Genomic DNA, 1,153,433 nt, shown 5'->3' on the forward strand with positions numbered 1-1,153,433 from the left:
GACATGATGTAACAAGTAAAAGCAGAAGAAAAGGACACTTTGTTGAAGATTGTGCTTTAAATTTTTGAGACACATCTGCTTTAGAAAGGCTTTGCAGTGCCATTATCTTACAGGGCAAACAGCATGTGGGCAAAGCAGGTACTTACAGCCCGGGCTCTTAACTTGCTGTGAGGAGATGTCTTCCATTCTTAATCTTTGAAATTCATTCAGTGTGTCCTGGATATGAGAAGAAAAGAAACGATGCACCATTTCTTTCAAAACTGTTTTTATTTTGGAAGTATACACATATCTGTTTATTTGTAGATATCCTACATCATCCACATTAGCAATGACTGAAATTCTCTTCTTTTATCCTTAATATATAGGGCTTAAACAGTCTTGTTATGGTGCTGTGAGCTACTGAGCTGTATTTGCCACATTTGTTAAGACTGACATCCCATAAATAAAAGATCTAAGAATTCAGCTTATCTGCTTTTGAGAGGCACGAATATGTTCACATATTGTATGAGCTAAAGGAATCTGGGCTCCTTTGGTGGAAGAAAACCAGGTTATAATTGGTAGCAGCAAACTGTGTGATCATTAAGAAAATGTACACTATGTGTGTTGACTTTCAATAAACAGGAGCAATGGCCTATTCTCTGTTTAGCAGAAGACACTTCAATAGGTATTTTATATATATATATATATATATTTAAACATTCTGTTTTATTAGTACTAGGAATGTAATAATAACATATATCAGAACTTCAGTGTTACCAATGAAATGTCGTATTTAATGATATTTAATATTTGTTGGCTTTTGCAGAAAACAAAAATTAAAAGGAGAAATGGTTGTTTAGTAAACAATTACATATTCCATTTGTAACTATTAATAATTTTGCACCTGTGCTCCTCTTTTTTATTTTATTTTTGCTTAAATTGTTCTCATGGAAGGTGCCTGCTCTTCTCCCAGACTGATGCATTTGCTTACATGTGCACACTGATGATTTCACCCAAGTCAGCATTGTTTCTAGAACTGACAAACCTGGAACCAAAGCACATGTCTCAATAGGTAAGCAAATCTGATAGACTATTTCTAAGTGTAATATGTGACAGAATAACTGGGATCTACTCTATTGTCATTGACTTAACTAGTCCTTACAAGCATGACAGGTATAGAGGGAAAGCTGTTTTCCTTAGGGATGATTGTTCTGTCCAATACTAACATTGCTCACATTTTGGTGACATCATTCATTATATATTTGGAGCAGTCTTACATTCCTGATTAAAGTACATAAAAGTTCACTGAAATTCTCAAAAAAATTATTGTTTCGTTCAGCCCCAGTGCCATGGGCATCACAATCACTTAAATATTTTTTTTTCTGAGTGTTTGCTTGATTGTATTTCACATTAGCCTGACCTAATTTACCCACATCTCAAAGGCCATGCCAGGTTTCATTCCCTGTAAATCAGTATATCCTCTTGGAGAGCCTGGGGATATATCCAGATCCAGTGGAAGTAGCTACAGCCTTGTTTTATTACTGCTGGAATTTGACCTATAAGAAAAAACTTTGCTTCCATTTTTATCCTGCTGAAGCTATTTCTTAAGCCAAGAAACCTAAATTCTGGATTTCCCTATATTTCTTCTAAAACAAACAAGCAAACAAACAAACTCCAATGAAACACATACACAATTTCCACCCCCCTCCACCCAGCAAAATACTGTCCATGACTACTGATATAAATCTTGTTCATGTCTCTCACTGTTACTTCCTGTTTGGAGCTGTCCTTGATGTACTTTTTTTCCCCAAGAAAAGTTTTATAATCATCTTTTTTTTATAAAGGGAGAATCTGGAAAGTCTTCCAAGAAGTAAAATTGCAGCATCCCCATTATAATTTCTTCAGAATTTGGATTCTGGTGTTTAGGTAGTTCCCATTTTAGTTTTCTCTTTCAGGGTGTAACTTTTTCAGGTGGAACTTGACATCCCTTCTGAAATGGCATTTGTAACTGCAGTGTTCAACCATCATGAAAGGCACTTTGGTCTGCAGCAGCTGCCCTTTGGGACTGAAAACCTTTTCAGGCTTCTCTAATCCTGCTCAGATGCAGGAACATACCAGGAGAATCCAACAAGACTCTGACATCAGACCAGTTTTGACAGTTTTATACAGTTTACTTACATTAGGAATTTAAAAAAAGGTCAAATGCAAATGTTTTAAACCTGTAGCTCTCCCTGCTGAATCACTGCAGTGCTTCATTTGGATAGCAGGATGTGAACCTGCATGGAGAGGGTGATGGCCAATTAAGGATGGAAAGAAAGGCAGAGGCAAGTCTTGTATGAGGCTGGGTAATACTCATGAAAAAGTCTGCTGGCAGAGTTATATCAGTAAATGAACATTTTGGCAAGAATTGGTTCATCAGGCAAAGTCAGCTGTGCTAACAAAGGCAGTTTGATACCAGCTTTGTTGTGTCCATGCTGGAAGTACAGTGGAGGATTAATTAAAAGGAAAAAAAATAGAATTCACTAGTGTTTCTAAGTTAGAACTATTTTTGCTGTGAATTTAAATTTAGATTGATTTTTTGCTAAATTACTACTACTAGGATTTCTATTTTCTGGTTTTTCATTTCCTCCTTCTAGTCATGATTTGCATTCTGCTGACCTCCTTAATCCCTGTTTTAAATGATTTCTATCAAACTATCTCACCTTGGTATTATAATATTAATATGCTTTGTTTTTTTTCAGCTTGGCAGTCTTGTTCAAAAATGCACACAATTTGTATTCAGGTAGGACTTTATTTGCATGAATAAGTTCAAGCACAGCAGCTCCTCTATTTTCCCTGGAACGTTTTTCACATTTGAAACATGTAACTATTCCAGATCAGCTTTTCCATAGCTCATGTAAGTCTATTAAAATCATATTTGCTCTAGGCAATAAACCAGCCTAAAGCTGAAATACTGACTGTGACCCTTTGGAAGGATGTAAAGAATTTATCAGCAAAAGTGTTGTGTCCCTTTGGCAATGTCACAATTAATTATCCTCGTGCCACTGTAGATCTGACATGTATATTGCCATCAAATGGCCAGGGTGAGCTAAAATGCATCGTGTTCTTCCATATTTCATACAGAAATTATGTTAAAGTTAAGCAGTTAAGTTCTATTGTTATTACAGAAAGGGGAAAACTGTGCAAACTTACTGCAGAGCTCTGCTAAGGCACATGTGGTCATATATTTTTCTTCCAATGTTAATCTGGTGTTTTAACTTCTCATAAACACTGTGAGTGTACCTTCTGACGCTGTCTTGAGCTCTGTGTTTAACCAGAAAAACAGAAGTAGAACCTACAGGTAAATTACAGCTGATCTGGTGATTGTTTAAGGTGTATTTTTCCTGCTGTATCTGGATACATGACTTAGTGCAGGGGGCCTGATAGGGAGTTGTGCTGTCAGCTCCACTTGAACTAACCTCATTACTCCTGGATTCTTCCCCGAGGCAATTTCTACCCCATTTTGTAGAACTAGAGCAACATGAAGAGACTGAACTTTTGCAGACTTGAGTCTATGACACGAACGACTAATTTACGTCTCTTTTTTTTTTTTGTCTGAGTAGCTGAATTTCCTTGTACAAGGAACTCTCTAAATTGTCCAATTAGCTTGTCAGGAGGAGCATTTTATTATTAAGGACTGAGAAGGTATATTCTAGGTGTGGGTTTTGTGGTTTTATATCTGTTATGATTAAATAATATTTTTTGGTAACAATCTCACATTACCTAATCCTTAGAACGATGTTAAATGTGGGAGATTATCAGCAAATAAGATGAGTGTCAAAACTAGAAATCATCATAAAATTGTTTTGCTGCTTTTACAGAGGCAGTCTATAATGATAACATTTTTAAAAACTGGAATAGGTATTTTGTACACTGAAAGCTGTTACAGAAGTCCTTCATGATGGACACTGTGTTCATTTCTTACTGTGCTATTTACCCATCCAGAAAAGTTAACATTGTTTTCAAATGCAACTGAAGTGAGGCCCAAAGAACTAAGTCAATTATTTCATAAATGCTCACTGGTTTCAGATGGATTGTAAATTGATAAACCTTTTTATTACTCCACATGCAAAGCATCAGCACAAGAAAAAGTTCATCTAAAATACACGCAAGTCTCCAGCAGAGAAAGATTAGCAATAAAAAGCTTGTGGAGAGCAGCCTATGATATTACTGCTCACAGACAAGGACTGCCTTTGATATAGCTTATTTCCAATAAAAACATTGGAATGCAACTGGATTTGGGCATAAAGTGAGATAACATTTCAAAAATTTACTGCTAAAATAATTGCATCTGGAAGCAAATATTTGATAAGCACTTCTTACATACATCACAGCTGTAGCTTAGCACTTGAAATGGAACTCGTTTAATAAGTGCCATCTTCACAAATCACAATGCTGAGGTATTGATTTGGATACTAAAAATGAGCAGATCCAGAATTAATGACCACTTTGCAAAATGTACTTGTACTCAAATATTGTGGGGCAACTCTGGCTGTATGTGGTGAATTTCCATTTCCACCTCACTCCCAGTTTAGGAACCGGCACTGATTCATCAATCTTGGAAGTACTTTGCAGTTTCCTGCCTTATCAGCAGGAAGATACAAGGCAGTATATGCTGTTCTATATAACAACAGCCTCTTGCTATTTAATTTTTCCAGTAATAATGACATATTTTACCACAGTAATGATATTATATTTTAAGTTTATTGAAAATTGCAATTTTTAGCCAGCACTTGAGAGAACACTTACTGTAAGAAACAGTTTTTAGGACTCAGGACTTAAAAATTAGCTCTCATTTGCTCTACTCATTTCAGGTTCTCTGTGGTCAAGTGTATTCTGCTGCCTGGTTCTGTAGTGATGATCAGCTGCCAGAGAGATTACGAGATACATTTGTGGCTCAGAAAATTACCAGTAAGTCCATCTGTAGCAGGATGTTTGGTTGGGGGAGGGAGAACAATTTCTGTGAGGTGGTGGCTGTTCATCAAATTAATTTCTGAGTCCTGGGGACAAATGCCAGGCAATGTATCCCAGTGATGGTCCTGCTCCCCCTGAGCACAGGACACAGGGGCTGGACTTCACTGCTCTGTGAGGTGCAGACCTGACATCTCCTGCAGCTTCTGGTGACAAGTCACTTGGGAACACGTGGCCTTGACATCTGTGGTGGCCAGGGTTGGGCAGCCAAATTGCAAAGGCAGGCAGCTGGAGTGCAGGGGCTTCTTTCTTCAGCACCTTCCCTGTGGAAGCTGCTCTCCAAACTTGTTTGAATTGTCTCTCACTACTCATTTATAAAAGCTGTGGGTGTCTCAGAGACCATCATCTGATCTTACTCCTGTCTGCTGTGTGCCCAGGTGTCACCTCAGTGTCCAGTTGGAATGGTGACCCTCTGAGTCTCAACAAGAACCACGTGTCCCTGCAGGGAACCCCTGGGAGTAACCAGAACTGCTCATCCCCACGGCACCCGGTGGACAATCCACCCAGGTTCTCCTCTCCTGCTGGGCTCCACAGCATCCCTTTGGGCTGCTCCAGACACCACCACTGCCTGCCAGAGCCTCCAGAAAGCTGCTTCCCGGGTAGGCACTCGGTGCTCTGGCTCTAAAAGTTCCCTTAACAGTGAATGTGTGGGAATGCTGCCTGTCCATGCTACCTTTAAATAACTGGGTGCATGCAGTTTGGGTGTTAGTAAAAAATATTGGTACTTCAGGCAGTTTTTCAAATTTATTAGGAGAAGTAATGGCTCCATTTATAATGGCAGTGCAACACAGTATGTGACTGTGTTGGAGGGACCAAACCTTCATCCTGATAAATTATACAATTATGCTTTGAAATGCATTTACTTGTTTTGAAACATTATTTCTCTGTGGTTTTCAAAAAAAATATTTTCTGCTTCTGAAAACAAACAAGTTACTGGTAACAGGGTTCATTTTTTATAAAATTGTTTTGTTTCTATTCAAACAGAATGTATTTGGGAGACAAATTTTCTTAATTTGATAACTAATGATGTAATTCTTTTTTTTTTTTTAGAGATAATTCTAACACCTTAATAACCCTGTAGGATACTTATTAAAATATAAGAGATTAAATTGTAATGAGCTACACTACAGCCCACTTCTTGAAAGAGCTCCCAGGAAAGGATTGCTATAGGGAAAAAGAATAAATTCATTTTCCAACCTATAACAAAAGGCAGCATAGAGGACATAGCACAGAGCTGTAACATCTACATGAATAACCATAAATTAAGTGGTGTTTTAGCTAGCCAGTTATCCCTCAGACTGCTATGCATGAGCAGGCAGAAAGTCTTCATTTTCCGTGGAATGGGTGATTTGGAGACTTTGCTATATATCAGCTTTAACTGTACTACTTCTTGTACGTGGATTTGGATTCACTGTCTTAAAGGACATTTTGTATCCACAATAAATAATTCACTCTCAGTCAAAATAAGAAGAGTTTTGGAGGGAGTTCAGTATGAGCAAAATAGAGCTCCTAATACAATTATTGGCCACCTTGAGAGGGGGAATAAAAACAAACCTGGTTCCTACAGGTCAAGAATTACTTGTGGATTATGGATGACTAATAAAAAGATTTACACAAAGATTTACTCTTTCTGATTTGGGCACATTAAGAAAAGCTATTAACATACTAGCAACTAAAAACAGTGTAATGAGGTAAAGCATTAAAGCTAATGGTGATGAGCACTATAAAAAAATGAAAGTCAGAATTAAAACATCTTGTAAGAATTGTGATGTAAAACTCCTGCTTTTTTTGTGCATCATATACTGTGTCACTGCTACAGTAACACACCATTTACAAAGCAATTAATTCCAATTGATGGAGAGGATATTTTAATTACCAGGCTAAAGGCTGAGTATTATCATATATAAAACCATAAAATTATTTTTAATTTTATCTCCTATAGAACCTGAACTGTCAAATTTTGAACTAATTTTTGCCAAGTGATACAACATAATTAAACTGAAAACAATACACACAGTGTTACGATACCCAGGTGATAAAAGGTAAAGCAGTTCTTTCTATCCTGGTACTGTTCTCTCCTCACACCAAACAATTTAGAACAACTTAGTTGAGAAGAAAGTAGTGAGGTGGATACAGCATGTATTGAATTAAGATGAAAGACAAAGATAAGGAAAATGCAGATATATTTGTGCAGTGCTGGAAGCATTACAAGAAAAGGAGCAGGAGCATGTGTTGTATTTACAGGGGATAAAAATACAGAGTGCTACTAATGGAAAGAAGAGCAATAAACAACATGAAATGTTAGTGAGGCAAATAAAATGCAGGAGAAGACAAAAGAGTGAAGTAAAATCACCCAGAAAATCACCTGGAAAATAACCATGCCATTGCTTCAGCAAAGTTAAGATACACCCTCCACCCCAGACTTTTTTGGGGGTTGGACTCAGAACAAGTATAAAGATACAGTTCTTTGCCTAAAAGCCATGGAATCCCAACATGAGATCCAAGGCAACAGGCAGGGGGAATGTAGTGCAAGGAAGGTACAGCGTGTGGGGATACCCTTGTTCAGCTTTAGGAATTGTGGTACATCGGTGCATTGAACTGAAGTTCCTTGGACTATTTCTTTAAACCTTAATTCTAGATGAAAGTGTAAGAAGGGTGGGGATAAACCTCAGCAAATCCAGCAGAGGCTGGGGCAGGTTCCCTGGCGAGGCTGTGGATCAGCTATCCCTGGAGGTGTTCAGCACCTGCTTTGGACGAGAGATCTCCTGTGGGCCCTCGAGCCACGGTGAGTCCAGGATTCCTTCATAAAGCCAAACCAAACGAAATAACTGAATAAAGGAGAGAGATGGAAAAGCAGGCTTGGAAAATTAATTCAGTTATTTCTTGTTATGTATAAACTAAACATATGTTTGTAGTGGTATAATTCCACTGATTTTGGTGATGCATGATACCTGTTCAAACAAAAATAGTAAGATGTATAACGTATACATTCAAAACAGCCTCGCTTGTCATCAATAACTGTTTTGTACCAGCTTTCACTGTATGTGATTCTAAAAATTCGACTTGTCTTTCCAATTCTTTATTATTAACCATTTATCTACTCTCCCTACTCAGTCTTTCAACTCTCAAGCATATCCCTTGGCTTTTTTTTTCCTGTCTGGCTCAAAGTTGCTGTGAAGACAAAACAGAATAATGACAGTGGATGTCCCCTCTGGTGAGATCTAGATTTCCTCAGTGCAGAATGTCTGACCTTCTTTCATTCTTGACACTTGAGAGCTTGCTTTATTAATGTCATTCCAGCCTAATTTTATACAGTCAGCATGTTAGATGTCTTGTAAAAGTACTCCCATCTTTTATTGTTTTTAGCAACCAATTAATTCCCAGCCTGACTAGTCCCAGTTGCTCAGCACTGTACTGGGGATTTGGCACAGCATGTTGGAATAAATCTCTTGCCTTCTGCCCCTTGCAGTCTCAAAATACAAATCCAAGCATAGATGTAGATGTGTGCAGGGATGAGGGAAGAACCAAAACAAGAAAATGCATCTGTTTGCCTCTTTTTATGGTCAGCCTGCTTGAACCTTTCCAATGCCAGGTTTTTGTTTCCCTGGAAAGAAAAGAAGCAATCATTTAAGGAATTTTATAATTAGGAAATATTTTTACTACTACTGCATTTTTGCTACTGCACTGTACTTTGCTCTGCTTGATGTGATCACATTTAATTATCTTCTGTCCTTGCAAAGCCACTTGATGATGTGACTCTGCTGCTGCTGAGAAGGTTGAGCAGAGCCCACTGAGGTCAAGTTCCCAGCAGTCACCGAGTATGTCACTGTTACTTTCATGTACTTCAAGCTTGAGCACATGGTTAAGTCCTGCTTTTTTCTTTTTTTTTTTTTTTAACTCTGTTCCTCTGTATTGAGGTCACTTTGACTGTTTCATTCTGTTTGTGCTCTCAATCTCTAATTTTTGCCGAGGACACTGTAAGCTGAGCAGGAATTCCACATTTTCAAGTGGCGTACTGAGAAGTAATTTCCTACCTAAAAGTTTTCCTCTCTATCAAGTGCTTTGTGGAATGCATCTTAGTTCATTCTCATACCGAATGACTGAGACTAAAAGGGATGGCTTCTGTTTCCAGCAGCCATTGGCAGAGGCCTGCAAGGGTTTGTGTGAGCCCCACAGTCACACCTATAAACACCTGAGGTGTGGCAAACTCCCGGGCACCTGGGACCAGAGAGCCCATGTGGCATTCTACTCCCTTCTCCATTGAGTCATCTCCAAGGTGGGACACTTCTCTTTTCTCCCTCTTTTCCTCTCTGAGCCAGGAATAGTTCCAGGAGCAGAAGACAGTTTCAGTCTGGATCAACTGCTGGTTTTTTTAGCTTCTATTTTTATCTCTTCCATATGATGCTGATCCCAGAGAAGAGCCTAAGTTGAACATTCCTATCTTTTTTTCTGTGTCTTCTGCCGCACATAAAAATTCAGGTCTGTGGGTTCTTCTGGAAACTCTGAAAAGCTCTTTCTCCTTTGCCTTTGCAAACATGGATTTTGACCACAGTAACCACTGCAGTAATTAAAACAAGCATCAGTCTCACACCAGGTACATAATAACATCCAATACTTCTGAACTGTAATTAAGTTTTGGGAAAATGCTCCACTCATTTACATCACCAGACTGAACTGTATTAGGATACCACTATGCTGGAACAGTGTTTTCCAAAATAGTTGACTTAAAATAGGTCTGACTTCAAAGGATCTACAGATTTCTCTTCTAAAAGTTTGCAATTATCTAACAAATCAAAATAAGACAAGTCTATATCAAAATATTAGAAAATAAGTCTCAATTATCATGAGTCAATAATATGTATACATCAGATAATTTGAATAATTGTATCAAATTATTTGTTTTCTGTGTTTAATATATTATTTATTTACTATAAAAAAATGACTATCTAGATACAAGTATAACCTTAATGGTTAAACTGAAACACTGTGCATCTGATAACTCATGAAATACTAGAATCATAGAATCATATTAACAAACATAGCAGCAGTACAGAAACATTAATTCTTCCCTTTGTTTGAATAGTTTATCACATTACTCGATGGACCAAAAGGTATTTCCCTGACAAAATGGATTAAAATCATAAAGCTGTAAGTAACAGGAGTATATTGCCTTTCATCCTCCTCTCCACTCACCCAGTTGGACAAACGGGGCTTGCAGTGACTTGTTTCCTCTTTAATGCCTTTGCCCGAGGCAACAAATGCAAGAAATTGCAGGTAACAGTTTATCAAATGCTTGTAGCCAGTTGACTCCCTCTCCCCCTGTCACTCGGCATCATTTTATTAGCAGAGCCTTGACCCAGGTGTGCCAGGAGCTTGGAAGTTCAGAAGGTGGGATGCAGCTGTCACATGAAAGATGGATGATGTGCATTTTGTGTTTTCAATGTGCATTAGAGTATCCGAGAGCGAGCCTGCTAATAAAAGGTGACATCTCACCAACGATATCGTGGAAGCCTTGGGAGAAGAACTGGGAGCAGTTTCAGCATGTGAAAGGAATGGACAGGAAGAGAGACTCCATGGTTCCTTACAGGGGCTGTAGGTTTGCTTTTGAATTTCCTGCAGTGGAAACGTGCACGGCACAGGGCTTATCAAAATCAACAGGACTGTCCATAGCACACAGTTTGCTACACGGGCAAGGTTTGAGAGAATAATGGCAGTTTAAATACATTTTTATAAATGTAAATAATTTTTAAACACATTTTAAATTATCATGTTACTCTGTTATTGGTGTAATAAGTCAATTTTGTTTAATGGCTACAGAAATTATACATTTAAAAACATACCAGCAGATGCACGAGGAAGGAAGTTTCTCTTAACATGTAAAACTGTCCATAATTTTTTTTTTAGTGAGATAGAAACTGAGGAAACAATCTAAATATAGATTTGCATTTAAAATTAAAATGCAATTAAAGTTTACATTTAAATTATCAATAATATTTATATTTATAATATGAAAATTCAAAATATTTAAATGCTTTTAAGACATCTTAATTTCATCTTTACCCTTTTCACTGTATTCAAGGAATAACTGAATAATCAGTGTAAATAACAACTAAATGACTGTTTTACATTGTAAATAATGAGAAGAGCTGCTTGCTGTCATTTTCATATAAATGTTATTCTTGTTAAATATCAAGGCTTTTCTCACAAAATTGCTCCATTTTGCTGTTTGTCATCCACAAATGCTGGCCCTGACCCTGCACCGTGTTGTGGTTGTGAAGGTGGCACCAGTTTGCCACCTCTGAGTGCCTTTTCCTCTTTGGCACAGAATTTCTCCAATGTTTTTAAGACAATCAAGACCTGGAACCACTGACTTCCATTCCCATCCTCTCCATTTCTCCAGCAACTGACATTTTGATCCTTTCCTTAAGATCTGTGTCTCAGACTGGCTCTCTCCTCCCTCTCTCCTGGTGTCCATGTATCCCACACCACAGCTGATCCCCATGGAGCTGCTGCTCACTCTGTGGCCACCACGTGCCTCCTCCAGGGCCTTGGATGGGCTCAGCTTTGCTCTGCTGTGGGCAGGATCTGCAGTGCCACTGCCTTTATTTTGGTCAGGATGCTTGATAGCTGTGCAAATGCTCCACGTAGCTGCCTTAATGCTGGTTTGGTTGGATGATCCAGCAGTTTGGATCAAGCCTCCAGCTCTCTTTTGGTACATTTATTCACTTCTATAGCGTAGTATTTGCTCTCATATTAATTTACATTTCCTATTATATCTCTAATGGGAACTCTTGAACCAGTCATTACTTTATCCATATGTTAAATGTTCATTTTACAACTATTAGTATTCTGCCAGGGTATGTATCTCTTAAATGCTAATTTTGGACATTTCCCAGTTCTCCTGTCTTCCTCTGTACAATGTCCCCAGTGTGCTCAGTAGTCCTTGGATGGGCTAAATAAACCCAGCTCATCAGACAAACACAAACTTCCTGCTGGTCCCATTTTCATGCTCATTGTTTCAGCAGAACATTTTTAAGCCCTTCTGAGCATTGCTTTAGCCTGCCACGCGTACAGCTTTCTCAGAAAATAATCTAGTTTTTGCAGCCTGATTGCTCTTCATCCAAGTACTAAAATGCTGCTTTTTAGGTAAATCTTCCCACCACACGTGATGCTGCTGATCATTTTTTCTGGCTTCAGGCCTCCAGAATCAACAAGTGTAAGAAGTGAAGGACAGGTCGTTCTCATATCAGTCAGTACCATGATTTCTTACTGCTTTGGTGGGATCAATTGTATCCCCAGCATCTGAGATAAAAAATATAGAATGCATCAATAATTTTCTTGCTGGAAGTTGTAACATTTGAACATTTCTGTTTTTATGTTGAATAAAGTTTTATTCCTGCCTTTTATGTTGTCTTCCATTCTGATGCCGGTGTAAACATCAGGCTTCATAATTTTTTTTTCCCTTTATATATGTACATACTTTCTTTAGATACTTTCCAAAATTATGTCTCTTGTAGCTGCTTTTACAAATGAACCTACAGAATGTGTGCAGATGGCCTCCACAGGAAGAGTTAAGTTCTCTCTCTCTCCCCTTCTAGTCCAATAAACATTGATTTATAGAATGTGGAACAGATCCCACAGGACACTAGAATATTCAGTAGCTTGGTAAATATGCAATGATCTAGGATATGCATTCAAATATTTGTTCCACGCCATGGAAGCAAGCATGATTTAAACTATGCTGTTTTTTTTTTTTGACCTGTTGGCTCTTCTCTCATTTTTATTATCAAGATGAGAAAATTGTGCTTGGGCTACCAAAGCACATTACTTGGGCAAAGTGAAGAAATCGGGTAAAGATGAAAGATAACAACATCCCCTTGGGGAAGATCTAATACTAGTGTTTAAATATGCTTTGTAAAGAGGACTCTTAGTCTTATTTGTTAAAAGATAAACTGAGTGGTTCCTTGCATCAATGAGTGGGATAAGAATAATGATTTGACTGTAAGGAATTGTACCAAGATTAATGGTAATAGCAGAGATACTAATGTCTTTGTTTAGCAGAAAGTATGAGAAGTCAAAATGTTGCTACGCTGTGCCTCACCTTTCTTTGATACAGGTGAAGCACAAGAGAGTATCACCAGAGAAAAGTTAGTTCTTGAGCAGGTGCTGCACATCAGACACTCTCTGTATGATTTAGTTGAAATTCCATTTTCCATGTGAACAGAGGTGCACTCCCTGTGATTGACTTCAACCAGATATCTCTCTCCCATCGTGAACTGTTCTGTCTCAGTGAAGGTCTGTTGGATCATGAGCCCCATGAGGCACTGAGGGCTGTGAGGTGTCCTTTGTCACCCCAGCCCCTCATCACTTGTACATCACTACAAATTAAGTACCTGCTGTGCTCCAGGGCAGAATCCATTCACCTGCACAGGGAAGGGCCTTTCTCTCCGCAGGGATGCAACTGAAGCCAAGAGGATCACTGTAGCTGCAGGGAAACTTTTATATTTATTTATTTAGTCCATGGAAGTTTGTGTGAAGGAATAAATGACTCAGTCAGTAGAAGGGCAAGTGGCACAGGGGCTGAGGTACCGTCCCCGACCTTTGGTCCCAGGTGGACCTTGGCCTTGGCTGCAGCAGGGGTTGGTGGGAGGGGTAGAGATCCCAGAGATCCCAGCAACTCACAGAATCAATGAGGTTGGAAGACCTCCAAAAGCATCAAGTCCAACCTATGACCGAACACCACCTTGACAATTAGACCGTGGTTCTGAGTGCCAAGTAGTCTTTCCTTAAACACTTTCAGGAACTGTGAGTCCACCACCTCCCTGGGCAGTCCATTCCAATGTCTAATCACCCTTTCTGTGAAGAAATTTTTCCCGATGTCCAACCTCAACCTTCCATGGCACAGCTTGAGACTGTGCCCTCTCGTTCTGTCGCTGGTTGCCTGGGACGAGATCGGCCCCCACCTGGCTATATCCTCCAGTCAGGGAGCCGTAGAGAGCAATAGGGTCACCCCTGAGGGGGATTAAACACCCCCAGCTCCCTCAGCCGCTCCTCATAGGACTGTTCTCCGGCCCCTTCACCGGCTCCGCTGCCCTTCTCAGGACACACAGTTGTGTCTCTGGACACACCCGCGGAGCCGCCCGCTCCCGGTAACCTCAGCCCGGCGGCTCCAGCACCTGCGTTTGAACCGGCCGGGGCTGCTGTTCCCCGCGTCCCGGAGGCTCCGGGGCCGCAGGGGCATCCCCGGGATGCGCTGGCGGGCGGGCGGGTCGGGCCGTGCGGGGCAGGTCCCGCCGGGTCCCGGGTCCCTGCAGGTGCCGCCGCCGTCGCTCGGCAACAGCCCCGCGGTGCCGGGCACGGCCGGAGCCGCCGCAACCCGGAAGCAGAGGGGCGGACGGGGCGGGCGGGGGGCGGCGGCGGGGCGGGACGGGGCTGCCCGCCCGCTCCCTCCACCCCGCGGGGACAGCGAGCCCCGCGCGGAGCTGTCGCACCGAGCACCTACCGCGCTGTGTCCCCCCTCCCCACCACCACCACAACACCCCCTTTCTCCCTCGTCCAAATCCTCCGGACCCGGCGCCGCCGCGCTCAGGCTCCTCCTGGCCGGTGCGGGAGGAGGAGGCGGCGGCGGCTGCTGAGCGGCGTGTGCCGGAGCCAACGGGCGGCGGGGAGCGGGGCGGGCGCTGCGGGGGTGTCGGGGTAGAGCGAGGCGTGACCCGGCTGACGGGCACCGTGCGGCGGGCGCGGAGCCGGAGTCGGACCCGGCGGGAGCGGCGGCACCAGCGGCAGCGGCGGCGCGGGGCGTCGGTATCGCTCGGCTCTGGCTCTGGCGCGGCGTCTCCTCCACCCCCTCGTGAGCCTGGGGAACCTGCAGCTCAAAGCCGCCGCCAGCCACACCACCATGTACCCCGGCAACAAGCGGAAAAAGCTCTGGCGGGAGGAGAAAGGTATTATCGCCCTTCCCGGTGCCGGGCCCGCTTCTCCCGCCTTTAACCCCACGCTGAGCCGGGAAGGAGGGGCGGTCCCGGCGCCCTCGGAGCCGCCGCCTCGCCGCGGGGTGTCCGGCAGCGCTTCCCGCGGCTGAGGGCACGGGGTGGGGAAGCTGGGGGGGGTGGTCAGTGCTCTCCGCCCTTGTCCTGGGGTCTCCTGGCTGAAACACCCCAAAATTGCACGCCCCGCCGGCCTCACGGCAGCTCGGGTGTGCGGGAATTGGGGTGTTCCCCCCCAGCTCGGTGGGACCCGTGAGGAGCGGAGCCCCGGGGCTGAGGGGAGCGAGGGCGGGCGGGCGGTAAACAGCCCCTCTCCTGAGGGCTTCCCGCCTCCGAGTCACCTTGTGGGAGCGTTCCAGGCCGGAAAGTTGGGCACATGCCCTCAAAACGTGCCTTTCCTCCTTTTAACGCGTTCGTTTTCCGAGGCAAAATGTGGTTTATTTGAATTGCTGGTGTACTGTGCTTCAGTTCAGCTTCTAGTGTCCGTCAGCCGGGGTGAAGTGTTCGGGGTATGAGGCTGTCAAAGCACACCCCCCCTCCCCGATTCCAACTATTTACTCCTTTTATCTTTTTTTAAGGACCCCTACCCGTGTATTCTCAGTGTAAAAATCCCTCCCCAAAGTCAAACTCCAGAGCACGAAAACTGTGGGCCAAGCGTTTGATGCAGACCTCGCTGTTTTGGTATTTTATATCAATCCTGTGGAGAGCAACGTAGAAATTAAGAAAAAAAATAATCACCCAGTGGAAGTGTGATATTTATATCTGCTAGGAGGAAAGCTTCTTGCCTGGTGTGTTTACAAATAGTGTAGTAATACACGAGGAGAGGATGAAAAAAATACCAGCGGTTCATATTTTACATTCTCTTTCTTCCGTCACCCCTGTGACTCTGTGTGTGTTTCAAGCTAAGAAGGCAGAAGACCAGTGCAATGGATAGGATTCGTGCTTCTTGTCTGTGGTGGAAATCAAGTGTACATTTGTAAGGAAAAATTGTTAAAACACAAATGAACTGATCTCTCTGCAGGTTAATTGCTCCTGTCAAACTCTTCTCAGATGAAGTGACTTTTGTTCCATGCTTTTTTCTTTCAAAACTGTCTTGCAGTCCATGTTTCTGTAGTAAAAAGTAAGGCGACAAATTTCTACCAGACAAAAGTTTCAGTTTTCAACAAAGATACAGATAAATCTTCTGAGGCATTGTTTATGTGGGGTCAGCTATAACTGACTTCCCTTTAATATTGCATGGTGTTACCTTCAGAAAACGCTGGTTTTGTGCCGGGGGACAGATGGGGAGAGGTTTCTGACAGGCTCTGGTGAGTGTTCCCATTACTCCCACTTGTCTCTTCCAGCTCTGCTGCTGTCTGTGTGAGTTCATAGCCTGGCAAGTAAACCCGGACCCTTGGTGAGGAGGCTGAGTGGAGAGGCTGGAGGGTAAGCTGGAAACCGGAGCAGCTGACACGTTTTCCTTGTCTCAGTCAGCTGTGAGGATGGTGGTCTCCATCAGGTGATGTTTAGGGATGCAAACCAGAGCTCCCCACTGCTGGTGAGGTTTTCCCCTGCAGGAAGCAGGTCTGAGTGCTGGCTGGCCAGAATTCACTGTGTCTTTGCCTAGTGTGAATGAACAGTGTTTGCCAGTCTTCTGCTCCAGTAATTGCTTTCCAGCATGATGCTGATGGTGCTGGGCCTGGGTATTTGAATGATGAGGGCAGAAAAAAGTTCTCTACTCACTGCTGGCATTGCTCTTCAGCTTGTAGTCCTGTGGGACTTGCCAAGTACCTTCTTTACTAGAGAGGAAAATTAGAGAAGCCCAACTTCTTTCCCTCCTACCCAGACTGTACTTTGGAAATCAAATCTTTGGTTAGGACTGCCTTCACCTCTCACAGGTACTCCTGAACCCCTGCAAAGCTGTCTGTGCTTGCTGGGTCTGCTCTTCCCATGAAGCTCTGAGTGCAGTTACTCTCAACCTTTTATATTCTGAAGCACCTCTTGAAAAGAAAAAAGCACCAATTGCTAAATATTGAGTTCAAACCCACTGACAATACACTTGCTTGTCTTAATTACTTTCTTGGTAATTAAGGGTTGGTCCACATCCTCCCAGGGGAGGTCTTGCTTGAGGACAGCTGGAACGGAGCAGGAGCAGGACTGGAGTTGATTTCAGAGCCTTAGACACAGGACTGGGCTGCCTGCAAACTTCCCAAGTTTCTGCTGCAAGCAGAAAACTGCACTTGCAGCGAAGGCTGTTGGGAGCATCTTCTGGGAGGTTTGTGTATAATTAAGTCTCAGTTTAAGTTCTCACTGCTGACTCACGGGAGCAAAGTTCTATAAAACCTTTCTGTAGAGAGCAACTTGTGTTTTGAAGGTACAGGACTGGCTCTATCACCTCTTCAGCAAAAGGCACCCAGAAGTGCTCTGCTTGTCAGTCCCTCAAACGTGACACACAGAGGCACTCGCTCTCTTGGGTCTGCCTTCCTGTAGCACTTCCAGTGTTCACATCAAATACTTGGAGTTCTTTATGCTTGAAGCTCAGGTAACGGATTTAAGTGCATATCTGTTGTGCTTGATGGTGACCCTGGTCACATCAGTTCTACTTTGGCAGATGTAAATATCCAATTAAGGCATACCCAGCCTGCATAACAGAGAGAAATGTTTTTGTCAACTGAATAAATTGGTAGGGCTGTCAAAAACAGCAAAGTGAACTTATTTTGTTAAAGGAGCCTGTGCTCCAAAGTTGCCTTTGGTTATTAGACTGTGCTGATTGCAGCCTCCATAATTAGGAAACTTTATTTAAAAAAAGAAAACCACCACAACCAAAAACTCCACAGTGCAAGTGATTTTCTTTCTTATTTTTTTACTGTTTCATCTGAGAAGCAGTTTCCATGTCCAGCTCTTTCGCCGCCTCTTCTGCTTGAGAAGAAAATGTTCTTTTCAAGTCCATCTAGCCCTTTATGACAAAGGCAAACAACATGGGTTTAGCCTTCCCCTCCACTCCTAAAAACTCTTGAGTCTTCAAAGAGGATTTATTAGTGATTAAAGTGTCAAAAAAACTGTTAGTGTGGTTGTAGTAGTAATAGTGCCACTTGTAAAAACAGATCAGAAGCTTCAGTAGCATATGGGTGTTATGGTGTGCTCTACTGGTTTTTTTTGGTTTTTTTCCCCCTTTCCTTTTGGGAGAGGAAAAGCTCTGCAACTTGTGCTGAGCTAATACTGATCATTGATGTGGGGAGGGAGATGAGGACGTGTCTGCAAAAATCAGCTCAAGTGCTGGGTCATGGGGGTGTTTGCAGTGTTTGGTCACTGGGGTGGTTTTTTTTCCTTGCTGTACAACGTCCATTTATAGAAAGGTCTGAAGAAGAGTGAAGCTGGCAGTAGCCATTGTAGTTGTACACTCTTTGAGGCTTTACCTTTCACTAAATGTCTGAAAAAAGAGATAGTGACTGTCTCAGGAGGAAACAGAAACAACCATCCCTTTGTGTTTTAGTGTGGTAACAAGTGTGTCCTATTAATACTCAAATGAAAGTCTCTGCAGAGAATAAACATGCCTTTCTCACCACCTAGAAGGTAACAGAATGTTTGCTCCCCTAGCATTTCAGTGCACCAGGGGCACTGCACTGGTCACTGCTTGGCTCATGTGGAAGTTTGCACAACTTTTTTCATGTCTCTTCCCCCCACCCAAACAGAGCGTCTGCTGAAGATGACCTTGGAAGAAAGACGCAAGGAGTACTCGGGGGACTACGTTGCATTGAAAGCTATTCCAACGTGGATGGAAGACTTAAAAAGCAAGAGTGAAAGTGATGGTAAGTAAAATGGGGAAGTCTTGAAATGCAGACCACTCTATTTGCTCAATCTGAAGTTACTTTTGGGAGGCCGAGACTTAGAACCCATGTTAGGAGCAGTGACAGTCTAAAATGAGGGAAGGGGGAAAGAAAAAACAACAAAATTTCTTAAAGGCTCATTGGTGTCCCCTAACTCTACAGGTATCCTCAGGTGGAGTCAATAACCCTTAAGTGTATAAAATAGCTGTTCTCTGCAGGAGGCTTACTTTCCAGATACTCCAGTCAGCTGTGCCTAAGTAGCTTTGTCTTTGCAACTCAGTGAGCATAATGATCTGGGAAGTCTGGGCAAAACAGTGTTGTAGGTGACTGAAAAGCAGAGGGGAAGTGCACAAGCGATGTCGTTTTCTAAAAGTCCAGGAATGGGAGGAGATTGGGTTTGAAGCCTGTCTTACCTTTGGTCCTGCCTGCTCTCTTAGGCTGAGGATTAATCCAGGCCTGGCCTGGATTAACTCCCACTCTCTAAGTGCGTGCAGCCTTATCGTGGTTGTGATCACCAGGAGAGTTGTCTAAATACTTGTGGTGATGACTGACCAGAAATGAGAATCCTATTCCCTTAGAGAGTTCTGTCCTCTGTAAGTAATTCTGAAACAGTGCTTCGTTCTTTGTCTACTTCCCTTTCATCCACCCAAGGATGTGGAAGGATAGGGATGACTTCTGAGCTGGTTACCTCCTCCTCTTTTCTTCCTGGGCCTTGTTATCCTGTTTGGCTGAAGCCTGTGTTTTTTTTGGAGGAGCATTTAACTAGGAGACCTAAAGTGTTTCCTGCTTCTGCAGGTATAGGACTGGTTTTCAGACCTTTTTGTTACCACTAAGAGCAAAGACTGGCCTGCGAACAGGTGTGTAGAGTTGTCTTGTGGCTGCAGGTGAATGTGGTCTTTGTGGTAAATAATCCAGGTGACATGAGGCCTGGAGGTAATCAGCTGTTTTTAATAAAATGGGAAGGCTGTAGCACTTATTTTAGCACAATCTGGAGGAGCTGACAGATCTGCAGATGTCCTTGTCATAAACAGCTAAAGCTCTTGTCTGCTCTAAAAGCACCTGGAATGACTTTTGCAGTGAAAATATGTCAGAGGTTGCTGAGCTCTTCAGTGCTGCTGAGTAGCTGAGTTACATCAGTACCTATAGACCTCTTTCTCCCTTTTATATCTTACAGCATCAGGAAGCTTGTCCATCTAGAAATCAAAGGCTGCATAAAAATAAAAACTGTTACCTGACTTCCTCTGAGTTCATTTCAGAGGCCTGTGGTATGTGGGAATATGCAGTATGTCGTGGGGTTTAACTGGGAGACTTTTTATCCCTACTAGCCCAAACTATGTTTTCATTGCAGCTACTCTCACATTCCCTATAAAGTGCTGAAATTCTCAGGTCTTGTATTACTTGGGCTGCTGAAGGTGACAAGGTGTGGATTTACGTTGTGATTGGTGTTAGACTTCACAGAAGCAAAATGTCACTGTCTAATATGTGGGTATTGAATCATGGCAGTGGTGAATTTATTTTCTTGTAGCCGCTCTTGCCTTCTCTCTGTTAGTACTCAGTGCACTGCAAAAAAAATGCTGGAAGGCAAAAGTTGTGCTGAAACACTTCTCTGCTACTGGAAGCTTTTGTTATACAGTACATTCAGGAGGAAATACCCATAGTCACTTGTTTTCTTTGATGGATTTGTTGTAAATAAGCCATGTGAAATAGGGAACTTCTGGAAGGCTGGGCTGCTGAAATGCTTCCACATTCCAACTGATCAATACAATTAGAAGAAATACGTGTATTAATGTGACTTATTGCATGTGTTTCAAGCTTCCCTTAAATGTTGACCCCACTTGAAGGTATTGAGAGTTTGCAAGAACTATTTTTTTGAGCTGAAATACAGAAAAACTAGAATTTCAATCTTGCTGATGGGGACTTCTGCTCTGTGTACTGGGACATACAGAGGGCAACAGGTACAGCCTGAGTGAGGGTCTGGAGAGAAGTGAGGCCCCAGGTGTGATGCAATTGGTGATGACTTGACAGTGCCATGCCCAACTTCTCGTATTTTCTTTTATTGAAATGTGGCTGCTTGTACTGGCAAACTGAAGAAGAGGAAAAAAAAGAAAATCCTCTATATTACTTGTCAGGCCAAAACAGCAACTGATGGGGAATGTGGAAAAAATTCTTTACCATTTACTTCCAAACAGTGAAAAAATGACAGATTGATTAGTAAAGCATGGAGTGGCTGCTCAGGAAGAGTGATGAGGAGAAATCAAGAAAGCAACCAAGAACAAATCAAGTGAAGCAGGAGCAATCAATCAGCTGCTGTAGTAAGAAGCTGCAGGAGAAAGGCAGAGCATCTGGGCTGGCAATAGTCCCTGTAGATACTCAGTACTCAGCTGGAGATTAAGACAGTTCAGTACTGCACAGATTTGTGTACTGGCTGTTAGGAACAGCATAAAACCTTCATGGTGCCCATTTTTAAATGTGAATGACTTGCTGGGGGGTGTTGGGAGATTCCAGGTAGGCACATGTTTTTGTCATGTGGAAGTTTAACAGAAGATTATTGAAAAGTCTGTGTGTGGAACTGCTCAAACTGAAATGACTTAAGAGGTTCATGTTGGGAGGGAACCAACCTCACTGCTCTTTGTTGACACGTTTGGAGAACATACTGTAGTTTGTGGAAGAAGGGTTTTTCCTCATGCCTCCTGCTTCACCCTTTGATGAGAAATTGTGTTCAGAACTAAATTCTGAAGAAAACTGGTAAAACTTGGAGTAGGTTTGTGTTTTGGCAAGGCTGGAGGTCTTTGTAACTGAGTAACAGAGGGATGTGTAACTCTGTAAAGCTTTCTGAGGAGCAGAGTTGGGGAGTTCTGAATGGCAGCTGACAAGGGCTTTGTCTCTTATAGCAGCAAAGGTGTTTGAAAGCATTTGGGAGTTGAAAGCAGCAGTGTCTGTGTTAAAATGCTCTTCTGTGACTAAAACAAAACCCCACATTGTTTTGCAGGTGTCCTCATATGGACAGAAGTAGCCATAAGTTGGTGTGTGTTTTGGCATGGAATTCAGTCCATGTTTGTGTTAATTCTTCTTTATGGGAGGAGAGTGGTGCAATGTGGAATGCAGAGACTAAGCCTGGTGCCCTCTGCTCTGGGCTGAGGGAAGCAAGCTGGTGTGGGTATTTCCAGAAGGCCTGTGCTGTCAGAATCCCTGGATTTTGGGTGTGCCAGGAGACACAAGTGGATCTCGGAGATCAGCTGTTATAACACAGCAGTGGAAGGAAAAGGGAGACTTAGTGAAAAGTGTCCCTCTTTAATGTCACAGGGGATGGTAGAGGGGCAAAAGTTTTGTTCTTTATGTTCTGTAAACATAAGCTTTCTTTGTTTTAACTGCATTTATTAAAGAAATAAGCAGTTACCCTTTGTAGAGGGCTGGATAGTATGAATATACTGAAATCCATCATTCTTCCCACTTCTTATCCTTCAGATGCACCAAATGCAGGCATCTCATCTGTTTTCTTACGTACTTTGAAGCAGAGTCCCTTCCTGACAACATGTGAATAATGGACTTGTTTTCTGAAGCTTTAGAATTTATATCCCTTTGTTTCAATGATATTTATTCCCCACCACTTTATGCTGGGCACTCATTCTGTACAGCAACAGGAGCTAATGTTGCTCAGTGACTAAAACACCACCAATGTAGACTCATGGCTAGAGTGGTTTTAGAAGTTAAATACATATATTAGCTTTTTGTTGGGTACACAATAATTGCCAAAGATTCTCTGCAGAGATGACTTAAGAAAACTTTTTCTTGAAAGCTTTTTGAGAAAATCAGGGTCTTGGTAATTTTGTTTTCGCTGAGTTTTGTGTGCCACTTGTAGAAAAACATTTTGTTGCATTAATTGGGCAATTCAGAAAATGGAATAAATTTTATATAGTTGAACTCCAGGCAGCTGAGAGTCCTGCTGATTCTCACAGCCTCTGGAATTCATTTGTATGGCAGTGTTGCCAAGAAAACAGCAAATTCAGGTGGTGGTTTAAAGGTCTTTGCTAATGGTAAGACCTGATTTTGATTGGATGAAGTTAAAAGGGAAGGACACAGTAACTAAGTTTTTAATTTTTGTTTAAGATGTAATGAATAAAAGGTCTGCAGTCCTCTTTTTTTAAGCAAGTCTTGAAATATGTTTAGATGTTTTGGCAGCTTCTGTATCTTTTTAATCTGCTATTTTTTTAAAGAAAATGATATGGTTCAAAGTATATTCAAATTAATCTACTTTAACACTGAGGGGTTTATGTATAATAATTTGCTTTGGATTTAACAAAAGCATCTTTGCACTGTGAATATGTAGCTTTCTAAATATTCACAGTGGGTTGGCACAAGATTACAGAGACAAAGTATCAGGGTGAGCCACTCGAAATGCTTCGTGGTGGAAGGAAAATGTGTGGTTATACTGAGCCGTGACCAGCATTTCTTGAGATGGGTAACTAAGCACAGGTAACATAACATAATAGCTGCTTGTGGCCCTGTTTGGTGTGGATATCTGTCCTGCAGGAAATAGGAATCCAGGTGAATATTATCAAACTGACCTTGGCAAGTGACACCACTACTACTACTCAGCCAGGATGTCTGCAAGTGAGAAATAACATCTCTCTAAACCACTCATTATTTCCAGTGACTTACACAGAAGAAGAAATTGTGCTCAACTAGAACATGAAGATTGACTGTTGGGCAAGTTATGACAATGTCTGTAATAGCTGTGTCAAACCAGTGTGTTTCAAGACCATCCCCCCAGCAAGAACCCAAGTCCATCAGCTTGCACTGTGTGTGTTCTTTTTTTTTTCTTACAGTGACTTTAGCAACTGTCTTTATAACACGTTTTTAGCTGAGTGACAAGGAGGAAAGTAAATCAAGAGAGCTCAGTGTGATGCTTTCTATCTGTCAAAGAAAATGGTGCTTTTGCTACTGAAACTCTTGGTCTGGTGAAGTTCACAGTGCAGCAGTTTTTCTGCTGAGCTCACACAGAAAACAGCAATAACTTGTGTGCCACCATTCAGGATCTCTGCTGTTACTTGAGGCAGAGTGTGAATTCCAGCTTTGCCTAAACTCCTGCTGTATTTGGTTTTGTCCTTACTCTTCGTGTAGTCATACCACTGTTACTCCCACTGAGTGTCTTATCACAAGGTCTCTCCAAGACTGGTGTGTTAAAGGTTAGAAAGCTGTGTCACTGAGATGCATGTGGAGATCTCTGCTTATTAATTGCTGTGTGTAATAGCTGAGGGAGCACCCCCCAAAGAGCAACAGCTGTGGTTTGTGTGAATTGTGTGAAGATCCTGGCAATGGAGTATTTGGAATACTTGGAAAACGATGTACTTTTTGTGGAAGTGCCTGTAAATCTGTTTGCTCATTTCTGCTCTCTGTCCATATATATTAAGGAAGGAGCAAAGGAATTGGAGGGGTAACAACAGCAAACCATGTTGGGAGCTTCTCAGTCTGTTCTGGAGGTGTCCAGGAGTCTGTGTGCATGATGTGGGGTGACTTTAAGGCTGAGGTGGTTTTTGTTTGGCTGCAACCCATATCTAAGGGAGTAACCAGAGCCCTGTGTGTGCTCTGCTTCACCCAGGCTCTTGGCTGCCCTTTGGGGACGTGTCCTGAACAGATGCAGAGCTGCAGAGTGGTACAAATCTGACCATGTGATTTGCTGGCCCCACACACTTTTCTGTCTTCTTCAGATGCAAGTTTACTTATTGCTTGAGAGCAATAATCTGTGTGTGTGTGTGCGTTGGTTTGGTTTTAGAGGCAAATATTCCTCCTTAATTAGTGATAACCCTGATATAAGTGGATAAATGAGTATGCTTAGTGCAAGGGGTGGGGAAAAACTACAGTAAACAGAAAGAATGAATATATAATCAGTTGACTTTATAATTCCCTGGTGAGCTACAGGCATATAACCTTTATAGGATGGATTAGCTGTCAAAGAGGTGATGCTTGTGCTACATTTTTTTTTTAAAGTGTTTTGAGGAAGAACTAAAAAAAATCTTTCAGCAAATGTGAGATGATTATTACAAAGTAAAAGTTCAGATCTGTTTACATAGATTAAAAACACAAAATCCAGTGTGGCTAATCCTCTTTTCAAGAAAGTAATAGCACTTGTCTTTGTAATTAAGGCAGTGATTTCTCTTTAAGCTGATGCTTGGTGATTATTTTTTTTTTTTTGACAAGTTAACTTCCACAGAGCAATAAGCTCATACAGGTCCTGGATTGAGTTATCATTTTGTGGCCCTTCTGAAGGCAGCTGAGAAAACCCTCTTATCTGCAGTGGCAGACAGCTCCTTGAGGGGCAAGAGTTAACTGGAGGAAAGGATGCTGCTCTCAACAATAAATTGGTGTCCTTACTGAGGCTCTGCAAGCTCTCGGTGGGTTTCAGAGAGCAGTAGCAGGTGGAAGTGCAAGGGGAAGTCAGGCATGTCTTTGCCAGAAAGAGTATTTCCAAAGTTTAATTACTGGTGACACGAGTCTTGACCAGATTAATAATTTCCAAACTTACTTCTGTCTCATGCAATATGAGATACAATCCTTTTTTTCTGTAGCTGCTGAACATCTCTGCGCACTGAAGTTTTGTGCAGAGGTCCCTGGGGAAGTACTGAGCAGAGTTAGAAAGTGGAGATGATGCAGGGTGCTGTGAGCTGGCAGGCTCTGCTCGCTCAGGGTGTGAGGGAGGGTGGCTTTAGCAGCACTGATGCTGCAAGTCGGGATGTGCTGTTCCTCAGGAATGACTGAGAAAAACTGTAGGTTCCAGCCTGGAATATTTTGGTGGCTGACTCGTCTGGTGTTCAAGACTACTAAGATAAAGCAGAATAATAGTAGCTTTTTGAGCGAGGTAGTGTAATACATGCAGGGGAAAAGTAACAGGACTTTGGCTCATGTCTTCTCTTTGATCATCATTTTCTCCGCTCCCCTTTTTACGTATAAAGGATGAGCTTCTTCAGAGTGTGGGGGATTGCAAGATCAAACCCCCAAATTAATGCTCTGCAGAGGCAGTTTCAGTAAGTCATCCAGCTTTGCTCAGTGTGTTGGCTTGGCTAATGCCCCAGTCTATAATTTATGATGGATTGTGGCATATGTCCTCACAGTCCTGTGCAGACAGATGTGAGCCAATGTGCCAGCCTGCTTAAAAGCCATGTGCCTGTGATTAGGTTGAGTCCAAAATCAAGCTGTTAAATTGTACCCCTGTCATGGCTTACTATGTAGACTTGTTGTCTGGCTATGTGACTTTTGGATATTTTCAAGTGTAGGTGAAAAAAGCTGATGTCCTCCTACAGAAGATGGGAGCCTCTTTTGATAAGACAATAAGAGACTGGTGTGGATTGGTTTAATTTGCTGTAGCTTAGGTGTGACAGACATTTATGAAGGTGCTGAGCTGTTGCCTCAACTAGGATTTGCTGCCTGGGACTAATGATAATTATGATCACACAGGGTGGGCTACTCAGCTGCTGCTCTTTGGGTGTGGGAGTCTTGCGTTGAGTTTGAAAATGAACCTCACACTCAAACTGGGTAAGGATTCTGCTTTACCTCCCTCGGTGAGGTTGGGGGATCACTGATGCAGTTTGAGCTCACTGAGCTCTGTTAGGATCATATTAACCAACTTTCATGGATAGTTGCGTTTGCTTCACGCACAGTTAGACACTTGATTGCACGTGTTAAAAACCCAATCACTGGAATCCAGATAAGCCTGGTCTTCCTTTTTCGATTCACTAGAGCTGAACTGCTCAGCACGTAGAAATGTCTCTAACAAGCCAACTGACGTCTGAGTAGGTTGTGGGGAAGAATCACAGAATCATTAAGGTTGCAAAAGACCTTTAAGGTCATTCAGTCCAACCATTAAATGGTAGTACTTACTCTGTGAAGTGATACGTGGCTTTCTCTTGGAAAACCCAGTTGAGACAGAATTCCTCATCCCTGTAGGAAGTGCTGTGTGCAGATGCATTTGTTACGATGCCCAGAAAATGCTCTTCTGTGCTGTAGAGAAGGCTTAACAATCCAGTTGAAAGGTAAACTTGGATTTTGCACAGCCTTTTCTGTGTGATTCTTTTCTGTGTGGCTCCATTTCACTAAGAATTATTTTGCACGTCAGTGTGGGGTGTGAAAGGGAAGCATAATGTTTGTGCACAGAAAACGTCCTGAGACTTGCAGCTGTTGTATGTTGACTTGGCATTTCTGCAGAAGTGTGTCACAAGGGTCTTTACCAAAGCTTCCAGATGGTTTTGTTTTGGGAGATGGGATGCTATAGAATGCACATCTTGCAAAATGAAGCCTCTCAGCCTTGTGCTGATGTAGCCAATACATTTATTTCTGAGAGTGGTTCTCTGCAAGCACCTTTGCACTGAGAGCATCTCAGTTGGTGGTCAAACACTGTGTCAGAAAAGGTTGTTCTAGAGTTTACCAAGAGCCTCCTGTCCAAAGGACTTGATCCATCTCTAATGCAGATGCTAAAAAAGGGTAAAACTGATCGTACCTCTGTCTTGCTTTACAACATTTCCCTGCTTTATCCCGCGCTTTGCTTTTCCAGAGGCTCGTTTATGCAGTGGTGGGCCTTTCTGATGGTCTCTTTTGGTATGGATAGTTAGGCTGTAGAGGTGTTCTGAGTTCTGTGTTTTCCATTTACCCCACAGGTTTGACTTGCAGTTGAAGTTCATCCTGCACTGGGTTTATTCTCATGTGCTCAGTGTAATCTTTTCTGTGTGAATAAGGTCCTCTGCTGCTCACCTACTGATGTAGTGCGTGTTATGTAGACATGCAGAAGAAGATAGAGCTAAATCTTTCTACTAACTGCTAGTGAGTTTGTAACTGCTTGTGAGTTTGTATTCATTTCCATTTTTCAAGTCCTTAAATTAAGCAAGTATGACTAATGATAATAATGGTAGAGTTCTCTTCAAATATTGCATGTATCCTCTGCCCCTTGCTGTTTAAATTGAAGTTCAGCTGTTCCTTAGGGTAGCAAATCACACGTGGTATCTCAGGGAGCAGGGAAAGGGAGATACTGCAAGGTACGTGTTACCATCAAGCCTAATGTCTTCATGTAGGAAACATCTTTTGCACTTGCATAAGAACTTACCTACCTGCCTCTGGTACTAAAGTTCCTACTCCCACCTGATAAAGAGTTGTCATTCATGCAGAGAGGCTCATGAATGACAATGCCATGAAATGTTTACTGATGGTTTTGCTGTAGTTTTGCATAGTTTTCTGGTAGTAACATTTTATTTCCGAGCTCCACTGCAACTACTACAAAAGCCTGTAATGCTCAGCTAGAGAAGTTGTTGCTTAGCAATGGTGTAGGGAATTAAAAAAGCAGGAAATGTAGAATATAAATTGTCTGACTGCTTAGTGAGCTAATGAATGAAAGCTAATGAATTTGTGGTTTCCCACTATAAACTTATTTTAATCCTGCTTAATGCTGTATGAGGGTTTTCATGTTTTGGTAAATGAAATAGGTACTGCTGAAGACCAAACACCTGGCTGTTCATGAAAGGTCATTTTTTTCCCAGGTTCTAAAGCTGCACTGCTGGTAGTGTGTTTTGGATGGAGGCTCATAGTTATCCCAAGAGATGGTGGGTGGATTTGAACACTCCAGGAATAGTTGTAGGAATGCTGTGATACTGCAAGGCACAGCTCTTGCAGTGAAGGTGATCTGACTTGTCTGTGAAGTGACATCACCCCTAGTCTTCCAGCTTTATAGACAAGTATCAACATATTCATGGAGCAATGAACAGGGGTCTAAAGCAATGTAATATGTTTGTCTCTCCATTTTTGGGCTTCCACTGTTAATCACAAACTCTCAGTAGTAGAAGGAGGTTATAAAGTAGGAACTGAGTCTTAGACAGTGCAGTTCTTGCCTCCATGTGACCTTGGCTGGCCATATACTGTGTAACTCAGGCTGCTATTTGGGAAGAAGCATCTGCGTATTGAAATTCTTGGTAACACTGGGAGTGAGGCACTGATAATCAGACTTGGGCAAGAACTTAGCAAATGCAGCATCCACCAGCGTTTTTATCCCAATATATCATTGCAAAGTCTGGAAGCCCTCTGAAGGTTCATGTAAAGAACTGACCAAACAAGACAGCGATTGAATGAGTGTCTTCAAGTACACAAAGCACAGCTCCTTCTGGGTCACAGCTAAACCAGCAGCCATTCCTACGGACCCTAAATCATGAAATCCCAAGCCAGCAGAAGCAACCACAGCAGCTGGATGCTGACTCTCCAAGTAAACACACAAATACCCAAGGGCCTCAGCCTACTTGTGTCTTGTCTCTGCTGTCACTGTGCATGCTGCTGAAGTGAGAAGACTTTGATTTATGAGTTGACAATTGCATGTCCCTGCAGACCAGGTTGCATCACAAATTAGAGCTGAGAATGTGTTCCTGTTCTTGTTCTCCTCATTTGTTGTTACTCCTTTCTCAGAGTTGGGTCTTCGGTACTTTTGCATTCCATACCAAGTCTTCTCTTGGTTTACAAAAACTTTAGAAAAAAGGCAAACTCCTCCTTTCTTTCTACTTCCTCTTCTCCCAGACTAAAAGGGTTTTCTTGCCTCTCAACTTTGTCTTTTGGGGATATAGAGAGCTGTGTGGGATAGACTGAGGGAAAGGCTGGAACATAATACTGTAAGGACTAGGCAAGACCTTGGTAACACAAGAAAATTGCATTTTGCATGAGCACTGTGTGGGTTGTTCAGTCTGACTGGCTGCTTTGATCAGTTCTCATGGTACCCCACTCTTTCTCTCTGTGATGTGTAAATGTCTTCAGTGACTCCCATGCAAACATGGGGCTAAAACGTCACTGCTCATACTTCGAACCCTGTTTGAGGGCTGCTGGTGGCCACATCACTACATTGAACTTGGCCCAAGTGAGTGAGTTCTAGGCTTTTTGCAGGAATTGTAGAGGGGTGTGTTGTAGCCCCTTGTTCCTCAGATGGGGGATATTTCATACTTCCTGAAAAACCTTGAATGGGAGACACGATGACCTCCTGACCTGGAAGATGGTCAGATTTAGCCTGAAGAAAAGTCATCCCCGATGGGATCTGATCAGTGTTTATAAACATAGAGTGCAAGGTGTAAGGGAGATGGCTCCAAACTCTTCTCAGTGCTGCACAGGGAAAGGGCAGGAGGCACAAGTTGGAAGAGGAAATTCTCTCTGAGCATTAGGAACAAAACCACACACTTAGTGTGAGGGTGGCTGAACACTGGAACAGGTTGCTCGGAGAGGTTGTGGAGTCTCTGTCTTTGAAGATATTCAAAATTTGTCTGGGACTGGCTCTGGGTGACTGGCTCTGGGTGACTCTGCTTTGAGTGGGGAGGTTGGACTTGACAATCTCTGGAGGTGCCACCCAACCTCATCCGTTCTGTGGTTCGTGGTGTCTGTTTGCCTCAGGAGTTTGGTACTTGGCTGTAGTCCTGGGCTAATCCAATTATGCCACTTGGTAATTAGCAGAAACACACCATATTGGCAGAGTGTGCAGCCAGAGAGAAGGTGTTGGTGTTCATCATCAAGTGCCTTTGACTTGCATGTTGTGCTGTGTTTTTGGCTGGGTAGGAAGTGATTTGTCTGCAACAGATGTTTCCTCCTTGTGCTCAGGTTCTGATCTCGTTTAAGTCCAAGAAGTGATAGAGCAAATCTGTACTACAAATCTGAAGTACTACAGTGCGTCTGTGAATGCTTTCCCCCTGGTGATGGAACATATGGAAATAATGCTTATCTTGATTTAGATAAGCAATTGCCTTTCCTGTACAATCATCCACACTTAGTAGGAGTGGAAGCAGACATGGAATAGAACAGGTCTTACAATCTGTCTTTTCTAAAATTTCTTAAGCCTGTGCAGAAACAAATGGAATAGAAAGCTGTGTTAGATGGGAGGTTAGTAATTGATAATAGCTTGTCATTTTTAATCTGTACAGGACACCTGTGAAAACAAAGCTTTAAATTAAAAAAAAAAAGACACTGAAGGGAAAAGGCACAGAGTGTGTAGCAGAGTTGTTGCTGCACATTCCCCTGTGGTCAGATGCACTCCTAAAGCTTGCTCAACTCCTTTTTTTCTTTTTTTTTTTTTTTTTTTTTTTAAGTAACCCAAGGAAAGTGGAGCAGTGTCCCAGTCCAGTGTTTGCTGAGGATTCTCTCGGGAGTGGAAGGGCTGGCTCTTGCCTGGGAATCACATTGTGACTCTTATCCCTTGCTCATGTTCTTTTTCCAGTGTTGTTTCCAGATCCTGTTAGAATAGCCTTCCTTGTGTGGGGATACACATCTCTACTACTAACTGTTGTAGTTGGGATGAGAGAGTGGGCAGACTTCTTTGAACTTCAAATTAATTTACTTCCTTCAGCTGTGAATTCTAAAGCTGACTAGAAATGATGAAACTCTCCGATTTTTCAGCTTTTTTTTTCTTTCAATTCAGTCTGTTACTTGTTTTTATGAACTAGAGGGGGGAAAAGTTAAGTCATCTGAGTTGTTTAACAAACTTTTATTATAACAGTGTGAGCCTTTGAGCCTTGCTGCCATCAATCCTTTTTACTTGTTCTTTCTTGGATTTCTTTTTTCTCATTTTATTGTGCCATAGGTATTGCTTTATACTATGGGGCTTTGGTATCTATTTTTACTATGTGTGTGCTCTGCTTTCATTAACAAGTAGTTTTAAAATGCAAATATAAGGGGTTTTTATTACAGAAACTCTTCCAGCTGTAGGTTTTTCTCCTCCCTCTGGTTGTAAGCTGTTTGGTATTGCTGCAGGGATTCCTGTAATTGGATGCCTGAGACCTCAGTTTCAAAAATTAAGATACTTTATACTAGACTTTAAAACCTCGACTATTTGAGCAGTGACTGAGTTTCAGGGCTGATTTTCCGATGCGGTAGGTTTGTGCCATCCTTGTTCATTCCACCAACTGAGCATATTCATGTCCTGGCTGGGAGCTCCCTCTAGTGAGATGTTCTGACAGTCCTTTTTTCCTCTTAGTTTGGAAGAACTTAACACGTTTTCTATTAGAGCATAGTTTTTGTTGACTAAATCTAATGTGTTTTTCTACCCACGTGTGAGTCATAAAGGCCCTTTTCCTTTGGGGTGAGCTGGAAGGAGCTGTAAGTAAAGCTGAGGACAAGGGCTGCTTATTTGCTGTATTTGGTGTAAAGAGCTCAGCTAATCAACCTCATCCTACTTCAAGCTGTGGCTCTGTGACTCAGATGTTGGGGCCAAAGGGTGACTTAGGAGGAAGAGCTAAATGAAATTGGGTTGCATAGGCAAAGGGATAGAAGATGATGGGTGGATTTAGAGGGGAAAAAGTGTGGATGGGACATGAATGATCAACTGTTTCTGGTGAAGAATTTCAACTCTAATATATTCCTGAGGCAGAGGGGGAGAGAGAAGAAGCTGGAGCATTTATAGTGTTTCCACTCTGTGTGTCTTCAAAAACAGCTGAAACAAAAGATATATTTTTAGAAAGGATGTACCAGGATCAACTCTATCCTTTGTGTGGATGCAAAGGTGATTTAGTGACCATTGACTTGACTTTCTCATAGGAGTTACAGTCAACTTGTTAGCAAGATTAAACTTAAAACAATAAAAGCTGTCTTATTTCATGAATAATTTTAATAATAAAAAAGGCTGGATTAAAAATCTTGCAGTATATTGCTCCATTTGCCCATCAGGTATTCTTTCCTCAATCAGAGAAAAGTGCTGCCTCTTCATCCAAGTCTTTCTTGTTCCCTCCCCTCTGGAGCATGTCCTGGAGCAGGCAGCGGCGGCGCAGGTGCCTCAGGTAGTTCATGAGGGACACGGGGTTTTCCCTCTGCCGGCCGATCCCCTTGTCGCTGAGGTGGGAACCTTCCACCAGGCAGCAGGTCCTTGGCCACGCCGAGGGTGTCCAGCCCTTCTCCTGGGAGACACAGGGCAGGGAGCACGATGGAAGGGGCAGAGGGGCCTGAGGGGGCTGAGAGCCCTCTGGCTGGGCTTGGGCTCCGGGGGAGCTGGGCCCTGGCTGGGCTGCCCCAGGCAGCAGGATGCCTGGAGCAGGTCACAGGCAGGCTCTGTCTTGTGGCCCTTGTGGCTCAGCCAGTCCTCGCTTCCTCCTGGGAGGAAGGAGGCTGAGCCCAGCTCTGCCTCTGGCCTTGGGTGCAGGGCTGGGGCAGAGGCAGAGAGCCCTCGGTGCCTGCCCAGGCTTTGCTCAACACAGGGGCTGTCAGTCCTCACCCTGCACATCGCAGCCCCAGGCCGTGGTGTGTCCTGGCACCATCCCAGCTGCCTGACCCCATCCCTCACCTCTCTCCGTGGCCTCTTGGCTTTTCTCCAGAGGCGGCATCCAAGCCAAAGCGCGGCCACCAGCAGGGACAAGGCCAAGCAGCCACAGCCGAGCACCTTCAGGGGCCACAGGCCGGCACTGCCTGTGCCAGCGCCAGCGCCAGTGCCCGGCTGCTGCAGGGCCTGGGCAGGCACATCCAGCCCGGCAGAGACCCTGATGGGACGGCTGCCAGCGCCGGGGGTGCCGGGGAGGGGCGATGCTGCACAGAGCCCCTGGAGCAGGGAGAGCCCCAGGAGCAGGGAGAGCCCCGTGCGGAGCATCACGGTGCTGCTGCGATCCCCCACCGGCACCTTGAGCTGAGCTCAGAGGGCTGGGAAATGGAACGAGAGGGTGGAATGTGAGGGTGATGGCATCACTGGGAGCACGGGGCGGGGAGAGGGGGTTGACACCAAATGCACTGTGTTGTCACAGGGCTGTTTCCTGTCTGTCAGAGGGCTGGGAATGCCAACATGAGCCCAGAAGGTCTGAGCACGTGGCTGTCTCAGCTGCTCTCTCGCCACTGGGAATGGGTCTGAGCCCCAGGAGCTCAGTAAGGAGGGGCTGTGCCAGGGCAGGGATGTTGCTTGCAATGCCGGCAGATTTGAGCAGTTATTCTCAAATTCATGGGAATTTAGGGTAAGACGAAAGAGGCAAATTTATTTGGACTGTTTCTACCTTCTCACTAAGTATTGAGGACTCTTTGCTTACAAACAAAATTTATTTGTTCTGAAGATTTGAGACTGCTTCCCACTTTGTCACTTTAGCAAATGAGTTCTATTTCTGACCAGTAGATGAACTCGAGCCTCTTGAGAATTTTGCTGAAAGGAATGTTAAGAATACTCAATTTAATAATCTTCCCTCCTCATTTCGTTGCTGATGATGTGCATGTCTAACAGTGCAAGACTTGGTGAAGCTTTGGGCAATGCATTTGTGAAAGGGTTGGAGGTAACTGAACTGCTTAATAGACTGAGCAGGGTGCAAATGATTTGGTGATGCAAAAATTAAAGAGTTTTTCAGAATAACAGGCCTTAGTTGTTAATTGTAACATTATGTATTAACAAGTCTGTTGAAGGCTGATGTATGTTGTGTCTTCACCACTTGCCTCCTTCTAGTTGAGCAATTTAAGGTGACAAAGCTTCAAGTTTTAAATTTGATGGTGGTTTTTTCAGGCTTTTCTCCTGACTGTTTGTCTACAGGGGTCATTCTGAATTTTGGGGCTGTTGGCAAATGACGTGCTTGTATATTTTTGTACTCATTTGGAGAAACTATTGTTCTAGTAGGAGGGTTATCTTAACTAATTCTTCAGTTTGTTGTTGCAATTTGCTCCCTTGTGATTACGAAATAAAATTTGATGGATCTCGCTTCAGAAAATGCTTGTTTATACGGTTTTGTAATCAAATGGTATGCGGGCAAGGATTCAGTGCTTCTTACTATTTTGTATTTGGAAACAACAGGCAAGCAGAGTGATTTTTAGGGCAGTGCTGCTCTCTGTGTGGGTTATCGGTGCCCTCTCGAGGTGAAACTGGAAGCTGCTGCAGCGTGACAGCAATATGTGACTGGACTGCTGCCTGCTTGGGGCTTGTAAATAATGATCTCAGACCCACGTTTGTAACCTGATTTTACTGCTTTCTTTGTTTGTAGGTGAAAGCACTAAAGAAGACGTGCAGGGGAAGAAAAGTCTGAGTGAGAAAGTTTCTCTCTATAGAGGTGACATTACACTGCTGGAGGTCGATGCCATCGTTAATGCTGGTAGGTGGTGAAATATTTTGCATTGTCATGGCTTGAAAATCCTTTATAGCTCCACACTGCAAGAGAGAACTCTGAAAAGTTGCCTGAAACTGGTGTATCCTGTGGAAATCTGTTGGAAAATAGACCTCTTCCCCTGATTCCTTTATATTGCACCTGTTCATCCTGTGTGCCTTTACTGTGACAGGGATTATTGTGAAACTTTAATAGCGTGGTCACCGTGAAAAATCTTATTATATCCATCTTTTGACTTCACTTGTAGCTGGGACTTCACACATCATATTGTAGAAGGCTCAATTTTCTTACCAAGCTGGTGCAGTACATTCCAGTCTGCTTTTATAAATCAAGCCATTTGTGGGCTAGGTAAGGTGAAAACCTTAACAACAAGGTGACATGAACTCTGATTTTGTTTTATGTGGTTTGTGTAGTTGCTTTTGTGTTGGGAGATTCTGTTTTTCAAGTTTTTGGTCCTGACCTCCAGAATTATAACTGTTTTAGTACCTCTTCTTGCTCAGTGACTGTCTCCATGTGGGCAGCTGAGGTGAAGAACTGTGTGTAGCATCTTGTGACAAAAGGAGGGGGGAAATGCCTCTGCAATTAGTTGATTTGTGTATGAGGTTATAGTAAGCTGATTTGGTTTTTTTTTTTTTTTGGAAAGACTGTGGGAAGGTTTCCCCTTGGAAACCTTCTGCAACCTTTGGTTGCACTCCTCACCCCAAAAAGAATGTGGTTGTTTTGTCCTGAGGCTGGAAATGTTTTCCCCACCTAGTATTTGTGTGGCATTGATGAATTTTTCAAGAACTAATTTTTGGTGGGATTCATTTGTTGGAAGGAAACGTTGCAGTATCTTCTCTGTGATGCAGTAAAGTGCAGAGATTCCCAAGGCTGTATTGGCAAAAATAGATAGGTTTGTAAAAGGCTTTGTTTGTGGAGGTACTGGCTCATGTCTGTAAAGAGCACAGGAATGTTTGCTCACACAGTGTAGAGGTTTGTGAACAGACTCTTGGGTTGTCGGATGTTGTTTCTCTCTGTGTGACTCCCCACTTGAACAGTGGAGATCTGCTGGTGGGTTTTGGGAAGCACAGGTAGAATCCTTAGTCCTTTCAAAGTGCAAGTACTGAGGCTGGTATTCTCATGTAAAAGTTCTTAATTAATCTTCTAGCTTGCTGATGCACGAAAGCCTTCCTAAATTACAAACAAACGGTAGCATCCATGTAATGTGATCTCCTCTCTGTGTTGGCAAGGCCTCGGAAGCTTCACTATTTTAATTTTTTCCTAGTTCTTTTTTAAAGATGATTTTCCAGTAGTGCCCTCCCTGACTTCCTGACTTTATTGCTTTCCAGTAAGTCAATATTAGCACACTTCTCTCCATCTGTAGTTAACTTCTCTTTGCTCCTGAGCCTCCCTTGAATTACAGGCTGGAGCTGGTTGCAGATAAGCTTTGGAATAGTAATACTTTGCTTTTCTTTATTTAAAAGAGTTTTATTCCTTTTGCTTGAAATATCCCAGACTGCCAATGACCTTATCTGCCTGTAAACTTGCCTGCCATCCTGATGAGAAATGCATCTCTGAGTAGAAATAAAAAATAGAATCAAAACAACGCCTCTTAAATGTGCAATTTTGAGAAAAGGTTTAAAGACCACTCAAAACAATACAAACTGAGACTGAAAAACCTGAAGAGGGACATGACACTCTGAAAGTATCTAGAAGGCTTTTGGCAAAAAGGAAGAAATTGTTTCTACTGTTGTCTTCTTTAAATTGTATTTGGGCTCAATGAGAGATTGAGATTAGATTTTGGCAGAGATACTTATTGAAAGGACCTTATTTATACAGTGATGCTTTGGTGTATCAGGCTGACACGGAGCAGCAGCCCCAGGGCAGGGCTTTGGTATGGGTGGATTTTTGAGATTATTCTGACTCTCTCTTGTAATCTTCTTTTATATTCCCTTAAGTGGTTAATATATTAACTACTATGAGGTGGTAATAAGTTTAGATTAAAACACTAACCTACAGTTGCCTTGGAAAAAAATCAAATGCTCTCTGTATGTCAAAGCAGGAATTAAATTTTAAGTGTAAGCCTTTGATTTGCTCCTGGTTTCAGTGTTACATTTTTTTCTGTTAAACCTTTTAAACTGTGGAGGACAGCTGGAAAAGCTACATGAGGAGGGTGTTTTGGTTCAAGATCCGTGTTATTTGTCCAAACATCCACTTGCTGCACTGGGATTCCTTTTAAATCAAACAGTTTCAATGAAATTGGAGCATCTCTTAGATTGTATCTAAACCTGTGTTTCTCGACCCCATTGTTTTCCCTTCTGCAATGGAAGTTATCCAAACCTCAGAGATAAAGCAGAAAGTCACAGTACCAGCTTCTGTGTGTAAGTTCAGTAAAATGCAGCCCCCTGAACATGGAATAGGAAGTGGAGTTTTGGAGGTAAACCTGTGCAGGTTATTTTTGTATTTAATGCTTTTTGACTATGCCACATGTTAATGACTGATTCCCTCCTACCTGTTTCAAGCCCTGGGTTAGGAAGAAAGGAAGGAAAAGACCCTTTTGAGACTTTCTCTCTAAACTTAGAAATTCTGTCTTCTGTAATAAGTAGTCATATCCAAATTAAGGCCACAGGAAGAGACTTACAGTTGGAATGTTTACGTTGACTTATGTGAACAACTAAACATGCCTGAAATTAAGGGAATAATCTTGAACATTTTGGAGCTGTGGAAGGGTTCCAGGTGGTTCAGATTGTCTCCAGATTTGGATACGAATGTATTGCCAAAAAAATGTATGTTCTCAAATAGCTGCCTGTGAGGAGGAAATGAGATATAAATCGTGATCTTATGTAGCTAAATATCAGTATATCACTGATGAACTCTGCTACAAAAAGATCCCCTTTTCTCCTAGACTTTTAACAGACAAACTGAATGGTACTTACTTCCCAAAAATATCTTATATATATTTTATGCTAAAAGAGAGCAACTAAGGAAACAGTAGAAGAAAGTTTGTGTCTTTGTTCATTGTCAAAAGAACCACATCAAAACAGCTGCTTGGAAATCATTCAGGATCAGAGTGGAGATCTGAGAAGCAGCGCGAGGGAGAAGGGAGCTGAAAAAAGCAGCTGATGTGCCACTTTGCTAAAATCAATGTAAATTATCTACCCCTGTAAATGTCTTTTCCTTCCAGAATGGCTTCCTAGAACTTCCTTGCTGCTGATTGCATTGCAGACAGGTATTAGTTTAAGTTGATGTTTTACCTAAGGTATCTTGTTATGTCATGTCCTTTGTGGTTTTTTTGAGGATTCAGGTAAGATTTGTACAAAAATCTTATTTTTACTCCCATATCCTCTTCTGCTCTATCATTATTACACTCTAAGAATGGGAACAGGCTCTCTTAGAGGCATGTGCTTCCTGCATAAATCCGTGATGACTGGGCTTTTTAACAAATTAACTATTCCTGGATGTCACTTCATCCTGATGCCAGAAGTGCTTCAAGCACCTGGAAGCCAGATAACCACAATTAGCCAACTTCCAAATAACTTGTGGGAACTGAGCTCAGAGGGTGTGTCTGTGTTTAGGAGAGGGAGAGAGGGGTCATTTAGTCCCTTTGACAATCCCAGATATAAAAATAAGCAGTAAAAACCTCAGTAAGGTTTGAAAAATAAGTTGTGCAATATTTATAGCATCAACTAAGAGATAAAGAGTAAACTTCCTCTGCATTTTTAATAAATATAGGGAAAACCACATTGCTATTTATATCCTATGCAGTGACCATTTGAAGGAGTGGAATTTTCAGGTGGGTGTGACGTGGATGTCTGTGTACTTGATATACCTTAAGCAGCAGTTTTTCACTGCTGACCTCAGGTATTCATTCACTTCCTGCTTGTTAATAAATCTTATGCCCAGTTCTAAGATGAGGAGACATGTACTAATATGCTTGTGAGGGAGTTTTTACCATGGGCAAGGTGGATTAGGTGAGGGGCAGAAAAGGGTTCTCCTTGTTTTTATTTGATTAGGAGGAGGAAGAGGACTTGCAGAACACTAGAAGAAATGACATTTCTTCTTAGCTTTGAAAAATATTTTTGGATATCTGTACAAAAGTTTGATACTGAGAAGAGAAACCTTTAATCTTTGGGCAAAGGGAAGATGATCAGTTGTATTCAATGAGCTCTCTCTGGTAAGAAATCTGTACTATTGCTTCTAAGTTTGCAGTTAGAGGGTTGCTACAGTTACAGCAACTGAATGGCTCCTTGTAAACTGTACTTGAGTGCTGGGATCATCGCTAATACTCCCAAATTTGGGGAGAGGGTATCACTGTTTAAAGGGAGTATCTTTTCCATATGAGAAAACAAATGGGAAATAAAATCTTAAGTAGCAAAAAGGTTTAGTGAAGAAGATAACTAGACAGCTTTTTATGTCCCTTTTCCAGTCCAATGCTGGCATTTAGTTTAGAAACTCACACTCCTCAAGATGATATTTCCTTCCAGGAAACCACCTCCCTCTGTGCAGTGAGTCTCCTCTGCATGACTCGACTTAGAGGATGAAATAGCCCTTTTCATTTTAAGTCCCACCTTTCCTAATGACATATGCCTTTCCTCCCTCAGGCTTGTGACTTCACAACTGTGTTTCAGTATTTTAGTGTCATAACAATATCCTTATCCACTTTTCCTAACTGGAGATAGCAACAGATTTTCTTCCTGACTCTTCTTTCCCCGGCCTTGACCTTGAGTTATAATCTGATTGTTTATGAGGCATCCCATTTTTCTCAAATCCAAAATTACATGTCAGGGTAGAAGTGCTGTGCATTGATACTGGGAGCTGAATATATTATCAGGGAATTACTTATAGGAGTGTGTAGGTGCAGATAGTGGCTGAACTCTGCCTTTCCACACAAACAGCTTGTTAATGCACAATCAGTCACCGCCGTCGCCTTGAACTTGGTGCTTAATGAACAGGTGGGGAAAAAGGATGGATTCTAATCTGGAACAGATCTGACATCAGGCAATTTCACTGATTGCTAATCCATTTCATTTGGCAACTTAATTTATCACACGGAATTTTCATCTTATGGCTTCTGGAGTAGAAATTACTTCAGAAGTGGCCTGTCTGAATATTATGAAGGTATTTGAGTCGGTTGCTGAGCCTGACCCAGCACTGGGTATATACTTATTCTCCACATTTTATTTTACAGTGACCAGTAGTTCCTACTCTGGAGCTCATTTGAAATTGCTATTCAAAAATTCACTATAAAAATAAGTCCCTTAAGTTAAATGTTCCTGCTATTGAAAGCGGAATGAACAAAATGTAAAATCTGCCCTTAAGTTGCTTATGGGATTTTGACATGGGATGTTTGCATCTATTAACATTGATTTTTGTGGGGTTTTTGTTCTTTTCTGTATAAATGGTTCCTTATGCTTGGGAGCTTCTTAGTGAATTTGCTGTCCAGTGGCATGTTTTGTAAAGGTACTTTAAATGTTTTATTTCCAGTTTACAGACAGGGAAACTGAAAACTTGTACTGAAATCTCATGTATGGAGTCATCTGGCATCTGCCTATATAACTTACACTGTTGTAATTTCCTCTAGGAATAGAACCAATATTGCTAACAAATTGTTGTTAATTTGGTTTTCATCTTTACTGCGAGCAGACTGTGGTGTTAATCAAAGGTTTCTCAAGTTAATTTACAGTTGGTGCAATTACACTTGTGTGTAAAGCCCCAGACTAATTTAAATATAGTCCTGACTTATTCATCAGGAAAGTCAATGTTAATAGTTGAGGGAATCGGTCATTCTCAGTCATGACATCTGTGAGTGAGTGAGTTTATTGCTGCTTTCTGTGGGAAGTGTTTTAAGCATGGCTGGTGAGCTGTAGATGTGGTTAAACCTGCCCTCTGCTTTTGGCCTAATTTCATTTCAGTGCTGTTCTTCCCTACAGTGTAATACTCATTTGGATGAAAAACTAAAAATCTGTGTACAGTGACAGTGATCTAGGGAATGAAAGGGAAGTGCAGCCAGAGGTGTGGTTTAATTTAGTCATGGATTACTGGAGCTGCTGCCTCAGTCAAACACCATTTGCTCCAAGGATGTGGCCAAGGCTTAAGGCTGAAGAGGCTCACTCAGAACTGCACTGCATAAAGGATGGTTGCAATGCACTTTGAAAGTATCTCAGGTATAATTAATATAACTCAAAACCTAAGGATTAAAAAAGGAGAAAGGCTTGGCAGGGCTGCAGACACATGGCAGGAATGAACTTTGTTCCTTGCTCTGGGGTGCTTTGGGAGGGGGAAATGAGTTGTGGGGAAATGTTTTTGGTACTGTGCTCACCGGTGTGCTCACAGCCGTGCTGGGCAGCTCACAGGGATGGCTTCTGGAGGGCTGTGAGCCTCGGACATGGGCCTGGACGCCAACCTGCCACATCAGGTGTGGTGTCAGGAGCAGGGAGTGTGGATGGTGGAATGGAGACCTAAACCTTGCATTGCCTCCAGGAGAGCTCTGCCCATCAGCCTGCCATATGGGCAGGCATTGCAGACAGAGAGGCACTTCATGTTAATGATAATCAAGTGATGATTTCAAGCAGTGGGATGTGAGCGTTCAGTGACTTACTGAGAAGCCATAAAAAAAGCAGTAGAGAAGAAAATATACTTTCCACTGGAACAGTGCACTTGAAAGGCCCCTTAAACTAACAGATTGTGGGCTGAGTCACCAGACACACCGCATGTTGAGGTTCAGAAAGCTTTTAGGCTTTTCCTGTTGTTCCATGCTGCTGTAGAAGTCTGAGTGGAATGAGATGAGTGTGCAGGAACATTAAGTATCTAATATTCAATTGCCTAGAGAAGTTGTGAATAACCCATCCTTGGAATTATTCAAGGTCAGGTTGGATGGGGCTCTGAGGAACCTGGTCTAGTGGAAGGTGTCCCTGCCCATGGTGGGAGGGGTTGAACTAATTGATATTTGAAGGTCCTTTCCAGTACAGACCATTCTGTGATTCTAGGAAATAGCCTGGCTCAAAGTTAATGGCCAGTTTTCTCCTCTGACAGGATTCAGCGTAGTCTGTTTGTACAAATCAGATGTGAAATGGCAAGGTAGACATTTCAGTAGTCCAATCTGACATGAAGGTCTGTGATACCTGCATTTATTTGCCAGCCTGTTTTCAGCATTGATGCTTTCAGAACACTGTTTTACCTGGGCCAATATGTTCTCATTTCTTTGTGCATTTGTTGTTGAATCCGTTTACTGTGTCTGAAGCCAGTGTGATTATTGATCCTTCATGCCGTGGTTACCCTGGACCTTTTTTCAGTGTGCCCTTTCTAGGGAAAACCAGCAGCATAAAGGCAAAACACCTTTTGGTATTTCCAAATCCAAAGTTGGATTTCTTAGAAGTCTGACTTCCCTCAGCCGGGATGACAAGAGTGCTTTCCGACAGCAGGTGGCAATAGTGCCCCTGTTATCGTGGAGCCACTTTTTTGGCCCGTACACCTTAATTTTCCTGGACATAAAATCAGTAATGGCTTAAGCAGAGGAAACAAAATGCGTGTATTCCGGGCGTGCTCGTTGGAGGGGCTGTCGATACAGCCCGCGCTTATTAAATGCCGACTCCATTTCATTCCATGTGTTTGAAATAGAGCAGGAGACAGGCGTGGTCTGGAAGAGCTGGGAGCATCTGTTTTACTTCAGAGAGGGAAATATTTGGGAAGGACCTTGCTATCAGCCTGTCTTATCATGCATTTGACAGTGCAGCTGTCGTCCTGAGTGCGCTCACCGTGTAAGAAACCGCCCAAGGTCGCCTTGAACAATTATGCTTCGTTTCATAATATTAAATCCACTTTTAATCAGGACTTGTGGGGGATTATCTAAAGGACTGGGGCTTTTCTAAGCTGATAGTTGCATCAGTGTGTTCTCAGTCAAGACAGACATGCAACATTGTGGGTTTTTTCAAGCTTTCACATTTTAAAAAACCTAAATCAGTTCAAGAAATTATTTGAAGTCTCCTCTCTCTGCGATACTAAGAGAATCTTGGCAGTGAGAGATCAGTTGATAGGCTGAGATTATCCCTGTAGTGTTAATATTGCCCCTCATACTCTGTCCAGATGTACATTTGCTCTTTCCTGGCTTTGTGTTGTAACCATGAACACATTGGGTTGTCCTGGGTTTGTTCAGATGTTGGATCATCATGATCTCAGTCACTGTAAGCAGTACAGTAAGGTCAGCAAGGGAATCAGTGTTTCCATGTGTTTTAATCCCATTAAATATATGCAGTTAAGTATTGAACAGGGGAAGATCTCCTTTGGTTAGAGCAAGGTAGCTTTAGGTTTATCTTACCTAACTTACTAGATGCAGAAAATGGGATAAATACTCACCAAAATGGTGGTGAGAGTTGATGTTCAAAAATGCTGTTGAGTAGCTGGCTGACCCTGCTGACCCTGTCTTGTCTCCCCTGCCTTCTCCTCGGGCAGGAGGAATTTCTTTTCCTTGATTCTTTTAGCTGCTGAGTAGAAGACTGATGCTGTGTCTTCCACCCTTTTTTAGGATTTCAATTTTGCCTAGTGCTTTGCCACTTGCTGCGGGTTTTGGGAAAGCTTTTTGAGAAATGTAGTCCCTTGAAATACGGTTTCCATTGCTTGTTACATAAATAATTATGGACCGTGAAATGCAGTTTAGGTTTTGTTTTGACCCATGGCTGTTAGCAGCTGACTTTTCTGACAAAAGGAAAACATTTCTGTGGCAAAACCACAAGTTGCTTTCTTTAGGAATTCAGAATGCCTCTCACTTGGAAATTAGCATTAAGAGTAGGGCTTGGCTTTAGAAATCTGGGCTCCAAACCCCTTTGTGTGACCTGCTGTCACAGTCATAAAAATTAGCAATGGCAGCTAAATATACATCAAAGCAGGGGGGAAGGCTTGTGAAAGCGGCATTTGCTTGTTAATCCAGGCACAATGGCAAGTGGTGTTCCCATCATGTGCAAGGAACAGTCACTTGTATGTTTACATACCATTGCTCAGAGTGCTTTAGATGTGTCTGGGAATTGTTTTAATTCCAACAGTGAAGATGCTGCAAGGCCCTGTGCTTTCCTCACAACCGTGGTGTGAGGAGCTCCCGCTGCTCCCGTACATCCCATTCACTCTGAGGCGACAGGAACATTCGAGGCTCGTTTTAGTATCTCCTGCCTGGATTGTGAATGGCCAGGAGGGGACGTGGGGGGTTGTATTCCTTCCTCCTTGGGGTGCCCTGTCCCTAATACTGCCCTCCTGCTTGCAGAGAAGTTTTTGGAGCTCTGCAGCTTCTCCCCCATCCTCATAAAGCAAAGCTTTGGCTCTTGTAGGAGTGATGTTGGAATGACCCTTGTTCTCAGATGGTTTCACCACTGCCTTGGTGCCTGGGGCTTTTATTGCCTATTGTGTCTGAGTAGTTGAATTTTGTGGGAAAGACACTGATTTGGCAAACTTTTTAGGATTATTGCTCTTTCTCTCTTTTATCACTTGCATGTCTGTGCTGCAGTAACTTCAGTCTGATGTGCAACGTGAATCACTTAAATATGTCTCTGTAGCACCTTCATTTTATGCTTTAAAGCTGGTTTCTGTAGTGTAATAAATAGAAATAGTTAATATCTGATGTGCCTCGTTGTAGGCTGTCTCAAAAAGATGGTTCTGTCAGCTACACTTGATTTGTATTTAGAATGTTTTGCATTGCAAATCCATGTTAGAAATGCTTTTTAAATTTAAAGTGTGAACCATATTGCTTTTTCAAGGGAACGGTACTCTTGTGTCATGTGAAATAACTTTTTATTTAAGAAAGGTGCTATTGCTTTCAACTCTATGAAACCAGGTTATAGAGGAATGTAAGTCTTCCCAGTGACTTGATATGCCAGATAATAGTAACTGGCAGCCCATTCCCTTTACATTATTAAGAATTTATGGTGTATAGGCTGTTTCGGAGGAACTCTCTGTTTTTATCCTGTTAGTTTTAGTCCCCTTTGAAGTGATTATGCTGAGCAATGTGGTCCAGGTCACTATTGACTAGTTCTGAATTTCTGCAAATCTGAGTCCTGGTATTATTCTTTCTGAAATTAAAATAAAATTTTAGAATGGTTTCCAGAATAGCCAGTCAGTGAATAATTGTGCATTTTACCTGCAGAGTTCACTGAACCATATGAGAGAAACTAACAGAAATCCAGAATTTATTCACAAGATCTTATTTGTAAAGTTCTAAAACAATTTTCATTTCAAGTTATCCATTGCCTTAAAAAAACCCCCAACTGAATCTACCCTAGAGGAAGGGTGGACCAGGACAAGGTCTTCCTTTGATTCCTTGGATGAAGGAATCTCCGAGTGCTGGAGGCCAGATGATTTTTGCCTTGTGTCCCAGTAGAGTTTTGCCAACCAGCAGTTCCAGCCTTGGCCATGGTCCAGCTAATTATAGTTTCTTTCTTTCTTTCTTTCTTTTTTTTTCTTTTTTCCCCCAGTACTAGATGACAAAAGCAGCATTTCAGGGAGCAGAGTGATCAGTATTAGGGCTGTTCCACCACAAAGAGTGATTTCTCTACCTTCCCCCTCCTTTCTGGTAAAAAGGAACCTGCTTAGGAGGCCCAAACTTGGAGTTTTGGCAGGGCTTAGAGCCCAAAGGCTCTTTAGGTCAGGAGTTTACAGCTTCAGAGGCTGCAGCTCTAGTTCAGACTAGTCCCCAACACCAGTAATAGATTAGATTAAAGTAAAAACAGTTTCTTAAATTCCAAGTGAATCCCCTGACAGACAGGCCAAGGGGTGTTTGCAGGTGGGAGTTCTTTTCTCTATAACTCTTATCAAAGACACAGCAAAAGGTTTTGGTTTCCTACTTTTCTTTTTAGTGCCTTTGTCCCAGGGGTTGAGTTACATCTGACTTCTCCTCTTCCATCATGCTGGCATCATCAGGCTGAAACCAGGATTTGAGCCAGAAATTACAGTTTAGCAATATCTTTGCTGCCTGCCTTCCTCTCCTGTCCTCTAGTGCTAACACCCAGTAGAGCAGCTTGTGATGGCTGTAGCCTCCCTTATCTTTGGGGAGAAGGATGAAGGAGGAGAATCAAAAACTTCTCCTTAGCAAGGCCCCTATGAGCTGTTCCTGGGCGTAACCTCACAACTACAAATCAGTGTCTCAAATCCCAGCCTCCAGCCTGTGCTTTTGGTATTTAAACTCACCTGTTCCTATTTGGGCCAGTGCTGATCATCCAGGAAAGCCAGGTTTTGTTCCTGTTCCTTGTTGGCCTCTTTCAGAGAGCCAGGGCTGTTGTGCTGTGCCCGGGGGTGCCAGTGAGCTGGATGGCTCTTTGGTGTCTCTGCTATAGACACCATGCCTCGGGAATCTCCCCGGAGCGCCGCTGGAGTCACTTCAGATTTCATAATTCCCTGCTTACAATTAAGTCAATTTGCTGGTGCAGGCATGATGGAGCTAAGCTAGGACATGTTCCTTTTTTTAGATGTGGAGTGCAAAGCTCACTCCTGTGCTTCGATCAAATTGAAAACTGAAGTGTATCATTACCTGTTCCTGCCGTGGAATGGGGACCGGATTTATCAGCGGCATTGTCGTCCTCACTGGACTTATTGCTCATGAATTTATTTTCCTGTTTGTTTGTTTAGTGGGAGGAGGAATCAAGGTGGGTAAGCCTTGATTTTTGAAGCAGGAGATGGTAAAGCATCTCACTTCTCTGTAAGAAAGGATTCAACTGTGAGCTCAGGCCCCTGGAACTCTATGGAAGGACTTGTTGGTGGGAATGTGGGAAGGACATAGTTTCAGGATCCAGGGCCTTAGGAAAAATGGACAAACACTTTAGATCTGTGCAAACCAAGTAGGCTTTCTCTTTCCCAGCGTGGTCTCCTGGATGTAGGGATTATTTTTTAAATTCCTGGACCAAATGCAACATTCCTCTTGCTAGAAATATTGTTTTTGCTTTAATTTTTTTTCTTTTTAATTAATTCTTTTTTTTTTTTACTTCTGTTAAACAACATTATCTTACATAGTCTTGCTAAATATATAATTTAGCAATTATAGTTGTTCTACCTTGGGTCTAATTTTTCTCCAGTCCTGGCATGAACACAGTGCTGCAAATGTGGACTTAGTCTGGTGAAATGGAGGATGATCTAACATTCAGAAATGGAATTTTGGGTGCTTTCTGGTTGTGGTGAAATCAGTTTATGAATTGGCTTAGGCTTTTTTGCTTGGGGTTGTTATGCTTTGCAGACATGGGCTCTTTCTAGTTGATGTTTATACACTTTTAGCTTAGTATTTAATTCTCAGTGTCTGTACTGCAACGTGTAATGTGTGCGTGTATTTGCACTCTTTGTATTTTGCTTTATTTTAAATTTTATAAATTTAGCTGCAGTTTGAAGTGTTTCTTCTGCAGCAGCTGAGGAAATAGGCTGAACCATCAGCAGCCTGAATGCCATTGTGCAAATACTGAAGATAAATCCTGTACAATTAGCGAGACTGAGGAGTTTTAAGTTACGATACTGAATTCTGATCCCTTGTCAGTGCATATAATGAATGTATGAAGTAGGTGAGAAAGAAAATGTGCATATGAACTGGAAATAAAATCAGTTGCTCAGCAGCCCTAGGCTTTTAATTCAGCTTTGGTACCAACTGGCCCAGGTATCCGGGGGGCTGGTTCTTAGCAAGACTGAGGTAAATGTATCAATACAACTCCAGTGGAGCACACGTGAAAGGGCTGGTTTTATATTACACAAGTTTCTTTCAATTATATCATCTTTTAAATGCTTTTTTCTTTTTCTGTAGAGTATCATTATTGGATTTCCTGCCATTTAACGGGCATGCTTGTGTGAAGATAACTGATGGGAGAAGGGAATGGCAAGGAAGCTGCTTGAAGAGATTGTTTGTGGACTGTTATTACTATTTTTTTATACCAGTGCAACTGGTGACTCTCTTTTTTTTTTTTCTCTTACAAACCTTGTTTGGAGAAGCTTATTTATTGATGGATGTAGAATTTCCATTCTCAACTTTGGTCGGCTGTTTAATCTCAAGAATCAGAAATCTGAATCTGATACTTCCAAAGCATCTTTCTTCTTCTTTGTCTAAAACATTTTCTTTTCAGAGTGACTCTTTTTGATGCCAACAGATTATTTTTCTGATGCTTAATACCTGCATCCTATATAATAGCTTGCAAGTTTGATGAAAATGCTGATTTTTAAATAAGGCACTCATGTCTCTGGATAGATTTGAGTTTAAACTTGAACCTGGAAAAAGCTGCCCAAGTTCTTAAATTCTAGTGCAGGCATAGTCACGTTCACTTGGGAAGGATTGTTCATACATAATTTAAGGACATATAAAAGTCTTGAAAAATGATGTGTTAAAGGACTATTTCTCATTGAAGTTTTTCTTTTTTTTTCTTCCTGGTATTTAATGAAAAGGCACTAAGTTTTGTTCCCTTTAAAAGCTGCTCTCTAATCACTGTAGTTCATTATTTCAGCTTCAAAGTGCAGTCTGTACAGGGAGGCAATGAGGTGTATCCACATCTAGAAATTAAGCAATAATCATGTAGTTTAGTGTTTCAACAGGCTTTGTTCATTAGTAAGTACAATGATCCATTGTAAGTACTTGCTGTAGTCATGATGTTCTTAACAGTCTGAAACTTATACTCTCCAGAATGATTTTTTTTTTTATTATTTTATTTTTTTTTTTTTGCAGTATATATTCCTGACTGAAGTGGTGCTGCCAGGTGTGCCAAGTGCAATTCCATGTGTCTTGTGTAACAGTAATTGTTCTGCAGTCATTATGAGGAGAATGTCAGACATTGTGTGTTAGTGTAGTGTGTTCATGCATAGGTACATGGCTTTGGATATACCAACGATTCATGCTTGCACTAAGAGCAAGAGCAACTGTAGATGTGGCAGAATGGTTCTAAAAGCTTCTTTAAATTAAGCACTTCTGAACAGTTTGGAGCAAGTAAAGGAGAAACAAAGGCACAGCAAATGCTGGGGAAAACAGAGAAAGGGGATAAATAAAACTTAGATGCTGCAGATTAGTAAGAGAAGGAAGTTGGCACTGAAATACAGATGGGCACATGGAGACAAAAATGAGTGGTTTGGGTTTGAATTATTGAAGCTTATCTTGTGACTCCATGGACTCAGTGACTAAGACAACAGCTCCAGATTGTGAAGTTTGGTCAACAAGTCCATAGGATGTGGAAGAAATGGATGCTTTTAATTTATGAGAAGATGAGGGAGTGTTTAGATGTGCTGAAGGTGTGAGTAGGAGAGGGTCACTTGACCAATTACAGTTGGGGCTGTAATTATACAGCAATTTGGAAAGCTGCTCAGCAATAAAAATGAACAACTCTTCACCCCAGTTGGTCTGTGGGCTTGAACTCCAGAGACCTGCCAAACCATTGGGCAAGTGCATGGAAGTGTGGAAGTCAGGCATTGAGTGGAATTTCTTTTACTTTTCCAACTTTAGTGAAGCAATTTGGCTTGTAACTGTATAGCCATAGTTTTCATGATGGTTTGTGCAAGGTAACTGTGAAATGCTTACAGGGGGTGGGAAGGGAGAGTTGTCTATGTTTTCAGTTATTTTTGGTGTTGCAAACTGACTGTTTGTCACAGCAGCTGAACCACCTGTTGAAAAGCTGCTGATCTTCAGTTATGAAACTAGAAACTGTGAAAGAAAATGCTGTGGTGTGCAGAGATCTCTGGAGTCTGATGGGTTTTGGGGAGGAGTGTCCTGGAGCCAAGGTGCCGCTGTGGCATCTGCACACAGGTCCCACACTCCTGTCTGCTGCACATCAACTCTCAACCAGTAAGACAAGGTGCAAAGCTCCTCAATGGTTAATTTTCAGTGTTTAAATCTGACCCAAAGAAGCAGCAAACTGTATAAAAACCACAGTTCCCTTCACAGGGCAGAAGGGGCAAAAGGGTGCTGGTCCCAGACCAATGCCGGTCTATCCTTTGCCTCTTAACAAGCATCAAATGTTTTATAAATGGAGACAGAGTTCAAATCACTGCTCTTTAGGTTTTTTGGAGGTGCACTGCGTTGAATTTATTTAGGTTTACCATGGAGGCTCCGGGTCACTAGAGTGTGCTGCAGCCCCAGCCCTGGGCTAGTGTGAGCTCACCCCAGCGCTTTCCCCGCCACTGGGTGACCGGGAATTTTTCATCGCGTTGCTTTGCTGTCGCCTGGGCAACTTGAGCGAATTCCCCTGCTATTTCCTTTGTGTTCCACCCTGCTCCCCTGGCAGAGAATGACCTGGTGGCTCGTTAGCTCGGTACCTGGGTGCCCCAGGAGAGAACATGGTGTTGTTAAGCACTACAATGTCCCCACGGCCGCCTTTATTTTGCCGACGGAGGAGCCCGTGCGAGGTTGCCACGCTGATGGCTTATAAAGAGTTGGTATCAACAGCGTTTAATTAAATCGTTTATAGGTGCTGTGTGGTAATGTTTATGGAGCTGGGCTTTGGGAGCTTTGTGGTGGTGAATGTGGGGAGGAGAATGCAGACCTGCTGCACAGGGCTGTGTATGGAAGAAAGCCTGTGGTGTATAGAGAGCTTGGAAATGTGTTCATTTTCTTTATCAAAAAGTCTCACTTCTGCCTTTTTAGAATAAATGTGGTCTGTTTGCCATGTTCCTGCAAGTTATTCTTTGATAGAGATGCACAAATTGAAAGTAGTAATGTTTTTTCTTTTTTTGACATTCAGTGCTTTTCTGCTTGGTCAGGAAAACTTTGTACAGTTGAATTCCTTTCATATTTTTGGTGAAGGCTGAGGCAGTCTGGATGTCTAGCTTGAGGACAAATCCAAAACTGTAGAAATGTAATTAAAAGGTTTTTTATTACTTCTGCTGTCCTGTCCTATTTTAATTAAGTTCATCCTCTGATGAAAATTGCTCTCTGAATTATAGTGGGAAATCCATAATGTCGTCTCTTCTCCTTGGATGAAGATCACGGTTGACAATTCTCCTCTGCGGGCAAACTGTGAGTTTCTGCCGTGAGAAGGGAAGCTCAGCTGTGCAGGGAGTTTTTGTAGGCACAGGGCTAAAGTTGGGAGGCTCCATACAGAAACGAGGGACAGTTGCCTTCCATCTGCAGTGTGAGGTTAACCTGTGTTCCAGGGGAGTAAATGTGTACTTTTCAAGTTGTGATTTCCCAGACCCAAAGGCCTGCTAAGAAAAAACCCTGTTATGTTTACATTTCTGTACCAGTTCTGCAAGGAGTCAAACAAATGGGGAATTGTTGCTCAAAGCTCTGCTGGAAGATGATCCAACACTAGGGCAGAGCCCACCTGAGCACCCCTAATACCCAAAAGGATTACCTGCAGTTATGAGAGTCAGGGCCATCCCTTTGGTTCCCTCATAGCTCTGCGTGCTCCAGGATTCATCTCGTGCCTCGTTCCCACCTTGGGAAATTCAACAGAGAACTGTGGGAAGCAGGAGTGTGGATCAGGACATCGAGGAGAAAATACTCTGACAAAGGGCCCCCTTTCCTGCCCTCTGTGATAATTTTGACTTTGCAGAAATAAGTTGTCCAGCCATTTTCTCCATGGAGTGTGTGGGTGAAGTGGCCAGATCAGAGCAGCAGGATCTTTAAGTAGTGTTGGTGTTTTATAGCAACAAGATAACATTATTTAATCTGGAAATAGTTACGGCTGCTGATACATCTGGAATTTGTACCAGATGGTCATTTTCTTGTCTGGAATGATACAGGCTAAACCTGAAAAAAGCCAAACCCCAACCCTACAAACAGGTTTAGCAGCTTCCCCTGTGCATACACTGCACGGAGCTGTTGTGTCCTGTGTCTTTAATTGAACACGATGAACATGGGTTTGGCACAGCAACTTCTGGAAAATAAAAGTTCCCTTTACAGGCCAGTGAGGGATGGAGGCTTCTTACTAAATTTTGTTTCACTAATAGGAGAAATATATTTTTTTTTTATTATTTTTGAGCTATATGTTAAGGCTGTAAATTTCTTTGGAAAGCTAGCAAATGGAACAAGCCTATGAAGAGATTAAAGTAATTATACTGCAATGCTCCACTAGCAACAGAGAGCAGTCTGGGATAAAATTATTTGGAGAGAGGCCAAAGCCAAGTTTGGTTCCGTTTTAAGCTAAAACTAATTAAAGTTGTCAGGTCTTAGAGTGGTCAAAGGTTGCTTAGCTGCTACTTGAAATAAATGAATCTTTTCCTCAGTCAGTAACTCCAACAGCTACGTGTTTGCAGCTGTCTCACAACAAAGAGAGCTTCAAGAACCTTCTAGTTGTTGTGTGCATATTTACCTTTGTTTATGTCTAGTTTAGCAGAAATAGTGTATCCTGGCCACAATATGGAGTCACCTATCTGCCAGCTGTACTTATAAGTCTTTTTGTCTATGTCTGCCTTCTCCTTTGTTATTTTATTTCAGTTGTGGGGAGGAATTCTTATGAAAAAACTTCCTCAGGAGGCTGCTTTAACACTTTCTGATTCAGAAAAGCTGCTATGGGTCATTGTATATATTGAAAACAGCTGTACGAGACTCAGGTGAACAAATATGGGTTCTTAGAATGTAAAGTCTGAGAAAATATTAGATTTTCTAAAATATTCCAGTGCCTGAAGGGAGCCCACAAGAAAGGTGGAGAGGGACTTCTTACAAGAGTGCGTAGTGACAGGACAAGGGGGAACGGATCCAAAGTGAAAGAGGGCAGGCTTAGATTAGATATTAGGAAAAAATTCTTCCCTGTGAGGGTGGTGAGGCCCTGGCACAGGTTGCCCAGAGAAGCTGTGGATGGCCTCTCCCTGGAAGTGTTCAAGGCCAGGCTGGATGGAGCTCTGAGCAGCCTGGTCTAGTGGAAAGTGTCCCTGTCCATGGCAGGATTGGAGCTGGATGATCTCTAAGGTCCCTTCCAACCCAAACCATTCTATGAGTCTAAATTTTTCACATGTCACGTACCAGATACAATTGACCTCAAATTCTGTTTAATGAGGAGTTGTTGATCATGAAGATACCCATGTAACAAGTAGATACTGTTATGCAATCAGATCAAAATATGCTTATGGCTTTTTGAAGAATGGGGAGTTTATACTTTCTTTCAGTAGTAGGCTTTTGTGAGAATCTGTATCGGGAATAACACTGTATGTAACAATGATGCATTATCCATGTGTTCCTAAAAATCAGAAATGATTAAAAAGAATGAAGTTGGGGATTATTGTTTGTTGTTCTCTTGTTTCTCCATCACAGGCACAGTGATGTGGAGGTAGTTGTATGTACTCAGGGTTTGATCTCAGCACATTAAGACTGAATTTTTGCACTGCCACTTTTGCAGTTTGGAGGTGGAAAGTTTGCAAATGTATTTTGGTATTTTCCATTCTCAGTTCTGGCTTTCTGTGACATAAGTTTTCACTTATGCACCTGTGCATGTGTGCACACACACGTGTTGAAAAAACAGCCAAGCAGGTCACACTTTCATGCTTTTCTTATGGATGAGCTGTAAAATTCAGGCACTGTTTGTTTTCTTTGTACCGTAGGAGGGCTCAGGAATGGTGCTTGGCCAATATCTGGGTGAAATCTATGTTTTTACCAGAAGAACTATCTAGAAATGCATTTCTTTGCCTTACTCATTAATCCAACTGTTTTCCCTCCTAAAAGAAAAAAAAAAAAAAACAAATAATGTCGATAGCGTTTAAATTTTAATTTTAATTTTTTTTTTGTATTTAGCTAAATCTGTCTGTACTTTGGGAGAAAAAAATCAGAAGATTGGGAGTAGAGTCTGATACCAGTTGTATATATAAGTGCTAATAAGCAAGCTTTTACCTTTAAAATTTCACCAACCTCTGCTGTAGATTTAAGATGACATTTGTGTCATACTTGACTGGCTAAATTCCTACAGGAATAATGAATAATTTGCTGTTGCAATTTTTTTTTAGGATTTTTTTTAACTTTTCATTTCTTCTGTTTTATTTTACCTGAAGAGCTTTGAAGTGCTACTTCCAGGTATACCATGTGTGTATATCTCTCTTTTTTTTTTTTTTTTTTTTTACTACTGATATCCTTTGAGTGTGAATATAATGAGGAGGATTGAGGAGATGAGCTTGAAACCAGGAGCTGGGGTTGGAAGTCGGTTGACTTTCTGTGCTTTTGGGTGTCTCAGCTGTGATATTTCATTAAAGACATTGGTTTAAATTGACTTTGCACATTAATCTTAGGAAGTAAGAAAGCTTAGTGGATATTGCAGGTTGAAAAGAGGCACTTTTATGGTGACTAACCATATTACCAAGATATTTTTCATATATGAAAATTGTAAACATCTGAGATCAAACAGGTTGTGTAAGACTTGCTTTGACTTTATAGCGTCTGTGTATAATTTCAGGAATAAAGTCCCAGCACAATTATGAAATAATACTGTTTCCTTTCCTGCGAGTTTTTGGTGTTGTAGACTTCACCCTTACAGGTAATTCTTGTGTCTGTAGCTGTTCACAACAAGTTCTCAGCAGCAACTGCACAGAGGAGACTTATTTAACCCGGCTGGAGGGACAATCTGAGGCGACACTAACGAACCCTGTGGGACTGGGAGAGCTCGTCCTTACAGCAGGTGCTCTCTAAGCTGGGCTTTAGCAATTTGTTGCCTCAAACTGTGAGGAAGGCAAACTGTCTGACCAGAATGTCAGTTTGTGAAACTTCCATGGAGATGACTCCAGGGTGGCCAATCTGTGATGGTAAAAAAACTTAACACCACCTTTTTATTAAGAAGGGAAAAAAACATATCTGGACTGGGTGCTTTGAGAAAAGTGAAGAACTACAGTTGCTGGGCTTCATGTTTGGATGAAAAGATCTTAAAACTGTTTATTAACAATAAAACAAGTTATATAATGAGCATGTTAGATTGGATGCTGCCTTTAGGTGTTACCCTGCTGAGAGAGTCACCTGCTGCTCAGCCACAGCTCCTCCAGGTCTGTTGGGTGTTTCCCTTTTGCGGGCGGAAGGCACTGTTTAACTATATTGTGCCATTCCATATTCATGGATACAGGGAACTCGAGCTCTGCGTCGAGCAGCAACCTCTAAATGCCAACTTTCTTCATGCAAAATGTATCTTAAATTGTTTGCTGCTATTGCTGTAAGTTTCCTTGACCAGTTCTTTTACCAAACTCCTCTGTTTTGGCCATCTTGCTCCCTGTGGGAGGGAGGACTGGATGTGTTTCAGAGCACACGGAGCTTCAATGTTAAACTTCTCTTCCCAGCCTCTAAATCTTTCTGTGATTAGACAGATTCACAGTAAACAGGTCACAAATGGACAGTAAAAGGACTGGACATAAATGTGTGCTCTTAACATCCTTAGTGCAGCAGTTGTGGATGCAGGGGGAATGGAAAGGGAAGAGACTGCAGGCAGTTGCCAGGCTGACATATTCTCCCTGGACATCATCCCCTGTTGCTCCCACCAGGGAGAAAACCCATTAGTCTTGCCTGGTGAGGCATTTCTTCTTCTTAATAGTCACATGGAGTAGGTGTTTCTCACACTTAAAAACCAAACTGCTCAGGCTTTTCAGGACAAACTCATTTACCCTCGTTTCCTCTGTCATCAGGAATAAGTTTAAATTTTCATTAAATATGGAGGAAATGCTTCTGCATTAAATTTTTCCAATAGCACTGGTGTCTAGAGCCATTTTTCTCTTGCAGGAATAAGTGCTGTAAGCCAAACCCACCTTCTCTAAATATTTCTTTTTTCTTTTTGCCTTGTAATGAGTGACAGTTCAATTATTTCAGCAACATGGAGCTATTTGGGGTGCCATGGAGTGGCATATATACTATATATAAGCACTTCAGTAGTTAAACCCAAGCAAGGCAGTGCTGAAGACATGAAACGGTGTGCTGCATTCCTGGAAACAGGAATATCCAAGTTGCTGTAACTGAGTGATTGGAATGTGTTACCTGTTGGGATTTGCTGTTGGGTGCATTAATAAGCAATAGCCATTTAAAATGGAGATGTGCAGCCACACACACGTGTTTCTTACCACAGCATTTCTATCGAGTATGGAATAGGAGGAGAAAGTACTTTGTTGTTTGTGTGCACACAGCACAGATAAGTCTGGAGTATTTTCTTGCAAAGTTCACAGTGGATTACCAGATTTTTTCGAATTTCCTTTCAAAACTACACCACAGCAAACTGCACTTGCTGCTATGAGTTGCTGATGATACCTAGAAACCTTATGTTAATCACTAAAACCCACAAGCCCCTGAACAAGCAAACAAATCAAAGAAGTCATGGATTAGCTTGTTACGCTGTCCTGGATGACTTGTTTTTCAGTGTGCTTATGGGGATTGCTTTCTGCTGCCTACTAGTTATTTAATCCTGTTTTAACGCAGAAATTTGGTGGGAAAAGCTGCTAAATCTCCTTTTGTAAAACAGCTCTTTATTGTTTGTCATGGAACAATTAAAATGAATGTGAATATCTGTTTATGAAGTCACTAAAGCTTGTAATACCTTTCATGTTTGCTTTGGGTTTATTTAAAGTTTTTTGAGGGCTACCAGTGCCAGGTAGGAAATAAGATTCTTTGGAGCAGAAACTGCATGCTGAGGTTTTGTAATTTTTTTTGTTTGAATTTTAGAATTAAACTATGATATAAAGGAGACAGGTCTTCAAACAGTGCCAGAACAGTAACTGTAATGTTTAAGTTACATGTCTTGTTTAATCAGTAGAATTAATGAACTTTCAGTACTTGCATGTCAGAAGATAATTTGGGTGATACTATGCACACATCCATGGTGGGTTTAACCACAGAGTCCCTCGGTGTAAATACTGAGTATTTCACACTGAGAAACAAAGGGGAATTTTTTTATTTACCACTGGTAAAGACTAAATGTGCTCTTTATGTTTCATACCAGCACTTGAACAAATATCTACCCTTTATGATGAAAAACCCTCAAAGCTTCCAGGTTGAAGCTGGTGAGAGAGGCCAGAGATTGATCTCACCTGCCGGCTCTGGCAGAATTCAGTTATTGCCTATCCCTGATCAATACCCTGCAAATGGAAAACCCCAGGCTGAGGCAGGAGGGAAACTCTCCCCACTCAGCTGTAACTGAAGTGGCTGCTGCCTGTCTGGACAGAAAAGCTTTTGCTTTCATCTGTGGTCTGCAGTGGAAGGACAAAAGGGGAGACTTTCAAAAGCCGTAATGAGAGTGAGGAGCTGAAATCCCATTGACTTTTAATGAGGGTTGGGGGCAGACGCCCTCGTTGTGCATCAGAAACTTCCTCCTCTTTCTCCATTGTCCGAGTTGCTGATGGTGGATGAGATGTGCCCGTGATACCTTGTGGACTCCCAGAGGAACAAAAGTTACCTTGAGTGATTTTGTTTGCTAAACACAGATCCCCTTTCCTTGTTTCCATGAGGAGTGGTCAGTAATCACCCCCCCTCCTCTCCCTGCTGCGGAACCACGTCTCTCCAGAGCAAAGCCACTTGAAAGATAAAAGCACTGAAAACTTACTTTGTGCTGCAGCACTGGGGACCTCCAGGAAACAGATTTAAGTTTTTCCTGAAGGAAAAACTGTTGTATGTTCTGTTGCGTGGGAGAAATTTTATGTGGTGACCTGCAAAAGGAACTGCAAAGGTCCGTGTCAAGCAGTGTTGGAAGTACCTTCCCTGGACCTACCCTGGCTGTGCTTACAGGAAAGGGAGTTTAATGATTAAAAAATACTTCATTCCTTGAATGACTGAAAAAGGCACCTCCCTAATTTTTCTTTGATAATATGTGGAGATACTGTCATAACTTATACATTTTACAGTAGTGCCAGACACAACCTTGGAAAAAAGTGCTGCTAGCATACTTTTTTTTTTTTTTACATTTTTTTAAAACATTTGGCCCTTCCTCTCCAGGTGTACTTTTCCCATGCTGATAGGAAGCTGCTCCGATATCAAGGGCTGGTTAGCACACACACATACTTGGAGAATTCTCTGCCAAGTGCCTGGGCAGCTTTCCCCCTATGGCTCTGGTACTCATGGAGCAGGGTCACAGCTTCCCTGAATGAAGGAGTGGGGAGGGAGGAGGGTGGTTATTTTTGGGAAACACATGGGAAATGCAGAGACTTACTTCTTTGAGGCTTAAAGTATTCCTGGATACAGCATGGAATTAAACCTAGCTTTAAATCTTGTTTGTGCTCTCCAAATTGCCAGCTGGTTCCCCTCTCTCTGCCTCTGTGAATGCATTGTGTATTGTCTGCCATAATCTCTGAGAATTTAGGACCTGATTCATCATGGCTTTTGATCCAATTCTTGATGGTTTTTTTTTCGTTTGTGCTTTAAGATCTTTGTATATTGTGTGCTTGGAAGTGTAGCATTTGGTTTTAGAACATGAAACTACACAAAACTATGAGGAGTCTGCAGCAAGTCCCTCCATAATTGTGCATTATTTTAGGAGCTGAGAAGGAGATGCATCTGTATGCAACCCTCACTTCTTTGGAAAAAGGTCTTTGGATGCATTATGGATGAAGCTCAAGACAAAGTGCTTTTTAAAAAGTTTATCTTGCTCAGTCATGCTATATATGAATGTACAATCCATACTTCTCACAGTGACCAACCTGGTGCCCACCTCCCAGCTTGTGGCTTTCCTCCACGATTCAATAACCTTCTTCATTATTCATATAGGAAATGATGCCTGAGGGCTTTGGGAAACTTCACCAGTACAGTGTTGGCAAGTGTTGGAAGCGATGGAGGTTTTTGCCTGGAGGTGGGTTTCACAAACACCTTGGCCAAAGCTGCTCTTCCACGTTGGCTGCCTGTGGAAAACCAGTGTTCTTGGAAATGCGTGTGTGCTGTACATGGATTGGACTTTACCATTCCATATCAGAAAACTCGATATGACAAGAACTAACATGCTTTCTCTAACATTTTGAAGTCATCTACATCAGTGCTTGTTTTTCTTAAAGGTTAGAATATATTTTTATAACCTGAACAGTTACTACTGGAAAACTAAGCTGAGGTCTGATTTTTGGCTATTAATACTACACCCTTCAGCTGTTCTGTCTGCATCTTTGTAGTTATGTAACTTTATTTTTGGTTTAATCTTTTCATTATATAAGCTTTTGTCATTTTTAAGAACAGATTATGAAAGCACAAGTCTGAAGAAACTAGTCTTGGGTGCTTCAGGAAAAAACTGAACATAAGGGCAGAAGTATGGCAATATCTTTATTACTAAAAAAAGAAAAAAAGATTGGAAGGGAGAAGACAGGGAATGGTTTCAACCACCTGAGCAATGTGTTTTGGTCTCTTACCAGCAGTGTCTTTGTGCTGGGCAGTAACCCCCTGAATTACCTTTATCTGTGTTTTATGTAACATTTGCCCCAAACCTGAGCTGTTTTCTCAGTGTTGATAGCTGAGAATGTGACAGAAGGTTATTACGAAGTAGAGATCTTGGAAATCTCCAAAATAATTAAAATACATAAACCACCAGTAAGTAGCACATAGCAAGCAAGTGGCTGAATTAAACCAATAACTCTTTAAACACATAACCTCAATAGCCCATGTACTGCCATGGCAGGCTGTGCTACAATTCCTACCAGCATGTAATGATGGCAAGAGCTAAAACACAGTTTTGGAGACCATATTAAAAAAAAAATAAATTAGCTTGGTGGGGTTTAGGTTTGATCTCATCCTCCCTCCCCCTGCTTCACATGGATTTCATTCCTTAGGCTGGTGTTCTGCAAACTGTTCCGTGGGCTGAGGGATGGAGTCGGCACCTCTCGCTTGTTGGTATTTAAAAAAATAAAATCAAAGTGGGTTTGCCACACGAGTTTCAGTAAACATGGGCAGGATTTGTTGCTTTGTGAAGGGAAGAGGTGTTGTTTAGGAGGCTTTGGAGAGAGTGTGGCTGAGAAAGTGGATTTTGCAGGTTTTTTAGCATGGACTTGGCTTTAACATCATCCCCATCATTTGCTTTCTGTTAACTGGTGAAATTTAGACTCGAGGGCTTGGCAGGATGAGCCCTAAGGAGAGCTTAGGCTGGGCTTTGCTGCCTTTATGCCCACCTGATTGTAGAACCTGTCTCCTGACATGTTTGTAAATGGAACTTTTTCTGATTTTTGCCGTGCAATTGATTCAGTTTCAGCTGCCAGAATGTGTTATTTTAGGGCTTATTTTGGCTTTGGGCTTTGCACAGTAGCACGGCCAGCTCAGAGATGCCCTTGGTATTTGTGTTCTTGCTCAGATGGGTTGGATGGTGTCTGGTGGATCGATCGGTTGCTGTGACAGCATGTGCCATGTCACCACTGCTCCTGCTTCCCCAGCCACAGGCAGAGCTGGGCTGCACAGGCACTTGCAGCAGGAAAAAAAGGGCTTTCTGGCTAATTCTTTGGTTTAAACTATGGAATAAACAGTTTAATGGTGTTAGAGCCATTAACTGTGTGTGTGTATATATATATAGTTACATACACAGTAATAAGGACACCTGAGGAAATGCAAGTCTAATCTGATTTTTTTAAGAGACATGTTTTAATGGAGCATTCTTTCTTTCTTACCTCCGCAGCTTAACTTACTCCATGAGGAAATAAGTTTGCTCAGTGTAGTCCCCTGCTCCCCCAAGTCCACTTTCTTTCCAACCTTGCAGGCTCCTTTGGATATCAGTGTCAGACCATGTTGTGTTTTTGATCAGTCTTGTGCCAATCTTCAGCACAGATGTCACACTCATTTTTATGCATAGAACTTTCAGCATGGGGGGAAAGAAGGGGAAGAGTAAAGGAGAAGATTGGATCTGTCCAGGCATGAATTAATTTGTGTGCTTTAACTTTCTTACCTTTCTTTTTTTTTCTTTCAGTCACTTTGTTAAAAAAATAAAACTCTAAGGTAGTACTGTAGGTTTTCCTGAAGTCCCTTATAACCTTCCTGTTGGTGGTGATAGCTTTAGCTCAGCAGAATTCCTTGGAATGATTCCTTGGTATTCTTGAATGTCATAATTAATGGGATTTCTCTGGAAGTGAGACAGGTAGCCAGGGTTTTGGAAGCAGAAGTCCTTTGTAGGGGAGAAATTAATGAGACAGACAAGGAGAAATGTAGTAGCAGGAGCATCCACTGAAGTTTTTAGAAATTTCTTTGTCTAGGGCTGCTCCCTGCTTCCCTTCCAGTGCAGGCTGCTGCACTAAAATGAAGGAAAAATATGGTTTAAACCTCTACTCTCCTTATCTTTCTCCCTCTTTTTAGGGAAAGCAGGGGGCTGGGTTTGACCACTTACTCTGGAAAGTGGCTGCCCCAAATTTGTTTTCTGTCTAAACAATGCACTTTCATAAAATCAGAGATATTTTGGTGGAACGATAATTTTGGAGTCTTTCTTCTTCAAAGTTTCATGTGACTTAATTAAGAATTTATATTTCCAAATGAGAACAGGATTTGTGAGTACACATGCTTGGGCTTCTCTTAGTCAAATCTTTTCAAATTCAGCCTTCTCGGTGCTTTTGAAAGAAAACAACAACAGAAATGTCTGAATAATTTAAAACCATCTTTAGAGCAATATGTTATGACAATTGCCTTTTGAAAATTTCTGTGGCAAGGCAAGATCATTCTCTTAGAACTCTAATTCAGTAGGATATCAAGATGCCATTACAGTGTACAGGAGCAGAAAGGCAGCACCAGGTAGTGCTTTTGTTATGTCACTATTAAAAGTTGCAGAAATATTTCCTGTTCTTCCTGATGGAAACTCTTATTTTTTCCTTACCTCACAATAGGAATGCTCAGCTAGTAATAGAAATATCATTGCCAGATACTTTGAATAAATTGTTTTCCTTGAGAAGGAGAAATTACCAACAAATTCAAGCATGTATTCGATTATGCCATATGTACAAATAAGAAATTTGAATATGCATAAATAATTTCCCTTGGATTGCTAATGAAGTTGACAGGCAAGAAAACAAATGGTAGGCATTTTTATTCATTAAACTCATTATTGAATTGAAGAATTATTTAAAACTTGCTTCTGGTACAATGACTGCTCCTTGAATCTTATCTTTGTATCAGGCTCTTCTTAATTGCTTTTAATTCCCTGTAACTCTTTTTATTTTTTATCCCCAGCCTTTTTAAGCTGTGCATGATCTGAATCCAGACGTGTGGGACTCGAGTTACGCTGAATCTGTTCTCCTGGTGTTCTCTGTGCTTTCGGCCATATGGGCATCTTTGTTTTTCCTTTGTGAGCCTCCGGCAAAGCCTTAGAGCTCGCTGGTGACAGGAACACTTGCTTTCTCCTTCAGTTTTTGTTTCTCCACTTCTCCAAAGATATTAAAATCCATGTGAGGGGAAGGGGGGGAAAAAGGTTATTCATGTGAAGCAGGAATGTTGTTACTGGCACCTGGATTGGGGCAACCCCTGGTGTCAATCCAGGCTGGGATGAAGGGATTGAGAACAGCCCTGGCAAGGACTTGGGGGGGGTGCTGGTGGGTGAGAGGCTGGACAGGAACCACTGAGGAAGAGGCTACCAACCTAATTAGAGGGATGGAGCTCCTCTCCTCTGGGGAAAGGCTGAAAGAATTGGGGTTGTCCAACCTGGAAAAGAGAAGGCTTAGGGGTGACCTAATTGCAGCCTTCCAGTGCCTGAAAGGGTTACAAGAAACACAGGGAGAGACTATTTACAAGGGCCTGGAGTGACAGGACAAGGGGGAACAGCTTCACACTGACAGAGAACAGGTTTAGATTAGAGAGAAATTCTTCCCTGTGAGGGTGGTGAAGCCCTGGCACAGGCTGCCCAGAGAAGCTGTGGATGCCCCATCCCTGGAAGTGTTCAAGACCAGGTTGGACGTGGCTCGGAGCAACCTGGGATAGTGGAGGGTGTCCCTGTCCATGGCAGGGAAGTTGGAACCAGGTGATCTTTAATGTCCCTTCCACCCCAAACAATTCTATGGTTTTATCCTAATATATTAAAGAAAGTGTCTGTTGGCATTTCAGACTTAAATACTTTGATATAGCAGCATTTTATTGAGCTTGTTTGATAGGTGTGTATGGACCAGGTTTGTTCTCACTCACAGATCTAGAGTTTTCTTCTCTTGGTCTCTTTTCCTTCTGTGATAAAGTGATACATTTTTATACAGCCAACATAGTTTTGGAATGTAAATACAAAGGATAACATTCCTCTAAGATTGGATTTCAGTTTGAGATTGCAGTGTAATGAAGAGGGATGGGAATAGAGGTAGAGCTTGGTCTTTTGTAATGACATTAATTTTTCTTGTAGCTGCTTCGTGCTTAACCATTTTAACTTGATTAGAATGAAGCTAAAGGCACTCCTTGATTCTCCTTGAAATCTCCTACTGGGCTCCTGGAAAGCTTTTGTTTAAGTAAGGTTTGCTTAGCTGAAAACAGCAAAACTGTGGCTTTCAGGTGTGTGTCAGCAGCTGGAAGCTGAGACTCGGAGCTCGGTGGGCTGCATCCGTACGGCGCCTCAGGGTGAGCTTCCCTGTTGCCTTGGCGGTGATGAATTTCCCTCTGTTAGGTCCTGTTTGTCTCTTTGTTCCTCAGCTGTTTCATACAAGTAACCAAATCCTTTAGAAAACACCTGCGTTTTGAATTCCAAGCGTTGGGAAATCGCTGCGGTGGTTCTGTGCCTAAAATATGCGGTTGTCTGGGTGACAGCCCGGAGGGGCACCCCCTGGATGAGGGGAGGAGGGGAGTGAAGGTGGGCTGCAGGTGTGACAGAGCCAGAGTGCACAACCCCTCCTTTCTGAGGAGAAGTTACAGTTTGGAAACTGGAATAAATTTGAGAGAGCAAAAATGTCAATTGGATGATAGGGAAGAGAAAATAGTCACAGCAGCTGAACTCGCTAATGTGAAAGAAAACGCAACGCGCTCCCAGCCAAGGGATGGCCCGACCTCACACGGCTCCTGCCTCCAAAGCAGCCGGGAAGGCTGAGGGCATTTGCATTTTCTGCCTGTAATAGCAAGTTATTCAACTTACACATGCATAATTTTGGAGTGTATAATAGCAGTAGAGTCAAAACTGCTTCATGGAATGAAATTTTCAAGGAAGCGCTGCCGTTCCGAGGAAGGCAATTCAAATGCAAGACTTGGGATTCCTTCATCAGTTCACCTACTGCAGAACTGAGCTCTGGCTTGGTTCAGCAGATGAGCCTGGGCTTTATAAAGCTTACCAGCAGTGAAGTTTTGTGTATCCTCAGCAGGGACAGTGTCCCTTTCCAGGTGACTTTCCAGGCTTCTCGTGAGTCGCCAGGTTCTGAAATGAGTCTTGAAACAGGGCAGTGCTGATGGAATTTATGGGATAGGTTTATAATCAACTGATAGTTTAATTAATGTACCTTCTTAACTACTTGTCTCCAATTTAATTCTTTCCAGATGTTAAGTTTTAATGAAAGTCTCTTCAGAGGCTCTTGAGGAAGGTACATCTGGGGAGAGCTCAGGGCGAGCTTGCAGGGAAGTAAAACAATACTCCCTTAGTTGTTTCCTTCCATGTCAACACAAGGCAATGCTGAGATTTGGAGAAGTTTTACATATGTGTGTATGTGTATATATATATATATATATACACACACACACACACACACACACACTCCTTCAGATTGGTCAGCTTGGCCTAAATACAGCTGAGCTCACTCCTGTGTTACAGTAAGGCTCAGCTTAGTTTGCAAATATGATGCAAATGAAAACAGGGGTTTGTTGAGGGTTTTTTTTGCTGAAAACTTGTATTTTAATGTGTTTTTAAGATTCCTGTGTTAGAGGCACCTGAGCTGCTATTTCAGCAGTCCAATGAGAGCAGACAGCAACCAGAGCAACTGATGGGATTGTAAGATGCTTGGCCTGCATCTTTAACAGTCATTCCAGGAGAACTTTTCATTCCTTGTGTTGACTCTGTTCAGATGAAAGATTTAGATAGACTCTGCTTTTCCATATCTTAGCAAGCTTTTGCTTTTATAGTACACTGTAGAATTATAGGACAAGTTATCTGCATTTTCTATCCATATGCAAATACTTTAAAAAATCCCTTGCAGTATTATCAGCCTTAGATGATCTAGTTGCTGTTGCTTTAGTTAGTGTGGCAAAGTGATTTTATTTGCATACGTTTAATACTCTAAGAGAATAGGTATTAGGACTTGTAGGGTATTAGGTATTAGGACTTGGGAACTACTTAGGTTGTGCCCAAATCCCAAAAGTAGTAGGAAATTCTTTCCTGAAGTCTTGTCCCAATGGGACAAGCGGAGCACTTGAAGATATGTTTAAAAGGTTAATTAAAAAAATAATTTCCCAAAAAGCTTCATGTTAAAACACATATTTGTCCATATGTTTTAGATAGGCTATCTGTATTTTTGTAGAAAGCTGATATTAAATGGAAATTCAAGCCTTGGAGGTTTCCTTAACAAAAGACACTTGTGGTTGGAGCTCCGAGGTCCCAGGACGGTTCCATTACTGTAATTCCACAGCGTGAGCTTTAAACGTATCTGGAGATTTTAATGGATCACATGGGAAGTAAATCTCTTTGTACCTGCCCTAAGCCATATGTTACTGATCCAAGATGTTGAGCTGCCTATCTCTTTCACTCAGGCACAGCTGCGCTTCCAGAAGGGCCAGGCATGGGACTGCAAAGGGAAGTTTCACATTCCATCCTTCTCCCCCCTTACTGGAAATCTCACTCTTTGTAATTCCGATTGTGTTGTTTTATAGATTTTTGCAGAAGAGGTAGTTTTTTGATACATTTCTAAATCTAATGAAGCTTTTAAAAATGCTTTATGACTTTTAATGTGGCCCCTCCATTCCCCTACGCCTTTCCTGTTGTTGATCAAGTTTCTTTGTTCTTGCTGCTCAAATAGGAAGCACAAAACCTATTTGCACCCAATTGATATTGCTGAATATCGATGCAAAGCAAAATTAAACATTAGGTTTAAACAATGGACTTGTTTTTCACACTCCTTGTTTTATTATTTTCTAATATAACCGTAATCAGTGAATATTGTAAACAATTCATATAACTGGGAGACAAATAAAACAGGATTGAAATTTTATGCATGATAGGACACACAGACTGTTAATGTCTAAGATGCAATTTATTTTTAATAAACTAACAATTCCCATTTGCAACTCTAACCACTCTTCTGAATGCTGCTTATTTTATTTGTTTTTCAGAAGTCCTATTAGTTACTTCACAGTTCTTTTGGAGACACTTGAAATTACTGGTTGGACTCCCAACCCTGGAAATCTGAGCCTGATGTTCTCCCTCCATAACCAGGGCTTTCTCTGCTGCAATTTCTGAAAAAAAAAAAAAATAAAATATTTATAACCAGCGTTTAGTAAATCATCAATAGCAAAGGAAGGAAGGCTTCTTCCACCCAGAATATCTTGGTAGTTGTTGTGAAGCAGGTCTTTCTCTCTAACATGGGACTTGTGGCAGTTACTTGCCACTCTCTTTATGCTCATTTTTATTCACTTTCAGAGGAGGAGTATATTTAAAAATGAGAAATGGAGGTGAGGGGGAAGTGCTTAGAAATCCTCTCCTCACAGAGCTGCAGTAGCAAGCAGCTCCTTTCTCAAAAGTGTATTTTAAACAGCAGAGAGGAGGAACCTCTATAGAGAAATTTTTAAGTAGTGGGGGAGTAGTGTGATGACAGCAGAGAGTAATTTCTTACTACTTTTTCTCCTGGTAAGGAGTAGATAGTTTTGAAAAGCTGTGAGTGAATAGGGGAACAAAACCCTCCATGAGCAGTGGGTGGGTGTGTGAGGAGGAGAAGGGGCTAAGAGGGGAATTAGCAGAACTCAGACAGAAGGGGAATGTCAGTGTGGAGGTTTGGAGAAGAAAAGAAGTTGATGATGTTTACTTGATTTTTCAGGATGGGGTTACTCCAGCCAGAGATGTAAAAACCCACCTTTAGTATGATTTCTGTTTCAGGCAATAATGACTAGAAACGTGAATTTCTGTAGAAATCTTAATTTCTGTTAGCATTAAGCAATATGAAGCTTATTCTTTCAAAAAGAAAATGGATGCAGTTATTGCTCCTTTCAGCAAGATGCCAATTATATATGTACTATTGCCAGTAAAGTTTATACAAGATGCTCTGTATTCATTGTCTTAAGTTTAATGAGCTGGGCTAATTATACCATGCCATAACTAACCAAGTAACAACAGAATTGATTTTTATTTTTTTTCCTTCTACAAGATGCTCTGGGCTTGTAGTTCTCAGACTTAATATACCCATGTAATTGCACAAAGTTGCAGTTCAGCAAGTCACGGGGGAGCATTTAGATTGTGAGTGGTGTTGCGAGAGCAAGTGTTGCAATTCTTGTCCACTTTGTCCACACTTACAAGTCTGCACTTGAGGATCACACAATGGTTTGGATTCAAAGGGACCCTAAAGTTCATCTATTTCCAACCCTCCTGCCATGGACAGGGATTGACTCTGATTTCTGAGGAAAAACCTTGTTATCTTAAACGCAGAGTAGCAGAATTTCTGTTGCCTGCGTTCTGGAAAGACATTTTTCAACGTAACATCTTCATTTTCTTTTTGATTTAAATGAGCCAAAGGCATGGTGTTTTTGTAATAATGTGTATCTTCTGGATTTCTTCCATCTGAGGATGGAATTTGCCTCCATTTCCACTGTCCATGCTGGCCCTCTGCTTCTTCCTTAGGCAGTGGAGCAAGAGCAGATCTCCGAAAGCAATCCAGCCTTTCCTAAAGCAGGTGCCCCATAGATGCTCTTTTGGAGTTACTGAAGTCTCTTCATTCCCTATAGAGAGTCTTAGAAAGTGTTTAACCTGTGGAAAATGTCTAATTTAGATCTTGGTTTTAGTCTAAATACATTATATGTAGCATCTTTCACTTCTTCATCACCTTTAATGGGTGTTTGCAACAACTGCCCATTTCAGACTTTTACTTCCAGTTGGTTGGACTGAGCTTGAGTGGATGTTCCTACCTGTTTATGTCAGGTTAGGTGACTCCTTTTTCAGGAACATGGGCAGCCTTTGAACTGGGACACCTTAACAAGGTGCTTCCCAACATGTTCTCTGACTATCCAGCTGGTGTTCTCAGGTAGGCCAGGTAAACCTGGCTGAGCAGATATGGAATGGTCACAGAGGGGCTCAAACTCATCAACTGACATAAGTCTTTTTTATTTTGTAGCTTGGATTGGGTTTAATGATTTTGTCATCTTTTCTGTTACCTTTTGTCAAGCACGAAGTAAAAAATAAAACCAGTAAGCTGAAAAATAACATCTTTATTTCCTTTCAAATAAAAGAATTCATGGAGCAACCAATGGTATTGGAATATCATAGAATCTATTATGCAGGAAGAAAACCCACCAGATAAATGGATTTAGAGCCATAATTTGACCAGCAGTGGGTTCCTTTTGAATGTTGATCCATTAATACCAGTTTGATGTGTAAAACAAAGCAAAAATTGCTTCACTTTTCATATTTTTTGTGTGAAGTGTTTGAGGTTTAAATTTTACAACTCACTATATTCCTTCTTGAGCAAGATAAAACTGTTAAGCCGTAGGGCAAGTTGGCCGTTATACTTGTCTTTTTGACCAGCTGAAAAGGCTTAATTTGTATATCTGTTATCTAGATATACAAATGTATATATACAAATATATATTATATAATATATCTTTTATTTATTATATATAAAAATTAAATATATAGTATAATTTGTTTGTTTTTCCTCACATTCTTGAAGAGTCAGCTGAATATAAATGACGGATACTCTTCAGGTAGGTATGTGATATTTCACGTATTAGAACTAATGCTGCTGTTGCCATAATGCTACAAAAATGCCTTCACTGCATCCGTTTTCCTGGGACTGTGGAGTGGGAATGGCAGTGCAGGGAAGCAGGAGATGACCTCCTCATCTTGCACAGGGTGTGGAAACTCCTCCTTCACACAACGATCAAAAGCCGAGTGAAATTTCGGTTCTACAGCTGCAGTAAATGTTGTGATCCCAATTCTACGACCTGTAGTAAATGTTGGGTTTATTGCCAGGTGAAAATATTTTCAGCTATTAACTATGGAATTGTAAACTACACCTCTGTGAACAAATAAATCCCAGTCTCTCACTTTGGACCTTGGCTGAGCAATGTGTGCTATCAAATAAGGTGGTAGGATTTTGGGTATTTTGCTAAAAGCCTGAATTAATGTGGAATTTGTGGTGTGCAGCCTTAGTTGGAAACTCATTACAGTTCCCATTATTATCTAACACTTAAACCCCTACGCTTGATCTCTTTTCTGACCTATGCTGATAGTTGGTGTTTTCCCCCCAGAATTTGTCTTCTTTCTTTTCTTTTTTTTTCACGGTCAGGTAAAAGACAGTGGAGAAAGGGGATGGCTGGAGAACCAGATGCTTCTATGCTGTTGTTTGGGCCCTGAGGACGCTGTAGGAGTTTGTTCTGCTCCTAAAGTGATAAATCATAGAATCACAGAATGGTTTGGATTGTGAGGGACTCTAAAGACCATCACTGGCCCAGGCTGCTCCAAGCCCCATCCAGCCTGGCTTGGGGTCAGGGACAGCAGACACTCACATGAGCAATGCAGTGAATATGCACAGCTGATGGGAGGAGTCCCAACTCCTTTAATTTACCTCATGGGCAAGTCTTCCCTGTAATTTATCGGGCTGGTGTAGCAACAGTTCCTGCTGCTGGAGTTCCTGGAAGCTGTAAAGCAGCAGCTGAGGATGCTCAGGGCAGACAGGAGGTACCTGGGCTGTCTCCTGGCATTCTTACTTTTCAAAAGTGACTTCACTTTTGCAAGATTTGTGCTTCAATGAGTTCTATTTCTGTAATGTCACGCATTGAATTTTGAAAGTATTTGGCCTATAAATACCACATACAGGTAGTTAAAATTACTTCAGTTCTTCATTGAGCTCCCAGTAACTTGCATTTAAGACACATCTCTTTTTTTAGGCATATCCCTTCTTTTTTTCCTGGCCAGAAGTACCTTCTGATATTTTAACTTATCTTCCCTCTTAAATGGAAGTTGCTATTTGAGACACTTTTGCAATGGACAGTAGTCTCACTCTAGAAACCCTCAGTAATTATCTGTTCTGGTGGGTGCTTTTAACACATCTTTTTGCCATTGATTTAACTTAATTCATGCATATTAGTGCTGTGAATGGCTGTGTAAAAATTCTTCTCTCCATTAAAATACTTCATGCTTAATGTTACCATACAAGTGAAATAATGCAAGAGACAATTTTTTGCATGTAAATTCTTTAAAAGGGGGGGGAAAGCAGGAGAACAGCAACATGTTTCTCTAATGTGTTGAAGAATGAAAGATTGGGCTGCAGTGGCTCCTTAAAAGGCAACAAAAAACTTATGTCTCCGTTTTTATAACCCAAAATCTGAGTAGGTAAATGTTCAGAACAGGGAAACGCTTACAGCAGTATAATTAATGTTTACCTTTTTTGTTTCTATGTAAGAAACTAAAGCTTTTTTTGATGTAGTTAAAATGGAGGTACTTTTTCTGGGAAGGTTAAAACACTGAGAAAATAGGCCCTTTTTGTCTTCCATCCTTTAGCTGGCACCAATTCAGTTCTCTTGCTCTGCATATAGTGGTTTACCCAGTGCACTGGTAATTGGCAACCCTGACTTAATGCTATTTCCAGTTTATTAAGAGCTAAAATCCACCTGTAAATTCCAGCTACAATGGTTAGGATTATATTGGAGCTGCCAGTTATGAGGCAGAAAAAAAAATCATCTCTAAGTTTTCAGTTTACTCTGTTAAACAAATGTACGCACTTGCAAACTCCAATAAGAGGAATAAATTCTCCATGTAACTTAAATTTTCCTTCAGTGCTGCAAAAGGACTGAGGTTTCTGGTGTGGTTTTTATTTTTCTCTCCTGCCAAGTGTAAGCAGCTCTTGTTTGAAGAACTGGAAACTTCCAAATCCTGGAGCTGGAAAAGGTTATCCAAGGAAACGAGAAGCTTCAGTTCTCACTATTGGAAGTATATTTGGATAGTGTTTTTCCTGGGCTCCTTCTCCTTAACCTACTCTTGCTTGTTTGCAACAGCTGCCAAACACAGTGTTACAAAGCAAAGACAAAACTCAGTGGGCACCAGGAATTGGGACTTCAGGATTATCATGGAAGCGTGCTGCCATGTGTGTACCCACTGCTGATGTCCGTGGGATTTGGTACTGGATGTGAAATGGGAATTTTTTAGCCTCTTGGTTCGCCTTTGGCTGCTTTTAGCGGCATTTTACTTAGTTGTGGTAATTTTCAGCTTGAATTCTGGTTTGTTTGGATATTTTGTTTCCTAGAGCTGTGATGAAACCGAGTTCTCTTCTTATGTATCTTGTGTTGCCAAATAAGTGTCAAAATTAGTAAACGACTTTCAGAGCCGGCAGCTTTTCTCTGGATGAGCATGAGCAGCAGCAGCATCAGGAGCTGCCGGAGCCTTTCAGTGGTGATTGTGGCACTTAAAAACTTCAAAATATTGTGTATTTTTTGGCAAAAAAATCCTCCTCTGATTGCTCTTACTGATGTCCCCAGTGGTCCTACTACCAGCCAGGGAATTGTGGTAATAATTCTCTTTGCTGAACTTTCTTCAGATAGAATTCACAGAAGGAAAGAGGAGGAACATCTCAGATACCTGATGTTTCAACTTTCAGGAACACTAGTGGGTGTTTTTGTCATTTCTGTAAAGAAAAAGAAAAGGGAGAGTGAGGAAAAAGCGTTGGTGACTAAATCATATTTGTTATAAAAATATTTGGTTTGTATTTTAATAGAAATATGAAAGTAGTCTTATTGTTGTTGCACAAAAGCAGCTGGCACTGCTTGGTGCCAGAGAGAAGTTCCAGCAAATCCTATGGAACAAAAACAGTAAGGGAAAGAAAGGGTGATTCATAGCAGTGAAGAAATTACAGTAGTAATAAAAAATGAAAGACAACTCTCCCAAAGTGGGTGAGGCAGGGCTATTCCAGGGGTACAGTGAAGTAGCTTAACGGTGCTCAGCTTCAACTGGGAGCCCCAGGAGGATCCATTCAGTGTCCACGAATAGGTGGGTCCAGTGCTGGTCTTTGAAAGGGTTAAGACTATGTAATGTTCAAACTGCTTGAGCTGTATGGACACAATTCCAGCCAATCTTACAGGTACACGACTCTCTGTTCTCTCTTAAGAAACACGTTGCTTTAACTCAGAGTTTTTAGGAGTTTTTACAGACAGGTACAAGGAAGGTTGAAGGCAGTGGGTGTCTTTCTGGGGGCGGGTGGGGAGGGGACTGCAGTTGGAGCTGAATTTTGTCAAAGCCCCTGAAGACTCAGCGAGGTATTCACAAGATTTGACAGGCTAATCCCACGTAGGGTAGGCGCTGGCAAAGCCCTGGAGTGCCACATCTCGGGAATGTGACAAAACGTGGCAGGTTTCTAATGGCCCTGTAAAAATAGAGCCTGAGAGGCAGCGTGTGCCGGTGTCTGCACCAGTGAATTCCTCCTCCCTTCAGAACGGTGCCCTGAGGGCGCCGTTCAAGCTCAGCTTCAGAATGGCCCTGATCATTAAACGCAACAAGCTGCTTCAAAAGTGTATTGAAATTTAGGAACCTCCCTTTCAAAACAAGGAAAGAAATTACAAGTCTGGAGTAAACAAGCCGGGACGGGCGGTGTCAGGTTGGAACTCCTCTCCGTGGTGCAGCTGCTCCAGTGCAGCCCAGCAGCACGATATTTTACATAAAGCATCAGTCCGTACTGAAAATAATGGAACTATTGCCTTCCTAGAGTTGAAAAATAAATGAGGGGAAGAAGTTAGTTTCTGAAAGAAATTGAGTTAGGAAAAAAAAATGTAATGCACTGTGCAATAAGTGATGTTGCACTTGCAGTGCAAGAGCTTAAAAGCTGAGTTTGGCATGAAAAAGTTGTATAAAACAACTGAATGGAGTAAAATGAAACTCGTAGAGGAAAGGTGAGCTAAACCAGCAACACACAAATGGCAGCTCATGGAATGTTTATCTTAGAATTAGTTATTCATATATGTCAGTGTGTATATAAAAAAATACATAGCCAGGGTATGAATCTCAGTTAATTGTTTGATTTTTATCTCTTCTGCTCTATAAATTTCTGAATTTGGTGTTTTTAAACAGTAAGTCACTGAAATGTTCGTTTTCGCACAAAGTACAACGAGTACAAATTAAAACAGCAACTTGCAGAGAATTGTTTATGTGATGGCAGTGTTCATGTTCTGAGTAGCACATAAATCTGTAATTGCTGTTTTCTTGTTAATTACTATTGCTGCAAGGGCTTGGGTCGTTTGAAGAGGAGGAGCTTTTCCTACCACACGTAACTTCGGTTGCACTTCTAATTATCAATCACAATAGTTGTGTATCAGCATTTTTTACAAACCTGACAGTATTTTTTGAAATAAATGTGAATAACTTGAAAATGGTGAAATAACTTGAAATAACGAAATTTGTTTTGGACTCCATAATGAATTACAGACAGTGCAAGTTTGTTTTTGAGTTTATTAGTTGGGTAAGTAACGATTGGTTTGACTAATCAGAGCTGTTGCCTACTCTGTCTGTAGGGTACCAGAACCACCAGCAGCTCCTTTCCCCCTGGGAGGGGTCACACTGATGATCTCAATTAAGGGAGGCATTTTGATAACACTTATATAAAGTGTTGCCAAATCTTTACACAGAAGTTTAAGAAAAATCATTTACCTTATGAATTTAAACATATTTTTTATAAAACCCACCCTGGAAACCTGTGATATCTTAATTTCCTCAGCAGTTTTATCTGAATTACTGTTTTATCTGTTTTATACCTTCCTGTGTAGCAGCACCTGGAGTTTATGCTTGTTTGATGTATCCTGGACTCTTAAACATGAGATGTTGTCTGTGTGTATGCTTTTTGCTTTCAAATGTTTTGGGGTTTATATATATAAAGTCATCTTTTTCTGTAAGCTTTTAAAGCTGGTCAGTCAACAGTTTGTGGTGTGCAAAAGAATGGTAAAATCAGGGTTTGATGGGGAATATAAAATCCTTGCTTTTGGAGAGGAAGGAAGGAGGGGAAATCATAGAGATTGTTTGAGGTTTTCCTTCTTGCTTCTGTGGTCACCAAACTTGAATTGAGCTTTAGATGGCCAGAGTTCAAATGGATTCATTCTCAGGGTGCTCTATATGAAAAACTTAGTAAAATCTGGATCTTGATTAGATGGCAAAAGTTTTAATAATGATTTTGGCTAAATTGTTTGAACCTGTTTGAGGCTTCTGTTCTGCTATTCACTTGAAGGAAAGATCCCTCAGGCATGAAGAATAGGGTTTTTTTCCAGTTTCACTGTGTCACAAAACAAGAGGGAACCTGGGTATTCCATGCTTTATACAGCACAAGAGGGTCAGCGGATATCTTTTAATGACTGCTTTTCATCCCTTTCCATGGGCACTGACCAAGAGTAATAATCCAAACATCTGCCTTCAATCTAAATTCAGTAGAACTGTGTCCATGCATTGCTGCAAGATGGTCTAAAATGTCCAGGAATTTTTGTCTGGAGTGTGCATGCAGATGTGCATTGAGGTAAATATGTTCTTATACCAGATGTCAGAGTAAATCTTTCCCTCCCTGTGTCTTCAAATGTCAGCTTTACACCTTCTTTTTATTTCCCCCCCTGGCTGGTGGCTTGGACAGAGATTTTTGTACCCTGGCTGATTCCAGGATGTAGATCCTGCTTTGTAAGCCTGGCAAGATGTTAACCAGGTCTCTATAATCCAAACTGACTCACTGATTTGTTGCCAAACATACAACTAAATACCTTTAATCTCTGCCTATGAAGTTGCTTAGCAAGCTTGGAAGTTAGTGGAATGATCAAAAAGTCCTTTCCTTAGGCAAAAAGATGACTTTGGCAACAGCTTTGCCTGTTGTATGATATAATACTTTTCTGTCAATCAGAAGTGTAGCCATTTGCTATTGTTTTATAAAATATTGTAGCTCACTTGGGCACAGATGTTATTTACTGCCTTGAATTGAGTTTCATGGATCACTGTACTATTCAAATATTCTTCTCCTGCTTTTCTTGTGCTCTTTTTGACCCTGGATGCAGCTGAACTTCTGAATGTAAAGGCTCATTGTGGTTTGGACTAATATTGATTGCTGCTGCTCTTATGTGGTGGATCTGCTCCCAAACAGAGGAAAATAAAGAATGTTGATTCTTAGGCCTGACTAATATCTCTTGATACAACTATTTTCCAGACCATGATGGAAACCAGCTGTTCTTGGCTCCTGAGCTGCCCTGGCTGGGATCTCCTCCTTCCTACCTTGGAGTAATTTTAGAGGATGGGGCTCAAAGACTGTCAGGAGGACTAGAAAATGCAGAAATAATATGGATTTTGCACTGTACTTCTTAAAAGCAAAATAATGTCATCACTAATAGTTCTTAATTCTATGCTTAAGAACACAGTTGCTGCTTGTGCAAGTGATTTCTGGAGAAAAAAAATCATCACGTAACAAAATGTTTGTTATTACAAATCTGCTGAATACTGGATTGTGCGTTTTGCAGGAAGATGAGCTTTTTAAAAAGCTTAATGCTGTGAAGTTCATGGTCTTTTCTTCTCGTTTCCAGGCTCTTTCACTCTTACATTTTGTCATTCATCAGAATTTCTCATTTCTCTCTTAATGCTCTGTAATTCCTGAGGGAATAGCAGGTGCAGGAATAGCATGCTGTGGCCCTGGGCCACATTCCTGTTCGTGCATGAAAATTTCCATTTCCCTTTCTGAGGGCAAAGTTTATCAGTTGTTTTCTGTATTCATTTAGGAAAATTTCTGATACTTATTGCACCAGATTGTTTTGTTGTTTTTTTTTTTTTTTCTGATATCATCAAATTTCATGGAATCATCTTCCCTCAGATGCTCCTGAGGAGAATCTCTGGGCTGTTTCAGTAGCTGTGCCAACTTTTATATCTCAAGGCCCTGTATCCCTCAAGCTTGCTTGGCTTTCATAGTCACGCCAACATATTTCTCAAGGTAGTTAAGGAATGATTTCTTTTTTATTTTTTTTTCTCTTCACAGTTACTTTTATTCTTCTGAGGGAACAAGGAGAAGAAACAAAGTGGAGGAGAATTGACAGTATTACACAAAACCCTGAATATAAAACAGCTGCAGCATGTTCATGTGTTAGGGGAACTTGTGGCTTTATGAATTAACTCCTTTACCAAACTGCTGGAGCTGATTTATTACCTGTGAGAAGCACTGACTGAGACTGTAAAAATCTGAGGTTTTTTGTGTCTGTAATGCTGTAAAATAGGTGGTTATAAATAAGACTGGTGGTTATGAATAAGCTCATGAATTTCCCGTTGTTTCGGCCCCTGGGGCATTCAAAGATAACGTGTCTAATTTTCTCTGGGTGGCTTTGTTAGGTAGCTCAGGGAGTCACCCACTTCATTTGCTGGCTGTGTGATGTATATAATACCTAGTTTGTAGGAATGGGCTTGTCAATTTAGCAGAGATGGATCCAAGATTGTCAATTTTATTCCCTCCCATCTGTTAACCTGGCTCTGTGTTCTCCAGGCTACGTCTAGGAAATACAAATGCAAGAAGCCAGAAAGCTGGTGGAAGTCTTAGGCTGAATAGCACCAAAGAAACCCAATTCTATTGCTGCACAGGGAGTTAGAGCTTAAATCCTGGTATTCCTCGTGGATCAGTGCAAGGGTGTAGATCCAGGAGCCTCGGCTGCAGCAGCAGGAATGCTGTGGAGTGAAGGTGGGTCAGTTCCCAGGACATATGGTGGGACATATGGCTCTCACAGGATTCTGCTGGGCCATAGCTGGTGATAGGTGGCGAGCTCTGGATGTGCAAGGTGGGATCCAAACCACACCTCTGATGGCTTTTTCTTCTCCCACACCATTGCAGGGAGGCCTTTTTAGCTTGAATTCCTTAGTTGCTCTTTTTTTTTTTTTTTTTTTTTTTTTTGGCAAGTGAAGAGAGAAGTTTGCAAAAGGGAGCTGTCTCTGATGCTGCAGCCTGACTCTGCTGCCAGCCAGCTCTGGGTGAAAAAATATTTTACCTGTTTTAAATGGACTTTTTCCTAGTTTCAAATGACTTCGAGTTTCATGGGGTGTTTTCAGCCTCTCCACGGCAGGTGCTGCTTTGTAAACCTGAATTGTGGCTTCCCAGTCTCCTCCTAACACAAGTGTCTGTTCTCAGCTGTATTGTTTTTAAATTGTAGTTTGCTCTGTAACCTATAGGACCTGAGCAGCATCTACAGTGAGGGTTTGCTGGGAGAGAAGCAGCAGTCAGACCAAACCTCTTCACCTGTGAGAATAAATGTCCTTGTAGAGCTGTGCTTGAGGGATTTGTAACAAATTAAAAAGTGCTTTTAATGAAAGTTCTCAAGAGATGTCAGATGATGAAAACATAATGTAAGAGTGAGGCTGAGCCACTGCGTGTTTGTATTTCTGGAGTTATTCTCAAAAAAATCTCCTGTGGCACTGGAGTTCTTGAGAAGGAAAAACCCAAACCCTCAAATTAAGGGAAGTGGTTGGGTTTGACATTAAACCATCTGGCATCTCTATCATTTTCCTCACTGCTGCTTTGCCACACAATCATTACATCCCTCATGTATCAGATGTGGTGTTACTATGTGCACAGGAAAAACCTGGAAGCTTTTATGGACCTTTTCCCAGTGTCTGCTGAAGGCAGACAACCTGTGTGAGTGTGCCCCTGACTCACACCAGTTACAACTGGGGTTGAAGTGATTAGTTCTGTTTCGGTGTGAAGCATTTTGTTCTTCTCTTGGAAAGTTACTCCAGTGTTTTGTTTTGTTAAATTTCTGTCCATTATATCCCAATAACCAGGTGGCTGATGACTGTGACTGGGTAGAGACTGCATGAGGAGAGTTGGCAGGTAATTGGGACAAGAGTTTTTAACTCTTGGAGCATGGCTTGTGATCATCAAGGTCACATCTCAACTTCTAACAGAGTTCTGGAGCTGTGACTCTGGTCTTATGGGGTTGCCATTGCAGTGCATAAATTTTTACAATAATGTTTGATTTGAGCAGATTGACAAGCACACTCTTAAATTTTGTATCTAATCCTTGTTTTTTCTCCTCTTTTTCTATCTTAAACCATCTTCTATTTGTCTCTACTTCCCCTCTTGTCTTGCTGTATACTTATTTCCCCTTCATGGTCTTTTTTGCTGTCAGTGACTTCTTCAATTTTCTTGCCTTCCAAGTTATTTTAATCAAACTTTTCATCTCTGTTTCTTTATAATCTGGCAATTTATATTTCACATTCCGCAACCTTCCTTAAATATGTGTTTGCTAAACCTCTCACCATGGGCTGTGCTCCTTTTCTGTCCATCCGTCTTGGATGCACTTACATCCTCTCATGCGTATCGATACTGCTTTCGATTTTCCAGCTCCAAATGCTCTTGTTTTGCTCTGGTTCCCTGCTGTTCTGCTCCACCTGCCTCCAGCCTTACAGAGGAGCTGTGTTAAGAGCTGGCATGGAAAGCCAATCTTTCTCTGATTTCTTCCCAAGAAAAGTGGGGAAGAGCAGAAACTGAGTCCAGCCTCCCCGGGAACCTCTGCAACTGTGGAAAAACCAGCTCAGCTTCAGGGCTTGTGACAGAGCTGTCGCTGCTTCCCCACGTGGAGAGCCCTGCCCTGCACCTCACTTGATCTGTCAGATGAAGCTTTCTCCAGACGTGCTCAACATAAGAAAATGCGATACACTTTGCCACAAAGACTTATTTTACAAAGGGGGATATGAAGATAGGTAAAACAAAAACTTGAGGAGAAGATGATCTGCTACTTTTTTATTACCTCTTGTTCTAAGATAAGGTAGAAATTACTGCATTTTATGTATTTGGCCTTAAGAACTGGCCACGTGCTCTGTATATCTGCAGTCCATCTTTTAACCACTTTGATACCCTTAGAAAAGAGTAAATATTAGTACAAGTATCTAATTGTATTCCTTTGTGGTTCCAGTTTATTTTCTTCTGAGGGATCTTTCTTTGCTTAGCTCTTAAGCTTTTGAAAGGTGGTTTGGTTTTGGTGCGTGTTTGTCATGAGTTGATTGGGAAATGCAGCCATGTAAAAGGACTGAAAATGAAGAAAACTTAGATAGGAAGAAAGGAGAATGGCAACTATTTGTTCTCTTCCTTGACTCAGCTCTCTATTTCAATGGTAAACTGCAAAAACAATGTCCAAGCAGGGCAGGAGCAATAGGAAACAGGAAAACTAGCGGATGAAGTTATTATTATTTTTGTAAATAACTCTTTCAAATGACAGTTCTGAATGGGAAAGGTGTCTGGTGTCACAGCAGCAATGCAAGTGGCACAAGCCTAATAGGAAATTACGACTTCTCAGAGAGACTTGATCCCTTCTCTGTCAAATGCAGGCTGTGGGTATATTTGCACTGAAGTATTTTATTCTCATTAAAATAATTGTCCATTTAGCCTTTTTTTTTTGGTGTGAAGTGGCAGCCTTAGAGGCAGCTTTGCAATTACAGATCAGCACTGTCTGTGTTCAGAAAAAAAAAAAAATCTGTTTTGTTGCATTTACTGCAGTGACAATACCATAATGTGTCCAAAGCAGTCTGAGAAGTGCTTCCTCATAGAACTGGTGAATTCAAAGGATAACTGTAGTGCTGAGTAAAGAATTCATTAGATGAACATGATTTTAAACTCTATCAAAAGGGGTTTATTGAATATTTGAATCTTAAAATGCTATGGAAAAGAAATATCTTCCTCTGATGAAATTTCTTTACATTTTTTGAAAATTTGGAGGGAATAACTCTGTTTTTGTATGGCAGGTACATCATATTTATAAATACAAGTAGAGCCTTTCCTATTCTGAAATGGGCTCACTGACCTTTGGCACTTTACTGCATGTTTTAATCTTCTGTGCACCTTGACAGAAAGTTTGTGTTTTCAAGTTCTACATTTTAAAAGGACAGCAGAGAGCATCTTAGTTTTCCTTTAAAAGAAATAGCAACAACAACCCCCCCAGTCTATAGGTATTTTTTCCTCCCTGGTCTCTATTTGGGAAAGGGGAGAAAAAGCACAGGAATATATTCAATATATCAGGAGTCTGATCACAAAATATCAGATACATTGGAGCAGAAGAAGAGGTCATCTCTGTTTCTAGCCAGTTTTCTGCCACTTTTCTCTCAATTAAATGTGTTAACATGGCAAAAACCCTTTGTGTCACTGACACAGGCTTTAAAATCTTCATCTGGAGGCCTGTTGTTTCCTTAATTTCCCCTTAACTAATGGTGTCTCATTATGAGCTGCATTAAAGCTTATGTAAAAGGGGAAAAATCCAATGCAGATGAAATCAAATTTTCTTTCCTAGGCTTTCTGGGGGCAACATTTGAACTGGAATAACAGCAATGACAATGAAAAAAAAAAAAGACTGACTTCAGGGGTCTTTTCTGACCACAGGAGCTGGACAAATTGGAGTTGAAAGGACCTTGGGAATTAACGTGTTGGACAATACACAGAATAGCCAATTAATTACAGATGTTTTAGGTCACATCAGAGATGTGGCTCATATTCTTGGTAGTTTTTTCTCTTTTAATAGCCTAATGAGGAAATAAGCACTGAAGGAGAGGGGGGTAAGCTGGGGAGGTAGCCTGGATCTAAATTTGGTCACACTTGCAGTGTCAGACCAGAACAGGCCTGATGGTGCTGGGGGGTTTTACTCTGTAGTGGCTTCTTTGCAGTGACCTTGTTCTTCTTCTGCACGAAGGTTTGGAAAGCGAGGGTAGCACTGAGCTGGGATAGGTGAAATTCTGCATGGTGGAGTGGTTTTTAAAAAATTCTGCAAAAAGTAATTGCTGATTATTTCTCCTCACCGAAAACTTTGTGTCTTTTGGAGTTTTTTTTTAATTATAATAACTTTTGGGTGGGAGAGTTGCCAAATGGGTGTAGCAGCTGTGCTGCCCTGTCTATTGTCAACCTCAGAAATGGCTGAGCTTTGCTAATGTTGTCTACAGATTTAGAGAAAAATCCCAAATTGTTTTGGAGGTGTGGGATTTACTGTCAGCTGTTTCAGCTGTTTCAGGCTTTGTGTGTGACATTTAAAATAACTTAGAAAGCTTTTCACCCAACTTTCTTACCATGTCTCATTGTTGTTCCTTCACAAACTCCTGTCCTCCCAAACTGTCTGGGAGCCCAAAATCAAGGCTATTAATCTGTACACATTTACTGCCTCACCCAAAGGCTCCCTCTGAGGAGACACACTTGACTTCTCCTCCCCTTCAGTACAACTGTTTGCAAGGCCAGCAGTTCACTGGATGCTGACTATGGATTTCACTTGGCCTATAAACTACATTTTGCACCCACAGAGTGGAAATCTGTGCACCTTCTGCACCGAGGTACTGCTTCCAACTTTCAGCAGCAAAGACATTGGTTTAAAAAAAAAAAAAGATAAATGCAGCCACAAAAGAGGATTTTTCTACCTTTAGTGCAAAGTATTCTCCTCTACCCTTCAAACTTTGAGGGAGCTCTCCAGTGGGTGACAGATGGCTGATTAGGTAGCAAATGTGTGCCTGGGCCGCGTTAATAGAAATGTTTGTGGCTGAAGCACATTAGGACCAACCTCGCTGCTTTTGTGATCCTGGGAGAGGTTGGTAATGCTTGTTATGAAATCAGGGAAGTGACAAATGAGCCATTAGGAATTTTATAGGCAGGGTTTTTATTAAATGCCTGTTGCAGGGTGTTTGGGCCCCAGGAATCGATGTGCTGAGGGTGTAATGTTGCTCGAGCCACCCAGGAATGGTATTATGGGGGGGCAAGGAAAATATTAATGATTATCTAATGATACAACACCTTCAAAGGATGCTCAGGACATCAATATATACTTCTAATTTTTGTGGTTTCCAAAGTGTGGATTACTGTGGTCCTGGTGGAGATCCCGTGGTAATTTTGGGACTTTTTTAGTTCCTTTCCTTAGGCGTGTGAGAAGCTGTTAAATCTCATGGTTGGGCATAGTGGCAAAAATCTCAAAGTTCCCAGGTAATAAATAACATCTCTCCCTTTTCTCCTTGTAATGGAAAGATGGGCTAAAGGGCTTAGGAGTGATCCTGGATCTGTAAAATTGTATTGGAACAAATGAAGTGCCCCTAAAGTGCCAAATAAATAGGTATGTGTTGACGTCATCTAATGTTGAGCTTATAAAATATGTCTGCTGCTCAAAAGCCATTTCATTTTCTTATATCTGCACATTCTAAATAGCTCTGGCTTCAATTTATTTTGTTGACTTAAAAAAAATATTGTTTGGACATTAAAAATTGAATTATCATTTCCATTATCCTCCTCATACACTTCAATTTCAGGCTTATCTGCATCACCAAAGAAGTGTTCCAGGAATTTTTAATATTTTTTTTTAAACTGGAAAAGCTCTATTATTACTTGCAAAACCTGTGTAGAAAGTTGCACAGTTGCTAATAATCTGGGATTTCCCCAGTGTATATTTTTTTCCTTGCTTCGAGTATTTGCAATTAGAAGTCTCCATCTCAATGGGATAATTAAAAAATAATTTACCACTTGGAAGGTATAGGTCTCTTCAGGCAATCTGCACTGCTATTGGTTAATTATTACTAATTTTTGGTTATCTGATACAGTTCTTCCTGACCTGACATCTGCATAATGTAGAAGCTAATGAGAACAGAAATTAAGCCTGGTAGTTGACATGTCCTCTATTCAATTTGAGAGAGTGAGGTGGAAAGAGATTAAAAATAAAATTGTCAAAGTGGGACTCCAGCACTACTGGCAAAATTTTTATATAGATGGCTATGTGTGTAGAGAGAGAAAGACACACATGTAATTTAGCAACCCTTCAGTTGCTTTGTGTCCTGCTGGCTGGAATGCTGACTACAAATCTGAATATTGTGGTGTAACTTTAATACCCAGTTGTTGTGGGACTTGCTGTAAAAACAAAGGTTTCCTCTTTCTTTGCAATCCATTTTTACTTTTACAGTTCTTAAGGATATATTTCCCTTGCATGGTATGCAGTGGTGTCTTTTCTGTTATTGATGTATCTGAGTAGCTTTTCCAGGGCATCAGGCTGCCGGAATTTGCTGTGCTTGTTCGGAGAAGGTGAAACCCTGCTGCAGCTCATGGGAGTCACTCCTGGTGCACTCCCAGGTTACACCCAGCAGGTTTTCGACACCTCTCCTGGCCCCAGAATATTTATCTTTGTCTAAGTTGAAACTTTTCATGGAGTTTATTCTGAGATGTGATGGGAGGTGGAGATCCTGGAATGGTTGGGGTTGGAAGGGACCTTAAAGATCATCCAGTTCCAACCCCCTGCCGTGGGCAGGGACACCTTCCACTAGGCCAAGTCGCTCCAAGCCCCATCCAGCCTGTCCTTGAACACTTCCAGGGATGGAGCAGCCACAGCTTCTCTGGGCAACCCATGCCAGGGTCTCCCAACTCTCACAGGGAAGAATTCTGTCCTAATATCTCATCTAATCCTGTGTCTCTGACAGTTTAAAGCTATCACCCCTTGCCCTCTGATTATCTTTGTGACATCCTCTGGACTTGCTTCAACAAAATATTTCATATTTCAAAATACTCTCTGTTTTAGCATCAAAAAAAGTAGCACATAATTTTGGATAAAGGGAGAAGACAGAACTTCAGTTGTTAATGAAAATTAAAACTGACTTATGGAGACAAATGACATACATGGAGTGCACATGCAAAATAAACTGGGATTATTTTAAAGCAAATAAGGGTCAGATACACAACAGGACCATTATGGGAAAGACTAACCTGATGTTCAGCTTGAGTCTTGCAGTAGTAAAAGGTTGTTTTATGTGGCTGAGAGCAAGTCATTCCAATTAGCCGTGAATATGGACAACTATATTAAGAGATAAAAGGCCACCTAACACATGTAGGAGGTAGTTTACCAGTGTAACTGTGACCTTTATTGATCCAGAGGCATTATTCCATTTTTTAAAAATACTTCATTTTGCTTTTGTTGACTGCAGAGCAACAAAACAGTGTTATACTTGGAATTTTTCTTAATGAGGAAATAGCCTCATCCTGGTTGAGGGAATTATGATGATAAATAGGCAAAATCTGCTCTCATCTCAAAACCAACACTTTTTTTTTCTGTTCAGCAGCCACGAAATATGACAACAGATGCAAACAAGCAAGTTACAAAGCCCATACAATAAGATTGCAGCAGAACTTTGGAAAAAGGGGGAGTGCAGCATGTAAGCCGAAGCCATCTGTCTCTGTTACAGAGCATTCCTTCCCTGGGAGAGCGTAATTACGGCTCTGTGGCTGGGTTTATATACAAAATTGTCCCTAGGAAAAATAGAATTGATTCAGAATAACGCAAAACTTACTGGTGCTACTGGAAATTCCCAGGAGTACGGTCCCAGAGTTACAATTTCCATGCCGTTCTCCATCTCTCCAGTGGCATTTGGTGGCAATGGTGCTGTCTGTGGTAATGGGTTACTGACCCTGTGGGTTGTCATTAAAAACAGCTCTTTCATGCTTTATCAATAATGGAATTCAGAGTGCTGGAACAATTCTTTTAGGGATGACAGGTAAATTCTCAGTCCTGCTGCTTGAAGTGATAAATTTCTTTTGGCCTTGCAGAAGATTTAATTATGGCTTTTAAATAAAATTGAAACCGCAACTAAATTGTGTTTCTTGCAAGGAGGAAATTGAGCAAATTTCAGTGTTTAGCTTAGGATTCTGGAGTGGAATTTTAAACCTATTTTTAGATAAAATATTACTGTTTTGAATAATACACACTAGTATATGTGAATCATTCAAAATAGCCATCTCATGTTCCACTTAGTCATAAATGCCTTATTAAATAAAAAAAAAGGTTTAAGACTCTGTATTATAATAGAACTGAATCAGGTCATTTTTTACTTGGCTGAATTATAGTACTGTCCTAAAGTTGGGACAGGTGGTGCTGAAGAATTTAGCACTGCTCTGTGCGAACTGTTTTATTGCTTGTGTAATTTCATGTATTTAAAAATGAGGCTTCTAAAGTAAACACAGCCTGGAACAGAATCATCTCGTGTGGAAATAGGATTGCTTTTCCCTCCTCATATTGGCTCTGAGCTTTACCTTCCATGATGGAGGTGGTGTCAGGTATGGAAGCGGCACCTGGATGAGCCTTGGCACAAAAAGTAATAACGCAGTTAAGGGCAGCATTAGGAGGAATGAAGCACAATGATCTTGAAGTGCTTTTTACTCAGAGAAATTGGGAGCGTTTGGCATGTTATTAAAAATATGAAGAAGTTGTTTTATATTTTGTCTGTACCTATTCCCTCTGAATAACTCTGTCACTGATCTCACAGACACACATCCCTCTCCTGCCGGCTGCACCCTGTGGTGGTTTGCTATTCCTGAAGTTTAATGGGGTATCCATGAGAACCCTGCTCCTTGAAATAATATTTATCTCCTTAAATTCCTGCTGAGCGGTTTAGCAAGGTCAGATTTGCCATCAGTTGGCTTAGCAGCTTTTTATCAGCTTACAGCCATGGACCCTCTGTGCACGGCTTTGTGCTGCCACTGGGCCTGAGGCACAGCAAAGCCCAAGGGGTGAGGGAGGAGGGAGAATGGGAGACCCTTAAAATATCAATTAACTCCCAACTGGCTCCAGCTCCAGTGCCTGATTTCAGTGGCCAAGTGTCTTTTGGTTGCCAGTAACAAGGAAAACCTCTTTTCTCCCCGTGCACTCAGAATCACTTGACTCTACGAAATCCAGAGTTGACTTTGATCAGTATTTAAGATTCTTTCACAAAAGTTTGCTTCTGAAACAGTTTCCAGCTTTGTTTCTGTCCAGTCACTTGTGCAAGATCTTTCTTTGAGTCTTGCCCTGACTAGGTTTGGCTTTAATGCCCTTCACCTGACAGATGGCAGTGACCTGCAGCCTTCCTTTTCCTTAACTGCTGTGGTGCTTTGGGTGACATCTGCTTTTACCTTCTCTTCCAGCAGCAGATGCTTATTTTAAAAACAAATATTAATGCATTAGTATGCAATGCTCAGAGCAGCAATTTGAGAACCCAGTTAATGTGATTTTCCTGTTCTGTAACACTTGTTTTCCTTGTATGCAAACTCTGGTGGAGCAACTGTGACAGTCTTCTCAGCTGAAGTTTGAATATTAATTTTGCTCTGGCTATAGGAGCTGGTACCAACGTGGGCTTTAATGAGGCTGGCACTCAAAAGCATTGATGTGTAACTGGTGCTGTCTTGAGGGAAGATGAAAACACTCTGGAGTCACCGAGGGGCAGCTGAAGTCGAGGAGCAGCTTGCCAGCTTTTATTATTTCCCTGACAGTTTGTTCTAGTTGGGTTTGCTCAGCTCAATCGATCTTCCATGTGAAGGTGCAGGGCTCCTTGCATTCCCTATTTAAGATTTTTTTTATCAGTTTATCACTTTGCCTTTTTTTTTTAAGAGGCTAAAACTAAACACCCTTTGAGGATCAAGTGTAAAGCAGCCCCCGAGAGAATTTGGAGAACAGATGCTATAGGGAATGGAGGGTAATTGTTCTGTAGCTTCTGCTTGCTGACAGAAAACAAGATTTTCTCACATCAGTGAGGATGTTTGGACACTGGACCCCAACTCAGGCCGGAAATGAATCATTTGGGCTGATGATTATTGTGTTTTTGCACAACTTCTGTGTTGCAAAGCTGTTGTTCCAGTTAACTTAGCAGATAAGTTGATGCTTAGCAGTAAATTGCATTCTTTAACAGTAAGTTTTATCCTTTGGTGGGAGTTTTCACGACAGTTCTTTATTTATCTTGAAGGTAGACAGCTATAAATAGTCCCAATTATTCTTACAAAAAGAAATACAAAAAACCCACCTATGAGTAAAGGGCCTCCCCACAGTGCCCAAAAGCAGATGACAAAACCCACCCCCCAGTGCTATACCTTAAAGGATCTTTGGCAGCCTGTGGCCAGGAGGCTTTCAGTGCCACATGCAATGGAACTACAACTTTCAGTGCATTACTAGGTTATTTTTTTTTTTTTAAAAGAGGATTAATTGGACAGATTTTCAATCTAGCCAGTTAAGGAAACTGGGGCAAGTTCTGCTTGATTTCTACCATCAGTAATTCCTTGCAGTGGCTGGAGCTGTTTATCCAGAGAGAAACACAAGCAGAATTTGGTCTGTTGTGGATAACCACTAACAAGTAAAATAACTGAGTCACAGCAAAGCATGTGTGCTCTGGGGACAAATGCAGTGAAAACTGCTGGGAGCAAATTTGGGTGGGAAAGGGGTGATATTTGCACAGTATTGTCAACACATTTCCTGTGGGGCATTTGGGCTGAGTTGATTCTTATTCTGCTGAAGCCTCAGTTGGGAGAAATCTGAAGACCTGAATTTTTGAGAAATCTGTGAAAGGGTTCTCAGTTTGAGTCGAACACAGTCAGGCCAAAGGATTTTCTGCATGTTTTGCAGTGTGTATTGATTTCCTGCTCTGAACTCTGGAATCTGTGGTGATTCCTCAGTTACATGGAGCGTTGGGGTAATTTCAGAGGGGGGCAGATGACTGACAGTGCAGCAGAGCTGATCTGTGCTGGAACATGTGTCTTGTCCTGCACAGACACAGGCAGGGAAGAGATCTGGTGGAGTGAGTGAGTGAGTGGTGGAGTGAGTGAGGTGAGGAGTCAAGGGAGTGGATTAGAACCAGCAGCTCTGCTTCGAACTGGTGCCTCTTGGGGCAAATCACTTCAGCTTGGAGTGAAATACTGTTTTCATTAATTCAAAGGTAAACTTCTCTTTGTTTCAGTGGAATGTGTTTTCATCCTCTGCTCTTTCTTATGTTGTTTTTTTTTCAGATACGATACACAGGTGGGGGGAAAAATGATATAATATTGAACATCATCAATGTTATTACAGTGCTGCCAGCAAAGAAACAAGCAAATAAAGCCTGTTGTGGCTGCAGCATTAAGGCTTCTCCTACACTGATGCTTTCCTTGGATATTGAACAATTTTGCATTTTCTCATTTCCATATCTTAAAATCTGTTGTTTTAATGTCATTTTATTCACTTGATACATTTCAAAACATTTACTTCCTGACAAATTTGCCTGTGGTGTTTGCAGATCCAATATTATTGTACCTGTGTGATTCTGTCCTGTGCCCACTGAAAAAAAACCCCAAGCACTGAAACATTTTTAGGAAATACACGTAGGAAATTACTTGCTGCTGTAAATACATCATTAGTCTTGCCAACTATCATAAAAAATCCATTTCAATACATCCTGATCTCTACAATTATTTCCAGATTATGACATGATAAACAATAGACTCGGGATCCACAAATTAAAGCATATCCTACAGATGGCTATTGAAGATGGTTTAGTAATTGCTGGTGGTGAAGGGTGGAGCTTTCCTTTAGGATAATCTTACAGCAGCTTATATGAATTTATAAATACAGCTCCTGTTTTCCTTCCCTTGTTCTCCTCCCAGCCTGCAGTGCAGTCTGTGCAAGTCCAACTGGTCTTTCTTCTGTTCTGTTTCTAGGCTCTAGTTTAAGTTTAGGGTGTGCAAAAGTGCTTTTTATTTTTCCCAGGGTTGGATGAACAGGTAGAGAGGAGAGGCTTCAGGTACCAATCCAGGTTTTTAGAGTGAAAGATGTTAATTATTAACAAGAAATAAAACCATCACCTAATTTTCCATAATCTGATAATTTTCAGTCAGTGCTAACTATGGCTTGATTTGAACAAGCCACATAAAAGTGAACAATTATATATAGGATTATGCAGTATATGCAAAACATTAATTGTCATATTTGGAATGAAACAGCCACATCCTTGCTGACCTGCCAGAGAAGAATGCCAGGATTTTGTATTTCAGCCTGGGAATACGCTGGGAATTGTTCCATCACTAATGAAAGAAGTGGGCAGAACTCTAGTTTTACTAAAAGGCTGCTAAGGACCTTCTCTCACTTGTTGGTTTTTAAACTTCAAAGAAAAACTGCTTTGCTAAGGATATTTGTTTGAACTTACTTAGTCTCCATTTTTAACATGAAGTTAAAACCAACACTGCCAGCAGAGTTCTAACAAAAGGTAGAATGCAGTGTTGTTGTACAACTCATTAGAAGTGAATAGGTGAAATGTGTGTTTACTTCAGAGACTAAGTGTGTGACAAGGAGGGAAAACAGTGGCCAAGAAACTTCTTAGAAGGCAGAACAAGGTCTCATCCTCAGCCTCTTCTTCCCGCACTCTTTCCATGGCTCATTAAGGCAGCTGCTTTCCTATAATCATGGCTATACACAAAACCAGGAGCAGCTTCAGATATTTCAGGGCAAAAGCAAAGCTGTGAAGTGGGCAGATTATTGACACCCTTAGCTAATGGCTACTGCAAACCCACAGCTTTGTCACTTTGCTCGTGGTTTTGCTTGAGCAAAGCAGAAATATATTTTTTTAATATGCAGCTGTGGTTGTTACACACACTGTGGTCTCTGTTCATTGGGGCTGGCTGTTGCAAAGACACCTCCACCAAAAGTGGCACAACTTGAGTCTGAGTTTGAAACTGAGGTTTCTGTAGAGACCTTTCAGGCACAATGAGTATTTTCTTTCAAAGACCTTCTTGGGATTAGTATCTCCTGAAGAGGACTGTGCTGAAAACCTTGTGTGGCGACTGACTCACACCTTGGGAAAAGAGTTAAATGGATTCCCCCATTTCTAGTGGCATTTAAGTGCTTTTGCCTTTAACTATGTCATCTGGAGATAAAATATGTATGTGACAAATTGAAGATATAAAAGTAAGCCCAACTCAGATAAGTGCTTGCTATATCTTGATTGTAGGGAAATTAAAAGAAAATCCATGAATGAAATTAGTGAATTTGCTTTTTTTCCTAGCTTAAAGAATAATCTCTTTGAATTGATAACTTGCTCCCTTACTGACAAGAGCTTAGTAGTCTTTCTGAATCCAAGTCCTTTGTCTTGGAGATGTGTTTTATAGAAGTATTTTTCATTTTAAACTATGACTGTATGTCCATATATATTGGACTTAGTGTGCAGCAACTGCAGAGTTCTTTGATGTGCAGGCACCAAGGATAAGAGATTAACCTCTCTCCCTGGTAGACAAAGAGTTCTTATTTTTCATCATTTTGTGGGACCTTATCCAAAAGTCATCAAAGTCTGTGGAAACCACCCTATTTACTGCAGTGGGAATTGAATGAAGAACGTGATTTTTGTGGTTCAGTGTTTTAAAAAAACAACAAAAACTCTGCAGTAAAGTCATAATTGCATCCAGATGAGTTTCTCTAAGTGGTGTTGAAGCAGCTGGTGGAAATGCCTTGATCTGACCAAGTTCAGCGTGACACTTGTTCCTGAATGTGGGAAAATCCGACACGATCTGGGAGCAATTAGTCTGGAACCAACAGCACCCCCTGAGCGGTCCTTTTGAAATGAGTTACAAATAGAAAGTCTAGAAAATCCTTATTAATAGGTATATTATTCACACACTAGAAGGTATTTTTATCAGTAACTTGGCTTCTAGGTTTTTTTAATATGCTTTTCTTGCCTGCATCAAGCTGCAAGTGCACTGTGTTGTGTCATGATGGCTGTCGTCCTTCAGTTCTGTTTCATTCTGTTCTGCACATAATGCACATTACAGAGTCTTCTGGTCAGAAACCTTTTTAAATATTAATTTATGTTAATCATTTTATATTAATATTTGGGACACTAGACTTCAATTTCTAAGCAAGACTCCAGTTTGGTGATGTGGGCACAGGAGCCTTTGCTGTGTGCAGCTTTTTGGACCTTGGCTGGGCTCTTTTGTGTGTGTTGCTGCTGAGGAACTGAGAAATTTGAATAAAACCACAAAAAACCCAGTTGAAGGGTGAGATGGAGGTAAGTGCACATGGAATGTTCAGCAGTGGGTTGCACAACCCTTGTTGTGCAGCTCTGTCTGTGATGGGGGACATGGTGATTCACTCCCAAGCATCCTCCTGCTGGTAATGGCTCACCAGAATTATGTTCCCATCTTCAGAAATGGACTGTAAATGTGTCTCCCCAGTCTCAATGGAATTATCTGTGCTGTTTTGAGTAAGGGAAATACGAAGGCAGTGTGGCCCTGTATATTTTTTTTCTGTGAGGCTGGTGCTGAACTGCTCAGCTCTTACTGCTTGACCAGGGACCCTGAAAAAGTAGGTTGGGGCAAAATAGAGAAGAAACTAAAAAAAATTAAAGCTCTAATTTTTTGGGAGGCAGTGAGCACAAGGATGGGAGCTTCCTTAGATTTACTTTTTAAAATAGCAGTAGTATGTAGGACATGTATTTCTTAATGTAAAATGGGAAGAGAGAACAAAAGAGGAATTTCTGAAAAATATACTGATTGAAAACCAGCAAGGCATAATATACTCTACAGCTTCTGAAACAGAGGAACAAAATTAACTTTTAAAATTCTGTTATGACTAGCTGAGCTGTAATGTAATATAGTAAATCTTTCAGTATTATGTAATAGAATTAGTCAAAAGATGACAAAAGCATAAACTAGGCACTAATGAAAAAGCCTTGCAGGACTCATATTTAAATTGGATTGTGCCTGTTTGATTTATGCTGGTGTGTAAGTAGACTCAGCTACTACAGTGTTTCTGGAAGCAGGGACAGGAGCCTCTTGTTCTGTATTTGCTGTTCCTATTTGTTTTGGGTGGTTTTTTTAACATTTGCAAATTCATTACTAAATATTATAACTACTGTCAGTTACAGGGTACTGGGAATACATAAGTCTGTTGTGCTGTCTGAGAATGTAATTAGGGAGAAGCAGAAAGCCTTATTTTACTGCAGTGGTAAACGGTGGAATTGCTTGATTGTCTTGAGCTCACTGGGCTCAGCTTAGACGCACATAAAACCCATCAGCAGCAAACTTTTCACTCGAGCAGCATCAATGCATTTTAAGAGGAAGCATTCCCCTGGTCTCATTTAGACTGCAGGCCAGAGCTGTGCCTGTGTTAGGATTTCAGAAAACAAAATATATGCAAATACCCTTCCCCTCCCCCCCAACATCATTTCTGATGGTGCCTCTGATGATGGTGGCGGCTGCTTTGTTCATGCCCAGGGTGTGTAACCCTGCCAGCTGTGCAGCCCCTGTTTGCAGCTTTTAGAGCAGCCCCCTGCACCAGCTAGAGAGATGAACAGCTAATTTATAGCTGGGAAAATTATCTAGTTCCATATCAGTTCCTTCCCTTGTGTCTGAGCTTTATATCTGCTCCTGTCTGCCGGTAGAAACACTACTTGATGCTTCATCAGCACGTTGTTTTCAACTGTAGTGTGCAAATACTGTCAGTGTTTTAGTATCTTGAGATACCAGAGCTTATCTCTTCCCCATTTCCAGCACGACAGAGGTGTTTGAAACCTCTCTCCTGAAGCAAAATGCACGGATATGGGAAGCTGCTCTCAAACAAGTTGTAAAGAAAGGGACATAATGCAGTGGGAAAGATGGAAGAAATGCATTAAAATTGAGTGTTTCTTTGTAAAGTGTAATCGATTTAAGGCAAGGAAGAGGATTGAACGTAACACAAACTGCTCTGGAATAAAATAGGGTGGACTGGGGGCTCAGATGTGTTCCTGCTTTCAGAATCCTGTTTGCTTCCAGCCCTGTTCTTGGACTGATTTGTGCCTTGCTCTCCAGCCAGGCCGGGAGGCTCCGTACGGTAGTGGCAGCACGATTAGGGCTGTGCCCTTGTCCCTGGTGCTGTGAGACATGTCGTCTGGTGCAGAAGGCACATCTGTGCTGTCTCCAGGGCCGCATCCTGCATGGAGCAGGTATCAGCCTCGCTGTGCAGGACTGGGGGAGGTGGGGGTCCCGTGTCCCAGCATGGAGGGATTGGAGTGGCACTGCCAGCCGGTGTGCCCCGGCACGGCCCGTCCTCGTGTCACCTGCCATACGAGTGGGAGCGAGTGGGAGGCAGCGTCTGTCTGGAAATGCTTCCTTGAGCAGGGATGAGGTAACTTTGTAGGATTTAATGGGATCCATGTGACTTGTGCTGCTGATACTGATAACTGATTTACGTGCTGATGGATCTGACAAGCGCCCGGCCTCCTTTGAACCCTCCACCCTGGCCTGCCTGGCGGAGAGGCAGCGAGGTAACGCTCATCCCGGCGTGGTTTCAGTCCACCCACATGCACCATATGCATAATTTTCCATAAAGGATGACTGTCAGGATATATATGATCTCAAGTTAAGACAGTTGCACCTACTACTATTTTTCACATGCAACTGTTTAGCTGTGTAATTTATCTAACCAAAACTAATTGTGAGACTATTTGTTCCCTTTGAGAATGCATTTGTAGTGCTTGTTTAAGGAAGGGCCTGGTATCTGCTGTCTTATGTTCCTGTTGCTCAGTTCCCTTGTGTTTGTTAACAGAGGTGTCCTTATGGGAATTTTTATTAAGTATGACGATACTGTTTGCATTCGAAGTTACAGATTTGGCTTTTCAGAAGTGCTCGTTGTTGGGTGACTCTCATCTCATTTAAGTCAGTGGTAAATCCTTCATTAGTATCAGAACTAGTACAGTTAAGGTAACACACAAGCAGTTTTGGAAATGATATGCTGAGAAGGTGCCTGCTTGCAGGACTGACAGGATAACAAGCTCATTGCTTCTGCTACAATGCTAGAATTTGGCTATTTGCATAATATGGAGCAGTAACACTTTAATTTACAATTCATGCATAAGCCTCTCAGACAGTGGCTTCAGACAGGACTGAAATTTGGGAATGCTTCTAAAGTAAATTGCAGGTTTTGAGCACATTTTGTTATGTATTGAGAAACCAAAATTATACTCAGATGCCCAAACCTGGAAACAGAACGGAATTAGGCATTTTTGTGTAAATGATTCCTGAACAAGGGATGTGGGGAAGTGCTGATACCATTTGGTGTTTAGTTGTGCATGTAATAGATAAACCTGGTCATTCTGTGCTTGCACTGTAAACTTGCTGGCTTTGTTAATTGGGTGGCTGTGAAGAGAAGAGGCTGCAGTTAAGAGTGACTCCAGATAAACCTTTTTGGGTTTTTTAATCAATATTTTAGTGCTAGTGCTGGAGGAGCCTAAGAGCTGTAAGAAACCCTAGCAGGCTTGAAAAGGCCTCCCCTTTGGTCTCATGCTTTTCCCAAACTGAAAGATATTCCTGGGGCTTTTCCTCTGGTTGCTGTGCTGGTCTCTTGGTTTGAGAGGGTGATAAAGCACGAAGCGTTCGGTGGTGGTGCTGATGGGCTGCGCGGAGCTGTGGTGTTCCCTGGTGCCAGGGGAGGTGTGTGAAGATGGATGTAGGAGGAGAGGCAGATGTGCTGACTGAAGAGCTGGAATTGAGATAGGAGGTAAAGCCACGTTTTATCATGATAAACATGATAAAAACTTGCTGAGGAGCAGCTTGGATTGCAAAGAACTTTCTGCCTCTTTCATGTCTCATGATAATTAACCAGTCCATTTTTATTCAACTTCTTTCCAATGGGGTTCTAATTAAGCAATAACTAATGAAATATGAGATTAAGCACCAGCAAATCTCTGGTGGTCGCAGACGTGCCCGGGGCAAAGTTTAAAACAGTTTTGTAGGATTTGTGTTTGAAACAAAGCAAAAATATTTATTACAGAAACAGGACACAGATTCTGTGAGTGGAAATGCAGATTGAATTAATTTTCTTAGTGTTATGCTGAACAGAAAAAATGTAAAATGAAATATGTGTTCCTTTTAATGTGGTTTTTGTATCATCACCGCAAATTTTAAAAAAATGCATCTGCAACCAGATAAGAAGATGCTATCAGGCACTTCTAATTTTAATTAAGGTTCAACCTATTGGAGGAATATACATTTAAAGAATTAATTAAAATGCTGTTCGCCGTATAAGAGATTTCAGTATAGGAAATTAGTTAATTGCAGTATCAGAGGGGATCTGTGCACTGCAAGCTGTTTTGTGATGCTAAAAAAGCATCTCCATGTGGATGAGAGGGAACTCTTGGGAGAGCAAGAGATGATGCCGATGACCTTCATTCTGGGTTAGTTTGAGTAAAAGAAGGTGCCGCATCTGTGCGTGTCAAACAGTCCTGTTTCAGTTTCTGTTTTTCTTTAGGGTGGGTGGCTGGCACAAATGCTCAAAATGCTTGAGATAATTGGGCATAATTTGATTGCATCACAGTAATCCTGTCTCCTGCAAGAAGGGCTTTTAAGGTGGTTAAAATACCTCTAAAGACTGGAGTCTTTCAGTGCTGTCGTTCTCGATAACCTTTTATCGCTGCGAGTTTGTCCGAAGGTGCTGCTGGAGTTCCTCAAAGATCAAATGCTGCCTTATTTAATATTTTCATTAGCAGTCTTTACAGAAGAATTAGAAGCATGCTAAATAAATTTGCCAACTCCAAAGCCGAGAGGCACTGGGAAGGTGGGGGAGGACTGGCTTATTGTGTGAGAGGAACCACTTTCCTCTGCCGTTAATTGGTTTCAGGAGAATGTCATGTGCTTAAGGACGGATGATATTAATTTCTTCTATAAACTCAACCTCATCATTTGGGAGCAGCAAAGAATGAAGGTGTCCTACTTGTACTCAGGAAGATGAGTTTAAACATCCACAGGTCAGGGAAGGGTAATTAGGATAATGGTGGAAGGATCAGCCAGCCTTTTTACCAGCAGCCTGGAAGAGCTTGGCTTCAGAAAAATGTAAGCTGAGAGGAGATAGGATTGCTCTCCAAATACATGGAAGAAAAAATCCCAACCAAACCACAGTTATTTAAGCTAAAGGATGGTTTTAGGAGGAGGCATCGGGTGTGAATGTGGAATCCACTTTGTCTGGCAGGATTTCTCACCCCGTTTGGTCCTTCGCCCTGGGCACGGTGCCTTGAGCCTTAACTAGTGTTGGCAAACCCCAAGGTCAAGTGTTGGAAGCATCTCCTCAGAGCACATTTATTGGGGAGCTTGCTGTACACGATTTCTTTGAAAAGAAGGAACAAAGCTTCTTGGGGGAAGCATTTAAAAGCGAATGTAAGGCACAGGCAGCCCTGCCTTCCTGAAGGATTTACTGCTGCTCTTGGTGGGTGTGTGGATGCGCCAGACTTCTTCCAACACCTCTGAGTAGGTGCCAGTCTGTCAGATTAGCTCAACTAAAATAAACCTTTCTCCCACTCCCTGCCTGCTATCAACCCTTTGAGAGAGAATTGCCTTTTAAAATGTACCGGGGTGTTCGCTGGGCTTTTATTCCGCGGTTTTAAGCCAGCTTTTAAATGAGCAGAGAGGGGGTGAAAAACGTTGGCCGCTTTTAACACTGTCATTTAATGGTCTCATCCTTTGAGCCAGTGTTTGTGGAGAGATGGCTTATCTTGAGCCATCCTCTCTTTTCCTTGCCTGTTTTCCACGAGAGTGTCTCCCGTTGTGTTAAGCCAATAACCCTTTTTAATAGGTCAGCGTATGGTATTAATGAGCTTTTACACCGTGTTATAAATGTCACACGTTGCTTAGAGTAGGAGTGGGGAATAGAAAGTATTGTCAGGATTTGTTCTCTTATTTCCAACAGGAGATGTGTGAAACAGTTGATCTCCTGATTAAAAAAAAAAACCCAACTTTGATTAAGCAGGGCCTTTTTTAGCCTTTGTCATTTAAAATGCAGACCCTAGGACCAAGTGTTGTGGTGCTGCCTCAAAAAGCACCTGCTTTAGGAAAGTTGAAAAAAATAGGAAGTTGCTGTGAGATAGTTGTAGAAAGATAAGGGAAAGCTGAAGATGTATGTAAGTAGCTTAATAAATTATTCTTCATGTTGTAATTTACTCGGTCTTTACTTTTGGGTTTTGACCACTTAGCAAAATTTGCTTGGAAGACCTATTAATTTTACCGTAAGAATGATGATGCTGGGTACAGAAAAATATCTGGCCATATGCTTGTATCCTTATTTTAAAGGACAAAGACTGATGAAATTTAATTTAAAGGGAAAAATAATTTATTATTATACATTATGCTTTTGAGGAAAATGGGGAATAGATGGATTCAGAGCGCAGATTTTCCCATTTGCACTATGTGCTTTTGAATGTTCAGGGTTAGTGTCATGTGAAGAACATTCCTGAATGGCAGAGTAAATATCACAAGTTTTGCAGTGTTGAACAGACAGTCTGACGTGGACTTGCATGGATTTCAGCATTTTTTAGCTGTTTTCATATCTGGTTAGTACATTTTACATTCTTCTGGCACGTTGTGCTGATTCCTTCTATTGCTGCTACAGCTGAGCCAAGAATTACTGGTCTCTTTCAAGCTGATTACAAGAACTTTTAAAAGTCATTATAAAGGAAGAATACTTCAGAAAAAGGCCTTATGAAGCACATTTTTTTTAAAAACGAGGCCTTTCTGGACACAGAATATTATCAGTTTTTTAAAATCAAGTTGGAATATGGAAATTGGTCAGTGTGGTGGGCAGGAGTGGTGTTTTTTTTCCTTTTAACTTCCTGCTAGTTTTCTTCTAACATGAAATACCTGCAATTATCACCGCTGCCTTTCACCACATAGGAAATGTTTTTTTTTTCCAGGCAGGTACAGCGATTACTCCTGCAAAACCGTCGATTTAACAACAAATACCCCCAGCACTTTGCAGTGCTCAGGGAACCTGCACCATCAGCACATAATCATGTGCCACGGGTATTAAATAGAGAGCAGCTCTAGCATTAGAGGAATAGTCAAATCTGGGTCAGCTCCCAGAAGGAAAAGAGTTTAAAGGTCTTGGACAACTTCCTAATGCCCGTGTCGGAATCGGCCGCTTCCCTGTTGTGCTTCAGTGGCTCAGGGAAACGTTGGCAGTTTTCCATGTGCTCTCTGAGCCCTGTGCTGAGGGTGCTTGTCCGTGGGCTCCTGTCCTCCTTGGGAAGAGAGAGATCTTGGTATTGATGGCAGGACTGCTTTTAGGTGTGGTGACTCCCCATAAATTCATTGTTTGGTCGTTAGGGTGTGTGATGTCCTAAAATAACATTGGTGCTCCTGTTAATTTTTCTGTTAATTGACCTCAAAATAAAAAATAAATCAGTTAGGTCTTTCAGAAGTTGGGCTTTCTATCTTGGCAGTGTTGTGTGAGCTGAGGAGCATTCCTTGCCTTCCTGTCCTCACTACCATTGAGCCTGTAGCATCCTTTTAATCCAGCACTAACCTGCTCAGCCAAATGTTAAATGTCACAGAGATATCTTCATGTTTGTGGGGGTTTTTTTACTGTGTGAGGTGAAGTAAACTCCAATAAATCCCTCATCTGATCATGGAGAATAAATTTGCTGTTGCTTTTGGGCATACTTATTCGAGATCCTCTTTCTTACTTGTTTTCAGGACATAAGTGACACTAATTTGCACTTGTACAGTTCCTCTGACTTGATTACTGGGTGATGTGCAGATTAGTGATGACATTTTGAAAGACCAGACAGTTTCCAGCATCTTTAAAATTCTCTACTTTTCCTTCCTTGTCTGATCAAGCCCCAGGGGGAGATGTCAGAGGCAGCTTCCTACGACTGCACTAGAAAACATGATCAATGCCTGGCTTGTCTGACAGATGAAAGTTTATCCCAATGTTTATTTTTTTTTGCAAAGGAAGGAATATTGACTGCCCACTGACTGACCCAGCACAGGTAACAGCACCTGCTGGAGCTTCATCTCATCAGGGGGAAAAAATGTTTTTTCCCTCCCATAATGGCATTTTAGGAGGTTCTAAGATATGAAAAGATGCCTTGGCAGGTCTCCAGCACCCATGGACACCCAGCATGGTTATTTCCTTATCTTCAGGAATGTCACTTGATTCCTGGGAAGGCTCAAGCACATCCTAGATGGGCTCATCAGTTGATGGTGATGAACCCCAGTGTACCCAGACATGAGCTGCTGCTGTTTTAAGACATTTTCCTGTTTATTATCTTCAAATACCAGCTTATGGTGTAGAGATTTCCCTAAATGACTGGGAGACTACACATGACTCACAGATTGATTTGCAAACCTTAAGAACAGGTTGGTGATGTGGGGATTTGACCTAAAGTCTTCCTAGAACTACTGAGCAAAACAGAACAAGAAATATTTTCAAGAGCTAGATTTATTTTCCTCCCCTGAAAGTACTTTGCCACTGAAATCTTTGCATCAGTCAATTGCTGCAGACTTTTTTTGCATAATCCAAACCAGGCTTTTGTTAATACTTCACTAGTATCCTTTCAACTTGCTGAATGTGTTGTAATTGATTTGGAGGGATTATACTGGAGGATAAAGTTAGTCTTTATTAGCAGGAGGACAACAGTAGGTAACCTCTAATTGTTTTATTTTATTTAAATAAACCAGCAGTATTTACTGTGGCAGTGAGACATTTCAGTAGCATAGCAGGGAAAATGCAGTACCTGTCAGAAATGTGCTGATCAGCAAAAGCCGTGGTAAACAAACCTCCTGGACTGGAACAGGGGGTGCCGTTCACGCTCCTCCCCTCCTGCATTGGTTTTGCAGTGTGTAAACCCAAACCCCAGGGCTGTCAGGTCGCTGAGGGAGCAGCAGGACTCCTGTCCTTCGGAGGAGGCGTCAGCTGGGCCATGGCAACAGTGGCTGGAGCCTGGAGGAGCTCAAAGTGTGGGATTAGGAGAGCTTACATCCTTTGACTTTGTACTGGAGCACTGCATTGAAATCACTTTGATAGGTGCTTTTGGAGGATTTCGCAGGGTTGGGTTGTTTTTTGATTTGTTTGGGTTTTGTTTTTTTTTTTTTTTTTGATGTCCCTGTGACTTGGGTTACTTTGCCCTCTGATTTTGCAGCAACGCCAGGATCGAGTTTAAAGTTGATATTTAGAGAATCAAACCTATACTGATCATACCAGCAGGGTGCTCCTTCTTGGGACACAGGATATCACCTTCAAATCCATATCAAAGCCAGACTCCCTTCCCAAAGTGATGTGGTTGCTTTGGGAACAAGATGTGTTTCTTGCATGAACAGCTCCATAGAATCCTTTTGTCAAAATAGCTGAGTTTGGGAAGGTTGGGGCTCTTTTTTCAGTAAAACAAGGAATCTTCCTGCAGCATATTATAGCACCCTTTTTTCCCTAATTAGCATCCTAGTGTAATGTCTCTCCATCCTTTCCCTCTCCAAGACCCTAAAAAGAAATGACAAACCACTTTTTGTGCTTTTAATATTTTAATGCCTAAAGTGATACAAATGTCTAAGGAGTCAGTTGACAACATGGGGAAGATGGGAAGATGCTGCACAAACTGCCATTCACTTCTGTGCAGAATAACAATTGAAAAATACTAGGGAGGGGCTTAATTAAGGTGTGCTCATCATTGTGTATGAATTCATATATAGACCAAACCTTTCGAATTTATTTTACAGGTAAAACTGGGCATTACATTAAATCTTCCACGCTTTAAAGATTACTTTTTTTTTCTTTTTAAGAATAGCATAGGATAGTGATAGATTTCAGAGTTGGGGACAACATTTTTTAGACAAACCCCAGAAATTCGGGACAATTTTTTTTTTTTTTTTTTGACAAAACCAGTCCCATTAAATATTTTTTTGGTGCGTTTGACTCCTGTTAATGCTTCTGTCTGTCTGCACCCAGGGAATGCAGGGATCAGTGCAGTGCAACCCTGGCCCCAGGCCAGCAGATAATGCAAGACCTGAGCACTTCCTGACACACATAAGCAATGACAAACAAAACACTTACTCTTTCTTCCAGTATAATTCAATTCTCAGTAGCAGAAGTGTTATTTTGTGGTGTTGCATCTCTCCCCTAAAATTCTCTTTAACTGATCTTGTTTATTTGGACTTCCTAACTTCAAGTATGGAGCAGGAAAAAGTAGCAGTGCTGGGAGCAACCTCTTAGGAATATATGATTATCTTCTTTCCCTCACCCTTAACATAATGTATTTGTAAGTTCAGGGAGTGGTGGAGATTTCCAGGCTAAATATTTTGTGAAGTGCCTACCCTGGGTTTGATTTCAAACTCTTTAAGGAGAGTTCAGCACTATCCCACTATGTATCAACTAGTACCACCAGCAATGTAAAGGTTTTTACATATCACTCCTGGTTTTTTTTGCATATCAGTCCTGTTTACTGAACAAACTCTCTCAATGAGCTTTATTTAATTAAAAAGGGCAGGGGGGGAAGAGGAAGGCAAAAAAAACAATAGAGAGAGCTTAGAGGTGTTGATTGTCCTACTAATGCTCAACCTTCTTTGCCCTTCAAGGCACTGACAAATTTTCCTGTAGTGGAAAGCACCACATAACTGGGAGAGCTGAGGGCCTGTCTGAGACAGTGGTGGTTGAGCTGGTGAGGTCCTACAGGCAGTTCCATCCCTGCCTTTTCCCAGTTATGTAAGGAAATGGCATGAGGTCAGCAATTTAGCTCCCCCAGCAATATTTTCCTCACTTCATTTGGCTGCAAAGTGCTGAATTTCAGCCATCAGAAGGACTTCCAAGACCTGAAAAACTGTGCCGTGGTTTTTTTTTTTTATTTAATTTTTCCTTTAGTGTGCTGTGTGTCATTTCTGTATCGAGGAGAAATGAAAAGGTTTTTAGTGACTGAAGTAGGTAACATGCCATTAAGGAGTTCTTATGTAAAATAATTGCTTAAAGACATTAGGCAGAGGTTCTGTGTTATCAGCTAATGCCCTAAAATTGTATTTACTCACTGGGTTAGCAGTCCCTGTACATGGCTTTCTTTCTGGTAATGAGCTCTTGTTCCTCATGGGCAGTAATTTATACAGGCTTCAGAAATAAGTGTCTGAAGGTTTCTTGAGAAGGTTATTGAAACCAGGTAAACAAACAAAATACCACAGGTTCTGTAACCATCCACATTCATACCTCGTGTCTCCAACTGTGCAGAAAATGGAAATAGTTTCATTTTATTTCCTTTCAGAGGAGTGCAATGCAAGTAACTTATCTCTGTTTAATGTGGCTTAAGTAAGGGGAGAGCACATCATACACACAATCAGGGAGTGCATAGGGTTGGATTTGGGATGTAATTCTGGATAAAAGTTAAAACATCACTTCTTAAATCCTCTGCTTTGTCAGAACATCAGCATTCCTGGGTTAGAAGGGTTTCCCTTTCTTTTTAAAACTGTTATTTCTTTACTTTATCATTGAATCTGTGGAAAAACAACACTTAAGGAAGCCAAATTAACTCTGTTTCATACACACAGAGCAGTCGGTGGCTGAAGATGATGTGTCAGGTAAGGAGGGTTTCTCTCACTCCCCGTTTGAGCTGCTGCTACTTGTTGTAGTAATTTAGGAAATTATGTTAATGCAGCAGGCTCAGAGCTGGACAAAGGCTTAGATTTGCTGTGTTACCCAGCCTGAAAGACTCTGCTTCTAAGCCATACCTGGGTATGTAAATACAGCTGCCTGTGTGCATCCAAAATTAAAAAGTCCCCAGTTCTGAATAGGATCTTACAATGGTGAAAAAACATTTCATTACCGTAGTGGAATTCCAGTTACAATCCTGGAAAGTGTTATTGTGAGGTGAGATGGGAAAGGAGAAGTTTGTGGGGAGATCTTTTATCCCACCAGCACCTGCCTTAAATGTGTATTGGAGGCATTCACTTAAAATTGTCAACCAGTTCACTTCTGAATCCCATGAAAACAGAAAGACTTGCAGTACAATTATTTATTAAAAAAAAATAAATCAAAAAGACAAGAAAAAGCCCATGAAAATAAATAAAATCAAGTCCCACACCCCAGAAATTTTTATGTGGAAAGCCATTTTCCAAGCAGGCTTTTACCACGGACTAAGGCCACTGGAGGAAATCGGTGTTACATAAATCGGATGTGCCGTCCTGATCTAAATAAATTTTTAAATATTTTGCATAAATTAAAAAAAGTTAAATTATGCATGATATGCATAATTTCATCCTTTTGTAAATGATGTTCCCCCCCAGTTAATGATTAAAGAACATGGTGCAGCCCCTGGAGTTTGAACAGTTAGACCTTCCAGGGCTCCATCTATAGATAGATATTCTTTAAGCTCAGCGAGGGGCCGGGAGCTCGCACTTGGCTACGATCCCTTCCCTGTTTTTGATGACTTAAGAGGGCTGTTCAGGACAGAGCATCAGCCTATATGAACACTATCAACCAGCTTGAACAAGTCAGATTATTTAATTAGCCCTATTAGGACCCTTCTATTTTTATAACTTATTTATGAGTGTTCTTGCTAAGCTTAGAAAGGTCTAGCTTCAGATTTCAAAAAGACGTTTTTGGCTCATGTGGTTAATCTGGAGGGGTTTTATACCATGACTCCACTACATTCTCATCTCAAGAAAACACAGAGAGGCTCTGAAAAGCAGTTGCAGTTGAGTAATTCACTCCTGAAATCCTGACTTGCAGGTTTCAGGCACAGGGAATTTATGATGTCCATGCATGAGGGACATTTGCTCACTTGCCAAAATGTTGAGTTGTACAGCTTTGCCTGAGACCACCAAAACTCCAGAGAATTATTTAACACCCGGTTTTGAAGTGTTTTGGTTTCCCCCCAGGGCAGGGATGTTCCTAAGTCACCATTTAAAGGCTGCCATGCAGTCAGTGTGGTGCTTGATGTCCGGGGCTGATAGAACGAGTTGATGCTTGTTTTGAGCACCTGCTCAGCCACCATTTTAGTGAGATCCATGGTCTGTGTTTTCTTCTGGACTTTTTAAGAGGAGCAGGAAATGATTTGATGAAATAACTATTAAAATTAAATCAAACATTCATGTTCACCATAAGAAAAAAACTTTTAAAGCAACTGTGTCCAGAATCTGATACCGTGTTGTGGTTATGCCTTCAGTGTTTGAAAGGGCTCTAATTTCATCACATTCTTACTCTGCCACCCCCCAAAATGAAATCCATTTGCAAAGAAAGGAAAAAAAGGCTAAAATTTTCTTGTTCTGAAGTCAGTCAATGAGCTTTTCCTTTCTGGCTAAACTCTGGGCTAGTTTGGAAGAAGAAACTCCCCAGGTATGGAGTAGCTTTATGCTTCGTTAAAAAAGATAAATCACTGGTGGTAGGTCCTGGCTTGTGGCTCAAAGCTCTTGTTGTTCTGGTATCAGTAAAGAAACAGTTTATTAAACAAAGGTCTGTCCCAGGGTGATGCTGAAACAATATATGGATTTGGAAATAAGGTTAAGGTGTTTTGAAAGCAGAGGGGATCCGTGTGAATTATGGTTCCGTCCAAGACTATCCCAGACAAATGTGGTTTGGATAAATCCAGGCAGGTGGCATCTGCCAGCTCATGTCTGAAGATCTTATCCCACTTCAGCTGCAGGTGAACGTGCAGGATTGCATCCTCTTAGTCAGCAGAGAAGTCTCTAGACGTGCTCTAGCGCGTTATGTCACCAGTAAATTATTTTAATAGCAAATAAGGCTTTATTACTTTTGCTCTTGCTTTATTGCATTTGCTGCTCTACATTCAATATGTACAGCATTGGCACAAGATAGCTTGCATGCTCACCACTGCATTAGCAGGAGAAATGGAAACTGTGTTCCAAGACCATAATACTTTGAATTTGGTACTGTTAAAGCCAGAAGAAAAAAAAAAAACAAAAACAAATAAAATCCCGAACAAAAAACCCCCAACAGTTGTTGCCCATCAGGCTCTTGTAGAAAGCTAGGAAATAACAACTTATAAATGAAGCGAATTTAGTTGTGGAAGGTACCAAGATGAGACAAAATTAATACGGATTCCAAAGTACCAGGGTGTTTTTGGAGGCAGCTTTCAGGTTAAAACAGAACTATGAGCAATTCAGGATAGCAATACAAATAAAAAAAGAGAAGATAATAAAGAATGTAAAACATACTCGGCACAGTATTTGAATGTGGAGGGTGCTGATCAAGTGAACTCTGCACACAGGCTTAGGCAACACTGAAAAAAACTCCCCTCCTTGCTCCACCAACAAATATTGAACAGCACACTGAAATAACAGGGAATTTGAAAATGGAGATAAATTTAATATGGATTAATGATATTTTGATGAATGTGTTGAGTAAACTGCTCAGTGTAGCAATCGGATTTGCCAGCGCGTGTACCTGTCTAACTGAGGGGATTTGTGCGTGGGGCTGGAGAGCACTGCATGCAGAACTACTGCAGGAAGGAGCAGAGTCTTGAGGAGACGAGCATGACATGGAGCAGAACAGAAATTTGTATAAATATCCAAAGAAAAAATAGAGTTTAGCTTGAAAGCAGATCTTTCACTTGCCAGAGTAATCTTAATATTACGCGTGTTGTGTAAAGATTGTTGTAGAACCCGAGGAAGGTCTTGTACACGTGGATGTGCCATTTTTTCCACTGACATCACTTGTGGTAGGAGGACAGTAGCTCCCTGACCTGGTTCCCTCTGGAGGACAGGATCCCTTCCAGGTTTTCACTCTTCCTAGTGGAAGGTGAAGCAGGAACAACTGGGCTGATTTACTGAAGTTGCTTTGGATTTGCACCCTACTGCCTCACAGACAGAAGTGTCACTTGGAAAGTCACTGTGCTTAGGATTCTCATGCAATTATCTCCTCAAAAAGCAGCTTTTTTGTAGCCCTTTATGACCTTTGCATGACATCACCACAGGTACCGTGACCAGGTCCCTGAGGTACCTCAGAGGGGAGAGTGTTCACTGAGTGTTGTTTTACCCTTTCCACAACTTGTAGCCAACTGGGAGAGACGTTTCCATGTAAATAGTTTGAAAAGCCAGCGAAACCTATTTAATTGTGTTATTGGAGAACTGCTGGCAAAGAACTGGTATCTGTTGCCAGTGACTCCCAGCCATTAAACCTGTCTCAGATATGAGGGGTCCCTAAATGGCTGCTTAGGCAAAGAACAGGCCCCTCCAGTCCATCTGAGCTGTTTTCCTTCCCCACTCCTTGCCTGGGAATCCTTTTGCACGTGACCATAATGAGGTTCCACATACTCAGTCTTGGCTTTCTCGCCCTTCCCTAGGCTGGGATGGGAAAACAGGGCGGAATAGTCTCGTTTGGTGCATTGCACTGAGCTGAGCACACCCTTGGTTAGGGTGCCCCTCTCCATGGATCCAGTCCATGTTCCATGTGAAGGCATAGTTTGTGTAAGGTCAGCAGGAAAGCACAGTGCTGCTCCTCCAGCTGCTCAGAAACTGCAGGAGGCATTTTGGAAGGCAACAGTACCGTGGCACAGGGAGTTTGGAGAGCAGCTTCCCTGAGCACATCTGGAAAATGAGCATGAAAAAAACCTGTGTGTTACTGGAAATATTGGGTCTGTGCAGTTAGATGGATCCCTGGCAGGAGAATCATTTGCAGGCTGAAAACATCAGTCTCAGTGTTTGTCACTGTTCTTGTCATCCTCCATCCTTTACTGCATTTAGGGAAACAGGCCAAGCACTGCTAAAATTCTCTTACAATTCTCTTAAATTCTCTTACAATTGAATTGCATGTGGTGTGCATTCCTTCTTATCTGAGATATTGTCTGAAATATTAAGTATTTTTCTCCTTATTTGCTGTTTCTGTTGAAAAAACAATTGTATCTCAGAGGGTTGTAATTCCATGTCTTCCCTCCCTTCCATCATTCACATTGTTCACAGTTGTGAAAACTTGTTTTCCAAGTAGTTAATACTAAAGAAGACCTTCAAGTGTAACGCTGTCAAGCTGAACACAGAAAAAGGTGAAGCTCATGACCAGAAAAGCAGTAACTTCTGAGTGGGTTTCTTATCAATGCACTGCAGAGGTGCAGCGTGATTTAGAACTAGTTTTTCACCTTAATTCATGAATAAGACCAGTATTTTTCATAGGTAAGTTATGTATGAAAAACTGGGTATTTTATTATTTCCTTTTTTCCCTTTAAGTTTTTAAAAGCTTGATACATGGTAGCGTTGGATCAAGGCACACACAAGACTGGCCAAAGGGCGTACAAAGCACTTTGGTTCTTTAGTTGAAGAAACAGAGTGATTATGGCAACAGAGAGTGGCTTGGGGTTTAAACATGAAATAGCTCATAGTCCAGCAGGAAGGCAGAAAGAAATACAGACTTATCAAGGATATTTCCGGAAAACTGTGACAGTAATGGGCAGTATTCCTGACTGTAAAGGCAGTGTACTGGACACAGACCTGTATATGCTTTGGAAGAGCTGCATTCCCCAGCTGTCTGCTCACCTTTGGGACTACAGTTTTTGAGACCTTGCTTATATTGCCTTGGTTTATATCCTGCTCTCTCTTCTGGTGAAACTGCACTTTCAGCCCTTTTTCTGTTCAAAGCAGTTTCAAAGTGTTGTCTCTCTCCCTGTCCTTTTCTCCCAAATGCCTGTGAGCATCCATCACTATTGTCTCTGTAATACACAGACCATTGGCTTTGATAACCAAAAATCTATCCCTAAACTCTATCTACCCCCTTGGTTTGTAGAGCCTAGCACTCTTTTTTTTTTTTTCCTTTTTTTTTTTTAAATTCCTTGTTAGGAATTCGATTGTTTTCTTCTAGGGATCAATTTTTTTCTTAACACGTGTCAAAAGCTTCAGTCTCATGCATGTCATCGATTGGATTATTTGCTTTTAAATTGGATTTCACCATTGTTGAATGGATATATCCAGACAGCTGATATTGCCCATTACTACACACATTTTTGTTTATTGAATATTGTTGTGGTTTACAGATTTAATAGACCCAACATTGAAAGTTCTGTGAGTTTTTGCAACCACTTCTTGATCTTCCTGATTTGCCAGGTTCAACATTATTTTATTGATACCAAAGTGAAAAATGGCCTGTGCTTACACTTACAAGGATCTCAGATGAATGTTCTGACTGCTCAACACGGCAAGAAAATTCACTTTCACAGTCAACAAGTCATCTTACTCAGTAGAACACAAAAGTTAAATGGTCTGTAACTTCAATATTAGCAAGGAAAATACAGTACAAATTACTAAAAAATACTAAAATATAGAATTGTGGTCAGGTATCCCCACTACATTAATCGCAGCAGTAGCCTGAAATTTGAAACTTTTAATAAAAAGTTCTTAAATATAAATTATATGGCAAATGTACAGTACATTGCTTTGTCAGTCTTTTAATCCAGTGTTTTGCAGTAGAACAGCAACTGTTAAGTCAGTCTTTTCTCGTTTTTCTTTAAAAAACAAAACAAACCCAAAAAAACCAACAAAACCCAAAGCAGTCTTTCATGTCTCCCTCAGTATCATGAGTGTGAGTGATCTGAATCTGGAATACCACTGTCTCTGTAGCTCCTGTTACTACTGCTTTCACTGTGGCTGTTCTTGTACAGGTTCATGCCGTTGGGTGGGAAAATGGTGTGTATTACAAACTCCTCCTTGGACACTTGGTCGTTGGTTATCGGTATCATCTGGAAAGAAGTCTCCCTGATTTCCAGGATGGAGTTGTCCTTCTTGGTCCCCGCTTCGGCGTAGTCGTCCTTTCTCCGGCGTCCCTTGCTGTAGGCGCAGTTCCGGGAGAACAGGGAGCCGTTCCTGTGCACGTACCAGCACACCAGGGCCAGCAGCGCGATGGCCACCAGCGCCACCGCGCCGCCGATGATGGCCGCCAGGGGCAGGCTGGAGTTTTTGTAGGGTTCTTTCTCCTGCTCTCGGTTGAGGGTGGTGGTGGGGTTGTACATCTTGAGAGGAGCCGTCTCGGTCTCGATGCACTCGGGCGTTTCGTCGGAGAGATAGATGTTGCTGGTTTCCATGGGAACCATGCACACACGGTACGGCGATTCCGGCTCCAGAGCCGTCAGCAAATAGTCGCTTCTGTCGCCCGTAACTATGGTCTCAGTTATAGATCCAAAGGCAGGGCTGTGGCCCATCTTGAGCCAGCTCAGTCTCAGAGCAGTCATTGGCAGTGCAACTTTCCAGGAGATGTGGATGGTCTCTGTGCTGACGGATTTCACAAAGATGGTGATGATTTTGCGTACCGGGCTCGCTGTGGTTCTGTAGTTTTTATTTAGGTTGGGAGTCTTGATGTCGGGCTGTTTGGTCACAGACACCGGCCAGTGGCCCTGGGCCGGGTACAGCGTGTTCGGGACCGCGGTGGTGATTTGGATGGTGCTGATCACACCATCGTCCTTACAATCAAACAGCTCCGCGCTGAGGTCCTTGATGGCCATCCCGCGCACTTTTTCGGGTGCCTGGCACATCAGTCCACGCACGTTCACTTTTAGAGGCAATGACTGCAACCAGTCCCGCACCCACTTCATTTTGCACCCGCAGTGCCAAGGGTTGTTGCGAAGGAAGAGCTGGGTGATGTTGTCCAAGTCATCAAAGACACCCTGAGGTAAATTGCTGAGATTGTTGTTGGACATGTCCAGTCGGTACAGCTGCCGTAAGTAAGAGAAAGCATTGGGTGGCACACGGTTGATGTGGTTCTCTTGGAGATAAAGCTTCCTTAGGTTTGTTCCTGGCAAATTTACCGGCGCCGCTGTGAGGGAATTGCGGACCAGCGACAGCTCTGTGAGATTGACTAGGTTCATGAAGACTTTGTCTCCCAGTCCATGATTGTTTAGAAGATTTCCGTCTAAAACAAGGCGTTTTAGATTTGTAAGGTCTTGAAGGGACAGCTCAGAAATCGTGGAAATACGATTATCATCCAAGCGTAGCTCTTCTATGGTTTTAGGCAAACCCCAGGGGATGGTGCTGAGGTGATTTCGAGAGAGGAAAAGAAGTCTGAGATAGATGTTGTCCCGGAAAGCTCCATCCTCAATGCTAACGGCAGAAACTGAATTATCATCCAAATGCAGTTCTTCCAGATAAGGAATTTTGGAAAGTGAATCATAAGTAATGGTCCTTATATTATTCTCCTGCAAATGCAGTTCCTTAACATACTTAGGGAGGTTAGTGGGGAATTCATCTAGGCTGTTGTGGTATAAATATATTCTTTCCACCCTAAGCAAGTTCTTCAGTTCTGAAGGAATCCCAGCATTATTTATTTGATTGTTCTGAAGGAAGAGGGTGGTTGCATCCTCTGGGATTCCTGTAGGAATAGACGTCAAATCGCGATCATTACAATATATGAAACCCACATCACAGCGACAAACTGAAGGGCATGGCTTGGCACTAACAGAACAAGGTGCCATGTCAAGTAACAGCCCTATTTTAGTCCAAACTAGGAAGATGCTCCAGGTTACACTAATCATGGTCAGGAATGATGAGATTTGTATACAGTTCTGATCTTCAACAAATCTAAAAAAACCAAACAAACAAAATTATCCAGATCATCAGTGAAGAAACTGCAATGAAAATTCAACTTCAACATTATAGAAGATATCTGTAAAACACGCATTAAACCAAAATTCAAGCTCATAGACACATTTTGCTTTCTTTTCCTTACATCAATAATTCTGCCACATCTTGTACTAATACAATTAACTTAATAGGTTATTCTGCAAAGTGACTGAAAATAATACAATTGAGTATGTCTGATCTGTGAGTTGTTTTGCTTAAGCAAGAAGGCTCTTTATAAGGATTCCTTCACATTTCATGCATACAATCTTTGTTCACAGATACCAGATAAGTACAGAGTTAAAGTCACACCAGAGTTCAAGTAAATCATTCTATATCTGAAAGATAAGAAGTAATTCCTAAGCCAGCTAACTATCCCAGGAGCCCTTAAGTGAACTATAAAACCCTTACCAAACCCACAAGTCAGCGGTAGCTATTTTGGAGGTCCAAAAATAGCCCTAATGGCAAAGCATGATGTGCAGACAAATAAGGAGGGGCCAGTAAAGACCTTTTCCCAAGGCCTCCTGAGTACTCCACACCACATTGTGCAACTCCCAAACACTGTGGCCTCCTTTGCTTGGTGTTCAAGCAGGAGTGTTTCGAAAGGTGAGTGTCACAATTGGTAGAGCTATGGCTCTCTAGTTGACTGGATGAAGGATTTCATTACATGCTCAATTTCATGTTTAAATATTTGTCATTCTCAAAAGTCTTCTTTACTAAGCAGCACGCTAATAAGAGACTATTTGGCGGGTTTAACCACGTTTTCCCATCTTATTAGTAGCATAATATAAATTAACTCTTAAGACTGAGACTGTACTTTGCATTAGTAGTATGTTTGTACACTGAGCTCAGGTAATTAGCATTTTTATAGCTTTTAAGACAACATAATTCAATTACCATTGTAATTAGGGTTGTGAGAACTCCTGCAAGATGACCTGTGCATTAAGCAGTGTCATGACCTTTCCTCTTGTGGGTTCATATATTAATTGAACTTTATTCTCTGAGGCACAAAAAGGAAAATAAATGAATATTGATCCTACCGTATTTAAAGGTACGAGTAAATTTTGTGCTTGAGGATATCCAATAAAGGAATGTCTTTCTCTCCAGTCACTCTCAGGGTTTACTCCATGGAGCAGTTTTGTCCTTGGAGGTGTTTACTCAGATGGTCCCTGTTGGTGGTGTGTGTTCCCTGGCTCCTGGCAAGGCGCTCAATGAGCATTCCAACCAAGATTTATCATGGTACATAAGCACACCAGGCCAGGGCGTAGAAAAGCTTCAGCTTCCCTCTATGTGTGTCCTCGTGTAAAGTCTGTGAATGAAGAGCCCCTTTTGTTTGGTTTAATGCCTTTAGCAGAAGTTACTTCCTTTGTAACTCTTACAAACTCTTCTGTGCAGCAGAGTAGTCGGAGGAGGCGACTTCAGCACCCCGTGATGGAAACCATTCATTATGCTGAGGCTGGAGGGATGGCAGCCTCTTCAGGAGGTCAGGGAAGGGTCCTTTTTCCTATCCAGAACCATCCAAGTATGACTTTTGTACAGTAGCTACATCCCAATACATCCACACCTCTTTGGGAGAACCATTTTCTGACTCTTGTATTTTAACGCTTCCTCCAGATTTGTAATGTAGGAAAGAATTCCTCTCGTGCTGCAGGAAGGCAAGTTACTCTACCACAGAAACATTAGATGGTCTTCTTCATTAAAAAAAAAAAACCAAAACCAAACATACAAAAACTGTTTCCTTCCCAGAAAACTCCCCTTGGAAAGCTTTCCTCGAACTCTTTAATTTCCTGCAAAATTAAAAACAAAAAAATTGGAATTAATAACAACTAGACACGGTGGACACTAGAATTAAGAGTTGCATCCCCTGAACACGTGACTTGCACACCTTGCTGTCCCAAAACATTGGTATTTCCGCAAAATACACAGAGCTCTTTCAGGAAACATTTTGCTGCTTAGTCTCATGTTATGCTGGAACTATATTTTCCATTGTTTCGGTAGGAAAATAAAGGCAGAGAGTAACAAAATATTTGGAAATGATGTTTCCTACCTGATGACCAGTGATGCCTCCTGGGAGGAGGCCAAAATGGTTGCTTGCTTTGTGCTCCTGGTAAATAGAGAGAGATGATGATGATCCTCTCCTTGGTTTCAAAAGTAAAGGGAGCTAATTACTGTTCAGTAGGGCCTGGCTGAAAGGGGACATGTTTTTACTAAAATACTGTTTGAATATTTCCCATTTTGCACCATGCTGATTTTGAGCTGGGGACTAGCCAGGCATCTGCATCAGCTCTTTGGCAACAGAAATACATATGTGGGTTTAGTCTGTAAAATTTCAGAAAATAAGAAAAACATTATCTCTTTCGTTTGATTGTGTTTCTTAAAGAACTCTAATTATTTTTAACTGGGATTTTTAACTTGGGCTACTCCATATCACTACTGCAGTAAGTATCCAGTGAGATAGCAGTCTGTGTCCCCCAAGAGCCTGCAGGTAGCACATTTGAAACAAAAGTGGTTAAATCTGAAATTTAAAAAAATAAATCCCTGATGTTTCCTTGCTTCTCCCTTTCGTGACTGCATGTCTGTCCAAAGCACAATCCTTGGAAATGCTCGTCAGGAGCAGCGTGCTGAGTAAGCCTTGCTTAGCTGCTCTTCCTGGGAGCAAAACTAGAGCAGCTTCTGGTCCTTCATAAAATATTCAACCCAAACACAAACAACCCAAACTCAATTTTTAAAACTGCCTTTTGCGATTTGTGGCAGGTCCATCATGCAAACGGATCAGTCACTGCTCCTGCAGCAACAGGAAATGTGCAGTGATACAAAATCACTGAAGTAGAAATTATGCTGCTCTTTTTCACAGCAAAAACATTAACATAATTTAAAAAACAAAAGCCCCCCGTTCCAGGGATGGTGTAAGTGCCCAGCGAGGGAATGGAGAAGCCTTTTCTCTGCTGCTGCAGCTCCTCTGAGCTTTGTTTTCTGCACCTTGTTTTCAGCCAGTTGTGCAATGAAAATAGGAGCTCAGAATGAGAGACCCCCGCTGTGGCATAAATATTTTAACATATGCTTTATCCAAGGCAAAAACTCAGTCTGTGTGGCCACATTTTAGACTAGAAGGGAATGCATGTTTATTGGTAACTTATGTAATTTGGGTAAATTATATAATCATTACAAAATGGAACAAAAAGCTCTGTATTCTTCCAGGGTCCAGTTTTCTTGGGCTGTATTACTGAAGTGTTTGGGGAAAGAAGTCCAGGCCCTATTCCTGAAACTTTGAAATAAACAGCTGCTTAACAGCTGTAGGGAAAAAAAAAGGTATCTCTTAGGAACTAACGTGAAATCGTGACAGAAGGTATTTTCTGGAAGGGCACTGTGAAGTAGGAATATAAATTCCTTAAATAGGCCTTTGAAGGCTACAGTAACTTTTAAGTACTTAAAATCATAAATTTCCTTTAGAACTCTGAGCTGTAAAAAACTTGTTAGTATTAAGTAAAAGGTTGGCTCCAGTATGCATACATTACATAGATCCATGCACACACAGAAAGTAAGTTCATTTGTTTTACCTTTCTAGCACATAAACTGTTTCCTCTGTGCTCCATTTGATAGTCATCTCTTCATTTATTGCCACTATTATAATAGCAGTAATGTGGAGGATTAAAATGAAAGCACTAAAGCTCATTAAGTTCCTGGAATTTTTTTCATCCCTCCTCTCAAAATTACATGAAAACAAGGGATAGAAAAAATAAAAGGTCTCTTTGGAGAAGACGACACTGTTTCAAAAATGTGGATTAAGACTATACCCCCCACTCCCTTTTCTAAACTTAGAATAGTTTTCTCCAGGTCTTGATTGTTTGATATCTTGCACTTCCCTTTTATAGCTCGAGCTGTAGCTGAAAACAATGTTTTTGCATATCAAAGGCTCCAGTGATCTGTCTACAGAGAAGAAGGGAATCCTGCTGCCATGCTCCAACTTTCCCCTTCTTGAGCTGTCTCTAAATATTCCCTGACACCAAGTCATTATAGCTGATCCGGCGGGATGAAAAGAAAAGTGACCCCCACTGGTACAGACACTGTGTCCAGGTTTCTGCAACATCAGACTGGGAGGCTTCATGGACACATGGTTTTGAAAGGAGCCATTACTTTTGAACAGAGCAGGTTTTAGAAAGTCTGGGCTAAAATCAATTTTTAAATGCAAAAATCACCTTTTTTTTTTTTTTTTTTTTTGGTAACAAAAGTAACGTCAGAACAGCAGCTTTTCTTTGCTTATCTTTATGATGAGTTGAATGTTTTCCTGAACTTTGCTGAACCACATGGTTAAATTACTTTTCCTGGGACTGTGAAAGCAAGGGAATTACTAGAGATAGTGGTAATGTGTGAGCCTTGCACGTGGACTTATCGCCTTGGCACAGCCAAGTAGGGGGGCATCTCATTTTAAAATGTTCAAAGTAATTTGTGCTAGACAAGAAAAATGTACCTAAGAAGAACACTGCATTTATACTGAGGTCTGGAGCCCAGCTGCACTCCCTGTCCTGTAGGCAGGCAATGGCATAACAAAATAAATAGTTTTGGTATATTTGAGAAGTTGAGATTTTTTTTCCTAAAAATGATGTCAAAGATACCTTTTCTTTCCCAGCTGTGATAAAACGCAAATAAAATCAAGACCTGCCTCACTCGAGGCCACACAATGCTTATTTGAATTTCTAATCTACCTCTGTGTTCTCCAGCAGGAATTCTGGTAGTTCAGTGGCTCCTTTCTGACCATCAAAGTAACAGAGGGAAGGGAAACCCCTCAGTATTTTTTAGGTTATAAATGACAAAAATATAATTTAAAGTCACCACTAGAATATACATACTTGATAAGCCAAACAATTTGCCTAATCAGTGCACTTCTATTCCAGAGTCGCCTCTGTATTTGTTTAGAATCTGAAATGTATCAGAAACAAAAAATGTGCTTATTTTTTCAAATACTTGTGAAGTCTCGCTACTGCTTCAATGCCAGTTGTGCTTGCAAAGGTCATGCTGCTGCTTAAACAGCTCCACCAACTTGTTTTCTTTTTTAAAAGAAGTTCCACAGTGCTAATCCAGACTTAAAACAATGCCCATACTTTGTTTTCTTTAAGTGTATTACTCAGGGTTAGTTGACAGTGACAGCAAAATGCTTTCTAAGCACCCTGTCTAGGAGCTGCAATTTCCACGATCATCATATTTCAGGAAGGTGCCCCAGTCTTTTGTTTGGTGCTGGGCAAGCAGAAGGTCCTTTAGCTGTCTTTCCAAGGGGTAAAGAATGCAGAGGAGTTAGTTAAAGTGAGAGTGAGCCCTGCAGCCAGGTTGTGTCTCTGCCTGTTGGTGAAATTTGGTTAATTGTTGTTTTTTTTTCCTGTTGGAGAAGGTTTTATTTCCTTGCAAAAAATCTGCTCCCCTCTCTTGTGCAGTAGGAATATAATACTGCTTTTGTCTTCTTAGGTCTAACTCAAGTGTCTTAAAAAATGCAAATTTTTATGTGATCTTCCCTCAAACACAAGTGAATCTGACTTCGGAATGGATCCTGAGTAAAAGCTTGACTCCACGCCTAAGATCAGCCAAACCAGTATTTGCTGTAAAGGATGGAAATGACCTAAGAGTGGTTCTCTTCTGAAGTTTACTTCTAAAACCTTGCCCAGTTTTGAAGATGTTGGGTTGAAAAGACCCAGACTATTACTCTATTCCTACTCACTCTCTTGTTTTGACTACTCTGCTGCTGCAAAGGTTGTGTGTTAAAAAAGCACTTTGAGGGGGAGTCTTTTGCAATGGCTTTCTGTTTTGTGTTTTAGTGCTCTTTGAGTTTAGTCAATTATGGCTTCTAGGTTTTCTTTTGAGAGCTGCTGCTGAGGTAACTCACCCAGGCTTTAAATAAAAGAATAGAGAACAAATGCTGCCATTGTTTCAAGGGGAAAAAAATCTATTTTCCCCCCTCTTGACAAGTTTAGGTAGAATTATACCTGATAGGGAGTTCCTGGCACAGAACCCCAGACGTGTAAAAATGTTACTCAAACACTGGATAAAGTTTCACTAGTTTTGTTTCTTTCCCCTTTAAAACAGCTGTTTGCTCATCTCCCGATTAATCAATTTGCTCCTCAAAAAATTAGGAAACAACGTTTGGATTCTTACAGCTCATGAAAGGCAGAGCAGAGTCAGTGATGATATAATATATTTACTGAACACTCTTCCAGATTCCTGCCCTGAGTGGTGTTTGCCTGCTCATTAAAAATAAATGCAAGCAATCACATATTAATTCTTCTGTGCATTCCTGTGCTTTGAAGTGATGAAGGGAAAAAAAAAACTTGAGGGCTAACTAGCCATTAGCATCCATGTTTCCTGCTGGAAGGAGACAAAGATGGCCATCTCCCAGCTGAAGCCACTTCAAATAACTGCAGTGCAAAGTTCCTCAACTCCAGCAGTTGCTTGGATTAGTCACCGATCCTTACACAATATCTGACAACTTCCAGCTACTAGTGACAGAGAAAAAATTAAAAGAAAGAAAAAAAAAAATCCCAACAAGCCAGAAACTCATCTTTATTTTGTTCTTGCTGTAAAGTGTATCCACTTTATTTCTGGAGATTAAAGCTCGCTGCGAGTTTACTACAGAGTTTTTTGCCCACTGGGGGGTGGTACATGCTACAAAACCCGTGCTTTTTAAGAGCCACAAGTCAGATGTTTTTTGCTGCTGTCCAGTTTTCTCTGCTTTAATTACAACAAAGTCTCCCGTTGAGAAAAACAGAGGCGGCCTCCAAAGGAGGGAATTAAAAAAAAAAAAGAAATCACTCTTTCAGAGAGTTTACAGAATTTCCCATGCTGATTGTATTAACTGCAGTATTTATCTGGTTGTTCTCCAGTTAAAATGGTATAAATGTACCAGAAAAAAAAAAAAAAGAGAAAGAGAATTAGCATTTTAAATATATGCCAAGGGCTGTCACTGTTTCTGGTGTATCAGAGGAGCACAGAAGGCAGGAAAAAATACAGCTTTTAGAAGTGATTAAATGTGGATGGCAAAATAGAGAAGCTTGATAGCAGGATGAATAGAAGGATTAGAATAACCTCAGTATATTTTAAGATAATTGGCTTTCTGTAAACCCAGGTATACCTTTTGTTTATGAAATATTTGAAACCCGATCTTAAAGAGGGCTGTATTGTATGGTTTTGGAATAAATTAAAGGAAACTTGAGGGTGGGTTTTCTTTTGAGGGAGGGAAGGGCACTGGAACCTCTCACGTATGACCTAATGTGTGGCATATATTGACAAGGAAAACACATACTGATCTTTCTGTTTTATAGCAAATAATTCTTTTCTTTGTACACTTGAATTGACAAATGCATTTTTCAGTCTAATTCAAAGAAATGTTCATTAAGACGCTGTATCCCCAGGCAATAGATAGTGAGCATAATTGATGCTTCTATCTTTTTGGGCAGTATATTTTAGACAAGAAAATTGGGGTCAGGATAATGAACTGTTTTTTAAAAGTCTGAACATTTTCAGCCTCTTCTTTCTACAGAGAAAAAGTATAAACGATTTATATGGAAATGCAGAACGTGAATCTTCTTTTTTTTTTTTTTCCCTAAGAGGCAATGAGAAAACGCATTCAGCTGCATCCGTGCTCTTTCACAGGATTTAAGATTTAATTGTAAAGTAATTCTGCATTTTGGTGTGAATCTGGTGCAGAAAATACTCCACTGTACTCTGTGAACTGGCCAGAACTGATCCCTTGCAGAAGGGGAGCGACTTGCCTTCAGCTTAAATTAACAACCCGTCGCTAAGAGCATTCCCCGAATTAGTTAATCACAGACACTGGTCCTGGCGTTTGCAACACTCCTCTCGCAACTTTGCCTGGATCTGCCAGGGTTGAGCTCAAACCCCTTTGCGGTCAGAGAGATTAAAATTGAGGCGACCTCAAAGAGCAGGGCTGAGCCAGAGAGGCAGCTGTCTGTGCAAGAGCTGAGCTTTTATTCACCGAGGGGATGAGCTTGGAAACGGAGCAGCAACCAAAAAAAAAAAAAACCCAACCCAACCAACCAACCCCAAAATCACAAAGATGTGCCTGGATGCTGAGAGCTACGGCAGATGCTGGGAAGCAGGACGGCTGCGCTGGGAAATGCAGGGATACTCGGGCTTCGCCTGAGCAACTAAGTTGCAGCTCCTAATTGCGTTCGAGGAAATGGGTTAAAACAAAGGTTCTGACACATCCAGCAGTCGCGAAATGGTTTTTGGGGTCAGAATCACGTAGAGATGATTCGTGCACAGGAGTGAGAGGCGAACTATTTATTTGCGAGCCATCTATAAACGAAATTTGCTGCGCTCCTACGAGGGCAGGCAACCACTTAATACACCGAAAACAGCTGAAAAGTTGATTAAAACTAGGCGAGGACCTACGGAATGGCAGGGGGATTACCAGCCAGCTCTCTTTCCCACAGAAAGTGGGGCGTCGGGGCGGGAATCGGGGCCTGTTGCATTCATTCTTCCAGTGCAACCATTTTGTTGCCCATCTCCTCGCCCGCAGACTTTGTGGTGCGGGGGGGACAGCGCTGCGCAGGGGCTTTTTTCTTTCCTTTTTTTTTTTTGTTTTTTCCTAAACAGATGCAGCACGCGGGGAGGGATGCATGGAAGGAGGGATGGAAGGGGAAGTTTCCATGCCGGGGGAGGGATGCGGGGTGCAGGCAGAAGGCTTCCCCCGTCCATCCGCGCTGCACCGCGGGGGTCCCGCAGCGCGGGGAGCCGGCGCTGCCCTGGGGGTCCCCCCGCGGGGGGCGCGTTTGCGGCGGCTCCTTCTCCCGGGGGCGGCGCGGGCACCGCACCCGCGGCTCGGGGAGCGCCCCAGGAAGCTGCGGGCAGAGCCTCCGCGGGTCCTGCGCGCCCCGCCGGGAGGGCGGGCGGGCTCTCCCACCGCAGCGCTGGGAAGCGGCTGGTGGGATGCGGGAGCATCGCCTCACCGTCCCGCCGCATCCTCCTCCTCCTCCCTCCTCCTCTGCAACCCGCGCAGCTCTCGCGGAGGGGGGAAAGAGCGGTGATCCCGCGCTTACCTGCGGACGGGGCGCGGGCAGGGGCGATGCGGGCGGCGGTGCCGTGCTGGGGTGTGTGCTGGGAGCGGGTCCCGGCGCGGGCGCTGGAGCGCGCGGGCGCTGCGCTGTTGGCGGGGCGGCCGCGGACGGAGCCGGGCGCGCGCCCCTCAAGTCGCGGCGGCGGAGCCGCGGGGGCGGGGCCGCGCGTCACGGGGGGCGGGGCCGCCGGCTGGGGGGGCGGGGCCGGGCGGGGAGGGGAGGGGAGCGGGGCCGCCGCCAGGGGGCGCGACAGGCGGCGGCACGGCCGGGCCGAGGCGGGGGGGGCGGGCAGGGCGCCTCAGAGGCGCGGGGGCTCGGGTTCGTTCTTTACCCTTCGTTAAGTTTTATTTTCACCCCCTTTTTAATTTTTCCCCCCTTTTTTTCGTGGTGGTGCCGCCGTTGGCCGTGGCGGGAGCGAGGCGGCTCCCCTTCATCCCCTCCCCAGTTCGTCCCCCGGCGCCCGTTTCAGTGCCCGGCGTTGGCCGTGGGCAGGTGACCCCCGGTTCGCCTCGTCCCCCCTGCCCTCCCCTGGGCTTTGGGTCCAAGGACCGGTGCAGCTCACGAGTTGAAAAATATTGTGAAATAAATAACTAAGAATAAATAAATAAATAAAATAATTACACGTAAATAAATTCGTGCGTTCCCTCAGCCCCATAGTCAGATGGCGGGGAGTGTTTTCTCTCCTCCGGCATCCTGCCCATGAGGTGTTGCAGGTAGTGGCTTTGGGATGTGGAAGTTTTCCCGGGGCGTTTGATCCCGTTTGGGATCAGCAAGTGGATAAGAGCTGCCTGGTTCTGTGCTCAGCCTGGGACAGCACTTGCCAGGACATACCCAGCGGGACTGAGGTTGAGGGGTCTTGGGGTCTGGCTGACATCCTCAGAGATTTTTCCTTGGAAAACAAATTTTCTGCCCTCCTAACACAGCCAAAAATTTATGGTGGTCATAAGGTAAGCTAGAAAACACCTTCCCCAGGTGTTTTTTCCTAAAACCTAGTTTCTTGTTATTCGCAGCTTACCAGCACACGAGTAGCGTTGGCTTTGGCAAATGAAGTTGATGTTTCCATTGGGTTTTCTTTAAATTTTCCATTAAAGCGGAATTTCCTTCATGGCACACAGCCGATGCCTTCATGAGCATTCTATTCTCTTTGTCACCAGTGCACAGCTGATCTCGGCCACCTCCTGAGTGGTTTTGACCAGTGCATTGGCCAGCACAAGGAGCTGGGGGAAGGGAGGCTCCCAAAAACTGTCTCCGCTGATCCTAGTTATTGTCCAGTTGTGCTTTTTGCTGCTATCAGAAGACACAAGGCCAAGCTCCATTAAGTTCACAGAGTGCTTGACTTCCACAAATTCTATTTGGAAATTGCCACATAGTTGCACTTTCTGTGTAAAGTTTGAATACTTCAATTCCTGTTGTTTAACTTCTGGCAAAAGCAAATGAAAGTATTGAACCTCATTCTTTCTCAAGAGGAATGTTAATAAATTTTTGATGTATTTGGTATTTAGGTGTTTGAAATGTTATATACCTGCTATCTTTATTCAACTAATTAGAAAAAAAAATTCTGGATTGATTTTCCTTGACGAGGAGGGAAGGGGATTTTTTTTTCTCCATCACTTCAATTCTAATCTTTCCCTGAGGAGAGTAAGAACTAATAATAAATTGACTTCAGGTTAAGGTACAATTGTCTGTATTGATAGTCCTGGCAGTGAGCTGTGCCCTGACCAGCTCAGTATAATCAGCTGTGTTGCATATACATCTTAATGCATATATATATATATAATATATTACATGCATGCTATGGGTACATATGTACATGTATTATACAGACATGGGTATGACTGGTACTACAGTGTGCCAGGGGCTTACCATGTGGGACAGAACAGCGAGCTGTGCAAGTACAGAAGCTGATTTGAAATGCTGCAGGTATCTTGGGGATTTTTTTTTAAAACCGAGATTCTTCAAAGATTATAGCAGTGTTTTTACAAAAACGTTGTGTATTTGGTATTTCTCACGCCTGACTTAGTTGTATTAGTTAACAGATTCCGGGGTTACGTTGCTGTGCCATGTGGCTAAGCCTTAACACAGATCTGTGGGATACTCATAAAAGATGTATATGGTCTATCTCTCAGCTTAATTCCAAGGCCGGCCCAGTGCTGATGGCATCATTTAGAAATTACAGTACATATTCCTGGAGAATTCCAAAGGGCATGTGAGAAATAATTAGATTTTACCAGGTCACAGCTGCTCTGGAGCACTAAAAGGTCTTTAATATGCTGTTGCAGCAGATTTTTGACTGCGTTCTTTTATGTAAACTCTGTAAATATACCTCTTAAGGACGTGGGTAGCCTTTAAAATACTCTCCACAAAAAACCCTGTCATACGTGGAGAGCTTGACCACATTCTCTGTCTTCTTCTTAAAATGTAGAAATTCATGGTCTCTTGAATTCCAGGAGAATGGAGAAAACTATTAATACGGATGGAGTTACTCATATGTTGGGAATAAAAATATGAATATTTAACACAGACGTGCTGAAGCCGAGGAGTATAATGAGATATTTTAATTGAATTTCTAAGTTAAAATATTCTTTTACCTGTATTTTGTTTATAGAATTAATTAATGCTCATGACACTGAGATTAAAGTTCTTGTCAGACCTATAGGGAAATTACCTTTCAGAAGACATGGCAATCTTGTTAACGCTTCATGGGCTGAGAGAGTTTGGAAGGTGTTGGTGGGAAATTCAGACTACTCACACTACATAATGCATTTCACAGAATGTTAATGCAAGTTTATAACACACACTTGGAAGGTGCTATTAGGTCAAGGTGATAATGATGATGCTTGTTTCTTTTTCCTGAACCTCCTGATGTTCTGATAAGAATCAAAGTTCTGGGAACTCCCTCAGCCAAAGGTTGACCTGGATGACTCTCACTGTGACTCGGAGTTTTGGATATACTTTGTCCTGCTGTGGATCCAGTTGCAGTCAGAAACGTTTCTGGGCAGGACATTTATGAAATGATGAGAAACCAAACACACTGATCGGGAGTGAAATTGGATCTGAGATCACTCACCCTCGGTGCAGAGGGAGAGAGCTGTCTTCAAGCACCAAAACTGGAGCCTCACTTCTTTGAGCTTCCCAAGGACAGATTTCTGTCAGATAAAGCTGCGAGTAATAGTTTGATATTCAATGGAATAAGCTGAAATGAATGTTAGTGGGTTTTAGCTTTAGGCTTTTATCAGGTTATATTGATTTTTCAAAGCAAGCTGTCCCAAATCCAAGCTGGGTATTGGCTGATTTGTAGAGACATCTAAGGAAAGAGGACACTATAATATATGAACTTTGGTATGATACATGTCCTGTAAGGTTTCCTGATATTGACTAAGTACAGTTTCTCAGCAAATGCATATTGCATTTTATATTAGAATTTAATCTTTAAATGATTTGAACCATTTCAGAATTTGAATCCAATTTTGGATATATTCCTTCCGTACATAAATGCCTGTCAAATTCAGCTTTCAGCATTGCGTATGTACATAGAGTACCTTGCTGAAGTTGGTGCAGCAGCTCTGTATCAAATGCAACAAAAATGAGAATGTAATCATGCTAGTAGAGCTAAAAATGTATGAAGAGTCTAAAACTAAACACTCCTTTAAAATTAGATGGGCTCAAGAGTGCTCCTTTCTTTTCCCCTGCTAGAAGAATGTGAGAGATAATAGTTGTAATTGTGGTTATTTTGTCTGTCTGTAAGGGCTAGGAGGTTAGACCACTGCACCTGTATTTTCTGCCATTCCTCTCCCTTCTCTCCATGCTTTCTCCCTGTTCTTCTTTCCAACTCTCCCAAACGGCCCCGGGGAAAAGCCTTGTCAACTCAGAAACACCCGTGATGCAACCACATCTCTGTTTTCCCTAAGGCAAATAAACAGCTTTGCTTGTGAGATCATGTGCTATGGATAGCAAAATGAAGTAACTTAATGGGGTACTTGAAATTGCAAAGCCTTTGAGTAAGGTATTTATTTTTTATTATTTACAGAACAGACTGAAATGGGTAAAGAAAGCTGACTATGTGAAGTTCATACCAAGAAAATTTGCTCCTAATGCTTAGGGTTGATTTTTGTATTTAGAAGGCAATCCTCTCTATTTGTTAGATGTCAAACCATGAAGCCACCACGACAGCACTTTTAGGAGAAGCAGAGCTAACTCCTATGAGGAACATGGAGTTTTTCCTTGCTTACTTGACAAAGTAAGCGGTGCTGTCAGAACAAAATAGACTTTCTGTGTGCTTGACGTGGCTTTGAAAGTGTGTTAAAGGAGGGAAAAAATAGTGTTCCACCAAAACAACCTTGAAAACCTTAACTGAGATTGTTAGTAACATGTAGTATGTGCAAGGAAGAATCCTGTAAAGGAAAAGAAAAAACTGCTGTTCTGCCCTCAGGGTAGTTCTTACATTTGCAAATTCATGTTTTTATGGATGCAGCCCATACCCGGAGCCGAACAAAGTGGTAAATGCGTTTTTACACCTGCCTCTATAAAAAGGGTTCCAGTAGTACAGACATACTTAAACAAATAAAAAACCTAAACCTTCTGAAATGACACAAAAGAGAAATTCTGGTACAAATTTGGTCTTTCTTGGAGCTTTAATTGCTGCTTATGCAACAGCTGCCCAGAGCCGGCCTTCAAGGATCGAGAGGTCTGCAAGGAAGTGGTGATTTAAGGCTTGCTAAGAAGGGGCTTGGGGTGGATAACTCCTTTTTGTCCGTGTTCCTGTTTTGCCTATTGGTGTTGGAACTCTTTGCCTCTCCTGAGCAGACAACAGTATGGGGAAGATTCATGTTTCTTGTTACATTTCCATATGCAGTTTTGATAGATCTTAGTTCTTCACAGGTTTACACTGAAAGCTTGGAAGTCATATGCTTTCTCTCGAGTGTATTTTCAGGCCATGAAAATGGCTCTTCTGGTCCTTACTCTTTGTTTTTACTTCCTGATAGCCCCAGAGAATTTTCCACCCCTGTCTTCCCTCAATGTTCTCAGCCTGTCTCTGCCAGGCTCTCTGCACACGCCCTGCCTCTTCCCCAGCTCCTCTCCTCCTCCTGCAATGCCCAATAGCTGTTCCTCTGCACATCGACCCACACGGGAGCGTTCACATTCCAACTCTTTGTGCATTGATCATCTGCTGGGAGAAGCTGCTTCTGCTGAACTCTCTGCTCTCCCTCATTGTCCTTTTCCTTTGCTCCCCCGCTTTTATATGTCAGAGTTTCCTGTTTTCTTTCCTTCTCCTATTATGTGAGTGGTTTCTCTTAGGTCTAATCTGGTAAAATTACAGTGGCCAAGTTCTGTGCAGTTGTATAATGTATGAGTTTCCCAATTTGAATATTTAGCATTCTGTGTAAACTCGAAGCAAGTGTGTGGGGATGTAGCACTGCTGAAGGCATCAGGTGGTGTTCTGTAATCTCTAAAAAAATGTACACCCCCTACTTTGCAGGCAAATCAAAGCATTAGCACACTGTTTTGGCCAAATGTACCGCCCTGATTGTTTGTGTCTAGTCTATGTTAACATCCAGCCATGAGCCCGGGTCTGTGCCTTTGCTGATTTGCTTGTGTAATACCTGGGTCTGAAATTGCAAAAGACTGTGCCAGCGTTGAATATATGAATAACTCCAAAGTGTTTATTCTCAGAAAGGACCAAGTTTACATCGTCTGAACAGATTTGTTTAGTCCTAAGTAGGGGTGATTATTCTGGCTTCATCTGTTCAGTAAGAGAGGGCATTTCAGGAATGGCTTTGCTCAACAGCAGTTAATGGTGTTGGCAGGAAGTTACGAGTTGATATGGTCATTAAAAGCGAGTTAACAGGAATTTTGAAATTTCCCTGGCCATGTAGTTACATCTGATGGGACTCTGACTCAGGGCAAGGACCCACATGCAGAAACTTTATCTCAGTTGGGAAGGCAAGTCACCTTTGTAGGAGAGTCAACCCCAGCAGCACCGTCTGTGTGAGTCGGTGTGGAAGCTGCCGTGTCTTCAGCATCTGCTGGTGAATGTGCTGTGGAGATCCTTGAAGCTAAACAGAAAAAAAAAAAAGCATGTGTGTGTTCTCTAACATTTGCTTTTCCTAGTTATACATTATTAATGCTGATTTTACTTTTTACCAGTGAAATTTTGTCGAGTTTACCTCGACTGCAAAGGAGATCTCGTTCCTAAAACGCTGAAATGCTCACAAAGGTGTACTGTTTCCTTTGAGTCTCAGGAGCACATTCATGCTGGAGGATTTCCTGGGTATTCCTAGAGTGATCCCTCTCCAGTTTTCACCCGTGTCCCAGTTGCAACACCTGGAGAGGATGACTGGGAACACTGATGAGTGGAGAGAAGCTCTCCCCTGCCAGGTGTCTGCCCAGAGCTCACTGGTAAGCAGGGAAGTGAGGAGAAGGCCTGAGACCTGGGAATTACTTTGAGCAGGTGATGGACATGCATTATTTAGTGGGTATGCCTTGCTGCTACTGAGGATGGAGTTCCTTGAGGTGGTAAGAAGCTGAATTTTCATGGGAAATGGGATATGAAATTCATTTCAAGCTTAGTATCTGGAGCAGTGTTCTACATTTTCTTTTTTTTTTTCTCTCCTTAATCCATCTTTAATCTCCTTCCTCAAAGTTTTTGTTCTTTGGCCTTTTGTGAGCACACACTAATTGCTGCTGCCAATCCCAAGGCCTGGGGGAAAGTGTTGGGAATCCTGAGGAGAAGTAACCTGTAGGAACCCGTAAAAGACCTTCAGCTCTGTGACTCAGGAAAACAAAGGCATTTCACCTGACCTCGGGATGGATGTGGCTGTCCGTGATGGGCAGCACATAAGAGAGTTGACTTGTCTGAGATGGTGACAACAGCAGCTTTGTTAGTGAAGAACAGAGTCTGACTCTGGGCGGTTCAGAGGAGTAAGAGGTTGCAGAAGGCAGGATGAGAATGTTGAGTATGGCAGCTGTGCAGTAGATGAACAATTTCGTCAGGGTCCTGTATTTTCTTTGAGCTCCTTGTTTCTCCTCTCAACGGTAAGGAAAACAAACTCCTGCCTTTTACATACAGAGCTCAGCATGTTTTTGTCTCCCCTAAGAGTGGTCTGCACTGTGGTAGCTTTGTGTCCAATTCATTGATGGGGGAAAAAAGATTTTCAAAGCTGCTTCACAGTCACTCTCCCACCTGCTCCTCCACCCTCAGACCCACAGCTCTCCGCTGATGGCTTGTGGCATCGATGCCAGAGGCTTTGTCTTCATTTCTCTTGGAGAGGTGTTGGAGAGAAGGTCAAAGGCAGGCCTAGCTCTGCCAACCAAGCAGGTAAAGCCCAAGGCCTGTAGCACAGTCACTACAGTGCGAGTGGTGCCACGGGATAGAGATCAGTGATATACACGCTTAGGTGGTTTGGCTTTTCATTTCTTTGCTTGGTACTCTAGATGGGTTATAAAACCAGAATATAAATCAATTTCTAATCTTCAGGTATTATGACAAAGCTTGGAGGTGCAAAACTCAGTTTTGCAGATAGCTGTGAAAGCAAAAACTCTGTGGTGGTGTGACAGGGCTAGCTGGACCTACGGTCTGAATCAAGTATGGTGTGTCCATAGTCCTAACTAAAACATTAATGTATCTCTTTCCACATAAGCAGGCTTTTAGATACAGTAACGTGTGAGAAATATTTAATTTCCATTTATTGACCAAAAAAAAAAAAAAATCTTCATTTGAATGAGAGAAGCAGAGCTAGTCTCTCATTAAAACTGGAGCAGCTCTTGACCTTAGCAACGGTTCTTTAAAATCATGCATTTCTCAAAACACCAGCAGTGCCTAAACTAGCACATTATTTATAGGTGTTGCTCACCTGATCTGGGCCTCAGTGTGCCTTTCCTTAGATTAAAACCCTCACAAGATGCTTGTTAGAACAGCAACGGAGTCTTGTACATAAAACCTCAAACTCCTTACAAATAAATTGACCGTAGTACCCCCTGAGATGCAAAGTATGATTTTTTGGAAGTAATGCTTGAAACATTTGCTTTTGTAGTTGTAAAACACTAAAACCAGAAGTTTGCCTTGCAAATGCCAGCAGATGCAACACCCAAACTCCAAGAGAAGCTCAGGAAGAGCTGTTAACAGCTGCACTGGGAAATTACCTTCATATTTAAATATGAACGCATCTAAAAATAACCCCAGTGAGGAATGAAAACTCCATTTGTTGTTAGCCTGCCTAGCATTTGTCTTTATTTCTAGTTGATGTTATTTTACGTTATTGTTCGTGGATATAACAAAGCCTGTTTCATTTCTCCTTGATCATTTTTCCCAGGGGATGCAGAGAGGCTCTGATTGCAATTGTAAATTCTTCAGTGAACAAGTCGTGATTGCTGGGGATTGTTCAGCCACAATAATTTCGGGCCTGTGCTGGGTCAGCTCTGTGCTCTGTGCACACAGTGGAGCCTGGAAGCACAGAACAGAAGGGATTCAGGTTATTGAGTTCAGGTCCCTGATACTCCAGGCAAGATCATCTAAAAATGGGTTTGCACAATACATCTGGCTGGCTGCTGCCGCAGAGGGCAGCCCCGGCTCCGCTTCTGCGGCAGCTTGTGTTTGACCAGTGCTCTGGTTAGCTCAGCTGCCAGAAATGCAGGCTTCCTCCCAGAATAAAATACATTTTGCTGGTGCTGCTTTTCCATCCAACTCATGATGGAGCCAGACAAGTGCTGGTGCCTGCGGGACCGTCCTGTTCCACTGCGCTTTGGTGGTTGGGTCCGGCGAGCTGAAGTTGGCTGTTGTGGTAAGCTTTAACAGTAGTGCAGGTATGCTTTGCAGAGAGGTGAAAAGTCAAGCTTTCAGCCTCATTAGGTGCTCTATTTAGTCTCCACAGATTCAATGGAAGCTCTCTGTGTATGTGTGCATGGAATGGTTTCAAGAAGAACCCGTCCGCTGGAAGAGCAGACGAGCCAGCTCTGAATGACAGCCAGTCACACTGCACATCACAAATTGCTGCTGGCTCCCTTTCACTTATTTGTTTATTTACTTCACCATTCTGAGCTGCCTGCAAAACAACTGCAGAGCTCTGCTGCCTGCTAGTTATGGTTTTCCACCCACCAGCGCTGCTCAAAACTGACTTTGACGCTGCATCTGTGAACTTCTGCCTCAGAGGTCTCGTACAGACTTGTTCTCAGTGAACGTGCGAGTTTGGCATATGCAGCTGTCAAACTTCTTATGGTTTGTGTCGCCCTGTCAGATTACCACAAGGGCAGTTTTCTTCTTTGCTTTTTAATTTCTGAAACTCAGAAATACTCGACTCTTTCTCTAACGTGTAATGATGAATCTACTGTATTTTTAAAAGCCATAATGTGCTGGGGCTGTTACTGGGGAATTACTCTGTTCTTTTCTCGATGGTCTTAAGGATTTTAATACTTTGGCCAAATGCCTTGTTGAAAGGATTGTGGTATTGGCATGGAAACTGGCACTTTCATCAAATTTGTGTGGCAGCTGTTCATTTTGTCACCACTGTAGCAACCCTTTGCCCTCTTGCAATGTGTGGTGCTTGTGTTACTTCAGGTTTCAAGTAGGAACAGTCTCGTGTAACCATTGCTGAAATGTGCAGTGCTTAGTCTGGGAGTCCCCTGAGCAGTAGGGATGAAAACAGGGCAGATACCCATCTCTTCACCCTCAGGACCAGTGACAGGACTCGAGGAAATGACATGGAACTGAGTCAGAGGAGGTTTAAGTTGGATATTAGGAAAGGTTCTTCACCCAGAGGGTGGTTGGGCGCTGGCACAGGCTCCCCAGAGCAGTAGTCACAGCACCAAGCCTGTCTGACTTCAAGAAGTACTTGGACAACGCTCTCAGGCACATTCTTGGGCTATCCTGTGCAGGGCCAGGAGTTTGACTCCATGATCCTGATGGGTCCTTTCCAGCTCAGCATATTCTGTAATTCTGTGATTAATCCTACGAAATCCACCTGCCTTCTCATCCAAAGGTGGTTTGGGCTCATTCCCTTCTTACAGATGAAGAGAAGTTATTAATGTTGACCATTAGGTGCTTTTGGAGTGACTGCTGGGAAAACATCACTGCAACTGTGTAAACCCAGGAATGCTGTGGAAAAACCCTGGGAATGGGCGCTTTGTCCTATGATATGGGACCCCAATGTTTAGAGTACTGTGTACTAGGAAAGCATGTTCACATCTGTTGGACCAGAGAACCAGGAGGACACGGGATGGGTTCACATTTCATTTCAGTGAGCAGAAACGTTGCTGTGTTGTGTTTGTGGCAAAAGGCAGAGGTGGATGGGAACGGAGCAGCCATGGAGCCAAACCAGGAGGCATTTACAGGAGTAACGATGAGGCAGTGCCGGAACAGGCACTGACCTGTTGCTGGCCTGCCAGAGACTGTACCTCTGCTCTTTGAAGCTCTACAAGTTTAACAGTTTTAACCCAAAGATTTCCAAATTCTGTTGAATATCTAGAGTATAATGCCATAGATAGCTTTACAGATATTGTTTTTATTTCATCTGTGGCAGTGCTGTGCTGCCTGGATTATAGGCCTCTTTTTGAAAGTGTTAATTAAGGTTCCTCCCAAGTTTTGAATTTGAAGGCTGGGCTGGGTCTTTTCGGGGTTGGCTCCAAAGTGGGTGTTGTAAATTTTGCAGGCATGAGTGTGTTGTTTAGGAAACAGATGTTGTTTGATATCTTCAAATCACCTGACTTTTTCTGGGTTAAGAGGGAGAGCACTGCAGACAAAGAGGACTTTTAAAGCCTGTGCTCTCAGTCTGTGTGTCCCGTGGCCTGCCAGCTCTTTTACCTCTTTCTGGATGGCTTAGTCATACACATAGTTAGTGGTGAGTCTGCTTTAATGTAGGCACTTGAGGTCTGTGTTGGGCCTGTTATTTGAAGTGGAGTTCACAGCACACGCCTTTTAAAATTTTAAAACAATTACTTTGTAATAGTATATTGCAGCAGAGAAAACAAATTGGTTAGGAGTGCAGGAGTAAATAATCTGCTGGAATAAGGAAAAAAAAACATTTAGAAGAATAAAGAAAATATTTTATGGCTTCTAGAACTTTTTTATAATCGAATGTGACTGCTTTTCTCCCTGCCTGTGCTCTGCACACATGTGCACATACATATTTTCCTTACATTCCAAGTGTTTCTGCTCAGAGCAGCGAGTTTCAGGCACAAATGTTGTTAGGGAAATATCAACCCTGGAAACAGCAGCTATTGAAAGATTAGAAGTGACTGAAAACAAAATCTTGTAAAAGAATTTCTAATGTAATTGTAACATAATTTGTTGCTGCACTTGCTCTGCTATGGCATGATTAAGTACTGAATTTGAATCAGCTTTTAAAAGAAAATGCTTAGTTTCATTCCACAGCACAATTGGCAACTAAATAAAAGTTCAGACTGGATTTTGTTTTGTTTTTTTTTTTTCCTCCAGCTCTCTTTTCACAGAAAAAGAAAAATGTACATAGAGTCTTTTGTGTTTTGCAGAGAGGAAGTGCAGCACAATGGACGGTCGGAGGAAAGCAATTCCGATAATCAGTTTTCTGTACTACTTATTACAACTGGTCAGGTCTGGGGTTTAATTAAATTTTAGGGATAAAGGACAATGGGGTGTGCTAAGGATGGCGAGTCAGCTTAAACTTAGAATTTCCTGGCTTTTATCCATTTCTGTGCCAACTCAGTAGTGCTTCAATATGTGGCTTCAGATGGGATTCACTTGTATAGGAGGTAATAACTGGTGAGATTTTAAGGGTTTTCCAGGGTCTCTTTTGACTACCAGAGTAATTATTTGTTCATGAGTGGGTAATGGGAGCATTCCACCTGGGAATGCCCCCCTTCTGTGCCAAACTTCAGCAAACTGTGTGTTTGCACAGTAAGTTGGCACGTTTGTTAGTTTATCGTTATTTTTTAAATAATGTTAAAATATAGTGATTTCAAAAGGGTAGTTTATTAAGAGCCAGCGCTTTTTGGCTCTTAAATGCTTTGTGTCAGATTGAGAGAGGATGAAAATAACCTGGTGTGCCTTTATGACATGTAGTGTGACCTTTTGTATAATGGAGCCCAAATCACCTCTCGACACCATTTTTTGGTATCACAGCTGTCACGGGCACAGCTTCCAAAGGTACCCGACCTTCCAAGGTGAAATGAAGAGTCTGCTCTGTATCTTAACTATTAACTGTTGCATGCTTGCCCCCCAAACTGCCCTCACTTTCAAAACCTGCTCCAGTCTGTGATTTGGTTGGCATCAGTGGCTTTGGACATTCTCCACAAGACAAGTAACCTACTGATAAGAATTCCCACACATTCTGGGCTTTGATGGCTGCAGGTAAATCACTCTTGCTTTGCTCTTGGATACGTGTATTAATTACATTCCTGTGTTTGCCCATGCTGAAACAGATTTTCTAGTTTTTGAATCCTTTCTTTGGAGCTTTTCTAGGGCTCTTTTGGAGCCATTAACATTTTTTGCCCAGGTTGGATCCAGCTGCAGCACTGATCCCTTCAGATTGCACTCGACCAACAGGCCATTTGAATTCTTTACTGACAGCATCCCCACTCTGGCATCATTTTTACCATGCTTTCTTGCCAGGCTGGCGGTCTGCAGACCTTTTCAAGCCAGTTTTGTGGAATTCTGTTCCTTAGACACGGCTAGAAAAAATGAAAAGCAAAAAAGGACTGGAATTTTCCTTCTGTGTTCTTTAATAGTCACAAGAATGTCTTGGAAGCTTGAGCCTGGTACTTCTTCATCTTTATTAATGAACAAGCACCACTCTTGCAGCATCCACTTCACATGGCATGATATTTATTAGATAATTCATAAAATATTCTAGTTGTGGAGAACCCCAAAACTCTGTGTTGATATATATTTACTTTACCTGCTGTGAAAAAGACACTGCTTCACAAACTTTCCCTTCTACACTTCCCCCTTCACAAACTTCATACTTTTGAGGGTAATATGCTCAGCTACACTGGCATGTTATGTATGTTCTGTGCTGCACTTTTGCATTACAGAAGTTTTTCAGCAATGATGTGAGAAAGTTAAACCCCCCCAACATTATATAAATCAATGCACAACTTAGATTTTTTTTTGATCTATCTGCTGTTTAGCTGCTGTTATAAGTTACATTTGTGGTCATATATATATATATGGGTTGGAATACCTCAAATTTGAAAAGCTTTTAGGCTTAAAAAATATGATTGTAAATGAGTTAATTCTGATGTAGAATTAATTTCATTGAATTATAAATGACTTTAAAATGGAGACACTGGTGAATTTTGCTGACGTATGATGAAAGCGAACACTCCTTCACACCACACAATTGTATAAACAGTGTTAATAAGCCTAATTTTATAGACTGTAAATATTTGGATTTGGTATTTGTCATAGCATTTAGTTAGGGCAAGTTCTCCTACTGTATTTATTCTCAGCTCAAGACATATGCTGCTTTTATACACAGATGTTCCATATCAGGGTATTCAGGCTGCTTATTCCCACTTACTTCCATGAATCATTTGAGAAGGGAGGATGGAAAACACTGGCAATTTTAGCAAATGCAATCCCAGAAACACATTAATAAATACTTTTCACACGCCCCCAAGAGACTGAATTAACAATAAACCCAATCTGAGGATATGAAATTGATACCTACTGCCCATTTTTTTCAGGGTTTGTGCTGTAAATGGTACAGGGATGGCTGTTGAGTAATGTTGCTCAGTGATGGGTTATATATTGCTTTTACAGAGACCAATTTTCTGGTTCAGACAACAAGACTTGTCTGTAGATTTTGTTGGTTTTGTTTTTGATTTTTTTTTTCAAATTCTAATCGCTGAAAAATTATTTCAGCCTCTCTTGCTTATCATATAACAATAAAGCTTCAGGGCAATTGACCTGCTGACCTTAATTCCCAGGAAACTGTCACATTTCTCCTTTATTCCTTTGTCCAGCCTAACAATGTGACCCAAAATACTACTGAGCTTTAAAGTTTCTCAGCGTTGTAAGGTCAGGCTTTAGTCACCATAGTTACAGTTCAGCTTGGCGGGTCAGGGGGCAAATAGATTAATGATGTCAGACACATCTTTAAATGGTTCTTACACCGCTCCGCCGTGCCGTGAGGCAGCTGAGCATATTTGGGATGACAAAGGCCCCCTTAAGTCCTGCTAATAGCAGGATCCTTGGAGACATCTGATGGAAAGGCCCTTCCCGCCTTCAACATCCAGCGGCAGTGGGCACCGGCTTCACCTCACGCTGTCAGGGGAATATTGCAGAGGGTGGATAAATAGCCACTGCTCCCCCTGGCCTTTCGTTCTGGGCACCTGATTCCTTTGTCCAGGACTCAGTCCAGTGGTTAAAAGCCTCCAAGAGGATGTAAAATGGTGAGCTGGAGGAATAAATTAGCATTGCTGATGGAAGACCTCACCTCTCCTTCGCAGCGGTGAGGGGAAGCCAAGAGTCCTGTGGTTCACATCCCTGCTTCCTGGTAGGTATTAAGAAAAGCTTCTTCATACATGTAGTAGTCACATAGGCATTAGAAACATGTCTAGGTTCTTCCTCTAGCTAATGAAACTTCTTAAATTAAAAAAGGAGATATGGCTCTCTTGATGAGTTATATGGGTTCCTCGTGGAATAGACCTTGGGGGTTCTCACGTAGCTTGTTTGTGTCAGAATTCAACAAGACTAAGCAGCTGTGTGATTAATTTATGAGCAAGAATCTTTTTCCTTTATAAGGTCTTACATCTCACACACCTGCACTGTTTCGCTCTTTTCAGAGAATGATGCACGTTGCACGAAAATGAGACTTTGCGTCATCACTAGGTCAGTGTTCTTTAAAAAACCCAAAACCCCCTCAACCCCAAGCAAAGCACTTTCCTGTGCACTATATCCAAGTACCTTTGGCAAAACCCCGATTTTGAAACACCATCTGTGTGAACCATGAATTTATTCCTGGAATGGAAATGCAGCTAATGGCTCATGTGAGCCTCCAAACTGAATGAAAACAATGCAAAAGTTTATCAGGAAGTATGTAAGCAAAATCAATATTTTTTTATTACATATATATTCTGTCCTTCATCAAAATGCATTATCAATTCATCATTGTGGTGGTTGACAACAGGAAAGTAGGAACTGTTGATACAAAACTAATTTAGATGTAGAGTGGGGTCAGAGCCTCTCTTCAATGGAGTGTGCTGATGCTGCTGGATGGAGGAATATTGTCAGTCCTGGGAAGGCCGTGGTTACCTGGGGATGTGTCACACCCTTTCCTTGCTACTGACACAGCCATATAGTATTCCCTTTTCAATCCACTGGAATTATTTGTAGGAGAAGAATTTGGAAAACTGATGGTCAGCAAAATAAATGCTGACCTGTCAGAGCTTATTCTGTTGCACTGTATCAGGGGAATAACAAATATTTGTGTTCTTTAAAATTAAGAGTCATTACTTATGCCTCTGAAAGGTGCACTGTTAGCTTTCTGGGTCATTTTCTTAAAACTTTTTTATCTTAATATTTGATATTTAACAGACTCTGTTGCTTTTAATTTGAAGTTCCAGGAATGCAGTGTTGTCTTTATTCTAATACTGATGAAGAATAGACCACTCTAATCAGCTTTAAGTATTTTTTTGTTGTTGCTGTGAGGGGAAAGAAAAGGCTCCTTTATTTTCTGGTATTACTTTTTGAGCCTTGTAGGATATATTACATCCTGTTTCTTCATCCCTCTCTCACTGACTTGGCCCAGTGTAAAGTTTCCTTTTCTTCCTCAGAACACTAATGTAGGACTTGAGAGGTAAGTGCTGCCCCCCATTTCTTGTGTTCGCAGTGCCCTTCTCCCCCAGCCCAAATTGTTTCACTGATACTCTCACATCCTGCCCTGTGAGACCCTGCTGCTTTAGCACCTACTTTTCCAACTGAAGTAAGTTTTGATTCCTTCCATTTATAGAATCATAGAATGGTTTTGTTGGAAGGGACCTTAAAACTCATCTGGTTCCAACCCTCCTGCCACGGGCAGGGATACCTCCCACTAGACCAGGTTGCTCAGAGCCCCATCCAGCCTGGCCTTGGACACTTCCAGGGATGGGGCAGCCACAGCTTCTCTGGGCAACCTGTGCCAGGGCCTCACCACCCTCACAGTAAAGAATTTTTTCCTAATATCCAATCTAAATCTACTCTCAGTTTGAAGCCATTCCCCCTTGTCCTGTCACTCCAGGCTCTTCTAAATAGTCTCTCTCCATCTTTCCTGTGGGCTCCCTTCAACTACTGGGAGGCTGCAATTCCATCACCCCTAAGATGCCTTCTGTTGTGTAAATTCTTGCAATCTTATTAGTGTTTTGGAGACTTTGACGTATCAGCCGAGTTTAAGCAGTGAACTGATATTTTTGAAGAGTATTTCTCCTAAAGAGTAACTGGGTTTGTCTTGACCTTGAGAAAATGGAGGATATATATATAGATATAAATATAGATATATATGGATATATATAGATATATATAGATATATATCTCCATGTTTGAGACATACCTGGATGTATTAATGCTGTGGCTGAGCCTGTGGTGTACAACCCAAGGGGGAGAGGGTGTCTAAATGCAGTAGACTGGGGCAGAACTGCCAAGGATTCACACTGAGAGTAGTAAATTGTTGGCAGAGCACTGTGTAGGAAATGAGTGAGGTGCTGCTTGTCCTTGTACTGGTGCCATTCCAGGACAGGGAGAGCTGTTTTCAGCATTTACCTCTTAATACAAAGATATTCCTGTGCAAAGTGAAAAAGCAGCTGCTACAAACTCTCGCAGTTGTTTCCTCACAGCTCTGTGCACCTTTCAGTTCTTTATTGGTAGAACTGCTCAACTGAGGGACTTCTTAATGTGACAGTTTCTGAACTGATGGCACTTGTGTCCTCTGGGAGTTGTCAGACAAACTGTTCCTGGAGTTTGATTTGGCTGTGATCATTCAATGATTACTATTGACGCTATTTCTTTGTGGTCATTATTTTGAATGAATTTTATGTGATTGACAGAATCACATGATTAAGAAAGACGGAAAAAAACTCCACCCCAAACTTTAAGAGCTGACCAGCTCCCAAAATGTGCTTATGATGTGGGGAAAATGTAAACATTATGTCCTTTTGTACATGGATTGATTTAGACATTGACAATGTAACCTGATATCTCTTGATTTCTAGAAGCCTGTGCTTCACTAGCCTGTCAGTATTTTTAGGAACTATGTTTAAAATTCTGTTATTATTCTGTGACACTGAAACAGAGTAAGGTAAGACTTAGTTTACATGTCCCAGTGATAGAGTTTGTTAAAGGGGTTAGCATCTCCCTAACTGATGGACAGTGATTATCTGCTGGATGCAGTGTTGGGGTATAATAAAAGAATTGTAAACTTGTTAAAACAAATGCTAGAAGAGAAAAAGAAAACACATTAGGGATCTCTGGCTGTGAATTTTTGTGCTATATCCTTCCGAGATAATGACAAAAATCAAAGAAATTTGTTGATTTGATAGGGAGTTCTGCTAGATTTTAATTCATGTTTTACCACATATCCCCCCACTACCAAAACCTGGCCACACAAACCCAGCACAATGGCCTACATCTTTCCCTATCTGAAAATAACTCTTTTTCCTGATGGTCTTGAGGGCAGGCTGTGCCAGTCACTTCAAAGGTCTGGTTTCTTTTAGGGTAGCAGTTGATAGGGCTGGAAATTTCCACAGTCCTTTCCCAGTGTTAATAGAGGAGCTCTGATTTATGGGAGATACAATTCTTCTAGTTTTAACTTTTACAATTCATGAAGTCGCTTGTGTCTGGGGTATTATTAGATTAGGTATCCATTTTCTTAATAAAAAAACGTGGTTAAGAGGAGGCTCAACACAAAGACTCAGAGAGGGAACTGTTAAAAAATTGCTGAATGATATAATTATTTTCTCAGCTTAATTTGTTTTATAGTAATCTTACTGTGAGAAGTGGAATTACCCAAGCACAGTGAATTTTAGTCTACTTCTGAAGCACAATTTTCGTGTCTGGTAATTAAGTAACTTCTGATATCTCCATGTTATCAAGTACTGTGATTTTTTTTCACGACAGTGAAGCCGATCAACCCTTACCCCTAATGTAACAAACCACTGGTGTCCTCAGCACTGTGTCAAAATAAACCCCTTGAACTAAAGTTTTCTCCATTTTTGCCCCTCGGAAAAATTTATTTGTGAAGCTTGAAATGAAAACTTTTTTTTTTTCCAATGTGAAGCACATTTCCTGCACTTTGAAAGTGGCACCAAAGCAGGTTTTTCTAAGTGATTTCCTAAAAACTGAGGCTTGTTGTGTGAGTTGTGGGTATTTGTGGGTACTTGGGAGACTCTGTACAGAGACTTTTAAACCACTTACTGATTTAAGACAAATGGGAATTAAATGATGGGGGAAACCGGTGGTAGCCAAATCTACTGACATGCTGCTTTTTTAATGTGAAGTTTATAAAAACCCTTGAGTGTCGTGTCTGATCTGATTGTCTGCCATTATAAATGGTGTCTGGCAGAGTGGATGTAATTTGTGTACAGAAACGAAACAAGCGCTCAAGGGGAGAAAGTACTGCAGCTCTCCTCGGATAAACACAAGCACAGCGCAGGGCTCTGCTTGTGGAGGCCTCTCTTTATTTTCTGCATTTACTCTGCACCTCTGCTCAGGTATTGTTTCATTTTAATTCCATTCATAGCGAACATCCTCATTTTTATAAAGCATCTGAGATTTCTTGGTGGTCAAGAACTCCTTTGAAGTGCCCGGGAGCACAACTTGCAGCCGCACAAATGGTTTGGCAACTGTAATTATGATCCCTTTTCTCAAAGGTAAATGAGAGGAGAAACAAAAAGGGGCTTCCCCTAAACTTGTTTACACCAAAAAATGGCAAAAACAAATTGGAGACTATAAAAATAATAGTGGCAGCTGTAGGGAAAGTCAGGAGCTGGCAGTAGGTACATTTTCTTTGCAGATGTTTAGAGTAGGAGCTAAATAGTGTGACATTCCCAGTACTGTTAAAACAATATTTAAAAAGTTGGTTTAGAAGCAGATTCAGAAAGAGGGAGGCGTTTTTTCCCTTGATAGAACTGGAGATAGGGTAATCATCTTGGAGAAGGCTTGAAATTCAAAATGCATAAACAAAGTTCAATTTAGTTGTGCATGTGTATCCTTTCAGCTGGCAGGCCAAATTATTCTGATTGTTCCTCATCAGATTTTAGTCCTTCTGTTCTGCACTGTTTATATTAACTTCCATTAACCTACATGTTTTGAGTGAAAGTTTAAAATGGGCTATGAAAATTGCTTTCATCACTCCTTGATTTTAAAATAAGCAGCAACACTGGATGACTTTGTGCCTATAATAGATTAGTTTTAATCAATAGCTTATTGATAACGTAACCCAGAATGACTTCATGCCTTTAAATGGAAGTTTAAAAGTTTGTTTTTTTTATTTTGGTCAGTGATTCCGATAGGTTTGCAGCACATGAAGAGAAGGAGTTGTGTTTATTGAATGCTGGAATTTAGATATTTGGGGAGGGTTTGCTGTTGCTGTTGAGATACCTCGTCACACTTTAACATAATGCACTTACAATAGTAAATCTATAAATTGAATGGCCTGAACTTGCTGCTTCCGTGTTCAGGTTGGCCAGGAGTTTGAGCATGTTTCCCTTTCTTTTGAAATCATCAGTGATGAATGCAGTCCAAGGATCCCAGAGTATATATATGCATATATTTTAAGCGTTGTTGTTCTCTGAATAATTCATGTGAGAGCTGCTCATAAAGCTTGGCCAGTAATGTACCTTTGAAAGGTATTACCATCAATATCTGACAGGACTTTGATTTCCACTAATGATATGTAACCAGGAAGACTGCTTAATCTGTCACTGTGTATAAATCACTGGAGCTGGGTGGTCAAGGAGACCACTGTATTTGGTAGTTTGGGAATGTAAATCCCTAATCCATCACTGGCAAACTGGATTTCTAAGCGCCTCTTTCTGTGTTCCGTTGTAGGTCTTTGTTTATAACATATTTCATGGGTTTGGAGCTCGTAAGAGGTGAAACTGAGCAGAAAAAGCATTTATTTAATGCTAAAATCCCAGCACATAATGCTCATTTAAATAAGGAGAGCTAAAATGTAGAGCAACAAAAGGTGAATAAACTATAAATGAGCTATGAACTACTAACCAGCTGTTACATTCCATTTTAGAAGCAAACCAAATTAATGCAAAGGAGGGGAAAAAAAGCAAAACAAAACAACAAAACTCAAGGAGAAAAGGAAAGGATTTTGAAGCAGAACACAACTATGCAAGTGCCAGCTCAGGAACAGGCAAGGCTGCAGGTGCTGCGCACGCAGATATGGGATATAGGAATGTGGGGGAGTCTCATCCTCATTTCCCAGCTGAAGGAGCAAAGGTGCTTTGCCCAGTGCTATGGAAAGCCTGAGACTGGGATTGTGTTTGATCAGCCTGTGGCGAGAAGGAAGCAAAGGCAATTAGAAAGCGACGAAGGGCCTGTCAGTGCACCCATAGAAGGCTTTGCCAGGTGGAAAAATTACTCTGTGTAGTAAGTGACGTCTTTGGGTGACAAAATATCACCAGCTTGGTAAGAAATCAGTTCATTTCATGCAATTATGAGTTACCTTCACAACCACATCCCAGGCTGATCCTGTTGGAGGAAAGCAAAGGGAATGACAGGGATTAGCGTTTCAAGTTTGGTGAACAGTGAAGAAAATAGCCTTAATGTTTTTATCAAGTGAAAACTGTCTTTAGTAGCCAGCTCAATATAACAGCTTTTGGGAAGGAAAAACCAAGAAGGCAAAGGATAATGGAGCTTTGAGCAGCAAGTGTGATGAGCTTGAAATAATTAGGCATTGCTGGGAAAAAAAAAGCCAACCCTACTTATTGAGTTTGTTACAGAAGTTTTGCACGAATGTAGGATATTCCAGATGAATCCCAGCCTTTTGTATGCATCACACGGAGCGAGCATCCTGAAAAATAAATTGCTGTTAAGTATTGTTTGACACTGCACAATGTATTGGAAACTGGTTAAAAAATCAGGAACAAAGCCATGCAGGCAGTCGATGAATCAGTTGGCCATTTGCATTTTATGGAGATTTATCAGTATATATGTTGTTTCAGGGCATCAGGCTGAAATGATGGATGATAAGTAAACTTGTGTACTTTGGGGATAATACTTAGTTTGAAGAGCTGAGAAAAAAAACAGTGTATGGAACGAATTTAAGGAAAAGAAAAGGAAATTATTTTCCTTTGTGGGAAGTGTTTTATGCATCCCGGGGAAAAAAACCCTGCCTGGTAAATAAAAAAGTAGGACTGCGAGTGGTTATGGTGAGAAGGGACTTAAGTAATAAAAACTATGGGTGTAATGCCACAACTTGGTTGTTCTATGAAGAATTAAAAGTTGGGGTGTTCCTCTAGTAGCATATAAAAGTCAGATATTCCTTATACAAACCCAGCAGTCACTTGCCATGCTGTGATGGGCACTGAACTGCACAGAGTTGGCCTCCAAAACCTCTGTAGCATCCCATCTCTTGGACTGGGAACACCAGGAAAATCAACCATAGCCCTGAGATTTGCTGGACTGCGTTGTCTCTTCCCCCATCTCTCCACAGAGGAAGATGGTCTGGAGGTGGGATGGGGATGGAAAAAACCCCACTGAAGCCCTCTCTCAAAAAGCTTAATTCTTCAGCTGAAACTGGAGGTTCTTGTGTCAAGAGCTACAACAAGCTAATAAGAATTTTCCTCTAGAAGTGAGAGGGGGAAGGATGTGAGACACTGAGAAAGTATTGAACAGAACTTAAAAGGCAAAACAACACTGCAGTGTCTTAATTGGATCCTATAAAAACATTTACATCACTGTAGTAGTTGCCCTTTTATCGTTGTTTTTACAGTCTCTGAGACATTAGAGAGAAATCATTTAATTTCTATGTTTACTTTGAAATGAACTAGTGCAGAGTGCCGGGTTTTCTGCTTTATGACTTGTGTTATTGCTTCACTGTATTAAAACCCTCTTCAAATTCTTTAACCAACACAGATCTGTTGATAATTGAAATCTAAGAATCAACTCCCTAAACAAAGGACAGATGCTTTTTCCTCTGTGCTTAAGCAAATGTTGATTAAGTAGATTAAGTAGCAATAGAAAAGCCAAAGTGAAAGAATGTTACTGATTTTTAGGTTCCCTTCTTTTGGTGTGTAAGGGCATTTAGAAGTGTGCAGGAGTGGAGATATTGAGGCTGTGTATGTTGGAAGCAAAACCTGAACAGGAGTTGCTTGGTCATCACACCTTGCTAAGCTGAAGTGAAATTATTTGCAAATCCCAAAGTACCAAAAAGCAACAGGCCAAGTTTCCTTGGTTTTAATAAAAGTGACAAATTTGAGATATTTGACAAATCTGTGCATATTTCCTATTACAGTCTTAACAATGTAATTCTACTTTTAAGAAGATTTAAAAAATGGAATTTTTTCCCCCTCTCCTATAAAGCTGTGTATGGAGGGGCTTTCTGTGCAGCCCTTGAATCCTCACTGGGCAGAGTTGACCCCCCAGTCTTTCTACCCTGTGCAAAGCTCCCGTTTTCGGCTTTGTCTTTGGAATTGTGACAGGAACTTACAGCAGAATGCAATTTTATACAGACATCTGGCTGGCTTTCTCCCCCCGTTTGAGCAGAAGCAAACACTCCTCCTGATTTTGGTGACAAGGTGCCGCGTGTTTCGTTTGAGCTCTCGTTGGACACAGTAATTGCCGCCGTGTGACAGCTTGGGAATTGAAGCCACGATTTGTCTGGTTCTCGTGGATTTTCGAATTATCCCGGATCACCAGTCACTGCTGATTGTTGCTTTGCAGTGCAGAATTTTAAGCAGAAACAATACAATGATGAGGTTTTGTGTAAGGACGAGCTCCGAGCTGCGTTCGCTCAGATTCCGGGGAGGCTGATGAAGTGTTCTGGAGAAGCTTATCCTGCCCATGATGAGCTGCTCAGTTGATTGAATAGGTGACTCAGTTCTTGACAGCTGTCAGTCTTCATGTTTCCTTCTATTTTACCTCAGTCATATTCATCTCTGATTTTCTTTACAATTTTTTTGGCCTCGTCTCCCGCACTCGTTCACTTTCCGATCTCTGTGTTGCCTCTTCCTGGTGAGTGGCAAACCTTTCATCTCCTTCCTGGAGCCCCCTCCACATGCAAAGATAAAAGCAGGCTGCTGGTTTTAAGGTCTAATTTAAAAAAAAAACAACAAAAACCCACCCAGAATCTGCAGAAAAGATGTTATATTTTAAAATCAGAGAAAGCAGTCCAAAGATGAATTATGAAGTTCTCATTGTCCAGAATAGCTAAGATAAGATAGAGGGAGAAATAAAAGACACCCCAGTTGGGAAAAGGCTGGTTGAAAATTAAGGGGATATTGTCACAATGAATGTGTGTGTATCTGTCCAAACAAATTTTTAAATGAGCTTTGACCATCTCATAAACTGAGTTTTACTGAATTTTTTCCCTAGGGAAAAAACAAAAACAGGAGAAGGATGTCTTTGAAAGTTTCCCAGAGATGTAGCCTGAATTAAATTTTTTGTACACACAAATCACAGAACCTGACCTGCAGCTTATAAATAAAGTATTATTTTTGTTGTATCTAGTGGTGAATTATGAATAGGAATGCCTAAAATGTGGAAAGCTACAATAGTTTCCAGACTATTGACTGAAATTATAGATGTTTAATACTTCATTTCTTTTAGACTGACTCTCAAAGTACTGTAGTCGACTAATCTTGCAATTTTTAAAAAGAATTAAAATCACATACATCAGGCCATTTATTGAGCTGAAAGTCAAATGCATTGTTTGTATAGGTAATGCTACTTAACTATGAAATGAATTTTAAAACAGAAATAGGTTTTCTCCAAGCGTAGAACACTGAGGGCAGGAGACCTTGGACCCATCCCAGATGTGCTGCAGTTTTGTGATCAGTTGTGTGCAGTCTGTTAACATGCATTTTGAAGTTCAGCAGTTTTTCATGTCTCAAAAATACCTGGCTCTGTTTTGATTTACAGGTGAAATTATCAGCGACACACACAACCCCCATCCCCCAAACTCTGTCTTTACTCAGACCTTGAGTATTCCATTTAAAAATAAAGCGTGGATTCAGTTGTAAGCATGACAGTATTTCCAAATTAATGGGAAGCTCTTGTGCCTGTGGAAGCTTTGTCACAGGAAAGGAGGTTTTCTCTCTCCTCCTGTTCTGATGCTCATGCTCTCCTCAGATTTGCCAGTGTGTTGGATCCAGCCCTGTGTGTTGCTAGGTGGCACAGATGATAAAAGATGAATTTTCAGTGTTCCTCTAAATGATTTTGTTTGTGGTTGATCCGTGTGTAGTGATGACTCTTTTTTTGTCTGGGGGTGGTGTGATGGTGGGGAGGAGGAAAGGTGCTAAACTCAGGTTTATAAACCACGTAATAAAAGATGTTCGCACCTTCAAAAATATAATCAAAATGGTAGTTTGGCCAAAAGTGTGATCGTTTTGCAAATTTTCCCCACATGTTTATTTGAGGGTAAAGGGAGTTTTTTCTCTCTGAGTGAAAATTGTCAAACCCAGGATGCTGCATTACTGGGATTGCCTTCCTGTAAATGACTATGGATGATGGTTTTGTAATCCCTGGTGCTGTTTATGGAAAGGACAGACACAGAATACATGGGGCCGAAATGGAATTCTGGAGTCTTCCAGTCCAACCCCATGTTCAAAGCAGGTTCAGGTTGCTCGGGGTTGAGGTCAGCCCAGCTTCTAGTGACCCTAAGGACAGAGATTCTACAACCTTTCTGGGCCACCTTTTCTAGTACTTTACTGCCCAAATGATGCAAAGTTTTGCCTTGAGTAAACTCGGAATTTCCAGTTAATGGGAATCTAAGATGGCAGGTGCCAGGACATCGTGGAGAGGTGGATAAACACACACTGGGGTGTTTCTTACTAGTCCAGTTATACTGTGTGTGGTGTGTGACATTTCTTGTCAGAGCAATCAGGTAAATGCTTTGACATTCCATGTTCTGCATCTGCTATTTTGGCTTCTTTGTTACAGGGGGAAAGATTAGTTGGACTCCAGCTAAGCTGACCAGAAACATAATGTCCTTTTTATTCATGGAACCATTGACTATTGAGGCTCGGGAATACTGCATCAGGTTTCTTACCTGCAAGAATTTTGGGGGTTGAGTGGTTTGGGGGTTCACTGATCATCAGCCCAAGTGATGTTGCTACCTGCCTTGTCTATGACAGCCAGATTGTCAGATCAGATCCTGTTCCTGCTGTCGATGCTGCTTCTCCACACTCATTTTTTAAGCCCAGACCATCTCTGTACATGTGCTTATAGCAAGACCTTGTTTTTTTCTAGCAATATGCACTATGTGTTTTTGTGAAACTACTTTTCCACAGTTCTTAAATCCCTTGAGCTTGCTCTGGAGGAAACCTCTAATCTCAAACTCTTGCTTTAGGATGAAACATGTTAGTTCAAGGTAAGATCCATCCTACTTCCCGTTACATGTCTAACCTTTAAACACCTAAATGTGAGCTACACTCCTCTCAGGTTTCTGTTACATTCAATGGAGAGGAATAAATCCCAGGAAGAGATTCAGCTTGATTAAATTAGGAATTGAAGATAAGTTAGAGTAATTGCTGTCTCAAGCCGTTTATTCCTTCCCATTGTCTATAGGAAGCTTTGACAGTTAAATGCGAGCTGGTTGCATTAACCCGTGGAAACCTTACCTGAGGTGACTGAAATCCCACCTTCCTGTTATTATCCCACACTTCATATGCTCTGCCTGCTTAATTATGGATGCTGCTTTTAGCAGGCAGCAGTTCCTTCTGTTTAATGTCACAAAGTCAGTGCCAGATACGCTTTGGAAAGAGATTTTGGGGTGAGCGACATGTAACGATTTAAATGATGGAGTGTATTTTGATGTGACAGTTATGTTGTCTAACTAAAAATGGGTATTTTATGAGTTCTAGGGAAAGATGCAGCACTGCACAAAGGTAGCTGACAGCTCGTGCACGGTGCTCTGGAATTTCCAGACACAAAGACCATGCAAATGTTGACGAGATATAAAAATAAGTACTTGTGAAATACTGTGCTTGGTCTGGATAGCAATAATAAGATTGGTTTTAGCCAAGCTGTTTCCCCTGGGGGCCAGTGCTCAAGTGTCTGGGAAGACACCAGATGACCTGCAAAGAGAAGACATGGGGTTTTTTGTTTGTTTGGTGGTTTGTGGTTTTTTACTCTTTTCTTTCAGGCGGCCCAACCGTCTGAACTGCTGGCATGAGCTGTCAGAAAAATCCGTGTTTGCAACAGGGAGACTGGCTTGTGTTTTTGAGTCAGGAGTAAAGGCAGAAATAAAACTTCATGTAGAAGCCTGAATCTGTTACAGGTTTGTTGGGGTGGTTTTTTTTTTCATAATATTATCAACTTTGTGGATTGATGGCATTGTGGATTGATGGATTGAAACTGTTTTGTCTGAGGAGTGAAAAATTAGATGGCCACTTGTTCCTCAGAGGTAAAAAGAAGATGCACCTGACACTGATAATTTATGAGCTAATTCCCTTCGGAATGCTGGACTGAATACTTGTGCCTTGAGATTGAGGTAAAGTTGTGGGAATACTCAATTGTTCAGGAGGAGTTTCTGACTTGTGGTTGGGATTTGATGTTTATTTTAGAGCTCTTCAAGAGCATGATAGTATTTGGAAGATACTTTAATAGCAAGTCAAGCTGTCACATATACATGATAAAATGCATTTTATTACGTGCTTTTGCAATTCACCAAATGGCTAACCCTGCACTAAGTGTGGGATTTATAGCTGGAAAAGCACTGCAAGAATATAGCTCAATATTCAGAAGTACACCCTCTATAAGAGGCAATGAAAACATATCTCAGCGCTCAGAATTGCACCCATTCGTGCTTCATCACCAGCAATTGTGGAAAGAACTTTTAGTAAAATACTCTGATTTTTTTTTTCATGTTAGACTGTAAGGCCTCTTAAAGTTTTATGTCACTTTTTTTTTTTTTTGAGTTTTCCATTCTGTCTTCAGTAAGTTTTGTCCTTCTTTCCCTTGTTGCATGTTTTCTTTCATCAACATGGAAGTGTTGTGCTCTCGAAATGTTAACCTTTCCGGCATCCCCGGGAGATATTCATGCGTGAACACTGTCTCAGCCTTCAGGGATGTTGTCCCCCTGGAGCTACAGGAAGATATTGTAAGGACTTGGAGCAAAAGCTCCTGAGTCCCTTGCTGTAAAGCTCGTGCTCAGGGAGGTGGATGATGCAGTTCTAGGCAGTGACAGGCTTTTTGGGGCGAGTCAAGAAGTGCTGGTCGCATGAGAAGCGTTTTGACTAGAAAAAACTCCAATCAAACAAATCTCTAAGGATGGAACTGTCATGTTTCTGAACAAAGAATGATCAAATAAAAGCTTACAGTGAGGTCTTAAATCATCCCGTGACAAAGCATCCTCTGACTTCACTGAGGTCGGATTACATCCTGAGTATTGGAAAGCTGTCGAAAAATCCCTACCTTTTTATAGTTTTTAAACAGTAAATTGATAATAATAAATGCATTTCTATCAGCATATCAATGTAAATTAGAGATTAAAAAGATAAATAGCTCTTCCATTGTGTGTTAATATTTAACTGACTGCAGAGATTTTTTTGTCTGTGTAATAAATGAGAGGTGTTGTCTGAAAGATTCAACTCCAGATCTTCGTAGTTACTGACTGTAAATTTTGTGTACTGTATTTAATACTGGAAGAAGAACCTTAAAGTAATTTTAAGTGGCATCACAATTTTGCAGTGTCCTTTAAACATCTCCAGTGATGTCAGAGGGTGACCTTTTCCTGCTTAAAAAAACCCAAAACCTAAAAAAAGAGAGAAAAAAAGTGCCTTCCACAGGAGAGCAAATGCCATGTCCTGTGTTTAGATGTTAAGTGTTAAAAAGTCACCCAGGTAGAAGAGCCTTCTTTCTCCTCTTGGTCTGCAAAGATAAATAAATGTAAACCTTACAAGTGCAGGCTCTCTGAGTTAGTGTAGAGGCTGGTTAGACCTTCTCAAAAAGATGCTGATGTGTATTGTCTTAAGGTTATTCTTTCCTGACTTTGAACCATGCAAGCAAATATTTTTATCATGAATTGAAGTGTTGGGTTTATTGTTTAATTCCTTTACTGGAACTTATCTTGCAAACTTAGAACTCATGGCAATGCCTTAAAGATGCTTTTAATTTACCTATTAGTGAAATCTGATTCTTGTTCTGACTACACATTTCCAGATTAGTCTGAGGTTTATTGGGCTGATTTATTTTAGAGAAAAGGAGTATGAAATCCTTTGAACAGAAATAGCAAATGATTTTTTATTTGCTAGCCATGCAGAAAAAGAAATCACAAACAATTTGATATGTTACCTCAGTTTTGTGAACAGTTCTGGGTGGTGAAGGCTGTGGTAGAAGATTGATCCAGGGTATTTCTTGGGGGAGCATGTTGAGCATTGGGATCACCTCAGCTGCCTTTTCTCTTGCATGCAGTCATTAATATCATCTGGTTATTTTTTTATAGAATCACAGACTGGTTTGAGTTGTGAGCGACCTTAAAACGCATCCAGTTCCAACCCCCCTGCCATGGCAGGGACACCTTCCCCTAGACCAGGCTGCTCAGAGCTCCATCCAGCCTGGCCTTGGACACTTCCAGGGATGGGGCATCCACAGCTTCTCTGGGCAACCTGTGCCAGGGCCTCTCCACCCTCACAGGGAAGAATTTCTTACTAATGTCTACTCTAAACCTATTCCCTTTCAGTGTGAAGCCATTTCCCCTTATCCTGTTGCTTCATGTCCTTACAAAAAGTCCCTCTCAGCTCTCTTGTAGCCTCTTTGGGAGTATTTGCCTGTTTTCTGGAGTTCTTGTTTGTTTTAATTGTAACCAATGGAAGCTTTCTCCTTGCTAAGAGGAAAATGTTTACTTTTTACAGTGTTTCCATTTATCTCTTCAGCTCTTGCCTGGGGGTGGTGTGTATATGTGTATATTCTTTTGCTGATACGAATTATATTTTCTGTCTGGAGATCATAAGTTTTTTTGAAAGCGAAACAAAATGATTAAACCGAAGTCAAGTACATTACTTGAAGCTGCTGTATGTGTTTATCCTCAGAGTGCTTAATCCTTGACTTTGCCTCAGGCTACTAACCCTGGCTGGTTATTAATTCCTTAAAAATGCCCTGAGCCAACGTTGCTGCTGTTATAACTTGTTTGGGGCCGAAACGGAGCTGACGTTTTTCTCAGCTGCGGCATCTTCTCGCTGTGGTGTCACAGGATCAATTGGTTTCAGCAGTGCTGCTATTTCACCATGTGCCTCAGCAAAAATATATTTCTTGTACAGCATCTGTTTAGACTTCTCAAGCTAACGTTTAGTCTACCAGGGACACAACCTATTTTAATGAAGGGATGTCAGAGCTTTTGGAAATACTCTCACTATACAGATCCTAAGTGGCCTATTACAGAGAAACCCGTGGTTTTACTGTGCCAAACAAAAAGAAACCCTTGGGCTGGATCGGAAACTCAGCCCATTACACTGCGGGAAGAGGACAACTGTGAAATTGGGGTGAAATACAGTATGGTTTGAAAGGCTATAAACTTCTTTCTGTGTACATTTCGGGGATGGTTTCATAAACTGCTTAAGAAATGTTGGCTCGACGTGCCTGTGTCTGAGCTATTCCTCTGCTGAACTTGCAGGAGTTTAGACTTTAGGCTGGAGTTTAAACTTTTCTGTTTTAATAGAAGCCTTCCTGTAAAAATTGAATAACATGCTGTAAAATTGCAGATTGGCTTCAGGAGCAGCAAAACATCTTGGCACATTATCTCCTGGTGCTCAGGCCAGTCCCTTTCTCATCAGCTGGTGACAGCACAGAAAATTTGTGCTGCTGGACGCCCAGCTTGGCTCTGACTGACTCAGCAGGGATGGGGACACGTGGCAGGGGAAGGATGAGTCTGAGGGATGTGATGGTGTGTGGAGCTCCTGCTCTTCTGTGCCCTGGGAAATTCCCACTGCCGTGGGAAGTGTGTGGCAGTGGCCCTGACAAGGGGAAGGAGCGGGGAGTTCAGAAGGAGAAGTGTCTGCTGAAACCCCGCCATCTCTTTGCTGCGCTTTCATACATGCACACTTTATTTTTGGTGTTGGACATCTCTGTGGTCTTTGAGACACGCTCTTGCTTTTCAGAATGAGGCAAAACATCTTAAAAAGCAGTAGGATCACTTAAACACCTTCCAAACATCCCCACTGTACTCCCTTTTTCCTCACTCCAAATTTTTCATTACGAAGGAAGTTTTGTCCCCAGGTTTCCATTTCAGAAATGAGTGACTTCAAAGCCCTCTGCAGAAATGAAACCCCCAACCAGTCCTGCTACCTTCCAGGGAACCTTCCCAGCAGATGTCTTGGAAGAGAAATTGTTTGATTGAAAAACAGCAACAGAAGGAGACCATCCATTACTGAGAGTAATATTTAGGAATCTACTCTTCCCTTAGGAGGACGAAAGTCCAAAATATTGAACACTTTTAAGTGCCCTGGTGTGTCCAGCCTCTAGAGCATCTTCCAGCTCAAGGTGTAGACCAGGCAGATAACTCTGCTTCTAATGCTTGTGTGAAGGAAAACACAGACTATTATTTCAATGCATCTCGTATCAACCAAGGAAGATTTAAATATTTGAAAAATATAATGACTTTTAGCCCAGTGTGCCACATTATTATATTGACCTATTGCAGCATCTCATCAGTGTAAAGCTTCTTCCCTTCTCGTAGTGCCAGAAATGATTCAAATTTCCATTTAAATGGTAGAGTTAATCATTATAGATAATTAAAGCAAAGCCTGTGTAAAGAATGCTGAAATTTTGTGAATATTAAGCCAAGAAGTTATGCGAGATTTCTGTAATGACTGTAATGTAAAATAATTTCATCCATGCTAAAGAACTTTATTAACTATAAACTTGGTGAGATTCCAAGAATCTCACCATTTTCCCTGTGATGACACTTGTGGGAGACAAAGTTAACAGGACAGGGAGCAGAGACAAGGGGTGGCCCCATGGCCTGGGACTGCCAAACTTCGGAGGCAGCTGGTTTTGAGTCAGTGATTATAATTTATACTTCGAAGTTTGTTTTCAACATATTATTTATAATGTTTTTCCGTGATGATAATAGCTTACTGAAGTCAAAATGTGAGATGCATAACACAAGTGGTATGTAAAGCACTCCAGAAATTAAATGGAGATATCCAACTGCCTTTTCTCCATGGAAAGAAGAGTCTGCTTTGGTGGCTGCATAAATTTTCCCTAGACCTGAGGCAGTTGTTGTGTCACATGGGAGGAGAAGGGTCTGGGCTGGATCTGTAATGCTTCTTGAACCTCCCTTTTGAGGAGTACTGCCATTCTGCAGCAAACTTTCTCTTTGGATGATGGTGATCCCAAAGCCAGTGGCATGGGGAAGCCCTGGATCAATGCGACATGGTCTGTAAAAGCAACGGAGAAGTTATTCAGATAAGTGTTCCTTCTCATGCATTAAAAGCTGGGAATTAAATGCTGGAAATGAAAGATCTTAATCTTAAGAAAGCAGAACAGATTTAGTTTCTGAGTTGAACTCAGAGAAACACAGAGAAATCTGTGAAGATTTTGAGCACTGAGCAGAACTGGGAATCAAGACAGTCTGGAGGTGGAATCGAGTGATGCTGATCTGGTTTCAGCCAAGTTCTCTTCCACAGATTGAGGTTCATCTCCCTGAAATGTGCAGGGAGGGATTTAGCAAAGGGTTAAGAAGCAGGAGTGGCTGATCAGAACAGCTAAAATTTTCACAGCACTTTTTGTGTTTCTGGAGCCACATTTCCAGCGCTGATGCTGGCGCGGGAGAAGGCAGGGAACTGCTGGTGGGGAGACAGCTCATCCCAGCTCATCCCAGCTTCCAAATGTGACCAAACTCTGCACAGTGGTGGGGTGGAGGTGAGGGGGATGACGTGTGTATGTTGCATTAAAATCTGCTAGTCAGGGGAAAAAAAATTGAGTCACTTCAGTCCCTAATCTCACACAGCCCCTCTCCGCGCCCTCGCTTCACGTGCAGCCCTGGAGGCACAGTCTGGTTGTTCCAGGAGTTCTGCTCTGGAAAACGACCCCTGCCTTACTTGACAGCACTGCCAATGATTATTGGGAGCCGGTATCTGCTGACTCCAGTGACAATTCCTATTAAGTTTTCCATCACCAATTCCTATGGCGATGCATGAGCAAAAAGGAACACAGCTTGACTTTCGGCTCCGGAGCTATTTTTACAACGCTGGCTGGTAAAGACAAAAGAAAACATTTTCTTTCTAATCTGAGCATATTTGACACTGAAGGTCAATGAGAGATAACACACCAGAAGACTGGTATTTATGCACACATTTGCTTATGGAGCAAATTAAGTGATTTAATGACCTGGTGATTTCCTCTTCTCTCATCCCTAAATGAAATATAACCCTCTTCACCCCTTCTTGTGCCTCTCAGCCTGTCCCTTCACCCAAAAACCCTTTAAGAATTTTTTTTTTTGTCTGTGAAATCCACACCTTCAGTTACCCCTGGCAGGTGCAGCAACTGGAATGCCTGAAATGAGATTCAGGGGCCATGGTGTGACCACTCCTGCCATTATGCAGATGGTCATTTGTTCCCATGCTAATTACTACCAAACAACTGAGAGAAAGATTAAAAGGGAGTGCCTCAAAGCCTTCCCACCCCCTCTCCCCTTATATTCACTGAAAGAAAGGGAAAAATAATCCTGGAAACCCGTTGGTCAGGGAAATGCAGAGGGCTGGTATCTCCTGAGGCTCAGAGCCTCATGTGAACCTGGCCCTCCTCGGAGAACAGGGAGATGGAGGGAAGGAGGAGGGGGAAAGAGAGGTGTGAATGCTTTTATCAGAAGGTGCTTTTCTCACGGCGTCCAGGATAAAGGGACTGACATTCCTGCAGTGCTCTGATGGGGGTGGAAGAGTAACTGGATCCTGAATTAGGTGGTTCACTAATGTGCCTATTTTTTCCAGTCCAAGTGGTTCTGCCTAGTGCCTCGGGCTTGTGGAATGGTGTTTTTATACCACTTAAGGTCTTAGATTTGTACTTCTCAAAGCAAAGAAGATGCAAGGTTTGTAATTTCTTCATCCTCACCCTTTTTAAAAAAAATTATTTATTTTTAAATACCAGGCTCAGTCCAAATGATTGGTTTTGATTTTTTTTTTTTGAATCAGCTTAATTGGGACATTCTGTGATTAATTTTACTTGCATGGAAGTAATTCAGTGTAGCACAGAATGTATTGAGATCCTGATTTTTTTTTTTTTTTGTCGAGTTTACAGTCTCTTTTCCAATGTGGGCTGTGGTTTCATTACAGTAAGTTCCTGCTTTGGATGCAGAGACTTACGTCAGATCCACCAGCTGCTGCTCTCCCGAAATAGGCAGTGTGCCAGTACCAAGGATTAGCTTGGTTACTGTTTGTCCCACCAGTTGTTTTGAAAACCTTTCACTGCAGAAACATCCTTGTGTGCTGTCCCTGCAACCAGTTCCTGTATGCCCTCTGTTCCCATATCCTTTTACGTTTTCTTCCCCAGGTAACCTGTTTTCCTCGCCCTTTTGGTATTCAGTGACCTGATTTGGGAAATACTTTTGCCAGTATATTTATGTTTTATTATAAGCCAGCAAACTTCCATATAAATATCTTTCTTATCTTAGGAGATGGCTTTTTGGGAATGGATTTCCTTCGTCTACCACAGTGGCTGCAGGATTAGGATATTGTCATTAAAATGCTTATCAGAGGGGGTGAATGACTTGCTTTCTGATAATCCCAGAGGAGAAAACAGCAGCAGTAAGCAATGCTCACCTAAACCACAGTTGGCTCAGGAACAGTGTTGTCAATAAAATTCCCTCCATCTTACAAGTGCCATGTCTTGGAGACAGCGGCTTTGTGTGAGTTCTTCTCAGTCCATCAACCTCGCTGATAAAGCTGAACTGAAATCCTAAACTGGCTCCTAATTTAATCGCAGTGTTGAGCAGCATGGTTGTATTCCAGCAAAGGCATCCAGGGATTTGCCTTGCAGGGGCTGCCTGGAGTCCCAAGAGGGTGTATTTCCCTGGAGGAGCTGAGGAACCTGGAGCTGAGCACCCGTGCACCGGCACTGGGAGCAGAGCTACACCCCTGCTACTGTTTGAACAGTATTCCTGTGCTCCCACAGGAGCATCTTGGGACATATCATGGCTTTTCTTCCTCCTAAGATCCTTCTGCAGTCTTCAACTCTCCCCCTTGCCCAAGTTAATCGTGACAGTTTTGGAGCAGGCAAGTCCTTCAGGGCAAACAGCTGGAAAGTTATCGGAAGACCATGAACACTTTGATGTATTTGCCGCTGTGCTCCCTGAAAAGATGACAGGTTTTAGCCCAAGTTTAAAAGAGAAATCTGAGTTGTAGCTGCAAGCCAAAGCCAGAGCAGCCAGTCTGGGCTCACAGGATCTCTGTACTTGTTCCAAAGGTGACGGTGTTGGGCCAAAACAAACACAGGAGCTGAAGGGAACGGGGAGTTAAATGAAGAGAGACTGTGGTGCTGTTCCTCTGGTCCTGGGCAGCTGCTTCCCTCCAGGCTATGGGATTTAACTGCATTAACCATGCTGGGTCTATCAGAGTGTGTGTTTTAAGACTTAGAGAAGATGTTTTCTCGAAAGGAGGCAGAGCATTTTGAGGCCTGTAAGATCCATGCTGTGAGAGGTGTCTGGCAGGAGCCAGAGAGTAGCTTGGCTGGGGAAGGAAAGGCAGCATCCCTGGAAGTGTTCAAGGCCAGGCTGGATGGGGCCCTGAGCAACCTGGCCTAATGGAAGGTATCCCTGCCCGTGGCAGGGGGGTTGGATCGAGATGGTCTTTAGGGTGCCTTGCAGCCAAACCATTCCATGATTCTATGAGATCTGGTAGTTGCCAAGCTATTGAAGATCACTGAAATGGGGAATTCAGTGGAGAGATCTTAGAGGTCTTTTCTAACTTAAACAACCCTATGATTCTACACATCTGATTTGAATTTTTTAAAAGTATTTTCTTATTTTGAGTTTCACAAGTAAGAAAGTTAACCTTCGTGTGCTCCCCTTGGTGGACTCTTTCGTAGTGCAGAACCCAAGAGATTCCAGGGTTGGTTTTGTTTCTAAACCTCAGTAAGATCTCTTAGCACGGCAACTCTTTGGTTGCCAGTACTCTGAGTGACAGGAGGAAAAGGTGATGTCTTTGATGCTTTGACAGCTGGGACCTACTTAGCAAGCACCCTACCTAGAAGATCTTTTTCCCTGTCAAGTGCCATGTTTCATTTTGTAAATGACATATAACTGTGTTGGCCCAGGTCTCACTGGCTTTCCCTTGAGATAGAAAAGACAAAATCCTACCACTTCCTGGAAGGGTTTCGTTGTCCCCTGCACTGATGCTGAAGCTTGTGTAAATGATGCCTGTTTAATTGCTGGAGAAGTGACATTGCCATGCCACTAAAGGATACTCTTTGTTGAGGAGAGAGCAGCATGCTTTCTGACTTTAACAGTTTAATGGATTGTCTTAAAAATCAACTTAATTTAAGGAAGTTAAAAAGAAGACAGTCATAAAAGCTCTGCAGACCAAGGAGTGAAATTTAACCTTAATGACAGCCTGAACTGTGGTGGCTGGATTGTGTTAGTTTATGTTCAGGTGCCAGTTAACAGCATGATCTTGAAATCTGGTTTTATTGATCCCCAAGCACTATTTTGATTTAACTGTTGTCTGTGGTTGGGAAGCCTGGCTTTCAGTGATTCAGTGAACTGTCATAAAGGTGCATCTTGTCCCTGTATCTTTTTTTCCTATTTTCCTGTGCCACCTTCCAGGGCCCTGTGAACACACAGATGATGAGCAGCAGATTAAGTGGGTAACCAACTGTGGGCTAGGACCTGATCCAGCAAAGCATTACCATGGACCTCATTCCCTGACGTCAGTCCTGACTATATGTGTGCTTAAAGGTGAACATATGCTTTGGTGCTGCAGTGAATCAGCCTGCAGGGACATTCATAAGTTAACAACAGGACTGTCTTGAAGGGGAAAGAGGTGGTTTTTCCTTAGCAGTGCTGCTTTGGTGGTGTCCAGTGGAGCTTTTTGCACACATCACCTAGAAATTATTTCAGGTTTTATTACGGGAGAAAAAAAAATCTGACCTCTTTTCCTGCAGATAAGATTCATGATTCCACTCTGACTGGACTCAAACTTTAGGAAGAGGTGGCTGTCTCTGACTTGGACAAATGCTGCTTTGTCCTTGGTTGAGGTTGGTCAAATAACTACGTCAAAAGTTGAGAGGCTCATGAGAGAGTTTCATGCTGTTTGTGGTTGGACCCAAGCTTCTTCTGCAAAGAGAAGATACTCACCCAGCCCTCCTCTGAAATAAATATTTTGCTTCATACTAGCAGTGAAGTTGTATGTGTGAGTTAATATAGAGAGGATTATTCAAAGCATAAAGATTAAAAATAAATTCTTTCTCAAATGCTTGTAAGAACCCAGACCCTACATATCAAGGCAGCTGTAATGTTGCCACATGTTACAGATGTTATTATGCAAATACATTAAAAAAAGAGAATCACACGTGTAAAGTGGAATTTATTGGTTTGAATATTATTTGAAGGTAGTGCAGAAATAGAATAGTGGATGATCCCTTGCAAGGTTTTCTGTAGGGGCTGCAATCTTTTCCATTATTAGCGCAATATTGGGAAACTCTAGAGCCCTAGAAAGTTATGGCTTTAGGAGTATAAGAGTGTTTTATCTTGCTTTAATCTCGTGTGTGAAGTGGTTATGCTGATGACTTAACTGCTTTGAAGATGCTCCAGTTCTTCTTTCGAGACTAATAGTCTTAAAGATCAGATTTTGAGAATGGAAACATCATCTTACACAAGGGCTCACTTGTAACTATTAAAACTGAAAACTCGAGTCAGTAACTTGAAAGGGAAGCGTAAAATGGTATGAAGATACTATTCTTTATGTGAGAAAAGTCTTGCTATCAGGCTTGTCTAGTTTATATGAAAACCATGGCTGGTGGTGGCGGATGGTGGTACCTTTGTCCCTCAATCAAACAGCATTGTTTCAGTGAGGTAATCTTACAAAGGGGACTTTTTGAGGCAGCTCTTGAAAAAACCATGGAAAAAGAATCCAGGTGGAGATTTGGAGTTAGATTTTGGGTTTCTTTCTGCCATTCAAGTTGAAGGTGGCAATTAATGCAGTCATCTTGGATCTTTTTTGCATTTAGTCACTCAGCATAAAGCATGAAGCTCCCAACTGAAGCCTGTGTACGGAGAGTGATTGCTTCCCACTCTGCTGAATAAGGCTGTTTCTGAACTGAGACTGCATCTAATCAGCAGAGAGTGGGCTGACTTCACACCAGTTATTGAAAACACATTTTCATAAGGCTCCTCTCCTGATAAATACCCAGCCAGAATTCTCTTATGTGTTGTAGTATGCACTGCCATTGAGAAATGTTTGGCGGTGCATGTGTAATGCCGACTGTTCTAATGGGGGTTTGTAATATTTCTTAGCCATATGTGTTATGAATTCTTGGAGTTATCTCAGTCCTACAGTATATCTGTGCTGAGCAAACCGTGGCTGGGGGCCAAATCCATTTTACAGCCATCCAAAACAGTCTTGTGACCAATCAATCAAGTTTACACTTATAAAATGCCCACAGCATAAGCACCTAAGGCACTGTGCATAATCCATACGAAAATAAATACGATATACTATCTCTGAATGGGGAAGTCAGGTGAAATTAGACATGTTCCTCTGAGGTTGGAGTAGATAAAGGAGGCTGGTTCTGTAGGAGGAGATGCTTAACACGTGGTACAAATGCACAAAACTCGTAAGGCATGTTTGAGATGTGGATGGAAAATTGATTGAATGTCAGAACGGAATGAAAGGGTAGTGAATAAGAAGGTTTTATAAATGGGACCCAGTCAGGCTGCTGAAACTTCTTCTGCAAACTGATGTTTAGCCTTGTGGAGAAGGCTGCCCTCTCCATCACAAACACAGCTCCATGAGCTTCAGTTATTTCTAAAATTTACCTGGTGTTTGGTCAGAGGTGTGGACTGTAAGAGTGGACAGCTCTCAGGCTTGTTGGAATTGGCAATAAGAGCCCTGAGGATTGGTAAAGTGCCTCTTTTTTTAAAAAAAAAAAGGAAATGGACTCCATGTCATGATTGAGAAACATTGGAAAGAAAAAAAAGGTGGGGGGGATAACCCCTCCAGTCCACAGTAGGTGTGGACACTGTGGTTTATCTAAGAACCAAGGGGATGAGAGGGTTACCCTGTTTGATGATCTGCTCCTTCCCCAGCAGGGAGGCCGCTGCCACAGGGGGTGGGACCAAAGTCAGGTCTCGGGTAGCTCCTGATATCTGGCTTCAGCATCTTCCCTTCCTTCTCCCAGCTCCCCAGGGCCCCCATTTTCCTGGTCCAGCTGTCCCATGTGCAGAGGCACGTGTGATCCACCTCCTGGTTTGCCGTTCCTCCTTGTGTCCGTACCAACTGCCACTGGCAAGTCGCGAGTTCGGGTCTGAGCATTCAGAAGTTCAGTTTTGCTCCCCTCAATTTTAGTGACTTTTTTTTTTTTTTTTTTTTTTTCCCCTCAGCTATTAGTAGGCTGCTGGTGCAGCTCCGAGCATCCCAGTGCTCTCTGTGTGTGTGTCACAGGGGGAACAATCCGAAGAAAGCAGCTTTTTTTTTTTTGTGAATGGGTGAAATGTTTTAGACCGTGTAGAATTTAATTCCGATACGTGGATGCAGTATTCAAACGTGCAGGTAGACAAAATTGCTTCCTGTTCTGCTAATCCTTGGCTGGATAATTGACAGCCTTCTGGAACTTCATTTCTAGTCCTTTCAGCCTCCGTTGATAAAGATGCAAAAAAGACAGACGTGCACAAAAGGACTGTATATAGCGTATAATTCATTTTGTAGAGCTGGGACATCCAGCTGAATGTGCCATTGATTTACCCTGGCACTAATTCCTAGTGAGTAGCTCATTTTGAAAGTAGCTACAAGTTGGCATATTTGCAGGAGCATTGAATTCTGGCACGCAGTCACTGTTGTATTAAAAACATGATGTGCAGTGAGTCTGGAGAGCCTTTGAAAGTGAGATCTCAATAGAAGCTGTGAGTTGTATTGTTGCTCCCGCTACATACAGCACAAAACAACCCCAAACAGAGTGAGTTATATATGTTACCAATAGAGTGCAGTTTGGGGCATGGATTTTTCTTGCAAAATGAGTTACATTTTTTAAAAAATGGTTCTCGGAGCCACTTTAAAGTCCATATGGTATCTGTTATGATTGCCTAATAACAATAGCATAATTAGGGGTATTATATCCTTATAGGATTGGATGTGCAACAAACATTGCTTGTGAGCAGCAAGTTTTTATGAGAGATGACAGCTGTTTTAGAACCAAAATTATAGCTTATTTATTGTGTGTATGCATTTGAGCTGGGCGAAAAATAGCAAAAGAATGAGATCTGCAAAAGGACTATTTCTCACTAAGTGTTATTTTGCAATAAAAAAGCTGGTTGTGTACTAATGAACAATAAGAATGGGTTGGTTGGAAATAACATATTTCTGTAAAATGAGATGTTTCAAAAGGCTCCAGAATCCACCAACTATCAAGTTTTCTTCCCTTTTTTTGGATGAGAAGGGGGAGCTCCTTCAGAATTGGAAAACTTTGCTCAGGAATGGAAAACATGGAACTAAAGAGAAGAGTAATAATCACCTCTGTAAAAGAAGTTGTGTGTGGCCTGGATGGGAACAGAGGGGAGAGAAGGGAGGAGCTGCTGATGGTTCATCATATTCTTAGTGGATCTTGTAATGGAAAGTCTCGGTGCTCCGGTCTGGCAGGGCCAGCGCTGCCCTGCAGGCAGTGCACCTTGTACTGTACCCCAAGCATTAGTGAGCTGAGTTGAAAGGATTGGTTGCAAGAAGGTTAACTCCAGACTAGGCTTCTCTTTTCCCCATTTTTCATGGTTTTTCTCTCCGAAGGAGTGGCAAGTACCACTCAAAAATGTCAGGTACCTCAGGCCTTTCAGACGCCGTAATCTTGATGTTGGAAATAATGTTGCAAACAAAAACATCGTGAGAAGGAGCATTTGAATTGAAAGTCAGTTTTCTGCTGGTATTTACTCCTCAGAGAAATCTGTATCAGTTGCAGGTTTCAGGAACTTGTTGAAGGTTACAGAGTTTTAGCTTGCACGTTGTTATTGCAGAGACTGTCACCTTCTCCTGGAATCGAGGAAATGCGAGGTGGGAACTTGTAAAGCTGCGCTGAGGAGGCTGAGGGGGGAGGAATTCAGATGGGTGCCTTCATTGCTGCAGATGAGCTCCAGTGTGATTTCCAAGAAGGGGAAAAAAAAAGGTACATGCAGTACAGATGAACAGACATTTCCTAGCGAGGCTTATAAAGCATTGAAATTCAGGCACATCTATGGTACGAACACAAACCAGGGCTCTTGCCTGTCAGAAAGGAACTTTCGTTCTGTGTGAAGGATCTTGGCACAAAGGGAGTTTTCAAAACATTATAACGTTGTTAAAAAGTGGTTCCCTGGCATAAATGATTGCAAAATTCCTGGTGTGTGCTGCGAGTGTCCCATTTGTTGCATCTCTCCGAGATCGGAAACCAGGAGTGAGAGTGACAGCTCAGCTTTGCCCTGCGGTGGTACTGTGACAACACTGTTGGACAAATTCCCTGTAACAGAGGAGAAGGGTTGATCAGAGAGAAACTGGGGCTACAAAGAGTAACTCCAACCTTTCTAAAAATCCCTGATGCTGTGAGGGAGAAATAGCTGTGAACAGAAATTCTATATAATCCCTCCTTAGGTTGCGTCTTGTTCCTGCAGGTAACGTGCCTGTGGCTGAAGGGACTGAAGGGACATTTCCTGGAAGGCTGCTGGGTTGTGTATTATAAAAAGTGATGGGGAAAAGGAGAATTCAGGGAGCAGGAAGGTTTTGAGTGCTGGCAGGGGCCCAGCAGGCAGGCTCAGGCTGCATCCACCTCTAGGTTTTTCCAGATTTAAACTCTTAAATGTCTCGCCAGTGTTCGCTTTCCTTGGATGCAGCCGAGTGCAAGGGGAGTCTTGGCTTCGAGGCCCTTTTTCTGCAGCCATGCCAAGGGAAGGCCTGTAGAACATGGGGTACGTGGCCCTTTTCACAGGCAGAAGTGCTGTAAAAGCCCTTCCCTGAGCTGGTCCTGTGGCTCTGCTGCTGCTGCACCCGCCCGGATCCTGGGGGACTGCGCATGGAGCCAGCAAATCCTCCGGAGTCTCTGACTGAGCAGTGTTGGTGCCTTCCCTGAGCACTGCTGGTGCCTCCTCGGCATCAAAACAAGTGTCAGCTTTGAAATCCAGCGGCAGAGAGTTTATGTGCTCTGACAATTGACATGGGCAGCAGTGAGATCTCTCTTCTTCTCTAGGGCAGGGATTTTTCCAGACGGCCTTGTGGGAAGCAGCACTGTGTGATGGCTTCCTTTGAAAATGCTTTGGAAACTCAGAACTCTTCACAGCTTTGTAAAAAAAAACACAAACCAACCCAAAATAAAAGAGTTTTAGCTTTTTTTTTTTTTCCCCCTTTTTGTTTTCACGATCATTTTAGACATTGTGGAATGGTAAATCCTTGGAATGGCAAATCCGGGCAGATTGGATCATGTCTCTTTTGTATATAGAAATTATAGTAAACGGTGTGAAACTGTGATGTTGACTATTTATTCAGCGACAGTTGTGTTTAAGTAGCTTTAAATTGTGTAGCTCTTGTTAATCTCTCTGAAAAAAAAAATACAGTAGAGTTTAATGGTCTTGGGTTTTATTCTATGGTTGCATCATTTTTTATTTTTACCAAAGCTATGATACGGTTGTTGGGCTCGTAATTTTATGGAAATGCTTTGTGAAATAATAAGCAGGTTACTCAGTTTTGTCTGTAGTCTCTGATGTGATTTAGAGCAGTTTTAAAAAACATTTTGCAAATTGCCGGAGCTCATTACCTAATGCACTGAATTACAGATGGAAGGAGATGCTGTCGTGGGTTAATACAAGTGTAATGGCTGATCCTATTGGGACCAGGCTGCAGGATCTTTCAAATCTGTGCATCTTAAGTATAATGGAAGGTGCAATTTTGAGGCACAAATGCTCATTTCAGTGTTGGCATTTGTATGGAAACCATTTTGCTAAATTTCAGAATGCCTTGCATGGAAATTCAACAGATTAGGTTGCGTTAGACAGGAAAAGTGAATTATTTCTTTTCTTCAACAGTAGTGTCAACAGGTTTTCCAGTGGCCTGGAAGCCTGTTTGCAATTTGAAAGGCTGAAGGGCTGCTTTTTCCTTAGGAAAATGTTATGTGATCAGATATTAAATTCTGATGGAAAAGAAGTTGGAGCTGAGGGGGAATTTTTGCTTCTGAGCGAAAAAACCCAAAACTCTCTTAGCATGACATTCTTAGATCTATAACAGCTTCCTAGTTCTGATTTTTGCTAGCATGAGCTTGTATTAAATATATATATATATGTATATCTAGAACAAAATGTTACACTGAAACTAAAAAAGTAAAAAGTTCTTTCTTTTTCCAGAAATGAGTTGCAGAAGCTTGTGACTGACTGCCTTTTGGCTTTTTTTTTTCACCTCAGAATATGAAGGGGTTTAGATGTGGAATATTTGGCATAACATAACATATAATTCCAGTCTCTGCAAAGCAGTCAGATAAATTATTGTAATTTGATTTTAAGCTTTTAGATTTCAGACCTCTTACGGTGCACGTTACACGGTGTCATAGAAGCATCTGCTGATTGAGTCTTATAATTGGGATTTGAGGCAATAAATTGTGTGACTTAGAGACGTTTTGGATTCTAAGCACAGTAATGTATTTCTCAGGTGATATGATGGGTTTGCTGGATTCTATCAGTGCTTGGTTCAGCACTATTAATATTTGTGGTACTTTTGTCTGTCCTTATTTTTCAACTCAGGAGTTGCTCCAAGATGTTTTAACTATTGTTACTGCTCTGTTTGTCTTTCCTCTGCTTGACACTGGTGTTTGGGAGGGAACAAACTATCTGTTGTGCTCAGTCTTTTGGAGAATTAGTTTAGGAAACAGCCAGCCTCCCAGAGTTATTTTTAATGATGGAACTGACTCAAGGAAGAAGAGAAATATTGCTGATAACATCTGTCCAAATGTTGTAGGTGTGTGATGCCATTCCTTAGGCTGATACAGGTCTTACTGGGGGTTCCACTTCAGCTGGAAAGTGTCCTTTCATTTACCTGGACATTGAACCTACTGTGAGTAAACACTCTGAACTCTCTTTTGCCTTCTTGGCACAGTCATCTACAAACTCTGTGGTGCTGAAAATGGGCTGAAAGGTGTAGTGTGACACACCCTTTATACTGACGGGAAAGGACATGTGAGAAGATCAGACCAGAGCATCTTGGAAAAAAGAGTATTTCATCTGTAGTAAGAGACCCCTGCACTGAGCCGTGATCATTTCCTAAGTGATTCAGTATTTTTCCCCTTTTGCTTATGAAGTCCCAAATATTGCAGCAGAAGTTTATGTTACATAAATTGCACTGGTTATCAGAAATCAGTTTTCAGGTGAGTATTCTGGTCATGGAGACTTTTGGTAGGACATGTAGAATGATGTTTCTGTGGTATAACACAGAAGGGATTTGTGCTGAAATGTTGGTAACCACAAAGGGCAAAGAATTTTCCTCTCCTAATTTCCATTGGCAGAGATGGTCCAACCTGGATTCCTGTTTGACACATACAAGCTGTATGAGTACTGCTTGTTGCCTTTGTGACTTGAGATCAAATCAACACCTTTCTTGCTCTCAAGAAACAGATACTGCAAAAAAAAAAAAAAAAAAAAAAAAGAGAAAGAAAAAGAAAAAGAAAAAAAAATGCAGCATAAAATTATCTGATTTGCTTTGTTTACTCTCAGGCAAATGCCAAAAGTAAAACTTTAACTGATCAGTCATTTAATGATTGGAACAATCAGTTCAGTTGAAATCACATTGCTGGTGTAAAGCCTGCTTTTAAATCTGACTTGTTTAGGCTGGAAAGGAGCTGGAAAATAAAACAACATCAGAATCTTAATGCATTTGCAGACAAACACCTACATATCCCCACTGAGCAGTTCTGCTGCTTAAATATTCTTTGCTCTTCTGGTTCCGTATCTGCCTGTGATCTCTGGGACAATTCCTTGGAGATCAAGGAGTCAGGCCAAGCAACACAAATGTAAAAGTGTTGACAGCACAGGAGAAATCTGCTGCTTTGCAATCCTCATCTCGGGTTTGTCTGAGTTTCGGTGTTGTGCAAACAGGGCTGTGACCACTGGGTTGAGTTTTTTAGTTTCCTGGCCAGAACATGAATGTGAAAGTCCAAAAATGTACCTTGAACTAGCACAGTCCTTTTATAACCCTTATTTATTACTTGTTCATTGATTAGACTGTATTGGTTTGACTCACAAGACTAATTTTAATTATTAACCTGTTTGTTTCTTTGTTATTAGTTCCACTGGTGATTGGAATATTTTTGCTTTGATATCATCAATAGAAGTGGATTTTTTAATTGTTCATCACCTTGACCTTACCAGAGAGGTTGATAGCCCTGAAATTTTGGGGAAAGACAAATAAAATAAAAAAATCTTGTTTTCTTACAGCTGAATAGACAGACTATTTAATATACTCTAAATAAATTGCATATTAATGGCATCAGCTATGCACAAAGAAGAAGAGTTGTACAGATTAAAATGTATTTATAAAAATTAACATTTTCTATTGAAAAGTAGTTGTATTTATATGTTATTTTGAAAGTCTTATATTTAAAATTTAGTATGACTATTCAAATAAGGTTCTTCAATATGTTAAAATTCTCAGTATGTGAGAGCCTTACCTCCTATTTGTCGGCTTAAAATTATTTCCTGCTAAAGGAAAAGAGCAGGAGTTCTCTTAATTAAGAAACATTCTGTTTGAATACATTCTTATTCAAATTCATTTGTTTTCATTTTGTCATCAGTTAAAGAAGAGCTTGTAGAGACGAGTTGCATACCTGTGTGCCAGGATGATCCGCTCAAAATGCTGTGACTAGTGAACTCCTTTTGCTATAAATATATTCCAGACGATTCCATCCATTTCATTCTCATCAGAATCAAATTATAGCAAATACTTGCTTTACCCAAGATCCTCTGTTCCTCAAGAGCCCTTCAGCATTACTGATAACATTACCTGGAAATACCAATGAATTTAAAAATACCAAAAGAATTTAAGCTGATTACATTTAGTGCCTTTTTTCTTCTGGAGGTGTCTCGGCCTCACTCGTCTTTCTTCCAGTGGAGCATTTCTGAAGGTTTTTCCGTTTGCACACTTGGCATGTGTTGCCTTCCAGGGTAAGGCCTGTGCCACTGAAGGTCTGCAAATTAGTAGAGAAAAAGCAAACTCTTATGTCAAAGCTGAAACTGGAAAGGATTTGAAAAGATCTTTAATGTAATTGTTGTATATAAGGCACGTAGCAAAAAACTCCATGGATGGAAGGCCAGTGACTATTCCTGTGGAATTTTGGGTGGGGATATACAAAATGCTGTGAATGATCCCCACCTCCCTCAACTGGAGAGGTCAGTGCTGCAGAGAACTATTTCTTGGAGATCTAGAGGTTGTGTCTGAAGATAAAACAAATGTTTCCTAAACGTTGTGGAGAACGAAAAAGGAGAATTACTAATGGTTCAAATGGTTGGCTGAAATGGTTTGGGTTTGTGGGGTGGCAGTTGTAACATCATTATTTTGTACACAGCTTGGGAAAGCTGAGGACTGTAAGCTTTGAATGTTCTGAGTAGGTTATTAAGAAGTGCAATAAAACATAAAGCTTCTCACACCTGCACAAATAGAGCCAGGGCCAGGCTGGGAGTGCAGGAGCCAGGTTTGCTACACAGTGAGTTTGAGGCTCATGAGACCTGCTGCCAAAGGATATTGCAGATGCTTATGGTTTAAAGGGAGCCTGCATGAGTTCATGGACTAGAAAGTTGCTGGGGATTATTTAGAAACTAAAGGTGACTGAGGAATTCCCTCGGCTTGAAAGCATATAGAGTATTAGCAAGAATAACCGTATTTGGGAATATTGCACTTGATTATCCCGTTCTTGTCTTTTATGTTGGTCATCTTCTCATGGCCTCTGTTAGAAGAAGTAGGATCTCAGGCCAGGCAGATCTTTGTTTTGAAGTGGTTCTGCAGTTGTCATGGTCATCCCTTCCAGAACCCCATCTGCCATGTACGAAAGGCCGGGGACAAAACCAAGCCAAATGGCAGAAAACAGGATCTATTAGAAAAATCCCATGGAGGTAAGAGGTCAGTGTACCAGTCACGTATTCATCACGTTGCCCAGCTGTTGTCTCTCCCTCTCTGCAGAACAAGGCCAAGTTATCCACAAGAAGGCACAGAAATGCTGGGAGGAGGATTAAGGCAGGGCCTGTGAGTTTGTGCTCCTCTGAGGGGTTGAAGGGAATCACACTGCCTGTTTCTTATCCCATGCTCTGGCTCATGGTACGAAAGGCATGGGTGGAAATGTCTGGAGGGGAGTGGGAGGTCACAGAACAGTGTTTGTTTTTGCATTCCTTGCTCCTGATTACCTGTCCTTATTCCCTGAGTTTGTGCCTCACTGCTGTCCATGCCCTGTGCCGGCATCAGCTCTTTCTCTGGGCTTGGGGTTGCTCTGCTCCATTCCCGGGCTGGTGTATGGAAAGGGGAGGAACAAGTGCTTCTCCTGAGGGCAGGACCTTTCAGATCTTGTTTTGCTGCCTCTGTAGGAAGTGGCAGCCTGTCTTTTTTTGCTGAGATTAGCGGGCATGAGCTTGTCAGCAGGAGCACTCATTCCCTGGGAGCAGGACGTGGAAAAGGCAGTTGCAGGGGGCAGGATAAAACACGAGCCAGTAAGAAGTTGGATATAAAAAGCAACATGGACTTCAAACTCTCTGTGAGCCTCCATATTACTGCAGAGCAAGTCTTACTGAAAAGTGCGAAGTAAAGTATTAAGTATCCATATGGAATCATCCCTTGGGAATACATGGCACCCAGAGCCTCTTTTACTTCAATCACTTGCTTCATGATACTGACCTTCTGTCTTGGAGGACTGGAATTTGTAGAGACGGGATAGGTATTGATTTCCTTTCCTCTCTTCTTGCAACAATAGGCTGTCTTTTGGATCTTTTTATTTTTCAGTTCCTGCGGCTGTAAATCAGGGGAGTGTTGGATGGAGCTGGAAGTGCGGAGGCCTTTAACTTCTATTTGTCCAGCTACAGGAGTATTGAAACAGCACCATTAGGAAAAATCCTATCAAACCCTCTCAAAATTTGCAAAGTTTTGCAAATGCTTAGGTCATACTCAGTTAGCATTTTTACAGAATTTTTCCATAAAATTCTGCTCCTTGTACAGGCCCAGTTCACCTGACCTGGCCCTTACGTTGGAGAAACTGTGTCTGAACAAGCAGAATGGGGAAGAGGCTGCAGATTTACTTGGGTCCTCACCACTCTAAGGAAGAAGCCCTCTGTTCAGGGGTGGAGGCATCACACAGTGGTCCGCGGCACTCGCCGAGGATGAAAATGTCCTCTGCTTTGTCCCTAGATGCTGTCACATGGAGATCTCTTCTTGGTGGAGGAGCAGGCAATATGGTCACACTTGGAAGGCTGTGATTCTTTTCATTGTGAGCATTAGTTTTGGGCAGGTTTGTTGTTTTTTTTTTCCCCACACCAGTTTTTGGCAGCCTGTGAGGACCATTAAGCTGTTTAGACCTCTAGTTAGTGGCAGAAGCAGCAGCGACGTTCAGTCTGACACAGGCAATTAAGTAGTTTATTTTCAGGATTGGAAAGGCAGGGTGGCTTCAGGAAGAAAAATCAGAGGAGAATTATGATTGCCAGTGAAGCCTAGATAACACTTGTAATATTTAAGATATATGTCCTTGGACAATGGCTTGCATTGCAATGGTTTAGGAATTGATGATTGTTTGTAGAGGCGGGTTGTAAGCTGGGTTGTAATACTTTATGTTTTTAATTACAACTGATAGCAGTGGAGCCAACAGCAAAAAAAGCGCAAGTAATTAGGGTCTTAAAACAAAACCCAAACCCAGCCCTCTCTAGAGACAATATTGTTAACAATTGTTCCATTGTTACAGAGTGTGGATTCAGTTTTAGTCCATAATAAAAGATGCTGAAATAGATTTCCTACAATTGTGTGTGTGAATAATCATACTCTGTGGCTGTGAAAGTATGGGGGAATATCTGTTTATGAAAATTGCTCATGCTCTGGCAATCGGTGTTTACTCATTTTAATTAGAGAGAATTTAAGATTGACTGGCAGATTTTCCATATCATATGTCGAAGTGTAGAAAACCCTTAACAGTTTATGTCCATAAGTTACACTTTTAATTTGTCTGTCTGATTTCTGCACTTCGCTTCAGATAATCCTGAGGTTTCCTCAGCAAAGTTCCACTGCGTGTGACAGGACTTAGCTGATAACTCATACAGTGACTCTTAAATACTGAGCCACTGGAGCAAATTGATTCTTTAGGCACCTAAACTGGATTTCATTGTCTAGTTGTATTTGTACATATGTTAAAAGGAACAGAATCCTTCTTAAATAGCATTGTTAAATACTTCTAAATCGCTTTTGAACAGTGTTATGGGCATAGCTTCTGGAATATATCCTTCATTGCTTCCAGTATCCCAGGTATGGATGAAGGGAGGAATACCAGCCTTGGAGCAAGAAGTTTTCTCTCTTCTCATCAAAAAGGGAAAGGAGAAATACAAATGAAAAAACCCAAACCCACCCACATATGCAGTAGCAGTTTCCTAGGAAGGGGTCTGTGGCTTCTGAGATAAAGATGCTTGCAAGTTCTTAGGAATTATATTCTCCTTGGAATTGCCTGGTAGGATATTAGCATAGGATCATTATTTGGTTAAGCAACCTGGAGAAACTCGCCTTTGTTGTATTTTCATGTGAATAAATAAAAAAAAATACTATTTTGGCCCATGATATTTTTTCTTGCTGGAAAAGTGGACCTGGGCAGTTGTGCACTTGAGCATCTCTTCCTTAGCCTGACTAGTCAGCAAGCACGTTTTCCATGGACAGCAAGGATGAGGCAGTCTGTGAGTACTGAGAGAAATAGTCCTTAACCTTCTAAGCCTTTCAGAAGTAGTGGTTTAGAAATTCATGGCCTTTAAAGTCATGCTTTTGGAGAGTCAAGATATCAGCCCGGAATCCACGTAGCTAATGCTTTCTATTGTGGGTGTTTTTATGAGGGAAGTACATATTTAGTTTGTGATTTGCTTTTGCTTCTCACTTATTTAACCTTTGTTTCAAACGAATGAGGTTTTTTGTTGCCGTCCCAGATGCAAGAGGCATCTTTTTGTGTTTGTTAAATGGGCAATGATGACGTGCTTCAAGTGCTCCAAAGGTTTCCTCTTTTAATCCTGTAAAACAGCAATAAGAACAACGAAAACAACTACAGCTGAACTTTTTCCCCCCTTAGCAGTCAGGTGAAAATAATCGAAGCTTGTTCTTTGTTCTGTAGATGTGGTGCTTTTGGGTGCAGGAGGAGCTGAAGGCTGGGTGGACTTTTGCTGATCGCATTTTTGTGCATGGCTTCCTACTCATTATGGCTCTTACTGGGTCTGAGCACTGATGGTGTTCCAGAGGCAAAGGTGCTGGAGATTGCCATGTTTTGCTATGTAAAATTAATAAAAAAAAAAAAAAAATAAGATCAAGGAGGAGAAAACGGGGTGAAGAAGCGAGTTTGCCAGAGTAATTTGTCTTTTTAGTTTTGAGACTCTCCGATCAGCTTTTCCACATCCTGCTCCTCCATGGGCAGCATGAAAACCACATCGAGGGCACAAATACCAATAGAGAGGAGTGCTGAGGAAGGACTGAACTCTGTAAAGGAAGGACTAAACTTTTCAAAGGAAGGACTCGGAACTTCAAAATCCTGCACAGAGCAAACAAGCCAAACGCTGTTTAAACACAGCTTCTGTGTCTTCCCTCATGTCGTGGTTAACCAGTGAGGGTTGGAATTAGTGCCCTCTGTTCTGTCAGTGCCCCCTGTTCTCCAGTGCCACGGAGAGCAGGAATTAGTGCCCTCTGTTCTGTCACTTCCCTGTCAGCAGCTCAAAGCCGTGTGGAGACTCGTGGCACATGCCATGGAATGCCGAGTTCTCCCCTGTTTGTGTAAAGCTGTTCCCAATCTGTCTCGTTTTCCTCACCAGTGACATTTTGAAAGCACAGCGTTTTGTGGAGAGCATCCCGACAGTTTTATTTCTGGATGGTTTATTTAAGGGCAAAATATCTTTATTCTCCCCACTGTGGAGAAAATAGCGGGTTTATGTCCACCCACACGGGATAGAACTGCTTTGGTGGATTTGAACTGGGCCTCCTGAGGACTTCCCTTTCAAGACAGGCTGCCTCTCCCATAATCACAGTTTGTAAGCTCCTCTTAGTAAGAGCTTTCAGAAGTTTTCCTTCAGAAAAGCTTCTGGGCTCTTGAGTATCCAAGCTTTACCTACACCTACACACCAGATCTTCTGGAGTGTCTGGGGGGAGTCTAGAGTGGCTGTCCAGACCATATTCCTTCCTGGAGCTAAAGTGTGTTTGCCATTTCCTGCAGGGTTTGATCTGCGCTGTGAAGTGCTCTGTGTTTTCTTTACCTTCCTATTTAAGGACTGTTAGATGGAATTATTTTTCAGGTATAACTGCCCAGTCTCTGCTTTCCAGATGACGTATTATGGTGTTAAATTTCTGGTTTAAACATCGCTTGTAATCTTAACTGCACATGGTTACAGGGCCCAGCTTCACCCCTGAGGAGTTCCTGCGGAGCAGGTGGCAGGATACTGGCAGGTTAATTTATGTAGTAGAGCCTCCAATTCCGTTGTAAATTCAGGTTTCCACTGCCTGCTTCTGTGGCCAGAAACTAGACTTTGCCATTGGCATTCCATCATGGAAATATAGGGTAAAAATCAAGACAAATGGTCGTAAGTAAAAAAAAAAAACCAAAAACCTTGGGGCTTTAATCTAAAAGTTAGTTTTCAGTTAATGGCAGGAGCAGGGTTGTTGCTTGACCTGCTATGGTGGAAATGTAATTGCACTATAGGATTTTGGGGTTTTATTTGTTGTTAATTGCATAAGCAAGTGGAAGAAAGGATGGGGAGAGTAAAGTTAATTTGAGAAGAGATAACTCTTCTGAGACAAATCTTAAATCTTGCTGAAGCAGGGAGGTTAAAATAGTACTCACTGAACACTAAATTTAACTTTTCCAGTATTTCTTTCCTGTAGGCTGATTAGATTGTCTGTTCTCAAGGGAAGAGGGTTTTTTGCCACATTGTGGTAATGATTGGTATTCAATATCCAATTTGGCTTGTTTGTTTAATAATTCAATATTCGTGATGAATCTTGGTGAGTGAAACTTTTTGCTTCTACGTCTGAGTTTTTGAAAAATGCTTTAATATCTAATGTTAAGAGTGTATATATACATTTATATCCTACATACTTGTTTTTCACTAAATAATATGATTCTGCAGCACGTTTGTTTACAGTTTCATAATTATATTGCCAACATTTATGAGACACTGAGGGACAAACTTTAAATGATCAATATGGTGTCCAGTAAATTATTCTTAAGGGCTTTGTTTTTTTTGAGAGGAAAAAATTACCATAATGCATAGGAAAAGATAATGGCTATTCTTCAGTCAGCTACTTCTCTGGTCTCCTGTGACCTTTTAACTCCCAGGCTATCAGATAAGGTTTTCTAGTTAACAGCTGCATTCCCTCTTGAGAGAAAGCCCTGATAAATTAATTTGAATGTGAAATTTTTCTTGGCTTACCCAGGGATGTGTTGGAAGTGTCTTTATTGAAGAATGACCCTGACAGATACAAAATAGTTGGGAAGTTTCAGGCAGTATTTGTTGGGGCAATGAAAAAAACGGTTATTTTCTCAAAAATGGATGTTGCTTGAATGAAACCTGCTTTAGGCACTTGTATCTCACAGCTGCTTGTTTACATATTTGCCTTCTTTCTCACTTAAGTCCCTTTAATCCGGCTGCTGGAAGCGGCATATGCTGAAATGGGGAAGGGAAAATGTCATCTCGCAGCGGAAAGCTGGACAGCAAACGGGCAGAGGGCAGCTCCAGAGAGCAGCAGATGGGGCAGAGGGGTGTGGAAAGGCAAACTGGATGGATAACAGACCCGGGGAGGGAGAAAGCAGCAGAAAGAGGAACCAAAGAAGAGAGAAGTACCTGTGGATGATGCGGTTGTGAGGAGATGTCGTGGGTACAGCCTTGGAAAGAGGAGAAATGTAGAGATTAGGTTGGGGAGAGGGAACCGTGAGTGGGACATCAGGGAGAAGAGAGATGAAAGAAAATCATGGAGACAAAGCCTTTGTCTGTGATAGAAAATCTTGGACAAACAGTGCTTATTGGCCCTGATAGCAGCGTCTCACGTGGGCTCAGGGTTATTTCTTTGCTCAGGAGGAGCAGTTCCCAAAGGGTTGCTTTCAATTAAGTACCACAGACTGTGGATTGTGGGGGCAACTGTCTTTAGTTAAACATATGGAAGGGTGGAATGGTGGTGTAGGACAATCCCTCTGGGGCCAGAGGGGTGTCATGAGCAATGCCAAAGTACAGCTGCTGACTTGGAGTTCATACAAGCTGACTTAAACTCCTCGTGTGTGTGGATGCAAACCTGGTCTGAGTCGGTCTCTGATGCATTTCCCCTTGTGACAGTGCCTGCTCAGTGCCTCAGTCCTCCCACTGAGAGGGCTCCCTGCATTCCTAACCCTGGGTTTGTGTGGCAGTGTATCACTGTGGGTGAGAACCTGGGCTTTCCCGCTGTCTTGTTTGGCTGTGTTGTAGCAAAGGGAATGTGCTGAGACCTCTGTGCTTCAAGATTTTGAAAATCACTCTCAGCTGCCCCTTAATCTCCTCCAGAGTGCACATTTCCTGCATTTTCCTGCATTTCCAGCCCTGAATATGCTTAATGTGAGTGCTGTAAAGTCTGTAGGTTAAATGCTGCTTCTGAGCCTACAGAAGACTGTTCACAAAAGCTGACTGGATCCGTCTACAGTCAGTGGGAAAGAGGGATGGGAAGTTCAGTTCAGTGGCCACATCCACTGCGTGCTCCAACCTGCTTTCTAGAAGGCCTGGTGACTCCCTGGGGAGCCAAGGGGAGCAGCACATTATGGGAAATTATTATTTGTGAACACCCTGTGAAATCTAATATTCCAAACACTGTCATTTATGCATTCCCAACTCCCTCTCTCTCTCTGCCCCTGTGGTTCCAGCAGCAATAGTTCCAGTTGGCTGCTTTAGTGAGCATTTTTTGTCATTATGTGTATTTGCTATTACATTCTTCCAAGTGCAAATCATGGAAAAGTAAAATCATTAGGTGGTTGAATAGTAATGAAAATATCTCAGCCCCATGTTCTAGAGATTGTATCTGCACAGACATTCATAAAAAGAGGATAAAATGGAAGAAAGAAGGCAGGAGTATCAGATGGGAAAAATACTCTGTGTTCCCAGCAATTTTTAAAGCTGCTCTAAGTTTTAATAGTTTTCTTTTGCACTGAAAGAAGCTAATATTTTAATTTTTTTTCAATTTGATGAATTTAATAAGTAGGTGATATTACACAGAATTTATAGTTACAGCTTTTTTAACTGCAGCTGACTAAATGCTGGAAGTATATCTTGTTTAACAAAATAAAAACTGACAATTTGTATTTTAAGAAGATTCCTTTGGGATATAGAGAGTTTTTTTAATAGTTTCTAGACTTTAGGAAGATGTCCCATGAATAAACAATACTTTGCATCTTTTCTCATGGATTTTATTCCTTCTGGTGAGTCTTTTAAATGAAGTGTTAAAGTGGGACATGTCATCATTTTTCACAGGTTTTTTTAATAAAGTGCTTTCACATGTGAATTCAATCCCATTCATAAATGGTTGATGTCCATTTTTAAATAGGTGATGTTAATAAAGGATTCTTAAAGCATTTACCAAGCATCTTAATTAATTATCAATTACCAATATTTTCAATTTTGCCAATTTTCCTAATTACCTTGGGAAGTAATGCAGGATTCAGTTCCAGTTGCTGGCTCTTTATCAACCCTGTTTCAGCTCCTGGATCTCAGGCTCTCAGCCCTCCTGTGCCTGTACTTCAGCTTTACCTGTTGAATATGATTTTGATGACAAATGTAGTGAAAGTTCCTATATGGAATAATACTTTTACACCATGGCAACAGTATCCAAACATCACTGCTCTTCCTGCACTCATTTTCTTCTACTGGCCAGGAAAGCAGTTTGGGACTGGGGACTTGGAAAGACTCGTGAAAGCAGAGAATTGAGCCTTGTTTGAGTTGTGGGGTTGTCTTGTTTTTTTAACTTCACTTGATCTGTGGGCTCAGTGTAGGTCAAAAGTCCCGAGACACAAATTATGAATAGATTAAAATTAACTGGAGCAACTGGAACTCACAGAATCGTAGAATATCCTAAGCTGGAAGGGACCCACAAGGATCTTCAAAGTCCTACAAAAGCCCCAAGAATCACAGAAACTCCCCCTAAATAAAGAAGCAAAACCCCAGAATAACCCAGCTTTGACAGAAAGATACAGAGAACTCCTGTCTCCTCAATAGTGGCTCTTCAGTTCTCTCTCATAGCAGGTTAAATTGAGCCCACTGGGGACACTGGCACATTTTCCCATGTATGGGTTGTAAAAACACCTCCTTTGCTCTAACGTGTTTTCTAAAGTGTAAAACCTTTTGTGCTCTGGAGCCAAAGTCCAGCTGGAAGCCTGGTTTCCAAAAGTGCTGTTCAGGGCAGATCAGGGGTGTCCCAGTCCTAGGCTGGCCTGTCACAGCTGATCTGTGCCGGCATCCCGAGATCCTGAGGGGTGCCTGGGCTGAGCTGGGATGCTCCCAGCAAGGGTGCTGGGGAAGGAGACCCGTGGAAGTTGGCTGACAACATGAATAACTGGCTGGAGGGGGAAGGTCAGAGCAGCTGATAACTGGGGCTTCCACTACTTTCCAACAGTAACTGCAAGAGGTATTAATTCTGTCTGTCAAAACAGACTAAAGCAGTACTTAGGAGCTGAAGATTATTCATTTAAATTATGAAAAGGCTGAAGTTACAGTGATAGATGTTTTGGAGGATGCAAGAGGGGACTAAAGTTCTATTTAAATATGAATCCACTGTGGAGCTGTCATAACATCCCTTACAGTAAAAAGTGGAATTGCTGAGCTGCAAGATTTGTTTTCTGAAATTATACTTAGGACTTATCCAGTCTTCTGCTTCAACAGTACTTCTCAGATTAGGGAATTTAATCTCTTTAAGCCTGGCTGTTCAGTCAGTGCCGACCCTCGTGGTGGTTGTGGCATGAGAGCTTTCCATGCTTTGGTTGGATCCCATGGGAGCTTTGTAGGTTTACATGAAAGGGACTCCAACCTCTAAATGGACATCCTCTGGAATTATCGATTGTGAAGAACAGGAAATGCAGGTTAAGTGCATTTATTCTTCTCAAGGATCCTTTGGGCCCACCAGTGGGTGAATTCATCTTTGTGAAAGGCTGTTTTGCACACCGGAGGTAATGCACTTCAAATCTCAGCTCCAGTGAGATGGCAGGGCTAGAGGAGAGGTTAATATCCCGTTATAAAAGTACCAGGGACTGTTTCAATTCCAGTTCAACAAATACAGTTTTATTCTTCTGAAAATTGATTTGTAAATGGTAATGGTGGGACATGTCACATGGAACATTGCATTTCATCCTGCCATGTGTGGTGCAGTTAGTGTGGGTCTTGATGGGGCCTTCTGCACTCTGTTACAGGAAAGGCACCCAGGGAGGATCCCCCACTAACACATACAACTGGTTTTTGTAAAATGTATTGCAGATTTTATAACCGCAGTTGTTTTATAAAGTGTTTCATAGAGGTGTGCTTAAAGCGTGTAATGTGAATTGAAATTATAGATACAGTGGTGTGTCTTCTTGGGGAAAAAATAAAAAACAGAAGAAGAGAGTTTTTGGCAAGTCTTCTTGTGTCACAACCTTACCCTTTATGTGTTTCTTTGTGATTGTTTCTTGGTTTGCTTTTTTGCCTCCTCTGTTCCTCTCTCCTTATTCTGTTTTCTAACTGCTGATCCTGTAGAGGAAAACCAAATTTTATCATGGATGGAACAGAGAAAAAAAACCCTCAACTAGTAAGGAGGTACTGCTAGTAGATCCATGCTTCTGGAATATTGAAATTCTTTCCCTGTTGTAATCACTGGAGGTTTTATTAGTGCTTCAACAGTCAGGATCTTCAGGATTTGCAAGGTACTTCTTTGCAGTTTTCCCCATCTTGTAAGAGAAGAAAGTCTAGGAAAAACTTGGGAAATGGCTTTATAAAATATTCTCTTAATTGATTGTGATAAAGCATTTTGGAGTGGGTAAGATACTTGAGGACATCTTATCTAAGTCCAGAACTTTTAAAAGCTTTGATTGAGGTGTGTTGTCCTTTTAGCTACACTTGATCAGATTAACACTAGAGCTTTAAAACAAAGCAAGTATTTTTGAACAAAGGTGGTGAATAAGTGACTTGCATTTAGCATAAGTAGCAGGATTCTCCACCCTGGGAGCTCCTGTCTCCATCTCCTTGATTAAATAGTCCCTCCAGGAGAGCTTTGTAGACTCAGACACAGCCCTTGGTGCGTTTGCTCAGCAAGATGCTGCTGCTTTCTGCACTTCCTTACAAGCTGAGGGAATTTTTAAAGACCTCATGGCCACAGACATCTTGGCACAGAAGGGGACCTTGTGAAGAGCACGTGTTTTGACATATTTCTCTCAGTACATGCATGGTTTTGCCTGTTGTTGAAGTCTGTATAGTTCACCTTTCCATGTTTCTGTGCAGATTCCAGGATGCTTCTAAGTTCTGCTGTGGCATTCTCTCCACCCACTGCTTCCCACAGTTTCCATTATTAAAAGTTTGTGAGCATAATTAGTTAAAAACTTGCCTTGGATTTAGAAGTTTCCTTTTTGGAGAAGGGTTGCAATTTTTGTGGTGAGCCAGAATTCCTCTTTTCTGCAGCTCACAACACAAAATACAAGGCTGGCTGGTTGGTGAATTCAGCAAAAACAAAATAATTTGTTCTCAATATTTTTAGACTTTTAAGTGCTGGCATCTCTCTTACACCGATCCTTGATTTATGGCAGTTCTGCTTGTACAGGGATCACAAGATCTTGTAGTAAGAGTCACCAGCATGTTCCTACCCCTTCCTTGCACAGATCAGATGGCTTTGCAGTATTAGTAGAATGTAAACTAGCAGTTTAAATGGGATTACTGGGATTAGTCATCTGGATGGAGAAGATTTAAAGTGGCCTTGGTTGAGATCCTTAAACTTGTCAAGTAGACATCAAAGCCGTTACGGCCAAAGAGGAGAAATGATAAATGGAAAATAGATACAATCAAGGAACAGATTTGTTTTATGTTTGGGATATTTCAGAAGAAATAAAGGCATGATATTGCCTTGAATTGCTCTGATCAGCTGTTTCTGTTTCCTTGTGGCAAGAGGTGAGAGGAACACACTATGAAATAATTTCTTTTCAAACAGGGAGCATCATAACACTAAGAAATACTTTTGCTGTGGAAATCAAGTGAAGGAAACCTACTTACTCTCTAAATATTTCTAGGTAGCACTGTGCCTTTCTAACAGACTTGCTTAAAACACCTTTCATCTCACTATTTTTATATTGCAGCAAAAAGACTTTTACAGCGGGCCAGAAGAGTGGGTAGGAAATACAGGACTCAGTGGATTGACACAAGTCTTGTGTAATGAAGGTGTTGTAACATTGAAGTAACACTAAAGTAATAAACTCTTCCCCCAGTTCCACACCTTGGGGGTTGCCTGTGCTGAGTTTTATTCTTGGCTTGTAGCTCCATCTCCACCTCCTCAGCCTGTTGTCTAAGGAATATTGGAATTTGTCTATATTTTTGGTCATTTCCTCTCCCTCACGTGCAGTATCAAAGTGTTGCCACCCAGTTGCTTTTCCTACCACGTGTAGCTTTTCTCCTTTGTTCTGGTGTAAGAAGTAAAAGGTGGTGGTTTTTTTTTCTTTCTGTTGTAATTTTCAGTAATTAAACTGATTAGAATTAAACTGGTGGGGAAACTGCATTTGATTACACAGGCAATACAGAGGAGGTAAAACTCATCTAACTAGGTTCCTTTCCAGCCTTTAGGCTTTTAATAGCTAAGTTAATTTCCTAGAGGAGCATGGGCTGATTGAAGGAAAAAACTATAATCATTAATTGCAGTAGATTTAATTTGTTTGAAGTATAAAGAAAAGACTGAGACTTCAGGGGAAGGAAAGCTGTGCAGTCCCCTCTTCCAGCCAGAGCACTGCGGGTTCTGCTGCCTCTGACGTGTCCTGGTAACATTTTCAGACTGTTTGTGGGTTTTGCAAGTGATATTCTTAGATCACAGCATTATTAGAGATAAATTAACGGGGCATCTTTTCCTGAAAGTAATGCATAAATTAACGGGGCATCTTTTCCTGCAAATAATGACGATAAACTTATGGAATGTATTTACTCATGTGGGATTTGGGTTGTAATCTACCCACCTGATGCTTCAGGGACAGAAGACCTCCAGCTCCACTGAACTATTTCTTTGCTAATGTGCTTATACAGTATGAGGTTGCTGCAGCTGCTTTTAAAGAGAAAATACAATTTTCCATATTAAGTAAAGTTTTGGGGGTTTTATTGTCGTTTAATTTACCCTCCCTGATGATTAGAGCATGTGACTGGTGTTCTGGGGCCTCTCTCTATTAATTACCACTAGAGAAGTAATTTTATATAGAGCTTTAAAAGATGATTCATCTTTTTCTTTTCTGAGCAGCTATAAAAACATGCTTTACCTGCCTCACAGATGTGCTTATATATGGCCTTAGCTGCCTGTAATATCCTTTGACATTACTGGTCTCTGTAATCGTATAAACAACATTTGTACTTTGCCTAATTCTGTCTTTGTTTTCTTAGTACATTTTTCAGAAGTGCTCAGCTGCCTCATAAATCACTCCAGCAGTATTAGAATAATGAAATGAAGTGTTTGCTCTGCACAGATTAGATTATTGCATCCCTGTTTGTGTTCCCTACATGTGGAATGGATCACTGGGAGTTACCTACTGGATTCAAAAGGTCTATGTGAAAGCTTGGAGTTTACTAAGACTTTGAATTTTACTTGAGTTAAAGTACAGAAGGAATAACAACTCATTAAAATATTAACTCATGGATTATTAAAATATTAACTCATGGTTTCAGGAAGTGCAACATTTTGGAGAAAAATGATTCAACTTGGACTGCACACATTCATCCCAGAGTGGTTTTTGTGCTACATGTGTTTGTTTCCCTGTTTGCCTTACAGAAAGGTTGGTAAACCAAAACCATAGCAGTCCTTATTTGAGCACACTTTAAAAATGCTCAGAAATAGGAAAAAAAAAAAAATTGAGCTGTATACTTTGAAGTGATTAATCAGCTTTCCCAAATTTATCTTTGGTCTATTTGTCTGGAGGAATGGTTTGTAGGATTTTTCTTTTTAATTTGTTTTCTCAGTCCTAAGCTCTGATTCATGAGTCCTTTTTATTGAAGCTTCCAGTGAGAATATTTTGTGTGATACACAAATTTGTGATTGAGTTGTGGCCCAGGCAAAGGGGCTTATTTTGTTTCTCACAGTGGTACTACTCTTGAATCACTGGACAAACTGTTACTAGAGGCAATGAAAGAAAATATTAACAAAAACAGTGAGCAGGAGCAGTTCTCGCAGTGTTGGGTCGTGGTTGCAGCTGGAAGGATTTGTGGTGGAAGTGCTTGTGGTGATGATGGTGAATTAACCCACAAGCCTCTTTGCCACTGGAGGGTGATTTCACATCATCCATCCTGAGTTCACAAAACACAAAGTGTCCCACGTTGCCACTGGACAGTGCTGGACTCTCCCTGTCATGTAGGGAAATGAGCCTTCCACCTGTGTTCTTCTGATCTGCATCCCAAAGTCATGTCCTGTCTAGACAGCTGAAATGTGTTGTCTAACTGGGAATAGCCCTCAATGACAAGGTAAGCATGAGTCCTGCTGGATTCAGGCAGCATTCCCATATCTAAATGGATCAGTGGGATTAGCAGGAAGCAAGGGCGGGAAATTTTAAGGGTGGCACAGTGGTGCACAAAGGATGAAGTTATTGATCAGGTGTTGCAGCTTGATGATCATTTCTCTGCCTGATTATCATTATTGATGTGGGACACCACCACATCCTGACCTCCTGTTGTGCTTCACAGAAACTCAGAGCTTCTTGTCCAGCCTGACCCCAGTAAAGTTTTCAACAAACCCTTAATGCTGCTGCTACGAGATTTTATCTGCTCGGATGCACAACCTTGTAACAGCAGTGCCTATTTACTGCAATTTTTGGGGAATAGCTTTAATCTCCTCCATCATTAAGAAGTGCCTGTAATCTTAGTGTTAAAGAGGGGCCTTGAGAGTATAACAAATTGACTCCTTGCTTTATTTCTCAGGCGGCCATGGGGTGCCCAAGGAGCTGATGAGCAGGGAAATGAGGGGCAGGGCGCTGTTTGGTTGGAAGGTAAATGTGCAGCACGGATCTGACCTGATGGTTGGTGAGATGAATCCTGAACCGTGAGCTTCTGCAGCTTGGAAAGATTAGAAACCCTCCACAAGCTGACAGGAACAAAGAATTGTCCCCCACCATCTGAAACCTGTCATTGCCAGGGATGTCCTGTGGGCTTTTGGCTCTGTCACGCCTTTGAAAGTATCTCCAGGCCTTCACATCACTTCGATTACTTGTGATCTCCCTTTTCTTTAAAGTTCCTGAATGGGGTTTTTAAAGTTTTCAGAGCATGTGAAAGTGGGAAGCTGACAGTCATTTATTTTTTTTCCCTCTATTTTTTCAAAGTTTGGTTTACGTTTCTCCATTTTAAGCTGTGTCATGGACTATCCGTTCCAGGAACAGTAAAATGGAGAGGATAATCGATCTCCCTCTGACTAAGCTGACTTACTTTTATCATAAAAGGGGCAATTTCTGATGTCTCTGATAGAGTAAGTTGATAGCTACATTTTATTCTTTCTGCCTTTTATGGTTTCTTGAGATACTTTTTTTTTTTTTTTAGGCTATAACTTTTTGAAACAGACAGTGAAGATTAAGTATGGATAGTATATTTGACAGTAGTGTATAGAAATATTTGCGACTATATTCTTAGGGACAGCATGCAATGTCCAGTCCATATTTTGCTGAAGTGCATTATCCCTGGTCTGACTGAAATACTGAGGTTATTAAGATCCACTTTCCCTTACAAAGGAATATAAATGACGTGACCATCGTTACACAAATATTTAGCCCTATAGCAACAGTTTGGACCTGTGTTTGAAAACCTTAAAAAGTCAAATGCATAACCAGATTCTCTGCTTCGTCTGTCATGTGGCTCCCACTGGCCACAGTAGGAGCTGCTTCATATTTCAGGCTATATAAAGAAAGGATCACTGGAGAGGTGATGCAACATTTTCATATGCAGAGCATGTTGTGCTCACCCAGTTGGACACATTTTAAAGCAGACCTTCCTCCCGTGCTTTGCAGCCTCCTCAGATCCTGCAAGTCTGCGCTCGTTGCTTGCAGGAGCTTGTAATTCATTGTCAAAATCTTCCTTCTAGGCTGCTCTTGCAAAAACAGTGCAATAACACCTTGCCTTCCTCTAACTTTGAGGCAAAATTTGCAAGTGAAGTCTTGTCTTTGTAGCTGGAAAAAACCCCAAACAAACTAAAAAAAACACCAGGGCTGTTTTTTCGGTAGGGGGGGCATCAGGTGTGCGTTTTTTTCTTTTTTTTCTTCTTTTTTTAAGCTGAATATTGTTTCTGAGTGGCCATAGCCTAAGAAAAGCAGTGGTGTGGGCTGGTACCGCTTGCAAATACCCCCACTGAGGTTGGCCCTGCAGCTGGAGCCAGGGCTGACTCTGCCTGTGAGCAAACCAGGAGCAGCTCAGGGCGTGCCTGCACCACAGGAAACTCTTCCTGCTGGTTACCTCATGGAAAAACGGCAGGGCAAGGCCCCAGGTAGCTTCTTTTCAGCTGTGGCCTTTGATTTCATAACAAGTTAGAGGTTTTTTTTCTTGTTTTGAAGCCTGAATGTTGAATATTAATGTTTCAGGACTGTCACCTTTTGATTTCATTTTGGTTTTCTGAAGACAATTGTTGCTTTATTAGAACTTTTTGCAATCTGACATTTTCCTTCCAGAAGTCAAATATTAGGCAGTTATTTCCTGGAGAAGGAAATTGAAATGAAGTGTTGTGATTAGCTGCACCATAAGTACCACACCAATGTTTTAAAAATTAAAAATAGAAGAAAAAGCTTATAAAATAAAGTTCTTGTGTACAGGTAGACTTTGGAAGGTTCCGAGCTGGCTGTAATTCTGAAAAGACAAAAGCAAAGAGAACTCAAAGAACTTCATTCTGATTTTTTTCTGTTTTCCAGATAATATGCTCTAGTACCTTTGGGATACTGGAAAGATGCATTAGTTATATACATGTCAGTAATTATTTTGAAATAATTGCTACCAAAACTACTTTTCTAATTGTGCAGGTAGAACTTAAGACCACCTCTTGCTCTATTTTGCATAGGCTTTTAAATATTGATGGTGATTCTGCTTAAGTGGATTAATTATATACTGCAGCACTTTGATTCCCTTTAATGTTACATTTACAAACCACACAAATGGCCTAAACTGTGAGATGAAGAATTGGCTCTATTGGCTGAATATTATTTTCCTCATTATTCTGCCCTGAAAGAAGTTCCTGTTGCTTTACATTTCAGCTCAACCAGATTGTAAAATGCCTTCCTGATCTACAAGGCAACTTTTAAGTGGTTGAGCAAACCACAAGTTGACACACAAAATGGATGAAATCTCAATTCGTCTCTCTCCCTTCAGCACCTGGTGGTGTGTGTGTGACAGTTTATCAGCCTGTGTTTTACAGTGAAATTATTTCTGGTTTGAGCTTCTCTCACGTTTGCCAGACACAGTGAGGGGAATGTGGAAAACGAGCGAAGGGGTTCCCACGAAACAAGGCCACGGATGTTTCTGAGCTGAGCAACCACTTTTAGCCTCTTCTAACTCCTTCTCTTCAAACTGCAGGTTCTGATTCAACAACTCTGTCGTCTTCTCCCTCCCAAGGCTGAGATCAGCCCCATCAAACAGGTTCTTCTGACTGCCCTTCACGAGGTGCTGGCAGGAAACCTCCTCCTTTTACATCACTTTCTTTCCTTTGGTTTGGAATAGATTTTGGGATAGTTTCTGTCTAGCTGAAAATAACACCAGTGCATGGGCATGAAGGGTATGGATTTCATTGGTATGAAAGTGTGAACTACTGTTTCTGAGGGGTTTCACCTGGAAACATTTTGTGGAGTTGCCTTTGGGACTGAAGGTCTGATGAATGCTGTTCTTAAAAACAAGGGGTTTTTTGGGATATTCTTTTAAGTTACATTTTTTGTTGTGGTTTTCTGACTTCCCCTCCAAGAAGCAATTGTGGTGATTTGGAGTCCTCAGGCTACTGCAAAGTTTAGACGTCTTTTAAAGCTGGCGTCTAAACTCCAGTCCATATGGAAGTTTATACAGCAGAGTTTAGGAAGTACTTGGGCCAAGCATCTTCTCTCCTGGGTTTTTGTCAGGATGTGTTAGTCAACCTCAATTTTTGTTAATTTTCTCTCACCCTGCATTAAAGCAATTACTGTATTTCACTGTGTGGTAAAAAACCTGTCACTTTGCTCCCTCTGCTTTGAAGTTGTGCCTCCAATGTACTCTAAATTGTAACTGCCAGCCTGATAGCTGTGTGCTCATTTCCACCCTGTGCTGCCTTGCCTGCCATGGGTTTGGTGGGGTTGATTTTTTTTTGCTCTTCGTATCAGATTTCAGACATGCTTTGCATGTGACTGATTAAGCTTAATGGATGTAATGTATAACTTTTAAAAATAGCTTTGTTGCATAAATGCACATTATGTATTGAGTTGGTAATGTATTAGAAGAAGAAAAATAACTGAGAAGTTATGACAGTTATTGTTTCCTTATTGAATTCAGAATGTTGTGAAGGCAATTTCCTTGACAGGATCAACTCCAGAGCACTTACTAGTATGCTGATTATTTTTTTCCCCTTAATCTACCTATGAAATACTCTTTACAAGCTTGAAGTTGGAGATAATGACTACTTTATTTGCAAAGATGGCAGAACTTGGTTTTAACGATTTCTTCTCTGTACAGGAATTGTGTGTGGGGGGATAGAACAGCACAGGTTGTGTGACAAGTGAGCCACGATCCATTTTATTGGTTCCAAATGCAAAACCTGTGCTCCTAATTGCACAGGTTTGATTTGTCTTTAAAGTGGGACAAACTTGTGCTGTGCACTTTCAGTATCTGGGGAAATGAAAGGTAAGGCTTGGAAAATTCAGTCGCTTTCTGTTGTCTCCCAAATCCTGTTTTGCAAACGCAGAGGTGATGGAAGCTTGATAAGCTGAGTTGTTTGGTCATGCTTGTGAAGACCCTGGCTTTTTACAAAGAGAGTTTGAAGCTGGGACTTCTTATTAGCAATAAAATAAGACTGGGTAGGTGTTCACTTATGTTTCAGAGCGTTCTGTGGGCAGAAGAGGAGGAGATTTCTTAATACGTGAAGCTCAAGTCTTTGGGTGGGTATTGAGAGTATTGAGAACATCTGAAGGTATTTACAGGAGGCCTGTGAGTGTCAGAAGATGCTAATGGTGGAACTTTACTGATGTGCCTAAATGCTTTAAGTCAATCTTATCAAAATAAGGCCTAGTGGTGTTCTGATTTCCAGTAGTCTCTGTTTTCCATCATTAGGCACTTATATAACTTTGCCAATCTGGCCCAGTCTGTTATAATACTGTTTTACCTCTCCTGGTTGCTGTGGCTTTGTGTGCAAGGAAATGTTTTGAGTAAAGTTAATTAGGGTGGTGACTGAAGTATAGTGTGTGTGGCTGTATTTTAGTTGCTATACGTACTTCAAAATTACTTCACGTTCTTTGAGCCTAAAGCTTTTTACTCTAAGGCAGCCAAACACATCTCCTGTTAAAAATGGTTGGATGTACAAGGTGCAGTTGTTATCTCACTCCTCTTTGTTCTCTCTGCTTTCTTGAGAGAAGATGAAACAAAATGCAGTGACAGGTAAGGATGTCTCACAAAACATGTAGGAGAAATGTAGCTTCCCATTCCATAAATTACTGGTACTCTGCTCACCAGCTGCCTGTTATGATGTTTTATTGATGAATAAAAATGGTATCTGAGGCAATAGAATGCCTTGCATCTTACAATACTGCCAGTTATAAAGATGTCTTCTTGAATAAATTTCACAATTAGAAAGTATTGACAAAAATATTCAATCTTTTTTACATCAAAATAAGCTCAAACATCTGCTGCCAAAGTCAGACAATATCAAGTAATCTTTTAAGAGTATACTTTTATTATACTGACAGATGCATGGCTGCATGACATAGATGTCAATTTAAGTTACTAGTGCCATTAATACTTGACAAAGACATGCTCCCAGAAGAATTTACGTTTTTAAAATGTTGTCAGATGAGTATATGCCAACAAGAAGTACCCAGAGTTATTCAGCTATGTTGTTAACAAAGCTAAAAGTGTGTTATCTCCAGAGACATCACAAAAATTGCTATTCACATCTTCCCTATTCTCTACATTCCACAGAACTGACAGCAGAAAAACTACTTCTGTGCCTGCAAATGTCTGTTTAACTAACCCATACACATATCCTTCTTCACTTTTTGGTTATCAGCACAGAAAGATTTTCAGTTTCATTTGAGGTGAACTTCTTCATCATTTGTTTGCTCTCCACTAAATTTCAAATAACCTCAGTTTTGGGCAAAGAACGCTGTTGTAAAGAGAACAGTGAGGAAAATGTTAATACCTGTGCCAGAGTTTCTGGTCTGCTTATTCAGTCAAAAAAGTGTATGTGTATGATGTAACTCATTAAGAAGGCTGAGATTTACAACCATTTATGTCCAGTTCTTCTTTGTCAAATACACTGGTGTATTCATTATTAAAATTGGTGCACTTTAGTAACTTGAGTTTTCATTGTGGGTATTCCATAATGAGCAACTAAGATTACTTCTTTCCTTCCAGGTTCTTTTTTTTTTCTTTTTTTTTTTTTTCTTTTTCTTTTTCTTTTCTTTTCTTTTCTTTTCTTTTCTTTTCTTTTCTTTTCTTTTCTTTTCTTTTCTTTTCTTTTCTTTTCTTTTCTTTTCTTTTCTTTTCTTTTCTTTTCTTTTCTTTTCTTTTCTTTTCTTTTCTCTTCTCTTCTCTTCTCTTCTCTTCTCTTCTCTTCTCTTCTCTTCTCTTCTCTTCTCTTCTCTTCTCTTCTCTTCTCTTCTCTTCTCTTCTCTTCTCTTCTCTTCTCTTCTCTTCTCTTCTCTTCTCTTCTCTTCTCTTCTCTTCTCTTCTCTTCTCTTCTCTTCTCTTTCTCTTTCTCTTTCTCTTTCTCTTTCTCTTTCTCTTTCTCTTTCTCTTTCTTCTCTTCTTTTTTCCCTTCACTTCCAACAGAATTGTTTTGGAAGGAATTTTGTTTCTTAAAGCAAGAGTTGAGTTCTCTGGGTACAACAGACCAGCGTTCATAGGGTTTCTTTAGTAGTGCTGCCCTGGTGCTGCTAAAAACATAAACATCTAATCCACTGAGGTGTCAAGACATTTGAAATACTGAATTTCTTGTAGAATCTGGTGCCATCAACACCTAGTTAAGGGCTAAATCGTTATACTCAGTAATTAGAGACCGGTTGTTTTTTTTAAAGTGAATATTTTTAGAGTTGATTTTTTCTTAGATAGGACCCTGAACTTTGTAGAAACAATTTTTCTGTGAATGGTTCTAATGTCCCTACTAAAGAGAAACCCAGAACTCCAGGGCTGAAAGCCATGTTACCACTTCTAGATGTATTTCCATTTCCTGTAGTGATGCAGGCTGTAAGGGTGAGATCTGTCTCTCAAAATGCAGCATTCAGGATTCCTTTTGAAGTAGTGGTGACATGCAGCATCTCTGAGGCTGTGACTTTTCTCATCCTGAAGCTACTACTTAAAATTCACCAAATACAGCTTTTTTTTAAATAATTAATTATTATTAATTTTTATTGAAGCCTATGTTACTGGTGCAGCCAAAAGTATTTAAAATTAGGCGAGCTCTCACCTCTGCTGCCTCTTGTGGTCCATGTCCAAATGAGCTGTTTTGGCTGGGGTTTTATCAGTTTGTGTCGTGTTTCAGTCTGGCAAGGCAGTCCATGGTCTGCTGGCTGCCTGACCACTCTGTGCATAGTAAAATAATAGTTCAAGGTTTGTATTGTGAGTGGATTTTCAGAGTTAATGCCCAGGAATCTGTTGTGGACTGCAGTTCATAAGGAGAGAATTTTAGAAAGGTTGGGCAGGTCAGTTTGGAAGGGTGACATAGGCAGTGAAATGAGGTGCAAGAAGGCTTTACCCTACAGTTCTTTGGAGCTCCTCTTGTTTGCTTTCTTTTACTGTTCTTTGCCTTGGTAACTTGGTAGCAATTCAGTCTTCCTGTTTTCCTCTCACTCCAAGTCTCCTGTAACTTCAGAATCTTGTGCAGCTCTGGAATAGGGAAATAAGGGCAAGGGGTTAGTCGGGATGGATTTACAGGCTACAGTCCTAGAATCATGGAATGGTTTGGGTTGGAAAGGACCTTAAAGAACATCTTGTTCCAGCTCTCCTGCCGTGGGCAGGGACACCTTCCACTAGACCAGATTGCTCAGAGTCAACCCACGGTTGAGCCTCTACAGCAGGGGCTGCTTCCAAAGTGTTTTCCAAGGCTGGATTGTTTGGGAGCACTGACGGACAAAACGCAGCTGTGGATAAACACAGAGGGACTGAGAGGAGAGGCCGTGCTTGCTCCAACATGATGTGATGTGATTGCAGCCATGAGGCTGTGCTGACCTCCTGGAGGAGCTCTGGCTGGGACAGTATTCATTAGGTGCTAAGTGACAAGTTACTTCTGTCATGGCAAGGCTTTCCTGAAGATGGAAAGAGAGGTGAGTTTTATTGAACCTTTCAGGGACAGGCTGAAAAATCTGAAAGTTCTTGCTTTTTGAGTGACATGTTTTCTAGAAATGAAATTGTAAATATAATTTGTTCTTTCCTGGAATCATAGGATAATGGTTTGATTTCCTTTCTATTATGCAAGCAGAATTCTTTTAAAAAAGTGCCTATGAATTATTACTGCAATTTCAATAGTTGAGGTAGATTCACTGCAGCCAAAAATCTGTTTGAACTGTTTTTGCTGTTTCTATAGAGAAGTGTGTGGTGCTGACTTACATTATATGTTATTAAGAAGTTTTAGAACATATTGGAAAGATGAACATTGTCAGGAGAACTTAATGAGAGAAACATAATTCTCTGAGAAGCCATTGAATGAGAGTTTGCAGTGGGGATGTTGGCTGAGTATCCCAAGAAACTTTTTTTAGCAGTGGAAACTTTGGTTACAGTGAGGTATAACAGGTTTTAGCTTTGTGTCTCGAGTCTCTGAAACATAATTACAGAAATCCTAGAATTTGACTCCTGCAAGAATTAGAATGGTAATTGTAGGTGTATTCTACAGTGCCAATAAATAAGCTGGAATAGCAGGCTCGTGGCAGTAGATGACACTTCGTTACTTTTATTTTCTTCTGATAAGAGCTGTGCTGATTTCTGACGCAGATAAACACTTGTTACTGCAGGGAAGGTGATGTTACCTGTTGCAGGAGGCCTTTGGAAACTGCTGTGAAAATACAGGGGGCTGTTTTTAATTTGTTTCTTTGTTTAATAGTGAATTTCAGTGAGGGCAAGAACAGGTAAATGCAGGAAGATCGACATTCAGTGGCCTTCTTACAATATGTCTGCACACATTTATCGCTACTACCATTATATCTTTGTCAAAGGCAGTTTATACATGGCAATATTTGTTCCGTGCTAGCACCTTAAAGAGGAGAGCTAAGAGATGTCCATCACATATGGATGATTGTGTTGCTCTTTTTTAAAATTTTCCATTTTGTGCCTGTTGCTCCAAACTTTCTGTATCTCCAAACAGGCATTTCTTTTAAAATGGCCCCAGATTACTGTGTTTCTGAAACAGTTTCCCTCATTTTCCTCCATCTAATATTCCAGAGTATTAGAACCAGACTTGGATCAGAAAAATGCTCAAGAACATCTCTCTAGATCCTGGTCTTGATTCATTCCCTCAGTGAGTGTAGGAACAACTAGTTCTAGGATGGATAACTGACTTGGCTTGCAGTTTACTTGGATTTGATATGGTCAGCTATGCTGGATATGAAACTGCTCATTTATTTCTGTAAAGAACATTGCATTTTGGGTAATAAGGAGGTACTTTTTGAGTCACTGTAAGATAACAGTATTAATGGTATATGTTGCTTTTAAAAATCATGGATCTTGGGTGTAGTACTTTGATGGAAAATCCAGCTTTCTGATGAAGACATTTTTACTGCAGTGTCAGGGAAAGCTGGCTGCAAATGGTAGAGCTGAAATTGGCTGTTGAGTCAAGGGTTTTTGTAGAATATCTGAAAAAGAAATGAAGAAGACAAAGATAACTGTCAGTTTTATGTAAATAAAAGTATTAAGAAAGTGAGGGGGAAAAAAACCCCAACAGCAGGGAATTTGCTGTTTAAGGACTTCTATTTAGGAAGCGGAGGAAAATAACAGATACGATAACATATAGGAAATTACCTAATTTATTCTGTGTGTCTTGCCATCTACCCTTGTCTTGGAGCAGGACATGGTTTGAGGTATCACTTCTCCTTCACTCATCAGGAAGCAATAAGAAATACCTCTGTCCATCCCTTATGCTCTTGCTTTTATACTGTGTTTTATCTACATTCCGAAACAACGAGGATTTGTGTCCCACACATCCAAAAGGGGCAGGTTTAGAAGCTTAGGCTTTCCTTCTGGTTCTGCCTAGGCAGTGAAAAGAGAATGTTTGGCTTGGCTCCAGTTTTGCAAGCTTAATTTGAAGGACCATCTTGTATCACCACACTCTGAAAATTGCTTTCCATAAGTGATTTATCAAGTTCTGGCCTGGGTAGCTGGATGGTTACAGTGCAGAGGCAATTAAGCAAGCTGAGGGAAATCCCAACTTAATTGCCTACAATGGGAAAACACCCTTTTGTATCAGCAGGGCCAGGGTTTCTCATCCTCAAGGGTCCCATGGCATAGAAAACAAGGAGAGCTAATCAAAAGTTCCATCAAAGTCTATTGAAATTTCTCTACAATAATTTTTTTTTTAGTTCGTTTGGTGATCACAAAGGGATATGGTTTATAGAGTTATAAATGCAAGGTTATAATGTTATTCAATGCATTAGCTTTAGTAGTTGTATTATTGTTTTATTTATTTATTACACTCAAAGATTTTGCAGAGGTAAAGACTGCAATTGCAATTTACATAAATGATTGGTTTTGCATTAAATGTTTTTGGGTAAGTGAAGAGTAGTGAAGTTACTGAAACAATGGAAAATCTCATGTGAAACATCTTCTGGTTTGGTTTTATCTATATTTTGGAAGTTCAATGCTAATGATTCTCCTTTTGTTTTTCTTGCAGCTAATTCCAGCCTTCTTGGAGGTGGAGGAGGTGAGTCTTTGCTTAATGCTGAATTCACTTTTAAATAACTGTGAAATATGTGCTGGACCGGTGTAGTGATTAGTTGGTTATGAAATAATAGGTGATAAGTTCAAAAGTTGAAAATGTAAAATTATTAGATGGGAAAACTCACCAGAGTTGATAATCTTTCATATCATCAGGAGGCAAGGTTTGTGGCTGTTGCTGAATTTGGTTTCACCTCTGGATTAGAGTGGGGGCTGACCTGTATGTGAGGCTGAGTGAAACAGAAAGGAACTGAACTGCCTTATGTTGTGTTTTTAAGTACCTAAGATTTTTAAATTTACCCCAGGGGAACCTCAAATATATGTTAAATAAACAATGTTAAAAAAAATTATTAAACACAGTAAAAATAATTTTAGTAAATGAATGAGGCTTTGTCTTTGTGCTTTAAAAAATAATAAATTATGTTTTCAACTTGGTTGTTTACCTCATTCAGTTTGCCAGAATACTCAAATAGATTTCAATACAAATCTTTGGTGCAGGTAAGAGATACTACCAACATGTCTACTAGTAAGGCAGGGATGCTCCATCACATAGAGAGTGTATTGTTTCCAAATACATGGATGCTGGGTTTTTTTTTAGTAGATCGATGCTACTTTGCTTTTTGTAATCCTGTAGTACCATGGCCATAAAAGCTTACGTGAGTGTTAACAATTCAGGAAAGAAAAACCCACGTGGAGCTTGATCTCAGTTTTCTGTGACTTCCCCTGCCTCCCAGAGGGAAGCAAAAGTGCTCAGTTCTGGAAATTTCACAGCGCAGGAGCGGTACAGGCAGCGACTAATCTTCCTTCCTGGCGGGAGTTAAAAGGACTGGATGATCAGAGCTTACATATGTAAGGGTAAAGGAAAAGGCTCTGTAAAAAGACAGGAGATCTCTGTTGCTTGGGAGGCTGCAGGATAAGTTGTCAAAGCTTTTGTTTTATCTGAACAGGCAGCCCTTATTTTGGACCGTGAAAAGGTGCTTCAGAACTGCACCCTTAATGAAACCAGCTAAATAAAACCCTTCATGTTCCTCAGCTGTGTGTCTGGACATTAACGTACAGGGCAGCCTTACCTGTTAATCCTGTTGGATTAATCTGTTTCTTTTGATTTGAGTTAGTTGTTTGCAGTGTACCAAATTTTTCTTTGTTTAAAAGATAATCCTTTCGGAGGTAATCCTTCCCTAGCTGTTCCTGTTTCTGCAGAGCTGTTCCTGTACCTCCTCTCCAGCACTTGCTCCCAGCTGGTAACATCGAAAAAAAAATTATATATCAATGCAAATGTTCAAATTCCAATCAGGTTCCCAGAGCACTGCTGCTGAAAGGATTTGGCTATTAACTTTCCATGGTATTTATTCAGCTGGACCGTACTTCAGAAGTTGATATCTGCTCAGCGTGGCACTTGATAATGTGGCTCTCCCTCTGCAGCAGTTGGGATGAACCTGTGCTGTAGGTCAAGTTGGGATTTTCCCCGTATTTTATGTGTTGAAAGGAATATATTGGCAATTGAAACTCCTGCCATCCCCCTCCTGCCATGGACTCTTTGGTCTCCCACCCCTCAGGGCGGGCTGAGCTGGTGGCAGCCCAGGAGGCTGGTTCTGCTTCTCTTCTCTGCTTCTCCATCCTTCCTCCTTCCCCGACATCCTTTGGGGCTTTTAGCACCCTTTTTAACACAAGTGCCCTCAGGACCTTTGGGAAGCTGCTGTGGCAGGCTGGGTTTGGGCGGGGGTGGGTCCCTCAGGGAACCGGCTGTGCCGGGCTGGCAGCGGCCACAGGGGGATCTGCTGCAGCCTCTGTGCCCAGAACCCCAATCCCCCGCCCTTTAATCTCCAGTGGAAGGATAGCAACGTACCCCCTTGCTTGTGACACAGGTAGAATATCAAATGTGACAGTTTTATGTCTTAGAGTGTGACTGCTGATGTCTGAGGGGCTGTGTTGGCGCTCCGGAGGTGCTGCGAGCTGCCCTTGGGTAGGGCGGCCGACAGGTCCTCAGGGAACGCTCACTTGAGTTTTCCAAGTTTTCTGAAGAAAACCTCTGAGAATTTTGTAGCCAAAATACTCCAGATTTTGGCTACACCACGTGGCAGGCACCACGGGGTGCATGTTCCAGAGAAGGGGAGGGTGTGTGGGGTCTGCAGGCTGGAGCTTGCCAAGGGGGGACACAAAATGGAGGCAGCCCTGGCCACCCACCCGCCTTCCACAGGTGGATGGAGCCCCGAGACTCTGGCTCTTGGAAAAATACTGGCCACAGGAATTTCTCTGTACAAGGGATTTTTTTCATTCCCAGCTGGGTGGTTGTGGATTTTAAATGCTGGATGTATTTTTTCCTTTATCCAGAAGGAAGAGGTGGCAGCACTCTGCATGAAGTATTGATAGTGAATTATTAAAACTTTATTATATACGTAAACACCAAAGCCTTCTTTTGATTGCAGATGCTGAATATTTATGATAATGCATAATACCAGTGTAGTTTCTCCAATAATGGGATTCAGATCTCTTCAGTAATGCTCGTTAATTTAATCTCTCTGTCACTGCTGGGGGTATGAATACATATCTTAGATTTACAGAAAAAGAAAACTGGAAATTTCTGCTTGTCCAAGCCTGTGCAACAGGTGTTGTGATTTTGAGCTGCTTCTGAGCTGTTCTATATTTGAAATCTTTTCAGAACTGAACATAAATCAGTTGGAAATAGTTATTTGCACACCCTGGTCTAAGTTTGTGTGTGTTAAAACCATCTACTGGAAAAGATCTGTCACTGAACAACATTGTGGGTAAACATCTTGCACTCGGATCTAAGTTCAGGGGCTGGTGGTTTTGGGCTTATCATCCCCGTGTCACCTCAGGGCCACATTGATTTCCCAGAGCCAGAGTAATGGTTTGTTCTTGCATTCTCCATTTAAATGCTGTCTGTTCATGTTCATGACCATTTGGAATGAAGAGATAAAAGCACAAAAGATACCAGAAACAATTTTTCACAGAACTGTTTAATCATAAAATCGAGAAACTCACAGTAGAGTCTTTAGTTAAATATAGATGTTGAAGGTTTCTTTCTGCTTTTCAAATAACTCTGAAGTTTCCAGGATTTCATTATGAGTTTGGTGAGTGAGCCTTTTTTCTTTTTCATTCTTTACTGGTTTTAATAATTGATTTTTAATTAGGAGGCATATTTCACTTTCAGGTCTAGATTTATCACATATTCAGCATTTCACTGCTAATAACTTTCATGGAGCGTTATGACTTATTTGTGCATCATGTTATTTGTCCCATTATGTTCAACAGTGCAGAGGTGAAAATTATAAAGAAAATAACCTGCATTTGGAGGGAGTGAGGAAAACCACTTGGTATTTTGAGGAAAAGCAACCCCTTTTAAAAAATGTGTCATGAAGTTCTGACTCGAGAAATTGAAATGCCCTATTTTGCATGGCAATCTTTTTTCCTTACATTCTTTTGCAGTTTTGTCAAGGTATGAAAGCATGTGATTTTATGCACTTTGTTAAAGCAAAGTGAACAAGAGCTGTGATTTCTCCTCCCTTATGTTGAGGGAAGTCTGGGTTTTTTTTAGGATTTTATATCCCACCATCCCCACCTCATTTATGATATTTTCCTTGTGGTTCATTTTTTACTTGATTTGCTGACTGTAATCAAGGTCTTGTTGCATGCTGATTTCTGGATTGGCATGATTTCTTTGACCTTATATTGAGGGTATTTTTAATTTTGGATTTTTTTCCCCCTCATGAGATTTTTGTTGCCTATGCTGGAATTGGGGAAGGCGACACCATCTTTTAGTGTGTCCTGTTACGAGTGTAGTTTTTTTCCACTCTGTACTTGAAACTGGTGATTTTGTCTTTACAAACTCAAAGAGAAGATAGGTTATATTTCTTGGGAGCGTTGTTTGGACCCAGTTTAAGTTGGTTGCCCCAAAAGATCTGTCTGTTTTTCTCTTTGTCTCTTTTTTTTTGGCCAGTGTAACTGTTTTTTCTAGAGCTTTTGCTGGCATGTAAAGAAATGTAATTCCTATATAGCCAGAAGTATGTTATCATATCTTAAAAGTAGACCAGACCTACCTCTGCACTCTGCCAAGATATGGTTTGTAGGCAAGGTTTTAAGTAGCTCTCACTTGTGTTTGTGGTCACAGCAGGGAACTGGGTTTCTCCGCACATTATTCTGTAGACTCCATTTTGAAATTGGGATTTGCTGCCTTTATATCTGTGTTACTTTATAATAGCAGCAAAAAAAGTGTTCTCTCCCAGTAGAAAGAAATTTCCACAGACTCACTTCTATCCTGGAGTTGTTTCCCTTCAAAGGTGGGACAAGCACAACCACCCTGGCTGTGCTAATGCTGCAGAAATAGAGGGGAGCTGCCGGGGAGGTGCTGCTGCAAAGTCACTGCTGCTTGCAGCCACCCTCTCTATTTGTCAATTAATTGCAGGCTAATGAGCTCAAAAAGCAGGTGATTATCCAGCCAGTCGTGTCAGGAAGGAACAGCTGACACAAATATATTGACATCCCTCCCCTTGGGATAAAGTTTTTATGCTCGCAGATGTGCCTTAGGTACTGGACTTACCATGTCCAACCACCTTGTGGTAGTCACATCTCTAGGGAAAAAAGCAAGGAAGTTTTGCACTGTCTGAATAGTAACTTGACATCAATTTACCTGGTGAATGAATATTCGTGACACTGAGAAGTGGGAGTTGTACAAGAGAAAATTGGAGGCAGGAAGGAGACGAGTTGCAGATCACCCTGTAGCAATGTTTGCTGGAAAACACTTTCAGTACCAGCCCAGCCCTGCACTAGCCCATTCAAAATGTATAACAGGAAGAAGACAAGCCTGTTTTATCCTGAACCAGGATGAGATGCTCCCTGTTTTGGATTTCACAGGGCTTGGGTTTGATATTTACATAATTTAAATGCAAGTGAAGTAAGGGTTTAAATCCAAAGTTCAAATTTGAGCATGATGTGCCCATAACATGAAACACATCCCTCGAGAAGGAGAAGAAAGAGTTTGGGAAAGGAGCACTGACAGGATTCTTTCATCAAGAAAATAAGCATTATTATTTTGTATTATTTTATTTATGCCAGTCTGTTGGCATGTTCTTGTATCCTGTCAAGTGTATTTGTCAGATTGGGGTGTGCTCACAACAAATGGCTCCACGGAACAAATGTGCTTCATCTGGGATTGCAACCACCTTCACAAGCTTTGGGTTGCTTTGTACAGAGCACCCTCATATCTTAGGTATTTACATAATAGCTCTGGAGGTACAAAGATTTTCCAAGCAAATAATGATCATGGCAAGAACTGATAATTTAAGGCAAATGGCCATTTGCCTTTGTTGCTAATTAATCCCTTTCTGCTGGAAGATTGCTGCTGCAATTCTGTAGGGTTGTTAAAGTGTTTTATCTCCTTTTACTATTTGCATGCTATTCTTTTTCATCTCTGTAAATAGAGTGGGTTTGAGAGGGCTGAATCCACAAGTTCCCCCACTGTGACAGCGCATCAGCCAATTAAAATGTTAGTATTTATGTATTTTTTTTCTGTACAGCTCTAATATTAGTTCCATTGGTAGCTCTGTAGCTCAGGGTAGACTGTAACCCTTTCCAGGTGTTTGGTTCAGCCCAAAATCTTGTTATTCATGAGCTTTTTGTTGTATCAGATCAAAGTAAAAAGATTGCTCTGTAATTTAACATCTTTTATAGAATTTATTCAAGCTTTCTGTGCAAGCAAAGTCTTTCTTTACAGGTCAGTTGTTCTTGAAATGTTTTTTCTTTCTTTCTTCAATCTATGTTTGCTTTTGCCTTCTGTTATTGCAGGGGAATTTTAGTTCAGCTTTAATTAAAAGTAGTGGGTTTTCTCATTTTGTAGTGCTTCTAGAGATATAATGATGAAAGCTCTATAAATAAATAAGCATAGTTTATTTCCAAGGACCCTTAACAAAAACTGCCATGACTGTATTTAAAATGTGTGCTCTACTCTAGTTTCTTTTTTTATTTCTGTTAAAATTGGCCCATATTTTGCTCTTTGGCTATATAAGGTGCCAACTTCCTTTCTCCAGTCTTTTTATACATTCTTATAGGTAATAATCATAAACAGGAAGTCTCTGGATTGATTGTGAGTATTTCTTAGTTGTTGCCTAATTGTATCCTGTTAATTACACTTTCCCAGCAGTTACTTTAAAAATAAATAAATTATGTTTTGCTATTTACAGGAACTGATACAAGATATGTGATCAGTTTGGGTTTTTTTTGGTAAATACCTGTTCAGTCTGTAATTCTTTAAAGTGGTGCTCCTGTTCCAGCCAGTGATACAGGAACATGACTGTTTTGATCAGGAAAATAATCTGAAATTTAGACTGTCCAGGCAAACTTATTCACTGCTGCTATCAGCCTTTTAACATTGCTGCTGTGTTGACTTAATTAGGCATTAGAAAGTGATGTTTTATTTTTCACTCATCAGTTACTGAGTGCTGAGTCCACAACACCCTGAGCTCCCACTTAAATGTGAGGTCTTTTTCTGCCTCAGACAGACCATGGCACTGACTCTCCTTGTTTTGTTTAATTTTGTTATGAGGAATTTACAGTGTTATGTACCCACAACTAAAACATGAACATACACACTTTCTGCTGTCTACCTACAGATGACTTTCATATTTATGCATTTTACATCTATATATATTTGTGACTGGATCTTGCAGTCTTTTCAGAAAGTCAGTCTTAGTTGTGTGTGTGTACAGATAAATGCATAAAATGTGGCATTGATTTTCTTACATTGGGAAAGACTTTTTTTAGTTTGTGGTCGTGGTGCTCTTAATAACAACCCAAGGTAAAAAGGCAGTTGGTTATGCAAGGAATGCATTTCTTTCTTGTTTCCTTTTGGTTTCATGTTGTAGGACAGAGCTGCAAATCGTGGTGGGAGATGACAACCCTTCCCTAATGGGTTGATATTCACAGTCTGTTATGGGAATTGGACGTGTGCTCTAAAAATGTTAAACACTTTTTCCACATGTAGGCAAATGTGTATGTCTCACATGTGTCTTGCATGCAGAAAACACACATTTTTCATTGACCTGCTCAAGCATGTGAAGATACTTCTGTTGAGGCTCTCCACCTGTAGCTGAAGGTGAAGGGCACAGCTCCCAGGGGAAAACAGTCTGGCAGTGCAGGAAGTGACACACATGGCTCTGTGCTACACTGAGAATAGAGTAAGTCAGACATTTTATATGTATATATTTATGTGTGTGTGTGTGTGCCAGTCTACAGAAGACAGTTTTTAAAATTAAGCATTTGGTTGGTTTCCTTAAAGAAAAGTCTGGAAATTGGGACACCTGTCAAAGTGGTTTCAGTTTCCTGCCCAACAATCCCGACAGTGCCTCTTTTCTGAGGGAAGAATGAAGAGAGCACTGCAGGAAAGACATGTTTTGTTAGGCTCAAACAGGGGGTGGTGATGGTTTTTAAAGCTGTTATTCAGATTTAAGAGCTACTGCTATTTTCCTGGTCCTGAGGAGAACCAGGAAAGGAGGTCCTGTAGGAGGAAAATGCCAAATGTAATTTAAAACATTTAAAATTGTTTTAATTGATTTTACAGAGGGTATTAAAATAAAAAGAAGAAATGAAATAAAGGAGTGGTGGAGGTACTTGACTTGTAGACATAGAGGCACTTTTGAATATCAACCTGTTTACTGAAGCTTTCATGCTGGTCTGCCTAAAAACAAAACAAAGACCTTAATCAGTGGAGGGTTCCTTAAAAGTATCTCTGGGCCCCAAGTTCATTAATTTCCACATCAGATGTGTATACAGGTGTGAGCAGCAAGGCATGGGAAAATGGCACCAACTGTTTGCTGATTCTTACTGGTTATTCCTTTAAAATGTGCACATGTCCAATAAAATGAGAATATGGACATTGCATATCACTCACAGCTCCCCCGAGGAGGGGGAAGATCCCTGCACCACTGTCTGCTGATGGACTGACCCCAGAGGGCAGGCACTGGAGATTGCCATAGTCCTTAATTCCCCGCCTCCTGTAATGGAAAGAATTTGCAATAGTTTCTTCCTTCTGTTTCTAATGAAAGTAATTACTTCTTAGTCACTACATTTTCCAAGAAAATCTTGAATAAAACCCAGGATTAAGCTGTAGAGGCAAGCAAAGCCCAAGTATCGAAATTACAGATATTACAGAAAGAGTTTACAACTCTCTTCTTGCTGCACAGAATGAAGGAGTATGAAATCAGGTCTGCATTCACCTCTCACCTCCTATTTCAGATTTTCTGCTCTTTCCACAGAGCTTCACTACTCATTTACGAGTCGCTCTTTGCTCATCACATCTTTCCAAAGTTCTTTTTTCCTGTGCAAAACGCTTACAGATTATAACATGCAGCTTTTCAAAAGCCAAGAAAATCTGCAGCAGAGTAGGTGGCAAGATGGGTGAGTCTTGGAAAGATCTGTCCTCCTTAGTTTCCCATGTGCATGTCTTCATGCAGCTGTAGGAACTCTGTTTCAGTGTAATGTCGGATGAGCTTTTGGCATTACACAGAAAATGAAATGTGATGATTGCTAATGAAGGATTAAAACTCTTACACAGGTAGAACTGCTTTTTAAGAGACACCAGTGGAAAACCTGCATTCACAAGTCTGCCTTGGCAGTTGCTCATCTTTTTGAGTTGATAATGTTGGAGGGTAATGCAGCTTCTGGTTTTCATTCTAATGACACATAGCAGACTGCAAATAAAAAACCTCCCCACCCTTTTTAGGGTATCAAATTTAGACTAAATGACTTTGTACCTGCAATTTAGGCTTGATTTTTAAAAGCAGTTGCAGTGGGGGACCTGTAACCTGAGATGTGAAGTGACCAGGGCTAGGAACTGCTGCTGATGGTGCTGATATGAAAGAAAACACACGATGAACTTCATCCATATGAGCATTATTACCCCAGAATCTAAATGCTCCACACACCTAATTGCTCTGTGAACACAGAAGTAATGTTCCCTCCATTTTCCAGTTGGGAAAATGAGGCAAGGAAACACTGTGTTTTGCAAAAGGTCCAAGGAAAAGAGCAGAAATCAGTTCTCTGGAGGCAAAGCAAAACTTGCTGGGGTTTCATAACTCCTCAATCAGTTTTGCAAATAGGAATTTTAATCCCTATTTGGAAGGAAGAGGAATTTTAGTTTTTGTACCAGTGTCATGGGTAGAAACAGGATGATATTTGGAAAAAGAGAAAGCGTGCTCTACTGAGAGCAACTTTCTGACAATTAGACCTTAATTGGTGATACAGCACATTCTCTAAGGGAATGGCAGGACTACCAACTGGAAATTAGATACTGCTGGATAACCACTTTTACACTAATGGGGATTCAATTAGAATATAGGAAAAAATGTGATGTATTTGAGGCTACCACCATTAATAATTCTAAATACACAGCAATTCACTGTTCTCACTTGGCCTTTTCTTCATTCAGTTAGAGAAAGGCTGTTTACTTCTAATTTGAATTTGTATGGTATTAATAACAAAGTGTTTCAAAATCTTTGATGACATAAAGAGAGTCTTCTGGATTAAGAAAATATCTAATTTTATTATCAATCAAATCTAGTCTCTTATAAAAGCGGAAGAATTTCAATGATTCTCCCATTAAAAACACTACCTTATGATTATGTGTAGAATAGTTGGGGTTTTTTTCTTTTCAAAGTCATCTAATTTACATATTTTTCCTTGTTCTTATGTAAATGTCTTGTAATGTGTGGGGTTTATAATTCAACTTTCTTTTCGAGCTAATTTTCTTTTTAAAATTCAAAATGATAGTTTTGCCATTTGGACTGACAGATCTGTAGTGTTGTAGTTTTGGCTACATATACAGTAGCAAAGAACAAAATATTTTTTGTCACACTTCTGTTACAGTTCAGTCTGTTCCTTTTACATTATCAGCTTGTTTCTCTGGGCTTCACAGAGGCATCTGTTTTAATTTTTATTGGGCAGGGCTGCAACTTAACAAACTCATGTGAGCTTCACAAATCATTCACAAATGGGGATGATTAAATCAATTATGTCTCGACTGAGTGATCTGTGAGTGTATTATACACACACAATGTTAAAAGAATGTTATTAAGGTGCAAACCCAAGCACTTAAAGTTAGGAAGTGCCAAAATTAAAGTTGCCTGGGGGTTCACAGTCTGTATGCACGTATGGATGGATATGATAGTTCCTCTAACTGTACATCCAGCTGGAACCTCATCTCTCTCATCCTCCTCTCTCAAAGTAACACCCAGGTTTGCTGATATGCAAACTGGTATTTGTTCTGGTACTAATCAGTTTGGTGTATGATTTCATAAGTATGTTAAAGATTTCATAGGTAATCTATTTGTCTTTCCCAAAACAATGACATTATCTTCACTAAAAGAATAAGAATGAAGATTAAGGTCAGACTTGTAATTTTAAGGCCCAGGCTGTGCAACAAGGGGCTGAGTTCTTTAAAGAAATGAAAATCCTTATGTTTCTAAAAGCAGGTCTGATAATTCCAAGTGATTCTGCAAACCAGAACTTGTCTATCAGCTCAGGATGTAATACAACATTATCACTCATTTCAGACTGAAATGCATCCTGAGATTCCCACCTTCTTCTCTACTTGTTCCCGGTGCCACCACCTGCATTTCATAATTTACTGCTCCCTTATTCTCATCCATTCTGAAATCTGCTGGCCTAAATTTATATATTAAAGAGGGATTGGTTTTAGGGAGACGTTTTCACTTAGACAATTTCAAACTGTGGTCTTAAAAAGGTTTGCTTTGATGTGATTAGGGAGCAGGGAGCTGGTGGAGAGAGCAGTGATGGGTGTGGAAACAAGCGCAGAGGGGAAGAGATGAGTGATTCCTTCCTGTGCTGCTGGGCAGATGGGAATGGGAGTCCCTGTTTTGGGGTGCAGGGACTGAGTGTCCCCTTTCTACCTTCTTACCTCAGTGTTCACTTCTCCAAACTAGTCTCCATGTCAAGCCAGTCACAGTGTCTCTCTGCTCATGGCTCACTGTCCAATTTCTTCACTGGAAAATGGTTTAGTTTTAGACCTAGGCCAACTTCCCAGATTCCCCCTGTTTGAATTTGCCTGTGCCCTTTCATTGCCAGTTTTATTCTTATTCCATGTCCTAATCACAGCTCTAGTCACCAATCCCTCTCATCTCCAATCCTGTCCTGGGCCCCTAAATGCAGGTAGTGCCGCTTTCTCCGTCCTTTCCCCAGTTTGTGCTGGGATGAAGGGGAAAGTGTTCTGAGCAGGCAGTAATTTGTCAAGCCAAATGAATTCATTACTCGAGGAAATGAAAGAGAACTGCCAATTCCAGTGCTGCTGCGAGGGAAGGAAGTTTACCTACAGTTTTGCTTATCATCTGTGTTTATCTTCCCATCACAGTTTTGGTTTCAAATGGTTAGCCCAGCCCAGCTGTACCAAGGTGCTCAGCCCGTCTGCTCTTAGGAATGAAGGTGGTATTGTTGCTGTAAAAGGATAAAACCCCTGGTGTTACTGCTGCCTTTGTATTTCTTCACCCTCGATGGCTGGGCAATAATTTCTCCCCAGGGATTATTTGTCCAAGGACGGGGCCTCTGTTCAATCCAGATATAACCCAGCTGCAGTTATATCAGGAATTTTGCCCCTTCCCTGGGCTTACAAGCAATTAGTGCTCCAGGCAGGGCTGCCTGCCCTCCCAGGGAACAAAAGGTGCAGCTCTAAACTTTTCCCTTGGAATGACAGCTGGACAAAGAATTGGCAGATTTATCAGACAATTATTTCAAGTCATTTTTTACAGCAAAGCAAAGTCCCGTGTTTTCACCGTGGATTGAGATGGGAGCTCTTATAGGTATAAGTTTATGTGGAGATAACTAGTGGAAAGAGTGTCAAAAAAAAGGATATTCTTAATAACACCAGGTACAGATAACACTCATATGTGAGTTTTGAAGCAAATTTGCTCTGATGACAGGTCAGTTTTTCATCAGGAGCTGGAAAATTGCAAACACATGATTATTCAAATAAGATGATATCTGCAAATAGGATATACTAAGCAAATACTGTGAAGTTCATATGTGATATTATTATCTTCTCTCCCCTGAGAGTTGATTCAGCAGGAGCAGTTGATTTTTTTTTTTAACATAAAGAATGTGGACATTTAGAGGAAATTGTTTCATTATAAAGGAAAGAAGTACCAATGCACATCAAATATTGAATAAGATTCTCTCTTTTTCTAAATTAGCTCCCAAATTTGATGCTATAAAATTTTAACAGTAGTGGGAGAGCTCCCAGAAGACCCTTGGTTATGCCTCATTATTACAACATATGTGAGGCCATGGTACCCTTGGTGGCCATAGTTCCTGATTTAATCAAGAAGAATATGTTTCATGGCTGCACAGCTGGGTAACCTTATGTGCCTGTAGCTTTCTCAGGAAGCAATCCTATCTATACCCCATATATCTCAATAGGGATTTTCCTTCAAAAGTCATAAACCAGGCTTCTTTTTTTGTTTGTTTTTTTCTTGACTACATGGTAAAGTTTAAGGTTAGGCCACAACTTTGCCTGGTGATTCTTTGGGTTTTCCTAATAAAGGAAAGGCTTATCTTTCCTTTTGCAAGGCCAGATGTGGTCTCAGCCTTTCAGTTTGCAGCACAAGGAAGGCAAAGTCCATGCTGGTGGGTGACAGCTTTGCCCACAAACACATGGCTGTGTGTTTTCTAAAAGCAACCGGAATTCTTAATCAGGTGTTTTTCTCATTTATGTTTTTTAAAACCTGATACTGCTTATTGAACAAGTTTTATCAGGTCTCCTCTGGAACTCTGACCAAAAAGCCTTTTAAATTTTATGTAGCTTTAGGTCCAAAGTTTAGTTAAATATCTGCCCTGCCAAGGGAGACACTGGGAGCAAGACTTGTTTGGCTTTACAATTTCAGTGGTAATGTTTAAATAACTTTGCAGGCGTGAACTCTCCAGGAAGGCTGCTGTGGTCTCCAGGAACGAAATTAATGCCCTAATACTCAGGGAATATTTATAATTTAAAAATTGAGGAGGGTTGATTAAATATGCAAAGCATTTAAATGCCCATTTTAAGCTCACAGTAATTCCTGACAAATTGAAGTATCTTGGCATTTAGAGAACTACAAACTTGTAGTAGTAAGTTTGGACCTTACAGCAGTGTGTCCATTGCATGGGAAATGGAACCTTTGGATCACAAGGCTGTGAGGTCCTACTGAGTCTGATCTCTCATGGTGGTGAAATCTGAGGATTTGGGATGGTAGAAGACAACTGGAAAAGTCCTTACTGGATTATAACCATGGGGATCACTTCTTTCCCTCATGTGACTGCACACAGGCATCACAGCTGCTGGTCTTTGGCAGGTCTGGGAAAGAGTATTCCAACTATTTTAGCAGATTCTGTGTATAATCAGGGAAAGCGAAGCTGGATCAGACAGGATCACTTTTGCTTCGGTCACTCCTAGTGAATACTTGTCAAACTCTTCCTTATGTTCTTGCTTGTTACTTTGCAGCTCCAGTAGACAATCTTTTCCATTGCATCACTGTCTATACCACTGAAACATTTTCCCTGGAATCAAAATTGATTTTTGGTAGCTGTTGTTACAGCTTTAAGCCTGAAATTAAAGGATTCTGTTCCTTTGGGATGGGGAAGTTGTCATTTCCTTCCCAGTGTCTCGTGTGAGCAAAGCACGTGCCTGGGAAAGGCTCAGGACATGGAGAGCTTTGCAGGCTCATTAGTTTGTCCCACGGCTGCCCAACCTGGTTTTGCTTTTGTAGCACAAAACATCTGTAAACAAGTCCACCTTCCAAATTTCTGGGGGGAGAGGTGCCAGCAGTGCTCCTTTGTGAGTAAATCTCACCGGGATGCAGTTGTCCTGGAGTCACAAAAGGGAGCAAATGGCTTTCTCCTCCTCATCTGTGGGAATTGGCAGTTTTTTAAGTTGTGGGCTTGGCAGTTAAGCATTTCCATTTGTAGTACACTGACGTACTAATGATGGCAATTTTGCATTTGTTACTACACGCCTAATCTAATTAAGTTTTTCTTGGGGTACAATTGTTGTTTTCTGCATTTAATTATGTAAGCACCAGGTGCAAGTGTTAATAGTAGCTGAATTCAGAAGGAAACCTTTTATCTTTGTGCTATGCAAGATCTTTTTTCCCTGTATCTTTAATTTCGCAGTTCAAAAAGTGCTTACAGTGTTTGGTTGTTCCAAGGAGTTACATTAACGTTTGTGATTGATACACCCAGGAAACACTAATGAGGACTGAACGCTTATATTCCCCTTGCTTTAGATGTGTTCAGAACCATCTCTGAGCTCTACATTTTTGGTTTCAGGTGTTGCAATATCTCAGACTCCTTTCCCCAGCTACACTGCTGATTTTGAGGGCTGGCAGACTTCCCACACTCCACGACAGATCTGCTCCTGTCTGTTTGAAAAGATCTGAGCTACGCAGGGGTCTCATGTCTGATTCTGAATTTCATGGAGCACTGGTAAAACTGTGACTGCCAGCCTGGCTCTGTGAACTTTTTGTCACCATTTCATCAATGTTTGTTCAAACATTGAAAGAGTTTTCAGTGGACTTCTTTGCCTGCAAGAATAAACTCAAGTATTATTTTTAAAGCTCAAGGACCTGAGCTTTGAAACGCCATGAAAGAAGCAAGTGACTCTCAAAAGATTTCGAAATTATAACATTTATTTTTAAATAAAGTGAACAGGAATTGCAGTAAACTTTTTCACCTTCATATTGCTAATTGTTTTAATCTATTAAGTAAAAAGAAGTAAAGCTTGTATTTTCCAGCTTCTAGTCATTCATTAGTAATCTACATTTACAGAAATTTGGCATGGAGTAGAATATAAAAATTACAGAAATGACTGAGGTGTGTTCATTCTAAAGTGTAAGGTATTCATGTGACATTCCCATTGCTAATGAAGGAAAATAAGCATTTTTCAGCCTTTTGGAATTTGGGAACAACTATGCATTTCTTAGTAGAAGGATGGCCTGTATATATCATGAGTTTAAGCATGCCTTCCGCTCTTAGGTGCCTTCCAAGGATTCATTCAAAGAAGGATTTTAAGCCTACCATGGATCACAAGCCAGTGGTGCTGATCCCAAATACTCTGCCTTTGCTTTAAGGATCCTGTGTGATCATTTGACCTTGGGCTGTGAAGTCTGATTTTACAGCTGAGCCATTTTCAGTATAGAAACATAAAGGTTCACATTTATTCTGGTGCAGGATTGACAGCATCCATTGTTTTAATTCTAGATCCAGGTAAACAAAGAAGCTGTGTCTGATAGTTGTTTTTTTTTTTTTAATTAAGCTTTCCAGTGCTATTAATGGTAGAGATTCCTCCCATTCCTGCCATGTTATTAGAGACCTCAGTTGTTTCAAGTTTGGTTTGTTTCTTACCCCTCAGGCCTGTAATTCCAACTCCACTCCTTTGATGGTTTATCACAAAAAATTTGTTCAGAGGCTTCCATTTTTTAAGGTAGTCCTTTAACTACTACTGATTATGCACTGCATCAAAGAAAAGTGGTTGAAAACTTTAAAACCACAAATAAAATATACATCAATGGGTTACAGTAATGAATGCTAACATACTGTTTCTTACCTTTGGGGACAGAAGACCATGCTTTAGGTGATGTGAAAAATAGTAAACTTGGCTTCTGAGAATACTTTGCTAGGATTAGTGGTCAGGTTTTATTAAAAATGAACTTTAAAAATATTAAAATAGGTGTGTTTAGTATTAGTTCACAGAAGTCTTCAACGTAGTATCAGGATTATTTTTTTCTGGCAGTAAGACCTGAACAGTGATGGGAGTAACAACTTGTCACTTAGTTTCTGTATGCCTTTGGCTTTTGAATTCAATTTTCCATTATTCCTATTCCAGGTGGTGTTTCTTTCCCCCAAAGTACAAGGATTTATTTGGGTGATAACACACAGGCTGCATAATTTCAGAAGGTGATATCTGTTTGCATGTAGGGATGCTTGGTAAAAAAGAAAATCAGACTATCTTGCAAAAAATCTGCTGGCCTCATTAGGTGTAAAAAGTGTCTCAAATGGCCCTTAAGCAGCACTTTGGCTTCTCCAGCTTCTCAGCATGAAAACATGTCTAAGGAAGTTATATTATATTATTTCAGGACAGGGAACAGCTTGCTTCAGATCCAGCAACTGTGTTTATTCCTTAGGTTTGGTTTTTCTCCCAGATGAAGGATGTCACTCTGCACTGTTTACATTTACATCTTAAAACAATTAAGTTATAAAACATCTTCATAAGATTCAGAGCTGGCTTTCTCCCGGGGAAAGCTTTACATTGAGTTTCCAGAGTCATGCACTAAATATACTTTTTTTTGGGGGGGGGGGGGATTAAGCTGGTACAATTTCATGTGTTCATGTTTCTGAAGATGTTTGAATGCTGTTGATTTTGAATTGTGCATATTGGCAAGGGCATTTACCCATATTTTCTGTATAGTGCTTTAATTATGAGAAGAACAACTGACTGATTTATTCTGTATTTGGTGATATTTTTGATTATACCTTTGGGTATCTCACTGAAAATACTCTTTTCATGAAGAAGCAGAGCAGTAAAAGCTTTCTTGCCTTTGATTACAGGATCAGGTACAATCAAAATGCAGAGATTTTACTCCTTTTTATTTTTCCATGTCCTTTTACTATACCCATCTGTGAAATAGATGAAGAGCTTTTCTAACCTGAACTTGATTTATGGCATAATTGTATTGTTCTAGTGCTTAGCCACAGAAATATTGCAATATGTAGAGAACTTCAAACAGACCTAGTGTTGCTAAGTTTTTGGGGCCCGTCCTGCTCTCTTCTTTCATCCCTTCCCTATTTCCAGATTCCATCAACCTCCTCCTCTATAGTCACCATACAAGTTGCTGAGTGGGCAATCCAGGATTCCTTTGTGTATTCCCTATTGCAGTAACTGGCATTTCTTTCTCAGATGGCAAAGCTTTAAGAGTAATTTCCCCTCAGGGCAAGGCATTGGGGCAAAGATTTAGAGAAGTCTGTAAAGCTTAAGACCTTCTGAGCTTCCTCATTTCTGGATCCTGATTGTGTTTGCTCCTTGTGTACCCTGTTCCTTCCTTCTGCCATTCCTTAGCAGGGGCAAAGCCTTGTTTGAGCCAAGAGCAAACACCAAGTGGTCTGTACAGGACGTGCTGTGTGGGACTGAACAGTCAGAACTGTTGTGTAGCTGCTTATGTGGTGTCTGCTGGAATGACCTCCCAGCCAGGGCCGTGGGAAGGCTGCATGGACAACCTGGAACATCAGCTCTGTATCCAGGGTTTGTTCTTCCCTAGACATAAAGCCTGGACCTTTCAAAGTGGGAACAATCCCCTACAGACAGTGGCTGTCCCTCATCCTCTGACCTGAACAAGTTCCTCGGGAAGAGTCCCAGAGTGTTTCCACATCCCTCCCCCTTGCCAGGGGACAGAGCAGGTGTGAAGCAGAGCAAATAGGGGCTCAGTCCCTCACAGAAGGAGACTCTGACATTCCTTCTGATACCTGTTGTGCCTCTACCTGAAGGTTGTCCCTGCAGAGCTGCTTGGAACTGGTAAGGGGTGAACAGAGGCAGCCATGGGGCTGTGGGAAAGGTGCTCCTGGTTCCCAAGGCCGGTGCTGTCGCCTCTGACATTCCCTGTGCCCCAGCAGCCACACTTGAGACCAGCATCATTCCCGCACTGGTTTTGCAGGCAGTGCAGTCCCAGTTCAGAGCTCTGCTGCCAGCAGGGGTTCAGAGGGCACTGGACAGGATTTAGCCACTGTTGCATATACAGTTCAGAATAATTTTCTGCTTCTTTGATAGCTCTTGATGTGTTTTATTCAGTTCCAGTCTAATCAAGTTAACTGTTTTAGCACATTGTCTTTTTTCAGACTTTTTCCACAAGGCAAGTGTAATCCTTCTTAAAAAGAAAAAAAAAATAATTCCCCTTTCATCTTTCTGGGGAGATCACTTTATTCATGTGTAGTGACCTGGCTCAACATTTAATAACTGACGTGTCACCGAAAGTCCCTCATTACGGCCCCAGCTCTTGGACCACCTGGAGGGCTTCATTATTAATGTGAACTTCAGGTTCAGTTTTTCCATCTGTGCAGGTGCCTTTCCACCATTCATTGCAGGCTGGTGACACTTGCCCTGGGAAGGAACAAGAGGACTTGAGGCTGAATGTGTCTCCCGGGCCTTCGGAGCACTTATTGTTCTGAGAGCAGCCACAGGAGGAGTGTGAGGGCTGAGGCTCCAGCCTCTGTGTTGATTAGAATCTAACTTTTGCTTTCCTTGGCAATCACTCTTTGATATAGAGGCACTTAATCTCAGTGCCTGGAGAACAGGAGTGGAGAAGGCAGAGAGGGGAGGATAAAGGGGAAGCCACACTCCAGTTAAACCAATGACATGGGAAAAGCTTAGTTCTTATTCCAGACATGAAGGTATCCTTGGATGGAGATGATAGTTACGTGGCAACCAGGCTCTGCAGGGCCCTCCAGGTTGCTGCTGGTTGTAGTGCAAGATGTCAATAGTGCTGTGGATGCAGCCAGGACGCTGTTAAGACGATGAGTTTAGGAAGGATCTTGTAGCTCCTTGATGGAAGCTTAATTTTATCTTGGTTGTTTTTGCAGGAGTTGCTTAAGCCACCTAAACTCCTCCAGCCAGCCATCTCTGCATCCTGAAATCTAATAAATGACCTACTGAATTAAATCTCTGATCTTGTTTGGTTTATAGTCTAAATCAATAAAAAGGCAAGAGATAACAGAGTCTAATGTTGCATCCACAGCTTAGTGGAGCTGGTACAGTTGCGGGGTTATTCTTTGGTTTTTCTGAGGTCGGTTTTTTTAGGGTTGTCTTTTTTTTTTTAAAGGGGGAATTTCTTTGTGGACTTCTTTTTGTGTTGTTTTATTTTAAAAGAAATATGGAAATAGCAGAAGTGGGAGGAGAGGTGGATTCATAGGAGCAATGGAGCTGGAAGGACAAAAGGAGATGGGCTGAAAAGGAAGGAGAAGAGAATAGCTCCAAGTGTGTGAAAGGGAGTGGGAAGAACAGGAAATCTGAGTGTGGGATTGGAAGCACAGGGAATTGGGGGCAGGAATAAATAGGATGGGAGAAGAAGACTCCCGAAACATGTTGTTATTTTCTTTAAAGACAACAACCTGATTACAATAAGAGAGCCCCTGCTTTACCCACTGAGGGCCAGACCTTGCCATGCTGAATCTCCTTAAAACAAGTACTAAGGTACATTAATGCACTTTTTTTATGAAGAGCTAAAGCACCAAAAGGAACTTTCTCAATAGCTTAGTACTTTAAACAAACATTTCTCTCAAGTGCTGAAGGATTAAGGGTTTAAAAATCCTATACAATTGTATATAATTTGTGTAGTTCTTCTCCTTAGTCATTTTACTCTTATTTAAACTGAATATGTGCTGATTGGGGTTTTTGACACATGTAAAGAGTGGTGCCCTCGTCTTCTAACAGGTTATTGTTGACAAATCAAAGTAAAGGTATTTTAGATTAATGGTTCTGGTTCTGGCCAGTAGCACTAGAAGATGAAATCTCTTTCTAATATGACTCAGCTTCTGAAAATGTTGGTTTTTCTATTAAAAAAAACCCCAGTAAATTAAATCTCTAGGCACTGATTTTCTAAATTTGCTGTTAATTCAGTTATTTTGCCTTTTGGAGTAGTTTTCAAATATGTGGATATACCTATCTTGTAGCATTTTAAAGTGCTAAATTGCCATTTAAAAGATGAAAGAAGTCTGAAAATTCATTGAATAGCTTAAAATTAATTAAAAAACCCAATTAATGTTATTTAATATCTGTTATAATTTTTCATCCACACCTCAAATATTTATGGGAAAACATCCAAGAATTTGTATGGTGTATTTAAAATGTGTCTGATGAATGTCCCTTGTGAAATAAATTATTTTTATTGCATTTTAGAAAAGTACATATTTAATAGTGGAATGCTTTGCTTATGTACTTACATAACTCCAGTGTATAATATGGGTCCAAAGGTCTTTAATTTATTATAAAGATAGGACTTTAATGACAAAATAAGGGCTCTGATGTCTCTGCAACGTTGGGATTAGATATTAGAAAGGTTTCATATCTTTCAACTCTTCTTTATGTGATGTTCCACTGCTGCCCCAGACATTTTTTTAATGCATGAGCAATCAACATAAATGAAAACTAGAAAGCATTCATGTTAAGACAAGAAGCAATGTTACTTTCAATAAGGTGACTTCAGAAAACTGTCACACAGCTATTTCACTGGAGACATTCTGCTTTGACCTCTACCTCACCATGCCTTATCTCTTTTTTTTAATATTTTTTTTATTATATTTTTGTTTTACTTTTATGATTAAACAGAGAAAGGGTTTGTAAAACTGCCAGTTCCCTGTAGAACTGCCGGTCTTTCTCATTTCCATATATTTTCCTGCAGGAGAATGGCTCTCTGAGAGCACATTAGCCTTCAACCTTGGCAAGTGTAGGAGTAAATCTGCAGTATTATGATTGAAATGTTATACCTGCTTATTCTAAAACTGACATGAGAGGTGACAAATGACAGAGGCATTACTGGGTCAGGTGAAGCCTTTGTCATAATCCCTTTTCCCCGAACTTTTAGCTGGTGCAGCAAAGAGAATCCTGTTTCAGGGATTATTACCACCACCTGCTACAGAATTCCTCTGGGAAGGACTGGAGTGCTTTGGATTCAAACACTGGCTTTGAAACATGCAGGGAAATGGCACGGTCTCTGCAGGTGTTCTAATGACTGCTTTGGGTTTGGGACAAGCCATTCTTTCCACTGTGAAAATGTATTATTAAGGAAATAAATGCGTTTTCTCCCATTGCAATGTAAAAATTTATTTTAAGTGAATTCCTTAAATGTGACAGGCTTTAGAGGTGCAGTGTGCTGCAACGAATTGTGCGGCGAGGTTGAACTCATTTCTGGGCTGAAGCCCCTCAGTTTTGGGTAGCGCAGGTAGGAAGCTCCATCTCTATTTGTCCAGGATTTTTTCACTTGTCTTTCTTCTCCAGCACCGTCCTGCTTTGTGTCTGGTTCATCCACAAGGCAGAATCTTCCCTCAGGACTGCCTGTGGAAAAAGTGTTTCTCCCTTTGGTAGTTCTGCCCTACTTCTCTCCTGTAACTCCAACTCACTGGCCGGGCAGGAATACGGTGCCTCCCTGGCTGTGGGGAATGTGCCTCATCCGCTGCTGGAGAGCAGAGGGGAAAGGTACATGAGGAGAAGCCTGAGCACCAAGTTTGATTCCAGGTAATTTCCCATTCCCACATTGTTTTGGGGGTTTTTTCCAAAGGCAGACACTGGCACTACCTGTGCCCCCTGTCAGTCAGTGAGCAGCACTGATAGAGCTGGAACCCTGCAGGAACTACCTGAAGCAGAACAGGCACAGCAGAGGGACAGGCTAAGTCCTGGGCTCCTTTCATCCCAGTCTCTGATTGCAGATCCCCCTGGAACTGGGAGGTGAATCTGTCCCTTTGTATTGCTGAGTGAAGTGAGTGCTGATTGATTTGTCAAGTGATTACACGCTCAGATGACACTGGGATGTGCAGTTTGATTTGTATTCAGCACCACAGCAGTGCCCCAGTGAAGCTTCCTCCAGTACAGAGAAGACTGTAGTCATTGCAGGAGGATGTGTACACAGAAATCACCTCTCTGAATGTCTCTGAGAACCTTATTCAGCTTCTCATCTCTTAGTTTGTTTTCCTTTGGCACAGTTTTCTGACCTTGCACTTGCTAAAGGCAGAATGCTGCTGTTTAAAGGTTGGCCAGAAGGGCCTGTTTCTGGATAAACAATCCTGATGTTTGCTGGAGTTAATTTTCCTTCTGTGGGTACCTCTGTCCTTTCCAGCCTCAGAGGCCCTAATTTGTACCTAGGCCATGAGGAGGTTTCAACTTATCAAGGAGAGCTTTAAACAAATATTTTGGTTGGTTGGCATGTTTATACTCTGCCAGGTATTGCTCCTGTCAGTGTGAATCCCAGCAGGTCTTCTTCCTGCAGAAATGCCCTCTTTCTCTCTCAAAATAAATCCCCCAAGACCCAGCTACCCGTAGTTTGTTCCTGGCTGCCCATTTTGTGCTGCCATCCCCTGTCTGACACCACCACCACATTTTATTTGCAGGATCAAACTCACACTGTTGGGGAATCTGGAAACTCCCTTCAGACAAAGCTGCTTTCCACAATTTTTAGCTTTGAAATCTAAAAAAAAGATGTCATTTGCTACAGTTTGTAGCAATACCTGGGTGCTGTTTCCTACTGTTACTGCTTCCTAACATATTTGTATTCCTTGAAAAGTAGTTTTCAATATTTGAGGCATAACATACTATGAGTAATTTTTTTTGTTTTAATTCAGAAGAGGATTTTTTATGTAAGAGAATCTTAAAAAGCAGTTGTTATGATGTGAAGTGGATATATTGTGATTTCTGAGCTAATCTTGGAGTCTATTTTAGAAATCTGAAGCTATTTGAAACAATTCTTGTGTAGTAGTTGCATTTCTAAGCAGCAGCTCTTTGGTGAAAGTAGGGAGTGGGAAAGGGTTTTTTTTGTATTGTATTGCACATTAATCACACATGTTCATAACAACTGACTCTCTGATTAAGGACATTGCTTTTCCAGAAGAGAAATAACAGTTTTGTAAGTTTTATTGCCATCAAGCCACTAGTAAAAATAAGTTATTTTAGACATACTAGAACTAATAAAACTTCGAGTCCCTTTGAAGTCATGGGTCTGAGTTGACTGTGAGCTCAACCACAACTCTTTCCCTTGCAGTTGGGCATCTGAAACCTGAGAAATGAAGACTAATCATTATTTGTTTGGCAGAGACCTGGTTGGATATTACCAGATGGAAACTCTTGGGTCTGCAGATGGAACAAAGAATGTCTATCCATCTAAATGTGTTTGTATGTATATCTATCTCTCTATATAAGTCATAAATATAGATACAGAGATATGAATTTAGCAGATTGCAGTTCAGTTTTCAAACCCTCACTTTTTTGACTGTCATAGTTGCAAAGGGTTGTTGTTGTATTTATAGTCCTGCATGAAAGATGAGTTACCACAAATTATCCATCATTAAAAAATATAAACTTCCAGGACTTGCAAGAAATGAAAAACACAATTCAACAAAAAGCTTGAGGAGTGTTTTGAGGTCATGGATGGACATGAAAATGATGGGCAAGCCACTCAGCATGGGCCTGATCTTCTGAAGTCTTAGAACCATACAGCTTTAGGGATGGGACCTTTTTCTTTGTCTCTTACTTCTCTAGAAGAGTTTCTAGTTTCTCTGAGAGTTCAAAAGACCAGTTTCAACTCCTCTTAGGGCAGAATTACCCTGATCCTCAGTGGATTGTCTTCTCAGTGCTGGGATGGAACCCACTTAGAAAGCAGAATTCTGTTCTCTTCTGCTGAAGTTTTGTAACAATCCCTCCCAGCACCTTTTGAAATAATACAAAACACTGAGATTCCTTCCAGGTGGAGTTGGTGGTGTCCATATATCACTGTACATTATTTAAGAAGCAAGGATAATTCACGGATGAACACCAGGAAATACTAAAGGATATATTATCACTCCGATTTCCCCAAGATGGAGCAAAGGAGGATCATGTGTCTTCCCTCTCCTGCTTCTTGGATAGAGCAGGGAAAAGGGGAGATGTTTGCATGGTCTGAGAGGAAATGGGATTCTTATTCGAAGAAAGGCATGAATAAGATGAAAGGGAATATGTTTGGTACTTCAGTGTTATCTGGGTTGCTGCTGGATCAGGGCATGAAAGGGAGGCCTTTGGGGAGGAAACTGTGAGACAATAGGGCCTTTCTGGGCACGAGATCATTGTCTGGTGTCTGGAATGATCTCTGGAAATCTATTTCAGGAAGTCATTTCTAAACTTCCTTTAAACATCACTGACATCTTGAAACCATCAATGTTTTCATTTCGCTTTGTTGACAAACTTTGTTCCACAATGTGTTGCTGCAGTGAAGACAAGGCTGGAGCACAGACCTACAGTTAAAGAATTCTGTGGCTCTCCAATGACACTCACAAACAAGAAAAGGCAAAGTAAAACCAGTCTCTGCCCGTCCCTATGTGTGAGAATTTCTCTCTGTATTTGCCACACTAAACACTGAAGTTCCTTTGTATAGTAAAGCACGTTTCTTTAAATAAATATGGCCTATTAAGAGAGTGACAGACATATCTTTGTAGCCAGCCTGGAATGTACAGTTTTTAAAATGGAAAGAACTTGCAGAAATAAAAATATCCCTTGAAACACAGGCAAGGAATATAACTTGTTCCTTTCCTCCATACAGATATTTTGATGACCAAAGCAGATACAGAATTCCTCTGTGTTTTGATTTGCATTAGAGTTATGCATCTATTTCCTTAGTTTGGTGTTTAGCACTTCATGAAACATTGGATAATCTGTGTTGGAGTAATTTATTTTCAATCCTGAAAGGTAAAGAGAGCTGATGCTCACCCAAGTTTCTCTGGCACATACATATATCTCTGTAAATAACAAAGAACAAACCATTCTCCATTTCATTAATGCACCTCAGCTTTGTTATTTGAAGTTCCTGTCTCATATATGTAATAAGTGAAAAGGAAATGAGACTTTGGAGGAGATAATGTAAACACACAATATTTCTGTGGTTTCACTGAAATGAAATGAGGGCTTTGTTTTGTAGAAACCTAATTATTGCATTCAGACTCTAACTCGAGCCTGGCCAAGTCTGTAGTGCCTCCATTATTTCAGGCATCAGGTGTTATGAAATACAGTATTTCATACTGTAAACATAAAGGTGCTTTATTCTCTGCTGACTTTTGCACATTACAAAAAAAGAAGGAAGAAAAAAAGGTTTTCTCCTCTCTTGAGTCTCATCTGTCTCCTCTCATCAGTCTCATGATGTTTGTTAACTTTGAGATAGGGACAATTTAATTTTGGGTACATCAGATTTCACTGTCAGGGTGTGTTCTTATTACATGTGCTGCATGTAGGTAAAATAAACTGAGAATAAAGCAATTTAAACATAACACAAAAAAATGTAAACCAGTGCACATGCCTCCCCACTTGTAACCTCTTCTCTGATTCTTAACTCTTTTGTCCCAGGTTATTTTCCCATCCTTCCAACTAGGAGTACCACAAGTTCTTGTTTCTGTCTAGTTTCCCTCCCCTGCCCCCAAGCTGTTGTGATTCAGTCCACAGATTAAGTAGTCCAGACATGTTTTTAAAAATATTGAAATTTCTTTGGCCGAAACATCTTCCTTTTTTTTTTTTTTTTTTTTTCCCTAAAGTGTAAAGTTTAAAATCTGGTGAAGTCATGGACAAAACTCTGGACCTTCTAACACATTTAAATAATTTTTTTTGTTTTTACTGGTGTATTCCATCCTTTGCATGACAAGCTCCAGAAATGAAGAGAGATTTGTATCTGTGGTCTGTACATTTTTGCCTTCGAATGCTTAATTGCTGTCAGTTTTGACCACTATATCTCTCCATATATTATCATACAATATTGGGATTCCAGAATGATAATATTTCATGGTTTTATCCCTTTTCCTTTGGGCAGTTCTGTGGCTTGGGGTTTGATAACTAAAGATCCTGTTCACTCCATCAAATGCCCGTCAGCCTCACTTTTATTTTTAGTTCCTGCATTTTGAAGGATAGAAGAGAGATTCTCTTTGGTTTCAAATCTAATAAAATGGCCTAGACCTAATGCATGAGCAGCATACTTAGACTAGCTCCACAATCCTGCAGGAGGGAATATTTGTAAGGTGCTTTGTGTGTGCCATGTTCAGATGACAGGGACGACTTTGCAGGAATTGCCTTTGGTCTCTTAGTGACAATTAAAAAGCTTTCCCTGCCCTTGCCAAATATGTGAACTGGGGCAAAGTGACTCTAATACTTGGCAATTTAGAAATTTCACCTACACTGCCAAAGTTTCACAAGACCTTCTTTTAAAATACAGAATTTTACTGTGCTGTCTAGTTCATGGCTTTGCTTAGGAATGATGAATAGTATATAAACATCAGGAATGCTGTGTCCGGTTCTGGGCTCCCCAGCACAGGAGAGATATGGAGCTTAATTGGCTGCTGAAGGTTTTCCTGTGGTCTGAAATGTCTGAGAACTTCCACACATCCAGCAGCTACAAAGGGTTTGGTGAAGATTGCCCTGGGTTTTTAAAGATACAGGGGCCTGAATGATTAAAGTGAAATACCTTTCCCATGTCGTATTCCTGAGTGCAATCAGCTTTAGAAAAGAGAGTCCAGAGAAATGTGTCAAACTCAAGTATATTTAAAACCTGCTCTTTGAGGAAAGGTTGACAGACTCGGGTTTGTTTTGTGTAAAAGAGAATAGCAATCTATTGTTTTCTGTGCCTGGTGGCTGCACTTAGCAGAAATAACAGTTCAAAGCTGTAGTAAGGGAGGGAGATTTCCTCCTAAAACTAGGAGAAAATCTCAGCTACATAACCAGGAAATAGTAAATAGGCAGAAAGGCTTTTTAATATCAGCAAGATAAAGACTTGGCAGGGATGGCATAAATGTCTAAGTAGCATCAGAGAGCAGGAGATGATGGACTGTGTGACTTCTTGAAGTCTGTTCTTAATTTCTGTGCATTCTGTCTGCACAAGTGTCTCCTTATTTACATCAGCATATCAAGAGAGACTTTTTTTTGGGGGGGGGGGGGAGAAAACCCACAGTTTCTGAGGAGTCTTTCACTTATTTCAATTTATTTAATTGGGCATCCAAGCATAGGAAGTGTCAGATTATATAATTGAGCCTTATTTCTGCTGGATAAGGAGGGGAGTTAAGAGATTGCCAGAGCTGCGTTAACCATTTGAAGTGTAGCCACCTTGGAGTGGGAACATCCCTAGAGCCATTCACATCTTCAGTGTGATTTTTCCAGGAAATCTAATGACCCCTGCAGGGTTATCTATTTGCATAGAATATCAGCAAGCTAATTTTTCTGTATAAAATATATAAAGTCAAGGTATAAAGCATGTGAATAAACAGTGTGAGACCATGAACACACAACATTTTCCTCAGCAGTTTGTAGGACCAGAGGACATTTTGGGACTCTTCAGCTGCCCACTGCACATAACACCAGTGGCTGATGTCTCAGCCCTCATTCTAAGTACACATATAATTAACATTTTTAGTTTCTATGTAAGCACAAAGTCATTCTCTGTGGAATTGAAATGGTTTGATATCAGTGAGTATTAGAAACATTCTGTGGCGAGTATGAACTGCTAACCCGTGCATAATAATAAAAACATTCTGATAATAGACTATAACTCTGGTAATAATGTTACTGTCAGTTCACAGGTGAGCACTTGTAGGCAGAACCCTTCTGGGAGGATCTCTGATGTCAACAGTTGCCTTTAAATAAGTGAGAAATTGCTGTGTTGTGAGCCATCATGTGCTGGGCTTGGTAGTTGTAGCACTTTGGAATTGGTCTTGGGAAGCACAGTGTCTTTTTAGGGCTGGAACAGTGAATGGAGCCCATTTACACACTGCCCTGAAAACCCTTTTCTTGGGCTGTGTCACCACCAGGCTGGTGTGTTCCAGAGCTGGGTGAGCAGTAGCAGATTTAGGTGATGCAGAAATATTGTTCTTGTGCATCGAAACTGAGATGCCAGAGATAAACTTCTGTCCAAAAGCTGAAGGCTTGAAAACATGTCTGTTTTGTGCCCTCTATAACATTCATCCTTCCCTCTTTTGCTTTTTACCTTTCTTCTTTGTGTTTTCTTTATGATAGTTAGGCTTAAATTGTAGTAATTACAAGCAGTGTCTTCTCTGGATATCTGCTGTGAACTTTCTCAGCCTTTAAAAGCAGGAGTAAGGGCTTATTAACCAGCTGAACCATGTCTTGCAGCTTTCACTGAATATTTGAATCAAGGGAGATTTGGCCACAAAATACTACTAAGTAGTAGGCAACCTGTATGAATATTGTTTTTGTCAGAATCAAATTTAACTCCTCTGTAATCTGGAGTATTACTTTACCACTTTTCTATAGTGTTATCTATGAAAAATGGTATAGAAATAATTGAGTTTTCTAATTAAAATATAAAAAGCATGTCTTGAATGTTCTGTAGCCATCAGAACAATCTGCAAAAGATATAATAATTCCTTTTTCTATGGGAATATCGTATTTAAAGATGACTAATTTCTCGGATGGTTCATTTAAAGTGATAAAAAATTATGCAGTCTCTAAATATTGATCCTTTGTGTACAAATATGTGTACTTTTTCTCCTACATTGTCAGGAAGACTCGGATGATGTGAGCAATATTAGATCATTGTGTTGAAAGAAGAGGCATTGGCTTTTTAGTCATCAGGAATTACATACATTCAGTCTCTGTGCTTAGTGTGGAGTGTGTCCCGCATAAAAATTGGGAGCTGGTATACTCTGGCTCTACTCTGCTGCTTCATAAATTGATTTTTTTAAAATTTTATTGTTATAATGTTATTCTCTATAATAGTGTTTTCATTTGCTTTATATGAATTGAACATGTTTCCACAAGTCAAATTGCCCAAGCAAGTATTTTGATAGCTCAGACAGTGGTGCTGCAAACTCCAGTCTTAACTTAGGAGTATGTTTTTAAAATATGAGAGTAGTTCAAATACCCGTGAGCTTCTGCTCTTATGAATAACAGTGATACATCCATTTCAAAGCTATGCTGAGGCAACCAGGCCTTTTTAACCTCTGCAAGGTGCTGAAGCCTTTCAAAAATTTGGGAGTGATGGACTAGAAGATTCAGTGTTTCATTACTTGATCCAGAGATGTGCAGATTGTACCCAGGTCTGAAAGCTTTGTGCCAGAGGCACGTTTAAAAGGTAACTGTAGCAGAGCAGAGAATTTTAATTTCAGATCAAATAGCGTGATAGTTTATGGGGTTATTCATTCACAGTGTCAAATGTCATTAATCTTTGTGTCAGTTCTAGAGGTTTAATAAAAGCCAAACACCCAATTACAAGGTACTTACAGGGTACTAAAGGCTGCTGTTTAAGGGTGATGGTGGGTGGGTGGGTGAAAGGGATACTTGCACAGATCCTGTCCCTAGGCATAAATGACGTGCAAGTTTTAAATTAGTATTTAAACAAGTGATAATTCTTCTACTATTCTGAGTCTTAGTGCATAAAAATATTCCTAATTTGAGAGATAAAAGAAATCCAGATTATAGATTTTCTTTCCAACTATTCTAGATCTCCTGAATCATAGAGGCCTTTTTATTACACTTGCTCTGGAAAGTGCAAAACACCTCACCTTTCCCTGAAATGGGAGAAATGCAGAAACCCAAAGTGCATCAGGAGAGGGTTAGAGATTGATGAACTCGATATCTGAGGAAAGTACTGAAACATTGTCATGAGATCAAAATGAAAGGGCAAATAAAAAGAGCTTAGGTCAGCTTTTAAAATGTAATATTCTTTGGCTAAGATCCCACTCCTTCATGCTTCGATTTAATCTGTCAGGGCAAAAGGGCAAAGGTTCTCCTGATTGCTGGGGAGGGGACAAGATGCATGACAGAGCAATTTGCTGAGTTTCTCTGGATGAGTGTAGACAAAGCTGGCATGTCTTTGCTCTTTGTATCTCTGACAGTAGCCTTTAACATGGTCTTATTGTTCATTTTTTGGGTCACTGAAAGGCATTTATGAGGTATTTGTGGTGCAGAAAGCACATGAAACTGTTTTCTAATTTGTCTTAATTGCTTGTCTCACTAAATGGTTAATTCCCATTTGTACCTGCTCAGCAGTTTAGAAAAGAGGTGTTTGTTCACATTTGAAATCTCTGTAATTGCCAAAAGCCCTTGGAGATGTTGGTGAATGGTCAGCATTAGACCCCCTAAACGCCTTTATTCTCGCTCCTACTTTGCTTTCAAAGGCAAAGATGATTATTTTATGATTTGTACCACTTTACTGAAGTTGTAGACGGTCCTTTGTCTCCTTGGGAAAATATTTTGTTACTGAAGGTTGTATTTCTTGACTTCTCTTGGCGCCAACATGTGTGTTAACCCTTTGTTGTCCTGCTAAAATCCCAGGCACTCAAACTGGCCCTCAAGTTCCCAACCAAAACGTGTCTCTCTTCAAGTCAATCAGCGTGGAAATAAATAGAGGGAAGCGTGTAGGCACAGACACTGCCTAAAAACGTCCTCATTGATCAGAACAGTTATTTCTACATCATGAGAATTCCAAAAGTCTGTGCATTACTTCTAATACGCACGGCTTCTAAAGGAAACGAAACAGTGCTGCTTTCCTAGTTTGTAAATTGAGTTATTGATCCTGCAGTTGATTATTCCCAAACAGAAGGACTTTCCAACAACCTGCAATGATCTGCTTCAGAAATTTGTTGGAGATGTGGAATTGAAGTCCACACAAAATATTGTCTTGGTTTACAGAGTTGAATGCTTTTGTAGAATTTGCAGAAATAGGTTAGAGGCTTCATGTCTCTTGATTCATTTAATTCAACTTTGCTATTACAGGAAGAGAGAAAATGTCTTGCAAGCATAACTTCACCATTAGCAGTGTGAATTCAATGTTTTTTATACATCTTGCATAGGATATTAATGTTCAGTAAGTCACTTTTAGTAGCAACAGATGCCTTGGATCAAGGCTAATTTATTTAAGAAATGGCAAGAGCACTGGTAGCCATGAAAGCAGAGAGGGAAAGGCTTTGCAGTGGATTTGGACAGTTCCTAAAAGCTCTGTGTGCAGTCGTTCCCACTGCATCTCTGAGCAAAGAGGAACATGACTAATGAGCCTACAGTAGGTCATTTTATGGTCCGAGTTTGTGTCATGATATTAAATAACGAGTGGTAGGTGCTTAAAAGAAATGATTAAATGCCTCATGACATCCTGGATCTGAGCAGTGATTCCCAACAGCCAGTGCAGTCACACACACAGGACGTCAGTTTGTCAATACTTCAGACCTTGGGAAAAAAGCATCATTTGTTGGTCAGACTTCATAATCATCTTAGAGTCATCCCTTTGCTTTTATTCCTTTCTTTAATAAGTGCCTATTAGTGTTTCAGCTGCTTTGTTTGAAGAGCAGAAGTGCTTTAGGCAGCCCATAATGCTTCGGGCTGCTGACCCCAGTCGGGTAATGTGCAGACAGAGAGGACAACTCGAGCAAAGGGCAGCACCTGAGCAATGCAGACTGCATTAATTAGGAACTGAGGCTTATCCAGGAGCCCTGACAGCAGTGTTTACAGAGAGTTTGGAACAACTGGAGCTTCCCTTATCACTTGCCTCATCTGGGCTTGTTTTTCAGTTATAATTTTAAAGCTTTGCCAGACACGATGTTGTCTCCATAGGCCTGGACATTTAAAACAAATAACAATTACTAGAGAATGCTGACTTGCTGGGTTTGGAAGCAGTCATTATTAGACATGATTTTTGTGAGCATGACATCTAAATACATCCCAGCAGCATCACGTGATCTGTGTCCATGAAGTCTCCTCTGCCCAAGAGGAGCTGGGCACCAAGAACCTTCCCTGTTGTATCATTTCCCTATTACACCCTGACTGAACACATTTCTGCTTTCTGAAATGCTCCAGCTTAGCACAGAGAGCTCCTTAAAAGAAACTCAGAGAACTTCTTTCAAAATAATTGGTTTGCAGAAATCACAGGAACACCAAAAAACAGGGTTTATATTTAGATTCCTTAAATAAATGAAAATTGAGTCAAATTTTTGTTTTGCCTTCGAGTACTTTGTGCTGCATCTTAGGACAAATCAGTATCTAAGATTTTAACTAGCTTTCTTGTTTGTTATGTCTTTACTATTTTTGTATTATTTTTGGCATGCCTTCTTCTGCTGATGCTTATGTTGACATTTATTCTGATTAGTTTAAATGAAGGTCTTAACCCTGGCTTCATCCTTTTAGTTGGCATTGCTTATGAAGGAGTAGGAATAGCAATTGGATCTAACTGTGCAATGCATTTAGGTAGTTTGTATTTAATGTCTGTAACAATACATTTCTTTTCTGAGGGAAATGAGCCATGTGCTTTCTGTGTTCCATGTTCCTACATTCAGTGACTCAATGAAGAATTCCCTTTTTAGGCAGCACTTCTGCTGTACTGAGAAGTGTAAAGCTGTAAAGTGTTTGTGCTTCTGACACTCTGCAAGGGCTGGGAAGACTGTTCTCCTGTTGTCTGTATCCAAGGATGGATGGTGGATGGATTCAGGGTGGTGATTTTTGTTTGTTTTAATTTTTAAATGAAAAATAAGTGATATTGAGGTGTTCTGTTTCATTCTTTCTGGGTCCAGTTTGGGAAGTTATTGGATTCTTGTGACTGTTGCTGATGAGATGAGGGCATCCAGCACCCTGTACACGGGATTCCTGGAATTTCACATTTGAACCCCTTCCCGCATTGTGCACTTACTGATTTTAAGTGATTCTGTCTTTCCCTCATTTGTGGCTACATTTGGAGGACTTCTACCTGCAAAACTAACATGGGAGTTGCCTACAAATGTTTTCAGTGGAATGTAGATGTGTCCCAACTTTACTCAGTTCCTACTCTTTCCTTCATTTAAAGTCTTTTTTTTTTGTTGTTGTTGCTGTTTGCAGTATAAACAGGGTGGGGGATTCCTCTCTTCCCCTTTTCTATTGTGATTAAAGAACAAAGGAAAACACTTAATCCAAGATAATAGTTTGCTTTCATTGGTTTTGTGAGGCATTCTTGAGGAAATCATTTGTTCCTACACAACCTATTCATTGACTGGAGAATATCACAGGAAGATGGAGAGTATGGATTTGTTGGGGGCACACTGTGCGTTCTGTATAAACCCAAGTTTTGGGGTGCTTGATGCTTGGCAAATGTGTTGGTTTGCTTGTCATTTGAAGAGAGGTTTGAGAAGAATAATAAAGCCAAAGTCAGTTTGCATTTTCCAAGTGAAAATACTTGTTTTGACAAAAGCAGATCCTTCACATTCATGTGGAAAATATCTGGATTAAATCATCAAACACCCAGGATAATTCCTGCATATCCTGAAGAGTTGGTGTTCAGTTACCTGGGCAAGTCTGGAAACATTCTTGTGGGGGTAAAACCTGGCATTGCAAAGTATCCAAACTAAACATATAGTTAGTTAGTATAAGGAACGCTCTACTCTGTTTAAATGTACATTCCAGTTTATCTGCCTCCTAATATTACATCTTGTTTTCTAGCTAGTATTGAATTTTTTTTTTGGCTGAAGGTGAAAAATAAAATTACTAGACTTGGTTTGAACAGTTGTTAGGATTGGACTTCTCTGTTTTGTGGACAGAGTGAGAACACAGAAGAATAGGGAAGCTGGAGGAGAAGTTATACTCTTAAGAGTAACACATGATAACTCCTTAATCTCTTTGGTTCTATCACTTGGTCTGCAGCTGTGGCTTTTGACAGTCTTAGTATTGGCTTATTTTATGGTTATGAGCTGAACAGAAGCCTCCCTATTCTCGTGTAAATAAATCAGGGAGCTCCTAAAGAAAATAAAAATCTATGTAGCAAAAAGCATTTGTAACAACTTAACTTCTGGCACTGAAGGATATCTGTCTCCAGTAAAACTCTGGCTTAGTGAATCATTGCTTTGCAGACAAAAAATAATGACAAATTATGTAAACTAATCTGAAAACTCAAATTTGTTACACCTAGCACTTACTTTGCATCTCACAACCCATTTTGCATCATTTTACATTTTTATAGCAGTAATTGAACTTGAATGCTGAGTGGTAATTGATGTACCAAACCTGCTGTAGTTAGATTTAGGTTATCCAGTAAGTCAGGCTTTACTCTGGCACTGGAGGGATGGCATGGCACGTTTGAGATGATTAAAGCCCATCTACTAAGGCTTGAATTGAATGCTGTGCATTTAAAAGTGGTGTGCACTCAGAATGTTGCTTGAAAATGTGGAAAAAGAGAATGTTATTTCCTAACATTAAAAGCAAAAGAACACACTCGTGTAATTAGTACCCTAAGGAAAGGAATCAAAGCTATACAAGATAATTAAAAAGGCTTGTGATAAGCACAACTTCTAAACTAGTTTGTTTGGATGCACTATTTTGATTTCTCGTGGCGGCTGCGCTCTGGGAATCTCGTTGGAGAGGTCAGACTGAGTCCCAGGAGCTTATCAGGCTCAGACAAATAAGAGCCTGTTATAAAACAGTAAATAATGCAGGGAGGGGAGAGGAGAAGGACAGAAAAGTACAGCTGGAAAGGTCAGACATATTTTCACAAGTACTGGTGGCCAGTTTTCTACTTATTTGTGTATTTTCTGTGTTAAGAGTGTTTGATTTACTGTGTTGTGGAAATAATGCTAATTTTATAATAATCTATTCTAAGGATAATTATTAAAGCCCATTATTAAGGTCAGTGTGTTCTTGACCTTCTCCTTAATTTACAAAGATCATAAACATATTCACGCAAGGGCAAGACCACTATCTAGAAAGTGGATGTGAGAGCCAAGAGCTTTGGATCTCTTCCAAGTGGTTACTCTGGGCTGTGGACCAGCTCCATGTGTAATAGTGAGAAGTGGTTTTCCGGGATCCATTCAGAGTGGAGTGTCCACTTGATCTGGAGCTGCAGGGAGGAGCTTCCCCAGCCCTCCGTGGGCGAGCTGTGAGTCCAGAGCCCGTGCTCCAACCTCTCCTTTCTTGGGTCTGTGCTCAAATGGTCCTTTTATATTTTTTAATTTCTCTTTCTCCCCTTATTCTTTGTGAGCATGCCTTACCCAACTCATGTTTGAACAACTCGTGTGACAAAATGCAGTGACTGTCGTTTTGGGGAATGTTTTGAACAATGCTGAAGCAATAAAGCAAAACCTTTTAGCGTACAAATTAATTTGCAATCTTCCTATTTTTCTCGTATATGAAACAAAGGCTTTGTTCAATGGAATAAAAGATTTTATCTCCTTGTAGTCCCCATTTCTCTAAAGCAGAAATTGTAGTTAGTGATAGAAAGTACAAGGAAGTCACAGCTGTGAGTTAGGATGAAAAAACATTTTCATGTGTTCTTTTTATTTTAACTTGATTCCTATCTTTGAGTTTGTTCTGGCACTTTTAAACCATTTTCTTCCTGTTATCAGTAGATGCTCCCTAATTAAAAGCTTCTAAAATGTAGCATAAATTAAGTATATAGAGGAAGAAGGCAAGAGTAAACAAATGTTTCTGACTAGCTTGCTTTCAGTCTGGGGTGTAGCTGCTCTGGATGGAGGGTTGAATAAAGCTTAAAAAGCAACCAAAGTGTAGATACTGAGAAAAAAATTTGGAGAAATCTGGAAGACCGAGACAAAAAGCCTTGTATGATTCAGGAACTGGACTTAGGAACTGGGTCATTACTGACGTATTCCTTGCCTTTCTGTCTTAACGATATCAGGATGAGTGAATCCAGAGATATCAAAATATTCTTAGAATTTTTTCAAAGACTGAAATGGTAACTACCTTTTTTTTTGTGTGTGTGTTATCAAGATGAAGACTTTGTGCAGTGAGTTATTGCTTCTGACCCAGCTCCTCTCCTGCTCCACAGCACTGCAAGTCTGCTGAAGGAGAGGTGGAACATAATAAAGTCCGTCTCAGCCACAGTAATTCTGAAGCCATTGACACGAATTATTGCTGTTGGAGACAGTGCTGTGTCAGGCTCAAATTGCATTTGGGTGCCTTTTGAAGTTTCTCCACCCTTCCCTGCAGTTGGGCAGAACATCAGCTCAAGACCCCGAGGGCCATGTTAATTACAGCATCACTTTGCAAATTTATTTCCCCCCCTCCTTTTTTTTGGGGGTAGTATTAATGTCAGCACTGTGTTTTAATTTCCTCATTTCAGATAGTGTTGATTCTGCCAAAAATAGTTGCATTGGAATTTCTCATGGCCAGTTACATGATGGTTTTGCATATTTATTTTTGCTGGTATATACGAATATATGAAATATTTTAGCTTGTAGTCCTTGAAGATTAAACCTGTCTTGTCAGACAGTGGGAAATATAAACAACTTCTCCCCAGCCAATGTGTGTGCCAAAGGGTATAACCAGTAATAAGAGAAGTACCTGACTGGGATGTGGGGGAAAAAAAAAAAAAAAAAAAAAAGCTAATTACTTTGGATGGGAAAATTAGATTTTAATTTATTTAATGTTTTCATCTGATACATTCAAGACATTTACCATTAGTAATGAACCATAAGGAAAATCAGGAGCAGCTGCACATTCTGAGGGGCCGTCTATCAGAGATAGACTGGGATCACGAATATTTAGAAACTGAGCTGGGATCACTAATATTTAGCTCTTCATATTATTCAAATGAGCAGCTTCAGCATTTCCCTCTATTTTTCAGGGCTTTTCCCATTCCAGAAGTTTGAGTGAGTTGGGAACTTCACAAATGCTCAGAACTCTAATGAATAACACCTTTCCTCTCAACCATGCCATGACATTAATGGCACTAATATTTAGCCTTGCCAAAGGAGTTTTCATCATCGTATCTTAACAGACTGTGCACAAACAGATTGGAAACATTAATCCCAACGTGCAGATAAAAAGAAAAACTAAGCAAAATAATTTTTGGTAGATTTTTGGTGGTGAGATGTTTGGGGAGCTGGCTTTGCTTCATCACTTCTCTTATTTCCCATCTGTTCCTCGAGCAGCTGCATGTGCAGGGATTTTTCTCTTTCCCCAAGTTGTGGGTGGAGAGCAGAGATGGATGAATGGAGGAAAATGCAGCACTGAAACACACATATTCCCTGACAAGGAGCAGGCTGCTGGGTGTGGGTGGGGCAGGAAGTGGAATGGGAGCAGTTGGAGCAGAGATAAGGCTGGAGGAGGAGAGGGAGCAGGACACTTTGCATGCTGCCTGCCCCGTGTGATGTGGGTTTAGGAGAGAAGGATGTCCCTGAGATGAAACAGGCTCAGAAGGGAGGTTGGCTTGGCAGGAGCCTGTCAAACCAGTTGCATGTGAAGCTGTCAGACGCTGGAGATGTTCCTGGTCTCCTCATTTCCACCATTTTCTATTCCAGCCTATCTGATCTGCAGCTATGTGTTCGTCTGTCCTCTCTCAAGTGCTCCTTTTTAGTCTAATATAAACTTTATTGCTATTTCCCTTTACTCTTTTCCTTTCTTTGTTTCCCTATTTTCTTTTCATTTAGCTTGGCCTCCTGATTATGCCCTTTCTTATTTCATCTTTGCTGTCCTACTTCCCTGATAATTTCCTTGCAAAGCCCCCTTCCAGCTGTAGGGTAGGAACATGCATAGCTCACTCAGTATTTACTGATCATCACATTCCCTCTGCTTCCATGTTGTATTAGCAAATCCTTGTTGGTTTTGTCAGCTCCTGGGAGCGAGACTGACAGCTTTGTATTGAACATTTATCCATCAGTGTGTATTTGCCTATTCATAATCCTCTGTCGCACAAACACTTGAAAAATTCCATCCTGTGCAGTGCCAAGTCATTCCTGCAGAGCCTCAAAGCTTTCCCAGCTCTCCCTGACTGGAGGGCAGGAGGCAGGTTAGACTTGCCCACAACATCACTTCACTGTGACCATTTATTTCCATAGGTTTAAAGTCAAATCAGTATTAACCATGAAGTTTTAAATATATATTTTTAGTAGCTCAGGTTCCCAATGATAATCTTGGTCTCATGTCTAAATACCAAGTCTAAAAATGTGAGGTTTGTGCTATAACTATAGACAGCCCTGACTTGGGCTTCTTTTGTCTATTCATGACATAAACAGAATATTAAAAAAAAGCCCTACATCTGGGTCATTCTAAGTTATTATGGAAAGAATTAATAACGGGAAAATATTCTAATTATAATATTTTACAAAGCATATAAAACACACATTAAAATCAGCTTATTTAAGCATGTAATTTAATAATAAACCAATGGTAATTTAGGGTATCAGGAAAGAACCTACGAGCAGAATTGCCTGACCTTGATTTTCTAACTGTATCACTTGCATGGCCACATTGTTCATTTGCTATGGTCAAAATGAAAAAAGAATCAGGAATTGTTTTCATAGCCCAAGGAAAATATGTGAGCAGTAATAAGAAGACTGACCATGTCAAAATCTGGAATCATTCTACAAATTTGCTTTGAAAATTAAGCTTTTAACACCAAGCAACTGGCTCTCTCAAATATCTCATTTCAAGGAAAATACTGCAGGCAATAAATTGCAGTATCAAATGGCCACTGTAACTAAATCTTGTTCTTCCTTCAGTGGCCTCGGGACAGTTGGTCTGAAGTCTCCTTTAAAGAGGAGGACTGTAATTACTACTGCAATTGTTTACTTTGCCTCAGATTTAGAAAATGTGTTTCCTCCTCCTCCTTTGTCCTTTTTATGGCTATTTTAGCTTCATTTTTCAGTGTTTAACAGTTTATGTCTGAGTAGATTCTCTGGAAAGTTTAAAGACTGCAAGTGCCTAAAATGCAAATTGGCAGCTTTTCTGATAAGTTCAACTTAATCTCCAAATTTATTAATGTTATAAAATAAAAATGTTACGTGCGTTCTCAATGTACAGAAATTGTAATGTTTTCCTAACCAACGATCCTCTGATTATGCTTTTAATGACATTAAAAAGCACACATTAATTAAAAAAAATATTAAAAATCCGGTGGAATTTGTTTTTACTGGAAATTAATACTTAGCAATTTGCAGGACTGAGGGTCTTGGCAGATTTAAGCAAAGCTGTTTCTGCACGGTCGCTGATATTTTTAATCTACAATAGAGAAAATAGTGTTTTATAAATGTTGAGAAAAGATCAACACTAACACCCAACAGATGGGTTGTATCAGGAGAACATTTGCTAACAATACTTGATCTTAAAAGACCTGCTGATACCTCATGAAAAAGATATGAAAAATGCTTCAGCACAGATTAGAGAAAAAGGGCTTCTAATGACACAGATCTCACAACTGTATGCATTGTTTTAATGCACTAATTAAACAGATCTCATTCTCTGAATTAGCAGTTCCACATGTCAGTTTATTTGGGTTCTTCTGTGGGAATGCAGGCTTTGGCTTCAGCATCACAAATGGCTTCTGTATATTGGATTTTTAAAATGCATATGCAGAAACTTTTGAGACAAATAATTAGATTTCCATTTTCAATTAAGTGAGTTTAAGCAGCAAGCACACTGTGAAGAGATCCCTTCATTTGTGCTGAAACTTTCTGGCTTTTCTAGCTCTGTGAGAGAGGAAACCTGGCTTAAACACTTTGGAACTGGAGATGAAAGGGAATTCAGAGGCAGAGAGGTGGAAGTTCATTGTTTGTGAAATATTTATTTTGCTACAGTGCATGAAAGTAATGGATTTTGGGGGGCATTAAATCATTCATATTCTCTTTAAAGGAAGAAGTTCCTCCTGCTGTAATATGAATTATTTTAAAAATACATTTGCTAAAATTTACTGTTTGCACAGAGCATCTCTGACTGTCTTAGGTCCCCCTGTGGCTCCCAGCTGGAGTGTCTGTGCCTCGGATGTGTTCATCTCTTGCGTTGGGAACTGAAGGACAAGGCCGGGGATGGTCTCAGCTGAGGGGACTTAAACCTGCTTTTCTCATTACTAACCAAGGTCCTCCCTCCTTACGTGACGCCGAAGGGAAAATGGTTAAAATCCTTGCAGTTGTGTTTCTAGGTAAAGCTCTGGTGTTTTGGGTTTGCGTGGCAAGGTTTTGGTAGCGGGAGGCTACAGGGGAGGCTTCTGTGAAGCTGCCAGAAGCTTACCCCGTGTCCAACAGAGCCAGTGCCAGCTGGCTGCGGGAGGGACCCACTGCTGGCCAAGGCTGAGCACTTCAGGAATGATGGCAGAGCCCCTGGGACAGTGTATTTAAGAAGGGAAAAAGAGTTACTGCACAACAGCAACTGCAGCTGGAGAGAGGAGTGGGAATATGTGAGAGGAACAGCTCTGCAGACAGTGAGGCCGTGGAGATGGAGGAGGAGGAAGTGCTCCAGGTGCTGGAGCAGAGATTCCCCTACAGCCCATGGTGAGGCAGCTGTGCCCCTGCATCCATTGGAGGTCCCCAGGGGAGCAGAGATCCACCTGCAGCCCGTGGAGGACCCCACACTGGAGCAGGTGGATGCCCAAAGGAGGCTGTGACTCCATGGGAAGCCTGTGCTGGATGGAGCAGGCTCCTGGCAGGAGCTGTGCACCCGTGGAGAGAGGAGCCCACACTGGAGCAGGTTTGCTGGCAGGACTTGTGACCCTGTGGGGGACCCACACTGGAGCAGCCTGTTCCTGAGGGACTGACCCCATGGAGAGGGACCCACACTGGAGCAGCCTATTCCTGAAGGTCTGACCCTGTGGAAAGGGGCCCACACTGAAGCCCCAGTTCCCAGCCTGTTCCTGAGGGACTGACCCCATGGAAAGGGAGCCACGCTGGAGCAGTTTGTGGAGAACTGCAGCCTGTGGGAAGGACACACACTGGAAAATTTAGCAGAGGGCTGTGTCTAGTGGCAGGGATCCCACAATGGAACAGGGGAAGAGTGTAAGGAATCCTCTCCCTGAGGAGGAAGGAGCAGCAGAAACATGTGTGATGAACTGACCACAGGCCACTCCCCTTTCCCTTTCCCCCGTTCCCTGTTCCCCTGTGATCATCTGGAGGAGGCAGAGAAACTAGGAGTGAAGTTGAGCCCAGGAGGAAGCGAGGGGTGGGGGGAAGGTGTGTTAAGATTTAGGGTTATTTTCTCTCATTACTGTTCTTTGATTTGATTGGTAAGAAATTAAATTTCCCCAAACTGAGTCTGTTTTGCCCTGGATGGTAATTGGTGAGTGATCTCTCCCCATCCTTATTTCCATGAGCCTTTCGTTGTATTTTTCTCTCCCCTGTCGAGCTGAGGAGGGCAGTGATAGAGAGGCACCTGCCATCCAACCAGGGGCAAACCACCACAGCTGGATACAGTGGAGATGGATTGATCCTTTGCATACAGCTCTCTTTTTATAGCTTGTAAATTTGCCCAGTTATTTGTTCAAAATGAAATATTCATCACTGGTTGTTTGCCAAGCTTATTCATTTTTCATATTTCTCAGTTAAAATGGCTTTCTACTTCCCCAAGAATAAGACTGGACTCGTTCTTTTCCTCAGGAGTTTTGGCGTTTGGATTTGATATTGGGCTACAGGATGATCTTTTGTCCCCGTCTGATAGTATCTTACTTGGACAAGTTTTAACCAATAGTGGAATTTTCAGACTTCTTCATATTTTAACAAACACATTGAGTAAAGAGTGCATCCATGTGGAACTGGGGCTGCTTCAGCGATGAAAAAGACTCTTTAGACATACATGTTTCAATGCAGTTCTCAAATGCAAATAATAGTGCTATTTCATTAGTATGAAAATAAGCTGGGGAACATTATTAACCACACAGATAATTCCATGTCAAATGTCATGACTTCTGCCAGGATATTTTCATAAATTGGTTTTCATGGCTGGGCTTGAGAAGCACCTGAGCAAAAAGTAAACAAGAAGTGGCCTCATGCTGAACAGCAAGAATTAAAATTTTTAGTAAGTTGGAGCATTTTAGTAAGTTAGAGCAACACCTGCCTGAGTCAGGCAGGCGTTATGTGGGGAGAAGCAGCCACCCATGTAGTAGAATACAACAGACCAAATTAAGGCCATCCAGATAAAGTTCAAACTAGCATTTCCTAATTCTCAAGTGGTTCTCCATGCAATAATTATCTTAAAACTTGCATTGGCTGAAAAAGAAACATGGCTAATGATGTCGCTCTCAACCTGTGTGCCGAGAAGTGGATCTGAAAGTGTGCGGAATAATTTGCTGTTATTACACGTCTTTAGCTGCTTTGCCCCTGTCACAACCTCAGTCCTTTTTTTTTTTTCTAAAGCACTCCATAAGTAAGTGTTTGCCCTTATAAAACATGTCTGTGAACATCCTGTTACTCTCCAAGTGCTTCAAGTCAAGCATTTGTGAATGTTTTCGGAGCGTGGCTCATGTTTTCCCTGTATTTCAGGCTGCAGAGGCAGTGCCTCCCACTCCTGACTTTCTGCTTTATCAATAGTCCAACCATTGCTCAGAAGGAAAATAAATATTTCAGGAGTATTTTGTGCCTCTTAATGCATTTCAGCAGTCGAAGAGGACCCGTTGCTAACAGATAATAGCAAGCTTATCTAGAAACTTCTTAGCTCAGCACTGGTGAAACACAGATGACATGATGAGAATCGGAGCCACGACTGATATTTTTCCCACAGATACTGTAAATTCCAGGTAATGAGCAAAGAGTGCGTTTCCTAACTTGTCTAAATTAGTTATATGCCTCGATGCTTAACAGGAACTTTTTCATCATCACAGAAATCTGGCTCTGGGAAAGAGATGTACTCCTCATTCCCAAAGGTAAACTGCTGTTTGAATGGCAGACTCGGAGCCAAATGTTGCCTCACTGTTGGAAAAGCTTTGTTAAATCAAGCTGAATGCTGCCTGGAAAAATTCAAATATCATTGACTTTGTATTGGGTAAATCCCAACTTCTGATAACAGAGCCCACAGCAGCATGAAAACGTCCTCTGCTTTTAGAAACTGTAACCAGAAAGCTCTGTCAGCAGGCCCTTGTTACAGCTTCAGGGTATGAATAATAGGCTGGGATGGGGAAAAAATGTCCCTTCCAGGCAGAAATGACAATTATGGTTTGAAAACACGTGAGGAGGATGAGAAATGTGGTTGGACTTCTCCTTGGCACTCGCTTAATGAGCTCGGTTCTAAAAATTCATATGCACACAAACTAACCCCAGAACCATGTCCTGGGCTGCATCCAAAGCACTGTGGGCAGCACAGGAAAGACATGGACCTGTTGGAGTGAATTCAGAGGAGGCCACCAAGTTGGTTAGAAGGATGGAGCACTTCTATGAGGAAAAGCTCAGAGAACTGGGATTGTTCAACCTGGTAAAGAGAAGGACTCGGGGTGACCTGACTGTGGCCTTCCTGTGCGTGAAGGGAGCCCACAAGAAAAATGGAGAGAGACTATTTATGAGGATCTAGAGTGACAGGACAAGGGGGAATGGATCCAAACTGACAGAGAGGACGTTTAGATTGGACATTAGGAAGAAATTCTTCCCTGTGAGGGTGGTGAGGCCCTGGCACAGGTTGCCCAGAGAAGCTGTGGCTACCCCATCCCTAGAAGTGTCCAAGGCCAGGTTGGACTGAGCTCTGAGCAACCTGGGATAGTGGAAGGTGTTCCTGCCATGGCAGGGGCTTGGAACGTGGTGTGACTCTTGGGGATGGTCCTGCACAGGGCCAGGAGCTGGACTGGATGATCCTTATGGGTCCCCTCCAACTCAGCATATTCTGTGATTGTGCAACTTTTAAAGTCTTTTCCAACTTAAACCATTCTATGATTCTGTGGTGTATTGCTTAGTCTTCAGAGTTGGTTTAGGTTCAAACCAAGCTTCTTGCTTACCCATTCCTGACTGCTGAGGGTGGTATTTTTCCAAGACACTCCATATTTTCTGGGAGCTGTGTTCTCCCTTGATTCTGGATACCCACTTAGGCCACATTGCTATTAGAAATAACTCTGCTATTAATTTGAGACAGGGTTCCCTTCAGTGGAAATTTGGAAAAGGTAAGAGTTCCTGAGGGTGTGATTGGAAACCTCCTCCAGGGTATCTTTAGTTTTTGTCAAGGGTTCTCCACCATGGACAGAAGCATGGAAGTTAACATGAAGAAACTATCATTCCCTGATAAATCTGTTCCATCACCTTTCTTGGAAGCAGCTCCTGCCATGTTTCTCCCATTAACCTTTTCCTTCCCCAAGCAAATATTTTTTTACAGTTTTCAAACCTAAGTGTTAAGTTCTTCTTTATTTATTCCCTCTCTTTTTGAAATCCCTTGAGGCTCTCACTTTGAAAACGAAACTTGTGAAGTCATCTCTTCCATCTCCTGCCACATTCAGCGTTGTCCCACAAAAACAGTGATAGGTTTTTGTCCAATTTAGTGCTTCACTTCCCCCTGGAGATGAGACTTCAGACAATGGTCTGATGCATCAGTGGCAACTCCTTTGCCACATAAATGCCTGGATTTTTTAATGCACTGCATCATCTTATGATTCATATTTAAAACACTTCACCTGGATGAGTAATAATATAAAAAGTACAAAATAACCTTCTTTAGTAATCTATTGTTGTGTGTCTTGTTGGAACAATTTCCAGGACATGAACAGATTAATGGAGTCTGGACTGATTTTGCTCAGTTTCTCTTAGAGATTCTGCAACACTTGAACTGCACAATTTGTTTGTTTGTAATGGTTTTGAGGTTTGTATCTCTTTAATTCAGATTAAGAAAAAAAGCCATCTCACAATCACGTATTTATAAAAATTTCCCCCTAACCCTTACTACAGAATTTGATTGGTAGCTGTTCTTTTTTTCCCTCTTTTTTGGGGGGGTAAAAATAGTTTTTCTATAGAAAATACTAAATGAAAATCTACCCCCCCCCAGAAAAAAAAATAAAATCTGGTTTATATGCCCATAAGTAATTTACAGCAACCTGTGTCAGAAGCTGTTCCAGATGGTAATTTTAAATATATATATATATATATACATAGATTATATATCTATATAGATATAAATATATAATGAACTTTGTTTTTATTTGAACTTTTTTGGATTCAGATTTTAATTGCTGGACCTTTGCTTTGTTTGTGATAGCAGAGAATCATAGGATCGTCTGGGTTGGAAGGGACCTTAAAGCTCATCTCGTTCCAAGCCCATGCCATGGGCAGGGACACCTTCCCCTAGACCAGGCTGCTCCAAGCCCCATCCAGCCTGGCCTTGGACACTTCTAGGGATGGGGCAGCCACAGCTTCTCTGGGCAACCTGTGCCAGGGCCTCACCACCCTCACAGGGAAGAATTTCTTCCTAATATCCAATCTAAACGTCCTCTCTGTCAGTTTGGATCCATTCCCCCTTGTCCTGTCACTCTAGATCCTTGTAAATATTCCCTCTCCATCTTTCTTGTGGGCTCCCTTCACGTACAGGAAGGCCACAGTCAGGTCACCCTGAGTCCTTCTCTTTTCCAGGCTGAACAATCCCAGTTCTCTGATCCTTTCCCAAAGGAGAGGTGCTCCATCCATCTAATGAACTGGGTGGCCCCCTCTGGCCTGTCTCTCGAGATCCATGTTCTCCCTGTACTGGGGATATGGAAGAGTGTTTTTGCTGGCAGATGTCTGTGCCAGTGTGTGTTGCAGGGACTGGTGGGAAGGCAGTGTGCTCTCTGTTTCTTTATCAAGAAGGTTTAACAGATTGTTGCCCACTCCTCCTCTCAGCTGCAGCCATGATGCTCTCCAGCCTGTGCTCTCTTGGTTGGCTCATGCTCTAGTTGATGGATCCTCTGTCCTGTGTGGGGCTGAGAAACGTGGTTCCTTGCATCCCAAGCAGTAACAATTGATGTGCAGCACTGGATATCTGAGCCTGTCCTGGTGTCACAGGCTTCAGCTGCCAGTAGTTTTTAATCAGGCAGATATTCCTATTTTATTTTTTTCTTGCTTTGAAAAGGTACTGCAAAACTACCTAGTATTTATTTTAATATTTACTTAAAATATTTGAATTACGCTTAAGAGGAGAGAGGAGGGGCAGTGAGGTTTCTAGGGACGTGTCCATGGCAGTTAATTCAATGTTTTTGTCACGGAGCTGTGATCCAGCCCCATAGGAGCTGGTAAATGACAGTGGCCTAAGGGTTAAGTGATGTTTGGGGAGCTTTTGACACAGGAGTATCACAGGATGCTGCACCCTTGGCACCTCCCAGACACAGACCTCCAGCGAGCAGCAGCATATGATCTCATCAAAGATTTATAAACTCAGGGGAGGGTGCAATGCCAAGTGATAAAGATGGACAAAAGATGCCAGAAAAAGCTGAGGAATAGACTGGAAGCTCTGACACCTTCTATTGTAAGGGACAGAAAAAAACCCACAAGACAAAACCACTTTCCCCAGCTCCCAGAGGAAGGGAAGAATGACACTTCATGCTGTTTTTGTCACAAAACTCTTAGTGAGGATGAATTATAACCTCACTAAACTGTACCCCCCCCTGCTGCTTCTGTGTCCAAGACAAAAGGGATTGTTGTTGGGAAAGAAAAAAGTAGTTGTAGGGTCTGATTCTTTTTATTGTCTTTTTCTTTTCTTTTAAGACAACAGAGGAGTACAGCTGTGAACTGATCTGATGCCAACATCTGCAGATATAAATTTTTTTAATATGTATTTAACCCCAGCCTTTGATCTCTTGGCATTTTCATAGCGTTTATTTCTATCGTTACCATATTTCTGTAAGGATTCTCACTCTTCCATCCACTGCCATTTCCAAAAAAGGTGCTCAGCTCCACCACAGACCATTTTAGATTTGGAAAATCTGTCCTCAGTTTGAATTTCTTGTCAATATCTCTCTGAGAAATAATCTCTTTCCTGTAGTCCTGACTTCCTTTAATTTGAGTCTGTATAAAATTATTCTCTATAATAAGGACTTACTAGTTGTACAAAGTCACTAAAGACAAAATCTTAATAGCAACTTTGAAGTTAAATCACATTTTCCCAACCAACTTAAAAAACCCAAATCCTACAAGTGCAGTTTTATAATGAAAATGCTGGCAGGACTTTATTCATGGCTGCATAAATACCACTGCTTACGAACTAGTCAGGGAAGTACAGAACTACCTGTTTGTAATTTTAGATGCAGTTCTATAAATTTGCTCTGTTTGTGTCACATAATGAACTGAAGCAATGCTGCAGGCACTTAATGAGGTGAACTCCAACTTATAAATATAAGATTTGCAGAATTCTTCTGCATATGTTATACCATTAAAATATTGTTGTGCTGCACTGCTACTGACATTGTTACTCTTAACAATAAAATCAAAATGGGTGGTGATTGCTATTTATTTGGAGCAGGGGTTACATACATTTTTGTAGAGATAAATTTATTTTTTTTTAACAGTGTCTTTTTTTCAGCCTGAAAAATGTGATTTTTTTATTATTGTCTTTCCTCTGAAAGATGCAGAATGTATTTCCTTTTCCCAGGCTACTGGTCTTTCCCTGACAGGACATTCTGAGTGTTAGTTGGGCTCTTTTATTTTCAGGGGCAGGATGTCAAGGGGCCTTGTAACAGCCGGGGGTGTGGCCCTTCTCCTTCCCCTCATAGCGTGAGGCTCCTTTTCCAGTTTCTCAGGCACAGCAGCTCCTTGGACAACAGATAGAGTTGCAAAGAAGGTTTGCTTGGGTTGGAAAGACTCTTTGCTCCTGGCACCTCTCCATTTTCCTGTTATCCAGAAGTTTCACCAGCTGACCGACATTTAGGATGAAGTCACCCATCACATTACAAACAGATCTCACTTCCTGCACCCACTAGGAATTTCCAGACTGGTGGGAAATGGTGCATGCTGGCTTTTAGGGAAGAGAGAAAGGCACTGGAATAGAAGGCAGTGGAATAGAAGTAACCTTTACAGAAAGAACAGTACCTTTAAGGGTGGTAAAATACCCTAAATAATACTGTGGTCATGTAAGTTGGGTTAACCCTGGGAGGAAGGGAGAGGCAAAGTTGTTGCAAGACCTGGAGTTGGCCAGAGCTGGGAAAGGGGATCTGCCCGACAGCAGAGCCTTTAAGCTCAAAAAGCCACATTGTGTTTGGATGTGAACTACATCTCACATCTTACACAAGGAAAACTTGAAGTGATTAGGCAGGACAGAACAAAAATAAAAAGGTTTTACAGACAATCTCCCCCTTTGTACTTGCTGGCAGCTTCCTGCTTTCAGGCTCTGTTTCAGTCAACTCAGTGCCCTGGGATAGCAGCAGCGTGATGGGAAGAGGGTTTTGGAGAGCAGGCTGCTGACCCCCTACTCCTGCAGCAGCCTCTGTCAGAGCATGGGCTCCCCACCTCTCTCTGGGGGTCCCCCCTTTCCTGTCTGCCACAATCATCCAGGGAGACCTGCTGGGGAAGGGCCAGTTCCTCCCAGCAGAGAGCCTGTCTGCCCTGCTCCCCAGCCCCCTTCATGGGGACAACACTCATTACCAAGAAGTTAAACAAAATAAAATCCTGCCTCTCAAAGGAGATTCCATTCAGATCAAATGAAAGATTGAAAAAGTGGCACTTCTTGGTATAAAACTGCTTTCAGATTGCAACAGTTTGTCTGAATTGTTCTGCAGCAGAATTTCTCTTCAGGTTTGGATTAGCTACTGAGATGTGTGTCAGAATCAGTTTCTTCTCATAACAGGGTTGTGGTTTCCCTTTTCCTGCACTAAATCTGCTGTTCCTGCCCGTTGCAGAGGATACTCGTGGGCTGTGGTTTCTGCAGCTCTTGCCTGGGTATTAACAATAACCAAGAGCTGCTGGAGCCCAGAGTCCAGTGCAGCCTGCAAAATCCACCCGGGAATAAACACCAGGCTGGGTGACTTAGGCCCAGCTCTGTGCTGCCACTGGCATTTTAAGACTAGAATAAGTATCAGTGCAGTGCAGCACAAGTACAGCAGGATGAGTCGGCTACTAAATTAAGTCCCAATATCTGCTTTGCTTTGTTGTTTCAGCCTTGAGTGTCCCCATTCGCAGCCCCCTTTTATCTCAGACATCCTCCTCCAAGAGCCTTCTGCAACCCCAGCGCTGCCTCACTCCTGCCTGCCCTGATTTCTGTGGTTCCAACCTACACCATGGGCTATAGAAGGGAGGGAGAACAGTTGGGACATTTCTGCTTATTGTAAATTCAGAATTTAACAGAGACCATGCCCTGGCCTCTGCTTGGCCTCACAGAGCATTTCTCCCCTGTTATGTTGTAAGACTGTAGAGCTTCTCAGAATAAACCCATCTCTGATCCCAAGTGTTACAATTTGTTATACGCTGTATGTTTTGACTACTTAACCAATTTTCATTATTCCTAAATTGCCTACATTTTAAAATGAGGTGTGGAGTTGTGAGACAGAATATTCAGGCACTTATCTAGACTTTGAATCATAAACTAAATAAATGATTTCTTTAGAAAGCAGAAAAGAGACCATTATCTGCAGAATGAACTGCACTCCTGGGCTCTTGGCAGCAGCACGTGGATCTCTTGCTTTTATACCTATGGAACTAAATTTAAAGGCACATTTGGTTTGTTCAACATTGCACCTTGTTTATGGAGCTTTTTGGTTAAAATTATCTCCCCAGATGTTTGATCATCAAGAGGAAGCCAGTTTAAGCACAAATTAATGCAGTGCTCAGTTATTAAGTATTTAATTCTCAGCAGTGGGCCATTGTAACAAGTTTTGTGTCTCTGTACAATATAGTTAGGTATTGATTAAAGAGAGGGTTAACTTACCTGTGGAAATAGGAGAAGTTGTAAGTCATGGCATGGAAAACCAGCAATAAATAGAAATTGTATTAGTTAACATTTATTGCTCGATGTTGAATATGGCTCTTATGGTTTTGCTGGTGGAGTTCTTATCAGATCTGTCTCCAATTTGTTTACCAAATGTGCCTGTGTCCACTTCTCACTGGAGCAAAGCTGACTCCTGCAGCCTTGGCTCTGACAGCCCTGGGGCACTGGCATCCTGAACTAGGCCAGAACAGGGACTGTATTTGTACCACAGTCACAACTTCCATGCAGCATCGTGTTTGAGAGAAAAGAGCCTCACAAATCACCAGCAAATCGAAATTAGGACTAAAATCCAAGCAGTGCACTTGAACGCCATTTATTTCTGACAACCCATCGCTCCCCACTGTTGTGGAAGCTTGTTATTTCCAGCAGAGTCACAGGACATCCAACAATGTGTCTTTGGGGCATATGTACCCTTTCCCTGTTTTTATTGCAGGGCCAGGCAGTGCCGCTGTGCTAACGGGGTGCACGTCCCCGAGTTGTCAGGGTCCCAGGGCTCACTAGATCTTTATGGCCTTTATATGAGGCTTAGTCAGTGACGTTGTTCCCTGGTGGCAGGAGCAGAGTGAGACAGATGGCAAAAGCCATCCTTGTGCCGGGAAGGCTGAGGTGGAGACAGGAAAATGGAAGGAGAAAGTGTCAATGTAAACATGTACAATGAGGAAAACCAGGAAGGACAGAAAACAGTGGCTTACAGGGGTTTAAAAAGCAGGAAAAATCACTGTCCAGTTTCTTGGTTAATGAATCCCATTGATTTCAGAAGATCTCTACTGCAAATAGTTTTCCTTGCTCGTTTTCCTGAAGGCAGTTTGATCTGGTGGTGATATTCTCACCATCTCTGTTTCTTTTTAGCCTTCAAAGCTGAAATTTCCTGCATGTGAAGATACCGTGTTCTGGTGCATAAAGCTTGCTCCAGCACCAGCCCTTAGTTTTCTGGGGAGGCTGGAGCATTTTCCTCAGAAATGGGAAAAGCAGTCAGAAAATGAGACACCATATACGTGGTTATATAAACTCAGGCAAATTGCACTTGTACTACTTTTTTTGCCCTCATGGAAAACAAAGTCCCAGGTCATCAGGTGAGCAAGTGCCTTTGTCACTTCCATCCCCTCTGACTGCAAACCCCTCAGACAGATGGGGCTTCACTGCTCTGTGACGTGTCCTGGGTGTGAAGAACCCACAGCCGGCACAGCTCCCAGTGCCTGTTCCCATCTCATCCTGCTGCCTTATCCATCCCATCATAGCCCTTTCCACTTCATCAGCCCCGGTCTGATTTTGATTCACTTTTTGATAAAGTAATCCAGGAACAGAGCAGTTCCATATATACATAAATATAATAAAACATTCTCAGTGATTCCCTAATAACCACTCTCAGCACAGTCTTTTTAATTTGTTTGTGTGCCAGTGATTCTCAGTGGGGATATTGGAAAGTCTGAGCTGGGGTTCAGTGTGTTCTGACAGTCGACTGCAAAGTGGTTTTGCATTGTCTCTTTCTTAACACACTTTTATCTTTCAAGAAAGATTTCATGTTTCTATTTCACTCTGACTCCTGGGCCACCCAGGGACACACCTGGTTGGTGGGTCGGACAGGGCTAATCCTGTGGAAGTGATGTAAACCCAGCAGGTGGTGAGGAGGGAGACAGCAATTTGCAGTGTAAACTTTACGTGGTTTTTACTTCTGTATAGAGAGGAGGTTCAGGGTGGACATTAGGAGGAGTTTCTTCCCAGAAAGGATGATTAGACATTGGAATGGTGGTGGAGTAACCATCCTTTGGAGGTGTTTAAGGAAAGACTGGACATGGCACTGAATGCTATGGTCTGGTTGTCAAGGTGGTGTTTGGTCACAGGTTGGACTTGATGATCTCAGAGGTCTCTTCCAACTCAATAGAGTCTGTGATTCTGTGACACACATTAGCTGGTTGGTTCAAATTTTTTTTTCAAATGTTCCCATGAAACAACAAACCCAAGTCAGAAAAGCAAAATACTGGAAAAGCAGAGCAGCATCTGGAAACAGTGCCCTGCTCTGGAAAATCCTGGGCTGTGGTTTTGTCTACAATGTCCACATATATGATTAGAAAATGATTTAAGCCTTATGAAGTCTAATTTTATCACGTCTGATAGGCTTTTGTCTGGTGGGCCTTTGTGAACCTTTTTACTTCTCTTCTGATGTCCTTAAATCTGGATTTTTATGGAAGTTATTTCTATCCTATTCTTCCATCCTGTCCTTCCACTGACTGCTTTAAAACAAGCTTTTCTAGCACATGTGGCTTTCCACAGCTCAGCAACGCTCCCGAAACAGTGATTGCTTTGGCAGATCAGTGTTCTTGGAAAGACTTCCACCCAGTGATCTAATAAACCTGATATGCTAAAATACTGCAGCATTCAACAAGTGTTTGGCGAGACAAAGGATGTTCTTGGCCTTCACATCCAAAGGCTGTAGAACACGTAGTGTCTTACTGCACTCACAGCGCTGTAACTCATTTTATAGTTTGCTGCCTGTAGAGTTACATTTTTTTTCCCCACTCTTGGTTTCTTCCCTCAGTCCATGATCTTAATTCCAGAGGTACAAGCATGTTCACTGGGTGGGTCAGCGTTCAGAAGTGGCTTGCTCCAGCTGTGAGCTCTCTGTGCTTGTTTGGCAGTGAGAATTTGCACTGCTACATTTCCTTTAAGTGGATGCTGAGCTGATTGACTCTGTCATCGCCCGATAGCTTTCCACAGACCTGAGGGATTTGGGGAAGGCCCGTCGGAAGGTGGAAGGGCTGCTCAGCAAATCTCGGCTTAATTCTTCCTCCTCCCTCCCTGAAACGGACAGATTGTTTCCAAAGTAATTGATAGATAGAAAGGAGGGAAAATCTTAACAGGACATTAAGTGGTTTTGTTGAGAGATAATTTTTCTAGGAACAGGTGGAGGCCTAAGGAACACCTAGGGTCTTGCCAAGGACTTTTTTTTTTTACGTCTTTTGCTTCCTGGATTTTGTGTGTGTTGACATCCACATTTTATATTTTTATATATATATATATATTTAAGATCTATTAAAAAAAGGGAATGCAGTTTTTCTGTTCATGGTATATTGGCTGAGTAGTTGGCCCATTGCCTTAGAAAGCCCCAAATTTTCCTCTCTTTGCCTAGATCTCTTTTTTTTTTTCCCCATTGGAAAGTGTTTTGCCTCTTGAAACACTCATCCCCAATTTGTAGGACAGTGAGGGTCAGCTTTGGTAACCCTGCCGAGCAGGGGCTGAGGCTGCATTATGCCCTGCCTGTTGCTTTGTTCTGTCAAGGGACTGTGCTTTGGTGGGAAGCTCCTATGGGAATTTTCTATACCAGCAACTGGAAGTGGCCAGTTGGTTGGAGCAGGTCTTTATTTGCAGGCAGTCCATATCCAGGGAATGGAACACCCAACATCAGCAGCAGTGAGACCCCATGAATCTCACAGGTGACAGTTCTTGGTGTCAGAAAGGAAGGGAAATGTTTTCTCCAGACCTGCCAAGCCAAGCAGAGGAGAGGGGGCTTTTTTGAGGAGGAACGTGCCATGTGAGGGTGGGGAATAGCAGGAATAACTCCTGCTGTGCTTGGGGAGGTATCTGGACCTAACGTGGGTTCAGTTACATGTTCTGCATCACATCTGTCCTGGGTTTTAAGCTCAGCACAGGAATTGCCAGTGCTGACAAACCAGTTCTGTTTGTCTAAGTCAATACAGGCATTGTACTGTAGCAGGTGAAATAATGGTTTCTAATAATTAACATCTGATGATTTTGATTTCTCATATTTAGATATGGTCCTTTAAAATGTGTAAGGACCAAAAATAAACTGAATACTTTTAGCTGGCACACAATGTCCTGTTTTAAGATGTTCGATATAATCTATAATATATAATCCCTTTTTCCCAGTGTCTTCTGAGATTGTGCAGTGTTCCAAATTTTCAGAAATGGATTGTTAGGATATAAGAAGGTGAGACTGGACTGCCTGCCTTTCTCCTTCTCAGTGTCCAAAAGTTTTGGAGTTGAAAACACTGTTTAGTGTTTTAGCCTGGTTAAAGATGTTCTTTTCTATGATCCTGTATTTATCAGTTATAATATTCTGCAAGTGTAGTATGTATCCAACTCAAAACATCATAACAAGATCAATATAATAGCAGTTCAAGCTGCCTTGCTTTCTTCCCAGAAAAAATATGCAAGATGGTGAAATAGAAGCCCAGACAAATAATTAATTATTGACTTTAAAAATAGAAAGTCTGCCTTTGGAGAATACTATTTATCCACACATAAAAGAGTAGTGACCTGTGTTTCATGTGAGGAAAAGATGATGGCAATTAATATTTTTCTACAAAGGTTTTGTTCTGAAACATTTTCTGCCGAATTATGAAAAAAAGGTGTAAGTGGAATATTACAGAACACAGAAACAAAGTGGATGTAAATTAACAATAAATTGTCATGATCAATTAACACTCACTATCGTGTTAAAAATCTACTCTAATAAGTAAAGATTTAAAAAACCCCCATATTTCCTTTCTCACTTTCTGCTTCTGAAGAAATTAAATAACATTGACAATTCAGACACTTGGTAGAGAAAACAACCTGGATGATTAATCTGTTTAGTTCTCTGACTGACATTTACACAGCTAATTGTGTAGTGATGATGCTTCTTTAATAGGTCTGAATATTAATGGACGGTTTGGTTAAAGTTGAAACTTGTTTGTTTAGGAATATCACTGGAGAAATAAGAATGCTTCATCAACTTCAGATTTTGATCACAGTTTTTATGACATGTCATGGAACTTAAGTGCTTTTATGACTTGTAAAAAACTTGCTTCAGTGTTTGACATTCTGTGCTTCAAGGAATCCTGATTGGCAGTTGATTAGCCTTTTGCTCAAGTCATTATCTTCTTTAGTGAAATTAGTTGGCTAGAAAATTGCATTGTAATTCATCAAAGGGAAAGGAACATTTCAAAAGCTCTTGAGAGTATGATCCTTTTTATTTAGTATACAATATAAATTATTTTCCTAGCATGCTCTTCTAAAATGTCCTATTCATCATATTATAGCAGCTTGTATTAAATTATTATCTTCATCTTCATTTCAGTCTTTTCATTGAAACTGAGTGATACCTGTGTTTAAATGAGCTCATGAGTAATTCTGAGGGATGTGTGGACAAGAGTGTGTTTGGCCTTGAATCAGAAAAACACTGGAACAGGTCTTTAGAAACTACCTAAATATGTGGAAAACTCTCATTATGTATAACACAATACTAATAGTCAGATCTTGCTAATTCAAAAAGAAAGCTTTCTGCAAAAACCATGTTAATAAATAATGCACAAATGTTGTGGTAAGGTGAGGGAAATGTATTTGTGGAAAGAGCATCAGTTCTACAAAGGAAGACAACAGTTTTGATGGATGTTACTCATTACATGAGTGGAAAGTCGGGTGCCTGGAACACGCTGCTAATGAGGGGTTGTGGGGGGAGCACGGTGGGGGGCATCTGCTCCCAGCAGCAGGCAAGATTTTCCCTGTCCTGGCTTGGCTCCTCCTGGGCGTTTTCCTGCTCTCCCGGGGGATTGTGAGAGCTCACTGTGCAGGCATCTCTGAGGGGAGACAGCCAGGAGAGACAGGAGCTGCTTCTGAGGGAGTGGGGTCCTCACCAGCCCCTTCCAGCCACCTGGAATGCTGCTGCTCACCTTAGGCACGAAGAGATGCTTTTTGACACACTGAGCATCACCAGCTTCATTAACTTTTAAGTTAAAACTCTGAAGTTTGTGATACAATTAACAAGGTGCTTTTCTGGTGGTGTTTTCCTACTTTCATAGCATGCACATTTTTAGATGTTTTAAAGCAGCATTTTGATATTGGAATTTCCGGGTGAACGAAATATATATATTTAATTGGAATGCACCCACATGTGTACCATATGAAATTAGCTACTGTGCAGTGATTATCCAGTAGAAAGTTAATTCCTTGCTTGCTGGTAATCTCTTCCTACACAGAAAGACAGAAAGCATTTTGTCATTGTGTTTAGCATTCCTCCTGTGAGATGAATGTCTGTAAGGAAACACACACGTCAGATGAAATAAGAACATTCTTTGTTTGTGATTTAATAGCAGTTAACTCACTGGCCATCCTCTGAGTCCGTAATTAAAATGATGGAGTTTTATGTAGCTTTGTTCCATATCGACAGATGTGTCTGCCCAAGACCATTTAATGAATCACCTCACAGTTGAAAATAAAATAATGGCCATCTCCCATAACTTAAGTGTCCTGTAACTTCTCTGTCTGGCTTTGTGCTGGAACTTGGTCTCACTTTAAGCCTTTCCATCCTTACTGCACTGTTATTGTTCCCACTGCATGTTCCTGTTGCCTGGTATCTGAGAGGTGAGTAGCAAAAAGTCCTTTGGGCAGAAACAAGTCCATTTAAATTGTATTTACGCTGAATGGTCTGAAAAAAAAATGCACAAAGTTGCCTACCTAGTTTGAAAGTCAGAATTTTACACATTGTTCTGTGTCTTTCCTGCTTTAACTATTGTTGTAATAATAGAACAGGTGTTTGGTTTTTTTTCTAATGTAAAAAGTGAAATTCCTGGATCATTAATAAAACATACCCACTTTACACTCTATACAAAATATTTGTCAGAAGGAGTAATTAAAATTAATTAATGCTTCTGGTAAAGGTGTAATTGTGCCCTGAAGGGATCGAGCACTGGGCTGGAAGATGTTTTTTAAGAGCTTCCAACAAAGTAAACAAAACAAATTTCTTTAAAAGTCAACCTGTATCACTGCAGATTGGCTCTCCCACTTATTGATCCCTTCTTGTCTTCCCAGAAGGAACTCCACAGCCTCTCCAGGAAGCATTACCAGCTCCAAACTGTCCCTCGTGGCGGCCACGCTCTGACCACTCGATGAAGTATTCACTCCTCATGCATAAAATACAGGGCAGAGGGATTGGTCATGTCTGCCCCTCCCACCTCCAGATGTTACATCAGGATGTGCTCACCAGGAATAATGGCCCAGCCTTTAATTATTTACAGGAGTCAGAGCAGCAGCCCTGTAATGATGATGGTGTTTGGAGTATCTATAGCTCTTCTATCTCAGGAATGTAAAGTACTCTACAAACATTAGTTAAACAAGTGTTATCTTTCCATCACTACTACTAAGTGGCCCTGCTGGAATAATCAGGCTGCTATTAACTGAAGTTTCTCTCCTCTCCAGTCATATTTAACATGCTGAAATAATTGACATATTTACTGCCTGCTCTTATTTCCTTATTTCCCCTGTTCCTTTTACTTCGTACCGGACTCCTTTAGGACTAGTTTTGGAGGAGGGAACTTGAACTGTGAAACTGAAAAAAAAAAACAACAAACCATAATCATTTCACAGGAAGGTTGTTTTGTAAATGAAGAATTTGTCAGAGGTCAGTCTCCAAAGCCTGGCTCTCTAAGGCCCTGTTTCATTGAGTGCTGCAGAGTAGCTGGAGAACGTGCTGCTTCCTCGAATGTTTGTGGAGTTGCCAGAGCACCTTTTAAACAGAGGGAGAAAGAAAATATTAAAAAAAATGGCTTGGCAGTAGTGCTAGGCTGCCCTGTATGGTTCTAAAGCTTCTTGGCAATATTGTGTAACTCTTCTGTCTAGGAAAAATATAAAAGTTGCAGACAGCTTTTATCTAAGCTGACAGGGTGCAGTGAAATGTGGGACTCACAGCTCAGGAGGTGCTATCTTCCCAAACGCTGCCAAAAGACATCGGTGTGCCACGAGGCAGGGCTGCTTTATTAAACTCCCTGAACGAGAAAGTGGGATGGGATTTACACATTTCCTGTCTCATTATCCAGAGGTACCTCTGTTGCCTTTCTCAGGGAAAACCATAGACTTGTATGATGATATTTACTTTCCAGTCTGAGACTTCGTGTCACTCATCTGCATCAAAGGTGTGATGGAGCAAATCCAACTGTAAGGGTTTTTTCCCTGTAGCTTTGCTGATTTTTGTTGGTGGGTATTTTGTAAACTTTGGTGTTACTGGGTCAAGAAGTCATCTGAGGGCCAGGGATATCTCGCAGCTACGAGGAGATGCCCTTTTCTCCAAGCAGGAAAACAATGCCCATCCTTTCCCAGCATATTTTCAATGCTTTTCCATGACAGATATAGCAGAGTAACTTCATAATCCCATGTTTGAAAAGACAGGGGGTATCTTCTGTATTGTTACTTCAGTTATTTATCACCAGTACCTGTCCTGGAAGAATTTCCAAAATCTGTCCCTCCAGTTTCTGCCATGTTTCTGAATCTTCGGAGTTAAATGAAGGGTATTTGAACAGAAGTAAGTTTCTGTTATGTTTCCATCCTTTAATGTGGTCATTGTACTTGACAAAGGATACTTATTTTATTATGTAGCAAAAAATTGGTACAAGGGTAGATTTGTGCTTCAAATTTGTAGTATTTTTTGTAGTATTTCTTCAGCTTGGCAAAATCAACTGGAAGCTTAATAGAAGCTCTGAGGCATAAGGAAAAGAAATCAAATTTCATGTTTTCTAATCTTACATGCATTAAATTCCTTTTACAATGATTTTTAAGCTGTACAGTGTTAGGTCAGCTCTGTTACTTGCCTCTTCTGGGGAATCTCTGCATATGTTCCTGAGTGTAAAAACATTTTTTTTTTTTTTTTTTTTTCCTTTTCAGTAGTATAAAAGAATTACATTTATGCTCTTGGGAACTGTTAATGGTTTTGATTCAGTAAAGCACTTTTTGTATGAACAGATAACATTTATCATTTGCCTAATAACTGTCAATTTATGTGCTAATGTTGAATAATCGAAAGGACAGTAGAGAGAAAACACATTTGGTTATTTAACAATGCCAGTTGATTGTTTGGAGTCTTTTAAGAAAGACTATGTAATTACACATGGGAGAGAGACATTGGCAGCACAGGTATTTAGAAAGAATTTGTTTGTTTCTTGGTAAAAGGATGTTTGACAAAAGCTTAATTGTTGTTTTCCCGCACCTTGTGCCAGAATGCTCCCAGAATCCTTGTTTTTGAGACCTTTAGAGATTTTGTGCATTTGCCCTCTGCACTGCACAATGTGTGTTGCATCCAGTTTTGGGGGGTTTTGACAAAATGCTGCCTTGTTTTGTGCCCATTTCTGTCACGGGGTTTGTTTGGTGTGTGGCGAAGCAGCGCCTGGCCCCGTGTCACTGAATGGAGAGCAAGAATTGGGGAAGAGAGGAAAGTACAGCAATCACACCTGCAGCAGGAATGGGAGCAGAGCCAGGAATACTGAATTGCCTGGAGTGCCTGGACAGACATTATTTTTGAGTGTGTTTTAGCAAGGCTTCGATTTTAACTCTTTCACAAAGCTCAGGGCCAGAATATGTTTAGAAGAGCCATTAAAAAGGGTAATGGCAACAGGAGTGAAGTTTTCCTCAAGCAGTCTTGTGTATTGCAAGAAATTGCTCTCCTTACTGTCCTCTGCATGGTGGGAACAGTTTATTTTGTCCTTGAGGTTAATTTAGGAATACTTCAATGGAAATGGGAATAGTGGCACTGGTGTTGGGTCTTCTGGCTCATCCTAGCATTAATACCCTACAAAAATCCTTGCATTCCAATCTCTACACTTCTTCCTTCCCCCTCCTGCATTCCCTCTGTCTTTTTTTGCTGTTTTTTGAAGAGTTTGATCCCTAGATAATGTGATTTTACTATGAAACCACTTCTACATCAGTTTAAGTTTAAACATATCCTGAAGCCAGTAAGTAGAAAGAGGTTTAAGAGGAAAGAAGGGGCTCTTTTGGAGCTGTTCTGCAATGACTTTTAATTCTTCCCAGGATTCTGGAGGCAGATGTGGCCAAGGTGACTATTTGGAGTCTTACAGACAATGAGGCTGGTGGGACTCCTGAATCACAAAGACCTTTTATGATACACAGATGGTGCCAGATTTTGGAGTAAACCCATTCTGGAATTACCAAGGAAAGCTGTCTTTTTGGAAAATGCTGCTAAAATGTGACTCTTGTCTGACAGGACAAAGTATAGCTCCTGATTTGCTGGAATTAAAACTTAATTAGGCCAGGTTTCTCTGGGAACCCTCAACAACTGTGTTCTGCCTTAAAACCCGCAGGTTTATGAATAATAGAAGGAAAGATTGAGCATGGCTATCTAAACTTTTTTCCTTTTCACTTGTTATTCTGTGCCTTCCTGGGGTATCTGTTTGAAGCATCAAGGGAGCATCATTAGTTTCCTGATGATTAACACCATGGCACCTAAAAATTAAGTGCAAATGCTGTCTGGTGGAGCTATTTTGTTGCTTTCAAGTAGGTTGCCTTGCAACACTAACTCGTCTCCTGTTTGATAGGGAATCTGCTGAACATGGGAAGATGTTCAGATGGAATGATGGTCAATACTCCACCAATAAATGCTGGAGGGGGAAGTTCAAGCCTTGCTGTTCTCTGAGTCATCTCCTCAGTCGTGTCCGTGATCTCTCCTGCGTTTCATAAATGTCGTGACCACAGGAACACACATTTCTCTTACTCATTCCCAGATGGGCAGATTGCTGTAGTGAAGCCTGGGACTCCTTGAAGCCCGAGACAGTGTTGTCAGGGATTTCTTGTCCAACTGGAAAGGAAATATGTGATGGTATCCATTTGTGCTTTTGTTATGCCCCGTCCTACATGATCAGTCTGCAGGTTTTGAAACACCCTTCCCCTGGGTTTCCTCGTGCTGTCACCTGCTTTTAATTGCCAATACATTAATTAATCTCAGGGTTATTTGCAGATGTGTTTGACAGAGAGTTGCCGCTTTCAAAACAAGTGGGTTTCTGCACATTTCTGAAAACTGATATCCAGAGAGAAGCTAAAGCCTCTGTTAAGGTGGGGAAATCCAGGGATTCTCAACCATTATATATTTTGTTGGAATAACGTGGCTGGCTATATTTCAGACCCAGTGTAACACGTGTGGCTTTTACCCTGCCAGCAAATCCCAAAGGTCTGGGTTGGAGGTGGGAAGAACTGAGTGTAAAGTGAAGGGAGATGGGAGTTCTGGGGCTTTCTGGAGGTACAGGGAGGGTCTGAAAGGTATTGAAAATACCACCCATCATTTTACCCTTGGTTTCCCCACCCATCATTTAACCCTTATTTTCCTATATGTTGTCCATCTCCTTTATGAAATACATAAAATCCTCTGATAAAAAAAAATCTGTGTGAAGCTTTGAGGAGTTTTTTGGATGTGATAAAAACTCTTGCTTTCAAATGATGTCTGGTCTTAAAGACTTTGCTCAGTGAGATTTCTATTCAAAACAAATATTCCTGTAATACCTGTATCTGTGCTGACATTCTCATAAGGCATTAATGGAGAAGGAGTGATATATTGGTACTCCACCAAAAAAAATCCTAGTTGTTTTACACCAAAAAATCATGTAGGAAGTGCAGTTCAGTAGGGAAAACTGTCTTTCAGAAGGTCATGAACATCACTTTTTACAACATCAACTCAATCCCACTGAATTTTGAACAATAATATTTTAAAAAATATTAAAAAAAATCTTTTGTTGAGTTGTTTGTGTAAATTATTTCAATGGGCAACAAGGTTTATTCAGGCAAAGCAATGCTAAGTCCAGGTCTTGCATGCCGGTGTGAACTAATTAAAATCATATTGTGCAACAGGTCAATAGATCAGGAAGTTTGCCTTCTAATTAGAAGAGAGATTAAAAAAAACTTGTTCTTGTTGAAAAGGAGCAGCAAAATTAAGAAAAGGAATTGAGATGTGAGGAAAAGAAATCAGAACCCGGGCTCTGTGCTGAAAGCTGTGTTAAAAGTCAGCCCTTTCCTTTTTGACTCACACCATGAGTTATGTATTGAGAGCTCTGAGGCTGCAGATTGTCCCTCATTAAGGTTCTTTGGGCTCATCCCTGTGGTGGCAGCTCCTGCCCACGTTGTGCATCCCTCAGTCCCCAGATAACAAATAACAGCCTGGGCTCCCCTCACGGAGAACTCAGATCTGGGCTGTATTTGCTGTCGGCTCAGACCTTTCATCCTCCTTAATGCTTCAGCTACACCTATTCTTTGTGGCTCCTGCTATCCCCACAAATGGGCCCCTTGCCAGGCTGGGTGGGTGTCCTCTTGGGACTGTTTTCGGGTGAGCCTTTTTTGCCAGTTATTTTTCAGCTCCCGCTCTTCCATCTTAATAATTGAAAAACATTTATTTTCAATAACATGTAGGTGTTGGGTGTTGTTTTACCCTGGAGCATAAACATAATTAGTAAAAAATAATAACAATAAACAGATTTTAGATGGTAGAAGAGCTCCTCGAGTTTTTCTGTAGGTTTTCATCACCTTCAGGAGGATGGAAGGCAGACCTGGTTCAGCTGTGCATTTGTTCTGTAAAGGGAACCCAAGCAGGGGTGGGACTGCATAGCCTCCAGGGTCCAGTCCAGCCTGATTTATTCTCTGACTCTGTGATAGGATATATTTTGAAAATAAAATGCATTAATACTATCAAAGCTAGTAAACCTAAGATGCCCATTTACTGGAGCGAAAGACATCATCTTTCCATAGGACCGTGACCAGCTTGTCTTTACAGTGTGATGCTGATACTACTGGGATATATGGAATATTTGTGGCGTGGGACTAAATTAACTGCAGGTCTTCTGGAGACTGTCTTGTAAAATGTTTCAGCACCACGTTCACGTGTTTTGCTTATTCAGTTTGACCCGAGATGTTCATTCCACAAGGACTTTGCTTCGTAAAATGTTGTGTATCATAATTATGTCTAATAACAGTTCGGCAGCAGGGAAGGGTTGCTTTTCTCCATCTTGCCATCAGGAGTAACTAGAACTGTGGCACGAGATTACGTGTGTAAGTCATCTCAGTGCTCTAAATGGGGTACTCCATCATGCCCTTGGTCTCATCCTCCCCATCCCCCCTGGCAGCAGAACATATTCATCACTGTAAGACAGAGCTTGTTTGTGCCTGTACCCCGCGGTGACTGCGCAGTGTTTTTGTTCTGCCATCACTCAGTTGTTTGTTAGGGCCTGTTTACAACTTAAAAACCTTAAGGGATGAATATCCCACCGTGCTGACTTTGTGTGGCTGGGGCAGAGCTGGAGTTGTTGCTTTGATCTTTTGAATTTTGGTTCATGCACGTTGTGGGTAACAAAATGCTGCTCAGATAATTTAGATTTTTGATTCATTCAGGTGTGAGCATTTGTGCTTTTCCTCCTTTATTTGCAGGCATTGCTAAAAATCCGGAGCAATTCCAATAAATTTCAACTCAAACCAATGCTTACAGGGTGCATTTACCTTGTTGTTTATTGTTAGGGCCTAGAACATGCTTTTGGAGGAAATCCCCTGACTCTCCTCACTGCTCTGGTATTTGGTATTGGAGCACATGAACTGGGTTTCTTTGGTAAAAGTAGACTGGAGAACGTGTCCCTAATGCGTTCCACTGGAAAACTGGTGTTCAGCTTTAGGAGCAGAGATACCCTGGCCCAAAACAAAAATAAAACCAGCACCTCGAACAAACAAAAACCCCTGTTCACTACCAGAAAGCACCCGAGCTGTGCCCAGTGTTTACACCACAGCTGCTCCCCACCAGCTGTGTTACCCACAGCCATGCTCTTGTTGGTTCTCTGTGCTTGCTAATGAAGATGGACCCAAAGTGGGAAAGTTTAATAGAAAAATGCAGATGAGTCTCAGTGTGCCCTTGGTATAGATGGCAGCTCACGATGCCTTGCCCAGTTCCCCCGGGTCTCTTTCCGTAATCCGGAGCACGACTTGCTATTTGCAAGCCTTTGACTACTCTGAAAGTAAGTGGGCAAAGCTGTTTTTAAAAGTTTACTTTCTGACAGTGGGTGGATTAATAGTAGGAATTGTGTTGGAATTTATTCTGCGTTTGACACCACTGACATAAGCTATTAAGATTTTTTGTTTGTTTTCTAAATATGGGTAAAGATTCTGTGCTATGAATGTTTCCAGAAAGCAGAACGTTATTGAAGTGGAATTTTTTCCCAGGGTCCATCACTGCTCTTTGGAGGTTTGGTATCTTCAACCAGGATTACCTGTGTTCTCACTTTATTCTTTGGCATATCAGTAATTGCTTCTTTCTAATGGTGTTGGGCTGCAGTTATGAACCACCTGTGGGTAAAAACCCAGTGAATTTAATGACTCTGAAACATTCTAATGTAACTTTTCACAAACAGATTTTAACTTCTTTAAATTTTAATTTCTGTAGATAAATTCTGTTTTTAAACAAAAAAAAATTAATTTTTTTAAAATAAATCCTTTGTGATTTTAATTTCTCTGCAAGCTTTTTAAACTGGAACTTTCCATCTTTTTTTGTACAATACTATAAATGTATCTCATTCCCCCTCTTCCCTTTCAGGAAAGGGAAGGGAAATCTGGAGGCTTAAGTGTAATACCAAATATCAATCTTTCTACTCACGGTCACATGTGCTTTCTTTAAAAGCTGTATTTTTACACATTGGAGATGTGCAATTTGAATGTGTTCACTACAACTTTTTAAGGGCTAAAGTTTGAGCTGCGTTTTCATTTTAAAGCCATGTCCTGGTGCTTTTGTGTTATTTCACTGATGTTGCTCAGACTGCCGAGCGCTCGAGATGCTTTGGCCAAAGTGTTGCTCAGAATTACCTCTTTAAAAAAATCAGCGAATATTGATCCATATCCATGGAATGTTGCTATGGAATTGCTGCTGTTTGCTTGTTAATCGCTGCAGCTCCCAGTGCTGGCACCAGGGCTTGTTTGTTACATGTGACAATCACTTTATAAATGTCAATAAAATCAAGACAAAAACCTCCAGTACAACTGGAAGTAGCAATTCAGTATTTTCCTCATTATTTTTGGCAGCAAAGTGGTCTTACAAAGCTGTATGCAATAAAACACCAGCCAACTGAGTCCCACACTGTGGCTATAATTACATATTTTTGCTTGCTAATCAGTAGAATTTTTCTGTGTACACTATTATACTTTAATGGTTCTGTTGCAACACCAAATTTACTACAATGTTCTCTTGAAGAAAATGGCACATAATGATTTCGTATTTACTACAAGAAGATATTAAACTAAATAATACATAATGATGCTGCACAGATTAACCAGCTCTTTAGTTCTTCTGTTCCTTATCTACCCTTTAATAGTGTTTTAGGACAAACATCAAGTTATTTGGGAGGGAATTACCAGAATTACCGAACTGGTAAATATAGCCATCTGAGTGGGATGTCTTGTTTCTTACTCCAAAACTATTAGATTGTAAATTTAAGCTGTGCTTAGGATTTTAATTTCTCTTCCCACAACTCATGAAGCATAGGGAGGGTTGCAGCCAGCTCAGATAAGTAATAAGTTCATTAATTACAGGCTTACCTTTCTTGTAGGTTAAAAATCTTGTGTGGGACTTGATTAAACAAGGTGTTGTGGTGTGGCCCTGTGGAGAGCTGGGGAGGCAACAGCTCAGGGAAGCTCCCCATGCAGCCTTGGGAATCAGAGTCTTCCATTAACTCCAGAGGTCACTTGCTGTTGTCAGGCTCTGTGTCCTTCTCCTTTTTTTTATATTATTTCTGTCCAAAGTGATTACACTGCAAAAAAACCCCTAGTAAAGGGCACTGTGGAAGGCATGTTGTCTCACACTCTTGCCATTATCTTGGTTTTAATTCTGACGTTAAATAAATAAATAAGCAAACACTCAAGTGTTTTTATTCCTTTTCTTTTTTATTCATGGGTCACTTAATTTCCACTTGATCATTATGAATATATCTGACAATCTTAACTTAGTATAAGGCTTTTCCATTTACCTTGGAAACAGAACTTCCCTGTCAGAGGCAATCTGTCCAGGGGTGGAAAGGGAAGGCATGGTCTGCTGATGGCAGCTTGCCCCTTTTACTGCAGATACAGTTAATTATGTGTGAAGGTTGTGCTGATGCCTCTAATATTTTTATAGATTTGTCAGATTCTGCAATGCAATCTGACATATTAGTGAGAGTAAATAGCTTCCCTTCTGCATTTCATTTGCATTGTGAGTCTGTATCAGGGTACGATACTGTTTTTATAGGGGAACTTGTACTTGGTGTGTTATTTTTGCATGGAAAACATTTGATATTTCAGCATTGCTGAGTGTTGATTGTGTCCTAGATCTTGTGAGTTATCTTTTGGCAAGATCTTTTGAGTTATCCTTGTCTTGATTATGTTGCACATATGATCTGTCACAACCTCTCAACAATAGGAAAGAGTATTTGAGACTTTTTATGGGTAATTAGTTCTCAGGCTGAAAGAACCTTCTTCATACATCATTTTTTGGTTAATCTAGTGTTTACCTTTTCCTTTCCTTGTACTTATTCCATTAGAATACATTGTAATGTGTTCAATTGGATTCACCTATTGCAAGGCAATTTTGGTATAATTAATGCTGTTAATTAATCTGGCTTGAAACAGCACTCCAAATTGAGAGGATGTTTCTGTGATTGCAGACTGAGAAGTATCTCCACCAAGTTTTTCTCCCTTCAGTGGTTCAGGCTAAAAGTAAATTAGCACAAGTGAAAATGGCCTAGGAAATAAGCAAACCAGCTGCTCCTCAGTGAACAACCTGGAGTATTCCTGGAGTATTCCTATAGCCCATTCAGCCTTGCTGCAAACCAGAGTATCTCTGTGTTGATACCCAGACTTACTCCTTTGTTCATTCCAGCTGCTGCCCTAATTCCGAGTTCCCACAATCCCTCTGTTGTTTTAAGTCCCTTTTGAAGTGTGCCCAGCACTGGACGTACTTGCCCTCTGTAACTGACCTTTCCTCCTGCATTTTCTTCATCCTCTCTCTCTCTCTCTCTCAGATGGTGCATCCTGGAAACCTCCATGAAAATTCCGTGCTGCTGCGCGGTCAAGCTGAACCCGTTTGGGCTAGAGGGGAAGGGAAGAGATGCCTCTTGAAAACAAGCAAAGGAATTGCTTACAAAAAGTGTTTAGAATGTAATACCTGAAGTCCTAAGTCCCAAAAGCTTTTTCTTGGCAGATCTGCCGATCTTTCTTTGGGAGGACTTTTCAGGGAAGTGGAGCTATTCACCTGGCACCACATACCTCCTTTGTCTGGCTCAGGCTCAGGGTCTTCTCCTGGGTTTTCTCCAAAGCTTTAATGGATTCTTTCATTCCAGCAGTGATTTGCAGTGTTCTGGTGCTCGCTGCACCCTATGGCTAAAAAGAAAAATCACCTTCTCCCATGTCTGGATTCGTTATATTTACTTAGAAGTCGTATTTCCTTCAGGAAGCCCTTAGGCTTCAAATCCAGAAAGACCTGTGTGAGAATGCCTTTCTTTCCATGTTCTCTGACAAGAAGGGGCTGGATCACATCCTCTTGCGTTTCTGTGGGGGGAAAAGTGGTTAACTTCATACTTAAAAGAAAAAAAAATCATTATACCTTTAAAATTCTTTGGTATGACATTCCAGCAGCCTTTAGGGCTGTGAGGATGCACCACACAGTCATTTTACAATTATTACTTGGTAGCCTGCTCTGTTTAAATCCTTGACCTGTGCCTGTCAACTGCTGGCTGATCATTGTGAATAAATTTGTATAATCACTGTGTGCTGGCTGCTTAATAACTGCACTCCAAATGTGCAGATACCTATTCTGGCTTAATACAATTCATCTGCTGTGACCAGCCCGTGTGCACTTGCTACTTTTGAAACATTTGCAAGTAATAGAACACACCATTGGAGCCCTAAAATGCTGAAACTTCCAGAGAAGGAAAAGATGTACTGCAAAACAGATAAACAAACAAAACCCCAAGAAAAGAACATATCAAACAACTGGGGAAAGGCTGAGAGAATTGGAGTTGACCAGCCTGGAAAAGGGAAGGTTTCGGAGTGACCGGATTGTGGCCTTCCAGTACCTGAAGGGAGTGACTGAAAAGATGGACAGAGGCTTTTTAGAAGAGCATGGAGTGACAGGAACAGGGGGGATGGAGTCACACTGACAGAAAGTTGGTATAGATTTGACATCAGGAGGAAGTTCTTTGCTGTGAGGGTGGTGAGGCCCTGGCACAGCTTTCCCAGAGATGTTGTGGATGTCCCATCCCTGGAAGTGTTCAAGGCCATTTGGATGGAGCTCTGAGCAGCCTGGTCTAGTGGAAGGTGTCCCTGCCCATGGCAGAGGGGTTGGAACTGGATGATCTTTAAGGTCCCTTCCAACCCAAACCATTCTGTGATTCTCTGATTCTGTTTTGTCTGTGTGTGTTGTAAATAGGGGAAAAAAAACAAACCAAAAACTTCTTTAAAGACTATAGAAAGTTTTTCTATTTTCAGTCTGTTTTTCTAGGTTAGCAGCATGCCTTTACTCAGAATAACCTGCAGTATTTATTTATTTCCTTGCCAGTGATGCTGTCTGCATTACACAGAGAACTAAGGAAAATGGGAAGTTACAAATTCAAATACTTGTGTGAATCTGAGATGGTCACAGAATGCTCGTCAAAAAAAAACCCCAAAACCAAAACACCAAGGAAAAAAGCAGGTCCAGAGTGATACAGAGAAGACATCTTGCTCAGCTTTGTGATTTTCTGGTGCCGAAGGGTTGGAAGGATATTCTGTGGAAGGCTGGTCGTTTCTTTCTCTGATCTTTCCCTCTGCTTTTAAGCATTTCCTTTGCCATCACATGAGATTGGTTGCTGAGACAGATGGACAGCCAGTCTCACCAGTCAGTCCATTTCTGTGTTCTTTATTGCAGCAGCAGAACATTAGGAAATAGCTCTTTAAAAATAAAATCTGATTTTCATTGCCCTTTCAGGCTTTTTATCTTATTATTAGATATGCTTTTTATCTAATTATTAGATTCTTTTTCTTTTGCTGCTTCTCAGAATTTAACTTAATGTTTCCAAACAGTGCAGGAGGAGAAAAAGACTAAAAATGCACTAGACAGAGGTTGGTATGATGGAAGTAGCCTGATGTCTTCAATAGCTTAATAGCCATCGTGGCAAGAGAGAGTTTCAGGGAGATTTCAAAGGCAATAATGTGGATATTTACTGAAGAATGAGAGTCCTGGAATAACAGCACTATAACATGAACAAAAATCCAGGATCAAGTAGGCATCCCAGCAACGAAATGTGGGTAAACCATTGTGTCCTACCAACCTGTTCATTATCCAGCTGGAAATGAAGTGCTGTGACTGCCCAGGGGGCTGAGGGAAGTGGCCAAACCCCACTTCTTCAGGGTGATACCACAGGAAAGCTTGCAGTTTCTTAATAATTTGGGAAGCTGGGGGAGCAGGTTGGGAGGAATATGAGCTGAGTTTGGTTGGATAGCACAGAGTAGCCTGAATTTGCCCAGATTTCAGCTCCCGACTTCCCTTCTTGTAAACAACAAGCAGCTCCGTGCTGCAGGGAGGTGTTTGGGGCTGAGCTGTCTCCCTTCCATCTGGAGAGGAGTGTGGCACGTCAGGTGTCTCAGCACTAGCACAATTAAAAGGAAGGGAATGGTTCCTTCACACATGCCTTAATGTCAGCAGTTTGGACTGGGGAAGAAAACTGGAAAACCACTATTGGAGCCTTTCCTACTTTTTTTTTTTTTTTTTTTTGCCTGCCAAAAGTGTGACATTCAGACAGGTTTATCAGCCCCGTGTTTCTCTGAGCCCTTCTGCTGCTCGAGTGGGCTGACAAAAGTGTGAATCCTATTGACATTATAAATCCATCCCCAAAATTGGAGCGGAGCGCTCGGAGACTAAGAAAGATGATGTCATAAATGTGAGATAAAACAAACACCTTCTTTATTGTTTGGTCATTAATGGGAGGAATTTGCCAATTGTGACAGAACAACTTTTACTTGGCTTTTCCTTAGTTTTAAATGTGAGTTTCTGGTATCCCAAGGTACTTAACTAAAATAAAAAATCTGCCAGAATTGGTGAGTTTACTGTTGGTTTGTGTTTTTGTCAAAGTAAGAATTAACTGGCTGTGTGCAATAAATGTGAGACACTTAAAATTTAACAGGTTTGTGGGTAAGTGAGCTTTATTTTGAATCATTGTTGATTCCTTTATCCATATGTTTTTTTACCAGTTTATAGCGTGGACATTGATTATGTTGGATCTTTCAGCTGCTTTTGTGATATGCTTGACTGGAACTGCATCCAGCTAAGGGCAGCCTTCTCCTAAAACAACCAGTAGGTTTTAAAATTTAATTCCCAGCACTTTTCACCATGGCAGGCAATTACTAGTGAATTTTAATGCTAAATTTGCAGGATTTCAGCTAAATAGTATTATAAAATATAAGTTTTCCATGTCTGACACCTGCCATTGTTATGAGTAGTTTTGTTCCTTGCAGCAGAATAATGATTTTGTTATGTCTTCTTAATAATTTTCATTAAATTCCCTCTACTTTGGAGTCAGGAGGACCCCAAATTTTAATTCTGGCTGAAATGTGCGTGCTCAGAATGTCGATTCTGAAGAAATTAAGGCACTCTACAGAGACTGTGGATTGACACATTAGGTAATCAGTCACTTAAGCAACAAGACTTACAGCTCTCATTTTGGTCTTGATTTAAGTCAGGTGTAGGCACTGAGAGTTTCTAAAAATAAGAATATTTAAGGAACTGTAAGTGTAGATTGTCTGTGGTGAAATGTGAACCTAATTCAGAGACCTAGCCATCTCAAAATAAATGGTTCATCTCAAAATAAATGGTTCATCTGTGCTTTTTGTGTTTGAAATGGAGAATTTTAAGGCCTAAAACAGATGATGCTTTTAAACTCCACGAGATCATGGCCAGGAAATGCTGTATAATTGCTAAGTATTTAAAATTAATTATGTTGGAGGCCTATAAACCAGTGCATTGATTGAAAATCTTCAGTTCATTAAACTTCCCAGTGGCAGAGGCCATCTCTGTGATATAAACTGCCGTCCTAGCACGGCCTGGCATCTGTGTTGGGATTGTTTTTAGATGCCCACCTTTGTTCATTAGACCAGCAGCTGTTGTCTCTTGCGGGGCAGGATTTATTTCCCCCTGGCACCGCTCTCAGAGGGGCAGTTTCAACTTTGGCAGCACTTACTTACAATGAACTTCTTAGAGGTACTTTTTTTTGCAGGATGAGATTGGGTTTTGCTACCAGTTGGGTTTTTTTGGGTTGTTATTTGGGGGTTCAGTGGGGTTTTTTTGTCTGTTGTGGTTTTTTTTTCCCTTCTGGTTGCCTCACACATCCTTGCAATGAATGTTTTTGAAAGGTCCACAACGATTGAGGACATGTTTAGCAGAGATTTGCTCCAGTCTGGGCAAAGCAGCTTCCTCTTGTGTCCCCCTAGCAGTGTCTCTGATATAAGGACATTGTTCTGGTTTTATCCACTCCTGGCATTTGCCCTGTGGAGGAAGGAACAGCACCATTTCCCGCATAAATCAGGCACAGGTGACTTACTTAAATAACTAAACCTCCTGAATTTTCCTGCTGAAAAGGAGGAATAAAAATCTGGGAAAGCACCAGAGAACAGGTATTACTATGGAAAAAAAGAATAGATGGACTCTTGAAATGCAACACAATCAATCTGCATATGTTGTTTACATCAGAGCTTCACTTTGTTCAGACTCTCACACAAGGTCACAAAAGAAATTTGGGCCTTATTATTCCTGGGGGAGTTTATATTTTTTTGCTGTGGTGTTTGATTACCTTACCCTTTTTTATTACCATCTGCAATGCAAGGCTAGTTTTGCTGAGGTTATTTTTTTTTTAAGCAGCATCCCATGATACCCTTAATTCTGTGTTTCCTGTGCTTTTGCTTCATTTGCAATTTTAAGAGATTTTTCTATAAGAAATAGGTTTGTTCTGTATTGTACACCAGTAAATTAGCTAGGTTTTTTATAACTATATAACTTTAACCCTTTAATTCTGGAGAACAAATGCAATCGCTTCACAATAAATTAAATAAGAAGGGATTTAACCTGTTACATCCATCAGTGTGCAGTGAGAAGGATGGTCAAAGATTCCATATTCCACATTGTTATTAATACACTGTCCTTTTGCATAAGAGTTTTATTTTGATACTTGATCTTGTTCATCTATTTTATGCAATTATTTCCATGTGACTTCACTGTGCGAGCAATGCCATTGACTGCAGCAGCTTTGAAAGGTGTTTTTCTTCATTAATGGCTTCTGCTGAATTGTTGGGAGAACAAAATGCTGTTCCTGGTGGCTCCTAAAACTTGTGGAAGCATGCAAGAGAATTGCTAATATTATTTTTCATGGAAAAGGTTCGGAGCAGTACTTTTAATAGCTTTACACAAGCATGAACAGCTTGAACTATGCAGCTGAATCTGAAGGTTCTTGAACCATCAAAATATAGTTCATGTTTCTAGGTCTTCAAAACTGAAAATTCCCTTCCCTGTGCTTGTCCAGGAGGGTGCATGAGGGAAGAGAGACCAAAATCCTTAGAAATAGGTTGGTTTATAAGCTTGAAACCTGTTCCAAGAAGCACAGTCTCAATGAGGATGGTTGCAAGCCCTGCCTTCAGTGCCTTCAAATGTTGATGATTAATCACTGTCAGAATGGAGACAGGATTTCTTTCCAGTGATGACTAACAGTTTTTTATTGGGGTTTTCCCATGTCTTTCCCAGAGCTGTGAAGTGGCAGGTCACTTGTGTATGGAAATTACCCAAAGCATGTATGTGATCTCCATGAACGTGGATAGGAAGGCAACCTGTGGAAAAAAGTGAGGCAGAGTGAGGGCATTTTCCATTGGTTGTAAAAAGCAGTGACAAGGCAAAGTTTTATCACGGTCACGTGAGGCCAAGTCAGAGTTGACCATAAGGGTCTGGGCTTTTCAGCCAGCTGCACAAAGAAGTTCTAGGGAAGGAACAGTGGGATATGATGGAAAATTTCTCAGCTCTGGTTAGAAGAATGCAGATGAGCAGCTATCCAGCAAACAGATGATTCAGATGAGATCTCTGAAACCAGTGTATCAAAGGTTCTTCACTGTCCTATTCATTTGGCAGCATGACATTATTATCACATAAATCTCTTTTTTCTTACTACACAATAACAATATATCTTTGGCCATCATTTTTCCCTCCTGAGGTTGTTGTCATTATCTGTAATTTCCACAAAGTTTCCATGTTAACAGGGCTTACCTCTCTGTACACTGGCATTACTAGTTGTTGCACAGGTCCAACAAACAAAATAGCTCATGTGAATGTTTTGTGAATTCCTGTTTCATGCTTTTTTTTTAATTAATGCAGCTAAGACATGTTTTAGCAGAGTCTAAAATCACATTCAGATTTGTTAATCCCCTCTACCTTTCTTTTGCCAATTATTTTCTTTGTGTTATGCAGAGTGCTCAGATTTGGCAATATATTTCACTACTTGGGTTTTGTTTTAAGAATTATTAAACCTGTGTTCTGCAGTGTATATTAGATTATATTTTTGGAAACAGAGTATTTCTAGCAGGATTTATTGAATTATCATATTAAATGAAAAATGTGTACGTAAACCAGAGGTCATCTCTGTTCATATATTTAATAAAGTATGGAAAAAAGAGGTTGTTTTGAGAACTTTGAGTTTGGTGTTTGGGTTTTCTCTTTGGTGGTGTTCTCCCCCCTCCTTCATTCTTCTGTGTCAGTCACTGAAGTACATCAAATGCTAATTTCTACTTTTCCATCCATGCCTGTCTGGATTATTTAATCACTTCATGTTGTGCCACCTTTATAAGGAAAGTTTGCACATTTACTTTTTCAGGTTTGGCAGATGTCTTCCCTTGTCCTTGTCATGTGTCAGGATTGGTTGTGATGGAATTGATTTTCCTGTTAAGAATTCAATTTCTTTTCAATTAGTCTTTCATCTTTCTGGAGGCTTCTTGGATTGCAAAGGCTGGACACAGACCTGTGTGGAACCAGCTCCAGGAAGCCACTGATAGACTACCTTTATTATGGTTTCCTTTGTCCAGTACTCCTGGGGTGAAATTCTTCTTTCTCTGTGAAGAATCATGCAGAAAGTGCTGGTTTTATGTTGGTGTCTCAGGAAATGCTAATGTTGGTAAAGATTGTGGTGGTGGTGCTTATAAAATTGTACTTGAGGTTGGTTTCAGTGCATACAGGTTTGGGAAAGCATTTAGTAATTAAGTGAAAATAATTAAATCGGATGTTGTGAGCACAGGAGGGATTTCAAACGTTCTTTTTTCCCCTCGAGGTTACAAAATATTACTCTTGCATTAGCATCTTAGAGTCTCTTGAGCAGAGATTTTGGGTAAGTTAAAACCAAGTTCAGCTAAGGCAGAGCAAGAAGAGATAGGGAGTGCACAACACGCTCACAGCTGGTGGCTTGGCATCCATGTTCTTTTCAGTAAGAAAGTTTTAGAAAACTCCACTGAAAGTGCAACATCACATGATTCTTCATTATCTTTCTGTCTAATATAAAGTATTTCAAAATGACAGTTTGAAAATCAGTGGCACTGTGGCCAGGGTGAGGATGGAGTACCAGGAGCTGCTTATCCAATTTGACTTGGTCACCTGAACGTCAGGTCTGGCACAGAACTCTTTAGAAAAGGCAGTCAGGATTTTAACACTCAGTAGAAGAATGTTTCATCCATTTGAAGATGTTTTCTGCCTCTCCACTTGAGATGTGTGGCTTCAGGAAACACTCAACACTTTACAAAGCCAGCTGTGCCTTTGATACAGGAAGGCCGCTCGTCGTTTCCATTGCAGCTTCAAAAACCATCCTGCAGTAAGGGCTTTTCCTGCTCCGCTGTATCCCGGTGGGCAGTGAGTGCTCAGTAGGGATGCTGAGTACCCAACCCTTGGATTACCCAAATCTGAGCCCAGATCTACAGTTTATGCTGTGCATGTCTTGGAAGCCCATCCACACCTGGCTTTTCAACCCTGTTCTGGTTTAACTGCTTCCAATAAGCTCTTGGGTTCTGCTTTAACTTTGAACTGGTAAAACCTGAAAGAAAATCTGAAATAAATATAGAATGATACACATCCAGAATCTTTCTTTTCTCCATAAGTATTTGTTCAGCCTTTATACCTGAGCTCAACCTTTTTGAGTGGATATTGTAATTTATATGATGATTATTTCTCCCAGTTGAACTCCGTCGTTGCTGCTGAATTAGGGCCCTGCTGTAGTTAATATGTTCATGCATAAACAATTTCCTTATTATTTTGTATCCTGTTTCTCAAACTTTTTTGCTATAATTACAGTAAATGATTTCTTGGATTGCATGTTGAGAGGGCAGAATTGCTGTGCCAGCAGCCTTGGTTTATTCTTTTGCTGGCTCCTGAGGGTAATAAGATCTATGCACTCTACTAATTTTCTTGCATACTTAGCTGCAATCGCAACCTTTAGTAATTATTTTTTAATTAACTCCAAAGTGTTGCATGAATAATGCAAAATTTAAAAAAAAAGTGTGAAAAGGAAAAAAGGTCAACATTAGGGTTTTTTTAAATATTTCAAACCCATAAGCATTATTTCTTGGAATTTTTGTATAAGGCATTAGTGGGACAGCATCATTAAATGATTTGCACAATTGTAGAAGTATCAGAGGTGTGTAGTAAAAGAGATGGGGATCACACTTGTTTTCATAATTTGTACTGAGAATTTCTTAGAGCCTTGAATAAACCCCTTTTCTAACACTGAAATTTTTATTCTGCTTTACCTTTTCTGGATGTTTTCTTTCCAATTAGCAACAAGTTGACTAATATTATGTTTTTGAAAAACAGACAGACTGAAAAAAAATAATATATATTTGGATGTCGACCTGCAGATCGGTGGGTCTGTGGATGTGAAAATGGGCAGTAAATGTTTGTGATGATCTATGTGAGGGAAATGTAAGAACTGGGGTTTCTTGACCGCGTTTTTTTTGGGTTTTTTTACAGTGGATGGCTGCATACACAGAGCTGCTGGACCCTGCTTGGTTGCTGAGTGTCGGAACCTGAGTGGGTGTGAGACTGGACAGGCCAAAATCACCTGTGGGTACGACCTGCCCGCCAAATGTAAGTCAGCCTTTCCTCAGAGTTTTCCTTCTCAACACGTGCTGCTGGTGCGCAGCCTCCATTTCCCTCTGGTCTAATTCAACAAGGTATTCATTTGACAGAATTAGCAGGGGGACTTAATTAAGCATGTTCTGTAATGATGTTCTTCCCCACAAAGCGATCCAGGCCTTTCTAAGCGATTATTTCACCTGCGTTATCCGATGGAAACCTCCATGTCTCTGAAATATAAAGCGTTTCTTTCATGTTTGTTTTTCTCTTTGCAAGCTAAAACATATCCGTTCATATGCATAATAAAGGATTGGAAATGCTCTATGAAGTATGAACAAAATATGCATTATCATATTTAAGCTGCGCGGAGACAGCTTTTGGAAATGCTGCATATTTCATATTCCTCGTGCAGACTCCTTGATCGGGAATACTTTGAGAGCCCAGGAGATAAAAGTCATGCATTGTGTTTTCAGCTGCTGCGTGGCATCTGATTGGCAATTAGTGCAAAGGCATCTGTCACACTTCAGCTTTCAACAGAGTGCAGCTCTGTGCTGGGATGTTTTTGCGCTTTGAAAGTGGAATTGTCAGAATTCCAGTCCTGTTTCAAGTAGGAAGTCGGTGGTTTGACCGCGTTGTGTGGATGTTGAGCTTGTCTTGGAAAACACTTTTGGGTTGACAGCACATTGGTCAGCCAGCGAGAATAAAAAGTGGGAAATCTTTGCAATTTAGGATCTTACAGAATAGTATATTAAGATATGAAGATAAAAGTACCAAGAAACCGTTGCAAACAGCAATATATATATATATGTAAAATCTAGTTATAACTAGAATTCAGGCTCTTTTTTTTTGTATACAGGTTGCAGCAGGATCATGTCTCACTCAAAAACATTTAAATCTCTCTGATTTGTGATGGAAAACCAAAAGCTCACTGCACAATCAGGTTCCCTTTAGGTTTCTGTGGCTCTTAATGTCACAAGAAAACTGTGTTCCCAGTCATTTTTTTGCACCTTCTATGATGATGATAACAAGAGCTTCCAGTTTTTTCCTTGACAGTGGGAATTTCTCTGTACAGAAAAGCTTTGGTTTACTTTATATGTAGTTTTACCACATGTTAATGGTTATTTATGAAAGGTTAATTTGACCAGAGGTCAGGGAAATTTTGGAGGAAGATTCAGTGTTAGGTTGGATTTATGTATGGCCCAAATCTTTACCAGATTCCCATAAAAGGGATAGAATTGTTGAATAACGCATTGTAATTTGCTGTACAGGAGATTTTTGATATTTAATTCTTCCTCTTATACAAAATAATATCTTGGGAAGGGCAGAAAAGCTGCCCATCCACAGGTGCATAATTCCTCCCATGTATTTTAGTGGGATAACAAAGATAATAAAGCACTTGATGTGTGTTAGAAGAGGAAAGGTCATGTCTGAGGTGTGACCTCCCTTCGGATTTTATAGCAGTTCAAGGGGTTGCTTAAGTTTGCTCCTGTTTGAAGGCTGTAGGAAAATTTTTGTTCCTCATGTAGGAATAACAAACAAAAAAATGAGAAACCCCATTATCACCTGAAGGTGAAAACAAAACCTGTAACCAGACGTGGAGAAAAGTCAATATTCTGCTTAATCAGTATTATTAGAAATTGAAATTGCATCAAAGCCACATCTGATTGTATTTGATTGTGCATCAACATGAGAGGGGGAAAGGTCTGGGGAGGGAAACATCCAGTTTGCATGCAAAGGCTGAGAATGAAAAACTCTTGATTTCTTTACTTTTCTCCTTAAAACATATTTGTGTTCACCAACTGTTGTTTTCTTTTCCCTTTCCCTTTAGAAGCTTTAGGTTGTAGGCTCATGGAATCATTGTACCTTTTATACCATTCATCTGAGAGCGATCAAACAATCAAGACTCTGGTTTGATATTTTAGAGAGCTATAAAGCCACTGGATGTCTTCAGTCACTCTCTGTCACTTTGTGTTAAGAGCAGGACAGTTTAACTGTGGAAGCTGTTTTACGTTTGGCTTTTGTGAGGAGACCAGCACCGTGATGGGGGGTCTGGACTTCCCCATCCCAATCCACCGTGGGGGAATGTTGTCAGCCGGCAACTGGCTGAGGGTTATGGTTGACTGGTAACTTCCAGCTTTCACAAGGAGTTTGCTTTCCATTTCTCTCTTTGTGTACAGGAGACCAACTACAATAATTCATTAACATTCTGAGTAGTAAACGGTTTATTCTGTTGTATCTGCTCTTCTCGTGACTGTGCTTGGATAAACAATTATAGCAAATATGAAATGCATTTCATTTGATGAATTGTTGGGGATTTCTTCTGTTATTTAACAGAATTGCAAATGTTACAATTCTGTTTCCTGCCCCTGGGATTTTCCCCTCTCAAGTTCTCGGTCTCGAAATGCTTTGCTTGGAAACAGCTTGCTGAATTCAGCAAAGCTGCTCTGGGATGGAGCAGCCTGTGTGTGCTGCAGGATGCAGGACTTGGGCTTCAGCTCAGGACTCCATATTAAAGAAGATTTAGCATTCAAAGTTCATGTAGCATATTGCTTTGCTTTGTAGAAAACTTGGAGGAAGCTGGAATTAAATTTGGCACTGAAGGGAAGGTGTGCTTTGCTAGGAAGGTGGTAGTTGGTAAATAAAACCCACGGTGGCAATCTCCTTTATGATCTATTGTATTTTTATGGAATACTTTGCTGTATTTACTTAGTTTAAGTAAGAGCAGGTCTGACAAATAATGTCTTCACGGTGGAAAAATTGAAAAATAATATCTGATTGAAAAATAATATCTAACTGAGTAATGTAAATGTATAGGCTGACTTTCTGTGATTTCTTCTTGGTGTCTCTGAGATCAGTTTGTGAAATACTTTTCCTCAGCTCTTTATTCTAATAATGTGAACAGACCAAGACTAACATGTTTACAGCCTGGAGATGTTGCTTTATGAACTTTTCAACATACGCACTTTTTTTTTTTTTAATGCCAAAAAGTAGTGTGTTTGAAAATAGAAATGAAGTGAAATAGAATTTTCTCATTACCAGTTAATGTAACATTCTGTACAGTTTTGCAGCAGTCAGTGTAATCACCATCTGCCTCCCGTGCTGCAAAAGCCTACACAAAGCCCCCCCAAATGCCACCAGAGTTATTTGCTGAATCCATAATTTGGTTGATGTCATCTATTGTTGTTTTTCAGCAAACACCTTTGCAGGCACCCAAGTTTCCACAGTGCTCAGGAGGGCTGAAAAAGGCAGTGCCTTTACTCTGAGATGGTTTCCTTTAATGCTGTCCCAGACCCATCATCAATTATTTAACTTCTGTACTTCATATTGTTGTTCCTTTTAAAGGACGGTTCATTCTAAATATTGTTCAACTGATCCTCAAACATTGAGCAGTGCTCTGATACTGTCATACTTTAAATAACAGATGAACAGTATCTGTTTTAAAGCTCCACAAATGCTTGTTTTCTTTCTCATTTGATTAATAGTCTCAGTTGGCTCCACTGGCAGAAAATGGTCTGGATGTAAATTGTGTTTATGGCTGGAATGAGGGGTCCATAACAACCCTGTGGCTTGTTATCTGCTTGCAGAGGTTTCACTATAAAAAAGGACCCTGTCAGAACACATTAGAGAATAAAGTCCCATCCTGCCTGGTATTTAACAGCCTTAAACCCAACTGAAAACCAGCACAGGTAAGTGGCACCCTGACCTTGGCAGGAAAGGGCCCCCAAACTAACTTTTTTTTCCCTATTGTTACTGAGTCTAGTAACAGTTTCTTTCTTTTTCTGAAAAAAAAAAAATTTGATAATAAACCCCCTAAACTAGGAAAATAAAATCTTACAGCCTCTAGTATGGGATAGAACCAACTATCAGTAAATCTGAAAGGTGGACTTGCAGTGGAGATGCCTTGCTGGAAATGCTGGGCACTTTCTAATGCGGTGGTTTATGTTCTTAATAAATCTGTAATATTTCGAATAATTTTTTCTGTTTGCTTGATATTTTTAGTGCTTTAAGCACTGTCCCTGAGTAAATACCATATATAGCAAGTCTTCTGGTCCAAAGTCACTGTGTAGATCAGCCTGGAGTAATAATGTGAATGTGCTCTCAGAGACAGTTCCTGCTGGGAAATAAGTAGTTAGGAGGAGTGCTAGTATTAAACACAGTAGGAGGAATCAGCTTTCAAATTTGTTTAATCAGATTAAAAAGTGGAGATTAGAAAGTAGAGATTAAAAAGTGTGCTTCAGTTACATAGACATAATTTCCAGTATTTAAAAGATGAATATTTACAGGGTATTATTTTAAAGTAAGGCTGCAAGGGTAGTGATTTTTAAATCTCTCCTTATTTTCTTGGAGATTGGTCAGAGAGCTGTAATTAAAGGGTTGATTGTGCAGAAATGGAACTCAAAAACTGACCAGTTGGAAAAATGGGGCATAATGTTCAAGGCTATTATTCAAATTTCCAGGATTTCACAAAGAGCTTTGTTTGTTTACTTACTTTTATAACTTTGGTTTATAAAATAATACATGAATTTTGTTTCAAATGATACTAAACTTCTGATATACAAGAGTTGGAGAATTGTTTTCTTTTGTGTGGTTCTGATGGTTGTTCATTTTGATACCTCCCTATTTATTCTGGGAATAGGTAGGTCTGGGAATTGGTAAATATGTTTGGAAATTGGAAAGGGAGATATTAAAAGTGAACAATATGTGGACAAGACAGGATTGCTTAGAGACTACTAACTTGGCTACTAACTCCCAGCTAGTCAAGATCCTCGATCTTCTCCCACAGCTCATGCATAACCAGACTAAATTTGATCAAATTTCAGTTGAAAAAAGGCTGCTGATAAGCCCAAGGGGACACAATCATTAATAGAACATGAACTCATAAATGTTATGAAGGTTTTCCAGGAGGGATGTCTTTCTACTCTTTATCTGAGCTGAATAGCATCACGTTATTGTCACAGTGTGCCCAGGCTGGGTGACACCTCCTGGAAAAAAAAAAACATAGCTGGAAAAACTCTGGATAGGTATTTCCTTAAGCAGCACTTTTTGCCATTCCTTTAAATCTTTATCATTGCTTAAATATTTAAAACTAATTTGAAAATTAAGCAAAGCAAGTTAACACTAATCAAAGGCCCGGGACCCCTTTTTCTTGAGCGATATTTTTGCTGTTCAGATTCCTTTGGGAAAGGTTTTCTATATGGTTAACAAAACCACTTACCACATATTTATGTTTTTCTTCTGAGTAGTGTCTAGGTTTCAAAGATGTTTTTTTTAATAAGCTCATGTTATATATTTTATGACTATTTTGAAAATAAGTGCAGTCATGTCTTTATTGTGTTTTAATTTGATCTAATTGGCTCCAGTCTTCTTAATGACCTGCTATATTCACCATGAGCACTCACATCCATTGCATATGCTGTAAATGTGTTGGAAGGGAAATATTAATGATTATTTCTTTGGTCTAAAACCTGCTTAGATTTTAGAGAGGGTTTTATGGGTATTGTAAAGCTTTATGGCTTGTCTCACCCTTACATACACCCCCACATCCCCCACACATACAGGAAGGGAGAAGAGGACTCATGGGGATGATGGGGAATGCATTTATCAACTCCAGCTAAATAAGTTCAAACATCTCCTCCTCTTCCAAGTCTGCTCAGGGTCTGTCATCAGTTGGGCAGAAAAGGGGCAAGTGCTGTAGCTCCCAGTGGTTATGAATCCGCAAGAACCTTCCCTCACAAGAGTATGTGGTCTTTGTCCTTGGGTTTGAGCCAAGCTCAGGCACATTTTTTTAATGGATGGATTCTTTAAATTTTAATTTGTGAATGGACCCCCATGTGTGTTTGTCAGTGCCCTGTGCTGTGGCCAAATCCTGGCAGGCACTGCTGGAAGCTGCCTTTCCACATCCAATTGTTCCATTACAAATGTCTGTGTTGTGGCTGAAGGAAATGTTTTACTATCGATCCTCCTCTTCTGGGCATCACTTGTTGCGGTCTGAACCCTGAACTCCAGGGCAAGAAGTGGGCCCAGAGAACTTTTAGAGGAGGGCTGAACCATTTGCTCAGTAACTGGGTGCACCAGGGGCGTGTCACGTGTGTGTTAATGCGCTGTAATGGCAGGCGGTGGAAACCTGGTACCGTGAATTTCTCTCCATGGCATTCTTTCTGTAATTCTGGATATCTGTCGTTTCTGCAAAGGTCTAATTGTTGGTGTTACTGAAAGCAGTCACAGAGCTGAGTTTGCAGGGGGGGTTGTTGGGCACAGCAGCCCGCGGGGTTTGGTGCCACAGATCCCTGGCGTCGGCATCCAGCACGCTGGAAACCCCCTCGATGGAACAGAGAGTGAAAACACAAGGTGTAAACACTTTCCTAATGACTAATTTATGTGTAAGGTGCTATTTAAAACCTCTCCTAATTTGGTGCAAAATAATTTGTGCTGGAATATGCCTTTCCACACTGGTGGAGAGTCATTCCTCAGGTATGTTGGCACTGGAGCAGGGTGTTGTGCCCCTTAAGGCTCATATATTTGATTTCCTCCATACTTGGATATAGTTGGTCCTTTTTACTCAAATAATAAGAATAATAATAAAATGTCTGATGCATGGAATGAAAATAAACAAAATTCTCATCACTACAGTCAGCTGACAAGGAGAAGGGGTTAGAATGGGATGTAATGGAGATGTTTATGCTCCTTTAACTGCAGTGGTTGCTGCTGCTCCCACTCTAATACGTTTCCTCAGAAGCCAAAGCCAACACTCAGTACTTGAAAATTATTCTTTGATGCATGAGATTTTGTCTGCCTGAATTTTGCTTGTCTCATTTTAAATGGTGATAGAAATTGCTTACTGTAGTAAAACAGAACATTAACCTCATAGTGTGTTGGCACTCTGTGATTTATGCTGTTTTAGTCTCTGAAAAATATGCAGCCTGTCTCCCAAACCTGGATTTAGCTTAGGAAATGTGTTGGCCCAGGCTTGGGGCTTGAATTGGAGCACTAACTGCTGATCTTCCATCTCCCTAGGGTAGGAAAAAGGTTTAAAATTGGAACCTGTTGGAGGTCATTAACTTCATATCATTTCTTCAGATTAATAATAATTATGTGATTGTAGCTGGAATGTTTTAGAAATGTACAGCCCAATTTTCTTTCTTGCAAGCAAAGAACGGGGTTCCTTTTTGTGCTGAATCCGCACATTACTTAGCCAAAAATATGATGAATTATTTGCAAATGGAAATAATCAGATCATAAGTAATAAATAAGAACATTTTCTTTCTACTACTTTGAAATAAAGCAGAAGGAGTAGTATGAATGTGAAAGGTGCTATGATTTTTTTTGAGTTCTCCTTCACTCACCCACAAACCTCGCTGTTCACTTGAGGTTTTATTAATTTTAATTTTATATTTTTATTTCGTTTTTCTTTTTCTGGATATATTTTGAAAGAATCACACGGATGAAAAGTGAGAGTTCTTTACCTGTAGTATAACTTTTTTAGGCCAGCCTAAAATGGATAGATGGGAAGGTTATGTTACATGGTTTAAAAATATCTTTGTTTTACCCAGCAGATGAATATTTGTGGCTGTTGCACATAAACTAAGTACACGGACCAAAACATGGGGTTTTTTTGTAAAAACTGAGGTCAAACATTTGAAACATATCTCTCCAGGAAAAAGACATCAGGTGTGAGACCGTAGGGTGTAAATAATGCTTTAATTGCCCATAGGAAAGAATCTAAATACCGATTAACCAGATAGTGAAAAGAAATAAAATTTATATTCTTCTATATGCTGAAGATGCTGTTTCACTGCTGGTGAAAGGATAACATCATTCAAGATGTTTTGCTTTGAAGAATGGGGCTCAAAATCACCTGGATTTTTGTTGATGTGCAGCACTAGAGTTTAGTTCCCTCTTTATTTTAGATTTCTGATAGCATCCCTTTTTTCTTAACACTGCCTTCACACTCAGACTTTTAATTTTTTTTTAGTTTTGTTTGAAACATTTCATACAAGTTGAAGAACATAGGTCAGGGTTTATTTTTTTCATTTCTTAAAATTCTCGGATTCATTCCTTCAGTTTTTGGTATTTGTGAGTTTTCAGCAATGTTTGTGAAGAGTCTTGATCTTGATTCAGTGATCTTGAACCTTTTCCAAACATTAAAAAAAAAGAAAACCAAGTGATGGAGGGGTTAAATTTACATCACTATATATCTGTAGCTCTACATCTATTTATCTCTATGTGTGTTTATATTTTCTCTGTACAAGCTACTCAGGGTTGCAGATTATTTACACCATTGTCTGGCTTGAAACTCTTCTAGCATTTATTCCCTTCTGAGTAGATGGCAATATCTTTTAGGTTAATTGGCTGTTAAGGAAAAATAGGTTCTGTGTGTTGTTGATTTTTGGCCATTTACAGAACACTTGGAGAAGTTTTTAGTGGTTGCAGCACGGGGTTCTCAGCTCACTGGACTAGAACTGAAGTTCCACTGTTGGGAATACAGAGGAACTTGAAAGTACATCATCTAAGGGGCACAGCAGTCACTCTGAGCTGGGCTTTACACCTTTTTGGATGTCTTGGAATGTTAACAGAAAACTTAAACCATGCCTAAAAAGCCCCAGCAGTATTCAGAGTGACTGATAGTACTTGTAGGGCCAGGTTTAGGAGGAGAGTGTATTCATGAAATATGTAATACTCTCAGGGTAAACTTTTTATGGCTCTTTCTGCCCACATGTTGGTTTGTAGGTGAGTATAATATAATTTATGCAGTAAGAAGCCAGAAGAAAGTGTTAATTAAACAACTGTCACCAACTTTGAATTACATCTAATTTTGTACTCTTTCTTAACTCTTTGTCATGCTACAAATCTCTCTTCTGGTTCCTCAGGGAAGGAGTTACATTGAATTCCCTTTAACCTCAGGCACAGTGGTCTGAATTCTTCTATTTTCTAGTGATGTATCAGAGAGATGGACAGAGAAAAGTTTGACCATTTTAATATTTCAATGTGGCAAAAAGGATGTGTGTGAGACATGCTTGCACACTTCTAAGTATGCTAAGTTTTTCAATAAAAATAACTGGTAGATTTCCAAGGCTTATAAATAAATAAACACATAAATGAGAAATGCTTTGCAGTGCTAAAAATAACTCCTTTGATATCTGATTACATGTCTGTCTGTCTGGATCACATTTATTTCAGTGTGACTTTATGCAGTGTTTGCATTAGAATTAAAACATGGGGATTGGTTCTGAGAAAGTAAGAATACAATAAGAATATTGTTGAAATGACTTGTAGCCTGTAAACAGCAGGTCATCAAGACAAGGCTGTAAACTGCTTAAAGTACCCATGAACACAATGGAGGAAACGATTTCTGTTGAAGCTTTTTGTTTTAACAGCTGCATTATTCGATTTTAATCCTCCAGTAGAACTGGGGAGGCTCCACACATGTTGTAAGTGATGCAGGGGTGGGGGAAGAAAGCCTTGAAATTTTGGGAGGTGTCATGGACAGCAAAATAATGTCATATAATACACTCTGAAAGCCCACAGTTCTGAAAATTACAATTCATTCAAGTAAAAGATTGCATTTGTGTCGGGTATAATCCTGTCAGAGGTGTAATCTAGTTTAAAACAACCTTTTTTTTTTTTTTTTCTACAAAATGAAGCAGAAGTGGCCCCAGGGAAGTCTGTTCATTTAAAATTAATTTGTTGCAACACAACCCTGTTCATGAGAAGCTGAAAGTGAAGTTCATGCAAAATTGACTGGGAAGCTATAAATATTGTTGGATTTCTTTCCCTTTAGAGAGTGGAACATAAACAGATATGGAAAACAAGTTGCTTTAAATCACAGTCTTACACTTGGCAAAGAGAGGCAACTTCAGAGAGTGAGTTTTGGCTTTGAGCATTTGGCCACAACTGAAGGATAAAACTACCTTCCCAACTGCCAGATCCCTCCTCACTGCTTGTTTTCTCAAGGACATGAAAACTCCCCTCTTGTTGTGATTTATTGCTAAAACATATTTATTACTGATAGGGATTGCCACTGTGTTAGCATGGCAAAAATTAGGGTAGAAGTAAAGAAAACTTGTATTATATAGGTTTTCCCCCCTGGGGAGTTCCAAGGCCTCAGAGAAGAGGCAGAAGATCCGTGTTGGAGGTCTCTGGGTCTTACAGATACTTGGATGTCCTATTGCAGCTACAGATCCATGAGTCCTTTCTTCCATATGGAACTTTAATTTTGAGGGTATCTGGGTTTTTCTCCATCTAAATTCTGTTTTTAATTGTCAAATTAATGTAATTTCTAACACTTGAAGATCTCTAAAAGCACAGTAGATTTCATCTCGGGGTTTTTTCCCCCTATCTTCTTGTTGTTGATTTTAGACAATACTTTGTTTAGCTTTCCTACCAGATGGTTTTGTCCAAAAGAGCAGTTAGTTCATGGGTCAGAGAATCCCTTGTGATCATACACAGAAGGTGAGGCTGAAAATGAGAGAGAACTTTGGTGTTTTTTGTTTTTTCTTTTCAGTAGCACTATTTTAGAGGCCCAATGACCACGACTCAGAAATCAGGGCAGCACGAATGACTAAATCCCCTGTATGGTGGGCACAGCATGTTCTGAAAGGAAATCCTCTAAGGTGGAACAATCTTTCACCTCATACACCCAAGAGCTTGGGGGAGTTGGGCCTTCTTCACACGCTGTGATGCTCTTTGGTGTGTCGTGTCTGGCTGTGGCTTAGGAAGAAATTGTAGCTGCAGAGCTCCTTCCACTGCTGCTCCTCTCCTCCCAAGCAGCCCTGAGCTGTGCTCCTGCCTGCAGGGACACAGATTTGAAGTGCTTGTTTACAAATAAAAACCACCCCCGCAATGTGTGGGAACCCACATGTGGGTCGGCATGACAGCAATGGGAAGGAGAAAGTTTCCCAATCTGATTTAAGTCGATTATCTTTTAATAGGAAAGGAACATAATTTTTAAGATTCTTAAGCATTTTCTGTGCGTAAAAAACATTCTTTGAATTAATTCCAACCGTGGACATGACTTTTGTGCCGAAGTAACTTACCCAGATATCAGAGGGTATCAGAGCACTTCAGGTACCATTGAACCAGCATCAGTTGGGGATAATGTTCTGTCACTGCTATTCAGTGTTGGATTTGAAGTAGGAGTGTGTAGGCAATGGCTCTGTAACCCATTATCTAATCTGCTTCCTCGTAGGAGTCCTATTTTATTAAATAAATGGCCATTCATATTAGACACAGCTGTGGTGAGTCCCTGTCTTGTGTTTTTCCAGCAGCCTGAGATTTTATGTTTCTCAGTAGGGTGAATGAATTGTTTCCTAATCTGCCCAGTATTTTATGGGAGGGAATTCAATGGCTTTAAGTTTGGGAAAGCTTTGGGCAGGGCCAGTTGCACCAAGCCCTGCTCTGAAATGGCTCCAAGGTGGTCACCTCTTGATAGTGCCCTTTCTGGCCACATGTGCAGTACACATTTGCTCTTCTCCCACACTTCTCCTCACTTTTCCATGTTATCCAGCCAGCCAAACGCATCTCCCATGGCAGAGGAACTCAATGTGTTTTTCTTTGAAGGTGGGCCTGTTACCTCCAGACTATCCTTAATACAAACCAGTGCTAAAGCTCCTTTGATTTATTTTGTGTTTGATTGGAGAAATCGTAGGGGAGACATGCTGTTGTGTTTGGTAAACAATGTATTTACCTACCAGTGTTTTAAAACATAAAAGCACCCCACTGGCTTACAGTAGCTGGATGTTCAACAGCAGGAGCTGTGATTTGGCTCCAAGCCCAGCATCCATTACATCCTGCACCTTTAGCCTCCAAACTGATCAAATGGCAGGTGTACAATTAACAGTGTTCAATTAACTGCAGAGTCTCTGCTTTAAATGCTTCTCCTGGCAAGTGTATTATCCCTCTTCTACCTCTGCATTCCTCTGCTTCTTCAAACTTCCCTCCCTTTTTCTTGGGCAGTTGCTTTTAGTGGTGATCTCTCCATATTATTATTGTGTCTTGTCATGGATAATTTATTTTCCATCTCAGTTTTGCAACTTGTTTTAATATATGCATTTAAAGATGATTGGCATTTCATCAGGTGTTCTATGTGCCATTTTCTCTTCCACAGATACAGGGAATGCCCCTTTATTTTTACCAATCACAGCTGTGGAAATGTTCCTTCTATATCGTTGATCAAACCATACCCATCTTAAAATGCATTTCTTCTGCTTCCTGCCTATCAGATATTGAGAAATGGTTAGCTGCAATTTCTCAAAAGTTGCAAGAACTAGTCTAAGCTTGCCTCCTGATCAAATAAACTCTGAAGACATAATGCTTTATAACAGGCCAGACTATGATTAAACACACAGAGTTTTAACTTGTGAATACTTGACCAAATAAATGCCATAATCAACTGGAATAGATGGCGTGTGATGATTTGTGGGGTGGGAAAATCCTCCTTTATTAAGGATTTCTTACTTTCTTACTTTCATGACCCGAGTTTCAGCTCATAATATACATTGTATCTTTAAAATTATCAGTTGTTAAAGTTTTTTTAAAGAAACTGTGGCTTTTCAGATGGTTGTGTTTTGCATCTTCATGTGGAATTATGTGCTCCACTGGTGGGCTGAGCCAATATTTCTTTATCTTGCCTACTGCAACATCACTCCTGACTAATTCCTATTAAAAATGTCTTGAGACTTCTTTAAAAATCATGCTTTTCTCCCTTTTTTAAAGGATCATTGTTTTTGAAAGCTAAAGATGCTCTGTTTCTCAGCTTTTGGTCTGACACAGAATGCATTTCTTCAGCTCTAAAATGTGAAGTTTCCATGTAACCACAGCTTGTGAGATCCCCTCTTTGGTGTATTTATGTTTGAAGGTGTTCATTTGAGGGTAATTCCAAGGAAAAAGAAAGTCTCCTGTGGCACAGTGGATGTCTGCACGTGTTCTAATCTCTTGCTGTATCACTGTCTGGGAGATTTCACCTTCATGTTTAGGGAGTTCATTCGGGCTAATCAGGATTGGCAACTTTGTGCAAATGAGATTGTAAATGAAGCTTGAAAGTGGAATTTATTTTAAAGAAAAATATTTGGATTAAAGACGCTGTGATATATTTATCATTCTAATTTCCTCTTCCAGCTGAACACCCTTAGCATTTTTGTATTTTCTTGTATTAAAGATTTTGAAAATTAAAGAAATTAAGGCAGATCAGTAATATTTCCTGCTGGTTTCCCCCCTGAATATCAGTCATACTTAATGCATTCAGAACTTAATTGTAGCACATGGAGAATTCAGTCTTAACTAACAAGCTAAGAAAGAGAGTAAATTGGTTTTCCTTCTTCATTTTGAAGTGTTTTCTTGAGAACAACATTCTGCAGGGACGAAGGTTAAATTATGGCTCCCATTTAGGTGGCTCTGTGTTTTAGGAGCAGCCAGAGATGTTATTAAACACCATTTCCCCCTGAAGTCCTTCCTAAGCTCAGTGGAGTTGGTTTGAAAGCTGATAGCGCTCTGCCCTTCATGAGCAGCCAGCTTATCTTTATGTTCCTGGAGACTTGTGGAATTTATTCAATCCTTTAAGGAATAAAACTGGGATATACTTTATACGTGCAGATTTTTATCTATTTCCTTTTGCTTTATGGACGTTCCATCCTCACGCAAGGTCAGTGGGAGTCTCTGTGCTGTTCTCACAAGCACTCCCAGTTCTTCTCTCTTCAAGTTCCTACTTGACTAACCAAACCTTTGCGTTGCTCTTTTGCCCAATTCCAACAATTCCCTGAGGAGCTGTTTTCACTTTCTGCAGCGCATTTACATTTTATCTTTGTAAGAGAGGAGTTCTGGCATCTATTCTTTCTTCTGCCCTAATGGGATTGATTTTGGAGTTACCTACCCAACCATTCCCACATTCCTGCATAAGTATAAACCTGCAAAATACATGGAACAATGACCTTTATATATCAGAAGATTAACTAGACTGGAGAACAACAAAACTGAGCAGGAGTCTTCCAGTCGTGTGGAATGATTTTTGAAGCTTATGTCAGTTTTGTGAGAGCTTTAATTTTACATTCCTATACATTTCAGATTACTTGACAATAGCAAGCTAATAGTAGACTGTACTTTTTTTACTTAGAGAAAGGAATGGAACAATTAAAAAAAAAGTAGTTTCTTGCTTGAGAGGAGGAATGATGTTTGTTGTTTGAGACTTCTATGATTAAGAATTTGCAGTTTACCCTCTGTTGAAGGTGTCAATTCAGAAACCTAAACAAAGTCGTGGAGGGAAATTTTTGCTTATAAAGCCTTTTGGGGAGCTTAATGTAGTTTGCAAGTTTTCCTGTGATATTTAAAAGGAATTGGTGAGGTTGTGGCAGTGGCACAATCCGTATTTGTGCATCAGAGATTGGTTTTCTTACTCTGGCTTGTGCCCTTCCTGTTAAGATTGTTGCTGTAGAGTTAAATAAATCTGGTTTGATATTGTGGATAGCACTGAGTCTGTATGTTCCTGTAGCATATGGCCTTATTCTTCAAATAAGGGAAATCTAAAGAGAAGGGATTTCTCAAGGATGCACAGATCTTTCTGGTGGGCAGCAACTTATGAAAGTCAAATAATTTTCCAATTTCTTTTTTTTTCCTTGTTTCTTTCTGGGCTTACCTAAACATGGTTGATGCATGTAGTTCGAGAATAACTGAAGTAATAACATCCTGGGATGAAATGGCCTCCTTTTGGACAAAACAAACTCAAAGCTGGAATGCCGGAATTGGGATTCCAGAGCTGGGAAGAAAGATGGTTTGTTAAGAGACATATGATTTTGAAGGTATTAATTCTTTACAGCCTGAGCTGTCACGTTCCAGAGTGTTTCCTGCAGGAGAATATGTGAAGTTACCAATTCACATTGTCAACACAGAGTAAATAGTCAAAATAAATTAAAATTGCCCTCAGTGAATCGTTGTCCCGAGGAATTTGAAAGAAAGTGGTGTTATTGAGATATGTTATTTTCTCAGCAGGGAAAGCCAATGTGCCTTCCCAAGAGTTATCTGTCACTTCCTAAATACCTTCTTCAAAACCTTGCATATATTTTCATTTGTTTGTGATAGGCATAGAAGTGGGAAGTCCCCATTCATCCCTACTGCTCTCAGTACAGTATCTAACAAGGTTGACAGGTCTTGTAATTTGTTTGCTGCTTCTATTCTTTCATTTCTTTTCCTTCAGTTCACAAAAGAGCTGTATTCCAACTCCTGTCACTTTTTGTGTGCTAAACTCACTTCAAGTGAACCTACATTTAAATCTCAAATCTTCTGCTCTGAATTAAAAGGTGACTGCACTTACATGAATAGATTTTGAGGATGAAAATAATAAGCTTCGGTAGCTTAAAATTTCATTGCCTAAATCTGTTAATACGTACTAATTCTAAAGCACTCTAGTGCTGATTTAAGATCTTACTAGACACCTTTTCAGAGAGATTGCAGAATGAGTGTGTGGGTGCCAGGCACATGGCAAAGTCTGGCCATCAAATAATTATTTGGATTAAAAAAAGAAATTAATAATAAAAAAAGGCACTGTGGAACCTGAAGGGTCTTGCTTAAAAGTTTCCTGGGGTTGAAAATTCATTCCAACAGTTTATGATTGTTAAAAGCATCCAAATGCCTTAAAAAAAAGGTTGCAGCTTGATGCAAATGCCTTAAAAAAAGGTTCATTGCTTGATGGAAGATGCTGCTGTCAAACCTCCAAGTGGGAATTTTCACTGCCTGGGAGAGTCACCCTGACATATGAACTTTAATTAAGGGCTTAAAGCATTATTTGGTGGGGAAAGAAAGGGGAGAGGAGAAGAGGAACTGAGAACTTTGACCAAAGAATAGAATTTAGGCCCAAAAGTTACCTCATACCTCCACACCATTTTCCTTAAATTAAAATTCAGTGGGATGTAAAAGGAAGAGGAGTAACTGGGTGATGAGTTGCTGCATGAAGATTTTGAGGAGTTTCTGTTTTGTGGCTCTGTGTCAAGAGCTTTCTCACGATGCGATTGTTCCATGACACGAGTGGAGAGGTGGTTGAAGATGTGGGAACATGGAAGCTTCCAGCAGTAAGCTGTCAGTAAGGGATCATTTGCCCTGTTTAACTCTGCTCTGCCCGTGGGGGTTCCCTCAACACCAAATCCTGTCAGGCTCTGGGCACCTCTGGAGCGCTGCTAAAAATCCCAGCTGGCTTTGCAGGTTTCTTGGCACCTTTCAACAGTGCACAGAGGAAGAATGTCCCAGACCTGTTGGAACAGAGTGGTCTGTGAGCGCATGGAAAAAATTCTTCCACCCATACCATGACTGGATATGGGGTGTGTCCCGTGCAGTTTGGGATGGGAAAGATTGTTTCCTGGAGGCGATCCTCGTGCTCCCTGCCTCTCCCCACAGTGAGCTCAGAGGTGTGTGTAGGAGGACACCCGTTTATTATGGCTCAGCTCTGCTGTCAGAGCCCGCTCCTGTGCCTGACTGCAGGGATCTGACATGGATTTGGGCTCCTTTAATCCATCCTGTCCTGCAGGACACAGCCTGACATCATGCAGCACTGCTTGGCCCTGAAAGTGAGGAGTGAGGCAGGCTTCCAGTCTTCTTTGTGCCCCATTTCCTTGGCAGTAATGAATTAATCTAGCATTTTAAAGATTGGAAAGAATCGAGACCCAGTTATGCATTCAGCTCAGATTTCCTTATTTGTGATTCCTCAAGGCACACATTTTAAAAAATAGATCACAAGGTACATATTTCCCTCTCAGTAACAAAATAGCAAACTTTATAAAAAATAAAAAAAGCGGCTTCATCATTCTTTCAGCATTTGAGGAAAGTTAGCCCAGGTTTAAGGTGTCTGCTCCAACTCTGAACTGCTTGATTTACTTCTAACCCAGGGCTTTGTGCAGCATGGAGGATCGTGGGGTATCGGAGATGGCAAAGCAGAACACGTTACAGCATTTCCCTCCCTTCTCCTTTTAGGCTTTCACAGAGCAGAGGAATGTTTTCGCTGGGGTTTATTGAGGGAATCAGTGGAGCACCTTCTGGAAAATAAAATTATTGTCTTGGAAGACATAAGGGCTAAAACCTAATAATGAAGCAGCAGGTGAAAAATAATAGTGAAGCTTGTTTTAATGTGGGAAGTGGAGAATGCGTAATTGAAACAGTATGCTGATGAAAAGGCATTATGTGAAGCTGTCAGAAGTCATTATAATACACTAATTAACACTCTTTGCGCTCCTAGCTTATGCTGTTGTGTTCTAATATTTCTTCCTCTTTTGCCTTTTATATTCCTTAACCTTTTCTGCAGGTATTTGGAGTGGTGTTTCCTGCGTTTTGCTCTTCTAAATGCTTTGTTAGAAAAACCTGTCACCTGTATAATATGGATTTTCCTCTTGGTAGCAATTTAACGTGTGTGCTTGGGGTTTTGTTTTCTTTCTGCTTAAAACAGATTATAGCACAGATTATATTTCATCCTAAGCAGATAATGTCAGACTGGGGAAACTTTAAAGGGAAAACTTCACTCTGTGCATGTGACTGATGCTTCCCCCGTCTCCCTGATGTCGTGAGTCTTTTCTGGAGAAAGCCTCCTCCTGATCATAACGAATCTAAACAGCCCAGTAGATCCTCATCTCTCACAGGACTTCTGGAAATGCTTCAGTGTGAAATCACCCTGCTTAAAATGCCATCACAGGGTTTATGCACTACCTGGGGAAATAACAGCTGAAGTGACAGGCAGGGCAGGAATTGGTTCCATGAATGGATTTCATCCACTGCACTGAATTTAGCTCATACTGCTTTGGGCTGATTACCATGATTTTTACCTACTTAGGAATTTTGCCACTGCTGCTCTTCCATTCTTCCTAACGCACCTACATAACACTAATCTGCTACAGATTTTCAGTGCCTTTCCAGGCTCCAAAATACAGGAAGCAGGGCATAAGCTGCTGCCCAGCCTTTCCTAACAGGTCCACACTTTGTGGGACAGTTGATGAGCCCTCCATCCCCAGATGTGCCAGCTGATTCCAAGCACTAGCAGGGCTTCCTGCTGCTCAGATATCTTTATCCATCTTGCCTCAGTTAATATTTTCTGAATGGAAGAACCAATAATTAAAGATGCAAATAGAGAAAGAACCACGTGTTGAAGGAAATCTTGGATGGGAACAAACTCAGGGAAATCAGACTCCTGTTTCTCTCCCCAGCAGTGGAGTGGGTGCAGTTCTTTCGTTCCCAAAGTATTTAGAGCAATTCTACTTTTTTCTGTGGCCAAACATGGAAAACTTTAGTACAGCAGGGGGAAAAGCTCTCCACAGAAGATTCTGTTTATGGAAAGCGTTGTGCAATCCATGACTGCCACGGCTTTTCTTGCTCCAGTGTGCATGCCCACATCCACATCCCCGCTGAAAAATACCATTTACAGTTAATGCCTCAGGCACATCTCCAGTGCAGTGAACATGTATAATTCCTAACATAATATTATGTGGTAACTGTTGGCAAACTCTGATGGAAGTCAACTTAGATTAATGACTTCTTGATGTTAGGAAATGGCATCTCAGAGGTACAAGCTGTCCCGGGTGCTCCAGAGGCAAGTTACTGTCACGTCTGGGCTGGTTCCTCCTGGAACTCATCCCCTTGGATCATCTGGGAACATGGAGCCTATCGGAGGATGCTGCTGGGGCAGGGTGTGGATACAAGGCAGGGAACACGGTCTGGGCTCTGAAGGAATAGCCTGGGGGAAGGGGGCCACTTCCACTCAGGGGCACTGCTGGAAGGGTGGTTTTTCCTGGGGCTGTGGTTGCCAGAATCTGCTCCTGAACTTTGACACCGATTGTGAAATCGCGTTTCCTCCTCCTTGCGCTTTTTGTGCAATCATGTGAGAAATCACCAGATAGGCATCAGTCCTGGTGCTGCTTCAGGACTTCTTCCTTTCCCAGGATCCTGGGGATAAGGTGGGACCCTCTGACTGAGATCCTACTCATCACCAAGTTTAGCAAAATGTATTTTATATAGGTGCAATTTTCCAGAAGCACAAAGGAGCAAGTGTTGGCTTTTTGGGAACAGGCCTTTTGCTCCCTTCAACAAACTTACAAAGAACACATTCAAAAAACTCTTTTGGTTTTGATATTTAAGGCTTGTCTTCAGAATAGCTCCTATCTAGATTTGTTGTCTCAGCTTACAGAATTACTTGAGTGGTAAAAGAAGCACAAAAAATGATATAGATCCTCATCTCCTCTTTTAATGCAACCAGAGCGATTTCTGTAGCGAAACATTCCTGCAATTTCAATTTGGAAGGGTTTTGGTGCTCTGAATAACACATATAATCTGAATTATACCTGTAAATTAAAACGGTGTTGGAATCATCTTTCTCTTTTAAAATGAACATCTGTTTGATTTGCTCAGGTTTCTTCTCAATACCAGATTGCTTTTTTTGTGTGCCATTGCTTTTCTGCTGTCAAGGCTCCCTGCTTATTACTATTGGCAGCTTTGGAACACTTCTAATGTCCAATCAGTAAACCTAACCTTCATCGAGGGTTGTTTCCCATAGCAGCTAAGATGGTGTGTCATCTCAGTTATTTCCTACTTTAATGTGTATTTGAGTCAGAAAATAATGGGATTTACCCAGGCAAACCTGATTCCTTTTCCCTTGCTTAGCAAATGCACAGTACCTACCAAACTTAGGGTATGTTCAAGTAAGGAACTGATAAAAAAGGACGTTAATATTGGGTTTCTGAGATGAACCTTGAAGGTATGTAGTGCTCTACATGAAAAGGGGGGAGTGGCTTTAAACTGACAGAGGGCAGGGTTAGATTAGATGTTGGGAAGAAATTCTTCCCTGTGAGGGTAGTGAGGCCCTGGCACAGGTTGCCCCAACCCTGGAAGTGTTCAAGGCCAGGCTGGATGGGGCTCTGAGCAACCTGGTCTAGGGGAAGGTGTCCCTGCCCATGGCAGGGGGAAGTTGGAACTAGAGGAGGTTTAAGGTCCCTTCAAACGCAAACCATTCTGTGATTCTGTGAAATCTATCAGGCAGTCAACAGGAGCTTTCTAAATCTCACTCTATTACTTTCAGTAGCACTGTCAGATATTTATAGTAAAAGCAATTATGTTTGGTGGGGGTGGTGGTGATGGGGACAGACAGGATGGAAAGTGGTTATCAAATGCCATTTCTCGCAAATGGTAGATGTCAAACAAAATGTAAAATCTAAAGGTGCCATGTAAGCTCTGTTCTCAGAACCTTTGTTTGGGAGACATGAGTTTTACTGACAGCCCATGACAGGAAGCTTATATTTTCCAGGGTGGGCTGAAATATGTCTGAAGCCCATGGCAGTCAATCTCAGCCATTCACATCTCTGGTTTTCACTTTTTGATGCAGCTCAAATGAAATGAAAAAAGCACTAAAGAAGCACAAACGAAGTAATTGGAACCTAATCACGCTTAATTATTAGGCATGTGTTTAATTTTAGGCATATAAATAGGCCTGCTGAAGGGAAAAGGACATATTCTTTTCATTGCCTAATAAGACTTTTGTCGCATGTACGCTCTTCAAGTAGTTGGATGTTTCTGATGTTTTAGCAGAAGGATCCTTACAGTCACCCAGTTACACAGGATTTTTTGTTAAATAGGCTTTAACTCTTTCCCTGAAGATAAATAACCTGACAGCGGCAGTAGCAAAATTGAAAAAGCAGCCATGTTTCATTGCCTTATTTCAGGTTTATACCCAGGTATACAACTGCTTATTTCCCCTTTTTATTTGCATATAAATTTGCTGTCTCTTGTTTCTCTTTTGGAGTAATTTTGTCTTCGCTAAGTAAGAATGGTTAAAATATCTTCAATTGTAATGTGCCCTCCACATTTTTCTTCTGGAACTTTGTAGTGACTGTGTTTACCTGTTTGTTGTTTCTTTTCCTTTCGTGATCTGTGCCTGGGGAGCACGAGCATCACAGACCCTGATCCCACAAAGCTGCCTGTGGAACGACAGGAGCAGTGATTATTGCTGGTGCTGTCAACTACTTGGTGCAAACAGCATTAAAAATGAAGTACACACAGGTTCCAGAGTCAGAGCTGCCAGTGGATGGACACCTCTGTCAGCTCCTATTTTTTAAAAACAAGACAAATGTTTTGCTTTCGGGTTTGTGCAGAATTGGCTTTGTCAGCTCATGGAGCCCTTTGCCTGCTGGAGGCTGGGCAGGAGCAGCCCACGGAGGGAAATGGGTTTTCCAGCTGCCTGATGGCTGTGTTTTCAGCTGGCACGCTCTCAGCCCAGCCAGCCAGTTCAAGAGCTCATGTCCTGAGCTCCTGCAGTTTAAGCTCAGCAACCCAGGTCCTTGTGCCAGCATCTGTGACAGCATTCCTTCTGCAGGGATCACATGGACTCATCCATCACCTGCACGGGAAGGACTCAGCGCTGCCTGCGGAGATGCTGAGAAATGCAAGACAGTGATATCACCAGGAGGGTTTATTACTTTTACCTGCCATCTCTAGAGGTGTTTTTCTTAATCTGAGCACTCTTTGTGCCTTCATCCAGTTGGTGTTTTGGCCAGTCTGTTGCTCTCTGTGTGCACATTGAGTGGTGGAGTTTTCATCGTTTAAACAAATGTACTGAACTGTGTTACTTCCTTGAAACACCAGGCGTTGTGCTTGGCAATGTTCTGGCCATATTTGTATCTTTGATAACATAATGCTGTGTTTCATGTGCCCTGTGGATGCTGCATAAAGTGCCAGGCACTCACTAATCCAAGGACTGTGCAGGAGGACCTCAGCTGTCACCCAGTTCATCCATACATCCCTAGTTTTGCTGTTTTGGTTTACCTGTGGTACCTGTGGCAGGAGATGTAACATTTTCCCCCCTCATTTCATGTATTTGTCTTTTTCATCCTTTTTTTCCCCCCACTGCAAAGGGAGCACATGTTCCTCATAAGCCTTTGATACCATTGCTAAATGTGGCAGGTTGGGGCAACTTATCCTTGGTTTCTGTTGATGATTACACACAGCATTATTAATTTCTCACTTAAAGAGGACCTGTTGATCTCTCCCTCTCTCCCTCTCTCCCTCTGTCTATCTGTATCTTTCTTCCAGTCTGGATGCTCAGTTTTGCCCAAGGACAGTCATTTTTGTGGCACTAGTGTCTGACCCAAATAGGAAAGTTTTTGTTCATGTTTTTTATCACAGACTGGCACAGGTAGAACTTTTACATGCAGTTTTCTGCTTGGAGTGTCCATGTCAGAGTTAGGTTACACAATTACATCAGTAAAAACAGGTACTTTCATACCATCATAGGAAAACCTACTTAAACAATAAAAAACTGTTTTTCATCATAAAGGCCGATAGTTTTAAACCTCTTTGTACGTATCTGGCACTAACAGGGTGGTGTTTTACATGGATGCTTTCTGTTGGCAGCACATGTTCTTAGAGCAGGAGGATGTTGCGTTTTAGCTCAGACTTAGGTCTGCTTTTTACCTCTAGAGATATAGAGCATAAGTTTTCACTTCTGAGAGTTCATCTGTGCTGACATTCTCATTTTTACCTCATTAGGAGCCCCCAGAGCAGCGAGGCTCAGCTATGCTTTGTCATCCTGAATTTATGTATCACTTGGGTAACCGTAGAGCCTTGAAAGCTCCAGAGAACTGAATTTCAAAGACCATGGCAAGCCAAAAGGTTGCCTAAAATCATGTGTCCCTGCACCCAACCCCATCACCCCAGTTGTTTCCAATTGTTCATAGTCATATGCTTTTCGGTCTTGTTCAATAACAGGTTTGCAGACCTTTGACATCTCCATTTAAAAATGAACTGACAGCTTTCCAACAACAGCTGGTGGAGGGCACTTCTTGCTGTTCATTATGAAATGGATTAAACAAAACCCACACAGTTTCATATTTCCTACTTTGTCTCCAAGTTCAAACTGGTATTTACTGATTTTTTTGGTTTCTGCTTGACATTGATTTAGCTTATATATAATATGTTCTTTTTACTTTACTAAACATTTCCTTACGTGGGAAGTGTGAAACCAACAGTCTTGGCATGGTGTGTCAGCCTTGTGAGTAAATTTTATAATTGGCTGAATTGCTTTTAAAATGTTAACTACATTAATTTCCTCAGATGCTGCAAGTCTGTGTTTTCTGTACAGTTCAAAGAGACCAGTTGGTTGCAATTTGAATTGTTTTTTGCAATTTAAACACAGCCAACTGAAGTCTAACTTGGGGCATCCCACTGAAATACCGTAGCAATTATTGGTAATATTTCTCTCTAAATTTCTTTATTAATAGGTGAATTTCTCATTCATATTCCTGGTTAATCTGAACAGCCAGGCATAGAGAGAAGGTCAGGGTTTTTCTGGAGTCAGCTGGCAAAGGTTGTACAATTCTTGAAACCAGGAAATAATTTCATAACATAAAAGCCTGTCCACACGCTTACACATTCCTAAATGCAAATTTTAAAGCTAATTTCCGTCTCAGTATTCAGATATTCCCTTAGACTGATGGCTGACATTTTCTTAATAATATGAAGTACATGGCTCTGTGTTTCTGAAAAATCTGAAGGCTTAAATTTTCCGTGATGGCTGTAATCATCATCTGAGCAGGAAGCATTCATCTGCCTGCTCTGATCTCCAACCACTGCTATCATGCTATTGAAAGCTCCCCAAATATGTCAATTTGCTTTCAGACTTTGATCCCTGACTCTTCTCTTGAGTTCCCCCAGGGCAACATTCCACTTCCCTGACCGTCTTGTATGTAAATTGTTTTCAAATGAGTGAATTAATCAACATTGCAGAACCTTAATTGAAAATACAACTGATGATGCATGTCAGTTCATTCAAGTTAGAAATATATTTTAATTTTCATGTTCCCCCGAGCAATTAGCATCTCTAACTTTTCAACCCTTCAAAATTACTTGGAGATTTTAACCTGAAAAATGCTAAAATTACCATTGTCAAATTTCAACTTTCAACTTCCCTTCTGTTAAAACACCCTGAAAACATCTGAGAAATATCCATCAAAAGATTTCAAAGACAAACGAGGAAGAAGCTCCTACCAGAAGATAAAATGATGGCAGTAGCTATCACAGACAAATATAAATATGACTATCACAGACAAACATTTTAGGTGGAGTATTTGACTTTATTTCCCTCTTCAGTTGTACCTGCAGGTTGTTGCTAATACTGTTACCCTCAAGTAATGCCTTCCCCCCCCTTTTTCAGGATATTAAATGAATAAAGTGGTTCTTGTGACTCCCAACAGCTGTACTGGGAAGGAGGTGGGGTTGTTTTAAACTATTCTTATTTTTAAATTGAAGAGCTTATTAAAAAAGAAGCACTTCGATAAGTTAAATTACTTAATGCTGCACATCCTTGGAACCCTAATCACTTCCAGATGGAGCAATTCATACTTCTAAGAGAGCACTAATTTTAAAGTGAATCGGGGTTTTGGGTATCTGCATCTTAGAGCACCCTTGTACATTGCAGAGCCAAAGCCCTTAAAAAATTAAGCAATCTAGTTTTGAAAAGAAGCACTTTATTTTTAAACTTTATTTAAGTAGTTCCCATTAAAACCAGATTTTATTTCCTGCTGCTGTTCCTGCAGTACTCATAAACATTCTTTTGAGGCTGCAGTAAACAGAGGCAGGGGAGTAGGAAATGCAGTTTGGTGAAACACCTCTGGAAAGGCAACCTGTGTGGAGGTGAAAGTGAGATAACTACATTCATAGGAGTCGCTGTCTTTGCTAGAAATCTTCTGTTTCTCCTCACTCATCTTGTTTTTAAATCCCATTTTCAAACTGTCTTTCTGCAGTTAATTGCTTTCAATAACTAACCCATTGCTTTTTGTCCTGTGGGCTTGAGAAAATGAGTGTACCCCTCACTGTCGCAGTGTTCAGACATTCTATGTAAAATCAATGCAACATCACTGTGTCACCGCTCACTTCTTGGCCTCTTGGGGCACGCACTTAGAACAGCAACAGCTTCTTAGTGATCTGAACACGCTGTAGCTGAGTCTTTTCCCCTAGCAGTGTTGCACAGTATCCCCTGGAAAAAGGGTTAAGTTTGTAGTGGTGTTTGCTGCTTGGAGTTATAGCTGTCCTTAGAGGTGGGGGAGCCTTTGTCTCCACAGTTGAAAACTTAGTAAATATGAAGCAAATACAACTTCTACAGATGATTCTATTTGAAGTTTTAGATATTTCTAACTTGCAATGTCACATTTATTTCAGTGAGTGTGATTTCAAAAGGCAGATGCATTCCCGGTTAGCCCCACTGCTCATTGTCTCATTACTTAGCAGAGGAAATGGAAGAATAGTGTAACCTCTCTAACAGTTAAAATAAGTCTAGGAAATGCTACATCCCATGTTCATTTTGCTGTACAGGTATATGTTAAAAATGAAATGTGGAATTCTGCATAATTTGCCTTTTATGTTGGCATCAGCAGAGGGTAGGCTGGGAAATATGGGAAATCGTGGAACAGGTTAGGCATCGTTTTTTCTCTCTGTGCTCAGAAGAGAAAAGGGGGAAGCAGCAAGGAATCCAAGTTGTACTGGGGTAGAGCAGGTTGTAAGACCCAAGTGAATCATGCCACACTCACCGGCACGTTGATGCCGAGATAACACCAAATATATGTTGTTGTTTCTTACCTTGTGACCTTTTCTGTTTGTGTGGGGATCTCTTGGACAGCCCAAGGCTGGTTCCAAACATAGCTCCAGTCCCAAATCACACCCTGCTGTCCCTGGAGATGATGCCGAGGGCTGGCACAGAAGCATGCCCGGGACATCACATCAGCTCAGCGTTTTGAGGAACTGTGTCGTTGCTTCTGCTAGCGAAGGGAAAAGCTGCAGCACTGAGTGTGTGGCTTCCAGCCCACATGTGCTGCTTTCCAGTCCTTTTAACATGCACCATGGTTGCTTTCCCCTGGAGAGAGAGGTTTTATTTAATAATGAGTTCTGTTTAGAAAAGAAAAAAGGGCATTTTATCATGTTTTGTGCTTGTCAGAGGTGTTTTTGTTTACTTTGAAGTCACTCGCTTGAATCCTGAAACAAGCCTGGATTCTCTGTGTGTTCTCTCCCTACTCACAACCTCAGTAATTTATGCAGAGATTCTATGTTTAAATATCAAGAGTTTTTTATTATCTGTATATTTACGTTCCACATTTTCCTGTCAGAAATTGTCATATAAGAACTAATTCTAAAAATATATTTTGTAACAAAATACAGTGTATAAATTTCTCAATAAATTTTAGGAAGTTCAGTTATTCTGTGACTGTAGGCTGGGAATGTTTCCTACTATATCAACAAGTTTTTAAGTTGTAAATATGACCTATTTTAATGATAATGTATTAGTTAATAAATGTTGAAAACTACAGCTTCTCTTATTACAGTGTGTCTATAACAAACTCCATGTACAGTTCATGGAATATACACATGGAGCATTTTTTCTCATTTTGAATTTGTGAAATATTACTCGAGCAAAGCAGGAAAGATTTGTGATAATTCTCTTGCTACAATAATCGGGTGATAAAAACTTTAATACCAGGGAGAGTGAAGGGAAAGAGCAGTGTTACAAAATACCACCATTGCACAAATAACCAGCACATCATGAAAGCAAGTAAACCTGTGGTGTTAGTGTTTGACAGTCTCATGTTATTGAAAATAACCCTCATTTTTGGGTTGTTGTTGTAAGTTTTTTTCTATCAAAGGTTTATATCAAAACCAGAAGTGTTTGCCTTGATATATATTTACCAAACATGTTTATAAAAGCTGTAAAGTGGTCTAAAATAAACCCAGCTTTTTTTCCTGGAGCAGGCCATACTCTTCGGGCACAAGATTTTAGAGTTGAGTGTGGTGGTTCAGCATAGAATTTACAGACTTGAAAATTTGCTACTGCTCATTTTCTGAAAGCTAGATTACAAATGAAAGCCTATGTACTCATGTGCTATGCAAAGCCTAGGCCTGCCTTGCCAGCTGGTCAGCTGCCAGTTATAAATTAGGCTGTAGGTATTTTCATGTAGAATATGGATAACATACTGCAATTTCTCTGTTTAATTTATTAAAGTACAGTGCGAAGCAATATATAGTCAGCATTTGTGTCCTCTAACTGCACAGTAGGCATATGCTTTTGTTCTAAATGTAATCAAAATTGTGGTGTCTCAGATACCACTTAGTGAAATCCGTTGGCAAAGGCTACAGTTTTTATTGTGATGACTCTATTTTTACATGTCTTAAAGCGGAATGGTGTTGCTGGAGCTGCTGATTTGGGAGGCAGACTTCTTTTCCTTGCACAGCTGCTTTGTGGAGCAGGGAATGTGCTAAGGCTGGTGGTACTCCCACCTCTCAGGTCCACAGTAATAACAGGGAAAGAAACTGAAATCATTTTTCTAATACTCTTCCACATAATTCCAGCACCTGCTCCAGGGGTGGCCATGGATAAATCCTTAAGTAGCCCCATGGCTCAGTTTAAAGTGCCTCAGTGTACGTTGGCAGCAGTTTTCTTGTGTTGAGAGGAACATCCCACAGGCACAGACTCTTTTGGAAGATCATTATAGCACAGGATATGTGGCTTAGTGTAGTTTTTAAAATATTCCCATGCAAATCTTCCATTTGGATTCAGAACATGTAGAAGGAGTAGAAGATTTCTTGCATGATGCCGTCTTCCTTCATAAATTAGCTTCAAAGTTGATGCAAAGTTATCTTTGAAGATTCAAATGCCAATTAAAGGAATAGCAACATAATCAGTCATTACAGCATTACTGTATTTTAATGACCCAAAGAGCTTAAATCTTCTTTTTCATCTTTGACTACGTCTCCACATATTTTATTTCCATCTGAGATATCAGACATCCAACTGGTTTTCAAAAGTCAGGCATCTACTCTTGGGGGCCAGCATAATTTCTTTATTTTAGCTGGTCCAGAAGGAAGTTTGAGTTTTAGGAAAACGTTTATGCAATAAATATTTATGAAATATTTATTTATACCAATATTTATTGTTACCTGTCATTGTCTGATCTCTACTGCATAAAGAAGGTCTTGTTTCACTTGTTACCTTCCTTTAAACTTTGCTTAATATTCCATCAGAGACAGTATAAAACCCTGCCCAGAGAAAAACTTTTACCTTGTGATCCTGACACACAATTAAAAAAAACCCCACATATCTTTTGTAGTCAGGGCAAATTTGGGTCCTGAGCCAAAATCTGTGGGCTTCTCTGGGCCCTGCATAGTGAATTAAAACCCCAAATGTTTTTATAGCTATAACCTTGAGCAGTTGTTTTGGGATAGATACCAATAAATATAATGGGTCCACTGGGAAGAGATAGAGCATTTTCAGATTTATGAAGGGGAAAAAATCAATAGTCTCCCTGAGGCTGTATAACTCATGGGTTGTACCAGTAGTTTTATGCAAAGTTGACAATATCATGAAATACAAGCCCTTCGTTTGGAATTTTACCAGAAATTAAAGTGGCATTAAAATGGAAAGTAAATGTTTTGGCATGTGGATTAAGAAAGTGGTTTGTATTTCTTATCGTTTTCTGCTGCAAATTCCTTTCAACTGAGCAATAAAAGATGGTTCAGGAAAGATTTAAGAAGAGTTTGGTTCTCAGTCCACATGTCTCCTCTGAATTATGTCTTTCACCACCCCCAATTAAATGTGTCTGTCTCTGAGGAATGCTCATTCTGGAAATGGCAGCTCCCTCAGACTGCTCCTTAACAATCTGGATCTCAGGGAATTAGGAAGAGATGCTGGTTTCGAAATGCTTGTAGGTGCTGTTTACTTACAATAGCACTGAGTTCCAAATAGTCACATCTGAGTACACAACAGTTTTGAGAAGTCATCTGGTTGCTCCCAAGTCTCCTTGCCTGATTGTCCTCCTCTGGTTTGGTTTTCAGTTTTTTGGTGAGTATTGCCTCAAAAACAGAAAAAAAAATGCACTCAAGTTTATTTTTTTATATATATAGATATAAATGTGTTTGAGGGAAGGAATAGGGTCTGTCTGAGGCAGAAGGAAAAGCAGTTCTTTACACAACAAATCAACTGCAAGCAGTTCAATACATGAGTAGCATGAATTGCACCGTGGCATGAATTGATTTGTACGTACTGGAAATTGTACTTCTGTCTTTGAAGGATTGCTTCCATCAGACAGACCTGTGTTTGTGAGCGAAACAAAAGGGGAATAATTCTGCACTGAAAACATTCTGGTTCAGTGCTGTCCTTACAAACCATCTCATCCTGTTATCACACATCAGTATTTTTAAAATTTTTTATCTTCCCATATACATTGCAATATGTCCAAAAAGTGACATTGTCCATGGGTGTCTCGCCACTGGTTGCTTTTATCAGTCAGTTGGCAAGGAATTTGGGATGACTTCCTGATGGTGCTCTGTCATGTGAACATGGTGTGCTGTTTGAAGACCACGCAGGATGCATTGTGGAGGTTTCGTGTTTATTTTCCCTCTGTATATCACAAATTTAGATACCACAGGAAAGATCACTAAGAGCACAAGGGATGTTAAATTGAGAAGTATAGAGAATATTATATTTCTGCTGCCTTCCAAAAAAAGAAAATTGTGTTGTTGCTGCTGGAAAATTAAGAAGCTTAAGAGCATTTTTCCAGTCTTTGTCTGCAGTGAAAAAGACTCCAAGGAGATATGTGTTTTACATATGGACTGGAAGAGAATCCTGCTTGCTCCTGGAAGGGAATCCTACTTACTCCTTGTTAGTTATGCTAATAGAGGTATAAATCAGCAGACCTGTGTAATCTATACTGGCATCTGTGGAGCAGCTTTAGGCTGGGTTGCCCAACCTGGCTGTGCCTGCGCAGGTCGATTCATGTGGCCAGACCTCCTCCTGCTGCCCCCTGCCCCCAGCAGCTTTTGAGGTGGGCAGGGAGAGCTGGATGTTCTCCTCCGTGGTACCAGGCAGCTGTGTTGTGAACACGGGATAACTGTGGCTCTTCCCACGTGAACCTAAAAAAATACGGGAAGCTGTGCTTGGGATACAGTCCTTGGCAAGCTGAGCTGTGCAGGGCTGGTTGCACCCACCACAATGCTCAGTCTTCTTCCCACCTTGGCTTTGCAGAGGGAAAGGGACGGGGATTCTGCACTTTCCACCTCAGGGTTTGGCTATATCCATGGTCCAGAAGACTGGATTGGACCAGGCTCTGTTTTAAATACCTGTGTGTAGGTTTTAAAATAGAAAAAAAACGAGACAGAAAAAGTTTCAGCTGCTTGGGACTTGCACACAGTTTGGATATGCACAAGTGGAAATAAATTTAAACATGCAGCCCCCAAAGTAAACAGATATGACTGTGAATATACACAGGGAACAGATCAGTTGAGCTTTACACAGTCATTTTTCAAGTTAAACATGCTTTAATGTAAGCCATAAATTTCATCATATGAATATTTTTATGAGCTGCATTTCATCCATTTATTACTCTGGAGTTCCAGATACTGACAACGGGTAAATACAGTGCCAGTTCTCCTGCATGTTGAGTCACCCGGAGCCTTCTCTCTCCTACACATTGTTTGAGCAAGAGTAACAAATTACTGATATAATTTCAGACATATTTCAGTGAGATTTTTACTTGACAGTGCAGCTGCCAAGAGTTCTTGCCTTGGTCCAGGCTGTGGAATTCTGACTTTAGGTTGCAGGTGGAGGTTCTAGTCTTGAGGGTTCAAATGTGTTAGTAATGGTGGCTTCTTCACAGTATTTTCACCTCCTTTGGGACAGGTTTTACTTTTACTTGGATCTTTACTCTCAATTTGCAAATTAAAATAACAATTTCTAAATTTCTGTAAGGTTGTGGTGCTCATGAAGCAACAAAATAGGCTGAAAGTAATGTACATTAAAATAATCTGCAATAGATTTTAGATTACTGTGCACATGCCATATTACATGCACCTGTGTTATTAAAAAAATTCATACTGACTAAGAACCCTTTGAGAAACAGGGTTGGGAAAGGGAGCTCTGCCACAGTCTGCCTGGGGCAAACAAAATCTGGATTCCATAACAATGTTCGGGTGAGGACGTGGAGTCTGCTGGGGAGACTGTGGCCTGGTGAGGGCCAGACTTGTCCTGTCTGTCCTTGGGTGCTTAACTGAGGGATCTGAGTTTAGGTGTCTGTGGATGTGGGCGAAGGAGGGACACCCTCCCTTCCTCCCTCCTGAGGAGGGACAGCTAAGTGGGTAGTTCAGGCATATTTGTGAAGTGTCTGAGGGATAAACACCACCCATAAACATGGGCCAAAGACAGTTACTGAGAAAGTCTTTTTAGAGAATGGCAGTACATTTTGGACATCATGAGTTTGAGCAAATCTGTTTTCTGTAATCATTAATGTAGAATAAAAGATCTTTTTCTGATACAGAACCCACCTTGGAAAGATGATTTACGTGCATCAAAGAACAAGTAAAGTAGAAAAAGCTAATTTACAAATAACTTCTTATCCACTATATTGATGCTTTATACATCCAACTAAATATCCTGTGTCTTTAGAAGGTAGTTTAGTATTTTCCCTACATATACCTGGGAAACAGCAGTCTCTTTTGAAAGTTTTATTGCAGAGAAGTAGATCACAGCACAGCCCAAGAGCCAATGTGGCTCCCTAAATTTGCTTTTTCTGTTTCAGTCTTATTAGTATTTTCATCACTAACTTAAAATTAATCAAGGCAGACAAGTCCTTGCAGCCATGAAGCAAAGTGCTGGAAGCAGTGATTGCCTTTGTGAATGCTGTACCGTAGCAACCCTGGCCACGGCATGTACCAAAGCCCTGCAATTTGAATTTTGGGGGATGAAGGAACAAGCTCCAGTGTTAGAAACCTTAATCTGCAGAGGCTGTAGAGCTCTGAATGTGGAGTGACCTTGTTTGCCAGGCAAGGCATCTTGCCTGAGAGCTGTGGAGTAGATTTCTAATTCTTTTCCAAGAGTAATGACATCTCTCACCCATGTATTGATGACAAAAGTGCCATGTTTCTGGAGAAGGGATTGCACTGTATCATGTAATCTTTGTCTTCACTCAGAAAGAGATTATATTGGCTTCAAAATATCATAGTAACAAGAAACTGATTTTGTAAATTTAAGAATAACACCCTCTCCCTGCCTCAGATATCCAAACCTTATTTTCTCAATTGTTATTCATTTCTTTACGCAAGGAAATCCACTGTTGCCTTTGGTCATTGCAGCTTCTTATATCTTCTACTAGTGCTACACTTAAAGATTTTGTCATCCCAATTCAAATAAAAATTATATGCTGAATTGGAAATGCTTTATGGTCCTTACAGTGGATAAAATATGTTAATTTGTGTAAATGCTCCTCTGAGTGCAGATGCTTGCACTGAAAGCATGCTTATCTTAAAAGCTGCATGTCTTTCATTCTTTTATATGCACGGTTTATTTTTTTAATACATGTCTAATATTTCAGAGGACTTTTTAAAGGAGACATTTGAAGTTAAGTGAAAAAAAAACACCCTCCTTGCTTTTTCATAAATATTCATGGTTTCATAGAAAATCTTATAACTGAATTGCTATTTTCTTTTGAGGTTTTGTGTGTTCTTCCCCTTTCCCCCTCTTTTATTTTTTTTTTCCTTTATGCTTCGTTTCATTGCTATAGATTAGCAAATTAAGAATGCTGGGTTGGCCGTGCCATTATATGCTTGACATCAAGTCTGGTATGTGAAGTGTTAGTCTGCTCACTTTTGTTATACAAGTTTTATGTATCTTAATAACATGTGATAACACACAAGTGAATTAAGCAGAGTTATTATGAGGGAGTTTAATGCATAAACTGAAGCATTTACTTTATTTGTGTGTCATAGTTATTTACCTTGTAAATCGAAATATAAGCACGCTGCATTTGAGGTCAGCAACCACAATATTGCATTATGAAGGAAAATTTAGAGAGAAACTTATTTTGGACATAATTCTGTTTGAATGCTTCTTATTGAGGAAGATATCTGTCAGAAGTCAGCTGTTAAATTCATATTCTGGATCCAGTGGTCATTTAATTTAAGCGAGATGACAGCTCGGTTCCCGGGCACAGATATGAAAAGAGGCTAATTCTGATTCAGGGGAAGTGGCTTCTGTTTTATCAGATTCAATATTTTTTCTCTTTGAAGAGATGTCATCTTAGTCTTCCTATTTTTAGTGGAACCTCTTTTACTAGAAAGAATTGGCTGAAGTGATGCCAGGTAAGGCAGAAATGAATGTCTGGCACCAGCAGCTGGGCAGCACCACTGCAGATACTGACCTGTTAGAAAAACATAACAGAATATGTACAGCAAAACACAGGGATATATTTCCCTTACAACAAAATACAGGCATATATAATACTATAATCATTAAATATTCATTTTTCAGGTTTTCAAGTCTACACCTGCAGTAAATCGGTGCTCTGTATAATACATAAAAGATGGATGGTGTAGTGTGGCAAGAGTAATGAATTTCACTTTTCCTGCTATGAAACCCGCAGAGCCTGGTACCAGCTGATCATAAATAAATGCCCAGTCAACAGCAATGTCAGTCCCTGTAAGGAGAACATCGGGGTAGATAAATCAAATGTTGTTTAGGACGTTTTTCTTGGTAGGAAAGAAATGCACAAGTGCTTTCTGGATGTTATTCACTGCTGATTATTCACTGCACACTTTTATTCCATCTCATTCACTGAATTTCAATGTGTTAGACATTTAAAATTCAGTCAAATGCTGGGGAGAGAGGGTAAAAATGGCAAAGGACGAGGATATTCAAATCTCACCGGAGAAGTGAGTATATAAAGCTGAAAGCTGGCAGCTCACTATAATAGCAGAGACCTGTAGTCCTTTTTCCCTGGTCAATAGCTTAGTCAAAAAGACAGCTTTGCATATATTACGAAGATATCCTTTAATAATGTATTTCCCTTTTAGAGCTTTACCCTCCTTCCCCCGTCTTTTTGCGTGGTTTTCGCCATGTGCGATTTGCATTCATGGAACACATTCCCGTTTGAGCAGCACGGGCACATCCTGTCATTTATACAGCCCAGGCCCATCCATGGCTTTCTTTGGGGCAGAGGGAAAATGGCTTTTAAAATCCCAAACTCACTTGTTCCTGCTCGCCATGGAATGCACTGGGTTGGAAAATTATTGCGGAGAAAGCTGCGCTTTAGATTTCTGCTGCGCTCCGAGTTTCTAACACCACTTCTAGGAAAGCTGATTAAAACAGAAACAGAGGGTATAGATTCAGCTAGTTGCTTGTTCTTTCAGTTCTTTATTTTGAGTATGGCCTTGGGAATGGAAAATCCAGTGACTTGTCCCTGGTCACGTCTAGGAATGCAATGGGATGGGAGGTCTCCACTGAGTGTGGGGAAAGGTGAATATACAAATATAGTGTGAGTAGTTAAAAAAAAAAAAAGTGTTTCAATGTTATATGTGCTGACCTGAAATAAAAATTGATACGAGTCATTGCTAGAAGCAAATAATATTTAAAAAGTATCAAGCACAGGCTTTCCATCCTCTGGGCTCGTGCAACCTATATCCCAGTGGCATAGAATTTAATGATTAAATCAGGAATGAATCTGAGATTCAGATTTATTCGTTTGCTACAGATGGGCCACAGTGGAGCACGGGGCTATTGCGGTCAAGCCTGAAGGATGGCCATACATGTGTGTATTTTCTTTTTGTTTCTCTTCATCAGGATTCTGATTTAGTGCCTAAGGGTTTAAGATTTCTGCCCATTCCCTGTTTTTTGGTTTGTTTTTTTTTTTGCTGGCAGGGTTGAAGCTTGCAGGGAGCCAAAGAGATGAAGAGCTTCTGAGTTACATATGCAAAACATCACAGCAGTGATGGCCCTGTCATCAACTCCTCTCTTTCAACAAATAGACCCAATTATATAACCAGTGTATGTAAAGAAATTGCCTCCTTCTCCTTATTTCAAGTGCTTTTGGGTGGAAAAGGTCCACCAACATTCATGTCAAACACTTACATAAAACTGCTCTGGCTGTTTGTGCTCAGCTGCAGCTCTACCAAAGACATGGTGTTGAAATAGCTTCAGAGGTCCTGGTTCTCCTGGATGTTGGAATGGTAGATTCTGACTTGCTGAAATGCCTGGCTGTGCCATGGCCGAGTGGAGGCTCCTCTTCCTTGTTATTTTGGTTATGTTTATTTAGCATGCATCCATGAAATAAAGATGACAGAGATTATGTGACCCAGCTCACGGCGAGAGCCAGCTCTGTGACCTCTTGGAATGTTGGGAGCTGCCAGCCTCTGGCAGCCACCAGCATAAATTATAATATGAACTTAAACTCCATCTTCTGTTTGTTTGGATTCACAGTTTCCTTTTCATTGGAAGCATATGTTGCATCACCTTCAGTGCAGTTTAGAGCAGGAAAGAAGCATTTCCCCAGAGTCAGCAAAACTTTGGCATGGAGTGGATGTAGATTGTGACCTCCCATGCCCTGTTGTAATCAGGGCACATGCTGCTGCTGCAGCACAATGTTTGCTGGACACCAGGGTAAAATAATAATAATAACAACAACAATAATAGTATCAACTTCCAGTCCAAGGCTTGAATACAATGATGCTAAAGTTGATGACACAGTTAATCTCTGTCTTTCACCTGCAATGATTTTGTGGGTTAATTTAATATTACACGGATGAGTAAAATGATTAGTTGTACTTTGTTTAAATAAAGGTTAATAGCTAAATATGCCTGAGCATAAGCTGGACATAGCCAAAGTGATAGGAGAGGTGAAATACCTTGGCTAACAATGTTGTGGATGTACAGAAAAGGAATTGTGGCAGATGTGTTGGAAGCACAGGAATAGGAGGATCCTTTCATCTTAATTAAAATGGTCAGGGCCTGAATGGGCCTGAAAGGGTTGAAGAGATAACTATTACAAGTTTTGCAATGGAAAAGAAAACTAACTAATTAAGAGGCTATTGGGAAGGAAAAAAAGTAGTGAGAACCAAGAAAGTATGAATTTGAGTGGCAGTGTCACTGATAATTTGAACCAGAAGGGATTCAACAAGAGAAACAACTGAATTTTTTTCTGCTTGTGTATTTGAGATACTGCTCACCTATCCAGGGTGTGATTACTGGGAGTTTGTAATGTGACAAGAGGATGAAGGAGAGAGGGATATAAAATGGCCTGAGGGAAAAAAAAATCGTTCTAGTTTATTCTGCTTCAGTACAATACATGTAGAATTAATAAACTAAAAGGAAATCATGATGTAAAATGAAAGAGCAAGGCAGACATAAGTTAACACATTTAAAGGACTTGATCCAGTTGGTTTAATGTGTTTAAGAGCTTAATGTAGATCCTGATGCGTCTCAGATGAAACACTCATTGATATGCTCTAAAAGAAAATAGATGAAAGACTCAAATTTTCAAGGCAGGTATTATTTTTTGTAGCTGTGAAATCTGACTGCCAATGCATAAAGATTTCCTGTTAAGTGAAAACAGAACAAGGGAAAGCAGAGATAAAATCTCTTCCATCAAACTCTGCTGCATCAAAGCACTGAAGACAAATCTTCCTTTCACGTTTGTTTAGTGAGTGTTGGTCTCTGGATCTTAGAGGAGACCTTGCTCCACGAAATGTTGTCACCCTTTCTTTTTGCCAACGCTATCCCGTAGTTTTCAGGAGAGAAGTGGAGTGGAAGTAAGAATGTCCATTCCAAGTGAATACCTCACACTGCCCTAACCAGCCGCAGGATGGAACATGGGAATGTTACACTTCGGCCAAGGCTTCTGAGGCTTTAGTGTCGGCCCAAAACCCTGTCACTGCCATCACACTTTAACCCCTTTGTGCCATGACTCGTGGTTTTGTACCCGGGGACAATGGAGCAGCTGCCATGTGCTGGCTCTGTGCTGCCAGCCTTTGAATCAGACACGTCCCTGGCAACAATGGCAGGCTGAGAGGTGCCCTTTGGAGGGGGCAGCCCTGACTCCTGAGCCTGGGTAGGTAACAGGAGCACAGGACATGCTGCTGAGCATCAAGTAATTCCATATTTAACAATATCATTCTGTTTGCATGTCTACTTGGAACATCTCAGGCTACTGAAAAATCACTCTTGATTTCAGATCATCAGGAATCGTAACCTTTTCATTGACAGAAAATAGGTCGTGAATTACATGGAAATATTTTGTTATATTACATGCATGCTTTTTTAAAAGTATGGTAAACAGGGAAGAAACCAATGTATTTACTTCAAAAGTATCTTGAGTTACTATGGTGCTGTATTTTTTTTTTTTTGTAGTAGGTAGTGATTTTTTTAGCCAGAGTCTCCACCCAGATGATCTCAGTATCTAGGTTAGATATGAGGTGACACAACAGAGAATAAGAAAACATTAGGCCTGGGAAAGGGAGAGGACATTTACATAAAGTAAATGAAGCTCTTTGATTGCACTCGGTTACACAAGATAATGGGTTAGTGTGGTCATTTCTTTGGGGAAGGATTTTATTTTTTGTTTATGAATAGGTTTAAAGAGCAGAAGACTAATGCTATGGCTCAAACTGTTCAAACTGAAAGGGAGGATTTGGCCTAATACAGTTTGATAGAAGCATCTAGGAAAATGAATCAAAAGGCTTTTTCTGAATTCCTTTGATCATGTAGCTTTCAAAACATAATCAAACTGCTCGTTGGTTCTAAAGTAGGGCATTATCAAAGAACATGTGCTGCATAACATCTTGCTTCCCTGTAGTCACCCAACTGCATCACTTAGCCTTAACTTGGAAGGACGTGACATGAGCCTGTGTAGTTTGTCTCAGTTTTTCTTGTTTGTTTTTTACACCCTTAATGTGTTGCATTGATAGAAAAAGAGGTGCCCCTTCACACTTGGAGGACTATCATAGCAACTCTGGGGGTGTCATGCCAGCACTGAGAGCAATGCAATGCCACCTGCATGGAACACTCACGTCCATGCTTTCAGTACTCCAAGATCTGGGCTTTAGCTGCCTTTTGTGTATCATCGTGTTTCTGGCTCTGTTCTCCCCATAGACTCTTTTTCTGTGTGCTCCTGCACAGCCAAGCATCCTGTACACCTAAACATGTCTCTGTGACACAGCTTTCTTTGCCTTGCTGTCCCCTGGGCTGCTTCCAGCCTCTGGAGGCAAGAGGTGTTTACACTCCCTGTTGCAGCTCTTGCTCGGCAGGCAGGCTGGTGTTCCTGCTTGGATCTTGCAGTTGGAAATCACAGCTCTCTGCAGTAACGACCTCTGTGTCTCAGGTGTCTAATTCATGCATTAAATAGAAAGCTTTCCTGTGCTTGCTGCAGTTTTGTGAACTCACCACATGAAAGGGATTCTTTGCACTCAGGAGATCCCGTGGGCATTGGTCCATAGTCTTTATCTGTGCACATAGTTGCTCTGAGAGAATAGAAGAGTTGGAAAGCTTGTCCTTTAGTACAATCCAGACTAGCAGGTATGTTTGTGTTCTTGGTGGACGTGTTTGTCTGATTGCCTGGGTGAGATAGAAGGTTTGTAGATAGTCTGTATCCAACATTCAAGAGTGTTTGCCAGAGATAGCTCGCTGATCCTGCCTGTCTCCAAAGTAGATGAATTGCTTTTCAGTTCTTTTCAGCTACAAGGAATTTGGGGATTTCTGAAATGCTACACTGGGCTCTGCTTTGGAAATAATCCAGTACAAGTTCTGTAATTTGTTAGAGCTGGTGAGCAGAGGGTCAGATATGGGTGATTTAGAAAGTATAGCAGCTATTTTGATGAGGAAATTGGGGACCACTGTGATAGGAATATTTTGGCAAATTTCCAGAAACACAAAAAAAGCATTTATTTATTCTAAACTACTATGCTGTTTATCATTTAGCAACTGAAGATCAAGCACTAATCCAAAGATTAGTCAAACCTTAGCTGTACAGTACCACACACCTGATGCTCTACTGGGGGCTCTACTGGCTGCAAACTGTGATGGCTCTTCATCCCTGAGGCCGAGCTGGCTCAGCACAAGGAAAACCAGTGGGTGACACTAATTCCACACATTGGGACCAGTCTTGTCCAAAGGATTACATCCTCTTTTCACAGGTCGGAACCAGTCTGTTCCATTGTGTCCAGAGGGCTATTGCCAGAGAGTGCTGATCCATCCACTCTGAGCTTTCCAGACATGTTACCTATTTTCAATCATCGTGTTGCATCAGGGTGTTGCAGACTGTGTCTGACTTATGACTGGGTATGATTATCTTTGCCTTACTACTTTTTCTTTCAACTCTGCCAAGCACAGATACTACCAGGTATTACAGTCCCTACCCTATGACATGCCCTCCTGAGGTATTTTTGGGGTAGAGGGCAAATGAGACGCGTTCCACAAATAAACCTTGAGCTGCAGTGGAATGGGGAAGGCCCTGGAATGACATGCACCTCACATCACCTCCATCAGATAGAATTACAAAGGAGCTGAGCTGCAGCGTCAGATCCTTTCTAATTGAAGGGATATCACTTGGGACTCTTTTCCTTGAAGACTACCCACACATTTTCTTTGAGATCTAATCATGAGATCCTTGACAGAGGAGAGTAGCTGAGCAGATGCCTTTATAATCTCTTTGGCTGTCTAAAGTCATCAAAGGCGTGAACTTCTATATAAAACAACCCAAAAACCCACAACATTTTGCCTGTGTTAATTTTGCATTGCATGTTTTCCTAGATTAAAACATGACAATTCTCTGTATGGCCAAGACAACAAAACCATGCCAGCCCTGACTTACTCAGACTACCGAACATGGTCAAGAAAAATCATGATGTGGGATTTTTTTTTTTTTTCCAAAAAAAAAATTTAAGGCGGCTTTCTGATGGGTGATACCTTGACTTGATTTGGTTGAAGAGACTCCCTCCAAAATATTTATCTCTGAATATGGTTTGTGGGCAAGGAAAGGAGCTTAACAGGCTCCCATCTGACCCTGAAAGAAAGGGAAAGCCTGCACCACCTATCTTTGACTCAACAAGGCACAGCCCGAGTTTTCTCTAAGCTGTGGGGAAATCCTGACATTTCTGCTTTATTGTTTCCCTGAAATGGAAAAAAAAAAAGAATCTTTTGAAAAGCAATCTTTTATCTTATTTGGCAGATATGACCAAGTTCTACCACTAAATTTCCCAAATGTGGTTTATGCAATCACATGGTACAACTCCTTGTTAGAAGAGGTAGATGCTATATATGTGTCAACATATGGCTTGCATATATTAGAGTGAAGGACATCTCCCCTCTCCAGGGCTGTGGCATGAGTGGAAGTCTAGAGGAGGATACCAGGATTCAGAATCCATTATTGCAATCCTACTGTAAAGCACAGACAAAGGTTTTCTTTTCTTCTTTTCTCCCCTTTAGAATAAAACATGGGAATATTTTTGAGCAGTGAAGAAGCACACACAGTTGTCCTCTCCTGGCTTGTTAGGCACCTAGTCTTAGGAAATGTTGCAGGACTGTAGAAAAGATTTCCTCTCATCCTCTTCCTAAAGAACCCTGTCTATTAAAACATAAAGCTTCTTGGTTATTATTAAATGTTTCAAGGTGAAATGATTGTGTGAACCAGAAACTGCCATTTTCCCAACAGAACCCTTGGAGAATTTCTGGGAGTTTATCTTCCACGTCTCGGATGCACTGCCATAAATTTGGTTGCTCACTAATCAGTTCTGAGTACGAACATAATTTCCATAAAACTTATCCTCTGTGGTGTTTTTTTGCAGCTTCACAGAGGCTGTGATACCCCGAGACTCGGAGGCAGTGTGTACTATCCCATAAATATTTCCTTTGCTCTGGAAGGAAATCTCCCGTGCTCAGCGTTTACATGTCATTAACTCGCTCCCAGCTGTGTGTGAGCAGTGCTGCTGCCTCAGCTCTGGGAACAGGCAGGTTTGGGCACGCACGGGAATGACAGGCTTCGCTCCGGTCTGTTTTGCAAGCTGGAATTGTGGAAGTATCTCCCATTTCTTGGCTTGACTGTTACTCTCTGTAGCAAGCCTTATTTTCCCAGGCAGATTGTTGAAATGTGCTAATGAGCCTCCAAAGAATACAAGCTTGGGGCTCCCGTGGTTGCACATTTTCTGGTTCAAAAGCTGCTTCTGGTGGCAGGCCCAGGTACAGCATGGACACCATCGGAGGTGGTTTGCTGTGCACTTGCCATGCCCAGGATGCTCACTGCTTTGCTGTTGTAACCAGCGTTGGCTGAGACTTGGATATTAAAATATTTAGTCTAATGTACTTTTTTGATAAATACTTATTTTCTTTCTGTACTAAACCAATGTTAACAGCTTCTTCCAAAGCAGAGCGTATTAAACCAGAAAGCGAATGTATAGATGTAGCATGTTGCTCAGTAATAATCTTATTTTCAGACTACAAAGTTAGTCTAAGCCATAGCAGCTGCTCTCAGGACCTATATGCTATACTACATTAATTTCATTTTGCCATGTGCTGCCTTCCCTGCACAGAGCGAGTTCTCTGGGAGAGGGATCTTTGGAGCCTCACAAACGTCCTCTATAAATTTAGTTTCAGTGAGAAAAAAAAGGTTGCCTCCAGTAGAACTCTTCTTTCCCATGGCACAGACATTGTCTCCAGCACAAATGGACACCTGCCAAATTGTCTGTTATCCTCATGATCTGAGCAGCCTTAAGTGGCTCCTGACTCCATGCCTCAATAACACGTGTGACTGGCTTGATTGCGTGTCGGCTGGCATGGTGTCCCAGCTCCTTGCCTTGTCTCTGATCCCTGGGGGAATGGGAGGAAGGGGACAAGGTGTGACTATTCCCATCACAATGCCTTCAGTCCTCTCAGGCCCCCACTGGGCAGCATAAGGTATTCAAATCAAATTTTGAAAGGTAGGTGGTGAGTTTTTTCCCCTATTTTTATAATCCCACCTTAATCACAAAGTCAGTACTGTATGTGCTGCCACTGGTACGCTCTGGGCTGTTCACAGCCACGGAAATGCTTGGCTTTGGAAAGCTGAGGACTTTGAGATATTTTGCCAGATTCCTGAATGGAAGATAACTAGGTGATTTTAATGGCAACAAACCACTGTGCTTAATTCTTTAAAAGAGCATTTTACTTCATTTTTTTGAAAAGAAAATTTCCAATGGAAAATTCCTGATTTTTTGATCACAATATTTTCCAGAAATACTTTGCCCAGCTCAGTTCAAAAACAAAATGTTCAATAAAATCAAAGACCCAGTGGGTGTTTGTATTTCTGTGGTTTCATGGGAAAACTTGATGACTTCACTTTTTGTTGTTTTTGTAGCTCTACAGTGCTTTAGTTTTGCAATGTACCTGTCATTTAGGGCCCTTTCTCGCTGTGGTAGAAAAGAAAATTCACAGCTTCATTAAATTGGCAACATGGTTCTTATTTTGTCACCTACTTGAAAGCGTGAAATCATTTTTGGCAGAAAAAAAAATAATGCTCGAATATTTCCTAAAGAGAAGCATTAAATTTCACCTATGAATATTATGAGTTTGTGGTGTTAACCAAATCAGCACCACGCACTGCTATGCTATTTAAAAACAAGTACGTTATTTTTTTCATCCATCAAGATGAATTTACCTACATTTTAATAACTCTTTGCTGACTTGGAGTGTTGCATTAAGTGTCATTTATAAAATATTGTTTCTTCAACTCCTTCCGTAAGTGGACAGAAAGCAGTCACTGCACGATAGTTGTGCTGGTCCCCAGAAAGTCTGTCCATGTGAATTCAGTTCACTGAAGTATCCATATGGAATGAGGCAATAGCTCACCTGGACAAAGCTCAGGAGATACCAACTTCAGTTGTTACTCTCAGGAGTTTTGTCTTAATCTCTCCATTCCCTGGTGTCTCTTCTCACAACTCCCACACCTTGACTGCTCTTTATAGTATTCTTTGAACTGAATTAGGTGCAAGAGGGGTCAGAGCACAGCCTCATGTGAATCACTCTTGCTCCTTGAAGCGAATTGGAGCTGGACTTACCTGTTCCCCTGTTCTTCACTGTTGCCCATGGAGGAGCTGCTGCTAAACACATTCAGTGGGGTTTTTTGTTTGATTTCTTGGAGTCCCCGATATATCGCTAAATATTGATCTCAAAAAGAGCCTTAAACAAGAAAGGAAAGTGAATTGATTTCAAACATCAGTACAAGACATGTTCTTTGCTTTGTTAAGAATTTTAAGTGAATAGGAATGATTTTTTGAGGGGTCTGATTTTACCTGTTGCAATAAAATGAAGAAAGAAGAATTTCCTTGTAGAAGTTGAGTGCTGTCTGTAGTGTAAATTAGATGCATTAGTATCTCGTGAATAAAAAGAGTGAGTGTCTAGTGAAAACACTGCTCTAAACAGACATGAACGTACCATGTGTTTCAGTTAAGAGTGTGAATAACTCCAATATAAACTCTGGATAAATGGCAGAGTAAAGTGCACCAACAATATGCAAATGAAAGTAGAATTCTTTGCAGGGATGACAGTCCTCCTGTATTTGAGATTAATGCAATTTATTAATTTGACATCTACGGTTTAGAGTATGTTCCAGCCATCTGTAACATTCAGAGATGTGAGTTCATAATGATTTCGTCTCTCCATGCAATGGCATTATAAAATGTCTGTCCAACACTTCTGGCATTAGAGTGTGTGTAGCCTACAGTCAAAGTGCAGTAGCTTGAAAAAAGAAGTGTGATGTTTATTAGGCCTAATTGTACATAATTTGAAAAGCTGTTTGACATCTAAGGAGAGATAAATGTTTTCACACTTTCCGCGTTCAAACACGACACACTGTGTTCACACCAATTACACTGCTGTGTCCTAGGGTGTGACCTTCTCCTTAGTTTTCAAGCTTCTCCTTTCTATTAATTTATATCCTGGATATTAAGTAGATACTCTGCTTAACAATTTTGTAAAGCATTGGATGTTTCTGTGTTTGTACCGGTTTACAATGTGTTAAGGAAGGTAAAGGTGGTTTTGGAATGAATGTGCCTTAGCATCCTCCTTAAACCTAAAATTCAAATTAGATTCACATCTATACACAGTAATACTTGGCAAAGAAAAATTTCAAATTTCAAAGCATGTGTAGAGTTGAGGTTCACTTATTATTCATTGTACAAATTATACTTACGCGCTGGATCATTAAGTGTTGGGTTTTATTGCAGAAAAGCTTGGAATTTCCTTCTATGTTATATGGAACCGGCATTTATTTGCTTCTGAATGCAAGTAGTATCTTTCTTCCTCAGATTTTCATATCTGATCCAAGAATTTGTATTTTAATATCTACATAATAATGTTTCTGTTTAGATTTGTATCTCTTCTGAATGGAATAAAGAATAAGGATGTGATTGTAACACGTTTTACATATGCTATGAATACTTTAAGAAAGGGAGAAAGAACGTCAGATAAAAAAAACAACAGAACAACAAAGGGGTAATAAAAAAAGTTTGTAGTGAAATTCAGGAGTCATTGTAAGTTGTTAAATCTGAGTATTGAGCCTCTGAGAGTTCCTTGTCTTAGTCCCTCAAATAATTATTTTAATTCTCAGTCACAGCCAGTAATCTTCAAGAAATGCTCATGCACTCTCACATTTCGGCATAACAAACTCCACGGGTCCTTTGGGAATAATGATTTTGTTTGAATGGTGTTTTCTCACTTGAGTTCTTCCCCAATTGCTTTCTCTTTTGAGTGGACAGGTGAAATGGAACTGAGAAGCAGAAGTGACTGAACACTGCTGGTGGCTATGGCTGCAGCAGGGAGGGATTTTTAGGAAGCAGATGGCTGTCTGCCAGCAGGGGAAGAAAAATCCTTCACTCCAGGGCATAAAGAGCACCTCCTGCCTTTGATGGCAGAGTGTGAATGAGGGGCAGAGCTGTCCTGTGCAAAGGGTGGGAAAAGTCCAACAGGCAGTGAATGAGAACCAAAAATCCAGAAACTGTGTGTTGGGTATGTAGAGAAACAACAATAAAGTTCTTGGTTTGTACCTCTCAGAATAAGAAGGCAGCCTGAAGAAAAGGGACAGGAAAAAAGCCAGCTAAATACGGGAATAAAGAGGTATTCATATGATATACTTAATTAAAAATACCCCTTCTGTAACAGGGTTCAGATGGAAACCTAGAGCGGGGAGGGAGGAAAGGAGACTACATGAGTATTAAGGACATTCTGTTATACACAGAAATAGTTGGTCTAAAGGCAAGGAAAGAAACCAGTTAGAAGTTGTCACATTTTCCACAGAAAACAGGAAGAGGAAATCATGTAAGAGAGGGGATGGAGCGATGGATGCAGAATTACCAAAAGGAAAGGCATCTGTGTGGTATAATATTGATGAAAATGGCAGGTTAGGTAGTGGGGCCTGTGGAAGAATATCAAGTTGTGTTAGTGAACAGAAAAACTCTTCCTTCTGCTGTAGATGAGCCCAGCAATTTTCCTTGCAAGCCTCTTCTTCCAAACTGAAAATAATGCCAGGTTAAAAGGTCACAGTGCATCCAGGGAGCAGCAGAAAGCAGTTCATTTTGGAGTACATCCAAAACCATTCTGTCAGTCTGGGCGGGCAGCGGCACGGCCGTGGCTCAGGGGAATCAGTGCAGGTCAGCAGGAGGAGGAGGAGGAGAAGGGGTGATGTGGAAGGGCTGAGGTGGGAAGGGAGAGATGGCAAAATGGTTTTGATGGGAAAAGCCCAAATTTCTCAGGGCTACCTGCAGTCTTAGGTTTGTCAGTCTTGACAATGAGTGTCTTCAGCAAACACTAGATGGAAACCTTAACTGTTTTTGAAGAGTAAAAACATAGAAGCATGAATCTGTCAAATTGTAGCACCTGACATACTAAAAGAAATATCAAATAACCACAGAAACTGAAGAAACTAAAAAATAGAGCACCACTGAAAAAAGCCAGGCCCAGGAGATGAGTGCAGTGGATGGCACAACCTGCATGCCCAAACACACCATCTCTGAAATACAAGTTAAAAATTGCAGTTATGAATTGAAGAAAAACTTGAAACCCTCCATCTTCAGACCTAACAGAAAGAATGTTCCCTTTCTTTTTTCCTTTGAAGGATAGAAATCTTTTGGTCCTCCTGACAGAAATGTCAGTGTTGTAATAATAAACCACTGACAAACAAATGGGACTTGCCATGGATTCCATGGGACCACAAGAAATATTGTCTGTGTAGTTATTTGCTGAAGCAGATATTAAGTGATCCATTTCTCCTGCTGTTTTCCAGGTGACATTTTAATGCTAGCCTGTGACAGCTGCATACTTTAATAATAATAATAAAAGCAGTGTTAGTAATGTATGAAAAAATATGAAAGTGACTTATTTAGACCACACAAGTATGAAAAACATCTTGGTTAACAGGAACGCTAATTTAAGTGGCACCAGTGGGAGTTCAGAGAATATTAAAAAAGGATGTTCTTATTGGGCAGCTTGTGGACTAAAATATTTAATAATGCCTCTTCTACACATAAAAACTTAATGAGAAAAGCTTATATGGAAGTCTAGGAGAGGGTGTTTTAGGAGCGTGTGTGTTTTCACACCCCATTCTCTTGTTAGACTCATGGATTTCAGTTATTTTCGAATCACTGAAATGCTATATCAGATATAAGTATCAAATATTTTCCTATTAAAGAGGTCTTGTTGCCAAGAGGCAACTAGAAAAGAAATGGGAAAGACCTTAAATAGCTGATTCATTTATGCAGTGCTGAAAAGCCATATAGAAAGTCTAGAAAGAAATTATTTAGAGTCCCATAAAAATAAGTAAGATTTGTTATGATAGGAAAATCGTTCTTATATAATGCTCATTCCACACTCCATTTGATACAATTTCAGTGCTGTGCTGTCTTAGCTTCATTATTTCGTGGTTAAGAGGATTCTCAAGCAAAGCCCAGTAAAAGTTGGGTGGGTCTCTACTTTTCCACGGGATAAGTAGACTTGAACTTATCAAATTCCCAGGCCATTGCAGATAGGCACTGTTACACTTATTTAGTTTTATTTTTCTGTCTCTAGAAGTTAAGAGAAGCATCCCATGTCTTGCATTAGATAGTTTTGGTGTGATAAACCAAAACTTGATTTAACCGATTGGCTTCTAGCCTGGAACAGGGCAGAATAAAGGTGATTTTTATAAGAGTTTGTGACTGCAAGCAGTGGGAGGGGGTAGAGCCTATCAGTGGGACAGGGCCAGTTCCCATCTCTGACTGATGAGCAGCTTCTCAGGCGGGAATAACCAGCAGGATGCAGCATCTGTGCTTCCCCACCTGAAGGCCATCAAGGTTTATTTAAGAGTCAGGGGTGTGGAGTAGAATAGCTCTGGCAGAAATCTCTGGCTTAGGGAAAGATAATGCGGCTTTGTGGGGGTCTTGCTTGTGAAGGATTTGGGGGTAAGTAAATTGAAACTGAGGTAATTCCTGAATCCTCACTTGGTACTTGGCTTTGAGTTTGGGCTTTGTTTGGTTGATTGTTTTCTTCTTTTTTTTGACTGTAATAGAGATTTTTCCAATTTTTCAGTCAATTCCTATTACCCTTTCTCTGACCTTTGTTCAGGAATAGCACATGTGACGTGGTTATGGCAGCAAGGATGGGATGTTTTTTCCCTCAGGGTCTCTGTTGGCCCTCTACCCATTGTTCCAGAGGTTATTTTGATTCTCATCTTTATAGATTCATTTGTTTGTAACATTCTATACATTAGGAGTTTTTCCTTCCCTCTGAAAACTAATTTCAGACATTGAAACCAGTAGATTCTCTATTTCCCAGCAGTACAGCAGGAGAGATTAATAAGAAAACAAACCAGTACGTTGCTGAGGGACCAAGGTGCTCTTACCTAACTAATCAGTATTCAATCATTAATCCTGTTCCTTTCCAGAAAACAAAATCTCTTCCTTCAAGGTGGCAGTTAAAAGGGATTCACATACCCAGATGGCTTATGGGCATTATCACAACTTGGGAATTGAATTATTCTTTAGATGGAGCTTCATTTTTCTTCTTTCCTGGGTTGTATTTGCATAACTTATGGTGGGGGTGTGCTGGGAATGTGCTTCACTTGATCCCTCCTTTTTTTTTCCTGTGGCCAGCACTGCCTGAGAACAATAACAATATTTCAAGTGCCTGACAGGTGTTCACTGTTTTATACGTGATAGAGACTTTTCCTCCAAAAACAGGTTTTCATCACTGGTACTTGGCATCGCTGATGGGTTGTCAGTGGGAAAAGAAAGAGTTCAACGTGGCTGTGAGGAATGAATTTGAAAATACACGATGTTGCCTTGGTTTAGAAGCAGCATTGCCTGGTAGATTATGCTGTGGATACCAGCATTTTGCATGTTATAGTAATAAATGCAGATACTCCATTTTTATCTCTATTACACACACTGACATCTGCCACAACCATTATATTTACCTACCAAAAAGAGCTTTTTTTCCAGCACCGTTTATGGTGCACAGCTACATTATGGACTGAGTCTTTTTCCACATTACCCACATTTATTAATGACTCCAGCAGAACTTCTTTCATGTCTCCTAGTTCTGAAATTTAACATGCTCACCTACAGCCCATTGTAATTCAGATCACTGCAGGGAAATGGAAGCTCAACATTTGCAAATAGACTCTATTTCACTGAATGTGATGGATGTGGATATAGATTCCCTGTACACTGAATAGGGAGCACGTAAAAGCAAGGATTCTGCCTTGCACTGAGCGTGATGGATGTGAGACTTGAATGCCTGGATATTGGAAACACACTCTGCTGGAATGGACAGGTAGAGCACTTCTGATCTCTGCTGCATTCCCATCCACACTACTCATTTGCTTTGGTGCCTGCTGAGTGCCAGATTACAAGTCTAGTAGAGGGGGAATTCAGTGGGAATCTAAAGCCCAGGATTTGTGGGCCACTAATTGAGACAACACGGGGAATATCAAGGAGCAGCTGTTACCTCTGCTCAAAAAAAAAGCAGGGGAAGTTTCATCCTTTCATTAGCTTAGTAACCTTTGGTGTAAGAAATAAATAAAGGATGTTTGTTGGGGTTCAGAGTTCATTTTCGAAAAGGGACCAGTTGCTGGCAATGTAGGACACCTGCTCTGCTTTTCCCACTTCCCTGCTGGCCACGCAGGAGCTGAACAGACCATCACTGATTGGTCATGGTCCGAGCTTCTTACAACTCAGTCTGGAACTGAGCAATCTTCCTTGGAAAACACCAGTGTAATCTCTCTCATAGTGAGAGGAGACTCGGTGACATGAAGGGAACAAAGGGCTGCTTCTGTCCCTGGCATGGGCTTCTTTTTATAGCATTTTTGGACTCACACAAGCCAGGCTTTTCCTGCTGTACAGTCCAGTCTGGAGAAGCCAAACACTTCCAATTTCCACTAGAAACAATGAAAACATAGCAACTCTGAGAAAAGCATGCTGGCTTTAACTTAGGGAAGTAAATAGAGATTATGGGGCTGTTTGGAAATAGAAGACTGATCTAGAATCAATATCTGTAGCCTTTGAGAGAGGGCTTTAATTACTGTCTAAGTCCAGGATGGAGCAAAAAGACTGGTACTAAGGGGATGTGTAAGCAGGGAATGGCAAAGGCTTCAAAGAGCTACTCACTTTGTCAAGAATTATCCTATAGACTCTTCTTCCCGGCCATCATGAGGGCTTTCCCACTATCCCTCTGCACGCTCTTTCCAGCCAGTCATCATGGCCCTTTAAAAGTAAAACTGGCCCAAACAGAAGCATTAGTATGAAGTTAGAAGAAGGAAAAAATAAAAGATAATTGATTCAGAAGAGAAAAGGGAGTTGCAGAAGCTCAGCTGCTCTGAAACAGCAACTCAATTTTATTACATGGAGTAGATTGCAATTCTCAGTGACACACCTCTGCTTCTCTTCTGACTTGAGTTGCTGCAGTCATTCTGATAAAATACAAAAAAATTACTTTTCAGGGCCTCAGGGGGTGACAAGGGGCTGTTGGGATTTACAGTGTTGATTAATAGAGTATGAACTGTCAAATCTGAAAGGCAGCTATCCAGAAATGCCAGGAAGATCCCTCTGACACTCAGTGTGAGTGCGCGTGAGCTGCTTGAAATGTTTATTACAATATTAATAATTGCGTGAGGTGTGCCCTGTACCCCTGTGCTTTAATGTGACAGCATTTTTAGGTTGTTCTTGACAAAGTGTCTGATTGTGCATCCCCACAGCACTGAGTGAGTACATTCCGTGGCATATCAGCTGTCTTAACAAACCTGCTGCCTGGCAGTTCTTCCTCCTGCTGCTGAAGCAAAGCATCTCTTTTGGTGTCCCACCGCTCTTCATACAGGTTTTTGAAAGGACCCTTTGGCTTTTTGGAGTGTCCCTCCATTTCAGTAGCAGAATGGGCTTTCTGAACAGCACAATTCGGACTGTAAATTTATACCTCAGTGAAATGGGTTGAAAACATCGGCAGGTGTTTTGCAGAAGAGCAGCAAAATACTTAAGTAGGGACCATGCAGGGATAAGAAATGCTAATAAATATTTCTGTCTGTGCTCTTCAGATTTATGTGAGCTGCTTGTTTAATTTGTACTGCGCATGCGCCAAAGGATAGAGTTCTGCTGACCTTTCTGTAATTATTTATCCCATAATTTTTGCAGTGGACAATGAAAATATATAATGTATTTTCCTGTTGCTTTCTTTACTGACAGTCTGATGGTGCAGTGAGTGCCATACTTGTGACAGTCAGTGTAAACTTCAGAGATGTAATGGGTCCTGTAAAGCTAAAAAGAGACTTTGGGGCCTGGAAGGACTGCAGACTAAATATCCATCCCTTTTCTTAATGGGCTGAAACAGGAATGTAGGTATGTTTGACTTTGGTACTAACCTAACTGTCTATAACTCGTAAAAATCCCTCAAACAATCCCAAAACTATTAAAAACCCACCACCTCTCACCTTTCCTCCCATTCTCAGCTCTCTGTGGGTATGGGGCTGAAACACATTCAGTAAAGAGAATTTCACTCAGAAATGTAGCCTGGATTCTTACCCTGAGAAATGAAGGTTTTTTTTTTTTTTTTTTTTTTTTTTTCCCCTCTTATACCAAGAAAAGAATAATATAAATTTAGGGATATTTTTACTGTTCAAAAACAGTAAGAATTGATTCTGCAGACAGCACACTTTTGTTTTTTTTTTTTTAATGGCTTAGTCTGTGTGAATAAGGAGCACATGCTCTTGGTAGCAACTGTGAAGTAGAAAGATCTGGGAAACTGTACTGGGTAAAAGCACTTGAGTAGAAATGTTTAAAGATTGTACAGTTGCATTTTGGTGACTCTCACAGTATTTTTTGAGCTACTTTAAATTTTCCATGTACAAGAGACATTTGAGTTCTTTGTGTTTAGTTGTGTTTACCTAGTGCCCCATGGAAACAACTTTGCTTAAGACTTGGAGGAAAACAAGATCCAGGAACAGTCCCTCTTTTCAGTAGGAATTTGAATAACTGTAGATTTGTCTACAGAGATTTGTAGCTGTAAATGACTGTCATTATTAGGAAATATGTACCTCATAGGTTGTTTTTCTTGATAAAGTTGAAGTTGACAGTTCAGGCTGTGAGATGTGATGGGAATTTTAATGGAGTGTACTAGGAGGACAAGCTGCAAGAGATTTAGCAGGTGAAGAAACATTAGCACTTTTAGCTGGACAACAAAATAGTAATCACAATTTTGTTTTTAAATATAATGTTATTAACCCTAAGAACATTCTATATTTTTAACACCTTGTAGGTGTGTGGGGTTTTATATTTATTTTCTTCAATTTTTACTCGGAAGTATTTAAAATACATTTTTAATGTACCCTTATTGAGACAAAAAAAAAAAATCCCAGTACTGAAAATTCTACTTTTTGACAGTCTTATGGATCAGAAAAAAGAGAAGTAGAATCTCGTAAGATTTCAGTAATACTTGAGCCACAGTAGCCAAATACAGTTCACTTTCTCATTGCTTCCCAAACTTCCAAGCTGTTTTCTGACAGCAATCACAGCCCTTGCTTTGTGCACATCCACAAATTGATAAGAGAGAAAATTACAAAACTTGGAGAAGATGAATTTTACCTTGAGTGACCTTGGGCTCTTAATTGCTGGTTAGTGAAGAAACACCCCTTTGAAGTGTAAAAGCAGCCACTGGTTTAAAGACTTGGACGGCACGAGTGGGAAAACAATCTCTGGGATATTTTTCATTGCAAAAGTGGATCTGTAAATGATAATCAAAGAGCAGGCTATTCAAGAGTTTCTTTTCCTCTTGTTCTTTTCAATACTTTCTATTCTTATGCTGCATTCCTTGTGCCTCCCTTGGCATTTGGGGATGAATGCCATCTCATGTGGTGACAATAAGGCCAATTCAGTGCCCTTCTGTAGGACATTGGGCTGTATGTCCCTGCTCCACGTAAGAGATTAATTAAATAGCTGTGAATAGCATATTTGAGACAGAAAGGTCACTGTCAGCACTTTGTGTGCTTAGGCTAACCCGTTATGATAGAGAATAAAATGATGCATTAGACATAATTAAACGTGAATTTGAGATGCTTCAAAGCAAAACCAGTTATTGTGGATTAATTGACTTGGTGGTGTTTTGTGGTGGTGTTTTGTGCAAATGGTTCTTCAGACTTTGTTCGTGATGGAGTATTTCTGTATTTTTACAAGGTATTTATTTCCTTAGCTGCCTGATTCAGAGTCTTCTCTTCAGCTTGCCATCCTTTGGTTGCATAATTGTATTTATAAATAAGTTATTATATGTCGCTATTATCAACTTGCATTTGCTCTGCAAAAGAAAATACATATTTGGAAAAACACCCTGTTTAAAACCCCTTTTGGAAGGTCTTACTTCTGTTGCTGCCATTTTGTAACGAAAGATGAGCATGAGACAGGGCAAAGAAAAGAGGGAGATGGGTACAAACTAAAATTCCTATATGCTGATGATGTCAAACCTGCGTATATGCCCATGTGTTGGCCATATGGACCAGCCTGTGATGTCTCTTCCTTTGTTATTGTCTTGTATGGAGCTTGGGGAAGGAGAGCAGCCTGGGAGCAGAACCAGAGCCTTGCATGAGTTGTTTCCCTGCTCTGCCCTGAGTTCGCTGCAAGTGCCAGCAAATCTCCGCCCCACTGCTGTGACCTTCTCTGGGGCAGGTCACCTGCTCAGCAGCCTGAGCTCAAGAGGTTCAGTCACAGAGGGTCTCCATCCAGAAAAGAAAGACCATCATCTCCATGGCCCCATGCTCTTCAGGCTGCTTCTCCCCGGGCCTGTGTGAGGCTGCAGTTCCACTGAAGGTTCTTCTGTGCATCTTTAGTGGCTGCAAACTGCAACCTCCTGGACGCTCTGTTACAAGCTGCATGCTTTCATTTTGGTTATTACTGATATAAATTGAATCCCACTGTGCTGGGCACTGCAGGAATGGATAATAAATGGCAACCTTTGTCAGAAAGAGTTACCAGTTCAGATTGTTTTGGTGGTAAGCGATGAGGCAATAGGCTGCTAATGCACAAATTGCTCAGGCACAGGGGAAATATTTAAGCACTACTGTCATGATGTTTTCTATGCTCAATTTGCTGGTGTTATTATGTCATACTGGTGAGTTCATCACCCTCTCGTATTGCTCTGTAGTTATAATGACTAATACAATTTGGTTTGTGTACTTTTCTTTGCAATGATTTCATATTTATAGCATATTCAAAAAAAAAAAAAAAGAGAGCAGAAATGCTGACTGTTGCTTGGGAAGTTTGCCTCAGTTTTTAATATGTGCAGATGAAGACATTTATTACATGTATTCAGCTGGCTTTTCCTCACAACAAGAGGTTGTCACTTTAGTACTGTAGGGTAAAGGCTTTAATTGCATTCATCATCCTTGGCAGAGGATTGGCCAGAATGGCCTCTGAGGATTAGAACTGTTTATCTGGGTATGAAAAATCATTTGGTAATCTGCCAGAGCACTCTTGTTGTGAGGGGAGGTTTTGCTGTCAGGCTGAAGAACCACTCAGATAAACAGGCTTTCTGTGCAGTTAGCTTGTGTGCAGGAACTCTCTGTCCTGGACACCTGCATCTCCACACTCTTGGCTCACCTGATCTGCACCAGATACTTGTGTGGACATACTAAACATCTGTATTTCAATCCTTGAGGTCAGGTTGACATTATTTCTTATCATATTACAGATGCATCAGCAGACCTTGTTTTGAACTTTCTTCTCATGATTTTCCTCTTAAGCTGATAAACAAGTCTCTGATTCTGGGCATGGTAACTGGTAGTTCTTACTGGTAAAACAGGAGCCACATGTGTAGATGAAGCCACATCCATCATCTTCTGGAACTTCTGAGTTACCCAAAAGTATAACTTCAGTCAAAACAAATTGATAATGTATTCAGAAAGTGCCACAAAAGATGCATTTTTTTATTTTTTTTTTTCTCGTGGAAGGGAAAGCAAAGAATTACAAACAACCTACTTGAAGCGAGGAAAAATCTTAAATGTAATGACTAATTTATGTGTATAATTAAATAATAATTAAATTAATAACTAAGATGCTGGTTGTTGTTTAACAGCTCATTTTGGTTTTGTGTCTGTTTTGTTCTCAGTGAAAGAGAGGAAAATTGTACTCCAGTCATGCAATGGGAGCAGATTTTGATAAGTTTTTTAAAAGTTTAAATACCTTTTTAGTGGAGGAAAACAACATTTGGTATTAAACATGAACTTGACTTAATAAATCTGAACTTGTTTTATTGAATCCTGCTGACAGACAAGTAACTTAAACCTTTATATGCAGAAACTTGCTTTATAGGAAAGTTCTGCATGAGTGCAAAGTCGGGCTCTTGCATTGCCAGCAGAGCCTCACTGGAAAAATATTATTTCATTTATGAATTTCTACTGCGTCTCTGATGCACCATGTAAAATTAACTTTTATCTCTAGACAAGATCTAAAACGTTTCCAGCAGTTCACTTGAAAGGGTGGGGAAAAAGAGCTGTGTGTTAACTAAGAAGATGACATCTTGCCTGAGGCAGTCTGCTTTTCTCCTGGCTCTAGGAGGAATTCACTGTCTCCTAAAGGTCTGATTTTTTCTAAGTGTTTTGTTTTGTTTTTTTTCCTTTTAAAACAGTATGTAGCTGTGGTCTCCACACATATTTTGTGAGTGCCAGTTGCCAAAATGAAACGAAAAAAGAATCAAAACAACCCATATTTCTGAGCAAGGTGAATCATCTGCTGGCCTGCCTCATCTTCGGTTTAAGCACAGTGTTTGATCCGCCTGGCTCTGGGGAGCGTTCTGATCCTGAAACAACTGGAATCCATAGGAGAAAATTGATCCAGCTTTAAAACATGGGAGGCGATATGTCTCACAAGTGCTTTTCATTGAGAAAATGATAATCCAATACCTTTCAGTAGCACTTGAGGGGTTGAGCCATCCTGTGTCTGACACATGATCCCAACAGCTGCCTGCCCCAAACAAAGGGATGCTGCTCATAGGCTGTTATGCCACAGCTCTCTGCTTTACAAGTGTATTTATGGACAGGGAAATATCATCTCCTTTGTGACACTTTAAGAACAGTGAGGGGCAAAAAAATCCCAATCTATTAGCAAAGAAGTTTTTCACTGAGAAAGTGAACAAGTTTTGACATCATGTGCAGTCTCTGTTTAAAAAGCAGTGCTAAGGACTTGAATTTCAGCTAATCAGAACCCTGATGCTATTTTGAAAATCACCATGGGAATGTCTACAAATAATAACCATTTCTGCGTAAATTAAAATATAAATGAACTAGTACATAAACACTGTCATCAGCTTTAATGTTGAAAATGCTACGGAGCTTTAATGTGTTTTTCTGACCACTTAGACAGAAATTCTGCCCTGATTCGCTCTCAGACATAATGCTGGGCCTCGGCATCTGTTTTGTCCTCGTGTAGAAACTCATGATCCAAAGCCCACGAAAGTCTTGCTGAGTTGTGAAATTTGGGTCTGACAAACATCTTATTTTACTGATTTTTATGTCAATTATTGGATTGAAATTCACTTCCTTGTATGCCACAGAAGAACATTTTAATGAGGAAATCTGTGTTGTTTTTCTCAGCTTTGTCTTCCCTGGCGACTTCCCATTCCCACGAGGTGAGCCTGAGGTTGGAAGAGTGTGGGAATAAGTTCTTGTGTCACATTCTGATGCCTCCAAAGGTTACGGAGGTGGAATAGATGTACAAGGCAGGTCAGCAAAGCTGGGCTTCACTATTCTACTTCACGAATTCTACTAATCACTCACGTATGGAAAAAGTGAAATCATTTAGTGGTGATGTGGTAAGAGCTGGAAAAGTATAGGAAAATGGAGATGTATAAGGGAAAACCAGAATCAGAATAGGAGTATCTATTCGTTGTCCTCCCTGTGCTTCTTAAATCTCTTTCCTCTTTCAGGTGGTGTTTGGCTCTGTGTTTGTCTAATGAGTATGCGTAGCTTTGTCTAAATGAAAGTATTGTTATTTGTATAATCAGTATAGAAGCTAAAATGTTACAGACTTCCACAGATTTCTTTAAAGTTGGGAATAGATATATTTTTAAGTTTTATTTTTAATTCCAAATCACAGGAATGCCGGGTTCTGGGGTTCTGAAATCCCAGCACTTTATAATTCCTGTGCAATATATGTAAGAGTAATAGACTTGAAGGCAAGTTCTTCTACTTAGACACAGTCTTAGTGTCATGAGTTAGATTTTAGGGAAGGTGGTAGCAGAAATGTTGGCATACCTTAACTCAGAGATCAGCACCAAAGGATGAAAAATTGCTGACCTTGGGAAACACCTTCCTCTTCCAGCGATGCTGTTCTTCATGGTTTCTCACTGTGAGAAAGGCTTCCCATCCGGTCCATTGCAAAGCAGGACTGAAAATGCGTGAAAGCAGTGAATATAATTGCTTCTATCACCTCATAAGATTTCGTGTTAACAGCTATAATTACTTGTTTATCACAGAGATGCTGCTTTTAACTTTTAACTTTGAAGCACATTCTGCAGGTATTTAAACCATGTGTTCTTTTGGGGTGAAAAGGGACTACCTCATGTTTTTGAACAACTGCTTTCAAGGAGACTGTTTTCTTTGAAACCTGTGTTGACCTGACTACTTGTGCTTTGTAACACACAGAACTAAAATGTTTCTGTGTGTGCCTTGCTCTAGGACTGATTTGGTGCACGAGGTGATTAAACCAATGGACTGACTCGTGAACTTCCCTCTTGGCAGTTCAGTGTGTCCATGTTCAGCACCTTGGGTGTTTTCCAAGGAGCTGTGGAGCCCTTTCTTCCTTGGGTGACCTATAGCTCAGGGTCTCTGAGGGAACTCGGTTTGTTGTGTGTCTGTGAACCAAAAGGCCATTAACTGGGAGGGTCAAAGTGTTAATGGAGGAAATATTCTCCCCTTGCCATTATCTCGCAAGCGTTCCACGAAAGCCAGGGAAACATAACACTTGCTCCCTTTTTTTTCCGTAGGTGATTTCTAAAAAGGTGACCTCAGTGTTCTGTGACTAAATAAGAGATTAGATGCAAATCCAGAGGCCAACAGAAATGAACTTGCTCAAACTGCTAACGGAGAGCTGTGCTCCATTATGGGACCGCTTTGGTGGCATCGGGTCAGATACTTTTTAGATGAGTGAAGGTCGGAGACATTGGGGTGCTTAATTGCTTCACTCTCCCTTTGTACTCCTTGTTCTTATCCTGTCGTGCGCTCCAGGAGAAGAGCACTCCCTCTCTTTGGGACTTGGCTGTATGGAAGGTAGAGCATGGAGACAAGATAAAAGCAAAACCTCAGGTTAGGGTTGTATCAGCGATATACTGACTAACTGATTAGTTTTCCAGAGTGTTTAAAAATGCCCGAAAAATAGTTGGAAGCACTAAAACTAAAATTTGTAGCTTTCTTCAAGATACAACACGTGGTTCTTTAACTAGAACAGGAGTATGTTCTATGGAGGAGTTCTGTTCAGAAGTACTGTGAAGCTGCTTTTTGTGCCATAAATTTGTTTATTAATTGTTAACACTTCTTATGACCTCAGTTTTGATGCTTGGATAGTCTTCTGGAAAAGTAGAAACAAATATAAATTGTATAGGTAGTCCATGATGCGTTGTATAAAAAAGTCACTCACTGATAGAGCAGAACATAACACAAAGTAAGGTAATATTATATCAGAAAATTGGAGAGGATGCTACTCGAGAGATTGGATTCACTTTTTGACACCCACCTTGCATTTGGTATCCGTTCTACATATCTACATAACAGTTATGAGGGAGAGTGACAGAGGTTTCAAAATCCAGAAAGAATAAGGGCAGAGTCCAGACTGAAAGTTTAAAGAAATTATGTGCTGATGGTTTGGGTTTTGTTGGTTTTTTTTTTATTCTTTCTTTACTTTTAATCTTGTAAATAGAACTGGGCTTGTGACAGTCAATGCGAACTGAGTTATTAACCGCATGAGAAAGATTATGTGGATGTGAAAAGTTGAATTGATGCATGAAGATTAAGTTTCTTTGTCCAAAGTAGCACTTTTTAATGAATTTTTTAATACTGTGCTAAACATCAAGAGAGTCTTGATGGCCTCAGTTCAGCTTCCAAACTGCATTTCCTGCACTTGTCTCTGTATTATTTTAAAACTGGCTTAGAACTGGAGTAAATTACTTGATTGTGAGTTCAGATTAGAGTGCATATGCAAAAGCAGATGATAGTTCATTAATTTAAACTACATATATTCACACATGTACATATAGAGAGAGTTTATCTAAATAAAATTTCCAAGAGGAGTGTTCCTTAGTTTTTTTGAGCCTAAACCAGGTGAGAGCCATCACTGATTATATTGTTCCCGAACCTACATTCTGAATGGAATGAAGTGCAAGTGTCCTTTGGATACTTGTGGTTAAAGATACTGTCTGCGTGTGGATCTGTAGGGGTTTGTAGGGCATGAGGAGGCTGATGGAGAGGTGACAAACCCAATACCAGGGTTACACCCAAGGCATGTTTGGTATGTTTGGGGGGTTTTTTGTGTGTTCTGGCAGCTGTGCAGGTGTGTTGGTCATCCCCAGGTAAATGACCCCGAAGTGAACTGGAGGTTGTTGAGTTACTGCTGTCACTTGATTTCACTAATTCTGACATGAGAACCAGACTTGGATAAAACAAAGTGAAGGAGAGCTACATTATCTCAGATGGCTCTTCCAATTTCCCCTTTGGCTGCGGTTATTCCGGGTCATGCAGCAATTCAGTTTTCCATTTATTTTTTTTTTAACTCTCCATTACAGTAAAATGCAGTAGTGATCAGGGCCACCCCCTTCTTTAGAAAAACCCTGCTGTGGAAAACATCTGGCAAAATTCTGCTGTTGTCTTTGCTACCTGTCAGTTTTCCTTTCAGTTCCTTTCCATATATTACACACTCCAGTTTCTTAAAATTGCAAGTGCTTTGACCACTTTATTCCTGCACAGTGAATATGGTGATTAAAGGGACTTGCCACACGTTAAACTTATGCTAAGCACAGAAGACACTTTGGGGAAAAGCATCAGACCATTCCCAATTGCAATTAAGAGAGAAAACTAAAATTGCAATACTTAAACAGTTGTTGAAAACCCTGCCTTCAGTTTGACCCTCATCATATGGTTTCTTATTTCATTGCACTAAACCAAAACTTGTGGTGAGTCCTGTTAAACAACTGTGCATATTTAAAAGTCCCTGCAAATTCTTGCAACAGCTTTCTTATTTTGTTTGCTACTTGTTTTGTTGTTTTATTTATAACTGAATGTTAGTCCTTTTTCTTTCAGTGTTTTGATTCATAATGCTTCTTTTGACAGAAAACTGCATCCAGCTTTGTGAATAAAACCATGTAGCTTCTACTGACTTTAATTCTAGAAGGGAAAACAGACTTGAGGTTTACCTGCCACATCCAGGAGTTACCTCTTGGCATTCATGTCCAATAGAAGTTACATAAACTTAACTAAGGAAATAGTGTCAGAGACTGAAAAGGTTAATGATTTATGCATTCTAGGAGACTTTTGCAGGCTTTTGACCTCTGTTGGGCAGTTGGACCCATCCCTCCCTCCAGTGCTGAAGGTGTCAAGCCCTGAAAAGGCAGGATCTCTGATGGCCCATCAAAGCCCATCCCCCCCTCTGCCAATCTTGAAAGGCGGGAACCAGGCCAGACACAGAAACTCTGCACAGGCCCAGGGAGAGTTTGGAGGCTCAAGGCATGGTCTGTGACACTGACCATGGATATAATAACTCATAACTTCTTGGCGTGTGGGGGCTTCCCTCCTTCACCCCCAGCAGATCAAGGCCACCACTTCAACTGACAGACATGGAAGTGGCAACTCCCAAGTGTCATCGCTGGACCCATGGGCAGTGACTGTATACGTTTTGTCCACTCTTGGCTTTTCTTTTTCCTTACTCTCCCTTACTCTTATCCTGTCTTTCTCTCCCCTGTGCATTTTCTCCCCCCCAAAGGTTATCTCTTTGCCACGTTGTTATATGACAGCACCCAAAATGCTAGCATACCTGTTGATAAAAAATTGTTAAAATAAACCTTACCAATATATATTTTCAGACACCGATTTTTCAGTGTCGTTTCACTCTAATCCACCCCAAGGGAATTATTGATAAGAACCCGTGTTACCCCCTCCCCTTTTTCTGGGGCGGGTCGTAACAAATAGTTTGCTTTCTTTTCATTTGAATAAATACTGTTCATAAAGATGAATTATTAACTCACTGTTATTCATTGCAAGGGAAGAAAAAATAATTTCATGTTGCTACTATGGGTGATCTCATAAATAAAATTCATGCCAAGTCATTCCTCAATCTTTAAAAGATTTTAAACATTTCCTTCATTCCCCTGTAAAAGATCCTTTCTCACTTATTTTGGCTTCTGTGATCCTAAGCCAGCAGACTTTGTCTTCTTTCAAGGTTGGAGGTTAATTGGACAAAGCATTTCTTCATTCGTGTTTCAAAGTCTTCTATCTGACTTTTCACTCTGTGGAAAGACTTTGAACTTCTGTTGGAATGTCAGATCTCTAAAAGGACTTCAGGGAATCCAAATTTTTTTGCCCTACTTTAGGGGTCGGGGCAATAAATGATTTTTAGGCGTTTCTCTGAAGGCTGCACAGCTAATCCCACCCACTTCAGTTACACTGGCCACGAATCTCCACTAACCTGCCTTCTTTTCCATGGAAAGCAGGTGACCTTCGTGACTGATGCATAAATGAACAACACACAGGAAGTCTGGCAGAAGTATTTGTGTGTGGCCACCAAAGAGAACCTTTCCTGGGCAGGGAGAGGGAGAACTGGCGAGTGTAACAGCCAGTGCTGAGGCACAGTTTCAGTCAGTGAGGAAGACCAGAGTGTTGTGCTTTCATAGCCCCATCACAAGGATTTTGTAGATGCTATATTTTGTGGTTGTGAGGGTATCTGACAGGATAACTACTGATAGCAATGTCCTTCTCTAATCTGTGTTTTCTGACGTGGATCGTTTATCTTGTCTCTGAAATGGATTTGTTCATATTATCTAGTATGGTTGTTTGTTTATTTTTCTTGCTGTACACCTTTGGCACCCAATAACCCATAAAGAATTTTGTTTAAGACAAAAGAGTGACTCCCACAGAAAATAAGTGGAGCCTTCTCCTGTGTAAGTAGTAATTGAGGTTATGGCATCCCCGTTGCCTCTGGCAGAGTTCTGTTGCTGAGAAACTCAAACCATGGCTTTGAGGCTGCTGCAGTGTAAGCAAAATGAATTAATTATTACAGACATGAGAAGAATTAGAGGAAAAGAAAATGGCTTCTTGAGTGAAATACGACGTATTGACTTTGGGGAAAAAGAGAGGAGGAGAACAAACAACTTAGTAATGAAAAATCCACTTTCACATAGCTAATGACTCCTTAGCAAGAGTTTTTCTGCTGGTTGGGTTGGCTCTTCACAGGCTATCAAATGTTTCTTAGAAAATTTATTTTTGTCGCATAACTCCATGGATTTAACGGTGATGCCCTGACAAGTATCAAGCCACCAATATTACTGCCTGCAGATTGGTTTGAAATATAAAGTATTGCAAGAGCTCTCACCTCAGGAAGAGATAACAAAAGGAAAAGAAAGAAACAAAAGTTGATTTTTTTTTTTTAAATAAATTAGAGGCAAATACTGGCCTGATTAATAACATTTTCTAAGTTTAATATTAAAGAATATGGAATATGCTATTGAGGTAGATCCTCTCAGGTGTGTGCCTCTTAATCATTTGCTGAATCAAGCCTTTCTTCCACGGAGGTGCACAGTACTTTAATTTTGATTTTTTCTTATTATCTGCTTTGAAAGAATGTTTGTTTACAGTCTGGGATGGTCTCTGCATGAGTTTAGGTCCATATGCAAAAATAACCAACCTGTGTTTGGGTTTTCCTACATCTGCTCATGTGACTTTATACCCTATGAGGGATCTTCTAGAGATGACAAGAAGGGTGGATAACAGGGATTATTTGACATGTATAGTATGGAGCAAAGTTGCCCTTTTCTCATTTTTGCCTGTCTCACACTTCATTACTTTGTTTACCTTTCCTTTGGTTTTACAGTTTTATTTTTACAGTTTCTCGCTGAGCTCCATTATTTTGAACAGACATCAGTGAATCCATTATTTTTTATTTTCTGAGTGTCAAGGAATCCTGTGAGTCTCCCTGAACTGGCAGAAAGGGATTTTTTTTTTTTAATCTCCTTTTAGTATTCTCACACATTTCATCCATCTCAGGGTTTCAAAATGTTCATGTTTGGTAATAGGAAGATGCTCTGGGAGCATCGAAGGTGGATTTGGTCAATGCAGACTCTTTCCTCTGGTGAAGGAGGGTGAATCTGCTATTGTACAACGTTATTCTGCAAAGAGTTTGCTTATTAAAGTAATTTTTAAATAAGAGAGGGATGTATTTCTGCAACTCTCATTTATACACAGCTACATTTTACACCTTGTGAGAAAATCTAAGTTTGTCAGAAGATACTAAAGGGCAAATGTTATCTTGTAGAATCTTTGATATGTCAAATAAAATTGTTTGTGGGAGCATGAAACCTAAGTAACTGTCAGTAAAATAGTTAAGATCCACACTGGAGCAACTAAGAGAGGAAACCTTTTAAAGACTCTTGACCTGGGGTTAAAGCTTAAGCCCTCAGCTCCCCCTAAATTCTCTTTGAGGGTATATGAATTTTGTTAAAAGTAAGTTGGACTTTTACGTTTGAAAATGACACCTTTAACAGTTTTTGAGGTTGTTTAATGTGATGTTGTAAATGTATATATTAATATGTTCAAGTTTGGCTCACTGACATTCAGAATGATTGAAGAAAAAAGAGAACAATGATCTCTCAAGTTCTTTCACCAATTTTTTTTTTAATATGCTTGATATTTTTTTAACAGACTCCAGCTTGCCTTTCTGTGTGTGGTGCTGACACCCTGAATTGAAAATTATGGCACAGCTCAAGGGTGAGATCGATCAAAGTGCTTTTTATTACTGACCATTCCCAGGCAAAGTGTTTTAAGCAAACTGGGTAATGGAGGGAAATTACATTATAGGGGGTATTGGCCTTAAAGAGATCTCTCTATTATGCCTTCTGATAAAACAAAAGGGCATTCGAATGAGTAATTGCAGAGTGTAAACAAGGAAAAAAAAAGTGAGTAGGTTTTTATGTTAATATTTTTGATAGAAGATATCCAATCCACTGCAAGGTTACTTGAAGAAACCAACTTTTAATGTGGAAGGAGCCTGAAAAACTGACAGGTACAGGTGAGCAGCCCACCAGAATTCCATAGCCCTTCCTATCAAAGCACCCGTGGCACAGTTTTGCAAGTGGAGTTTAAAGTGGAGTTGAAGTCCCTGCCATCTATGAATTTGCCACTTTTTTCAAAAGAAATGGTGCTGGCTGTAGTGGATCAGACTGAAGATGTGTTTAGCCCAGATCTGTGTCAGGGGCCAATGAGAATATTCCCAAGCCTCAGATTATTCACCCGTTCTCCAGGTGTTTGTAACAGAGACTTACTCAGCCAACAGTAGTGTTATTTTTCTTAAAATAACTCTTTACAGGATTTTAATTTCCTGAATGTCTCTTGTTGCTTTTGAACTTGGATAATGCTTCACATTGGAGCATTCTGTCGCATTTATTCATTCATTTATTGAATGCTTTCTAAAGAACCACATCTCCTTGTTTTTCTGCTGGGATTTTTTTCCCAACCTTCCTGCTGCCTCTTCTGTTTGACTGTGGTTCTTGCATGTCAAGAGGTGCTGCTTCCTCACCTTCTCCAGGCCACTCATGTCACCGTGATCCTTCATCACAATTTTTTTGAAGGAATAATTATTGTAGTTGATATTTGAAAATATTTTTTATGTTCATTAACGAAAGAGAATGGGGCTTTTTTTTTTTTTTTTTCCATACTTAATGGTGTCTGTGTGTTGGTTAAGGCTACGTGCTGAGCTCCTGGAGCTCTCAGTGGGGTTTGAAGGAAAGTAGTTCTCTGTTGTGAGAAGAGAGTGGTGTCCATGTGTTCATATAAACACAGGTAATTACTAGATTGCTGGAGGGGTGTGTGGAGCTGCATTTTCTTTGTTTTGATTTGTCTATTTTTACCACTCCAAGGTAATACCTTTGATCTGCTCTTGTGGTTTGTGTTGCACCCACTGCTCTGCTCTGTGGGGTGAGCTTTACCTGTGCTGCTCCTGGGAGAGGTACATCATCTCCATAGCAAGCACCCTTTTTTTTCCTTACTGCAGTGCTGCTGCTTGTGTGGTCAGATAACTCATTTTTCAAAGGGCAACACACTATAGCTCATTTCCATCTCTTTTACATCATTCATGTTTTGCTTTACATCTGCCTTAATGTAATTTGCTTTACATTTGCCTTAATGTGTTGGGTGTAAGAGAGGCAGGCGTCCCTCCTCATGCAATTAGGACTTATCTCTTGGGGCAGTAAACCTGAATAGTCAGTTGTGTGTGCTGTGGGATAGGGCAGTTCTGAGACATCCCAAACCCTCCACAGCAGGATGAGCTGTCCTTTCTACCTGGCATTGAATAGCTCTTCCAGAAATCCTAATAAATTGCACGTTATCCAGCAGCGATAGCAGAGAGGTCAGAGCCTCTTCCTTCTTCCCTCTCCTGCCTGGTCTGTTTGGACAGAACTGATAAAAACTTCACAACCTCCTCAGAATTCCTCTCTGAAGAGTGAACTTTAGTCACCTGTAGGTGACTCGATCTGGCTGGTTTTGTCAGAACATATAACAGGCAACAAGACACAGTAAAATAGTGTTTTTCATTAAATCCTCGTAACAGGTGACGGTGGTTTATTTGAGAAGGATGGCAGGAAAAATGGGAAAGGGAAAAAAACACACTGAGAAAAGGGAATGTTTGTCTACAGCTCATAAAACAGACTTCAGAAGTTCTCATAGTTGTCTTCCTTATCTTGTGATACTTCTCTTTCCATAACAGATTTCCCCTGACAAAGGGATCATGTGCTATTTCATAAACCTTTTTTCACAATTTAAAGTATGTATTTTTAATGTTTTTTCTTTTAAATGTGGCCATGATTGATAAGGTGATGTGGCCCCAGTTCACCAAAGCACTTAAGCACGGGCTGAAGAGCCCTGGTGAACAAATGGCTGATAAGGGAAGTTCTTTAGTTGTCTGATTTAAAAATCCATTTTTCCTTTTGCTGGTATCCCATTTCCCTGCAAATTGCCATTTTTTTTGCACTAACGTTCCCTTGCCTTCGCTATAACATTGTAGGATTAGAAGAATTGCTGTTTGGGCTGGCTTTGCAGTATACAATTTGGAAGAAATTAGTGCCACTGAGCTGCAGAACCACTCATTTTGCTTCTCAATTTGCTGGTGTTTAGCAGTTTGAAAATTGGCCTTGGGGCCCCGAGGATATCTGTATATATTTACTCTGCTAATTTGGGGACAGCCACGTTGTTAGAGCACAGTTGGTCTTTACCACCCAGGTAGAACACGCTGCATTCAACAAGGCTTCTGAGCTCTGTCCTACTTGGATTTCAGGATGTCATGCCTTGGTGACCAGATTGAGAGGATCTTCATTTGCCTTTCACAGCGAATTTATGGCCCTCGGCCAAATTAAGTTCTCCTGATGCAATATGTGCATGGGCGTGGAAGCACAGATAGAAGTTCTGGCTTCCCTGTAATGGGATAATGGAAAGTCTGTAGGGAACAGGACAATAATTTCTCCATTATGAATGGGCCTAAGAAATGAGTTTTCAGTTCCACTAATGTAAATCTTCTCTATACCCACTCAATTTACTACCCACTCTGCCTCTGGGTCTGCTCTCAGAAATGCTTCTACACTTGTCTGGACTGATTAGGATTCATATAAATAGATGCTTTCTATATGACATGCATTTTGGCACTGTATTGACATTGGAATATATTACTCTCTTAGCCTTTAACAGTTGAACAAATTTAGATAAAATGATGGCTTGTTTTTACAAGGTGATAAAATGAACATAATTGGGTTAATAACTTAATCTGGCAGCCTGGAATTAGATTACACATACCTGTATGCACAAAATTTGATTAGAGAGAATCAGATTTGCCATTCCACTTGCTTCTGTTGTGACCTTTGGTTATTCCATCTCGTTGCCTTGAAGGAGCCAGTTCAGACCTGACAGTCCAAAACTGGTGGTGTCACTCAATTGCTCCTCAACTGCTTTTTCTCTGTACTGTTTTCTTACTGTGGCAGAACGTTTATGTTCCCTTACTATTCCTAAATAAATTTATTGTAGAGATGACAGTAATGTGAAGAGGATTTTAGTACTGCTTTGGCAAGTGGCTCTCACTATTATTTCCTGGCAGAAACGAATCAAATTGACTGAGATGAATTTTGGGCTACTAGCAGGGGTTAGTTTGGCTTCTTAGTATTTGCTGTGTGGACTTTTGCTTATCAGTCTTTGTTTTCTGAAAAAAAATGCGTTTGAAATCAGTTTTCTGTTGCAAAGAATCCCCCAGTGGCGTTGGTTGTAGACACTTGCTCAGTCACTTGAGTCATCAGTGATCTGTGTCACCAGGGCTTCAGGAACAGAACTAAACCTGCCAGAACCTACTCCTGGACACACTAAAATTATTGTCCCTGCTTCCTCCCCCGACTAAAAGCTTCAGTAACATCACTTTCTGCTTCATATAAATAAATCCATTGACAGAAAATAACAAATGAGATAACAAAGTACAGCTTGTTGAATCGTGTGCACAGTCTTATTAGCAATGGTCACTGTTTAAGTATTTCCTATCACTAATCCATGCTGATCTGCATATTAGTAGTTGTGTTGATGTGCCTCCACCACATCTTGCTTTGCAGCCACTCCTTTCCTCTCTTAAAATATTTAAACTACTGCCCTGAGACTGCCAGGTTACATTTGTGACGTGCTCATGATATGGCACAGTAAATGAATTCTAATTGATTTATTGCCCCTTCAGGTTGAAACACTTACATATGACTAATTTAAATGTTGACAGCAGTTGAAAAGCTTAAATACCAATTGCTGTTCCAAGGGAAAAGTTGTTTTAAATTAATCACTTAAAAATTCAAATTTAATGTAGTCAAGTTTAGTGATTCAGTAGACTATTTAAATAGAGCATCAAATTAATAGATCTGGAAGACTCTGATGTTCTAATGAACAAATTAGGGCATCAATGCTCATTATTTAGCCTCTTAAGGATAAAATAATGTCAAAGCTGAAGGCTGGGAAAAGTTAGTTCCTCTAATACGTGTTCATCAGTCCTTTGTTTCCTGGTCAGGAGGTGCAGTAGCCCTTCCCCTACGTGATGAATTGTATTTTCAGTGGATGTGTCACAGTGACAGGCATCATCCAGGTGCTGACACACACACAAGGATGTTTATATGAGAATTTCAGCTCATGTTCTACTGTGAGTGAACTGTTTCCTCCTGATCCAGGTGTTTTTCTTCCTGTAGGTCTGTTAGTAGCAGTTTTACTCAGTAGAGTCAGCGACAGTAAAAAGCTGTGGCATTGTTCATTTCTGGTTATACTTCTTAAATTGCTTTTTCTTACTGCCTGTTGCTGTGCAAACTTTGTGCTTGCTCATCTTCTATGATAAAACAGGTTTGCATTGATTATGGCATCCTTGAAAGTTCAGTGCAATTTGTAGTAAATATTTTTATTGTGCTTGTTAACAGATAGTATATATTCCTGGTATTATATTAGAGTATAACATCTGTCATTTTAACACCTACAAGGGAATGCAGATGAAATTAATCTCAGAATTTCAGACATCTCTGAATTCCTTACCCTGTACAGGCTTGTATTGCTGGTACAACGCCTTTCTATGTAAACATACTGAATCTAAGATGCCCTTCTCTTAAAACATGTTTGTTATCATTGACTGTTGACCAGCGTATGATTGCAGCTAAAAATCTGAACCAAATGTGACCTTGTCCAAGGCATGGACTGCAAGCGTGTGCAAAGAGAATGTAAGAATGAATTAATTGAGTGTTTGCACTTTGGATGCTTCTAGACATGTTTTCTCAGAGAAAACCTGTCACAACATAAAATGAACCATATTTAAGCAGTGAAAATAATTTAGGAGTGCAGAAAGAATCTTTTTTTTTTTTTTTTTACAGAAAGTCTCAAAAGATTGTTTTCCCTGTAGAGGGAGGCGTAGAAAATATTGAATAGTTGTTATATACAAAAAACAGGGAGGTGAGAACTTGGTTTGTTTGTGGCACACGAGGAAAAAGGTGGGAGAAGCTTTAATGGAATTGAACAAGTTACAGAAACCAACAGCTGATATAAAAAATGTGTAATGTTTGATTAGTTACAGCTCTAAAATATTAAGCCAAGTCTTTAAAAGAAGTAAAAGCAAAAGGTGGGAGGGGAGGTGATGAGATATTAGACCTTTGTAGGTCAGTACTTACACGCGGAGGGAAAAGCTTCTCAAGTTACTCGGTGTTGAGCCAAATGAATGAAAGCAGGTTTCCTCTGGGGATGTGTCCTTTGTCACCTGAATATCCCCAAGGAATTAACAGCAGCTCCTTTTCTTTCTCCTCCCCTGGACTGCCCGGGAGACCCTTCCCTCTGCTGGGTCAAAAGGCTTTGGCTTGGGTGAGGCCTGATGTGGCTGATGGGCCTCGAAGTGTGATGTGATGGATTGTCCGGGCGCTGCCAGACGGGATGTGGAGCTCCAGGCCACGGCCTGTCTCTCCCTCAGCACGTGTATGAATGAAGGTGTTTCTTTAGGTCTGTCAGCTGGTGTTCATGATACTCTGGGAATTTAATTGTCTCGTGGACTTTTGTGCCCTTTCATTTTAGTTTTGACGGAGTTGGCCAAAAGGTCCAAAAGTCACGTTTTGGTGGTGGGAGAAGGAAAGCTGTCACATAAGCCTTTTTGCTATGTGAAACTAGACCTAAATGAGAAAACCTGGGTTTTGGAAGTGATTTAAATGACCCTGCTTCAGGGCAAAAGACAAACTCGGAGTACGTTCACAATGTGGAGAGAAGACATTTATCTTTAAGCATAATTTTATCCTTTAATTGTGTCCATCTGGATTTCTTATATCTTCCTCAGAAACATCTGGTATTGGCCACAGTTGGTGAAATGATACTGAAGAAGTTGAATCACTGAGATGATCTTGTCTGGCAATTCCTAGACTGCTAAGTCATTCATCAACCACTTTGTCCTCGTTATCCTGATTAATGCAGCTTGCAAATATTCTTCTTTTACTAAGTGTTTTAATTGTACGTGCTGATAATTTAAGACATTTTTATTCCTTCCCAAGGATGCCAAAAGGTAAATTTTAAACTCGAAAATGCTCTTGCATTTGAGAGCAGGAGTGTGAAGGGATAAGAAAGTGCTACCTTGCTGCCTTCCTTCTTAAATGTGCCTCAAGAGCAAACTAGAGCAGCAGTCACAGACATCAGAGCAGAATATGCATTGATCCAGCTCCCTTCCCTTATGAAAAGGGGGAGAGCTAAAAGAGATGCTGACAGACCAGCACAGTTTTTGTGGTGTGTGATATGTGCCAAACTTCCAGTGATCCAACAAAGCCATCTGGTTTCACATTTATCAAAGGTCAGTACTTACGAATTCTAGCAGCACAGCTGAATTGATTCACTGACATGAAGGTAATTATGAGCTTGGTTCAGAGGCAGGATGAAGGTATAGAAGTGAGAAATTCTGTATTTTGATGTCAATCCTTTAGACTGTCTGGACCATACTAAACTGAACTGTTGTTAAATCCTGTCTTGCCTTCAGAGTATATGTCCACCAAACAACTAAACTTTTGAGGGAAAATCATTGATTTATTAGTAACATCTCTATGTTTTTACCTTTAGCAAAACTTGTAGAAATTAAAATAAAAAACTGGGAAACTTGAAACGTGGCATTGAAAAGGGAAGGATTTGGTGTCTTTCTGGCACAAAACCCAATAAAACAACTCTCAATTCAGCTCTTCGTTTTAATGATTCCAAGCCTACAGATTGTATAATTACATTTGTCTGTTAAAATTCATCAGGACAATTAACTTTGAGGACCTTTATGAAACAATATTTTTTTGGTTAAATTTTCATTAGCTCCTCATATAAAAGCTGCAGAAACAGTTTTGCTCCTCTGGTTCACACGTTTGTCTCTAGTTAGTCTGGAATTTGAAACTGGAATCTTTTTATGCATAGTTTAAAGGATGAGGTTATGTGGTTTTGAAGCATCACAGCCCTATGACAATCTCTGCCTATGAACACAGATATTGTAGCTTCAGAGTGAAATGTGTTTTAAGACTGAAGGGATGTACTTATATCCAGAAAGGATCTACCTTCCTTGTGTAAGAGGATGAACCTAAAGAATCAGAAGTTCCTTGATATTATTATATTATTATTCTCTAATATTTTTCCATTATATTACTCTCTTGATATCATTTGCATCTTAGAGATGAAGAATGGAAAGAAAGTTTGTCCCACCAGACCTACATAAAGGTGACAGGCAGTGTATCACTGACCACTACAATGACTTTTCTTCATTTATTCCAGTGCCAAGCAGACGATTAGTTTTTTATATCCTTTCCTGAGAGAATTTCCTGTGCTAGTTTGCCCATGAAACCTCAGTCAAGCAATTTGTGGAAGATATTTTCCCCATAACACAGGGTTTTTCTAGGAGTCTGTAAAGAATAAGGTCCCAAATCCATTAATTTGATCTTGAGCTTGAGTAAGTATGACATGTCCTACTTAAGGGAGTGCTGACACACTAATCTTTACTGTAATTCTTAAAACCAGAAAGGAAAGATTTTTTTTCTGTATTGTCCTTCATCATCATCCTTTGAAGAGAAAGCTTCTATAGTCTTGAAATTCATGAAGAGCTATTCCTTCCTCCATCCCAACTTGAACTCTTCCGAGGAGAACAACCTTGGCTAAGTCAGCAGCATCTGAATTCTTACCTTTCAACAAGAAAGAGTTCGCAGGTATTGATTACTTTTCTTCCTTTCTTTTTCCTCTGATTTGCTCTAGTAAGAAAAGTTAAATCTGTTGCTAAGGCTCATGTTTCCTCAGCAGATTCTGATGGTTACTCTGGAAACAGATCTCATCCCACAACCTGGTCAAACCCAAGAATATTTTGAAAGACAAACACTTTGCAGGCCACCCATTTTTGTCCTTTGCATTGTAAAAGTCTACCCTGATCAGAGTTTTCTTTTTTGCCAGCTGACAACACTCATGTGCCGTAGTTGAATTTCTCTTTTAGAAAACTGTTTTACAGCTTGGAAGACAAGTCTGTGTAAAACTCCATGGGTCAGAACAGTCAGAACCAGTCAGAGTGGAAGTTTTGCTGTTGACTTTAGTGAGGTCCAATATTTTTTTAGCACTGTTAAGTGGAAAGACACAAACTCTTCCTGTCAGTAACCATTAGTTGTGGAAGCATGCTGGAAATATTACTGGAACTTTAATGGTCCTGTAAATCAAAGTGATTCAAACGATGAGGGCAGCCCAAGATAATGCCAGGGTACAAACCAGGGTGTCTTGATTCCTTTCACTGGTTTTCACCATTTATTTCTTCTCCCCACACAGCTCACTGTCTGCCACTTTTGGGTGAGGCAGAGAGGCAAAGAGGGTGAAGAAAGAAGCCAAACCTGCACTGCCAAGTTAAAATTCTCTCATGATCGGTTTTTAGAGATTTAGAGGGTAACCATTAAGCCATGGTTGAATACATTGCTGTAAAATAAGGCTATTGAATGGTTTTGCTTCTTAGCTTTTACTTTTTCTCCATAAAATTTCTGCTTGATTGGCCAGGATTCAGTGAAACCTCTCATTAGGGCCCCATGGTTCGTTAGAGCTTAAAGAGGCATCACTGAAAATTGAATTGACTGTGCTGTGATTCTCTGGTTGCTGTGATTAGTAATCGTCTGACGTTATGCTCTGTCCTCTGCATGCATAAATCCTTCCCAACTCCAGAGTTTTTGTTAAAGAGTTAATTTGTTTAATATTTAAACACTGAATTGCAGAATCAGTGGAGAAACTCTTTGTACAGTATCAAAAACATAAGCAATGATCTTTCACTCTGAAATGTTTTCCAGAAATTACTCAGATAATCTGTACAAAACACCAATTTTTCACGCTTGGCTTTTCTTCATTATTTTTTTGATTTGAGAGATGAGACTGGCAATTCTTTAGGCTTTCTGCTGCCATTAGCTAGACTGATAGTCAGAGGAACAAATGCCATCATGAAAAATCAGTCTTTAAAACTTTTCTCCTTGTCCCTCAATAAATGGAATAATAAGACATAATTATGGGGTTTTTCTAATCAAAGTTAAAGTCATGTTTATCAGAACACCAGTGTGGTTTGCATGTGTAATTCAGGGACAGTAAAATTAAGTCTGTCCTGATTTGAATTGTGAAATAAAATATATGTAAAGAGCTGGGCTGTAATTTAAGAAACTAATGACTACATGGTTGAAAGCAGCACCAACAGAAACACTTTTGCATGTGCAGGTGCAGAGAAGGCTCCTGGCCTCCCTGAGAGGACACCTGTGCCTACAAACATGGTTTGCTGGTGAAACAGGGGGGGGAGCCTGAGACATGTGAAACGATGGCAGAGCTAATAGTGGGCCTCTGCTCTGGAATGATGATGATGTGACTATATTTGACCCAGGAACTGGTACCTTTTTGCCCTCCAGCTGAAAATCTGACATTTTTACAAATTATTGTCCTTTTAAGTGGCAGTGTCAGGCTTTTCAAACCGGAGAAAAATGTTCTTTCAAGGAAAAAGGTCTTCCCTGTGTCACCAAGGAGGTGCAGAGGACCTGGAGGAAGAGAAACCTGGGATGCCTCTTTCAGGAGCAGGGAGGAATCTCTTTGGTCTGATTGTGTTAAAAGAAATATTAATTAGTTTATTTTCTTGTTTTCATGCATATAATCATGTGCTAATTGCCAAGAAATTTAAGGGTAATACACAGCTGTAGGTCTTAAGTCAGATAGACTGGTTTGAGGAGAGCTTGCAAGCCTCTGTTGTGTCAGCATTGTTTAAATTTGTTGTTATCAAGCCTCAGAAAGAATGTTGTGGCATTATTTGTGGTATCACAGAAACTTGGGTTTATCTCAAATTATAGAGAGCAAGAAGCAATGATAATCTCCATTTTAATCTGTGTACTCTGTGAAATGAAACATCATGCAAAATTACTGGGTTTTGTCTCTGAGGAGCTAGAGCACACTGATACAATGACATATTTAATCAGAAGGAATATATTTAATAAGAAGGAATTATGTGTCAAAAACTGTGACTAAATGACACAGGGGCTGCTTGGAGATACCCAGACACAAAATTTACACTTTCTATTCCATTTCTATGAAATGAGCATTTAAAGGTCAGGAAGAAAGGCTAGTATTTGCATTTAAATGGAGATATTTTAAGTTGAAATGGTGATTGCTGACCTCTGTCCTGACTCAAGTGGATTTTTGTTTTGTTTTTAGGAGTCAGAATAAGGCACCAAAAAGAAAAAGGTGAAAATACTATAAATCAGTAAAATGCTAAAACCAGCTCTCAGGCCCTGCTTTATTTCTACCTATTTGCACATATTTGGTCTTCATCAAACTGTTCTCTGCCTTGTGTAGTCTTAAATAGTTTGTCCTCTCCATTTTGCCATTGTAGAGTCTCCTGAAGGGGAATACTTGACAAATTCAAGGAATCTAAGAAAATAGCACAGGAAAGTGCCAATTCACAGGTGTAAGCTCTGTTCTTTCAGAGCACACACATTTCTCAGTGTGTGCATGAGACACCCAAGAAGTTCATGCTGTTCATGGGCCTGTGCTTCAGCCCAACAGGTACCTGAGAGAGTTGTAACATTTTTCTTGCGTATTGGCAGTGCAAAAACTGATGTTCCAACTTGGAGCTACACCAAAGTGTCTCAAGGACGCAGGTTGGATTTGAAGCATGTTTTTCTGTCTGCCTGGGGTGTTGGTAACCTGTAGCTGGTATCTCCAGGCTCGGCTCTGTGTTCCCCTCTGGAGCAAGTGGTGCTTGTACTGCACTGCGTGGTTGGGAGCTGGAGCTTGTTTCTCCCATTTATTTGCATTGATTGGAAGTTTTGATGCAGCAAAGATTGTTTTTCCCATTCTCCTCCTGATCTCTGAGAGGTGTAGGATAGACAAAAGATGATGATACAGCTGTGACTTCCCTGCCAGTTCCAGTGTGGGCCAGGCAATGTTAATAAAGAAGTCACAATCCCATCCTGTGATGGCACTTCAGGTAAGACTTGGAGAAACCGGTTTGTGCATCAAGTTCTTGAAGGAATTTTTACTTAGTGTCACAAAACTTGCAAGTGTGTGTGGAAAAAAAATACCACATTATCTTCTGAGAACTGCCTCTGAGATGTCACCTGCATCATCTTCTGAGCTGTCAAGAGTGGCAGCAAAATTTTCACTTATTTGTTAAAGAACCTTTTCTCTACAGGGGTTTGCTGCCTTAGAAATAACACGGTAAAGGGGAGAGACACATGGAAAATACACAACCTAAAAGACACTAATACTTGAAGAGAAGCCTGCTATACTTAAAACTTTGATAAGTGGCTATGTATTTTCATGCAGTATATTATGCTGTAGATAATCTCTGTAATTAGGCAGCATTTACTTTGCCTGTATATTTACTCTCTTTAAACACAGACTATATATTTCAAATTTGATAAAGGGAGTAGTTGCAGGTATTTCACTGCTGACATCTTCCTGAGAATTTCTAGTCTTAAAACAGAATGGTTATGGCTTGTTTTTATCATTCTGAAAGACGAAATACTTGTGTGAACTATTGGAACTACCTACCCAGACTGGCATGTGCACATAGAGAACTGCAGAAAAAAAAAACACAGCAGGAGAAGTTTTTATTACCCCTTAGTAATGATAATATCTTAAGACTTATTGGTAATAAAATGTTCAGCTAGAAATATGAGTTTTTAATTGATCCTGCCCTTTTAATAAATCATGTCCAGGCTTAAAGATTCCCTTTCCCACAGACTTGAGCAGGGGTGAAGGGTCACCTCTCCTTGTAACTGCTCAGCTCTTGAAAAGGGAGGAACTCCTTCTTTGCTCAGCCCTCAGTTAGGGGCAAAGCAAGATATTGAATTTCTAGTTTCATCTGTGCTGCCTCGTGAGTGACTTCCAAAGCTACCAGGGTGACTCCTGTTTTTTCTGGGAATGCTGCATTGCGGTATAACTGGGTCTTGTGGTACCAAGGCGTCGATACATTTGTTCAGTCAGAAATACACTTTCTGCTTTCAACATGACTTTTTGAGCCTTGCTGCTCTGGAAGAAGTGTTTCTCGCCTCATGTTGGTTTTGAATGATCAATTACATTTGTTACTTATGATTAATATGGATCATGCCTCTTCCTTCTCTGATGCCAGTTTTGTAGTGAGAGCCCCATCTCCCCATGATGGACTCTCTCTTTTCCTCGTTAATGCTGAGAGATGCTGGTGCTCATGGCTGAGCAGTCAAGTACTGAAAGTTCACAGCTTCCTGCTGTTGCTTTCCCTGGTGATAGAATTCTGCCTAGAGAGATGCTGGCTGAGTGCTGGTATAGTCTAATTTTGCTTTTAAAGGAATGGTGTTTAAACTAATGAGTTTACTTTGCTGTACGGACCATTACATCTGTATGTAAATACAGTGGTAATTTGATTTTCAATCTGCAGAGGAAACTTAGAATATGTTGATAAATATATTTGAGCTCTGCCACTATTTATCAAAGATTTGTCATATTTTTTTGGTACCTGCTGGTGTGGCTTTTGGGGTAATATAAAAAACCTACATGTTTTTTGCTAGTAAACAATTCGTCATGTTAGCAACTGGAGCTAGCATAAGTGTTCTTACATGAATAAGACTGACATCTCCTGAATGAGAGTTTAAATTAGTTCCACCTTTCAAGTTTTGAGCATCTAACACTTACTGTTGACCTCGGGCTTAACCATTGGGAGGTTTTTCCCTGGATGTTCTGGGTATTGGACAGTCAGTGTGTCTGTAGACCAACACCTTTAATGTGTGGCAGGAGGTTACAGCGTTCTTGTTCAACAAGATGTGCTTGCAGACCTAAAATCTCTTAACTACTAAAACATATTTCATATGTACACGTGAACACATAAATATTTCACTGTCAGGAAGTAGCAACCTATTCTGTTTTAGCTGAGGAAGGTGAGGCTGTTCAAAACCCAGGATTATCAGTATAGAAGCTTCTAAATTCAGGGCTCATGAATCAATTTTACAATCAGAGCAGCAAAAATAACAAGTGTGTCATCTGGAGCTGCCATTATTTCCATCAACGACAGCAGTTTAAAATGTGACTTGTGTAACTAGGGTAATAAGTAGGAAGTACAAGGAAAAAAAAAGAGAAAAATTGCCCAAAGACCATAACATTTTGAATTGGAGGTTATGTAACAAGTGGGAAGCAACCAGGAAAACTTACGGTTCTTGCTTTTTGCAGAGAGAAGGGTGAACTTTTGACATGCTGACTTAGACTCCTTGTCTGAATTTCCCTGGTTTGAGATACACTAACTTCATATCTTGTGACATTCAACTGGGACTCAGTTACTTCTTGCCAAATTCATGAGTCAGAGGAATCCTTCTATTTATTTCATTTTTACAAACAGCGCGACGTTTTCACGTTTCTACTGGGGACGTTCGTAAGGGGAAGAAAACAAAGGAAGCAATAAAAGCTAGAAGATAACTGTCAGGAATACGAAACAGGGAAAGAGGAGAAGTGATTTAAACAAAAGAAGGGAAAGCCAGATAGGAATTACTTATGTTTTTTTCTGGTCTACTTTCATTAACGTGGAAACCAACTTGCTGAAAGAATGCGAAACTCCTGTGTTAGCCTATGGAGAGGAGAAGTACCAGAATATGTCTGCAAACCTGGCCTTGCTGGCTTCATTTTGATTTCCCTGGTGCTAATAGCTTAGAAAACAGCAATAAAGATGGACTGTCTGCTGCCACATCTTATTAAACTCCGCTGTTTAAACATGCATTGAGCAGATCTCATTGGTGCGACTGGGCAAGGTGGGGTCTGACACCCTCTGTTGTACAAAGGGGACCAAGAACCTTCTTAGTTTTATGAGAATAACCTAAAGAAGCAGAGTACTGTAGGAAGAGAGATGTTTTTTCTTGGTATCATATGGAAACAGCAAGGTAGGGAAAGAGATTCTCGGGTAGTTTAATGTGGGAAGCAGATTTCTGTGCCACAGCTACCAACAGGCACAGGCCCCTCAGCTGTTGCTCACAGAGCTGCCCAGGTCCTGAGGTGGTGTTTTCAAGACAACTATTCTATCATGTAGCCCATAAAGACACATTTTGGGGTATATTTTTAAAAGTATTTGAATCCAGTGGGTATCCTATGGGTTTTTTGTGTGTCTTTAAGTAATATTTTGGAAAATAGATGAAATTCAAATTGTGCCGCACTGAAGTAGAGTAGATCTGTGATGATTTGTTGAACATCAGTGAAGTCACTGACCTTAAATTTTTGTTTTAAGCTTTCTATAAAGGTTTTTTTAAAAGACATAATTTTTTATTATCCGCTGCCTAAATATTACCGACACTGGCAAAAACTCGGTTAGGTGCAACATTCCCTGTGGTTGGATAAACATGTACTCCATCTAGAGTCAACACCATAAACAGCCCAAACATGGCAGGCTGTGTGCTTGGCTGTGTAATGAGCAATTTCATGATCTTCTTTTTAGTGATGTTTAGAAACCATAAATATAGCAAAACATAAATCTGCCACGGTACATGATAGTGGCAGCCTACTGAGAGGATAATCTTGATGCAATTAAGGGTGTTCATTGTGGTTTTTGACCAGTAAATGGTTGTAAATTGAAGGAAGATGCAACAGCAGTAGGGACACACACGTTACAAACTCCATCAAACGCTCAGATCTCCAGCTGCCCGAAGGTGTGTGTGCCAGGCAGCCACTTTTGCAATTGCAAACACCCTACAGGTCTCATTTCCTCAGATATATTTATCATTCTGTTACCTTTGTATGAACATGGTTTCCATGGAAGAGTAGTCACACACTGTCAAAATAAACCACTGCAAAAATGAGCCCTCTGCTGAGCTGAAGAAATTCTAGCTGAGTATTGATCTTCATAGCCTTCTGTTTCCAGCTCCTTTTAAAATGCACTTTTAAAAAATTTAAGCAAAGCTTACCGATAAAAAGATAGATGTACAGAGATGTATAATGACAGCTTAAGGTGACAATTTCCCACTATATCATGTCTTCATTGTGTGATGTCAAGAATCATTTGTTAAAATTTTCTTACTGTGAATGAATTTAAGTCCTGTGAAGTTTGAAGTCTCCTTTTTACTCCATGTTTCGGCTTTTTTTTTTTTTTTTTTTATCAGCATTTCTGCTTGATAATAAGAGGATTCTAACTTAGTCTGACAGATCAATGGAAATTTAAAGTTGTCTTGTCTGTCCTTTTTATGTTCCTTTTCTGCCAATGAAAATACTGCCACATGGAGATTGTCAGTCATCAAACAGCACAAGGATAAGTTTCCTCATGAGTTTTGGCTGTCAGCAGGGTGTGTGGAGCATAACACAGAATGGTTTCAAATCCCTCAGTACCCACACATTACTCAACAGGAGAATAGGTCTTGATCTTTCCCCCCTTAATTTAAAATAATGTTTTTCCCAATACGTGCTTGATCTTTATAGATTTGCTTTTAGATTTGCTTGAAACCCGAGATCCTGGTGTGATCACGTGTGCTGTAGAGGATTTTTCTATGCATGCCCTAAATTTTGATTTAGGAGCTGGTAGGCTGATTCTTATATCTTAGGATATAAGAATCCAGCTGGCAATTAATGTTTAATGTCATCAAAAAGTTTCCTATAGCCCTTTTTTCATGGACTTGCAAGAAGAATGACATACACTAAAGAGTAGATTTAATTAGATGTTAGCTTTCCTAAACTAATTTGTTTAGAGATGTATCTGGCAAAAAGTTGGAGAGTGCACTGCAGGTCCCTGTTTGTGTCTGACAATTTTTGCAGGGCTGCCTTCATCTGCTCTCCCTTCCTGATCTGATTTCTGTCCGTGCTCCATCTCATCCCCGTGGCAGGCATTAGAGCCCAGCCAGAGTCCTTAACTTTTGTTGTCTTCACCTTTCAACTGATTTCAAGGAACCAGACTTCCATGGAAAAGATGCTTGCCCTGGACATCTGCCACTTGTTAATTGATTTAGTTTAAGCAGCAACATCCTGGTCTGCCTGGGTAGATGCTGAAAGCAGTGATGGTGGAGAAAGGAATTTGAATATTCCCTATCCTGACAAACCCATCAAACAGAAGGAAATTTTATCTCACTGTGAGCCTGTGGCTACAAAAGCAGATTGCACTTGAAAAAATACATCTGTGCACCATATACCTTCTCAGCCAGGACAGAAGATAACTGAGACCTCTTTCAAAACCAACTAACTTAAACAAGACCTGAGGACATGAACCATAAACCAGAGAAGGTCCGTGACCTTCTCTCATCCCGCTTGACCAGCAAGTGCTGCCCTGTCTCCGAGCCTGCAGTAATTATACTTTCTCATTTCAGCTTTGCATTGTGTTAAATGTTGTTTTAATTAAACATAAATAGGTAAAATAACTCCTTAGAAGTGGTATCCCAGGAACAGAGTTCTTCAGGGTATTTTGCTAAACTTAGGCTTGTTTTCATCAGTTTTGCTGGCGGATAGATGTCAATTCTGTGATCTCAGTCAGGTATGTTAAAGCTGAAGGAATAGTTAAAAGGTTACAGCTAAAGTTGACCTCAAAGCCGTTTGATGTTCATATCTTTCGTGTGTTGACAGGCCTGCTCAAGTGAAGGCCGCTGCTTCAGCAGGAGTTTTCGTTTTTCTATAACGCTCACCTGCCTCAGAAAAATATCACATTCAAAGTGGAATTTGTGGGGCTGTTGACTTTCAGCTTCTGGATAAGTCAAACTGATCCATTGATCCATTTCCCAGCAAATACACATTTTGAAGCTGGAATAGATGGTTAAATTATTATCAGGACAGGTTTTTTGTCCAGTGTGTTTTTGCTTTTCCTCAGTAGATATATGAGGAATGCTTCTATCCATGAGGGATTTGTTACTTCTTATTAGGCTCATTTTTATGGTTCTTTGTTCAACCTATTACACTCAAATGATATATACCCTCAGATAAACCCAAATACTTTATCTTTGTCCTTTCTATTGATAGCCTTTACAGTATGGAAGGGGTTATTCCCCATGACTACTTAATCATTCCTTAGCCAAGGAATGGATGGAATTCATTCAAGATGCTGTTCTGTATGGATCTTATGCTGCACCAGACTGTGTCAGAAATGTCCATCACAGCATCAAGCATTGAACTGGGCAATGAGACTAAATCCTTTGCTCCTTTCCCCAGTCACCAGGGGGAGAAAAGTGTGGTGACCAAATGCTGTCTCTGCTGGGTCTTGTGCTGCTTCTCTTTAGTGTGTGAGCCACTATGTCTCTAATTAAGTGCAAGCTTTGGTGTGCAGTTATGAGTTTGTTCATTTCATCATGGAAAACCTCTGCCAACCCCTTTGTGCTTTTTTAAAATCCCATTTTGTTGCTTAGTCTTGCCAGCCCTGAGTCTTAGTCTTTTTTCTCTCTGAACTCCCTGCAGTTTGTCTCCATCGTTCTCAGGAATCAGTGTGGTGTGGAGCCTGGGTAATAAATCCGGGTTCCTGGCTCTGGCTCAGGCTTCCCGTGTGATCTTGATAAATCATTTACCCTTATTGCCTCAATTATGAAGCAAAAAGAGGTAATATTTACTTACCTCAGAGGCACTGTAAAGTTAAAATGTTTGAGAGCTCTTCTCTAGCTAATTATATATCTTCTGTCTTTGGGGGTTTTTTGCCTCCATGTTGAACTTTGTGTTTGGTGTCTCTTTTTTTCCACCCTTTTCTTCCTCAATGGCCACTACCTGTTTTCTACCCCAGTTATTTTGCCCACAGTGGAGGGTGACACTCTCTGGCTCATGATCTGCCACTGTGGGTCATCCTGAAACTTTCCTCTTGGAGACTCTTCTAGAACCTTTTATTATGCTGCAATTCTTTGATGGTTTTGGGGTTTTTTGTCCAAACTTTGCAAAATTGTGGCTTTGTAATGTGTTTCTGCTTTGTTAGATTTCAGTTAAATCTTTGTACAAAGGTTCAAAGCAATGGTGGCCTTTCATATATTCTACTTGTGCTTTTCTCTTTTACTTAACCTTTTTGTATTGGTTTAAGAAGCACCTCTAGAAAATTGTACTATATTCTCTGTTAGGGAACAGTAAGTTGTTCAATTATCTCCTTACAAATACACCTGTATTATCAAACAAAGTAAAACCTCTTAAGTTTTGAGGTAGAGCAGAGGTGTCTGTGCACCTGAACTGCTTCAAGACAACTGTTTGTGCATTTGTATCATCAGCAAACACATATTTTATGTTCTTCTGTGAGAGCCTGTCACAGGGATTATGTAAAAGACAGATGGGAAAACAATTGTGTGAAAAGGAATATGCTTGAAAGTTGAGTGCTACTGTTCTTTTTATTTGCTCATTTATTTGGCATAATAGATTTTTAAAATAACACACCCATAAGATCTGGGCTTCTTTTTATTCATTTACCTGGGGATGTGAACTACCACCTTTCAAAGGTATTTTAAAGTAAATCTGGGGCTCTTCTCCCTGTATTTATTTTTGTGATGATAGAATAAAATATTCCAAATATTAGTAAGTTTAAAGGAGATTAGTCTACACTGCCTTTTAATAGGGTTATGCCTGTTTAAAATGCACTAATGATACTTACCAGGATTGCAGGTGAAAACATCCCTGTCCCTGGTCACTCAGTAAACGGGATGCAAAGCCAAGCTGTTACTGTGAAATAGGTTTTCTGGTCTTTTGGTTTTTTCATCTCTCCCCACTGCTAGATAACTTCAGACTTCATTTTTTTTTATGACCTGCTCTCCATACTGTCTTGATAGAACTTGGGAGAAATGTTTACTTCAAGTCCAGAACCTGTCAGGAGTTGCAGGCTTAATCAGCAGGCTCTGTGAGAGATTACTAGAAAAGTCAGTTAAGCTCTTCTTTCAAGATTTGGACATTTTCTGCAATCCTTCGGCTTCCAGGGCACGTGCTGGAGCCTCTCCTTAACCTCATTTCTCTCCATCTCTGTGCCTCCCAGGCTCTGGGATTTAGATCGATGTTCCTTACAATCAAAAAGGGGTTTGAATCTCGCAGGGATTCAGGCCCATGGAGTACAGGACCGTGTACAGGTGATTGTATTTTTAGCAACAGGTCTGTTCAGAGGTGGTTCATTTAATGATCCTGTCTCTGGCTGGAGTTCCTGTTCCTCTACAACTCCCCCACAGTGAGGCAGTCAGATAGTTTAGCGTTTGGAAGCGAAATCAATAGCACATCCAGGGGGATAGAGATCCGCAGGCAGTAGCGGGGGAACTTCTTGTTCCCATGCCAGTAACTCTTGTGCCTTAAACTCTGAGAGACACTTGCTTGAACTAAAGTGTATGTGGGAGTTCAGTGCTCACAGTCCCTCTTCTCTCGTGTTAACTCTAAGGTATCATTTAAAATAATGATTATGCTGTTTAAACAGCACCTGGTTGGTTCCCCCCCCCCCATTTTGAATTGGCACTTTAAAAGCTAGTGATCAAGTTATTGCTTTATTAATGTAGATTCAGTGAATGTACTAACTAATGACTTTGGAATTTGATGTGACGTGAATGTTCTATTAATGCAGAGGAAAAATTAGGCTATCATCCCTGTCAAGCAAGAAACAAAGGGATGATAAATGGGGTGAATAGTTATCTCAGCTCCATGCAGCTTCACACAACTCTGAGGTACCACCCTGAGATTATCATTTGAAGAGTTATTTTTAGAATGAAAAAAAAAAAAGAATCAAGTGAGGCAGCACTTCCCATGTGTTGGATCCCTGAATGACAATGTAACAGGACTTTCCTGGACACACAGGACAGGGAAGTCATCTTGTTTCAGCTCCAGCATCCATCACTGCTGGTTACTGCAGTGCAGTGTTGGGAATGAGAGTTAGTGCCACAATTTTCAGTGAACTTGAGCTTTGTCTTATTTTTGTTTGTCATTTAAAAGGCAGTAAAGCCCCCTGCAATGCAATTGTCTCTGCCAAGAGTTAGGGAGCTGTTCTGTAGCACCTGCAGTATTATGCTGAGGATTGGCTTAAGGTCTTCTCCCCTTCAGGTAGTGTTTAATAGGATGAATACCGCACCCATTTGTTCCAGAGTCGTATTCTTCTGACTTCTTTTTTTTCCAGTGTTCCCTTTCTGTAATTTCTGTGGAGTTTAATTATTAGCCCTCAGGTATCCTGGTTGAAATCCAGACTATAAGAAATGGAGGTTTAAATCGAGACTTGTCTTTTGAAGTGCTGCAGAATAGTTTTAATATAGTTGCTATAATGCATGTTTTTCTGTTTGTACTGTCGGGTAAATGAGACAAAAATGAGAGCTTCTGTCTGAATTTTGGTATATGAAGTCAGAGTCCCAGAGCAAATGTCTATGTGATTAAAGTGGTATTGAAGCATTATTAAAAAGCTGTAATTTCAAATATTTTATGCTTTGTTTCACATATAGTGCATCTACAATGAAGGCTAGTTACTTAATGTAATTCTGGTGCTTGCACTTCACTGAAGTCGAAGAAACTTTTCATTGGTCCCTGTTGGCTTTGGATCAAGTTCTTGGTTTAAAGTATTGATTAAAAGAGAAACTCAGTCTAGATGGGAAGTCAAGAGAATTGATACAGCAAATTTGGTGAATTAGCAAAAAGGAAAAAACCAAACACACAAAAAAAAGCAGCTCCCAAAAGATTGCATCCACAAATGTAATTTGTTCCTTTGATTTGATGAATCTGGTTCCAGGGGCTCATTCAAAAGGCATCTAAGTAGTGGCTTTGTCTGTACCTACCCATGCTCTGTTTTCTCCTCTTTATTCCTTTTCTAATAACTCTACCTTTTAATAGATTTTGTTTTCCCAGTATTTATTTGCTTGCTGTGCAGTAAAAAATATGATCAGAGGAGACTTAATTAAGGGCTGCTGCAGCTGTTGAACCTTAGAAGACAAAACACTGTAGCAGGGAAGATTTTCAAGCACCCCAATAAAAGATGAAGTGCCCACTGGGAGAACCAGCCTTGTCACTTAAAATCTGGTAGCCTAAGAGGGAAAAGGAGAATTTTTTTCCTATTTCATTCCAAGTGTCTACTGTGTTCCTGTCTTTCCTCAGTCACAGTCCTCAACAATATAAATGCATGTGTTTAAAAGCAAAGGGGAAAACAGAATGAAGTAGCTTCTCAAACAACTCCCCGAGGTCTGCCATATCCAAATACTGTGAATGAAAACTGCTGAATGAAATGAATGCAATCTGTTTGACAAGTCATATGCTGATTTACCTGGGTTTTTATGTCCTTGGGAGGATCATGCAGCAGAGAAAACAACTCAAAAAGTAATATAAATCCAGAATACATATCACAGACCTTGGTTGTGCAGACCTGCTGTGTTTCAAGTGACATTGATTCGACAGACCTCTGCTTGTAGTTTGAAACTAAATTACAGTTCAGTAAATGATGTTTTTTATATCCCTTAAGGTGTCTGAACTTTTAAACCATGCAGATTACTAAAATAAAAGCAAATCTGAAGGACATCTGAAATTGCAGCCCAGGTAGAAAGAGGGGTAATGAGAGTATCATTTGTCACAGCCCTGCTCAGTGGGGACATGGTCCCATTTTGATCTAGAGCCAGAAATACAGAAGAGAAGGATGCATTTCAGGGATGTGCTCCTGGTGATGGTTAGACTTCTGTCTCTTACACAACACAGCCTTTTCCCTGTGTATCTTCCTTTGGCAGAGCTACAGAGTCAGGAAAATCCATAATCCTTCTGAGTGAGAAGCAACTGCTGCTGAATCGATCACTTCATTAGGCTGCAGGTGAGACCCCTGCCCGACTCACTGGGGCCAAAAGATCCTTGGCCCGGTATTCAGGAAGGGAGAAGATTTTGAAGACTCTCAATGTGCAGAAAAAGCATCTGTAGCAGCAGCAGACCACGTATTTTGGATTTTCATTAGGTCAACCCATTCCACCGGTGAAATTAAAATGGTGGGGAAATAGAGTTTGGGGACAAACAGGGGAGAAGAGGGAGGAGTTCTGCACCCTTGTCTAACCTCAAATCACTATCCACATCTTCAAAATATGTTTTATAGGCTTAAACTTCATTCCTGCTTGTGGGAAGAGCCAATGTGAGATACTGTTTTCCTGTGTGTGTATATGCTTTACAAATTATGACACCCATCACTACAGGGTGGGTCTTAGTGTCCGACAGAAACATCCACATTTTGGCATCCACATTCTCCCAAACAGATAAAATGAAATCTAATACAGGTTTGTTTTCTTATCCCAGGGATTAACCTTATTTCCAAAGAAAAAAGAAAAATATGACTAATAGTCTCTCTTTTTCCTGAGAGAGCTTATTCTTATTATCTGTACATGTGTCTGTAAAAGGGGGCTTTTTGTTCCTCCTTTGATACCCAACATTTGGTGGCTTTCATTTCTGAATAGACTGTGGCAACCTTTGGTCCTCAGGTTCTGCTTTCTAAACAAGCACACACACACAAAAAAAGGAAGATTAGCAGGTATTTTTCTATTCAGAAGTTGAGGTGAGAACACTTTTCCTTTCAAAGATTTGTGTTTTTAAGGGCAGTTGTGTAGTTTGCTGGGGTTTAGCTGTTTTGTCATTTAATCTGATCAATTATTTTTCAGAGTCAGAGAAAATACATTGTGTTGATGGTCAGGTATCTTTTAAAAAATTTCTTCCAGTTTGGGTTTGCCTGGCCTCACTGAAAATTCTGGAAATCCCACTATATAGGTCTGTGTTTTTAGGCAGAGCTGGTCAAGAATTTTCCAAGATCAGTTTTTCTCTTCATAGCTCACCAGTTTCCTGGAAAGAGAGAAATTTTTCAAGAAATTTATTTCATATGCACCTGATGGACCTGGATAAGTAACTGTTATCTACCAATCCACTGCCTGCTTTTTAAAGTTTAATAATTTCTTCATTTTCTACCTGTTTGTAGAGTTGATTGGTGGGTCAGGTGTGTTTCCCTGAGCCTTTGCAGTTAAAATTTCAGTGCTCTGTAGGGAAGAATGTATATTCAGCAACAAATTGTGGAAAAATTCTTGATAGATAAACCAACTTAAAAATTATTTAGTTATTCTTTATATCAGGTTATCAAGTCTGTGCAACAGAAAAGAAGTATTTTATTCAGGAATGAGTGTTGGGAGGTTTGATGCATGATCAAAATTATATATTTCTGATTTTTCTGTGGCGTTATTTTATTTTCACTGGAGAATAAAAGCGTCTCTGAGCATCCCTCACAGTGTTGTTGGATAGAAGACCAATGAGAATACGTCTTATAAATTAAAAAATAAGTTTCCTTCCTGTATTCAAAGGGGAGCTTAATGAGTTTTTCACACAGCAAACAGTGGTGAGTTTTTTATGAGCCAGCCTACCATGGCTGTGGTGAAGGCTATGTAAATCACACCCATGCATATTTATTCATGTACTTCTTGTGGGAATATATTTGGGGGCCTCTAAGTGTATATCAGAATTTGTTACAGGGAAGGGAACTTATGAGGAAGGCTTATTATCCCAGGAGTGGAATTAAGGTGAAATTAACAAGTAATTGAAGTTATCTTTGATCATGATTTTTCATTCCCTTTTTTTCCCTGCTCTAAGGAAGTGAATATTTTTGATGTTCAGTAGAGCAGTACAATGCAGCACGGAGAAGCATAATGCTGAATTTTCATATTAATGTTTGTAATGCAAATGAGGGACACTTCAAAAACAGGTTGATTAGCATTTCTTAATAAATTGCCAGTCTCCTCCTTTTTTCTTCATTAATTCTATCAGCAGATTACATAGCTAGATTTTAGCACTAGTGAATGTGAAGTGTGTAGTGGCTTCTCATGATATAATTATTCGGTGGCTCTAAATAGTTTCAGATTGTGCGTTTAAAGCAGCTCCTCCAGCACTAAAGCATTACAGTGAATTAATGAGCTGCTTGTCACCTCTGGGACCTTCCCTTTGAAATCCAGTCTGGCTTAAAGTGAACTCCTACCACGGCAGGCCAGCAGCTGGGAAAAGGTTAGAGAATGAATGAGCTCCAGGGACGTTGCTGAACCTCCACAGGAGCATATATTTACTTTAGAGCTGTTTTTCAGAGATCAAACTTGGGGAAATGCAGAGCTGCTGTGCAGTTCCTCCCACAGCCAGAGCATTCCCTGTCCCCACTGTGGCTCATGGTGATGTGCTGTGCTCCTCTTCCCTCCCTTCCCGGGCTCCTGTGAGGGAGGCTTGGCAACACAGCCTCTGGAGCAAACAAGCGGCTTCTCCTTCCTGTGTGTCATTTAGGCTTTTTTCCTTTTTTTTGTCATCTTTTTAATTGCCAAAGATTCCTTTTGTTCCCTCTTGTCCTTTCTTTGTTTTTTTTAAAATAATTTATTCTCTTCCTTATCTCCCAAATCACACTTTTGCCCAGTGTGTGGTTTTTAGTCTGCTTTTCCTCTGCTGTTTCCCACTGGGAGACCAAACAAATGATCTCACATGTCCTCCCCTGCTAGACACCTGTGAGGAGTTATCCCCTGCCCTTTTTTGTTCTCATTAGAGAGACTTCAGAGAATGAAATGCTTGTTGTGCTGCTTTGATTTTAGAGGAGAAACAGGAGTGACATTGTTTGGGCTTTCAGTTCAGAGCATCATGGTGAGCAGAAGTCTCTGCCCAGTTTTGATTCCAGTTGAGCATTGCTTTGCTGGTCAAATGGATTTTCCTGACTGCACAAGGCAACAACAAACTGAGTTTTCAGGAATAGAATTTAAATTATATGTGCAGCTTATGGTAAGCATTCGGCTTGCACAGCTGAAGCTGTAAATTTAAAAGCTGTGGAACAGAATCATAGATTCACAGAACCATTTGGGTTGGAAGGGACCTTTAAAGGTCGTGTGGCTCAGCCCCCTGCAACGAAGTCCCATCTTCAGCTAGATCAGGTTGCTCAGAGGACAAACTGAAGCTCCTGGAGAAGCTCTACATGAGGGATGCTTTCATCTGTTCTGATTTTTGTGTTTCATGCTGTCTTGGTCATGGTTTCTGGCACAGGGCTGGGTGATTGTGATCTCAGCATCTTGCTGCTTCTAAGATTCTACACAGGTGTTTTGGTTTTTTTTCCCCTCCAAATTTGAATGTAGAAATAATGTATAACACTTTCTCTTATTAAGATGGTCCAGGAGTCTCATCTTTGTTAGTAAATCATCTTGACAATCTTCTTCCTTTCGTGTGTGTTGATTTTGATGAGGTAATTCATCAAAAACCTGTTATAAGCCACTTCTTAGGCCTTCTGTCACTTTAGCTGGTTGTGGATTACAGCTCAGCAGTCAAGCCAGGCCTGGCAGTTCCATCCTCTGATTTCCCTCACAGCACTGCAGGGAGGTCATGTGGAATTCTCCTTTTTCAGTAACAGAGTCACTTAAATTTGGCATTTAGGATAAAACCATTATTTGTGTTATTGATGTTTTCTTAAACTCTTTGCTGTTGGTGTTGAGTTGGATCTTGACCCTTCTAAAAACAAATGTAGCTCCAATAAGCTACAGTTTTAAAATGCAACAGTTTAACTTGTGTGGCAAGTTACACTGATGGCTCTTGCTGTTCTTCTTTTTTATTTGATTTGAGAGAGAGAGAGTGAGATGTATTATTTAAAAATTATTGTTGCTAAATTAATTGATTGAAGGAAATCAGTTTGTTGAAACACCTTGATTTCAAGAAAAACGTTACTTTATTTTTCCCCCTTTGGTTTAGGTTTTGAATTAGAACCACAGCAAAAATCAGGGTTGGAAGGGACTTCTGGAGATCATCTGGTCTGACATTCTGTTGCAGGACTTAGATTTGATTATCCAGGACATGACCAAGCTGAGCCTTGTTTTTTTCCAGCAAGGAGATTCTACCACTTCTTCGAGCAATCTTTTCCAAAGTTCAGTTGTTCTTACTGAAGATTTTTTTTCCTATATCCAACTACACTTTCTCCTGAAGTAAATTGTGCCTGTTACCTCATGTTTAGTCAAAATTTATCCTGATAAGAAGAGTATCTCTACTTTCTCTGTACCTACTTTTTTTTAGGTGATGGAAATTATAAGATCTTCTCCAGCCCAGTACCTTCAACTTTTCTTCATATAGGAAGTTCTCCAATTCTCCAATCATCCTGTGGTGGCCTTTTGCAGGACCCAATCCAATTTTTCAATGTCTCTCTTGAAATTTTGGGGGACCAGAACTGGACACAGCATTCCAGGAATGACATAACAAGTGCTGAATAGAGTGCTGAATACATCCCTTGTCCTGCTGTAGTCCAGGACATGGTTTGTCCCTGGTGCCTCAGAGGTACCCTGCTGACTCAAACCTTCCTTTCTGCCTGCCCAGGCCCCCAGGTGCTTTACAGCAGAGCTATTTTGTGGACCTGTAAGGTCCAGGATGTACATCCGGTCCCTAACTCAGCTCTCCTCTGCCACTACAGGCATCTCCAGCCTGTTTAGTTTGAGTGGTGTTGGGTCATGACTCTTGCAGTGAGAGGTGCTGGGAGTGAATTACTGTGAGCGTCTTCTGGAGGAGGGACAGGATGTGAACATCCACACAGCCCTTTCTCCACAGGCCTCTGATACTGATGGAAGGGAACTGGTGTTTTAATTTCTTTATGCCTACAGGAGCAATCTGGTTTGTGATCAGAAAGATATTGTAACAGTATGAATTATTTCTGCATTGCTTAAAAATGCTGTCTGGCCTCAGACACTACGGGAAGCACTATCTGCAGGATATTGAACTTGCCAGGCTCTCATCCTCTCTGGATTTTTTCTCTCTCTTTTGCAAGCTGACCTGCTCACTTTGCTTGTTCTCCAAGACAGGCATCCAGAACCTGGCTCCAAATCCAGAGGCTAGGGCTGTGTGAGTATGGCCTTCCTCAGCAGGGCCCAAGGAAGGGCTCAGTAAAGTGGCTTCCAGGCCCACCTGGGCTGGAGCACCGAGTGATTTCCACTCTGTTGTGTAAGACGTGTGCTTCCCACAGGGCCCCTCCTGGCAAGGCAAAAAGAGAGGAGGAGGTGAGAGGTCACAGTGCAGACCTCCCCAGCCACCCAGTGGGGTTTGTTCATCCTCTGCCCCTGCCTCCAGCAGCGTCCTTCCCAAAGTTTTCTTGGGTTGTAGGCAGCAAACTCAGCCTTTGTGCAGCAATGTCAACAATTCCCTTACAGAGGAGCGCTGCCAAAATTCTGATCCCTTACCGAGCTGACAGTTGAATTCATTTGTTCAGTGGGAACGGGGCTGTGCTGCCTGCAATGTTAAGGCAAAACAGCTGGAAGAGCTGTGGGAGGATAAGCTGGCTCAGAGCATGAGGTTGGGAAGGAAGGGCTGCCCAGCCACAACACACACTCCGCTGGCAGAGCAAGGAGGAGCAGTGATGGAGCTTCTGCTCCCTCCTGTCCTTTTACTCCAAACCTGACAGCTCCATGTGTTGGCAGGTGTCTGGCCAGCTTTCCAACAGAGGGCTGAAACACCACAAAGGGTAATTTTTATTTTTTTTTAGAGAGGAGAGTAATTGCAGTTATTATTGATCACAAAATGCTTTATATCTGAACCACTCTGAGAGTCTGTGGCTCTATTTGTGTCTTGAATCACTTGACAGTAGTTAAACAGGACTCTTGATAGATGGATGATACAGGGCCAACCTCTCTGTTGAGCCTGTGGGCTCTTTGCATGATTGGATTAGGTCAGTTCCTAATGGGATCTTTTTCCATATCACAAGCCAGACTCAATACAATGTAATCAGGGAAGAGCAGGTAGAATGAAGAGCTGTAATAAAGTGAAAAATCAACTTCACTTTTTCTTAGGTAGTTGCAGTAATTTATTTTAGCAATTAAAAATTAATTCAGTCAGGAATGTGCTATAAAGGCATGATAGTGTTGCTGAGAGTCAAAACAAGGAAGGTTTTCTGCCTACCTTTAAAGCCAGTGGAGAACCAAGAGATGATCAGGATGGAGTCTGATACACTGAGAGGAACTCAACAAATTCCAAGTTTGCATTCATATTAGGCGTTCAGAACTTGACTCTGAGTGACTTTTTATTTGTATGGAGGAGAAGCAAAAAAGGAAAAGATGTAAATATGGCAAGTTTAATTTAGGCTGGAGAGGACAATAGCTTAGCCAGTTTATTAATATTCACCTTCAGAAATGGTTTGGTTATGTGGTTTATTTTAAATAAATCTTCACTGAATAAAGAAAAACAGAGATTGTTTGTCTGGTAACGAGTAAAGCCCAGTGCCCTTTGTCAATAATGGAGCAGAAACAGTCCTCCTTTTTTCCCATCACTTTAAGTTTCCAATTACTTTTCCTTCTCTTGTTCTTTCATTCTTAAGTTAAAACACATTCAAAATTGCACTCACATTGTTTGATGAAGGTGAAATTTCAGAAAGTTAAATGTTCAGAAGCAGGACTAATTTGATTTATGTTAACTGTCCTTCTGGGAGCATTGCTTTGCTTCCAGGTATTAAGGCTAAGGAAAGTCAAACAGTTCCCATATATTCTTAATATTATACCCCCTGTGTCTGATACTGCAAGGGAGTTTGGCCCAAGGCCCAAGGGTTTGTGTCCTTTGCAGGCAACCTGTGGCTGATAGGAAGGGGAAGACAGATGTTGTCATATTCTGATCATGCCCCCAAAAAGGGTCTGAAATGCCTTATTTACCTTGACAGTGCCCTTACCAGAGCTGGACAGGGATCTATTAAATGAAAGCAGTAACCTGAGGGGAAAGAAAGCATGAAAGCATGGCCACGAGTTTGATCCTGAAGGTACAGGAATGCTGGAACATTTTGGACAGGTAGATAGCAAATTCATGCTAAGAAAAGACTTCAGTAACCAAAATAAACTCCTCCAATTAGTTCCCACCATGATTCATTTAGATTAAATTTTCCAAAGGACTTACATCTGGGCTAATGTCAGCACTGGAAGATCAGTTTGCTACTGGAGAGTATGAAATTGTATCTGGAAGGGCATGGTAGGAAGTGGGATCCATTTCATCAATTTTTTAGGAAATTAAGTTTTCAATTAGAATAAAATGAATTTATCTTCCTAGAGTTAGGCCTGTAGAGGCTTCCATTTGGGAGATTATCATCAAGCATCCAGGAACAGATGGCTCCCATGTTTCTTTACTTATAACCTACCCAAGCGGAAAAAAAACCAACCAACACCCGAAATAAATCCCCACTAAAAAACCTCTCAGTGTCTTCAACATCAAAACAGTTTCCTGAAACTGCACTGCCAGTCTGGGATACTTGATTTGATCTCCACTGGCCTGCAGAAAGTGGATATTGAAATAGGTAAGTATGTCTCAGTGTTTGGTATTGGATATTTTAAAAAGTTAATATTCTGAATAACTCTTTTTTGAATGTCTGTGTAAGTGGTAAGTGTTGCGGTCTGATTTGGAGGAAATTACGTGGTCCCCTGTTGAGTTAGAAGCCTCCAGCAGAGCTTGGGAAAGGTGTGATGTTTTCCAGCTAGGGTCCCTCTTCTCTTCCCCCAAAATGTTCCCATCACATGTGTTTCCATGTTCCTCTTAAAGCGTTTGCTAGCACGTGCAAAGTTTCCAAAATGTCTGGCTGTACTGAAAATTAGCCTTTCTAAACCAAGGTTCAGCCTTTTCCCACAGACACAGTTTGATTTATGTGTGGGGAGGCAAGGGTTTTGTAAGTAAAGAGTTTATATTTGCTCTCAGCTGGTGCTAGGTAGACATTTGGGAGTGCTCAAACCCTCCCCCTCTCTCCATCCCATGCCTTCACTTCCACAAAACTGGAAATGCTACAGATACGGCAGACAAACAGAAACTGCATTTTTAAGCGAAGAAGGAGAAAATAATAAAAAAGCAAAGATCAACACTTGAACAGCTGGAGGTGGCAGACAGAAAATAGAAGAATTAAAATAATCCTATGTTTGCATTCACAAAAGCATGGAAAGAGATTTTTCTCTTCAAAACTTCCCAATCCTGAGACGTGTGCAACCAGGGCAGAAAATATGTAATAAAAGCCAGAGGCAAGGCAGAGTGGAGGCAAGCACTGACCAAGAGTGTCAGTTTGGAGAAAATAAAAGAGGGTGAAGGGAAAAATAAGGGAATTTTGAAAGCAAACATGTTTAAGGATAAACATTAGATTAAATTTTCCAAAGGACTTACATCTGGGCTAATATCAGCACTGGAAGATCAGTTTGCTACTGGAGAGCAGTCTAATGCACTGGGGTATTGATCCAAATGCCCTGTGAGCTTTGCAAAGAAGTGATGCTTTAGTTTCCCTGGAACACACAGGGACAATAATTTTGGAACGATTCAGGTCAAGGGGAAAAAAAGTGTCTTAAATCTTATAGAAAGGTGAAGCTTCTGTCATTTTCTAACCCTAAGTTATTAGGCATTTCACCGTACTTGAAGTGCAATCCTAATTTGGGAATCACTGGGATCTGGAACTACAAGTCTCTCTTGCTGTGGTCACCTACATTCTGAGAATTGTGCAGATGAATTCAGGAAAAGTCCCTCAAACTGGCACATACTCTTTTCCATATAAAAATATTCTAGAGTGAAGGACAGATAGAGAAATTAATGTGTAGAAAATAATACGAAAATATTCTTCAAGTGTAATCTCAAATCCAAATAGTTGCTGAGTATTGATACTGACTTAGCGGGAGCAGAAAGGAGACATTTGCAGTGAATAATGTATTAAGTAGTTGGAATGTGAAGTGTTTACTAAAATAACAGTAATTATACAAACCAGGCTAATGGCAGTGAAGTTGTTGGGAAGCCTGTGGTATGTGATATGTTGGTTTGCTGCAGCCTGAATGCTAAGGGTGAGTTGTTGTGTTTTGGGGTTTGTTTTGTTTTTGACAAAATACTCCGAAATTTTAAAGGGGTTTTTTTCCCCATTTATTTACTTTAAACAAACTTGCACCACAAAGTAACGCAATAAAAAGCGGGAATTGTGAATGGTTCTCCAGCATCTTCTATCTGGAGGCAATAGCTGACAATATACTTCAATATATTTGATTATGACATTACAGAGATTTGGTGTTTATTATAAGGACTTCATCCATATCACTCAAATATAGAAGCCTGTTAAAGAACGTTGTGTTCTCAACTGCAAACCTAAACTGATTCTGTGCCCGCTGGCAAAAGCTGAAGTTTCAATTGAGAAATGTGTACAATATGTAAGGACTTGGATTTTGTATTTTTAACAGCCAAAATTTGTGCTTTAATGTTGCAAAGTATGTACTAGAATACTGTCAAAATGTACTTTTTAAAATTTTATTCATTACTCAACATGTTTTCAAATATTTAATCTGTCTTTTGCTTTTAATCTGTTATTAGTATCTCTTCAGATATACAAATGTCCTTTCTCACAGATGCACACGTGTGCAATGGAACAGTTATTTAACCATAAAACTTGGAATCCAGCCCCAAACCATAGATGCCAAATCAGAATTGATTTTTTTTTTTTTTCCAATTTAGAATAAAAGCAGCAGAGCACCAACACACCGTCTTTGGAAGAATTTTTATGAAAAGTGCTTTTACAATTTTAATTATTCCCCTTTCCTCGTTTTGTTAAACCACTTGGCAAAAAGACCCCTGGTCCAGATACTGCAGGTAGGATGTGTGGTGACAAACAAGGTGGTTTTTCTTCTGACAACCTGCTTTGTTTGGTGTATAATTTATAGGGAAAGACATCAAATAAGCTAATGAAATACCTGGAAATGAATTGGTGTGTCACACACAGGAGGACTCTCGGCCCCCGTCAGGGTGTGTGTGATGAGTGGTGGGCATGGGCAGAGGAAGTGGTGCTTGTGCTCAATATGGTCCGTAACCTCCAGCTTCAGAAAGCATCCTTAGTCATGACAGCTAGTGGAAAAGAGAGAGCCCTGTGGATAGCAGGGAAAAAAGTAAAAGCCCTGATTTTTCTTGAAATTCCTGTTGTTGGTTCCTGAAGCCCTTTGGCGTTCCGTACCTAGTTCAAAGCCCGGAGCAGCTGGAACAGCTGTCTGGCACCTGTGGGATCTTCAGTGGCAGGATTACCTCACTCTTGTGTGGGTGTGAATGGAGGGGCCTCTGTTGATTTCCCAAACTGATGGGAAATTAATCATCTACCGTTTTCCCCACTCTTCCACATCTTCCAAATGCATTGGGAGACAATTTCCATAGAAAAATATGGAGGGGCAGGTAGATTGGGAGGAAATTGCCTGGGCCTCGTTTATTCTAGGGAGGCAGGATCAAAGCAGAGCCTATATGTGCATTATAGGAATTACTCTAGGCTTGGGGTCTCATCCAGGGATGGGTCTGTTGCAAACACCTCCCTCTCCAAGTTGATCTTTTCCTCATGACTTCGCGTTTTAGACGTGACTGCTGCAGACTCAGGTCTAGGCAGAGTTATCAACAGGTCCCATGGGTGTAGGAAGCTCATCCTGAATAGTTTTGCTGTCTGCTGAGGGCCTGTTATTGAAAGCTGGGACCTCCAGTGATCTTGGGGTCAGGTGAATAAACTGTTCCGCTTACGAGGAAGCACCTTGTTGTGGAGAAATCGACTGCTGAGTGGTAATAATTGTATAAATTAGCATTAATTTAAAAAAAAAACAACAAAACAACCATAGTATCAGGAGATTTTGCAAAACTGTTTAGCAAATGTATGCAAAAGGAATGAGTGGTAGGCCTCGGACATTAGGCTGGATGAAGGAGCAAGGCAAACCGTTGCAATAACTGCTACCAGCAGGGATGGAGGGTGTCCCAGCAACCTGACTTTTTGAACATAAAAGGTGTGTGTGCATAAAAGCATCAAAAGACATATCCGTGGGAAATCTGCATCTTTAATTGTATAGATGATGAATAATCAGTGAACTGAGAGGTGTTGAAGCAGAATGAAGATGGACTCAGCTGGTTTGGTTTAAAGCACATCCAACAAGTGGTATTGTGGCAGAAGCCAACTGAGCAGAGCTCTGTTTAAAAGCAAAATCTGCCCCGTGTGAAACTCTACATATTTTCTGTGGATGTGGTCTCTTGGTGACCATTTATATTTTAGGAACTGACATGTTCACTTTCATTAAACTTGCCTGAAAATGAAGAGAGCAACTGTTTGAGACCAGAGCTGTTGACCTTACATCTCACAAGTAATAAGATTTTATTTACTGTAGTTACTGCAGGCTTACTAAAAACTGGGGAAATATTTTTTAATGCTTTGCCATATCTGATACATGAATGTAAATACACACACTGTTCCTGTACTTTGTTCAAAAGAACAACTGAAAAATAGTTTAAAAAATAATATGAAACTGGGCTAAAAAACTTCGGAATGCCCAGACTCTGGTTTTGGTTCAGAACAGACCATGAGTTTTCAAGATGAAATGTGCACCAGTTTCACAGGGTGGATTTTTAAAAAAAATTTTGGTTTGACACGCAACTCCTTCAGGAAGCAGATGGACTTGTGGCATCAGTATCACTCTTAGAAAACAACAGGATCCATTTTAGCCAAAGAAATGTGTAAATTTTCATATCTATGCCCGTGGTTCCTGCCTGTAGTTTTGCTGTGTTATACCAGCAGTGCTTTCACAGTGTTTTATTTACAATTTTACTTAGGCTTTAGGAAAAAGAGCTTTTCCTGTGCTTGACTATCTGAATCCTCCCAGTCAGCAGGAAAAAAAAAATCACATATTATTCATAATCTGAAATGATTTCTGGTTTAGGTAGGCCCCAAAAGATTTTTAAAACCTCATTAGTATTTTCTACAGGACTTGATTATCTCTGGAGTTGTACTGACTTTTCTTTTTCCCTCTGGACTACATGAGACTTCCTTACCAAAGTTACAGATCTGGGAGAAGCTGGGTTGGGCTTCCAGATGGGAAATTGCTTAGTAGGACTGGGGTTTTTAATTTGATTTTCATTGGGTTTTTTTGTTTTGTTTAGTTTTCTGGGAAAGTACAGAGAATGAGGAAATGCATCCAATTAAGTGATAAAGTAGTTTGCAATGAAGATATTTCAGGGGACTTTTCTCATTCGTCTGAAATGTCTGCAAACAACTGGTAAGGAATTTTCTTACTGGGGTGCTGCAGATGGAAAGCTGTACATCAAACTGGAAGTGGAGCATGCCAGGTAGGGATTTTAGTTAGGGATTTGGTTATGTCTTACGGGAGGCTACAGGACATGTGGAATCCACCATCTTGCTGTTGCTTCTGACACATACATTTTCCAGAACAAAGCAGAAGGAGTGCATTTACTTCGACATCCACGAAATAACTCTCACAACTGTGACTTGATAAAATAACTGCTGCTGCAGTCCTGGCAGAAGGGAGGGAATTCAGAGGGGGAAAAAATACTCATTGGCAAAACTATAGGAAAGGGCTTGGGAGAGACATTGGGGTGAGGCATTAGGTGGGAAAAAGCAAACGGGTCCTTTTTCATAGTAAAGTGCCCTGTTTGAATGTACAGGAACATCGTGGAAGAGGCAGGGAAAGGAATATTCTACGAATGTGGATTTCCATTTGTTTATTTATTTATTTATTTATTTATTTGATGGCCCTTGAAACAAAGAACAAATGTTCCTATGGCATGACAGAATTCTGAATTCCTGAAATATACTTGTCTACAATTCTGTTTTAAATCAGAAAACTGTTGTTCTGTGCAGCAAAATGACTAAAGCTAGAAGTGTGATGGTGAAGCAATGGGCTTAAAGGAGTTCTTTTGTATACTCATGGAAAACCCAAGGGAATGGCTGATTTTATACCTCAGTTAAATCACATGCCAATAATGTAGGTATCTCTGTCTTTTGGAAGTGTCAGGTTCATGCTTCAATAGGCGAAGTGGCAGCTGATTTTAACTCAACTCTAGTTAATTTCCTGAGCCCATTCATAATTACTTGCCAAAACAATATTAATGTTCAATTGTGGACTAACACTAGGTTCTCAGATTTTTAGCAAAGATGCAGGAAGTCTAAGGTCTCCTATGAAATATTTTAAGATTTTGCATTCCCTCGTTGGCACATAAATGTATGCTCCCTCTCTTGACGGTGAGCTGGAAATGACACTTTTCAAAATAACTTGACAAAGATGCTTTCAGAACTGTCACTTCCTTATGATAATGTAATTATTCCTTATTTCTTCAGAGAAAATTTCAGTCTATTTGCAGATTCTCATGCACATTTTCATCTACTGCTTTTGGACTTGGAGCATAATATTACTGAAAAGTAACAGTGTAAGAAAAATCTAGAACTTGTTGCTTACAAATGTGGATTTTGGTCTTACAAGTTTGCAGTTTTGAAATTAAAAAGAAATAGTAAAATCTGACCCAAATGATGATTTTTGCATTGAAACATTCAAATAATCATTTACCAATATGAAATATATTTCCTATGTATTAATGAATTGCATATTCATGAATACTAACAGTAACAGGCTAGATTATCATTTTCTAAGAGTTAATACTGTACTTAATAGAATTTTGCTTCAAGGAAATAGGTTTTTCTTGTAAAATATTTTTATAGTATGACAATTTTGCTTTCTCTTGAAGGTCCAGGAGAGCATTTTGGACTATTAAGAGAGAATTTTGATAAAAATACAGATGTGCTTATCCTGGTTTAAATGTTGTGGGTTTAGTCAGATTTTTTGATGATTTCAGGTTATTTATGTCTAACAGAACTCACTTTGATAGTAGCAAGAGTTAGGTAACCATTGTGATGACTTAGTTCTCTTCAAGAATGCTATTTATTTTTATACGACTCTCTGCTTCAGTAGCATTATCTATGGCTAAAAGAATGTATATTTTAGAACCTCTCACAGCCTTTGCTGCCCTCCTTGCAGGATGAACTGGAGATCTGCTTTGGGTTCCAGAACTTGAGCTGCCAACCATGGGTTCCTCAAGCACCTTTACCTTCTGAAGAGGGTTGTGATGCTGGCTTTTTGTTCTTTTATATGCATTTGTAGACTGATTGGTTAGATTTAGTGAAATATTTGCAAAATTCCAATCTAACTTCTAGGACAAAAGCGTTATTTTGGTGACTTTTTTTAGACGTGCCACCTCCGTACTTGGGTTTGTCTGCGTGCACACACAAACACCATGTGTATCATTGACCTCACATTCGGTATGGAGAGATCCATATAGTCACCATCAAAGCAGTGATGGCCCTAAAATATGTACTTTTTTCTGTAATATTAACACTTTTAATTTATAGACAAACACCTGCAAGTTGAAAGGAAAAATGGACACTTTCAGAAAACAGTAATGTCACAGCAGTACAATCTCCTCATAGGATGTAATACAGTATATACTGCGTTGTAAATATTCCCCTCCCAGGAGAATGGGATGTCCATAGGCACGTGCCCAAAACTCTTGTGATCGTTTATGTCCGGAGTGGCTGATTATTGTTGCAAAGACATTTTTTAAAACCTCCAATATTGGAGGAGTCAGCTGAAAATAGCTGTGTGACATGCCTGAAACAAATTCAGACATCTCTGCCGAGCGCTGGGAGAGACCTGAATACCGGGATTACAGATCCCACAAATCCCCTGCTCAGTTCTACAGAAGGATCAGGCAGTTTATGTATTCAGTTAGTCTATTTTCACTCCAGTGGAGTGACTTGCAGCTGCAGCCCCCTTCATGGGCAGATCAGAAGCTACACTAATATCTGCCCAGCCCGCACCATTTGTCTTGGAAGGCTAATTGTTTAGCTTATGGCATGTTTTGTTCTCCCAGGGAATGCTGGAAAATAAACAGAGCTCAGGCAACCCAGGCCCTGCTCCCCCACAGTAACTCCGGTGTCCGTGGCACTTGGAAGAGCAGGAGGAGCCCAGATAGCGCAGATTTATCTCACCAGGCCCTGCCTGGGTGGTCTGGAAGTGGTCAGTCCACACATCCCATGGGGTCTCTCCCACAGATCCGGTTCAGATGTTTAACAGCCAATGTTTAAAAACCCTCCAGCTCACCCTGGCTGGGGTGGATTGTCAGCAGGGCAGGCAAGTGAGGCAGGTTTTCCAACTTGCCATTATCCTGAGTTAGGAGGATAACCCAGCCTCCAAAACCACGGTGCCTCCTCAGGCCTTCAGTCTTGTGTTTATTTTTAAAACATCCCTCTCAAGCTGTGTTGTTTCATTCCACAAAGAGCAGCTTCCTTTACTGCTGTCTAGTATTTGCACGCATCAAGGGCCTGGAAGTCTGGCTCTACATTTCAGGGAAAACAATCTTGGAGCCTGGCTGCTGGTCTGCAGCACCTACGGTAGCTGAGCTGTCACTCGGGAACCGTGTTCTGCAAAGTTTCATAAAATAGCAGATGCTCTGATGTTTTGCTGAGCTAAGAGGAAGTTTGTTGGTGAGATCAATGAACTCTCAAGTTTCAAGTCATCAAATGACTTGAGAAAGTTGTTCTTTTCTGACAAGAAAAATGTTCAAGTCTTTCGATGTACGATGTGACTGCAGCTTGGGGAATCTGAGGTCCTGTTGGCACCTGTGAAAGATGGGACCAAGTTATTTATGCTGTTGGGAAAATATGACATTGAAGCTTCAGTGTTCCTACATGGACCTACTGCGGGTGGAGACCAGGATGGGAAGGCAACAGCTTGTCTGTTTTCTGCCAGGAAGCAAAGAGCTTTACTTCTATTGAAGTGTGCACCTGAGGGTGATGTGAGCTTCCTCCATCCCAACATGGTGCCTGATGAGCAGGGCCCTCCCAGGTATTTATTTGGGTGCAGGTTTTCATCACATCAGCCTTTCAGCATTTGCATATGCAAACAGGAGACCTGACGGGGAACAGCTGTGAAAATATAAGCTCATGACCTAATGCAGGCACACTGTGTGCAACCCTGGGACGTGAATTTTATGTGGGTTAACAAAATTACAAGCACATGTACATAGGCACACCGTCAGCTTTGCTGTGTGTACTTTGGACTTCATTAGCTTCCATCCACAAGTAATTAGATGTACAGTCCAGGAATACTTAAGAATGCTCCATTTCTTCTCCCATCACTTCGGATTCCGATCAGCCCGCTTAGAGCTCAGCGTTTAGTGCAGGCTCCTGCAATTAAGCCCTTCCCCATGGCATTTTACCACACGGTGTCATGCTGCAGCGCTGTTTACTTAATCGCCTTACTTTGCTGGATGGCAAGTGTTTCATTAGGAACTGTTGGGAATTTGTTATAATGCAATGTAGCCTAATGAGGGCTTGTCTCCAGTCAGGACAGGTTTGCCTTACTGGTTGAAGGCTCAGTATAAACTGGACTAGGGAGTCTTTTGCACCCACGTTTAAAAATACAGTGATGTTGTCGCTCGATGACATACCTGCAAGACTGGGTATGCAGGCCTCATTTAGTAGCTCAGCTGTGAGATACTGCAGAAGGCTTTTCATTTGAAAAGTTCAGTCAATTAGTTTAACATGTAAACAGTGATTCTTTGGAGAGGTACCACGGCTGTGTAATATTGGTGTTGTTCTTGTTTTATTGTGGTAAACTTAAATTTAGCATCGTGTCGTAAAGGCAAGGAGCATACTTTTAATTTGAACTATAAAAGTAAGTTGAAACACTGCCCTCCAGGTATTTGAACCGAGTCCTTGTCTTTGATTTTACTAAGAGAAAAGGTAGTGGTGGGAATTGGTTTAGAGCATGTGATTCAAACTCATTCTCTAGCAAGAGCCTTGATTCAGGGTTTAATCTAGAGTTTGGCTCTGCTAACAAAGGTGAAGTGTAATTATTTACCAAATGGCATTGTAATGGCATCTGTATTAAGAACTAAGCACATGCTGAATTATTTGGATAAAGATAGCCTTTAGTGTTACTCAGTAGGAAAATGCTGTGGCTCCCTATGAGGACCACAGGAATGTTCAGCTTTTATTTCCCCACTGTGTCTCCTTTACCTCCTTTTCCAGACTTTGTCTAAGTCTCTGAGCCAGGTTTACTGTATCTTAATGAGAATGAAATGCAGATTTCTAGGAGACTAGGATGCTTGCAAACGGGCAACTAAATATTTGGCAATGTGTTTACATCTTATTATCTGCATGTCCTCAAGAAATGGAATTTTGCAATGTTTTTTCTCCTTTCTTTCACTTTTCTTGATATTTTTTTTGTCTCTAATTTGCTCTTTTCCTGCTGTCTCTCTTGAATTTGCTGCCTTGATTGCACAAGTTTTGTAACTGTAAAGTGTTGAGCAGTGATTCTCCTGTCCTGCTGTTTTCACTCCATTCTGCACTTGCATATTTACACTGATATGCAGCTCCAGACTTGGCTCCACACATGACAAAGGCCTTGGGAAGGCCATCGACCACCGCTTCAGGAGCTCCCTCCAGCAGCCCTTTCATGTGCAAAGCTTACAAAAGCCACTGCTGAGAGAAACTGGACTGGGCAAATCCATTTTTCCCTGCATCATACAAAGAGCTGGAAGGGTTGAGCTACAGAGAAACCTGAGTGAGACCTGAAGGCCAGAGTATTCATCATCTAGGCCACTGTTTGGCACCACTTTATGGCCTTATTTTGAGAAGAAAAAGAAAGGGAAACAAAAAACCCTTCACAAAAACCCAACCCTCAAGCCCTTACCTCCCTCTGCCTGAGAGCCGATAGCTTGTTTTCTAGAAAAATATCTAAAGTATTTGACGCTAAACTTGCTTTTAGATGAAAGTTTAAAGGAGCTTTACAAGATATGCGCAGAAATTAATGTTACTGACAGATGTTTAAGCCTTCCCTAAACGAGGCATTCTTTAGCCAGATGATATAGCTTGTTTTTACGCTGAAATATTGATCTAGAATTATGAATTCCTAATCCTTTCCTCAGGCTCCCACTGCTGGATTCCAGATGTGGATGATAATGTGTTAAAACAGTGCTGCCCCTTTTCCATCCCTTGGAGTTTCAGCTCTTTCTCTTTTGTGCTCCATCTCCTACTCTAAGGCATGATTTACGGATTCAGGAACATCATCAAGAGCAAGCAGTGCCCTTTCGCAGCACCCTAATTTTGGTATGATTGTATTCATGCTCAGGATTAACAGTTCTGCAGCAATTTGAACTCAGCCTTTTTCTCTGCCCCCTTCACTTCCACCAACAGGTACCTCAAGGACTTCTGCCACAGTAGTGCTTTTGAACATCAGTTAAAAAAGTGCAGTACAGGCTGATTTGAGAAACATCAGATGCATCCAAAAGTGAGTATTTTGCAGTTTTCCTAGACGTAGGTTCTCCCAAACCCATGGAAAAGTCACTCTTTGCATGTATTTGATGCCCGTTTAATTTGCAGACTGTTAAAAAATTATATGAATGATTATTAATTATCATAAAGTATTAGAAAGACTTATATTTAATAATAAGTATATCAGATTGCAATCAGGTAGCATTTATTACCCAGGAGATATACCCCCAAACAATGGACATATATGACATGCACAGCATAATTATAGGTTATGGTTTCCTTCTTTTGATGCTGTTCTAGGGATTGGCTAGCAGGAAACCAGGTGTATCTCCGCTCCAAGGACACCTTTGTGCTCCTGTACTTGTGCACTCATAAGTAAAGCAGGATTTGAGAGCTGTTTGTAGTTGTTTACAGCCCATCCTGTAGCATATTGCATAGACTAAAGGAGTACATGATATATTTTTTTAACATACAGGTTTACAATGCTAGGTTACTGCCAGTCCTTTTGTTTCTTCCCAGAAAAAACCCAAACCCATAACAAACAGGTGGGAGAAGTACTCATTTGAGTTTCATATTGCAATATGGATGGCCTTAAAAGGATTTTATAAATTTATGGCCTCTATCATCCAAAGTTCTGCTCTTTCGTGGCATTACAACGGGTTGGCTGCCGAGCTGTGTGTTGCTGTGCTCTACTTGAGCTGTTTGGAATATTACTTTGAGAATTGGAAGGGCTCTGGGGTGCTAAAACTGATTATGAGATTTTTCTTTGCTTGACAAGATGAGGAGGTCCGTGTGAAGTATAAGGCAGTTATGTGGATTGACGGCAGACAGGTTTCAATCACAGAATCATGTTGTGTTTTGCTCATCTTTGAGGTGGGATGCTGGCAGAATTGAGTTTCAAGAGGATAATTGCAGCCCAATCAAAAATCCTCAGTTCAAGTTTCATGCCTTTTTTTTTTTTTAAATTATTCTTAAAAAGATTCCTTCTAGTGACTCAGTATATTCTGGGAGTTCTTCAGAAACTTAGTTTTTAATTTCTCATTATGAAAATCAGAGTAAAAGATGGTAAAAGATGGTAAACTGGAAAAAGCTCCAACTGTCCAAAAACCTTCATTGCCAAGGATCCCCAACCCTTATTGGTAAATATTTCCAGCTGTAAGTGAAGATTATCCTTCAACAAGTGTTTGACTGTGGTTTTATGTGCTGATACCTCTGCTGGGAGGAGTTTCAGCAGCCTGGTTAAGTGATCTCAGCTTGTAATTTCCCACCCCAGAGATAACCTTCTGTAGTCAAGTACCTGACCCTCTTAAAAATCAGGAGTTAATTCTATGAATGAGGACTGTTTTGAGTGGTGAAATAATCCCTTTGGCTAAGCAGGATAAGCCCTGAGACCAGGCAGAACCCTTTTAGGAAGTTACAGTTCTACATTTCCCAACAATAACACATTCCCAGCTCTCCGTGTATCATCACACAATTTATTGGGCTCTGCCCACAGAGGTTGAGTGAGAGCTGTGGCTTTTCTTAATCTGCTTCATTGAGAACCATTTGTTGCAGTCCCTGGTTTTCATTTGTACTCTTGGAAGCCTCAGTTCAGGCTCCTGTTGCCTGACTTTCTGATGTGATGAGAATACTCCACCAACACCCTGAAGTTTTGGAAAGTCCGATGTCTTCCACTGAAGTCCCTGGAAGCTGCATCCCACCTCTGCTCTCTGAGGCTGCTCTTTATCCTGTCCTATTTCCTGGTGTCGCACACCAGTACAAATCATTTCACATGGAGGCTCTTCTGTGGGAAGGTTCTCCCCACCCTTGCAAGGTAGCACACGATGCCTTAGATTTTGAGGCTGTAATACACAGTTCTGCCTTTTAAGACATTCCCATTACTTTTGTTGGTTGCAACTGTTCTTTTGTACCAGTCTGAGCTTTCTCTACTTAGTCCTTCTCCTTAAATTATACCGTGTTTGGGCTGTAGGAAGCTGAGTTTTAACTCTGAGGTGAAGCTGGTGTGATTCAGCAGGGCCCTGGTGTGATTCATTGTATGCATTGATAGATTTTATTATGTTGAAGGTCACCTTTGGTCTGGAAATTAACTCCCAGGATGCCTTTGAAGAAATTTAAATTCCTATAACCTAATTTTGTTTTCACCTACCCCAAGACAGTGTGCTGGGAGCTTGACATAGTATCTCCAACAGACAGAGAAACCTTTGGTAGCTGTGTACAACAATGGGAACAGGAACACAGAATCAGTGGAAAATAATGCAGCTTTTCATCACTTTTAAATAATCTGAGATGGTTGACATTAACCCTGGGACAAAATACAACTGAAGCGTACCAGTAAAGATCCAGTTTAAGTGATTTTGCTGTTCTTCTTCCAAATTCATTGTTTGGCAGTGGGTGATTCTTTAATACAAAGCAGTTGTTTTCATTTTTAATGTTAGTTACAGGAAAATTTATGGTGTATTTGTACTTCTCTGCAAATATTCAAGTGCTCCTCTGGAAGAAGGTATGCAATAAATAACATTGCTTCATACACAGAGTGGACATTAAATCATTTAATAGTATAATAAGAAAGCCTTGAACTAAAATCCTTGTGGACTTTCTGAGAGTATTTTTGTTAGATTTTGCAATATTATGTTCTTTAATGGAAAACTTTCCCTCCTGCTAGTATACATTCAGTCTTGTCTGAAAATTAACGTATGGCAAAATATCTACTATAAGTACAGAACAGAGATATATACAAAGGACTGAAAATACATCTATATTAAATCATTGTTATAATCTAAAATATTTATATGCCTTTTAAGAATAGTGACAAGTCTGAGGGGCTCACCGTGTATAGTGGTACTTGAGTTAGTTTAAGTTTACAAATATCAAAATCAAGAATTAGGGTTTGGGTTTTTTTTCAGTTTCCAGTGATTACTCTGAATTACTTATAGTTACTCTGAATTTCTTACAGTGACTTAAACTCACAGTTTCTCAGAAAATGGGTTGTTGGTTTTATTTCTCGGGGCTACTGTTACATGGAAAACCCACACCTTAATACTATAGTTTCCTCCTTAGGTAGGCTTAAAATATACGTGGAAACTTTAAAGTCTAAACTGATGCATATTCAGCAAGGACTAAGTGCAAGACTGACAGTGGCAAAGCCCCTGAGCTGGAGGAATGACTTCATTAGCTGCCGTCACCAGCAGCCTTTATGATCTGCTTAGGCCTCATCCTGGTGAGTAACTGTTTCACACAGCCGGAATATCATCCCTGCAGCCCCGTTTTACCTCAGTAACAATGCCCTGTGTGGGAAAGCACAGCCCCAAGCCCTTTTCTTTTAGGGGCACATTCGTGCCCTGAAAAGTGGATGTAGGATCTGTAACTGCAGACATGAAATTTTTGCATTTTTTTGTTTGTTTCACTGACTCATAGTAAATGTCTTGCATGCGAATATTTGTCTGTAACTGACTCTTCTTCCAAAAGTTGTAGAGTCAGGCTTTCTAACCAGTTATCTCCCTATGTAGCTTCAGACAGATAGGCTTCAGACAGATGCTGAAGGCATGTTCAAGAGATCTCAAGATTGGAAGAACTATCTTCAACTTGTCACCCTCCAGGATAAAATTGCACTTCTGAATTTTTAAAAACTGAGAATCAAATTGCTGTTTCTGCTTTGATTCAAACAAGGGGAGAAGTCCTGTGTCACTCAGGGAGAACATGCCCTCAGAAGAGGTGCAGGTAACAATTTCTCCCCTTCTCTCCCATAGTGCAAGGCTGGTATTGGACTCTCTTCCTGCATCACAATAGAAAAATACCTTGTCAGAAATGACCAAAATTAGATCAGATTCTTGGTCTGTAAGGGTGACATGTCAGAAGATGTGAAATTCCCAGTGAAATAACTTGTGTATCATGCAGTGAGATCCGCCTGCCTAAATTCTTGTGTACAGTACGAACACCCACGGATCTGCTTTTAGTGCCTCCTTCCCTACAGTTGAGATCCTGTGAAATCCCACTCAGAGGGGGGCAGATTTTATGACTGGATTTTATTTTATTGCTTCTGCTTGTGCATTTGCTCTCTGTATTTTTGAACTCCCTATGTATGTCTGTGTGCACGGTGCTAGAAATTTGGGAATAAATTTACAACTAAATCATTGCAGTGCAACACTCTCCTTCAGGAACGCTTTTTGGTCATGCCTTTGCTTTTATGAAAATGTAGAAATAGGCTCAAATACTGAAGAGAAAATATTCCTGTGAGAATTTATCTTGCACTTAGTGTAGATTTTAAGCTCTGGTTAACAAAACCGTAGTGCCTTTTGCAGCACAGCAGCTCCTCAAGCCATACACATTCCCTCTTTTCAAGACATTCCACTGCAAAGGATTTTTTTTCTCTTCTTTTTGTTGTTGGTTTTTTTTTTTTTTTTTGTTTCTATGTCGTTTAGTCTGTTCTTTGTTCTGAAAATGTGGAGTGTGGTATGTTTCAATTCCTTTGCTCCCTGGAAATGTTAAAACCATTTGCTGTTCTAACTGATCCCTGCTTGGAGTGTTTCATTACTGACGCAATCTCGAGGTGAGCATTATAAAGTGAAGTATTATTCTTGATCTCACTGCGAAGCGGTAGGGAGTCAAACTGCAGGCAGTCAATGTCAAAATCGCCTTTTCTAAAGGATTTTTCCTTTTTTTTTTTTTTTTTTTTTCCCAGAGTGAGGGTGAAGTGCATTTAAGGCTGTGTTTGCTGATCTTGAAGCTTGGGATGTAACAAGTAAAATGACAGAAAAATATGACCTTGCAAAGAATGAGAGGAATAAAATCTACATGAGCTTTGGGAATAATGGAAATGAGGCACAGCCCAAATGGATGAGACCTTTAAAGGTTGCCTTTCTCTTCAAAAAGGTTTTTGATACAATATGAAGCTTCTAACAAACCCTTAAGAAAAGACAATTATGGTACTATCCATAGAACTCAGAATTCAAGGTGTTCAGACCGGCTGCAGTTTGACAACCATAGAAACCATTTCCCATTTAATCTATTTAACAGGAATGAAAGAGTGTTTTCTTGCTCTTAGTATGTAGAATATTTAGTCATTAATTTGATTTTATACTGTTTTCACTGCTGAGATTTGAGCATATTGTGGAAAATTAATCATCTTAGCATGTACCATACTTATGAAGTATTGATTTGCCTTTTCCAGTTACAGAAAATTATACCTTTTCTCCCTCTTAAATTGAATTTATTTTGTCAGAGGAGTTAGACTGGAAAATGCTGCATGAAAAGCCAGTATTTTGAAAAGTGGGGTGTATTGAGTGGATTTTTTGAAACTAATTTGAAATATTTTGGGCAGCCTTCTTTCACTGCCTCCTCTTGTAATGTTTCAATCCCCAAAGAAATTTCACGTTGCACCTTCAGCCCTTACAGAATGAGGAGAGGTTACTATTGTTTCACCATGTTCAAAGCTTCTTCTTCTGCCCCCTGCCTTCATGTAACTGAACTGATGTTTTCTTTCCTTTCCTTCTGGAGTGACTGGAAAAGGGAAAGAGAGATGGGGTTGGGAAGGAGGTTGGTTGGTTTGGTATGTGGGGTTTGCTCTGGTTGGATTTAGTAGTTTTGGGTTCTGTACTTTTAGTGTATCTTTGGTGGAAAAACATACATGTTCTCTTTAATTTTCCTGTTGAATTTTTGCTTTCTAAGCCTCTTGACACCTCTCATAACTGGCACCAGCCACACGTTGGTGCTCTTCTTGCACCTCCTCTTGTTATTACTCTGCTTATGCAAGTAATGAACCCTCCCTCTCCCCCCACCTCCATGCTGTGCTTTTCCTTCCTCCTTTTCCTCCAGACCTCACTTGTGATTTCTATAGCTGACGTATGAATGCTCAGAATTTCCAAACAGCTGTAATCAGCCATTTGTCAAGGTGTGCATGAACCAACGAGCCTGCTCGCTGCAGCTACATCCTTCCCTTGCTCTGCTGACACACCACAAAATTATCCTCTTAGCTCAAAGAATGAGAAAAGTCCCACAGCAACAGAAGCACGTCGGCGTAATATATAAAAACCCCATTGTGTGCATCCACCCTTCCCCCCCACAACGTGGAGCTGTTTTTCCCTTTCATCCGTGTTTCTGAAGGCAATAAAGGCTTTGTCCACCAGCAGTTATAAATATCTGGTGTGCCACACCCCCAGTTCAGGGCTATTATGCTTAGGCTTCCAGGGCTGGAACCCCAGGAGGCATTTTCAGGTATATTCTCCATCCAGCTCAAGCAGTTCTCATCACCCCAGAAATGTCTTTCTTTGGCTCGTAGGACAGAAGAATGAGCTCCCTTCAGAGCTTAATAGACCTCTGCTTCACACGGCAGCTGAAGGGGTGCTGAGGTAGTGTAATGAGAGCACAGGCAATCCTAGTTGGAAGTAAAATGCGTTTTCTCTGTGATGTGCTCAACCTTTTCTGCCCCGGGGCTTAAAAACTGAAATCGACTCTTTAATTTAGTGCTTCCCTCCTGTACACCGAGATGCCGCTAATGATTGGAGAGAGTTAACAAGAGGGTAGCAAAAATGATGTGTCAGATGTGTCTGAAACCATAAAAATTCTAGAGGCAAGACAATTTGAGTCATGTCAATGGATTTTTGAAAATATAATTTTCTATCTACTGGAGGCCAAGGAAGAGAACATATTGAGTTCATTTGTGTCGCAGTATTTTTGCAAACACCTTATTAAATCAAACTGGAAGTAAAGATTCGTTTTAACCACAGCTAGTGTGCTATTGCCCTCACTTCTTTAGAATGGCAAAATAAAATAATTTTCAAGTTTAAAAAGAGTCTAAAAAAGTCCAAAGCAGAGACATATTTTGCTGGGTTTTTTTCTGTGGTTTTTTTTTCTTTTTTTTTCCTTTTTTTTTTTATTCAGTAGAAGCAGTGCTCTCGGGAAAAAGGCTGGAATTTGTGATTCACCAGTTCAATTGTTCTTACAAATGTGTCATTCGTGTCAGTTCTTCTGATTTTTTTTCTTTTTCTTTTTTTCTTTTTCCCCATGAGCTTCTACTGGGCAAGCTTGCCATGCGTCATGAGTGCAAGGGCACATGTTTCAAAGAGATTAATATCCATTTCCAGAAGCATGGCAGTTTCTTATGATTTGTGATTCATAGAGGTGGCTATTTACACCATCTAAAAATGTTGAATAGGGCATCTATTATTTAACCTGTCTAATTTTTCTTTAAATGCTGCAAAGAAGTTCATTTATTCAGTAAGATAGTTGCTTTTCCTGACACTTTAACATCTGTTTCCAAATGATATCTTCAGCTCTGCAGCAAAACTTAAATCTACTTTGGAGTTGGAAGCTAATGCGTGTTAGCAATAGCATACGATGCAATTTTAAGCTGTTCATGTGTATTTAAAATAAGATTGATTTACACTAGTTACTTTCCCAGGGAAGTTCAACTTAAACTAATTCTTAATGATCCAAAGGCATTTAAAACTGGTTCATAAAATCCTCAATCAAAACCACAAAACTTGGAAATCTTTCAAACCCAGTTTACTCCAGCATTACTGTCACGGCTGAAAAAGCCCAGTTTCCTGACAATTGTTTGGTCAGCTTGGTTTTTATTTTCTTGATATTGCTTTTACTCAGCTCACAAACTGAGATGGAAAAACACATTACTGCAATATATTCTTTTGGTCCAAATCAGCTGGAGCTGCACTTGGGAAGATGGATTTATCAGAGAGTAGGTGTGTTTTTTAACACTGCAACTAAGAGTAAATCCCAAACTTGTCTGTTACACACCTGAGTGCCACACATCTATTTGAGATGTGCCATAGTGCCTGGCCCCTAACTGGTCCCTGGCTGGCTTTAGCTGTATTGGCCCAGCTCAGGAAACAGTCCTGAACTCATCAGGAGAGTAGATTTTTCTTTATCCTTTTTTTTTTTTTTTTTAAAGAACTGTGCTTTTGGCAGCTGCTCCCATCTCTTTATGGGGCTTCTGTTTGTCTGGACATTATATCTACTCTCTGTCTTCTTCCAGTTGGGAAGAGAGCCTTTTCAGCTGCAGCAAAACCTCCATTTATTTTGGAGTGGGAAAGAGAAAGGAAGAGAATGAAAAGGCAGCTAATTGGGCAAGAGATGATATAAGCTTTTCTCCTGCACTGGCTGATGGACGATCATTATTGCAAGCTCTGTGTTTGGAGAGGATATTGCAGAGGTATGGACACTCAGCACAGTGCTTTGGGAGAACCTCTTGCCTGGGAAACTCCCCAGGTCCTTCCTTGTGACCTGCAGAGGGGCTGAATCTGTGCTGTGTTGTGGCTGGTGCTTTACAGATCTGCGGCGTGATGAAAATGGAGCCAAACATCCCATTAGACCCCGTTGTCAGGGCAAAGTGAGAAGTGTATCGGTGCTATCCGATTAACAGCACAGTAAATTGAATCTGTTAAGTCTAAACAACATTTGCTTTGGTCCCCAATTTTGAGCATACCTTTATTATTTGTAATGGATTGAAGCTGACAGGAGATTTGTGTAAGAAGATTTTACAGAATTCTAATGAGAATGAGCCCTTTGTCAGCGCGCGACAAAATCCTGAATCATTCACAGAATTTAAGATGGTGTTAGTGTTATCCAAGATTATTTACAGAATATTTTTAAATGGCTAAATGTTTCTTTGTTGTGTATTGTAGACATTTGTGGGCTTATATGTGGTCTGGATGAGTGAATATACTGTCAGTAACCTGGCAGGAGCTTGGGAGGGCTGTGTGGGGGCAGAGGCGGGCACTGCACTCTGTGCTGGGAAGGGCAGAGGCACAGGTGAGAGAATCACAGAATATTCCAAGTTGGAATCATGATCATCAAGTCTAACTCCTGGTTCTGTGCAGGACACCCGAGGAGTCACACCATGTGCCAAGCAGTATCATCCAAACGCTTCTTGAACTCTGTCAGGCTTGGTGCTGTGACCACTCCCTGGGGATCCTGTTCCAGTGTCCAACTATCCTCTGGGAGAAAAAACCTCCCCTGACACAGCCTCAGGCCATTCCCTCTGGTTCTGTCACTGGTGACCACAGAGAAGAAATCAGTGCCTGCCCCTCTTTTTCCCCTCAGGAGGAAGTTGTAGACTGGGATGAGTTCTCCCCTCAGTCTCCTCTTCTGCAGGCTGAACAGACCGAGTGACCTCAGCCACTCCTCATATGGCCCCTCAAGGCCCTTCACCATTTTTCTTGCCCTCTTTTGGATGCTCTCTAATGGTTTAATATCTTCCTTATATTGTGGTGCCCTAAACTGCCACAGTATTCAAGGTGAGGCCACACCTCACCAGGACAATCCCCTCCCTTGACCAGCTGAGGATGCTGTGCCTGATGCCCCCAGGACAGGGTTGGCCCTTCTGGCTGCCAGGGCACTGCTGACTCAGGTTCAACTTGCCATCTACCAGGACCCTCAGGCCCCTTTCTGTGGCCAGGTGAGAGCTGTCTAAACCTAAAGGGAGGAAGCAGAAACTCTTGAGGTCCTTTCCACATTGCTGCCACACCTTCTGCAGTGGCTTCTTGTCTGTCAGGTCAGCCAGCAGCAGGTCACAGCCTCATCCGTCTCCTGTCCTGGGCCCTGGACACTTAGCAGCCCATGAGCCTTTCCCTGAGGAAAAGGCAGCACCAGAGATACAATGTAGTTGAGGTATTCCATGGCCATTCCTGCACACACTTGCTCCTCTCCCAGCAGTCTCAGGTGTGCAGTAACCACGAGGCTGACTCCTGTCTGAGGGGGTAATTGCAATATCCTGTGTGTAGGCGTGAGCAGATGTAAACTTATACAAGGGCAAGAAATACTGCATGGAGTATTTAATCCTTATTACGTACTTAGCCTGTTTTCAATACCTTTCTCAAGGCCCTTTTTCTGCTCTCTTGGAGCATATGGGCACTGCTGAAATAATATATTGAGGAGGAAACAGAATTTATCCGCTGCCTCAGTAGTGGGCTTCAATTTCTGGGGTTTGTAGGCTTGTATAAAATTTATCTTATCAGTGTCTCGTGATCTGATGACTGTTTAGTAATAATGGTCACCCACACAGTGCGCCGGGACGCCACGCTGCTTGGTAATGAGCACTCCTGGAGTTCTGTGAAGGCCCCAATTAATCATCATAGTGCCAATTAAAAAGGCCATTAGAAATACTGTCCGTGGCCATCAATCCTGCAGAGGTGTTCTTTCTCAAGAGGAGCACGTGTAATGCACTCAGATGTGCACACACATGCATACTTCTTCTTCCAGGTCGATGTGACCTGGCAGAGGGATTGGGTACAATGTATTGGCAGTGGCAATGAATTTATATTCTGTCTTGTATCATAGCTGTAGTTTTACATGCCAAATTTATTCCAATCTGCTAAATCTTACATCAGGTTTTCTCTAAGTGGCATAGAGTTCTTCATGTGGCACAGTCACGCTCAGGCTCTCTTTGGGGCTGCACTGCAGTATTATCTAGGTATAATTTTAAGGCCAACATTCATTAGATGCCTTCAGAACAGGGACTTTGTTGTCCCATAGTGTTCTTATTTTGTTTTTTTTATTAAGAAGCGGAGCTTATGCTTTGAGCAAGGGTTTGAAAATTCTTAAGGGGTTATGGTTTGGTTTTTTCTTGTAAAACATCTGACTAAGTTGTCCAAAGTTGCAGTGGGGAACTGGAAACCCCCACTGTCTCATACTGTGTTCTGTAGGAGGAATGGAGCTGGGTGGGACGGATCTGTAATAAGTGCATCTTTATCAAGAGTCTGCAATTGAACTCATGATTTTTCTCTGCTGTTAGCAAATGCTTTATGAAACACTGCAGCAGATATGTGTGCTATCGTCCTATTATCACAAAAGATAATCTTCTACCTCTGTCTTTTACTTCAGTAGTTTAGGTACCAGATTTTTGATAAGTGGATCTTGTAATTGATGATATGCCTGTCAGCACCAATGTGGGATATGAGTTTGGCTTTCTGTTTGACACAAGACTCTAAACAACCCATTTACATTTAAAAAATAATGATCCAAACAAACCAATTTCAATACTTTTTGCAGCTTCCAAATCCCAGAAATTATATACGGAGGCTACACATTAAGCTCAAAGAGTTATACTTGCACACTTTTTCTTAAGCCTTCTCTTTTGCTGTGATCATCATCATTTAGTTCTTAATAATGTGATCATAGAACTCAGAGGATTTTTTGGTTGCATAAGGTGACAGGGCTCTAGGAATCAGGCCGGTGCTGTGAAGGAGCTCCATGTCTCATTTAGTTGCTGAAATCCTGAGGTGGTAGTTGTGTGAAAGAAGAGATGAGCCCAATACTTGTCTTGTTGTGTGGCCACCATCCTCTCCTCCTGACATTCCCATTCCCAAAGGGAAGAGGCAGGGGTCTGGGCAACCACAGTTCCTGCAGCTACCACTGAAATCAGGGGAAGGACCCTCTGAACCCCATAAAATGCTAACAAGGGCTGAATACCCTTAGTGGGTGGACCTGCTGGCTTTTGCATGCAGGAATCTTGGAGTCAATTGACCTTCCTCTTGCTGTGCCCCCGTATCCCAGCTTTTATCCAGGAAACGATAAAATGCCTTTGTCAGACGGGAGTGGGAGAGTTTGCAAACAGTAAATAGCTTTGTTTTAAGTAGTCACATGCTGTGGTGCAGAGCACCAGGAAAACTTGATTATATTAAGCATTTTGCATTCAGAGCAAAATCCAGAAGAGTGTTACAAGACAGCCCGAAATCACAATGAGGCCAATTATTAACTAGTTTCCTTTCATTCAGTGAGAATCTGTGTTTGTAATTTATATGGGGTAGAGGGAAGATGCAGCTTGTGAACAAATGTTGGGAGTTTCAAAGGGTGAAATTTTAAATTAGTGTCATTGTCATAATAGGAACATGAAGCTTGTATCTGTTAAAAGCAAATTTAAAAATGAAGCCTCTTTCCTGCCCTTCAACTTAGAATCTTATGATTATCTTAAATCCCAAAATGTGGCTTCATTGTTCATTTCCTTTTTACCAGAATGTAAAATAACAGGAGCTTGAGGTTTTAGTGTATTAAAAAAGAAGTAATCCCTTTTCATTATAACTTCTGGTACTGTTTTAATTAAAGGTATTAGGAGAACCGTCATGTGTGACACATTTTAAAATTCTTGTACAGTGTGCTACAGAGTATCTAGGAAGGGGATTATGTACATAACTTGTTCACTCACAGTGAAGTAGACCAGATTTTTTTAATTCTTCACTGTTTATCACCTGCAACTTGATCGTGAATATTTACGTGGCTAAGAGGAAGAGTAAGAGTGTCTTTGTGTGTGTGTTCTTTGCAGCTCATAACATATCAAGGCTGTTTTTAGCAAAGTTGTGTTGTTTGTTCAGATTGAAAGAAACCTCATTAAAGAAAGCTACTTAAAATTTTGACAAACAGTTACAGAAAAGATGAAGAAAATTATTTCCCTTGTTTTATGAGTAGCTTTCTTTTTTTCTGGTTTCACCTCACCACCTTTCCCCACGTCCCTACCAAATATGCCCTCATAGTGTTTCTCAGCATGTATTTGTATGTGCCACCTTCAGCAAAGGATTTTGGAGATTCACTCCATGGCCCTTGGAATCTGTTGGAATCATATGGTGTTACCTGCCTGCCCCAGTGGCGAGGTCGTACCCTTCTGCAAATTCCCAGTATTTAAGAAGGTAATCCAGCAGAATTTCTCTGATCTGATGACTGATGTTTTATGCCATTGTTATCTCTTATCTCCTAGAGTTTGCCCAGTGTCACTACCCTGTAAAACTGTGTCTAAACTATTTTACTGCAGTGATGATGAGTGGTACACAGTGATGGATGAAAATTGCACTGGTTGCGGTTTAGAGTGAAAAATCTTGGGTTTTAACCTCCAACATTTTGAATGAGAGGAGGATGGAGGAAACAATTTGTCCCCAGAAATTTCACTGTAACTTTTTCTGGCATAAATATTGAGAAGTGTAAAGTGTGTAAGCTTCTAGAAGGATGTTTTAAAAGTCGAGTGGTGCTTCCACCCACTCCTGAGCATCCCTGTAAGCCAGGAGTTCCCCCACTTTAACAGCTGCCAGTGCAGCTGACCTGGGTTTCAATGGAAAGAGCTTGTTGATTGATGTTTAAACAAAATGTTGATTTGTTTACGTGCCATGTGGTCCCAGTGGACTTGCTTAGATCACCAGATGCCTTGAAAAGCTGAAGTTTTTGACAATTATAAGGAATTTGTGCAGTTTTTCTGTTTGTCTTTTGTACTATTGTCTCCCTCCAGCAGATCTGATTCACTTGTAAGGTGGCTTTCAGTAGGTCTTTCAGCTTTCATATTCAATTAAAAAAAAAGTTAAATAGGTGTCAAAATTCAGCTGCAGTTACTGAATATAAGCACCTAAAGCAGTTATTAGGTGAGGCAGGGTTATTGTTCAGAGAGAAAAGTATCCCCCTGAAATAACAGCATGTGTTGGCTTTTCTGCTGGGATGAGAGGAAGAGTTGTGTCTCACCTAATTACAGGGTGGCTGTGGCCTAATTGCTTTTACCCAAACAATTAACATCCATTCAGGAATGTGGGTGTTCCTTGCACGTTTTCCCCCAGATGAATGCTTCTCAAATTTAGTTACAATAATACAATAAATCCAAATTTATATCGCTGTGAACATACGAAAGGGAGCATAAAATAAATTCATACTTATTCCCATCTGTGCTTGGTACAAGCCTTGATATACTCGTAATGAATATTAGGTCCAAGTGTTTCATCAAACCCTAAATTCTGTCATTTCTTATTGCGCAAAAGCAAAGTCTTTATCTTGCAAGTATTTGAAGATTTATAGAGTCCATGTGAAGAAATTTCTGCCCATTGATGCACATTATTAATGAATGCCTCCAGTTCATTTGGGATTTTTGTACGTAGGAAACAGTATTAATAGACTGGTGTGTGTTAATTTGTCTGAAGTGCCTGCAACAGTATTTACTTAAGTGCAGATGTCCCGTGGAGATTTTGCAGTGCCAACACTTCAGCAGAGCGCCCAAGGTGAAATTTTATAAGTTATCTGGAGGGTGTCTCAACCTCAGTTGTAACATTAACCAACTGCATCAAACATAATGCAAATAATAGAATTATTTGCAAAGTTCCTATGGATAAGTGGTTGTTATAATTAGTATTTGTTGAGGGGATATGAGATGCTAAATCTGAAAGGGCTCAAAAGGGTGCAGTGCGTGAGCTGACATGTCACTCTGTGGATTGTGTCATTCTGCTGCACCATCGAATTGCTCCAAGAACAGAATATATTTTGAATAACAGAATATATCTTTGTCAAAGTGCCCTCACTTAGATGTTTTCACTCTCTCTACTCGAGAATGTGGGATGCAGACAGAGGCACACTCTGTTCCTCAGATATCTCAGAAGACAGAGCTGGAGTCCCTGTAATTTTTGATTTCATGGCCATTGTAATCTCCCTCAGTTATTAGCAGTGTGACACCCATCAGGAGCAGGTTTTGCAGCACTTTCGGTCACTGAGTGAACTGAAACTCTTGGGTTGACAGCAGATTTCCGAGAAGCCCAGAAAGCCCTGTGGGAACTGGTTTAAAATCCCAGATAAAATGAAGGAACGACCCCCAAGGTGTCAAGTGTCCCTCCAGTGAATCTGAGCACACTTTTCATTTCCTTGTCAGTGGGAAGAAAACGGAGCCGCTTCCCTGAGAAAGTGAAAGAAATGCTGTGTAACAGCCTTTTGCAGGAGAGGTGAGGTCCTCTCCCACAGGAAGCAGGAGAGCAAAGCTGGTGTCTGTCACCTTCCTCCCCTCCACAGCTGCACATTAAACATAGGATGCTGTGGGTAGAGGGGCAGGCAACAAGTAAGTGGGGTAAACAAATAGCTCTTACTGAGTTAATTCCCATTATTCCTTCTGAGAAACCAAGGAGACCCTCTGATAATTCACTGGTGAAAACATTATGTACAGTTTTTACCACCTCATGCATTTTCTTTTGATATGTTGGGCAAAGTGAACAAGCGTAAAATTGAAGCAGGGACAGAAGAGGGGAGGAGAAAAGGAAGGGCAAGTCCTAGGGAGCGAGTCCTACAATGCCAGCCCTTAAAGCCTAGAAAAATGCTGTTTAAAACTGCTGAGTACGGAAGCAAACCTCGCCTGGGTCAGCTTTCCAGCGTGACAGCAATAAACATACGGCCAGTATCCAACCCGACAGCAGAGCCGTTCAGGAATACAAATCCTGGGAATGCTCTGTTCTGCTTATGCACCAGAAATGTGATCCGTGAGCTGGGACTTCCCTGACAACCCGCTGTCTCTCCCATTTCATGAGCTTCTTCCATGGGAAACACAGCCTTTCCAATCCCACGGGAGGAGACAGCCTCTGTCTCCGCGGTCCTATTTACAACCCGTGCATTCTGTGAACCGCACCGTGTGTTTGGGATTTGTTATGGGATGCACTGGGACCAAACATGTCACAGGCAGACTTGTTATGGATGAAACCCCGTTGACAGGAAGGATTAGCTGCAACAGGGAGATAAAAACAAGAAGTCATGTTTTTTGAGGGTGATTGTGGTGCAAAATTTTGATTATTTATTGGGTGAGAAGATAGTCAGGGCTTTGTGTTATTAGAGATTCTGTACCCGAGGAAACTGGCAGTAGTTTCAGCCTGGTGCTGCCAAACTGTACTCCAGAATCTGAGGTTTCATATGAAAAGGGGGGGGGGGGGGAGGGAAGCAAAACAAACAGAAAACCCTCTATACCCTGCAGCTGCAGGGAAAGTGCTCAGAAACTCACTGTGACCAGGGTTGTATTCTTGTCTTGAGTCAGCAATCAGCTTGAAGCAATACCTTTGAGAAGAGCGAACTGTGCTGGTCATTTCAATGCATGTGAGCTATGAAGCCTGACATGTTTACACAGCAGCCTGCTCCTTTTGGGGCTTCTTTTTGTGAAAACCTCAATGTTATGCATGCTGTTGGAGAATGTGTTTTCTTGGGGCAGAAGAAGAGAATCAGAAAGAAGGTCTATTATTTGTCATGTAAATAAGAAGTAATGTTAAAAGTGCCTTCCTCTCTTCTTCTCTCCCCACCCCATACACCAAAAAAAAAAAAAAGGAAGAAAAAAAGGGGAAAAAAAAATGCAAGCAACTTTTCAAATTGTGGAGAAACAAGGGCTATTTTCTTTGCCCGCCAGAAAAAGCTTTAGTCACATCCGGACTCTTGAAAAAATCAAAACAAACCCCCCTTCTTCCTACTAACCCCTACATTCTCTGTAGCACCATATGCCCTAACTTACAATTATCCAGCTTTTCATACATTCCACTTCTGCCCTGACAGCTATACAGTGTACAACAGTTGCACAGAGTCAGAAGGCAAATCTGTGAGGCACAAAGAATAAAGAGTTTGGTGCCAGTTTAAAACAAATGTAGTGAATATGGAAGTAAATAACTATATAAAGCTGGATACTGATGGTGTTTTTCATTTCTGTGTGTCTGCCTAAACCTCCTGTCTCCAGTTTACCTACACAGTACTGTGCATTTCCATTTTCACATTAGCTTTGCTGAATTTATGTAAAGCAGGCTGCAAAATGGAGGGGATTGTGTACCTCCTGCTCATGATCACCCCAAGGAACCTGTTAATCAGTGGAACTATTGTATGGTTACATGGCTCACATCATGTTTGAGCATTGGGGCTCAACAAGAGAAAAGCTCTGTAATTGCTAACAATTAGTACTGGCTAAGCCTCACAAGGTTTACTTAAGAGTCCCCTCACGTCAAATTCGTATCCAAAGCGTATCTGAAGTATCTAAACCATTTAAGAATCGGGGAGGTAATACCTTGTCATTGTATGAGGCAGAAGACCTGTGTATGAAAGGGCAAGGGGATTTTGAAATAATTACTGGCTCTGCATTTAATTTGAGTCAATGAAAATGCCAGAATGATTGAAGTGTTTATGCTGAAGATCAAGGAGTTAGATTGGAATAGGGTAATCAAAACCAGGGGCATCTCTCTTTAAGTTTTTTAATATTTCTCAGGGAAGAGATAATGGAGGACTATGAGAGTACAGCAAGGGGAGTGTTGGAAGGAAAATCAGGATCAGAGGTCACACCTGTGTGAAGCAATGGCTTGAAAATGACAGGTAAAAATAGAAATAGGCTTCACTTGGCAGTGATGAATGGGTTCCTTGACCTGAGGAGGAAGACTAGAGGTGTCTTGGAGACGGTAATTTGATAGTGGCAATTACAGGTGAAAAAGTTAACCGGTAAAAATATGATGGAAAAAATGACTGCACCTAATTAGCCATGGTGCTCATGCCCCTGGGCCTTGATTACTTGAGTAGCTGTGGTTTTCTAAAGCCACGACTGGAATACTTTGTTTGCCATTTTTCCATACATTGGTGTGATTCTTGCATCCCTATTTGCTCCACCTGTTCCCAGTATGCCTTCTACTTTGTCTATGCTTTCCTTATCTTTGGTGCTGGAATATTCTGCATGACTCACCCTCATCTTTCCTCTGACACCACAAAACTGACCTTGTAAAGTGGATAAACTGCTGGGCCTGGCTCATAGAGTCAATATTGCTAAACCTGGGACTGTATGTTTAGTTACCACGACGTGGGAGGTGGGAATCAGTCATATCTTGCTCACACATCTCTTGTATCCCAAGGGCAGGAAAACATTTGCCAATGGCCTATAGCTGTGCCTCTCTGCAAGCAATAAATGCCAAGAGTCTTGTCAGCTTTTTACATACTAAGGCAAAAAGCACGTTATGGGACTGTTGGCTGCCTCAGTTCAAACATGAGGCTTGGATTTTGAGGTTAGTAGAGGTCTGCTTGCTAAAGAGAGGTTCTGATCAAGATGAATTATGAAAATGGCAATAAATACCACATTTTAAAAGGTAATAAACTGATATTAATGTTGAAGGCTGATCTTAGCAAACATTATCAGCAGCCTGAACCACCTACCTTTATGCACCTTCCTCCTCAGCATGAGGAGCCAAAGCAGCCCTGAGTCCCACAGTGATTTCCTAAAGGGCCAAGGAGTCGAATGTGCTTCACAGGCACCATGTTCATGGGGTTTGTTCCCTTGTGTGTAGGTTTCAGTTGTATCTGGCCACGTAAGTTCCTCATATACATGTGATACTGATCCATTTCTCAGCTAAAAGTACCGAGCACGTTGCAGTTTAGGATGCTGCAGTTAATTGTGTTTGGGCACCATGATGCCAAGTTTTGTTTTGGAATATGGTGGATGGAAATTCGGAAAAAATAGTGAAATGCCATGTTTAGCATAGTTCTCTCCTTCCACAGTTCTTTGTAAAAATGTAGCAAAGATCTCTTCTAAAGAGTTGAGGTGAAAATAAATAACATTTCCTACGTCAGATTGGGGTTTGATTGCTTGCACACCCAGTCAGGAGTTACCAGTTACTTGCCGAGTTCTGGTTTCTGCACTATCATACACCAGCTTGGAGACTGTCAAATCCAGTGACCCCTTAGGCGAGCACTCATGTCTCTAGTTCTCCCTCTTCCCCCTTTCCTGGACCTGAAGTTTGATTAGTGTTTAGACATTGCTTTGAGATAATGATAATGTGCCTTTTAATTAGCATCAATATTTCTAGTCTTTTGGGGAATAATAATGCGCTTCCTTTTTACTCCTTGACTGTTGACAGATGGCTACTTATTAAACATCATTAAATTCTGATATCAATCATTTTTGTGCTTTATAAAATATGCTCATCGTTTAAAGGAAATGACATCTATAGGAGGGAGATTTTCCACACGGATTATGTAGACTTTGATGCAGTGCTGCAGCAGCCTTTGGTGGAGGGAGGCCTTGTTTCTTAAGACATTACAAGTATAATCTCCAAGGCCTTGTTAACTTGTCATTTCAGTGTATATGTGCATGCTAAAGGCAGCTCTTGTCTAGAAGTGGCCCGAATGTTTTTGAGACAAAGCCACTATTTAAAGGTTTAGAAACATGAACTTTTGAGAAGCCTGTGGTTACATGCAGAAAACATTTCATGCATTTACACAGGAATCCATATTGTGTGTGGCTCTGTGAATGCCATGGAAAAGTGAAGATGGATTCCTGTACATTATTTGCAGCAAGGCTTTATTTGACTTGATGCATTCTTGGCAGGAGCCTCCAATTTGTTACTTGTGAAACTTTGTTTAATGGGTACAATTACGATCTGCATTGTGCCCTTGCTCATCTTAATAGCAGTATTAATTTGCAGGAAGGGACAAAAATCATCTTGTGGAGTTATCAAGCGGTGTTTAGGCTTTCTGAATGCTAATTAATTCAGAGCTCAAATGCTGTACCTGCTGTTTAAAAGGCTGGCAGCTTGTATTCATCACCTGAGTGACAGCTGTTCCTAGCCTTTTTTGCTCTTAAAAAAAGGAGTGGGGAAGATTAACTCCTTCCATGCTAATGACTGCCATATTGAGGTAACAATTCTGTTCACCATTTAAATTTAAAAAAAAATTTCCTCTAACAGATTGGCTGACTTTTACAGTGTATTAGAGAAAGGATTGGTGACTGTATGTTGTTAAGAGAGATTGCTAAACATTTCTCCATTACACGGTTTGTTTTTCTGGGCAGGGAAAAAAAAACCCAGTCTCTCTGACATTTGATGCCAAAACCAGATCCTCCGTGTAAGCCAAAAGAGAAAGAATTAAAATATTGTTAAGTCAGACTTGAACATTTACAGTGGAATCTGAAGAATTTTTCTCTTGGAGTCAAATCCTTTTTTATAATATTTACTGTCAAGAAAATATTTATTAGTTGCAATTCAATTAAATGTTCACTTAAGCCATTTAAATGTCACACAAAATAGTAAAGAACAGTTTTATATTTTATATCCTGCATTCAAAGCTCATTGAGTTGTTCTTTATTGAACTAAACTCCCCCAGACTAGGAAGAAGTGTTTATCTTTGGTAATAAAAAAGAGACTTTAAAGGCATACAGGTAATTTAATTTAATTTAATCTGAGAAAAAGTATCAACTGGTACAATGCAGATGTTCATATCCAAGTTTGAGAGGATTACAGAGTTTACCTGACTGATTGAGGAAGTGAGATCTAATGTTGGATTACGTTCCTTCTTTTTCACAGTGGAACTTTGAGCTAAAATATATATGTTTGCTCCACTTCTCCATTCCCTCCTGCCCCAAATCAAAACATTTTAATTACACTACCTTTTCTTTTTGGAGGAAACATGAGGCAAATCAACAGTTGTCTCATGTCAAAGGGTATTGCTGAACTACTGACACCAAACAAAATTCCACAAAAGTTAGGATTTTAGGGTAAATCCAAAGGTTTTTTCTTACTTTGAAGACTTATAAAGTCTGGTATGTGTTTTGCTACATAAGTATTTCAGAATTACAGATGTGCAGCAGATATGTCACAATAATACAAAATTTTCCTTTGCATTTTGGGGGCCCTGTATCTTTAGGGAAACTCGGGGTGGACTTGGCTAAAGCCTCTGGGCTTTGATTCTGCTCACATTGGGTTTTCCACATTCTGATTCAGTAAATCTCATTAGGCACATGTTTAACTTCAGCATTCACCTATAGTTCTGTTGACTTCAATAGCAAATTAAGCACATGCTTAAATGTTGTTCAGAGCCCTAGGGAAAGGTGATTAAACCCAAGAACAAAGCTCTGCTATTAAAATATTTTAACTCATTAAAATCCAGTAGATTTGCTGATACTGATTCACTGAAGACTTTTGAAAGCAAAACAATTACCTTATAGTTGGCTGACTCCCTTGTGCAGCTTGGAGCAGCAACATCAGTATATTAGCTGGGTATTTCTGCTGTGACAATGCATTTCCTTTTACTTTTGACCTGCTGTTGTATTCTCACAGATAATTAGTGATTATAATGAGTGATTGAAAATATAATTGGAAATAAAAAGGTTTCCAAACCTGTTTACCAAGTATTCTTGAAAATGAAAATAATTTTTAAGAAATTGTTGTCTTGTTCCGAGTTACTCAAATATCTCTTGTTATTATTTGTTAACTTCAAAAGGTGCTTTTAGTTTCCATACACAGGGATGTTTTTTTTAAGCTTTAGCAGTATTGATGTAGTACTCTTTGTGTGTGGACTTCTTCTATGTTAATTTACAGTGGAGTTTGATACAGAGTAATTAAAAATCATGCTTTAGCAACACTGAGATGTTGTCTTTGAATTAGCGTGCAAGATGCTCTAATGAGTCCAGCAAGGATTAAGAACATTCACTGCAGTATTTAGTTCTGGTTTTAATTTTTTATTTATTAAAAAGTCCCTCAACTTTCTAGAATTTTGTGAAATACTTTCCATAGGGGAGATGTGTTTCTAAAATAACCCCATTAGGATTCAGAAGGCAGAAGATTCCTTAATAGTTTGGAGCAGGGGATGTAGGGGCAGCAGAAGGTTGGAGATTAGAGGGAAGTTTTGGGTGTTTTCTCTTTTTATTTAGTTTATTGTAGAGGAAATACTCAGATCAAGACTGGGGTATTTTGGGAGGCTGGACACGGCGTCATTAGCTCTCCCGAGTTCCTGTCCAGGAACAGTTCCTGTGTGTGCAAAATCATGAGTTCGCTGAGGTCCTGGAGTGAGTTATTTGGGGTCTGCAGTCTGTCTGCAGCTTCTTGAAATAAATCTGAGTGCTAAAGCTCCGTAATTGTCGCTACCGCGGTGTTAAAATCTTGGGATGATTCAGTCTCAGCATGTGCACTGAGTCAGACCCAGAAACCACCGACTCTGCTGATTCGTGTTTGCCTCTTGACCTTTTGGCAAAGATCAAGTGCAGCATATGTTTTTATCAGTTTAATATCTGTTATGTCCTCAACTGGAGGATTTTATATTAAATGAGTTTGGGGACTGGGAAATGTACTCGGAGCTTACGCCATCCCTTCCATGCGTGAAGCTGGCGATTGCTGTGTTTTCTAGGATGGTGTGAAAAGAAAAAGGAAAAAAAAAAAGCAACGAGTCCCCTAATGACCATAAAATAGTGCGAAGGGAAGAGCAGGAGCAGAGCAAGCATAGATTATGCCTCTTCGCAATATTCTCTTAATCTCCACCAATTTTCAGCTCAGGGGGTTCCCGAGCCTCTATAAAACCCCAGTAAAAATAAAATAAAATAGCACGTCTTGATGGTATTTTAGTCTTGTTTTCAGTGTCTTGTCAACCCATATTAATATCCATTTTGCCATGTCCAGTATTATAACATCAGATTAGCACCCTCAGGACTGGGCAATACTTTGTACCTCCTGGATACAGTGAGCCTACACTTGCTCTCATCCTTGTTGAACAGCAGGTTCTTGCATCACTGGTGCTCTTTATTTTCATTGACCACTCTAGTTGCTTTTTTTCTGAAAAATGAGATAAAACAGCAATCAGAAATAACTGCAGAGTCCAAAAGAGAAGAAATGTACTGCAAGATAGTTAGAGGGTACATATGGGATTTGTATGGGTTTGATTGGGTTTGATTGAAGACCGTCAGAAAGAAACAGATGCGGTCGGTATCTTTGAGGAAACCTGGTTTAGACACAAGCATTTCCAATATACAAATAGGCCAAAAACTGGGGAAAGCTGGTGTTCCCTTGAACGTTTTTGATTGATTAAATATCAGCTTAATGCATTCTATAAACTGGAGGTCCAGAGTTGCTCCTACGTGGCGCAGTCAATGGGTGGCCAATGGGAGCTGGTTTTGTTTGACCTGTGACGGAGTCACCGCCGAGGTCCGTGTAATGCAGCAGGTGATGACAAGCGTGGTTTATGACATCTTTTGAACCAGAATCAAGCCACTAAAGGCCAAGCTGATGTGACAGGGTGAAAACTGGGAGTTGTATTAGGAGCAAAATGAATACAATTTGGGTGGAGAGTGATCAAAATCATTTCTAGATGACATAAGAGTTTGACCTTTCAAGGGTTTTTTAATAAGTACGTGAAGTAATACAGAAAGGAGGAACCTTTGTCATTGTAAATTAGTGTCCTTGAGTTAAGTCTCATTACCAAGACACCTTCACTTTTTTAATTATTTGACCTGCCATGGTTAATAAAAGGGAAGCTAATTCGGTGTGACATTTTTGGTGGTAGCTTGGTGCCCTACCAACTTAATTGCAGGAAAATAAAATAATAGTTCCCAAAAAAATCCCATACTTTAGGTTCCAGGCTTTTGGAGTTGGCTGATGATTTATAAGTCATTATTTATGGCCTCAGTATTTCAATTAGGGCACGTTGAGTAAAGCTGATGTTGGGGGAGTGGCATTAAGTGTTTGTTGATTGTAACTATTTTAGTGATGAAAAATATTAAATTTTAATTATTTAATATTTCTGTTTAGAACAACAACAAAAAAGGAGTATCTGCAAGATAGAAATGCACTGCAGCAAAATGCCGTCTTATTACTATGCGTGCTATGGTGCTTACAGGTTATTGTCAATATACAATGTCTACTGGCAAGGAAGCTTTTGTTTGTCATGGGAACAAAATGATTGCTCCTCATTTTTCTAGACTGCTGAGTTCTTTAAGCGAAAAAGCATTTTGATCCTGGGATAAATATTGATTCTCTCTTTTCTCTCTCTGAGAAAATTAATTTAGTGTGAGTTGTATGCACCCAGGTGAGGTGAGGGCAGCTCAGGGACCTCACAGGCTACTTAAACCTGTGACATTGGTCACATTCAAGAAGTGGCTTCATTACCCCTAGGTCAGCATATACATGCTGGTGCTTTTGGAGAGTGTCTCCTGGGGCAGAGCAAGGGAGGATTCATGGACCACTATATCATCTAGTCACTCATGGGGCTCTAGCAATAGGATCACAGGCTTTCTTTTTTTCTATCCAAAAAGTAGTACCATCTATCTGCCTTCTTTCCTGTCCACCTCCCCCTCCTGAGTGGTCCTGGACCCTAAACTCAGGTGGTCTAGGTGAGACCATGGGCCCTAAGAAATCCTCTTCACAGTGCAGTGGGAAAAAAGTAAAGAGGTTGGCAATAGCCAAGTCTTCTCTGTATAAACATACTGAAAACATGGAAGAGAGAATGCATAATGTTGAGATAATGGATGGGAATATGTTTACAAAACTGAGCATCCACTGATTCTTCCACTCTTAGCTGACTTGGGGCATCCTTGGAGGGGGGCTCAGTGGCATATCCTTGATACACAGACTGAAAGAATTGGCAAGACCAACAGAAAGAGCTGGACAGATTTCTCTAAAGAATTGCAGTCTTCCACTTCCCTCTCTTTGCAGCTCTCTTAAGAGGCCACTGTTTGAGAAACCTCTGAGCCTTTGCAGATGGCCACATGTTCCTGCTACTATCACAGTGTGTGATATCAATCTGTGTCCATGTGCATCCCTACTAGATTCAAAGCATAAATCCATGTTATTGTGGAAACTATGTCACACAAGTGCAAAATTTCTGCTGCCCCAGCTTCGAATTTAACTCTCATTAGTCAGTTGACAGTTAGACCAGAATTGATGGGTTCCCTTTGGAGAGTGAAACCTACGGGGTCTTGTTTTCACCATTACAAAAGCAACAATTAGCATTCTGAGGTATTATTTTAGTGGAGTTTATTGCAACACCTCAAGCTTTGGTATCTATAAAGTCTGTGTGAGCTTCTGACATGTTGAATCACTGGATATCATTGTGAAAGTATTTTTTGATGTTTATATCCTGTACACTGGTCTTTGTATTACAGCACTGGCCATTTCCTTAGTAGAATGTTTTGAAGAGATGAAGAAAAATAGAAAAGGATAAGAAAATGTTAGGGATTGTACACCTCTGGCACAATGTTAACTGTACATCTATGGTGCGGTGTTATCATACCTTTGTTCCAGAGTGAGTACTATTGAATTAATGTTGAAATCACATTTAATTTCATTTTTTATTTTTTACCCCTTTTATTATGTTTTAAAAAAACCTCCACCACAATGAGAAAACAAACAAAAATGAGCTCTAACATATAACTTACTTCTTCTGTGCCTCAGAAGGCACAATCCTGCCATTGACTTTCTGAAAACAATTAAGATTGTTTGAGAAGGCTTTAAGCTAAAACAGGGACTTTCATATGGCCTGTATTACCTCTCCTCCTGGGAATGCATTTTCTTAAAGTGACGATTTATGAGATTCAATACTAATGTCAAACTTGGTTCTGCTGTGTGAAGAAACATAATTAAAACACCAGAATAGCAGAACATGAGCAACAGAACATTGTTGAACTTGTAGATATTTCCACATAGGTGATGTAAAATTCGATGGAACAGTGATATGACTGTTTGAGGCATGTCCGTGTGAGATGTAAGAAAAACAAGCCTAAAGCAACTTTGCTATTTCCCTCAGAAGGATTTTATCCAGAGAGGAAGATGCAATATTTATGTGCAATATCAGCTGCGTATTTTTAGAATAATTTTAAATTCCTTTATGGTAAGTCTCTGTGTGATTAGGGAATAGATACAAATCAGATGAGGTAACAGTTTGTCCCATTTGTGTGAAGTGGTCTTCCAGGATAAAATTACAATTTATTTCCTTCTAAATGCGGTATTCATTTGGGAGTAAATTAATTAAGGCTGAGCAGATAAGTATCTGCTGTCGTTCTGCAGTCATGACATGGCAAGGCACTTGGTATCTCTGTGCAAAACTCATTTGTACATGAAAAAAAAATATGAAGTGCCTGTGCCTATTGTTTCTAGCGCTGTTACGTGATACTTTAAATAAATAACTTAATTCCATGTTCAACATGCCCAAAGGTATAGTATTTTATTATTGTTATTATTAGCCTAGATTGCGATAGTGTAACAGCTCTTTCCTCATTTGAGAGCTTCTCTCATGAGGCAGGAATGCAGTCTCTGCACTGGGCCCTACCTGGTTTACTGCTGTATCCGTGCTGTGCCCTGAACTAAAGAAGATGAACATGATGCAGATCAAGGATCAAGTGACTCTCAGCTCGGGGTTCCCTCAGTAATCCTCACGGCCAGGGAAGACCTTTTGGGAGGTGTTATCAGTGGGGTCATGATATGAATTGTTTAGTTACTCTGTACATGCTGGAAAACTGGATGGTTCCTTGTTTATCTTTGAGGGGACATCAAAAATTCACACAGAAGAAATGTTAAAGGCTGTCTGTGTTTGAAACGGTCCTTTAAGACAACAGAGAAGTGCACACAAGCTTTCCATCGGGCTGTAGCAGATCATTGGCTTGTTGTCTACATGTGTTTAAGCAAAATTGCTTTCTGTGCTTAGTCCAGTCAGACTGTGTCATTTTCTGTTGAATTATTTTTCTCTCTTAAATTAGGCTAATTGCAAAATGGCTTCACATAACAATATTGCCTGCAAAGGTATGTGTTTCCACATAGGTGTGAGGTGGATGGAAAATCAAGTGCTGAATCTTTTAGAAATGCTTCTGATTGCCATCTTCCAGCAGATATTATGAGAAATTATATAGCTGGAGCTTAATCATAAACTTTTCCCCTTCCTTACAGTACTGACATTTATTTTCTAGACAAACAGATGAATCTTAGATAATGAGTTGTTTTGATCACTTATGGTGTTAATGCAAAACCAAGGCCCATATATTTCGACCCTGTAGCTCTGAATTACCAGTAAAAGACTGAAAGCCTAAAAGCTGATGCTGTGCAAAGACTTACAAGCTACTCTAAAAGTTGCTCCATTTAGCAGGCTCCAGCCTGGGGTAACAAACCACTGCTGAGCCATGGGTGGCTGCATGTGGAGGAGTCTGCAGGGCAATCCATCATCCAGTGGACATCTGCTGGCACACAGCACTGGAGGCTGAATATTTAGTAACATTCCTTTTTTTTTAAAAGTGAAACTTTACCTGGCTCAGGCTCTTGCTGTGAGTGGAGTGGTAGCCTGTGATCCCCACAAGCCTGATTCCCACCAAGCTTTTAAGAGTGTTTCACAGCACTGTCTGCACTTCTAAATGTCTGATTGTCCAAATAGCCTCCATTAGAGCTTGAGGAGGAAATGTGGGTATGTGAAAAAAGGAAAGGATTGAACAGGGAGATGCTAAATATAGAAAATAGTATGGAAAACTCTGGTTGAAGCTGAGAATAATTATCTCTTCCACCTTTAGCATCCCTGTATTTCTGTATGAAGAGCAGTGTAAAGAAGCTTGGTGAGGGCTCCATGCATGTAAATCCCCAAGGCACAGGAATTTACGTCTGTGACATGTTTTTGGATACTGGAATGAGATTTTACTTCTGAGGTTGGCTTCCAATAGTCAGTTTAGGAAGCATGATGTTAAGTATTTCTCCTGGGAGCAGTATTAGAGTACATGTAATTCAGCTAAAGTAGCAAATTTAGTCCTTGAACCTTCTTGTTCCCCTGATCTTAAAAATATTTTGCTGTGTGTAGGGCTTTTTTAAAAAAAAAACCTAGATGTCTAACCCAAAGGCCACGTACAAGCCTTCAAGTTTAACCTTTTCATTTTGCTTGACACTGCAGAAGATGATAAGAGGGGAATGCTGTCAGACAGTTTACACAGAGGATGGAGAGTGGTGGTGGTGAAGGGGATAATGACTTTGGCTCTGATTTTCCTCCTCCCGCTGAACAAGGCATCTGTATTCTCTGCTGGGTGCAACCAGCCTGCAGGAAGCTTTCCTTTCTGCAAGCAACAAGTAAGTCAGCAGATCATCTGGGAAATTAAAGAGACACCAGAGCTGGACTTGTGATGATCTGGTTTTAGAGAAAACAAAAAGAAAGTGGATGGCTGGTGAAGGGGAATGGCGGGAAGAATGTGAGGGAGGACTTGGGTATGCTTCCGTCTGCAGAATTGTAGGCATAATACTGCAATGGTGTCTGGTGCCATGAGCCATAAGGATGGATCTTTGTCTTCCATTTCGTGCACAAAGGGGAGAGCTCAGTCAAAAATCAACTTGCAGCTGGGTGGCACTTCAGGAGGATCACTGACAGTAGTGAGGGAAGAAGACAGAGTGTTCCTGGGCTGAGATGAGCTGAAGCCTTCTCTTACCATATAATGGCTTATTATACCATTGCATTCAGGCAAATGTGTGCAGTGTAACAGTATGTCAATTATTTTATCTGGCAATCAGAACCTTCATTTTGTGCTGCAGAAACAAATGGCTTTTTCAATTGCTTTAATATGCTGTGTTCTTTAAATTAGCTGGTCTATAGGCAGCACACAAACAGCACCCTCCAATATTATTGCAGAAAATGAACAGCGTGTGTGATGCCTACACTCATCTGCAAGAGAAACTGCAGAGTGACATAGATTCTTGTGGTTTGCTTCCATATGAACAGCTCTGAGTAAGTGTCCGTTCTCAAGAAATGCACATTTGCTGCAGTGTGGCTCAGGGGAGGCTCCGTGTCTATTTGACATGCTCTCAGTGGAGAATTGCTTATCCATGCCTGATCCTGGTGGGTTTCACCTTCCTAAAGAAACTAGCATAGGTCAAAAGTTGGCAAGATGGATTGAAAAGTGCTTCCAGCTGATGGAAATGCTTTTGGTAACCAAGTGGGGGAATTTGAAATCTAATCTACTCTCAATGGAAAACCAGCAAATATTCCATGTTTCAACGTGAGCAAGCTATTCCAGTATCAAAGTGCTGACATACAAGAGTTTTTCAAATAACAGACTTGAATCAACTATTTTTGCACCAAATGACAAAGTATCTTCTTTAATGGCCTGTGATATGCTGAAAGAACTTCTTGTTTACGAGTTCACTGCAGTGCTAATGGCAGCACCTAGATGGGAGTGTCTCCCGACTCCCCTTCCTCCACCAGTTCTTACCTTTAGTGATTTTGGCATTCCAGATTTCTCATTTCTTTCCCTTTCTAAATTCTTAATATTTTCCCTTCTGTAGTGCAATCTTTCCCTCCTTTGCCTGAATAGTCAACATTTTCTAGTTTCTCATCCAAATTTCTTTTCCCTGTTTACTTTTTTCACTCCTGCCTGTTTGCCATGTTTAGGTTCTTCCATATGCCATTTCTTCACAAGTTGTTCCCATATTGTCCAATACTTTGGGGAAAACACACGTTCTCAGTTGTTACCTATTCCTCTGCAGGAAAGAGTAAGTGCTGTGAGCGTAGGACGAGAAGAGTGTGTCTTGTTGGGCAAAGATGATTTTATTCCTCCTTGATTTTCTTAGCTGCTTTTCTTTGCCTTCCATTCCTTCCATCTGTCTCTGACTGTAAGCAGAGTGTAAAGCAAAGGAAGGCCAAGTATCTGTTAGTTTTCCTGTTGAAATACAGAATAATGAGGGATGTGAGTCAGAAACTGAGTAACACTGGGCACAACAGCATAGAAGTGCTTTACATATATTATTTTTATAATTTTCCTTTATTCCTTTGTTTGTCCTTTTTTTCTCTTTGTATCTCTCCCAGCTCATGTATATAACTAATTCATGTATTATAGGAGATCTTTAATCAGAGATGCTTATCTTATCATCTCCCTGGAACAGGGGACTCCTTTGGTATAGGAATTGTACCAGGAATGCTAAGCTGCCCTTCATGGCTTTGCAGAGCTGATGAAACTCCTTGTTGTACCTATACTTGTGTATGTCCTCACCCTGCCCTTTGCACATCAAGGATTCAGAACTAAACAAGGCAAGGAGCCCTTACAGTTGTTTTGGTAAAATCTTTAAAAACAGAGTCAAACCCCGATTTCTTCTGACAAGGGCAATCAGCACTGACAGATTTCTGCAGTGCAGGAGCAATATTGCTTTGACTGTCTTGAGCAAATTCCCCCACTACCAACTGACTACTGAGATTAAGTGGAATTTCTAACAAATCCTGTTGCAATGGGTCAAGCACTGTCTCTCTAGTTGCACTTATTTGTTGCAAGCCTCAGTAGAGGTTTATTTTGACTCAGTCATTTTATGTTGCTTGGAATATTTTCCTTCTCTGCTATGGATAATGGATGACCACTTGGTTAATGTTTGACGGCAGTTACACCACACATCTCCCAAAGTTAAGTGTCCTTATGTCTTTATGCGAGAACTGACCTTCAGGGACAGTAAACATATTGTTTGGCAACAAGTTAATTACAGACTTTATCTTCCAAAAACATTCATGTCACGGTTTGGATAATTAAGATGTCCTTGCAAGTGAAAAAAAGTTCTTGAGTTATAGTAATGCTCCGATGTAGGTGTTAGAAACTGAAGTCACAACAGTATTATATGGGCTGTGTACTCATGTTATTTTGACTAAATAATTCTCCTCTTCAGGCTATAAAAGTGAAAGATAGACTTAACTGATATGTATGACAATATATTCTGTAAATCTTGTGAAAGAAAACAAAGAGATTTGAGTTGTCCAGGGGTATGATGGGCAAGCAGAACTGATTGTATTTGATTTACTGGGGGATTCATTACTAGGGTTTGTTTTGCTTTTCTCCCCTTTCCTTCTTTTAAGGCGTGTATCTTGTGTTAAATGGTTAGGATCATATCGACCCTTTCTGATTTTATAATGTGAACTTTATGGTGATAAATAGCTAATTATTTGCAATTGAATTAGGCTATGAATTTAAATATGACAGAAACAGATGTACTGGTGATTACCTTCAGTGCATGGCTTAGGGGATCCAAGTTCAACATAGTATAAATACTTTCCAGAAATGTTATTTCTGAAATGGGGCACTGCAACCACTGAAGAGTATCATAGAGATGTTAATGAGCTCTGTGGTACATGAATGTCCTCCAGACTGGTATATTTCAAATATGACATGTGTTTCATTTTGTTGGTTTTTTTTCCTTCTTGGAAGAATTCAGGGAGGGAGAGGAGGAGTGTCCACTGAGGAGATCTGAAGTTCCGCTTTTGAAAGTGTTCTCTCTCTGAGCTGGAACCATTTTGGGTGAAGTTATGAAGTATTTTTTTGGTCACAATATACATTCAAAAGAGGACACTGAGCACTCTTCAAAGTTGGAGACCTCGAGGGGTGCACTGTGGTATTATTTTGTGAGTGCCACTTAAATAAATTGGCTGAATTAGGGCAGGATGCAGCAGGTTAACAACCCCAGCATGTATTTGCATTAACATGAAACTAAACATGAGTACACACATTACTTCAATTTAAAGATCTGAATTGTAATATCTGATAACAGCATGGACTTTGCACGTGCTCTCTTTCTCAAAACCTGGTTCAAGGAGATCAGTAGGTCTACTGATGAGCTACTTCTGAGCTACTCTTTTCTGTTTCACGTTTTCTGCTTGAAAACTTAATGTTCCAGCAGAAATAGATAGTTCCTTTTTTAATGGTCAGTATTGCTGTGAACAATCAAATAACTTTTGTAGAAGACAAGTAATTTAAAATCAACAAAACATTCCCTAGTACAGCCACCATAAGTGGCAGGTGATGAGCTATGCCTTGCCAAAATGTAGCAGGAATAGGAAGGGTTGGAATATACTCTGAGTCCTCTTGCTGGGAATCTGCTTGTGATTAGGATGATAAGATTTAAGCATCTCAACATTAAAAAATGAGAGAAAAAATGGGATCTAAGCACACAGACTTAGATTGATGGAACTGTGACATTCATGTGTGATGCAGCACTGTTAACACACCCCATGTCTAACCAATGCAGTAATTCAGAACATGTCCTGGCTGTGTTTTATACAAAGTACAAAGCAATAGAATAACACCTTCAAAATGGTTAATTTTGAGGCTGTCTTCGTGACTGTCTTCAAAATTAAATCCCTGCATCTCTGCACTTATGAAAATGTTGTCCATATATTTGGGCATGGTGCAGTCAGGAAAAGTCAGATAATCCCTTTCAGATTCCTTCGTTATGAAATGGGACTGGAATGTGATTTCTGCTGTGCAAATCGATTCAGGGGGTCCATATTTTGAAATTCATCTCCAGCCCTAATCCGAAACTAGTTCCTATTTGTTTTACCTTCTGCAGTACACGTGAGCCGAGTGAGTCAGTTGGTGTCTCAGTCAGGATGTGATATATCTTAAAATGAAGTTATCAGTGAACATCTCATGCCCCATGTAGCATTTTTATTTTTGTGTAAACCAGGCAGTTGTTGGTGAGGAAGCTTTTCAGCTCTGCGCATTTTAACTTTTTAAATATGCAGTTTTCTCTTTGATTTCTTTTTTTTTTCTTTTTTTTTTTTGAAACTTCATAGCCTATTTTCAGGTTGTCTGTGTTGTTTGTCGGGTTTACTTGTGTATTCTACTCAGCATAATATGGCTCTGTGGAATTTCATTTTAGGTGATTTTTTCTGCATAACTGTGTGCAAATAAGGGTTCTGATAATCCCTTTCTTTTTAAATCAACCAGTTTAATACTTCTGTCACTGTTGCATGGAGATGAGAGACTTGACCTATTTTTAAAAATGAGCTTTTTAGCTTTGTTAGCTGCCGGAGAACGGAATTTTAGGATTTTTAGAATTTATTATTTAATTAGTTGCCATTAGGATTTGCCGGGGCACACGTGGATTATATTTTCCTTTTAATTGTTATAGTTTGCAATGGAACTTAGTGGAATTTTTTTTCTCCTTGTAACCCCTTGGTGCTTCCTAACCTTGTTAGTGCTCTCTAGCATTTGATTTTGACCTCATGTATCAGCTTCATCTTTGCTGCCTAAAAATTGCTTGGATTCTGCTGGAACGTATAGATTATTCCATTTCATATGCATTCAAGCAAGGTGATTCATATATGATTACATTTATTTCTAATGTGACGTTCACCCCAGAACTATATTAGGTTGTTAGCCCTGGAAAAAAAGAAAGAATTATTTTGTTAATGCTATTCTGTGTTCAATGGCTTTGATGGTACTTGTTGCAGATGTTTCAGATTACTGTCAAAACTTCATTATCAGTGATAATATACTAATACACTAAGTTGACATAGGGGTTGACTGAATGACTATTGCAATACATAATTAGGTTGGTGTAACATGATACATTTCCACTGATCCTCCACAGCCTTTAAATGAAACCTGTTTGAGACTGAATTCCCTTGCTGCATTGTTACCATTCCCAGAGTGACTGATACCATTTTTTTAAGGATTCTTGCTGAGGGTATGCATATGTTAAAGGAACTCCATGCTACACAGCTGCAAATACATTTTCTTTATAATTTTATTTTAATATTGATATCACAGGAAATAATAATACCACTATAGTTAGCAGAACATGTAGCACTGCCTCAGTCTAATAAACCAGATCCAAATACATTGTGTTTATGTTATTTGTAATCACTATACTGTATATTACTAGTATTTACAAGTATTGAGCCATTTGAGAGCTGTTGCAATTTCTGTACAAACAAAAAACTGTTTGCAGAGATGTTTGTCTGCAAAGGGAAAAACTGAAATTTTAATGGAATCCTTCCATTAGCTGTCAGTTTCTTCCTCAGAGTTTGATAATTGAAAGGTTTGTTTTTTGTTTTTTTTTTTTTAAGGAAAGGAAGATGGTTTCGATTATCCAAAGCTAGTGGAATGTTTAACTACCCTTCTGCTATCAGTGGACTTGTTTACATTAGGATTTTGCCTAAATTGAGGTTGCACATATCCAGATGTTATCTGCCTGGGTGACTTTTTCATTTACTTTGGCAACGGATTTGATGGTGTATTGCTACCATCTCTTTGTCAGCTTTCACATTATATACTGCAGGCTACGTTTACACTTTCCTAAACTTCCACTACATTTTTTTAACTCCTAAACTTTCGCTCTGCTGAAACCAAGAGTTGGGATTTTGATCTTTGCTGCAGGTATTCTCATTGGTTAGCGTGAATAAGGGCAAAGTCCCAGACAAACCAACCCAAGGTCCAAAAGAAACTTTTCTTGTTCTTGATTTTAATCTCTGCTTTGCTGTGCTGAGGGGCAGAGATATGTCTGAAATGCATTCACTCCTCAGTGTCCTGCAGCACGAAGCTCTCCACCAGGAGTGGCTTTCTTCCTAGCACCCAGTGACCTATGGTGCCAGTGGCTCCCACAGAGGAGGAAAGGCTTACAACAGGATAACATTCCAGAGAATATCATCAGGGAATTGTAGAAAACATAATCGAGGACTACTCAGTAGAAATAGTCTGTAGTACTGAAAAATAGGAACAGTTCCACGAGAGTGTCATTTAATTCACTACTATCATGTCATTTTTCAGCACTGGTGGAAAAGTGGGTGGGGAGGGAGAAATATCCTAGCCCAGAGTCCTGCTGCTTGGGATGTGCCAGGCTCAGAACCAGCTTGAATAAAAAATTCCATTTTTTATGTCTTTATAGCACAAAAGATGTAAAGTGGGCGAGCGCTCAAGCTCAGCAGTGATCAGACAGAGCTGCGGCCAACAGAAACAGAGGTTTGAAAGTGTAAGATCCTAATCCATGTCCTAGTGAAGCTTTCTGCTGAGTTGTTTTACCTCTTTCAACCTCCAGACCCTTCTGGTTGCAAATTAAAGAGAGTTCACGCTGCTCCTCATGTGACTCACAGATACATTAGCTCTGAATGGAGCTCCACTTATTAATGTTTATACAGACTGGGTAGATCTAATCCTATTTGCAGGCCTTTAAAATGCCAACTTTTTATTTTAAGCCTGGTTTACTTTTAACAGCAATATTTAACCTCAGAAACGTGTTTGGGGGATTTTTTTTCCTCAATGGCATTTTTCCTCAATGGCATTTCAAAAAGTGTGAGGTTTTAAATGAGTAAAAGTAATGGAATTTTACATGCTCTTTTGCATATGTGATTTAAGCAAATCTATAGTGTAACCATACATAGAAGGATTTGAACCAAGCAGATCTAATTGTTGCTAATACTGTTTATTTTGGTAATGCCTAAAGACCAGCTTTTATTGGCAGCACAGAACACATGAGGAGGGGTTTATATTCTCCTGTAGTAGCCAGGGCTGAGTGATATTGGTAGACATTTATGTTAAAATCCACAAAGAGTTGATGTCAGCAAATATCAGACTAGGTCCAGTTTGAATAGATGAGAGAAAAGAGAAAAGGGAGAAGAAAAACTGGATTATAAAGATGCAAGATAGTTGAAAGGAAATGTGACACCAGAAAGGGAGACATGAATAAACACCGAAACTGAATTGAAGACTAGAGGCAGGGGGGGAAAGTAAAGATGATCTGCTAAGCAAAAGAGCACTTAGCACAGGAAAGCATAACAAAACTTCAGACATTTATGAATCACCAGAAGTACCTCTTTTTGGCAGCTTTTGCAGCTGCTTTTACAGGTCAGAGAGTGACAGGTCTCTGTTTGAGAATCTTCCCTCAGGCCAAGTGATGGAGAGAGGTTTGGCACCTGCAGAGAACTATCTGCTGTCAATAAATTATTACCAATAATGAGATGGTTTTAGATGCGTGCCTGCAATATGCAAGAAGAGTTCACAGAAGAGTTCCAATGAGTTCACAGCCTACCCAACAGGTACAGAGCAAACAGGTTGTGTGTTACCACGGTGGGCGCTCTGAGTGTACCCCCTTTTCCTTCCTGTTTGTGCATTTTATAAGGGAGCAGGGGGCTCACTCCACATTGTGAGTGAGTCATGTTTGCAATAGGCAGTTGGCTCGCTGTGTAAGAGCCTGATACCTCTGTGAGATTTGTGAGATTTAAGAGAATTACTTTTAAATGTTGAATCTTGAAAAACATAACATGAAACTAGGGGCATCTGCTGAGTGGGGAGCTGCCCTGCAGTGTTAGCTTTGTGTACATTTGAACAGTATCGTGTTTAGGTACAGGACCAATAGCAGAGTAGCATGAAGCTCTGAGAGAATCAATTATCCTACTTTTTTCCATTGGCATGTCTGAGGACACATTTGTTCTGCACAGAAGTTTTTTTTTGTTGTTTTTTTTTATTTTTTTTTAAGAGAACTGTATTTAAAATGTTGGAATTTTGTTTGTATAGGATTACTTTACACAGAGAAAGTAGGGCTTGTGGGTAAGTGAACATGGGGACAAGTGTTAAAACCTATGCCTTCCATCTCCCTCACACCTCTGCAATGGCACTGATCAGATGCTTGGCACTTAGTTACACTGCATCTTTGGCAATTATGGCCTGGCCAGAAGGAAAGGGCAAGGGCAGGGGAAAGTTTACCACTGTTGCTTCTTCGGTCAGCCAGGCTGCCTTCAGGAGCTCCCAGTAGATCATTCTGCTCCTTGCTCCTTGCCTCGTGTATAATTAATTTGGTCTGAGTGACTGCTTTGGAGCTGAGTTCTGTTTCCCTGCACATTCGCAGTGCAGGTCTGAGCCATGGCCTCTGAGCTGTTTACTGCTCACAGGTGTCTTCTCAATTGCTGGTAGTAATTTTACTTAGAACCAAAAAAAAAAAAAAAAAAGGTGGCTCTGCTTAAAACCTGAGATTCCCCTGTCCTTTTCCCCTGCAGAGCTGGGAGTCCTGAGAAGAAAGGGAATTTATTAAACTGGAGCAGAGAGAAGAAACCAGGGTTAGTGGTAGAATTGAAATAGTTCAGAATTATTTGAGAGATGGAGCAACTTGGCTGGAGGGCAGAGGGACATGGTTGCCTAGAAAACAGTGTGCCAAAGGACATCACTAGAAGGTTCTGCTGAATTCCAAAGTCATTCAGGAGTGAAGAAAGTGAGGCTTTGGTATGGAGGGATGCTTGTTTGTTTTTTTCTAGATTCTTTTCTCTCTTGGTATGTCCCAAGGAGAGGTTCACAGCACTTCTTTACAAAGCCCTGTAACCCAGGGTACCCAGAAGGAAAGAACTGTGAGAAATGAGCAGATTTAAGCAATCAGCTTGTTAATTTTTTATGTGAGGTGCTGTGAAGGACTAGGAAAGCTGGGGATTATCTCCCCCAGTAACACTTGCCAGAAGAAAGAGGCTGAGCTGGTACTAACTTATACCAAAGGAAACTTGAGAGCACCTGGGTACATACCATGAGTAGTTATAAGAACTGCAACTCACACTATTTCACTGACAGCTTGGCAGGTTGGAATAACAGTGGGAGACTTAGGAAAAGAGTGGAAAGAAATACTGTATGAAGAGCTGCAGGGCTGATTGCATCAGTGCCTTTATGTCAGCGAGTCTTCACCATGAGCCCTGCACCAAGGCTCTGGAGCCCGTGTACACATATGGTGGCACGTCCATGTTTTGTCAGGTGCCATTAACAATAACAGCTCTTTCTTCCTAAGTTTTCTACGAATTATTTTTAAATAAGATGATCATTATCCATCTCTATCTGAAGCACATCCAGATTTCCACACTCCAGTATCCAACACGCCGTGTTTCATTTCATGTTACATTCAGGCAAATAGAATTAGCTGGGAGCAAGAAGGCACAAACTGTTTTTGAGGAAGGAAGGTAAATTATACAGTGTGAAATGAGCAAAATTCAAAGAGAATTCAAGCCTTTAAGTCTTTGTTATTAGTTACCTTGCCTCTTGAGTCTCTGAATTAACTCACAAAAGCAACATTAGATAAAACTCTCTTACCAAAACTTTATTAATCCAAACAATGTGCAGAGGTTGTGGAGTGCCAGAAAACAGGACCTTTCAATCCACTGCAAGTCAGTGAAGTCTGGAAATACTAACTGTAGTTCACCAAGTCCTGCCCCAGTGACTTGACCATCTCCTCATCCCATTTCCCATGAGTTTCCTGGTCCCAGGTGGGCTTGGACATCTTCAAGCAAAAAAAAGGGAGTGCGCTCCCAGGTGACCTCCTTGTATCCCCATTCTCTCCTCTCTCATATACCTTTAATTTGGGCTTTTTTATCAAAATGCTGTTAATCCACTTTCTCTAGACCAGATTCGGTAATTGTTCACCCCCTTATTAAGGGCACAACCTATATTTAATATTATTTCCCAGTAAAAAAAGGAAAATTGAACTCCATCTAACAGTGTAATGCAAATGCAGCAAGGACAAAATAACGTGTATAAATTCACTGCCTGACATTTGCCCTTGTTTCTAAAAGAAAAGCATAATTTCTTTACCCTTTAATCCTTCTAATTCAAAGTTTCGTGCCCCAGCTTTTATCTTTTGTAGAAACTACAAAATCAGTGCACACATTTTGAAAGCTGTAGAACCAGGGGGTGTTCGTCTTTTTCTCTCAGGTTCACATGCTTTTTTTCACCTCTCCCTGAAAGTGTTTCCTTAGTTCAAATTTGCTATGCTTGTCTCAAGCACAGGAATGTTGCCTTGGATCACTTGCAAGGAACAGCTGCAAGGAGATCTCAGAAAAAGAGAATATGCTAAGTAAATTAGTGGGTTTAGCTGCACAGCAGTCAGCAGTCTTTCATCTGAGATATTGTGTGCTTGTCTATGAATTGGGGACTAAGTTTCCAGAGTTCTAGAAAGCTCCTGGTTTTGATGTGTGGAATCCCAATGAGCAGGAACCTCTGACAGCAGCTTTTCCCACTGTTTAATTTTCACAGTGCCAATGAAGGGAAGCTCAGATTTTATTTTCTTCTCTTTGTTTTCTGCATAGTTAACAATGACTGTTCAGAAACCCCCTGTCTGAAGGTGACTTTGCTGATGAATTTGTGCTCACCCAGAACATCTTGGTATGGAAGCAGCATCTCTTGACCTTCTTTACTTCAAGAGGGGAGATGTTACAGCAACCATATTTTATCCATCCAGCTGTTGCCTTGGCTGTCACTCAAGCTTTAACACCTCTCTTTGATGTTGGAGAATTCTGGGGTAAAGTGACAGTCATAAATCTTCATATTGGTAAAATTCCTGAAATGTAGTCTCCACATGCACTTTATTATATATTCTGTACTTTAGCCTGTTACTTGCTGGTGAAATTGCAGGTGTTTGGGGGTGAGGGGAAGCGATTGGGGGGATATTTTTATGTTTTAGAAGTTAAAGGACATTTACTACATCCATGTCATTATACTGTATGCCATTGTTTCATGGTCATTTACGTAAGGTAGTAAAATAACTGTTCCCAATGGCTTTTCTCCATTGTGAAGTAGCATGAACTGTTGGGATAGGGAAATGGGTTTGGAGAAAAATCATACTGTCATAAAATGGGTTTAAAATGTGTAGAAAACAGAGCATATTTCAGATTGAGTTCTATGTAAAATTTCATTGTTCTCTCTTTAAAATACTGAGAGCAGAGAAGTTCTGAATTCATTTGACAGATGATGAAAAAAGTCAGAATTGAGCAAAACTTGCATGTTGCATGTCAGGATAGAGCAAAATTAATCCCTTATGAATAAGGTGCTGGTAATAAAGGTTATATAAAATATATTAGATCGTGCCCTCTTTCGGAAACTTCTGAAATACGTAGAGATTTTGACAATACATTGTAGTTGCTGATCCACCCTAAGAAGCACCACTTTCTTCTAAAAAATTTGGGTAAATCTTCTTGTTTGCATTCTGAACTATAATTCATCATAATAAGTTTTATGTAGGAACAGCAATGTGCTCCCCCCAGTATTTTCCCTGTAGCCATTACAAAACAAACTGATTTTCTTTGACAAAAGCAGTATTTTCATTGTATTGGTAACTAGAGGGTGCAGTATTTTCAGTTGTTATGCAAGAGACATTGTTATAAATACCCTTTAAACTCCTTGAAAAGTTTTGGCTTTAATAGATATTGTATTTTGGAAGCTTCTCCTGTCAGAGCAGTGGATGGGATGGTTCTGCATTAGCACTTCTGGGATTTATGCTGTATTTAAAAATTACTCACACAAACACCTGCATCTGCGGAAGAAGAATTATCCTAGGCCAGTAATAGTTCCAAAACCTGTCATTTTTTCTGCTAGGAACCAGGATTTGAATGCAGCATTCCAGCTGCTAATGGATATCCAGGGCCCTTCCGGATGGAGCCTTGATTAGTAGATGACAGATTACCAGAAGAGCTGTGTTTTATGGTTGGGGAGGTTAAACAAAACTCACGTTGCCTTTTGGATGGAGGGGGCAGCAGGATCATTCAGAGACTTCTCAGGAAGTCAGGGGAGGGGAATTGCCACAGTGATTGATGGAGGTGGTCCATTATCAAACACTTTGTGAAAACTTTTATTTCCTCTGAGTAAATCACAGAGCTTGTACAGGGCACGAGTGGAGAATTAATTTTGTTGCCTTTTGTTGGAAATGTGTCAAATGGTATCCAAGCCAAAATTTAGGAGGGAAATTGCACAGGGTATTTAAGCCATTCATGTGGTTGATGTTCCCTTTGAATTCAGCAGCTCTTGTTCTTTGGTAAATCATATTTTGTTGGAAATGCACTTTTTGTGTCAAGGTCTCTTAGATTTCTATATCCAGACAATTGAAATAGAATAACACAAGTTACAAGCTTTTTTATAAACTAAATGTGCAAATAGGTCGAGTATTTTAATAAAACTTAGAATGTTGTAAATTTATTTTATTCTTGCAAAACAGTAGGTAAGTTTTACTTAAAGAAATTACATTTTCTCAGTTGTTACTAGCATTTCAGTCTGGTCTTTTCCGTAGGTAAGGAAATCCAAGCTTGGAGAGTAATAATTTTGTGTGTGCCACATATTGTGAAAGCGTTCTTTTGGTTAAGAGAGCTGTGAAGGAGTTCAGACTCAAAAAAACACATTTGGTGAATCCTATCAAACAAGAATGGGATTTGTAGCCACCCAAAGGCTCTATGGACTGCTCATTCCTCCAGGAGTACAGCCCTGGATTGATACAGGCAGGACTTGTTCTGTTGGTTGGCCCTGGAAATGGAGATCGAGGTTTTTCAGCTCGAATAAACATGGGCTGGAATCTACCAGGAGCATAAGATAATATCCGTGAGGGACTGTGAAGCAAGTTAATCCCTTCTAGCTGCAGAAATCCTTCTGAATGTTTCTGAGCAGCCACACTTATCACGAGCTTGAACCTTTGTATTAATTTTAGGGGGTGCCTCTATATGGTAGGGGAACCAATATGGTGCATGTTCCCATCACCACTGGGGGGACTCTGGCTGTGAGTAAAGGATCAGGTTTTAAACCATGTGCAAGCTGAAGAGTAGCTCTCTGTAGGCAATTATTTTAGCCTATCATCTTAATTAAATAATAATTTAAGCACGATTCTAAGCTTGCCATTACTCTGGACAGGCGGCTGGGGAAGGTACTAGCTGTAAAGGGAAGACATTCCCCAGGAAGTCTTCTAAAAACAATATTTACATCATATTGTTCAGGTTTATTCTGTGCCAGGTGTTCCTTTGTGCAAGAAACCGATACTCCTGGCAGTCCTGAATAATCAGGATTTACACATCTTCTTTTAGACTCTGGAATAGCTTGTAATCTGTGAGACAAAAGAGAGATCAGGCTTAGCTCCTTTTATCTGACACTGTTTTTCTGTGACCTACATGTCTTGTGGCAGATAGCTGGAATATCCTAATGCAGTTGGCTTCTCTGTAAACTGAAGTGTGCTATCAGCTGAAGTCTGCTAAAGAAACATTGCTTATGTGGGTAAGCTGTGTAAGGATCTGATGGAAGCCAGAATCCAGGGGTTAAAGTGTGTCATTGCTCCCTTAAAGCGTGCCAGCCAAAACAAAGGTGCCAAAATTCAGGTAATATTCAGCACTGGTCCACTCTGGTTCTATAAAAATTCCAAATTTGTACTTAATTCTGTTTGCAGTGTGGCTTGCTTAATTGTATTTTCTCTCCCTTATATTTTTCCTGATTTTCTAATACAGTTTATCCATTTCCTAACATTTGATATTTCTTGCCTTAATTTAATTTTTGCTTTGTCCCCTGTCTTTCCTACCCTCCAAATTTTCACTGCTTTGGAAAGTAACTGTTTCTCTCTTGATGCCATTCCTTTGCTTGCCTCTGGGCTCTCTTGCACACTGTTGTCTTTTGCTTGTTGTCCAAGTATTTTTGTGCCTTATTTGCTCAGCCTTCTCCAGTGATTTTGCTTTGCCAGTCTTAAACTACATGGTCAGAATTATTCCTTTTCAAATGAATCAGTTAGTCTGGCCTCCACATATTCAGCCATATCCTTTTGTCTTTCATGGCCTGTTCTTACCTCTAGTAACACTTAAATAACACTACATACATTAATTGTTAAAGCATCATTAAACATACTTAAGCAACTAGCAGTGTTATTGTCTTCTGGATGGAGAATCACAGACTGTTCATGACACAGGATTTTTAGGTGGTTATTTCTATAAGGCTCACCCCTGCAAACGTGATGCTTTTGAAAATTTTGCGCTTTTTTTGCCATGATTTACCTGCAGCAGAGTGTAAATAATGGAGTCAGAAAGTGCCTGCACTTGCTCCACAAACTATTCTGAGTTGCCCTTTTCATGATGAGCAGCATTGGTGGTGGGGTGCTGGGAGTGTTAAGAGGATGCAGGAACTTCCCTGACATCAGGCAGGGTACTGGCAGCCACAGAGTCGGGAGTAGGAAAGCCCTTTGTAAAATCAAAGTGAGAACAGGTGGTTTTCAAGAGCCTGGCATGGGCTTATACAGCATAACAAAGGTTTTCACATGTTATGAAAAGCACTTTTAATACTTTAAAAGAGATATGCAAAGATCTGCAGCAGCCATCCTGAAAACAGAGTGGGCCATGGGACTCCACTGCCCCTCCCTGCTCACCAGGAATCCCTGGAGGATTGGCTTGTGCATTGATTTTCGGTTCCAAGACCCACAGTGCCTTGCATATAAGCAAATGCTTGGAGTAATTCAGGGTTGTCCTTCATGTGGAGTGAAGATATGGAAGGAGGGCGTTGCGAAGTGCCCTTTTTCCCAGTGCAGTCCCTGGTTCCAGTCAGTTCTTGCAGTACAAAGCGCTGAATGAAAATGGATTTAAAAGAAGCTTTTGAAGAGGCCTCCATTACAGAGTGGTGGCTGAGTCCTCTCTATTCTGTTTGACTCCATTTGACATCTAACAGTTATTGGCACTTTTAAAATTTAAGTGACTTTGGCTTTTTAACTTTAAATACTTTCTCCCAATTAATATGACCAGGTCTTGAACTCAAGTCAGCTTATGCCAGTTGATGGTCCTCTGTGTAACTCTTCTGACCGAATTTCCACAAGGGCTTTTGGAGGGGGGCGAAGAAAGTTAATTTTAACTTCTCTTTTTGAGTTCTTTTAAAACTGACCTCCCCGTAGAGATGCCTTTAATATCAGGAGGCATGCAGCATAAATCCTATGTGTTCTGTTACTTGATGTAGTGGAATTTCTAATGTGAACAGATTTTCTCTGCCTTTGAGATGAAGCGTTACAGTAAAACAAGGAGCCTGTTGTTGGTATATTTTCATTTTGTATCACTAAAGATTCCAACTGACTCAAGCCATTAGGACTGTAAAATTACCTAGTAACAGACAACACAGGCTTGAAATCTGTGATAAGAAATTGCCAGAATGTTTTCTACAAATAAATATAAGGGAAATAATAAATAAAAAGACTCTTTAAACTCTTCAGCTTTTCTATCCAACTGAGTCACTCTACAGCCTGCAGAATTTGGAGAATTGTGCTGCTGCTTCCCTTTATTGCAGGACTTCATGCCTACACCCAGCCTGACTTCCTTAGGCAGCACAGTGACTTCTTAAAAGAGGTGGCACCCAGGAGTTGGGCAGTAGAAAGATTTTCCACAGTGGTTTCCATGTCCTGCTTCCCCCCATCTTCTAAAAAGAGACTTCCAGGCTGAATGATATTTTAGTAGCAAAATCTGTTTTCTGTTAGATTCATACTGGATTCCTTATCTTTCAAACTTATCTTTCAAATGTGAAAGATTTTGAACATGTTTTGCACCCATGTTGCTATATTACTAAGAAACTGTCACAAATGAGTTACCCATAGCAATAAAAGTTCTTGTATAGAAAATGTTGTCTAAAATAGAAATACAGATTTTTCTGAGGTACTGGTTCTAGCACTAAGTAGCTGATTTGTTTCAGTGTGCCTTGTTTGGGGAATGATAATGTGCACCTGAAGGCAATCCAAACGTTAGTGCTTCAAATTGCCACCTGGTGGTATCGCACAGTGAGCAAACTACTCAGGCTGCAGCAAAATCCTCAGTAGATTGAAAATAAAATCTTATGTGGATGACAAGTTTGTGAATGACAAAAGATGATCTCGATATTCCTGTGAAACTTCATCATCCTGGCTCGTGATTTGAATTTTGTTATGTTCCGAATGCAAAAACTGCAGAGATTTTGCAAATCAGGGACTGTTTAGATTTGCTTGCATGTGACATGTTTGTTTCCTCTGTTTTGACAGCTAGCCCTACACATTTGCTCGTAAATAATTTTAAAAAAATCAGATCCATATGACTTCTTTCAAGCAACTTCTTTAGGATCTGCTTAAGGATAAGCATAAGGGAAGTTCAGATGGTTCAAATATAAGTTCACTTCTGAGTAATCTTGTATTTAATTGCTTTGCTAAATGGAGCAATGGCTTCCAGTCAGCAATAGCATGTAAGTGTGTCTCTGCTTAGCTTCATGATCAGATGTTTTTTGAATAGGGATATGTAGTTGACTGTGGGCATCATCCATACTCATAGGAGCAGATTGATCCAGAAGAAGGAGGTGATACAAAGAATTCCATTTCATAACAGAGCTGTGGGCTGTTTTTACACATTACTGTAGCAGAATGCAGCACCTGCACTGGACGCCCTGGCTTTGTGCTCTCTCTGTGGGCAGCTTTTTGGGGTCCAAGGTGCAGTCTGGTCCAACCCGGGACCCTTCTGAGTGGTGACCCAGGTCTCTTTTTGCTTCATTTGTGGCCCCAGCATTGTTATTCTGGGGAGTGGTTCTGGTTAGCCCCAGAAATGCATCCAGCTGGGACATTGTTCTGAGACTAGAGACTGCACCATAGTTTGTTACATTACATTCATGACGATAAAAGTCCTTCCTTTTGCAGCTTGGGCATTTTTCACTTTAACTAATTTAGGAGATGGTTGAACTACTAGCATGTAAAGAAGTTTGTTTCTTCATTGCATGAGCATTCAGTTAGTGCAGTCTCTACCATTCTTATGAGGGAAGAACAGTTGTGAAGAATTTTAAGACTTTTGTAATGGAAATCCCACTTTTTAAGGTAATTAAATGGGCTCATTTTCAGTGTTTCTTTAAAAATAGATCTTAAAAAATCAGCAATAAGTTCTCCCCCGTATGTGCAATGATTCAAAAAGTGGCACAGAGGATCTTGTGAAATCATAGAAGCTAAGGGTTTTTTTGCATTTGTCACCTTTTTTTTTTCATTTATATATAAAAAAATCAGGGGTAAAACAGCTTTTATTGTGTTGCTTTGGGTTTATAACCCCAGTAGTGTCATGAGTTACATGAGACAAATCAAATACAGGAGTGACTTGGCAAAATCTGCTACAGAGTAAAAAGAGACAAAGGGTAGAAATGGGCCTTTTATGGAAGGGGAGAACAAAAGAAGCAGCAGCTAGTGGGGACAGCACTGGGGAGAAGGGCCCCAGAAGTTCTGGTTCCCAGGGGACTGGGGAGAGAAGGTGCTGACCAGCAGCTGATCATCAGCAGCTGATCATCTGCAGCTGGGGAGAAATTATTTGAGGGAGGTGCAGTGCACCTGAGGCTCAGGGCAGTGTGAGGGAGGGCGAGCTTCTGGAGTCTTCTGTGATCCTCAAGAAAGATTTCTCTGGGATGGCAAAGAGTTTTTGGACTGTTGGAGGAGGGAACTGTCCCTCAGTACAGCATGGACATATTCCAGGTAGGGAGATGGGAGAGAAATGTTAATGGCAGCATGAGCTGGATTTATTTGTCTGAACCTGGAAAAGCCTCCAAAAATAAGGTTCTGGTTGTTAGCTTGGGGTGCTGGGGAGAGAGCGAAGATGGGACCTCAAAAGTTTATGAAAGCATTGATGCTATACTGTCCTTGAACTATCATGTTTTTAGAGGCCCCTCTTAATGTTCCCTTGTACTGACTGGATATTAGTACTTACTGCTATCAGTTACCCTGCTAAGGGAAAACTGCTTTTCAAGGAAGTCAGTTAAGAAGCCTTTCATATATTGCAAAATGTGTTTCATGAGTGTGTTCTTCAGGTGTACTTTTTCTACTGCTACTTTTGCTGAGGAAACTTGAGCTTGAATTGGTTTGGCTGCTGCAGTGGGATGGGTTGAGTTTAGGGAGCAAAACATAAGGTAAAAATATGTACTAAAAATAACGAATGGTCATTTGTTTATTTTGTTAGGCTACTGATTATTGTTTTCTGATACAGTGGAGGAAGGAAATTATATGTAATTTAGCTCAATGGAGTTATGCAGATTCATTTGCTTTTTCATACTGTACTTAGAGTTCTCATCAAATCATGAAATATAACAAGTGTTGATTTAAAAAAGAAAGACCAAAACCCAACAACCACTCCAGCAGAGTTAAGTGTGTTGTTATGCCCTTAATTCTGTATTTTTCTTTGTGCATGCAATCATTTCTATTATTTGGCAATCATTATATGGTGTAATGGAAGTGAACTGAAACACTCTAAGCACAGAGTTGTCCTTTATAAAGAGATTTTTAGGAAGAAATGGGTTGTGGCAGGGGATTATTATCTAAAATACATCAGCATACACAGAGTATCTTCCCTATTTAGTGGCACTACAAAAAATATTCATAATTGTGTGATGCATGGAGTAATTCTCACAGGAGCCATTTCATATAATTAATTTCCAATAATTTCATTACTATGTAATGATGAATCCTCTGTATGGTAGCTGGAAACTGTAAATTGCTAATTCTTCAGCTCTTTAAAGAGAATAGATCCACACAGAAATGACTTTTTGCAGGAGGAATAAGGCAGATGAAGTGTTGCCTGCTCTGTGAGGAAGGAGCACGGGGCTTCTTCCAGCAGGTCTGTATTAGGAGTGCCAAAGAACTCATGCTTTGGGTCTGGGTATACTTTTATTTATGGTTTTGGAGCTTACTGGGTTCAAGTCACAAATGAATTTGACTTTTTAGAAATCACAATATATGAGAATTCTTTGAAGTAGGTTTACTTATGTAAGCTGCTGAATATAACATTTTTTCATTAAAACATAAGTCTTCTGGCTTACAGTATATTCTAGTTCCTTGTATCTTCTGTAGCAGCTAATAGGAGGCCTGATTAAAAATGCAGAGAGCTTGTCAGACTGAGAGAGGTGATTTACAGAGCTTTTGGGCAGCTTTCTACAGAGAAAACCCGAGACCTACCTTTCATTGTGTTTTTTAAATCTTCCATTTCTCCCCACCCACTTTTACCATTATCTTGTGCAGTGCTGTCAATAGCAATAAATATACAGTCAATGTCAGTTAAAAGCCAAGTCTCTGTCTATTATAACTAATGAAAATATATTAAATTTAATATACTTTGTTGGAGATATTAGTTTCTGACAGTAAATGATCGCTTGTGCCAATTATGGCCATCCTCATGCAAGTAGAGTGCATTCTTTAAGTCTGAGGTATTGCTGGTATTTGAAACTCAAAAGAAAATGATTTTTTTTGAAGTTTAAAGAAGATGTTAAGCTTATTTCCAATGTTGTTACTTTGTTGGCCACTTCTAAGAGAAATGAGTCCATCACAGCTCAGTGGGCTGACGTGGAGGCTCTGATGTGTTCTCAATGACTTGGCTTGCCTGGGAAGGTGGAGCAAAGGTGGCATATTGACTTGCTGGATCTTTACTTTTTCCAGATCTTCTTCTTTTTGCCTCTTAATTTTCACCATCTCCATTTAGTATGTGTAGGGAGTACCTCAGGATAAAGGGGGTGTCGGCACAAGTGATTCAGTCAGCTGGGATCACAAAGGTCCTCTTCAGTGTATGGGAAGAGATGAAGGATAAATAGAGAAGGGAGAGCTAAGAAAATACAGCTCTCATGAGCTGTTAGGATCTAAACCAAAATACTTCAGCTTTTGTTGTTCCTGCAATGGAGAGAGGAGCTCCCATGAAAACATTGCCGTTTGCGATAACAGCTGGGAAGAATCAGGTGAGCTCAGGTTCATTAAAGGAAAGGAAAAACAGTCTTTAGCTTCTGTTTTGAAAAGTTCTTGCTAACAAAGATGTCAGACTGGTTCCTGTGACTGTTGTTTGGCAGACAGAGCTGTGCCAGTGCCACCCCTGCTCTGTCGATCACAGCTGAGCTACAACCCAGTCCTGCCGCGAGGCTTTTGCCAGACTTAGTTCTTTGAGCCTCCCATGGGGAGAGGGAAAAGGCAGCGTTTAAAATGCTCCTCGACTGATTTTTAAGGGAATGCTTGTTAAAGCTGGCTCAGCATGAGGTAAGTGTTGGCTGTGCCTGGTGACACTTGGTTCACAGCGGCTCCTCAGCGCTGCCCCGAGCCTGGGCTGGCCCGTGTTATCCAACCAAAGGGTGCTGTAAATCTGCTGCTCCGTGAGGCTCTTTGCTACAGTGAAACAAAGCCAAAAGAATATTACAAACCTATTTCTGCTTAAGTCCTGAGAGGGATGGGTGTGTTCAGCCTGGAAAAGAGATGGCTTAGGGGTGACCTTATTGCGGCCTTCCAGTACCTGAAGGGAGTGTTGACGACCAGAGTCTTGTGAATGGGCAGACTGGGAATTTTCCTTAACAGGAGCCTACGGGAAAGATGGAGAGGGACTTTTTATAGGAGTATGTGACAGGACAAGGGGGACTGGATCCAAACTAAAAGAGGACAAGTTTAGATTACATATCGGGAGGATGTTCTTCACTGGGAAGGTGGTGAGGCCCTGGCACAGGTTGCCCAGAGGAGCTGTGGATGCCCCATCCCTGGAAGTGTTCAAGGCCAGGTTGGATGGACCTCTGAGCCACCTGGTCTAGTGGAAGGTGTCCCTATCATGGTGGGGGATTGTAACAAGGCAATCTTTAAGGTTTCTCCCAACCCAAGCCATTCTGTGATTCTGTGAAATAAAGCTTATATGTCTGGGGCGAGGGGGGACACATGGGGGCAAAATCCAGTGTTCTTTCTCTTTCCTTCTTCACAGCAGCACAGCTGTCAGAGGTTGTTGGATATTTATTCCAAATTACTTTATGCAGTGGCTTTCAAGTATATGTGGTTAAGTATGCACTTCTCCATTAGGCTGCTCATTTCTCTCCAAAAAAGTTTGTGTCCTGTGTTTGCCGTGTTTCAGCTTTGTAAACACACTGTACCTTAGGAATACTTTCCTATTCCTTGTGAAATTTTCTATATAAACCTAAATTTCTCAGTTCCTGATTTTGACTTATGTATTTCAAAACACCAGAGGTACTGTCTGTGGGATGCTTCTGCTGTTCAACATTCTGCTTCCTACAATAAATTAAATTACTTCAAATGTAAAGTGGGATTTCCCAGGAGATCTGTGGAAAAATGTTCTCCTGGAGATGAATCTGAGCTGGTTTTCTGTTTAAGAAGCCACCTGGCTTAAAAAATTATTAGGGCAAAACATTTGTATCATGTAACCACCCAGTTTTGTTCATCATCAGTTCAATTCCAAACAGAATCACTGTCTTTAACTGTATTTTTAGTCAATGCTGTTTTTAAATATTCCAAATTTTATGGAAAATTAAGTAGTATTTTATTTGTAAACAAGATTTGACTTGATAATATCCTGTAGTAACGATTCTTTGGCTTGATATGAAGTCCATTGGAAGCTGGTGATCGTTTCCAACATTTTTTTTCCTTCCTTCCATTGAATTTACAGAGCTTTGGAACATTCCCACAGTTACAATTGGGTTAAGATGGGGACACATTTGAATTGTTTAATTTTCCATGCCCTGCAATATATTAAAAATTCCAGATATTTGTGAAGACAAGTAACGGTAGAGTGCTCCCTGGCTCTTTTCTTATGAGGATGTGCCAGAAGAGAGAATTAAGTGCTTCAGTCAGACTATTTTCACTTTTTTTTTTTTTTTTTTGAGCTTGAAATTCTGTTTCCAATGCAGTAGTAGATGGAACAGTTGTGTTTGTGAGTAAACTTAAAAAGTATGTGCTCATTCTGAGATAGTGTGTTTAGGTTTCAGCTTTACATGTGGTTGTCTTAATAAAAATACCAAACTGGAGAGGAGAAATAAAAACCCTTTAAGGCTTAGATTTTTCGTATCCTAAACTAATGAAAACAAGGGCTGTGGTCCCAGTTTACCCATATATGCTTGAGATGAATACCTGAATGTGAATGTCTTCTAAATTGGGACTTTTGACTATAATTTTTTTCTGGTTTTCTCCTTTTTTATTCAGTCCACGATAGCTGTAATTCACATGCAGTAATATATAACTCACAATCTATCAGACTAATTACATTCTACATTCTCCATCTAAAAATTTCAAAGGATGAAAATATTTAACAAGTACAGAGAGTATTTTCAGGATACTATCATGCCTTTGTTGGAGCACTCCAAACTGACAAAATATACAATCATAGAATGGTCTGGGTTGGAAGGGACCTTAAATATCCCTGAGTTCCAAACCCCCTGCCATGGACAGGGATGGCACTCACTAGACCAGGCTGCTCAGAGCCCCATCCAGCCTGGCCTTGAACACTTCCAGGGATGGGGCACCCACAGCTTCTCTGGGCAACCTGTGCCAGTGCACCACCACCCTCACATTAAAAAAAATTCTTCCTGATATATAATCTAAATCTGCTCTCTTTCAGTTTAAAACAATGTGTAGGTGTGACTGATAGAATCCATTGCTATTAGACTTTGAAAACAGAAATTCTAATTTTTTTCTAGTGTACATTCCACGTATACATGAAAATAAAATGCTGAATTCTGCACAAAATGTATTGGATTTGACACACTTGAGGAAAAATCTTTGTCAGCTGCATCCAAGTGTTCAATATGACTGTAATTATCATATGGTAAATGGGATGCATTTTAGAGATGAAGTCATAGCAATATCCTTCCTTGCCCCTTCCCTCAAGGCCATGGAAATTCAGAGGATTCCAGTTCTGAAGTTCAGTGGGTGTGTGCATGTGCCTGTTTTAGGCACTTGGATTTTAAACAAATGCAGAATGCATGATGAAACTGTAGGCTTTTTTTAGGTACACATCATTGGCTGCTCTTTTGCAGTTAGATTGCTCTGAAAGAACGGTTGCCTTGAGAGCTGAGTGATTCTGGCAAGTTAAAAATGGAAAAGTGACATTTTCACTGTGATAAAACACAGGGGTGTAGCCCCTGATTTGTTGAATTAAGGTAACTGCATTTGTGTTCATTTAGCGTGTTGTGTGGACTGGCTGTTGGTTGACTAATTGGTTTTTTCATATTAGTCAGCAGATACAGAGGTGAAGAACAGAAAACACCCACAAGCAGTAAATTCATCTGCTCATGCAGCCTGAGCAACTCTTAAAACCCCTGCAAGACTGAGCTGCCTCTCCAGTTTTCATAACGTAATGTAGCATCTACATTAATTAGTGTTTTTGGTAAGAGGCCAGGAGGAATGTATTTGTTTCTTAATAAGAAAATAATTATTGTATAATTTTCTTTGGCTGCATCAGCATTTTGCAGTAGTTTTCATGCAAGTTAATGATAATCTCTTTGCAGAAGAAGAATATTCCCTCTTTTGATGGGGAAAGTTGTGTGAGGGTAAAAAAACCTACTGGCTGATGTGTTTGTAATGTCTGTGGCACTGAGTGCTGCTCAGAATGTACATATTGCTTTTTGTTTATATTCCATGCTTTTTAGGAATTCTGTGTTGGTTGTTTTATAGGAGTAGTTAATGGACCAGCTTTTTATTCTTAGTGGGAAGGGCCTCTCCCTGATGTGCTAATCAGTGAAGTGCATAGTTTGAAGAAAGTGAGTACATTAACTGTCTTCCAACTTAGAATTCGTATAATTTTTATTTAGATATAAATAAAATTCTGCCATTTTCCTGCTACCCCACCTTAGGGAATGGAAACCTCTGACAGTCTGAAGGAAGGTAGGGAGCTGGTGATACAAGATTTTTAGTTACCTTTTTTCCTGAAGGTAGTCACAACCCTTTCCAAACCTGTTGGATGTTGGATTGCTTCTTTCTCCCCAGTGCCCACTCATCCATGATTTGTGAACAAATCGTTTAGCAAATGATTATCTAAACCCTGTGGCTCTAAAAATAAAGGTAAGGAAAACTGGTAGCCAGGAAAGACTCTCTAAATGCAGGGGAATTAAGTGCTTGATACTATTAATAATGGTCTGGCCATCACAGGGCTGACATTTCTTAGCTGACAGGAAGATGAAAAGAAAAGCAAGCATTTAGACCATCTGTATGTCTTTAAAGTGATTTTGGGATCCGAGAAGACATCTGATTTCACTAAAGAAACTAAACATTCCCAAGAAGATAGTAGTAATAGCAGGAACTAAAAGGTGATCCCATTTTATTTTTCTCAAGGATAATGGGAAACAGCTCATCTGAGATAGCTTCCATTTTCTCTAAGAATAGACACAATTTGCTTTAACTGGAAGACGTAACTGCACCATTCTCCAGGCTTAAAATATTTTAATTTTCTTTAATGAATTTTGCCTTCTGCTTTTCCACCACGCACTCAAATGCTTTGGCTTGGAAGGGATCCCAGGGCAGCGTTGCTTTGGTACAGTTGGACTTATTGCATCCACATATTTTTGTCACATGCATGTGACAAAAATGGCATTGTTGTTTGCTAGATGAAAATGGCATTGTTGTTTGGTAGAATAACAGGGAAATGGTGCTTTAAATAATAAAAAAGAAAAACAAAAAACCCCAAACAATTGCTTGTACCTAGTAAGGGTAAATCTCCTTACTAAAACTACAGTGGTGCTTTTTTCAGGTCAGAATCTGCATAAACACTGAAAGTGTTTTTTACACTTGTGGAAAATAATCTTGTGGTGTCTTTATATCATTATTATGCAGTGAGATTTATGGACTCTTTGTTTCCAGATTGTGGATAGGTGATGGTTTTAGTGTTCATAGAGGCTCAAGTTCTGTGAGGAGTGAAGTTTGAAGTTTGCTTTGACTCAATTTCTGCTTATGACAAAGACATGAGCAGAAAAGTCTGTATTTTTTGAGTAGGAGGTAACTTGCAGGGTGATGTATCAGCCATGGCTCTCAGGTCATCTGGCACTTGGATGATCTTGCTCTACAAGACTCATGGTAGTGCCTTTTCCAGCAGCACGCAGCAAACAGGGATGATCTCTCTCCTGTCATATCACCTTAGAGAGCTCATCTCTTCCAGCAGAGCACTGTGCAAGGTAGCAGATATTGGTGGCCCCTCACCACAGCTTAAACAGTCCAGCTTAAAGGACTGAAGTGTCCTCCATCTAGAAATTCCAGGGATTTCCCTCCACAGTCTGGTTTCCTTTGGGTGTTTCCAGTTGGTTGGCCCACCACTGGGAGCTGTGCACTTTGCACAGGCAGCCTTTGTGAGGTGTGAAAACTTCAACTCAGAGCTACAGATGTTCCCAGTTGTGTAAATTGAAAATCCTTGCCTAGTGCTTGCTGCATCAAGGATATGTCTGAACTTCATGTAGGTGGATAATGGTTTGTGGTTGATTAACAAGTAAACATGTAATTTGTTGCTGTTGCCTGTCCTGGCACCTGGATATTAATGAGAAAATTGCTCTGGAGAGGTCATCTCAAGATGATGAATGCCAATAACTTTACCTGTTCCTCCTAAATTGGTAGCAGCATCTTTTCATTGAAATGTAAGGAAGTAGGTCCAAATTTGGCAATTCTAATAGTACAAGCTGGTAAATACAGAAAGTAACTGGAACTGGAGACTTTTGAATCTTTCGTATAGAGGTCTGTGGGTTCTTTTGAACAGGTATCATCATAGAATTTTTCTGTCAAGACAGCTTTATTCTCAGGTATATATGTTACTTTCTCTAATTTTAAAAAATTATACTCTTGGATAAATGCAAGTGTCCTTGACAGACTGGTTTATCCCAGTTTTTCAATACAACTTCTGACTGGGAAGGCAGCTGCAATGATACCCTGACTTGTGAAGGTCACTGCTGAATGAAAGTTGTGTGTTATGGGTTAGTTTTTTCTAAAGGCAAATACTTTATTTTATTTACAAATACCAGCAAAATGATCATGGTCTTTGACTGGATTATGGTTATCCCTTGGGCAGAAAAAAATTACATAACAATTTTTCATGGCAAAGGAGCAAGGAGAACATTTCACCTGAAGACGAACTAATCTCAAGTTGCATAAGGTCATAGTTGTGAGGATTTTCTTTTTAATCTGAAGTGCCTTTTCATGGGCTAATCTTGTAATAGTCAATCTGAGTATAAAAGTCACTTTATCAGTGTAGAGTGAAATAATCATTAAAAAAACAGCTTTGGGTTTTGTAACATTCTCAAAGAGCACAGCCTTGTTGAAGATGCCATTTCAAGATACTGTTCAATTTGATATGTTTTTCTTGGTTTCTGACCCAGTCTTTAAAATAATGGACCAACTAAACCAACAACCTGCAAAGGACTTGGTTCTACGTGTTGCTGATTTTTTTTTTTTTTTATCTAGATGAGCTCATTCTGTGTCTGTTACAGTTGACACCCAAAATGGTTTACCTTAAAGTTTTAAGATGAAAGAGCAATCAGAGCATTTTTCTATGATCCTTTAAAACATTTGTAGCTGTGTCCTCATTTTCGAAGGTATAAATGCACTGAGAGGGGAGAACTGCATCTTAGTGAGCTTAATGGTATTGATAGAACATCTCTAGCCTTAATCAGTCCCTGGAGCATCCTAAATCTGTTTATAATGAGCATTCTGGAAACTGTGTGTCTACCTCTACTGTTAGAAATCAGAGCTTACTGGGTTTTTTTGCTTTTGTAATTGGTGTGATGTTCAACTTGAGTAAATTTCATTCACATTAACCTTGAAGTAAGGAGCTTCAAGTTGTTGATTGTTATTTTTTTCATGTCTCAAGTGTTTTGTTTCTCATTTCTTTGTGCTTTTTATCATAGGAAAATGAAATGGAGTTAATAAATTTTATTTGTAACAACGCCTTTTATATTGTTTGGTTACAAAGAAGGCTTATTTCAGTTGCTTGCATAAGGAATGAAAATTAAAAAAGCAGGTGATATCAGCTTTGTTGCTTCCAAATGCACTTTTAAAGAGGCACTAACAAGGCTGCTAGGTTTATAGGCTTATTGACAGAAAACGAATGAATTTCATCCCTTTTCTTCTCTTCACTGCTTCTTTCTTCTTTTTTTCCTCCTAGTTGCACTTTTCTGGGCAGGCAGGATAATTGAAGTGTGCAGCATATGATTGTTGCTGCCTGGTAGTGTGGCAATGTGATCCAGCCTGCACATGGCTCTTGAGTCCCCTGTATGTGAATTGGAGTCAACTCTTTTACAGCTTCCTTCAGAAAAAGGAAGGCAATGACTGAGGAAAGGTAGACTGCATTCTACTGCCTTATAAGATCCTGTTTCAGGAGTAAAACGCTCAAACTTATTTTAAGGTTCTGAAAAATACCAAAACCAATTTAAATAGAATAATACAAAAATTGCTATGTAACTTTGTGTCCCTAATGTTATTCAATGGGCTTTGTGAGTTGTTTCTAACTCAAGGTGGAATTCTCTTCTGAGGTTTTTCTTGGCTTTCCTGTAAGTTTGGGGTTTTTTGTTATCTAATCTGCATGTATAGGTTGTGGAGGATATCAACAATGTTGGTCGTGTGGTACAAAGCAGTCCAACTTCCCCGATGCCATGGATGTTCTGTTACCTAAGGGAATTCTGTTTCCTTCTTCACTGACTTGTTTTCCACTTTCCCTTCTTAATTTTTTATGCCTTTGTAAGTAGATCTGCCTTTTAATGGATGATTCAGTTTTCTTTTTTACATGGAATTGTTTCACATTTCTTCATTGTTTTGTTTTGCTAATGTTGTTTTTGTTTTTTTTTTTAAGAACAGTATTGCAACACCTTTAAGCATGTATGTGTACACATGTATAGAAAGGATGAGCTGTGTCCAGGTATATATATGAGCTGTATCCAGGAATATTGTGTATTCCTACACAATAAAAACAACAAGAAGAGTGTCTGTGTCTGTGCTGCCAGGAGAGCTGAGCACACTGCCATTACTGAACCTCGTTTCCCTGAAAGATTCTACATGGATTGCCTTAATTCTGTATTTTTCAACCCTTTTATATGGAGATGGTATTGAGCCAAGGAAGAAAATAAATAGTTAAAAAGGAGGCAGAGAATGTACTCAGTCCTTTGTATCATCTGCTGAACAGTCTCATCCACTCTCAGATGTTCCTGGCCATTTGAGCAGAGATTTATCTAACATTAAGTAATTTATGTCTTGCATGTATTCCCTTCACATCTGTCACCGAGCCAGCATTTTTCATTGCTGCATCTGATTCAGAAGGCAGACGCTCTTGCCCCTGTCCTGTTGCAGAATATCCATGAAAAAATGGGAATTGTCATAGTCATCCTTTACCTGGCTGGAATGATCACATTGGATTGGGATATTACCCCATCCTTGGAGATGTTCAAGGCCAGGTTGGATGGAGCTCTGAGAAACCTGGCCTAGTGGAAGGTGTCCCTGCCCATGGCAGAGGGGTTGGAACTGGATGATCTTTAAGGCCCCTTCCAACCCAAACCATTCTGTGGTTGCGTGTAAGACAGCATATACTGTGTTCTGGCTTGGGTCTGGTGTTTGGTGACAGAAGTATGTGGAAGTATTTAAGAGGTCTAGTACCCATTTCATCTGCAATAGATGCACAGTCTTTGGTTGGGGTTTCTCTTGGATTTGTCAGTTTTCATGTATTTTCTATGGAATTGCTGATCGTGTTTAAAGAAAAGGTGAGAAGTGTTCTTTGGCATGAGTTGAAGTACTGCAAATAATATTTATAATGAAGAATTTGTTCTGAGACACACAGATTTTTAGCATATGAACTTACTTTATAGATGAGCAAATCTTGCAAAATGTACATTTGCTTAATTTTTAGTGCTGTATTATGACACATTAACAAGTTGCTGTCCTTAACAGGTAAAGGCAAATCCTTTTACTGTTTTATACATCATATGAAACTTTCAGTATCACTAGTGAAATTTGCATATTACTTTATAAAACATTATAGGAAGCTGCAATTTGTTGATGTTTACAGGAATCTGAAAGAAGCAGGATTTTTTCTGGTGTTGGCATGCCATACTGAAGAGCATTTGTGCATACAATTATGCTTATACCTTATTAAAACCAGTATGAAATTTAAATAAAACAGAGTTGAAATTGTACTGAAATCTGTTTAGTTGTGGAGCTTGGAAAATTACAAATCAGGTCTGCTAAGTAGCTGTTTTTTGGTTTTTTTTTTTCAGTTTTACACTTAATCACATTTATTCCCTGTTCAGCCACATTATTTGCTTGTTAAATGCACAGGAGAATATTTTTTGTATATTATCTAAACTTTTAATAGCTTACACACAGATTCTAAAGAGAATTAGTGTTGCCAACAGAAATACATTTTTAGCTCAACTGCTAGTTAAAATGTATAGATGCAGAGGTCAGGCAGTTATTCCATGTATCCTATGGAAACATCCCCCATAGCAGATTGGTGTGAGGTTCCCTGATCCAGTGTGAGTTGAACGGGAGGAGAGATTTCCCATCTGTTTTGGGTCAGTGATTGCAAAGTGGAGGGGAAATGTTTAAAGCATTATTATTATTTTTTGTGCAGTTCACACAATGCACAAAACCTGTTAGTGCTTTGTATAATGCCGGATTTGAACAAGAGCCCTTCCTGGTCATCTTGCTGGTGTTCCTCCTAATTAACTCTCTGATTATGGAGAACAAGGAGCTGTTTGACCTTCAGAAGGAATACCTGTGGGTGAGCCTGGTGCCACTCCTACATGTGAGGAAACCACTGAGGTGGTCTCTCCTTTTTCGCTCTGTGGGCTGAAGTGACACTGAGCAGTTCCCGCATGGATTTGCAATGGAAAGCAGCAGATAATTTGGATGAATATAGCCCCAGCTCATTATTGAAACATAGGAAAAAAACAAAACAAAGCACCAAAATGTTTCCTACAAAAAGCCATTCTTTCATCTTGAGACTCCTTGTTCTCTCTCTGCTCACAGAAAGCCTGGAGTACTGCACTGTAATTCTTTTATTTGTTGTGCATAAGGAACATCCCAATGACATTTCTGTGTAGTTAATCAGCATTTTTTTTAACCACCAGTCAAAGGAGTAGGAATGTGGCCGTGCCTAGCCCAAAATTGTGTTTCAGGCAGAAAACCGCAAGCTCACAGAATATTCAAACCCAATTCATTAATTACTATTTTAAACAGTGTTTGTTTGAGAAAAATATAATTAAATTTTAAAAATCTAATTGAGAACCTGACAAATTAGTGCTGATAAAACACTTTGGTGGTGTAAAGAGCTGTTTCCAGTAGAAGTAATTTAATCTGTTTGGGTTTTTTTTTCCATAATAACATGGATGGTTGTTATGATTCATAAGGAGCTGCTGCACTCCGAGAGAAGTGCTGGACTCTGTGGTAGCCGGGTGCTGATGAACTCACACTTGTGTGAGCTGAAGGTGCTTGGCTACCCAGCTGGGGATGTGCAGCATCAGAACTACTCTGTCTTGCTGCTTAATTATCTTTGTGTGCAAAGCTGCAAAGAGAGCACAGGAAAGAAAAATGTCTTTGCACAGCAATAATCAATAAGACCAGCAGTATTTTAGGGTCTCTGGTGATCACAATTTAGTTGTTTTGAAAACAATCACAAGAAAGACTAATGATGTAGAACTTGTCATTTGCTGATTGTTCCTGACAACTCAGAAAAAATTGTGTTAGGGAAGGGATTAATTAAATATTCTGTTTATCTGATTGCATTAGTGAAGGTTTGAAATATTGTGTAAATTATACTACAAGGTTTTAAATTAGTGGCCAGCTTTACTGCCCTTCCAGATTACATCTCTCGAAGAGCTTGGGGGGTCTCCACACACCCTGCCAGGTCCAGCTCCATTGTTAGCTACTGGGAATTGAAGCAGCTCTGCAGCACAAGCTCCTGGGATAGCACTGAATTGTTGGCTTAAAGAGTTTAATGACCTGTATCTAAACAATTACTCTTTTGTGATGGAAGTGGATGAGACTAAAGTGCCAGGTTTATTTTCTCCTTCGAGGGAAAATGTTGTATAATTTTCTGTTCGATTTCTACTAAGCAGATTGGTTGGACTGTTGGAAAGTGCTCAGGTTGTAAGTGAACCAACCAGTATAATCTCTCTTTTCTGGAGTTAAAATGCATATATATTTCTACTTGGATAACTTTTCTTCATTGGCTTTCTAAAGTGAGTGAGCCAGATGAGCGCTGAAGGATTTTTGTCATCTTGTGTGGTAGTGGCAAGTCATAAAACTTGCTTTTGGGAATAAAATGCCTAGATTGAGGGAATTACCTATGGGTTAGCATACATCTTGTCCAGCAAGTAATATGGAGCTACACATAAATAAGTTAAAACTCAGAAAACATTGAAGCTGCAGCCTTTGAGACCCCAAATAATATGTCTGAAGACAGACTTGGGAACAAAAATGTGATCTCCTTGTGAATTTGTTGCAAATATCAAGTAAAATTTATTAAGAAGCAGTTTTAGCTGAGCTGCAGAACTGCAAAGCAGCTGCTGTGAGGACAAAAGCAACAAGGATGAGAAGTGTAGAAATGTCCAGCTGGTTACTGTGGCATGAAGCTATCACGGGCTGCCCATTGTCAGGGAGAGAGTGTGTAAAGGCTCCTACAATGAACAATATTTTTGGAGTTATGTTTTGCTGACTACAGTGTCATCAGTACGATGAAGATGGAAGAAGTGCCCAAGTGAGAATGTAGCTGGGAATTGCATGCCTGAGACTGGGGAAGGGAGCAACCCTTCTGCTTCAGTGCTTCTGAGGCTGCTTACTCACAGCTAAACTGCCTGTTCCAAAGAAGAAATGGGAGTGTGTAGGAGGTGTAGAAACCATGAATTAAGAGGAAAGAAATGTAGGAATTGTCTCCATAAAAAAAAAAAATATATGAGGCAAGGATGAGGAGTAGGTCTTTCATTTTAGAAGGTTTCCATTTAAAAATATAGTAATCATTAATTTTCTGTGCCTTTTGGGGAGAGCTTAAGAAGCAATTGGTTTAATTTGAAGCAAAGATGGTTTTCTTGGATGTCAGAAAACTTTTTTCTAAGTCATAGACTTAAAATAATTTTTAATGGAATTTCCTTTATAGAAGAAAATTCATATATACATATCTAGCAATCTAAAGCAGCCTTGTAGATATGCAAATATATTTCTGTAGTAGTTATCTGGAAATGTATTTCCATAGAAAGCTTGGGACTAGATAATCTCTTTCAGTTCCATATTTCTCTGATCCTCTGGTGATTTTTTTTTTCTTGCCTTTTACCAAGAGAGCTACTTAAATGTGCATTAGTAGTTACTTCTTGTGGTAGCTCCTTGAGAAAATGCACTGAAATTCACTTTAAGCTGTAGGCACTACAGTCTGCGTGTTGTAATTTTTGCCCTGGAGACTGAGAGACTGAGGTTGTGCACAGGGCTGTGCATGGAATTGGAAGAGAAGCCTCAGGCTACACCCTACTGCTCTCCTGGGCTGGCACTCACTGCTTTTGAGGTGAGGAGAAGAAAGCTGTTTTCATAAACCGTGTTTACTGGTTCATGGGCTGGGTTTAGTGATCAAAACATAACACAACACACCACTGTGTTTCAAAACAACATCGTGTTCTTGGGGAAAACAGGAGGAGGATTTCTGGTCTGGTGAAAGGTATCTTTCAGGGGATACCTTTGCAGGGGATTGGAACTAGATGGTCTTTAAGGTCCCTGCCAACTCAAACCGTTCTGTGATTAAATGTGCAACTTCTTATGCAACTATTTGATATTCTTCTCTTTCTTCAGACTGCTCAGAGTCTTACTTTTGATAGGAACTCTCTGAAAAAGAGGTTTTTTTTGTTTTCTGTTTTTGTTTGGTTTTCAGGCAACGGTTTAACATTTCCATTAAAATCAGGCAGTATCCACTTCAGCAGGACTTCTCGGGATGTGGCTCAATGACTCATTGGGCTGGAGGTGTGCACAGTGCTCCACTCCTTGCAAAGAGGCAGAAGCAAACCTTCTGTACTTGCCCCAGAGCTAATAATTCTAAACAACGATGCTTTTGTTGCTCCTTTGGATTTTTACATGACTAACAGTTTATAAATAATACTTTGAGGCTGTTCTTACCCCTCTATTATATAGATGAGAGAGAGAAGTAATAGAATTTTATTTTTTTTTTTTTTTACTAAAATGAATGATCTTTGCTCGTCACTAAAAGGCTCCATTTCAACACAGTACAGGAAAAAGTGTTATATTGGGGCTTTCTCTGCAGTTGTACATGGAATCAAATGCAAGCTTGCAATATGTGGCATGCAGAGGGCTCAGGGATAAGGAGTGCCCTGTGCTCATCTAGACCAAGAGGCCCATTCCCTGGAAACCTCAGGCTCTTAGCAATAATGTTTTCTAGTTTTTTCTCAATTAGTACCTTTGTAGATAAGAGACGGGGTTTCCTTTTACCAGGAAAGACTAGAACCATGTTGTATTACAGGCAGATTACTTTTCCAATGATCTGCCTTTAATATTCTGGGATTTATTCAGGGAAAAAGGAAGTTAACATCTTATGAGACAACACAACCTATTGAACAATACATCAACATTTAAAATGTTCCATTTTTAAAGCTCTTTGAGTTATTATGAGTAAGGTTTCCAGAAATGACACACTGCTGTGCATCAGAACCTTTTCTAACCTGACATCAAATTCAATTATTAAGAGTTTTAAAATAAGTGAAGAGAGTCACTGAATTCAACAGCAGTCTAGATAGGCCTTGTGACTTGTCTTGAAACTTCGTGACATTTTTGAATTCTAAACTGCTGTTGTGTCTTCTGTTGGTAATAACATTTATGGTGACAGTGTGTCTGTCTGTAGTAAGAAAAACACAGGGTGAAATAAAGGGCTTTTCTGTGCCAACAGAGTGGTGGTTTGCAGTCACTGTCTGTATTTATCTATACGTGTGGGAGAGGGAGGGTAAAATTTTAACTTTCCAAATCAAAAGGAAGATGAAAGGCAGGGATGGAGTTTCACTGATGGAAAACAACGGGGAGGGAGCCTGCTGTGCTGGAAAACTTAAGGAAAACCTCTCCAGAGTGAAAACATTGGGAAGCAATTGAAGCCTTGTTACCAGTGTTAATGCTTGAGTGTCAGTGCTTTGTCTTGATTTTCTCTGATACCTGATCAGGGGCAAGTTCCCCCTCTGGCATGTTTACCTTGCCCCCATCCCCAGACCTTGAGGACCTGAAGGTGAAATATGACTGTCACATGCCACAGAGATCCTTCATTCTGTGGGATTTATCCTGCAGAGTTTGGAAACCAGTGAAAGCAGCAGGGCAGCGTTTGGGCCAGGCAGGTCCAATTTCACCTTTTTGGTGCTGCAGCCCTGCTTTGCTGCCCTGGGAGGGGGTTTCTGAGCCAAGTTGGCTTGTAGGAGAACAGTGTGCAGCCTCAGTAATCTTGTAATTTAGCAATTATTTTTTCCTATGTGTTATAGTAAACTTTGGGTTAAAGTTCTAGTGAAAATTCTAGTTGGGAATTGTGTAAGGGACCTGGTGAAATCAGAGACGCTCTGGGCACCTCATTCCTGAAGCTTCCAACTTGAATATAAAATATATTTTCCAAGCAATGTGCTGTTGACTTTGCATACAAATATTTGCCTTTGCAAATATCTTTAAACTTTAATTATTGGGAAGGTATTTTTTTGGCTTTACTGCTGTGGTTCAGTTAAGGCCAGTCTGCTACCAGTATGGAAAAAGATACATTTACATAAGCCTTAAGTGTTTGCTTGTGTGCTTTGACATCTAGTGTGTGCAGTATCATTTATCGAGACAATTAGTTGATGGCTTGTTGGTTTGGGAAGGCTCATGTTAAATATTAAAAAAAGATTTCTGGAAACTTTATTTCAGCTAAAAAATTTAATCAGTCTCATCTTATGATGCTCTTTCTTGTTATTCTGTTCTTCCCCGATGCACAGGAGGGGGAAAAAAAACCCAAAACACTCCACCTTTCCTTCTGAAAGTTTTCTTGAAATGTTCTGTTTCTAAGCCATGCTATTCAGAGTATGAAGTGAGAGAAGGAACATACCTAGTTTCCTGGAAATTTTGCATTGATTTTAATTTAACAATGTGACTAAATCAGGTAAATTTCTTCAAGGGATTTATTGTTGGTTTTGTGTTTCCCCCCTCCCCCCCCAAAAGAAGCTTATTGAATCTCAGTGTGCATTTTAAAACCTAGTAATAAAATAAGTAATATGGCTGAAAAATGCACATTGGAATTAGCTTTGACACTCTTATTTGCTTTGTGTCTACCTTTATCTTATGATACATTATTCACTGGTAATATACAGACTACTTTATTAAGTCTTAATCAAATGCATTTTATCATAAGTGTCAATTCAATATTTTGCTATTGTATTTCTGTTTTAAAATACTGAGCTTTTTGTAGGGGAATGATAAATGTATGGCAGTTTGGTCAGGAAGGGACTGGTTTATATTGACGTTTTGTAAAATTATCTATAAACTGTAATTCTACATTCTGCTCTGAAATGCCTGTGGATTCAGTCTGCTTTATTTGCTTTTATGAAATAGCAGAATTGAGGGAGCAAAGTGTCTGATACATGTTTATCACAGTGAGATATGCTGGGAAAAGTGGATCTGAATGTAATTAAACCTTTTTGATCACTTGGAACTACTAGGAATTATGTGTATGTGGCATTTAGGGAGTGTGTCCAGTGTGATTTTTGTATGTAAAAATGGGGACCAGGTAATCGTGCATATTACTGTACACACTGTGTAACTGCATAGTTAAAGATAAGATGGTTTGCATACATGAGTCTGCTTTTTGGACTCTTAATTTGGATCTGGATCGACTGTACTCAGAAGGATCATTTTGTCTGCCTTGAGTTGGCTGGATAGTGTAAAACAACAATTAGTAGCTGTTTTAAATTAGAATGTTGGCCCTCTTCCCTGCTTTCTAGGCCAGTTGTGCTCTAAGAACTCTGAGTTGGACTGTTCACCCCATGTGGAGCTGTGAGGAGGCTGGAGTTTTGCAGGCAGGTTAAAATTGAAGATGATAATTCTGAATTTTCAGTATCTCAGCTGAAGACTTGCATCTTCCTTACTACATATAAATAGGTTAAACGGTTGCTTAACAGTCTCCCATCTGGGAAGCAGGAATTAAGTGGTTTCCGTGTCACTAATCAATTTGTTTTGTTACTCCCATAAATTTACATTTCTCTGCAGCAACAAAGACTTGTCTAACTACAAAGCACGCTTAAAAGCAACTGCTATTTTTCATTAAGAGGGACCAAAAGACAGAGCAGCCCATTTACTGGGGCTAATATAAAACCTTCATTTTTCTCTATAAATTCTGCATTAAGCTACGCTAATGCTGATGGGAATTAAGCACGTGTATGGCCTCTGAGACTGCAACAAACTCTTTCACAAACAGAATAGATGATGTTCACTGCTGATACTCTTTTCTTTCCCCCCAGGCTGACTGAACTGTGTGGTAGGAATACACATCATGACAAACAAAGCAGTATTTATAGTAGCATTAGGAAGTTTATAAGCTCCAAAGCAGCGCAGCAGTTGCAATGTTACAAGTTCTGGCTCTTTTGTCTCAATTTTATGACCCTGGAGATGTGGCATCTAGAAAAAAAATGAGGACATCCATTCTTGAAGAAGGGTTGGGAAGTGTATAAGTATTATTTTTTACTTCATTTATTAATGGAGCAGAAATTAAGGTAGAGGATAACTGACCTGCCCAGGGTCTGATGCAGTTCTGGCTGAGAACTGTGAGTGTTTCTCTTGTGTCTCCATCAGCCTGTGCTTTACTGCTGATGGTCTGTGTGTTTAATGACCAAAAAAAAAAAAAAAAGCTTATGTAAAAGTACTGCTGTGCCAATAAGATTCAGTCCTGCCATTTTCAAATACCTAAGTCTGCTTAAATGAAGTGATGCCAGTGTGCAGAGGCAGCTTTTAACTTGTAAAAAAAGGCAGTTTAAATGTGACTGGCCTTTTCTTGCATATAGCTAAGGGATGCTGTTTTTCCAAACGTGCTTGAGTGAATGAAATTAGGCCCATATAAAAGAAATACATGAACCTTTGAGCTATGAATAGAAAATAGAACACTGCTGGAGTTGACATACTTGACTTTTTCAGCCTTATACACAATATTCACTCGGATCACTTTGTAATGTAAATTTAACAGGTCTGTAGGGTTGTTAAGACAATATGAACTGTAGGAAACTTGGATGGCTGTAGCTCCAGTAGTAAGAGAATACTTCTCTATGTGCTGAGAGCATTGGAAGTCTGCTGAAGTTCAGTTTCAGAATTTTAAAGGGTATTTAAATGGTAGAATGGAAGTAGATGTCAGAAAATGTGAATATTTACTGTGGATTTTATAGCTTTTGTTTTCTTTCATTTAAAAACACTAAAATGCATGCCAAAGTTTATTCTGACTCAGGTTGTAATATCTACCTCCGTCCTTTTGGGAAAATGCACCTGTGGTTCAATAGAAGGTTTTCCTAAATTCCTACTTAAGCTGCTTGGGTTTAGTAGGGTTTTTTTGCTTTGCTGACAGTGCCGTGGTTTGAGTTGTGTGGAAGTTCCCTGGATTGTCCTTTGTGAAAACAAGACAAAATCCCCAAGGCTCAATCTGGCCGGGGAGCTGTCGGGTTCCTGGCATGCACACCAGGGATGTTATGCTGGAATGCTTGGTGTGCCTTTCTTTATTGAACACTGTGGCGCTGAGTTTGCATCCTGGGATATGTTGGTATCAATTCTGATTTCCTTAAAGGCTTCATCATGATACTGGAGCTGTGCAGAAGCTTCTCAGGCTTTCATAAAATAGATATATAGTCATGATGCCTAAACAATCCATTCATAAAACCTCTTATTTTGGGTGAGGGTAGTGTTCATACTTGATCCTTTCATGAAAAGTGTTTTCTTTGAAAGCACAAAGTCATTAAAGGGAATGGGGAGAGAGATGAGCATAACAACCTTAAATTATATGGAAAAATTGGTATGGCTTTTTTAGTTACTTATATTGCTTTTTTATTTTTTTCTTTTCTTTTCCTGGCAGTCATCGGATCTCTTTGTATTAAAAAACTTGACAGATGTGATGATGTTTTTCTTGCTTCACCTACTTCATTTTTTTGGCTTCCAAAAATTCAGTCTCACTGTGCTTTATAAGCTGGCACCACAACACAGTGTTTAAAGTCTCTTAATAGAAGAAAGTACGCAAGCTACAGCAACCTTTTGTCTGTTGGTGCATTCCTGCTACCAGCTAATGGACTTCAGCCTACTCCTTGCTTTTAGTATTTTGCCAGTGGGATTTACAGAGGTTTTTCTTTAGCTTTTCTTCCTTCGCTTGTAGAAAAATATGTTTTCAAATCTAACTATTTTTGGATTTGAAGGCACCTCTGGCATTGCCAAGTGATCTTTTTTTTTTTTTTCCTTTCTATATTGAAGTAAAAAGTAGTATAAAGCTGGATAAGTAACTAACTGAAAATTTGTTCATGTGTTGGACTTCTGATTTGGGTTGAGACAACAGATCTTTGTAGCTTGAATAAGTGAAAACAGTTTGTAGTTGCATGTGTATATATAGACATTAAGTCTATTGCATTGCTTAAAAAAAACCTCAAACAACCCAAAATATTTTAGTTTGGGTTCCTCTGTTCTTTATTCTGGAATAATTTTGAAGAAATGGCGATACTGCTTGGCCTGTCTTGCAGAGGAATTAATGATTCTCTTGTGAAAAATGTATACAACTCCCCACAGGTAAATTTTAAGCATCGGATCAATGCCACAGTTCACTGGAGGGCTGGAAAGAGAGTGAGCTTATCATTTTATGTGGCTCTGCCACCTTCTGAAGTAGGAGTAATTTTTAGGAATTTCACTATTTATTTCAGTATTTTCTATGCCCTTATCTTCCCTCCCTGACCACCACCTGTTTTCCTGTTTCCACAGTTAGTCCATGGGAACCGCTCATGCAGCTTTGTACCAAAAAATGTGCATATTTCTGAACTCCATATTTTAGGTCCCCAGCATTATTAATTATCGGTATAAACACAAGTATACAAGACTTTAAATATCAAGACCATGGCTTTTAAAATAAAGCCTCTAGAAGGCAACTTTCCTGGGAAGGTGAGTGGCCTTTGAGAGTACAGAACTCTGATCTTACTTCCAAGTACGTCCTGGGCTGGAGATTTATTTCAGGTCTTCAAAACATGAACCTTTTGATCCTTGAAACATGATCTATTATAAATTATGATAGTATTGCCCTTTTAAAATGCGTTTTAAAAGATATGTAAAAGTCTAAGAGCAATTTGCAAGAGAAGCACATTTTCCCTTTGGGGTGTTGTAATTATTTTGGAGACTTAATTTGTCTTGTATTCCCTGCGGAGTTCTTGAAATATTAGTTTGCTTTCTTGAGGTTTCTCTGATGAGCAAGGGCAAATTTGGATATTTGATCCTCTGGCTATAGCTGCTATTGATATGACAAATGGATCAATTTGTGTTTCCAATCATGCTGATAATGCCATATTCAAACCTTGCTGACAAACAAACAGACACGTACATTGTGGGAGAAAATAAGAAGTCTTTTCACAAAAAGCAGGATGTTTATCTGAAATTTTTCAGTCATTATACTTTGAAATGTAACATTTATCTTGGCATTCAGTTTCATTCTGTGCTCCTGAAGGCCCCTCTCTCATTTATTACTGTTAGCATACCAGAACAAATGTCTTTCAGATGTGAAAAATCAATCATCTCCAAAACGTCGCCAGTAGTTATTTGGGTGGATTAATGCAAGGTGTTGGGAGAGTAAGGTTGAAATGAAATGTCATAATTGAGCAGCACAAGTCACGAGAGAAATAATAGTCAGTTGATCCTGGTTCCAGCTTGAGAAGCTTTTTAAAAAATAAAACAGAAAAAGAAAAAAAAACAACGCGAAACCCTCACCAAAAGAAACAACATAAGGAAGAAACTGGGACGGTGATATACAATCCATTCAGTGCTGGAATGGGCACACTCTTTGTGAGTTAAGTTCATTGAATGCAGCATGAAGTTCTGTTAAGATTTTTATTTGTTGGCCCTGAACTTGTTTTCAGAACTACTTCATAGTCCTCTGTAAGATAGAAAATGCAGGCCCTTAATAGACTTACTCTGTGATCTCTCATGCTACAGTGTCAAGTCCAAAATCTTCCTCATCAAGGCCATATAACCTTGGCACCTGCGAGGGAAAAGATGAATAGTTATGGTCTTGTCAAATGAGTTGCAGAGAAATAATCCATTTTTCTTTTATTAACATCAGAAATACTGAGTGTTTTAGCTGATTTGAGGTAGGATAAATCCCATCTGTGTAGCTGAGGGGTTGTTGTCCAGAAAACAAACAAATTGCAACAAATCTCTTTTCCCATATAATATGCTAAAGAATAACTCTTATGAATAAGAGATCCCCCACATTCGCACTATTCTTGGCATAGCCAACTGAAATTATGGAAAACAAATTACTGACTCCTGCCACGTTCTGACTGTTTTCTTCAGTGACTGAAGCTTCCACGAGAGGGAGGAGGAGGGTCATTAATATATTATTAAAGGAATAATGTATTATTAATATAGAATATTTTAAAAGCAGAGGAACATTTTATTATACAAACACAACCTCTTCCCCCAGTATTCTGATGTTCTTAATTTAGTATATAGATGATTTTTCCCTTTGCAACTAACAAATAAAAGTGGAGAAATGAGAGATGTGTAACCCTCTTAGGGTTTCTGGTATGTTTTCAGTGAAGGAATGGCCACATTTTCTTTTATGGATGGATCAAACACTGAAGCTGATTTTGGGAGAAGAAATATTTCTGAAAGCTGAATGGATTTGCTTGGGGGAGCTGGGGAAGAGGTCAGGTGCCAGTAGTGCTTAGAAACTTTTAGATTTTAGGTCCAAAAAAAACCATGATGGTCTTATAATACATAAGACTTCACTGTAGTATACCCACTGCAGTAAATCATAGAGACTCATGAGAAGAATATTTTGTGTTTTGTTTGGGATTTTCCTTTTTTAATAATTAATACGAATGACATGGGTGAGATTAATTTGCATTGTAATGAGCCATTCCTTTCCCAGAAAGCATCAGGAAGGGTGAAGTGTGTGTATGCAAACTACTCACAGGTCATATTCTCTGAAATCTGAGTGCTTTCCTGGAAATTGGGAAACTAATTATTAAATGCAAGTTGTCATTACTGCAAACTCAAAAGACAGCAAGAGCAACAAGATTCTAATACGAAACACAAAGCAGGACACGATGGATGTTTCAGAGTTAACCCTGAGTTAAAAGGGAGTAGGAGGGGGGAAAAAAAAGAAAAAGCATTATTTGATGATATTTTGACATTGGTTTAAATTCATGGAATTGAGTTATTCCCTGTGATGTTTTTTAGTGCAAAAGCAAAAGAGAGGGTATTGAGAGGAAAAAAAAAATGGGAATGATGTGAGGTGTGGGGGAAAATGGTGATGCTGGTTTGGGAACTCCTTATGTTCTTTTCTCAACACAGGTTCGGCAGACCTCTGTAAAAATTATTCTGGGAGTGGATGTTTATGTCAAAATCCAGTGTTTACCCAGACTGATAAGAGAGTGGTTTGTTAGTGATTGCACTGCCAATATTCTACTTGTCACATTCAGAATATTAATTTGAATGGGGAGAAACTTTGGAGTTCAGCAGTATATGTATTATTTAAGGTCAGGGATATAAATGGAACTCTTTAAAGTTCACAGGCTACTTCCCTCTTTTCTCAGGCATGTTCCAGGGAGTAGGCCTGGTCCCACTGAGTTAAATGGCAAAATTAATTTCAAGTCTGAAGTCAGAATTTAATCCTCTTTTTCTTTTTTCCTTGTATCCCTCTATGACCATACAAAACTAGGCTGTTGAATACAGTGTATCTTAAAACAAAACCCTTATATAAGATGTTACTTGCAAGCTTTTCTTAATGATATATTATTAAATTAACTGAGATATATATATGTTTGTTAAATGGTGATTTTTCTCCTTCCTTGCCCTCAGTTCACTTGAATGTAGATTGGTCCTTTTAACTGTGCTATCCCTACTCTGACTTGAAGATCCGCATTCCTCCAGACATCCTCCAAAAGAGAGCACTGAGTGATCTGTATTTAAACTCTATGCATTAATTTGGGTTCAGCATCACCCTGCCAGGATGCCTAAGTACAGAAGGCCTATTGAGCCATACATCACACTTGAAAGTACCTCCTTCAAGGTGAACTGTAGCTTCCCTTTATGAAAAGCATTTATAAATTAGCAAAGATGAAACAATAAAATTCAAACCCACCAACAAATTAAACAATTTTGTTTAGATGGTAAGTCATTCAGCACGGATCATTAAAATTAATTAGAACTGTGCGCTCTTTTTGAAGCTGTAAGAATTCAAAGCAGATGGGATTTTCAAGGAAAGGATAATCACTGTTTCTGTATCTTTCAAGAGTTTTAAAAATAACTTAGTGACTTTAATAACACTGAATCCAGTCGAGGTTCCTTTGACTGGTGTACTAATATTCTAGTGGTGCCTTTCCCTTCTCGATAGCATCCCTTTAGGTGCTTCCCTGAGTTTTCTAACTTGCAAGTTAAAGAACAGAGGTTTTGAAAATATTAATCTTCCAATTAGTAAACATAGTATTTTCTAAGTTTATCAGGAGTCTCCAGCTAGGGAATGCACCCTGTTATGGAAGAAGCTATGGCATGTGAGTTGGAGCAATGATTTAAGTGGTATAATAACAGGCTAAATATTAAGATGTGTTGCTTTCTGTCTTGGTTGGATTTGGTGCAAACTCGTGCCTTCAGTTTGCCATTGCCAAACCTGGCTCAAGAACCTGAAGCTGTAAGGTTGGATGGAGGCCAATATGCAGATGGCACAGATGTTTAGTAAGTTGAAGAGAGCAATAAAAAGCATCATTTAGAATACCCACTTAATTGTCTTTCATTTTAGCATCCCTATTGTTCCCACTTCCAAGTGGCCATTCTGTAGTTTTCAGACATTACTTAGTCTGTCAAAGGGCACTGACATTTTGTTCTTCCTATGGTAGGAAAGCTAAGTATCTGTTACAAGTCTTGGTGGTAATGTGGCTATCTATGGGAGCATGAGGGTCCAGACTAGAGCATCTGGTCATCCCACAGTCAGGCAGTGACTGGGAAGCAGCGTGATCATACTGGAATACCTTCAGTGGACTGGATGTCTGAGGGAGCCTTTGGTTTGAACCTGGGTCCAGTTTGGACATAGTCTACCAGTTGTTGCATTTAGTGGTGCTTTAGTTGATTTGCAGAACATTCGATGTTTTTATATGTTTGTGATTTTGAATTTGAAATATTGAACCAAGAGAAATAAGGATCCTATTGTTTCAGCACAAGCCTCAGCACTACTGTCTCTGGCCTTTCTCAACCAGTAGGCTGGGGTCAGGTGTTTTTTAGGTGAGCCAAACTCCTTGTTGGAAAGCCAGGTGTTTGAAGCTCATGTCATGTTTTCCTCTCAGTCTTACCTCAGTGACTGCCAAGAAAGCCTTTGCTGCAGGCTGATGAAGATGTGAACTGTCACTACATAGATACCCACTCACTTCCCAAAGGATCAGAGATCATAAAGAACTTTAAAGGGAAATCAATGGCTTCTATAATCTATTAATTGATACCATGTAAGTTTAGAGGGAACATTCAGTGAGTCAGTTAGCCAAATGTCAGTGCAGAGCCCTAGGAAGAGCAGAGCTTTAAAATAAAGCAGCTTTTACAAATTAAGCAGCAGGTTAGGGCTAGCCCAGACTATTCCTTTTTCAGTGTGCTTGTTCCTTACACATGTATTATCTTCTTTTGGGGACCAAAAAAAAGACCAAAAAAAACCCAATCAACCCAAACCTCAATTCTTCTGTGTAAAATAATGTATGTAGTTTAGTACTCCTTTAGTATGTTAGGAAATAAGTCTGCCAAAACAAAGAGCTACTTTATTATAGCTTTTTCTAAAAGCAGAGCTAGGAGAATTCACTCCAACTGCAGGGTTTTTAACTTACTCATAACCTCAACTATTAGCTCAAACTGTGGCAGTTTGCAGGAACTTGGCCCTATCAGGATTGGTACTTACCAAATCTGAAGTGTTGTTAAAACTGGGGAAAAGGGCTTTGAATTCCCCATGTTTCCATGGGCATCTTTTGGGTGGATACTGAACCAGTATCCTATTTCCTTAATATTTTATGGGGCTACTCAGTGAAAACACGAAAAGTTGTTGGTTGTGACACCCCACCTTCTGTGCTGTTCTGACACGTTTGAAAGCTGGAATACAATTGAAAGCTGTAATACCTTCATAGGGTACTGATTGTAGGTCTAGAAAATGGGACTCTACTAGGTATGGACTGGAGATGTTTAACCTGGGGAAAAGAATAGAGGAAATGTAAGAATTTTTAAAATATGTAGTCTTACGTAGAGAAAAACGGAATAATCTGGTTTGCCTTTGGGGAGAATAGGAGCAGCAATAGGGCAAAAGATAGAAAGTTAAAGCCTCGGAAAAACTCCCTGTTTATAAAAATAGCAAACTGGTGAAATAAAGTAACATGGGCAGGTGGTGGAATTCCTGTCTATGAGAGTCTTTAAGGACATTTCATGTAGTTGATTTTATTTTAAAGGTGGGAAATAACTTCCCCAAATGTCTGAGAGCCCTGCTCTCAGATTGGGTACTTTATTCTGTCTCCATTTTGTGTGAATGGGATTTCTGCAGTGGCACATGCCTGGGAGTGTGAGAAAATGACTGGGTTTAGACTTGCTGAGATTTTGTGTATTTAGTCACTTTGCAGGTTAGAATCACAGAATCATTTAGATTAGAAAGGATCCTTTGAGATCGTTGAGTCCAACCCTTTGACACAGAAGAAGTGCAAGTTCTTGCATCTCTTGTAAGTGGTGGCAGCTTTTTCCATAACTAAAGGAGATCTTTTGCAGCTTGGTAGGAAACCCTTCTGCTGCAGGGGATTTTGTAGCAGGGGAGCTACAAAATGGTCACATGAAAATGCAGATTAAGTTATGGAAAAACTGGCTTTTGAAATATTTCTTAGCTAACACCAAGAGGGTGTAGTATGATGCAAGACTTGTCAGGAAGCTGACAGAGAATAAAGTTGATAGCCTTGCCCATAGGTGAACTCCTGATGGGCTCCCTGTAGGCAGTCAGACATCCTAAAGATAGCTTGAAATAGATTGTGGGGGTTTTTTATTTCATTGAGGGATATGAGATGAGGTTCATTACAAATACAGCAAGTAAGAAGGTCAGACACCTCTCTGCTTCACTGAAGAGTCTGATTAATCAACTGTTGATCTACAGTGAGAGAAACAATGTAATTAGAAAAATGGATTAACTGTAAGTAAGCTTAAATCACACAGTTTAAAGAAATTGTATAGAACGAAATCCTCTCTCAAAAATTAAAATAAAAATAAATTTGGGTTTGCAAGGAGGTTGTTTTTCATTTAGAGACAAAACCTTGTCTATGTCAAAAAAAAAAGGTGTTTCTGTTTGCTAAGTTAGTGTGGTGACAACCACGTCACCATTCCAGACTTGTGCAGTATGGATGTTCCTGTGCTGGGAGGGTAAGTGCTGGCAGGAGGGGGTGTAAGCTGTGTCACTGTAATGCATCTTTACAGCACAACCACATCTATTATCCTGGAGAACAGAGACAAAACTAGTTCTGGTGGGTGAAAAACTCAAAAAGAAAAATAAATCCAGCAACGAATTATTTTCTAGGCCAAACCCAACAACCACGAGCAAATAAAAATGTAATTCTACCTCCTACCCCGAATGGGGTTTGTGTACCTGTAAGTGCTGTGTATCTTGGGAACAGGAATAATTCTGCACTGTGGAAGCTGAAGAACAGCTGATCTCTGTTTTCTAGGGTCCAGGAAATGTGCAGTTTGAGTTTACACTTTCTTTGTGACTCCAAGTTTCTGTAAATGTGGGAGAGAATGTGCGATGAACAGTGAGTGAATATAACTTACAAAGGAGTCTTTTCTTACCTGTTTTTTTACCTCACTATATAAACCACTGCATCTCCCTCTCCTGCAGGGAAAAGCAGTGCCTCGTTTCTCTGCTTTCTCATTTCTTTATTTGCCCTGTTTAGCTTGAATCTTGCTGGGTTTAAGAAGACAATTGGGTGTCTCTTAGTGAAAGAGAGAAAATCTGTCATTTATTTGCTTCCTCTGAGCAGGAGCATGTGGACATCAATGCAGTCCTACCTGCCTGGGAAACAACAGTGTGTTTCTCTCCTCCCCGACCCCAAGGAGATGTGACTGTTCTGTGCCAGGCCCTTCCCAGAGCAGACATCCATTGTGCCACCAGCAGCCCAGCTGTGGCAGATTTAAAGAGTCACCAGTGCTGCAGTTCAAGCGATCAGCAGGAACTGAAGCACTGATTTGGCTCCATGAAAGACCTGAAGGAACAGCTTGTGAGCCATTGAAGCTGAAAGCTGTAGGAGGCTCAACTGCCTCTCTCTCCATCTCAGGACTTGACTCGTATTTTGGTAGTTGCGCAGTATTTTTGGAAGCTTAGCCTGACTTTGTTTCTATTGTCAGTAAATGTTTAATTTTATCCATTTTGCATTCGATGTGCATCGTCTCCTCTCAAGCCTAGGCTACTTTCTCAACCACTGACAATGTCCAAACCTTTCCATGTGTTGCTTTCCCTGTCATCAGCACAGAAGTAGCTGTGGGCTGGGAAGCCTTTCAGGTTACTAATGTGTGACTGAGCTCTCTTTGTGTCTTGCGAAATTGTTTTTGTTGGTTTTTTTTGTTTCTACTGGTTATTGTTCCCAACTATCTTCCAGCAGGAGCCTTGTTTTATGTGCTGATGGTGGGACATCTTCCTCACAGCCTGTTTCCTCACATTCTTCACTTACCTCACTACTTTCCCAGACTCTCTTGCCCTTTTCTTTCTTTGCCTTGCAGCAACCTTCTCATCTTCCCCTCTCACCCTTGTCCATTGTTCCTTTCCCTTTTGGGATTTTTTGTTTTCCCTTGTTTTGTTGCATCTCCCTCAGCTGTTCCCTCCTCCCCAGCAGCTCCGTGCGTTTGTGATTGTTTGCCAAGTGCAGGACATCCAGTGGGGTTGGCCAACATGTGTTTTTGCAGCTGCTGTGGGAATTCAGAAGGGACATTCTGGGTGTAAAAGATGCTGTTGGCTTCCCACTCTGCATGCATGAGTTACCATCTCGAGCATAGACCCCCTCCCAGAGCTGAGGGAGAATGGGAAAGGGATTTTAAAGCGGCCAGCTTTTTATCCATAGTTTAGGGATTATGCCCGCAGTGGGTGGGTTAGATATACAACTTTCCAGCTCTACAACTTTTGTCTCCCCTGTATCTAACAGTGCTAAGTTCCAGTAGGATTTCAAACACTTTTGTACTGGAGTTTTTCAGTTATAGGTTAGATTAAGCCAACTTCTGTAGGGAGGAAAAGTATGCAAAGATCTTCAAGGATCCGACTGGGAGGTGATCGGAACAGGCTGTGCTTGCAGCTGTGTGTACAAGCACCAGGGAAAGATGGTTTTGTGGGCTGAGGCAGGACACTGGGATTTCATAATTCCAGGTTTCTGTTTCCTTGTATGTCTAGTGGTTGGTGGATTAATGGTAAAAGCTGAGGTTTCACTTGTTGGTGTTCTTCATGCGGTTCACTGCCCTGGCGTATCTAAGCTCTGGGAAGTGTTACGTGTTGTTCAGGTGGCTGATGTCTGAGAACTTCTAACACCAAGGCAAACCATCCAGTGTGATGGATCTGCTATGTCAGGAGGGGTGGGGGGAAGTAAAAATCCTAGAATGGTTTTGAGATTTGAGCCAGTGGGTGCTAAATGGCCTTCTGTTACACCTCTGCTCCTAAATTGGATGGGGTTTTGTGCTAGTCTGTTCTTCAGCTGAATAGTCCTTATTTTGCAAGGGCTCGGTAGGGAAGGGTTTCAGGTTCACATTCCCCATAGCCTTGTTCTGCACAGCCCTACTGCAAAGTGCTCTCCTATTTTAATTCCAAATTAAGACACTGAAGTTTCACTATCATCTCCTATCAGGAATACAACACAGAATTTCCAACTCAAATACAGTATGAACAGAAAACCCAGTTTCTCTTTTGCTGTGAGGTGTTTCTATTTTTCTAAATAAGCATAGAAGGTTTCTAAAATATATTGAGAGATATGCAGTTGCTTAAAACTTATAAACTTTGAGATACATTTTTCTACAGAATGACATTTGTCATTACTGTTTTCCTTAGCTGCAGACATTATTTGAAATGAAATCTGGCTGTAAGCTCTCTGGAACTGTAGATGTTTAATTTCTATTTTCAAGACATCCCACTAAAATCAAAATTCAGTGTGATTTGCGATTGCTTAACTGCGCAACATGCCTTGTTCAGTCATGGTTCCCATCATGTTTTTCAGCCAAGAATCCTGTTTATGGTAATAGGAATAAAGTAATTTTGCATCCTAAGAGGTTATAGTGGTTTGAAGTTGATAGCTTCTCCTTCTTCCTCTTTGCTGTTTTTATTTTCTTTTCAAATCTAAGGTGGATAGACCAGAGCAGCTATGTTGAGTCAGCTTTTTCTTGCAATTTTTCCTTAAACAGGAAAGTTTTCTGTTTTTCCTTTTCAAAAAAATTGTGATTCATTGTATAATTGCCTTATTTCACTGTTTAGAAAAGGTTTATTTGGTAAATATATCACCTTGTCTTATGCTCATGAGTTAAAAGGGAACCTTAACATCACATTGTTCTGTGGTCGAGTGGTTTTTTTTCCCTATTTCCTTACTCTATTCTGTTTCGTGATCATTATTGAAAGAAATTGCTGGGGAAAGCACGGAAATGTCACGTCTGTGCAGTGCAGACCAAACCTGGCGTACGTCAAAAAAGGTTGGAGTTGTGACATTCCAGCGAGTGCAACTGCTCAACATATCTGTGCAATTATTGCTGCTGCGGGGAGGGGGGGAGAGGGGATTGTTGGCTGCTGACCTTGCAAGAGCAAGGTGAAGTCCCCCCCTGTGCTGACTCAGACGTGGGCTGGTGGCAGCTGATCAGTCAGTCATGTGTGCCAGTCCACCTGTAGTGCTGCAGCCAGCAAATTAAATCACACTGCCTAGAACTGACAGGGCCTTTGGATTTTAGGCCAGCAAACATCAGCTTTAATGGAAACTCATGTGAAAGAAGCCAGGGCTGCTTTTGATGTGTGTGTGTGTGTGGATTGCCTTTTCACATTAATATAGTCTTTAAAAACCCAAACAAAACCCCCAGACCTATCCATATCCGAGGCTGGAATTCAGTCTGGTTTTGCTTTACAAAAAAAAAAAAAAAAAAAAAGTGATCAGCAGGCTTTCTAGATAACAGAAGAAATATCAATTTTGGATATGCAGTGCTGTCTTCAGTTTTGCTCACATGCTAACGTACAAAAGATGATAAGGGGAGAAATCAATGCAAACCCATTCCGGTAAGTAAATGGATCCCTATTAGTTCTCAGGCCATTGATTTTTAGTGGGCATTTGTGTATGTTAACTGTTGTACTGCTGGGAGAGGGGTGGTATTAGATTTTTAACTGTCAATGATTTACCAGGCGTGTTTTGTTATTGACTGTGTTCCACACAAGGGGCGGGGAGGAGAAAAAGGTAAAATGTCTTTTTCTGGTCCAAGTGAAGGCAGAATTTCTGTGTTAGACCATTGTTACAAATGGCTTTTCTAATATCTTGATTTTTTTCCCCCGGAGCCATTGCTTTTCATCATTAGGTTTGGGTTTCTTGGGAATTTTATACTATAATCATATTGGCTTCATGGAAAATTGTGTTGCATCATTTTGGTGATGCAGAAAGCTCCCATATAAAATGCAGAAAAGGAAGAATGGTCTCAAATCTTGTATATGAATTTTACTGCTTTTCTGGTAGTAGCATCAGTCCTGATTAGATTTAGTCAAATAAACTCAAGGCTACTGTGTTGGGACTGTGAAGCATAATGGAATGTATCAGATAAATCCATTTTCCTACTGTAGGGCACAGCTACTAACTCTGCCCCCTTGAAGTCTTGCATTCGTAATATGTAATTAAAAAGAAAATAACACTTTGCATTCATGCATTACCTGTTAATCTGTTTGAGTTTCATCAAATGGGACTGAATTTTTAAGCCACTAAAGGTGACTAAAATGGCAGTGGCAGTAGCTGGAAAGTCTTGCATTGCAGTAAACTAAGTCTATTGATCTCAAAATGAAAGTTCAGTGGAAAAGCTGATGGAAAAAGTAGCAGGGCACAAAAATACAAGCTGCACAACTGATTCAAATGAACTGGCTGGCTGTGAACATTCATGTAAAAGAAATGCTAATGCAAACAGTGCAGAAGAAACCAAAATGGAAAAAAAAATACTGCCAGTATTGTCACTTCTTGAGTATACACAAGGCACGGTTTCATATGGAAAGAGAAATGTTAGTGGTTAGTCAAATAAACTGAGGTGTTCTGTGGTGTCTGTGGAAGCAGGAATGGAATACCTAAGGTTTCCCTGCAAACCCCATTCCTGAGTATGCAACGACTGGAAGTCCAAAACTTCCAAAGCATTTTTAAGAGAAAACTGCGAACGTGCCACTTAATTGCATTGTGCCTTGAAAGGGAAATGCAATCCAAGTCCATTTGAGTGTATCACTGGCTACAGAAAAACAGTGTCAACTCCATAGACATTTTGAAAGTAGCTGAGAGGCAGCTGTGGAGAGGATGCAAATTCCCGTTCCTTGTTACGCACCCGTGAACATGTGGCTTTACACAACAGAAAGGATTCGACTGTGGGAAGAATGCCCTTCAAAAATATAATTGACTTTTGTGGGGTGAAATGTAAGAAAATCTGACATGGCATCTCACAACTTCGGGCAAGTCAGTTATGTTGGTGAGTTGTGCTTTCCCAGAGATGCGCTTTTGAGTTTAGAGTCTTGCCATATATACAAACCTGACTGAACAATCAGGAACAATCAGAGGATGATTCTGGGAACAGGGACTGAAGTTGCCCAGGGAAGATGTCCATCATGTAATAGGTACCACACGGGACCCATTAAGGTGGCTTTTGAGAAGAAGGTGGCCAAGTGCAAGGAACAGTTTTGTTGTCAGCATAAAAATTGAAAAAGTGATGTATTCATTTTCTCTCAAATCGATCATACAACATAGCTGGTCTCCCATAAGGCTGCTGAATTTTCTGACTTATTATTACAGGTAATAAAATATGGAGATAAAGAGAGATAGGGAGGATGATACCCAGAGTTATCAACAAAAAAACCCCACCTTACCCAAAATAACGATACTGATATATCTCTATCCAGTTGCTAAGAGGCTAATGTTACAGAGACTCATAACATTGTATAAATACAGAATGCATGGAAAAAGGATGTGATATAAATCACTTTTTTGTGAACTTTTTAGAGAGTCTGGATCTTGTTTTCAAGTCACATCCAGCCAGTATGCTCAGGGAAGCCTACCATATCTGGGATTTGGATTTAGACTGTTATACAAGTTTTAGGTGTTTTTATGACTGAAGTTTGAATTTTAAGGGGAAAACTTTGTTGTAGGTGGGAAAGAAATAATTGTTCTGAAGGATTTCAGTTCACCAGTCTGCTGACCATCACAAAAGCCCCCAGGGCTTTTTTTTTTTTAAGGGCTGATCCGCTTCTGTTTTTCATAAGCACTTCTTGATCTTGTATGTATTCATAATGAACTTAGTTTGTACTGTACATAAACTGCACAGCCACGGAGAGCAGAGAAATGTGTCAAGATTTATTTTTAAAAATGCTTTTCAGTTTTCATATAAACAGTCTGGGATGATCAAAATGAAAGACAAAGCATAACCCAGCTGAAGGGTCAGCATCTGTGTAAACTTCAGTGCTGAGCACATGTGTGACTGGGTTCTATCCTCTGCAGGAGGATGTGTTATTTCTCATGTGGTTTTACAGCACTTAAAAAACCCACCAAAACCAGCCCTGAAAACCCATTAACCTTAAATCTCTCATTTAAAAATAGTATAAATATGTTTGCATAATGAACAATTCAAAGTTGACATCAGATTAAGTATAGTCAGAAGTCCTGAAACAGGTATCCTTATACCTGAGACTGAATCTCACATTTAGTTCCTGGCTCAAGACAACCAAATCAAGAGTGTCCCCTATCGTGTTATAGCTCTAGAGTATGTATTAACTCATGCCATTCTGTAATGTCACTTTTCTGTAGGAATTTAGCAGCTGAATAATTAACCTGTATTTGAGCCTCTGCTTTCTGTATTAATGTAGTCAAGCTGACAGCTTTAAGCAGAAAAAAAATACATAAAATGTATTAGGGAAACATTTTGGATAAATTCTTCTTTAATTGGAGAGGATTGTAGCCTGAGAGCATGACAACAGAAAGTTCAGTGCTTTAATATTTAAAATTAGCTATCACTGTACATGCTAATTGAGTAGAAATGTGTTTTCAAAAAGCTGCTAGAAAGTGTATATGCATCTGATGACTCCTTCTCTTAAAACAGCTCTGCTTTTATCCTTGAAGGGTATTGCATCAGCACAGATCAAAGTCATCAGGCATATGCTGCTTTACAAATAATGTATCTGTTCTCTTTTTCTCCTAAAAGATATGCCAAATAAAGAGAGTTATTAAACTTTTCAAGACAATTTGAAGAAGATGAAACTTGTCGGTGGTGTTGAGCTGCCAACAACAAACGATGTAATGTCAACGTCAGGAGAACAAACTATTCCCTAAACGGTCTTGTTGGGCTTTTATGCCAATCAGACTGCACTGTATTTCATTCTTGAATGTGGTCTGTAATTCTCTGATAACTCCCCCAGATAGTGATAGAAGTATTTCAGGTGCGTCCCAAGTGGCTCAGCAGCTCAGGTTGTGGAAGGATAAGGGATCCCTGTAGTGTCGGGGCGGTTCAGGCAGCGCTGCCTTCACAACCGATGCCGAATTTGCTGTTTCGGGAGGTGCATGGGACTGACACAGCTCAGATGAGTGTCTGTTTTACATCCAGGCATATGAAGTTAGAGTGGAAAGGGATCATAATAAGATTAAATTCCACTGAGCTTGCCTTTTGTGTCTCTTGCCATGTACGTTCAAGTAGCAGAAGAAATCACAAGCCATCAACCTTCAAAGATTTATCTCCCCCTGTCCCCCCCTTTCCCCTCCTTGCATTGCATTCAGTGGCAGCATTCAGAAGAAAACTAAGTACCCAGATTATGTATTATTTACATAGATTGACATAAAGGAAAATAAAGCTTTTGCTGCTGCTGCATTTGTGAGACTCTGCAGTCACATTAAGACATCTCCTCTTGTTTAAAATACAGGACTGGAAGTGAAAAGATGAACTGCCTGCTCGAGCAGAGCTGTGTGCTAACATGGTAAATGTGATGGTTGTCCAGACATGTCATTTTAAGTCTTTGCAGAGAGTATAAGGAAGCATAAGGAATTTATAAACTTTGCTGAAGTCATACAGCTTGAGTTTGTGATGGTACAAATTGGCAGTTAATGCTGATGAGACGGAGAGCTGGACAGATGAGAAGAAATGTGGAGGGATGAGGGAAATGTATGGCAGTGTGGCAGAGAGAGTGGTTTTGTACAGAGATGCATCGGTTTCATTTCCCAACAGCAATTGGTTCAGAGAAGCAAAGTGTTTCAATTACTTTATTACAGATAACAGCTGAAACTGTCTTTAAAAATTAAGAAGAAAAAATCTGATTAGTTTAGCCTAATTTCCTGGAAGCTTAAATGTGAAATCTGTTACTCTACCAAATTTCCCAACCTCTTTCCTCTATCTGTGGTTTGTTATAGTAGGATTTCTGAAGAGATTTGACTTTGTTGCTTGGGTGTTTTGCAAAGTGAAAGGCAGTGTGAAAACAGGAGCTTTTGAAAAGAATTTCTAAACAAAATCAGATAGACTTGCAGGGAAAAAAAAAGAAGAAAGAAGGGAAAAATGATAGCCTAGGCTTAATGTCCTGAAGGCTGTAATGCCTGTTTGGCATTTGCTGTCTGTTCTTGCAGGATAGAAGGCAGAATGGGTTCAGAGAGGGCAGACCTGGAACTGGGAAATCAGACTTCTGTACTGTAAAGGTAGTCTGATCCTTCTCCAGGATTGCACTTTTTAATCATAATTAGAAATTTCTGATATCCTATAATTTGGAGATGCTCCCCAAACTATTAAACTAGGAAGGGATAATAGTTTAAATCCGGATTTTTCACGTGTGTAGTCCAAAGCACGTTGACTATAGCTCCCCTGCTGTTTTCTGCTGTTTATGCAAGTCTGCACTCTCTGATTCCAGATAATTAATTCCTATTTTGCAATGATATCAGAAAGCATTGGGTTACTTTTATATGTTTGAAAAGTCTGAGTGAGCTGGACAGCTTTATGAGACATCCAATCCTGAGTCTCCGACTGAAGAGTATTATATGAGAGATGAATTGAGATTAAAGTCTAGACATGTGGCACAGAGTAATACTTCTTTTAAAGAAAATATTATGCATAGCTCAGGTTTAGTTGCTTTCTGAAATTGTACAACATTCTGCAAACAATAATAGAACTCACATTTTTGCATGGTTTGCAGTTTGACATATTTGAACTCTGATAGTTTCAAAAAGTAAAACATCTCACAAAAACAGTTGAAAGCAATTACTCAGATTGTAGCTGCAGAGGAATTGATTGAGCTTATGTGTCGTAATGTGAGGGCACATCCACATTTTTATTTCAGGAAAGTGTGTTTGTGATTACTTTTTTCATCTCTTACTGTGAAAATGTTTTCTGGCTTTCCAGAACATGTACACGTGATTGTATATAACCATATATACCATAGTAAGGATTATATTTCTGTCCATAGGAGGATAGATAAAAAGTCCTCCTGTATTTTTTTTCTTTCCCTCATCATGAATGTTGATAAGAAGATTCTTGACCCTTTCTGTCAAAAAGATGGAAAAATCTGAATCTACAACTTGACTTTTGGACAAACCGTAAGAGTAAAGCAAAAAAGCAGTTAAGAATTTCCTTAATGAGACTCACAGGAGACAGGGATCTGCACTCCAGGTAAAATGAACAAGTAGTGTATCCCTGTTGGTTGTACTCATCCTCTTGCACACAGGCAAGGAATAACTTCCCTGTGGTGAGGACCTGAGTCCTCTCACATGATTGCTTTGTAAAGCCAACTTAGTTACTATATGGGGTGTTAAAACTAAAGGGAATCACTGTTCTTGTGCTCTTGCAAGAGTGCATAAGCCAGTCCAGGACGGTCCCTCTATAAATTGCATTTAATACTGTGCTTACTCGTTATGCAAAATAGATGTAAATTTATGTAGGCATACATGCAGAATAATAGCTTTGACCCTCGGGCTGCTGGCGAGGTGCCAACCTGGCCCTGGGTACTACTGCGCTTTCGATCTCTATATCCTGGCAATTTCCTGGGATTATGTTATCATTTGATTTTTAATGGGAGTTTCAGCCACTTAACAGTCTGATCGGTTTCCCTTTTACCGCCAGCTCTGCTCGTGCAGGAGTAAACAAACATATTTATCACCCCTGGGATCAGGAAGTGCTAATAAAGTTGCTGTTGCTTGCATTTTGGGTTTGGTTCTGTGACAGACAGATATGTTGTAAGTGAGCGAGCGGTGTTGTACTTGCGCCACAGCGCAGCAGGAGAGGGAAAGATCCCAGCCCAGCAGCAGCACTGGGGTAGGAGCATCCATGGCGATGGGTGGGGCTGTGGGAGTCCTTCCCTGGTGGATTAGCCCTGTGGTGGGTTTCTCACCAGCCTAGGGAGCCCCTGGAGCTCCCCAGAAACCAGGTTGGTGGCAGTTCAAAACTGACGTTTCGGATGCATCTTCATTTGGTTTTAGTTCCAGTAACTCAGTGTTTACAGAGGAGTAGGAATGAGTGTGTAACAAACTGGAACTGCTGTGGGGTTTTTGTTTGCTTTTCTAAAAAGTTGGCTGCAGTGTGCCAAAGGTGGCTTTGGTTTTGGAAGGGATACTGCCTGTCTTGTTACATGGGGAAATCCTGTAATTACATCTCCGAAAGTGTACTTAGGTGTTTTTCTCTGGGAATCCATAATAACACATTCCCTTCCTTAAAAGAAAAAACCCAACACCACCACTCTGGCACCTTATGCTATCACGGTGCAGGACATTATCATCCATGTTTGTATTTTGAGCTATTCTGACTCCCAGCCTCAACTATGACTTTTAAACTAATTGCTTGCTGTTCCTGGCAGATATTTCCAGTGGACATTCTGTGTTAAAAGTTTTAGGTTTGGGATTTTTGACACAATACATACAGAGGTAATTAATTGCTGAAGACTAATAGACGTTACTTTGTCAGCAACACTGGCTGTGTGGCCCCAGAAATTCTTGCAAGGCCATATTTGTTTTGCAGTGCAGATTGTTTTAAAATATAAAAGTAATTTCCACATTAATGTGTGATGCTTGATTTATAGAACAAAATGTTATAGTTTAATTTGCCCACGGAAACTATTTCAATTATAGGCTCCCACTCATGTAATCAAATTTGTAAAACAAATAAAAAGAAGACAAATAAAACATTGCTTCTCCCTGCGCTCCAGCCAGGAATTTTAATTCCTTTTAAATTAGCAAGTCCACTTGTATCTTTTGATTTTGTCATTTCCTATGACAGTAATGTTATAGGGCTAACAGCACTTTCTGAGCACTGACTATTAGTTCTGTATATTGAATCATTCCTCTTGCCTTTTCATTTCCCTGTTGTTACAAGTGAATTTACTGTTCAGTAGCTTAGTACAGACCATGGAAATATGACCAAGCCTGTTCTCGTGTGTGTCAGAGCATGTTGTTATTTGGAAATGTAAACATGGTGAGTTTGTGAAGCAGAAAGATCATGCTGCCTTCACATGTGTGTTACAATGTACTTGGTATTAAGTCACCCAGAAAATGCTCAGAAAAACTTTGATGAAACAGTTGTGAGAACAGAAAGTTTAAATGATCAAGTTTTTCACTTGGAATACTTCATGGATGCCTCCTTTTCATATTGTCCTTGGCTCCTGACCTTCACCTGCTTGCAAGATGGTCATCTACCCTCTAATTCATAGAATCATAGAAGGACTAGGTTTGGAAGGGACCTTAAAGATCACCTGGTTCCAATCTCCCTGCCTTGGCAGGGACCCCTTCTGCTAGACCAGGTTGCTCCAACTCCCATCCAACCTGGCCTTGAACACTTCAAAACTGCTTGAAATATAAAACATGAACTTGATGATGATGCCTCTTCCCAGAGGGTTGTCTCATCCATAGTCCCCCCCTGTCCCCATGGAGATGAGAGATGTAGAACAGGAATAATATAGTATTGGCTTTTTGAGACTGGTTTGTCAACCTACATGTTGGCTCCTGTTAAGCCTTGTCACAGCTGTGACTGGTGTTTACGGTATTGAGATGTCTCTTAGGGAAAGAAACATTCCCGTGCGTACTCTTGTGCTTGGATTGTGTTGCTTTTTTCGTGTCTAGTAGCTGTAGATTTTCTTGTTAGCCTTGAAGGTCACTTTCTAAGTAAGCAGCAGCTTCCTTGTTTACTGAATGGAAAAATCTATTGATAGAAACGGGTTATGGAAAATGAGAAACCATTCCAAAAAAAAAATAAAAAAGAATGGAAAGTGTAATGCAAGTAGCTTTGAGCTAAAGATTTTGTGGTTTCTTACAGAGGCAGACAACAGGATCTGTTGGATTTTGAGCCTCCTGTTGGGCTCATTATATTTTCCTAAATGTTTTCCAAATAATAATCCACAATGAAATTGAAACCAGTGTTTCTGTCAGGTTCGGAAAGCCTGATGCTTACAATGACATCATACTAGTGTATTGCATAGGACAAAGACTCTGCATTAAAAGAGAAACTCATTTTCACTGTTTTTAAAGGATGTTTGATGTTTTAACTGCCTTGGACTTGGATTGCAGAGTCCTGTAGCCCATGTAGCATTCCATGGGCATTAAGTCCTGTAGTACTAAATTATTATAGAATCATAGAGTGACTTGGGTTGGAAGGGACCTTAAAGGTCATCTGCTTCCAACCTCCAATATACTTTGTAATGAAGAATTTTAGTGGTTTTTAATAAATAACTTTAGGTTTCAGTCTTGTTTGATATGAAAAAAATCTTGAATTTTCTTATTAAATTTAGACATTTAGGTTTAGAGTGATGCTTGCAGAAAAAGAGAATTATCTTTAGAGTGGCTTTGTTTCATTGGAAGTGAAAAGTCTTATTGAGGTAAGTACTGAGTGAAAAAACAGTGCCATCTTCATCTCTTCACGTTGATGTGATCTGTCTTTGGAGCAACGTTGAGCTGAATCATTGACTGTGTCGGAAAAGGGGTTATTTAGATTTAAAAAAAAAAATCACTTGTGTTGCCAGTCAGAGTGGTCATTGGAGCTCAGTTACAAAACTATTACAAATCTGCTGCACTGATTTTTCTGTGACGCATCATATCTCTCATTTGTGATAGTATTCATGGGACCACTTGACTTGGCTGGTGATGCCAAGGGACCAGCGATTGTGCCGCTTTCTGGAGCAACACGAAACCCCCAGAGGCTCAAACTCCTGGCAGATGCGGGATTTTTGCCTTTTCTATAGGAGTTTGTTTCATCCAGGTGTCCAGGCACGTCTGACTTCAGTGATCCTACTGTGTGGTCTTGAACCCTGGGCTTTCCAAAAACTTCTTTCCACTGAGGATTTTCCCTCTTCCTTCCAGACAGTGCTTGCCATCACCTCTATTCCTGGTGGGATAGCACGTGCACTGCTTGACTCTGGACTATTATGAAGGAGCACATAAGTTGGCAGCGTTTTCTTTCTTTTTCCTATTGCTTTGCTTTCATGTCGCCCTCTCTTTCAGTAGCTCTTTATTTTTTTAGACTTTCCATCAGGGGAATTGCAAAAGAGGAGGGAATGAAGAAAGCCTTCTGTTTGAACATTGTGAGGACCAAAAGCTTTTCTTAAAAAAAAGTAATAAAAAAGTAACTTCTCTGAAATAGTGTCCTTGTGATAACAGCATTTTTCTGGAGTCCTCAGATTTTAGTGACCTCAGTCAGATGATGCATGCAGGGGTCAGGATATTTGCGTGCTCTTACTTGATTGGTGATTTTTGATAAAGGTCTGCCTTGGTTTTTAGCTACACAGGGTTCGCTTCTTCATCTGTGCAAGTGTGATAAATTTAACTTTGCAGAGATCATCCAGTCTCACCTCTGCAGTTTGGGCAGAAATGTGAGATTTGGTCTTGGAGAACTGTGGACAGGGCAGTACAGAACAGGCTCTGGTGAGAGAGAAACCTGGGGGTTAAAATGAGACGGTAAAACCTGGTATTTTTTTTAGATGGGAATAAGTCACCTTTGAAGTTAGTGTAATTTGTTTCATTTTTGCTATTATATGTTTATGTGAATTTCTCCTACCCCACATTAACGTGAGAGGATGGGTATTATAAAGAAGAATTTGTGTTTTTCGTAATGTCTCGGCCACAATCTGTTTAATTTTATTAAAAAATACATACTTTTAATAGCGATATTGAACATATCCTGGTGAAATGCTGGCAAGCCGCTGATTTGTACATGTCAGACTGCCTTGCAAATAGGAACAGCAACCTCCTGGATTTGTTCAGCTGCGGTACAGAAATGCATGTTCTCTAATTGTTCACTTCAGGATCACAGGAACAGAAATGCCATCTCATCAATATGCACTCGAGGCTTAAGAGCTCCATGCTGCTACATCTGTGTAATTTAGGAAGTTTAAAATAGGCTTTGCAGATGTTGGGAGTAATGGAGTATGTTGTTTACTTTTTATTCATTTCCATCATATGTCTCACTCTGTACATGAATAGTCAATCATGTTGGAGTGTGTCTTCCAGGAGGAATTCCTGGGCTTCCAGTGTGTCTTGTTTATAAATATTTAACTTTCGTTTCTTGAAGTTGGGTTAGGCAATATTTCACAAGGGTCTCTTTTGTAAGTGTGAAACTCAAATGGACTGGTTTCACAGGTACCAAATCCTTGAGCTGCTGGTGGTTGTGCCAGTACAGATGGCTTGCAGTAGTGCCATAATACCTCTAAAATACAGCAGTGTTTTTTGTTTTTAAATGTATATTGAAATAGTCAGAAGTTAATACGAAAGGTCAGTCACCAAGACTTGGCCTGTGTTGCTGTGATTAAATTAATGTTCAATGTGCTACAATTTACAGCTGTAGTGACATAAACAAATTAAGAAATGTTTACTGTAAACTGATACGTTATTGGTTTACTAAAAAGATACTCTTAATAGCAAATCACCATGACATCAATTTTGCTGGGCAACTTACCTTTTTGTAATGCTTTGAGTTTTGCCTCAACATGGGCCCCAATGTGCAAATTAATTATTATTCATTACACTAAGACAATTAAGTGTATGTTATGCCTATTACGTACACAAGGAATTGGTGCTGCTTTTGTTACTGCCTGAATTTGCTTCTGCTGCTACAATAGCACATCCTTGTCTTACCTGAGTTCCTGTTGCAGTAGTTTTCCACCTCTCTGTTTTACATAAATATTTACTGTGCTAAAGAATGAAACTGAGATCAAATCCAGTCACGTACCTGATCTCCAGACTCACCATTAGCCCGTTGGTTTTTTTTTGAAGACATGATAGAAGTATTTGATCTTCAGCAGCATATTTCAGGCTAAGAGCAGAAATTACTATCCCTTATTTAAATCTTCTTTTATATATGATTAGGAAATAGGTAGCATCCCTACACATTTATTTTGTCATTCATCTTGAAAGTGAAGCTGAAGCTGGTTCTGGGTATTATCATTTTGTTCCCTATTTCTGGGGGAGAACTGCATTGCTTTAGGAAAGAGTAAAATATCAAACTAGCATTTGCTGTAGGTATAATGAAATTTTCTGTACTGAGTTTATGAGTTTGGGGAAGAAATGTTTTTATCTTAGCCAACTGGAACTGCATTGGACTGTAACTTATCATTCATGCTGGATTTTTGGTGTCCATGTGTTCATAACCACAAATCTCATTAAATTAGATCCAGCATTTATGTGTGTAGTATATGATATTTAAAAGATAAGCTGTTATGTATCTGCATATTTTATGTAGAATCAGACTTTAGCATATAAATGGTCATCCTCAGTGCCAAATTTTACTCATCAGTTACAGTATTAGACTCATAATTTTTTGATTACATGGTATTATTGGTATTCAATATGCAAACAAAGAAATGTTTGGGTTCAACTTTCCTCCACATGCAGTGCTTTATTCACACATTATGAAAGAAAAATTTTAGGGCTTTTAATTTTCTAAGTAACATGCTGCTAACACTTAATATTTAAAATAGGCACAGAATGAAAGCAAATGTTTTATTGCCATCAACATATGTCTCTCCATAATTGTTTTGGCTTATGCCCTGGGTGAGTTAGGAGGTGGCAGCCATGACTTTTAATATTCTCATCCCCTGTCTCTTTTTTTTTTCTTATTATTCTTTTTTCTTCTTAATTGCAAAGAAATTGAGCTTTAAAATTTTTTAGACAAAGCTCATACTTGTACCCTGCTGTTTCCCAGTTTTTTTGATTGTAATGTGACATGGTGAGAGAGAGGAAACAATATAAAATCTTGGTTTTTTCTCTTTCCAGTGTGGAAAACATCCCTAGAGGAATTAGTGAGTGACTGACACACTTTTTTCCTGTGAAGCCCAAAGAACAGCAATGACACCTGTCCAGTCAGGCACATAAAAGCCGGGGCAGTATTACTTTGAGATTTACTGACTGAAAAAATCCTTACTTGAAAGGAGCAGCCCAATTCCTTGGGCTTGCTAGGAGGGGAACGATAGTCTAGATGATGTGAAAAAAATGAAAAAGAATTGCCAGCACCTTTGGAAATGAGAGAGGTTTAGTTATCTCTGGGAGATTGCTCTCAACAACACTGTCCTGCAGTGGACTGTTCATGAACTTCCCACTGAAATTCAAGGAACTGGTCTCAGCTTCCAGCAAATAAATAGAACTGCAACTTTCTTGTAATCCATCAGAAAATTATTACATTTATTATTTGTGGTTCAGCATAAACACCTCTGCTAGAGGGGTTTCGGATTTTGTTCCAAGTGTGAGGGCTCTGTCAAGACCTTTGGCTTTGAAACTCTTTCTTGAAAAGCTGCCTTCCTCTGAGGCTGGAGAGAGTTCGTTTGGATTTTTTGAGAAGTGTGGACCAGAAATAAGGGAATAGATGGTGTAATGATAAAGCTAATGTTCAAACTGGGCTCCAGCAGTGCAGTTACCTATGTGATTATAAGCCAAAAAAATGAAATATATGGAATTGAAGCTCCTGGAAAGGTTTGCAAGAAGCAGTGTTACAGGGAGGTCAGAGGAAGAGGGACAGAAGGCTTTGGGACAAGGGTTTTGTTAAATTGGCTTTCAAAGTCTGTTTGGTGTGGAGAGAGTACCTGATGTTTCCACTACCGCAGCAGGTGCCGGTTCAGAGTGCCCAGGTCTGCTCCAGTAAACCAGATGCTCTGGAGGCTCCTGTGGGAGCATCCTCAGCCACAGGAGACAGTGTGTCACCCTTAATATTTGTAACTACCAAGTGCAACAGTGACATCCACAGACAGGAGGCCTGGCAATGGTGGATTGGTGACAGCTACCTCTGCGCCCTGACACAACTCTGCCCCCAGAAATAGGGAACAACGTGCTAATACCAAAGACCGGTTTCACCCTCACTTTCTTCTCTCTCAAGACAAATGTCAAAATAAATATGTAGGGAGGCTACTTATTTCCTAATCATATACAAAAAATATATCAGTGACTGATAGCAATTTCTGCTCTTGGTCTAAAACATGCTTCTGAAGATCAGATATTTCTAATGTCTTCAAAAAGAAGTTTATTAGTAGCTGGGGAAACAGTGCAAAAGCCCAACTATGCTTAAAATGTAATATATGCCACGTCAGTGCTAATCACTTTGTGGTATGTGTCATGATGCCTTTAATCACCTATGAGAACTTTCAGGAGTTGTTAACATTTTCTTTCATTTGTACAGCAATGTCATTCTCTGTTTTTTGAGGGAAGAATAACCCTCTGTTGGCTTATGCAAATAAATCATCTCTTAATGCACTTGAAACAGAATGATTCCCAAAGGAAGATGAGTGGCAAATCAAACTGGCTGCAAATGAAAGTAACCTCTCAGACCAGAGTTACAAATGTTTTATTCAGATGAACAAAGCGTCTTTATTTTAGCACCTTAATCCATTTTCCTTTCACTTTTTTCCAAATAGTACTGTCATCCTGAAATGACAGGGATTGATCGTTAAATTACCGTTGCCTAATTTACCTCATCGTTCCTCTGCAGACACTGTTTGATTGAAAGTTCAAGTCTTTTGATGGGGATTGCTAATAGAGAATTTTTAAAGTTTTGGAGAATGTATTACAATTTTTTTACAAAAATGCAAACAGTTGGCTACTTGGATGATTAACATTTCATAAACAGCTTTGCAAAATAATCAAACATATTAGTTTTAATTAGGTAAAGGATTGCATGCTTAGTGCATCCCAACATGACAGATTTTTCCCAAGTCACCTCTGTAGCTGCTTATTTAAAATTCTGGATTTTGCCTTTTGCAGTCAGTGTATTTCAAGGTAAATTTTTTTTCTCTATTAACCTACCATGACTTATCTAGTGGATAGTGCTTCATAAACATTTGTGTAGTATTGTCATATTTGAGGACTATAAGAATGTCGTTGTTATGGTAAGAAAAAAAAGGCACTTTTTCTTGGTAAGAGTTCTCCACTAAGCCAGTGTGTTTCTGTGAAACTGCCCTCCACCAGGTTTTGTGGATTATATAGCTGTATTTATACCTGCAGGATTACTGGGGGAAAGTTTTCTTGGAAAGGGAAAATGCAGCAGGGAAATGTCGTGTTGCCTCTGCCAGTTTGCAGGGCTGAATGAGAGAGGATTGGCTGCTTTTGACTGTAAGCACGAGCTTTTCTTTGTGTTCCTTCCCTGAACCTGCCTTTGCCGAGTGTGTTGGATCGCTGTCTCCCTGCCAGCACTGCGTGTATGGAATCAAAATTCCATGTTCAGGAGGATTTTTGATGATCCAGCTCTCAGCTGCCAGAAGCAGAGCCAACGCGCTGATGCTTCCAAGGTCATCCATAATGCGCGTGGGTGGATTTCCTCGCTGTAAACTGTGTTCACAGCCATCCCAGGAAATGGAACTGGCTTTGATTTTTTGGCTTTGGCCAGAGCTTCAGACAAATCTGCCTCTTCACTTAGAGCTGGGGAGAGAGAAAGCTGACAAATACAGGGGGGAGGAAAGGAGCAGGAACAATTCAGTTTATACGGCTGGTGGCTTTAATTAAAATCCCAGTGCAAAGTTGACCAAATGCACACTGCACAGTTTATGTTGAAGTTTAGTAAAAGCACGTTTAAGTGCTCATTTGTTAAACAGTTGGTTTTTTTAGGCAAAGGGTAGTTGATGCTGGCAGTATAGAAGGTTTGTTTGTACCTCTAGATTGCAGTTAGCACCATTCTTACGCTGTTGGGTTTATTGGTTTTATAATATTCTGATGCCAAACAAAGGAAACACTAAATGTAATGAGGCATTTTTAAAAGTGTTTGAGAGCAACAGAAATTCCTGTAAATTGAAATCAGTTCTCTGTAAAGCAGAAAATGAGGATCCCCTTACATATATTTATATTTCTGTATATGTGAATGTATATTTTTTGAGAGGACCTGCATTTTTTCTATGAATGCTCATACAGATGGCCTTTATTTCCATTTTATTTTCCTCTTTTTTTTCTTTCAAAACACAAGGTAATTTTGTATTTGGACATACTGAGGCCAAGCTTTGTGCTTAGTTTTGCATGAATGGAAGCAGATACCAAAATCTTTGTAGTCATCTGGTCTGACTTTTTATGCCTCTTCTGTGCAACGTAGGGAGTGTTTGGGCTGGATTCCCCTGATGTATCAGATCAGGTGGTTCAGGCACTGCTGTTGGCGTTAGCTGCTCCATAAAAGAGAGCTTTATATTTGTCCGTGTGTTCCCAGTGGGTTGCATATAATATACAAGGAACAACCTCCTCAGCAGGGCACCCAGACACTGGCAAGTTGTGTTTAGCTCAGTGGTCTTTTGGCTACAGCCCCTCTGAGAGCCCAGATAAAACCTAATGTGTCGTATATGTCATAGGAACCTTTTGTCCAGAAAGCAAAAACCAGAGAAAGTCCCCAGTGTGACTCTGTAGGTAGCTGGGCAGATGTAACCAGACAGCTGTAGGCTGTGTATTGATTTCTTTCTTCTTTAAATTCAGGCCCTATGACCGTGCTATCACCCAGTCAGCAGCACGGAAGGACCATGACCTTGTTCTTGCTGAAGTCAATGGGAGTTTTGCTGTTGACTTCAACAAGGAAGTCCAAGGTGAAAGAGCTGGCTGCAGATATTTAACAGAAAACACCTAACACTTCTTACTTCTTTGGGGCAATATTTAACTGTTTAGGTTTCTCTCTCCGACATCTACACAGAAGAGTTCTTCCCTGTGGGAGTTCAGTGCAAGACTAACGTTGGAGTCTAATGCTGCTGCACAGCATTGCTCAGCTGCTCTCATAAGGGTTTTATTAATTGGCATTATTATTTTATGTGTAATAAATGAAAGATGCAGAGAAATTGTGAGATTTACTGAAAGCCTTTTTTCCCAACAGCATAGTGTTAGCTGTGGTTTTAAAGATGCTGGGCATTGATGGTAGCTTAGAGTTCCTGATAATCAGGCCCATTGCTCTGGCAGACAAGCAGCCAGATGAATCAGAGGTAATACACTGCAGCTGCTGTGCACTGGAGATGGGCATCAAGGGCAGAAATCATTTTCTGAAGGGGGTTTTTGAATTTTTTTTTGGTTACTCCCAAACATTTGTCCCTACAATCCTGGGGAAACCTCTTAACCAGTGAACATGGGGATTCTCCCATATGACCCTGCAGGCACCTGTTAAGCAATGAGAACAGAGATGATTTTTTTTCCTGATAAACCCCTGGCAGAGATATGATCTGTTGAGAGGAGCTGAGAGCTGGCTAGGTGTTTTAATATTTCTCTAACTATACTGGCAGTTGTTCATTAAGGGCCTAAATATGCCACCTGAGACTTGATAGAATTGAGCAGGAAAATTATAATGAGATCACGATGCAACCGAGGTCCTCATCCTGTTGTAAAGAGTCTGGGGCCGTGTATGACTAATTCATGCACTGAGGTCCACACTTGCAAGTATTGTTCATATCACAGTATTTTTATTTTTTAGATGAAATTAATACTTTCATATAAAGGCTGTCTTTATTTGGCTGCATACAGACTTCCATTCTGAGTTTTTGGTGATCACAAAAAAAGGTTGAATACACAGTTGTCTTGGTATCTTCCTTCACTTTTGTTTCATTTGGTTACTTGCTACACCCCTTCTATTGCCTTCACATCCAACTGGGGCAGCTCCTCTGTGAAGAACTAGCTCCTTTTCTGCAGCATGGACCTAGGAGATTCTGCAGTCTTTAGGGATAACTATGGAGAAAAACTAGGGAAAAGTCAGCTCTGTTGCTCCATACAGTCTATTCATTGGGTTTGTATTTTGCAGATACCTTGTCAGAAGGACTAGAACTTGATTTTAACAAAAAATAAATGGAAAGAGGGGAAGGCAATCACCAGGACTGTGCTATAACAAAGAATGTGATGTCGATTTTCTTATTCAAAATAGTTTGCTTTAATCACATTTTTGTGGCTCAAAAGGACTGTAGAAAACATTAACAAGTGTTATATCCTATTGCTGCTGTGACCTCATCAGTAGGAGGTGATGCTCTGTAAAGCACCACATTCGATTCTCTTTCCTCGCTCTTGCTGGTATGTTGAAGAAGGTGAATGCCATTCTAGTGTTTCATGAATTGGAAAAAGCCAGCAGATGTGTGCTAAGTGACTTGCCCAAGACATGCAACCTGTCAGTGCTAAAGGCTTGAACAATTACTGGATTGTCTTGTGTTCTTTATTGCATATATATACACATGAGAAGGACTTCCTAAGCTGCTTGAAAGGAAATGCAGGAGAGGGCTCTTACAGGCTTGTTTATCCATAATATTTGCCTTTTGAATACTAGTTTTTCAATTTTCTGTTAATCAAAGAGAAAATGAATAGAGTAACTTTGTAAAAAGTGATTTTCCTGTGTTTGGTGTTTGAAAAAAGTGGAAAGTCCCCTCTGAGAAACCCTGGCTATTCAGATATCCGGTTCAGTTTCAGCAGCCGTCTCTGATCCACAGCCTTCCAGTTCTGCTTTAAGGATGTGAACTTACTGACAATCCTACACATCCGTGAAAGGATAAGTAAATGAATTGTTATTAAGGAGTGTTGAAAGAAGTGATTGTCATTGAAGAGTTAGGAAAATCTTAATGTCAGGATTGACAAGGAGGTAATTATACTTCAGTGGCTTCGTATTCAACTGATGTTTACTGGCAGGAAATCTGGAGAGTATTTCAGAGGCCTATAGCCTGCCTTCTCCTTATTTACATTTTCTGTCCTCTGGTCCTGTTTGTCCCTTTCATCTGTGCACACTTGTGTGCATATTCTCTTGGGGAGGGGTGGGTTTAAAAAGCTGCAACACTCTTTCTCCTTTCACTGGATGACAGAAGATTGTTTCATTCAGATTAGAACTGAATTCAGTTCCTTGGAATTAATTATCAATTATGAGAATAATACAGGCACTATTCTGACATTTCATGTGCTTTCTGTTCCTTTGGTTACCTGTGGTTTAAATGGCAGGGGCAGGGGGTCAGTTCTTGGTTTAAAGTATGTGATGTTGGGGTCCTTTCTTTTCAACTTCCCCAGTGTTTATTAAGGCACTTGTCAGAAAACGGCAAGCACTGGGCTTATTTCCTGCAAGGATCTAAAAATAGCAGAGAGAGGAATGACTGGGGGCTCAGTATTATGAGGTTGGCTTTATTTATTGATTAAAATGTTTCAAGACCGAAGTCTGCTGTGACTTGCAAGTTGCGTGTTCCATCTGGGCCAAAGCTGTAGGTTCTGATACCCCAGAAGTCTTCCCATGTGTCCACAAATTCATGCCATTTCCTTTATTACTTAGTAAGACGACCAGTATAGATAATTTTTAGTTTATGTGAATGAAAAGGGTTTTTCCCAGAGCCATCTATGTGTTCCAGTTTTGGAGGTTTTGACGTCTTGCAGTGACAAGGTGTGTTTGGGCCAGCACCAGTAGCAAAGGAACTTGGAGATATTTTCATGTGTTTGACAACAATAGCACCAGCCTATTTATGGAGGAATTGCAACAGTTGAATCTTACTATTAAAATTCCTGGGCAGAGGATGCAGGTAGTTGTCTCACTATTTAATGTCCCCAAAAGGGATGTGCTTGCTGTGGTATGACAGTCATTTCTGGGGAGGCAAGGAGCAACAGGAAAGCCCTTGTAATATAGGGCTATTTCAGGTGAGGGACACTTCACTTGGCTGCTCTCTAAAGAGCAACTTGGGTAGAAGAGACCCAAAAGGTCTGAAAAGCTTGAAAGCCGCAGAGCAATTCTTGACAGTGACTCCTTCCCAGTGCAGCTGCTGCTGTGGGGATGTTCCTGGTGAGCAGAGGGAAGGGCTGGTGATATTGTTGTGGCTGTGGCTTCAACCAGACACCAGAGTGCTCCTTCCTGTGCTACAGCAGGACCTGGTTTCTCCCTCAAGACAGAGCAGCTTCAGTTCCTTCCTTTAGTGATACAAGATCTTACCTTTTTCCTCAGAGTGCCAAAAATGGGCAGCAGGGTTGGTGTTGGTACTTATTCGGCACCAACACTGAAGAAACCATGGAGGTGAAGTTGTCTCAGTCCTGAGGCACCGAGTCCTCTCTAACATGTGTCTCCTATGGCAGAGGTTGAGCTGGGATTAGGGGATGGCATCTTTTGCCTGTAGGAGCTGTGGTATGAAAAACAAATGCTGTACTATGCTGAGCACCTGCTGTTTCTGTCAGTGGTGCCAGCAGCTCTCCATAACTGGCCTTAAAGAAACAATCAGCTGGCAATTTACCGACAGAAATAGCTGCAGCACTAATTTTTAGAGGTGCTCAGCACCATCTGCTCTCGTAGGACTCACCTTACCGAAGAGAAGGTTAAGTGGCTATTTAATCATGGTCTGTAAGTACCCACTGAGGGATAAGATGTCTGGAGCAAAGGACTCTTTAAGCGAGCAGGCAAAGCCATGGGATCCAGCGGCTGCAAGTTGAAGTCAGCAAAGATCAAACGGGAAACGCAAGACGTATTTTTAAGAGAGGGTAATTAGTCCTTGGAACAACTTGCCAGTGGATATGGTGAAACTGTCCATCACTGCAAGCACTTAAATTGCATCTTACGCTCTGTTACCATCACAAGTGGTTGGGCCAGACAGAGAGGCTTGGCAGGGAGGGACGCTGTGACCTGCGTCGTGCGGGAGGTCACTCGAGACGGTAATGGAACCCTTCCGGCTGTAACCCAATACACCTGGAATCAGGAGGGCTCCAGTGTGAGAGGAGGATTCCTTACAGCGCCTCTCCAGCTTTCACAATTGACTTTCATCCCCCCATAAGCTGCAAAAGTCTCTTTGTGTGCAGAAGGTGTCTAAGCCCCGCAGACAGACAGTTACATTACTGAGCTGGGCATGAAAATTCAAGTCTCTGATCTGTGTGAGGCAGGGAAAGTTTTTTCACCAAAGGTTGCAAAATTAGACAATATTTAGGATTGAGTCCAGCCTGCACATCTTCTTAGCGACTCACCTGTCGACTCAAATACTTTAGATCTACCCCGAAAAAGAAGTGTGTGTCTATGCAATGATTCAGCTCCAATGAAACTTGGTATTTTCATTAAAATTTTCAATTAGATCATGCACTCAGGACCTGTGAAAATCAGTTTTGAGCGAACAGGAAATGAAACAATCCCATCACGGTTCAGGCTGGAAGAAGTTTTGCTGTTTTGTTGGAGAGATAATTATGTTCTGCAAGTGGAGGATTAAACCATGACAGTCTTCTTGGGGGGTTGAGGGGGAGGTGTTTTGTTGGGGATTCAAAAGAGAGAGGCCAGCTGGGGCAGGCAGTGAAAGGTCTTTCAGTTGCAGGGAGAATAAAGATGCTGAGGATCACGGGAGAGCAGCCGAGGAGGGAGGGCGCGAGTGTTGCACTTGCTGCCTGGGCGAGCTCCCCAGCTGGGATTGCTGGACATGGCTTATCAGGCTGTGCCCCAGATGGGATCAGATCTATGCATGCAGTGCTTGTTTCCATCCAGGAAACAGATCCAGAGGATGAGAACAGAAAGAAAGGGTGGGATCGTATCCGCTTGTTCCCAATGTATGGGATGCTCTACACCAAATTAAGTGCGATACCTGATTGTTGGGCTCCGCATAAGTGCTTCAGTTTGTGTGTCGTCTTCTGTAGGGTGTTTGTAGGAGCTTGTTGCCTAGGCTTTACTTTTGGTTTAGTTAATGGTTTTTGGGGTGCTTTCCTGATGCTGATAAAACATCCAAAACCTGAGCTTCCTGAACCCATAGCAGGAATCACAGAATATGCTGAGTTGAAAGGGACCCACAAGGATCATCGAGTCCAACTCTTAGCCCTGCACAGGACAGCTCCAAGAGTCACATGATGTGCTTCACAGCATTGTCCAAATGTTTCTGCAACTCTGTCAGCCTTGGTACTGTGACCACTACCCTGGGGAACCTGTTCTAGTGCTGAGTCACCATCTGGGTGAAGAACCTTTCTCTAATATCCAACCTAAAACTCTCCTAACACAACTCCAGGCCATTCCCTTGGGCCCTGTCACTGGCCACCACAGAGAAGAGATCAGTGCCTGACCCTCTTCTTCCCCTCAAGAGGAAGCTGTAGACTGCAGTGAGGTCTCCCCTCAGTCTCCTGCTTTCAGCATGAGTATTTATTAGCTCTTCCATGATGACAGTGGTCGCCCTGCAGTTACACTCTTTTTCTGATTGTGAACCACCATGTTTGTCCTCTGTGTCTGAAATCTTGGTTGGTGTGGCTGGCACTTTGGTCAGATCCAGTTGGTGGGTCAGCATTGCCTGGGCTCCAGTAATATATCAGTCACACAAGGTACCCCCTCATCCCCCTTCACTCTCCAAAAAATGATGTGAGGGTGGGGAGGGAAGTTCAAACTCAACCCCAAGACAAGTTGAAAAGAGAAAGAAAAGCCTGTCTGGGCATTTAGAGTCTGTCAGTCACTGCTGTTTGCTGCCCATGGAGGGCTTAGCTCCAGAGGCAAAGCTTTTCCTTATCAATGTTGTCACAGAGCACAGGGACTCGCTTTAAAACTCCTAAAGAAAGTCGAGGGGTTTTAGAGATGTAAGCTTTTCCTAGAATCAACTGTCACTTCTATGTTTCACTGTTAATTCTAATAAGTTAATACTCTGTGCCTGGAAACAAATGCTTTTTCATTAATACTGAGAAGGTCTGGAGGCTGTTCGATTTGTATGCCTGCTTGATGAAATTACAATATATTGGTGGTCAAAAGGATGTTCCATGGTAATTTACACGACACTCTGGGCAAATCAGGGAGCAGTTTTAGCTGACACGCGTGGTAAAATGTGCAGCAGTTACAATATTTTTGGTTCCTTAATTTGTCTCTGAAGTATTACATGGGTTTTGATTTTGCACAGGCAATTTAGAGCTGAAATGTTTAGATTTAGCCTTTTTGAATCATCTGGTATGCGATTTTTTTTATCCTACGTATTTTAACCATGTCTGAAACCATTTATCAACTTCAGAAAACAATTTAGAAACTGGATGTGGAAAGAAAGACATAAACCTCAATAGTGGGATGATTCTGGACCATAATTTTGGATTCAAGATTTGTGCTGTGATATTTGGAGATGAATCACAGATGTCCCCTGCATCACAGAAAAAATCTGTTGTGGTCTCTCTCCTGCCTGAGCTAAATTTTGCCAAATTTGTTTGTTTGTTTGTTTTGAGAGCAGCATTATTATTTAGCAGTACAGTGCTTTGCCTCCTTGTTGAACACACTGATCTTATTGAATAAGATGTGACAAGTGTAACAAGATACAGCAATAATAGAAGGTCAAACCCAGTATCATCAAAGCTCGGACTGGAAGTCTCCAAAGAGGTCTGCAGTCTTTCCATCCCCCTTTTACAGACAAATATTACAATAACTTGTCCAAGTAAAGTGTGCCAAGGGGAAGGGGGCGTGTTCTTCATGTTGAAGAATATGCACTCACTTGCAGTCAGGTGAGTCATTTGGCCCAGCATCTGGTGTTTTATCTCTATGGGCTTCATCTGCAGCTATTACCATCAGGGGATTGGGATGGGGAGTGAAGGAGGGAGAAAGGACTAGACTTGATTGGCTTCTGTGTTTTGGCTAAGAAGATTTAAACTTTGTGAGAGTCATCTGCTTTATTTCACAGAAACAAAAAGCAGATGGGGAAGAGGATATAAACCAGAGAACAGTTGAGGTGGAAGGTTAACAGGGATAGCTGTGTCTGCTGTTGAGATACCTGTGTCTGCTTTGAATAAGATAATATATGATTAAAAAAAGGTGTAATAAGATTTGTGTTCATTACCAATAATGCAGTTGTAATTGTTCTATTATTGCCTATGTACCACATTAGCAGAAAAAGATTTATGATTGCTGACGTACATTGAAAAAAAACCCCTGGATCAGCAGTAATAGGATGAATGGATCTGTGTTGAAATATATGAAAAATATTATAACACTGCTAGTAGCATCCTTTAAGTGGGTGTTTCCACTTTAGAGCTTAACTGGGTGAGAGTTGCAGCTGCCAACATAAGCTTGAGCAGACTTAAGCCATCCCCTGCAAACCTCATAACTGGACTTGCTTTGTCCTCTGCCTGCCACCAACCCATCAAAACTGTGAAAACCCCAGTGAACTGTAGGGGCTGTTGACTGAGGTTTCTTGACCTTATTGCAGCAAGAATGTTCTCTGATTTGGGAGAGAGGAAGAAAGGTGTTTCCAACTTTCTGTGTCACAAGATCAAGCAGGCTGGTGTTCAGCCGCATCTTTTACTGTGTGAGTTAAGTGATAAGAAAGCAGCTGTAGCTGTGCTCTCTTCTGGTGCCAGGCCAAATACAGCATTGGAGTGACTCAAAGCAATGAACTGCTGGTGTGGTCATAGTCCAGGTTTGGATAATTTGCACATTCATTTTATAAAGACCCTTCAAATCTCAGCTGTAAAACCCTGGGTATCCTTGCAATGTTAGGCATGGTTTGAAGGAGCTCAGAATATCAGGGTTTCACAAACAGTGAAATAACCAATGTAAGGTAGTTTCTGTAAATAAGTAGTTTCCTGGGTAGGTGGTGGGTAAAGTTGCCATCCCTGGAAGAGTCCAAGGCCAGGCTGGATGGGGCTTTGAGTAGCCTGGACTAGCTCTAGCTCACACTTTTTATCACAAAGTTTCTAGGCTGTTTATGCCATCAAAACTGCAGGTTTTTTGGCCCCAAACCCAGGCTTGCATCAAAGGGAGAGCTCAGGTGAGAGTGAGCCACCTCCAGCCACATCTAACACTGTCACTTCCCTGCCAAGCCCAGTGCAGTGGTTAAACTGCAGCAGTTAAACCCTTCCAGCACTCTGGGCTGCTGCAATCACTGCTCAGGCAGTTCGGCAGCCTGATGTTTTATTGCTTTTTCTGCAGACCTTTAATGGGAAACATTTAGTGGGAACTTCTTGCATTGTGTTTGCTCAGTCACATGCAATGAGGCTTTGGGGAAGAAAAGTTTTGTGTATCTTCGTAATATATATGTGTGTGTGTGTGTGTGATGGAGAATGAACACACACATTGAGGCACACATATATACACATACATATGCCTATACTTTCTTTTATATTCTGGTATCATCATGATATATTTCTGGATGAGGTAGACGTGCGTGGTTCTGGACTAAATACTTTCTTTTTGCTAAAGTCCTAAGCATATTTGTAAAGGTAGCCTCTGAAGTATGTTTTAAAATGATATCTAAGTATTTATTAGTGTGTTTGCCAGCATTTTATGTGCTAGACTATTTTAATGAAAGTTTTCCAAATACATGTGCTTGGGTATTTCTTTACAAGAAAAGTGAGGAGTTAAAAAAGAAATTTAAAAATCTTGTGGAGTTAGAAATGTGTTATTTTTTTCCCCAATGCTCCCACTGACTTCAGTCGACAATTTCTAATGAAGTGCAAACATCCAGTCCCAATGTTCAATAAAAAAATTAAATCCAAATATTACATAAAAGCATTTAATTCTGATGTTATTTAAGCTCATCTTCTCTCTAATAGCGATAGAATCAACGTGTTTCTATTGGTTTCCAATGGTTTGTAGCCATTTTTCTTTTTTACAAGTGTAGGATTTTGGTGTTTGTAATCTTAAAATATTATTAAATATGTTTGCTACTACAGAAATATTGTATATCTAGCATAATAAAAATCTGAAATGTTTCAAGATGAAACATTTCAGGGCTATGGGAAGCTTTTGAAAAAGCAACCAAATTTCTTTTTAGGCTCTGCAAACTTAACAGTGTTAAATGTGCTTAATATTAATAGTAATGCTATTATTCTGCTCTGACAGGATGTGTAACCTGCGTGTGCTTCCTTAGTCAAAGACATTTTTAGTGGTGGGTGCTAATTTAATTTATATTGCAACAGCTAAATTATAAACCTAGGAACACAATTCCCATGAATTATGTCTCTGTTCAAGCCCCAGCTGGGGTACGAATTGTCAGGATGACGGTAACAAATAGAGTGTGTGCTTTCTGCCTTAAATCTTTGTTGGACTCTGGCTGCACTGGGAATGTGAATATTAATTCCTGAATCACACCTGTGTAGTGATAAAAATGTATTCTGTACATGTGGCTTTTTTAAACCTAAAAACCTGCTCAGTGAAAAAAACTGAGGGCCAGATGAAAAATCCCACAAGTCTGGGGAGGGAAAATAGGGCAAAATATTGTCAAGAAGTGAGGTGGGTGGGACGGGGTGGTTTCTGATTAAATTGGTTTGTGTTTTCTCTACTTATTACATGCAAGGCAGTACCTTACTAGACCTGGCATCGCAGAGACTGATCTTCCCGTAGAAAAAAGGACCACAATTACTGAGTATGGGTGAAAAGACCATCATCAAATTAATCTAATTCTGCACAACACAGAGTTCATTCCCTTTCAGGAGAATTTTGGAAACTGGCTGGATTTCAAACTATGTTTTAATGCATTTTTTTGGCTGCCTGCCTCCTCAGAACGTCAAGGGTCAGTGCTCAATAACTGAGTATAAATACAGTGAGTGCAGTAGGCCTTCGTTTCAGTCATGCAGAACCAATTTCTAGTTTGATGGTATCACTGTTGCATTCTTTTAATTGAAACCATTGTGAGAAACACTGACGTAAATCCTCATTATTATTCCGGTTTTCCCCTGTAAGATTATGGTGCTGTCTGACTTTGTTTGATATTGCTGTGATCACCAGCACAAATATTCAAACACAGATGTATCCTCAAGTTTGGGAATTGGGATAAGAATTACCTTTTGATGATTAAAAACTGTAGTACCAGAGACTACCAATGTATTCATTAAACTGTTAATCAAATGCTTCTGCTAATGCCAGTTGTTATAAAAATTTAAGAGGTTTAACATGGGGCTGTGGCACAACCCCAGCAGCCCTTAGTGCTCTTACTGAATCTAAATATTCATCCTGGCAAGTAGACCTAATGTTTATTCCTTAGTGATCATTTCTTCTGCTGCCCAGTAAAAAGAAGTGAACCTCTAGTGTGTGTTAAAACATGTCCTTCAAAGTTATTTTAAAATAACAAGAGCATCCCTTGAAAGTCTGGTTTTCTACCTCTCTAAAATTAACAGTCATCTTTTTATTAAGAGATTCTTTTAGTCAGTAACTCTTCTTTGTCAGTGGTTCTTGTACAGAGACTTAGATGCTGAAAAAGATGTCAATGTAGTTGAATTGTAGGTCACAAAAAGTGAAATTACTCATACTGTGCCCATGAAGTTTGCTGGGCCACATGTCTGGGAAACTCTTCCTTTTAGCCCTAACCGGTACCCGACTCCCAGGACAAGGGTGAAAGTCCTAAATAGTGATTTTAGAAAATTAATGCAGCCATAGAGAGAGAGAAATTTCTTGTTTTCAGCAGAGGTCAGACTTTGAAATCCAACCATGGGTTTCTGTCAGTGTTGCAATTGAAACAGTTACCTGAGGTTTATCTCGGTGACCTCTTCCAGCCCCCTCAATCTTAAAGGTATCTCGGGAAGAATTTCAAGTGCAGCTCTGCAATACCAGTTCCTATGCAGGGAAATGTGACTTTTTTTTCCTCTCTCCCTTTAGAAAGACTGGTGCTGAAGCAGAGGTGAGACAAAAGGACACAGGCTGTTTGCTGAGTGTCCCTATTTTGAGGGAATCTTTTCTGGTCTGTGTGTTTTCAGGCAACCCCTGAGGGGCTTGGGGGATAGATGTGTTCAGTGACCTGTCCCAGTAAGGAGTCCAGAACACTGAACTCTTGTGTTCTTTACCCCTTTTTAGTTGGGATCGGACTAGATGGGTTAATTTTTCTCTGTATATCTATAGGCATGAAAATAAGTCTGGTCCTTAACTGATTTATAGCTCTTTTATGGACTATTGTGATCTCAGCTCTTTAATTTGTGAGATAAGGTGATGTACAGGCCATTTACCTTAGAGTTGGACTCTGGTCCTTGTGGGTCCCTTCCAACTCAGGATATTCTGTGATTCTGTGAAATTAATAGCAATATTTAGCTCAAGTGATGACAGCTATAATTCTTTAATATAAAAAAATCATGCTTCCTTTTGCCTTACATGCATATCCACCTTTTTTATGTTGTCTTAAATGGTTTTTCCCCTATAACATACCTGGAATTTCAGATCTGATGCTAGAATATAAATAGTTGAGTTTTCTGTTCACCTTTGGGTCACCTCCCTTTTTAAACCAATCTCTCTGTGTCTGGTCAGGGCAGATTTCATTATTCCCTTTACTTTTTAATACTTATATGGTAAAGGTTTTTTGTCACCTCCTACTGCATGCTCTTTACTCTGTAAATGTAATTTAAGCTTTGAAAATCCACCTGTAGCACTTTGCCATCCTAGTCACTTTAAATGGGTGACACTCCCTGTTGGAAAAGTAAATTCCTAGGTTTTTTGTGTGCTAAGAGTGTAGTTAAATATTTGAATGTTCTCAATATTTAATCAATTAGGTTTTTCAAAGGCACGCAAAAAAGCTGGCAATCCTTTTGTTTGTTTATAAGTAGTGGGCTCAGGTAGGGTGATTATATGTTGTGTCAGTAGCAGCACTAAAAGGAATGTTTGGGAAGACTATGAAATGTAAATTTGGTGAACAGACTACTGGGAGGGAACAAAGATGGGGATTATAGGAAAGAATTTGCAAGCAAAGGCAGATTAGAGGGACTTTGTTTTTCTCATTAGTTTCTGTTCCTGCAGGAGATCAGCTACAAATCACCTGAAAAGCTCAAGAGTCCACTTGCAGGCTCTGCACACTGGAAACTGTGTTGGGTTTTTCCCCCCACTCCTCCCTTGAATACCAAAGTAATTGGAAAGAAAAGTATTTCTGCTCTGTGCATGCTGATGGGTCATAAAGTGTTACATAAAGTGTGCAGATCCAACTTTTTAGCTGTCTTACGATCTTGTTGTTCTTCTATGAGGAAAACATGACCCAAGCTCTGCCCCTGGGTACTGTGTGAGCTCAGACACAATCCGGGGGAGCACATTGCTCTGAAATTTGTGTAGTAAATAGTTAGGAAAATACACACTGATGGGAATTTCATGGATGGACTCAGTTTCTGTGTGCATTTTTGGGCACTACAAGATAAGGAGTGTATTAAACTATTAAACAGCAGCCAAAGGAAGATTGCAAAGATGATGAAGGGTCTAGAGGGGAAGCCATACAAGGAGTGGCTGAGGTCACTTGGTGTATTCAACCTGGAAGAGACTGAGGGGAGAGCTCACAGCATTTGTAGCTTCTTCCCGAGGGGAAGAGGAGGGGCAGGCACTGATCTCTTCTCTGTGGTGACCAGTGACAGGACCCGAGGGAATGGCCTGAGGCTGTGTCAGGGGAGGTTTAGGTTGTACATTATGATAAAGATTCTTCCCCCAGAAGATGGTCGGGCACTGGAACAGGCTCCCCAGGGAAGTGGTCACAGCACCAAACCTGCCAGAGTTCCAGAAACATTTGGACAATGCTGTGAGACACATGGTGTAATTATGGGCTTGTCCTGTGCAGAGCCAGGAACTGAACTTGATGATCCAGCTGAGGATATTCTATGATTCTTAGTAGGAAGAGCAGTGGCAGGTTGTGAATAACCTGCAATAGTTGGGATCTTGCTACCTTTTCTGCTTCTGTCTCCTGGTTACCCCTGGGCTGGGGAACATATATTTTGTGGTCTCTGTGGGTATATAATCTCAAATTGAACCAAGCTTTACTCTTTTATCACTTTTTTTCCCCCCACTGAGACCTTTGGCAAAGATCCCCAGTGTTTGTAGGCAGTACTAGGTCTATTTTCTAGGAAATGTTGTAAGCAGCTTAGTTAATGGTACGAGGAAGGAGTTTTGCTTCTAGCTCCCAGGAGCTGTAGAAGTCTCCTCTTCTTGGCACGGAAAGCCCAGTAGGCCCGAAATCGCCTTTCCAGCTCAGTGTGGTTATCAGGCAAAGTCCCACATTGATCACCGAGGAACAGCCAATTACAGCACAACTTTCCTAATTCCATCAAAAGTAATTTATCCAATGGCTTGGCCAGCAGTGTAATTACATTTTAAGATTGACATTAGGTAATCTGAGCAGACAGGTAGAACAAATTAAAGGAATAACATGGTGGCGTGGAGTAGGTTTGCAGAGCGTTGCTTGCTGCTCCCTCATTTCTTCAACTGCGTGAACGCCCCTCTGAATTGCCCTGGACCCTTCCAGCCTCATATTTTGCTTTGCACTACCCAGCTTTCATCAGGTGTCATTTGGCAAGGAATTGTCGGAGCTCCTCAAAACATAATCTGCAGGGAGACAGGGGCAGCCAGTTTGTTACCTTGGTGATTTTTGGTTTTTTAAATGATGGACTTCTCTCTGGCTCTCCTGGCTCTGCACCTCAGTGTCTGATTCTGCACTGAGACCATAATCCTTCATCACCACAGAAATTGCAATTCCTCATTATGAGGAATTACTCTAGAGTCTGACAGAGTGGAAAGTTCCTTTTGGAAATTGTATGTTGATAATTTTGGTGTGGATTGTGTTCTGCAATGATCCCTATTCTGTTTTGCTGGTTTTTTTTTTTTCTTTTTTTGCACCCCTATTTTAACTCTGAATGCAGTTTGTATTGAGGAATAATTACTGCCATTCTGTGCAAGACACACTTGTAAAACCTATCGTGTCTTATTGTACTTGGACATATGCGGGATACTTAAGGGTTTTCATTAAAAAGCAGTTATTTTGTACAAAATTAGAAATTTGTGTGACACAATAACTGTTTTTTGTTTCTGTGTTATCAGATTAACATATTTTAACATACTATAAGGGCAAATGAAGTGTCTGTTGTAAGATATGTAGCTATTGAACTTAGTATTTCAATTCTCTGCTTTGCATTTGGCAGTGTAACAGAAGAGGTCATGAATGCATGGATCCTTGTGCTTGAAACAAAAATAAAATCCCTTATTCAAAATATAGAAGATTGGCTCTCGAAAAACAAAACCACTCCCCAAAAAACCCCAAACCAACTTGCTATGAAGATATTGGCTGCTGAGAAAAAGGAGAGGAGAATAAACATGCCTTAGGTATTCAAAAACATTAACCACAGTTTGCCTTAAGCATTGTAATTGTCATTCACATTCTCTTCTGTTGAAAAGATTTTATTTATCTAGTGTATTGACTTTATGCCTGCAAATTATAGTTTTTGCTGATAATGTATATGAATTTCATGAAATCTGCCAGTAACAGACATATTTGCAGGCAACAGCACCATGCGAGACTTCAGTATTCCATTTAAAAATAAAAACTAAAATTCAAATAATTGAAGAATATGATAACACAGCAATTTACACTGGGTATAAATTTGGTTAGATGCAGTTTCTTTGACTGTTGAATCCTAATTCTGGGTCTAGGTTGTTCATAATGTGATGTTTACCTGTCTGCTGTCACATGGTGTGGAGTTTGTAAGAGAATAGGCTCGGGATTTAAATGCAGGGCTCCTAAATACAGCAATGCCTCTTCTCTTCACATTGAGATCTTTCTGAGTAAAACAGCATTATAGTCAAAGATCATGATCATCCCTCTAGCTCCACTGACAGGGTTTTGGGGATCTTAACATCTGTTGTGTAACTCTTCCCAATAATTCTGGCATGGAGCAGTGCTCTGTGCTGAGCAGAAATATAGTGCAGGACACAAATAATCTGTAATTCTGGGCCTTGCATCTGACTCATGGAAGTGCTGTCAGGGGCTTGCTATACTCATTTTTTTTGGTTCCACTTATTCACAAAATAAATTATCTTAGCTTCAATCCATCTGTGCTGGAAATGTCCACAAAACTTCCTCCAGCGTGGACAGAACAACACGCTCTGCATTTGCACCAAGACAGCTGGTCCTCAAAATTTGCCTTTTAATTCAGTGCTTTGAGTTTTGAAATCAAAATACAAAGTCTGCTCCTGACAGCCGGCAGGGTATTCTCTGGTGACAGCTTTGGAAGTTCTGGAGTCGATGGATGTGGCTGGATGAGGCATGGAGGGGTTTCTAAACAGTTCTGCTGAGATTGGAGCTGCTGGTGCACAGGGGTTCACTTTAATATAATACAAAACGAGTCAGTAACTACTAGTCTTGCTCTGAAACCCCATCCTGTTTGACTTATTTTTGTTAGTAGGAACTATTTCTTTTCCCAAAATACTAGTCAAGTTCTTTCAAAGGGATGGTCAGATGGTGGGGATAAAAATGACATCTTCAGAGACATGATTGCATAAATATATTTTTCTACTGAAGGTCAACAGATGTTTAGCTTTTCCTTAATACCAGATTTTTTTGCGAAGACTCAACTGAAGATGGAGAGGGAGAAATCCGGCTTGGTTTCCAAGTGGCACATGTTCACAACACGTGAGCTTGTGCAGAGAGCCCTCAAAGCCAATTCTGCCAGAAAGCCAAGGAGTAATTGGTACAGAATTGAGCAGAGACTCCAGTGCTTCAAGTGATCCCAGCTGGGACCCGGGCAAAACATATTCTGTCACTGGACATTGGTTCTGTGATTCAGCAAAATGCCTCAGTCCTTTTGCAAGCACTGAAGTTCAGGGTTCTTAAAAATAAGGGAAAGAAATTCCTTTTATTTGCAGCATATCAACATTTTATAAGATGGTATTTTCAAAGACTTTATGTGTTCACCATACTGGCAACCTTTCATGTGTTACACGGTCAGACCCTGGTGTCTGAACCCTGTAATTAAGCATCTGTCAACCCTCTAACCATGTCATCATGTCTAGACTGGCATTCCTTTCCATGTGTTCCAAATATTTTATTATTAAATCTCATTGTTCCAACTGTATAGGGCTTATTCTCATTAATTTGCAATGTAATTATTCATAATGATAATATCTACAACATTGTTTTGAAGTTTTTAAAAAAGGATTTTTATAAATATCATCTGGTCTAATAAATCAGATTATGGATAATGCCTTGATTTTGGTTTATTCAGTTGAAAATGAATGGTAATTCAGTTGAAAATGGTAAGTGGTGGGAATGTTCTTTTGCTAGCTAGTGCCCGAGAAGAGGAAAACTATCCTTCATCACTGGATTTAATGATAATTTACCTTCTGTTGGGGTGACTGTCCCGGTGTTGTTAATCATGTCAAGCTTCTCTGATTTATGTTTAGTGTAATGCTTTTTTGATGTAAGGCTTATTACCTATTCAAAAACACAGTGGTCCAAAGGTGGGTATAAAATTACTGGATGGATTTGAAGGACTTACCTTTATTTTGCTCAAATTCTGCTCAAATTCTGCTCAAAATCTGGTACAGCAATGCTTCTCTCCAAAACGGTGTGGGATACGGTTTATTTTATTTTTAAAATTGTGTGAAACTGATGACAAAATGAAATTCAATAGTAAGTTTAAAATCCAATTCAATTCTGAACAATGTCACTGTCAAATTCTCGTAATTGCATCTGATTGATTCTGGTAGAACTGAAATAAAAAAGACACGGTTGTGTGTTCTGCTGGATGTACAGGTGTATTTACAGTTGAGCATCTATTTCAATACGGGGATGAAATCTGTGGAACTGACTGGTTTCCGTGTTACTCTGTGTCTAATTTTGGTTTTTTTCTTACACTTAAGTAAAAGAAGAAAGTAAAATATTTTTCCCTTTTGTTGTTTTGGTATACAGATACTGTTTAAACTCATTGGCTTTATCGTTTGAATACCAGATCTATGCAAAGAAACAATGTTCTAAGATGCATAACCCTGCTGGATTCAAAGCATCAAAGAAAACAGTATCTTACCTGGTTCCTTGGTACACTGCCCTGCTTTTTGCTCTGGCATAGTCAGCTTTATTTTCTCTGCAACAGCTTTTTGGGCTAATGTGTGTAAAGAGCTGGTGAAACGTGATGGAACACTGGGCCCAGATCTGCACGTGGGGCAGCTGCCAAAGGGTCACTCTGAGTCCCAGTGGCCTGGGCTGAGACACAGTGAGGTGATTTTTCTCTTGCCACTCTAACCAGGGAATTACTCTGTAGAGGTATTAACTCAGCACAAAGAATTGACCTCCTGCTCTTTAGAAGGAATATCAAGTTCCTGGGTAATAGTGCTGTGTACTTCCACTAACAAGGAGCTTGATTTAAAGTCTTATCACTTGGTGTTCCCACGTGGACCTACGTCAAGAAGCCTTCCTTGAGAAAACTACTGAGCTAAAATGGAAATAGTATGTGCTGGGGGGGGGGAATAGCAGGGCTATAAAAATATTCATAATGGTCTGTGTTTAAATAACACGCTACAGCATCTTTGGACAGATGCATATTGTGGATAATAATGCAAACACATTAGGTTAACTGCTGGAGGTGGAGGTTATATGCCAATGAAGCAAACCCTTCTCTCCTTCCTGTAACTTATTTACATGGCACAACCTGATGGATTCAGTCCTGCGGCATCACTGCCCTCAGGTGCAGAGGTTCATCTTTGAGGTTTAAAGGGAAGAAAAGTGTCACTGTGACCGTGTGGTCCCTCTCACAGGGCACCAGGTGATTGTGGTAGAGCCCTAGTGGGGGAAGCCTTCCTCTGCTATGGAGACAGGCTGGGAGAGTTGGGGATGTTCAGCCTGGAGAAGGAAAGGTTCCAGGGAGATGTTATAGCACCTTCCAATGCCTAATGGGCTACAAGAGAGACAGAGACTGCTTACAAGGGCATGGAGTGATGGGATAAGGGGGAATGGCTTCATACTGACAGAGGGCAGGTTTAAATCAGATATTAGGAAGAAATTCTTCACTGTGAGGATGATGAGGCACTGGCACAAGTTGCCCAGAGGAGCTGTGGCTGCCCCATCCCTGGAAGTGTCCAAGGCCAGGGTGGGTGGGGCTTGGAGCAACTTGGTCTAGTGGAAGTTGTCCTTGCCTGTGGCAGGGGTGTTGGAACAAGATGATCTTTAAGGTCCCTTCCAACCCAAATCATTCTGTGGTGTCAGGTACTATTCTGATGACCATATACTTTTACAGCATGCTGTTGTTTTGGAATAATTTGTCTAAAGTATGTAATAGCTTGCTTCAACAAATGTGTTATTCTGTACTTATGTTCTATTTAAATTTTTCTACTTCTCCTTAATCTCCCACTCCCCTCCTTCTCTCACTTTAATGTAGCCTTATTATAGTTGCATACATTTATAACCATCCAGTAATAGACATGTAGTAGATACTCTGGAATATTTTCTAACACAGTATGTGATTCATTCCCACTCTTTATTGTAGGGATAACAAATAGATGGTAAATAACGGCTTGTTGATGGCACTCCTTAGGCACACTCCGTGTGCATGTTTGCAGAGAGGCACAGTGCAGATGTCCAGATTTGTACAGGTGTTCATGCTCCAGACAGGAACAACTGCTTTAATTGCTCACTCCCCTTCATTCATCTTCCTTAAGATACTGAATCAAAATCCCATTCCTCTGCTGATCTCCCTACACATCATATATTAGGTTTCGTAACGGCTCCATAACTTCTACAAGAGCCAACAGATCATCAGACACTTGTAATCAAAGTGCTGTTTCATTCCAGTTGGCTGCACAGCACAGACATAGAGCTCTGAGTAGGCTAATGGAAGGCAAACGGGAGCAGCAAGAAAACCTGCTGAAAATGCATCAAGTGCAACAGAACTACACCTTAATCCAGAGCTGTGAGGTGTAAAATGCACCTTTCAGTGAATAATCTGCAATCCCATTATGGCTGAGCTGTAAACTGAGTTGTTGGTGACGTACAGGTTGGATTATTCCATCTACTTTTTGTGCCGTATATCCAAAAGTTGACACTTAATTATGTTGTCCCTTAGTAGATCAAATTTTACAACAGCCACAAAAGATTAAAATGGTTTTATATTGGGGACATTCAGAGGATAAACAGTGCTGTGTTACAGGAGGGAATGGCAGTCAGCTGTGTTGCCATCTGGGAGAGGAGCATTGGAGTGCTATTAATATGTAAACCTTTTAGATTTTATTTTATTATTTTTTTTTTTTAGGATTGGTAGCATTCCTAAAGAACTGATTGCAACTCTGTAGTAAATTTTGGTGTCAAAGGATGCTGCAAATAGTATTACAACAACAATTATCATGGGCAGAACTATAATCTCATTTGCTTTTAAGGTTTCTTCTTCAGACACTAGAGCAGTGAGAGTAAAAGATCAGATCAGGTTGCCTGTACAGCAATAAATCCACTGTGTTGCATAAACACTCCATTTGACACAGAAGAGGACAGTGCAGACTCTCCTCCATCTCAGTAGAGCTTATCCATATTTATTTCAGCTAATCTTTTGATTCAGTATGGTAATCACTTAAATATCCTAATTGGCTAATTTTATTATTGCTTTCACTGCTAATGTGCTAATTGTTTTATTTCTGGGAAAGTTGTAAAAATTGCTACTCGATATTGATTTATTTATCTTCTGCTCCATTTATTTTTATTACAATATGACTTGATATAATTCTGTGTTTCAGGAAATCATTATCATACATAAGCATATTAGTGAAGAAGGGTAGGGGCAGAATAAAAAAGGGAGAGGTGCCATTATACAGGAGAGAGATAAACACAAGGTAGAAAATTTCTGTTTAAATGAATTTGTTGTGTGGTCAGGACATGTCTGGCTGCATTTCATTCTTCCAGTTTCCTTGCAATAAAACACAAAAATAAAAAACCAATCAGTACCAACTCTCCAGAGTTTTACTGTCTTGGTTTCTGGTCAATAAGGCCCAATTGCCTCTTTACTTTCCTGAAAGCATCAGCCCTTTGAAAAGGCTCATATAGCTGTGCCTAATTGCTGAGACTGTCTTTGCTGCACAGCCCTGAGCTATGTCAGGGAATTAGCTCCCCAGAGCCAGGATGCTTTCCTTTGGGGGAAAGCAGGGGAGGAACAGCTTCTCATCATGATGATAACCAGGTGAAGGTACAGAAACTTCTAAGTCCCATCTGGGGAGTCCAGCTCCCTCCATTAGGCAGAAATTCACATAATACTGCTTCATCAGGCTGTTTGCTGCATTTTTGCTGTGCTGATTATTGTGATGGCTGTGTTAGTTGCTCCACGGACTGGTTGCTGGCACTCTTAGGGGTGAAAAACTAGTAAATTCTAAAGATAAGCTTCAGAAAAAAAAGGTAATGCTTTGCTTAAAATTGAGCCTATGCTGACTGTAGGTCTGCAGCACCTTTTGCATTTACTGGGTCAAAACTGGGACTGAGACCCAGGGTTTTGTCTCATCAGTTGTACTTAACTCTGGAAAATCTATGCAGACATCCAGCTCACAGTATTTGTGGACTGTGTATAAAGTTTCCCTTGGTTCAGAGCTATTAGTGACTATGAATATGGTAATGGCTCGTTCTTTTTCTGATATGAGAAGGAAAAAAAAGATGTGTTTAGGCCTCCATAATTTCTCTATGTTTTGCTGCAACACGTCCTGAACTCTACACACACCTAATTTCTAAGTAATCCAAATCTTTGCGTTTTGAACTTACCTTTTAGTCATGGAAATAAGGAAGGAATTTGAATTCTCTGAAACCACAAAACCATTAAAGAATCAAATACAGTGTTTGGAAGGGTCAGCTGGATAAAAACTAGACTTGAATATCCAAATAGCACAGAACACTCTTCTCAAGCAGTCTGTTTGTGGAGGAGTTACCAAAATGGGAAAAAAAAAAACGCGCCTCTTTAATGTGAAGATATGTTTGGCAATTTTATAATTTATTGGTTAAAAAAATAAGCTTTTAAAATGCGCTGCCTGTTTTCTCATCATACAGATTCCCTCTACATGACCTTAGAGGTGCCTCATTGACTTTCTTGCAGTTTATGGACTTCCTGTGTTATCTCTGAATCTCTAAAAATCCTAAGACCTTCTGTGCTCTTTTTAAGGGGTGCTGGGTTCATTCTCTGAACCCTCCTCTGTCAGAAGTCCTCTTCAACATTAAAAAGAGTGTTAGGTTTTCCTAGAAATCAAGGAGGTTTTAGGTGAGACACTTTCAGGATAAAATAAATTGCTCTCTATATTCATAACTATATGAAGCACACTTCTGTCCATTGTTTTTCTGTATTGTCGTGCCTTTTAATGAAACACGTGGTTCCTAAAGTTTCAGATTAAAGAATTTGGGCAAGGATGCAAAAGAGTTTGTTCCTAAGGCTCTGTCTCTTTGTGAAACCTTTCTGTGGCTTTTTGGCGAGACTAGAAACCTGTGAAAAGGGTACTATTAGTTCAGAGACTTTCAAACAAGGTTGGGTGCTAACCCAAGACTTTCCTGAATTTTACAGAACCTTCTACTTGCCTTTTTCTTTCTGTATTGCAGTATAAGAAATCTTTGCTTCCGTAGGAGCAGACCCCAGTTTTATTTCCACTCAGTGCTATATGCTTTATGTGGTTTATCTATTCCTAATATGAAGTTTCAACAGTATGCACAGCTTATATCCACAGTAGCCATCTATCACTTGAAAGAAGCCTTTAATTAACAGAACCCTAATTTTAATGAGGTACTGAGCTATGATCTTGTAAATTCTGCAGCACAGAGAATCACTTAGTTCAGGTTCACTTGTAACAATCCTCAGCAGCACAGTGTGTTTTATGACTTATTTAAGAGATTTTGATGTTAATCTAGGAGCCCTTTCTGGAGTAACAGTGTTCTTTACCTTGTAAGCATACTTTGAAATAATTGCGTTATGTTTTTGAAGCAACGATACTCCTACTTGCTTTTCTGATCAAAAATTTCTGGTATGTCTAAACTATTCACCCTGGGCCTCCAAGAGGGATTCACTGCTCTCAAATCCTTTCCAAAAGCATCTTTGCTTGCAAATACCTACCTAGGCCAGGGTAGGTATTATTTTCACAGAAATCACTCGTGTTTCACAACTGCAGTGAAGTAAACAGGTTATGTCTCTTCCCCAAGGTCCTTCTCTTCCGTCTGCAGGAATGAGTGCTGGGCAGGAGAAAAGGACAGTTCTGGGTGTCGTGGTTGATGTCCTGGCTGAGATGCACTGATTTAAACACCCTGGGCCTGACACAAGACCAGAAGGTGGGAAGTGAGGCAGGGAGGGTTCCGTGCCAACTTCCTGTATCCTCATGTCTGAGCCAGCCCATCACCGGTCCTTGACTGATCTGAAGCGACAGCAGCATGATGAGCTACTTTAACCTGTGAGGAGCTCTCCCCGCTCCCCAGGGGCAACTCCAGCATTCTGGAGACAGACCTATCTTACAAGATCCCTTTCCCTGAAAACGCAGCATGGGGGGTGAAGATGGTGGCTCTGCAGCAGTGTGAAAATGTTCCCTTTGTGGGTGGGATGGCCCTGGGGCAGCAATGCCTGCTGCTTTCCCTGCTGCTTCCCAGAGCCCTCACTACGCAGAGCACGTACGGGAATTCGAGAATGAATCCCTGTGTGAGTTATTTTCTTCCCTCTTTTGAAGTATTATCGCTTACAAGAAGCCACTCAGGTTGTTGTGAATGTTTTTTTTTAATGGGGACATTATAAAGACAGGGCTCCCCCACAGAACCAAGAACCAGAAATGCTGAAATAGTTCCCTGACAATGGAAAAAGAATGTCATTCTGGCAGATTTTGAGCACTAAGTATCCAGTTGCTTATCCATAGCAAAATAGAAAATTCGTAGGGATCAAAGCTGGGGGCACATTTTTGCAGATAATAGTTACACATGAATCTAAACTTTTAATTATTTCATTGTGAATAATCCAAATGACCCAGTATTAACTGTTTTTGTTTTTGTTTTTTTAAACTATTATGGACCTCTAGTAGTATTTTTTTTAAAAGACTGAGTAGAATTAAGGAATGGCTTGGATTGGAAGGGACCTTAAAGACCACTTACTTGCAACCCCCCTGCTGTGGGCAGGGACACCTCCCACTAGACCAGGTTGCTCAGAGCCCCATCCAACCTGGCCTTGAACTTCCAAGATGGGACATCCACAGATTCTGTGGGCAACCTGTTCCAGTGCTTCACCACCATCACAGTGACAACTTTCTTTCTAATCTCTAATCTAAACCTATCCTCTCAGTTTGAAGCCATTCCCCCTTGTCCTATCACTCCATACCTTCTTGTAGCCCCCCTTGGATGTACTCCAGGACAGGGTTGACTTCCTGGGCTGTGAGTGCACATTGCTAGCTTGTGTTGAATTGCTTATCCAACAGCATCCCCAATTCCTTCTGCTCAGGGCTGCTCTCAATCCATTCTCTGCTCAGCCTTGTGCTGGGATTGGGCCGACCCACGTGCAGGAAAGAAATACTGTGTTTTTAGCAAATTGATATGTTACTTAATATCCTACTGATTTACCATTCATTTCCATGAGCACATATATCACCAGCATTCACACTCAAAGTGTGGATTTTTGTTTGCATTTTTTAAAAATGTGCATTTCGTAACATTTGAGTTCAGCATAATTGTCCAACTTCCCCATCAACCTCTATTTCATACTATCAAGAAGCTCCACTTCCAGAATTTAACTGGTGCTTTTGTTCAAATTATTAGTAAATTGTTTTGTACTAACATCAGCAAACGATAAGAATAATTTTGTTTGAAACTAAGTAATCTTCCTATTCAAGGGCTGGTAAAAGAAAACTTATATCAGCATTCAAGTTACTATTCAGACTGTTTATTTTAACTGATGGTGCATTTTCATTGTCTTGTCCCACTCATGTTGTGATGAGAATGTAGAATTAGACCTGGTATCCATGGTTCATACCACAGATAAATGTAATTCTACCCAACTCTTGTTCATCAGCTGGTAATTGAAAACATCAGCAATGGTTTCCATTTTAGTCTCAAGCTCCAACAGTTTTGTTTGTGGGGTTTTTTTGTTTGTTTGGTTGGTTGTTTTTTTTTCCCCTCCAGATTTTAGCAGAAGCAAATGTGCACTTACTTTGGCGATCTCATTTCAAGGGATGTGATTGGAATCTTCTTTTTGGAAGAGTCAGTGTGTATTTCTTCTTGGACCTGAACCCCCGTTGAACACCTACAGCTACTCAACTAGTTTTTACAATCTGTTGTCCTGTAAAGTAATAAATGACCCAAATTTTCTACACACTAATTAAAATTCCATTTCTCATGAATTCCTTAATCGAGAGCAAGTCATTATGTGCTTTGTTGATTCTTAAGTGCAAAGATAATTGCAATGGGCAGCATGAAAGTGGTTTGATTATTGCCTGTCGACTCTTGTGAATTCTAATAGGTCTAATTGCATAGCATCAATTCATCATCTCAGCATCACTTTTTATTATTAGCTCTCTGAATTGTAATGTGCTCATAAAGAAGTGTAGTAGTATATCAAGGCTGACATGATACCTGGCCTATTGTAATTTTCCTTCCTTACCTAATGTTACTATTGAAATTAAAAGTTTATTATATGGTCACCCTTTCCAGAAACTGGTTTAAAATTTGTCTCCATGAAGAAGAGGATACTGTCTTCCTCTGAATTTGCATTCGTAATTTCTCTGCTAAATGATAGTCAGTCCTATTTTTTTTTATTTTTTTTTTTTACTTTTCTAAATCGTTCCCATAAATCCTGACTGTAATGTGTTGGCTGAGAAACATCCATCAAAAGCTTTATGCCAGGGTTCTTTGTTATTGCTGAACGTTTGTTAAATGATGGGGACTCTAATGAGGTGAAGTTCCCAACAAAACTTTTATTGGTTGAGAAGCAGGAGAAAAGGGGTGTTTGGATATATTAGAATTTCATTCTGTGGGAATTTGGAAAGGGGGATTGGTTTTGTGGAGTGTATTTTCTTTTTTTTCTTCCCCCCCCCTTTTTTTTTTTGACCTTTGTTTTTTTCCTGTAAACCAAAGGGTATTAGTGTAGAAAATCTTGAAAGCAACTAAGGATAACTATGGAGGAAAGCACAGTATTTTGACTAAAGGTTATGAGGTTCTGGATTAGTAATTTTTCATGAATTTTACTGCAAATTTGCAGAAAAATTGTAGCTTCTCTGAAAGATGAAGTTTCTGCTGAACCAAATATTTAAATAAAAACCCATGAACACTGTCAGCACAAACATGGGATAAAAAAGTTTCCTCTTGAGTTTCCTTAAAAATGCCTTTGTGCTTGCACTAAAGCTTTGCCTTTTCCTAAAACTTCACAAGCATAGTGAGATCCTTGCCCCAGATTCCTCATCCTTGGCCTTTTCCATCTGCTGCTGCAGCACTGGTACTATCTACAGACTCCTCAAGGCACCAACAGTACTGCAAAGTGATCTTCCAAGGGTGGGTTTTAACACTTGACTATGGAAATGACACTAGTGAAGCAATTGGATTTACATTTTCCAACATGTTTCCTGCAGACAAAGAATCCACGATGAAAACACGTGTATAAGGTTGGGATTTTTGCCATGGTTGGTGTCAAGCATTTTACCTGCCTTTGAAATAAAAATGTGCAGTGGTTTCACAAGGACCTGTGAAAGCACATGTCTGTGTTTGGTTTTCTTTCCTGCTGTCTATCCCAACATGTTTTTTGCTCGCTTGAGTGTTTTGTGTTGCTCAGCTGGCAAGGTCAGCCAAGTGGTTTGCTGCTTCACGTGCTCCAATTCTGGCTCTTTGTGAACAATAAGAGCTGACATTATTCTTTAAGCAATTGCTTTCATTCTGAAAATACCAGTCTGTCTTTCCAACAACCCACGTTAAGGGGAGACAGTACTGTGAAGTACAACTTATATGTGGACTTCTAAAAATTCCACCTCATCCTCAAGCTGGCGTTCAAGTGGATAATGTGATTTTGCAGACATTTCCTCCTTCCCTGGAGAAATGATGCATTGGGCTTGTGGGCACTGCGGGTGGCAAAATAACCATTTTGCTTCAATAGCTAGTGCAATAAAATTTACAAATATTTTTCTCGGTATGGTTTCTCAGAAACTGAGCAGTTCCCCTCAGCAAGGGACAGTCTTGTGCTTGGAAATGACATCTTGTTCTGACACTGGGCACCCTCGTGAGCTTTGCCATCTCTACATTAGGTTTTTTCAAAGACATTGCTGCATTTACAAGTCATTGCTGCCTTTTCTAGCCCCACTCTTTCTGGTTCCCAGTTCCTAAATACCGATATCCTGTTTGAGCAACTTGAGTTGGAAATTCACCACTTGGATTATTGTGAAAAGCTTGGGACAGGTTGGTGAGATGCTATGATGTGACTGAGAGCGTAAGTTGACTTTATTTACATCTGTGTTTCTTTTACAGAAAGTCAGAGCTCAAGACTGTCCTTCAGCAGCTCTTTTAGCTCATTACATGACTTTCCAGAAGGTTGTTTAAGTACATTTTTCTCAATTGAGCTGAACAAGAGGTGACACCAGTGTTTCTCCAAGGGCTCTTCCCGGTGACATTGACACGGAGAACATTAGCAGTGCAATAAGCCTCGACAAGTTGTTAACAGTTCACTTTGCAATACGTTTTTTTCATCTTGGAAAAAAAGAATAGTTTCCCCATTTCTTATTTTGTAACGTTTGCTCCTGCTACAAATTCAACTGTTTACAACTTTCAGTGATGCAAAACACTCTCAAGATGTTTGTCAAAGCTTGTTTTTCACTTGGAACCACAGGAGCATTACATATTGTGCAAAATATCATACCACAATTTTCTCTAAATATCCTGGTTGGATGCATTTCATGTTTCTTACTTAGCTTTTGTGTCTGCCAGCCATTCTGAGCACGTTTGCTGGAGACTTTTAGCTCCTTTCCACCTCAGTGGTGCTCACCTGTGGTGTTGGTGAGCTGAGGGAAGCTTCTATACCACAGTAACCTGGCTGAACTGGCCAGGCTAATTTATATTTTATATTATATATATTATTGATTATTATTAATAATGAAATTATTAATTATATATATTAATTAGCTGGCTGAGCTAATTTATATTGTATATATACAGCTAATTTATATTGTATATATACATTATATATACAATTTCAAATTAGCCTCTTTGCTCATTTTGTTTGAAGCATTTGGAGAAGCAATAGCTGTTTATTAACAAAGTGTGCAGGTAGCAAGGTTGAAGCACTGAAGTTCTTCTCTAAATCTGTTATTTTCTCCTCTATTCTGTATCTATAGCACAGTCTGTGCAGATACATGTCTTTATTTCCCTCCTCCCTTTAGGATCATGCCCTGCCCCCATCATCTGCTGGCTTTGCTTTTAGGATGGATTGCAGAGCAGTGGATTCCAAGTGCTAATATTTGTCTCATTGCCAGCTGATGAAACTAAACTATCTTTCAAACTGGAGAGCATCTCTGGGGACGAGGCGAGGAGGAAACGGCCAAAGGAATTTATCACGGATGCTCGGCATGCTCTGCATTCCCACAAGTTGATGTCTGGAATATGTTGATATCAGGAGGGTGCTTTGCTGTGGTTTCAACCACCTAAAATTAAAATACAATTGATGATAGAAAGTGAGATTCCTCTTCTAGGCATGAAGTCTCATGCTACGGTTCAAAGAGCTGTCCGGTTATTTCGCTTATCACACTTCTATGAAGCAATTAAAGTGGCACTGCCAACTTGAAATCTAGTCAGCTTTTAAAAATGAGTTGAGCCTACTTTTGGTTGCTGCATCATATATCCGTCTTTCCATTGGCTGTGTTCGACTGAGTTTGGGGGAGAGGTGGCGATAGTAAATTGAATTTTTTCCTCTTTTTGTTGTTTTGTAATGGACTCATAGGTGTAGCAGGGAAAGCATCTCTGAAGGAAATGACAGTACATAAAGATTTGTGAAAATTACAGAAGAGAAATACTTAAGATCAAGTAAATCAGAGAAACTCTGTATGTTTTTCTTGTGAAAGTAAAAAGGTAGGAAGAGTGCGATTTTTCAGATAAAATGCTAACTGTGCATTCCTTCATTCTGGGGAAGGTGTGCTCTCCTTTCCTTTGCTGGTGTTTGGATCCTTGTTACCTTTAATCAGTGGTCTCACTGATGTCAGTGGGACCACTCCTAGGCTGGAAAGGAGTTCTCCAGCTGGGAGTGTAAACACTGTGTTTATTGCTATGAGGAAAGTACAGTATCCCCTGTATAGATTGCAGCCCTGTAACACAGTTCGCATCTCTTCACCTCTGTCTTTTTAAACTGGGAATGTATGTTTAAAAAAAAAATTATTTGTTTCAGTCTTGTCATTTCTCACTTTCTCCTCCTTCTGCATCCACTTGGCTTTGAGAGGTGATAAATGGTGCCAAGAGGCTGCACAAGGCTCTGCTATCTGTATTGCAAGAGCAGTGTGGTTTGTGTCAAGGGAAATACTGAACTTTAGCTTGGTTTTAAGTGTTCAAACTTGAAAGTTAATCAGGCTGATTTAGCTGCTACTGGTTTCTTTAGAAGATACATGGAGAACCTGTAATTTTATCACCTTCTTCTTTCTTTCCTAAAGAAGACATGCAAAATCCTTAGCAAAGCATCTGTTTTCTGCTGTGAGAGATATGTAGATTAGAGAAGTGTCAAATGAAAAAGATGTGCTCCGATTTTTGAGGTGAAAGAAGTTTGTTTATCCTCAAGAAAACATATAGAAATAGCAAATGAAAAAAATGAATGTGATAACTTTTTGTAATGTGCTGCCCTCTAGGAATAGATGCACCAGTGAAGCTATGAATATAATACATTTTTCCTTGAAACTTTAAGTCATACTTTATTGCCTCTTGAAGAAACCAGTAAAACTACCTATTAAAGAAACAGTTCTTCCAGTCTGATTTTTAAAAACCTTTTTACCTGAAGTGATCTGATTAAAAAATTTGTATCCTTTCACTGGGCAGATAAAACCAGTGCTGGCACTTTCCCTTCTTTTCACCCGCTGCTAATGTGCAATTAGGTGTTGTTTAATTTGGTCTTCTGAAAACTTCCCGCTGTAATCACCAGTCCTCTCAAATGAAGATCAATGTTTTATAAACTTTTTATAAACTTTTATGCCAATATTCTTAAATCCTGTGTGAAGGACAAATAATTTGAGCGATTCAGTAATTTCATGACAGGCAAGAAAGCCTTAAAGTATTGGCACAGTGATCTGGGGACCTGCTCGTGTTCAACATGTCCCATGGCCACAGCAAACATGATGTGTTGGATTGTTTACTGAGTCTCCTGGGATGCCTTCCTTTGTTTGAGCGTCCCTACAGTGATCTTGACCGAATAACAAAAATCAGTTTAATAAGTAATGCTAATAAAGTTATCAAAACAGAATTTGCACAGGGAAAATCCTTAAAATAGGAAATAAAGAGCTTGCCCTATAGCTTGTTAAATTATCAGAGCACTCTGTAGCACTGTTCAGCACTCACAGGGAAGTGAAAAAGTTCAAGTTCTGAGTGTTAGTCTTTTCTGGGTAAAAATAGTCTGGTACTGTGTTTTGTAGTGAGGCTGAGTGAGGTTTTTTGTGGATGGGATTATTTGCGTGTGTGTGTGTGTTTTGTTTTCCTCACCTCCTAAAGATCATATTTGTGCTTTAATTGTGCAATGTACCAGCAGAGGTAACTAGATCAGCTTTAACTGAACCGGGTTGAACACTATGAACAGCCCAACTGTGACTAGGGGGTCCATGCTTTGAGAAGCTGAGAGCGTTAATTAGCTTGTTTCTGATTTCTCTGCCCCTGTAATTTATGCAATTCCAAAACTAGAACTGGAGTTAACTTAAACCCCATTTGCAATTTTAGAACTTCTGTTGCACACTTTCATGGATAATATTTGCAAGCTTCTGTTTTGAATTCAGAATCAAGTGGGGTTAAATATAGCTTAAATTTACGTAGTTGCTGTTATATCCTTCACCGTGCTGTGTATTTTGATGTATGTTTTTTGTGAAACAGCACTAAAACTGTATCTTGATGTCTTAAGAATAAAGACTCAATTTGGGGCAAGCAAGTTTATTTTTGAGTGCTGAAAAACCTTTTGACTTATCAGATGTAACTTCTGCTGTTCAATACAGTGGAAATAGAGAATCTTTATGGCTCATACTTTCCTACATGTACCAAACATAAACCAAAAGACAGATTAAGACATTTTTGTCTGTAGCTTTGTCCACTTGCAAAGAATAATAGTCAGTGAAAGCTGGAGAGCATTGCTTGAGTCAAGGGGGTCACTTAGTATGTGTTTCACGAGCCACTCAATGAGGACAGTGCTTGACCAAACTCCTCTTTGCTGCTACAGCAAAGTGAGGTCTGCTCTGGTGTGCTGTGGACAAAATCTGCTTAATTTCATCTGTTCTGTTTTCCTAAGTATATTAAGGTCTTTATTTGTGTGAGTGTTGTGCAGAAGGGAACAAGGATAACATCTGAGCATTTCTGCTGCAAATTCCTCCAGTCCAGATTAAAAAAGAAACCAGAAGTAACAAGTCACAATTTCATGTTAAGTCATGTCATGCTCATTTCATGTTCGTTCGTATCACACCATGAATATCCCAAGTGGAGCCTTTTAGCTTTACACGTTGGCAATTATTTCCATGGAAGTGGTGGGGCCGTCTGTCTCGCCGCTGCTTTGACATCTGTCATCGTGGCACTAAATTGCTTTGTAAAACCTATTACTTTGGAATCTAGTGTAGTGTCTCTTAATTGCACCACTTGCTTGTCCTGCCTGAACAGAGCCTACTTTTGTTTCAGCGGTTAATGGTGAGGCCCTGATGGCAGAGCGATGCTGTAAGTTCATTGATGGGAGGGGAACCGCTCTGGGATTACACAGACATACTTAGGCCTTGTATTTCATGACAAGCACGAGTGCCAGAAAGGCTTGGGCTCTGACTTGTGTGACTTAATTCTCTGGCCGGCTGTCGAGGCAGTGGTGTAACCATCGGGAACAAACTCCCTGTGTTTTCCAGCTTCCCACGGATGCCGAGCGACCGTGCTCTGGTAAATGCAGCCTATTGAGCACAGACTCCTGTGGCTCCCTCAAGGATCTTTCAGGCTCAGCAAATCCTTTGCCTCTCCCTTTGGGAATATTGTTTTCTGACTGTGCTGTCTTGTAGTTAGGATATGCACCTAACCCGCTAGGAGGAATGCTGGTTAATAATTTACAATAAACATATTCTTTACCTTTTCTTGGCAGACAATGCCATTTAGGTGAAAAATGGCTTAAATATTTCACACGAATGACTTCTAGATATCACAGCTTTTGCAGCTAATGAAACTTTTTTTTTCTGGTTCACCCAAAACAGCTAATTAATCACTGCAGGCAGCTATAAAAGGTACAAAGTTCAGATTGAGCTGTGCTTACTGTGTCAAGCTTAAAAACCTGAGACTCTCTTTAACTGCTGATAAATGCAATATATGTAAAGCAAAGAAATGCTTCTGAACTGAGTAACTGTGTCCTACGTAGTCACACAGAGCATTCAGTGATCTATATAAGACATCTTACATTTATAATATTCAGCTCCTCTAATCTAGTTTTGGAGGCACGTATAAGTAAATAAGTTAAATTAGACTGTGGTCCTATGGGATTCATTTAAGCTAAACTTAAATTACCAGTTGTTACACACTGAAAATACACATTTTATGTGCAAGTGCATGTAACTAGAAATACAAAATGAACAAGCTGAGCAATTTGTATACCAAAGTGTTGAGCTGTGTGCATTCCTGAAGAATAAGGGAGAGCCAGTAGGTATGAATATCCAGAGGTAATTCCATTTCCCACCAGCTCAACTTCAGCTGTCCCTTTTTAGCACCAATATGTGGTGCTTATTGTGTAAATGAACTGATAAGATTTACAAATGGAGCCCTTACTGTTCCAAGTTTTTGTCGGATTATTTTTTGTTTAATTCAGTGGCACATGCAGTGCGTACCTTCCTCCTTAAAATTCATACAGTTCCCACTGTGATTGACAGGGCACAGCTTTATTATGCAGATAGTGAGATGGGCTGATTATGGCCATGAATGTGTGAATGGGGTGAAGGAGAGAAATGTGTAATTGTTTCTGGCCATGGTTCATTAACGATGTGAATGTGCCACACTCACATCTGTAAGGGAAGGAAAGAGAGGAACTTATTTGTACTTTTCCAGTTGTTTGGAAAAACTCATTACACTAATATTTTTGCTGTCTAGTGGCTTTTACAAAGGACAAGGGAAGAGTAAATTACATCAAAAGTAATTTACATCAATCTTCCAGGTTGTTTTTTTGAGGCACGGTCACTTCTCTTCCTCCTTTTCCAACTGGAAGTTGTGTTTCATCTTTGGCTGTGCTGTTCTGCCCCTTCTCCACAGCAGTGCAGATAAAAACTTGTGTGACAAACAACACATTACGATGTATAGACTGACTTCTTTAATAAAAAAGACCAGAGAAAACAAGCCTCATTGGCCTTTTTACACATAGTTTGTACTCTACAGCAGATGTAGTTTCATTTTTGAAATATCTCCTTTCCTTATAAACACTGCTTTAAAACTAAATGGCTTCATTAGCATTAAAAGCAGTTTGATCCATTGCTGTGGCCCGAATCCCAGATGAGAATATACCTTCCTTGGGGGCTCTCCACCTCAGTGTACTATTAAAAATGTAAGCAAACATCTCTGCTCTGTGTACACAAAGTGATTTACGAACCCATGGATTGCAGCTTTCTTTTTAATGAAGTTTCCTATCACTGTGCTTGGCTGGAAGACTGACCACAGTAAATCAGCAGCTTCACAGCAGTGCTGGCAGCTTCATTTGACATAAAAGTTTAAAATACTACAATTGGTGAGTGTGGCATTCTCTGAGAGCTGACTGTTCCCAGTTGTGCTCTGTTTACCTGGGTTTGGAGACCAAAAAACTGTGTTTTGGTTTTTGGGAAATGCTTGTATCTCTTGCTCCTGTTTCTGCTCATTAAGAAGTGCTCAGATAGCAAAAGTGTGGAGGAGCTACAAGAAGGAACAGGAGCTGTTTGGTAGCACGGACCTCTACCAGACTTTTCCAGCCAACTACATTTTTTTGGAGTTTTTCTACGTTTCCCCTGGTTTAAAAGTCTTTAGGTGATGAGACTACTTCTGTTCCATGCTGTTGTGCCTCTGCATGCACAGTGTACCTTCAGCCTGTCGTCATCCCCACAGCTTGTGCTCCCATCTTTTTTGCCCTCTGCAGTCAATTTTTTATCTCCTGTGGTGAAACTCAACCCTGTGCCTGTGTCCTGTGATGGTCCTTTACCACGGTGTTTGCTTCAGAAAGGCCATGCTCCTCTCCAGGGTGGAAGCTTGTTCTGCACAGTGGTAGAGTGGTGTGGAAGGTGCCAGTTAGAGCCTGCACATCCATGGTTGTCATTCCCAGCAGTCTGGAAGTTTGCATTTGAGCCTGGCTGCTGTGATGGGTGGTTGGAGCAGCAGGGCAGCAGTTCTGCCTCAAATTTCCTTGTAGAGAAATGCCTGTAGACTCCCCTCTACAGCACACCCTCCCTCCTCCAGCTCCACAGCGAACAAATTTCTCTGGGTCTGTACAGGTAAAATGTATGAGCAGAAAGGAAACTTTATTGTGACAGACAAGCTTGAAGATTGACATAGTCTTGGTCGATATATTAAAGATAAGTGGCTCTGCTTCAGCCTGTGAAGTCTGATCCTGATGTAGTAACTGCCTGGGCTGAAGGAGGGGGGAGAGCTGTTTTATTTTCTGGTTTGTTTGCTTTATGTCTGTATAATCTCAAATGGGTTTGCCTGCCTGCAAACCTTAAGGTATTGTGGAATAGCAGAATAATGTGTAGCTTTGAAAATGTATGTATACACTGATTTTATTGACATAGTACAACAATGAAATTATTACTTTCCTGTTTGTCTGCTGACCATGAAGGACACTGGCATATTATTAATGCTGCTCTGCTAGTAAAATCTTTATCATGTGTTTCAGAATAATAATATGCCTAAGAAAAGCATTTTTTTTTGCTAATAATATGCTGTAAACTATTACAATAGTTGTGATATTTTGTAAACCAATTCATAGAATCATGGAATGCTTTGTGTTGGAAGCAGCCTTAAAGTCTTTTAGTTCCAATTCCCCTCTCATGAGATGCTTCCCACTAGATCAGGTTGGTAAGGGTCCTGTCTAAAGAGCCACCTGTGATGGACTTGGAAAAATTAAAAGACAATAACGGCATTAAATGTTACCTATTTACATGAAGTGTCTGGTGCAGTGGCAGAGGGTTGCTAATGAGGCCACATGAAAATGCTGAATTGGGAAGTTCTGAAAAAAAAGATGACAAGGAGAACATTTTGCATTTATTGAGCTGAGAATTCTTGAAACTTGTGTTTAATAATGGAAGACTAAAGGAATGGAGTTAAACATTTAATGAGTGAAATGTATCTAGAAATCATACTGTGGGAGTTTTATACAGAAAGACATGAGCAAGAATTTAGTACTTGGGCTGTTCCCCAAAACTCCTTCTTGTCTTTAAGTAATAAATTAATAATTTAAGCTGTTATACTTTCAACCAGCTGCACCTTGAAGTGCAAGAAACTCAACCTTAGCAGAAAGAGGGAAATGTTTATGACTCTTTCTTTTATTATTCATCCTTTACATGTTCTTTTTAAGTTGGTTTTATAGTCGTTCCTTTATTTGCTTGTTGGCTGATGGGTGTTGTGAATTGGAAATGCATCATGGTACCTCTGATCTTGGTGTCTATAAATGTAGAATGAACTTGATTGAGATCAGATTCATGAGTATATTCCTTCCCTTGTAGGATCATAGAATCATTTAGCTTGGAAAGGACCTCTAAAGTCATTGAGTCCAACCATTAACCAGCACTGCCAAGTCCACTATTAAATCATGCCTCTTGCTCAGTAATTGTAGTTTACCTCTCCCAAAAATAATGAAAAAAGAAAGTCAAGAAAAGGGTTTTTTTTTTTCTTCCTCTGGAGTTGCCAACACTTCCAAATAAAAACATTCCTTGGAAAGTTTCACCCTGAAGGGAACTGCTGTAGTCATGAGCTGAAATTAAGGTCTTCCCTAATGGAAGTACTCTCACGACCTTATCTCTGCACACAGAAGCAAATTTTAAACTAGCTTGCTTTTTTTTTCTAGCTCTTAATAGTTCTCAGTTTTTGATAAATAACTGAAACACCTGTGAAAACACAACTCTTTTTCTGAAATTCCAGGATGTCTTAGTCCCCTGATATTATCCTGCTCGGCAGTGGATAAAGGCTCAGCACCTCCGTGATGGTTGAGTTGCAGAGAGGGTTCGCTGGAGCCCTGGCAGCTGTGACATTTGACAGAAATTATCCAATCTGTCCATCTGAGAAAATTACTGTGATCAAAATCAACCTTTTATTTACTTCTCAGGAGGAGGGTTTTCTGTAGCAGTTGGGGAAGTTTAGCTCTTGCAGGTTTCAGTCTCTGTTGCAGCCGATTCCTCGGTGTTTCTGGGCACTGGGATTCAGACGTGCTTTTATTTGATGATTTATCAAGACTTTGTGGCTAATGTAAAGAAAAATTTTGGAATTGTTTGAAACATCATGCCTCAGCATATAAGGCACCTTCTGAGTAGCAGAGAGCAGAACTTGGCAGATGGCATCTGGATTTTAAAAAAGTGTGTATTTTAATGTTAGTTTGTCCATTTTCTCTTACACCTTGGATGGAAATAATCAAAGAGAGCTTGGACAAAGAATAATGGTGTGAATTCTGTAGGATTTGAGAGTAAATTAAAATATTCTGGAGTGTACCAACAGCAGATGTTGCTTGGAAACCTGTCCCATATGGATAGGAACGCAACCAAACCAATGGGAACAGTGGAACTGCAACTGAAAGCATAGTCCCTGTTTGTGTAATGTTGCAAAAAAATAGTGCCACTGTTGTAGGGATGATAAGGAAACGTAGAAAAAAAAGTGCATTCCACCATAACTCATTTTATTGTGTTCACATATACTATAGAAGAATGATATTTAAAAAGTAAATGTGCTTCCTGGTAGCAAAATCATGATACCTTTTAGTTTGTAGATTTCTTTACAAGGCTTTTTTACTCCAGGCTTCTAAATTCATTTTTCTTATAGCACTTTAGAGACTTTGATTGATTGCAGTATCTGATTTTGATGAGTCCAAAGGCATCGTACCTCACATATTCCTGGGCTGTGCTTTCTATTTTTGTTCATTATAAATTTCTTCAAACAGAATATTTTGTTTTATGGCATGGCATCTCCATCTGGTCTGACGTGAGAGGAAAGCACTTAACAAATTCGTAGGTCACAACTTTTCTTCTCTTAAAAATGGTTACTGAGAAAAACCTGTGTTTTGCCATTGATAAGCTGAGGTTTTGTGTGGTGAAGTTTCCCAGTTGAGTGGACTTTGAGGAGTGAGAACAACGGTTTCAAAGTTTATAGTATTCACAGTTGTAGAGGTGTAAAGAGTTGGAGGATTTGTGAAAACATTTCATCTCTCCTGCGTGTGCATTGCAGTGGACATGTAACAAGGGTTTAGTGCACCTTTCTCATTTTTGCCCAAATACTTCAAGATTTAACCTTTACTGTTTAATTATTACATTTTTAGTTATTACACATGTAGCTTATTTTGTGATTTCCGGTTATAAACATTTTCTTACATAATTGTGTCTAGGTACAAGACCAGATTGGATTGTTGTGTGATATAGAAGGATCTCTAATGTTTCTTCATCTTTTATTTCCTGCAGATGTGATCCACACTGTTGGGCCGATTGCAAGAGGCCACCTCACTGACATTCATAAAGAAAACTTAGCAAGTTGCTATAAATCCTCTCTGAAACTGGCAAAAGAAAACAACATCAGATCAATTGTAAGTATTTGTGTGAGAACGCGTTATTTCTTTTTCTAATTTGGATCCTTGTTTCCTTGATGTGGAATAATTATAATTGTCAGATTCCAGAAGCGTTTCTTGCTGCTTGTGATGTGAAAAAGCAAGAAATTAAACGCGATTTGGCCAAAATAGTTGCTAAAGGAAAGGGATAAGCTTATTGTAGGAGTTAGGGAATGGGTACGTGGTAGTAAGGGTTCAAGCAACTCTCTCATGAAGGGAGGGAGCTGATCCAATGGCTCAGTCTTATACTGTATTATTTACTGAAAAAACCTAGGAAGCCACTGGTCAGGAGAATAACTGCACACAGTATTGCCTCCTAAATATCTGGGAAGCTTTTTCTGTTGCTTATTCTGCCCATTAATGTTTCTTTCTAAAAATAAAGGTATTGGTCAAGTGATGCTGTTTATAGCACCCTTACCAAAAATCAATCATAAAATAGCCAGTTATGTGATATTTCATTGAACTCTAAGGGTTCTTTGATTGCTTCTAATACATGCTAGTTTTGTACCTCAAAAGGCCAGATTTTCAAAGTCCACAAAGAAAAGAAGCTTTTCCCTCTACAGCTCGGAAGCTTTGATTCTGTGTCTCAAACCATTGAAGCTGAAGTCTTTAGATATCCATAGGTTAGTTTCCTATAGGTTTGAAAAGGAATTTGTCATCTGGGCCTGACTTCACACTTTCTGGATCATTTTGGCTGGTTGTGTGATAACACATGTTTATGTGTGAAATACAGGGACACACAATCTTAGAAAACCAATCTTAGTTGGTCTGGTGGTGTTGTATCAGGGTGAAATATTCCTTAAGGGAAAGCTATTAACATTGAAAAGTTGCAAATGGAAAATAAAGCTTTTTGAGGAGAGGGGCAGAGCTTTGAACGCAAGTTAGATGTGCCCTTCAGAGTCAGACCTGATGAATATTTCTAATTTCTTTCTTGTTGGTGTAAACTGTGCCCTCCACACTTTTTTCTGCTAATGAAATCGTCTCTGTACTTCTCAAAGGGTGTCCAGTGAGCCCTCTTTTTGCCATCATTCAAACCACTGAGGGGTTTATTTTTTTTGGTGGGTTTGTTTGTTTGTTTAATGTTACCCACATGTTAGAACTGAAAACAGCCTGGGTTTGGTGGGGCATGTTTTGAACTCCTCTCTGGGATTGTTTAAATATACAAAGATGTTCCTGCCCTGCTGTGATTCTCATTGGAGCCTGTAAGATCACTGTGCTTTTGCTCCTACATCCATCCTTGTTCCTGCCTGCTCTGGGCAGGAGCTGCTTCTGGGGCATTCAGGTTAGTGAGAGTAAAGTGCCTAATATGATGGGGGAAAAGAAAATAAAATACTAAATATGAAAGGGTGTAAAAAAGAGCATTGAAATAACAAAGGAAAAACTGGTTAGCGTTGCTCAAATGCTGATAATGTTTATATCCTTAGAGATTCTGTAATTTTTAGGATATTCTAGGTGGTAGTTTTGCATTTAACATGGAATAATAAAGAGTGGACATCCTTATGGGTGTCCTGAAAGCTGGCCTGATATTTTAATAAGATGACCACAGGAGAAATCACCCATGGGTTATTTCCTTGCTGGTTAAGAGCTGTTGACTCTGCACCTGTTTGAGATAATAAATACTCACCACCCAGACTTGCAGAACACAGCTGCACAAGCTGAAGAGGAGCCAAGAGCCATTCATTCATACCACTATTAAGAAGCTTAGCAAGCAATATGTATTTTAAAGTCCACATGACAGATCATGGACCGCTCTGAAAAACCCTAAGTCCAGTGACTTCAGTGATGCCTTGGGAAGTGAAAGCTGCTTGAGTGTCTGTCCTAATGAACAAATCAAGCCTGGAGCAAAGTAAAATGTATAATTCATTCAATTAGGGAGCAGTAGATTACTATGAGTCTGAAGGAAAAGAATACAGTGGGTTTCACAAGATCCAGTAGAGTGGGCATAGAGGGAAAGCAATGAAAATTATATAAAAATATCTGTAGATTTTGGAAGCTTGCAGACAGCAGGAGGACTCAAATTTACTCAAATAGAGAACATCTAAGTGTAGATTGGATTATGGCAACAGATATATTTGCATCAGGGAAAAGATAGACAAAAAACGTGGAAAATGGGAAAGGGTTACCTGCATAAAATAAGGAAAAGAAAATCAGCTGTGCTGATGGACAGGGTATTTTGATTGCCTCTTTAACAAGAAGATGAAAGAAGCATGTGAAATAGAAAAATGAGAAGTTTTAAAGTAGGTAATGAGTAAAACCAGGAAAAACAGAGTACTTATGATATATAAATAAATAGGTATTGGTAATAGCAAGTTGTAGTACACTAAAAGAATTAACCAAACCAGATCACACTGGAACATTAGCAGTTGTAGTAAGAAGGAAGCAGGAAGACATTAAAGGACTGCAACAACACAAATCTGCTACCTTCAAAACAGAAAGGACAGCAAGTCTACAGATTAATGCAAAAAGAGGAAAAAAAACCCACCAGAATTCAAATTGTTTTGAACATGAATTGTGTCATAGGAGCTGGAATTGCTGGAGGCATTATGGATGGAGGGTGATGCTGAATGGCAGTGTATCGAGTTAGACCGAAGCACGCAGGGTGACTCAGGGTCCACCACTAAACGTGGTTTAATTTAACATCTTAATGATTTTTGAAGAGTACATAAACAGTTCATTAATTACATTTACAAATGATACTACATTAGGCAGTGTTGCAAACACTAGAAAAAGGACAGAGATATATGATGACAATTGATTAGAGACTGCAAATATAACCTCATGCAGCATCCGCTCCGGCACCAGAAGGGAGTTTCTGCCTTTGTTGCAGTGGAAGAGAGGTCAGAGCTGGAGCTGACAGCTACAGTAGAACTCGGCACGGGAAATGATGAAGTAGCATATGGTGGGGAAAATAACCCAGTTCACAAATAGTCAAAGGGAGAAGTGTGTTGGAAAACCAGCACAATGAGGAAATGGTCTTGAATAATAAGCCTCAAATTAGATGTACTTACAGCAGTCACTTGTTTCACTGCTGCTTATTGTTAGTTGCCTATAGAGAAATTATGGATACCATAGAGGTGGTTGTATTTCAGTTCAAAGTGGACTGGGGAGAACAGGAATAGGCTTCAAAGTAGACCAAAATTCACTTAAACATATGTGTATGTAGTTTTTTTAGACACTGAGGAAAGGAGGCAATGGCCTTGAAATACTATGTAAATTGTGAGATGCAGCTTTATGGAGAGGGACAGAGAACAATGTCATTGTGCGAATGACAAAAAGGCAATTACGTGGTGTAGCTGATAGTAATTTGGGTTGTGTTCACATCCAAGGTGTCCAGGCATGGATGTGAGCAGCTCTGTACTAACTCCTGAGGGAGCACTGGTATCTCATCTGAACGTGTTATCATCTCGGTATCAAAATCAAAAAGTGATGGGCACAACCAAAAATGAGATGAGGGGATGTAATGAAATGCCAGTCAGTGTGATTGCCCAGGTTCATGATCCACCAGCAGCCCAGCTGGTGGGTGAGGACGTGCACAACCATCAAGGCAGGAAGAAAAGCCTCAGGAACAAATTTGATCGTCCACAGGATTGTTCAGAGAAATCACACCGCCCCTGACATTTGCCTCCCATGACCATTTTCACAAACCTTTTATTTTCAGTATGAGGTTTCAAATGCCGTATCAGCTGTTTTGTACACAGTTAGTCTCTCTCAGGTCATCTACTCCATCTGCCTTTTAGGTTACCGAAGTTTGTGTTTGTCCTTTTTATCTTGCGTTCCCAAAACTGTGCATTGCTTTTCCCTCAGCGCTTGTTTATGTAGCTGTGCCTACTGTAGAACACTTGAGCTGCTCTCTGGCTGTATGTGTGGTCAGTGATGCTGGGTGAACCTTTTGTGTTGGATGAGTCTTATATATACAATGCTCTGTCTGGTTAAGAGGATACTTGAGACTTGTTTCTGTTTATCTCCACTGAAGTTTGTACAGATTACTGGGAGAAAAAAAATGTTTAAGGCAATACAAGGAGAGTAAAAAGTTGGCACTTGAGCAAATTAAGTTTCTTAAATGTTCAGAATAATTTTCTTATAGTCAAACAATTGTATTTTGATGTTGGTCTCTTTAGCACAGTACTAAGAATTGCTGTCCTGCATCAATTAAATCTCTGCTGCTGAAACACTGGGAATACATTATATGCACCAAATCTTCACTGAAAGAAGAAATGTAAAAAATAGTTGCCTTTTCTTTTTTTTTTTTTTCCTGTTTCTCTGTACTGGTTTTCTAAATAAGAGTCTTATAGGCCAATTAATTCTTAGGTTATCAGGCAGATTGGGGGAGTTGTAATCACTGTTTTCAGGGATTAAATTGGTCCCCTGTTTACACAGTCTTTGAAATTATTTACTCTGTGTGCTCTGATTTTTTTGTAGGACCTCTTGTCCTGTTTTTCTTTGCATAATCTGCTTTGAAGCCATCTAATACCTTGGAACTTTTCTGAACATCAAACATTTCCCTGCCACCTACTTCATTCAGACTTTGCTCATGGTTAAAAAGAATCTCTATCAATTATCGTCAGTCAGAGGCAGGATTGCAGTTAGACAAGCACTTTATGAACTACACAGAACATATAAAAAACATGCTGTGTGTTGCTGTGGGTGGGATCCAAGCCAAAAAGGCTGCAATGTGTTTGCAGAGAAGGGAAACTGGTGCTGGTCCCTCACCCAGAAGGCAGGACAGGCTTCCTCTGCAATGGATACAAGAAATGGAGGAGTTCTTTTTGAGACTGTAGCTCTGCTGTTGTTCAGGACTGTTCGGAATTGCAGCCTTCAGGAACACTTCATGTTGGCAGGGGGTGAACTTTAAAGCTTTAACAAGAAGCAGTTCTTTCAGTCTGCACTCTCTGACCTCCACCTTGAGGGAGAATTATGGCTGGGGGTGGGGGTGGGGGCTGGAGGAAATTCTCAAAGAATGTGGCTTTGTGAGTTTCAGAAGGAGCTCTGCTTATCAGCAACAAATATATTAACAACATTATACAGAAAATACAGAAATTTTCTATGAGTTCCCTAGAGTCAGACAGGGAGGAGTTCATTCTGTTCTAGCGCCTTGCTGTGACATAAAACCGCACACATTAAAAATATCAGTCTCTTTCTGCCTGGGTGTTTGTGCTATGAATGCAAAAAATAGTCCTGCTCCAGGGAAAGCCTCTTAGCTGGACTTCACTTTTCAGCACAACCACTCTGCTTCTTCTGTCTGAAGTAGATAAAGGCAAAAGGCCATCTAGAAATATCTCAGCAGTGAGGGGCCTATTCCAAGGGCTGACTTGCTCATCGTCAGGTCGAGTGGAAAAGCCATCACTTGGTGGTGGGATGACCAGTGACCTGTAATGATGGGATATTTCTGGGAGAGTAGGTTGTCTCTTTGGACTCTGAATAAAAGTGTGCCCCTCCTGTGCACACATCTTATGCTGCGTTTTGGGGAGGGTTGTTACAAAAGTATGCTAAATAGGATCAGGATGTGCTTTTTGAAATCCACGTTTTGCCTCCATTTCTGGGGTCTTCAATCAGTGTGCACAATGCATGCTACTAGCTGTGCATTTGCAGTGTTTTTAAATTAAAGTATCATTTGGGACTTTGTTAGATAAATATTTCTTTCATATAAATATTAAGTTAATATACAGGGAATTTCAACTTGTATCATTTTTGTAGGTGTTTTTCATGAACAAGGGTCATTTAATTATATTTGTTGTCTGTGTATTGGCAAAGTTAATAGAAATACTTTGTTTATACAAATATAACTTGTTCGTATAGAAACACAACCTAATAATTATTCAGAACAGCATATAAAAATACATCAGGAATGGTACCTGCCACTTACCTGTTAGGAGCACTTAAGAAAGAAACAGTGTTTTGTAATTGTCCAAAATATTTGTCTCTGCCTGTAATTGGGGATTTTAAAAATAGACTGTGGAGGAATTCACTGATATACTTGGTATTTGCATCCACCTTTAAAAGAAAACTGTACTTGTGATCGGCTGCGGGTTTCATTGAGCTTTGTTTGAGTGGAGACACATTTAGCCTCTGTGATGCCCGAATCTTCCATCGTAACTCATAGACTGAAATTTTTAATATCAATTTCAAACCCAGAGTGTTTTCACCTCCTCCTGTTCTAAATTATAAAATTCATGAAAGAGGAATTTTATTTAAATTGTAGAAAGGTGCTTAAAAAGGTGCACGGTACTGTATTGGTCTAACAGTTTGATTTGCAGCTGTACCTTTACCCGTTTTGTTCTCTCATGCCCCAGAGTTATAGTTTCGGGAAAAGTAAAGGGATTTTTTATTTTTTATTTTCAAGAAAACTTATTTCTTGCTAACAATGTTGCTATAGCAATGAGTTATAAGACTGAAATTCCTAAAGGTTGACTTTATTCTATCATCTGGTTTTCTGATAGAGATTCATACCCATCAATCAGAAGAGTTGCTTTGGAAGGAAATTTCTGCAGTATCATAAATCCACTTAATTTGTTTCTTTGAAACACTTGTTTAACTTGTAAGCTATGATATGACTGATGTTACATTTTCAAACTCAGTTTTGTGTCCAGCTTAGCCTTCCTTTTTAATTTTTTTTTTTTGCTTTCTTCTTCTTAGATTTTTTTCCAGATAATATCCTTAAAAATTAATCTATTACATTAAGTTTGTAAGTTTCCTTAATCATCATGTTGGCTTTTTACATCTGCATCAGATGAGGAGGTTGTGATCTTCCCTTGTGGTTCCACAAACTGTCGTAGATGGCCATACTTTTCTTAACCCAAGGCCTTCTGCTTTGTGTTGGATGTGCTCCCAACCATTCCTTCCATAATGATCTTGGTAGATTGAATTGCAATCCTGTTTTTTCAATAAGGGTTTCATTAAATGAGATTTATTCAGTGAGATCAAGTGTAAATTGTTACCCCTAAACAGAGATGCTCATTCAGCTGAGAAAGGCTGAGGAATGATTGAAGCACTAGGCAGAGATTCCTCAGAGAATAAGCTGGAGTTTGTAGTGAATCGTGCACTGGAGGTGAGTTGAACAACCTTACCCTGTTGAGGGAAAACCAAGAAAGGAGCAGCTATAGAGTGACAATTAAACAGGAAAGATCTGTGAATTTACCTGTTGTGCTGCTCTGTCCTGCATGGGGAACTGGGAGACAGTGTTTGGGCCAGGGATGATTATGGAGTTAGAAATGCACCAAGAGTCAAGTGAAAGAAGAAGGATTTTAAGTCCAGAGAATAGAAGACTAAAGGTGAAGAGAGGGAGATAGAAGAAAATCTTAAAGCATGAAGGGCTATTGAGGAGTAAAAGTTAACAAATTTTTGTCTAGCTGGGGACAGGACAAGAAGGAACAGTCTGAATTTACAGGAATGGAGTTTTAGGTTAGAGATTATGAGGACTTTCCTAGCTCAAAGAATGGAAAATTGTTCAGGGAAGTTGTGGCTCCACCAGTATGTATAGGTGGGCCATCACTATCATTTAAATTTTGTTTCTGCCACTGTATGTTATATATGCAGTATATATTTCCTAGGAGGCAGTGGATTTGTTTTATTTGGTGCTTGAAATGTATTACAATGTTTGCTTTCTATAATCAAGAGTGCAGAAACAGCTCAGAGGGATACAGTGGTCAGTCATGAGTCTACTTTTTAGCAAGGTACCACATAGAAATTAGTTGTGGGAAGCAAGATGACGCTGTGACCTGATGATATGATGTCTCCTGAACAGGGATATCCACATCCCCCCATCTTAGGTGTTGAGAAGTGTTTTGAGTTCAGACAGGAACAGGAGCAGCCCCAGACTGAGCAAGTGCTTGAACCTCTCCCAACAGATGGATCTTGGGATGCCAGGGCTGAGATACTGCACCAAGGAGCCTTCACACAGGGCAGAAGCCACTACAGCCCTTCCACCCCCCTGGTTCATCTTCTGCCTGACCACAAACAGCTGTCTAGATGGTATAAAGAAGTAACAGTGGTGCTTTAATAAACTGCATTACTAGGCAGTCTTAGTTCTCCGTTTTCTTGTTCTGTGATGTTACTGTTGTAGCTGTTCTGTAGCATGGTGATTTTGTGATGAGAGAGAAAGGTGAGTTGTTTTGGTTGGGTTTAATGAGACACTGACTCTACACTTTGAAAAAAAATCCTGAACTGGTGGAGTAGAAAAGGAAATGGTCTAATAAAAAAGGAAATGGCTTATTCAGGAATAAATTCTTGAAGTTTATGTGTGGGATGGGTTTAATGTGTGATAATTTGCCAATCACCCTGTGGGAATTCTGTGCTTAAAGGGATGAAACTTTCTAGAAACACTGCCTGTTGGCTCGATAATTGGGGAACTGTCTCATTAGGGAAGGACAAAGTACAGATCTGTCAGACAGTGGACCACAATTGTGGTTATATGAGACAGCTCATAAAAGCCAGGGATTGCTGGAAAGTCTACATCATAAAATGCAGAGGAAGAGAATGTTTGATGTCTCTGAGCAGAGGAAATTGTACTTCATTTGGATTGAAAAGGAAAAAAATAGTAAAAATAGACTGGAGGAATTCTTAGTTGCTTGCAGATCTCGGCTATACAGAGTCAAGCATGTAAGATGCTTGTCATTATTTGAATAGCAGGTTCTTCTAATGGAAATTCATAGTAAGAGTGATGGCATGTATGAATTCCTATCAAATCCCAGAGAACTGGTGGGCTGTGGCCATCAGACTCTGTGCAAAGTCATCGTTGTCCTCGTGCATTGCTTCCTTTCTTTGACCTGTTCCCCGTCACCTTGTTGGCAGTTTGTAGGCTCTTCGTGAGGGCTTGTATTCGCTCTGTAAGGGCAGTCAGAGCAATCCCTGTTAAGACTCATGGGATTCACAGCAACAGCAGTAATGGAAAATAATAGTTGCAACAGAGTTGGTTTGTTTGGGTTTTTTTTGTCACTGACTGCGGTGACTCTTTCTGTCACCAGAAGTGGAGTCAAATTCTGCTGAAATTAGAAATTGCTTATTCACAGGTTTTCCTGCTGGAGGTACCTCTGTGATGCCTGAAAATGTATGAAGGGCTGTCTGGCAGATAGTGACTTGTCACTACCAGATTTCTTTTCCCCTCACAACTTGCTGTCAAGGAAGGGAACGTGTGATGCCGCATTTCAACACTGCATGGTGCTCACGGGGTCCTGTCCCTTGGCTTTTTTAATCTGATAATTTTGAGACACTTCTGTACATCCCATTTGGGTTTTTTAAACATCACCTTAATTTATCTATGCAAAGAACAAACTATAATATGAAATTCGTATCTGCTTTTTTTACTTGAAATCGGCCCATTTTTCAAATAGAAAATTAAAAAATTGATAATTTTGAACATTGTTTTTATATTTACATCGTTAATGTGAAGCAAAAAAATGAGCAAGTAAAAGCATAAGTTATTCTATGTATCAGATGGGCATCATACTACTTAACTAGGTTAAAAAAAGAAGTAATTCATTACAGCATAATATCTATTTAGCATCAGAGTAAATATATTGGAAAGCAGTTTTGAGGAATAATCAGAAGGAACATGCTTTTGTGAGCCTTATTTGTCACCTCATTAAATATGTTTTTCCTGAACTGCTAGTAGTGGCATGGAGCCACTTACATTATACAGAAATTATATATTAAGTCATAGTTGCATATAAAGAAACAGCAATGTTCAGTAGGCAGCTGCAAAATTTATACCCTCATCTGAGAGGTTTTTTAATATTATTTCAGTATGATGATGTCATGTTATCTTTTAAGGCCTCTACAGTGTAAAAGCACTGAAATTGGAATAATATAATTCAAGTAATATGACTGGTACTTCAGTATTTATCCTGATGAAATATTCGTTTCTCTCACCTGGAATACGATTCTCATCAAATATAAACTACATGTGGTCAATATTCAAGTAGAGTTTAGCAGCCTTCTTTTTTCAACACTGACTAACTTATCAACTCCTAATGATGTCTTCCAGTTTGGATTTAGAGATTTTTTTCATAGCAGAGATGAAAACAAATATAACAAATAGAGTTAGGTGCTTTGGTAAAGGGAAATATGACATAAAAGATGGGTTACTGTAGTATGACTTCCCGTGGCTTGCGATGGAAGGGCATCACTGCTAGAGGGGAGAATTTTTTTAAATTGGGAAAATTATAGATAATGAATTTTTGAATTTCTCTTGTTATGCCTTTCCTAAAAGATGACTACGTGACTGAAAGCTGTAAACCAAACACATTTCTGCAGAGTGCAGTTAGTTTGAGCACAAATAGTTTACTAGTGGTCTTACTAAAAATTATTACTTATTCTATTCACGTTGGGATATAAAATATATTACACTGTAAATCTTTTTCTAAGGAGATAAATCAGTGTATTGCTGGTTTTTATGAGTTGTTATACCTTTGTGAATTTTCTTTGACATATACTGGCTGAATTAAATCTTTATGAATTAAATCTCGACCACAGAACTGTGCATTTCCAGAGAGAAGCAGACATGAGACAGTGGTTTTTATTCGTACTAATTGATGTCGTTTTGACAGAAACCTTGAGTGATGATCTCAGTGTTGGGGCAGAATTACCCACTAATATGTCCTCGAACAGCTGATCCTGAGTTCACACTTCCATAAACACAGGGCAGTTTTCCCCCTGCTTGTGTGAGAAAGGAAAACTGAATGCATGTCAGAGCCTACACGAAAGGTGAGACAACATAATCCCAACAAGTTGTTATATTTATTACCTGGTTGCATTCCTTATTGCGGAACACTCCCTCTTTGTGTCAAGCAGACACAGTCAGGCTTTGTTCAGGGAATTTTGCCAGCATGGCAGTGGTGGGATTAATCCTCCTAGTTTGGAAGCAGATGATGCTGTTTCAGTACAACTTCTCAGCGCTTCTTACTTTTGCCTGCCCTGGATTTGTCTCTGGCCACCTTTGTAAATGTACTTCTTTGTGTTTTGGCACCTTGGAACTGAAATGTGCCCCAGATTGTCACATCCTTGAAGCTCAACAAATGAGCGTTTGCATAACATAGAGAGCTTTGTACCTGCCTGCCTCCTGCACAAGGAGGAAATGATTCTGGATCACTGAAATGTTCTCATTCATCTCCTTTCTAAGTCCTTTTGGGAGTGTGTTTTTTCCAGCTGTACCCTTGCAGACCAGAATTTTGTTTTTCAAAGCAAAATACACCATGGTCCAAAGCATTGCTCCCCACCTCTGTTACATGTCAGCATTCCCATTTGACCTTTCCTCATCTATTCTTCCATTTTCAAATACACCAGGACTAAGTTTGGTGACAAGAACAAGCTCAAGACAAATGTAAGTCATCAAACTGCCACTTTTCCTGTCTTTCTGCTGGATTAACGTCTCCCTTGCATTCTAATTTCCCTGTTTACGTACCATGGTGCCATATTTTCTTTCTTTAACAGAGAAGCACGTTGTTCCAAACATGATATTATTATTTACTGCAATCTTGAGTCAATATGTTGTTGTCTGTAGCTTTGTTTCTTTTAAGCATTTATGAACTTCCCTTCTTTGATCCCTCAAAGTGTGTTTCATAGCAGTCAAATTCCATAGGATATTTATTTATTTGGTTTTCCTAATCTCTCCCCACCTCCCTTTTGTTCTTTAATTTCATGTGTCTTCATTATTTCACCCCTTTTAAATCAACTTTTTAATTTTTAAGGGTCTTTGACTAACAGAGCTGCTGAGTTCCATTAAATGGAAGCAAAGTTGTATTCAGGCCTAGAAAAACAGCAGATGTGTGAAGATTGCCATTTGATTATCTCCTTAACATGTCTCTTCTCCATTGCCCCAGTGCAGAGGTGAAGAGCATGACATATAAACTGAATTCTTGCTGCAGTATTAATATCTGAATGCTCATAATTCACCAGTTGCCAGTTTTCTTAAGAAAGCAAGCAAATCTATAGCACCATATCCAGGTATATTTGAAATAAAGAGAGAAATTTTGCTAAAAGGTGGGATTCCTAAAAGAAAAATATAGTTTCATTAGATCACCAACAGTTTGGTGCTCCAAGAACCATATTGCTAGGAAACTGCCAGGTTCCTGACATTGGTTCAGTGGAATAAGCTGCCATCAGAGATGATGTATATCCATCGTATTTCATCCCAGGCCCTCACCCCCAGGAACTAATGACATTAATGATGGTTAATTCTACTCAGGCCTGATGGTGGCAGTGACTACAGCTTGTAATCAGGCCTTAGAAACATCCCACTTGATAAATTCAAAGATGCTGAGCCAAATCACCTATTTCAGTGTTGACTTTAATTAAAATTGCTCGTGATTGATGTTTTAAAAGCAGGAGCCGCTGGTGTTGTTTATCACCATTTATTGTGCATCATTTGAGTGGTACATCTGTTTCCTTCATTTATGGTTGGGGGTGGAGGGAAATATTTTGCTGGTGTCATGTATTTGGCCTAAGTTGGATTTGTTTGTTTGTTTATTTGTTTTGGAAGGCCCAATCCAGTGTTCTCAACATCATCTGAAGGGTTTCTGCAGGTACCAGAGACGATTGAAATAACGTATCCTATTCTGGCTAAATACTCATGAATTTCAACCAAAAGAGCTCTCTCACTGCTGCACCATCTATAGTCTCTGAACTGGGTAGCTTGGCTGTGTTAGCACGATTTATCATCATACCTTTCTTTTGCAGTGCAGATGTACTTTGAGTAAATGAAACCATTTTTCTTTATTATCTCCTTGTTAAGAGAACCAGCCCTTGCATTTTCCCCAAGTGAAGGGCTTCTCTGAATAAATATGCAAACTATCATTTCACAAAATGACATTCTCCTGAATCCCTTTGTACTTAGTCCCGCCAGAGGAGGGAGAGCTGAGATGGTTTATAAAACAAGTGCGTGCACCTTGCAAGTCTTTATGAGGCAGTTTGGGGGAAATAATGGAATGCTGCAAAAGAGCCAGGGAGATTTTGGTTAAATGACAGGCTCCAGAAAAAGGCTTTGGAGTAGAAAATGCAAAGTTAAATTCTCACTAGTACCTAAATAACAGCCTGGACTTAATAAAAGCATTTTCAGCCAAATAAAGCATTAGGTAGTTTGGGCTGAATTGTGAAAGGTTTTTGTTAGTTAAAGATAACAATTCCCTTGTAATTCTGGCTTGTGAATAGTACCTATTTCAGCAGTTAAATCCAAAAGGGAGAATAGCAAATAGGCAGGAATACTCAGGCGTGAATGTAGCATAAGTATAGGTCAGGAGGAGCTTGAAAAATCCTACCCTAGGCAAACTTGAAAATTGGATGAACGCTTGTGGAGAGGCTAATGAGAAGCAGATGCTTAGTCCTTTGGAGTTCCAGCAGGACTGGGGGCAGGCGTTGGGAAGGCTGAAGTCAAAGACTTCCTAAAAGCATATATATACATATATATAAAAAAATCAGCCATATAACCTTTCCATTTCTTGTGAAGTTATGAATGTAAAAGTGATGATGTTTAATTAAGTTGTTCCTAGAGAGAGACAGTTGGTGCTTCCTGGTTGTGCTTCTGTTTTTCACCTTGGTGTCTGCTGGGAGTGTGACAGTGCCAACATCAGCAGGAAAGTTTTCCCTGAGATATTTGTGTATCTCATTTTAGTGTCTTTTGGTATGCAGAAGAACTTGAATTTCATTAGAGAAATGGCAACTGATCAAAGTTAAGTGCTCCTCTAAAAATTGGTAAGCAATAGTGGCACAGTTAATAGTACAAAGATTTCTCAATCAGTAGGAAGAACTGGTTTATATTGATAAAAAAATCTTAAACTGTTATGAATGCATGTCCAGATTTTTGCCTTATAAGAATATCAGGAAACCTGTGTCTTTATAGTGTAAATTGTATTTTTTTTTCCTTTTTCTTCATTTGAATGGCTCAGGTGATCCTTTTTGTAAATCCCATGGGTTCTGTGAACATCAAGGAAAGCACTGTCCTAAAAGACTTAGAGTCAATGAGCCAAGTTCAGATTAAATGGTAGCTCACTTAAAATAAGAATGGTGTTTTATCTAAAATTCTGGGAGGCACGAAATCTGTAAATAAAAGGGTTTGTGTCCAATGGACCGCTTTCCTATTTTTCCCAAGGTTGTTTATTGAGCTCTTCCAGAATAGATTGTTGTGGCGTTTTAGACTGAACAATAAATAAATCAAACACCTTTAATGCAACAGGCTTTCTTAGTGGTGAAGAGTAGACTTGCAGCTACAGCATTGTCCTCTTCTGAGGAGAAATAAATATCAGTAGAAATAAAATCTCTCAAGGGCTCTTGAACACAATGGCATTAATTGTGTGTACACATTGGGAAATGCTTGTTTTTACAAAAAAAAAAAAGGAAAAAAAAAGAATGGCAACCAAAAAAACCCACCACTAAATATGAAATAGTATGACTTTAAATTGACTGATTGGAATTGTGCTTTTTCCCAGCCACTGGTGATGAAAAATTCGGACTCAGCTGAAGGTATTGGTGTCAAGCTCCCATGTTGTGTATCAGGAGTAAATTTCATAAACTCTCAGCACCTAAAATGACTTCAGTTGGCATAATGACTGCCATCAGTAATAATCAAGTCTCAGACTCGAGAAGGGAAGGCTCTGTAAACACTCTGGTACTTCTCATGTCACCACGTAGATGTCAGAAAACAGCACCAGTGGAAATGATCAAAGTGGGGCAATATTCTACAGCAGAACAGTGTCAAAAATTTAAATTTCTGCAAAAAGACTCACACAATTTCCTATAAATTTTCAGTTCTACTATGACCTCAATCATGGTATACTTGGGCTTTCACTTCAGCCGTGCTTCAGCTATTGCTGGAAACCATTTAAATGTGCTTATCTCAGATCATGGTCCTTGCCTTCCAATCCCTTCAATGGAACAAAAATGATTAAGAGCTTATGGAAAGTAATAATTTAAAAGACCAAAATGCTGGTATACTTTAAAAGCTAACAGGTGACATTTGCCTTAAGGAGAGCAAGGGACAAAGCCCCAGCAGTGGAGTGGTTGCAAATAGTGGGACATGTCCTGGGAGCTGAGTGCAGGAGTAAACCTGCCTCCTAAGACATACCCTGGCTGCAGGGAAGTGTTTGACATGGGTAGATTTTGGATTCATAAACTGTAGCGGGTAAGACTGTGCACAGAGAACCAAGGCTGATCTTATATTTGCTTTGTTTTCCTTGCCTTTGTTTTAATCTTCTTTCCTAGTGAAGGAACATGAAAGTGGATGTGTGTGGGTGACAGGCATGAGTGTGAGAGCTTCATGGGGGAAGGTTTGTGTCCTGTTTGGGTTGACTGAGAGGGGGTTAAAAACCTTGGCACACTTTGAACTTAGAGACATTCTTGTAAAAATGTCCAGCATGGAAAAAGACACACTTAAGAGAATAGGACATTAAATCTAGAGGGGTTCTGATTATGGAGTCACTGACAGAAACAAAAAGAGTGAAGAATAATGTAATTTTAAAAACTATTTGGTTGAAAACATGGTTTGAGTCACAGTACCTTGGAACTGGAAGGAGGCAGAATAGACAGCATGTATTGGATTTTTATTATTTTTATTTTTTTGATGAATTTTGGGTCAAGGTAAAACAAAATCTTGGATGTTTTGGGAGGTGACTTGCAGGTTGCATCCTCTATGAAAAAGGCCAGGATGAGAGGCTAGTGAAGAAAGAATTAAAATGGAGGCTCTCCGAAAGGGAAGGATGGAAAGATAATAAGGTTTTACCAAGTAAATATTTCTGTAGTAAAACTTGGAATTTTCTTTTTCCTTGAAAAAGCAGATAGACAGGCGTGGACAGGGGCAGGCTGGAGCAGAAGATGGTTCCATGCAAAGCAATGCAGGAGTGCTTTGGTGACCTGTAGAGGTCACATAAATACCTACATAAATATTTACATGGAAAGTGAAGTTTACTCCTCTCTGCACCATGCAGCTGTTGTGAAACAGGTATCTCTGAGTCCTAATTACTCACTTTCCACCTGTTACTTAGCTGGTGTGGGCTGAAGGAGTGTGGAAGCCCACAGGGATGCATATAAAAATAGTGGGGACTGTCAATGGAAATCATAACCTGACTCATTAATGCAGCCTTCGTAGCAGCGGGAAGAAGACTGTAACTTTTCCCTGGTACATTTGGAGTCAGTAATTAGCCAGTGACATTGTCAGCATTGCACCAGTGTTTTTATAGTAGCTATGGATGAGCTGCTCTTCAGTGACTTGTCGCTCCATTGTAGAAACTTGCACTTTAGTCCACGCAGAGTTTTGAAATATAGCAGAGGGGAGAGAATCCGAGACTTTTCTGAAGCAGATGAATAGGAAAAGCCTGAGGTAACGGGCTGGCACATCCTGAACTTCAGCTCCTGCATGTGCTGCTGAGCAGTGGGGCTGCTCTTTGAGTGATTCACCTGAGCTCCTAGTGCTGCTCACGGTGGTGTGTGTGCACATCCCCATCCTCTGCACCCGCAGGAATGTGCAGGCTGGCACATGAATCTCCTCTCTTAGCCTGCTCTTGAGGCTGCTGGAGTGCTGGCTGCTATTTCATGTGGGGAAAATAGTTTCTACTTCTAATTACCCTGCTCCCTCTTTACTCATAGCTGACACAGGAGGCTGAAGGAGAGATTACAAATACATTAGAAATGTGTTATTGTTAGATGCTCTAATGCATCTTACATGCATTCCCAAGAGATGCAGATTTCCACATTGTTGTTATTTTTGTCATTATGTGGACAATGTTTAAAATACGGATAGTTTTGGAAAGTCTTTTTATAATAGTACCAAAGTTTGTAACGTGAGCACTGTAGCTTATCCTGAACTATTTTTAATTAGCAGTCCTTTGTTTTTTCTACATTGTTACCCAGATAAATGGAACAAATGGAGAAAGGCTAATTGATTTACCTTGCTCAATTTGTGGTAATGCTTTTGATAACATTTGACATCATTTCATTAAACATGATGAAGAAGGGAGAGTGGTGGAATGTTTTGTTCTTCCTGGTGTGTTATTTTTGGTAAATGTCTGGGGTGCATTTAGATAAACTGCAGTGCTAAGTCTGAGCAAGAAAGACCTAAATATCCAGTAAATTACTCCGATTTGCATTGAGAAATTAACTGTAATTAGCATTCAAGTTTTAATGATATTGTATTTGTGAAGCTGATAAGGCCTCTGGGAGTGTGATTGCAAGAAACTTCTATTGTTTACTATATGCAAATGGAGCCACTTAGCTTTAATTAGAGGTTGAAACCTGGAGCAATTATCAGCAGTTGCTTTAGTATTAATGAGCTTGACAGAGCTGTCCATCACAGTGTTTTATATGATTGAGAATTAGAATATTTAATCCCAGTTGGTTCACTGTTCAAAGAACGTGCAGCTTTCGTCAAGCAAAACCATTTCATTTAGCATGCCATACATTTTGTCAGCTCCAGTCACTGGAAAGACTGAAATCCTTATAAATTTGTATAGCTGCTATTTTCTGCAGAATGGTTGAGAATATATGAGAGAATTTCCTTTAAGGCTTATGTTGCCAATAATTTTTTTTTTTTTTAAACTAAGTGGTTCTAAGAGCAGTTGTGTGGCTGCAATATAGAATTTAGTTGCTTGACATCTGAGTAATAGAGCTCACAATAACTCCCTACTGATGAGTTTCCTCACAAAATTAGCTGATGTCTCCTTGTATGTGATGATGTTGGATATTTCCTTTCACGTTCTGGTTTTAGTAGAGGACAACAAAAGAGATGTAAGGCAAAGAGAGAAAAGGCTTATAATACACAGCCCCTGAAATGTTTTTTATTTCACTCTCAGTGGAACCATTAGTGACTTCTGTTGCTGTTCTTTAGTAGCTTTTTCTTTCCTTTTTTTTTCTTTTTAAACAGCTTTTGTGTCAAAGAAGTAAAAAGTTTTCAGAGAAGATCTATACAGCATGGGAAAAAGAAATTTAGAAAATGTCACTGGAAGTTAGTACTTTTGGATACACTACTGAAAGTTTTCTATTTTTGGACTATTAATTTTTGAAACAGTTCTCCCTTCCACAAGCCTTTAAGCAATTAGAATAGGTATTTTATGGAGGTATATATAAAAAAGTTAAATGTAATAGAGTCTTTGTAAATTAATTTTTTATTGTTGTTTCATAGAGAACAAAACATAATTGTGAACACACACAGGTGAGCCTGAAACAAACCCACCAATGGGTTTTTTAGCATCTCTCAGGTTTCTTTAGGATGCAAAAAGCTTTACTGTATTGAAAACGATGCAGTGCCATCTAAACTGCTAACCACTGGGGCATGAAATGCTGTTTTAGTCCATGTATATTTAAATACTAAAGGTTTCAGGTTTTTTCAGCAGACATGACAGACTGGAAGCATTTGCAGGTCGTTATTTTATGAGGTGCTATTGAACAGCCCCAAGTTTGAAAGCACAAGGCTGGGGCGAGCTCTGGGAATGACTTACGGCAGGGGAGGAAGCATCTTTTAGGGGTTCTGCTCTGCCGTTGGGATGGACATTTGGGTTCTTGTGTGAACAGGGGCTTCTGCCCTCACTACAGGGTGGGTTTCTCCTTCCTCTGAGAGTTCAGGTTGCCTCCTGTCCCCTCACTGCTCCAGACCATCTGCCACTCACAAGACAAAGCCTGGTTACGTGCTTAGCATTGGAAGGCTCCTATTAGAAAAGAAATCTTTGTTTTTCAGGGGGAAGGACGACTACAGGAAGTTTTAAAAGGCTAAATAACAATGCATGTTCTAGATCAGTATCTTTGACAGCTGCATACTGCAAGGAAAATAACATGCTGTGTCTCAGTGGTTTGTAATTCTGGGTAAGCCAGGCAGAGCTGGATAGAGGGGAATTAGGAATCGGACATGGAGCTGCCAGTACCAATTTATTCCTCCAGGAAAACACAGCTTCTAAGCCATGTGCTTTTCGGTGGAGCCACACTTCTGGATGTGTTTCTTGGTGAACAGAGGTTAAGGGACTAATGCAGTGTCTCATAGGCAACCAGTGGGGTTGTTATGCAGCTGTGTTGTATAGGAAATGTAGCATACAGTGATTTTCTTAGCTGTTTCATCTTTGGGAAAAGGCTAGTTAGGAGCCATCAAGTAAGTGATCCATCTGGCTGATTAGAAACCAGTAATTACACACTGACTCCCAAACCATCATCTTTCCACTTCTGGCCTGTGAGTCACTGCTCTGATTGTCCATAGTGGGGCCAACTTTGGCGTAATCATACGTAACAGTAATCTGTAATTCACACAGTGTCTGGTAATTTGATTTAAAGAACAGACCACACAGGCTACCAAAGGATAAAAGACAGAACATAAGTTACTCACCTTAATGAGGCTCGTTTGAGCTGTGCTTTGCTACTTTGTTTTTTAACAGTGAAAATGGGATCTATTTTACTCCTCTACCCTCTGGCGTAAGAGGAAATTAAAAAATTGCTGCATATATAATCTCCTTATTGATACTTTCCCTGCTAATAATTTTATAATAATACCATATTCATTTTTTCAGTACCTAAATTTCATAAAGCGTTCATTCTTCAAAGGTTTGTTTTCTCCATCTTTTTCCAGCAAGGAAACTGTGATTTAGTCTTGCCCTAGTTCACTCTGAAGGTTAAATGTGGTTACAAGAAAAGGAGAAATTGGCGGTGTTTTTAAATGCTCCTAGACTCCTGAAGTACTTTTGGCATATGGAAAATTTACCATTATTATACAGTAATATATATTTAGCATTTCTTATCTTTTTTTGGCTCCTATTAGTTATTATATTCATAAAGATAAAAGACCCATAAATTACCAGTGAATCAAAAGCACATTTAGCTGTAGTTTCTAATCCAGTCAGGCAATGTTTCTGTTTTGTTTAGAGCTCTTATTTATGTCCCATTACTCTTTTATATTTATAGCCACTTACCCACAACAGCTTTGTTAAATTTTTGCAAATAGGTGGCACGTTCAGTGTTTCTTAAAACCTTCCAGTGGCAGAAACTTTTGTTGGTGTGGTTTTTTCACTTTATTTGAAGTTTATTTGAAGTTTATTTGAAGTCTTAGTGGCAAAAACCTGGAGGGGGGAGAGTTTGGATATTTTTATTACATTAATTTTATTTCATTTGAAAATTTGAAGTGGGCTTAACGTTAACATTTCTCTTAGGAAAGGTTTTGCCTGCCCTCTGATTAGATGCGAACCATATCAAACAAGCATCACTCCAAACATAATAAAGTTTGGGAGCAAGGATTGCATTTTCTAGGCTGCCATGGGCGCTTTAGAAGGTACAGTGCTATTTGCTCTGGATATAAGTCTTTGAGTTTGCTTGCATCAAATCTCTCTTGCGCTCTCCTAAGTGGTAGCTCTGATAAGTTCCCCAGTAAACAAGGCAAGGTTATTGCAATTCATTCCTGGGAGTTGCTCCTCGCTGTGGAGCAATCACTTCAAGGCACACGTTTGTTGTTTAGCGAAGAGCAAAGGAGAGATGGGACGTTGATGCTGCTTTAGGGCGGCTTTGATCTTCTCTTTCCTAACAACAGTGCACAATGGTAATTACAGCTCCCTTTAAAACATGTTATAGAGGTAGGATAATAAGTGAAAAGGGAATTTTCAGTCATTTTCAGTGTCGATGAATGCGTTATTAACTCCCAGTGATTTTGCAGATGCTGTTTGTGCCAGATGAGCCTGGATGAGTGGTGCTTGCCAGATCAGCTATTTAAGGATCTCTGTTTTCTGCACTCAGCAAGGGATGGTTCCAATCAAACCTAGTTGTAAATCCGAATCTGGGAGATGGGGTGTCTGTTCAGGCTGCCAGGATATTATGTTACCCCAGCTCTGATTCTTCTTGTCTAGAGCAAACCCAAAAACCCTGCTAGAAAATTCCCTTTTTGATGACTACAGCCTCAACTGGCTGGCTGGCTTGGTTCTGCAACATGGAAGGGCAATTAACTTCGCAGATGTCTCTGGGTGAGTGGTGCAACCGAGGAAGGCACCAAAGAGAGGCCCTTCCGAGACAAAATGGACCACCCTGGATGGATGTCTGAGCAGCAACATCCATGCAAGGAAATTCTGATATCATAGAATCCTTTAGGTTGGAAAAGACCTCTAAGATCATGGCCTACAACCATGAGCCTAAAAACACCAAGTCCACCACTAATCCCTGTTCTTAAGTGCCGTATCTACAAATTCACATGTTTTGTCTTTGCACAACTGACTGGGGAACCTTCTGGATGTTTTGCGGTGTGTGAAATTGGAATACAGACATTTCATGTGCCTGTGACGCCCTCAACATTGAAATATTTCAATTTACTTGTCACTGGGCAACTGGTAATGTTATTAAAAAAAAAAAAAAAAAGGAAGAATTTGGACTTTTCAAGTAAAAAAACTTTAAGAATTATCCTAACCCACAGGTCTGTATAATTTTTGTTTGAAATTAACTTGACTGTTTAGACAACTCCATGTTCAGTAGAGGCTGTAATGGCATTTCTGAGCTCAGAAATAGCAGCAAAGCCAAGGGATCAATTTTAGTAATCCATTGGCAGTATTGCTTACAAAAAAAAAAGTGTACATTTTGAAATGACTTCAGCAAAAAGCTAATCAAGCTTAGTCACACTCTTTGAATGGCTAACTTCCGCCTAGCAATTTTGCCTGATTCTACATATGCTACAAGAGCTGCAGTTTTGTGGTTTCATGGAAGATTATCTAAACTAATGGCTTTTCAGAACAACTCTGCTGTTCAAGAATGCGAGAGGATTTCCATGATCTTTTCTATTTTGTTTTTCCCTTGGACAGTATCGCAGGACTAAACTTGTCTTTCTCTGTTTCATTCAGTCTTGACAGTTGTAGCTTCTAACATGCTTTAGTTATCATTCTCTGTGACTGTTTGGACGTGGTGAAGGAAAAAAAATTACAACCAGTCAAAACATTCATGTGAAGCTGCAGTCTTTGTTCTTGTTACATTAGAAAGTTGAATCTCAGATTCGTAATTTGAAATTTGTGTGCCGTAAAATTGGAAACCAGCAAAGAATTTCTTGAGCAAACAAATATAACAGCACCTGTAGCAACATGATGACTGCAAGCTGTTTCCCATGTTATCTCTAAAATGCTGATTTTTTTTGTTAGAGATCCATCAAAACCTCAGTTCCTAAGACATTATTTTTTTATCAGATCGATTGGGAAGGTTTCTAAGAGAAATTCTTTGGTTCATATGCATTTCCTTGTATAACCTGATGGAAAATATTTGGGGGACTGGTAAATATTTGTAATATTACAGTTAAGTTAAAGAATTGCTCTAATATATTTTTCAAACTCAAAATAATGCTACATATTCAGAGTGGATGTCTTCTGAAAAGAAAGCTTTGATCAAATTCTATTGTGAAGATAGTGCTCCATTTTAGGATTCACTTGCAGGCTTATTTCTACTAAAAGATAATGATCTAAAGCATTTTAAGAGAACTCTGATTTGGACTTCGTGCTCCTTTCTTGAGCACTGAGGAATTTATTTGGGGTTGCATCCTTTCTCCTCCATTGTTTGCATGTTCTTTTCCTGGATATCTTTTAATGTGATTTAATTTCTGATTTATATTGTCACTATTTTACTTTATTTCTCTTTTTACCCCTCAGTGTATCTGAAGTCTAGAATCCACAGATGTGACCCAAGGGTTTTGCAGTAGAGTGGCTTCAGGAGGAGAAAAAAAATTAGTTTTACAGCGTTTTTGATGAGCAATTGTCTTCTGGTTTGAGTTGGTAGCAAGAACACTCACAAGGAGGCATTCATGTTCTTGGTGTGGTTGTTCCTATATCGGGATTAAAACCACTGAGTTGGTGGTGACTCGCCTTTGTCACTTGTACACTGTGGAGCGAGTTATTTTAGATTCATAGAATCATTTAGGTTAGAAAAGACCTTTAAGATCATCAAGTCCAACCATTAACCCATCACTGCCAAACCTACCATTAAACCATGTCCCTGTGTGCTTCATCTTTTACTACACATTTTACTACAGTTTTTATTGCTTGTCCTCTGTAACAATTTCGGATGTTTTGAATTTTTTATACTGGTTAAAGTGTTTCCCCACCCTGTTGACTTCAGTGGGATTTGATTTCAGTTCATATTGAGCTAAAAGTCCTTTTAAAGAGATCTATAGCTGTCCTTGTTATACATTCCTTAATTTGGTCATGGTGTTAGAGAAGGCGTTGAGGCACCTTGAATCCTAATGTGCTGTGTTTTGCTTCCTTTGGGCCTGTAATGGCAATATTTCCAAACCTTTCCAAATTTGTATCTGTTTTTGTTGAGCCATCTGGCTCATCCTGTAAATAAAATATGTAACAATCAGGAAAGCATTTATAGCCTATCTAGTGCTGATGCTATTAAATTGAGATTCTTGTAAATTTAATAATGTTTTAATTCATAGTCCCTTTATCAAATCGTGCTGTTGTTGTAGCAGGAGCACCAGGAAGGTGTTGCTGAGTCAGACCATGGATCTTTCTAACTTTGGTGTCTGCTCTCGAGGAGTGGCCAAGAGCAAACACTTGGAGAAAAGCATGAGCAAAGGAGAAAAGCATGCCAGCAGTATGATTTTTTTAATCTTTGTTTGCATTTCTTAATCTCTGCTAAGAACTGAGCTGGTGTTTCTCCAGAATCACATATAACTCCAGGCTCTTGTTTCCGAGTTCTAATAGCTAAATTACAGCTTATCATTGTGTAAGTAAAGTCAGAAATGTTTTTCCAATGCATGTTAATTCACATTTGTCAACATAGCATTTCATCTGCCATTTCATCACCTAAGCAGTCAATTATTGTGGCATCTTTCCTCAGTTGTTTGCAGTGGGATTTGTTTTTCAGCTGTCTCGTTTAGCTTTGCCCAGGCACAGATCCCTGCCACAGGGCAGGGTTGGTGGAGGGTTTAGGGATGCTCTCTCTGAGGCTACTGGAAGGCAGTGCAGAGCCTTAGGGGTGAGGTGACAGTGCTGTGACTGTCCTGAGACATCAGTTTTAAGGGCTGTAACTCTTCAGAGTATTTCTGTAAGGACTGAACTGCATCTCTCACTGCTAGAAGTGCTTCTGAGCTTTGGTCAAGATTCCTTGCCTTGCTTTTATTTCTTGGCTTCAGTTTTAGAAGTAGATCATTGGAGCTTTCCAACAGTGTTAGACGTGGCTCACTGGCTCCTCAAAGTCCTCATCGTTTACTGTGCCCATCAGAATTGACATGTGGCTTAGTCTGGCTTCACTTTTGTAGGAAAGATGTTTAGGATCAGAGACACTTCTTCCAGAAATTGTACTCCCAATCCCACTGCTGTTGGCTCTGAAAGTCCAGCATGCCTTTTCTGCTCATACCACTGCTTGTGCTGTTATTGTTGTCCATGCTTTTTTCATAATTGATCCCTTCTCATTGGATTGCCAAAAAAAAAGTTTCTAGGTACATCCTTTTTCCATGGCACTGGCTTAAGGCATATTTGGTGAGCTGCTCATGGCAACCAGGCTGTGGATTTTTGTAGCAGGAAGCTGAACTCAGCTGCTGTCAGCTTTTTAGATGGATACTGATGGGAGATATTGGGGTGCTTGACTCCCAGTGGGGCATGTGAGTCAACAAATGAATGCTGGTGTGTAATAATAAGGGAGCTTTACTTAGCATTTACTTCTTTGTGTTTCATTAGTGTCTTAAGAACATTACTGTCCAAAGACTGTCTCCTGAGAAGAAATGCCACACATTTGTGGTGGGGTATTCTTTGGGAAAAAAATTCTTTGGAACTACATATCTTAGACAGCATCAGTAACTTGGATTGTGTTGGCTCTGTGCGGAAGGGTTGTTTTTGGCTACTTGGCTTGTTGGGTTTTTTTAATTAATTTTAAATATGTCCCATTAGATAATGTAGATGTTTTACATAAATCTTCTGCCCAGATATGTCTCTGTTTTCATCAATGTGTGCCTGGGAAGAAGCAGCACTTTTGAACCTCCTTAGAGGAAATCCCATTCGTCTGATGAGGACTGTGAGGAGTATTTGTGTTTTTAATTATTTTATTATGTGCCTTCCAACTTTCTCCAAAAAGAGTAGTGTACAGGGGGGGTTAGGGAAGCTCATTAGTGGACCTGAAGTACAAACCAGTTAGAAAGAATGTTACTGAGACGTGGAACTGTGTCTATCTGATGATTTCTTGCTCTTTAACAGCTACTTTAAATAAAAAAACAAAACCTTGTCCCCTTCCCTGGCTAAGTGATGCTCCAAAACACTATCCAGTTCTCATGTAAGATTTTGTATGTTCATAAGTTGATAAAGAAATGCGAAGAAAGGCTTAACAGGGGATTTATTTGGAAGAAAAAATCTTAATGAATGCTTTAGTCATTTAAGTGACTACCCTGGGACAGCTTATTTTCTCAATAATTACGACACTTAATTTTTTTTGACGATTTATCTTTTACCACAGAACACAATTAAAATGTCAGTTTTTAAATAATAGCTTTAATAATTTCTCTGGTTTTATTCCTGTTACTGGTAACTTTTAATGGAGATTTTTTTTAATCATTAGCGGTTACATTTCTTGATAATTAAATGCAAGTTTCATAATCTTACCACTTTTAATTTGTCCCAGAATGATGTGAGAGAATTGGGAAGTTGATGTAAGGCTCATAGTCAAGGACACAGTGTTTTAAATCTGTCTGCATCTTAGAAATCTTGCTAAACCAGTGATTGGGCAGCTTTCTAAGATGCATATAAATCCTTGCTCAGTGTTGGAAAGTGATAGACAGAAGGTTTTGAAGTAGGAACAGGTTGTGACAAAGCAATTGGCAGGAATATTGGATTTTGGAAGATTCATTAAAATCTCAAAATCTGATCTCACAGGCAGGGAAAAGCTGTTCTTTATTTCTGAATGATTTTTGAAGGACCACAGAAAGATGCGGCAGTTTAACTGCCTTATTAATCACACTGTACTGCTGCTTTACCCATTGGAATTATGGCAGTCAGAGGTGTCTTGCTTCTTTTGGCATTACAGGATCCCATTTTGCTGGACTTGGGTGTTAACAGTTAATATTTTGGTCCAGCTGAAAGCTTTGGGAGTTTCAACTGCATCGTGATTCCAGTGATGGATAGATTTGTAATCCTGTGTTGAAAGATTTGGGAGGGAGTAGGCTTATGCAAGCATCGTTATTTTTTTAAAAAATCAACTATTTTGAGTTCTAATTCAATTTCTGGAAGGAAAAAAGCGATGATTGAAAATGTCATGCTAGTCCGTTGAGGTCTCTTAGTGAAAAAAATATGGAGAATGAAGGTGATTGTCAAGCAGAGTAAGAAAGACATAATGAAAATGCTACACAGTGCAATTTCATGAATAAGCATCACAGAAAAAAAAGTCTTTACTAATAATGAGAAAGCCCATATGGATGTGTTTGTCTTGTTCCAATGTGAAAGAAGAACAGTCAGCACTCTGTCCTGTTTCTGTTCAGAAATGTCATCGAGTTTATTGTTCTTTGCCATTTTGAGGCAAACGTTGCAAATGCATTATCAAAGATTTCCCATTCTTTAGCCTCTACGAGAGACCCCCATCCCTGATTCATTCCCAGAACTCCCTTTTAAACTTTGAATTGATGCAAATATTGTCTCTTATTTAACATTTAGAAAATTCAAGCTTTGTTGAAACCTTTGGCAAAAAGCCTAAGTCATATAAAGTTATTTTTGAACTGTCCTGTGGCGGGGAGTTCCCCACTTCTGTCTTATGTTATCGATAAGAGTGTTTATGGCAACATAAAAAAAAAAAAAGAAAATAAAGTCATAATTTGCTTTATATTAATCACCCTCTCTGTACTTCAGTCTTCCTCCTTGTTATACATCTTGCTTTCTATCATAGGAGTGCAGGGATTATTTAAATCAGTGAAAACGAGGCAGCTGGGACACCAAAGGCAGTGCAGCCGTGCCGTGTGGGCACCGGCACAGCCGGATTTGCTCTGCCTCGTTGCATGGAACCCCATGCTGTGCCAGTGCAGCCCAAGGTACATGATCCCAGTTTTTTCAGTCTCTTTCCACAAGGGCTTTTCTGGGCAGTTCAGGAGTCTTTGAACCCTCTCTAATTCTACAAAATACTTCTGGTGGTGCTTGGTGTGCTCGTAACCTGTCAAATCATCTGTGCCAACACCTGTCTGCTGCAGGCCCTGGTGTTCCCAGAGCTTTTATGATGGCAGTGATCCTAGTTAACATTTTTGTAATATCAAAATACATAGGAACTGTTATGAAATATTTGTTACCTTTAACTCTGGGTTAACTTGATTTTATTAACGTCAGTCCATGAACTTTAGTGGAATGCTTAATGTGGTTTGATATCCTTAGATAGTTTGTTCCTCTACTTTTTCCCTCTTCCTTAAAGCCAGATGTTCTTGCTTTCCTATTCTGCTGTCCAAAAAATTGTCTGAAAAAGCTGATATTCTCCTGAATGCTGTGAGGTCAGTGTGCACTCACACAAAAGTCTGCAAGGTAGAACTGGAAACAAAGGAAAGATCTTCTTCAAAGTAGGTTTTTTGTAAGATTTAGAGAAATTTGAAGTACAGAGGAAGCCTTTGTCACAATGTGCTGTATTTCTAGAATGGGAGTTTCCCAGTGAAACTATGATTTAAGATAAGGGCAGAATTGCCAAAGCAAAACTCTTTCAATAGTACCACCCCTTTTGGTTTCTACAGTGGTGGCATATGTTGTTGAGTTCCCTTGTCCTTTAAAAATCATAGCACACCTTAATTTTCTGTTTAAACCTATATCTAAATGTACTTAGAATGTAATAGTGCTGTTCTGTACTGGGCAAAAGGTACAGCAAGAGTAACCAAGTAGGTGGTTTACCTACTGCTTTTGCATATAGACGTTACAATATGTTGACTGAAACTCAGAAAATACTATGTTTTTTATAGTTATGATAGTACAGTTAAATTATCATAGAGCATTTTGTACAGTGAAGTGGAGAATATTTGTGTCAGAGTTGTTTCAATATTCTAACTGCTTTCTAAGTGAGGCAAATGAGGTTATTTAAAATGCTGTAAGGCATATCCCATGACCAAACCTGTTTTATGGATTTTTCTATTCAGAACTATTAAAAAACATAAAAGAACAATGTAAAATGTTAATAGATAGATTCAGAAGAGCAATGTAAAATGTTAATAGATGGATTTGAAGGATTATTTGTACGAATTTGTGGAGTGTTCTGTACGAACAGATAGTTTGGAAGAACAACCCTTCTGGTGGTGATTTGTGGCCACTTAATATGATAAAGGCAAGAGTTGCATTGGCGTGATGTTATTGATGATGCACGTTGGAAAGGATAGGTCATTCCCTTCATTAGTTACACCAACACTGCACAGCGTGAGATGACAGAGTAGGACAGGATGACTGGTTACTGTGACACGGGAGGACTTCTGAAGAAGCTGTGGCAATTCACTGGGATTGTGGAGGAGAGTCTTCCTGGGAGTGGGCCAAACCACCAGTTTCCATATGTGTTACATCTTTTTCTGCTTTCTTTCTCCACCCTTTATTCTTTTGTCTCAGTACAGCTGATGCCTGTTGTTAGGTTTACCGTGAAGATCAGCTATCCTGAAACTGTGAGCCAAGGGAAAAAGCTTTATCTCCCAGTTCTATTTCAGATTTTCATGGCATCAAGTGTCCTAGGTAATCTGCAGGAGAAAAACAGTGAGAGGTGAAAAAACCCCTTCTTTATATATACTGTATGATCTAGGTCATGTTTTGCGTTCTGGTGTGAGACATAAATGGGGCAGGAATAGCAGCAACCTGAGGGTGAGGTACTTGCACGTCTCTTGTTGTGCCCCAAACCTTTGCTCAAAGTCTTACTTGAATAAAATTAAGTGCTTCAAAGTTTGCAGTGCTTTTGGGAAGTAAGCAATGATTTAGACTCTTGGGGAAGCTCCCTCTAACATTCTGTGCTCATTATTTCATAAATAAAAGCTTAGATGGTTTGCTGTAGGTATAAATAGCACCTGTTCCACAGTGACATGACCAAAGCCACGTCACAGCTGTGTGTCTGCTTTTCAGCACAGTTGATGCATCTGGGCATGCAACAGATAAATTCTTAGTGGGTAAGTATGTTCTTTTCTCCTATCTCTTTTGGAGGGGGTAAGGGAAAAGAGGAAACATCTTCCTATCTAATGTATATAAATGCAAACATAGTAAGCAAAATAAAGTGATTAAAGACATAAAATTAAATATTATTTGCTGCCAATCTAGAAAACATGAATATCTGCACTGTGGAAGTTCCTCTTCTTGAAGAGTTAAGAATAAAAATTAAAAACCCCTACAAAAATCCCCACCAAAAAACCAAAAAACTACCAGAAAAACCTCACCTCACAACCAGATTTCTGACTTGAATGTGATTTTAGTTTATTTTTTTTCCCCACCATGCTGCTAGTGACTTTTTTTTTCCTGTCTTAAGTTGGGCACTGCATGATTTCCAGTCAGGGACCTCTTTCCTGCATATAAGGAGTGAGAAAATGAGGCTTGGAGTAGGAGGTAGCACGAACTATCTCAGGTTATCATATCATACCTGCCTGAGCAGTATGCCATTGTTTGCTGGAGAAAAATCACTTGGTTTAATTTATCACTGTTGTTCATAAGAGTTTTGTACATCCTCCATGAATAGTTTCAAAAAGCTTACTGAAATCAAAATACTGTTCACTGGAAAACTTAATTACTTATCGCTGAAGGATACTTTGCAGAAAAATGTCATTTTTCAACTCCCAGCTGTTTCAGTACTGAAGAAGTTGAACAAAAAGATTTTTTAATTATATTTTTTTGTGAAGAATGTGTTTTGACTGTTCATGCAAAAGTGGTTGAATCATTTTCTTCCAAGTACCTAGAAAAATTCAACTTAGGACACAACCTGATAGGTGGAAATTTCAGACTGTTGAAACTGAAATAGTCTTCAATAGAAATGCTGGGGGGTTAGACAATCTTAAAGCTATTGCTCTGCCTGCTACTCCATAATAAAAATCTGAGATAATTTGGTGTAATATTAATCTGTAACGTTCCATTTAGTGAGAGCGTGGGTTGGTGAAGGGATTGTGTTAAGCTAAATAACTTGCTGAATCAGGGATTCAAACATTAAGTAAAAGCAACTTTTAACTTAAATGTGTAAAAATGGACAAGGGTAGAAGGTGATGTTGGGTAAACTTTTAAACTCAAGTTTTTAATGTTTGGGTTTTTTTCCCTTTTCTGCCAGTTGCAACCTGCTGTGAAAGTGCCAATATGTCTTTGGTACAGTGGTTCTGTGGGCCACACAGATTCTAATTGTTCAAATTTTCTGAACTTTACAGTTATTTTGGTAGCTGATCATTTTTGCTGTCACAAATAACAACTTATGTATCCTGCAGTGAGTTTGGCAGTGTGGTGGTTTGAGACCCCCAAAAATCCAATTTCCAAATCCAAGCCCCCCCTCCCACAATTTGCTTCAGTGTGAGAGGGTTTTTCAGACATAACACAAGACTCAGTATGGGGGGAAGGGAATCATATTACAACTTATTACTTAAATATACACTATAATACATTATATACACAATTTTAACTATCTCTCCTATAGTAAAGCAATATATTTACATTAGATCAAGTCCCTCCTTTCTGTCCAATAAAAGTTCAAAAGGGAAGAAGAAAAGATCCTTTCCACTTTCAGGGCGGCAGTGTCTCTCCTCTTCAATGCAGCAGCCATGGCTGGAGTTATCATAGCTGGAAAATCTCTCTCTCCACTACAATACAGGGGTTTTTGCTCAGCCCTCTCAGCCCTTCGGCTCCAATCGAAGGTCTCGCCCATGGACTGCCAGCAGGGACAAAACTCGTTTCACCACAGTCATATCACAGAATGCAAGACATCCCATGAAAGTCCCTTCCTCGAGGGGTCAACTTCCCTCGAGTCAAAACGTTTAGGGCAGCTGTCGGTTCAGTCTTTGCCCCAAGCGTTCTACCAGAGCTCCTTTGCTCTGTCTCAGTTGCCAACGTGGCAGCAGGGGGGGCAAGGCCTCTTCCCCCGCATTCCGTCCTGTTCCAGCTCCAGAACGTCTCTGAGCTTCTCAGCTCCTCTCTCCGGTGCTGCTGCATTTCAGGACTCCCTTCAAATGGAAGTCCACCCCCTCCTTCTAAGAGGAGTCTCCAAGGGTTTGGGGAAATAAAGCCAGGCTCACCCCCAAACAGCCTCTACTGAGCTTGGTCCTCTCTCTCTCTCCGTCGGATAGCTCTGCGTTTCTCAGCTTGGTTCCGTGCTATCTCTGCTGCTTGTTATCTCTTTTGGCTCTCGGCCACAGTTCTCTGTTCACTGCTGCTCCACCGCCGCTTTCAATGTCTCTGGCTGTCCACTCACTTCCCCCAGCTCTTAGCTACAGTACTTGACCCAGTTTAACACTGTTCAAAGTTCCTGCAGCTGGGGCTGGGGGGCCTTGGCGCCCAATGGGGCTCCTGGCCCTTTTCTCTCCTCGTGGTCTCAGACCATGGCTGCCCTCTCTTCTTCAAGCTAAGTCATCTTCCTTCTTTTCCAGTCTGTTATAATATGTTGATTTCAAAGGAGCGAAATGTAGCTTCTGATTGGACCCTACACCAAGAACACCACCCTCTCGGGGGTTACCACTTTTCAGCTCCAGGGGAAAGCTCTTTTTACCCCACGACAGGCAACATGAAGGGATCCTCCATCTCTAAAGCTGGAATGCCATTGGTGCACGCAGATTTTACACCCTACATCTCTTCAATCACTAGAAGAGCAAAATATTCTTTTTTTTTTTTCTTTTTTTCACTCCAGTCTGCAGGAGAGGTTGGGGAGCCTACAACACTTATCCTCAGCTTTAGAGATAAAACCACTTCAGTGGGTAACTCAAACCAAATATACTTTGCTGCTGCCTGGCACATAATTGGAAGAGGACCGACCAGCGCAGTAGGTTGGGGTGTTAACAACCTTTTGACAGACATGAAGTAGTTTGAATCACAGAAATATTTACCTGGGGCATCTTCTGTCACAGACTGGTCATTGCATGGTTATTCTGGGTTGAACCATTTCTCCTTGGAACTGCAAGAAGCATTTCTTTAGGAAAAAACCCAGTGAGGCTGATATTCTGGAGCAAAGCACGTACTTCCAGGAGCAAGAGTTGCAGGCTCCAACTCTGCTGCCTGGTGGATTATGGTATCAGCACGTGTGTGAAATGCATTGCTCTGTTCTATCTATGTGGTTTCAGTACTGAATCACCTCAGTGCAGATGTTACTGTGAGGTCCATTTGAAATGAAGGAGAGCTTGTTTAGTAAACCTGCCTGTTTGTTTAGTAAACCTGCCTGTTGTTCGTATTTGTAGACTTGTCCTCACAAAAGCACTTTCCCAGGGTCTCAGCAGAGGATACTGATTTTATGGACTACGAGTAACAAAAATGCATTGCAGCTCTTCAGAGCAGCATTACCTTGCTGGTACTTCACTAAACCTGTCTTGGCATAACTTGTAAATGTCTTGGGAGTTGATGTTTCAGGCAGTCTTCCAGCCCCCACTATTCAGCATCTTTTCTGTCATACTTTAGCTTCTTCCTAATCTGGTTTCTCTTTTCACTAATCTTTGACCTCTTCATGCCCAAGGTATTTTAAATATCATTTTTATTACTGAAGTACAACCAGGCTGTCACAGCTCTGTTGTCCCTTGCTCTGGATTGAGTACTGAGAGGACTTGCCCACTGATGTGTCTGGATGCTTCAGGGAGGCAGTTCTAGTACTGAGCTGTTGAAAAAGAGGCAAAAACCTTTGATAACATCATATTGAAGATACTTGTGCTTCTTTATTTTTTATTCCTAAATAAAGGAGCAAGGGCATTATCTTCAGATTTGATGCCACTTAATATATAGATAACTGAGCAGCTGATCTCTGACAAACTCGTAACAAATCTATCTACAATTTGTCAAACCTCTCTGCCAACAATTTCAAGCTCTAAGGATATTACTTCTTTTTTTCCTCTAATTTTGCAGGTTGGTTAGTTAAAACAGTTGGATAATGTTAGTAATTAACCTGTTTGAGAGACCAGTTTTGCAAATAATTTCTAGGTCAGGGCTTGAATAAAAATGTTTTTGTGACCAAAACCTTTTTTCCCCAAAAAAGTAAGACATAGAAACCCTGCTTTAGGCTAGCAACAACCTCATAGACAGGGTAATCTCATGAGCTGTGAGAAATCCATGCTTCCCTGGCACCACAGCTGTCCCCTAAACCTCAAGTGGTTTTGTCAGGCTCTTCCTCAGCTTCTCCTGATGTCCCTGTTTACTTATTTCAGATAATAAAATATTCATTTGGCTGAATATTTGATATATATAGAGAGAGTGATGATTTTTTTCAGCATGGGGGAGACCCAGGTTCCCTGTAACAGTCTGTCCAGCCCTCTCTGAGTTGTTTGTATAAACTGGAGCAGCTTCAACAGGACAGACTGACACCAACTCCTCAATCTGCTAGGTAGGGAAGCGCTCCTGGAATATGTGGGAGAAGGAATTTAACTGTTTTCTTCACCTTATACCATATGTACTCTTCCGTCATATCAAAGGAATGTTTACAAAGAGAATGTGCAAGAAACATCTGTGGGTTCTCAACAGGTTTTAGAGGATGCTTCCCTTGTGTTATTTGATTTGTGTATCTAAAGCTTCTGGTCAATCATAGCAAAAAGCTTTATTTTCTATGTGGCAGAAGAGGAAGAAAAATATATGAGTTGGAAAGAAATGTCAAATAGGTCACTTCTGAAATTGGTCCATTTCAGTAAAAACCCCCTTATTGATCTGAGCTATGCCTGTGGCTGGAAAGAAGTCTATTTTTTGGGTAAGGTTGGATATAATTTGATTGTTTGCTCCATGACAGCTTCTCTTTCTTTAGTCTGCTGAGTTCAGTACAGTGTCGATCAAATATGCATAAGGCTTTTTGTTAGATCTTGAGCTGCTTTTAATCTGGGTTTAATTGAAGACTATTGCATATTAATGGCACTGTTTTGCTCTCTCCCTGGAAGTTAGATCCAAGATGCTAAAAGGCAGTATTCACTATCTCTGGTACTTGTTTTGAGTTTTCCTTTGGGCTGAAAAAACAAGCTTTGTAAGAAGAAAGAGTGTTTCATATAATGAATAAAATCAGTCTCTAAGGAATGTTAATGAGTCTAATTACTAAAAATTATGTGATGCTTAATTGTTTTAATAATTTGGGAGGAGCTGGTGTTTTATCTTGACTGCAGTAAGCAGTTTTGATGACATTTGAGAAAACCTTTTCTTCAGGGAAAGAGTGAATCCAATTTCCGTTTATTCTTTCATTTGCTTTTGGTTCCGGGCAAATATTTTCAGATTATTGTCAAACAATTAAGGTAGGATTCTGTTTTGGTTATCACAGAATATTAATTCCCTAAGATATTATTGTACACAAGTGAAGATTAGATAGGCTTGGGTAAAGGGCAGGTGTCTTAGTGATGTCTGGCTTTTTTTTTATGATATACCCCAGAACCTTTGTTCTGATCTTTTCAAATCACATGGAGAAAATATTGAATCTAGTTTAGAGACGGGCAAATAGTTATGACCTTCATTTGAGGCATTAAACCTTTGTTTTGGAACAAAGTTTTTGTTAGGCTGAAGTGCTGTAGTTTGAATTTAGAATGAGGGTAGTACTGAAGTTGAGACTAAACTAAAGCGAGCACATGAATTCCCTTTACTTTTGATGTAACTCATTTAACAGACACCAAGGATGGTCATTCACAAACCTTTTGTAGGAAATGGCCACTTTCCGGGTCTCAGTGTTTGAGGAAAAACGTCATTGTTCTTCATTGTGGAATGTTTTGGAGCCAAGACACATCAGTGTCATGGATTAATGTGATTTGCTGGAGCAGCTGCAAGTTACTGGCTGTGCCTCCCTGACCATGGGCCAGGACTGACCCAGCATGTGAGAAGTTCTGAGATTGGAGGGAATTCTTACATGATGTCCTTTCAAATGAAGATGTAGCTGATACAGTGTGTATTCAAGTGCTGCTCCCTGCCAGTGCATTCATCACTTCATAGCCTCAATTTCACTGGGTTTCTTTGATCCATTTTATTTGTGAAATCACTTAATATATCTCAGAGATGGAATAAGTGATTATACATTTTTTTTAGTTCCTCTGTATTTGATGCCCAAAGGAATAATAATTATAATAGCTAAGAACTGTTTAACCATTGCATTCTTGCAGATAGCCTTTGCCAAATTATGTGTAACTTTATTTTTTCCTCTTGCCTAGTTGTGCTTGGGCTGGCTGTTTCATTTCATGTTTTTCTGCTTGCAGAACCAACTTTGCTGAAGCTCCTGCACCTGTTTCTAAGGCCAGGCATCTTTTTCTTTGTCTTCACTTACTGTATATCTTAGCTCCGACCTTAACACCATGAATCAGGTGCATAATTGTATCTCATTACTTAAATCACCAGTCTCTGTTAGCTACAAAGGCTTTTTTTTTTGCCACAACAAGACCTTTTATTATTAGCCATTATCTAATAAGACAAATCTTGACCAAATAACCTGAAAAAGTGGTGAGCTAAAATTTGCGTAAGGGGTACCCATAAATTCAGCTGTTTTAATGCTTTAGGTGGACGTGGTGCTATTTAAAGCAGAACATTGCAGAAGTAAAATTGGTTGCAGATCTTCCTCATCCATTTTGAGAATTTCTCTGCCAAGGTTGCTGTAACTTTTCTTCTGTTCCTTTTCACTTACAAAGCTGAATGTGAACAGAGAATCAGCAAAGGCTGCATTTTCTCTCTTCCTTTATTCTTTTCAAGCTGAAAGGATGTCTGTGTATCCCTACATCATTATGTATGATATATGAATATGGATGTTATATATAACATGAAAGAGATTGTGCCTGACGGATTGATTTTTATTTTAAAACAGTGTTTTACTAATGTGCCATTCTGACAAATGAAAGGTAACTCCTGAAGTATTAAAACACCATTACATAAAAAAAGAATATCGTTGTCCTTTAACACAGTGCTGCATAAGGTAAGGATTTTAAGCTACCTCATCACTATGTTATGATAGTGAGTTTGAAAAAGAATCATAGACGGCTTGGGTTGGAAGGGACCTTAAAGATCGTCTTGTTCCAACCACCAGCCGTGGGCGGGGACACCTGCCAGTAGATCAGGTTGCTCCAAGCCCCATCCAACGTGGCCTTGAATACTTCCAGGGATAGGGAAATACCCATACCTTTGTGTTACATAATTTCTTTGGAAATGGCTGGTGGAGACATACACATCCGGTTTCCCACAGCTGTGGCAGTTCCAGCCACAACCAGCCTCATTGCTCTCCAATTTTGGCAGCAGCTTTCTTAGTAAAGACTTTCCTCCAGAGTTTTAGAAACATCAGACTCCCATTAATGGCTAAGCAATGTCTAAACTGTTTTATTGACATGAAGCACTTACCTTGGAGCCTTGCACGTGCTGTGCTACATTTAGCCCAGGACTTTTTGTTTGACTGTTTGAAAGTAAAAATACAGGTATTTTTATGAACAGCGCCCTTTCCTCTGAAATGAGGTTAGTTGCTGTATGTGTACTCTGTGTGTGAAAGAAGTGTTTATGGCAAATTGGGGGGAAAAAAGGTGGGGGTGAAGTTTTACCTTTCTAATGTCATAACACCATGTCGTTGTTTTCTGTTAGGTTTAGCTGTGGCTGTAATAGTGACAATAAATTGCATTTACACTTTGTGCTTGGCATGCATCCATCCCCAAATACTTTAGCTGTGTTTCATGTAAGCACAGTCAGTTAACTTTTGTATAACTGTTTTGGTCAAACTGCTGTAGACACTACAGATGCTGACAAAGAAGCTTAAAAATACAAAATAATATACCTGGAATGGGGGGAAAACATACATGAATATTACTGCATGTTGAATGGTTTATTCTGCTGTTAGTGGATGTTAATTTATCTTAGGCCAGTGTTAGAAAATAATTTTAGTCAAGGGTCCAGTTGAAGGTTTTCAAATATGTTAAATTCACTGAGGTTGATTGCAATACAGATGGGTAGAGTTGGGCTTAGAAGTTGCTGAAAGATCCTTCTCTTAATGTTATGGTCATTGGGCAATATGGTGTTTTTCAGAAATTCCCATGTGGCTGTGAAAGCAATGCTCCCTTCAATGTTGCAGCCAGTGCAGTGTCCCTTTCAGGGCTCTGGTTTGTGCTCCCTGGAGATCTAAACTTGTCTGCCCTTTCCTCACCTCAGCTTTTGGCCATGGAGGAAGTATGATGGGAAGACAGCAGGGTGCATAACAGAGATAACTGGATTTGCTGAAATCTCAAAATGGATTTCAGCAAATCTGAGTTTTAATCTGCTGGAGTGTGGGAAGGAAATCTATACTTCATTTTTGGCTGGTTGGTGGTTTGAGCTTTTTATTATCTAAGCGGGTGCTGGTTTCTCCCGTTCCCGTTGTCAGGCTCACCTACATGGACATAGTAAAGCTGCAGTAAGTGAAGTGCCCCAGAGAGACACAAGGATGAATGGGCTGGTATAGCACCGTACCTCAAGGACTTATTTGTGGTTTGTGTCTTAATATATATTACCATGCTAAATGAACTTGAAGATCACAACTCTGACCTCAAACACTTGCAAGGAATTGGTGGGTTTCTGTGTTCATTAGGGGCTTATGCTATGAGCTGTTACAGAAATAGAATTATTTCTCAGCTTTTTATCAAATTTTATACAGAACCTTGTTGAGGTCAATGGCTTGAAAGTTTGAAAAAGTGTCTGCAGGGCTGTTTGAATGATCTATTTCTTTAAGGGACAATTAAATTGGTAATTTTAAAAATATTTATGTGACTATGACTAATGAAAGTGGTTGATTATAAAAGGGAATTCATTCACCAAACACAAAGCTGGAGAAAAGACTGTTGTTGAGATAGAGACATAAGACAATAGTGAGTAAAAGCCTTTCGTTCCCCTCGTTCCCCAATATATTATAACCATAAGATTCTTGGTATCATTCAGAAGCAGTTCTGGCACTTCTACTCAATGGATGAATATACTACTGTCCCTTTGTGCACTTGGGGACGTCCAAGAGTTGAGTCAGTATTCAGAATAAAATTGCTTTTCTCTGTGAGGCAGCAGAAAATGGAGGTGATTTTTCATATTAGCACATTTGTATGCTCCCCTGGTGGTAATCCGGGTGTTGGGGATTACATAAAAACCTGATTCCTTAGTGCTGTCTTATCTTTCTTTTATAAAATAAGACTATTTTTTATAAAATAAGATTATTTTTTAAAGTGGAGGGAAAAAAAGTGGCCTCAGTAAAGCATAGAACAGTGCTGACCTAGCACAGCAGTGTGGTTCATTAACAGAGGCTCAAAGCAATCCCATTTTCATATCAGTTCTCAGTAACATATTGGAATCTGTAAAAACATATAAGATTTATTATTTAATAATACAACCTTATCCTTTCCCGTGGCATATGAAAGATGTTTGACAAAGCCCTTGTTCAGTGTTGACTTTTTTCCTGCATGCATAAAGAACAAACTGAAGTTTTAACTGCATGGAGTAACTTCTTGATATGAAGACTAGTTTGGGAATGTGTGTGTGAAGATGTTTCTGTGACTATGGATTTTTTTTCCCTGTGAAATCTGCTTATATTTTGAATTACAGTTACTTATTAATGAGCCACATGCAGAGTAAAATTAATGTGATTTTTTTGTATACTGCAGTGCAGTGTTGTCTATAATTCATGAATATTTTTCACATAATCACAGAATAGCTGAGGTTAGACAATGCCTGTGGAGATTTTGACCACAGTCCCTACTCAAAGCGTGGCCACCTGGAGCAGGTTGCTGAGGATGATGTCCCACTGGGGTATGAATATATTGAAAGGTGGGCACCCATGACCTTGCTGGCCAACTTGTTTGGTGTTTGACCAGCCTCTCATAAGTGTTGTTATAGCAGGTCACCAGTGATTTTTTTATTCAAAGTTTACAATTTTGTAAAGTGTTAATTTAGGGTGGGAAGATGACACAGACGTTATTAATCAAAACAAAAGGAGTTTGTAAATAACCCTTCAGAGCTGTATAACATCTCCACTGTAGTCATTTCACCTTCAGATGAAACCTGTGAAAATCCCACTGTCAGCTCGAGAGAGATCAGAAGTCTTGAGCCCAAGGAGATGACTGAGTCACTGTAGTCTTTTGAGGGCATGAATCAGGGTACCTCCTTCGGCAAGGTGTCATTTAGTTTAGAATGTGTTCTTTTTCCTCTCCACTGACGAAACTGATTCATTTTGTTTGTTAAAATTGCATTGAAAGAAGAAAGCATTGAAACAGTTCTCCCTGAGAAACTTCCATTTCAGTTGGGCAACCCACGTCTTGCTTTTCAAGGTGATGTCAGTGTGTTACAGACAGTATTTGGGACAGAGTGATCAGTGCAGTTATTTTATCATGGAACGAGTTAACTGATTTCTGCTGCAAAGCTTATGAGGACTGCAGACTACCAGGAATCATTTCTGTTTATTAGAATGAATCCTTGAGGTCATTCTCAGTCATATCAAAGCAAAGATCTTAATTAGGATAAGTTCCAGGTCTTAAAGAAATTGATTGTGATAGCTTAGGAAATTGGAAAAGATCTGAAGTGTGCTGTTCTTAGCATTGTCAGAGCTGAAATTTTTGATTGAATTAGAAGAAGAGTTTTAATGGCTTTTTTTGTGGGCAAAAGAGACTTTTATTTTTTTTTTATATACTGGTTAAAGAATTTTACCCTTTTTTTTTTTTAAGACTTAATCTGTTGAAACCAGACAGAGAAGTGCACATAATTGAAATAACTCCTTCATTCCTCATTTACATCAATTCAAGGCCTTCCAGTTACTGTGGAGCTATAAATCCACACATACATGGATTTTTATGTAATAATAGATTTCTATTACATGTAGACAGAAGCACTTTTTATGTAGAATTGGAGTGAGACTTGTCCAATACACAGAAATAACCTCGTTCGGGTTTCTGCTTTACATTTAAGACGACTGTGCATAATGCTTTTGTCAGTTTGCTCCCATTTTGCTTAGCCTAATTTCAATCCTTGGAGAGGAGGAGAGAGGGGATCGAGCTACCAAATGATACACAGTGCTGCCAGGTTTTCCAGAAACTTTAGGGTAGTTGTTAGCCTTTCACTACAAGAAACTAAATCTTTTGAATAAAAGAGGAGATTAATTCGGTAATGTCGGGCTGCAGTTGGCATTTGTCGACATTGCAGGACCACCACCTAGTCTGACACTTGTGTTTGCCTGAGTTGAGAGCAATTTAGAACTGGAATAACGGGTGTACTTTAGATCAAGATTTATATGTACAAGCAAAGCTGCTGGCACTCTGCCTGGGGCTGGGTAGGAATTGCCCTCACAGATCAGAGTGGGAGTCCGTCTAATTCCAAGTTTGCTCTCTGACAGCTGCTTCAGAAGAGCAAGTTAAAAAGCCTGGGGCACACGGTTAAGGGATATCCTGCTCCTGACCTACTGTTAATCCCTTTTTAGAAGGGTCTGGCTTCAACTCTCGTGCAAGAAGACATTGCATCTCCTCTGGAATGCTTATAATGCCACATATCTTGCATTCAAATTTACTAGCTGATATTTTTGTATACTGTTTATCTGTTGCATAAAACACAACTGAACAAGCACCGATTCCTTTTGCATTTTCAACTATTTTTCGGTTTCATTCGCTGCCACTTTGATCTCTGAGAGGGACTAGAAATTCCTAGTACATATTTCTTATGTGATTTATTCTTATATCACCCCACTGTTTGCGTGCCTTCCTCCTTCTCGATGCCTCCCATGCTGTCCAGCGGGATAGCGATCAGAGAGGGGTCATCCCAGGTTGGAGCAGGGAAGGCGATTCCTGGTCTGGCATGCAGCTTACATCACGTGTGCCAGCCAAAAACAACAGCAGGAGTCACTTGCAGGCAGATCTCTAAGGCAAGAAAATACTTGTGCTCCATTAAAGCGGACCATTCTGCCTGTTCCCTGCAGCACATTTTGTTGTATTTGCTGCTTTTGAGATGTAAAACATAAAAACTCTTCCCACATGGTATCACTTCCCATGAACAGACATGGAACAATGATATTGTGTGTATTTTCTAGCTGTAGAATAGACATGGGCCTGATATATGGATTTTTCTTTTAAGTGATATCTTTCTCATCAACAGTGTATTGTAAATGATTACTATTGGCAAGAGAAAATACAGAGAATGCTGAAGAGTGTATAGAGTTTGTTACTGTTATGAAAGTACAGTTGGTCACTTGCTGTAGTTATTTCATACCATAAAGCACCTATATTGTCTAACTTCACTGTTATTTTCTTATAGCTCAGTTTGATTTATGGTACATATTGAGCCCTCTTGGAATACTGGTATGCATTAGGATGAACATAAATCTTTTATTTTCTTTTTGAACTCGACATTCCTGCTTACCCCACTTGCCACTATTAAATTCTGCAATATCCTTTGCATGCATTTTCCAAGAGTCAAACCCGTGGTGGCCAGCTATGTTTTGTTCTCATTATGGGTGTTAAAATGATGAAAGAGCTTGTTCTTCAGCTCTGCTGCCCTAGGCGCATCTCAGCACATGATTGTGTAATGCTTCTCTGGGCTTTCTTCTCTGTAAAACATGGAGGGGATGTCTAGTGAGTATCATAGGGGATACCTATGCTGCAGGAGTGATGCAGTAAAGGTAAAGGATAACTGGAAAACTTGAAAGCTTTAAAATAGTTGGAGAGGAAAAGCCTTTGGCATCTGGAGCATAAGAGAGGAGGACAGACTTAACAGACATATTTCCAGCTTCCTAATCAGCAGTAACAGCATGCTGCTTTTAAACCAGCTTGGTTCTTTATTATTTATGGTTTACAAGTTATTTTAAAAGAGCTTCATAATAACAGTCCCATTTCATTCCTGTTTTTTCTCTAACTGCTTTTGCTCCAGCACTTCATTTTCGGCCCCGGCATTTCAATCGCGTGGCACACTGAGAACTGCTGCTTGCTGCTGCTTTATGGTGGAACACATTTATGCTCAGTAGCAAAAGTACATTGTGTGTAGATCCAAAGGTGATATATTTTGTCTCACACATTGGTTTTGAATATGCTGTTTTAAAGAATGAATGGACGGCGAGCGAACCGAGCACAGCGTTAGGGGGATGCAGCAGCTTGGCCAAATCTATCACTGACTCTACTCAGTGACAGAGGCAACACTGAGGCAATCAGAGCAACTGTCTGCTGTGCCTGCCAAGTACCTGCGACTTACATTAGGTGCCAAAAATACTTTCCACAGCTTGCCATGGATTTACTGCAGTGACTTGAGTCAGATGTGGGTGCGGGAGGAAAATAACGAGGAGTTTTCTTACTTAGTTTAGGAGTTCAGCTTGAGGCTGCCACTTAGAAAAGGATCAGATTATATTGATAGACCCTCTGTTTATGGTTGGTTTGAACCTTTAAAAATACTAAACAGGGGATTAATGATTTTGTCTGTTGACCTTCTGCTTCAGCACTAACACCAAGCTCTTCTTGTGCTGATCATTTGGTCTTTGTTGTCACTTCCTTACTATTTTTAAAGGAGTTTTATATTTTCATTTCTTATATTACTTTTTCACTACAACTTACAATTTATTCTGTTTGGCTAAAAATAATATTAAAAACACCCTTATCCAGTCCTGTTGTTCCCTTTCCTAATGAAAATGATTGAGAAAGTGCTCCTAACATTTTTTTTTTCCCTGGGCACCTTCCCCAAAGATTTATTACAGCCTGGGTTTAGTTCTGGCTGTAGTACAGAAACAGCTTTCTTGGGTGTTTTATGATCTCCCTCACCTTTCTGGTTATGACAGTCCCCTGTTTCCTCCCCCTTCTACTTGCCCTTTGCAAACATGGGCTGTTATATGCTCCAATATCACTGTCTCAGCCACTTCTGGTGGGTTTGCTTGTTTTCTTCTGTCATGCCAATGTTAGCCAAAAAATCAAAGTGTTTTCCATTTTGGTAGTGACTGTCCTTCTACTTCATAACCCTCGGCAGGAAGAAACTCATCCCAAGTGAGACTATTCCTGGACCTCTAAACTTCCTTTCCCCACCTCTTTGCCAGAGGGGACCAGCCTGACATCTGTGTAGGGATGCTCCTCTTTGCATACTTAGCACTTGGTCCCAGCAATCCCCAGGCTAAGCCTGCCAGCTCCTGGGAGGGCTGTGCCTGTGGCTCTGGAGAACCACACAACATGTGCAGAGTGATAGCACTATGGGCTCTGGCCCTTTGCCCTTAGGAGGAAGAGCTGTGACAACTCCTGTGGGATTTGAGGTGTCCCCACCTATCTCTGCTCCTAGACATCTCTGCCATCCAGGATTTGAGAGTCAAGGCCAAATGAAGTTGATTTGATTACGGTAAGAATTGAATACTTGATAAGAGATGGGGAATAAAGTTGCAAGACAACATTAACATGACGTGATGCTGCTGCCAGCTCAGTAACTGGCAAGTCCCTCCAGGCTCTGGAGGGTGTCCTGCTGCTTTGATGGCTGTGCCTACATCCTGGCACATTCCCACTGCCAAACCATGGGATGAGGGGCTCACAGAGTCACATCAGTTGTGAGGGACCCCCAGCTGTCATCTGTTCAAACTACCAGCTCAGAGCAGGTCCGGGTAAGGCAGAGAATAGAATTTAAGAAGCAAGAGATGTAACAAATGGCTGATTAATATAATACCCTTGGCTCTGCACAGAGATTAGACGTGACAGTTAACTGGAACAAATGATGGGGCTGGGAGAAGGGATTTTGACCCTCTGTGCTGGATCCATGGGACACCATCAGAGAATGGATGAGAGACAAGCTGGTGGAGATGAGAGCAAGAGGTTGTTAGGGGAACTCACTAAACTGGAAAATTAAAACCAAACTCTTCTTAGTGTGTGCAAGGAAAAGGGATGGGACAATACAGCCTTGTTCAGCCTGGAGAAGGCTCCAGGGAGACCTTTCAGCATCTTCCAGTACCTAAAGGGGCTCCAAGAGAGCTGGAGAGGGACTTCTGACAGGGACATGGAGTGATAGGATGAGAGGAAATGACTTCAAACTGACAGAGGGCGGGGTTAGATGAGATAATTCCTTGCTATGAGAGTGGTGAGGCCTTGGAACAGGTTGCCCAGAGAAGCTGTGGATGCCCCTTGCCTGGAAGTGTTCAAAGCCAGGTTGGATGGGGCTTTGAGCAACCTGGTCTAGTGAAAAGTGTCCCTGCCCATGGCAGAGGGAATGGAATGAGATGATCTTTAAGGTGCTTCCAACCCAAACCGTTCTGTGATTCTATCAATACAAATTAAATCAAGAATTACATGTGACAGTGTTTTGCTTTCTTTAAGTCTGAGAGTTTTTACTTCTGGTGCTTGGGGAATTCACTTATCAGTGTGTATTTCATTTGAATGTTATTTGCATTAATCTTGACTACTTCCAAATTTCTTTTTCCCTTTTTGCTTAAATTTGCAGGCTTTCTTAAAACCGGAAAAATGCTGATTAATCTCTATGTCTACACATCATAGTCATATCCATGTCATAACATCAGGGGCATATCATAACAGGGGATTGGATTTGCTCCTTTCCCAGGCATATGCAGAGTGCACACGATATAATACCAATGCTTTTGTAAACAAATCTGTATGATTGAAACCAACTATACTGCATTTTCTAAATACACACAGGGAACTGTGGAATAAAATTACATCTGAATCCATTGATTCATTATGATGTAGTATAGAACCTATTTGGGTTTGAGCTTATTGTTTATTACAGAAATATACAGGTAATGTCTAAGATATAAACACTGCAAATTCAGTATAAACACAGGTAGGACCTTGTCAAAACTACCTAAAGAGAATGACATGGTATTTGGAAATGAATAAGTTGGGCCCACGAAATAACAGCTGCAAAGTTTTTATCTTAATGTCTCCAGTTGTGTTGCAGTGAAAATGAAATCTTTGAGCAAGGAAACAATTTCAATTAACTGTGCTCAGTGTTCTGCAAGGAGCAACTGATTTGAAAGAAATACTGAAAATTGCTAATAATTTCCTTTTGATCTCACTTAAGGAAAAGAAATACTGCATCTGCAGTTGAAAGGCACTGATAAGTACAAGATAAGTTACCAAGGAAATATTCTCCAGCAGGGCTTGGGATCCCTTCTCCTGCTGAGCTGTGGGCGAGAGAAGCATTTCGGCAGCCAGTTCTTCCATCTGTACTCCAGCAGGCTGGCAGCCAGGGATAGAGCCTGATCAACAGCCTCGAGGGGATGTGGCTTACCAGCCAATGAGTAATCTGTTTGGCCGTTTTGTGTTTTGTAGATTGATTTAATTTTTTTTTTCTTTTTGTTCAACTCGAAATTGCCAGAGTAGCAGCCCACCTGCCAGCAGCCCAACCTTTGCCAAATAATTTGTGCTGGCATCCAAATTATCTGGAAAGTCCAATTCAAAAAAAAAAAAAACCAAACCAACCAAAACAGAGCTGCAGATGGGAGGAGAGGAGCATTGAAGACATTTTGAAACTGTTTTACTGACAGGAAAATATCCTTTTTTTTTGTTGTTGCAAAGGAATATAGTTCTGTTTGATTTCTACCTCCTAGGAATGTGCAGTAGTTTCCTGCACAGTGTATGGCCTGCAGTGAGGTGCAAAGCAATGATTTAAGCAATCTGATCTGAGGAGGCCTCGATGGAAGTCCTCCAAGGAAAAATCTGTGTGCTTGCAGGCGCATGAAGAGTGGGTTGGATGGTTTGGTAGGTGTCCTTCTTTCCTCTGAAGTCTGTCTGTCCCCCCAGCTGTATGGGCAGCAGGTTTTCACAGCATGCCAGGCTTGGGTTTTCTGAGATAGAACTGCTCAGAGTTGCATTAATTAATGAGAGAGCAGATTGAATGCTGGATGGATTGAGCGCTTTTGGCAGACAGATGAGCTAAGAAATTGGGGTGGAGAGAACATGGATGCAGAGATAAGAAAGCAGTAACGGAAGATGACAGCTGTGTAGCACCATCAGCCAGTGTGTTCTGCAGAAGGTGGATCATTCTGGAAACTGGGACATCCCAGGAGGTCAAAGACCGGAAAGCTTTTGCATTAGTGGTGAAGAGAGTTCAGTCCTCCCTTATCTTTTATCATGCTGTTCTATGATCTTTAAAGATCAGGAGTTTACTTATGGTGGTTTCATGAATCCAAAACATCTTTTAGGGAAGGAGGTGTCTTCTAGCAAATTCTAGCAGTTGCTGGCTTGTTGTAAGAAGCACTAGTGATATCTTATATTTCGATGTTCCTCCCTTTACATCAAAGCAGTAGCTCAAGGGACATGTCCCACCTGTAAGAGAGGGGATGATGGCAACCAAGAAAGGTGGAGTGTCCAGGCAGAATGGTGACTTGAATGAAGGTCTCCTGAACTGCATGGTGCTCTGGGTTTGTGGAGTAACATCTCCTTTGAAGAGGTTCTTGTGCCTCTGTGATTCAGTATGAGAAGGCTGCAGACTACTGAATACCTTACAAACATATTCTGTTCCTGTTTACTTTGGACGGAGCAAAAACCTTGTGCAGCCAACAAGACCTAGTCTTTGATACACAAAGTTTTCTAAATAAATGTCTAAGGCTCACACTGTGGCAAACCTTCTCTGGCACATGAACAAAGTTTTTTTAGGCCAGCTTGTATGAACTTGGCAGCATACACAGTCTTGTGCAGTTGAGCTTAGCAAAATGCAGTATTCAGACTCTGCAAAGTATTTAAATGTGTGCTTTACTTCATCATGGTTTAGCAAAACACATAAGAACCTTAATGCCTTGTTCAGGGGTGGGCCAGAGTGCAGGAATTTAAGTCATTTTCACAATCAGAGCTCGTGTTGTTTCTTAACAAAAGAAGAAAAATGGCAACAGAAACTTCTGTTAATTCACATTTATTCAGTTGCTGCAGTAAATATAGCCATTTCAAAAGACTTGTTACAAGAATACTGTAGTTGATAAAAAGCATTTATATTTTAAATATGGAGAGCAAATAAGATACATTCTGAAGGGACATTTACTCCTGCAAGAACAGTGGGGTTTGGGTTGCAGTGATTACCATGTTCTTTTTCTCATTGTATTGCTGGCTAACACAGCTATTTGTTATACCAAAAGAGAATTTGTCTAAACAAAGATGTATTGTTGTATGTTGATTTTGGCAAACAAACTTATTTTTAATGATTTTTGTTTGCATGAATTTATGGAGTGCACTTTACCAACATTCCCAATTGCACTCTGCGTTGGATAGTTTTCTTTCAGTGTGTTTCATTTGTATGCCAGCATTGCTTACAAATAGTATGTCTTGTGCCTTACTATCCATTTTAGGATTGTTTTTAAGATTTGGCATTTTCATTACTTTTGTAGTGTGTGTTTTTCCTTTCTTTTCCATTTGGCATAATTATGTGCTCATGATTATTACCTGCATAAGTCAGCTAAGCATTTCTTTGCTTGAATGTTAATCTTTCTCAATTCTTCACCCACTAAGTGTGAAGTTAATAGCATTGCTAACTGGTTTCTGTGAGGCTGCATGCTGAAAAACATTTCACATTAACAGGGTAATTGAAACTGTAGCTAATGTATTGGTCAGAGTTGGTAAGCTTTCTAAAGGCTTCTTGCAGTGATCTTACAGAGAAATCCTGTGGCAATTATCCTAAAGAATAGACAATGTATGTTGTGAGCTATTCAGACTGGAAACTCAATGGTTTACATGCCATTTGGGGGGCTGATTCCATCACTCTCCCTCTTTTGGACATTGGAAGGACTATTGGCATAAAGTCTTATTCAAACAGAATAAAAGGCACCATAATTTTGTTTTGTCCTGTGATGAATGGTTCTCATGATTCAGTGCCTGGGTCATGCATGCATCCTGTGGACAGACTTTGTTTTTCATGCTTCTTTTGTAACTAGAGTGGTTTTTAAAGTTCGTTAAATATAAAAGTTTTCAACTCTGCAGAGTACAGAAAATCCTTGCATTTCACCCACCTGTTTTTAAATATAAAGTCTATGTTTGCTTCTGCATTACTAAGGCTGAATTTGATTTTCTGTATAACATCTGTGTTCCCTCTGTCTCTCTCTTCTAGCTGTCTCCATAAGCCAGTTGTCTGAAATTTTACATGGCTTTGAGTTTTTCCCCTTGGGGAAACTGGGAAAAAAATGAGAACAAGATGTACAATCTATCCCTCTTAAAGTTAGTGGCAAAACTCTCATTGTAGGAGCACAGTATCATTCTAACCTGTGTGCTGATTCTTTTAGAAGACAGGGCAAATTCGTTGACATAGAGATTGCAAATTGTTTTGATAGATTTTATAGACTAAGCCCTCATTCATTACAGGAACCTGAATCACTGGGAGCAGCAGGGTAGAAAAAAATGGCTATTCTCCTTGAGTCTTCTTTAAGAACAAACCTGAAACCAAGAAAACATGTGGAATGAAATTAATGCCTGTTCAGCTGTCCACCTGTGGGCTTTTATGCCAGACCTCTGCCACTTTTATAACTGGAACAACTGCAGGCCACAGACTGGTGGGTAGGGAGAGGAATCTGGGTAGGGAAACAGAGGGTCAAACCATATAAAATAGACTTGTATGGCTTCCTGCAAAAGTTGGTTGTTTTTTTTGTTTTGTTTTGAAATTAAGTTTTGAGTTTCTCTAAGCTCTGTCCAGTGAATTTTTTAAAGTAAGATGCAATGTCTTTCCAGAAATGTCTTCTGGTAAACTACAGTTACGGACTACATAATAAATATCACTTGACAAAGTACTATGATTGTGTTGCAGTATGGTCAGAATACATTATTACAGTGGTTATTTCTGGGTTTGGACTGCTGTAAACTTTATAAAAGTAATTTGCCTTGAGGGCATGGAAAAAGGAAGAAATTCAAATGTGCGGTTACTTCAGGAGCTATGGGTTTCCCCATAAAATTCCACATTTTGTGCTGTGGATGCTGCATGGATCAGTGCCCAAAGTATCTAAGTAGTTCCTTAGGCATTCCCTGTGGATACAGAACCGTGGCATGATGGAGCAGCTCCGGGGAACTCTGCATAGAGGAACCTCAGAGGGTGCCTGGTTCGGTTTGGTCAGAGTAGTGTGCAATTGTGGTATTAATCCAACTCTGGACCTGGTAGTATGTTTTGCTTAATTTCATAAAACAAAGAATAATAATAAGGTCAGACATGTGGAGGCATTTGGCAGTGAGCAATAAAGAAAACGAAACTGACCCCTGGGTGTTGCCAGGAGGAAGGAGAACCAGCATTACCTGTGCATGGCAGAGAGCCACATGGTATCAGGTGAGGACATGAAGGCTTGCTGTTCTCTCTGCACCCTCTCTCCATAATCTGAATCAAAACAGGAGACAGCAGCAGTAGAAACAGAGTATGGACTCCATAATACTACATTTTGAGTAAGGACAGACAGTGATATGTCCGACAACTTGTGCCCCATAGACAAAAGTCAATAGTTTCAATCAACCAGCAATAGCCACAGTAATCCCCTTAAATTCTCTCCTAGCCCCTAAGAGCTAGCACCTAACAAGGCCATACTCTCTCAGTACCTCTAGGAGCATACTGAACATGACTTTGGCATGACCATGACAAATTTAGGCCTAATCCCATTAACCTTCCCAACCTGGATTGATGGCTGGGTGACAAGTACTCGCAGTCATTAGGCTGACCCTGAACTTGGAGGATTTTGATCAACACTTACATGCATTACAGTGAGAGCAATGAAAGATTTGTCATCACCGCAGTTCTCAGTTGGACCTCCAAGCACTGGTTTTCAGGATTCCCCCTCCCCCTTTCTAAAGATCTGCTTCCCAGAAGTCCCTCTGGAAGAGCTCAGGTCATATGAGCAAGAAGTTCTGAACTGATTTTCAGGATGGTGAAAGCACTGTCGGTGTGGACGCTGCAGACATCGTATCTTTTCTCTGTCAGCTCCTACAAAAGAGAAATCTGTCTTTGTGTTAGGCTTAGCAAAGTCCCTTTGACATGTAATTTCCAAATTTCATTGAGACAACACCTCAGACCTGGGATGGGGATGGGGAAATGAAGATTTGGAGTTGTTTTTGCAGTTCTGGTGAAATACAGTCTTTCACTTCATTGCAGCAGCTTGTCCCTTCAAGGTCAAGAAAGCTTACTGCTTGCTGGTTGTTAGCATATCAACTTGCAGCAGAGCTGAAAGGTAATCTTACAGCTCAATGGGGATTTTACAAGATATTTACAGTATTTTAAGGCCGTTATCAGGAAGAAATATATGTTTAAAAGAGAAAGATATTCAGGACAAAAACTGGAAAAGGTAAAAATACAACTGTGCTCCTGAACTAGGTGCTATTTAGTTTTCTTTAACTAGTTGTCTTTAGCAAATTTAGTATGATTTTTTTTGGAGAGGGGACATAGTAAGACTTAGAGACAGTACTTTTGATAAGGTAACATGAAATTTGAAACCCTAAACTTCAGAATTTCCTTCCATGTGTCACTGTTGGTTTTGCATTCTGTTCTACATCAGCTTGCTTTCGTTCTTAGAGCAGCCTTTTGAACACCTAATTTTATTCCTAGATGCAACAAAAAAAGCAACTGAGATCACATCTTCTGGCAGATCTTGCATTAATAAGGGCGTTTTCTGCTGCAAAGCATTTCTGGTGCAGTCAGACACCCAAGAAGTTGGAGCCAGACACATGTTCCACTGTACACTTGAAAAAAAAAAAACTGAGAGCAATTATCCAGCAAGAGCTTTCCAGGTAGTGCACCAGTTCTTGCTTTCTGCATTGCTAAGTATGCAAACAGCATAGCAAATCCTGGATTTGTTGTGGATATTAATGAATTCATTGTCTCCTGAGATGAATTAGGGTGGCATCTAAAAAGATCCTGGCAGAATACTGGAAGTTAAGTCAATACAAAAAAAAAAAAAAAAAAAAGGATGCTTATGGTATGCACGCTCTTGTTTTTCTCCTGTAAAAGTCCCAGTCTGAGTAAACTGAACATTTTATTTATTTATACTACATTTACCTTGTATTTAACTTTTTTCATGCTATTATTGACCAAGAGATTGCAGATATTTAAAGAAAATTTAATAGCTGATGGTATCCTTATTTGATAAGATGTTGTGAAATTCAGTATCTTGCAGATCTCCAGTGTTGTTGAAAATACACATAAAGTGAAAAAAAGTGCTGTATTAGAAGCATGGTTTTATATACACACATACTGTATTAAAAATAACAATTATATATCATTGTAATATAATAAATGCAATTTTAGCAGTTTAAATTTTTTCATTAATAATGGGCAGTGATAAATTTAGAACAAGGTGAACCATAACTGGCTATTTGCTAAGATGATATATAAGTGATATATATGTAATATTTCTATAAGAGAACAATTACATATTATGTTATTAGCAATGACATATAATCAATAGCTGTAATGTAGACTAGCAATTATTTTATTAACAGTCATATATGATCGTTATTGTATGTATAGAAATACTTGAGAAGAGAACAGAACTATCCTTTTTTCGAGATGAAGGCTAGGAAAGGCAAATGTTCAGTGTTTCTGCTGAGTTAATTTGAGGGCATCTAGTTACAGGTCAGGCTTTGTGATCATTAACGATCTCTTCCACTACTTAGTCTTTTTGTTATTGTTGTACTTCTCTGAGTTATTTTTCATGTTTGTCAACCACACTTCTGACTCTTACCTGAAAACTTTTTTAATCCTCTTAACTTTTTAGAAATGATCCTTTATTTTCTGCTTCTTCAACTACGTGCTGGAAAAGCATAGAGAATATGCAGACAGATTCTCCACTACACAGAGTACATTGTATTCCCCCCTTAACTTTTAAGGAGCTTGAGCTGACTTTATTAAAATAATACAGACAGCTGAGGTCTTCTGCAGAGACACCCTCCTCCCCCCAGGTCCCAAGAGCTTGCTTTCTCACTAAAACATAGATGGAATATTTTGGAAAAGGAACTTGAAAGCCTTAGCCATCATCTCTTACCCATTAGAGGTATAAGGAATTGTTTGATGTGTTTTCAATAGGCAGAGATTGAGGCTGGAAAGGCTGATTTGCCAGCAGATTGGTCAAAACTGCACTAAGAATACAGAACAAAACAGGTTTGTTATTCCCAGATAAAATCTCAGACATACTTTCAGCAAAGGCAAAGAGTAGTCTACAGCAATCTGTTGCAGCTAAAGACATGTGGGATCTTGACAGCCACTATCACAATCGCTCAACATGTTACCCTGGTACTTATAAATTCCTTCCAAAAGATGCCCAGTCTCTCTAGGGATCAGCTGGGGAACTAGGATCTCTGTTTTGAGGTTCCCTTTCCAAACAGTTTATGCAAATCCCTGGCTCCAAATGGCAATTTGGACATTTTTAAGCCTTTTGTGGGCTTCTGCCCTAGTAGTTATTTTGGTACCTTTTTTAGCTGCCTGTTTTCTAGCTTTACAGTTAACTATGCACTGTGGCAAACAAACCACAATAACAATCCTCTGGTTGTTAGTCATGTCCATCCTGCACCCTTTGCAGACAAAGGGAATGCACACGTCACTTCCCCAGTTTGGATAATGAGTTTTTCTGTCAGCGTATTCACCACCAGACACCCCTCTGGCTGCTACAGCTGCAGACTGTGTGGGCTGGCACACGAGGACCTTGTCATAAGACCTCTGGTGTGTGCATTTTGCTTCCTGGAAAATGATGTATAGGGTCTTTTTCCACCCCCCCTATAATTAAATCAACCCATGATGCTGATTGTGTTGTTAGTCTCACTGAAGAAAATCCATCTTCTAGCAGGTCGGTGGAGTAGCAGGAATGATTTCTGTTGTCCCAGGAATGAACAAGAAAAGAAAAACCTTCATGAATTTTGGGCAGTGATATACTGACAAATGAAGTCAGGGCAAGCTTTGGCATAACCATGTTCCTGCTGACATCCAAATGGTGATGACATGGTTGGTTGAAGAAAGGTAACTCATGTAACCATCTTCAGAGGAGAGACGACTTAGATTAAACTACCTAAAAATAGCTCCAAGAAGTAACCTACAAAAATAGGTTAATTAAATAGTGAATGGGCATTGGGAGAACAGACAGGGACTAATGTGATCATTAAGTTGACTGTATGCTAAATTTATTCAGTAGCAAAATTCAGTTTTTCCCCAAGGTTAAAAAATTATAATTCAGAAGTGCAGAGAGTTGTAGGTTAGCTGATGTGAATCCCTGTCCCACTCCATTCCCCAGCACAAAGCCTTTTGGGATGGTAACTATATATATAAATATATATATATATTTAATAATAGTGCATTGCACAATTATAACTGCAGGAATTTCTGATTACTATCATAATTTAAAAATGGATGTATCTGTTGTTATGGGAAGTTTTGTCATACAACTGTCAGATTACAAAGATGGGTCTGGTGAAACCTGCTGCATCTGTAACTCAAGACAATGGGAAAATATTTTGGGAGGATTGTCAACATTTTGGAGCTATTCCCATTTTACCCTATTCATTGTTAGTTTTTTTGAGGTACTTTGCTTTTAATGGTTGAAACTGGAGGGTGTTGATGGATATGGAGCCTGTAAACTTCAGCTGCTGATATAAGATTAGTGATCTTTATGCCTGTCTTTGTATTCAAACCCATGAATAACAGATCGGATGAGGGAAATGCAGGACTGTCAAGCCTGAGCAGCCCAAACCGGCTGAGCTCAAAGAAAAGAGAACAGCAGGAGATAAATAATCATCTTGCCTAATTTTTCTCAGCTTGTTTTTATTGGGATCTTCTGCTTTTCACTGTGGACCAGTCAGCAGCACATCAGCTTCAGCTTTGGTGTATCAACTAGCTGTGGTGCACCTACACTGCAGGGGAAATGCTTGCCATGATGCAGTTATGTATTGATCCACCATCTAAAACTGAGGAACACATATCATACAAGAAAGCTCTTACTGGTCTTTCACCTGGCCACAACATCTGCAAGGAGAAGTAGAAGGAATAACTGGAGCTGGGTGGCTCTCTAGCACTGTGTTGTAGTTCAGGATCCAGAAAAGCCTGGGAGAATTGCTTAATGCCTCCCAGGAGTAGAGAGGGAAAGCTTTACATCATAGGGCTTCAGAACCAGGGAGGCAAAAGAGATGTGGCAGGTGAGCTTCATCCTGCAGAGATGATGTTCTCCTGAAAACTAGTTTTTGCTCATTATTGTTAAAAGGGGAGAAGTGCTGCTGGCAAATGCAGGAGGTGATGCAGTGATGGTAACTTGGATGTATTTGCTGGGGAGAGCTGAAAAAAAAAAATGTTGTGGATGTGATTGAAAGTAGAAATAGGCAGGTGGGACTTTTTGGCCGTAGGGTTTCCCAGAGTGGCATTGGAATTGTGTAAAGAACTTCTAATAGTCGTGTCTCCAGCAGAAGCCACTGTGCTCTGTTGCCATGTCACCTTTTAGTCCCTGGTCCGTGACTCTGGCTGTTTCTCTAGGATAGGAGCCCCATCTGCTGTGGGGTGAGAGCCAGTCACCAGCTCAGCCTTCCAGCCTTGGCTGCCTCTGCAGGCCTGGGACCGCTGGGATGAGGAGCTGCCTGGGGCTGGATGTTTCTGCTTTGTTAGGGAAACAGGATTTTAATGTGTGGGGGTTTTTTGTAAGCTAACAAAATTATGTTAATGATGGACCTGATTCATGTTGCTAATTTATTGCATGAAAATGACTCTATGAAGCCCCAGCCTTGTGCTGAGCTGTGAGGGCAGACTGCAGAGAGCAAGGACTGTCTTGCTCAGAGAGCTTTTATATATTTCCAAAATATATAAACTCAGAAAACTCTTTCCCAGGTAGAGCACACGAGGCTATTTCTGCACTCCACGAGTGCAGATTAGCAGAGTACAACTAGCGTGGGAAACTTCCAAAAGGATATTAGAGGTCTTTTCCAGAAAGAAACAGTGAAGGAGAAAATCTACAAGCATCTGTTTGATAAAACATAATCCATCTGTGGTAATTAGATCCCAGTAGGACAAGTTCTGGTTTTTTGTCTCCTACCAAAGGTTGATATACTGTAAGATGTCATCACTTCAAAAATGGAAATGGAATATTTAATAAAGATCAGAGTAACAAAAACAATTCAATTTTGAATTTAGGAGTGTACCAAAATGTAAATTAATTCTAAAGTTTCTTGCCTGTGTATTCTGCTAACAAGTGAGAAGATTTTTGCCTTTTCTGGTTTTGTTTTGTTTGTTTTGAAGTATCTAAATGTTTTCTTTAATGCTCTGTAACCAGGCATTGTCCGTCCAAAAGCATTTCTCACTGTAAAGGCTGCTCGTATTACACTGTTAATATAGAAAGGCAGATAATGTGACCAGTTTTTATTAATGAGCAGGGGATAGACATTGTTTTACAACTAAAAACCCAGGCAATGATAGAGCTTTGCAGACCCTGTGGAAGATGTGTCTAATTGCTGGTGTTGAAGTCACCAGGAATACCAGAATTCCAGCCCATGCTACGCAAGTTGCTTCTTGAGAAGCAGCGAGTACTGGGCATCTGGAAGGGGGACTTCACACCAGTAAAGAAGCAAGTCCTTGAGGACGTGATGTGGGAGAACAAGTGTGTGTGGAGCTGAAATTCTTGTTCAATTGTTAGAGAAAAACTATTGCTTTTAGAAGAAGTTCAGCAGTGACTTGTGCTTTTTGTTTCTCAGCTCTTTGTGTCTCATGAATTCACATTTGCTCTGAAAAGCGGATTCTTTTGACAGTAGTTTTGAAGTCAACATTTTGAAATTGTAAAGAAATAGTTTGTTTCAATAGCAGAAAATGGGAAAACTGGCTGCTGTTGGGAGACATTTGTAGGAGACACATGGAGCGAGCAGGGCTGAGAGCGGTGTTGCTGTGGTTTGAAGGCTGCCTGCAGCCTGAGCACCCCAGACTGTAGGGTACAGCCAGGTTTCATGAGCCAGGTAGTGTTAGGTCAGTGCTCAGACTGTGAGTCTGGAAATAAAACCTGGGACTTGGCAAGAAATGTGTTTCCTCTCCACTGTGACTGTTGATACACAAGGACAGATTCCATTTCATCACTGCTGGGAGCAGAGGGGTTGCCTGGACTGGTGATGGAACAATGCAGTCGTATGATGTGCTCTAGGCTTGCCTTCCTGGTCAGCCAAACTGAGGGACAGGTGTGTGCTCTTTCCAAAATTTATTCTTCTGATCTAACTCTAAAAGGCTGGATATAAGGGGAATTCACCAACAGTCAAAAGCCATGCTGAGATTTTCTTCCCAGCTACAAATCACTCATAAAAAACTCCAAACCAAGAAGGAGATGGGTCAGGCCACTACATTTTCAACTCTGATACTGAATTTTTTTTTGCATGTGAGTACTCCACACTAGGAAATGAAGTTGTTTCATTTTAAACTGTGGTTTGATGATACAGTAAATCTATTTGGGGGCTCTCAGTGCTGAGCTAAGGCTGCCACAGCCATGTGCTCAACAGCACTGGTCTGGCATAAAATCATTACACTGGCTCAATTTCTAAAACCTTGTCATATAAAGTGTTACCTCTCTGCACCTCACTAATTTTGTGCTGGATTAAAGGTTGTCTGCTATAGTATAGCCAGCTGAAAGCCAGCAGAAATGTTGTATATGGTGTTCTGGCTTGTTCAGCTGAAAAACAGTGCTGAGTCCATCAGAATCACAGTCAAGTTTATGCCACTGATGGATCCAGATGTTCATAAAGCCTTTCCTAGAGTGTGTTGTGTGGCTGTAGGCATGCTTTGGAGAGTCAGGAAAGCCCGAGGAGCTGAGGCACACCCTTCAGAAGATGCTTAAAATGGCCTAACTCATGCTGATAATGTGAATTGTACTTTTATGAACTGAACAAGTTTCTTTCAGCAGAAAGAAATACATTAACCTGTAAAAAATATATCCAAGGGAGACTAAATACATGAGATATGTGTAACAATCTTAATGCTGGAGTTTTGTGACTTTGGAATGCATTGGCAGCCCTAAAAAAGACTTTTAAACCTGTCTTTAAATGCAGAGTATTATTACATTAGATCCCAGGAACTAAATGATGTAATTGATAGCTCAGAGAGTTTATCTTTCTGAAAATATACAGGAGATAGAGATGGCTGAATAAAAATTATTTTGTTTGCTGAAGGAAATACTTTGCAAGCTTAAAAAATGCTTGTGTTTGGAAGTGGTCTCACCAATGCTTGTTCCCCCTGCCCCCATCTTTAATGTCATGGCATGCCTTTACAGCAAAGCCTGTTTATATATAAATAGATCCTTGATGGAGAAATGGGCTTAGTCAATATGCAGCAACCTTCCTGGGGCTCTCAGGTTTTACAGGGCCAATAAAAATCTCTTATTGTGATATGCTGCAGATAGGTTCATTTGAGTGGCATATTTGTAATATTTCAATCCTTGAAAATTGTCATGGTTTAACTCCAGCTTGCAACTGAGTACCACACAGCTACTTGCTCCCTCACCAGTGGGCTGGGGGAGAGAATCAGAAGAGTAAAGTGAGAAAAGTCGTGGGTTGAGACAAGCACAGTTTAACAGGGAAATCAAAAGCTGCACACACAGGCAAAGCCAAACAAGTAATTCATTCACTGCTCCCCATGGACAGGCAGATATTCAGCCATCCCCAGATAAACAGGGCCCCATCACATGTAATGGTGACTTGGGAAGCCAAACATCATCACTCCCAACCTCCCCTCCATCCTCCTTCTTCCTACAGCTTTATATGCTGAGCATGATGCCATGTAGTCTGGAATATCCACTTGGCTAGTTGGGATCAGCTGTCCTGGCTGTGTCCCCTCCCAAGTCCTTGTGCACCCTCCTCACTGACGGGGTGGGGTGAAGAGCAGCAAAGGCCTTGGCTCTGTGTAAGCCCTGCTCAGCAAAAACTAAAACATCTATGTGTCATCAGCACCGTTTCCGGCACAAATCCAAAGCACAGCCCCATACCAGGTGCTATGAAGAAAATTAACTATATCCCAGCCAAAACCAGCACAGAAATGTTGACGTTTCCCTCTGCCCTTTCAATATGGGGCAGAATCTCCATGGTAAAATGGCTCCTAGATTAGGGTAGGTTCAATGAAACCTCTTGCTGCAGTTCTGGTAGCATCAGGAGTATGATTTTCTCGAACAAGTCACTAGCTTTAACATTTCAAGGACTGCCTCCTGGGTCAGGTTCAGATTTTTATATATCTGAGTTGAAACAAGGTAAGCCATGTCTGAGGTACTCTGCTGAAAGTACTTATTTCAGGCGACGGGTTTGTGTGCTCTTCCTGTAGGGTTTCCAAATGCCCAATCAGCCTGCTCTGTTTATTTTGGATCTGTTATAGTATTTTAGCAAAACCTTAGCTGTCTGTCCTTAGATTTTGCATGAACATAAGAACAAAGCTTACGTGAAGCTGATTTTCACATAGTGTGCATAATCCACATTCAAATTTGTTTTCTCCTCAGTTTTTCTGTATCAGGAGAGAACTTCATATATTGATGAGATTGAAAATCATATTTTCTGTGGCTAAACTACCTCTGTGTATTCAATTTATATGAAGGAATGGATATTGACAAAAAGGCAGATCCATTAAAATGTCTCAATGGTATCAGAAACTGAGTAGACCACATTAGACACAGACACTGATGGTTCCACATGTGACAGGGTTGACTTCACCCCCCCACCAGGTACAATTCCAGAGAATGATGTGCAATCCTATTATTTTTTTTGAGATCGCTCTTTTTAGTACACAAAAACCAATATTGCAAAACTTGAACACTCAGAGCTTCAACAGGGTAAACTCAAAGTCAGCAGAGGCAAGTACTGGGAATGCAATCCTGGTCCATCCCCAGGCACTTTGTTGCTCATCCTGCTGTCTCTTCCATTTTGGCAAAGGTCTGGGGTCCCTCTCTGAGTGCTGTATGGCCTTTCAGCATTAGACTCTGAGCACAGACTGTAAAATTGTATACTGCCAGTCTCTATCACATATGGATCCTTTCCCTTTCTGACTTGTGCAGTGAGAGGTTGTTGTTGCTTTTTTTTTTTTTTAAGGTAAAGAGTTATTCCAGTTTAGGATGACAAAACTCAATCAAATTATGCTGTTTCTCATAATAAGTCATAGCCTAGACTTGAGATTAAGATAATTATGTATGGATTTCATTGTGAAATATAGAATCTAGCTTGTGGTGACAAGTATTGCCTAGCAGCTTTTTTTGTGGAGTAAATTTTATTTATTTGTTAATTTCTTTTTTCATCTAAGTAATTAAAATCAGAGTAGGTAAATGTTGTGATTTTTTTGCATGAAATACAAAAGAATTGACCTTCCCACCCTTCATGAAATTTATTATTTTCCAATGAAAAAACATTGATATTGCTCTGTAACTTTAGTTATTCCATGGTTAAAGTATATTTCAAAATGAGAGATGATACTGAAAAAAAAATTAATTTCACTTTTGTGTACAGCATCTACTAAATCTGTATTGATGTACATCATCTGTCTCTTTTGGAGGTAGTTAATTCATGATAATAAGGAAACAGTGAAGCTATTGGTTTGGGCATTGCTTTTTTGGATTTAATTCACTTCTTGAGAATTAAGTTAAAATAATCAGGAAAAGCTGTTAATTACATTACTAAGAACTTATGTTCTATTTAAGTTCTATTTAAGTTGGGGATGGACTCTTTCCTCCTGCCTGCTCTTATTTATCCACACAACTACATGTAATGAGGAAGATTATTTTGCAGAAAGGAAGTATTAGTATTTTATTAGTAGGTTTGCTACTTGTTTGTTCTTCGAGTTTCTGCATTAAAATACTGATAAATTTATGATTTACAATGTCTGCAATTGCAGCCAAATGTTCTCTGAAACTCTTTGATCTGACAGGTAGGGTAAAACATGTATCCTCTTTGCTTTTCCCCCTCCTACCCTCCATCACCCCCCAGTTCTCCTTAATTGGGCATAATATTCCAATTATCAGACAAGGTTTCTCTGTAGATGGCAATCCATTACAGGTGTCCTTCTCTATCCTGAGTGATGGCACAACCATGTCCTGGAAACTCTTGGGGCTTGAGACCCCATGAATAGGAATTGTAGCTGCAGGGATGGACATAAGGGAAAGGATTACAATTTCTGCTAGATCACATATGGATTTTCCGTGAGTCACATTATGGAGCTGACCACTTTCTATTCCATGTCATAATGTTGGACTTAAGGCCATACTGGTTCTAATACAGTAAAACATATTAGTCTTGATATTAATTATAGGTGAAGTGGCAGCCAAAATCCTGAACTGTATTAAAGTGGGTTTAGCTTAATCTGTATATTTTAATGTTCTACTTTTTAGTTCATAAAGAATTTATGGGTTGTCTGGACTGACCCCAGCAGTTGAAGAGACAAAATTAGTCATAGCTGATGTTTTTTTCTTACCGGTATATTTAAGATTGCTGTGTAAAGACCAGGAGCCCACTGAAGAGGTAGTGTTATGATTTGAAGTAGGCACAGCATAACACCAGGTTACATGTTGTCAAGTTTTTTAGGTGCTGGGTTTGAAGGAATAATTTGAAGAAGATAAATGAGGCAGCTTTGTGCATCACTTGCTGGTAGTCAGCCAGATCACCTCAAATATAGTCTATGTACAGCTCAAACCACAGTATTTTGATGTATCATTAGTCAATGTGCCGCTATTTTTATGAGTTGTGCTTACTGTCACATTTGTAAAATAAAACATTTTCTTCTTGAGAGGAAAAACCAAAAGCTTTAGCAGTTCTCTCCATCCTGTGGCCACAGGATTGAGTTGAAAGCCAAGGTTGCTGTCACAGTGGCCCACGTGCCAGGGAAAGCAAGGGCTGATGTTGCTTGCGGTGTGTGGACTGAGAAAGGTCAGGTACCAGTGCTCCATGGCATGTAATGTTCAAGGTATTTCTCTTGTTTATTATTAGAACAGCTCAAAACCTGACTGAAAAGTCACATATGTTGGCGTCTCTGTTTTCTGTTTGCTTCCACTTAGTACTGGTATTTTTGCCCAGCTCTACCCCTCTATCCAGGGCACTGTGTGCCCCCTTTCACTGAGCTAAGGATGAAAGTCTTTACTATCTAGTCTGGAAGCTCCAGAGGGAGTCTCCTACTTTATTTCTGTCACCAACTAGACTAGGAAGGCTTGTGCTGCAATTGCCCTTTTTTTCCTTCCTGGGTATTGTTGAGAAAATGAACAGTGTTTTTTATTGACCGAATAATAGACGGAAAAAGATTCATGGGATGGAGAAGTTGATAGCCTTTGGAAGTTATGGATTAAAAATCAATTAGCAAATGAAAACTGAATTCAAAGAATAAAAAAACCATTCTCTTGATGGAAGAGGTTAACAGTAGTATTAAGGGGAGCAGTGTCAGGACCTGTTTTGCTCCATATATTTAACGGCATTTCCAGCAGTGCAGTAAAGAGGGTTATAATTTGCTATGACTGACATTATATATAAACTTCAAAGACTTTAGATAAAAATTGCAGAATCCACAATAGAATCATGTAAATGACTAAACCATGCATAGGTACTTAATTAGTTGTAACTCCTTCGGGAAAATTTTTCTGTAAGTGATTTTGGATGACTTCTTGGAAACAGCGCTGGCTGGAAAGGCAAATCAAATGCTCAGCTCTTGAGATGTGGCTGGGTGATATGCTTTTTAGGGGGATAGATAATGTGAATGCAACTATCAGATGGAACAGTGAGTTACCAGAAAGATATAGCAGAAGTAGTAGAGATTTGTCAAATATTTAAAATATAATGAACATTGGTGTATTTGATATGTTCATGGAAGGTGAGTATAAAACACACCTCTTTTATCATAAAGCAAGATAAGGCTATGTAGTATTTTACTTTTTGGATTGGGAGAGCTGTTCATTGTGCAAGGATGAAGTCTTTCCTAAAGCCTCCCACAGCAGCACATTGGGAAGAAGCAATGGAGACCAGAGAGAGAAAGGCTGCACAAGAGAAATGAGAAAGCTGCTGGTGGCTAGAGGAAATCCCACAAGGATAAGGAGGGTCTGTAGTCCCATTTGTGATTACCATTGGCCAGTGTGATATACATTCCTTGTTCATTCCATGGGGAAGCAAGAGCACATCACTCAAAAAACTCCCCTGCCTGATGACTTCTTTCCAGGGAAGAGCTGCTCAAAAGGACATTCACGGCAGAAAATGGGATGGAAGACTTGCTCTCCAAAACCCTGTGTGTTGGGCAGGGTAGAGGAGGCTTATGGGCAGTTACTGTTGTTCTGGTGCAATTTGTTATTTTCACAGATTTTAAGCTTACAAAAAACCACAAAAACCTGCACCTCTTGCCAGTTTGTCCATAATTTTGTCTACAGCTGTGCAGCAAGTTTATTGAGAGTATATGAAGGGCCACGCTGGGTCAACCCAAATACCTGTCTCAGTGCCCTGCCTTTGCTTTGGCCAAGAACTGATGCTCAGTGAGGAGTGTAAGGACAGGGTAAGCATTTAATGGCAGTGGTCAGAACACTTCATCACTCAGGGACTTTTTGATCCACAGATTTGATCTTCATGCTTTAAATCCCTCATTGGCTTTTTCATAATATTGATTTTTCAGCTCCCATAAACTTTTCTCGTTTGTGTGGCATCCACGCTGCTTTATGTGAAGAAGCATCTCCTTTTGTTGATTTTGAACTTCCAGTTCACTGCTTTCATCCGATATCCCTTATTTTTGTTGTCCACCTGCAAGTTTGAGTTGAAGGAACTTTAGTGTTTACTCCTGTAATGTGATGTAGTGTCACTGTGTGCTACACTATAATAACACAGTTTTATTGTGTTGGTTATTTCATTGTAGTGCTTTGCTGATGTGTAAAGGGGAAAATGCACGTGCTTTAGCTGAAGAGGTGTTTTTTTTGTTCATTTTTTTTAACATCATCTGTTTGTTTTTTAATATGGAATTAGAGTCTTGATAATCTGTTGAGTTTAATGTAGTGCTACTTAGTGCTATATTGCAAATGATTTAGCATTGTAATTCAAGGCTACAATGGGATTATTATCCCAATATATTTATTTTCTCACAACTGGGTAAGTCTTGACTATAACAATAATTTTTGAATATTACTGGATTCTTGAACTGATGGTTAATAATTGTCAGCTTTTAGGGAAATAAACACTGTGTCTCCATCTACTGGAAAAATACACGAAGGGACCTACGCATTTTGCCCATATATAATCTCCTCTTTGCTGGTTAATGTGGCAAGAATTTAAAAAGCATGGGTGGGAGGTCTGTCAGATGTGGGTGTTGCATGAACGAGTCCCAGTGAGTAGGGTTTGAGGGGAGAGAGGGACAGACAGGGATGGAGAGACACTCTTTCTGAAGTACGGTGTGCAAAAGGTCAGGGAAAATTTGGCAATGCCTATAGGAACAACAATAAAATCCCTTAACTAGTTGAAGGAACATTTAAAGGACTGAGGAAACAGATGGTGCATAAGTTAAAACTGTGCAGGAGCAACTTACCTTCTGCAGCAATTTCAGCAAGACAGTTATTTCCGTGGTTGTTACTCTCTCATTCAATCACAACATGCAATTACTATAGCGAACCTTCTGTCACATTGCACACGTTTTCACACTTGTCAGAGGAAAAGTCATAGATTAAACAATATGGTTTAAAGCACTGTTTAGTTATGAATTTCATAACTGTATTTTAATGCAAGACAGAAGTGTTCTGTTGGAGCAGACCTCAAAAGAACAAGAACCAGGGGAGCATTCTCGGGGAGGAAAACAAACAGCATTGGCCATACAGATCCCATTAGCACAAATGGAAATGTATTCATGTTAGTGCCTTCTCATCAGTCTGAAAACACAAGCAATTAGAGCCCTGTCCTGGAGTCGCTGCATGTGCAGAACAGTCCTTGAAATCAATGGGTGCTTGGAGAAAAGGCAGAAAGAACAACTAGGGCCTTAATATTACACTAACATATACAGCCTGTACCATAGCACATGGCACAGAACCTTTCATTTATTTCTTATCTCTCTTTGGTATTTGAAAGGATGAAACTGTAAAACCATTTAACCATGTCAAACCTTTACCATCCTCAGATGCAAGTTTTTAATTTCATTCATTTTCCTCCCTGCTTTGAGATTTTTTTGGTGCGGGTTGGTTTTTTGTTTGGTTGACTTTTTGTTTGGTCTTTTGTTGGTTTCCTCCCCCTGCTGTGGACAATATTTGTTCTCCAGAGCTAGTATCTATTTGGGATACACATGGCTGTAGATATATCTATATCTATGTATCTGTATATATAGGTTGCTTTTGTCTCTCATGTTAAATAGTTTGCATAAATGATAAAGTATTACTAATGCAAGTGGTTGTTCCTTGTAATGTTTCTTGAATAATAATGTGTCTCTGGATTAGACCTTTTTGTGTCTGTCTTTCCTTTAAAAAAAAAAGAATTCAAAGCAACAGCATAAGTATCTCAATATGTTTTTTTGGTTTTGTTTTTTTTTTAAATGAAAAGGGCATCTGGGGGTAAGTCAGCCAGAAAAGACAGGGAAATCAAAGTGATAACTGTATTTTTCTGTTCCATTTTGATTACTCTGTGCAGCTTTCTTCATTTGGGAAATATGTATTTAAAAAAAAGAGAAATCTTTATGCTTTTTCTCCCCTCCTGCTGTTTCTGCTACTTTAAAAATATACGTACCAGTTATTTCCATACAAAACATTTGAAAATAGGAAGAATTTGACAAGGCATTAAGTGTTACTTGAATCCAATACAAAAACCTGCCTGGATCATTATATTAAACAGGAGGATATGGAAAATTGAAGTCACACTTCCATTTAAAATTTTTAACCTTGTATTTTTGCAGCAGCACCTCTCGAGAAAAGGAATAAATGTGTGTAAGAGAATGAAAGCTGAAAGAACTTGGGGAAAATAGACATATTTTTTCAGATTTTGATTTTTTTTTCTTTCTACTTTTCCCATATGTGTGGTGGCCTTTCTTGCACTGACATTGAAGTTTTATTGAGACAAATCCTGACACATTTACTGGTGCCAAGGGAAGCATTATGCAGATTCATTCAACTTGGTAGAAACACTCGTTGGGGTTACTCAGAACAAGGAAATGTGTCAGAACCTGCAAACCTGGATTGGCCTCTCTTCAGGACTCCTCATTTTCTGAGTGCCCTGCTGAACACAGTGCCACTGATTTCCCCAAAACCTTCTTTCACTGTGTAGTTTTCTGAACCAACCCCATTGTACCAGAAATGAGGTATACAGGGTTGCTGACCCACTTTTGACAATACTGGTGCAGCTCAACTTGTTTATTTGTATCATTCAACAGCAGTTTGAAAGAGGAAAATCAGTGGGTATGGAATTTGGATTGCAGTTGAAGCTGAGGATTTCTTGCTGCCTGCAATGGCTTTGAATCAAGCCACAGATGGTGGTGAGAATCCGGTAGCTGCTGCTCTCCTTGCACAGGCATTCCAGCAATGCTGAGAGCAGGGCAGGGCCTTAGGAAAAATTGTAAAGTGGATCTGAGAGCAGATGTGCCCCAGCTGTAAGGGAAGTGATAATGGAAGCAGTGAATTTGGAACAGGGCGGATGGCAGCAATCTGTCATCAGGAGGGAGTGTGCGGAAGGATGGAAAGGAACAAACTCTGGAGTGGGGTGAGAGCAGAAAATAAATAGGGAGGAGAGAAATACTGGGTTGAGGGGACTCTCAATAGCCATAGAAACCTCTGTAGGGACTGTGCCTAGGAACAGTAGAAAATAAGTTAAAATATACCAATAACCTTCTTGGTCTTCAAAAAGAGTCTCAAGTCGCCTTTATCGTGATTTATGTTACCAGACCTCCTCCACAGAATTACAGTCGCGTAATCCACAACTGCTGTTATTTATTCAGGATAAAGAAGGCAATTTCGACTGTGATCTCCCTTGATATTTTCCAAGGTCTACTCCTGTCTCATACCTTTCATCATCGTGTACTTCTTCAAGGCGTCTCTCTACACCTCTCTCAAAAAGAAACACTCGTTTCAGTAGCTCACCCTGGACCAGAGTGACACAGACGTTCCAGGTTAGGAGAGATCAATTGCACAGCCCTGTTCCTCTTCACCTGGGAGGATCTTTGATGTGCTGACAAGGTTGGAATCCAAATAAGACATTAACCCACTGTATTACAGTGGTTAAGGTGGCAGGGAGGATATAAAATAACATCCTACCCAACAAGGTATTCTCCCTTTTTCATTTTACAATCTGTGTCAATGGCAGCTGGAACTATTAGACCTGCATTAAAATTACATATTACTTATATAAATGGGAGCTATAAATATCACAAATAGTAAAACTAAAATTGCACTGAGGTTCAGGAGACAGTATGTCTAAAACCTACAAAATTAAGGACATTTAGAGGAAAGCCTCAATATCCATCTGCCCTTAATTTACCTCATTATTCTTGGTTGTCAGAGTATGATCTCAGTACTACGTTAATGTCATTTAATGACTTTTTCTTGCAAGGTTGGCTCAGATCTGAATCAAACCACAGTAAAGGTGCAGCGGTATTTCCTTGGGTGTGTTGATTTAGATGAAGCAGTAAGGACAGGCTAACCTGCTGTTAAGGATGAAGCAATTATTGTCACTGTGGTCAGTAAATATTTTGTCACTGAATATCTCCTTTCTGATGTTTTTATATTTAGTCCTGTGGATTCCTACTAATTTTTCTTTTAATTTGAAAATATTATAAATGTAAAACAAGTATTGATCTGTAGCTGTGGCACAATATTGATTTGAATGAGACAAAAACTAGACGCTTAACCCAAGCTTGTTAGGAAGGTATTAGTAAGCATTAATGACCTGTATGGTGGAAGTGCTGATGCTCCATTAGATGTGCCCTCTCCTACCAACCCATGTGGGCTCGGGCCAGGCTTGCAATGCCTGTGTTTTCTGAGCACAATGTATGGCCCAGCATTGGCATCTCCTGGATTGGAAACCTCCCTGGACTACTAGGAGCCTAGACTGGGGCTAACAGATCTGATCCTTCCAGCTATGCTCCTGGAAGTGAGACCAGTGCACAGAACTGAGGATGCTGTGTAGTTCTTAATTAGTCCTTTGGATAAAGAGAATGGATTTGCTGGCCTGGAGGTGCCTGCTCAGTGCTGGCATGTGAGTATCCCTGTCTGAGGCAGAATTGTGCCAGACAGACCTTTTCCTGGGCTGTTTTAAGTCCTCTTTTACCATGACACCTGTGAGGCTGACTACCATGCAGGATCATCTCATAAAGCTGGAGAAGTCTGGCTCAACATTTTTCATTACAAGGAAATTTGTATTGAATCAATGGAAATAATATTCCTGTGGTTAGGACTCAGGAGAGAAGAGAGAGTTCCTGAATCTGCTTTCTGGCAAGTACATATGATTTCCTGTGCTCAGGGAAAGATTTGTTTCACCTAAATTAGCTTGGGTATCTACCTTCACTCTGTAGTCAGCAGTTCCCCACGAGAGCCATTCATTTGACCTGAAACAGCTGAATTACCCTCTTTACTGACTGGAGAGGGAACCTCAGACCAGAAGTGCAGCTCGGCAGAGATGAAGCTGGATCTCAGCTTTCCTCTTAGCGATACACACGTAAGATGAGGTCTATGGATCCCATGGGATATTGTCAGTAGAATTATGCCGGTGGGGATGAGATGCCACTTGTGCAGGTGGCTTGAAGGAATGGAATCCCTTAAAACAATGGGGGTTTTCAAAGGGAGTTTTATTAAACATATTATTAGACTTCTGAAAATAGTCGATAACCTTCATTTAGAAAAAAAAGTAATAAGGGCTGTTTCTGTGTTGTTCTTGTGAAGGAAGTTGCATTTTCATCTGCTCTTCCCAAAGTAATTAGACACTGGGAGTTCAGGGACTCTAGGGGCAACTGCTCTGTGCTCTGCAGCACTGAGAGACTGATGGAATATGGGGCTTGTAGGTGAATGTTCTTTTTTGTTCTTGGAAAAGGCAAAAAGGGGATTTTTAATTTCTTGCTCTTCGGCATGAAGAAAACTCATAACTGTTCTTTACTGGGGCTAAAAGCACATCACAGATGTGGCTCAAAATCAGTTTGTCATTTATTTCAAGCCTGCTTTGGCATGGGGTGTTATAGAAAGAAAAAATAAATCTGCTCCAAGTTCTCATTTGATGTTTTGTTCTTTCCTTATCATCTATGTTTTTTCTGCTTTAATTGGTGCTTCAACTGCAATGGCTTCTGAACATTCTAGGCAGATGCTGTCTTTTAAACCCAATAGTTGTATTTTTGTCTATTGTTTTTGCTGTGCAAGAGGTGGACTGAAAACTGGCTGAGCTGCTGGGATTTACAGGATTGTGGGCAGTGGCACGATGTCCAGCTGGAGGTGAGTCACTAGTTGTGCACCCCAGAGGGCAACTGTGGGCCAAGGCTATTAAAGATCTTCCTTAGTGACTCCGATGATGGGGGAGAAAGCACCCCAGGGAGTCTTCAGACAGCACGGAGCTGGGAAGACATGTGTTAAAACATAAGAAATAACTTATTTAATCTCCAATTGGCCAAACAGCAGAAGTTTCCCACAGATGCTGTAGAGTCTCCATCCTTGCAAATATGCCAGCCTTACTGGCCATAGTTCTGGGTAATTGGCTTTAGGTGGCCCTGCTTTGAGTGATTGGGTTTCCTATCTAAGTATTCCTAAATATAAAGGATGATGATTTTTAAAAATGTGTACCAAACTGTTAGTTCCTAGCTCCCCTACAAGTTTTTCGTTCTAACTACAAATATTCAAATGGTTTAGGAAAAAACCGGGCAACCCTCACCCCACAACCGAGTTTGTATGTGGGGAAATCAAATTATTAGACCAACTTTCAGTCCAGACCTCTATCCAGGCAGTAAATTGAGCTATTACTTTTAACGACTGAAAGATGATAAATTTGAAAATTTTAAAATAAAAATTTTGTGACATTCCCCACGTGGTGAATTGTCTTAACTCCATATTGCAGTGCTCTACTGTCTTGTGTAAGTTTCTGTTGCAGCTGGTTTCAATGTCTCCAAAAATCTATTTTAAATTCATATAAAGTTAGAACACACAGATGCTATAAATAATTTGTAAATTTTGGTAGTGATTCCTTTGATTTTTTTTCCCCATACTCATTGTTGAATGTTCATTGTTTGGTTGAAGATTTTAATTATTTCAATAAAAAATTAAACAAAATTGTCATTCACTGTGTAAGATGAGACGCATAATTTGATAATGAGAACGTGGCCACCTTTTTGGCAAACAGGTCATCAAAGGAAGACCCTCCCCTGCAGGCCCCGATCTGCTTAGTTTGGTTAACAGGAAAGATTAAAGATATTCTTTTTGCCCTTTTAACCTCTCAGGTGGCCTCTTTCAGTAACTGTCCTTTTGTGTAAATAAAGAGAAAAACCGCAGCCTTACCTGGAAACTTACCTGGAGCAGTGTCACCAGCAAGGTGGGGAAACTTGTGGAGACCCTCTGAAAACCCGACAGACATTTGTTTTAGATTTGTGTGTTTTCTGAGTGATGATGAAGTTCTCTATGCACTTTTTGCAAATCCTTTTAGCTAAACAGGAGTCCTTCAGTCAGCTGTCAGTAGCTTTGTGACAGGTTTGCTCTCTCAATAATCATTTGCCACACAACCGTTAGATTTTTACTTCAAATTTGATTATTGCTCTGTATCATTTTCTAAACCCACTGTCCTTTTGTGCAATGTGAACTTCCATTTTTGTAAATGAGGGTGCACAGAGGAGCCCTGACCCACAATACAGAGAGGATGTTTCAGGTCTGAATCTGAACTTCAGCTGTAGTTGCTTGACCAGCATTGTATCAGCTGTCAGCATCCTTTGACAACCTCCCTATTGTTGGAGTGTAAACTTTTAGACTTGTAAAATATGGGAAAATACCCTCCAACTTTTTTTTGGCACTTGCATGCCCAGTATTTGACTCTGATAAAGAGAACCTGCCAGTGTGTGAATGAGGGAGCTCAAACAAATGCCTAAAGGCTTCTGTGTGACCTGCTGTGTTCAAGACATTGACTCATTTTTGAGGCAATAATTACCTTTCCTTCTTTAAAGGCACATTAATAAACATGCTAATATTGTCTGTAATGAAAACTGAGTTTAAACATTTTCTTATTCAATTCTTCGATTTGATTTTTTTCTCTTTACTTTCTGTGTAGGGAATTGTGTTGGAATTTTCTATTCATGACTTTGAGTGATAGTTTCTTGCAAAATTTGTTGTTTGTTAAATTACAGTACAGAATCACGACAAATATAAAATTAATGTCAGTAGATGGACTGGGAAATTACATTTTAATTTATTTTCCTTCCAGATAGTAGCATAAGGATTTTTAAAAGGCAATAGGATAATATTATTGTTAGTGGTTTATAAAATCATTTGGTTTATGTTTTAATCTAGTAAAAGCATCAAAACTTGACTCTGAATGCTTGATGTTACTGATATTATAAATATGTATGTATGTATGTAACCTGTGAATACTTTTTGCAGCTAAGGAGGTACCTGAAGTTTATAGGTTTGGTTTATTGTGCTTTTTGGAGGTAGGTGTTTTTACAGACTGTGTTATTTTGGAAAGGATCTAAGGCACTCAAGTTTTTTAGCTTTGGCTGGTAAACAGGAATATCAGTAGTGCAAGTTGCATGAAGGAATAGCTCTCAAACATGAGAATGAGTCCTCTTCATGAGGTGATGCAGTGAAATCAGAGAAGACTCATTTGTGTTTGATATTTTTTTTGTGCTGGAAGAAAAGCACTTACCTTACATGTGGCTTGGTTGTGGCAAAAGCAACACTGGGATGCCGACGCTGAACGCTGAGCACTTAATCTGAAGAAAGTCCTTGCTCTGTGGAAGCAATTATTAGGACTGCAGTAGGAGGCATCTGGTCATGTAGACATAGCAATTTTATTCATCTAATGTATAACAGTTAATACATTGCAGCTCAGTGTGAACTAGAACCCCTTGATGTAGATAAGCTCTTAAGTATTTAAATACCCAGGTCCTTCTCACTGAAATGTCTCAGAGTCCAACTTGGCCTCCGCATGGTGACTATTGTAAATGTTCCTCATGAAGCTGCATTACATTTCATCCTAATTAGCACTGCTGCTGCAGCCTTAGTAAAGAAACATTGGATTAAAAAGAACCAGAGGCTGAGCGCCCACATCCTCTCCTGCAGGAATTAAATCAATTTCAGTTTTACAGTATTCACAGAGCTGATTTAATTTGACCTCTTTCTCTAGATGATTGCAGAAGCATAGTAGTAGTAGGAAGCTCTTGCCTTTTTAACTTATGTTTAGCTGCAGAGTTGTGTCTGTTTTGGGTGCTGTCATTTCACATTAGTCCTCAAGTAAAGCAAACACACTATTTCAGTAGCAAAGAAATTAAAGGTTCGTCAGTAAATAGCAGTTACAGGCAACAAATTAAGATGAGAAACGTTTTTATTGTGGAAATAGGAATGAATGTTTCCTACTGTGAAACTGAATTTTTTATTGAAATTAGATATATAATTAAGTTATTATTATGCAAAGAAAAGGTTAGAAACCTTAACATCTTTTGTCCATAAGCCAAATATTGTAGTATGTTGATATGCATGCTGTGAATTCCCCATCACTGCTCTGCCAGTAATTTCAACCTGGCATCTAGACTAAATTGTCTCCCTAGGAGCCAAGAGGAAACACAGTTGATATGTGATCTCGGGCACGGGTCTTTCTTGAATGAATAAAAGCACTGTCACATTTTACGAAATTACATCTGCTGGTTATGTGCTGTGATGGTCTCTGAATGAGGGAGAGGGCAGAACTCATCTGAGTTATGGCACAGCCCCATGTTCCAAAGGAGCTTGATGGGATTTTATGCACTCTTGTAGCTCCATTTCAGATACGTTTCAGCTGCATGACAGGAACTGAAAGCAAGGTAATGGTTGTGATGTGTCTGCACAGTAATTTTAAGGTATTAAGAAACACACAAGACACACAAATTGCCAGGCAGTGCTCGCTGAGTGGCCTCAGAGCGGCGTGTTTGAGAGTGGAGATGAACTAATGTGACAAGTGTCTGCCATGCACTGCTGGAAATGCAGTTGTTTCCTCTTCTCCAAGCAAAGCTGAGAAGGAAGCCTGGTCCCCTGGCACCAGCTCCATGCCCCCCAACACTCAGCTGTGGTGCCAGATGTTGGCAGTGTGTGCTGAGCCTATCCCACAGTGCAGCAGCCAGTCTTGTAAATCCCTTCAAGGTCACCAGCAGGGCTTAAAGTAGATTCATTTAACAGTTGGACTCAATGATCTTACAAGTCTTTTCCAACCTTAATGATTCATTATCTTGGATGATGTATCAGCCTGATACCCTTCGCTTTGCAGGGGGGATGAATCTGCAGACCAGGGGCTGCAGAGCCACCCCAGCCCAAGTCCTCCAGGTGGGTGGTTTTGTCACTAGTGGGGATCTGAAATTAGTAGTGGTGCTACTTCCCATAGGCACCACGTGGGGTGTTTCCCAAGGAACCAAGGACTGATGGAGTTTTGAACTGTTTTGCCTTACCAGAGTTGTGGGGCCAGTAAGAGAAGGAGCCTTGAAGGCTCTGTTATTCACTTCCTGAGGCAAATGAATATCTAAATCCTATGCTGTTACTCAAATTCTGCAAAGAATGGAAAACAAAACACTTGTTTAGAGCAATTACCTCTTAACATGTTGAACTTCAACAGTGGTGAATTGTAAAATCTGTTTCTAAACTGGACAAAATCGTCCTTTATGCCTCTCTCTTATTGCTGGAGCATCTGTTGTCACCTCAGCCTGAGCTCTGTAACCATGTGGTGGTGTTTGGGGTTTTCTTTCTACTCCCTTCCTCATTTCCTTAAAAAGCTGATTCGGTGTGATTTATTGGGTACAAACTACAAAGCTAAGTATTTTTCAGGATGTAAGTTGTAGTGGTTGTGAGAAGGAATGAGACTATAATTCTCTTCCACTTTATTTTACTTAGGTATTTTTAGAGCGGAGGGTAGGATGTATTCTTTCCATTAGACCTCTCCTTTCTTAATCACCATTCCCTAATTAATTCCCTGGTTAAATATAAAGCAAGCATTAGCTTTGAATAATGTTTTCCTGTGTGATTAAGTAAAGAAGAATTCCTTTCTTTTGTATGATGACTCATTGCTGCGGGATCTGGAGGGAGCCTCAGGGTGGATATTTGAGACTTTGGTCCCAGGTGCTCTCATACCTCTGAGCTGTGTTTGCTGTCAGTCCAGAGGTGGGAGGCAAAGGTGATATCACATATCAGCTGAATACAAAGAAAATTGTCTCTCTTGTGAAACCACAGCTTTGGTTTCTCCTGGTGGAAAACTGACTCTGGCTTACAGAAATGCAAATCTGGAGACAACACACGTACAGCGAGGAAAAATGTAAATTACTGTTCTCACTGGCACAGGGTCTGTAATATCTCTTGTTTCATGATGCATTTTCTTTGAGATCCAAGCTGATTCAAAAATGTACCCTCTCTTTTCACCCAGCATCTTCCAGTTCCCCCCCCTGCACCAGTTTGCAAGCCTTTGTCTTGTAGCAGTACAACTGTGTTGGACCGCACCATAAACCACATGTTTGAAAGAACTGAGGTTAAAAATGAAAGACTCTGGATCAAAAAAGGAGGGTTATAGTAAATGAGGGCATGGCAAAGAGACAGGGCAAGGTTTAAGCTGGCCAAGCTTATTTTGCTGCTGAAGAAACACTGTTTAACTCTACCCCGATAATACGACTCTTTTTTTTCTACTGTAGTAGCGTATGGCATTAATTTTTAGCTCATGGCATTAATTTTTAGCTCAAAAGGCAGTTTTAAGAACAATTCTGGGTTCAAATGTTGCTCAGAGCTCAAGGTGAGAAAAAGAGTACAGCTTTATTAACATGGCAGCAAGGAAAACATATGGAATATGTTTCATATAACGACATGAGAATGCTTATGATTTGACTGCCAGAACAGTGAACGCTACAACACTAATCTCCGGGTGTTGAAAAACAGCCATCTAAAAACACTCTTGGTTTTGATAAAAAGTTCAGCAAACAGAAATCCCACTGATTTTTGTTTTCCTTTTCATTTGTTTTACAGGCCTTTCCCTGTATTTCAACTGGAATTTATGGTAAGTAAGACCTTAGATGTCACTTATTCTTACTCGTTTTTACCCATTACTGCTATTTCAAACAGTGATATTTCATATTGGATGTCTCATCAGTCATTTTGGCTTGCCAGTCTATTTATCCTGTGTTAAATAACAGAGATCCAAAGCCCTTGGCTGTGACTGGATACTGGTGTGCTGGGAAGTGGGATGCTGTTGTGCAGCCCATAGCAAAACCCTCAGAACCTGTGAGCCAAGACCTGCAACTGTGATTACGCTTCTGCAGTAACTCTTAAACACACTGCTGTGGCTTCAACAGGGAAAAACAGGGGTCTGGCAAAATTTTCCATATAGAAGGAAAACAAGCAAGATGGCACAATGTCCAAGACTGGAGGACTGGAGGGAGGGAAAAAAAAAAAAAAAAAAAAAAAAAGATGTTTTTCTCAAGCCAACCTGCTGGAATAACACGGAATTGTCTTAGCTCCCTTGAGTTGTGCTTCCACACTTTTATTTTATTAATTTACATGCAAATAATTATTGCCTGAAGGAACTGGAAGGAAAGGGTTATTATAAAAGTTCATCACTTGCATTGTTGTAGGATAATCCATCACTAATAGTCAACTGGTTTTTGGTTGACGTTGTGGAAGAAGTGGGCATGATATTTGTAGGAGGAAAAAGACAAGCAGTTCAATATTTAGGAAAAAAATGGAGAAATTTGAGAGGACATGCAAATTACAAAGAGGCAAATATATATTTTTTTTTAATTTAGTGATAACCTAAGCTGCTTTTTCTTTCTTTTAGGTTCAGTAAGTGCATAGAAATGCTTGTAGATTTTATAACTTTTACAATTTAAAGTTTTTAAATAAGGATGCTTTAAAGAAACATATGGATGCTCCATCCTTGGAAGTGTTCAAGCCCAGGTTGGATGAATCTGGTCTCGTGGAAGGTGTCCCTGCCCATGGCAGGAGGGTTGGAATGAGATGATCTTTAAGGTCCCTTCCAACCCAAACCATTCTATGATTATATGCTAAACAGCAATAAATAAAAGGAATATTTAGGGTTGCTTCTTCTCTTTCAAAGACATCTTATTTAAATGTTTCTGAGGATTATAAATCTGAATTAAGATTCAGAAGGTTGAATCTAATTTACTTTAGATGCCATATTCTTTTCTACTTGAACTGCACTTCTGTTGCAGAAGAACATGCAGATGCCATTTCCACTAACACTAGAATTGGCTGAATATGAATCTGGTTTCAGATAAAACTCTACCTTGATTCTCAGCTTTGGTCCCCCTCTTGAACTTTGAGGGGAGCTCTGCATTTTAGTCGTTGACTCATTGACTTAAATCTTGATCTTTTACACAGACACATTTTTGTTATTATGTTACAGAAGCAAGCAAGACATGGTGTAAATGTATGGAAATTAGTAGTAAGTGGGATGTACAAATAATAATAGTTCACTTTATTTTACAATTGGCCTAGTTAATAGAAAAGGTCTCAGTAGGTGAGGAATATGGTACCCTGAAGCCAGTAAAGAAGATTGGAAAGGATCTCTGGTAGGAATCATGAGTTAATATGATTTATTGGAGGCTTTTCTTGAAGGTAGCTGTGGCATTACTGAAACACTATATAGTGTGGCAGATGCTTTTTTTCGTAATTGTTTGCTGTTTTCACCATTGCAAATTAATTAAGATGCATTTCTGCTGAAATACTGTTTTTCTGAGGCTACTGCTTTTTTTTTTGTTTGTGGTTTTTTGGAGGTTTTTTGTTTGTTTGTTTTGGGAATACAATTTCTAATTGATTGTACTGTTTACATTTTAATAAATACTTTCTATTCCTCAATTAAAAAAAATTTCCTTCTTTACAAACTCTCAAATACACTGCCTGAGAGTAAGTAGTTAAACAGGCAACCCTGCATCAGGCTTCAGGTGTCAATATTTTCAACAATATTTGATAGCAGTTGCATTGCTAAAACTATGCTCTGTGTGATGTATTTACAGTGTAAAGTACACCCAAACCCCACAAAACTATGCTTTCATCTTTCTGGTTTTGTTGGGGTTTTCCCCTTTATCCATGCACATTCCTTTAGATAAAGGCAGTGTCTAGACAGGCAAGTGGATCAACCTCATTCCGGTGGCCAAGCTGATTAGGATATCTTTGTGCTGTGCACGTAACACTGGACTCTCACAATAAAGTGTTTTTGAAGGAACATACGGTGTTGATCCCTCACCTCAGATCCATATGAACAAATGCTGTCCCTTCAGAATCCCTTGACTCATAATGGAGTTTCTCCTCCAAATGGAAATGGAGAAATTTGCAAGAGATCAACTGAGTGTATCCAATTTAAGAATCCGGATTGAGTTCTGCTCCAGACTCTTGTAAATGCTTAGATTGCTCACCTTTACTCTTATTGTAAGGAAAGAGTGGTCACACTTCTCTGGAGAGCCATCCTTTCCTGTTTGCATCACTGCAGAGCGTTCCTTTACTCCCATAAAAAGGGAGCTGGGAAGAAATGAGCAAGCACGGCTCTTTCTGAGGTCCTGGCAAAGGGGAGATTGCTTTTCATGAATGAGAATGGGAAGGGTGCTGGATAGAGGAAAGGTCTGCGTTTCCTCCCCAAACACTCCTGATGCTTCATCTCCACCCGTCTCTCTGTGGATGTTCCAGCTTGAACGAGTTACAGCCCTGAGAAGGCCTTTTGCCATTAAGGCCCCGTGCCAGGAGTCAAAACTCAGATTTTAATGTGCTGGCAACAAATTCACTCACAAGGGATCTCTCTTTGAGAAGTCTGATATCTTCAAGTGAGGGGGGCTACATCTTTATAAAATGACGTAGAAAGCAACCAGTGCTGAATGTTTGTAAGGACTACAAAACAACTGAGAGTCTACCCACAGGCACTTCGGGGGGAAAATAATTTCCTAAGAGAACCGTAATTCCTAGTATCTTTTCCTAAGAGATCCCTGTCACCTTTAATAAGCTTATAAACTGCTAATCAGTCTAAGAAAGCAAAGGTTGTGAAGACTCATATCCCCATGGGTCCCTGGGTTACTCTCTCCTGCTGCAATAAATGTTTTCATTTGTAGCAAGAGTGTGAAGTTTCCTAAATAAAACTACTTCAGGGGAAGGACTAAAGATTTGCATACCTCCCATGGCATTAGGGAGTTACTGGAGTATCTAGCTCCACATCCTCAGTAGCTGTTTATCAATACTCAGACAGGAGCCACAGTGCAGTCTTAACCTTATCACACTTCTTTTCCCTAGACCAGCTAGACTTATAGGAATTTTCTTATATTTTGTCTCTTTTCCCTGCAATTTTACTATCTGTTTGAAAAAAAAAATTGAAAAAGGGATAGAAAAGATCTACAGACAAATCTATATATAGTTCAGAGGGTACAAAGTGTTATTTTAGGCTGTAGTGTGTCAGATTTTCATGTTATTCCAGTGGATCACCATTTAGACATCCACTTTCCTCATAATTACCATCTTGTTATCTCTGAGGTACTGCCAGAAGAGAGGGGTGAAAAAAAAGCCAGTTTCTTTAGTAGATTTTATGGAAGAACACCTCATCATCCTGTCTTTAAGAAGGTATCCAGAAATCCTGGTGTTTGCAGCCTGCAAAGTGAACAAGGATCTCTGATATGGTGCTACAAACCTTCTGAGCCACAAAATTAAAACAAGGCTCCGCAGATGGATGTGAGGAGGCAGAAATTTTCATGTTTGTCACAATACTCTGTTGAGAGATAGTTATGGGATAGGCTACATATGGAAGGAATTGAAGATGTTACAGTCTACGCACACCTATTTGTTACCTCCTTACTGTTATTTTACAGTAATAGTTTGGCTTCTGTTCCTAAATACTTATGTTGGCAACATAAGCTGCTCTCTGGCAACAGAAACAGGTATTTATATGTTATTTTAAACTTAAGGGCAGGGGGGGAAAGAAACTGGGGGAAAAAAGATGGAATTCTAAGAGAATTCTCCAGTTGGTGTGTATTTTCGTCTCTACATCAATTTGGTTGTATGTTTTACCTTAACTTGCTTTCATGAAATTATGTCAACTATCCTTTCCAAGAAAAAAGATAATGGCAGCTCTTAGTTTTGTCATGAATTTATATTTGCATTTCTTTTAAATAAAACAGAGAGAGAGAAAGAAAAAGACCAAATGCCATGAAAGTGCAGAATGTCTCTGGTAATTTAGGTGGCGGAGACATACGGTTTCACCACCTCTTGAACACCTTTATTACATTGGAGTGAGTCTTGTTTCTTGTAGAATCGGGCCACTTGCAAGGTTTAATTTACTATGTGTTGCTAAAGGGGAGTCTGAAAAGGAAAAAAAAAAGTAGGGAATGTGTATAGAAAATGGAAGCATATATTCTATTCTCAAGGGAAGATACAAGGAGGTAGCAAAGATCCTCTGCTCTGCTTTGTATCTGGGGGGAGAGGTCCCTCAGTCTTAGTGCTGGCTCGTGTCACCTCTGTCCTGACCCCCAGTGCATCCTCAGTGTCTAAAGAATGATTCATTCTGCCAGTCCACAGAGAGCTGGGAGCGTATCCATCAGCTCTTCTCTCCGTGAGGTGATCCAAGATAGATTATAACAAGGGATTAACCGACAGGTGCACTGCTGAAGGATTATAAAAACCCTCTGAAAATCTGAGTCAGAAGACTAAACCAAACATTTTCAAAGGTAGAATAAATTCCTGACACGGGGGCTAAAGGTTGAGGCCATCTATTTCCATCTTTCTCATCTGTTTTTTTTCTCATTTTTCTGTTGGTGTTTCATTTCTAGGATAGATATTTCTTCAATGAGCAATAAGGGTTGCACTGTCGTCTTACCAAGGAAGGAGTTAGCTGCAAAATTTTCAGAGCCTCTATACACAGATGTGTAATAAGTAACCATGAAGCAGTCTTGTATTTATCTCCAGCCTGGTGCTTTGAGTCCTTGTAACCATCAAAAAGGCCTGGTGTGTTTTACGTGATCATCAGCATTTGGATATCGTGATGTGAATTAAGGTGACTGAGGAAAATGGATATTATCACATAAATTCTCTGTGATGAAAAAGAAAAATAATCCAGTGGGTCACATAAGTTGCCATTAAGAAGATTTTCATAACTAAGCCAATTTTTTAACTTGATCAGCAGCTCCTCATCCCTTAGCTCAGAACGCATCAACTTTTTTGACACCATGTGGTTTTAACAGATATTTTTTGTAACTCATTGGGGAGCTAATTGCATTTTGTTATTTACTCCATAATTGGCATAATGTAATATTTAAAGGAAATGAAGATATATGAGAACTCGTTCTTTGAAGCTTCTTGTGGGACTGATCACTGGTTAACTGAGATTATTATTAAAATTAATAATAGTAGCAGCTATGAAATGACTGTTATAATATTCAAGTAATCCTAGAAATCTAATTACTACTTGTATAAAAATTTGTTGCATGCATTATTTAACAGTGTTCTTATTTCAGACAGTGTAGTGTCCGTGATACTAATTGGTTTCTTCCCATAATTTAAATGCTAAAAAAATTATGACAGGAAAGTGTAAATCGATGAGCTCTTGACAGTCTAAAATTAGCATTCATACAATGTCTTTAGCAAGGAAAAGCTCTAACTTGATTCCAGACGAGAGACTTAATAAGCTCTCTTTTTCAGTGGAAATTGGCATTTTATGGATAATGTAGTTAGACTATCTAGAATTTTATCTCTTCTGAAGTTCTTGCTGACTGGTCCAACTAAGAGCATTTCCCCCGAACACTACAGGACAAATCCTGTCCTTCATTAAAATGGTGATTAGTGACCGTCCTTAAAAATTTACCTTTTAAAGCCCAAACTTTTGAACACTGGATACTCAGTTGCCTCATGGCCTTTCTTTTTCCATTTTCTCTTTAGGAAGAGATAGAAAGTCTGTGTAGTTGCTTTTTTCTTTTTAAATTATATCTATATATATTCATATTTCATACATATATATTATATATATATTACTATATTAATTGTCCCCTTCAATCCTACAACATCTGCCTATGCTCTTTAACCTCACTGTTTGGGTTCTGCTCTGCAAGAAACAATTGTTTCTGTGCTCCCTTACTCTTCTTTCATAGTGTCTTACATCTTGAAGCTCCAAGCATGGCTCTAGTTGCTTTTGCAATGAGCTCTATAAAGGTGTCCAGACTGTTGAGGAAAAGCCAGTAACATCTCCAAAGGCATCACAACCACGTCTCACTTTGGACACTTTCCCCCTTTTTCCTTTCACTTTTTATATTATTTTTTGTCAGGCAAACTATTCTGCAAGATATGAAAGAGTTGGAAAAATTTTCTGATATTCAGAAAGCATATTGGTGATATGAACAGGGCTTCAACTGGTCAGATATATTATTTGGTTTTGTATTTGTGGTTTTCCATTCAAAGAATTAGGAATGTCTCAATTACTGTGATGAAAGTTAAAACTCTATATTGTTGTATACCAACAGAATCACTTAATTCCCATTTATAAATTTTCCTAGCTGATGCCAACAAGATAATCTGATGTGTTTGTTCTGTGGCTTTACACTCCGGAAAAGCTAAAGCTCTTTGAAGCTAATTTGTTAAGAAAATAAAACCATATAGACCTTATCCTTGAGACATTGCATTAACATGATACATGAAGTTTAAAATATTTCTTGGTAAAAGGCCCAATTATCGCTATCCAAATTTTTTTCTTTGATGTAATCTTACCCCTTCCCCCAGTAAAGAGCATGTCTCTGAAACTTAACTTGGAGCCCAATCCATTAGTGAATGCCACTGTGTTGTTGTAGGTGTCTTTTAACCATACTCGTGATTAGATGTACTGTGAAAACATAGTCATTAGAAGAATATTTTTTTATGCTTTCCCCATTTCTACAGAAAATGTATTTGAAGTATGTTGCCTCCGAGTTTTAAACACATTGTGAAAAGACAGACAGCTAGTTTAATGGTTTCAGTCAAATTTCATGATGCAACTGAGCTTCCTTGAAAGGAGGAACTTAACATAAAATTAATCTAGTTAGGGAAGAATAAATATTATCTTGACAGCTGTAAAACTACTCTTGGGTTTGAAAACTTGCTCTAGAGGTGATGTGTGTCACGTTAGCAGTGATTTCATTTACCTGTGCACGTTGACATAATTAGTTTTGCAATCTTAGTTGTACAACACACATTCTGCATAATCTAGCAGCTAGAAAAAGATCTGAAAAATACGTAGAGAAAGATTTTTAGTCCTAGATCATCACCCACAATCATTTTATCTGGAGTTTACAAATATAAGCTGCTAACAGAAGGAAACTGCCACGAAACCTGATGAACATGATGCCCCAAGGTTTAGTTTTAGGTAGTCCTGTGAGGACCAGAGAGTCAGACTCAATGCTCCTTATGGTTCCTTTCCAGCTTGAGATATTCTGTGACTCTGAGTGTATTCAGTTGAGTCCTACTCACAGCTTAAAACTCATTCTATGAGAACAGAATGGTCATACTAGTCTGTGCTCCTGTGTCCTTAAGGAGCTTTGGAAAGCCCTGACACACTAAAGTTGAGTAGGAATAATATTTGTTTCAAATAGTTTTACCACAAAGGTGTTGACAATCTTTTTGACCTTCTGCGGCTGCATTTGATAATAAATGCCTTAGAAAAACAACTTCTTTTTCTTATTCTTTCCTTATTATTAGTGCAGAGTGATACATGTGGCTGGGTCCACAGAATATTTTGGTGCTGACCCTTATTTGTCTGATTGTTTTTATTCTCCATAGCACACGTTGTCTCTTACTGTTTATTTATATGATATCTATTGTAATGATTCTTGTCAGTGTTGGAGACCCTTAGTGGTACTCCAGTACAAACACAGAGAGTCGCCATATACCTAAATTCACATTGCCAAGATCGTCCCTCATTCTTTGGTCACTCCAGGAAGTTTGCAAGAAGTATATGTGTGAGAATACTGGGGCATTTAGGTGGCCTGTGAAAGGGAAAATGTAACTTTCTCCTGAACTGAAAGAAAATATCAACCAAATAGACCTCCTCTTCTGAGTCTCATCAAAGAATCTGAAAGACAAGTTAAAGGTGTTTCTGCCTCTGAGGGTCGTTCACTGTGTTGTCCTTTTCCTTGCATCTTTTTTAGATGGGAATGGTGCCATATATCATTGGAAAGGGCAACTGCCACTGAGGCAGGAGAATAGCAGATGATTCAGTGTGATGAATGACTGATCTGTTTCTAAGCCAGAATCCTGTTTATAAAATGTATTCTGCTGTTCTGCACACCACAGATCTTGTTGGTGGTTGGGTTAATGGAAGGCCATCTTGGGCCTGGAAGAGAATTATTTGTGCCTTTTTGTTTGGGGAATGCATTTAAAGCTGTGTTGTGCCACCAACTGTTGGAAAAACGTTCACCTTTCCTCTGTCTGGAGATGTGATGCCGAAGACAGTGGTATAAAATAGAGTGAATTACAACAATGGAAGGAAGCATCTGTTACAGTGGCCTGAATCGTCTTGTGGGAAAAGGGATTTTCTTTTTAACTGGTAATCTCTGAGTTTGTAAAAAATTAAATTTGTACACATGCTTTGAATTTATGCAAATTGAACAATTTGCCAATGATTTTATCAGTGCATAAAATGAATTGCATACATGTGTTACTGGGACTGAGGTGTTATTTCTCAAATTCTGGATTAATAATTATTAATAGAAAATCAGGTTGCTGTGGAATTAATTCATGTTTGATTAATCTATCAGAATGTGATTATTCAGTTTAAGGTAGTTGCCTATATCAATGAAATATTACACGAAGAACATGTAAGGTTTGTTTACTGCAGAGAAATGCAGCAAGAGTCAAAACCTACCTTTCTGTGAGTACCATTGAGGAGAAAGTTTTGATTGCTTTTCAGAGCTTCTGTGCAGAGCAGGATCATTGCTGGGTTTGTTTACTTGGCAGTAATGGTATACATATTAAATTCCCCTCCAGGCTTACCCAGGGTGAGCCGTGCAGAAACAAATGAGCACCTTGTTGAGGAGCGTTAAGTCAGAAGTTCAGTACATCTTAACAAGGTGACTGAGAAAATAAATGTGGACGGGCTTTTCGTGTACCTGCCAGGCAGGCAGGATAGAAGTCAACCACTTACTGAAGAGCTGGTTTGGGCAGGGGGGGAGTCACCTTCTGCTTTCAAATACACTTTGGGTCAGGTTTCTGCTCAATAGAGCTGCATTCGGTTTATTTCTGAGCTGTCACTGCTGCGAAATAGCAGCGGTTCAAGGGGTGTTCTGTGAGAAGAATAACTGTAATTGGCAATCCATTCCTTCATTTCCATGCTATAGCCAGCCTTGACAAATTAATCACGATCAAATACAGGCTGTGGGAAGGGGGTGACCCACGTAGCACAGAAGAAAAATGAGGCCCTGCGCCAGCGTGACAGACTAATCCTTCAATTCACCCCATTAGACTGAGCGAGGGGACTTGTTGGTGTGCCTGTCACCTGCACCACCCATAAACAAACTGTTCACTCTCAGTGATGGGGTTTGGCGGGCGCAATAAAGGTTATGGAGAGCATCCCGACACCTCATCCATCACTGGTGTGGGACGGGGATCTCCTGGATTAGTCCTCGGGAGGAAGAGTCACGGTGTGGTGGCTTAGAAGATCCTGCCCTGGAGACAGAGCAGCCTAAAAGATGTTCAAGGAGTGATTTTGTGTCTAGTCCCATAGGAACTGAAATGGCTCCTTGGTCTGGGTGGATGTGTTACAGGTAACTGCACAAAAGAGCAAAGACTGGGGTTGGAGCTTAGATGATATTTAAGGTCCCTTCCAACCCAAGCCTTTCTATGATTCTCCTGGCAGGTCTGAGCAGTGATAGCTTCAGATAGACTCTGAATCTGTCCCAGGGAACAGCATGTAGGTTGATTCTGATGGAAAGGTATAAACAGCAGCCTAAACTTGATTTACGCTGTCAGCTATGCAGAGAACTTGAGATCTTTTGGCAGATGTTTAGATAGCTTTCTTCTCACATACTTCTTGGAATGGTGCAGCATGTGTGTGGTTTCCAGGGTTATATTAGAAATATGAGACCCTATTTTAACTAGTCTCCTCATAATAATATTCTTTACATAATAATGTTTTTTATTCTATGTACTGCTATGACTTTAGACTTTCATCTAGTCACTAAAATGGAAACAGAGCTAAAGTCATGCTGGAGGACGTTGGTTTCGGAGAAGTTATGGTGGTTTGCACTAGCTGTGAAAAATTCTATTGCACTGAGAGGAATAAATGTAGTTGTTTGTAATTGACCCTATTCACTTTGACTCTAACTGAATTGAGCTCAGCAGAGGAGAAATCTGGTTCAATGTATCATACCTTTCTTAAAATGTTCATTTTGGGCAGGGAAGACTTTGTTATCTTACTTTTTCTTGAAAGAGTATCTAGCCCCTTAAAAAGAACATTAAGGTCTGATTTGTAAACGATTTGTATCTCTTTTTATTCCTTTCAATATATTACTTGTATATGAGAGAATGGAAGTGCTTACTTTCCTATATATTACTGGATGATAAACTATATCTATCATTTTCCAATTTAGTTTTGGACAATGTCGCATATAATTTTTTTTCTCTTTCCCTTCTCTCTGTGATGTTTGAAAGAATCCTTTAACGGAAATAATGTATAATACTATTTAAAGGGTAGTATGTGATGCTGTGGCAGTGGAAGACTTTCTGTCCCCTTCTGTTTTCATTGCTCTCTGGAATACAAACATTAAACCTTCATTTTCAGGGAGTTGAAAGTATCCCATACGGAAAATATAATCTTTCATCACACATTATGACTTGTTTCTGTTAAAAAATAAATTTTGGTTTGCTTAGTCCAATTGGGTAGCATTTCCATATCGCTCATTGATGAAGGTACTTTTCAATATGACTGATTTTATGCTGATCCTGCATGGGAAGAACATGGTTCAGACACCCCTGAGCTAAATAAGAGCCAGTATAAATGTCAGCACAATGTTCTGGTTGGCAGTCAGTGGTGTATTTTCTGCATCCATTTTCTTGTTTCTCAGTTTTGATGATCAAAAGCGTATTTCTAAATTGGAGAAAATGACAGTGTGTGGACTGTTTGGCATTTTGATGAGAAAAATACGGAACAGGAAGATCAAGAATTTAAGATTAAGAAATGGGGACTTCCTTAGGATGAGATTAAATCGACTGTTCCAGCGGTGACCAGCGTGTGGTGTGTAGTTTAAGCTTTACGTACCAGCTCATTATCCAACGTTGGAAAAAAATGGAGTATCGGTTTTATGCAGGATGTGTATCAGGGTAAATTGCCCAGTGTAGGCTGTGAGCTGCAGACAGTGCAATCATAATGGCTTTTGAACTGATGCAGTTTTATGGCTCCAGAGCATTAATCATTCTCTTATGCCCTTAATTACTGTTAGGTAGTTACACTTGTGTCCGTAATAGGTGCTAAACATTCTGCCACTGGTTTTTAACCATTCTTTTTGTTGCAGCAGTAAATGCACTATAGCAGGCTGTTAGGAGTCCAGAACATATTTTTTAGCTGAGTGCCATTAGGAACATTACTGTAAGTCCAAAGACATTTTGAGCTGTATTATTTGGTAGCTGGTTGTAGTCTTCTGGGTTTGGTTTTTGGGGTTTTTTTTTCTGTCTTTAGGAATGAGAGAAAAGAACAATTCTGCTGCTAAGCAGGCATTGCTTAATTAAGAGAAGATGATTTTTGTCCCTTTTGACCTAGTTTACCAAGCGAGAAAGAAAGCAAAAAGTTGATGCATTTTCCACACTACTAAATACAATATAGAAGGAAACAGTGATACTACTTAAGCGCTGACCGTGCTGGTCAGTGCTCTACGAATCTTCTGGTTTATATTGCTGTCAACATTGTAAGTTAATATTTACTAGTTTTCAGTAAAGCAATTATATACTCCTTTATGGTAGGCCCTTCCCAAAAGAAGATGTGAGATTCAAAGCTCCCTTCTAATTGAGGCTGCTAGCCATGATGCAGATAATGAGGGTGCATATTGACAACGCTTCTGTGTCATTCCTAATGAGTATTTCATGTTGTGGAACCTTACACCCTGTCTCTCTATTTTGTGGCTTGATTAATGAGTTGTCACCACTTTATTGACTGTAGGTAATCAGAAGCAGTGACAGTGTTTACCCTGATTGACAGCAGAAGTAGAGAATGTACAACCGACAAACTTGAGTTGACAAGAATCTCTGGCTGTTTAATTTATGTGCACACACAAGGTTTTATGAACTTCCCATATGTATTTTCAGTTCATATTTTTCAAAATTGTGCAGAAGTGGCATGAAAATGTTTAACTGCTCTGCTATTGAAGTTCCTTAATAATTCCAGCATATTCAAAATTGTCTAACCAAGGGCAGTCAGTGATGTTCTGGCTGTGGAATTAGATGCATTTGGTGGTAAAGAGTGAACTTCCAAATCCTTTCTTAACTTAATTCATTTTTTCAAGATTCTCTTTCCTAGTCATTGACCTTCTTCTGAGTTTCCCATGTTGATTACATGGCATTTATGCTGACCTTAAGTAAGCTGAACACTTTCTGAAAAGGAATAGATAGAAACATTTCTCCATTAGCACTAATGCCAATAAAACATAGGCTTGAAGTTCATAAATGTATATTAAGTTTAAATTACATATGATTTCAAGAAATTATCTACTTCAAAAAAATTACATTTGATAACAAATTATGTTTACTTGATAGACCAATTTCCACAAATCACTGACGTTTCATGGTATCAAAGCTTTCTACTAGAAAGAGGTCACCTTGATATTTGCACTGAATGTATTTCAGTCTTGGCTCCACATTTTATCATTATTGATGTCTTAAATTTTCTCTTACCTCCACAATTTTTTTTAATCTACTTATTTTTATTATTTGTTTTTATGACTCTTACTGTCAACATATTTCACTGGTTTTCTACTTACTAAACAAAATGGTTCTGCCAGAATTTCATGTGTAGCCTTAATTTTGTAACTTTTAATGTACGATCTGTGCTATTTAGGCAACTCTGTATTTATTGCTTGTTTCTGTCACTGCCTACTAAATGCATTAATGTCTGTGGATCTCTAAATTATAAGGCTCCTCTCTTCCCTTAAAATGTCAGGACTGAAGATGAAACTCTCTTCCTATTCCTTCACAACAAATCTAAATATCCACTTAGTAAACACAGGGAGATAATCATGGGCTTCAATCCAAACTTGAATTATCTGTCTAATTTTCAGCACTTCAGGCAGTATCATCGCAGTAACACACACTGGATGCAGTTGTTTAAAAGACACTTTGCTTTATAAAAAAACACCAAAACCACCCCCACCAAAACACCCAGACAATCCTATGTGAGCACTGTTTGGCTACTCCAGTTCCACTTGCTGTGAGGTTGCTCACCCCACAGCCACCCCAAGCCAGGACTCATGACTTCCTCAGGTTTGTAAGTCCACCTCCTTGCTCATCCATTTCAATCCCGAGGAGGGGTCTGGATAAAAAAACCACCTTGATTGAAGGTGTTGAAGCCAGTCTATCCCACAGGTTTGGACCAAAGCAAAGGATGTCCACACAACCATTTCAGCCACCAGCGTGGAGTAACTCCTGGGGGACAGGGATATGGCAGTAGCATCTTCATTTGTTAAAACTGGATTTAGAAGGTGATGTTTTTCCACGCTCTGAACTTGTTTTGTTAAAACTCATTTGTGAGCTTTTTCATTTGTTTACTGGATTTTCCAGAGTACTTCCTTTTGAAGAATCAGTTCTTTTTCAGTGTGTTCCTGGTGTTATTATCTCACTTTTACATACACAGCACATGAGAAAGGTAGATGTGGAATCTGATGGGAACTGATAGGAAACAAGATTCATATTAAAATTTCAACATAAGAGATGTCCCAGAAGCTCACACATTCATTGTTTCCTCCTTTGACTTAGCCCTGTTTTTGCACACTAACTCTTTCAAATTTGTTTTAAGAAGTTTTGAAATTGTTTGAAAAAGTTAGTCTGACTGCTAACCTTAGCATTTTTTTCTTCTTCCTACTTTTTCAATCTGTATAGAGGATTTTTTTCTAAATTTCTACCAGAGAGGGGGTTTCTTAATTTGACTTCGTTTCCCTTCTGTGTTTGCATGAACTCAGATAACTTGAAGCAATTAGTCTTTCTATTTGTTCAAATTGTGTCTTCAAAGTTTAATTGTAATCTGCTTATTTCTAAGCAATACAAATCCTCCTTTGACCCTTCTGAATTTTGGAGATCTTTCTTTCATTTGGATGTCCACCACTTTATTTCTCTACTCCTAGAATACTTTTAAGTATTGGGTGCTTGTTATTGGGTGATTTCAACATGGCTTGATTATTATCTATTACAGTACTAGTATAATTTCTTTTTATTTATTCTTAACTGACTTTTATGGCAACTTCACCTTTGCTTTTTGAAATAATTTTAAATAATAATATTCAGACTTTCAGTAATGCCACAAACTTTGTTCTTTTTCTGTCCCCAGGTAGTTACTGTAAATTCAGCAGCTTGTATTTGCATCACCACCAACTTGCATGAGATTATTTTGCAAAGTTCATATATAATTATGTATAATTCAAATAAGCATAGGTATTGATCTCATTGGGTTTGACTCCTCAGTGCTGTGAGTTTTCCTGCTTTGCTGTGGAAGTCCTTTTTTTATCAATTGATCTATAAAAATCAACCTTGTTTCTTGTAGAATGACGATCTCTTGGGTTTGTAAATCTAACTGGAAAAGTCTAATTAGAATTGGTGTGTGTGTGTCCCCAAATACCTTACACTGGTATTTTTAATAGTTAATAAATAGCTCTCAGAGCTGTTTTTCACAATTTTTTTTCCCTCTCACTCACAGGCACTGTTTTGCCCTTTCTCGATTCTGACCCATACAGTGTTAACTTTCCCTCCTTCATGCAGTTTTGGGGTTTTTTACTGGTTTCTGTATCCAGAGATGTGGGACCCTGTGCTGTGGAGGTCAGTGTTTGCATATCAATAATTCACCGAAATAATCCCAGCCTGACTCAATATTGCAGTGGTGTTTTTTGCAATCTGGAGATGTGCAGCTGTCAGGATAATGCAAACTATCTTGAGACTAATTGTGCATGTAGAGGGAATCCTTTGATAAAATTAATGGAAATCACATTGCCTAAAGCCGCTCCCTAAGCTCGACTCTAATGCCTACATTTAGTTTTGATTATGTAACAAGTTCTTTTGAATTTACCCACCTTCTTTTTATGTATCCTCCAATTAAAGGTATTTTCCCTCACTTGCTTAATAATCAATGAGGTTTCTCTGTGCAGCGCGTTTAATGTTTTTCCATACACCTTCTGCTAGTCTACCTGGAACATTGTGTTTCCAAGAGGATTAGTTGTGTTTGGCTGTGGAGTGGAGCACAGAGGTCTGCCTCAAACAGGTACTTTTCCCTAAGCATAGTGTGGATCATCTCATGCTGACTATACATGTAATGTAAATTTAATAAAGCACTGGAACAAACCACCCCTTTGCTGCCACATGGCCACATTTACAAGGAAATTGAGGTGGGAGGTCAATTTGCACTTAAAAACTACTGTTGGAGATGCCTGGGTTCTTAAGTGAAAACCTTTAAATCTTGCTTGTCTGACAGGTGGTAAGAAATTTACACTTAAATTGTCCAGATCAGCTTCTGATTTGTACCACTTGTTGGAGAAAAGAAATTTCTTAGTCTTCCAAATCCTTCACTGCTTGATCTGACCAACCCTAGCATCGGCTCCTTTGTTTGAAATCTGGGCATTGCTTCTGACTACAGTAATTGTCATTGCTTTTTCTCCTATCTCAGTTTGAATATTGTTCCAAATTACTTGAAAAACACGGGTGTTTGGGTTTTTTGTTTCCTCCTGAAGAGTGGCATCTCACAAAATGGAATCATTTTACTTTAAGGCCTGATTTACCAATGCTGGTCTAACCAGAAATGTTGACGTTTGTTAGACCTTTCTAAACATTAGGAACTCCCATTCCTTGCTAAAATAGAACGTTTGCTCGTGTAATGCTTTAAAATAAATTAAAAAACCTCAACACACTGACAACTTATTGGAATACATGTTGAAAATGCTTTTTAAAACAAGTGTTAGTAAGACCTAAAGTTCACATCAAGACTAAACTGGATTTGAATTTCTGGGGTTCAAAGTGCCATTAACTAGTTATTTAATTTCCTTTTTGATTGAGGTATGCAAGACTCAGTAAATGCATAATTGTGAGTGAAATGCAAATTAGAGTTGTTAGCAGAAATCGTATTTTTAATAAATACTTGTTTGACAATTAGCACTGTGATCTTTTGACACGCAGAAGAACCTGATGAGATCTGGGTTACCTTGTTGATTGACTGATGGTGTTGGGTTTAAAAGGCAACTGATGCTGGGGGAAACTGTCAGTCGAAAGAAGTGCTGCAGTGAGGGCGTGCTAATGTGGGTATATATAATTAGCACATGAGTAAATGAGACCTTAAAAACAGAAAGCGGGTGGAAGAGAGTCAAGGTTTTCCAAAAGATTAGAATATTTTTGTATTTTACTCATTAATGGTTTATTTTACACTCTTAAGCATTTTAGCTCTTCCTGAGAGCACTGAAAGTGTTGTAACCAGGCAGCTTCGCTACAATCAGTTTTAAATTTCCTTACACTTGCTTTAAACCAGTTTTCCCATTAATCCAATCCTGAAACCTTTTCTAATCACATTTCTTCTTCTGTGTATATCGCTGTTATCTCAGAGCAAGAGTTTTCATTGCAGCATTGGGAGAAAGGTTCAAGTGCTGCTGGTAGCTTCCATGTAGTTTTTGTTGACAAAGGTGCTGCAATAGATCCTGAAATGAAGTTAAGTAGAGTAGACTGGCTGATTGCTGATACATACAGTGACATAAAATCAAATAAGAGACACAGTGACCCTTGCTGCACAAAAAGAAGGATATGTGGAGCTCTCCTCTTGCTAGGCGAATGACTACTACAGAAATGAAGCAGCATCTAGGCAAGGAGGGAAAAATGCTTCCTCTTAAAAAATTAATGCATAAAATTGTTGAGATAGTGCAATGATGTGTCAAGTCCAACATCCTGCACAAGTGCTTGTTTTAGCAGCATATAAGTAGCGGGTGTTCAAATAGCATAAAGTGTCTTTCTGTACAGTGAAGAACAAGCCATTAAGCATCAAATATAAAATGCAACCCCCTCTCTGTTCCTCCCAAATGTACTGGCATTTTTGAACTCCATATTGGCTAGAAATATTTCAGTTTTGAGCTCTTGTAGAGTTCCTAAATACAATAGCTCCTGGTCTGTGTGACCCTTTAGTGTGGTTTATCGCTGCCTGAGGCAATAATGGAAAAAAACCCCACAGTGTGAATAAACACAAACCAAGAATCAATAATGTATTTGTTAAAAAGACTAAGTAGATTAAATATGCCAGACACAGTATCTCGCTTTTTCAACCAACCTGCCCTCTAACTTTCTCCTACATATGTCTCTTGGGAAAAAAGATAAAAGAACATCTTTATTACCTATTTTTTTCCTTTCTTTTCCTTTCACAAGGAGTAAATATATGTTGTTTCAGCTGATTTTCTTTATGTGCTCCTAGGAAATCCTTGATTTCCCTCAGAGAGGAGATAAGAACAGTGCTTCAGTAGAAATGATGTCTGATTGTTTTGTTTGTTCTTGTACGTGGATGGCCTTCCCCAAGTACTCTGTTGGTTTTAGATAATCCAGCGAGGTCTTTGGGTTGCATCTGTCAGAGCAATTGAACATGGTGGAAGTGATTTAAAGGCTAGAGCTGGGCTGGCAATGCTGTCTGTGTTCTCTATGTGACTTTGTGTGTTTTTTTTTCTATTGCCTATGTGGGTTTGATTCCTCTGAAATTTCTCAGGCTTTTTACGCTGCCATCTCCCTTCATTTTGCTGTGGTGGCTCCTGTCCATTACACTCGTGTATCCCAAAGTTCTTGTAACTCCTGTCATCATATGCTGCCTATTTTACCCTGATGTTGCCTCTGTCAGATTCAGCCCCCTTCCCCAAAATCCTGAACCCCACCCTGCAGCGAGACGTTCTGTGCTCCCTCCCTCTCCTCCTCTTCCTCCACCTCAACCTCCTGCACTTCAGTGTATTTTTCCTGCTCCTGTTGCCTGAACAAAGATCCTGTCAGCAAGAAGAAAGAGCCTCTCATAGCAATTCCTCCCCTCGTTCTCCTGCCCAGTCTGCAGTGGCAGATATATTAGAAACATCAGAGACTCAGCAAGGAGAGGCACGTCAAGAATATATCAGCTTCAGGCGAGCCTTCAAGTAGAGTCTGTAATCAATAGGAAAACACATTTTCATAGGGAACCAGGCTTTGCAAGGCCCAGGATCATTACTTCATTCCCACTGCTGAGCAGCAGATCTTCACTCAGTGCTTAGAGACAGTGTGTGTCAAGGAGGGCCTGGGATAGTGTCAGTGAAGGTTAAGCATCACTGCACTGGGCCACATTTTTTAGGAGAAAGTACCAGTTTCAAGTGGAATTCAGAGTATGTGGGTGTGTGGGGGTTGTTTTTTATCTCTTGTGGCATTAGCAAGGAACTTCGGGAAGGTGGGATTTATTCCCTACACTTTGTTTCACTTGAGAACAACAAGGCATTTTTATTTAAATCACTGGGTAGAATAAATGTTTAACCTTGTTGGAATTGTAACTACACTGAAGCCAATATCCCATTGCTGTGCAATTCAGTGTATGATGGGAGATTTCACAGTTGACTAGTGCTTTACACTTTGTTTCAAATTACTTTGGCTCTGTTATGTTGCCACCCTAAAAACCCAACTTGCTTGCTATATATGGCTAAGTAGAAGATGAACTACTCTGCATTAGGGAACTCATGTACACTTTGAAACCTCTTTCAATTAACATTTCTCTGTAGAACACTTGTTTCTGGAATAGCTCTTCTGGATATGGTGTAGAGTGTTTTAAGGAGAATGATGAGCTCAGGACAGCTGCATACATGTGTCTAAACAACTGTGTAATTTACACAGATATTGCATATACGCTCTAATAGGTAGATTTTATAATTGCCAAACTACCTGCGTTAGTATATCTTCCACTTACATTTGCATTGTGTGTACTTTCTCTTACCAGAGGAGAATGCTAATTCCCAGGACAGTGAGATCTTTTCCCTTTCAGTGCTGTGCTGATCTTTTCCCTTTCAGTGTGTCTTTCTGCTGTTTCCCCTACTATGCTCAGCTTGAAGCATTAATGTTCCACATGGGCATTAGAAATTCCCTGACAGACAGAAAAGCTCCATCACACAAAGCAGTAAACAGCACACTATGATGCAGTTTGCTTCCCAGAGTCTCTGAGTATTGCTTGCTATGTTTTTTTTTAAAAGATTGCTAGAGAATCCATTTATCCATGATGTGGTTCCCCTGCAAGCCTACTCTTTCATAAATGCTGGAAAAATGAACCCAAAACCTTGACTTCTAATAAAAAAATGTACTGAGTGCTGCAGAAAAGTGATATTCTTGCACACATGCAGGTCTCTTGCAGAATGGCAGGATGATAAATCCTTCAGCAAGGTACTCTTAGGAAAGCTCTGTTCCTCCTCAGCAGTCCAAGTGTTAATGCATTTGCACTAAAACATCAATGCATATCAAATAACCCAGTATACTTGACATCTAGTTTTTCTTCAGTGGAATCTTAAGACCTGTTGGTGCAAACCTCTGCTCACATGACTTAAACAATTACAGTGTTTGTCTGTATTCAGCTGACATTTTTAACACAATTAAATGGCAAGTATTTTTCCAGTGATATCGATGTAGCAGAGTGTGAAGTGAAAAGTGGTGTGAAATCATGTGTTTCAGAGAAACAGCAGTGACATGGTTTGTCTTGTATCTCAGCCACCTTTGGGTAACTGACCCCTGTTGAATGCAGCTGTGAGCTTAGTCCAGATGTGCAGCTACAGAGAAGCACCTGAGTTGTAGCTGCTGAAGGTGAGTTGCTGTGCTGATCAGACAAGAGACCCCTGTCAGCCAGCACAGCTGTGAGCACACACCAGGCACCTTTTCTGACAGGCCAAGGCTGAGCAAACCCTGTTGTGAAGAGAACCAGTGTATCTCAACCTGCTACTTACCTTGGTTTCATTGGCCTGTGTGAGGTTCATCACGTGCCCTGCTGCCAACACAGACTTAACCAGGAATCACCGAATTACCCAATGCACTTTGGTGAATAAAGAAGAGCTCTCTGTTATTTCAGTTCTCTACCTGCTTTGTGTCACTGTGTCATAGCAGAGACATTCTTTTTCTTGCATTAGATGCTTCTTTTGAGTTCCTTTATTAACCACCTTCACCAGCTGCCTCTGTCATGTCAGTTGAATGCAACTGGAAATGATTCTTCAGGAACTGCATGTAGTTTTCTGTTGTCGCTGAATTTTTTCACTCTGGGAGAATGTGAAGGCATGTCCCTTGCATAGGAAGAATTGAGAAACATATGATGTTTTCTTCAGGAGACTGTTTTGTTTATGCATTTTGAAAATTTCTCGTTATCCCTTGATGCTAATTAATTACTCCAGCACAGTCCATGAAGGATACAGTGCATAGGTGCAGCTTTGTTTCTCAGGGTAGCAGAAAGATTTTTCACAGTACTTACTTTCCCTGTCTTTCCTAGAGTTACTTTTTGAGTGGACATCAAATAAGGTTTTTCTCTGGCTGAATGAGTTCAATAAGGCAAGGTAGGTTATTTAGCAGAAGATTCATGGCTCTTCTGTTTAGACTTCAGTGTAGCTCATCCAAATGAAGGCACTTTCTTTCCTGGTTGTGAGTTATCCACAAAAATTATCAAGGTAGCACCTTAGGTTGTTTGTCCAATCACAACATGACTATGGTTATTAAAAAAAACCCAGAGAGAGAGGGAGAGGAAAAAAAAAAAAAGCTCAAGAATAGCAACACAACAAGCTTGTTGGTAGAATACAACCATCTCTTCTTCCAAACAGGCTGGATTTACGATGGTAATGGGAATCAACCTAGCATGAGTGAATTCATTTTGACTACTAAAATACACTTTTGACAAGATGATTATATGGGATCAGTTGCAAGATTATACTGCTCATTTCACAGCTGAAGGACAAGTGGATGTATTGAGTTAACCCTACCTCAGGCATGCTGGGCTTTGCATCTCATTTGTTTCCTTTCATTGTCATAAGGCTGAAGGACTATGATCAGTGTGTTGTCAATAGCTGCCCTTAACCCACATGGCCATAATGAAGCACAGTTATTTACATGTCTGCTGTGATTTAGAAAGCATTTGCAGCACCGGTGGTAATACTGGGTTTCAGAACAAGTATGGAATAAATGCTTAGTACCTTTTTTCTTTTCTTTTCCCCTTCTTCTTTCCATCTTCTTCTTTCCCTCGGAACATCTTTATATTCCATACCATCTGGTGCTGATGATTTCACGTAGCAAGTGCTTGATGCATGGTGGAGATACCCTGTCATACTGACTGCAGAGACAGCCTTCAGTACAGTTCCACATTTTGAAAATGTGACAAGCTACTCAAGCTACTATTTGAAGAGCATCATTTATAGATCAATAAACATATTGGCAAATTTATAAACTTAATACATGGAAGTTATTCCACTTTAACAGTCGTGTTGATTAAGCAGTGGGGCTCAGGGTTGATTTTAGCACACAGGAACAGTCTGCAAACTGTTACATCTTGATATATGCACAAACATGCCAGGGTAGATATTTTTTCTGAGAAAATATGAAAACACATAATGAGTATTTGTGTTGATGTGCATTTGGTTCTTTTCATGGTTTTCTTCAAAATGAAACCATTAAAACTGGCAAATGAGAATATTAAGCCTGTGATGAGCCTTTTAGAATCCACAGAGAAAGGAGCATGTTTTAAATGAATAAAAACCTGTCTAGCACTTAGGCTGTGCTAACAAAAAATGATACAGACCTTTCTTTTTTTATCAGGATGAGTTGATTTACAGAAAATATTAGGCATCTCAGTTAAACTGACAAATTACAACACTCACCCCTGCAGCTACTGAAGTGAGTTTCTGGATTGACATTTGCTTGTTACTGTTATAACCTTCCTGTTATAATCTGTTACCATCATCACCTGCTAGATCATATTAAAGGTTGATTATTTAGTACCTATGTTTTGTTAATGGGCTTTTCATGGAGAGGTGGCATTACCTGATTGTAAGTTAAGCATTTTTAGTAAGATGCAGCACTGGATTGAGCACAGTAAAAGAGGCAGATAAAGCTACCAGCATCTCCATAGGATTTGGAGTTCCTGAAATGTATTTCTATTGTTTTTGTGTCATAAAATCCTTGTTGCACTGTTATTCATTGAAGAACATTGTGCGGGGCCAGGAGTTGGACTCTTATGATCCTTGTGAGCCCCTTCCAACTCAGGATATTCTCTGATTCTGTGAACTACTTGTGTTCATTTTTCAGATACTGTACAGACAAATTAGGCACAGAGTAAGAGAAACTCATAATAGAGTGAATGTTTCTCCTCTGAATCCCCCAAGCACAAAAGGCTGAGCATTTGCACTAGACTGTCTAACAACAGGGAATTCATTGCACTTTTTCTGTACATTGAGGAAACAGGGGAACTTATGTTCTTACCAGTTGGTTTCCAGGGAAAAAAATACAAAATGTAATGGGAATGTCAATGTGTATCTCTAGTTACTGTCTTAGTTCTCCTCCACACTCTCCTCCTCTAAAACAGCACATTTATATTGTATCAAATATATCAAAATAATTCTGCCAGGTCTTATCGTGCCTTCTCTGGAAAATTATGGCCACGATGACTGCAAGAACTTGCACAGCACAAAGCTTGTTTTGCCAACCATTTCTCAGGTCAGGGTTAAAATTTCCAGGAATAAGGTGGCAAAGTCCTGGAAAGAGTTCCAGAACCTCGTAAGTTTGAAGGCCTCTTAGAGCTTTCCTAGGCTATCACTGTGGGTAATATCTGTGCAAGGACATACCAAAAGCAGTAGAGTTCAGATGGAGTCTACTTTATGTGATGGTAGTAGGATGGGGTTTTTGGAGTATGGAGGCACAGTCATTCAGCTTAGGGAGTGAGTGATGCAGTTGATATGTCTATAAGCAACATGCAAAGAGGAGAAAAGGAAGTTTCCACATTGAACTGTGGCTTGGCTGATGCTGGTACCTGAGTCAGTGTTAAAGCTGGCGGTCATTTTCTAAAGGCATCACCATGTCTTTCAAACCACACAGGGCTTTCCACACACCCTGACTTACCTGTTCCTCCTGACTTACCAGGCTTGCACCCACTGCGGCATCTGCTGTGAGGAGTAAAGCTGTACTTTAAAGGAGGTCTCCTGAACTGGAGGGTACTAGAGGCAGTGGCTGCTCACTTCCAGGATTTGCTGTACTTGAGGGGTTGGGATCTTGGTAATGGCTGGTGAGGTATGATCAGCAGGCACTGCAAAATGCAGAGGGTGGCAGTACAATTCTCACTTGCTGGAGCAGCTCTTCAGGAGCCAGACAGTCTGTGCTGGTTTTGTGGTATGGCGTGGTTTGTTGCCAAGATTTTTCCTGTGCCAGTGGAGAATGTAGAAACCCAGTCCAAGTTCTAGACCTGTGTCTGTGGGTGGGTAGAACTTCACCGTGCACCTGTCCATGACACAGAAGCAGGACATACAACCATCCCTTTTTCTCCAGCCAGATAAACCCAGAGATGTCCTGTGGAGGCACCGCTCATGGCTAGTATGTGCCTTTTTGTGCCAGTGTGCTTTTCAGTATGCTGGAGGAGCACTCACTGCAGTAACATGGGCCAGTGTCACTCATTACTTTACCTGTTTTATCTTTTGTGAAATTGAGCCTTTAGCCAGAATTGCCTGAGCTGCTGCTCCAGCAGTCGGTTAACTGTGAGGCTCTCGAGCTCATTTCTCTCAAGTAATTTGATTCCCACGTGCTCCCTGAGATTGCTTTCTTGCTGAAAGGAAAGTGGGAAAGGGGGGATGGGGGCATGGATGGGAGCAGACCAGAAATGTTGTGGCAGGCAAATGTAGCTTAGAGATAAAAGCAATGCAAAAACATGTTTTAAAAGATCCCATCTCACTTTATCTTCCTGTAACCCGGTCCTATAAACCAAAATGTTTTTCTGGTCAAGAATCAGAGACACAGAGTCTTTTGTGCTGGTGCAGGGTATGGAACAGGAGGCTAAATTCCATCCTGCTTCTGCATAGAGCCAGTAAGATAATCCTTTCCCTAAGATTAGCAGAAATGCATGTAAAATGCTAATTAGATTGTTATTTTTGAGCGGTAACTGATCATAAAAGGCTCTTATGAATTTCAACGTATTTTCTGAAACCATACACAGAATTCAAGGCTCTTTATTTTGGTTGCTGAACTGTTTCCTTTACATTGTGGTGGCTTAGGAGTAATTGAACATCAATTTTCTAGATAAGCTTCTATTTAAGACTGGTTAGTATGGCAGCCATTTTCTGAATAGTTTGCAATTTATGCAGAGGTTCTATAAAATCACCAGTGCTTTATCACAGTTTTGGGCAAATACCCTGCTGCAAGGGAGTGGAAAACAAGCCTGAAAAGTTAATCTTGCTGGAGGGAGAATTGTTCTGAAAATAAACCATTCAGTGCATAAACAATGGTATATCAGTTGTCTGAAATACACATTTGTCCCTCTGCATGTGCTCATTGTATGTCCAGGCTGAGCTGCTCAGGGTATGGAATTTGTGTGTGAGAAAGTCCCAGTTTGTTAGGTAGGATATTACTAATTTGAGGAGACAGTATGCTTAGAGGTGTCTTATTTTATATGGATGAAAATGGGGCTGTTGAAAGTCCCTTCTTTGGGTTTTGTTAATGGCCATTAGTTTGTGTCATGAGACATATGCCTTGATGATATCAGCAGCATTATTAAATGTCACAAAAGTGCATTTTCCCAGCAGCAATGGAAGTATATCCACGGTAACATTTGTACAGTCCAAGTTAATTTTCCATCGTGGGCTTTGTAAAAATGCTTTTAAAAATGTAAAAATCTGCTTCGCTGAGAAGTGTGTGCAGAGGAAGCACATGCTAAATGTTGGTCTTACACAAAGACTGACTATTTTACTTGCCGTTCTTGCTGGATGGTTGTCATCTGTCACTTCAAACAGTAACATGCTGCTGGACCAAATCCTTGTGGGGTCCAGTTGCAGGGAGGGGATGTGACTCAGTGGAGAGACTTTGTTTTGTTTTGTTTTTTTCAAATCTTGCAATACACAAGTTCTGAAAAAAGGTTAAAGAGGCTATGAGCCAAAAAGCTGGACAATTGTAATTTTTGCAGTGTCTACACTTCAGTTTATGGTGCGGGGGTGATGTGTGATGTAAGAAAGGCTTTATCTACACAGCTGTACACCAAATTTCGTGACTTTTTCTTTTTAGCCCTGTTGCTTACTTGTCCACTGTGCCTGCAGCTCCACCTTTCAAAGCCTGTTCTATTAATCTAACCTACTGAGAGTGATTCATAGAGCTTATGGGTTTTTATTTTTAAATCCTCACATAAATGATTCGCTGCCCTTAAGTTAGGATTTTAAGAGAAAATTAAATTAAGGCTGCCTAAGTAATGAAAACATCTTTGGGTTTGATAGATAGAGACCATCAAAGCAAAAAGTCTGTATCCCTGGAAAGATTTCTGATATTGTTTAATACTGGGTGGAGTTACTATTGCTAGTACATCATGCAACATCAGGCCTTAAATTCATACCCTTATGCTTCATGAATTCCTTAATTTCCAAAGTTATTTGTTACGATTTAGGTCATAAATTGAGAGATTTCCAACTCAAGCATTTCTATCTTTGTAAGGCCTGTAGCATTGGGGTCATAGTGTGCTATGGGGTCATAGTTTTGCTGACAGATGGATTAAAGAAAGAAAGCCTTAAGAAAGCCCTTATGCCTTAAGGAACATCTAAATTTTTCTTGCCTGCCATGAAATGTAAGCCTAGTATTTGTTACTGTGATATATGTGTTATATGGTTGCCTGCCTAGTATGACACATATATAGCTCTCTATTGTTTCTTCTTCTCGTGAGCTTTCTGAACAAGAATTAAATAAAAAAAAATAAAAATAAATAAAACATCACTGGGCCTATTTTCAATTTATATAGCTGGGGAAAAAAGTAATTGATGTTATCTAAAACCTTTACAAAAATCTGTGAAGGGAGTTGACCAACTGTAGTTCCAAAACCTTTCAAAAAATAGGAAGGAAAAAAGTCCAGGTTTTTGTTTTCTTATATATTAAAAAATGTATGCTTTTTATTTTTCTCTCATTTCTTCTTTCTTTAGGTTTTCCAAATGAGCCTGCTGCTGTCATTGCCCTTAACACTATTAAGGAATGGTTAAGCAAGAATCACAATGAGGTATGGAATAAAATACTTTTTTTTCTTTTTTTTTGCAAACTTCTGTTTCAGATTATGGTCTTTGACTTCAAAACTGTGAAAAGAGAAAACACAGGCTTGAGCCTCAAAGCCTTCTATTATTTAGTCTTAAGACCAGTGAAGTCAGGTCAGGGCAATATAGCCGGGGGAAGATTGTTGTATCTAAAAGCTACACTAGAGTTGAAGGGAAATACCTTTGTTTGAAACCATACTGTGCATTTCCTGTGCATTGTAGTCTTTCCTGGCAAAGCAACAGACTATTCTCTTCCTAAGCTGTTTCTGAGTGTCAGAGTTTTTGGGTAATAATGAGGAGATTCTTGGAAAGGAAACGTTAGTCGAAACAGCCACGAAAGGTCAGTGGTGTTCCAGGGGTCACTTTACAGTAAAGAGCTGTTGGGTTGGTATTTTCTATTTTCATTAATTTTTGGTTTGCTTACAGTTAAGTGTTTATTTTCCCTTAAATACTCACTAAATACATGAATTTTTAACAGGACTGGTTGTCTTCCAGTGGCAGCATTGGATAGTGATTATTTGTACAAGCCAAAAAGTGCTTTCAGCAGAATGATCACCTCTCCCCTTTCTAGTTTTTGTCTTTGTGTGGTTTGAGTTCTTTGCAGGCTGATAGTTCCTGGTGTTGGATTGGAGAAATGCAGCAAAGAAGCGACAAAACAAATAAAATAATCATGTCTTAAACTGTCAATCTGCCTGTTTCCTCACAATGACAGCCAGCAGATTTCAGACAGCTAGAGTCGTTCAGTATTTTGTCTGAAAACATTGAACAAAGCATCCAGTGGCGAAGCACTGCATACAGGGACATAATTAGTAGTATTTTTCCTCTAGCAATGTATTCAGAAGGCCTTTTTTTCCCAAGAATTCGATATGTTGAGGGTTTGAATTGAGTAAGTTTATGCTGTTTGTTTTGGGTTTTGCCAGCTTTGAAGTGAAAGGAAATAATATATTGACATTTGAACGGTACATTGAGGTTTTCAAACCTGGAGGTGCACTAAGGGTGCATACATCTTTGGACACTGGTTCTTTATAGCACTGAGTACTTGGTTGCTGTAGCTTTCATCGCTGCCACAGTGGCTTCCCGTGACTTAGAGATCTGAGCAGTGAAGCAGGAGTTTTGGATGGACAGGCTTTGTTAAATGCTGTAGGTGCCTAAGTGTCATTGTCTTAACCCTAGACTTATATTTTTTTGGGATCTTGTCTGTTAATTTATAATTTTAACCTTGAAGTGTGAGGCTACAACCTCTAAGTTTTTGCTGCTTTAACATCTTATAACGTCTCCTAATTACATTTTTACCACATAATTTAAAAAAAACGGGCTAAAAATAGTTTTCTTTTTTTCTCTGGAAATAAGCATTTCTTCCTCAATAGCTGAGTCTATTTTGTATATACACCTCCTGCCTTGCTCCCTACAAACTCCAATTTAACCAGAATTATTTTGAAATAAATAGCTGTAGTTTACAATGTTTGGACAGTGAAAGGAGCCCAGGCTGTCCTGACTACAAAGCAATTGTTAAAAATTATCCTACTGAGCTTATACCACAGCTGTTTGTTCAATTTGGACTAGTATAGCTCACAGTTGTTGTCTTAAATGTTTCCTGACACCCTGAATCCCAGCCTAACCAAGCTGGTCTCATGCTGTTTGATGCACATGTGATGCATTTGATACAATTATTGCGTATCAGTGAATATGACCGTTCAGAGCTAAATTCCCAAGAGCTTTTGTTGATTTTTTTGAAGGAAGTGGAGTGCTAGTTTTCAGTCAAGATAAATTTTAAGAATTTGGTTATCCATAGCTTTGTACTTTCTCATACAAAGCTCTCCCTCTTCTAAGATTCTTCTGCAATCTATTGGCTTGAATCTTAGACTGTGGCATAGTAGCAAGTTTTACATGTCATAAATAGGACAGCAGCAAAATAAAGATACCGAATTTTATTGAAGATAGCAGTAACTTATGCAGTAAAAGGGATCTTTGGGAAGCATACCTTTGCTAGGTTGCTGTTGTTTAATCTGTACAGCAAGGTGAGCATAGTTCATCTGGTTTAGAAGAATTGATTTAGCCCTGTGCGAGATGTCAGTCTGATCCATTTTACACTGTCACAGAATCACAGAATGGTTTGGGTTGGAAGGAACGTTAAAGATCATCTCATTCCAACTCCCCTGCATGATGAGATGCCACCCACTAGACCAGATTGCTCAGAGCTCCATCCATCCTGGCCTTGAACACCTCCAGGGATGTGTACACTTACTCCCTTGGATTAGATTTTGGGCTTTGAGTAGTAATATCATACATTAGCCAAACTTTTCCCCGAAGTAGCTCATCATACAGCAACGGAATGAAAAGGACTTTCTGTGTCTCAACAATATAGTCTGCTCTTACTGCAGACAGCTATATGATAGAATCCTCTCTATAAACTTCTGTCATGGAGACAGAGCAATTCCCACTACACCCACGGGATATTTAAATTCACATGTTCCAGTCTGGGAGCACAACCTCTAACGATTTGCCACGAGGGCAGCTTTTCAGAGTGCTGTCCACACTTCACTCCTGTTATCCCTGACCAGACCTGCTCCCCTGACACTGCCTGCCCTGTCAGGATGAGTCTGTGTGTCCTGCTAACAGCCTCTCTGAACAAGAGAGGCCCCCTGCACTTGGCTCTGCCGCAGTTAAACGAATCAAAGTCGGCTCCTTCCCCTCATTCCTTCTTGTGCAATCCGCCTGCTTTTGAGAGGGTTCTGCTCCTTTAGTCCCAAGGGTGTCTGGCAGCCAGTTCTCCCCGTGGACCCAACCACTCACTAAGGTCTCAAAGTCTTTGATTGTAGAATGTGAATTGATTGAATGAACTGAAGAAGTTTTAGTGCAAGGCAGAGACCAGAATGATAGTAGGCTCACAAGGGAATTTGCCTCCATGGCAATGCACCTGGCAAAACCAGGGAGGTGAATAAGATAGAAAGCTGACTATTTTCTAAGCCTTTTGTTGTGCTCACAGCAGCCATGTCTCCTCTGCCTTCCTGCATCCCAGGAATCTGTGACAAATTTGTGAAAGATAAGGCAATATTGTTGTTTTCTCCTCTCTGCCTTCTTGTAGTACTTTTTTCCTTTGATGCTGTAATGAAGATTTTATCCACACCGATATTAATTCAAAATATAAATAAACCAGTTGCTACATTACTTAGTCAGCCTGGGGGCCTGAAAATATCACCTAAATGACTCCTGTCTTGCAAGTTGTGTTGAGAGTCCTGAGAATTTCTCTGTCATAGTATTTACAAGACAAGTGATTTGCATTTAATGAAAGGTTTTCTTATCCAAGTCCATGGTTGTGCTTGACCCCTCAGGTGTTTCTATAAAAAGTTATTAGCATGCTTAACTCTGATGTCACTCAGATGAATGTCTCATTACCATTCAAATGGAGTTAGCTCCTTTCTGAGGTTAATTGTTACAAAGCAACAGAGAGAGAGAGAGAGAGAGTTGTATTGTAATTTACTGAAGGTACAACCATCATAGTCCGGCAGCCTAAAACTCAACTACATAAAGTCCTCTGGGGAAAACAACAAGCAAGGGTTTGAACTCAGTTGTGTGTAAAAGTAGCACTGTTCCATCTTGAAATGCAGCCCTTAGTCAAACTAATCTCTGGCCATGCTTTACACCAAGGTCTGCTGACTTGCAGCCAGAGGGCAAATCTAGTTTAGAAGCTGGTAAATGGTGTTATGCTCTAAGTGTAGAAATCCCTTGGAGCAAACTCCCTGGAATGACCACAGTCAGCAGTAGTGGTTACTTTACTGCAGACCACCTAGGCTATCTTCTTAGCAAACTGTGTTTTCACATTTCACAAACTGCTCTGGAAGTTTAATGGAATTCTTCAGAGCACAAAATAGAATTGGAGCCCATCTTTTAGGAAATTATACACTGGGATTCATTTAAAAATGCACATTAAGCTCTTTGAACAGGTCAGAACATTTCTTTCTGTGATAATTTGGTCAAGTTTGAGGTGTTGCCACCTGATTTCCCGTAATGGCATCACAAAAAAATTGTGACACCTTTAAATACTTGAACCCCCCCTGTGTTTTTGGGGGAGAGAGCTATCTTTGGTTTTTTTGTGGCTGGTATCTTGGAATGTTTGCAATTATAGAAATTATCTGCTTTTACTTTGCTGTGCTTCTCAAAAGGGTGAAAAATAAAAAGAGCTCAGTGTGTGCCTTACCTTATGTCACTGACATGAAAAGCCTCAGGACTTTTTCACTGCTCAAGAAAAGACTTTAATTTAACAGCACATTTAGTTCAAAGCATTGTTCTTTCTCTTGCACAATATCTCACAACATTTATTACCCACCCCAGTAGAACAACAACCAGGAGAGAGTGATGGCAATACATGTGCCATTGAAATAACTGAGGCAAATTAAAAGCACATAAATGGGAAATAAATCAACAAATTCCTGATTTCTTTTCATTAGACTCACTGCTGAAGAGAGACTTTTTCTTAGTTTGCCTAAAGTACATGAGCTTTAGGTCCCCATGTTTTAGCAGTTGTATGTCATCCCTCAGCCAAAAAAAGATGTGTGCATTTTCAGCAAAACAAGATGAGCAAAATCCTGGTTAGGTTGGAATAAGTGGAATTCTCTTTTAAGTGCTAGGTACTGGTGCCTAGTTTGGAGAGAGGAGATGTCATGATGGACAGCTACTGCCTGAGAGGACAGAGCAAAGGGAGCTGCCACTGCTCTCTGTTGCACAAGGCAGGCTTGACTGAAAGATCATTTCATTATTAATTTTAATTTGTTTTTAATTTCTCTTTCCTCCTCCCTTTGGTGGTCTCAACAATCTAATTTTGGCTCTTCATTCTTCAGAGACAATTAAACAAAGTGGCGTCGTGAGACAAGGTCTTGTCTTTGTCTCTCCAGAAGGATGCAGAATGGAGTCAGTGTGTCTTGGAAAATGTTGCCTGATGCAGTTTCATTTAATGTAATTACAGTTAGATTCCCCTGGGGCAGAGCAACTAACTTTCTATGTTTATTCCAGAAAGGAGTGGAGTAACTAGCTGGCAATATTTAATTAATGAAAGGAAATTAATATATATATATATATATATATATATATATATAAATGCAAACAACTTCCCCTAAGATAGCATTACTTTTAGTTTTGCTTGGTTACTTTTCGTGCTTACAGTTTTACAGTTGCCAACAAAACCATGTGAAATTTTGACAAAAATATATGTATTGATGCCCAAGGTGATATCTTTTACGACAAGTTCAGGCCTGCAATGACATGTATTTATTTTAAAGTATATTTATTGCTCAGAGATAAAGCCCTGAAAATACAGGTTTCAATTGAAGCCACTGACAGATCCTCAAGGACAGTAAGGGTGCCGATAAAAATTCAGGCGGCTATTTTGGTCCCTCTGATATGCCAGTATCAGTTGATTAACATAATCTCCTCCCCTCCCCCAGCACCGTTCTCTTGGGTAGGTTAAAAAATGATCTCCTTTCTATTTCTACATTCTAATTAGGTGGTAATCATATGTTGCTCTGATTGAAATGAAAATCAACCATCATACCACTGTCATCTCGCTGAAGTCGAGGAAAAAATGCTTTTCAGCTGGTACAAAATTAAAATGATTTACTTGCTCTGTGTAGCTGCTCTCTCACTGGGCTCAGAGAGATTCAGTGCTGCCCCCAAAGCCCAAATCTAACTATCATCCCAACAGACAAGTCATTTTCTGAAATGATAAGCCAGCAGCCAAGGCAGAGATGCTTTCTCATATGTTCTTCAGGCTGCTGTTTAGATAGAAGGCTGATAAAGCGAAGCGGACAAAGCCCATCTTCATTACACATAATACTTTATTTATTAAACTTGAAAAGGTTTTGGTATTTTTGCTACAGCTATTGAGAGAAAGGCAGGAAGCATCCCTTTTGGACAGGAATGTTAAGGCTTGTGATAGCTGAGAATGTCCCAGGTGACCTCTGTGATGGTTTGTGAGGTACTCACTTGTGACCCAAATAAAACTGGGAGGAAGGAGTTGAAAACATGGCTTTCTGCCACCCCTTCCCTCTAAAATTTGTAGAGGATCAAGGAAATCCACCCCTAGACATAATGTAGATGTACTCAGTGAAAACATGTAAAGGTTTCTCTAACTTGAGTGCACTGCATCAATAATACCTCCTGTAACTCCGTTACAGCTAATGAGTGTCACTAATACAAGGCAGGGCTCTGCATGGGTTCTTTCGTGTTTACAGCAGTTAACTACCTAATAATTGAAATTTGTCAAAGTGTTTATTCCTTTTATCCTTACAATTTAATAGCAGTTATGATAACAGGAGCCTGGATAGCTTGAAAATTCTACAGGCGTGTAGCTAAATTAACAGAATTGTCTCTATTTCAGGGTTGAGATTTCATCTTGTTTCTTTAATTTTTTTTTTCTCCTGAATTTTGTATGTTTGGAGGGGCCTTACTACTGTAGTGAGCTGTGTGGAAAAAAACCACCTTTAAAATAAATAGAAACTATGGGGTTTCTCTTTCCTATTACTTCTTGCACGACAAAAAAAAAGATCAGAATAACACCCCTTTATTTCAGTACTGGCTTTTGTCCAGAAATCTGATAATTTCAACTGGCTTGTCAAATCAGCCCAATGCAGAAGGTGTCCAGCCTTCATTTTGGTAAGATTCAGTTATTGTTGCTACCCTATCTGGAGACTTTAAATCATCTCGTGTTCCTCGCCCTGTGTGTACGTAGGAATAAATAGACAAATAAATGAGGATTAGCAATCCACGCACCTTGGGTGAGATTCATGGATAAAATACTTCATGAGTAATGAAGAAATTGCTGTTAGAATCTTTGTTTTGCTTCTGAGCTTTTCACATTAGTAAGTCTGTTGTGATTTATGTTTTGCTATACTTTGACTGAGCTATAGCAGTGGATTACAGCTGGATCTTAGCAGGAATTGTGCTGAGATGGGCTAAGAGGAAGGAGAGGCTGGAGAAGGTTTGCCTTCTGAGGTTTGCAAGACAGCTCCTATCATGGAGACAGCGTTTTGGGAGGCTCACAGCAGAACCTGCCTGCCCAAGGAGGGGTTTGGCTGGCAGTACACCAGGTGGGACGGGCGGGTACCAGCTGCTGGCCCAGCCACAGTCCCCACTGAGAGAGAAGCCACTCTGCTGGCATGGGCAGCATCCCTTCCACACTAGCCAAGAGCATGTGCTTGGTTTTACTGGCACTTCCCTGGCATCCTGCAGAACGTGCCATGGCTTCTCTGGGTGTTCTGTTTCCAATAAACTCACATAGCTGCTTTGCCTCTGGAAAGCTGCTGCTTCGGTTGGATTTGAATTCAGTTCTGTCACCTACAATTTTCCCCAAAGCAGAATGTCCAGCATGGCATGTGAGGGTGAAATAGTACTAAAATATAAAAAATACATGAGGTTAGTCTCATACTGAAGCAAGCACTGGATCACCCTACAAAGGACCAACTGCTGGAATATTAAGTTTTATTCTATTTTCCCATCTGAGATTTTAGCTGGCCAACTCCTTCCATTGTTTCCAACCACATTACCATCAACAGTAGGTCACAGTCAAATCTATACAGAAGGAAACCCACATGGATTCTTATAGCCAGAGTGCATTCCCTGGCAGGAACAAAATGAGTTTATTGCTGCTAGAGTTCGGGATCTTGACATATAGTTTGAGATATATGATTCTGACATTTAATAGGTTAGATGATATTGGCCACATACTTCATAGGTTCTGTATCCTGCTGTATTCCTGGGAAGGCGAAAAATGGATCTGTCTATTATATATGAAATGACAGAACAGACGAGAAGAGCACTTTGGATGTGGGGAGCATTGACAATGAGGACCTGTAGAAACATGGGAATTGACTGGCAGGCTTCCAAGATAAAATACCTGATAATTAATACAGAACAACTTGCTTAAATTCAAATGTGAGCACAGTTTAAGGGTGCATATTGCCTTCCTACTTAGGCTTCAGGATGGATTATGTGATTTGTTCATTTATTTGGGATTGATGAAAAAATGGAAAATAAATTAGTTGACCTATGAAATTCTTCCACAGGAATAAACAGTGCTTCCTGGGAAGAGTTTTGAACAAATACCGTGTGAAGACTTACTCAGGTTTTCGCTTTTCTTCTAACCTGATCTCTCATGAGATAACAGAGTGAAGGTTAACTTTTACCAGCATAGGCTGTTTAGAGATACTAAATTTAAATAGAATTAATTTATTGAAGCCTTATTTTATTTTTACTTATGTAAAAAAAATAAAGGATGAATATGCTTTGGGGCTACTAAGATAACTGGAAAATAGTCGGTGGTTACATGATAAATACTGGCTGAGGGTAAAAGCAGAATTAAGTAGCTTTAAAAGCAGTATGATTTTACAGTTGAAATGGAAGTCACCATGGCACAGAGCACAGCTTTGACTTACAGATGTGCCCTGTAAATAACCAAGTCAGTGTTGTCCATGTCTCTCTGCTTTTCTGTCTTCATCCTGATTCAGGAGTACGTTTTCAGGTTGGATTTGAGATGCTTTTGTGAATCAGGAATATTTAACTCCTCTGAACCAGTGTATTTGTCTTGTCTTTACTGTTAGACTTAAGACACTGCATGGTAGGACCCTGCCCTGCCTAGTCTCTAGTACTGCAGGCTGAAATGCAATCCTAAGAACCAACTGCTGCATGTTCATCCCCATGATCAATGCACAATGAATTCAGGAGGATAGATGTCCTTCTAATTTCTCCCCCTTGCAAGAAACTAAGGCCTTTCATGAGCCCATCTCCAAACATCCTGGATTTGATGTTGTGCACAGAAGGGATTTTTCAGGTTCTGCATTTTTTTCTGGCTTCTTCCATCCAGCTTTTCCATACACTTAGAAGGGCTAAGTAATTAAGCCTCAATCCAGCTATGTATTCTCTGGTTGGGGGAAAAGGTTGATATGTGATTTTCAGCTTCTTCTGCTGGAAACTTCACCTTTGATTTAAAGTCCCTTTGGGTTTTGTGAGCCAAAAGGTTAAAAATCCTTAGTCTTCTATTTGCATATTGATAGTCTTATCCTTTAGTTGGAACGGTGATGTATAGCTACTGTTTTATAGATAAAATACAGTCTACTTGATTAATTTCGTTAATTCTTTTTGCTTTCACTTTGTTTTGCGAAAGCGTGTGTCAAATGTCTTCTCCCTGTGTGGAAGCAGCCTTTGAACCTGCACTGCTGTGTGCTGTTCTCAAGTGAATACTGAAACCTTGCCCTAATATGAAACAAACTTATCACACAGCACTTTGACTCCCCTGAATTCAATCCTGATGCTGTTGGATGATAACCTCTTCCCTGTGGACATCTAAACAAACATCTCCCTTTGGGGCTGCGTGCTCATAATGTACGATCTGTGTTATGATAACCTCCTGGTGGGAAATGTTTTGGAAGGGGCAACAGAAATGATGTGCTTTGGTCCTGCTGACTGTGTTCCCTGTTAAAATCTCTCCCTACAGACACCATATTAAGTTCATTAATATTTACAAAGCAAATATATTTCCCTTCAGACAGTTGAGGCGCCACTGCCCTCGATTTTTGTGGGATTCTATGAACATTGACACAGCTTTATATAGTGTAAGTGCAATATCTCATTAATATGCATACTTGGATTTGTAGAATACCCTGGGCATTTCTTTTTCCAGTGTGACTTTTATGGGGCATATCGTATGAGAATAAAATCTCATTAAAACTACGGGTTGCTTTTGTGTATGTGCTCCTCAGCATGGGGTCTGAGTCTTCATGGGAATTTGGGAAGTGCCTGGCATGCTGTTGGTACTAAAGCCCCTATTAGCAAGGTAGAATTGTGTATATAAGAAGCTGCAGTACCACAGACCATCAAAGATGCTTGTAATTCGAAGCTCTGAGTGTAAATCCAGAGGGTAAGCTTCTATAGACTAACACTAGTCCTCAAAGCACTCCTAAATTTTAGCAAAGATGAAATTTTTGCAATGAAAGGATTTTTGCATCACAGTTGCTAATGAGGAAGGACGAGCATCAGTATCTCTAATCATAGAATCATAGAACCTCCTGAGTTGGAAGGCATCCACAGGGATCATTGAGTCCAACCAGGATGGCAGTGTTAGTATTTGTACAGGAAGTAGAGAAAGAGCCTGAAGTAGCTCCCATGCTGGAAGCACAAGTATTTGCAGGAAAACCAGTGGTATATTTACTAGCTCTTGTGGTGGTGAGAGCCTGGTGTTTCAGATTCTGCAAGGCTCACTTTGAGACAGAGATGTCTTTGAGGGACAATCCCATCACATGCAATTTATAGCCATGGCACTACAAAAATAAATCTGGCTTGTATGATGCCTCCAAATAGCAGAAGCTGAGAGGGAAGTAAGTAATTGTAAAATTTTTCAGAGACTATTAAGAGAATAAAGAATTCTTTACAGGCATATAATACCAAGTATAAATACTGCTTCAATGTCAGGTTGCCAGTGAACTGGGGTTTTCACCAAAATGGTCAGTAACCTGTCTTGACCGGTGATTTATGGTCACCTTCTATATTGTGTATGTGGGGAAAAGGGATCCTGCTATTGTCTGGCCAAAGAGGGGCAGGTGTTGAGCTGTGGATAGCCATGTATGGTTTTTTCCCTTTGGCCAAGACTGGGAGTAAGCAGGAACAAGGTAGGTTGACACTGTCTCTTACCCAGCGTATTGCCAGAACTTTAGGAGTGAAGTGCTGAGAAGCTCTTTGATCCAGATTTTTAGTTCTCAGATGTCTCAGTTGAAAGGGAGAGCTGCAATAGACCTCGTAAGCGCACCATTATCTAGTGGGTTTTCTGAAGCGTCCTGGTGGAAAAACTTGAGTTTTGGATGTGCTACATATCCAGAGAAGTCGCATGGAGTAAAAATGAACTGCTGGGATCTGGCAGATTCCAGAACGCCTTGCTCTCTGCTCCTTTGTACCTCTTTCCTTCTGCAGTTTTTTCCTCTTAGCTATCCCTGTTCTGCCCCCTGAGTGAGTAGTGAACTTGTCTCTTTATATTCTGCTCTATTGCCTGGGCATTTAACTGAGCACTTTGGATCAGGAGGTGGAAAACAAAGGCTGTACCTCTGCTCTGGGTCTATCTCATGTGCTGCAGCTGTTGTTTTGAGGTAGGGATTTCAAGTCCAGCTGCTCCTTATTGACCCTGTGGGGAAGTGGCAGGTTGAATCAATTATTTGACATACACATTCTCTGTTGGCAGGATTCTCCAGAGCCTTATAATGGCACAAATGATGTTACTTGCTAGTGCAGAAAGAAAGTTACAATTGGGTATAGCAATTAATATGCAATTAGGAAGGCATTCTTTTTTCTTTCCAAGTATTTTTTTCCCAGTTATTTTTAGATTTGAATTGACTGAATAGTTGAAGCATTCCTTTTAGAAAGGAGGAGGGGAGTAGTATTTTTTTTCTGCATTAGCTTTGATTTTTCCTCCTGCAGGGACAGCAAGAAGCCCAGGCAGCTGTTATTTAAAACAAAATTGAACATGAAAAGTTATCAAACCATTTAGTATCTCTGAACTGTAACACAGCGGTTCTGTGTTTTAATAATGTATTGTTGTTTATTATGCACTGCATTGCTGCTCAAACTTAAATTTGTTTAAAAAAGTAATGAGATTTAAATGCAGTTGGAGTGTATCTCTGAAAGCAGTCTATATCTAAGGTATTTTAGTAATTTCCTTGCTGTCCAAGGTAATGACACTGCCCAGCAGGATGTGAGGAAGAAGAGGTTGGGCTGTGGATGTGTTGAGATGTCAACATTATCCGAGATGACAACGTCTGGGAGCAAAAGAGCAGAGCAATCAGAACCTCCCTTCAGCCCGTGGCCCCACTGTCAGCACAGGTGTCAATTTGTGCCAGTGCCTGGGGCGGTTTTTGTGATGGTGACACGTGTGGCTTTGGAGCTGGATTGACACACTCAGGGCCACCAAGCAGCCCCAGCTGCCGTCCCCACTCAGACACGTGTCACCTGCGCTGGGTTTGACCTCCTGATGTACAAGCAATAAAGGCTCTATATTTTATAACAGTCTCCAGAGCTGTCCTGTCCCAGTTTTCAGCTAGATTAATTAGCACCCATGTGAGTAATTCCATACACAGCCATTTAGAGCTGTTAACTTTCTTCCAGAGTATTTTCTTTTAAATGCTCTAGAAAGTGGTTTGGAAGAAATACTCTGTGGTTAAATGAAAACATCTATGAATGTGAAGCCATAGACGGTGTATATTTTATAAAGCTTTATCAAATGAAAATATATGACAAGTACAATGTTTTGCTGGCTGGGTGGCCTCTGTGGGCTTTTGCTAAAAGAGGTCAAATTGGTTCTGTGAACTTAAAACCACAACTGTACTAATTAATGTGATAGGAAAATGTTACAAAATGCAATATAATTATTCATAGAACTGGGTCATAATTTCTTTTTCAGTTAGTCTTTGAGCATATTGCCACACCGCAGTGCTTTTCATTAATAATGAAGACATTTTGGAGAAATAGTATTAGCAGCTGGTTGACTGTAGTTAATTGACATATTATTGTATTCCAGCACATTCTGTCAGGGACTGCTGTGAATGGCTTAAAGGCTTCTAGGGAGAAATAAAGCAGAGATAACCAAGAAGAAGTTGTTTAACTTAACAGTTCTCAGGCTCTGTATACCCTGATTCTAGGAGGCAAATTACTAAAATACATAGAGAATTTTGATTTAGAAAATAATGATATAATGGGCTTAATAAATTTTGTCTGTGGGAATAGCACATCAACTCTTGTAGGAGTAGGGCAAGGCAGCGAAGATCCGGAGTATTTTAAAACCTGAGTGACTAAACGACCTAAATCCATTTACTTATGGATTTAATCGAGGCTTCTTTGTCAAAAATTGAAGTAATGAATTGACAAGGAGTTAAAGGAATGAACCCTGTATGTAATGAGGCATGCTAATTACTGCCTTCTCCACTCCCACCCCCAAGGTTAACAGCTTCAAATAAAGGCATCTTTGTTTTCAGAGTGAGGACTAGAGAAGAGAGGCAGAATGAAGCCATGGAGGGGACTTAGCAAGTCCTTCACCTCCAGGTCACAGATTCCAATCCAGACCATTTTGTCCATGCCTGAGATCTTCCCATCCTTTGCACTAGTCTGGCCTCTGTAGAATGAAATGGAGAACGTGGCTTTGGTCCTGATCACAGCTGACATGACTCTAGTTGTACTGATGGACATTATGTATTTAAAGAGTCTTATTCTGCAGTCACAGCACCCAGCTGGAGTTTGCTTTTCATTCCAAAGTATTTGGGATTAGGTACGAAATAGAAAACGGCAGCCTCTGGTGTGGATAGTTTCAAATGTTCATGGGCATATGAAGGAATTTCTTCTTAGATGTGCTTATTGAAGGAAATGGAAAGTGGGCACTTCAAAGGAACCGAGCTATTTGATCACGGAAGGTTTTATTGTACAGTTAATTACGTCAAATAGGCTGAACCGAGATAGAGCTCTTAGTGACTTTTTTGCTGTGTATATAATTAGATCTACAGAGCTGTTTCCTCAGCTGGTGTCAGGCTGCTTAGCTCTATTTAAGTCAATTTGCATCAGCTCAGAAGCTGGACCCCGGTATTTATGGAACCGTTGACTGTTTATTATACCACAGTAACACATAGCCAAGTTCTGTCCCCTAAGGAAATTTAGGCCAAGATGTATAAAGTAAGAAAAATGGTACCGTGCTCACTTTTAAAGTAATAGTGGGCTAATCTCAACCTTCAGCACTTCTGTTTGAAGCTTGTTAGAACTTAGAGCAATTGAATAGAGAAATAAGAGAATTACCATGGTGTTTTGGAGATGGACTTGCAATTCGAAGAAAAACTTGTGGTGGGTGATTTTGGTCTTTGTAATCTGTGATCAGAAGGTGAAAAATAGCAGGCATGGAAGAGTTTTAAATTTGAAAAATACTGAAACTCTCCATATGCAAGCTTCCAGATTCTGATTTTAAAAGATGACACTAAAAATACCAACTTTCCCATGCTAACAGTGTTTAAGTTTGAGGTCAGTGTTACTCTCATGCTTCCTACAGCTGAAAACACAGGGATCCCAATAGAATAGCACTCTCTGTATTAATTAAATGATTTTAATACAGTTAATCCTTCAAATTGTGCTCAAGCTGTTCATGGATATTTTTAGCTCTGTAGGCCTTGGAATGCCCAGTTTCTTGCACTCAGCTTTTATGTTCATCATTGCCAGAAACAGGGTTAACAGAAGTGTTAAAAATACTGCAGAAAATACCAATGTCTAATCTAGTGATTAATTAAGTTACAGTCATTTACCTCAAGCTTTAAAAAGATGCTTTGTCTCACACTAATTATTTCTGTATTGTCCTTATTTGCATCACAGGCATTTTACTGCTCTTCATCTTAACTTATCAAATCCTTCTTGCTCATGCATGAATCTGGACAGCTGGATGCCACTAATGGGGCAGCTAGTGCTACCCAATGGTCTCTAATCAACATTCTGTTGCCACACATTAGCATCACACTGCATGCCTAAAAGGACTAAAAAATTTGATTTGTGAAGCAACAGCTGATTAGGGATGATTAATAAAAAGACTGAGGGGTGGTGGATATTGTGTAACACTTCTTCTTATCCTTTCAGAATCCAGCCTAGAATGGCATATCAGCTGTGTCAGTGTGAGCAAAAACAGATGAACCATTGTCTGAATGTTTTTATCATTAATCATTTCTCAAAGGCTGTTTAAAACGAAACACATCTAACAGCATTTAAATGAAAATAAAGGTGGAAATCATCATAAAACCATGACAAAGAAAATATATTTTAAACAAAACATATCAACTATTTTTTCTGCAGTGTCAATGGAATACAGGATACCATGATAAATATATTAAAATATTACTAAATGCCTTGCTAGATAAAAGAGAATTCCATGCATTGAGGTTTATTTGTAGCCTGTAAAAAGAGACAGTTCATTTTGGATGGAGAATGAAATACACTGGAAAACCTGAAGTTGCAACAGGCACTCTTGACTGACCACTGAAGGATATAGTCAATGGTTTCAGTGTAACCTGTTTATACCCTTATGATAGCTCCATTTCTTCAGTCTGCTCCATATTCATCATCTGCACCAATGTGCAGGATTGTTTCTAGTTTGCAGTTTTGGATGGCAGTGCTTTTCTTCATTAAAAAACAAATAACAGCAAAGACCCCAAAACCCCCACAACACAGAAACCCATAAAACACCAACCCCAAAAAACCAACCAGACAGAAAACCCCACCAAAAGCCTCTGTGAATCCAACAGTTCCTCTTGCTTATCTTTTCTCATTCTGAAGACCTCAGTATATGTCTCTGTTAATCATAGAATAGTTTGGGTTGGAAGGAACCTTAAAGATAATCCAGTCCAACCCCCTTGCCATGGGTAGGGACACACCTTCACCAGACCAGGTTGCTCAGAGCCCCATCCAACCTAGCTTTACAACCTTCCAGGGATGGGGCATCCAAGCTTCTCTGGGCAGCCTGTTCCAGTGACTCATTACCCTCACAGGAAAGAACTTCCTCATAATCTCCAACGTAAACCCACTCTCTGTCAGTGTGAAGCCATTCCCCCTTGTCCTGTCACTCCAGGCCGTTGTAAACAGTCTCTCCCCATCTTTCTTGAAGGCTCCCTTCAGGTACTGGAAGGCTGTTTAGGTCATCCTGAAGCTTCTCTTTTCCAGGCTGAACAATCCCGATTTTCTCAGCCTTTCCTCATTGGAGAGGCGCTCCAATGCTCTTCTGGTGCTACAGGTCATCTGAGAGAGGAAACAATTATTTCTGTTCTTACTTCTCTTGCTGAAGTTGATTTTGAATGGGAAACACTGATTGTCTTTGCTGCCTGCATTCAGGTGTTATCAATGTTAGAAGAATCGTTTGCTTGGGAAATGTCTTTTGCTGTGGGATTTTGACAGTATTCCCCTTATTTCATACCCTTGGTCACCCAGGCCAATGATAACATTCAGTGGATGTTATCAGCAGTTTGGAAAGTGGGCAACATGGCATTTCCATGTTTCAGTAATGCCGTGAGACCATATGTGGTCTGTGCTTGCCATGAATTACTTTTGGTTTGGTTTGTTGTTGTTGTTTTTTTTTTTTTTTTACAACAGGACAGAGAATGGGATATAGCTGTGTCTAGAAATGACCCATCTGGGAAGGGCTGAAAAACAAAACAACAAAAAATTATTTTATCATACATATAAAAATATTATACCAAAAAAAGGTATTCATTACCTGCTTCCTTCTGTCATGCTTTCACTGGTAATTGCTGAAACCACAAAATTATGTTTGTATTAAAATTTGGCAAGAAATATTAGTTGCTGCACTCTGGGTAACAAACCACAAAGTGATGTGCGTTACAGAGCTGTTGGTGCATTCCTGAGGTGCTTATTGGCAGTGAAACCTAATGCAATCACAGGGTACATAAATAGCCTACTAATGTACAAACTGCTTCAGTTCGTGACTGTAGTGGACATTATTAAGATAATTATTTGATCCTTTGTGACTCGCTTTTCTATTGTGCTGTTATATACATCAATCCAATCTAACTAATATGTTTTGAGGGACAATTTTCATCTCTTCTTACAGAAAAGGCTTATTGCAGAAAGCAGCCTTATTAAAGACTTGTCACTTCAGAGATCTGGTGACAATAAATGCTTGGCTGTTCATTTACTGGCAAATCACGTCTCAGTTAAAAACAAAAGCAATGCAGAGAGTGGCGTGTAAAAAAAAATGGATTGTCTAACTTTGTGCCTTGGCTGATTCTATTTCTTGTCATTTTGCCTCAAGTTGGGCTTAAAACAATGTCTGCAGGACATTTTGTTCAACCTTCACAAGTTCAGGAGGTGCCTGAACATACATAAAATGCAGTTCAAGATCCAAGTGGAAATTCATTCTTGAACCAAGTCTTTTGTTTTGTCTTGCCTCTTTGCTGATAATATTTTTGCCAGCTCATTAGTCTGCAAGCACCAATTCAAGATGTATGTTTGAATGATTAGAGAAATGACAGTGGCAAAGAGAAAATACTGTAAATAGTACTAAAATATAATTATTTGCATGGCTTTTTTTTCCCTGTGAATTTCTTTATCTGTATTTGCTGAGATCAGTGATATTCAGCTGTTATTTAGAAGACGGAGGATATAGATTAGCTGTATTACAGCTTTCCTTTCAGTGAGAATATGTCAATAAAGAGGTCATAGGCTTGTTCACAGAGGAACACTGATGGTTAGTTTTGATAAAGATATTTGGAGAGGGAGTCAGTGACTTACTGTTTTGGGTGGGTTTGCATGAACTCATACAAATATTGTTGTACTAAGCCTCTGGGTGATGGTTTTGAGATTTTTAGGTCTGGTATTGCCAAAACACCTACAAATTTTGCAACTTTAAGGGAAGAAAATAAAAAATTACAGTTCTCTATGTGTGCCATATAGCAAAAAACATTAAAGAGAAGGCAGTGCTAGAAAATTAGATCAAAAGCTATTCTCTGGAATCTAGGATGTTAATAGGAATTTGCATCTCCAGAATGAGAAAGGAAGAACACAAGGCATTGTTTATTATTTCAGTTTTAAGCACAATAAAAATGACAATAGTCAAACAGTTTAAGGCACCTCTGCCAAAGTGCTCCACACAACAGCTCCTTATATTGGCCGACAGTTCTGATTCCAGGAGCATTTTGCACTGAGGAACAAATTCAGCAAATGAAGGCTGATGCATTTGCATATGGCAAACCAGCAGTGACTGGCAGTTGTTGATAAAGATGCATCACCCTCTGGTTCTGCTCTTCCTCATCCACACGGAGGTGAACTGGGAACGCGTCGGCTCTTTATCTCTTCCACAGGGGTTGTCTCTGCTGTGCAGTGACAGCAGTGCAAGACTGGGCACTCATCTCTTGTTTTGTGAAACAGTGAAGAGAGTCAATTATTTCCAATGCTTCAGAGGCTGGTCTTCTGTACAGATGCTTGAAAAAGAAGAAAACGAGTACATATTGAAGGGCTCCATGGCTTTTCTTCAGTGTTTTTCTATACCTCCCTCCCTTCTCATTTCCCTCCATAGAAGTAAAGAAACAAAGCAGCAGCTTTCTGACATTCATCACAAACATTACTATCTTCAGCTTCCAGGACTGGGAGATTATGAGGAATGTATTAACTATTCTGGCTTTTTGAAAATGGTGCATTATTAATAAGGTTAAGTAGAGTACAGGGTCAGCAAGTGAGGGGAAGAACTCATCAAGAGTGTTCACTTGATTTTGGAATCAATATTTTAATTCATAAAGCACTCCTTAGTTACTTACGGGTAAATATATCTGGGGAGTGTATAGTGGCTACTTCTGTATCTTAAAACTTTGTTTTCTGCTCTAAGCACTGCAAAATCTTTTGTTTCTTGAATTAAAAGTTGTTTTGGGGAACAATTGCATAGTGCAAAGTTATGAATTAGCTTATTGATTCTGTATAATTCCAATTATTTTTTGATGTAGGACAATAAAAGCTTTAACAAATGTATTAGTTGTAACTGGCCTAAATGCAATCTCCCATCTGATGAAATCCTAAATTAAATCCTCCTGTGATGTCATTATTATGGAAGGATGCTACAACAAACTGATAATTACTTGTCCAGGCAGATTTATAATTTAATTCTCATACTTATTCTTTTAGAAGTGACACAGAAAATAATTCTAGCAGATGCCAATTTAAAATCACGCCTAAAAACTGAACCTTACCATGAAAAAACATGGTGTTGGATATGTCTTACTGAGTAACACTGAAGATCTCTGAGAGATGTTGATAGAGAGGCTATTTAAATCTAGGTGTACCCAATCTACTTCTTGTAATAGAACAGTAGGTTTACCAAACACTGCAAGAAGTTTACTTTAAACTTCAAATCTGGGATAAAAAATAGGAAAAAATAGAATAAAAACATGAATATATGAAATATATTATCAATAAAATATATGAAATAATAGTTTTGAAAAATATAGGGAGACAAAACAAAACTGAAAACAGTTTCTCAGCACTGAAACATGATTGCAGTATCAGTGCTGCTTCCCAGCTCTGTCAGCGAAGCTTGGAAGCTTTATCATACATGAAGACTTGGCCCTACTCAGGGCAGATAATTTAACATTTCACATTTCAGGTATACAATTGGAATGAAAAATCTAAGTACTTTTTATAATCCTGTAAGATTTTTTTTCTTTTACTTCTAACAAGAGACATATTTAGGTGTCCAGGGCCATTCTTGAATAGGGTTTATGAGTTTCATCTGATTCATTTTATCTTCCTAATGAGTTTTCCTAATCAAAAAGTCAGAGTTCAAAAGCAACATAGGTTCTATTTTAAGCTAATGAACATCTGAGTAAATTTGAAAATGTGAATTTATAGAGCTTAGCACATTTTCTCTGGTTTTGGTGATGGTGGTGAACATTAAGAGCATGGTTTTGAGAGAGAGCCTCTCAAATCTGGATGTAACACTGACAAATCTGCCAACTTTTCTTGTACTGTAGCTATTTCTGCTATGTTTTAGAAATTTTTCCATGCTCCTAGACAAGGCATACAAGACCTTTTCCACTGCTGGGCTGATGTTGATGAGGATGTTGTCTGCAAGTATTTTCTTCCTCCTGTACTTATATCCTATCAAGGTAACAAAAGGTCATAAATAGACAATACAGTGGTGTCATGAGTGAATTATTCTCTTTTAGCTACAAGTATGTCATACTATTTTTACAATTTCCCAAAGGATTACTAAACCAGCCCTAGAGACCTAGAGGAAACTGCTGAAGTTTTGGGATAGTTCTCTGTCTCTTTTTTTCTGCATTATTTTAGGCGGATACAGCTTGTAACTCTATCTGAAAAACACAGATAAAACTTAAAACTGGATTGTATAGGGTGGAGGGAGTTGTGGTTTCAGTTCTTTGTTTAAAAATAGTTTGTTTTTCTGTGCTGAAAGTCTCCATGGATCTGAGTGTGTCGTGCATATGTTTTGATAACTCTGGATGTTGTCTATTCTTGGGTTTTGAGATCACAGAATCACAGAATGTGCTAAGTTGGAAGAGACTCATCAAGATCATGGAGTCCAACTCCTGACCCTGCTCAGGACCATCCCCAGGAATCACACCATGTGCCTGAGAGTATTGTCCAAACGCTTCTTGAGCTCTGTCAGCCTTGGTGCTGTGACCACTTCCCTGAGGAGCCTGTTCCAGCACCCCACCACCCTCTGGGTGAAGAACCTTTTTCTAATATCCAACCTACACCTCCCCTGACACATCTTCAGGCCATTCCCTTGGGTCCTGTCACTGGTCACCACATTCTTCTTAGAACATATGTGTATACAAACATATAGAACTTTTTCTTAGAACATATGTGCATGATGCTCCAAAGACAGAGGGTGGTTTTACTAGATGTAGTTTAGTTGAAATCAGTAGCTGTTTGAGCGCTATTTTTTTTCCCACTAGTTCTTCCCCAAAACACTGATTCAGGGGCCTTTTTATTACTACTGACCAGGTGTGCACACATCTCCCTTTTCCTGCAGCTAAAGACACTTTTTGCACAGGTAGAGTGGTAGAAGGAATGATGCTCTGTGTCTCAGACCATTCCCTGTTGCTGGGGAGGATTGTACTGAATTGCCTTGTGCAGCAAAAACTCCCTTTTTCCTGAGGACTGTGGCCACTTTAGAAGTTATCCTGAATTGAGCTATATATAAATGGGCATGCAAGCAGTTGGAGGGTAATGAAATAAAAGTGTTCCTGCAGTGCCTTCTTTCGCCTTGGTTTAGAAGCAAGTGTTAGGTAATCATGTCGTGGGATGATTTACTTTAAAATACTGTTTCTTCCCTTGCCAGATTTTTTTTTCAGGCTTTTATCATCCACACGTTGCGACTAACGTGAACTCTAGAAGAATTTCAGTCAGAGAGAAGTCTCATAGGTAGACGTTCAGCATCATCCAGCATCAGCACTACTTTGAGTATGCCTATACTTTTTACTTTAAGTTCCTTCTCTTTTCATTTTGAAATGCTTTTATAATACTGTCATCATCTTCCAGGATGCAAGGAGTAATGTCTATAAAAACCAGTGATTCAGTGACTAAAACTGACTAAAACTTGGGTTTATTACCAGATGTTTTGAAAATTTACCATTAAGCCCCTAAGTTCAGAATGTATGCGGTGCATGCAGGTAAATATTTTACATATGCTTATGTTACTCAAATTTTCAAGTCTTATGTCAAGCATAACTCATGCACCTTGGAGGCAAAGTCTCATTAACTTTCGGTGAGAAATCTCAAAAGCTTTCCATCAGAGTCAGTGTCCTGAATGCCTAAGTAACCTTTGGAAATGTAACTGGAGCTCCCAGACTGTACTTCTGACAGTTTTACTTCTGTTGGACTCGGATACCTCTCATGGAAATACAAATGCTCCTGAGCTGCCAAGACTGTGCCTCAGAGTAATTGTCACCGTATGGCCACTGTCACTTCCAGTCTAAGGTTGCTTCCACCAATATCATCTGATGATGGTGCTACGGTGTCGGAGGCTGGTTTGTGGGCACAGTGCCCGGGAGAAAATCAACGTACCTTAAAGCAAAATGATAGCACTATGATTTTAGAAGGTCACTTATCATCTTTTTGGCACCTGGCATTTATATATTAAATGGGGAACCCTTCAAAATGACATTTCAGGTAATGAAAACTAAGCCAGTGTGAGGCCTGATACATACCCATACAGAACTGAATGGGTGCCAAAGCACATCAGTGCTTTGCTGTGGGATCAGTGACATTTAAGACCTGATATTACAAAACCATCAGAGTCAGAAATTCAGGACTTCCACTAAAGACAAGTTGGAAGTCATCACTTTGTGATGCTCTGAAGGCAGATTTTTCCAAATCTTTGAACTTATGCTGTGGTTTAGTAAGTGCTTTTCCTAAAATGGTTGTAACTTACAGAGCAGGTTTTGTGGTGCCAGGTACACATTGCCCCGTTGGGGCTATTTGGCCATCACAGTGGTTGATGGCCATAGTTGATGGATGAGTGCTGTGGAGTGGCATGAAGCTGGTATTATTGGTCTGATTTTGACTGCTTCCATTAGCTCATAGGTCTGGATTAATGTATGTAACTGGCTCATGGATGGGCTCAGAGGAATGATGGTGTAAATCTGTTATGTCGGGTTTGTGTCCAGGTTATACACAGCCCATTTCCAGTACTGGAACTCTGAACACTGTTTATATGAAGCAACTCATTTAGATATATTCTATTTTAAGAGTAAAGACCCTCTGAAGCAGCATATTGTGTCTTCTTGTGCGTAACAGTGAAATGCAAGTGGAGATTTGACTCAATAAAGCGAATTATGTGACTTACAGAGCAGGACAGCTCACTGAGCTATATCTAAAAACCTCCTTATTTAAACAGTGTCTCTTCAGCAGAATACATGCTAAACATTTGACAGCTGATACACCTTTTAACCAACTACAGCATATTGCCATCATATCTCTTCCAGGTTTCATGATTTATGGTTTCCTGAATTGCAGAGGCATCAATCTTCGGGTGTTGTCCATTTTTTTTAACCAAGTCTCACCAAATTCAATGAAACTGTGTACAGAGGTGGAGGTTCCCAGACACATACATTCTCACAGTGAAGCAGTTATTTAATTTGTCCTTTGTTTCCAAGCAGGCAAGAATTTTAATCAATATATTTATTATTAGGGAGGTTTGAGCTTAAGGAGAAATCCAATCAAATTGTGTTCTCTTCATTGAGAAAGCATTTATCATTTGGCACTGCAGCTATCCAGGATGCTGGAAAATGATGACTTTTGGCAAAGGTACAAGAAGCACATTGAAAGATGAAAGAATTGCATGGGATGCTCACAGTCCACTTAATACCTATGTGCCCGTAAATCAGTGGTACAAGGTAAATATTAAGCTGCAAATTGGTTACGTGAGAGTCCTGTTGATCATCTAATGTAATCGTGACAAACTGTTTAGTTCTCTGTTGTAAGCAGATCTCTCTCCTAGACTGTCATCCACGCTCCTCTTCCTCCTGAGGTTTAAGAAGAAAGAAAACCAAAAGGTATTTTTTCCTAAGTTTGTTTGCTCAGAGAACTGGCCCCTCAGGATGGCTGGGCACATGCACAGCAGCTTGGGGGAATAAATCTCTTGCCTTTATGAATCCATGGAGCACTTGTCTCTCTTTCTCAGTAGGATCAAGCCCTTCAGGCAGGCAAAAGCAGCCAGTCTTTTACATCTATTTAACTCTTTCTTCTCTAATTTTGTACTGAAATCCATCACTCTGCAGTGGTCCTTTAAGCTTAGATGAAGCCATCTGCTGAATGGGCTTCACTGGGGAGAGAAAAGTGTGTGCATAGCTGGATAAACATTTTATAAAGTTATTATAGTTTTCCTCATATTTTATATTAAATGCGGGTTGGCTCTCTTTTGAGAGTTAGCATCAGAAGAAATGATGGAATATCATGATTTAGCAATCTGTGCCCCATTGGCTGCACTAAAGGAAAAAAATTGCTTTGCAAGTCTGCAAATGTGCTCGTAACTTTGAGATATGTGTTTGTCAAATATTTGGATTATGCCTTTGTATATTATCTGTGCTTCCAAACTGATAGTTTCTATGGACTTGGCATAGAAAGAAGGATTTGATTGATTTGTGATGTCACTGTCATAAAGATTCGCGCTGAGTAGCTGATTCTCTAGTGTTTAACACCAGTTCAAAAATTTTAACATATGAAGTAAAATAAAGTTATACTTTTTAATGAATGCTTTCTCACAGTCTTAAACAGTACCAGTAGAAGTGAAATTATGGGAGCTACCTTGGGAGCTAAATAACCTGTAGCTTTTCTTAGCTCTCTGTAAGTTTAATAGCTGCACTAAGAGTTCCTGTGTCAAAGGTGGCCATCTCCAATGTTTTGCTGTAAATAACCTGTCTGAAACTGTTCCTTTTTCTTTCTGAGGATTCATACTAAAGTTGCATGTTATTGTGGATCTAAATGCTTGATATGGACTGTAGATTTTTGCATTAGGCTTTGTCTTCTAAGTTTTCTCCTCTCTTCCATTTCTGGATATTGTTTCTTAAGAGGTATCCTATCCTATCTTATCCCATTCTCTTCAGTGAGTGGTTTTTTTGATACGGAATTTGCTTTGTGTTATGATAGCTGCATTCCTGTCTTCATCTAAGGTTGTTTCTCTCCCTCTGTTTTGCTTTTATCTGGACATTTTCAGAGTAGATCTTTTACTGTGGTATCAAGTTCCTTTTCCTTTGCTACCTCTAAGCCATTACAAATCTTAAACCGAATTTAAGTTATGGCGTAACAAACAAACAAACAAAAATCCACAGCATTAAACTGGATTCTAGAGTCTTGAACCAAACCCTGAATCTGGTTGGGGTTTTTCCCTTCTACCTAGATGCTGCTTTTAAGGGATGGTACAGAAAGCTCTGACTAGATAATGTTCACTTCCTTCCTTCCAGGCAGACTTCCAACCAAACGTTTCTTGCCACTAAGAGTCAACTACAGATCGTGTCACAGAGAAAGAGGAGCTACAAATGTTCCTACTTGTGCCTTTCCCCAGACTGCAAAATGAGTCAGATTCTTGGATGGAAGAACCCAAAAATTCTTAGCTTTAGCCAGGAAAAAAACCTTCTGAAATGTCCCCATTCTTTTCAGAATAAATGCAAAGTATATCCCACTATTGTTTTAGGTCAGCACCCTTCCATCCGCAGTCCCCTGCAGTATCAACCAGCAGAGCTGAATCACAAGGCACTATTGCCACAATACGTTTTTGTGCCCACCCCATTGCCGAAACGAATCAGAAACATTTTTAGCCTCCCTCCTCACAAACAAGAAAATAGAAGTATCAATGGAAACACCACCCTGACCTGAGAAGGGAAATTATCAGCTATTTCTAATCAGGAGTCCTATTAGAATGTATCTGTTTCCAGAAATGTTTCTGAGTAAGAAGAGGGCCACCTCTCTCTTCGTTGCCATAGTGTGTGAGCTGTCCTCCATGCTCTCATTTGCTGAATCCAAATTCAGTGGCAAGTGACTGTGTTGGTTCAGTATCCGTGGTTACTTGGCTTTATGGAGACAGTCTTCATCCTCTGGTGGGGTTGGCCACCACAAGGTGTACTGGTGGGAGAATCGTTGAATTGTAGAATTGGGTTGGAAGGGACCTTAAAGATCATCTAGTTCCAACCCTTCTGCCATGGGCAGGGATGCCACCCACTAGACCAGCTTTCTCCAAGCCAGGCTGGATGGGGCCCACCCAAGCCCCGTCCAAGCTGGCATCCATTGACATGAGCAGTCCCTGTACCATTGTTTACAGTGCCCTTTTTGTTGAATTTCATATCAGTATTTTCTCTGCTTACCTTTTTCTTTGTCCAAATATTGGCCTTTCCTTAATTAATCTTTCTGAAAGCAGAATCGGCTTCAGGTGTTTGAAGTGAGGAAGCGCAGCTCGCATCCTTATCTCCTGACATGCTGTCCTCTTCTGATGGATGCCAGTGCAGTGATTCCTAGACGTTCTGCCAGAAGCAGCATCTGGCTCTTCGCCACTCTCCTCAGGCACTATATTTGCAGCTTTGAACTCTCCTCTGTATATATCACACAGTTAACATGTCACTATCTTCCATTAGCCTTCTCGACTGCTGTGCACTTGGTTGGCGGTTTCCAAAGGCAACCTTTAAATTTGGAGTAAATTGTAGTCCCTGTGAGTTTTTGAGAGTGCAACTTTGATGGGGGAGCCTCTCTTTTTATCTGTCGCGTTGCACAGCGCAGCAGTTCAGGTCACACATTTGTGTGCAAAGTAAATACAAAGATCTATTCAGGACCATGGGAATGCCATCAAAATTCCTGCACTGCTTCCACATGGTGTTGCTGCCTGATAAAAACAGTACCTTTTTTTTGTCTGCTGCCCCAATAAATCCTGAAGTGATCTATAATATGTGCAAAGGGTCTCGAGCTGCTCTGTTTGATATCCCTATCACACATCAGTGTTAGTTGTGACAGCAAAGGCTTTCTATTATGGAATGCTTGCTTAGTTGCTATGGGCATATCAATGGGAAATACCTAATTCTGGGTTTACTGCCTTGGCATGTGCTAATAGACAGGGATTTTTAAGGAATCACAAGATGAAGCTAATGTAGTACAGAGCGCTTTGTTTTCACTACACACGGAAGGGTTTGAAAAATTGGCTTAATTTTTTTATGGAATTTTCTCATGGCTTATTCAGCAAGAGAGTTAATGCCTGGTAGCTGTAGAATCACTTTGTTTATCTGAAATGAATTATGCATGAATTTACACCTAATATAAGAGCAGCACCAGTTGTGATGAGATCAATATCCATTGTGGATAAAATTCAACTCTGTGCTAGTGGCCAGTTGAAGGCCTATGCATCACTTAAGTCCTAATTTAAAGTCTTAAATGAGTCTGAAGTGGTTCACAGGCTTTATGCTGCCCCTCTGCACAAGAATAAATGTTACCCAGTGTGCACACAGAAAATATATATGCCAAGCGACCTTGATATCTCAGGAAAAATACTTTAATTTTTGCTTCTGATAATTTCAGGTTTTTGCTAACATGCTTTTATTATGAATTTTGCATTGTTTGCTCACCTTAAAGCCTCAGATCCTGGCATCGCAAAAAATTGCAAAGGAATCTTAGCTTTTATTGAAAAGGAAAGAGGTTTTGTCTTCTGATGACTGTAAAAGAAACTGAAAACCCAGTGTAAAAGGAACCCAGAGACAGAGAAAAGAAACATCGGTCTTGTAAAATCATGACATAAGAATGTCGAAATGGTCACAATGACTAAACCCAAATGTCAGGCTGGCCCCATTCTGTTTCTCTGAGTGACCAATGCTAGGTGCTTGGAGAGGGAGAAAACAAAAAAGGGAAAAAAAGAAATGAAATAATGGAGTAAATATCAAGTGTTATCCCCCACCTCCCTGTTCTTTTCTGCCAGATTCTTGTAGTCGTCATTTTTGGTACTTTCTCGGATTTATTTTTGTTGGACTGGAATCACAAGGTAATTAACTTTTATGAAAGTACTGGATGTTTCATATTAGATTTAGGATTGTCCTTGAGTCTTTTGTCATGGCCTGATCCTGCCTGGAAAACTCAGAGATTGATATATGTTTGGATTGTGTTGGCAGCATGAAATTCATTTGTTGCTGATCAGTGCCACTAATGAAACTTCTTTGCTGTAAACTGAATATTAAGTATTTACTTGTGTATGTACCAGAGCAACCACAGAATTTTGACATAGGGAAGCTGGATGTGAGCTTAGAGAAGCACCAGGAAATATACACTTCACACAGTGGGACTGAGGGTCTCCTGCTATCCCTTATTCAATTTGTAGGGGATTTTACTCAGGGAATACCAAGTAGTGGCAAGAGCATCTGACTATGAATGTTTATTTTTACAGGCAGCTCTTCACACTAATAGATCCTCCAACCTCAACAGGAGCTGTACAGGAGCTTTTGCACTTACATGAGTAAATAGACTTTTATTCTGGTTTACTCAGTATGTTGGGGGTTTGTTGGTTTAATTTTTTATGAAATGATCAAATGCCTTGCTGAAGCTGCTCATGCTTCAGCCCTGAACTGGACCTTTAGTTAGGTATCAGCTGACTCAGTATTGAGAGAACAGGTTTCATTCTTTGAAGTTTTGCTTCAGGACCACTGATGGCAAGAGGAGAGAGCAAGTGCTGATATAATTTAAGGAAAAAAGAAATGCTAATCCCATCAGTCCACTAGCCTGGGGAATGGTGGTTACGTATGGAGTTGTTCTGCTTGGGAAGGAGATGCTCTTCTCTAGTTTCCTACTTCCTTAGACATGGCAAAACCTTCGGCTCCAAGCCTTAATCCTCTGTCATGCCTTTCTTTGATGCCCAACAGGACATATTGATGGGAAGGGCAAAGTGAGGTACGGTCACAAACCTAAACAGATAAACAGAACTCTCTTCCTCTCATTGCTTTTTCTGTATGTTTTGTACTTGTTAATATAGCTAGAACTATTGCTCCGCTGAGAATGGCAGAGAATCCTTTTTTCCCCTGATAAGCAATTTCTTAAATATGAAAAGTCACAAAAAAAAACTTCTCCTGTGTTTATTTCTCAGTCTTCAGAGTACATGGGAACAGTTTACTGGAAATGTTTGCCATTCATAATTTGTGAAGTGCTAATTAGGATTATAAGTCACGTGGCGATGTTGATGTTAGAGGGTCGAATGAACAGCCATCTCAGCATGAATCAGAGTCAGCACGTGAATGTACTATAGATAATATTCTTCTGAATGGTTTTTGTAAGTAAGATCAAAATGTGCTGTTGGTAAGTAGCACAGTGAGTAAACTCATGTGCCTTGGATTTTTGTGGGTAATGAACACAAAATAGATGTTCAGAAATGTATCGTGAAATGAGTATTTGCAGAGTGTGTTTTCCATCATTACTGATTTCCTACTTTGGCTGTAAGAATTTGGGTTGGATTGCTCTGAATAACAGTTCCAACTGTAGAAAGATAAGTGGAATTATATAATGCAGACTTGGAGTTTTCTGCTTCTGTGGTTTCAGCTATTCAGAATATAAATTCATTTTGTGATCCTATTAACAATTCCATGTCTTATCGATACAATTTAATCTAAAAGTCATTGCAGTGAAGTAGCCTACTGGATGGTGGCATGAAGATGGTATCATAACCAGGAAGGTTTGCTCTTAGTTAGCTAAAAATAAATTACTGTGAGCATCGCAAGGTCCAGTGAGATGCTGATGAGAACCGATGACATTTCAGGTTTATGGCCTGTGCTTATCTTTGATTCTTCACCTGAAGCAATTCTGCAAATTAATTTGGGTGTACAAGTGTGATATTTCCAGCTCTGCAGAGTGTTTAGATGGAGAACAAGGATCTGAAGAAAGGTGGTTTACCTGGGATCCACTGCCCTGATCTTTCCTTCTCAGGAGCCATAAACAGAGCGCTCGCTTTCGTCCCTCCCTGCGACCTGCTGCTGAACTCTGTCTCGTTCAGCCAAGCATAAGGACTTGGAGAAGGAAAATTTAAAAGGGTCATATAAGTGTGTGTTTTCTTTCAGGCATGTCCTGAAAACAGCCATTCTGGGAACATGATAAAAGCTTTACCCACCTGTCCAGTTTGGAGTGTTTGGGGAGTCTTCAGTTCTGGCATCTCTGAGTAGCACTGTAATGACATGATGCATGAGAACAAGATGAATTCCTGGGATGCTGAAAATTTGATTTAAGCGGAGGATTGGTGTCATTTTTTTCATACAGAAACATTCAGATTTATGATTCTCCTGAGTTAGACTATGAATTCCTGCTTGTTTTTCTGAGGTCCTTGTTTATACTGAGGTGATTTACTTGCAACAAAAATGAGCTTATCGTGCGAGTTATGTCAAGCAAATAGCAGGTTTTGATATACTGCTCTCTTACAGTTTCCCTATTAAATGTAGGATGTTATTTACGGTTATATGTTTCCTCCTCAGTGATCTTGAGTAGTGAAGTGTGTAGCACAGTGTAATAGCTATTTTAAGTTCAGAAGACCTGGTTCAAAGTTAATGTTCTTTTTTGTTACTTTAATTAGTTTGCTAAATAGTGTGTGTACAGATACACAAACACACTAGAAAATTGTTTCTTAGAGATGGAGAGTTTTCCTTCAGTTATTTGGTTTTGGGAGAGGATGGAGCAGCGTTGGGGGAGCACTTTGCTTCGGTGAGCAGTCATCAAGCTCAGGGAATAATTTTTGGAAAGTCAGTGTTTTCAGTGGCCTTGCTCCGCAGTTGTGTCTTCCACTCAGCAAAGTTTTACATGTGCAAAACTTGTAGCATGTGCCTGAATCCCTTGCTAACCCCCTGAACATGTGATGGAACACATTGCACAATATAATCTCAGGCTTGCATTGTTCCTGTGGATGTTGGATGGCAGTAAGAGCTGAAATCAAAGGAAATAGTATCAGTATTCAGCTGCCTGTCCAGTCTTTTATCTTTTTTTGTATTCCGAAGTGGCATGAAGCATTATTTATTGTCATAATACATAATATCTATATATATCATATAAATATTTATTCTAGAGGAGAAGTGGAATATTGAAACAAAGGTGATATCCCTCATCTCTGCTAGGCTGTTTGTCCTTTGGGCAGCAAGGAAGGTTTAAATCTTCCCGTTTCTTGTTTTCTATCATATTACCTTCTGAGCATATTTAGCATACAATTTATTTTTATATATGCTGTTCACCACGCAGAACATCGTAAACTACTTTACAGTCAAAGATAAGGCAGAAAAAGAATTCTTTAGTTACAGTGAGTTGCAGGCAGCCGAAGAGGGAAAGAGCAGTGCATTAAGATGTAGTAAAAAAATGAAAGTTGAAAATTTTAAGTAGTAAAAATGCTAATCAGCATGCTGGAGTGATTCATTGCAGCCTCTTTCAGCAGTGTGCACTGTAGTACCCTGCTTTCAGCGCCGGTATTTGCAAGTATCAGCATATGCTGTGTAGTGTATGTTCCTGCCTTCTGAATGCTGGAGCGTGGACATGAATGAAACAGGAAAAGCACAACTTTTCTGGGAAATTGGATTAGATCTGGGAAGAGAACAAACAACACAAAAGGGAATGAAGAATGTTAAGTGCTGTATTTGTAATGGTCACAAATACCTTCTTGCCTTTACGAAATCAACAGTTTGTTCCTTTGCAGTTTTCAGGTCGGAGTTGATATTTGATGTGATCTAAAGGCTTTGGCAAGCTATTTATTTGTTTAAAGCATTTTGCCTAGATGCATTAGAAGAACATTTTCTCTATTGATGTGACCAAAAAAAAAAAAACGCTTAGGCCCTATAAATCAATTAAAGCACCCCGTGCTCAGCTTGTTCCTGCAGTCATGGCTTTGCTGAAAAGACAATGAACACTCTGCTTAGTATAGCAGAGCTGTTATTTTAGAGTGAGGAGGCATGTGGGCTCTTTTATGTAAGATGTATGTGCATGATCCACTTTTGCTTGCCAGAATTCTGCCACCTAGAGAATTCTGCCAGATAGTGGTCCCTAAACTACTAGATTTTTTTTTTTCCCCTCCCATGGATAGGCAAATGTGAGAGGTGTGATTCACGTGGAATAAGAATAGCCTTTAAATTTAATCCCTGAAATAAAAAGGAACATCAGGGGAACAGGAAAGCATGCAGTCACTCTCACCACCGAAGTATGTCATTATCCTGCATATTTTGAATTTCTTTATTTCCGGGATCCAGCTAGAGCTCCAAACTACACAGGAAGAGCTTTTCTCATCAGATTATCAGGCCTGTTTCATTCACTGGAGAAAATGGTGTAAGTTCCAACTTCTGGTCATTTTCTTTGAAGAAGTTTGGAATGTTTTGGTGCTTATATATTGTGTGAGGCAGGATACACTAAACTGTATTCAAACACAAACTTCCTTTCAGTGGTGCTATTTCAGTGTATGCTGCTCCTTCACAAACTAATGCTTTCAAAAATAAATTATAATATACTTGATAATGTTCAGGAAGTTTTAATTTGGCTGCAAATAACAATATATTTTAGAACATCAACCCAAATGACAACAAGGAGCACGCAGTTTAACTAATCAAACATATTTTTCTGAAAATGCACTTCTTAAAATGGAGATTTGGAATTGCTGGCAGAATTAAAATGCTGGCTTTTAAAAATGAACTTTCCACTACGGGTTATCATCAGCTGCATGCCACCATAAGTAGAGCAGACTTTTATCATGTTTTATTAGTGTATTCTACGTGAGGATGTATAAAAGTGACATGTCTGCCACCAGTAGACCAAAGCTAAGTGCTGTCATCAACATGGTTGCTTTGTTTTCTGAAATCAGCAGGTTTTTTGCATCTCTTTGTCAGTGACAGGGGTTTGCCTTTGGCTTTTGGATAAAAATCAAACAAGATCTTTTGGCACTGAAATTAAGGTGGTAAAGGTGCAGAGAATGCTCCTGTGGCATCTTCAGATAACTCTTTAGCCTTTGTTGTTTGCAGTAAATTATTTAGCAACAGTTATCATTAAACTGGCATATACAGGGGCTTTGAGGTGCTTTTCCCTTTGTAACAATATATACCTAGGGCGCTGTTGAGGGGATTAGAAGAAATATCAAGACACAGTGTAGTAAGAGATATTGCAGACTCTTTTCCTGACAACTTTATGTTAAGCAAGTACCTGTTTAATGCCCTGAGCACGTATTGTTATGTATTATTTCAGAATGCTCACCATTTAGATCATTGTGCCATACAGCTAGAAGTCTCATTCTAAAAAAGTAACAGCCTAATTTGAAGTGCAGATGTGACAAATTAAAGGAACAGAAAGGGAAAATAGCAAATAGTGCAAATTAAAATTGCACTGTTACACTGGTTATTTGTAGCATGGTTGTTTGCAAAAAGCTTATTTTTTAATCAGCTATCCCTGGGTATTACTTAGCCATAATTGGTTATCTGGGTTGATTTTTGGTTTATTTTCTTTTTCTGCCTTCAAAATGGAGATGAGTCTTGAGTATGGATTTGAAGTGGCAGAGATAGTTTCAAGGCAATTTTCTCGTCTGGCCAGTAATGCTTTGGAAAGAAATCATAGAATCTCAGAGGTTGGAAAAAACCTCTAAGATCATCAAGTTCAACCATTAACCCAGCACTGCCAAGCCCATCACTAGACCTTTGTCCCTAAGCACCACATTTATACGTTTTTTGAACACTTCCAGGGATGATGATACCACTGTTTCCCTGAGCAGCCTGTTCCAATGCCTGACCACCCTTTCAGTGAAGAAATTTTTCCTAATATCCGATCTAAACACATCTAAACAGATTTGTGCTGGACCATGGCATCACTGTTTGCTGTGTGCTGGGAGAGTAGGTTGGAATAGAGATGCAGTCATCTTTTTGTGTGTTTTTGATTACCAGGGATTTCCAGTGGTATGGACATGACTGTCCCTGGGACAGGGACAAGTGACCAAGGCCAGAATAATAAAACCTCTTTGAGAATTTGTTTTGCTCCAGATAGGCTCCATCTCCCACCACTGTGGTTATAATGCCTTATTTAGCAGGAGCAACTTCCCTACTTTCTGCCTTTGTTCCTTCACTCTTTTTCTTCTCACTCTCTGTCCTCGCTGCCATCACCAAGCTTTGCACTCCTCCTCGGATAGCAGGAGCTCTGAGCCCTCCTACATCCTAAACAACTTTTTCTTTGCCATAACAGGTTGGTGTTTCCTGTTCCTCATCCCAGCCTCCCTTTCCCAGCAATGACTGATCACACCTTTCGCTATAAAAGTGCTGCTCATCCTGGCTTAGTTCACACGTTTGGAAGCTGAATTCTAAACTGTCACTTTTAGCTGCCCGAGTCGGCAGCTCTCCTCCTGCTGTAGATTAGTTTCACATTCTCAGCTTAAGTATAGATTAGTTTCATAGTTGTGACCCAGCAAGGCACTGCCTCTCTCTGGCTGCTGTCACACTGTGTTTTGCTCTCTCCTGGGAGAAAAATAAGTGACCACAGGAAGGCATTGGCAGCATTTTTTCCCTACGTGATGCAGTCTGACAGGTGCCCTGTGCTGTTTCCTATCTCTGAGAGGTGCAGGCTTTCATTTAGGTAAGTGTCTCTTACCCTGACCTTTCCCTCAAACAACCTGGAAGAAAGATCCCCATTTCTGCTCATGCTTGTCTCAAAGGTGTGGAGGCAATTACACTTCTGCTTTTTTTTTCTCCCAGAGACTATTTTGTTTTCCTACCAGGTTAATCCTACAGATGCTCTTCAGTTGGTCTGCTTCTCAGAGTAAATCTTAAAAGCCTTATGCCATCCCTACTCACACCAAGTCATTTCTGTGAGAAACTCCACCGATGTCCCCATCACTTTCAAAGTAACACATCCTCAGCATGCAGGTGCACAGCATCATGGCACTCATTAATATTGGATACATGATGGAAATACACTTCTCTGCAGAGTTAAAGCTAGCACAGATACTGGCCAAATAAAGACATTGACTGAGAAGGTCGGACAGAGACAGGCTGCCTCACAGGAAATATGGAAATTAATATTACCATAATGACGGTGGAAGCCAGGCTCTAAAAGCCTTACACAAATGCCTTGAAGTCATGGGAATCAACATAATCTCCTTTCCAGAATTCAGAAAGACCCGGTAATATGAAATGGTTTCTCTAAGAGCAAGGGTTGGTGATAAATCCTTCAAATCAGAGATGCCCAATCAGCAGAGGAAGGTAAAGTTATCTGGCCCACTACAAACATCTGTTCTGAACAACATTTGAGTAAAAAAGAAAATGAGGAGTAATTATAGGCAGAGGGGTTAATGGGAAGCTGGGATAAAATAAAATCATGACTTTGGCAAAGATATTGTTTTAGGTATTACTGAACATCTTTGATAGAGGGCTTTATATCCTATTTGAAAGGAAAACATCAGATCTTACCTGAATTTTGATAAAGCATATGATGCAATATTAAGTAGGACATTTTCATTAACTGAAGAAAGTGGAGATCTGTAGAAAATTGTATGATGACCAACCAAAGTTGTAGTAATAAGATGCCTACAACAAGTAGTGAGCTAGAGAAGGGCCATGGTTCTCAAACTTTGGCCATGGTTTTGATTTTCTATGCTATTTCCGGTGAAGGCTTCTGTGTGAGAGTTAGATGAAACCGAACTTATTTGTTGATGGAGGTTGTGGGTCTTTTGCTGTCCATAACAATAACAGATAACATTGAAGACTGACTAACAGAAACATGATTAAATTTGCAGGACAGTTGTAAGATAATAGACATTGTGGTTCATAAAATTTTCTGCTATATGAGGTAGGTTCATCAATTGGAAATGACAGAGGAAAAAGACTCAGGATTCTTAAATCACATAGTGACTGAGAATGAGCAATGTGATGAAACCAGGGCCAAGGCAAATGCATTTTTAGGAGGGATGGTATGAAACATTCCAGTAAGATAAGGACACAGTCATAATGTGAAAAACACTGGAGAAACCTGCTCTTGAAATCAGCATATGATTGTGATTGCTTGTGTTTAAGAATCACAGTCATAAAATGGTTTGGGTTGGGAGGAACCTTAAAGATCATCTTGTTCCAACCCCCCTGCCATGGGCAGGGACACCTTCCATTAGACCAGGTTGCTCAGAGCCCCATCCAACCTGATCTTGAGCACTTTCAGGCATGGGGTGTCCATCACTGCTCTGGGCAACCAGGTTTAAAGAATGAACACAGACTGGAACTGGAAAACAACAGGGAGAGCTGACTTATTGAGAGGGGAATACAAAAATTTGGCTTGTTAAACCTGACAAAAGTAAGCTGAGAGAGGGATTATCATTGCTCTCTGTAAATACATCAGGCAGGAAACAGCAAGAGCAGCTGCTGAAGCTGGAGGGTAACACTGGCAGAGGAGCAAATGGAGATAAACTGGCTACAAATGACCTGAGGCTGGTGAGAAGGTGTTCAGCTATCAGAGTGGGGAAATTGTGAGCCACCTGTCCAGCAGGGGACAAACAGCTTAATTAGCTTTAAGACAGAGCTTAATCACTTTATGGAAGGGGGTCCATGGCTTGATTGTTATGTGGCAAAAGGAGTCTGAACTCGGAAAAGGAGAGTGTTAGAGTCCAAGTTGGTCTTTGTCTCAATTTTCAAACAGGAACACCTACACTTTTAATTCCATATCTAAGCAGCTAAACTAAAACAGTCTAGGGGTCTGGGGTTTTGGTTTCTCTAGGAAGTACTGGCAACTGCTTGGATTTAGAGAGATATGTGTAGAACTCCAATATTTACATAGTTACCTTGGTATACAGACACAAAGAGTTAACACCAAGAAGAACTGTTGCTGTAGCAAAATAATTTATCGTAAATGCACAGAAGCCAAATGTGAGGCTTCAGGACCTGACCTCAGTTTTTTAACAGAAATAAAACTGTTCTATCTAGTTTTCTTTAGATAATATTTATAAATAAGTGCATTGCCAGGATCTCCTCAGTTACTAAAATGGGTGTGTCAGATTTCCTTGCTGTTCCATCTATACAGGGTACTGGTACGGGGTTGTAATTTTGAGAGGGACCAGTGGCAAGTATACACTGACATTTCTGAATGTTCCAAATGGTCATATTCCATATTCTCTTTTTTTTATGTATATGGTATTTCAACCAGCTTTATGAAACATAACTGCTGAATCTTGACAGTATTAATGCCTCTGACAGTAAAATAATACCAAACTGATAAATCAAAATATTTTTCAGCATTCCCTCACCCCCTCCCATAAAAAACAAGCACACACTTCCCTCCCCCAGAAAAAAAACCAAACCCAACAAAATAGAATTTTTCTTCCTAGAGCAGAAGAAATATGAAGTGATTATACAGATAAGATAATATACTTTATCATTCTGTGGAGTTTAAAAATGAGCATTGTACTGGACTAGAGCAGAATCTCAATCAACTATTTAGAGGGAAGTTAGCTAGGAAGAAGGTGCACTACCATGTGTGTATCCTGGGCTGGATGTGGGAAGGGAGGTTTGTGCAGTGTTCTAGTGGTCTGGTTTGATCACTGCTGAAAGAAAGAACAGCTTTTTTGTTGTTGTTGTTTTTCTGTTTTTGTTTTTTTTTTACATTGTTTCTTGGTATTGTAAAGGAGATTTGAATAAATTCATTTTAATCAGCCAAAACTTGTGGTTGAACTAGGTCCCCCAAACCTCCTTGTGCATACATTTATTTCAGATGCTCCCAGCTCAGTGAGTGACACTGAAAGAGAGTATTTGCTCCACCAGTTGCTCTGTCCTTTGCTATCACTTTAAATCGTAGCCATAAAGATATTCAGTAAGTATATTACAATACAACCCCAAAGCAGTAACAGTTTGAAAAAATGCATTTAAGAAGCGTTAGCACATTTGAGTTGTTCTCCTTCTAGGCTGTCACACACAGCCTAACTGTGATAGGCATTGGCAGAAAGTGCCTGCAGGTCATCTATTGTTACAAGCTGTAGAAAATGTGAAAAAATTAGAAATGATGAAAAGGATGTGTCTTATCCCAGAAGAGCGGATATGAATGAATCTGTCTTCTTCCCCAGTACCATTTCACTGTCTGCATATGAAGCTGTATTTTTATTTTAAACATCCTTCTGCTCCTGCAGCGGCTGCTTGTGCACATCACGCTATACTATCCCACAGAATAAAGCTCTAACCCACTTCAGGAGCTGTTGAGGGTGTTGCACTGCTGATATAGCTGGTAAAAGGCTGGTGGATGGTACTACAATCCTTGATTAACAGAGCTACAGATCACAGGAACAAAGAGTAGATTGCTCTGTAGTCTGTTGTGATAAAACCTTTATTTACACATAGTATTTTTACAGTTCTTTTTATGAACAATTCAATGTTTTCCAGTTGTCAGCAGCTCTACTTAACCTGTCAGTTAACCTGTAACCTCCTTAATAAAGGTTTCTGAGCAGAAGACTTAACAAATGCAAATTTCCTCTCAGAATTCCCAAGGGAGGTTGCCTATAGGTGAAAACTGAAACAATGATAAAAGAGGCTTCTGAGGACAACTTGTAAATCTGCTAAATGCTCTAGTAACTGTATGTGGGATTCTATAATCAACTCTTTCAGAAGAAAAATGGAGATATCCTCATTAAAACATTTCTATTATGTCAGCTAATAGCTTCGGTGGTGTTCTAGAGGGATTTTATTTGCTTGTTTTGTTTGGGCAGAATTGAATAATTTTAACTGAAGACAGTGCTGTAAGTGAATCATCTTGCATGATAATGCTGAAAAGGGTTTTTCTGTGAATCTGAACAGAACTGGCTCAAGTATTTGAAAAATGGAATCGAGACTTTAATAAAAATAAATGTTATTGCACGGACGTGGCAAAATGTCAAGGACATATGTACACTTAAGCAGCATTAATGAGGGTGAACTTTGCTCATATGCAGGGTTTTTGATAACGTAAAAATTTGAAAAGTCATTGTGTTTAAACCATTTCCATTTAAAATAAGAAAAGTTGGAAAAGGACTGAATTTCTGCAGTTTGGTAGTAAAAAATACAGTACTCTTCACCTTTCAGACATATGCTCCACTGTGTTCCTCGGTTCTTAGGGACTCATCCCCAGAAAAATGCTTCCATAATAATCAAGAAAAAAAAAACACTGAGAGGACCATAGTTCTCTAATTCCTAAAATCCTCACAGGTCTTATAGTTAATTTTTTATGTTCTCTCATCCCTTCCCGTTTCACTTTCAGGTCTGGCATTAGGAAAACAGGTAGAGACTGGGAGGGTCTAGAGGCTCCTCCTTCTAAGACCTCTGCTTTCAGCTGAGGTGGCAGCACAAGCAGCTGTGTTCTTGTGAGCCCCAGGCAGTAGCAGAGCAAAATGGTTAGAGTGATTAAGTTTTTGGTGATGCTACGTATTTAATAGAGAAAAGGAGAAAAGAGGCAGAACATGGTGACAAGAAGATGTCACTTACGTTATTCTCTTTCTCTCCACGTCACTGTCTTCTGCCTCTTTTTTTTCAGTGTTGTCCGTAGAGGCTTTTTCTGTAGTGGCCAGGAATCATGATCATTTGACAACTGTTGGCCACTGTGAGATGAGCTGAACAGTCCTGTGCCAGGTATCCATTTCAAACACAGAAAGCATTATTGTCGTTGGCAGCAATTAATGTGCTGTCGCTGCCTCACAGGGAATGTGAAGGATTGAGTGGTCAGAGGGGGAGATGGTCACACATGGAGGTTGGCAGAGCATTAAGCTCCATGTCATAAAAGTGGATGAATTGTGTTTCTTTACCAGGCTTTTGTCATTTATTTTTTAGCTAGTTTAATTTTTTTAAAGGCAGAGTAAATAAAAACCTTGAGATGGCATTAATGTTCACCAGGGTCTATTTGCATCCTGGCAACCTGTCTCTAACTTTCAGTGTTAGGGGGATTCTTTTTTTCCCCCCTTCTCTTACCTCAGTGAGTCAAATGACTTATACTTTTACATGGAAATCTCTCTGTACCCGTTAAGGAAGAAGACTCAGATCTTCGAGATCTGGGGTGGATGTTTTGGGTGATGGGAAAGGCATTGGGCTTTGTTCATATGCCTCCCCAAATCTCAAATAGAGCAAAAACCAGTAGTGATGTGTGATTTAGATTTGTGCACCATGTCAATATGCAACAGCAAAATTAACATATAATGTCCTAGCATGGGTAATTTAGGGAGGGCTGGTTTCAAGATCTGTAGTCAATGTAGCCCATTCTGTCCCATTTTATGACCTGCTTTCCATTGCTTAAAATTTTGCCAGGCATTCACTTAGCTGCAGGGTTTTTTTTTTTCTCTCCAGAATGCACAGATGGCATGTGCTTTGGACAAATCACAACTAAGTAGAAAAAGATGCTGTTGTTTCAAGGAGCTTCATAAGGATGTTGTGTCACACCATATGTGGCAGAATCAAGAAGATGAAAAAAAATTATGGATGCTTGTAAAAGAGAGGAAGGATCGTATGGTGGCCAAGAAAGCTGCCTTGAGAACTGGTGCCTGTCTGGGCCTGTGAATGAGTCATACTGCATGACTTTAACAGAACTCTTCAACATGTCCAAGGAGAAATATTGAGGTCTGACTTTAACAGCTGAACAACTAGAGTCAGCACTAGTGTGAATCCAACTTACCTCAAATAGGGGACATTTCTTTAGCTCGTTCTTCTTGCTGTCCCCAGTTCTCTGTCTGTAAGTTGTATTGCAATATTGCTTGTTCATCCTGCTGCCTTAAATCCATGAATGTCCCTAAAGACTGGAGAAACACTGCACTTGGATACTAGGGAAAAGTTAGCATTGATAAAGAATATTTTTAATAGCATGCAGGTAGCAAGATGGGGGTGTGGGGAAAGAGTACTTTACCTCTTTGATTCTTCATCTTATTCAGAAGTACAGAATATTAAACCTGTTCTTGTTTTGTGAACATTAGTGTTCTGTGTACTAGTTAAAGGATAAAGTATGTGGAAAAATATAGTACATGATCGTATACTTCTATAATTCAACCTAATTATCTCTCTCCCTCTTACTTTAGCAGGCTTGGTGTGTGTTTAAGGCAGCAGGAAGAGCAAACAGGGAATTTCCTACATTCCTGGAGATGTAGCATAGGGAGGACAATGTGGGTTACCAAACGTTTGTATAGGTGCATTCTTGCAGGCAAGGGGTGGATCATCTTGGTGTACTGTGTAGTGTGGGCTGCCAAGTGGATGTTCTGGTCTTACCAAAGGACAGGACGCACACAAGAACTGTGTGGCTGCATTAAAACTCCCAGGCTATCAAAAAGATTTACTGCGAGAATGAGTCATTCCTTCACTCACCTTGGGGAGAATCTATATGACATGCAGGAATTCGTTAACAGCACGGCAGAGCCTGTGCTTACACACGAGAACAATAGAAAGGGATCTGTGCATTGAGTACCTCTTCTCACTTTTCCTGATCTGAGTTCAGAATGGCTCCAATTACCTTCTGCCTATTCAACTGCAGTAATGTTTTCCTGGATACTGAATGAGCATTGAGTCCTGTTTCCTAAGCTGCAGGGAAAGGACTGTTATGATCCAAGGGAAGAAGAATGGAGCAAGTATCATGTTTTATACCCTTACTGCCCATCAGATCAGCATTGCCCATACAGGTAGTTGAACATCCATACCCACAAGGTATCTACACTGAAAATTCTTCTGTTCAGTCCTTGGAAATGCTTGGAGAAGTGTCTGAAAGATGTGATGAGTTTGCAGGGTGTTTACTTCAGAAGTGTGCTTTATTCAGAAGGATCAAGTGGATAGCTCCCGAGACAGGTGGGATATATTTTAGTGGTGTTCCCAAAATTTGAGGAAGGTGATGGGGGATATGAGATGGAATGTGGGAGGTCACATTTCTGACCACGTGGGCATAACACCAGCATGATTCTAAATATGTAAATAGGGATATAATGAAGTATTTTAAAAAAAAAAAAAGAGTCACATAGAGCCCTGTGTAACCCCAGAGAAATCATGTTTGTCCAGAGTCAAGTCAGGAGTTACATGTGCTTATGTACTTGTTAGATGTTTATATCTGATGTAGTTGTAATGGTTAATACAAGTGCACTGCAGTAAGTCAGGGGAGCAGGGAGAGGTTTCCTTACATTGTGAAGAGAGAGAGTTGCTCAGTAACCACTCAGAGATGGCATTGTATCTTACAGAGACATTTGCATCTCTAAGAGAGGAAAGCAGTGATTATTTTATTAGAAAAAGTAGTAAGACCACCTTCTGGTTAAGGAGAGATTAGAGTGCATTTTGGAATGAAAGATCAGATCTGTCTGAGCACCTGGGAAACTTCAAAGGAGAGATTTACTATGAAAGTTTGCAGGGAAGATGGAGCCACATGAGGGTGAGCTGCTTCCAAGGGTTTTCTTTTATTGGAAGCTCTCCATGGGGTAACTATACCTTACAGGGACATTTTCTGACAAAACTCAGGTGTAGGCACTGTCTAGCAGATATCACCTCAGGCATAAACTATGCACAGAGAGTGGAACTGTGCAGTGAGCAGAGAAATGTATAAAGGAGACAGTATTATTAAAGCATTGCTTTCCTTTCATTTCTTCACCTTTGTGAAGTTTTATAAACTTCTATAACTGTGCTGCTTATTTTGGATATTCTAAATAAAATACTTTTATTTTAGTTTATGTTAAATTATCCTCAAACTGTAGCACCATTTTAGCTACATGAGCCAGATGGGAAAGCTTGGCACCACGGGGGTCAGGAGAGGAAGGAGTGTCATGGGATGAGCCTGGCATGGGTTGGTAAAATATCAGGGTGCCTGCACAAATCCAAAGCCTTCAGGGAGCATGCTGCACATGCTCCTAGTCTAAATGTTATTTTACTCATCTTTTTCTTGTACTTTAGGAGCACAGTGTGGCCAAACCACTGAGCTGGGGGATATTCTGTGATTTATCTGGATTTGGTTCCAGCAAGTGTGACTTAAAGATGATTAAATGGACTGAGCTTTTGGCCTGATTCTATTATAGTTTCATTACAGAACTTTGAATTGAATGTAGTAAAAGGCAAGCTCGGCTTTTACCTGGGAGCCTTGTTCCACGGAGAGAGCCATAACCTACAATTCACAGTTTGTTAGAGAGAGTTTGGTAGGACCTTGAAGTGAAAAATATATACATGGGTAGAATCTTATTGTGCTGTTTTCTGTTTGAATTCATCCAGCCTAGAAAGGCTGAGACAAGCTGCTGATTGTTTTCCAGTCTTGCCTTGTCAAGGCTCACTTTGCGTGTGTGCCATGGCATTCTGTTCGAAGCTTTTAGGATAGGCGAGCCTCGCTTGCTTTCTCAGGTTTGCCAAAACCAGCTGTCCTTTCCTCATTTTATCAGTATTAGCCAAAATTTACACTTTTTATACATTGATTTGAGCATTATATTGCGAAGCTGTAAGAATTAATGTAGTAAAGTATGTTTTCTTCTTTACCTAAAGGGCATTTTTAGTTTTATTGCAAAGGTGTTTGTAGTAATTGGCTGTCAGATATTTCATTTTTACTTATTCTGATAATCTCCTAAAATGCTGGAAGTTTTCCTCCTAGGGCAAAGAGAAGCATCACTGAAACCAGTGCTTAATTTAGAGTAAAAACAGTGGCTCTGTAAAATGATACATGTGCCGTATACAGTGTTAGGTGGATGCTGTGGACTGTCCTTATATATTCATTTTGGTGCTTAGGATGATAATGCTGAATATTCAAAGAAGCTGAGCAATGTTATTAGGTGCCTGTGGATATGTCAAACCTATGATGGGACTTGCAAATACCTGTTATCCTCCTTGCACCATGCATCCCTAGTTTTGGAACAGGTATGGATGAGATAGCATCATAAACATCTTTTCTGCTAAAACTGTCTTTTCTGGCAGCAAAACAGATTAAGATTTGGGCTCTCAATGTGCAGATGCTCCCTGCAGTGTGATATTAAGTTCTGGGAGGAGACAGTAACACTTGGGTTTTTTTATTATAGCAATGAGTGCTTGCGAAACCACTTATATAAATCAATAAATGCACAGCATTTAGACCAAATTAGTAGTACTTTGGGCAACTCCAATTGTTTCTTGATAATATTAATCTTTTATCAACTTGTGCAGTCAAACATATCATTTAGTCTTTTTTTACTTCCCCTTATTTAATTTTTAGAAGGGCAGCCAGCATTCATTATTCCACAGATTTACACTGCTAGTTGCTGTGTAGGGTCAGGAGTTGGACTTGATGATCTTTGTGGGTCCCTTGGTCCCTTCCAAGTCAGCATATTCTGTAATTTTGAAGGATTTGGTTGGGATTCGGTGTTTGTTTGCTGGTTTGGGGCTTTTGGTTTTCGCTGTTGTTTTTGTTTCGGTTCTGTTGGGTTTTGTTTTGGTTTTTTTCATATTGGAGAGATTTGGAGAAATACAAAAGGTCAGTTTTTCCTGAAAAATGTGATGTGGGCTCACAAATCAGCACCTGCACTGTTGCAGTGTTAGCTTAAAGGCAGGTTTATTGGAAGAAAAAACAGCACATGTACATTTTCAGGGCATGTTTGATATGTACAGGGGAACTCAAAATGGCCATCCAGGAGAAGCCGATGGGAAATCGCACTCACGCTGAGGCTCCTTAGTTAAACTGCTTGGAACTCGAGAGGCCTCAGGCACAACTTACTTATTTCATTAAGGGAGGAGTGGGAAAGTGAGTGTACATTTTCATAACCCTGAGAGGAGTCAGACATTTTTAGGTGTTCCATCTGACCTTGGGGCTAATGCTACTTATTTTGCACTGTATAATCATGGTTACCGTTCCCCGAGGCAGCGAAGACTAACAGTGCAGAAAGGCTGTGAAGGAGCAAAGGCTGAAGTAATGAAAGCCCCTAATTTTCCTACTTTTTAAAGGAAATCTCAGAAATTAATTTTTCAGCCTGTTTTCTTTTACAAAGAGTTCTACAGAGGGAGCCTATTATTTTAAATTATTATCTTTTTTCTGAAGATTATTTTCCCTAACCTCTGGCAGGTTTTGGGTGCAGAGCATGGATTTTTAAGTGGATTTTACAGGAACATGTCAACATATGCCTCAAGTCATGGAAGGAGTAAAAGACATGGCTTAAAAAACACGATCCTGTATATTGACATGAGATTTTTTTTAATTATTTGCATCATTTCTGCTTAGAAACATCTGAAGCTAAAGGAGTTGTGAACTACCCTAAGTCTACTTTTTTTTTCCTTCTGCATTTTGCCTAATGTTGCATACATGATGCAGTTAGTAGAATCTAACTTCTTGTGAGGGATAGATCAAACTCTCCAGGATGTCATGCTTAAAATCTGGAATGAGATTATTTTTATTGCTGGCAAAATGCAGCTAAAGGGCATGGAAGAATTTAGTTATTCATGATACAACTGTTAGCCAACCTTCCAGATTTCCATCTCATCATTGAACCAGGCTTGTTTTCTTTTAAGTTAGTATAGTAACCTATTTTAAACCTTCTTTAGCCTAGCATGTAATTAAACTCCATGCTCGTAAAATGAAATGTTAGTTGAATCAGGGTTTTGATAATATAATATGCTTCCTTTTTTTTTTTTCCTTTTCCTTGCCTGTAAATATTTTTCTGATCTCAGATGAAGATGGCCTTGCCTGTTGATTTTCTGGACTATGAAATGTCTCTTGAAACACCACAGTTCACATTCATTTTTTTTTAATATGTGCCTTCTGTATTTGCAAAAGTATAATTATCTTTTCTGAGAAAGAACCTGGTGAAATACTTTGGAAGTTGATTCCTCTTCTTTATAGCCTTCCAATCCAGCTGAGAGGCAGCTCACGTTTCACTGAAAGCTTTAATTTGGATTTCTCTTCAGTGCTTTTTTTTTTACTAGCTACTCATTGTCAGTTGCTTTAAATATTGATTTTGTTCTTTCACTAAGAGTGCACTTGGTTTTCCGTATGTTCTTTTACAGCTTTCTAGTGTTCTTTCTTATTCTAAGTAATTTTGAGAACCCAAATGCCTCACAAAGCATAGAATCATTAAATTGCTTCAGTTGGAAGGGACTGGTAAATATCATCCTGTTCCAATCCCCCTGCCAAGAGCAAGGACACCTTCCATTGCATCAGATTTCTCCAAGCCCCAGGATGGATACCTGACCTTGAACTCTTCCAGGGATGGGGTGTCCTTTTCTGGGTGAACTTTTCTGGGCAACCTCTTCCAGTGCATTACCACCCTCATAGTAAAGAATTTCTTCTTAATGTCTAATCTAAACCTCCTCTCTTCCAATTTAAAGCCATTAACTGTAACATTACCAGAGACAGCATGTTTGCTGTCTGTATGAATGTTACGCACAAGTAGAGGACTTTCCATTAGGTGCATCACATTTCCATCAGATTCCGTCAGAAAATCCAGTGTAACCATTGCCAAACCACTGGCGATCCTCTTTGGCTTCAGTCAGCATTGGCTCATTTAAAGGGACTGAGACTGTGATTTTCAGAAGGATCCTACTCTGTTGTCAGGTTTTATTTCTGTACTCAAAGGACCAAAGGAGTGTACGTTGGTGGAGTTGTTCTGGCTTTACTCCTGTGACTGAAATCAGAATCTAATTTCACGTTTTCCACTCTGCTGTCTTTGTCAGAGTAGAGAAATGTTATGTTTGATAGTCATAGGTCAGAGCTCATCCATCTACACTGGAAAGACATTTTTCACTCCGTCAAAAGTGTTGCAGGTTTGCAAGCAGGAATAAATGGGTTTTGCAGAGAATGTGGGTCTTTTGTAACTGCTGAATTCTTCAGTACTGACCTAGGGCTCCTCATCATCTGCTCAGAGTGTGCCAAATACAGGGAACAAGGTAGCAGCTGAAATTAGAAACAACCTTTGTCAAGAAACTTTCCTTCTATGAGAATAGAATTGTTGGAGATGCTTCCTCTCCCACATCTATGTTCCCTAGAAATTTTAGATTTAACACTGCCCTGGGTTTACATTTCTTTATGTTTTATTATTAGTAAAGGGCTATTCACAGTTGTGAGATGATTTCCCTTTGTGAGTTCATCAACTTGTATTGTTGCATTGCCATTTTGATGACTGTTGGAGTGAATGTTTTGGGCCCAGGAGGATGTGAACCAGTGAGTAATCCCAACTCACTATTTGAATTATGCATGTAGCTCTTGGCTGCCACCTCCCATTTCCCAGCGCACTTCCAGATAATGATTCTCCTCATTATAGACTTTTTTTGATACATAAAAATGTACTTCTCTTACTGGATCATAATTAAGGAAGCAAGTGAGTTTAGTTACTTCCGCTGCTCAGATATGTAATGATTTACTATTTGCACTTGTAAACTCATTTAAGGCCTTCTGATGGAAAGCTCTTCGAGGACACCAAGGTTAGGACAATCTCTTAGTCTCTTTACATCCTCTGTGCCTCTCCCAGTGCCATTAACGCCTTCCAGGATATTCTTGCCCTGTGTTTGCATATCTGTTCTGCAGTCTGCTGGTGTTCAGTTTACGGAACACGAGTGAGCTGAGTGACCACCTCTTCCTAGTTAACCTAACACAATTGAACACCAGCTTTAATGAAAGTTCAACACTTAAATAATTAGTGAACATAGGATCTGGAATATGTAAAAGACAACCAGGTCTGCGTCAGCAGCAGATTCTTGTTTTCATTCTGCATTACCAAGGAGGTACTTAAGGGCTGAGGCTGTCCCTTAGGTATTAAAATTCTGGTCTTTTTGTTTGGTGGAAGGTACAGTGAATTCTTGAACGTGATGTCTCTGCCTATTAATAGAAATGTCTTACTGAGCAGAGCAAGGCAAGTCCTGAATGTGGAGAGGAGTGGAGCAGGAGTGGCTGATGTTCGAGCAGCTGTTTCAGGCTCTTCACACCCGCATGTACAGCTCTCTGTATTTGTGCTGTTTAAGCACCAATGAAGTTAATTTTTGTGGCAATAATACAGAGAGTTATGAAGCAGAAGTACTCTCAGGACCCTCCACCCTCCAGTTCTGTAAGCAGGATCTCCAGTTCACTTCTCCTGCTGGTTCTGCACCCTGTATCCTCTGTAGACAAGACTCATGATCACAGTCCTGTCCTGTCAGACATGGAGGATGCACATGGCTTGGCATCCCAAGCCTCAACATGATAGTGACCAAACACCTGCATATCAGTAAACACCTTAAGTGCAGCTGAATTTTTGGTCTAATGGCAAGTGTCTCAACCTCGATTTGCAACATCCAGGCTGCTTTCCATCATTTTGCCTGCAGCCTGCCTACCTTTCCCATCTTACCTATAAAAATGGAAGCAGGTTTCTGCTATTCTTCAGCTCAACTTATTTTACCTTTTATCATCATGCAAATTTCTGGCCAATTCAGGCAGAGCTTTTCAAACCACATTCCACTGAGCAAGCAGGGGTTTCAGTCACTCTTCAGCACAAAACCTCGCAATCTAGCTCTTTGTTGCTGGTGTTCAACTTCCAGGCCACGCTCCCTCTAAGAGTGACTTGTTCCCCTATAATTATTCACAGCTCTATTTTGGCTCATTATGAGGAAACTTGTCCCAGCATCCAGTACGCCCCATCTGTTGCAGATGATGCTGCAGTTGCTGTGTCTGCTGACTCCATTGTTTAAGGTTGGTGCAGAGCCATACCTTGAAGCATTTTTTTTTGCTTCATTTATTTTTGACCTTTCAAGGTTATGAGCAGCAGTGGGAATATTGTTGCTATGTCTTGCAAGATCATTTGGCCACAACCAAGGTTACTCCCTTGATGTTGTTGTCTTCATGATTGGTATGGATTAGCTCTAGGAAATATAAAAGGATTGGGGATTATTTTGGCAGGATTTTAAACCACGTATCAGGGATACTTTTTTTTAAAGACTTTCTTGTTTCTCAATTTGAAGTGTGCTTTTATGGAACAGCTGCCCAGAACAGGGTCAGACTCTCTGTCTTCCAGTCAAATGCTCAAAAGTTAGTCTGGAGTGTCATCCTCCCTTGCTCCTTGCAGAATCCTGTTTTTCACTGTGTCACCTGTTCCCACCAGAGGAATGGGAAGCACAGCCAAGGCAGACTGTTCTCTGTGCCTCCTTGTGTTGTTGCAGAGGTACAATATGTGTCCTCACTGCACTGAGCAGCCACCGGTGCAGCAATGTCCTGGTATCCCAGCTGGGATGGTGTTAACGCTGCCCCTGCCAGAACACAGGTGCTCCAGGGCACAGGATTAGGACCTATAAACTGCAATGTGTATCCTGCTCCTTTTTTTGAGTGCAAAAATTTCTGCTTTTTAATTTCAAGTGAGATAGATATATATATATATTAGATAGGCTAATACATTTTGAGTTTGTGTTACAAGTATAGTTCAGGATTTTATTATAAGCCAAGTGTTACAGTGACTGCAGTAATTACAAACCCTTACTTGCAGTGGGACTGACTGGTATTTCCTAACTTGTTAGATGGATTTAGAAGAATAAAATTATATTTTAATTATAAAATTACAAAGAATAACCTTTTTAGTATAAAATTGTAATTTTACCATGTATGAATGAATAGATATTGACTTGTTGAGTTGTAAATTCTGTTATAATACATTAATAATTGAATATTTTTTATTTAATAATTCATATTGGGATATTGAATAATTAGATATTTATTATTAAAAACATAATAATTTCTTGAATAATTATGTTTCTCATCAGTTAATTTACCTTCTAAACTATTGTTATCTCCCTGCATTCTCAGTGGCTTAATAAATTACAGTTGAATGTAGACCTCAAAAGTATTTGTTTTATTATTTCAGGCTCTATCATTGCTATTAGGCTTGGCCATCCTTTGCCTGCACTGTCTCAAACTGCTCCTCCCTCTCTGATCCTTTATTACTTGTTCTTGTAGGGGAACTCTTTTGATTTTACTTTGCAAGTTAAAAATATTTCCATGTGACAATTTGTATGGAAACTCTCCAGGCTGGTTTTGTTAACACATCCAGCCCACCTAATGGTGTTTGCTCTATATAAAGTCCTGTGATGATGCCTGTGATGTATCCTCATCCCACATTGGAGAACTTGCTACGCTGGTGTTTTTCAACATCAAGTGTGTCTTTTGCTACTGTTTATTTTAAAATCTTGCGTAGATCAGGGTATTTTAGCTAAAGGTCCCTTCTTTTCTGCAGCTGTGGAATAGAACTGTTCTGCTTCTTGGACCTCCATAAGTCCTGCCTTGTATTTCATTGCTGATGAGCTCTTAAAGTCCTTCTTCCTTGAAATACACTGAAGATTGATTTATAAGTTTTTAATTCTGCCCATATAACCTGGTTGATAATCAGTACTGCAGGAGTGCTATTCTTATAGATGAGGATTTTTACTAACACTGAGATAAACATTGCAATCTCTTTCAACTGTAAGTTTACACAGGTAGTTTTTTTCTCTGTGCTTCACTGATATCTACAATTGATTTGACTTTGTGAAATTATGGACACAAATCCTGGTAAGTGAGGGCGGGAGTACTGGGAACCTGATAAATATTTCTGAAATAAACCATTAAAATAGATTGTTATTTTCAAGATATCTGAAGGGTTGGATGCTTTTGTTTCTCATCAGGTTTTGGCCGAGTTAAATTTACCTTCCAAACCATTTTTCCCTCTCCTCCTTCTCAGTGGTTCAATAAAATAATTTGACCACTCCTGTAGTGAGAGAAACAGCTGGTTATTACTTTTCAAAAACAGAGATAATATGAGCAATTGTGAGACAGTTTTGAAAGAACTGTAATTTCTTTTGGCCAAAGCTCTACTGCACATTTAAAACCTGTGTTCTTAGGAGGCTGAATGTGCATTACATGGGCTTGGCATCTGATACCCTCAGTCTGTGTGAGTTGGGCTCTTTGAAATCTCTCAAAGTAACTTCTAAGGCTTGGGTGCAATCTGTATTGAATGTAAGCTTTGAATTGCCCTGCTCCACATCACTGGACTTCTCACCCATCCTCAAGTGCAAGCAGTGTGTGTTTCTCTTATTTTGCAAATCGATGCAGAAATCTTTTTGATTTAGGCTTTACTCAATGTTGAATTTTATGTCAGTGTTATAAGCTCCAGTGGTGTTTTATCTGCTGATTAGTCCTATAATGTAAAGTGCTTGGTGATGCATTGCATAGAAGATGCTATAAAAATAGTTTATGGTGTGATACCAAGGAGAAATGTGGGGAGTGCAGATTCACTTTATTAGATGAACAGGAGTCCCAAAACAATCATTTGTCAACAGTATTTAAAGATTGGTTTATCTTCAGTCATTGAACCTTTAATAAACATGTTTTTAGCTGAAGTAAAACGGTTATATTGAAAATAAAGTGAAGGGAATTTATAGGTTTGTGTCGGTTTTATCTATTGAGAGAAAAAATTGGAATGCATATCTAATTTTTGCACTAAATATATTTTCCAATGGCTGTGTTGGGGAAAAAATAATTAAAAACCAGTCTTTCTCAATATTTTATAAAAATGTTCTTTTCCGTGACGAAAGCAGATGAAACTATATCTATTTATTCAATTCTCTTTGTATATGCCTATTAAATTTAACAGGAATTAAGCACAGTCATTCTATAGAGAGATATCCTGTTACCTGCAAATGTAATTGTTTCTTTAAAGCTGTTTTTCAAGTGCAGTCTATCATATTGTGTCCTATCTGGCAGTGGGCAGTTTGCTTTCAAGCCTTATTGGACTGTGGCCTTGGACAGTAAGAATCTTGACAAAAATCAGCATCAAAGAGCAACTTTGGCACTTGGCTCTTCACAAATATTAGCCAAGAAATTTCTTACAGCCCTGGTAGGTGACATGGGTAGGTGACATTATCATCTTAGTTTTACAAATGGAGAGCTTAAGACTTTGCTTAAAGCTGTCTGAACATCTGAACTCACGTGTGCTTGGGTTTTGTTTTTTTTGGTTTGGGATGGAGTTTTTTGGACAGACTTCACAAATATGATCAGAATTCCTGAATGTTGGAGTAAAACCTATTCTAAAACCTTTTAAACATTACCATTAATTTCACAAATGGCAGCTTGGGCTCAAACTAGAGCTATGTGCAGGAGAGACACATTTTTCATATGTGGGTTCACTTCTGCTGAACATAATTGTGTCTTACGTGAGCTTTAGCGTGGGATTTGGGTGAATTTTTTTTCAGAGGATGTTAATGGCACATAATTATGAGCTGCAAATAAAAGCATTGTCTTGGGCTGGTTTTGTCTGGTTGTGGTTTAGGGACAGTTTTGCTCATCCACTATTGCAGAAGTCAATGAAATTGAGGGAAATTGGCTTTCAGCAAGTGAAATATGTGCATTAACTGTATTTTTCCAAACAGAGAGAGATGTGCTTTGTGTGTAATTGGATAACCAGCACTTGTGGCTGTGACATCTAACCTTTTTATCAAAGATGTGATATGAGACTGCAAAATAATTAGCATTTGAGATGTAAAGATTAATGTGGAGAACAGCAACCTCCTGTCTTTTCTCATATGCACATTAAACTCTGAGTATAACTGTGGAAATGTAAATGTGACAAGCTATAGAGTATTCACAGAATCATAGAATAGATTGGGTTGGGAGGGACCTTAAAGATCATCCAGTTCCACCCCCCTCGGGCCATGGGAAGGGACACCTTCCACTAGACCAGGTTGCCCGAAGTCCTGTGCCAAACAGTTGTAGATTCCAGTGTATATTAGGCATTTACATGCTCTGGGAACCCCTTACTGATACTCACTTACATATTCGGAGAAAGAAAAGCATAAGTTTTTTCCAACTCAGTTTCTGTGCCTCAGACTAACAAGTGGTTTTCCATCAGCTGAGATACAGGATTTCTTTCCCTGGGTTTATCGTTTAGCTATTATTACTAATTTACATTCATTAACAGTTCTTCTTTTAATTAGCTTAATGAAAAGGTACTAAACCAGAATTTTTTCCTTTAAAGTCCTAGGTGTCTAAGGAGGGTGGGAAGTAGAGCAGGGCAAACAATGCTGCATCACTTTATACAAGAGCCATTTAAAGATGACTTCTGCCAAGGGCTTTTAATGACATGGCAAGTATGTCATAGGCCCTGCTTATATTGTAGATGTCTAGTTAATGAAAAATAAAAATGAGCCTATTAATAATTAAAAGACTTGCTGCAAGCTACCAAAATCTGCAGGATAATAGTTGGAAATGTCAAAAATTTTGAGAAGAAATATAATAATATGAAAAATAGGAACAATCTCAAAAAAAGCCCCTGTATCACCTGAGCAGGCTCTGGTGAGGTTAAAGAAAGAAAAAAATATTAGTCCTTTTCTGGTATATGTTCCATTATGGAAAAATACCGTAATCATACATACATCTGTCATTATTCATGTAAAAATAGGGAAGTTTCCAATTTTGTTTTGAAGTGACCTTGCTTCAAATTCTACAATTTTAATGCAATATAAACATTTCTTTTTCCTGTTTCCAAAGGGAGGATGAGTAATATATGTTATTAATCAAACTGAAAAACAATTTTGTGAGTCTTCAAATTGGTCAGTTACCATTTTCTTAAAATCCCCATCTCTAACAGAAATTCAGTGCAAGCCCTCCTGAGTGGCATTGTTATAATAATTGAATATCAGAGTTAATGAAATATTTAAAAGGTTCCCTTCCTCATTTTCTCTTACCCGTCTGTGGGAGAGATCAGCAGTTAATGAATCTTGAGGTAGCACAATTGTTCTGTTACTCTCCCAAAATATATATGGACTTTCAGTAGAAAGGAAATTTTTAAATCTACAATTTAATATCTTTTCATTGTCTAAGAGCTGTCTTTTGCTAAAAAATATTATTTCTATGTATTGAAAGGCTTAGAAATGAAATATGCTAATAAAAGAATATCTGATTTGTTATCCAGAGAATAATGTAATTTGGGGGGGATTAGAAAATGTATGATTCATATTAAAACATGGTTTTCAGTTGAATCCATGACGAATTTTTTGGGTCTATTTTTCCTGTTAAAAATAGATTGTGACTACTATTAAATGGGTCTTGCAAAGCAAAAGAAGAGGAAGTTTTGTGATGGATTTTGAATCCTCAGGGCCAAATCAACAAACCAGGCTATAGAATTTCTAAGGGTACATTTATGTAGTTTCTTATTATTTAGTTTACAGTAGTACCTTTACTCCCTACCAAAAGCATCAGATACTGCATAGACACCCTTGATTGCATAAACCCTGTCCTGGAGGTTCCGATCTTAAGAAAGGGAGAAAATAGGATGAGGAAAGGGCACGACTGCTTATTCTTGTCCTACTACATCTGTGATAGTTTAGCAGCTCCAGTGAGCTCAGGAGGGATTTGGGAGCTGCAGTGGAGTGTCCTGCATCCCAGTGCCAGGGCATGTGGGTCCATCAGTCTTTCCTGTAGGAAAGGGCACAAGGACAGCACCAGGTAGCTGGACTTCCTTGTGGAATTGTGGAGGTGTTCCTCACCTCCTCCCTATCTACTTAATAAGGGGAAGAAATTGACCTTTTTATTTTATTTTAAAATAATGATGTCCAGGTTGTCTTATACATTATCATCATCTCATGCAGAGAGACAGCACCACCCAGTTCTCTCCCGTTGAGTCTCTCCAGGCAGATTGATAGCATAGACCTGTTTTAATCTTCAGTGTGTTAGAAAGAGCATCTCTGATAGTTACAGCTGCTGCTAAATACATGTCCTGGTGGGACTTTTGTCCTGTCATTCACAAGATTGATTTGTGCCCTGATTTCTGTGGCAGCAGGACTCCTGAATCTACTCTAGAGAAACTGGGAGCTATGCTGTGCTAGTTCTGTCATCATCTTCATTACTGAGAAGAAAAGCTTTTTTTTTCAGGAAGTTTCTGATGTTTCTCCTTTATTGATAGAAAGCATTTCACACGTGCTGTTCCTCTCATAACACTCTCTGTGTCAACAGTCAAGTGGAGGAACAAAAGTGCAACTTGAAGTGGAGAAAACCATCCCCCTTTCCTCCAATCAGGTTTACTAAAATAGCTGTGCCTCTTCAGCTGCTTGTTAGTGGTTGGACTCAATGATCTTAGTGGTATTTTCCAACCTTAATGATTCTATGCTATTAAGGACCATGGCCCATGGGCACTGTCTGCTGCTGCCAGCCCGGGAAGGCAGTGCTGGGAACCCACACTCAGACCTCACAGAAGACCAGGGGATTAATTTAATGGCCAAAAAATCTGAATACCAAGGGAAAGAGAGAGGCAGGCTGACCCTGCCATGCTGTACCTACCAGAGCTTTGCTAAGTCACCTGCATGACTGTAACTCTGTGGAAGATGAAGTGACTTAAAGCTACACTTGGGCGACAGATTAGTATAGAAATATGTGCATCTCTTTAGGATCACAGAGCTAACAGAGTACTGTGAGAATTTCTGGCATGGTAATGAAATTTTGGCTTAAAAATATCCCTGCAGTCATGTTTTTTGCAATAAAAGCTCACATGAAGCTACCAATCTTGTTCAGTGGAGTACATGACAAAATTTAAAAGTCTTCCTGACCATTTGTGCAAATGTAAGATAGTTCAGATTCGGTGGCTACATAAGCATTGAGTAGTGCTGTGGAGTATTTACAGTTCTTGTATAGACCACATCAGCCTTTAAAGCGCTACACATGCAAAATGAATCTTGGGTCATTCTTCCCTTGTAGATCCCAAATCAATGAAGATTCGTGAGTTAGTGAATGTCCCTCATTACTTCCAAGCTTATTTTTAATGATTCTGATTTATCTCAATATTTGCAGTACATCCTGTTTACAGAAACAGGATCTGAATTCTCAGCCAGCAAAAAGAAACCTGAAATTGTCATGGCACACAGTAATTTAGTTTTAAGCAACAACCATTTGGTATAAGCTGATGTTTTAAGGTACAGTAAAAGAATGTGGATAAGAAACCCCACAGATAATAAGTGTTTTGATATAGCTCTCTAATCCTGCTGTGAGAACAGATAATATATCTTCCACTTGGCAAAGCTGGCAATTGAAAAACTTCCTTGAGAATGGAGATTTATGGCACAATGACAATTTCATGACTTTTCATGGTTTCAGGAGGTTTTCCCCTGTTTCTGATTGTCATCAGAAGCACCATAGTAAACAGAAATTGTTTGCCTAATAATTGCTAACAAATATTTTATGAACTTCTTCCATAACTTTCTTACTTTCTAAATACAGCTTCATTTAACACCAAACATCTACATCTTAAAATAAATGTCAAAGCTGGTGGTTTCTCACAGCTGGTACAAAGATGGACAGTAAAAATAGTAGGACATTCTTCAAGTAACACATTCAGTTAGACAACTGAAAAGCAGAGTGCTGATTGCCTGTTTCAGAGTATTTTAAACATGGGTTTTAAATGAGTTAAAATAATGGATTAAAGATGAGAAATAGTGCAAAAGGCTCTATACAGTAGGAATTTGTAGACTTTTAGTGTGTAATTTCAGGTTCTCTTGTTTACTATGGTTTTTTGAGAAAGAAAAGGTCTGGCAAAAAGATTGATGTTATTCTGTACAAGGCTGTTGCCACCCTGTCTTCAGGTACTGGTGCATGCAGATGTCACGTATGGGTGAGGGACCCAACTCAAAAAAGCAGTACATTTGTCAAGTTGCCAAACCACTTTTCATCATCCTTGTGTTCTACCACTTTCCTTGTGTATGATCAATAACGCTCAGCATAGCATTTGCCAAATGCCAGTGACCCCATCATCCAAATGAAATGAGCTTTGCTCTTGTTTGTGTGGCTTGTGATAACGTCAGCCAGACTGCAGCCAGATGTTGTGGGACCATTGGTTTGGGCGCTCGGGTGAAGGCTTTTACAAGTCCCTTATGTGGGATTAAATGTCAGGCTAGATTGTATATTACAAGGCCATAACTTGGCATAAGCTTTGTACACTGCAGGGCTTGTAAGGGCTTAGTATGCACTCCATAACAGAGAGAAACTAAGTTCTCTGTGCTTTTCTTGAGGAAAGAGTTAGACAGATCCTACTGCTCTCTTTTACCTCTGACATTTGACTCCTGGTTGCCCTTAAGCCCTCTTCCCCTTAGTTTCCCCTTTCCTCTTGAGCTGTGAGTGCACATGAAGCTTACTTTCCCTGTGTGGTATCTGCTATCTGTGTCATCAAAAGAAAGTGAGATACCTTTCTTGCTTTGGGGAAAGACAGATCTTTTTTTGGAAAAGTTGTTCATGGGCCCTACAGCTACAGCCAGCCAGTTCCAATCTTCACTTTTCCCTCAGCATTGTCAAGAGCAGGTAAAGACTGATGATTGCTCAGCTAATCTCCAGGGGAGTTACAAGCCTTTTTGCTTGTCTCCTTTCACCTGGTCTCTTTATTGGGATCCTGAGTATCAGAGGAAGAATAACAACTCTGCCCTGTGATAGTCCTAAATCTGTTTTTCTTTCCTGACAAGTCAAATGCCCCAGTTAGTGAAACCATCACAGCCCACAACCATGTACACACTGAAATGCATCCCTCAACTGCAAGTGTATTACCACTTCTGTTCACCTCAGTCTCACAATTCTATGATCAGGACAGCTTCTTTTTAACTCTCATCAGTCTCAAAATTTAAATTTCATAGTGGAAATTAGAGTGAAAATAGAAGAAAACATACTAATTTTAAAAGTTTCCAGCAGCAGTGAAAACGGGTAGTTAGTGATGCTGTGATCAAAAGCCAAATTTAAAAGTGAATGCAAGTAAGACGCAATGAAAATTGAGGACAATTGTCATGTTTATCCTAGGTAGCTACAGCAATTACTGTGGTGCCTTTAATACTGGCAGAGAAGGCCAGTACACCTTTGAGCTCAATAAAAGGAACCACAACAATGAGTAACTACTGATGCAGTGCACTCATGGAAAAATTACATTTTGAAAGGTATAACAAAAGCTTTATAGACTAGAGGTTTTATTTAATAGTAAAAGTTATTGCTTGTTCTTTAGGAAGTCCTCTCCAAGTGAGGTACAGTATTTTTAGCCTATGGCTTTGAAAGGCATGCTGTGTGTCAATTTTAAACCCTCCTGACTAAAAATTGTCATAAATATCCATTTCTTCCATATACTTAATGTACATTTAGTTCAGTGACCCTCAGACTGAGAGTTTAGAAAAGGAATTCTATGCAGACCTGTCTCTCCATAGTTACGGAATCATAGAACGGTTTGGATTGGAAGGGATTTAAAGTCCATCTAGTTCCAGCTCCACTGCATGGGCAGGGACCTCTTCTACTAGACCAGGTTGCTCCAAGCCCTGTCCAACTTGATCTTGAACATTTCCAGGGATGGGGCAGCTACAGCTTCTCTAGGAAACCTGTGCAAATGCCTCACTACCTTCTACTTTATTTCTTCCTAACATTTAATCTAAATCTCCCCTCTTTTAAGTTAAAACCACTCCCCTTTGTCCTATTGCTATCTGCTCTTGTAAAAAGTCTCTCTCCCTGTTTTTTATAAGCCTCCTTTAAGTACTGGAAGGGTGTTATAAGGTCTCTCTGGAGCTTTCTCTTCTCCAGGCTGAACAGTCCCAGCTCTCAGAGCCTCTGTTCATAGGAGAGGTGCTCCAGCCCTCTAAGCATCTCTGTGGCCCATATTGAAGGATTCCCTGACACTGAGCGTTCCTGAGACTGACTGTGTGCACACTTGCATTACGTGAGCATTTGATGGAGCTCAGAATCATTACTGGTGATGTGGAGAGGAATTATCAATGAGTTTCTGAAGAAATAAGGAAAAGCAAGAGAAATTGCTGCCTGGATAAATAGCTATTGGAACTAGATTTAAATGGTGAATAACAATTCGAACTAAATTTAGACCACAATTTTATGCCTGTAAATATTAGATCTGTGAATTACTGCATCAAGTAGAAGCACAGATTTTATCTGATTTGGTATAAACGTGCGATCAAATTACCTGAAGCATGTGATATGGAGCTTATGATAGCTTAAATTATTAGGAATGAAGGTGAAAACACAGATAATTCCTAATACAACTTAATGCCTTCTGTGGGACTTAATCCATCAAAACAATTTTTGGGTAGTGTGATCTTGTAGAATAAATTTATTTCAGTCAATCTTTACATCATGGAGTTGGAGACTTTCATAGCTTAATGCAGGGTGGGACTTTCTGTATTATTTATCCCACAGGTCTCAGGGATCTGTCCACCCAACATCTCTCTGACTTGGGATGTTCTAAGATTCCAATGCAGTTAAATTTTTAATCCTGCATTACGGGTGTTGTCTTGGTTTGTATCCCAAGAACTGAATAAGATTGTCCCACTTGATTGGCAACATTGTGTCAGTAGCAGAAATGTTTAAGTCTGTTTTCACTTGTTTGGCAAAGGAGCAAGGAAGTTCCTGAAGTGCTGGGGAAATCCACTTAGTATACTATGAAAGTATACTTGAATATGCTAAAGGTCAATCACTGAAAATGCTACAGGGAGGAATCAGGAGAGAGTAGTAGGTACATAAAAATATCTATAATTTCAATAGGACTGATGAAAATGTAAGCTTTACAAGCTAATGTAAGTAATCTGCAGGTCTGTAAGCGTTCCACCAATGTCCACAGCTTAGACAGGAATCTTTATAACTTCTCAAATACAGAATTGGCTGCTACATTGCAGAAAACAGAAATAAAATTTGTTGCCCTCGTTAATGTTGTTATTAAATATCCTTGGCTCTTTGCCTATCTCTTCTTAAACCACACTAAATGGAGCTGAGAGTTATACAGTCATAGTTGAATGCCCTTTCTCTAACGCATACATTTAATGCTCAGACCCTGCATCTTGGTGAGCTGTATGTCATGTTAATTCGTCTCTGTGTGACAGTGTTAAAGTAACATGAATATTTATCAGCTTGATGGAAACTATATTAGAAATCAGCATCGTTATATTAAATTTAAAAAATTAATCAGTACTTACTCTCATGATAATTTTATGTTAAGTCAAATTCTTGTATCTTTTTAAATACTTTCCTTAATATGTTCATGCTTATTGTCTATTGTTTGCATCATCCTTTGGCCATGGAATCTTCCAAGAGTCCTGAAAGCCAACATCCAAATATTCTTTTGCATTGCTTTATTACTAATATGCAAATTTATATTTTAATTTAGTTGGCAAATATCAAACCATTGTTACTGAGGACATCATAGGTGCAAATGTAGGAATAGATCTCATTATCATAGAATGATTCTGGTTGGAAGGGACCTTAAAGATCATTTGTTCTGCCCCTCCTGCCATATAACTTGATGCAAACAGGATAAACCACCAGACTGGGCATATGAGGATGCCCATATCTTCAGTCCCTAGGGGCAGCGATAGGAGGGGGCTGTGGATAGGAGGGCATGACCCACCTTGAATCTGCACATCTCTTCAGAATCTCATTTGACATCAGCTCTTTTTCTTCATGAAAGCCACCAACAAAACTTTTAAAATTTTTTTTTTACTTCAAGGGCACGTGTATTTTAGGGTATCTGTCATCTCTAAGTTCGCATTAAGAGGTGCTGGTTCTAGATAAACATAAGTATAGAAACCACAAATGCAAATAATCAGGGTACAGACACAGACGGTCCAGAGTCCACGACAAACATTTGCTGACATGACTCAGAAGTTGTCCAGGGTGGCATGTGTTGAGTAGGATGGAGAAAACCTGTTCATTTCTAAAAACAGCCCTACCTGGTTTATATTTTATTTTATTAGCAGGGAGGGGCACGCTTTTGTTCTGGACAAGGCACAAGCCGTTTCATTCTTTATCTGATAATTGTTCTGTATGGTTTCCATGATTAATGCTAACCTGCAGTCCTGTACTGTCTGAGATAGCATCACGTTTGGATTCTGAGTTCCACTGAATGCTTGAGTTCCTGCTTTCTAATAAGTGGGAAAGCAAGAAGGACTCTTTGAAAACAACCCAGGCATTTTTCAAAATATGGAAATAATCACAAATGGCTAATCTAAGGGGCAATCCAATACTTGCTGCTAAAACAAAAAAACCAAAATGAGATTCAGAATAAGACATACAGCTTAGTCCTTATCTTACCTTGGTTATTGGTTTATGGGTTTATTTATATTTTAGCTCATGTGTTTGTTTAAGATAGAGTTCCATATTGCTCTGTGAAGCTATAAACTGGTTTTCCATTATTCTATACTGTTTGTACTCAAGACCTTACAAAACTTTTCATGGCCTTTAACCTAGATGACAATGCTCGGGATTCATTACATGGCTGCCTAAGCACTTTCTTTTTATATCAAAATGATTTATACGTTCTGTACTTTTCCCATTTCCTCTTTGGAGAATGCCAGAAAAGGAAGGCCAGTGCGGCAGTCGCTGTGATTGATACTATGCTTTTGAAGACAGATGGGAATTATTTAATGCTAGGGGACTTTCCAATTAGCTCTCTATCCTACCCATGTTTGGAGTTATCAGTTAATTTTGTGTGCAGGGTTAGCTCAGCAGATCCTGTCACGGGCACCCTTAGCAGCACCAAGAACTGAAAAGCTAGTATCAAATAAATTTCATCTGATTATCATATCACCTGAGCTGCAATGGCTTTCCAGGTATTTATTCAGGAGTGATCCTTAATATTGAAGACGTTTTACATCAGTATAAGGCCACTGCCCTTGAGGAAATTTCTGCAAAGTCAAGCCATTAGAAGTGACCTTCTTTTATTAGCTGGTTTTCCATTGCTGCTGAAGGGAAGCAACACTTAATGTGATTGATATTCTGTCCTTATTGTTCTACCCCAAAATTTAGCAAATAGAGGTGAACACATAGAAGTGGAAGTTTTAATGGTGGTAAGTAGTCAGAGACTCTTGAGTCACTGAGTTTCTGCAAAGCAACACTCCAATACCCAAAGTACAGAGTATGGAAAATTCTGATATATTTCAGGAATTGTGCTCTTCAGTGTTACCCCCAGAAACAGCAGCTTCTGAAATTGCCATTTTAACAAATGTGTTGAGTGATGACTGATTCTAGAATTTCATTGTCCTGCTTTTTAAGAAGAAGAGTAAGACTATTGTCAGTGAATGCTGGAAATTTGTAAAAAGTTTTAAGCCTGACAAAAGCCTGCCCAGGCAATGGTGAATATTGCTCGCTGTAAACAGAACACACAAGATTTTCTCTCTAATAATAGCCCAATAGTTGGCAGTTTCCTGCTCTCCAGCTCTGCCTGACTGAGCTTTAAGTCACCTGACATTAAGTAACCTGACAAGAGCATCCCATTTTAAGAAGCCAGCAGCTTGTAACTGGAAATATGTTGAGCTCTGCACGAACCCAAGTACTAGAGTGACAGCACAGCATTCCACGCCTTACTGGGAGATTGTAGGCTACTATGCTGGCTTTGTAGCATTCTTCTCTGCTCAAAAGCTTAAATTATACTGTGTGATCAGTATTATCTCCCATTCAGGTTTACAGTGGCAGAGACAATACTTTGAGTGCAACATTTTCCTGGAAATACTTTCCTGTAAAACCATATTCATCAAGAATGGGTTTGTTTGCACGTGACATACATTTCCTTAAATACCCAGAAGAATGGGACACACTCCTGTACTTATTTGAAAAATGAAACTACTATTCATTAGGAACAACGTAATTCTATGTAGGAGGCATTTCTATTTTTTGTGATAAATAACAGCAATTGCTCTGTTTCACTGCTTCATGGCAATGCTGAAAAGAGACATTTGCCTTTTGCATGATCAGAGAAATATGAACACCCCCGATAAATTCTTTCTTTATCTGCCCTAGGCAATATGTCATTTATATGTAGGTATAGATTGTGAGAATTAATTACATTTTCTTACTTCCTACTAATCAAAGTGAAAATACTGACAATGGAATTTATCAGTTATTTTCTATATTATATTTGCTGCTATCCTTCACTTTATTTGAGCGTCTCAAAAAAACAAATAACGGTAACTCATTAAATTCTCATTACTGAGCAGATTGTTGTGAAAAATCTCGCATTTCTTTTAAAGGAAAGGGAGAATAAGGCATGTGAGTCTAGAAATCCCAGTGAAGTAAATTCCTTGAAAAAGAATGCTTCTGCAATTCTAATGACTGAACTTATCAAGTGTCATCTATGCTTGCGTAGGCATTCAAGATTAATTATTTTTTACCAAATCCTTTTTTTTTCCCTTTGCAAATATTCACTTTTCTTTTGTTCAGCTAATCAGGTAACAAGTACCTGCCCATTGTTATCTCCATGTTAACTTGAATGTTGCACCCTAATTGAACTCTTTCTTTAACCTTATCGCACGAAGAACTTGACTGAATTGAAAATCTCTTATATCATCATAATCCAGTACTTATCTTTCCTTGCTTAGGAGGTAAAACACACCCATTGAGCTTGACTCACCCAGGAGATTTATGAAATACTAGTACTCTTAAAACTGAGAGTTCAGTCTATTTAGATTCCCATGATTTATGCATACATATTTTGCATTCAGCTCATCTGACTGTCCAACCGTGGTTGTGCTGCTGTATCTGCTGTTGCTGAAAATCAAAATTCAAAAGCTGTCTGCAGCAGGGATGGTAGGCCGACTCCAGTTCTGCTGACTCCAATGGGAATGGTGTCAGTGGCTTCCTTAGGTCAGGGTTTACTTCTTAACCTTCATTATTGTTGTTGTCTCGACTAATAGCATCCTGTGTTGTAGAACCCCTGATTAAAAGAGTCATTTCAATAACTCTATACCAATATGTAGAGTAAGTGTAATTTCAGTGACTACCAGTTTGTGCTTCCAGTGTACATGTGTGGTCATAACTTATGTCTGCCAAGCTGATATGAGGACACCTGCCCCATGAGAGTAAATGCAGTCTCTGATTGACTTGGGTATGGCAGCAATTACTTAAAATGCTTTTTTTCTTATGCTACTTGTCATAAACAGGCTTAGCATGTGGAGGGTTCCAGACATTCGTCCTGCATTCAGTGTGTCTTATACCTCGATTTTATTTTCACACATCTCTAAGTATCTTGCCTTTATGGTAATTAAAAACAAATCACAGAGGAAAAAATGGGGTTTGTGCTCTCATTTGTGTTAGTTCATCTCTAGAGCGTGAGGTTTTCTTTCTTGTACTGCATTATGGCTGAGATAGGATATGATCCACTGTTTAGGCAGCTGCTTAGTAGTTATTCTTAAAACCACAGGTAACACCATCAGGTTTGCAGAACACCTCCTCCTCTTCCACAGCACTGCACTGTGTTTACTCCTACAAATCCTTCCTGTTTCTTCAGCTCCCACTGCTCAAGGCCAGTGTAAAGCAGATGGAGTGCTCAGCAAAATACATTTTTTAAGCCCATACTGCTAGATTATTTCTCTCTCATTTTTATTTTATTTATCAGAATTCTCTCCATCCTACTTTTGGTTAGAGGAGAAAGTCAGGCAGTGAGGCTGGGGCCTTTTTTTCCCATCATGTGTCCATCTCCAACTGCTTAGCCAGAATCTGGCTGCTGAATTGCCCTCTAGAGCTTTAATTTAATCTGCTAACATAGATTTAGAGAGCTGTGCCTATCCTCACATAGCTGTGGGGGAGAAAGGAGTAAGCCAAGCTGTGCTCCTGGTGCTGCAGAGCTGCATGTTCCTTTCCAAGGATTCACAGGCCCGTTACAAGTGTAATCACCTTTACAGGTGTGATGCCAGGTGCCAAATTCTGACTTAAAGAGAATCAGGGAATTGATTTTAGTAGATAAGGGTTTTTAAATGCACCTTAGGACTTTAAATAGAGCATCATAGGTAAACCAGTAGGGTTGATGTGTCGTATGAAATTACATTCTGGCTATTTAAAACCTGGTTGTCAAAGAATATAATTCTGTAATAGATCATCTAGTTCCAGTCTTACAATGAATGTTCAGTGTCTTTGTTTTAACAAATCCTTTTTCTGGCATTTATTTTTTTTAAGACAATCAAGCATTATGAACCCGTTCCCATCAGATCCTGTTCAGCTTCTCTCTGTTTGCACCATCTTTTCTCTTTGCAAGTTCGCACTTGCCTCATGTCACTCTCAATCTCAAGCAGGCTCATACACATACCGCTCCTGAATGCAGATGTTCCCAGAGGTGCTTGTCTCTGAAATGGTCATGACTGTGTGCCAGGATGTGTCCTAGGAGATGCTCTTGGCCTCCCAAAGCCTTGCAGTTTACATTATTAATGGCTGGGTTGTGGTTTGGGATGTTCATACCAACAGAGATCATGCAGGTCCCAATTATTTTTGCGCTTGTCTCACCAATTCCCATTTTCTACCCTAAGTCAGATAGTTTCTAGAGTAACAAAAACATAAGAACAGATGTCTGTTCCTTGACAGATCTTTGAAGAGGGGAAGAGATTTAACAAAGCTTTGTGTTGGCAAGCACTAAATGGAAGTCAATTAATTAGAACCAATGTTTTAGAAAGGGATATTTTCAATGCCCCATCATGTTATATCAGGCAGCTTAGGATTTGGAATTATCCCATCCTACATTTTCCTTAGATTTAAATTTATGTTAATAAGATGTCAAATTGAAGAGAGATCATTCTCTTTACCCCCCCTTCCTTTCTCTTCTTTCTCCCTCCTCCTCCTGGGTTTTCAGGGAATGAATTTTGTCACTTCTTTTTTTTTTAAAGGTCTTCTTTTAGTGAGCCTGACTGCTGCTGTGTTTGTTTTGTGTATTACAGCATCCTACAGGAAATGTCTAATTGATTGCTGTAATAGCAGTGGGCAAGAAATTGTTCAGAGTCCATTTATTGACATTGAAGTAGTTTTTGTGTCTACCCCTTGTTTCACAATTCTCTTTGCTTTATTCCTGATGTTCATTATGTCAGACAAATGCTCATGCACTGAACATAGGCAATTAAAGATCAGGTCTGTCATGTCACAACAGTATTTTTTCTATTCACAGAAAACACTTGTACTTGCTTTGTGAAAATACTGTGCCTGCTCTAAAGCTACTCAGGCTACTTCGTGATTTTAGATCAGCTGCAAGTTTCCCTTTGGCTGCTCCAAACCATGGAAATTGAAATAAGTACTTCTGTTAATGTGACAAGCTCAGATAATACAAGATGAAAGTGCCTTGCATTATGCCACCCACCACAACCAATGTCTGTTTCTGCATTTCCTTGGAAAAAATCCCCCACTCCATCATAGCCAGGCAGTTCTGAATGTCAGATTATAGTAAATTAGTTTGAGGATTTGTATGTTTGGACTGGTAACAATCAGCATCCAGCAATTTAAGTTGTCCCATGTCACAAATAGGGACTTAGTGCCTTGTCGGATGTGCCTAAATATCTGGGTTTTAATGCAGATCACCCTTCCCATGCTGTTTGCCATTGTGTAAATAGGATGGATAGGTCCCAGATGTCTTCAAATGAAGTTCCTCTCAGCCTGGAACTGATGGTTGGAGGCAGCAGGTCCCCTCTCACTTGTGCAGGGAGAGGGAGGGCGCTTGTCGCAGGTGCCACTTGCAGCATGGAGGGTGCCCTTGGCTCCTGCAGGATGTCTTATGCACCCACTGGAATTTGGGAGCCAAGAAATGTGCCTGAGCTCAGTGGGAGCCCTCGCCTCTCTAAAAGGCCAAATACTGGTGCTGGGAAGAACAGGGTTTCCCAATTCTCCTTCAGCTGCTGAGTTCCCGTGGTGCCGGTTGGTGATGACAAAAGAGGAGCCCTGCTCCTGCTCACCAGTTAGAACTAAACCAGAGGGGATTACAAGACGGCAGAGTGCTGTGTACAAGCACATTTCCAGTGCTGCCTTCACCTCTAAAGAACACAGATGAAAGTAGCATCACGCAGACCTTGTTAAAAAGGAAAACGCAAACAAAAACAAAAACCAAACTACCAACAACAAAAAGCATTCAGGATCTGACATATCCGTAGCTGGTGTTGCAAAGCATTTTAGCATCTCTTGTGAATTGCTGGCTGCTCTCAATTCGCACTTGTTTAATGGACATTCGAGGCACTTAGCACCTTGTAGGGGGCATTCAGCTCTGTTTAGCATCGGTCCCTTCCGAGGTCTTCACTCGGAAACAACCAGCTTTGCAAAGCAGAATAAAAGTTTGTTTTGACAACCCGTTGTGATGTATGGGTCCAATTACTTAAGTCTCCAGACTCATGTTGGTTCTGGAAATTTTGTTTTGGATAGTAGAAGCATAATCTGAAACAAGGAATTCTCCTTTATGTTATATTCCCTCTAGGCAAAAAAGTAAATATAGGGAGGAAAGGAATTAATGGAGCCTATAACTCATACTGGTTTTGTTTGTTCATATACATCAGATTACTCTGCCATGCTTACTCACTTTTTCTCATCATTCTTTCCCCACTCCCACGTCTCCCTTCTCTTATCGTATATTTACATCAGCGTAACTTTTTTGATTTTGTAGAATTGCTCGTAATTTACTCTAATGCCAACAACATGGATGTTGGAGATGTAATTTACACCATCGAGTTGAAATGGGGCCAGGCACTTCTCTAAGAGCTGCACCTGCTTTCTCTAGGCTGTATTTAGTGGAATTTTTTTCTTTAATGTTTAATTCATGTTCCTTCTGGGAAAATATTTAGTGAGCTAACAATTGAAGTTAGGGGTAGGGGAACTTAGTACAGCTTGAAGTTCTGTAATGCAGATAAAACATATTCCAAACATTTTGGATATCACAAAATTAGTTTTGAATTATGTGAATTTCTCCCTCTGCTCTCTCTCATTATTAAATCCATGTTCACTTTCATTTAATTTCCATTAAAAGCATATATTTTTGTGCCTCGAGGAGGGAACAAAAATAATAAGAAGCCACCCAAAAAAAACCCACCAGGAAAACCCCTTTGTACAAGTATGCTTTATAACTTATCCTTCTGATCTGGAATGATGGTCGATCACTGGCCATTTCCTCTTACAGGAGAGAAAGAAACATATTTTGTCTTGTGAGGTAATGTCCCATTTGCAACATATGGCATGAGAAGTGCTTAGCTGCATGCTCAGAGATGTATCAATAAACATATAAAGAATTAGAAAAGAGTGTTTTTTGTGACTTTGAAGATTGCCTGATGAGCACATGTTGTTATATGAAGTTTAATTTAGTTAAGACAACTCTCTTTTTTTCCTGTGGTTCTACATTAAAAACTGTAGGCCAGGGCTTTGAGCAACCTGGTTTGGTGGAGGGTGTCCCTGCCCATGGCAGGGGGTTGGAGGTAGGTGGTCTTTAATGCCCTTTCCAACCCGAACTATTCTATGGAAAACCAGTTCATGCTTATTGTCAACAAAAGTGGAACAGCTTCCTTCCTACTTCTGACACAGATCAGTGTTAGATTGTCCTAAGGTACATGGGATTAGGAACAAGCATCTGTCTGTACTTCAAAATGCTGGTTGTTCTCTTGCTACCTAGTTTTTCATCCTTACATTTTTAAGAGCAGGTAATCCCTGAGAACAACAATTTGCATTTTATTGGGCATGAAAAAAGATTCTGTGGCCATGTGCTACCAGCTGAGTCCTGAGAGACAGCAGATGGTGACAGGACCAGTTCATGGTCAATGTGTGGGGCAGTGATGCCAGCAGGATCAGGTCCTTTCTGATTCTCAAATTTGTTGGGGTTTCTAAATGGGAGCATCATTCTTGTCTTTTAAATGTCTTTTAAAATGGGAAAATGGTATAGGCTTGGACAAACCATTGGTCAAAATCCTTTCCTCTCACATCAGTGTTGTGTCAATTGTGCATTAGAAAACCGGGATGCACCAAGTTTCAAGTCTTCTTTTCTAGAAGCCTCTTAGGTAGTTTTTGACAGCCTTTTTATGTCTCTCTTATGGGAATGAATGGGAAGTTCTCTGCATCCCATGTAATGCAGTGGGCTGGTGATTTTGACTGCTGCAGGAGGGCAGACCTCTTTGTCAACCTCTCAGCAATACCAAGAAACTACCAGACTTGTGTTGGCAGATCTAAGAAAACACAGGAGCTAAGCATACTTGTCATTGGATTGCATGAAGATTCCTGGTACAAGTTCCTTAGACTGCTAAAATGTCTGGGGTCTATAACAGGGGAAAAGATGTTTTTAGAAATTCATGTTGGAATTTATTATCGAAATTATACTCCTGTATGGCTGTAAATTCTGCAATTATTGTGTCAAAAATGATAAATGCTCAAATTGCTGGTGGCAATCTATGTTTGCTGTTGTTTGCTTAGCTAAACATCCACTTAGAGCATGTACTTCTTGGTGGGAAACTAAAAATTCAAAGGGTGAACTTAAAATTTCAGGGCAATTTTTTGTTTTCTGGTGTAGAAGGAAACAACTTGTGGTACCTTTAAAGAGCTCATTGCGGTAAAGCCAAAAAAGAAAAAAACAAAACAAAACAAAAACCCAGAACAGATTGCTCAGCCTGTGGCTGGACTGGTACGAGCAATCTGTGCAAGATTTCTCCAGAGGAAAAATCTTGAGGCCTGTGCTGCTGAGAAACACAGCATAGAGTGGTGAACCGAAAATTGTTGAAGAAGCAGAAACTCTATTGGGCTTAAGACAAAAAACAATCCCAAAGATTTCTGCTGGGCCTGCGATTCTGCTGTTCAGCGTTCATCCCCCTCTGCAGTGCTTTTCTGTTAGAAATTAATATTCTAATATGCTGGAAGTCTGCAAAAATTTTACACCTGGGCCTGTCATGGGAACAACCTGGTCATTTTTTAATTTAAGTTATAGTCTACCACAAAGCTGCTCATCTGCTTGGACTTTGGCTTATCCACATGCCCCACTTTCTCAATATTTAAGTTATGAAAGAATGGCTTAACTGTTAAAAGCCTTTGTCAGATGTATCTTGGAGTCCTAAACCACAGAAGGAGCAGCAGCCTTGTGGTTTTATTGAAAATCCCCTATTTATGAAAACTACATGGTTCCCTTGGTTCATCTTGTAGTGCATAGTTGATCCCAGAGGGAAATATGATGCCAAATCAGTGGGACAATTCCCCTCTGTTTGCATGCATGTTTATGCATGATGTTTACTTCCAAAACCCAGACACTGGCAGTGACTCGGTGTTTGCTTGTTCAGAAGCGAGGAATTTCCTTTCCTAGAGAAGGCACAGCTGGAATAAACATAGTGACTTTTGTAAATTGCATCTCTGCTTGATGCAGAATTCAGGATTTGTCTGAAATTTGTTACAAAATGGGGAGGAAAGTGGCAACTAATGATGAAGGGCTAATGCCTCAGTATGGCAGAGCAGCACCCTCTTTACTTGCCGCTGGGCTGGCAATGACCAGCTGCTGTTGAAGCTGTGAGTTGTTGGGAGAATCCACCTAAGCCAATCAACACTGGGCTCTCTAGGGGTAGAAGGATGGAGTAGCCTGGATAAAGCAAAACCTGTATCAATGTGGAAATGGAACACAATGAGTACATCTCTCTTTAAAATACTGGCAGCTGATTTCTGCAGGCACAAGGGCTGACTGCGGAAAGAGCAGGGCCGTGGCTGAACACCCAAGGCACGTGCTCTGTATCGTAAACACCAGTCTGCTGGCCTGTGGCTGCTGATGTGGGACGGAGATGAGGGCTTGTTTCATCCTCAGCCTAGGAAACACACTTGCTGAGTGCCAAGTGCTGTAGGTTAGAGCTTTCTCTGTTGGTTCCATCCTCCCCTCCTGTTACATGTTCGCTCAAAGCTGATTTCTCAGAGCTCTTCCACAGGATGGCAAAATTACTCCAGAATTACTGGTGGGGTCTTCTCTGTTAGCAGCATGTGGGCACAGTGTGTTTCTGTTCAATAACACGCCATAACATATGCCAGACAGGACTTGTTGTTCTAGACATGTCCTGGAACAGGGCTGTGGGTTTTTTTGTTTGGGGTTTTTCATATGATTCCCCCCCCCCCCTTTCCTCTGGTTTTTGTTTCTGACCTAAACAAGATATTCAGATTCTTTGGAGAATGAATCAAACAACACCCCCTTCTTGTACCATTAGAAGTATATTCCTGATTTTTCCGTTCAGTCCTCTGAAATTCAAGCTGTGTACATGGCTTGTGAGCATGCACAAAGTGTATCACCTGTTGACAGCCTTATCCTCCAGTGCTTTAAAGCTGTCTGAATCATTGTTGTTCACCCTGTTCTCAGACTGTCTGAAGAAAATATCACTTTTATTTCTAATTAAAATGCCTGCAGATTAAATACTGTGAGCTTTTGAGACTTCCATGGGGATCTGTGCCATTTGCAGTAGATATTGTCAAAGGCAGTCAATGAGCAATGACAGCTATGTCATCTCGTGTCTAATTGCCTAAAATACATCGCTCTCCCCTCATGGTCTTTGTGCATCTTTATGATTGAAACACATAAGGCTTAATGCATTCAGGGAGTTTCTTTCAGGAAACCATTTCTCCTAGCAATAAAGTGTTAGAATTCTGTATGGTTAGAAAGCTGTACCAGTGCTGTCAGGCCAATTAGTTTTTGAGGGAGAGGGAGCAGCGGTTTTCTGCTGTTTTGAGGTTGGGTGATTTCTGTCTGTTATTCAGAAACCTGTTTAAATCACATACAGAAGTGAGAGTGAGCTCTCTTACCCAAGCATGAGGTTTACTGTTTCTCAATCCTTGCCTCAGCTCCTAAACAGTCACATTTCCCAAAATAATTATCTCTGTCTCCTTCACTGGTCATTGCAACCTAAATTGCTGCCCCTCAGCTGGCCACAGAGCTGAAACTCCAGTTCAAACATCATCTCACATTTTCTTCCCAGCTATCTTTATTTTTTAATTCTGGATCTCACAAATTGAATTGTGGCCTCTTCTTATCTGTTTGGGATGCTACTGTAAAGGTCACATCCTTATCTCTTGCCTTGGCCATCTTACTCTTCTTTTTTTTTGTACTGCCTTTTTCTAGCACAGCAGATGGATGTGTTCCTTTCTGTGACCTTTTTTCCTTATGATTCCACACTGGGAAGTCACCTCCTCAGCTGGGCTAGCCTCTCAGTTTATTCTGAAATAAGACCTTTTGTGCACCCTGTGAGTTATTCCCCTTGTTCTCCCTGAAAACATTTGTTAAAATTTGCTAAACCCTTGAAGTCCTTCCTTAAAATATCCTTTGGCATAATACTTGCAAAGTAGTTGACATCTCCGTGCATCCATCTGCTGTCTCTTATAATGAGGCTGTAAAATTCATGGCTTTTTTTTTGTATGTTCACGCAATATTTCTTAAGTGAGCCTTGCCCATTCCAGTGACCTCTGAAGAACAGCAGCAACGACTGTTGTCAGGGCCAGACAGGCTGTTGATAACTGAAGGGGTTTCTTCCTGTGCATTGTTATCACGGGCTTTGCCCTTAGCACCCCCTTTGTGTAACCTATTTTTAAATGACACCAGGGGGAGGTTCCCAGATGGTGAGAAGACTGTATCTCCTTATGCTTTGCTGGAGTATACGATTCATAACATCCCTGGCAATCCAGAAAATACACCTCATAGATAAACAGCTGTTCTTCATTCTTGAACAGGCTAAGATTTGCTGCTGGAAGCATAAAATCTCATCATTAACTATATGAGGCACAGTCTAGTCTGCTTTCTGCATTTCAGTGTAAGTCCTTGGAAAGAAGAGAAGGAAGAAGTGCGGTTTTGGGGGATGTTCATTATTGTGTAAACAAACCCCCCAATTTTTAGGTTTATTTAGCAGCTGTTGTGCCCTTTTAATGCTAAGCAGGCATTTAGCAGTTGCAGGTGACACTGAAATCAAGGTATTTACAGAGAGGTGGTGATTCTCTCAGATTCACAAAGCTGTATGGCATGAGAGCTACTGATGTCTTTCTCTGAAATGTGACAACAGTGCCATCCATTTGTACAGTGTGATCAAAGGCCTTTTCCTTTTACTAGCAAGAGGCACATCTGCATCTTTTCATTAGTTCCCAATAACAGCACACACTCGAGGGAGTTTTGCATGAACTGTACAGTTCCTCTGAGGCATCCTAAGGAAATCAGGTTTATTCAGTAGATATGGGACAACTTGGGTGGATATACCCCAGTTGTCCAGGGTATGTCCCTCACAGTACACAATGATTGCTGTATCACAGCAGCAAAGAAACCATCATGAACTTAACGTGAACTGAAACTAATTTGTTAAGATCTATTTCTGCAGCCGACTCTACTGTAGTTCTTAAAAGGAAAGAAATAAAGTCTTAAACTAAAAGCAACAAGATGTTGCATCATTCGTGGTGTTCATGCTTTGTTATCCCAAGGGGACATTTGCCAGAGGAACAGCACAATGGCACTAGATTAGGGGCAAAGCAAGAGTATCAACACAGAGTAAAGGCATTCCTAAATCTCTTTTTCCCTTCTCTTTCCTCTAGTCATGGATCCTTCATGTTTATCATTGTGCCAAATTTTGCCATCTCTCAAATTTTTGTTTCCTCCTCCATTATCTTTCATGGCAGAGTGCAGCCTGTTGCATACAGGCTGGAAAACTCTTGGAAAGTATTTCTAGATTTCTGTTCTCAGAATCTGCTTCATTCGATAACGATCTATCCCCCTCAGGCAGGGAGTGTGTTACAAGCAGGAAAACCAACATTGGTATTATCATGATAAAAGTAAGAACTCTTCTCTTGGCTAAACTTGAAAAGCTAGGCTGAACTCTAATTCATTGGAAAAAAAGAACATCTTTATCCACTGATTTTAGCAGCATTCACTGAATTGTTAGCATGGATTCAGCAATAGTTACCTTTCTGCTCTGCTGTTTGTTGTCATTATTAGATTTATGTAGCTGTTGGGTGTGTATTATTTTCTGAGACTAAGCAGACTAATATCATCAGCCATAATTCCGTGGGTTTCTCCTGAAGCCATTACCATAATTAAGATAATGACATTTAAAGCAAGTGTTTATTTCATTCTACTTTGTATGGCAAAATATAATTAGATGTTTGGCTGCATATGTATATGGTTGAAAAGGATTTTAGAGGCTGAATAAAGTTGGAATAAAGCAGTAGTTTAACTCTTAGAGTGAATCTGAAACTTAAAGCAAGTGTGCCATAAGCACACGATGAAATCTGTTAATGGAGAGCGAGAAGACTCTCTTAATTTGCCTCCATTTCAGGAATTCCTTGTCCAGGGTGATGACTGTAACTTTGAATTTACAGAGTTTCGAGTCCTGTGCTAGCTGTGCTGAGTTCATCTCGTAAATATTTATCTACCTTACACTTGAAGCTAAATAAAGAACGTTTTCTTATCACACTCTACAGTGCAGTGTGGGCTTTTCCCTCCCTGTAGGAGCTTGTTTGTGTTGCCCACGTAGACACTTGAAGCCTGAGATCCTGAGCAGAGAAGCAGATTGAAGGAATTTAGTTGTCTATCTTGTGGCTCTAACCCCTCTTTTTTTTTTATTTGAAACAGCAAGTTTTGCAAATGTTGACATGGCCAAAGTTGTGTGAAAAAGAAGTTGATTTCATGTTTCATGCTGACATTTTAGGCTCAGTTTGATGCCATTCGTCTTTTTCGTTTTAGACAGGACTTCTCTATTTTTTGAATGTTAGCAAGGGTAAGACACAGCCTGACAAGATGGAGTGCACCTTTTATGTATCTCACTTGGCATGTATTGAGAAACAGGGAGTGGAGAAAACGATGCCCTAAGTAACAACACTCCAGGTAATATGAGGATTGGAGAGCATGAGGAGAGGAAAAAATATTTAAGCTTAAGTATGTGAACTTTTTTCAAAACCATTTGAGTGCTGATTTAGTTATTTAAGTCGATGTCTATTGCACACAGTAGTAATGCTTTTAGTTCAGTAATATGTAAAATTGTAGAATCATGGAATGGATTGGGTTGGAAGGGACCTTAAAGACCATCTCCTTCCAACCACCCTACCATGAGCAGGGACACCTTCCATGAGACCAGGTTGCTCCAAGCTCCATCCAACCTGGGCTTGAACACTTAAACAGTAGTTTAAACTGTTATATCTTTGAAGAAACCCTCTTTTTCTTGGCATACTCCCAGGAACTATCATCCTAACACATGCTTTCTTAGCCAATTCCTGGAGAAGACCTCGCTTTTCCAACCATTTTAGCACACACTTCATCTCTCAACCATTCCAGCTTTCCAGATACCTCCCTTCTGAACACTTCTATCAACATGAAAAATGATTTCTCCATTTTCAGTCAGTCAAAGATTCCTGAAAATATTTATCCTTCCCTCTAATAGCATAGTGTTGTGGACCACATCCGTTTCTATGGAATAACTCTGAAAGTCAATTTTTGCATCAGCATTACCCTCAGAGTTTCTAGTGAAAATCTTCTTCTCTCATATTGGCTGCGCCATTTGTCTGTGTCTTTGGAACTTTCTCTTCACCTCTTATTCTAGATTACTTTGGCTTTACTGTCTATTTACATAGATGAGACACTTATTTTTTTATTACGAATCCCACCATAAAAGCTCCTCACCTCACCAATCACCTTTAGTGAGTGAAATGTTCCCCTTTCTAACTCGGAATGAGCATCTGAAAGAGATATTGTGCTCATGTGTACACACTGTATATAGAGGCACAGGAGCTATAGCAGCGAGGTCTGGCAGAGTCTGGTGGTATATTTTAAAAGGAGGTTGGTCATTTTAAAAATATTCTGTTTTGTTTTCAACTTGATTTAGGCTTAAACCTCTCTGTGGTTTTAATTTGTTCTCGGTTCAAGGCCTACCCTTAAACTGAAATCCTATTCTCACTGAGTTTTCTGGTGAATTTGCTAGTTTCAGTGAAACTGTGGTTTTATTTCCTGTGTTTAGCTGTGCTTCAAAGCATTGTACCAGATCTGGCAAAATATAGGGAAATTAAAAATAAAGGGAAATGTAGGCCATGTATATGATTTATCTAGATAATGGACTTATGTGCCTCCGACCTGAAGACAGTTATATAATTAAAATAAGTAATTAATTTGGGTTAATAAATGGTACAATTAAGATTTTTAAAATTAGACCTATGAAGATACTTACCTTAAAAAGCTGTTTCCAGCCTTGCATTTTCCTGTGTTTGAGTTTTTCCTTTGACTGAAGTCCAAGATGAAGTTCCACTGAAAATCTGAAAAGATGTACAAAACAGGCTGTACAGTTTGGTTGTAGGGGGAGGCATGCTGAACTCTAATATGTGAATGAGGTTGTTCTCCACTGGCCAAGGATGAGTATACTGCTATTATTACCACATGGAGCAAGTGAGTTTTAGCTCTGGGGATGGACAGACAAATGTTTTAGAGATGAAAGGTGAAGAGTCCAGTTCTGGTGACTTTGTTAGTGATTGCATTTGCATATGAGCTTTGTCTAGTTACATATTTATTTAAAAGAAATCTAACAAAAGGGAGTGAAGAAATGCCGCCATCCCATTTTCTTGCATTCCAAATAAGAAAGAAGGCTAGAAAAGTGTTTTAAGAAAAGAAACCAATAGTGCTGTAATATATTGAAAAACCGTTGTTAAATGTTTTAACGGATTCATGAGTGCTTACCAGTCTATTGTGTGATACTTAAAATCATGAAGCATCAGAACTTGCATCCATTTGTTCAGCTATTTGTCTTCAAAGTTACCAAAAACTGAAGTTAATTTTTACTGAGCCCTTTCCATCTGATGAGGAGTGTGCAGGTTGCTGGAACTGGCTCTGTAAGTATTTTAGGTTCTCTTGTAAAACATACTGTCTTTGCAGTATGAAAGAAAGAGTTTCAGCTGTCTTATGCTACTTGCTGCGTATATAAAGATACTTAAAATGTGGCACACGAGGATGTATGTTTACTGTGAGATTTCTCTGAGAATCATTCTTGACTGTGGTAACAGGTAGGTTTTAAGGGAAAAAATTACTTTGAAGTATCAGGCACTTTTAAGACTGAAATGGTTTCTTTTTGTGGAAAGAGCTGTCTAGGAATTTCAGTGCTGGTAGTGTTTTTGAAAATATGTTGAATTCAGTAGACCCTAATAGCAGCAAATTATTTTTCAGTCCGTGTCTTTTGGAGCTCTGTTACTCTCGTTTTCCACCACTTTCCTCCTTTGATTTACAGGCTTTGTGTGTGAGATTCAGTACATTTGGGCAGATGCAAGCAGCTGGAAGTAATAGAGTTAGAGCACTTTGAAAGGCTGAATTTTCACAAGTGGTTTGGGGTTTAGATGCTGGGAGTCATTATCTGGTGCTTCAGAATAACATTTAGAGAACTTGCTCTCATTGCAGAGATTTGAAAGAGGTTATTCATGGGTTGTATTTCACTTCTAAAAAGTTGAAATAAAATTACACTGCATTATATTTTTAAATGAAGAAATCTGATTGAGCCATGCAGACACATTTTAAAAGAGTATATATTCTAATGGTACAAATCACCACTTTTATTCCATGTATTCAGAAAAACATATGCTCCCAGAAGCTTTGGAGAGAACCTTTTTTCTTGCCAACTATATATAGTATAGTGAATGCTTCCTTTAAACACAAGCCAACATCCCATGTAAACATGATAAACTTAGCTACGGCAGCTTTATGGCGGAGCAAGAATTTGTGGTCTTATATTGTTCTTTTTTTCCTCTTTGTTGCTGTGTTTCTTTCACGTCTATCCTTTCTGTCTCTGAAGGTTGGTTTCATTACTTGTCGTACAAACAAGTTTCCCTTGTTTTATCCATACCTCTCTGTGATTCCATGTCCCCCAATTATTTTATGTTTGCATCCAATACGGTTTTTGCAATACTGACAAAATTTTGAGTGGCACCTACTTATAGGCCACACAGGGCGTTATTTTCTCATATTGTGTCCTCTTCTTTATGGCATGTCACAGGAGTAGTTTTTCTCTCACTAACAACATGGGGAATGGAGCCCCCATAAAGCAGAGCAACAGTCCCAGGTTGTTTCAGTGGATGTGTGTTTGCTGTAATTGCCATTCCAGCTACAGTGCACCCGTTCCCACAACAAATTGCTCCATAGACACAGGCAGTGTGTGTTGTCCCTTCCTTAGCTCTTTCACTGTCACTTCTGTGAGTGAAATGCTGGGTAACTTTTCCCAGATCTGCCTATTCCTGGTCATCTGGCAGACTGTAGGAGAGGAGTGCCGTAGGGATTATTCACGCTCCTTGGATGCTGTTGTACACTACCACTTTCAAACAGAAAACATGAGTGTGTGTGACCTATAAAGGTCCATGAGAACACGTGCAGGGCCCAGGTAACACAGCACTGATGCCTTCATCCCTCAAGCTTTCATTTCTATACATCTTTAAAGGGCTTCATGCTAAATTCTCATAACTGAACAAGAAAGATGGAGAGGTACAAAGGCATGCAGTGGTAGGGCAAGAAGGAATGGCTTTAAGCTGAAGGAGGGAAGGCTTAGATTAGATATCAGGAAGAAATTCCTTACTGGGAGGCTGGCGAGGCACTGGAACAGATTGCCCAGAGAAACCGTGGCTGCCCCATCCCTGGAAGTGTTGAAGGCCAGGTTGGATGGGGCTCTGAGCAACCTGGTGTAGTGGAGGGTGAGTTGGAATGATATGATCTTTAAGGTCCTTTCCAACCCAAACCATTCTGTGATTTTATGATATGATATAAGAAACCATTAAAACCGTTTCAGCCCCTCCTCTCTGAGAATGAACTAGAAATGACAGCTGTGGCCTCCTTTAGAATGGGTGTGATCAGTATAAATGACCATCAGATTTTTTAAGAATATGATCATCCAGAGTAACATCTGCAGGGAGCTGGAAGCTAACAGGTCTTCTGTGCTGGATTTACAGAACAAATAGCAAAATACCATTGTAGACAAAACTGAAAAGATTCTGGGATAAGGCTGTAGGGGTTACAGTGAAGTCTGGAATTCTTCAAAAGGAAAGGTGAAATGTCAGAAGAAACACCTCCTTCTAGTAAAAATATGCGTGGTCTTAGTGGAGCTGTAACTGTGTAGGTGTTCATGTTTGTAATTCCAGTGGCAGTGCGTGTTCAGGACCATTTTTTTCCTGTCTTGCTTAAAAAGATAAGATATCCCGGCAGACTTTACTATCTAGCTTTGTTACAATCCATTTTGAACTAATTTTTCCCCTATTTTAAAAGCATCAGGCTTTGAGTGGGTCTGAAAAGGTGATTTTAGAAATATTATAACCTCCATGCTGCCTTTGTTAAATGAGAAAACATAGTTAAATTCTGTTATTTGAATATCTATTGCATGGAGGTGATTTAATACCCACCTTTAACAGAAGTTGCATTTAAATGATATCACTTCCATGTGGTTTCAAAATAATATCAAGATAAATCTTTTACTTCTCTATATAGACTGAGTACTCTCTGGGGTAATTTCTAGCAAAATTTGATGATGATTTATACAGTTGATATATTCTACCTAGGGAAATAAAAAATGTGAAGTAAAAGTTGGAATCAGCAGCTGAAATGGTCTCATTTCCTGCCAGACAATTTGCCTTTGGTTTGTATTGAAGTTGATGTCAGTCTGGAAGAAAATAATGCTCTGGTTTTACATTGCAGTTCTTTAAAATAATTACCCTTATCTTCTATTCTGTTCAACTCTACTACTCTGAGTTTAAAAGAAATTGAGGTCAAAAGGCCCATAAATAACCATCTGGTCAGTAACAATACAGAAGACTGATAGTACTGGTATTTTCTGCAAAATTTCAGGTGCCAGCTGTCACTTGACGTTTGCCTCCTCTACTTCCACAAACAAATTCATCAGGAATGTTTTGATTTTCAGAATAGTTTAAAGTTTTCATTTGGAGTATGAAAGGAGAAAGACATTCTTCTTTTTAAAGGGTAAAAGAGGAAAAGAAAACAATATCTATGTCCTAATCTGTTTTCCATTCAGTGCTTTCACTCCAGAAAATATTTGTTAGTTTTGTTCTCTGCATTCGCAGTGTAAGTGCATTTGCAAATCACAAAAGGTCTCGCTGACAATGAAATTCTGTGCCAGATGTCGTTTCTCTTTGGTGCTTCATATTACCACGTTGAAAGAAAAATAAAGCCCAAGTTGCTCAAGTAACAGATGTTTCTACCCATACCCACGGTCCATTTACCAGCGTTGCATTAGACATTTTTCTCTTCCAGGGACCAGTCAATCTGAATTTTCCATGATTCCAAATTCTTAGCATCAGAAAGCAAATGTTCGTAACAAACGGAGCTTTTGACTGTGAAATTCCTTCCTGAAAGAACGAATTACTCGTTTCACTGTTCAGCTTACAAGTGCTGTGTAGATGACATTATTTGGATTGATGCAGTGCCACCCAGCACTGCAAAAATCCTTCCCACTTGTGGGGAAGCACATGGGAACAGGTTCTTCTTGGGTCCTAGGGAGGCAGTAAAATACTGCTTAGTGGAAAGATTTGAGTGCAGTGTGTAGTGTGTTCTAGAAGAAAGAAATCAAAGTTTGGGGGCCTCAAGATGTGGTTACAGATGAACATTTCCACAGATGAGTTGTCGCTACTTTGACTGTTGGCACATTCAGCTGTTGCCAAATCACCATGAAATTGTTGGCCTTTAGAAATGCTTTCTTCCTGCTAAGGAAGAGGTTTTCAGGGGAGGTACCATTATTTGCATGCCCAGTTCATCCTCTCTTATGTGAGCATCAGTTACTGGCTGGTGATACAGGCAGTTAATGGAGTCTTTGGTAGAGCTTTGTCCTGCTCCATTGTAACTGCTGTTGTGTTGGAATTGTGTGTTTATTTGCAAGCACTTCACTGCAAGGTTATGCCAAAATGGGTAAAGTCAAAATTCTGCATTGTTTCAGTCTTATTTTTTTTTGTATTAAAAAAGAGCATAGATACAAATATAAATACATATATTGAAGCTTTTGTTTTACATAAAAAGGTCCTATTTTAGGACACTTTGTAAAAGCAATTATCATTTTGTGGTGAAGACTGATCCCACACTGAGCCAGGTATTGATAACTGCCTGGTCAATACAGGTTAAGAAGCCAGAGTTGCCACAAATGATAGTAATTGCTTTGTCCAGTGCAGTACCACTGGATACAGAAGCCATGTGCTCTAGGCCAGGCTACACTGTGGGCTGTTGCATAGAGGACAGAAATTCTGCTGCTTTCTTTAATCTGTTTCAGAAAAAGCAAGATAGATTGTGAACAAGGACAGATAGTCAATTTAGGTGCAAGAACGAGTGATTCTTGAGAAAGGCGTTAGTATATTTTACAAATATAATTATAAAGTGCTCCCACGTGGCTGTCCTCTTTCATATGCACGTAAATCAGAATTTAGAACTGTTCAAATAAAACATTTCTAAAATCAAGGTTAGTGACAAAATAGTTTGTAGCCAAATTCAGCTGATGTCTTTTACTTCGAGGCCATCTTAAATCTCTCTGGGCAGGAGGAGGCAAACAAGCCACCCAAACTCCAAAGGCTATTAGCTCCACTGTTCAGTCCCAGCAGATATTTACTTATACAATTGGATGGGCTCATTAGAAGTTAAGCTCAGCTGCTGCCAATTAGGATGTGTGCTAATTTGCATAGGCAGCTTGATTGTGTAGCATCATTTCAGGCTGCAGTAGGATTGCCTTCAGAGGAGGCAGCAAGCAGGCCTTACTGCCTTGTCAGCTGGGTTTAGCTGATCTGAAGTCCAAGAGCCTTTGGCGTCTGTAGCTGATGACACATCCATAAATGTTCACGACATCTTCAAATCATATTTTTACTGGGTTTAACTTTGAGGCAGAATATAATTTTTTTGGCTGAGAATTGGGTATTTAGGAAGATTTCAATCTTCCAGCCTACTGGAGGGAATGTGCTTGAGATGTCACGAAATAGAACTTTTATGGGTATTGCTTACTGAGAGGAGAACAGCACAGAGGGCAATTCCCTGAAATATGCATCGTCTCTACTTCAAGCGTCTCCAAGTTACCTAAATCTCTAAATCCCGTGGCTTTGAAAATAACTAATGATACAGCTTGTAAGGCTGAGAGACAGCCAAATGGCTCAATTTCAAGAAAATATATATTTCTGCAATGAGTGTCACTATATTGACTTCCTTTAGGGACACAGGCACATTAGCCATTAGAAGAACAACATGTTGCTCAGCAATAGTGACAGGCAGGAAACCATCGTGGTGTCATCCTACTTCATTACCTGAGCACAAAGCTACAGGAGAAAATGATATAGGGCTTCTATGCAATTATCAAGAGTTTTTTTCTTCTGTTTCTAGCTTTTTTGAGTGGAATAAGCTGCAGAATACTGGACTACATATCCAGAAATAAAGCATTAGAAGTCTATTAGAAGTTTAGATGTGACTGCAATTTTGGTATTGCTTATCCTGTTTTCCCAACACTGGATTTCCTCACTACCTACTTCTATCCTTTTGTTTAACTGAATGGAAAATGAAGTTTTCAAAGTGGAGATGTCTTTTGTTTAATTTGGTTCCTTTTCTGCTTTTTCTAAAATGTCTGTGATTCTCAGTACAGCATTCAGGTGGAAGCAACAAGTTGTTTCCATGTCATAGAACACTTCAGGCTGGTGAGAATGCTGGCAGAAGCAAAATTGTTATTTTTCTGGAGAGCGTTAATTTTATTGTTGCAAAGAACTGGTCATTGAATGTTCACTGTTATTTGAAAAAAAAATTACAAAGAGACATTTGAAATTCTTTAATTAAAGCTTCAGTTGGGACTCTTGCACTTACTATGTCAGGTCATTCAAAAAATATTTGTTTTGTTTTACTATCACACCCAAAGATTAGCTTCAGCTTTGAATACTAAAAGTTTGGTTTATATGATATACTTAGTCTTAGACATGCAGGGGAAATACTGAAAGTTTGAAGGCTTTAGACTCGACCACTTGAACTTGAGTGCAGGTAGGAAATTAGAGAAAATTGTTATATTGTTGATGGCCAGTTTTATGAAGTGAACAGTCTATTGGAGATTGGGCACGTGATTTTTCCTGCTCTTCTGTGTTTCTCTTCTGCACAGGTTTAATAGAGGTCAGTGGTGAAATGGGTAGAAAACCTGATAGCCCTCTTTAAGGCTCTGAAATGTGGTGGCATTGTTAAAAGTTTTGGGCAGATTTCAGGATCTGGGGCTATTAATTTGAGCTTTTCTGAGCAGTGACTTTTTAAAAGTATTTAGTAAAAGGAGAGGGAAGAAGGCAGAACTAAGAACTAGAAGAGTCTGTTTTAGTTTTCACTGAATTTGTCATCAGCTAAACTTTTCATATTACTCTAAAAGAAGTTCGGGGGGGGTTATGTAGTTTTTAGTATCTGAACAGTTACATAAAACTTTCTGAGCATTGGCTTTTGCTTGCTCCATTTATGGACTCTGGAGTATGAAAACATCAGATCTCTTAGTTACGGTGAGGTTCTGGCCAAGTAAATGCACCATTATTCATTCAAAATATTAGCCAGAATGATAACATGACATTTCCATCATTATTCAAATAAAAGAGTCATTGAAAGCTTCTTTTTTAAAAAAAAGTCTCCATTAAACTACAATATGGAGAATATAGGAAGTGTGGAGAAGTGGATTCCACATCTCACTGTGAATTGTCAAAACTGATGTTGAAATGAACTGTTAGAACATACGTTGGAGCCAGGAAGTTGGTTTTCCTTTCTAGAGCCCAAAATGTACTTGATATAAGGGGGAAAATAGGAGGGAGCCTGAGGGAGCATCACTCTTTAGTGAGTCCTCGATGTCTGCAGTATAGGGATGGACTGAATTTCCCCAGAATGTTCCTAATTACTCTGGGCGCTTCCTAATTATGTGGCTCTAGCTGGAGGGGATGAAAGAAACTGGCCCTCCCAGGACCAGGGGTTGAAGCCTGTTTTTCTCTGTGCTGGAGGTCCAAGCCTCAGGAGCTCTGTGGCTGCAGTGACAGGAATCCACTACACCAGGTTTTTTACTGATGTATGTCAATAACAGGTGTAAAACTCTCCGTGCATTAGGTCTTGAGGGTATGTTATAAAATCATAGAATTACTAAGGCTGGAAAAGACCTCTAAGATCAAGTCCAACTGTTAACCCAGCACTGCCAAGTCCACCACCAAACCACGTCCCAAAATGCCATATCCACAAGCCTTTTGAACACTACCAGGGATGGTGATTCCACCACTTCCCTGGGCAGTCTGTTTCAATGCCTGACCACCCTTTCAGTGAGGAAATTTTTCCATGTATCGAGTCTAAACATCCCCTGGTGCAACACAGGACCATTTCCTCTCATCCTGGAGAGTCCTGTCTTTAGGTTAAGAAAAAGGACAAATGGTAGTTTGAAAATGGAGGGGCACAAAAAGACTTTTGAGAGAATGAACATGTTGTTTGAAACACCACCAAGTTGTTGACAGCTGTTCATCCTTCTGGGAAAGGTATAGGAGACTTTGCTGATGCATAAAAACATGGGATCTGATCTTTGCTGCCTTATTAACATCTTTGTTAATGGTATCTGACACCTGTCAGGGGATGGCTAACTGGGGATTGATCTTAAAGAGTTGCAGAAAGTCTTGGTTTGTGGGGATGCAGATGGGAAGCTCTGTGCAGGTGCTGTAGAGGAGCATCCCCTGCAGCCACCAACACCTGCTGCCTTCACCATGCCCACCCATCCAGGCTGCCTGGAAGAACCTTGAGCCCCTCTCTGCTCCCAAGATAAGGCTGTTCTGCTTGGAATATGATCCCTTAAAAGGTAAACATCCACTGAATTAACTGATATGTATTTTCCCAGCCAAAGATTTTCATTATTTCAGGAGTATTGTTTGTTATTTCTATCCAAAATCTAACTGTGGCAGGCCAAGGCTTCACTGTGTTAAGCAATACTTTTTCTGTTGTATCACAGAAGTGTTTCTTGTGATGCCTTTTCTTTTATTTTTGTTTAAGTTTGAAAAAATTCACTTTTAATCAGTAATTTTAAAATGCAGTGTTGGTTTATATATCCCCAGTTAATTGCTTATAGTGATTCAAACAAAACAAACCAAAACAAAACCTTATGCTTGTGAAACTGGATATAGATACTGAACATAGTCATTTTTAAGTATGAGTAGTATGAATAGAGAAGAACTTGAATTAAAAACCAGTGTTTCCAGGCAATTAAATACTAACTTCAGACTTGATAACTGCAAAACCAGATAATGAGTGTACTGTGTACCTGCCAACATTGTCAATGTTAGCCCTTAATAAGGTACAAGGCAATAGCAACTTGGCAACTGCAATATTTAAAAGGGAACAAGTTCCTGGCACATCATAATTTTAAAAATTACCCTTCTGTTTCCTGGGATATACATCAGTGTCACTTTAGTGACAGTTAAAGGGCAGGGTAACAAAGTGAAAAATGACAGCCTGGTCCTCAAAGTGAAAAAAGTATTTGGCATGTGTGGCCAAGAAGCGATGTGATGGGACATGGCAAAAGCCTGACCGCAGCAAATTGAACGGCAGCGTTGGCACTGACCTTACCAGGGTGCCAGAATGTCATTTGTGAGCCACTGTCTGCTTTGATTCTGTTCTTTGTGGAGTAAAATCGGCTGGACTGCTTCTCTTGTTCCGTGTGTCTGCTCCTTGCTCACACGGCTTTGTCAGTACTATCTATTGCAACATTCGGGTCACAGGGAGAGAGTTTTGAAGGATAAAGTATCCTCATCTTTGTTGTTCTGAATTTATCGAGGTGGCAGTCAAGGGGAATTTTTTTTCTGATGCACTAATATTCCTATTAAGCTTACTGTCTTTTTGCATTTTTCCATTCTGTTTATCATATTGCAAGAAGGAGTTCTTGCTTCTTCCCCTTCCCAAAGGGCTATCGATTTTTGCTGAGAAGGATCCAGGATCACAGCGAACATTAGTTTTTAAAGCTGGACACTGGTCGGCTGTATCTAAAGATTTTCCATCTTTGGGAAAATGGTTTTGCACTCTTTACAGCAGTTATCAGTTATATCCATTCTGATGTTTTGCTCTGCTAGGTATAAAGTATGACCTGAAATGTTGCTCTCTCCCGGTTCACTGTAAACAGTGTATTTTAGAGCTGTCGAGTCCGTGTATTATGCTCCTGTCCATGCTCTTTTATTTATCTTTATGACAAACCTTTGAAGTTCTCACTAATAAATCAGGAATGCAGCAACTAGTTTGGAAAAGTACAAATCTTGGCAGTTTTATTGGTTTCATAATTTACCCAATCCTTTTGGTTAATACCAGCAAAACCGCCTAGCTCTGGATGTTTTCCAAGTCAGCTGATGCATCCCAAATATATACCTGTGTTACAAAGATCAGGGGTAAAGTACCTTGAATATAAAATATATAAATTTAAAAATACCTCTTCTCAGTATTTGCATAATTGAACTATTATTTTTACCAGACTTTTAAAGTGGTCAAAGTTAAAAGCGCAGTATCACTGCCGACCCCAAAGTTTGATGTTAACTGAGTTCTGAATATATATACTTTAACATTAATATGTTTAACATTTATATATGTTTTAACATCAGAGACCTCACAAATCATTTAAACTAAGTTAGGAGAAGTAAATGGTGAGAAGGTGCTTTAATAGCTCATCATTTAAAATTCACCTCCTGTTATCTTCTACATTGACCTTGGGGGCACATTGCAAAGGCCCATTTCTTTTCAGGGCCCCTGGTGGTAAGCAGATGTGTCTGCTGACTGGAAGAGGAGGATGTGAGTCTGTTGTCTGTACCTGTACATGGTGCTCTTACACAAACCCTTCAACGCCACTCAGTTCATCATGGCTAGGCTTCGCGAACAAAGATTTGGGGACACCACTCGGCTTTATAGGTAACTAACAAGCTGTTAGTCACAGGGCTTGGATTTAAGCAGGTTCTCTAGTGTTTCTTGAAACAGCATCTCAGTTGCTGCAGTTTCTATGCATGCTTTTAGATGGTTCTGATGCAAACATGAGCACTGGGACAAAATCAACTAAAGAGGTAAACTTTCCTTTCCTGACACGTTGCTTTGTGGTAAACTTGAGGAAAGACTATCCCATTCTATGACTTTAAAATTCTTGAAAGACAAATCATAAAAACATAGAATAGTTTGGGCTGGAAGGGACCTTTAAGATCATCTGGTTCCAATCCCAATGAACCAGTGGATCGCTGACTTACAAATACTCTAAAAATACAGGCTCCCTTTTCTTTTCAAGCAACATGAGTAGAAACCATTGTAACCAAGTCAAATTGTGCTCTGTGGTGGCAATAATTTGGGATCTGCTGCCTGTTGGTTAAGAATGTGATGTTAATAGCAATACACAAATCCGTTGTGTTTGAATGAAAATTCACCCAGGGCTTAATTTTCTGTTTGTCTTCAATTGTGTATGACCTGGAAAGGATTCAATGTGTCTTTTGGCTTTGTAAGTGCAGAATCAGTTTCTAGTGTTCTTAATCCAGTGGACTCAAGATCCTCTGGAGATATCAAACCCTAGAGGGTGAAACCCATTGGTCACTGGTAGGTGAAGATCCAAGATCAGGGTTGGATGGCCATGACTGTAACCACTGCAAGCCAGAAAGATGGCAAGAAAATGACTGACTAAAAGAGCATGTACTTTTTTATTGAGGTGGTTTCCATGGTGGCAAAGACTCCCACTGTCAGTGCTTTCACGTGTTGCATTTTTTTCCCAGAAACTCCTTTGATTTCAGTCCTAGCAGGGGAGGACAAAGTGGTGATGTAGCTTGGAGTTTAGGGTGAAGTATTGTAAAATACTGAAGTATTCTCTGAAGTACAGGGATAGATTTACAACTGTTCTGGCATGGGATGCTCAATCCTGTAGCTGCTTCCTTAGGCGAGATGGTAAAGGAACTGTCCAAGCTGCACATCCCTTAGGGCCAGAGTTATTTGCTTAAATTCTGTGCTCCTCCAACAGTCTTCTGCCAACCTGTATGTGCACCTGGGCATGGAAAAAGTAGTGAAGAGCAACTGGCACTGACAAGTTTTACATCATGAACCACCCAAAGCCTAAAGACAATTGCCAGATGCCCTTGGGGATTGGAATCTCACTTGAAAGACTTATGCTGATTTATTACTTACTAATTTTCCTCTCTTTTTTCCTTGTGTTTCTTCCTTTCCCACCTACTAGCAGAATTCTCAGTGTTTTAAACCCTGCAATTCAGTGAAGCAACCCTACAATTCAGTAAAGTGTTACCTGTAAAGATTGCTCGGGGGAAGTTATCAACATTTCCCACATTTCTGGGTGGGGACTTGGGTGGTGGTATTTAACTTTTAAGGAGGAATCCGTGGATAATTGAAAATGGTTCTTTTTGCTACTGGCTGCACCTGGAACAACCAGAGATAACGGTAATTGAGGGTTTCTGTACACTTGTGTACAGTGAATCACTGTTGTGCCATGCTTTTTACCTACGTTTTTATTAAGAAGAGAACAATGCAGTATTGTTTTCAGTGGCATTCCAAAGACTATAGGAACAGAGATTGCCATCTGGACCAAAGCAGTAGTCCAGCTTATCTCACTTTCATCCCTGACAGCTGCAGAACCTGAAGCTAAAGATTGTTTCTCTTTTAAGCGTTGGGACATCAGTGCAAATTAATCACTCCATCCCTAATTTTGGCTAATATCCAATGTTTTTCAGTGCTGCTTTTACACAGGTGGTGTGGCCAGGACCTGGTTTATCTCAGTTACAAGGTTTTTGTGTGCCATTTCAGTCTAACATCAACAATTTGTACTAACAACCTCCTGGGGGAAGGCTGCAGGTTGCTGTGAATTTTTATGATGAAATCAAAAATGGATGATTAAATAGGGAGATGCAGCTAATATTAATCAGTCAACAGTTTCATCCTAAGAAATCATTGCAGACATCATCTGCCCTTGCATTTTAGCATTGCAGCAAGAGTTTTCTTTTGAAGTATGAATGGCGGCCTTGAGGCACTTTGAGGCCACTTGTACACTGCCTTTCTATGTTGCAGATTTTGGAAAAAAATTGCTTTGGGAGATTTTTTGAGAGTTGCATTATGAATTCCTACTACTGCAGTTGAATCAAATATATTGTCTTGGCATGCAATCAAGATGAATTTCAGAAACAGAGATGTGAGTGACTAGAGAGTGTTTAAGTATCAAAGTTTTAATGGATTTTCTTCATTTTACAGATTTAATCACCACCTAGTAGGCATGTCATTGATTTTTAAGCATATTTCATTATTGACTACAGTTGGGAGTTCATTTTAAAAATCAATGACAAGGTATGGCTGTGTGTCTTTCTACTGTTTTCTGCAATTTGTACAGGTCTGAGGATTGGTCACTGGGTTGTATTAATCCCATGAAGTGGTCATGGACACAGTTTATATGGAAAATACTGTCTAAAGTTCCTTCATAATTTTTGAGCATCTGAAAGGGAGAAAAAAAGGTAACTGGAGGTGAATTTGCTAAAGTGCTTGTTAATACATGAGGCAGATTTAGAGAAGTGAAGTGGCTTTGGCACTGCTGCTCTGTAGCTGACAGGAGGGCACCAGTGGAAGGGGCTCAGAGTTCATCCCTTACCCCCAGCAATCCTCTGCTAACATTAGAGCACAAAAGGTCAGTGGGACCTCAGCACAGTTTTAGGATCTCAGCAAAAAGCCGTTTTCATTTCATCTCACCATCGCTTGTCACTGTTTTTAGAACCGCACTGTGTGTACTTTTCCCAGATTTTGCCGTTATGTGGGTGTCTGCCACCATTTCTGAAACCAGAAGAGATGTTAAAGATGGAGTAGAAAAAAACCCCCAACCCCTTGAATTTACTTACTTCAAACTTCTGGTCACCATTTTGGGTAGTAAATTGAGAATTTAATTTTTGACTGTCCATAGCTTTGCTTGGACCTATAAAATATAGATAGAGAAAAATGGATCGATGTCTATGAAGTCTTGAGTAAAAGTGAAAAATTGGATGAAATCATTTTGTGTAGGGGATGGTTTGGTACAAAATAGCCAAGCAAAGGAGTTTGATGATGAATGATTAGAAACAGATTGAGAGATTTATCCTCAGGGCAGGAAGAGGGAATGGATGGATGTAGGAAATGATGTGGAGGATTAACTGCAGTTTGAAGAAAGGGAGGAGAGGGAAAATAACTGACAACAGTTTGCAGCAATGGTTCGTATCACGAAAATAATGTTTCCAACCAACGTCTCCCACCCTGAGGTTTCCAGGGTATAACGATTGGAAATAATATCTTTACTTTGTTTTAAATAAGGATGGGTGAACACAGAAAAGTACAAAATAATCAGAAAATCATCTGGAATGGATACAAACTATGAAATTTTGTTACAGGCATGTAAATGCACCAGTTTTATTGGGGGTAGGATCAGAAATAGGGAAAACTAATAAAATCTCATTCTGCATGATTCATGCAGACCAGTTATATTAATGAGGGAGGGGCATGTTGTCTGCTTTGGTGTTTTGACATTTTAGCAGCAAAAAGTATGTTATTTTCTCAGCTTGGCATCCCCAACAGTTACTACAGTATCTCACAGTCTGGTTTAGGGAGCAACATAAGATTTAGTGGCATCTTGTCCGGCATAACGCTTTCAGATTCATAAAATTTTATTGACTAAATCTTCTGTATTCATATGGGACGAGGTTGAAGAACATATAGATGGAGATATATAGTGTTGCTAGTAGCAACACAGCAAAAGGAGTTGTCTAAACTCTCTAAGATGTCTGCTTTACCTGCAACAAATTTGTGAGAAACTGCAAGTACCTGTCTGACATTTACCGTTTGCAGTCCAAGGACTGACGCCTCATTAATTCCTCCTGGGACTTCACTGTCCATGACAGTTTTGAGTTACTGTAAACAATAAGCTGAAAAATTTGCTCATCATATTTTACTGTCAGAAACCTTCCTTGTGTAGCCCTCCCCGGTTGTGTTAGTGGAGTTTGTGTAGTGGAGGGCTTGTTGGCACTTGCATCTAGTGAAGTTTTCAGAAGAGATCATTATTTTCTAATAACCACATCTAAAATGAAAGGTATTAAATTTTGCAAGCTCTGTCATTGCCAACTGTTCTAAATCTTGTTGCTAATTCATGTTATTCATCTTATTTAAAGCCCATAAATCACAGCTTTCTTGTCAGCATCTTGATGCCCTATTAGTAACCTATTGCACCTTTCCTTCTAAAAGAGACCAGTGGAGACAAAAATTAGTTGGTTTTGGAGTGTAATAATAAAACTCATAATTAATTAATAGCTTATCCCCAATATTTCAATTGATAGCTTGTATAATATTTAGAAGTCACAGGCTTTGCTTGCCTTCAAAGCTTGTATTGAATTTATTGAACGCCGTGGATAAACATTAGTTAGAATGACAACAATAAATGAATGGTTTTCTCCATGATTTTTCAGGCAGGAGTGATGCTGCAGCAGCACAGTTACTTAATCTCCTCTCAGCATTTATCATGAAGTGCAGAGCTTCTCTGAGAGTAATTTTGTATTGTAATGGTTGACAACAGATTTAAGTTGTTTTAGTGCATACATAACTTGAGAAGGAATTGTTCAAATGTTTGGGGGGAGGACGCTACCCAGGATTTAAGATATAATAACATCTGGAATCCCTGTTTCACAGCTTTTATTGCAAGGCTTAAGTATTATGGGTGCCTTTTAGATAGGTATACACAGCACAGACAAGACAGAATGACATACATAAGACATCAGACCATGGCAAAAAATTCTTTAGATGAATCCTCCTCCTGTGAGGGGCTTTTATTTGCCTGAAAGCTGTTTTATTCTAATGGACTTTTCTGCTTAAGGGTGTAAAGAGGGTTAGACTGGGAAAGTGAATTTATAGGTTGCTAACAACTCTCTGCTGCCCCGTTGTGTGGACCTCCTTGCCCAGGCACTTTTTTTAGCAGGTCGTGAGGTTTTTGTAGTGGTTGAGAACAAGGACCTGCCCTGAGCTCTTCTGTGGATGTCTTCTCTGCAAGGGAATATCCTAGCTGGATACAGATTGCTGAAAAAGACTCTGGGTGCCTAAGATTAGTTATTGATGATACTCAGCCCCTCAGATCCAACTATCTGCGTAAATCCAGCGGCTTCCAGTGCTGTTCTCAAACACATTAATGTACACCTGGGACCCTGACAGAAAATAGCCACCCTGTGATGGGTGTGAAACAGCATCTTATAAACTACTGTCCATTATCCACATGAGTTGTAGTGATAATTTTTTTTAATAAATTTGTAGCTAATTATTTTGAGCAATATTTCTGTTAGGTCTGCAAATTGAGTAAATTGTTGACAACCTTTTTCATTTGGTTAGTGCAGCACAGCCTGATGAAAGCCCCTTTCTCAGGTGCAGCAGTGATGGAAAGAGAATTGCCAAGAGCTGCATCCAAAGAAATAGCAAGTTTCCTAGCAGAAAAAGATACATATGTATAAAGTTGGGATTTCAGGTGGCTCTCAGGAACCATTACCACGCCTGGTTACCCAGGTTTTGAACGCATGCCAGGGTGTAATAGGCTGAAATTAAAATGAGGGTGGTGTTAAAAATGAGGCAAGCAGCTACAGAGAGAGAAGAAGGGAGGCTGCCCTCCCCAGTGGAAGCCCTGAAGCTCGGGGATGTTGTTCAGGCACGTGCATCTCTGAAGGCTATGAAAATATGGAGCAATTGCTTGTGTATATAACAGGTCTTTCTATTTTGCACATAAAACCTCTTCAGGGTTTTCTGGCTGAGGAGGAGCCATTACATCTCATCTAAATGCTACCACCAGAATTATGTTGGAATTTTCTTTGGACCACAAGTCTTCTCGTGTCTCTTTCCACATCTGCTGCAATTTGGCTTTACTTTAGCCTGCTCTGTTTTCCAAATGGACCCCATATGGCGCATGCACATAATGGGGTCTCTCTGAGCCAACCCTTTCCCTGTATATTTTCAGCTTGTGCCCTTCATGTATGGTATTTCCTTCATCATTTGCTTTCTTCAGGCCTCATATTCATTCTGTGTCGCCCTGTCCCTGATGACCATAATACCAGAATGATACTTTTCACTTCAAATTGTTTATAGACCTTCAGTTAAAGGGCTGAAGTGGATTTGCAACCCTGTCTGTGTAAAGCAATCTGTACAATACCATGCTCATTTTGAAAAATTCACTTATCTCCATGGGTATCAGTAATACAAAAAGCAGATTTAATAAGTTTTTCAGGTGCCCCTTTATTACCTTATCATTGTTCTTCATAGTAGCTTACAGTAATGGTCTGAGCATATAAAACACCCTCGGGAACTCCTGTGATTAAATTGAATTTCTGATAATGATTTGCACTGTGAACTTAAGAGAATCATTTAAAGCCCACTTGTGAACCAACTTCCAGTCTGGACACCTTGAGGTGTCTCTGCTTGCTTCTATAAAAAGAAGTGGAATACTTACCCTGTCTCAAAAATGATTGTCAGGATGAGCAGTTTGATGTTCAAGATCTATTCAAACATAATTTTTCATGGAGGAAGAAGGAGTAATTACAATTGCTTTTCTGTTTGAAAGATAAAGTCAGTGTGTATCTTTGTAATTTCTGGGACTTGGGGGGTTTTCACTTTGCATTTTATTCCTTGGCCAGTTAATCTACAGCAGCATGTATTTAGAAATAAGCATGCAGATTTTCAAATTCACCAGCCACATATATAAAAATACAAAGGCAATGGGATAAAGCGCACATTTTTGTATTTTTCTGGCCTGATGCCTTGCTAATTGTGAGAAATAGAGAATGACACTCTGAAGACAGGTCGCTGAGTGTGGCAGAATCCACTTTGTGCCTGGAAGGGACAACTACATGCAGTGAAGTCTGCTTTGCACTGTTGTTTTTTTTTCCCTACCATAACTTATGCATCTGATACTGAAAATCTGATCCAGAACGTTTTACAAACAAACCCTAGAGGCTGCATGTATGCTAAAATAGCACTTTATATTTTGTTTACATCCCTTGCAGAAGATTGGTATGATATAAATTACTGGTTGAGAGATCCTATTTCTGTACTTGCTTTAGGCACATGCTCATTTTAGCTTCCTAGTTCTGGAATCTTTAAAAAAAAACCTTAGAAAGTTGAGTAGAAAAAAACATTGCTCTATATTGCTACCTTTTGCCCAAGCAGGCAGAGTTTATAGCTCTCACCCTTAGGAGACAGGATAAGATCTGTAGTCTGATTTTGCTGGCTGAATTTGTAACTCAAACTGAAAAAAATCAATCTGAAAATTCAATCCATTGAAGGTGCCACACTTTCACATTGACAGCCCTACATCTTCTTTTCAGACTTTTTTCTTTTGATCAGCCTTGTTAATGCTGAGCTCTTGCCACTTGTGTGTTGTGATTAATGTGTTTGTCCCACTGAAGTAGGGAATAAACTGGAACATCCCAACCACTAATACTCTGCTTCAAGCAGAAAGCAGAGTATTAGTAAATACTGAGTTCTAGAAATGGCACTTAATCCTGAGACTCAGATCTAACCTGTATCTGGAAACAACCCCCCACCAATGTGGATTCTGCTGTTTCTTTAGGTCGTTCTGTTCCAATGCTTAACTGAATACACAGTGAGGTACTTTGATCTAGTACCTTAAATTTATGTTGCTACAAGTTCAGCTGGTGGGCCCCTGTTTCCCCAGAGCAGATGCACAAAGCATTTGATGGTCACTGCCCACTCAGCCATGTCTCAGTGTGTTGCTGGAGTGTGTTCTTCGGTCATCTTTTCATAAGCTGAACACACACACACACACACATTTATTTCTCCAAACCTTTCTAAAAGCACATTTCTTAACATTTCTTTGTGTTCTTCTCTGAACTGTCACCAGTTTACCTGGTGTTGTCTTTCTCACACTCTTCCTCAGACCTTATCGTTGTTGGACCAGTGATAGCAGTGGACTAATTGCTCTGGGTATTACAGTTTGCACTCCTTTTACTGCATTCCTAGAATAATGTTTTTCATCCTTTGTGGCAAATTTTGCATCATGTTCTTTAGTCACTTATTCTGTGATGCATGTTAAATTCCTCAAATCCTGTTGTCATAGGCTGACACTGACCATTTGTATTTGTGACTTGTATGTTGTAGGCAAAGTGCTTCTTGCTTGTTCTTGACCTCAAATTGCTTCTCCAAATCAACAAGATTTGTTTTCTGACTTCATCCTCAAAATAAATTGCTCTTGCTCTCTGTTTTTTCATGGGCCAATCTTCTATGTATGTTCTTTCCATCATTAATGGTATCAACAGTCAAGCATCAGAGCCCAGAACAGAGCCACCAATGCCTGTGTTGATATATTTTCTAGTTTTGCCAGGAAATCTCTGGTAATTGTCCCTGGGAGCATGTTTTCAGATAGTTCTGCATCTGTTCTGTCGTGGTTTCATGTTAACCTACATTTCTGTGGTTTGCTTAGGAGCATGTCATGTGGAATATGTCAAGAGCATGACTAAAGCCAAGGTAGATCCTGTTCAATGCTCTCCCTCTGGCCCACTTTAGGAAATCAGGTTGGTTTGTCTTTAGCAGCTCCATGCTGGCCATCCTCAGGCATTTTGTTATCCTCTAGATGTTTGCTTAGGGATAGTTAAATGTCTTTTCTAGATTAGAACCTTTATAATTCAGTGTATTGATCTGTAATTTTCTAAATCTTCATTCTCTTGATTTTTCCCTTCCTTGTTTCCTACCTATCCTTTGGGATTTCTCCCATCATGCATGAATTTTTCAGAAGAGCAGTCAATATTCCCCTGGACTCTCTGAAGTGATTTTATTAGGCTTCACTTTCAATTCTTTTACCTACATATGTCCAGATGCACTCTTTCTCAGTTTTTTTATCCCTTTTCTTTTTGGTAATTGATGATGTTTAAGGGTTTGCTCACAAGGGAAGATTTTTGTGAAGAGTAAAGCAAAAAGGCATTGAATGCATCAGTCGTCTCCATTTCTCCATTATTTGAGTGTTTATAAGTATCTTTGCTTCATTTTTATTACTCCTAGTGCATTTACAAACTCTTTTTTGCTGCATATTTTCTTGCAGCATTTTATATCCTCACACCAGATCACTGTGTGAGGATCACACCAGATCATCTGTGTTATAATGGCTTATAACCCATTAGTTCAGGATTTGTAACTGCACAGTAACTGTTGGTTTTTCTGCATTAGAGTCAGGAAAATCCAAAATAGGTGCGTAGAAGGTACTCTCTACCTCTCTGTTATTTTTTGGCTTGGTATTTTTTTCTATGAGTATGATAGAAAACAGAATTACAAAAAAAAAAAAACAAAACTGGGAAATATGTTTCTCAATTTGGAATTTTTTTCTCTGTGGAAGATGCTGGTTGGATCAAACTGCATTCTTTGGTGTTTTTCTTCCATCTCCTCTTTGTTTTACTCTGTTGAAAGGGAAATATTTGGCCTATTGTCATTAAGTGGTGTTAGAAAAGTCCTTAAGAATTGGTAACAGAAGTGCGTATGGCAAGAACTATATATATTGTGGACATTACTGAATGTCTGTTCTGCTGAAATCCAAACTGTCAGGCTACGTGGGTGCTCAGAGATGAAAGGAGGATCTGATAGCAGAGATGGGATAAAAGATAAGTGTAAGTGGCACTTGAGTTTTTAACTATATTTAAAGTGGAAACTATGTGTTCCTAAGTGTGGAGTATAACAGAGGACAGATCTAAATAGGTATGAACTGCTTATGCTGCATCAGCTTCCATGGCTCTCTTTTCTGAAAATCTGGCAGCATCTTGGATTTTTATACCTCAAATCCATTGAGTTTTACATCTGTTATTTGGGAAAAAAAACCCAACAGAATCTTATGATGGAACTGTCTTGATCATAGGAACTAAATTCCACACTGGTCAAAATCAATGATGTAAAAATGTAGTCTGTGAATGAAAAAAGGGATATAATTATGTTATATAAACTGTTAAGTAATGCTGGTGTCAGTTCTGTTTTTAATTTGAAGAGAGAAAGAAGCACTTTGAATGTGTAATTAACTTCTTCAAATTGCCTGTGAAGCTATGACCAATCATAATTAATTTTATTTTGAAAATTGCATCTATGCACTTCAGTGCATTGAATAACATAATTAAAAATAAAATTTTAAAATATTGTTTTCAACGGAGAAGGTTACAAAAGAAATCCTGTAAATCTTGTAATTTGGGGTCTATATAAACATAACAGGCAAAATTTTACTCCCTGACTACATTCTGTGCATTTTGCAGGTTTTATTACTAGCACTTTTTTTAAAGTTTCCAACTTTTTTAACTCTAACAGATGTGTACATCAAACGTTTATAGGGATAAATATTTTCACAAAAAAATGAGATCTCGTGAAGTAGTAAGAATTTTTATTATGTCTCTTTATGCACAAAGCATTTGTTTTCAAAACACTGTGGGCATATAAACATTAAAGAAGTAATGCTGTATATTCACATCATGATGTGTCTATCACTTCTTTTTGTCACAATTTCTCCCCAAGTGATACTTGTAATTGTAGAGTTCCTAATAGTTTACCCAGCTTTGTACTTCTGATGGCATCCTGGAGCAGTGATTTAATGTTCTGCTGGGACTAATTTCAGTGTCTGAATTCTTGAATGCTGGAACATTGCTCTTGGTTTATTTGCACTGCAGTTGTTTCACCTTCCCTTATTATTTCTTCCTTCCATCACTGGGATAATAGAATATAATTCTCCTAAGAATTAAAATGGGAAAAAAAATACTGCTTTCTTGCCAGCGATGCACAGATTATAAGGCTGGAGAAGAGGGTGGTGATGAACTCATAGGCCTTCTGGAAGAGACAAGATATGGAAGTACCCTGACTTTAATGTCTTAATTTCTGAATAGCTCTTAGAAAATCCATCATTGGTAAGGGCACTAAAGTTCTAGTTACATTACTGTTAACTTTTGCCCCTTACTTCTAGCCTGAATTTTGTGAACTTCATTTTTTTAACTCATTTTCTTTAATCTACGAGGTTAAAGACTCTATAATGTTGTATTAGGAGCTCATGCTTGGTTGATGATAGAACAGAATCAGAGTACTTCAGATTGGAGAGGAACTCTGTTCAAGTTCCTTGCTCAAAGCTCTGCTATAAGCTGTGTCGAGTTGACTTTTGAATCTCTCAAGATCTCACATTATAGAGCGTTTATCCAATTATACTATACTCACTATAGTGAGTGACAGTGATGGAGGCTTTACTGAAGTGGAGGTCACCAGTCATCTTAATAGTGCTTTGTCTTCTAAGTCATAGAAAACAACCAGGTATGCCAGGCACGATTTGACCTTGGTGCTTCCCTGATGGTTTCTCCTGTCCCCCTCTTGTCCTTTCTGTGCTTTAAGATGGCTTTGGGAGGATTTGCTCCATAATTTCCTCAGGAAATGAAGTGAGGCTGTCTGGCCTGTAGTTTCTTGTAACCTTCTTCTCTCCTGTGGAGGTGGGGAGAGTTGTCATAAGTTTTTGAAGATGCAGTAGCATCAAGTGGCTACCCAACACCCTTAGTCATCGTGAGCAGCATGTCCTTCTCACTTGCTGCTGTCTAGGATAAAGTCCTTCCTCCTCAAATGTGGTCTTTTTTCTTTGTTTCTGGATTTATGTTCAGTGGCAGTTGAGTAGAGGTTTGGTCCTTTTTGGCCTCTGCTTGGAAAACATCCAATTCAATTTTAAAACCTGTCAGTTAGCTGATCTTTCATATATTTAATGTATTACATTAAATTTGTAGTGTTCTTATTTCTTAAACAAAATATTACACGACACTGAATTGCATACCTCAGGGAAGTTTATCATCTCAGCACCTTTAACTTTATTAACCTTATATTGTGTAATGTCATCAGCACAGATCTCAAGTTAGATTGACAAGGCCATAAACACTTTTGATTTATACAGTCCTTTAATTACTTACTTAAAAACCAGCTGTGTTGGTTGTTCCATAATTTTGCCCAGGACTGATTTCAGGTGGCAGGTCTCTACCTACTTACTTTTTGCTACATTAGCATGTTTACTTTTTTCCAAACCTCTTGAATTTCCTCAGTGTTCAAAGAGTTATTCAAAATTGATGTTGATGGTAAAAATTACTCCTTGAAAACTACTCTTTGAAGGTGTCACCCTGAAGCTTATGCAGACCTGCTGCTTTTATAAGGTCTAACTTTAGAAGCTTCTTTTTAACATCACCCTCGATTACTTTGAGAATGAAAAATAAATGTTGTGATCATTAAATGGTATGATTGTATCTTCTACCTTATTTTCCAGACACAGGAGAGAGAGATTTATTGAATGCTTTTACCTTTTGCATAATTATTAACAACTAATCACTTTTGTTCACTAATCAACAAGAAAAATTGCTGTGACTTGTTTTGTTCTTAACACACTTTAAAAAACCCACCCTTTTATTACTCATGTCTCCAATAATTGCCAATGTCTTCTGTCTCCTCTTACTTTCCCTTTAATTCCTACTTACAGTGCATTACTACCTTTGTTAAGTGCCTTACCGATGTAGCAAAAGTAATGGAATTTATTTCTATGCTTATCTCCACAAGTTTACATTGCAGGGTAATGCAGGGCTTGTATATATCCATATACTGAATATTTTTTTTCCTTCATGATTTTAATGACCACCTCTTTTCTTCACTGTTGAAGTCATTCTGAATACCTATGTCTATTTATTCATGCAAGGCTATTTTCCCTCTTCCTCGTGCCAATTTTTCACCTGTGTATAGATAGCTATCTTTCTTAATTGTGAGTTATGAGGCAGTTGGTTATATATTTAAACAGTTTTTAATCATCTGACGTATTTCTTACTCAGTCTCCTTATTTTTTGTTTCTTGGTACATAAACATTTTCAGTTTTAGTGAAATCACTCTTCTTAAAAAGCCTCAAACTATGACAAATTATTTTTTTGTACAATTAAAATAATCATGTCTAGATCTTTTCCATGAAGGCACTCGAGATTTTTAGATGTGGTCAGTCTATCTTTATTTTTCGAATTGATATCTAAAGCTGAATATATGTATGTATAGACTTTCAGAGTTTTTCAGGTTTTGGAAATTCTGAGGAAATTGTCCCTGCAATTTATGGCTGCATTGAAAAAATTATCAGAAATCCACTGTGTAATATTAATTGTGAAATTATATTCACTTAGTGCTTATCATTACACCATCTCTGATTACCTGAGCAGGGTTTATGTCATTTCCTCAGCCAAAAGTAGCCTCTAAGTATTTTTCAGGGAGGCAAGAAATTTGAAAGATGGATAGAATTCTTTTCTTCATTTTTTTCTTTGTACTCTAAATCAAAAGGTATAGAAACACATGCTTTTGATTAGTTAATAAGGAAAAAAAAAACCCACATAAAGCTCCAGGCTTCATCTTCTGATATGCTAATTCTGGAAATAAAAAAGAGCAATGAAATTCTCTGTAAATGGAAAGCGCCGAACGTCTGACAACAATACCCTTGCCAGAACACTGAGAACCATTTCTTATCTCAGCAAATCTGTCCAGCCTTGACTGTCATATTAGCCAGTTTTATTCTTCATTGCTTGTCTTTGATCATCTGCTGCATGTCCCCATGGGAGAAAGTTATGCCCATTTGCCTGTGAGCCACTTGCAATGTTTAATGAGTATCTGCACGTTCTATCAAGGGTTTAAAAGCACTTCTGCTCACATAAATTGAGCAGTCCTTTCATTAGCTTTATGTATGCAGACTTGCTGCTGCTCTTAAAGACAATAAGGCATTGGAGTATTTATTCTGTGGGTGGACTTGCACATTGTTGTTGGTTTTGTTTTTTTTTATAAAGGATATTTTTGCCAGTGTTTTCATTTCAGCTGGATCTCGAGACCTAGTTTATACCGGTTTCTGCATTACAGTGTGATGTTATCTCTGTCAAGTCTCTTTCCAAAGAGGCAGTAAAAGATTACATTTGTAAACACTAGTGTATAACATGTTAAAATAAAAGATATCTTATTGATTGTGACATCTGACAAGTTGTATATCAAGTATTTCCCAAAAGAGACTAATAGTATTTTTTGGCACTGTCTGCCTTATAACGGCAAATGTTTTTGATCAATCCTTACAAGCAGGTGCTTCGAAAATGCTGTTTAATCCAAGCCCTTCAATTTTATTTTTTTTTTAATATATATTAATTGTCCTAATTTTTATCTTACCCGCTTCCTAATGTTAATGGTGTTAATAGTATATAGGTGCAAAATTGGCCTAAAGAACTGCAGTGTAAGCATGTGCAAGCTAAATCTTGTATTCATTGCAGTTTATGCTGGATATTAATTTACTTTCATTTCTGTCTTTATTTTTAGACTGTCTACATTTAATTTTAGGTTCCTCAGTACCTGCAAGTTGTTCCAAATGTAATTAAAGATGTCCATTTGCGACAGCATTGCTGATTCCTCAACAAATATTTTGTTATTATGGCTGATTATAACTTCAAGGATCCTGAACATAAGAAGGTCCTTGGCTTAGCATTGGTTTCTTCATGATAATTAGGAGAAAAAGGGAGAAACCTGGCCACTGAGAACTGTTTCTTAAGGCTGTAAAAGAAAGTCATGCAGTGGAGCACTGTGGACCCTGTGGGCCAGCTGGTTCCTGGGAACAGCCAGAGAGCTTTGTGTGTCCAAATTCAGACAGCGAAATGCATCTGTGGTACAAGCACCATTTAGAAATCAGGCCAGCCAGAAATGGGAGCATTTTAAAAAATCAACTGTTTCTTTTTTATTTCATTTGTCAGGGAAATTTAATTTTATGCATAGATTTAAATTACTTTTTTGTTATTATAGAGTGATTTGAAAAACAAATAACCTTTGTTAGGTAAATTTTGCTCTTATTTAGAAGACTTTTGGAACAGGAATGTGGGCCATTTAAAGTTTTTATTTAAAATTAAAACATGGAAGTTTCTTTTTGGTGCTGGCAGACTGGTGGGAACAGAGACCTTCTTTTTGCTCTGCCAGCCTCAAATGTGTTGGAACCTCATTTCCATGTCAATTCTGTGTGTACAGAGCACAGAGAACTTCTGTTTAGAAGAATATTCCTCACCTTTAGTGAGGAATAAAGGGTAAAAATGCTGTTTTCAGATAAGCTGGAGTTAATATCCCTGTGCATCTTGCAGCCTTGTGAACCAGCAAATGATCCTGCTTCTTTCTTTGTAATTGTGGCAGGCAAATGGGAAGCTGTACCATGAATTTAATTACTAGAGGGCATGGGCCAAAACTTGCTCAAGATCTTTTTCATTGCTCCAGTGGACTTGGCAGCTTGTTTTACATGTCTGCTAGAGAAGGATGTTCTCTAGATATGGCAGCTGTTGTCTTGGGGTTTCATAGCCTACTCTGTGCCTGATTAACTGAGCAAAGCTCCAGAAACCAAACATGCATGTGGCAGATGATTTCCCAGCATGGAGGGGCTGACAGGCTCTCTCCCCTCTTCTTCTGCCTCTTCAGGGAAAGATGAAGTAGTCTTGAGAAAGATGAAGTAAAATTCTAGGAAATTAGTAAGTATATCTTCCGTGTTCTGGAAGACAAGTTGAAGTCTGGAAGAGTCTAACTCAGGGCTTAATAGATGATGATAGCTAAGAAGGAATTATTTAACTCATGTAATAGGTACCTCAATTTTGAGTTAAAGACTCAAAATTTCCCTCTGAGAGTTGGAATTATTAGTGAGGTTTTTTGGTCTACAGGAAGTTTCTGAGAAAGGGAGGAAAATTTGGGCAGCAGAACTGGAGCAAGGGGCAGGACTGGGACTGGCAGATGTGAGTCACTGTGCAGATGTGAGAAACTAAATGATGAGGACAAAGGAACAATAGGGATTTCTGAATATGTAGACTAACAGGGATTTAAAGGGAGGAGGGAACAATGACAAGAAAGAATATGGCAAATCAAGGAAAGTAATCTCTAGAAAGAAGGAAAAAGTGATAAATAATGGAATAATTTGGTGTATAATAAAGAGTGGGAGAAAATACTCAGTGATTAGTCATAAATAATGTTATGAGTGTCTTTAGTGACAAAATTATCCTTTATTTTCCTCACAGAGAAAAAGTATTAAAAAAAAAGCTGTTTCATCCCAGGATATGAACATGTTTCATCAGCTGCACAAAGCTGAGAATCAAAAAGCAGAAATATGACATAGTAGAATAGGGGACTTGCAGCAGGTAACATCACACAGTATGGGAGAGGAGGTGGCTTACAAAAGAAGCCATATTACAAAAACCTCTTAATAGGTGTTGTGTAGTTTTTTTACTGAACACTACACAGATTAATGTTCTTTACCCATTTAGGACAAATTCAGATGCATCATTTGCTTAATATTGAATCAGGGTGGTGAGATGCTTTTCAAGAACCTTTACTGTCATGTTTGGAAACTGAGCAGAAGAGGACTGTCAAACTTCCAGTTTCAGGAATAACATAATCCTGCATGACCTGCAGTAAGCAGTTCCAAAATATTTGGGGGAAAATAGTATGCAGTTATTATGCAGAGAAATAAAGTAGATTAGCTTCAGGTAAGAGTATTTTGTGGCAGAGGTTACATTCCTTAATAAGAAGAAAATAAAATGGACACAGCTTTTTTGGCCATGAATGTCTTATCTGGGTTTTCAATTAGAAACCATGTAACACATTCTTTACAGTTTAATTTCATTTCAGTGTGGAGTTTTTTATGTCCTAAAACACAGACTAGAGAAAATTACTAAGTCCAGTAGAAAACACTTTCCTTCGTTATGTTGTAGAATATCACAAATATTAATTATTTGTAAATTAATTGTGAACAGCAGTTGCAGTGATACCCTACTGTAACACAAGTCCACCAAGCATGTCACCCCTGTTTGCCACCAAGTACATGGGGACCCCAGTGTTTCCCCAGCAAGGTATTCACTTATCACTGTCTGCTTTTAGCCCAGGCAAAATTCCCCATCATCCTGGTGGCAGCTGGTTATTCCTCCAACCCTAAGCGACAGGACCATCTTCTTATACTCTAACATCATTTAATGGCTTTGCAACTCAACTGTAGAGTGAAAATATGCCTGGTAGGCAAAGGAGAGCATGTGCATGGATCAATGTGTAGTCAAAATTCATTGACACTCTGTCAAAGACTGCAGTGTTTAACCACGGGGAAGTCTGACAGACAGAACTTCACTGGGCTGTGATTCAAGGGATCTGCAGTGCTGGGAGTCTACTGATGTATTTCTGCACTGTACAGCTCATTGCAGTGCTGGACCCCTTGTTCTTTTCTGAGATTCTATTAACTTGTGTAGGTGTGTGAATTTACCATCATTTAGCCAATTGCCTGTTGGAATCTGCCCAAAGCATATTAAGAGAGGTGGTGATGGTAACAGAAAAGCTAATTGAACGAAACTCTTCCACTCAAACTCAAAACTTTATTACTGCTCATGATACAGAAAGGAAAGGGAGTTAGTTCAGTAATTGGAGGACAGAGCTCATAATTCAGAAAATCCAGTTGTCAAATCCTCAATAATAAATCTAAAATCCTAGTTTTAGTGTATATTCATTGGCTGTCCTTCAATTTTGTGATACAACTTATGCCCTTTCTCATGCAAAAGATCATTTACTAAAGGTATTCTGAGTTATATGGAAACTGTTGCATGGTACAGCTGGAAATGCTTTTCCTTTCAAACCATTTAGTTACTGTGTGTGACAGCCCCTCCAGTTTTATACCGAGGTAGATCAGATACACAGAATCCCATCCAAGATAAAAGTAGTTTGAATGTGTTCATGATCTTTAAAAAGGCACATTCCAGATGTTCATTAACTCCTTGACCACCATCAGAAGAATGATGAAATACTGATGTGTCACAGCATTTTTTCTTTAAATAGAAATGGTCTTCAGCGATTAGCATAGCAAGGGTTAACTAAATCTGCTTCTTTCCACATGTGCTCTAAGTTCCGTCTATTAACTTGGCACAACTTAAGCTTTATAAAATAATGTCAACATGCTGCTCAACAAGCTTTATTTATAACCATCTCATCCTAATATTGCTCTTTAGTTGTAATTAGTACAAATAGAAAATTATGTGGCGCTAGTCACTTTCAAATTGATTTAAAGAACGATAAAAAATTTCAAAAATCTATAAACAGATCTTCTAATAAGACACCCTTACCACAGACTTTTACTGATGACATTTCTGGCTGTTGACTCAACAATTCTGTAATTAGTTATTAAAAAAAAATTATTTTTGATTTCTAAGTAAATGCAATGGCATAAATAATACCTGAAGTTAGTGGGGTTTGTGTGCAAAGTTTTCCTGCCTGGATTCCCTCCCTGCTGAAGATGCATATCAGTCTCAAATCGCAGATCCCTGCTAGCAGGAGAGGAACAATTGACTTCAGTTGCCCTTAATTGAGTTGGTCTGTGTGGGATGGTTGTGTACTCTAACTCTCTTGTGAACACACTTCACAGAATCACAAGGTCACAGAATCAACTAGGTTGGAAAAGACCTCTGAGATCATCAAGTCACTTGACGCACACTAAGACTAAAAATAGGTGATGTGGCCTGCTAAGTTGACTTGGGGACCTTCAGTTTGCTCCCATTAGCCTGAAAATGCAGGAGGGCTTCAATTCCTGATCTTTGATGCCCTGTGGTACCACTGTAATATCAGGCAAATACAATGGAAACCATATAAAGGATGATATACAAGAATAGTACAAAACAGTAACAACTGGAGAGATTTCATAGAATTAGACTTCAGTTCATTTATTTGCACAGAGCGATTCTCAAGACTGTCGGAAGAGAGCAGGAGGCAGGCAGCCAGCTTGGGATGCTGCTGCTGCTCGCACAGACATTGCATCAACACCTTCTCCAGGACTTCTCCATAAAAGCTGTAACTTCCAGAAAACTTTTCCTCTGTGGGAGCATCTTTCCAGGAGCAAAACACCATGGAATAGGTATCTAAAAAGACAGCAGTTGGACAAGAACTTTGGAAGAGGGTATAGGTAGCTAACAGTGAAATCTTTGTAGGGTGAGTAAAATTCAGCTGAGGAGGGGACAGAACTCTATAGGTCATCATTTAGGTGATCACTATCCATTCACAACAGCCCTCTGTCCTCACAGACATCTTTCTATCATAACCTGGCAGGTGAACGATGTGTTAATATTGTAGTAGTCTTACAGCCAGAATATAATATGTTGATACTTCATTTTATACAGTTACCTCGTTCCCATAAAACTAGTGAAAGGGTCTCTGGGAATAGTTTTGAGGATCTAAGACAAACATCCCAATATTAAGGAAATGGTCAAAGTCCTTATCTCGTTATACTGCCAGAATGACTGTTCTAACAGCTAATAAAGACAGTTGTAATATCTTCCTCATGGAAGCCTGTCTTGATTTCTTTCTGTTGCTTCTAAATGATAAAATAAGCTGAGAACAGCAAAAGATTTAATTGGGTCACTAATTAAATGTCAGGCATGGGCTGCCTGTTAAAATCAAAGGTTAACTAGCGATAAGAGCATTTATGACAGAGCGGATCCAGTGTCTAGAGATATGCAAAATAATAAGATAAACTTTTGTGGAATGTGTTGCTCTCTGGCCATAAAATGCATTTGTAGGCTTCTTATCACTATTTTTTAGTTTCTGGTACTGCCAAACAGTGGATCACAGAGTTCCTTTCTCAGTAAAAGTGCCTTTTAAAATCAGCATATTAAAAGATGCAGTAATTACTATGCTGAGATTGCAGCTAGTTCGGGAGATTATTTTTGTTCAGATTGTGCAGAAGAGATAGATTTTGTGTTTTAAAAAGAGAGGTTAAAATATAATACTGAGTTAAAGCCCAAAACTTTTTGCATTGGACTCAGAAGTGAGCTTATTTGTGCAGTGGTAGTTAGGAATTTGTGGTTCATGTGATTGAAGAACCTGACACTCTCTAATATCTTACAGAGCTCCTTTTTGGCATTGACTAATCCTCATTTTATAGATGGGGAATAGAGTACAAAGAGATCAAGGTATGTTGACACTCCCACTGGGAGTTCAGTGTAGATAAAAGCTTTAGAGGAGCTATTTAGCCCTGGAAGTGTATGGAAGCTCTGCTTAGATTCCCCTGCCCTGGTTTTCATCAAGGTAAATGAACCTTGATGCCAATGTAGCAAGGACAGCTAGTGCGTGCAGGTTTCTGGAAGAAGTTTGAAAATCTCACCTTCTCCCATACAGAAGAAATAAAGGTCTTTTTCTTTCCAGAATGAATCTGTTCAGAATGTTTTACTTGCAATAGTGCTGCTAGAAATATTGGCAATTATAAACCATTTGAATACATTTTTATAGGTATATCCCTTTATGTATACATAGATATATATGTGTGTGTATCTAAAACTCAATTTCCTAAAAAAAAAAGATGTTGAGAGCAAATGGCAAGTGAATTTTTAATAGTTTTTTAAATAACATTTTTAAGAAGCTTTGAGCCTCAGGATGCAGGAGAAGAATTTATAAACCTCCACATAATAAAAATGTGTTACAGCATAATATTGGAATTTTACTTCACTGAATATGTTTTTTAAACCAGAACAAAACCACCTTGCCACTCTTATCTTATGCTGAATGCTGTTACCATCATAACGATGGGCAGCAAATCCGTGAAGTCCTTGTATTAGCTGGGGTAGTGTATTAGTATTAATTGGGTGAGACAGATCAAGTAGTGCCAGAAAACATTCAAAGATGACATTCTCATAGCCTCAAGGTAAGTTTATTGTAGGCTGAAAGCTTTTTGCCTTTATTATGTCAGACTTGTGGCTAGTTTGTCAGTTCATCTATTGTTGATATGAAATGGAGATCAGATGGTCTGTTTGGCAAAGGCGTGTGACCTGCTTTGATCAGGATCCCCAGAGTTTACAGTCAAGCCTGTGTTTCTACTTAAACAGAAAGTCAGCTGTCCTGAGGAGTTTCTCACTTGTTTATCACTTTTGGGGCTGCTTGTCTACCCTTTCCCTCTCCTGTCAAAAACTAACTTGATGACTGAGAATAAAACCTTAATGTTTCATACCAAACCATCTTTTTCCAGTCTTTTCACTTCTTTTGAAAACTCAGTTTGAACGGCAAAGAGCAAATTGTGTTTTTCTATGTGCAAAGTTGCCAGTCATCATCTTCAGTCAAGAGGCAAAGTTGTTTCCCTCAGCCTTCTGAGCTGTGAAATCCGCAAAGGGAAACACACTCTAACCCCTTGCAAAGCAAAACCCAGACTCATGAAGGCACCTTCAGTACTTTTGCATACTCTGAAATCGGTGGGGCTTAAAGTAGTGTTAGCTCACTGAAACTGAACTACTCTAATTGCTACTGTGAAGTAAAGCACACATTTAAGTGCTTTCTTGGGTCAGGCACTACTCCTTCATCATGTTCAAACTGGGTCTCAGAACCTGTGTGACTGCCAAGACGTTGCTCCAATGTGTGCTCCAAATGTGCCAAGTTCCCCAACCTTTTCTCTGCAAAAGGAGAGAGAACAGAAGGATGGCTCTTTATATAAGAAAATTTATTCTAGCACATATATTAAAAGAATGTTCATTACATTTTATTGGTCAGATGGATATAATGAGCTACTCCTGCACCAGAATTCTTTATTTGCAACCCCTCTCCAAGAGGAGTGATTTTAGCCCACTTTTGTGTCTTTGTCCCAAAAATAATATAAAATGGGCAAGCCTTAATTGAGGTGATGGAGATGTTTTCTCAAATCATGGAATCATAGAATGGTTTGGGTTGGAAGGGACCTTAAAGATCATCACCTCCCACTAAACCAGGTTGCTCAGAGCCCCACCCAGCCTGACCTTAAACATTTCCAGGGATGAGGCATCCACAGCTTCTCTGGGCAACCTGTGCCAGTTCCTCAACACCCTCATAGTGAAGAATTTCTTCCTAATAATGATGAATTCTGATTTTTATGTCCACCAAAAGAAATGCAAAGGTTTTCTGCACTTTGGATTGACAGAAATAGTAATCCTGCTCAGGTTCCCTTAGTGGTCTGAGCATCTGCAAGGGATGGGGAAAAGAAAAAGAACTACACAAAAACATTTAACAAGCCAGTAGAGGTTGTAGTACCAAATTAAGTTTGCTCTAGGGCTCTAAGGCCATATTAATCTCTCTGTAGCTCTGATGAACAAAGTAATTTAGGCTGAAGATTTAGTAAAAACCTGCAAAGTCTGACAGTTTTTACATTACAGATGGCTCAATGTCAGAGCTTTATTCCTGCTGTGTGGTGCTCTACTTCACATACAGTCATTCAGAACTCTGTCTGAGTTTTATTAAATCTATCTGAAGTTCTATTAAAATGTGAAGGAAGGGTGCATCTTAAAATCCAGCACGTTTGGGAACTGGAATTTTTATGTTGAAGTCTGACTTCTTTCAACCTTCGGATTTTCTCTATAGATAAATCTCTCTCAAAGTTCATCTTGAAGTTGAGCGAAGCTGTTGTGAATAACAACTCTTGCTAAGAGAAAATTATGGTGTTTTACTTGGAGGTTGCCCTAGAGCAGGTCAGTGTATTTTGGAAGATTCCTTACACCACCTACATGGCCATGCTTTTCCACCTTTGTTCCAGTGCTCATAGAATTGCAGATTGAGGTTCCTGATGAAATGTCAGGGGTGGGATGCTTTGGTTTAGTGGTGTGGAGTTTGTTTCTCAGCTTGTAATGGTGCCTGATGGCACCAAGGGATAGACCTTCTGTAAAGAACTTATCGAGGCTGTGGGCTTCTGGGAGGAGTTGTTTGGTATGTTTTTAGACATGAATCTTAAGCAAGTGACCTATAAAAGTAATTGCATTGTAATTGCTGCAGTCAACGTTCAATAAAGATATTACTAAAACCCTTGTGCAAGTGATATTTGTGTCACATAGAAAAAAATCTTATATTTTTCATTTGAAAACAAATGGACACATTTTTCTGAGCTCTAGTTCTTCACAATGACTAACAACTCTTTCAAAAACTGGTTGGATTCTGATCCTTTTAAAACTTTCTCCCATTGTCTTGATTTTCTACTGTTACGTGAATGACTTCAAAATTATGCCAAAAAAAAAGAAAATCAGACATTTTAATAAAAGACTTAGTAATTGGTGATGAAGTGGCTGGTATAGGTTGATTTTCAGTCCATTCAGCATTGTATGGCTGCCAAATATTAAGAAGTGAGAGGGGTTTTGCATGAATAAATGGACGTTATGGTCTCTGAATGCCATGGATATGTAGCACAGGTCTCAGTCTTTCATCTGTGTAAAAAGGTGGAAAACTTGGTGTGAGTATTGTTGGCTAATAATGTAGAAGTTATGGGAGCATGATCTCTGTTTGGAATACAGATTAAAGACCAACTGGTATCTGTATAATGCACTCATCATTGAAATGGTTAATGAAGCCAAGTTTGCATTTAAAATCCTTTATATCTGTGATACCAGGTCTATTTGAAGTCTGGGAAGGCATCAAATGAAATGTTAGTGAATGCAAGTATTCCTCCAACATATTAATAACAGCTTTTTCTCTGTGTTAAAATGATTTGTTTGTTTAAATTGCTCTGTCGTGATGTTGTATATGTAATAGATGGTATAATTTGAGCTTGTTCTAATAACACTTGTGAACTTGATTGTGTAGCTGGTCAGTACCCTCTAGATGGTAAAGAAATCAGATGATGAAGATTTGTCATCTGTTCATTAGAGAAATGTCAGAGGTCTGAGTTCAGAAGGGAACGTAAAGTGAACTTTCCTCATGATTAGTGAGGTCCAGCTGTTGTTAACTGACAGTGGGCACAGATATTATAGGGATAAAATATTAGAATTTGGAAAGGTGCTTTTTTGCCTGCAGGAAAGCATGACAAATGAGAATTACAGCATACCACATATTTAATTGCATTTACCATGACATCTAACAGATGCTGGAGAAAACGGGATCAATAGTTTTGTGTCCTGAGGGAAGGTCAGCTCCCACCAGATGTACCAGTTTTCTTCTCCCTTTTATATAATAAAAAATGTGCTGTGAATTGATTTAAATATTACTTGAATCTCCCCAGAGAAGTATGTATGTAATAGTATTTCAGCTTTACTGACAATATAGGTACAATTCATTTACCCAAACTCATTCCACCATGCTAATGAGGTGATTACCTCATTATTCTGAAAGAACAAGCCATTAGGAGGAAAGTTTGTATACAGGCACTTCTTAATGGGGTATGCAGTGCCTTTTTCTAGTAATCACTGGGGAGTTTAAAATAGGAAATAATGCATTTTTGTCAATTGTATACCTTTTATATGATTTACTTTATCAAAAATGCAAAGGTTAAGCTTGAATGGAAACTTAGAAACAAAACTAAAAATCACTTTTATAGGAGAATATAAAATGTCATTACTGTGGCAGTAGAAATAAAAATGTAAACTTTAGGAGGAGACTCAAAGCTGATGGATGGTGTGTTATCAAAGATGAATTTTGACACCTGCCTATCTTTTGATCTCAAATAAAGCATCTACTCAATTCTCAAGTTTTTTTAAATCCTTACTTTATAGGCGTATTCTGCACTAGATAGCTGAAGCTCTATCTTAAAAATGGCAATGGTTTAAGAAAAGGGATAATTAATCAGTGTGTTCACCTTCAAATTTCAGACTGCTGAAAATGGGGCAAGTTACTATATCTTTGCTTAGATGAAAGTTAAATTATCTGGATACTGTCAAACATTTAATTTGATGAAAGAATGACTTTACAGATGGGTCCATCATTTTTGGATACCACCTGGGAATTTAGTTTTATGTAAAGGTCAACTGTATGCGTGGAAATTTGTAGTCTCTTGGTGCTTGGAGAGAGATTTCCTGGAGAAACTGTTTATTAACTCTATGGTGTGGTATGCAGCCTTGTACTTTTGATCACAGAGAGCAAATGGTAATCAAAGAGAGGGCATTGCAAGGTCATTAAATTCCTTTTCATGCTGGGTAATCATACCCTGTGTGGATAACCAGTTGCCCTGTCTTGCAGCAGTGTAAATTACAGAATCCCTACAGGTGCACTTATTGATTTTAGCATGTCACCTCTGCAGGCCAAATAATTGCTTGTAGCAAGTACAGGGTGTGTGGTTGGCTGTTACTGGGAGCCTGTCCCCTTTCATCTGGCATCACCAAAATGTAAGGAGATGACAAATCCTCCTTTTGTTTCCCTTCTGAAAGAGTGGCTGTAGCCACAAGCATGTGGTTGTGTTTTCATTTATGCGGGTTAACAATATAAGTGCTGCTTCAAGGTTCTGTTTGGAAATAAGTGTCCCTTCATGACCATCTGCCTTTGTTGGGTACTTATTATTTGGTTTGCCTGATCTATGCAGATGATAAAAAATCAGGTACAGTTGGTGAAATAGTAGTAAATAATGTTCCCTGAGACGTTTGATGATGTGAACTAATAGATTTAGTCATTGAAAGAGTCAAGCTAAGAGATGGGGATACTGAGGATCATCTGTGATCCAATGCGTTTTGCCTTAGGTGTGAGTAGAAAAATTGATGACAATAGTTGCTGTTTCTAGTTTAATTACTTATCTAAATCTGAGCTTGGATAAGGTTCACAGCAGTAATGAGAATCTGATCTTTCCTTGTGAGTTTTTAATGTCTTTCCAGTCCCTCACAGAATAAGCACTCACAGTCTTTATGCAAAATGAATAGGGAGTTCTCATCTTTCTTACAAGAAAAAATTGAAGACAGTTCCTTCAAAAGACCCACTTTTTGGCTTCTACAGCCTTAGTACAAAGGGCATAGGCAGTGTAATAGGTGAGAAATCAGGTGCAAAAAGGGCAAAGCAGGGCTGAGGTGAAGTTGGGAAGGGGAGGTCGAAGGAAGCTGACTCCAGCCACTGTGCACTCTCAATGAATAAGCAATATCCAGCTCTGCATTTTACTGCCAGGTAGAGACCTTGGAAGATATAACATAAATCAATTCCACCCTTTATGTCTTGTTTGCATTTTTGTCATGGAAATTGAAGATACAACATGATAACAAGAAAAGCAGTCTTTGCAGTTTGAATATTACGGAGTTTTAATAGTTTTACAAAATCGGTTCTCAGTGTTGAGCTTACAGCATTAATTTTACTGACTGGTATATAGGTATTTAACACCTCTGACACCCAGGGCCTTTCCCCATGAGTAATGAGGAGACCATCTGGGAAGACTAGGTCATTTGGGGCTTTCCAGAAGGGGTTATACTTACAAGATTTTAGACTCTTCCTAATGGCTTTGTTGTTGATCTTTTCAGCAGACCTGGGGAACAATCTGTGAAGACGTTCACTTGATGTAACGAATAGTCATTAGCTGATGTTGCCATAAACACATCTGAGGGTATTCTCAAGCGAATGCCTCTTAATGCAAAAACCCACCAGATCTCCCACCTCCTCAATTCAGCTTACAGAATGTGCAGGGAAAGAAAATTATTTACAATAATCTGTGTATGCAGCCAGAAATATATATAACCCTTGAGGACTCTGAAAATCAATGTCTTCTGTTATAAACAAATGCTTTCCAAATAGTTTTGGGTTGGTTTTTTTTGTTTTGTAGGAAAAGAAACATGTGAGACACTTAAATTACTTTTGATTATATAAATTTCTTTCCTCCTGCAACAAAGATTGGATGGTTTTTATTATTTGAAAGTGTTCTCATTAGGTTTAGTGACAGTTTTGCACACTTCTACTGAACAGGATCAAGACCTTTCAATGTAATGATTTTTCTGAGAAAGGAATGAAATACTGCTAATCTGACCTATCTGCTTGGAGTACCTGGATTAGATTTATAATCTGACACAAACCAATTAACCTGGTTTTACTTTGGGCTCATAAAACATGAATTATGCCAAAGTATTTTGAATAATTGAATAACTGATGTGATTTCTAGCAGTATGAAAAGGCAAATTATTTGCATTGAGGGGAAGAAGCCCCAGGGCTGCAGGCAGTACTCTGGGTCTTTGCTGGCCTGCCTGGTTTTTGGTTCACTAGCAGTACAAACATTGATTAATGAGTTCAGTAAAGATGTGACAAAGCTGCCGCTGCTGCTGCCTCACGTTTGTTTTCCCTTTTCATGACACATTGAGCAAGATATGGAATCTTGTCCAAAAGATTGTAAGTGATAAAACATCACAGTCATGAGAGAAATGTACTGTAAATGGCATCTTTTAGCTGTGATTTCTGCCTTCCATCAGCAAGTAGTGATTGAATCTGCTAAATGAGAGGAGGCTGCTGAGCCAGTTAGGATATTATTGAAATGGATTTTGACATAGACTGCTGCCTAAACAATCAAAGACTTCAGCAGGGATAGGACATTGGATATACAGTGTATATATCCAGTCTATAAAGGATTTCAAGCACTTTGAGGGTTTTTTCCCTGTGGCTCCTGACTATAAGCATTTTGCTAGTCTGTGTTATTGGTGGCTTGAATTGGTATGGCTTGACTTTGTTCCTCTGTTGAAAAACAAAAAATCATATGACACCCCAGAATATTGGAATAAGAACAGAAGTTAGTCTTGTAGCCAAGTTGAGCTTTGTGAAAACAGAAATAATGTGAAAGCATGAGAAAAAAGGGGATACAGAAGTAAAGGAGCTGTTGAGAGAAAAAGTGGCACAGTCTGAAGTTAGAGTAACTGTGGTACTGTATACCTGGAAACAAAAAGGACTGAGAAGGGCTGACTAAGGAGGAAGTGCTGCAGTCCTTTAATCCCTATTATCAGCTTCACCTTAGGTATGGTGTCCTTGCTTACAACAGGGCTACTCACACAGTAGGATATAATTTATTTTGAGTAACTGCTTCAAAGCACAGCCTTAAAAAAGGCAGGTGAGTTGTGAGGGGTTTATATACACAGGGAAATCCCAGAGAGTGCTTTTAAAAAAAATCCCAAAGGGCAGAAGCAGGGTGGGGTATATAGAGTGCCACCCAGGTCAGGTGACTACGTTAGCCTTTCTTTCTCCTGAGTGCACTCACACCAGTCATATGGGATCTAAAGGTATTTATGACAAATCTCATTTTACCCCACTTGCTTCTACTGAGATTGCTGGGCTAAACTTACTCTTAAAGCAAGGCTCATCTGGCTCCTGTCTTTTCCTGCCCGTCTCTGCTCATGCATTTTACTGTTGTTGCCATTTCTAATGTGTAACTTGAGGAATGAGCTGAATCCATCAGTTGAAGCAATCTCATGCCAGTGAATGGATTGGTCCAGCAGGGAAGTTGGCTGGTGTGGATGGATGCGTGCTGAGTAGTGCTGCCATCTGCATTTCATATTGATGCTCGATTCATGGGCTGAGCTGGAAAGCTGTTTTAGCTCCTTGCAGGCAAAGCAAATTAGGAATGCTTTAAAATGGTTTCAGTCTTTCTTATTCTTTCTGTGTGTTTGGTATAGTGGGAAAAAAGGTAAATGACAGATTTGTTTTGCGTTTCTGTAAGCAGTAATAGCATTTCAAAAAGAATGCAGCTGGAAATATAATGTGGCAAAATCCTGGCACAAAAAGATAACTTATGTCAGATGGATTTGTGTTGCATTCTCTTAATTGCTATCAGAACCATGATATATAAAGTCTCAGAAACATCTGGAAATGTGGAGATATTATCAACAGGAAAATGCTTAAAAAAATGTATAAACACAGCTTTTTATTAAACTCTGGTGGTTTTTCTAGGAGGATTAAGATCCCCATCACTTCAGCAAGTGAGCAGCTCGTGAGGTGTATCATTAGCAAGTTATTGCTTCTGCCAGATCTTTCTTTGGGCAAATCTGTTTTCATCATGATCGTGGTCTAATCATAATTCTGCTGATTGGTGGCTCATGCAGAGGAGGTTTCTTCTTTATTACCTTTCTGTCAGCTCTATGCTCCTTTAGCAGCCTGGGAATGGAAATTTACTCTGAAGCACTCCGGTTTCCCTTTCTCCCAGCTTTGCTTCTGTTGGGTGGTTGTTGGAGCAGTGCTGCAGGGTTGTGCTATGCGTTTGTAAGAAGAGATATGAGACTTTCAAAGGATTATGAGTAGACCTGAGACTTGTATAGGAAAGATTTAATGAAGAAGTTTCTTTGCAGACAGCAGACCTGTAAAAATACTTTAATTTCAGTGGAACTCCTCATTCAAAATTCCTAAACCAAGAGAATACTGAAGTGGTGCAGTGGGCAAATGTACTTCTTGCTCGGTCCTTACTATCTCTCCGTTCTTCCCATGGGAGCCCAGGTGCAGCTGTCAGCACTCAGGAGAAAGCCACAACTTTGGAACGTTTCTGCTCAGCATCCCAGTTCTTTCATTTCTCTTGTAAGCTCCTGCCAGGGAAAGCACGAGGTGACACATCACCACCTCCCACTGTGCAGGCTCTTATCGATCCCCCTGGTGACTCCATCCATCACTTGTATCCCATGAAAAACAGCAAAAGCATCTTCTGAGGCCACTCAAAGATGATCCTATATTTTGTGAACGCAAGACCTGACAGTGTGTATTACTATCTGCAATAGTCTCTTTTCTTTATAATAATTAGCTATCTAATTGCATGTCCAAGCCTCATTGGTGCATTTGCATTTGTACGTAATTAGGATTTATTTGAAAGCATGCTGGTTTAATGGTTTGTCTCCACTTTCTACAAATGAAATTACAGATAAATCTAATTTGAAGTAATAAAGTTAAAACAAACAAACAAAAACCCACCCAACAAAACAAATACCAAACAAACAAGCAAACAAACAAAACCCCCCATAAATTACACCAAACATATTGATCAGTCCTAACTCATGCAACACCAACTTCTGCAAGCTTTCATCATCGAGGAGTTACCTCGAATCCTGTTGAACTTTCCTAAGTAAGATTTACTCTCTCAAGTAATAGCTGGAAGCACATTGTAGGCATTTTACAAATGCAACCACATTTGTAATAAACTTGCAGAACTAAGTACCAATTACAGGTACATACCTGCCCAATAGTTTGTTATACCCAAATTATGTCCCACAGTATCTTCCTTTTTGTCTAAATGCCAACAAACTCTTTTGTCTTTCTCCTAGCCTGGATGCTCAACAAAGATTGGACAGAATAGCAAATGGTATCATTATCCTCCTAAATGAATATAACGGAGAGAAAATAAAATTAAGAGTGAGGCAGGAAATTGTTAATATGTTTATAGAATTATTGTTATTGCATTAGTGAAAATAGGTTTTCATCTACTTCTGGCTTTCCTTTCAATTGCAAAAGTCATTTGAGTAAAGCAGGATCAAGATACTACTGGCTTTTTAAGTTGTTTCTGTGCAGTTGCAGGCATGTAGATACTATGTTGATGAGCAAGAGGTAGAAGACAGATATATTATCATAAAGGAAAAAGTACTTTCAAAGTTCAGTTGTGATTTACCATTACAGATGATCTGGTTAAAGATCCGTCTGTTAAAGTTACCAAGAAAATATAGAATCACAGAGTTGTTAAAACTGGGAAAGACCTCAGTGAATGGCAATATGTGTTATTTGGTTTTATGTTCTTCTTTTGTTCCTTTCCTCTGAGTAAAAAGGCAGCATCTCAGGGAAAAAGTCTTTGTGTCCAAAAATTTGCTGCTGGTCTTCATAACAAGTTTCCTTCAGATGCTTTTTTATGCCATTATTTTAATAGTGTGCTAGAAAAAAAGGTAAGACTGAGGTGCCAGGGCTTCTGTATTCTGGTTTAGGAGTCCAGAACACAAAGAATGAGAGCAGGAGATAATGAGAGGCTTGTTCTCGAAAGTGCTGGAGTGGTCAGTGCTCCGTGGTTGGTTTGGGTTTACTCTTTCCACTCTCAGAAGACAGTCTTTTTCACAAAAAAAGTGGAGCATATCTACAAAGTAGTTACTTTTGGAGAAGCATTGACTTGGCATAAAACTACTTTTCATATTTGAGGATGAGTCCCACCTGAAATGTAAATACTCCCTGACTGCATTGATGATCAGAAGGTCAAAGCCTCTGAGGTAGCATTAGACCATCTCACTTGATTAAACTACAATTTCTCTGAGGCCATGGACATGTGTACCCATCATGGCTGTGTCAGCAGAAGGAAATTTTTGCCACAAGTCTGGAAAAACCCTCTGCATCTCTGGCAAGATGCCGTAACTGTTCTGCCACTGTTTCTCCTCTGCTTCCACCAGCTACTTAATTTATAGTGTGAAAATATTCCCATTTATTTTTATGTGACACTGTACATGTGCTCAGACCTTGTGGGATGCTTAAAATGTATGTTTTAAAAAGACTACCTTTTGGCTTTGTGGCTTTTTTTTTTTTTTTTTTTTTTTACTGTGGGCAACATCAGCCCAGAACTAGACTGTTTATGAAATAATATTGCCCACTGGCAGTGAAGGAAGAGGCAGATAGAGTGTTTTATGTCATCGTGACAGCTTTCAAAGCAGCTCATTCCACCAATTTAGTCCAGGAGGAAAAAGCATTAGTGTGTGCCTGAAGGAATTTTATGCTACAAAACCTACATATAAGTTCATATTAGAAAAGATTACATACATTGAACAAAAAGGATGGAGATCTCAAGGGGCTTCAGTTTCAATACCAGGCCTCAGAGAGCAGGTGCAAAGAATGTGATACTGCACATGCCCCACTGTAATTATGGCATTCAGAGGACCCCTACTAAAGAACATAAAAATGGCACTATTTAAAAGAAGCATTTTTATTCTGGATGCAAAGCAGTCAAAAATTCAGAAATGGCAACATTGAAAGTGTTTCTCCAGTATCAGTCCAGATACCTTGTTGCTGGTGTTCTGGGTTGCCCTGTGCATGAAGGAGGGAGCTGAAGGAAGGTTGTATGGGCCATTTATTTCATGCATTTCTTAAGTTTTTGGTGATGACAGCCTTTCTGATGTTCTTTTGTGTAGGTCTTGAATTGCAGCTGCCTACGGTTTTAAAATAAGAAATTGGGATGAGGCATCCACTTGATGCCTTTTTTTACTCATCAGAGCCCTCTGTACTTTGCTGAGAGAGGAGCTGGCGGCAGAAGTTGCTGTCAGAGGCACTATGGAGCCTCTCGGGGATGTTTGCTGGTAGCCAAGCATGGCTTGTGCTACAGGGACTCTTCCTTCAGGTACCCTGCAGGAGAAATTGTCTGGTGCCCTAACCTGGTCATTTTTGGTGTCCTCTATTCCTGCCCTGTTGGTTTTCCTGATGCCAAGTCTTTGTTGTTGACACTCCCAACTTTCTTCATGGTCTTTGTACCCACAATCCTAATCTTATTCTTCAGCCTTATGTTTGTAGCCGCCTTTTTCACGCAGTTTTTATGTGATACCAGTCTGTATCATCTGGTTTTCTCCTCTCCCAGTTTGCCTTTACCCATGGAGGGCCTAGACATTTATGCAGAACAAGGTCAGCCCCCTTCTCTGAGCTGCTATCCTGACAGATCTGCCTCCCCCGTCCTCTTTCATGGACCCATTTTCCACATGCTATTTTAGTTTCTCATCAGCAGGCTTTTTTTGTTGTTTTTTTTTTTTAGCACTCTTTAAAATGAGAGCCAAGTAGTTATTTTAGAATGATTTATGTACCAGTGACTCTGACACTGGATAAACCTTCTTCAGTAATCGACATTTAGAAGTAACGTTCTTGGCAGAGATTTGATAGCAGGACTGTGAAGGCAAGTGGTTTTTCAATGGTTCCATGGATTCCCACTGCAGTCCATCCTGCTTGATCTGCCTTTATAAATACCAGAGCAGTTAACGCTACTGAGGAGGTTATTGGCTATGTCCAAATGTAAAGCTGTAGAGTAAATATGAACAGGGATGTAATGTGCAATATGAACAATTTGCTTAGAGCTAAGTGATCATTCTGCTGTGTGTGTTAGATTAATTGGCAACATCTTGGTGTATCCAAACTTGGATTCCGACAAAGTGAGAGAAATGAAAAAAAAAAAGTGATTTTTAAAAAATGAGTGCTTTATGCATTTATAGTTGCATCTGGTCTGTGCTTGCTGAGGTTAACAGCTGCTCATTTCATTTTTGCTGATTTTTCAATCATAAAATAATGTCCCATTCCAAGCAGAGGATTTTAGGAAAATACTGGAACAGACGAACAATATTAGCAAGTTGCTAACTGAATATAATAGAGGAGGTATGCATTCTGATATATTCAATTTTGTGGGATTATGGAGTTGGCATAGCATTAAAATGGGTCCTTCCTATTAAGCTATCAGACACTGAAAATTATTGCATGTCATATTATCATTTATTTGATTTCTAATTTGGCTTCAGACAAACTCTATTACCCAAATATTCATCTAACTATAAAAATTGGGCAGTTGGTGCAAGGCTACTGCTCACTAGGTCTGAATGAATCCTAGGTCTTCACTGGTGATATAAAAGGTATGTAGGCAGATATAAAAAGTAAGTAGGTAGAAAGAGTAAGGGATTCTCTTCAGAAACCTTGACATTTTCAAGCTGCTTTGAGCAGTATGCATAGGGTAATAATGGTATTTTTAATTAGAAAAAAATTACAGCTCCATCCCACTGCTTGAAGGGGCCACTTTGTAATATAAAAAGCAAGGTTGCATTTTCTGTAATCATTACTTTTAAGAACCGGCTTGAACAAAGAATTTCTTTCATTGGCCTTTATAGCTCTACGTTGTGGCTATGGAGGCTGTCACCCCACAAATCCCCTTTATTGGGAACCTGCCATAACCACCAGCTCAGGAACTGAAAATGTAAAAATTTGGTGTGCTTCTGTGAACACCCATTGTTCTTTTCTTCTTTTGCAACTGAAATAAGTGACATGGTGTAAATAAAAAAATGAATGTTTTCTTTACCAATATAAAAGCTGAGAACATGCCATATCAGGTATTTGTTATGTCTTGCAGGACCATCTCAATGTTTAATTATGATTTATATTTGGTATTTGGTTTGACACCTGTAAAATCCATACCCTAACTAAGTGCACAGAAAATCTGGAATTATTTTTTTTTATAAGAAGTTTGACATTCACTACTATGCTCCGCATTTGAAGGCATATTCCTTTTCGGTATAACTTTCATAATATTTTTTAAAAGTGCTAGAAAAAGTTCTTTTCAGCCAAAGAGAAGAGGTGCACTGTAGTCTCTAGCACTCAATAATGGTGGCTGAGATTTGAGTACCACGCTGGGAACTGGGCTGACTAACATCTATTTATTCCCAGCTCAGGAATAAACATTATCTAAAGAGCTAATGAGATGCAATTGTTGTCTTTGTCCATTAGGGCAATAAATATTAAATAGTTCTTCAGTGACTGAGTAAACTGTTCTCAAGTTGGTAAAATAATGATTCCAGGAGTCTCAATAATCCTGCAAGGGAAAAAAGCCAAACAACTATCAGTTCTGTCCTGTACATGCACAGGGCATTCTTTGCCTTCGCCTCTCTGCTGCTGTAGATGCTTTTCCATGACTACATCTGTTATTTCAGCTCAAACAACATTCAAAAGATGTCCTTGCCCTCCTAAAGTAATGACCATTTCGTGGAGAATAAGTGAGTATGTGAGGAGAGGGCATAGGAGATTCCAGTCTGTGGAGAGTATGGCCCAAAATGACAGACAAATCACATGCAGCATGATGTGGCACAAATATCAGACATCCAGAAAGTATGGCTTTGTTTTGAAAATCATGCCGCTGATGGCAGCTTGGCACTCTGTTTTTAAGAGCTTTGGATGAATATGATGAAAAGGTTACATTTCATTTATCTGTTGTTAATTTAGTATCCATGGATAATTCATAGCTTACAAATCTCACACACTATTTGTATTTTTGAAGGCTGATACAATCACATTTCCCAGCTGAAATATAAGCAGGGCACCAGTTCAGAAGCTGCTGCCATCTCCTCTTAATTAATGTACAATTTAAAATCTGGGTGAGAATAATGGATTAGAGGAACACAGATGCAGTCAAGGGAGATGTCAAACATCTATCTAGCATCAAAACTGAAAAGGCAGAAAAAAGTCAACTTCAGCTCTATTCAAGTGTTTTTTTGGATTTTTAAATTTTTATTTCCTGAAGCAATGCGTGGAGAAAAAACACTCCAGTGTTTGCCAGAGCAGCAGTAGCTGTACACTTAGCACACAGCAAAGTCTGCATTATTTCATAGCTGTTTCAAGGGAAAGCATTTCATCTTTTTTTCTATGCTGCCTCAGCACAATAGCAGTGCTTCCCATGTAGGTCAAGAGACTGTGATGTTGTTGGTCTCTTTACACTACCATCAGGAGTGTGCAAATATTAGCTGCTCATTTGAGTCCCAGTGGGGCTTTCCTTTTGATTTTTTTATTTTTATTATTTGGGTGCAGAGAGGGTGAATGAAAGGTCTTGTTAAATATAAATTGGAGCATACGAACTAAAAAAGATATATATTATAAAAAAGATAGGAGCAATGCTCCATGTGGTAGCTATGTTAGGCATCACAGGAGATGTCACTGATCCTTTTGCTGCTTTTTTTTTTTTACCCCCTTTCTTCCTGTGATTGCACTTTACTCCCTCTCTGGTCTCTTCCACACCTCTTAGCCTTCCCTGACCTGTGTGATATTCAAAGTACACTGAGCATGTGGAACGACCCCATCCTGAGTTCACTCACCCCAATGCAGAGCACTTCCTTCAGGTCAATGGCAGCAGAGGCTCTTCCAGGAAAGCGCTTCCCTGTGGTCAATACACGCTTTTTAAGTATGAGCAATAGCCCAGCACAGAGTGAAAATAGAAATGTACAGGATGGCCAGGCCAGGGATAAAGACAAGATGGCTTCGAACTGAAGGAGAGTCGTTTTAGTTTGGATATTAGGAAGAAATTCTTTACTGTGAGGGTGGTGAGACAGCAGAACAGGTTGTCCAGAGAAGTGTAAATGCCCCACCCCTGGAAGTGCTCAAGGCCAGTTTAGATAGGACTCTGAGCAACATGATTTAGTGGAAGATCCCATGGCAGGGAGTTGAAACTAGATGGTCTTTAAGGTCCCTTCCAACCCAAATCATTCTGTAATTCTTTGATAAGATGGCAGCTCTGCCTGCTCCCTCTGTGTCCCACTCAATCTCAACTGCATATCAACATCTAAAATAATCCTGCATAGGCCTGTGTAAACCAAGGGCCTTGAAGTTATCTCTCTATCATCTATGGTCAAGGTTCAGTCAATAAGATCAGGAGTCATGTCAATAAGACTGGAAGGAGTCGTGGTTGCCTCCCCAGAAGGTGCATGGATGGAAGGCTTTGGTCTTTCAGTGGCACTGGTCTAGTCCATCCACTTCTTCTACCTAAGACATGGGCAAGGCTTATTTTCTAAAGAAGAATACTGTGATATTTTGTGAAATGTCAAGTGATTATTTTTTAAACTTCTCAGCAAAAATTGAATATCAATGGCTTAGCTGAAAATAAAAAAAAATAAAAGAGAGAATCTCACTTTTCCATAAATGAGAGAAAAGCCTAAATAACTGTGGGCCCTGATCTCCAGTTTGTTGTAGGAGCATGTCACAAAGCTTCCCAGCAAGCAGCATTGCACCAAAACAGAGACCTTGAAGTCACTGCTACATCCCTCTGTGCTCAAGCCTGAGTAGTGATATTCAATGAGGAAAATTGCTCTATATATATGATAATAGGAAAATCAAGGTCATGTTAATATATACTACAGTGCAATTGGGAAATTGGGATTTGCTGATTAATTCCACAGGTGGGGCACAGACACCTATTACAAACTATGAAGTGATACTTAAAATGAGAGTAGGTTTGAATATAGTATACTCATGTCAGATTATTTTTTTTGAGTAATTGCAGGATTCTTGCCTATGCCATGACTTCAATTGGGGTTTCAGATTGCTTATTTTTTTCCCCATGGAGAAAAAAAATAAGTGTTTTCCCTGAGGTAGGTAAGACATAATATTGGTTATTCTAAAATAAGAACCTAAAATAAGAAGTGTTCATATCTCAGCAGATGTGCCTAAGCCATTAAAATTACTGCTTGGATAGAGAATTTGACCTAAAGGAAAACACAATGTTTGGAACTGGTTCTTCAGCAAGACTCCAGGTAGCTTTTTGGATTGTCAGGTCAGGATTTCTGTCTCTGCCACCCTGTAAAGGAGCAATCCTGGCTCCTGCCCACCCTTCGTAGAATCAGAGAATCATTAAAGTTTGAAAAGTCCTCTAAGATCATCGAATCCAACCATTAACCCAGAACCACAGTGTTCACCAGTAAACCATATCCCCAAGTTCCACATCCACACACCTTTTGAACACTTCCAGGGATGGTTATTCCATCCTCACTTCAACCCTGGAGAAATGGTGAATGGCAACAATGAAAATTAACCTTTCTGACCCCAAATGAATTTTACAGTGGGGTTGTGTCATGGTGAAAGTGACTCAGGAGTAGAGAGGCAACTGTGGTAGGTGGGGGGGGACAGGCTTTCTTATTTTATCCGTGCAACTCTCGTGTCCATGAACCCCCGGTATTAAAAATGTGGCATTGATCTCCCCTGTAATTAGGGGATTAATAATGTGAAGTCAGCTATTGCACTTTAAGCATTTAGCTTAATCTGGTATGAATGTGCCTATGTGTCCCCATCTACACCTGTTTGCACACATGGGTTTTATTCTGTTAGAACATGCCAAAATATTAATTCTCAGAGCAACATTCAGTTCATTTTAAAAGAACCCTCCTGAAATAAGAAAAATACCTGGTATGTTATGCATGTGATCATGCATGTTATCAAAGCAGTGAATGTCCACTTAAATATATGAAAATATTTTAGTTGTATGTATATATTAAAAATTGTATTCATATTTCATATGTGTCCGTGTAGGCATTTGCTGTAAATACTGGATCAGAGGCAGGGAGGTCAGTTACAGTGAAATGACTTGCAAATGACACTAATTTGTTTGTGCTGTATGAGAAAATCATGGTCTCTTCCTTGCTTGCCATGGTTCTGTATTGACTTGCCTCTCATATCTTGAAACTGATTCCTTAAACCCCTAATGGTTTTTTATTTTTCTAATATTTGTAAGACTTATAAGTCTTATAAGTAGTGGAAGTAGATTTTAAAAGCAGCAACCCCCCCCTTCTTTGTCCCTTGTTCCTTTCCCTTTCTCTAGCACCCTTGTTTATACATTCCTTAACCCTCTTACCCCATTCTATGGTCCCTATATCAATCCTACTCCTGCTGAACACAGCAGAGATGTTTAGTCTTTTGTCAAGGCAAGGCCTAGATTGTTGGCAGAACAGCATATCAGGGCCTAAACCACAGAATACGGTCAAGAATTAGGTAACTATGTACCCTTTGAGCTCTGATGAAGACAAAGATGGGATGAATAGGGGGTCCCGAAATACACCCCAGACCCATTTTAAGGGGGTGGACCCGGGGCGGACCAGAGTAAAGGCCACAGGGTGGACACATCTGGGATTGGATGGATGGTATTATAAAATGTAACATCTCAGGCATGGCCTGCGCGTGTCGTGTAACATCTTAGCCTTGGCAAAATAAACCCTTTCTTATCTCACCCCTAATTAACTGCTCTGGAGATTTTTTCAGCATCAAAATTCCACGGCAACAAAACACGCTGACAATAAAGACAAATGAGCAAATAAAATACTCCATAAAATATTCTACAGGAGACTTGTCACTCAGTGTAATGACTTTCTGAGCAGTGAAGATACTCTTTGAGGGCCCAGTGCTTGACATGCACTTTGTCTGTTGTTAGTGTAAATTTTAATTTAGTGGCTTTAATTTGTATTGTTAAGTGGCAAGAATGTGTGTTATTGGAGTAATTACTGTAAAGCTCTTTAATTATTGATTTCCCCAACATAGCGGGCTTGACATTTTACCAGATATAATGAAGGAAAAGATACACATTATCAGGATGGATATGGAACAAACAAGACTTTCCAATAGAGACTTAATTCATTGTAATAGATATACAGTAATTACTTAGGAATTAAGACTGTTTTCTTCATCGTGACATTAATGATTCAAATCAACAGAGAGATGATATGTAGGTATATTATAACTGTGTTTAAAACACCACTGCTGGCTTACGAGAGTCTGGAGGACACCAGCATTGGCTTTAAAGATGCATAAAACCTTCAGATTTACTAATCTTTTTTTCTATACTGCTAAATAGAGTTTGATAATAACACATATTTACTTCCCTCATCCCTCTCCTCTTTTAATGGTTTCTTCATCTTCATTGTAATTACCCAGGAGAAAAAAATCAGTGTTGCTCCTAGTTGGAGCGTGAAGGGCCAGTGGGATAAGACCTCATGCCCTAAAATGTACTCTCTGCAATTTGCTCTGCTGAGAGAGCTGAAGGCTTGAGGCAACCCCACTGGGGTGTTCAGATGTGTGATTTTGGGCATCCCCAGCCATTTTAAACGTACTTTGTGGACTGGCAAGTCCTGTATCTCTGTATGTGACCCTTCTGGGACTGTTAACTGAGGCCACCATTAGGGAGACCTTGAATTGCCGCAGGTGCCACCTTTTTCCTTGTTTTTTAATATGCTTTTGTTACTTTCCATTTCTGGATATGCAGTTATAGGAGAGCTGGTTTCCCTAAAAGCACAGACCAGGTTGACTTCAGTCTCTGTGAAGGAGCTGAGCTGCCATTCCCACCATGCCATCTTTACCAGCATGTTCTTAAATTCACATAATCCACTTCTAAAAGCAGCAGGACTGTGTTGTTATGGAGAAGTGTTGTACCTGCTTTGAGGCAGGTTTTAGCCACATGATAGCCCATAGATAAGAACAGAGAAGGATGCTCCAAGGGCTCAGGTTTATCTAGGATATGAGAGTTTTTAAGCTATTAGTGTGTATTCATGTCCAGGGAGAGTAAAGATGCCTGTAAGTGCTGTGACTTTCTCTACAGCTGATGGTATCAGATAAAAGGCAAACCCAGGTGCCTGCAAAAAAAAAAAAGAGGAAAAAAGAGCAATAACAAGGAGATATCACTTCTGATAACTGTTGATTACTACCTGGTTCTAAAATACAAGTTCCTCCAAGCAAGCAGGGCTGTGGGGCTTTCCCCAGATAAGCAGCACCTACATCATATGTGCTTTATCATTTGAAAGAGATTGGGATTTGTGTTGAAGCTGTGGGTAGTCTCTCTTGTTTACCCAAGCAGGTAAACTCCAGGAGCTTGAGGAGGATTACGGAATCGATATCATGCCGTACAGTAACAAGTCTTTAAATGGTTTGTTTGACAGAGTTATCTGAAGTTTCAGTAACTCTGGTCCATGCTTGAATTTAACAGCTGTGAAAAGGAAACGAGCTGCACAGAAGCAAAGGAGAGAATGAACTGGTGCTATTTCTGCCCCACTGCCTGCTGTGTGTCTGGTCGGTATCAGAGCTCCCTACGGGGACCCGCTGTGCCGTAGGCAAATGGGTGGGGAGCGGGCAGTGAGATGCAACTCCCTTTCAAATACACACGTGCAGTTTCTGATGATGCTCATAAGTCAGGAAATGTGTAATGAGCTTCAGTAGGATTGCTGGCTGCTGCAGTTCCTGTGGAAGTGAAATGGAAGATTTGCTGGCTTCTGCAAAGATTTAAGCCCTGACTGAAGGTGGCAGATAGTGAAAACCGCTATTGTTGTACGGTGCATGGCATAAAGAAAGAAAAGGCCAGATTGTAGCTAGGCAAGGTTCCCTTATTCCTTCAAAGCCAGCTGCCCAGATTGTACGTATTACCAAGGGAAAGAGCCGGCTGAGTGCAGCTGCCATGCCGTTTGCAGCTGAGGTTGGAGCCAGCGCTCTGCAGGGAATACCCCACAGAAGGTCTCCGCTTTGGATGGAGAGCTCACCTTTCCAACCAAAGGGAAAACCCATTTGGCCAGCACAGCCTCTCGTGACAGACACTTTGCATGCCTGACAGCTGAGAGAGCAAGGTTTTTTGCCATGTCTGTCTCGTGATGGATCAGTTCCTTGCTGCCCTTTGCTGTGCTCAGTGCCTGGTCTGGCTGCAGAGGGTGTTGCGGGGCAGGACAGAGAGGCTTGGGGGAAATGTGCCACCAACAGTGAATAGCTCAGCAATAATAAATAAGTCCTGTAAGACACAAAGTTTAATAGTCAGGAGACTCACAAAAGGCTGATGTTAATGGCATGGCTGTTTCACAGACAAGAAAGAACAGAAACAAGGATGGGGACTCAGTGCCACTAGTTGTCGTGTCCGTAGCTTGGCTTGTCAGGACCAAAGGGACAAAAAGACCTGGATAGCACATGCATATAGAAAAGCTTTAATCACATGAATAGGTTAAAATAATCACATTGGAGATTTCACATAGTACTTTGACTGTTAGCCTGATGATGTCATTCTGGTTGTAGTAGTGACTCTACTAGAATGGTCTCTGAATTTAATTAGATAGTGATTTCTTTTCCAACCTACAAATTATAATGTAGTAAAAGCTCAAGAAACTTAATGTAAATATTCATTTGTGAGCAATGAATCCTTAGCTGCTACAAATGTGCCTACAGCTGTATGCATACAGACCTGCTGAGAATAAGGGCTAAGAAAGATATTATAGACTGCCAAATTGATGCTCAGCATGTGGCTGTTGGTGAACTTACTGGACTGTAGATACCACTTAATTTCCTCTAATTTCTGTGCAACGTATATTAAAAAACTATAAGATCACAAAAATAGAAAAATATTCATTAAGAAGATAAATGTTTTGAATAAACATTTTTGATGTAATATTAGTTTGTACAAACAGAGGAAACAGTGATCTTTATAATTGCAAAGGTCTTGATGGGTAGTGTAACAATATTAGTTACTGTTTTGTATATCCTTGGGAAATATTAGGAAATGCTGAGTGTCTTACTCTTTGTGAATCCAAGTCTGCAGTACTCAAGATAATTGAAAAACTAGGAATCTAAAAGCAGGTCTCCTATTTCTTGCCATCTGTATGAATGCCATTTTTTGAAAAATTATAACCTCTCCTTGACTAGGAAAGCCATCTCAGCACCACGGCTGAATTTCACAGGAGCGCTCTAGATAGTACACTTCTGGGGAAAAGTAGTTCCGCGTTTTTAGGAGGAGGACGTAAACTTATTGCAAAAGCTTCTTCTGTTTTGAAACTTTCCAGTAATTTGAGAGCTAATCTTTGCATGTAAAATGAGTGACCCTGGCTGGCCTTATTAATGTTTCCTATAATGGAAGCAGATTTTTTGATGCTGTGGACCTGTGTGTAGTATACTGCACACTGAACTTCAGCTGTAGCTCCTGTAAATTATTAACAAGAAATCCATGACAGAAAACAGATAGAAACCATCTTCTGTAAGTTAGTGTCATCAGATTGCTTTCAGTTGTTCCTTACTTTCCCCTTGACCTGTCTGTGTGTCAGGCACAAAACCCCAGATTCTCATGGCATGGTTTTCACAGTGAAAGACAGTTTTTTAAAAGGACTCCTATTTAGGCAAACTATGAAAGATAAAATGTTAATTTGGGGGTTCTTGGGTATGTAACTCATTACTGCCATTATTTCTATAGGCAAACTTACTATTATTTTTTACACTTAGGGTAGAGACTGCCTCTTCTTACAGCTGAATGCATTTATGGCATAATCACTATATATGAAGAAGGAGGGAAAGACATATGTACTCTTAAAAAAATGGATTTCTGGGCCTATTTCTTGTGTACTATTTCTAGTTTTTGGCCTCTCTGAGGTACAAAAATTGTCAACAGGAAACATTGTAGCTTTGAAGGTTGAGGCTGGGGCTCCTGCAATTGTGCAGTCTATTCTTATAACAAAATCTCATCCACTTGTTCAGTCTTAAAGATCTCAGACTTCTTCCTTCCTTCCTTCCCTCCTTCCTTCCTCAGCAGGCAAGGAAATGTGTTTGAAATGATAAATAGTATTCTTTGAGGAGATTTTTTTTTTTTCCCTCAGATGAGACTTGTGATGTTCTTTAAGCCCTGCAATTTGCAAATTACTTCCACAATTTATTCATTAGAAGTTCTGCTTGTTTTTTTTAACTTTTGGTCACCAGACTGTGCTAGTTGTCTGTTAAATAATTTAAATGTTATTTCAACAAAAAACAAAGAGAGTTGAATGATGTGGGTAGAAAATCTTGTGAAGCATAATGCACTTAAGAAACTCTATAACAATAATCACTTTAATGAGCAATCAAATATGCATTCCAAAAGTCTCAAGCAGTTAAGAAAATAATATGCCATTTCAAGGGTGACATATCTTCTTTCTGTTTTGACATTCAGTTGCATTAGTGTACACTTGTTAAATTTGTGGCTCTAAATCCCACTTGTCAGATATTCTGGAATCTACTTACACTTTCACTCAGGGCTCAAGTTCCTTCACTCTCAAACCACTTCACACGTTTCAAGTGCCTAAGTGCCAACAAAGTCTTCCCTCCCTCACAGAATGTGCTGCCATTATCACTCCCCAAAAGTACTTTTAGGCATGCAATGGACAATTAATAAACTTCAATGCTAATAAGAATGAAATAATGCTGCTTAAAAGCAAAGTAGGGCTGAAAAGGAGTCTTTCATTAGAACTCACTTAAAACACTTAAAATCCACTTAGCAGAAGTCTTTCCAGATGAACTACTCTGGCCACAGAGGATAATGTTTTCAAATGTACTTTGCCATCCTAAATTTTTTTGGGTTTCTGTCTGACTTTTTCATCCTTCTGTAGGTTTACAGAAAAACAAGACATATATATGTATATGTGTGTATATATATATATATATATATATATATATATATATATATAGCCTGGAGGTTATTTATATTTCTTTATTCATGGGATAAAAAAGGGATGTACCACATTCTAAAGTGCTAAATTTGTTTTAAGGGAAGAAGAACAACTGATCTTCAGCCTTAGCACAGCTCTGCCTCTCTTCCCTAGTGCTGGAGACATGGATTCTAGCTTGTATGTGCACATGCAAACTTTTCAGTCACCTCAGCACTGAGCATTAACAACTCTCACTATAATGGCAGCTGATGGTGTTTGTCTACTGCACGATCAAGCTGTCTGGACTCAATTCTAAATGTAGTTAATTCTGTAATTAAGCGTTTGCTTATGGTCCAGTGGCTTTAAAGACCTTCAGTGCTTAGCTCAGGGGTTTGCTAAAGTGCTCTCCTGAACAGGAGCCAGAATTTGTACCCAAAACCCCCTTGTTGCTCTTGCATGTAGAAATGTTCTCTGATTGACAGCATTTCACTAATATAATTGCATTGCTGATCAGGTTGTTTTAACATACAGAGCTGTCAAAAAGTTACCTACACCTGCAAGATGCCATCTCCTTTCCTCCACTATGAAAAATAGTGCTGCCTGCAGAATGTAGAGGAACTGATATCGATTGGAATGAATCATAAAATCATATAATGAGTGGCATTAGACTTTCACAATACTTTTAATAGTGAGGGGCAGATTAGTTAAACCCTCTTAGGAGCTTGCCACTGTTGGTGATGACTAGGAGGGATATGTGCAACAGCACAATGAAAGGTTGTTTAAAACATTTGCTTAATACCTGGATTCAGTGACCTTAATGTGATTATTGTTCCTTCCAGTTTGTGCTTATAGATGGAGTTTTATTCTGTGTTTGTTTTTGCATTTCGGATGTATCTTACTTGCACTATGTCTAGAAACCCCATCCATGAAAACATGAGGTTGGACACTGTGTGGAGGGACAAGATATACAACCCTGTCCCTTATTCATAAATGCAGCATCCATGGGACCTAAACAGACACTCCACTTAAGAAATGATCCAACTCATTAATCGTTCAGAACGTCTGAATGTATTTATTCCAGAGGGACTAACCCAAGATTTAATGTTTTGTCTTATTTTATCTGATGTCATTATATTTATTATGTGCTGTGCACTTCCTTTGGAACATAAATTATTGTCAATAAATTAATAACTTGCATTGTGACACCCCAGTGTGTGAATCCAGTCTTTCACCAATACAACCAGATTATTTTCATTGATGTTAAAAGCTGATAGGAAACCGAAATGAAGGTAAATCTCATTAAGAATTTCTTTATGGAAATCTGTGCTTGTGGTACTAAAATGCCCATATGTCTGTAAAAATTGTCATAAAAGCAACTTGGAAAATATATTTTGCCAGGACTGCTTATGCATTTCCCTTCAAACAACTGTTTCTCAGAATTATTAATTCTTCCATATATTTTTTCCTTAATAGTAACTGCCAAATAAGTAACATATTGTTCATGTTTTGAGGTCTTACAATAAGCCATAATTAGTGGGGAAATTCTGAGCTTAAGCTAGTTCTCACACTTAAGCTTAAGTGAGAGTACCCGTTTATTTTCACTGGATAGACACCAAGATATTTTAGATGCCCACCATACCAAATGAGAAAAGAATTGAGCACTGATGGTGCTTTTAGACTCTCTTTTCAGTAAATGCTGTTTCCAGAGCATTAGCTTTAGTGGTGTTGGCCCAGCTGTAAGATTATGAGTTTATTTTTAAAAGTTGTTTAGTTCACCTTTATTGACTTTTTGGGGTCTTTTGGAAGAGCGAAGTGCTGCTCAGCAAAAATACCAAAATAGTGTGTACAGTAATGATTTGCTGGTTCACTTCTAAAGGTTTAATCCAAACTCCATTCCCATGATGAAATTTTGTTCAAGTTATTTACCTGATTGATAGCTGGACGTCCTGTGCACATGAAGCGCAGCAGTTGCTTTTGATTGCAGTGAGAGCATGGCATCATCAGTTAGTCTCTTCGATAGAAATATGTTTTGAAAGTCTGGTTTGGGAAAAAATGTCATTGATGTAGCATAGCCTGCTTTCCTCATTCACAGAAGCAATTCAGATGTTATCATAAGGTAATTATTGCATTTCTGGGCTACGTTTTCATGCAGCACTTGTCCCATAGTGGATCTAGAGGCTGCTAAAAGTGACCTAAGGAGCATGTGCTGGGATTCTTTGGGTTCTCTTCAAAGCAAAGGCTGAAGCTTCATCCTGATCCTGACCCAATTTTCATTCCATTTAGTTCAACCTCGTACCCATCGGGTTGAATTTGGAGCAGAATTTGAACAAAGAAAAAAGAATCTCATGAGTTTGGGTCTGGTAGCAGCAGTGTTCTTTTTCTTCAAGTTAGAAAAGACCCAAAAAAAGAGTCAAGACCAATTTCAGCTTGCTTATAGAAGTGGAATTCCTTCGTTAGTGTTGTTAGCAGTTCGCATATGATCTGTTGATCCCTGAGTTGACCCTTCTTGTAACAGAACTTAAGAATGAGATGGAACCAGTTCTAGGCAGCCAGCAGCCTTCCAGAGCCACTGTATCCCAAGTCTCATGCTGTTTCCCTTTCCTGCATCACTTTTGGTGGGGATGAGCATGGAGTTTTAACTCCCATCTTTCTTCCTGCATTAATTATTGTTAAATTTTGAGATATCAGTGTTCCTACCTGGCAACATGATGCTGAATAGAAGAGTTGTGTTTTCAGGTGGCAGTCACAGACACGTATTTATGCTTAAAAAATCAAGTGAGCTCCATTTGCTATTGAGTGCAGTGACCCAGCAGTGGCGGGAAGGAGGCAGAAGTGGATGGGACTGCAGCTGTTTGAAGGTTAAGTGCAACCAACCTTCCCTGTATTGTCTGTTCCTCTTACAGGCTGTTGTACAGAATGAAAGCTGTCTGCTGTGAGCAAGCTGAACAAATGCTGCGTGAATTTAATTCATTCTGAAAAGCATATATAGTAAAACACATTTGTTTACTTCATGCTGTGGAATGGGGCCTTTAAGTCTGTTTCTAATTTATTCCAAGTTAGAAATATGAGGTAAACGCAGAAATCATGCATTAATAAAATCTCTTTATGTTCCCAGCTGGCATGAGAAATAACAGTTGTGGTTCACTGAAAATGACTTTGGGCCAACACTTTTGATGTGATTTTAGGTTTTATTTTCAGCCATGCAGGAACTCTCCTGTGATGCTTTCTTTCTAGTGTTTTACGAGCCGTTAGTCTTTTTGTTTGTCACTGAAGAATGAGTAAAGAGAAAACACCAAATTTTCTTTTTTTCTTTTTTATTTTTTGTCAGAAAAGAGCAGTAGAAAAGCCAGGTCTATCCAGCGTTTATCACTAGTGGAAGAGCTGGTTAAAAAAAAATAAATAAAATAAAAGGACACATTTGAAAGTAGTTATTTATGGAGCAGACAATACTAATGAATTATTTGGTTCTGTTAGAAAAAGAAAAAGCAGTCAAAATATAGCTTTTATTTTTGAGATATGTTCTTTTGTGCTTAACAGCAGTCCCCTTTATTTCATCTCTCCATAGAATGTGCATCCTTCCATTTCTCTTTTCTCTCCATCTTTTCCTCTCAGTACCATTCCCTGTTTTCTAGTGCTGCCTGGCATCTTTATTTCTTCACTTCACAATTTTTTCCTCTTCTGGACCATGAATTCCAGCAGTTCCATGACTGCCCTATTTGCAAATTGACATTGCCAAAAAGAAAGACCTACTTTAAGCTGTAACTTGACAGTGCTCGTGTATTTGTATTTTTAATAGGAGCTGTTATGCCTGGTCAGTTTGTCCTACATTTTGTGAATAAACTTATTCTTAGTGTGGAACATGGAAGAGAAGAAGAGCATGATTAGTATGCAAATTGACCTCTGAAATACGAAAATGTACAAGACTAGAATCTCATTTTCTATAAATGGTCATATTTCCGCTGGAAACAGAGAACATTAGCCAGGAAAGAGAGAGTTCCATGCTAAAGAGAGACTAGTATCTAGTAATTAAAATGTTCAATGTTTTTTTTACTTCAACATGGTATACAGACTGGGGTTTTTTTACATATGGTAGAGCAAGATAGTTGTTAGAAAGTCTATTTTGCTTAATCTTATTTCTCCTTAACTAAGTGGTGTCATTTTCTTCTGTATTGTTATAATATGGACATAGACACCAAAAGCTCCTCAAAGGCACAAGTCCATTGACTTGAATAGGTGAGTCTTGGTTTTTTTTCTCATCCTGAAGGAGGAAGTTTTCTTGAACCAACATCTCCATTACCATCCTTATAACCACTGAGCCTGAGCTTGTATGGCTAATGATAGGGTAGCCCTTCCTAAAGCAATTCTCAAACACTCTGTAATACTCATCTCTGAAGTCAGGGCCACACTGGGGTCAAGGGTTGTTTGGTGCCCAAGCATTTCATTCTGCTGCCGCTGCCATTAATGCCACGGGTAGTTATTTGTCTCACTGAATGTCAACCTAACCATTGTTACTTGAAGACATTGTCTGATTTGAGCTGTTTGATCTGTAGTACCCTCTTGAAGATCTGTATGCAATTCTTTTGCACTATTTAACTTGAGAATGCAACCTGGGCATCAGAATTTGGTTTCTTATGGGGTGGTCGGTGAAGCATGCTTTTGTTGTTCCTCAGCATGTCGTGACAGATAACAGGATTTTAAAAATAGCTCAGAACTGGTCCACCTTTGCTGTCAGGGAAGTCAGGGTTGAAATGCCCTTTTTTTTTCCCCAGTACTCTTAGAAATGTCACACATCTGAGCCAATGCTGTTAATGAATGCCAGCGAGTTCCACCCTGAATCATTATTTCTTGGGCAATTTTATTGCTGAATGAAATAAGGGAGACTTTCTCCTCAGCAAAGGAAATTCCAATATATATAAGTTGAAGTCTTTCAGGAAAATGATTTCCTGGAGAAAAAAACCATCATCTTATATTCAATAAATATGCACAACATTTAATTCTTGTTTAGCAAAATGACATGGTATTTTTTTCTTTTTTACATTTTTTTTTTGGGTGACACTTGTCTACCTAACAATATATTAAAAATGTGCTTGAATTCTGAAAACATTTATCCCTGTTCAATAAGACTGGAACTTTTCCTATGTGTTGATTGCAGTTCTCTCCAACTCTGCTCCAGGTTTCTCACACAACCTTAACAAGTGGTTTATCTTTCTACATCATAAATTTCCCATGTGCAAAATGAATAGAATGATTCTTACCCCACAGGGATCCTTATGGCTTAGTTCATTAATGGGAGTAAAGGACTAAATAGAAAAAGCCCTGTGGAAGTTTGGAATATCCCTACTGATATAGTTGTGAGTCTACAGACATTCAGTTGTCACAGACCAGACACAGGATGAGAGGATTCACATCAAAGCCACAGTGCAAATTTGTATAAATGTGATCTACATCTGGAGTGAGAACCAATTCCTACATTATGTTACATTCCCCAAAGAAATATTTACTCAGCTGCAGAATATGTATTGTTTTAGGGAACATCAAAAATGATGGGAGTTTAAGACACTCTACTGGCAGTAACCTAATTAACTCACTCTTGATCAAATATTTCAGATGCTGGAATCAAAATAATTACATCTGCAGTCCCAGCTGAGGACAGTACGCTGGGAAATAACATAGGGTCAGTTCTTGGACTAGTGTTAAATAGCACAGATTTTTGTTGATTTTGGTGGAACCACACTGATTAACTGCAGCTAAGGGACTGGTCTGCCCTGCTTAAGCTGGAAGCTAAAAGAGAGTTGGGCTTTTAAAAAACAAGGGGGTTGTATAGTTGAGCTCAAGTCTTTAAAGTCAGAAAGGTTATACTTTTCTCTGGCACTGAGTTTTGCAGAATATGCTGCCCTGGAGGAGAAATTCTGGTTGTGAAGTGCGGGTGAAATACTGTGTCTGTCATTTCGTCCTTTGGGTCGATTAAACTTGGAATTATCTAGCAGAGTATGCTGTTAATTACGCTCTCTGTTTATTCATCTTCAATGTATATTGTGGGGCTTAATGCTTTAGTTGCTTGTTTTTCTTTTAAAAAATTTAGCATAACATGCTATAAATTATTGAGTGCATTATGTTTAACTTGCAAGATACACTTAATCTAATGCTAAACTATCCCAGAAGATGTTTTGATTGAGAGGGAAAAGCTCTAAATCTATCCAGGACATCTCAGTCTCTGATGGGGATCCCTGATGTCTCAGGCTCCCTGGCAGTGAACTTGACCAAACGAAGCAGAAAGAGGACAAAAGCCTGGATTTAGGTCAGGAATTTCTAACACTTAAATGCTTTTAAAAAAATTGCTCAAAATGACTTGATGTTATTAAATGTTGGTTAGGGAGCAATTGCCATGGGTGATTTAGGAAGCAACTTTGAGAGTGTTCAACATAGACAAAACTTTCAGTCACCATAAAAGCAGAGTCATGGCTTTATCACTTCTTTGCTTGCTTAGCATTCGGTGTGAAAGCCTCAAAAGTCAACTCCAAACTTTTAGACCTTCTGGGCCTTTGTTTGTCAGAACATAAGAGCTTCAGAAATATCAATAGGGCATTTTGTTTCTTTGTGTTGGACTGCCGTCTCTCATCTCCCCAATTCAGTCCCTGGCTGTTCTGCCTTACTCAGGTTATTGATTTGTTTGTGCAACCGTGATATTTTATAGGATTACTTCACGCTGTTAAAGAACTTTATATCTCTTGAATATTAAGTGATTTACTCCAAACTCAATGGAATTGCTGTTATGAGAGTGTGCAAATAAAGAGATGGACGCTTAAGTACTGTTTTCCCCAAGAATGATTTAGAGATGGAATCCAAGACTCTCCTGGCTCTGATGCTTCATTGCCTTTCATCATTTCAAACACTCCACATTCAGCAATTTTTTTGGTTTGTTGGTGGTTTTTTTTCAGTTTTGCATTTCATTATGTATTTGCTGAGTATAAAGGGTGCTGAAAAAACTTCTCAGCATTTTCATATTTTCTGTTATTTTATGATGTTAAAGTATTTGCCATGCCTTTTCCAGTGGCAGGCTTTTCAGGTGACACCTCCTTATTACTCTCTTCCTTTCTAAGGAAGAAAGGACTAGGGACTTTCTAACAGCTTCAGAAGTGTCCTTTAACAAAGGTGTTAATTAGTGCCTTGCGTTCCTTTTTACCTTGTAAAGTATACCTAGGAATGTGGACCTTCTAGTAAAATAAACACCCCCTGTGTCCTTCAGCTTAGGATGTGGTAACATCAAAGGATCATTTATGGTTCTGTTTGCCAGGTGTCAGTTTGTTCATGGAGCTAATTGAAGTTGTATGGGGATATATATTGGTTCAACAGTGGAAAGATCAATGAATTGATTTATTGTAAATCACTGTCACCACTTTTGCCTTGTGCTGCACTTAGCAGGCAGAGTTTGTGGCTAGTGGGGCAAGAAGGAGCATGGAGGTTCACACGGGGCCATTCATGCTGCTAATTCAATATTCTAAAACAGATTGTGCTTTTGGTGGTATCTTTTAATATTTTTTGGCTATCAGGATTCAGATACAGCATAGAAATTGGTAACATGTGGAATGTGGTGGCTTGTGGTGCCATGATATCGTTCTCCTTGACTCTGCTGGACCAGAGAAGAGACTTTATGTGGCATTTTTGTACATCTGTTTTTACTTTTGTTGTGGCAATAGTCATGGAGAAAGGCAAATAAGATGTTTGCTTGCTTTTAAGCCTCCTGTCCTTATTCTGTGGTTGCAGTGCTGTCCAGTCCTGATGCAAAGAGCAGTGGCACAGGCTCCCTACACTTCCATGTATGATAGACATTCAGGAATGGGATTGCTGCCCCATCCACCCAGTTCTGCTATGTAGGAGCCTGGGTAGGTTGGGAATGATGCTCCAGTGAAAAGAATGTAGAACTGAGCTCCCTGTGTCCGCCAGAGGCCATAGAGTTGTCTGGTGGCATCTTGGTGAAGACAAAGGGAAGGTGGGGCTGATTCTGGTCACAGCAATGGGTACACCATGGCATTGGCTACACAATCCCAAGAATTGGCTGTTCCTAGCCAAATCTTCCTGTGCTGAGCTTGCTCTAGTGCCTCATTTAACATTTAACATGTCAGCTTACACAGGCTGGGTGTGAGTATACTTGCAGTCAGAGGTGTGTGTGTGTGTGAACATGCCAGGCTTTCCCCAATTTTAAGAATACTTAGATGCACATAAATTATGTGTTTATTGTAATACATCTTTTCAGTATTTAATGTGTATTAATCTGGGTTTTTAATGCATTTCCAAATGCATTTCCATATCTTCTGCCGTTGGTCTCCGTTGGCTACTGTATGCATACGCAATTATCACATTTCCCAGAATGAAGCAATTATTGGAATATATTTCTCTTAATGCCTGCCTTTCCCTTCAGCTGCACCAGCAGTAGGATTTGTTATTAGACAAAACATATTGACCTTCTTGTCATTGTGTTTTTGCATCTCCCTCCCTGATTACACCTAAGCACTGCAGCTGGATATCCATATTCATGTTGCTCTACCACAGGAAAAATGGTCCATCTGCAGTACATTCCCACCTGAAAGACAGCTTTACCCAATCCATCAAACTGGGAATATACTTTGCAAACCAGTAGTGATACACGGTGTTGTTCTGGATATGTCATTTCAACGTTCAGCATAAAAAGAAAACTCAGAGAACAGAATTTGGGAGAATTAAAGAAAACAAACAGCCTGTAATTCCAAGGAAATGAAGATTCAGAGAGATGAGGTGATATCTGTGGCCACACAATGAGCAGAACAGGGGATCTGAAATGTTATATTATGCCAAAGGAATTTAATTAATGATACGAGGAATGGATCATCCTGATAAGCTGTTCAGAGTGCAAAATAAATAATGAAATGTCTGTAATTAAAAATAGTGTTCAAAATTAACTGCCTTACATTTCTGATGCGTTTGTTATCCTGGCTCTAAGCATCACATACTCTGCCTCTTTGAAATGTGCCTCATAAAAGCTCTTCATGCCAGGAAAACTAAAACCAGGTTTCCCCAAGGAAAACTCCCATTAACTTTTAGGAAGGGGGAGTGCATTTGCTCCATTCTGGAACCGGCCAGATGAACACAAACTGGGGACTTGTCTATCAAGTCTTACCAGACTCTCATTTCTCATGTTTCTCCTAATGCTGTGGGGTGAAGCCGTGGAGGTGTGACAACTGCTGCTCTGCTGGCCATGAAAAATTGGTGCAGACCAAGGATGGAAAAAAAGCTGCTTCTGCTCCCTCAAAAAAAGCTCCCATGGAGCTTACAGTGCAAAGCCAGGTTGCCTCTCTTGGTTTACCTGTAGAACTTCAAGTGTACTGGCAAAGTTTTCAAATGTCCCTGGGTGATTTAGTGTATTAACCCACCAAAAGCCAGCAGAGCCAAAGGGCTAAGGTTGCTCAGGGCACTTCTGAAAATGTTATCCTGTACCATTATTCTCAAAGATCAAAACCCCAAATTGGTTACACTAGCTTAAATGAAATTACCACTGCGTACCAATCTTCTCTCCAGTCACTTTTGCTCCAGGGCATCATCTGTTGTGGTCAGAAGAAATCTTTCTTATTTCTCATGCCGGAAATTGTACATTGAGGGTCAAAATCTGGTCTGGGGCTCACCGCTGTCATGGTTTCAGCTGAGTTGATTAGTATGTGAATTAATCTTGCTAGCAGCAAAATTGAATCTAACTTGTTTTGAAGCATCTGGCACTGACAAGGATGCTGGACCCTCAGTCTGTACTGACATAGCATCTCCTGTGTTTCAGAGCTGAAGTTGACATACTTTGGGCATGAGCCCATGGTCAGTGGCCAGTGGCCATCTATTAGTGAGATTGCTGCTAAATGCAAAACTGCCTTAGTTCAAAAATTGGCTTGAACTAAACTCAGGGAATTGAAGAATTCAGAGTTTGGGATTTCTTAGAATCATGGAATGATTTGGGTTGGAGGGGACCTTAAAGCTCATCTTGTTCTGACCCTGTGCCATGGGCAGAGACACGTTCCCCTAGACCAGACTGCCCAAACCCTGGAGAAGAGGAGCAGAAGGGAAGGAAATCTTTCCTGGATGCCCTTGCACAGAAAGCACAGGCTGGATGGGAACTGCATCCTGTCCCCAGCCACTAGCTCTGTACATTAAGGCCCTATACATCCTTCTTCTCCAGCCAAAGCTACCACTGCATAACCGACGTAGAAGCATCATCTTCATTTCCTCGAGCACATTCAGTGTCCAGCAGTGGCTGGACAGGCTGGGCATGGGTAATAGTATGGGGAGGCAGATAGGTAGATAGATAGAAAATAATAATATAATATGTAATATAATATATATTTATATATGTGATAAATACAAATAACAATGTATTTATATAATATATATAAAATAAGGTAAATTTTATATAACATATTAAATATAGATGCATAATATTTTATATTTAGAATATACATTTTAAGTATGTATAAATATATATGGGGAATAGTACCTGTCCTTGCAACTCTTGCAGTAATTTTTGGTTTAACTACAAGGGACCCTTATTACTAATTATGTGCATTACAGAAAAAAGATTTTTGACTCTTTTTTTCCCATTATGTTGACTGGTACCACTGCACAGCTATTTCTCAGATATGGATGCATGCTCTTACATATTAATATGTTTGCACATGAGTTAATTAAGCATGATTTTCCTTCCTGTTTCCATAGGAAATTAACAAACCAGATTTTCTCCTTTTTGCATGAATTTTACACCCGAAAGTGCTGAATCAGGATCCACTGCAGTCAGAATAGTTTATAGCAGCAAGGCAGAAACGTCCCATATAAATATAGTTAACAACTGCCTCATATATCTGTAGAGCTTTAGGAGGGTTCAGCTGATGTTTTATTTAGTAAAGACATGGTGAAAAAGCTTATAGAACATTAATAATGCTGAACACTGGGGCCTTGTGAAATGTCTCAGGCTACTTGTCTTGAAAAGTGGATTTTTCAAACCGTTTTTGAGAACAAGCTCATTTTTTTATGAAGTTAAAGGGAATACTGAAGGACAGTAGAACATAATGTACCTGTTGTTGTAGGCACCAGTGGTCTCATCTGTGAGCTGGGTGCACGTGGATGCAGGAGCAGGTGCCCACACAGGGACCTTTGCCATCCCTCATCATTACTCCATAACAAGCAAAGAGATTTGTTGGTTTGTGCCTGACACCTGACCTGTGGTGTCTGCACCTCTGCTCTTGCACGCATTGGTACCACCTCCAGAATAAGCTGCACAGACTTTCCACAGTGTTTTATTCAGAATATTATAGAGCAGTTAAATGCTGCCTTTTATAAATATGCATTAGATGCATTTGTGTTTTCCAATTTATTATGTTAGGTAGGGAATATCAGTGCTGCATTTTAAAAGCAGCTGTCTCCTCCTCTGAATGCATTTTGTCTTTATATCCTCAAAGAGAAAAAAAAAATCAGATTAACTACGTTGTTTCCTGCACGATGCCAGGGATGTGTTTTAGTGACATCGTTTGGTATTTAATTAAAATAAACATAGAGAGGAGAGATTTCCCTAAGGGAAGAAGTTGACTAATTGAGACTTCTCCACATTAATTCAGAGCATTAAACCATTAATGCTTTTACAAAACTGTCTTCTTGACCTGCATGGGTTTTGGTAAAATTAGAAGATCCTGTCAGTGGATCTAATTTGTCCATATAGAAAAAAATGCAGGTGTTTCTGTAATGTTCTATTTTAAGTGGCTTATGATGCTGCGTAATAAGTGAGCCTTAATTAAAATTATGGGGTTCTTGTGCTGCCAGTTAGTGTTTCACTTACAAATGTCTGGTGCTGGGTTGCTGTGCTCAGGTGAGGAGCTGGAAATCATTAACTTGCCTTAACTTGATCACCTTTCTTTGCCTCTAACCCAAATTCTCAAATGTAAAATCACAGCCTTGGCAGAAAGCATCGTGTTTCATGACTGAAAGGGGCTTGGTAGTAAATCACCTCTCACCTGCAGAGGATGCTTTCGTCAGGACACGGTGATGCCCTCCAAACCCTCCAGATTCTCAGAGGACATCATTCTGCTTCACTTCAACCTTCTGCCAGCTTTTCACATGCTGGTTGTGAACCCTGCTCCTGCTGCCTGAGGGGAGAGAGCACTGGATGCTCTTAGGGCTGGCATTAGGGATTCCTCCCTCAGCTTTCCCTGCTGACCTTGGCTGGACTCATAATGCAAAGCCAGGCTAGAGCTCATCTGCATGGATATCAGAAAGGATCTTTATGTAATCATTATATCTATATTTTTAATAGCCTCTCAGGTGTGGGCTATAGACAATTTTCTTTGATGTATTTTGGGTAGGATTTTTGTTGCACCATGTCTTTAAGAACTTCCATTTGTTTCGATTCTCCTGCTTTTTAAATGCCCATTTCATTTATTTTTCCCAGAGTAATGCATACACAGTTAAGTCTTTTTTATGTACTAAATATTTCCCTGAATGTGAAACTGTTTCCCTTATGAAAAATTACTGTAAAATATAAGAAGTAATGATAATATTTCTGCAGAGGTATTTTTAAAAAATGAAGCACAGAGTGTTATGCCCATGGGATAGAAATCATAAGATGGTTCAAAACTATATAAAAAGCTTGTCATTCTCTGATAAATTCTTCAGCTTTTCAGACTATTTTCCTGTTCAACTCAATTAGTTTCAGCTAAAGGCATCTAGAGGCATTTTCCGTATAGGAATTGATGAGATTATTTATTCGGTAATTCCTATTATTATGTTGTAATTATACGTAATGATTAATTTTTCATGCAGAAAGCTTAACTGTTTTTCCTAAAATGCATCTGATAATTTTTATCAAAATACGACATTTATGGAAAAGACCAATGCAAGTGAGTAATAATGAACTCTATGGTTTCTGTGGACATTTACTGGATCTGTGCAGTTGCTATCCTGGAAAACAACCAGATTTAATAGTGATTATGGCATTTTCTGAATGATGGTTCTTGTAACAGGATATACTGCATCAGATGGTATCTGTGGGTCAGACGCCTCCTGCTGTTGGTACATCAGTGCTCCTCATCAATACAGTATCTGAGAATCATCCTGTTGGGTTTTGAACGTGATTCCACTTTTAAAAGGAAATATAATTTGGTTTTCATCCTGTAGTGATTCCCACTTTATTTTAGTTCTTTTGTAAATTATCCACAAATACAGATATCACTGGGTTTTTGTCTCGGTTTCCTCATATATTCTATTTACAGTAATTGCAGTCCTTCTGGATATTTTGGATGGCTTTTGTCTTTTGTTTTGTGTTTCAAGAAATTGATGATAAATGACCTTTAGATCCTTTGGCACTGATGTATTCCAGTTCTAATGATCTGTTAAAGGAATAATAAGTGCAGTAAACTGTGTTTGTCACCACTAACGAGGATAGAGAGGGCTGACTTTTGAGAGAAGTTGAACTAATTGACTTAAAAATAGTGAAATGGTCCCTGTGGGTGGCAGGCTGCAGGCAATCTTTTTTTTTTTTAACTTAAATCAGAACTTTTAATATGTTTGTACTACTGCATGTGCATAATCTGCCCTTTGCATTAATTATTGGTTTTGTGGCAGCTTTAGAAGAGGGTGCTGAAAGTAATGGCAGTCTTCCAGTTAGTGCCTTTGAGACATTGCTTGATTTGAAGATTAAAGCAACTCCATGCCAGTGGAATTTCTTATAGCTGTTACCCTATCCAAATATTGCTGTTTCTGCATGGAAGATGACTGGATTCTAACCTTGGTCCCTATGACTTTAATGGAGCTGTGCCAGTTTAGGTCCATTTAAGATCTGTTGCATTCTTTTAGTTTTGCTTTATCCTTTTATGTTGTGAAAGCAATGTTAGCTCTAGTAAGTTGAAATGCTACATAAGTTTTTATACTGCTATGTTTGTAGCAAAGGACAAAAAGGCATGCAATTTGATTTTTATTTGATTTTTAGTCTTACCTCGTTCCCTGCTTACATTTCCATGGCTTGGTTGTCCTGACTGTGCATTTGTTTATATATTAATAAGGTACGTGTCTATTCAGACCTATGTGACAACTCAGAACGCACTTTGACATCTTCAAACAGAAGTTGTCAGTGTGGTTTAAAGCTCAGGGACCCATTCCCAAAACGAGAAAACTGCACTGCAAACTTCAGAACTGTGCCGAGCAGTTGAACCGCAAGGATTACATGAGCTATACCAGTTGAGTGGTAAAACACAGTTAATTCGTGAGCTTTGTTACATGAAATCAGAGCTGGCCAGGACTTGGCCTGCTTTCTCAGCCTGGAGCACCAAACCACAAGGTAGCTCGCATGTTGCACTGCCCAGCCGTTGGGTTGGAACAGTGCATTTTACAGATGAACTAGAGTAAATATCAATAAATATCATTACAGGCATATTCTGATTTGCTGCATTTAAATGCTGAATTTCTGAATGGTTATTTATGGGATACTGAGTGCCATAAACTGTCCGGAAATCCCTGGGTTGCATTTAGTAGCTCACAGCCTGGTTGCAGATTTCTCCTTGGAAAACTCAATAGGCAGGTTGCGTGCAGTGGCATAGAAATCTGGACACCAGAGCAAGGCTGGGAGGATTGAGGATGCTGACTGTGTGTCACCTTCAGGATTTTACTTTGGAATGATCCTGAATCACAAATATGAGGCATTCATTTCAATTGTCAACTGTTTTGACTGTTAATCCAGAAAATACATAGGATGGTGATAGACAGTGGCTACCCCATCGGGGGAAGTGTTCAAGGCCAGGTTTAATAGGACTCTGAGTAACCTGGTCTAGTGGAAGGTGTCCCTTCCCATGGCAGGGAAGTTGGAACCAGATGGTCTTTAAGGTCCCTTTCAACCCAAACCATTTGATTCTGTGTAAAAACTAGGCAGGCTCATTTGGCCTGTGTGTTTAGAAGTGTAAAATTGTAATACTTATTTCTGAGCCAGACTTATGAAGTTTCCTAAAACACCACATTTGGCCCACATGGTTCCAATCAGTGAGGTTCTAGCAGTTCCCTTTCCTTTGCCTTGGATCAGCCCAGGGGAGTGGGGGATATGTTTTAGAGGCAGAGTGCAGGCGAACTGTACCCAAGCCTGCTTGCCTTTTAACCAAATTTAAGCACATACCTCCCAAGTACCTCTTTGAAATATTACTCTCAATTTAGCTCTTTGCTGCAGGTGTCAAGCAACAAATTTCAGATCCCGCTTGTGCTGACATTTGCTCTTGGGGAGAAGGAAATTAGATTTCTACTAGTCTGAAACCAGAAACAAATGTTAGAACTGAGAGCAGTTTGTTTGAGCCGTAATTTGGAAGGCTGCAAAAATAATGAAGTTGGTAGCTGAAGCTGCTTTTTGCCCTTCTGTGCAGGAAAGCTGAAATGATTCCTTCTTTATTCTCAGATTTTCTTTTTTTCCTTAATGTATAAGGTAAAAGGAGGGAATTTTCTGATTGTAAATCCACCCTTCAGAATCGCCTGGTCTTTCACTTTCTCATCCAGTTGACACTGGCGTAGGTTTTCCTTCCTTTCTGTGCAGCTTGACGTAGAGGGTGAGAAAAGGTTTCCCCCAGTTTCAATGGACAGAGTTCATTATAGGTTGGGGCTGATTTTGGTGCTTGAAGAGAAGCAAAGAAACAATGGTTGTACAGAGAAGCTGCCCTGTGAAATAGGGGAGTAGGGACAGTGTGAGTCTTATCAGTGAGCCCCCGGCCCGCAGCTCTTTCAGGGACCTATGTGTGACCTGATCCTTCATCTGCGTATGCCAGAGCTGCACTATGTGCACTAGCAAGGATTGAGACCGTACTTCCCCTTTAAAAAACAGCTCTTTTCTGTGTTTATTGATGTTCCTAGTTTATTTATCGAGCCATCTGCCAGGTATGACATGAAGATTTTGACAACAATATGTTATGAATTACAAGTTCTCTTCCCTCCAAGAAAATCCAAGAGAAAGCTATAGCTGTCCAAAACCAGAGGAGCTGGAGGAATACATCCTGCTTTTATTTTAGGGAAAGTAAAAAGGAATGAAAAAGAAATAGAGAAAATGTTAGAAACTGCTGTCTAATCCTCACATGGGTCCTTTAAAGCAGTATGAAACTTCATAAATTCTGTTTGTTCTCTGAGAATAATTTTTCCATCTGGCTTGTACTTATAGAAGCACAGAACGGTTTGGGTTAGAAGAGATCTTAAAGAGCATCTAGTTCCAACCCCCCTGCTGTGATCAGGGACACCTTCCACTAGACCAGGTTGCTCAGAGCCCCATATCCAACCTGGTCTTGTACACTACTTGTCAGGTTGAAAATAGTCTACAGTTCACTGTTAAAGAGCTGAGGTTTTTTTGGTCAGTTATTTGACCTACAGGGGTACATATGTCAGAAATCTTGTTAGCATATAGGTACCAATACTTTCTTCTCATCAGCTCATCCTAGAGGCTGATTTTTCATAAATCCACATTTCTGCCGGGAGATTTAAATACCCTTTCTTCTCCCATTGAAATTCATTATAGTATATTTTCAGTAAAATACACAGCATAATATATGTTTTGGGTTTTTTAGTAGTTACTGTAATTAGTCCCCAGCCACAGGCTCGGAGTAGGTGATTAGAGAGAGCATAAGTAACGGGTCTTTAAATATTCTTGTCTATTGGGAGAAGGCAGACAGACATTGCTGTGGTACTAAATGATGGCAGAATTGGCTGGGCTTAGCTGGTGAACAGATCTGACATGTCTCTTCAGAGACACTGCCCTGGATATTGCTTCTGCTCTTTCTGTTTGCAGTATCATTTTTTGAGACTGCCAAAAATCAGTACTCTGACTCTTGAACTTAAATATACCTTTGGAAATAACTGATCTCTACTGGAGTTTTCCTCTTTTTTTTTTGATCAATGAAAGCTAGAACTTAAAAAATAAAATAAAAAAAACCCCGAACAACCACAAACCCAACCAGCATCCTTTAACCAATTATGATTTGGTAAGTATGGCTCCTTATCAGCACTGGAGGCTGATGTCTACATCCTCACGAGGTGACAGACTTAGCCTTTATGATCCATACGATGACCAGGATTTCCTGGAATATATGGGACAAACAGGAAAATGCAGTACCAATAAGAAATGAGAATTTTTCTCTGCCTAATTTGCTTTTATGGACTGATATTGGTTGTGGAAACTGGTTCATGACTGCCATCAAAACCTCCAGCAACTTAGAAAAAATAATCAAAAGCACTGAAGGAAGCAGCTTGTTAGTGGCAGAGCTTCTGAAAGCACATCAGAAAGGTGCTTCAAAATAATTCAGACTCTTTTGAATATCTCAGATTGATGCATGCATTATCAGATGAAATTACCAGTCCTCAGAGATGCTGCACTGGGAGGGGACAGCAGAATTGCTGCATCCACAACATTTTCATGACACATCATGACTTTTTCCCTTATTACGGTCTAGAAGGGTGATGTATAAAATATTTTTTACGTCTTTCTCTGGCCTTGTGGTGACCTCTATGGGAGTATCATCCATAAATAAGGAATTTGTCTTCATTTAATTTAATACCTAACCTTCAGAAGGGATGTTTTCTTGCCCCTTGCAAATGGATATTAAAATATTTTTTCCTCTTAGCTGAGTGCATCCATATTATAACCACCGCAATAGTACAGACACAAAAAATATGTTGGGTTATTTTTTATGTATTTTCAGTACCTTATAATTATGAATGACTTCACATCAAATGTCACAGACTTGTTTATAAGCAAAATATTTAGAGCAACCTAAGAAACCTCAGAAGAGTGATGTAGGATGCTTTTTAACAGAGACAGTAATGTGATAACTAAAGAGATGATGAGCCCAGTAGTGCTACCAGCCAATATCACAGTGAACAAGCTGCAGACAAGGTGAGAAAAATATGTGCATCCATAACTGCAAAAGCTCAGGGATCAATAGGCTGAGCATCAAAATAACCCCTCAAGTGACTTCACAGCCCTGGCACTGCAGTAAGGTCTCCTACTGATTAAACCCTGAGGTTTAATCCTCTTCTGTGTGTTCCCCAAGACTAGTTTTTTCTTGTCCTTTTTTCTTGTACCTGATTTTTATTTTTTTTCCAATATCCCTACTGTGGACATCACCACTCAGCTTTCCTGATAGTGATGTGGAGCCACATCTGGTCGACCATATCAGGTACTGATGAGGCTTAGGGTTTCCCCCTGAGAAGAATGATGATGGAAAATGTTGTTTAGGCACCTCTCTGGTGTAGGGAGCTAAAGCACTAGAAAGACTGATGACCAGCTTCAGAAGATTGATGAGTCCTTGGTGGAGAAGTTGGAGATACATCTGTTTATAAGGCAAGTTTGAAGGAAAATGGTAGATGGAAGATGACTATTAAGCATTTTGAGGTAAATTGACATATTAACAGTACTTCAGAGGATGAAACTAGCCAACACATGGAGATCTGACTGCTTCAAAAGTCAGAGGAAGCACGAGGCAGTGACAGTATCACAGCTTGGGCAAATGGGGATGGAACAAGACTTCAGCAGATGGAGCAGTGCTGTGAGCAGCTTCCTTGGAAGATAGAAAGGATTAAACATAGTACACACTTAAGGATTTAGGAACACAATTCTTCTTTCCAGGAGATTTTGGAGACTAGAATTAGTAAGGGATAGGTGAAAGGTAAAGTTGAATGAGGAACACCTTGAGCATAGAGCAGCCCATCACACCTGTGACTGTGCTGTGCTGGAAGGACCACATGCCGTTTGTTTTGGGGTCCCACCAAGGCAAGGAGTTGTTAATCTAGACATATGTGGATCCTATGGATTGTGCACTGCAAGGAGCAGAACATTACTACTTACAATTAGTGCTATTTAATATGTAAATTTATTCACAGAGCCAAAAATATTGTGGATGTATTTTACATTGATTCTTCAAAAATAGGCAGAATGAAAAAAGGAAAAGGTAATGTCAACATATTTATGCATGCTTGTTATAGAAACGTATATTTCCATAGAGCATATATCAGAGGGCCAGAGGAGGAGGAAGTGCCTCAAACAGATACAGGTACCTTCAGCATGGTGTTCAATCCATGCTTTTACTTCTTTCCCCTCAGCTACTTAAAGCCCATTAAAAATCGTCCTCGTTGGAGTGTCACTTGACAACACATCGAGTGGTTGGCTTACAACAATGGGATTTTAGTGAAAGCTGAAGTGTATATATTTAAATTAAATGAATACTGTAAAATTGTTAAGATTATTTTATGAATAGTTCTCAGCAAAGGGACACAGCTGGGAGGAGGAAACCTAACACATAAGTGTTAGTGTCTGGAAATTATACAGAATTATTTAGCCCATTAGCTTGTTAACCAGGTGCTCCTTGCACTTAGCCTTATTTTCTAACTCAGGCTGTGCCTAATATTTACTTGCAGGTAATGAGGTAATGTTGTTAGATGTGGAGGACACCTAATTCTTTCTTGGACTTCTTCCATGTTCAGGCTTTGGCAGTCTAACAGCTTGTCAGAGAGACATCTGGAATGTGATTGTTATTGGAGATGGCTGAAAATGTCTGTTACAGTGTTTTTAGGCAGAAGATGAGGGATTTGTCTTGTTCAAAATTTGTGGAAGGTATCTTATTTTCTTGGTTAAAATCTTTGGAAGATGCAGCCTCCCTTTCTCTCCATTTCTTTTATGCCACTGGTTTGGGGGAGAGACAAGTTTTTAGAAATTTTAGAAATTTTAGCTTGAGATTTATAGAGATTTGTAGTATGAACCTTCCAAAAAAGAGAAAACCCTCCGCAACAAGACATTGGTTAAAATGTCTGTCTACAATGCACGTTTACCTTTATTACCATATCTAGGTAACTTACATTTTTCATGTAAGCATCTAGGAAACTTACATTCATTTTGCTTTATTTCACCATTTGTAAAATACATCTTATTCTCATTTATTCTCTTTTTCCAATCCATAATTGTGCTCATTTTAGTCAAAGCTGAAAAAAGTCTCAGTGCAACATCATAGCTGTTCCTTTCATCAGTCCAGCCCTTCTTCTGGCACACTGTGCTGCCTTTCCAAAAATATAGCTCCCTTCTGCTCCCCTTATGTGCCTGGAATAGGCTTTTCCTTTGTATGCAGCCTGAGCCCTGTAAACATGGACACGGCAGGAGTTCCTTTAATAAATTAGCTGTTAGCACATTCAAAACTTTTAAACGATGGGGTGTTTTGCTGCAGCGAGGGAGGAATTTTCATCAGATCAGAAGTTGTTCTCATCACGCTGGGAGTTACGGCTCAGGAAACTGCCACCAGTGTTATTAGCAGCAGCTCCCTGGCATGCCAGGGGAACCCGGAGATCGATGTTTAACCCTTCTGCTACCCTTGTTTTCCTAATTGATCAGCCAAATGAGCGTGAGAGAAATCCATCCACAGGCACTGTGCAGAGAATCAAGGAATTTTCTTTAATAGCAGAGGTCTCCATCCTAGAAATGCGAGCAATCAAAAGGATTATTTTAGTGCAACAACCCTTGGTACTGAGTCAGACCCAGAGGTAGGAGGTCAGCGTGGATACCCCATATCTGGTTTTATTTCCTTCCCTGTGTCATAGGCTTTGCAGAGCAGCTGTAAACAATGTGCCTGTTGCATTGGAGATGATGTAGTTGTTGGAAATAGATTCCTGCAGGATTAGAGGTGTGATCACGGTGCCTGACTCTTGAGACTCCTCTGAATAACAAGTTCTCATATTGATTTCCCTTTATGGTGAGAAGTGAGGCGATCAGGGGAGATGGATACAGATAAGCACAATTCTACTTAGACAAGAACTGATTTGAGTCTGCTGAAAATCCTGCTACTGTGGAAGAGAAAATCCCCTGTTGCTTTCCAAGCTATTAATCTGTTTGTGATTACTTTATTAAAAATTCCTCTGCTGTTCTCATAACACTGTCATTTATAGGGTTAACCACACAATTATCTGCTGGTATTTGCTAGCTATTTTTGTTCTGTCTTCTTTATTTTGCCATCAAAGACTTAAGTGATACATTCAGATAATGGCCACAGGTAATTGCTTTAACAAGAGAGTCACCAGAGAAATTGCTGTTTTAATACCACCCTGGGATGACCATTCCCTCTTAGACTGTAAGAAAAGCAGTGTCATATTAAGGTAAACCTCACCAGTTTCAGAGGAAATCATGTGAATTCCAAGCAGACAGGAGTTTAGTGGCAGAAGTCCGGCAAAACCCACAACTATTTCTTTGTAGACTATCCAGCTGTGTATTAGGTATAATATTCCTAGGAGTGGTTGCCTCTGTAAATGGAAACAGATGGGGGAAATGCTGTGTGCCTGTCTAACCTCTGCTCATGCTAATGAGAAAATCCTTGGCCTGGGTTTAGTCGGTGTTGGTGTTTTTCTTGGAAGGCTCTTTGGGCATCTTGCGTGGTAGATAATACACAATGTCTGCCTAAATATGCCTTATGAAGTGTTCTGTGTATATCTGTTCTTAGAGATTTGGCATTGTCCGTTGGGCTTATATAGTATAGGCCTTTAAAAGCAGCCCTCCTCCAAAAAAACGCCACCAGAAAACAGAGATTCAAATAGCCTCCCAGCACATCAGCTTTGGTAATTCAATACCATCACCCGTTCCTTTGCTGTTAAATAGACAAAAGAAGAAGAAAGGACCCCACAGCTTGAAAACTGATGCTATTTTGGTCTCTAGCAAAAGTCTTTACTTTAGAAAAGAAAAGATATTTGTTAAACTACTTAAGGAATTAATTTTCAAGCACTGAAGGCAGAGCTGAGATAAAAAATAATAATTGAAAAAATGTTAAAACATGCATGGCAGGACATTTTTTTCTGTCAGGAAATTAAAACAATAGTTTGTAGATGCTGATGCAGATTCAGCGCTGAAGAAGAACACAGCCCAAGGGACAAATCCTCCACCCTGCACATCAGGGATGATCTTCCAGTTTAATGTGAGGTTCTGCCCTTTCCTTTTTGCAAGCTTATGTGAAGAGAATCTGGGGGGTTTCCGCGATCTTTTATTATTGATTTCCCAAAATTAGAAGTCTCTTTCTAATAGAGAGGCGGCTTAAAAGCAATCAAAAGTGTTTATCTTATGAGAGAGTAGTTCAAACTGCAGTGGAAGGTGGTGTAATTCACCCTTTCCCTTGTTACTGATCATCTCATTTAGTGCAGTGCTGCACAACAGCTCTGGATTTTAATGCTGTAAATCCCTTAATTATGCACTCCCCAAATGTGTTAAAAATAATATAAAAGTGTTAGTTGGGCATTTCTGGCTTCATCTCTGTCCTCCTGCACTCGTATTCTATTTGCAACTCACTACAACTTAACTATGTGATTTGTATTGGAAAGATTGTTTTTTTGGTTCATTTCACTTTATTATTTTTCAGCAGAGCTGTGACATCCACTTAGATATCTTTACTGCAATTGTTTCATGATGAGATCAGATTGCCCGCTGTAGCTATATCACAATAACAAGTAAGAGAAAATTCAGTCTGCCTTGCTTCCTTTTGATGAGCTGCCATAGCCTGGCTTCACAGGAGGAAAGAAAAGAAAAGAAAAGAAAAGAAAAGAAAAGAAAAGAAAAGAAAAGAAAAGAAAAGAAAAGAAAAGAAAAGAAAAGAAAAGAAAAGAAAAGAAAAGAAAAGAAAAGAAAAGAAAAGAAAAGAAAAGAAAAGAAAAGAAAAGAAAAGAAAAGAAAAGAAAAGAAAAAAAGAAAAGAAAAGAAAACTAAGAAAAGAGAAAAAGAATAGCACATAAAAGAAGGACGGAAAAACATTCAATCAAAATTGCTCTGAATTAAGGCAGATTGAACCTTTTAAATAAACACAACATGAATATAAAGGAAGTAGATTGTTCTGAATGTTATGATGGGGTAAAAAAACCCCATAAAAACTCCTAAAAATTGTGATTTGTGTACTTTTCTCATTTCAACAAGGAACACATTTTGGTTAAAAAGTATTTCTAATGGCTACTTTTAGTTTTCAGGCTTTAAAACCTGTCCATGGCTGTACTGTTTATTGAAAACGGCATTTTCTTTTCAAGTTGTACTGATGTTTACTGAAAGAATCCTGTCTGCAGCACCTCCCCACTTGCCACCTCGTATCATGGACCCCCAGATCAACCAACTCACTCACAGGAGTTGGCAACAGGCAATATTGTTGAAGCCATTAACTTTCCAGATAAACTTGATAAGTTATGTTGAAACATTGTTTATGGGAAGCTGCACAAAGGCTTCCAAGGCTATAGGCAAGATCCTCTTGATTATTTTTGAGTCTTCTTGTCCCTTTTTTTCTTAATGAAGGAAGGGTTAGGATAGTGGTAGCTTTGTGACTGTGAGCTTCAGCCAGCTGCAGCTCCATGGCTTGCTCCATGCCTGGCAGCAGTGCTGCAACAGGTCCTCCGCATCACTGGGGTTATTCCCTAGTGTGGCATTCCGGGCTCCAGTGGAAGAGCTCTGCAGGGAAATGAAGCCTAGGAACACAGATCCAAGTGACAGTACATCCTGAGGCACATGGCAAGAAAAGTGCAGCAAGAACCAAGGTTCATTCCCAGAGCTGTTCCTTCTGCTGCTGCTTCAAATCATCCCTTCTTGGATGTTGCAGGAGAAAATCATCCATTCTACACCAAAAAGATGCTGCCTCACTTTTCAGCACAGTAAAGAGAAAATATCCATGCAGAGACACTTATATACAGCTAATGGCAGGAGGCATGTGACCTGTTGTCCTCTTCCATAGAGGCAGAAGTGTGCAAGGGTCATCACAGGTGAGCCTGACCCAGGTCCCCTCACAATCAAAGGAGCCCGACTGAGTTCAGCATGAACAGATGGGAGCCGGAGCAACCTTGCAAATCATATCAGGGAGTTTGAACCAGGTCATAGGCCTCTGCTTTGGTGTTTTTCTGGTGTTCCTCTACTTCTGAAGAATGGATAGCAGTCTTATTGTTGCCAGCTCTTCTGATATTTGATGTTTTTCTCAAAGCCTTTCTTTGTAGGCTTACAAGACACAGATATTATGGTTTTTAAGCTATTTTGTGGGCATGCTTTTAATATATTCTGGTCTTTTGTAGTTGGAAAACACAGGTGAAAGCCTCACCTGAGTTCCTAAAAGCTCAGAAATGACAAGGCAGAAGAAATGCCCACATTTATTAGTTTGTGAAATGCTGTGATTTTTTAAGCTGTCATGATTTTGGGTGGTTAACTATTTAAATATGGTGTTTACGGCAACAGTATGTTTTCAGTTCTGCAGACAGAATGAGGCAGTATGAACTGAATGCTGTGTTAGTCCCACAGAAGCTCAATCACTCCAACAGAATCTCTTGTGAGTAGGCAAAGTATCCTTCTAAGGAGGAAGATGCCATCTTCATCCTGCATAATAAAACATATAAGGAAAGTCTTCTTCCCTCAAGAAAGCATCATCTGGTTGTGGATCAAGAGGCAGTTCAAACCACCATATAACATCCCTTGAAAACTGGCATTTGTAGAGATGTCACATTTGAAATGTTACAGTTATAGGACTTCCATTATATGTATTATAAATCCACATTTTAGAGGGTTGTAATTTAACTGTATACAGTCGTTGTGCTTTGAAACTTGGCATAAAAATCACAGCCCTGGAGCAGATATTTTTGTAACAGAAAATATGTGAGAAAATTGATTTGACTTTTCAGAGATTTAGACGTGTTCAAGTTATCACTCAGCACATTAGACTTACAGAAGTGAAATTTAAGTGAGTTACCAGATACAAGAACATGGAGCTTTGGGTGGGGGTGATGTTATCCACAGCAAGTAATAATTTGGTTTTGATAATGATGAATAATGTAAATGCAGGGACATGCTGTGTGGGTTTTAACATGGGACTACTGAGCATTGGAGTCAGAAGGTAAATCAGTTGGAGTCATCTCCGAGATCAGCTTCGTGGATGCTCCATTTGTACTTGCGGGTGAAATCAGAACTAATTAATCTGGATGGAGCTGCTTAGCTCTGTAGGTGTTACAGGCAGGTCCTGGCTGTATGATGGGGAAAAGAGCCCCAAATTACCCCTTCTGTGAGATCAAGAACACCCTGTCCTCTCGGTGCTCAAGGCTGCAGAGAACTGGGAATAGGTGGGAGTTATTGAAAAGAGGTACCAGATAGACTCATGTCTGTCATGGAGTTGGTTGTTTGACTTGAAATGGTTTATTTACAACATTTTCATGAGATGTGCTTTTATTCTTTCCTTTGTTCCCCCTCCACCTACATCAGATTTAAAACCAGTGGAGAGTATTACATAAGTCTGTAGCTTATTATTATTGAATAATGTATATATCTGGAGTACTAGCTGTGCCATATGGACTTTTAACACCGAGTATTACTGAACCTGCAGAGCAAACGCATGAAAGTGAGGTGCCAGGTGAGAGGCTTTGCTGTTGGAAAATGCTGTAACTCTGGCAGCTGCACATGCACCAGGACCAGCCCGCTCAGTCACAGCAGCCGACTCTCCTCTGCCTTTCCTGCTCTTTCTCTGTTTCTGTCTGGCTAAAATGAGATAAAGATGTTGCTTTGTGAGTGGGGAAGACTGAGAGCTCGCCATGGAACCAGGCAGCATGGGAGTGGGTGCTGAGCAATGTGATGGACTAGGGGCACCCCTTGCTTTGATCCCAGGCCCCCCAGAGCCGAGCTTTGCTGTGTGGGTCCTGCACAGCCCCGCGATGCTGGGAGCCGGTGTGGGACCTTGTTGTGTTTACCTTATGGATAAGATATGCAGTGTAGCTGCCCCAGAAAAGGTTTGTAAGCTGACACTGTAAACACTGTAAAAGGTTTCATCTGTTCAAAGTCAGTCAGTTCAAATATCCTTCCTTTCTTTTCTTTCTTTTTAAAAATCTCCAAATTGGTTTCCCTGTTTCAAGTGGAGCAAATTGGAGCAAGCTTTATAGATCAATGTTAACCACATCAGATATTTCCCATTCTTGTTTTTCTTTCCCCTTTAATTGAAGAATAAAAAACAATGCTGAATAAATATACCTATCAGTATCTGGGGTATAGTAGGGGAGTTGTCAATAGGAATGAGTGAGGTGTGTTACAGACAAGGGTCTTTAAAACTCTTTAAGTCTGAATATCCGGACAGATTTGTAGAATAGAAATTCTTGGCTAGGTTAATCCCACACAGACTAATTTATATTATGGATAGGCATGTGTTTAAACAAATACAAGGCTTGCATAAAATATCTCCTGATTTGAGAGCTATAACAAGGATGGAGTGTATCACCACCAGGTCAGCTAGGAAGCCAAAACCTCTGGAAACATGGGGCCAACCTGACCACAGGTGGTACTCAGGCCAGCTGTAAGTCATCACTGTTCCTGTTAACTAATCAGAACAGGAGAATGGTGAAGTTTTTTTGGTCTCTGGTTATTTTAGACTCTCCCCCATGAATGTGATCATGGAGAAGCAATTTTGTGCAAGGATAGGATAGCCAGGCAGATTTTTTTTCAAGGCTGTTGCAACAGATGTGCTTATAGGTACGAAATGTGACCTGGTGAAAGCTCTCTGTGCTCATGTTTGGGAAGGAAATCTCATGGCCGTGATATCTCCTCAGTCACAGAGGGTAAGAGGGAAAAAGAAAGCCCAGACAGAGGGGGATCAGAGGGGAAGAAATCACAGCGTGGGGATGGATAATGATGAGACCATTGAGTTCTTATGTAATGCTTTTCACGAGGAGATCACAAAATAATCTGAAAGCTACAGCTTTCACAAAGGTGAAAGGGAATCCCAGTCCTGTGTTATATCCATTACGCCTGTTAGATCTTGTACAGATCAAAGAGAAGGAGTCAAGTCACAGCTAACACTAGTGAGCCAGTCTTCTCAAATGTTTTAGGCAAATAAGGAGAACGCAGTAAAAGGTTTGCTGTCCCGCTATACGATGTTAATTACAGAGTTGTGAAGGCACCTTCTACCTGGTATACATTCTGAAGGACCCAGTAATGAATGTGTTGGAGAAAATTTCCAGCTGGAACCCAAACAGAACCATTTAGAGATGCTTTACTGAACAGAAGTGCCAAATCTCTAGGTTAGGTTTTGGCGATGGACCAAAAATACTTTCCACAAGAGGTGATTATTATGTATGATTCATACAGTGCGTCCACACGAGTAAAAATAATGCTACTTAGCTCTCAGTGCTCAAAGTGCTTTTACATTTATAAGTGCTGTGCACACATTTGTTAATTAATGGAATAAAATAAGTTACATTTTTGTGCATTTAGCATTGACATTTTGACAATAAATGGTTTTGCAGACTTTATGTGTATCAGTGCGTTTGAGCAGCTTGTATAAATTGCACTGATGTTCTCAATTGTATTTGAGCAACATCTTAGTAATTTAGATGCTTTTTACCTTATGATGAGCAGATAGAGTGAAGGCTATCTGTAGATAGCAACATGCCATAAATAAAGTAATTTCTTGTCCTTTCTAATAAAACATAAATCTGTGCTTGCTCGCCTCTGTGGCTCATGCCCTGAAACCCACAGAACAACTAAATACAGTGGTGGAAGTCAAAACCCACTAAGAGCCATCATTAAGATTCCAACTGCGGAAACAGAGTTCTGTCCAGAAGATGGATTTTGTGGAATTGGTGTACCCAAGGTTAGGCATCGGGACTTGGTAAAGTGCTGGAACATCTGTTGGCTATTTTCAGAGGACTGTCAGCCTATTACCATCTATTAAAATTAATTTAAAAGTGATCCCTTAGAGATGAATCTCGTTTTTCTCTTTTCGATCCTTATGAAAAATGTTGGCATACAGTCAACATTTATATCCCTCTAGATGTTTTTTTTCCTAAACAACCTATATTAGAATTGCAATATCCTCTCATTCTCAATCGTAGGCATTTCTCGTATCAAGCTGGCTTAATGACCTCACACATGAGGACATTTTGACTGGGTTGCTGTCCCAGCTCCCATGCTAAATCTATAATCACATCTGGTCTCAAGCATAGATCTTCCTTACTGGTCTCACTCTCTCACAGGTGCAGATATCCCAAAACCAGTCTTTGAAGTGCAGTCATTCCATGAGTTGACCCAGCTGCCAGCTCAAGTCCTTGAGTTTTTTGGAAATTTTACATCCAATTTTCTTGTCTCACTGCTCATTGTTCTTCCTGATCTCCCTTCTGATTATCAAGAAAGACATAGAGATTGCATTTAGGTCATGCAGATTCCTAGCTTGGTTTCTTTCAGGATGCTGGTAATCAACCATTTTGAAAATAACTCATCATTTTACAATCATCATTATCTGACAAAACCCAATTTACTTTGTTGAACCCACCTAAGTGTCTCAGGCACAAATAGGGTATAACTGGGGACATACAGTAAGCAAATGATCTTGAATTTATCTCCTTTTTGTAAGAGATACTGGAGTGAGCACCCTGAGAATGGAAGTGTTTTTTCTAGCAGTATTGTAAATTTAATAGCTTTCTCTTCTGCCAGGTTCTGTCTTTTTCTGGTGGCAAAAAGATTACCTTCAGCATTAAAATGAGAGACATACAGTATTTGAGAAAATCAGCCTTTGTCCTTGGAAAATGGTCTTTAATAGCTTGCATTAATGAGTTTAATTTGATCTCTAAATGACAGATAACTTAATCGTAAAACATTTTCTTCAAGGAGAGAGATAAGGTAATATTTACATAAATGAGATTCAGTACAGGTTTTAGTAAGAGCAATGGTTTCAGAGCTGTTTCAAGTTATACCATGTGGCCTATATTCTTGGGAAGGCATTTTTTTTTTTTGTAGTTTAGAAGGGCTCTTTTTTATCTAAAACTTTCTGAATAAGAGTTTTGCAAACTGTGTATATTGTTGCTTTCTAACCTGGTCTGTAGCTGGTCTTTCACTTTGCTTCTACTACAGGAGTTTTTATCTCCTCATTGGGGAGGTATTATTAACTTTCTACCTCAATGTTATCTCTACCTATGTTCTCCCTCAAACAGAGGCTATATGGAGTTGCAGTACATTGCTGCTAATATAGGTTAAGTGAGCATTCTTCATCCCCTGAAAGTGTAATATTTATGACACTTGTTGAATTGTTGGAAACTTACATGTAGTCAGAAAAAATTGGTGTCCAAAGTGCTGCTGTCATCTTCCCAGCAGGGTGGGAAAAACTTGACTGCACTAATCCAAAACCCCTTTGAAGTCAATGGCTTTTGGATAAAGAGTTACTAACGTGAACATTAATGTAGGATGAAGGTGAGAATGATTAAAGAAGGGAGAGCAAACAAGGGAAATAGTGGGAGTTTTCTTTGGGGACTGCTCTCAAATGCATTAGGTTTGAGGGACAACTTAATCAAATTATACATTTTGCAAAGCTTTCTGAGTTTTAGGTGCTTGTATAATTTGGTACGTGGGGGTCATCTGGCCTCTTTAGATGGAAATACTTAAACAAGTTGAATTTTAAACCAACTTTGTAAGATCCAACCCTATTTTTTTTCCTCTGTCAATAATTTAGAAAATAGTGTGGAAAGCCCAAGTGACAGCAGTGAGCAGTTGAAACATACCCCAGCCCCTGAGGTGAGGTCAAACCTTTGCTTGACCTCACAGAGAAAATGGTGGCTGAGTTTATCATGACTGGCATTTTACCCTGCCTGTAACAGCACACCTAAAAAGATGTTTAAGCCATCATCTGCTACTTCCAGGAACTCTTTCTCCTGCCCTTTTTCTGCAGTTCAGACATTCATTGTGTACCCTCAAGAGCCTGCTCAGGACTTCTCAGCATCACAGGTAGAAACCAACATTCTTGTCCCAGCCACAAGACATCAGCACTCCTGTTTCTGCGGCAGGAGGGGCTGCTCTAGCATCCAAACTTAAATTACTCGTAATATAGAAGCTGGAAGAGGTTGCCCAGAGAAATTGTGGATGTTCCTGGAAGTATTCAGGGCCAGGCTGTATGGGGCTTTGAGCAACCTGGTCTAGTGGGAGGTATCTCTGCCCGTGGCAGAGGGGTAGGAAGTGTTTAAGGTCCCTTCCAACCCCAGGCTATTGATTGATTCTGTGATACTCATACCTGTCTGAAGGGTAGGAGGTACCAGCACTTGGTCTTTCTGTGTTTTTAAAACCTGTGGCTGTTTTCTATTCAGAATCATGCAGCAGCCACTAACATGATGGCAAGGAAGAGATTATGTTTCTGTTTTCAAGCATATTCTGACTTTTGAGTCATAGGCTCTGAGCAAGTAGTGCTGATTCTCCTGCTGGCCCTGGGAAGGACTGGAAATTGTATTGGTAGATATTGTGTGGTACTACAACAAGAACACAAGAATTTTCTGAAGTGACACCTCAATCCAGCAAAGAGCTTTTGGTGTTAGTGGAATGTAACATTTTTTGGAATTAGTCTACAGCAGTTTGGATACCCAGGCAGGTTTATGATGCTCATAATCAGTGGGAACTTTGGGGTATTTAAGTCCAAGCTGTACTAAAAAGATACTGAAAAACTGATGTTGTAAGGTAAAACGAGATGCAAAAACTTGGCTTATGGGATCACAACGCCCTGCTTGATTGTATGCTACAATTCCATCTTATTCAGCGGAGCTCCACAATGAGGATATAATGATAACTCTAAGTAAGCTGATGATTTATCTCCTCCAAAAGGCACGGTTGTTGTAAAACTGCCTATCAGATATTTTCAGAGTACTATCCTTCACAAGCCTTTATTTAACGCAGTTATATTTGCATGCACACCCTCTCTACCCATTTGCCATTTGTCACTGAGATAGCAAATTACATTCATCAGAATCCATTCATTCCCCCGGTTTCGCTGAATACAGGATTATCTTGGCTGTGTCAGCTGCCCTATGACTGGGAACTGTGAAAAATGGAGGTCGCCTTCAGATATTCCAAACATGTATCTTCAAAGGACAGTAGGTATTAAGCTGGAAAAGATTAATGGGCTTTATGTCATTGTGTTTGTGTGGCATAAAAGTGAGTTGTGCTGATTGATGGATATCTTGGTAAAAACAAATGCATTTTTAAACTACTCTCCTGCCCCTTCCCTGATAACTTTTAGTGACCATCAAAAGAAATATACTGAGACGTTCCCTTAAATCCTAGTCTGGTTTTACAGGTTTTTTCACCTTTGGGAAACTGAAAAACTTTTTGTAGTTGAGAAAGAAACCACATGTGGAATATTAAGGATTGGTTATTTTATAGCCTGCCTCTGTTTATATTAGCACTGCAGGACTATCACATCTTATTTGTCAGAATAACCATACAATATATAACTGGGACATATACAAATGATCAGCAAAAAATTGCGAATTCCTCAAAAAATGCTGTTGTAATTTCCTATTTTAGATCCAGCTTGGTTCTTTAGGATAGCCATTCTGCTTGTCAGGCAGGTGCTTTGTTCACACAAAAAACTAACGGCTCAGCACAAAGGTGTCCAAAAGGGAAAACTCTGCCTGTCCTTGAATAATACACTGTATTAAAAAGGTATTGAAGGTATTCACAGAGTGAATTCTCTCACGGAGAATAAGTAACCTTTAAAAAACAAGCAATGTATTAGGGAAAAAAGAGTTATCATTATTGATTCTCACAATATATGGGCACATTGAAAGGATATTTCCACCAGAGGAAAACCAGTGGTGTGCAGCGAAGCTTGTGAACTTTGCTTGTGACCACTGATGGGATCTTTTGTTTTTCGTCTATAACATCTTTGGTCGAGAGAGAACAGGAGTTAAAAAACCAGGGCCCTTGTCTAGTTCTGCTGCTCTTGTTTTCTGTGACCTTGGACACATCAAATCTCCACCTGGAGGCAGGGATCTATCAAAAGTGTCACAAAACTGCAATGCTGATGTGTTCTTGTGTGTGCTTGAGACCTGTGGGTAAAAGTGGTTCTCCACTGAGCAGTATTATGGGTTTTAATGTGTGATATGGAGATAGGCTTGGGCCATAGTGATAACTGCACTGGTGGTACCTGTGTGATACAGGGAGTAATTTGCCCTCAGCTGTTGAATATGAGCAGAGCTGTAGAAACAGGCGGGCACAAAGGACAAGGAGAGACATTCTGACCGTATTTTAAATTTATCTTGAGGTTCATTGTTAAGCGTGTTGCTACTGCATTTTGTTTTAGAGGCAGGGATTGCTGCAAAGCCCTATGTACAGGGATGTTTTTTGTATTAATATTTTAAACTGGTAATAAATTTCTGGTGGGGGTTTTTGTTGGGTTTTTTGTTTTGTGATTTTTTTTTTAAATTGCCTTTGGACTTTTAATTATCTTTGTCTCCAAGAGAAGTATGTGTTCCATCATGAAGTAGGATATTAAAGCACTAATAATAACTTTCTGTTTCTGTTTTTTAACTGCAGTGGGACCACCATAGAAACCATTCCACTCTATTTGTGATAAGCATAAATCATTTTATAATACATGTGGTTTGTATTATTTTTTCCTTCAACGGCTGCCTAAGTAATATGTTGGTTTAAGTAAGAGTTACTTCTTCACAGCTAGTCCTCAATGGGTATTTGCTCTTGATGTGATATCATAACGCTCCATTAATACCATTAGTAGCAGGAGTCTTGTAGTAATGTGGATTTTTATTTAGGTTTTTGCTTTGGATTCCAAGGAACCTCAAAACTCAAATCCATGGAAACCAAAGAGCTGTGTCCTGAGAGAGTGCATTTCTCTCTCCCTGGATTGAGGGGTGATCGAGAGATGTCCTTTCTGCCTGAAGCTGGGCTCTTTTGGATGACTGCAAGGTCAAGTAAATGCAGGGCATTTTGGCTCAGGTCTGCAGTGGTTTTGAAGCTGGGCCAAGAGTAAAGCTCTTAAGGCGAGGTGAATAGCTTTGTGAACATCATCACACAGTTCGTTGATTGTCAAATTCACCGTATCACCAGTCTGACACCTCTGCCCTGCTTAAATCTTGTTCTGAGTATGGAGGCAGTGCCAAAGCTTTGTATTTGCCATAAATACTTGACTGAAGTTCTTTGTGAGAGTAATTCTGCAGTCATAGACCATGATGTCATGCCAAAAGGAGCAGACAGTCGGCTAGGCTCTATGCTCTAATGGTTTCTGTGAAATTTGTAATAATACCAGGAGGCTGAATTTTAATTTACAGTGCTGCAAAAAGATTAGTTTTTACAGGGCCTGAAGCACTCACCTTCGGAAGGAGTGTGTGAAAACTTCTGCCCTCGACCAGGACTGGTTTCCAAGGGGAGATGCAGTCCTCTCTACCTTGTTTGGTTAGGCAGGCTGCTATCTGGACAGCTGGCCAGATGTGCCTGATGCACAGGAAAGGCAGCACCTCTGGCAAAGTGGATCACAGCTGCTGTGAGGTATATGGTAGATGCCTGTGTTCTTTTGCAAAACTGGTATTTCCATCTGTTAGTTGGTTGCAATAGGATTACCAGAGGATCAGATCAGGCTGAAGAGGAGACTGTCAAGAACATCTTTCTTTAAGGGGGCCAGAAACCAATGTCTGTCTCTTTGAAGAGTACTTCTGTATGTAGGCAGTTCAGTGAGTCACTTTGGTCCTGGGCAGGGAGGAACTCTATCAGAAAAACAGAAAAGAAAGAGATGGCAAATGGGGTCCCTGAAGATAAGCAAGAGAGAGATGTGGACTTCAGAACAGCAAACTCAGCCCTTGTCACAGAAATAGAAGACATTTCACACGATGTGCAGGGACGAGCTAGGACACTCCTGTCCTGACCTTATGGTGCATTAAAATCTCTTGTTCCTTATTCTGTTCTTCCTACAACTGAGATTTTGATTCTGTAAGAGCATGCCTTGGAAACCTGACTTAGTTGCCCCTGGTTTCTACAAGGGATGTCTCGTCAGGCAATGAAAGCCAACAGGGCTACCCGACCAGTTGCAGTCCAATTAGAAGCAAAATGGGGGATTGCAGTGTGGTTGAATCATAGAATGGTTTGGGTTGGAAGCAGCCTTAAAGACCATCTACTTCCAACCCCCTGCCATGGGGTTGCTTAAAGCCCCATCCAACTGGCCTAGAAGGTTCAGGACTCCTTCCTAACCAGCACTGTAGTCTAGGTGTATTAGTGGGTTCAGGCAGCTCTGAACCATGATTGTTAAGGATATCTTTGAGCAAGTATCTAACATTTGGGGTAAAGATATATCTGTATCAGAACAACTTGAATTCTTAAGGAGGCAAACGTTCTATCTGGTGTTACAGAGTATAGGCGCCGATCCAAGCACGTTGAAGTCAATAAAGCCCCTCTGTTTCGCTTCACTGGGTTTTGAATTAACTCCATGGAATTTTGATAAATGAAAAATGTTTCAGCAAGCTTCTGGTGTTCATCATCACCTTAAGACAGTAGGTCCTGATGGGATCAGGCAAGGGGTGTTTTATAAAAGGGATTTGCTACACGTACAAAGAGCAAAAAGTTGCTTCCTTCTCTTTGTTATTTGTTACAACATTCATTTGATTTGGGATTGAGAAACATTTTTAATGATTTTGCATTGGTTTTCTACTGTGTATTTTCTGGTAAGATTTAAATGGTTATGAAACTTTTTGTAAATATCCTGGTACTGGGGACACGCATGAAATACTTGGGAGTGCTGAAACACAGTTGGATTTGTTTTCATTGTGAGCTGTTATTTTGTCAGGACACAGGGTGGCAATGGCATGGAAACACTCATTAGGTGAAATAATCTATAATGGCTTTTGATCAGTTTTCTGCTTCAGATCTGTGCTCGATATATTCAGCTTGGCACTTGGGCATACATATAGCTATACCTATGACAGCATTTGGCATGTCCTGTGGATTGTGCTTGGCAATATCTTTTTGAAGCAGTGCATAAGTGCAGAACAAGGTATTCCTGTCCCCTAGACATATAGAGAAATTAAGTCAGAGAAATCAGACAGCCTGCCTGAGACCACAGCAAAAGAGCTGAGATAAAAACGTAGACATTTTCGATGCTAAAATATATATAGAGGCATAGAATGGTTTAGGTTAGAAGGGACCTTAAAGATCACCTAGTTCCAACCCCCCTGCCATGGATAGGGACATCTTCCACTAGACAAGGTTGCTTAAAGCCACATCCAATCTGGCCTTGAACATTTCCAGGGATGGGGCATCCACAGCTTCTGTCGGCAACCTGTGCCAGTGTTTCACCACTCTCACAGTAAAGAATTTCTTCCTAACATCTAGTCTAAACCACTCCTAGTTTAAAACCATTCCCTCTTGCCCTACCACTATATGCCCATGTAAAAACTTTCTCTCTGTCTTTTTTATATAGATACAGCTGTAGAGTATAAATTCCTCCTATAGCAGCAGCTGCACACAGAGATGTGCACATACACATGCAGTGTCCTCTCACACATTGCAGTAGAGGGAAGGGTCCTTTAGGAAGGGTTTGTGGGACCCTCAGCAGCTTTTCATCATTCCCGTGCTGCGATGACCATTTAGTCCCGGAGCACCTGCCCAGCCTCCCATGGAGCTCTTGTAGACCCTTAGTGGTCTATGAATGAACATACCCAGGGTGCAGAAACTTGCCAGTAAACTGAAAACTCACAAGATGCAAAGTGCTCTCAAAGTCACCAGGGAAAATACAAACAAACAAAACCCCAATGAGCAGAAACCAGGAGGAAATGTTTTTGCTGCTTTCTTTGTACCCAGGTCACTGCTGCTGCTATTAGGTCAACAGTGCTTTTATACCCAGTGAAGCAGTTTTCACTTAATGAGAACTATCCTAAAACCCTGGTCTTAAGGTCCATTGTACTGCAAAAAATGTGTTCAAGGCCAGGCTGAAAGGGGCTTGAAGCAGCCAGGTCTAGTGGAAGGTGTTGCTGCCCATGATGGAGGATTGGAACTAGATAATCTTTAAGGTCTTTTCCAACCCAAACCATTCTGGGTTTCTATGAAAATAGCCTAAGCTCTGTAAGCAATGCAGAATTTTACTAATTCTTATCAGGTGTAGCTAACAAAACCACCTGGAAGTTATCCCCATCAAAATGAAATAGAGCCTGGCAAGGAGAGCAGGGCCCAAGAAAAAAAATATATTAAAAAAAAAAATAGAATTCAAATATACTCACAGCCTTGAGCTGTGAAGCTGCCTAGTAAATGAACAGCTCATGCATTTTAACTCCCTTCTTCCTGTGCTGCAGTGTTCTTAATTTTGGGATTCTTTGATCCACCTATTCATAGCCATGAAGCGACCAGAATTTAATCAGGCTCTGACAGAGGATGGTTGGTTTTAATACCAGCCTTCAAAAAAGAGCTGTCAATCAAGGATGAGCTTTAATACCTTCAGCTTGGAGCTCCTTTACACTTCTGCTGCAGTTGAGCGGTGCTTGGTCAGCTGTGGAGGAGCTAGGCACCTACAAAAGGCACTGCGAGCTCCCTGGGCACAGCCAGGGGGAGTCCCTGGGAGTTATTCCTTGCCCTCTCTAAAGGGGTGGTGTGACACTCGAATCAAGATGCCATTTCCAAGCCAAATGGGAGGAGAGATTTCCTCTTTGAATAAGGAGTAACTTTCCTAAGTGTGCATCCTAAAAATCCTGCTGAGCTTCTGTAGGCCAGCAGGCAAAGCAGGTTGGTAGTCACTTGGATTAAACCTCTCCATATTGTAGCTAGAATGGGAACAGTGAGGACAAGGGTTACTTTCCCTACCTAATCTCGAGTTATTTTAGCGGGGGATGTTAGATAAAATAGTCAATGACTGGCAGGATGATAGAATATGGTTAATTTCAGATTTACTATCTGCCAACACATGCCATTCAATCAGATAAACACAGGATTTCAGCTGTCATCACAGTATCTTATGCATACTTAAAAATAGAACATTTTTTCTCACACTAAGAAGAAATGGAACAGGTTTATATATAGGATGTGTACAGTCAGGAGGCTAGAAATTTTGAAATAGTCTGCTGTTTCCAGAGAGATTCCTTATCTTTAAATTAAGGAATTATATTAGAAGGAGTGGAAATTCTCATTTGCAGAAGTTTTATCATTGTCAGCTGCACTGAATAAATAAAGGGAACACCTTGAGAAGTTGGACTATATAGAATGAGGCAAATGTCTGTAGGATTTACAGCAGAGAATATGAGACTATATAGAGACTCAGAACTTCTCTGCGTGGGAATATCATTCCTCCTCTGCTTTATACATTTCCATCCTTGCTCTTTTTTCTGTTCTGGTTCATATATTGGGCCTATCACTTCTAGTGCTTGAATATCTGCTCTGCTCACAAGGTGGAGATAGAAGATGACAATCTAGCACCACCCTAGCACTATCTTAATCCAGTTTTCACATTAAATGTAATTTAAGCACTCACCAACTATGGACTCCCTCCTGAAAACACCCAACTTAGGTAGAAACATAGAATCATAGAATGATTTGGGTTAGTAGGTACCTTAAGATCATCTAAACTCTCCTGTTGTTAGAATGTAGCACCTCTGGACAATGATAATTTACATTATGAATTCCTGAGTACAAAGATGAGTATGGCTTTTAGACTTGAGCATATAACTAGTCAAGGTCTTTGTTATACCCTTTGTGAAGAGTAGCTGGTGCCACAGTCCAGCATATTTTTAAGGTCTAGCCTGATTTATTTACGAGGGATGCACAGAACAGCTTGGTTCTGTGAGAATCATATAAGCAGACAGCAACAGGCAGTCTTCTTGCTGACAAATCTGCCAACACGCTTCCCTGCTCTGCCCTGCTGCTTTCTCTCCTGCTTACAAGCCTCTTTATTCCTTAAGACTAACATAGCCTGTACCTTCAGTCTCATATAGTATCACAGAATCAGTAAGGCTGGAAAAGAGCTCCAAGATCATACTTGGAAAGTCCAACCTGTGAGTGAATGCCACCGTGCCCACAAAAACCATATCAACTCTGAGTGAAGAAATTTTTTCTAATATCCAATGTGAACTTCCCCTGGTGCAAATTGTCCTATCGCTAGTTGTGAAATTTCCTAACTAGTATGATCATTCAGGTTTTGTAGTCACCTTTGATTCAGAGATGTCCTTATTAGTAGGTACTGGCATTTTCCAGCTTAACTGGTGTTTACCTGCTCTCATCCCCTTCTGTATTCTACTGGGATGCTCCAAAATGGGCTCTGAAATGACGTCCGGAGCTGTTCAGCATAACAGTGTCTTTGAAGCCAAGGCTTGGACTTGGCTTCCAAGAGCAGCTCCAGCAAAAAACCAGCATTTTCTACTGAAGATAAGGGAAAGAAGGAATTTTTTGAGAGCATTCCTCCCACTATTTCCGTGCAGGGGGAAGGCTGATGCTTCTTCTAGCAAGTGCAAAGGCACTCTTGAGTAGTTCTGCTATGACAGATCATCTTATTACCCATGGAGACACCAGGACAAGATGCTGAATTTCCTGTTGTTTGGGACTCATCCCTTTCTGATTAAGCTCTTACGAACTTCAGAGAAAAAGATGATTACTGGGTTGCAGGTCCTTCAGCTCAGCTGTGGGAGGGTCGTTTTGCCTTCCTCAGACCCCCTCCAAGCTGGGTTTTGGCTACAGTGACAGTTTGTGCTGGGCAGTGCAAACAGATAACACAAAGAAATTACAAGGCTGAAGTTCAGCGTGGGTGTTTTTTAGCCTAAAAGGCTTTAGAATGCTGTTGTTTTGTTTAGCTTTTTTTTTTTTTTTTGGTGTCTTTTAGAAAAGCTTTTCACATACAGTGATCTCCCAAAGAATTTATTTGAACTCATTGGTGGGTGGTGCATACATTACGGGCTGTGGTTTCATTGATATGCTCAGCCGTGATGAAGTAGATGGCATATTAAATGTTTTATTTACCCCATGTGCTACCTGTCATCTAATCAGCTTTTGTTTTTTGCTGCATTCTGCTTGTATTATAGCGAGTGTTTTCATGTAAATTAAAACCACATGAAACCTTTTAGAGCCATTTTAAAATACTAAATGGGTTTGCAAATAGGTTTGTCGGACAAGGATTGGAAAAAGAGCTCTTTGCTTACCCATTTACTCTTTTGTATGCTTATTAGAAGCCCCCCATGTGACTCTTCCATCAAACATTGCATCCCAGCCCTCATCTGGAATGCCAGAAGTCATTTATACTGTGTTCAAGAGCAGTTTGCATAAACAGGAGGCAGTTTACAAAGAATACAGTTGTGAGCTGTGATTGCAAAGGTTATTTTATAAATTACAACACAGATGCGCAATAAAGTCAAAACATGCATCCCTATGATGTTTTCTTATTTGCCTGGAGCATAAAAGTGTATTGGCTTAAAAGTTTCTTTGCCTTTATTGGCTATTATTACCAATATGGATGATTGCAATCGTTTCACTGTGAATCATTTTGTTTCTTACAGGTGGATCGTATCATCTTCTGTGTCTTTTTGGAGATTGACTACAAAATTTTCAAGAAGAAAATGGGCGAGTTTTTCCCTATAGGTAGGTATAGTAATCAAGTACCATCTGACTTCAAAAAAGGGTGCAACAAAAAGACAACAGTTGGCATCTTGTCTTCTTTCCAAAGCCAAATATTATAATGAGAACTTTCTTTAAAGATCAGCTGCACATAGAGGCTCTGATCCTGGACAAATGCAGACATTTAAAATGTGTGAACCATCAGAACTACTTGTGATACTGCTTTTGTATGCTCTGTACAGCTAGCTCCTTCATTCTCTGCTGTGTCTGTATTTCTTGGTGCTGGCTCTCTTGACTCTTGAGAACAAAATGATTTGCACTAATGTATGTAGCTCCTAGTGTATATTGCTTTTCCATACACTTAGTACACACTTTGCTCTTTCATTAACGATGCTGGTAGGGCTTCTCTGGGTCTGAAAAGATACCACAGGGGTTAGAGCCCAACTGTGTCTGAATGAGGACTTTAAACTTGAGCTGTCCCTGTGCAAGAATGAATGGGAGAAAGATGGCTCTCGCTGGAGCACTTCAGAAATGTTAGCCATTCATCTTACATTTCACACAGGAGGTTGCTTTCTAGAATTTAAGGAAACCTTGTGGATAGTAAATTTGTTAGTCCATCCTCCCCCCCCCCCATAAGCCTGTGATTTGTTTTTATCATACATCATTACAAATCTGTGTTCTGTAATTTTATCAACCCTAAACCTTCTCCCATTTTATTTTTCTTTGCGCTGACATCAGTCCAACTTCGTGTGACAAGATCCAGATTTTAGTATTTTGTTTTATCACCCGCTTCAGAAGTGGCAGTTGTTGTTCATGCTGGCTGTCTGTCTAGTGGTAATGGCCTTGGAGTAATAGGAAGCAGAGCTTTGGTGTGTTCTGAGTCTCTATTAATTCTACAGGAATGTGTTGTTACAGTAGCCACAGTGGTTTTTATTCCTCTTGCTTTGGCTGGTAGCGTGGAAATTTTGATATTTCTGTCTCATCTCACTAGAACAAAGCTTTTTGTAGATGACTTTGTAATCTCCAGTTTGTAATGATTGACACCTGAAACTTAAAGACCTATTGAATTATTCAGGTAGCACCCAGTGGTGTCTAACTGCTTAATAATATTTTTGTCTGGAGCACACTGAACATGCATTTCAAAGGCTGCATTCAAGTCTAATCCATTCATTATGTGATTTTATTTTTTTGGCAGTGTACCCCAACCCATAGGATAAAGTGGCAGTACCCTACCTACTGTTGCTGGCTCTGTCTCTGCCCTTCAAATTAAGCCAGAGTAGAATACAACATCAGTTTGTCAACAAATCAAGAGTCTTAATGCTCACCTGCATCATTAAAGCCTTTGAAATCATGCTTTAGAGCCTTGTATTGTTGTTATAAATGTAAAACCCACTTGGGCCTGAAAGTTTTAGAGACAAGTAGATTCTTCAGAGTTGAAACATGACAAGCCCAAAGGCAAAAAGAGAGGAAGGTGGAAGATTTCTTTTTTAGGTTTTTTAAAAACCTGATGTTGTTGAACTCCTGCCTACAGAGAACCTGTGTGGTTGGATCTCATGTTATAGAAAACCATAATTGCATTCCACGACATTATGTAGATGATCACCTGTACCATAGTTTTAAAAGTATATTCATTCTCATGTATGGAAAGGTTTTACAATTTTTTTGCTTGAACTAAAAATGGGATTTTGATGTGTGACTACAGAGAGGTGGTTGTGATGGAGACCATCTAAATCCAGTGTTTTGCAGGCATATGACTATGCAAAAGGTTGATCCAAAGATTACAGCTGCCCAGAGAAAGATGGTTTACTTCTTAGCATCCATAATTTGGTATAGAATGTTAAAAGACCTTAGGACCCATTTTCATAGACTCCTCATTGCAATTTTCTCAACACTAATGGTTCTCGTTTTGGTATGCCTTAATGTTACTGGTTTCCAGAAGGACCTAAGCACATACTGTCTGATGAGCCATAGCCTTAAAAGGAACCAGTTTAGCATCTAAAACTTTATTCCTGACTCAATGAAGGCTTTGCTGTGGGGAGGTCAGTAGTCAGGGATTCATGAGGTCTTATTTTAGTGTCTTGTATCACCAAGATACAAGTTTGGTATGCTCTTATAGGAGTCACTTAGATCTTCAACTTGTGAGGAGACAGGGAGAGGCAGGACAGATACATGCTTCCCAAATGACTCTCCTGAAGTGCCCCTGGAGAAATAATCAGTATCCTGGAGGAGTGCCCTAACAATTAATATACAATCTCAGACTTTCTTTGCTGTCTTCAATTGACACTTTTCCACAGAGTACCACCACTTCTACAGATGTCAGCTGAAGTCAGCCCCATCCTAAATGCCACATGGTGAGAACATCAGCTGAAGGTCTGGATGAAGATCACCAGATGACCATTGTATCTGCTGTTTGCTCCCTTTTGGGTCTCTTGTGAATTGCCATCTGCATTTAACAAAGCAGACTTGGACAAGATATCAGCAGACTCTCCCACTGTAGGGCTATCCCATCTCTTTGCAGGACTGGTTTCTTAGTCAAGGAGTTAGCAACTACCTCTACCTTTGCTAATAAGTTCCTGATATTTACACTTGGAAGAAATTGATTAAACTAGTGGTTTGGGTTTGTTTTTAAGTGAAACTATTAATGTAGTGAAATAAAAGTCTTTAAGGATAGACTTGCCCTAAATTTAAATTGATAAAACACTATCTGAACACTCCCAGGAGAGAATAACACTGAGGTATTGCTTTAAGCTTAGAGAAAAAACATCAAGGCGTTTTAAAAGTGTGTCTTGCATTCAGAAACATAATGAAATATATCTACTTTAATAGACGTGGACAAAAATGCTTAGAAAGAAGAATATATTCATGGAGTTATATACATAAGTAGTTATGACTTTAAACCCAGTGCATTAATAAATCCAAAAAAGACATGCAAGTGCTTGAGCTAGTCAAGTGATAATGAAATGAAGCTGGAGTTACACCTCAGTGCATTAGAGTAAGTGGAACATAGATATAGGGAAATTGTTCCATTAGTTGAACATATCATTAAGCCTATTTTGCGAGTGGAATGCCAAAGAAATTAGTCAAGTAATAATATTGATATTAAGACAACTGCCAAGAGCCTTACCATTTGAAACTTTAAATATATAGAGGGAAGAGACAGACTTCGAAGTAATGTCATGTCTTGGGAATGTAGCAAAACTGTGCAGTAACAGAGCAACTGTCACTGTCTCAGCATTTCTGATCTCAGTAATCAGTAGCCTGTAGAGAACCCAAGCCAGAGGCAGCATGCTCCAAAGGGAAGCAGAGAACCGCTTTTCTTTAACTCAGGCAGAGGATCTCATCTCAGTGGTTGTCCAGAAAAGTCCTGGTTTGGCGAGTAAAGAGTTCTGGTCCAGGCAGAATTTTTGTTGAACGTCTGAGGTTTTGCTGAGAAGTTTTTGTATGTTCTGGTAGGAAAAGACTGTTACAGTAGAAAAACCAATCTTCTTTCCTTAAGATGGATCACTGTTTTAACATATTAGATGCAACAAACAGTTTTGGGGTTTTTTTCTTCTTACAAACTTGAGTCCTATCTCCTTGTGAAATGAGATAACCCAGCCATTCTCCCTTCAGCTGTGTTGGAACATTCTCTCTGCTTAATCTGAGAGAATGTCTTGCTACATATCTTTCAGGCAAATAAAATATCCATGCCTGCAGTTCTGGCTCAGATGTGTAGTTCTTACATCGCTGGATTCATTGCTACTACTAGTATGAGTGAGCTTTCCGGGAACAGAGCTGATACTCGGACCATTTTTTTTGTCTTGGAATGCATTGTTTCTTCTAATAGAATTCTACATGAAGCCCAGACACTGGACATTACTGTTATTGCTAAATATATATATATATTTATAAGACTGACCAGGAAATGGTATAAAACCAATCCCCCTTGAAAAGCTAGATTTACCAACATTTGCCTTACAGTGATAGCTACTTCTAGGATGCTATTGTAGGAGGAAAATTAAGAGTATTTGTAAACAGTTGCCAGCTGGAGGCAAAGATACCTTTTTTCTTTTTTTCCCTTCTGTATACTGTGTAAACCAAGCTACTTAATATGTCAGACAGATAATCTTGTAAGGACCTTTGGCAAATGCTTTTTTTTCATGGTGACTGTCGTATATTATGAAAGGTTTATCTTCAATTGTAATGCTTAAAGTATTTCTAAATCTACCACCTGTTATCAGTGGATTGGAGAGGAGAACCATTTTTTCTGAAAATGTTCTTTAGACAAAAATAATGCTATAAGGGGGACCGTCCTGTGAAGCTGCAGCACTCAAGGTTATATTACTTCTTGCTACTTTAAACAGGGTAACAAAATTACTTCACTAAAGCATTGCAAAAATTGTTAGAGAGGGGACAGGTTTGCACTTTTATTACACCAGTTGATAGATGGAAGATACAGACTTTTAGACTTGTGTCCTTTCAGAGCTAATGAAAGGATGCTGAGCCCAAGAGGTTGTTCTTTTTTTTTTTTTGAGCCGTATCAGTTGGTGTTAGGAAAAATACAGAGAAATTGCCGCATCTTGAGAAAACTTCCTCTCCCCTCTATTTCAGGTTATGACATTTAATGCATTTTCTGCTTTCATCCTGGTTGATGAAAACACTGTCCCCCCTACCCAAACCATATGGAGAAGAGCTACTGCCTTATATTAATTCTTCTGTTACTTCAGGAGGATGCACAGCATCCTGCTTGTGCATAAATGTGCAAATGTATTACAATTGCAGAGGAAATTCATTGTTAAGAGATCTCCCAGGCTTGGAATCAAATTGGAAACTGTCTAAATGGCTGAATGAAGGGCTTTGTATTAAAAAGGCAGATCCCTGCACTAATACGTGAGCGAACTCCTAAACAGGGATTGTAATTTCTGTACTGGTATTGAGAAGCATCTCCCTCTCCACTAACCATGGCAGACTGCACTTCGGCTGGAGCAGTCCTCCCTGTGAGCAAAGGAGTCGTAAGTTAGCCCTTAGTAAGTAATCCTGTATCAAATGGGTAATTTGTTTGATAAATTTGGCCTCTCTATTTGCATTTGCAGTGTTCATGAGCCGATTCGTTTCCTTAATTCATCAGCTGAGTGTATTCCACAAAATATTTTTCATGGGCTTTATTTTATTCTGTGGATAGGTGCCAAGCAGTTTACTGGAAGTGCCTGATCTCCTTTATGGGAGGTTTCACCTGGGCAGTGATTTGCCTCGTAAGTCACAAGGCTCTGTTTTTTCTGATTGGTTCTGACTGGTGTACAAAGACCACCAGGGCTCAAAGCCCCCTGGAAATGGACCTTAGGGAGTAATATTTGGGGGAATTTGATATCACTTTGACCTCCTCCTCCTGATCAGGGAGGGCCATCCTAAAGGTTTTGGTTGCAGCTGCTGTTCCCATTTCCATGGAGGTTTTCCTGCTTCTCATACTCAGAGCTGATTCAGTGTTTTCTCAGGCTGAAACTACAAGCAGTCAGACCATCATCTTCCTCTCTTCCCTGCTTTCCCTCACAAAGCTTGCAAGGTGCTGTTTGCTGGAAGGAGCCAAATGCGTCTCACTTCTCTGACCCTGCAGTTCTGATGGAGCTGCAATCCCTATGCTATTGTATTGGGATGCCCAGGGGACTCTGATTTCTCTGCCCTGTGAAACTTTTGTCTTGCCTCCTGTAGGTCTTTCTTGGCTTTTCAGGTGTATGAGACGGTGTATGACCATCGTGTGTATGAAGCCATTGAGAGCATGCCAGGGTACGTCTCAGTATTTGTGCATTCACAGCAATCTAACCTGCTCTGGACTCCATGCCAGCATTTAATGATTAGAAATCTGGGGAGGAAATCTTGTGTTAAAGGCAGAGACGAGTGAGAATGTTTCAGTGGGTGTCAGACAGCTGCTGCCACAGCTTGAGCAGGGTATGGATGGGCAGTGGGACCATAACCTATAAAAGTGCTATTGTAAGGAACTTTTGCTCTTGCTTTGCTAAACGGAGCCTCCTCTTCTTTGCTCCAGTAGCATTTTGTAGACATTTTCCTTGTCTCCTTTTGTGAGACTGACAACAGAGCCTGCAATCAATCCAGAAGTCTGGGGAAATGGCTGTTTCTATGTATTTGCCCACTCACTCCAAATCCCTGCATTCTAGTTCCTGGGAGACACCTGGATAGGGGCTGCATTGAAGCAGCAAAGTGTCAGGTGGATGAGGATGTCCTTGAAGGTGCAGGGGTCATGCAGATGCAAGTACGAGGCTGCTGTGTGTGATAACAGTGTGGGAGAGCACAGGGAAGATGATGAGCATGGTAATTAAAAAGGTGAATACAGAGCAGTTATTTACCATCTCTTGTAACACAAGAAGTTCAAGGTGTCCCAGGAAATGATGAATCAGGATGGCAACAAGCAAAAGGAAGTAGTTTTTCACCCAACACACAGTTAGGATCTAAGAATGTTTGCTATGAGGTGCTATGGAGCCTCTAGGTCTTAAATATAGTTAAAAAGGGGATTAGCTCCACCAACAAAGGACTGTCCAATGACAGATATTAATCACCATGGCCTATGTGTAACCTTAGGCTGAGGGAGAGACTGGTGTAAGGGGAGGGAAGTGTATTGCTGTTGCCTTCTGTACTCGGCCCTTCGCACACGGATGCCTGGCAACAGAAAAAACAGAGGCTTTTTCTTGTTAATACCTTCTGCGAATACATCTTTGGTCAGGGATCTTTTCTTCCTGCTCTGTTGCATGTTGTAGTATCTCATGTAAAGGACTCCAAATGCATTTTATGTTATCATCCAAAATATCCTGTCCTCTCTGGCCACGGACACTGAGTGACTTCAGGTACTCAAGTGCTTCTGTTTTCAAAGAATGCAGTTAAATTTGGGTTTGTTCCATATGATTGCCTCTGCCTTAGGTTGCTGATGAGATTTTGTTAGAAGCTTGTATTTGGAAATGTATCACCACATGCAAAATATACCACTTTGTGTGTGACTATTGCATAAGCATCCAATTTAGCACTTGTGTAAACAAAACCTGGTTATTTTCAGTATTTTAGGGCCAAGAGGAAATAAGGAAGTTTTGCAATAGGCTCTTTTTTAAAATCTGATACCTATTTTCCCAAGGAGTGCCTCATTCCTTTTGTGTAAAGTAGAAGCATCTGGGAAATAGAAATCCAAATCTGATCCTGTCTGCAAGCACCATTTCCTGCACTGGAACAAGGTTGTCCAGTTTCCTCACAGTGGGATCAGCAGCTACTGCATAGCCTTATGTGCAGCTGAGGCTCATATGGGTATATGTATTTTACAGCAGATCAAGTGATATGGTACATAAAAGAGGCCATCTATGTGGTGACAAAATAAAAAAACACCAGTGCCTAACTTCTTAGGAGATTGGTACTAAGGGTTTCTATTTGATATGCCTTCAAAAGCTACAAACACATTTTACATTCCGTGAGGCTCCGATGTTGTGGGACTGGTGTAACTAAGCAACACGGGAAGGAAAACACCACTAGTGCTACAGTATGTCCAGGATACATGGAGTGTATCAGTGAAAGTTTCTTTATAATTAGACTAAAAAATTTGATTTAACTCACCCAGTGTCAGGTGGAGGCTTATATAGTGCCTGGATTTCATGATTACGGGATACAAATGTTCAGAACCAAAAGAAGTCCTATTTTTTCTTCCAAAGCAGAAGAATCACTTTTTTCCTAAGGGCCTTTTTGTTTTCTTTTTTTTCTTCTCCATCTTAGGAGCACTGAGGATGAGGGAAAGCTTTATAGAAAATAGAACTTCTGACTAGTAAAGAAGAAAAGAGTCAGACTTGGGTTTAGTTGATCTCATCGGCCAGACATTTCCAAATCTGCTTTTACTCAGAGAAAACATTGCCTTTTTCTGGGCTATTGTCTGTTACATTCTCCCAGTGGAGAATTGAATTGGAGGAATCAAAACAACCAAAAGAGCTTGTGAGCTCCTAGGTTGTTGCAAGCCTCAGATATATTTGGGCTTCATGAAACCTTCTTGTGTTCTTGTGGGGTTTACTGGGCTACAACAACATTGACTCTTAGGTTGAGGAGGACACAGACCCTGTACACTGTCATGAAACTCCTTTTAGGTATCGGAAGTGGTTGTCAGCAACCAAAAAGAAGTGATTTTCAACTAGTAGGGATTGTAAACAGACATAAGACACGTGATTGTAAAGCTTGCTAAGGGTATGAAGATGATCGTGTAGTCAGGTAGGTAAAGCTTTGGGATAAAGTTTAGGAAAGGTGTGAGAGAGAAATGTGGAGAGTTAGAACCTGCTTGATCTTTTCAGCTGCTGGAAACCTGATGTTTTCATGGTTTAGGTGGTTTGCATCAGGCAAGTACCCTGGCCCACAGCACTGCCTGCTCTGAGGCTGGACACAAGAAGCTTTTCAAGACTGACCCAAAATGGGATCCATTTCCTCAGAAGTGTGAGGCTGTTGCTCATCTGCTGTTGTTCCAGTGGAAACTGTGCAGGCAGATCATGGAATACCTGCTAGGGAAATGCTTGACAGCAGGAACTTTCCCAGCCAGACTCCTATTTTTTCCATAGCAAATAAGCTCAGGAGGATGGCTGTAGCTCCCAGTACTGAAAGGTTTTTGTGGGTTTTTTTGTTTGTTTGGGGTTTTTTAAGGCAGCATGATCACCAGCTTGTCACTTCAGCCTCCTGTACAGCTCTGCCCATCTCATTGCTCTGTTTGCCAGAGCGTGTTCATAACAAGGCTGCAGAGGGGATTTGGTCCAGTCCCACAGTGCCCTTCCAGTTCTCCCCTGGTTATGGTCAGTACATGGAGCCACACTTGCAAGGAGGAGCAGACTGAGACACATGGGTTGGCTGGGAACAGGGAAATATCTGGAAGTCAGGAAACAGCAGAAAATGCTGAGAAAAGGAACGAATCCTGAAGGATGAGACTGGGCTGCTGAGGAAAGGTTAGAGGAAGGCAGGGAAGAGCCAGCAGCATGCAGCCTGGGATGCAGGACCTGAATGCAGATGAAGTAGCAGCCTCCTGCAGCGTAGAGTTGACTCTGGTGTAAGAGCTCCTCAATGCATGCACAGTTAAAAATAAAAGGTGTTTGTGCAGCACTGGCTCTCCGTGTGCTGACATGAAGGAGAATGCAAATGGAAGCATGAGCAACAAGGAGGAGGCGGTTTAATGGCTTTGGGGATTAGCAGCGGTATTTAGAGCCTTTCACCTCTCTGTTCCTAACATAAATCTTAACACAGATTGATGGTTTTAGCCATCTGGCTTGTGTTTGCTTGTATGTCACGACTAGGGAGACAGAGAAAGAACCTGACCAGCAAGGCAAAAGGAAAAAGAAAAGATCTGACAGAAGAAGGCATCCTCTTCTCCAGTGTCAGTAAGAGCAGATAGGGTGCAATTATTCTATTTCCCAGAGCTCAGCAGGTAACAAGGGAGAGGGCAATGGAAGAGTCACAGGCATCACTTTGGTACATTACCCCACCAGGGAGCCTGTGACTTACACAAATGTGTATGCTCTGAGCAACTTGCTCCCAAACGTGAAGCTCTTTGGTCTTTGGAGATATAGTTACCCCAGGTAACTACCCTGGGAGTTAGAGGATGAGTTTCAATCATAGGTTGGCTTTCAACTGTAAATTATTTTGTACTTGAACAGTGGAAACTGTTCTCCCATACATCACCCATCTAATAACTTAAATTTATGTACTGCAGCCCAACTTAGAAGATGGAAAATTTTGTGCTCTCAGCCATATGACACATTTTAGATTAGGAGGTTTCCTTGTGTCCCAAGCCTTCTAAATACTGATGTGACTTTTCTTGGGGATGGGCTGACCTTGCTGTTAGTTGAGTCACTGTCAGTTTTCCTCTCAATCCGGGCTGCAAGGTCTGTCATTCCTTTTCCATCCAGCACTGTCATCTTGGTAGAGCTTCCCAAAATCCGGAGCTTTAATGGGGAAGCCATGTGGAAAGTCAGCGTTCTGCTTCTCCAACCAGAAGAATAACCAAGAGTGGGAAGATGTGTCTGCAGACTAGAGCCTGTTTTCCTAGTCACTTATTTTTCAAGGGTGAGAGGTACAGAGAATCTCACCTCTGGTCTTTCCAATGGGGGATTTTGGATAAGAAATATTGACAATATGTCTTTAAGGAAGTGTTTGCTGCTGTCAAAGATTCACTCTTGGGTTCTTCTGTGGTTTTACTCAATTTTGCTTTGGGATTGACCGGTGCATATTTGATGCATATTCCAAACCAAAGCAAACCTCTAGAAGGTTTCCTCTGGATGGGGTAAGAAAATGTATAGGGAATAAAAAAAAAAACCCAAACAAACAAAACTAGGTGTAACAAATCTAATTTATAGCAATCTTGGCACTGAGTTTGCTTTCTATTAGGCACGTAGAGCTTCGGTAAAAAATATTTTTACTTTCTTTTATTTCTTCAGAACCAGTAACCAAGAAACTGCCTGTAAAATCATTTTTTTTTTGAGAGGGAAGGTGAATGAATTTTGGATATAGACTTCTAAAACACTGGGTTTTGTCTCAAATAATTGGTTTTGGCATAGAGCTCTGTCAGCTAAACATGGTGTTTATCACTTCAGTCAGCCACACCAAGGTCAGGGAAAGAGACTGCTTTCTATTTAACAGGGAAACGCTTCCACCAGATGCATTAATAGTGAGAGAGTAAGAATTATAGACACATGAAATGGCTGGGGACTGCTGTGTGCCAAAGTGAAACTCAGATTTAGATCCAGATTGGGGTAAATTTTTCAAAGGCATCACAATGACCCAGATATCACGTCACCAAGCAATTCAGAGCCCAACTTCCATTCTCAGAAATGATGTAGTGACTTCACTGCCTTTCAATGAGCCTTAGGTTCCTTTTCCCAGAAGAAACCTCCAGCCTTTAATTCACAATTAGTTGACAAAAGCAGTCTTTGCCTCTTCGTAATTATATTGCATAATGACTTCCCTACTTTTTAATAACATCAGATTTCTTGTCTGTGTCCATTATCACCAGCTTAGAAGCTATTCTGTTGCTTTGGGAATTTTGTGTTCCAAGTCACTTACAGAACTATAATTAAGAATTTCCATGGAAGACCAGGTGATATATGTATGTTAAGATATTATATTCTGCTGATTTAATGTCAAGTCTTAGATTAATTTGAAATTTTGTCATGCTGGTTTCATTATAAACGCTTCCATGGAAAGAACATGTTATTGGAAACTGAATAATTAATAATCTCTATGTTAACCAAATGTTTTCTGAGTGGTTTGCTGAAGAATGTCAGAACTCCAGTTGAAAATCCTGGCTCCATTGAAGTCAATGGCAGAATTCTTATGGGCTTTAACAAGAGCTTTCATTTTCTTATCTTAAAAATTACTTGTCAGAATTCCTTAAGGTTTCTGTGTACAAATTTACATTTGTACAGTAGAGGCCTATGTGCCTTTTCCACCTCCAAAACAGTTGTTTGCAGAATAAGGAAAAAGGAAGTAAGGTGTGCAGTGACTTTTTTCAGTCCTGATCCTTTGGGCCAGACAAAAGTGTCTTCAAGAGAAATATCATTTATGTTATTTAGTGGCATTTGGAAGCTCCGCCCTCCAGATCATGAGTTGGAATGAGACTGAAGGGGGAGAAGGATAGATGCAGATCCATCTACTGTAGATTCAAAAACATCCATGAAAATTCTCACGCTCATGATTTTATTGCTTATAGAGAACATAATTCCCAGAGGAGGTCTCTATTATTAACCAGTTGTTCTGTTCTCATGCTACTTAAAGTTTCAGGCTCTAAATCGTGATGAAAGCAAAAGTTTAGTCCTCCTAGCCTGTGTCACAGCATTTGGATCTCAGCAGAGTTTATGGTGTAAATCAGGACCTAAATATTGCTGTTAGTTTCCATTACCATTGCTCATAATATTGCAAAGCTCCCTTTGGTTCAAATGGTGGTGGGTCATAATATGCACATATGCAAGTTTGAAAGATGTTAAGATTTAGACAAAAATTGTAGGCTTGCTGCACAATTTGCACATGCCCAAAGCAGAGAGGCAAAATGGCTTGGGTTGAAAGGGAAATTAAAGACTATCTGGTTCCAACCCCCTGCTATGGGCAGGGACACCTTCCACTAGACCAGGTTGCTCAGAGCTCCATCCAACCTGGCCTTGAACACTTCCAGGGATGGGGCAGCCACAGCTTCTCTGGGCAACCTGTGCCAGGGCCTCACCATCCTCACAGGGAAGAATTTCTTCCTAATATCTAAGTTAAATCTAATTTAAACCTGCCCTCTGTCAGTTTAAAGCATTCCCTCAATATAAAAGTCCCCCACCAGCTCTATTTGAAGAATATAAATGGAGTCTGTATGAATCAAGAACATAGTTGACATAAACTTCTTTGATCAGTAAGCTCTCCATTAGATGATTAAGGCTCTGGAACACTGAATTACCAAGATGTTAACTAAAGCTAATAATTTTTTTTTCCCTTGGCAAAACAACTTGTGGTAAGAAATTATTTTGTTACCAGGATGTAAGTTTTTTGCAAAAGGAATCTGCCTTCTTTATCTGTCAGCTTAATGACTACAAGTGCTCTGTTCCTGGCTAGCCCAAGTTTGGTCTTCGCAGAATCATTTTGGTCTTAAACCAAAGTCCTGTCTGGCAAAGTTATAGTAATTCATGATATGATATGACTTCTGGGAAGTTAGTCCTCTTCTTAGCATAGCCAGTTGTTCTAGGGAAACAAAGCAAACTGAAACTTGTCAAGTAAACAAAAAACTCTGCTAGGAAAGGGAATGCAATTTCATTTTGTACATGTCTTATTTTCAGAATTCTGTAAATTATGCAGAATTTTATTCCCTGTCTTTATTCCCTACATTTCCTGTATCTAGTAGTAACCAGTCTAGTGTAAGACCTTCCTTTTCTCATCCACCTCCAGATTTCACTGCAAAATGTTAAATGGGAGCAGGTGAACTAAGATATGGGCAATTTGAAACGTGGAATATTTCATTCTAGATGTTTGCTGGTATTCTTAGTGACCATTTTCTTTCCATTTTTTTTGACAGATGATGCTAATGAAGAAGGGACTGAGCTGACTGAAGAGACAGGTCAGTAAAGAATATTTTATGCTAAAATATATCCGTTCTCCAAAGCATAAACCAAACGGAAAAAAATCTGGAAACTAATTGCCTTGGTTGAGATAAGCAGTGCTGATCATCTGTGGCCAATGTTATAACCGTCATCTCTAATTTTTAGCACAAAATTAGAGTAAACCATCCCTGAGAGTAGATAGTCCATGATAAGACTGGCTGAGACTACCTTTTTAATGTCCTCTGGGTTACTTTTTATCAATATCTAGTTTGAACATGAATGGGAAATAATTACCATTCTTCAGTTTCTTTGTCTGTAAGAAGGTGTGAATAGAGCAATTCTTGAGTCATTTGCCATTCTGATTAGTGGTCATGATTTGTTTGCAATGGAAACAGTAGCAAAATTCTCCCGCAAACTCTTAAATACATTGAACTTGGTTAGACAATATTTCAGAGTTTTTTCCTCATCCTTCTAGTTTGCTGTATAAAACAAGTGTCAGTGTTTAGGGTTTGTGGATGCAGAGAGACTTGAAATGGAAATGACCGTCAGGTATAAGGGGAAGAAAGGGCCAAGGAACAGGAAAAGGAGAGGACAGAGGATTAGGTAACTGCCATGAGGACAAAAACTTCTATTCAGAAGACTTCTGCTAGTTTTTTCTAGAGAGCTTCATCCACTTAATCTTCTTGATCAGGTTTTTTGTAACAGGCTTCCACCACAGCACACTGTGTTACTTTCCCTGCTGACCTCACCTAGAGCTTCTCAGTGAACATCTCTCGTTCCACATGGATTTCTGAAGGACCTCCTTTTATGTGCAGCATGGCTCCCTGTGCTCCTCTGCCTCTCCTTCCAAACCAGCTAGTACCCATCCTTGACAGCACCAGGCATGTGCACCATCCCCCTAGGTCTCTGTGACACTGATCCCATTGTAGTCCAGTGACTGTGCAGGAACATCCAGTTCTCTTTATGAAAAAATATGGGATCAGAAAGGAGAACCACGTGGAGAAAGGCAGAGATACACCAGCCAGAAAACAGAGGTAAAAGCTTTTGAAGCAGTGTGCTGGCTGCTTAAATTGGCAAGATTGTCCTAAAGACAAATGGATTATGATGATTTATGCAACCAGTTAATTAGCTTAGAAATTAGAAATACTTGAAGAATGGTTCATATGCATAGATGTGAAAACATGGATATACACGGATAGATATGTGTTATGCTGATGGATTAGCACATTCTTTTATGGCTGTTCTGGCCTGTTGATTTTATTACATATAATTATAATTACTTTTTGGTGTCAAGATTACTGGATAGGAACTTTTAGAAATTTTAATACAATTAGTGTAATTGATATAGTTGTATGTACATACATAAAAGTAGAAAAATAAAGGCCGTCCTTATACAGCAAACATTTGCCAAAGATAACCCTACAGTTAAGTTTTCAGCATTCATCTAACATTTCCAAATACATTTTTTATAGTTATCATGGCATGTATACTTTTGTAAGTGAATTTATTTTGCATTTTTGCCTTCTTGTTTTTATGGAGATGATGCAAATTACATTAGTGGAGACTTTTTTTAAAAAGCGTTTTAAATTAGAATTAAAAAGAAGTACAATTCCACTAATAGCCAGTCTCTTCTTTTTTGCCTTGTATCTTTCACAGCTTCATTAATTTAGGTAAAACTACATAGCCACTCTGGGAAATTACCACTGAATTAAGTCATTTGAGGAAGATATTTCTCTACCTGTCTCTTTCTTTGTGTGTATGAGATAGATGAGATCAAAACTGTCCTCACAGGTCTGCTATGAGCTTTGTCAGCACATCCTTGATTATTTTTTTATCAGTTGGTTATATTTTGGTAATCAGTGCCTTGGCTGTCAGCAATCAATGCCTACATGGCTAAAAATAAGTATTTTTTTTGTATATCTGCTCCAGTAGTGTTGCAGATATACAAAAGTTGTTCCATTTTGACCTATTTCTGTATGGCCTTTTTAATGATTGTAGGATATGTTTACTGGAACTATAAATATATACATAATTTCTACACTGAGGGGACTTCTCATTTTTATACTCGGATTTTTACCAGTTTGAAGGATATCTGCTTTTTAATGTTCAAAGGGGAAAAATAGAGTAGTAACTTCTAGTCATCACTTCAAGATATTAATTGAATAATCATTCTTCATTCCACTTGACTTCATGGGTCATGACTGCAGCAGATGGAGTCAGCAGTTGGCACCAATATTGATGACCCTGGTTTTTTGAGCTGCCCATATCCAATCTGCTTTGAGGCCTTTTCTCCAATTCTTGTGTTTGCGGTGAAAAAGAAATATTCAATTCCTGGAGAGCGCATGTTGCAGAGTACATGCATGTGTAGGACCTTTGTCAGAGATTGAAATCTTCTAAATCTTACCTAAATTCCAGTGCCTTCAACTTCCTTTTGGCTGGCTGTTTCTGAGGGCCAATATTAAACCAAGAGAAATCATGGAGAGACACAGGGTCACAAACACTTTGGAGAATGCAGTTGGATGATGAGGTGGAGGTTACAGAATCAGTTCTAGTTTAAACCTGGTTTCAAGAATTAGAGGAAAAAAAACTGATCCTGATTTGGTGACAGCTGAAGGCAGTGGGAATAGGTCCACTGGCTTCAGTGCACACCAGATTAAGCCTTAGGAAAAGAGAATTAACTGGGAGTAAGGAATAACAGATGACCAAATATGTGTATTATTGAGTGATAAATGCATTATGAAAGTAATCTGTCTTGTGTTTCTACCACCCTGAAGTGAAAATATCTCATTACACACAGAAAGGCCTTTCTTTCTATGATTCCTCTTAAAAATAAATAAGGGAATATCTCAATTATATCTGCCAGATAATATCCATTAATATCTACATTAATGCTATCAAATCAACAACCACAAACGATCATTTTAGCAAGTTAATCACATAACGTCACTGCATATATTGGACATACTAGAATAAGACAAACATTTAAAAATAAAAATAATCCAGTCTCTTTAAATATACACACTCAACACCACTCTTTTAATGGCATTTGACTCATGGGATTTTAACCCATCAGTGTGTTATTCTGGATACTGTGTCTTGGAGCAGCTGCTGACTTAATGGCACCATTTAATTCGAAGTGCTCTAATCTTATCATATGTCATGCAGTTGCTGTTAGAATGGTTTGAGTCAAAAGGGCAGATAGAGTAATAGTGGGTACAAACCTGTGCAGTTCTGCATCTCAGCTTTCTTTTGTAAATGATTTCCTGCATAAGCCAAGAGAAGGACCAGATGACTCAGTAATCTTGTCTACCTTTATCTTCAGTGATTTAATACTGCAGAGTCACAATGCTTTAATGTTTTAAGCTCTATTAAGAGGAGATTATTCTAAACTTTAACTTCTGAAGGACTTCGCTTTTATACCCATAGATTCACATATCCATGCCCAGAAGTGTGTGAAATAAACCCTAATACTGCCAGAATTATGGACTGCGTGGGGAAATTACAGAAGCATGTGCTACTTAGGAGTTTCTTACAAAGTAGTATCACATTATTATGCACTGTCATCAGTTAATTCTCTTTCTATTAAAAAAAAAAAAAAAGATTAATGAAAAAATAAACATACAGGAAAGAGTTTCAGTTCCCAATCTGTATTCTTCCTCAGCCTGTTCAGCTTCACTCTCTGCCAGGTACCACAAACCTTTTAACCTCAGCTGTATGTCTGTTGCCACACTACTGTCATTTCCCATCAAATAGTTGTTCCTAGTAAATGCCCTGCTGGTTATCCTGTTTCTATCCTGACCATCCTAATTAGCCACCTATGATTACTTACAAGCCACAGCCATCTAGAACAGCAAGAGGAAGGATCTCATTCACACTAATGAGGAAAGCCCTGCTATAATCAGGCTGTATAAATACAGAATTTCTTTATTTGTTCCACTGTGTGCACACTCTTACACCTGGATATTGTTTTTTGGAGGAATAATCTCCATTTTCCTGAGATGAAAATAGCAATCACTTGCAACCAGGCAAATTTGAAAGTTGTGAGGGATTTTGGGAGTAGGTTGCTTGCAGACAGACTGTGAGACTTAAGTGACTTGTTGACACTCTGAATTAGCCTATAAAGAAGAAACATTTCTCCCAGTGGTAGAGCTCAGAAACCTTTTTGCACAAGTGATCACAATTGGAAAAGCTTTTAATATGATCAGTTCAGACACCTGTCTAGATGTGCTGTTTTTAATCAGAAATTTGCAGACAAAATGCTGTAATATTTGGCTAACTATCATGAAGGACATACATACAATTGGAGAGCTGAAAGGCTTAAGAGTTGTATTTTGAGCATGATAAAAAGATTTTATTTTGAAGCCCAAGCAAGTCCTTTTCTGTCTCTGGAATGAGGGATTTCTGCTGAAAAGAAGTGAAATTGTGATTGAAATCTTATTCTCCTGAGATGCTGCCTTTACATCCTTTTGTGAGCATTTTGAAGGTTCTTTATAGAGTGCAAAAAGATCATTTCTTTTGAGATAGTAACAGTTCTGACTTCTCTGAATGCATGCCCTCCTTCCTCTCCTTCTTTGTGCTGTCAATTAAGATGTTGGTTACATTATCTAATGTATTCAGATAGTCCTGAAAGACCAGGCTGGACATTTGCACTTAAACTTGATTGACATTTGACATGTGGGACTGGAGGAAGCTTCACAGATTGGTTGGATGATAAAATTCATCACTAGAGGGGCAAGTGTTGATTGAAGCATTTCTATTGATTCAGTCCCCTGGTGTGAACCATTCTCAACCAAAAGAGAGAATGTAGCAGAAAGTTCAGAGTGGCATTGGAACCAAAGAAGCCATATGTTGGTATGGTCCACTATAAATACTCAAGTTATTTTTTAAAAGAGAGTGTTGGCAGGAATCAGTCTTTACAAGTCCGGTTATTTACAGGATCTCTCTTTTGTATTGAAATTCTTGTTGGCCTCTATCAGCATTGCTCCTGAGGAACCCCCTTAAAGGGTTGACAAAGCGTGTCTTTATTTGGCAGCTTTCGCCTGTATTTTTCCCCACGGTATTTCTGGTGGTTACTCTTACATTTTCACCACTCCAGAAAGAAATTCCTCTTAGCACTTGAAAACTCCTGTTTTCCTCAAAATATTGTGTTTTAATTTCAAATTTAGATGAGCAAACATGATGACATGACACATGACATGTCCTGTATTAGGTGCTGTCAGGAACACTCTACCACCTGGTACCAAGCCAAACCTCAAAGCTTGTTCTACTCTGCAGTAACTGGCTTTATTTACCAATTGCTAAGGGTAAATTCATACCATGAGCTGTAAGGAGTTCTAGAAAGAAAGAGAAATTCCATTCTAATAGAAATTTGTAAGATCAATGTTCATTTTGGTCTTTCGTTGTTTGTGCGTTTTTTTGCATAATACTCATTACTTAAAATTAAGCAAGTGAGATGGAATTTAATTACTCACATCCAGATCCGCATTTTGGAATTTTTATTGACATTTTGAGCTACCCTGCCACCTTTCCAATCCGTAGTTCTTCTGGGTTTTTTGAGCATAAGTACAGAATAACCAGTTTCTCAGGAGGGCAGGCAGGATGATGTTTCTTTCTTCCCTGGGCTCCATGCAAAGCCAACGATTCGCTCTGTTTTCTGTCTCTTGAATGAACACAATGTTCACAGAATCATAGAATACCCTCATTTGGAAAGGACCCACAAGGATTACCTACCAACAGTAGAGTCCAACTACCCCTTGGCCCTGCAAATTCCCTTTCCACATCCTCACTTACTACTTTCATACTTCCTGGTTTGAAACTTTCAGCACTTTGGTTCTAGATATATGTAATTGTGGAAGGGTAGAAGATAAAAGGGGAGAATCTACTGCTCTTAGCAGAGCAGAGTTCTTTATGAGGTATCTGGTTGCCAAAATATCTCTTAAGAAACTCCAGCATAAAGAGTAGATCATTGAGAGGGCTATGTGTGACAGCAGAAGAGACCCTGGGAGTTTTCAGAACACTTAAGCAATATATAATACACATGTAGATAGTTTTTTCCCAGTTATTAATTAGCCAATCAGTTTGAAGTAATACCATAATTCTCATTTTTTCATGGTGAGGCAATAAGGGTGAATCAAGTGAGGTCACTTCTTTCTAAATTTCCCAGTTACAAGTGGTCAAGGTTTCTTTGCATCATGCACAAAACTGTGTTTTCTTTTGACCACAACGAATCAGAAGGTTTAACAGAAAGTCTAATGACAGAAAGTCATTTTCCCGTCGCGGTTGAATACATTCAGTAGGTGCAATGAATTGAGTTTTAATTGTCTGCCAGTCACTGCTTTCGTTGTTAAGCAATGATGTTTGAAGAATGTTTTAATTAGGGAACCTGCTTTCGTTAAACGTCTTAATTTATGAATACCCTTTCTGCCTAATTTCGAGCTTGGCCTCTCTTTTTACTAACAGGCTTTCTGTGCTACCAGTTTGTGCCTCAAGGTGTATCATAGAAAACAAATAGTAATTTCATCCTTTATGTAAAGATGACAGGATATTTTGAAAATGTTGTAGAAAAAGTTCATAGTTTTTAAAGTTTAATCACCTGATATTAGACACTGTGAACTTCAGTTCCTACAAATAAGGGAGATCTCACATGTGACTGTGCCTCAGTTACTTGTTTTACTCCTTTTCCTCCATCTTCACCTTACTTACTGGTTGGAATGGATTTTTTTAGCCATAACATTTCTATCTTGTAAAGCTTTAATTTCCTTAACTTTACTTCACTATCAAACTTGCTTCTCTACCTTTCATTTCATTACTAATTTCAGTCAATATTCATTTGTTACTGTGTTACAACCGTGAATGGAAAATTGAGCTGAGAGGGAAAAATCATTTTGTTCAGATTATTTCTCCTTGGTTCCATAATGCAGTAGAATATATACTATGTCTAGAACTAGGAATTACAACATTATTTTTTTATTATTTCTGAAGAGATTAAGAGCTTGTGAAGGAGTATGTTATTTCAGTGTGAGCTTTCTTCACGGCTGTCTTCACTGTGGACTGAAAGATACCTATTATAACTTTTATAACAAATGATGCAGCAATTAATTTTAATAAAGAAAGATAGGCATTGGGTACTGAATGGAGCGCTGAAATAAAATGTACTTATAGTTGTGGTATCACACAGGATAATTTCTGATAAACTAAAACAGTTTCAAAAGTAATATACATAAATTTGTAATTTTTTATGTTCAAATAAGGATTGGAACAAAAAGGCCAAACTCCATCTCCCACAAAGAGCAAAGCAGAGCAGCCTGAGGATCTGCAGGATGATGCTGAAGGTAGGTGGTCTGACAGTTTTTCAGAGCTATTAATCAGTTTTACATTTGGAAAAGTTTACTTTGAATTCTTAGGAAAGAACTGGAAAACTTTCGGTTAATGATGCTGTTTGCACATACTTGGAAAGTTCTTTTTGTCCTAGATCATAAGTCTTCTGAAGTATATTTCATCCCAAGGAAGATTCACAGTTATAAATGCTATTTTTATGGGTGGAACTGCTGATACATCTTGATAAATTGCAGCTGTTTTATCTCTAACCTGTTCTGACTTTACGTAATTAATAAAACCAAATGTAGTGCATGTTGTGCAGGGCTTGGGTCATAGTCTGGTTGGTTAAGTTGGTAGCTGCTGCAAAACACAACTTTCGTTTTCTACAAGAAATTTTTGCTGTATCCATTTCCTTCACGTAGTGTTTATTTCTCTAGACCTTATGCAGTGTAGTTTCCATGGTCAGATTATGCCTATTGTGTTGTTCCTCTAAAAGTACTTCCTGCACTTGAGTCTTCACAGAGCAGCTTGTCCATGTGTACAGAGGTAAATGTGATCTGTGTTGTTCTAAAATTGGATCAAAGTATCTTTTTTTAATCTGTATCTCATTAGTAGAGTTGTTAAAAGATGTTAACATCAAAGACTTATATTCAGAGTGCACAGTTTCACGTGGCTCTCAGATATGTGGAAGAGCAAAACTCCCCAGTGCTGAAAAAATTCCCCTTCTGTGAAACATTTAAAAGGATGAACCTTAATCTTTAATCCATAACAGTTCCTTATCATGGATTCTCTTTGACCTAATGTTCCTCAAATGACACATCTCATTCTGCACCTCAACCAGTGGCTCCACAATCTTCAGCATTTTGACCTAGCGCCGTGTGTTCAGCTCCTAAAATATTCTGACTGGTGTATAGTGTGAGTCATAAAGAGCAGAAAAATGTTAACATCTATCACTTTAAGTAACTGCTAGTAACATCCTGTCACTAACATTGTGACTGGTTGTTAATAGCAAGTACTTAAAGCAATAGCTGTCATCGCCGGGAAGGTGTGGGGGACCCAAGAAATTTCATCCCGCCTGGGTGTCTTTCCTTTCATGCTACACTGAACCTAGATGATATTAAAATACCAATTTTATGTTTGGATTAGAGAATTCAGCGATGACAAACCACATGTCCATTTGTATGCAGGCTAACCAGCGGGTGGGATCGTGTTGTCGCTTTCAATATTCCTGAACAGGAGAAACAATAATAGCTTTATGATATATTCTTACATGGAATGTGGCTAAAACTTTTCATTGTATCAGTGTCTTTAAAAAAACCCCCAAAACCCAAAGCAACAGGAAAAAGTTTTGCAAAACTGTGAGGTTTTCCTTCCATTTGAAAATTTGCTTATGCTGTTTCACTATTTTCATGGCTCACTAGATGCAGTTTCCTATTTTCCTGTGCCTGTCTATGTTTCCTGGTGACTTACAGTTCACTTTATGGAGCACAAATAAATGCATTGGAAGGGTGAAGTAAATAGTATGGCAAGGGAATGATTGCATTATCCTTGAGCTGTAAAATGCCTGAACTCCTTGAATTTGATGCCATACAGTAGATTTTGCTGATGCAGAATTGAAGTCTGTAAAACATAATCACTGCTGTAGGATTTAATCTAGCTGGTGACGGAGCCGTCGTCTCCTTAGGCAGGAACTGGACCTGTAATGTTTAGGATTGAAAGTCTAAATTTAGACTTGAGAGTCGTTGTGATGTGGGAAATATAAGTAATTAAAGTGTTTGCTGAGGGGCCTGGGGAGAAACCTGGATTGGATTTCTGTGGTATTACCTGTGCCTCTGGAAGAGGAGACAAGCAGTTGGGCTTCAGACACTGAATTCCTATAAGGTTGCCGAGTGGCTAGAGTCTAATGTATTACACCTGTGAGCCATTTCCATTGAAGTAAATGGGATTTGCACACATTTGTCTGAGAAGAAGATTTAGTTCCTCCTGATCTAATTATTAGCTGTTGGTTTTGAGTAATTAAAAGAACTTTTAATGGAGAGCCTTGGAGATTATGAAAACTCCAACTATGTGACATAAACCACAATTACGTGTCTGAGTAATTTTGTTTAGGTAGCAGTTTGTCTTCACTTCCAAAAAGCTACGTTGTTCTCTTGTTTTATTTTCTTTTAAAAATAAAAAGAATTACTGAAAAGCTAAGGCATATAAACAGTCTTGAATAAAACATAATAAAGCCAAACTCTTCCTGAGGTCAACTTGGTTGAATTTCCTTCACAGTAAAACTGAAGTGCTTTATGGTTCAGTGTGTTTTGGCTTTGGGATAGTTCACATGCTTTAAGTTTAAAAAAAAAAAAAAAAAGAAGAAAAACCCACGCAAAAATCACAAAACCAAAAAACCACAGTAAACAAAAAAACAACCAACAAAACAAAAAAGCCCACAAAAACCCAACCCGTAGCTTTTAGCAATAGAAGCAAGTCCAAAGATACTTACATTTAACATAAGATATTATTTTCCCCTTGGTAACATGACTAGCAATAAAATATTTAACAAATATACGCTGAGGCACAGGCAGAGCTCAATATATTTTCCTTTGCTTAGTTGTCAGTGTCCTTTTAGACTGAAGATGGGAATACAACTTGCAATTTTACCAGCCTCATGCCTGCCCTCGTGGCAGTCTCTAAAACCTATTCCACAGTAATATTTCTGCTGTAATATTTTTCTCCAGCATGCCAGGCTGGTTCATTGGCTAGCGGTAATAGAGCAATATCTTTTCAGTGCATGTACAAACCTTCACAGAAGATCAGGGAAAGTAGGTTCCTTCATTATTACCCTCTTTGCAATCAAGGGAAGTTGAGTAAGTGGCTGTATGAAAGGAGCTTGTTTTGCAGTAAGCTAAAATAAACACTTGACATGCTAATGAAAGCAATTTTATGTTGAACCTCTAAAGTATTAATGGTGTCTGTTATTATACTATTAGATAGATTGTTCTCTGCCTCCAGATTGTTGATAGAGAAAAGCAAGTGTGAACTGCACAGCAGATTCTCATGTCAATGGCTGTATTTGGTAGTTTTTCATTATAGGGATACTATCTGGGGAAATGGATAGACTGGATACTTGGAGAAACATCCTTTACTCCCAGGTTCCCTGCAGTGTTTCGGGTTTTACATGTGCAAACATGCAGTGTGATTTTCTTTTTTTTTCCTCCCTCCCCTTTCCTGCATCCTGGGAGAGTAAAAGCAGCCAGAGATAATTTTGCCTTTCCCTCAGTCAGGTGTATTCAATGATTGAGTGATTTTAAAGTCTCAGGTGAGCAAGATGTGTTTGGCACTAAACAAAACCAAGCACGTCTGACTTCAGTAGCTCCATAACACAATCCTAAAATAGTTACATAGACAAAATGGCAGTGCTTGTCACAGCGTAGCGGCCACGAGTTGGCACAAATGCCACAGGTCGCCCATTCTCATCCTATTTGTTGTCACCAAGCAAAAGCAAACCATTTCTACAAAAGCCTAAAAAACCAAAAATTTAAAATGCTCCTCATTTCTCTTACCTACCACCCCACACATCCTCCCATATGTAATAACAGCATGGGGTGTGCATTAGATTTTCCCAATAGTGGGATAAGCAAAACTGTTTGCCCTTTCCTTCTTTATGGGATTTCTCAGATATAACATAGAGCCTGCCCAAGAGCTGCCCAATCCATTCCCACCATGGTCTGTGCGGATCAATATTGTGTCAAAGATAAGTAATACATCTGGTAACAGCAGCACAAATACCTGATCTTCTCCTCTTCCGGCAGAAAAATTATCAATCCATGCAGCGAAAGCCGTTTCTGTCCCTCTTGAGGTCAGGACCTTCAAGGGATGTGAAGACAGACCTAGAGCTCTGCAAGTTGTCTTGCTCCAGCTTTTCTCATATGCTACTCCCCAGATGAATGCTCAGATTCCTCCTGATAGATTGATAGGCTGTTGGTCTCCCATGATCACCTGTGCTGAGGCTCAGTGTCTGTGTGAGGAGCTGGACTGTTCAAGTTGTTCATCCAGGATGAATTTTATCTGCTTTCCATTCACTTGGTGGGAAGGAGAAAAGTTTGATGGATAAGCCAAGCCAGGAAGGTCAAAATGAACACAAATCACCTTTAAGAGAGTTGATAAGAGTTGGTTCCTTCGCCTGATGGGGTCATCACACTTTGTGCTCTTGTCTTTCAAGGGTAACATCACATGTCTGAAATGTTGCTTGGCAGTGTCAGGAGTCCAGGCTCACCAGCAGGCACCTGCATGACTTGGTGGATGCTCTGTCCATGGGAGATGTCAGTCTGGTGATTGGAGTACACAGCAGAAATGAGGTGAAATGAAATGGCGTCTGATCTTGACAACTCATTGGTCCAACAGGTCAGAGCCATTCAGTAGGATGCTCACTGAGAGGGAGACACCCTGGCTCCTCATCCCTTCTCCCAAAAATGTTTTCACGCAATGATAAAAAACACATAGTTTTGGGAATAGAAAATAAAACTCAGTGTGTAAGACTCAGGCTTAGTCCTTTAATTGTGAGATTAACACATTTAACTCCTGCTTCTCCTTTGTATTGATGCCTTAAGCCCCTAATGGTTTTTTATTTTTCTAATATTTGTAAGACTTATAAGTTTTATAAGTAGGTTTTAAAAGCAGCAACCCCTCCCTCCTTTGTCCCTTGTCCCTTTCCCTTTCTCTAGCACCCTTGTTTATACATTCCTTAGCCCTCTTACCCCATTCTATGCTCCCTATATCAATCCTACTCCTGAACACAGCAGAGATGTTTAGTCTTTTGTCAAGGCAAGGCCTAGATTGTTGGCAGAACAGCATATCAGGGCCTAAACCACAGAATACAGTCAAGAATTAGGTAACTATGTACCCTTTGTGCTCTGATGAAGAGGAAGGTGGGATGAACAGAGGGTCCCAAAACCCCCAGACCCATTTCTCAGGGGGTGGACCCCGAGGCGGTCCAGAGTAAAGGCCACAGGGTGGACACATCTGGGATTGGATGGATGGTATTATAAAATGTAACATCTCAGGCACGGCCTGAGCATGTCGTGTAACATCTTAACCTTGGCAAATAAACCCTTTCTTATCTCACCCCTAATTAACTGCTCTGGAGATTTTTTCAGCACCAAAATTCCACGGCAACAGTATACCATGAATTTTGCAGCTGTGCTGCTCACTCCCTAGCTTCACGGGGAGAGATATAGTGTATGCACCCACCACCAGAGTCCACAGCACTTGGCTTATGCTGCATTCTGCTGATGTGGGCTCCATCCTTTCTGGGGCTGGGGGGATGTGTACAGCAGCTGCTCTGTGCTACCATTACACAGGGGGGTACAAAGCATCTTCTCTTAGGCCCTCCAACACTGTGCAGGCCTGATTGTTTCTCTCTAAGGTATGAATTAATATTAACTAGCTTTGACTTCTGATTAGTTTTTAAATGTTCTGCAGTTAATAGCAAGCAGGCCTTTATCATTTGATAAATTGTAGCTACACTCCTTCTTTACATCCCACAGGGCAGTCATATTCTTCAGTGAATTTCTGCTCCACTGATAATCTACTAAAAATGAACGTCAAGACACGTAATTATACTTCAAAAAACACACAGTCACTTACTCAGCCTTAAAAGTGCTCCTTCTTATTAAGATGGCTTAGAAGTTGCTGTCTTCTTTTTGCCACTAGACCTAATCCTTAAATAAAATGTTAAATGAAGATAAAGTACTACAGAAGAAGTTCCCTGGGAAGCATGTGTATCAAACATGCCTGTGAAACGTTTCACCTTAATGCAGATGGGTTATATTTAAAGGGTGGCTATTAACCCCCATCCACTGTGGTTGATAGCTTCTCTTTTCACTTCTGTTTTGAAGTCCACCATCTGTCTTGACTGATTACAGCTTTCAGAATATTGGGTGATCACCTTCCACTTAGCCAGGGGTAAAACAGGATGTTATCTGTATTTTGAGTTGTATTTGCTCTTTGAGCAAACACTTCTTAGAAGAATCTTTTCATCACTGAAGTGGTTTCTGCTGTTCCATTAAATTGCCGTGCAGTGGCTACACAAGATGACTTGGGAAACACAGCTCATTTTGGCCTCCACAGGTGATGTACAGTCCTGTTGTGTTGGCCATTTACTCATTTGGGTTTGTTTTAGTGACCTAATGTACGTCTGTGTAACCACACCAGGCAAACAGTTGCAATTCCTGGTTTTGCCCTGAATGCTCCGGAGTAGATTTTCTTCCTCCTGAGATGAGCTAAGGTGAAAAATACTAAGTTACTAAAGTGACTAATGCAATGTTGTCAGAGGAGAGTTCTACATGGTGACACGCACCGGCGTACCTGCAGGGGCCTCATCTGTCAAGGAATTCATTGCTCATTTCTAAGCATGATGTGAATAACAGTGAACCATCGCAATTGTTCGAGTCCAGTGCAGGAGACGACAGGGCTGGTCCCTTCATTCTGAAACACTGATGCAAAATAGTCCATGGTTTTGTTTGCATTTTATGCTGTTTTTAATGAGTGTATTCTCCTCTATGGCTTCTCTGTCTGTTTCCTCAATTTGTGAAAAATTGTAATAGGTCTCATGTTTTATTTTGACAGCTTGAGAAAGAAGCTGTGTGGCTGTCTTTTGTGGTGTGCAGTTAGTCAGTCCTTAGGCATACCAGGAAAGAAAAAAGAGTAAATTGATATAGTAATGACAAAATTTGTGATTGTATTGTGACCTTCACGCATGAGGTCCCTTTCTTTCTCTGTCTCTTGGATAGGACTAACTGTAGGGCCAGGAGTCAGCGCTCCTCCATGCTGCTCTTGAGCATGCATCAACTCACATAAGTGATTTCTCTCTCCTTTTATACACTGTAATAACAGTGATAATACCTTTGCAGCAGTGTGTGTATTTTTTTCCATCAAAATGCCAGTTCTATCTTTGTCCTCTGCATGGGCTGTGACATCTAGGGTGTGATGTCCATCCATATTCTGGTTATGTTGGTCAGCTTGAGCTTCCAGGAGATGTCTGCCTTCATAATGTTTTAAACAGTCACAGAAATAGCAGTGCTCAGCATCCTTGGCAATGAAATGTTTGATGTCCCCTCCCTGGCACCTGTACTGCACAACCCGAGTCGATGGAGAATTGCACCCAGTGAAAAGCCAAACACAGCATTCCCACCAGTCTAGGTATGAAGTGAGTTGGGGCAATTCAGAGTGCTCCTGTCTTCCAAGCACCTCATTTGTGCTGTAGCTGTTCTCCCCTGTTCTTTAGCCAGGAGAGGCATAGCAAAGCCAAGTTACTTGCCTAGTGTGTGACCCACGGAGGAGAGAGGCAAGGGGAACACGCCTGGTGACTTCAGTGGGGCTTTAGCTGACACTCCTGTGTTTCTCAGGACAGTAAATAGGTGAAATACAATAGTGCTATTTTTAACTTCTGAGATAATCCACTCAAGCTACAGTTTTGTCATTCTTTTCCCACGCTCCTGGGCAAAATGCTGCATGGAAATGGAACCCTGTTATTTATTGGGCTGACAGCTTTGCTGGGCTGGGTGCACTCACAGGGCTGTGTCTGCAATGAGGTGAATTGTTGAAGCAGCAGAGAGGGAAGAAGTCTCATAACTCCATTAAACAATTACCGCAGATAACTCGTTACTAACCCTTCTTAAAATTTACCCCAGAGGGGTTATATACAAGTAGTGATTAAAACTGACCTAAATCATAATTTAATTAAAAGAAATTAAAATGCAAACTGAAAGTGTTCGGTAACCTCAGGCCACCACCCTAATGATTCATTTTAATGTGTTTGTAGTTCTGCAATAATGGCCTTTGTGTGTATGTGCTTCTTGGTTTATGTCTGATATCATTTTGCCACTGGAACAGTTTGAAAATGGTTGCAGGCTATATAATCTTGAGTTTCTATATGGATACACGTGTGCTTTCTACTCACATTTTAGGAGTTTCACTGATGCCAGCCTATCTACTTGTGTGCAGAATGTAACAGCTGTAAGATCAAGGCCTATATTTTTAATTTTCTCATTAATTAGTTTCCCTCTTGTACAAGAAGGAACTTCATGTCATTAGTATGATTACCATGGCAATATTTTTGTGCTGTAAAAAAGATAAATCAAAACTGGCACCTTTGTTTGACAGATCTTGGTTTGTGTTTGCATTTGTCATAGAAAAAAGAAGCACAGGCCAAACCAATAGAGAGATGCCACGGTTGCTGGCCACCCAGAGAACCAGAGGATGCTCCCAGACTTGTATGGCAGAGCGATGCAGGGATGTAGCAGGATCAAATCTAGTGTTCCAGGATGCGGTGCCTGCACAGATAAAGATGTGAACCTGAGGTGGTGGCCCTCTGTCACTTTTATTTCTACTCTGGGAAGGAGGAGGACATTTGAAGAAACCTTACTCTGATTGGTGACACCCTATGGATGATATAAGTACAGCTTTCTCAGGAGTGAAAACAGTTTTATTATTAATAACATTTATGTTCAGGAATTAGACTCAATTATCCTTGTGGATCCCTTCCAAATCAGGATATTCTATGATTCTGTGCTGGAGGGGTAAAAATAGACTGGTTTGTACAGATTTTGCAGAATTTCTTCTTTTAAATGAAAAATACGTTATCTACAATTCTGTTTTCTTCCAAAAAAATGTCTTTTTGCACCAGTTTTTGAGACACTGACTTTAGCCTTGGCTCTAAGCGTGTCGCCAGTTGCTTGTGAAGAAAGGTGCTGCTGAGGAGGAGTAGATGTATGAGCAAACCCAGCACTTACTCAGCTCCGAAATGGGAAGAGCCAAGAGGCCAGCAGGCTATTAATATTTTTGACTTCCCATGTTTGTCACAAGAACAGTGGAAGATGTAAAAAGCCACATGCCTCCAGGCTGTTGGAGAGAAAATGGAAGAATACCTGCTCTGAGAGTTTGTCCCCTGTCCTTTCATGGGGATCTTGTCCCAGCCCTCTCCCATCTGACTGCTGGCTTATTATTTATCATATTATCTGCTTCATTTGGGGGCTGCTACTGCATCTGGCACCTCACTGTGCATGCTAAATGCCTCTTCGTTACAGAAAGCGGGCAGGCACTCTCGGAGTATCCACTTTTCAGGCTGAGTTAGAAATGCTACTCGCTTTGCCAGCTTGCTGAGCGTGCTGATTGATCCATTTTAGGCTCTTTTCTACCAAATATATCAGTTGGGGGAGGGGCATGGATTTTCTTGATGATCTCAAAGAAAATACCCAGCGGAGAGAGGAAGAACCTAACAGGCAATAGTCAACTTGGCAAGAGAAAGCAAAATGTATGGTCAGGAGTAGATATATTTGAGTGTCTGATTTTGTTTGTGCGGTGCTACTGTAATTCTCAATCTCCTGCTTTTTTTTTCAACTGACTGTCATGCCAAGGGAAAAGAAACAGATGTTCCCGGTTTTTTTGTGATGTGGCTCAAAATCATTTACAGTTGGTGGCCTAAAATGACGCGACATGTTGTTTGCCACTTCCTGTATCTCCTTTGGAGTGAATGACAGATTGCTGTTCAATTACCAGTATAATAGAAAAGCAGATATTGTGAGGACAGATTTCACCTAAAGGAAATGCAATCACCAATTGCTGCAGTAGTAGAAAGAAAATGATGGCAGATACTGCAGAAGCCATCCAGTGGAAAAGACATTTTTATTATAAATAATGTCATGGGGAAGACTCAAGGGAAATGCACTGGCTCTGGCTTTTCTGCCTAGAGAAAAGGAGAGCCAGGAGTGAGTAAAAATATGGTGGAAAAATTGGCTTGCTACTCTTGTAAAATATATTTCCATCTCTTTGCCTTAAGCATGTGCTTCTTAAAGCCTTTCCATTTGCTCTGCACCCAGCTCCAATGGAGAGCAATAATTACAGAAAGACTCTTCATCAGTAGAAGACACTCATTAGAAGAGTTTTTTAAAAATGGAAAAAACTGTTTGTCAGAGGCTTTGGGATTAGTCACTTCCCCACCCTATAGTTTGCTTTCTTATTGGTGTATTCGTGCTCTGCTTTCTCCCTTTCTCCTGAGATAAAGAGATTTTCCAGGCCAAGCAGAGTTTAACCCTTCCTTCTGCAAGTCATTTACTTGAGCATCACTTGTCCACTCTTCATTTTTTAGCATTCCCTTCTCTGTATTTCTGTCAAAGTCACTTGATAGGCACAGCACGTACTTTCAGTATGCTGATGGAGATGAATTTTCATGTCACGATCCAGTCAGTCGGTGGGTCAGAGTACAAGAGGTGAAGTTCCTGCTTAAAGTCTTTTACATTTTTCTCTCTAAAGGGACTAAAATAAAGTGTTAGACGGAAAACATGTTGAGAATCCTGTAATTTTTGTTCTATTAGACCACCTTTAAACAGTGAATGTCCAGTGAAATAATAGATTTAGGATTGGAAAAACAGATAGTCTGCTGAACCAGATGATCACTTAAACTTTCTCTCGTAGTTAAAGTTTGCTCTGAGTAAGTGATTTAAACAAGAGATATAGTCCCTTTGCAATAAACATAAATGAACTCTTGAAATACCTGGTTTTAGTCAAATAACTCATGGCTATAGTCATACTTGTTATAATGGATGTAGAAACAAGTATCATCTGGAAATGGAGCTTTGCATTGTGAATGCAGTAAGGTAATGGCTGAAATGTTTTTCAGTGATATATCAGTAGTTACCATTTATGTCTGACCTGCTTTTTCTGAATGTAAAGTCTTTCTGCACAGAGTGAAACATGTTGCACTTGACCATAATTAAATCCTTTATGCTTTGGCACTGCTCATTTCATAGTGATGCAATAACCTCCTTGGGTCTGACCTACTGGTAAAGATTTTTCCAGCGCTGCTGCACTGTTGTTTTATAGGATTGTCTTGAACATACTTTTTCTTTCTGTAGCTCCTGAAGTAGGTGACTTTATCCCTTTGAAACACATCCTGGTGATGAAAAGGGTTTTTTTTCTTATTTATGAACTGATGGCTGCATAGCTTGCTGAGTGCCAAGCCTGTGTTTTAAGAGAAAAAGGGAGGGGGAGAAAAAAGTTTATCTTCTAGTACAGCTAGATTTCTATTTTGCATGTGGTCCTCCTAGTGTGTCTGGACAGGCAGAACACTGCTTTTGAAAGTAATACTTTTTGATTACAAGCGGGGGAAGGAAAAACCCAGCAGGTTTTATCAAGCCATTTTGGTCATCCATGTAATGCGATTTTTAACAGGTTAGAGCTCACTAATATGCTAAGAAATCACTCTAGCAAGTCACCCATTAAGGCTGGTTTGAATCAGGACAAAGAGTTACCAGAGGGGCAGGAGGCCTGAGTCCCCGCTGATGGCCATCAGCTGCACCCTGCCCACCTCCCCCATCTCAGGCGAGGGGTGTCAAACTCCTGCTCCATCTCCTCTCCTCCTGGGAGCAGCTCTGTGCAGGGTCAGCCTTGGAAATACTTCTCCACTAGTCCCATCTGCTGGATAGCAGGATGAATTGCCTGCTGGAAAGAGGGAAAGCATCATAGCTCAGCCTTTAAATAGGAGCTGGATGTGGCGTGCCACCAGATGTACATCTGCCTGTCTGTGCTGTCTGCTCCCTCTGTTTTCCTTCCATCCACCTAATCGCATTTGGACCACTGCTGTTCCCTTCACCAGGTTCCATGTGCTAAGTAAAAGTGAGTTGAGGAACTTTAGCAGTGTCACTTTAGAGAAGCTCTAATCACAAAAACCCGGGAGCCACCAAAGATCACAGAAAAAAAATATGTGTATCATTATCAAGCTATTTCCAGGCCTGGGAATGAATTTCCTTTCTCCCAGTGTATATGCTCAGCAGTCAGTTTTTCAAATGCCTCATTAAGGCTGGTACTCAGCTGTTCTCGTGGTGCTGGAAAGGAGGGAGCGTGGCCATCGCATCTGATCCCGCATGCTGCACTGCAGCCTCTCATATTATTATGAAGCTAAAAGAGCCTTCTCCATCGTTGAAAATACAGAATTCCTAATATATTTCTCACCAGGGCAAGCAAAGGTTAAGAGAGCCATAGACATTGCCCAGGGTATTACTGTTCTTGGTGGTAATTCACTGTTTGCTACCTGCCTTCTAAAAGGGTAGAAAATGGATAATGAATGCAAAGTAGGAAAGAAAATTGGGAATGAATGTGAATGTAAAAAGGGGAAAAATGCATTCTGTCCTAGCAATCTTACTTTGGTTTGATTTGCTCTCTTCTTTACAGTTGTTTGTGATGCATTTTTATACTTTATGTTAAGTGGCATTGTGGCTTTTGCTTTAAAATTCAGTTCAGGTGATTCTTACCTTCCATAGGCATTCAAGGGAGTTTTGCAAGTCAGAAACACAGCCACTTCAAGGATCCTGGGGAAATGTTACTGGAGGAAAATAATCCTAGGAAAAAACTCTTTATAAAATACATAGATGAAGTTCAAGTAACAATTTCATTTATTGCAGAGAATGTTTAGGGAAGCATCCCTTTATTTGGTATCATTATTTTCAGTGAGCCTATTGAGATAAAATCTATAATCCTCATCCTAAGATATGAAAACATGCCTGGTTTAAATGGAACTGGTCCTGTTGGCAGGTGTTTTCAGTTTACCGTTACATCTCTCCTCTTTTATCACAGAGCCTTGCTGTAAATTAACAGTTTGTGCTGAATTGGATACAATTAATATTGCTGCTACTGTTACCAATAAAAAGATGTATCATAAATAATTTTTATGTGTTTTTCTCAATAGGTGGTGATGGCACTGCGGAGAAGCAAAACACTGATGAAACTGAGGCGCAGAGCCAAGAAGCAGGTTTGTGCCCAGCTCCTTAAAGGCCTATCTTAGGCTTTATCCACTTGGTGAACAATAAACTCAGTGAGTGCTATTGAAGGGGAATGTTTGGACACTTTCACCAGATTAGCTCAGATCTTGAGCAATTCTCCCATCAGAGACCGAAACTTCATTCATTATGAATGGATGTGTTGCAGTGCAGGAATGCAGACTTCCCTCTCCAGCTTACTAGCTCTACATTCTCCCTTTAAGGTGAACTCCCTCTAGCTAATTTTCTCACTAGCAAGAAATAATTTTTTCCCCTCTGCATAGAATAGAAATGGGGGAATAGGAAATTTGGAGAAGAAGGAAGCAGGCAGGAGGCTCCTTTTGATGAAAACTCAACTTTGGAAGATTTTAGAAGGTATTTTCAAGTTTTTAAAAAATATCTGCACAAGTCTCAGCAGTTTTGAAAATTTAAATCCATACAGAAAGATATTGATTATGCTGTGAGTGAATGTCAGAGTTCACAAGCAGGGGGTTTTGCAGGTGACATGCTTATAAATAATAGTGAGCTCAGTATGTTGAAATACAGTGTCACTCTGTGCTCACAATAGGTTTTCTATTTTTCTTTTCTGTTTATGGTTGGTTTTTTCATCCTGCCCACCTCTGTTCAGTGCAAGAGACAGCTAGAATTAATCAGTTACCAAAAGAGCCAAAGTGGAAATGAAAATGTCTATATATTCCCTTAATTCTTAAGTATTTCTTTTAGTGAAATATTACATGTAACACAATGCTTTTCTCATATGGTTGGTTTTTTTCTCATTGTAATGCATAATGTTGCCTAAACATACTTAATCCAGGGGGAATTAAATGGTTTGCTTTGAAACTTCTTTTTAATCAGATTGTTTTAATCAGATTGTTTTCAGTATGTGGAGAAATTGAGCTGAAGAAGGCCAGTCAGCAAACACAGCAGATAAATTTAGAAGGCCTAGATTCCTGACTTATCTGGTCTGCTTCCTTCATTGTGGTAACAAGGGTCCTCCTTTTTGTCCTGTGCATTGGGCACTGTGTACGTGGAACTGCAGCTTTTTACTGCCTGCCCTCCACAGGTCACTCTTCTGCAGCTGAGTGCTAACATCTGAGGCTGTCCACACGTGCTTCAAGTCCTTCTGTGTTTTATGTCCTCTTTATCACCTCTTCTGTATGTCCTCACGTGGGGCAGGCAGTGGGAGATGAAGCCCTTGGCACACAGTATTAAAGAATAAACTAGATTGCCATGGACTTCAGCAAAATTTATCCTCCCCAAGATAAGCATGCAGTGGTGTTTCGTGAATGCTGGAGGGCAACCACATTTCCTTTCCTGGGTTTTTCACTTTTGTGCTAGTCATATTTTAAACAGGCAAAGGGGACCAGGGAGAAGAATGAGTTGTTCTGTCGGAATCGAGACTCTGTTTTGAATCTCTGACTAGGCTGGGGCATATCTTTTTCCAAGCAATATTGAGCTTTTAACCATACCATGTACTGCTTGGCTACCAGCTCACCTAAGAACTACTACTACCCAGAGCTCCTGGCTGCAGCTGCAGAGGTTTCTGTTAAACCCAGTTATAGCATCTACAGATGCCCAATACAGCCCCCTGTGCTTGTCAGTGATAGTCACTCTGATGGGGTGTATATTTCCCTGCTATTTTGGTTCACAAAACAGTTTGAATTAAATGCATTTCTTTTATCCCAAGAAAATGAAGGAATATTTACCTCTCAGAATTATTACTTCGCTACTGTAGATGTCTTAAATGCATTGTGTTTTTCCCAAAACCGTCATTACGACTTGTAGCAATACGAGCTGTCAGAGCTGGTTTATCAGAACCATGGGGTACATTCTTGTGCTATCTTACATTGGTAGTCATGTTTTGTTACTCTCAGGGAGAGCGTCAGAGAAAAGATCCAGACATTTAAAGTCTAGGATCCAGAAAACGTCATTCTTTAGGAACGCGGTTTAGGTATAAGCCTAAAGACAGCATTGTGCCCACGCACAGCCCATTAATCACCTCTTCGGCCACAGACACACGGTGTTACAGGGAAAAAAATTATTTGGCTTAACAATTATCCCTCCTGGTTGACATAGTGACAGGAACAGAGGGGCACAATTATCTCAAGTTAGTTACATCTACCTAATGAGTTGCTGCTGCTTTCCAGTCTATGCATTGCAGAGACAAAGCATCACCAGGAACTTTGAGGTTGCTGCTCTCTCTTCTGTGCCCTCTCTTGGCACTGGAAGGTTACCTGGTTTTCCAGTGTCCTCGGTTGTATGCCTAAAACATTTCTAAACACTACAAGCAATCGCTGTTATGAGCAATGCCATTAAATGTTAAAGTTCTTATTTGTATTTTCTAAACCAAAAAGCATAACTTTCATCTGAGTGGGACAAATCATATCCTTGATACTGTGAAAGAAAATATAGGACAAAAAAATTGACACTGTATTCTTACCCAGTCCATTACACGAATATTTATATATTCTTATTATAGTGAAAAATATAGTGATATTATAGAGAAAAATATACATTATATAGAAACCTATGTTAGTGAAAAAGCAGTAATAGTCTGAGAAGACTGAAAATTTTCAGCTATTATGTGTGGGGTTTTTTTAAAGTCTGGCCTCCAGTCTATCATCAATGAACTTCACACTTAACACATGGAGAAACAACATGGCAGGTGGTTCTGAGCTCTTGTTTCAAGGTAGTTAAATATACTCGATGGCTATATTAGGAAAAAAAATTTGTCAGAATCATCAGAGACAAGTCTTTTGAAAGAAATGAAAGCCTAGAAATGAAAACAAAAGCTTATAAAGGTTTTAGAACTATAAAAATTACGCAGAAAAAGCAACAGCGAAAGTTTAAAAATTCTTTTGAATTCAGGTATCGCGTGTATCTATTAGCTGAAGTAGTTTTACCTGCCTGCTCTGCCATTAAAAAACTCCAAGCCACATGTTTTTAGGGACTTGCTAAATTTTCAGTCCTGATTCATGAAAGCTTCTATTTTCAGGAAAGCATTTGCATTTAATCATTTGGATTTCAATGGGATTCATGGACATGATTAAAGTTAGGAATGGCATAATTGTTTTTTCTCAAAATAGATGGATTAAATGAAAAAAGGAATTTCAGAGCAAATAGCAACACCAGCCTACCCATGAAACCAATAGCTATTTCTCTCGCTGTATTGTGAGGAATTGAAATATAGACTTGATCTGGCAGTATTGGAATGTAAGTTTACCTCTTGTTTAGGAAAGACAATCAGATCAGTAATGGCCAGTGAATGGATGGAAGCCCAGTAAATGAAATTCAAGTCTAATATCTTGCCTCAGTAAGGCGTAGCACTTTTTTTCAGTAAAGTGGTCCATCAGGTTGCTATCTAATGAATAACTTCTCTTTCATTTCCTTTGTTGCTATAGATGAGACAAAACCTTCAGCTGCAGCCAGCCTATCACCATCAGAAGACACAGAGCTGAGTGAGGATAAAGGTACAGATTGGAAATTGTGTTTTGAAATACCCAGTCCCAAGTGGACGTTTCATGAAGCCTTATTTTCCTTTGTGTGGAAATTGCCCAAATCACAGTTGAACAACACAGAAATAGGTAAATGCTTGGATTTACATTTACAAAAGTGTTTGTAATGAAGTACTTGACACCAGCTGTTGTGCCGGTTAGGAGTGACACTGTGAATTCCTAAAGGAGTCCCCTTGTTATGGAGTTAATGCTAAAATATCATACATGACATTTCCAAAATAAGCTTAAAGCCTGGGCTCACTGAGATGACTCACAGGCGTAAAGTTAAGTGTGCATGACTATCTCAGCAAAATCAGCTCCCTGTTCAGTGCTCTCCTGATGCAGGAAAAGAAAAACACAATAGCTATAAACACATCAGGAGGAGACAGGAGGAGATGAAGTCATAATGGAGAGGGAGAAAGTACTGTTTATCTTGTGCAGACTGTGCTGGGCACTCAGATCATTTAGTTTGTGATAAATATTTAAAAGTGTCACAGGGCCAAATGACAGGGAGTTTAGGAAACAAGAGAGATGATCTAATTTAAATGTTTCAAGCTGAGATTTTTCCTGTGGAGTTGTTGGTTTACAGATAGGAACCAGGGCACAGCTGTACTGTTTTTGATACTCTGTGATAATCACACTATTAATTGCTGTACCAGTCTACAATTTTTGGCATTTTTTTGGGGGTACATCAGGAAAAATCCTGGCTGATATATAAAATGTTCGCTACTGGTAATTCAAAACAGGAGTTACGCTATCTATGATACAGCCTTCAAGAAAGACTAATAGAAAATTTTAATGCATTTCACTGTGATAACATAATTATTAACATCCATTAACTTATTTATTTTAAAAGATTTAATGTTTAATTCAGCATCACTGCTTGACTCTCTTCTCATTTTTCTAGATAAGTGTGACAGGGTGTGAGATCCTGCCCTTTTGTTCCAAAGCCACGTGCTGGAGAGCCCACATACTTACCTGATTATGAGTTCAAAGCCTTGTCCAGGTTGATTTAAGGGCTCTTTTAACTGATTGATTGATCCTGCATGGAAAAAAAAAGAAGCCACAAACCCTTGCTGGAGCACTTCTTTTTGCTGCTTCACAGATTGAAGTTGTGGCAAGGCTAGAAGACGGCAGAAATAGTGATGGATTCAGTCCCAGCATGGCTGCTGGTTGCCTGTCATTAATTTCTCGTCTTGATGACATTTGGCCTTGTTTATGTATCCTGTATCTGTACGAGTCCCAATCAGCTGGGTTTACGGTATGTTTCACAGTGTGAGGCTCACAGTGAGGCCTTAGGTTTGCATTTTCCTTTGCTGTCTGCAGTTGTACTGAAGACCCCAACAACTTGGTATTGTTTTGAGTGCATGTTCCTGACTACAAAGACAACAGTCTTCTGATAAGCTTTTCAGTGGCCATCTCAATGTGTAACCACTCCAGATTTTTGCCCCACTGTATTTATAATCTCTTCTCAGGAAAGAAGTCTTATTGGTGCTATAGGTCTCACTTTTCCTATGATACATTAAGAATATATGTAGTGTTTTCTCCTCTTCTCTTGAGAGGTCGATGGAGAGATAGCACCCTGAGAGATCCAAAGTGTATTAAGTCTTTGATGTCCTACCTCTCCTCATAACTGAGATGGAAAGCATCTGATATAGAAAAAGGAGCAAGACAGACTCTCCTCTGTATATTTTGTTTGTAAAGCTATACAAGTAGGAAAAAAAAGAAAAGAGAAGACCATGTTTTGGGATTTGCTTGCTAGTTTTTCTAATGGAACCAAGAATTTTGAACAATGAGGCCACCGCATGCACCAGGCCATGGTTTTAATCCTTATTTCCATCAGAGGATTTTCAATTTTGCGGATTTTTATTGTGAGAGTGGAGAGGCACTAGAAGAGGTTGCCGAGAGAAGCTGCGGATGCCCCATCCCTGGAAGTGTTCAAAGCCAGGCTGGATGGGGCTTTGAGAAACCTGGTCTCGTGGAAGGTGTCCCTGTTGGGGAGTTGCAATGAGATGATCTTCAAGATCCCTTCCAACCCAAACCATTCAGTGATTCTTTGATGATTCTGTGATTTTAGATTTTGAGTTATTTTGAAATGAATACTAGTGTTACAAAAAACTTGCTACCACTTGGGAAATGGCAGTTTTACAAAATCCTGGCATTTCTGAAAACACCTGCTGCTCCTAAAATAAATTTCAGCCTTTAAATTGTTTGCCCACTGAGTTAACATAGCTAAAACCTACCAGGTTCTGGAACATACTGATTTCTGTTCATCTTCAACTAAGTGAACTGGATGTACAGCATTTAGAGAAATTATATTTTCCCAGTCCTTCCACCTAATTACTGTGAAAGGAGATTTGTGGCAAATAAGTCTAGGCTGCATATTCCCAAAATGCATAGTTTAAACCGCTCAGAATAGGAGGTTTCCATGCCTGCTATGGAAGTATAACAGTCTTTCAAATGTCAGCTCTGGTGAGTGCACCAAAACAAGTATTTTGAGTTCCATTAGAGTTTACTAGGTTTTTTTCTGGGTTTTTTTTTCTTCATATTTTTGGGATTAGAATATAGCAAACCCATTGACGTAGTTATTTATTGCTTTAAAATGTGGTGATATTCAAAACACAGCACGTGCATCTCTGCTACCATGAAGATCTAGTATTTTTGTCATGCATGAGTCATCTTTATAATTTTCTTTATGAAGGAAAGGGGAAGGATGGGAAGATGAAAGCGGTTTTCATGATAAGTGTGGGACAGTGCAGGGATCACATTTTGAGGGGCTCAGATTCAAATTAAAACCTCCTGTGAGACTGCAAATCTCACACTAATGTAAAAGTATATCTCTTCTGTTACAGTAGAAGAGACACTGTCCAGGAAAAAAAAATGTCCACAAAGGCCCAGTTTGCACATGGCCTTTGAGCAAAACGAATTTTTTGAGTGCTTATCTGTCCACAGAAAAAAAAAAAAAAGAAAAAAGAAAGAAGGACAGTCATATTCTAAGAATATCGAGATGTTTGATGTTGTGCTGTAGAGGTATCCTCTCATTCCAGTCTGTGCCAAGTTTCTCTCTCCACTGTCTGCAGAGAACTGTTACAATTTTACCCTTGTAAACTTGCATGCTTAAGTACCATCTCTCGGCAGGGTTGGGGGGGGAGAAGCTGACATCTCCAGGCAACACCTTTGCGGTACTTCATTACTGTGCATATGGAAGTAGATCCTTTATCCATGGCGTGTTTCAAGTGAGAGATGCTTCTCTTTATGAAGTGTAAGGGCAGAGCAAAGTGATTAAAGTCATTAATGTTTATGCAGCAGATAAAGCACGTATCAGGCAGGCTGCACTCAGTCTGCTATGCCTGTCTGTACAAGATTGTGCTGGGGCAACAAACTCATTTAAAATGGGCCATATAGTATATATAGATTGGTTTGAACCTGTGATTAATTTTTGCTAAATAGAGCATGTGTGCATGCACATGCATGCGTGCGTGTGAGAGAGTGATTTGCATTTTCATCTCAGTTACCTCCTTTACCAATTACCATTTAACCTGATTTAATGATAGAACTTTCTGTCAGGCAAATGTAAAAAAGAACTGGATTTAGTACAGGTGAGGCATAACTCCCCATTATGCAATCACAGCAAAGTTTCTGTGCACAATACGCTGATTTTAATTCATTAGCACTTAATAAGAACTGAATTTTCATTTGAAGGTCAACTAAATTAAATCATATGCTAATTAATTTTAAAAATAAAGTAGCGATTAATTATTTCCAGGTGTTCACCAAAGTCTGGGCTCCTGTGGGAATGCCATTTAAAGCAAGTCACTGTTTTTCTACATTCTCTGAAATGGAGTCAGATTCAGTCAGCTGGAGGGCTTGTGTTGTCAGGAACAGAATTAAGTATGTACATTGGCTAGGGGTTAGCCCTAAAAACTTACTTTGGGCAACCCAGAAGCCTGTAAATCTTCCTGTAAAGCATAATGGGTATAAATTGCTGTTTGGCCTGAGGTAGCTCTTGCTATGGAAAAAATCTTGATGTCCTAAGACATAAATGATTGAGAAGGGACAAACTAAAAGATAGAGCTTTTCAAATGCAGGGGAGCTGTGCAAATCAATGTAAATTAGTCATTGATGAGTGGGTGAAAAAGATTGACTGAAAGGCCAATATGTTCAGAAAGAGGTGTTTAAAATCAGCTCTTAAGTATATATTAAGACATCTCAATGAATGACCTGATTTTCAGAAGTGCTGAGCGCTCAGCAGCTACCGATGAAATGTTTTTACTTCACCCTTGGGCTATGATTAGACCTGGAAAATTTCAGCCTGAAAAATTTCAATAATAGGTAACTGAAAGAGAAACCTTTTTTAATGGAAGATTTTCAACACCCCCAGCCATAGCTGTGGCTCTGCATGCCTGCTACGGTGATAACATTTTTCTGTCCCTTGGTTAGAAGGGTTCTTATGAAAGCAAACTGGCTAACACAAGCCAATTTGTGGGGCTTGGGGGTTTTTAACCAGAGACATAACCACCACCAGCCAACCAACAACTTAACACCCTCCAAAAGGGTCACTTCAAGCTGAATATAATGGGAGTTATTCTCTTTTCCACATTTAATGTGACCTGAGTTGCACATCCAGATGGGGTCTGGCCCCTGAACTACTCAAGAGGTATTTCTGCTCTACCCTTCACCAGTACAGGCAGCTGCAACAGCGAACACTAATCTACTTAGCTGGTTTATTTAAATCCTACTTATTTTTAAATATTAGCTGACCTGGAGCCATCCAGCTGCACTCCTGTCAGTCCAATGAGAGATCCTGCTCCGTCCATCTCCCCCCTCCAACCCTTCAGCACCTTCTCCTGTACCAAGGCTGTAACCAAGGCAATCAGGTTTTTCTCAGCTTTTTCCTTTCCCAGAGCCCTGTACAACAGGTCCTGCCCCTTATGGCAGCAGCAGGATGCCCTCGGTTGTTATACCAGCTGCACCTGGAATTTCTCAGGTGGACAGCAAGCAAGGCTAGAGGAGATGCCCTTCTGTCAGCTCGAAGCACAAATGGGTAGGAGAAGTACTCAGTGGACCCCACCTGCAGAGAGGAACTGCCTGGTCTATTACCTGAAAACTAGCAAAAATATATCTACAGGTTGTTGCACCTAAAAAGGTTTGTTTTACCAATCCATATAAACTTGGGCTCCAATAAATCTAATCTGTCATAAAGACAGATTAAAATGAAATCTTAGTGGATATAAAAATAACATTTTAAAGTCAAAGCTCAAGAATCTCTCCCCAACTTCTCATAAATCACCATTTTATAGTACTTCATCTTAACACATTTTCTTCAATTTATGAGGCAAAAGAATACCCTAATCATGTGGCAGCCTCCGTGCACACCATTACCTGTAATTTTAGACACCTGCTTGATTTCTTTCACTCTGGAAATATTCCAGTCATTTTTCACAGTATCATGCTTAAAAAAATAAAATGCACTGAACCTGTTTCTTTCCTAATGACCAGCTTTTTCTCTCTTTAATCTTCTTACAGCTCCCTAAAACACAGTGATTTATCTATGCTGTGTGCAGGACCCAGGTGTGTTGCACATTAGAAACGATTCAGTAAATAAGCCATACAGAGTGTAGCTGAGGAAGTGAATTTTAAAAGATCATTAAAAACACTTAACATTCAGTTCTTACCATTTCCCCTCTTCCTTAGCATTTGCAAACTTTTGTTTGAGCAGCATTGCCTTATACAGTCAAAAAAAATTGTGAATGGCATGGAAAAGCATGGGGATTTATGAAGGATTTAGACAAAATAGTGTCTGATTATTGGCAGGAAGGGTAGGATTGATCATTTGTTCAAGCTACATGCATTTCTTGGAGACAAATTCAACATACAGCTGATATATTGGAGCAATGATATACTTGGGGAGTATTCTGATCAGTTTATTTAAAGTCTAAATATTTTGTTCAGGGGCTGTTAAACGTTGGGGCTAATTCCCAGGAGGATTCAAGCACACAGTCCCATGAGACACTGGTTTCAATACAACAGAGGGTGCAGAGATGAGCACTCCTGACATGGACACTGCCACTGCAGTCAGCAAGGAAGGATTTTGAGGGGACTAAGGGATGCTCACACTGTGCAGTAGATAAAAGTGGCCTATGTTTGGCTCATTTATGTCATTAAATGTCATGTTTGGTTCATTCATGTCTGATCAGTGATGGCATTAGAAAATGTACTCCACTGTGGTATCCAAAACACTGATTTTTTTCAGTCCTGCCTAGAGTAGCGTTAACCTTTACAGTCCCAATTTGTAGTTACCTGAGGTAAGTAGTGCCTGGCACGTGTATTATCAAAAAAATAAGCTGTGAGATAAAAAACTGTGCTGTGAGATAATATCCTGGCTTGGATTCTCTGGTATGACTTCACAGATAAGTAGCTGGTATGGAGAAGGCTAACACTGCTTTATGCCATTTAAAAATATCAGGAGTTAGCTCCCTAGTGAATTAGAGATGAACAAAGGCATTAGGGATGGCCAGAGCTCTTGCCAACCCTGGAATCATTTAGGACTGTAATACTGGGCTTATGCCTCATTGCATAAGGCTCCAAAGGAGCAGAGAGGACCAGCTGAGTCTGAGAAATACCACTACCCTACTGAAAACTTGCATATAGGAAACAGTGTATCGTCAGTATTTTTATTGACCACTGCATTTGGGTTTACACTTTCACTTTTGCTTGGCTCAGATTTTCCTGACAAATCTGGGTTTACTCCTTTGCTTTATTTCCTTCTTGTTAATCCTAAAAGTAAATCTGTCTTTGAACCTTTTGGCTTGAATATTTGATGCAATATTTGCATTTGAAAAGAAGGAACCTTTGGCAGGTCTTGACCTTAAGGATTTTGAAACTCAAAATCTATGTAGTAACACCAATCAAGACTGATTCCTACTCCTGGAATAAGAACAGCAGACTCTTACAGCCAGACAGTAACTCCTGCCCATGGGCTGTTCTTTTCAGAAACATGCTTTGAAAAAAAAAAAAAAAAGGGATAATTTGGAATTCTGTGCAGCCAAATTGCTTTCTCAAACCCTGGAGCAACAGGAAAACTGTTTATGATAAAAATGAAAGTTTAACACAAAATTACAATCCCGTAAGAATAAAGCCTGAGGGGACAGACTGCCAGCTGTGCCAGTGGGTGGGAATAGCAGTGACGCCCCACACTGTGTGAAAACTGCAGTTTTCCATAAGCCCTGCCCAAAAGGCAGTGTGGTGGGGCACATACATCAGCCAGGCATGAGGCTCCTTAAGCTCCATTTGTTATCATTGACCAAAGCCCGTAATTGTGCCTCTGATGCTGTGGATTGATTTTTGCATGAAATTGGAATCATTCCTCATGCTGGGAGAAAAAGGTGGCACCTGTGAACTGAGATTAAAGGCCCTGATCTGGGAGTTTGAAGTACTGTGCAAGAGGTGTAGGATAAGATGGCTCTAAGGGTCTGATGGGGCAGAGCCACATGCAGCTCTCCATCCCCTAGCAGGTGATATCACATTTATCATCACTTTTGACTGCCTGAAGGGCTGTGTTTGGGCCCTGGCTGCTTGGTATTTAAGGCAGAGGACTCCTGATTCCAGCTTTGCCAGTACAGTTCCTTTTACAAGGATGCTTCTGTATCATACAGGAAAAAAATATTGTATTAATTTAGGGTATGGGGTTACAGGTGGCACAAATCTTGGCTTGTTTGATATCCTGAAAGCTTTGTCCAGAACTTCAGCAAAGCCAGAATTCTGCTCAGTGGGTTTAAAGTTTGGTTGAAAAATTCTCTATAGATTTTTAGTGCTATTCCCATTTATACCAAGAGATCCTTCAACTGGCTTTTTTATTAAACTTGGAATTTTATGAAATTCTAATTTATTTTTACTCTGATTTGGGCTGATAGGGTAATCCTATGTACCTCATGGTACAAAGTGGCATTCCAGTATGAAAGACTGGCACACTAGTCCACCTGAGAACAGTGAGTAGTGTTTTTAGTCCACAGTAGGGTGAAAAAAAGTGCAGCAAGGGCAAAGTTTAGCAAATTGTACATCAGTGACTTATTTTACTTTCAAACTTGGATTTATAAACTTATTGCCATGCCACGAAAGAAGTAAGAAGCTGTGCAGGTAATTAAATATTTGCCTTGGGGGATTATTTGCAGTTAATTAAAGCCACACACTTTCAGTGCATACCTTTCCTACAGATTATTAAATTTGGATCAGATGTTAACAACCCAGCTTTCCCACTTATCCATCAGAGATTATCATTTGAAAGTTTCAGAAACAGAATTTTACAGGGGTATCCTTGGGTATATTGTAAGATTTGCTTGGCTGTATTGTGGAAAGGGACCTTCCAGAAGTTAAGCTATAACAAGACTGTCATAACATGATTTATTATCACATTTTGTAGATCTTTGGCACCCTCACCTACGTTTTCCATCGAGCAGCACTTTAGAAAGTGTTTCACACAAATCCTGATTATCTGTTGCCACTGTTATGACCTGGAGTGGACTTAACCCCTGTAGTTTGCAGAAGTGTCCAGTTAGATTAGCGGTGGTTTTTAATGAGGCTCAAAGAGGGCTCTTTATCCAGGCAAAGCTGTGTGTTATGGGGATGAACAGAGCTAAAACGGCTGTCTGCGTTGCTGCATTACCTGAATTCAATGGAATTATGTATTATGCATTTCTCCATCCCCAAGCAAAAACTAAGTGGCTGTTGTCAGAAGATGCTGTTGGACACAAGAAAATAATGCCCTGTGCTTATTAAAATCCCAGATAGCATGGCAATTGGGCTTTATGTTATCTAATTTAAGCCTCACTTTGCCACTGTTTCAGAGTATGGCTGTGGGCAGTGCATTTTGACAGTCTGCTCCAAAAAAGAAAAGCACTCTGGGCTGCAATAATGACCTTGGGAGTTCTGTCGTCAAGTGACATGAGGCTAGGATTTGCACTGGGATTTATGGGATTTAATGTTTGTCAAGCTTGTGAAAATCCAGCCACAAAAAGGTGTTGTTCTAAATAAATAATTAATCACTTTATTTATTAAGTAGGTGGTTTGTGCTGTTCCTCATAGCTTTGTGCCACTCCATTTGTTAGAAACAAAATTCTTGGTAGCTCTGCTGATTATTCTTAGGCATCCTTCCTTGCTAGCTCCTTGTTTAAGGTTTGTACTGCAGGCAAAAAACTGCTCAGTAAGTGTAGGGGTTCTGAAATCAATTTGAATAGTTGAAACCCACAAGTATACTTCTGTAGTTTATAGGGCTTTGGTTAAACAGATAGAAAATCTGTCAGCGTATCAGAATGCCAAATATGAAGCTGGCACCTAAGTGCTACCTCTAACTCAAGGAGCTACTAGGCTTTTCCGGTGTGAAACTGCTGCAGGATTTATTTGTTTGTTTACTCTTTCCTCAGACTCCCTGAAAGACTCCAAAGGCACGCGGGAGAGTGATCCAGTGCATCCTGTGGTGTCTGAGCAAGCTCAAGATGAAGGTAAAGTTTTGTATGAAAATTTCTTGAGACAGAGATAATGAACCAGTTGGGAACTTTAGTTGTTCCATTTTCAGCATCCAGTGGGTTTCAGCCTGACCTCTGCCCCCTTAAGGAAATGCTGTTGGCTGGTAGAGGTTGTGTGTCAGCCAGTTGTGAGGCCGTAGTCTCTGGGGTTACCGGAGAAGACACACATCTCCAAATATGTGGGTTAAGCCGTATTGATCCCGGGTGCATAGCATTGTTATTATTGTCCTTCTGTGTTGCTGTTGTTGTTCTAAAAGCCTGTGGGCTGTTTCTGTTCCTTCTGCTAAGCTGACTGTCAAGTGCAAGAGCTTTGCAACAGCTCCTATGAGAAACAGTGTCAAGGCTGGGCTACAAAAGAAGAAAAAATAAAAGTAATGCAGGGTCAGTTTTGATCAGCCATTTAACAAACAATGCTGAGAGTTTGTTAAGTGATATTTTCATATATAAAATAAGTCCAACATTTCACTTAACAGAAAAATAGCAGTACTTGGCTGACAAGTACCATAATGTATGGTAGGTTCATATCTTGTTTTGATGAACTTAGCATTGCCAGCGCAGAGCATCATCCTGATGCCATTTTCTGTTTATTTTATTAACAGGACAACAGGATGTTTCTGCAAAGGAGGAGATGAAAACTGGGGCAGATTCCCAAAGCTCCTGCATGGAAATAGAAGGTACTGCATGTGTCTTGAAAGCAAAAAGCAAGATTAACAGGCAAAACCACTATCATAGAATCAAAGACTTGGGTTGGAAGGGAACTTAGTGACCACCTATTTCCAACCACCCTGCCATGGGTAGGGACATCTTCCACTAGACCAGGTTGCTAAAATCCTCATCCAGCCTGGCCTTCAACACTTCCAGGGATGGGGCATGGAGTATGTGTGTTGCTGGGCTTGTGAAGAGTCCCAGTGTAGAGCCATGCTTCGATCCAGGCATGTGGTGATTTTGTGCTAGATCCCAGAAAGTTCAGCATCTTGAAGGGTCAAGGCTTTGCTGTCAACTACAGCCCCTTGGATTTCCTTCAGCAGCTTTTGTATTTGTACCCTTGGGGAAAAGGATCCTTTTCCTCTGCCAGTGTTTTTAATGGCAAGGTCTGTAGTGGATGTTAATCCTTTCATGTCTGTTCTGAAAGGCCTTACTGTTCATCTTCTTTTTATCAAATTTATTCAGAGACACTGTTGAACCAAGAAGACACAACAGAAGTTGAGACACCTTTGATTCCTGGTGCAGAGGAAAAGGAAGAAGGAAAAGAAGAAGAAGGAGGTGAGCCTACTTATAAAACAGATTGAGACAGAATGCTGCTGGACTCATGTTTTCTTTTTTATTGTAGGAAACATGAAAAGAGGACATAAAAGCTTTTTTCTTCTAAGAAAAAAATCCTTTCTTGTCTTATCTTTGAGTGTTGTTTTGATATGTTGAACTTGGATTTGCATAGGAAAATAAGTGCAAAAAAGTGCACACCCAGGTTCAAAAGTGCCTTTAAAATAAATACTCTTCTCATTGTTGGTTTTCTGCATTTAAGTGCATAAGGCTGATTAAACAACCAATTTTTGTCCATTTAAGTACACTCTTGATCACGTTCGCCAGAAGCATCAAGAGTGTTTAAAATAAATGGGTATGATTATTATTTGTGAGGTCATTAATAAAGATTTAACCAGCAATTAACTAAAACTAATAATTCTAATGAGGAAACCAATATTTAGAGTGGGAATGCAGAGTCTTGCTGAAGTAGTAATTTTTTCTGGGAGTAAAGTATTTAAATCTTTAGGAATGCTTCTGCAAGGAAATGTAAAAGTTTAAGTGTTGGACACTTCTGGGAACCCTGCATTCATCTCACCACTTGCAACAGGCACATGGTGATATATAAAATAATGTATTATGTAAATAATTCTCTAATTTAAAGTAACTGCAAGTTAATAATTATATGGTCATTTGTAGAGCATGGGGATGAATTTTACAGTTCCAAATTAAAACACAGACATGATTTTTATTGAAAATTCAGGTCAATACTAACTGTGTTGTCCTAATTATGAACTCCTTTTCCCAGCCACATTGACACCAACTTAATTGCAAACCTGTGTTAGCAATATTGACATTTTTCTTCACTGCAAAGCTGGGTTAATAGAATCTCTTTGTTCATATACAGCTAAACAACATTTCCTCTCCTTTTTTTTTTAAATTTTAATTGCCTATCCAAGTTGGGACTAATCACATCTCCTTATTATTGTTCATGTTAATGGTACTGGTTTGTGCTGTATTAATGATGATGAAGGGAGAATTGATATAATCCTTACTTCCAAGTCCAGGTAAATGGTAGCTCCCTACCTCAGCTGCAAATCCAGGTTATACAATACAGGCTCACTCTGATTGCAAATAGCAATGTCTTCATGTTAATTTCCTCTGAATAGAAATTACTTACATTTTATTTTATGCCTCGTTATAAGCAAGTTGGACAAAATATACTTTGTGATTTGTAAATTTTCTCCTCTTTAATACTTTAGTGTCCCCTACGGCTAGGGACTGTCGCTTTCTCAACAGAGAGATTGTGTTCCACCATCTGTTCTACCTACTATTAGAATATGTAATGTTAAGGAAAAGAAGGTGATGTCAGAATAGCATTGTTCTTGGCACTTTTCCGTTTCCTGCTCCTGATTTAAAAAGTTCCAATACTAAGTAAAAGGTTCTTTCTAAATATCTTGGAACGTGTTCCTAACGGGGGGCTCAGGCATTGCTCCTGTGCAGGATTCCTCTGATCCAAAGCTTGTTGGAAGTCCATAGAAGGACTCTCATCATTTTAAGTGAGCTTTTGGTAAGTTCCCTGATAAGAGGAGTTGATGTGTTGAGTCTGTGTTTGGGACAACAGCAGAGATATTCTGTTCATCTTCTTCCAAATATACTGTCTTTGGCTCAGGGAAAATAAATGGGTGCTTTTTCAGGGTTTTGAGGAGGAAATTAAGGCTTTCCCTTGTTTTGTTCCATTCTCATGGGTATAAGCACTCTCAAACTTCATCTTGCTAGATGCTTCCTGTTCTGGTGGGCACATACTCTGCCACATGGGTTTTGAAAGTTCACCACAAAGTGAGGTGGGTCTGGACAAAAAGAGGTAAAAAAGTAAAATCAGCTGAAGTTCAGGCTGATAAAATAAGATATATTCCCCAATGAGAGACTTCTCTTAATGGAAGGAGATTACCTAGCATAAAACAGAGATTTAATATGTAACATTATTTTATATAACCCAAGTGCTACCTCGTAAACTAATTCAGTTGAATAGTTTTCCAGCAGCGTGCACAGTACATTTGACATAGGATGAAGTGGCTTATTTTTGTCTAGGAACACGTGGAGAAAAAAACTAACATGGGACTGCTAGTCCCGTTAAATGGAAATACAGGGATTTTTAGTTGTTTTGGACCATTCTGGAACTCTATGTAGTGACTGCAATGTAGCGACTACTAAACTGCAAACTTTCTGTTCTATGACTGACTGTTTTTTCTGTTATCAAGCTCATCCTGGAGCAGAGGGTAGCATATATCTGCCTCTCTCCTCTTTCTGTCTCTCTCTCTCACTGGGAGCTATTAGATTAATGGGAGTCATCTGCGACCTGTGTGGTCCCCAGCACTGGAGCTGTGTGAACCACTAAATGGCCAACAAAGATCAGAGTCCCTTTTCCAACCTAAAGCTGGATTTCTGCTCAGCTACTGATTGTGGCTTTGAAGCGTGCTAGGAATTTTTTTCAGTGATATGGTTTTCCTTGGAAAAATGACTGTTTCTTACTTTTGAGATGTGTCTCAGTTTTTGCAAACTTCTGACAAACCACAGGTTAGCTTCTGATTTAATTGTGCAAGTTTTACTACCAGCTCATCTCTGTGGTTTGGGGGATTTTAGGGCTTGCAGGGTCCTTTCTGTATAGTTCATTTGGCTTCACAGCTCCAGGGTCATGCAGCAGTGTGTATTTCTAAGGAGTCCCAGATCCTGGTGCTCACAAGGTTCTGGGGCGCCAGGAGCCCAGAGGAATGAAGAATCAAAGTCTTGGCAGTCTCACTGCTGTTTCCCATTGCCAGCAGTAAGAACCAAGCCAGATTACCCTGAAGAATATAACAATGTAAGGCACTGTGTGTGTTTCATAAAAACCTGCTGTTGCTTTTTCCAAAATCAGTAATAAAATATCGCATGTGCCAATTTATTCCCTTTTTTTTCCTACTGTAACTTAAAGTTATATATTACTAGGGAGCAACTGAAGAAGAAAGGCAAACTAAGATGCCTTTTTAATTTTTTTTCTAGCTACTATAATGCACTCATTGTGCTTCACAAAAGAATAATGAAAATCTGTGTTTCTTATAAGATTAGGGAATATTGTCAAATCCCTTTATTAAAAAGCAGAGTAAGTGGTGATCACTGACCTATTTGCTGACTAGGTAAGTGTACATGCTTTTAATAGACCATTTGGCAGTCCCTTTATATGTACACTTGGAAATAGTCCTGTTATGTTGTAATGACCATGCACTCAGCATTTAGCTGCAGGTTTAATCAGCACACTTCTTCCAGACCACAATTTTCAGCACATGGAAATAAACCCCGTGTTGATTTGTGTATTTGTGTGAATATGTAGCCAATTCCTCCTCCGAGCCCACTCTTCCCTCTGTCATCTTATTTCCCATCTCTTTCTGTCTCTCTTCGTCAAGACATACAATATGAGGATTTCCTTCTCTGATCATCCTTAGAAGTTGCCTCACTCTTTGGAGGGATAGGATTTCTGTCAGAGCACTAGAAAATGAAGTTATTTCTGTTATTTCTCTGTTTTCTCTCTTCTGTATTTGAGCTAAAATATTTTATCTTACATGGTTTGAGCTTGACCTGGGATGTTCCTGCACCCAAGAAACAAATTAGAGTGTTTGAGTAGCATCCTCACCCTAACCAAGGCTGGCTGGGGGAGGTTTCACAATTTAAACCATTTGAAGTACATGAGATTTTCTTTGTCAATCTTCTGGTCAGTGCTTGTTTACTGTAAATTTGAATTCTGCTTAATTTCTGTTCAAGCTAAGCTCAGTTTTGCTCAACAGTCTTTGTTACATGAATAGCTCTGTAACTCTGTAGCCATCTTTTCATCCATCCTTCACTTGCTCATTGTACTTTAGCAGGAGTGATAATTTTATGGCATAATCTTGGAGAGAATTAGATATTACAAAACCTGAGGAACAGAGCTCTCTCTCTGTTTTTTTTTTTTTTATAGTTTCAGTCTCAGGCATTTATAGGATTTTTTATGCATTGGTACAGTCATAAATAACATCAAAATAATGACTTTAATATGACATTGTGGCTATAGAGAAACTAAATACTTCTTGAGAAAGATCTTTTTGGACAAATCTGACATTTTTATTCTTGACTCATGGCAATTGTAACTACCTTTTATTGCTTAATCAAACTTCTTTTCAGCTTCAAGTGGAGAGAGATGAGACATTTCAGGGGAAAAAAAAGAGATTTAAAAAAACTTCCTTTAAAAATATAAATTCTTTTTGTTTGGAAAGAAAAGAATACGAAGATATTTTGGAGAGTTGTGGCTTCTGAAGATCTAGTGTAAAGACTCCAACTTCTTTTATTCAGTTGCCCGAAGAGGAGAGGAATAAATATACTGAATCAGGTACAGTGTGTTTGGTCTTTGATAACAACCCATACTGAATAGATCAGATGCCATTTTTTGGGCTGTTGCAGCATATTCTGATGCTAACTAAATATGAAATGTGTCTTTCAAATCGGCTTCTGACAGATATTGGTGTTTGTCAAAGAAAAATAAAAGTGGATTTGCTACATGGAGAGTTGGACTGTTGGGAAGCAAGTAGATGGGAGTAGCTGGAGATGTGCAGAAAGATTATCCCTGGAAAGCCAAAGAAGTGCCTTTATCCAGGGGATACCTCTAGGATTTAAGAAGCCTTGCTTTGCATGCCTTTATTTGCTAGAGATCTGCATGAAACTCCAGTGAACTTTGCAGTTGCAATATCAGTCAGATGAAGAGGTTTTGTGAGCAGATTCTGCTCACCAGTTTGTGGTGGCCCAAGTGCTGTTTGGTCTATATATCTCAGTGTAAAATACTTTCACCTTCTAAAGGCATCATAGCTATGGTAGAAAAGGATATCCAGGTAATGTCTGTGGCTTGTGGAAGTAGCCAGGTGAGGCTGATCTGCCTGTGAGTGGCTCTGTGTGAGCATATCTTCTCTACTCTGCTTGTGTGTTACAGTCTGAGGAAGAGGAGTGGGTTTTTTGTTCCCACTGTCTGTGGGTTTATGTTTGTGGTGTGGTGGCTTTGCCAGTTCTGAACTGGGAGGTCTCTAGGCTCTTACATCAGCAAAGGGGCTTCGCTGTTGGTGCAGGATCAGCACAATGGGGCGACAAATGGAATGCAGACCTCCTGCAGGGCTTCCCTGAGGGGGCTTCCCTAAGGATGCTACCCAACACTGTGCGTTGGCAGGCGGGGTGGTTATTACAGTCAGTAGTCTGCTCCAGATATTGATTTCAGTCTCCTCAGGGGGAAAAAGTCATATTTTTTTTCCTGCCACAGAAGGAATCTGTTTCTTTTCATTACTCTCCGTATATCAGATTCTAGCCTGAATGTATGTAAAGAATAGGTGGTGCAAGATCAATTTTAAGTTTTAATTATTTTTCATCTCTTGCAATTTAATTTTTTTCTGTGTGCTTTTCTAATAAAAAAATGTAGAAAACTTAAGAATTTTTCAGCTTAAACATTTTGCTTGCTGTCACAGTCACTTTATGTTATCAGACTTGATGGTGAGAGTACAAGACAAAAAGCCAAAAGGAAAGAAAACAAGAAACAACAAAAGGGAGCACTGTAACAATGATAGTGTTTAAGGATTATTGTCTGTATTTGATTGCTTTCTTCATTTCATTTCATTTTCAGTTAGCAGAATAGAAATTATGAATTGACAATTTTTATTTCATTTAAAAATATCATCTCTTTGTTCCTGCTGAAACTGTTGACAATGCGGCCTTTGTTTAGTTTAATTAACAGCACTGAATTGAAACACACTCAGCATTAAATCAAGTAAAAGAAGTTTTAGAACTCTTTTCCATATCCAGAAAATAAAAAGAAAGAAAAGAAATTAAATCTTCTGAGAAGCTGGAGGAGAAATTGGATATTTTTAATGGAATATTTTGAAGTACCATTTTAATTTTGATTTTCCATGGTGGGAATGCCAAAAAATATACAGTCATAATATCCCACTGAAAAGCAGATGCTATGAAGTCATTCTAAGTCCTCATATGTTTATAATAGTATTACATGATGTTACATGTTTTTTACTTAAGAGCTACAAGGTTTGAAGAGCTTTAAGATACTGATAACGCCCTTTTGACATGTGAAAACTGGGAAGATAATGGAATCCATATTTCATGTAGTGGGGTCCAAATCTGCCAGGCTTTGGTTTTAGTTCACCTCTCCAGAGAGGCAGCAATGCCTTATGCAAATGAAACATGCATCCCTTTCACGTCATCTCAAATAGCACCCAAGGAATGAGTCAAAGGAATATGGGAGAGAGGCTGACATCTTAGAAATTTTTTCCTGGAACATATTGAAAAAGTAGGGCTCACTGGCCAAGGACTGTACTTTTACAGATGGCATCATAGTTAACAGTATATCTGGAAATTAGCTTTAGCACCTCCAGAGATATGGCACCATTTTTAAATATACTGTACAGCTACAGAGGCATCTGTTTGAATGGTGGGCTTAGCTCCTATTTGCCATACTAGGAACTTTGGTCTTAAATTAGAATGGGTCCAGCAGACCAAAGGAGTGCAGGCAGTTTCACCAGGAAAGAATTTGATCCCCCATGGACACATGTTATGTTCTTGTTCCCACATCTACTACAAAAGGCGGATTCATTTTGTTAAGCACTGATTAAATTTGGAATCTTACCTCTTTTAATAAAGTTTGTTTATGACGAAATACACACAGGTCCTACTGAGCCAGCTCTGGAACTGGAATTTCTGTGCTCCCACTTGCTGAGGTTAAAATGGATGTATCAAATGCCCAGGTTGTGGCACCACTTTGTAGCTATTTCAGAAACTCAAATGACCACACATTTAGGGCAGCAGAGAGACAAACTGCACTTAGCCAGGGATTTTCATAAAATAGCGTGGAATCTGGTCATAAGTAGGTATGGGGAAACCACAAGCAGTGGGAGTGGAAAGGGGATGATTTGGGAGAACTGTCTTTTATTTCAAGTACAGAACAGGAACAAAGGATTAAAAGATTCCCTTGCTTGTTCTTTGGGGGAGCAGGGGAAAAACACTGTCACCTCGCTGTTAGTAGGTTTGTTTCTGTTGTTTTGCCCAGTGGTGTGTGAGGAGTAAACCTTGTTCTCGTATGAGAAGGGTGACGTGTACTCACTCTGTGTACTGTCAGGTGGGTCAAGAGGCATATTTTTTGATTCAGTTCTGTTCTGTTTTCTCTTCTGTGCATTCCCACTGTTGACTCTGCCAGTGAGGTACACCAGGGTTTCATAAGTGCCCTTGCTCCTGGCACTTGGACAGTGAGGCCAGAGCTGTACAAGGAGGGAGTGCTACACAGTGAGGGGAAATGTGTGTACAACTTGTAAAGTGGAGGTTGCATGACTCCAACTGAGATTAAATCTGCTTCTCACTACTGCAAACCCAGAGCAGGAAAAATCCCACCCGATCTCATTTAGATCTTTGAAACATAATGCTTTCCTCATACCTCTGTATTTTCTCTTCCTTTTTTTTCTGCCTGTTACCCACAATGTTTTGGCAGCAGCTTTTCTGTCCCCTCACCTTTTCCTAATGCGGTTGACAGGTGAGTGTTCTCTCGAGCAGATCTTGCCATCTGGAACAGTTTTCCTCTGCTTGGTTGGCTTTCATCACGTTTTGCCTCCAGATGAGCCTGCAAGGTCACCACCAGCATGCCTAGCCCACAGTATTAGCCCAACAGCCCAAACTGCCCCTGTCTCTAGTCACCATGAGTGATCTGCCAGGGAGGAAGCTCTCGCCTCCTGCATCCCTGTGACTGCACCTTAATCAGGCAGTAGTGTCGTCTCAACATATTGGTGCATTTGGGACTTCCTGTTATTTCACAAAAAGCTCAGAGTCTCCTTTCTGGGGTCTTTCACGAAGTCTGAAGGTCTTTTCCCAGAGCACTCCTGTGTGCTGTGCATGTGTTTGCAGATGCAATGAAAGCAGTGCTCTGAGTGATGCACTTTGAGTTGCAGCTGGAGACAGTCTATGGGCAACTGCAAAAGCACTTGGTTTTGTTTGAGAGATCCAAGAGAAATATGAAGAGTATGGAATGGTGGTTTTTTTACTTGCCCATACGCATGCTTGGATGCTCATAATTTAATTTTTCCATACTTGAGTAACACTGTGCTTTGCTTAAATAGTTAGTAAGTGTTTTCCTCCGAGACTCAGACTTCACTTGTGACTTCCATCCAGAGTTCTAAAATCCATTGCTTTCTGCAGCCAGCAAATTTCAACTACAAGATACCCTTTATTATTGTTTCACTGGTGCAGGGTCTTTACCCTGAAATTTTGAGACACATAGCCTTTTGTCTCATTATTCCCCTTTGTGGATGTGCAGCCTTTGTTGTTTGTTTGTTTGTTCTCCAATCACTAGTGTGAAGGGCATAGCTATGCCAGTAATCATAGCTGCCACAGAGGCCAAAACTGTCTTTATTCCATTTACAGCATCCTGTCAAAAACCACTCAATACCTACATTACTTGACAGCCCTTGAAAGACAGCGTGTTTACACGTTCAGCATTTTCTCTATGGAGGAAATAAGCAGTCACTTACAGGCTATACCATTCTTACCTGGATAGAAAATCAGTTAAACTGTGTTCTGGATTCTGAGCAGAAAAAGTCAATAATCTTTTCTCCATTGCCCCCTGGATACAGCTAACAATGGTATACAGTCAGGGGGTCAGGATAGCAAATTCACTGTCTCAGGGCCTGGAAAACATTGAGATTCCCAATTTGTGGCCAAATGCTATCTCGGCTGCAAGGTGTTTCATCAGTTAAAGTGCATCTGCTGGATGTGTTTGTATGGTCTGTCAGCCTGAAATGTAGCACAAAGGCGTCAAATGAGCACAAATGGAGATACCTCAGGTGCTTCAAAATAAGATGTCAATGTGCAGAAAAATCAGTACCTAACTCCAGTAGCTCGAGTCAAGGAAATTAAATTGGCTGATTCTTCTAGCAGTCTAAGCTAGAGGGAAGATTAGCAGGAAGGTAGTCAGCAGGGCTGGGTCTGAGTATCACCTCCTCTCTGGGTGGTGCATCCATCAGCCCAGCTGGTCTGGAGAGATCAGAAAACTGAGTAGGATTTGCTAGTTTGAGTGTACAGCAGCTTCATTGCTTTTTGTTTTGCTCTTTTTTGGGCATTGAAAGGTCTCTGCAGGTCACATGTTGTCATCAATGCTGACCCAGCATGTGTGGAAAGGATGGAAAGGGCCTCCCTCATGGCTGCCATGTATGGATCTCTTAAGACACAAGGATCAGGTGTTGACCCCCTCCAGCATTATTTCAGATTTATTTCTATCATGCTCTGTTCAACAGGGTATGAGGCCCATGGTAAGCACTGGCATGGTCCCACTCCCTCACGTGGGTTTGGATACCCGTGGCTCCAAGTTTCTGCTGCCATCACATCTCCATTCGGCCCTGGCCCTGCCTCTGGGCATCTCACCTCACACATTCATGGTGTTTTGGTGTGATCCTTACCAGCACATCCAGTCCTTCCTTTGATATCAGGAGCTCCTCTCTGGTGGTCACATTGGTCTCCAAAGCTGGATCTCCAGAAGAGAGCAGAGTTGTGCTCTCATTTTCTGGGATCTCCTCCTTGGGACAGCAGATATTTTACAATTCCTCTCACATGAGTGTTGCTAACAAGCTCCCACACTAGTCTCGAACTGGCAAAACTGGCATCCTCTGTGATTTTGGTTTATCTGTCTGTCTTCCAAAGCAGTAACTGTCCAGTGTGTGGTAGGTACAGCAATTGTGGTCCCTTTAAACCATTGTCAATGTTTTTGATACCTGTCTCATGATAAATCTGCTTGCACTTAGAAGCCTGAGTCTTGAATTGCAGATGACTTACGTTACTGGGAGGTTACTGAGACGTCTCAGTAACCACACAGTGGTACTGCAGGCCCCCCACAGCTGAAGCACAGCTGCTTTTCAGGTAAATGTCCGAAAGTTTGGATGCTTTTGTAGCTTGGTTTTGAATATTCTGGCCCTACAACATGGGCAAGTTTACTTAAGAAAGAAAAGAAAAGGAAAAGAGAAGAGAAGAGAAGAGAAGAGAAGAGAAGAGAAGAGAAGAGAAGAGAAGAGAAGAGAAGAGAAGAGAAGAGAAGAGAAGAGAAGAGAAGAGAAGAGAAGAGAAGAGAAGAGAAGAGAAGAGAAGAGAAGAGAAGAGAAGAGAAGAGAAGAGAAGAGAAGAGAAGAGAAGAGAGAAAAGAAAAGAAAAGAAAAGAAAAGAAAAGAAAAGAAAAGAAAAGAAAAAAGAAAAGAAAAGAAAAGAAAAGAAAAGAAAAGAAAAGAAAAGAAAAGAAAAGAAAAGAAAAGGAAAAAGTCTTTAAACAATATTTCCAATCTTGTCTCCTTCCAGCATGACGTAGGATGAGGAGGGGAATAGATTTCCTGGATGCAGTTCTGCTTTCAGATCCAGCTGGCTCTTGAAGTGTGTGAGCATGAAAAGCAGATGATAAGAAATATATGTATATCCGGTACCTATCTAAAGGAATTCAAGTATCTTAGAAACTGATATATACAGAGATCACAGAATCTGCTCATGGAACTGTTCCTCTGGCATTAAACGCAGCCAATGTTTAACAGTACTGAATTAGAGTTTAAGACACAGGAAATCTTTCCAAATGAACCTTCAAGGGGAATCCAGGGGATGTCAGGAGTTGGCCAGAAAATATGGTTCACGCCATTTGTTCTTATCACAATTGTTATTGGATATTTAACCACCCTAGGTAGCCAAGACCTGAGGTTTATATCTGATCCTGGAAACAGCAGTGCCGTGCAGTGCATTAGATTGCCAGAACCACTTCCTTCTTTTAATGAGGTCTCCTATTCAGGGATGGAGACAGCCTTCCCTTGCCCGGCTTATGAATCTGACTGGATCACAGCACACAGCTAAAATAATTGGAGAAGGATCTGTGTGTGGGAGGGGAGGAAATCAGCTGTATGATTTCACATCCCAAAGCAAGAGTGAGCACAGCACTGCTTTTTGGCAAGGGTTTGGTCGCAGCTTTGGGTGTCAAAGCCAGCTTGCTCCTTGCTATCCTGCACCTGTAATCAGCCAGAGCCATATCCAGCTTCTCCAAGAGGAGAAGGCAAGGGAGAGCTCTTTGTTTGGATGGCACCAGCACTTTTGCAGCTCGTGGCTGACAAAGCCATTTAGAGTGAAGATAGCTCAGACTTTGCTCTTATGTTGTGAAGTTTGCCCTCTGAATGCTGTGATTTTTCTCTAGCTGGTCTTAGAGATAGGAAAACACAGCTGAGCCTTATCCGGGTCTGAAGAGGCTGGAGCACATCAGCTGCTTGCCATATTGCTGGAACACCTGGGGCATTCGCTTTGAAACCTAAATGCAGGCTGTTCACCTGAATTGCCAAGTACAACAGAAGCTTCCTTCTGGCTGGCGGGATGGTATTAATTTAAAGAGAACACCATCTGTGGGGCCTTGGAGAGCAGCAGTCGGAGGAGACAGGTAGAGAGGTCGCTGGGAAAATTCTTGTTCTGATCTGGGGGCCTTGCCACCGCCATCTATTACCCATCATTTCTAATTAGCAGATGTATCTTGGGGAAAGCTGCTCCTGTTTGCTTTCCTGAAGATGCTATCCTTGCTAAGAGCTGTTGTTTTTGCAGAGCCTCCTAAGCTTGTTTTGTGGGCTTTCGCAGGCATTTGGAGCAGTAACGGTCTCGGTGACCCAGTAATTAGGGAGTCCTATACCTCCTTGCTGCAGAGAGCTGCCCCTTTGTCCTTCCCCTTTCTTCTCTCCTCAAGGCCACTATCAGATGGTCAGAGATTTTTCACCCTTTCAAAAGCTTTGTATTTTCCCCATCTCATCAAGCATGTCTCAGCCATGCTTAATTAGCTAAAGGCTTTTCAGCCCCCCTGATCTACCCCCCAGGAGGTCAGTTAAGGACCTGAACAATTTCAATAAAGGGCTTGGAAAGCAAATCCTTAGAGGCTAGGCATAGCTGCAGGAGCATGTCATGCTATTTAGTGTTGGGGACCAGTTGTTTGTTCTTTCTTCTCTCCCTTCTTTCTGTCTGTCTGTCCTCTCATCCATCCATATATCTTTCTATCCATCTTTCCCATTCTTATCTCTCAGAATATTCAGGGATGCCCCTTGGTTCTTGGCAGTGGTTGACAGTAACTGGCTGGTGGTATTCAAGGGACTGTCACCCTTGGGCCAGTGCCTGAGTACTGTTGCTTTTAACCTGTTCTAATCTCTTTAGATCCCTCTGAATGAAAAATGGCAAACATAATTAGCCAGCCAGTGCTAGGAGACGGTTGAGTTGGGGTGTTTTGGTTGAGGGTTTAGGGGGTTTTTTTGTTTGCTTAATTCCCACACTTGTTTGAAACTGGCTTGTGAGCTTTATTTACAGGATCAGAGCAGTTGAAATGAAAGCCTGGTTAATTAACAGAAAAATAAATTTGCATCTTGGATTGTGTTTGACATTGAACAGCATTTGTTTCTGCATTGTCACATACACGCTTTTGTTATTAATCTCCAAGTTATAGCTATAGGACTGCAAATGAGATTTAAAAAAAACCCCAGCACACAGCTCTTTCCCTTCTTACCTCCCTCCCTATAAAGCATGAAATAAAGCTGCTTAAGCATGTGAAGCACAGATTTTGTGTGGGATTTCAGATACCTCAGATGTATCCAAATGTGGACATTTGCCACGTAATTGAACTCAGTGGCTGGTGATTTGCATTTACAGGCAAATGAGAGCCCCAGCCATCAGGTGTTTGCATCACTAGAATTAAATGCCCACTAATTTAGCCACTCAGGAGATAAATATTTAGATATCATTAAAGTGGCTAGCTGTAAATACATGGAGGTGTCCTTCGATGGTGGGGAAAAATGTGGGAGAGGATTTCTTTGCAAACACAGGGAATGTGACCTCAGTCACTGCAGTTTTCTCCCTGACACTCCCCTTCATGGTACACATAAAGTTGTTGTTGCTGGGTGCTCGCTGCCTGAAAGAGAGCACTGCTTTATACAAGGCTAGATTGAAACACTATTCCTATGCTATTCTGCATATTTTTTCAAGCCATCGAGGGAAATAAAACACCGAGTGTGTCTAAATGAATGCACGGTGTAGTTCTGTGTCATGGGGAAGTGTTATCCTTGTAAGGATGCTCCTCCATTCGAGTAACTCAGGCTGTCGTTGAAGAGGAGCGCTGCTCCCCCTGTGTATTGACATCACTGTTTACAGACCGTGTGGCAATCTTTGAAGTGCTAACTGGCTTTTTTTTTGTTAAAAGAGATGCTGTGTTTTTCTTTTCTATTTGTTTTCCACAAAGAGGGATGTTAGTATTTTTATGATGGCTGGCGCTTAGCGGAGCTCCTCTGTGTAAAGATAACAAATGAGTTATGCGACCTGACATTCTCCCTGGGAATGTGCTCAGAACAAAGCAAGCCAGTGGCATTTCAAAGCCTGCTTTTAAAGTAGCTGGTTATATACTTTGTTTATCAGAATCGCTAGGAAATGCCATTTCTCTGGTATTTTGTACCTTCTCTTAATTGACTGAGAGGTGGAAGAATCTTTGGGCAAAGACCCATGGTAGGGAGGTTGGAACTAGATAATCCTAAAGGTCCCTTCCAACCCAAGCCATTCTACAATTCTATGACCCCAGCACCCAAAGGATACACATGCAGAAAGCTTGAAGCTGCTTCATGCTTTACTATATCCCTGTGAGGTCTGAGAGCTTGAACTAGTCAGGCTTTGGGAATGAAGGAGTGAGTTCTAATCCTCTGAGAGTAGCTACAGCAGGTACAAATTGGCAGGCACACTTTGGAATTGCCTTCTCGCAGCCTTGCTGCTGGGAGTTTCCAATGAGGCATTGCCAAGAGTGGCAGGACCTCCCCAGTTTCTCACTGAGCAGTCTTTCTGCTGGTGATTTGTGTCCACACGGGGAATGAATCAGAATTTGGAGGATATGTCCATAGGAAAGGTGGAGGAAGGGGCAGGAGGCTGATCCAGCCTTGGCTGTGCTCAACCAGGGTGGCCAAGAACATCAGAGATGCTGCCACCCAGCATTCCCAAAGCCTTCATGATGAGGTGTGTGCAAGTTCCAGGTTTCTGCAAAATAGTTTGTCTTTGATCCAATACTCTGTATTACCAGGAATTTTGTTTTGGCAAGAAGGCAACTCTTTTTTCCCCACATTTTACCAGTTTCCAGTTTCTGGGGTCTTCACAGTTCTGTTGCTATAAACTGTCACACACTTAAACTGATTGGCCCACTAGCAGCCCTTGGTAAAATGTTTGAAATAAAAGCACCTTTCCTGAGGCCTGATGTTGAAATCTCTGTGTGTTCCCTTCGGGAGGGATAATGGCTGTTGGCTACAAGCGCCGCTCCATGAGCAGAGAGCCGGCTGCACTTGGACACAACGGGAGCGCTCCAAGGACTGGGCTGTAATGATGGATGCCGCAAGGCACTGCTATGTGGGCCTACTCTGGGGAAGTCATTCTGTGTACAGTATGTGATCTGTGGCACCTGGAGTCCTTATCATTTCCTTCAGCTATTTGCAGAATTCTTTTGTCTGTGGAAAGAGCTGCATTAATTCAGGATTCGTAAACCTGAGGACAGGCAGAAATAAAATGGATCTGAACTCTTGAGCTTGCAGTAGCAAATGTACCATGAGAGTGAAGAGTTGGTAAACTGAACCTAGTGAACTCTAATTTGGGTCTATCGTCATTATATTTTCTATTGTACAGTAATAGGTACACTCTTAAGTCATCTCTTGGGCTATGAATTACTCTGTATTAAGGAAATGAAATTTTAAGTGAAGAATTTTGCTGATGGGGAACATACAGAAGGATTAGCAGCATCTTATTAGTATATTCTCATTAGTATTGTTACTGTCATCATTAATCATTACTGCCATATAGCCCTGTAACACAGTCTCTAAACCTGAACTGGTAATACGGTGAGGAGTGCACAACCTAAATTCCATGGCTTTGCATGTTCATCAGCCTAATTGGAGCATCCCTTTCATGGACTGCCATCACAGTTGCATCACTTATACACAGATCCTCCGTGACCAACAGGCTTCCTCCAGCTCCTGCTGCTGAACGAATAGCTTGTTTGGCTCTGTATGAATGACTAGTACACACACTCATAGGTGCTTCTGCTGGCTGGTCAGAAGCACTTCCCTCTTGTTCCTGCCTCCATGAAAATGTTTTACAATATCAAAAAAATACTCATTTCCTTTTAAATTTGGGAAGTTTTTCACTTTTATTTTTTTTAAGGCAATCTGATAGCTGCAGTTCATAGTTTTGGCAAGAGCCAGCACCATTTCTCTGGAAATCTTGGGCTTCACGGGATACGTTTGTGTGGCTCCCTGAAAACATGACATTTTCCGTAAAACTATTTGTTCTTTTAAAACAGAAAAAAAAAAAAAGTAATTTGATTCAGGAGAAGGTTTTGTTAGAGATATTTTGATCGACTCCACATGTGCCTTTGCAGTGGGTTCCCTGTTCAGCAGGACCACCCGCTGCCTGCAGGATGCAGTAGCTGTGATGGCTTTGTCATGGTGCCGGGGCTGTTGCCAACTGCAACAGCCTGGTCCGTCTTCAGCTTGAGCCAGGCACAATACTCTCAAATTATGGCAGGTTTTACCAGGCTGAGGATCAGTGCTTGGGACCCTCAAAGGATTTTCAGTAAGTGCTCAGCATTGTCACAAGTACTCAAGGTGAACTGGAACAACCCGTTAAGGCACAAGCCTTATTTCTTCCCTACCAGCCCAAATAATCTCTACACCTGCTGAAAGGCCATAGACTTTTGACTTAAAGCACATCTCATGTAGAGACCTCCTTTGGGTTCTTACATCAGAATAACAGGGCAGCTAAGCAGGCAAGATATTTATCTTGATTTGCTGTGAGCTATAAATTTTTCAGACAAAGACCAATTTTCTGTGTAACAGGCCCTCCCCTTCCAGGGTCTGTGCTATTTAAAATAGATCCTATATGAAGAGAGACATGCAAGGTGTTTATTTTATTTCCTGTCTCTTCTTGTATAAGTAAACATTCTGTGCACAGTTGGGAAAATAATTTGTTTGGATTGTCAGATTGGTGGGTTTTAGTGCACCAAAGTGTAGTAAAAAATGGAAACTATACAACATGAGGTGTCTAGACTTTTAAACCCCCTCAGGAAATCAAGAGATATATATATATTTGAAGAAACTCAATAAAGCTGGTTTTTAAGATGGTGAAATTTGCTATTGACAGCACTGAACAAAAACATGGTTCAAGGCCAGTGACTTAATTCTAGGTGACACTACTCCTAATCCTTTATGGCTGAATCCTTCAGTTTTATCTGTGACTCTGAGAAAGTGCCTGTCAGGACTGAAGTCACTTGCACCAGGGGATTAGCACTTTTTGCATTCTTTTGAAAGCTTCAGTAGTTCCCATGAAAGTAACAGATGCCAAGGTATTTGTGGAGACTGTGGGCAATGATAATCCTACACTATCATACAATTTCTTGCAGACCTAGACCATATGCATATCTGTACAGTGCACATCTGTAACCTCTAATTCTGATCCTTGTACTATGTGCTGGCAAAAGCTCTGTATTGTCCTTCAGCTCTGGGTACTCCAGGGGAGAAGAAGAGGGGACATGTTGCTGCTGGTCGACCCAAGGGTGGATCCACTATATCAATTTCTTTTTTATTTTTTTAAGCCCAGAATAGTCGAAAGCTGTATAATGAAAAGGCTTTGGGCATCTGCAAGTTATTGAGCTGAGAAGCTCTTCGTTATGAATAAATCATAAAAAGCGGTCCAAATCCTGCAATATGAAGGAGTTTAGCTTCAGGAAATGCTTTTAATGTGTGCATGTCATCCTTCTTTAGCAGGACAGAAGGCTGCTGCTATCAACTGCTAATACAATTATTCTCTTCTGGCTTAATTGGTAGAGGTCTTGACTTTGGTGCTAAGATCCCAAGTATAAGCCTTTAGGTTTTCTGGCACTATAGCAAGGGACTGGAATTACAGGAAGGGCTAAATACCGCAGTGTGCCAGCCTGGGGTTCAGCATTTTTACTATGACCTGTGGCATTTCTGAGTATCCTATAGCCCTGGCTGCTGTGTTCTGGCTGACCTTCAGGACACCTCCTTGTAAGGAACCTGTGTTAATCATCAGTTATTAAGAGGATTTGGGGAGGTGTTATTGACTTGCTCAATAGCTTCAAGGAAAATTATAGTTATCTCGTTAGACTCAGGTCTGCCAGTTTTCATGATAGACTCCGGTTTTATTAGCAGTTCTATAAATTCTGTTGTGGGAAAAAGAAGGGGAAAGCTATAGTGTTGGTTATAATGTTACTGAGCTTTCTAAGCACAGATTAGAGAGGTGGTGTCATCCTTAGTGCAGTGAGAATTGGCATGGAATTTTTAAGTCCATGTTTAGGATTCCAAATAGGTGCCCTGAATTTCGAAAATGCTGAGCACATCCAAAACACTTTATGAAGTGAACCCCTTTGAAGCCATCTGGAGCTGCTCAGAGCTTGGAGCTTTTGAAAATCAGGATCTAAACTCCCTTTTAAAGTGCTCCTGAAGCTAGTCACCTATTTTTGAAAATACTGACCTGTGTCTGCTGGCATCTGGAGCAACTTCTGTGTTAAAAGAATGTTTGATGGAAAGAGGGGTGTGATCTCCAGTGCTAAAGGGGAAAATACTGGTCTTTTTGAAAGCGTATCCTCTGATAAGAAACATATTGAGACAGTTTCCTCCCCCCCTCTTTTTTTCTTACAGACTTTTGTTCAGACTTTGTGTTATGTGGTTTTGGCCTCCAGTTTCTGTTTGGGGCCTCGAGATAGAACTTTGAAGAATCTTCAATAATTTGGAGAGAAGGCAGGATGGTTGAGGGAAAAAGCTTTCCAAAGCAGTTGCTCCAATTTTTACCCAGTGTCCCAGTAGTGGTCTATCCATAAGCCAGCCTTGAGTCTAACTTGCTGTTTGAATTGACTTTCTTTTGATACAAGTAAGTGTCTGGTGTATGTGAAACCCAGAGTAAATTTCTGACCCCTTGTTCTCCTTCTTATAAAGTTGCCAGAGTGACCAGGAACAGCAGGATGGACCTCTTCAAACAATGGGAATGAGCTTGTGCAAGGGGAAGGAAAAAACTGTTTGGGAAACGAAAAAGCCCACAGTACTTGACCCATCCACCTGAACTAAGCTGTAAATCTCGTAAATCACAGGACCTGGGTGTCAATTCTGGTATATGTCAGAGCTGATGAACCTGACTGAGGACTTCTCCATATCAATTTAGTGTGTTTCTGCTGCACTTTGCTGGATTTTTGCTTGCCCACTACTACTTGAGTCCTTGGATAGGGGTTGGGAAAAAGAAAAGCTGCCTCTCTTAAGCATTTTGAAATCAGAAGGCTGTTCTTGGGGGTGTCTACTACCTGTCTTTTTAGGTGACTCTCAGAAACACAATGGCCTTCCTATTGTAATTACCACTCAGGTTCTTTTGCCAGGCTTCTTCCCAAACTACAAACTGGAGCCATCTCCATAGCTGGAGACTAAGTCAGCAGCAGCACAGGGAATGAGACTCCTCAAAATCAACAAAAAATGGGGGAGGGAATAGGACAAAAACAAACCAACTAAGAAAAAAAAAAAAAGCACAACCAATTGTTAGGTTAATGGACAAAGAGAAAGAAATGTTCAGTTTCAAGCAAATAAGTCAGATCCCTGTTTTACAAAGCTGAGGTCAGTTGTCAAATACTCTGGAGTTGTTGGTAGCGTGGGGGGATTATGGTTCTTAGTATTCTTTGCCTTATGTTATCTAAATGTAAATTCCTGTCTCTGATGTAATGTCCTAGTTAGACCCTAGAATTTGTGAACCAAAGGACAAAATGTGAAAAAGTTGAGAGGAAAAAATCTGCAGCTCTGTCTTTGTGTAATTCTTACTGAGAGCTGATATAAATGGAAGACAAATCAAAGGCAACAATAGCACCACACATTTTGTCTCATACCCTGTGATGCATATTAGTGTTGTTTCCTATTGTGAGCCAGAAAGAACATTTACAATTTTAGAAAACACTGCATAATGGCTCTCTGCAAGGAAAAGAAGCAAATGTGTGACTGCCAGCACTGACACTTGGTTTTTCCTGGCCCGCTATTCTGGAAGCTCTGCTGTAGGCAAAACTTTTCCGTTTCACACTGGGAATTTTGAATTTGGTCTTAAAGTTTTCTCCAAGAAACAGAGCAAATAAACCTCACTGATTTGCTAATCTAAATCCAGTCTTTAGCCTTGCCAGGAAATACTGGCCAAGCCTGTCATCATGTGGCGATACACTCCTGTGATACAGATGTTAACACCCAGGCTGGAGGATTACTTTATTCTAAAGCAACTCACAGGTTGTACTTTTCAGTGTTTTGAAAATGCTCTTAGCTTCATGTGAGGAGATGAGTGTCAGGAGGACAGGTGGGTGTTTCAAGTGCTAAACACAAGCTATTCTATCCCTGCTACACTTTGCGCCTCCCTCACTCCCCAAAATGTCAGTGGTTTGGGTTGGAAGGGCCCTTAACGACCATCTAATTCCAACTCCTCTGCCATGGGCAGGCACACCTTCCACTAGACCAGGTTGCTCGGAGCCCCATCCAACCTGACCTCGAACACTTCCAGAGATGGGGCATCCACAGCTTCTCTGGGCAACCTCTGTCAGTGCCTCACCACACTTGGTTTGGTGATTCAAATCACTACTTATGATTTTGGTCCTCTCATGGCTTACTTCTGTACCGTCTGTGTTCAGAGGAGAATGTAGTTATTCCCTGCTGGCATAGAGCAGCTGGAGGTTAGAGCACCTCTTGCTCTGATGTAATCCTGTTATTTGCTGGGGAAACATCTCACTCCACATCATCGTTGTAAAATTTTGCTCTTATATTCATCCAGTTATCAGCAGAAATTAAAAATGGCATCCATGCTTAGGAGGTAATACAGCACTTACAATATGTTTGCTTTCCCTCCCATTCCTTTGGGGCTGGCTGGTGTGGGCTGGCTCACTGCTGTGGAGGAGGATGCCAGGCTTTCACCGGAGAAATGGGGGCAGCAATCAGCATTAATGACATCTTCTGACAGCAAAAGCCACACGATTCTCCAGGAGCCAGATTTCAGCCACGGCTTCTCTCCACGGGGCACGTGGTGCTTCTGGAGCAGAGTGGGAAGCACTGCCTTGGGTAACACATCCAGCATCACCATCCATCACTCAGCTATTCCCTTCTTTACAGAGGGAAAGTGACTCCCAGCCATTTATTTATGAAAAATTGCTTACTGCCCTTGAACACACATACATACACACAAGTGTGCCTCTGTGTGTGTTTCATTTAAGCATCTGTTCTATTTTGATGAGTCACCATCCAGATCCAAAAATCAACCATAAGAACTGGAACAGGTGAGGAACTCTGTAGCAAAATGAGTCCTTTAGAGCAGATTTGTGTTTATCACCATATTTTACAGCTGACTTCAAAGGAGTCGGAGCAGCGTTCAGTTAAAAAAAAATAAAAGAGTACATTTCTTTAATTGTTTTTGAAAAATAATCATTACTGAACATGTGTCTTGGTAGGGGAAAAAGATGTGATAGGGATCATCTGTAAGGTCTTTGTTATTGAGTGCTGCCAATTACTGCTTCTTTACAATCAGATGAGTTTCACTTCAAAAAGGGTATTGAGGTGCTGGAGTGAGTCCAGAGAAGGGCAACGAAGCTGATGAAGGGTCTGATCCTATGAGGTGCGGCTGAGGGAACAAGGGTTGTTTAGCTTGGAGTAAAGGAGGCTCAGGGGAGGACCACCTACCTAAAAGGAGGTTGTAGTGAGGTGGGAGTTCAGTCTCTTCTACCCTATCTCAAGTGAAAGGACAAGATGAAATGGCCTTAAGTTGGGCCAGGGGAGGTTCTGATTAGATATTCGAAAAAAATTTTCACTGAAAGAGTGGTTAGGCATTGGAATAAGTTGCCCAGTGAGGTAGTAAAGTCACTGTCTCTGGAAGTGTTCAAGAGGGGTCTGGATATGGCAGTTGGGGATATCATTTAGGGGTGATTATGGTGGTCCTGGGTTGACAGTTGGACTAGATGATCTTGAAGGTTTCTTCCAACCTTAATGATTCTGTAATTCTTTGATACGATGTTCAGCTTGGTTTTAAGAAGCTAATAGTTTTCTAAAATTAAAACAGAGTGCTTGGTCTCTGTTTGTGATGAGCCTTCAGAAAGCCAAGTGCTCTTTCCAAAGAGCAAGACATTTCAGTTGAATGTGTTTTATGTTCAAAATTTTATTATATCCAAATTTTATTGAGGTTTGTGGTGGTTTTTATTTGTTTTGGGTTTTTTAATTAATTTTTATTTTGCATGCTAGCTATTGTATCCTTATATCTCAAAATGTTTGAAAATTACAGTGTACCTATTCCTATCCATTCCCAGAACTTTGCTGAACTTCATGTGCCTGTCCTTGTTGTAAATATCATGTTTTATTTTAAGCTGCAAAATTTAGGTTGGGGTCTTTGATTAAATAACAGGGAAGAATCTTTCTCCCACACTGTATATTGTTACTACCTTTCAGGTAGATCCATACACCTCTGCTACTTTGAAGCTCATTCTTCATATACTTGGCAATAGTCTTGAAAAAGAGTTGAGCAAAATATTTTCCAAGGCTACTCTTTGGCTCAGCAGTAACCTCTTTCAGAAGCAGTGACCCCAGAAATAAATAGTTGCAGCCAGAAGGGTGTGCAGACCTGTCTGTACATTATCAGAAGCTCGGGCAAAGCATCCTTTTGGCCTGGTCAGATGGAGTGTGGACTCTGTGAAAGATGACTGTGCTTGTCTGAAAGGAACTTTTCTAACTTCCAACTCTTGGGCAATTTGCTATTTGTGACCTCTCAGTTTCTTCCCCTCTCCTTCCCCAGTTTTTCCTTATAATATCATTTATAAGTATTGTTCCTGCTCACTCCCAGCACCCATCTTGTTCTTGTGCAGCTGCTGACAGCTGACAACTAGCACGGTCTCTTAGGTTTGGAGTGACTTCTTTGGAATAGAAAGGAAAGTTTCTTTCCCTTTTTTGAAACAAACAGTGTGACATTTTGACAAATCTGTCCTGCTTGGGAGATCCAGGACCTCTTTGCTTTCACAGTCTATTGCTTTTCTGCAGTTCCCTCAAGATCATTTGAAGTGCTAGGAAAATACAGTGGATGCAAGATTGAAATGGAATAGGGGCACGGTATGTGCTGATGGAAAATCTAGTGGCAGCACGAGCTATTAAGTTGTTCATGTTTTCAGTGGGTTGACCCAAGGGAAAGAAAGGCCTATTAAAGCCATTGGGCTCCTGCATCGGTTCTTCAAAATTAAAGGCAAGAATCCTCACCACAGATTAGTGGTGCAAAGGGGAATTAAAGCTGCTATTTGAGGACAGCTGGAGAGAGCTGCTGTGGTACCAGGTACTTGGTAATGAGCATGGTGAGTGTGTGAATGTGATGTTGTGATGGGAGTGGAGGTGCAGGGATCATTCTGGCAGCCAGCAGTCATTCAGAAGGCCAGGTCCCATGACCACAGAGTTTAGAAAACATTTATGAATGCCCAGCATCATTCCCTTGGGTGAAAGGTGAGCCTTAGGAAACCTGGAGATGTCTTGAGGCTTACACGTAAGAGTTCCCTAGTGCTGCAATTCCTCACACCTACACAGTTTTTTAGGCTCAGGAACTGAACCAAATCACTGATAAGTTTCATAAATGGCAGGAAAAATGACAGAATAGGAAAGAGAGGTAAATAATCATACCATTTCTGTTCATTCAGAAACCCTTCACTTCTCATCATGCTGCTGAGCATGCTCTCTGCCCTAGTTGTAGGCAGGGATGGAGCACAAGTGCTTTGGAAGCCATTCAGGACAGGTGATCTACTAGTTTGAGTACAACCAGGCAACATTTTAGTTGTGTTAACAGCCAGCGATTGAGGGATGAGATGAAAGCTCCTGGGTGCTCCATTTCAGACATTTCATGCTGCAGGCTTCTTCTCTGATGAGAGGTTTTCACAGAAAGAGTGTCTGGAAAACAGCAACATGGCCTTTTACACATCTAAGCCTTTTCCAGAATAATAAAAAAAAAATAAAATCAAAAAGGCTTTTCTTAAAACGATGTGCCCTTGTATTCATCAAGAGCCTGCTGCGTGCAGGTTTATCCTGTTGCTACAGAGAGACAAAAGACACAAAGAGCTCCTGATGGGCATTAGTGATTCTAGATACGCCCAATTTGTATGGCTCTTATGGACCATATTGCTGAATGACAATCCTCACTACCCTCCCATTCCCACCTTTGGGGAAAAAGGAGGCATAATGAGATTTACTAACAGTATGTTTAATAAAGGACTGGAAGGGGATAGGGATAAGCGGATCTTAGACACTTTTAAATCGCGTTAAAAAAAAAATTGCAGTTCAGCATGAGCTGGAAATAACAGTGGCTGGGAGCAGCACGGTGCCTTTAGGTACAGTTGCGTGCACAAACACAGAGAGTTGAGCTGATACACGCTGCACTGGAGGGATGGGGAGATTCATCGTGCTGGGTTACTCTGGGAGACAAAGCCAAAATGCCAAAAGGGAGGGTAAACACTCCATTTAACAATGAAGGAGCTGCAAGGTGAATCCTGACAGCCCACGTGTGGCATGAAGGAATGATGCTCACCCAGTGCCTTCAAAAGCTGGTGCCCAGGCCAGCACACCCTGCTCTGAAATCTGCATCCTTGAGTGTTCTTTCATCTCTGTGGTGCCTAATTGCTGGGGGGAGGGTGGTGGTTGATCAAGGTGGGATATTCCTGGTTTAACAGATGGAGATGTTTGTTGTTAACTAAGCTGGGCTGAGTAGCAGGAGGCACCGTTGTGACAGTGCCCTTCCTGCAGGTTCAGAGCTGGTGTGCTCAACCTGTGCATTGCAAAAGGATAACAAGGGGGAAAACCGCCCTCTAGCTCAAACACAACAAAGTACAGGTGGACAGTGATTGCTGGGTTTTTTCTTACATCCCTGAGAACAGCAGGTTGGGTGGTTTTGCATAGAGCATACAAGAAGAGAGCAGAAACCTTTGATGTGGTAGAATCTGGTCTGGTTAAAAGGGTTGGTCATCCCAGATGGAGGTGTCGGACAGGAGTCAGACAGAACCCTTATATCACAGACAGCTTCAGTCTCTAAGTGAGGCAGCATTTATAATGCTACTAAAATACAGCAGTAAACAAAGTACATGAGGGCTTGACAGTCACATTAGCAAAGAACTACAATGAAATGACTGGAAAGAAAGAAAAAAACAGCTCTGGCTATTTGCAGAGCAAGAAAAATGGAACTGGTTTTGACAGATAAGACAATGCAGCTGTGGGTCAGAAGAGCTTTTTTGGGTTTTTTGTTGTTGTTGCTGCTGCAGCTGAAAAATAGTGCCTTCAAATTTTAAACAGAGAAATTTGGATTTTAACAAGCCTCCATCTCTCAGAGTCTTCCAATTAGGGGAAGCATATTTGCAGCTGAACTCAAAATAATAAATTTTATTCAGTGGGTATGAATCAGGGAAATCTGGATTGCTCAGAATAGCTGTAATGTGGTTTTCATGTTGCATAATGACAGAGGTGATTTTTTTCAAAGTATATAACATGAGTAGAAGCAACTACTCCACAAATAATTTGCAACTAATGAATTTCCTCTGGTTGAAAATTGTCCATGGGCAGGATAATATTTTGTTGAAATTCTTGAGGCAACACCCAAAATTGCTGGGCAGACATGTTATGGGAATAATGGCCTTGCCATTTTGCCTGTAAAAATAGTAGTTTTCTCGATTGTTGGAGTATTGATAACCTTTTTCTTCCTCAAATATCCAGAATGGTCTTAGGGTCCGAATTTCCCACTTATTGCAAGACTTCTAAAATTTGGGAATTTTTTAAGATTTAAGTTGTCTTGGTGTTGTGTGACTGCACTGACGGAACTCACGTACACATAAAATTTGTTTTCCTGTTTGTCTTAAAGCTAGTCTATGACCTTATAAGAGGGCAGAAACTAATAATAGGAATCTAGATTCCTGGTTCAGAGCCCACTTGACAATCCCTTACCCATGCCCAGTGCCAAGGCTGGTCTCAAAGGCTGGGCTCTGCCAAGAGAACCCCCCTTAATAGTCATCAAATAGAAATAAACTCCCTTAAGGTGGGCAGCCCAGGGCAGAAACTCAGTACAAGCACCTTCCAGGAATGATTCATCGATTCTAGGGAGACTATATTGGGATTCTGCTTTGAATTACCTGGGAGAGGAGTCTGCCTCTCTCTTCTGATTACAGAGGCGCTCTTCAGTACACAGCAAAGCCTTACTGATGATCAGGTAAAAATGAGTTTTATGGATTGCTCTGTGTTACAGCTTCTAAGCCTGCATAGTTACCTGCTTTTATTGCTTGAAATGGATATAAACCTTGTGCGAAGGGAGGAGGAGGATGAGGAGGAGGACAAGGGTTACACTTTTTACTTGTTAGGATTTATCAGGGATGTCTGACCTCTGAACTTGGACACTTCTAAAATTGATGCTAAGATACCAACAACTACCACATCTTCTGTTAGTTTTGTGAATTGGTCATGAATCTAGAGGGGTTAAAAATCACATTTCTGTAGAGAAAGTAATGTATTAGCTGTAAGTGCGTGGACCTAATGATGGATTGTGACTATAAGGGGAAAAAAATAAAATAAAAAGATGAAATAACAATACAGAGATTTCTATCTTCCTGGTATACACTTGTCTTATACATTTGAAAAGGCTGGGAGCCCTCCTTGCCTGTGCCAGCAGCCTTTTTTTTCTTAGCACTGGGCCGGTTGTGTAACCAGTCAGCAAAGGGTTCAGGTAATGAGCTCTGGCAGGAGTGCAATTGGAAATGGGAATTGAAATTGAAAGTGGTATCTCCCGGGCTCCCTACCCTTTGGGAACTCTCAACTCCTGCGCTGAGACCTGAAATCTTTCACTTGTTTGTGCTCTAACCTGAAGCAATCAAAACAAGGGAGAGGCCCCAGGAATAAATTGGCTGTCAAGGCGGTCCTCGTATTGATCAAGTTCCGCTGTTTATGTGAAATGGGCTCATTTCAGTGCGGCACTCAGATTGACTGCACAGCTGGGGAGAAGCTTTTTTGGATAATACCCTTTCCACATGCATGGCAGTATGGTGAATGTTCCTGTCTCCCTCCCACAATAACAATGAGGAGAGAAATTAAGATTTATATTAACTGAATTTGTAAATCTTCCTGAAAATGGGACAGTATCATTTTCAAGCCTCCTCCCAAGGTTTGCAGTGCTGCTCAGCTTTGTAAAGGTTTAAAATACCTTCTGCCTCGTTTGTCCCTAAACGTTGTTTCCCACTATCATTTTCTTGCTGACAATATACAACAATCAACTTGCAGTCTAAAAAAACACTAATACTGCAATGATCCCCCTCCTAGAAGGGATGGGGAATCAGCACTTCAAACTTGGAAAGAAGGTGAAAAAGCAGAACAAAAGCAACTCTTCTCACAATATTTGACTCTACACCTCTGAAAAAGTAATTTTGCAGAATTGCTGATGCTGTTGTTACTCTTCTCAGCCTCTCTCTAGAGCTGCCTCCTCCCACCCCACCACCTGATTTCATCCCTGCAAATGGAACATAATTAGGACAAAGCCCAAGTTAGCACATGTGCGCACATTTACACGTGCACATGTGTCCACAAAACGCCATCTCTTTAATTAGCCTCTGTCATGACCTAGCCCTGTGCCAATAATCCTTTGCACCTGTCGGCTGCATGAGAGATTTCCAAAATGGAAAGTGAGAAACCTTTTGGCAGCGTGGTGAAACCAGGCGTGCCGGCTAGTTAATGGGAGACCTTGGGATACAGCTTGGGAACTTCACATGGGCATCTTCAGGCACTGACAACAGGAGAAACTGGGAGCCAAGACATAACCTGTCATGTCCCATCTGCTTTCTTTGGGTAATAGACAGTGGTTCAGAGGGGGCAAAGTCAGATTCAGAGGCATCAGCTGCCAGTCGGAGCATGTTGGTTTTTAGCAGGGATCCCAAATCCCTACATAAGACATCGGAGTGACTTGATGGGAAGGACTGCATCCACTGCAGGCTGCACTCATGGAGGGACAGTCAATAAGACAAGGGGGATGACTTTAAACTGAAAGAGAATAGGATTAGGTTGGATATTAGGAAGAAATTCTTTATTCAGAAGGTGGTAAGGCACTGGAACAGGTTGCCCTGAGAAGCTGTGGATGCCCCATCCCTGGTAGTGTTCCTGTCCAGGTTGAATGGGGCTTTGAGCACTCTTATCTGATGGAAGGTATCCCTGCCCATAGGAGGGAGGCTGAAGCTAGATAATCTTTAAGGTCCCTCCCAACCCAAACCATTCTATGATTCTGTGATTTTTCAAAATTTTATTTTTCCTAGAGCTGCTTCCCCCAACTAATCAAAGTGTAGCACAACCTAAATGTCGGTGTATCTTCCTTGATACATGGTCCCCTCAAATTTCATATTGATTTTGCTGGGAGAAGTCAGGGAGGGAATTTGAACATACCTGCTCAACCTTGTACTTGACAGATTCCTGCCGTATATACATGCTTTTGTGTTGGGGTGACCTGGGTTTATCCTTTGTATGAGCCAAAAAGAACACTTTTCCCAGGACGAACGCTGGGAAAGCTTGGGCGTGTTGGTGCCTAAGAAACCTCAGGAGAAAACCACACTCGCTCTCCTGAATTCCCTGGAGATGCATCAGGAGTTTGATGCATCTGCAAAGGGGCCATCTCAGGCATTGACTGACATGCAGGGTTCTCAGTCACAGATGTTTACAGGCATTTTGTTTGTTTCTACGGGGAGATGATTGTAAACCAGTGAGGAAGAGGTGAAGTGGTGATACGATGATCCACTGAAAGATTTTGCATGAGAAGTAAGGTCTGTTAAAATGATGGGTAACATTTCCTTCACTGTAAAGCCTTCCAACCCCCATGCTCACTGAGTTCTCTAATTGAGCTTTCTGGTGCCTATTTTTTGTTGGTTTCTGTATGTGCTGGGTCATTGTTTTAGCATTTTGATGCTTGGTATGACCATAGGTCAGGGATTGGAATAAATAGACTGCCCAGGGAAGTGGTGGAATCACCATCCCTGGAGTTGTTTCAAAGGTAAGTGGATGTGGTACAGGAGGACATGATTTAGTGGTGGACTTTGCAGTGCTGGGTTAACAATTGGACTCAATCTTAGAGGTCTTTTCCTACTTTAACAATTCCATGATTCTGTGATTCTATAGGTAGCGTGCTGGAAGTTGCCAGTGAGAACAGCACTGCCATCACAGTGAGCACAGAGGAAACTGAAATCTCCATGACACTCTATTTGCTTGCAGATACAGTTATAAGGAAAACTGGCTGACAATATCAGTGATAGATACATTTTTTATGTACAAAATAAATGTAGTGCACTCCAGTGCACTTAAAAACCCCCCTTCAGGCTTACACAGAAAGGGGAAGGAGGTGTTTGAGGGATGATGAACGTTTCATCACTGTTGCTGAAGAGGTAAATTATTTCAGTTTAAGAATAAAACATTTTTGAAATGTCTGAGTCCTTGCTACACTTAACTGTCTCATAATAACCGCCCAAATACCTGGATCACTTAGAGACCAGTCACCTGACATATCCTGTAGTTCAACTGCAGGATGGATGCAACAGGCTTTACAGCAGCCACAAAAGTGGAGAAGTAGCCCGACAAAATTCAACTAAAAATTGGCTTCTTAGCACTTGAAATGGCAGACTATTGGGAGAACTCTGTACAAAACAGCAAACCCATTTTTTTTTCCATTTCAGATATTGTTAGGAGATTGAATCTAAGCTTCCAGACAAACCTGAGGCAGAAGAGATAAAAATGTTGAGTTACAGTGATAAAATGCATTTTCCTACATTCAAATTCTAGTTTGTGTCTTACTACCTGGTGTATTTGAACTCTCACTGTATTTATTTGTTTTCTGCTAACTAGAGAAACATATTTATAAGTGTGATTAGGTCCATGTCGTATATTGCATTTTATAAGCAGAAGGGATTCTTCAAGAGTGATGAGAAAAGAATGGCGGGGAGGCAGGAGCATGCGCCGTGATGTGGTTTTAACAATCCCAGTTAGAAAAGAGCATGAATTGCTACAAATATTCAGGCAATTATTTTCAAACTGTGTTCCTCCCCCTATATCCTCTGTCTTCTTTCCTAATGGGTGCCACTATACAGCAGTGGAGTATAAAAAGGTAAGAGCATGCGAGAAGAAAGGGAAAAAAACAGGCACACGGAGCCTGAGAATTATACATTAATTGGGTACTGTAAATGTTGATTTTTCTACTTCTTTGACTTGTCTTATAGGGATGCAAGGGCAAGAGGAAACTTCTGTGGAGCCTATGAAAATTGACCTCGCAAGTGAAGCAGCAGCCATTTCAAATAAGGATGGTATGTTTTTTTAATATTTTAGATTCATTTTTTAGGGTAATGGCTTTAAACTGACAGAGGTCAGGTTTACATTAGATATTAGTAAGAAATTGTTCACTCTGAGGGTGGTGGGACAGTGGAACATGTTGCCCAGAGAAGCTGTGGATGCCCCATCCTTGGAAGTGTTCAAGGCCAAGTTGGATGAGGCTCTGAGCAACCTGGTCTGGTAAAGGGGAGTTAGAACTGTATGATCTTTAAAGTCCTTTCCAGCCCAAACCATTCTATGATTCTGTGAATTGTCCTGAAATGGATGCATAGCCTGCCTTTCTGGGCTTTGTTTGTATGCTTCCCCCTAAAAAATGGGAATTAGATTTATAATCTCTTCAACTGATTCTTCTCAAGAGTTTACACCATCTCTACTGTTTTGGGAGTCTTAGGCAGTACCTTTCAGTGCCGTAGCCCTGCTTTGTGAGTTGGCTGGGTTTATGTGTTCACTCTGCCTGCCTTTTAACTGAGTAGTATTGTAGACCCACTGTAATTTTGGTTTTGATATCAAATTGGCCAATATAGGGGGAGTTTCATACAGGAGTCAGAAGATATTTCTGAAAATTTCTGTGCTCATGCCCAACTCCATCAAGGGGAAAGTGTTGGCCGTATATCCACTCTGAATTTGTGTGTTGGCCTCATTCTATCTCAGAGCTGATTCCCCTTCCTCCTTCTTCAGCATTCATGTGTAGCTCATCTGATAGCAGGTGGAAGTTCTCTCCCTAGGACATTTATAAAGCAGTCACAGTTTCATTGATCCAACAGCAGTTCCAGTCAGGTTTTTGGACATTATCAGCCCAAATATCCTGACTTGGAAATTAAATTCTTTTGACTTTGACCTCAGTGACCCCGATGACCCAGCTGTGGGGCAAATCCTGGCAAGGACTGAGTAGCAGGAAGCTGCTCGAGCTCTGCAATACTTGTAAACAAAAAACCATCCTTGTAAACAAAAAAACTTTGTTCTTCTTGGCTCATCCTATGTATAAGAAATAATGGATGAAATCAGCGTCCTGGTACTTAGGTTTCGGTGAGGCAGACCTTTTATCCCTCCTCTAGATCAGCTATTGTAGTATAGAAGAGGTACATACAGAGGTTTGTTGGTTCTTACACAAAGGGTCTTTTTTATTGATCCAAACAGCAGTTGGTTTGGGATTGGGCGTCCAATACTCACTTTATTTCCATGGACTCCTCTCTGTAGTGAAGGCTGTTTTTTAACTCTTTCTTTAGCCTCTTCAGCATTGATATAATATAAATTCAAGGCACACTTTTTTACATCTCAAAGACCAACCAATTATATATTTTTTTTGCTATTAGTTACACAGAGAATCTGATGCTGATTTCCTTTCTCTGATGTCAGATTGTGCTGCAGCATTTGAATTGGTGACTGATTTAGATACTGGCCTGTAGGGAAGTTTTTTGCAAGCACAGGAAAAGCAAGCGTGCATAATGAATTTTCTTTTTTAAAAAAATACTAGAGATTATGCTATTCCTAGTAGATGTGCAGAATAAAGCCAAAGCAGCCTTCTCTCCTCATCCTTTGAACAAACAAAGTAAAAAGTCATAGTCACATTAAAATATTTAAATTGTGAATCCCTGCAATAGTCTGGGTTACTTAGTGAAAATAAATCCAAATTTACCGAAGGAATCTCTTAAGGGATTTCTGTCTGGAAAGAAAAAACGATCCCCTAGCTGTTTTAACTGTGCTGTAGGAAAGCACAGCTGGATCAGGTGGCAGCTTCTGAAATGAGGATCTTGATAGGTTTCTCTGTTTTGAATCTTCCTTATCTTGTATGGTCTTTTACATATGACTCATAACTTCCTTTTCTTTGAACTTTCAAAGTTAAATGAAAGGACAGGAAAGGGGTGTTTGCTAAGGCTGCAGAAAAGTACTTCTCTAGTCAAGGAAGTCTTTGTTTCTATACAGCTTAAGTTGCTATTAGGATTATATTACAGGGTGTTTTTTCTTGTGGGCATATATTGCATGTTTTAAAGAAGAACAGAGGAAAGATCAAACTCATTCCCTTTGACAGTAATTTTCATGTAAATTGCCTGTTTTTTCTCTGGTCCGCTTCATTCCGCCCCAGAAGAGCTCATTGCTTCACAGCTGAAAGCACAAGCATCTATCACTAGGTCACCCTTGGCAGCCCAGCTTTTGTGGTTTAATTTCATGTACCATGGCACAGCAAAATATGCTTTGAAAGGCAGAGAGTTTAGACAGCTTAGGTGGATCTCAATATTGGTTCATCCGGTGGGCAGGGCCATGATAGTGATACATTTCAGAAATGACTGTTATTTGAAAGCTGGGTGTGATTCTCCATCAGGAAAGCTGTCAGAGGGGGTGTGTGCAAGGGGGATAGGGACATGTATACAGACACAGGTTTCTCCTTGCAGTCTCCATCAGCCACCAGAGCCGAAAACTCTGGATATTAAATTTCTTGTACCCAGGACAGATTTGCTGATTAGTATTTTGTAATGATGACAAATCCCAGCTTTGGTGATTGGTTTCCTAGGTGGTGTTTCCCTGACAGTAGCCTTTTTTTATTATTTCTATTCTTCTTTTTCCTTTTTTTTATTTTTGCCACCAAAGCTACGGAGATTACTAAGGTGGTTTTCACTTCCAGCTCATATTAGGCAGATCAAACTCTTCACTCCTTTCACAATGAGGTTGCTCATTTGCCTTTTGTATTTCCAGCCTGTGGAAAGCTGCGTCCTGACTGACCGACCCAATAGAAGAAAAAAAAAATATGAGGGCAGTGTCAAACCTGAAATTTCCCATTTTTTTTAAAAAGCTTGTGCCAATGAATGCACTGTCAGCAACCTGACCTCCACATGATTCACCAAAGCTATATAAAAGCACAATCTCAACAGCTAACACCCTCATGCTTTTATTTATGGTGTTGATGTAATATCCCAGAAACAAGTTATCTACCAAGTAAAGAGGTGCAAGTGGGTCGAGGTTGATGGTTTTCTTTCTAGAAATCTGGAGTTATAGCTGAATGTGCTATAACTATGTGGATGCAAAGGGGTACATTGTTTAGGAAGTGGCTGAAGGAATAGGCTATGTTTGCAAGGAAGAGTCTGACCAAGCTCCTACTCAAATAACAGTAATATTTGGATGTTATGTGCCATCCAGCTCTACAGCATACTATCCTGGGGTGGGGAAATGCACTCGCTCTCTCGCAGACAACTCTAAGCTTGGCTCTCTAGTCTACCTTTTGCCTGTCTTCTCCACTTAGATGCTGTGCTGTGACTCCTGGTTAGCTGACCTTTAAGCACATAGCTTTCCTGCTGGGATGAGGAGGGATGCTGCAGTGCCAACGCACATCCCCCTGGTCAGCAGCAACTGCACTGCTGTGATGGATGGGAACTATTTGCTTGGTTATTTCTTCTCCTCTTGCGGGAAACTTGCTTTTCTGGGGGAAATCCCTCCCTGGTCATCATTTGAGAGCTGCTAATTTTGCCCCCAACAGGTCAAAATTTAAGGGAAAGCAGACAGGGAATGTCCATTTCCATTGCACAGAGATGTCCATTTATGGCGCAAAAAGCCCTGTGTGAAGGTGCAGAAGGAGGTGCAGGTAAAACTGAATTTAGGAGATGTGCCTCTTCTTGAACTCCATGTGCTTTGCTGAGTTGCTGGTTGATGTAGCTTATTATGGGAGGTGCCACAAGACTGCTAAAGCAAGTTAGCAGTTTAACACCTCTAAAAACCTTGTTTAGCTGGGAGAAGGCCAGTTTTCAGTTGGGATATGATTGAGTGTAGTGCACCCAGGGCTAACAATGCCATTCTGACACGATCTTGTGCTGGGAGACACCAAGGGCTGTGAATCACATCCCCACCGTACTTGGTGGCAGCTCTTCTGTCTGCTTTTGCAGTATGTGCTTCACTGTTCTGCTATTTTCAGCTAAATAGAGAGGTTTGTGTAGGTGGCCTCATAGTGACATGTTTTGTTGGGGTTCACTCAGTGGTCTGAAGAATCTTATCCTTCAGTTAGATCTTCCTGTCCCTACCAGAGCTGATGCCACGAGCCGAGCTTAGGGAAAAGGCTCTTCTGGGGTGCTGAGAGAGCCTAACCACAGGTTTCAAATCCAAATTTATTTTGCAGGAGGTCTCTGTAAAATGTGAGTGAAGGCTGATGGTATTTTCAGCAAAGCCAGCCAGTGAAGCTGGCCAGCATAATGAGGCTGGGAGAGACTGCCGTTGTCAGTGTGGAGCGGCCTTTCCTCAATGATTTTTTTATTAAACATCCTGTCTTTGCTATGCAAATGTGGGTAAAGAACACAACTTTGTGATATGCATCAGAGCTCCATAATCAGGAGCAGATACTTTTCTTATTATTCATCACATACATCCAGGAAGCCATTACAGTATCTGTTCTGCATATGGATGATGAATAATTTACAAATAATTAATCAAAACCCTAACAGGTGTATTGACATGTTATTGATTCAGAAAAGAGATTGTGCTGCCTGGCTGGAAGTAGCATCATTATTGATTTTTGGCTTTTTTTCCCTCCCCTTTCCCATCTTCCCTTAGTTTCCAAATCTCCCACTCAGGTTTGAGGTTTTTCCCTGTCACCCATGTCAAATGGCTCATAATCTGCAGTTGATACCACAACACAAAGCAAGATTAAAGAAAGAAAAAGAGGTCTTAATATAATGGCTTCATTCAGATTCATTGCAGAACAAATACTAGAGATGAATCTTAAAAATGTGGGTGCTGAGGTATTTATGTTTAGCTTAAATATGACCAATCACACCTGCCATAGTTTAGATATTTTTTACAAAGGTCATGGTGAAATGAGTTTTAGCCTTCTACTTAAATTATTTCTCACTTTTGAAGTAATTTTAAATGAAAATAAGGTTGGTTTTGTAAATGGATAGCACACTAGCAAACTGTTATTCGTAGTGATGTTGCCTCTGAATCTGCCAGCAAATTTGCAGTTCAGGAACATCTGGAAGCAGCATCTCTGTAGCTGATACAATATCAAAAGGGTCACAGACTGACTGCTGCAGTTTAGGGACATGGTCTAGTGGGACTTGACAGTGTTAGGTTTATGATTGGACTCAATTATCTTAAAGGTCTTTTCTGACCTATATTAGTCTATGATTCATTATGAACCTGTGGCTCAGCCCCGAGTCCTGCCAGGAACTTTGTCAGAAGTCTGTGGATATTTGAACCAGAGGCACGAGACCACTTGAGCCAGCAAAACTCTAAATCACCCTTTGGCAATACCTGTGTCTCCGCCTGTGGCCTACAGAGACAGAGTCATTGAGATCCTGAACTGTGTTAAACTTAAGTATCATGAAAAGAGTTTGATGACCATCTTGTTTTGTTTTCAGCTGAAATGAATAGTCAAGTTGAAAGTATAAATGATCCTATGGAAACAGAGCGGAAAGCTTAAGTAACAGGTAAGACCTTCATGACTATTTTTCCTCCCCCATTTTCCAGTCAGTTTCTGTTTGAAAACCTGCTTTAAAAATTACCTTAATTAAAGATAGAATTTACCAAAAATAAAAAAAATAAAAAAGAGGAAGACAGAATACAAAGGAAAAGAAATTGTCTAATATGGCCCATATTACATCAAAAAAAGAAAATAGCCAGTAGACTTGATTTGTCAAGTAAATATTATAGTAGCAGCAGTCTGCAGCTGTAATGGGTTTAGACAGTGCACGGTCTTAGATCATCAGAAGGCAAGACAGCACTGAGATAAGGAACAGAAGAGTAACTGAGCAAACCATTTTTGGCATTGCTTAGGAAAATGACAGGCAATTTATACTGGTTGGAACCGAGCTCAGTCCTGTACGAGCTGTATTCTGGGAACCACAGGTTCACGTCACGAGGGGTTTGTTGCCCTTGGCTCTCCGATGCCTAACGTCACTTGTAGCAATACCACTGAAAAACAAGGCAAAGTCAGAGAGTTGCAGCAGAAAAGAGCTCTGCTGCCTTTCAGAGCTTTTATTGTCTTTATGCAGTAAATGATAGTGCTGTGGCTGGAGCGGGCAGTGGTGGTTGTTGAGGCAGAGTTTGCCATAGGCATAAACAGTGTTGCCCCTAGACAAAAATTAATAATTTGGTGGGAAGAAAAACGTCCAACACTCATCCCCAGCTAAAAGAAGCATTTGCCATTTCTCTCTCAGAACTAGTTTTAAGTGCACTTCGCTTCCTTTGCTGTTGGGTTACCGAGAAATACCAATATCATTGACAGCAAGATGCTCTGTTTACACTTGTAATGGGGTTTCATGTAGCACAAGAGCAAATATAGAGGCTGTACAATGACAGCAACCGTTCACAGAGATTTAAATCACAGAGATCTAAAATACAAGGTCTTACTACTGAACCTGGCTCTTGGTTCTTGTCAGCATATAGGTAGTGTGCTGCCATACTGTCAGAGTGACAAATAGTCCTGATGGGGTCCCTGGTAAAAAGTACTGAAGTAAAAACAGATGGTGCACCCTCACCATTAAAATACAGTGTCCACAACTCCTCTAGCTTCTGGTTATACGTTGTTCAATCGACAAAAAGAAGAGGAACTAATGAAATCCTCGCTATTCAAAATACATGGTAAGGTTAATACCCTTCCTCAGTTTAAAAAATGTATTTGACAATTATTACAGCTTTCACGTGGCTCTTAGGAAGTCTGTGTTTTATGCTGCATTTTCCCATGGAAATGAGTATGTGTGAATGTTTGGGGCTGGAGTCATTTTTGCTCACAAATTAGCAGTCAGTTGATAAATCTCTTCAATTCCACTGCAAGACCTGCCTCTGCAGGCACCTTTCTGAAGCAAAGGGACCCAATCCAGGGTGCACCATGTCTCTCCCAGCATTGCAGTGGGATGCACAGGATTCGAAGCAGGCACTGCAGGCATTGCAGTTCTCTATCAATCACTGCCACTGTTTTAATTACAAGGAGCGGGTCCCCAGGGAGGATTGATCAGCCTGTTAAACTTCAGAGCATCTCACAAGGGTCTTTTGGAGCCAGGGAGATCCCTTTGCTTACTATGTTGAGCAGTGTAATGTGTTGTTTTTAGCACCAAAGCACCCACCAGAGCTGGGGATCTGTAGTATCAGCCTGGGTACCAAGGTGCTATGGAAAACCAAGAAACCCTGGTAAGCACAGTCAGTATACTCATCAAGTAATACTAGTTGTTATATATAAACCGTGTGACACATACACACATGAAAAACTACCTGACAGGAGGTTGTAGCCAGGTGAGGGTTGGTCTCTTTTCCCAGGCAATGATCAGCAAGACAAGAGGGCATGGTCTCAAGTTGTGCCAGGGGAGGTTTAGGTTAGATATTAGAAAGAATTTCTTTACAGAGAGGGTGATCAGACATTGGAATGGGCTGCCCAGGGAAGTAGTGGATTCTCCGTCCCTGGAGATTTTTAGAGACTGGATGTGGCACTTAGTACCATGGTCTAGTAATCGCAGCGGTAGTGGATCAAGGGTTGGACTTGATGATCTCTGAGGTCCCTTCCAACGCGGCTGATTCTGTGATTCTATGACAGAAACTGCAAGCACTTGTGCTGGAAAGATGAGACCTGGGTTCTATGCAGATATGTGAAATTTTGCCTTTTTTCCTCTTCTTTTTTCTCTGCTGTGGCAAAGGAAGGATGCAGGAGAGGAGAGACCCGAGGAAACGCGACGGGCAGGCGCTGACATCCTACAGCATCATTCTTGGCAGAAAAGAGCACACAGAGATGCTCTGCGGGTTGGGAGGGAGGGAGCTTTGGGGGAATGACTCTTTGCTTTAGTTTCTCTTTGTTCTTCATTGCATTTTGTTCTGTAAGTCTGTTGGAAAGAATCATAACTTCCCAGTTCTAACAATGTTTTGCAGTTATCCTTGCAATTACAACAGTTTCTTCTGAACTGTGAGTCCCTGTCTTATATTGGGTCTCTTTTCCTCCTGCATCATATCATCAGTCACCTGTTTCCAGGCCCTCCCCTCTTCTAGCATCTTTATCTTCTTTCCCATGATCAGCCTATGCTGTGCCATGTCCCTGCCTGTGAATAGCACATGTAGCCTCAAACTGCCAGCACCCCAAATCTGTCCTGCTTTATTTTCTGGTTAGTTCTGCATGCCCCAAAACCAGGGCCATAAGTATGACCTTTGGGTACAGATAGACAACAGACATTTCCTCAAGCCTGCAGACACTCTGCATTCAAGGCATCTTTAAATACAGCTCTCAGCTTTAACAGCTTCACACTATACCTTGTGTGAGCCCTCATTAGATTTTCCACTGCATATGCATGGTTTCCTTTCTGGTTTTTTTTTTAAAGCAATTAAGAGTTATTTGGATAAGAATGTCTCACCATATGTCAATTGTTCTGCCAGCAAATGCTGCGCTGAAATTTGTAAAAAACTAACAAAAGGGTTGCACATACATTTCCCAACCGTGCTGTAACCAAAACTGACGGACAATACACCGGATGGAAGAACACACAACCCGTGTCCAGGGCTACAAAATGTATTTTAAAATGCTGCTAAGAATAATTTGATCATTTTGAGCAAAGTAGTTGCTTCTAATTTGATAATTTTAACCAAAATAATTGATTCCGTGGTTTTTTTTCTTCACCCAAAATATGCGTGAATCTCAAAATAAGTATTTAAAATATGGCCAGAAAAAAAAAAGGAAAATAAAGTAATAAACGAGGTAAGATGTATCTCTATCCTCATGTGATCTGGGTTCACGCCAGCTAGAGTAGTTGTAGTGATAAACCATGTGCTGGTGTAATAGTGAGTCAAGTGTAAATGTGACCCCAACACACCAGCATAGGCTTTGGCAGTCGGTGGCTGCCATTAATTCAAAAGGGTGTCAAGGAGAAACAAGGATTAGAAAGGAAAACAAGAAAAACCCCAGATTTCACTAGGACGGTACAGCCCCTAGAAAGGCAGCTCCCTATTTCTTCCTCTCTGTGGGCCTCCAGCATGTTTGATTGAGGTGGAATCAGAAGAGTATTTCTGTGTGCCGGCTCCAGGGGTTTGTTTACCCCCTGGTTTGTCACTGGCACCAGAGAGGATCTCGAGGAGCTTCTTCATCACCTGGTTGTCCTGGCGGTGAGTACATAACTCTGGGATCAACTGTGGAAGGAGCAAATGAGCTGATGTAAGCCTCTGAATTGGGTTGATAATCTTGCTAAATTTGCTAACTCTGGCCCTTGTTCTTTCCGAGCACCCTTGAAGGGATTCCTTGTTCCATTTGAGGTGGTTCTGCTGCTTTTCTTTCCCATCCTTGGGGTCATGCTTGACAGAACGTGTCTTTTGGGACACGGACTTTTTTTTCCTGTGGTTCCTTCTCCTGGTTTTCATCAGTCTTGCAGTGGGAGACCTTGCAGGCAGTACCTCTACATGGTGCGCATCCATCCTGTATGTTTCTGTATATTTTCCATACTGGGTTATTTTGATTGAAACAGGCTGTCATAATAGGAGGGTCAGAAATGGATAAACGCCTTGGGAGTATGGTATAACTGCGGTAACTTCAGTCAAAAGAGTATCCAGTCTCCTGAATATAGTTCTGTACCTGTTTCCATTGTGCTTGCCCCTGGGCAACATTAACAGGGGTGTTAGCTGCCATTAGCCACTTATCAGATGTCCCTCTTCCATTGCTAGCCTCAGTTTTAGCACGGGAGCCAAAGGGAGAGCTCCACAGGAGGCTGGCTGTTGAGGTGTGATGGTTCAGAAGGAGACAAATAATCCTTAAATGCCTTGTGAAGACTGACTGGTAGTTAAAAAAAAAAAGTAACTGCAAAGATGCTTTACATTAGACACTCTCTAACCCCTGACCGTAATTCATTGTGCTTTTCATTTGACCTTGGTCCTCAGACAGCAGTGAGTCTTTGAAACCACAAACCATTCACCCAAGGATGTGGCTGCAAAGTGTGAACTGTAAAGCAAGGAAACATAAGAATTGATTAAGTCCTTACTGGACAATTTGCAGCCATGTCTATGTCTATCTTTCTTCATGTGGGTTTTGGTTTGAATTGTTGGAGATTTTCACAACTCATAAAGTGAGTGTAGTTTGGCAGTGTGAGTTCTCAGCTGCACTAGTAGTCGAGGCTGCACCCGTGCCCCTCTGTTGTTCTTGCTGGAGCTGCAGAAAGGCAGGGAGCTGGTTCTGTAGAAGAGCAAGCATCAGATGGAGAATCACCCCACTGGGATTTATGTCAAAGATTTTGGTTTAAATCCAAAATGTGTTTGCAATAGGTGGCGTAAAGGGAGTAGCAGCCCTTGGGTGCTGATGTTTGCATTCAAAGTACCAGGCTTGCTTGATGGTTGTTTCTCCTGTGTCTGAAAGCACTCATCCCTACCATTAGGTTGATATTCCTCAGGCTGGTGACTGCTCCCATGATGAATGGGTTTGCTTTCATGCAGACATCCAAAGGCGATGCTTGAGACATAGTCTGTAATAATGGGTCACGCGTTCACTGCAACTAATTGTCAGTCTTTCTGTAAAGCACTGAGAAAGCCTCTCTGTGAATTAACACTGTTCTGCTTTAGGCACTTGAATGAAATTGTATTAAAAAAAATTTTTCTCTATATGCAGTGCATGCCAGCTTTGCTTTTAAAATTACAAACTGTAACAGAGTATGTGGATCTATTTTCTCGGGGAATAGGGATTTTTATCATATGACTCATCCAGGATTTGCCTTACCCTGACATTTGTGATATAATATAAAGTTTAAAAAAAATGTAAAAATTAAAAAAGATAATTTTCTTGACCAAAAAAAAATGTTTTTACTTCAATGCAAAGAAATGTAGACTGTTGCTTGCAAAATGTCTTCTAATAGATGGTCTAGCAGCTATATGGGTTAGCACATGCCTTTTCTGTTACTCTGTCATTTACATGCTGAATTTGTCTGAACCTTGTTCCTTTTTCTTTTGTCTGTGCCATGCGTTGGAAAACTTAAAGAACTGATGCCTTCATACCACCATGTTAAAGCAAAATGTTAATAAAGCTTGTCCTGAAGACAAGGTGATGCCTCTCCTGTGTTTATTCCCTCCTGACTGTGTTGGAGCAGCAGTCACTTCAGTTGTCAGTGAAAGACATATTGGTTTGGATGTGCAGTGTGTGCAGCCAGATCCTCATTTAAATTTATTATTCACTTGATGGCAGAGTCTCATGAGAGCCAGATATCTTCAGGCGAGGGGGGTTTTTGGATACCATCAGCAAAAGGTAAGAAGGGGGATTTGGTGGCTCAGAGGGGAAAAGGTCTTGTGGTTGGTCCCATCGCTGCCCCAAAGATGTTACAAAACCCCTCCCAGCAGTTGTACCAGGACTAAGTCCAGGCATCTGTCATCTGTCAAAAAATATTCTACAACATGCAATCAGAGACATTATATAACAGAGAATTGCGTATGCTAGATGTTATCTGCCCTTTCTGCCATCACTAATTTCAAAAATGGATAGGTAGAAAATACTGCAAAAATCACAAAGGTGGCTTTTTTCTTCACATGACACCGGTTTAGATGAAAACCTGTGTACTGACCCTGCCTTAGTGTGGTCCAAGGCCAAGGATTTAATTGTCAATAACTGAAGCGGGGGACTGGCTCTGTGGGCTCAAAGCTCTCCGACAAATTAACTCCCTTTCTGAAATTTAACTTTTCCTTGCATGCAGCCCCATGGCTGCTTAATGGAAGAGGACCAGGCACAGGAAGTGCATGGCAGTGGGGAATGTTTGCTGTTTTGCCGGATGCAGGACCCAAGTATGGTCTTAGTAGCAGCAAGCCAACCTGAGAGTAAGAAATACCTCAATACCTGTGACACAGCATCTCTTTGGCTTCAGCTCTGTTTTCACTGTATTGCCAGCACTGTACAGCAGAGGAGGTGCCTACTTTCCCCCACACTGTGGCCTGTTTCTGCTGCAAAGGTGTGTATATTTAATGGGAGAAAAATAAATTACTCTCTCAGCTAGGAGAAAGTACTGTCCATCCCACCCTTTTTAACTAGCATAAGGTCAAGAGGAAAACCTCCGTGGGTTTGGAGGATGAAGGAGGGCATGTGTTTGAGGCTGCTCAGACCATCACAGAGATGGGTGCTTGTCCACATGATGTGGATTAGGCAAAGAGTAGATGAGTCTGCTGGCCAGATTTGGAAGGGAAGGTGGCAAAGTGGTAGATTTGGGCCTGGAGAAGTCTTTTGTGGAGCTGATAACATTGGATGTCACTCTAAGTCTACAGAAACAGAGACCCAGATACTAATATTCCTACTCAGCTTCTGGGCAATAGTCTCCAAGAGAAATTGGGTTGCCTTTCAGGATATCGGTGTGAACCTCCTCAGAGGGTTATGTGCATACTTTATATTGGCTTTGATTCCTCCCTGCAACCTCCTCTCACACAGTGGCTTCCGAAGGGGGTCAACATGACCTTGGTCTGTCTTGTAAGGTGAAAACTATGCCTTGGGATTTTAATTAGTCTTGGGGTTGGGCTTTTCTTTTTTGCCTTTTTTTACTGAACTAAAATTGTCCAGAGACATTTAAATACCCTAATTTCTCATTCCACTAGAATTATCAGCAACCCCTTAAAGTAAATGGCAAATCACTATTAATTCCTTCAGAATTCACTGATAAAACATTTATCATAATGAATTCCTTTAGGAAAGAAAAAGAAAAAAAAAGATTCCTGATGAAAACACAGCTGGTAGAGGAGGTACTTGGGAAGGCTGCTCCATCTGGTGGCAGCTCAAGGCTCTTGGCTTGGGGGGCACTTCTAGTTGCATGACTCGGGTGAGATTTTCCTCCAGTTTAAGCCTGTTGAGCATCACCCTCTCCTTGGTAGAAGAGCACTGGACACCTCTCACCTCTAAACAATGCCTCCATGATCAAGTTTGTCTTTCATCAGCGAGAAATGGTGTTCAGAGTTAAGAAAAGCCCCCTCTGCCCCCTAGAAATGGTCTTCAGGTAATACGAGCTCTCATGGAAAAGGGTGAGGAGGCCAAATCCACTGAGAACAACCTTGCTGTGACAGTGTAGCACAATGTAGGCAAGAATGGAACAATCTTTTATTAATACTTTTCAGTGCAAGTCTTGGAAGCAGTGCTGCCACTGCGTGTTGTAGAGGGCAAGGAGTCAGTTTGGTCTGTGCCATGTACTTCCAACTCCTACTCATTTCACACCATCTCCCAAGCATATGCTTTCTAGAAGTGTCCTTAGGGACAGGAAATGTAAACCTAAACTTCAATTTTGTTTTTTTTGGCTTTTTTGTTCTGTTTTGTTTTTTTTTAATTTTATCCAAATACGTTTTAGCAGGTCAGGAAATTAGTTTTGAAATAAAAGTGGAAACAGAAGGACAGATCAAATCACAAGACAGGGGAAACAAGCAGCAGAGACCCACAAACCCAGAGGCAAACCAAAGGGCACTCTGAAATTAAAACCTTCTCTGCCATGTGACTCACAGCACCTCCACACCACAGTAGGGTGTGTGTTTATTTTTTTTTCACAGGAAAGGGAAACTGGAGAGGCCAGGTGCTGAGGAGAGGCCGGTTACCTCTTTCCCCCAGTCAAATGGATGAGGAGTGGTTTGACTTCTAAGTGGTCAAAAGTTACCCAAAGTGCTGGCTCTGTGCCCGTACAGGTCGTACAAGGCTTCTGCACAGTCCTCAGGTCAGTTCAGGTACCACAAGGAGAATGCCTTGTCTTGGGAGGGATCCAGACCAGGCCTTGACCCGGGTCAATCGAGATGGAGGGTCTCATCCTCCCACACCCTCGTCTCTGACCTTTTTTTTCTATGGATTTAGATAGATACACGCATATGTAAGACAATTAGTTTGACAGGCATGATTTAGCAAGTATATACTGATACAGGCTCTTACATGTATGTATTCCATATTTACTATACACTATGTATCAGATGATGTGTAGTTAATGTATTTCAGACCATATAATGTATATTATTATGCACTGTACATGAAATACATCTAATTTGATTAAACTGTGTACCGTATAGAAAATGTATTGGATAAAATTTGCGTTTACACACTGTGTAAACACAGGTAAAAGCTGCACTATAAAGTAAATATTTACATGCGATATACTGTATATTATGTAAACTAAACCCTTCAGCTACTGTCTAAAATGGAGATAATATATACCAGCAATCTACTACCAATACTGTGTTTTAGACCACATATTATAGATAACAAACTAGGTACTATTTAATAGTCACTATGTAACTACATATACTCTAACACAATAGTGGTCTTTTATGTAGAATAAATTTAACTTAGGTGATATATTTGCACACAACAGGACAGTCTAAATCATGTAGTTTATAATCTCTATGCTGTAATATTCTGATATGTGTGCTACTCCTATATATCATTATATCAGTATAATGATATATAAGAATAATATCATATGCATATAAGAATTATACTACATTGTTTGTCTAATAAGTGTCATTAGCAATATACAATACGTTACATAATGATACATAATGAACTATAGTAATGATTACACTACACATACTATTTAGTAGGAACATATTTCGTGTTTATACCAAATGATACATGACATTATATTATACCATAATTATGTAGTTCTTAGTATATGAAATACAGTCTATGTTGCATATCTCTATGGCACATAAATTACGTCCTTGTACTTTTTTTGGTAGTATACCCATTTAATAAAATTGAAAAAAAAAATTTCTGCATAAAATGTCCTATGTAGCATCTATTATCTCTCAAAGAATACTCCCATATCTATATATGCAATCCACACGTATAATATAGACTATACAGGGTACACTAGATGTTATTGAGGAACTTTATGTCAGAACAAAACTATGAGATGATATATGGTATAGCTTATTTGTACTATGTAGTATAGCATGTGCTGCATGAGGAATCAGAGAACAAACAGGAGTCTGTGTGGTGAGATTTATTTCTATCCCGATCTAAAGACAGAAACTGAAGTTTTAAAAACTATGATAACAAGCTCAGCACTTCTGAGCGTTGGTTTTTTGTTGTTGTTTCCAGTCAAGTCTACTGACAAATGTAAAAGATAAAAAGTAGAGTTTAAATTTAAAAAACAACAAAATAAAAGCTACAATCCTCTTTGGTTTTCCCCTGTCATGCGGAACAAGTCTGACAAAACCTGTGATACAGAGAAAACAGTCTCACAAAGCTGCACACTTATTTCTTCTCCTGCTGCAAAGGGGCCTCCGGAGTGTGTTTTGGTTTGTTTTTTTCCCTTGGCTGTATTAATACACAGACTTGGGGACAGCTAAAATTCTTTACCTGGTAGGCACCACAGCAGTTCTGGAGCTTAAGGTAGCCAGCCTCTAATTCCATTACACAGCCAAGGGCTCTGAAATAATAGCCCTCGTTCAAAATTCAGGCCAGAGGTTCAGCAGGAGTCTGGAGAATTGGAGTGGGAGGCAGATGGGGATAGTTGTGTGCCTGGGAAGGGGAGGGGATGGTGGACTTCTGACAGTGGCAGACAGAGACGTTGATCCAGCTGTGGAGAGCATGTGGCAGCCCCAGCAATGTGACCCCAAAGGAAAAAAAAAAAGAAAAAAGAAATCAAAGTGCTTTTCATTACCTGTTAGCCAAAAAGAGACCTGGAGCTGTGAGCAATGAAAATGCCTCCTGCTGTTTTAGCCTTGCTGTGGATGGAGAGAACAGGACCAAAATTAATCATTGCTTCCTTTGCTTCAAAAAAATCACTCAACTCATGAGCAGTTTCTCCTGCTGGTGGAGACAACCTGCTAGACTCTCTGCAATGAGTGGCCTTGTGTGTCAAGCAAGGGAAGCACCATAATTGAAATTACTTTTGCTAAAGCTCTGATTTGTATTGCCAAACCCCTGGGAAAGGGAGACTTGGAGAAGGGTTATGCTTTCAGGCTTGGTACTGGAGCCATGACTCCAGCCTTCCCAAAAATGTCTGGAAGGACAGTAGTGCCACAGTGCTCAAGCCGGTCTGAAGAGAGAAAAGCCTGTGTTGCAGACACTCAGTTTACACAACTCAACACTTGCTTATCTAGAGCCAGCTAAAACATAAACCAACAGCTTAAAAACCAATCTTAAACCAACCATTTGATTCAGTGAAACTGCAGCACCACACACCAGAAAAAGACCCAACCCTATATTTTGATTTACCTGATTCTGCCTTTACACCCTGTCTGGAATGCAGGGTATTTCAGGGGCATGAAAAATGCAGAAAACAGAAAAGGGGTCAGGAAACTGAAACAGCATCAGTCCTTACACAAACTACATAAAGACACCCTTGCAATGGACAGGCCAAGCACAAGCAGAAGGTGTGCCTGGCAGCTGTGGGGAGGTGCATGTTCATGCAAGACTTTGGAAAGCAAAGAGATGCAGGTATTTGCAGTCCTATTACTAAACAAAGGGGGACAGAGTTGGGCAAGGAGCATACACAGCACATGACATGATGAGCACCAGTTCTAGTGACTCAGGCTAGCATCACTCCCTCAGCCCCAATGCAGCAGAGCTAAGAGGGGAGCAGCAAACAGCAGCCCCAAAATCTGGTTGAAATTAACCCAATGTACACATCAGCCTGGGGACTGGTAAGGGAGGAGTTCAAGTTGCCCCGCCCCCAGCATAGGCAGAGATGGGAAGGAAGCAAACAAGGGAGATAAGGGTAGGATCTCAGAAAGGCAGGAGATATTTCTTCCCTCCCCCATTTCTTATACACAAAAAAGCCAAAGAAAAAAGAAGTATGACTGCATCCCTTGACACTCCTTATTTCCACATAAATAACCAAAATTTGAAGGTATTTACCTCAAATCGTGCTAAGCTCTTGTCCTCACCGCCTCTTTGGAGCAGTCAGTGCCACAGGCTCAGCATGCCTTTGCAGAGGATGTGTTTTCTTTGTTTGGGTTGTGTTTCCCCCCTTGATTTGATGTCTGCACCTTGGGCCAAATTCATCATTGTTGGCAGGGGGGGCATAACTTGAAAATACCTTGTTTCTTCCTTGGGGTGAGGCATCTTATGGGCTGCAAGCATGGGAGAAGACACAAAGAGAAGAAGGAAAAACAAATACAAATCATACAAACACTCACAGTGGCTGAAAATTACAGCCTAGATGTCAACCTTTGAACCCAGCACAGATTAACTGTGATGGGCACAAAATAGAGCTGTGGTCTGTCACGTATGTCTACCACATGCCCTTGGATATAAAAAAGCATAAATTTCGGGAACAAATAAAAACATATATAGATAGTTAGCAAAAGAGGTGAAACTGGGTAAGAGTTTGGCTGATGGTCAGTCTCCTTTCCCCTGGTACACCACGTATTCTCCTCTGGTTACTGCTGCTGACACTCACCCAGACAAGCAGCAAAGCGTCAGGAAAGGGAGAAGCACTCAAGTCTTAGCTTTAACATATTCCCTTCAGCTGAAGGTCACACCATGCAGTTTTCTTCAGTAAATTGCACTAAATGCTTGGCAGTCACTTTTACAAGATGTCATGGTTTAAAGCCAGCCAGTCACTGAGCACCATGCAGCCACTCTCTCACTCCCCCACCAGTGGGATGGGGGAGAGAATTAGAAGGGTAAAAGTGAGAAAACTTTGAGGATTGAGATAAAGACAGTTTGATAGGGAAAGCAAAAGCTGTGCATGCAAACAAAGCAAAACAAGGAATTCGTTCACTCTTTCTCATGGACAGGTAGTCAGCGATCCCCAGGAAAGCAGGGCTCGATTACATGTAATATTACTTAAGAAGACAAATATCAAAACTTTAAACACCATCCCCCCACACCCCATTTTCCTCCCACTTTATATACTGAGCATGATGCCATATGATCTGGAATATCCCTTGTGTCAGCTGTGGTCAGCTGTTCCAGCTGCGTCTCCTCCCAACTTCTTGTGCACCCCCAGCCCCCTTCTCAGCAATATGAGAAGCAGAAAGGGCCTTGATGTTGTGCAAGCATTGCTCAGCAATAACTAAAATTTATTATCAACACTGTTTTCAGCACAAATCCAAAACTAACACCTATTAGACACCATGAAGAAAATTAACTGTATCCCAGACAAAAAGCAACACACAAGAGCACCATCAATGCAGTGTGAAAATGGCTCACCAGTGAGAGCCAGAGCAGGGGACTCCATTGCTCCAAGCCCTGTTTTGGCCCTCTGGAAGGGTCAGGTTGCTCTGGACCATGCTGACATGAGTAGAGCTGGCTGCAGAGACCATCACTTGTTTGCCCATCACTCGTGCAGGGCTCCCTCAAGCACCTCTCCCCACATCAGCCTGCATGAGCTCACATATGAACAACCAGGTGTCCCCCATAACTACTCCACAGCATTCCTTCTTCCCTATGTCTACTTCTCCTGTTTCCAGCAACCAACAGCTTTTCTAGGAAGCAGGGAACCTTTGCACCTGATGCCCAGATGGAGTCATAAATACACAACTTAGGCGACCAGGACCACAGCTGTCTCACTCTCAAATCACACACAGGACAGCTCTTGTTGTCTCCTCTCTCTCCCTCCGTCTTTGGGAGAAGAGCCAAGTCCAAATACACTGCTCAAGAGAAGTCACATATTCTGAGGAATGGGTTTGGGGTCCTTTACTTCAGATACCTCACTGGAAGTCTAACATCCATCTATGGACACACAAAGCTGCAGAGACCCACAGAGGCACTTTCTATGTGTTAACCTAACTGGCTGGTCCCCACCCTGCCAGGTTGTACTGAATGGGGACCCACAGAAGATGGGTTTGGTCTTTGAGGGAGAAGGCAGGACCAACGGATGGGGATCTCAGTCCAGGTGTCTGCCATATGTGGCCAAGGGCAGTCAGGAGTGTGAAGAGCTGAGAGTTAGGTTTGTAATTATATGCCAGACCTCATTGATTCATGATAGCCTGTGGTGGCATTTTTATCTCTGTGTGCTGTTTTAAAGGTAAACCAGCAGGGGAAATGAGCTTAACTCAAAAGAGAGATTATAAGTCAGAATAACAATTTAATAAAATAATACAATAAGTACGATTATACAGACAAACAATTGGTTTTAACCCACAAAACCCAAATATATAACCCAGTACCTTGGGGCATGAACAGAGTGGTGTTCTTTGGGCCCCCTGAGTCCAAAGGAAAAAAAAGTGAGGGGAAAACCTGTTGGTGAGAGTGCTGTTGCAGTCTGGTCAAGAGTGGTGATTGCAGTCCAGTCAAGAGTGGTGGTTGCAGTCCAGTCGAGAGTGGTGGTCTGCAGTCTGGTTGAGAGCAGTGATCTACAGTCTTCCTCTGGATCTCACGAGTGGTACAAAAAGTTCCAAGACTCCAAGATTATATATTCTCCAGTTCAGGCAGGAATGCCCAGTACTTCCCTCAGGGCGGGGTGTTCCACAAAGGGTGTGAGGACAAGGGAGGCACCCTCCTGTCTCGCAGGCCTCTTAACACCTAGTTTATAGCCTGAGGAGTCAGGCTGCTCTGGGCAGAGGGTGTAAATAGTCTATTGATAACAGTTTCTGGGAAATGGCATGGAAGGCTATAGAATACACAGTTTTGGGTTACACCCATACAGTGATGAACTAGTCCCAGCTGTTCTAACTAGGACACTCCGATGAGAAAAGAAGTACAACAATGGGGAAAAAAAACCCTGTTGTTTGGTAAATACATTGTTGGGAAAAATAAGTATTTTAAAAGTTCATGCCAAAGAACTGTCCCTGAGACTTGTAAAGCCAAGCGCATTTGCAGAGTAGTAAGGGGAAAAAAGATATTGAAATTATTATGGTTTTCTTTGAGTGGGTCTACTAAAAAGAAGATTAAAAAAAAAAGGTATATTGAAAAAACCCTGTTGACTCTATCTTCTGTTAGAGTACATCTGCTGCTTACTTAACCTACGCCAGCATGTGCTGCGGAGCCATGGTGGCAGTGCCACTTGAGGGGATTACTTGACTAGGGTGATGGGACTGCTTTTTCATCCCCAGGATGGACCTGACATTCCCACAGCATTCCTGACTGTCTCTCCTACTCCTGCCTCCCTCTCCCCCATGGTTTCCCAGTCTCAAAATGGACATCCTGCCTCCAGCCAGGGACATCTACCCAGTCTTGCTTTTGGTCCCCTTGGTTCAACCAGCTTCCATCTCCAGCTGAACCTCCAGCCCATGTACATCAGAAAAGACAGGAATCCATCAATCTCATCCTTTGAGTCTGATTTTGCTGCTGTGGGGGGAGGACTTCGGTACATGGGACACAAGAACACATGGGGGACTTGAGTTCTTGAGGAAGTGAACCCAAAATTACCGTCCCAGAGCAGCAAGCAACTCCTTATTCTTGAGAATCACGATATTGGAGTCCCTCTTACTGCTCCTGTTAGGGTAAAGATTGTATCACTTATGAAAGCTGACAGCCTCTGTACATTTCTCATGCATGTGTGTGCCTGAGTATTTCATAAATTCAAGAGGGAATACCTGACCTTGGGGAGTGAGGGTGAGCAAGGAGTGGTACAGGCAGGTTTCATGTCCCAACATCTTGGGAGCAATGCAGGAGTTGGTGCTTTATTTATTGCCTGCCTTTTGGTATTCATTGAATTAATTTATTTATTTTTAATCTCGTGATTTTCAGTCAAGTTTTTTGTTTTTTCTAGGACTGCAGAGGGACCTGGTGGGATTAAGACGGGATATGTCGCAGAGAAAACATGTCTCAGGCCAGTTCACCATCTGCCATCCTCTACAGCACCCCAAAATCACCAGTACAGAGCTATGTGACCTTACAAGACATCCCCCAAGCCCATCACACCAGGCACATGACTACATTTATTCCAGCTTTCCCATATCCTAAATTTATTTATCCCAAATAATCAACATGTGCTCCTTTTGTTCCTGTGTCTGGATTACACAAGGATGAGGTGGGTGGCATTGTGACAAAACATGTCTGTTTGAAAAAGAAGTTAAAAAAATCCCACCCCAACCACCGAGATGGGAATTCGGCACCACGGGATGAAACCGTGCATGGAGTTAATTTTTACCCTAGTTCACTCATCATGCCTTCCCACAGCTTCTCCTCCAGGACAGGGGGAGAATAATTGGATGGCTGATTTCGTTAGTGTCAAACTTCATTAGTGAAAGCAGCTGATTGGAAGGGTAGCTTAATTGTTTTAATTTGCCTAGTAATCTATCAAACAACTGGTTCCTCAGTGCACATGGGTCCCTCATTTCTTACCTCCCTTTGTGGTGGTGCCCACCCAGGGGCTCATTCCCCACCTCTGAGCCTGCATGTCTTCAGCTCATCTTCCATCCGCTTGCCCAGGTTTGCCCTCTGCATCCACTATGCTTATTTTATTTTATTTTATTTGTATTTGTATTTTTTATTTTATTTTACTTTATTTTTACTCTCTTCTATTTTCTTTTCTTTATGTAAATCAGCTTAGCCAATTCATTAACTTCATGAACTGATGAGGGGTGCTCCTACCACAATTATTTCTTTTGACATGGACCACAAGAAAGATGCAGGCAGGTTGGAGTTACTCCACTGGAAGGTGTGTGCATCATCACATGCATTCATGAAAGGCTCCCAGGGAGTTAAATCAACATCAAACTGACATTACATGGGAGATTCCCTGGCACAGTTGGACTTGGTTTCCAGCTGGCATGGGATTACATCTGCAGAGGGAAAAAAATGTGTTCTGGAGCTGATTTCTGAGAAGTTTTCAGTCCAACAGATATCGAGATTGAGCCTTTCCCTGTGACATGTGGTCCAGGAGGGAGACCAGCTGCCCACCCAACGCCAGCAGAGAAACATCCCCCAAGTCACCGTGGGGGAGACAATAGCTGAAGACTGATGGTACAGGCAAATTAGGAGGGTAGGGGGGAATGGGGTAAAACATTTTAACATTAATAATTATGGCCAAACTAAAGAGAACATTAATTTGTAAATAATTTATGGGGGTCTAGGGAGACCTTTAGCTATTTGCTCTGAAATTGGGGAATATACCTCAGATGGCAGTGCAATGGTGTGGTGGGACTTCACACCACTGCACCCAGGAGCTTCCCATTGGATGCCCTTTTTCTGTACTGGATGATTTACCTCCTTGCCCTAGGGTAAGGAAAACCCATTTCTATGCTTTGGTGTTTCTGGAAGGGAAAGGAAACACTTTCAAACTGCACAAAGCCAGAGAATTTACAGGTGTTTTCTAAACCTGTAAAGCCTGCGCTCCAGTGTGCTGTGCCACTGCCTATGTGTGCAATTAATTTACAGAATAAAATTTAATAATGATGCCTGCCAAGTGCTCAGCTGTGCTCTGCCTGTGCACAACTGGGCAACCTGTGACTAAATATCCAGTGCGAAGTGGTACCGGAATTAAACTGACCCCAGCAGGTCTAAGAGTCATCTTGGACCTGGCCTGGGCTTGGACCTGGCCTGGGCTTGGACCTGTGTGCTGGGCTTGGACCCAGACTTTCCTCCTGTCACTTGGCTAAACCCCCAAAATGAGGGATACCAGTGTCCAGGAAGCTCCCCTGGAGGTGCCTGTGCCAGACTGGAGTGTATGGAGAACCTAATCCTTTCCTTGGAGAAGGGATAGCAGTACCAAGATCCCCTGCACCCCTCAGATCACAGACCACAGTGCTTCAGAGTGCTGGGGGTATCTATCCTGATGCCCAGCTGTATGTTGGGACACACCCCATAGACTTATTCCCCCAACATAAATAATCCTCAGATCACAAGAATGAGGAAACAGAACATTCACAAATGGTGTCAAATAGACCAAGTGGAAATTAATATTCACATGGGCATCTTACATGGACATTTTATCTCTTTTTTAAAAATATTTTTTTCACTTAAAAAATTATTTCGCTATGGGTCAAATAAATTTTTGTTTCCTTGAAAAGGACACTATCTTCTTTTAAAACTGTTTGCCACAACAAATCAGGCAGACGTCTGCTTGGCAGTTATCACACTAACCAACAATACCACAGAGGCTGCGGTCTGGTACCCTTCTCAATCCTGCTCTGTTCTCCTTTCCTTGCCTCCCTTCCAAATTTCTGTTGCTCTCTCTCCATCTGCTTTTATACATCTACAGGCAAACCAGAACCACCCTCTGGCCATGTTCTCCTTTGCAGTGAGCTGAACAGCTGCAGTGGGGACCCATCCCAACATGAAATGCTCAGTCATTAACCAAGTCATCTCTAATTAAGTGGAAGATGACTGTATTCATTTAAAGGTGCCATATTGATCAGAGGTAACGCTGTGCCAATCCATCACTCCAATTTAAACTTTATGCCTCTACAGGAATTGTTACATGCAGATAAAAACGCTGGGGAATTTAGATTATTTAATTCTTATCAAAACTGCAGGGATCAGAAAGGTCTCGATAGGAAAGTTTGGAGGGGGCTTTGAGCAACCTGGTCTAGTGGAAGGTGTCAAGGTGTCATTCGCCATGGCAGGGGCATTGGAATGAGGCGATCTTTAAGAACTTTTCTAACTCAAACCATTCTATGATTTTATGATGAAAGCCAAGCACAGGCCTACCTGTCATGCTCCGGAGAAGTGTTTCATGATGTTTGTACACATTGTTTCAGTTGATGGCAGCTCAAGTCTTACGATTTAGTGGAAGGAAGCAGACCTACAGGTGTAGGGGGGAACCAAAATTAAATTTAATTTCTCTTTGTGTGCTTTCCTCCAGCCTCAGCAGGAGCTGTGTACTTGGAGCTGTGGAACCCACCTGAGGACAGTTTCTAGAGGGACAGTCAGAGGTCTGTTCCTGCTGGTGGGCAATGCCTGGTAACCTCTGCCCTTGAAAAGACACACACTCTCTCCTCCTCATTGTCGTACAGGCAGCATGTGGTATGGGAAACATAACATGCTGGTGGATAATACAGGCAGAGAAGAGGGGTTACAGAGGGGGCAAGAGAGAGAGGAGAAGGGCTGAAAAGGAGGCCAATTCTATATAAAAAAAACCCTCTTGGAAAAGGCTGGTTTGAAGTCTGATTCAGAGGAAAAGAAAAAAAACTTTTCACAGCTTCACAGGATTTTCAAGCCATTACAATGAAAGAAACATTTGGAAGTTGCCATCATCTTATCATGGCCCATCTCCACTTCTCACCACTTTCAGGCTTGGTCCCGGTAACCTGAGGGTGAAGGACTCACATTTTGAGATGAGGGATGTTGTAATTTCCTCTCTCTCTTCTCAGGGAGAGATGGCAGTCCCTTTCTGATGGCAAGCCCCTCTCTTTGCTTACCTCAAAGATTACTGTTGTCTCTGAGAGATCGCAGCTTCTCAGGACACCATCATCACAATTAAAAAGCCCCTAATTAGATTCCACTGCCACTCTGATGCACATTTAAATACCAACAGGAGCCACTCAAAATCTCCAATTGCTGCTGCTGAGAAGCCATTGAAGTATCTCAAATTTTGACGTCAGCACTTAAAAATCTGTTTGTCATTTTCTTTCCTACTTTCCCTTTTCTTTTTCTGAGTCTTCTCGCAGGGTACAATTTGGGGAGGACTGGAAGCTTCAACTGTGAAACCAAAGGTAGAAGAAGCCAGCAGGCAGTTCAGGATGCTTGCTTCAGGCACTTTGTGCTGGCTGCTGCTGAGTGACCCCAGGCAGGCTCCATTACAGCTTAGCTGGGGATTTTTGCCCTTTTTTGATTCCCTTTGGGGGAAATATGCTGTTGTGGGGGTTTGGGGAGACCAGAGGAGAACTTGGAAGCGCTCATAGCCAGGGGACAGCTGGGCAGACCAAGTTGCATGGAGGGGTTAAGTCTGTATTTAGGTTCATATATATATATATATAAACTGATTGGCAGCTAATTGCCAGGCATCAAGTTTAAATATCTTTGTGACAGGAAAAAACCTGCGATGAGCTGTGCTATGAGACAGACTGTCTCAGTATGCTCAGGTTGCTGCTGGAGGCACTTGATGCAGATTAACCTCATCTGGAGTGTTATTAAAGACTAGAAGAGTGGACAAAGCTGAGGATTACAGACCTCATTTATCTTTGCATGCCTCTCTGGGTGCATTCATCAGTTGCTCTCTTGCAGACAGCACCTCTGCAAATGCTCCCCACACTCGAGCAAGGCAAACCTGGGTGAGATGATCATCGGCCATGCAGGGACCCTCTAACTGTGAAGGGGAAGGCTTACTTCCTCATGAGAGGAAGAGGAGGGGCAAGCACTGATCTCTTCTCTGTGGTGAGCAGTGACAGAACCTGACGGAATAATGACCTGAAGTTGTCTCAGGGGAAGTTTAGGTTGGATATTAAAAAAAAGTTCTTCACCCAGAGGGTGGTTGGCCACTGGAACAGACTCCCCAGGGAAGTGGTCACAGCACCAAGGCTGACAGAATTCAAGAACCATTTGGACAATGCTCTCAGGCAAATGGTGTGACTCTTGAGGATGGTCCTGTGCAGGGCCAGGAGTCGAACTCAATGATCCTTGTGGGCCCCTTCTAACTCAGCATATTCTATGATTCTGGGATCTACATGATGATGTGAGGACTTCCAGGATGAATCTTAAGGCATCTTCATCTCAGTGTGGCAGCAAAGCCCCCTTCAGGTATCTACACCTTCTCCAACCCCTACAAGACAGGGATCATCCTCCCTGTCCCTCGTTCTCACAGGGTAGATGATAAGTAGGTGGGATGGCACAACGACCTTGGTGGGCCTGGTGTTGCTGGTGTGCAGCTAGGAGAGTCAGAGAGACTGTGTTGTCCTGATTTTTAATCACATTGTCCTGATCTGGATTTTCTGGGCTTTAGACACTTGAAATGTTTTAAAGTTCTGATTTGGGGCATCTAACTCTGCCCCTAACCCTGAAATTACCCGTGATGGCAAGGTCCTTTCCTCCTCTTTCCTTCCAATATACTTCAGTCCTGCCTGATTAATTCAATAGCACATCTCCTTGCAAGGGCAGCTGATGGCTTTAGCAGGCACGAATCTCGGTGTGTCCTGGAGAGTCAGCTAATTGGAGAAGCCACGAGACACCCTTTGCTCCTCTTGCAGCCCCAGGAATGCCAGGACCACTTGGGGCACAAAACATATGATCATCAATCACACTTCTGTAGGGCAGCGCTTGGCATTTTATAGTGGCATTAAAACATCATGGCACAAATGAAGGGTTAGCCTGAGCTTTGAGATGTTGTCTCTGTATAGCCAGTGAAAATGCTGGAGGCTTCACACACCCTTATAAAGATGCTGCCAAAAGCCAGCTGGCAGCACCTCTCACTGCTGCCAGAGTATGATCACGCTCTGTGCAATTACTCTGTTCTCCTTTTACATCACTGTGAGAAAAAAAGTAAAAAATAAGTATTTTGGCTTCAGACTGAGCTTTTTCTGTCAATCTCTGCTCAAAGACAAATTCTGCTCAGTCTTAGCCTGCAAAAACACTGAAGTATATTCACTAAAGCAAACAGCATAAGCAAGTGCAGAAATAAGGTTGCATATGCTTTAAGCAAAGCAAATACCAGAAAAATAAGGCAATATTTCTCTTCTTAGGAAATTAGAGTGTTGACATGATCATTTTCCTGATTTGAAATACTAAACAACCATGTCACCTCTAATTAAAGTGGAAAGCTGGAATATTTGTCCAAACGTGCTGTATCGATTACAGCATGCTCTGAAGCCAATCAATCTCTCCTTTTTAAGCACTGAGCCATAAGTGAAGCAACAAACACGGGCAACACTTCCTGACAGCTATTGATAACTTCCCACCTGCTCAAAAACCCCTTTCAAACAGCCAGAGACCAAAAAGGTGTCAATCCCATAATTCCAGTCCTCTAACACCACATGCTCCTTCCAGTTTCCGCATCTCTCTTCCCTTCTTCCTTACTCCCCTTATTTTGGGGTATTTGCAGTGTGCTTAGTGCTTAATCAGACTGAAATGTGGTGAGAAAACACAACCATGACTGCTGGGCTGTGCAGAAGTTTGAATCGCACTTAAATGCATTTTTTCAGTATTGGAAGGAAAGCAAAAGCTGCAAGCAGTGGATCTGCTCCCAGAAGTTTTTAATATGCTCTGGGCAGTGCACACCTCGTCACCCCCAGCCTTGAAGCAGGAGGGAGCACAGAACTTCCCTGGAGGCCATCTCCATTTCTGGGCATGGGATGGCCTGTGAAAGATTGGCCTTTTTAGTTTGGTTACGTGAGGGATTTTTTTTTTTGAGCAAGAAGAGTAGCCTAGTCCTGATTTTGATTTGCCTGTGACAAGCAAGTTACCTTCAGGAAAACAAAGAAGAGTCTTACATAGTCAATAAAAGTGAGTTTCTGTTTCAATCCATTGGGCCTTATTTCCTGGAGAGCTGCGATCACGGACTCATCATATTTCTCTAGACACGCATACATCTGCCCTGGCATGGGGACTAAAAACTTTGATAAGCCCAGTATTTCCCATCTAATTGATTTCTCCCTTCCTTCCCAAGTCTCTGCTACAGGGCGACAAGAGCAGGCATATATACACCTTTTCCCTCCCCATCCAACCTGGTCTTCAACACTTCCATGGATGGGGCATCCACAACTTCTACAGCTCATTTCCTTGGATTCCTCAATCTTTTTAATCACGAGTGCATGTTATAATGCAACAGTGTTACACAAGACTTGAAGTCTAGAAAAATGAACAGCATATGGTGATTTAAATTAGTGAACACAGTTCTCTCTCAAAAAATTATTTTCTCAGTTGCAGGTTTCAGTGAGAAACTTGCAGCAATTGTTTAGGAGTGCCAGAAAATAGAGCGAAAAACCATAATTAGCCATGTAGAGAAGCAGTAAATGTTTTCCTCAGAGTGAGTACGGCATGTTATCTCCCATTCGTGAAAAACTGGAAACTGAAGAGTGGAGTTTTTAATTTTTTTTTTTTGTAAGATTCACATTTGCTGTCAGTGATGAAATATAAAAAAATCAATATTAATGAGAAGCAGATAGTGGAAAAGCTATAAATCCGATCCTGCTTTCTGCACCATCTTCTTGAAGTGTTGTTACTCCTTTTAAAAAACAACAATGAAGGAGGAGAAAAAAGGAACAACCAAAGAAACCAGAAGGGGAAGATGAAAACAGCCCCCTGCCCATGGTCTTTGCTCACAGATGGGCCAGTCTCTTTGCCACCAGCTTGGACGAGAGCGGCACAGCTCTGCTTGACTGGCTAAGAACTTTTTGAACACTTAGGCCATATGTGTACTGCTGATTGGATGCCTCTTCCAACAAAATGAATTGCAGAGGCTCCCTCTGGTGCAACTTGGATGCTTTCTCAGCTTTCTTTAACTTTTCAGCCTTGTTTTCAGCCAAAGCTGGTCCTCAAATGCTTGGCTTGTGAGACTGCAGAACAAGGAAGGTGGAAGGCCAAATGATGAAATGGCAGCTCCTCAAAGAGGTTCCTCTCTAAAGAGCCCTTCTGCTTGTGCTAGCAGGGGGTAAAGCCAATGGGTTGGAGAAGTGGGGAGTGAAGACACACGAGGCCCTTGCTGCTAACCAAGCATGAAATCCAAGCAATGTGCATTCAGAAAACTTACAGGAAACAGAAACTGGATAAATTTGTTTATTTTGGAAGAAAGCTCTGGGATGAATTGACTACATGGACAAGAAATTATCACCAAGCTTGAGATGTGCTGGAAGGTATCCTGCAAGACAGACCTAATTCAGAGCATCTGACAGACTTATCTCTGGACTTCATTCCTTCTGGATAAAGTCCCTGAGAAAGCATATTGAAAATGTTACTTAGTTCCAGAAAACTTCTAAATTCTCAGAAAGCTTTTCTAGATTTTTCATTACGGAAAAGGAGTAGCTATCGCTGTGCTGAAATGAGACATCCTGCAATGGTTTAATAAACTTCCTGTTGGAAAAGTCAACCTTCAAATTAAAATATAAAACAGTAAGAAGAAGTAAGACTCATATTTAAAATATTGGGAAATGGACATTGTTTTTCATGGTCTTTACAAAGAGATTCCCATGTCATTTCTATTCCTTCCATTACCAGTCTGATTTTGGACAAGGTGTAATAACTTGCCACACAAGAAAACACCCTTTATTTTCAATTAAGGTCAAAGGATTGTGGAGCCTTCCCCAGTGAGAGCTTTGAGCAGGTGGGTTCCTCTGAACTCCAGAGGCATCACCACAGACTTTATTACAAAGATGTCAATCCTCAGACTAGAAACTGACTCCTCTGGTTCTACAGAAAGCTGTTGAAGCCTTACAAAACTACCTGGTGATACAGTTTGGATCAATTATAGTAAATGATTCTTATCTCTACTTCTGTCTTCTGTGCAAAGTACATCACATTCAACAACACAGACCCCTTGGATGGCCTGAAATGATACAGATCCTTTAGTAACAATGAGTGTACAAGCCAATATACACCGAAAAATGACAGAGTTGTGATGTTTTGCTCCTGATTTGGTTATTGAATCAAGGCATCAGAAGACAAACAATTTGGTGCACTCAGTACCTGCTTCAGGCACACTTCATCCAAAGTCCAGAGGAGGAATCCTGGTTCTGTTGACACCGAAGACAAAGCGACTCTTGGTATCAGTGAGGCCAGACATCCTGTAGGAGATCCCTGGATTTTTGGAGTCTTATGGGATGTACAACCACTCTACTAGTAATTTCCAAGATCCCTCTTGTATTTGACAGCTGCTGATTTGCCTGGGGCTTTTTTGTCACTACCTACCTCTGCTCAGCCTCAGCCCAAGTGACACACTGCGTGGGTTCCCATTTCTTGTGTGCTTTAGGAATTCGGATCTTCCTTATCCTTTATTTATCCTTCTGTCTTTGCTCCACCCACTACTTAAGTATTCTTTATCAAGCATTTATGCTTTTCTATTTCCCCACTGCAGTCCATCTCATCATTTCCACTCTGCTATGATGTTTTAAAGCTTTAGCCTGCTCTTTTCTTTTTTTTTCTTAATAGCTACATAAGAATAGTCAGTGTCTTACTCTTGTTCACACAGATATATCTGTTTATTGCCACTGCACTCCTTTCCAACCCATTCTGCAACACTTAAGGATGCATACATCACTCTGAAGCCAACCTGCCTTTCCTCCATGCTTTCTTTTGCCACTCAGAGTATCTCAGCCTCTCTTTCTTTTCCCTTCTGTGGATATCAAACTCTAGATCGTAATGATCTGGACTTTTCTTCATTCCAGATGATATTATTGATCACTGTATAAACAACCTGGTAAATACTACAGGAAGCATTTGGGTGAGTTGGACCCTATTTGAATTGATATTGGATGGCTCGATGAGCAAACAAGATAATCCATAAAATGGTCATTGTGGCCCAAATACTGTCCCTTGCTCAGAATGTCACTGCTCATCAAGATGAACCCAGTTCTCATAGACCTGAGAGGTGGGAGGCCTCTGGGTGAGAAGCCACATTAGTAGTAAAATAAAGAAGCTAAATCTTTGAAGTGTATAGTCATAAACTATGTCATGGCTGTACATGGATAAAAGTTTTCCAGTGACTCTGTAAAATCTCAAATCAGCTCTTTTTTTTTACAACTTTCCCACACTCTTTCAACCGGCTAATTTATTTTGAAGCAGTAGAGCAATGTGTGGTGGTATGTAATAGCCACTGCCCTCAGAAGGAAACTGGTGCTGTGCATCCACCAGCATGACAGTTTTCTGAAGGGAGGAGATTTTAATGAACATATATTACTAAAATACACCTGTTTCTAGTGCGTTTATAAAGAGAACTATGGTTTTTGGAAAACACAGGACTTTCCAGGAAATAACACAGACAGTTTTTTCTTGGAAAGTGCTTACCCACATTTAGCATGAAAAATTGCACAGGAGACACTTCAGTGGGATGAAACAAGGTGCTTCTGGCAGGCAGCACCAGGAAAAGAAATCACTCCAGAAAAGCTGAGGGGGAAAGTTCCTGGGGACTGCAATAAGCCTGCCTTTCTGCAGATACAGTGAACAAAAGATCACATAAAATGCAAACTTCCCATTGTTAGCAGCTGTTGTGATTACTGCGGGTTGGGAGGTAAGGGCCACAAGTAAAGGAAAATTTCCAAAGGTAAAAATTGGGCAAATTGAGTTCCTTCACATTCCTGACAGGCAGGTCAAGCCTTGGAGGTGTAGGATTGTGTTTTTCTTCATTTTTTCTTGGTTACAACATCCTTATAATTTTTATAAAGTCAGTTTTAACAGTGTCACATTTAGGCAAGCGTGCCAATACAAGTCTAAGAGACAACAGGAGAGCCACAGAAATGTAGGGATGCAAGAGGCATCCCACAAGGATGAGACAACAGATCAATACCCTGGAAAGCTAGCAGGTTATTAAGATAAATGATTACCATGAGATTGGTTTGAAAGTTTGCAATACCTGCAGAAATTTAAAGGTCTGCTTAATTATGGTGGCAAGATATTACTGTTTCAGAAAAATTCCTCTAACGGAAGGAACACGAGAGGGGGGTTATATAGGAAAAAATCAATAAGTGCCTGTGACCTAACACTGGGTTTTCAAATTAGTTTAAAGTTTTTTTAAGGCATTTGAATCCTCAGGTTCTGTTAAATTGCATCATTTAAAGCATTAATGTAGCAATATCCTGGTTCTACGAGGAACAACGGGAAGAGGGTACATCTAAGGTGTATTTGACAGGAAATGGATCTCAATGAAAAGGGTCAAGAGGTATTATTTTTTTTGCTTTGTAAAGGAAGACTTTCTTAGCTAAAAGGGAAGGGAGGCCCTAAATTCATTAATCCAAACAGCCTTTTCTGTCCTCATGATTCTTTGCACTGTCATTACAATACCATTTACTATTTTAAGTCCAAACATTATTTGACTTTAAAAAAAGAGTCTCTGAGGAGGCACAGGCCAGATTCATCTAAGAAAAATCTGTTAATCCTTTCTTACTCCAGAGATAAAGTACACAGCTATTGAACTGCATTACCACGTGCAGTTCTCCCTCTGTTTCGATGCAGAGATTCTGTGAGAGTTACAGGGATGCTGACAACAATTGCACAATTGGAGCAGTGGTTTGCTGCCAGCTCCCCAGCTCTCTCAACAACAGTTTTGCCAATGTGGGCACTTGAAAGGCGTCTCTAGAATCAGCTTTAACACATTCACAGTAGCACCTCCTAGGGCAGCTCAGGACATCTTTTCCAGAATGCACTATATACACTGCCAATCCAGAAAAGATGTCTCACTGAAGAGGAGCCACAGAAGATAACTTGATAAGACTTCTGGAGTTAAAAATACTGTCCCATATTTTCAGCTTTAAAAAAAATGGCTTAAACCAGTATCGGATGTTGTTGTAAGTGTTAGAGGGTAATTAGGAAAGGGATAGCATCACAAAGGCATTCCCTGCAGGTAACCAAGCAGTGCATGGGCTGCACCTTGCCGAAGAAGAAGAGTGTTTAAAAAAACCCAACACATTGGTTTTGTGGTATACAGAGCAGGTGTTTGCACTGTAATATTACCAAAGAAAAAACTGAAATTTAAGTAAGGTTGGAGGAAGGAACAGCAGACTTTTTTTGGTGCAAGAGCTTCTATTCAAGGTCAGTGATAAATAACTCTTTATTTTTGTGTTGAAGATAACAGAAAACACACAGGACTAGAGATAAAAATGAATTTTGGACAGAAAGAGGCACATCAGACCCTAGGGGTATTATGAACCGGTGGTAACAATAAGGATTACATTTGTGCATCTTCCTGGAGATGGGAATTGGAGGAAAAACAAAAAAACCCAGAGATATCTCTTTGTACTGGAAGAACCTCCATTTTATATTGTCTGCCATCCAGAGGATGTTCTTTTTGGTAGAAAAGAACCAGGACTCACCGTGGAAACATTGTTTCTACCTGGTTAATCTGTCCAGAGGGTCACCTCTTCAGGTTTTGGATGTATGAGAGCCTGACAAGGAGCTTCTTCAGAGGAGATGTGGATTATCCCTTAAAGGTGAGCATTGCCCTGGAGATGGTGTAAAGGCATGAGATGAAAATAAATGGAGAAAGCTGAAATAACTTTGAAATAACTTTGAAAACAAATGTTTTAAAAGCATTGGGAAGATCAAGTAGAGAAGACAGAGTGAAAAATGCGACTGTGGAGGAGATAATGAGGCACAAATGGCTGTCAGAGAATAGGAAGCTCCAGTGGGTGGATCAGATGCTTATGACAGAAAAGTGAAAACAGCCAAAACAAGTGATAAAGGGGGAGCTTAGATCTTCAAAGAGCACCAGGCTATTCACTGGAGGATTGAGATGCTTTGAAGCAAATGATACAGTCAGGAAGGTGTTCAAAAGGGGATGGGGAGTGAGCGGGAAGGAGCCAGAGATGAAGTCAAGGGCCGGACTGAAATGACACACAGCACAATGCTGGTGGAGAGCAAAAGGAGTCCTGTTTCATGTGTGGGAGCAGGAAGTGATACCAAAGCAAGGGATGGCAAATTTTAATGGATCAATGGACAGCTGGGATGGGAGAAAGGGTAACACCAGAAGTGCTGGATTTAGTATGTACTTTCCTCTTCTGCTCACCTGCTTTCCCAAGAGGCCATGGCAGGCGTTCCAGTAGGCCTGGCATCACTGCAAGGCTTTATGGCCATGGCAGTGAAAAACTGCTGGAGTTCTCAGGAAGCTGTCCCACCATCATCATGTAATGAGACATTTTTAGAAGTGTTGATTTTCTGTCTGCTTATTTTATCCAGGCTTAATTAAAAGCAACTAGAGAGAGCAAGAGAGGGAGGACGAGAAGGGGGAAAAACAAAGTTATTTGGCTTCACATTCCAGGGACCCAAGTACAATTTGGCAAGGAAGTGAGGCTCTTGAGAGGTTTTTTTTTAATTTTTTTTCTTTTTTAATGATATGTGCTAAGTTTATAATTATAGAGCTCCAGCTCCCTGGCACTGTCATTTCCAGCCAATCTCATTACATCTCTCACAGTACATGGCTGTTAATACTAATTCTATAATGACAGTGGAGCACTGAAGTAAAATTTAACAGTTCCATAGTTAATCATTAAAATTAGCCCATCTCAGTGGATGCTGGATCTTCTAATGTTTCAGTGCAATGCCATTTCAGGTAATAAATGAGATGGCAAAAGAGGGGTTTTAATGTGTTATCACCCCATGGAGGGCAGTAAGAGCAGCTCCATCCTGCCTCAGAATTGTCAGAAGGGGTGCATGAGCCAATTCCTTTCTGCAATGGTTCACCAGACAAAATCCATTCAGACATGACCGTGAGATATTGAAAGGTCAAAGATGGTTAAGCAAATCAAAAATAACCAGAGCACGCGGCACGCAAACAACTGTGCCGTATTTTTCTAATGTACCTTCAGAGATGATGCTGGGGAAAGGGAAATGAAAAGGAATGTGTCACACTGGTCAGTTTGAGCTGCACTGTGATTAACCCCAACAGGCACACATTTTTTGGACTTCTTTCTGACTTCAGTCAGATTTCATTTTTTTTATTATTATTATACATTATTTTTATTTTCTTATTCCTGAATTGGATGGTCTTGCCTACCAGATGAAAGCCCTGTGGCGTAACCTAGAGATTGAAATCACCTTAGAGCCTGGGCAGAGACATTTGAAATGGTTCAAGAAGGGGACAGCTGTCTTACCAAGTTAATAAGAAATTCTTGCTGATAAAAGCCTTCACCAGAAAAAAAAAAAAGTATTTCATCATCGAAAAGACAAGACTGGCAAAAATAAAAAATGAAAACTTTGTTCTTCTTTACGAGTGGATGACCAGCGAGAAATTACAGATCTTCAAAAATAATCACCGCCATCTCTTCTCAAATCTTGTTTCTTAAAAGCTGCAGACAGGTTTTCTTAAATAATGGCCACAAAATCTGTGCTGCTTTCTAGAAGAAATGACTGAATAACTGCTGGGATAATAAGTACTTTGATTTCTAGTCTGGTTGCTCCTTTATGAGCTACTGACTTTAATACCATTTCCTTGAGTGCTGTGGTCATACAAATCTGTCCATGATCCACAGGGGGTTGATTTTATTTTTGAAAATCTTAAAACAATTCACCCTGTGGCACTAGGAGCAGTCTGTGCTGGTGATGGATGGTGTTTCAAGACATCCCTATACATAAGTGTAAGTTGGTGTAACTCAGCATCACTGAATCTGTTTCAATCTTCAAAGTTGGTGTTTGGGACACTTGTGGTCCCATTGCTGACCCACACGTTCTTTTTTCTCTTCTTCCTCCCTCTACACCTCCTGCCTAACACTGCCAACCCAGTCAGGGCTGCTTTTTCCTATGAGCTGCTGTGACCAAAACCAAACCTTGAGGTATTTTGAACAGAGTGAAATTGGTACACACTGACCAAGGTTTTGAGTGATTGATAAGACCACATGCCATGCTTATCTTTCTTCAGCAAAAAAACTGCAAGGAAAAGACAGCAGCAGAGAGGAAAGCTGCATTTTCTGGAGTCAGTGTTCTCATCTCTCCCTTTTGGTGCTTGCACATAATGTTTTGTCTTAAAGAAAATGGGATCCACCTTTTGTAACAAAAGCAACTGCAAGTTCGGCTGTTCAAGTGACTTGAGCATCCAAGGGAGGACCACAAGGATGGTAAAGGGTCTGGAGGGGAAGTCATAGGATTAGTGGCTGAGGTCACTTGGCTTGTTCAGCCTGGAGAAGAGGAAACTGATCTCCTCTCTTTGGTGGCTAGTGACAGGACCTGAGGGAATGACCTGAAGTTGTCTCAGGGGAGGTTTGATTTCAATGTTACGAAAAGGTTCTTCACGCAGAGGATGGCTGGCCACTAGAACAGGCTCCCCAGGGAAGTGGTCACAGCACCAAGCCTGACAGACTTCAAGAAGCTTCTGCACAAAATTCTCAGGTGGGATTTTGGGGTTGTTCTGTGCAGAGCCAGGAGTTGGACTTGATGGTCCTTCCAATTCAGGTTGTTCTATGATTCTAACTTTCTCTCTTGTCCTCCGAGAGATATTTGGGCCATCCCTTCAAGTCAACAGATGGCTGAGTTCGGGAGCATCTCCTTTTCTTTAAAAAAAAAACAAAAAACCAAACATTTTTAATGCCCATGAGAGCTAGGCTGGACACGGTTCTTCTTTAGCTACATGGCATTTCTTAGTCCCAAAGTTGTGATTACTTGCGACTCCCCACAGCCTATTATTCCCTGGGGCAGAAAAAAAACAAGTGGGGAATGACATCATGGGAACTGTACCTGCTTCATGGCACAGCTTCTCTGGGGACCCATCCTGATGTTGCTCTTGGTACCACCTGGGCACAGTCTTCCTCACTGCCCAGATTGCAGTAATAAATGCTATTTCCCAGAACAGCTCAGAGTTGCTTCCCATTGGCTTCTCCCCTTCTGCTTTGTGTTTTATCCAAGGTCACAGCTCCAGGCAAATGAGTATTTGCAACCTTTCCCTGGCTATTTGCAGGAGATTGTTTACTGCTGGAAATAAATCTTGTCAGGGTGTTAATTGACCTCCTTTCTTGTGTTTATTATCTGTGGTTTACAGAAAGGAGATGTTCAATGTACTAGATATTGCTTGCTTTGCTTTCAAGTTCCTGGAGGCAAAACTGGTGTCATCCGTAAGCTTCTGCTGTAGCATCTGCTTGTGACAAACCTGAGCAACTTGCAGACCAAATCCAACTTCCCCTGCAAGGTGGGAGGGTTATACTCTCCCTTCCAGGTGGCTGCTGCAGTCTGGCAGCAATCAATAGACACAAGACCATGAAATGAAGCTTCACAGAGGAGCTAGAGAACTGCCTGCAGATGGGACCAGTTGGTTGGTGGTGGATTTTGCTGCAGTGGAAAATAAGGGAGATTTTCTTGTGATGCTTCGCCTCTCCCCTGCTCCCTGCCACTTTTTTCCTCTGACTGCTGGACACCCAAACTACTTCTTCAAAGCAAAATGATGCTGCAGCCTCAAGAATAGGAGTAAAATGATAATTAAACAACATGTTTAATGAGCTGGGAACAAGATCAGAGCCAACTGTGTAGCTGTGAGGCCTTCTTTAGGCAGCAAGAAGCAAACAAAAATACATAGAATAAGATTAGTTAACTTTGTCCACCTAAGTGAACATTATAAGGACAAATATTCTGTTCACATGTACCCTTTCAGCAGCATGTTTAATTTGTTAAGCCCAAGTGGATTCATAAAGTGAGTCCCTTTATCTTCATTAAAACTGATGAGAATGAATTGCAAGATGTGGCATTATTATTCTGGCGTGATTCACTCCGTGTGCAAGCTTCCTAAACATTAAGGAGCTCAAATAGGCTGCAGTGTGGCCATGTTAGACTTTGCCATCACCACCTTGAAAAACCTGAGCTGTTTTCTCCCTCACCTCAGGATATATTAAAGTAATGGCAGTCCAGCAGCAGCAGCAAATAAAACCAGGCAGCAAACTCTCTCATTTAAGGGGGAATTAGAGGAATTTGTTTTCTACTTTCAAAAAAGAGATTGCCACAAACCCACCAAGCAGATGCTGGCACAGCCCTTCCACCTCTGCAAAATATTGCTTCGTGTCCCTCATTACATGACAAAATAGGTAATTAATTTTTGAAACTGCTCTTTCTAGGCTTACAAGGATTTTAATTAACATTTTTTTCATTATAAAGAGGCAGAGCTGTGTCACTTCTTGCTCTCAGGTTGTCTGTAGTATGTACCTTTCTTTTAGTCTCTCTCCCCAGCGCTGACATTGCTTCCAGAGCTTTTCAAGGCTTTCTGAAAAAGCTCGTTACTTGGTCCATCAGTTCAAATTAGGCCAAAAACGAAATTTAAGAGTGAGTAAAGGCTGTAGACAGACTGTTCCAGCTAGCAGGTGCCTGTGGGATGGGCAAAGTACCCTTGAGGTTCACAGGCATAACCATAAGCCTTCCTTTGTATGGCAGAACCACCATCAAAGGTCTTACGGGAAAGAGTAATGGCTTGTCAACAATGATGCTATGTGTCATGGCTTCAAGTAAAAGGCATATGTGGGACCATTCAAGAATTTTTATTATGTGGACACAAGAGCACAGTGTTATAGTTGAAGGTAGAGGCAGCTTCCAGCAAACCCTTGTTTTCCTGCCTCTAGGACAGTACCGTGGCTTGGTCAGCCAAAGGAGTTGGAAGAGTTTGTTCTGAAAGAATTTGACCTGATATCTCATTAGGACAATTACCTTTACAACTATTAGTTCAGTGGTACAGCTGCTCCCACCTCTGCTTTCCTTGAGATGAGCTCAAGTTCATGAACAGATGTTCCAGAAATGGTAAACGCTAAATGCAACACATATAAAATAAACCAACTATACTATAGCTCCTTTATATCAAATCTGTATCCTCACACGGCATGGGCATGAGCAGAGTGATTGCCATTTAATAAAAATACATTCTCTTGGCCAAAAAGATATCTTACCCCAAACTCTCAATCAGATCACAATCATGGCATCTCAAATCAAACTATGAACCCCTAATCAAGATCTCTATGTACTTCCTAGCCAGAGATGCAACCTGATCATTCATTCATTCATTCATTCATTCATTCATTCATTTATTCATCAATCATCTCCTTTTGTTAGACCTGTTGCTTTGAAATTCTCAGAGCGAAGGCCAAGGAGAGATGAGGTCTGTGTCAAGTTTTGAAGGTGATCTGTATAGATCATTTCCCAGAAGAGGCACTCACTCAGCAACACTGCTATCAAAAAGTCCTTTCTGCAGTTCAACAAGCTGATTCCATTCCTTTCACCCTGGATTTGGGTCTAGAGGGGATAGACAGCTCTGACATCAGGTCCAACTTTCTTCAAAGACTAGACTCAAGACCCTGAACTCAAGTGCCTCTGAGGTTTCAGTTCGTTTTGCTGTTGAGAGGGCAGGTGTCCCCAACAGATCCTGGTAGCAGATCTTGACTGGTTCCTCCATGTGCTTCTTTTTCATTCTCCCTGAGTTTTGCTAAACTCCAAATAGTCACCCTTTCTCCCTGTGTGTCTCACTGGTGCACACTGTGACATCTGTTTAATGTGCTGCCGAGGAGGGATGGGAAGCGAAACAATCCCAGCATATTGGTTATTAGTTTTTGAGGAGCTAAAGGCTTTTTCTGGCATTTCGAAGACAGAAGGAGACAGCTCTGTTCTTCTTCAGTGGGACTTATAAATATGGAAATGAGGAAAACTTCAGAAGTAAGAGGCAGGCAGAAGTGAACAGGCTGGCTCTGACCTTGGGGTGGGCGCTCACACTCCTAGCTGTGTGTATTAAATTTGTAAATAGATGTATATAACCAGGGCAAGGCATTTCCTTTGTGTGTTTGTTTTTTAAAACTACAGGTAGACAAATCAAATTATCGTTTAGGTGTTTGGCCACATCTCAGCTCCTTAGAAAGGGATTTGCACGTTAAAATCTCTTCTCTCTGCTGGAAAATTTGTACCTTCTCCACTGGCACCTCTGGGTGCAGCCCTTGGGCACCAAGGAACAGATGAAGGTCTGACGATGCTGTGTCTGTCTGTAGAGGGATATGGAATGACTGATGGGACAGGAGGGAGTGCAGAAACCTCCCATATCCAGAAGCAAAAGAACAGGCAGGCACACAAATTAACTTAGGGAAATTAATAGCTTGCCAAAAGACCTCAAGGCAGCATTGAATACTTGCAGGGAGAAGCCCATGCTGGGGAGCTTTAATTAAACTAAGCAGCTTGAAGAATAATGTTGAAAAAAAATAGATAAAAAATAAATTATTACCATAAACCCTCACCTGACATCCCACCAGGGACATATTCCTTCCCTGCTGCTGCAGAAGGCCTATCACCTAATTCCCCATAACAGCTGATTTAGGATGCAAAAGATCCCACAGCGGCTGATGGATGCCAGAAGGGATCCCTGCTCAGGGTTGGGAGAGGCGGCCGGCTTTCTTCTCATTGTGCCAGCACTGGCTGATGTCCAGGTCTTTCAGCACTGCCTTGCCCCTGGCTGGGAGCAAGGTGCCAGAATCTCTCTGCCTTGGATTTTGGAGCTTGCAGAAATGGATTTTTTTTTCTTAAAATTGTCTCCTTTCAGACAGCACAGCTCAACTCTCTTCAGGTTATATGGTTTTGTCTCCAGGCTTTTCTGGGCAAGGTTGTAGCAGTTGCTTGGCATCGGGATTTTGCTGCCCTTTCCTTGCTGGCTCTCTGAAGTTGGACACTCTCCTTGTTTGGAGCCCCAGTTTGAAAAATTAGTCACTGGTTTTGCTGTTATTTCATTATGTTGTGTGGTCACTAGTGAAAAAAGGATTTTCATTTGGAAGATGCCTGCTTTGCCTAAGTAAGAGTGGGGGGAACCTCATAATTCTTAAAAATAAAACTTCATACCATGAAATAAACACACACAGTTAAATGCAAGTCCTCTTTAGTTCACAGTGTCCGTAATTTAGCAGCAAACTCGATGCCTTACACTAGAGCATACTGCAACTCCTGAGTGAGCCTGTGAATTACATGATTCCTCATGAGGGGGTTTGGACACATGAAAGTTTGAGACAAGCCTAACAAATCAATGGGTGGATCAATGCAAGTGAATACCTCTGCCACAGCAAGAAAGCATCATCCATCTCAGCTCTCAGTGCCTAGCTGCTGGGGAGGGGGATCCAGGATACTGGCAGAGGTAGATGGAGTGAGGGCTTGCAGAGGAGAGGGTTCAAAAGTAATTTCTGTGTTGTTTTGAGGATCTTGGTGGTCACGGGGTGATGATATCAGCCACAGCTGGTTCAGAGACAGCATGCAAACGGTGCCGCTTTCCCCTCCTCTGCAGCAGATTGACACATTGCCCTTTCTGGGGTTGAAAACCAATGGGTAGATGGCAAAACACTGGCAGCAGTGTTTCCCGGCCCAAAAAAGACACCAAGCATCAAACCCACCTCCTCTATTAGGCACTGCCATGCCAGCTCTGAGGCAGAGAGCCCAGAGGATGCAGGTCATGCTGCCGAGTCCCCTTGGTCCTGGGCACTGCTGTGTGCAGGGTGAGGGTTCTTCCAGCAGCACGTGGACCTGTGACACGATGCAAATCAAAAGTCAATGTGGAGTGAGGTTTATTCTCACAGCACATGGAATTGTGCAATACACATCAGAGGTCACTTTGGCCATGACGGGACATCTTGGCCCCAAGTGGGCCGTGCCAGGCACCTGCTCCTCTGCCTCTTGCCTCCACACGCCCTGTGCCTTGAATATTGCCAATCCATGGGAACTTCTAAATAATCATTGTTTGAGGGAGGGATAATTACCGGCTTTTACCTTGCCCGCTGACATCAATGCTATTGCAGGAGCCTAAATGCATACTCTGCTTTGCGAGGAATTACCACCCTGTAACACAATACCTTTGGCTCGTATTGATCCACCCGTGGCGGATTATGCACAGCTGTTGACAGATAAGACTGAAAATATGAAACAGCCCCCTCCGTGCTGGTACCCGACAAAGCTTTTATTGAACAGCAATCTAAACATTCAGACTGCTCTTCTCAGATAACCTAATCTTTTCCTACATTAACACCTGCACGCTGAAAGGAATCAATTATGTCTATCAGTCCATATAGATTGGGTGCTGCTTTTTTGGAAGCTTAGTCTTGTTCTTTCATTTTTGAGTGATCAATAAAACCTTTCAGTAGGAGCATTTTACGGTTACGTAATGCAAAATATCATACAAATTGGGCTTCAGCTGATCCTCTGTGTTGTTGTTTTTTGGAGGGTTGGATTTATAATTTTTTTTTTTTCTCTATGAATTATGAATTAATTACATAAAGCAGTCCCCAAAGAGAAATCTAATCTGTCCTTTCACAAAGTGGGCATCCTTTTTGCTGTTTATAACAAAAAAAAAAGAAATTTAACAATAACAAAACAGAAGCCAGCCATAAATATTTCATGTTTTCAATTTCCCTGAATTAACTGTGACTCTTCTCTTATTAATAGGCTACTGAAGAATTGTCATAGCAACAGTGGCAGTTCATTGAGGGAACTACAAGTGAAATATAGGCCTGGCCATGCAGAAGGGGCTGCAGCAGTGCCCTAGGCAGGTGAGACCAGAGCAATGGTCCAGACGGGTTCCAAGGATGCTCCATGAAAGGCTGTGCACACTAGCAGCCCAAGAAGAAACGTGTCAGCAAGCTTTTTACAGCAGAGTTTGGGGCAGTAGATGCTGCTCCTTGTTATCCTGGGGCTTCTTACCTTGCTCCTCCTTTCTGCAGAGAGATCTGTCATTGTTGTTGACTCCAGTTCTAAGTCCCTGAGAAGCTCCTCCAGCATTGGACTGCAAAAACAAAAGGTGAAGAAGACAGGTAATTTAAGTGAAAACCTTCAGTAACACATACCCCATTTTACAAACTCACTGGAAAGGAAGTTTCCAAATTCCCAAGAGAATTTGCCATATTTCCCCAGGGTCAGCATAAGATGAGCTGTGTTTTTTTCTTATAAACACAAATATGCTGGAACATATCTAGTCTTCTGAAGGATGTTCTCAGCTTATAAAAAACTTTGCAGGTGAGGGAAAACTGTACCTTAGTTTGGATTAAATAAAATCACCATTGCCTAGTGAAACTGTATTTTAAAACAAATTAATGAGTGTCTTTATGAAATGTTTTCTCACAAATATTTTCTACAGAACAAAAAGGCTGAGTAGTTCTGTGTGGGTTGCTTTTATGCTGTTCCCAATGGAGCATTACTAATTCCAAAAACACATAAAAACCCATGAGTCAGATCTTTATGACAAGACTAGCTAAAAAACCCATAAAATTAAAAGAAATTAATAAAAAAGATAACAGAGACTAGGGTTGCCACATGATTTCTGAATTTTAGGATTTATTTCAGTGATGTTTCCAAGTTTTTGTCTGTAAAGGTGAAGGGTACAACCCTGGAAGTTGCGGGAGAAATGGACACTTATTTTTTGGTGGCCAGAAGTTGATGGGGGTGATCTAGCCACTGTTTTCTAGGAGTTTTAAGACATTGCCACCCTTCCTCTTCTTTCAGCTGATCACCTCTGTTAGAAGAAGGAATCCAAAATCTGGGATGTTTTCCAGACTGCTTTTTCACATAAGTGGAGTACTCAGTGATGGCAACATCAAATCCGTTGGCTCTTGCAGTAAGACTGCTCTGAGTGGTTTTGCCCCAAGGCTGGGTCTAGCAGAGGCTGCTGGCAGCAGTCTGCACCTCAGAGGGTCTTTCATTCCTCCAGAACCTTCCTCACCACCAGCCCTGGTGCAGGGATGTGCCTCAGCACAGCCTGCCCAGCACTGCACTTTCAGCACACAGCGTCTTCTTAATTGCTTGTTTGCTCCCAGTTTACTCATAAAGATTTAAAGACTGCCCCGCCTCCCTTCTGGGGCTGGAAATAGAGGACCTCATTCAGCTTCTCAAAGTGTATTTGAAAGTGCTTTCAGACTTTGTCTTCTGAAAAAAGAAGTCTCTGAACCACTGAATGCACCAAGCTGTTGGTTACCAGCAACGTACCCAGTCATCATGAGACATCAGTGGCTGCTTGCAGAGCAACACCAAGGTGTAGAATGGGAAAGGATGAATTTCAGATGAACATATGCAGCTGTAATAATTACACCGCACTAAAGAAAATGTCAGGGAGACTCAATGAAGTATTAACGGAAGTGGTTTTCTAGGCTTTACTGAGCTAAAGCGAACAAAAAAATTGAAAACGTGGCTCAGGAGTCATCAGTGCAATAATAATTTTGTAATTCTCTCGGAGAGCCTGAGAGAATGGCTCTGGAAAGGACTCTGTGTCCCACAGCTTTTCAATGGGTGTTGGCAGAATGCCCTAAATCCTACCTGAGGCACTCGTACACCAAGTCAGTAACGGATATGAATATTATATGTGCAGTCTTTGGAAACACCACATCAGAGCTGGAATCGAGAGACTGGGAAAAGGTTGTGTAAGTAATGCTTTTTTCCTAATGCCACCCATGGCAGGCCATGTATGGAACGGGAGGGAGTAGAATAGAACAGAATGGAATGGAATGGCACGTTATTAAAGAGGTTGTTTGAATCCTTCCTAAATTGACATGCTTGAGACAGAATCAAATAGGTTGGAAAAAGACCTCTGAGATCATCGAGTCCAACCTATGGCCTAACACCACCAGGTCAACTAGACCATGGCACTGAATGCCACATGCAGTCTTTTCTTAAACACCTCCAGGGACGGTGACACCTCCCTGGGCAGCCCCTTCCAATGTCTAATCACTCTTTCTGCAAAGAACTTCTACCTCATATCTAATCTAAACCTCCTCTGTCACAGCTTAAAACTGTGTCCTCTTGTCCTATTGCTAATTGCCTGGCAGAAGAGACTGACCCCCACCTAGCTACAACCTCCTTTCAGGGAGTTGTAGAGAGTGATGAGGTCTCCCCTGAGCCTCCTCTTCTCCAGGCTGAACACCCCCATCTCCCTCAGCCGTTTCTCATCAGACTTGTGCTCTAGACCCCTCCCCAGCTCTGTTGCTCTTCTGTGGGCACACTCCAGCACCTCAATACCTTCCTAAACTGATGCCATTGACCTTTTTGGCCCCCTAGGCACACATTGGCTCATGGTTTAATCTGCTATCAGTCAGTACCTCCAGATCCCTTTCTGCCTGGCCGCTGTCCAACCATTCCATATCGCTGCATGGAGAGACCCCATCTCTAGGAAGCCTGTTCCGGTGTTTGACCACCCTCTTGGTAAAAAAATCCTCCCTGATGTCCAGCCTAATCCTCTGCAGTTTATGCATACGGCTCTATGGCCTTTGGGATCTTTCATGTGCAAATTAAAGGAGTACTCACAGAACCACAGAAGTGTCTTCAATATCTTCTGGATGTTGACACACCAAAGAGAAACTTCACCAGGGAAAGAGCACCTGAATCAGGAGATAAATAAAGGTGTCTTTGAACATGGCAACAACTATAGAAAAGCAATGGAATTCCAGAATATAAATGGAAGTGAGGAGCACAAAGGCAGGCTCTGCAGCACACCACGGGGCCATGGAGTGAAACTGGTATTGTGGGAGCTCAGGGCCACGGGGGAAATCTCAAGTATCTGTGAAATCTTGGATTGTTTTCCTGATTTTCTTCTGTACAGGTTTTCTGATTTTATAATCAGATAGCCAATGCTTTACTTAAAGAAAATGAACCTTCTGTAAGTAAAAGGGCTGCCTGCATAGGGATATGATATACCCTGACATCTCTGGGAGCATCTGCCCCCAGCCTGGACTGGGACATCTCTGGAGCACCTGGCCAACATGAGTTTTCAGCAGAGCCTGATTTCTTCATTTTTTAAAATGTATTATATGTCTTCCAGCCAGCTATAGTGAAAAGTGGAAGGACCAGTGATGAGAAGTACCATGTCAGGAGTACCATGTCAGGAGTACCATGTCAGGAGTACCATGTCTCCCTTGACACAGAGAAGCAGGGCCTTAGGTAGTCCACAGAGAGAAGTATGGACCTCAAAGGGACAGCCTGTCATCTGCAGGTAATATGCACACCTTCGGAACACCAATGTGTCTCTCCAACAGGTACTTCAAATCACAAGTTAGATACCTGCATTATATCCAAGTCACAGTTTTCCCCCTCGCCAACTCCAGCGCATTTATCAATCTCCCCTTTTCTACTCCTCATGATGAAATTACTGCTAAATAGTGAAACAAATAAATATACAATAGGCTAAATATATATATAAAATATACATATTATATTGTCATGGCTAGGCTTCGCTAATGAAGATTTGGGAAGGCTCTATCCACATTTGTTACAGGCACGCTGGTGGCTTATGAGGCCAATATGTGACAGACATATCCGATTGCAAAAGGCACAGCAGAAAGACTCCTTAGATGGTGTATTCTGCAAGACACGATTCTTTCTGTGTTGCCTTTTCTCCTCAAGGGTGATCCTGCGTGTTTCTCAAAGGAGACAGCTGCGTTATAGATGGTGTGTCTCCAGACCTCCAGATTGGAGGCCAGAGTAGACCAGTTATGATGATCAATATGGCCAAGGCTGAGATGTTGTTTCAGGCAGTCCTTGTATCTTTTCTTCGGGGCTCCTCTCTTGCGGCAGCCAGTGGCAAGTTCACCATAAAGCAAGATCTTAGGGAGGGGGTGGTTGGTCCTTCATCCTGGAGACGTGCCCTGCCCAGCCCAGCTGTGTTCTCAGTAACATGGCCTCAATGCTTGTGACTGCTGCTTGTTCTAGAACAGATGTATTGGTCACATCATCTGACCAGGGGATGTTTAGGATTGTACAGAGGCAGCGTTGATGGAAGCGTTCTAGGAGACGCAGGTGGTGGCGGTAGATGACCCATGAATATACATATAAATATACATATAAATATAAATCTACATATTATATAAAAACTAACAAAACAAATTTATTATTACAGAATAAAGTATTATATAGGCACAAACAACATCCTGAGTACAAACCAAAATGACACAGTGGTTTCTTTGCAGTTCTGCAAGACATAGTGAATCCTACAGTCATTCACCTACCTCCCCTTCAATCGGGAGGGGTTTGGTGCTTTTTGCCCCTCAGTGGGTTATCACTCGGCTAGGTTGCTTGTAACAGCTGATGAATTCTGCCATAAAATACCTACAAACCATTAGCCTTCTGTAAAGCACTTATAAATGCATTCATCCAGTAATTTGTAACGATTTTGTCAGAGAAAAACCCACCACATCCACTAGGAGCACTTCTAGATACATATTTAAAATTCATAAATATTTGAGTGCTGAAATTTTCTGTTTCTCAAACTCAATTGCTCTAACATTCAAGGTAAGTGAACTCCAAAAGACTGGAAACAAATCTATTTTTACTTCACGCAAAGAGGCAATTTCCAGCTGTATACACCTAACTTAACCTGTCTAAGAAAAGGTCCTTTTCCCCCAAGCCTTGTTCACAGTAAGTGTGTCCTCCCCATGGCCCCTCTGAAGGAATGTTTCCTTTTAAATCCTCACCTCTGCAATTCACTCTAAGGCTGTGCATATAAGGAAAATAAAGCAATTAATATAGACATAGTGTATATGATTGTTTCTGAAAAGTAGCTTACAAGTACAGAATTAATTTTAAAAAATAAAATTGAGGCACTCGTCGTATTGCTGCAATATTTGTTCAGAAAGCTTTGATCACAAACAAGCCTGACCCAAAGTATTTCTTAGTGATGGGGAAACTCAAGTATTGACTGTGTAGTAGTTACAGCTCTTTCTGCCATTGTGTATACTTGTCAAAGAAGGACTAAATCAACTTATTAACCAACTCAACAAGCTGAAAATTTACCTTTTCCTCAAATGCTTCTGGCAATGGCTAAATGAACTACTAAATCAAACACATCATAGCAAATTAGCAAAGTATGTTACAGCAAAAATGAAGTTTAATGGCACACAGCAATTGCCAAGATTTTTAATCAATTCTTTGCAGCCTGGGTCCTTAACTGTTTAACAGTAGAGGCATAATATAAAGAAGATTAGCTCAGAATGCAAAAGGCAATTCCCTAGTGAAGTTAGCAACATGGACAGAGTTTTTCTCTCCCTTCAAGACTCTCTCTACAATGCTACAGCATTTTCACACCAATTTCAATTGGAGTTCAGTATTGCTTAAATTAGATAACCAAAACAAAACTGCAAACAAACAGATTTACTCAAAGGTATGAAATGGAAGACAAGAAAATTACTATGAGATAATCAAATTACAGGCTCCCTTTTCAAACCAATAAGGGGAAGAAAATCACTTCTTGGGAAGAAAAAACAACATATTGTGAGGTTCCTAAAATTGCTAAGACTATTTGAAAATTTTACATGCTTTTTTATGTCTCCATTGAATATGTAATTTCTTTAAGATGCTGGATATTTTCTCTGAAAACTGTTGACTTTTCTGAACTGTTGGGATTGTCCAGTAAAACAAAAGGGTTTTCTAGTCCTAATTCCACCCATCTGAAACAATCAAACACCAAGGCAGACTTTAGGGAAGCAGGTAAGACGCAAAGTCAGGCAATGTATTGATTTGTAAGGTGTGTTCAACACACTTCAGGTCCTTGATCTTATTTTATGCTGCTGTATAGCAGAGGATATTAATGGTGAACCCAGAAATAATTGGAGTTACATTGGTGGGAACAAAAGGAAGAACAAAACAAACTGCTAAAGCAGCTTCAGAGAATCTAAAGGGTACAGGAGTGAGGGCAGAGGTATTTGTGACAAATTGGGCAAAGAAGAGAAATGATGAGAGGATATATATTTACAAGGATAAAAACAGAGATGACTGCTGGGACCACTGCTGGAATGTCTGAGGAAAAAGGCACCCTTTGTAGTGAGAAAGGGCTATGCATTCCCTCCTTCTGCACCTGCTAAACTTTACAATCTGCCTGCAAAGCAAAAATTATTAAGTTGTCTGTATGTGTTCAAAAGCTGCTGTGCAAATTCGAATATTGGCAAATCAAAGAAGTGGAATAAGAATCAGTTGTTAGTTTACATAATGTAGCTCCATTTAAGGTCATGACAACATCAACAACATTTGTCAGGAACATTTGGCATTTGCCTGTTCACCTTGGGATTCTTTTTTGGCAGATTTGTGTTTGTTTCTGTGCATATGTGGCTCTGTGATTATGAGAGAGGTGAGCCCAGAGCAGGCAGTGTTGACTTCTCTGCAGATGAGATTTGCCCCTGTGGTGTTGGTCACTGTGTATCTCAGCCACCATGCCGGACCCTACAGTGTCCCCAGACCTCCGACCAGTCTCCCTATGAGAACAGTGCCTGCTCATCCTTGTGCAGGCACCGGCTAGGGTATTAATATTGCATTGGGTTCACTGAAGGGTGCTTAAATATGGGCAGGAACTGCGTGTGCTCTTCTGAGCAGGGGAATCAAGGTTGCCTGATTTCACCCTCTGCTGTTTGCAGGGATGTCACCTGGCACTGGTTGTACAACCAGGTGAGGGAGCAAACCAGCAAGAAGCTACATGATGGGGCTGCCACAGCATGACCAGAAACCACAGGTAAAATGCCAGACAAGGAAAGACGCAACAGATCTGAGACCTGCACCTGGCACAGCACCCTGTGGTTGTAGGAGAGTCTCGGAACTGTGGGTGCAGTGACAGATGTGATGAGGCCACAGAAGGAGCCAGGGCAGAGACTACAAACTGTGCCACTCCTTGCTTCCAGTAATTCATTTCACATCACCTTTCCAGAAGATGACACCAGTGGTGTTTCTCACCAAGTTCACTAATTACTCCCTATTATTTATATTTGTGCTGTCTCAGTATCTCCAAGCCCTGAGGAGCAGGACTCTGTTATGTCAGTCCTCTCCTGCATAAAAAACCAAATATTATCCCAGCAGCAAGGAGCTTACAGTCTCTGGGATGAGCTGCTGCCCAAATACTACAGCTCCTTGGAGCAAGGAGGAGTTTTGCTATCCAGTGTGTTTCCGCTGAAACCAATGCTTTGATGAGCAAACTGACAATTGAAATGCAAAGAGAGTACTAAGCTCTGTGCAGTGCTGGCATCCCATCTCCCTGGTCGTGGTGAACAGTACAAAGAAGAAAACATCATACTTTCTCACTTTCTTCTGGAAGCATCATGTGGCCCTGAGGATCTAAGAAAGTTCACAACACAAGAAGCAATTTCTACACAGATTGTTGGTGAAGGTTTTCAAAGCATCCTTCTCTACCACATTAAGCATTTTTGTTAACTGAAGATTTCCATTCCTGCAACTTGTGCTTCGAAGTTGCCACCAAACAGTGTTGGTGTTACTCTTATGCCACCCTGGCCAAGACCAGTCCCAGCACAGTGACCTTGTGCCACCAGTGCTCATGAGAATAATCTTGGTTCAAGACTTGAAGCTCATTTTTGAAACTGCAGTATTTATCTCAACAACATGTACACACACACACGTGAAAAAGCATTTTAAAAACTATTTCCACTACATTGAGACACAGAAATAGAAAGCAAAGATCAGAGACTGAAGAAATGAGTTGATATTGCTCTTGAAAACAGTTATGAATCAAGGAGAAAGGATCCTCAAAGTCATTCTTCAGCTTCTTCAGTCTGTTTGTGCATTTGCATGCAGTAGGGAAAAAAGCACTTCCTCCTTCATTCATGTGATCCCTCACAGGATGGGGATCCATCTAAAAGGAAGGATAAGTGCTCACTCTGCTGGCTTGGATGAGGAAGGTGTCTTCACTACCTGTAACACCAGCAGCAGACAATACACTGGCACACAAACAATTTTTTTTGGTGACACCATTTGAAATGAAAGAGGGGGAAGATGCTGAGAGAAGACCTGAGCAAAGATGGAGCAACTCTGACTCACCTGAGGCTGGACAGGCTGGAGGAGTGGAGAGTCACAGGTACTCATCACTATCCGAATACCCGGCTCTGAAACAGGTAAGTCTCATATGACAATAAGTGCAAACCTAATTCAAAATATAACACAAGACCTTTCCAATCCCATCACTTCTGCAAGTCTGTGACTATCACAGGATTTCTCCTCCTGCTGTGGCCTTGAGCACAACTTCCCTGTCCCTAAGGCTGGTACACAATGATTGGTGCTTCTGCTCCATCTTGGAGCTTAACTGTACTGAGAAAAAAGCAACAAATCCAAATGCAGCCCAGGGTGGTGAGGATTGGGCTCTCAAGAAAGAGGTAGTTCATTCACTCATCCTGCAGTGGTGCACATATGAGGATGCACTGGAGCCACCAAGGGACATGTTTGGACCTGAAGTCCTATAGCCAAAAAGGCATTTATAGAAAGCTGATCCAACAGCTCAGAACTGGTGTCCAGAAGTGTATTTATCTTTCCTTGCATTGTGAGGAGGAGCGCTGGGACGCCTTGCTCTTCACCATACTTTGGACCTGAACCACACAGAAATTTCAAGCCAAGGCACTGAAGAAGTGGGAAACATTTGGTACTGCAAGAGAAAAGGAGAAACAACAAAACCTACATTTTGGTGAAGCCTGTTTGATGATAGGCTATATCCAGGCTCCCCTAATAACTCCCATCCCAGGAATGGCAGCTTCATCTCTCACTTGCTTGTTTTTTCCTCCTGTTTTGCTTTGAGAATCAGAGAATTTTTAGGATGGAAAAGACCCTTCAGACCACCAAGTACAACCATTAACAACCAACTGCCAAGCCCAGCACTGAACCTTGTCCCCAGGTGCCACATCTGCACATCTTTTAATTACCTCCAGGATATTTTTCACCATGCTCTTCCCTTCATTTAACCTGTTCACACTTTTGTAGAGCTAGTATAAGAAAACAGATTTTAATATTTATGTAGAAAAAAAAGTAATTTTGAAACAAAGCAAAAAATTTTAAGTAAAAACTTAAACTTTTCTCATCCCCGGGTACTTGTCAATTGCCTACTAAATGTGGATATTGTCAATGTTCTGAAAATATTCCTACTTCTCCCCAGAAATCACCCTTGGAGGAAAAACAAGCACAAATTTATCTGCTTATATGATTATTTTAACTTCATTTCTTTTATGTTTGTAGCTTTACCAACCACAGCGGCCGGCATGGAGGAGCAGCATCATACCATAACTGTGGTCTGCTCCAGGGGCACCTGGGGGCATCCCAGCCATGCAAAGAGAAGACAAAACGGTCAGATTGGTCCAGAGTAGCTAAAACTCCTAAAGAAAACCTGCAAACCAACTTAGTTTCCCTGAATCATTTATTCATTACTCTTTGCCTGCCTTCCCTGAACACATTCACACGTCTTAGGACCCAGGGTGGGCTTTTGTGGGAGCATCCAGTTGAGCGCATGGATGCTCCTTCTTCCTCATGGAGCTGAAACCTTCCTTCTACACTCATTTCTCCTGCTGTCAATAGTGGTTTGTTTTCTTTTTTTATTTAAACAAATCCTCACCTCTGCATTCTAATGGTGAGCGATGATTCACTAGCAATAGATGTTGGCGGCAGCGCTGACAGAGCTGTATTACTTGCTGTATCTTTTCAGGTGCCAAAATAACATTTATTAACTATCTCTGCTGAGGCCTCAGGAGCTCAAATGTAGGTCTTACAACTGGCACACCAAAAGAAGAAACAAAAATGTTCCATTAATAAAAAATTTACAAATATATGTCAAATCTTAACTTCCCCCTGATGCAGAAGATAATGGAGTGGGGTTCTTGGGTTTGTTATCAGGGTTTTGGTTTTGGTTTGTTTTTTTTTTTAATTTGGATTTCTTTGGATTTAAAGACTGTTATTATGAGACTCAAGATACATTTTAAATCAATAAGAAATGCTTTGGTGCTTTTTATTTATTTATTTAAAGGCAATTCTACAGGTATAATGAAAGGTTTTCATCTTGTTTCAGAGATGTAATAAAAAAACCCCTCAGCTTCTAAGAAGGTCAATATGGCTTGCTAAACAACATTGATTTTTGGAATATTACTGATGCATATAGTGGATTTCTTTTTTAAGATAACTTCCACCCCTTCAAGAACTGTGTCAGATATAATTTGATTGGTAAATACCTACTCTAAATTAAACTCACACAGTAATTACAGGTGTCTCATCATGAGACATTGGAAAATTATTCAAAATATTGAAGAAAGTACCAAATTTTCTCCTGCTTCACATTTGAGAGGGTTACAGGGGACAGAAGGTCCCTGAAGTACAGATTCAGTTCTACTAAACTTCAAGGGACTTTGATTTGCACGGGATGAAGATTTTTACTGTGGTTTTTATATCAATTTCTTTTACCAAACTGCGGCTTTCTTGCCTGCAAACTGGGGCTGATAACTTACTGTCTGTCTCTTATTGCATTACTGCAATTCATGCTAAGCAAGCACTTTGGAAACTTCAATTGAAAGGGTTGGGATGTTTTAATTAATCATCATTGTGTTGCCCACAGAGAATCCCAAGCTTTGAGCAGGGGCCACCGTTATGGATTAGCTGTCTGATAAATCTGCCCCATTGATTTTGCTTTTCCTTAACGGGCAAAAGACTTGAGATTATCCTTCTACAGGAGGTGGAGTGTGGACGAGACAGTGTGGAGGGCTCAGTGAAAAAGACAGCTCAGATTTCACTCAAACATCTTTAGTTTCAACCTACTCTGGTCTACCTGTGGGCACAGAGGGTCTGACTTATCTAAGCCCTGCTTTACAACCAGAACCAGCCATTTTCCATCAATACAGAAACCTTGTCAACAGCCTCCCTGTTGTACCTCCCCCTCAGCCCTTTCATTTTAGGGCTCATTTAAATGATTCCATGGGAAACACAGTCTTGGCAGCAACTTTGGGAGAGACATGAAAGCGTCATTCCCACTGAGGTGAGGGATTTCCAACAGCGAAGCAGCCTTCACTCAAGAGGGACACCTTGTTAGCAGCTTTCACCAAAGAATAACCTCCAGCTGTGGCTCCCTTCAGTGGTTCCATCCTGATGGATGCAGATTGAATTTATTAATTGTAAATAACACATGCACTGCAAAATCCTAAAATAGTCATGTGCCCCAAAAGATAAGGCCTTCAAGAATGCTGCCTGAGAGATGAGACCCCGCTGCTGCACATAAGCATCACTCCCCTGTATTGGGGGGCAATTATGCTTTCAGCTCTCTTAGTATGACCAAGGATTACTGAGAATACTCAATTAGCTTAAGGAGTAGTTGCAAAGTGATTTGTTCCCGTGCCACATCTAAGAAAACTCATGGCCATATCCTTTGTTTTACAAAGATGTTAACAAGCACTGAATAAGATTAAAAAGCTATCTTTGCCAGTGACCGCTCCAATTTTCCAGCCAAATATAGCCACTTTGTTGGGGTGCAGTGAAGTTATGTTAATTTTTCTTGTTACATTTTTGGTTTTCTTCAGCAAAGTGGCAACAGCTCCAAAGACAACCCCAAACATGCTTCAAATATTTGGGTTTTGTCCTGCAAATACTTCCGGGTTGCGATTCTGGAGCAGGGAATAATTCTTTGCCTGAAAAAGGGTTGCAGGAGGGAAGGGAGTTCTGAGGCACTGATGTACTTGTGGGTCTTCTCTCCTGAGTTCCACCAGGATGTCCCATGAGGGAGTCCCTGGGGTTAGGGGCTCAAAAGAGACTTTTCCAAAGGAGAATCCCCTGATGAGATTACTCCTGGTCTGATGGACATCTGCTTACACTCTCATCCCTCCAAACATGTTTGCCCATGCTCAGGGTTCTTCCTATCCTGCCCATGCATCCAAAACCTGCCCAGCATCCTCGAGGGACCCCCGATGACCCACCACAACAGACCCACCTGTGCATGAGCACAGTGGGGGAGCACCCACATGGGGTGGGTTCACAGAAGCTGCTATTCCTGCAAGAAACCAAGAGCAGCTTTTACTGCCAAGAGCAAAATGAAATCATCACTTGACACATGTGGGAGATGAGACTGCAGGATCGCCCCAGGGCCAGTAGGGCTCCGCGGGCGGTCGGCTGCGTAGCATCACTCTCCTATATGCAGCCTCGAAGCAAGGCCTGGGGCACAGTTTGATTGTGGCATTTCAGAGGCAAAAATCATTCCCACTCTCCAGCCAAATGCTGGTAAATATTAGAGATGCATCAGAGTTTTCGCTTTGCTGCAAAAGAGAAACCACTAATAGCTGTGAGCTCTTTGAGGTTCACAAGGGGCACATAGAACATTAGAAGCAAAAAGAAAGGGTAGTCCATGTTGTCTACCTCCCTGCCACTCCTACAATAAATCTGAAATAATTCATATGCCATACATACATGCATAAGGATGTAAAATGCAGCTCGTTATTTGGCATTTCAGCTCGTCCAAGCACCTGTCAATTTGAATTAGAGAATCTCCACAAAGCGCCAGGCATGAGCTAAAATCCTAACCATCAGGTTTTGACCAGAGTCAAAGCTCTTTTGCATTAAAAAACAATGGCTTGATTTCCGTGTCAATTTGCACTTGTGCAAGTGCAATTACCAATCACCAACTCATTGAGGGAGCCCTGAGTGTCTCTTATTGCCTGCCCTGCTATACCCACAGCACACATCCTTCCTGGGAGCAGGTGCATCCTTCCTGGGAGCAGGGAAACATCCAGATGAGAGCAGAACTTATCAGTGGTTTAATTTCCTGCTTCTTTTTTCTCTCCCACAGTGTTAGCACTGCCACACAGCCTCACAGCTCTGCACTCTGTCCCATATCAGGCTTGGGAAGAAGAGCAGTTTGGGGTGCAGGCAAACCTGTGGCAGTGGGAGATCTCGAGGTTGGTGGGGCAGCAGGTCTGGAGCATGGCTTTACTGCAGCCTGTGGTGCAAGAGCTTTGTTCATCACAGAAAGAATGTGAAAGAAGCATCTTTCTTCCACATAGTTGGTCTGGGAATAAAACAAATTCTGATGTTACTGTTCATGTTTTTACAAATGAGTCAAAATTCATCCATCGTATGATTTGTCTCACTTTCACCCAGTATGCACTGCTGCAGCTTAGCCCACCTATTTCATTAAGAGAATTAGTATAAAGATTTACACAATTTTTAGAAGACTTTCTGCCATAAACCTAATTTGCCTTCCACGTCACTCATGGGAAATCAAGGACTGAGATAATCAATGAAGTTCACAGGAGTTCCTAAATCAAAAAACGTCTTAAGAGAACAGAGTTTCTGTGTCAGGACACACTTAGGTGTTAATTCAGGCAAATACATTATTTTATTCAATCGTACTAACCCACACACTCCGTGATAATAACCTTCATGTTAGATTGCTTTGACCCATCACCACTGCTCAGGATTTGGAGAATGATAGATTCCAGTCCTGGCTTTTTGCCACATCAAATAAAATGAAAAAGCAATTTATACAGCCTCTTGGAGGAAAATGACAGTGCTCAAAGGAAAGGTGCTCAAGAAATAATTTAATTTAGGTGTGATGAGCTTCACACATATCCCCTGGGAAAGTCAGTCAATGAAGTTTCCATCTCATCCATTAGATGGGTTAGACTATTTTAAATTTTTTTTTCAAGCTCTTATAGAGCAGCCCAAGAGATAAGGTCAAGGATATTAATAAAGATGGTTAAAACAACACAACACCTAAAAAAATTGTGCGGTACCATCACCCTAGGGCACATCCAGAGGGAATCTGTACTAGAGTTGAACTGATATTTCTGAGGAGGTGAGAGGTGCATTGATGCAAGGTTGCTGGACGTGGGATCTTTCAAAATCCCCAGGATCTGATTTCCTTTTGCTGACTCTACTTGATACCACTATATCCTTCCATAGCCTTCACGGGCTAGGTGCAGCCCTGTCTGATGTAACTGTGGATCTGGAAGTAGATGTGCACAGCTGTCAGCAGGGTAAGAGGTCAGAGCTGTATAACAAAGTACCTGAAGCCCAGGTGAAGTGGTGACCATACATCTTGTATTTATACATGACACAAAGATATCGCTGTCAGCTTCAGGCTTTTATTTACCAAAGTACTTCTGGTTATCACAAGGAGAGTGACCAATTTGGTGAACAGGAGAAAGAACACCAACAGCAGACACCATTAATATCCCCTTCTTCAGTGTTAGAGCATTAAAATAAAAAAAAATAAACTTTTTGTATTTAGGTTCCCATCCACCATTCCTGCTTCCTTCCCCTGGCCCCTCTGACACAAATAGGCAACATGATCTGGTAGAAGGTGTCCCTGCCCATGCAGGGGAGTTGGTCCCTTCCAATCCAAACTATTCTATGATTCTAAGAATGCAAAGCCCACTGGTGATTACTGCTGCCAGAGAAGACTGATGTGAAATGTTTGCCCAGTTAATAAATCATACTCTGCAAAAACATGCCACGAGTATGCAGAAGCGAACCAGCTATTTGACCTTGTTGAGGTCCTCCAAGGCAGCAGGATACAGTAAAACATGAAGTGCTACCTCGTTCCTCAACTCTCCCCACCTCCTTCACCCACAGGAGACTCTGTATCTTCCCTCTATCTTGGGATGCCCAGTCAGAGGTAAGGTCTGCCTGGGCAGGATGAATAATCAGTGGTAAGTGCTTATTGCCAACATTTCTATGCAGATCTTGCATTGGATGTTAATCAATCAGCTCCCTGATCTCTGACTGCCAGACCGATACATTTTCCCCCTTTGTATAAATGCGAGGTTGGGTTTTTACAACTGGAATCAAAAGAAACCCAACATGCTCAGTGCAGATGAACTTAAGAAAAGACAAAGAAACATCAAGGCTTGCTACTGTCAATGTGTGAAGGAGATAAAAAAGAAAATTTTGGGAGAGAAAAAGAGCAATGTCTTCTAAAAAGATTCAGGAAAAATGGTAGGAATAGAAAAAATCAGGAAGTGCTTGTAAAAGTGGGGGGAAAGTACTAACCAAGGTTCCAGTACTGTCCTGGAAAGCAGCCTCTCCCAGAATGCCATTTTGAGACAGACATTTGGCGAATCAGAAAACCAGAAGGGGTATGTAAAGTCCGTGCTGCAAAAAAGAAGCATAATTGTGAAAGTTGAGCATAAGCTGCCCAGTGATAAACATCCTTTGGCACGCAGTGAATTAACTGAGGAGCTCACTGTGCCGAGACACTTAATTAACCAAACTCTGAGCAAACCACTTAGGGTGGAAAGCAGAGCAGAGCAGCCTCCACATGGCAGTGACTGACACAGCATCTTACTGTGAGAGAGGGGTCACTGAACACCATAGGTCACCGCTGGGCCAGTGCCATGAGGTCTTTGTCAGGAGGCAGCAGGACTGGCAGGTGAGAGGGGGAATGTGCTTGAATAGTTTCATCCTAGGACACTGGATGAAGCCCTGGAGCCCTGCTGGAGCCCTGAAGGAGAAAAGCTTGCACCTGGTTTTGAAAGCAGCCAGTGATAAAAGGCTTTCCAGTGCTCCAAATACAGCAAGGTAAGTCCAGAGATTGCAGACTAATGTCACTTTGGGATGAGACAGGTCAAGAGGCAAAGGTCTGGGAGGAGATTCCTGTATCTCTGCTGGCACAAATGGGCTTTTCTCCTCATCTCACTCACCTTTCAGCAGCTTTCAGGTCTTCCAGAGGTATGCTTATGACAGTTTTTGCCCTGTCAGCTCCTCGCAAGGGCCAAAGGTCAAGTAGTTTCTCTGGCTGGTCCCTGCCACACAACATGACACAGCTTTACTGTGTTTGGCTTTGGAAACCCAAACACAGTAAAGAAATTGGTTGAGAATACTCACAGTTAGCAAAAATTCATGTCCCCTCTTTCAATTTCAGGGCTGTTATCTGACTGAATCAAATTGCAGTGCAGTTTTGGTTAAAGTAATTAATTTCTTCATATGCACGCAAAATAAGAAAATGCTGCTGATACCACCAGGCTCAAGGTATTTGCCTGTTTTCCACTCCCCTGGTAGGTGTTGAATGTTTCGGCCATGGGCTCAGCTCCCCAGTGCTCTGAGGAAGTGTTACATTCTCATAAACACGATTTTTTCCTATTTATATTCTAAGGAACAGACTAAAATTCTAAAAAGCTGATTTTCCAAGTATCCAGAGGGACAGCAATTGCCTGCCTAGAGATTTGAAGCGTTCCTCAAAGGTTCTGGTAATTTCCCAGGAGACAGCGACTAAACAAATACGGCCTTTCATCTGCAGCCTCCAGTTAAATCGCCTCCAACATGTAAACTTGTAAAAGCAGCCTATAGTCTTCCCTGTTTTTCCACAGCAGGCTCAGCTAGGAGCCGGAGCAAAAACCCCTCTCAGAACTCCTCAAACAAGAACTGGGCTTCAAAGCCTTCCTATTCCTGCAAGGGAAGAGATTCTGACTGTGTTGGCTTTGGAGTTGGGTCAACTTCTTGGAAGATTCATCTTCAGCTTCCAGGCTTACTTGTACTTAACGCTACAATCCCCCTGGGGTATAACAAGGACAAGATTTGGGTCAAACCCTTAAGCTCCTAAATGAAAGTCATTCAGAGGCCCATAATAAATGTGTGGAGAAGATCCCTAATTTTTTAAGAATTTTAAAGGAAAACCTCACAGGCTAATTAAGCCTCCCCTCCTGAGCTCTCTGACTCCTGATTTTTATCAGTCCCCATGCTGGATTCCTTGCTGTTCATGCTAATGGTCTTCTCACAAAAGTGTGGTTAATTCTCTTGATGCTAATTCCAAAGCATTATTTGTGAGTTAAACTTACCTACTGCAATAATGAGGCATGCCAAGAAATTAAAAATATTTTACAAAAAATCAATATAAAGAAAGCCTAGTGAATACAACAGCACTGGAGAAAATACAAGGGACTGCAATGGTTTCAAGCCCTGTCAGTGTGAGTGCATTGTAGTAATTTATAGTCCTGCCGTACGGAGCAAGGACATGGTTACAGCCCCAGAGGTGAGCACAGCTGACAGCACAGCTCTGAAAAATCCTGGCTCCTCTCTGAAGGGCTAATAAGGGACTCAGAGAGTCTCTACAAACCTGAGTCAGGTTTCTGACCAAGCCATTAGGAAATATTAAATGGAATGCATCCGCCGTCCTCCGCACGCCTCCCATTTCCAAGGCTATAGTGATGAGATGGACACCGCCCGCAGTGCTTGGTTTTGAGGAGGGCCTTACCCCCCTTGCAGTGAATAACGCTGATTCGGCATTCCCACTGAACATCCCTCCTCCTGTTCTTGCCTCAGAGTCATTTGCATGGGCTTCCCAAGCCCAGTGCTGCTTATTTTCCATGAACTCCTAATTCTGCTTTCAGGTGAAAGGCTTGGCTGCGCTTTCATTCCTGCGGTCCCAGTGTGGGAAACCTGCTGCATTTTAATAGGCTCAGGTAAATCTTGCAAAGTCTGAGGATTTTATCAACTTCTGCACTTCATCTGCTCACTGATCTCATCCTTTCATCTCACCCCATTCACTCCCTGGGAGGAGAACTCCAGCCTTCAAAATTCTCCTGCTCCCACCTTTCCTGCAGTTGTACTGCTCGCTCTGCTGTTTTCTCTAATATGATTTGGTTAGTGATACTGCTCACCTTGGATGTGGGGGCAAATCACACCTGAATCTCAGCAGATGAAGGGATAGCTCCCACCATCTCTGCCTTTATCCAGGAGGAGGTCCAGGAAGGAGCAGAGAGGAGGTAATCAGAGCACTGTCCTGAGTTTATTTTGCAGACTGAATCTGCTTTAATTATGCTCTCGCATGAATTAAACATCATCCCTTCCCCAGGCACATCCCATGCAGACTCTAACAGTGTGACTCATATTGGGCTGCAAATGCCCCCGAAAAGCCTTAGCACAAACCCCTCTTTCCCATGCACAGCTAGGAATGCGCTGGTATTCCCAAGGCAGAACACACGTGGGAACACAACACATGTATCCCACACATACACACGTGTTCTGTTTTGCTTTTTAAAATGCCTGTTCTCGTAAATCAGCTTTTTATTTTTCACATGCTACAAGGTGGGTTGATTCTAAGCATAGTCCTGAAACCCGACAAACACGCTTCATACTTCTCAAACACATACTCAGAGCATCTCTGCATAAATCCTCTGGCACCTTCCCAGAGCATTTATCCCCTCCCCAGTGCCTCTATCTGGGGCATCTGAAGGACAGGTGGAGGCAATGGAGGTTGCTCAAACAGACACATAATACCCATAGGGAAGTAAGATATGGAGTGAAAATCAGGGACTGAATCAGCACAAAGGTGGATCGTAGCACTAAGTGGAAGGAACTAGGAAACCTTGAGGAGCTGGGGAAAATTGTAGCATAAAAAAGCTCAGTATTGCAAGGAGAGGGTCGAGCACTTGAGGATTGTTGAAACCTCTGTTTGGGGGTGCACAAGGTGATTGTGCATTGGGGGGTGGTAATGCAAAGGAAAATATGACAAGATTTTGGTAAGGGATGTGTGCTGAACAACCATCAGCTTACCGAAAATTCCCTCCTAAATGGTGGTAAGGAAAAAATATTGACAGTGGAGCCAGAGATGCCAATATCAGTGTACACACCAACTGGTGTTACATTTATCATGCAGCAGCGAGACTCCTGGGTTGTACTGCTTAGCTCTTACTGCTGCTGTGAGTTAGTTTGCCCTGTAAATTCTCTCTCAATGGAAAATTATGCCTATTGTTTCTGAGAAAGTAGAGGAAGGAGAGCTATGGGGTGAGCTGCTGACGGAGTCTGGCCACACGATTAGCTTGGAGGTTGTGTTTGATCACTTCCAAGCCCTTCTGGACCAACTAACTCATGGTGACCACTGCAACCTTCCCCAGTAGGTGCTTATTTATACACAATTCATAGAATCATCGTAGACATGCCTGGAAGTTTTCAAGGCCAGGGGCCCTAAGAAACCTGATCTAGTAGAAGGCATGCCTGCCCATGGCAGGGAGGTTGGAGCCAGATGATTTCTAAGGCCCCTTCCAAGCCAATCCATTTTATGCTGATTATATGATTTTATTTCTATACATTTTTACCTAGAGGCAGCTTGGCATTACTCAAGCAAAGATCATTTTTAAAAGCTATCAGGAGAAAGTCACTCTGTTTTGCTCCCAAGCTGGATATATTCTTGAAGACCTGTGAGCTAATTCAGCTGGGGAATACACGGAGCTGCTCTTCTTTCCTGGGGGATTTTCCTGGCTCCATTTTCTTAATATCACCTCTCGGTTGTCAGTCCTTTTCGGTACACATACCCTTCTCCAGATTAGCTTTCAGGCAGGTGAAATCCCCAGCCAGATAATTTTGTGGTGAAATCACTGGATATTGCAGGATTCTATAGGTCCCAGCGAGAGCAGCTCATACGTACAGCCCATCACTCACAGGAAAGTGAGAGAGAATTAAGAAAAATCACCACAGAAAAAATGAGACCAAATTAGCTTGAATTCACAGCAACACTCTATCACCAGTCTATCACAAGGGACAGAGTTTCACATCTGAAAGGGTTTTTCAATCCACATCTGAAGGGTAGTATATAAATGTTACAGGTTATTTAAGTTGGCCTTTCAAGTAGCATAGATTGGCAAGTCAGCCCCAATATTAATCACGAGATAAATGTTAAGTCAACCTGAGTTCTTTTTGTTGGATTTTTGAGCCTGCTGGGCCACATTTCTGACCATTTTTCATGACTCATGAGGACTGAGGTAAAAAATAAAACCCTTTTTTTGCTGAAAGCTGATATTCACAGCGAACCAAAGAATTCCTTACACTGAGGTGTTTTGTAACCCCCAACACCATGAGACACACAGTAGGAGCTTCCAACAGCAAAACCTCTACAAGGCTATGTCTCCATTGAAGGCGGATCCCTCATCCTTCAATTGTTTCTCCCAGAAATGCTCTTCTGCAAGATCTCACACTGTTCCCTTCAAACACTCACCAGTCATCATCAGGTTTGTGTGATATACCACAATACACAACACCAAATACAGTGATTTCTTTTTATGCCCAGCAAGCAGCTTTTAAAAAAAGAGAATACAGGATATAACAAATTAATTCTTAGAGACACATTCAAACATACAGAAAAGGAACCCTCTGAGCACATTAAAAGAACAAATGAGTTAAGCCAACCAACACACATGGGTGTGCCCAAAGGGCCCTTCATCTCTGGAGCACACAGAGTATTTCAAAAGAGAGGAAGCACCTCCATGCAAAGGAGCACTAGATATCAGATCTGGACAGCCCTAACTGCAGACAGTGCTCAGAAAATCCCGTGTCAGCTTGCAACCAAACACTGTTTCTCCATGTGACCTGGTAAACTCAGAGCCGGATGGATGACATTCATCAGATTTTTACCCCCTAGTTAGGAGGGGCAGGAAAAAGGTACTCAAAGAGTCATCTTAGACTCATGGGTGCTATATGGGAAGTATCACAACATCTGGTATAAAAGCATTTGTCCAATGGAAGAAAGGTTTATCTATCCCAAGTCCTCCTCCTGTCCCTCAACACTAGGATGTGTTTTCCAGGTGGCGCTGCAGAACAGTGAGCAGGCATACTCTCCAGTCCCTAATTTAACTGGTCTGTTAATTTTCATCTCCCTTTCAAGGCTGTCACCAACATGGTAATTGCTGTTGCATCCTTTTTCTGTCCCCAGCTCTATGTCTGCAGGATGGCTGTGCTGGGAAGGTTTCTGAGCTTCTCCTTCCATCTCACACAGGTAGGAGCAATCCATACCTCCTTCTCCTCAGGGAGATCAGGAAAGGGATTTCCACTTGGGAAAACTTCCTGAGTTACATAACCACTGATGGAGCAGTCTATGCAGCATCCTGAATAGATAATTAATTACTCCTGAGAAAAGAGAGACATAAAGGCTTTGCTTCTTAAAATCAAGGGGATTGCAGTAATAAATAAATACATGGAGGAATTGAGGACAGAAATGGTAAATAATGCCTGTTGATCCCCAGGAGCTGAGGAATTCCCAAATCAACAGCAGAAACACCATCTGAGAGAAAAACACAGACAGGAACTGAAAGCAGAGGTGCTTTAGCTTGAGAGGAATTAGATGCAAACTACAGTGACTCCAATCTGAAAAACATTCCTTGAGAATGGATACTGATGGCTAAATACTCTATTTTCAATTTGACAGCCCAATCTCTCCATGACAACTTGTCCAAAAAAGCACCACACTGAACTCAGGAGCATTGGAGGAGCAGCAGAAGCCCCCAACATCCATTTTTTAGCTCTGGACATTAGTATGTGACTGTGAGTAGCAGCAGGGGAGGCATAAAGAGGTGGCATAATGCTTGTTTGCACAACTTTTATGGCCAATTGACGTTACTGCAGAGGTCTCCAGGCAGTCTCCAGCAGTGATGGCTGGCTAGGCTGGGGAAAACAGTCTAATGCTGCATCCTGTGTGGTACCCCAATGGTGGCCATATTTCTGACGGAGACTCCAGCAAAGAAGTCACGGACATAAACATGCCTAAATGTGCTATATCTGAGCAAAGGCACTTGTAACCAATCTTTCTTCAAACACTACGACTGTCTTACAGATCATATATTTCCTTTAATTTTCACGTTCACTGTGAGACGAGCGAAATCCCTCAGGGACCATCAAAGCATCTCATTTAAGAAATAGCAACATACACAAAGGAACACTTTTGCTTTTCAGCAAGAACAGCTTCAGAAGCTCTCAAAGGGCTTTTTCTTGTTTTGCTATTCTCTGCTTTTAGCTCATCCATCCAGGGGAGTAACAGGATGTGAAGACAAACTGCGATAGCAGAGGAACGTCACTAATGATTTCCCTCTCAGCTGCTTGCTCAGCTTTACTTTTGCTAGGAAGGATTACCTGTTGCTGACAAAAGATGTCATCTCCACTCAGATTAATTGCACTCACATTAGTTACTGGCATGGACCAAAGTTGGCTATGTGTAACATTTTTTCAACATGTTAAATCTAAAATGTTTTAAGCAGAGCTTGCTGTAATAGGACACTATATGGTCCTTCCAGTTAGATACAGAATTTCAGACCCTGTTACTCATGACCAAGTAATCCTTTTAGTGTGACTCGAACCACAATGGTCGGGTTTTCAAGCCTTTTCTCTCTCATTACTCCTTCCCTCTTAATGTTTGCTTTTCTTCCTTTCCATCATAGTTCATCACAGCATGTTGCCCTGAGCTGTGTTAGGTGACTTGTGGCAGCTCATTTTCCAGCTAAGAGCCCTGTAGGAGCAGTGCTCTGCGCTGCTGAAATTGCATCCCCTAAAATACGCCACTTTCAGGATTGTGTTTCCCCACAGCACACGGTGAGCGCCTCAGACTCTATAAAACACCGTAGAGCTGCTGACTTTGCCGAGCCCCAGCAGCAGGCGTGGGTTGAGGATCTGAGCCAACCTCGATGCTCCTGTTGAAGATTTTGCTGAGGCAATGAGGACAAAAAACCTGTACAGCTACCAAAGCCTCCAAGCAAATTCATGTATGCTTTGCTGGTGCAGCCCTCAGCTGACACACATAAGCCTTAGGAAAGAGGAGCCAAGCTACGCTGAAAGAGAGGTCGCCACGATTTTGTCTCTGAGGTTTCCTAGCGCTGCAGTTGAGGTTAGCATTAGCTGCACCACCAGTAAATTTTAACTCGGTTCAGCACCTGCTTAATTAGCTATGAAAGAACATGACAAGTGGAGATAAGAATCTAAAAGAACCTTGAACATTTCACTCTATCCATATCCAAACTTGACACTCAGTGATGTTGCAAGGGTTCATTTTCCACCAGCCCGAGGGAGAGTATGGAGTTAAAACCATGCAGGAGATACTGTTCCTTTCCAGCAAGGCTCGACCTGGAAATCAGAGGAGCAGAGCCAAGGAATCTGCTTTCCTCACCTCCAGCTGCAATCTGCTTTGACAGCCAAAGCACCCCTGTGCCTGGCAAAAGCTCTTTACAGGTTAAGCCACCAGTCCTGAGCTTAAGAGCAGTGCTCATCCATCAATGGGTTTAAAGGGGCTTTTTTCCACTAGAGCTGAGCTCGATGCTTGGTAGGACAAAACCGAGAGATGAGTTCACAGCAAGCGGAACAACTTGCACACAGGGAGCTTGTAAACTTTAGTGATTTCTCATATAGCCACAGGGCAAGACACAGGGATTAGACCAAAAAGCTTGGCATTTTCCCCTCCTCATCTTTTTCTGTCTTAATAAACCATTAACGTGCATTGCCAAAAGTCCAGCTGGCCTTTGTCAGATCCCCTGCAGGGACCCGGCCTCTGGCCATGTCCAGGCCAGCCTCACCATCAGAGGATGACCACAACATGACAATGTAGTTGCTCTGCAGAGTTCCGGTCTCCAAAGGCAACCACAGGGCACTCCTGCTAGTGGTTCTGAGCAAAACCCACCCACACACAGTTTCTCTTGGACCAGTGCCAGAGGCCAATAAATCAAAGTCAAGCCTGCCATCTTTATGCAGGGATTACTAAGGCAAAGCTCTATTACATATCCCTCATGCTGAACTGGAATGACTCACAAGTGGAATCCAGGAGAAGACTCATGGGCCTGAAGAAAGATGGCAGAATCTGTTCCACAACTCCCATGATCCCACGTGAACCTCTTCCCTTTAGCTGCCACCAGAAGCCTAAAGAAATCCCAAGCTCCACGATTCCAACACAGCATAACTCAGCTGCTTCATGATGAACATGCTAGCAAAGGTTCTGTCAGTACGCTGGTAAGCAGCAAGTACGTTAAATTAGTTCAGTTCATACATATTTAAGTACCATGACCTGCATTATCAAGCTTAGGCTTCAAATATTTGTAATGGCACAATTAGCCTCAGGCGTGTTATCTCACTGGTATCACCAACTGTATATATTTATTTACAAATGATACAGGGGGGAATTAAATGTTGCTGTCGCTGTTGTCAGGGAAACAATCTACTTCTAAATTTTTAATTTTTTAATTTAAAATGTTGTATTCTAAGCAGGGATAGTCATTAAAATTGTATGAGAAAAAGGGGAAAATAAAATCTGGTGTATCTACCTATGGTGGAATTGATGTACACTGTAATTACAGCAGGTTACAGAGGGGAAAAAACACAGTTTTCATGCGAGACCGTGGTTATTAATGTTTCTGCACATTACTTATGATTACTGTTGCTTAAGAAGGAGAAAATAAGTTATTCTGCATGTGTAAATCCTCAGCAAAATTTGCAGGTTGGAATACACAATTTACATTGTGTACTGCAATTTTTATGTAAATATTAAGATCATAACTATAAAAATGGTTGCTCAGTAGAGACGGATTTACAATTATATAAATGATAATTTGTGTAGTCAGATTTAATAACTAATATCCTAATTTAGTACTTTCACAGAATTGATGGTACAGGGAATGTGCCATCCTTGAGCAAATATCTTCTAAATCTGGTAGAGATGGACTATCATATCTGTTGGGAAAATTGCTGCAACATCTTGTCAAGGCATTCCTGTAGAAGACAAACCCGGCAACAATAAGCGGAAAACAACATATTTGGAATAACATAAGGTGAGACTGCCAGTCTCCAGCCTTATAGACCTTAGAATTACTTGTAATCCGTGTTTCACCACAGAGGAAACAATTCCTGTAAACCTCCTCCTCCAAAACCCTGGATGCTTGAAGATTTACTATCCTCTGCAAACCCAAACTCACTGTCAAATTCCCTCCTTTCCCCTGCCCATCTCCCTGTGCTACATTACATCCACCATTTGCTTTTTAAACTCATGTGTGATTTGTGCAGCCAGGAAATGATGCCATGTTCCCAGCGGTGCAGGGAAGGAGCCAAATTGCGGTGCAGGGCTGGGAGCAGGGGTGGGCAGTGCTCTTCCCAGGGCTACCTGCTCCCTTGGGATCCTCCTTACCATCTGGCCATGACTCTTCTTTCCACCCTGTGCACCACAGGGAAGGAGCATGTGGTGGTGGAATCAGATGAAAAGCTTGTTTTTCTGCTTCCCAGCCTTATTTGCGTTACCTGAGCTAAGAGCTGGCAAGGAGTGGCTCTCCGGGGTGCCCCGCAAGGCTGCAGAAATCCTGGCCTGGATTTCTCAAACATGCAAACCATCTGTCAACACCCCCTGTGCTGGGAGCGGGGGCAGGGGATGCCTCGGAGCCGTGTGTCCTGGTGTGGCCCTCTGGAGCATCCACATGCCCTCCCTGAGCCCAGCGCCTGCGCTCGTCCCAGCGGCCCCACGGACACACCGTCGCACAGCCAGACTGGCTGTTGAGGAACCACATCTCCCAGAGCTGGGAAAGGTGGCCAAACCCCACAGCCCTCCCTCAGGCAGCCACTCCACACCAGTCTGCCCAGTCCACTCCAGACCCTGTGGTGCCAACAGGCACCATCCCATTGCAGCTGCACTGAGATTAGAGAACAGGTGGAATTTTTTATAATTAACAGCTTGTTTTGCCCAATGGGCTGTTAACATGGGATGCATTCTCTCTGCTTACTGCTGGTTTCCACTCCCAAGCCCTTTATTTGTTTTCCTTTACAGTTGTGAAGTTGTTTGGTTTTCTCCCAAGTCTGTCCCTGGGTAAAAGACCTAATAAAATCAGGTTTTGGACATTTTTGCGGCAGGTTAGTAAGTCACAGTAATCTACAGCATTAGCTGTAGATTTAACCCCTTGGTGTGTCAATAGGTTCCCAGTTTCAGTGACTTCCACTTGATGGAGTTGGAAAATCCTTGACATTTTGAATCAAGGGGTTAATTTGAAAAGGGATGAGAGTTCAGTTCCAGTTACAAGCTTAGGTTTAATAACAAAGGAATGAAAAATTTAGGTTACCTGGAGACCAACCAGAGTGTAAAATTGTCCTTGAAGGTGCATTTCTATGTGAAGGTGAAAACAGGCGTTTGAACATTGTAAAGCTGGAGGAACAGAGAGGAAATACAAAAACCAATGGGTACTTCAGCTTCCTTCCCCCCCCCATCTCTGCAGTATGTAAGGGAACAGTAAACAAATTTCCCAAGGCAGTGAAAAGAGGTCAACATGACACATGCATTTAATCACCAAAACAACCGCAACTGAAATGAAATTTACTTTAAAAAAGGCTTGGACAAAGGAACCAGAGGAAGGGAATGTCATTGGAAACCTGCAGAGAAACCACAGAGCAGCTACTTCACCATGAGTTGTGGGAAGTGGTAGGAGGAAGTGAGTTCTGAGCTTCATCAGGTAGAATAACCTGCGGAAGGAGTGTTAGACTTGGCTCCCGAGGTGCCCAAGTGGCACCAGCACATTTCTTGGTTCCCTTTTGCATCTATCCTCCTGCCACCACCAATGTCCTGCTTTTTGAATTGGCATCTGCCAAAGGAAGAAAAGTTTCTGCCTGAACAATGAATATTCGCCAAAGTACAGACAAACCAAAGGCTCACAAAACAGATCAGTTACTGTAAGGTCAGTGTATCTGTCCTGGTTTCAGCTGGGATAGAGCTACTTTTCTTCCTACAGGCTGGTACAGTGCTGTGTTTTGGATTTAGGATGAGAATATTGTTGATAACACACCGATGTTTTAGCTGATTCTAAGCAGTGTTTACACCAAGTCAAGGACTTTCCTGCTGGACAGCTGATGCCAACTGGCCAAAGAGATATTCCAGATCATATGGCATTGTGCCCAGTATATAAACTGGGGGAAATCTGCTTGGAACTGGCTGGGCAGCAACGATATTGTGCATCACATGATTTGTTATTATTATTATTATCCCTTCCATTTCTGTCCTATTAAACTGTCTTTATCTCAATCCGCAATTTTTACTATTCTTTCTTCCCCCTATTCTCTCCACCATCCCACAGACTTGGATGAGTGGCTGTGTGATGTTTACCTACCTGTCCAGCTAAACCACAACAGCATCTGCAAGGAGAGAGATACCGACCGTGAAATTTCTAGCAGAGAGCTCTGTGCAGCCTCAACAACCACCACCCAACCCCTCCTACTTGGATAATAAATCCCTCAACCCAAGAAAGTCCTGTTCTCACTGATTTTCCAGAATATCATCAACGCAGTTCCGATCTACCAGCCTTTTCAAAGGTATTAGAACAGCCTTCATAATGGTGTAGTGAAAATTATTACATGCCTTTTTTCCTGCAATGTGCAGGATGCCAGATGGGTGTTAATAAACAGGCCAAAACTTGCCCTATAAAATCCCATCATGATTTTAAAGGTCAGATTATTCAATACAACTCTCAAATGCCACTCTTGATTTAATTCACACCAAATGAAACACATGTTGCCAATACACTCCAACAGAGTCCCGCTCTCCCAAAACCTTGCTCCACCACAAAAGAATGCGGGAAGTGAAACCCTCTTGCATATGAGATGAGCTGTGCTGAGGGATGCTTTCATCTGCTGGTGGACTTGCAATTCTGGTTCCATTCAGTAGATAATCCCGTGCAAACGTCATTTTACCACAGATTAAGACATTTGTGATATATATTTTTAGAACAAGCACTTGGATTTCGTTTGCTTGTTTTTTATTTTCTTGCAATTTGTTTTGGCATTCTTCCATTCCCCATTGCCTTTCCTAACAACACCCAGTGCTGCTCACACAACAGATACAGCGAGAGTCTGGCATGTAATTAAGATGTTAAGAGGTAACTTCATCTGGACACATAAACCTGAGCACCTGCTTATGAAAGCAGGTGCCAGAATCAATACACTCAGGCAGTTTGGAAGCCTGTCCAAGGCTCTGATTTCACGTGCTGCTGAGCAACCTTCATGTGCCGGAGCACAAGGGTGTCTGCTGTACTGCTTCCCAGAACTGGCATCTTCTTTAATCCACACTGCACTAATGAACACTCCCAAGCTCAAAATAGGACACATTTGAACACAGGACAGACTGAAATCTGTATCTAGTTGCTCACATAGTCTTATGCTAATCTTTCAGAGGGCTCTGCTGCCTCTACATTGTCCATCACTCTTCTCCTGTTGCTCAGCTACTAAAATAATGAGAATTGGAGGTGGTTATGGAGGAAAATATGCCATGGCTTGTTTTTTTCAGAAGTAGCGCGTTACCTTGTCTCCTGTTGAACTCAGTGGAAACAACAGATGATTTGATATACACATGGTTTCAGTTTCCATTGAACAATTCTTGAAGCTCTCATTATCAGTAGGATCATTTGCACCTGTTACCAGTATGATTCTCTGCACCATGGGAAAGGAGTAATTTGCAACCAATACACGTCCTAGGTATCCATGTTTGGGAATAAAAGACAATCATGATGCAGCAGTCCAGAAAACATGGGACTTTCCCAGGTATTTTAATAATAATAGTAATACTAGTAGCAGTAATATTTATTATCATCATCCCACCTCATTTTGGAGATACTGATTTCTGTTGTAATTCACAATATAAAAAAATCAAGAACGTTGATTTTTCCAGAACATGACTAAAATCTGGTTTCAATTGATAATCTTTGATCCATGTCTCTAAGGAAACAGAAAAATAGATTACTAGAGGCAATCCCTGTCTCAAGGTAACATTAAAACAGGGTAATGTGGAGAAAATACACTGTTGGGCAAGGATGGTGACAAAAGGTAGAGTCACACAAAGACTTAAACAAGGAGGTAACATTAAGTAGGCTTTCTCTCCTCAAAATCATCGTTTGAAGGAAGGCTTATGTCAAATGTTAATTACAACGGAAAAGAATATAGGAAAGATTGGGAAAAAGTACAGTAACAACCCAAAAAGCTGTAGCATGTGAGACCTCTGAAGGCTCAGAAGTTCAAAATATGTAAAAAGATAAAAAAACATGTTCCGCTTCGTTAGATCAGAAGACGATAACTACCATTTTTCAGATAATAAAGGATTTGCTTTTTCTTCAGCTCTTCCCAGCACATTCTTCTAAACCATCTGTAAAATAAGACAATAGAAGGGAAATAATCGAAAACTTACAAAGAATGAGAACAAGTCACCTGGCCAAAACCGTTATGAGAAGATAGAAGAAGCTATCAAAAGAAACCAAGAAGGAATTTGAAAAAGTCTGTAAACTTTTTTCTTAGACCTATTTCTTTTTCTAAGGTTGTTTTCTTAAAAACAATCACAAAAATGCTGCTGAAACTCTGTGCAAATGCACAAGCTGTTCCAGGGGCTCCAATGTCAGAATGATATTGGAGAAAAGTGTCAGTATTTATAAAGAAAATAAACCATAAAGAAGAAAATAGATACAGGCCTTCCCATGCTGCCACTAGCATTTCTGTCGCTAAGGCTTGTTATGCACTGGAGACATGAGCTTCTGGTTCAAAATCTTGCCTCCATTTTATCAAACATTAATGTGTTTCCTTAAGTCTTCCCCACACACTCCTTTTAAAACTGTTTAAAAACTCAGTCTCAAGAAGACAAAAGAACAGTATCTTCTGTGATCTGATATTTTTGTCAGGTTGGACAAGCTATTTTATGGATTTCATTGCAGTAGACAGGGTGACATCATGGAAGTTTACCTATTTCCCACAAACTTCATTTTCAGGTCACAGTTCCCTTTTCCTACCTGTTTCTTTTTCAAATTGCAGCAGGGGAGGTTTACATTAGATATTAAGAAAAATTTCTTCACTGAAAGGGTGGTCAGGCATTGGAACAGGCTGCTCTGGGAAGTGGTGGAACCAACAGCCCTGGAAATGTTCAAAACATATGTGGATGTGGCACTTGGGGCATGGTTTATTGATAACAAAGCAGTGGTATGTTAATAGCTGGACTTGATCTTAAAGATCTATTCTATTCTATTCAATTCTATTCACTTTTTTTCTAATCAGCTTTTTTCATTGTATTGTAAAAAAATAGTTGCACCTACAAGAAGATTCTGGTCTGTGACCAATTATAATAAAACATTCTATTAAAATAATAAAACAATAATTAAAAAAAATAAAGTGGCAGGACTCAGGAAGTCAAAAATTCACTTTATGGGTCTGCCATGAAAATATATCCAGATTTCAACCCTTTAATTGGATCTCAGGGCCTATAGAAATTGATAGATCTTAATTGCTCATGAAGACTCCTGCAAAGGAATATCTTCTATTTCCCATGATGAGTTTGGAAGACAAGCTTTTGCTTTTTAGCTTATCAAACATTATAATTTTTTTCCAGAATCTAATGAAACACAGAGAAAACAAAACCAGGGTTGGACATAAGAATCTTTCTAAGTTAAAAAGAATTAATTTCTTCCAATTTTGGAGCTTTGGTGAGATGCAGCATATAAAATTTCAAGATTTATCACAGTTTAATACAAACCTATTTCTTATTCTCATCTATAGGAGTGAGGGGACTGCCAGAAGACATTTAGCAACAGCGCTTTGAGGGCTGCTCCACCTCTTGCCTCTCAGAAGCAGCATATTCAGAGAAAAAGCACTTCCAGTTAAAGGAGTGGAGGGTCAAGACCAACAAGGAGGCACTGCTCGAAGGTTTTTTGCATTTTGATCATGTTGTTATGCAGGAAAAAAAAAAAAAAAAGCCCAGCACTATCTCCAGCGTGCTTTTAGGCCTTTTTTTGTGCAATCCTATTGATGAAAAAATTGCTGTAGGGTCAGCAAGGATATGAGTCAATATGATTTAGCGACTTAAATGGAGGCACAACTTCAGTTGCATGGGTAAGAATTGATGGTCCCATTTAGTAAAGTACTTAAATACATACTTTGCTTGAAATGCATATAGAATTGATACAGAAATTAAGGTTTTACATAAGGACTTTGCCCAGTTAGAGATGCACTTTGAAAAAACCCCCAAACACCCTTACCAGGCCTGGAAATAACTTCCACAATGTTTTTGAAAGTGACAATATTTTGAAAATAAAATTCATGGAGAATTTTAGAGCCTGGGGATATCTTCAGAGAATTGGAACATCTTGAAAATGGCTAATAATTTCAACATGTATTTGAGCTTCTATGGAAAACTTCTGATGGAAGTCTGGGTTTAAAGGCTGTATAAAAGTCATATTTTTTACTGATGAAATTATTAAAAGATGCCTCTTAGCTTAGCCTGAGCTTGCCATTACTGATTAAACTCTCGATACCGGTGACAGAGAGATAAGAAGGTGGGAAAAGTTGGTAACCTGGGGTTGTGGTCCTAATTGCATGCTTACACTGGCAATTCTGTAGCTTTTAACATGATGACACTTTAAATGGAGTGATTAATCAGCCTTTACTTTGTTATTTGCCATGTACACATTTAACGCTGCAGGCCACATAAAGTAGCCAACATAAATTAACCACCTTATTGGCAGGTTTACACCACCAGAACATCTGGTCCTCCCTGAATTAATTTGTACTGTAGACAGGAAGCCAGTACAAGTCTTCCTTTAAATTAAAGTTAAAAAATAAATGAATATTAATATTTTTCACTTGACTTAACTCTCTGTCTAGTTGTGTTTTTCTTAAGCAGACCCTCCAAATCCAAAGTGACACAAAGCACAGGACTTGACTCTGGGAGGTGTTTGCTCAGCCCTTCTCACAGACCAGCATTTGCCGTACGGCATGATGGAGATTTGCTTGGCACACCAGTGGTTTTTCATGTAGGACACCTGCAGGAACTGGGTTTCTGCAGCAGATAAAGCAGTTTGCCATTTCTTGGCCTGCCTGGTCCTTTCATAGAAGTGGCACACAGGAAACATTGCTCTACAGTTATATCAAATTCATTCTCTAAAGACTCTGAGGTGTTAATTCTTTATCATTGTGCACTGCAGTGAGGTAGGAGAGGGAGCAGGAGAAACAGAATAGTTACTGGTTTTGATGTGAGATTTAGGGTCAAATATGAAAACCAGCAATACTATCCCCAGTTTCTGCCTCTGAATCACTCTGGGCATCAGAGAAATACACCCACATGAAGATACCAATCTTCCATTAACCTGTCCAGCAACACCAAACTCCAGTTACTCAGCTCACCATAGGAATCCAGCAAGTGTCTAACCTCCACTTTCTGGTTTGGAAAGCACAAGCAAAGCCAAATGGCCAGGTAGAGAAGGAAGAGAAGACACGGTCTCCTGCTCAGGGGGATGGTATGTGCAGAGAAGGGCCTGGGAGAACTCTTTGAGGTGCAGTAAAGGCACTGGGCATAGCAAGGATCATGAGGTTGGGTCTCTGTTGGTGATGAAATGCAGGTAAAGTTAGCACTTCAGTGCAGAAGGGCATGAGGGAGTCCAGGAATGGCTGGCATATGGCGAAAAAAACCAGTTTGGGAATCAACAGATTTTATTGGAATGCTTAGTTTCCCAGTTGAAGGTATTAAGATGCCTAAGTCAGCAGGGGTCAAATAGTGTCAGACATATCCAAAGGCATTAAAGCCTACCCTCCTGATAATTGGCCTCTGGTGGTTTAGAAATTTTACCCAAATTTTTGTTTTCCCTGAAATGAATCAAAATTAAAAAAAATACTCTCAAATTTAAATGATACATTCTAATTTCTTTTTTTTTTAATTAAAGATTCTTATTGTAGCAGCCTATGCTTAGTAATGGAATACAGTTATCTTTTAACATCATGATGGAATGGCTGGGTTTGGAAGGGATCTTAAAGACCATCTAGTTCCAACCCCCTGCCGTATGTGTAGGGACACCTTCCACTGGATCAGGTTGCTCAGAACCACATCCAGCCTGGCCTTGAACATCTCCAGGAATGGGGTGCTCCACAGCCTCCCTGGGCAACCTGTGCCAGTGCCTCACCACAAGTGAGAATTTCTAGTCCAGAATTTCTTCATATTATCTAATAAACATAGCTTACGGGCATTCCCCCCATCCCTGCATGTCCTTGTGCCAAGTCCCACTCCAGTCTTCCCTTAGACCACCCGTAGGCTCTGGAAGGGGGTCTAGAAGATCTCCCCAGAGTCTCTCTTCTCCAGACCACCAAATTTGTCAGGCATGATTTGCCTTTAGTGAAGCCACTGGCTGTCACCAATCACCTCATTGTTTACTATGTGCCTTAGCAGTTTCCAAGAGGTTCTGCTCCATGATCTTGCCAGGCACTGAGGTGAGACTGACTGGCCTTTAGTTTCCTGGGTCTTCTTTATTTCCCTTTTTAAAATTGGGAGTTATGTTTCCCCTTTTCTAGTCAGTTGGAACTTCACTGGACTGCCATGACTTCTCAAACATGGTGGATAGTGGCTTAGCCACTTCCTTGGCCAGTTCCCTCAGGACTGTGGATGTATCTCATAAAATGTAAAACATTACTGGTCCTATAATTTAGGTCATGAAATAAAAATGTCACCAATGTTGTTACTTTTGGTTTTAATGATAATTTTCTGTAACATGAAATAATTTCATTACCACAAGCTACCAGTGGTCAGTGATGGCACCTCAGAAACAATGCTTCACACTCTGAATGAACAGCACATGAAACTTGCTTTTCCTTATGCATTTTAATAACTAGAAGTCATTCAATTCTGATTTTTATACAACCAATTATACATTAACCTGTACACATAACCAATTCCAATGTACAGATATTTTTGATTCTGCAGCAATACAAAATGAATTCTATCTATATATACATGTGCAAGTCTGAATGAGTCCTGAGTAATTTTAAAGTACTAATAGTCAAATCCTGCAAATTTTAACTGATGCAAATAAAATTTTGGGTTTACAGCTATTGTGAGGAAGTTATTTAAAAAATTATATATAGCACTTTGCATAAGCTTTATGCATAGCTATGAGTTCTGTACAGTGCAGAGTTTCCACTTACAGTCTTAGTAATTAGGAGATCTGAAAAGATGCTGACCATGTTCTTTGGTAACTATTGCTTCCTCTGCTTCTTCATTAATGGTGAGTGATTTGTTCTGCCTCAAAACAACCAAGTGTGGAAGACTTTGACAGGGTTTAAATTATATTCTTTCTGTTGCATATATTTTTGTAAATATTCAAGTTACCCAGACCCTTCAATTCTTCTCAGGGAAACTATACAATTATACAGTCAAATAGCTAAAATGTGTATCTGGAAGGGGAAAAGAAATTGAAACAACAGTGGAGTGTGAGCATTACCTTAAACACGACAGAATGCTGTAAAGAAACAGAGAAACTGTTCTTTAAGAAACAGCTTGGACAGAAACCAAAAGGCTGCTCAGAAACCCTCTGTCAGCATGACACACTGCCACGGCAAACATGAGATGCTCTCGAACTACCAGAACAAATTGTCTGAGCAAATGGGAAGGAAGCACTCCTGCCAAGAAGGGGTTCCAAACTCATCAGGAGAGTCAGAATCTTTGTACTGTATTAACAGAACAACTCACACCAAAATGTCCATATATCCCATGCCAGGAAAATGCAGGCACTAATATGAGAGCTGGTAAAGGACATGGGATAGCACTGGGGTATAGCTGTCTCTCTATTTGGTGTTGTTTGGATGCAATTTTCCAAGTATGGAGGAAAACAGCTTTTTGTCCTTCCTCTCATTCCTCTCACACCATGGAAGTGAAGGCACCACTCTGACTGCATTTCTCCAGCAAGGATCCTGGCCCAAAAGTCAGCTGGTCCCATGGCTGCTGTAGTCAAAAACACCTTTCCTGAAGAAGGGTGAGAACTCGCAGATGGTGTATTTGGACAGTGTCAGCCCCACCTTATCGATGTGCAGTGGAGACGATGGAGATTTCAGCATGGCAGAGAAAAAGCTCCTGAGGTATTTCTGTGGAAGGAAATGCAAAATGTTGTAAGGTTTACTTGATCAAATTGATTACAATCACTTTGAAGAATTAAATGAACACCAGTGTAAAAAAGTAAAAAATAAAATAAACAAGATTGCCATGGTCTGTGAATAGTCCTTTTAATAAATATCAGCATGTAAATCCATTCATAAAATAGGTCTACTGAAATGTGTGTATTGAGCTCAGGAAAAGCAGACAATAAGTATTTTTCACTTTCTTCCTCTGCCCAGCTTTGCAATTCTTCTGTTCTGTGCCTGTGTGGTGCTTTCTGGTTTATTCTGCAGTCATGTAACGCTTTCTGCTAATCATGACCCGCTAATACTGTTGTCTAGCATTACCAAACACCATAGCAGGTGCAAACCTCAAATCCATTCTGCAGGAATTTCACTACATATGGACACAAAAGGGCTTCAAAAATCTTTTGCTCATAAAGCCTCCAAAAACCACAAATGGGATTTGTTTTGATCAAGGCCATCTGCAGAAAGATTGCATGACTTCCATATTATCTCAGAACCTACCAGCATCTTTTCACTGAGTTGCCCTTGAAATTTCTTTTTTTTTTAAGTCTTACACATAAGAAGCATGTGTAAGATGCTTCCTTCTCATCCCAGAAGTTAATATTCACCAACCTCTGTGCCGCTCGCAGTCATTTGTACCCACAGAAACTGTGGCAGCTGTATATTAACACAGTTAGTTTTCACAAACGTGATTAAGCTTCCTTCACATTTAGCATGACTTAATAAGTCATATTTATATCTTTTGAATGAAACACTGTAGATCAATTGATCAGATAGGTGCTAAAAAATACCCTACATCATCCAAATAGTTGTAAAGGAAATGTCATCTGGAGCAGAGATAAACTCCTTTGCTCTGCTACAGACTGACCACAGGAAGTCATAACTCATGAAATTATTCACTAATCTGGGATTCAGTGGGAATTATATCTGCAAGACAGAGAAGTACATTCTCCTCTGAAGAACACAAGGTTTAGTCATTTGAATGCAGCAGCTCTAGGGTCATGGAAATGGTTTGTTCAGGAAACTGTCCTAATTATTCACTTGCTTCCCAAGGTGAATTCCTCCAAACCTATTATCTTTTTAGGTACCTTGGAAACCATCTGTATTAATATCACAGAAAGCAGGAAAACAATAACAACAAAAAAAGCAGCTGGAACATAAACTATTCTCTTGGCAGGAATGGTGAATTTTCTTTTTTATTCAGATCTGCCACAGGTTGTATTAATGTCCATGAAAAAAAAATTCATTACAAAAGTGCCTTCAAGATGAATTCCAACAGACTAAGAGGTAATTTAAAGTGAGCAACAGATGTCATATCAACATTTATCACAATTAGTTCTCAATGTAAGGTTCTTTAAAAATAAAGTCTCAAACCAGTAATGCCTGAAGAATGAATATGGTAGAAAATCAAATGTAAAACATGTTAGAATTTTAGCACTGTGCTGAAAAGTTACTGCAGTAATTCCAGTTTATGGCTACCAAAGGTTCAAAGGTACCAAAATATCTCGCTGGACACATTACAAGACCTATTGCATTCACCTTGGTATGTATGGCCAGATAATTGACTGTCATGCCTTTCCTGTAAAGCCATTACTCATTGTTTTGGCATGATAGCTCTAATGGCATAGTACAAAAAATCCTTCTGCTCTAAATATACACTTATGTGACAGGAAAACACTAGGAACTGCAGGTACACTTCTTTTCCCAGATCTGTGCTCCAGAGTTGCTCAGTGAGTATTACAGATTCTCTGAATACGAGAAAGATCCTTGGGAAAATGGCAACAAGCAGACTCTACCAGATAATGATGGAATTAATTTTGTATGAAGGTTTCCTGCCATATGGCTTGGCATTATGTGCTCTTCAACAACCACCTCTGAGCAAATTAGCACACTTATAAAACCCAGATCTGCATTTGCCCTTGTTTGCAATGCTGATGTGTTAAGATAGCCCAGAGCTGGTGTGCCCTTGACACAAAGAAGCTGTTGCTTCATTGAAATACGGGCTGCTCTGCCCAAAGATGCTGGCTGGGAGTGACGTCCTGGAGTGAGGGGAACACTGACTGATGGTGGAAGTGTTTGCTCACACCACAAGCATATGCCTCGATGAAAGAGCTGTGGCTGGACAACACAGGGGAAGGTTGCTCTGTCCTGTTGGCTGCAATGAGGGCAATGAAGAAAGTGACAGGAGAAAAAGATGAGTGCTCCCTACCAACGCTTCCCAAATTCAGATGGGATAGGGAGAGGATGAGGGTCACAGCACGCTGGGAGTGGAGCAGCACAGCAACAAGTGCCAGAAATGACAGAAAGAAAACTTTCTTAGGGATCCAGAAGGGATTCAACACTGCAACCCAGGAGGCCACTGCAAGCAGCTGGAGTGGGAGCAAGGCTAGATGAAAGGATCCCCTCTGTCAGGACTTGGTGGGCAGGAGAAAAGCTGTTTTCAAAGCTTTCATATTAAATCCACTTCCAGCAGCAGACACAATTTTTCTCTATTTACAGAATAGTGTTATTTGTGGTGAGTTAAAACTAGGTGGGAAGCACTCTGGTATCTTTTGATGTGTTCCTTGAAAAAAAAAATTCTTAGCAGGGACTGGCAAGCTCAGGTTGCCTTCATAGAAACATGTCCAAATTTTATACAAATTAGTGTACTGATTTGCTTCCTACTGATAGCAACTAAATCATTGTCCCTGTGCACTACGTTACAGCTACTAGGTTTGCATGATTATCTCGGAAAGAAAAAACTAGTTAACTGCTAAAATATTCCAAAAGGCTCAGTTTTATTAGTGATTTTCGTTTGTTAGCCTTTCAAAACTCTGGCCATTTGTTCTGGATTATTTAGCCTGGTAATCAGTGTTCTTCCAAATACACTTTGGAGTTTCATTTCACTAATAGCATCCAACCTGCTACACTGCTGGTTTGCTGGAAAGTATCCTAATGATTCGTTTGTAAACGTCTCAGTGTGAGGGCACAGGACCCTGGAACTGTAACAGGGATGTAAAATGGGCAACTTACACATCAGTAGTGTTTGGTTGTTCAGGCTAAACACACACTCAGGAACTAGTTTAGAGTACAAAATAGAGTTAGAAAGGCAGGTTAAAAAAAATAATCCAAAACAGGAAAAGCAGGATTCTGCCCTCTTAGAAGGCAATACAATTTGCACGCCCTTTAATTTAAAATTTATGACAGCTGTATCTGCAAATTTTAACTTTACAAGTGAAACAAAACTGTAGAAAGTGGTGTGAGGCCCAAAGGTTTTTCTTTCTTTACTTATCTGAGTACTTTTCCTCCCTTTTAATTATGCAAATAGCAAAATGGCAACCATTTTAAAAGCTTATTAAAAATCATTTTAATAGGGTTCACCTTTTTAGCAATAGGCCAGTGTTCATCCTGAGCTCAATCCATCAGCACAGCAAAGTCATTCTAATGTTTTTTGCACTACTTGGTGATGTGGGAACCTCATAATTTTATACATTTCAATATAAAGCCATAACTTAATTTAAAGTTATTAAAGTTATTACAATCAAAAAGCTTTCTGAAATGTGGAATTCTTATCATCCTTTCAATTGTGGTATATTAAAGAGGAACTTAGTTCAGCGACATTGTTCTCCTAATCCATTACAAACAGCAATAGCCTCAGAGACCAATAGCAGAGCTTAGCAAGAATTGGATTTTTTCATTAAAATTTGGTGTGTTTAAAAACTCATCAACTCTGGTACTTGCAGAAAGCGAAAAAACTTTGAGCTTTTGCTTTCATACCGCTATTTCTAGCCATTCCCTCAAAAAAGTCAGTGTTTAAAATTCTTTAAAAGTTACATTTTACAGTTAGCATTAGAAATACCACCTGCTAATATATGCCAGAGCTGAAAGCACCAGAAACTTTAATAAGATAAACCTTACAAGGCTTTGGGGATTCTTTGAAACAATACCAAGTTTTCAACACTTATACATCAATGTGACAGTCAAAAGCTCTACCACAAGGTCATCGAAGGTCACTGGTGGTAGAGGCAGGACTAATTAACTTGCTCATCTAACTTTAGCATAGGCTCCTCTCCCCCTTTAATATAGATGCTAGTTCCTCTCAGCACCAATCACATAATTATTCTGTTGACTAGTGCTAAGCACTGCAGGCTTTAAATCAGACTTTGATTTGAATTATTCATAGAGCAAAGCATACGCAGGTATCACAGCTGTTTTCTATAGGATAGGAATCTGACTACCAAAAAAAAGAAACCAAACACCCCAAACCAGACAGATTGAAACATATTCCTTGACTCTGAAAAACCATACTGTGCTGTAATTAGGTATTTGCAAAGTCAGATCTTCCTGAGGAAGACTGTACCTCAAAACAAGCAGACAGGCACATACTTCGCTTCCAATCTGTGATCATAAAAATAAGGATCTGCTTAGAAGACAAGGCATGCAAAGGGAGCCCGATGGAATGCAGAAATGGGAGCGCATCTCCTCCTGCCTTTGTCTCCTAGAAAGTAATTGTTGGGCACAGCAAAGGAAAAATTAATATTTGGGGATCCTTCCCCAAATTAACCAACTTTCTCCATTTTAAACCTTTCCATTGATGTACTGAAGAGAAAAAAATTACTTCCAGAGTGGTTTTTCAAAACTGCAGAAACGTCAGCTATTGTCACTAACTACAGCCTTTTGACAAAAACAAAGCTGGGCTGAAATGGTACTGACAGGTGATGGTGTCCCACGGAGACTTCAGGTTGGCAAAGGGCCCTGTCTGGGGAGATGTTTTATACAGAACACAGTAAGAAAAATAGCATTCAAACTTCTCATTGGATCTACTACTTCCTTGTGTTTTGTTCTTTGCTTACTGGCAAAAGTCAGACACTGTACAGGGAGGTAAGTTAGGATTGGAGTGAAGAAGATATGAACCCTTACGAAAAGGGCTGTAAACTAAGCCAGCTCTGCTTAATCCAGGACACACATCATATCTCCACCACCACACAGGACTGGATTCTCTGGGTCAGGTGTGGAGGACAGGGCAGGCCATTAGCCACAATACAGGAAGTTCCTTTACAAACTGAATTCCAAGGGAGCAGGTTCTCTTATGCCAAATACCCCGACATTACAAGGTGTATTCAAGCTGTCCAAAGTGGGATGTTTTGTGCAGGCTCCTCCTGCAGTCTGCAAGGATAGCTCAGCCCTCCAGGTCACAAGTTGGTTCACCACAGTTAAGTTTCTCCCTTATGTCTGCTGCTCAAACCATCTGCCCTTCCCTCAGGGACCACCTAAGGCTAAACTTGCTAATCAAGAGTGAGTAATTGCCAGAATAATGCTCTCATAGCTCTCACAGTAGTTTCAGATCCATTTCTGGATTTATTAAATTTGAGCAAACAGGGAAAGAATTTGCAGATAGCAAGAGTACAGAATATGAGGTGGCATTACTTTGGAGGACAGCACTCCAAAAGGATGGGGGACCATACATGGGCTACAACTAGTACCTTCACCTCCATCAATTCCAGATTCATATCAATTCTCCACTCACCAGATAGAACTTGCTCAGAAACATTCTGGTCTTCTGTGGGGTTTTCTTTTTTTTTTTTTTTTTAATAAAGAAAACACAATGCTTCAATTCTTTTCCCCAACACCTTGACATATATTGCAAGATACCATAAAGCAGATTTGAGTAAAGTATGTGAGAGGAACAGCATGCGATATTCAATATCTCAAGTGATATTTCAGGCCCCTCAGGAAGCACCTAATGTCACCTCTGGATCCGCACACATTTATCTCTGCACACACCCTTAGGGTCATTCTGTGCAGCTGCGATTTCAGAGCAATGAGAAAAATACTTACTGCCTGGGAGACTACCTGGTGCCTGAAGGATCTTATTTCTGTGGAAAAATTTGGGAGACAAAGCTTCTAAAATTATGACAGGATCACCTGGACCAATTATCTTTTGCTGAAAGACCAGGATGGCTGGGTTCTCCTTACAAAAAACCAGCAGTACTAGACACCGTCAGTGTCTAGTGCAAAGCCTCCTTGAGGAGCCAGAGGTGACAAATATCTCCAGAATGTGCCTGTCCCACGTATCAGAGAACTTATTTGAGTCACACATGACTTGCATAAGCACAAAGAGATTTCTCAGGAGAACAGACAGATTCACATATTTGAAAATGACAAGTCACCACTTAGTCATATACTAAAGGGGGGGGGTAATTGCTTCAGATTGACAGGCATTAATTAGGCTCATGGCTAGATAAACACAAGCTGAGAATAAAGGATTGGCTTGTTTTAATCAAACCCTTCCTGCTCACTTTGATTAGGTCTAATCAGAAGCAAGGCTGTTTACAGGTAATGCCTAGTAGTCAGTGAATAAATAAATAAATAGACTGATCGAGAACATCCCAGTCAGTATCATCTTACCCTGTGTGTTTGCACGTACAACTCCACCCCACACACCACTTTCCATCCCAAACAAATCCTACATTACAAGCATCTCTTAACAGAAATAATGCAAGTGTGGCAAATTATGCTAGGTTGGGTTTTTTGATTTACTAGTAAACATCTTGCCAATTTGACTGTGACACACATATGTAAGCTCTTAACTTGTTGGACTGAACTTGTTTGCTAAGAAGCTAGATGGGAGGAGGTGCGTCTGCAAGCTCCTACCAAAAATGTAATGTAGCTCTTTTGTTAGTGAATTGATTTACCTATATAGTCCCCAAATATTAACATGGCTGTAGATGCTGGATCTATAAAACCAGAATTTTACTTTCAAAGCCGTTGCCGTTGTTGGAGCTACAAAGCTGACTGATGGATACTTGACTTCTTGTCTCTGCAGTGGCACTAACACTGCAGAAGTCTGTGTTGGGGATGGACTTTACCCAAAGCAGAGAGAGATGCAGCAATACCATACACAGCACGTTTAGAGGTACCTAAACGACTTTGGAACTAAGCAGGTAAGAATCAAGCTCTTTAACCAGACTAAATTCCATTTAAAAAATCCTAGAACTTACATTTTTATCCCCTTGAGAAAGTCTGTCTATGTTTTTCATGCACAGCATAATGCAGATTCCGTGAATCAGGGTTAGTTTCCTCCACAGCTGTACAGGTGAAAGCAGATTCTACCACTACATTTCCAGAAGTGTTTGACTGCCACTAAAACTTAACTTTACCCAAGGTGGTACTGAAATTTACTTGAATTCATACACCTTTTTGAATTTTCTTAATGTACATGTATTCTGAGAGATGCCAGTTATGAATCAAGGTGAAATTGCTCTCCCAGGTTTTCAAAATCCAAACTATTCATTATAGCTATTTGGAGCATTTTTCTGTGCAAGTCTGATGGCATGAGCACATTATGCTGAATTAGGGGCCCCTGGTGGTCTAGTGGTTAGGTTGCAGCGCTCTCACCGCTGCGACCCAGGTTGGATTCCCGGTCAGGGAAAAGTCCCTCCGGGCAGATGGAGCTCGTCAGCCCTGTAAGGCCATCCATCTAAGAGAAGGTCACTCTAAACAAACCTACATCCTGAGGATCTCACTGCCACTGTCCAAGCTTGCTCGGCCCCGGCAGATGAACCTCAGGATTAAAGGGTGGGCTCAGTTCAGCGCACACTGTGTCTCACCTAAAAAATCCACTGCGCAGGCTCGAAGGGTAATGACCTTTCCCAAATCTTCGCTCGCGAAGACTGGCCATACATACACACACATTATGCTGAATTACTATTATGCCACATCAGTTGAATTAACTTCTGAAGACAGTCTACATCCCAAATTACAATCTTATTCTGACTGAAATTCATTTAAAATCCACAGGACTTCATATTTCTTAGAACGTCTGCATGCTAAAAGCTTATATTTATTTGCTTTAGGCAGCTCCGATCAAAACTGGATTGTAGGCTGGCAGGAAAGTGAAAAAAAAGGCAGTAAGGGCTATGATTTACAGGTGCTCTATCAGTGTGAGTTGTCTTCAGGAAGTGAGTGGCTGTATTGAAAAGGATCAAAACAGACCTGACTAGTGAAGGAAACTCATCTTTTCTCCAGAGCACAAGTCAAAACAAGTCCTGTCAAAATTTATTCAGAAAGAACAACAAGATTTAATTTACCATGCATCCCTGGGCCGGCAGTGACAGCGTTGTCTGCTGGAGTGGCCTTGGTGAACAGCTACCAAAGCACTTGACATGCATCACCCTCTGCTTCCTCTGGTGAAATCAGATGCTGGAGGATGACTGATGTGCTGGCTTTGAAAAGGGATAGCACCGAGTTCAATCCAGTGTCCTTGGCTAAGCACCCCCTTTATTCATCTGCCCACATCTGAATGTGGAGAGCCATTACTGGAGACCGAGATAAAGGTACACAACTTCAAAACTTGATTTGTAGGGGGATCTTGGGCAATTTATTCTGACCTGACAGCAAAACACATTAGATCTGGAGCTAAACTGGAGCTCAAACTATATGCTGTCACATATTCTAAACTTACTAAATCGTGATAAACATACCTCCTTATTTCCTGATACTCTGAAATATCTAAAAAGGAAAGAAAAAACCAAATGCCTCCAAAGTGCAAATCCTATTTAATTCTGGTTGCAATGGACATAAACATCTGATCTCAAAAGACCATTTTTGAGGTAGGGATATGAAGTTATACAGCTAAAGAAACACCAAAATTCTTGTCAAGGGGAATGTATATTATGCTAAGTTACCTATAGCAAACTCTGCAAAATGGGGTTTCAGACCCGATCTTGAATAACATCTTGAGTTGGAGCAAATGGGACCAAGGGGCTGCTTAGGCTCATCATTCTTTCTGCATCCAATAGTTTGTTGGACCAGAGCTTAAAATTAACTCATCCAGAATATAACCCCAGGCTTTCACTCCTTCTAAACAATCATCTTTATCATCTGTTCCTATTATAGGAATAATGTCTTGTATTGCTGTGGGCCTGGCTGAGAGTCTACGGTATTTAATCAAAGTAACATTTTATTGGTATGGGATCAACTGCTGACCTACACAAAGTCCTAATTTCTGCTTCTTTGTATCTAGTGACTGTAATCAATACGTAAAATTAATTTTATTTATTCACTTTTTGAAGCCAACTGGGTCTTACAAAAGAAGAAGAACCACTCAAAAAAGATTAAATGCTTCAGTGCTGAAAGCTGCAACTTTTTTGAGGGCTGATGCTTCAAAACCAGAAAAGCCATGAAGACTGACGGATGGGGACCCAACGTGTGGAATTGCTCTCAGATGGCTAAATGCAAAGTCTTACTGTCTGTAGGCAAGGCAAGACTTTAGTGTTGTTGCTGAAAAGCAGTTATTTTTGTTCTTAAATTTTTCAATGGTTACTAGAGATTATGAAAGGCACTTAGTATAGACTAACTGTACCTAACAGAAAATGATCTATGACATGGATTTCATTTAACTATCCATATAACTATGGATTTCGTATATTGATATTCACAATATGGCCCAACCACACACCCTCTTATCTTTGTGGATGCACCTGTGCTCTTTCCTTCCCTGCTCCCACTGCATCCCTATTCCTCTAGTGGGAAATTAAAACCATCACTCCAAGATATTGCATTCTGTAGTTCAGACTATGGATATGAAACAAGCCTCTCTAGGATTATCAAACAGCATTTGCAGCAGTTTACTTCTGCACTGGTAGTCATTTCTGGTGTGCATTCATGTCTGTAAAAAAAAAAAGAACAGCTTTCTTTTATCTTCCAATGATTACCAAATGTATTCTGAACGCGTTCTGAAGTCCATCTCATCTAGATGCTGCTAAGAAAAGTACTTACAAATGGTCTATCAGAAGCAAACATTCAATCTATAAGAGCCAGGCTGCTGAGTAGCTGCCTTTAAAGCTCCTTTTAAAAAGCTTTGGTATTAGGGATGCTGTTGTAAGCTGATACCCAAGTCTAATAATTTCTTTTCAATAATCACTTTGAACAAATATGTATATGGTAGCTTTGAAAAGTCTTTGTGACTGGAGTCAGTGAGGGAGGAAAAAAATATCAAACAGACATGGTAACTTAAACCTCACTTGATTGGATTTTTGCAATAGAAACATCAATTGACCCATAACTAGAATGAAGCAGGTTGTTAAACATATTAAGGGATGGCCCTGTGAAACAAAAGCCAGTGTGCCAGCAGGGATGTGCTACTGAAGTTCATACTCAATATTCAGATGATGAATCATCTAAAATCTCATTTAAATGTTTCTGTCCTCATGACTGCAAGGAAAACCTCAACGAATGAGGTCTCTGGCAGACTTGAATATTCTTTTGCCCAAATTTGTCAACAAGTATTTTGAGGGTTTTTTTATCCTCTGATGTTTCTTTTGCTGGTTGCCACCAAGGTGTTAATTTGAAAACTACTAAGACATTTAAATAATAAAAATGAATTCAAGTTCAACAAAAGGTGCTATTTTCATTATTTCCTGTTTTCCTTAAGTACCAGGTTCCTAGAGCCATTAAAACCCAGCAGACTCTCACTTTTAAAAGGGAAGGATGGCATGGTTAACTTTAGAGCGTTATACCAAAAATGCCCTAGAAATCGTCACCTCCAAAGGAACTCAAGTGAAAACGCAAACTGAAAACCAAACAAAGGACTTGGCTTCTAAGGTAATCTACTTTTACAAGGTTAATTTTGACTGAAGGTAACAGCAACATTTCAGCCAGTTCAGTGTCTACAATACTCTCCCCAGCCAGTGCTACAGACTGGACAGCAAAATTGAATTATGCAGCTCTTCCAAGATTTATTTCTGCCTCTTGCAGTAACACCTATCATTGAAATCCTCATCAGCAGACACCAGGAACTGAGGAGGTTAAGGACAATTGTATTATTAATTTTAAATAAATTGAGCACGTCTATTTTTTAAAGAGGTTCAAAGTACCAAGAACAAAGAAGAGGAGAGGCAATGCCAGGAAGATGTATGTGCTCCTACAAAACTTGACGTAGGCTCACCTTCCCAAACTGTCACAGGTTGACTTTTCACTCCCTGAGCTCTGTAAGTGGCACCAAAAGGCAACACGTGACTCCTGCTGACTCTTGAAATGTCTGTTGATACCTCCCTGAAAAGCCAATTGGGGATTTTGCTTGCTCTCCTCTGCTGTCTGCAAACCAACCTGAGGAAATGCAGGGCTGGGAATAGGGAGAAGGAAACAGGGAACAGAGACAAGGAGACAGGCTGAGGCTTGGGAGAGTTCTTGTTTTACTTTAAGCAACCACCTGTTGGGATTTTGTAAGCATAGCAATCGCTTTTTCCTAAACACACTGGTGAGAGCAAGAGCAGTAAAGAAGGTCTAGCTGAGTGCATGACTGCAAGGCTTCTGACCAAGGAGTCAAGAAACACAACTCAATCTGCTATGTCAGCCTAGGCTCCTGCCCAGTTTTTCTGGCTGCACAGTGGGAAAACAGGGCTAACAATAATGTTCATTACCACAACAAAGCATGAGTCTAAAAGAAGGAAAAAAATAATCAGGGGAATCATATGATACAGAAATGCAGTATCCAAAGAAGTTGGGATTTCAGGAAAACTTCTTTTTACTGTCATTTACAGATCTAGCAACTCACTAAAGAATAAAAGTGACTTTGCAGTTAAAACAGGAACAGATACATTCAGTGACTCACTTATTTCTTGTGACAAGTGCTGCCTTTATGAAGTTTTTGCTTAAAAAATACGAAAAAAGGATATACATCATCTGAATTTACTTAAAAAAAAGGATCCTATACTCTTATCTACTGATTTCTAATTGCATGAAAGGACAGATACACACTAACTTCTGTTCATTAACTTTAATCAAAAGAATTCTTGGCTGTTTCATTTAAGGCGGATTTAATCAAGCAAGGTTGGCTCTGAAGTGAAATTATAGTCTTTAAACTGCGGAACAATTAATTTAGAGTTTTGCCCTGCAACAGGTCCCTGATGAAATTCTAAAGTAATAGATTGCAACGGGGTATTTTGGGTAGGTAATTTTAAATACAATTTAGGTGTTTTCTCTTCAGATGTATAGGGAAAAACCTTTGTGCAAACTTGCACATTATTTTTCCAAATCTCTATGGCAATGTAAGATACAGCTCAAAAGATCTGATATTATACCAACAAACACCAAAGCAAAAGTGTTTACATTGCAACTACATATCATGCTGGAGATCAAAGATGACTTCTCAGCTTCACCTCATACAAAAATAATTCATGTAATGTGCATTCCTTAAAACAAGGCATTGTGAAGCTTTTTGATTATCAAGCATTTGTATCAGCTAGGATAAATAAAAGAACTTAATGTTTTACATAAACTTTGCACTTACTGTGATTTAAAAATCACAATCCTCATAATTTGGGGCTTTCTGGATTCTTTTACTCTGAGTAATTTCATCTCCGCTATGACACAATATGCCCACTTCTAATCGCAGGCTGAAATTAGGTAACTCTATGTGTCAATCTCAAAACAAAGCAAACTCTACCACAGCCAGCCCCCTAATTACGGTTACAAGGCCAGCCCCCCAATGACATTTCAAGTATCACAAACCCCACTGCTGTTGTCAGCACTTTTTTCACTGTCGCAAGAATAGGAGAGGTGACATGTAGAAAAAACTACTCTTCCTAAAGAAGAGTGTCCTTCAAAGAATGTTTTGGACAAATCTAATTCAGTGCAAGGAAAACTGCAGTTGCTCAGAGATGACCTGGGGGAAGCACTGGACTAGCCAAAGCTACTTCAATCTAAAAAGTTCAGGAAAAATGAGATGAAGTCCGAGCCTATTGAAGATGTATAAATATCTAATGTAAAAACTGTAAGAGCAGAGTAATTTCTTTATCATCCACCACCAGGATAACAGCTCTACTAATGATCTTACAATACAGAATATTTGTTCAAACATTTATTGGACCGGTATTTGTCAAGCTGTCATTTATTTTTGGTCAATAAAGTCAGCTCAGAAGTTGAAAAATATTTGTGCTGGTCTGGAAGCTGTGCTTTGCCTTTTCTAAAAACACTGTTTTAGTCATCAGCTCTTGACTAACCAAGTGGAACAACCAAACAAGCTTCTATACTCTACTACAGCCATATCAACACATCACCTGTGAGGCTTGAAAGAGACTGCAAAGGGTTTTCAGCAAATCAAGGTACAGGATCAGGTATGAAAGCCAACTGAGCACAAGCCATGTTTCTCTTTGATACCAAGCTCTAACGCCCTCACCTTCTTCCTGATCAAATTCCCACATGAGAAATGTGCTGTGGTCCAAAGGCCAAGAAACTATGTCCCTCACAGAGGCAAAGCCATCCATTTACTACTTTCCAGTTAGCCACTGAAATGTGCTCAAGGTTCATACTGGACTGAAAGCCACGAGGCAGGAACAGCCAGCATTTTAAACAGAACTGGTGCCTGTGCCACCTTCCACTATCACAATGGAACTTCCACTTTTACAGCGCAACTCAAGATGTTCTTGAGCCTTCGATGCATTCCATGACTTTGGAAACTATCACTGCTAGGTGGTTTCTCTCACTCTTCACCAAGGAGGCTGCAGCTATATGAGTTGAAACTTTCCAGCTGTTGGCAAAGCCACAGCAAACCACTGCGAAGAAAATATCACGATTAGAGATCTGGACATAAGGGGAACTTTGATCAGCTTGTTGCATTGAATTCCTCATGGCAAGGTTGTTAACATTTGCTTGGCTCCTTGTCCTCTTTATTTAACTTTCCCTAAGCCACAGGAGATCTTCAGTTCCTCAACACTGAGTGATCTGTCAGGACTATTGAGTGGCATGGCCAAGTGGCATATGGCAAAATATATTCATGTGAACAATGGTCATATATCATTATGCTCGCAAAATATAAAGGTAATGAGGTTTTAATGACTGAATTTAGCTAAAATAGATACCATTTAATCTTAAGTTAAACCTGGCTATATAGAGAGCTGTAAGTACTACATGACTAGGATCAAAGCATCACTATGCACAGCAGTTTTAACATTAGAAACATTACAATAAAATCTGTTATTAAATCAATGAAAGGTCAGAAAGATTAAGGGATTAAATTTCTTACTGGTACAAATTATGCAAATTGAGTACTAGACTGGAATGTGGCCGTGTCTTTATGCCGTATATTGAGCATGTGAAAGAGAAAAAAATTACATTTTATGCTCCATGTACGACAACCTCACATCAAAAGTCAGTGGGAGGATGTTTTGTTGGTAGATCAAAGAAAAGGTGAAGTATGTAGAAAAAATTCAAAACATGTAAGGGAAGATTTCAGTTGTAAGCAATTTACTTTTATATTAATTTCTCTAAAGCTCTACTTAATGCTATTTTAGTTCTACAAAGAATATAATTCCTAATGACTTGCATGATCAAGTAATCCCCATGTGGCTACAATATAGTTGCAGGGTGTATAGTTTAGTCTTTGATCACGCCTCTTCTTCTTTCCCCAAACCCCACCTCCTGCCACTGGGCTGCAATAAAACATGCATTAACATAGAAATATAAAGACCTAATGTGTGATAGGAGTTCAAAATTATGCAATCCACATGGCACTGCAGAAACAGCAAAATAACTCAAACCCTCAAACTCAATAACCTTGTCCACAATAAAATTAATTTTTAAAATTAATTGAAAGAAAAAGAATACATTCAGAAAGCTGGGTTACAAAATAAAACTCAGAGATGCCTAAATATCGCTTTCCTTCTGTCATGAGGCATTTGGATATAGTAACTATGATAAAATAAGTAAATCTTCAGCTAACAAATTGCATTTAAAATAGCAATATATTTTTTTAATCTTGTCTTGCACAGAGACCATCTGTCTACAGTGAACACTTACCTCACCCACCACCTTTCCCCCTTAAATAAATGTACCTCCTATGAATATCTTTAAAGAGTTGCTTTTTTTTTCTTAGAGTAGGAGTAATTTATTTTTTAAGAGATGTTTCATTACTTTGCAATCTACTGCTGCCATCTCCTGTGTTAAACGAGGCAGCAAGTAACTTAATACTTAAAGCAGGCTATTTAATGTTGACCATATGGGAACAGTTTCTGTTGGTCAAGCAGAGAGTACTCCACCTAAACACATTACAAAAGCCTGTTAAAAAGCTGGCATTACCTCTAAGTGACTCCTTCGTTCTGCAATCACTCGTTCATCCTTGTTTCCAAAGAGCTTCTTTGGAGGGAATTCTAAAGTGGCAAGCTGGAAGACATTAAAGCATGAATCGGCATCAGAAGTGACAAGCTCAAATGAGAAAATCCTCTTTAAAGTACAAAGCAACTGGGAAGAAGAAAAAACCAAATACTCATGAGCTACGCTATATGCTACTAGTAAATATCACATTATATGTTTCTACTGACATTAGCACGGTCTTGTCTGTGGTTCTGCTAAGATAACAGTGTGTTTTGTCATCAATGAGTGACTGAAAGAAAAAATTTGGGAAGTGGACTGCCACTGATTGCCCACATAAATATTAAAAATTTGCAATCTGAAGGTGATGTGATAGCATCAAATAGGAAATAAGAAAGATCTCTGCAGGAATTCTGTGAATCTTAAAGGACTACATTCAGTCTCTTAAAAATTGTTGTCTCTAGCCATGCTGTTGTGTAATTTGTTTGTTTTTTCTTATGTTCTACCATAAATGTAAGATCATTGGATCTAAGAACTACCACTGAAATCATGCCCTGGAAGATGGCATTGCTGGACTCCAGCTGACACCTGACCTGAACCTTTCACTGTGCCTTGAACTACCAGTTCTTCCCTCACAGCGAGGACAGGCTGAAACCAGGCACCTACACTGGGCTGGCAGCTACGATGATGGGGAATGGGACTCCTTGAGATGTAACTCAACTGGAGCCCAATTCCATTCAAATGTGCATCCACACTGGAAGCTGATAGCTTTAATTTCTGAAGAGAATCCACACAAGCATGCAAAACCCTATTTATCACATTGACAATGAAAATCTTCCAGTGGCACAACTGCTAAAAACAAACATTCAGATATGTCCTTCTAGGAGTTCTTCCACAGAGATGTTCAAAGCCATCCCCTCATTTCTTTTTCCATCCTGTAGAAACTGTGGCAAGCAAAACTGGTAAGGGAGAGAGAGGGGGAACTGTCTGCCCTTCTTGTACACCAACAAATAAAATGCTTGAACTAATTCCAGCCGGCTATATCTGGAAAACACACTAAAGACTCCAGAGCTGGTAACGAGTACCAATGAATTTGGTCTGCTAAGCCACTGCTGCTGGAACAATGCATGAGAAAGCAAGTCCTCTCCCCACAGTTTGTGTTTGCACTTAAAGCACATCAAACCCAATTTTTTTCCCAGCACTCACTGTATGAGATAGAAATATGCAACCTCCCGTTGGCATTGCTGGAGTTGTTTTGCAGGCGAAAGCCCTGTGTAAAAATGCCTCCTGCATGAATTCCCCTGGCTATTTGATGATATTGAACTAATAAAAAAGATGCATCATTTTCTAGTCTATCAGCACATACAGGACTGTAGAGAATTTATGGCTGGTTACAAAGAGCAGCAATATACTGAATTAAATGAGGAGCTCTATTATTAACATTGAACATAAGCATCTTTAAAATACATAGGAATTCTGCAATACAAATAATTTATTCCCATTCTCTGGTTCAACTCCAACTTGGATAATTTTAAAGAAATAGCTAGACATCTTCAAAAGAGTGATTTAGAGATGAGGGGCACCAGAGGAGATGGAGAGATGTCTGCTCTGCATCAATCTTGCCAGCATGTCCCAATTATATTCCTCAAATTTCTCCAACCATATTCCATCTCAGTGTGTCTGCTTCTTCATGTTGGCAGGACAAGCAGTACACAACCAAACAGTATCCTATAATTATGTCCTTGGGACTTATTTTCACTGCATTACTCACTTCTTCACCTATACAGGATTATAAGTGCTAATATTTTCATAAACTTCAAAATCCCACCCCTGCAGAAATTGTATTTTATTGAATAGTACTGCATCATTTCACTACCAGAAACAAGCAAGGTAAAACAATTACCACACAATCCCCTCTTGGCCCTAGGAAGATTGTTTTTATATTTATTTGCTAACAAATACTTTCGTTATAGAATTTTAAAATAGTGTCTGTTAAAAAACAATTTGCACAATGAACCTAGTGCTACAACATCCTCAGACATACTATGTAGAGTCAAAGCAAGGGCTTACAGCTAAAATCAGGAATGATTTCTTTATCTAAATCAAGTTTCACCTTAACAGGAATTTTGGGACTGATTCTACACAACTTTGGGCTGGGTAAATTGTATTCCTAATCTCTTAGCTTTCTGGATATATCTTAGGAGAAAAACAGTTGTATTTTCTAAAGCCACTAAGTTTTGCTAAACTCTCTCAAACCAAAGCAGCTACTCACATGATTTTAATACTTCTAAACTCCCAAACCAGTACCATGCATAAATTTAATATGCAAGAGAAAGGCCTCAGCCAGTAAACTTGGCTCTGAAACGTTCTAAGTCACAACATGTACCTAAACGAAAATCATAAGTTCACTGCTGGTCAAGACCTGGGGATCTGAATACTTTGTACATAATAAAAGCCACCATCCAGATCAGAACAACAATGTGCTGAACTATTCTTGACACAAACATGTAAGTTACTTATGTTTGTAATACACCTATGTGTATACAGAACATACCTATACATACATATATGTCACTTGGAAAGATTTTTCTTGTTACAAAGGACTGATCATCTACTGCAGTCAGCATTTTTACTGGGCCAGTTACAGAAGGCGCAGGCCTTTGGGCCCGCTGGAACATTCCTGTGTCTCACACTTTCCCAAGGGTCTCCTGGCTCCTCTTTAACTAAATGATTGGCAAATGGCCATCTCACAAATAAAATATGGAGACCATATCTGTCATACAACAGATGACCACCCAGCCATAGGATAGAAAATCCTCCAGCCATATTTCATCATCACTTCAGCAACTCAGTTATTCTGATGGGCTCTACACCACTACATGCCAAGAGTATAATCCCTACCAAAATGAAAAAGAGACATTCAAAACTCTGCAGGTTTGAGTTTCAGGCTGTACAAACACTTAATCCAGACATCACAGCACCAGTTCCCACCTTCTTCTCAGCTTGAAAATGTAAATTATGCAGTCCTCTATGTGACTGAAGTGTCACTGTAAAAGGAAGTTGGTCTATTGTACTATATTTATATAAAAATACTCTATATTTATATAAAAATACTCTATTACTATACTTACCAAAGGTAGTGTGTTTATATATAGACACCATGGATCTTTGTCACTTTGACTCAAAATTATTCCTTTAATGTGAAGAAAAATGTGTCGGTGCAAGAGTCCCACAAATACACAGTGATGATAAAACATTCTCACCTCATCATAACTTTGGTTTATAAAAAAAAGAAATGGAACAAAGTCCAGCAATACAAATACACTGAAGTAATGATAAATGTTACGATAATGGTCTATAAAAATTCTCTGTCCTAATGTATTACTTGATATACAGACTCTGAATGTAATAGTGTGAGATTCAGAAAAGCAATGATTCAATAGAATTTTGAGGTTTATTTAAAATACCTCACTCATTTAAGCTGAAGTGCAGTAGTAAATATTTCAATAAATTCAGATTCTATTGTTAGTAATGCTACAGCACCTTTAAGAAACTGCACTGTAACTTCAGACAAGATAACCACTGCTACAGGTTAATGCACACAGCACAGTATGTGACTGAGACGCTTTTGTTCTGGCACTGAAATATGTAAGAGATCTGCAGGTGGATTTTGCACCTAGATGTTTGTCTTGGCTCCAACACTCTAAGAGAATTTCACACCATCCAGATTCAGGAGTATAAATTATTCTTTTAGAATTAAATAGTTGTGTATCCTCTTGCTCAAATTAATTCTTCAAGGGTCACACCTTGATTACGAGATGAACGTTTTGCAGCAATGCAAGGCATAACAGTGGGACTTTACAGGTAGCAAGATAAATTATTCTTCTTCCATGAAATTTCTGAAGCACACCCCTCCCCTCCCTGTCCCCCTTGCTGCAGTGGCAATGGAAGCGTTTGGCAGGCAGTCCTTTTCAGCAGGGATGTTTTGTCATTTTCTAAAGCTTCTGATGAGGTGATGTGTTTTCTGTCGGGGGAAATTAAGAGGCATATTCCGCAGCCTGACAGGAAGAGAGGGCTTGAATGATTTCCTGCGAAGCTCATGTATGTAGCGTGCAAGATTTCTAATTTTTATTTTGGCTGCAGAAGTATTTCCCTACTACACTTAATTACAGCATCGCTGCAACTCAAACTCCATTATATCCATAGGAGTGTGCACATATACCATGGGCAAGGCTGGGACTACTCTTGGACCCAAAAGGCAAGGCCAGAAAATATATTTTAAAATAGTACACAGACACCTCGAGACTGCATATCAGCATGCCTAATGTCTTTTAGACATTAAACTTTACGGCTAATGATGTTTATCCTATCTGGCAATCGTTGCTAGGCAGTAGCAGTCTTAGGGAGAGGCAAACAGTCATTTTCAATTTACTCCCTAATTTCTTTATAATAAATAAAGGCTGTGTTTTATTTCTGGGTCTTGTATTACTTGGGGGCATGTTATTTGTCTGTGTCTCAGCAATCTTATCTGTAAGAAACAATGCTTACCTGCCACAATGGACTATTGGTAAGTTAGTACAGTCAAGTTTAGACAGTGCTGGGTCCAGTCCTCAAGGGGAAGGTGCTTCATACCCGGTAAGCGCTATTCTAGTAAATGTAAGACAGCTGAATGTATTCCTCTACTTCTCCCACATTCCAGCCAGGATACTGGTTTTAATAAGGTTTTCAGCAGGCATTTAATGCTGATAAGAGCAGATGGCAGAACAGCAAGTGACCCTTTTTTTAGTCACCTATTTTATCTTATATACAACTCTTTGACGTTATGATTCTGGGAACAACATACCCTTTTAAAATGAAACTATACTTCATAGCCTTCAACTACTGAGCCCCAGGGAGAGATGCAAATTTGGAGACCAGTCTTTTGGAAACCAAGAGTGCAAATGAAGGCTCCAAATACCACAAAAGGCTCTGCCTGGGATGGGGTCCACTCTCATTTCAGGGCCTTTATAAAAAACAAAGCCAGCAGCATTTGAAGGGTGTCCTTTAATTTCTCTTATATTCAGTTGGAGACTCTTCACTGACATTATATCTGCTTGGGGACCTGCTGGATTTAATTCAGTTCAGGGGTTTTATGGTACAGTGGAACAGAATATGTTAATAAAAAGTTTTGTACAGTACTTTGCAGATGATATTTCAATATATAGTGGACCAAAGTCAAATACCACATAATACAGTCATGTAGGCTTGTCACTTCTGAAGCATGAAATTGTTCCAAGTGTTACGCTCCCTAAACATTAAAAAAGTGCCATTTCCAACATCAAGCAAAAATCTACAGGATTGAAACATCTCATTATTTCTGGCCAGTATAGTCTGTGTTTTAGTGCCTACAATATGGTAAAAGTTTTTTTTTTTAAGAAGAAAAACAGGGCAGACATTGATGGAGGCTGAGTCATCTTTAATCTTTCATCCCAAATTCTCTTTGTACTTCAATGTTTTGATATATTTAAATGGGGGGGGAAAGGGGAAAAGGAGAAAATTAAGGAAATGCTAACTATTAAATTAAAAAGTCAGTCTTCTTTAACTCTCATGTTACTTTTAAACTCTGAATTTTCTCATTTTTCAAAGAGTATGTGTGACTTTTGATCCTTTGTACCAGAAATCTCTGTCACAAATGAGAAAAATCAAAGAGGAGAATGTGGCACGATTTCGCAGCCAGTGTGGCTGCACCTGACTTGATTTTGCAGGGAGTAATGAAAGAAAAAACTGTCCTACTTTTACTTTTTGAAGTTTAAACAAAGTAACTTAAGCCTCGACTTCTCAAGATGTACTAAGACTCCCAGAGTCTAAAGAAATTGCAGAAATTGCAGTGTTCTTAACCAGGAACTAAGTATTTAGGGATTTGACAACAAGGTAGAAAAAAAAAAAGCTGAAATTCTATATTTTTACTTGTATTTTGGCTGAAATAAACCACCTTTTCTATAGAATTTCGTAAGAGAGCATTAGGCAAAGGTAAAAAGTTAACAATGAATAAAGGCCACTTTACAAATTCTGAAAAAAATCAAATGGAAATCAAAGATAAGTCATTTGAACATATACTATCCACTAAAAAATAAACCAACAAAATCACTTATAAAAACACCTATTTTCAGCAGATATAGCTCAAACTATTTAAAGCTGAATGAGGAAAGCTCTAAACTTATTCTCCTTTAAAAAAAAAAAAGTAACATAGTCCTTCACCACCTGCTCCCCCAAAATGTATGCTATAGGTAAGTGATGCCCTCAGAGGACAGAAAAATTAAAGCCAGTATTTTTCATTATCAACTAATCAAGGACAGGGAATATCCAGGGGATTATTTTCTGGATAGTCAGTTTGTCACCTACTTTTCCATTTCTAATATTTTCTCTTTACTTTTTCCATCTCTTCATGTTCTTTCCGCACTTTCCAGCTTCCCAACTTGTCTCTATTTTAATGTTATGCTTTCCTCCATTCCTGCATGACCTACCTAATTCTTTATCTTACTCCACTGGGCCATTTGCCATCCTTTCTCCCTGCTATCTGCCAGAAGGGGAAAGGGATTTGATATTCTCAAAAGCAGCATATCCAAGGAACCAAGGATCAGCCAAAGCTCTGAGGTGGATCCATGTCAGCCTTCTAATGGAGCGAGCTCCCTGGAGAAGGCTGAACAGCTTTTAAGCAGCAACAAAAGTCACAATTTATTATAACAAACAAACAAGGATAATTAACCTCCTAAACCAAGGAAAACTCAAGTGACCAGGAAATAGAACAGGAAAAAGGATGTAAACAATGTTTCTCCTACATTCAGGATCCCTGCAGAGGGGTGCCTGATAGCAGCCTAACATGGTCAGCCCTTCACTGTCTTTGAGGGAAGCAGACTCTGCTCCCAAGGTCTTTGCAGTGTTTCTGAGACCTGAGGAGCTGCTCAAGGCTCATGCCTGCTGTCTCTCAGCTCCTCCGTCAGAGCTGCAGGCTTACAGCTTTCTGTCGTCTCTCCTTGCTGCTACAACAGGCACCAGTGCCCAGATCTCACTCAAACATGCACAGGGGAACGAGCATCTCCCTCCTTTCTTGTGGGAGTCTACTCTGACAAAATCCTAAATAAACTGGTCAGCAAATGCAAGAGAGACCACACTGAAGTGATGTGCTGGAGTTTTGGGTTTTGGGGTTTTTTTAATGTTTTTTTTCCCCTTGGTATTTCCTGAATACAAAATACGCCACAACTTGGTTTCCAGTCCCTTTATGGTATAGCCCTTTCTCTAAGAGAAAACTGGTTTGCCTCTTGTACATAAGAATACTCTTTCTTCCTGCTATCCATCCTTTTTGCTCTGTGTCGAAGGGTTACTTGACCACACAACTGGTTTAACCTTTGCATTTCTGCTTGGCAGGGACAACTCCTGGTTGGCACATTGCTTTTTGTCTGGCCTCTTGTGTCACCAGACCAGTGAGCCAGGTCTACTTTATCCCCTCCAGAACACATCCCATTGAGGCCAGAGTGCACTGGAGACCTTTCTAGGGTTAACCTGCCAGGCAAGCAATTCTGCCACTTCCCCACTGTACACAGACTGGCTACAATTCCCTGCTTTTTCCTACTTATCTCTCTGGAACATCACCCATATATAAACAGGTACCTTCGCCATATAATTCCCCTGCAATACGGGCACTAAGACATGCTAAGAAGAACTTACATCTCCTCCCATAAATAAATATATGCAGTTCTGTTGTGAGTCCCCTCAAAGTCAGGATGCTGTGACTAACCTCTACACACCATCATCTCTGTATTCACCAATAAATGAGCATCTTCTCAGGATGCACAAGCTCTCACAGCTCTGCTGTCTCTATTTTTGGGTAATTCTCTTTGAACTTTTAAGATTTTTTGTCAGGTCTCTTCCTCAGACAGGCATAATTGTTTCTCCAAAGAACACCTCAACTCTGAAAAGGGACAAAAAACACAAAAGAAGAAATTCACCTCTGAACCACCCTGCAACCTCCCTCTGATGATGCAAAATGACCAAATAGGATTAGACACCAGAGATTTCTCAGTGTCTTTGAATGGTGTCCACCTGCCCATTAAACAATCACCTGTAATTATCAAAAACATTTGAGAGTTCTCATATCCAAGTTCCTCCTTTAAACCAGCAAGATTAAGTCTGACCTAGACTTAACCTGCATTTTTGGAGCTATGGTGAGATGTGGAAGCCAGGGTTTATTGTGTCATTTTAAGTCCATTTAGTCTGTCTCCTGCTACTGAGAAAAATCAAATTAACTTCATCCAAAAAAGTTACCTTGCATTACAGGAGTGTTTTTCTTTTCCTTAAAGCAAATTCTAGGCTACTCAGAATAATAGCATAACAAAATAGAGCCATAAACAATGGTCAATATAATATTTGACAAATTACTTCATTGTTTTTTTCCATTATAAGCACTACAATAGCATTTAAATACAGAGTAACTATAAAAATGAGCCATAGGATGTAACAGAATTCATGCAAACCTTGCACATTTCTATAAAATTATGCAGTTTGGGGATTTTCATCTCTTTTATAAAACTCAGAAACTAATATAGCCAAGGCATCTTTCTACATATAAATTGCTACCTGCATAGCTCCAGGATTATCAACCAAGGAAAGAGACACATAAACTGGCCCAAATGGCAAAGAAAATATTTTAAGTTTCCTATTCAGGCTGTAGAAAGGCAGAATAAGATGGTGCAGAACCAGCATAGACCAATTAAAAGACAGAATTAACAGGGTTAGCTCCCCAAGATTGCTTAAACAAAGCTTTGTATGTACTTAATTTTTTAAATAGAATGACAGAAAATTCTACCCCAGTACAGCGACATTTTATACCTGCACACATGCCCAAAAATTCAAAACCCAAAGTAATGTTTAAAGATCCATTTCCAGGCCAGTGGCAAGGTCCTTGTCCCTTGATAACAAGGGGAAAAGGGTATGGTTGTGTTTTAACAGATCGTGGACCGAGATGGATCCCCTCACGTTTTATACGACCATCTGTTGCATCGTCCTCCTGACCACCGGAACGCCTGTGAGAATGCCACCTCCTGCTCCAGTCCCACCCAAATGGCTCACCTCCAGCAGAAAAAACGTTTGGACTACCTTAGCAAAAGCCACGGGAACTGACACCCTGTGCCTGTCAGTTGCTACCCCGACAAACCCATTTCAGACCTGTCTGGTAGGAATTCCACTCTCCAGCGGAGAATGGAATGCTTTTCTGAGAAAGCATCACCCCCCGTGTGCACCCCCAGAAACTCATAACATGCCAATAGATGATTGTTTCGAAAAATACAGCACAGACCACGGCCAGCGCAAAGGGCCATATCAAAATTATTTTACAAATTTAACTGTAGAGCCTCAGGAATTAGATATCATGGGTAGCTTAACTGCCCCCCTGTGCTTCTATTTTTACCCTGAAAATCCACACTCACATGATCCAGTGAATTTGGATGTGTCTCCCACAAGTGCATACTACAATGAAAGTTTTTGGTGTAAGCACCACCTTAATGCGGTGAACATCAAATCAAAACCTTTTCCAATCGGACTTCCTGATGATTTATTTCTAATTTGTGGAGAAAGAGTGTGGAAAGGCATTCCTAGCAAGGCTGAAGGAGGACCATGTACCTTGGGTAAACTTGCTCTGTTTAATCCAGTAAAAACCCCCTTGCCTTCTAAGAGCCCTTCACTCAGTAAATGCCTTAAACGCTCCTTTAACAAGCAAGATTTTAATACACATGGGTTTAAGGCAGACTGTGATTCTGAAATCATATTTTGGAACCACGCACAGAGATTTTCTGGAAGTTTTTTAATTCCAGGCATAGGAGCTGGTCACACGTTAGGTGCGCTTGACAAGATGGGATGCTGGCTAGCAAAAGAAGCTAATGCCACCAGCTCTGCCCTGGAAGACTTGCTTACAGATGTTAGCTACCTTACAAAATAGAGCAGCCATAGACTTTCTTTTACTAGCTCATGGTCATGGCTGCAAAGATTTTGAAGGGTTGTGGTGCATGAATTTGAGTGACCACTCAGAATCTATTCACAAAAGTATTGATAAGTTAAAAACTTTAGCGAATCAACTAAAAGAAAATAATGAAAGCAAAATTAGTAGTTTATTTGATTGGATAGATGCCTTTAATATTGGTGCAGGGTTTAAGAAAATACTTATTATAGCATTTTTCGGAAATTTTGTGTTTCTTTGTATTTTATTATGTACTCCTTGTTTACTCTCTTGTATTCGGTGGATGATCAATCAAAGTTTTTCTTGAGCTTTTCTTTTTCAGTTAGAAAATAAAAAAGCTGGAGATGAAGGGGACAAAAACCAGTTCTCAGCAAAAGGAAACTTGATAAATCTGAATCACAAACCTTGGAAAACAAGGGCTGACAAGAACCTCATGATCTGAAGGAGCTGGACCCTTCTCACAAGACCTGTTAAAGTTCTACCTTATGGATTAAGCCTGGCTCCAGCAGAAATCAGAAAGGACTCTTGAGATGATTGTATCAAACCGTGTCTAAACCCCTTTAATCCCTTTCCCCCTATGTAATCTTGGTTGAGGGAAATATTTAACCCATTGGGCAACGGTAGTAAAAACTTGTGTAATTCCCTAATTAACATAGCTCATCCACTTCATTAACATGTCCAACCTCAGACACCTTTAAAATAGTGTTCTCGTGTTCAATAAACTATTCCAGTTTCCCCATACTGGGATCGTGTCTAGCTTTTATTTTTCAGACCACTGAATTACCTCAGAGGTAAACCAGTCAAAACCAAATAAAAATAATTAAATATGAGTTGTAGATGTGTTTGGAAAAAAAATATGAAAAAATTTTAACATAGCATGTCCTTGCAATCTTGATTTTGCTCTCTTGTTCATCTATCCCTTGCCCCAAGACAGAACTCTCTTGTGGAAAAATATCCATATCGCATGGCAGATCATGGTCTAAGACAAGGGTATGTGCTGACCTAGAGAGTCTATGGACAAGTTTAACACATACTCTCTACACTTTTAGGTCATGATTTTGCCAACTAAACATTATTTTTTTCATGCAGTCTCAGGTTATGGTGCTCGGATAGTTCTTTAAAGAAATGATAACAACTGCTGGGTTTGCAAGGTCGTGCCTTCAAAGCTCAACACATTAATCAATCTTCATCAAGGTGTGACTCAAACTCCACTTCTCAAAAAGAAGGTAAAAAAAGTGATTTTCTGGAGTTCTCTTCAGGGTTTATTTTCCTTTCAAAAATGATTTGAGATTTGATTAATTATCTTCCTGCTGGGATTTCCGGCAAGGTCAAGGCAGTCCCTGCAACAGCACAAGTGGGCCATGTATCAACCACTACCTTTGTTGTGGCTGCCTTGCCCCATGGCGGCTAGGGGGCCACTTTGACTGAAGCTGAGAAGTCACAATATCATTTGACTTAAGCAACAGAAACACTTCAGAGGAGAGGATTCACCACAGCAGTTTTAACAGCTCTTCCCAAAAATGATTTGCTTGTCGCACATGAGCTCATCTCAGTGACATCTGGCAGCATTTATGAAACATCCCCGTCTCGTGTGGCTGACTGACGCCATAAATTTCAGTCACCCTTGCCTTTGACAAATGCTAATAATGAAAACTCATCAAGGAGCAGCAATAATTTCTACTGCTGACTAGATGGATGCCTTTCTGACTACTCAAAATTAATGGCACATCTCAGGGTCTTAAAGAACAGCTGTCACAGAGAAATACACCTGCAAACAAACATGCAGCACGCCTCTAAGTGTGATTCGTTATGAGATATAAAGTGGTCATTCTCACAACAACTGGACTGATTACAAGAAGTTAGGCAGCCTTCTGCGTCATTTAAAATGATAAAACCAGAGAAAAGGCAGTGCAAGTACACAAATGGGAAGCTTAAAAAGAACTGCTTAGTTCCCCCTCCAACAGTAATTTATAGTCACATAGGTTATATATAAATTTTCACTTATGTCTAGTCTTACAGACTTTAGAATTAGCTGCTTTATCACAGAATTAAAAACTATCTGTGAGTTTTATACAAATCTGGTATTTTCTTTCCACTAATACTGTTGTCAGTAGGTAAAGCTTAAAATGACAGATAACTAATTAAATGTAATAAACTTCAAAGATGTATTTTCAGGAGCTTGCTTGGCAAAAGATTTTGAATGTTTAGGGCAGAAAAAGCAACTATGGAGACAGAAATATCACTGTTACTATCAGTTCCAGGAGCAATACCCTGCTCTTGAGGTCTTGAGTACTGCTCTTGAGGTCCCAGAGTCAGGGTGGTGGGTGAGAATAGGTATTTTTTTCAATAAAATCCAATTTTTCCATAAAATGTCTTGATTGAGCACTTGAAGATAAATGCTTCTAAAGCAAGACCTATGTATATACCACATACATAGGGAAAGCTCGAAGACACACTCCAAGAAAATTCCATGGTATTGAAGTCAACCTCATTACTTAGGGCAGGGGAGAGAACAGGGATGTGTTTAACTGTTGCAAGTATTAGGGTTTGGATTACACGTCAGTAATTTCACAATTTCCATCTATCAGACGCCTTCTAGAAGGCTATAATGTTTGTCCCCAACAAGCACTACTTCACTGAGTCTGTGTACAAGTGATGCTGCTCCACCTACATAAGTTTCAGTAACCTAGGAAAGCAGGGGAAAGCTAAAAGACCATATTAATTTTTTATTACTTTTTTACAGCATCTTTACAATGAGTTATAGCACATAAGAGCCTTCAGGTACAATCAAAATGGAAATTATGCTACTCTACCTGTGTAAATAAAACCCTGCAAAATAGTAATTTGCAATTACTTTTCAATACCGGTACTAACAAAAAACTGAACTTAAAAGTAAAGGTATCCCTATTTATTCCCCAATTTAAAAATAAAAATAAATTCAGAGTTAGATTTGAACGTACAGTGAGTAATTTAAGGATTCAAAAAACTGCTAAAGCTCTGCTGCAATTTTTCCCATAAAGGATATAACAAGACTAGGACATGCAGTGTTCAGAAGCAGATTGAAAGAAATTCAAAGAATTTCATGGAAAACACAGAGTGTACACTCAAACAGCCTCAGAGAACCTGCACTGCTGACAGCATTGCACAACACAAATCTTTAAAGTATCATTAATACCCAGCAGTACCTAGAGTTAAATAGGAGAGAAAATATAATAAATTCAATAGATAAGAAATTGTCCAAACAAAACTCTGTACCTTAAATTCATTTTATTATTCACAGCATTTTAACCATTTATAGACAATCATGAATTAATTGAATATTTTAACACAATGTCCCATGAGAAGTGTGCTTTTTCATCTCACTCTCACTCACACCAGCATTCCCATATTGAATTTTGTTTTTCAGACATGGTCAGAGAGCTTGCCCTCCAAAACTATTATTCCTGGCTTTGGCTCTGAAATATGTCCTACAGTAAACTAGACAACATCCTCTGCTTTCAGTCTTCTCTTGACATCTTCAATTCTATACCTGCAGCTCAATATTTTTGCTGACAGCCACTGCTTCTTTATGTTTATTTTCATATTAAACCATGAGAGATTGTATTTTATTGATTTTTGTCATGCAGGGATGTCTAATAAATTTTGTGGCTTGAGCTTTCTTGCCTTAGGCTCTTTAGAGGGATAGACAATTCTCTCTTGTAAAATGGAGCCTTCTGTATGTTGTGTGTTGCAGAGAGAGATGGTAGAAGACCTTCTCACATTTTTTTTTAATATATTTACACTGCAGCAGTCAAGAAAACATCCTGAGAGCCTTATAAGAAGATCCCATTGTAAATACAAAACTGCTTTTAGAAACTTATTTAGAAACTATACTATCAGCTGCATAGGCCTAAGAAATGTGTTTTCTTCCTTTCTTCTAAAGTCAAGTTATTTCTCATTAAGAAACCCAATACTATTTTCACCATATTGTGTCTGAAATACCATTAGCTGGAACATGATACACTAATATTTATAAAAGACCCTTAGACAAAAAGTATCTCTTGTAGATTGTAACAATGCTAACCATAGGGTTAGAATCAAAGAATGTGTTGGGTTGGAAGGGACTTAAAAGATCATACTGTTCCAACTCCCTGCCAGAGGTACATTCAAATATGCAGTTGTGTCAGTAATAACACCTAAACGCATAAGGAAAAAACACAACAGGCAGCACAGCTGGAGCCAGACAGGTTTTTCAACATCTAAGGTATTTGTTCAAAATTAACCCGGGCATTTTCACAAAAACTAGAGTGAGAGCTGGGTCACCATATCTGAAATCAACTGAAACCAAAGGATTCTACCTGTCAAGTCTACTTAATCTAGCAGCATATTCCTGACCAATACAGTAAGAACAAGCTGTTCTTCACAAAACCCTTGGAAGACAGCGAGTGCCAATAACAGCTAATGATTAATGGAACATGTGTCAAAGTCCTCTGAAGGAAGGCAATCATTAAAAAAAGAAACAGTAAACGCTCCAATCCTCCCCTCTGGTTTTCACTAAGCAGGAAGAAAACAGAGATACAGAGTTGCAGCCTAAGGCATTCCCCAAGATGACAGACAGTCAGGAGGAGCTAAGCAATGACTGAGCATACCTAAACCTCCAGCTATTTTGTCTAGGAATTGTTCTTCTCAGAGGTATTTTCCTCTCTCACAGATAGAGGTTATCCATCTGAAACTGTTTTACTGATAAAACAACATGAATATTTTGATATCATGCAAATTCACTAGATAATTGAGCACAGCCTTGAAAATCAGATTATCCAATAATCAAAGCAATTATTCTGTCAAATGGTTTGTAAATAATGAGAAGGAGGGCTCACCCCTCTCCAAATGCTTCTTTTTTTTCAATTTCTATGTCACTAATACACAAGACTTTTGCACAGCACAAGCAATGAAACCTGGCATTTGATGGTTAACCTGCCTGCTGGTTAATCTTGTCTCATTCTAAATCTATCAGAAGACCTATAAAGCTACTGGTATTCTCCCAGAGAACCATTTGGAAACTCACAGGTTTAATTAGCTGCTCAGGACAGACCAAAAGAGACCAGGTCCCATCAACAACCAAAATCCAGGGGGGAGGAAAGGAAAGGAGAGATAGAGAGAAGTATTTCTGCCAAATCGCCTGTACCAAGTCAAGAAAACTTTGCTGCACAAATCTAGCACCCAAAGCAACAACAATCACAAATTAATCCCAAAGCCAGGATTTCCCAAGGCTCTTACACATTCAGATTCAGTTTTGCGACAAGAAATTCACACACTGAATTTATTTCCCCACTAGAAATAGATTTGGAACTGCATATTGTGCTGGAAGCAAACATGCTGGGGGAGTTTCCTGTGTCTCAGATGCTCCAGTCCCGGTTAGCAACTACAAATTCAGAGGGAGTACATGGAATACACACATTTTCCTATTATTAAACTTGCACTGAACTACGTGACGTGGTTAGCAGTGATGTTTTCCACTTTACTTCTGGGAACAAATTCTCCTCTTCAGCTGTAGACTGAACAAAATCCTAGAATTCCTTTTAAAAATTTCAGCAGTCTCATGCTGCAGAAAGAAAGGCCAGATGAAGTATTTAAGCATCTACCACTTAAATCCCATCTGTGGCAAACTAGAGCGGATATGGAAGTTCTACATATATAAACCTGCAGGCTTTAGGAATGCTCTGAACATAATATAATTAGGAACAGGAGCTGGAAACGTGTATGTGACAAAATATGCTTCCTGTGTATGCACTTCCTGGCTGTTATAGGTGACAAGAATATGAACGTTAAAATTAACTATACCATAATTACTGTAATTTGTACTGAATAAAGCTGAAGGCTATAATCACATGCTTGTATAATGGTATTACAAGGTTTATGCACAGAGAGGTGTTCTCAAACTTAGTATATTTTTCTTTCAATATGTATGGAAAGATACATTACCTAGCTAGCAAAGTCCCAGGCTAGAAAGTAAAAATTAAGATTAGTTTAGGATTTGTATTTCAAAAACTATTTTCTAAACACTTTTCTATATACTTATAAGTCTGCCAGAGGTACTTTAATACATATCATGGCATTCGCTATTTACAAGCACATCAATGTTGCAAATAATTTTCATTTTCATTTGTGCCCTAATATACAGTTTCCAGGGGAAAAAAAAAAGACTTTCAGACTGTTTATACGCTCTTGGTGTTTGTCCTATGGCTGGCATATTAAACTTGACTTCTACTATGTTTTTCCACTGTATAAAAACAGGAGCACCAGACGTATGGACCATTTAACAAGGACACTGAAATCCTTCTCTGGCAGTCACCCAAAAGAAGAGTATGGAGGCAAAAGGAAAGGACAGCGAGATCAGTCAGTGGTGGTTCCACGAATAGTTCTTGCCTTTTCATCATTACAGATGAATTACTTCTAAACAATGAGTAGTAATAAAAAAGAGTCTAGAAAAAAAAAATTAAGAAAGGATTAAAAAATTGGTGTCTTCTCTATTGCAATAGCAAACATACACATTATGTGTTGGGTGGTTGTGGGCAGTATGGATAGACGAAACAGGAATTGGCTTCACTGAGATACCAAACATTTCTTGTCTTTTTTTACTGAGATGAAAAAATACTTCAAATAAAAAATGAACAGACTACTTTTGAGTTTTGAAAAATCTGAAATATTTCAAAATATCATTGAAATATTTCAAAATATTTCAGAATATTTTTAAAATAAACTTGCAAGAAATGTTTTGATTTCAATATATTTTCAAAAACATTCATTTACTATTTCTGAAAAACCTGAGAGATATTTTCTGCTCTTTTAGTTTCATGCAATTCTTACAGGCGTGCAAAGCAAAGAGCAGCCTGTTAACTCCTCCAGCTGACAAAAGCCTCGAGTTCATTTCAACAGAATGATCCTCTGTCAAACAGAGAGAACCCTGATAGGCAGAGGATATTCTCTTCAGAAATGAAAATATGTATATATATAAATATATATATATATATATATATATATATATATATATATATGGTCTTTTCTCCATAACACCACACAAAAAAAAAAAAGAAAACTGGACAGCATTTTTTTCCTAATAGTTATAAAATACAGTATCTACTGTCTAATAGTTAATGTACTTGAAGAACCCTGTCACCCAAGCAACAGCCTCTAATCCTGCCCACTGAGAGTCACGATATTCGTGTGTTCCTGCAACACATCCTGTACTCTCTTTTCCCTGGTGGAAATACTAGGTGGGGACAGAGGCAGATCACAAGGTAACTTCAGCTTGACTGCTCAGGCTTTCCACAGACATTCCTGCTGTTTCAGATATGGATATTATGCATGCATTCAGTTATGTAAGATGACAAAAACCAGACCAGCGGAAGTAGAAGTTGGCTTGGTTACAACCCAAAATTCTTTGAAAATTATAAACAGTCCTTTTGTGCCTTAGACTGTGAAAGACACAAACATCTACCTTCATACAGACCTTCATACCTTAAATACAGATACACAAATTATTATGTTCTGTTAAATAAGCTAGAAGTCAATAGCTTTGGCACTCCTGCAGAATTCTACACACATATGTTCTTATCTCCATGAATTAATCTATAACTGCCTTTTAGCTTCTCCTTGGCAGTTCTCCAGGGATTTTCTAATATTTTAAGTCACGTAATAAGAATGCCTCAACAGTAGGTGCTTTCCTTAACACCATGTAGAGATTTTTAAGCACATGGAAAGAGATTTCAAGAAGACTGACAGGAAACTCCATAAGCAGAGCCTACAGTGAAAGCCCCACAACACCTGGCTTAGACACCCAGATACAAGTGGGAATTAAGGGCTCCCACATGAAGGAGGAACTTCATAAACCTTGGATTTTGGTAGGGAAAGACAAATAGAAACTGTTACTCTGCTCTTCTTTGAAAGAAGAAAGAGACAAGAAAGTGTTAGGAAAGTGAGTTTTCCCTCACATCAGGATGAGGACCAGGAAGGGAAGGTTTTCTGCAGAAACCAATTCTGGTAGTATTTCAAAACCATTAAGAAAAACCATAAGAAAAGAGGGAAGAATGAGGGAAAAATAGGAGAATTTTAGTGCGGAAGTTCTTACTTCTCTACTATAAAAAGCCCATTTTCTCCCATTTCTAAGTGAAAACAAACAAAAAGTATATTCATTAGAGAGACAACTGCAACTGAAAGCCAAGTATTTTCTTAATTAAAATTCCAAAAATACTAGAATGATCATTAATAATCTAGCAGTGCAAGAAAGCTGAAGCTGGGCAAATGACAATTGTGCAGACCTACAAAAACCCAAGGCACTGTTAAATGCTTGATACTTATCTGCTACTGGTACAATCTCACCCTTCTGCAGCTTTTACAGTCTTTAAAAATTTGCATATGACACATTTTAGTTAGATATGCAGTTGTCAGAAGCCACTTAATTACATTAGAAGAAATGCACAGGTATATAATATATATGGGTTGTTGTATGACTGGAAGATAGTTTCTGCTTTTGAAAGAGATACTTTTTTTTAAAACTTCCTAATAAATCAGTTTGCCAATACATCCCTTTGGGAATTCAGTGGCAGCAACATGAAATGCAAGATCAGCAAATTATTAAAATACTGATGTAGTAACTCAGAGCTGAGCAACTAATGAGCTGTAAAGTTCACTTCTAAAAGCAGGACACTCATACATTAAACACATCCACAGTATTTTCGCTGTTCATTATAAATATTAATTTAGAGCGGGAAGGTGAACTGTGCAAAATAAAACTCAACTCTGATGGCTTCTGATAACATCCTTTTATGGACTAAGTTTCTTTGGAATAATATACAGTAAGTAAAGACAGAACTCTGCCAAGTTGGGTATTAAAATACATTTCAGCATCATGATGTATCCCAAATTAGGTCAATGACAGATGAGCAGAAGTGGACAGATGAGTTTCAACTTACAAAACAAACTGAACTCCTACTTACATGGCAAAACTAATCCAAAATTACCATAAATTAAGGCTATTTTAAATAAAGATAAAAATATGGAAAGCCATTGATCATTCACATATGTAACATTGATAATGAAATTCCTTCAAAGAAAATAAATGCCAGACCTTTACTGCAGGACACAATATTATAAGTTTCATCCATCACAACATGCTCTTCCCCTCTGATAAACAAGGACAGAGTAGTTTGTAGAAATGCTGATGAGGAGAAAAAAACACACTGTATATTATCTAGTCTTCTTCTGTCCACAAACCTTCCATTCCCTCGTGGTGCCCTATGTCTCAAAGCAGGAATGAACACAACACAATAGTCTGTATCATGTAAAAAGAGAAGACATCAGCAGTGCTGCAAGGGTCTCCAGAACAGGTACTTAAGTGACAGTACCTGTCTAAAAGCAGTAGCTGACATGATCAGATGCTTATCTTGCTTTTCCTGACTTTTAATATGCTTGGTACTGAGCAAAGATAAGACACTTGAACCTCTCTGATAATTTATGGAAGGTTGCTGTGAAGTGGAGGCTCAGTCAAGGCTGGAAAAAGATATTATTGGCAAACTTGTAAGACTTGGTATTTGCCCTGACTTACAGAAATTGTTGAGAAGGAAACAGATAGCTCAATAAAACATACTATAATGTGCTTTCTACATGGAAATTAGACACTGACTCACTGGCATAAGTAAACCAATAATTCCTTTAACCTCAGGAAGTTTACCTAAGACACAGACTCATGGCAACATACAAGTGTCAATAAGGAACAAACTGGTACATTAAACTAGTGAATGTACTGACCTTGCAAGCAAAAAAGACAAACAGAGAGAAAAGGTTAAAAAAAAAGGGCAGCAAAAGAAAATTGCCTCTATAAGATAATTGCTCTCTATAAAGTGAGTGGTAGAGAGAACGGAATATATAGATAAAATCCATAGGAAAAATATTAACTATGAACTATTAGTGACAACAAAACCAACTTCAGTTGGGAAGACTATAAGATGAAGAAGACTATATACCTGTGCTTTAGGCTGAGATTATTTTCTCAGTTGTAAACTCTTGGATGAAGGACTTCATTTTGACCTAATAATACCACTCATGTTCTCATGGTTCTTCAAAACTAACAAATAAACACTAAAAAAAACCCCAAACACTCCCTCCTGTAACACCAAAAAACCCCAAATTGTCCTGTCAATCACAAATGCTTGGTTCAAAAAGGTGACATTTATATACTGCAGAACACAGGACATTTTAATAGTTGCTTTAAGAACATCAGATTCCTCCTGAATCCAATTACTACACACAAGAAAGAAGTTTATCTCCCTCTGACACAACTGTAAAAGCCAAATTCAATTGTTCCTCAATGTATTGTCAGGACTGATAACAGACTCTGAAGAAGACCACTCAAACACACTTTCCTAAATGGGGAAAATCAGTCTGCAGAGGGATTCAGATGGCCTTTTTCCATGTCAACTGGATGACTGCCTGGCTGTTTTTTCAGGAGTTAGATGCAATTAGGATATTTCCATTGACAGACTATAACTCTAACATCCAAGAGGAAATGGCAATTCATTCCAATAAAAAATACGACACTGATGTTCACAAGTAATATTTTTAAAAACATTTGTGGAAAGAGAATATTTCAATTTCCCATTCAAAACTCAATTTTACCTTAAAAATTTCCTTCTGTCAATCAAAAAAGATGACCTAATTTTCTTTTTCTTTTCTCTGTCTCTCTTTTTTCTTTCTTAGACAAAAAAAAAAAAATTCCTTAGACATTTGGTGCTCAGATATTCCTTAGATATTTCCATTTCTGGTTTTCATACTGTTTCGGAAAGGGAATAATCTTAATTCTCAGACTCAACATTGTTTCATACTCAACTCGTTTTTAGTTTAAAGCATATGTTAATGAAGACCAAGAAAGCATTTGCACACTATTGCACGTCTCTCTTTCTTAAACATATTCATGTTTTTTAATATTCTGCCTAAGAATGTATGGCCCAAGCTCCTTTACTTGTGCTAACTCTCAAATCAGGATCACTTTCATTGCTTGAATGACTTATTTCTTCTAATATCCAAGGGAACAAGTAGAAAGGAAGCAAAACGTTAATAATTAAAAGTCAGACATGGAAACTACTGTAATTCTACAAATGCTCTCTCCAATGAACTAAAGCTCCGTTAGGCACAGCTCCTCATCCTGAATGCCTCGAGTCTCCAAGGTGGTCAGAAAGATCAATTTTTCATTTTGCAGAAACCTGGAAGCCACTATTACAAAAGGGTATCTGTGGAGCAACGTTCTTCTTTTAAATGAGAAGTTGTCAGGATGACATGATCTGACTGCGAGTACCTTGCAATGAACAAAACAGGAACCTCCAGGGAACGGCGCCAGTCAGCAGTAAAGGGAATTAATGGCCAGAGGCAACACTTGGAGTCACAGTTTCACTGCAACATCCATCCTGTATTGAGCTGTCTTGGAGCTTTAACTGCTGAAGGGCTTGTCAGTCTTACTGGAAGTGTATGTCTGAGAGGAATCACAGAACTACAGAATTGTTTGGGTTGGAAGGGACCACTAAAGGCCATCCAGTCCAAGCCCCCTGCAGTGATCAGGGACATCTTCAACTCGATCAGACTGCTCAGAGTCCAGTGCAGCCTGATCCTGAATGCTTTCAGGTATGGGGCATCCACCACCTCTCTGGGCAACTTGTGCCAGAGTTTCACCATCTAACTGTAAAAAAAATTCTTCCTTGTATCTATTCTGAATCTACTTTCTTCAGTTTAAAACCATTAACCCTTGTCCTATCGCAACAGCCCTGCTGCAAAGTCTGTCCCCACCTTTTATTAGGAGCCCCATTCAAGTACTTAAAATCTGTTATATCTCCCCAGAGCCTTCTCTTATTCAGGCTGAAAAACTCCCAATTCTCTCAGCCTGTCTCCATAGCAGAGGTACTCCATCCCTCTCATCACCTTTGTGGTCCTTCTCTGGACCCGCTCCAACGGGTTCACGTCCTTCCTGTGCTGGGGATCCCAGAGTTGGATGCAGGACTCCAGGTGGGGTCTCACCAGAGCAGAGGGGCAGAATCCCCTCCCTAACCCCGCTGCCCACACTGCTTTGGATGCAGTCCAGGACATGGTTAGCTTTCTGGGCTGCAAGCAAGCATTGCTGGATCACATCCAGCTTTTTGGCCACCAGCATCCCCAAGTCCTTCTTGGCAGGGCTGCTCTCAATTCCTTCATCCCCCAGCCTGTACTCACACTGAGGGCTGCCCCAGCCCAGATGCAGGACCCTGCACTTGGTCTTGTTGAACCTCACAAGGTTTACACAGGCACACTTCTTGAGTTCGTCCGGGTCCCTCTCTGGCATCCCATCCTTCAGACTTGTCATCTGCAAACTTGCTGAGGGTGTGCTTGATCCTGCTGTGTCACTGATGAAGGTATTTAACAGTACTGGTCCCAACATGGGCCCCTGAGGGTCACCACTTGGCACTGATCTCCATCAAGATGCTGAGCCATTGACCACCACACCCTGGATGTCACTATCCAAGCAATTCCTCATCCACCAAACAGTTCACCCATCAAATCCATCTCTCTCCAATTTAGAGAAAAGGATGTTGTGGGGACCATGTCAAAGGCCTTACAGATCAATGTAGATGACACCCATCTATAATCTCTTCCCTTGTCCACTGATGTAATCACTCCACCATAGAAGGTCACTCAGTTGGTCAGGCAGGAATTGCCTTGGTGGAGCCATGCTGGCTGTCTCAAATCACTACCCTTTTTGAGTAAACATATTTCAAAACACTTTTTTTCCAGTCTCTACCTCCACCCCCTTCTGCAAAAGAATTTTTTACCAAAACTTACCTCTGGGTACTTCAGTTTTAAAGTTTTATGCATTTCTCGAAAGCGACTGTACCGCCGGAACACTGTCCATGTCTCATCCAGGACTGTTATCTAGAGTAGACAATAAGAAAGAAGAAACTGAAGTAAATCCACACAATGTACAACACTAAAAACCATGCAGTATACAAGGTTATAAGATTAAAAGAGGCAATTCTTAGATACCTTAAATCTATAAGCTTTTTATAAGTTTACTTAATTTTATAACTTTACTTAAATTTATAAGTTTACTTAATTTTTCTTTCATTACAGTGACAGAACTGTATTTAATAAGGAGCACTGACTGCAAAGGAAAAAAACCCAAAAACCCTGAACGTATTTATTCCTTATTCTGGAGTGGTTTGACAAGGCTATAAACACATTAAAATACCCCCAATCCTCAACCATTTCTTGGTGCAGCTATGCAGCTCTCAGCATTACAATCAGTGGGTGTTCCATTAACAAAGGAATAACATCCAGCATAAGCGTAGTGTAGCCTCTCTAAATATTCACAGAAATGTATATTCTCATACACATAGATACACATAATTAATAAATAAGCATTTCTCGGACACAGAGTTCATTACCACATAGAACGGGATTTCAATTTGTAGGGTAAAATATTATGCATGCCAGTTTTCAGTAGAAGATATTCCTTTAAAACACTCTGGGTCTGTATCATCAACATGGCAATGAACATCCCATTTATGCAGGAAGATTTATTAAAATCAACATAATTACTCCAAGAGAATAAAGTGCATAACAATAGGAGCAAAGGGAGAGGGCAAACCAACCTCACCATCAGTTGTTCACAAAATCCTCACCAGAAATCCTCAACTAACAATTTTTTTTAGGAAAAAAAATTTTACTGTCTGAAATTAGATGAAAGACATTTCTAAGTGGGTCATGAAAGTACTGTGACTAGAGCCTTTGATTTTACAGTAAAGTCTTTCTGCAGATCTGGTGACCCAAGGCTACCAAGAAGCCAAGCTGCAGGGAGACTGAGCATTGTTCTACAAAGACTAGCAGAGCTGGAGAAAGCCCACTGGTACTGCTTAAAACTGAAAACAGTGTTGCTTTTTTAATCAAACAGGCCTAATATGTAGTATTTCCTCTGTCTAGCTATGATTTTATGCATGAAGGTAAAAAAAACATTTTCATAAAACACATTTCACAAAGACACAGGTTTTTTATCTTAAAGTGACTCCAAAAATGAATAAGTAGTTCCCTCACTACTAGAGATATCAAAAAATTATGGAGGTGAAGAAAGCTGCAATGGAGCTGGATAACTGAATAGGAGAAAAAGAAAGAGCAACAAAGCAGAGGAAACCAGTGTTCAAGCACCAATGCTGACAACTGCTACCCCATGTTTGCAACAAACTCTGCTGCCTTTGCTGCTGATTACAGAACAGGGAAACTGGGGAAAGTGTTTAGGTAACCACAAATTATTGTCTTATGACAAGAGGAACTAGGTTTGGGGTGGGTTTTTTCTCAACTTTCAGTTAAAAGCTGCAAGAAAACAAAACTGGCCTTCTCAAAACATTTCACAAACATTGTAACGTAAGTTCTTCTAGCATGTCTCCACAATAAAAACTCACTATTTCTGAGAAAAAATCATCTTTCATGCAACCAATAAGCTCAACTGCTACTAGGAGTCACCAGCCCCGAAAGTGTTCAAAAAATGTGTGGATATGAACATTGTGGATATGGACTTCAGGACATGGTTTAATGGTGAATAAGATGGTGGTGGTGGTGGGTAGATGTTGGACTTGATGATCTTAAAGGTTTTTCCAAAGTTAACAATTCTATGATTCTAGGACACCTGCACGATGGATTATATTCCCTCAACATATTGTTAACAGTGTCTCAGACTTCACAACTCAGGTGAATGGATTTAACATGCATACTTAGGTTTAACTAAAACAACCATTCAGGAATAGCATGTTACACTGATCTCAATTAACCATTTTGCTGAATAATTACTTTAAAGTAAAGGGCTGTGTCAATTCAATGTTCAAGTAAACAATGCTTGAGTGTAATGGATAATTATAAAATAAAGATGTTACTCATTACAGCATTCATTTTGCTTTTAATATTTTACTGTCATGAAATTTTGCTGTGATAATTTCATTTGTATACGATCCTTATTCAAAAGTGACCTCTTTTTCCCCTAGGGTTTCCACAGACGGAGGAGCAATCTAGCACAAAGTATCCAGGACTCTTCCAGCCACACAGCCTGAGGAAGAGCAGGCATGTCATGTTGGCTGTGCATCTGACAGCTGTCTAGGTGACGGGGTGCTACCAAACTTACCCAAATCAAATTGCCTGCAGCCAATTATTTATTAGTTTTCTTCTATGAAGTTAAATAAACAACTTGTTACAGATGGATAGGAAGGAAAACAGCAAAGCCATGTATCTGTGTTGCCTAAGAAGTGAAGGATTTTCTCTTGAGTCTTCTCTGGTGGCTTGGTCCTGACTTGGTCCCTGTCTTCCTCTTTTTTACTTTCCTTTGTTCACTTTCCTAACTCCTGTAATCAGGCTAGCAGGTAATTGCATAATTTTATTATTGTTACAGCTGATATTATTGAAAAACGAATTTCAAAGCTAAACAAAATCCTAACTGGTCCCCAAAGCACAGCAATAACCTTATTAGGACAGACAGAATCAAACTCTACTTGTATAAGGAGATTACAGCACATCTGGCATACAAGTAGCATTTCGAGAACAGAGCTTTTTACTCCTACAGCTGATCCAACCAGTTTGGGCTGGGATTCTGTTCCCCCATTTAAAAAAGCTGTATGACAGACTATACACTCTGTAGGTATGAGACAGGGACGTGTGCAGATCTTTTGCTAATACAGTTAAAAATATTTTCTTAATAACAAAGCCCATATGGTTGAATAATTCTGTAAGATAGATTTTTGAAATATTCTTATGGAGGCACTGCCATGATCTTAAGACTTCCCTCAGAATTGTGGGGTTTGTTTTTTCATTCAAACACAACATTTCCTATGTAAAACCTATAAATCTGAAAGGAGATATTACAGTTCTGTCTCCTTATCATTTCTTCTCATGATAACTGACAGAAAATAACATAACAGACATTTTCATTTAATTCCACTGCAAAGCACACCACAGAACTTGCTCTCTTTATACACAGTAGGAATAGAAGTAAAACCATGGCAAGGGAGAAAAATAAATATTCCACCTGATCCTGAAAGCAATTAGAACAGAAAATGCCCACTTTGCTTATCTGGGCTGGTTAAACTGTCTACAGTCATTGTGAAAACTCCTATTTCTTAAAAGGGACCTTGATGAAAGGGATCTTGTTCCTTACACTGCCAATGAAAACAGCACCTGAAAAGCTGAAAGCTTCCTAAAAATTTCGTATATTTTTTTTTAAATTTATTTTTATTGAGGGCATTAATCTGATAGAGTTGAGGGAATATTGGACTTTTTCTTCTTACTAATTTAGGTAGTTCTGGGCCATGCATCATTTTCTTTAAGAACTATATATCAGTGAACATGCTGCCACTTTCCTCCCACTCTGCAATACTTCACTACACTCAGAAAGAAACAGATTAGAAATGTGGACTTTTTGAGCAGCCCCCCTATGGCATTTGGCTAGAAGAAAGTACTGCTTTGGGGTGCATCTGCCTGGAATCTTCTCCCACAGAGAACTTGTCTGACATGACTGAAAGGCTTTGAAACACCAGCAAAAGAACCAGTTTTGAAAGGATATCAAACAGGATAAATAAAAGGAGAGCACTTGGAACAATGAGAGAAAGATGAATAAGAATGAGAAGGCTCATCTACAACTTTCCCTTTTGTTAGAGGATCCCTGCAGGGCTGTGCTTGATACCCAGCTTTGTTTCCATCACTTGCTCTCAGGAGACCCTTTGTGCCTTTATGTGACCTGGAGTTCCACCTACTCTGCTGCCTCACTGCTCCTTCTGCCATCCATAGGTACTGCAAACACAGGCACTGTCTGTAACAGATGCCAACAGTTTTATTGATGCAAAAGCTCTTCCCACACACTGTTTGTAACACAGCCTTGTCTGAATATTCTGCATATCACAACAACATGAAAGGAAGGAGAGAATACAAGAATAGTTCTCTGGCATTCTAATTTAGCTCTAACATAAATATGTTTAGACCTGATTAAATTATTACTGTTTCATCATGAATTTAAAGACAACATATAAAACTGTCGCTCAAATGGAAGTTTTTTTGGAAATGCATCAATTCATACAGAATACTTAATAGCAGAGCAGCACAAACAGCTCTGTGACATATCCTGCTGCAAAAGAAGGTGCTATCTGAGCTCTAATAAAGTATGGGTTTGTTTCTGTTTTGAATTCTCTCCAGTAGGTTCTTGTGGGACTCACTCAACATCTTAAAGTAGGATCTGTATCCAGTGAGAGAACCGGAGTGGACAGACCATCTTGCTGGCCTGCTCCCATACATGTCCAGATAGACAAGATGCTAAACCTGCACTAAAAGGAAATATTGTTGGATGGTATGTTAGGGTTGAAAGACTTATGAACTGATTGTGATGCTGCCAAGAAAAGTGGAACTCATTCTCTCTCTTTTGGTACATAAGCAAAATAATCTTTACTACTGCATGTCACAAGAAGAAATGTATATATCTGTTATATACAGAAATTCATTACATTTCCTCCTTTTTACAGCAACATGCAGGATTTAACTACAAATACAATGGCTAGAAACATCTTCTGAGGAAAATACCTCTGAGACACCCAGGATTCACAGGTTTAGGGACTTAAAATTCAATTCAATCATCCCTTGTCCCTTTGTCAGATTCCAAAGTGCTATTACATGCTACCCATTTTTCCAGGAGCAAGAGGACCCTTGCTGAAGAAAGCTTGGGAGCCAGCAAAGGAAATGAGACTAGCAACAACCCAGCCCTTCCACAACACTGACATTTATTTCATATGAGGTCACTTGAAAATAAACTTGAACTAAGTAAAGTAAGGCTGAAATTTGAAATTATTTCAACAGCTGACATGGTATTCTGATCCATTAGGAAGAAACAAAATAAACAGGTACATGTTCCCTCCTCTCTGTCATGGTTTCCTATTTTCCTAATTTTTAAGGGGGAAAAAAATAATCACTATTCCATGTATTCTGATTTTCTGCAGAATAACTGTAGGAGCATCTGAAGATTAATACAGATCAAACTAGAGCCGGGAGCTCTGCAGGTAAAAGGTTTAAAATAAAAGAGTTTGTGGAAGGTCTGTGGATTGTAGTGTGGAGCTAAATCCTGACCATAGCAAAAGCAGTCTACTGTGACATAGAGACCTGGAGGGAAAGGAGAAAGCCTTAACAGTGGATCAATTCACGTAAGGGAGTGACTGTAAGAAACATCCCCAAAACTGCCAAACTCCCAAACTGCAGATACATTTTCAACTGTTCCTTCATTGCAGATGCCTACATGGGTTTTAGGGATGAAGGGAGAATACTTGGAAAAGAAATCCACCAACTTATTAAGAAGAGAAGCTACTTTTTTACTTTATCTGTTATCTTGACTAACCATCACCTAGTCTAGTAAATCCCATGTGCAGAAAACAGTTGGTGAGAACAGTCCTAAGGGAAGTTTCACGTGCACTTCCTCATCTCTCAGCATCTCTCTGGCTCTGGGTTTTTGCTGGCCTCAGGAAAATCAAAGTTCAACAGGCAAAAGGAGGTATTCCACCCAAAAATTGAGCGGTATGTTTCAAAATGAAAGTTTAATTAGAACAAACAGAGTTAAGGTAGCCCATCTTAACAAAAACCTTTGTAAAAGAGAATGTGAGCACAGTTCAGAAATGGCCCTTCACACTGTGAGGGAGGTCACTCCTCCACCTCACAGCAGCTAAGGAAGCATCTGGCAGTACATTCAGGAAGGAGGCTGCCAACTCTGATGCCACGTACATCACTTATGCTACATGTCCACATGCACTGAGAGCACGTTTCCAATTAGACGTTACATCTTGCTTTGGAAAAACACTGGTTGAGTACCAGAGGAAACAAAATGAATATGCTTTCCCGCCCGCCCCCCCAGTATTTCTGGACAGAAGATCAACTGAGAAAGCCACTGGAATGGAGGGGAAGCAGATAACAGTTTGGAGAAGTGACACTTTGGAAATGCAGGGTGGGAAGTATCAGAAGAACAAAGAGAGCCTGAAAGGAATTAAGCCTATGTTGTGCATATGTGCAAAATACTTTAATTATGCTTTCATTATTTCAGGTAAATATTTCAAGCCTGAACTTTTACCATACCTGACATTTGCATCTCAATAAAGGGCTTTCCTACTAAAAATAGGAATTTAATCCTCATCTCTGCAACACTTTGAACTGAATTGCCATTGGCTTAGGAACTACTCAGCCCAAGAGTTTGGCTACCAGTCTCCTCTGTACAATCAATCCACTCAGAAAATACCTGTCTTTATAGTGTCCTGTGCATGTCTTCTCACAACCTCTCTTATTTAGCAGTATTGAGGACACTTTCATAACAGAAAGAGAACCAAAAACTGCACTCAGTGAAACAAAAACATTAAAGAAAAGCGACTGAAAAGCACTTACCTTTATTTCAAACTCATAGTGTTCATCCTTTCCCTGCCCACACAGGACATACCGTGGAATACTAATTTTAATTGGGTCCTTTAGGTCGTCTGGATTTGCTCCCAGTGAACGACAGACCATCCGCTTTCATGTGCATACCAAATAGGGAGAACAAAGGAAAACCAAAATCACTACATAAGGAAAAAGAGAAAAGAACTTCACTAAAAACAAGAATGTGTTCTTAGCCAGAAGAGCAGGAAAAGAGAGCATGGATGAGGCAGAAATTATTTCTCAAATGAAGTAACCATTTGAAAACAAAGTGGATCTCCTTTTCTAAGCAAGCCCCAATATTTCTTTATGCATAAAAATTGTATTCAAAAATATTCCTTTCTTTGAAAAGGCATTTTCAGCTTAGATATCAAAATCAAGGAAAAGTAGAAGACTTTGTATTAACCCTCTTTTAAAAAAATAAGTATATTAATCAAGCCTTCACAGTCAACCATAATTTTTGTATGTCTTTACATAATAAACATGTTTACAATATTATGCAAAGCTGCAAGGGGTCTAAGCAATTCAGAAAGCTCTTGGATGTTAAAAATCCAAACTCATTTTATAATTAAATAAGCAATCCACTGTCAGAACAGTTTCCTACTATTTTCTTTAAATCACATCTAATTATCAGAAAACTCAGCTACAATGAATTTGCACAGTCTGGAAAAAACAATCTAAAAAGGTATTTGCAATGAGGGTCCATGACTCTGAGCCAGATGGAATCTGTAACTCTGAAGTTATGTCAAAAACAAACCCCTTTTAAACTGAAAAGATTAATGCTTTGCAGTGATTGTGTCCAAAAGTAGCATAAGCATTTAGAGTGAAAAAGTACAGAACCTGCCTTTTAGGAAGTCCTCCATTTGCTCCAATGAATGTATTTGGTCTGAAAACCTTAATGAACTCGCACTTAAAAAAACCAGCATCATCATGACAAATACAATTTAACAACAAAAGACTGGAAAACCATCACTTTCAAGCTATGGTTATAACTTTATAAATTTGTGTATGGGATAGTATTTGATGTATTTGTATTTAGCGCTCCATCACTTGACCTGTAACTGTATTCTCAACATCCATGTCCTTTGTTGCAACTCCTGGTGACTTCCAGTAAGCGTGATACTGTGCAGGAGTTAGAGAAAAGTTTGAAACTCCTTCATAAATGCTTCTGCCTGTTCCAGGGAGCCTTTTGGCATCCTCACAGCTCTCCAGAAGGGGAGACTTGTTTCATTACTAGTCAATTATAAATGACGTCATTTCCCTTAACATTAGTATTAAAAATAGTGAAAAAGAAAACACAAAGAAAGTGAATTTTCATTCCACTGGCTTTATCTAGGGGGTATTTCCCATAAACTTCCCTTTTCCTTTTCTTATTTTTTTAAGAAAATATAAAAAAAATTTGTTTAAATGGAAAAAAATTTAGTGACCTTTGTTTTCACAACAAATATTCTCTCCTGTCCACTTTGCCCTTCTTTCTCCACTCCCAACATTACTGGCTTTTCAGCTAAAACTCATTTCTGAAGCATAGGAATGTAAGCAATTCTTTCCTGGGGAAAAAGAGGAGTTCATTGCCCTGACAACAATATAATCTGTTTTAAAACAACAATAAAACCATAAAGTTACTCTTAAAGCCACCTCTGTCAACACATAATTTATTGGCAGTCATTTCCAGAGAACTATTACAAACGGTAATAATAGAGAGGAAAACAATTTCAAACACAAAGTGTTGTGGAAAACACACCCTAATGCATTAAATAATGCTTTTGATATTCATAAACAATGATCATTATCTTATGTTTACTTTACATCAGAATAAAAGATATTGCTGTGAAGTTGTTCTTTTTCATAAAAGTGCAGAATATTCACTGAGTAAGATTTGAAAACAAGCACAACAGAGGAAAAACACATTATTGGGAAACACAATATGCACAAACACTTAACTTTGGGGTATAATCTGAAAAGAAATTGGTTGCAGAAATTGCTTTCCTTTAACAGCCTTGATCAAGAGAGTCCTCCTAGATAGTGCCACTCACTGTTGACTTTGGGCAAGGGCCAGAAGAAATGCCTCCGTGATGTCACTGAGGGAGCCACTCCTGAGCGGGACTGATACGAGGTTACTGCTCCATCTACTCCACATTCTGTGAGATATTTGTGTGCACTTTCTTTGCTAACTCCCCCTCACTGTACCTCAAAATAATGTGACATATTTTGCTCATCTCTGGACTTCCTTAAGGAAGTAGCAAGTTTTGTAATGTAAAAAACCCCCATAATTCTCTATCCAAACCAGCATTCATCCTTCCAGACATAACTTCCTCATCCAGTGCAAGCTATTTCTTTTTAAATCCCATATGAGTTACGTTATCATGTCTTAACATATGGTAAAAACAAATGGGAAATGTTCTTATACTAGCAAAGAGACCGAAGTCTAACTCTGTCTAGTGGAAGATTGCACCTCTGCTGGCAATATGTTTACAGAATTTAGAATTTCAGATTAGATACCACTGTTTTTTCTGCCAAGAACCATCTTCCTCAAATGAGGCAGATGGCACATTCAAGCAACAGGATTCAAAAGGTGTTCAGCTCCCTTTACATGGGAAAAAACAAAAGATGGGAGACAACACAGCTTATTTATCATTTGAACATCTGACAGGGTAACAGGTAAAAAATAACCTTGTACTAAGCCTTCACTAACGGAAGTCTTTTACTAATGTTCAATAGTTTCCTTCTTTCTTGGCATGTAGTATTAAAGAGACTGTAAGAGATGCAATCTCACAGCATCAACAACCCCACTAGTAAGCAAGCAGAAAAAGGTGAAAGTAAGGCTGAGCACGGACAGAACTCTAGAGTTAAACTCACTCCAACTGTCAGGCTGTATCCCCAGCTGTCAGCTACCCATTTACAGCATGAGAAACACATACACAGATGACAGACCCCAAAACATTTTTTGCCACAGGTACAGTAGCATGACCAAAGGTTGAAATGCTATTTAAAGCACAGCTCTTTTTGCACTTGTGACAAACTTTGATGTGCAAGTGCAATCAACCTTAAATGCAAAACTCTGAAGCAGGAGAGAATTGTCAAATCTATTATTCTCAAAATTGCATGTATAAAAGCTGTAAATATCTGTAGTATTAAGAGCACACAGTGAAATGTAAGATAAAAAAATTTGCAGATGTTTTGAAATATTGATTGAGATCAAGGGCATGAAATAAATGAGGAGCATGAAAAACAGATACTCAGAAAAATTAAGGAAAAGGCAATCGAGGAGGAATGGAGAAGACATTAATGAAGACAGATAGTAGATGGAAGAAGCCAGAAAACACAGCCAAAATGGAAATCAGAAGGCAGAGCTGTAATTATAGTTTTCATCCACCTACCACATAACATAGAAACATTTAATTTCCTCACTTTCCAAAGGAAATGTATGTAAAGGATAGCAGAGACCCACAAAAAGCAAGCACTCAAGTAATAATTATTATTGCTAGGATGTGTGTACACAGTCTATGGCATTCCTTTAGAGGCTCAAAGGTCCCTTTTGTCTATTAATTAAAAAAAAGGAAACAAAAAAGGATTTTATCAATATTCATTACCCTCTTATTTTGAATGTATCTAAATGTATTTGGATTTCAACACCTAGTCAGATGCATAATTAGCCAAATGGCTTCTTCACTTGAACTGAATGTTAATTTCCAGATTTCCGAAGGGATATGCAAACTGCTTTGAAGAATTGATGGGATGACTGTCAGTTGAGTATTTATTTCTTTTTCACAGTATTTAGAAAAAGCAGTTCCTGAATCAGATCCAACCTTGCTCCTTCTAGAAAACACAAGCTCAATTTTTGTGCAATTCTCTTTGTCTGGCAAAATTGCACATCGGATATCATTCAAACTGTACAACTGAAGGGTGTCAAACTGCGATCGCTGGCAGGAAGCATCCCGAATGTTAGGGGCATGATTTTCCTTTAAGAGACCTATATGAGTAGTTGTAAGAACGAGAGTTCTATACACAGTCTGCTCAGCACAGTCTACTTTCACTGAGGTATACAGTAGAACACGAATGTCACCTAATGAAGGTTTAATACTTCCCATATTTTCATGGAGTAAGTAAACCAGATCAGCTAACTCAGTTTGAAATTTACAGGACAATCGCACTCCGTTTGAAAAAACCAAGTCATTTACATCTGAAGTCCAGTTAAGTGAAATCTGAATCAAATCATCTTTCAAGAGCTGGTGATTTAAATAAGCATCATCATCCACTGCAGAAATCAAAATGCTCATTATGTCGTGGCAAATTCTTTGAGTGACGTGCTTGTTATAGGTAAATATTGTGAGTAAACCATCTTCAGCAGAACACAGAAGACTAATACTCTGTCCAGCAAAGCCAACTTGAATCTCCTTTATAGAGTCAATAGGGACCTCACAAAGCAGTGCCAAGGAACTCTGGCAGGTGTCTTGTTCAGCTGATGAAACAACAACATACAGAATGGAGCTGAACAAAAGCAAGCAAGCAGGATCTGGGTCAGGTTTTTTGCAATTGCCAATAGCAAGCCAGTAGATACCTTTCAACTCCTCCATCCTAACAGAAATCTGAGGTAAAGCACAGGTCAAAAATTCCAGTACTTTTTCCAGGGAACAGACTTGAAGCTTCAAAAAGACATCAGGAAAATGCACAAAGTTCTGTCTTAACACAAAAGTGTTTTCCAGCTCTTCATTTTTACTACAGCATGTAAATCCTTCAGGGGGTTTTCTCGTACAGTCATCCGAGATCTCTGTGCTCACACACACTGTGACAGCCTCTTGCACAGGAGACACAGTCTGAATGACATTTTCAGTATGAGCTTTGGTGTCATCAGTAGTGTGGGACATGTCTTGATTCACATCTGACTTGAAGAACACATTTACTTGCAAGTTCCTTATAAATGGTAGATTTTTTATTAATGATACTGCTTGTGCACACCTCTCATTTCTGTCACACAAACTTCCCAACTCCTTGATTTGTTTGGAAACCACTCCACTGTGGAGCAGCTGACTACTGGTATTTTTGCAAAAGCAGGAAAGCTTACTGACAAGAGACCCCAAACTGGTAGTGTGTTCTAGTCTCGCATCAAAATGAGAAGCTATTGACTTAAAAGGGGTCAAATCAAAGGCTTTTTGTGTTGGAAGCTGAGAATTACTAGACTGGTCTTCAATTGTTGGGTACACTGCATTTAATGGGCTGTTTTCTTTATAAGTTTTTGTTTCAGAATGCATATTAGACTGAGGAAAGAGAAGGCATGATACACTGTTAAACCCAGTCTGCTCATTAGCACCCATTAAGGATCCTACAGGAGACAGTTGTTTCGAGTGGGAACAATCAGATTCAGTTCTTGAGCTGTCACAATCTGGAGAAGTAATTATTTTATCATCAAAATGACTGAAATTTTCAACCTTGCGGAGTGAATAAGCCACATTATTAAAGTCAGGACTTTGTAAAGAAGTAGATAAAACATTCTGATAAGAAACATTTTTACTCTTTAAAGTATTAGTATTTTTAGAGTGAATTAAACTACTTTTAATGTCACAATGACAAGCAAAGCTCTCCTGTTCCAAATTACTCCTTTCATTCTGAAATGCCTTCTCTGATGTAAAAGAGGAGGAGATTCTTCCAGAACTGGAAAATAAATCCAGCATCTCTGTATATGCCTTCTGTTTCTTATGATCTCTTACTCCTGTGTTTTCTCCACGCAACTCAGAAGCACAATTGCCATCTTTAGACAGAAATGGAAAGCCACAGTGTGGCTGCCACTGTTGACTTTTCTGCTAAAAATTTCAAAAGAAGAAAACAGAAACATCCTTGTAAAATCTTCTTAAATTGAGGACTGATTTTGATTAGGTTTGAACAATCATGCAAAATTGGTACAATCTCTCAAAATGAGAAAGACAAAATCCAACAGAAGTTATTGAGATCTGATTCAGGAATGGTTGATCTTCCCAGCCCACCATTGCTTTTTCTTTGTACAGTATCCATTTCACTTGGTTTATATTTGCTTCCCTCAAAAACCACAGGAAAGTCAAAGGGTGATGCAGAAACTTATAAGCCCTTTTAGTATTTTCCCACACGTACAGAAAAAAGTAACCCTATACTAGTCAAGAGAGTGTAAAAAGTCCAACACAGCTTAAAAATGATAGTGTAAAAGTCCAAAAAAGTCCGAATTTGAAGTGCTGCAGCCTTCCCACTGTTAAGGTTTAATCCATAAAGATATTTAGGATTTACTCACCAAAACAAGTAAACAACAGTGTTTCAAGGAACAGTTAGACAAGCAAATATGGTAGGAGGTGTCTAAGGCTCACTTTAAAAATACATAAATACAGTGTACGAATCCTCCATGACAGGATTCAGGCAAACTTGCCTGGTTATTTGTGCTAATATTATAGACACCATTACAGTTCATTGTGAGTCAAAAATGTCAAGTATATGCTGAATTCAGACAATCTCTCCTCAATAAATGTTTTTCTCCTCTAGAAATAAGGAAAGGGATACTGTTCCAAATTAAGAATAATGACAAAACAAGGCAGAGAGATCCAGAATAACACCACACCTTCAAATAAGGAAAAAGCTAGATCAAATCTGAAAAAAAAATCACTTTAATTCCAGCTGGAAAAATGCACTGCCATGTCTGTTAGCCATTAATCTTGCTGTGAATTCAAAATTCTAATTATGCAGCTAAACATTAAGAATTTTAATTACAGGGCATGCCATAATTTAAGACAACCATTTCATTCTGACAAATTATGACCTACCTCATACTTCAGCTTCCGTTGAACAGTGCCGTTATTAAGCCTCTCATTATCCTAAGCACAAAAAAGGTACAGGTGATTATTAAAAAGAGTGCCTTTCTTGTATAAGTTCATTTAAAAGTATTCAGAGGAAGAGACAGTCCTTCTAATAGACAAAAATAATAATTTTCTTATCAATATTTATGAAAACCACTGGCTTAGAAGTCAATCAACCCGGTCTTTGGATCAATCAGATCATCAGTTTTTGAATGGGCATTTGTTTACATGTATAAAGTTCCATTCAGATTAACATTCATTTTTATCAACACATTTTTTCCTGACATAAAATGAAGATTTTTATTTTATCTAAAAACTTCCTATTGCCACTTACACATTATTCCCTGCCAAAACCCCCACAGAATACAACATAAACCAGCCGCTGGAAATAAAAAGATGATCAAAATCTAAAAACTGATATCCCTGATTTACTGTTTACTTTTTTGATAAATTAAAACTAAGTAAACATAGGAAAACAAAAATTATTGAAAAACAAAACTAAATCACTGGTTTCACATAGTACATTAAAGGTCAGGATTTCCTACCCATCTCTACCCACCTTTAAACTTTCTGTAGACCAGGCCACACTAACATCGTTATCCTCAGCTTTATGATGAATATTCTGGAGCCTTCTCTGCACTTCTTGTTCAATAAAGGCATTTATCCTTCAAGAAAATGTGTATGTGTAAAAAGAGTGTATTTTACATAAAAGTTAAGACAGACTAAAGAGCTCTTTGAAATGCTTCTAAGTACTGCACAACTCTTAATTAGCAGGCTTAATGTTAGACCAGTTTTATCCCTCTGTAAGGAACACAGACTTTTGAGTGAGTGTTTCTCCAACAGGCAAAGGTTAGCAATTTATTATCACAATTAGACAAATTAATGGACCCCAGGTTAAGCCACTGCTACGTGTACAGTTCTACATATAAGTGGCAGTGAGACTAAGAGTGATGAAGGAGAACAAGAAGGCTGGGGTTGCATCTTCAGTAACTTCACAGTTTGCATTTATCACTGCTGTGATATCAGCAACTTGGGCTAACAAAGGTTTGGTTTTCAAACAGAAGGAACGTTCCAAGAGCTGATATCAACAACTGCACGTGTAAATGTAACAAGAACAGATGAAACAGATTTTAATGATACCAGGTAGCTGCCCTATTAAAAAAGGTTTAGGATAATTTAATTTACTTTGTTGCCTTAAGTGTATATGAAGCAAAACCATATAGACAAGTAACTGTAAACACAAAAACAATTTAAATACATTTTAGCCTACAGTTTCCCAACCCTCTATTCTAAAACAAACTGCACAGGAACAACAGATTAGGCTGTTGGTCATTTATAGTAGAATACAGCACACAATTCTATTTCCAGACTAGTTCTTCAGTACAATTACATCATGGCTGGGCTTCACGAACGAAGATTTGGGAAGGGCTTTACCCACGTTTGTTACAGGTACGCTGGTGGCTAAAAAGGTCAATGCGAGATAGGCACGTCTGGTTGCAAAAGGCACAGCAGAAAGACTCCTTAGATGGTATATTCAGCAAGGTACGATTCTTTCTGCGTTGTCTTTTCTCCTCAAGAGTGATCCTGCGTGCTTTCTCAAAGGCAGCAGCAGCGTTACAGATGGTGTCTCCAGACCTCCCGATTGGAGGCCAGAGTAGACCAGTTATGATGATCAATATGGCCAAGGCTGAGATGTTGTTTCAGGAAGTCCTTGTATCTTTTCTTCGGGGCTACTCTCTTGCAGCAGTCAGTGGCAAGTTCACCATAAAGCAAGATCTTAGGGAGGGGGTGGTTGGTCCTTCATCCTTGAGATGTGCCCTGCCCAACGCAGCTGTGTTCTCAGCAACATGGCCTCACTACTCATAACTGCTGCCTATTCTAGAACAGACATGTTAGTCACATAATCTGACCAGTGGATGTTTAGGATTGTAGGGAGGCAGCGTTGACGGAAGCGTTCTAGGAGTTGCAGGTGGTGGCGGTAGATGACCCATGATTCAGATCCATATAAGAGAGTAGACAGCACAATGGTTCTGTAAACACTGAACTTTGTACTTTTCTTGAGGTGTTTATTTTGCCAAACTCTTTTATGAAGCTTTCCAAAGGCACTATATGCCTTTGCTAACCTGTTGTCTATCTCTCCGTCACTCTTACCATCCGAGGAGATGAGGTTACCTAGGTAATTAAACTGTTGGACTGATTTGAGCTCTGATTCGCCAATGGTGATATGGGGATGATGGAAGACTTCCTGAGGTGCTGGTTGATAGAGAATTTCTGTCTTCTTTAAGCTGACTTCCAGCCCAAAGAGTTCAGCAGCATCTGCAAAGCAGGATGTTAAATGCTGCAGGGCTGCTTCTGTGTGGGCATCAAGGGCGGCGTCATCAGCATAAAGCAACACTTTCAGACTCTTTTCAGTACTAGCCATGTAGTCCAAGACTCAGCTATTCAGTCCATCACACAACAACCGGTGAAGTATGAATTGGATACTGCCCCCACTTTAGGAGAAACCCTTAAGGCCATACAGCAGGTGGAAATCAGCAAGGAAGCTGGCGTTGATGGAATTCCACCTGAAGTCTGGAAACATGGGGGCCTTACACTCCATGCTAAATTTCACGAGTTTGTACTGCGCTGTTCGGAACTAGGCCAACTACCATCAGTACAATTACAGTACTTAAATAAAATCCAACCCTGGCAGAACGGTCTTTCAAAATATTTCTTTTCAAAAGCTTTTGCTTGTATTCCTACCAAAACATTGCAGGAAGCAGGTTACCTACCTGTCATCAACCAGAGGAGCAGAGGGTGGCTGTGGCTTTGTTGAGCTGGTAGGGGAAGTGCTATGGGAGAGTCTCTCTTCCAATGTTCCATGGTTTCCTTTCTGAGCACCATCACCCTCGTATATTTTTTGCTTCAGCTGCTGAATTTCCTGGTCCAGGCTACAAAAAAAGATCTTAAGATGTAATCTGCTTTGGTTTAGAGTTGATTTCCATAGTTCTGATGGGAAGTAATGTACTTAAACTGTACATGTATGTAAGATTGTAAGCATTAATATTTATGAAGGTCTAAAAATCATAATAGTTCTTTAGGCATATTTAGAAAGGAAAAGAAACAGCTTAAAACCATGTTCCAACAGCATTATTAAGTTGAATAAAACAACTTCAGTAACTTCCAGTGCAAAAGGTATCTAACTCAGCACATTCATTATTAACTCATAAGACCTAACCTATCTATTAGAATCACTTGAATAAATGTTCCTCTTCCAGAACTCTATCAGTGACCTCATTTATTACCTTCCAGTGTGAAGTAAATGAGGACATGAAGGGGAAAAAAATTAAAACCTTGAAATACTAAGCACTAATACAAAACCCCAAAGAACACCTAAGACACTGATGTGGCAAAACATATTGTAAGGAAATCTTTAAAATTCTGTACTATATATATAAATTTTATTTTCCAGTTATTCCATCTGTATATATATATTTGAAAATTTACTTGTAAAATAAAAATCTAGAACTTATATATGCACCTAGCAAATCATCTTTTGAATGATTCCTTGCTTTTCCTAACAAATAAATTTCATTCCAGCCACATTTATGCACAGAATGCAATACGTAAAATTAGGTACCCTTTTTTGACTGAAAATGTCTGAGGCATTTTGTAGGAAATAAAAAGCACTTCTTGCTTTATCAATTAGTCTTTATTTATCAGTTAGTCAAAATAAAATATATGATAATAAAGTAATCTGCAGAACACCCTTTTCACTTGCAATGTAGTTGAGATTAGATTAGTAACACAGTAATAATCTCCCCCATTTTCATTACAATTTTTGTCTCTAAAGGTTATTGTTTTTCTAGAGATTACTTAAAAATCAAATAATAAAAGAGAAGAAATTCCTGTAAAAAACAGGGGAAACTATGCAAAGTTGGGATTCTACCACTTTGCCTACAATTGTATATATCCAAATTGAAGTACAATGCTAGAACTACTTTATTCCATCCTGGGGGTTAAAAGAAAATTAAAGAGATTATGAATGCTGAGGCTTAGGCTGAATTGTTACTTCATTTGTAGAGTACTTTTTGCTGCCAAAAGCCATCTGTTTCTTCTGATTAGCAGCAAAACAATCTTGTGTCCTGAGGGGAAGTGGATGGGAGATGGTTGCTGGATATAGGAGAGTGTTTGCATCTATGGAAAATCAATTTAACCACAAAAATCAAAATTATATTAAAGGAACAAAGCTTATCTCTTGGTTTGTAAACATCCTAATAGGAAAAGATATCACTTTTTATAGCTATGAGCAGTCTTGTGATGCATCCACCAGTAAGAACTGTAAACTGCACCTTGCCACTTGTGAGTGATGCATCCCATTGCCTCAAAGATGACTCTAAAGTTGCTTTATGTTCATTCTATTGCCCCAAACCTCTGCTAGTAAAGACAAAATGTGTATGCACTATCCCAATATAAGTTCACTTCAAATTATCTTTTTGTGGGTCATCCCTGTAGGTGAAAGAATTTGAGCTTATACAGGATTCAAACTGAAAAAAAACCATTTTATCCAGGTATGATGAAATTATAGTCTTGTAGCATATCAAGTGAATATTGCACTTCAACATTTTTAGAGACTTAACACTGAACTAGAGCATATCATCACATAATGGGATCTAGATAAACAATAAGAAACATATATAATTCATATGCTTACTATGGCATCACGTCCTGTGCAGCGTAAATTCAAACACAAGAGCAATAAGTGACCTGAAATGTTTAACACACTATCACATATTTTAAGATTTTTCTTCTGCCTCAACATTCACAAAAACATTCTGAATTGAATTATTCAGGCCCACGGGCTATTCACTGAAAGACTTCAAAGTTTTATTTAGCTTGTACAACAGAACTTTGGAGTAAACAAGAAAAAAACAAGGAAAAAAAATATTTTTTCACTTCCTTGGTGTCTTTTCCAAACCTCAGTCTTCTAGCTTTCAATATACTTTTTCACTTATCACACAACCCAGCAATCTCTTGAGGGCTAACTAAGCTGTGTATTTTTGTGGAACCTCCAGTTGTTTATGGCTCACTTTAGTCGAGTGAGGTGCTAAGTGTAGAAAATGAGATTTTATGTCCAAGACAATTATGGAAAATAATGACAATATCCACTACAAAATGATAAATCCGTACTGAAAATGTTTAACTAAAATCCAAACAATGTAGCTATAAATGTTGAAAAAGTTATCTCTACACAGTGTACTGAAAGCAACTATTCTCTTCTGATAATGGTTTAACTGGAAAGCAATACAGAAGAGCTCTTCAATATGGCTATCGGCAAGTTTGTTTTCATAGTTTTTTTTTAAATCAAGCCATCTGTTTCAAGGGCTTACGAAGGAGGGTTCACATAATCAGTGAAATATTAAAAAAGCAAATGACAAATGGTACCTCAAGAAAAAACCTACTTCATTGTTTCACCAATATTCACAGGTTTTAAAGCTTCAGTATTAGTAAATCAGATAAAACATTTAAAAATTACAATTCTGCCCTCTTTCTGTACTGCAGGGACTAAATGCATTAATCCCAGTGGATTTTCACTCAGGCCAAAAATGAAACAAAAGATTTTTTCCTCTTCTTCCATACAGAAAGATCCTTCCCTACCTGAATCACTTTTGTCTGAGCTTCCCATACTTGGGTTGAACATCATGCTACCAGATATCACGTGTATAACTGATGACATTGCTTCTGTACCTAGAAGGAGTTGTCATCACACAGGAGCAGTATTAAAGCCTCTGTGTATTTGCCAATAACCTTCAAAAGCTTCAAACTTTACATACATATATGGCTAGTTTATTTTTATTTAGCCCTGAAACCAGTAACAAAAAAATTAAATATTACCCCTGTTTACTCTGAATACCAGAAGTGTTCCAGAAGTACTAGTTGAGAGAGACAGTTGGCAGGTCTACTGTAACTATTCGTTTCCAACCCCTGAACAAACATTTGACTTGTTACTAATAAAGAAACAAAATGCTATATAGAAATATTTTAAGAGAAAAAAAGTTGTTAGATGGTCCATTTTTTGTAAGGGCAGAACATAAGGTTGTCTGAGCTTTGTAAAACAATTTAAAGTACTGTGCTGGTTAATGCAAATAATATCCTGCTGAGGACAGGATAAGTCTCTGAACACAAGAGAAATCGATGAGTGAGCAAGAATCCTTTGAAAAACAATGCAGAGTTTCAATTCTGGGTAAACTACTTGAAACTCACGAAGAAACTCAAATACTGGGACACAGAACAAGTCATGTTCTCAACATCTAAAATATAAAATGATTCACCTTCTCTGGATAGGTTCTAATCAATGGAAGCCACCACAGGACTCACCGTTCTCGGTCTTGCTCGAGGGCTTTCTGCTGAGCCTCCAGACTGGCCTGCAGCCCTGCCTGCTCACTGCAGCTGTTGTTCAGGGTGGCCAGTTTCTGTCTTTGCTCTTCGATTTCAAAGTCTATCGTCGAACGACGCTGCAAAGCTGAGTGTCTCCTTTCTAACTTAGCAACAGCCTGCTCCAGAGCCTCTCTCTGCTGCTTTTCCCTTGATTCAAGGATTTCTTTTTCCTTTTTCCGAACCTTTTCTTCCTGACGAGCTACATTGGCTGTGAATTCAAAGGTTTCTTGAAGCTGCTCCAGCTGATTTGTGCTGGCTCTATACTGGGCAAGCTTCTCTTCTTTTTCTTCTATTTCTTTCTCTATTTGATAGAGAATATTATCTAACCCTAACAAGCCCCTATCAAGGACTTCAGAAGCTCTTTGTTTTTCTTCCAGCAGAGCTGGCAAATGATTACTCTTCAGGTACTCAAGCTGGCGTACTTTAGATTGGAGTCTGTACTCCACTGGCTTTATCTTGTCAACTTCTTCAGCCCTGAGTATGGGATCCACAGAGTTTTCATCATCTCTCTTGGGATTTAAATGTTCTTCATGTGCAAATTTTAAGTGCTCCAGAGCTCCTTTTTCATCTGCTATTTCCTTTTCTAGGTGATCCATTTGCTGAACTAAATCTTTTTCCAAAACAGTCAACCGTTCCAGCTGTTTCCTTTTGAACTCTACAAAATCATGCTGTGCTTTTTCTAAATCCTCATGGTTTTCATCACCTTCAGAGCGGGCCTCCTTGACTTTCAATAGAGATTCTCTAATATCTTCAAGGTCTCTTCTCTCTTCTTCAACTCTCTGCACATCCCCTCTCTTCAGGAGGTCTATCATGACCTGTTTCTCTCGAAGCTGTTCCTCTAGATGAGCCACAAGCATCACCTGCTCTCTTTCCTGTTCTTCAAGTCTTTTTTTTTCTGACTCCAGCTTAACATATTGTTCATCTTTTTCCTTTTTAAGTCTTTCTAGTTCACGAAAAATCTGCATTTTCTCTGCTTTTTCATTATGATTAAGTTCTTGTAGTCGCTGCAACTCCTCTTTGACCCGGGCAAAAATTTCTTCCTGATGCTTTTTCTTTTGAAGCTCTATCTCCTGTTGTTCCCGTAATCTCTCTTCTTCAAATTTCTCTTTTTCAGCCAGCAAATCCTTTAACCTGCTCTCAATGTGAACACTTCTCCGTTTCAGACTCTCCTCCTGTTTTCGAATTTGCAGCTGAACTATCTCTGTCTCTTTTCGCTGTGACTCTACTTCTTGCTGCATTCTTACGAGTTCTGCTTTGTCAGATCTTTGTTTTTCTTCCATCTCTTCTATTTGTTTCCTGCAGTAAAACATTTGCATGAAGTTAAAAAGGTTTGGTCTAGGACTTTCCAGTATATATAACCATTTCTTTCTTTAATAGTTTTGCTTTGCCACAGGTTGAGATCTTACACTGCTTGGAAGTGACTCAATGCATGAAACAAATGGAAAAGACACTCATATAGTCTGTGTCAACATAAAAAGTTGTGGATATATAAAGTTATAGGAAGACACGCTACATAGCACTTTTGTTAGTAAAAAATTAAGACTTTATTAGTTCTGCCAAATCTAATAAAAATATTGATAGAACACATCCATGCACACAGTGAAGAATAAACACAGATTTTTATATATACATTCTCATACAAACAAATTTGTATAAAAGGACTTGATCAGCAATTTGCCTTACCAAATTTAAGCCAACAGATGAATTAAAACAATGCCTTCTCTGACCCCGACTGAATTATCGATAAACAGATTATAACATATAAGACAAATTACTGCGTCCTGTGTAATCTCTCTTTTAAAGGTTCTAAGCACATTCCAAATGCGGGCAGACTTGAAGGCCCCATTGTCCCCATAATACAAGTAAAGACAACCTGCAAGTTAGTTGGTTATTTTGTGAGAAGTTAAAGTCAGATAAATTAAATCACAAGCAAACCAATTTCAGCACAATCTGAATTCAAATCCCATCAATATAACAAAAGGGATAAATATCAGTGATCCTATGTTGCATCAATTGCTGAACAGCATCTTGTAGTGCTTCAGAGTTTCAAGGGTTTTCTGAATTTACTTTACCTAGTCCAACTATATAAAGAGCTCTTTCAAAATGGAACAAGTCATCTAGGGCTGAGATGGCAGAGTGGTTTTCAATGCATGAATCTAATCAGTGCTGGAATCTGCAACAAGGTCCGAGCTATCACCTCCAAAATCTTAGCAGATATGAGTGCCAGAATAGTCAGCTCAGTTTGCCAGTTGACAACAATGCTTTCTTCTGTACTTCAAACTGATACCCAAATAATGTTCTGATAAGCATTATTAGTATGTCCATTCCACACCATAGTTTTATGTAAGAGAAGCAGAGTGCAACATGTGAGTTTTTGCTATCTCGAATTAATCTAAAGGCAGTTAAACCAAAAAAAACCAACAAACTCAATAAAGAATGTAATTTGCTGTCCTTTAAAACAACACCACAAAAATTAAGAGCAAAGGTAATATATTAGATTTGTATAATCTATCCTCCTCATATCTTTGTGTTTCAGAGTTTCTTTGCTTATAAAAATCACAATTAGCTACAATTCAGCTATTCAGGGTCCTCTGCTTGCTGAGTAACTAACATCGTGATCCCAAAGCAGTGATTTAAATGAGTCTATAACGTGTACTTACAGATACACATAAATACCATAGAGAATAATGTTACCTTTTACTTTCTAATTTTTCAAGCTCCTCTCGTTGTTGTCTCTCAAATTCTAGCCTGATTTAAAAAAAAAGAATACGGTTAAAAGGTTATTTCCTGAATGTCACAAAAGTAGGAAGATATGATGCAGTTCAATCCCTGGTTAGATGATAACAATGATACAAAAGAAGCTTCATAAAACTACTTTCTACAAGAACAGAAAATAGTTCCTTTATTAGGGTTACAAATTAGATATCATGCTGTCTGACATGAGCATAAACAGAAAAATAAATTAATTTCTGGGGAAAAAAAAAATTTAAAAGGGAAAGTTTGAAGAGACATAAAAATGATTAGCATAGCCTCTTGAGTTAACTACATGCAGACATGGCAATCAATATATAGAAATTTAATTTCTCTACCTTAGACAGATCGGTCCTTTTACAGGGAAAAGACTGCCATGGGAGGCAGGGGGAAACAGAGCAATCAGTTGAGAAAGGAATTGATACAAAAAATATATTAGCAGTACAGAATACTTCAAAATCAACAACAGTTTGTTTTATTAGAGGTTAAATTGGTTAGAATCATAGAACATTCATCACATTACAGCTCAGAAGTAAAACTTAAATAATTATTCTTTCTAAGCACATTTTTCAGATGCCAGTGATAGTTAAAATGATGCTCATCATCCTATGATTTATTAATTTGGCCATTTTCAGAGAAGGGAAAGCGCTACAAAACTACAAGTGGATGCCTGTAGTACTTCCTTTTCCTTCCAAGAAAAAGAAAATTCCAAAACATTCCTAGGATGCAATCAGTGGGGTTGAAAAATCCCAAAGTGCAACATTTAAGCACTGAACAGAATTAAAATCCATTTATTTAAAATATTTTGAGATTTTAATGTATTTAGTTTGATAAGGATCTGACTAATCATGGGAGAGCATTTTATGTAATTTTTAATATCAGCTTTTATTACAGTTGTACGGAAATATTTTTCTTATTTTAATTTCCTTTGAGAGATTTACTTAAGGAAGTTATTCACAATAAATATTAAAAATGGCAGAGAGAACCTATATATGAACTAAATTATTCAACGAAATACAAAACATTAATTTATTTCAGGTTTGTTACAGTTTAAGGATGTGGAGGTTAGTGAAACAGTCCATAAACACTGAAAAAAATGCAAGACTGCACCACAAGTTGACTTCAAGTTTTTGACAAACTTCAGTTTAAGACAACATGATCCCAATTATATAGACAGGTTTTTAAAAATAAAGTATTTTTGATACTTCTTTCTAAAATCATAGAAATGCCTAGAACAAAAAGAAAATGCCCTTGGAAATATGCAAAAAGTACACTAATAATTTAACATTTATAAAGCTATTTTAATGAACTTTGATTCCTAACATGCTCAAGAGGCATCTTTCTAGTGGTTGCAATATTGGAGAATGATCAGTTCAGCAAATTCCATTTTTCCCTCTCACAAATTCCTTTTAAAAAAATGTCTTCTACAATCCCTGAGAGATCAGCCAAGGTAGATTTTTACACACAACTCCAGCCATTCAGAGCTTTCATGTAACTGTCTCGTCAAGAGTCTTTTCACATTTGCATTAAACCAAGATGAGCACTCTACAGCACAAGGAGCGATGATGATAACTTAGTATTTTTTATTTGATCACAACTCCTGCAGCAGCAATGAAAAACCCTCAAAGTGTTGGAAGAGAACAGAAAGCAATCTTAGGGGGCCTTCAGAAAGCAAAAACTTAATTCAATGGTTACCATGTGCTTTGGTTTTTCCCTCCCCCCTTTTTTTTTAAGCTATACCTCAAAAGTTCTCCCTTTAGTTATGGTCTACTATATGGAATTCAGAGCTGTTAGCTATCACTTCTTACTTAGGGTTTAGCTAACAAATGCCACTATATTCAACATTACTTAAGTCCAAAATAATACAGATCCCAGTCAATACAGCTCTGATTTGTGTAAGTGCAGGTGTCCTTTGGGCACTGTCAGACATCGACCATCTTTGCTTAGACAGTTGGCAAAGAATGATTTAAGTGTATTCCCATGCTTGGTTAAGCCATAATGAAGTAAAACATTTCAGATCAGGTAACATAATGTGCAAAAACCAGAGCAAAAACCTTTTGGTATTTTGACTGTCCTATAAAACAAGTAAGTTGGCAGATATATTTTATACAAGCATAAAAATGGTAACTAACTTCTGACTGAGATCTAATACAAAGAAAATGAGCCACCACAGCAATCAGTCTGGTATAAAAACAGGTCAGCGGTTACAAACTCCATGATTTTCTCTTGGAGGAATTGTCCCTAATACCTTCAACAGGGGTGTCACAACAATCAGTTTTACCTCATACTGAAACGAAGCTGGAAGTGTTCAAAACGTTGTTCAGGAAAAAGGCATGAACTATGCAGAAGTGGTTCTTTCTTCAATGAAAAGGGTTCCTTCCCAGAGCCAAATATGAAGCATCATCATCATCAACACCCCGGTCCACAGCCTCCAAACATGGAGGTATTTTAAAAATGCATATTTAATGCATTTTAGACCAATAAATACTCCTATGAAGAGAAGGGTTGTCATTGCCTGGTGGTGCCTAAGATGGTCTGAGCTTCACTGAAGGCTCTTGTGCCATGGGGTTATTCACAGTGTCTTCATTCTCTAAGGTGCTCACGCTGCAGCCTTTATGAATAGTGCCTGTCTTCCTCAGCTGGCTGCCTATTTTCTTAATACATTTAGGAATTCACCACTTCTGAGACCATTGTCTCTGGAATATTTGCTTCAAACTCATTGTGGACTCAAAGTTATTTCAGGACAGGAGAGAACCTGGGGAGGGAGGACAGACCTCATGGCAGAGACATTGTTTCTTTAAGGAGCTAATGAAAACAAATATCTCAGCATCACAAAACTCCTCCCCAAAACCATTGGCTATAGCGAATCACTGCCAGTTTTACAAAGCACAGATGCCAGACTGATCTTTTCAGTTTAGTCTATCCCAATAAAAATCTTTTTCACATAACCTCTACTCTTTATTAATGTGAGCACTACTGTGACTAGCAAAAAAATATATTAGCTTGAAATTAAAAAGAAACATACAGATATTAAAGACTAGAATCCACTCTTTCTTCTTTTGTAGATCTACCACAAAGGAACTTAATCTGATCAGTGCTGAATTAAAAAGACACTGTTTTCCTGGAAAACGTGTCATATCTAGTGATAAGAGGAGTGTAGATAAGCTGCAGAGAAAGGAAGTCAGTTCTACTAGCATGGTACTACAGTAGTTTAATTTACACAGCACAAAAGTGCAATCTGGTACGACATCTGTTAGGAAAGACTGAGGACTGGCAGGACTACAAAGATGTTACAATGCCATTCGGTAGCCCAATTTATGAGATTAATTTAAAAAAAAACCAATCAAACAAAACAAAACCCCCCATACTAAATCCATGACAAGACCAAGGTTTCTCATCAGTAGTTTTACAGTTACAGTACCATGTAGCTCCCAAATCTTTGTTCACAAAGCCTAGCCATGATGACCATGTAGCTAACAAAAGGCCCACAAATGAAATCTTCAGCATAAATCTATGAGTAGAATTCTCTTTTATCCAATGCTTATTATCTGAAGCAGTGTTGCATGACACCAGATTAAAGACAAAGACTGGGAACAAGCAGAACAAAGAATTTTGCATGTTAAGCCAAAACTTCATGAAACTTTCTCCACATATGGGAAATCAACAGCCAAACAAAAAACCCCACAAACAACAAAAGACCATCTGAAAACACTATTAAGGATAATGCTGATTTTCACATGGAAAAGTAAGCAAGATCCTCATGTTGCTTTCACAACAAGTGAAGGTAATACCCCACAGGCTCTCTGATTGCGAAAGATGCCAGATCTTACAAGATTTTATTGCAACCCACAGAAATCGCAAATTTAGCTACCAGTCTTTAGGTTATCAATACTGAGATTGGAAGAAAAAGTAGTCCTGAAAATGCAAATTAACAATAGGCAGAATGCTAGTCAGCTACTAATATTGCACAGAAAAAACCCCAGAGGGCCAGTACAGAATCTAGGCCTCTGCTGGTGGTGGGCAGTATAGCATCATGTTATGGGAAACTGATACTCTAGTTTATTGTAGTTAAGGCTCATACTATTGGCCCTGCTGAAAAAAAAAAAAATCCAAACTAAATTTTGTGCAGGATATTCTTTTCCATCTGCACTTTTCCAGAATGTAAGATGCTCAACCCCACCTAACTTCTTGGGTACAACTACCCTGCTTTTGATACTCAGAGATAGGATTTATTGAATGTTTCATCCAGGCTGAACAGTCACCACTCAGAAGAATTACCACTGCAGCACTGCACTTGCTTAGCAGCATTTTTAGCTGGAAGTAGAGAGCTTGGGGTCTGCTTTATTCAAAACATATTCTTTTCTTTAACTTGCATTTATCCCAGCCCCCTGTTCCCCTAAAGTAACATTTTTTGCACAATTACCTCCTTGGGACAACCTCATGACATGATCAGGAAAACTCAAGTGCTGTCACAAAGGAGGATATTGTAAAAAAAAACAGTGTTAGCACCAACATAAATAAATTTAAAATTGTCATAGAACCCCAGCCTAAGCTGAAAAGTTGCTGTTGCCAAATTGCTGTCCATAAAGATGCATCAATTATAGAAGATGCTTTCTTCTACTGATTTGTAGGGCTCAGTTAACTACAGTGCAAGCATCAGAGCCTTCTTTCTCTTTACAGCAGTGTCCTAGTTAGGACAGTTGAGACTAGTTCATCATGGTATGGGTGTAACCCAAAACTGTGTATTCTATAGCCTTCCATGCCATTTCCCAGAAATTGTTAGCAGTAGAGGCCTGCGAGACAGGAAGATGTTCCTGTCCTCATACCCTTTTATGGAATTCCCCGCTCTGAAGGAAGGACTGAGCATCCTCATACCCTTTTATGGAATTCCCCGCTCTGAGGGAGGGACTGAGCATTCCTGCCTGAACTGGAGAATATATAAACTTGGAGTTTTGGAACCTTTTTACCACTCCTGGGATCCAGAGGAAGACTGCAGCTCACCGCTCTCAACCAGACTGAGACCACCACCCTCAACTGGACTGCAGTCACCACTTTTGACCAGACTGCAATCACCACTCTTGACCAGACTGCAACAGCACTCTCACCAACAGGTTTTCCCCTCACTTTTTTTTCCTTTGGACTCAGGGGGCCCAAAGAACACCACTCTGTTCATGCCCCAAGGTGCTGGGTTATATATTTGGGTTTTGTGGGTTAAAACCAATTGTTTGTCTGTATAATCGCACTTACTGTGTTATTTTATTAAATTGTTATTCTGATTTATAATCTCTCTTTTGAGTTGAGTTCATTTCCCATGTTGGTTTACCTTTAAACCAGCACAAGCAGTTATAAAAGAAGTAAAAATAGTCACATTTGAGGTTTGGAGGTTTTTTTCAGGGTTGGGGTTTTTTTGGTTTTCTTTGGTTGGTTGGTTTGGTTGATTTGTGGGGGGAGGCGTTTAGTTTTTTTAAGTTACTGATCTATTAGGACAACACTCACCTCTGCACTGCATGAACATGTGTACTCTTAGGTGTGACATCGATTATATGGAATATGTTATTCATCTAAAATATAGGGGTTAGAGTTTCAATTATGAAGATCCAACCACTGGGACCAGTGCTGTTAGATATCTTCACCAATGACAGACAGTGGGATCAACTGCACCCTCAGCAAGTCTGCAAGCTGAGTAGTGTGAGTGACAGGCCTGAAGGATGGGATGCCACCCAGAGGGACCTGGATGAGCTTGAGAAGTGGACCCACATGAACTTCATGAAGTTCAACAAGGCCAAGTGCAGGGTCCTGCACCTGGGTCAGGGCAACCCTCAGTATGAGTACAGGCTGGGGGATGAAGGGATTGAGAGCAGCCCTAATGAGAAGGACTGGTAGATGAGAGGCTGGGCATGACCCCTCAGTGTGCACTGGCAGCCCAAAAACCAACTGTATCCTGGGCTGCATCAAAAGCAGCGTGGGCAGCAAGTGAGGGGGGATTCACTCTCATGAGACCCCATCTACAGGGCTGCCTCCAGCTCTGCAGTCCCCAGCACAGGAAGGACATGGACCAGCTGAAGCAAATCCAGATGAAGGCCATGAAGATGATCCAAGGGCTGGAGTACCTCTGCAATGGAGACAGGCTGAGAGAGCTGGGGTTGTTTAGCCTGGAGAAGAAAAGGCTCTGGGGAGACCTCATAGCAGCCTTTCAGTACTTGAATGGGGCTTATAAGAAAATGGGGACAGACTTCGCAGCAGGGCTGTTGTGATAGGACAAGGGGTAATGGTAGATTCAGAATAAGCATAAGGAAGAAATTTTTTACAATTAAGGTGGTGAAACAGTGGCACTGGTTGCCCAGAGGGGTAGTAGATGCCCCATTCCTGGAAATATTCAAGGTCAGGTTCAATGGGGCTCTGAGTAACCTGATCGAGCTAAAGATGTCCCTCCTCATTGCAGGAGAGGTTGGAACTAGGTGACTTTTAAAGGTCCCTTTCAACCCAAACAATTCAATGATTCACAAGCTTCCTCTCTTAGAAAAACACATACACATAACAGTGACTATAAAATAACCTCAGACAGGTTTTATTGCTCACAAACAAGTGACCTGCATTCCCTATGTAATACGATTTTCTTGTGTTTACAAATTTAGCAGGACAAAATATCTGTTCCTCCAAGACAGTTCACAAATATTAACTGAATGCAGACTAGCAGGAGAATATCAATAATTAACCCTCTGTTTATAGTTTATAGTTTAATAAAGCACAGGCATGAAGTCTTCAGGAACATGACGAGTGTTTCACCTAATCTTATCCTAAATTTCAAGAGCAAGAGTGCTCTTATAATCATATTCCACAAAGGAAAGTAAAAGTCACAAGAACTGTTAAATAGGAAAAATGGGAATGTTTCTAAAAATTGCTGCACACATTGACAATCTAATAAAATTATCTATACTGTTTAATTTCCAAGAAAGCAAAGCAAGATGTTTGAAGAACCAATAAGAAAAAAAAGCTATATTCCCTAAAACATATCTAGAAAAAAGAAGAATTTGCTGCAATCTACTCCATCAGAGACAATCAAGTAACTCTCCAGACTTTCTCTTTTTTTTTTTTTTTTTTTTTTTTTAAATAAGGTTTACTAGAAAAATCCTCTCTATAAGGCACCGTTTGGCATTACCTGAAGACAGTATGACTTCTTGGGCTGGGAAATCATTTTTAAGCATACCTTCAACTGGGCCTTGCCCATGCCATTATATTTTGCTGAAAATCTGAATGACTAGTGAGGTAATGCTGAAACAATGTGTCCTCCTCTATACTGACTGCAAACTCCAAGTCAGTAATATCCAGTATAATACAATTATTCATAACAATATTGCAGCAGAATAACATTTTTAGTCAGGGAAAAGCCCAGGATAGCTGACCAATAACCAGAGGTAACAACTGCCAGGAATTTTCCCCAGCTCACGGAAAACATACAAGCAACTGTCACTGTAAGTTTTTAGATTGAACTATTTGAAGAGCTAAAGAAATAGAAAAATATACATATACTTTTTTGGATCTTCTTTACCATCTCTGTCTCAAAATAAGTTGTAATTTATCAGCAACCAGCTCACAATCTTGAGATCTCTGTAGGTAGCTCAGTAGCAAAAGAGTAACAGTCACATTTGAAGCAGGGTTATTACACATACTCCCTATTATTTAGACATCGTTCAACTTGAAGTTATTATTACCTGTCCAATCTTCCTAAATTCTAATGGATAAAGAGCAACCCCACAGTAAAACTCAGGAATAAAGCTGCACTATCCAAGCCTATAATTCAATTTAGAGCCAACTTTTTCAAAAGCACATAGGTGGTTAAAGTGCCTCATCTCACACTCAATTCAAAACACCAGCTAAGGAAAAAAAAATATGAACAAAACACCATCAATTCTCTGTAAGTCATTTAAGAATAGTGGTAAAATCATTAAAAACTGCTTCTCTGCAATAAGCATTCTATGTCATTGTAACTGCATAATAAATCTTTTTTCCATATCCTAACTTGACCACCTACTCAGAGGTACAGAGGTGAGAACACAAGCCATTTCTCAGCCTTTTTATGCTTTTATTGGTAATATATGAACTCAAGAGATCTTAATTTTCAGTTCACAATGCATTTTTTCAGGAAAAACAGTTAACTTGAGTCATAATGCCTTTGGAACATTTCAAACAGCTAAAATAAAGAATGGTTGGAATTATAACAACTGCATTTTAGAATATACTCACCCTGGATTATAAAGCATAACTGCTGACAGGTTCTCACAGGATTTTGAAAGATCTGTCATAGACAAGCTGAAGGAAGACAGCAGTCCACTCTAACAACAGATCATAAAATAAATGTATTAGACAAGTAATGACATGTTTACAAACTTACTTTGCTTCACCTGATGAAATATTAACTAAAGTATGTGAAGTAAATAATAAAGGTATTCTATAACAATCCAGTTATGTCTATATTAGAAAGAAAATTGTGAAAAGGTTTAAATTTACCAAATGCTGATTTAATCTCACCTTTCTTTTCTCCCTTAGCTTGGCAGCTTCTTTGGGGTGGTTAAAGCGAAACATATTGGTTCTTCCAAGTAATATAACAGCACCTGATGAGAAAAACACAGACCACTCACCGACAACATTCTGTACCCAAAAGTACCATGTAATTTTTCAGACACACAACATGTAAGCAAAGACTTCCATTAAGCAAGAACAAAATGAAAATGCATTTTGACAAGGTAAGTGTATATCCATGCATAGTCACAGCTACCTTAACTGATGTATACAGTCTATTCCTTCCTCTTCCTACTTACAGAAAAATAAAAACCCACACATGTTCACATACTGCATGAATATGACCAACACAAAGGTCGATCATGTTCATGGAGTTCAGGTAAAGAATAAATATAGGTAGAGGAAGCAGCTGCCCTAATTTGATCTATACACTCTTCAACGGTGCTACTTTGCAAGCCAGGAGTAGGTACCAGATCTAATGGGAACATCCATAGATGTGACCAAGAACAAACTTGTCCATCCACTACTGATCACTGTCAGGTTTGAATTCACCTACATCAAAAGCTCTAGATCTCCATTACTTGTACTCTCACATTTTACTTCTCTCTGTGGAACACTGAAGTTTATTGTCACTCAAAACAGGATTATTAGACTTCTATACCCAACAACTATTTTCTGAGGGAAGAACCTTGAATAATTCATATTGCTCAATGCAGATCTGTTATTGTATTTAATCAGTTAAGGTACAGGTCACAAATAATGAGATTCTGAGCAATCCTTATCATATTTTAAAGACAATGGTACCAAGATTAATACTTCCCTACTAAGAAGTACATTGTCAGTGATGCCTCACTACTGTCATAACATGGAAGTCTTCCAAGTTCATCACCACAGAATCTAACATGGAAGTCTTCCAAGTTCATCACCACAGAATCAAGCATTTGATCTGTCAGTCAATACGAGGCATTTTTAAAAAGAAAAAGGACTCCATTACACTCACAGTATGAAAAAGCTCCACTTAAACTGTTAATCAGAAACAAATTCTTACCATCTGAAATGAAATGCTGTCCTTAGCAAGGAATGCTTCTCTTAAAATCAGCTTAATTAAGTGTACCAACTCAAATTAGGTCACCCAGTCCTGGCAAAGAAATGGCAAAAAGCACTACAGCCACTTCTTGCTGTCTACACAAAACCTCAGTTTTGGACACACAAATAATTTACCTCACTCTTATCTTAGAAAGAATTACCTTTCACAAATCTGTATGAAATCCCTGCAGTTACTTTCAAATGAAGATAAAATAATTGTAAACATTGTAAACCTCCCTAGGTGGAAGAAACTTAAATAAAGTAATTAAAATTTCAGAATGAATAGTCATAGATATTTGTTTCTAACTTCATAAATTTAAGAGAAAGAAGAGAGAGACTTAACAGCAAGCACATGAGAGTCAATCTCTGATGATGGATCATAGGAATAACTCCTAGGTTTCTCTTTAAAGTACAGAAGGGTTTATAGTTTGGCCCAAAAACCTGAAAACTTGTTCTAAGGTGAGGATATATTTAAGGAAAAGGACAAACTCTAATTGTGAATATTAATACCGTTACCTTTAGAAATCCCACCATATATGTTCTTAAGAGTAAAAAAATATGTAGTTAGGTTACATTTACAAAAAAAAGCCACATTAGCCAGAATATACAAATGGTGGAAGTAATCTGTAGAAGGAAGTGGTAATTAATTACTATGCCTCCTTTTTTTAAGCTCCATGACAGTCTAACACATTTTCAAATGAACAGCTATTAATGATAAACGGAAACATTTAAATATATCAGCAGTTAATCAGCATCACCTAAAAGCAGATATTTCAGGAGGCTGGCACTTCATGCTGTGAGACTAAATGCTAACACAGCCAGGATGTATGGATTGTGCATGAGTCATTAAACTAGTGATTTAATCAGTTTTGCACACCTAATGTCACAGTTGGTACCTTCCTCTCAGATTCAGTCTGGTTACACACACAAAAGGTCATCTTATGCAGCTGATTTTCACTATTTAGTAACACTAAGCATCCCTCTACTCTCCTTTTTTTTTGAGTTCCAAATTTCTGCCTAAAGAAATTATTGAGGGGAAAAAAAAGTCATGTTTCCACTTTTCACAGTATACAAAAAAAGTTGTGACAGGCATCTGAACGAGAGAAATAGCATCCAAACTCCTACTTTCTTTTGAGGCACATCGAACTTTACTGCCTTTGAAATGCAGCAGAATAAAGTAAAGATGAGAGATTGAAACCCAATTTTGATTGTTAACAGTGTTATTTGCCATTAATGTCAATGTTTCTATTGTTAACAATTTATCCATGGGATTTATCCAAACCTAAGACCAAGGAGGCTGGTGGGGGGTTTTTTCATATCTGTAATAGAAACAAGCATTTGCATGAAGAAATTGGCACTTAAAAAAAACCAAAAAACAAACCCAAACAAACCCAACATCCCCTCTCTACACCAAAAGTCCTAACTTTCTGCAAGCAGCCTTTGGAAGCATTTCTTAGAGTTCACAAAAGATGCAAGACTCCCCTTGTCCAACACTACATCCTTCCTTTGTTAGGCCAGGCTTACTCTGAAAGCTTCTTTCCAGGAATGTAAAGTGAGATTGTTTTTCAGCAGCTGAGCTGTGTCACAAGCTCACTCCTAAACAGGTCTTTTTCAGCTCATTGCTGAATGGGAAGATATTCTGGGTGCTCCTGGAAGATAAAACATCCTGAACCTCTGCTGCAGCACTCACCAGCTCACTTGTCAGCCAGTATTTTCCAGGCCAACACAATACACCTTTGTTCCCAGCTGTCCTGGCTGCATTTTCATTTCCAGATTTTAAAGCTTTTATATTAAAATTATAATTCTCTAAACTTCCTCCCTAAGGGTTAGCCTCCCCCTTTTGGTCATTTCCATACAGCTGCAGAGAACAGATACTCCAGCTCAATCTCCTGCTGTACAAGAGGATTTGGCAACAGTATTAAGTAGGACCAACCTGAAGCTCGAGGAGGGGGCAGGGGTGTCTCTGACATTATTTTAGTCCTATAAAGATCTATATTCTTTTTTTTAATATTACAGCAACGTAAGACATCTGGCATGGAGTTCCCTTTGTGTAAAAACAAACAAAATCAAGGGTAACTATCACATCATACTCAAGATTATGAAGCAGTTGAAACTAATAAAGAATTCTCTTTTCACCAGTGGCAGTTCTTTGACAGAACAAAAACTCCGTGGTTTTCCTGATGGTTTGGGGCTGTAGTTGAAAGGACATGAAATTAAAATTAATTAAACAATAACTCCTTTATATACAGGCAGACTTTTTCAGTGCTGTTGCCAGAAAAAAACGAAGAGGCTGTATGAAAAGTGCCATCAGGCTGGGTAATACCTTGGTTGAGGTGTGTGGGCTCTGTAATCTGAATACCATTCACAGAACACTGTGCTCCGTTCAGTGGGATGAGGTTCACAGTGCCATTGAGATTTTCAAAGATGCAATGCTCACTTTCCAAATCAAGGCCATGAAGAACTAAACACAAAGAAATAAGATAACATAATTATTCTCCTCAAAACTAATAAGATGAGCATGCTAACACATCTTACTAAGAACACATTGCACTATATACTGGAGAGTATGTTTTCTCTTTATTCTGGACAATGTTTTCTTCCTTCCTTCATCATATCCTGCATGTCTTAAATGTTGACCCTGTTCGTTGTTTTATTATAGTGGAAAGAAGTGTGCTGGGTTGCTTTTGCATTTTTTGGTGTAATGTTCTTTCCTCCTGTGCTTTGGCATCTGGTTAGCAAATGCTCCTTTCCTTCCAATAAAAAACAGAAAAGTAAACTTTGGTATTGGTAGAGAGGTATTTTTTGACCAGTTCCACCAGAAAACAGGGAAAGCTTCCTGACCTCAAAGCAACCATGCTTAAGTGTGAAAAGACAGGATACAATATGCCACTGTAGACAAGAAAATTGATTGAAATAAAGTTCTTATGTTCTGTGACGTTCAGGTCTTTTATCAATCAGTTACACTACTTTCCACTTTTTCTTTAAATAATGCATGATTATCTCTATGTGTATACCCAAAGCAATCTAAGTTTGGTAGTTTCATGGAATTTATTACAGTAATTCAAATCCAGGCAACTTTTGATCCGCAAAAATATACCAAACTAAGTTATTTGACTCTCGGTCTCTTACTCAATAATTAAAGGATACAGTTTACTTAATAAAACTGCCTTCAAGGAATATGTGTGACAGGACAGTCCAGGTCTGGCAGTGAGTTGCTTTCATAAACAGTGAATAAGAAAATCAGTAGATTTTTTTCCAACTTCCAGAATTTTTTTCAACTCAAATCTTAAGTCCAAAGACTGTGTTAGGTATAATAATGTAACAATACTATCATCATACAAAGGTTAAGGGAATGATTTTGCAGTGATTGTAGCAGGTGCTGTATGAAAAAGGATGGTATTTTTACAGGATGCTATTTCATGAGAAGCAAGAAATAAATTAGTAACAAGTATATGAATAAATTTTAAGCCCACAAGCTATTCTAGAAGTCACACTCTTTGAAACAAATACCACGTAATTCATCTCCCAGATTTGCTAAAATTAAATACGCAATAACACACAACAACTAAGTGAAAAAGGGAAAAATATGAACCTTAGTTCACATATTGGGAAGTTGGAAGAAGGAAAAACAACTGAAGAAAGAATATAAAAAATGCTAAATTCCATACCAATATCCTGTTCTGCCATAGCATCTTCTCTGCCAACATATGTTTGGCCCTCCTAATTAAGAGAGAAACACAGATTATTTTCCCCCACAAGGATATAATTTATCCTTCCACTTTCTCAGAGTAAATTGAATGAAATACATATTTAACATACATGCAAAAAATAATCAGGTAGCATTTTTAGAAATGCTTATGAGTCATTATAATACAGTATTATTAGCAAATTCTAGTTTCAACTGTCCTGTGCAGAACCACCTTCAAAGTTTTGAGACAATTGATCTAGATTTGGATTTCAAAGTCAAGCTTTCTAATGAGATGAATGACAAACTAATATACACAGGTAAAAATACATTAACACCTATCTCTGGTTAACCAGTTGATCCTCAGGATAAACCTAACAGGAAATTAACAAATATTTTAATTTAATCAATTGCAACCTCTTAAGAGCTCTTCTTACTACATCAGAGAAACATAAGGAGCTTTTCTTACAATAGTAATGTAATGAGCACTATATTTAGACAGCAAATCAATAGAATTTTTCTACTGAAGAAAAACACAAGGCATAAAAAGGCTATGGAAACACAGATGTGTATTTACCTTCAGGTGGTACAAGATGATACCAGTACTGAGAAGATCATCATCAATGCCAATGAGATGAGGCAGTTCAGAATCTAAGACAACACCTATCCCTTCTTTCCTCAGAGCCAAGGTTTGTTCCTGTAAAGGACAAAAGTCTATTTATTAGGATGTTCAAGAAATACCCCTCTTCCTTCTCTTTCTAAATCACATTTACTATAACTTCTCTGTAATATCATATATAAAAAAAAAAGAGCAGATTTTTTACAATTTTTTTTGGTTTACATTTTAAATGTGACTTTTTTATTACCATTAAGCATTCCAGGCTCGCTGTTCAGGAAATTTGTGAAGGTGTTATTTGAAAGAAACCAGACAAACAGCTGAATTATACCAGATAAGGAAGATCAATTGAGAGTGTAACAAAGCAAAGTTGTTTAAAAGCAAGCTATGTACCACCTTGCATAATGGTAAGGAAAATTTAAAACTGCTCAGAATTCAGTACAGCTAAAGAACAGAAAACTGGAAACTCTCTTTAAATAAGCCAAAACTTGCACAATAAAAATCCCAGACACCTGAAAACTCGGTAAACCTAAGCAGTTAAAATATCATCCAATATAAGGGAAGCACTGCCAATAGTAAATAAATGTAAGAAATATTTGCAGCACATAATTTCAGTTCTTCAAAATTCCTTTGGGCCACATTGTACAGCAATCTATAGGATGAAGCATCACTCAGCTACAAGTGGGAGACTTCAACCTTGGATAAGTACTGTATGATGTAGTACAGAACAAACAGTCTATGCAACAAATGAAAAATTAATCATAGTTTTGAAATAAGTTTTAGTATTTATAAAGTTTGTTTTCCAAGTTGAAACAAAATCCTATTGGCTTCTGGGCCTGGAATATAACAGCAGCAGAGACTGTGAATGTGTACACACACACCTTCTTTCAAGATGAATGTGTTTTTCTACATAAAAGAGCTAAGCCCTGACAATCCATGAAGGAGAGGCAACGTCAGCAAGTATTGCTTCTGTGTATTATAAGGAGCACACTTCTCTCCCAGTGCTAGTAAACATGGAAAATAAGTTTTCTGACAGCTGCATGACGACTACTTTTCCAAGTCATCAATATGCCTTCTCCAGAGCCAACCAAGACACCACACTGTTTGTAAGAAGAAAACAACAGATAGATTGTTATATGTGTTTTCCCAAGTACAGCAACTTGCAAGTTTAAAGGAAGAAAACAGATGTAAGATCTCATTTCCCTGCACAGTACAAAACATTGTCAATATTGATACTGACTAAAAAATTCCAAGTATGGATACATCTGTGCAAGACAAGATGACATATAAGACACTCCAAAGCAAAACTGGGAAATCTTAGTCTGGTCATGGATGAATTAAAAAGTTCTCCAGCATCCAGGAAGAAAGAAAGAAGCTGTGATTCATGTTGCCCTGCAGCTCTCTGACATTCAAACTGCACCCAGATATTCCCTGATATTATAAAAGTGTCACGTCATAAAGAAAAAAATACAGCTTAATTAATTGTTCATGTAATTTCAGTAAAAAATACCTATCACATATTATTTATTGAGTAGCATCTCCTGTTATACATAAATTATAATGTTCTCATAGGACGAGGGTGAAGACTTAAGACCCTGAGAACTGGTGATGGGTTACACAACTTCTGGCACCCTCAGCCCAATGGAATTGATAAAATATTAAAAGTTGAACTTTTTTTCCCCAGCACAACAAAGCACTTGCCAACATCCCTGACTGAGGGAAAAACAGACATCCCAGGAGAAAAAGAAATTATCACTGGCTGAGAAAAAATAGGTCACAAATCACTAAGAATAAAGAAACAAAATGATTCTTCATTTTCCAGTCTTTTAATATTTAACAAGTTTTTACTATAATCAGAAATTAATCATATATAATTGTGATTTAAAACAGATGGGTTGCTTATTTATTCAGATCTAAAATTAAAGAACACAAATTAATTGAGTTTCTAAAGCCTTATTTTGTAAATGACTACCATTCATGCACAGAATGCATCCTGTTAATGGAAGTCTTATAATAAATGCAGCAGACAGTAGCTGTGATTAACTATAATATTTTTTTTCTTTAATACAGGCTCAAAATTAGCTGTTGTCTTCAGATACGATCTACTAAAAATTCTGAATCTTAATCAGACACCTGAAATGACTCCTAAACTTTAATCGCTTATAGCTTAAAATTTAATTCCAGATTGTAAAGCTTCTGCAAGGATACCTCCACCACCAAACCATGCACTTTTGCCCCAAAATGAAATCACAGAAACGTCACCAACAACAGATCTTTATTACTCTGTTCTATCATTGTGAGGGAAAGAGGAGGAAAAGGCCAGAAAGAAGTAGCCAAATTGCACCTCTTTCAACCTCAACAGCATAGAAAGGATGTTTCTGAAGAGGCACAGTCCTCTTTTGAAATAAATTGAAGATCTGTAAGCTATTATAAGGCAAATATTAAGTTTAATCCATTATTTGATTCACTTTCATGTGTGCAACAGTGTTAAGAAGCAGTGAATCCATAAGTCAAATGACAAGAGCAGGAAAGGTCACTGTCCCTATTAAAAAAATACTAATTCAGAAAATTTATTAAAAACTCAAGGTACAGTTTAAGAAAGTTGAATGTACAACATTCATCTTAGCTTGAATTCTCCTTGAACAGAAAAATGTACACATGCTCCCTCAGTATTTAAGATGTGTTCATAACCTGTGGAAAATAAAGCAAGCCAAGTATTATCCACAAAGGAGTACTCCAGATGATATAAATGGCTACTGTGTGAAGAATAAGAAAAGGGTTTCTTCTTTGGAAGCTGCCAGATCAAATGAAGTCATATGAAGAGTAGAAACTCAGAAAATAAATTCTGAGTCAGTACACAAAAAAACACATCCTTGAGTCAAAGTTAAAGTAAGGGAATTATATATTTAAATTCTGGTCTCTTTGAATTGAGCTCTGACTCAGCAGACAGAAAGATCCTGATACAGTTAATTCACTAACATTTCTGTGAGAGATATAAAAGCTACTGTGAAATCTCATCCCTTCTGCACTGATGTATTAAGTTTGCTGTATTAACTGATGCAGTGGCACCTCTGAGCTGGCAGCTAAGATATGATCTGGTAGTTTAACAACAAAACCTTTGTGTAAAGTACTTACTTGAGCCACAGAGTTCATTGTCACCATACAAAACTACCCATGATAAAGACCACCCCTATGACACACAGGATTTCTTCAAATGGATTTCTTTAAATATACACACAAAAATGGAACCACAAAAATCAACTATTTTTGGCCAATAAGATATTTAATTAAATTAAAAAAGAAAGTAAGTCCAAAAGACATTTCTAACATTTCTTGACCAATCTACCAGTAGAGGGAAACATTATGCTGCTACTGGCCCAGCACACAGCAAAGAGAGAATGTAATTAGTGCACTGTCCTTTCAATGAACAGAACTTCTGGGAGGAGTTTAATTTTTGTCACCCTTTCCAGTGCAAAAACGCAATTCTTTTATTTAAGTTAGCTGCTGGCACACAGTCCTGAGAATACACTGTGCAGACATTTTCAGTAAAAAACATGACAGTTTACTTAGCCAGCATAACGTTCAGATGTCTACATTTAAATTATGCAAAAAACTACGTAACACCAAATTAAAGAAATTATGGGTAAAAACGTGCAATGGCAAAAGTCTTTGCATTAATATTTAACAAGGTTATATGTGAGAAAATTCTTACACTAACAGGTACTTTGGGTGCATTTGATTTTATTGAAAATATGCTATTATATCCTGAGTTCACAAAAATGTCTGATGATACTCAGCAGCCTGGCACTAACATTAAGCTCTCTATAAAATGTACAGACGTAAACTGCACACAGGGGAAGTTCTTGATTCTTAATTGGTCTTCCTCCAGTTATGTATTCAGTACACTTTGCATTCTCTTTAAATCACTGGAAACAAATGTTTCATACCTAGAGAAAAAAACATTCCACAGTGCTCAGTATTAAAAAACTCCTGAAAAAGTTGATATATGGCATTAAAGTGGTTATGTAAACAGAGAGAGGAAATATGGATGAAGCAGCCACAGCTGATCATGCCATAATCAGGAGAGGTAAAAATACAAAACTTCTCTCATTGAAGTCAGAAATTTTTATATTCTCCATCCCAAAACTGCAAAAGACAAGGTGGCTCAAATTTACAGTTCCATTGCAGAGGTTCTGGACAAATCCAGGAAGCTGAGGGCTGTACCTCTGAATACAACAAAGACATGCCAATACCAGGCAAATCTAGTTCAAAAACAGTTCATGCATGTGTGCTCTGAGAAGGCTACACTGCTTGTGTATCCAGAGCTAACACTTCCAAAAAAAGATAAAATGAGGCATAAGTGCAGGGCAGGACCATGATGCATGTGTACAAAACCCAAGTGAGGGAACTCAAACAAGTAGTTCTCGCTGTTTCTATACAAGGAAGTAGAAAAGAAAATCATTCGTCAGGAGTTTAAAACCCAGAAGCAACCTCTTGTTAAACTGAAGGACACTGTGGACACCAATAATTTACATGGCTGCAAGAAATGAATTGGAGAAAAGGAAAAGAGGTTCTTGTGGACACAGGCACATCACCTGGGGTTCCCTAACTCCAAGAACCATAGACACAGAAAGCATGAGAAGTTTCCTGGGGAAGGATTGCTATTCCCTTGTCCTGTTTTATATTCCAAAATTGAATACTGCTGAATAAACCCTACTTAACCTACACAGAGCTTATTCCCATCATTTGGACGGTACAGTCCTAATGTTTGGTGAGGTTTTGAATGGATTAAAAATAGCAGGATATAAGAGGAATACACTACAGACAGACCTCTGTTTCTATTTACATAAATTATCTCAATAATTCTAGATATAATTCTTCTGAAAGTGCTACATAAACAGATTGACTACTCTGAATTTTCAACTGCACTGCATGCTAATTATTATATTTACAAAGATGACAGCCAACTATTGAAATTGCACTCACAGTATTAAGAGGTGAGAATAGCAAAAATTCAGTAAACTTGCCAGTAAGCCCTACAAAACACAAGAAAGCTCACTTGCTTAGTTCTGTAATTTAAGGAAAACCTCAGGAATTTTACCTCTGCTTAAAACAACAGCAATGTTTCTCCTACCTGAGGATAAAGAACTGAAAGTGACCTTGTATGTCACCAAGTGCAGTGCCCAAACACCATAAAAAATAATTTTATAGATTACGCTCAGGCTCTTATACATTATATAATGTAAAATGTTTCAGATATTTGGTCTGACTTAGTAATAGTCAGTTTATAGTGGTGTACTTTGCATCACTATTGACATTCAGCAGAAATAATTATTATCCTTCTCCAGCATTTATTCATTGATACTGACAGCAGTGGTATCCACTCTCCTCACTGTGGTTATACCAGGCTAAACTCCAAGCATCTCCCCCAGGGAGATGACCAGGCTCACCATACCCTATGCTGCTTAATGCATCCTCTCTCAAGGCCATCTTCCTTGACCCTAATGACTTCCATGTCATGTTCTCAGTGCATGTGCAATTTTGCCAGCACCATGCACGTTCCTCTTTTCTGCTCACTGCACAAAACTTCTATCCAACCATTCCAAAATTCACGTCTTTTCCATGGGGGCACACTATCTCATAACAGTGAAGTCTCACACCATCCTCCTCTTCCACAGTGCTAGTCATGATGTTTTTGCACTGCAAACTATTTACCATCTAGTCACCCTTCGGTTATCCTAATCCTGAGAGTCATCCCATCCTCTGTGAGATGCTCTGCTAGACAAATTAGCTTTAATATTAGCAAACTTCACCAGTTAACACATCTAAAGAAATCATTAAACATGATTGAGCCCAAAAATGGGCTCCAAGACCATGTCTCAAAAAACCACACTACTACAAAACTTCCCTCCTCTCTCTCACCACTTCCATCATATCCTCTTATAAGCATTTTTATTGTATTTAAATTCTAATCCCCACACTACCTAAATAAGGAAATAGTTTCCTCTGTGTCCCAGGGTTAAATGCTCCACTGATATACACCAGGATCAGCTGGTTTGAGAAGCAATCACAGACCACAGACAACATGATAAATATTAATTAAATAGGAAATGACTATTTAAAATCCAAAAGATTTACAGGGAAGAAGGCAGTTATGACTGTGACTTTGAAAAACACATGGCAGAAATAAATATACCATTTTAAAGAAGTCTTGACAAGAAAAGCATTCCTTAAAATCAAAAATTTTCCTCACTAGTCCAGCAAATATAAGCCATTCAGAAGGCAGTATCAGTCAAGATTTTGAGTCCCTCCACAATTTACTTCAGTATAACAATCTTGGTCAGAGTAGCCGTTCTGAATTTAACATTTGCATTTAGCTTTAAATGCTTAGTTCCACTAGGTAATATTTTAGCAGACTATTTTTCTTTCATTTTATTTTGAGAATGGAGTTTATAATGACTTTTCTGGTAACTGATGAAGGTATAATCACCTTACCTTCTTCCCCAGACATAATGTGCAAGGTTTTATGAGGTCAGTGACAGCAAATACAAGTTGTCACTTATGTGACGTTTGTAATGCAAATTAAAGGACTATTAAAAGGTCAGAAATCACAAAAAATATATCCCATTTGATCTTGAGGCAAACATTTGAGGACGCTACAAAAAGACAGAATTAAGTGCCCTTTAAAAACTATCAGTTTGATTTTGTGTACCCAAAGCATAAAATAATTGGTGCTTTAAGCTGGCACAAATGGCATTAGCGCTGATTGTACGTCATAAAATGACCAGGATTGTTGATACTATTCTTTTGTAAAGCAGGTAAACTCAGCTGGGGAAACTCAACTTTTCTTAGCAACTATACACATCTTCCCTTATTTCCAGTGAAATAAAAATATCTAAAAATAAATTCTATTATTAATAGTATACAAGATATGTGCAGGTATATAAAAAAATATATATAAAAACTGTATACATATACATCGTATACTGTTGATTGACTTGAATTCTCTAAATTGCAGCACTTACAGTACAACATCTCAAAGCCAGGAGGAGACACAGAGAATACCCATGTCCTTTAATTACATGTAATGAAACTACAGTTTATTTCACAATTTTAACAATAAAATAAAAATGAACAAGTCATCGTAACTTGCAGTAGCCCAGTACAGTAATTAAACTGCTTTAAGGAACAACATAAGGGGACACCAAATGCTTCAGCTGGAATTGTAATAGAAGGACCTTAATTTTAATTAGAAACAATAATGAATAACATGTATAGATGCCAAACAAGATCACAACACCCAATAAAAAAGCAGGTCAAAAAAGAGGATAAACACAAAATAAGGGGAAAGGGCAAGATGACAAGAGTATAAATCCCATCATATAGTCACAGAAAACCACATGAATCAAAAGGAAGTGTCCTTTAAAAATTAATTAAATAAAAGCAACCTATACTGGGAAACCTACAATCTGGCATCAGTCCCTAATACCAAGGTCAAAAGAATTACCATATTTATAAAAAACCAAGAATACTTAAATCATATTTCATAACCAAGACAGACATCCCACATATCAACTGAAGGGTAAAGTTCCGATCAGGTTTTTTTTGGTACATTCATCAAAAATTGAACGGGAAAATTCAGAAGGGAGGAATCTCTTGCACTGTGCTATGTAATCTAGACTACAGTATATTATGGCATTCTTGGCACATTTGCCACATTTGAGTGTTTTTAAAAGTTATGGCCCATTTAGTTAATGAGAGGAAATCAGCACAACTTTGCCAACTGCTAACAGAAAATAACACTTCCTTTCTTCCTTTGAAGATACTAACCTGCTGTATCTTTAGGGAAAAAACGCAAAGCAATCTCAAGCTCAAGAAGCAATCACTGACCTTTGCATTTTGCTGATTGATCTGAACCTTAACTTGGATAGCTGTCACCTTTTTTGCATTCTCAGAAAAATCCTCCAGGGAGCCACTTTTTACCAGCTAATACAGAATTATAAAACAGAATGTCACATTCTCCCAAGGAGGAATGACATTTTTTATATTTACATACTGCAAAAAATGAGGCAAGTTTTTCTTCTTCGGTGGCAAAGCTTTATGTTATTTTGTATAACTTGACTGAGATTCAAAAACATGAGTGTGCAAATGCCGTGTATCATGGTAGCCTTCCCTCTCACCTGAATCCTCAGCAACTCCTGACAGGTACTACTGCACCTCAAAATTATAGACCCACTGGAAGTAATTCATCCTCCTACGTAAATTACCTCAAGATAAAGGATTAATGCCCCGATATGGAGCACAATAAAGCACTTTTCAATGACTTATAATGACTGGCATGTGAATGTCACCAACCATAACAGACGAAGGGCAAATCCACTCTTTCAATATTAAGCCTTTGAGGCATCCATTTTCATATTTTCAGAAGTTAAATAAGACCTCATAATGAATCTAAAACTAACCATTTGAACAAAAAGCAGACTAGGTGTTTGAAATATTCATTTAAATGCTTCATTACCATAAACTGTCAGGAGCACCTTAAAAATCTCTTCTAAAAACATTGCCAACAAGGACTATGTGACAATGAAGTAACCTTGAATTTAACATGTACAATATGTCCTTTCTTAATGAAAACTATTTGACAGGGGTATTAAGACTGAAAAGATCACAGGTAAACAAAAGCTACTTGTTGAGATCCAGGAAGAACTTTGATATTACTTCACCAAAAGCAATCTATGGCATTAAACTTCTAAATATGTTATTTTAATAGAGAAAACGTAGATTTCCTACCTAGAGTAGCTTATCCTTGGACAAAACTAGGGAGATTTAAACATAAAACCAAATATAACCAAATTCTCTCCCAGGCATATTTCAATTAAGAGTACTAATGAGTGTCTTAAATTCAGCTAATCAATTTCGGTCTTAGGAGACTGACAACTTTAAAGGAAAATAGCCAAAAGAAAATTCCTCAGGAGGAAACCCTCTCAAATTTCCCTCAGTTAGGAGTACAGTAAGATACAATTTCCCTGGGTTAATGGAATCTTTAACCTTAAAATCCTCCTTTGCCTTTCTGCTATGCTCCCTATATATGACCCTAAGTCTGAAACCCATCAAGGTCAGTCAGATCATGGCCTCCTTCCCTCCACATCTCACAAATCCATGTTGGATTTTGCAGCCATATCTCCCTTGACTGAAAGCAGAGAAGGAAATAATGAGAGACAACGATGTGATCATGTAATTAAAAACTGTGTAAACAGAGGCAAATGGCAGGGGGATTACTCTAAATCAGCTGGGCATTTTAAACATCTACATTTCAGCTGCCTAAAAGTGTGACTTTATACTTGCCACGTTATCAGCTGTATCTCTCAATGGAAAAAGCTTCCCTTGTAAACATTAAGTTGGTAAATGTAACGAAAAAAACCAAATGGATCTGTGCTTTCCTATAGGGGCCAATTAACAACTCAAACAAACATCAAAAAATTGAAACTATATGTTCCTCTTCTTTCACCCAGATAGTTCTTGGTTATGTGATAATCAGTCTGCCTTAGTATAAGATTTACTGTTTTCCCCAAAATTCAGAGTACATAACTAGTAAATAAATGAAAACTGCAGAGCAATTGCCATATCAATATTCCAAACTCTGGTTTTCTAAGTTCTCATTGAACACCTGTCACCACAGAGGCTGCAGAAGCACAAATGACAGTTGGACCTCACGGGGGGGGTGGGAAAAACCAAACACAAAAAACTCCAAACAACATGATATTGCTTCATGCAAAATATAATCCACAATCAGGTATCCTGATATTTATTTTTTTTTAAGTTTCTGGACAGCTGATCTTGTTCCTTAGAGCAATGAAGCTTCACATGGTGGCTGGAGTACGGCATTTTGAATTGTTTCTCTTGACCAGAAATTATTCCTGAAAACAAGCATCTCCACATTCAACTGAAAAGGACCAGGAGAGACAAGTAATTGCTTTTCCAAAGATTCAGATATGTTATTTCCTTGAGTCATGTCAGCACCTTTCTTGCCTTACTATTGTAGAATCATACAAGGGTTTGGGTTGGAAGGGACCCTTACAGATCATCCAGTCCAACCCTCCTGCAACGAGTAGGGACATCTTCAACTCGACTGGATTGCTCAGAGCCCCATCCATCACCTTGTCAAACACTCTGACCATCCATTGAAAGTACAAGTCTGATACTGCAGCCTAAACCCGGGAATGCAAATGAAGGAGGATGGTAAGAAGCTTCTAAGGGCAGGTAATAAACCAGTTTTACTCCTGATAGCATCAAACTTTCTTCAGACAATCAAAGTTCTGAGACCTGTGGATTGCTACAAAGAAGTTGAAAAGCTTTTCTTATGTTTTGAAATCTAACCCATCTCAGATTGTTTTCCTTATGCTCTGTGAACACATCAACTAAATGAGAACACAAGGGGCAATGAAAAACTGTTGAAAACAAAAATAAACTTGCAAACTTTGACAATCAAAGGTTTGGAGAAGCGCTCATGCAGGAAGATACTTTTTAACAGAAATGTTCCATACAGGAAATCCACAAATGGAATGAAACATTCAGAGTAAATCCTTCAGCAACAGTTTGTCCTGATGCTGAAAATCAGACTTTTAAAGAAATTAAATATGAATATTTAACAAAAAGCTCTACAGAAGTTGACATTTTGAAGATGAATAAGTCCTTGACTGGTCTGTTGTGGATTAATTAGTCTAAATTATGTCTTCTGTATTTACATAAGGGTAAAAACTCCAGACGTAGAAATGCTGATATTCATGGATGAACTATAACTAGGTCAGAAGCTGCCTGAAATCACAAGGCTTTTGCTGAAAAAGTTCCTGCAAAACAATGAGACTTCTTTCACACAGAAGGAAGTTGTGCTGGGGAAAAGAAAAAAAAATAAGAATTCTGTATAAACCCTGTGTTTTTAAGGTATTCATAAAGCCAAATCCACCTCAAAACAAATGGGAATTAGGCACCTAAAATACCTTCAAGCACTGACTGATATTTCAGTAGCTAAAATAGGGATAACCTAAAACACTAGCACATTACCCCCCAACAAATAAAACTGAAAACTGAACCTGCACTCTCTTTAACAAGACTTGTACTGGATGAGTCAAGCACTGCTGATAAGATTTTTTATTTCCTTCTGGGAAGACTGTAGTGGAAAGAGAAGGATATTAAGTTACATTAGATTGTCAGGGCTCAGTATTCTCTATACTATGTCTCAGTAACATCCTCATACTGATGTGTACCAGACATTAAAATAATAATGCATAATAAAGCAAACTTGCTATGGACCAACTGGAAAAACCTACAACACTGTCAGAAAAATGAGCTGGAAACAACACAAATGAGTTCAGAGCTTTTCACACTTGCATTGATGCGTTAAACTACCAAGGGCTGAAGAGATGGAACAGACCCCCTCCTTACTTTTGCATTGCCTCCTGGAAGAGAGACAGACACTTCACCAAGTTTTCCAGACAACTTGCATATACATTGTCAACCTTCCAGTATTAGGAAATACTGGAAACGGATGTCAGGAAACATTAGAAATGCCAGCATTAGTAAAGTTTTTGATACAAAGGCTTAGAACGGAAAAAGATTTCTCAGTGCATGGTATTACTCAAAGAGCTAAAACAGGAACAAGGAACTCCCACTGCAAAACACGAGAAAACACTGACTATATGGACAAGAGGAACAAGAATTAGGAGAGGAATAAAAAATTATTTCAAAAGATTGTGAAATCTGGTTTGAGCTTACTAGTAATAGTTCCTTAAAAGGTGAAGGAAGAAGCACAGCTGAGGGGTTTAGCTTGCTATGTTTTGGATGGGCACTGGTTACATGGACACCCTTCTTGCTCTGCAGGCTGGCTCCCTCACCAATACTTATCACAGAGATCAGTCAAGACAAAACACTGAGCAGCAGCTGAAAGAAATTCAATTGCATCTAATTGTGATTGACAAGACAATTTCAGGTTAAAAAAAAAAAAAGAAAGAATCTGCTCCAAGAAAACAACTTTGAAATATTTGAGACTCCCATTAAAGTGACAGCCTACACATTAAAGCAGGAAAAGCTGTTTTGCTCTGTATTGTATCAGTGAAGCTGCTCCTCTTCTTAGTGGGTGTCTGTTCAAAAAGCTTTGTTACTTATAAAGCTGCATATACAATATCAAATTTCTACCCTGTTTTACTTCAGCTTGACAGAGGTATGGTTTCTGGAATAACAAAATAAGTTCAGAGTCACTACAAAAGTAGTAGGTTCTATTTAAGAGGCAACACAAAGAGAGGAGGAAATATGAAACACATCATCAGTGAGAAGGTGTATCCTTTATAATCTGGGCACGTGCCAAAGCAATGTTTGGGACTAACCTGGGACTTCAATAAAATGCTTTAGAAAATTAAAAATATGCTCTTCCATTATAGGCAATGAATTAATTATTTATATAATCATCAATTATGAAAAGGTATATTGATTCCCTCATGCATAGAGATGTTAGATAAGGCAAAAATTCCTACTATTTCTTCTCCTTCTAGTTAATGGAACAAAGAATCAACACCATCCTGCTGGCTGTACTGGTTTCAGTGCAATTAAAACAAAAAGTTAAGTAGAATTAAGACACTTCAGTTTTCTGAGAAGAAGAAACTTCTACTATCCAAAACCACAAAGAAAACCACAACTGAAGAAACTTCCTAATCAGATTTTCCCCTGTCTCCCAGAGCATTAGATCACAGCACTTTCATCAATCAGGGAAAGCCATTAAAGTCTGCAACAACCAAGATCAAAAAACTGTAGTTTTATTGTGAGCAGCTTACTGTAAAAGTGCAAGTGCTCCTGCAACAGCCCACACAGGCATCAATAGCTCTCTGCAATGAATGTCAATTAAAAAGGCAGATGCAGAATGTAGAACTGCTTAAATGAGTAACTGCTAAGATAGTGAAGCTAAAATGATGGAAAATTAATGATGCTATTCCTTTAAAGAATAAGGGAATTACAGGAGCAGTTCTTAGTCTCAAAAGGTCAGCTTAGTTTTTCCTTTTTCATTGTTTCTCTCTCCCCCTCAGAACTGATCGCCACATGCTCACTGCTGACATGCAGCTGGCTATTAATACACAGAAACCCTATTATTGTGGTGGCACCCCAAAGCACCACTATCCTTAACATGCTGCAAGGGTTTCCATCAGAAGCCTTGGCAGATTCAAAGTGATTTTTCAGGAATTTGTCCTTCACTCCTGGAATTACAAAGACAAACTTAACAAGTTGAAATGCCTGCTCCCTGACACTTCAGACTTTGTATGGACAGAACTACTTCTGACATCTGAGAAAAATTCCTTGAATAGAACCGCAGGATTTGGCTAATTGTAAGTAGAGGCGCCTGTTTGGCTTCCTGGACACTAGCCTGTAAAATCCTATTTTCCAGTGGCTTATAAAACTTAAACCATCAAAGCTGCCATTTTCCATGCTGGAGTATCTGCTGCAGGCTGGTTTCTGTCCCCACTAGCTTGGGTTTAAGGGAACACAATTCCTCTGTGTCAAAAAGTGAAGTGCACAGATCATTTTACTGTGTCTCAAGTGGAGGAGGCTTCACCTCTTCACAGCTTCCTATGTGAGAACACACTGAGCATACATCAGTCTCAAAGGGCAAATAAGTCTACATACAGCAACACTGACATTTGGGGCAGAGAACAAGACATTCTTCCCTTTAGTGATGCCTCCTAGCAGGAGATACTATACCTTCCAGCTAAGAGACAGAAACTGATATCTGAAAAGGGAAAAGGCCTGGCTGGAAAACAAAGAAATAGGCTATTTTTGTTCATCTTCTTCTTCCATATGCATTACAAAACAGTCTTTAATTACATGATCACATATTTTCTACAGGACCTGTGAATAATTCATTCCATAGACTGTACTCTGGGAATGAATCAAGAGAAAGCAGTGGACTATTATTTACAGGACTCCTACCTCATTTGTTGCTAAAGCTGGATGATGAATGAGTCAAGTAATTGCAGAGGGAAAAAAAACCCCAGTCTCATTGATAGTATATTTATTCATTTTAAAAGCTATTTTGGGGTTTGTGTGTTTCTTGGGGGACAGGAGAGTTAAGAAGCATTTCACTTACCTAGAGTTATGTTCATTATTTGTCTAGAAATTCATCTCTACTTCTACTCTAGAGATGAATCTAAAATAATAGATTACTTTAAATCCATGTGTCTCTTCCTCAGGGCCAACATGTAACCCATGCTATTAAAATAAATTGAAGAAAGGAGTAGGACTGTGCATATTAGCAAGCAACAACCACCAAGGAGAAAAAAGAGTTCAGGACTAGCAAGACTTTTGCAGAGGAAGATGCATGGGCTTGGGTGCTGGCATATTCTTGTCCCTCACAAGCCAGCTACCAAGCTATGAGTAAATGAATCTGACAGATTCATTGACAGTCAGAAACCACACCTGTCCTTTCCTTTGTTCAGGAATACAATCTGCTTGCAACAGCCACAGATTTGTGCTGCCATCTGTTTAAGACACCTCTTAGTGGATTTCATTAAAAATATCATCTCTGTAGTTGGGAAACACAAAGAACAAGCTCATCACTCCAGCTACACTGCTACAGCAGTATGACTGCATGAATCAAGGCTATGTTCAGTTGTCAATTAAGACATGAAGTCAGGTGCACAACAGTTCTGTGTACTCAAAGCTATCAGGATCATGCAGTAATAAACTCCTAAACATACTGCTAAAAACACCAGTAGAATAAACTGGTTCTGGTATTTCATATCCAATATGTATTGTCATTAGAACAGCTCCTTTGTGAGGCACTCAAGATAATACCCAAATTAGTCCAAACTGTTGATGCTGGAATGTTTCTTTCCCCTCCCATAGCCAAGTCCAAAGAGAAATTTATGTTTTGCCTTTCTCTTTCTCACTACTTCTCTGCTGATCCTTTAGAAGAAATAGTTTTCAGGGTATATTTCTTCTTCTTCTGTTTTTCTACAGGTTAAATCAGGAGCTTGCACTACTTTCAATTTAGATTCCCTTCCTGCCACCAGAAAATTAATAGAAAAGCAGAACAAATGCCCAGGAGGAATTGTTGAACAAGTGGCATCTGAGTTGTAGAAAGGATTTCAAAAGAAACTCACTCTGACTCCCTTTTATTTGAAAACCACCTATAAGCCCTAGGGATGGATTAAAGCTAAGCATGGCCTGGATAGTCTACAAATGCAGGGCCCCAGTTGTAAGGAAGATGCCAGTGAAATATTTGGGAGTATGGTGATTCCTAAACACTGGAGGGCCTCTTTTGGAATGCACAGCCTGGATCAACCAAACTATTCAACCCCTGGCTTAATCCATGGTTGGTGACCTCAGAAACTGCAGCCCCAACTGTGCTTCTCTAATAGTCCAAGTGGGAAAAATGGTTTCAAACTGAAATAAAAAACAATCGGTAGCATTAGGCATCTCTAGATCACAACCTTCTAGCAGAAACTGAAAGTTAAAAGTGGTCAGTCCATCCCAGAGGCATCACCAGCAGCGGTAGTGTCTGCAGGAGAGAAAGGATGTTTCTTAATCAGGTGAACACAGGTGGCAGAAAGACTTGAAAGCAGACAACTACTTCTTTTGAAATCTACTTTTGACTGCTGCACTCAGGATTCCCCAGGTGGCTGGGACCCTTTCAATACTGTTTCTATTAGGAAAAGAGCTAAAGTAGATCAGTAGCACCAGTTCCCAATTTAGTAGTTTTATTGGTCCTCTGACAACAGCAAGCCAAGGCTGAGAGCAGACAAAGCACTGAAAAAAAATCACTGGTGAGTGAAGAGCAGTGAGAGCTGCTCCTCTGAAGAAAAAGCAATTTGTATCTCATGACAGCCATATGACCCCTTAAAAAGTTTCTGTCTATTTGCTCTTATAGAAAATTCTCTCAGTTGTGTTTTCTTTCTTCTCAGTTTGCACTGACCTAGGCACACTTACCAGATTGAAGCAAGGGGGATGATTAGGGAAAGTAATAATCATCACTTAATAATGTTATCTGTTCTGTAATACAGTATGAAAAAACAATGTCTATTTTAAGGTAAAGCAAATCATGTTTGGATGATCTCTGTCCAAACTCAAATGTCAAAGGAGAAATCTTCTGACCAGAACAGATGATGTTATAAACTACAACCACTGCCAGTAACCACTACACTTGGGAAATAAATACATAATGCACAAGGCCAGGTATAAGAAAACAAACCCTAATAAAACTGAGAGCTAAACTTGATATTACTTGTCATGGCTCTGGAGGCAAAAGCTGTGAGTAAATACTGTACAAGGACCGAGAACGATAAACATTCCCTTGTTATCAGACAGCTTTCTCAAAAAGAGATGGAAAAAACCCAGCACACTTATTAAATTTTAATGTACTGAAACTCAATTATAAATCTACAGAAGTGATTAATCAAGAGAAAAATGCTAAAAGAAACAGTTATAAATAGAAACCGCATATCATTGCCATTGGCTTTTCAACTGCAATATCCATTGAAAATGAAAGCAAATAGCAGAAGTGGTCTGGTTTAAGATCTCTGTGTCCAGAAGCCTTTTTGCTTTCTCAACTATATTACCTGGTCAAGTAAAAGATACTGCCTCTTTCAGAAACTGTTCTTTTATATCCCTAAATTATCAAAGCTACAACAAAGTTAAGAAAATAAATATGTTTTAAAGGCTTTAGCTAAATTCGTCAAATATTCTATATATACTGTCATTTGAAAAGGAGAGTTTAAAAATATACTGACAAATAATTGCAATAATTCTGAATGCACATAATCATTTTACTGTGCATCTTACCTGTGAACTGTTGTTCAGAAGCATTTCTGTCAAAACAGTTACTCAGGCTCTTCAAGACTTGCTCCTAAACCAATCTTTGGCATTCTCATAAACTTATTTTAATGGATCCGAAAAGCAATGAAATTCAAGATATTGCAAATAATTTTTCCTTAAAATATCTGAATTAAATCTGAATTAAACATGCAGAAGGACCTGATTTTTGTATCTGCAGTGACATCTAGTGCAAGAACTCAAAACCACATTTGATCGGGCTTCTAGAGAAGGGGAAGCTATCTGCATTTATTGTGTGATTTCTGGCTGAGATAAACTAGAATAATTAACATCAGCCCTTTTAAAACTTTCTTTATATCTTGTCTTCTGCGTAACACTCACAAGTCAGCTGAAGGGAGTCCATTAAGAATAATATGTTAATAAGAGACTCCCGTGACAATGTGAATGTCCTTCCTCATATGTGAATGGGCATTCTTCCATTTTGATATATGTACATATATTACATAATAGATGGAGGGCAAACAATTGTTGAGAAAGCAAACATCCCTAGGAACAGAGTTGTTACTCTATTTATTCTATCACCTTTGCTAAAAGAAAACAAACTCAGTAGCAACATCTGACTTAAATACTTCCTGTCAGATCCGTAGCTGTGCAATCCTGTGTTAATTTTGCAGTGATTCTTAAACCTCTTAAAAATTCAAGCAGAAGACACAGCTTGTAGAAAGGAAACAAAAACGGAAAGTATGCAATGAGAGCTGTCTAATACCGATGACAAACAGAAGAAGTTATAAAATACCAAATAAGATTTGTTCAAGTCAAAGTACAGCTGTAATTCTCCCTTTGGAAGTACAGTTATGCGTCAAACACAGCCAACAACAGACATTCTAACCAAAATGCAACACCAACATGCCTAACTAGCAACAAGTCTACAAAAATGATTTACTTACTGAAATGTGAAAAAACCTTAGAAACAAGTGCTATTCCTGCCAAATATACAAATAAACACATATGCCAAAGCTGCAAATGAACAGTTTAAATACAGTATAATGCATACATTGTTTTATATACAAATGTACACCATTCCTGTAACTCCATTTTTAACATTTGACCTGTAAATAGAATCATTTTAGAAGCTGTGCTCGAAAGGCATGTGCCCAGAAGTCTTTAAAACTCACACACCCTTTTTAAGGGCAGGATTAAAGCCTATACTGGTGTCTTTCCTAAAAACTTCATTATATGCAATTTTCTAATACCCAATTTACCCAGTGGTAAAATCATAGAATGGTTTGGGTTGGAAAGACCTTAAAGCTCATCTTGTTCCAACCCCCCTGCCATGGGCAGGGACACCTTCCACTAGACCAGGTTACTCACAAAAAACTACAAATGTCAAGATATATTTTTTTGTTCCTCACATAATTTCATATAACTTATATATTTCTAAATTTAAAATAAAAAAGACAAAACAAAAACTAGCTGTTCATTAGTGATCTGGGACAACTATATGATGCGTTAGGATTCTAATGTTCTAAAAATCTCATTATGCAATAGGCACAAAACCCACAATATATTCTTGGTTACTAAAGAGATCGAATGGGGACATATCACAAGTACTGGTTTTTGGACAAGAATCTCATGCCATGGTTTATGCACTGTTATCCTCACTGCTAGTGATGCAATAAGCACTTTTAAAAGTTCTACAGTTTGTTCTTCAGGAGCCCAAGAGCTTGCACAAACTCTCTTCCCTACAGCCAAAAGTGGTAGTAGACAAGAGAGTTTTAGGTGAAAGCAGAAGGTGTTAATTGAGAGCACTTATCACCTTGAGGACTGAGCTTGTTAAAACAAAGACATGAAAGAATGAAGAAAACAAATGCTCATCGAAGGGCAACGTACTGGGGTAGAACACAACCCAAGTGAGAAGAGGAAAAGAGGACAAGCCAGTCAGGGTTAATACGTAGTAACAAAAAGGCATAAAACAGGAAAATGGTGATGTATGCCCAGCTTTTCAAGCAGAAGGACCCAGATAATGGTGCTTAAATACCATTCAGCAACTGTGGTTTAAAGATTACCTGAAAATGCAAATAAATGTAGACAAATGGAGCATTTATACAGAACAGGACAAACAGCTCTTGACAGAGTTCACTACGGTATGCAAGCCATCAGGGAAACGAAATTATTAAAATCAAAATCTATTCACTTCTGCCACTCTAATCAACACCTCATAAAGAGAGTTTCGGTCTCCTGGTGTCTTTGCTGGGTATAGCCAAGATTCCTAAAGAAAGAAAACTCCCCTGCTTATGTCCACCAAAATAACTCTTTGGTATTAGTCTGTATTTATTCATCATGGCAAGTTAAGGGTATTTCATTCCCCCGCAGAACGAGGCAAGATATAAACAATAGATTTTAACGCTTGAAAATAAACATACAGTTTTTTCTTCCCCAGGTAGGAACAACCATTCTTAAGGTATAAAAATTTACTATTAAGCAGTAGTCAACCAAAGGGCATAAAAAAGAAAAAGATCAAATAAACAGTGCTCAATAAGATATTTACACACCATGGGGTAAAGAGCTGCAGCAGAATTAGTATTATTGATGAAAGTGAGGCTGTGTCACTAAATCCAACAGGACAAAACCAGTTGAAGCAGTGACTAGTTAAACTATTGATCACAAGAATTAGACACACATACACAGAAAAGACCCTGTCCTTTAATAGACTCTGAAGACAGATCTCTCTGCATCCTTTGACATCTGTTGAGCACTGACACACAAAGCTAATGACATGATCAGAATCAAAAAACAGGATAAGGAAATAAAACGGAACTCCAAATCTACTTCAAACTAAAAATAAATAAAAAAGAGCATTTAAATACCTTTATTCTAGCTACAAATGACATGCATCAAAAAGGTAAAAGCTAAAAGTCAAACAGATTTCTACACAAACAGAAAAGGGGAGAAGAAATTTAAAAGAAAGTTGGGAAGAAAAACCAGCAGTAAATTATGTAAAGGAGTGCACATTTAAAAAAGACTAATATAAAGGGTGCTAAAGGTTAGAGAAAGAAATTGAAACATGCACAAAAGATGACAAAAATAAGGTGACAGTAAAAGAAAAAAGATCTCTAGGAGAATGACAACACATGCAGTCAAATATAGCAGCTACATCAAAAGAGGTTTTATACCAATTAAAGCCTCAAAGCAAGAGAAAAATCAAAAGTTGGATAGGTTACCCTAACATCTTAGAAGGCATCCAAAGAAATTACAGACCCCAGAATTGATCTTTAACAGAACCATACAAAAAGGACTAAATTAAGGAAAAGAGCAAACAGGTTTTTTCCCCTCCTCCTCTTCTTTTTGGGAACATGTACAGAAGAAAGTGAACCAAAGGCAAAAAAAATTCATAAAAAGATTCAATGAGTTTGAGATGAAAGCAAAATCCTACAGGTAAGTACTGAGGTTGCAAGACACCTGAGGATAGAGAAGCAATGCAAAGCGCTGCTGTTTTGTAAGGTGAAATCCTTGGCTGACATTTGAGGAAATAACCCCAAGCCTGTGGGTTTAAAACCAAACACTATCACTTTGGGATTTTATGCAGTAGTCTACACAATGCTGAAGCATTAGTCCACATATTTATTGACTTGATTAAGCATTAAAATATCCTTGCTTTGATTAAAAGCAAGGATGGGGACAGATTGTAATACTAGGTTAGTAAGGTTAGCGTGTCACGTCATATTGCAGTGAGAAGGTCAAGGACAAAAACAAACATCACCACTGGAAGCAACACTTGTCACTTCAGGCACATCAGCAATGCCAAGAACCTGCCATGCAATGAATCCTTCACACAGAGTCAACAAAAATTTAAAACCCTGACGTATACAGTGTTCTAATCTAATAAAGAAAACAGGAGAATCTGGGATTTAGGTGTGAGTTGACAGTAATTCAACTGTTCCAGAGGAACTCAGACAGTCTCCCAGCAAAAGGGCTTCTTCCAAATGCATGAAAGAAAGTGAGCACACTATCGATACCACCATCACCAGCCCAAGACATGCCCGATCTGCCAACAGCATATATGGAGGATTATACAAGATGTTCACAGTTTCTAGTGGCCTTCAGCCACTGTGCCTTCCCCAAAGTCCAGAACTGACAACATCTACAGACAGGAGAGATCACTATATTTAGTCTAAAGATGCACAGAAAACTGAAACTTAGGGTGAACTACATACAAATAAATGTCAAAGGGGATAAAAGCTACAAGCAGAAAAAAGGAATAATACTGGGATGTACATGTCAGTTGTACACATGGCACTGTGATGACTAAAATAACTAAATTTTAAGCTGTCAAATACTTTTTATCAAAAACTTGCATTCACACAGTATTTTCTGTTCATTGGACAGTATTTTCCATTCTCTACGAATTATTTGCAAGGCAGCATTTGGATGCTGATGGTCTAATTTAAAAAAAGGGTCAATATAACTGGCAAGGCTGAACAAGTCTGAGAAACATCTTCCCTGAGAAACAGTATGCATTATTTCTTTACCAAGCATCTTTGCCTGATGAAAGCACTGTATTCAGTAAAAACCAGGTAACTTTTTCCAACAGTATCTGTTGATCTACTAAAAAACACTAGCAGGTCCTATGAATCTTCCTGTATTTTACAAGTCTTATGCAAAATCCTTTCAATTATTTTGGATTTAAACACTAACACATTTTCCCATTAGCCTGTGAGAACAATTCAAAACCATGTGAACTTTGATATTTAGAACTTAGTACAAAAAAAAGCATAATTACAGAGAGTAGGAAATCCCATTCAGCTATTAGCAAGCGCACCTGCATCTGGCAGGCATATGCCTTAAAGATTTGGAGTAAAAGGTGTTAGGAACTGAGAAACAAATGGTTTTCAATTCTCCAAGACTGCTGCAGGACAGGAACTGGAAGGCAGCAACTACCTCAGGATGGCAAATCCAGGGAGAGGCAAGGGTAAGAAGGTTTTAATTATAATACAAACATGAAGTTCTGAGTACCTTAAGGAAGAATGTCCTGAAATTTACTGAATGGGCAAAGTTGCAGGTGTGACTGCAGTGAGGTGGACATGCAAAGACAGTCTCACTTCTCAAAGAGGGCCAAGACAGCCCATTTTTACAAATTAACAATGTGTACGGTCTGTGTGTGCAAGGCAGGGGCCACATCAATAACAAAACAAAACCCCCAGTGAACTTATAGGGAATCCATTACAGGAACACCACTGCTCTCCACAGTTTAAAATCTGCTTTCCAGTGACTCAGTTGGCAAACTTCCAAAAAGCCTTTTCCCACTCAATTTTAAGAATCATTAAACAAGAAGTGAATAAAAATATGGATCCTTTCAGTAAAATGGTGTAAAATAAAACAGTACAACCAAGAAATCTTCTGCATATTTTCAGGTTTTTGGGACAAAGAAAGTTATACCAACTGCCTTTAACCCCAAAATGAAACATAAGCTACGTTCATACACTCAAAGATCAGCATATGATGTAATTCATACAGAAGCTGTATGAATTAAACTAAGAAAATCTCAGTACTAGAAAAGCAGAAATTACAGTTTCTCTGCTTAAGTCCTTTACATTCAGCTATTTAACAAATGCAGCTTTCCCTTGTTTATAAGCCTTGTTCAGTTAACACCTCCTCTGATTCTGTAATTTCTGTGCAAGGATCAGTGGATTTCCAACATACAGCTTTAAAACTTCCCAAATGTGACATAATGTTCACTTCCACAATTGACCAAAATTCACAAATTCTCCATGTGACAATGGGCTCCCCAATCCAGACATGAATGAAGAGGGGACTAACAAAATTTTATATATGTATAGATGGTTCAAAATAACAAAATAACACAGAAATAACATGAAGTTGGACCCAAAACATCTCTGATGAATATGCAAATGGTGATTCCCAGTTCAGTATCTAGACAGACATTAAACAGTCCATTCTGTCACACCATCTGCTAAGTAGTTACCAACCCTGCTCTGTTCTCTATGCTATTAGTGCTTTATTTTTATTTTTAAGCATGGAGCTATTCAACTTATGTGGAAGTCAGATAAAAGACACGGTGGTGAACTTAAAGGAAAAAGTAAAGAAATCAGAAAGTGACCCAAAAAATACCAAGTTTTGTGTCAGTGATAAGGAGAACCAAAAAAATTCCTTCTAAATGCTTGCTTCAACTACTAACTTGCTTAAACTACTAACAAGTTTATGTTCAGCAAGTCATGAAAGCTTAAGCTCTCTTTTTGAAATTTTTATTTAACAGAATAGTTAAAACATTTTGGCAAAAAGATTAGTTTACATTAAAGAAGTTGTGGGAATTATTCATCTGTGTGTGTGTGTGTGTGTATGCACAAATGTGCTTGTACGTGTGTACGGAATCATAAAATGGCCCAATAAAATATAACCTCAGACTATCACTTTAATCATGCACCAAATACCAATATAAAATCTTACCAGTACAATGGAAAATTTGTATCCACTATGCACCACATCCACTGAGATACCCAATGTAAGATAAAAGGTGATTATTCACAGGTCTTGTTGATACCACACAAATACCAAGGGCATGAGGGATCCACTTGTCCCTGCCCAGGTTTTCTTCACTTGCAACTCAATAAAAACATTCATTAGTTTAAAGATTTGTTAGAATCTGTTTTGCACTGTGGGGTCACTATGGTGAACAACAGAAAGAGCTAAGGCAAAGAAGATGACTTAGAACAGGAACTTTTTTTTTTTAAGGGAAAACACTAAGACTAGTTCAAATGCCAAGATGAAAATTTATTTATTTGCCTTACTTTCAGAATATCTTGAGTTTCATTCCACTTGTTTGTCCACTCTTTGGTTAGTTCTTGCACCTATGAAAGAAAACAAATACTGAAAAAAATCTCATCCTTAATGCATTCTCACAGAAGAACTAAGTATCGGTGCAATTCTTCGAGAAGTTTAATAGTTTAACATTTAGAAGAACATTGTTGCTCCTGCAATAAGTTGCCATACTTACAACACCTCTCCCTCAAAACACAAAATTTTTATTTACAGCATAAAATGTTTCATTCAGGGATGGCCACACCAAATAATGGGTTTTCAAAGAAATATGGAATCATTCCATAAAGTGCTTCAGCAGTACTACGAAGTTCACTGCCACAGATTGATTCCTTAGGTATAACAGGACAGCTCCCTTCCTATGGCACAGGCTAAACTTCCCTCCAGAGGATGGCATGCAGAGGAAGAGGCAGACCAGTAGCCTTCAGGAGAGAACCAGAGCAAAGTTTGCCGTAACTTAGAAACCACACACTTCATTGACATCAGCACAGAAGTGAGAAGATGCTTGCACAAGCATTATAGACATTGGGAGCTCTGGGTATAGAATCATAAAATCATTAAGGTTAGAAAGGACCTTAAGATCATCAAATCCAACTGTTTAACCCCGCACTGCCAAGCCCACCACTAAACCACATCCCTCCTAAGCGCTACATCTACACATCTTTTACATACCTCAGTGACTTCCCTAGGCAGCCTATTCCAACATTTGACAACTGTTTCCATGAAGAAATTTTTCCTAATACCCAATCTAAGCCTCCACTGCACTGCAACTTGAGGCTGCTTCCTCTTGTCCTATCACTTGTTAGCTGGGAGAAGACTGACCCCCACCTCCCTACAAGCCTCCTTTCAGGGAGCTGTAGAGAGCAGTAAGTTTCCCCCTGAGTCTCCTTTTCTCCAGGTTGAGCCTCCACAGCACCCTCAGCTGCTCTTCATCAGACTGGTGCTCAAGACCCTTCACTAGCTTTGTCGTTCTTCTCTGGACTCACTCCAGCACCTCAGTGTCCTTCCTGAATTGAGGAGCCCAGAAGTGGACACAGGACTCAAGGTGTGAGTACACAGCACTCACCAGTGCTGAGTACAGGAGAAGAATCACTTCCCTAGTCCCATTGGTCACACTATTCTTGATACAGGCCAGGATGCCATTGGCCTTCTTGGCCCCCTGGGCACACTCTGGCTCATGTTCAGCCACTGTTGACCAGCACCCCCCCAGGTCCTCTACCGCTGGGCCACTTTCCACTCACTCTGCCCCCAGCCTGGAGCACTGCAGGGGTTGTGGTGACTCAAGGGCAGGACGTACCTGGCACTTTGCCTTGTTGAACCTCAGACCACTGGCCTTGGCCCTTTACTCCAGCCTGTCCAGATCCCTCTGCAGAACATTCCTACTCTCCAACAGATCAACACTTCCACCCAACTCAGTGTAGTCTGCAAACTCACTGAAGGTGCACTCGATCCTCTTGTCCAGGTCATTGATAAAGATACGAAACAGGACTGGGCCCAAAACTGAGCCCCGGGGAACACCACTGGTGACCGGTTGCCAAATATATTTAATTCCATTCACCGTAACTCCAGTAAACAGTGCACCCATCCAAGCCCTAAGCAGACAGTTCCTCCACAGAATCAAAGGCTTTACTTATAGTCCAAGTAAACAACATCCACAGCCTTTCCCTCATCCACTAGGCAGGTTACCCTGGCATAGAAGGAAATGAGGCTGGTCAAGCAGGACCTCCTTTCTTAAACCCTCCTGACTGGGCCTGATTCTCCTGGTTGTTCTGTACACACTGAGTGATGGCACTCAAGATGACCTGCTCCGTGATCTTCCCCTGAACTGAGGTCAGGTCAACAGAATGGTTAGGATTTGTCCTTCCTTTCCTACTCATCCCGTTGTCCACCTCGTAAGTTAACTTTCATATAAAACCACTGTAGAAAAAAAGAAATCTTCAATCCAGTTGCTCCAAACATCTCCACATTTGCCACACACCTACTTTGCTCAGTGTCTTTGCAGGTCAACTGCAAACTAATCCATGAGAACTACAGAAACTTCACACATCTCTACCTGTATCTGAAGATTTCAACAAAGACAAGTAAGCACACCTTTCAACACACCATTATCACTCATCCAATTGGAATGGTAAAACAGAATAAATTTTATAAGATTAAAGAAAAACATGAAGATCTACCATAGGTCTATTCACCATATCAGAACAATTTGCATTGCTCAGAAACATTTCATTTTTAATTTCATTTTAAAAAAGAAACATTTTTCAATTAAACAATTTGAAATCATTCTTGTATAAGGAAAATCAACTCATTAAAGAAAGTCACCATATACTTGTCAGATAATTTAAATATGGTGATAAAGTCTTTAGATCTGTATAAACAAATTAATTATTGCAGTCATTCAATTATAAAAAGCCATAACTACTACAATATCCGCTAAGAATTTTCAGTAATTATGTCTATTGTAATTATCATGAATAGTAATCACATAACCTTTTAATGAGGCTGACAAAAGATAATAAAATATGCTCGATATGCTCCCCACACAGAGAGGCCAACATTTCTGAGCAAGGCAAGCTGTGGTTACTGTCAGAGCATGCATAACATACTCTAATTAGCATACAGTCAGCAGTTTATATTCCTCAGCTAATCTTAGATAAAAGCTTTTCATTTGTACTCAAAAATAAAACTAAAGATATAAATAAAACAGGATTCCCAAAGCAAGACATTAATTCTCTAACTCTAAAGGTGCAAGTAGCACCACTGTAAATCTCACCATTTAAACCAGCTAAGAAGCCCCCATTTTTTAAAGGCATCATATCTACACTTGACTGGCATCTTCATATTCAGAATTAAATCTTTGCTGCCATGTAGCTGAATAATTCCAAATACCTCCCTCTTGCCTCTTCCACAGTCTGACCAATACTATTTTTTTTTTAAAACCAGTTTGCAGTAGCTTTAAATGAGAGCACCATTATATCTATATTCTTTTGGACACTATGAGTTATCTAAAGTTCTGGGAACTTTTTCCAGTCTCTACACTTGGCTGGATTATTGAAACAATTTGGTGTGAAGCACACTTTTAAGTGCACCTAGATCTCAGACCCTCTTCAAAAAAAGACATCTAATTAGACACTAAATATATTTGCACATACCAGACTTAAATACTGAATTTTTTTAAAAACCCACAACACAAGTTATTAATTACTTGAAAGCATAGAAGAGTTGACTATTTTCCCCACAAATCTTTACTAGTTTTTCTACACACTGAATATTTTGTAACTTGCTACTTATTACTGTGATTTAGTGGCTTTTCCATCTCTAGTCTACCTACAAACATACTTGTTTAGTAAGACAAGCTGTCCTGGGAAAAAACTCTTTTCATGAAATAGAACTGTTATATAAATATCAAAGATATACTTTGTTCTTAGATATAATGTTATCTTAGTAGGATAACAAATTACAAGTTGTGGTAGGGGGAAACAGTTTTTCCCCCTGCAGTTATAAAATGGTAAAACCCCAGGGGGTGGTGACCCTTGAAGTTTTGAAGTTTTACCCAATGAGCGCTTCTGCAAAATATAAACATATCACACTCAGAATGGAAGAGAAGGTAGTTGTAGTTTGGTTGCTGAAGAAGTAGTCACATTGTAGGAGCCACGAGGAGAAACAGCAGCAGCCCCACTGGGGGCTGGGCCCCCCCTAGCCCCCAGCAGGGGGTTGCAGGGACTTGGAACAGCATAAGGCTGGGCTAGGTACCTGTAGCTGAAAGCTAAAGAAGTTTTTCTCCACTGTGAGTGAGCAGCAGAAGCAGCAGCAGAACTGCACTGACTGAAGAAACGGTGGCAGAGAGCCAGGAGAGATAAGACCGAGCAGCAGAAACAACAGACATGCAGCACACAGAGAGAACTCCTGGAAGGAGAGAGAGAGAGCCGAGAGAGAGAGAGAGAGAGAGATTGAGAGAGAGAGAGAGAGAGAGAGAGAGAGAGAGAGAGAAAGAGAGAGTTTTGGGGTAAGAACTGAAACCAAAAACCCCCCAAACTCCTTGGAGACCCCTCACCTCCTGGAAGGGAAGGGTGAAGTGCAACATGCACCGCAGAGAAGAGCTGAGAAGCTCAAAGCATCCTGGAAAGCTGGACCGGGACAGAGAAGGAATGCAGAGGGGGTGACCTTGGCCCCCCCTCGCATCTGCTGTCAAGCCTAGCAGCCTGAGACAGAGCACAGGTGCTCTGGTAGAACTCTTGAGGCAAAGACTTTCAACCGAATGCTGCCCAAGATGGTCTGACTCAGGGGTGAACCCCCTGAGGAAGGGACTTTCACGAAGATGCCCCTGCATCTCGTGATATGCCTGTGGTGAAGCGAGTTTTGTCGCTGCTGGCAGTCCACGGGTGAGACCTTCGCTTGGAGTCGAAGGAGAGCCAAGAGGGGTGAAAGGAGACCCCCTTGTATCTTGAAGACCCTCGTTTGGAGACGACGGGCCAAGGGGCTTGGAGACCCCCTTGTGTGTATTGAAAAGAGATCCAGCTACAATAATCCAGTTACAGCTGCTGCACAGAGACAGAGAGACCTGCTGCCTTAGAGACATTGCTGCTCTGAAGAAGGGATCTTTCCTTCTTCCCTCCTGGACTTTTATTTGGAGGGGAGAAGAGATTTGATCCATTGTAAATACTTATGTCATGGTAGAGATAGCTAAGATTGTATATAATGTATTGTAGTATTTATTTGTACAGTCATTGTAATATATATTCCCTTTCCCCCATTTTGAGTCTTGTGTGGTTGTCTGGAAAACCCACCTCACATTGGGTTGAGATGTGAGAGGGGGCTTAGACTAGGGAATTGGATTTTGGGGCTCTCAAACCATGACACAAGTTTACACACGTTTTTTTTTTTTTAAAGCATCAAGACAATGCTGTTTGATGGGACAAAACTTAGTTGTGCATAAAAAGAATCCTGAAAATTAACAACACTCCTACATCCAGACTGCCAGCTTTTTTTTGTTGTTGTTTAAAAAACTGTTTTATGAAATTATAACTTACCCTTGCTTCATTCTGCTGAAGCTTTTCTTCCATACTTAAAGCTGTCGGAGAATCCAAGAGTGCAATCTAAAATTGGAAAAAGTAAACATCGAGTCAAAAAGAAAGAAGAAGAACAATTTCTGGGGGAATCAAGTGAAATGCAATTGTTCAACTTGTTTTGATTCTTTAGAATAAAATCTTTTAAACTTTAATATACTTCATTGTACTTTGAAATACTGTAAAAAGAATAATCAAAATCTTGTCAAAGCAGATATTTTAAATACAAATTGGTTTGAGAGTACTATTTTCACTCACTGTGTACACATATGGTCACACACATGCAGACACTGAAACCAGACACACGTTCATAACATGTAAGGTTTGATACATCTTTTTTTATATTTCTGTTAAACATGAAAATTTATTATGCATGAAAAGTTAACCATTTTGCTGTAATATGTATGTATATTGCTTATCTTTAGTAACTATATGTTAATGTAACTGGCCTTAAAAGAGGGAAAACTACTGTACAACACACACACACAAGCAGCACTCATTGTTATATGACCTTCTACACTGAATCCAGCACTATATTTTGGTAATCAGTATCTTCAGGTCTACAGAAGCATTTGCAATATAGCATTCTGGGAATACAAAGGAAAACCACAAAAGAAATTATGCAGAGATTTATATTCTACTGAGCATACATAACATACCATCTGCTGTTTTATCAACCATCACAAATTCAATTAAGTTAAGCAAGTTCTCTGTTGTCTCCCACATAGCCATCTATCACATCCTACCACTGAACCAGATTTATTTTGTGATATCCACTGTTTTACAGCTTGAAACTAGGTCAAAGCATTATATCTTCAAAGGGGTCCATGTTACATCTACTTTGCTAACTCTAAATCAAACCATAATTTGAAAATAAATTAACTTTCCTCTCCTAAAAATATGGGAGAAACATAAGTGTAATCAAGTAATTGAGTTCCATCAAGAATTTTCTAATTGTTTATAACAAAGCAGAGCTCTTTGTTTCAATTATCTACAATACCTATTTCTGCTTCCAACTGTGGTCCTATCCCCTTCTTCAGCAAATGTTTTATAGCACAAAATCCAGCTGAGGTATTAGCCTTTATTACAAAAAGTCCATGCTGAACTAACATTTCACATTACACAGCCCTCTAAAATAGAATTAGATAATTCTAGAAATAAATCTGAATTTCAGGTACTTCCAAATTGTATTTGCTCAAGTATTAAATCTAGTAGTCCTGAGTGACATTATGTAGAAGAGACAATTGGCCTGAGCCAACTGCATATTCCTTATTGTTAAGCTTGGTTTCACCATCCTGGGAACACAGGAGAAACTAAACCTAACTGAGCCTGTGCAGCAAATGTTTATAGCAGCTTATACTGACAGAGCAAAAAAACATAATCATGCAAAAGGGAAGCACAGAATGATTTGTGTTTTCTTACACCATTTTTACCTATTTAGCATGTTATGTGCCTTCTAATGGACTCTGCAGCCAAACACAAATAAAATGTATTGTTCAAACCCATCCATACTCCTACATTTTCATATTTATGCACCTTAATACTTGAAACCTTCTATTTATTTTAAGGTACTACCTAAAGTACCTCTTCAGTTCATCAAGTTAGACCCAGGAAACATGTCTCAGTTCAGTCTCCTTATGCTGTGGTGACTATCTGTTCCACAGCACACTGCAATCAAGCTCTGATTATATCAAGAGAAACCTAAAAGCTTTTGGATGACAATTCTTCCCCCCTTATGTTAAAAGAGGTAATCTGCTGGCCATATGGAAACTGATTCAATCAGGAAAATAATATTCATTCATAGCCTCATGGAGCTTGTTTACTCAAATCAATATAATGAAAGATAATTATCCCATTACATTCTAGAAATAGATGTTATAACTCAAGGAAAATTACACATAAATTCCAAGTAAAGCTAACCTGATTCCCCTGAGCAAGCAGGGCTTTTAATCGGGCTATTTCAGCTCTCAGCTCACGGATCAGTTTGACGTTGGGATCCTCGTTAATAGTAGGCTTGTTGATGATGTTTTTGGCTCTATTTGCATAGCGAAGTGTACTTAAAGTTTCACCGTAATTGACATCAGCAGGTGAAATAGCTAAGGAGATGAAATCAGAAACAGTTCATCCAGCACCATATGTTTCATGTACTAAAGTTAGTTTATATTTTAAAAGTCAGATAAACTTAATGTGGATAAAGAGACAGGAATAGACGATTAACCAGTATGGCTACAATCTGTTCCAACTCTGCACCCAACTCGACTGCTTTCATGTCACTATAACTCTGCTTATAAGTAAATACTGTATGAGAATAGTGTGTTAGAATAATCAGGCTAACAATCAAGTGTTGCAAAGAAATCTTGCTGTCAATCTATTGAACATTTCTCTGGTAAGTATAAATGTCCTATATGAATACTTCACAGGCTTTTCTTTTTTTTACAATACCAATGCGAAAAATGTTGAGTATTTTAAAAGTACCAATATAATCATTGAATGGAAAAAACATTGCATGTAAAACACAGTGAGTTCAGTCCTTTTAAAGGGAAATTAAAAAGAAAATTAAACATAAATAAACAGAAAACAGACATGAAAACCAAAACAAGAGCTTCTATAATCTACAAACCTTGCTGTTCTGCTGAGCCGCACACATCTGGCAGCACACAGAACTGTTAACTATCTGATGCATCAAGAGAAACCAATACTATTTTACAAGCAACCTAACCAGCAAAAACAAAGAACTTTAAATGAAAGTGCAAATGCTATCCTTCCCTTAATTTTCCTAACAATATATAGGGTATTCCCAATTAAAAAGATAATGACTGCATCCAAATATATGAGCAAAAACACAGAAGCAAACACCATCCAGAAATGATGAGGGACCACAAATCTTAATGATCAAACTGAACAAGAGACTCAGAGAATCAGGCAATGAAAACATCCGAAAAAATAATCAAGTAACTAAAATATTCTGTCTTTTCTCATTCTCTCAACAGTAACAAATATTCTTTTTGTCACAGAGACTCCCTGAATTATGGGAGATGCACCTGGCAACAGACTACACTTCCCCTAGCTCACACTATCACTTCCTTGCTTTATCTACTGTCTCTTCTCCACTACTCAATTATTCTCTTTCTGGAAGAATGTTACAATACGTTATAGAAATATGACAAATCAGAATCGGATGTATTTTTATAACAGCCTTTTCTACAGTTTGAAATGATCTTCCTGCATGTTTTTGTGCTTAGTTACAGAAAAGGCAGGCCAAACTTATCCAGACAGCTTGTCAGGCTCTGTTAGGCAATTCAGCTACGTTACCAGTAGAGTTACTGCTGGAGAAAAGATCAACCATCAGGGCTCTGCCTCACAGAGGCATCACTAATAGATGGGGAAGTAGCTGAAAAAGAAGCTAGGCACTGTAATCATTAGTACAGGCACTGAAAGCTCACCGTGTTTCTAAAACTTCTCTTCCCAATCCCTGTGTCAAAAAAAAAAAAGTTACTCAACCATGTAATTGCAAAAAAAGCATCAAGAAGAAAGTTGCCAGCACAGCATTACTTAAACAACCAGAAAGGCAAAGCTGAGTCTGGTCCAGATCTTCTGTTGGCACTACTATGATTAGCCTGAGGAAAAGAAGTGGCATGGATTCCAAAAACATCTCCAAAGTCATGCAACACGGAACTGCTATCCAGAGAATTTGACTGTAGCAAAGTGACTGAAGAAACAGAATTTGATGTGATGCATTTTATTCCCTCATTTCTGCTCTCCTACCATTCCCCAAAAGAGGACTGCATCAGTTGAGACCATGTTTCACTTGAGCAGCAAAGTGAGAGAGAAGTTTCAGAGCTGCTCTTCTCTTCACATCCAAGGGAACCAGGACAAGCTTGGCAAGTGGTCCCAAGGGAGGATGAGGTAAAAGTCCAAGTGCAAGGTGCGGCACCTGGGTCAGGGCAATCCCAGACATGAGTACAGACTGGGAGAAGAACTCACTGGGAGGAGCCCTGTGGAGAAGGACTTGGGGATTTCTTTTTGGTGGATGAAAAGCTGGACATGAGCTGGCATTCTGTGCTTGCAGCCCAGGAAGCCAACTGCATCCTGGGCTGCATCAAAACCAGTGGGGACAGCAGGTCCAGGGAGGTGATTCTCTCCCTCTAGGTTGCCCTTGTGAGACCACATCTGCAGTGCTGCACCCAGATCTGGAGTCCTCAGCACAAGATGTTGACCTGTTGGACTGGGTGCAGATGAGGGCCATGAAGTTGATCAGAAGTATGGGGCACCTCTGTTATGGAGACAGGCTGAGAGAGATGGGGTTGTTCAGCCTGGAGAAGAGAAGGCTCCAGACAGACTTCACTGTAACCTTTCAGTACTTAAAGGGGGCTTATAAAAAAGGGGAAGAGTGACTTCTTACACAAGTAGATAGTGATAGGACAAGGAGGAACACCAAAAGAGGTTGCCCGGAGAAGCTGTGGATTCCCCACCCTGGAAGTGTTCAAGGCCAGGTTGGATGGGGCTCCAGGCATCCTGGTCTAGCGGAAGGTTTCCCTGCCCATGGCAGGAGGGGTGGAACTAGACTATCTTTAAGATCTATTCCAACACAAACCATTCTGTGATTCCACAATCTCCAACATCCAACATCCTCTCTTGCCCTTAAACATCCTCCTGGCTTCACTTGGGGGTTTTGGGAATGGAATTCCCATTTCAATTTGTTGACAAACCTGCAATACACGTCATAGGTAGGGTTTTAAACCAAAGGATCCTTACAGAGCATCCTACAGGTAAAAAGGAGAAGTTTGCAAGATGACTGATCATAAATAATTAAATTTAGACAAAAAGTTAAAACACTGTGTGCATTCAGTAAAGTAAATAAAAATGACAGTCCTCCCCACAGAATGTCAAAAGAGAACAGGCTGTTTCTGCTACTAATGCAACAAAAAGCAACACAGTTTGGAATAGCAAACTGATTCACAAATTAGTACTGACTGGATGCACAAAGTCTTACTTACACTCTAAAGAGTGTAAGTAATGACAGAGTGTTACCAGAAAGCTCAGAAAGAAAGAAACCATTAATATGTGCAAACAATGTTCTGCCTTAACAAAACATCTGGAATCTAAATATTTATAGACACTCCTATTAAGCACGAACTGTTTATAATGCAAAAAAAGTAATTTAAAACCACTTACTGGCAATCATTATAGTTTTAGAGTTTCCTCCTAGGCTATCTTTCAACAGCCAAGTCAACACAGAGTCCCTGTAAGGCACAAATACTTGCTTCTTCTTTGAAAGTGGATTTGTTGCATCCTGAGATAAATCAGCTGTGATGTGGAGGTAGAAAAAAAGCAATTATGTATTTTTATTCATTTTCAAAACCAGTATGTGTTAGGCCACTATTTGTGTAAGTAAATAAACAGAAAGGTATTTCATGACTAAAAAAACCTCAAGACAGACAAGCACAAAAACTGGAGACTCACCTAAGGCAGAAATTACATTTCCCAGAGTAACTAGAGATTTGTTAATATTCCCTCCTTCCTTTAATCTAACCCCTGTGGCACCAGTGGCATCTGCTCTCTCACTTCCAGCAAGATCTACCAAATGAATCTTGCTAACAGTTTCACAAGGCATTTCAGAATCAAATTGAGCCTACAGAAAAAAACAAACAAACAAAGAAAAGTATGTTAAGCTATGAAATGCTGCAATTTTACTAAATCCAATTAAGTGGCCTTTTTCATGACACAACTGAATTTAACTTATTTACAATAGCAGAGCTTCAGAAGATGGGTGTATTAGAGTTGCCAGAGAAAGGCATTTGAAAATGAATTGCTGTATAACTTCCATATTATTTCTTTAAATTGTAATATTTGCAACTTTGTAGCCACTTACAGACAAGCAGTGACACTGAGTTGGAATTTACATGATGCACAATGAACATGTGCTGCATTCATTTCATTAAGCTTGTAACATTTATATTCATATTTAGCTTTCAACAAGTTATAGCATGAACAGACATTTACACTCCATTTCTTCTCCACCTCCAAGTGACAATTGCAATTTTTTATATTTTTAACTGAGGTTTCCTCCTAATTTTTTATCTCATTTCAGACAAATCAACTGAGATTGCCCTGTTTCAAACGTCCTTCTACTTTCGCAGTACAACAATAGAACAAAACCTTTTGCTGCCTGCCTCTCATCCTCTTCTGAAAGCTTTGCAATAAGCAACTCATCATTAGTGAACAGAAGGTGCACGGGAGTTTGTGTGTGTGTGTGTTGTGTGTTTGGGTGGAGACAGGCAAAGTTCTGACAGGAGAGGGAACCGCTTCTATGCTGCGTTCTCTGCATCCAGCAGGTTATCCATGGACTGTCTAAAAAGCACACCCAAAAACAATGATGAAGAGCAGGAGTCATTGAAAAGGAGTTTACTACATATAAACAAAAAGATCACTATGCTCTGAGGAAATGTGTCAAATCTCTCCAGGGAGTTTCGTTTTGTTTTGTTACCTGAGTGAAGTTGATTGTGAAAATGGCATGAGACCTGCTACTGACATCATTCATTCCAGTTGCAGCCGTTGTCCTATTTATATTTCCTGCTTCCATAAGTTCCTCTACATCAGTATAATTTTGCACTAAATGCTTAGACAAGTCTAAAGAAAAGCAGAGTGTTACAGTGTGCTAATACATGCATTTGATTTTACTTTACAAAAAGATTCAAATTACCCTCACTACTGCAAAGTATTGCTCCAATTGTCACTTAAGGAAAGAAATGAGGCCTTATGTGAACAGCAGACAACTCACACATTTATAGTAAATAAGAAAAAAATATGCAATCTTACTAAATTATTTAGTACAATAACATGAGCATAATCCCACAAGAGACATGAACCTTCCCTGGTAGAGAACAGAATAAGACAATTAGATCCTAATAGGTTCCTAAACATTTAATATTTATAAATTATAGTCAACAAACTATTAAAACCAATTGCATCTCTTAACACTATTTTAAAATGTTATAAATTTATAGGTAAAAAACCTACATAATAATATTAGAATTGCGAAAGCAAGTAGAGATGCAAAATGAGAGGCTATTCCTTTCATGCTTTTTACCAAAGCAAAGCACTGTATTGATCATCATTTATATTTAAAAAGATAAAATGCCCTATGCAATTAGACATCACACTTTAGAATATATGAAGGTAATAAAATATCCAGCGTAGAACACTGAAAGTGTTTTTACCCTCAACATATGGTCCTTCTTTTGGATGTTCTCGTATTCGTAAATTATTAGTTTTTGATGACTTCCTTCTGAGAAGATCTCTCACACGTTCATTATAAATTTCCAGATAACTGAAAGAGAAAGAATAAAAAGCCACTGACTGATTCAAGAGTCGTTAAAAAAGGAAACTCACGTGAACACTGTGTTTGAAGGCAAGAGGTTTGGAGAAAGAAAACAGATCCAAAGCTGGCTTAAGATAGAAATGACTACAACTTATTATATCAGATGGAAAAAAGCCAAAAAAGCAAGAAGCAAGTGGAAAGGAAGCAGACATCAGCAAGATCAAGATCTCCTAATGTCAGTCTGAAATAAAGGGTAAAAATAAGGAAGATGTTGTCCAGTAGCAAAGACATTTTCACTGTCATTTAAATGAAGCAAAATGCTCAGCTCTTGGGTTGAAGTTACAAGTGCTGTGCATTTGGACTATGACTGCCAACAAAAATCAATTATAGGACTGAGGCCAAGCGTAGAAAGTTATTTTTGAAGAACACACACTTTTCTCAGAGATAAAGTGAAACAGGGTGGTTGTAACTGAAATAAGTCTGATAACCTGGGAACTGCTAACACGCCAAGACCTACCTGACTTCTGTTCGAAAGGATGCCTCATTCCGCTTTGTTTTTTCACTTATTTTGCTGAACAATCCTTCACAAATTCGAGGTATCAAACCTGCATCACCCTGCAACAACAACCATTCTTATTTCCAAGGTCATATATGCATGCACAATATATTTTGGAAAAGTAAAACTCAAGGTCACAAGTTGAGAGTCTCAGCATCCAGAAAAAGGGGGAATATCAAAACTTTTCAGCAAATACTCCCTTGCCTGTTATTTAATTGCAGTCAGCTTGCCACTTTAACACTTGTGTGTGCAGAATGTATACACTAGCTCCATTTCTTTGCTATTGCAATATGTTTTGTCCCTCTCATTCAGTTTGAATAATCCAAAACCAAGGCAGAAACTGGCTCCTCATAGCAACACATGAACTGCCTTATCTCACTAGTATCTTATCTAACTGCTTCTCTGTGGACTTGGCAACAACTGCAGAGAATGGGACAAGCCATATACATGAGCCATTTTCATTCAACACCCCCATCCCCAGCTCACAGTCCTTCCTGTCTTGAAAGAAGCAGCAGATCCTCTGGATAAATTAGCACACAACAACAAAATTTAACCTACATTCACTGTATACCACAATGCTGCTAAATTAAATTTGATATTTAACTTCTGAATGTTTGACTCTGCAGTTAAAGAGGGGGTTTTTATCCATGAAGTGCTCGGTTGGTTTAAGAAAGCAATCTGAAAAAAACTATTTCTTCTCACAGCTCCCTACAGACTGTGGTTTACTAGCAGGGTTGCAACTATCCATTAGAGGGTCCTTGCCACTTCAACTAACACAGCAGCAGCAGGATGTCAGCTTCTTGGTTAAGCTGGCACTGGAGAATTCAGCCTCCTCCCAGTGAGGTTGCTGCTCCACCACTGATGTCAAACACGTCAGACTGCAGGCAGCAGCTACCACTGAGATACCCAGAGACTTAGCATGGAGCTCTCCTCTTCCCATTGCTCCAGGGAGTGCCCTTTCCAGCCAAACAGTAAGCTACAAGGCTTTTTCCCAGTAGCAGAGAGGAGCAGCAGAGGGCCATGCAGCTCTGGTCTCATCTGACAAGGGGCCACATGCTCCCAGCTGCCCCATTCCTACCAAGTCTGATGAGGTAGATGACCAACTACCTGCTGAGCATACCTCATTCCCATCACTTCAGGACAGCCACAGCTACTCCTTCAGAGCCACGGCTCCCAGGAATAAAGGGAGAGGACATATACATACACATGAGCTTTGGGCTCAGAGCTCCAGCCTCAGAAGCAGCTTACAAAACAGTCTGTCAGATACAATTTGCCTGCAGTCTAAAAATGCGTAAGAGATCTGATGTGATGGACTAATTCTAATTCTATTCACTGCTGAGGCAAGAAATGCTCTTGCGCCTTGAGTCAGGGGCCTTGTAATTAAGCAGGAGGCAAATTAGGGCAAACCAGACCACACATCCAACGTGAACACAGCCCAGGCACTCCAGGCATCTAAGAATTTGCCTGGTGGGATTCTACAGGGAACTGGCAGCAGGACAACACGAAGCCAGTGGACTCCCCTGCACCAGACTCTGACAGGGCGAGTGTTCCTTGGGCAAAGATTTCTCTTCTACTTGGACCTCCACATGAAATCCAACCCTTTTTGCCAAAGCTCACTCCAGTCTGCTCCCACACTAGTCCCTCTGTCCTCATTCTCTGTCCCAGCAAACATCTTCCAGGTGCCATCTCTGAGCTCCTCTTTCTCTTTCCTTTGCCTAGATATAATTTCCAATTATCATTCAGTCACTTCTTTTTTAATCATACTCTACCACTCCATTTTGCCCTTTTCCAACTTCTTCCTCCTTTAATCAGAGCCTCGCTGTCTTTCTCAAACCAGCCTTCATTCTTTGACATAATAATATCTTCTCTCCTCCTCTCATACCTAGCTGTTCAGATGACAGCACCTTGGGTTAAAATAAAAAAAACAACTCCTAGATAAAGGGAGAAACTTGCAGAATAATCAGGCTTTTCTTTTGAGACAGTTGCCTTTGGCAACAGAGGAGGAGCCTTTCCCAATATGTATCAATTATCAATCTCTACTTCCAGGTAAAGTTTCAGGGGTTGGTGTTGGAAATTCCCACATATGTTTTATTTTAATTTTTTTTAAACACAGGAAGAGGAAAAAGACTTTTCTTTCATCTCGTGCTTGGAAACACCTGAATAGTTTTAATTAAAGCTTAAGGAAAAATACATGAAAGATCTATCACAAAGTTTTAGGCAAATCATTAGTGCCTGACATAGTTTAGCAACTGCTTAAAATATGAAGTACTAGCTCTAATTAACTTCAACCATAGCAATATAGTGATGAGAAAGGAAGATGTCATAGTTTGAAATTGGCCCCCCTGAGAGGCTGGGGGGGGTCAGAGGTGATTGGGTGCCAGGGCAGTGTTCCCTGGAGAGCCAATCACCACTCCTGTTGTTTGCTTCTGCTCAAAATCATATATCACAGCACCGGAAGCTGTTGGTAGTGCAGTCTTGGTTGTTTTGCTGTTGCTGTCTGCTGTGTAGGTGGACAAGGCCAGGGGGTGGCTGGGCTCCCTCTCTTCCCCTCCGGCGGGGAGAGGGGAGCCCTGCAACCCCCCAACTCAGTCTTTGGCTAGAGTTAGAGTCAGCATTTGGAGTGTGTGCTGTGAAGGAAGAGATTCACAGCCCCTGAGGTAAGAGGAGAGAGGCAGGCTTTGCAGCCAAGCCCTCTTCCCCCTCCTTTTCTGCAGTGAAGCTGTAGGGGGGGCTTTTTTCCCCCACTGCGTTTAGGCTGGTGGGGGGTGGATTTTAAGGCTCAGCACTTGAGCAGAGCCAAGTGGACGGGCTGATAAATCAGCTTGGTGCTCGGGAGAAGAGTCCCAGGCAAAACTGGAGATGAGCCAAGAGCTCAGGAGCTGCTGCCAAAGCTGACCGGGGGCAGCTGAGAACTGATGTGGAGGAAGGAAGATTCCAGGATGTGGACGCTTAATAAGCTGCACTGCAGCAGCCTACGAACCGAGGTGAGACACTGAGAGGGAGAAATCACTACAGCAGAAGAGCAAGGACTCAAAGCTATCTTGTTGGACTTCATGAGGAGGAGAGACTACAACAAACAACTAGAACTTGGTGAGAGGGGAGTGTTCAGGAGCCTGGAACACTCCCACGGCAGACTGTTACATATCAGCCTTAAAGGGGCTTGAAAGGACTGACTGATAGTAATGTAATATATATATATATATAGTTGCCTTTAGTTTGTATAGTATTTATTTGTGTAAATAAATGTATATACTTCCCCCTTCCCCTACAGAAGCCTCTGGCCTGAAAGTTTCTCTCCAGTGTTAGGATAAATTGTTGAGAAGGGGTGGGGGAAGCCCAAAAATTGGATTTTAGATTTCGAATGTGGCTCAAACTGCCACAGAAGAACACACAGTTCCCAGAATATTGTATCAGTACAAGGTACAATTTATAGAATGTACGCTCTTTATTAGAAACTATACTTAAACATTTTCTCCATTTTCACCTCCTACATCTCCAAGGCAGGATCAACTACATCTTAAACTTTTTTCTTTCTGAGCTACAGAGTTTCCAGACATGGAAATCGGGAGAACCAAAATAGGTAGTTCATCCAGAGTTGAATTTTCCCATTAAAAGCCTGTTGTCCTTCTGTGCTACCTAACCAGAAAACTCTTACTGCAGTTTAAATGTACTGGTTTTTACCCATCTACCTTGACCATTGGGAACAAACTATTCCCTTCCTTTCTGCAGTAGCCTTTCATGTCTTGGGAGACTTTTATTCCCTCATAGTCTTCCCTTCTCTGTATACACAGGTCTGACTTTCCTGATAGATCATATTTTATAGATCTCTGTTCACTTCAGTATCTCTGCTCAAGAGATATGTAGACCCATTAGAATAACTCTTGAAGTGATTACTGCACACAGAATTGCAGGAGAAGCCTCGCAGCACCGAGAACAGCAGATATTGAAAGCAAAATGAGAATAGAATCCAGACTTTTTAAAGACTCTAGACTTTTTAAAGAGAAGCAGGGAAAAAAGAATATTTATTTCCAATTCAAGTTTTCTTATAGCACTGTAGTCTCTCTGACAGGGCCATCAATTTTCAAGCATTTAACTTGCCAGCTGACTATATTTTATATGCGCTCTGTACAAAGCCAGATTAAAGTATTTATGTATCATGGCAAGAAGATTAGACCTTTATTATTGAATAATGTCAAACAAACTTCAGCACCTATTCATTTGCAAAATGTCTTGATGATTACAGTCATTACATATAGTGAGGTAGTCTCATAAAAATGTCACTTTTATAAATTTCTGAAATAGAAATCCACATCTAGGTCATAACATCTTTTCTGGTTACAAAAATCTATTCTGCTTACGATATTGAAGTTAAATATAAAGCTACTTATTTTGTGGCAACTGAAAGAAAAAGATTTACAGCTAATTTACTCTCCTAAGCTAGAGGAGGTGCGAAGTGCCCAATCTTACCACATTTCAGAAGAGTGATCTATATAAGGAAGGACAATATTCCCCTTTTCATTTCTACTGGGAGAAGATACAATATATTTCTTCTCCCAAGGACTAAAGAATGAAACCTGCAGAGGCTGCCTGGCAAACAGGCTTCATCAGTCAGCCTTTTTAAACTGCTCCACTCCCAACAGTTTAGTGTGTTCTCTCTCTCCTTGGACAGTCATGGAGGCATTTGCAAGAAACCACTCCCATCCTTTACTCATAAACTACGAAATACTCCTCCTATCACACCTTCCTCTTCCAGGGTCTTCACTGCAGTGCTCAACAGGGCTTAATCCTTAAAATTAAAACTACTGTATCGTCTCATAAGGGTGTGCTGAAATACTCTCATCCCCAGTTTCTGTTCCTCACCTGAAAGCCTTCTCTAAACAGGGGTCAAGGACTTATTTTAGTCTTCTCTCTCTTCAAAAGAGGTCTAAAAAGCACATCTCTTCAGAAAGAGCTGGTCCTTCATGTTCCCAAAAAATCAGTATCTTTTTTTTTGTCTTGATCTGGACATAGAAAATCAGCAGTAACATTTGAAATTTTGAGGTTTGTTACTGAACAAAAATTATTGGGTTTTGTCCAAAATAATGAGCATTACTTAAATAGACTTCTTCCAACTGTAATATCTTCCTATAAAAGAAAGAGCTTCTAAAGACTCTGATTACTACTAGAAGGTGTGATACGTGGGGGTCAGAAGCACACAGACAGCAGTATTAATAATTCCATAAAAACATGCTCCTGCAATAACATAATATTAATTCACAGCTACAGAATAAAAAAATACACCTGTTCAGTTGATGTGGGGCAAGCAGTGGACATTGTCTACCTGGAATTCTCCAAGATTTTTGACATGGCTTCCCATGGCCTGCTCCTAAAGGAATTGATGCATTATGATCTAGACAAGGGGTCTGTGTGGTGGGTGGGAACTGGCTGACAGGCTGCACCCAGAGGGTGGTGAGAAACAGCTCCTTCTCTAACTGGCAACCTGTCTCGATTGGGGTCCCTTAGGGACCAATTTTGGGTCTGACATATCTTCTTAAATAACCTGTATGATGGGTTCAAGTGTATCCTGACAAAGTTTGACAAGGACACCAAACTGAATGGGGAAGTTGGCACTTCAGAAGGGAGACCCACCCTGCAGGAAGACCTGGATAGGCTGGAATAGTGGGCTAACAAGAATCTTATGAAGTTCAACAAAGACAAATGTAAGCTATTGCACCTGGGAAAACATAATCCAGGATCTATTGACTGGGAAGCAGCTCTATGGAGAGGGACCTGGGCATCTTGTGGACAGCAAGTACAATATGAGTGAATAGTGCGGCAAAGAAAGCAAAGAAGCCCACGCTGGGTTGCATCAACAAGGGCAGAGATAAAGAAGTCATTATCCCACTCTACTCAGCACTTGTCAGGCCACAACTGAATACTGTGTTCAGCTTTGGTCTCTGCCACACAAAAAAGACGTGGACAGGCTGCAGAGGGTTCAGAGAAGGGCCACAAGGATGACCGAAGGACTGGGAAGCTGCCATGTGAGGAAAGGCTGAGAGAGCTGGTTTGTTGAGCCTTGAGAAGAAAAGGCTCAGGGAAGACCTTATAACCATGTTCCAGTATTTAAAGCGTGGCTACAAAGAATATGGAAACTCCCCATTTACAAGGAGTCACATGCAAAAGACCAGTGGTAATGGATACAAGTTACTCTTGGGAAGAATATGATTGAACATGAGAACAATCAGCAACTGAAATAATCACAGAATCACAGAATATGCCAAGTTGGAAGGGACCCACAAAGATCATTATCTCCCCAGAGGAGTGGTGGATTCCCCCACAATAGACGTTTGTAAGGTTTGGCTGGACAGGGTAATGGGCCATCTTAACTGTGCTTTTGCCAAAACAGGTTGGACCAGATGATCCTTGAGGGCCTTTCAATCTGGTATTCTAAGATTCTAGGAAAATACAACTTACCGCATTTCCCATCATGGTGTAGGACTTCCCAGATCCAGTCTGTCCATATGCAAAAACACAGGCATTATAACCTTCAAAGGCAGATTTAAGCACATCCATACCAAGATTTTTGAAAACCTAAAAACAAATAAAGTTTTGTAAGTCAATGAAAGCTTGGGGAAAAAAAATTGTCATCAGTCCAGCGCGACAAATCTTTAACAATACCGCAATACAATGGCAAACTCCAGTGATGTTTACTATAGGAGAGGAAATTAATACTTCAAAGAAAATATTAAGTCTTACTACCAGATCTACTTTACAGCATTGCAGTAGTTTATTTTTTACTTCTTTTTCTGTCAGAGATCTACTTGCATTCCAAAGAACAAAAAAATGCTTTTTGTATAGCTCCAATTTCTTTCAGCAATCTCAGCCACTTCATTCACTTTCCCTTATTGTTAATACCTACTCACATTTTGTATCTTTGCCAACTCTCCATGTTCTGCAATTATGCAGTCCCTTCTCAAAAGGAAACATTTCAGTGATCCTGCCAGTTTCTTGTTTGTCTTTTTGGAGGACTTTGGTTGGTTGGTTTTGGTTTTTTGCTCTAATCAAGTATAAGAATATGGCCTTTCTTGTATTTCCTTCCTAACTGGTTTTTACATACCAATACTTTTTAGGTTGGCAAACATGGAAACTCGCTTTCTCTTTCATCAGCTAATCCCTTCTCTTTTGCCCTCAACATGTAAAAACTAGTAACAATCCCTCTTCCACATCCCATAATTTGGGACTCTGTTCTCACCTATTAGATTCAGCTCTCACCAGGTGCCTTCACCACCTTCCTCTGCAATACTGGCTCCAATATCCCTTACAGATTCCTGACCTTTCATTATCATTACCCCTCCTTTTGAACCATACCCTTCCCTGGTCTGCTGAGCAAGGAGCAACACTCGGTGCAGCATTTCTCTCGCAATATAAGTCTGTGTCTCCCGACCTAGACATGATTTTCAAGAACTCATAGATGGTTCACACAGTTTGGCTACTCATCTGCACTATGTGTGGTTTAAATTAGCCAAGGAGAACAAGCCATTATTAATAGTGAATTGCACACACACAGTATAATCACGCTGCCTATCCCTGGAAAGAATGCTGGGTAATTTCCTTAATCACTAATCCTCAGTTGCAAACATGCCTTTGGAATACTTCACTTGACCTTCCCTTGAGCAAAGGAGTTCAAATGCTGTAACCAGTTACACTTCTCAAAGAGAAAGAGTATAAAGATCAGCCAAAGCTCCTTTATTCTTTCCCCTCTTTTTCACTATACTCAAGTTGTTACCTCACCATTTGGACCAAGCTTTTATGCACTACTGTTTTGACTGAATTTTCCCTTTCAAAAATCTATGTATACCTTGCAAAGTGATTTGAGGTAGTACACAGGATAGTTACAGTCAATATTGTCCAAACACAAAGGCTTAACACACAGGTTACAAGAAAAGACAGTTAGGATGGGACACTGATTTGTCACAAAAGGGCAGTGAATGTCAAAATTCTATTTGTTTCTCTGTCAGGAACACTAAGAAGCTTGATGGTAAATTGCCATCCCCATTTTAATTTTTGAATACTAAGGCATATTTTGCATCTACAAGGCACATTAATGGGGCATGTGGTATTAGACAGATTTTCATTTATTTTTCTGCCTTTCAAATGGAAAAGTCCAACAATCGTGAAAAAAGGGCACCAGGCAACTGCATTACCAACAACCAAGATCAATTTGATTCCATGGCAAGATGAATGTGAATGAAAGATGCCCTTCTCCTATGCCATTGGTGCAGTAAACTGGAAATTCTGCAGCAACTTGATAAGAGCTTAACTACAAAGTCTTTCAATTAAATATAAAATTAATAACACAAGAAAACAATAGCTTGCATAGCATTTGTTTAGGAACTGGACTTCTATGGTTTAAAAACTTTTATTTTCAATGTGCTGCACACATTGTAATTAAAGCAGTACTTGAACAACAATATTTATGTGGGTGCAAGAGAAGTTCACACTCTTGGCAGTAAGGATGAAGGAGGTGGTCCAGGGTTGTGGGACACACTAACAGCAGCATATTGAACATGGACATCTAAGCCATGTTTAGGATTTATTGTTATCATCCTATCACTACTAATCAGCTTTAAAGAAATCATGGCTCAAGGCTGCTGCAGCCATCCCTATATGGGTATTTTAATTCATTTTTTTTCTATAGACTCCAGACTCAGACAAGTTATACTGGTCTTTCCTTAACCTGACCCCCTCTGAAACAGAGGCAAAATGGTACCAAAAGGAAAAACTTTGAAAAGGGAAATTTAATTTATCACTTATATGTGGAAATTGGACATCAGCACAGGATACAACTTGGATATCTATTTGTATGCATTCAATTTTCCTTTGTTGTTTTAACAAGAATTAACTCCATTGTTTCAAAGATTCTGGAAATAACTTGCATTGTAACAGCAAGAGCCAAACAACACAATGACTCTCTTCCCGGGCTTCCTCTAATGAGGTCTTGTCTAACATAACTTTCTAGAAGTATCTAAAGGGAGGTAAAGAAACAGCTACCTAGAGGATCCAAGAATTAAATATCCATAAATCTAAGCCACAATTGCTGCTTAAGAATTTCTACCACTACTTTTACAATACATATTGCAGATTTTTGCAAATAAGCATTGATATATGATTAAAACTATTTTTATGGAGATGTGCTCCTCCATATCAGAAAGAATTTGAGAATATGCTGATCAGCTACCACTGAGAATTATGTGCATTTTCATGAAACTAGGTAATATTAAGCTGAGACGCTCATCAATTTCTATGAGTAAACTTAAGGCAAATATTTGTTGTGTCTGTAGAACCACAAACAAAATCTCAAGCTTCAGGTAGAATCAAGGCAGAAAAATACAAGATCAAAGCTGTTTTAATTAGAATAAATAAATACCTCTCTGCATGTTGAACTTAATGCATTTGCTAAAGTTCTAGTAAAGCCATATGGTCTGAAATGGCTGCTTAAAAACATTCACTAGAAACTTGGATTCCAATCATTGAATGCAAATACATTATTACTTCAATTTGCCACAGTGCTGAAGTAATCAGGGTGTTCTAAATCAAGGCCCAAATAAAGGTATACTTCTTGATATTTCAGAAAATATAGAAAAAACGTGTTACTTAAAAGAACATCATCAAGAAATAACAATCCAAAAAGTTTAAGAATATACATGATCAAACGTTTGAATGAAATCAACTAATAGTTGGTGAAATAAGAAAGAAGCTTACAGAAAATAAGAGGACATACCACTATAAGTGATGGTTAATAGAGAAATTTCATGTATAAATTCCCTATCAATTATAGTCATGATATATATATAATGGCAAAGCTTGTCATTCTCCTAAATATTTAAAAATGGCTTCAACTTATTGTTTCTTATGATTAGTTTTAAATGTGAGCCTTTTTAGGATTAGCCATTACAGTATCCCTGATTTCAGGGGTTACAGAACAGATGAAGTACATACCAAAAAGGTAGGTACCCAGCTGGCTTACAGGATATTGAAGCAAACCCTTGCATTATACTCTTACTTGAAGCTTACAAGCACCAAAACCAAAAGAGAAGACAGCAATCACAAATCACTTGAATTTCATTTAACAAATTTATTAGAGAATGTCAAACAGCAGAAAGGTTCAATGTTCACATGAAATGAGAGGTCAGGGAGGGTCTGTCTGTTCATCTGAATAATTCCTATAGCTCTGAGTACGATTTTCTCTTCTGAGTGTGCAGGAAGAAAGACAGTTTTGTCCTTTCCCGAGCTGAATGCTCAAGGAAGGAGAAAAAAGAATCTCCTTCAATGTGTACCAAGACTTTTGGACAAAAAGAAAAAAACACTTCAATCAGATAAGAAGAAAGTTTCTGTCTAAGTGAATCAAAGATATATGCTTGTTGCTCAAAAGTGATTTTTTTCTAAAAAGTTTTTCAAAACCAAATTCAGTGCTCCGAGATGTTTTCTAACTTGACCTTACAAGACAAATCAGACAAGAGAACTTGAAAGAAAGCATTTAGTCTGCTGGATTAGAAAACACAGCACTTACATTGTTAGGTAAGTTAAAAAAAAAAGTAAACAAAGCGAACTTCAAACTCTCAGGTACGTAAGGAATTTCTAAATTACACAAGAAGCACTTTTAATGGAAAGAAGTTTCATGGAATGATTTCAAGCCAAAGAAAAGGGAAAGGAAAAAGATCAATTATTAACATTCAGAAATCCTACCATTTCTTGACAAACAAAGCTGGGACTTTTACTGTCTGCTGAGAAATAGGAAAAATCATAGGTAAATGTCTTTGTTCTTTCTCGTCCTGTGTCTCCAGTAGCACCCTCTGGTACCTATTAAAAAAAGAAAAAAGAGCTGGTACAATACATGCTGATGAAGTAATTAAAAACATTTGACAATAAATAATCAGAATGTAAATTTAACATGAGGCTATACACATTTAGAAATTTATGATGACAGGTCAGACTATTATTCCAACAGCACTGATATAATTAGCAACAGATACGCCCTTCAGCAAGAAGGATAGTCAAGTCACAAAACAGCGCAGGAATAATTTGTGTTTTAGCTTTCTGCTCCAACCACCACAGTACATTTTTGTCACAATACTCAAATTCAGTTAAATGAATTCCATATATGACATTATTATAATCAGGGATTATCCTAAATATATAATTTATAGGAGCCAGAGAGACCTTTGCACTGTGAACAGCACTTCAAGGTGGAGTCATAATTAAAATGGTGTTACACACCTGCAGCTCAAGACATGACAGCTGGCACTACACTTCTGCAATACTACACTGTGATCCAACTCAGTCTGAACAAACTACACACTGAAACTCGTACACAGTGAAATTTCTTTTCAGGTATTTGTCACTGGAAACTATCTTGCAAAAACCAATTTGCTGTGTGACTTCTCTTGCTGAGAGTATATTGTTAAAATATACCATCAAAATGTTAGATCAAGTGATGGGTACTTTGGGTTTGGTTCATTTCCACAGGAATTCCAGAAGACTTTTTCTACATGAAGCAAAGGTTTAATAGCTATCAGGCACATACCTCTTCTATTGTTGGCTTTCATCTTCCAAATCAATAATGACCAGAGTGATAAACCTTTGAAAAACTGATGAGATACAGACTGTAGGGTGGTTTTCAAACAACCACAGTGCAGCAAGTTAACAGTGTAACCTGTCTCCCTGAAAGATTGTTTTCATCGTCATCACCATCATGGCTGGGCTTCGCGAATGAAGATTTGGGAAGGGCTTTACCCATGTTTGTTAGAAGCACGTTGGTGGCTAAAAAGGCCAATACGAGATAGGCACGTCTGGTTGCAAAAGGCACAGCAGAAAGACTCCTTAGATGGTATATTCAGCAAGGCACGATTCTTTCTGCGTTGTCTTTTCTCCTCCAGGGTGACCCTGCTGCGTTCTCAAAGGAGACAGCTGCGTTACAGATAGTGTCTCCAGGTTTCCCGATTGGAGGTCAGAGTAGACCAGTTATGGTGATCAATATGGCCAAGGCTGAGATGTTGTTTCAGGGAGTCTTTGTATCTTTTCTTCGGGGCTCCTCTCATGCAGCAGCCAGTGGCAAGTTCACCATAAAGCAAGGTCTTAGGGAGGGGGTGGTTGGTCCTTCATCCTTGAGACGTGCCCTGCCCAACGCAGCTGTGTTCTCAGTAACATGGCCTCAATACTCCTAACTGCTGCCTGTTCTAGAACAGATGTGTTGGTCACATCATCTGACCAGTGGACGTTTAGGATCGCACGGAGGCAGCATTGATGGAAGCGTTCCAGGAGTCGCAGGTGGTGGCAGCAGATGACCCCTGATTCAGATCCATACAAGAGAGTAGACAGCACTATGGCTCTGTAAACACTGGTCTTTGTACTTTTCTTCAGGAGTTTATTTCACCAAAGAAAGATTGTTTTAACACTGTATTTTAAAACCTAAGAGCTGTTCTCCACAGTGCAGTAAGCACCATTGCTTTGTCCAGTCATATTTTGGCAGCTACTCAGTTAAAACTTCCTTTTTTAAATTATGTTTACTCACCTTTAAGTTTGTGATTGTTGTTTTATTTTTTTCCATCGAAATAATAAACTTTGCATTGAGGTCTTTCTCCCTGAAAAAATAAAATAAAAAAAAAGACTTGAGCATGTTAAATAAAACACCACAGTCATATTTCCACCCATGAGGTTGCTTGCCACAGTCACTTATCAAATGAATTCACTTTTTATTGCATTTTTTAATTGCTGTGACCAATGTTTACTTATTCCTATAGCATATATTTGAAGTATTTGGGCTTGCCTCCAAGTACCTTCATTTAGGAACAGAGCAGAAGCTTGGGGAAACCCGCTTCAGAAATTGAACTCTGCAAGTCAATTAAGTGGTTTGTTCTTAATTTGAGGTACCATGATCCAAAGCCCAGTGAAGTCAATTAGGTGGCTCTAAGGAAGGGAAAACAGAACACTACAAGATAAGCCCCAGTCTCTCACCATCATTCCAGTAGCAGCAGTTCCCACTTTCCCATACACTCTAGCGAAGACGGGGCTAATGTTTAAAAACACAAAAGCCTAGAATTTTAAAACCCTCTTACGGATAAGGTACCAAACATATTTTTTGAGCTGTGATGCATCATAGCAGCGCAGAGGAGAAGCTCTGCTACCAACACTCTGTTGCTTCCCAGAGCACAAAGATTCCATGAAGAAAAAAATCCAGTTCTGCAGCAGTGTTTTCATGTACTTGAATCTATTTCACATCATCTGTTTCTGACTGTTTTCAAAACTATCACAAAAAATTGTAAGCTCAGTGTCAAAAACCAGCACTTTCCAACCTGCTTTCTGGAAATCGGATTTTGTTATCCCTACTCATAAGAGCAATACAGGCTGCTCCTGAATGACAACCGTGAGCAAAACACCTCCTGTGCTAATAAAAACATGCACATGGAAGAAAGAGCCAGAAGAGGAAGATACACAGCACACAAAACTTCACTCCCCAAATGCCAACAGACACACCTGTCCCAAAACCATCTGCCAAGTCACCTAACAAACTGGTGTGCCTCACTGGAGCAGAGGAAAGTACCAAAAAAAAAAAGCATTTTATTTATAAAAAAACTATAAAAAAATTAAAGCAATAAAGTGCTGCTTTACTGTATCACACAATATCTCAACAAATACTAGATAATCACTTGTACCAGCCCAAATTTCAAAAAAGAAACTTCTTCCCACTAACAGGAGATCCAAGTTCAGGAATTTAGCATGACATTTCCTTCCTCATGGCGCACTAGATCACCCAACTCTGTGTTCCTCCAGTTGACAGCCATCCTCTGTTGATATTAAATTTTTTTCAATAGTAAAGAAAAGCAAAGCCCATTTTAAAATCTAAATTAATGAATAAAGATTAGGCAAATAAAAGCGCTTAATTAAATATCAACACATTAAGTTATTTTCTAAGCTAATAAAAGATATAACTGTAATAATTAGAGCATTAATTATAAAGCTGAATTCAGATCTACCAGATAAAAATTTGAGGCATGCCTTATGATTATTAGATCTACATTTAAGATACTGAAATACCAAAATACAGCAACAGATAATAAATAGGGAAATGGAGAAGTTTCAAATGGTGGGGTTTTTTTGTAGGAAACAGATTTTGGCATTGCAATAATGCAGCCTGTGGATGGCTGCCATTCATCCTGCTTCTTCCAGAGTCTCTGCCTGTCTGTAGGTATTTGCTCAGCAGAAATGTAATAAGTAATCTGCCCAATTAAATTGTCAGTCTTACTATGAAAATCTGTTTCAAATATAAACTGTAACCTGCTTCCTCTAGGAAGCTTAAAAGGACTCTAGGCAGGAAGAAGTTTGGCCAGAATTATTGCTTTTTAATCTTGATTTCTTCATGCTTGAGGTGTGCAAAGTATGTCAGTGCTTTCTTTCCCAGACCAAGCCAGCTCTCCATATTACTCATCTAAAGCTACTCAATAATTGAAGACTGATGCAAAATGTTTCATGTCCAACACCCACATACGAACTACACAAAATTCTGAGAAGTCTACAGTAATAAATTTTGTGATAACACTGATAATATTAATAAACATTATTAAAGAATAAGGATTTCAAAGTAAAAAAAAAAAAGGCCTTGCAAAGCACTAGCCAATAATACAGTTCACAAACAGAATTTTGCATTTTTGTAGGAGAAGGGATAGGGAGAGGACAATTTAATACAGGAATACTATGAACAGAATCAATAAGCCAACCAGAGAGAAGTGACAAAAAATTAACAGGAAACAAATGCTAAAGCGTCATTTTAATCTGAGACAGCTGAGTATAATTTATTGTACACATAAAAGAGTTTGAGAGCATCCCATAAAAAACAATTGCTTGTGTGATGCCAGTTATTTCCAGGCACTCATTTAATGCAGCTCAGAGGGGCCAAATCGCTTTCAAAAAGTTTTGATTACAAGTTCCACCCTAATTAAAGGTTCAGGCTGTAAACAGCTGTATTGCAGTGTTGGGCAACCTTCTGAGAACCTTCAGTGTTGGGAGAACCCTCCAGCACTAGCTGCTCCTCCAGTATCCACAGGGACCACCAGCCCTCATCCAGAGACCAGCCCCAACCACTAAGCCAAATCTCTCCCCCTGCAAATTCTAGCCCTATCACAAAGCAACATAAAGGGTCCAACTGCCAAAGATAGTTCACAATTAATGCTTTGATGATTTAAGAAATCCTGCTTCCCCCCAAGCCCAATCTGCTCACACGGCAGCACTGAGAGCTGGCCTCCTGGCTCTTCTCCCTGCTGTTTCACACACCATGTGGAGTTCCAGAATCACAAGGCAAGGAAACCTATAACCCGTGATCCCATGGCCCTTAACCAAATGACAGTGATCATGCGGGCAAGTTTCTTGGCACAGACACCAGGAAATGTATCAGTCTAGTGCTGTTATTAACTCCACTATTGCTCAATTCAGCTACTCATCCAGCAATTCATTGCAAGATGAAAAGAGGAAAGGTAAAAAAACAGAGAAAAAAACACCAGAAAAACCACTTCAGATAATCCTGACACTTTAATATAAAACAATGCCAATGTTAGGACCAAGATAAGATTAAAAGAACTAGTATCCTTGTCTTGTAACTGACTTGCTAAATGGCTTACTTGGGCCAAGTTTTAATAATTTCTTCACAAGAGGCACATGGGTTGCGAAGAACTGCTTCGAACTGAAGATGATCCAGCAGCTGTAGCAGCTCCATGGAAAAAGCTCCAACAGAGATACCTCTATGTCAAGTTTCTTTCTTTCCTTCCCTTATATTCCCTGCTTATTTTGAGGACAAAGACCAGAGCAGTTTTTGCATCTCCATGGGCATCTAACTGAAATCATACCATAGACAGCCAAATATTAGCAGTATCTCCAGATTTCAAAGCAACTTTCAATGACCCTTGTTCATTAAGTCACTTACCCACCCCAAGACTTTTTGAAGATACTCCCACAGAAAGAAGGGAGAAAAGCATGAAAAACCACTGTGACCTCAAATATAAATCAACAAGGGAAGCTTTACAGAAAGCTCTATTACTGACATGCAAAATCTGTTTGGTCTTTTTCCAAGTTTATCTTTAAGTTCCTTCCTTTAAGGTCTTTCAATGGAAAGTTCAGTTATTTAAACAGTGCTTTTTTTATGAACCCTTTCAGTATTATTCAGACATTAGAGCATTTATGATAGCTAAACCATTAAATATTCATGATATTATGATTTCTATTAAATTGACATTATGGGAATCAGTTGTGATTACCTGTCAAACTCTGAGAAGAGAATAGAAAGAACGAGATGTGATTCATCTGGGGTGTGGGAGGGGAAAACCAAAAAGGACCAGGCAGAAAGTGCCAGTTTTCCCAAATATTGTTTCAAAAGATCACTTCAGCAAACCTCCAAGGCTGCACAGCCAAGGTCACTGACACTACCTGAGCTGCCTGCAGAGCACCTCTGTGTCAAAACAGAAAGAGGGTCTGTAAAATATACTCTTGGAAATTCACTTAACTGTAGACATTTAAAGAAAAATCTACTGGAAGAGGATTATATTGAAGCAGATGTGTGATTTTGTTTCTCAACCACCCTAAAACGTAGTCTGAGTGTTCATAAAAGCAACTCACGCTCAAAGGTTTTTCTTTTCAGCAAAGTGCCTCCTACTTCTTATGTTCACATTTTAGACACAATGTTAGATATTTCCTGTTCTATCACTCTGCTTGTTCACTACCTAGGTGTACTTCTGGGGTCACAAAGTGAAAGAATGAAGGTTGCTTAATGACCAGGAGAATTCAAGCTAAATTTAACTGAAAAACAAGCACAAAGCGTGGTACAGAAAGAACCCTGCATTTTCTAGTAGCTGGATAACATAGTAACTGTATATTTGCCCTCATGTCCCACTGAATTACACAGACCAAGAACACTCTCCTTTGTCTGAGTAACTCTTAAGAGGGGAACATCAATACAACTGCACACTTTAAAAGGTCAAACAAAAACCCTCCTACACAAGAAATTCTTTGTTACTTTCTGTAACTACAGGAAAAGTAATATTGTTGCAATATGAAGTATCACACAATTTCTCTTTCCCATCCAGAGGTTTTTGTTTGGTTTTGGAGGGGTTTTTTAACTTCTTCTATGCTTACTAAATTATTTTGTAAAAAGTACATTTTTAAAGAATGTGTTTCCATATCTAAATGCAGTTAAAAACATAAATCTGGTGGTCTGCAAATAAAATATCTTCAACACTCTTTATGTTAATTTTTTCCATAACCATCAGTAACAAGTAGTTTCAATGTAATGTTGTCTGAGACTAAAACCAGAACAAGTCAATCAATCTCATCTAACCCCAAAATTCTGAGAATCCACTGTGGTTTGAGTTACTGGTATAAAACTCACAGCTGTCTCCATGGCAGAGCAATAGCCCAGCATATCCTGAGCTCAAAGTGACCCCACAGAGCTGACTGATATGGCTACAAGCCCATAATTAAATGGCTGAAGCCATGTTTACACCAATGTAGTGTAGAACTTAACATTGTAAAACTACACATTGTACCCAAAACAAGTGCAATCACATGTCCTTTAGTCTCAGTTTGAAGGGAATCATAGATGGATCCAGGGATGGCTGATAAGGGCTGTAGCCTCCCCCTCAGTCAAGAGGCCTCTGCAGACTCTTTGACAACTGCCTGTTGCCTCTGACTGAACATCTTCATTATCTTCCAGACCTCCCAAGCTGTCAAATCCGTCTGACATGGGCCAACAGCCTCAAAAGCTTGGGATGAGCCAGGGCTGGCTGACAGATGGGCTGTGCCGGCTCTCTGGTTTCACCTCACTTGCAGCCAGACAAGAAGAGAGCACATGAAACTCCTGGGGACTGAAGTTAAAAGAAACTGCTTCCTATGGATCAGATTGTGTCTGTGTCTCATTAAGAGACAAACTGTGCACCTATTTGGTACTTTAAAAGAGAATTTTGTCATAAAGCACATTTTATGTGGGCATAAGGTTTTCTGTGATCAAGGGAATCTTAAACATTTGCTACTGCAGATTTATTATGATACCCACATTCCCTTCTGTGATGCCAGTTTAAAAAAAAATTGGCAAATTTTGCAAATAATTAAAAGACAGAGTTCTGCTAGTCCCAGGATTTTCTCCACAGTGCAGCTGAAACCAGAACAATAAATCCAGTGACAGAGAATGCAGATACAGGGGAAATACTGTACATCTTATGAAATAGAAATAATCCCTAAGTTTATATACTAGTACACACATATTAGTTCTTGTATGAAGGACAGCCTAGATTAAATGCCTTTTGCCATAAGAATAAATTTTACCAACCACACTGGAAGCCAGCAGTTTAATCTACAGCAGTAAGGCTCTCCCAGAAAATGAATATACAGGTGTCCTTGTGCTGTCTTCTGTCAAATGATATCCAGCTTCTTTGGGAAAACTATGCACACTCACAGTAACAAATACAGATTGGTGACTTTATTAAATCATGTACCTGACCCGCTTTTAAAATTTGTATTTTTAATAATATTATAGATAGCTTCACCTCCCAATAACTCAGATCATGTCAGGTGGGTAGCCACATAAGCAAATTTTTAAATCAGCAACAGCTAACTTAAAGTTACTGTATCCACACATGCCATGGTCACTGATCTCCTAATAACCTGGAAAAGATTTCATGTTCAATTTGCAGACTACCTCAACAGCGACTTTCCTGCTTTGCCTGCCTACTGACCAGGCTCAGCAATGGTCTTACCAGCAGGAACTAGTCCTGCATAACTGAAGTTTAAGACAGCCACACACGAACCCCCTTCTTACGCATTTGTGATGCTACCCTTTAGGAAAATATAGCAAATGCCCATCTTTGGCAGAAGTGTCATAAAATATAACCTCAGACACAACCAAGTTGATATGAACGACACCCTGGAACTGTGTTGTAACTATTATAACACTGTGAAGTTTATCCTGCATTTCAATCCACATGATACTTTGTTCTTAATATGTTGTTTCTTCCAATTTGTTCTTTTATCCCTGCTACTCTAAGTTATAAAGACAGTATTGACTTAACCCCTTGTGTACAGCAAAGCATGATTCAAAGAAACCACGCTGTCTCCCTTCAGTGCCCTTCTTTTTTGGGGCAGGAAGTCCTCAATTTAGAAATTCATGAAAAAAAAAAATTGTGCCTGACCTCATGGATATTTTAGACCCTCAAATAATCCATAAGGCTGTTCATATGTCGTTCTTTTCCTCTACTGAGACACACAGAAGTAATCTGGAATGAAAAGTGACTTCAGTTATCTGAAGTACAAATATCTCTCAATGTATAAGCATACAGAAAAATGATGGGTATACTTCAAGCTTCTGCATCTCACTATTGCTTTGTATTCACAATATAAACTCTTTGGAGAAGAATCTTCATAAAGTCAATATTTGAAGTGTCTGACTCTTCAACAGTAAGAACTTCGGCCCATCAGCAATTAAGATGCCAAGCGCCATGTACGTGCTCTTTCTGTTAGATACCTCTGAAAAACCCTCTCTCAGTAAATAACCCTGCCTTTGTACTCACAGCTACTGCAAAATAGAGGACTTTGCTCTTCAATTCAGTCAGCTGTTCTTACCAACAATACCTGCCTTTCAGACACTAAGACTTCTAAGAGTCTTCAAGTCCAAGAGCTCAGTCAGGTTAAAACAGCTGAGTGCTAATCCCATTTATTTCAAAACTGGTCTTAATTTCAAATAAACAAAGCCTGAGAAACAAACTGACTCACCTTTCTCTCGCTTCACTGCATCAGGAAAGCTACAATTCAGAGACACTCATTACTTCTGTTGGTTTCAGGGAGCATGGTTTGAATGTATTTTACTGCTCATCATTTCAGTGATCTAACATGCAGAGGTAACCTGGCAACGTGTCTGATAATACTGACATAAGTTAACTGGGAAATGCTATTCTAAAACTACGGGTTTAAGTCCAAAATGCTTAAGACCATAATGTTTTGGGTATTACAAACTGTAAATGAGGCCAGGTTAATTGCATTGCCCCATATGTGTCCACACTGTCACTGTGCTCTGGCCCTGCTGGCACTGGAAGGTCTTTGTTCTTCAGCACCAGGGAGGGGGACAGATGAAACAAGGTAGTGATTGTTACAAATCCCACTGCCTCGAAAAATTTTTGAAGCATTTGCACTAAAGTACTGAAAAGGCCAGAAAAATAAGCACATGTAAGCAGAGGCTGTATTTGGGCTTCCTGACCTCTGATGGTTTATGCAAGATTAACTCTTCAATTCATGGGAACCCAGTATTTGGCTGGAACTCCTTGGAGCTACTTCTGCAGCAAGTCTGCTCCAGTTTTGCTGCTCACCAACACAAGGATAAAGCTCTGCACTTGGGACTATCCCTCCTAATCCATCTTCCTTGATACATGTAAAGAGCAAGATCCCATTGTAAAGACTGCATTTATTCTCTCTCCTGTGTACAAAGCTGCACAAAAACCACTGCAGAGGAGGTTGGAGGTAGAATGCCAAGCACAGGAGCTGCTTAGAAGCCAGCCAGGTCTAGTCTCACCTTCCCATTCAAGCAAGATCATTTCCTGTAATGACTTTCTTAAAAGGAATTACCTCTACCCAACTGCCCAGGCTTTCATTCCTCTCAGGAGACTCTTCCACAACCTGCACTATCTCATTAGCAGTAATTCCTTAGATACTGTTTAAGCTGATCCATTATTAGCTTCATTCCATTACTCTTGAGATATTATGAAGGAGCCATAACTAAGTATTTAATTCCTCTTTTCAACATTTAAGCCCTGCAAATACTTCTAGATTTGCATCTTCTAATCTATTCCAGTAGTCATAACACAGAGTACACATGTAGCTCGATATTCTTTGAATCAATGACTGCCATAATTTTTGTTGATCCTTTCCCACATAATTCAGATAATGAGGTTCCAGAAACAGAATTTTATGAGATATTGACTCAGGGACTTGCTGGGGAAGCATCAACCACAGCTTCAGTGGCTCTGCAATGTATTTGCAAACAAGAACTGCACTGAGATTGTAGCACACTCCTAAATTCAAATCCATCATTTCTAAGTAGAAAAGCTTCAAAGATTAACCACAGAGCGAAAGGGCATAGAAAGCAGAGGAAAACAAGCCACTGATGTTCAAAGACCACATACTTTAGCACAGGTGAGAAACTCTAGAGAAACAAACCACTGGGGAGTGATGACATTCTCTAGTGCTTGTACCCCTAAGTTTTAGCTCAGCACTTCAGCACTGCTGACATTTGCTATTGTGGAAAAGCCTAAGGAGAATACAAGTTTTTCTAGAATATCCTGACCTGTAGCATCCGAATTCCCAGCCAACTCTCATCCTTGCTGATGGCTTCTCTATTTAACTTTAACTTCTTATTTTAGCAAAGGTCACTCTCCTCAGACCCTGCTCCTTCACACAGCTGTCCAGTTCTGCATTTTACCACCCCTTAGCAAACACAGACCACTTGCAACTTAACCTCTTCAGGAGAGCAGCTGTTCTGCCTTACATTTGCAATGTTCTCCTTAAACTCCTGGGTAAAAGAACTCTAGCATTTCCCCATCTCCTGACTGCTGCTTCTTCCATTCCTACATAAATAGGACTGAACTATTTATCTAGTCCTTTTTACTCTTATACCAAAAAAAGCTTTAAAACTTTAAAATCAAGTCTCCTTGCTACTATATTGATTATCAGTTTCTGTTACCTCTTACGTTTGCCTCTGACAACCAAGACTTTTCTGTAAGCTCACTAAGCTCTTCTCAATTTTTTTTCTTTTTTAGTCCTTACAAGCTTGAGCCAATGCTCTGCTGTGAGCAAGCTGCTGCTTCTACTTCATTTGCTTCAACAGGAGGTTCTCCAGCCTTTTCTCATCTTTTAGTGGTCTGCTTACAGCCTTATAACACAGCTTATTACATCCCTTTCTCAAATATATGATCCGTGTAGATACCATTTAGAGGAGCCTCACAATACTCAGCACCTCTGCTTCCCAGCAAACACTGCTACCTCAATTCCATCTTCATCCCAGAACTACAGACAGAAATAACAGCCATAAACTACCATCTCTGAGACTTTTATAACTCTTGAGGATATTTTTACCTAATCACAGCTGTTGAGGTCATCATTTATTGTTGATACCTGTGCTTGAAGAATACACGTTCTTGCCACGGCAGATGTCAAATACTGCCAAACCCAGGGACCAGCAGCCCCTGCAGAGCAGGGACAGCTGCATGCCCTACCCACCCCCCTTTTCTCTCAAGTCCTACATCTTAAACACACAACTATACAACAATCATTTCATTTCACCTATAAGGAACCACAGGTCAGATTCTACACTTCTAACTCACAACTGAACAAGTACTAGGTAGTGATTATTAAGGAGAGATAACGTGTACATTGTCATGCTGATGCTCACTCCTCTGGCCTCCCCTAGAGCAGAGGACCTGTCCTGAGAAGGTGTGCATGACCATACTGTAGAACAACACTCTTCCTACTGTTCATTCCTTTTGAAGAGGTGAGAGATAATAAACAGAAAATAAAAGCTTTTTTTAATGTACCCTACAAAACTAAGAACACTTCTACTTTCAGACTTCAAGTTCTCTTACTATCACCTCTACATGACCCTAGGACTTGGACCAGAGTCTACACTGTTACACATTGACCCAATGTTAACAACAGAAGTCGAACACTGGTGAAGGTCCTTATACATACATATATACATAGCTTCCTTTCAGAGGGAGAATTGCATCTACTTTGACCACTTTTCCAAAGGGAAAAATCTGTCAGAGGTCATTAAATGGGTTCAAGATTTTTGGACACCAAACGTGGCAAGGTCAAAAAGTCACACTCAGAACAGTTAGTTCACCTTGCCAACTCAGCATGAAAGTAGATTTTTATTGGAGTCAGACTCACCCACATATAAAAGCAGAGAAGAGAGAGATGTACATTCACCTCAGGCACACCAGTCTCACACTATCTTTACGGATCTTTCAACTTCTTTTTATAGAAGTTGTATATGATTATAAATCAAATCACAAGGACCATTACTAAAATGGAAACTCAAACAGTTAGCATAAGAAACAGCAAACTCAGCCTGCTGATAAACAGCTTATCCTCATTGGTACAGTAGTTCAGAAAGTGACAGTATTGCAACACTGGCCGTATTTAAGCTCTGAGTTATGTTTCTGGGATCACTCTGGACTCTCTTAAGGGCAACAACCAGCAATCACCACTCAGAAACAGACGCAGCAAAAATTTCACCATGCACTTCAGAGCCAAACATGATATTTAGCTGAGTGTCCTTCCTTGTAATCACTCCATCTTTTCTCTCTTTACCTGTATTACATTGATGTTATACACATTTTGTCAAAACACTCTATAAATTCATGAAAATGAAAAATATACACAGTAACTTGTACTTTGGACACTGCAATTTATCACAAGAAACCAATTCATTCTCTCTTCCCTGCATTGAAAACTCTGTATTTCCATACATGTTTTCTGCTCCTCAATTCTAAAAAGCAGGAATAGTTAATTATAAATTCCATACTCCCAGTAAGTCCTTACCTAAATCATTTGTAAACATTTAAAATGAAAATTAAAGATTTCAGCTGGCTCTTCACTGTTTACTTGTTTATCTCTTTTTGCTGCTACAAAAACACTCCAGTCACATGCTCCCTGTAAAATGAAGCAGCTCCTTTTATATCTCTGTCCTTTGCACTGGTATATTAATTTGACCAGTTGAAAACTCTGCTATTGATACTAAGGCCTGGATTGTGCAAGCAGTGATTTTTAAATATAATAAAATGTTGGTCCTAAATTTCCCAAGGTACTTTGACTCCAGCTCTGCACAGAGAGGAGTTGCTTAGACTTACATGCATAACCAAGAGGTGTAATAATGTAAATCCAGAAGGGCCTGCCTCACATCTAATGAATAATCACACAGAATGCATTTGTGGATTAAAGTATCAGCATCAGCATGGGTTTTAATCCATATTTTCTCTGTCTCCCCACTATCAAACATAAAAGCTGTTAATCTTCAGGCAGTCATTGTGAATGACCACACAGAGCACTACAGCCTCTGACAGGCACTTCTGTTTGGAGAGCAAATCCAAGGAGTGTGTGCATGCAGAAGTAAAAATTGATCATTTAAAGATGAAATCAAATTGCAGTTTCTATTTCATTATATTGGAAATAAGAACAGAGCTGTGAAAAAGTCTACACAGCTTATTTATTTAAATACATTTATTTTAAAACACTGAGAGCACTAGGTAAGTCAGGGGAGAACTTTCTGCAGTGCAAACCCACATTCTGACATCAGCGGCATCTCTGCAGGTAAGAACAGCAGATGGCTCTTGTTTAGTTTGTTCAGCCAGTTAAGTACAGTAGTTAGTTTAAGCAGTTACAAGAAACAGATGAAAAGGGTTAAAAATCATAAAAAGCTTGCTCTCCTCTGTTACTTCATGAATTAAAAGCCAAACAGAACAGAGCTATCAGGTGTAAGAAATTGAGAGGCACAAGAATTAGCAACAGTATTTGCAGGAATCAAGTTGATACTTCCTTTATTAAATACCAAAACATGTTTTTCTTAATTAGCATATTTTAGATGGTTTTATTTACCAAAGAAAGAAACTGTAAAAGTGGCTTTCTGGAACACTACTTGAATCCTAGTTTTCATGCAATAAAAACGTGACATGAAACGAAAGCAAGAAAATATTACCCCCTTTCTTCTTAAAAGACTTCAAACAGACAAACATAAAGCAATGCATTTATTTGAACTGTGCAGATGCAATGCACAATACAAAACACAGAAACAGAATCAGGTGAGGCTTAAAAGCATCCCAAATATCTCACACTATGCGGGAGACAGCAACTAGTAACCAGGAACCCAAAGTCATCTGTTCAGTATGTGAACAGAAAAGGGCCTCAAAGCTGATTACACTTCTCTATAATCCCATCATTTTGCCCAGGAAATGGCCTTTCTGAGGAAGGACAGGATCTTGATGAGAAACTACATTTGGCAGGACTAGACATGGGATTCTTCAGTCAAGTCCTCCAAAGTATAAGACAACAAATGCTTCTAGTGACTGTGTTGGAAAATGAACCTTAGAAGTAATGGTGTCCAAAGCCATTACCTTGCCACAGCAAAATACATAAACCACTCAACCTCACCTCCCTGCAGATTTCTATCCAATGAGAAAAAGCAAGGCTTCCTCCAGCTGGCAGGATTTTTATCACTTTACAGAAACATATAGCTATAAGCACTAACTGAAAGGCTTTCATGGCAATTCAGTATTGAATGAGGGAAACCAAAGGGCAGATGGAGACTCACTAAGGAACTGAACTTTCAAAGCTTACTCTCACAACTGGTTTCTAAGCAGTAGATGTAAATCCATCAGACACACTTTTATTATGTTATGCAGAGATAGTCAAAAGACTGTAGAGTAACCTCCATGTAACACAATTTGAGATGTTCACTGTTCTAAGAAGAACAGTCGAGAGCTCTGACAACAGCACTGAAATGAAAAAATTCCTTCCAGGTCAAGTCAGAGAAGGAAAAGACTAAAAATAAGTCACAGCAGAAGAAACAAGAATACTAAAATTTGTCATCTAAGCAATGGAACAGCAAGTAAGCCTTAAATAACAACCCTCTCCCCACCACAATTCATTCCAAAAACCATGTTCATGACTTATTACACAATTAGCAGTGCTATGACACCATACAGTGCAACTGCTCCATAATGCAAGAGTCTTACCAATAACCATTCATTAACTTTGTCTTCTCTAATTAAAAATGACTCATGAAATAAGCTGCATTATATGATTAAGCTTTGAACAAACCAAAGCAAATTTAACTGAATTAAATTTAACTCTATACAGTATCTTGTTAATAATTTTGAAAATAAGTGCTGGAGAATGAACACCTGGCTGTAAAGTTCCTTTGAAAGGGCAGAAAGGCCTTTCCTCTGGAAAATGCTCCAGGGACCCAAAAAGGTGAAGGGAGCACAGCTGAGAGAAGATACAGGTACAAGGGAACACCTGCCAAGGCGACCCTGCCTTGGCAGAGGAGTGGACTAGATGATCTCCAGAGGTCCTTCCAACCCTAACAATTCTGTGATTCTGTGAAACCAATATAAGCAAAATATAATTTCTGCTCCTGGGTTATGGGTCACTACACCTTCACTAGTGCAAGAGGAAAGGCAATTGGATCCCCTAAGGCTTAAGATCTCAGTTTTACAAAACACAGCACAAGTCCAGCACTGACTGAAGAGGAGGAAGACCACCAACCCCAGCACTGGGTCCCACACCAAACAGCCACTGTGCCCCTGAAAAAATCAAGACTTACAAGTAACATCCCATGGCACCGAATTCAGCTTCCTGATAATGTTTCATAAACATCAAACAACATCCCATAAAGAGCAAGGTTTTGCCAACTTGAAGTGGAAGGCTCTTCACAGTTGGCATGGTCAGACACTTACCAGTTTTCAGAGCAAGCTTATTCACAGCCACCTTGCTGCCACACAACTATGACAGAGACCATTTTCTTGGTTTGTCCCTGGGACAACACCAGAACTCTGTCTGCCTTGCTCTTAGGCTTGTACTCTTCCATCATATGACAAACCATTTTAATCATTTTCTAGGCATTCTCTGATCCAGCCCCATCCAAGTTACCCCCCCATGTGCAATACAGATGTCATTGTCCGGTATTCCCTCACCACAACACTTCCAAAGTTCCACTCACACACTTTCAGTTGGTGTTTCCACTGCCTATCACCATCACCAGCCCTTTTCTCCTCTCCTATGTGCTTTCCATTTCCCTCCCTTCTGTCCCTTAGTAGATCACAGTTATAGTCCAAAACCGAAACTTCTACAAAACACTGCACATAACAAATCTTATTAATACTTAAAAGACCTGTGCTACCCGTTGTCTGAGACTCTCAAAGGAAAAGTGAAGTGCGTACACAGAATAATTTTAAAAAATTTTAAGAACCATATGGTTAGACCCAGGGGAGAGAGCAGGGGCAAGCAGGAGGATGTGACACGATTATTCACCAACTCTGATCCCCAGCCAACTGCCTAAACTACTTTAAACCAACCTGCAATATTTTCCCCTTCCTACCTACCTTCATCAACTTTATTTTAGCAAGACTTGTCTCTCCCTCACTGAAAACAAGATACTGACTGACTTTCAGAACTTGGTAAATCATATTTTTTAAACACCTCAGTCAGACCCAGTGAGAGGAACAGTGATAGCCTCATTGGCTGCCTGTGCTTTAAACCACTTTTCTTTTGAATTGGCTACCTCACTTCAGAATGACGGAAGAAGTAAGAGCACTGCCAGCAGAATCTGACAGTTTTCTACATATGGTTCTTAAATTATATAATTGACTCTATCGTCCACAATATGCACTTATTTCATGAAAGAAAACTGTTTATTCCCCAGACACATCTGAGGAAGAGGGTGATGAACTCCTGCCCATACAGCAAATGGGGCAGACTGCCAATTTTAGATATATATACTTATGTACTTTGAGCATAATATAACTATATATAGATATAGATATATACATATATAATATAAATATATAATACAACATATCTACATGTTTTTATTAATGGCTCCAAATGAACTGGGCAACAATCGCTCTCTCAAGCGGGTAGAAGGGGCTGCTGTTTGTAAATGATGTTTCTTTCACATTTCAGAAGCCTCGCAGTACACCCTTGGCAGCTCCTTCTTCTTAATTTTCAACAAAGTAACTTTTCCGTCCTTACAGAGGGATCAGACAACCTAGCGCTTCAGACCGTGACAGATCGAACTTCCCCGGCAAAGCCCCGCGCCGCGGGTGAACCACTTCCCAGCCTGCCGGGAAGGAGACGCGCTCTCAGCGCCGGGAGCCCCGGAATTCCCGGTGGAGCTCCCGCAGTGCTGTCACCGCTCGCACCCCCTGCGAGCGGCACCGGCTGCGGAGCGGGGCCGGTCGGGGGGGTCCTCTCGCTCACCTGCGGTTCATGGGCCGTACCCGCACGGCGACCTTCACCGAGGCCATGGTTCATCCCCGCCGGCCCGGCCTGGCCCGTGCTGTCCGTCCCCGCCCGCCCCGGGCCGAGCCAGGCCGCCCTATCCTGGGCTGTGTCGCTATGGCAACCACCGCCCTGCCCAGGGGGGACGGCGGCCGCGCACGGACAAACTACGCGCCACGCATTCGGCTTCCTGGGCAGGGCGGGGGAGCTGCGGGAGGAGAGGGAGGAGAAGGAGCAGGAGGAGCAGGAGGAGGAGGAGGAGGAGGAGGAGGAGGAGGAGGAAGAGGAGGAAGAGGAGGAAGAGGAAGAGGAAGGCTGAGAAGTTTTGAGAGAAGGGGAATGGGGTTAGCGATAGATACGGCGTGTGGGCCTGTAGGAGCTTCCCCATAGGGTCGTCCACCGCAGTATATTTATGGGAGGGGGCGTATGTGCCTATAATACCTATATATACATAAATATATTCATATATACACATATATCACAGAATCCATAAGGCTGGAAAAGACCTCTGAGATCATCAAGTCCAACCTACGACCCAACACCACCATGTCAACTAGACCATGGCTCCAAAGTGCCACGTCCAGTCTTTCCTTAAACACCTCCAGGGACAGTGACTCCACCATCTCCCTGGGCAGCCCATTCCAGTGTCTAATCACCCTTTCTGCGAAGAAATTCCTGCTGATGTCCAATCTAAACCTCCCCTGGCGCAGCTTAAGACTCTGTCCTCTAGTCCTGTCACGGGTTTCCCAGCGAGAAGAGGCTGATCCCCAGCTGGCTACAGCCTCCTCTCAGGGAGCCACCTGGCTATATGTACATATATGTATATATACACATATAAGAATGTGTATATATATAAAAATATATCTATATGTGTATATATATATCATATCTTTTATATATATCATATAGAGAGATATATTTTATACACTTTTATATATATATAAACACATATATACACATATATGTATATAGTGTGTGTGTATATATATATATATATGCCCACCTCTGCAGATGTATAACTACCCATTATACATAGAGGGAAATCTATATTTAGAGTTATAGATAGGGGTATCTATATATACACACCTATATATATCCCTATACGCACTCCTATATATCTCTCCCTCTGTATATACACACCCCTGTACATAGAGACACACACAATATATACATAATATATATTTATATCTAAATACATGTATATGAGGGGAGAGAGATATCTACATAGATATATAGGTATAGATATCCATATCTGTAGATAGAGACACAGAGATTTATATCTCTGGATATATATTTTTTGCCTTTTGACAAGGGCACAGAGTGACAGGACAAGGGGAAATGGCTTCAAACTGAGAGAGGGCAGGGTTAGATTAGACATGGGGAAAAAATTCTTCACTGTGTGGGGGGTGAGGCACTGGTACAGGTTGCCCAGAGAAGCTGTGGACACTCCATCCCTGGAAATGTTCAAGACCAGGTTGAACAGGGCTTTGAGCAACCTGGTCTAGTGAAAGGTGTCCCTGCCCATGGCAGTGGGGTTGGAATGAGATGATCTTTAAGGTCCCTTCCAACCCAAACCATTCTGATTCTATGAAATAATAAATATTTTTATTTGTTTGGAGTTGTCAATGCCTGGAAACTACACCCAGGATAGAGGCACCATTTAAAACACTGTATAAACATAGTTTAATTCAAGTCACTGAAGTGTTACCAGCTTGAAGCCAAAAAAAAAAACAGTTGCCAAGACAGAAGATTTCAGACCCAAATACCTCAACTTTAGCAGTGACTCCTACTGACAATTTATTGTTTCCAAAACAAGGAAGGAGTAAAGAAGTGGAGGTGACAGTAAAATCATCAGCTGATGAGCAGTTAGCATCGATGGCAAGTGGGATCATGTAGATGAATGAGCTGACCTGGGAAAAGAAGGAGAGAAGTGGAGGGAAAGTGAGAGATAGAAGGACCCCACATTTACACCCCAGAGGTGTTGGGGGAAGCACCAGGATCAGAGAAACACAGACAAGACAGAAGAAATTTGGAGGATAATTGACTGCTGGAGGTGGTCAAAGGGGATGGGGTGGAAGCCCAACAGACATTGAATGACAGCTGAAAACCAGGACAAAAAGAGATGCCACAGCATGGAGAAAGGAGAGGATGAAGAAAGAAGACACAAAAGTGATGTCCCCCGCAGTGCACCAGATCAACTGAGAGATGAGGTACGTTTGAAGGGAGAAGTCAGGTCCAAGCGGTGGTTTTATTGCAAAAGAAAAACTATTATATGTTCAACTTGCTTGAGAAAGAGAAGAGGAGGGATGAGAACAAGAGAGGGCCAGGGCAAGAGGTTAGAAAGCCACTGGTGCAGCAGCTTAAAAGAGAAGAAGGAGGAAGAAATATAGGGCCACTAATAGGAAAAATGGAGGAAGGAACAATATACAGAGAGAGAAGAGCACATTGTTGGAAATCCAGGAAACTTTCAACTGCCAGACAGGACCTTTGGTCTGGAAGTCAGAGATTAAAAACAGTTTTGAAGTTTTGGAGATGGAAAAGAAAGTAGTGGATTTATAATGTGGATTTTTCCTGAGGTTTTCAGTACTGTGAGAGGACAAGCAGAGGGGAAAGATGCAAGGGGGGAGACAGTTTGTGGTGCTGAGACAAACTCAAGGGTAAGAGAAAAAAGTCAGGAGAAATTTCAGCACCAGTGTCAGAGTATCTTGTATCAGAGGTCACAGAAGCACCAAAAAAGAAGGGGAGGTATCAGCTGTGCTGTGCAGAGAGGTGTTACAGTGGGAGAGAAAGAACCAGGGCATTGGGAAATCACAGGAAGAGCAATATTTGCTTAAAAATCATCCAAGGACCAGATCACTCTGGTGAGCACGGGAGCTGACACACCACAGCAGGGAGACCCCCACTAAGGCATCGAGCAAATTGCTAAAGCCTATTGAAAGCTTTATAGAGGACCTGGGAGATGGCAACAAACTGACAAACAATAGCACAAACAGATTAGAAAGACAAGAATAAGTAAAAATTGTATAAGAAAAAATAGACATGTACACATACGCATAATAAGATTTTTTTTTTTAAAAGCAGCAGTAAAAAATACAATTAAATGTAATGATTTTTGGCATGAATTAGGGCTCCTAGGATAGTCATCCAATATGTAGCCTAATTTGTAGAGCATGTACTAACTTCTCTCAGACAGTTGTGCTTCCCCTCTCTCTGCTTAGCAAAACTATTGAAATACATCTTGTTCAGTAAGTACATCTCCACATGCTGTGTTCTCGAACATCAAGCCATCAGGGATAAGAGTTTCTCCACCCTCGCAGATCCTTCTGCATCATGGAAAACACTTTTTCACTTTCCACAGTGAGTGCCAATTGCAGATGGGACCAGCTAAGGCACCTGCAGCATGCCCGGCGTGAAGTAGCAAAACATCCCCAGACTCTCCCATCTTCCTAAAATTCTCCTTGCCTTGCTATTTCAGAGCTCTCTGTCCTTCACCAGGCCAGGACACAAATGCTGTGGGCAGTATATGAAGGGTAAAGCCCAGCCTGGTTTTGTCCAGCAGCACTGATGAACCCTTGTCCATGGGAATTGAGCGCTTAGTGGTTGGAGTACAACCCAGCAGCAGAGCCAGAGGAGTTGGCTCCACTCAGGATGTAATTCAATACAACAGTGATAGTTAGGAAATGTGCCTTTGACACATTTCGATGTTCTTCTCTCTCCTGCCCCTTGGTTCAGCAGTGAGTTTTGCCTTGCTTAAAGCTCTCACCAGTTGTCTGTCTCATGAAATTATTGCACACTGCATGTAATGTCTCCTGCACTTTCAGTGAGGGACAGGCAAATTTTACAAGAGGATGGTCCAGGAGGAAGGCTTCTTTCCTAAGGCTCCATCCTGTAGTTAATCTGCTCAGCGAATGTTCAGAGAATTGAGACTGTAGGTGTGCTGGTTTAAAGGTAAACCAGCAGGGGAAATGAACTCAACTCAAAAGAGAGATTATAAGTCAGAATAACAATTTAATAAAATAATACAATAAGTATGATTATACAGACAAACAATTGGTTTTAACCCACCAAACCCAAATATATAACCCAGCACCCTGGGGCATGAACAGAGTGGTGTTCTTTGGGCCCCCTGAGTCCAAAGGAAAAGGAGAGGGGAAAACCTGTTGGTGAGAGTGCTGTTGCAGTCCAGTCGAGAGTGGTGATTGCAGTCCAGTCAAGAGTGGTGATTGCAGTCTGGTTGAAAAGTGGTGGTTGCAGTCCAGTCGAGAGTGGTGGTCTGCAGTCTTCCTCTGGATCCCACGAGTGGTTAAAAAGGTCCCAAGACTCCAAGATTATATATCCTCCAGTTCAGGCAGGAATGCCCAGTGCCTCCCTCAGGGCGGATTGGGGGGGGGGAGGGCGTTCCTTAATGGGTGTGAGGACAAGAGCAAATCCTATCTCACAGGCCTCTTAGCGCCTAGTTTATAGCCTGAGGAGTCAGGCTCTATATGCACATAGTGTAAATGGTTCATTGATAACAGTTTCTGGGAAATGGCATGGAAGGCTATAGAATACGCAGTTTTGGGTTACACCCATACAGTGATGAACTAGTCCCAGCTGTTCTAACTAGGACAGTAGGAAAGTCACTCTGTTCTCAGTTTGGCTTCTACAAAACTTGACAGAAAGGGATATTTTTGAAACTTCTATACATAGGTGACAGTTTGTAGACATTAACTCCACTCCCAAAACAATATAAATGGATATAAATATACATCCCCACACCAAGTGCCTCAACCTTCTTTCTTTAAAAATCTACTGGAAAATATAGCTGTCAGTTTCTAAATACAAACTATTTTACACTCAGAAACTCCTGGCAGAGTTTACAAACCCAAATCCTAATCAAACCAAAGGCACATACATTCCCAAATAGTCCTCTACTCCTTTGGTGTAAGTGTCTTTAATAAATACATGGTTCAGATATGGTTAATGAAGCATTTCCAAGGGGTTTCCTCACATTGTCACAAAGAGCCTCTCTGCTACGCTTCACTTAGTATTGAGAAAGCCAGTTCCACCTGCAGTAGAAATGATCCTCGCACTCAGAGGTGGGATCTCTGGAGCTTCTGTGAGTCTCCATCCAGCTGACAAGAACACAAGCAGCACTGCACCTCACTGACTCTTGACCACCAGCTGCCCTTCCTCCTCTTTCAAAATTGAGCCTTTGCGATGGACCTGCTCATTTAGAAATGCCTTTAGGCACATACCATCCTTTCCTGGGGTTGCAAAACAAGTCCCAAGCCCAGGAGAAGACAGGCTGGACCTTACTAATAATGATAACGAGTGGTGCAAAGTCTTTCATTCAGGCCCTTCCAGTGATGATGACCAGTTGCCTTTCCTTGCATTCATATGCAAATAGACTGGAAGTGCAGGAATTAATGACTTGGCCAATGGTTACTTCTTACCTGCTGTAATACACTTCTCACAGTTTGAAATATGTTTCCAAGAAGGAGACATAAACCAGGACCTCTACCTGAATGTGCTGAGATACTCTTCCAGTTGGCAGACAGTTGAGGGGACAGAGGGATGGGCATCGCACCACCCTGTGGGACTCACCATCAGGCCAAAGCTTGTCATCAGCCCTGATGACAAGGCTAATTTGCTGATTAGCAAATTAGCATTTGCTAATTTAATGCAGAAAGGTCAATGCTCACTGTTAAAGAGATGAAGAGGGTCCTCCATGTCCAATATTTGGAAGAAGGTATTATCTTGTCACGGATCGATTCATCAGGAAGGGTATTCTTCTCTCCACTCCTGGGAATCCTTTGGAGAAAACACTTGCTCAGCAGTGTCCTCCAACCTGCTGCTGCAGGGCTTTTCACACCTGATGTGCCACACAGACTTAGATGTCATTTCTGCTGTCCCTCCTTTAGCTCAGTGAGGGGAATCCTCCCCCTCCTTAGGCTACTCTGGTTTTCCAGTCTGTCAAAATCATGAGAAATAAACAGCATTGCCCATTCTCAGCGGCATGCACATGTGGTCCTTCTAATCCATGCACACAGTCTGCTTTCCTGAGCTCATTCCCAAGACAAGTTTCAGGTCTGTATTCTTACCCACTTTGCACTAATCACATTTGTGCATCTCCTTTTTGAACTCCCACTTGTATTCCAACGGAGGAGCTTGCCATGGATAACTTCTCAAGTGGTTGAGTGCCCTTCTGCTAGGCCTAGTGAAGCCAGGGGCTTCACTACTGTGTCCCAATGGAAGGTTCAAACAGACTTGCCTAATGGCCAAAAAGTAAAGGATGTCAGTCTATTAAGAATTAAATCACGTGCTGCGTGAATCCACATTAGACAAGGAGAATTATCCCATTACCAATGGGTCTCAGCATGCAGTTTCAAGTAAATAAGCATCAAGCTGGCAGCCTGAAATTCTCCCTGGGAGCTGTGCAGTTTTAATGAGCTGCCACCAGTGCTGGGGTTTGGTATTTCCCCCTTTGCTCTTTCCTGCACTTGCCTTTTTAATGAAATGCCATGGACATCAAGCCGATCCACCTGCCAAGGTGTTGCTTGTGACTGTAGGTAAAAGTAATGAATTTGGGGTAGCCCAGGAAGGTTGTCTGGAGCTGGCACTGCCAGCACCATCCTCAGGAGCAGCTTAAGGAGAGCAGCAGCAGCAATTACAGAAGACGAGAGGACTTTAGTCCCTTTGGCAGCAGCAGCAACGACCACTGCTGTGCCAGGCAGAGTGCCAGCCCTCTGCTTGCCACAATTTGGGAAATTAGCTTAGACTAAATGGTAGTAGGTCTGTTTCCCTCTCCTCTTTGTCATCTGCATCCAGCCCTCTTGTTGACCTTCACAATTATAATGGTGATAGTATAATCTAGAATGTGACCGTTCCTCCTGTGCTTGGCAGAGGGACCATTCACAGCTCATCCAGCAGCTGGATGACGTGATCAGTGAATGCTGCCTGACGTTCCAGGTGCATCCCTTACTGGAGAGCTTGTGCCCATCAAAAATATCTGGAGGCTGCACTGTGAGAGGTTGGTACAGGAGACAGTGGCCTGTTTCCAGTGCAGACAGTACTTGAGCAGGGATCCTCTGAATTCCTGGCCAGAGGTATAGGGAGATGGTTAGCTGGGTGGAAGGGTGTCCTTACTGGCACCCCCTTACACAGACTGTCATTGGAACCACGAGGGAGGGTGCGAATGTTTTGCAGCCATGCTGACTTTTGTGTTGGGATGTGGAAGCAGACACTTCTCCTTGCCCCACTGTGGAAGGACCCAAGAAGCTGCTGTAGGGCAGCTGTGGCAGGATACAGAAACACCAAAGTCCACACTAAAAGTTTCCTATGATCTGCTAGGTCACACAAAAAAGGAAAGAGGTTGAGTTTCATCACCGTTTCAAAGTTGTGTTGGACTCAGTCCAGAACTGAACCAGAACAGCTTCAGCCAAAGCTTAGTTAGAACTGAATCACGAAGTCACTGGTCTGACTCTGCTGCTTTGATTTCCTGCTACTTGGTTTTTTCATTCTTCTGTGAGCTGATTTTCCTTTCCCTGTGCTTTCCACCTCCATTCAGTTTCAAAGCATTTTAAACATACTTCATGTGGAAATAAGCAAAAAGGCATATAACACAGAGAAACAAATACACTGCTTACATTTGTATATGTATTCTGTAGGAGATGACTTTCTCCCTCTGATACACAACTGTCACCTTGAACTCTAACTGTGAAAACACAGCCACTACATTTCTATTTCAAAATATTCATGGGAGATGGCTTTTTATAAGAGAAGTTTGCCCTACACAGAAACTTTTCTCATTACAAGGAGCACTCACGAGTTTCACAGAACATGCTTTTGCATTTTAAACATGTTACTGGCTTCTTAGAAGTGAGGTTGTTTTTGTCCCCTCTCCTGCTTCACTTTCACTTAAGGAACCTGACAAGGAAAAGTATGGTACAGAGAAGTGGAAATGAAGAATAAGTGGTTGTAGTTGACATTTAATTTCTGCATTGGAAAGAGAAATGAGATTGTCTATTGTTCAACTCATTATTTTTCCCAACCATTCAAGAACGTAGCAATTTGTTTTTTCGTTATTAAATACAATATGGAGATGTTATGATAATTTTTCCTTATCAAGTTCTTATTATTTACAATTCATGGACAGTGGCAGTCTCTGAGCTCTCTAGTTTGCTCTGTTTTCTGGTATATCATTCAATTAACACGGAGGCAATCTGTTATGTCCAAAAGGTAACATGACAGGGTCTGATAAGCAAGCAAGCCACAGAAAGATCTAATAATGTTTAATGAATTACTGCAGTGCCATGTTTGGAGATGTTCCCATGGCAGCACCTTTGGATTTACATAACACATCAGTGTGTCACTGCTTGGGATCAAGAATAGCCATATATTTTGAGGCTATGTCAGGGCCAGCCTCTTGGGTATGCCAATATAATTTTATCCACGAGGCCAGGGAAATGCCTTGTATACAGCACTGCCATTTACTCCTGGCTTTTTAAAACACAGGCAGTGCATTCCTTCTTACTCCTCATCCCGGCACCCCTTTTATCACCTTTATTGGCATTAAAGACAGAGGAAGTTTAAGGCCACAAAGTCTCTTCCAGAGAATTCTCTTCCAGACTTTCCAGTGACCTGCACATTGCTACCTCACATCCCTCAACAAGCTGCAGTACTGGAGAACCATGGAATTTAGCACTGAGAACCACTTCTCCACTCTGGATCTGTAGAAGCAAAATAGACAGTGCTGATGCTGACATCCCCAAAAGCAAGAGATAGGGCGTCTCTTGCTTGTGAAGGGCGTCTGTCTGGCATGCTACACCCAGGAGCTCAGCCATGGTTGCTGTCAGGGTATCTAGATTTAAGGCAGAAAAGTGTCTTTCAGGTATCCACCTTGGAGGACATCAGGCTGCAGAACGAGGCCATGAGTGACATGAAAGAAATTAAAACACAGGAGAAGCTTTCCTAGAGGCCAGAGAAGATTTGGTTGATGGCATATGGGAAAGGAATAATAATTTACCTTTCTTTCTGTATTTCCAGTGTTACTTCTTTTCCTTCTCATGGTGGAAATTCCTATTCCCTTTGCCTAGAGAGGTTCAGGGTGGGAATTAGTGAGTTATTTACACAGTGGTATTAGGGTACCTGATAAGGGATGACTGTTTGAAGCTGAACGCTGGCAGATTGTGGACACAAAAAGTATCGCTGCATGTATTATTACACCCAGGTTTTTCCCTTTTATTTTTTCCCTTTTTTTTTTCCATTTTTTTTCAATGGAAATGAAGGCTAGTGATAAAGCCAGACCCAGAATAAAATAAGAACAACCTGGGAAAATACAGATTGATGCAAAGCCAAAGGGAAACCACTGAAAATCATTGAGAAATCTTGTACAGACTTCAGTGCAATTTGATCAATAGCTACAGGGAAAAGCAGACAGGTATAGTCTTGGAATAAAGTTCCCTGGGAAAACACTTAAAGGATTTGGATAAGGCAAATTTGGAGAGAAATAGATTACTCTGGGTTAGTATAGAGCACATTTATGTCTTAATGCACTGCTTCTACATGAAATCTTGTTGTATTTAATGCTAAGATTAGGATCAGCAGAAAAACAGACTGAAGTACAGGTCAGCTGTCTTAATAAGATAGGGCTTTATGGGTAATCCCTAGGGAAAAGGATGGTTGAGGACTGAGCTGCTGAATATGGTAATAGCCATAGGAAAACTATTTTAGGAGGTACTTGAAAGGCAGCACACACATCTTCAAAGGATCTACAGATACCTCTTGACTGGAATGAAAGATTTAGACAGTCTGGAAAGCCATTTTCCTGACACTAGCTCATGAAAATAAACATAACTATCTTTCTATTCAGGCCAGAAAGCCAAGTCTACCACCCAGTGCACCAGTGAGCGAGTCCTGCTGGGAATTTCAAGGGGCAAAAGAGACCTTAAGAAAAGAAACAGCAAACAGAAGCAAGGGTGTGGTGCGAGATTGCTGCTGGGGCTGGGGAGGGCAGGCAGGCTCCTGATGGGAAGCACTGGGGCAAAGAGAATCACTGACTGATGAATACAGGTTCTGTTTCTGCACTGGGTGGACAAGGAAGGATTCAGCCCATCAGGAGAACATCCGTCCCTGCAGTTCCTGCCTATTCCCTGGAGCTTTACTGAACTGACTCCACTTTTGTTGTCTAAAAGATAAAATAAGCTTCATCATTGGCTTCAAAGGCTGGCTTTGCCTGAATAAGGAGTAAGAACCACAGGACTTGGCCTGCTTTAAAAGGCAGCTGGATGGGTAGAGTTGGTGTGCTCTCCAAAATCATTGTCAGCATTGCTCCACCTGCAGAACAGCCTCCAGGAAGAGGACGTCCCTTTCCAGCATGCCACTGTACCAAGCCCATGAAACACCTTCCCACATATGGCCCATGGAAGATGGCTTTAGGTCACAGATGACCTTCATTCAGTGATGCAAAATATACTGTTCATGAGCAGAAAAAGGGTGTTCGGGAAAGGTCATTGAACAGGCCATCCAAAAAACCTCTCCAGACTTAGGAAGTGATGTCTATTTTAAAAACAATATTTTTGAGATTTTAAGCAAGAACTAAACACTATTAGAAAGCCTTTTTTATTCCAAGTTACCAGTGTTACCTGGTTCTAGTTCCTTTCAGAAATAACCCTTACTAAGACAACATTATTTATTTATTATTAAGTAATCTTTCAACTTGCAATATAGAACAGGGTTTAGTGGTCGACTTGGCAGTGCTGGGTAAACGGTTGGACTCAATGATCCTACAGATCTTTTCCAACTTTAACAATTTTATGAGTCTATGATTTCTTTTTTAATAACATCTGCAAAGGACATTAGGCAATGCTTGCTGCAATTCACACTCAAATCAAGCCAAGCAAAGCATTTTAATAAAACTACAGCTTATCATTCTCACCTCATTGTGTTTCTTCAATGAGATAAAATTAGATTAGGATCACACAAACCAGAACAAGAAAAACAGGTTTTATGTGTCAGTAACTGCATATAGAAGATGTATTTAATGTGAATAAAAGAATGCATGTCCCAAACTAATGCATATCCTATTCTCCCTCTAGTGGCCACTGCTCCTCCTTAAAAATAATACTCTGGCATGGAGATTAAATCATACCACGCTGGAAAAGAAAGAAGAGTGAAGAAGACCTGAAACAGCTTTTAATTTCAAATGTCTATTTTTCTGTGATGTCTCACTAACAGGTCGAACATTGCTGGTCAAAGGCAGCACTCTGCGATCCTCCACATCCTCCTGCCTGAAGCGACAGGGAAAATCATCTGGTTTCAAAATAGAGCCAAAATGATTTTGCTGGGTAAGGGCCAGCTCCCTTTCAACTGCTGAATCACCAATCCAGCACAAAAATAGCAAAAAAAAGCACAAAAGCAATTTGTAATCTCCCATATGATGATTACATTAAAAAGACGCCACTCTTTGCTAGAGTTCAAAATAGAAGGAACATTAAGATACAAATGTAGTTTTGCCAAATATTTCAGTTGATACAGTTCCCTGTATTTCATATGAAGTAAAACAACTATCACAATTATTTAAACATCACTTGCTTATTGGCAAAAAGTCATGTGTATAAACACATAAAACACTAATACAGTGTTGCACTCATAGCTGACTGCATAAAAAACCCAATAGCATTTATGTTGGCTGTGAGAAGCATCATTGCTGCTCTAATGATGATGGCACATTTACAGAATTTACATGAGATATTGTTGCAAGCATACTTTCAGATGATGAGCATTCCCAGAGAGAATTTATGTTTCCCCTTCTTGCCTTGGGTTAAATACGGTAATATTATTATTGGTAATAACAATTTATATTGCTGTATGAAATGTCTGGAGTATCCACTCAGTCAAGCCAGAAAGCCCATGATGACAGATGTGCTGCAGCATAGCTCCTTCTGTGCCAGGAATCTGCAGCCTGAATAGGGAAGATAGGTAAAAAAACATGGGAAGAAAGGAGGGAAAGGAGGTGCACAGGGTCACACAAGAAGTCTATGAGAACAGAGCTTTTATGAACCATATGCTTACAACCCATTACTGGATCACATGGACTTGATGGAAAGGGCACAGCCAGAGCTGTATGTCCTGTTAGAAAGCCAAGGTAAAGCCCCCAACATCCCCCCATCTAACCCTTCTGCTGCTTCAAAAGAAGCAAGAGACTAACAAAACAATGTCATGCCTGCGGTTTATCCCATATACCTGCCCAGCCTGCCACGTCACAGAGAAATGAGCTCTGCCCCCAAACAAAAACCAACCTGCTCATGTATGAAATTGAGTCTAGTAAATCAAAAAAGCCCTGGAATTTAAGTCAGTGCAACTTTAAGGTGCATTTACCATTCGAAGGCTAAAATGAAACATCTTATAACAGTGTTTAGTCCAAAGATATGTTGCTAATCCCACATGGAAAAGTGGCATTAATCAGTATGTTTCTACATGCTGATGGCAAAGAAGAAGCAGCTTTGGGCAGTGAAGGTCCTTGCAGGCTAAATGTGGATCACAGTTTTCAGCCATTATGTTTGGAATGTAGCCCTAAACCATCTGTCTGCCAACAGAGTCCCAAAAGACATTCCGTTGACTACGGGTATCTCGCTTAGTCACTCCATCACAGACATTTTCCAGGTGCCCACTCACCACCAAGCCACTGTAAAGTTGGCATTCATCTCCGCAAAGGCAGGGCAGCTGGCACTTGCCTTAGAGAGAGGCAGCTGTATCCATCACATCTCGTTTTGTTTTGTCCTTTTGGAGAAGCTCCCTTCTGAGGAATGAGCTCTGCCTCTTTAATCTCCCCATTTTCAAGTCCCATCATCTGGAAAGGTCAAACAACTGGCCTATTTACCCCGGCTCTTCCTTCAGAAGCTGGGTAATACCTTCCACAAGATTGTTTTTGCTTCTCTCGAGAGACATTTACCAGAGGTTAGTGCACTTTTTTGCTTTGGAGATGATTGCCATCAGCACTGGAAGAGCTCCCCAAGGTTGCTAAAAGGAAATGTCATCTAACAGTATCTAATTTTCAAAACAGCCTCTTCTGCATGCAAGCCCAAGCAACGCGCGGGGAGCTCTGCAGCACTTTCTGTTGCGGGAAGTTATGAGCATTATTACAAATTTAAACGTTTCTCAAGAAGTGCTATTTGAATAATTAAGAACAAGATATAGGTTTGCTGCTTTCAGGATGATTGCAATTGAAGAGACATAAATGGCAGCCCGGGTATCAGAAACAGAGAGAGTTTTCCAGGGTGACAGGCACTGGTAATGGCAAGGAGACGTGCAGCTGCTGCTGATGCCTATGTTCTTATGCCCAGTGTTGTTTCAGCTGAGCTATACTTTCCACTGAGCATTTACAAAGCACATTTAGAGTCATTTTAGAAGTAGCATATACACAAAGATTGCTTTTCTTGAAGATTAAAGAACAGAAGGACTAAAAGCAGGCTCAGACTTTCATTATACACAGCCCCTGACTTGCAAGAAGTAAAAAAATCTTAACTCCTCTGAAGTCTTTGCTATAGTTCACAATATTCCTAACACAAAAATTTGAACAAATTATTCTGAAGTAGTGGTAAAAACCAAAGCAGCAGAATCACAAGACTTTCAAGGCTTCATTACCCTTACTAGGAACTGATGCTAATCCCTTGAAAATAAGAACAACATAAAGTGGGACAAACCATTTAAAAATTCTACCATTTTATGAATGCATAAATATCAACCTTGTGTCTTTCCCACTGAGCAAACACTAGAAGATACTGCATGCAAGAAACAAAAATAAAAGTCCTCAAATTCCGGTGAGATCCTGACCACTGCATCCCCACCCCTGGGTCGTACAAGAGGTCGTCTTAATTCTGCTCACAGGCAAGCCTACCTAGAGAAGCCTCATCCTAATTTCTTTGCCTCTTGGAGTGAAAATGTGAACATTCTTTGGCTCAATAACTAATGACAACACTCGATGGCCCCCGATCCTCGCAAATGCAAGTCACCTCTGCTGTACTCTCCTTACCTAAAAAGCAAACAGCACAAACACTTTATGCATGAATATATACCCCATAAAACTGTATTCTACATGGTAGAGGATGGTTTTCAAACCTCTAACATGATGCTGTTGTTGGCTTAACCTTTTATAACATTATAAGTTTCTACAAGACCATTAGCCAAAGAATCTTCAGAGATTTCCCACAGGCTGTGCCAGCATTTGTGTGTGCAAATGATAGAGATCTTGTGTCTGCAAAGCACGGGATTAATGCCACTGCCCTGTATCCCTATCATCAAGCTGGCATCCCTATACTTTCATTACTGTTTCCTGGCAACAAAGCACGGAGGCACTTTCACGAATGCTAACAAGCCGTATTCATCCCGCCGGCAGACCTTTCCGGCCTGAGAGCAAGAGCCCTTGCCGAAATGAATGAGTGGATCAGTGGTATCTGCTCCCGCAATATCAGACTCAAACACAAAATCATTTTTTTCCCCTGTGTGAGGAAAGTATTATTAACGTGATTTTTTTAATCTAAAAATCACTTCTATTTTTTATTTTTGTTTCTGGAGTCATACCATATTATTTCACCCCAAAGTGTAACAAGGCCATTTCTATTCATATAGCATAGAACAAGCCTGATTTATCAGTTTGGTTTTATCAGATGGGAAGTTTGATAGTTGGGCTGTTTTTTTCCAGTTTACAGGATCAATGCGTGGTAATGTGACAAATCTAAAACTGGGCATATTTTTTAAATTATTATTTTAAAAAGGAATATAAACAGTGCCTCCATTTTTAAGGTGATTGTTTCATTAATATCTAGACTAAAAGACAAAGAGCCATATCATGAGGATGTTATACTATCTACTATTTAAAAGATATGACTCTTGAACCTTCCTAGCACTAAACTAAGGCAGAACTGCTGTAGTTTAGTAACTAAGAAGTTACTAATGGTAGAAAAGTAGGAAAAGGAGATGCTTTTTGTATCTTATACTGTTGTGAATGCACAAGGAGAGAGGAATGCTGCTTTCAAGAGCATGTCCTTACTGATTTTTCCCCAGGGAAAGGAAAATTTGCTGTTAATCTGAAGTTTTTCTCACCTACACAGTACCCACTGAGAAGCATCTCTTTCAGTCTAGAGGAAACATGGGTTGATTAAAAAAAACCAACCAAATAACCAAAAATACTTCTGCTGAATTAAGATTAGGACATTGTTTAAGTATTTGGAAAAAGAAAGGAAAATATTATTATTCCCTGTTCTTGGTTACCAAGAACTCCCACCAATATTCTGACACCAGGAGTCTTCTTCTCTCTTTAAATTCCATTATGTTGGTTATATCAGATTATGCAGGGTATCTGCATCCTCTGAGGAACATCTTTGACTCTCACTCCTCACAACCTCCCACTCTAGCCCTGGTGAGTCTTTAGTTAATACTGAGGTGTTTAACAAATGAATGGACCCTTATGCACTGTGTCTGCCTTCTTCATAGGTTTGCTCATCCCAAAATGCTGCCTGCTTCACATCATGAGAAGATATATTGCATGGTCTTATCATCAAGAAAAAAACATTGTATCAACAGAGAGTCACTACCCGGGTTTGTACTGATGTTGCCAATATTGTTAATACTTTAATGTCCTAAGGAAATTTTTTTTTTACTTGAAAAAGATTTGAGCGTACCGTAGAACTGTAAATTTTCTGAGATTTTTCCTCTGGCAGCTGGCTCCAGTTTGAAGTCAGGGCAAAGAGACCTTTTGGATCATTAACATTGCTCTATGACCAAGTGTTTTCCCCCCAACAATTGTTTTCTTGGATAAAACTGTCCAGGTAGCGAGAAAGTGAGTAATGTGTTTCAATCACACTTAGCAGATCTAAAGGGTTGGCTGCCCCTTGCTGTAATATATGGCTCTGGCTGTGTTAGCCTAAAATGAGTTTAAGATAAATTCATGGTGTATAACCTGGCTGCTGAACAGTATTTCTTCAGGTGACAGGATCCCCATCCAAAGTTCTCAAAGGCTGCAGCTGCTGAACAAAGTCAGCACATGGACATTCCCTGTATATAAACAGATGTTCTGCAAAAATTTAACATTTTCAAAGGGCTCATTGAAAAAGGGAAGTACAACCCCTGAGATAGGAGCTATGGCACAATCCATGGCTGTGGTCTCAGTGTGCAGAGACAAGAGGTGACACTATCACAGCCACTAGAGAAAGTCACTCAGGGTCCAGAGACATGAGCACCAAGCCCTGAGACATGTTATTCGTCCTCTCCTCATTGATAGACCCACTTGGGCTAAAGGACATGTTATTCCCTTCCCAGGATATGAATTTCTCCCTTTGATTATCACCTGAAGTTCAGAGTTCAAAGTTTGCTAGAGTCCAAAGGGGCAATAACAATCCCAAGTCTTGTTTGCTGCTTAGCTATAAAGAGCAGGCATGGATGCAGTGTGATAGTGATCAATAAATGCAACCCATTAGTTGACTCCCCCTCAGACATGTTTTGGATGCCAGTTCCCACCCACAGTTCCTGTTTTTAGGAGATTAGAGGCTGATTTGCCAGAGTTGAGAAGCCATGGGCTGTCCCTTGCAGGCCTGGCTGCAGATCAGCAGTGGGTGCTTGGACAGAAAACAAGGCAAAGGGAACACCCAAATCCAATACAGGAGAATGGAATCAGATTTGTGTCTTTATTTGATACTATAATGTTGCATAAGACAGGCCATAGAAATTTCTTCTCTTTCACAGAAAATGCATTGTCAACCCCCAAATTTCAATTTGTCATTACTTGTGAATGGTTAACACTGCTTTTATCCTAACATGGTGTTAGGGAGGACTAAATATGCACAATGACCAATAGAATTGTTAAAACCTAGACCAAAAAACCCTCAAACTCCAAAAATATTTTGCAATCAGCAAACAGCAAGAGATTGTTATATTTCTAACACTGCAGGTTTGGGAAAGGAGAGTCTAGAAGGCAGCACTGTATTTTCAGGCAATGCTACCCAATAGGTGCATCTTCTCTGAGAAACTCATTTAAGCTGGCTCTGCCCTGCTGGTCCTGCCCCATGTTCTTGGATGGAGGAGAGGTGAGGAGATCACTTTTCTCATCTGCTTTATGGTTGCACTTCTCCATGCATTCCCAGATGGTTTCAACACCTGCCTGAATCAAGCAGGGGAGAGAAAAGCAGTGAAAAGCTGCCATCAAATACCTGCGATCACCAGTGGCTTCACAGAAGTCATCCTTCTGTGCTTTTGTCACCTCGATGTTACTGCTTCACCAAGCAGCTAATTCACTGTTAGAGCAAGAATGTTTCCCTGTGCAGGAAATCACACCTTCGGCAGCAGTGTAGACTCACTTTCATGTAGCAACCATGAGATCACATTTTCACATTTATCTGAAAAATGACTAACCTCAAAGTAATGAAGTTGTATCAGTCGCATAGGATTCTCCAGGATAAACTATCACTTCACACAGAATTCATGAGGGAGAAGAAGTATGGGGGGGGAGACTTCACAGTTCCTCTGTCTTGTCAGAAAAGAAAAATACCTTTTTCAACAAAATTTTTCAGTGCTAGAAAAATATTCATGTGTTTTAACCATTTTATGAAGAACAAAAGCCTTTTCAAAAAATTCAATATAATTTATAAGAATAATTTTAAACAAAAGAATTTTAGTCATCTTTCAAGAGAAAAGTTTTCTCTAGAAAAATTATGACCAGCTGTGTGTGAAATAATTGCCTTTCAGGCTGAAACCAGGAATTTTTTTTTTTTTTATTTAGGATGTTGACTGCTTAATATTGTATAGACCTACTTTGTGACCAGAAGCACAGTGGAAAGGACTGTCTTAATCCACCTGCACACCTCATTTCAATCCAGCAGCTTCATATGTTCATCTATCCAAGCACCTGTTCTCATTTCACTCACTAGAGGTGGGAAATTTACGCATTTGGAGGTAAGGTTTCATTTCACAGAGATTTACTTTTACATTCCTGAAGGCACAATGGTGTAAATCATAGTCAGAATGGAACCAAAGCTTACAGAGCTACTCCGCATGGAATTCTGATGGAGAGGAGATTGAAGCCATGTTTGATGTTGATCTTGATCTGCACCATTTCTTGATGTAGGGCTTTTTTTAAGTGAATGGCACAGGAGAACCCTAACACTTGGAAGGGGCTCTGCCACATTGAGTCTAAATGAGAAATAAGCACAGAAAGGCTCTCTGACTCCCAGCACGGCTTCAAATATAGGTTAGTACAACACCTGCAGTCTTTCCCACAGCCAGCCAAACTTTAGGAGCACTAAAAGAATTTATAGCCAGCTCAGTTCTACCAGATGTGGTAAATTTACAGTCAACTCAAGTACCAGAGTTAGGATGATTTACCATCAGCTCCCCAGTGTCTGCTGCAACAGAGAACTAAATGATTTAAATCAATAAATGTTTGAAGGAATGAGACAATCGTAATATCTCCTGAGCTTTATTAGTATCTGTACAGGGAACTGGCAGAAACTCAGCACAAGGCCAGGCGGAACTTGTTAGTGGACCCTACTACTGCTGTTTGCCCAAACTGCAGTAATTATTAACCATAAGACTAGTAATAAACCAAGCTTATTTATGGCTTCATAGCTTGCTCCTGGCATGGGTCTTAGCAATTTCAAGGCTGAGCTGGCTTGAGAAAGAAGCATTTGGAAATCTAAGAGATTCTTTATAGGTTATTATTATTCATAAAGCCCCACATTTGACGCTGATGGTGAGCTGCCAGTAAGCACTGTGGGAACCCTCAGCTGTGTAGGCCTCCCTCCTCACATAGCACTGGTGTCATCAAAGCTCTGCTCTTGATATCCTCCTGCTGGGCAAATCTGTCTCTGTTTCCCTATCAATCTATGTTTTCAAGGGCAGGCCTGCTCTTCCATCCAGGACATATTCTATTCCCTCCCCATCTGCAGACTTGGGGTAGTGGTGACACTGACTCAGGCTGCTGTGATAAGGGCTGTGAGAAGCTTTGCCAGGGCTGCTTCTCTCTGCTTGGGAGCTGTGCTTAGGCTCAGTTTATGACCTCTGGTCCTTACCTGAGCTGCATTGCAACAGTGCCTGGCCAGATAACTCACAGAGCTAGGGCTGTTCACTTGGTCTCAGACCTGCCTTGCTGCTTCTGACTTGTCTGGTGGCAAGTGAAAATTCAGGAACAAGGGAAATACTGCAGGAGCCACAGCTGAAACTGGTTTGTATGAATGTGGGTGAGGATGTTCACAATGGGGACTGGCCTTTTTGAGACTTTTTTACAAAAAAAGGATGGAAACAACCAGGCAATTTCATACAGTTAAGAAGGTAAGTCTTGGTTTTATTATACTGCAATATCACACATGTATGAGGATTCAAAAGTATTGAATTCAAATGCTCAGTGTAAGTCACACCATTTACACTGTGTTAATATGTTGATTCCAGCTAAACTAAAAAAAAAATAAAAAAATAAATTAACCCAGACTGAAAGAAAATGGAAGGAATGCAAGTGTTCTTGCACAACAATAAATCAAACCAGAGCTCTGCTATTCTTCGCAGAGTTACAGTGTGGACAAATGGCACTGTCACCAATTAATGCTAATAAAAGGACAACTCCAGCACCCTGAACTAAATTGAAACCATCTGTATGAAATTAAGAGCGCTACCCACATTTCATCTTTTCCAGTATATTAGCACACAAAAACTAATTGGGAATCACCATGATGATAAATATAGCAAACATGAGGAGCTGAATACTTGAAACTTGCAGTTTCAGATGAGCTTTTGCCCCAGGGGACTGGGGCAGCAGTGTAATGTAAGAGATGCAAGGCCCTGAAATGACCAGTAGCAAAAAATTGGTCTGAGAGGGAACAGGCTCCCCATAAAGGAAAGACCAGTCTAGAAGTGTATGTTATTTTTTTCTGAGCATGCTTATGAAACACAAAAAGTAAAATATACTAATTTCCCGGTTTATGCTGGATATAACTAATTAAGCACCTAAAATTTAATTCTGGTTCACTTAACAATGATAACTGATTTCTTTTGAACATTGCAACTGTTTTCTGTTGCCATAAACTAGAAGTGTGCCCAAAGAAATAAAATTCAATGCTATTGTTTCCCTTGGTAAGGGTGACTTGGTCAAGAGAACAAGCAAATTAACCTATCATGGCTGGATTAACCTTGATGGAATGATTTTCCTCTGAAATAGCAGTGATAAATAATTGGTTGTGATGGTGTACTCTTCCCCTTGACTAAATTACTGTCTGTCAGGCAATGTATTAAATAATTAAAAGCACAAACTGCCAATTATAAATGTCACATGAATGTGTGGAGGTTCTTTTATTTTAGATCAAGCAGTAATACACTCAAGCATCTTTTTAGGTTTTTTATGAAACAGCCTTATTAAAGGAACTGCAGTACATTTTCCCCCTTCCATATGGTGATTTTGTTTGCCTCTCTCCCTACTACTAGGTGTTTTATTGTCCCCAAAGGGGGGTCAGCCAGGTCCTTTTCCTGTGTGGTTACAGTTAATTCAGGTGGTTCAAGCGATTCTTTTCCAAATGCTTTTCCAAGCACTTGTCAATACTAAATTTGTTCTGCCATCATGTTGTCCATTCTCTCTGCTTTGTTAGTTTACAGGGATCACATATCCTGAGCCTGCAAACAATGATCTGTAAATCACTGCAGACTCCTCAGTCCTTTGGGCAAAGGCAGCCGGTCCGACTGCTCAGCAACCCGATTTGTAGGGAGCAATTCCTTCCCTTTCACAGCTTCCACATGAATATAGATCCCAAAGTTGTTCACCCTTCAAAGAACCTTTTCTGTCTTAAATGTGAGGCTTCATGTATGTTGACTTTGCAAGTGCTCATAGCACCACTGCTTGTACTTGCTAGGGAATTTCCTTATTTCCTGTCATTTCTCTCACTGTCTTTGTCCATGTCTTTGTCCATGCTCCAATATCTAATGATTGTATATTACCTTACTCCTTGACACAGAAGAAGTGGGCATTCAAAGGGCAGAACAAAAATACTGCAGACAAATCCATATCACAAAACATTTCCACTCGTGTTTCTTTCTAGTGTGTGGTTGTGATTACACACACACAGGTAAGATGAAAATATTCCTGTACTGATAAACTAAGGAAACTTTGCTTATTCCACAGTCTTAATATAGGAAATAACAACCACGAGAAGTGTGAAGCATCCCTTTCTGTGGCCCAAATCACAGTCACGAGGATGCTGCAGAACTTCCAGCATGCACAGCTCTTTGTTATTGTTCTTTTCACCTCAGAGAATTTCATTGAATTTAGAAAAGGAAGATGAAGGGAAAAAAAAAATCTGATTTTTATTACAGGTTTCATAACAAACAGCAACAATAATAATGAAATGCTGGGTTTCCTTGACCTTAAGCAGAGGGCAGGAAGGGGGAAGAGAAGTGGTTACAAAGATATTTTCAAGAACCGTGTGCCCTTTGTTTTGTTTCTCCAGTGCTGTTTGACAACCTCTGATGAAACAGGTACCTGTCCAAGCTGAAAGCATGTTCCCAGCCTGTTATATTGGTGATGAATCACTGCTTACTAAGATGCTACAGGCATTCTTGTTAAGAAACTTGAAATAATTTTTACAATACTTCAAGCATTCAGGGACCTTTAAATAAATGACTGTTTTAGTAAAGGTGAGAACACTATACCTCTGTTTGAGGATTGAGGAAACAGAAATAATCCAAATGAACCTTGGGGAAGGGAGGAGGAAGGCAGCCTGAGGCATGAAAGTCACTTCTGTTGAAGTGGCAGGCGGACTGTGAAATCCCACCTGAGGAGCAGGAAAGACACACTTTTTCTGCTTTATTGCATTCAAATTCTGCAGGAGTAAATCAGTTGAGCTTAAAGTGACTGAGCAAGCACGAGTGTGGCAGCCTGTGCTGGATGAATTACAGAAGCCATGAATTCTTCCTTGCTTTGCAATAAGTTGAGGGATTTTTTGTAATTTTTTTTCTTTAGAGTCTCTTCTCTATGGACACTTGAAGGACTTTATTTAAAAATCATTTATAAAACATCAAGATTTTTGATTCTGCCAGTCCAATTCCCTTAGCTATGTGGACTCAATAACAAATAAGTAGTTTTGAACATTGTTACTAAATTATAAGTGTACATGGATTGTACTGCTGATCAAGGCACAAAACAGCACAGCCAGCCTTTCTGAAAAAGCATTTTAATGTATTGTTCATGCTTGGATTTCAGAGTTACACTTTATGTCAACAACTACCTCTAAGATAATAACCAAAGAAAGATAAATAGGACTCTAAAATTTGACTAGAACTGCTGCCTGCCATATTCTGAATTTGTGGCATGTATGCGTTGTATAAGGCATCAGCTAACACAGCATTTCCCACACCACGCCCTGCTGTAAACAACTGCAGAACACACTGTTTTCTTCCACCAGTGAATAACACCTCAATCAACAGCTTTTTTGTCTTTGTCTTTTATATTCAATTCCCTTTAACCCATGTTTTCCTTTCTAGGCTTCCTAAATACTCCAGAATCTGGAGTAATGTTGGGTTTTTTCCATAAAATATAACTGAAACAATAATTCTACCTAATATTCTTGCCTCTTTACAAAGTGATGGCCTGTCCAAACAAAATTTATGGTTAGAAGAGAACTACCTTACTGATTATATCCCCCACTGCAAGAACTTCTTTTTTATATGTAACCAGGTTAAATCTTTGCAATTTAAAATTGTTTCCCTAAAAGCCTGCCTAATTATTCATAGAAATGAAGGCATGCAGCCTGCAAAATTATTCCAAAAATTCAAGGGCTGCAACCTCAATCTCTGCTCTGTTTATTTATCCTGAGGTAGCACCACCACAGGGATTTTTGAAGTACCTCAGAGAAATTACATGCGCTGATACCTTGCCTTTTCAATATCAAAGCTAGAAACAAAAGTTAACTAATGAGTGCCTACAGACATTTTGAAGTCACTGCTTTCTCCCCTCCTGGAGTGCTGCATCCAGCTCTGGGGTCACCAGCAGAGGAAGGATGTGGACTTGTGGGGTGAGTTCAGAGGTGATTAGAGGGATGAAGCACCTTTACTATGAGGAAAGGCTGGGAGAATTTGGATTGTTCAGCCTGGAGAAGAGGAGGCTCCAGGGTGACCTAATTGTGGCCTTTTGGTACCTGAAGGGGCTACGAGAAAGACTGAAAGAGAGTATCTACAAGGACATGTAGTGTCAGGACAAGGGGGAATGGTTTTAACCTGAAGGAGGGTAGAGTTAGATTAGATATCAGGAAAATATTCTTTATTGTGAGGGTGGTGAGGCCCTGGTACAGGTTGCCCAGAGAACCTGCGGATGCCCCATCCCTGTAAGTGTTTAAGGCCAGGTTGGATGGGGCTTGGAGCAACCTGGACTAGTGGAAGGTGTCCCTACCCATGGCAGTGGGGTTGGAATGAGACGGTCTTTGAGGTCCAATCCAACCCAAACCATTCTATGAGTTTATGCTTTCAAAAGCTGCTGGTTTAGGTTGTGAAGGAGATAACCCCCCCCCCCCCCCCCCATTTCTCTTTGCTTATCACTCTTAGCACAGGACAGAGCTAAACCCCGGGGCAGAAACGTCCATTTCGGGGCCAATTCCTAGCCTCGTTGCGACTTCCTTGGAGCCGGCAACAAACTTTTATCCCTTTTACGCCCATCTCCCTCTTATCCCTTTTATCCTCATCTCGCTTTTGTCCCGTTTTTATCCTGCTGCCCATCGGCGTCATCGGCGCTCGGTGCATCGACTGCTGCGGGAGCGGCTGTGCCGCCTGCGCTGCGTCCGCCGCCATCTTGGCGGGAGGAGTGAGAGGTGAGGGGGGACGCGAGGGAGGAAGTGGGGCTGGGAGCCGGGATACGGGATCTGGGTGGGCGGACAGGCAGGCAGACAGTCCGGCAGCCCCCAGCCCCCCCGGCCCGCGGCGCCGCTGCCCAGGGTTGTGCGGTGTATCCGGCGCGGGGCTCGCAGCCGCTAACGCGTCCCCTCCGTGTGCTCTGCCCGCAGGCGGGTCCTCAGGATGGACATCAGGCCGAACCACACGATCTACATCAACAACATCAACGACAAGATCAAGAAGGAAGGTACGGGCGGCTGCCACTTGGAAGCCGAGATTGTCCCGTGGGGCCTAGTCGTGCTCTCTCACGCGTCACTTGGCTCCCGGGGGAATCCCCGGCGGATCCGGCGGGATCCGGGACTCCTGGGAATCTCTGAAGGGCCGGGCCGTGTGGTCGTGAGCCGAGCTCTCGCAAACGCCTGCTCGTAATGAAACAGCAGCTGAAGCCAACAAATATATCAGTTTTAAGTCTTTTTGTAGAAACCTCGTTCTACGGAAGCTTCTCGCTGACTCTACAGCAGTTCTTTGGCTGCAGATTTGCTTGTCACTGAGTAACTAGTATAGGAGCAATGGGAATAGTCAGTGGATGATAACAGGCGTGTTGGCACACGCCAACACGTGTTTTGGTGGTCAGCAGCCCCCTCTTGCCGAATTGTAGGAACTTCAGCGTGCTCCTCGCTTGTTTAATAAGGGTGTGAACGTGGTATGAACTGGTCAGCTTTGTGCCATTGTGTTACAAACACTGTCCTGGGGTTCCTGCAGCCCACACCAGAGAGAAGAGGGCTGTGTGGTGAGGAACTTTAGCTCCTCAAAGTGTGCTGAAAATAACTCTCTTGCCCTTACCTGGCTGCATATTCCATGTCTGCATCAAACCATCCACTTGTGATCTAAAGTGATCATGATAATATATAAGTGATGGTTTGTGAAAGGAGTGTGTGGATCACAATAGCACTACTTAAATGTTTCTTCAGGGTGCTTCAGAGAGACATCCAAAAGTGAAAACAACTTTGCTGATGAACTATTCAATGACGTGTCAAGATGATTCTGCTGTGAATAAATTTAACTTGGGGCTTTGCAGCATGTTAAGTGCCCTATAAACTAATAAGTCCCCATTATGAAATTTCATGGTTATAATTCTTAAATAGAATCACAGAATGGTTTGAGCTGAAAGGGATCTTAAAGCTCATCTAGTTCTAAGCCCCCTGCCATGGGCAGGGACACATTCCACTAGACCAGGTTGTTCAGAGCTCCATCCAGCCTGGCCTTGACACTTCCAGGGGTGGGGCATCCACAACCTCTCTGGACAACCTGTGCCAGGGCCTCACCACCCTCACAGTAAGGAATATTTTTCTAAAATCTAATCTAACCCTACCCTGTCAGTTTGAAGCCATTTCCCTTTGTCCTGTCTCTCCAGGCCCTTGTAAATAGTCCCTCTTCATCTTTCTTGTTGGCTCCCTTCAGTACTGGAAGGCCACAATCAGGTCACCCTCAAGCCTTCTCTTTTCCGGGCTGAATAATTCGAGTTCTCTCAACCTTTCCCCATAGCAGAGGTGCTCTATCCTTCTGATCAACTTGGTGGCCTCCTCTAGACTCACTCCAACAGGTCCATGTCCTTCCTGTGCTGGTGACCCCAGAGCTGGAGGCAGCACTGCAGGTGGGGTCTCACCTGAGCTGAGCAGAGGGACAGAATCCCCTCCCTTGCTGTGCTGCCCACACTACTTTGGATGCAGCCAAGGACACGGTTGGCTTTCTGAGCTGCCAGTGCACATGGCTGGGTCATTTCCAGCCTCTCATCCATCAGCACTCCCAAGTCCTTGCCAGGGCTGCTCTCCCTGTTCATCCCTCAGCCTGGATTGATATTGGGAGTTGCCCTGACCCAGGCGCAGCACCTTGCACTTGGTCATGTTAAACCCCATGGGGCAAATGGAGGGTTTATAATTATCTGTAAAGCTTACAAATATCTTCCTATTTTAATACAGGTTTTGAAGTAATTTTTAAGGAAAGTATTTTGATAAAAAGCTTTTTATAATAAAAAAAAGCCACATCAGTGTGGTTGGTCAGGAGCAGGTGGAGAAAGTGACAGTGGGCTGATATTGTGAAGCCTCAACAGCAGTAAACAAGAGGCAGTGCTCTTATCTTGCTGAAATCTTTAAAATATAAGGTTTTGTGAGTTAGAATGATTACGCAATACAGAGGATTTATTTGGCTTGATTTGGATAAGATTAAGGTTTCATTTGGCATGTAGTCAGGTGATTTTAAAGAATGAAAGTAAATCCATTGCAGCTGTAAGGTGCAGTAGGACCATAGGAAAACAACTCAGATCCAGAATATGAAAAAATCTATTAAAATTGAGAGAATTGATTAAACAGTTACAACCAAAATTTCCAGATTTAATTACCCTTGTAGTTACTGTTTTTCTGCATTCTTGTTTTAAGTCCACCTCTTTAGTGCTTTTTGTTGCAGTATTGATTTTCTGATCAATCTTGATGGCTGTCATACATGGTACCTGCGTGTATGGGGGTGTGTGTATGTATACATATATGAAAATATGTATTTACATACCTCTGTGTAACTGTTATTCCCTTGCAGTGATAGAATGGATGGTGCTACAACTTCTTCACTACCTGAATACTTGAGGTTTGAAACCAAGTGTTACACACCACCTTACAAAAACTGGGCAAATAAAGTTGTGCAGCAGTTTTGACTAAATGGATGTAAAGTATCACTATCTGAGCTAAAGCTGGTAAAAAACATTGTCTCTGAAGGATAGCAGACTCTGTAGAAGTGGACATTTGCATGTAACCTGTTCTAGTTTGTTCTCTCCTGTCATCCCCAGAGCTGAAGAGGTCCTTATATGCCTTATTCTCACAGTTTGGTCACGTGGTCGACATTGTGGCTTTAAAGACCATGAAGATGAGAGGACAGGCTTTTGTTATATTTAAGGAACTTGGATCGTCTACCAATGCTTTGAGACAGCTCCAAGGCTTTCCGTTTTATGGGAAACCAATGGTAAGTTATTTTGTTACCTTTTTAAAGAGAGAAACCCCATGATAGTGTGATACAGTGTTTTGGTACTTTCACCTTGGGAGTGAACTATTACTTGTGCTTTGTTACTGAAGGATTCCTCAGTCATGTCACATCCTAAGGAGTACCTGGGTGTTATCTAGAGTATCTGATGAGTATCTAGAAAGATGCTGAAGAGACTGCAGTTAGAATACACACAGAGGTTGAACTGAGCATTTAGGCTTCCTAAGTGATGGCTTTTTGTTTTTCTCTGCTGGATTACAGTTTTTACCTTCCATTTTCCTCATCATGTCTTCCATTGAATCAGTTAAATTTTTTCTGTAATATTATTGAAATTAGGTGCTTTCAGTTACTTCATGTAGAGTAACCTTAACTACTTTTAGATTCATAATGAATATCTAGAACACGATGCTCCCTTTTTGAGGTAACAGTGAGGAGGGTGAAGATCTCCACAGTTTTACTTTCCAGATGTGCTCAGTGATTTAATATTTTTCATTGAGGGCTAGTTCTGCTTGATTGTAGACCACCAAACCAAGTAACTGCACTTCAGTGTAACTTCAGTGAAGCAAATACACTGCTAGTTGATAAACATGATTTAGTAATGTACTCGATAACATGCAGAATAGCACTACAACTGATAGTAGTTGGATACTTGGATAATTAGGCATCTCTTAATTCTGCAGCTATTGATGAGGTGCAATACATGATGGATGGCTACATTACTACTGGCTTTCAGCTTGTGGCTTTGAGCACTGAAGAGAGCAGAGACAGTTATGCTGCTGAGCTATTTTCACTAACAACTTCAGATTCTCTAATGAAATCCTTACACTGAATGGTGCAAGCTCAGTCCTGCCATTATTTATCCTAAAGGAGTTTTGTGCTCAGTGAAATAAAAATACTAAGGCTTCATAAGCTCTCAGGTGTACTTCCCTCTTTGAGCTTTGCCTGCAGCCTGCATACTCTATCTGGGCACTAAACAAAGGCATTAAAATGAATCTTCAGCTGCTAAGTAGTTTGTATTGAGGTAGCTTCTAATACGGAAAACAGTAGGATTGTGTGCATACATAATGTTGTACCCCTGTATAGTCCTACTTGCACCTGCTTACCCTCCTGCACTGGGGGGCCTTTGCCAGAAAATCAGCACTGTTGTGCTGCTGACACAATTTATGCAATCCTATTTGGATTAAGGTGGGTATTTGCCTTTCTATGTAAGATGTCTGAGTTTTGCTGAACTCACTTCTCTGCAATCAATCATGGCTTCGTGAACGAAGATTTGGGAAGGGCTCTACCCACATTTGTTACAGGCACGCTGGTGGCTAAAAAGGCCAATGCGAGATAGACACGTCCGACTGCAAAAGGCACAGCAGAAAGACTCCTTAGGTGGTAAATTCAGCAAGACACAATTCTTTCTGCGTTGCCTTTTTTCCTTGAGAGTGATCCTGCTGCGTTCTCAAAGGAGACAGCTGCGTTATAGATGGTGTGTCTCCAGACCTCCCGATTGGAGGCCAGAGTAGACCAGTTATGGTGATCAATATGGCCAAGGCTGAGATGTTGTTGTTTCAGGCAGTCTTTGTATCTTTTCTTCGGGGCTCCTCTCATGCAGCAGCCAGTGGCAAGTTCACCACAAAGCAAGATCTTAGGGAGGGGGTGGTTGGTCCTTCATCCTTGAGATGTGTTCTGCCCATAGCGCAGCTGTGTTCTCAGCAACATGACCTCTATACTTGTGACTGCTGCTTGTTCTAGAACAGATGTATTGGTCACATCATCTGACCAGTCACTTCTCTGCAGAGATACAAGAAACCACTGTCAAATTTTAGTTCCCCTTAAAATGGAGTTAAAAACCCTAACAGGTTTTTTAATGGAAGCTAGTGCCAATTTTGTCAAATGTCCTTGTATCTCTGTGTACATGTTACCTTGAGAGATGTTAAAAAGATGCTGTTAGATGGAGTTCTGATTTCAATGAGTTAAAATAAGTAATTTCCATATTAGGGCTTTTTTTAGCATTCTGTAATTGCGTTTAGAACTAATTATGAGGATTAAATCTCCGTAAGAATACCTACAATTTATAACAATATTTTTAGTGTAAGAAGTTCCTGCAAAAAATGTATAAATACACGGTTAGTGGAAGGGGTGCAAAATGTTGTGTTATTAACTGCAAAATGTACTGGGTTGTTCTTTTTTCAAGCGTATCCAGTATGCAAAAACAGACTCTGACATCATCTCTAAAATGCGCGGGACTTTTGCTGATAAGGAAAAAAGGAAGGAAAAGAAGAAGGCCAAAACTCTGGAGCAGTCAGCAAATGCACCCAATAAAAAGGTTATCCAGGTAAGCTGCTTCTCTGTTTAAAAAAATTAAAAAACAAACACAAAAGCTGTTTTAAATATTTTTTTCTCAGACTTAAGTGTTGTCTTTTGGTACTTTTCAATGCCTAAATTGGGGTCTGTTGGTATCTAGTGCTCTTGAGCACTTGCTAGAAGTTGAAGGAGAGTGGACTGATTGTACAGTCCTTGCTCCTTTGCTATTACCAGATGAAAATAAAGATGTAGGGCAAAGGTACAATAAACCAAAGTAGAAACTAACCTCTTTTAAGAAAAGGAAGAGAAGGAATGTGTGCTTATCTTTAATGCCAGCTTCAAGTGCTCAACCAGCTTTTCCTTCAGTGCTTTAATGCCTTGATTGCCTTATAAGCACTGAAGAATGGTAAATGGGAACAGGAGAATTAATTCATAGTTAGGTGAAAAGGAGTTGGCTTGAAATGTATCTCCACTAAGGGTTGGCCTGGCCTACACTAACAACATTTAGTAATTTTTGTGCTGAAGTATAGCAGAAAACATCAAGGCATCTGACCAGCTCCTCCCAGTTTGTATACTGGGCATGATGTTCTGTGCTGTGGAATATCCCTTTGGCCAGTTTGGGCCAGCTGTCCTGGCCATGCTCCCTCCTGGCTTCTTGTGCACCTCTTCACTGGCAGAGCATGGGAGACTGAAAAGTCCTTGATTTAGAACAAGCACTACTTATCAACAACCAAAACACCAGTGTGTTATCAGTGTTATTCTTGTACTAAATTCAAAACACAGCACTGTACCAGCTACTAAGAAGAAAATTAATTTTGTCCCAACTGAAACCAGGAGTCCTAGGCCTTCATTTTCAAAATTGCTTCCTCCCTCCCTAACTGGTAAACTGAATTTTGTGATGTGGAGAAATAGTTGACTCAGCCATTAGTCAGACCAGATACTACTGATGTTTTTTTATTTTGATTGCCTGGTTTTGGAGGTCAGCAAAATTCATGTGCTTTGTTCCCTTTGGGAAGTATCTCATAAGCAACAAATGTTCCTTGGATTGTAGCTTAAAAAAACCTTAACAAATGTCGTGAGTTGTATAGAAACATGGTGATGTGTGCTGATATATTTCTAACAGAACACTTCTGTGAAGTTGTTTTGTATTTATTTGCTAGGGAGCAACACCAAATTCAGCTAATGCCCCAGGGACTGCACCACAGAATCAGGTATTGCTTTTTTATTTTTTTAACTAAAAGCACTAATGTTTAAAATTATTCTCTATGAATAATAGGTTTGTTACACAGGGAAACTTGAGAGTATATTCTACAGTTTTCTTTTTGGCCTGTGAGACATTTGTTTTACAACTTCATCACAGCAAACAAACAAAAGAAATCCCCCTTTTACTATATCTGGTTGACAGGAAATGAGAATCTGCAATTTCTTATTATTATACAGAAAACAGCACTTTTATCAAGTCATACTGGATTCTTAAATTTGGACTGTGTTTAGTATCATTGTTAATAAATTCCCTTTAACTTATTTTGTTCTAGTAGTAGATAAGGAGAAGGAAGACAATACAGGGTGCCAGAATATCTGCCTAAAAGCTTCCTTTCAGGAGTTTGGGGGTCCTCTGCTTACTTTATTCTTATAAATGTCTAATTTTCCGAAGGATTGTGAGGAGATACAGCAACAGCTCCCAACACTTCACTCGTCTTGTCTGCTCAGTGACCTTCTAAATGATTCATGTGTGTTAGAAATGAGGGTGCTAAAGAGAGCAAATACTATAGAAGACTATATTTGCCTGCCCTGCATCTCTTTCTTGAGTTCTGTAATTGGGAATTGCATGCATCTACAGGGAAAAAGTCTTGCTCCCACTCTGGGTTTTCAGGCACAATATATGTACATCAGTTCACATCGAAGCACAACACTCTCTGGGTATTTGTTTGAACATCAAAAGTTTTATTTTCTAATGGCACTGCCCGGAATATTTCCATCAGTTGAAGGAGGTTGTTTTACTGAGGCTTTAAATTACTTGGCACCATTATTAGGATGACTTGAAGTTGTGTCTTATAATTTACTGGATGACTTGGAGATTCCAGTGTCAGCAAATGACTACTCAGCCTTGTGTCTGGTGGGTGGCTTCAAATTCATATCAACAGGCAAATCTGTCAAAGACTAAAGCTTTTAATCTAATGAGATTTCTAATTAATAAATTTGAATTGAGCACTGTGGTAAAACCATGTGGGTTTTGTGGATTTGGGTTGCCCAGAGATATTCTTTATTTTGGTAGTACTGTGGATGAACAGGGTATTCATCTTGGCTTCCCACTGCTCTTCTGGAAGGTTGTGAGTCTCCTAGATTCTTCCACTGCCACACGGGTGTCTTGGACAGCACTTCAGCCTTTACTTGAGCACCTGGGTGTGGAGAGTGCTGCAGTGTCAGCTCTTGACTTGTTAAGATGTGACATCTAAGACAACATGTTAATGTGATTTTTGTGGAAATAAGAACCTCTCCAAATTAATATATCACTGTAAAAGCCAATGAGCTCTGTCTGAAGGTCTTGTGAAGCCCAGCTAGAATGTTATGAGCAAAGCTAAGGGCGTGTGTCTTGGTTCAAATAATCATGCGGACAGATGCAGAAGAATGGGTAACTGTGTAATCTTCTGAAGTTTGATCTTCTGTTGTTGCAGGTGCCTGATAACCCACCAAACTATATCCTTTTCCTTAATAACTTGCCTGAGGAAACGAATGAGATGATGCTGTCCATGTTATTCAATCAGTAAGTTTTGAATAGAGATGGCTTGTCCTTTGAATTCTTCCGTTACCTGTGTGTGCTTTCTCAGCTGGCAAGCTGACTTTATAGAAATAAGAGTTTCTTCTGAAGGTAGTTCTTTGTCTTACTGCCAAGGTTGCAGATGTCAGTTCTGATGACTTGATTCAGGAAGCAAATCCAATCTTTTTCATAGCTGGTTTTCATTGTGTAATTTATCTGCTATCAATCCGCACTGGGTTTAAGCTGGTGACTGTAATCTTAAAGACTGTAGGACTGCAGGAGCAGTTTTAAAACTAGCTTTGATTGCTCCTGTATGAATACAAGACTGATTAAATTGCTTCCACCTTACAATCCTTAATTGAGGCATAGTTCTAAGGACTGGACATGTAAAACCCTTCAGTTTAAATCTTTCATTAGTAGTAACTATTGCACTAGTAGATGCTTTTGAAAAGGTCTTACTGCAACTGAAGAGAGATATATTATCAAGCTAAGAAACATGATTTGACTCTCACCTTATTTTACAGGTTTCCTGGATTCAAAGAAGTTCGCTTAGTGCCTGGGCGCCACGACATCGCATTCGTGGAGTTTGAAAATGAGAACCAAGCAGGAGCTGCTCGAGATGCTCTCCAGGGGTTCAAGATCACTCCATCTCATGCCATGAAAATCACTTATGCAAAGAAATAGCTGGGTGCTCCTGTAAAGGAGTTCTGTGGATAGGTTTTTTTTTTTAAATGATGATATGTTCATCAGCTGCCATGTTTGCTGTTCTCTGCAAAAAACATAAGACTCGTGCAGAATTGCCACAATGACCAGGACAGATGTAGGATTTCCGCAGATCTACTGAATAGTAACTTTTTCTGTTGAAATACTAATTTTTATAAAATAAAATATAAATATGCTGTTTTCAAGCCATGTTTTTTCCTCAGATCTGTCTTAATATTGATTAGCCTTGCAGGGCTTTATTCAGTTTAACTGCTTTTAAGGTGACACTCATTTCTCAGAAGTAGGTGCTGAAAAATAGCTGTCCTTCCAAAGCAAAAAGTGTGATCAGGAATGCTAAATGCCAGCATATTCAGAATAAATACAGCACTCAACCTTCAGCCTCGTTATCAAGAGGACAGCTGTTTTTCAGCAAGAACATTTTGTCACTTAGGAAAAATGACTTATCATTAGCGAGTTTTTTTTTTCCCAGCTATGGGTAGAAATTGCAGTTTGACACCACTGTTGTTCAACTTGGTTTTGTCTTGGTGGCTGTCAGTAGAAACAAGTCCCCAGAAGAAACATAAAAGTTTCTTTTGCAAAATACCTATTCCTAATGCCTCTGGGTTGGTTAGGTTTGTTTTACTTTATGTTTTCTCATTTATTAAAAACCTTGCAGGTCTTATGTAATTAACACTGGATGCAGTGAAATAATCAGATGTAGTATTGTAACTGCTCTAAATGTTTTGGTAAAAAAATCACTTTAAAAAGTTCTAGTGTTTTGTATGTGGCAACATAAGCCACTTTTTTTTGCACAAGACCTAAAAAATTGAAATTTCATCTGCTCCCAGAATATATTGCAAGATGATACCTCTTTCACAATCATCTCAGTTACTGACCTGTCTTCATATACAGATTTTTTCATTCTTTTTAGTGATTTTTGTGAGTGTTCTAATATTTGTAAGTTAAAACTGTTTCCATGTGCCTGTAAGGGAGCAAAAATGACAGGTAATCCATCATGAACCTTTTGGTTTTCCTTTTGCAGTCGTAGTTCTATAGGTATTAATTATGCTGTCATTGCATCCCACTAGTTTGTGTGCATGAGACTGCCATTGCTTTTCACATTTATTCACTTCCAAGGGTTTGGTGCTGTCTGCCAAGAAAGTTGGACACTACATATCGGAGTTGGGAGGAAGGAGTAATAGGCTGGAAGGTTAGAGGAGAATGTGGTGAAATCAGCTGTCAGGGGAAGGTGATGCTAAAAGTTGCAAGATGCAACGTCTTTAAAAGAGAGTGTGGGATATTTGATGACAGTTTACCGGTTCTGCTGTTCTACCTGTGGGCTGAAAGCTGGTACAGCCAACAGCTCTTCAGGCCTCCTCATGAACTGGGAAGCGCTGGTTCTCTGGAGTGCTGTTTAGGAATTTCCAGACTTGCTTTTTGTCGCATCTAAGGACTGATCCAGACCAGCCTTCTGTAGCCTGACAGCCTGTACTCTGAATTGCTGACAGGGCAGCACCCACAGCAGTTCTGGTGGGTGTTCCTTTTGTGTGTGTGTGCCTGAATGTGTTTTAATTAAAATACTCCCTACAAGTCTTGCTTCGTGTATGCTAGGACAAGATTTGAGGAAGGTAGATGAATTCCAGGTGTCCTCTCCAAGGTTTAAAGAGGACATTTTAAGTCAGTCTGTGGCACCATTTAGTGTCTTGCATCTGCAAACTCTGTAAAAAGGGGGAAATTGTTGCTGTCCTGGTGTGACCTGTGTGTTTTGCTGTGACTGCATCTCCTTGGGGGAGGGATCTTACCTGCACAAGTATGTGGTGCTTGAACTCTTAAATTTCAAATTTGAATCGCTGACTTGCAAAGCCTTTTTCCTGCGTTGCAACTCCCTAATGGTTTGCTTACATTTCATCCATCTATTAGAGTCCCAGTAGGTCCTTTCTGTAGGTGGAAATGGGAATCTCTGCCACTGAGGGTTTACAGTCCAGCAAAGATCATGCTTGTCAGTGAGCAGTTGCAAAAATGAAGGACAGGAGGATTTGGAAGGATGTAATTTCCTTCGCTGCTTAGCAGGATCTGACTTAATTTCCATTTTCAAACTTTGCTTGAGGTAAGATTAAGGCTGTAGACAAGTCTAGGAAGGCTTAGCCTGTTTAAATAATACAGTTGATGATTGAAATGTTAATGCAGAATGGCTTTAGGAGGGGATTCGGTTTTGTGAGTGGACCCTGAGATCTTCCCCCTGCCTGCGGCTCCTTTGGTGGGGTGGAATGTCACCCCAGCCCCTTCCCATTGGCCCAGCGTGTTTGTCCAGGTGTCTGCCTCTTCCATAAAAGCCTGGAATCATCGAACCTGGCACACATTCCTCAAGTGCTGCGGCAAAGAAAAATGACACAACGTGTTTATTTGGTGGTTTTACTTTTGCGTCTCAGCTTAATGTGTCCTCTTGCAACTGGAATTTTTATGGACAAGCTTTCCAGCAAGAAGCTGTGTGCTGATGATGACTGTGTCTGTAAGTAAATCTGCTTTAATTTTGAGGACAAAATAGTCTCAAAAATAACGGTGGAGTTCGGATGTGTTAGAGAGAGGTGAAAACTACTCTGCTTACTTAGCTATGTTACATTTGTATTGACTTGTCAGCTTTAAAAGTAGAGTGGGAGGGTGATGTGGAATGTCACATATAATTTTACTGCAAAGTGGGGTTTGTAAAGGACATTTTTCTTTTAAGTGAAAATTAAGTGTAGAGAGAAGGATTGTAACTTTCACTGTGATGAAATGGCACGATCTTAAGCTGTTACTTCACTTACTGTAAAATAGCAAAATGAGCAGAGCAAATTCTTTAAGACTTCTATTGATTTCAAGATAACCTATTTTTATCTGTGGAAATAGTTTTACCTATGTGCATAAAAGCCCACATGTATTTGTATTTCTCTAAAATTATCCATGTATTTAAATACCTCCATCTCATTCCTTTGGTGTTTTTCTTTCCTAGACACTATTTCCCTTGCCAGAGCAGAAGAGGATTATAATGCTTCAGACTGCAGATTCATCAATATTAGAAAAGGGCAGTTGATCTATGTTTACTCAAAACTAGTGAAAGAAAAAGACTCTGGAGAATTCTGGGCTGGAAGTGTAAGAGGAGATTCTTGTATATATGAACAAACTAGAAGTAGATTAACACACATTTCTGTCAAAAAATGGATGCTAATGCTAAGCTATTCTGGGGTTTAAAGCAACAACTTAGTTTTAAAAGTGAAAGTTTAAACAGACTGATTGAGGAGTCTTGAGGGCTGTAATATTTTTCTTTTTAAAAATGAAATATCTTCAATAGCTATATAGAATTATGAACTGAATCTTAACAGAAGGGCTCAACAGTTCTTTTCTGTGGCTATTTGCTGAAACTTTGGAGGAGAAAGCTTTTATCACAATTGGTCATAAAACTCTTAAATTTAAGCGAAGCAAAGATAAATATTAACTGCATTTACAAAAAAAAGATCCAGACAAATTACGAGCAGTATCAGTTTGCTCGAGCTTTATGCCTGGTTTGTTTCATATGCCAGCTGATTGGAACCTAGGAAGTGTAAAACCAGAGTAAGAACACTACTGGGTGACTCCTTTTGACTAAATGATAAACCAGCTCGAACCAGATGAGGATTGTTTTAAGGTACCTAATTATACATCTCCTTGCTTGAAGGTTTATGGAGAACAGTATGAAGACCATATGGGGACAGTTGGTTATTTCCCTAGCAGTTTAGTCTCAGAGCAACATATCTATCAAGAAGCAAATAAGACTGTTCCTACAACGGTAAGGAATTTGCAAAAGCCAAGCTGGCTACATAATTATACTTGGCTATGTAATGCTAATTTGCTGATTGTGGAAGTTGATTGTAGCGTGTTACAGATGCTTAGGGATGCAATCTTTATACAGGCAAATAGCCTTGATAAGATCCCTAACATAAGCTTTGATACTGCAGACATTATAAATGCTGGAATAAGGGCTTCATCCTATTAGAGTTCCTGTTGATTTGGATAGTATTCCTTCAAGGCCATGTAACTTTTACCCAAAGCTTTCTATTTTAGAGCCTAGCTATTGTGCTGTGAACTTCAGTAATGTGTAAAAGTGTGCCTTCTGTTAATTGTACATACAGATGGACACTGCCGTAAAGAACTTGTGATTGCTGAGAGCATGTTTGCTTTCCATTACAAAGTTAATGGTATGTCAGAAAATTGAATTAAAAAGGTTTTGGAAGCACAATAGAGTTCTGTGAGTAAGTAGGCTGCATTTCTGAAAGGATGGTTGTCCCTGATACTGCTCAGTAGGGTTTCCTATACCGTAAAATTTGTATTTTTACTAAATATCTGAAGCACTTCACAGAGGAGTGGAAGAGGAGGGTCCTTTCTTCAGAGGCTGGTATGGTTTGGCTTACAACTAATGCTTACTGGTAGCTTATTTCTGTGCTTAAAACCAAATTGAGTGGTAGTCTTACAGTACTTACCTTCATCCATACTGAATGTTTAGCTATACACTGTTTTGCAGCATATGGCAAAATACAATTAGTATGTCAGCCTGGAAATTGTATCTGGAGTCTTTAATCCTAGGTCCAGATTATTAGATGGGTCTGATTAGCACATAGGAAATAAGTGAAAGGAAGAATTTTGTTTCAGGTTAATAGTTGAGAGGATCTGTGTTACAATGTGTCAGACAAGTTTTATTTGAGGAAATGCACATTTTTATCCAATATTTATCCAGTGATTGCTTTTCTTGACACTACACCGGGTTATTCTGAATTTGTCCCAGAAGCTTTGCAGTAATTAATTAGTCAAAGAACATGAAAAAATGTCCAAAGTATGTTCCTAAGCTCTTTTCTCAATGATATGACAGCCAGTCTGCTGCATGGCAAGCTGAACTGGAAGCAGAGTAGGTGAAGCACTGCCTTGGCCTGCAGCCTGACTCAGGGTCCACAGTGGAGTCCTGTCAGGCTGCAATACTGAATTTTAATTGGCAAGTCATTTCTTTCACAAAACTATTGACACAGACTTCCAGTCCTTTCACCCTTCCTTCACATTCTTGCTGTGCAGGAACACTGTGAGGAAAATAGGAGGCAATACAGAGGTGTTCTTCATGTCCTACTGATCTCAGCTGTATGTTGTAAATAGGACCTTCAGGATCTGACTCTTTGTTCACATTTAAAACAGTCTATAGCACACCTTGACCCATCTGTGGACATGCTGCTTGCTCCAGAAATAACCCTTAAAGGAGCTGTTCTACACAGAACTAGTGTTGCACACCTCCACAGATGCCACCAGCTTTCCATCTGCAAGTTGGGAGCCAGTCTTTCGCTCATAGCTCTGTAACCTTCTCTCAGTGTTTTTGCTTTGTTTGCAATGTTTTCCCTGGCCTTGCACCTGCAAAGCCCAATATTGGTGTGCTCTCTTAGGAAGGGGTTCATATTTATATAAGGAGATCTGGTGATGCCCAAAGCTTAACAATAAATCAGCATACAGCATCTGCCCTGATCAAGGCACTGGATGGCAAAACCCATGGCACTGGATGGCACTGTGTGAAGAAAGGACTGATAGGGAACTCAGTGGGGAACAATATTGTGGGGAGCACCTGAAGCCTGAAAGAGAACATCAGCCTGGGGGCCTCTGTGTCTCTGACCCTCCTTTTATTTTTTTTCTTTTTTCATCCCCAAAAGTAACTTTCACTGTTGGAGTCAATGCATGCCATTAGCTGCAGATCTTGCTATAGTAAACCTGCCTGTGAACTTCTCTCAGCCTCCTTTTGTGCAGCACTTGGGTAATCCATGCCTGTCAGTTGCTGTTTGAGCAATGAATCTTAGGAGATTTTTTTTTTCTCAGTGCTGCTACTTCTGAACCATTGAATCAAATTGAGTACAATGGACTGAGCACAACAGGCCATGTGTACTACAAAGTGGTGTTGGACTGCCTGCCTTCCCTCTGTCACTTAAAACTGGCCATTTGCTGGCTGAGAGCACTCTCATTACCAGTAAGCAGCTGTTCTGCCACAGGTCCCTGTCTTCCTGCGTGCAGTGGGCAGCTATTTGGGATACATTGAATGGAAATGAGCACCACAGTGTGATAATTCCGTGCAACAGAATCAAGATCTGTGTAGGCATGTAAGGTAGTAGCAGGAAGGAAGCAATATGCTCTGGAAGTCTATTCCATGCCAGAAGTTTTCAAACAGAATATTGGCATTTGTTTTCTAGTCAGCATTTCTCCGTAGCAACTGTACTGCACAGCCTCAGTCTAAGTCATCCTTTTCATGTGGGATTAGGAATTGTTTGAGGATAAGGGGTTACATACGACTAATGAATCCAGGTGTGGATATAGAAACACGAAACAAAAAAGGGAGATAAAGGAATCATTTGAAATTAAGAGAGAAGGAGGTATTGTCTAATTAATTTTAAGAATTCAAGGCAGGAACAAATCTGAGCTATGCAAAGGAGTCAAAAAGACAAAAGGCCTGTTTCTTTTCCAGAATGCTTTGAATATATTATGGTGTACTTTGCATATATTATAATGTATTCTGTGTTTGCATTTACTCATGTACCTTCGGGGGCTGATAAAGGAATGTTAATCTTCAGTAATCTCAAAACATCTTTCCTTTTAACTCTCTTTTTCAGGACATTGATTTCTTCTGTGAATAGCACTGAAAGCAGTCAGGCAATCTTTCGGCTGCTACCAGGGAAAGCCGCTGGGAGGAAATCGGGGCACCCTCCCTGGACACAGAGCTCTGCCTGTAATAGATGTTTGTGGAACAAGTAATCTTTCTCCAAAATAATAAAATTTTCATTTAAAGAGAGTGATTTGGGATAGGGACCCAGTCCCACATAGGATTTGTTCTTTAGAAATTTTTTTACCTGCATGTGCTTTGCTACTTGTTAATAAAGCTGATAGTCTTTGAATTGCTATAAGTCTCTCTGGTATGAATATGCATTGAATGGGATTAAACTGAACTCAGATCTGCTTCCTGCATTTCACATTTTTAGGTGAATCTTTTTTGGAAAAACACAGCTTGGCATTCAAACACCTCAGTGTTCATGCTGCAGCGTACCTGTCTGAAATAAACAGGAGCTGACTTTCAGGAGGAGGGGAGAATCAATACTATGCTAGGGGGCATTGGAGGATGCTTTTGATTTTCTACAATCTTTCTTTTTCCCCTACAGTGATTGTTGTCCTTGCAGTTTCTCTTTGGAAATCACAGCAGTTTCACCATTCTTGTTTCAGTCATATGTACACTTGACAAGATCTCAAGGTCTATTTCTGTTCATTTTATCACAGCATAGGGGAAACATGCACAGCTTGAGGTGTATGTCAGGTTTGCATTTAAAAAAGGTTGTGTAGAACTCTCAATGTGGCCTCGAAATGCACTCTTAACTCATGGCATCTATTTGTCTGAAGCCAGTATTAAGTTTTCAACCTCAGGCAGGGATTCAGAAACCTTTAAACTAACCTGTTGTGTACTTTTCAACAAGGATGTCTTTGAAGAAGTGTAATACTCATAAGTCATTACCTTAAGTCAGAAGCTTGTAACTGAGCGAGCCTTCCCGCTGCCATGGGATCTGATCCCTTGTTTGTCGGTGGGAGCAGCACTGTTCGGTGAGCGCAGGGTGACATCCAGCGGCTGGCTTCTGCCTGGCTCTGGGAAGGACGCCGAAGGCTGGTTAGTAGCATCACAAGGACACCCAAGCTGGGAGGGTCCTCGGGGTCTCCTACCAAAATCAGGGTCACACCGAATCCACATCAGAGTGCTCACAGATTTGCTCACTCTTAAAAGCCTCCAAGGATGCTGGGTGACTCGTTCCTTTATTTATTCTCATAGTGAAAATTACTTGCTTTATCTGAAACCTGTTTTGTTTGTTTGTTTGTTTTTTAAATTTAGGTCATAGTGAAAATTACTTGCTTTACCTGAAAGCTGTTTTGTTTTGTTTGTCTGTTTGTTTGTTTTTTAAGTTTAGGTCCATTGTCCCTTTTCCTCCACAGAAAACCTCAAGTAAAAGCCCAGATCCATCTTCTCAATATGCCCCTTGTAGTTTAAGGGGAACTGTTTCTTCCCTAGGCTTGAGAAGTGCAGCTTACACAGCTTCTCCCATCAGGGCTGGTGGACCCTGAACATGCTCTAGTTGTGCAGCAGCAGGCTAGGTTTCTGATTTGTGGTGTTAGTAACAAGAAGGATGACTGAGTTTCAGAAGGATTCACACATGCTTATCTGATTCTCACTTGTGACAACACTAACATTTCACAGTGTAGATTTTTTTTTTTAATTACATACAGTGCTGTAAGCATCTTGTTATCTACTCTGCTAACAAAACACATGCCTCGGGGCTTATGATAGATGACAAGGAGTTCACTCAGAGCTTTCCTGCAACGTGTTTCTTCCACAGAAAATATGTTCTTGCCACCCCAACTTTGTCATGCCAGTGCAGTCTGACAACAAGAGCACTGCGTGTTCCTGAAGTGTGCTGGCCCTGTGGCAATGAGACAGCGCTCGAGGTGCCTGCACCCACAGTGGTGCAGTGGTGTTACCAGTGTGTCAACCAGCTCTGCACAATAAACTTTAGTGACACAAAACAGTAGGCAGATGGTAAGTACCAAGTTCCTTTCCACACACAGGCTGCAGCATGAGGGTTTTGGTGGAGGAGAAACATCCCTAGCTGCCCTGGCCCAGAGCTAATGAAGGGCTGATTGCAGCCCTGACTGAGATCAAGGGGGGATGAGCAACAGCTGCTGTAAAAAAATCACCACCTGGGCAGGGTGAGGGTGAAATTGGGGGATGCAAAGATAGATTGAGGAAGGAGAGTGGCTGGCAGGGTGGGCAGATGTAGGAGAGGGTGAAATGTGATGGTCTGTGTTCTGTTATTCTCTGTAACCCAGAGTACTTTTTTTGAGCTGGCTATTGCAAGAAAATACCTGTCTGATATGAACCTGAGACTTCTTTTGGCCTTGAAATTTAGGATTTCTTGCTCTGGAGAAGCCAGGTAAGGAAAAGAATAAGTTGGGGCCTCTGTTGATTCTCATAATAGTGCTTGCTATTAAACTACTCCTCATTTATATTTATTTACTGGAAATACCTTATTTAAGCTGAAAGATAATTTTTCTTTCTTTCCTCTTTGGCAGAGATGCTTTATCTTCTGTTGGCTGACACTGACCTGTCTGCAGGGTTTTTTCCCCTTACAGCCTCCCACTTCTATTTGGTTTTCTTGAACTAGTATGGCTGTGTCTCCAGCCCCCAGAGGTGACTGATAGGTTTATGAATGCAAAATGGCTTTTGGGTTTAGAAATGGCTGCTTTTTTCAGGGGTGGGTAATGAAAACTGCTTTGGGATGGATGAATAGCGTTGTCACTACAAATCACAAGGAGCTGGCGTGAGGCTGATTGTTCTTCCTGCTCAGACTGAAATTACACTGCCAGCTCATGACAAGCCGAAGCTCAAAATATATAGTATTGCGTAAAACTGTATGAGTATTAAGTAAATATCATTGAAAATATATATATATAGTAATATTTGAGTTTCTCAGCATTGTTTAAATAAAGATGTGAATTCCTCTGAAGAGTGTAAAATGCAAAAGGACACTTAGCCTTGAGCAAGTACACAAACTGTAAAGCTTGTCTTACGTGATAGTGTGGTCAGAATGCAGCTTAAAGAAAGCTCTCCTGTCTGTATTGTAATGCTTTTTTCACACAATCTGTAGCAAAGCACTGCCTGTGGCCAGGCCCTCAATCAGTGGCAGCGGTGTTAAGATTTGTTAGAGGGCAAAGACTTTTTTTTTTTTCAGGTGGGGAAATGCCCATAGAAGAACACTGGGTTTCACTACTGTATTTTTGCCACAAGGGTGTGTAAAATTGTTTAAGTGGGTGGACTGGGTTTGTAGGTGTAGTACCCAGCTCTACTCAGATTAGATTTTTTTTCCTCCTGTGTGGCATACCCTTTGAACAGCAGTGTGGAAGAGAAGAGCTGCCAGTCCATCTGCTAGTGGCTGTGTTGGAGTATAGCCCACACCAGTGAGTATTCCATTATAAATCTACCAGTTTCAGTGATGTTTTGTTGGCTGGAGATGGCTTAAGTCCCAGGCAGACTTTCTGGAAGTCAGAGGTGGAGAAATTCCTCTGCATGAGTAATAACCCATGGGTCTAGGCTCTCAGCTATGATACAGGGAAATTCTAACTCTAATTGCTCGTGGTTGTAACTCTGGCTGAGTGCATCCTACTTGTCCTCACTTCTGGAGGTTACTGGGGCAGCTCTTGGTGACAGAAGGGGATAGTTCCCAGTTCTGGTGCAGAACAGAGAAATTCCTCAATTAAAAGTTTCCCAGGAAAAACACTCTTCCTTCAGAGTTCTAGTGGATTTTGAAAATCTTTGAGAGAAATATGGGTCAGTTGTTCCAATGAATGGCTTCTTGTAGATGTTGTAACTGCTCTTCTCTTTGGAAAGAGTAACACAACTTTGTTTAATCTAAATGCAGCTAGCTTGATACCTGGGGTGTTCTTTAGGCAGTTGCCAGCCCTTTATGCTACAAAGGGTAAAACTGCTAGCACTGGTCTGATGTAAAGTCAGTCTAGTTTAATATACTGTACAGCATGTATTGATCATGGTGCCAACCAAAGCCTTAATTTCTCTATTTCTTCCTTCACATGGAAATGGATCTTTGTAATGTGTCCACACACCCTTTCCACTTGACATATAACCCGTCTTACTAAAATTAGTATTTTAGCCTGGGTTTTGTGATGGGAGACACTGAATGGGCTGTGACTCAAAGCAAGAACAATATTGTAAATGTAGAAGTGTACAAGCAGATAAAGTTTCCTGGCTCAAATGATACCAGTGGGGGTGAGAGAACTGTGTACTGAAAGGAAGCAGTAGGAGATGGGGTAGGAGACTGGTGCAGAAAGATACCTGGAGCCTGAAAAGACCCGAGAAAAGCAGAACTGACATGGAAGATGGTCCAGACAACGGGAACAAGGCACAGATGATGTAGCTTGTGCTTTCAAGAACACAGCCATCCTGTGTTAGATGACAGATTCATCCCTACACTCCCTGGACCAGAGGTGATGTCTTTGCATTTAATATCCCTGGAAGAATTTTTTCACAGCTTTGTGTCATTGCTTTGTGAAGCTCATCCCAGACACTGTAGCTTAGCATACCTGACTAGTTCCACTTTGTGTTGCAAGAATACTCAACGCGTAACAGACACAGTTACGTGTGCAAAGTACAAAATCATGCTGTTTCAAGCTATGGATGTGGCTCCTGAAAGCTTCTTGGCCATGTGAGTGTGACATTGTCCCTGGTGTAATTAGCCCCGTCTTTCAACTCAATAAGCAGTTTTTGCAGCACACAACAGTGCTGTAACTCTAATGCTTGCAGCCTGTTTCTAGCTAGCTCAAGGATCTCTTCCTTATGCTGCTTTTTGCGGTGTAGGCAGACTTTTGGAACTTTCAGTTAACTTGGGAGAAAAGGTCAGAGTGTCATGGCCCAAGTGCTGTCTTTTCAACAGGAAAAGCTGCACCTACAGAAAAAAACATTATGTCATTAAACTTAATCAATAGAGAGAAGACAGTAAAATCTCTGTCCCTAAGGAATTACTACCTCCTTCCCTGAGGGAGACATGGGTTTCTGCCAGAACAAGTTCAATATGCTTTCATTAGCTTGTGACCTGTTTGTACTGTAGACTTGTAAGCAAATGCTACGTGTTCTTAAGGGTTTGAACAACCACTTTTTGTGTTGAAGACAGAGTTCTGTCCTAAACACTGGTTTTTCTGTTTGGTATATTCTTTTTTTCTTTTGTTTTAAGGGAGAGAAGCAAGTGCAGGAGGAAGTAGCTTTTCAAGGATACTCAGAATAGCCATGGGCAGGAAATTACGAAGTCTGTGGTTCAGGCTGTTAAGCCAGGTCATCCTTTGGTATTTACAGCCTACATGTGTATGAAGTCATAATGTGCTGCCGAGCAATTTAGGTTGTGTTTTCATTTGTATGTGTTAGATACACTTGGGCACTGGGAAAATACTGAGCTGTTTGGAAGCTCATACAATTTCTGAGTAAACACTAGTGGGTGTTGATGCTTTCTGGAGTTGCTTCGAATTGCCTGAATGTGACCAGTGAACAGAGGGGGTCTGGCAGGCCTGTTTGGAGCATTATCAGAAAAGTGCAGTTTTTCAGAAAAACTAAGTTTAACAGAAGAGTTTACGGGGAGGGAAAAATGTGTAGTAAAAAAATGCTTATTTTGACTCTTCATGCAAACATAAATATTGATTATTTTCCACCCTCAGCCAGTAAACTAAATACCACCATAACTATGTTTGTTGCACAAACAAGTGATGAAGATGTTTCTTGAAATACTCCTCCATGCTGTGAGTTCTGCAGCTCTACCTTGTTCTAACTTGAGCTATTGTGGCACTTTGGTTCTAGCTGTGCTGAAACTTAATCTGTCAGCATGAAGGCTCCAGAGTGCAGGCAGTGACTTTCCCATTCTGTTCAATTTGGTAGCTGCTGATGGCTGGCTGTGTATGAAGAGCAGCTGGTGTGATTGGGAAGATTGGTAGCTTTTAAAGCATTTCTTTTTGTGGGAGGCACAGTGCAGCAAGGAATAGGTGTCTCCATGATGTAATGGAGCTCAATGCTCTGGTTCTCAGTTGGTGTTGCAATGTCACTTAAAGCAGCAGAGTCCTGTGTACTTAATACAAGACACCATGGTCATCTCAGTGTGATCATCATTAGGTTCCCCTTCATAAGCCAGCCTTGTTTGTGTCTCCAAGTGGATGACGAAACCAACTGGTTCTTTTTTATTCTGAAGTCAGCTGCTTTGAATTTGTCTCCTTTGTTTTCAGATAATTTTTTTATCAGAAAGATGTAGCCATTCATACCCATTGTTGGCCTATGGAACGAAGAAACAAAAATCACTGTGTGCTGGTTCTGGGCCCCTCTCCTGGCACCTTGCACCCCTGTGTTGCGGTAGCAGTGATGCACTCTGACAGCTGTTGCTATCTGTGTCTAGTAGGAAAAAACATGAATGTTAAACCACTATCATGAATAATCCTAAATAGTTCTGCTTTCTGCTACCTTGTGCTTTGAAGACTTTACATTATACCCCTCTTATCTTCTTTGAAGCCACCTTCAGTCCTTCTCCACTAATGTTAAAAAAAAAGACCTGTAACCAAATCGCCTATTGTACTAGTTTTTAAGAGCACTTTGAATGTTGTCTGAGGAAAGGTTGTTGTCCTCATGTCATATCCCACAGCTGTTTCTTCACTGAAGCAGTACAGAGATTTACAGAACCCTCCTCAGCCCTTTACCACATGAAGAATGGTTTTCTTCAAGGTATAGATTGTTCCACTCATACCATGAATACTTAAACTATCAACCACTTCTTTGTCTGCATAAGTGCTACTGCCATGCCACAGGATTGCAGACTGCAGAACCTACAGAAATACAGTCAACTGTGTTTTCTAACCCTGAATGTAACCGTGAAAGATTTAACTTTTTCTACAGCTGGCACTTTCTCCAAACTAGAAGTGCCAACACAGACATGTACATAAGCTGACTCCTTCCACTTTGCCCATAAACCAATGCAGGGCAGAGATTCTAAGTGATTGTACCACTAAACAGAAAACTAAATGCCTTTTCAGAATTGGCTGCAAGCCCAAATGTTAGCAAGCTTTGACAGGTAGTGGCAGCCAGTCCTTCTAATTTTTGAGGAGAATGCTTTTGTTTCAATCTTGCCAGGCACCTTTTTAAATAAATTACTCTTTCTCTTGTTTCTGATCTTAATGGATGAATGAGGAAGAACTGTTTGAAGATAAAAGCTATTAATCCTTCAAGAGCAAAACCATCTTCTTCATCCATTTTTAAATGGCTCTGTTTTCTGTGTATCAGTCAGCAAGCTGAACCAGAAGAGTTAGAAAATCAGCTCTGAAAGGTGTGGAACAGGTTGTTCCCCTGTGTGGAGGTAGAGCTCACTCGTGATCCTCTTACTGAGACCGCAGTGTTGAGCTTTTAAACCAGTCCTTCAGAGACTTAGCCTTAGTCTCTACACATAGAGCACAGGCTGTGCCTCTTGGGCAACTGTTCACCTCCTTGGAGGAAAATGGTGGAGACCCCATTCTGTACAAACCTCCTACTCAGTCTCTCGGTTACCACAAAATGTTGTGAGTAATACACAATAATATGAAGTTTTCTGAATGATGGTGACTAAAATGGGCTATTTTGGGGGCCTTAGTGTTGAGGGAAACTCAATTTATGACTATATTATTAAAAAATATTATTATGAAAAAATCTTGCTCTCTGTTCTGTGACATATGCTGTCACCGCTATCCAGCTGTAAACTAGCTTAAGGAATTCTTCAACACACAGAACCAGGTGTTAGACTAATTAAGTTCTGTCTTGCACCTCTAGTGTTATTGTCCTCTGTGTGCCGCAGCATCGCATCCATTAAACAGGCTGTGTGTTACTCTGAATTGTGTGTGATGTGTCTTAGATACATTTTATGGCCTCTCTTTCATTTCTATGGCTCCTAATCTGCAGCTGATGAGTTCCTGCCTTGCACTGCTGCTGTAGGTGGCTGCAGAGGCTGTTGTACAATTTGTGAAAGCCCACTTTGAGTACTAGAACATAGGAATGTTCTGGTTTTCTCACGGTCACAAGCTACCTGTCTACAGAGATAGTGCTTCATTTTGCTCAAATAAACCAAAGATTTGGGCATGCTGCCTGCACTCTACCCTCTAGAGAGTAATAGCAGGTTTTGAGGTCACCTTTGGATATCAGATCAGCTCTAATTAGAGTAGCTGAATTTAGAGGCTCAAGTATCTTCCCTGGTGCTCAATTAGATCTGAGTCTTGTAGATTTACTTCAGGTAGTAGTAGCACAGTAATTATCATCTAAGTCTATGTGATGGATTCGAATGCTTCTGGAAAATGCTGACAGAACACTGCTTTTGTTCCATGAATCCAAGTGATGTTTTACTGACTGAGCTGCAGTGTTGAGGCACTCCCATTTTAAATTCTTCAGGAACCAGAGCTGATTAAACCAACCTTTGAAACTAAAGTTTATGAATTTGAGTAAATATGGCCCAAGCATGGGGAAGGAGATTGTGCCACAACTGGTGGCCCACTTGGATTGTTGACTCATGGATTCCTGGTAGCAGACTGGGAATCTGCAGATAGAGGGCAACTGATCACCTTTGATCTTTCTGTATTAGAAAAGGCCGGACCCACCTCACCTAAATATTATCTCTGTCTTCATCATTCTTGCCACTAGTCTGGCATTCCTGTTTTGAAGATTTGTCAAAGGTTGGCAGAGTTAAGGGTAACTGCACATTTACCAGGAGATGTACTGGTGAGAGCTGCCATAGAAAGGCCTGCAGCAGCATCACAGAGCTGCGATCAACTGAATTTTGCAGGAGGTTGTTGATATATATGCAGATTAAAATCTTTTCTTGGAGTCTTCCCCATAACTTGCTTCCCTCTAGGCTTATGTGGTGTCTATGTTCAGTAAAATTTCATGAGGCTGAAGAGAAAGTTTTCTCTGAGAAATCAGAAGTGGCTGTTGCTGGAGCCTTTTGAGACAATGGAACTCATATTTAAGAACAGAGACGAGATCTCTCTGAACATAACATCCTACTAGGAAAGTGCTTTGGTTTGGGTATTTTAACTCTTACAGTAGGCACGTTGCTTAAGATTCTTAGCTGCAGTGTTTTAACCTCTGGATGCTCAAGACAGAAAAATACACTTTAAAAGCTATTGTAATGTTAATGGTCCATAATTACTAGCATCTGATGCACTAGTTTACTGCTTGTAAAATTGAAAGTCTATTTCCTTCATAGATCTGCTGCCTCCCCCATAATAGGAGGGTATGAGGGTGTGTGCCTGGAGATCTTCAGTTTAAAGGAATTAGGTCTGGGGTATACGCAACTGTCTTTTATATTCTGTCTGTACTTGTGTGAATTTTTCAGCCTGTGCTTCCCTTTCAGCCTTTGTCCATTATGTCATAGCATCAGTCTTGGCTGAAGTATTGATTTAATTCAAGGAGATTAACTTGGGCTCTGCAGTATTACAAGCTGACAAGCTTTTTATAGATGAAAAGATCTCTTAAGAGTCTTTTCCTTGAACACCTGATATAGAGGAAGGAAGTTGGGTGATACGGTAAAATAACAGCTGGATCCATTTGGGCAACCTTTCATAAAACAGTGAACTTGCACATGACCAGCCTTGTTCAGCACCTCTCCTGGCTTGTCTGGGGAAGGGTGGGACTGATGGGGATTAGACCTCTGTGACCTGGAGCCCCTTCAGGACAAGGGAATAGCTGTTTAGACATAAACCAGCAGATTACAGAACTGGACATTGGCCTTGCTGCTCAGTTTGAAAGGGAATTGGGAGAGGGGATTGAAAACTGTGAATGCATCATTGACTGGTTGGGGCAGCTGGGGTGCTGCTGGGCAGGGTTCAGGAGACTGGTAAATTCTGATGAAGAACTCTGGTCTTGTAAGGCTATAGTGAAGTCTTAAATGTTTGGTTTGTTTCTATTGCCCTAAATGCATGAAATTTTATAACTTCTGGCTTAGCGAGTCCAGACTCTTCTCTCTGTCCATATAACTAATTGAGATTAAAGAAATTGTTGTTAAGGGCTATTTGAATTTGATTTAGCAAAACAAGAAATTACTGGAGGATAAAAAGGCAGCTCATTATTTTTTTTATAGTAGGCACTGTCCTATTAAATTGTTCTTTCCAATGATCTGCAATTGTTGTGCCATGTTTTTATCCAGTACTTTTTCTTTTGATGAGGTTTCTATTTGAGAGTTGGCAGTCATATATATATCAAAATCCTGTTCTATTCCATTTGTAGTTGTTGAGATTCTTCATACACAAGCAATGCTATTTTTTTTTGCTGTTACAAGTCAGTAAAATGGAAATTGTTTTCTCAAAGGGACAGTCTGTAGATGCTGGGGAGCTCAAGTGAATGAAGAAAAATCACTGAAGTAATTTTACAAATTGCTCTCATTTTGTTTCTAGAAGGCTCTAATTTAAAATTCAGTAAAGGACAGTTTATACTTACAGATCCTCTTATATACATTTAATCCTATGTTAGTTTGTATTCAGATTTTTAAAAAACCCAATATTTTAACGCATTATTGTATGCCAGCTACAATTATTGAGAGTTGTGTCTCTACCTGCCCTTCCTGTTTAAACTGAGTCAGGGGAATAGCTGATTAAAACTTCTCTTTTACTAGTTCCAGGGAAAAGCAATGGCTTGTAAGATAGAGCAATTACTGAGTCTGGATCAGAGGAAGATGCAGTGAAAGGGAAACACAGAAAAAAGTTTATGGGGCCGGAGAAATGTAAGGAAACTAAACTGAAGATTGTAAAAGGAGACCAACAAAGGGAAAAGGAGTAGTTTCTTTTGAAATAACAGGTACCATAAAGAAAAAAAAGTTAAAAATAGAAGCCATCCCTTTGCTTTTGTTATTCATTAATAATTGCTTGAGGGATTTTTTTAAGATTGAAGTTTGAAATTCCCAAACAGGATTTAAAGTTGTGCTTTTCAAAGTACGTAACAATTACATCTGGAGGAGTAAAGCTGCGCTGTGATTCTGTAGAAAATCAGATTAATCTTTGTGTTGTCAAAGCCCTATGAACATAGGCAGAGCAGGCAGTATTTCTTTCATTGTAGTTCTAAGGTTTGTTGGTAGACTAAGCTATGAGATGGAATAACACATTATTGAGAGGGTTGGGTTTTTTATTTTACTTAGTGCAAAATATTGACAGTTAACTGAAGGGAAATAATATAGATTTTGGTAGATTGTATGCTTGCTTTTCTGAGAATATATCAGCCAGATTATGACAATATACTGACAAACAGTTGTGCTGCTGGGCAGCCTGAGCTGCTTAAGAATCACTGCAGGCAGACCTGGTACTTGAGGTCTCCAGTGCCACTGTGAGAAGTCACACAATGCATCACAATGCATCTCGTGTCATGCTATGAGTGCCAGAAAATGCAAATGATCATTTAAATAATAATCAACAGAAAACCCTAGATGTTCTTTTTAATGTTCCTTATTAAAATTACGTAGCAGTATCTCTAGGCAGCCTTGCTCCCTCTTAAACGCAAGCTTAATGGCATTATGATTTCCAAAAAGAACAGTCATTCTGTTGGAAGACCTGTGCATAGAAGACTAATTCTATAATTGTATGAGTGAAAATGGCACATTTCTGGTTTTTTGACACTGGATTACTGGAGTACACTTGCTCGCAGTACATTGACTTTTGTTTACTTATTTTTGAATGTATTTGAGGGCAAATTTAACAATATGTGCTCTAGGATAGAGTGAAAGTTTTGTTTTTTTCGTTCTTTTTTTGTTGCTGGTTGGTTTGGGGTTTTGGGTTTGTTTTGCTTTTTTTTTTAATCTGAAGCTAGATTTTAGACTTGTTTTGCCTGATATGCACTGCGAAGGCCTGGCAGCTGTGGTGGTTAGGCACTGGTTTTCATGTGGCAACAGCTGTTGTGTGCTCATGCTACACGTTGTGCTTTTCAGTGGGCAGTCCATGTGCTCCCTGCATGACTTGTAGATAACAAAACAGGGTGAAAGGATTACTGCTATGTTGCAAGGCTTTCCATTGCCTCTCATCCTTATTTTGTTCTGTCTCAAAGCCTGAGATACAGCTAATATTCCTGCAGCTTTGTTGTTGTTGTTGCTTGACTGCCTTTAGGGACTCCTTTGGGAAAAGTTTTGCTTGATTTACTTGACAAAAAATATTCCTGTGAATGTGTGAGTGTAGCATGTTGTGTGTTCACCATTGAAGGGACACTGGGTACAGTGACTTTTATTTTTTCTGCTCTGTACTTTTAAAAACTTTTCTTTTGTGAAGTTACCAGTTCCCATTTTCTCCCACGAGTGGACTGCAGATATTCCTATAAACAGGTCTTTCTTTTAACGGATGAAAATCCTCTGGGTTCACCCAAAATGTGGAGATGCAGCTGGACTGGGTGTCAAGAGTAAATAGGCAGGTGCTTTGAATAGAAGGGCTGTGGTACTCACTGTGTGAAGTGCTTCCTTCTACCCTTTTCCTCATTTTTCCATTTGAAAAAGATTTATTTGCACCTTCTCTTTCTTCCTCCCCCTTTAATTTCTTGAGGTTGTCAAGGGAGTAGCAGAAAAGGGGATAAGATAAATGCTTAGGAATTTGAGTTCCTGGCTCTCACTCTAATACTTGGGAAGGAGAAGAAAGAGGCTGGACTCTGTCCCCCTCTCTTCTGTGCAGAAGTGTGCACAGTGTTGTGTGGAGAGAGGGTTCCTGGGGATGTGAGCTGTGTGTGTGCTTTGTTACTGCCTGCTCCAACCCTGGTGACTTAACCCTGGTGACTGTCTGTTGACTTTGACACAATTAATTACTGTATTTCTAGAATGCTGGACTCATTTTCAGGGAAGAGCTCGGCTTGCTCAGTCTAATTCATCACTTGTCAGTAGTGCACTAGAGAGAGGCGGTCTATAACAAACTCAAGATCATCTCTAGTGACTCAGCTGAAATAAAGTAATTGTATCTGGGGGAAGAAGTTTCTTTTGCAGCTGCAAACTATCTGATGTGGTATTGGAAGAGCTTCTTTGTCTTGTTCCTCTACTCATATTTTCCATGGACACTGCAAGCTGCTGCCCTTCAGTGTTGAAATACCTCAGCCATGTGCCCAGAAGCCTTTGCTGAAAGTGAGTGATTTATCTTGGACTTAATTTTCCACCAGCCATATGAGTCTAAAAACAAGCAAGGTCAACAGTACTGAATAAAGCTCCATAATTTGAAAGTAAAGGCAGCGTGGACTGTTTAATTTTCTACACAAACAGTCAAAATGGTCCTCACAAGCAAAAACATGAAACTGTTGAGATGAAACTTGCTCCTGTTTAGTTCTGAGATTATATTTTCATTTTCTGAGCTACATGTTGCGTGTAGGGGGGGAAAAAGGGCTCCTGCCTCTTGATCTGTCAAGCACTGTTAGAGGAGGCAATGCCAAGTTCGTCAGCAATGTGGAGCTGAGTGGGTGGCTAGTTGCTTTCCATCCAGTGCTGATGGGTCTTGACAGCTTGTACAGTCTTATGTAAACAGACCTGACAATTAAAATCTGCTCATTTATCTAGCTGAAAGAAACGCAGTACAGCTTTTCTGAAGTTTAGTTTTCCTGAAACCTGAAACAAGTTTCCTTGTATGAATTCTTTTCCTGGGAATGGTTCTGTGGTCCCCTGTTCATAACAAGAGAGGCTAAAGTAGTAATTATGAGACACAGACTTCCTACTTGCCTGACAACCTGGTTAATGGGCTGGTTCTTTTTACTTCAGGATTGATTTAAATTTTTCCTGTCATCTAAGCATGTACTTGCTTAGGAGCTGTAGTCACAGACCCTAAAGCAGCATTGGCTTAGCTGTTCAATGAGTTGAACAGTTGGGAATAGAGAAAATGGAAAGTTACTTTGTGAATGATGCCTAAAATTGGGTATAAGGTACAGTTTTCAGTTGACTGGAAGAAGAGGAGATGATGTTACAGTATATCAGCAACCTTCAGGGGAGATGAAAGATTCCTTGTATCTGCCCATACATCACAACTGAGAATTGAGAGGTCAAAGCAAGGCATGGCAAAATGCAGTATGTGCTACTTAAGTAGTCTGGGAACAGGGCTGAGCCCAGAGACCAGGTCACTGAGTCTCATTCAGATGGTTTCCAGAGGCTTCAAAGATGGTTCTTCAGCTATTCAAGAAGAGTTGCAGTCAGTAAAGCTACCTGTTTTCTAGTGGCTTGGCCATTTCCAGACTGAAACTCAGAATTTCAAAGTAGGTTTCCATTTGCATCGTCTCAGTGGACCTGGGGGAGATATAAGCAGTTCAACCAATATTAAAAAGTAAATAAATAAAATCAATGTTTCAATGTATAAAATCAATGGGAATTTGAAAATGGGGGGACAAGGAAGCCAGTGGAAGGGATCCAAAGACCAGGGTAATGCAAATTTACAAAAACAAGTCAGTATGTAGTTGGATTTTTTGTTTGGTTGTTTTGTGTGTTCGTGTTTTTTCAGGGAGGGATATGGTTATTTGGAAGCTGAGTGAAGAACTAATTTGGTTTGGACTTTGTGGTGGGGATGGAAGGTTGAAATACAGAGTGAAATTTAAGGGATGAGGAGGATTCAGAGACAATGGTGTGTTATATCTGTGTTTATCATGAAGAGGGAATAGAGGTGTCAGCTGGTGAGGCAAGACTTAAGTGTTGGTCTTACTGGATCATAGACTGTAAGAGCAACAAACGCTAAAAATAGAGGTGGTCATATCAGAGTTAGAAGTGGGGGAAATTGTGTTTTAACAGAACTATATGTATAGAATTTAGCCAATGCAGTCTCTATAGGAACTACTTTTAACATGTTACAGATGAGAAATAAATTGCTCTGTGTGGTCTAAATGAGTATACTTGATTTCTGGTTTTGCTATTGTCACCAGGTATTGGGGGAACAAATAAAGCCTTTTTAGAATCAGAAAACATAGATGTCTGGGAGAATTATCCTTGCTAGTCTGCAAAGATCCTCACTGTGTGCCACTGGCATGGCCTGGAGAAGATAGGGAGATAACTATGGAGCCCTGGCACAACCTGGGAAGTGGGGAGGTTTTTGGAGATGTTAGAAAGGGATCTTGGTCTTCTGTCACTGGGAAGGTGAATGCTAATCAAGGGTAACATAAAGCTATGTTCGCTCACCATGAGAAGGTAACCACATGAAAGAGTGGGGCCTATTGCAAAAATGTTTCTCTTACTGACAAATCTGGTGTTAGTTCAGCGGCCATGAAAATGTTCACAGAAACAAATCCATCCTCACTGTAAGAGAAATCACAAGCTGTACGTTTCATTTGATTAGACTGGATGAATAGCTTGGCTTTACTGTATTCATCCCAGTGTAGAGCAAGGTTAGGTACAGGCCTAATGTAATGGCAGAAGCAATTAAGCTAACTTTATTTCACAGTATTAAACTTATTTTGGTGGAGAGACTGAGGCCTTGTGACACACAGAGCATTATCTTCATATAGTCCCTAATACATCCTAATTCTTCATCAGAGATTTTAGTTTTCTGGTACTTGCATAAGTTCAAGAATGTAATTTTCTTAAAACAGCACCCCCCTAAACAGTGTGTGTTTGGAGCACAATGGTAGCTTGGCCTTTAGTATTCTTGCTCCTGAAGCCAAGCTGACTTTATTCAGTGCCAGTATCTCGTACCTTCTGAAAGAGATATGGCATTAATGGGGTTACTATGTTTATTATAGCTACTTTGTGCTACCTAAGTTTCTTCTATTAGAACTTGGCCTGTTTGCACATCAAACTAACGCTAACTTGTACATATCTGCAACATAGATCTGCCTTGAAAGTACAGGCTTTAAAAACCACATGAAAATTGTAGAGCACCTGAGATGACTTTTTTCCCCCCAGTGGGCTCTTCAGGAAACCAAGTTTGCAGTAGAAAAGCAACTGTTATATATATAGTTACAAAATTCACCAATATGTAGTGAAACTTCTTTCGAACTTGGGAGTTCATGCATATATGGATTAGATGGTGTCAGATGACTTCATGTGCCAGCTCTTCTTCTTTGCCTCATTATTTGTGAATTGCAGCACCTCATATTACTTGCAGATTTAAGAGCCACGGTAGCTTTTGCTCAGCAAAACTGCCGGGCCCTTATTTCTCCCCTGTCTCTTTGCTACTCATTAGTTTTTAGGTAGATTGACTCTTCATCCGTGAAGCAGTAAGTTATTTTTCAGCACTACATATGTATTTTAATTTTACTGGCAATTTACAACATGCTAATTTAGAGTGGAACCTTTTTCCCCATTTCCATTTTCGAGGACCCTGGAGGTCTATTAAACTGTTTGTATCTGTATGAATGCAGCTACTTAGCACAAGAGAGTCAGAATGCAATGTGAAAGGTCAAGTATACAAGGATTTCTTGATAACATTTCAGGATTTATTTGGAGTGGGGGGCTAGAAAAGGATGGAACTTAAGAAGCAGTCTTAAAATGCTGAGTTTACAACTCACTGAACGTATAGATTAAATGTACGGGCCAGATTACTGTTTCCTGCCACAAGGAATGCTTTCCAAGCCAGCTACATCAGTCAAAGTCATCGGTGCAGATGGTCCTAACAATTGGTTACTTACAGCAGGAGTTTTTCTACTTGCAAAAGCACTTTACTGACATTAGAGGCATTCTCTGCTGTGATCTGAGAGAGGTCAGAGAGAATAAAACCAAATCAGATTAAAACAAAATTGATATGGTGTGTATCTGTAACAACCTTGTTTAAGATGGTCAGAATTCATTGTAAGTTAGATCTGGGACAAGGTGCTGCTTCAGTCTCTAACTGGGAATTTTCTGGTGGATAAGCAAACCAAAAACTCAAAAATGTGATTGACTTCAAGTTACTTCTGGATGTAAGTAACACCTTCTAATGCTTTTGATGGGGAAAAGACTCAAATAAAACCCAATGAAACAAACAAACCACAAAAACCCCCAAAACAATATCAACAACAAACTTAAATTTGCAACATTTCTGTGACTTAGGACTCTTGCAACACTGGGGAAAAAAGAGTTGAAGTCCTTGCTTTTCTTCCTTCAGGATTAAAACACGTGGAGAGAGGGAGGGACATGATAGTCTTGGTGATTATGCTGAAGGTTATTCTTATCCCCTAAGATTTCAACTAGACTTTTCGTATTGATTAAGAGATGAGCGTTCACCAGAACTTGATCATTTTTGGGGCTCTGTTTTGAATAAAAGAACATTATAATCCCCTCAAAAGTGCTTTTTGGCTTTGCTGCAAGTGTGCTGAGAATACAGGCTTTGGCTTTCTGCTGTCATTGAGTTGACCTTGGTGTCTAGAGAAAATAAGTTTACTTTGTAGGCTTTACCTGAGGAGAAGCCGTGTGGCCAAGGCTGCAGGATGGGCAGGAAGCCACCGGGTGGCAGAGGAGACTGAACTAGGCGATGGCTCAGTGAGTGGCACTGCCTGGGTTTGTGCTCACGACAGGGAAAGAGATCAAATATTATATACACCTCGCTGATATCTTCTAGTGGCTTTTTCAGGCACTAGGAAAGCAGAAGAGAAGATTCCTGTAGACCTAGTAATAGACTGAAGTATTCTACAGACCAACTGGAATTATTACACTAGAATTACATTGAGAAACCAATGCATAATCTAATGCACAGTTATGGGGTGAGTTTCGAATAACATGTGTATTCAAAACCCGCATATGCCTTCAATCTTCATCCTTCTTTTTCTATTTGCTTCTTATCCTAAATGTAAATTATTGACTGTTTTAAGGAAGGAGAAATAAAAACAAATATGATTATTTTTCCTTCTGTTATGTACTGCAAATGGAAATATTGGTATTTTTCTTCAATGAGGTACTAGTGTAATCCTATCTTCCTGTTGTGTGTGGAAGTCTCATACTCTGAACTCTACTGCCTCACTATCTGTGACATGGTCAGGTTGGCACTTCACGGTTATATCCTTAAAAAAAAAAAAAATTCCAAAAAATAAATTTTCCAAGTTGCAGTGGGGTTTCCTTTGATGGAACAACTCTGCATTCACTTCATGCTTAGTTTGCTAGATTGATTCCAATTAGGTTTTCCTTGATTTATAGTGAGGGCTATTTGTACTGCAGTAGATGCTGCAGCTCATTACTGGAGGTCTCCACATCGGTCTAGTGCCAGCAAATTCCTAACTCTCAGTGTTCTTGCCCACTATGGAGCAGGGAGCTGAGTGAGGTGTGTGGCTGCAGCTCTGGGGGCACTTGGGTGTGTGCCACATGTTGGTGGAGAAGCAGTGTCATCCATTCTCTTGCTCTCTCTCTGTGCCATGGGGTGGACTGGAGCACCTGACATGCCTCTCTTGAGATGCACTGAAGTTGCCTCTTTAACTTAGAGTGAACATTTTCAGCAACATCCTCTGTGAACACATGCAGCTGTTATAGTATAAAAAATCCCAGAACAGCATCTGGTAGGTGAGCAGCAGACAGCTTGTTATTATGTCAGCAATAAAGTCCCCTTATTCCCTTCATATTATCAATGAATAATCTAATTTTCCGCGCTATTGAAGAATAGGAACTGTTAATTGACTAAAACTGAAGTATGGGCACTATGAGGCTGGTTAACAACAGCTGCTTGGAGACTTCAGGCTTTGCAGGTTTGGCAGGGATAACACCTTTTTAAGACCACACAGATTGCTAGATAACAGTGTACAGAAATCAAATAGCAGGGGCAACACAGGCAGCACAAGTCACTGGAAAAACAAGAAGGTGTTTGTTAGGAAAGAATTGTTCACTTTGCTTTTTTGAAACTATTTCTGGTGTAAACTGTTTTTCTAAGCAAGCGAGGGACAGTGTCAATGAGCCAGTGTTCTCCTTTGCAGATAGAGCTTCTTGCATAAATTCCTCCTTCTGGAAATGTAATTTATGGCCAAGACTGTTCCCTGATTCATAAAGAACATGGAAATCATTCACCTAGGGCCTGATCCTCTGCCATGTGATTCCTTTGATGTTTAGAGTAAAGTTTATCTGCCATGTGCAAAACCTTCTTCTGTCCAAGCTGCAAATTACAGTAATTAGCAAACAAAAGCCAGCTTGTAGACTTTCCATTGAAGCTGCAAAATTGCAAACAGACATAGAAGCATCTAGGCACGTTTTCTTTCTTGTTTAAACATTATAAATGTCATTGATCATTTTACAGAATTAATCTTGGAAGGTTAAAAAAAAACACAAATGGCTGAAAGAGTGTGAAAAAGGCAGGCAGTGAAAAAACAGGGTGAATGTTAATTCAGGGTACTCTGGCTGTCACTGGTAGTGATTCAAGCAAACAAGACACTTCTCTGTAGCTTAGCTGAAGAATATTTCTATAATACAAAGAAATGAAGCGTGTAGCATAGCAAATGCACTTTGAAGAGCCATTTCCTGGAAGCCATTTTTGTTTGCATCATAACCCATCATTAAACAAAGTGTGGCTGCACCTTCCAGTGCTTTTGTGCTGAGACTTCCCATCCTTTTCTGTGAGCTGCAGCAACTCTTGTTGGGAGAGGAAACTTTCTAGGAAGGTGTAGATGTTAAAGAGAGCAAAGGGTTACATCTTTGTATATGCAGAGTTTTACTTGAAATAGCAGCCCGGAAAACAAATTGTGAATGTTCCTCAGTGATGATTTAAGTTCAAATTTGTCTGGGAGAACAACAAGGTGACTGATTTTTTTATTTCATTTTTTTTTCCCATTAGGAGTTGAGGGGTGTGTGGATGGCTTTTAGACCAAAATCTGTCAGGCTGTTTAAAGGTACTTCTCTTTCACAGTGCCTTGTTTTGCTTGCTTTACTATATTATGGGCATATGTACCACTGCCTTTCATTTTCTGTAATTTTATACTTATTTTCTTTTAGTGCCTCTTGTTCTTGGTTGGATTTCAAGATTATGATGCTCAGTCATGTTGAACTCCTGCATTGTGTTACGAATAGCAGATGCTGCAAAACTTGCAGTGCTCCCTTTTCACCAGGAGCTGGCTGGATGCTCAAGTGCTTTAAATGAGTTAGCACTGCATTATCTCCGCGTTGGTCAGAGTAGGCTGCAGGAAACAGTCCAAGTGAATAGTGTGTGCCGACCCCTTGTGCTGTTACTCCCCTCCTTTGAATCCTCCTATGTTGTGCTATAAAGACAGATCTGCCTGTGAAGACCCTGTGTTTTGCTTCTTGGCACGCTGACTCACAGTCCCACCAGCTGGTATAAATGGCAAGATTCAGAAATCAATCATCAGTGGGCCTAAAGACTGGGCTTCTCTCAAGACAATGCTTGTTACCATTTCCTTCAGAGCAAACAGTGCTGATTAAGCTCTGAAAAACTGAGCATAGAAAGAATATAGTACTGGTGCTTTCTCCATGAATAAAACATGTTTTCATGCCTGAGCTGGGATTGAACTTGTTTTTACAGGTCAGACTCTTGCAAATGTCACAAACACAGAAATTTGTGCTCAATTTCTGTATAACTACGTAAATAACCTAATTACCAGCCCAGATTTTCCCACTTCCTTTTAGCGTTAAAGACAGCTATGAAATACAACTATTTTTTCCTATTATATTTGTACTTGCTGTTGAGTCATGCAGTAAGGCAGTGGATAAAAAAGTTTGGGGGAAGGAGGCAAAACTAGTTCTCTAAGGTGTCATCCTTATCTTTGTGTGAGTCATGACACAAACCCCCCTGTGAAACCGACTCCAGCTCTGTAACAGGAGTCCTTCACTGGGAATAAAAAGTAGGAAACAATCCTATCCCACTGAGTTACAATCCAAATATTGCTGTGAGTGTAAACATTTTAAAATCATCCTTTCCTGAGTTGCAGCTCAAACAATCTGTGCTCTAGCAATGATTTCTCAACCTTATCTCTGCTGATGAAATCTGCAGGATTTTTGAATCCAACCGACTTCTGGTGCAGTGATGTTCTGTTGTGGGTTTTTTCGTTACTGAGTTATTACTGTTTGATGGGGGATACTGGGAAGAAAGTGTTGATGTTACAGGCAAAAGTGAGAGCCAAAATATTTTTCAGATGAAGGACCTTATCTCTCTGTCTTAAGGATTACTTCAGAAGTAGGATTATGTCCCTTCTTCCCTGATCCTTAGGGCTGATCAGCAAAGGGTGCAGTGTTTCAGAGGCCAGGATGCAAAGGGACAACAAGAATTTGTGGAGGCTAAGAAGAGTTAGAATGATAACCCTGCCCATGAGGAAAAGGAAGACAGGCAACTAAAATTGTTACAGACCAAATGAAAATACACTTGCAATATGATCACGGTTTGGGGAGGGCAGAAGAAACAACAACCAAAAAAATCTTTGAAAAACTCAAGGTAGCTTCACTTGACAGGGAAGGTCCCTTTAGAATTGTACCTGAGATAGTGGTAACTGGTCTGATCTTGCAGGAAGATTGTTCAGTTTGGCCTCTGACCCTACTACTCGTTCTCCCAACAATTTTCCTGAGGCTGTTTGCAGGGAAATGGAGCTTTTCACGGAGCTACAACCTCTTAACTCATATTCCTCTCTTCCTCTTCCCTGCATACCTTCTGAATACCATGTATTGGTGTGTGCTGCAGCTGTGGAAGTGGGATGACATTCCTGCCACTTGGTCCCAGCTCACCCTTAGTTCCAGAGAGAAATGCAAGAGGAAATCTGCTTTCATGTTCCTGACTTCTAGCCTAGTAAAAGTGATGCCCATACTTGGATTTCATAAAGGATAAGTGCCCTATTCCACTTGCACTGCCAGCTCTGAGATACTTGTTTCTCTTTCTCCCTCTCTGTATCACTCAGCTATTAAAGAGATGCTGAAGACATCTTTCAAACAAAAAACTTCCCATTAGATGGACTGTTAGCAGCAGTTGAGGGATACATATTTCCTGACATAGCCAGATGTTCTCTGAAATTCTCATGTAGGTTCAGATCTCCTTCTCCCTGGCCAAGATTTTTCTTGTGACCTAAAGCTTAATTTAGATGCTAAAACAAACATCCTAATTTTTAAAAATCCAATTTCCCTTGGGCATGGTTTGAAGCCATCTTCTGTCTAAATGGTAAACAGAAGTGTTAATGAAGTGTTAATGATTAGTGTTTAACTTGGCAATAAATAAACAGCTCAATTTGAAAAAAATGCTGACTTTTCCTGGATCAGAATGTGGGAGGGCTAGGAAAGTGTGTAAAAGGATGATATGCAGCCCTTATTCTATAAATTTCATCTTACAAGATAATTTTTTTTATACTTATAATGCTTGTTGATTGATGTGGCAGATACATGTAGTCTGTATATGTGTGTGAGTAATGTCAGTAACTCATCACTGCTGCTGCCACAATGAGAGATGAGTTGGTGGGTTTGTGCAGCTGAGGTGGAATTTGGGGCATATGAGAGCAGGATGACACATGAATGGGAAATAGGGGTAAAAACATCATCTGCATTACCAAAATGAGTTTGTTTCAGAACACCCTGACACTTCTTTTTATGTTTGAATTAAACTATCATTTGTCTGGGTGTCACTTAGATTTGTACAGTGTCACATGAGAAAGGAAATATAGGAAATTATTACAACAAGTCTTTGTGGAGGGGGGAGTGAGACAAAGAACCAGGAAAGAGAAAACAATTCAGAATTGTTTATTATTGATTGTTTTAAGAAATGTATTTCTATAGGAGAAATACTGCAAGAAGACAGATTGTACAAATTAAATCTGTAGTGACAAAGTTAAGCAGACCAAAAAGTGTCATTACAGAGAAGTACAGAAAAGTCACGGAAGGGGTCTTGGATTGCTCTGAGGACTCGAAGACAAATATTTGCCCAGTCCAGGGCCAAGAACGTGCAACATTTTACAGGAGCTCCTGCCTGGGACAAATATTTTCATTTTTTCAAAACAGGCCATAGTTAAAGGAGAGCAAAAGCAGTTTCAGTGAAACAGTGACAAAACTGGTCCTCTACTAAATGCAAACAGCAACCAGTTCAGAGGAAACTCCTGGGAATGGAGGAGGTTGTCTATTCTCGACTTGGCAAGAGCATGTGGAAGCTGGCAGATGAATTTGAGTGACTGGGGAGGTGAGAAGACATGGCTCAACTGCTTCTCTCATGAAAAGGATAACTCTTCCATAAGTATAATAAGAAGTGTTGGAGCCCAGAGACCCCCAAGATGTTTTCAATGGCATGATTTTATTCTATTGCTTTTTGTGATGTGGTGCCCTCTTTGAAACAAAATCTTTACATGAACTGCTTATTGAACCTGGCAGACTGGAATATAAATCTCAGAACATCAGGGAGAAGTGTCACTGAATTGGAGAGTATGAGTAAGTTCTGTGAGGACTACAAACAGCTCACTTTTAAAAAGCTCTGACCTAATATATAGCCAAATTGGTTAAATCCTGAGATAGCAAATACATAAAGATTTCACAGGTTGGAGGAGAAAATGGCAACTGCATACTGGCACAAACCTTTGAAGGGGTGTTTGAAGCAAAGTGCACGGATAGAATGAGGATGAGATGATTTAAGCTCTTGTTCCTTTTCTCCTAAGAACATTTCCACTGAAATATATTGCTCTGAGTTCCTGGATATATTAGGAGGCTTGCAGGTGTGGTGGACTGTGTCTGGATGTTTCAAGTCAGAATTTTTTTGAAAGGGTCGTCTCACCTTTCTTTTCAGCATGGCCAGAGAAAGCGTAACTATGTGAATGGTCTTCCTAAGTATTTCCTTAAAGTCATCTTTTGATCAAGTATTTAAAATGGCACAAAATGTCTCATGGCTTAGTATGCAACAATAAACAGCTCTTCAAAAATCTGCTCCTTTGTAAAGGTACTCTGTCTAAAATTCGAATAGAGTTGTGGAGATCATGCAACATCAGGATGTAAATAAGTTGAAGATTTCCAGGTATATCCTTGCAAGCTGGTGAGCAACAACTTGCTTAGAGGTGCTGGTTTTCCATCAGAAAGCAATAGAGCAGAAATACAGAACATTTGCAGGAGGAAGGCAAACTTGTTTGTGATGAGTGCTTATCATGAGCTGCCTGCTGAGGGCAGTTAGCAGATGTCATAGAAAATATAATTTCTGTTCTCTTTGTGGTTTACGTACATATCTTAGCTAAGTGCATCAGACCCTTAATTCAGACTTAATAATAACTCTGCCTTGCACTTCATGCTGGAAAAGTAGACTTTTTCCAATGAACTAGAATGAACAGATGCAGTTGCAAATAACTAGCAGATGTTAGATGTAAGTGAGCAGGAATCAGGGCCTGTCTGGGGGGAGCCAGTTCTCCCTGAATTTAGGAGACAGGGAAGGAACTGAAGAGGTTTTCCCTGAAGAGATGGCAAAAATTCTGTAATAACTCTTTTTTACCTTAGGTATACAAGGTCCTAATAAATTCCGGAAATCTCTCCTATTACTTCTCCCTTTGTTTTTTTGGTTTTTTTAAAGAGTCTAATCATCTTGGGTTTTTTGCAGCCCAGGTGATACTCCTATCTTGGATATATATGTAGGGCATAAGAATGGTCAATAATTATTCTTATCTCCAGAAGCTTTCTAACAGCTAAAAACAGGGTAGCTTTTGCAGAAGTGGAGTTGAATGAGAGAAGATAAACAGAAATTAGGGCCATGCGGAAAAGACAGTGGCAAGAAAAATATTATTAGTCCAGTTTTTTCCTCTGCAGCTCTGGAAGAGCTAGTTGTTCCCAACCAGCAGTTTCACAGAAGTTTTAAGCAATCTCTGGATTGCTACTGGATTAAAAGCTGAAAAATTACTGTTGTGGGCAAGGTGCTTCCAATGATGCAGATTACCTTGTTTGCTATTTTATATAAGGTATTACACATGGAGCATTAAGAAACTCAGTAATTTACAAAAATCTATTCTCAATCTGCTTGTGAGACCATGCTGTGCTGCTCTGTTTCTTGGAAACAAGATATTATGGAGAATCAGTTATTCTTCTGGAAAAAAAAAATCCCAAAATCATAGACCTACAACATTAATTAGGAAAATCTGACTGTGTAAAGTGGGAGTGCAGAATGGACTTTAAAGAAGGTAGTTTGTCTCTGTGCTATTAAAGGAAAGGATGGAAAAAGGCATAGTCATCCAACCTGGAAGCTAAGGCTCCTGATGCTGAAGGAGAAGGTGGCTTAGAGCATGGGAATTGTAACTCCCCACCAATTACAAGAGGAATCACAAAATAGCTGAGGTTGGAAGGCATTTCCAAAAACCACTTAGTCCAACCCTCTCCTTCCAAGCAAGATCAGTTAGAGGTTTTTCAGGTCTGTGTCCAGTCGAGTATTGTCAGTTTTCAAGGATGAACATTCCACAGCCCCACTGGGCAACCTGTTACACTCTACTGTCACCCTTAGAGCCTTTTTACTGTTTCTCGTTTAATACAGAACTTCTTGTATTTCAGTTTATGGCCATCTTGTCCAGTCACTGGGCACCACTGAGAAGTGTCTGGCTCCCTCCTTACTCACAATGCTGTCCTCCTGCTCTGTTTTTACACATACACTGATCCCCCTGGGCCTTCTTTTCTCCAAGCTGAACAAGCCCAGCTTTTCCCAGCCTCTCTGTATGTATCTGATGCTCCAAGCGCCTCCTATTTGTAGCAATCCACTGGCCTCACTCCGGTATATCCATGTCCTGGAGAACATGACCTGGCACTGAGGATGTGAGTGAGCACTCTTCTGAATGGTAGCATGGTATTTGACTGGAGGTTAGTTATTGTAGATAGAGAGGGAAAGAGAGACTGAGGATCAATATTATGCTTGCCATTAGTTAAAACCCAGTCAGTAGAAATATAGGGTGGAACTATCTCCTGGGAGCCTTATTTTATTTTTAAAATAGAACTGGTAAGTCTAGAGAGTACACTGATTGTGTTATACTTTAATTAATGAGAAGGTGGGGGAGTTAGTCCTGCAGCAGGATCTAAGATAAGCCTGGCTTCAGCACTGCTGTTTCATTTACAGCCAAAAAGACATTGTAGTCTTCTGAGTAATTGAAGTGACACTACTGGTCCTTACCACTGGGAAAAAAAAAATCCTGTGCAAATCTCTATGGGAGAATATATAAGTGGTTTGGCATTAAATCTATACTGAGTCTAGCTCAGCTGCCCTACTTTGATGTGTAATTTTGGCTGATGATAAGATATTTAGCAGGGTTTTTCTTGTCACATTATTGTAGTTAATGGTATAAATTTCTGATCCTGTGTTATTTAATGCTGTCTGTAACAGCAGCTTGATCCAACATGATCTGTGAAGTCCAGAGGATTTTCATGAGATTACCCATACTCTGTTAAAAGCAGAGAGTAGTTTCCAGAGCAAAATTAAATATAATCAGATCTCTTCTAGGATTTATGCTTCTTGGCCTGACCGATTGCTGGGAGATCAGGTCTTTACAAGCTTTTAAAAATGTAGAGATTATTTCTGCCATACACCCTTCTATTATCACCTGTCAAGGAGTGTGAAGGTAAGAAGGAGTGTGGGGGTGGAAGGTGCTACCGCTTCCTTTTTGAGTCACTGTTGACAGGCTCATGTTTCCTACAGAGGACTTTCCTTCGTTTAGGAACAGACCTCTGCTCTATTTCCCTACCACCACTCTAGGACAGAAAACATCCCTCCTGTAATAGGTAACACAGAATCTTTTCTGAGTGGAGCTTTCCTGTGGCATTTACAATTCAAACACAAAATTGTTTTCTTCCAGAACTACTGCGTTCTGTAACAAGCATTGCAGTCTGCATTGAAGTGGTATTTTGTAAAATAAGGTAACATCTTTGCTGTTTGGGAGATGATAGCCGTTTTATGCACTTAGCTCTGCAACAGCATAGGGAACTCGTTGCTAGTACAAGTGGCAAAGCAAATGGCACATGGAAGGGGCTAATCCTGTTCAGACTCTCCTGCACTCTCTTTTCCCAGTGCTCCTAAAAGATGATTATTTTTAATAAAGTTCTGGTCAAACATCCAACTCCTAAAGGGAGAAATTGTCAAATACATTGTATTTCTGATGGAATACGAAACCATTTTCTGTTAATCCAAGTAGAAATTGTCTGTTAATCCAAGTGGAAGATTGTAAATTGGCATATGGGTAGTTTCAGTATGTAACTTGATTTATGTAAAAACTTGTACATAATATTTTCAGAGCTCTGCACTGTGCTCAGCTAAGACTTGTGTCTGGCCTCTGTGCGAGCTGGTTCCCACAAGCTGTGGAAGGAATGATTTACTCATTGATTTCAAGTAGTAATATACCAGGCATTCCTGATAATGCAGATTTGTCTTGTATAAAACTGCCATATCTTCTTCTTGTTGACTTCTGGACTTTGACAGAATATTTTTAAAGGACTCACAAACCATTGAATAAAAATCCAGAGAAAATCCAGTTTTTATATCTCTATCTGTGATCTTAACCATGTTATTACAAGATTGGTGAACATGCATTTCATATATCTATGTGTAATTCAAGTCACCAGCTGTTCAGATATACCTCTGGGGAAAGCCAAATATCCAAAATACAATATGTTTTCATATTATCTGGTGTCTATTGGTGACTTTTATAAACATGGAAAATGTATGATGGTGTTGTCATCAGTGTCTTGCTGCAGTAATAGCTTATCTTTGCTCAACAACATATGTGTGTGTGAACTGTGAAACTGGGGGGAAAAATCTTTGTTTAGGTGGGATTGCTCAGATTACAACAGATCTGAGTAACGCTAGTCAGTCACTCTGTCCTCACAAAGGTTGCCATTTTCTTGCTTACAGTGATTCAAATATGACCCCTTCCTGAAACACAATCTGTGATCAGGCTTTAAAATTATCAAAATCAAGCCAAACAAAGGTTCTTCCCCCTACTCCAAAGAAAAGCTACCCAGACAACTAGGTTTTGTTTTTCACATGCATATGCCATATATGTTCATAGAAAAACCCATGTTCTTGTTTATGTCGTTTAAAAATTACTATATACTTCTGATGGCAGGTCTGCCAGTGTGGTAACCCTTGGAAAGATATAAGGACAATTTTGCAAAAAGAACTATCAGCTGATGTTGGTGATAATTTACAGTGGTTTCACTGCTGACAAAACAGTTTGTGTAACCTGTGCCCTTGGTACAAATAAGTCTGCATTTAATAAATAAATATATCACCACCCCAAGGTTCCCTCCTCCCCAAAGAAAACTCAACTCAAAACCCAGCAAACAACCCACACTGTTGACCAGCCAAAAATTTCAGGTAGGGAGATCTGTTGAGTGCTCAGTATCTTCAGGATCTTCCAAGGAGTAAAGTCTTCCCTTGCAGGAAAGAAAGGACTAAGGGTCATCTGGGGTTGATTAAATGTAGAAAAACAGATGATATCTTAAAACAGATGGGGTCTTTAGCCTTGTGCTGGGACTAAAGTGGCTCTTTACAGTTCTGAGTGTCAGCAAACTATGGAAGTTCTTACCTTTTGTCTCCTCCTATTTTGATCTCACACTAAGGAGTCTAGGCTGAAGGATTGAGTTCTGGGGACAAAAATTTCTAATACAGGATATGTTGTTAGGATTTGGATTTTGTTTCATACAAATATAGTAGCTTTGACTTTTGGAAGTACAGACTAATTTAGAAATATATGAGGAAACAATGAAAACATATGTCTGCACAGCTAATCTTGCTACAAGTTCATCCTTTATCAAATACTACTGCAAATCCGAAGCTCTTGCCATTTTGCAGGAGAGAGGAACAAACCCCAAACCAAATATTGGAGGTAGCCACTAGAGATCACCCCTTCTGATTTTTGTTAAGTTTTATTTCAGCTCACAATACACAAGTGTCAGGTTGCCTGTCACTTCTAGAAAAATTGGAACTTGATTATGTGTCCTCTACATTTCTCTGTATTTGATTGTAATTTTGGAAATTGGAGAAAAATTCAAGTCTAAAGGAAATAGAGTTTGTGCTTCTAGTAGGCAATTTTCTGGCCCTTACTAAGTTTTAAATTACATACTGTAGATAAAATAAACTGTGATTTGTTTCTTCTTTCCTGTATAAGAACAAAAATCTGGTACTAGTATTTAATCTGTAGCTCTGTTCTGTGATTAAATGTTGCCTTTCATTCTGTAGTTAAGAAAGGTACCAAACACAGAAAGAAACTCAGAAACCGAATTCAGAGAAATGAAGGAAACTATTGGTGAAAGCTGCGAGATCATTTTAGAGATGAGTATTTGGATGCACTGTGAAGCAAAGGTGCCCTCTTGTGAACCAAACAGAGGGGTCAGAAAACTGGAGAGTAAATATTTTCGGTGAACTTCATTTTATTTTATTTTTGCCTTCATACAGGATCTTGTAGTGACAGGACAAGGGGGAATGGCTTCAAATTAAAGATTAGATAGTAGAAAAAAACCTCTTTATTATGAGGATGATGAGGCACTGAACAGGTTTCCCAGAGAAGCTGTGGGTACCTCATCCTTGGAAGTGTTTTAGGCCAGGTTGAATGCAGCTCTGATCAACTCGATCCTGTGGAAGGTGTCCCTGCCCATGGCAGTCAGGTTGAAACCAGGTGATCTTTAAGGTTCCTTCCCAACCCAGACCGTTCTATGATCCTATGAAGTCTAACACTGGTGGTCAGGAAGTAGTTGATTAAGGAGATTAAATCCTGGGCTTAATATCTCTAGTAACCTTTCTAAGTGGCTGTAGTGGAGTCATGATTGTAAATGCGGTCCTACAGAGCTCTTCCTCAGATGAGTTAAAATAAATGGAATGTCGATTATCACTAGAATAATGCACTATCAAGTCCCTCTGGTTTGCCTCCTTATTGATGAACATTTCACTAAAGCATCAGTGCTAAAGCTTCCTGGCTTGGCTGTTCCAGCATGGTCTGCATGAGGATAAGAAAGTGTAGGGAGTAATAGAGAGTATCTGTCTGCTTAAGTTAGGAACTCCAAGTGAAACCCATCCATTTATTTTAGCCAAAGTACCACCTGATGCCTTGTTTAGCACTCTGAATGCACTCTGGTTAGACAAAGGGTTGGATTCATGCTCCTTAGGAGTGCCAAAGTAAACTGGTAGTGTTTCTCAAGAACAGGAAGATAATGTACCATAATTACAGGCTTAGTCTTATTTTGGATTTTTGAAGCTATTAATACTGCATAGCTATGGCCAAGGGAAAAACCAATTCAGTGTTGCTACTTTTAGGTTTCTTTCACTGATTATATTCTCTATTTACCAAAAGGTGTCTCCTCCTTGAAGTTATTTTATCCTGTGCTTTCCTTTTTCCTTGTGACTTCATTGAGACAAATGGATACAATGCAAAACTATCTTTTGGGTGGGATCAAATTACTGTTTGGTGGAGATGAGTCTAAATCCTTAACACTGCAATTCTGTAGATGTATCGTTGCTCTCAGGAGCTTCAAGGAGGGCTGAAATTCAATGGCTTATTAAGACTACTTTGATCCGTTCTTATTAAATTTGTGGCAATGTGTGAGCTCTTAAAAAGAGCTCAAAGGGCTTGTCTTTGCTACTCTGGGAGATGTCCCCGTTAGTCAAAGCTGCTTTCAAGTTGAACTTTCAGCACTCATTCTGATAAAGAATTACCCTGACATAGTAATTTCTGTAAAAATGGCTAACCAGCCATTTTTTAATATAAAAATATTTTTTAATGTAAAAATGGCATCCCAGATGCAGTATATTGCTTACACTGTAGTAAACTACAGAAAGAATAATATAATTTCTTCATCATTACAGGGACACATTTAGAAAATTATGATGACATTCAACACTTTGGACTGGAAAGTCTGATCTTGAGTTTCAGTACTAGCAGTTTCTGGCCCGGTGCTATGAGCAGCAGGTCTGAGGAGGGTACAAACATCCTTTAAGGAGTGTGTTTTTTGTTTTCTTGGCAACTAGTTTGAGATTTGTTGGATAAAGATTTTAAGCAAAACTAGAAATGGACACTATTGAAGTTGAGATCTTAGATGAGGACTACGTAACTTAGAAGAAATGCTGGATGAAAATCTGATTAGGGTCAGTATCAAAAATAGCTGAGAATAAAACAAAGAAATTAGCCCCATATGTGTTTCTACATATGACCACCTGTACATGGAGAAAGTTTAGTAGAAAATATGAGTCAAACTGCATCAGTTGTAGTTTCCTGGAGACTACTGGAGGCGTGTGGGTCAATGCAGCAATGAAGAAATAGCATGTTTTGTGGCAGCTTTTCTTCACTTAGATTAATTTTTAGTAGATGGACATGTTCCTAACTTTGCTCCCATATAGTGTAACTTAACGCTGCACTTAGATATTGTTATACTGATAAAATCTTTTTCTAGTGTCTCAAGTTTTACATCTTCCCTTTTACCCAGTGCTTATGCTCTAAGCTGGATATTACTAGTTTATCTGGAGTTCAACTAAAGCTCACTTCACACCCTGAGTGCTCTGAGTAAGAGGGCAGTGTGACAGAGGATTGGAAATCTCAGTGAAGGTTTTGAGTTGGGTTTTCTTCTGTAAATGGAGAGCACTCAGCTGCACTACTCTGATAATTGTAGATTGTACTGTGATTAAAAGGATCAAGAGGAGAAATTGGAAAGGAAATGAAGCTTAAAAACAAAACAACAACAAAAAGCCCACAGGGTTCCCTAGCAACGGGGATTTATAGAGTTTTCTAGTGCGAGACTGCTTTTTGAAAATTCACCCAAAAAACAGAATCAATGCTTTGCTTTCCTCTTGAGGACATAGGAAAGACAAGTAAAAGATTTTGCTAACCCTGGACATGAGGAGAAATAGAAGGTCAAGTGAGTTGCTCTCTAGGGATCATGTACTTTAGACTTCTGATATTTATTCTTCAAATGACCCTCTGGAAATTCTGAGAATTCATTTTGTTTTCTGGGCTGAAAATCAAAATCCTTAAGATGTATAACTTTGTTTCTGTGTGATAACTTCAATTTCCAAATACTTACTGGTCATTCAGTCTTTTTTAGTATGTTTTACTTTATCCTCTTCCATGACTAAAGGTTCACTGTTTTGTGACTGTCCTTTGAGTAATATGCTTCCTCAGTTTTCCTTTAATGGTGCAGTGAACCACCTAGGAACAAATAATGAGCTACTGTGGGGCAACTGGAAACACTCAGTACCGAGCTTAAGTGAATGCCTTCTCACTTCTGCAGCTTGCAGGTACTGAGCTTATTTTGTCCCACAGTTCCTGTCATGCCAGTCTTGAAAAGATATGACAGCTCATGACATCTTACAGAAGTGCCAGGCAAAACAAAAGGTTTCCTAATATTTGCAGGATTTGGATTTTCTGAGAATTTGGAATGGATTTATACAACTGAGATTAATTTTTACAGTGCAAGATACAAGTTTGTTTGGACCTCTAGGCTAAAAATTGTCTGCTTCCCTTGAGTAGAAGAATAAGACATCTGGGTTTTCAGGAGTGTAATTTAAGGATTTGCATTTGGTCTTTTGTTCAGATCACTAGAGAAGGATCTGTGCTCTTCCAGTTGTACGTACATGGAAGTCTTTGGCATCCCTATGAGGCTCGTGCAGAAGTGCTTCCATGTGAATAAAATAGTTGAGAAAAAATGTAATCAAAAGTTTAAATTGAAATGTATAACTGATGTTTTTCCACCCCTGAGCACTGCAAAAACACCTCCTTACATAAGTTGCCTTGGTATATACTGTGCACATCTCCTTGTGCTCTAGATAAAAGAGGCAGCCTGAGACTGCACTTTGTTAGCAGGCAGCACTGAATACTGACCTAAATTAAAACTTCATATGCATAGGGACAGTGCCACATTCAGCTTTGGTTCATGTGACTATGTAGGATAATGGGTTGCCATGGTAAAAACTGTGGTGACGACAGGCCATTTGATGTCAAGCTAATATAAGATGATTTTAGCAAAATGAAGAAAATACATTGAGAGAAATGTTAGGCAGGTATTTTGGATGAATAATGCTCTTCATAGTTAATGAAAGGAAATATTGTTCTACCTGCATTAGTTCTCTCTGGCTGCTGAATCCAAACCAGATGGGGCTCATGTAAACATCTGGCCATTTGTTCTGATCAGTGTGCTCAGAAAAATGGGATCTAATTGACAGAGAAGCATTGTCATTTCATTTCATTCGGGCAATTTATAAATTCCCTAAGATTAAGCTAAATCACAGATGCTTCTGTGAGTGCAAGAATACTGTGTTTGGTGAAAAATCAAGTGCGTCCAGGGAGATGTGTTGGTCCTCATTTTTGTTCAACTTTCCTAAATTGCTCGTCCTTTGAGAAGTATGAGGTAGACTGTCCATCACTTTACAGGATTTGTAGAGGTTCAGTGAAGTCTAGTGGATTCACACTAAGGTTTATTAGATATTAGGATATAAAGAAGAGGCATATGGGACCTGTATCTGTTTTTCAAGCATGCTAAGATGAGCCTTTTTTTTATTGTGGGACCTTTCAGTACCTGCTTGTTCACATAGTAACATTTTTTTTAAAATGTATACCATTCTAGATAGGCAGTCTTCTCACTGCTTACTTCGTCAAACCTAAAGTTGTGTGACAATTTTTAGCCAATTCGTCTATTTCAATACAGTTGTGAGTAAATAGTGAGAGAGATACTGTACTAAATGAAAGCAATTATTACTTTTAGTTCTGAGGAATGAACATATGAGACATATTGTTATCAAATAACGAAGTCTAGCATAAAATTGCTTAGAAATGCACTGAGGAATTAATAAATTTGAGAGGGCAACATGACACATGAGTTTTTTATATTCGAATTTCACTTGAAGTTTTTGCTTGCAGATATTAAGCCATTTTCTGTAAAGGGGATGTTAAGATATTCATACTCTAGCAATGGTCAATTTATAAAGTAATAACAGCCATAAAATGGGTGTGTGAGCTGCAAAGTGGTAAAACTACTAGTTGTCAAAGGTGTTTGGCAGAAAATGCGTATAAAACTTTCTTAAGTCTGTAAAAGCAGCTTATTGGCATGGATAAAATGGTGAAAGGGCAATATAGAATTTAAAAGATATTTATTATGATAGTCATTTAACTGTTAGCCCCTTTTTTCTGAAGATAGTTACCCATTAACTCAAAGCATGATGTCCTTTTTTAATTTTCTTTTAAGAAGGATGAAAAAACCTTGCACTTGACAACTTGTTTACAGTCTGAGCAGATTTCCTGTCTTGTGAACTCTTAGACTGAGAGAAATGGCTGCAGGTTTCCTTTAACACTTGACCTTATGTCCTTTCATTCATCACATCTTATTGTTGGTGTCATTTTCATCCAGAAAAAGTTATTTTCAAAGCTTCCTTTCAGCTTTTTTTTCCCTTCTAGTTTCTCAAGTTTTTTCCCCAATTGAATTTTTTTCATCTCTGCTGCATGTTAGTTGAGGAATGAAGCTTTAAAATCTATGATATATAGATGGCTGCTATGTTGCTTTTTCTCAAAACAAGATTGAAGCACATGAACACTGGTGGTAGTGTGATTTAATGACTGCTAGGAACAACTCACTGAGGCTTCCTAGTGCCTACCCCTTCTCTGCTGTGATGTTTGGCCTTCTGCAGACTCTCTGGGTCCTAAGGTTGTCTCAGGCTGAGGTGAAGAGTTCACAGTGGGTTATGATGGTGTCAAATCATCATCCCTGGGAGGACCATGGTGTATTTTTAAAAACATTTTCAACAAATATTCATACCTTTCTTTTTCTTGACTGTCTTGCATGTCCACATTATGTCTAAGTTAACTGTGTATATGGTGTGTATTTAATTTGTTGGATAACTGTTCTTTGTTTATTACCCCCAAAATGGATAATGCCCATTTTTACAGAGTTCTTGGCTTTATATTTATTTTTATCTGCCCGTTGGTGAGTAGTTCACAGCCTTGGAATCTCCAGCGTCAGCCATATCACCTGGTGCCTGTATGTCCTGTGCCAGGGGATGTCTGTGTGGGTGCTTTTGTTTGCTTTTATGTGAGATGGTGTGGGTTGGGCATTTTTGATTGGTTTTGTTTGGGTTTTTAAAGAGTAGCCTGTTCTGAGCTGTTTAATGTGCCTTCAGCTGAAGGGTGATGTGTGGCCTCTGCAGAGCAGCTGCTGGGATGAGCTAGCTAATCTTCTAGTGCTTGACCTTCCCAGACCTGACCCCAAATGTTCCCAGTGGGTGCCTGGAGCCTCCTCTGACTCATGCTATGCAGGAGAGACCCTATAACCCTTGGGGAATTCCTGTGATAGTTACTACCACAATCGGGATAGTGAAGATCAGACAGTACCATTGAGGGAGGTCATAGTTTAACAGTTTCTTTGATGACAAGGTAAAGGATTTTTTAATGGGGTATAATGGACCAGAGAGTTGCATTTTTAATATCTCCGGAGAAAGGAACTAAGAAATCTGAGTAGCTTAAAAAGAGAACTGTAGAATAATGCAGACTAAGGCACAGAATCTACTTATCTACTCAAGTTGCTGTGATGGTAGCTTAAAAAAAAGTTGTATGTCTATTCTTTCCATGTCAAAACAAAACCATCCCCTCTCCTCACAACTGCCATACCAAAAATATCTTCAGTAGAATTTTAACGTAGAATTTTAACATAGGATTTAACAGGATTGAAATAGGGGAGAATTAGGCTATCAAGCAAAAGACAGATGGCTTTTCTTCTAGAAAGAAAGCAGTGAAGTACAGAATACTATGCCAGCCTCTAGCTATTGAAATATCATGAATTGAATTTTTCTCCCTTTCCTTCTCTACCTCCTGTCTTCCCTCCCGGGCTGCCAGCTTAATTCCCTGGTGTGCTGGTTTAAAAGTTAACCAGCAGGGGAAATGAACTCAACTCAAAAGAGAGATTATAAATCAGAATAACAATTTAATAAAATAATACAATAAGTACAATTATACAAACAAACAATTGGTCTTAACCCACAAAACCCAAATGTATAACCCAGCACCCTGAGGCATGAACAAAGTGCTGTTCCTTGCCCCTCCCCCCCCCCCCCCCCCCGAGTCCAAAGTAAAGGGAGAGGGGAAAAACCTGCTGGTGGGAGAGCTGTTGCAGTCTGGTGAAAAGTGGTGATTGCAGTCCAGTTGAGGGTGGTGGTCTCAGTCTGGTTGAGAGCGGTGAGCTGCAGTCTTCCTCTGGATCCCAGGAGTGGTAAAAAGGTTCCAAAACTCCAAGTTTATATATTCTCCAGTTCAGGCAGGAATGCTCAGTCCTCCCCTCAGAGCGGGGAATTCCATAAAATGGTATGAGGATGCTCAGGAATATCTACAGGCCTCTACTGCTAACAATTTCTGGGAAATGCCATGGAAGGCTATAGAATACACAGTTTTGGGTTACACCCATACCATGATGAACTGGTCTCAGCTGTCCTAACTAGGACACCTGAATTTACACATCCTGGGCTGCTGCCTTCAGAGTCTGAGAAGCTGGTTGGTGCCAGCTGGGGTTCTGTACCCAGATGTGTGGGAAGGAGGATCGCTCTTTGATGCATGACCTGGTGCAGATTTCCTAACTGTTGCAGTACCTTGGGCTGTGGGAGGATTTCTCCATGCTGCACAGCCTGCAGTGTCAGCTGCAGCTGCCCTAGGCAGTGTTTGAAATCAATCCAGAGCTCAGTGCACCTTACTCTGCTCTTGTCCATGGGTTTACCGCTGTCAGTCTCCTTCTGCTCCATCTTCTCCACTTTCTGCCCTCAGCTGCTCTTCTCCCATCCCTCATAATCACTTTCTTATTCTCAACCTACTCCAATCAAGTGACATGATTTATAATACTGAGAAGAGATGGGAATGAGAATGGGGACTCAACGCTGTTTTCTTGCTCAGGGATTTGATGCATCATTGGAAATTGGAGAAAGTTAATTAGCTGGGCTATGCACTCTTTGCATACCACCTTACTTCATTGCACTGAGATGAGCCAGTGGAAAAAACCACAGGCTCTTTCTCCTCCCTAAAAACACTCAGTGAAACAGAGTTCCCTAGGGAAGCTTGGAAGTCAAAGCACTTTTTGATCTATCTATTTATTTCCCATCTTTACCAAGCTTATGTGGAACAGAGGTGCAGACTTTTGCAGCAATGGGTGTTTATCTAGTAAAAAATACTGCAATCCAATCTCCTTTTGAGGAGCGAAATAAGTGGATTTCTCTATTCAGCCAGCATTTTGAGGACTTGATAAACAGCATTGTCCACCAAGTATCATGTCTTAAAATTGTTGGAAACTTGAGTACTGCTGTTAGAAGTCGGAATGAAATACATGGTTTAGGTTCATGCGTCATCCAAGTGCTTCATGGGCAGCTGAGCTAATTCTTGTTTGTAGACTGCGATGTTTTAAATTTTGTTTCACAATTTTATTTGAAAGTTATTTAAGGTCAAGTACAAAAGTATGTCTTTATCACTGCTATGCTTCATGCAAGCCTCCAAGAGAGAACACATCCTTAGCTCTTCTCGTGAGAAATGTGACCTGCTGTTCACATTTTCCAAGATGTAAGCCCCTGCTTTTTAGTACCTTTCCTAAGCATCTAGTCAAATGGGTCCCTTTGGCAGTAGTTCGGGGGAAGGGGTAATTCCAGGTAAGTGGGTGTTGTGGCAAGTATTAGCTGGTGTCTGGTTTTGCTATTAAAAGAAAACATAGAAGAGAAAATGAGAGCTGCTAAGGTATGACCTTGTGTTGACAGAGACCTAGTGAGTGACAGTATTTCAAAGCTGAATGTCACAGCCAATCCATTCTGGTTGCTCCAGAGGAAAGATATGAAGCAGAGGCCTCACAAAGAACACAGTCCTATATGCAGGGTTGGGGGAAGGTGTAAATGGCCCAGACAACTTGTGAGTCAGTCCCTTAGGTGCTGTTTTGAAGGCTGCAAATAAAGGCAATGTCTTGAAAAGTCTGTGTTTGCCAGTAAGTCAGTGAGAGCTCAGGTACATGCAGAGAAGCAAACACTTTCCAGTAGAGGTCAAAACTTGACTCTGATTTTCAGTTGAGTTAATTTTGGTTTGTTTTTTTTCTGCTGGCTTCAGCAGGTCACATAGCCATCACTTCCCAAGTGGAAGATGCATTTGAATTTTAGAAGTAAATGACGCCTGTCAGTGATGGCAGATATTGTACTACCATGGTTATCATGATCAACCTGGTGCCCGATGAGATTGGTGGGCTCCCTGGGACTTCAGTGAGCTTTCCCTCATTGAGGCAAAAGGAAATACACCTTTCTGCCTCTGATTTGACTCAGGAAGTCTTGTACTTTAAATTACTAGCTATATTCTGCTCACAGACCTGTATTTATAAGTGCCCTTTCCAGTGATTAGCTTATATTTTTATATCCTTCTGTACAAGTGTAGAATCAGTGTGAGAAGAAAAGTTTAGGTTAAAAGTGGTTGCACATATCTATAGTATTCACACTGGAGCTTTCTGAATATTTTCCCCTCAGCATTTGTCCTCTGGATATTTTCTCTCCTTCCTGAATATTTGTGGTGCTTTCTCCTGCCCCCTTCCCCCACCATAGTCAGTTATTTTTATCAGATTTTTTTAGCCTTACATTAAGTACCCTTTTGTCCTTGCTTAGATGTGGAAGACATTGCTATAAATGGAATTTGCAATTCCAAGAGGGAATAGATGGGGAATAGATGCAGAGAATAGCTGTTTTAAGAGGATATTTGTTTTCTGTACTGAAGTTCTTTTCCCCCCATATCCTGACATAAAATTTAATGTTAGCAGTCAAAATTATATGAAGAGTTATGCGTCTAACCTAAATACTGAAATACTGTATTCTTTTTTTCTTTGCCTAGGGTCAATAATCTAGTTCTAGATTGCATTTATTTAATAAGACTTTTTAATTTTATTTTTTTCTTCTCTAATGTAAAACTAAACTATTTTCAGTAAAGCAAACAGATTGGACAAAGCTTAGATGATTTGGTAATCTATCAAGTGTGGCAGCCAGGGAATGGGGCCCAAGACTTTTTTTTGTCAGCTGCTTTGAAAAATGTGTGTTTGCTTTCATAATGGAGCTGGAGTGTAGATGAGTGCATGAGATAGGGAGCTAGCTTATCTCTTTACACAAAAAACATTCTTAGGAAAACATGCTGATATGTGCATAGTCATAATTAGCAATTATGGCAATTTCTGAAAGGGGAAAGTCAAATTTAACTAAAAGAAGTGCAATTCTGCCCCCCCCCCCCCCTCAGACCTAAGCTAGTAAAGAAGAAGAAGAGAAAACTAGAGGCCACAGATTTTGCGCCCAAAGTTACTTTCAGTTCTAGCGTTTGACCTTGGTCCATTGCTAAGAAAATTGATTTACCTCCTGCCCTGACCTTCTCTGTGAACTGTGTCAAATTTTTACCACAGGAGAATCTGACTTAATATAAAAAGCTTCTGTTAGTATGATATTAGGAACTCTTGTGCCAGAGTCATCAAGCTCAATGTAACTTAGTTTAGCAAAATGCAATGCGAATTTGTAACATGGAGGTGATTGAGGACACTGCAAATTTGTTATTCAAGCTACTGCCAAAAACAGTGAGTTCTCAGACTGGAAGTTGACTTAGGAGAGTATCTACAGCTCTGGGAAGGTCTATGCTGGGCATTGGTAGAGCAGTTCTCAAGTATAAAATTAACAGGATAACACAATGTGCTGTTACCAAACCTACACAGATTATGAGTACTGCTCTTGCTGCTCCTTCTCCCCTGTAATTCATATCCCATCTTATGTGGGGCTCTTATCTTGCAAACAGTTGTTTGTGGTGAAACTGCATGTAAGTGGCTCTTTTTTATGCTACAGAGCAGAAATTGAGAGTAGATAAGTGTTTGATTCTCTCCTGAACACAACATTTACAGATACTGCTCTGTTCTCTGTAGACTTTGTGTCGTGCCGTGACAAGTTTTGTAATGAGGAGCATCATCTCTGTCTGTTCCTGTCCTATAAAGCGAATGCTCCATGATGGAGTTCATTCTTCAGTGCCAAGATACAGCTTTCTTCTGCAACCTACTTGAAGCTTGCCTGTGTATGAGAGCCTGTGATATTCATCCAGGCTTTTTTTGGCTGGGAAACCTGTTTGTGAGAGGGAAGGAGTTGAGGGATAGATTTTTTTGTTGTCTAGAAAAACTTCTTCCTGTTGAATAAAAACATTTAATTTCTCTGGGTAATTATCTCCAGAGGAATCTTAAAACTCAAAATGCAGAATTAAGGATAGATAACATTATTTATGGAAACTATTTTTGGTCCATTTTTCTCTTCAGTTTTCAAGGGGACAGTAAAATTTTGGGAAAGTAAAAGGTAGATCTGAGGTATCAAAAAAAATACTCTTCAGTAAAAGTCTGCTTCTGCTCCTTTTCCCTTTTTTATTTGTGTGAATATAGATCAGGCACTTTGTTCCTCTAGTGCTTAACTAAGACCTTTTAAACTTATTAATGGAATAAATATTCCTTTTACTTGAAAGCAAGTTATAGACAAGGTTCAACTTTATAGCATTCAAATCACCGTTTATGGTTGTTCTTTTGCAAGATTTTAAGCTCAGGTCATTATGACACAGAATGCAAATGCTGTATTATCCTCACTAAAGTTGAGGAGACATGAAATGTTTTTGACATTTTCCAGAATAGCTGCTGCTATGCTATCTGAAAGATCAAATCTAGATGGGAGCTGTAGTGCCATAAGATGAGTAGGAAGAAGTAAAATTGGAGAGATTTTATGTTGTGGGGTTTTAATGATTTATAGAAACTGACGTTTTATATGCTGATTTGGGAGTAGATACCCATTTTTCCCATTCTAAACACCAAGTTGGTAGCTAATTGTGAAATGATTCAACTTTATCTATCAGTATAGATTATTATACATCAAAATCTGACACCCTAGGTTTATGCCACCTAGGGTACAGCCTGTGCTTGGAAGACACATTGCTTTAATTTTAGAAGGCAAGTTCTTGAGACAAAGCAAGTCTTCAGTGGCCTTTGACTGTACTGATTGAGGCAACTTCTGTAATGTCCTGTATTACGGGAAGGTGGGGTGAGATTTTATTGCTAGTCATTGCTTCTGAGCTGAGCATGCAAAGCCAACAGATTTGCTATGGAAATAATTAGTATATTAACATTTACTTTCAGCTGTGATTTGCTGTTGGTCATATTGTTAGACTATGGGTTTTCTTCTCAAGAAAATGTTTATTGCCATGTGTTTATGTGCACAGTACACTCCCTTCCCCTTCTTTCTCTCTCACTGCAGCATCAGTATTCAGACCTCAACTCTGCTAGTCTGGAAATTCAGAATTGAAAGTGAATTCACTATGAACATGGCTGTGCCCTCTCCAGGGGTGTTCCTGCATGATGCATAAGCTTTGCTGGGCTTTACTATTTTGCTGTTGAGTGCTGGCACCTCCAGAAGTGCAGCAAGTGGTGGCAGTGGCAGATGCCTCTCTATGGTGCTGCTGATCAAACTCTTATCTGGATGCAATGTGATACTGTCTTGTGCTGTGTAATCAGTCGCTGAACCAGACTGAGATGGAGTATCACTGCATTTCCACAGTCTACACTCTGCCACCTGCACATCCAAGCACTTTGCTTCCTATAAAAATACAGGTATTGAAGAAGGGTCCCATTTATTCTTCACATAACTAGAAATAAATGGCTAGAGAGTTGAAAACTGGGGAGGCAACAAACCACAAGGTATTTCTGACAAAAGATAAGTGAGGGACTAAAGGAAGTAGAGCCACCAGAGGAAAGGTGGCTCTGACATAAACATCACTTGCCTGCAACTCAGCAGCAGCAAAATGAAGGCAAGTTAAGAAATATACTGCAGCTCCAGTAAAATGTGATAGCTTTGGGTACCATGAATAAGACATCAATTCTTATTTGGGGTATGCATGCTGCATATGTGAAAGTGTACATTGCTTTGCACAATTACTAAGTATGAAAGATGAAAGGCATCAACTTTATAACATTTAGCATGATTTTCTTCTGTAGGTCTCCATGTACTTTGCAGAGGAGAGGTAGACCAACTCTTTTCACCCCTACATATGTGGTTTTTGGAAACAGTAATGGCAGCATATCAGTAACTTACAAAAGGTGTCATGATGTGTTGGACCTCAGAAGAGCTCTATCCTCTTCTGCCTCTCCACACAGTTCTACATGTAGAAGCATGTACTATGTGGAACAACTTCAGATACTTTGCATAAAAACAGACAGTGGAGGGTTTTTCTATATAACTTTTGAATGGCTAGAACTTCCTGCTAGTACAGGAAAAGAGGAATGAGAATATGGACACTAACATGAGTGAACAAATGGCATGTGGAGATATGCTTTTAGATTGTCAAACCACTGATTGTATCTTTGAGTTTTGCTATATGAGTGGGACTTTAGTCTGCATATTAAGTCCATTGTGTTTTTTCATTGCAATATAGAACATGAAGTTAGAGCTGCTCGCTGTTAAAACATCTCCATCCTCTCAAACCCACTGGGGCTTTCATCATCTAATTGTTCATTGTGTCTGAAAAATTCAGGCACATCCCCAAGGGCTTCTCTACCCTCCCAGGTACCCATGGGAATCCTGCAAGCAGAAGGAAAGCAGAAAGCCCTGCCTGTTGAAGTACTCCTTTAGTGAGCATGCTCAGGGAGAGATGTGTGCCTGGGATACAGGGCAGAGAGGAGCAGGGTGGGTGAATTGAAAGCTCTTTTAAGATGAACATTGCCATGGAAACCACCGCCTTCCCTCTGTGTGTGTGCAGAGCTATGTTGGACGCTCACCTCTTGTGAAGTCAAGCTCATATCTCAAATCTGTGATGCAGAAGTGCCTCAGAGGTCCCTGGGGCTGTGCCTGCAGGAAGTCAGCACTGCCTGAATAGGGCTGCTTCCCTCTCCACAGCTGGGTGGTCTAATCAAAGTCTACCTAAGCTCTCATGGTTTGCTGTGAGAGGGACCAAGTGTGGTGCCTTGTCAGACCTACTCTGATCCCTGCTGAGGAAGAAAGCATGACCAAACCATGTGGGAAAAGGAATCTGTATCTTTTTCTCAACTCTGGACCTGAGTTCCTTGTTGAGCCTTCATTTATCCAGCTGTAAAATGGCATGGATATTTTGATTGGTTTTTTTTTTACAAGTACAAAAAGATCATGTCAGCAACACTTATGATGAGATCCTCCATAAAACCCTCTCTAAGTTAATGAAAGAATGGGCACAACATCCGAAGTTGCTACATATGCTGTGGAAGAGCGGTCAATGATGGTTTGCATGGCACAACTTCTACTTGTAATCCAGTTGCCAACTTCTTTGTCAAAGAAATCTATGCAAAGGTTTTAATGATTATTTTTTTTTCCTTGCAGCTCTGGGACACAGAACACATGGTATGCTTGTGTAAGAAGACACTGGACACGTCTGGGTGGGTTGCAAGCCATAAACATTCCTTTTGGAGATATCCAGGCCTTGCAACAGAGCAAATCAGTGTGGCATAGAGTTGGGTAGAGAGGACCTGTGCCCCACCTCAGAGTGACAAGGAAGAGAGATGACTTGAATTCACACTGGGTGTCACACAGGGCACATACACTCAAGTGCAAGTGATTAATATTATGCTCTTTGGTCGGATTTTCACCTCATGTTTTATTAGTTTTCTAGGTGCTGGAAGGTGATGATGTACATTTATGAACTGATGTCTGTTCATAAATGTACCGGAAAAGTCTCTGTTATTGTGGGGTTTGTTAGTTTTACCTACACAGTATTATGTTATATCTTTTTATTTTGCTTTCCTGAATCTTTGGATCTTTTATAAATGATTGATCATTTTTTTTCTTGTTGAGATTTAAGTCAGTTCTTACTTCTTCTCCTCCTGTTAAAGAAAACATCAGAGTGACCAGATCAGTGTTTCTGTATACAAAGCTGGAATAATACTTGCACTTTTCTACTATTGTTACACACCTCCTTTGTTTTAACCTGACGCAGGTCAACCAAAAAATTGGACTGAAAACATGATTAAATGTTGTGACTGTACTTTACTTTCTATGTTTACTGAACTTTGACTTCCCCATTTAAAAACTTTTATTCTATAGAGAAAATTAAAACTGGGAGTCTGAGGGAAGAACTGGACTCCATGAGCTGGAATTCCAGGAGAAACTTTGATTCTTGATACTGGATCTACAGATCTTTAAAACTTCTACGCTCCTTATGGCATGTATTTCTTTGTCTCTGCTACCTGTATTTATTAAATGGAGATATCATGCTTTCTTTCATCCCACTAGAGGCAGTCAGCCTCTTGGCAGAATAAGGAAAAGATGTTTCTAATTATTGTTCGCTTCATGCTAATGCTGCTTTCAAATATTGCTAATGATGCAGCAATAGTTTTGAACCATCCTGTAGGTTTTCTGTGACCTTGTGTGCCTCCTTATTACCTGTTGCAGTTAGTGTGTTGCATTGGAGGATATGGGGAAAACAAGAGACCAGAATCCATAAATTCTGCAGGACTTGAATTGCACTGGGAACAGAGATGAGCAGTTTGGTGACTGACATTTACAATAAGCCCCAATACACAAGTCTTGAAGTTCTCCCAGCTCGGAGTAGGTGTAAATGAGGGAGGTGTGACGACTGTGAGATAATTTAGTCTGTTGGCACCTTTCTGTGATCTACGTGAAAACTGTTATGAAATCTTCTAGTTGAATTTATATTAAAAAGTGGGGCTCTGGGGGTAAATTCGGAGAGTCCGTGTGCAGAAGTTTAGGACCTATGTATTCCTTTAATAGGCATCCTACTGTTTATGGGCTGCCCTTGGGAAGATTCTGGAAGAGAGTAGTGATTGCTCACTGTTTCTGTGTAGTAAAGGATGTTTAACCTCCCTTATACATTGTATATTATGTCATTGTAGTATTTTTTTCAGAAAGCTTGTGTTTTAGATGGTTCATGGTAGTGAGGGTACAAAACTGTATTTAGCATCTGTGACTTCATTGTTCTGGAGTGTGATGGGATTCAGATGGGAACTTCAGTCATTGCTCCTTGAAACAAAGTTAGCAACTGTTCTGGAAAAGCACACAGCTTGCAAGATTGGATATTTAACTCCAAGGCTTTCCTTGTCTGGGCATAGATAAAGTAACTATGTAAAAGTGAATCTGGTGAGGAGAATAAAGCACCCAATGTGCTGCTGTTATGAACTGCAGAGATGGTTTTTAACAAGGAAGCAGAAAACTAGTTTTTATTGGGGTGGAGGATGCTGAGAACTGTGGACAATGTTTTATTGTGTTCCAGCTTAATGATGCAGTGCAGGAAAGTCAGTGCTGAATCAGAGCTGTTCTGTAATCATTCATCAGGGTCAGGAGAAGGGTGTTCTCTGCAGTGGGAACATGCTGTGCCTGAGCTCCAGGGGCGACGTTACTGGCCAATATATGAGTGTTCTTCCAGGATAATGCTGCATAAGAAACAGGGAGAAGGGATAAACAATTTGCTGTCCTTGGGGCTTGGGTCCCTGATGAAAGAGATTTGAGAGAGACCTTTTCATTGCACGAACATCTGTCTTTCCATTGCAACTTGTTTACTTTAGCGTATTGGCAAATACATATAAAAAAAAGATTCTGAAGCAATATGCAGGTTATTCCCTTTTCCATAGAATCCCAGAGAGTGCATAAATTTGAGGAAGCGCCTTAGTTCTCAGTAAACTTCATGAATTGAAAATCTAGACAAACAAAAAAACTTGGGGTCTGGCATTACACCTGCCCTGCCACAGACCTTTGGTGGGTTTTGTCATCATTTAGAAAAAAAAAAAAAAGAATGCAAATGATGTAAGTTCAAGGGGAGTTGCAATAGCTAAGAAAACCACACCAGGATAAATTTTCCATGGAGGAAAACCAACAGGCCAAAAAAATACTGTGCTATTAGATGTAACAAAGAGAAATATTGAAGCTGGTACTTTAAAGTCTTTAGAGTAGGGGTCTAGAAAAAGAAAGCCATGGCAATACTTTGTTCTGTGACATGGAGTGAATCTCAGTGAACACAAAAAAATTGTAAAGACATTTGGATCACTCAGATTTTCAAAGAGATTGCATGGTTATACCTATCCTCAGAGATTCTCACTGTTCTCTCACCAAAGGAAAAAGAGGATTTAGCACTCTTCTATTTTGAGGAGATGTAACAAGTAAAATAATGCTTGAGCATAATAGAGAGTCACTAGATTGACCAAGTAAATGATATGGGAAATGAAGAAGCCTATGACTTGCTGCCATTTACAGAAGAAAGCATTCAGCCATTGTTTTCTCTTTGGTAGAATTTCTTTCAAGTCAGGTTTTTGATTTTTTTTATCCTGTTTTTTTTTTTTTTTCCCCAGAGATGAAGTAATCACTCCTATCATCTGAACTCAAAGCTGTGATCTAAAGCCTTATATTAGTCCAGAACACAGTATTTGCCAATTATCTTCACACTGGAGTATGGATTTTTCATTGCAGTAATGGAACATGTGAGTAGGATGAGCTGAACACAGTGAAGGGCCATGGTGTTTTGTGTCACTCCCCTTGCCTGTTGTGCAGAGAGGAGGACTCATGGAATGGTCTGATCTTGTAAATGAACCTGTGTGCCACAATTTTGGCACTGCTGCACTGATTCTCTGTTAGCGAAGAGGTAGGACTGGACATTTGTTCCTAAGAGATCTGAATTGGTATTCCAGAGGAGGAAAGGTGGTCACACAGGATATTTTTTTGGAAGTGAGGGACTGCAGCCTAAGTCCTCCTAGAGAATATCCTGTGGTTTCCTTCTCCGCCTGTAAAGCCTTGCAGAGTGGCACATTTGCAAAGAGATGGGAGACATGGGGTCAAACCTCCGGAGGAGGAGCAGGAATTTGAACTCTGCTGCCCACGGCTCTGATGGGAACAGGGAATGTGAGCAGATGTGCCATGTCACTGACTAACACTTCTCTCTAATGGCATCTATAAAGCAGCAGCGTAGTAGTGTTATGGATTTTGCTACATGCCAATGTCCTATTATCCAGCTGTGTTACCAGCAGAAATGCATGATGGAGTTGACTTAAACACTATCTGGGAGCTAGTTTCATGACCACAAGACAGATAGGCAGAAGATAAATCTTCTATGGCTGTAGGGTGTGTGTTTAAGGTATAGGGGATGTACCAGGGCAAGAGTACCCAAGGGAGCATGCGCCGACATAGACAACCTTATTGGTCAAAGAAGTCACATGGCTTTAAGGGATAAAACCAGTGCCAAATTTGAAATAAATTCTCTTTGTTCACCACCTCACAAGGAGCGTGTTTATTCCTTATTATGTAAGGACCCGTGCCCCTACATATGGCCATAAAGAATATTCAACAGAAGCCTGATGAATAGCTTGCTAAAATCCTTGTAACATCCTAAATATATCTGAGGGAAGAAGACTGATAAAGGAAAACTGGTCGTAGCTAAAAATCAGCCTTCCATGCAACATGTAAAACTCTTAAAGTCAGTTAGACTATAAGAATTTGTCCTGTCAGATAGACTAGGCTAAAACCTGCTAGGAAGCAAGTTATAGGGCTCTGAGTCAGATGTATCCAAGGAATAATAATAGCATTTAGGAACTCTGGGGAAATAAAGAACTACAGTAACTCAACCCCCAGAGGAAAACCAAAAAGGGAGGAGAAGGAAGAAAAAAAAACCTAGTAGCTTAACAACCTTTTTCCTGAGAAGTAATTCTTCCAGACAGTGTCATGCAGATGATAAATTTATGCTTTGCAAATTGTTCTGGAGACAATTGTCCCTTTAAAGAGAGATGCCATTCCAGCCATTTTCTTCTGAATAAGTACAGCTTGTGCAAATGAGGAAATATTTGCTTTTTTACTGGAACCTGGGGAGCCTGTTTTGTAATTGGAACAAACACAGGAGGGAATCCCTAATGCTCACTACACCAGTTATTCTGTACAGAGCTTTCTCTGTTACCAAAATATCCATGACCTTTTTCTGAATCGTGGGGAAGGGGTTGAGCATGTACTCAGCACTGATGCAAAAAGAAAGATCCAGAAGGTAAGGGTGCATTACTCTGGAATAGGGTCCTGCTTCTGTGGAAGGCTTCTAATATGACTTGAGGCAGGTTAATTAAGTCTCTGACTTACCCTAATGCCAAACAGCAGTGATAAAGCCACTTTCCTCACAAGGGTACTATAATAACTAATGTTTTCTGAAGTATTTAGATATCAATGGTGAGGAGTAGCAAAGAAAAATAGATTCTTCCTGGTTTGAAACATATTGCCTACAGTCTGTGCTTATTTAGCTGTGGTAAATGAGCTGTAGCATCTAATAGAGATCTGAAACTATATCTTTTTAGTTATTAAAGTTATGGTTTCTGGCACTTCCCCCCATCCTTCTAATATGCTGTTGTTATGGCAACAGTGTTTCTGTCGAGAGATTCATATGAACTACTAAACCCTCCTTGCACTTTTACCTGTTTTGGTGTAGTCAAGATACTTTAATACATATGTTTGAGAGATTTGGTTGGTTGGTTGGTTGGTTGGTTGGTTGGTTTTTTAACCAGAACAAATTTAATCATAATTTTGAGCAGCACTTCACTTGATCAAAGAGGGCTTTGACAAAATCATCACCTCTGCTTTTAAGTATTGGGCTTTTTTAACACAACCTATATTAAATAACAGCAGTTATTACTGTACCACAACAACAGTATTTCCTCTTTAAATGTCCTGGAGTTGGACAAAGAGACCTTCATAGCTACCTCCTTGCAACTTTAAATAATTATGGATGAGTGGAAGTGGTATAATCAAGTTCACACATAATTTACTGCAAAGGATTGTACTTCATTTTACTGTTGCACACCCTATTTATAAACTCCTGCATTCCTCTGACAAGAGCCTCTGCAAGAAGAAAATGTCTTGGATATCACAGGACATGCAGCTGCACACAGAGCAATGTCAGAGCTTGCTGTTCATCCCCCATAATAAACAATAACAGAAAGTGGCACCCTGACAGGATCATGAAATAGTCATGAGGAGTCCCAGACAGCAGCGAAGTGTTACTGGGTCTCCTAACCAAAAGGAATAGAGGTGTGTGATACTACAAGTTTCCAGATGGCAGATTGTGGAAAAGACACCTTCATGATCTGCTCTTATGAATCCTAACCACTGTATGTCACTGATGAATGAAAGGTATACTTATTTAGAGGGGGAGAGGGTGCTTTTAATTTCTTTGAGTGATATTTCATTAGTTGGACATATTAAGTTGCCTCAAGAAATATTTTCTGGGCAGACAGAGTAGAAGCTTATGCACATTTATGTTGTTCAAATGCTGGGTGCGTTCAGTTATTTTCCTTAGTTGGGCCTCAAACCTTAGTTTTTATTGCTTTGAACACCAGTAACTTAGTTCCTTTCTGTAAAAATGGATGGAAAGCATCGCATGAACAAATAGGTTTTGACCATGGTTTATTTCATAACACATCATAGTAACACTTCATACTGATTCGTGGCTTTAACTTTCTGATGTTTGTTTGGGAAACATTCCTCAAGATGGATTTCTTTGTCACATCTGAAATGTTGTTTAAAATCTGAGGGCTGTAACTGAAAATTCTAGTCTATTAATTAATTGTTGACTACAATGAGTCTTGGGCAGTTCCTGCTTCTATAATATGAAAAATATAAAGTGCATCCTCATGTTGGATAAACATATTCATTTTTATAGTAGTATTCCTAACTTAAATCTTAGTGAAAGGGTGATCTTGGGCTACTCTCACTGAACGTTCCTTGAAACGCAATTTGCAGTTGTAGGGTTCCAGGTGTGCTGAAATATTCACGTGTGTGTTTGGGGAAGAAGTTGAAGCCATGTTGGTTTAGTCAAAAAAAATTGCTACTACTGTGAGCAAATGCATCTGAAGATATTTATCTACTCTTTATTTCGTGAGCCATATAATTTTAAGTCTCTGCATTGGTTTTGCAGCTAATGAGCTGTTACTAGCACTGGTCTCAATAACCAGCTTCTATGACTTTTGCAGATAATTTCAACGTGCAAGAAGCCCTTTGAGAACTTATTTTCTTTTCCTCTTGCTTTTAGGCTGCATCTATGTATCCTAGTAATTCAGCACACTAACAGTGAACCAAACAGTAGATGAGAACAGTTGGTGCTGAGGCCTTTACATCTACGTTATGTGCTGCCTGTCAGGTTTGTCTGGGACTAGATTTAGCCTAGTCTTCTGGACTGAGTCCTGCAATCAAATGGGCTTCAAAGCTGGTTGAAGGGTCAGTCATTGATTCAGACTCTTCTGTGCCAGTGAGAATTCAGAACACAGTCACTGAGCACTACTAGAGGTGGTGCTATTATTGCCTTCATGCTCTGTAGATATGAACAAGCTGCAACAGACTGTAGTGCATTTTGCTCAGCTTCTATATCTTTTTAATCATGTTTCCCAAGCTTTTTTTTTTCCTTTGTTGCTTAAGCTAATCCCTTTTTTGGATATGAGGAAATACAAAGAGGAAATACCTGCTCTGATGGCTTCTTGTACTAGGTGCTTTACCGGTAGCACAGTGACTTTAGAAAATCTTTATAATGTACAATAAGCACTTAAAAAAAAAAAAATCTTGTTTTAAACCAATTAAATTTAGTTCTATCATTAGTGGTGTTCATCATACATTGGCATTCATTAGTGCCCCAGTTGGTTTGCATTGCAAATTAATTTAATTTCACATGGATGGCTATAAGTGTGTGCAAGCTATGTTATTCATATGGAAATATTCTTTTGATTAAATCCATCTTCACTTGCTAATGCCCTGAAGTGCTTTGATGTTTATTCTTCTACAAGCTTGTGGACAAGGATTTTAGCCATGTTGCATTTTTCAGTGGTTTATGCTGTTCCCACTTGAGTCTTTTATTTTTCCTCACTAAAAGTGACTACTGCAACATTTCCTATGGCTAACAGGGAACATTGGTTCCCTGTGTATCAGAGTTCATAGTATGTTTGATGGAAAATCTTGTTTTGGTGGATTTCTTACAATCAATTGAAACACTTTCAAAGACACTTTTTTCCTAGGTTAAAACTGAGATAAAGATGATGTTAACTTCTGAATTCTGGTAAGAGAGCTTTTTCACGTTTTTACGTGCTATTCCCAAGGTGCTCATTACTGGGCCATCAATTTTCTAGCCAGAACGTAGCCTTCTCCCAAAAGAAAACTGTGGGATTTCTATCATGCTGATTTTATTTCTATAGCTGGTGATTAGAAAGATAAACTGTCATGTTAAGCAATACAGACGACTTGGAGGCTAATTGCCACCAGTTTACAGAAGTCTTTAATTTTTCTACTGCCTACAAGACCCAGCCTTTAAGAGCTGGCCTGAGGAATGTAAATCCTCATGAACAACTTTCCTTACACAGAGTATTGTGGTATGTCATGTCACCTAAGAGCAAGCCACAGTTCAGGTGCTTGTCATGGTGCTGGTGATTCAGGGACTGGACAAATGGATTGTTACTGTCAATGTCTGTTGGATCTTCCCCAGTATCTTAATCAAGGAGGCTGGTTCATCTTGGATCCTGATGGCAATGTGCCAGAGATGGACAAGGGCCTCATTTCTCTGCAGCAAAACAACATATGTGCTTTTGGGTAATAGACCACCAGAAGGCATAAACCCTGAGAATACAAATCTTTTGATCTCAGAAGAACTTCATCCCTATTTACATCCATGCAACCGGGAACAAAATCAGACTCTGAATGACATTATCCAATTGGAGAAAAGGTCAGGTTTGCACATTTACTGTCTATAATAGTATTTCTCTTCCTCAGTTACAGTTGGTCAGACTTGTGCGTGAAATGCAAATGGGCGTGTGGGGGCGTGAGGGAGAACGTCATCTCATAGAGCAAATTTCAGCAGAAATAGAAGATTTCCGCAGAAAATATATTCAGAGCAAACTTGTCCATTAGTCACTTACTCCTATTTCTTTTCCACCTCCCTTTCATCTCTTCACTTGTATCTCCTAAACATTGTTTCCTTATGTGTGTAATTGTAAAAAGGCTACTGGTAATGTCTTGTTCAGAAGTACAACACTTAAATAGAATTAACCCCTGAGTCCAAAAGAAGAAACAATAAATGTGTATCTTCTTATCTGAGAAATGGACATAACTGCAGTAATGAATCCATCATTATTAAGAGATGCTTAACTAACCTCATGGTTTACCTTGTGAAGGCACACTTTAGTTCTCAAAAATTGCTCTACCTGCTTCTCTATAAAAGAGGATTTTTATCTTCCTGAAGACCTTTCCAATTCAAACTCTTCTTGGGGAAAGAAAAGAAATTGGGTGTACAGTCCTAGATGCACCAATTAATATTGATTTTACGTTATGTAATATGTTTTATGTTAGTCTAACTGGAGCAGACATGTAAAGAACTTGAACTTTCTGGTCTAAGAGAATGGGGGTACTAATGGCAAATGAAAACTAACATTTCTGTGGCAATGTAATTTAAGACCTGTGACAGACTGCTGGGAGAAAGGGTGCAAAGCTTTCAGTGTCCTTTCTTGTTCTAACTAGCCCCAGTGTCTATGATTGCAGCCATGGGATGGAGAGAACTCCCTTTCTGCCACACAACCCCCACTCAGCTCTCTGTATTACTTCCTCAAATATACCAAGTCTTTGGGAAGCCTGAGTAAGACAAGCCCCACATGTATGTGAGTGCCTAATCTGACCAGAAAAAAAACCTTGCATGTGACGACGAACAGCTGCAAACAAGTCTAAGGAGAAAACTATTAGTAAAACTCATGCATGAATGGGATAATGTTGGAAAGCAACTTGCCTTTTAGGTATGAATCAAGATGTGTATCTGGCACAATAACATAAGATGGACCAGTTATGGTCCATTAAAGGAGTTTCTTGCTTTATTATTTAAAATCTCAGGGCTACAATGCAAGGTGGGACTAAATGAAGTACTCAGCTGAAGTTCTCTATTAGCTTGAATATGTGCTTCTCAATGCAATTCAGTGTTTCTTTAGAAATCCCTTTAGCCTGGCTTTAGTCTTGATATATTTACATGTCAGAGTAATAATATCTCAAGTACATAAACCAGCATACTACCAAACTTCCAACTACACTAACACAACTGTACCATTCCCTGAAGTCCCATATCCTGTGGTTTCACTCTGATATTGGTGAGGGCTACTGAGGTGAATTGGCATCTGGAGTCCTTCACCAGAAAGAATAGGGTTTTCCTTTTGATGTCTTACCATAGATTTCTTCCTTACACTAGGTTATACTTATTACCTTAGGATATACTCGCATTACTTTTTATCTGTCTGCAACACAGTTGTCCACCTTTGCCATTTTTTCACTGTTCTGCCACTCCATGTTACATTCAAATCTGCTATATATAGCCATTTTCCTTACTTTGGATACAATTTCTTTGTTCCCTTTGTGTAGGAGGCGTGTCCAGGGTGCAGGGGATGCACCGAGGGCAGGGAAGCCCAAGGGACATGCGCTGAAATAGACACCCCCGTTGGTCACAAGGTCACACAGGTTTAAGGGATAAGAAGGAGCGCCGAGTTTGATTACCATCTGATCAGGGAGCAGACTGCATTTCTTTATCATATAAAGACCCACGCTACAACTTTGTTACCTCTAAACTAAGATATTTCCATGTTCATTCTGCATTTTTTTAACTGACCACTGGTGTGTTGTTCATAGCTGTGGAGTTCCAAGTGCCAAAACTGTGCCCATCTCTTAACCCATGCCTGCACTCCTGTGCTGCATCCTGTGACTGCACCTCCCCAGGCCTCCATATTGGGCTGAATTTTTCTGTACCACATTGTGTTAGACATAGAATTGTGGTGGTACCATACAAAACCATACAGAAATAAAATTAATTAGCCATAGACATCTAGTCAACTAGGGAAAAAAAAAATCCTGTTCCAGGGAGGTAAATGAACCTAAAACCAAGTTGCAGGCAGGTCAAGCTAAGTTCAGGCAGAGCAAGGTTGGTAAGTCTTGGTCCTGAGGCCCCAAAAACTCAGTACAGCACTTATGGGCTGTTACTAGCAATGTCAGGATCATATTACAGGGCTAGTTGGTTACATACTGAATTGTGAATATGTCCTGTGGTGACTGACTATGTTAAATTAGGACATTTGTTCAAAGATTATTTTCAGTAACACTTGTTAAAAATGACAAGAGCTATTTGAGGATAACTTTTGGTATTTCCACGGTGTCTGTATGGCTTAGTAGTTTTAAATTTGTAAAACATCAATTTCTGTCATTGTTGGTGATTACTCATCTGATCGCTATGGACTCCTAAAAGAGGTATGCTCCCAAGAAAAATAATTAATCAAAGAAGTTAAAGCAGTTTATGTAACACACTTGGCAATTTCTTGTCCATTTTGCAGAACCTGAAGAGCTGCAGGCAGCTGACAATGGAAGGTGATGTGGGTAGGTGCCATGGTGTGCGGCTGAGTTTGTAATTTGGGAATTCTGTGCTCTTCCCCCAACCTTCACTCACTGCCAGGTCTCTCCTGAAAAGATATCTGCAGTGAAAAATGAGAGCAATATTTTAGTTACTCTCCTGCTTGGCCCTCTGGAATTCTGGAGAGCCAGGAGTGTTGATTTGGAAGTATAGTGCTCTGCAGGCACAGCAACTGATGTGTACTTCCCTTATGGAACCAGTGTTTAAAGTTTTAGAGGCAAAAGATTCCTTGGTGGAACATTACTGTCATCCTTAAGACAGGCTCCTTTCAGTTGCTTCTTATGCCTCCCATTGCTCTTGTGCGTTGTGCAAAAGTGAAGAAAACTTATAAATAATTCTTTTGTAAAGCAGGTTAAGAAAGGTTCACAGAGGCATTTCTCTTCTGGCCATAGCTGGTTATGTATTTTCCCTAGGACTGCTCTC

General features: G+C 40.1%; 5 protein-coding genes, 3 long non-coding RNA genes and 1 other non-coding gene across 22 annotated transcripts; 4 read left to right on the top strand and 5 right to left on the bottom strand.

Annotated features, from left to right (window-relative positions):
• Positions 1-14,737: 14,737 nt before the first annotated feature.
• Positions 14,738-854,849, top strand: MACROD2 (mono-ADP ribosylhydrolase 2). Of its 3 annotated transcripts, none has more exons than XM_051792687.1 (19): positions 14,738-14,933; positions 18,647-18,763; positions 34,714-34,821; positions 189,459-189,488; positions 264,571-264,687; positions 498,015-498,136; positions 572,096-572,126; positions 598,411-598,484; positions 766,921-767,002; positions 780,015-780,056; positions 787,290-787,370; positions 800,081-800,146; positions 803,555-803,623; positions 813,067-813,144; positions 813,768-813,842; positions 814,339-814,431; positions 843,770-843,853; positions 849,218-849,286; positions 851,486-854,849. In XM_051792687.1, the coding sequence occupies exons 1-18, from the start codon at positions 14,888-14,890 to the stop codon at positions 849,277-849,279; spliced, it is 1,377 nt and encodes a 458-aa protein (XP_051648647.1). In that variant the 5' UTR covers positions 14,738-14,887; the 3' UTR covers positions 849,280-849,286; positions 851,486-854,849. The 3 variants fall into 3 exon arrangements, with proteins under 3 accessions (XP_051648647.1, XP_051648646.1, XP_051648648.1); XM_051792686.1 differs by having other exon boundaries at positions 800,084-800,146; positions 803,555-803,737; XM_051792688.1 differs by having other exon boundaries at positions 800,084-800,146.
• FLRT3 (fibronectin leucine rich transmembrane protein 3) lies at positions 107,210-118,928 on the bottom strand. Of its 3 annotated transcripts, none has more exons than XM_051792681.1 (2): positions 118,764-118,928; positions 107,210-111,506 (listed from the first exon to the last, which is right to left on the bottom strand). In XM_051792681.1, exon 2 carries the CDS (start codon positions 109,632-109,634, stop codon positions 107,685-107,687), a length of 1,950 nt encoding a protein of 649 aa, XP_051648641.1. In that variant the 5' UTR covers positions 109,635-111,506; positions 118,764-118,928; the 3' UTR covers positions 107,210-107,684. The 3 variants fall into 3 exon arrangements, with proteins under 3 accessions (XP_051648641.1, XP_051648640.1, XP_051648643.1); XM_051792680.1 differs by lacking the exon at positions 118,764-118,928 and having other exon boundaries at positions 107,210-109,680; positions 110,760-115,627; XM_051792683.1 differs by lacking the exon at positions 118,764-118,928 and having other exon boundaries at positions 107,210-109,680; positions 110,617-115,627.
• LOC127473287 (uncharacterized) lies at positions 186,990-193,242 on the bottom strand. Of its 3 annotated transcripts, XR_007905354.1 has the most exons (4): positions 190,573-193,242; positions 189,631-189,732; positions 188,591-188,818; positions 186,990-188,424 (listed from the first exon to the last, which is right to left on the bottom strand). It is a non-coding gene; the product is annotated as an uncharacterized LOC127473287 (long non-coding RNA). The 3 variants fall into 3 exon arrangements; XR_007905355.1 differs by lacking the exon at positions 186,990-188,424 and having other exon boundaries at positions 188,476-188,814; XR_007905353.1 differs by lacking the exon at positions 186,990-188,424 and having other exon boundaries at positions 188,476-188,818.
• LOC127473478 (U2 spliceosomal RNA) lies at positions 389,819-390,009 on the top strand. The gene has a single exon (XR_007905470.1). It is a non-coding gene; the product is annotated as a U2 spliceosomal RNA (small nuclear RNA).
• LOC127473288 (uncharacterized) lies at positions 588,774-592,677 on the bottom strand. Its single transcript, XR_007905356.1, has 3 exons — positions 592,222-592,677; positions 591,228-591,374; positions 588,774-589,856 (listed from the first exon to the last, which is right to left on the bottom strand). It is a non-coding gene; the product is annotated as an uncharacterized LOC127473288 (long non-coding RNA).
• Positions 854,850-918,943: 64,094 nt separating the features above from the next.
• On the bottom strand, positions 918,944-1,059,706 carry KIF16B (kinesin family member 16B). Of its 7 annotated transcripts, XM_051792669.1 has the most exons (27): positions 1,046,783-1,046,853; positions 1,044,080-1,044,149; positions 1,042,255-1,042,368; positions 1,037,983-1,038,099; positions 1,031,491-1,031,588; positions 1,030,873-1,030,982; positions 1,030,140-1,030,282; positions 1,029,116-1,029,284; positions 1,028,828-1,028,959; positions 1,025,573-1,025,748; positions 1,023,617-1,023,682; positions 1,018,559-1,018,618; positions 994,902-995,021; positions 994,308-994,359; positions 992,963-993,100; positions 989,563-989,645; positions 989,278-989,366; positions 981,372-981,404; positions 980,977-981,030; positions 978,223-979,578; positions 974,637-974,795; positions 972,425-972,530; positions 971,833-971,883; positions 965,027-965,149; positions 958,427-958,516; positions 935,587-935,670; positions 918,961-920,493 (listed from the first exon to the last, which is right to left on the bottom strand). In XM_051792669.1, the coding sequence occupies exons 1-27, from the start codon at positions 1,046,836-1,046,838 to the stop codon at positions 920,335-920,337; spliced, it is 4,008 nt and encodes a 1,335-aa protein (XP_051648629.1). In that variant the 5' UTR covers positions 1,046,839-1,046,853; the 3' UTR covers positions 918,961-920,334. The 7 variants fall into 7 exon arrangements, with proteins under 7 accessions (XP_051648631.1, XP_051648629.1, XP_051648630.1 ...); XM_051792671.1 differs by lacking the exon at positions 935,587-935,670 and having other exon boundaries at positions 918,944-920,493; XM_051792670.1 differs by lacking the exon at positions 981,372-981,404 and having other exon boundaries at positions 918,963-920,493.
• A 16,489-nt stretch (positions 1,059,707-1,076,195) lies between these two features.
• Positions 1,076,196-1,083,263, bottom strand: LOC127473286 (uncharacterized). The gene is made up of 3 exons (XR_007905352.1): positions 1,078,632-1,083,263; positions 1,076,977-1,077,091; positions 1,076,196-1,076,725 (listed from the first exon to the last, which is right to left on the bottom strand). It is a non-coding gene; the product is annotated as an uncharacterized LOC127473286 (long non-coding RNA).
• On the top strand, positions 1,083,260-1,092,408 carry SNRPB2 (small nuclear ribonucleoprotein polypeptide B2). 2 transcript variants are annotated; one of them, XM_051792709.1, is made up of 7 exons: positions 1,083,260-1,083,401; positions 1,083,594-1,083,670; positions 1,086,260-1,086,432; positions 1,088,633-1,088,773; positions 1,089,903-1,089,953; positions 1,091,418-1,091,506; positions 1,092,025-1,092,408. In XM_051792709.1, exons 2-7 carry the CDS (start codon positions 1,083,607-1,083,609, stop codon positions 1,092,182-1,092,184), a joined length of 678 nt encoding a protein of 225 aa, XP_051648669.1. In that variant the 5' UTR covers positions 1,083,260-1,083,401; positions 1,083,594-1,083,606; the 3' UTR covers positions 1,092,185-1,092,408. The 2 variants fall into 2 exon arrangements, with proteins under 2 accessions (XP_051648669.1, XP_051648668.1); XM_051792708.1 differs by lacking the exon at positions 1,083,260-1,083,401 and adding an exon at positions 1,083,438-1,083,456.
• Positions 1,092,409-1,092,531: 123 nt separating this feature from the next.
• On the top strand, positions 1,092,532-1,099,074 carry OTOR (otoraplin). The gene is made up of 4 exons (XM_051792711.1): positions 1,092,532-1,094,711; positions 1,095,192-1,095,331; positions 1,095,894-1,096,004; positions 1,098,847-1,099,074. The coding sequence occupies exons 1-4, from the start codon at positions 1,094,588-1,094,590 to the stop codon at positions 1,098,868-1,098,870; spliced, it is 399 nt and encodes a 132-aa protein (XP_051648671.1). The 5' UTR covers positions 1,092,532-1,094,587; the 3' UTR covers positions 1,098,871-1,099,074.
• The last annotated feature ends 54,359 nt before the right edge of the window (positions 1,099,075-1,153,433 follow it).

Source organism: Manacus candei, unplaced genomic scaffold (genome assembly GCF_025592945.1).
Source record: "Manacus candei isolate 608988 ecotype Guabito, Panama unplaced genomic scaffold, ASM2559294v1 h1tg000035l, whole genome shotgun sequence".
NCBI lineage: Eukaryota > Metazoa > Chordata > Aves > Passeriformes > Pipridae > Manacus > Manacus candei.

Bases quoted from the DNA above. Each gene is read 5' to 3' on its own strand.
- MACROD2 (XM_051792686.1), top strand. From the start codon at position 14,888: ATGTACCCCGGCAACAAGCGGAAAAAGCTCTGGCGGGAGGAGAAAG. The intron at 14,934-18,646 runs GTATTATCGCCC...CCACCCAAACAG, and splicing joins GCTCTGGCGGGAGGAGAAAG to AGCGTCTGCTGAAGATGACC. The intron at 189,489-264,570 runs GTGAGTCTTTGC...GTTTTTTTACAG, and splicing joins CCTTCTTGGAGGTGGAGGAG to TGGATGGCTGCATACACAGA.
- FLRT3 (XM_051792681.1), bottom strand. From the start codon at position 109,634: ATGATTAGTGTAACCTGGAGCATCTTCCTAGTTTGGACTAAAATAGGG.
- KIF16B (XM_051792666.1), bottom strand. From the start codon at position 1,059,614: ATGGCCTCGGTGAAGGTCGCCGTGCGGGTACGGCCCATGAACCGCAG. The intron at 1,044,150-1,059,567 runs GTGAGCGAGAGG...TTATTTTTTCAG, and splicing joins GTACGGCCCATGAACCGCAG to GGAGAAAGACCTCAATGCAA. The intron at 1,028,960-1,029,115 runs GTGAGTCTCCAG...TCCACATCACAG, and splicing joins AAATGTAATTTCTGCCTTAG to CTGATTTATCTCAGGATGCA.
- SNRPB2 (XM_051792709.1), top strand. From the start codon at position 1,083,607: ATGGACATCAGGCCGAACCACACGATCTACATCAACAACATCAACGAC. The intron at 1,083,671-1,086,259 runs GTACGGGCGGCT...TGTCATCCCCAG, and splicing joins CGACAAGATCAAGAAGGAAG to AGCTGAAGAGGTCCTTATAT. The intron at 1,086,433-1,088,632 runs GTAAGTTATTTT...TCTTTTTTCAAG, and splicing joins CGTTTTATGGGAAACCAATG to CGTATCCAGTATGCAAAAAC.
- OTOR (XM_051792711.1), top strand. From the start codon at position 1,094,588: ATGACACAACGTGTTTATTTGGTGGTTTTACTTTTGCGTCTCAGCTTA. The intron at 1,095,332-1,095,893 runs GTAAGAGGAGAT...CCTTGCTTGAAG, and splicing joins GAGAATTCTGGGCTGGAAGT to GTTTATGGAGAACAGTATGA. The intron at 1,096,005-1,098,846 runs GTAAGGAATTTG...TCTCTTTTTCAG, and splicing joins ATAAGACTGTTCCTACAACG to GACATTGATTTCTTCTGTGA.